We start from the raw sequence: 975175 nt of genomic DNA, 5'->3' as shown, positions 1-975175 counted from the left end.
AGCTTAAGAACTTTTCTAAAATGTGTTCACAAGCAAGTGATCATCAAATTATATGGTAAGAGGACTTGCCTTGCTGTAACAAAGCAGATGGATTGTAATAAAACACATCCAAACACTCGCTGAGCCCAGCCATTCTCTCACCAGACAGGGAATGGTGGTTTGGCCCTAGTGGAAGACATGAGAAGTGCCAGATCCCATCTGGGTGGTGGGACAGCTATGCCAATTTCCCTTTCCCTGCTCAGTCATCTGTTAGTTGTTTTCCTGTCTGCTGAATCCAAGGACTGCTCTCTACCCTGCCATCACAATGAGCAATGAAAAGAGTACCTTTGTAAGATAAAATCAGGAGATGCAGGAAATGGACAACGAGAAATGACTTGCAAATGACACAGGAGCTGGAGTCTCATGGAACTGAAGAGGAGGTGGAGGGAGAAAATCAGCACCCCTTCCAAATGAGGATGGGTATAATTACATGATTCAGGAGAGTTCTGATGGTGCTTAAACCCCTCCACCTGGGACCTCTAAGGATGCTTAAAAAGGTATATAAGAACCAGATGAAACCTTTGCATTTTCCTTAGTTTCCAGAATCATAGAAGATACCATCTCCCACAACTCACCACATTGGCAAAATCGGAAACCTGGAATATTCCCCATATCTCCATCACCATGTGCATCTATTCCTTCCCAATGTATCTTCCCTCTAACAATCACTTCAACTTTTCTGCTACTTCTTATTACTCCCATTTTTTTCACCTGAATTATTTCAATTTCCCTTAACATGTTTTGCCTTTGCCAGTATAACCAATGCCCATTAGTCTACCCTCCTGCAATAGTGACCTTTCTCTGTGTGAATTCCACCTAGGCTCCTGATTTAGTCCTTTGATGCCTGCTCTATTTTTGTTGTTGTTGTTTCACACTTTTTTTTTTAACAGTTTAATAAATCTTTATTGTTCAGATTATTACAATAGTTTCTCCTTTTGTCCCCCCATAGCTCCCTTCCACCCGGTTCCCACCCCACCCTCTGTCCTTACCTCCCCTGGCCCTGTCCTCATCCATAGGTGTACAATTTTTGTCCAGTCTCTTCCTGCACCCCCATATCCCTTTCCCCGGAAAATTATCAGTTCATTCCCTTTCTATGCTCCTGATTCTATTATATTCACCAGTTTACTGGTCTATTTTAGGACAAACCCCAACATCTCAGCATTTCCTGCAAAGTTTTTAAGGTTTTTGCTCTTGTCCGCCCTTTCCACCTTCTGTCCTGCCCTATGCCTCTGCCTTCACCCTTCTTGGATAATCTGTACTTGCAGCTTCTTGACCTTGCTATGCCTTTGCAATTACTCACTTGCTCCTTTTCCCTCCCTTTTCATGGCTAATTCCTTCAGTTCCTTCAAGACTCAGCTCAGGCATCTCATCTTCTGCAAGTCTTCCTTGAGCCCTGATGTCTCCATATGTGCCCTCTATGGGTTGGGTTCCTCCAGCCCTTGAGCTACGCCTACTGTGTTGTGCTGTAATTTTAAATCCTCCACTGGGCTGGGACTTTCTTGAAGTTAGACACTATTTTATGTTTGTCTCAGTACTTGTCATATATTAGGTACTGCATACATGTTTCTTAGATTGAAAATTAAGACCCACTATTTTTTTCAACATTTCTGTGATGGTCTACGAAAAATCAAGTTTTCTAAGCTTGCATCCAGAAATCAAAAAACGTGTTTCTTCCTTTTAAATTTCAATAAAAAATAACATTGAAAATATATTTTCTTCCTTTTTTGAAAGAGGCAAACACAGTTGAAATGCTATCTTATAGGGACTCAGGAAAGTGAGACTTTGATGGAAGGCTGAGGAAGGAATGGGGGGGGGGGGCGCTAATGCTAATTTTGTAACCTATATGCACCAGGCACCATGTTAAACATTCTTACTTCTTTTTGCTTTGTTTTTTTTAATAACGATTTTTTTACAGAGAGGAAGGGAGAGGGATAGAGAGTTAGAAACATCGATGAGAGAGAAACATCAACCAGCTGCCTCCTGCACATCCCCTACTGGGGATATATTGTACCTGCAACCAAGGTACATGCTCTTGACCAGAATCAAATCTGGGACCCTTCAGTCCACAGGCCGACGCTCTATCCACTGAGCCAAACTGGTTAGGACAACATCTTATTTCTTTACAGGTAATCATTCTCACAGCCAGGCTTCTAAGGTGGGTATTATTACCATTAGATTAACCAAGAAGATGCTAAAGTTCAGGCAGAATAAGAAATTGGTTGAAGGCAACATAACAGAACTTGTTAGGTCAGAATTTAGAAATAAATTTCCCCAAACTACATTATACTCTGTCTCTGTAGAGAAAATACTTGCTTTGAGGACTTCAGGTAAAAAATAAAAGAAAATGTCTTATGGGATACAGCAGATCATGGAGAGGGGGGAAAAAAGTACATATTTTTATTTTTTGGCATAGGAGATGCTATTAGACATGTAAAGGCAAATGAATCCCAGAGTTAGTCAACTCTTACCTGGAGAGTCTCATCTTAGGGGAAAGTATTCAGCAAGTCCACAGTTAACTTGTGCCTCTCACCCAGGAAGTCTCTGCTATGCCCACGCCTAATCTCCCTTTTCTCCTTTCCCTCTTCAGAAAGGCTCATGGAGCTTTGAGACCCAAAGAAAGGTAATATATATGTTCAGTAATCCCATAGAAGAATTAAATTTAATATGTTGCCTGGATTTGACATTCTAGAAGTTCTCTTTCTCTCCGGGAGATCTTGAGTGGGCTGCATCTCCAATTGTAGTGAGGCCCTTTTGGCCATTTATTGTTTTAACCTTTTTCACGGTGCTCACCTAACCAACACCTATGTGCTCACTACATCAATAAATACTTGAACATTGCATGCGCCATGGTCCTCGTACCATATTAACTTTTGTGGTAATATATCTGTTCATCATATCTATTGCCTCTAGTAGCTGTCTATATCCCAGATTTTCTTCTCTGGGGGGAAAGTGGAGAAAATAAAAAAGCTTCCAATAATTTCCCAATTATCTGCTCCCTCTGTAGTCATTTTCTCATAGCTTTATCTGTATAGTTGCAATATTATACTATAATGTTTCTTTTTATAGAGCTGTTTTTACCTCTCAGATGTGAGTTCCTTAAGGAATGTTCCTCACTAAATGTGATGCATGAATGAATGAATAAATGGAAAAATAAAAGAAAAAAAACATTCCTAATGACCAGATGAACCTGTTAAAAGAAAGTAGCATTATTTTTAGCTTTAGGGTTTTGTTTTTCAATAGTAAACCTAAGGTTTCATACCAATTCATTATGCTCCCTAATTTTCATAAAAATGAATAACTTATTTAACAGACAATCAACTAGCAAAAAAGAGGTCGTTGCCAGTTGAGGTCTCTCCTGCCTGTCTCTTCAATCATTTGTTATGCTCATTGCATGCCTAGTGCTGGAAGTTGAACATCAGCATGTGCTCATCTGGGGGTTTCTACTCCCAATTCTCCATCCTCCTCCAACTGTAATACAACTTGCTAGCAATAAGAATGCCTTGAGTATATTTCCTAAAGAAATCCTCTATGTATATGTTTTTAATAGGGTGTATTTTAGGCAATAAAATAAATAAATAACAAAAAGTAATCTAATTGTTTAGCTGCCGTGCTTGAAAATAACTAGATAAAGCCTCTCTTGTGGAACGGAAAAATAACAGCAGGGATTTCCATTACCTTGAAGTGTCTTGGTAAATAGGGATGCCTGCCAAAGGCTATCTGAAGGATGATTGGTAGATGGATTGACAGATGAGGAACGAATAGATGGCTTAAACAAATAGATAGGAGCAGTCACATTAAGGAGGTGCATGAGTGTATAGATGGAATAAGGGTTCGATAAATGGGGGGCATAATCTGTGAATGAATAGGTGAGTGGTTAGCTGATGGAGAAGTAAATTGGTACATTGATGATTGATTGAGCTAAGTGGCCAGATGGAGTGAAAGACCAGTAAATGTCTGTGCCAGCAGGAGAACAGACAGATGGGTAAACATTTCAACGTGTATGAGCAGAAGCAGGAGAGGGTCAGGTGTGGATGGGAAGAGGATGATTAAGAGGAATCATAAAATGAAGATAGGAGAAGAAGCACTAAAGGCATTAAGATGGTTAAAGGGCTTGAAAATGTATTTGTTTGACAAGTCATGATTTTACAATGAGCATGAGGAAATTGGAAAGGCATCCATCAGTACCTACCATTTCCTTGGTATTTTAATTTTCAAAGAATATGACCTAGTTTATCACATTATCTGTGCTCCATTCCCTGTGAAGGAGACAAAGTCAGGAAAAGTCAGGGAGGAGCCCTTGTCTACCTAGAAAGCCAGGAAAAAACAAGCCTCAGGACTCTAACTCTTGGCCAGAGGTGCTAGCCATGCTGTAATATCAACAGGAGAATCTTAACCCTTTTCCTGCTAAACTCACAAGCCATAAACAGACATTGGTTTTAAGCATTATTTAAGCAAGTCTTGAGAAATCCAGTGGTTGATAGAGGAACCAAAATTGCCAGAGTTGTGAACTAAAACAAGCTGTGAGGAGCAAATTTGCAAATAGTACAGATAAGGAAACAAACACTAGGAAGGCCAAATGCCAGTCAATGTCAGGTATGTAGTTACTGGCAGAAATAGGAAGGGCTAGTTGATAGAGAAGCTGAGTGTACAAGAGGGTTTATATCCATCCCTTCAGAAAGTCAGATATGTGTGTAATGAAGGCAGAGGAGTTAGAGTATTAATGAAAAAGATGTTTTAGAGAAGGCAATCAGAGGGATGCAGCTTCTTTCCCAGTTCTCCTTTTCATGCTGTTACCCATGAGTATACTATTGTAAAACCAAATATGTAGAACAATAAAAGTAGCATATATGTCTATGAACAAATGGACAATCAGAGTCACCATATATTCTCATACTCATCCTTGTCACAGTTGAGTGGAATCAAACAGCAGAAATGATTAAGGAATAGAGTGACCAAACTGAGGAGTACCTGGCCATTATATTTCTGAAACTTCTCTTCTGATTCCATGAAGCCTTGGTCAATAAATACATATTGTAGGCTTTGGGGCTATAGGTATATCTAATAGTATTTGTAAATGGCATAGATATTAGAGATACAGGTATACTAGAGAAAGTGCTTAGACTGCCTTCCATGCTGTATGTGTGTGAATGCTTGGGGTGAGAGGAGAGAGAGAGAGAGAGAGAGAGAGAGAGAGAGAGAGAGAGAGAGAGAGAGAGAACTTGCATGCCTGATTGTGTCTACTCCCCGAAGCCTAAATCACATACATGGGGGTAACATCGTCAGCTTCACTTTTCTCCATTCCTGAGTGCTCAATAATATAGCCTAATAACAAGCCCCCCCAAATTACAAATTTCTTCGAATTTTATTGATACACTGCACAATCACAACCATTTCGTGTGTTCATCCTGAATTAGAAAAGGTTACAACTACAATGTAACATGCACAAAATTCAGGTAGTATATTCACCCTTAATACAATTATTGACAGAAATCAAGACTTCATTGATTTTTAAGGAAAAAAATGGGGAAGAAAATTATAGAAGAAGAAAAAAAAGAACTCTAGAAAGCTGACAAAGTTATACTCTTGTATCATGTGATAAACTTTTAAAGCATTTGAACATAGATTTGCTTTAAGGATAATCATGAGAATGGGCACACCCATTGTCTGACATAGCTATAACGGCACTATTGATAAGTCATAATTTTTCTTTTTAATCTAGGGGACTCTGAACTCGACAGAAACATTTTTGTACACGCACACATTCCGCACAATTGCACTGTACATGTCACAAAAGTTTTTGAAGGATTAAAAACGCTCCCTCTAACTAACACGAGGGCAGCTATTATTACTTATCATTGCTATTATCGATGTCCTTATAGATCTGCCAGCAGCAGAGAGTGTGGCCAAGAAAGAGTAGGAAGGTTCACAATCTTTCTTCCTGCACTCAGTAGTGTGGAACAACTGTGTGCCTTCCAAAGGGCACATTTGAAAGACACAAAAAAGGAATCTCTCAAAATGCGGGAAATTAGGTTTGGCTGACTACTTTCAAGTTGAAGACAATTGGGCCTAATTGAGTCCACTCCACATTCCTTTGGACTCCCAGAATTCTGCACCTGAAGGCTAAATTGCACTCGTTCAGCTCTTTTTGCCATTTTTTAAAAAATTGCAAATCTTTTTTTCCCCCTTTCATTTACTTCTCTTCTCTTAAGTAAGAAATGAGGGAAATGAGACTGGCATTTTTTATTTGTTTACTTTTAGCGATCATTAGGCATTCTCATCATATGGTATATTTTTTGAAAATGATGCCTTCCTAGTTACACACCTGTGAAGTTTTATTGCAACTGCTCAAATGTATTTGTCTTAAAAGAAAGACACAGGGAAACTTTGGATAATACCACGGGGAGGCAAGTGGGTAAAAGCATTTCTAGATATAGGTCTTGTGCAAAATGAAGATTCTCCTTATTGGACAAAAAAAATTTTTAAATGCATTTTTTCAGGAAGGAACATTTTTTCTATTTCTAAAGAGATTAAACTTTTCTCTTTAAAAAAATAAAAATTTGTGGGTCATTTTCTTTGGGGGAGGGGAGAATGGAGGGTTGGTTCCAGGTACTGCAAAGCCACTGTTCCTCTGGTTAAGACAGAGTGAAATTGGGAAGGATTTCCTCACCCCATATCTCTCCTCATCTTGAGCCATTTCTCGCATCCTTCTACTGATGGGCTGATGCCACTCATACACCACTACAGAGAAGACAAGCTTAGTGGCATTAAAAGCACCGACCAAAACCAGGTTATTCAAGTCACAGCCACTCCTGATGCAGTGACAGCAATACACTCTCTTCAGATCCACTGCCCACCTTGAGGTTCTCTACACTTTTCAGGAAAGAGTTCTTTTGTCATAAGTAGAACTTGCTAATTCTTCCATGTTGAGTGCAAGGCAACTGGGTTGATCAGAAACAGATTCTTAACTTCATCCTTGGTTATAGAGTTTCTAGGGTTCCAGAGCACACTTTCCACCCAGGTCTTGAGAACTCACTGCCCAATCTTGGAAAGATACCTTCTAGTATGAGGCACTGGTTTCAAATGAAAGAGGCCCAGACCTCTTTTTCATACAAAGCCTTACCTTTCCTTCTATTTAGCTGAGCACAATTGCAGAAGAACAATCATGCACAGTGCAATCCTTGCATAAAGCATATACATGTTTCACCACCATTCTCCTGTATGTTTCCTCTCCCCCAGTTAAAGCACAAATGAGAAAAACTAAAAGCACTTGCTTAGACTTGCACATGACTATATCAGGCACTTGACATTAAACTTCTGAGAAAACAAGCTTGACCAGAATCTTAACACTAGCACTTTCATTGGCATTACTTTGGTGGAAGTCCATTTCAACTGTATCTGGGGAAAGGGGCATGGTTTCAGAGTAACTGCATTGCTGAATTCCTCTCACCTACTCTCCGGATAAGCATTACTTCCCAGAGAAAACCTGCAAAGAACCATAGGCTGCTCAGAGACTTGTTTGCTTTACCTCCTTTACCCCTTCTCCATCCCCACCATGGACACCTTGAAAAAATATATATTCAGCAGGCTTTATCCATCTACCCTCCAAATGTAAAGTTGAAAGATCACGTGCACCTGTGGATATGGTCTTAACTGAGCATTTGCTGTCCAGTATGCTTCAAACTGTTGGGGAAGACCTACTGTCATATAGAGCCATCCCCACCAAAGTAACCCAAACACAGAATCTGGGGGACATCTGTTGTGAGGAAGAGCAATTTTCTTTCCCAGTGCCAATTTTCCTGGGGTCTTATTTACTTTTTTTTTTTTTTTTAATCCCGGATAGATGAGGATTGGCTGTAGGCTGTTCCCGCTCTGAAATGTGGCTGAAACAGGCAACTACCAGAGGTGCTTCCTGGTGTCCAGAGGAAGAGGGCAATGTGAAGTTTCTTTGTGACTCTGAGGCCCAGCTTTGCCCTGTTCAGAAGGTTCTGGTGGTCTTCATGGCCCAAGGAGGGTGGGCCCCTTCCTCTAGGATGCATCTAGGACCGAAGGATATGTACAGCTTGTCTGTTTCAAGACCTGTTCTTCAAAACCACCAACTCTCCACAGCCTCTACATTTATTTTATTCCCAAGTATCAAATTGATGGTCAGTAGACCACTCTAATGACACATTTAATTCTCATCCAACGTCTGACACCAACCCGACTCCAGGTGTTCAGTGTGGTGACAGATATGAAACACTGCTGTAGGACTTTTAATTATGACTTTATGTCTGCTCATGATTGTCCCTGGAACTTGGAATCAATACACTGCTTTTGGCACATCATTTATGTTCCCAGAATCTGGCTCCTGGTGGCTTGCTAGGAAATGCAGATGTCTGTTTACAGCTGGCAAATGTAATATTAATTTCACTCGCACAAGCTCTAACTCTTATGAAAGTGCCTAAGTTTTTGTATGCCAAGGCAAAAAGGTTTGTATTTTATATATGCACGTGGCCACACACATATTTATTATATATTTTGCTGAAAGAGGTTCCCAGTTGAGTCAGGGTAGGTGTGTGAGATAGTCATTGTGGATGCTTCTTTTTCACCCTCTCCATAAGAAAGTCCCTGCAGCAGAGGTGAAGGGAAGCACAGCCTTGTGTGGTTTTCAATGCCATTCTCCTAGATCACAGGATCCTCACTTGTCCCAGGAGATAATGTAGAAAGATCAGATCAGCTCCTGTTTATATGCTAGGGCTGCTTTGAGCTGAAGAGCTGAGGATATTCAGCCCCAGAGCTGGTGGAGCAACAGCCTATAGCAGAGGAAATTGTGAGTCACTTCCACTTTCCCCATTTGCAGTGTTGTGTTAATCACGTGCTTAGAAATTAAGTCGATTGCTCAAGTGCCCTCCTCAGCCCAGAAGAGCTTTCTGATACAAACATCAGAGTTGTCAACACACCCACCATGTAATTGGCCTCATTGGCTTTTTACTGGATAGTTTTCAAACAGATTCAACTAAAACTGGAGCAGAGAGAAGACAGTGGCTGAAGTCATCGCACTCAGACAGGTGGACTGCTCTCTTTACGTTCCACAGTCAGGTGTGTTTGTTTTCTTCTTTGCTCTTGTTATTAAGAGAAGCCAGCCTTGGGGTAAATCCTATAGATTCCTGACATACACACTCTTGAAAGGAGGAGAGAAGCAGGAAGGTTGGCATGTTGGCCCTTCAAGTGAGAAAAAAAGAAAAATACGCAGCAATCAAGGCTTCTCCAGGGTCAGCTGACTTCCCAAGAAGGTGGTTGTGGAAACACAGTCTCTTCTGGGAATAGTGAGTGAATGATCATTAGAATTCTACTTTGGTCCATCCATTAACAGCATCTATGTTGGGTGGATGGGATATCACATTCCAAAAAGTCCATGACATATTGCTTTTCTATGTTGATAGCCTGTGAGATCATTGGCTTTCACATAAGAAGCTGATAGGTAATTTTGAAGATGCCAATGTCTGCTGAAGGTAGAGGAGAAATGAATACAATTGAAAAGACACAATATGATTAGACATTAATGAGGTGATGAATTGAGCGTGAGCAGTGAGGAAAGAAATAGAAAGAAGTGTTAGAAAATTACATTGATGGATTGACAAATAGAATAAATAGGTTACTAGAGAGAAAGATGGGTGGATAGATAATTGAATGGAGAGGAAAATCAGACAATTGAGTAGATGGATAACTGTATGATTACTTTGATAGATAGCTTGATAAACCTAAACAATCAGCCATCTATGAATCATTTTGTATGAGCTGAACAGCATTTTTTAAGGGAAATACTATCCTCAAAATGTCTACCCCCTTTTTGGTCATTTGACTTCTAAATTTTTAGTATGGGGTAGTGTGAATAGCTTCAAAGGTCTAATCCCTGTAGCTGGTGAGAAATGCATATAGAGCAGAGTACCTAGAGAAGATGCAAGATTTTATACATATATGTATATATAGATATGAGTATCTTGAGATAACTTCCCAGAGAGAAAGCATGTGAACCCTAATGTATTTAGATAATAATAAACATGGAGAAAGGGATATGTACAATGTAATCAGGAAAACGGTCCAAAGCTTAAAAGACACAGATAATAGGACACTTGGATACAATTCTTGCTGTGCACTACATTATAAGTCAAGTTGTGTCTTCATGGTGTTTATCATGAGGCACAGTTTTGCCCAAATGGAGCTCATGTTTTGGTATGTGGGACAGGAGAGGTTGGTGGTGGCGATGATGATGGGGAGGGAAGCAGAGGAAAGGGAAGAGCCCAGGGAGCAGGAACAGATTCCACTTTTGGACACACCAATGAATGATTAGCCTAAACATGGTAGAACCCTGCCCTCCCCTCCCCCAACCCCACTTGTTGAAACTGGGGGAAAAAAGTCAAATAAACAAACAAAACTGAAGAATAAAAATTTAAAAGAAAAATCAAGAAAGAATATCAGAAACAAAGACACAAAGAAAAACAAAAAGAAGCCCAAACTGGTTTGCCCTCCGCAGTGTAGATTAAAGTCTGTGATATGGAGAAGCAGGCGTTGCTCAGAGAACCTATGGTTTCTTATCAAAACTTGATGAAGAAGTGGGCAAAGAGGGTCCCTGACAGCCAGAGACAAGCCAGCGCTCTAGAGGCCGAGTTTACACCATCAATGACTGCTCCAGGCCCTGTGTAGGGGAGAGAGAGACAGAGCCATTAGCATGCACCCAAAGGTACCATACTTATTGCTGAGCAAATATATAGACATGCTTCTCTGTGAGCATTCCCCCACCTCTCACTTCCACCACTGACCCTTCTAAGTCTGGACAAATGAAAAGTGCCATGGGGAGTATTTAGAAACTCAAAGGGCCAAATTAGTGGGATGCCTTGACCACTATAGCCTGCTCTGAAAGGTTGGGATTAAAAAAAAAAAGGGGGGGTGGGGGTAGAGGGAGATAATGACAGTAAGTTAGGCCTATGGGCTACAAAGTTAAGGCTGCAGACAGGGCTAAATGGTATGACAGGACCTGATGGCCATTTCCTCAATATTACCACTAATTGTGTTCTGTCTTTGGAGATAGAATCCTAGTCAGACAGGTATGCAGGAGAGAGCTATGGGGTGCAGGAAATAGTCCCGAGTAGAGAGAAATTGGAGGGGAAGGGTTGGGAGGAACAGAAACATTTGTGAGCAACAAATATGTAGGTGTTGATGTGGCCAACATCTCATTCCCTGTAACTTGGTATTGTGGAGGTTCCTCCTGAAGCAGTTGAGTAAGAATATTCAAGAGTTTTAAAGGTAAGGATTGGGTGTATCCCAGCAGTCCACTGTGCCTCTTCAGAAGGAACAAAGAAGACTTAACCTGTCAAGTCGTAACTGTCTGCTAATGATGCAGCCTGAAGCAGTTCTATCTGCGGTTCTTTTTTCCCTTCCTCTGACCCTTTACACAGACCTCCTGAGTTATTCACATTCCACTGAACAAGACCATAGAGTCACAAGCGCTATCCATGTCCTTTCATCTGTTGTCCTTGAGAAGAAAGACCAGGAATGGAATTATCTTAGCCTATTCAAAGGGCCCAGGGCAAATGTGTCTGTGGCTAACTGCCTCTGTGCTCCTCCATCACCTTTATTGGGAAACCATAGGAAGTTAGGATCCTAATTAAGACAGCTAGCTAGCAGACAGAGTATTCCAGGGAAAGCAAAAGCAAGTACAAGCCAAGAGATTAGAAGCCATCAATAGACATTCCTATGAAACCTGTGACAAAGGGAAGGAGTCACAAGTAAGACAAGCATGCCTCCCCTTCCTTTTCCAGGCAGGACTACACTGCCTTTTTAGAAGTAAATTGGGTTATTGGAAATGAGCATGGCTACTATAAAATGCAGAGATGGAGCAGGGGCTGCTCAGAGTGGGCCCAATCATTTGGCTTGTTTATCAACCTAATGGTGTGGATCTGTGCCTTCCTGGGGAGGGACTGATGCTGACCTTTGCTTGAGAAAATATAGGTCTCTCACTTCAGCAGAAAGCATTCAACTGTTCCAACTGCATGGATTTCAGCATGGATAACTTTTCTTCCTCTGATTTACAATGTACATAATTCTATTATTGACTAAAAATTCATTTTTATATGATATCTTGAGAGTCTGGCTCATATTTCTCTGCAGTTTTTTTAAACAGAGTATCCGTAGACAAGGACAGGCTAATGTCTCTAGCTCAGGGCTACAATCTCAATGGAGGATCCATAAATATTTATGGAAAGTAGACTGACTCTGGGGCCTTCATCAGTCCAGATATATACCCTGAGGAAGTGTACTGGCCTACTGAGTTGGAAAACATCCAAGTTAAAGTTGAAGGTAATTTTCTAAATTGTCTTCTGGGGGGAACAAAAAGAATGATTTAGATTTTTAAAATGTGTTTATAAAAAAATGAGCAATGTAGATTTATAAAACCTATATGTTTCTTTAAATGTCTAAACACTGTTCTGTACACCTGTGCCTTTATCTAATTCATTGTGTTGATATTAACTTAAGAAACAGTTGAAGCTCTAAAAGCTCTACTTTAGAGAGACAGACGTTTTACCGTAGGAATAACTTTTATCCAACTTCTACAGTGGACTTTAGAATTTTGGCAATGTCATGATATAACACAAGGTTGAATATTACTAAACAGAGAAATTAAGTATATAAGAAAGCAAAGCGTAAAAAAGTGAAGTATAGAGAGAAAAGGTGGCATCATAAAGAGTAACGAGTGTCTCTCCTGGGATATAGGTTGCCATCGATGTTCAGTGCTGATCATGCAGGGGTTACAGCCACAGTTCAGCTTTAGATGAGTGTTCCAAAGAGTGGAAGCCATGAAGGTGACTTAATGGATATAGAGGGTGTTCAGTTTGCTTTGAATCACTATGGTGACAAGTATGATCCTAAATGGTAAACATACATCAGCCCATTTAATCTTTACAAAACCCCTCGAACCATATGTACCATTGACATTCCCATTATATTAATGGGGAAAATAAAGAGCAGAGTCATTGGATTAGAACTGAGTCACTCTGTGAACAGAATCTGAGTCTTTGATTATTACAACTCTACTTCTTCTCTATGAAAAACAATCCTTTTGTATATTTTTTTCCAGCTGTCAGTACATCATGTGGTGAGAGAAGCAATGGACTGGGGATCCGGAAGTCCAATTTCTCATGTGACTCTGCCACTCTTTAGCTGAGTGACAGCCTTTTCCTGGTCTTGGTTCTCCCACCTACAAAGTGAAAGGAGGTTGAAATTGATGACTCCTAAGACTCTTCTATTTGCATTCTGAATTATTGTAGTAATAGAATCCCTACATCTGGAGTTAGAATGGAAAGCTGATGAGCAGCCAGAAGGCCTTTTCCAGTTGATACACAAGTCATCGCCATTCTGTGTTTTTGCACTCTTGCATATCACAATACCTTGAGGTAGCAACAGAGAATCAAACATTCCTAGGCCTCAAGATTTTCTTTCCAATGGCCTCATTTTCTATACAGCCTCAAGGTAAATGAGCCCTGGTTTATAGTATTATATAATATGACAGTTTACTGCCAAGGTAACTTTGGTCAATGAGAAATGACTGAGCTATTCTGGCCAAGGAGTTAATGTAATCCAGCATGATGGAGATTAAAACTAGCATTACTTTCCTCGTACAGATCCGGGACACATTGGAGATTTGGCAGGTGGGCCAATATCAGTTTCATGGGAGCTCTACAGGAGGGCTCTCAGGCTCTGTTCAGAGCAAGAGGAGGGTGATTCACATCTGTGTACCACTTAAGAAGCAGTTGAAGCTCTCAAAGCTCTACTCTAGGGAGACAGAAGTCTTAGTGTAGGAATAACTTTATTCCGACTTTAGCATTTTACTCTTTACATTGGAGAAATGTGGGACAAAAGCCGTCAACAATGAACTGATTCTTTAACTGCATCTGTACAGTAACCCTGATTCTACTGGAAGTGAAGAAAGCATCTGGGTTGCATCTCTCCCGTCTGGCCTCTACGCTCAGGCCACTCCCATGATTAGGCAAATCCTTCCTTGTGCTGTAAAGGTGAAGTGATGGGTTGCTGCTGCTTAACTATTCAGTGTGGCCGCATGACCATGCAGGCTCACTTTTGGTTCCTCAGGCCGGTAGGAGGCTTTGCAAACCTTAGCTCAAAGAATCTGTGCCAGGATGACTTTGGACAAGACAGTCACCTTCCTGGAAACAGTTATTATTTTTTAATGTATGAAATGGGGAGGGGATAATTTTCTCTACTTGCAGGGCAGCTCAGAGGATTAGTTCAGATGCTGTGTAAGATCACTGGGTATAAATAAAGGATGAATAAATATTAAGTAAATTAGAACCAGAAGAGGAATAATAGCTGATCCCTAAAATAGCATCTTCTGTGAAGATCACGCTTGAAGTGAAGAGACCTTGTAGGATACTAGGTTCTCAAGGATAATTTTCAAACCCCAGCTGGAAGCAAAGTAGGCATGGCCAGCAAGCAGTGCCCTGGCCCCTCCTAAAACAATGCCAGGAGGCTGCCAGCCACAGAGAAGAGCTTCCCAAGGAGGCTGGTTCTTCTGAGGAAGAGTATTTAGATGCCCAACTCCTGGCAAATGACACATGTAAGGAATCTTTATTTATGGTTAATCATTTAATTTAGTTACAATGGCTCTTACAAATATCAGGTTTCATGAAATATTTTTCAGGGACCAATTGAAAGAACATGTAATTATGCCCTTCCCCTTACAGTCCCTCAGTCTTCACCCATTTCAATGCTAAACATGAAATGTTTTCTTTAAGCCCGAAGCTGAGCGTCTTTGAAAAGCTTAAGTGATGCAAAGCCACCAAACAAACTGTCAGTGTCAACAAAGACAACAGCAAAATACTTTGGGGACGTATATGCAGATAAAAACAAGTTAGTCTTCAGCACACAGAAAGAATAGACAAAAAATGATCATGAGATAAATTTCAGAAATTGTCAATGGAATAAAGGTCAATTGGTGTGTCCACTCTGGACCAGAAGGAAGGTGTTATGGCCACAAGGGAAAGTCAACAACTTTAAAACAAGGATAAACCTAGCTGAGTGGCTCAGTGGATAGAGTGTTGAACCAAAGGGCCCTGGGTTCGATTTCAGCCAAGGGCATGTGCCTTGGTTGCAGGCTCCTCCCCAGTCTGGGCCTTGGTTGGGGCCGTGCAGGAGGCAATCAGTCTATGTGTTTCTCTCACATTAATGTTTCTCTCTGTCTTTCCCTCTCTTCCACTCTCCCTAAAAACCAATGGAAAAATATTATGGAGTGAGGATTTATAACAAAACAAATAAATAAATAAGTACATAAAATAAAGTCCACTATGGAGAGGCTACCTACTTTGTTAAATTACATAGGCTAAACATTTGGAATTTAAAAAGCAAATTTGAGCACTTAACATTGAATTAACCTGCAGGTCTGGCTCCTGGGGTTTGCTGCTGCATTCAGGGGCAGAGTGTGGGCGGGGCTGGGGAGGGGGAGGCTGATGGCTCTCCCTCTGCCTGAGCAGGAGTTGGAAACCAAGCGCCCAAACTCAGCACGAAGCTCCCAGAAAATTGCACAAGCTTCCTGATGAGATCCTGCCCTGTTCCGGGTTCAGGAGCTTAGAAATTAAGTCCATTACAGGCGACGCAGGTATTGAAACGTGTCACCATCCTTCCTTCCCATGACTGCAATAAAAACATGGCTCTTTAGCAACAGTGGGCTGCAGAGCCGTAAGCCCACTACAATAGCAGGTGGTAGGGTGATCGCGTTTAAAGAAGAAAAAGAAAAATATACCCCAGGGGCCCTTGCCCCGGTGGTAGCACAGTGAGATCAAGGAGGGATCTGAAGCCTCAGAAGATAGAATTTTGTTCTGAGATTTGGATAGTTTTCTCAGTCTGACGATGAACTCGGTGACCTTCCTAATGAGACACCAAAAGGATAATGATGTTCTTGGTGATTAAAAGAGGAGCTGGGCAATCTAATTAAGGGATGTGTGCCTTACCCTTGTTGATGAAACATAAAACTATTTTCGGCTGCTGAATGCGCAGCGTCCCCCCCTCTGAGGGGGCTTTCCTGCCATTGTCTGTAATTACAGTGCAGAGTGTCTTTGTGTTACCAGGGAGGTGAGCCAGGTTTTGGGGGGTGAGGACCAGCGGATTTGCAGCATGATTGTGTTGCTCTCTCTAGCACACCCAATTCCGTGCTAACCGAGAAGACACACATTTAAGTTCCCAGCAGAAGTGAATGCAAATCTGTCAGCTCATCACAAACCTGAAAGAGGCGAGCCCGTGGTCCAGGCTGAACCATAGACTGTGGCGCGTGTGCTGACATCAGCACACCCCGGATGCTCCGTGTTCAATTCTAAACACTCAGGCTAATCGCCAGATGCCAGTGGTTCCGGCGGGGGTGGGGGTGTGAGGGAGCCACAAGGAACTTCATCGGAAATGAAATGTGAAAGGTCTGCATCCCCCCCCCCCCCCCCCCAATATGTAGACATTTTGCAGGTTCGGGAAAATGCAGATGATAATGCTGCTGTCACCGGCCAAAAGCAATGGTGTTTCTCTTTGACTCATCTCCTCCCACCTGGAGTTAAATGGTGGATTTGGAAAATAAAAATCATATACGTTATCAGCAGGAAATGGGCAAATAGGTGCAGCTTTTGATGTCTCTGCAAGAAGAAATCCTTTGGTGAACATCTTTCTAAACAGAGAACTGGAATGTCTGATATAGTATCTAGCACAAGAAAGATGGGGGGGGGGGTGGGGAGAGGACCTTAGATTGCAAATTAGAATGAGGAGGCTGGAATGCAAGGGAAGGTGTCAGAGAAACAAAGCTTTGCCTTCTCTGGGGGAAGAAGATGGCAAATCCTTTTGAGCACTTGGCTTTTTTTTGGTGACTGAAGAGCTTCATACTGTATAGAGGCTGCAACTTATGCCTCAGTGACTGGAAGATATATGTATTAATTCTGCAAATGTTTACTGGGCAATAACCATTGAAAGATGTAGCCCTACATTATTTTTATTTAAAAAAAATGTTTGTTTTTTATTTCAAGGAGGAAGGGAGAGGGAGCAAGAGAGAAACACCAATGACTCCCTTGCAGATTCTGATGAAACAGGTCTGTGGCAAGGCCCATAACTTGCATTCTTAAAACACCCAGCGTGAGTCTAACACAGGCTCAGTCAGCGCTCTGTACGGTGCTGCTGGAGACATGAACGGGCCCCTCCGCTCAGTCATACTAAGCCTGGGCAGACCTTTGGGATAGGTGGGAAAGGAGCTAGAACCATACTAAGGCAGAATGGGAGGAAGCAAGTCATCATCTGCTCAAATCCCAGAAGCCAGGAGTAGGATGTTGGGGGCCCAAAAGGAACCCGAAGCTGGGATGAAGCTGGCTGTTAGGAGGGAGCAGCGCTGCTAGGCTCAGATGTGAAAGACGCTGGGAGGAGGTGGAGAGGATATCCCTGACCCTCCCTTTCTGGGGTTTGGAGGGAAAGGGAAAAGGCAACAGAGGGTGGTTTGTGGTCCGCGTGCTCAGGGGGATCCTCAGACTTCTGGGCCCAGTCCTCAGGCATCACCAGAGCCATTAAGGGGAAAGGTGTGGCTGTTTGGACATCTCAATAAAGGAGGGGACAGGAGGTTGTCAGAAAGGTGAGCAGTATAAAAGCAGGGACTTAAGCGCTCTGCCTACAAGGACCCTGAGGTGCATGGGGGAGGGCAGCAAAGGGTGAGAGATGAGAGGAGCTGGTCACTGCTGCTTCTAGCTGGAGGAAATCCCGTTTGAAGAGTCTATTTATTCTGCATGAATGGCCACTGGCCAAAGAAAATGGAAACTCTGTCTTCAGGGTTTTCTTGGGGCTGGGGGCTGGGGTGCTGAGGTAGGCTGAGGGCTTTGCTGCGGGAAAGAATGCAGAGCCCAGATGTTGCCTTCACTGGAGTCTTTGCCATTTTCATTTGCAAGGACAGGATTGCTATGACTTGTCCCCTCTTCCTGATACTTAACTCTTAATGTAACTAATTTGCACCGCTCCGATTTCACAGATAAAAAGGGAGAAATCTGTTTTCCTTTCTGCAGCGACACCCTCCTCTCTCACTTTGTTTGCATCCCTGCTCCTCTGCCTGCTGGTTCCAGTAATCCAAGCATTTATATGGCTCATTAAGCGCGTTGCACTCTCTGCAGCGCGGATGTAAGGATGTAATTAGGGTCAGAATCCATCTTCTCTGCACTCTAAGGACAGGGTGGCAGGGCCTCTTGCTCAAGACTCAGTGGAGGCAGCATGAGTTGGCAAGACCAGAGAAAGGAAGGGCTTCTGGAGGACAGAGCATGCGGGTTGGAGGGGGCAGCAAGCTGAGCTTGGCTGGCAGGACCTCAAGGTGCCAGGCTCAGGTGGGCCTTCAGTGGCTGTGCCCACTCCGTACAGCTGACAATGACTTAAAGCAAGCCTCCTCGCAGTAACACAGGGTACTTGCCACCTTGTCTGTGGGTAGAGATGCCAGGTTATGGAGATCTATTGTTCACACTGTATTTTCATTTCAGAACAGAGACTTAGAAAGCTGAATCCAAGAGGTCCTGTTATATTTTAAAGACAACCATGGAGCAGAGGGAGTCATGGCTTATCTGTAGCAAAGTGGAGACCAGAACCCAGTTTTCCTTGTTGCTCCTGGTATTGGTCTCCTCTCTACATTCTGCTGTCTTTTCAGTCCCTGCAGTTGCTGGGGCGACAGAAAGTACACAAGCTAAGATGTCACTTTGAGTAGGCACACTGCCCCTGTGATCTAGCCAATCAGTGTGGCTTTTGAAGGGACAATAACTAGTGTTTGAGAAACCAAGTTCTCATACGGAGGCCAAACACTGATCCAACTATGGTTGTCTCCCACCTACCAATGTCCCTGTCACAGTTTACGCAGTCACTTCCTGCTTCAGCCCACTCACCACCCCACCGTCCCCATTGTTTCTGACTTCTCTGAATTGGCTTTTATCCCATCTTTCTTTGTTCTCTGCATGCAGACAGGATATGTATGGGAGATGTGACTGTGTAAGGGGTCTGTTACGAAAGTGTTATCTGGCTTCATGGTACACAGTCCAAGGGTTTCAAAAAATGAAACTTACAGTCTTTGAGGGCAAACACCAATGCATGCCTGGGAATATGCTGTGTGTGTGTGTGTGTGTGTGTGTGTTGGATATATGTATATACGTGTATATTGATTGTAAATGTAAAAATGTTCTTTAAAATAATGGGCTTAGACTTAGGGGGAAGAAGTGAGAGTGTGTGTGGGAAATAGGTATAACCAGGCTGATTGTTTACTAGTCTACCTAGAAGGCGATCCGCCCAAATCTGTGATGAATTACCAAGCAGTGTGAGTTGTAATGAAATAGAAAGAGCTGAGACACTGGAACCAGACACATGGGCTTAATTCCAACTCAAGCAATTACAAGCCAGTGTGAGTTGAATAATCTGTTTCACCTATCAAATCCTTCCTCTGCAAAGTTGGGATAAATATACTATTTAATTCCTAGAGTCATTCAATGAAGTAAAGCATGGGGGACACTCAGCATAGTGGCCCCTGTAGGTAATAAATGATAAGTAATATTTTGCACAATTGGAGGAGGGTATTGAGGACCAGAAACAACATTCATGGACATCAGAAAGAGTTTGTGAACTGGACAGCATCCCTTTAACCTGGTGTTGAAGCGACTGCCACTCAGGCAGAGTATCAGAGAATTCATCTTTGTGGGGACCATGCAGAACATCATAGCCAAACGCTTTCACTGATGAAAATCCCAGAGTGCACCAAATTGATTTTCCCAAAACCATTCAGAGTGAGCAGCAGAACCTGGCTCCGACTCCTAGGCTCTATTCTGTTGTCACATTTCATTCCTGAGCTGAACTCCAGTCCCCAGTATCACCAACCCAACCCTCCAGTCTCTGCATATAGGCATTCATTCATTCAACACAAATCTCCTGACCGGCTACTGTGTTAAGTTTTAAGAATCAACCCAGACATGGTCCCTAAGCTCATGGAGCACAGAGGCTGAAGCAGAAAAAAGTTTTTGATGAAAGAAATGAAGTAAATGGAATGAAGTATCACTGCAACTAGAAGGTGAAGTCTATAGACTGAGGGTTCTCTCTGAGCATCACTGTTGCATCCTTATCACTCTGAGAAGCTGGCTCATCCCCGGTCCTGAGGAACATTAGTGGAGAGAAGGCTGTCGAAAGCACTTGTTAGTGCAGCATTTAGAAGTGTGATAGGGAGCATGTATAACAGGGGACTAACATCCCCTCTGAGGTCAGGGAAGGCTTCCTTCCAGAAGGGATGCTGAAAGGGGAGTGGGCACTAACCGGATGAAGCGAGATAGGGCTAGAGATGGTGCGGTCAGTGAAAGTGGACAGGAGGCTCTAAAGGAGAGGAAAGCACAACCCCAGCTGAGCAATACAGGCAGCCGTATCAAGGGCAGCAGAGATAAGATGGATCACGGAAAACACTGGCAAATGCCAGCGAGAACTACAGAACTTTCTATTGATACAATAGTTCTCAGTCTGGCATACCTCTGTGAGCAGCATTGTATTATTAACAATTCACAATGACAGGCCAGGAAGAATTGTCCCAACTTTAGCAGAGTAACTGAAGTCTTTGTGTGTTGTCAGTCACATATCTAAACACATGTGGGACTCTATCCATATGCATGACCTTATTTGGCACTCTCATCAGCCTTTAAAGGCAGATATTAAGATCCTGATACCATACATGGGGAAAGTGAGGCTCAGCATGGTTAACTAGCTAGAACGTGGTTGGCCAACTTGGGATATAAAGATATGTCTTTCCTAGCAACTGAATTGTACCGCTGCCTCCTGCCCCCAACTCATATGTTGAAGCTATAAGTCTCCAGTGTGTATTTGGAGATGAAAACCATAAAAAAATAATTAAGATTCAAGAGATTGAAGGGTAGGACTTTCATTCATCGGGGTTATTGTACTAATAAGAAGACACACCAGAGAACAATCATCTCTCTCTCTCTCTCCCTCCTTCCCTCTCTTTCTCATCTTCTTTCCCTCTCTCTAATCCTCTTTCTCTCTTTCCCTTTCTTCATTTGTTTCCTTTATCCCTCCTCCCCTTTATCTCTCCCCCTCTATATCCACCTCTATCTCTCTCTCTCCAAAGATGTTCAGAAGAAAGTCATGTGAGGACAAATTAGCCATCTAAAAGCCAGGAAGAGAGCTCTTATCAAAAATAGTTTTGGCCTCCAGAATTCTGATAAAATAAATTTATGTTGTTTAAGGCATTGGCCTACAATATTTTGTTATGGCAGCCCTAGAAAATTGATATAGTCTCAATATACTATATCTGCTGTTGTTATCTGTTATGACACACCTCTTTCCTTAGTTCATGATAAAGATGCACCAGAACCTGGATCATCTAGTGGTCAGACCTAGGCTTCTTCCGTTGGCCCTATTTCCTGTCACTGACACCACTAACGAAGGGGGTGACATCAGGGTCAATGGCTGAGCACTCTAACCACACCCTCTCCTCTTGGTTTTATCAAGACCAAGGATTGACAGTCATAGACCTCAAGGTGTGGGCAGAGCAAGTGGCCTGTGACTGTCCCAGATGCAGCGCTGTGAAAAGATACTCACAGAGTGGTTCCAGGTCTGGGAAAGGCAAATTCAGCACTTTCTATGTGACTGAGAGTGATCATAAAAAAGAGGGGCTCTGAGGCTCTGCCTCTGCAGGCAGATCTGGGTACCACTTGCTGCTTCATCTAAATGTCTCCCTCTCTAGCCCCTGGGTGAACACCAGCATCTGATGAAGGGCCCAGTGTGGATTCACTAGCTATGTGTATTTCAGTGTTGCCTGACCTCTTTTTTTCTCCTTTTAACTTGTCTTTATTTATTTATTTTATTTTTCTGGATACCTCACAATTTCTTTTTTTTCTTTTTTTAAATTTATTTTTTTATTTCAAAATAAAAAAAATGGGGTGAATAACCTGTCTGCACAACACTAACATGATGTCTAGAAATCAGTAGATATTATTACTATTATTAATGACTCTAAGCACTTCTACTTTACAATGAAGATTTTAGAATTGAGTCTTTAGCCCATTTTGCCTTGGGTTGAAAGTATAAAACATTCCTACGATGGTGACTTCCCCATGGAAACAATAATCTGATCATCAATTTGGTCTCTGGGCTGGGTTGCTCTTAGTGCTGCTGTGTACAGAAATAGCAGCAGAATGGTCATCCTTTTTAAAGGCCACCAAGTAGAAGGTATTTTTGTTGTTATTGTTGTTTGGGAAGTGGGGGGTAGGGGAGGGTCAGGATCCTTTCCCTGAAACACATAATGGCATTTCATATATGTGCATGTAAAAGCCATCAAGGTCTACATGCTTGCTACTTAAATCCCAAATCCCTAGAGTCTATCTACTATGGAGAAATCAATCAGGGAGGTGGAGCAGGCAAGCCTGTCTCTGAAGTAGGCTCAAGTTCAAAAGCATAGGCATTCAGGCAGGCAGAGGAAGGAAGGAACATGCGGTACCCACCTGCCACTGCTGATGAGGGGCTTATTTCTAAGACACACACAGCACAATGCACACACCATGCAGAGAGAAAACAAAAGACATAGATCACACATTTCAGATGGTTGGTGGACGCCATTTAGTCCATGTCAATGCCGAAAGCTTTTGCAGTGTCTGATGTGCACATGGGAAAATGAATACCTTTTCGTTCTACTCACCAGATGCTTCCCTCCAACCACATCTCAGCAAATAAACAAATACATACACACAAGAAGTCACAACAAGCTGGCCCTGATCCGTGGTGTGAAACGTGGCACAAAGGAGATGGACACGGCAGTGTGGGAAGATTTAGTGAGAGAAGGACAGGGTTTCCTAGGGAGGCCGCCATGGCTCTGGAGAGCTCTCTACGTGTGGGAGAGAAAGGCCTCCAGAGAAAGGCTTTGGTGCTCCCATTTTGGACAGAACAGTCCTCATGAGGAGGACTCAGAGGGCTGCTCTGTTCCTTCCGATGAATGAGAACATGACACGGCAATCAACACGAGAATCATGATGGCAGCGGTTGACTTGGCTTAAAACTATAAATACAACCACCCTCCAAAATCATAGACTCTTACTAGAGAGGTTACCTGAAAATTATATCTCATTTACCTTGAAGATATTTCCATAGCACTACACCTGAACTGTCCCCGTGCTCTGTGCTTTTAGGGCAACCACCATCAAACTTGGGTTTGACTTGGGTTTACCCCGTTTGGTGAGGTGCAAACCTTGCCTTTCAGTAGAACGGGAGATAGATACACCACTGTTCCACGTGTGAGGAGAGTGACGGGGGGAGCGTTTTATATCTAAGGGTGGTGGGTTGAGCGGTATGGATGGACATAGGCCAAGCAGCTCATGCCTTCCTCCCTCAAGTCCCTCAAGCCCCTCCTGTGGCCGAGCCCAAGCACTCAGGCTTCCCGCACTCACCATACAGTGTGATGCTGGTGTTGGTGTTCCCGAGCTTGTTTGTGGCCACACAAGTATAGTTGCCATAATCCTTTTCTGAAACATTGAAGAAAGTCAGAGTGGATATGCGCCCTTTATTCTCAATCCTCACGCCGTCCAGGCCGGTGGCTAGCCTGCAACAGAGAAGGCACTGCTGGTCTACTTCTACACATAGAGTCAAACAGCGGACAGGAGGTGTTGGGAGAACTAAAATAACATAGGCTGATCCTACAAGGAGGCCTTTCTTGCTTCCAAACTCAATTTCCTAGGACCTGACCAGTTCCTGCACCTCGAACCAGAGGCACCATGGCTCTCATCAGTAGGAAAAAGAGAAGGAAGCTAACATTCCAAAGGCTACATTTACTGCCTCTCATCATCGAAGACTGCCATGTGTACAGCTAGCCTCAGATTTGGAAATAAGCTCATATTGCCCATTTTCCAGCTTCCTCTTTTTTTTTTTTTTTTTTTTTTTTTTTTTTTTTTTTTTTTTTTTGTCCTTATTTCTGGTTCTAAAGGAGCCTCTGTATAAATAAGGCAGTAAGACATCTTGGTCCCTCCCTTACTGCATCCCTTTCCTCCCATGTAGTAAGCGCTCCATCAGCTCTGCTCAGGCAGCCCTGTTTCCATCCTCATTGTACCTGGTGTCTTCCCTGAACCACTGGAACTCAGCGGCGGGCACGGCAGAGGCTTCACAGCTCAGGATGCCCTTCTGACCAACGGACACACCCATGTTCTTGGCTTTTGAGATATAGGGAGGGTCTGTGGGGAAAAGGCAAAGCGATGACATGACATGACATGGATAAAGGGCACATTCAGTCGCCCTGCTAACAGATGGATTTCTTTGGACATCTTGCCTTCCCAGTTAGATTACCAACTATTTTAGGGAAAAACCTGCTTACTTGAAGATATTGCCTTACCCCTGCATCTTCTTTAGGACTTTAAACCAACCCCAAGCTATCAATTCTTCCCATTGGCTAAGAGATGTGACAGTCACAGGAAGACTTGGATGGGGCACAGCAATCTAATCATTTTCCTGATGGAGATAACTGGGTCTATCAGAAAATAGCATTGCTGTTACCACCTTGCCCCCCAGAGACCCTCCTCTATTTTCCCCCTTCTGACAATGGTCAACTCACAGTTTACAGTGATTTTCACTTTCCGCACATCAGGAGCAGCCACATCGTTCAAGGCGCTGCATTCATACTCCCCGGACTGGTCACGTTTGATGTCAGAGATTTCCAGGTATTCATCCTCGCTCACAAAGCCCTGGCCTTCTGGGAGAAAAGGAGCAGACAGAAAGCAATCATGAACCTGCGAAACCAGGGACAGAGCACATTGGCATCTAGGACTGGGAGGAGGAGGGATCTGAAGCGCTGTAGAAAAGGGATTTAAACATCAAGAATATAAAACACCATGCTGGTCCACAATGATGGCATTTGAAGGAAGGACTTATCTGCTTGAGTCTTGGGTCTTTTGCCCAACTCACTTTAACTTTTTAGACTATTTGGTGAGAAGATATGTTTACTTATATGATTCCTATGAGGATAAACTAAAAGAGTTCATGTGAAACAGGACAGCACATTACTAGAATTTGATATTTTAGAGAATCACCATAGTTAATAACATAACAAAGACAGTGGGAGTAACTTTAGAGTATGTTAGTATGGCCACCTTAATTGTTTCACTATGTAGAAATGTCTCTGAATACAGAATACAAACTATTTCTTCATGCAGAACAAATAAGTGGCCACTTAACATGTTAATAGAAATAAATGTGCCAAATAGCTGGTTTGGTTTCAAATTGTGCAAGAGAAGATAAAGTAAAGAATGAATGAATAAGAAAGGACTTTGTGACTGCTATGTAGTAGGTGCGCTATAAACTCTTGCCAACATAAATGTGATAGCCCCAAATGATGGATCCACAGTTACTAGAATGGTGTCATGGATTAAATACCCAGCTTTGTCGGGGGCATTCTGGAGGCTTTATTCCTAGGCATTTGTGAAGCTTGTAATTCATGATCCAAAATATCTGGGGACTGCACAATGAACATTGCTTGCAGTCTCCATTGCATGCTCTTGCCACAGCCTGGCCCCTCTGCCATATTCCTATTCCCATGGCCAGTGGTTTAGTGCAAAGAGAACAGATGCTCTGTCTTGAAATACCCATGTTCTAAGTTTCGTTAAACAACCAGGCTCCAATGAAAACCCAGTTCGCACAAAGGCCAAGGAGATGTACACTGAGGGGCAAGATTATTATGATCTCTGAATGCATAATAATCTGGCACTCAGTGTATACCCTATATAATAATAGGCTAATATGCATATTGTCCCCTCAACCAGGAGTTTGACCAGCAGGCAGGTCAACCAACTGCCCATGTCCCAAATTCATGCACTGGGCCTCTAATATATATATACTGAGTGGCCAGATTCATGCACAGGGCCTCTAATTAATATATATATATGTGAATATATATATTCTGAGAGGCCACATTATTATTATTATGCATTCAGAGATCATAATAATCTGGCCTGGCCACTCAGTGTATAGCCTTTTGCATTTCTCAGAGGCCTGCTGCCTGATTCCTTTCTGTGTCCCAGGAGTTATAACAAAATACTTTTCAGGACTATACAAGCTCATCATACTTCCCTCACATTCCCACAGAAGCATCTGAGTTTGCGTCTACCATGAGTGGACTAGGAGGATATGGTGTGCTAGGACCCCGAGTGGTGTCCCGCATTTGTGAGTAAGAGAGTTCCTGGGTCCTTCATGGAGGAAGAGAGGAAATTCATTTTCACCATCTGTAATGCCGTGTTTATGGGATGGATATATGACAGCAGAAAGGAAGGAAGGAAGTGTTTCTTGTAAAGTGGGGATCATTACGATAATACTACCTCATTAGGTGAGAGCTGAATTTGTCAAGTTTGTGCTGTAAAGTGAGTGCTTCTCAGATTTTAATTTGCATATGAATTCTTCTAGGATTTAAAATATCAATATATAGAGGGAGATCTGAATCAGTGGGCCGAGAGGGGGCCCTGGGATTCTGTATTCATAACAAATTTCTCTGTGCTGTGGGTCTGAGGCCCACTCTGAGCAGTGAAGCTAAAAGGCACCGCCAACTGCTGCTCTAGGCTTCTCCTACTCACACCTGAGGGTCAACTGAGCCTGTTTGGTGACCAATAGGTCAACTAGGGTCTCTGAGTGCCCCCAGTGACGAGCTCTCTGCAGACCAGTAAATCAAGAACAGGGCTCGGAGGGTCCATGGAGGCTGAGTGTCTGAACCCAGAAAGCTACCATTCCCACCAAGTCTTTATGGTCTTACTCCAAAACACATGTCCTGCCAGCACAGCTCCTTTGCTAAGAAATGGGAGGTGGATGTTGAAGCTCCTCCCACCACAAGCCCATTGAAGGTGATAAGATGCTATTTTCTTATCTACTTTGAATCCTGGTGAGCTTTTCAAGCAGGACAAATCTAGGTTGCTAAGTGCCTGGAGACGTAGGAAACTGAAAGGTTTAATGCTCTCATGCCCTCTCCAGTTCTGGTTGCAATGTGCACTTCTGATTCCATGCCATAAAGCAAGGGGCAGAGGCAACATACATGTTCATTCACTTTGTTAGCTGCCAGGAAGCCATACCACTGACTATGGAGGCAAAGGGAGGTGGGGGGCACAGAGAAGCTCAGAGGGAGTAAGACAAATGGCAAGAGGAGGAGGAAGGTTGCACTGGGTGAGAAAGGGAGGAAAGGCAGCTGCAGGAAAAGTGGCCTGATTGCCATGGGAAACATTCTGAAGACACATTCAGAGGGATTTGAAAAAGCTTCGCTGCAAGACCACAATATGTTCTCTGGCAGAAGGTAGGAAAACAGGAGCTCCCAATGTGCCTGCCGTGCTGCTTCTTGGTGAGATGTCCTGTAACAAGCCAATAACCCAGAGGCAGTATCCATGTGCCTGACATGTTCAGACACCCCATACAACGTGAGTGCGGGCAAAAGGAAGTGACTGAACACTGGAAGAAATATAATAAAAAAGAGGGACCATTTCTTTCCAAGGAGGAGCACTTCCAAGAAAAGTTCAATTCCCTGTATTAGCAAGATTAAGATCTGCAAGGACTCAAATGAGACCATTTATCAGGGGACGTGGGAGGTCCCTGGGCCAGGACCCCTCAGAAGCAGGGCACATGCTGGGGGGCAGGGTTCTGTGGGCACCAGGGATTTCTTCTCCAGGGAACCATACTATGACTTCACACAGTCATAGAATGCAAAGGACAAGTCCAGGCTGGGCAGGGACTACTCTATCTCAGAAAGGGAGGAGCGAGGAACTGTCTCAGGGAAGGAGCCTAGAGCAGTCTGTGGCCCTGACCTCTCACCCACACAACAGAGTTGAGTTAGATGCTGTGGGGGTAGAGAGGGCATGGACGACAAGGACCTTGACCCTGGATAGTCTACAGTCCCACCAGCCCAAACTGGGGCAGTTTATATTTTCCTGTCCCTGAGCTCACTTTTTAAATTCTTAATTGTCTTTAGCTCCCCCAAGGGCCATTAGAGCTAAATGAAACCCAAGCATTTAGGGATGAAGAGATTCAATAGGAAATTCAGGGAAAATTCTGGAAGCTTCCTGACCCAGCCCTTCTCTCCTTTCCAGCTGTCCTCCCATGCCAGCTGCCTCTGGGCCATAGCTTTTTTCTTTGTCCAATGCTTTTTTTCTTTGGTCTCAGCCAATTCCTTGGGATTATAGAGTTGAAAGGATGATAAGGGTCAAAGGTGTCACCTTCTACTTTAGGGGATTATTATCCCTAGCAGAATATCTTCCCCTAGGGATGGCTTCAGGGGCTGGCCTACTTCTCCTATGCTAAATGATTCACACAGTGTAGAAAATTGTCCTCCTAAGGGGGGCAATCCCTGCCTGGCAAACCCTTTGAAGTGATTAAAAGTTGCCCCCAGCCCACCATCCCTTGTCATGAGTCATGGAAAGCAGCTGATCTGCCTACAGAAGTTACTTGGTGAGGTTAAATGTCAGCACCCATCACAGCTTTTCCCAGGAGACCGGTCAGTTGGTGACTCAGTGGCACATGCCTGGGTGCAGGTGCTGTAGAGAAAATGAGCAGGGATATGAGGACGGGGAGAGGAGGACCAGAGTTCAAGGAGGCATCTACTCAGAGAAGAGAAGGCAAGGGGGAGAAATGCCATAGGAAGAACTTGGATAAACAAGAAAGCTGGAGGGGAACACCAGCAGCCAGAAGGAAGCCAGTGCAGGGGTGGTGGTGGTGGGAGGTTAATCTGGCTCAAATGCTAGAATTTCTGAAAATGCAAGAAATTTGCCTACTGTCGTAACCTGTTTGGCTTAGTGGATAGAGCATCAGCCTGTGGACTCAAGGGTCCCAGGTTGGCTTTACCATCGCCAAGCTGGCTGACAATCGGGCTTGCTTAGCATCCAAGGCTGATACAGCCCTTGCCTTTCACTCTGTGAACTGAAGACGATATCTAGACTTGCGCAGCAGGAATACTTGTGCAGCAGTGCTCAGTCACAGGCCAAAAGCTGGACCTGAGCGTATGGCCTGCATTGCAATGGGGAGCCAGAATGAGGGGGGCCCTTGAGACCCCAGCAGAGGAGCATCAGGAAGGTGATGGAATATGAGGAGTGCCATCTTCACTTGTAGATGATTCTCTTATCTCTGCTTAAATGAGCAAATAAACTTTCCAATTACAATTGTTACCCATCATCCCTGGGGGAGACTGGAAGAGGCCTTTTCCTCCCAGGGAGGTTGGGGGCGGGGTTCTATTCCAGAAAGCAGGAGCTGGAGATCTGCTTTCTCACTCCTTCCTGGAGATCTCCTGGCCCTTTCTCATTCACATCCCTCTTGACACAGGAGCCTTCTTCTTCTGGAGAATAGGAACATTAGAAACATCCTTGAGGTGGATCTGGGGCAAGGTTTCAACACTTAGGACAATTTGGTTGCCATGAGCTCAGTATTTGTTGCTTGAGCTTGCTTTCTATACAGCATTCATCCCATTGTCCAAATTGCAAACACACTGAGAAGGAATTGCACTTTTTCCTTTGAACTCGTTGGGCATCTAGTGTAAGATAAACTTATAGTATTTGTTCACTCTACTGATGGCTACAGGCTTGGGAACTCTGAACCCATTGCTACCTTCTATCCTCCCCCCAAAAAAAACTATCCCTCTCCACTTACTTAATCTATCCTGTTTCTGCCAGTTCCTACCCTCTACCCCTTGACTCTCCTTAGAGCACTGCTGGCAATAAGCACCTCGGGGCTCCCCCTCCTTAATTAAACCAGGGTATGTGGACAGCAGTGCACTCCATTCCTGCCTGCTCGCAGCTCCCAGAGGCATCCCCTCACTGCACTGAAGTTAATGAAAAGTGTGATAAGCCCACTGTTTCATTTTCCCTTAATTAATACAAGCAATTGACTTGTGCTAAAGTCATTTTGGTTTGTATACCGAGCCTCTGGGTCAACATCTCAGTCGCTGGCAGTGACAGACTCTCCTTGACTTGGGCTCAGATAACCTTTCTCAGGCCGAGGCCACTGGGGCCTTCCCCAAGGAAGGAGCAGCTTACCCGGATCCAGGCTGCTTGCTAGCCTCCTTCCCCGGAACTTAATGACCAGACCCATGTGAAAGTCAACTGAGAGTCTAGAGGGGTAAAGAGTACATTAATAATGCTCCTGGTATCTAGGGGCACAAAGACTTTTCCTGCCAATGGTAAGTTGTTCCCCTATTCTGATGGGACAGCTGAAGATGATAAGAGAGGAACTCAAGTAAGTCACCCAGGGGATGTCCAGAAAGATCAATTCTGATTCACTAGGCTTTTTTTTTTTTTTTTTTTTTTTTTTTTTTTTTTTTTTTTGAGGAGGAGAAGGAGGAGGAGGAGGAGGAGTAGGAGGAGGAGGAGGAGGAGAAAATCCAAAGATGAGAGGATGTGAAGGGTTTTGTCTGGTGGATGCAGCAGTAGAAGAGACTGTTAAGTAACCAATGAGCAGTGAGGTCTAGGTGGAAGTGCCTAGAGGTCTCCTCCAGGGGGCACACCAGAATCATCCAAAGAACACTTACAACAGACCTTGTGCCCATGCTCACAGATTGACTGACTGGCCTCAGAGGGAACCCCAGAATCAGCCTTTCCAGGGGACGCTCCTGTACAAGGATGACTGAGATGACACCCCCTTTCCCGGTCCCCGGTTGGTACACTGAGGGCTCTGTGGCCTTCACTCTCAGGTGCCAGCTACCCCTGTAGGCTCCCAGGCTTCTTTTGCTGGGAAGGCACTTGGGGCTTGCAGTACACCTGATATGGCTTGGGGAGTAGGAGCATCTGATGTGACCTAGGTTGCCCAGGCCTTCTCTGAGGTCCTGACAGTGCAGACTCAGGAACAGAGATGCCATGTGATGTCAAGGTGATGGTTCTCATCTGTCACTGTTCGGTAGCTGCTCAGAGATGGGAAGGAAAGGGTTTTGACAAGTATGAAGGACTGTGTGTGTCTGAGGGTAATGCCTCGTATTAATGGGGGAAATTAATTATTTCCTATCTCTTCTCAGACTCCTTTTCATGCAGATTTTGACAAGTAACTGCTTTCATTCCCTCCCCTTGATGGGTAGATTGGAATAATGTCTTAAAGGTACCACTAATCATCCACTTGAATGATGTGAGGCCCATTTTCCTGAGCTTGAGGGTAACTGGAATACAGGGAAGCAATACTGCTCTCTGCTCTCTGTCCTCCTCTGTTTTCTCTAAAGTATCCCTTCTTTCTTATATGCCTTCCCTCCCTGATCCTTCCAAACCAGAAGACAGATATTGTGAGGTATGGAACGGGGCCTCAGTGGCAGTGAAGGCACAATGCTTGGCACCACACTTTCCCTGTCCTTCACCTCCACTGCCAGAGCTGTGGGTTCACCAGGACAGCGCCAACAGGATCTGAGGGCCATGTGATGGCTTCTCTTCTGTGTCACTTTGCTGGCATCAGGGACCCTGGATGGCAGGTAAATGTTAATCCTGAGTGTGTCCCTGAGTGTGTTTCTAGAAGAGATTAGCATCTGAGTCAGTAGACCCAGTAATGACTACCCTCCCCAAAGTGGGTGGCCACCATTCAGGCCTTTGAGGACCTGAAAGAACAAAAAGTTGGAGGAAGGGCAAATTCTCTTTCCTCCTGAGCTGGAACAGCCTTCTTCTTCCATCCTTGGAAATCAGAGCTCCTCTCCTTGGGCCTTAAGACTTTAGGTCTTGCAAAACCGGTTTCACTTAGTGGATAGAGCGTTGGCCTGTGGACTGAAAGGTCCCAGGTTAGATTCCAGTCAAAGGGCATGTACACTGGTTGCAGGCATATCCCCAGTAGGGGGTGTGCAGGAGGCAGCTGGTTGATGTTTCTCTCTCATCAATGTTTCTAGCTCTCTATTCCTCTCCCTTCCTCTCTGTGGAAATCAATAAAATATATTAAATAAATAAAAAAGACTTTAGATCTTACACAAGTGTTCTTCCTCCCCCACATCCTCTGAGGCTTTGGCTCAGGATCCGGAGTTACATCCTCTACTCCCTTACTTCTGAGGTTCAAACAGACTGAATAACATTTGAGTAAGCTTTTTAACCAGCTGAGCCTCCTGTTTCATCACTAGTAAAGGTAATGGGGTTGGATTAGATAATTTTTTAAAGTGTTAGAACTAACATTTGATGATCAATAGCTGGTTGAAAAAAATAATGTGTTCCTTCCAGTCATTGATTCAAAGTGTGTGTGTGTGTGTGTGTGTGTGTGTGTGTGTGTGTTTAAAGAAAAACTATACCAAAATAAGAAATACATCTTGGAACCTCATGGGAAGAGACAACGACATAGAAAAACCTAAAGATTCTTGAGCTTAAAAATCAGAATGCAATTCATCTGGAGAAGCAAACAGTGATATTTGCAACTGCACAACCAACGAGCTGCAGAAAAGGAGAGACCATTTCCATCAGTTATTATTGAGGGGGACAATTTCTCAATCACCAGCAGATTGTAAACGGGGGGTACAGCTCATCTGGGACTCTTGTATCATAGGGATTATTAATTAGCTACTAACTTTATCCAATTAGCAAGGACACTGATGAGATGGTGGGGAAGCAGGACACAGGGGCGGGGGCAGGAGGAGGCAGCCAGGCCCATTTCTGAGATGGAGGCACAGAGCTCTCTGGCTGTGCTGAAGAAACACGGCTCTGCTGCTTTCCTTGCAAAGAGACAACCAACAAACAGGTGAAAGGAAGTGAAAAACGCATGCTTTACTTCTGTTTATTTTCTGTCTTGGCAGTGCTGCCATGACTACAGTGGGCATCGGCCTGGCCAAGAGGGAGCTCTGGGTGTGGCTGCCTCTCTGACTGCTGACTTTGCTGGGCTCTCCACCTACATTCCTAGACACCTGGGTCCCTCAGTTTTTGGGCAAAGGACAGACTGCCTGTCTCACTAGAGCCCCCTGTAGATCTGTAGAGAATGCAAAAGCACAAACAAAAGATGTTTTGTGTTCTCCTTTGATGTGCTGAGATTCCAGTGTGGGTCTCAGTATAAAGGTCTATCAATTGAGCAATGTACCAAGGTTTTCTGGCCCTCTGTTTTCTATCTTCCTCTATGGTACCACTTTAAATTGTTTAAATTACAGTTCACATACAGTATTATATTAGCTTCTGATGTATAACATAGTGCTAAGTTACATACCTTATGAAGTGATCATCCAATAAGTCTAGTACCCGCTTGGTACCACATATAGTTACTACAATGTTATTGACTTCTAGTAGCCCTGCACACGAATCCATGGGCCAGTAGTTTGCCAATAGCTCGCAGTCACCCTCCAATAGCTCTCTGCCTGCTGTCCTGCCCTCCTGTAGCTCCCCCATCACTCCCTCATGGTTTTCTGCCCTGCCCCCTCCTATAGCTCCCCACTGCCCATTTGTAGCTTACTGCCCCACCCTCCTGCTGATCTGAGACCCAGTTGTTACACAGTTGATCATTATGCTTCAAGGTGTAATGACCATTTGCATATGACATCTTTTTATATAGGATATTCCCTAGGCTGTACTTTATACCTCCACAATATTTTTGTTGTTGTTGTTGTTTTGTTTTTTTGTTTTGTTTTTTAATATATTTTGTTGATTTTCTACAGAGAGTTAGAAACATTGATGAGAGAGAAACATCAATCAGCTGTCTCCTGCAACCCCCTAGTGGGAATGTGCCCGCAACCAAGGTACATGCCCTTGACCAGAATAGAACCTGGAACCTTTCAGACTGCAGGATGATGCTCTATCCACTGAGCCAAACAGGTTTCAGCCACACTGCTTTTATAACTCCACCCACTGGACTTCTTTGCCATGAAGGATAGTCCTCAAATTCCCTAAACTGTTATGGGTTCCACCTACTGGACCCTTTGTAACATGGCAGGCTCGTCCACTGAGGAGCTAAGAAAGGTATGTTTTGCTCTCAAAGCTGCAGAAGATGGGGCAGAGTTAAAGGAGCTCTCTTTCCTTTATCCCCCAAAGGCCCAAGACTCTGTGATTTCTCCATTCTGAGCTTCTTACCTCAGCGTGTTAATAACTTTTGAGCCATGGGGTCTAAGGCAGTTGCTAGGCACCCGGACTCTGATGATCAACCAGGCTTTTTATTTTAAAGAAGCAGGAAAACAAAGAGTTGAGTTTGAACCCCTCACTGGGATTTAAAGGAAATATTAGATACTATTGAGTAGGGGGAGAGCGATGCAAGCGATGAGCCTGGGAGTGCAGTGGGGAGTGCTTGAGGCAGGCTTGGAAGCAGTTTCATTTCCACAGCAGAACTGGGATACCATGGGAAGCAAGGAAAGAGCAGGATTGGGGCGGGGAGGCAGGAACATTCTGGAAAGTACACTGTAAGTCATTTTATCACTCTTACTACTTTTCTGAGGAAAATTACTTTTGGCTCCTGGTTAGTGGATTCTGGCTCCAGGGGAAAATCCTGCCCCGTGCAATGACCTCAGGGAAATTGTAATCACCAGCCAACTGTTATTTCCATGTTTTGCTTTCTCATCACACTTTCCCACTTTCATATGATTAGCAAGAAAGGATGACTACCCTATGCAAAGCACATGATAGGCAGTATCATTTTGTGTGAGTGTGTTTATTTAGGGGGATGAGTGTAAAATACTAGGACCAGCAAATGGAAGCCATGCGATGCATAGCTATTGAAGTGAATTCTCCTAAGCACATCGTTTCAGACAGCTCTCACTTGTATGGTCTCTAAGTTTACACTCCAAATGACTAGGGGCATGCCTTTCACTTCTGCGTCCAGCTCTACAGACCCAACTTCTTTTGGGTCATTACTGCTCTTGCAAACAAAGGTCTGAGGAAATTAGCATTTGTGCCTCAGTTTTTGGAGGGGTCAGCGATATTGGAACTCCTCCAAAAGTTGGACCTGGGAGTCTGATTTGGATGGGTAAGGACCAGTGCTCAGTGAGTCAAAAATTGACTTCACAGCATCAGGCTTTGGTGGCCTAATATCTAACCAGGAGCCATCAGGAGCCATACCATCCTGCCCGTGGCTACTCTACAGGGGACACTCTACTGCCTCTTCCACTAGCTGCTCACATTGACAGCTCCTCAGTGGGGCCTGGGGTGAGGACAGAGCTCAGATAGGAAGCAGCCTGCACCCAGGTCTTAGGGGATGTGGGGCAGGCCCCTACCCAAAATAGGATCTGCAGTTTTATGAAATCAGTTCTTTGGGGTCTTTTGCAGAGAGGAGAGGGGCTGCTTTCCCTCCCAATTGGGCCACTCTATATGATGTATGAAGGACCCACTTGTGGGAAATCTACAGCAGCACATTCATTGCTTCATGACCTGGCCAGCATGGTTCAGTGGTTGAGCAGAGACCTATGAACCAGGAGGTCACTGGTTCCATTCCCAGTCAGGGCACAAGCCCAGATTGCAGGCTCAATCCCCAGTAAGGGGTATACAGAAGGCAGCCAATCAATGGTCTCTCTCATCATTAATGTCTCTCTCTTTCGCTCTCCCTTCATCTCTGAAATCAATAAAAATATTATTTTTAAAAATTGTTCCATGACTGAAGGGATACACAATATTGACATATTACTAGTATGCAGACCACCTAGAAACCATGTGGTTTTCAGTCTAAATATCCATTTAGTTTTTCCAGTAGAATTTAATGATCACGTGCTGACCCTGGACAGAACAAACACATCTGGGGCAGTGCCAATCTGTGCCATCTGATTCACCCTCTTCCCGTGAGACCCTGGTGATTTTATGAACAAAATGTAACACCATTATGAAAGGATCTATCACATAAACTTGGGCATGTTACAGGTCTAGCCCATCTCCTAAAACAAAACGGTGACCTTCTTCAATGGCCTGAATTAACCCTCCGCTCCTCATACCAGAATGCAAAGGAGTTTCCCTGGGCTGGCTCATCTCACTTCTACTTTATGGTAAATCCTTTACATCAAGTGCAGGGCCACAGCAGCTCTGTGGGCCACAAATGGTCACACACTCTATATCTTGCAAACACTAGGAACTGAGCCTGAACTGCCCAGTGTGCCGAGGTAACTCACACCTTAGAGCTGGTACCATTGTAACTCAAAGTCCCCTCATTCCCAGAGGAATGTCCCCATCAGTTAGTGAAGGCTGCCCCCCTGCTCTGTGCTTCTTATCTCTGGCAGGGCCCTCAGGACAACTGACATCACTCTCGGGACTACTCCATAAGGGGCTTGGAGGGCATACTAGCACAAGTGGGATATGACTTAGTCACTCTGCAGCAGGGAAAGCGCATTCACTCTGCACCCCCTAGTGGTGAGGGCAAGGGACCCAGCACTATTGATAGGATATTCCATTCTGACCCCAAGGAACTTTGCCTCTTCTCCTTGTAGCCTGATGGATCTTCAGACACCCAAATATTGGGAGAAGCAAGTGATCTGCAATGAGATCAAACTGGAATGTTTCCTACAACTCATGGCCACCTCTGACAGGCCCCAGACAATGGGACCTAGAATTCCCTCTGCCAAAGGGAAATTTCATGTTTGCCCTCATGGGAGAACCCCTAGAGATGTCACTCAGGAGAGCAAGTTTATGTGCTGCTCTGTCAGAGGTCCTTGATTATGTCCGTGGACGTGTTGTAACTATGAACATCACACCTTTCATTTTCAAAAGCATCTTCATGTAGGCGATTATTATATGATCACCCTACACTTAAATCATCCCAAACTCTAAGGAAGTTCTCTCATATTTAAATATCTTGAGCCTATTGGATGTCAATGAAGACCAAATGTGTATAACTTCTTCTTATTCTTCTTCTTTTTTTTTTTAATTCTCACCTGAGGAGAATATATATATATATATATATATATATATATATATATATATATATATATATATATATATATTACAGGTCTAGCCCATCTCCTAAAACAAATATATATATATATATATATATATATATATATATATATATATATTTTTTTTTTTTCTTTTTTGAAAGAGTGAAGGGGAGAGAGAGAAAGAAACATTGATTTAAGAGAGATATATAGATTGGTTGCCTCCCACATGTGCCTTGACCGGACCAGGAATCAAGCCAGCAACTGAAGTATATGCCCTTGACCAGGAATTGAACCAGCAACCCTTTGGTCTGTGGATCGATGCTCTAACCATTTAGCAACTAGGGAAGTATAATTCCTTCTTTGTCAAATGCACTAATTCATGGATCTCATATTTGAAAAATTGCCTACTATACTCATTAGAAGCCCTGCCTTCATGGAGCTTACATTTTTGTAAGGAAAGAACCAACATCAGATGATACAAAAGATCAAATACGTGAGATATTAGTGGCTATCAAATCTGTTGTTAAGTAGCAAAATTCTCTCTGCCGGTGAAATCCTACATTGAAAATTCCCCAAGTTATGAAAACGGAGCTGCTCTTTGGGGGTTGGGGTGGGGATGTGTGGTTCAGGGCTTATTTCCTCTCCTTCCTCTCCCCACTCCTTTTTCTAACACTCACAGAGACCTCAGAGCTCTGCAGAAACTCCTGCGCTGTTTATGATTTGCAGTTAAGAATAAACAAGCTCCCATTGTTCCGAAGAACACAGTGCCTTAAAGGAGACAATACATAAACACATATGTTAAGCAACCATAAAAGATTTAAGTAGCTTTTCAGAACAAAAGAAACGATGTCCAAGGCTGTGTGAATTAAACAGCTAAGAATTCTATTGATTGCTAAAGGAATTTTTAAGGCACAAGAGGTCATACGAGGCTGAAATTTTTAGAATTTATTTTTAGTAAGTTATTTGAGGGATTATGTTTTTTCATTAAAAGAAAATGCCATGTAGCGAGGCTGGTAGCCTCCTGGTGCATCTTGTTCATTTCCAAGTGCATCATTGTCAGAAGCGGTAGTAACAGCTGAGAGGACTTTATGTGGCCCAGAACTGCAGGGCCATTATTCAGCCATTTATTCAGCCAATGGTAAATGATTCTACCCATATTGCACATAGAGGGTGCTGAGGATGGAGGCTCAACTTACCTCCAAAGGACATAATTCACCCAAGTCATCAACCACAGAGGATGGAAAGAACAGTGAGCATGCCAAGTGTTTTGAACTTGTCGGGGAGAGTTGTAAAATATATTTATTACTGTTGTGCTGTTCAACATTGTCCAGTTAAAAAGATTGAAGCAATACTTTAATTACACCCCTTCTACAACTCTCTGGTTACATAAAAGTGCATTAATCGCAATTGTTAGCCCACCAATGCCTCTGTTAGGCAGCAGGGATAGAGACATCTAAGACAATTCAACTTAGAGTCTTAGGGTCATAAAATTGATGAAAGGAAGCCATGGGCTAAATGCCTCTGGGGGAAACCAAGGGTGCTCATGAGCCAGGATGCACAGAACAGTGTGCATGGTTTTAGGATAGAATGGGACTGGAGCGGTGAGCTAGAGAGTAAAGATTCCAAAAAACATCCTAACCATCTAAAGATATCATTCCTAGGGCAACACAGTCTGACCTATGGCTACAAAATGTGCATTCTAACCTAGACTTGCAATTGAATTATGCCTCAGTTTCCCCTACAGCAAGATGGTGAGATTAATTCCTTCTCATCCTTCTATGCATGATTGTGATGAGGCTCTAAGGCACATGTGTCAAACACAAGGCCTGCGGGCCAAATCCGTCCCGCCAGGCCTTGCAATGTGGCCCGCACCACGCTGTCATCACTGCACTCCGCTGCGTTTCCATCACAATGACAGTTTATGACTGTTCAGTAAACCATTCGGCCCGCGATTTAGGCTGGATTTTAGATTTTGGCCCCTTCTCTGATTGAGTTCGACACCCCTACAGTCTAAGGAAGCAAGGCCATATGTGTCACATGGCTCCTTAACCATGGGACACTGAGAAATAGGTCCATAGGCAACTTCATCTTTTTGTGAACATCACAGAGTGCACTTACACAAACCTAGATGGTCTAGCCCAGTGGTTGGCAAACTGTGGCTCTCTTGACTAATGAGTTTGCCCACCACTGGTATAGACTATTGCTTCTAGGCTACAAGCCTGTACAGAATGTTACTGTGCAAAACAGCGTGAGATTAAGTCAAGCACAAGAGAAATGACGAAAACAAGAGACGCAGTACGTAAGATGAATGAGGCCACTGTCGGCATAATGCATATGGCTTTACAGCAAACTTTTTTATAAGTAGAAAGAAGGCACTCTACAATAAAAAAGTATTGTACAGTAAATACATAAATCAATAAAGAGCCATTTATTATTATGATCAAGTATGATGAACTCTATAAAACTGAACAGATTGTATTTCTATGCAACTGGAAGTATAGTAGGTTTGTTTAAAACAGCACCTCCACAAACACTTGAATAATGCATTATGGGAAGACATTACCATGGTTACAACATCATTAGGTGACAGAAATTTTTCAGCTCCATCATATTCTTATGGTACCACCATAAGTTATGTCATCAGTTCTTGACCAAAACATCAGTGAGAGGCACATGGGTACATAGGAAGTAAGAGTTAACTGATTACCATAATGCAACATTGTTTAACCTCTTTAGTCTCATGACCCATTGATACTTAAAAATTTATTAAAGATCTCAAATAATTACTTTTTTATATTATACTTATTGATATTTACCATATTAGGAAATCAATAGAAAATATTTTAAATACTTAATATTTTGCTTAAAAATAATAATAAACTCTACATTTTAACAGAGGTAATGTATTTCTATGGGGAAATAAATATTATCAAAATATGAATTACTGAGAAGAGTTTTTACTTTTTGGCAAATATCTTCAATGTCTGCCACTGTTAACAGAAGATGGACTTCCATAGATGTTTTGGCATTCAATCTGTTGAGATAGTTTGCTGTGGTTGATGTGTTTAAAGAAAATGTAGGCTCATGCAGAGATGGAGTTAGAAAATGAAATGTTTTCATGGCCCTTTTTGGATCATTGCATATACTCTTTTTTGGTGTACACCAAACTTTGATTAGTGGTAGTTCCTTACCCTTAATTTTAATGTGGAATCTGAAACCACATCAATAAGTGAACATTTATACTCTGCCAATTTAAAACCTCTTTGAATGTCTCTTTTATCCATGCATCCTTATGGAACATGGTTGGTTATGGAGAAAATCTTCATTCACTGCTATATGTAGCTCCTACAAATGTTGACCTATTTCATTATACAAACTTAAAAAAAAAAAATCACCTGTTAATATCACCACCCATCTCATCAGAAAAGTCTCTAGGTAATGGGAACCCACAAACTCGTGATGGCAAAGACAAGTTTTCCAAAATCCCAAGCTTGCTTGAATGGCACTTTTGGTAACAAGTTCTGTTAGCTGTTTTCCTCCAAGCAACTAACTCACATTATTCATTTTTAAGAAAATAATCTCTTCCTTAACCAAGTCTGAATCACCATAGTTTACCTGTATACTGTTCTTTCATGAAAAAAAAAAAAAATGCCATTCTCTAAAAACAAGGGGTAGAGCCACTTTAGCTCACAACTCCAACAATCTAACAACCAATTTTCCCTTCAGAAAACTTCGTACCATGTGCATTCCTCTATTTCATTTCACACAATATTAAAAACTCATGTATTCAAGTGCTAAGATGTAATAAAATTAATTTTTTGCTATATCAATAAGAACATTCTTAATGTTAAACTGGCTTTTCATCATTAATTAATTCATTTATTTGGTTATTTATTAGTTTTATGGGGAGCATGGAGTGATGAGAACTACAGCGAAGATTATGATGGTCAATTGATTAGTGCTAAGATTCTCACTTTGGCCTTTGTACCATTAAGACAAATGCCCATGTATTGGAAACAGGAAATAATATCTTCCTATTACTATGAAAATAGCTTTGATCTTACCAAAGCCATGAAAGGGTCTTGGGAATGAATGGATCAGAGGATCAATGAATCACACTTGGAGAATCATTGCGAAGATAATAAGTGAGATGTGTGGAAGTAGAAAGGGCAGAGACTTTGGGAGGAAGACATATGTTGACTAAAGATAAATAAAATTTCAGCAGCAAAAATTGATGACGGCTATCCTGACAACACGGAAGAATAAGGAAAAACTGTAAAAAGTAAACACGTGGACTTAAAAGCATAGCAACTGGGGGCCTATATTTCACAAGAGCAAATAGCCATGCACTTCAATAGTTTCAGAAAGTATCACCGAAACTCAGCACCATTCAATAAGTACTGTGAGCAATAATGACCTTGAGTGATCAAAACAAGGATAAAATATCAACTATACTCCTGCTTAAGAAACCATGAAAGGAAAAGCTTTCTCTTAGAAAGAATCCCTTAGAAATATTTCCATAACAATAATTGTGAGAGGGCAGGACAGGGTGAAGATAAACTCCAGACTCCACTGTGGGGCAGGGCGGAGTTATCCTCCATTTTGTGTAACTGGACCCTAACCCTCATCCAACCAATCAGGGTCAGCCAAAGCAGTGACATCACCACCAGTGTAAAACCTCTGGGCTTGGCGAGATTTGCTCTCTCTTCCGCCATGATGTCTGCGTGAGTGGGACAGAGCCTATGCTAACATGGAAGAGGCTCTTTTGTTAATTGCATCGAACTTGGCTCCCTGATGGTCTTTAGGGATCATGGAATCTCACAGAAATCACGGTACAACAATTGAAACTCCAAGATTTGCTTTGGGGCTTTATTGAGATGTCTAGTTGTGTGGACTAGCTCATTTCAGAGGATGGATAAACAGAGCATCTCAGTAATTAAATAAAAATCCATGACACTAGGCAGGATCACTTATCCCACTTTATAGATGGCCAGTGGGTCTGAGATTCACGACACACACCAGGACACTGAGTGAACCAAAGGAGAAGCAGGATGTCATATCTCCAGTCCCATGACTAGGCCACACCCACACCCCTCTCCAGAGGGTTCCCCTTGGACTATCTTAACCACCTGTGAAATAATAAAAAAAACATCAGCCTATCTGAAAATGTGAGCCCCATCCAGGAGAGTCCTGGGAAGCTGGGTATTCAGAGCCATTGAAAGTGATCTCTGCCCAGCAATCCTGAGCCGGGAGCTTGTGGCACTGGAGGAGAGATGATGATTTATCACATTTAAGTAAGCACCTGGTTTTGCTTCCTGGCCAGAGCCTCCTTGTTAGGCGCCCTGAGAGCAGGTTCCTCTGCCATGAGACTCACAAGAACAGGAATTCAATTACATTGTAGCCTAACCTCGCTGGAAGGGAAGGGAGAAAGAGCATCCAACAATCCAGACAGTATATCTTAATCCACCTGACCTATCTCTTAGGCCAATGTGTAATGAATGGCAGTAAAGAGGATTTCTACAGACAACAGTGGCCAGTGACCAGGTCTTGGAAAATTAGGTTTTGCTGGGAAGCAGTGCTTAAATTTGTCACTAGAAATTGTCCCTGAAGGTGGCTGAGAGGGAGGGACTGGGATAGCAAAGTTGGCAAAAATCCCAGACCTCTGGAAAAGAGGGCACGGGTTTCAATAAGACCATGGACACTCCCCTAACCTGCAGATGCAGGGTCTGCCCGGTGGGATAGGAAATAATTAAAGAACTCTACCTACCGATTCCCTGGAAAAACATCCACTTATCAAATCAATGAAGCAAACACTTTGGGACATTTTGCATGGTTTTCTCAAATATCTCTTCACAATTTCTGTGTAAATATAATCTAGGAGTTGAGCTTTGAGGATCTCATGACACTCTCAACCCATGTCCACTCATTTCCAACACTAACACACAAACACTATTTTCTATAACTGGGCACAAAAATTGTATGGCAGGGTCCTTTTTACATACTTAGATGAAAGCACTTAGTTTTCTTTTCTTTTTTTAAAAAATATAGTTTATTGAGTTTTTTACAGAGAGGAAGGGAGAGGGATAGAAAGCTAGAAATATCAATGAGAGAGAAACATTGATCAGCTGCCTCTTGCACACCCCCTACTGGGGATGTGCTTGCAACCAAGGTACATGCCCTTGGCTGGAATCAAACCTGGGACCTTTCAGTCTGCAGGCCTATGCTCTATCCACTGAGCCAAACTGGTTTCGGCAGCACTAAGTTTTCTAATGTGAGACCCAGGCAGCTCTAACAAACTCTCCTGGAAACTCTAAGTTGTTGCAACTTGATATGTGGTCCAGGACCATCAGCACTGGAGTCCTGGGGAGGGTGACTGACATGCAGAATTATAGCTGCATTGAACAGCCTAGTCAGTGGTCGCCAACCGGTGTTCTGCAGGCCACTGTGGTCAGTGAGGTCCCAAAGGCTGATGACTGCTGGCTCAGGTAGTTTAACAAGAGCCCAGGTGTCTCCCAGGCATTGTACCTGAGAGAAGCTCTTCTTCTCCACTTCAAAGGTTGGGGAACTTGGAGGGTCAGGACATCTGGGTTGAGCCCTCCTCTGTCACACTGTGACATGGCTCTTGGGCCATTTAACCTTTGAGGAGGTCCATTTTCCCATCTGCCAAGAGCAAGCTTTGAGTAGATCCTTACTTCCTAAATTTGGTTCATTAATCACCTGCATAATTTAAGAAGATTTTTAAAATGCAGATTATTGGACCTCTCTCCTGCAGACTCTGATTTGGAAGTTACTGAAATTCAGAAGTGTTTAGGTTTGTCCGACTGTTCTAGATCTGGGTATTTTCCCCCAGTTCCAAGAGAGACCGGTTCATATACAGCTTGACCACTATCAGCCGTGCATCCTTGGACAGATGAAGGCTTTGAGATTCAGCTCTTCATCCTGAACATGGAAATATGACTATCAACTACCTCGAGTTTGGAAGATGAAATAACTTATGTAATTTATGTAAATCACTTGACATAGAAACAAAATGCATTTTGTTATTCTCCCAATTTCCCTCTCATTTCCCTGAACTTCTATAACTCTTCCCTACTTTGCATCTCCAAGGTATGAAGGAGGACAAAGTAGGCTCCCCCTTCAAGCCCCTGTTATTCCCTGTCTTGAGAGTCCTTCTCCCAGAAGGTGCTTGCTTCCTCCTTTAGGTTTCTGCTCAGAAGTGGGGCCTGAACTTACAAATCTCTACTATCCTCACTGACTCTTTACCTTGCCTGTGTTTATATCAGAGGGTTTCTCACCATCTGACAATATACATGTGTTTGTTTGTTTATTGTCTGACTCACCCCTCTGCCCCACAACCCTCCAGCCACTAGAATTTAAGCTCCATAAAATAAAAATTTATGTGGAAACACAAAAGATCCTGAATAGCCACAGCAAGCTTGAGAAAGAAGAATAAAATTGCTGGTATCATGCTACCTGATATCAAACTTGACTACAAGGCTATAGTAATCAAACAGCATGGTCCTGGCACAAAATGAGACACATAGATTAATGGAAGAGAATAGAGAGTTCAGAAATAAACCCACTCCTATGTGTCCAATTAATATATGACAAAGAAGGCCAGAACATGCAATGGGGTAAAGACAGTCTATTTAATAAATGCTAAAAACTGGAAAAGATGCAACTAGACCACCTTCGTACACCATATACAATAATAAAGTAAAATTGGATTAAAACCCTAGAAGATAATAGGCATTTCTCTGACATGTTTTTCCTCTCTGATATATCTTCTTGAGCAAAGAACATAAAAGAAAAAATAAACAAATCAGATTACAACAAACTAAAAAGTTTTTGCACAGCAAAATAAATCATTAACAAAGCAAAAAGACAACCTACTGAATAGGAGAACATATTTGTCAGTGATACTTCTGATAAGGAGTAAATGTCCAAAGAACTCATACAATTCAATACCAAAAAATACCCTAAACAATTCAATTTAAAAATGGGCAGAAATCCTAGACACTTCTCCAAAAAGGACATAAGATGGCCAGTAGACATATGAAAGGATGCTTAACATCAGTTATCATTAGAGAAATACAAATTAAAACCACAATGAGATAGCACTTCACACCTGTCAGAATGGCTATCATCATCAAGTTAAACAACAAGTGTTGGGAAGGATGTGGAGAGAAGGGAATCCCCCTATGTTGTTGGTGGGAATCAAGACTGGTGCAGCCACTATGGAAAACAGTATGAAGTTTCCTCAAAAATTTAAGGAACTGTCTTATATCTCAGCATTTTCACTTCTGGGTATATATCTGGAGAAACCAAAACACTAATATGAAAAGAAATATGAATGTCTACATTCATTGCAGTGTAAATTATAAGATATGAAAGCAATTCAAGCACCTATCAATAGATGAGTGAATAAAAAAGAGTTGGTGCCTCTATATAATCAATTATTGGAAATGAAATCTTACTATTTGTGATAGCCTGGGTGGTCCTAGAGGGTATTATGCTAAGTGAAACAAATCAGAGAAAGACAAGTATCATGTAATTTCACTTAAATAACAAAATAGAGGAACAAACAACATTGAAATAGACTGATGGGTACAGAGAACAAATTGTTGGTTGTCAGAGGGTAAAGGGTGTTGGGGTATGGGTGAATAGGTGAAGGGATTAAGAAAATTGGTATTTATAAAATAGTCACAGGGATGTTAAGCACAGCACAGAGAATATGTATAATAATATTTTAATAATGAAGTATGGTGCCAGGAGGGTACTTGAAATTTCAAGAGGATCACTTTGCAAATTATGTAATTTTCTAACCATTAGACTGTACATCTGAAACTAATATAAAATAACATTGAATATCAACTGTAATTGGGAAAAAATTGCCAAATCTATCAACTTTTTTGGGTAACTTGCATTGTGAGTCTTGCTTAAGAATTTATTACAAAACAGAAGGTGATAAAAATATTCCATATATTTTAAATTTTTATTTTCATGTTTGACTCCTTTTGGAATTCATATTGAAGTTTTCCAAACACTCTTTAAAAAAACAAACAAAAAACAAACAAACAAAAAACTATAATTTTGGTTTATCACCACTAACCTATTGATGTATTTACAAATGAAAACATAATATTTATTGTAGACTAATTTCACATAGGTGCAGGTCACTGTTTCACATTCCTGTCTTCTTTTATGTTATGGTATAATTAGGAATTGGACTTGACTTCCACCAATGCACACACATCTGATATCTTCCCTTTCCATCCAGACCTCCCTTCCTTTCAAACTCATGCAGAGAGAACGTGACAGCACAGGGAGATGTCAGGTGAGAAAGCACAGGCAACTCTGTATGAAAATAAAGCTTTTATTAAGCCTGGCCAACTCCAGTTGGAGTAAGAAATAACTTTTAAAATGGAATAAAGTGATAGAACCAATTAATTTTTTACAATGATTCAGCAACGTGAAAACTGTTGTCTTTGGCCAGGGATCTTATTTCATATCAGGTGTCTCTGAGCAGGTATAAAAGCTGGTGCAGGAATTTCTAGGCACAGAAGATCTGTGGGTGCCAAGATGTAGATTAATCCATTCCCGGCTCAGGGATCATGACCCCAAAGACAGCTCTGCCTGATGCCTGGAGTCTGTGTCATTAATATGCAACAGATGTGCATGTGGCTCTTTTGGATCAAATAGTAAATAAAAGTAACCGAGGCAGGTAATTTTAATTATGCATGCACATATGTGTATTTTAATAGAGGCTTATTATAATGCCAAGGCTTCGAATTTGAAAAAAAAAAAAAGGGAAGGAAAAAGGTCACCTAATCTCTTTTCCTTTGTGCAGGTGGAGGGGGCTCCAGTAGAACAACAAAAAAGAGAAAACGATAAGGCTATTTTAGGCTGAAAAGTGTAAAACTAAAGGATAATAAAATCAAGTTGATGCAGTTGAAAGACTACTCATTACCTGGCCGGAGATATGGCGCCCATTGTTGCTGGAGCTTGGAGATTATTTCTCAGCCTGTGGAGGGCTGATAACAGACTCCTCCTCTGGCCTGAAGGCTCATTGTTCCGCAGGCTGTCATGGTGCCTGGGACAGAAGCAAAGTTGTTCTGAGCCCCAGCCATGCTGCTTTGGCCTTTTCCCTCTCTTCCGAGGGATGACAAAGAAAATCAAGAATTTATATTACCTAAGCCATGCTCTGGGACTTTTTCAATCCCCTCCCCTCCTTTATATTCCCATGACCTAATTTGGATCAGGGCAATTCTCAAAATAAAATGCTGAAGTTTCCTTTTTCCTCGAGAACAATGTCACATTAGTCAACTTAAAAGGACTTGCTCGCAGCACAAATTGTCTGTACAACTCATTTTGCCCCTTAATTATATTCCACCTTGTTTTATTATTTAAAGGAATCATACAAGCTGTGTTTACAGACAGAGAGAAGGTTGGAGTCGGAAGTGAATGCAGAGATTTAGTTTCATGCTCTCATTTACTAGGCTGGCACACTAAAATCCCAGCAAGCCATGGAGCGTATGCTCATCAGAGACAGATGACTGAGTGGGGAAATGAACTTTCCCCTCCCACACCCCCCAACGGCAGCGCTGTGAGAAAGGGGTTTCTGGGTCAGGTGAAAAGGGAGCCCAAGTACTACAAAAAATGTGGAGATCACAGCCTCTTTCAAATTGTATTAATGGTGTTCTGTGCAACTAAATGAGAATCAAGGATTCTACACGCCAAGTTCAGGCTCTTCCATCCATTGTTCAACCTGCTTCTAAAGGCAGGAGTCCTGGCAACTTGAGAACAGAGGGTTTGGCTTCGCAGTGCTTGCCAAGGTTGAGAAAATATATTCCAGGAGCCAACTGACATTCCTTCTTCTGGACAAAACTAATCTCCCCATTTGGCCTTTCAATTCAGGCCCCCGCTGTCTCAGCATAGACTTTGCTTATTCAGTATCTGAACTGGTCACTTTCTTCTGAGTCTTTTTCTTCAACTTATAGAGATGCCCACCACTTTCCTCTTGTTAAAACCAACTTCTTAAACTGTAAGACTTCCTTTCACCGAAGTACATGCTCTCCTGTCCTCTACAGTCAAAATAATTATAAAAATAATGTGTATTGTCTATCTAGTCTCCCCTCCCTTGTTTTGTTTTACACAGAGTGGGTATATTTGCACCTCTGCAAGAGGCTTCAGATCTTATCACTACACTGAAACAACCTTGACCAAGGTGACCAGTTGTCTACTGTATAAATGCAATGGATTCTTTTCAGCTTTGCCTTCCCTTGATCTCTCCATGGAAAGGTCTAGGACATCATAGACCATTCCATCATCACCATTGTCATCATTATTTAAATCCCTTATTTTTTGACATGGTCTTTTCTCTTGGGTTCAAAATCATCATTTTTTCTTGGCCCTCTTACTTTCTAAAGTTTTGTGGCTAGACTCTGTTCTCTTTGCACATCTTCTAGTGTTGGTTATTCTAAAGACTCTGCCCTCAGCCCTTTGGTGTTCTTGTCCCATAAAATTATCTTGATATGTCTGCTACCACTTTACAGTATAAATCAGAATAAGGCAACCCTGACCATAAGGCAAGCCTATATTTTCAACTGATGAGAATCAAAACAGAATTTTCACAATTGTTAGAAATATAGATGAAATAATCAAATGTTTATATTTAACAATTTAACTTATATGAACATACACATTTAAAAGCATAGAATATAAAAACCAATACACTAATTTAGAAATGTTGCTCCCCACCATGGTCAGGTCATGTCTTCCCCTGACTTGTGACATCAGGCCCGTAGATATCTCTGGAGGTAGTCCTGAGTCACCCAGTACAGATTTCTAAAGCACAGCATCTCCGTTCTGATGTCTTAGCTAGAATGTATTTTAATCTTTTGAATCTTCTTATGATTCCAGAAATAGAAATTAAACCCTGGAGCACAGATATCTGTTTGCATAAAATGTTGTTTTATGAAGAGTGGGTATATTTGTGATTGTCATTTACTATGGTTGGTTTCTATAAACACTTTCTAAAAATCTATTTACAGATATAACTAACACTTGTAATTGTTAGATCATGACCACAAAAATAAACATATTTAAGTCAGTGCTAAAAATCTTAAACTTCTTTTAAACACCAATTCAATCACACAACTTCCTAAGTATTCCTAAGTAACATTGATTGAGGTCGTTTCATGTTAAAATGTCTGCACAAACATTACTTCCTTGCTCTAAATAAGTAATTGAGAGAGTGCTTTGGGTTATGGAGTGCTCTATGAGGACCCTAAGGTAAAACAACCTTCCCTTTTCTTGGGATTAATTTTAGGGGAAAGTCTCACATTGAATTAGGATGTTTATGGTAAATGCAGACGAATTTCAAAATTATATTTCTACCCCAGAACTCCCCTGCATTTCAGATTCATAGCATACTGAACCAGTCATTTCAGGTACCCCCAAATTCAAGAAGTCTAGAATTATATTTATTATTTGATTTCAGTGAACTGATCTTCTATAGCTAATCTAAATAATAAAAGCTTAATATGCTAATTATTAAGGACGCACATCTGGGTGTCCTTCCAGATGACCTTTCAGGCATCCTTCTGGACAAAAGCCAGGGCTGTAAGGGAAGCATGGGTCCCAGGTGCCTGCTGGTGACCAGAGGGAAGCCCGGGTCCTAGGTGCCAGAGGGAAGCCAGTGCCAGCAGCTGGGGGAAGGAAGGCCTACTCTTGCATGAATTTCATGCATCAGGCCTCTAGTTGAATATAACAACTACTCAAACCTGCTAGCAAGTCAGAGTTCTGGAATCATTTTTAGACTACTGCTCTGGACTTAATGGAATGTATTTATTTTATAAACTTAGATTGAGCAACTACTCTGTTCTGAGCTCTGATTTAAGTTCTAGAGATACATCAATCAAGGGTTGCCTCTTCCAGGGTGATTTCCTGACAAAATCCGCAGTAAATATAGATATTTCCACTCCCTCTTTTAGGCTTCTTGGCACTTTGTATAGGAATCTATTGTAACACATGCTATTGTGTGTATGTTTTTTACATTTATTTGTTTGAGTTGTATATACTTTTACTAGAATATAAGAACTTTGAAGGCAGGGCAGTATCTCATTTCTGTATCCTTGGGGCTTCACACATAGCATGCTACAAAAATCTACTGATTACAGAAATAGTTCTAATTAATATCTATCTAGTATATTGCTGAGCGTCCACACAACCCATTCCTGGCAGGGCATCCATCCCTGTAAAAGTCTACCAAGAGCTCATTATAAAGGACCATGCTCTATAATGAAGTCTTCTTGCATATCTTTGGTAATGATCATTACATAGAGAGAAAATGAACATTTCTCTGTAATATTTCCTAGCAGTAAAGATATTCTCTTCTGTAATTCTGCCTAACAAAGCAGCAAAGGAGCCAATAATATACAAGTTCTCCATGGCAACTGGGTCACAGCAGCATGCAGCCCGGCCAGGGTTTCGGCTAAATGAAATAGGTGGAGGTGAGCTTCCGCCAGAAGGAGCTGTGTCCTGCCATAGGGCTTTGCACTGAAGCATCTCTCCCTAGTGGGACCCTCAGCCACAGCCCCAGGTGCCAACATCACCACTGCTTGGGACAGTGGAGCCCTGGGCCCATGGCATCCATTTCACTACCTTAAAGCACTGCATTGGGAGCTCAGCCTCAGCAAATCAACCAGCTACTGAGTCAATCAACTGTTCCCACACCCATTAAAAAATGCCTCCATGCTCTGAAGGAGATTTTACCACAAGCCACCAAGGCATTCTTTCATGTGTCCTTGGGCTCTCAGGGCAAGCTAGAGAGCCCCCCTTTTATTGGCTTGGAAGGGGGACCAGATTAAGCATCTGGTTAGAGGGAACAGCTGAGTAATGCAGGGCAATGGAAAATCCCATTCAAATCAGTCGGAACCTCTCCATCAAGAATAGAAGACATCAAACAGGAGCAGCAAAGCAAATAACCTTTGGCAAGGCTAGTCTCGGAGGCAGGGGTTTGCAGCCAATGCAAAGCCTTAATCAAAATTCACACAAAGTGGGAAATTAACTGAAGGGCAGAAAAGAGCCAGGTGCAACTCAACAGAGTCAACCTCTCTAGGGCCTACCCTTCAGAAAAGCCACACTGTGTAAATGAGGTGTCTCACTCAGATGTAACTGCTGCTACTAACAGACCCTAACTAGGCCAATGACTCAATCCTTCCCCACCCCCATCAGTGCTGCTGGGGAAAACTTGGCTATGGACTCCTGTGTCCAGCACAAAGTGATGGCATTGACAGGGGGATGCCATTTTGACAGGGAGCAGGTTTCTGATGGTAGAGCAAGAGCCATCATCTATGGCTACATTAAGGAAGAACTTTGCAAGAGGGCCCCCAAAGCATGAAGAAAGGGAAGATTCCAACTAAAGACTCTGTTTGGAGACTCCAACAGCAGTCTGCAGCCCAAGGCTGATTAATTACCGGAGCCATTAGTGCATGCCTCGTACATGCACTCGTTGACCTATCTCTAGAATGAGTGCAGGAAGGATGGGATCAATAGATGAATTAACGAGAGGAGGTGTACAGGGGTGGGAAATGCATGGGCTGGGCAACCAACCGACATACCTTTTCCCACAGGTAGACCCAATGTCGGGCAGCAATCATAGTCACCAAATCAAAATCACCGAGTCAGAAACATTAGAAATGGAAACAGATGGATAGGGTCAGGTAGCCCACCTTGTGCCTTTGCGGCTCTACTCCCCAGTGTTTGGTACCACTTTGATTTTGAAAAATGAAAAAGAGCCAAGATGTGGCTTAGAGAAGAGGCCAAGGCTGTTCAATGCTGTTTAAGTGCAGGCTTAAGAGAAGTGCTTTTAACCTCTGATGCAGGGAATGGGGCAGGGCACGGAGCCCACAGCAAAGCCCATCTGGAACAAGGAGCGTGCGTTGATCTGCAGCATGTCTGTGTTTTCATTCCCAAGGCCAAATCAGTGGGTGGAATATAGGACATTGAGCATGGCTTGCCAGATTCAAGCAATCACTAGCTTTAGGAAAGAAGAGTGATTTATTTTTCCTTTACCTGTGAACTCATTTAGGATACATGGAGTAATTCACTTAAAAAGTTTTCACTTAACAATGCAGACTCCCTAGAAACATTTTAAAAATGAAAATACTGTACACATGAAGTACATATTGATAATATTAGCTAAGAAGTTGTTTTATTCTTTTGTAACTGTATGGAGAATTGTGAAGTAAAAAAGAAAATGATGGCTGGTATTTAGTTGAGGAATGCTAGGCAGCTTGGAATCCAGCAAGTAGACCAAGTGTATGAACAGAGACAATGAAACATCACCTCCAGGAAAAAGAAGGCCAAGCTTGTAAAGTGATGCCCCCAGAGTGGGAGAACTTCAGCTGGAATCAAACAGACCTAGAAGCCAACACTGGTCTTCAAAGTCTAAACTCTGTTTTCTTTCATAAGATGCAGGATTTCTCTAATACTCAACTATTAAACCTGTAAAATGGGCTAAAAACACCATTTCTAATTATAAGTTAAGAAATAATACAAGTGAAAGTACAGAGCACAGAGTATCCAGTGCACAGTAAGTATAGAGCATGATGATGATGGGGAAGGAGAGGAGGATGAGAATAGGAAAGAACAGGAGGAAAGGAAGTGAAGAGAGAGGGAATGGAATAGACAAGTACTACTTCCTTAACACGTGTTCCTTAAAGAGTCATTTGGATCAAGGATTTTGTTGATGTAGGAAGAGCATCTAAGAGCTACATTGAGGGGATCAAGTTATTTAAGAAACATGTAATATTCATCAGTGTTAAATTTGTACATAGACTATGTTTGTGCTGATACTTCTATTTTCAGTTTAATGACTTGTTAAATAATGATTGATGACTGTTGTCTTTATCATCAACATGACATTGGTAGAGCCTGGCAAAGCTATTGATTTTGCTGTTGTTCACATCTTAGTTTCTGACTTAATTGGTGTTGCTCTTAATAGCAATTGGCTGCTGTAAGTGTCTCACCAAGAACAGCATCCATTAGTGAATAAACAAAAGGCTATGCTGAAATGGATATATATATATATATATATATATATATATATATATATATATATATATATATATATATACACACACACAAGATATATATATATATATATGATATATATATATATATATATATATATATATATATATATATATAAATGTGTGTGTGTGTGTGTCTTGTGCTAAAAGGAAGAGTCAGAGACAATTTTACTTAAAAAATAAAGGGTTACTCATCAGCTGAACATGTGTAAAAAATGTGTTATTTTACATGGAATCTGTGGGAGCACATGGGACAACATACATGGAACTGGTTCTTTTTAAAATTTATTTTATTGTTTTTTACAGAGAGGAAGGGAAAGGGATAGTTAGAAATATTGATGAAAGAGGAGCATTGATCAGCTGCCTCCTGCACACTTCTTACTGGGTATGTGCCCACAACCAAGGTACATACCTTGACCAGAATCAAATCTGGGACCCTCCAGTCCGCAGACTGACACTCTATCCACTAAGCCAAACAATTTAGGGTTGGAACTGGTTCTTAACGCCACTCTTCAGGACAGCTGTCTAAGCTTATTCAAGAACAAGTCCTTGGAATTTACCATTTTTTATTTCAAATTAGTAGAATGAACACTGTCCCCTGAGTCATGACAAATGGGTTTACTTTACATTTTCTCTACCTTTCATTGGAAAGTATTTATGACAATTCATGGCTGTCTTGTGCTAACAAATATCTCACTCTAAGAAGCTGTGGGAGGGAAGAGTTCCAATTATTTTAGTTTCTTTGTTTTCATTGAGGTTTAATTTACACACAATCAAACTGCATGGATTTCAGTGTTGTGTTTGATGAGTTTTGACAATTGTAAACACTCATGTAACTACCACCATCATAAAAAAAAAAAAAAAAAAGCATTTTCTTTAACCCAGAGATTCCTGAAGGCCCTTTTAGTCAATTTCCACTCACCTTACTGCCCCACCCTCTTAACCCAAGGCAATCAATTATTTGATTTCTATCACTATGAATTAGTTTTGATTGTTTGAGAACCTTATATTAACAGATTCAAACAATACATAATCTCTCTTATTTGGCTTCTTCTGCTTCACCTACTATTTTTTTTTTTTTTTTTTTGAGATTTAGCCATGCTGTTGTGTAGAAAAGTGGGCCATGTCTTTTCATTGCTGACAACTATTTCATTGATGAATATAGCACAATTTGTGTATCCATTGTTTTTATTGATGAACATTTACCCTGTTTCCTCGTATGATTAATATTCATAAAATATTCTTGTATGAGATTTTTTTGTGAATGTATTTACTCATTTGTCTTTAATTTATACCTTAGAGCAGAATTTCTCAATCATAGTACAGACGTGTGTTTAACCTCCTAAGAAAGTGTGAATCATGCCGAAACCAGTTTTGCTCAGTGGATAGAGCGTCGGCCTGTGGACTGAAAGGTGCCAGGTTCGATTCTGGTCAAGGGCATATACCTTGGTTGTGGGCACATCCCCAAGTTGGGTGTGTGCAAGAGGCAGCTGATTGATGATTCTCTCTTCAATGTTTATAACTCTCTATTCCTCTTTCTTCCTCTCTGTAAAAGATCAATAAAATATATTTTAAAAAAAGAAAGTGTGAATCAATTTATTTAGCTACTGTAGTATGTGTCAAGGATCCTAATTGATTTAATAGTCATAAAAGCATGGTCCTTAAGTCTTTATACTAAAATAAAAATAAAAAAGATTGTCCTCATTTATCTTCTAATTGCCTGGCTGACCCCAATGCTGTGGGGATTCTGGGGAGGACTTTTGGGATCAGCCATTGATCCAAAGTGGTTTCTCAACCCATAAGAATATGCTACTGAGGTTTTGGCGAGTTGAGAGGACAGTCAATGGACCTGAGAAATAAAATTATTTGTTGTTGTTTTTTTAAAAAAGGGAAAGCATCTTGCATTTCACAACAGATTTTTACAAACACATTTTTATAGTCTCCTAGAGAATGATTCCATGCTCAAATAAGTTTAGAAAATCCTAAGCATTATTCCCTTTCTTGGTGCTTACAAGGCACATTAGCTCATTCAAACCTCAGCACAATCCTGCAATAGTCAGCATATCTACTTCTATTCAAGCCATTGTCTTCCAAATTTGTGTGTCTGAACATTTTTTTAAACCATCTATCAATATCCTTTCCACAAATATATTTGGAAAATATTGGTCTAAAACACTGATGGCAATCTTAAAGTCAGCTTTCTTGGTTCCAGTAAGTCTAGCCTTGTATAATCAAGGAGAATTTGTGAAATACATACATTTTGAAGAGATTAAAATTTGGCCAAAACTTGTCTGTGTTTTCTTATTTATCACAGGCCAACTGGACAGAGGCCAATTCTGATTCAATTATTTATTGAATCCTATTGCATATTATTGGTATTCAGTAAACATTAATTATTAGTGGTAGTTGAATACGTGTTAATGGTAATAATGACCTTGATAATGCTGTGTTTTTGCCATTAACCAAACCATCTGAGAGAAATCTTGAGACAGTCTGGAAAACCCAAACACAGCTGGGCTCTCTTGTCTCCACTGGGAATTTTTCACCCTGAAACAAAGCACAGTTGCTACAGAGAGAAAAGCAGGTTGTCTTGGGTCACTGAGAGATGATTGCTCAGCCATCATGCATCCAGAGACAAAGCCAACTGTCAGGATATTCTAAAGTGTGCGTGCAATGCTCAGTAACAGGGCTGCTTCTGTAGCAGTGCCCATGGTGTGGTACCTTCATTGACTTCCAGATCCCCCACCATGAGGTCCTGCCACCTGTGGGCATCATCTGCCACAACCTCCAACTTATCCCTAGGCAAGCTCCCTTCAGTTCACTCATCTGTTCCAAGAATAATTCCACAGGAATTTTGGCAGAAACAACTGTTTATCAGGCCCTAGACTATGAAGGTGCTAGGCAACTATGAAGGAACCATAGATGACACCCCTTATCTCCATTGAATTTATGGTTTGCTGCATAAGCACCTCATCTTAGCTCACCAGATAGAATCCTAGAAATGATTCTTTTAAAAAATATATTTTTTATTAATTTCAGGGAGGAAGGGAAAGGAAGAGATAGAAACCTCGATGATGACAAAGAATCATTGATAAACTGCCTCTTGTATGCCCCACACTTGTAATTAAGCCTACATCATGGGCATGTGCCCTGTCTGACCCTGATGAGCATCCCTGCAGCTGTCTGATGGGAAGAGGGACCTGCTCCTTCTCAGACCCCCCTGTCCTAGCTCTGTCTCCATGCCTACCCTCCCCAAGGATTCAACCCCCATGGTTCTGCCTCAACAAAGGAACCATGACCTCCTGATTCATAGGTCAGTGCTCAACCACTGGCCAGGCTAGAAATGCTTTTGATCTGGAAGTGATCCCAGAAATCGTATAATTGTGTCTCCACCTCACAGCTGAGAACACTGAGGATCAGAGCCATGAAGGGTCCAGGCATATCACTGATGAATGGCTGTGGTTCTTGTCTTCATAGAAACCTACCTGCATTGTCGTTCTCTAACATGCCAATAGTTAAGTGTTCTCAATGAGACTTCTTCTATTCTTCAACACTTCTATCCATGTATTCAATAGATATGTTTATTTTCCTCTGTCCTCTGCTCATTGCTCCCAGGCTCAAAACCAAGCTTCTCAGCTTCTCAGAGTCCTACCAAACTAGTGCAAACTTACTTCCTGAGACTCATCTCCTATTACGTGACTCTTGGCACGTGAGGTCTCAACCACCCTGGGCCTTTTAGCAAACCTCCCTTTGTAGGTATGCATCTATCTCTCCCTTTTCCCTTTACTTCTTTACCCAGAAAATGCCTGCCCTTTCTGAGAGGTCTTACTAAAACATTACAGTTTAGTGTGAAATATTCTTTGGTCACTTTCTACTGTACAGGCAAAGTTAACCAAGACCTGAAATGTGAGGTACCTTCTTCTCATTTACCTTATGGACTCTCTCCATCTGGATGGACCATAATCCATTTGCCAAGTTGAGAGCATCCTGAGAGCAAGAACTGTCTCATTCCTCACCATTCCTCCTTAAAATAACTGGTTTTTCCATGCCCCTAGGAAAACACTCTTGGTTTCCCTCCTAACACCCTGGGACTGCCATTAGGCTTCTTTTGCTGGGTCTGCCTATGCTGGAGTGCTCCAGGGCCCAACTGCCTTCCCTCTGCACTGCTCAGTGGAATTAGCAGGTGCTCTGGCTTTAAAAATGCATCGTACACAAATGACTTCCATGCCTGTAACTTCAGCCCTGACCATTCCCCTGAAGTGCAGATCTATATGTTCTATCTTTAGCTTCAGTTCCTACTCTAATAAGTGTCTCATGTTTATTCTGCATAAAGTGAACTTCAGTTTTTGTCCCACAAACCCTCTCAGAGTGTTCTCCATTTCAGTAGAAGCCACTGAGTAACTCAAGTCAAAACATTCACACCCATTCCTTCTTCTTTCACACCTGACACCCCCCACAAACAAGCTGTTCTTGCCACCACCCTCCCCCTCTCTCTCAGTGTGTCCCTGGGTTTCTGGTCCACACCACTTCCTTGATTTCTGGCTCTATTCTGTTCCCCAATCTGTTCACCACAGGCAATGGAGACTGAGCTGTTTAAAGTCTAAGTCAGATTATGTCCTTCTTCTGCTCAAAACCCATTGGTTGTTTCACACAACAATTAGACTAAAAACCAAATTCCTCACAAGGCACAGAGTCTACATGACCACATGGCTTTGCTTCCCACTCTGGCCTTAGTATCTGTCTTTGGGGCCTTTGCTGTTTGTGGAGCCTGCTCTTTGCTTGAACTATTGGTGCTCTTCCCTTTGCCGGTTGCCTCTGCCTTCCGTTGCCTGCTCCAGTGCATGGCCTTGGCTCATTCAATCTCTGCCTAAGCACCACTTTCTCACAGAGGCCTTCTCTGAGGACGCTGTCTGAACTGGACCCCATCTGCTCATCATAAAGAGCTGTATCACCTGTTCTATATATATAAAATTGATTTTTTACAGAGAGGAAGGGAGAGGGATAGAGAGCAAAAAACATCGATGAGAGAGAAATATTGACCTGCTGCCTCCTGCACCCCCCCCCCCACTGGGGATGTGCCTTCAACCAATGTACATGCCCTTGACCAGAATTGAACCTGGGACCTTTCTGTCTGCAGATTGATGCTCTATCCACTGGCTATATCACCTGTTCTTAATCTGGACCAGATTTAAGAACAAAGGCTACGTATGTCTTGTTTTTATCTCTATCTTCTTCTCTGAGGCTACAGTGAGTCTGGTGGTGGGATCTCTGAGTGAAACTGAGAAGACAAGATGTTGGACTGTGCTGGTAATTATAGCATTGCTGCAGAACCATGGGGGTTGGGCCCTTGGGGAGGGTGGGCATGGAGACAGAGCTGGGACAGGGAGGTATGAGAAGGAGCAGCTCCCTTTTCTCATCAGACAGCTTCAGAGATGCTCCCCAGGGTCAGGCAGGGAGGGAAGGTGCAAAAGTTTCCCTTCAGGGATGCAGTGCCTACTGGTTCCCCAGGGGCAACATTCATATTCTGGAAGCACATCAAGCAAGGTCTTGTCCTATTACTATCCCCCCTCTAGTTTTCAATGCAACCTGCTTTCACGTTCTGCTTCTCTGTCCATGTCCCTTTAGAGTCAATGGTTTTTCTTCCCCTTTCTCTCTCTGCCTTGCTGCTTTCTTTTCTCTCTCCTTCCTGGATTCTCATTTCTTTGTTCAAAAAGCCCCCCAAAAAGGTAAAAGAGGAGAAAGGATGCATGGGGCATCCCACTGAGAGAGAACTGAAGAAAAAGCGTTGCCAATTTTGAAGATCCTCTCCCTTGTTGCGGAGATGTTTTGTGCCTGCCCGTATCAAATCTTTAAAAGAAACACGACCATTAATAATACATACTTCGCTTTGTTCAGTTCAATTTTACCCTGGTGCAAAGGGCCTGGAATGCAAGGCAGAGGCGCTTGTTTATCCCATGCTTCATAGGTATCAGACTGATTATTACTACCCTGTCTCTTTGCACCTCTTTCCGGGTCTGTTTTGTTTTCTGTGTGGATGCCTGCAACAGACTGATAGATCTCAGAGGGGAGAAGGGGAGGGGGGACGGAAAGAGATTAACCAAAGGAAATATATGCATATACTCATAGTTCATGGTCATAGGCAATAGTGTGGTCATAGGCAAAGGCCTGGGATGAGACAGGGGCTGGGTGAATGGGGAGAAAGGTGGTGGGGGGAGGGGAACATCTGTAATACTGTTAACTTCAGTTGGAGCCTCCTGAGAGCAGTGTCCCAGCTGTTGCCAGCTGTGCTCCCTTCAAGGGGCCCTCCCCATCCAGCCAGGCCTTTGGCTGCCAGCCAGGCCTCCTGCCAATCCAATTTGACTTCCCCTGCTGTGGTCACTTTGGGCACAAGGAGGTGGTGGTACCTGTTGCCAGTTCTTTTCCAAATGCCAGGAGTAGCTTTCAATCCCATTTCTGTGACACAAGAAGGAAAAGGCCAGTTGACATGCGTTGAGTGGGTCTTCCCATGCAGCCGGGATTCACACAGGCCCCCAGGACCTGCTTCTTACAGTAACTGGTAACGGTGATGTCTTTAATAAAATAAAATGCAGTGTTCTCCTGTTTTCAGGGTGTTGGGGATTTTGCAAAGTATGGAATAAACCGTTTCTTTTCACAGAGAGTGAGTTCCAGTAAAAATTGATCTTAGTGTATTTCTTTGTCTTCTATTTTTGACAGCAGAAGCAAAACAGGGATTTTTTCCTCCCCTCCCTCCCTACCCCATGTTCTTTCCCTCCTGTCTCTTTCTGGATCAATGTCGGCGAAACCCTAATAATTCTCTAAGCAACTGGTTCCGCATGAGGACGGGAGACAAAGAGCTCAGCTATTCTCAGTCAGCGGAAGGCAAAGAACAAGACTCGGGCATTTTCATTTGGAAGATTTCCACGCTTTTCTGACAAGCAATTTAAACCACTGCCAGGGACCTGGCCATTCGATGCGAGGAACCCAACCAAAGACCAAATTGTGTAGTGTTTGTTTTTCTTAAAGCAGCGGTGGCAGATCCATCCTCCATATCTAGAGAAATACCAGTCCAGGAGGCATCCCCCAGGGACAGAACACACCTATAACTTTCCTTTAGAAGAAAAAAAGAAGCTCTTAATTGGCTTAAGACTCAGATTCAAACAAGCTGTATTTTGAAAGTAAAAGTCAAACTCTACAAAAAGACCCCCACACACAATTTTCTACTAAAAAGATGTTCTCTCTTAGCAATTGTAGGCTATTTAAACATTTTACCTGGAGTGTTAGTGTTACCTCTTTTGAGCCTCCTTTATAGCTTATCTGGTTATTCATCTGCATTTAAGTTATTCTGATCCATTCCATTTCTTCCATTCTATTCCATTCTCTGAGCAGACATACATAGAACATGCATTCATTAGACTCTGTCTCAGAGGGAGCCCTCAATTAAGTAGGAGTGACAAGAGCAATGACATTGACATGGGTAACTGTCATAAAGAGACAACAAGATCAAATAGGATATTAATGTTTTAAAAGAGATGTGCAAAACATACTCTGGGGCTTAAGAGAAGGAAGTTGAGACAGCTGTGGATAGAATGGGCAAGAGCATTAGAACACAGAGTTTTGCTCAGAAATAAAACCCATAATGGTAGAGCTTTAACCAAAAAGTACATCAAATTAGAATTTGGTCAAAGGTAGCTCAGGGTGCTTTTAGCCTCACACATTCACATTTCACAAGGGCACACTCACACATGATTTTGAAATGATTTGTGGCTATGTCAGATGGATAATAAGCAGAGTGGTTTGAAAAGAATGTTCTAAGAGCTAAGTTAAGCCAAATGGCACAGTCCTTGTCTTCTTTCATTGATTCCTTTCACAGAATATTACTGATCTCTGATTTTGTGCCAGATGCAGTGATAGGCACGAGAGGTAGGTAGAGTTATGAAGGCAGTTCCTGAGCTTATGCAAGAAATGTGTTTTTTAATCAAGGCATATCTGAGTGCCCTTCCCAACCCTAGCCCCAAGGCTGTGCCTGTCAGTAGAATGGCAGAGGAACCCTGGCTCCCTGCCCTCTCTAATTTGTGTGAAGGCAGGAACTAATGGAGGCTAAAGTGCCTGAAGGCTGAGAGTTTATTCTAATCCATCTGGAAACATCTCAGAGCATGTTGGTAATATGCATCATGTATAAAATGTGGGTTTTATAAGAGTAATATTTCTGAGCAGTGTCAGAATTATGTTAGATATATATTTTACTTCTTCTTCTTTTTTTTCCCCCTCTGAAAAGTCTTTCTACTGCTTCATGGCTCTTGTTATTGGGGAAATAATTTTGCTTCTCCTTCAACCTCTGACTTTTCCTCTTGAGCTATAAGGAGTGTAAGTTGAGACACAACATGCTGGCCTATGAGAACTCTGAATCTGACAAATCAGATATATTCTCTTATCAATACGGGCAAAGTAGCTCTAAAATCTGATTCTAACAGCTTCAAATCACTTAATGAGTTCATAATCATGAAAACAGAACCAGGATCAGAAGAGCTTCAATACACTCAGAATTTGTTAATATATAAAATCAAGCAAAAATTAGATTTAATTTAAAGCTCTACAATTCTAAGACTGAGTCTCAGTATAATATCATGAAATGCTGTTATAGAACCCTAAGATGAATATAGAAAATTAAACTATGCACTATAGGGAAAAGTAAAAAGAAGATCTGAATAGCTGAGATGGTGCCTTATTGAACCTTCCACAATAATGTTATCAGTCCTTCAAGAATTACTATGGACAGATATCTTATACACACTGGTTCATTTAAACCTCATGACAATACCATGCGTGGGCATGAGCTATTTCAAATCCCTTCTTATAAACTGTTTTTCGAACAAGCTAACCACTCGATGTCTCAGCTATTCTTGCCACTGGGCATGGTCATGTGGGGCATCTCCCTTCTTGAAAAACATGACACAGTCCCCAGGGGAAAATAGTCTTTCCCTTTGTTCTTCTAGTCTCCTTTTCTCATCTTGAACATGGGCATGATGGCTGGAAGGGCAGCAGCCATTTTGCAACAATAAGGTAAGAAATATAGGAAGGGTGTGTAGCGACCTGCCACCCACTCCTGGAACTCTTTACTTTTCTTTGACTAAAAATATTTATTTATTTATTTCAGAGATGAGGGAGAGTGAGAGAGGGATAGAAATATCGATGATGAGAGATAGTCATTGACCAGCTGCCTCCTGCACACCCCCCACAGGGTATTGAGCCTGAAACCCAGGTACGTCCCCCTGTTTGGAATCAAACCTGGGACCCTTCAGCCTATACTCTTTTTCTTGAACTTCATAGTCCAGTATATATCCATAAATGTCCATATTTCCCATCCCACTTCAAATAGATACTAAGCATGTATTCATTGTATCCAAAGAGACACAAATCATGACACACATTTTTACCACAGAGCTTAGGTTCATAGTTTGTCTATTAAATGGAAAACAGAATAATTAGATGATTTTCACCTGAGAAAGTATCTAACAACAATGTCTAAGGATGCTGGCACCTAGCCAGATGACTTGTCTATATTTATATTCTACAAAGGAGGATTGAATGTCCATTTTTAGCACTTTGGAAGGGAACCTGAAGAGGGCCTAATGTTTTAAAATTATATGTACTGAGATGCAGTGAATTCCTCTATTGGTAATGGGACTCCCTGCAGATTTGAAGAGGAATGAAAATTCACATTTTGAGAAAATGTGGTGTTCCAAATGTTAGGAAAAAATATATAAAAAAGAAAGCCAGAAGAGGTGGGTATGTGCTACCCGAATGGATTTGAATTCAAATATGGGACAAGTCCTATGGAAATACTAGTTGGGTCCTCCTGGGATCTTAAGCTAAAGCTGAACCTTCAGAATTCTGAGAGTCCACTTCCCTTGTGGGTAGCAGCATATCTTGAAATTCAGTCAGGGACTGTCTGTAGGGGCGGGTCGAGACAAAGCAGTATAAGATCCAGAATGAAAGAATGCTACTACATGCTAAAGGTGGACAGGGGCTGTTCCCAGGTGCAGGGAGGTGAGGAAGGAAAGAATCTCTCTACCAGGCAAAAATTGGAACCTGAGTGTGAGCAGCACCTAAGCAAAGAGCAAATAGGCAATCTACAAAATCAGTTCAAGTACAGTTGATAGAGCGAATCAACAGTCACCATAACTAGGCTGGGCTGCTCTGGATGGTCATCCTGGCTCCCGCAGGAAAGCTGACATTGAAGGCTTTGTAAGGGCTAGGGTGCCCTGCTTCCATACTATGTCACAGTCAACCTCACTAGGCCTGGTAGCCTAATATGATGATCTCCAAGAATAAAACTCCACCAATCACCTATGGAGGAATAAACCAGTTCAAGCTGGAAACCATCTCACACAGATAAGATGAGCATAATGATGAGACATTTCACAGGAGGCACATTGGTTTCATGTTTACAGGCTCAAACCCTGGAGTTTGAATGCTTGGGTTTAGATACTGTTCTGCCACTTACTGCCAGCCTTTCTAAGGAGGAAAAAGACAGCCAACCTACACCCTGATAATGTTAACCACCAGCAACTTCCATGTTCCTAATGAATAAAACCCTAAAGCCTGTGGAAGAAAGGGGCCACATGCTGATCTGACAAGCTCAGGGGAGGTCTGCATGGCAGTCTTGCAAGTTCAGAGACCTAAAGTCACCACAAAGGATAGTCTGAAGTTAAACTTGAACTAAACGCAGTTATGGTGGGCAATTACATCCTAGGCCTGTATTTTCACTGACAAGGTCAACCTTTACCTTAACTGAGCCTATCTGTCTTTTTGCATCTATGATAACATACCTTGAAATGTCTGGGTAACTCGTAACTTTTCTTTTTCAGGAGCACCTGGGGCACAACTGAATGTGGTGGGCGCCAGGACAGATACCACAAATTCCTTCATTATCATGTTAATTGTTCCTGCACCCACCTACTTAAGTGTCCATCATTTTACTTTTTATCCAATATCAGGGGTTTCCCACCACTTTTCTTTATTCTACCTCATAATCCATCACCATTGAATTTCATGTAACCCACCTATGTCCCTCCTTTGATTGCAATGCATAAATACAAATGCAACCTGCCATTCTCCGGAGCATTATCTCAATTCTTTGAGGTTCTGCTTCTCACCATATGCGGACAGTTTAGCTCAAATAAACTCACAAAAATTCTTTACAGGTTTCAATGTTTGTTTGTTTTTACGTTATAAACCCAACATTACAATTCAATGTTATATACAAATGGAAGTACAAAACTTACTTTTTAGAGCTTAGATTCTTCATGTTGCATCTGAAATCAAACCTTTCTCTTAGTGCTAAGTAAGATACCAGTGCTGCTGCATCCAATGGGAGAAAGATCTTACTACTGGCAGCTAGGAGATCTTCAACTTGACCCTGCACATTTTGAGCAGAATTTGGGTCCCCGTATCAGTGTCCTTGCCATCTGCAGGCCTCAATAAACCGGCCTTTGTTTTTATCTGTGTCTCTGGTCTCAATTCTTTTCTATCCAGAGATAAAGTCCAAACTGGTCCTTTCTTTGTTCCCCTTTCTTTTCTTTCTCATACATTCCTTTTTTTCAGACTCTCTCCTCCTCCCCTGCTTTCTTAAAAAAAAAACCCAAAAAACCAATAGCCTGGCCCAACCACAGCCAATGTGCCTTTCCTTCTGTTTGGTCTCCTGTCAGGATCCCTCCCTTTGCCATTGCCTATAGGTCACCACTTCTTTCCCTTCCTGCCCTCCTCTCGCTTCTCTCCTGCTCCTGCTCTCCCTGGTCCCCATCTTAGTTGCTTTCCTCAGAGCATAGAGGGCTGACAGAATGGGGACACTGAATACATTTACAATAATGTCAGCAGCTCAAGAGAGAAAAAATGAAAAGGGGAAAATGGGAGGAAAAAAAAAGGTTTTAATTAGATATCCATGCCACTGACTCACACTATGCAAATTTCTAGCCCTTCCATTGTTAAGTGAAATGAGAGTTGTATTTAAATGTAAAAGTGGCTGGGAGAGGAAGAAGGGTAATTAAGTAGCACAGAAATGTAAGCCCATGTCTTACAATACCTCTGATAACATTGGGAAGCTAAAGGATCCTGCTGCATGGAGGGAGTGGTGAGCCTTGGCTTAATATCACCTTTGCATGATGATGATGATGATGATGATGATGATCATTTGTGTGTGTGTGTGTGTGTGTGTGTGTGTGTGTGTGTGTAAACTTAGGTAGACTCTGGTTCCAAAGAACTTCTCTCCCCTTATCCTGTTTGACACTCAGCAGTATTTCAAGCCAAGTAGGGTTGATTGACTAGCACCTTTGTGTGGATGAGACCCAGAGGCTCAAAATTTGCAGCTTCATGTTCAAGATCTCCTACCAAGGAGCAGTAGGACCACCTGGAGCTCTTTCTCCCATTCCACACAGCAGCACCAGTATCTCCACACTAATGAGAAAGGTTTGATGGCAGAGGCAACAGGAAAGACCCAAGCTTTGAAAAGTAAGTTGCATGCTTCCATTTGCTGATGGCATTTAATTGTAACGTTGGGGGCTAAGCCTGCTAGCAGAAAAATTGCTACCCTACCTCAAAGGTTTTTCTTTGTGCCACTAATAATGCTTTGAAGCAATGTAGTACTTGAACAACTATAATTCACAGCCTTCAATGCAGTGGTAATTACCTTGACTTTTACTGGAATATATTGATCATCTATGTTTTGTCAGGGAATGTGTGGTTTCCTGTCTCCACTATTGCATAGAGTGCTCTAATTATAACAAAACAATTCTATTAGCAAATAGAGCCCAATAATGCAGTAAACAAACAAAATGTGTCTGAAATTGGGCTCCAGGAATAGAAAGATATGCCAGTATTACAAGTGCAAATAGTTCTAGAAATCCTAAAAAAGAATGAAGTAATAAAAAATTAAACATTTATTACTATTCAAGAAATGAGATCTCTTTGAAAATAGAAGCTAGCACCATACTTACCCGAGAAAAAAAAATGCTAGAGGCAATATGAAAGCAGAAATAACACAAAGTCTGTCAGTTATAATTATTGCTGTTCAACATGTTTTAGAATATTCTAGCCAGTGCAATGAGACAGGAAAAAAAATAAAGGGAATACATAAGGAAGTAGACAAAAATAATTTTTTTCTTGAAAATTGATATGATTTTCTATCTAAATAACCCAAAGATTATACATATTTCACCTTGTTTAGAATAATGAAGGCTATGTAGATGTGTTGGATCCTTTCAAACAGCCTAGCATATCAAACATATAAAGATGCCTTTTATGTACCCTTGTTAAGAGCAAAAAAATATTTATGCTTCAAAACTGTATCAATGTTTTAAAACATTGCGGTGGGGGGGAAGTATTACACTAGAAGACCCAAATGCATTTCATCTTCCCCATCTTCTTATTAAAATAACTTACAAAAAATTTAGAAAAAAAACCACATATTCATATGTTTAGGAAAGCTGAGATTGAAGCATCATCTATTTCCCCAAATTAATCAGAAATGATACTACTTATAAGGCAAATGGAGTTGGATTGAGTAAACAGAGACATTTTAAAATCATGGATAATTTATCTCTAAGTAACAAAGATTACAAAGGAGGCAAGAAGGACATATATACCTCATAATTAACTTTCTCCTTACTTAAACAATAAGTCTTCAATCATGAAAAGACTGAATGGCATTAGCAATACGATCGTTAACCTTATGAAAGGATGCATCAGTTAGTTACTTATTCCTTAATAACAAGTTACCTTAACACTTGGTGTCTAAAACAATAAATATACATTATCACACACCATTGTTTTGCAAGTCAGGGATTTAGGAACTGCAAGCTAGGTGGTTCTAGCAGCTCTGAAGTTTTCAGGAGGGTGCAGCCAAGATGTCATTCCAGACTACAATCTTATAATCTTCTAAGAGATGATTGGGGTTGACTCCTATTCACAATTATTTACTTTCTACTAGAGATGTTATTATCAATATTGCTGCCATTTCAGCAAACTGGATTATTTTCTTGAACTAAAAAATTAGTATAAGCCCAGCATACTTTTGATTTTCCACAGAGAGGAAGGGAGAGGGATAGAGAGCTAGAAATGTTGATGACAGAAAAACACTGACCAGGTGCCTCCTGCACACCCACTACTGGGGATAGAACCTGGGACCTTTCAGTCCACAGACCGAAGCTCTATCCACTGAGCCAAACCGATTCGGTGAGGATGAAATTGTGACCTGTGTGTTTTATACTCAGGGAAGCTGCCAATTGCATTTCCTGGCCACAGAAAGATCTCTCTGGATACACGGTCCTTGAGCGATGGTGTCTGTGTGGTTTATCATTGTAGTTCCAGCACCTACCACAGCTATTGTTGCCAAACACGTTTTCAATAAATATTTATCACATGAAAGAAAAAATAATATCCCAAGAATCAGAAAATATAGCATTCACACATCTCTTTGTTCAAGTCTTGAAATGTATTCCAAACAATTTAGAGAGGAAACAAAGGGAAAAGCTAATGAATGGCACCTATAAAGCATTCATGAAAGGCCTAATGGGACACTGACTCAAAGAGATGAAGCAAAGCAATTGTTATAAGTCTGACAATTAAGCTAAATGAATGTACACATGTATCACTACGTAATCTCGGATTACAAATTAAAATGTGATTTTGATAGGAAACATGAGTGCTAAGGTAGGAGTGAGGATGGAGGGAGCCATTGTAATTCTTGTCTCAAACAGGAGTGCGCACAAGCACATTTCACTCAGCTTGAATAATTAGATTCACACAGATTAAAAATACTTCTGGGGAACTTAAATGTAAGTACCAGCATGAATAAAAACATGATAGATTCATTTCAAAAAACTAGAGGATAAAAGCAAAGAAAATGAGTCTCAAATAGCACAAAGTATAAAACATGAGAACTGTGAGACAGAACAAAAGCAGAAAAACAAAGAGATGACAAGGAACAAACACATCCATTTTAATAATACCTTCCAGTGGGTTCAACTCCCCGTTAAAAAAAGAAGAAAAAGAAGAAGCTCAGATTGGACTACAAAGAAAAAAAGAAAACAACATATTTCTGTCTGTTTACAAAAAATACACCTAAATTAGAATAACACAATTTTTTTGTTGTTTTTGTCCCCCCAGTTAGGTACATGTATTTTTAGCATTAACAAAATCAAAGCAGAAAATGCAAATCTCATGTCAGATAAAGTTAAATTCAAGACTAAAAATATTAAATTGTAAAAAGGAGTTATTTACATTAATAAAGGGAACAATTCATAGCGAAGCTTTAATTATTTTTAAAATTTATGCCTTAAATATAGAAAGCAAAATGTATTAGAAATGCACCAAAACACTCTATTAAACTCTATTATTCTTCACTTTGGTTTCATAAAGTTTGAGGAAACAAATGGTCTCACACATTCGGAATAACAGAAGTATTTATCAGTGTGGATATATATATATTTCCCTATATTTATATAGTATTTATGAAGTATTTTATTCTATGTATGTGTGTGTATATATTAATTATATATTCATTGTATATTGTATATATTTTATATAGTACCTATTATTGTTTCCTCATACAATAACTTAAATATTTATAAACTTGAGTGCCATGAAATATTTATCAAAATACATCAACTAAATTTCAAAAAATTACTTCAAGATCAACAACAATAACATGTTAGAAAAAATTGCCAAAGAACTATTCATGAACTAGGCCCAAACTTGGAGGAGTTAAAATGTAATTTTTGTCAGACTCTTAAGAAACATAAATTCCTTATTCTATTTAAAATGATCCACAGTACCCAATGAGGGGTGAATGTTGGGGGTAGGGATGGAGATGTGTGTGTTTGAGCAAAAGAGAAAAGCAAAACAAAACTGTGAGAACTCATGGACAGGGACAGCAGTGTGGTGAATAGAGGCGGATTCCGTTGAAGGTTGAAAAGAGCATGGAGGGATAAATGGAAATGGAAAAAATAAAAATCACAGAGCAGAAAATATAATAATAATAAAAAATAAAATGGTAGAGTATAAAAAATGAAAATTCTGCCCACTCACTTAGATATGATAATATAAACAATACTTACAAACAAGTTTCTTAAATATGGGGTAACCTACAGACATTACTATTTTACTAGTAATAATAAACAATAAAACAGTAACAAATGGAATATTTAACATTACAAATTGTAACGATATCATTTATATATACATTGATTAAAAATACATAGAATTATTTCTATAATTTGTCACAAAAAGACAATTTCATAAAGCCTGCCCTGTATGAACTAAATATTTCTATTGAGATAGAAAGAGAGGCATTATTTAATATGATGAGGGAGCTCTCTCAAGCCAGCATCATACCTAATAGGAGAATGCTGAAATATTTCTATTACAAAGATAAAAAAGACACAAATCCCTTGAACCATTACTATTATTAAATATTGTTTTGCAATACCAATAACACAAATTATACTCAAACTCTTTCTGCAAATAATTTAGGGATAAACACATTATCTAAATAATTTTATAAAGACCAGATTACCCTGAATACCAAAACCAGACAATATCATTACAGACCATCAACCTTCATGAACACAGATGCAAAATCCTTAACAAAATGTTGCCAAATTTAATCCAGTTATATACAAAAATGATAGTATGTTAAATCAAATGAGATTTATTCCAAGAATGTAGTTTTAGCATCAATATATAATTTATCATCATTTATTAGATGATCATCTCAGTGATGCAAAACCAAACATTTTAAAAAATGCAATATCCATTCACACACAATACAAAACAAAAACAAAACAAAAACAAACAAAACAAATAAAACTTTTATCAACTAGGAAAATAAGATAACTTCCTCAATCTGATAAAGGTCATTTGTGAAAAACTTGTAGATGACATTACACTAATGGAAAAAAGTAAAATGTTTTACTTCTAATGAAGAACAAGAAAAAGATGTCAGCTGTCTTTATTTATATTTAACATTATATTGGTGATGAACCAAGCTTGCACAATAAGGCAATGAAAATAATTAGGCATACTAATTGGTAAATAAATACATAAATAAAATGGCTTTAATTCACAGAAGATGATCAGTCATGTAAAATAATCTTAACTAATCTAAAATACATTAGAATTAATAAATAAATTTAGCATGTCAAGGATGCATGATCAATGTAAAAACAAAACATTTTACTTCTATAGGTTTTCAGTGAGCAATTGACATTTTAAAAATACCCTGAAACTCTACACTGAAAGCTACAAAACATTGTTGAAAACATTAAACAAGACCCAAATAAATGGTAGAATTTATTTTATGGTTTGGAAAAATCAATATCGTTCAGAAAGATATTGTCCAAAAATGTCAATGTATTTTTAATCAAAATCCCAGTAGGCTTTTTTATGGCATATATTGTCAAACTGATTCTAAAATTATATAAAAATAAGAACATAGATTGGCCAATATCTTGAAAAATAACACATTTAATGGCTTATATGGCCTGATTTTAAGACTTATTATGAAGCTACAGTGATCAAAATAGTATGGTATGGCATAAAGATAGACATATCGATTGAAAGAACAATAGAGTCCAGAAAAAGATCCAAATAATGCACAATTAATTTTGACATGGAAACCTATTCATTAGGAAAAGAACAGTATTTTCAATGGGTGGTGTTGAATTAACTGAATAGTCATATAGAAAAAAATAAATCTCGTTTGTTGAGACCTGACCTCCCACTATGCACATAAATTAACTCATGTGGATCTTATCACTAAACAAAGAACCTAAAGTTTAAAAACTTCTACAATAAAACATAGGAGACAACATTTACAACCTTGAATTACATCCTATTCTATATAATATAAGGCTAATAAACCAGTCCCCTAGGGAGTTTGACTGCTTGCTTATGATGGGCACTGACCACCAGGGGGGGTGGCATACAATGAAGGAAGACCCCAGCAGGCAGCTGGAAGACTCCAGCCAGCCCCAATTGTTGGCCAGGCATAGGAGCCTTACCCATGCACAAATTTCACGCACTGGGCCTCTAGTTTTTATGTAAGATCGAAAAAACTAGAATTGTAAAATAAAATATTAATCAGCTTCATGAAACTTAAAAGCTTTAAAGCTTTGAAAAGCACCATAAAGAATATGAAGGAGGAGGCCACAGGCTGAGAGAAAGTATTCTCAGTACATATATATGATATAGAGTTTAGATCTAGAGTGTATTAATAACTATTACAACACAATATTTAGAAAAGAAATAACTCCATTAAGGATAGTCTGATTTCAACAAACACTTCACAAAAGAAGATATATAAACTGCCAAAAAGTGCATAAAAAGATACTCACTAAAAATGCAATTTAAAACCAGCATGTGATTTCCCCAATATACTGATTAGAAGAGATAACATATAAAAGAGAGAATACCATATGCTAGCAAGCATGTAATGATAGAAGTGTAATGTTGCAATCACTTTGAAAAGCAGTTAGCAATTTCTTGTAAAGTTAAGTATAAACTTATTCCATCCCTTTGCATTTACCCAAGAGAAAGAAAAATATATACCCATGAGAAAATCTGTGCTTTATTCATAACTAGAGGCCCGGTGTACAAAATCATGCATGGGAAGGGTCCGTAGGGCTGGCCAGAGATCAGGGCCAACTGGGGCCTACTTTCCCTCTGGTGGTCAGTGCATGTCATAGCGAGTGGCAGAACTCCCAGTTGAACTCCTGAGGGGACAATTTGCATAGTAGCCTTTTATTAAATAGGCTAGTCAAAATTAGAAACAATCAAATGTCCATCAACTTGGCAAATGAGGAAAAAAATATGGATGTGTTCATATAATGAAATACCTCTGAGCAATAAATAGGAAAGAACTACATACAACAACACGATTGAAACTCAACAACTAAGTGAAAGAAGACAGAAAAAAAATAATATATATTCTATCAATACGATTATATAAATTTATATTTTTTCTAGAACCTAAATATGTTGTGTATAAAATGTTTTAAAATATAGTAACAGAAAAGCTTGGTGTTTGACTTAAACTGGGAGTTAGGATAACACTGGGTATGAAAATAAGGAAACCTATTAAATTGATGGTAATGTGCTAATGGGCTGCATCTCAATTAGGGTGGTGGATTTAAAAATGTATAAATTTGTCAAAATTCACCAATTATGGATGGATCTTGAGGGCACCAAGCTAAGTGAAATTATTCAGAGAGAGAAAGGCAAATACTCTATGATCTTACATTTGAAGTCTAAAAAAAATAAAAAAAAATAAAAAATCCAAGTCTTAAAAGTTTGACTAACTTTTAAGAGGTGTATCCACTTCTTTCAGGAAGCCATCCCTGATTCTTCTGTATTCCCCAGTTAGTTAAATGATCCTCTCTTACAAATACACAAAATTCTCTTACAAATTCAGCATGGCCCAGGGGTTGAACATAGGCCTATGAACGAGGAGGTCACAGTTTGATTCTAGATCAGGGTGCATGCCAGGTTGTAGGCTCAATACCCACTAAGGGGCATACAGAAGGCAGTCAATCAATGATTCTCTCTCATCACTGAGTTTCTATCTCTCCTTCTCCTTCCCTCTCTGGAATCAATAAAAATATTTTTTAAAACATGCAAATGTGCAAAGCTTTGAATGTATTAGCAGTGCATCTACCACATTATTTTATAGCTATTTGTTACTCTACCTGGGTCTTCACTAAATGTGAGTTCACAGAGCAATATGTTATCTTTTTAACTCTAGTGCCAAACACAGCAGCTGCCACATACGGGGTACTCACCAATCCTTTCTTGCATGATTGAATGAGTCCATGAATAAATAAATAATTGAAGGAATGTTGTTTTCAGCTGCAATCAATTTAGCCAGTCTAGGTCTCTGTTTATACATAAAATGTGTATGCTCATCCCTGTATCTTATTTTATCATATTTATTTTGCTGTCTGCATTTTGACAGGAGACCTTTGTGAAAACCGAAGGAGATTAAGTGAAAGTGGCAAGTCAGAAAATTTAAGGGACGATTCCGGTGATAACGATGATGGCAATGATGACAATGTCATAGCAATGCTTTCTTAGATCAAAACTTGTAGGCAAAGCATGCAAACAAGAAGTCCAGAGAGTCAGCAGAACAGGAAGGCTTGGCAGTTACCAAGAATCAGAGATAGCCCCAGGCACTCTGATGTGACAAAGTTGGAAGATCAATAAATCTTAAGAATGAGCACAAAGGTCAGCTGCCTTGCAGTAGCAATGCCAGGAGACAGGGATGTGCAGGCCAGCCAGGTGCCTCAGCTCAGATGCTGTCCCTCGGTCCTCTCTGCTGACAGTGGCTGGGCTCCCAGGAGCGTGATTGCAAAAGAGGTACCACCTGAGGCTTCCAGGTACATTAAAGCCAGAGGCGCTAGGAACACAGGACGTTCTTAAACCATGACTCAGAGTGCTGTGGCCAAGCTGCCTCTGCTCTAGCAGCATTCGTGCCCTCTAGACATGAACTGTTGCCAAAAATATATCTGCAGTGCTGTGGGGCGTTTGGAACTGAGTCGGGAAATAAAGAGGTGCTGAGGAGGGGAGAGAGTAAGAGGTGGTTGGTTTATAGCCTGGCTCAGGAAGACAAGGATCCAAATACCTTATCCGGTGATGAGGCACAGCTCCCTGAAGCCCAAAATGCTCTAAGAAAATGACTCATTTCTTCAGGACAGAGCTGGCAACTTTCTTGCTACCCATAAGGGAGACAGGCCCTTTCACTGCAGATGTAATTACTACATCCGGTGCCTGCTGTGCAGGGACAAATCGGCACAGGCTCAGTGGAGCAGGAGGAGGCCCCAGAGAGCCAGGAGGCAAGCATTTGTGGATGGCAATGGTGTGGAGCGTAGCGGTGACCTGAGGAAAGCCGTGAAAGGAGAATTCAGCAAGAGGATGTCTCTGTTACTTTATTAAACATTTCTCTAAAAATCAACAGAAAAATATGCTTGGGTGAGGGTTGATCCAAACAAAGTAAAATAAAACGTTAGCAGCAAGACTACCTGATTCTTAATGCAGCATACAATTTTTAGCCAACATGGTCTAGAAGAGATGGCGGAGAAAGGAAAGAAAAGTGCAAGCTTCCAGCACCACCTAATACAGATAAAACTTAAGTGACTTCCACAAGCATCCTTCATATCAAAATTTCCCCTTTTCATCCAGATGGTTCTTCCTACATCTGGGGACTAGTCTATGCAGATCCCTATTGACTACCACATTCTTTTTCTCTGGCTCCAAGAAGGCAGGCATTAAGATTCACAAATAAGCACACATTCATTCAATAGGCACTTTTGTTGATCAACATTAAATTTCAAGGCATTAATTGTGCTAGGTGCTAGTGTACATCACAAATATCTAAGCTTAGTATCTGCTCTAAAATGGCCTAAGTACCTCTGGCCAGAGTAGAACATACCATTTCAAAGAAAATTTAGTGAATTAATGAGGCAATTAATTAAGATAAACCATGTTTGTTCTCTGAGTAGGAGAGTTCAAGGAGACAGAGGCTGGGTTTTTATGTCACTTGCTGTTATGTCCTCAATACCACCATTGTCATAGGCACTCTTAACACACCCCGTGGTCACCTGAATGAAAGTTACACACTTGGGTGGAAGGAGGTGGTGGCCCCTTGATTGCTGCCTAACCCAGAGCTAGAGTTTGCCTGTCTTTCTTGGCCTGATTCTAGCTTATTTAAATGTGGAATCCCCTCTGCAAGCCACCCAGAGCTCCTTAGGCAACTCCTAGAATCTTCTCCAACCTTCAGTAGAGACAGTAGCTTTGAAAAGACCCTACACAGCACCTATTTGTCACATCTACATTAATAAAAGTGATATATGAAAATTGATCATATCTCTGCAACACCCACCAGCCAATAAGAATTGAGTATGCAAATTAACCCAACAAAGATGGTGGGTTAATTTGCATACACAGTCATGGAGAGAAAACTGAAGGCTCAGGCCCAAATGAAGACTGAAGATGACTGAAGACTGAAGAGGCTTGGCTTCTCCACTGTAGACAGAGAAAAGCCTGGGTCCTGGGTGCCAGAGGAAAACTGGGGCTGGCAGCCAGGGGAAGGAAGGCCTATAACACAAATCTTTGTGCAATGGGACTCTAGTTTCTATATGAAAGTGGTGGCCCCAACCACACTGCAGCAATGCTATACTCTATAGAACAGGGACTTTGCTGTAGTCACCTTTGTTACCTACTACCTTATACATCTCATGGTGAATTTACTCACTACTGCTTAAACTGTAAGTAACAGCAACACCATTAAAATAGCTTGAGCAAGAAAAAGTGATTTATAGGAACTTTTGTCCTAGAGACAGAGAGGTTTGTTAGAAAGAAATGCAAATGATTTTGAAAAAGGGAATACCAAAGACTGAAGGTACACACATCTGGCCCTCTAGTCTTTCAAAAATATACACGTTTTTTATTAATTTTAGAGACAAAGGAAGAAAGAGGGAGAGAGAGAAACATTGATGAGAGAGAAACATCAGTAGGCTGCTTCCTGCATGTTGAGCCTGTAATCCAGGCATATACCCTGTAAGGGACTCAAACCAATGAACTCTCAGCGCAGGAGATGATGCTCAACCAACTGAGACTCACTGGCTAGTGCTGCCCTTATAGGTCTTTTAAATCTACAATAAAGGGTGCTCCTCCAGGAGGTAGGGGGAAATAAACTTCTCTGAGATTCCTTCAACATCTCCTCAGATAAAGGAGTTCAGTGTCTGAATTGAAGGACACTATCTCCGGATGTCTGGGTGGATCTAGGCTGCTTATTATTTTCTATAGCAGCCTATGATTTCTGTTCAGCAGGAAGAGTCACCATGGGCCCACTGCTGAGGACAATTAGATCTACTGTACTTGTAAAGCTGGCCTCAATTTTATCAGTGTCCAACGGACTTCAATAGCATAATTTGATGTGCAATTGCATTGAGAAGGCCTATGGCAGACGGCAGGCGGCACCGGATGCCTTGCCAATTCCAATTTTACTTTTGAGTTAGCTGGGCTTTTCACTTGCTATGATATATGCTAATATCCATTCTTACATTATAATCTAAAAATTATTTGGAATAGATACTGTCAAATTCCATTCTCCATTCCTGAATAAGGGAATCATATTATTAGTCACTCTTTTCTGGTTTGTAGATGAAGAAATGGAGACCGAGGCTTAGTGATTTGCCAGATTTACATAGAGAATGAGTGGATCAGAAAGGAAATGTTCCTAGTTAAATCCAGACACATGAACATCTCATTTCCAAACTCTCTGACTCGCAACTCTCTTTGTACTTCCGCCTGCTCTTAGAATAAAAGACCAGCTTCTTTAGGGGACTCTGTGTGAGCTGGCCCCTGACTTACCATTTCATCCAGTATCTCCTGCTTCCTACAAATTCAAAGCACAGTTCTTTTGTTTACCTCAGAGGACTTGCACGTGCTTCCTGCTGGAAGCTAATTCCAGCATGTCATAATTACAAGAGTTTCATCAAAAGGTTGATGAAATTGTGTACTGGACAAGGGCTGAGTCACATATGTAATCACCTGTTGGACTGGATAATAGGCAAATCCCCCAAACCTGAATAGGATGATGGTTTGCTGCCAGACAGCTCAGGCCATCTCAATCTACATGTTATTGCCTCCTGGTGGCCAAACTCCTGAGGAGCTCTAGGCTATTCCCCAATCTGACAATGCTTCTGTAAACCTTACCCTTTGAAGTGTATTATTTCCACCTTGCCTTAGGACAAATTGTGTTAATAAAAAGCAGGGATCCTGAGACAAGGAGAACTAGAAATGAAGAACTTAGAACTTTGGCTCCTTTAGCTGAAGCTCCTCTGACCCCCAATGCCTTTTAAAATTATTTTTCATCTTTGACTCTTATATTTAATCTACACAGAGCCTTTCTCCAGTTGCTGAACCCTTCTTAATACTGAGACAAGAACCCTAACAGCTTCCCTTGACTAGAATGTTTCCACATGGCCCAGCTCCAACACACATCCCTACTCCTGCTCCCAGTTAACTTTCTGTTCATCTTACTATGTCAGCTCAAGCACCACTGTCACAGGGGAGACTTGCCCTGGAAGAGCTCATACTTCCTGTTGCCCATTGTAGCAGTGACTTCACTTTGATGATCTGATTAATCACTATCTCTTACTATTGAGACCACAGACTACATAATGGCAAATATCATGTATGTTTTACATGCTATTGTTGCTACAGGGCAACAAATGAGCAGGGGTAATGCTGAAATATTTGTAACATATCAAATGAATGAAGAAACGGATACAAAAGACATACATATAGGGGTAGACTTACAATAGATATCCGGTGGCATGTCCAATTCCAATCTTACAATCGAGTTGGGATTTTCATTTGGCATTATACATAGTAATATTCATTCTCATTTATACAATCTAAAAAGCCTAGTGAAGAAGCTAAGCATAATTCAATGCAAGCTTCATTGCCAGCTGCCCCATTTCCCAGGGACATCCTTTTTTTCAGTGTGAGGAGTATGAATTGTATTCAATATGGTCACAACCAAGAACCCATCTCCAGACAGTGTATTTGTTAGCTCTAAGATGAGTAATTTTGCCTGGACCCTTAGGAAGAGAAACCTAAGGAATTATTATCTAGTTCTTCCTAAAGGATTTCTCCTTAGGAAAGAAGAGATAAAAACCAGCAAGTCATCATGAACCCATACTTCTCAGTATTCCAGGGATAGAGTCTCCACTTTGGAGCCAGGGCCAGGGTCATTAGCTACATCAACTTCACAGTAATGCTGTGTGCCAGTATCCTTCTGCCAGGAGAGCTTGCTCTGCCCTCCCCCTACTCACACAAAAGAACTTCAGCCTCCCAAGGAAGAGATTCTCAAGAATTTATGACTCAATCAACTCACCCAAAAGGAGCATAAATGGGATTAGTTTTAATATTGTTAAGTTGCAAAAATACAGGCATATGTGCATGCCAAAGCGAAAATGCACGCAACCAAAGGGGGGAAACATATGGGCACCCATATGGTGGAAAGCTCATTGCTAGACCTTCATACACTTCTCGTTCACAACAAGAACCAGAGCTAGTGAACATAAATTTGCTTTGCAGAAATGTGAGAGAAACAGCTTGTTTGCCCATAACCGTTCTACTGAGCAAGATGTGTATAACCTTGATTTCTCATCTCAGACACCCCTTTCTCACACTCGGGGGATTAATTAGGCTCTGAACACAACTTCCGATTAGAAATAAGGATCTTGGCTGCCTTGGAGAGAGACAAAGAAATAGTAGCAGGACTGGATGACGCAGCAGGTCAACTAATGGGCAATTCCTATTAGTGGCAGGGAACTTGTACCTGGGATGGCTTAGAAAAGAAATGAGGGTGGCAGGTCTCAGCGGGTTTATTTTAATTGAAGCAGAGAAACAACAGGGACTTACAGCAAGCAGACAATGGCAAGAATGTGGTTTTCATTTGGAGGTTATGCTTTTCTTGGAAAAATTCTGGGTGGTAGATAGAAAAATTTCTGGTTATGGGAAGGTAGGTGCAGAGTTAGGGAGAATAACATGAGAGCAGGGGTGATGCTCAAAGCTAGTAAGCACCCTTGGGTGGCCCAGATAACAAGCAGAATTTGATAAAATGTATCATTTTAGACCAAACCTGTTCAGCTTCAAGCCATGGGAGCCATCTCTGTCAGGTATAAAGGGCCTCAGATTTGGAACACAGGAAGCCGGTTCCTTCCATGGACCCACTTCAGTTAGCTGCAAGTCATTCATCATTAGTTAACTTTCCCAAGGTTATCTCCTTACATCTGAATCAGGCAGGCCATGCCTTCTCTGACCTAGTTTAGAGAGCAGCTATAAACTCACTTGCAATGATGCATGCGAAAATATGTCATAGACAATACTTTCCTACACAAGCATATTATGAGTGGAAAACTAAGATTGATTTAACTTATTTCTATTTGTTAATGTTTTGTGTGTATATATATATATATATACAGTTTACTGATTTTTAGAGAGAAGAATGGAGAGGGGGAGAGAAAGAGAAACATTGATTGGCCACTTCTACACACCCCCATCCAGGATCAAAACCCGCAACCTGGGCATGTGCCCTGACTGAGAATTGAACCACCAATATTTTGGTGCATGGGACAATGCCTAACAACTGATCCACACCATCCAATGCTTAACTCTTTATTTTGAAACAATTACTGGTTCACAAGAAGTTGCAAAAATAGCAGAGAAAGGTCTCATGGACTCATCACCAGCTCCCCAATGGTGGCATGTTATAGAACTAAACTACATGATCAACTGACAAGAGCACAATGCAATTAGTTGCATTCCAGAGCTTACTTGGACTGTAGCAGTTTTTGCATGTACCCAGCTTTCTTTTTGTATAATTTTATACTTCATTAGACATACAGATTCATGTAACTATTGAAACAACCAATATATGGAATTATTCCATTACTATAAGGCAACTCTCTCAAGCTGCCCTTTTCCCTCCTTTGCCCCACCCTGTGGCAACCACTGCACTGTTGTGCATCTTTATAATTTGCCATTTTTAGAATATTATAAAAGTGGAACCATATGGTATACAACTTTTTGAGACTGACTCTTTTCATGAGGTACAATGCCCTAGAATCCATCTAAGTTTGAAGGTATTAATAGTTCATTCCTTTCTTTAAAAAAAAAATAAAAAAAAAAATATATATATATATATATATATATATATATATATATATATATATAATTGATTTTTTACAGAGAGGAAGGGAGAGGGACAGAGAGGTAGAAACATCAGCTGCCTCCTGCACACCCCCCACTGGGAATGTGCCCACAACCAAGGCACATGCCCTTGACTGGACTCGAACCTGGGACCCCTCAGTGCGCAGGCCAATGCTCTATCAACTGAGCCAAACTAACCAGGGCAATAGTTCATTCATTTCTATTGCTAAATGATACTTTATGGTATGAATGTACCAGTTTGTTTAACCATTCCCCCAATAAAGGTCAGCTGGACTGTTTTCCAAAGATAGCAAATACAAATAAAACTATTATGTCATTCCAAAAATTATAGGTGGACCAGAGAAACACTAAATCACTAATGAATAACTCAAGACTGTCAAGAAATAAAAATCAAAGATAGAAGTAGGAATAGGTAGAATAGCAGGCATAATAAATTAAAAAGTAAAATAATAATCCTTAGCACTTTTCTCTTGGGGCTGCTGGAGCATTTAATGAGTTAAAACATGTGGAATTTACTAGTAATAATAAGGCTTGACCCACAGCTAACTGTCACAATACTGTCACAATCCATTTCCAGGCTCCTTGTAAGTACAAGGTTTCTGGGAAGAAATTTAAAAACATGGCACAACAGCAATGTAGAAAGGTCTGCTGGGCATGTCACATGTGTTCAGCACTATTACATGCCTTCCATTCATTTTCCCTTTTCATCCTTGAAATAACCTGATGAAACGGATATAAGTGCCCCTATTTTGCCATCTAAGAGGTTGAGAATCAAGGAGACAAGTTGATTTTTCTAAAGCTACTTGGATTGCTAGCTGCTAGGATCAGGTTTTGGTCTCAGCTCTGTAAGAAGATGAAGTCCATGGTCTCTCCATGAGATTCTACTACCAGCCACCGGAAACTGATACCCAGGCCTGTGTGAAGGGCAGTGCCCCCTTTCACTGGAAATGCTAAGGATTTGGCAATTTATTTTAAGATTTTCTTCTCAGCCATGTCTTGCATGAAAAGTAAAGGTTACAGTAGAGACAGTCTTGGACCTGTACATTTTGCAACCTGAACTTCTAGCACAGTGACTGGAAGACAGAAAGGCCTGCTCAATCTGGTCACAATCACGTATAATGACTTGGCTGGTATTTGCTCTCTCGGTTCACACGGCGTTCACTCAGCTAGTAACTACATATATCTAGAAGAAACCAAACACCATTTCCCCCAAAACAGCTGTCATCGGTGCCATTTATCACGTTCAGAAAACTGCATGCCCTTTCTCACAGAAAGTTCTCTCCTACCACTTAGGTTCGTATTCAGGATTAAGCAAGCTGGGTTTATAAATTCTTATTCCTAACAAATTAGAAGTAAAGCATCAGAAGAAATGTGGCTGCTAAAAGGCAAGTACAATGACTTTAGGAAAAACTGTCAATTAATAGTCTGAACAGAGAGAAAAAAGGAAGAGAGAAACTGTAAAACACACACACAAGAATTTAAATAGTAGTGTAGGGCAATATTCCTGGTTATCCCAGTTTCCAAATGCTGAGATACAAACAAATAATATGTCTGATGTTTGTATTGCATTATAAGGATGAGGCTAAATGGCATTCACCATACACAAGGAGGAGAGAGAAGAAGAAGGTAGTATATTTTTAAATACTTCCATTATAAATGACTCAAGTCAATGAGTTAAGGAGTCAGCTTCAGTTACTTGGAAAATTCACTCCCGTGAAATAACTCATCCACTTTCTCCCTCAGGTATTACTATATGCGAGTAGATTGTAAGAGTGACAAACTCATAGGAGAGTAGCTGTCATCTTAATATTCCCATGGAGAGGAGCCAGAAAAGAATAATTTCTTATTTTCCACCCCAACATCTGGCCTGCCCAAATATGTCACTGGAAAGGGAGCCAGATGTGTAGGCATTTGAGTGGATTAGTATGGCATCCTGAGGGAGAGAGACAACCCTCCTCGGAACACCACAGCCCCTACCGTCTCCTCTGCCACCCCCGTCTTTGCAACTCTCACATTATCTTGGTTTTATATTCATGAGTCTCCCACCCAATGCTGGTCCAGTGCCCCTTCTTCTGTCCCTCAGCAAGGGACACACATATACTTGCAACACCCCTGTTTCACAATTGTATTCCATACACACTGGACACTCGCCAGTCCATTTTGCCTGCCTGTGTTGGGTCCTGCCCACTCTTTTCATTGGCACATTGTGGTGGTCTGTGGTGCCATCATTATCCTACTTCCTAAACTGTAGACCATTCTGTGCACATTCCCATGTGTGAAGGCTGACAAAAAGTGCCATGTTTTCTCACAAATCCATATAAATGAATGAGTTTTCTTTTTAAAACAACAACAACACATTATCTGCTTAATGTCAGAGTAATCCATTTTTTCCAGACACCTCAGGGCACAATCTCCACTAGAACACCAAGACCAGCGAACCCCTCATTATCTTGTTCCTCTAGACCAGTGGTCAGCAAACTCATTAGTCAACAGAGCCAAATATCAATAGTACAATAATTGAAATTTCTTTTGAGAGCCATTTTTTTTTACACCTAAACTTCTTCTAACACCACTTCTTCAACATAGACTTGCCCAGGCTGTGGTATTTTGTGGAAAAGCCACACTCAAGGGGCCAAAGAGCCTCATGTGGCTTGTGAGCTGCAGTTTGCTGACCATGGACCTAGACCATTCCTATGTTCTGTTAGTGTTAATTGTTAACTATTCTGTTAACCAATGCAAAAGAAATATGTGTCTCTCCATTTTACTTTTATTCTGATCCCAGAGATTTTCCCACTTTGCTTTCTCCCACCTACCTATTCTCCCACCAGCGGATTTCATGTAACCACCTTATGTCTTCCCCTGTGATTTTGATGTATAAAATAAGCTGTAAAAGTTTCATTTTCCAGAGATTTTTCTCAATCCATTGAGATTTTTGCTTCCCCGAAACTGTCCTCAGCATGGCTCAAATAAACTCATAAATAAAAATTCTCTACAGGTTTGGATGATTCTTATGCCAACAGTCATTAGTCTACATCTCTTTTCTATAATTTCTAGGTATTGGGGGCATGTTCTTGAACTGTCTTTTTAAACCATAGTGTTACGGTTATTTTCCATATTTAATAATCTGCTCATTAAAATATTCTTTTTCTAAATAAAAGTTTGTTTATCCATTTGTTATATAGATCCCCAAATTTCAAAGAGCAGATTTAATATATTTCATTAATATTCGGGGAACCCAGATGTCCAGTGTGCTCAATTATCCAAAGTAATCCCACTGGAATGCCAAATGAAATGTCATTGCGGCTTTTATTTCTTATTCTTGCATGCTGAACTAACTGGTAAATGGTTCTAAAAATGCTGTTTGATGTTCAAGTTTTATTGGCTGGTCTTCTGAAAGTTTAAAACCACTTTCCAAAGCCTGCTCAACTCTAGGTGAGAAGGAGTCGCTGCCTAAATTAAATATTGGTGGTCACAGAATATGCGGTTTTTACACTCACAAACACTCCAGGGGAAGATAAGTGTGTGTGTGTGTGGGGGGGGTGCGGGGAGTGGGAGTGGGGACAGGGAGAGACAATAGGAAAAATACAAGGTGAAGGCCAGGGCTCCAGAAAAACAAAAGGCAATTTGAAAGTAGAGCATCCCTGGGAGATTTAAAGAGGCAGGATCATTTAACTTTAGAATTTTCTGATCTTTTTTTTTTTTTTTTTTTTTTTTTTTTTTAAGGCTGCATTGCAACTATTACATTGTAGAAAAGATTGGAAATGTAGATCAATCTCCCTATTTTAAGAGGAAATCTTACCTATGACCACTATAAACATTGTTAAAAACACACAATGTCAAAGACCTTCTCCAGAGATTTGTAGGCTTAGAAAACTGTGTATTTAGGATCAAATAAATGCATCCTGGGGTTTTTAGCATTTCTAAGAACATCGGACTTCACCAACTATGTATAGATTGGTCTGAGGGTTGGGCACAGTTTGGATATAATGTAAATCCAAAATTCTCCCTGACTTTGAGCAAATTTCCCATGAGCCTTTTGTCTTTAGGAACACGCGCTAGTGCTGTGGTTCTGCTCAAGCAGAGCTTGGGGAGGCTTCTTATGTACACTTTTAATATTCATGTTAATTCGACTTTATAACATTGGCATTTGGGGTCAGTAGATGAGGCCTTTATATAAATATGATTCGTGGCTTCATTAGCATGTCTTCCCATGAACAAGGCAGGGCTGAAAGCTTTATTCTCCTCATGCATGAACAGAGTGCAATACTGGAAGCTTACACTGCGCTCCTAGTACCCAACCCAGCCTCTCACTTATAACTGCTGCTCACATGATTTTTGTTTCAGACTAGGAGGGGGACATTTCAGGTGCACCTATTTTTATTGTACAGTTTGATCCATTTTGACTAACTTAAACAATGTCACTATCTCCCTACTCAAGATATAAAATATTTTTGTCAACCCCCCAATTCCATTGTGCCCCTTGCAGTCACTTTTTCAAACATTCCTACTCTGGTAAGCACTGGCTTGATGGCAGTCATTATTGATTACTTTTGTCTGTTCTACGATTTCAGATAAACGAAATCATACAGCATACATTTGTTGTATCTCACTTCTTTTGCTCCATAGTGTTACTGAGATTTATCCATTGTGCTATGTGTACCAATGGTTGGTTTCTTTTAATCGCTCAGAAGTCATCTGTAAGAATATATCTAAATGTATTTACCTGTTGATAGTTATTTGGGTTATTTCTAGTTAGAGGCTGATATAAATGAAGCCCCTATAAACATTTGTGTACCATGCATGTTTGTTGACATTCTTGTTTTCATTTATTTTTGCTAAATACCTAAAAGTGACTTGCTGGGTCACATGCTAAGTGTGTTTTTAACTTCATCATAAAGTGCCAAGCTTTTTTTCCCCATAGGGCTTATGCCATTTCACATCTTAGAGTTAATGTATGAGTTTCAGTCACTCCACATCCTCACTAACACGTGGCATTGCCAGTCTTTTCCATGTTTGTCATACTAGCAGTTGTATAGAGGTATCTCAGTACTGTTTGATTTTCATTTCTATGATAAAGATGTCGAACATATTTTCAGGTGCTTATTTTTCATTCACATATCTCCTTTTGTGAACTGTCTGTTCAAATAGTTTGTTCATTTCAAGGTGGGCTGTTACAATTGTGCTGTAAGAATTCTTCACAGAGCCCAGATGTAAATTCTTTTTGTCAGGTCTAAGTACAGCAAATGTTTTCTCACAGTCTGTGGCTTGCCTCTTCATTTATTCTTTTTTACAATGTATCTTTATTGTTGAAAATATTACAGATGTCCCCCCACCCCCATTGACCCTTGCCACTCTGCCTCCACCCCCTCCCCAGGCCTTCACTGAACTACTTTCTGTGTTCTTGGGTTATGCATATCTTAATGGTGTTTTTAATTTTGATTCAGCCTGTTATGGGTTGAATTGCATCCCCCTCAAAAGACACCTTAAAGTCCTAATTCCTTGTGTCTCAGAATGTGACATTATTTGGAAACTAGAGGTCCCGTGCATGAACTTTGTGCATGAGTAGTGTTCCTAGGCCTGGCCGGTGGTCAGGGCCAATCAGGTTCCCCACCTTCAGCCTCCCTGTCTTCTCTTTCCCTTGTTCTATCAGCACCCACCTCCACCACTGCTGGTCACCCCTGGTAGTCAACAACCATCACAGTGAGCAATCCAACACCCAAGGGGACAATTTGCATATCAGCCTTCAATTATATAGGATAGGATCTATACAGAGGTAATCAACTGAAGATGAGGCCATTAGTTGGGGCGCTAATCCATCATGTTTGGTTTCATTATAAAAAGAAAGAAATTGGCTGAGAGATGAGTTAAGGGGGTGGGGTGGGGGTGGGGGAGTCATGTATTTTTTTGTTTGTTTTTTGTTTTTAAATATATTTTATTGATTTTTTACAGAGAGGAAGAGAGAGGGTTAGAAAGTTAGAAACATCAATGAGAGAGAATCATCGATCAGCTGTCTCTTGCATCACCCCCTACTGGGGATGTGCCGGCAACCAAGTACATGCCCCTGACCAGAATCGAACCCGGGACCCTTCAGTCCGCAGGCCGACACTCTATCCACTGAGCCAAACCGGTCTCGGTGAGTCATGTTAAGATGAGACCAAGATCAGATGATGCACCTTCACGTCTAGAAATACCAAAGATGTCCAGCCAACCACAAGAAGCCCAGGAGAGGCATGGAACAGACACCTCATAGCTCTCAGAAGGAAACAACCTGACTGCACCTTCCTTATGGCCTTCTGGCCTCCAGAGCTATGAGAAAATGCATTCCTATTGTTTAATTCATCCAGTTTGTGGTATTTTGTTTCAACAGCTGATTACAAATAATACAAAGCCAAATTTATCAAGTTTTTAGTGCAAGGTTACTAAGATTTATTTCTATGTTTCCTCTAGATCTCTATTCTTTTTATATCTCTCACACACACACACACACACACACAGGCATACTCCACATCTCCCTCTTCCCTGGGTTGCATGTTTAGTTTTTCTGTTGCCTGAGGGAGCCATTTCTTTCGTGTATAATTTCTGGAATTAATCATTGTTTCTATTAACAGTCCAAATATATCAAGTGGCTCTGTGTTCAGCTCTTCAAGTTCAACTTGGAGTAAGTTTTAGTTCCAAGGGCATGAGGCCCCTTGTCTCTTTGGTTCCCTTCCTAGTAAGTTGAAGATGCTCATAACCAATATTTCAATACCAATCATGGCATGACCCCTCCCCGCCTCACCATTTCTTTCATCCTTCCTCTACTCGAGAGAGCTATTTATTAACAGGTCAAACATATGTGGCACTAGGTTGATGTCCAGAAAATCCTGAGCAGGGAGGCCCTTTTTCTCCTCAATACACAAGGGCATCAGTGGTCCCAGTGGACACTGCCATGTTCTCCACTCTATATCAAGAAGAACAACCCACCAACTAACCCACACAATCTTGACCTTGAGAAATGAGTGTCTTGGTTGGAAGTTATGCTTACAGCACCTCTCTTCTTCACAGTTGGAAAACAAAAAAATCAGCTAACGTCATAAAAACGACTGAAATAACAATTCAGTAAAGATTATCTGTAAATATAAATATTATCTAAAATATCCTTTAGGAATGGGATACTCAGTGACTGATGGGTGTGGCCTTTGCTCTGACATTACTCTGGTGTCAGACAGCATTGTTTTCTGATTCCAGATGTTCTGATGTGGAACAGAATAAAGCCTTCAAAATACCGACTCTAAGAAGGTCTCTCTAGGTACATGCCTTACCCTTGACAGACAGGTGTCTCCACGTCACAGTTGGCTCTGGTCTGCCAATAGCAAGACACAGCAGGGTCACGCTGCTTCCCTCATTCACAGTGATATCTGAGGAGATGTTCATGATTTGTGGAGGGACTGCGAAGAGACAGAGAAGAGAATAAATACATGAGAATTAGTCTTTACACTCAAAAGAAGGTGCTAGCCTATACATATTCATTTAGCATGCAGTATAATGAGTAACATCTCAGTAATAATATTCTGATTTCTTGATTGGCCAAGGATGTGGCCACCAACACAACATGTACAGTGCACTTATGTTTTGCAGCAGGAGGCAGGTGTGTGGGTGGGGAAGAAGCACAGGAACTGAAGACAAGGACATTAATGCTTGTTGATTGAAAGGTCAAACCAAAAGGAAACTACTTAACAACATTTTCTGAGTTCCTGTCTGTCCACCTGCTCATTTATTTTAGGGGAATTGCTGACTTAAGCAAATAGGCATGAGTTGCACCCACTTAAGCCCTTTTTATTTTTCAATAAAGCCAACCACACTGAGTTAGTTATCCTCCCTTGAGCATTCCCGCCATCTCCATATTCTTTGGTCTTGCACAGATTATTGCATCCTGCAATAATTCTTTTCTTTTACATTTCTTTACCTGAAAATTCCTTTTCATTCCTCAAACATATCTTTTAAAACACAGAAAAACTGCCTCTGACTTGTCCAACCAGAGTCAGCAATACATTGCACCTGCTATTATGACCACTATAATATCTTATATAATCCTATATAATAAAAGGCTAATATGAAAATTGGCTGAAAGGCAGAATGACCAGTCCTTAGTGCAGGAGTTTCTTCCTGGTGGTGCACTCTCCCAGGGGAAGCAGGCCTAAACCATCAGTCCAAGGGCTCCCAGGCTGTGAGAGAGCACAGACCAGGCTGAGGGACCCCCACCCCAGTGCATGAAATTCCGTGAATCATGTCTCTAGTTGTACTATAAAACATAGGCATAATGACATCATACCCCAGTGGTTAGGGCAGGGCTCCAGATCTCAACTCCTCAGCTGTTGAATAATCTTGGGCAAGGTAGACTACCTTCCCCTCTTGATTTCCTCAGCTGCGAAATACAGATGATAGTTGTAGCTAACCTAAATGTGTTGTGAGGTTTAGACAAAACAAGGGCTTCATAGAGTGCATGATAGGAAAGAAACAATAAATGTTAACTACCAGACGACAAGGAAGACGAAGATGAAGACAACAATAATTACATCTTTCTCAATAAACTCCTACAGGCTGGGTCCATGTCCCTTTTCCTAGTGAGGGAGGTGCTTGAGGATGAGGAAGGGATTTCACCCTTGTTTCCTCAGGCTCTGGCATAAGGCTGACAAGGTACATGCTTGATTCTTCTTTGAAAGAAAGATCTAAAGAACACATTGGACAAAAAAAAAAAAAAAGGAATAAGGGGTAGGGATGGAGGGGCCGCAAAGCTTATAACATTTCTTCTCAATTCTCTTTCAGATTCTGAAAATAAAAGGGAAGATAACAGAGAGAGGAGACACTATGCTTACGGTTATGCTGATTTACTCAAATTGCCAGTTTAATTATAAATTATTAATTACCATATAGGTCAAGTTCTAGTTAATTCCAAACCACCCCGAGTCAGCGGCGAAGGAGAATTACGGCCCATGCTCAATTCTGAGGACTGTGCAGCTCAAGTTTTATGTTACCCAGACCTTAGAGGTAAGTCTTTTCAAGGAGAAGCCGTAAGTAACATGTAGAACATTTGAGCTCTTCAGGGAATCCACATTTGAAAATAAATAAAAACCACCCCTGGTATAAATCTGCCATGTTGTAGATGATTCCGGCATCAGATTTTGCCCTGAAATTTCATTGCACATATTTTATCCAGATGCACACTGTAGTGGGGGTGGGAGTACCTTCTAACGGCACTGCATCCTCTGGAGAAAACTGTACTAGTGATTTCCCAGTATTTGCAGGCTTGTTAAAAACATAGTTCTGAGCTTCGAAATGTCAATACTGCTTCTCGCTTTTATACAGCAGCAGCTTCAGTGCTGCTTCCTCAGGCGGCTGAAGATACTGTCTGCTGAGGCTGGGTGTGCCAGGCCACCTGACATCCCCTCTCTCCAGAACCAGGAGTCTCCCTCCGCAGGAAGACACAGCGGTGTGGGCCAGCACTGACCAGTCCATGGGGCTCATCTAGTAAATTTCAGATCCCTCCACCCTGTCCTTGGTTCAGGGCCCTCAGTTCTATACAGTCCATTTCAACTCATAGTATGAGGGGTCCTAGATTATAAGGTATCTGTAAAAAGGTCAGTAAGTATATCAGTGGACTTGTAACTACTTATTGTCACCAGATTTCTTTCGTGCAACTCAATATTTTTCTCCATTTCCCTAAAACATATGTATTGAAGTTAAATTTGTGTATGGGCTGTTTTCTTTATTTTTTTTCCTGGATAAAATATGGGCTCTTACACTGTTTTAAGGCAGAAATTTATATTGCTTTTCACACTATTTATCTAGGGAATATCATTTTAAAAATCACACTTCGATCGTCCTATTAGCTATTCATTGGACATGAAAATATCGAGTTAAGTGAAAACATAACACATGTAAATAAAGTTAAATGCATATTCTGAAATTTAACTTTGAAATTTTATCTTAAAAAAAAACTATTTGCAAAATTCCATGGATATTGAGCACCATCTCCACATTCCCCTTCTCATTCTAATGTCATCTGGGAGAAGGGGGTTTCCTGGGATGAAATGGCAAGGTTACTTCTGCATCTCCACCAAGAACCATTGCTTCGGTCACCCTCTGCAAGTCAGAGAAGGAAAGACAAAGGGTGTAGATAGCTAGGGGAAAAAAAGAAAAAGAAACAACACAAAAAGTGAACTGAGAGAAAGGGAAGTTCTCTCTGTTCCCAATTATAAGGTCACTGTTATTAAAATGTAATGCACAATGATATGTACTATTTATTAATAAGCAACTTGATGGTTCTCAAATTGCTTGCACAAGCATTACCTCATGGGTTTCTTATGAACTAGGAGATAAATAGAACAAATAGTCTCACTATTAAGTACACCATGGTCTAACAGCTTTGCTGTGCATCGAAAACGAATACAGAATAATATGGGATGTAAACTGTGATGGGAAAGTAAGTTGTTTTAATGATGTAGAAATAGAAGCATGAGAAATGTTAAGTAAATTGCCCCAAATCTGCAATATTTATCCTTGCATTCCTATCATATAACCCAAAGCCTGACATGATAAAATCATTTCCCCTCTAAAGGGAGTATGTGTGCATAGGTTTAAAAATTGGGGACCTTATAATTTGCCAACTGCTTTCCATCCTAGAAATTTGACATTTGACCCCTCTTTTCTCCAAAATACCCTCCATCCAATTCCTTACTTAGATTTTTTTTAAAAAAAATTCTGGGTTTTGTCTTTTATATTTATTCGTATGGTTGTTTAAGGACTCTCTGTTTCTAAACTATATTCTTTATAAATCACAATATTCTCAGTACTTAGAAATAGGTTTGGTGCATAACAGGTGCTTAATAAAAATGTACAAAATGAATACACGCCCACTATATACCCTGTGGTAAACATGTTATCATATACTTGTGAGAGAACAAACCTGAGTTAGAAAGGTTTTCCTAAAGGTGAAATATATTTCTATGTGCAAAGGTAATTGGGGAGTGAAATGTACTATTCTTGACATATTAGTGCCACCTACATAAAGGTGACATGATATAACTGAAAAACCATGTGAGAGACCATGTACCACAACTTAGGTTCCTTAATCCAATGACCCATGTATCCCCGGACAGTGTTAACTCCTCATCCCCTGGTTCCCACTGAAGAAAATGACGACCACAGAACATATCTTCCAGGTTGTAACAAAGTGGGAATGTGTGTAGTACATTAGTACAGTGGCTAGAAATAAATTAGTACTTCCTAAATGGTAGTTCTTAGTATTATTTTATATGCTCTTAGCAATGTTGAATAAATATTTGGAATCAGATAAATAGCTTAATCAGTGCCTGCTTGCTCATTTTCTAAATCTCAGCTCCTTCAGCTGGCCTTGGAAAGCTGCAAGATTTCATTAGATAGGCTTTCAAAGCATAAAGTAAATACCTAATCAATAATTGTCAATCCTGTCCTTATAAGCCGAACATTGTGCCTACGCAAATACCCAGGGCAAATCACATAGTGGTAAAAATAAAAAAAATTACTTGGCTCTTCTTTATATATTTTCTTTTAGAGGATATTTTATTCTATTTCTGGAAGGTTCAAAGGATGTAACTTCAGCACCGTGTCCTGCCCTATCAAGGGCAATGATACCACCCTCTACAATTCTGCCCTGTGTCTAGTCACAATATTTGAAAATCATGTTTCAAGTGTTTTATTCCAAAGTGGATGGCACTGTGTGTGTGTGTGTGTGTGTGTGTGTGTGTGTGTGTGTGTGTGTGTGTGAGAGAGAGAGAGAGAGAGAGAGAGAGAGAGAGAGTTTAAATTATAATCTGGATTCACAGAGGCGAAATTTTGACTACCATTTTTTCCCAACTATTTTCTGTGTAATTTTTGAAAAAGTTACTTGTGCTTGCTCTGCCATAAAATGGGCATGAACGTGTTCGCTACACAGGAACCTGGCAATGGTGTTAGTTACAGGCCGGGGAGCCAGCTCTGATTCCTGGCGACTCCATGATAACCATGCCCTGTTTTCAACAGCCCTTAGAGATAATGATTTTAAAGAGACTTAAATGGCTATTATTGTTGTTTTCAGTTTATTATTGTTATTACTATCCCCAGAGAATAAGAAGATATTGAGACCAAGTGAAAGCTGATATAAATATGAAGTGCTTTCCACTGCACTTTTAAACACTCCAGGCTAATTTATAAAAATAACAACAGTGCAGACTTTTTAAAAACGGAATGTTTTATTCTTCCAGGGTTACCTTTTAAGTTTTTATTCTAACAAAAGAGCTTATTTCATAAACTAGAGGTGAGAGTAATTTGAGAATTACAGTAGACATGCTAGGCGAGGTTGTGCCAAATTTTGTGTACTCCGGTAATATAATATGTTGGCAAATTCACTCCCCTCCCCTTCCCCTGCCTCCCCCTCTCTCTCCTCCCTCCCCCCTCCCTTCCCTTCCATTCCCTTCCCTTCCTGCTCTGTGATGCCAAGAGTAGGGGTTGCACACTTGTTGCTGCACTTGTTGCTCACCCAGCACTCAGTATGCACCATCCCTTGCCCAAGCCTGGGACAGAATTATAGAAAGAAATCCTCTGGATCAGACACAGAAACTCTTCATCTTTGGAGAAAGCCGGGGCTTGCAAGATTTTGAAGAAATGGGTAGTTGTTCATAATCATGTTCAGAGCTAGATGGTGGCTCAGAAAGAAGGGGGCGAGGCTGGTAGCTCAGATGGCACTTTTCTATTCCGTAGTTGTATGAAAGCAGCAATGGTTTTAGTTATGAATAAATGAGATAATAAAATAAGTCTACTTTAAAGACTATGGAATGACATGTTCCTATCATTCAGCATTCTGACTAAAGAAATAAAAGCTACATTTGAGTCTCATGGGTGTGACACTTGATGAGCTTTGACTCTGCTTGGGAACAGGGCTGGGCTCAGTAATGCGATCTATATTGTGTAGAAGGTACAGCAAAGTAGCTTTTCACGGGCCAAGGTTAACCTCACATACCCCTCGTTTCTTAAATTCACTGCCCTGTTAGATCCACAAAAGTCAAGATTTCCAATATGAAAGAACAGGCTTGGATTTCTAGGTGTGAGGAAGTCAATCATGAGGCCTCCAACATAGATTTTATGTGAGCCTTTTCTCAAATCTCCAAAATCTATCTCAATTCCAACACATCTGAAAAGTCTGAAAAAATAAAGATTGCATCTGCATTTTATTTTTACATTGGGGAAGTGGGGAGGGGTTCATGACTGAATATTGCTGATAAAAACATGATAACTGAGTCTCATTACAGCCAAAGACAAGTCTCATATTTTAGCATTTTTATTAAAGCTTTTTAAATTACTGAGTGTCTGGTATATTCAATACCAGCCTAAGTGATTTATATTAGTCTATCCCTAGATACTCCATCTAATAAATAACTTGGCAATCTCCTAGCCCATAAATATCCCTGGCCCCAGCAAAAAAGCAATTAAAGGATGGGAGAAAAAAAGAGTGGTTTCTCAGTACCCCAGCCTAAAGTGTCACGGGGTGTTTCCAGTGGAATAATTCATGCCACTTACAGAGGGGCCAGGTCTCCTGTCCTCACCACTCAGCCACCGGGAATTTACGTCTCAGTTCCCTTCAAAGACAAAACACATTCAAAACGCTTTAAATATTTAACATGTCACAGGAATGCAGGTGTTTCAACCTAGAGCACATTCTCCCCAGCAACAAGTGCGCTAGAATATTTGAGACAGCTCAGGCTGAAAGACTGTGCAAAGCCTTTTTGGAAAGCAGTTGTGTACAAAGTGTTTGGAGGGAAGAAAGGGACATATGTAATACTTTCCACAATAAAGGCTTTAAAAAAAAATGAAAAAATAATCATGAAAATAACAATGACAACAACAACAAAAACAGTCAGTAGGTGTGAGAAATTTTACGGGAAATCTGTAAAATGTTCTAAAACTCAATTAAATTGATACTAGAGGCCTGGTGCACAAAGATTCGTGCAAGAATGGGGCTTCCTTCCTCTGGCTGCCAGCACTGTCTTTTTGCTCCAGCCTGGAACGGCCTTTATGCCTTCCCACACTGCCCAGAGGCCCAGAGTGGCTAGGGCAATTTTGAAGGCCTGCATCTGTTCCGCCAGCCCACTCAGTGCCTGTATATGCAAATTTACCCTCAATCTTTGTTGGATTAATTTGCATACTCACTTCTGTTCGGATGGTGGGCATCACAAAGGTATGGTCAATTTGCATCTTACTTTTTTATTAGTGTAGATTGCTCTACTTGGTAAAGTTACTAAAAGTCCTTAATTTGCACACTTGCAATGTGTGAATTTTATTTTATATACATATATATTTAATTTTATAATATTAAATTTTATATAATATAATTTTAATTATATTAAGATGTAAAAAAAAAATTGTTTAAAACACATAAAGTATCTATTGGGGCAGCCAGTCCAAAGTTTGTTAGAGACTCCAGTGTCACCAGCCCAGAAAAGATTGCAGGCTGACCAGGTTCAACAAGGATGCCAGGTAGAAAGCCACTGATATTTATGAGGGTGGCTTCCAGTTTAGTCCTTTCAGCTATGAAAGGAGGCCACCTTTCCCGAGAAAGCTTTTATCTGGCCTCTGCTGAACCTCAAAGGCTATGGGAAGGAGGAAGCTCTGAGCCCCTCCTTTCTATACATGTAAGTCAGTGTGCTCTGTGTTAAACCCATCATAAATCTGAGAGGCTTGGAGACTCTAGATTAATTTAATTGGATGTGTCTTCTAATGATACCTTTGATTGTTTTATTAAATATTGTCTATTTTTATGCGCTTCACTTCCCCGATAATTATGTACACATTGTTGGGGCAGAGGGAATTGCCTTTGAAAATATCACAGGAGCTGAGACTGGTTTGGCTCAGTGGGTAGAGCGTTGGCCTGTGGACTGAAAGGTCCCAGGTTTGATTCCAGTCAAGAGCATGTACCTTGGTTGCGGGCACATTCCCAGTAGGGGTTGTGCAAGAGGCAGCTGATCAATGTCTTCTCTCATCGATGTTTCTAACTCTCTATCCCTTTCTCTTCCTCTCTGAAAAAATCAATAAAATATATTTTTAAAAAAAAGAAAGAAAATATCACAGGAGCCTGATAACATGCTATTTACATGTCCTTGGACTCCAGGGCACACCAAGGACATGTACAGGTATAAGGCAGAAGTAATGCCACTTTAGCTTGATTGCAGTACTGAAAAGTGGGGAATTTGCAAAGAAAATCCTATTTCCTTCCATCATCTCATTCATTATGAAGAAGAAAGAGCAGAAACACACTTCAGTTTCCATAGCTTGGTGTAAAAAAACAAAAACAAAAACAAAACAAAAAAAAAAACAGGGCAAAATGGAGAGGTATTTGACCAAAAGCATTGATTGTTGCAGTGATTTTCAACCTTTATCATGGCATGGCACACATACAGTAATTACTGGAATTCTGTGTCTCACCAAGAATATGTTATATATTTTTGCCAATCTGACAAAAACAAAACAAACAAACAAAAAAACCAATAGGCATAATTTTGATTCATTCACATGGCCACCATCTTTTTTCCTTCTAATTTGCATATTCCCTCCTGATTGGCTGGTGGGCATAACAGAGTGATGGTCAATTTGCATGTTTCACTTTTATTAGTGTAGATGAGCTAGGCATACAATTGGCACCTAAAATGCAGGAGTATTGTAAAGGCGACATAAGCCAGCACATACAAAGTGCTGAGAAGAGGGTATTGTGTAGACACTGTGGGGCGGGGGTGAGTCAGAGGACGTGGCTGCAAGCATCTATGGGAGGGAAGGAGAGAAACCCCAGGTCTGGGGTCTGGGGTGTGTGTAGGTATGTTAACGGGAAAGGCAGGGAGAATGGCTAGGACCAGATAGTCTTAGAAATGACAGGCAGGTAATTGGGTGAAATGAACAGCAAGGTTCCCAAATCAATAGGACAGATAACAGCAGGTTCCCTCTAGAGCACTGGTTGGCAAACTGCGGCTTCAGAGCTAGCCACATGCAGCTCTTTGGTTCTTGAGTTTTTAGCAAAGGCCAGCTTACAAGTACCTTAATTAAGTTAATAACAATGTACCTTCCTATATAGTTTAAGTTTAAAAAATGTGGCTCTCAAAAGAAATTTCAATCCTTGTACTATTGATATTTGGTTCTGTTGACTAATGAGTTGGCCGACTACTGCTCTAGAGAAAATAAAAATCTCCCCCTTGCGTGAGGATGAGGCCTTAGTCAGATCCGGTTTCTTAGGGAAAAGGGCTGTGTGATAGCACTTTGCCCATCTTACTGGAAGGTGTTGCTTTAACCCTCAGAGCAGAAAGCGCCTGACACTGTTTGAAGTGGGGAGGTGACAGCCCATAAAGAACGTTTTCTGATGCTGAGAGCACTCCTGAGGTGACAGTTTGCTTAGCCCTGGAAGACAGATGGAGGGGCCCCTCGCGGGAATGTGGGGAGCAATGGGTACTGATGGCAGCAGGAGCCGGGGGAGCAGAGTAGCCCTGGGATGACGGATGAGTAACTCCCAATGGATTGCATTTCTCCTAGGGCTGTAAGCAAGAGAGCTTAGACCTGGGACCTGCTGTGGTACTTCTTGGAGTGATAAAACCTCATTACACTCAGAGACTGCCCTACAGAAAATGCCAGAAGCAGAAACACAGAGCATTTGGGAGGATTCAGAGCAAAGACACAGATAGAGAGAGAGAGTCGGGGCTTATAAATGGGCCGTGGGTGGCCCAGGAGACAGAACAGTGATCCTGCTTCCTCCCTCTAACTCCCACGGAGACTTATCCACCTGCCAAGCCTGGAATAGGGTCAGGGGGAGGGGGCATGACTACCTGGGAACAGACTGAAAGAAGAAGGGAGTGGGCTGGGAAGGCAGTGGCATGAAAAGGAGATGGGCATTTTGAAGAACTGGTTCAAGCATGGATGTCTGCTCCCCGCTAAACACACACACACACACACACACACACACACACACACACACACCTCTGCTCCAAACACAAAGGAGAGTGGAAATAATGGCCCAAGGTGGCTCTGGGAGGGCATGCTTAGAGTAACTGACATGGGAGCATGGGAATGTCTCTATCAGAATTTTCCTGAATTAACATCTTGGTTGTCTGGGGTCTCGTCTGAGGGGAGGCCTGCTTATCTGTCCTCTCTGGTCAAAGTTGCATCCACACCACCTGGAGGCAGGGTTTGGGAGAACACAGGTTGCAGGGCCTCCCCCATGTTTAATTTGGGTCTGTGTGAGCCTGAGTACTTTCATTTCTAGCAGGTCCCCAGGTGGTGCAGTTGCTGATGCCCTGGGCAGTGCACACTGAGAACCCCTGCCCAGGATAGAATGAGGCTGCCCAGAGTGTATCCTGATTAGTGTGGGCTGGTGAGATGCTACATGAGACCATGCCCCCAATCATGGGAGAGATTGGGCCACTGTGGGAGGAAATGCAAAGGTCCTTGCTTCATGGAGTTGGGTCTTCTCTTGTTCTTCATATCCCCACATCCATCTGTAAGTCTGCCCCGAATCACCACTCCCATCACTTGATATTATTTTAGAAGTGTTTTCTTTGTTGGTGTTGTTTTGTTTTGTTTTTAGAGGTACCCTGAATACAACAAATGGTGCTAGTGCCCAACCATATGCCTAAGTCCCTAGCAACCTGGAAACGGATCTTAGCATCCTCCAACTTGTGGGAATAGCTCTTGTTCTTATATCTAACACATAAATATTTACTTTTTTTCCATGACAGTATCCCCTACTCATCCTATACACCTTTTCTGGGTATCACCATCTCCCCAAAGTCTTCTGTACCTTCTCTCCCCAAAATGGATTAAGCACTATGCTACATCTCTAAGGTGCGCCTCCTTCTGTGGGGTTGCACCACACAATGAGTCCACTCAGGAGCCCCGCCTACTTGACGTCACTGATAAGTAGGAAGAGTCTGCTTGCCTCCCTTAGTAGACAGTAACCACCCAGAGGGCACTTTTTAGAATCCTCCTTACCAGACACAGCATCCTCTCTTTAACAGACAGAAAAACAATTACCGTATTTTTCGGACCATAAGACGCACATTTTCCCCCCCAGAAGTGGGGGGAAATAGTCCCTGCATCTTATGGTCCAAATATAGCCTACACATATACTTTAAAAAAAAAGTTTTTTTACTTGCCCGGCTCTGTGTGGTCTCTGTGTGCTTGCCCGGCTCTAAAATGGTTCTAAATGCTGCTGTTTACTTTACAGGGTTGATTACATGTGTTTATGACTGTGATGTTGGGTTTTAATGCACATAAAATATTTTAGGACACTATTTGTTTCAGAATCTTTTTTTCTTCATTTCCCTTCTCTAAAAACTGGTGCGTCTTATGGTCCAGAGCGTCTTATGGTCTGAAAAATACGGTACTTGTTGGTTTGCACGGGATGATCGATGGAGACTCGTGCAGGATATAAAGTCACTGATTCAATTGGTTTGGTTATTTGCCTTTCCCCGGAGACATCTATTTATTCTCAAGTCACTGTGGACACTAGATTAGAAGTGAGAAGGCCAAAGAGCGTCGTAGACGGTGCACTGACAAGTGGCACCCGCAGGAAAGAATGCAGCCCATGCATCAGTACAAAGAGCAGGAAAACGTGGACCACAGATGGGCCTACTGGATGGCTCTCAGAGAGGCAGGGAGATAGATTGAGCTTCTGTTTCAAATGCTCTGATGAGTGAGCAAGATACGGTTAAATTCTAATAAGGTGCTCCATGTCAAGGCAGACATGCTTCTAACATACTTTTAACAACAGATGAAAACAGAGTCTGAAACTTAAAAGAACTTCCACTGTTTTTAGAAAGGAAGACTCGGTTATCTGGAAGACTCACTCATTTGGAACATCTCATTATCTGATAATGCCGAATGAATAATGCATTCCTGCACATTTTCCCTGGTCCCCGGTCTTCTCTCCTTCCCCAACTCTCTGTCAATCCGACTTCACAGATGAAAGAGCCTGCAGCGGACCTGGATCAGCTGTGATTGGTTTGAAAGCTGAGTGAGAAGAGGAAGGATATTAATTTGGAAAGGACCATCCCCTGCCTGTTTGGCCCCTCTCCCCCATCCTCTGCTCCTTGTCATCTTCGCTCAGGGGCCTAGCACAGCAGAGAGCCTGCCAGTGGCCTCTGTGGGAGTGTCCTGCCCCCCTGCAGCTTCCCTGGGCCTGCAGATGTTAGAATGAAGGGGAACATGCTGGGAACTGAAATTTATGTTATTAAATGGCTCCCCTCTCTAGCTCTGACAGACAAATAGCCAAGTTTCGCTTCCTTTGTTCCAAGTCTGGCTGCTGTTCTGCAGCCATCACACTGTGTTTTATAAAGTTATTTGCTTTTAATCTGAGCAGAAACTCTAGGCTGCAGCTACGGAATCTTTGCTGGGTTCTCACTTCAGCCCAAAGGCAGCAGAGCCTGGCATGAGCCTGATACTCCCTCCTCAACACAGATGGACTCCCAGGCAGACAGCAAATAAACCTTTTCCAGCAATTTTCCCCCAAAAGGAGTCAGAAACAAGCTTATGCCTGACTACCATGTACACAGACATAAAGTAGAAGAGCAGAGAATGTTGCAAAGTGCTGAGCTGGCTGAAGATGGACGGGGAGGGATGGAGTAAGAATGGGTGGGAGGGAGAGGGGCCACTTCTCACTCAGCACTGCCAGCTCCAGCCCCCACAAGTATGAGTCTCTCCAATGACAGTGTCCTCTCTCCCCTCTCCCAGGTCCATGTGTTCAGCCTCTCACCCAGCTTGGTCATCCATTAGTTTAGGAGTTGGCCAGGTAAAAAGATGAACGGTGAGGTCTCCTTCTATATATAACTAAGTCACAGAGTTTCTCTTTGACTGGAAATGGTTCCCAGGACTACATAAACAGACATGTAAAAGGGGGGAAGACTTGGGCTCAAGTGTTCTGTTGTTCTGTTGCCAACTGTTGGTCTGAGAGAGCCCTGGAGCTGGAAATTCCCGTTTGTCTGTCTGGGAGTTTTCTGTGACCTGCAGGGGGTGTATCTGACCCTTTCCTAATCCAGATCCTTCCTGAACATATGGTAGGGAGCACATGAATGCCAACTGACCCATGAAAGATGGTAGGATCACTGAATAATTTAAAGAAGTTTGGAGGTGAAGTCATGTTTTATAAATCAGTTCCACTTCTTATTGATTTCAGAGAGAAAGGGAGAGGGAGAGAGAAGCAGAAACATCAATGATGAGAGAGACTCAGCTATTGATTGCTTCCCGCATGTCCTCTACTGGGAATCGTGTCAAAAACCCAGGCATGTGACCCCTACCACAATCAAACCTGGGACCCTTCAGTCGCAGGCCAATGGCTCCATCCACTGAGCCAAACCAAGTATACTTATTAATAACTAGAGGCCCAGTGCACAAAATTTGTGTATGAGGTGTGTGCCTTTTAGCCCAGCCTCCACCCTGTCGAATCTGGGACCCCTCAAGGGATGTCCGACTGCCCATTTAGGCCCAATCCTACTGGTATAATTGGGCCTAAATGGGGAGTCCGACATCCCTCTCACAATCTAGGACTGCTGGGTCCCAATTGCATGCCCGACTGCCTTCCTAATTGTCACTAACCACTTCTGACTGCCAGCCTGATCACCCCTAACCACTCCCCTGCCAGCCTGATTGTCCTTAACCGCCCTCCCCTGCAGGCCTGGTCACATTTAACTGCCCTCCCATGCAGGCTTGATTGCCCCCAACTGCTAATGACTAATGACAAATAAAAAGCTTAACTATACATGGTTGTTCTCATTCACACAGAAGTTAAGAGCTTGTCTTTAGATTCTTAATCTATTCCTCTCACTATCCTAGTTGATTATTGTCCAACTAGAGGCCCAGTGCACAAAATTCGAGCATGAGTATCGTCCCTAGTGACTGCCAACTACCGCTGCTTGCCGGAGCTTCCCTTCCCTGTTACCTACCTTCTGGGGCTTTTCTTTGTTCTGTGCTGGTGGTCAGCACACATCATAGTGAGTGATTGAACTCCAGGTCTCCTGGTTGAACTCCCGAGGGGACCATTCGATATTAGACTTTTACATATATAGATTGTTGAGTGTTCTGTCTCTTTCCACTGGGACCTGATTTCCTCTGTATGAATGATACAGGAAGGACCAACTTTTAGGCTCTTCTGTTCTCCCACCCCCAACCCCACCACAAAACCCAGGTCATAGTCTGATCATAAGCAAGTACCCAATGAATATTACTTCCAACTGTTTGGAAATCATTAATTCTGTTTCTATTAGTGGTTCATACAAAGAAGACTTCCCTTTATATTTTGTTTGGGAGATGAGACAGAGAAAGATGAGAACTAGAAAGATAGGGGAAAAGAGAAAGAAAGAAGAGAGAAAGGAAGATGGAGAGGAGAGAAGTGAGGAAGAAAGAGAAGCACAAGGGAGAGAGGAAGCAGAGAAGCATCGCTGTCTCCCATTGCCAAACCCATCACAGCCCCTTCAGGAAGCAGGTCTGCGGGAACCAAGACAAGTGCTCCCATGTTATGGCTAGTAATTGATGTTTTTTTTATTTTTTTTGTGGGGCAAAAGGGAAAGGAGGGGTTGAAGATGAAAGAAGTCAGGAGAGGGATGGGAAAGTTTTCAGGGTCACAGAATACATTTATCAGAAGCTTTTAAAGAAGTGTTTAAGAGCAGCTAAGCGGTTGCTATGGTAATAGGTAAAAGCTAATCCATTATCTGCAACCTCTGGATGCCACTAGCTTGCTGCTAGGGGGCATTTTGCTTTTTAAAAAATTTTATTTTTCTTTTCGTTATTCAATTTTTTTTCTCCTATCTAAACTCACCCCTGGAATTATGAGAAACAAATTAATAAAAGCAGAAAGAAAGGGACTTCAACTCCTTCAAAGATTATACGAACCCATGAGGGAACCTTCACCCCACATGTCAACTCACAAACCAAGAGGAGATTATTTCAAGAAGATAAGACGGAGAGAAAACAACAATATGTGAACACCTGGAGGGATAAGTGCCTGGTTCCTCCTGTAGCCCCTCAGGGACCCAGCTGCCTCTCTGAAGTTGTGGCTAAAACCGCAGAAGGTAACACATGACTCTTAGTGCCAGCCTGCACGGTGACCCTCACCCGGAGGCATTTAAGAGGCTTTGAAGCTTCAAGAAAGAAATGATGGAAGCCATTTTACAAACATCCCTCACCACGTATGAAAGCTGAGATTCAGCTACAGGCAACTCTAAAACAAATTTATGTAAAGCTGACCCCATTTACCACAAATATAAATGTCTGAAATATAGGTTTGAATCAATTGATGTTTTATATGTGCATATTTGTGAGAGATGTTGAAGAGGTTAATGATACAAATACTATAATGATTGCATAATAGTCCCTTCCGCAGTCTTACCTCTCTAGCATAGCCCTAGGACATAGAAATCTCTACCATGACTTGGGTTAACTGTGAGTCCATACAGACAACTTTCCAAACATTATTGTCTCTTTCTTTTTTTTTCTATCTGATTATCATGTTACAGTCTCACAATATTATCAAATTCGTAGTCATTATTAAAAATCAAAATCTATACCATCTCCTAGACTCTCAATTTTAATAACTACAGGCTGTTGTCATTCTTTGTTATTAAGCCCCTATCCCAGAGGTCGGTAAACTCATTAGTCAACAGAGCAGCAAACCGAGCCTTGGGAGCCGCAGTTTGCCGACCACTGTCCTACACCAATGCCTGATCATTTATGTGTATCCCTGAAGCCTAGAAATCAATTTAGTCTCCTCCTGACTTAATTTCAATAGCCAACAGGTCACAATACCTGGCAATATTCACGGTCTAAAATGACTTGTATTTTCTCCATGCTTCTTCATCTCAACTACTATGACCTTAATTAGAGTTCTTATCCATTCTTACCTGAACCTGAACTTCCCAATACCCTTCTCAATGGTTTGCTTGATTGACTCCTTCTATTCCAACCTCCACATGGTTGAGATGCAGTATTTCTCTAAAATGCAAACCTGACCACTGGGTCAGCTTCATAAAATCTTTAACTGGCTTCTTCTCTCCTTCACAATGCCTTCAATGATGGACACCTCACCCCACTCACCCTTGCCTACCTCTGCGGACTTATTAGCTGCTTTGCTCCTGCATGTGCCCTGGGTCTGAGGACAAGATGCACTGGCATCCTGATTAGATATGAGTTCCTTGATGGCAAGAGCTGGATTCTGTTTCTGGGTCTTTGTGGCCTGGGACAGTGCCTGGCAAACAAGCCCTCAATAAATGCATGCTGATCACCAGGGGTGGGGATTCATTTCCTCACTGGGCTACCAGAAGCCATCGCACAGCTCATGCTCCACCCCACTGGGAAAATTATTCCAGTTCAAGGCTTTGCTATAGAGTGAGTGCATGCTTTTCTTAATCAGTGCTGTGCATTTACATTCTGAGTCATGAGCTCGTGTAAAAAGAGACAGAACCACTAAACTCAATGACCAATGACAGCATGGGTGAGCAAGGCCGTGGGCAGCCCGATAAATGTACTGACATTGAAACTTAGCACAAATTATGATCCATTTCACAGCAGTTTCCCTAACAAATTGCCATCACTGGCTGTGAAGCTAACCAGTCCCGGGCCCACGCAGCCATGTCCTGGGCAGTTCTGAGAAACAAATCTTGAAAGGGTCACTCTTGCATTATTAGACGAAACTGAAGTCTTGCAGGGTGAAGAGAGTGTGCAGAGAGTATTGAGTAAATTGCTTTTCCCCAGTCATGTGAGAACTGGAAATTCTGGCCAGAAAGATAGGAATCCATTTGAGTTATGATGTGGGCTCTTGTTTGAGAACAGATGATTAGCCACCTAAAATGAGGACCTGGCGACACAGGACCCTCTGAGAAGAACTGGAAATGGAAGCAGACATTTCCAGGCTGGGTCTGTAATTGCTGAGTGCTCCCACAGAAATGATGGGTGAAGGAAGTGGTGGCACATGGACCTTCTGGGAAGCACCGTTTGGAAGAAGAGAAAGGCTAGTGTGAAAAAAAAGCCTAGGTAGGACCCAGGAGAGTGATTTTGCTGGGGTTCAGGTGTCTACAAGAGAATGGTTCTCTATTTGTGTGACGGAGAGGGACTCTGTGGGCCAAACGGAAGAGCTGTCCTTCCTAATAATCCAGAACGACTAGCAGCGAGCTCTGGTTCGGATTGGAAAATGCAAGAGGAATTGATGTAAAAACCAGAATTCCATGTCCTCACTGTATCTGATTTATCACTTTCAAGATTCTCTTCTGTGTAACAGCCCAATGTGCTTGGGGACATAATAAGGGAGGAATAATGAGGGGATGCAAGGAAGGAAAAAGCATGGTCTATACAGTAGACATCTGGAGGAGTCCGGGCAGGAAACTAACCAAGCAGTCATGGTGCTGTCTAGATGACCTGTGGGTTGGGGTTCTCATGTCACCTACGGCTACTCATTTGACTCAGGCTGAGCACATTTAAACAAATTGGCTGCCACGAAAACCGGAAACTGGCAAAGTACCCACGGCATCCTCAGCGGTGGCCTCAGACACTGGCAATGCCCTTGTGCACACACTGAGCTCCGGAAGCAGAAACAGAGGTCAGCTAACAGGCTAACGAGAAGAGCACCCAGGGGGTCCTGTTCTAGGCTGTGTCCACACTGTGCGGTCTCACTAGTGTACAGAAAGTGCCTATCTTTCCTTCTCAGGGGCAAACACCCCTCTTTTTCTTGCACGTGACTATATTTTCCTCATTCACTAAGATACATGACTACATACAATGTTACTTTAAAGCATGATACCCCTTTGAAATGCACAATTATTACCCCCATTCTAGAGATGGGACGTAATGCAGACAGTCGAGCAAAATTAGGTCTTGAAGCTGGGGAGTTTGACCTCCAAGTGTTTGCTTGTTAGCACTCTGGTGTGCTGTGAGACAGCACCACACAGGGGGCCTTAGAGTTTAGAGAATCTGTGTTAAATCTGGAGCTAGAAGTGTCAATGAGGGGAGTGTGTGTGCATGGGGGTGTGATAGGGAAGCGGCATACTCACCCCCCACTGCCTCTGAGCTAGTCTTTGGCTCTTTCCGAATTGATCTTCTCCTTGGTAGAAACTGCTTAATGGGTAACGGATTTCACACTGGCATGATGGACATGCTTAGAACTAGATAAAGACGGTAGAGGCTCAATGTGGTGAATGTACTAAATGCCACTTTAAACTGTTAGTCCTATGCTATGTAGATTTCATCTCAATAAATGATTGTTTCAAGAATCGACTTTCTCCCAAATCATTCCACTTGGTTAAGGAGTTTTACTTTTAATGCCCAACCCTTAGCTCTTGCATGAATCCAGTCACCTTATAGGGTCTCACAGGAACCAACATGCCTGAGTTGTACTCACAAACACCTGCTTTGGCTGTGGTCCTGCTCAGGTCCTCACCTTGGCCGAATATGGTCAGACTTGTCATTGACTATTGGACAGTAGAATGCTCTCATGCCCCCATAACCACCTCATGGCTATTGATTAACATTTTCCAGTCATACAACATGTTCTCACTGCATTTTACTTTCTATATATGTTTTTTTTTTTTTTTTAAAAAGAAGCATGATACTTTCCACTTTTATTCCTTTTGTCACATTGCCTAGACATGTTTGACTACAATGTTCCCTCTATATGCTACCTTGCCAATATTTACCAAGCAAGGTGCTAGGCACTGCAGGTGGTAGAGGAGAAGACCGAAGATAGATGTATTTATTGTAATTTGGAGCAATAAAAGTCAAAAAGCTTTTCTTTTTCTGGGTCTAATCCTTTGATGAAAAACTCAGGTGAAAATTCAGACAATACCATTGTTAATGTATAATTAAGGAAACTGGCGTTGTCTAATGCAGGGTTTGGCATTTGAATCAGTTTGTTTTTGTGAGCACAGTAGAGACAGGAAAGGTGTGTGAACACTTATCTGATATCACCTCTATTCCCTCAGTGTAGCTCTTTTTGTAAGTGTTTTGCCCCGAATCACCCTAATTGTACATAAAGGAAGGGAGACAAAGAGAAAAACGCTACTCATTAATAGACTAAATCATTGGGTTAACATGTTTCAAATTATCACAGAGATCAAAGCTACAGTTCCTTGGGAAGGTGTGAATCGTTACAGAGGCATCACTCGATTTATGTCAGCCATTTTGTAGATCATTTTTGTTCCAGGCATTGTAATAATGCTCAGTGAAACAATGGTGAGAAAGACAGCCAACTAAGAGCTTATGTGCTCTGGGCAATAAATACGTCATGCTGTGCTGTCCTTTTCTGTTTATTGCTGGGTGAGGTGTTCTGACAGAGTTTGGAAACAGGTGCTGTGGAAGCTTAGTGAAGGAAAACCCAGCCAGTCTTGGAAGATCAGGGGAAGATTCCCTGAAAATAAAATTATATTTAAGTCAAATGCAAAAATAAGTAGCTACTGCTCGTGTAAAATTGGGTTCATGAGGAAGGATATGGAAGAGGACAGCATCCCAAGAATAGAGATCAGGATATGCAAAATCCAGAGGAAAAGATGAGCATGGTTCATACAGTAACTCTGTCAGTTAAGGTTTTTTTAGGTGGTGACTACTGGACAAGATTAAGCAAAAAGAACATTTGAATAGTGATACAGGTTAACATCATAGGTCCTAAAGTCAAAGATAGAGTGGCCTCTGGAAGGAGGTTGGACCAGAGATGAAAGTGCATGAGGGATCCAGGAAGTCCTCCTTTTCACCATCTCCTTTCTCTGCTCTCACTGCATGTACCATCGTGGTGTTGTACATGACAGAAAACATTGTTTTATTTTGGTCATTCATGTATGATTCGCAGGCAGAAGCCTGGGATAATACTGGTATTGGTATAATTTTAAAAAGTGGATGGAAGTAACTCAGCAGCTAACATAACACAGGGAAATGAAGCCCTGGAGAGAATAAAGAAGAGGTACATTCTTTATTTCTTCCTACTCAATCTCTCTCTTTCTTTCTCCCCCTTTTGATTAGTGTGTCTGTGTGTATGGGGAGGGGAGAGGGGTCGTTTTCTATTCAGCACTGAAATGTACTGCATAGATGTATGAATGCCAAGAGATATAGATGAATATAACAATAAAGCATTAATTAGTAATTTTATTGCCAGGAATTGACCCTCAGAATATAATCAGTGACATGGATAAGTTCCTTGTATTCAGTTGTTTACTGTCATGTTATTCATAGGAGGGAGAAAACAACAACAACAAACTAGAAGCAACCTGTATGTCCAGTGTTTAGGGATTGGTTAAGTACGTCATCTTCATAATACAGAATACTCTCCATCTATGCTGACTTAAATAGCATCACCCCCAAATTCATGTCATCCCTGAACTTTAGTATATTCCCTGGTTTGGAAAGAGTCTTAGTAGAGGCACTGATTCTGGATTAGGGTGAGTCCTAATGCAATGACTTGATGGCCTTATGATCAAAGAGACAGTGGGACAGAGACATACACAGAGGGAAAACTACCATGGGAAGACAGATGCAGAGACTGGTGAGATGCTCTGTAAGCTAGAGAACTCCAAGGACTGAGAAGAGCAGGAGAGATTCTTTCCTTGAGTGTTAGAGAGAGCACGGCCCTGCCAACACCTGGATTTCAGACTTCAAGCTTCTGGAACTTTGAGAGAATAGGTACCAGGTGATCAAGCTTCAAAGCTGCAGCCTCACATGGCAGGAGGCATAGGAGTGCTATCTGGGGTCCCTTTTATATGGGCACTCAATACTTCTAAGAGGCCCCACTACTTAAATCTTATTACATTGGGGATTTGGTTTCAGCATGCAAGTTTGAGGGAGACATACATATTCAGAATATAGCATACAGATAAATAGAAAAGTGTAAAAGCTACCAGAGAGAAAGTTAGATTACCAGGAAAGAAACAGTGATGAGCAGATTTCCTAGTGGCAGCGACAGATACAAGGAAATGGGCTAATACCTTGCAGGCTGAGAAGAGAATGATGGCCAATTAACAATTATGCATTGCGCTTTAATATCATCTGAGGGAGAGTGACGTAAAATTGATTTAAAAGATAAAAGCTTTGATAGATTTTAGCACCATGAGATCTTGGTCTTAAAAGATGTAGTTAGTGAAAACACAACAACAAAATAATGAATCCAGAAGAAAGGAATAGAATTTAAGTAAAGGAGAAAAAAGAAATTATTAAAATATAGACAAGTCAAAAGGGGGCATCTGTAATACTTTCAAATATAAAGATAAATTTAAAAAAATAGAATCATCTTTTTTAAACTTCGCAAATCAGTAGAAAGCAAAATAAGGAAGCAAGAAAAATAACCACAAATGGAAAATAGATAAGTTTCATGGATGCGTGTGTATTTAAGAGTTGTAAAACATACTAAAAGGGTTGAAAGAATGGAATTGGGTATGGAACACAAGGTCAAATGAGAATACCATTTTTAAAATCATATTTTTCTAGAAAATGTTGATCCTTTATATTAGAAAGAAGTTAAGCAAAATGTCAACCATTGTCAGTTCTGATATTGGGATTAAAGTTTTTGTTTTAATTTTGTGCACTTTTAAGTTTCTCAAAATAAAATAATAAGGCTTTAAATGAAGTTTATAGACCAGTGTGACTGCAATCCTGCTGATTCTGTGTGCTCCCACTCACACACATAAACACAGCAGATCAGAAATACACATGAAATCAAACTCTAACAGCAACACGTTCATGGCCCAGCATAGGAACTACAACCACAGCAATGATTATTCTACCAAGAGGGGACAGAAATCCCCAGATTGCTAAATTTTGAGCCATTTCATTCCCTTTGAGAAAATGGGTGATTATGTCAAGGAGTTGGAGGAGAAATGAGTTTCTAGCTGGTGAAACCATCATCTGGTCCTTTGGTGAGAGTTGAGTAAGTGCCACGTCTGCTGTTCACAGTGTAAGTAGTTAAGTTATAATAGTGGCCACATGGACCACTTAGTAAACCCATTCCATAGTCAGACCATGACAGAGTCCATAATAGAGTTTTTTAATCACTCTATATCCTAAAGTTTTGAGTTTAAGCTATGACCATTTGGTCCCCATTTGGACTCTTAGAAAGGGGCATCATTCAGTGAGTTAGCCCTGTTTAGGTTGCACTATCAAGTGATCAAACAGGTCATGTCCCTCAGAGTCCAGCAGATCACTCTATACATAGAAGCCCATGTAAAAGACATTGGAAAGATGAATATGTGTCCTAACAATGATGCTTTACCAGGTCTCCTAACAGTGGATCTTGCCTTGCATTTGTCGTATGCATGCATGAATGCCCCTTGTGTTTGAACTCTTCGGCTCTGCACAATAAGCACATTTATGAATGCCCAGCACACTTAACTTGCGCCATGTGGTCTCCCATGTTTGTTTACAAGTGCAATTAGAGGATCTCATTTTCCAAATTGAGTTCACTGAGTTCAAAAATACAGTCTTCACCCAATTCTTTGAGTGTACAGATCATATTCTAAGAGGGGAGAAAAAAAACACACACAACTCATTGTAGCAAGAGCCTGAAGGAAAACAATAGCAGTAAATTCAACTCGAGGCAGAATAGAATGTTCCATATCCATCACTAAGCAAGAAATTGAAAAATAAAAAAAAAATAAAAAAATAAAAAATAAAAACCCTCACGAGCTCCCGATTCATCTTTCAGTCCTAATGGTAACTGGTCTGTATTTCTGGAGCGTTGTAACAAAAAGCTTTTGTCCACAACTTGTATTCATTTGCAGTATAACAGTTCCAAAGCCTTGGTAATGTAGAAGCCGTCCTTGCTGAATGTAACACATTAAACAGTTCACTGGGCTTACAATGGTTCGGAATGTTAAAAATAAAATTGTAGCAGTGGCTCTGCCCGTCTTTGTGCCAGAGCAATACAGATGATTTTTGAATAAAGAAAATAGCAGTGTTCGTCTGAGCTTGCTAACAACGCCCAGTGACACATGCTGTTGTACACCATTCTGACTCTATCTCGAACGCCCATTAGGGAGCATTATCATATGCAATGTTACATATTCAGGAACTGACAACAATTGATGCCTGGCTGGCACAAAACAAGATAGTGAAGTCACACTTGGGCTTTGCCCCGTGGAAATCGCTGCGGGCTGATGCCAGCTCCTCTCTGAATTAGCATGCCCCTCCTTCCCCTACCTAACCACACTGGAAGGAACACAAAAGTGAAATTCTAAGAAACACAGTCATCTACTTCCTGCAAAAAGAAGAGCCACAGACCCAGAATGCACCATGATGCCGCCATCTCTGCCATTTCTCTGGGGAAGACGGTAAACACTGAGCACAGGCCTCTGTGAAGCAGGGAGAAGTGGTCACCGGAAGTGCGAATCACAGTGTCGTGGGTGCCACCAAGGTGTCAAGTGGTCTATGTGCCTGTCTCTTCTGATCAGTGGCTTCTGTGCGCTTCCTACAGTGTGACAAGGACTTTGGTTTCTCCCAGGAAGAGTGTTTATATTCAACAATCAACTACGCATTGACACACCTCCATGACGTGGGGGTGACTGGCAAGGGGTGTGTGTGTGTGTGTGTGTGTGTGTGTGTGTGTGAGAGAGAGAGAGAGAGAGAGAGAGAGAGAGAGAGAGAGAGAGAGAGAGAGAGCACGCACAGATCAGGTGTCATTCTAAGCCATGGGGTGATAAATAAGTTATGGGCAAGCAGCTATATAACTGGAAGTGTCTGGAAACACCAGGCAAAACCCTTTACCAAGGTCCCTTGGGAGGCCAGAGGCGGCCTTGCGTGTAGCGGGTCTCTGGGAGAGAGCATCCTCTTGTCCCTGAAGACTCCCGTGGCCCGAAGAAGACATTTTTGCCCGCCCTATTAAGAGCTTTGGCCCCCAGTGGCACCGGAGGACGGGCTGTTCTGAGGAAGGCGATCAGGCTCTGATAGACGGAGCCGCGCCAAAGACGGACTCGCGTCTCCGCAGTCTAATGGGCCCAGCGAGGCAGTAAATTTCCCAGCAACTTGACACATTAATATAGAAGTACAGTCTGTTATATCAGAGGGAGATTGTCTTAGTCCTTAAGGGAAAGCCAGCAATCCAAAAATGAAAAGTGAGCACGGGTGGCTGGTGAGAAATGTAGTTAACACGGAGGGCTGAGGCTGGGAGCTGCCCCTTTCTGGGCGGAATTCCTGTCAAGGGCAGACTTCTGTCCCCCTGGGGCACAAGGCAGTAACAGCCACACCTCCTGGCCTGTGCAGCTGGGGGGGTCCCAACAAGGGGGCTCTTATTCATCCGTTGGGGCCTCGTGGCTCTACCTTTTGGAGCTGTGCTTTCCCTGCAGCCTTTGTCTAGCTGCTGGGAGCACATCACTGTACGACTCCCCAGAAAATAGATTGAGTACCCCCTAATGGGGAGATGGCCTGGTAAATACAGGATGTCCATGCGATGAAATATGAGGATTGTTTCATTGGTCATCTTAAAGACCCAATGGAGCCCTAACAGGTTTGGCTCAGTGAATAGAGTGCCAGCCTTTGGACTCAAGCGTCCCAGGTTTGATTCTGATCAAGGGCATGTACCTTGGTTGCAGGCACACCTCCAGTGGGGAGTGTGCAGGATGCAGCTGATGTTTCTCTCTTTTCAATGTTCCTAACACCTATCTCTCTCCCTTCCTCTCTATAAAAAGTCAATAAAATATATTTTAAAAAAAAAAAGACCAAATAGAAAAAAAAAGTGGGGGGGGGCCTCCACCAGCCTGGCTCAGTGGTTGAGCATTGACCTTTGAACCAGGTAATGGTGCAATTCCCTGTCAGGGCACATGCCCAGGTTGCAGGCTTCATCCCCAGTAGGAGGCAGCCTATGGATGATTCACTCTCATCATTCATGTTTCTATCTCTCACTCTCCCTTTATCTCTGAAATCAATAAAAGTATATTTTTTAAAAAGAAGAAAAAAAACATGATGAATATTTATGTTTAATGTTCAACAAAAATGTAAACTATAAAACTCTCCAAAAAAAAAAAATGGAGCACCATAGTTTTTAGTGCTCAGAACTGGAAAGTAATATGTGAGGATGAAATCAGTTATGTTAGAAGATTGTGCTTTTTATTTTCATTTTGTAAAATTGCTTTGTTGTAACCTTGCACTCTTAAGGAATATGTATTTATATATATATATATATATATATATATATATATATATATATATATATATTATTGATTTTTTACAGAGAGGAAGAGAGAGGAATAGAGAGTTAGAAACATCGATGAGAGAGAATCATTGATCAGCTGCCTCTTGCACAACCCCTACTGGGGATGTGTCTGTAACCAAGGGTACATGCCCTTGACCGGAATCGAACCCGGGACCTTTCAGTCCGCAGACCAACACTCTACCACTGAGCCAAACCGGTTTCGGCAAGGCATATGTATTTTAATAAACCATAGCCAAAGGAGCTAACTCAACTTATTAGCACCTTTTGCCTTTTCTTGCTTAGTCATTGGCTAACACTAATATTTTTAGCACATGTACCATATTTTCTCCCAAAGCTGAAGCCACACCTCAACCAGAGAGGGAAGGCCCTTATTATCCCGCAGTCCCTTTCACCATTAATTTACTCATTTCTCAGGACCTTTAGAAATGCTTCTGGTTCTTGTGTAACATAGTGTTCATTTAACCAAATCAATACATACGGGCCTAGCAAAAGAAGTGCGAGCTCTATGAGGGACCTTTCCATCACTGGGTTTTATTTCGTTTTTGTTTCAAATGATGCTTTCAGCCAAAACCGGTTTGGCTCAGTGGACAGAGCGTCAGACTGCGGACTGAAAGGTCCGGGTTTCGATTCCGGTCAAAGGCATGTACCTTGGTTACAGACACATCCCCAGTAGGGGATGTGCAAGAGGCAGCTGATCAGTGATTCTCTCTCATCGATGTTTCTAACTCTCTATTCCTCTCTCTTCCTCTCTGTAAAAAATCAATAAAATATATATATTTTTTAAAAATGATGCTTTCAAACATACTTAAGACAAAGGGAAGCTTTGAGCAAACCAGCACAGTGGTCAGCAAACTCCTTAGTCAACAGAGCCAAATATCAATAGTACAATGATTGAGATTTCTTTTGAGAGCCAAATTTTTAAAAATTAAACTTCTTCTAATGCCACCTCTTCAAAATAGAATTACACAGGCCCTGGTATTTTGTGGAAGAGCCACACTCAAGGGGCCAAAGAGCCGCATGTGGCTAGCAAGCTGCAGTTTGCTGACCACAGAACTATCAGGTGAGAATCCCAGGATCTCTGCACGGGCCTTGGGAGAGGGCCTGGATGGACAGCACATTTGGGGATATTTCCAGTCTCCAAAAGAAAATTACTTGCAATGTGATACAATTAGAGAGCAGCATCTAAAGGTGGCTTGTCCATGTGCATAAAAATGCTGTTCCTCATACCAAGAATTAGACATTGTTTTCAATGAATATTTACATACCAAAGCAACAATTGCTTATTCACATGATTGTGGAGCTAATTATTATTATTTTTATTTCTGATGAATGCCCATCTATGGTTTAATGTCAAAAATAGTCAAGCATTAAAAAAAAAATAGTCAAGCAGTAGTAGGACTAAACAAATCAACTGTGTTAACCATATCCCATCCCTTTAATTCACCTGCGCTTTTAGTCTAACTAAATGCAAAGGATCTTGTCAAGTTATAAAGATCGAGGCTAACCCCACGCCTGTTCTTTGGCTTATTAATGATTATTCATGAAGTTACATCCAATTGGATCTCACCTACTTTGAAAAGTCAATTGTTTTTGCTGGACCCCAATAGCTAAGCAGGGGTGTGGGGCAGAACACTGAAGCAGAGAAGGGAATAGAAGCTTCGAATCTGGCCCCCCACGTCCCACCTCTGAATACTGAACATGGACTTGACAAATTCCAGAGAGTTTTTTATGAACAGTCCTAACTATGAAGAAAATGGAACTTGAGCAGAAGACTCTCTTTCCCTTTGGATGGAAGATCAGAGGCGATGTCAATGGGGAGAAAGTAAAAATGGGTTACCTCTGCTTGACTGAGGTGAGGTCCAGGGCTGCCCATGGCACTGGGGAAGGCTCTGCAGACCAGCAGATCATCTCATGGGGATGCCTAATATAATGGGGACCCAGGAGGAGGAATGAGCTTCTGGCTCAGATGGTTGGATGTTCTATTGTTTCCATTTGGGTGAAAACCACAATGAGAACCAAAGCAGTCACCATGATTCAGTACCCATGGTTTACCAAGTAATGAGATAAAGGTGTTAACATGTGTTCTCTCATTTGAACCTTCCAACAACCCTCAAGGCGGTAAAATGCACACTTTGCAGATGCAGGAAAATTAGGAGCCTACACAGGGCCGAGATGAAACCCGCTTCTTCTGAATGCACACGAATTAGCCAGATGGCAGCTGCGTGGCTTCTGCTTTCTTTGCACACGTGGCCCCAGCACAAACCAAGGAGTAGCTTTATGATGGCGGGGGCCAGGGCATGGTCATTGTCCCAAAAGCGTGCTCCCTTTTGTGCTTGGCTACTGGGGTGCCCGTTCCTCTGGGGGCCTCCTAGACTCGGGTTTCCTGCGTAATATATCAAACAGCTTGTTGAACACCAAGCACACTTTAAAAAAAAAAAAAAAGATTTTTATAAAGTTTATAAGGCTAAGGTAATTATCTCGACACTTTCTGTGATTCTCCGGAAGAGCCAATATTTCCCAGAAACCTTTAAGAAAACACACAACCTATTTAAAACCAATTTCCCTGAGATCACAGATTGCCTGCATTTCTCCTCCCATCCCTCTCCTCTCCTATTCAGATTTGCACAAAGCGAGATTGTTGTTCATTCAAAACCCATCTCGGCCTGCTAGTTATCCCTGATCCGAGGTTACATAATCTTCTGGCTGCGGGGCCATCATCATCTCCACGGCAACCCAAAGGATGCCTCTGCCCAGAGGGAGGAGGAGGGAGAGGCATTTTGGAGAAATGCAAGGCCTGGGGCCAGGCATGTGCTCTCTGTCCCCAAGGGCCGGAGTCCAGATACAAACCCATTTCTCTCTTGCGCTGCTGAGCAATGTATTTCATAGACTCAGTGGTTCTTAAATTAAACACCGAAAAGCCCGCTTCATCACTTGCAAAGCCAGAGAGGACCTGCACTTTGTACCTTTCCTGTTTGACCTTTTCATAAACTCCCCTTAGCAATATTAAGCACTGGATTCTCCAAGTTCTGCGAGAGGTTTGATACATGGCACCATGGTCTGATGATCTAATCGCAGAATCCGCGAGCTCGCTGCTCTGAATGTTAATCCTCCACGGGGCCGGGCACGAATGTCCTTGCAGCCTGGAACCAACCGGTTTATCTCCCTGGGCCTCAGTTTCCCCATATTCAACATGGGAGCAGTGAGGACCAAGCAGCTATGGGTTTCTCTGAGAAGTAAAGGCCTTAACTGTATAAGATGCTCTATACCTGCTAAGTCTCATTTTCTACATTATCAGAAAAATAAAAGAAACCTTTGTCCCTGCATTTCCCAGAAAAGTTGGCAGGCACGCCTCTCACCAGGGACATGTCTGTGCTCGCGTGCGTATACAGATGCGGGGGTAAGATGGATGGGCGCGCAGATTGATGCCGGGCGGAGCGGGATAGAGCTGTGCAGAGCTCTGTGGCGTGGCAATCAACTGTGATATACTCAGGTGGGAACAGGCAGCGAGAGGAGATGAACACTTGGGGGGGAAAAAATACAGATTCTGTTTCTAGAAGAGTGTCCTTAATAGTGAAAAATGGAGGGAGCAGAAATACGGAAAGTGCGTGTTACAGAAGCGGAGCTGCTTCCAAATTGAAAGCCATGCGAGGCGCAGTATCAACTCATCAAGTGAAGTGGGAGCAAAGGCTCCCGCGGCGCTGTGACTAAGGAGGGACCGTGCCCAGTGCCACGGGAGCCAAGCTGCTTGCAATCGCCTGCTTTCCCCTTGGGCCCATCAGCTCAGATCCGTACAGGCATCCTGAGGGATGGGGCAGTGTGTGGCTGCTCAAGGGGGCCAGGCAGAGGAGGTGATAGGCAGGGGGTGAGGTGGGGAGGTGGGGGGAAGAACCCACTCCCTGTGACCAGGGGGTGTGGCTGCCTCTGGAGAGAAGACAGGGAAGTGTGGGGACCCCTCACCCCTGACAGCAGGGATACAGAGGGCTGGGCCTACATTGCTGACACTCTTGCTCCTGCCCTGGTACGGGCCTTGCGGAGTCTCCAGTCATCTGTGTATGGATACCAGAGGCTTGTTCTGCTTGGTGAGTGAGGGACTGAACCCGCAGCGGAGTGAGTGTCCTGAGAGTGTGGGACCTCCAGCTGTCTGAGCATCTCATCTCAGTCTTTCTAATTTGCAGCACAGCCTGCACCCTTGGACCAGAGCTCCTTTTCCATGGCACAAGCACCTGCCATCATTGTGTGGTGCTCCAGACCAAGCAGTGGTCCAGGGGTTTTAAGGACCAAGCTCAGGCCAAACAAAATCGCAAGGGTTTCTGACAGAGCACTTGGCCCAAGACCTAGGGATTGTGCTGGGCCTGGCATAACGGAAGAGCACAAAGTATTGGCTTATTTCTGTGTCTACTTGTTACTGTTGACCTGCACTGTTGTGGGTGTCAGATACACAGTGATAGATGAAACGTAATCTTTCCCTTTGGTGAGATAAGTTGTTCATGAGTTCTAAAGAGTTAGAGATAAACAAGGAGGGCATGAAGAAATACATAGAATGACAGCAATTTTAGCTGGTAATGAGCAAGCAGGACACGTCTGATGCCAGGTGGGACAGTGTGGGACATTTCCAGAAAGAGCTCAGTGTGGAGCAGAGGCCTGTGGGAAGGGCAGTGGTGCCTCCCAGGCCAAGTGAACAGCAATCCCAATGGCCCTGAAGAGGGAATGAGCTTGAGTTCTAGGACCAGCAAGAATCCGTGTGGCTGTGGGAAGCAGTCTTGAGGCAGAGTGACGAAGAGATAGAATATGGAGGAACATGTCACTCAGTATATTATGGACCTTGGCAGGGAGCTTGCATCTTATTTCACATGCAATGAGACCATGTTCAAGGCTTGTAAAAATGTGTCTTCATTTATTTCAGAGAGAGGAAGGGAGAGGGGGAGAGAGAGAGAGAAACATCAATGATGAGAGAGAATCATCAATCACCTGTCTCCTGTACAACCCCTACTGGGGATTGAGCCTACAACCCAGGAATGTCCCCTAACTGGGAATTGAACCATGACCTCCTGGTTCATTTGTTGATGCTCAACCACTGAGCAACACCAGCCAGTCCATGTTCAAGGCTTTTATCTGCAAAGGGATGCAGCCTGGTTCATATTTAAGAAAAGATGTGCCCGCAGAACTGGGAATGGCCTAGTGTGGAGTCTGAATGGGGGAGTTAAGGAGAGGTCAACCAGAGACCATTTTAGGCCAACGGAGACGGCTTGTAAGAGCATTCATGGGAGAAGGGGTGGGATTCAAGGTAAAATTTAGAGGCACAACAATTAATTAGGAGTTAGCATTGTAGAAGAGAATCAGATGATTCCTAGGATTCATTTAACAAAAAAATGAATAAATTATTTAATGAGGGAAACAACTAATTGATGTATTAACGTTGCTTGTTCTCAAACCATGAAAAATCAATTCTCAGAGGAAGAAAGGTTTACAAGGCTAACAAAAAACATGACCATGATAGTTAACATTTTACGAGAATGCTAAGCAGTGTACAACTGTGTAAACATATTGACTCATCCAATTTTCTCATGATCACAAAGAAGAAAGTTGTATTCCGCTTTTCCTGTGCAGTTTTTATTAATGCCACACAAGTCATAGTGCAAGGATGAATGGTGCCCCAAACCTGTGTTCTTAACAAATCTCCCAAATGGTGATTTTGATAACTGGCATACTTAGCTAGGATTTAATATATTTTTGTATTTGACAGAAAAAGGTATATTAAAAGAGATAATGCATAGGCCATAAGTACTCAAGTAAATGAAAGATAAATAATATTAAGGTAGTATCTTTCACTGACTGATTTGTCAAAAAAAAATGTTGTAATACCATCTCGTGGAGGGAACGCCATGGAAGCACTGCAACTGTCCTATGTTATTCTTAGTTACTAAAATTTTCACTGTATGTATGCATAAGAGGAAAGGCTGAGAAAAAAATACAGCAATAGTTATAATGGAGTAATGAGATGATTAGGTAATATAACTTGTATATTTAAAAAAATATATTGAGATATATGCTTTCATCAATTGAAAATGACCTTTTATATTAAGAATACCTTTTATGAGAATTTTTATATCTATACAAGTCCAGTTCAAAACAATATTTGTCAAGTCATGAGTAGCGTTGTTTTTGTTTTGTTTTGTTTTGTTTTGTTTTCAACAAATCTATTGAACATAGAATATACTATAGATTCCCCACAGTGAAGGCCAGGGATGAAATGTGTTAGCTTTAAAGGCTTGTTTCACTCACGAGACTCTACAGGTCGTATGTGACTATCAGATTACATCACCATGTCCCGAAAAGGAGTGGCAGTCCAAGCTGGTCAAGTCTAGGCAAGAAGATAATGCCCAGCCTGATCACTACTCTTCATTTTAGATGCCTGTCAACATATCCTCTTTAGTTAACTGATGGTGTCCTAAGAAGAACTGCCCTTTCACTGCCATCAGCCACGTCATCAAAGATGCCAAAGACTGGGGCCCTGCCATGCTGCTGCTGCCCAAATCTCATTACAGCAAATCCCACTGCAGGTAAAAAAGATCTATGAATCTTTGAACCATTCTGCTTGGTGCCCTTTGTACACAGTGCAATCACAGCTATTAACAAGTCACCATCACAGTTGTCTGCTTCTTCCTCTAGCTAGTGAAACCTTTGAGAATGAGACCCATGCCCTTGACCTTTCTCAGCTACTACCCAGCTGGGCAGGTGGCTCTTGAGAGGCGGAGCATACCTAGCTGCTGAGTGAATGAGTCAATTAATTCATAAATCTAGTTTGCTGCACTCATTTTACAGATAAAACCTAAGTCTACATGGCTAGTGAATGACAGAGCCAGGACCACACACGATGCCCCATATCTCGGAGATTTCCCACCCCTAGTTTGTTTGTTTTCTTGTTTGTTTGTTTTTTAATATTTTCATTGATTTCAGAGAAGAAGGGAGAGAGAGCTAAAAACATCAATGATGAGAGAAAAATCATTGATTGGCTGCCTACTGCACACCTCTCACTGGGGATCAACCCACAACTGGTCATGGGCCCTGACCTGGAATCAAATCTTAACCTCCTAGTTCATAGGTCAAGGCTTAATCTCTAACCCCTGCCAGTGGTGACCCAACCCTAGTTTATAGCAACCACTGTATCTATTTCCTAGAATGTATACACAATACACAACTCAAAGATGGAAACAAAATATCCCCTGAAATCATTGGGATAAATTCTGACCTGCATTGGAAATTGCTGTTTCAATCCTATAAAACCCTATATAATAAAAGGCTAATATGCAAATGACTGAACAGTGGAATGACTGGTTATAATGATGCACACTGACCAAAAGGGGCATACACTCAACACAGGATCTGCCCCCTGGTGGTCAGTGTGCCCCCACAGGGGGAATGCCACTCAGCCAGAAGCCTGGCTCATGACTGGTGAGCACAGTGGCAGTGGCAGCCTCTCACATCTACACGGCAGCTCTAAGAATGTCTGATTGCTGGCTTGGGCCTGCTCCCCAGAAGAGGGGCTAAGCTGTCAGCTGGACATCACCTGAAGATTCCTGGACTGCAAGAGCGTGCAGACTGGACTGAGGGATCTCCCCATACCCCACTGAGTGCATGAATTTTGTGCACCAGGCCTCTAGTATATATATAATCAGAGTTTTGATTTGAAGTGAATTGAGGGACTATTCTTGGGGCTGGCCTTTTTCTGTGGCTCTAGGGCTCTGGTTGTAGTGTGGGAGAGGGCTGGGAGGAGGGGCTGTATTAGGAAACAGGTGAAGGAAGAGGGGAGGAAGAACATATTGAGGACATGATCCAGGGAGAGGAAGGTTTTAAAAAGTAAATTTAAAAATATAGCACGTTGTGCAAGTAAAAATATTGCTACAAAAAAAAATGGTAGTGAAATGGAATGAGGCCCAGCATCACATAATAAATGTGCCTCCATCCTGCTGCAGGAAATCTGTGGGCGAGTTATTAACAAGCAGATGGTTCTCTCTCACCTATCTGTGTCACAGCCCTTTCCTTCATTCTTCTTCTTTTTCCTGCTGAATTGCAGGTTTCCATTAATGAAAACTCTGAAGCTGCTGAAACCTATGTCAGCTCTGGGAGCTGCCTATAGACAAGCAACTGCAGCAAAGGCATGTCGGGGAGGAGATGGAGCATGAGCTTATTGCATGGATCCCACTGAACTCTCTGAGTCCCACAGAATTAGGGCCTGTGAATCCAGAGTAAAATTAAAATTTCCTTTCATGACATTTAAAGGTCCGGGAGGAAATCAGCGCTAGCACTTGGGCTGTGAAGGCTTTGGGCATCAATAAACACAGGTCACAGAATTATGGAACTGGCTCGCTTTCCTGGGCTGTGTCTAACCTGTGCCTGTGTTGTTTTTCTCAGGGAACGACAAAGGTTGGATCAGCTAAGAGCCTTGAACTGCATATGCATCATTTGATTTGGCTGTGAATCAAACACAGATTTCTCTGACAAGTGCGTGCCCTCTGTTGCATTTGGCTACAGTATGAATGGATAGGTGGGGCGTTCTTAAGAGGTTAGAGAACTGGTTTTGCAATCAGTTAAATCTGGATATAGCCCTGAAATCAACCACTTGGCTATGTGACGAAGAGCAAGCGATTCAACCTCCCTGAGGCTGGATTTTCATGTGGGTAGCATCAGCAGAATAATATTATGCCCATAGAAAAACTCTCCTTCAGTCCTAAGTCCTCAGGGTCATATTTGTCTTTCCCAAAGTATGTAGAAATGGCATTTGGTGCAAATTCAATGAAAAAACAATTCAAGTGCTTATCACAGTGCCTAACACATAGTTAGTAATTGAAAAAGTTTCAGTTTTTATTAATCTTACTATGATCACTATTATTGTTTTTAATAATAAGAGTGGACAAAGTATCAATTGCATAGATGCCTAAGAGAGCAGAAAGCTTTGAATAGCTATGTGCTTGCCTCTGTCCATATCTTTTTTTATGCCTTCTCCTTTTTTCTGTTTCTATATATATATATATATATATATATATATATATATATATATATATGTTTCTGCTTCATAAGTTTGTTTTTAGATACCAGAAGTTATCCTGTGAAAGCAAAATATCTCTTAACTTTTGGGCTGGGCCAGTAAGAAAGCAACCTAGAAAAAGAGAAAATGACAAAGAAATAGTACATTTCCATAGCTATCCCTCCAGTAGCCCTGAGTAAGCACATGAGAGGGCAAGGGGGTATGTGTGTTGTCTTTGGCCTCTGGAGGGATGTGTGAGCCAGGTTGTGGGACAACATATCTGGGAAATAAGGAAGAGGATTCTTGCTTCTGTGATTAACAGACGTGTCACCTAAACCTAGATGTGTCAGGGCCTCTAGTCTTAGAAAAACTATCTCCTTCACGTTTAAATTCTCAGGGTCATATATGTCTTTCCCAAAGTATGGTGATCCCACCTGTGGGAACATAGCCTAAGAAATTCAAAACACCAATCAGAAAGAATGTATGCACCCCTGTGTACAATAGCTACAATTTGGAAACAGTCCAAGTGCCTATCAGTAATTGAATGTATAAAAAAAGCTGTGGTACATTTACACTATGTAGTATATAGTATGTGGAATACTGTGCAGCAGTAAGAATGAAGGAGCCCTTACCCTTTGAGACAGTATGGAGGGACCTGGAGGGTATTATGCTAAACTACATAAGCCAGTCAGGGAAAGACAAGTGTCACATGATCTCATTCACATGTGGAATCTAATGAACAAAATAATATGAACAAAATAGATCCAGAGAAATAGAAGCATGAGACAGACTGACTAATCTCAGAGGGAAGGAGGAAGAAAGTGGGTGGATGGGAAGAGATCAACCAAAGAACTTGTATACATATATGCATACCCCATAGACACAGACAATAGGGTGGTGAAGGCCTGGGGCTGGGGGCTAGGGGTGAGCTAGATGAGGTCAATGAGGGACAAGGGGACATATGTAATACTGTCAACAATACAGTGAAGCAATATTTCAAAGTGTAACAAGATGAGTCCCTAGGAATTGGCTTCCCATTGGAATAGTGGCAGCAGAAAGGGACTGCATTGTTAAAGAGAAATCCGGAGATGCACTCCCTCTTGCAGGCAGCAGGGGACAGCAGGAAGCTTTGCTCCCACAGATGTGTCTCCTTGACTCCCTTCAATCCTCTGAACTTCCAGGAGCCATGTCAAACCCTTCAGGCTACCTCCGTTGCTTCTCTCTGATAAAGAATTTGTGTAGATGGCATTGAGTGTTTATTGAGGCACCATCCTTTTGGCTAAATACAGAAGAAGTATCCAATCAAAGTATTTGATAATAAACATCAAATCAAAGAGAGAGGAAGAGCCAATATGCCATGTAGTCTGTAAAGTCTAACCTATGATTCCCTCTATTCTTTCAGCAACTTTCCCAGACACCCGGGCTTTCAAACAGCTTGATTTGGACTCATTACTATTTCTTTTCACAACATGCCATATGCAAAGATATTTAATAACAGAGGCACACTTTCTCATTGTTGAATATGAATAAAGCTCAAATAAAAGAGGATAACATCAAGGCGTTGGGAAGAGCCTATATTTAACCTGTGGCTAAGAGCTTTCAAGAAACAGCTCATATATATCTGTTTGCCGCACCATGATTTATGTGCTCCTACTGGCCTCTTATTCTTGATTCCTTCCTGCTAACAAACTTTAGAATAGCTCCAAACTTTTTCAGCACCAAGACAAAGGGAAAGAAAATCTCACATTCCAATCAGGGCTTTGAGCCTCTAAAAGGCTCTGCGGTGAGTATTGACAATGACTGTGGAAATGAATGATTAAAACAGAGGCAAGAAAAGCAGAGGTCACAGAGAGCAGCCACAATGGAGATGTCAAGTCTGTGCACAGAGGATGTGAAACAGGCCAGAGCGCAGTCCATCTAGATGATCCCTGCTACAGAAGCTTCGAGTTTATAGACACACCTACCACAGAGAGCACATGTAGATAAAACTCACAAAGATAACACAAAGAAAGCACAAATATGCTTCTTGTGTATGCAAAGGTGGGCTGCATTGAACATGTGATATATAGGCACTTAATGTGGCATTGTTGGTTTTTAATTTGTTCTTTTTTCAATTTAAAAAACTTATGGAATGAATTGGAGTGGTATTATTAATTAGATTATAGTGTTTTATTGCGTCAGTACAATTTTTTTATTCTACACTAAAGGCCCAGTGCATGACATTCATGCACTGGGGAGATGGGGGGAGGCTCTCAGTCCAGGAGCCCTTGGAAGATGTCCGACTGACAGCTTTGGCCCAGTTCTGACTGAGTGGCACTCCCCCTGTGGGAGCACACTGACCACCAGGGGGCAGCTTCTGCATTGAGCGTCTGGCCCCTGGTGGTGGTCAGTACGTGTCATAGTGACATGTTGTTCAGCCTTTTGGACAATTTGTATATTAGACTTTTATTATATAGGATAATTTCCAGGAGCACTTTTTGGGATACCTTCGTGTTTCTTTACCACTTCTTTCTCTTTTCTTTTCTTTTTCAAGAAAAAAGCTTAAAAGTTGTAACTTCCATGGAGCTTACACCAACAAGTCTCACTGCATCCATGCTTTCTTTCCTTATCTTATTCAATAGATATTATGAAACATATGCAAGGTCCCAGGTTCCATTCTAGCGGTTTGGGGATGTAAGGAGGAGGAGGTCCCCACCCAGTCTCTGCCCACATGGAAGGGGCAGCCAAGCTCTCCTCCTTCCCTGTTCTGTGTGCAGCCTTTTTTCCTGCAATATTATTGCCTGTGCTCCTTTCACCTTTTAGATCAAGCATGTCAAACTCACGGCCTGGGGGCTGCATGTGGCCAACAATGAATATTTTTGCAGCCCAGCCAATATAATAGTGTGAGCAGCTATTTACAACTATGAAAGGAAATAAGTCTCCTGTCAGGTCCAGAATCACAACACTCACCTTGGATCAGTTTTGAAAGTAATGTGAATAAGATTTCCCCCGAAGTAGCAGAGAAGAGATGCCAAGTGTCAGGAAGGAAACATTAATTTTCTCATTGTTTTTATTATTGTTGTTTTTTTATACTATACTATACTTTTCAAAATAAATCTACATTTATATGAAAATGGAAGCTTTTGGGATGTTTTGTTTTGTTGTTTGTTTGTTTGTTTGTTTGTTTGTTTTTTGTGGCCTACAGAAACATAAACCTTGCTTATTTGGCCCATTTTAGCCTTTGAGTTTGACATGCATGTATCAGAACAATCAATATCTCAATGGCAAGAACAGCTTTTTAAAAAATTATTACTCACTCTACACCCTGCATGCTACCTAGGACATAGATTCCCAATAAATTGTTTTAAATGGAATAAAATTTTTAAAAAGAGAGCTGGAGCATAGAAGACATGCAGAAGCTCAGTTTTCCTATTAAAATCATCTCCCAGTATACCATTTCTATGAAACTTAAGTGGAATATGCAAGGAATAGTCACCCTGAAAACAAGTTTAACACATTTTATTTAAGGGAAAAAACACACACAAAAAACATCTTTTCTCATTTTAGCTCTAAGCAGTGCTTAGAAAATTTCATCAACACATTGTAATATTAATCAAGAATAACTTGGTACATAATGTTTGGTGTGCCAAAAAAATACATTTCACTCTAATTTGTTTCTTAGAGAAGCCCTGGAAAGAAGCTCAGTGAGAGCGATCTGCCTCTGAATTTAATACAAATAACTCCCTGATTGATCATCCTTTATAAATTGAAATGTGAGTCACTAAATATTCTTTCTCTCATAGTGCAGTCAATATCTGTGTGCATTTGCTAGTTTATGCTGCTTTTTATACCGAAGCCAACCTTTCAAAAGATTTTCTTTAATATAGCTTGGCTTATATTTGAGAGGTTATCCTCTCTTCAGCTCAGAACTGAGTTGTATGGAGTGGGCGCTACTAATTCAATTATCAGTTTTATAGATGGTCAGTTGATTAAAAAAAAACAAAAACAAAAAAAAACCTCAAGTGGAGCACCAACCAAAGGTCTCTGAGTCAGGAAAACAAAACAACAAAAGAAAAGAAAACACAAAGTGACAGTCTTCCATTTTACTGTCTCAGACAGTCTTTGGTGGGTCCCACCAAAAGGTCACCATGAAAGGGGCCATCGAGTACCTACACCTGTATGGACATTAAGGAGTCTTTGGTCTTCATTTATATGTATTTTTTAAACTTAACACTGTCACTGCATCTTCCATATGGCAGAATATTGGTCTACTCTGTCCTTTTAAAAAAATATATTTTATTGAATTTTTACAGAGAGGGATAGATACTTAGAAACATCGATGAGAGAGAAACATCTATCAGATGCCCTACTGGGGATGTGCCCGCAACCAAGGAACATGCCCTTGTCTGGAATTGAACCTGGGACCTTTCAGTCCATAGGCCGACGCTTTATCCACTTAGCCAAACCGGTTTTGGCTACTCTGTCCTTTTTACCTGCTGCATAATATCTCACTGAGACTGAGCCATGGTGGAAACATTCTTGTTTGGGTGAACATTCAGGTCATTCTTAGAGATGTTTATCATAATCTCCATCAATAGTTTTCAAACTTACATAACTAGTAACCTCTTTTTAAATTTTTCTTATTTGTTTCAGAGAGAGGGAGAGAGGGATAGAAACATAATTGATGAGAGAGAAAGACACGTTGGTTGGTTGCCTTTTGCACATCTCACATTAGGGATCGAGCCCACAACCCAGGCATGTGCCCTGACCTGGAATTGAACCGTGACCACCTGATTCATGGGTCAATGCTCAACCACCAAGCCATGGTGACTGGGCCAAATGAACTTTCAAAGGGCTCTCCAAAAACAGGGCACAATAACTAACAGCATTCTTCCAGTCAAACTTAAATCCAAATGACTGTGTGTAGGGTCTGGAGGCCACCAGTATAGTTTTAGTGTTTTTTCCCCGAACTATTCTGTCCCAAATTGTTTTTCTGTTGTCTGAACAATGTATACACTTATTAAGAGAATATGAGGAAATTAAATAATACCCAGAGAGTTGATAAAAAAAAAAGAAAGCTGACTGTGAAATCGCTACTTAGGGTTAAAATTAACACAAAAAGTCTGTAACACCAACTGTATAAACTGACCCCATGTGAGTGCAATTGCACACCAGTCCCTTCTGCTCAGACCCTCCTTTCCCTCTGTCCATACCTGTCCCTGATGGACCCTACTCCAGCCGCCCCCACTCCTGCTGCCCCACACTCCGCATGCTGCGATCCCCACCCTGGTCCACAGGGCTCCCCACTTTGAGACTCTGCCTAAGAGTTCTTAACACAACAGTCCCCCAGTTACATGACCATAAGTATTGGATTTTCAGACATGTCCAGTTTTAAAGTACCATATTTTTCGGACCATAAGACGCACTTTCCCCCCCCCCCCGCCCCCCCGAAGTGGGGGGAAAAAGTCCCTGCGTCTTATGGTCCAAATATAGCCTACACATATACTTAAAAAAAAAAGTTTTTTTACTTGCCCGGCTCTGTGTGGTCTCTGTGTGCTTGCCCGGCTCTAAAATGGTTCTAAATGCTGCTGTTTACTTTACAGCGTTGATTACATGTGTTTATGACTGTGATGTTGGGTTTTAATGCACATAAAATATTTTAGGACACTATTTGTTTCAGAATCTTTTTTTCTTCATTTCCTTTCTCTAAAAACTGGTGCGTCTTATGGTCCGGAGCGTCTTATGGTCCGAAAAATACGGTAATCACTGTTGCTTTCTATAGGAATTCACTGGTTAGTCACAACAGGTCTTGTTTAGACTATATGGCCATGATACCCACAGTACAAAGTTATCCCTCCCTCCTTCACTTCATCTTGCATCCATCAAAGCTACCATTCATTCCCCAAAGAAAACTGGAAAGACTTCTGCTGAAATCAAATCTTACAAAGTGGGGATAACCTTCTAGTGGTGATAGTTGTGCTTTTAGTAAGAGGCTCATTGCAAATCCACAAATCACCAGTCCCACTAGAAATGTGGAGGTATCCACAGACACTATTCAATACCCACCTAACTACACCTCAATGGACCCTGGGGGTGAACAACCCACAATACTTCTGTTTTCTAAGTTTCCTTAAATCCTTTCCCATCCAATGTGTGTGTGTGTGTGTGTGTGTGTGTGTGTGTGTGTGTGTGTCGCAGTGTTGTATACCTACATCCAGGTACATAGGAAAAGAAAGACTATAAAAAGCTACAGCAGTTTGGTTGCAACAACAGTTACATTGCAGAATGCTATTGCATCAATATTTCTCTATCTTCATTAATGCTCTTGCACATAAATATTCCATGCATTCTCTATGCCCTCCAGGTACCCTGAGTCATAGTGTCTGCTCAGAGAGACACCCTTCGCAAGGCTGCCACTCACAGCATGGTGAGAGACAGACACCTCAGCATTCACCATGAGAGTGTTGACTGAATTCACAAACCCGAGGCAGCATCACAGAAGCATCTCCGCCGGGCCCACTGCACAGATGTCAGACTCCGTGGAAGCCTCCCGGAGGCACAGAGCTCACAATAGACTATTTTTAGTCCCAATAATTAATATTGGAGGAGAAAGGGAGGAGGATGAAAATGTAGCGCCAGCAGAAAAGCAATTACCATCGACGCCATATATTCTCACCTACAAGATGTGTTATTTTCAAATAAATACAAAGAGAAACCTTCTCCAAACCTATAGATTTTATACTACCCCTCCAGTGAGTAGACATTTAATTCTTCCTTGTCAAAATGTGAGCAGGAACTTGATCTCACAGGTTAACATATGCAGCGAATGCTATGCCAACATGGCTTTTACTACAACGCAAAAATGAGTTTGTTTGTAAGAGCCAGAAAGCAAGAGCTGGCTTCCCTCATGTGCACTAAGAAATCACACTCAGCAGTTGCTACACTAGAGCTTGGGCCAGGTCTTCCCACTCCACAGAATCCCCACTGTCCCATTTTCATTCATTCATTCATTCATTTATTATTATACTTTTTTTTTTAAATTCTCACCTGAGGATATTTTTTCCATTGATTTCTAGACAGAGTGGAAGGGAGGGGAAGAGACAGAGAGAGAAAGAGAGAGAGGAAGAGAGGAAGAGAGGGAGAAAGAGAGAGAGAGGGAGAGAGAGAAACATCAATGTGAGAAAGACACTGTGAATGGTTGCCTCCTACATGTCCCTAACTGGGGTAGGGGATGGAGTCTGCAACTTGTCCGGAATTGAACCTGGGACCCTTCAGTTCTCAGGCCCATGCTCCAACCACTAAGCCAAACCAGGTAGGGCCCCTCTGTCTCAGTTTTATGACATCTGCCCACTCCCTCACAATTCTACTGAAACAGGTGTTGTCTGTGAATTCATCTACATCTGTTACATACGGTACTTTTGTGCCACCTAAATAAAATGCAGTCCATGATGAAATGTAGGACGACCTCAGTGTCTCTCAGCCTCCAGAAAGGGGTGGGAGGACGTCATGGTGGCCAGATGCTGTTTCTCTGTGGGTGCGTGCTCATGCTCACATTCCCTAACCACAGTTCAGGGCAGAGATCCTGGTTGGAGGGGAGCTGCATTATGGAGAAATGCTTACTATTCTGGTTTCTTAGTCCAATTCTCTTTGTAATGGATTTCTCTGGTCTACTTGGGTCAATCACCTCTCTGTTGTAATTCTGTGTTCTCAGGTCTCAGTGTACACAGTTCAGTCTTCCACTGACAGTGCTTCCTCTATTTTCAGCAGAGCCTGCTCTTCTTTCTGTGGCTGCCACAGCCTGTGGGTGTGGCACTGAACCATGCTCTCCTTCCCGGTCTGTAGTCTGCATGTCCAGCCTAGACTGGGGCAGGATGGGCATTTGCATATTCACATATCTGCCAGGGGTCTCCAACTCATACAGCAGAGGAATCTCAAATGGGACACGCCCCAGACTGACCTTAAAACCTCTCCCTCTAAGTCAGACTTCTCCTAGGGGTGCATCTCAGTCACTGGTGCTATAATCTCTCAGTCACAAAAATGGACCTGCACATGTATCCTAAGGCCCCTTCTCCCCCACATGCTAGCTGTCATCAATCCAAGCGATTTCCTCTCCTTTAGCGTTCTGGGACCAAAGGTTCGTCCTTATCTCTACCATCGCCACTCAGGTTCATGTGCACTGGCCTGGAGGACTATAGCACCTTCCCAAAGTGTTTCCCGATTTCTCATATTCACTCTCCACCTATCAGAGAGATTCTTGTATAACAGAAGCAGAACTATGTCCCTACCCAACTTAAAACCTACCAGTGCTGTCCTATCATCTAAGGATAAAAGTTAGCCCAGACAGCCTGGCTCAGTGGTTGAGCATTGACCTTTGAACCTGGAGGTCACAGTTCATTTCCAGGTCAGGATACATATACGCATTGCGGGCTGGATGCCCAGTTGGGAACATGCAGGAAGTAGTCGATCAATGATTCTCTCTCATCATTGATGTTTCTAACTCTCTCTTTCTCTCTGCATCTCTGAAATCAATAAAAATATGTATTTTTTAAAAAGATAAAATCAAAACACCTTAGCATGTTATATACCTGCCCCTGCTTTTTATCTAATCCCATGCATGCCTGAAAAAGCCACGCTGCCTGGTGTACTGCATTCTAACACACAGAACTGTTTGAAGCTGCTCTTTTGTGTGTTGCTTTTGGCATCTCTTTAATTTGATCATCCCTTCCTATTGAACTCAATCACATCTGACAGCTCAGACTGAGCAGCTGTCTCTTATCCTTGCAGGTCCAGCTCCGGGTCCCTCTCAGGTAGAGGTCCCCTCAGCCCTGGGAAGCTCTGTGCTCAGTCTGTCACTGGTCTCACCAGGGATCCAATCCACTAGGAGGTACTCATTTACCTTTGCACACCCAGCGCCTGCAGTGCTGGTGGGTGCTCCATTGTGCTTTGTAGCATACGTTTCTAAAAACTCATCTGAAAAGTGAGGTACACAACATGAGAAAGAGGGAGAGCTCCTGGCTTCTGTTCTCAGCAGGCCAGGGAAGTCCCTAATAGTCATAAGGTGAACTGACTTGCCTGGGTTTGGAGACCACATTCTGGCTTGTTGGCATTTACTCTTCTAGAAATGTCTAGAGAAATCTGTTTTGGCTTTGTGTTTTGCTCTCATTTCTCCCTATTTGTTTACCCTTAACCATACCAGACCCTTGAGCTTCCCCCAAGATTCAGTCTGGGATTCTCTGTTCTCCTTTTACTTGCTTCTCCTGGGTTGCCTAATAAATCCCAAAGCTGCAGCTATCATGTCCTTGCGGAAGATTCCAGAATCACCAACTCCAGCACTGACTGCCCTTCGGAACCTTGGGCTAATTTTCTAACTGGAGGCCAGACTGCTCCTCTCCTGAATGTTTTATTGTCAATTCAGACAAGATATTGTAACCAGATTTATCCTTCCCCCTAAATATCCCTCCTCCTGACTCCTGTTTCATTTGATGGAGCCAACATTCTAAATCACTCAGCCTTGAAAATACAGAATCGACTTTGTCATTTTCCTCTTCTACTCCTCCCACGTTTAATCAGGAACAACAGCCTTTTTAATTAATATGGATGCGGGGGAATTAACAAAGTTTTCAGATATGACAAGTAGTTTGGTTTAATTGATGTGGAAGGTATATTAAAATACTGATAGAATGCAAGACCAAAATGCTGGCACAGAACCTGGTGCTATGGGGCTTATATTCTAATGCAAGCAACTGTAAAGTTGGCTTAAAGAACACGTTAAGGTAGTGAGCATGCTATTATAAGAAACTAGAGGCCCTTTGCAAGATATTCATGCGAGAATAGGCCTTCCTTCCCCTGGCTTCACTCCCAGTTGCATGGGAGCCAGCAGGTCCCTGCTCCCAGCCCACCAGGGAACTGGCAAGTCCTACCTCTGTGGGGAACACAGATCCTATAGCTCTGTCTGCTGCCCACACCCCCACCCCACCCTTCCCCTCATAGCAGGTACCATGCTGTTCTGTGCCTGCATATGCAAATTAACCTCCATTTTTGTTGGGTTATTTTGCATACTCTCTCTGATTGGCTGTGGGTGTACTGGAGTGATGGTTAATTTGCATGTTTCTATTTCATTAGGTAAGATGATTATAATAAAAATTAATCTGGTCTTGCCCTTGACAGGTAGTTCAGTTGGTTGGAGCATTATCTCAGTACCCCAAGGTTGTGTGTTTGATCCCAGGTCAGGGCACATCCAAGAATTAACAAATTAATGCATAAATAAGTATAACAACACATTTCTCTCTCCCTCTGCTTCTGCCTCTGCCTCTCTCTCTGCCTCCTCCTCTACCTCTCCCTTCTTCTCTCTGAAATCAATAAAAAAAAATTATAAAAATAATAATCCAGACTTGCCACATAGGTGGATTAGAATGATGGTGGGATGGGTGTTATTTAAAGTTAAAATGCACAGCATCATAGTTCAGCTACACCCCGGCTGTGTGACTTCCTTAAGGCAGTGAGCTTCTCTGAGCTTAGGTATCTTCTCTAAAAAATAGGTGTAATAATACCTATCACAGGAACATTTGGTGGGTGGGAGATAATGCATAGGAAAGCATTCATCATCAAGCCCCACATTAGAGACACTAGCTAAGGTGTTGCCATGGTTTTAAGAACGATTACCACTAAGCAGGAAAGGGCTTTGATTTCTTGGCTTCTCTGGCCCTCGGCCCTGGCTACAACTCAGCACAATAAAACAGAAGGTTGAGGCTGTTGTTGGGCACCTCCACCTCAATCAGTGCCCTGCTGGCACCTGTCTCCTCCCTTCCATTTAGCCCACGAGCTCCTTGAGGGCACAGCCATGGCTCATCCATCTCTATAGCCACAAAGCACCACCAGCACCTGACACACAGGAAGATCTCCATGCATGGGGCATAAATAACCTAATGAGCCAATATGCCCCAATCCACAGCTCGCCATGACCAGCTTCTCTCAGCTCCAGTTTGGTTTACGGCAGTGGTCGGCAAATCACGGCTCGAGTCACATGCAGCTCTTTGGCCCATTGAGTGTAGCTCTTCCACAAAATACCATGACATGGGTGAGTCTATTTTGAAGAAGTGGCTTTAGAAGAAGTTTAAGTGTAAAAAAATTGGCTCTCAAAAGAAATTTCAATCGTTGTACTGTTGATATTTAGCTCTGTTGACTGATGAGTTTGCCGACCACTGGTTTATGGCTACTTGAACAGCAGCACACTTCTCCACCTCTATGGGCACGTTGGAGCTCCCCTTGGCACCCATAAGCAGATCTTATCGGGTACTTGGGTTCTTTTGCTTCGTTCCAAGTGCTCTCAAGGATACTTTGAAGCTGTTCAAATTGGCAGAAGGAATTTCCTCTTATATCTTCAAGAAATAAGGCAATAAAAATGCTGGAGTCCTATTTACATTAAAAGTTAATGTCTTTATTTAGCCATCCACTTTTATGGATCTATTGTGCCTTCCTGAAATCCATCTGCAGCTCTTTGGGTTTCTCTCTGGACAGAGTTGCCCTGCTTTTGCCGGATATATAAAGAGAAATGGGCAATTAGCAGCCCTCACTGCTGCCTGTTGGGGAGACACTCTTCCTGTGCAGACGATGGCAGCTGTCCCAGACCTCTCAGACAGGCCCTGGCCTCTCTGACCTCCACACCGCTCCTTTTAGACCTTTCCTATCTGCTTCCCCTGCACTTGCCTCAGCATCTCCTTTTGAAAGATAGATAATGGCCGGCTGATTTGGCTTTGTCATTTGGGGCTAAGGCATGAAGTCAGAGGCTTTTCCTGGAAGGGCTCATCCCTGAAGGCCTGCCACCGCCCCACCACCACTCCTCCCTCTGTCTCTATAGGAAGAGTAGACACTCTGAAAGTACCATCAGATCTGTCTCCAAAGCCTCCCCTTTCCCATTTCTGGAGCAATGGGCTTAGGACTCCCTCCAGCAGCCTATTAGATGTCCCTAATACTTATTATTATTTGTTATTAAATTACATTATCAGGATTAAGTAAAAACTCATCAGAAGGGCTACATCAATCAATTGTTTATAAAACATGCATCCCATGCCTAGGAGGCACCATGAGCTCAAAAGCATTCCCTTTGTCTTACTTCTGTGCACCTGAGTGGATCTGTATGTACTTTGAGAAAGAAGCCAGCTTCCTGCATCTCCAGATCCGCATTCTTCTCAGAGGCATAATAACATCTCTCTTTTTTTTATATATATTTTTGACCAGTCGAGGGATAAGGAAGGACTATTTTTATTTCCTCCTAACACTGGAGGCTCTTCAAACCTTGCTGCTGCAGCCTGTCTTCTTGGTTTTAATTAAGTGCGGCTTTAAGATTCTTGCTTCAGTAAAGCCCAAGTAATAGAGAGAAGGTTAGCTGGTTGAACCCAGACTCCAGGGGGTTAGTCCCTGCTTTGTTGATGATGCCGGGCATCTTGTGGAGGAGAATTAATAAAAAAAAGATGATTATTGTGCTGTTTGCAAATATGATTTGCAGCAGGCGTAGTCAATGATAATAATGCAGAACTGAAGGCCTTGGGGAGTCCACAACCCCTTAAAACAGGGGTTTATTTCTGGAGACTAGCACTTCTGGGTGTTCAGTCAGTGTCTGTGCATCCAGCCAGAGGTGCACAATTACCCCAGGGACCCCCTGCCACCCCTGCAGAGTGGCCACGTCAACCCTGACTCATGCTCCATTGCAGATCTCCATTGTGCCATGAGTTATAATATGTCCGATTGTTTTTCTTGTCATTGCTACCACCATGGCCTTGGTTCAGTTCCTTATTATATAATAGTTCTTTTCTGGGGTATTGCAAACCTCATGGGGCGACACGCAGCAAAACAGTGCTGAAGAGAACTCACACTTAGGACAGCCTACTTTGCATCAGAGATTTAATCCAGTGATGTAACATAATACATTTTATTACTAGGCTCAATTCCTTTTTAAAGAAACCGAGAATCGGAGAGATTTGGTAATGTGTCAAAGGTTTTAGAGCGGCTATATGAACTCATAGTGTACCTTCCAAAGCCATCCTTTTTCCACCAGTCCTTAACATACCATTCGTGGTTGGCTCCTCCAATTACCATTTCTAGCCTCTTCTTTTCCTCTACCTACTGTCCTACTTTGTATGCTGGAGCCAGACCAAAAAGAAAATTCACCATTACTCACCAGGATACAGATATGTAGGCCCCTAAGCCTTTGCCTAGACTGTCGTATGCCTAGCATACTGTTACCTACCAACCTTCACCATTATGGCCCAATTCCTACTCTTCCTTGAGAGATGAAGTTGAAATGCCACCTTACCCAGAAAACCTTTCTTTATTAGTTGGGCATAGTTCATTTTTCCTTCCTTTCCACTGTGCATTAGCAACCCCCCTTCCGTTCATACTTCTGTGTTAACAACTCATCATCATTGCATTTATATACATGTCACCTGCCCTCATCTATCCCATGCCTGGGAACTTTCCGACCCCTACCTATATCTCTGGTGCCTGACATGGCACAGGCTGTAGGGAAGGTGATCCAATCCACCTTAACTGAATGAGAACACACAAAAAATAAAACACCAATGCCAGGAATTACTCCTCTCATTGTGCTGGCATTTGTCTAGCTCTGCAGTGACCATCACAAAAAATTCATTCTGTCCGTGTGCTTCCTGTTAGGTTGAGCTAACATTTTTCAAATAAATTTAATAAGGGAAATGCTAAATCAGCTCTGTATGGATCAGGCAGCCATGGATGTGCATGAAAATTAATCACTCAAAATCCCAATCTCAAAACATAATATTTGCACTGGCACCCTGCTAAATTATAAACTAGCTGAGGTACATGGAGAATCGCTTTCTTACCTTCCTTCCCCCAATCATATAAGGAAGTTCTAGCAGCAAGAGGGTTTCTTAGCTATCTCTCAAAATTGCTTAGGCAACTCTGCCAAAAGTTCCGAGGAGTCAGACTTCTGCAGAGCAGATATCTGGTGGTAACTCCCTTGTCAGTTACTTTTAACTCAAGTTTCCCCCAAACAAGGGGATAGATAAAAGTTCTGTCAGTGTGACCCAGGCTTTCCATCTCATGGATATCATCATTCATAAGAAAGGACTGCGGCTAAGACCATGGCAAAACACTGGTGTTTATACTGCATATCTCAAGAGATGGTGGACTGCAAGGGGACCTGGGAAACAACCTCAGAGGAAGCAGAGTTTGTGGCTACAGCCACGCAAGGCTGCCATCAGAAGCATAAGCACAGCACGAGGAGGAGAGGCCCTGTCCTCTGTGTCATTACTTGCAGCCATAAAAACCTCCATTATTTCTGAAGGAGACACTGGCCAGACATTTCATTTGGAAACTGTCATTGCACAGATGTTTAATTACTTCTCAAATGCAAGGATGGCTGCTGATGTGTGGTCTGTCTTGTAGGAAGCCATCAGCCTCCACCTCCTTGAGTCACTGGAAAGAAAAAAACACTGTATGTAGAAAATTAAAGTGTTGGGGTGTGTGTGTGTGTGTGTGTGTGTGCGCGCGTGCGTGCGTGCGTGCGTGTGTGTGTGTGTGTGTGTGTGTGTGTGTGTTTTCACTTTGTATATGAAATGATTCTTCTCTCTGCTGTTATCTTATCTCAGGGAAGATTTCCCATGTAAGACCGGAGTCATGGTGGGAGATGGTTCCATCTCCTGCTAGGCACTCGGGTTGAATTCAGTTCCACCTGCACAGCTAAGAAGTCACCTGAGAATTAGGTTCTTATTTTAATTAGGAGACTCCATAGTGTTCCTTTGAACTTCTCTGAAGACCCTTTAGCTTTTATGTGTAATGTTTGCAGCTATGATCATTTTTCAGGGGGATGGTTGCAGTTCCTAACACATCATGTGTTCATTTTAATTTGACAAATCTAACTGAGTAACTTGGGACCCTGGATTCAGCCCAAGAGAGGGAACAGCAGTGAGCCTTGGGAAATCCTTGCATGCTTCGACTCTACCGGTCTCTTTACCTAGAATGCCCCCATGTAATCCACCGTGGGGTCAGCTCAGGTCCCTTTATCTCAACACAGTCTCCCATGATACCTGTAACTGAAAATAATAATGACTTCCTCGAACTTTCTATAGCCCCTTTTCCAGAACATTCTCCTAACATAGATGGCTAATAGTCATGTAGTATGGTTATTGCTTTTTCATTCTTTCTCCAAATAGATTTAAGTTATTTAAGGACAAGATTTTTACCTTATGATAAAGCATGCAAAAAGGTACTTGAATCCCACATATTTTATTGATGAAAGGAAAAATTCCCTCCATGTAACAGAGGTGTGTATAGTAGGGAAAAAAGGGAAGGGGAAGAACTATCATTTGGATTAGAGAATAATCAGTATTATGAGGCAGAAAACAACAGTTGTGCAGATTCAAGTGAGAGAAAGATGTAATGTAACTAGAGTACCCAGTAGTATGACAAGGCTCCAGTGACCAATAGCATGAGGGTGAAAGGCTTCCCAGGATGAAGGTTTTTCTCCTAAAACTGGGGCTGTCCTGGGCAAACATTGATGAATTAGTCACCCAACTCAAGGCTGAGGCTTACAATCACATGGGAAGAGGTATTTCTTGGGAAAACAGCCCCTGCAAAGCCAGAGAAGGAGACCACAGGGCTCCTGGCAGGAAGTATCGGGTAGACTAGTTTCATGGACATACATTATATTCAAGGACACAAGTGGCTAGAAGTAAAGAGAGGTCTACAGGGGAAGAATTTGATATGTCCATTCATCAGAAATGGGAGATGTACAAAAACAGGGGCAGTCATACGCAATTTATCTGGATGTGTCTTCAGCCTCTTTCACCCATTACTTACCCACCATCACAGTGCCGACCCTTCCCATAAGCAGCTTCTGGATACAAGCAGTTCAGTGTCTACAGGCCACCAAAGAAATCGGCTTCTCTTCCAGTTCACAAAAGTTTCGAGCCACTAAGTAAGTAGTTTGTCATGATGGGCAGGTAAGGGAAATTGAGGATGACAGTAGAAAGCCTGTTGTTTGGAAACCTAATGGTTTGGGGACAGACCAGCATAAATCATCTTACTCATCCTACTTGGCTGCCCTCCAAGAGGCCACCCTGAACACCACCACAGGTGCTACCGTTTCCCGCTGACAGAGGGGACCAGCATCCCAGGTCAGAGGGCCACCCACAGGTTGGGGGCAGAATGGAAAGAAGAGACATATTACTTATGCAGAGTGAAGAGTCTCCTTCCATGAGAGCAGAAAAGCTGTAGCTTTGAGTTTCTGACCTTGACATGGGATTATACACCCTGTTAAAAACATGTATAATTATATCCCACAAGTTTCTCTATGGCTATTAAAGAATATGATAGCCAGCTGTTTAGATGTTTATGAGAGCAAAATAATGAATTGAATTGGTTTCTATTTCATCAGAAAGGATTGAGGCTGCAGTTCAGGAAGAAATGTTGACACTAAATTATCTAGGAAACAAAGTATGTTGTCGACATCCAAAAATCTTTTTTTCCCCCTGAAAAATCTTAGGGTACCAACCTTAAACATAAACTCATGGTGCACTCCATAATGAACCTGCTCTTATTAAGTACAAGCCAGTGATATAAATAACTGAAGTTAGCCAGATAAATTAATACAGCTTCTGGTTTTGTGCACCAAGTTATAAACTTAGCCAACCTTCCTCATCTTATTTTTCTCAAGCTTCACTTGAGTAGCAGATCCTGAGGCCTGATTTATCTTGGGAATGTCCTCAAGGTGCGAATTCAGTCATGCTGCATTTACTGGAACTGGGGGATTGGGGAGGGAAGAGTGTAATGAAGAGTAGCAGCTGGGAGGTGCTATAAGGCAAGAACAGAAGACAAATAGTAGAAAGACAAAAATAGTCACAATGGGAATGAGGGGTCATAGCAAAGGCAGAGCCTTCAGAAGCCAAAAGCAGGTACAGCCAGATGCTCCCTGGGTGGAGGGCAGTGGCTGGGGGCAAACCAGATGAGAAAAAACTGAAATCATTCAGAGCCAAAGCAAACCTGTGTCTGGGTAGGGCCTACCTAGCTCAGTTTTGGTAGATAGTTGGGTGCTGCTGTCTAGTCTGCTATTCTTTATTGTTTCCGGTCTAGGAAAATTAGTCCCTGGAGAGCCATGCGTGTTCCAGAAGTGGCTGCTCACAAATTTCAAGTCTCATTCTATAACCGACCAGAAGACAGAAGAAGTCTGTGAGTGAGCAATGCATTTAGCAGCTTATTTCTGGACAATATCCCATTTCCAAAAGGGTCATTTAAAATTACACAGGGCAGAACAGAGATACAGAAATTTGAGAAAAATAAGCCCCTGATTGCAGAAGCTATGGCATGGGGTGGCTGAGGTCCAGGGGTATGCCACTTTATGCACATCAAGGCTCCATAAAAAAAGCTCTAGGAAACCTGGAGAAAAACAAAGGTATTGTAACCGGGCTCTTTAAGAAAATAGCATATGAGCAAACCTTTGCCAGTTTTCATACCAGTAACATTCCCTTTTCCAAAAGGAGGAATTCATTATTCAAGAATCTAAATCAGGGCATCTTCACTGAACCTTTGATCAATTCCAGCAAAACTCAAAGACAGCTACATTTTCAGGGTTTTGCAAGAACTACATAAACCCCAATAATTCATACAAAACAAAATAATTAATTGGTTTTATGTACCTAAGCAGTCACCTATAAGGGAACTACTTTGGGGACATTGCTGAAATGTTGAAACTGTCCCTAAACACTCTAATGTAAGAGATATATATATATATATTTAACTGTTTCTCCCAGTTCCTGCATAGCATATCATAGAGGTATCTGCCAATGTTGAAAGGTAAAGATGAGTAACCTTTCATGGGGTTGAAGAGTGTTCCATATAATGCCTTGCAATGAATTTTGAAAATAGACATTTTCACTTTGGAAAACAGAAGTAGTTGATATCATTAAGGCATGCAGAATAGCTGGATGATGAAGAATTCTGAGAAACCAGGTGTTGGTTGGTAGTGAAATTTTTGGTGGCATATAGTATGTGGGAATGATTGTCTGAAATAGACATATAAAAAATGCTCCATGTCACTGATCATCAGAAAAATGCAAATTTAAACCACAATGCGATATTACCTTACACCTGTCAGACTGGCCATCATCAATAAATCAACAAACAGGTGTTGGCCAGAATGTGGAGAAAAGGGAACCTCAGGCAGAAATTTGAGAAAAAATAAGCAGATTGGTACAGCCAGTGGGGAAAGCAGTATGGCATTACCTCAAAAATTAAAAGCAGAACTGTCTTGTGACCCAGCAATTCCACTTCTGGGAAGACGTCCAAGGAAACCCAAAGCACTAATTCAAAAGAATCTACGAACTCCTGTGTTTATTGTAGTGTTGTTTACAATAGCCCAGATTTGGAAGCAGCCCAAGAGCCCATCAACTGATGAGTGGATGAAGAAGCTGTGGTACAGTTGGAATAGACTTGGCTGTAAAAACTAAAAATAAATAAATAAATAAAAGGAAATATTACCTTTGCAAGAGCATGGATAGACCTGGATATTATTTTACGTAGTGAAATAAGCCAGTCAGAGAATACAAATACATTATTTCACTTATACGTTGAATTTAATGAACAAAATAAGCTAACAAATCAGAAACAGATTCATAGACACAGAACAGAATGACAGCGGACAGAGGGAAGGAGGTGTTGCAGACTGGATGAAAAAGGTGATGGGATTAAGGAAATAAATGAACTCATAGACACAGACTAGTATGATAATTACCAGAGAAGGGGGGATGGGTGGAAGCAGAAGAGGGTATACAAAGGATACATGGTGATGGAAGGAGACTTGAACTGTTGTGGTGAACACACAATACCATAAACAGATGATATATTATGGAATTATACACCTGAAACCTATATAATTTTATTCACCAATGTCACCCCAATAAATTCAACAAAAAGTATTTGTTCATTTTCATAAGCTGTAAAGTTCAGTGATATACTGAGATTTACATTTTTATTACTGTTTTAACTCTGATTACTTAACCAGTATTTTCTAATGTTCACCAATATACTGAGTGACAGCTTTTATTGCCAAGGGGCTGATTAGCTGAAGTGTTCAATTCAAATTAAAATATGACACATTTATTACACATGAATAATGTACATATATTTTATTCAAAAAACAGCTAGATTCGACAAAGAACTTAAAAAAATGGGGGAAAACAATCTTTGGGCTTTACGAAGTTACCTTTTTCAATTGTGTTTATGGTTTGGGATAGAGAAAATAAGATAGGTCAAAAATAATTTTACAGGAGTAAAAGGACTCTTGGCTTCTGCTAAGGTTTAGGGAAGTTGATATTTATGGCTCTTAGTGAATCTTTATAACATAGGGGAAAAGGTCACAAGTTATATGGTCCATTAGAAATTGCACAAGTCTTAACTCTGCCATTTTATTACTGCAGAATCTTGGAAGTATCGCTTAATTTCTTTAAGCTTTGGTTTGTTCATCTATTATATAATATAGGGCTAATGCCTAACAGGTGTGGCTAGTAGTTGAGCCATGTCCTATGAGCCAGGAGGTCAGTGTTCAATTCCCAGTCAGGGCACAAGCTTGGTTTGCAGGCTTAATCTCCAAGGTGGGGCATGTAGAAGGCAGCTGATCAATGATTCTCTCTCATCATTGATATTTCTATCTCTCCCTCTCCCTTCCTCCCTATACAATAAAAATCTATTTTAAAAAATAAGGATAATGATGGTATTGTCCTCAAAGAACTTATGCAAGGATTAAATGAGGTAATGTTTGCAAAGTACTTAACACAGTTTATTGCAAACACTTAATAAATGAAAGCAGTAAGTAGTCTTAGGAATAGAACCTATATAGAAAAGACCCTCAGGCAAAGACTATGCTTCAGGAAGGAGAAGATGAGCAGCCAATAGAAACAGTAAAATACAAGTACATCGGTGAGTCTAAAAGCCCCCATTGCAAGAGGTATAAAAGCAAAGTGCTCTGAGGAAAAAGAATCAATGAACTGCTCTTGAAGAAATAAGTCTGTTTATGGCTACCTCGTTTCTGGACTCCTGGATGGGTGGAAATAAAGAAATCACTTAGCACATTTTCTTTCTATAACATTGACCACGCCAGAGTAATTCTACCCGTGCAACATCAAATGTTTCCTGGTACTTTCCACATTCTGCCTTCGTTTTGAAGACACAACTTATATGTCTCAAAATTGGGTATAAACTATTCTTGTTGAGAAAAGGCTATGAACAGTCCCAGTCATTGTACACTTAGCCATAGTTTTTTGTTTGTTTGTTTTAAATATATTTTTATTGGTTTGAGAGAAGGGTAAGGGAGAGAGAAACATTAATGATGAGAGAGGATCACTGATCGGTTGCCTCCTGCACACCCCCTACTGGGGATTAAGCCTGCAACCAGGCACTTGTACCCAACCAGAATCAAACCTGTGATACTTCAGTCCGTAGGCCAATTCTCTATCACTGAGCCAAACCAGCTAGCACAGCCATAGTTTTATACACACATACTGACCACACTGATACACACACACACACACACACACACACACACACACACAGACTATCCATAGATGGTACTTCTGAATACAGCTCTCTCTTAAAACCATAAAAGAAGACTTCTCTTTCTGTTACCGTATTGTGGTTTTATTATGTATAAAATTTAGGGAGTCTAAACACAGGAGTTTTAAGGTCTAGATTAATATATGAACTAGATCATCCTAGTTAATTTACATTCCTACAATATTTTTAAAAAGGGCAACAACGTATAGCTTGCTTGCTCCTGTATTCTCCTCACTTTCCCAGGCTTTGTATGAACAGGGGCCCTCACAGGCTCCACAAACACACCTTCCATAGGCCTTTGGGTGTGACAGTACTTGTGTAATAGGATGTGTCAATCTCCCTCACTACCGTGATGGTGTTTGAATGGCAGGACTTCTATTTTGATTTCTTAAGAAAAGTGCTCTCAGTTGACATCTAACTTTATGTTACTCAGCTTAGCGCCCTTTAAAGAATATTAACATGGAAGTTCATGCTTCTTCATGATACCATTGACTTTAGGATTCCACAGTGTTAGCACCCAAAACCCATGCCAGCCATTCTCGAACATCATATCTAATGAGATGCATGGGAACAGAGGAGCTGCTCCAATAAAGTGAGCTTTTCCAGTCCCACAAATGGGGTTATGAATCCTGTGAACTCCTGGACTGTCCCCAAAAGGGAATTGGCTGATGGCACACCTGTCAGACAGGACCAACATAAGGATCCTGGGAGAGCCTGACTCTGAACATAGGTGTCTGATCAATTGGTGGGAGTATAGCTCGCAGGCCGTGCCTGTCTGGCCTGTGTGCCGCCAGTGCCTAATATTTGCCTGGAACATAAAAGGCACTTAATAAATGCTGGTGGGAATAAATAAAATAAGCAAACAACTTAAGACCTACTTCTTCAAGTGCAGTTATTGATTCTTCTTCCGCAGAGCACTTTGCTTTTATACCACTTGCAACCGAGGCTTTTAGCCTCACCAATCTACTTGTATTTTATTGTTTCTATTGGCTGCTCCTCTTTTTGTTCCTGAAGCACAGACATTTGCCTGGGGCTCTTTTCTCTATAGGTTCTATTCCTAAGACCAGGTATGGCTAATATTTATTAAGTGTTTGCAATAAGTTTTGAGTACTTGGCATACATTACCTTATTTAATCTTTACAATAATTCTTTAGAGATAATGCCATCATTATTCCTATTTAAAAATATATATTTTTATTGATTTCAGAGAGGAATAGAGAGGGGGAGACAGAAACATCAATGATGAGAGAGAACCATTGATCAGCTGCCTCCTGCATGCCCCACATTGGAGATCAAGCATGCAACCCTAGCATGTGCCCTCACCAAGAATCAAACTGTGACCTCCTGGCTCATAGGTCAATGATCAAGCATTGAGACATGCCGATCCAGCATTAGCCCTATTTTATAGATGAACAAACCACGACTTAGAGAGATGAAACCAACAAAAGCCCGGTAAATTGAAGAGGTCAGTCTGAAAGTAGTAACAAGCTAAACCGGTGAAATTCAGCCTCAGAGAGATGATAGGAAATGTCAGGGATGATAGTCTGCTGAACACAGGCAACTGAGAGCTAATTCTTCTGAACCTGAGGCTTGAGGGTAGTTGCCCCAGGTTCTGAAAGATGGATGTTTCTCAATATCTGACTTGATATTGATTCAGAGAAAGGCTGGCATGTGATTCTTGATATTCCTCTCATTTAGGGGTAGAACTGGGTACCAAATATGGAGGTGGACTTTCGAAACCATGGGGGCTTCAGAAGGAATTATCGTCCAGGATTAGAAAAAAAGAAGACATAGAAAGGAAGCAAGCGCGTTATTAAAGGGACCTTTTTGTACATCTTGTAAGTGGAGGCATTCACCTAGGAAGTCACAAAAAGAGATTGATGGGCGTCTAATCCGGTTTTACAAATCTGGCTCTTTTTCTAGGGTTAACAGCTATAGAGATTAGAGATATACAATTGCATAGCATGATCCAGACCGAGTCATCTACTGAGGGGACTGAGTACTGAGTACTTGTTTGTGGGGTGCCGATGAGGCCTGGATAACAGATATGATATCAAATAGCCTTGTCAAGAAGGCAGAGAGTACCAAAACCAGTTTGGCTCAGTGGATAGAGCATCAGTCTGCAGACTGAAAGGTCCCAGGTTTGATTCTGGTCAAGGGCATGTACACTGGTTGCAGGCACATCCCCAGTAGGGGGTGTGCAGGAAGTAGCTGCTCGATGTTTCTCTCTCATGGATATTTCTAGCTCTCTATCCCTCTCCCTTTGTCTTTGTAAAAAATCAATAAAATACGTATTTTAAGAAACAGAAGGCAGAGAGTAACTCAGCTACATTTTTTCCTAGTCTGGTTTTAGAAGCTTTGAGAACTGCTTCTTTTTCTTTTCTTTCTTATTTTTTTTTTTTTTACACTGCAAAATTGGATAGTTTTTTTAGTTCTTTTCAGGAGAAGGGAAAAATATTTATGAAGCTTATTAGGGAGCAGACAGCACTTTACCTGATAAATAGAAACTATCCCCGGGCCTCCCAGTGTCTTCTTGATCAGCCCCTGGAGGAACAGACCTGTGGTGTACACACTCAAAAGTACCTTCGGTGCTTTATCACCCAGGGTCCTGACGGGGGTGAATGCTGAGTCAAGGAAATTATTCAGAGATTTTTTTCCTCTCCACTGGAACTTGTGTAGCCTTTGTTTAATGGATCCTCACACTTGCTTTTTATTTTATTTTATTTTATTTTTTTTCCTGAGAAAAGCCAGAGTAAATGTAAGTCTGGATGCCTTACATAGAAAGCCTCTTTGCTTGGATCTATGATCACTGCGAGGCAATGCATCCACTTCTCTGGGCCAGAATATATTCTAAGAGGACTCTGTATCTGCCCAGTATCCCCAGCCCCCCCGTAGCGTGACTGGACAGGCTGAGTGAAGTGCAAAAAGCTGCCCGCACTGGAAAATCTAAGCCCTTCTTCTACCCAAAATAGCAGGAGGATTTAGCAAATATATGCACGGGGGTATGTTTACTTGAATCACCCAGATAATTGCTTTAATTCTCCATTTCCCTTTCCTAACACAGATCCATTCATTGAAAGGTTTTAGGGAGGTTGTTTAAATTTGGATGTTAGGGAAATAACAATTTTCCGAAGCATCATTTATCCACAGACAATTTGGAACAATTTTATTAAAAAATATAATAAAAGCACTTGCATCCATCCTAAAAATATGACTGGAGCGAACAGGTAACTGGATGCGCAGCACACTCATTTGCATTCACAATCAGGCATTTGCGCAAGACTAGGCTACACCATGCAAGCAAAGGCAGGGGTTTCATTTGCACTTTATTGCTTCAGACAATGGGCATCCTGTATCCTGGGGTCTGTTTTGAGCGTGTAGCTTTCTAAATTTACCATTTCGGCTTTCTTTCCCTTACATGTGAATGTGGTCTGAAAGCCGCTAGCTTCTGATCAGCCTCCTGCTGCTTGTTTCTGTTTGGAGAGATTCTCAGTTATGACTTATGATCGTAATTGTCTCGCAACCTTTGTTTTGCTTTCCAAGGGCGGCGGGGGAGAGGGAGCAGGCGAGATGTTCGGAGTTTTAAACAAGTGCTGCTTGTTGACAGCCGAGATTATCCTGCTTGATACAATCAATTTTGATGTCAGCACAATCTGAGATCTTTCTCTGATGCCGATTTTATCAAGATAATAGAGTAAGGATGGCTGACAGCTAGATTTTGGTCAACAAAATATATTTTTTGAGGGTCACATGTTTCTGCTAGGCAAGACATACATTATGGATTCTTGCTTTTGTTCTTTTAAATAAAACAAAACTTTCCATTTTAGAGAAAGAAAAAACAAACCAGCAACTTTGTGACAAAATATACTGGAAGAAAAACAAATTTCTAAATCATGTATTGCAAAGAGGACTTTTTATATGACATCAATCATTCCTATGCCTTATTGGCATTTGACTAAAGTTTGTTTCTTGCCCTAGCCAGTTTGGCTCAGTGGATAGAGCGTCAGCCTGTGGACTGAAGGGTCCCAGGTTTGATTCCAGTCAAGGGCACATGCCCGGGTTGTGGGCTCGATCCCCAGTAGGGGGCATGCAGGGAGGCAGCCAATCAATGATTCTCTCTTATCATTGATGTTTCTATCTCTCCTTCTCCTTTCCTCTCTAATATATATATATATATATATATATATATGTTTGTTTGTTTCTTGTTTGCTAGTTTGTTTTTCCCCCTTAAGAGCAGGGATGTGAAAAAATGAACTGGAAATAAATAAATTTCATGCTATTAGGACTTTGCAAATTTATACTAGTTTTCATTTTGCAATGAAGGAAGGGATTTTATTACATTTTATTTTATCATTATTTTTAAGCATATTTTATTGATTTCAGAGAGAGGAATGGAGATGGAGAGATAGAGACATCAATGAGAGAGAAATATCCACCAGCTGCTTCCTGGAAGCCCCTCGCTTGGGGCTTGTGTCTTGACAAGGAATTGAACTGGTGCATGGGAGGACCCTCAAGCACTGAGACACACCAGCTGGGCTATGACATTCTAAAGAGAAGCAAATCACATGGTTTTAGAAAGGCAATCTGGACTTTCATAGTGTTTACACATGTTTAGAGGAAGGAGGTCTATAAATAATTGCTCATCACTACTGTATACCCAAAGGTGGATCTGAAAGATTGCTTCATACTATAATACCTGTGGGTACTATGCCAATCTCACAGTTAAAAATTATTCAGGATCACCAAACACAATTATGTGGACTTTAGAACCATGGAGATATCCAGAACAATGTTCCTCACTAAACATGAGATTCGGTGCAGATGATCTCATGTAAAAGTAAGAGTACTATAGTCTTAACTTGCATGTGAAGCTGAGTTAGAATTTTGAGTTCCAGTCCTCAGTGTATGGGCCGAGTTAATCCACATAAGATGGGAAACAGAGGAAAAGAGTGATTTAATTCTCTGGTCTGGACATCTTTAAAGATAAGGGAACAGAACTAAGTAATCATCTTGGTCAAATTGGTGTGTTTGCAAGGGGTCACCAACATCTCGGACCTCATGAACCACCAATGGTCACTGGTTTAAAGTATAACTCCACTCTTGAAACAAGCAATGGATCATAGGCCCAGGAATGGCAGTGATGTTTAAGTCTAGATTTCCTTATGTCTTTTTATTTTAGAAATGCAATGGGAACACAAAAACCTATTATTAGGAGCTCTATATGTAGTCTGTCATGCAGTACCTTTTTCTATTTGCATATGTTCTTTGTATAACTCTTATGTGTAATTAAGGTCGGCACTGTTCGTTTCCTGCTCAGTAGATGTTGCCACCACCAGCACCTTCATCAACAACCTTTCACCTGTGTGACAGAACACCTTTCGCTAAAGAGGCTCTGATACTGATACCAGAAGTTCATTGTTGAGCCTCCCTTGCAGCTACAGGATGCAGCAGGTCATCAGAACTTAATTAGCAGGATCTGAGGGAAAGTTGGAGGGACGGCATCTGAAGAGACTTTTTCTCCTTTACCAAAAGAAACTTGAGAGCAACAAGTCTTTCTTTTCTCAAATATTGTGGTGTCCCCATGTGTGTCTGTAAGTACTACCACCATGTTTTAACTGTGATGGTCCCAACCTGGCGACCAAAGCCAAACCCTGAGCAAAGACAGGAGAGCCTGAAGCTGGAGGCGGCCCTTACAGTCCTCGCTCCCACTCACCCTCTGACTTCTTTCCTGAGATAATGAGCGAATGAAGGCTTTTATTGTTTGGGTTTCTTTTAGGTGTTTCTGGGAAGCAAACACTTGTCCTTAGCTTCTGCTGTTCCTTTTTTTTTTTTTTTTTTTTTTAATATATTTTATTGATTTTTTACAGAGAGGAAGGGAGAGAGATAGAGAGCTTGAAACATCGATGAGAGAGAAACATCGACCAGCTGCCTCTTGCACACCCCCTACCGGGTATGTGCCCGCAACCAATGTACATGCCCCTGACTGGAATCGAACCTGGGACCTTTCAGTCCACAGACCGACGCTCTACCGCAGAGCCAAACCGGTTTCGGCTTCTGCTGTTCCTTTTGCACAAAGAAATGTTTGGCCTTTCTCATACACACCTTTCACCACCCCGGGAGGAAGACTAGCTTAATTTGATGAGTGATTTTGGGAAGATAAATCAGAAAGTACCAGCCTTTCTTTTCTCTTGAGAGGTGATGCTCAATAGAGGCTGGGTGCTGTGCAATGGAGAAGCCAGGTCCGGACCAGGCAGCCTGAAGCTCCCGGCAGTTCTTGTGAGTGAGGTCATGGGCATTTAATACTTAGGTCCAGCACTGAAATGCTCATTTGCCTCAAGGTATCAACCACATTATCCACTTTCAATTTTTTATCAGAAACAGAGGCGCTATTTTTATCTCTATCTCATCTCTCCTTGTCTATCTTTCAAGCTCTTCTGAATTGAGGCAGGGAAAACAGATGTTGCCTACAGCCCTCCTCAAACACCAAGAGCTGGATATTTTGTTATTGCAGCAGAAGACATGCTGTTACGTTGTTTGCACAGATTTCCTGATCCGATCAAGGCCACCTTTTGCAAGGACACAGACCTCATGTCCTCTGGTCCCCCTACTTCTGATCACAGAGCTCAGCCTCCAGCTCCCCTAGGATGCTGGTGGCAGACGAACGGACTTGCTTGTCAGGAAGGCGCTGGGAATAAACTCATTACCTCAAAATGTTTTCAATGTGGCGAGCACATCACTAGTTAGGGATTTGAGAGCTCTATGAAAACGGCTGAATAGTCTGGTTCCTTTATATTCTCTGAAACTCCTCCCTGCTCATCTGAGCAGTTGGCAGGAGACCAGCATTGAGCAGCAGCTTCGCTGAAGGCAGGGACTGACACGGAGGTGTGGAGATGGTGGCATTTGCATAGTTTGGCTCAGTGACAACTGAGAGGCGGGTGTGACAGAGTAGATATAGATTTCACAAGGAAGATGAGTGATGGCCTAGCCTTTCCGAAGGAGGGAGACAAAAAGAGACAGAAGGAAATAAGACACATCCAGGTGGAACATGACAAAACCCTTCACGAAGAGACCTCTCTGAGGCTGCATTACATTGTTCCAGAGATGGAGAAACATGGATAGGATTTCAGCCAAGGCAGACCTCAGTTTAAGTCCCAGCTCTATCTCTTCAAAGATATCTGACCTTACACAGATTGCTTTATCTTTCTGAATATCAATGTTCTCATCCTTAACATGGAAATAGTACTACCTGCTCTCCCAATGTCACAGAGCTGTGAAGCTTTGAGGAGTTAATGGAGGCAAAGGAACTTTTAAAATCATAAAATAGTGTATGAATATCCCATATTGCTTTGATGGCAATTCCACAAATGATCTCATTCCAGCACCCCATCCCCACCCCCACTCTTTCCACCGGCAAAGCTGCAGAAATAGAAGTTTCCTGCAGGGCCCAACAAGGTCCTGCCCAGATGCCTACAGGCCCAACCATGCCCTGAGCCCCTCTGTCTGCACAGCTGGACCCAGAGTCCCTACACAAAGAATGTTCACAGAAGGGACCCTCTCAGGGTGGAAAGCATTCTAATAGCTCATCCCAGATGAGCATGACAGCCAGATGTTCCATTCCAGTGACATGCTTTTTCACCAGGCTGTGGACCTGAATGACACTTAGAAGCCAGTGGCCTGCTACTGGCATCTCAGAGATGTCTTGGGTGTTGACAGGAAGAAAGAAAAAGTGATATTGATTTGATCTGTACTCCTAACAAATATTCGATGATACATTTCCTGCACTGTATTATTTATAGATATTATCTATTTATGATTTTGAAATATATTTCCTTCTATTGACTTTAAATCAGGCTTTTGCCAGAGGGTAATTTTTTTAAACAAATGGAGTCAATTATAAATTTATTTTTCATTTTAAAACTAGTTTTGGGGGCTTATTCTCTTCTCTTTCCTAAAAGTCAGGGGATATGCACTGAGTGGCCAGATTATTATGATCTCTGAACACATAAAAATCTGGCCACTCAGTGTATATCCTTCATAATAAAAGGCTAATATGCAAATTGTTCCCTCGACCAGGAGTTCAACCAGCAGGCAGGCCAGCCAATTGCCCATGCCCCCTCCCCCTGGCCAGGCTGGCCAGACCCCACCCATGCATGAATTCATGCACTGAGCCCCTAAAACACACACACACAGGATATATACATTAACATTTTTTACACACACACACACACACACACACACACACACACATATATATTTCAATATATATGCTATAACTTATTTTGTTCTTTTAACATTTAAGTATTTAATCCATTTTAAATTAATCTGTATATTTTTACTAATATAATTTACATACCATAAATCTTAAGTGTAAAAACTCAATAAATTTCAGAAAACGTATGTCCTCAGGTAACTCCATCTCAAAGAAGTAAGGATTGCTTACATTAGAAAGTTCCATCGTATCCTTCTTCCCTCAGTGCTCAGTTTTCTGCTTTCTATTTCCCATAGTTAATTTTACCCACTCAAATGTCATAGTTATGGCCTCATATAATAGACTGTTCACCTTTTGTGCCTGGCTCCTTTCACTTAACATAATGTTTCTGAAAAGGTTCTCAATATTGTATGTGCTGGTCTCTCGTTCTGTTTTTCTGAGTAGTACTTCATTGTATAAATATACCACAAATATTTGTCCATCCTCAATAGATGTACATTTGTGTTGCTTCCAGTTTGTTTTTGTTATAAGAAATAAAGCCATTATAAACATTTGTATAGGTCCAATTGTGGATATGTTTTTATTCCACTTGGATAAACATGACAGAGCAGAATTAGAGATCCTGGAAGAAGAGCAGGTTGAAGTTTATAAGAAATGTCAAATGCTTTAAAAATAATTGTGCATTTTTACTCCTACCAGAAATGCATGTGAGTTGCAATTGCTCTACTAGTATAGCCTCACTAATAGTTGGTAATGCCTGTCTTTCCTTTTATCTATCCTGGTAGGTACCTAGTAGCACATTCTTTGACTATGAAATACACCCACACACACATAAATGCCTTTTTTGACTTCTTATTGTAACATACACATTCTCTCATGATACCAAATGTTCCTTACAAGCGCAGTGTCCATATATATATATATATATATATATATATATATATATATATATATATTACCTATCATAAATAACAATGTGATGAACATTGTATACCTCAACATTTGATCTTTAGCTAGTTCTTTAGTCAAAATTAACAGGTTTGTAATCCCTGGCTTAAGGGATAAGATTGTACTTAAAGGCCTCAGGTACAGATTGCAAATTGCTTTGTAAAATAATTTACGCCTCATCAAGAATGCATGACCATGACCATTCACTCCACTTTCCAATATGCAATTGTTTTCGCTCTTTGAAAGTTCATGTTAGGCTACTTAGCTTTTATGAAAGACCTACATTGGCATTTGTTTTCACTAGCAGAAAGAAATCTGAAGTGGTTTTTTACTTTTATAAAAAAGGCTAAAGCAAAAATAGTCTTCAGCTTTTGTTTTGCAGTGAGCATTACAAAGGCTAATGTTCCCACAGAGAAACTAGTGTGGCCTCACCACACTCCTTCATGGAGACCACTCAGCATCTCAGTACCAGGCTGCCACAGCTGTGTCTGTGAGCACCTGGGTTTTATCCTGGTGTATTTTGAGTCTATATATGGCAAATATGCAAAGTGTCCAAGGAGACCTGGAGTTCAATCGCTCTCTATGATGTGAGCTGACCACTAAGTGGCAGTGCAGAATGAAGGAAGGCCTAGGCCAGCAGCCAGCAACCAGAGAAGGAAGGCCCCCCAGCTCTAGTAGCTAGAAGGAAGGCTCCAGCCAGCAGCCATAAGGCCCCAATCAACCAGGCCTAATGACCCTACCTGTGCACGAATTTGTGCACTGGAGCTCTAGTCCAATAATAAGATGTGTCCTATGGTATCAGATAAGCCAAGAAAGTCCTTCAGAATGTTATGCTTCATGTAAAACTGGACATCTTTAAGCCTTTCCATCACAATGAATAAAACACAGGCATGGTGCCTGTGCTTAACCTCCCTGTGCCCACCATTCATACTATTTACATGTGGAGGGAAAAAGTCTTGCCCGAATTACTATTGGAGCAGCTAGGAGCAAAGTGATCTCTTTCCATCCACATCTACCAGTGGGTAAAAGTTTTAGTGCTTGAGTAGATGATGGGTGTAGAAAGTCTGGTGTTCTCTTATCTTGTGCTTAAGGAGAAATAAGTCTTTGTAATCAGTGAAATTATATTGTGCACACAGTGTTTTTAATTTATGCAGGTTATGTACTTATATGATTCCTGCTCTTACTGTATTTTAGTGTTATTTTTGGTTTCACAGTCTCTGTTATGATTAGTTTGGTTATTTCAAGAGATAGGGAACACTAAAAAATTTTCCCAAATAATTAGTGGGTAATTGCTTCTTCACTTTGTCATTGCTGTCATTCTGGTTTACTTCTGGAAACCTCTCTACTTCCAAATAGTGGGGGAAACCCATAATACCTTTATAATAAATAAATTAGAAATTTTTTGTGAACATACTTGCATTAAAACTTTTATGTCCTCTTACTGAAATATTTATTCTTGCTTTTGTTGATCTATCACTGCCCTTTAAGTCAATTTAAGTCTACCTATTTATAGAATAATGATATTAGGCCTCTGCTTGATATATTTGCAGTCAATACATTTTTCTACCTCTCTTAACTGCTTGATTGTGTTTAAAATAGAAAACTAACCATAGACCCAAGATGAAAAAGTGTCATAAACTGAAGAATATAATTAACTCAATGCTGCACTTGGGGCCAACAACAAAAACAAACAAACAAAAAAAGCAAAATAAAGCAAAAATCATGTTTAGGTGTTTGGGATGTTTTACAAGATTTTATTCGTGTAATAAAAAAAGTATGGTTTTGAAGCAGTGTTTTGTTACTAATTTTTTAAAATATTTGTAGTGTTACCCCTACTTACATATACAATAATGCAGATGAAATTACACTAAAGGTTAAAAATAAATGAGCTGATCCTATTCAAAGTCCTGTCTGTATAGTCCAAAGGGAAAGTGGAGGCAATTATTTAGATGGACACAGTGCTCACAGGGATTTAATACTTCTGATCAATTAGGCTAATAGGTAAATCAAGAACTATCAACTGCAGGCACTATCATGTTTCAATCAGATTCCTCAGATTTGTTTTTGTTTATTTGTTTGTTGTTAATCCTCACTCAAGGATATTTTTTTCCATTGATTCTTAGAGAAAACCGAAGGGAGGGGGAGAGACAGAGAGAAACATCCTTGTGAGACAGACACATCAATTGGTTGCCTTCAGAATACACCCTACCAGGGCCTAGGATCAAGCCTGCAAATGAAGCATGTGACCTTGACCAGAATTGAACCAGGACCCTTCAGTCTGTAGGCCAATGTTCTATCTATTGAGCCAAACCGGCCGCAGTCTGGGATTTGTTTTGATCAGGAATGTAAGGTGTGACCTTCTTAAAGGAATAAGTTTACTATTCCTCCAGATCCCTAGAAACAGGGGCAGAGGCCAGTCTAAATGGCACATGGGGAAGCACAGGGGGGCAGTCAGGAGGCAGAAAGAGCAAGAGGAAAACATGGACACATTTTTGTTGTGGTTTCCATGGGAGAGGCAAGGCAGGCATAGGATTGACGGCGGGTTGGAACAACTTCTATGGGGCTCAGGGCACAGTTGCTGTGCAAGTGGTCTGGTAGCTGGCCATGGTGGAGGCAGGTGGAGAGTGTCCCTAGAGGTGATACCTCAGTAGAGAAGGTGGCTGTAGGTGTGGGCTCTGGATTGGTTGGTGTGCATATGAAGGGGTCCTTACTGACAGGCTAGTTGCTTATTATCTCTGGGAATTTGGCTAATCCTACAATAGAATGGGCAGTTCCTCCAAAGTCAGCAATGCTCCCGAATGTCAAACATCAGAGTGCAGAAAATAAAGACTGAGGAAATACATATGTGAACCTTCTCCAATTTCTTCATGTTGCAAGTAGATTTTGAAAAATACTCGTTTGCATAGTTCCCAGGTAGAACAGTCATACTACTCTCCCAACCTCCTTATCCAAATCATCTTCCATTCCACTCATTTTCCCTGTGGGATGTAACGTACATGTCTCTTCTCCACCTTCTCTGTTTACCTCTCTCTCAACTTCTCATGACTTTGCTCCTAGTTACTTGTGTGCCCTGCCATGGGACCTGCTGACTCCTGCCCTCCCTTCTCCCAGCTCTTCTGCAAACCTGGGGCAGCCTGACCTCTAAGCACTGCATCTCGCAAGCCACTTATCTGCTTGCAATTCTCCAAATAGTTCCCGTATTTTCTCATATTCAAGTCAAAGTTTCTAATGTAAATAAAAACATTATTATTTCTGTAATTTCCTTCGTCTTTATTACCAGCATCTTTCAAAACTCCTCCCATTATTTAAGGCCCACTGTAAGCTCTACCTCCATCTCAAAGCACTGTCTTATCCTTAACAAGGTCTCCTCCCAGAGACAGTTATAAAAATGAACTCTGGCCCAGTCAGTGTGGCTCCATGGTTGAGCATCTACTTATGAACCAGAAAGTCATGGTTTGATTCCCAGTCAGGGCACATGCCAGATTGTGGGCTCAATCCCTAGTAGGGGGGCATGCAGGAGGCAGCTGATTAATGATTCTCTCTCATCATTGATGTTTCTACCTCTCTATCCTTCTCCCTTCCTTTCTGTAAGAAAATCAATAAAATATATTTAAAAATAAAATAAAATAAAATAAAATAAAATAAAATAAAATAAAATAAAATGCATCAGCCTTCTCTTCACATTGGATGCTCCTTGATAGCCAGTGTTGCATGTTACATCTCCTGGGAGGCTGGCACAATACTCAGTACTGGGGTTTGGCAGAAAATGTTTCTCCTAGAACTTCACCAGCAGGAAATCACCTCCTATTATCTGGAACTCTGCTCATGAAAGACCTCCAGGAGCACATCAGAGAGTCCCTGTCCTCTTTAGCGCAGTGCTGTTTTCTTGGAGCACAACTGTATGTCACAGTTGATCATAGTCATCTCGTTGCCCGGTCTGTCTCCATTACTGTAGTGTCAACGATGGAAGGCAGAGATCACGACATATACCCGCTGGAGCTCACAGAGGCGCTCTTATCTGCAGCAGGACTATTTGAGACTAGGAACCTGCGTATAACCTACTCCCAGCATCCCTGCTATAAACATTGCTGTAATAATTTGTTTTGAATCATTCTACCTACAGATGAGATCTAGTCAATCAAGCCACTTGGGGAGTTAGACTTATTAGATAATTCACATCACCTCTATAACAATTTTTTTTCAAGAGCTATATAGTTTTTCCCGGTCATTACATATTTTATATTTCCTGTTCCTATGTTTTTTAAGCAACTCAGTAACCGTTTCTTTCTAGTCTGACACCAAAATAATCTCCTAATTGCAAGCGCTATATAATGAATGTGCTTATTTTTCTCTCTTGATTTCTACTTCATTCTCTATTTATAGCTCTTCAGTGTTGGCAGGTGTGATGTTCATCATTTGGATGTATCATAAAAGGGTTGTTTTCTAATATATATATATATATATATTTATATATATATATATTTATATATATGTGTGTGTGAAATACATGTATATAGATGAATATATATATATATATATATATATATATATATATATATATATATATTAAATGTTCTATATACCAGATATATTTTCAGCAAAAGAACTAATGTGAACGTGAATATAATCCAAAGCCTAGGAGGCTTGATTAGTAACATCATTCTTACAATTTTTCTTATATACAATGGACCTGTTTATTTGAACCCCACACCCACTCCTACTTCTTAGGGTAGAGTCATTTATCTAGGCCATGTCAACAAACCCTTAGTGGCTCATTATTTCTCAGAACAAACCGATTCAGGCAGATAAGCTGATGTTTCAGCTTTCACCAGCCCTTCCCCATATCTTCTGTATGCCTTATCTGTATTCATGATAAGATACATATATTTTTTTAAAATAAAAATCTAGCCACAGTAATCCTATTTCTCTTTCAGCTTAAACCTTTCTGTGGTTTCCAGATTCCTTATCTTTGCATTTAGTTTCCCATTGCATCCAACTTCTGTCTCTTTATCTGGCTTTATCTCTCCAACCAACCTCTGTCCACCTAGCCATCAGAGCTCACATATCTTGAACAAGCTGTGTTATTCCTCAGCTCCAGCATCTGCTCTCCCTCTGAGGCTTGGCTTACCCCTAATCCCCTTTCCTAATTGTCAACCCTTCTGTAAAATGGTTTCAGCTGTCTCTATAAGGAACACTTTACCTGTTCACACATCTATCATAGCACCTAGGATGCATTATCTTTTAAAATCATTGTTTATTTATAATATCAAGGATTATAAGCTCCTCGAAGAAAGCACTGCATACAGCCTGGTGCCTCTCTTATAGAAGGAGCTCAATAAATGTTTCTTGAAAAACTGAACGAAGGTGAGTATTTAAACCTATTATATAAATAAAATACAATATATAGAGTGGTACAATGAAGTGTGCCCAATACAGAGAAGAGAGTCTACACTCTGGCAGCTCTAGTGGGGGCATCTTAGATAGGCTGGGGCTGTGAGGTCTTCTGAGGACCCAATAGTGAGGACTGGGAGAGCTGTCTGCAGGCATGGCCTTTGCACTGCTTCAGTATTTATGCACACGTGCAGGCTGAAAGCTCATAGAAGATGGGCACTGGGATAGGTGCTCGGTATAAGGAGATAAAGGACTTTATGTCTGATCCCAGGACCAGCTCTGAGTTTAAAGCCAGAATAGCAAACAGCCAATTACAACCCGGGCAGGTGCTGCCCCAGTCACAGTGGTGCAGGATGCAATGTGGCAGCAGGAGGGCAAGGCACCAGGCTTCACCTTCACAGTTAAGAGGGCTTTCTTAATCAGGGGACATCTGATCTGGTGCTGAGGGGATAGGCAGAGGTATTTCTGCCACAGGCACAGGAGCTGCTGAGAATTGGTGATGGGAGGATCACGGTGATGATTTTGAGGCAGTACAAGAGCTTGGATGGTTTTAGACTCAGTTGAGGAGGAAATGTTATGAGTTGACAGAAGTCACAAACCCCTCTCAAATCATGATGACTTTCTCAAATGCATATCTTTTCATGCCCTCACTCTGTAAAAGCCTACATCAGTCCTTCTGTGATGGTCCCTGTTCAGATAACATACAGCGACATTGAAGGGATACTATACCAGTCTTGAAGGGAGCAGAGATGAGAGGGGGGAAAAACAAACCAACAACAACAACAGGAGAATGGGGGACTCCTGATAGGGAGTGATAGAAAACTGTATGAAGGCAATGGTTCTGAATGTAAAGAAAAGTATCCAAGTAATTAAATATAGGGATATGGCATCCTTGGAAGAGAATGAGAAGGAGTAACCAGGGGAATAAGGCCATGTGGAATGAGCGACATCATAGAAACAAGGAAAGGCTGTTAATAAAAGGAAAATGTGGCAAACATCTGCAAGATCTATCGAGAGATAAAGTATGAGAAGCAAGGCCCAGGCCAGCTTCTTCCATGGTAATGATGACTTTGAAATGAGCGGTTTAATAGGTGCAGGTGGAAGCCAATTATACATGCTCCTTCTACCTCTCGGTTCTCATAAGCACTTGAACCTAGTTGCTGAACTCATTTGCCTGTGGTTGCCTTTATGTAAATCACAGCATTATTATTTTCATGAGAGGATAGTTTTATGACTTGATATAGTAAGCCCTGCAAGTAAATTACGAATAATGGTTAGAACTGTAAGTTGCAAATATTTATTGCATGCCTACTCTGATCTAGCCAAAATGTGAGGTGCTGCAGACAAGCTAAATAATGCTGACATATTCCCTAGCTTTGCAGAGTGAAGACTCTAAAGCAGATGTACCCATATATGTTAAATCAGAAAGAGCAATCTGTCCAACGCAACTCAGGGTCATCAAATACCAACTTTTTAGTGCACATAGAAAACTCTAAAATGTGTTTTGTTACTGGTAATAAAAGCTTGTGACAGATCCTTCAGGGAAAGTGAAAGCTAATCTTAAATCTTATTTTTTAAGCAAAAGAGTAACCATAGAAAAGCAGATTTATTTTTACTGTCACCACCTTAATGTATGCTAATGGGTCATAGCTGTTCAGACTGACCCCATGTGAGGGAAATCAGACCCAGGCAGACTCAGGGAAGGATCAGCCACACACACGTTTTCAAGGCACCTCAGATGATACATGATGCCCACCACTTCCAGATTTTCTTGTTAAAACAGTATATATAATAAAATGAAAATAACAACGTTACACCTACTCTGTAACCACCTGTCAGTAAATTTATGAACAATTAGAAAATGAAAGTGCTTTCCAGGGAGCAATTTTTAGAAGCCATAAAATGTTCTTTTTTTCTTCAGAAATATAATAGGACAACAACTTCTTTCTTTTTTTCTCCCAAAGCAGCTTCTATAGTAATTAATCAGTCCTGTTTTGTTGTTGTTGTTGTTTTTAATGGTTCAGTTCTTCAAAATGCACTAGACAAGCAAACTGCAGGCATTGAAGGAACCACTGAGAACCCAGGCGAAATGATGTTCAAAGCCTGGGCTGTTGCAAGATCCATAAGTAGTTATACTTCTCAAAGACTAGGGTTTATGCATGCTATCTTGGGGTTCATCACTCAGAAACAGATGCCAGCATTTTCTCTACTGGAGCAAACATTAAATCCAAGACATCCTTTCAAAAATGGTTTCCTCCATTGGATTTTATTAGCAAACTAGAGGCCCAATGCAAGAAATTTGTGCAAGGGTCTCATCCTCTGTTTTGGCCCCAGCCACTGAGGCTTCATCAGGAAGATCACCCTGAATTACTAATTAGCATATTATGCTTTTATTATTATAGATTACCTGAGATCTCCACCTAACCTTCTCCAATAACAAAAACAGGTTCATAACAGCTACTAAAATGTCTATAGTGCACTTCCTGTTGCATGAAAAGTCTTTCTTCTAGATCATTCCATTTGAAAGATCCCCTGAGTGAGCATTATCCCCAATTTTATAATGGAGGATCCAAGAGATAAACTAAGTTGCCTGAGACTCCCAAGGCAGAGCTATATAGATACCAAGTTCAAGTTTCTGACTTTTTCCTTCTTCTATTCTATGAAGATCCTATCCTAACACCAATTAAATCAGATTAATGCCTTCAACCTTGACCAATAGAAGACAAGGGCGCTAGAGCCTCCTAAACAAAAGATGGCACCTCAGAGCAGGGAGGGGGATCTCTTACCAGCACCTGAGACCTCCATCTCAGAGCTCTGAAATCTCAGAAGCTTATGTCATTCTCTAGTCTCTGGAATTCTTCCTTGAGGTCCTGTGTACACTGCCAGGGCCATCCTAGCGGAAGCCATGCACAGTGGATGGCACTTGGCCTCTTGACCCTCTTCAGCTCAGCCCCCTGATGGTGAAAACATCAATTTTCTAGTGTAGCCATGTTTTTCCAAAGAGCAATTGGTTAGTTCCTTTCCCTCTGCTATTTCACCCCTTCTTTCTCATCTTTTTTATTTTCATTTTTCATCTCAAGTCCTCTTTTTTTTCTTTTCCTTTTGTACCTTTCACTTCTTTGGTGGCCTTTTTATAGGTTTCTGTGCCTCTCTTTCCTCTTTTCATGTCTGGTTCTTTTGTGAGAGGCCCTCTTTCTTGACTGTCTTTGTTTGTCTGACTCCTCTTTCTAGCATAGCTGTCCCCTTCCTTCATTGTTATTCTCCCTGAGATTCTTCTCTTGTCACTTTAGGGACTTCATTTGTGATCTTGTCTGCTGGACTAAAGCTTTGCCATCCTTCTCTCTCTCTCTCTCTCTCTCTGTGTGTGTGTGTGTGTGTGTGTGTGTGTGTGTGTGTGTGTTTTGTGAGTCAATTTTTTTTCATCATTTTTCTTGGAGAAAAGGGAAAAATATATTTTAGAAGTCTATGTGATCTATTTGCTAGCTTATGTTTTGAACTAAGTGTTTGCACTCCCTTTGATAAATGATTATTTTAATTGTAGCTGTTAGTGCTCTAGATGTGGATAGATAAATGAATGGTCCCTTTTCCAGTAATTGAAAACCAGTCCTTTTCTTCCAGGGTCTACAACAAAGTCCACAGAGGCACACTTATTCCACATCTCCTAAACAAAAGGTTTTGATGTACACATCCAAATGTTGTGGGTTTTGATTCTCTTTATCCAGATGTTTTTCATTGGCAGTTTGAGACTTTCTATTTTCATAAAAACTCAGGAAGGGAGAGGTTTAGGGTCTCTCTCTCTCTCTCTCTCTCTCTCTCTCTCTCTGTGTGTGTGTGTGTGTGTGTGTGTGTGTGTGGCATAACCTTGGGGCAGAAAAGGGTATAAACGTAAATATACAGATAAGTGAACTTATATATGTGTATTCACTCATGTAAACCAACACACACATCCCCATAAAACATCCTCTCATTTCAAAAGTTTCCATCTGCCCTTTGCTATTAATGCCACCTCCAGAAATCTTGTGATACTCTTTTATTTCATACTAGAGGTTCGGTGCAGATTCGTCCACTGATGGGGTCCCTCAGCCAGGCCTGTGGGGATGGGGCTAAAACCAGCTCTCTGACATCCCCCGAGGGGTTCTGGATTGTGAGAGGGATGCCACCAGAGCATGACTGGGGCCAGGGAGAATCGTGGGAGGGCTCCAGGGTGTGTCCAGTCCATCTTGCTTAGTCCCATTTGGCCTGACCCCAGCAGCAAGCTAACCTACTGGTTGGGGCATCTGCCACCTGGTATTCAGTGCATATAATAGTGACTAGTTGAACAGTCAAATGAACAGTTGGACACTTAGCATATTAGTGTTTTATTACATAGGATAAATGGAATACCATTATAGGTACTATCCAGAAGTTAACATATTAACTAAATATAAACAGGAGTTAAATTTGGGGGGCATAAAATAGATGCATACTTAGATTCAGTAGAAACTATCAGGCCATATTCTAGCTTAAATTGGGTCAACTCCTATGGCAGTATTTGAATGTTGCTGTTATACCTATCCTCACCAAGACAGACTGTTAGTCTTTTTAAATTTTCGCCAACTGGTCAGTGGGAGAGGAGGTTAGAGTTGGAAAGCTAACTACACCAAACACTTCAACATTCCAAAAGCCTGTGCAAGAAAGACATCCTGTGGTGCTCTTTGCGTTCTCTTGGTCTCCTTAACTTCCACCCTTCTGTCCTGCCTGACCAGCTCCAAGCATGCCTTTCAGTTCCACCACCTGAGGCTAACCAACTGAGCACCCAATGTCTGTGGATCCTCTACCATTTTCAACCTCCAATGAAATGCCATCCTTGGGGCACCAGGATCTTGCTTCCCTAGTGGTTGCTGCAGAGGTGATGCAATACAACCCAGAAGTCTGTGCAATTGACTTCCCCTGGAGTAAACTTAAACTGAAAACAAAACAAAACAAAACAAAACAAAACAAAACAAAACAAAACAAAACAAAACAATGAGATGAGGACTGAATCAGGCCAGCCAGTTCCCTCTTTACTCTTTCTGACCATGGGTAGGTTCAAGGTGCAATCTCTCATAAGAGGGTCTGCCTCCATACTGAGTGAAAACACCTACTAATTGTGAGCTAGCCTCTTCACTGCTCATCCCCCAACTGCATCCAGCACTGAGAAAGCATCACCTTGGATTACTTCCCATCCTTCTCTTCCTCACTTCCCTTGCCCTTTACTTTCTCTGTCCTGCCATTTCACCCTAAAACAATAACATCAGCATTTATTCTCAGCCTCAGGATGCTTTCTAGGGGCCCAGAACTAAGTCAGCTTAGTGAAAATATTTCTTAAGATATTAAATGGCTTGATTAATATGATCAATCTATCCAATTTTCAGAAAATGGAAGAATAAGGGTGTTAACAAGACAGAAAAATTACCTGAGGGTCTGAGTGACCAAGTTGCAGACTAGGCTTTCCTATTTGTGATTTCAGGGCATTACTCTGTGGCTCTGTGATTGGGTTTCATTTCTTTTTAGAGCTCTCAAGGTTGTAGTAGAAATGCCAGAGCTACTCTATTAAGGAAACTTTAATATCAAATACAATATCATATGAAATTACTTGCCTGGTAGTTATCATTCAATGATATTGTTTTTCTTTCCTTCCCCTTCAAAGAAAGGCATACTCTAGAATTAAGAAGTATTTCTGTGTGTGTTTTTTCCCAATATTATTCTGATCGTTATGCTATTATCACAAAATTTTAAAAAAGAAGTGACATGTTAAAGAGATCTAACGGTAAATGAATAAAAAATAAAATAGTAAACTAATTATGCTCTCATTCAGTGGGGGGATGTCTCCTCTTTATCTTAGACCAATTTTGCCAATGTCTTCATGTTCCTGTCTTCCAAATCTCCTCTTGATTTCAACCCCTTTCTACAGATAAGGGATCCTAAGAAATATGGGCCATTAGGGACTTTGATAATTTTGCTTTAAGCAATGGTAAGTCATGTAAGTGTTTAAATTCTGAGAAAGAAGAGAGAGAGAGAGAGAGAGAGAGAGAGAGAGAGAGAGAGAGAGAGAGAGAGAGAGAGAGGGAATGTGTGATCATTAGACTCTTTTAGGAGATAATTTGGCTGTGGGATAAATGAAGGGCAATAAGCATGGAAATGGAATGGGTACCAAAGGCTGGAGTTGGGGAAGGAGGGGGTGAGCATTATTATTTAATGAGTACAGAAATTGAGATCATGGAAATGTTCTAGAGGTTGATATTAGCCATAGTTGCACAACACTGTGGATGTACTTAATATCACTAAATTTTATACTTTTAAATGGTTAAAACAGCACATTTAATGTTATATATATATATTACCACTTTAAAGAAAATTTAAAAGTGATGTGGATAAACAACTCAAAATATTGTTGTAGTAATTTGAGCAAGTGTCAATAGTATCTTGCTCTATATAGTTGAATGGAGGAGATGGAAAAAGATGGGTGGATTAAAAATGTGCAGTTGGAGAGAGAATGGGTTTGGTATGGCAGAGAAAGGCTAACTAGTCACCATTTGTGAGTGTATCTTGTCTCCCCTCAAGAATGAAATCTTCTTGGCCTTTGTCCCATTCCTCCCCATAATTCTTAACAGAGCACAGATATAACTGACATTCAATAAATGATTAGGCAGGTTTATTGATTATTTAAAGAAAATGCCATAATTGAATTGTGACTGTCCTCTTTCTTCTTGTCAATGTCCTAACTCATCACAAATCCTATAAAATAAAAGGCTAATATTCAAAGTTTCCTCTCAGGAGTTCAACCAACCAGGAGTTTGACCACTTGCTATGATGTGTGCTGACCACCACAGAATGGCACAAAATGAAGGAAGGCCTCAGCTGGCCCTGATTGCCGGCCAGGCCTAGGGACCTTATCTATGCATGAATTTCATGCATGAAGCCTCTGGTATAAAAATAAGGGCAAACTCTAGAAAAACGCTGGGGTTCAATGCAATGCTATGGAATATAACCTAATCCTATCACTCTTATTGTACAATGTAGGTGTTCATGTTTACACAATTAACCTCTTTCCCCCCAAGAGCAAAGTGTGGTATAGTGGGAGGAGGTGTGTAAATAGCCTTACAAAAGGCAGGTATAGTGGGAGGAGGTGTGTAAATAGCCTTACAAAAGGCAGGTAGATGAATTATATTATAGCACTTTATCCTCAGTAGGTAGCAAAGTGCCCAGTTCAAAGATGATGCTTAACAAATTCTCATTGAATATGCTGTCACACAATAGACATTAACTACTTGACAAATGAACAAATGAAACAGTGGATACATTACAATATAGTAGATCCATCTGTGAAGGACTAATAAATGTCTCACAAAAAAAACATAATCTCAGGCATAAAAACTTGGAATTTTAGAGACCATCTACTTCTTCCTATTTGTTCTATATGGCAAGAAACAGATCCAGGAAAGTTAACCCATGTCCCTAAAAGAGCACAGATAACAGAGGCTGGAGTAGCTTTCTAGACCTTTTGACTCACCACACCGTGTTCTTACAACCAAGTGACTATTTTCTACAAAGGGAGTACTAGACCCTTGCTTTTAAAGGGTAGCTGCAAAGGCTCCCCCTAATAGCCCTCCTTTGCTCAGAAGCAATGAAATAGATCAGGGACCCAACAAGCTATCAACAGGCTACAGAAGAGCAGGCTGGTGCTCTGAAAACATATTCCAGCAGACACATGCGAGTTTAGTAAAAGAGAGAAACCGAGGCACTGAGAAAACAGGCTCATTGAGACCCCTGGGCAGCTTTCCAGAGGGCTTGCTGTCAGTGTGAGAAGCAGCCCCCTAACTGGTCACCTAAGGGCCAGGTGACATCTGGGAGCTGTGGTCACAGGGGAGACAGGAGCCCAGCTGGATGACACCTGATCCATCACTGTTGACCTTCATTGAAATAGCAATGACTGCAGCCCTCTGACTACGTGGTGCCTATGGTTAGGTCCTATGCCCTCTGACTGCATGGTTGTCCTAAATCCAGAATCCTTTAACTGCTAAGAGAGAACCTTGCATCATCCTGTTTGCAAGACAACGGAACGCAAATGTATGCAAATGTCCCGCCAAAGCTGGCCTGGCACTGAAACCTTTTCCAAAGAGGTGTTCCCTGCAGCACAGGGCCCAGGAGCACTGCCTGCTTAGAGGGAAAGGACCAAGGAAAAGGCAGGAGAGGAGAGGAAAGAAAATCAGTAGAAGAGGAAAGGAAGCAGGGGACAACTTGAGAAAGCAGTAAAGCAGGGAGAGGAGAAGTAAACACTGCCCCTTCTGTACACAGGCAAGACATGACTAAGCCACAAGCCCTGCTCCGCTAGCAAGGAGATTGCTCTTAAAGTTCCAGGTAGCTGCAGCCTGGGGAACATTTACATGGTCTGAGACAGAAAATCACTGCAAGGCAATAGTTTCTGAGGAAAATGGCCACACGTTCCAAATTGTATTACACCTAACAATGACTCCCCTCCCAAAAGCCAGGGGAGTCTACAGAGCCCTGTTGCTGTGGTCACAATGGCTGACGTTGTGGCTAGAAACCTCTCACCAATTGCTCCCACAGGCAGACTCACACTGTCAGTATTCCACGGACACCCACAGTAGCAAAGGACAATAGAAAGGACCGGAGAGGGAGACATATAATAGATGACTTCTCGATTGTCCTGGAGTCGGAGCATGAACGACAATCTGAACACCCAGGCCAATTAGCACCCCACCTCTACCAACAGGAAGGAATGAAGCAGTGCGGTGTGGATTAGTGAATAACCACAGGTGGCTTGGGTCATGGACAATGGAAGAGAGAATTAGGAGATCCAGAATCAGTACAAGATTATAGACAGGTAAGGCTAGAGCGGAGATAAACATTGTCCTTACCACTCTTGGCTTAAGAATTCATTTATAGCTTATGGAGACAGGGAGGATGGGCAGTCACCACCAGATCTGCACAACAGCTCTGCCTGCATGACATGTGACTCACAATTTATTTGTGCATGCACACATGCCAAAATCAATGTGTTTCCATTCCCCTCGAGCAAATGTTTTCATCCACCGTATTATTGAATAGTTATTGATTGCCCATCACATGCCAGACACATTTAATGAGTGTTTTTGAGCATCTAGCCTATGTTAGGTCCTGTGCCCTACATGGAGGGGCAGGTTTTTGTCCTCAGTGAGGTAAAAGCCTGACGCCATCTGTATGGTGGGGGAGTCAGAGGTATAACTCATTGCTTACAGGCCATTGTGACAGAGCTAGGCTCAGCCTGTGCCACTTGAAAGGTCTGAGTTCACATAGCACCTCCAGGGGAAGCCACTGAACAGGCAGACATAGTGGGCACCATGGGGCACACTGAAAAGGGGTGAGGGGGGAGTCACCATCCTCCTGTGACTTCAGTGGCCAACCAGGCACACTGCCTCCCCCCCTCCCTCAAAAAAGCCCTGGACTTCCTCAGACATACACCTTGTCTCTGGAGCTTCTAATAAGAAGTCAAACTCTGCCTAGCCAGTTTGGCTCCGTGGATAGAGCTTCAGCCTGCAAACTGAAGGGTCCCAGGTTTGAATCCAGTCAAGGGCACCTACCCCAGTTGCAGGCTCCCAGCCCTGGTTGGGACATGTGCAGGAGGCAACCAATCAACATGTCTCTCTCACATAGGTGTTTCTGTCTCTCCCTCTCCCTTGCACTCTCTCTAAAAGTCAATGGAAAAACACCCTTGAATGAGGGATTGAAAAAACAAAGAATTGAAGCTCTTTATTAAGGGCTTAGTGCAATGCATCCTGGTTCCTCCCATGCAGTGGCCTGGGTGTGTACTCTCCAGGGCTCCATTGCTGCTCATTCCTGGGCTGAGTATGTGTCAGGAAGGAAGGAAGGGCGACTGAGACCCTATAGGGACACTCCAGTGTCACTGTATTTGAAATGACATCACCTCATGCTTAGATACGTTCCTGAGGGACATAGTAGCCAGCATAGAGACCGAGGGTATGCAGTTGAAAGGAGGACAGAATCAAAGACTTCTGATGCTGGTGAACCTGTCCACAACCGGGGGGCCCTGCATTCATGCTGACCTGTGCCTTCCCTCTGGCCCACATACCTTCATCTTTATGGAATAGCATGAAGCTGCAAAGCTGCAAGGAGCTTTTACTAGGGAGCCTCAGGGCTGGCCCATCTGAGGTAGTTTCACCCCCTGCCTGGCCCTCTTTCCAATTGAGTTTCTTTTGCAAGTTGCCAGGGTGCCTGCTGACTCCCCCCCTGGTCTTTCTCAGAGCAATCTTTGGGTGTCTTCCTAATAGCTGCCCTTAATTGCATTTTCCTGTCTGTGCCATGGCAGTCAGAATGCAGTTTAATAAAAGACTTTCAAGCTGCTGGGCCCATTCTTCCCTCCCCACCTCCATCTGATGGAGTGAATTTTAAGCCTTATTTTTAAGGTGATTGATTTGGTGTGTTTTCCACTTTCTTTCCCGCTGTGGGGACGTTTTGCCTCTATGTGTGATAATTTTTTTTTAAAAAAGGAACTTTGATTTCCCTGTCCCCTCAGTTGCCACCCTGCTGTTTTGGAACCAAGGACTGGGAAGGTTTATTCCTCAAGCAGCGATTTCTGCGTCCTCGGATTCTGTGATTAGTTGTTGGTGCTTTGAATTAGCCATGGCCGGGGCTCAGGCCTTGTCCTTTAGCACTCAGACCCGTGGGGTGTTAAAGTGGGCACTTGGAGACTGAATGCTGCAGCCACAGACATTTTTTTTCCTTATGAAACAGAAGCATAGGCTTTTATTTTATTTTAATTTAATGTAACTTACTTTGGATGTGATGGCAATAAAGAGAATTTATGACAAAGGAAACTATAACATCTGCTAAGGTAGTGGTGGTTGTAGGTAGGTCTCTACATTTTCATTTCTTGGTAGAAGTCATACTTATGCAGGGAGGGAGGATCCTCAAGGAAAACAAAACCTCTGCCGAAAGCTTTGATGATGATTCGGTGATTGTTTCTCTTCTGTCTCACAGTTCTCTACCTCATCTCTTCATTCTCTCACAATAAGTATAATTATACTTTTTTTCCCCAAAAGTACTTCTTGACAGGATACTATAAAATGATGACCACAGTCCTGCAAGTGTGGCTCAGTTGGTTGCACCAAAGGGTTGTAGGTTCAATTCCCGGTCAGGGCATATACCTAGGTTGTTGATTGGATCCCCCAATCGGGGCACGTACAGAAGACAAACAATCCATGTTTCTCTTTAATATTTCTCTCTCTCTCTCTCTCTCTCTCTCTCTCACACACACACTCTCTCTCTCTCTCTCTCTCTCTCTCTCTCCCTCCCTCCCTCCCTCCCTCCCTCCCTCTCTCTAAGCATTTCCTCAGGTGAGGATTAAAAGAATTATGGCAACAATATGAAAAATAAGAAAGACGTATTTTAAAACATAAGAAGAATGGCATACAAGTTCAAGGATAGGGGATACCACCCACACATTCACATATATTCAGACGATAGCATATTTCTATCATTGTCCACAAAATCCAATGCAGTTTACTATAAGACATATGGAGCTGAGGGTTATATGTTTTGTGTTCAAACAATGTTTGAACAGGTAGGTTCATAGCTCTCACCACAGTAATCCCCCCTTATCTGTGGTTTTGCTTTCCCAGGTTTCAGCTATGCAAGGATGACCATGGTCTGAAAATATTAAGTAGAACATTGCAGAATTAAACAGTTCTTAAGTTCTAAATGGCACAAGGTTCTGAATAGCATGATGCAATCTCGTGCTTTCTCCTCCATCCCATCTGGGTCATAAAGATTCTCTCTGCCCGGTTCCAGGCCAGATGTCCTCTCATCAGGCAATCACTTTGGAGCCATCCAGGTTATCAGACCCACTGTCTCCTGCCTGAATTCAAGTCCCTTTATTTACTTAGTAATGGGGGCAAGGGGCAGGAGCAGTAGTGCTGGCAATTTGAAGATGCCAATAAAAACCCCAACAAGCTATAAAGCGCTCTCTTTAAGAGACAAGGTGTGTATTTATAGAACAAGAAAACATACAAGCCTCAGTACTGTCTGGTTTAGGCATCCATTCAGGGTCTTGAAACCTAGCCTTCCCTGTGAAGGGCGCTAATGAAGTATGGAATCACCCCAGTAGAATGCCTATTCTGCAGCCTAAGATGCATTTAACAAATTAACCTGCCCAGCTGGTACTGCTCGGTGGTTGAGCATCTACCCATTAACCAGGAGATCACAGTTTGATTCCCAGTCAGGACTAGGTTATGGGCATGATCCGCAGTAGGGCTGCCTGCAGAAGGCAGCTGATCAATGATTCTTTCTCATCAATGACATTTCTATCCTTCTCTCCCTCTCCCTTCCTCTTTCTGAAATCAATTAAAAATATTTTAAAAATTAACCTACCAGCCTCAAACAAATCACTTTTTAAAAATGTATATTTTATTGATTTTGTACAGAGAAGAAGGGAGAGAGATAGTTAGAAACATCGATGAGAGAGAGTCATCGATCAGCTGCCTCCTGCACACCCCCTACTGGGGATATGCCCACAACCAAGGTACATGCCCTTGACCGGAATCGAACCCAGGACCTTTCAGTCCCCAAGCTGACACTCTATCCATTGAGCCAAACTGGTTTTGGCTAAAACAAATCATTTTAATATTCCTTCCTTTACAGTAAAGTATAGCACACTGTCCACTTAATATGCAAGGATCATAAGAGGGGAGTGGGGCTCATTACGCCCAATTTATAGATGAAGACTTTGAAACTTAGCTAAGGTAAGTAATTCATTTACTTTCACAGAGCAAGCAGCCAGATGAGGAGTTAGATTTTGCATACTTCTAACCCAGTAGGAGCCCAGTAAGTGGGTTTCTTTTCAGTGTATGTTTGATTCTAATTATTACTGCCTTTTCTACTGGGTTCACCTTGATATTACAGCACTTGGAAAACATAAACTCCACCGTCAGTTGCCAGAGATGTGACCAATTGTCCTTGCTGGTGTGGGCAGAGCTGGGAGATGGAAGAGAGGGGGGATCCAGGAGCTGCACGAACGATGGCATCAAACAGTGGCTTCCTGCCCAGGAGCAGGAAAGCAAGGACAGGGGGTCCTGGGCACCAAAACATGCTTGGTTGCCTTGGAGAAGCCCACATGGAGAGCCCCAGATGCCAAAGACATCTGACCTTGGCCCATGGTGTCCCCAACTCCTTTGGAAGAGTCTTCAGGTCACTGGCCCTTGGCTGGGTTCCTGCCTCCTCTTTCTCTTGAACACTCTCCATGTTTCTCTGCTTCCTTTGTTTCCATTCTCATCCTTCATTTGTCTCTCTGTGGCCTTATGCAGGCATCTTTCTGCTCTCATCTTTTCTCCCTTACCACCTTTTTTCTCCTTCTAAGTCATCCTGGCCCCAGTGTGCCCATCCCTCTGCCTACCACCTCCCTGGGCTACTTAACTAGGAAACTCCTATAAGAGAAACAACAGGTGTCACATACACAGCCATCACCTCTCTTTCAGAGAGCTCAGTTTGACCAGCTTTGAAGAACTTGGCCAATGAGAGAAGCGATGTGTGTAAGTGTTGTTAATAGTAAGTATAAAAATATATATCCTGGAGCAAAAACGGGTAACTGTATGTCTGAGAAACACCGAATTTCTTGTCCTGGAGCAACTAGTGCCTTGGAAATGCCAAACTTTGGGCTGCATTAGACTCTGGCCACTGCAGGGCTATTATAAAGTGCGCTTTGCTCCATTTAGATTTCTCATTTGGCATCTCTGGGGTAAGTGGTTCTCTTCTGCCAACCTATAAATTCATTTAAAAATCTCTACGTTTCCCCTGAAAATCCAAATGGCTAAAAGAACCAGTCACAGGACTGCAATGAATGACTGTATCTATTCTAAGACAGAACACATTCTTTTTCCGCACTGACCTCAGATAAGGTGACATTGAGCGCAATATCTGTGCCGCTCTGTTAATATTCACACCAGCAAGCAAATGCCCCTCTGTTTTTAACCAACCATAATCCAAACATAAAACTCAACTCCCTGGGGATTTCAGATCATCCAGGTAACTGTTATGTTGTTTTGGATGGAAGGGGGTTCTAACCGAACAGAAATTAAGAAAGCATTAAGGAGAGAAAAAGAAGTGGGAGGAAAGGGGAAGAAATGAAAGAGAGGGTGGCATCTCTATTCCAACAATATCCCCTAAAGCTGTTTATGATAAAAAGAGGATTAGGTGGCTCAGATTCTAGCTATATTAAATTAAGTCCCGGGCCCCTTCCCTCAGACACAGGCAGGCCCGGGACATCAGTCCATCATACCAAATAGCCCTTGGGAAAAGGGATCCTCCTGGCACGGTGCCATCCGGCCCTTCTAAACTGTTAGCAGTGGTAATGAACCAATCCGAGAGACATATTAATAATGACACGAAGAGACACATTTACTGTTGACTGTTGAGATGGTGGCAGATTTATCGCCAGCTTGCCAGGAGGGAGGGATTGGCCAGGAAGTGGTGCAATTAAAAACAAATTGAAAACGAGGACAAAGAATCAATAACCCAACGGGGCAACTTTTAGTTTGCAAAATACAAATATAAATTAATTGACCCGAACACAGCTGCTAACTGGTCACTAATGTCTTCTCGCCAGCCAATCAGAACAAGCCATCTATCCCATTCCATTGCTAGCAGTGGGGCTGGGTGGGGGAGCTGGCAGCTCTGCCTGCCAGGGCTGCCCTCAGGGACATTAGTAGGGAGAGACTTCCAACACCATTACAGGGAGGTAGCTGAGTCTCAACTTTCCCTAGAAACTCTAAATTATAAACACATGTTAAGGTTTTGCTAAGAATTCCTCTATTCTAGGGGTGTCGAACTCAATCAGAGAAGGGGCCAAAATCTAAAATCCAGCCTAAATCACGGGCCGAATGGTTTACTGAACAGTCATAAACTGTCATTGTGATGGAAGCGCAGCGGAGTGCAGTGATGACAGCGCGGTGCGGGCCACATTGCAAGGCCTGGCGGGACGGATTTGGCCCGAGGGCCTTGTGTTTGACACATGTGCTCTATTCAATAGAAATGTTTTTGGTACCTACAGTGCACAAATAAGCATGCAGTGACAAATACAACATATTCAAGGTGGATGCTGCCTTTTGTGGTGTGGTCTCCAATAGTAACCCATTTAGATCACATTGCTATTGTGTGTTTTTATTATTATTAAATATATATTTTATTGATTTTTCACAGAGAGGAAGAGAGAGAGATAGAGAGCTAGAAACATCGATGAGAGAGAAACATTGATTAGTTGCTTCCTGCACAACCCCTACTGGGGATGTGCCCACAACCAAGATACGTGCCCTTGACCATAATCAAACCTGGGACCTTTCAGTCTGCAGGCGGACACTCTATCCACTGAGCCAAGTCAGTTTGGGCTGTTTTGTTTTGTTTTTATGGATTTGTAACATTTAATATAAGTTTGTTAAAGGGCTCCCTCTATTGTCATGCCAATTCAGATTGCAAATCCGTAAGATATGCCCGGATCTAATATTCTGGAGCCAACTTGGGCTCTTGCCTTTAAGGAAAATATAGCCTCAGGAAGAAATAGAGTTAGTCCCACCAATAGATGGAATATGAAATAAAAAGACACATGTGTCCTAAGGAAGTGCAGGAAGGTGGTGTTGGAATACCAAAGGGAGCCTTTAGCTTTGAGGATTTAGCATTCCAAAACTGTGCTGTCCAATATGATAGCCCCTCACAGGTGTGACTATACTTAACTAGATTAATTACAATTAAACAGCAGTAAAATTCAGCTCCTCAGTCGGACTAGACATATCTCCTGTTCTCAGTGACCCTCTGTGTCTAATGGTCCCAGGTTGGACAGTGAGTACACAGTGCATTCATTCCATCATCCCAGAGGGGCCAGCTAGACAGAGCATGGGGGATGGCGCTGCTTCAGAGGGTCTCTATGATTTGGATATCCAGAGAAAAACCATGTTCATGGCAGATAGATTGTGTGAGACATGGAGAAAATGCAGGATAGGGGTTTACAAGGACATATTTGGCTACACTGTGTATGATATAAAATAACAGAAAGCAAGAGTGGAAAAGTAAGTGTGGCTCTGACTTATTTAGCTCTTGGAAAAATGACTAAAGATGCTATGACTTTATTTAATTGTCAACAGGGAGTCGTTAACATTACGCTTAGGGGAAGTGACATGATCAGATGTGTTCATCAGGAACACTTAGACAACGGTGTTAAAAAGTCCTAAGGAGGCAGAGACTGAGGGTTGCAAATCTTGCAGATGAGAGATCCAGGCCCTGCCACTTCCCTTTCTGGCTACTGTGTATACCACCAAACTGGTGCCAGGATGTGCAGCACCATCTCAGACCATGTGGAAGGGCATCTCTACCTGCACATCAAAACAGCCTGCACATGTTCCAAGCCAGGGCTCTCAAATGCAATTCCCAGGCAGGGTCGACCATATTGGGCCCTGACAAAGTGCAGCCAATGTCAAATTCTGCTTTGGTCTCATTCGACGTGTATGAGCACATATGCCGGCACGCGTGTGCGTGTGCGTGTGCGTGTGTGTGTGTGTGTGTGTGTGTGTGTGTGTGTGTGTGACTTACCATCCATTCCACCCCTCATTTTGAAACCAAGAAAATGATGCCCAGAAGATTCTTACAATTATTTTGTCCTGTGGACCCTTTGGCCTGTGTGTTTGCTCTGCACACATACAGTGGACCCTTTTCAGAACCGTATTTTCAAATGCAAAATGATTAATAATAAACAACAACATAGGATTAAGGTGTGCATGTGTGTACCTAAGGGAAATCAGTTACATTGAATTTTACTCCTCACCAGGATGAGAAGCACGAAGGTGACACCCCAAGGACCCAGGCCTGGGCATCAGGAGCAGAGCTCAGGCTGGAGGAATGAGTTTTTTATGCTCACTCTAATTCATTTCCACTTTCCCACCTTGTCTCTGTGAAGATCAAGTGTGACTACAGAGGCCGTATAAATTAGATTGATTTCAGGTTGACTATCTGCTTTTCTTGAGGCTCATACTTATTCATGCTAATTTAAATGACTGTAATATTTGGGAGAAGCAGGGAAATAGCAGAAACAAGAGGTTAGTTATAAAGGAAGAGTTGAAAATAGGCAGGTCCTCTGAAAAATTGTGACCTGCGGAAGGTCTGTGTTCCTATGGACATCCTCCAGCCAGGCCCTGCACCAGCCCCAGCCCCAGTCTCAGTGGGGCCTACACGCCCCAGCAGCTATCTGCTGAGGGTTCACCCTCCTCAGTAAGGCCTTGGAACTTTTATATTTCTCTCACAGAAATAAAATTTACCTGTGTTTTTCCTGAGCTACGAGTTAGCAATCTGGTATGTGAACACAACACTGGGTCTAGGAGAAAAACACTTGGCGTTAAAAGGTGCTTTGCCACCTACTAGCTACTGCTCTTCAACTCTGACTTTCTATTTCTTTCCTGGGAATTTGGTGACTTTCTGTTCTGCTTCCTAGGGCTTTTGTGAAGAAAAGTCAAAAGAGATAATGCGTATAGAGTGCTTTACCTATTTTTATTTGGATGGCTTATTTTCTAGAGATGAGTGGATGAAGCAAATTTAAAGCCTTTTGTAGCCCCATCTTTGGGCAAGTGTTTAGTCTTTCCAAGCCTCTGTTTCCTTATATGTGAAATGTGAATATGATGTCGAGTTTGCAGGGTTGGTGTGAGAACCAACTGAGATGAGGCTCACGCTTACTGTGCCCAAGGCATTGGTTGGCTGGCACTCAGCAAAATCTCAGTATGGGCTCCTTGGCAAACCTAACTCCTCTACCTGCTGAACGAAATGTTGGGTCCCGACCAATGCCACCTGAAGTGACTCTAGGCCCAAAGACCCACTGTGTTTTGCAGACATAGAAATTCTATAAGCTTGCTGTGGAGTCTCAGATGTGAGAAATGAACATCATTCGTCATTTCCCGCTCTTTACATAGACTCGAGTTTAGCAAGAGGAGTTCATTCCATGAAAGAATAAATTGGGTAGTAACAGAGTTCTGAAGTAAGCCAAGAGAGTAGATAAAGAATATCAGCATCCAAGGAGCAAAAGGCCACCGACTCTTCCTTCCTGCCCACTGACCATGACAGCAATCAAGGCAATGCAAGGATAACTACATGGTTTCAGAATGCTGGAGCATCCTCACACTTAGGATAACAATTATTTACTAGATTCTCAAAGGACTTAAGTTTTTGGTACAGACATAGAATAAAGAGGTAATGTGGCCCTGCCGGCATGACTCAGTGGTTGAGCAATGACCTCTGAACCAGGAAGTCACAGTATAATTCCTGGTTAGGGCATATGCCTAGGTTGTGGGCTTGATCCCCAGAATGCAGGAGACAGCTGCTCAATGATCCTTTCTCATCATTGATGTTTCTATCTCTCTCTCTCTCCTTTCCTCTCTGAAATATATATATATATATATAATATCATATATATATGTGTATAAAAGAGATAATGTTTAACATGTATGAATGAGCTACTATAATTTGATTCTCTTCTTTGCTTCTCTCTTTCCCTCTCTTTGCCTCTCTACACTATTCATTGTAGTTTTGGCATCCCACCCCCAATGCTAATTTTCTACCTTGAGCTTTGTCTTCAATTCCTTCTGGTACAATGTAATCTCCATAGTAGAAAAAGAGGAGGAAAAAAAGAAAGAATAACTGGACAGTTCCCACGATCTAGGTTAGAGAAAGAACTTCAGAAGAGCTTAGCAGGAGGTGGTGAGTGTGCTGGAGGGACACTGATCTTGGAGTCCCATGGCCAGGGTTTGAGGCCCCCTTCTGCTAGTTACTCACAGGAGGCCCTGACAGGTCTCTTGCTCTCCAGGAGCTGCGGTTTCTAATTTTTAAAAATTGAGTCATTGTCCCATGGCCTCCCGGGCTTGTTATGAAGATCAAGAGACAATACTGTGACCAGTGTTGTAAGGTACTAAATAAATGCCTGGGATTCATGTTATCCCTGTTCTAACATATGTCTTCGCTTGTAACATGGAAGACCACCATCCCTCCCAGGAATCTTCCCCATCACTGTCCACTTCAGGTCACCTGGACAATCTCAGCCACAATCCTCACCTACGTCTGCTTTAGGGGCTGTCTGATCACGGCCTTCACGTGCCATTTCACTTGCTATAGTCACCGGTTCTTCGGTTCCCTTTACAAACATTGACTGCATGTCTAGAAAGCCTCACACAGTGCTGTGTGCTGGGGACAGACATAAACCCATGGTTCCTGCTGTTCTATAGGAATAATCTCAGAAAGCTCACTCACTCTCATGCTAGTAGATTCACAATGGGTCTCAAATACACCACAGTTGGTCTTGAGCTGCACCTGGTCCTTAGTTCTGTAATAGCTGCATGGTGTTTGTGTTTCCTTGCCCCTAAACTTAGCAAGCCTCATGCTTTCCTTTCCTAGAATCACAGGATCCTAGCTCCACCGTTATGAGTGAGGCCAGCATCATTCCCCATCCAAAATGTAAGTGACCCTCTCTTCACTTTTCTTCATTCAAAGCATTAACATTAATTCTCTCAGTCTTTCTTGGAGGCACTGTATTCCTTTTTACAGGTTGATCCACAGCCCATACTCGGCACACCTTTTTGGTGATGGGAGTAGCTCATTGCCTGACCTAGGGCCTCCAGCTTTTCTCTGCTTTATGGCACCCCATACCAGAATGGCAGCCCAATTCTCCTCCCCCTACCCATCTGGCTGGGCTTTCCTCAGCACCTGAGTGTACATTCCAGCTCTCATGAACATACCACCCTCCACATGCTGCCTTGAGATGATCCTTCAGTGGCCAAGATGTGCCTTGGGTACCAGGGATGATATTTTAATGAATGCAGCTCCTCTCCAAGGGAAGGACTTGGGAATTATTATTATATATCTGATAATTCTATCAGATACGTGGCAAAGGCCACCTTACAAAAGCAGCAAGGACAGGCTGTGAGGTTAGTGACAGAGAACCTCTTAGTCTATCTACCTTGTCGCAGCAGCAAGAGCGACAAAGCCAGGGCGTTAAGGGGCTATTCCCCCTTTTATGCTGGCCCTTGGTTGGCAGAAGTGATGAGAGTCTAACATCCTCTAATGGACAGATGACAAATAAACACCTTCCCCCGTTCCCCCAAACAGACAAGTTGCAGCTCGGAAAGTTTTCCGTTTTCCTCACTGCAAAATCAATACCCATCAGCAGTTTGAAATTAAAGGCCAGATTAGGCCTCAGTTTTATACATGCCTTATTGTATTCCAAAAGCTTTCTACGCAGCCAGATAAATCTTCTTTAAGAGGATTAGGAAACTTTCATTATCTTTATCTCACCTGAACTAACACCAAGTCTGAAAAATTAATCTATGGACTGGGCGCGAGCTGAATGCTGCTGGGAAGGAGGGGGACTCCTGGATGCCTTTCTAATTGAGCCGCAGGGTCACGGCTTCCACCTGCTAGAAAGTCACCTGGTCTCCCAAAGAGGAACGAGGCATCCATTGCTCACCAAGATGGGAGGGAACAGAGCTCAGAGCTCCTCCTTTAACCCTCTTAGAAAGTGTAAAGACCATTAGACCATTTGCTAAGTGTTCCAGAAGCTTCTCTCCATTGCCTTGCCTGCCCCCTCCTCCCCATCCCTCCCCCCACTCCCCACCCGGCTCTCCTGGTCTTCTGAATTGAAGTGCGCAGACCCCCAAGACTATCAGAGCTATTAGAGGTGCCTGGCCTGAATGTGGAGACTGCAGGAACTGAACCCCAGAACTGAAACTCTGCTGCCTGCATCACGCCTATTCTCAGACCCTCTCATACCCAGTGCTCAGAGGCCCAAGGGAAGCACCACTGGCTTCCCTGTCCAGCCCAAGATGTAGCTCCCAGGGCTTCAGGAAGAACATCAAGCCCCAGTTCTGCACTGCTAGCCCTTTGAGGCCTGTGTTGACTTTGGCATGTTACACAATCTGTCCTATTTCCTGAAAAGTGAGAGCCGTGTTCCTTTGAGTCTATCTCTGTGTACTGCCTGACAGTTCCTTTTAAACTCCAGTGCCTCATTTTCTGGATTTTAAGATAGATTTGCTGTCATGGTCAGGAGAGCTCCATGGAGGTGTGGACTTCCATGCCCAGAATTCCAGCTCCTCTGGAACCAAGGCCAGGTGCTGGGTGCAGAGGGAAAACACACTCTCCCCTGAAATGTTTGACAGGCACCCCAGCTCATCCCAGTGCCTCACTGTCCTCTGAGGAGAAGCAGAGGGTGTGACAATTGGCTCGATTTCCAGATAGTAGCCACCATGTAACTCCCAAGCAATGATCATCCCAAGCCATGCTCCGGGGCGGGGCATGTTGGGTAAGGGAAAGCATGGACAGTCATCTGTCCCATGGCAGGCTGGAGTGGACATCTGCAAGCCTCGGAGAGAAGGCCATGGAGGCTGAGCTGAGACAAGGCTTCACGCAACAGGGCAGCCCCAGGGCTGCTGGGGCAGACACTGCAGGGGCAGATGGCCGGCCCAGCACAGGCCCTTAGAAATGGCCCAGTCAGAGGCCTGGAGGCTGGGCCAGCAGAGAGCCGCTCTGGCGTAAAGGATGGCCATCTGAATGGCACGAGTGGCCGATGCAGGAAGACACACTAACTCCTACTCGAGCTTCCCAGGAAACCACATGATATGAGCAAAATTATATATTTTGGAAAGAAAGGAGCGAGAGACTCCATGTTAGCTAAGCGAGGATGCTGTTCACATTTCATACACTAACACATCTTTTGAATCTACTGCAGATGGGATCTGGTAAAGGGCAGCTACTAAGAATTAGATCCTACACAGGAATCCTACTTCTTCTTTTAAAAAATATAATTTTATTGATTTCAGAAAGGAAAGGAGAGGAAGAGGGAGAGATCAATGATGCGAGAGAATCATTGATCAGCTGCCTCTTGCACACCTCTACTGAAGATTGAGGCAGCAACATGGGCATGTACCCTAACTGGGAATCAAACCATGACCTACTGGTTCATAGGTCAATGCGAAACCACTGAGCCACAACAGTTAGCGACACAGGGACTCCTTCTGAGAGCTCAGTTTATGATCCCAAGTCCTCTTCTGAGAGCTCAGTACATGGTCCCAACCCCTCACTGTATGGAGGAAGGTAAGGAGGATGTGCCATTGGAGGATAAAGCAAGGTGAGCAATTCTGGGTGCCTGAGCCAATACCTGACAGGAACTGCTTACATAGTAATGAGGCGGGGAGTGCAGTCAGTCCAGAGCAGTTTAAAACAAGTACTGCTGTCTTGTTTTAAATGGCTCTCACATTCTCCTAACTGCTATCCAGATGTATTTTTAATTTTTAATATTTAATAATTGCTATCTAAGATTCTGACATTCCTACAGCCCTGTTGTTTCCCCTGCAAAGTGAAATTTGAATAAAAATTTGTGAAATACTGTGCCTGATTTTTTTAAGGGCAAATAAGAGAGAAATTTAGAGATACAATCCCCCTTTTTAATTACATAGATTTCTTTCCAACACAGACCTAGAAATATAATTTTGCCTAATCTCTCTCTTGACCTCGGCTGCACTGTGGAGCTATGAGAGAGGAGTCGGCTCAGCAAGGATGCAGGGAGAACCTGACGAAACAGCACTCAGAACCCCTCCTGGAATGTGCAGTCCCAAGTCACATGATTTCACTTCTCTAGCATTAACCTTTTATAACAAAAGAAGCGTATCAAAGCTATTTAAAGACAGATCTCTACACAATCACCATCATTATTTATAGTTATGTCTATAAGCACAGGAAGTGGATATAGTATCCATGTTTTAAGTCTATCAGGCCCCAACTCCAGAGCACTAAGTGACTTAAGAGAGCTCAACCAGCACGTGCCACACAACTTATTGAAACGAAGTGAAGGATCAGAGATAATACTGAGAAACGGTGAACAAACTCAGTGCTCAGCAAAGAACCTAGCAGGTGAGAAGGAAACCCGGGCTCATACACAACCTCTGAATTCTGTAGAGGAAAATGACTTTTTCTGTCTTCATACATGAGCAGAAGCGAAAGCTGAGATGGCCCTTCCACTCCATCTCTGGCAGCGGCCCCAATGCACAAATCTAGCTGTAACTCACCTTGCACGATGAGGTGGACCCGGGAGGTCTTGGGGTGGTTGTCTGTCTGCACAGAGCAGGTGTACGGGCCCTCATCATACACATCCACGTTCTGGATCATGATGCTGTACTGGGTTGGCGTGTTGACCAGGATGACCACACGAGGGTCTATGGACCACTTGTCATTCCCGGCGTAGAGGATGGTGCTGCGGTTCAGCCAGGCGACCCGGGTGACTCGGTCGTCTATGGTACACCTGTGGGGTGGGGTGGGAAGGAGGATAAAGGAAGAGGGGAAGATGACAGGGGAATATGGAGGAAGGGAGAAAGGAAGAGAGAAAAGGAGAGAATGGGAGTAAGAGCGTGTTGAGCATTGACATAATAAATATACTGCTTGTGCTTCAAGGAATAAATAAAATAACCTCACCTAGTGCTAACAGAAAAGCAATTAATTATTGATGAGACTTTTTATATATAGGTTAACAGTGGCCTGAATCACCCTGAAGAAGCGATGATGCAACATCATTTGTATTCGATTGGGGAGCCTATTCTGTGAATATCTCTGCTGTATGTTTGTTTTCCATTTTAGCTCTCCCCCAGGCGGATATGGAAATTAGTTTATACTTCTCCAGCACATTGAGCACCTCCTGGGAGAAGGGGCCCAGGGGCCCAAGGGCGAGAAAGTAGATCAGCATTTCAAATAGGTCACAGGTAATCCACAAAGCAAATCCAGCACCTGTGGTGAGCCCCAAATGGAACTTGTTTACCTCCTTGGTGCTGATAAATCCCCTGTTCGCCTAAGCTGCCCAGTGCCTCCTGCAACCTACCACTTATAACATGGACTGGAACATTCACCTGAGAAAGCCTGCAGTGTTGGAGGAAACCCTGACTACTCCCTAAGATTTCTGGAGAGAAATTTATGGTCAGGCAGTTTCTCTTCCTTCTCACACTCCTCTCTCCGTGCCCCGAGAGAAAATGGTGTGGCTGATGTCACCTCTTTGACCTTCACCCCTCTCACCTACTTCCCCAATCCTGGGAGGCTAATGAATTTTGTTTATTGCTGTGTATGACCTGCCAGCTATCAGGTTCAATGTAGAGATAAACATGCCTGTTTGGTCAGGAAGAAAACTTGCATATGTGCCCCGGGAACTTAGAACTTGTCAAGGGAAAATGCAGAAAAAGAAACCCTTTATAACTATGACTAAAGGGTTAGAATTGTGCTCACCGAGAACCCGAGTTGGGGTATCTGAGCACAGGGCAAGGGGTGCCCCCCAGATGTCATAGCAGAAGGTAGGAGATGTACCTCCTGGGGACAAGGAGTGTGAATCCAGTGCCTCCAGGTGAGGAGACAGGGAGAAGACACTGACACTCCTTACCATGTCCGAACCCATTTGAGCAACAAGAGATCCTCTGACTGGCTCAGGAGATGGGCAGCACACCCGAGACACTGGGCGTGGAAGAAAGGGCACACACATTTGGACAAGCTGCTTCCCCTGGTAAAGTGACCAGCCTGACAGGGTCAGGAGAACAGAATGGCACTGGAGCACCAGAAGATAGCTCTCATGGAAAGGGAAAGTACCAGGTCTAGAGAAGCGCTCTCCCTGGTTGGTTGGGAGAGTAGAAATATAATACAAGCTCCCAATTACTGAGGCCTTTTACCTTCAGGTCCACCTAGCGTTCAGCAAGTGCCGGGGCCATGAGGTAGGGTGGTGTGATAATCAAGCGCTTTCAAATTAAAATAGGAGGAGATTCTTCTCTTTTAAATGGTCTTTATTTGCTATTTTTAAAAACTAAAAATATAAAATAATTGTGTTGTACATGTGAACAAATGTAATGCAAAGATGCAAAAAGGCCAAGCTAATGATCCCATTCCTGCCCAACTCCTGGTTCCCAGAGATCATTACTTCCAAAACAGCCTAACACTATGTCTTCCACATCTTACTCCTCACAAACATACATGCACTTATAGATGCTTGTGTTGATCTGTTTTTGCCTGAACTTTCAAAGCATTAAAACACACACACACACACACACACACACACACACACACACACTGACCCATTCCCTCTCAGTTGTAAATGATGGATAAAGCAATCCTAGTCTAAGGACTGTTGCATTTGAGTAACTCCCAACAATGAAGTCCCAGTTGTGCAGCTTCAGGACTCAGCTAGCCGGGAGTGAATAGTGAGCTGAGACCACACAAATTCAGATGACTGTGTGGGAACAAATATTCTTGCTTTTATTTGGGCCAATTATGTAACCCCTTACACATTTACTGTAAAATTTAAGTTAGAGTGGGAAAGAATGCACTTTTGGTCTGTGGAAAATATTCATACTTAAAATCAAAACATAACAATATATATGTGCATATAGGTACATATGTTTAATGGCATTTAAATACCATAGTAATTTGATACTCATCATTATCTATTTCAACATTCGTAAATGAGCTCTTCCTTAGCAATCATAAAATATGCACCATTCCTTTTTAAAATGTGAACTTATGTTTCCATTATGTGTCCTCTGTAAGACTCTATCCTGATATATTGTATGCTTGAAAATCTGTTATTGATCAGCTATCATATTTACATATCAATTTAAATTCTCTTTATGTTCTGTGACCATAAAGTTCTGAATAATAATATTTTCTTTTAGAATGAGTTATCAATACAGGATAATATTGATAACACAACATAAATATATTGTACATGCTGTTAAGTAATAATTAAAGCTAATGAGTAAGCTTTAACTGGAAATATAGCTCTTAGTAGGATTGATGAGGCTTTTTAAAATTATACCCTGGATAACTACCATCACTGCTAGAATGAGATAGAGCTAAGGATCAATTTTATTCCTATTCCTTTTTCCCCTCCTTTAAAAGGAACCTACTTCACATCAGCAAGGATATGGAAATGAAAAACTTGTAGAGAAATGTCACTCAATTCTTTGAATCTTTTCCAAAACATACGCCAAAAATCACAGAGTAATATAGCTTCAGAAATTATTTTAATGATCGCACAGCTGACAATTCAATTAGTTCCTCTTTCAATTTCTTTTAAAGCAATGAATTGGAAAATACCTGACTTGCAAAGGGCTTTGTAACTTGGTATTAAATTCATTCAATTTCTCAATATCTAGACAGTATACTGCTAATATTTTACCAGGCTTTATCAAATGACTATTAAAGGAAGAAAGTAAAGAAAAATTCTCCCCTGGACAATTACTAAAGTGGAAGCAGTCAGAAAGGAGAATTAGAATTACAATGCAATCTCGGGCACTTTCTCAGGCTGATTTGGAGAAATTTGAGATATTAAAATGTGTCATTTCAAATCTACCATGCCCTTGTACAACCTACAACTGCAGGTTGAGGTGTATGCAACCATTTCAAAGATGCTAGTAGGAGCTGACTTTGAAATAGTCAATCCAAATCTACTTTCCTGGACCAGCACAGAGTCTCATGCTGGCCACACAGCCTGTGGAAAGCCTCATGTACCCATAGGTTAGGGCCAGACATGCCTCGAACAAATGACCAGGGATCAACTTAGCTGCTCTCAAACCTGGGCCTCATCAGCAAGCCTGGAAGGCAAATAAAAGGGAAAAACTGGATAAAAGCTATCTCTCAAATGGAACAGAGCTGAATCACCAAGTCCACACACACAGCCCTAGCGCCTGAGGAATGATGGAGACTTGGCACAATGAGGGTGTTGGTTGAGGACAGTTATTTTCCTCAGTGTTTCTGTGTTTCAGAAGGAGGAGGACTGTCCGTGCATCTTGCTTTCTTTCCTCAGAACAAGGCTCTTTTACTGCACTCTGATCAAAATGCATGTTTAATAAATACGGGCTCCTTCCGTGCTGTTTATGGGGATGTCCTGGACCCTCATTAGCAACAAGCACATGGAGAATTTTTTTTGTTAAATTAGGAGGTCCAGGAGGAAAGTTAAGAACATTAATATCTACTTTCAGTTTTCTTGAAAACCCTTTCAAGTATTTAAAATGTTTACATTCCAAGCTAAGCCTTCCTACTGGTCCTTGATAAGACAACTCATTATTACTCTATCACAAGAAATGTCTAAAATTATATTACTCTGCCATTAAAAATAACAAAATCTTGCCATTTGTGACAACATGGATGGACTTAGAGGGCATCATGATAAGTTAAATAAGTTAGACAGAGAAAGACAAACATTTTAAGATTTTACTTATATGTAGAATCTAAAAAATAAAACGAACAAATAAAACAAATTCACAGATAAAGAGAACAAACTGATGGGTGCTAAATTGGAAGAGGTGGGGGTAAAAAGGTGAATCTATTAAGAAGTACAAATTGATACTTACAAAATAGTCATGGGGATGTAAAGTACAGTATAGAGATTGTAATCAGTAATATTGGCATAACTATGTATGGTGTAAGGGAGGTACTAGACTTATTGGGAGCGAATCACTTCACCAGTTATATAAAGGTCTAACCACTATGCTATGCACCTGCAAATAAGATAATACTGAATGTCAACTGTAATTGAAAATTTTAAAAGAGAGAAAGTGCTTATGCCTTGAGAATTCATGGAACAAGGCCAACAAGAGTTAGTTAGCCTTATCCAATCAGTTTCCCTCACATTTATGGCACTAATTTAATTTTCTCATAAGAGATAAAATAGCTAGGAGAACAAAATAGATATTTGAAAGTGATTTTGAACATCCCTAAAGCACTGCTAGCTATGTGTGAGGAGAGGAGACGGGAATAAGAATCAGAACGTGCAAGGAAATATCAGAGAGACATCAGAGGTAAAGGCCCTTGCAGTCAAAGTATCATTTCCAAGGTCACTGAACACAGACGTTGGGGTTAGAGTGCAGGGTCGAAGTGTCTTGTTCCAGAGGAGGGGTGCGGTTAGGGGAAATGCCTGCCTTGATGCAGTATTTTTCACTCTCCTGTGCACCAGAACCACCTGGAATGCTTTTCACAAGGCAGATCCCAGAGTCTGACTTCTAAGAGCTTCTGGCCAAGTGGGTTGAAACGGGCTTAGAATGTGCATTTCTCACAAATTCCCAGGTGGGGTCAGCACTGCTGGTCTGAAGCCTCATGTCTGAGAAGCATTGCCATAAGGAAACTGGACAAGAGACAGGTTGGGACTTAATCAAATAATAAAATCTTCCTGAAAATCAGCCAGCTTTCATTTTTGTTTGTTACTTTTATTTTTATTTTTGCATTTTGCCTCTGAAAATAAACAATTAAAAAGAACCACAATTCACACAACAAATCCTATCTAATAAAAGAGTAATAAGTTAGTGGTGACCAGGCCTACAAGGGAGGGCAGTTAGGGCCAAACAGGTTGGCAGGGGAGCAGTTAGGCATCAATCAGTTTGGCAGGAGAGTGGTTAGGGGGTGATTAGGCTGGCAGGCAGAAGCGGTTAGGGGCAATCATGAAAACAGGCAGGTGAGCAGGAGAGAGCCAGCAGTCCTGGATTGTGAGAGCGATGTCCAACTGTCTGTTTAGGCCTGATCCTACCGGACATCCCTTGAAGGGTCCCAGATTGGAGAGGGTGCAGGCTGGGCTGAGGGACACAACCCTGCACCCCCATGCACGGATTTCATGCACTGGGCCTCTAATATTTTATGAGTGTCTAACAAGTACTAGACAATATTTTGAGAGTCAAAAATGCTGGGAAAGGGGCAGGCCCATGCTCCTGAAGCCATGTCCTGTGAGACAAGGAAAGTGCCTAAGAAAATATGTATATTAGTTTCAGAGAATAAAAGTAGTGAAAAATATCAGAGTAAGGAATGAAGAGTGCCATGGGGATTGGGAGCACTTGGGGACAGAATGGTCAGAAAATGCCCCTCTGTGGCCTGCATGCAAATGTCATAGACATTTATTTGAATAAACACTATCTGTCCCATTAAAGTAATGTTATAGATTGTTAGCTGGAGTGCTTATATATGTGTATGATTTATAATTTTGGGTTTTAAAGTCTATATAGGTATATAGTTAGGGTCGTGGTCAGAAAACTGCAGCTCGTGAGCCATATGCGGCTCTTTGGCCCCTTGAGTGTGGCTCTTCCACAAAATACCACGGTCTGGGGGAGTCTATTTTGAAAAAGTGGCATTAGAAGAAGCTTCCGTTTAAAAAATTTGCTCTCAAAAGAAATTTCAATTGTTGTACTGTTGATATATGACTCTGTTAATTAATGAGTTTGCCAACCACTGGGTCAGGGCATTTATACCTAATGTGATTTTCTGTATGTGAAATTTAAAAAGAATGCTACCACAGAGAATCCAGATACCCTTGTCCCTGCCCACTTCTGCCCTTGGCTTTTAAAATGGCCTGCCCAAAATAATATACAATAAAAAAAATAGTAAATCAAAGAATGACAATTTCTGCAGAAAGTGAAAATGAAAGACTGGAGAGAATTCATACAAACAGAAATACGCACAAACAACAACAATAACAACAGCAGCAACATCCTAGTTAAAGTCCCTTAGGAAGCCAGGGGGTAGGCATAAAGGGGTGTCAGCAGGATGAAGTGTATTTCAAGATGTGCTCCTTGCTACCCCATTCAGCCTGTGTGGGAGCACATCTTTGTCCTTGGCTTACCAGTCAGTATACTTCTAAATAATTCACACTGTATGTGCAAGGAAACATACAGCTTCGGAGTGGGGCCTTACGATGAATAACAAATGCCCTTGCCTGCAATTATCTTATCCTCTAGCCAACACTCACTTATTTCTACTTTCTGAGCATTCTTAGAGCTTTTATGGAGTCTTCTATTTTCCCCAGAAAACTGAGTGATTAAAACAACAACAACAACAACAACAAAATAGGCAGAAAGGAGTCTATATGAGTCTCTACTTATCGAATGAGATTATAGAGATCAGCCTCACTCTAAGGATGGTCTAGTCCTGCCTTAAATGAGCCCATGCAATCTACCTCAGAATCACAGGGTCCAGTGGTGGACACTCTGTCAGCCCATGCAGATTAAAGAGAAAGAAAGACCAACACATCTGTAGATTAGATGACCATAGAGTGTGTGATTTCTACCACCTGCAACTGGTAAAAAAAAAAAAAAATAATAAAAAAAAAATAAATAAAAAAAAAAATATATATATATATATATATAGAATATAAACTATAATTGAAAAGCTAATAAAAAAAATTTTTAAAAAGGCCTTCCAGAGTCCTCAATTTAAGAAATGCTGACAAAAGTGATTAGGTTGAATGTGAAAACCTCCAAATGCTTTTTTTTTTTTTTTTTTTTTTTTTAAATCAATCTTCCTTTTAAATGTACCCACAACATTAGGTGGTGGTATTTTTGTTGTTGTTGTTGTTGTTTTGTGTTTTCATTTTGTCATTTGCCTTCTTTCATATTGAAAGGCAATTAAACTTCAGGTCAGAACCTTACATGTATCAAATTGTATTAATAACACCAGTTTGAAAATCAGGGGGCAGGGTGGGGAGGAGGATCTCGCTTTTTGAGAATTCAAAGACCAATAATAAATGGATTTTTTTAAAGGAAAGGAGGGGAGGCAGGCCAAAATGAAATATTTTTAGATCGATTCCCAAAGTATTTTAAATTGCACCAAGCTGTTCTCCTGGGAAGTTTTAACTACTCAGTGATTCCCTGAATTACACATGCAGCCAACTCCATAGCATTACCGAGGCCTTAAATTATGGAAGAGAAAACTTTATGATTCCGATGGTAGAAAACTCTGCAAGAGTAATAACCTGCTAGCGGTAATGTTTGCTGATAAGGTGCTGGTGGAGAAGAGATCTGAGGGCGTCTGTGGGAGAGTGGGGGGGGGGGGGCACTGGAGCTGCTTAGAGGGGGGCCAGGGTAGAAACAGGTCAGCTATTTAAGTGGGGCAATGCACTGCATCTGCACCATCCAACTAGATGGTGGCACCCCACTACCAGCAGGGGGAGTCATGTTAACACAGAGAGAGGGTGCAAATGATCAGTGGAAGTTTTATATAGAAGTATATATAACATTATTTGGCACTCTAGATGTTTCTAATTTCATTAGTATTTACTTATATATTTACTTATGAAATGATCGGTTAGAAACTCATTTACCTTACATCTTATACTAATGAGTTAGAAACATCGATGAGAGAGAAACATTGATCAAACTGGTGCTAATGTGTGTGTGTGTGTGTGTGTGTGTGTGTGTGTGTGTGTATTCATGAGGATGTATGAAGGGAGAGGGTTTGCTCCTTTTCTCTCCAGAGAAACATATCAAGTGCATGTAGAATGAGGGCCCTGGAAAAACACAGAGCACAACACACAACCAAAAAAAAAAAGGTGCGGGTTGTCCTGAAAACGTGTCACCTGAAGCAGAAAATCGGCCATGGACAATGAACTAGGGTGGTTCCAGCCATGACCGATGATGTATGAGTCCATCAGGACAGTGCACGCTGTGTCTCCCGCAGGCAAGGGGGCGCTTTCGCCCCCCCCCCCACACACAATGGGGGCCCTGTCTGCACCCAGAGAGCAACTCCTCACACCTCACTGCCCACATGAGGTGGCCAGGCGGAAGGCAGCTCAGGACAGAGCACCTGATGTGGTCAAGGAATACAGAGGGAAGGCTTATGTGGAAAGATGGCTCCATAGGAAGTGGAAATTGCTATAGCCACAAAGAGGAGTGAGCTGCATGGCTGTGGGAGGAGAGAGGCAATGGAAGGTAAAGCACAGGGTTGCTAGGCATAATTATGAGAGGACAAGGCAAGCAGAAAGGCGAATGGACAATCTGAAGAAAATAATGAATGATTGAGCTGGCTTCTTCCCACATCTGAAGTCTCTCTGTGAGCTCAAAGGATGCTGGGGAGATAACTTTATTAGATTCAATATATAAGTAAATACTAATGAGATTGATCTTCTTGAGGGAGAACCACTCTAGATGAGATAGGAGAAAAGTGATGACTGATGGGGAACAGTCACAGTCATGGTGAGAAAGGATGGGATGTGAATCAAATGGAGGAAGGGTGCTTTATCTGCTGCATCATGAGAAAAAAATAATGGAAACACAGATGTGTTTGGGGACCTGGCTATGGGAAAGCAAAGGGACTAGTGAGGGATGCTTTCTATTTTCTCCAAAGTGAAGGGCAAAATGATCAGTGGAAGGTATATGGGAGAATAGGAGAGAAGGGAAGGCAGATGCAAGAAAAAGTGAAATGGTTGTTGCATAAAATTGTGAGCAAAACCACCAGAGGGTACTGGGATTCATAGTTGGTACTGAGGTCCCCTTTGCAGTCCTGGCCCCGGATGCATGGTGACAGTGCTCTGCCAGCTTTAAGCATATTCCCCGGAACTGCTCAGCTGCTCAGCTGCAGGCAGAGAGAAAATGGATAGTTGGGTTCATCTAATGTTGAAACGGGCCAGATGAGTGAAAGAGAACAAGCCAAGGATTACAGAAATTAAAAATGTTTGAGGAAACGGGTAAGTGAAGAGAGGAGGGCTGATGGATAGAAAGAACCTGTTGGGTTTGAGTCAGTAGGAGCCTTAATGAGCAAACAAGATGGAATGAAAGAACCTGCACATGACAGGAAATAGAAATACATGGCGACAAGCCGTGATGGCCCTGGTTAGTGATGGACTGGACTAACCTGGAGGCCAGTTGGATCACTCAGGTGGACCCTAAGAATATGGAGAATGATGGTGAGAGAGGAGAGCACTTTATGAGCTCTTTCTTTCTTTCTTCCTTTTTGTTTTTAAATAGATTTTATTGGTTTTTACAGAGAGAAAGGGAGAGGGATGGAGAGTTAGCAACATCTATGAGAGAGAAACATTGATCAGCTGCCTCCTGCATGCCTCCTACTGGGGATCAAGCTCCCAACAAAGGTACATGCCCTTGATTGAAATCGAACCTGGAACCCTTTTTCAGTCCACAGGCCGATGTTCCATCCACTGAACCAAACAGAGTAGGATCATTTTGTGAGCTTTGATGCAAACTGTACTGATTGAGTATTAGAGAGAAAGTGCATGGTGATGCTAAGAAGAAGGCCTTGTCATCAGACAGAAAATGAGCTGCTCATTTCCTGAGGCTCTGAGCTGTCCCGTGGACTATTTGCAACATGTAATAAACCCTAACACCCTGCTCCAGGCTGTAATGCAGGTCTCCAGCATTGTTTTTAATACAACCTTAGGCCCATTTCCAGAGCATACAAAGCAAGCATTCCATAAACTCAAATTTAAGTGGTGATGGGTAATTTATTACATGGAGATTTTAACTGGGACAGGCTGCAAGATAGGCATTTTGTCCAATGTCTTGAAACCTCCATTTGGCCAGCTGTGGAGTGGGATGGATGTCTTTATCTCCTATTTTTCCCCCCTTTTTTTAAAAAAAAATGATTTTTTACATAGAGAAAGGGAGAGGGATAGAGAGTTAGAAACATCAATGAGAGAGAAACATCGATCAGCTGCCTCCTGCACACCCCTTATTGGAGATGTGCCCGCAACCAAGGTACATGCCCTTGACTGGAATTGAACCTGGAACCCTTCAGTCTACAGGCTGACTCTCTATCCACTGAGTCAAACCAGTTAGGGCTTTACTCCTATTTTTATTAAACATGATTTGGAGGTCGATTGAAGGTACCCCTGTACAAGAATCACAACTGTGCTTGGCGAATAGCAAACACTCTTTAAACAGAGTCTGCTCTGTTACTATCCTTAGAGAGCTTTCTGTTGCTTCCTTTGGAAAAATAGAATTCAACTTCCTTTATCAGAGTGTGTGTGTTCGTTTGAGCAAATGATACGGAATCCATTTGCTTATCATTTTCCAAAGAGTTCCGAAGCCTTCTCTTTCTCTATTTTCAAATCTATGAAGAATGAGATTTGATATAGTATTGTTTAAACTCATTCCCAGGCAGGTCATTCTGCAGGCTAACAGATTAAAAATAACATGTGGTGTGCATTTTTAGCATTACCTAGCAAATCAAGCCAGTGTGTTTCCAGCCTACATGTAGATCACTTCTACTGGGATTTTCCTCCCCCACCCTACCCCCAATTTCTCACTCTTCTGAAGTATTTTGTACTTGACCTACATAGAGTTCTATAGTCGGATTTCATCTCCTGCTAAGGTTGATTTTCTCAGCTACAGCCATTGAGAGAACTCTCACTTAGTATTTTTATCAGGCCTCATTCACAGTGTGTTGACACAGTGGTTGATGGGCTGGTTTCTAGATTAATGACCAGTGGTTGCTAAAATGCCGTATTTCTAAAAAAAAAAAAAAAAAAAAAAAAAAAAAAATACATAATTGAGAGATCAATCAGTACAATTGTGCACACCTGAAAGAGAATTCAGCTGGCCTGCAGGCCCCACAGCTGGGGCAGTGGTGTCCTTGTCCCAGGCAGCCTCACCCTATAAATAGGACAGTGCTGAGTCTGGAAGAACCAGACACCCAGAACATTCCATTCTCAAGCTGATTGAGACATTACTGCAATCGCATGCAAACTGTGCAAGTGCTGGACAGAGGAGAGGATGGGGAGACCGGGGACCGGCTAAGTCAGAGTTTCAGAACAACATCTTCCATTTCTTTAAGAGGCATTGGCAGAACATATGCTGAAGGACACTAAGGAAAAGTGGAAATTATTCCAAGAGTCACACTCCCCACTCAAGGAGACATCCTTAGCTGATGAGGCAGCTCTACAGAGGCAGCAATAAGGGTGCATTTTAGGGTGAATGAAGGACAGGCACTGATGTTAGCAAAGGGTCTCTCCACAGAACTGGGGAAGTTGTGGGTGGATAGCCATCTCATGTTAGGAACCACCACTTGGCTTCAGGATGCCTCCTTTCCCCCACTTTCTTTTTTGTGACTTTGTCTTAAAAGGTAGTGCTCACCGCCGTAACTGGTTTGGCTCAGTGGATAGAGCATAGGCCTGCAGACTCAAGGGTCCCAGGTTTGATACCAGTCAAGGGCATGAATCTTGGTTGCAGGAATATTCCCAGTAGGAGGTGTGCAGGAGCAGCCTATTGATGTTTCTCTCTCATCGATGTTTCTAACTCTCTCCCTCTCTGGAAAAAATTAATAAAATATATTTTAAACAAAACAAAACAAAAGGCAGTGCTCACCATAAGGCAAAACCAGAAGCAATGAACCGGTGGGTAAAGAAGAAAATTATCTTTTAAGTTAAAAATGATAAAAATATCTCCTTTTCCATCCTTCACGCCCCCCCCCCCCCTCCCAAATCCCTTGCCCCTCTGGTCTTTGTCTTGGCACAGATTTCCATGTGGAGCTATAAAGGTGACGAGGGCATTTGCTTTGACTTCTGCCTAGACAGCTATTTCAGAACCTGTCCCCTGGCTAGACAGGGATGCCTTGCAGAGCCACCCGGAAGGACCCATGTTATTTATTTGTCACGTGTCTCCTACTCCCCAGTCCCTTCCTCTGCACCCCCCCACAGCTTTTACAATACAGCCTCCCCATTTGCTCATCAGAGCTGGCGAAGAAGTGAGCAAGGGGAAATTACAATGCTTCCCAAGCACACACAGTTTTAATTCCATTCAGTAGATGATCCTGACATATTTACTCACGGCCATGTCTGTCTCAGTATCATCCGTGGAAAAGTATAAATTAAAATTTTAAATTAAAAGAACAGAGTCTGGGGAGCTTGATATCTTTGTGAAGAATGGAACCAGCCAGCCACAGGCTCCCAGCATGAGGATCCTGAAAGCAAAGGCTCTGGCAGTGCAGAAACAAGGGCCGTGGATCTCCCTGCAAATACCTTCCCAATGCCAGGGATTATGGGATCCCACAGGCAGACCGAGTGGCCAAGGTCATCCTTCTTCCCCCAAGTGGCACAGCAAAGCCCTCCCTCCCCTTTGGGGTGCAGATGAAACTGATCAGAAGCTGCGAATGGACTGATTAATCTTCCAAACCAAAAAATACACTGAAAATGGATTAGTTTTTATATTAGAACAGGAATCTTGTGCAATACACTGGGTAAGAGAATACATATTTTAACTAGGGGTTTATAAGCTCCAGGCAAAGGTCTATAATTTACAAACTCCTGGTCCTTTGTGTGCATTCGTTTTCTCATTTATAAACTTTAATCATGGTCTTAAAATGATAGGTTGTGGTGAATATTAAAAATATAATTGTTTTAATACCATTGTTGAGGTTCTGAGGCCACAGTCAAGAGTCAGTATGGGTTTGCAATTATATTTCTAAAACTATTCAAAACTAAAGAATGATGATGTCCAAAGCATTATAATAATTTTGACTTTCCCTTAGGATTAATTTTATATCAGTTCTAACGTTTGGAAAATTAAGTAGGACATCCACCTCTTTGGATCCCAACCAACAGAGCAAGCACACTGACTCACGTGTGGAGCAGAGGCTGTGTATGCAAGACTGTGGCTTTGTGGCCAATCAGGAGGCCACTGAGTGTGACTCCTCATCTGAGGAGACAATGCATCTGAACAAAACCTTATTTGCGTTTTTAAAAATAAAATCCTCATTACACAGACAGATGGGCAGGGACAGATGGGAGAGGACCCCGAGTAGTCTCTCCCCGGTGCCTGTCCATTCTCACCGCGCTTCTCCTGCAGAATGTCAATTCTGTTTGTTTAAAAATGGATGTTATATATTTTTAATAAGCCAATCATCTCTTCCAGCAGAGTGGCTCATTTTATAGAGATTATGCGGGCAGGCTTCCCTTAAAAAAACTGAAATCGAAGGCAGGCAAAAATCTTTCCTTGGGCCATGAGAGGCCCAAAGAGACACACTCCCTGGGGGCAATAAAGTCACAGGAAACTTTGGCAAATGTTTCCAGTTTAGGCCGAGAGAGAGTCCTTGCTCTTAATTTCATTACCCACAATTCTGCGCCACAGGTTGCCAGTCTGAAAGAAATAAGGGTTTTTGTTTTTTTGGGTTCTTTTGGCCCCTGGAACTCTCTGGAATGCTTAGAGGAGACCAAGAGCAGCCTAATTTCGCTGGCTTGCACTTTACTTGGGTCTTGAGTAAGGGGCAGAAACGTGTGCAAAATAGTACCTCAAACTAGTGAAAAAACAAAACAAACAAACAACAACAAAAAGAACCCAGGTTCAGCTACGGTGTTCTGTATGGGGGGAGGATCTTTCCATAGAAACTTGATATGATACAGGGAGGGTTTGAGAAGGTATGCCTTACAGACACAGATATCCATTATAATGGGGGAAGGCTGAGTTTCCTTGCCATGGATTTTAAATCAAACGCATAGAGAAATAAAGAAAAGGGAGGGAAGGAGTAAAAATAAAAAATAAAACGAGGGAGAAAAGAAATATTTAGGTTGGTTGAAAAATGTATAATTGACTCCATACTTTGAGCTCAAGGACTCGGTGAATGTTGAAAGTATTTTTATTTATTTTATTTTTTAAATATATTTTATTGATTTTTTTGCAGAGAGGAAGGGAGAGGGATAGAGAGCTAGAAACATCGATGAGAGAGAAACATCAACCAGCTGCCTCTTTGCACAGCCCCCACTGGGGATATGCCTTGACCTGAATCGAACCGCGGACCTTCTAGTCCACAGCTCTATCCACTGAGCCAAGCTGGTTTCGGCTGAAAGTATTTTTAATCTTGTGTTTCACTCAGGTGAATGCTAAAAATCAATCTGTGCTTCCAGAGCACACACTGACTGCAGAAGACCCCTGTTAGTCTTTGAGGATGCCTCAGGACCCCTTCATTCCCAGCACCTCCCGGCCCCGCCCCAGGAGCTCTGTAATTTGCCCTTGCACTGTCTTTGCCAGCAGCGGGCCGGTCCTCCCACTCGCCTGCTCCCAGGCTCACCTCAACCAGCACAAGCACGACTTAGGACTCAGGTGTGGAGAGATGAGTCTTTCCTTCCACTCAAATTAAGTGTGGGAAGCAGGCGGAGTCTGGTTAAGTTGAGCCCTCGGGGATTCCAGCAGAGTGGAGAATTACTCCTGTCTCAGTTCATTATAATGAATAATAAAGAGATACTTACATGTGCCTTTTTGTAAATTATTCATCTTGTGCACAGAGGAATCGGGCACCACCACATAAGGGGGCGGGCTGGTGCACCCAGGTTCCTATAAATACTCCATCGAGTGCCATTTCCAAAGCCCCTCTTCCTCCCCTCATTAGGATTGAAGAAGTTGGGGAATGTTGTAAAGAAATGGCTTACACTAGGCACTTCCGCCTCCCTCCTGGCTCAGTGTGTGTAGCTACCCGGAAAGCTGAGGCTGTTGATAACATATTTGTTATTTTATTGTCCCTGAAGCCACCTGAGGAGCCCAGCGGGACCCTCACTGTGCTTTGTGCACCATCCTCAGGAGGTAATTAAGAGAAGGGAGAATTGTTTCCAAACCAGTAACGCTCCCTGAGGAACCTCCTCCACCCACCGTGTTCACCATGGCCCTGATCCCTCTCCAACAGCAGACCCAGTGCCTCCAAGAGAAACACACTTCCCTTGGTTCTTCACTGCTTCCTCCTAGATGTCATTGTCCCTGTTATTTGTTCATGCTTCAGATGGAACATGCTGACACATGTTGAAAACGCTCACCAAGAGTTTCACCATCTCTGCACCCGGGTAAATAAACACGGGGCATTAGACATTCTGTGCCCTTAAATACTACCCCTTTAAGAAACACGAGAGTTTGCTTTTTCTAGCTAGGCATTCACTTGTTGGGTTTAGAAAATAAACAAATCCTAGTTATCATTTATCTTGGTGATACTCTAATCATTCATACCGGTCAAAAGTCAGGTCCATGTTATTGACGATAAGTGTTACATTTTCTGCAAGCACTTGTCCTTATGCCACTGTGAGTGGTGTCATCAGTCCTTATGCTGGGAACAGCTCATTGTATTATTATATCTTTGGCTTGTCCTTGGTGAACATGCAGAAGGCTCAGAACTGAGTCTTATTAAGCAAAACAAACCAGACATAAGATTAGATGATGATGATGATGATGATGATGATGATGATGATGTCAATGAGGATGGTAGAGATGAAACAGTAAAGCATACAGGGAGCAATGAACCAAAGAGAGATGGGGGTGGGTTGGTGGAGCATCAGACATCCCCAACTGTCTACTTGACTGTGCTCAGAACCAAGGAAAGAAACCAACCAAATTGAGAAAAAAGTTCTAGACTCCCTGATGAAAGAGACAATATTTAACCAATCAAGCAAACAGGACACATGAGCTGCATTCATGCTCCAGGGGAAGCCAGGGACAATAAGAAGGGCCATGTGTAAAAGGAGGGTGGTCCCAGAGTTCAGAGAGGCACTGTGTCCTATTGTGGGCATTGGGTATGGGAACTATGCTTCAGGTGAGAAGGGGCAATTATTTCTAAATATTTAGAACCCACAGGGAGAACTTCTTCATATTCTCTCACCTTCTGTCAAAAGAGCAATCTTAAATTTTCCCAGAAGTAGAGTTGGGGTGAGAAACTAAATAGGAACTAGACAGTAAGCAGTATGTAGACAGTGATATTACTGGTCTCTGCAATTCTGTAAAGCTTTGCTCTCCCTCTCCCTCTCCCTCTCCCTCTCCCTCTCCCTCTTCCTCTTCCTCTTCCTCTCCCTCTCCCACTAGCAATTTATCTGTGCTACTTATGTTCTACCCTATCCATAGACCGGTATTATAAAAATGTATATCTTAAGCATACAGGCAGTATATGGGTAAAGAGACTGCTTCCAAGTGTTTAGATAAAACAGACCAGCTCTGACGAAGCTAGATAATAAATAAGCCAGGAGCTTTTCTCTTGAAGGAATCTAATTAAGAACAAAGGCAAATGTGCATTAAGATTCTCCTAAAGGCATCGCTTTAACCCCGGAAGACTTTTTATTTGTAAATACAAAAGACAAACCTTAGTGTCCCTGCTAAGAGGGGAGCGCAGCAGAGATAGCTGGAGAGATATGTCAAGCTGCTGTGGGTGGAGGGACTGTCTAGGGGACGGAAATTCAAAAGCATGTGAAACAGGAAGCATTTACATTTGCAGGAAGCTAATCCAGGCCCAGCAGATGGGCTGGGAGGGAACCTGGCACCCCCATTCAAGGCCGGACTTTTTTTGGCAGGGGGGTAGCCCCAGGGAGTAATCAGATTTATGTTGTTTCATATATGTTACATGGAAAACAGGCCAGTTTAAGTTGCTCATCTCTTGATAAAGAGAAAAGTCTCCCCACATCTATGTGTACTTTCCAAGAGACCAAAGGTGGGGTGGCCCTTTGTCTTATAAAATTAAATTAATTTTAAAGACAACTTTTGGTAACTTGGATGATAAAAGCACATTTTATTAAAGTTTATTAGATTCTGTCAAAACCAGTTTGGCTCAGTGGATAGAACGTCGGTCTGTGGACTGAAAGGTCTCAGGTTTGATTCTGGTCAAGGGCATGTATATTGGATGCCCACAACCAAGGTGAAGAAAATTGTAGTATTCACTCTAAGTTATCTCCTTTTGAAGTTAAGTTTTTCACTTAGCATCTTTAAATGAGCTACTCTTTCTGTATCAGATCCTACGTGTGGTTAGAAGAAACATCCCCCAGAAGAGAGGCTAGATTTAAAAGGTGAGTCCTGATAGGAAGCAAATATAATAGAAGGTATAGTTAGTTATTTGTTTTTTCCTATGCCTAGAATATGACAGAATATAGATGTGCTTTACTCCAAGCTCTGTATACACATACCCACATAGATATAAGTAATATACACCTCTAGTTGTACCATCACTACACCCTGATTTGATGTTTAGTTGTGTAGTTAAGTACATTCTGTATTAAAGGGATGATTAAACATCTCAATTCAACTTTGTAGTGAAGGCTATAGCCACAGAAATTATGCAAGAAAATTATATACAAGACATCCAGATTGGAAAGGAAGAAGTACATCTCTTTGTAGATGACATGATCTTGTATAAGAAAATTATAAGGGATCCACTAAGAAATTATTATACACAAGTTCAGCCAGATTTCAGAATATAACATCAATTTAGAAAAAAACAAACAAACACACAAACAAACAAAAAACATTGCATTTCTATACATCAGCAATAGAATAAATAAAATTAAGAAAATTATTCTACTTACATTAGCACACAAAATAAAATGTTAAACTAAATGTACTAAAAAGAAATATGAGACTTATACTCTATGAAGTAAAATATTGAAAAAATTAAAGAATATGTAAATATGTAGAAAGAATCTAATTTTCATGAATTAAAAGACTAAATATGAAGATGTCAATATTCCCCAATTTGATCTACAGATTCAATTAAATGTCTTCAAAGTTCCAGCTAACTTATTTCCAGAAATTGGTAAATTGATCCTTAAATCCAGGTGGAAATTCAAGGAACCCCAACTAGCCAAACCATCTTGAGCAAAGGAGAAAAAACATAAAGGATTCACTCTTCTCAATCTCAAGACTTACTACAAAGCTATAGTGATCAAGACAGTTTACCACTAGCATAACAATGAATACACAGTCAATGGACCAGAGTTGAGAATTTGTAAATAAACTCTTACATTTATAGTTTATTGATTTGGGGCAAAAATGCCAAAACAACTGAACAAGAAAAGAATAGTCTTTTCAACAATTATTCTGGAACAAAGGGTATCTTCATACAATTGAAGAAAGTGGGGCCTCTATTTCATATCATACAAAAAAATTAACTCATAAGGGATCAAAGACCTAAATTTAAGCATTAAAGTTATAAAACTTGCCCTAACCAGTTTGGCTCAGTGGATAGAATGTTGGCCTGAGAAATGAAGGCCTTGGTTGTGGACTTGGTTCCCTGGTGAGGGGTGTGCAGAAGACAGCCAAACCATGATTCTCTTTCATCATTGATGTTTCTCTCTCTCTCTCCCTCTTCTTTCCACTCTGAAATCAATAAAAAAAATATTCTTTTTTAAAAGGAGGAAAAATATAAGGTGAGGTGCTAGAGGATATCCTACCATATAAGCAGTGGCAGCCTTTGCCCTCATAAATGCAGGCCTAATCCCTTCTCTGAGAGACAAAGGAAGCAAACTGTAGGTCCAGAAACCTTAAAGAGACAAAGGCCCTAGCTCTAAGTGCAGTCAAGTGTAAAGATGCATGAGCAGGAAGCGAGGCAGCCAGCCTTTGCCTGGCCACCACTGCTGTAATTGTGACCATCCCTCATTCTTAAATGCTAATTTTGAAGTTTTCCACAGAATTATTATGCTCAGTGTTCATAATACAGATCACGCTGTTGCTAAGCTCTTCATGTTCCAGTAGAGAAACTAGTTAGTGTCAGCTCTGGGGGCCTGTTAGCCAGCCCCCTGCCTGAATCTCTCTGGCCCTTGAGCTTGAACCTGGCTTCACTGATGTATTGACAAGTCACCCACCTGAAGGACCCACAGCCAGGCTGCCTGCTGCCCTCACAGGCTACTCCATCTCCTCCCCCTCCCTGCTCAGGGAGGCTCTGCTCTTGGGCAAGCCTTGGGCAAGCTGGCTTTTGGGGAATCTGCTGAGAATCTTTTTCATTGCCAGGGTTCCATTTCCAGGAATGCCTGGCCATCCTTGGATCCTTCCCAAGTCAGAAGGACAAGGCAACAGAAGAGAGTGAGGCCAAATGATTGCCCATCATGCCTTGATGCTGAAGGGTGTGCCAGCAGTGTCCCACTTTCTGGTGGTGCTTTCTACCTAAGCTGACAGAGTCAGAAACAAAAGAGACAGTAAGACCACAGGGGCCCTAGTTGGTTTGGTCAGTGGTTAGAGCATCATCCCTAACCACTGAGCAAGAGTTAGGGTGGAGGGTTCGATTCTGGTGAAGGGCATATATCTCTGTTGCAGGCTCTATCCCTAGCCCCAATGGGAGGCAGCCCCAGTGGGAGGGAACCAATTGATGTGTCTTTGTTGCATATCCTTATTTCTCTCTCTGTCTCTCCCCCTCCATTCCACTCTCTCTAAGAATCAATGGGGAAAATATCCTCAGGTTAAGATTAACCAAATATAAATAAATAAATAAGAGACAAGAGGGGCTCATAGTACCCAGATGAAGGGACATGAGAGGAAAGGATACCACAACTCCTCTAGGGTATAGAACTTGTCATCCTTAAAAAAAAAAAAAAAAAAAAAAATATATATATATATATATATATATATATATATATATATATATATATATATATAGCATTCATAAGGTTAAAAAAGAGGCCTGCCTCTTTAAAACACTTGCTGAAAGAGGTAGGATCTGAGTCAAGAGAAAGCAATCAACTTCGAGATCCTAATTAAGCACCTGCAAATGGAGAAAGTGTGTTCAGAGCCAAGGCCGGCCTGTGCAGCTGTGTTCACAGAGCCATAAGGAGGTGCTCAGGAGGCAATTCACCTTTCCTCGAGAGAGCAGCCAGGGGGGAAGGGAGTATTCTGGGCCAGGACCTATGGAAAGGGCCTACATCAGCTATACATCAAAGATCCTCACTCCCCAGTAAGACCTTCTTCCCATTATCAACTCTTCCCACACACAGCAAGTGAGAGGCTAACTTCTGTGCCAAAGGCCCTTAGGATGGATGAGGGGGTCTCCTCAGGCTGTGCCCTAGCAGGGCTCTTCCTGTGCATGGAGGAGGCCATTGACCTCTTCCACTTTCCAGGGTCTATACCACCTTCACGGCATCCCCCCATGGACAGACTAGGAGCAGAGGCAGAATAGTGTCTTCAAGGTCACTCAGATTCACTAAGCCTCAAACGCAATTATTCTGATTCTCAATGTGATATTTCATCAGTTTAATAAACAATGTAGATATAAGTAATGAAGGAATGAATATATATATATATATATATATATATATATATATATATATATATATTGATTCTTGAGAAAGGGAGAGGAAGAAAGAGATAGAAACATCAATGATGGAAGAGATTCATTGATCAGCTGCCTCCTGCATGTCCCACACTGTGAATCAAGCTGGCAATCGGGACATGAGCCCTGACAGGGAGTGGAACTGTGACCTCAGGGTTTCTAGGTCAATGCTCAACCACTGAGCCACACTAGTCAGGCATCTTCTCATGTTTTAATCTAAAGCAGAATGTATTGACACACAAGAATATAAAGCCATTTCCATAGAGGACAAGGATATTAAATCTCAGTTAAATATCCTCATTGGCTTCTAAGGACTTGATATGTTTCTACCTACCGTAGATAGAAAATAAAAGTGCCTAATCCTGTTATGAAAAGAAGACCATCTGTATAAAACCAGTGGAGTCATTAGTTCCACAAATATTTCTTGACTGCCTACTCTCCCTTAGACCCATCTACGCAGAGAGAATCGGTGGTGGAAAAAAAAAGGGGCCACATCTTTGCCCTTGTGAAGATTTGCTGCCGGAGTGTATTTTATCAAAAATCAACCAACAGACAGACAAATAAATAACTTCATGGTCACTCTTATAAGGATGATGAATGTCTCCCCCAGGTGGATTTTCTTCACTTGAAATTCTCATTTGTCTTAAAGCCATAAGAAAAAAAAAAAATAGCAGTTTGAGCTCAAGATTGGTACACCTATGAGACAGTTAAGAGTCATTATTTCCCCGAGGCACAGGAGAGATCTCCTATTATTCTATGAGAACCTCGTAAAATATAATGAAGCCATCTTCATAATAGTTGTGTTTATACAGGGTCAGATTTTGTTTTATTGTTTAAAGTATTTCATATAGTAGTACATATATCTCCTTTTTCCCCCAAACCGACCTTCCCCTGGCCTCCCCTGCCCCCTGTCATCCCATCCCCTCAGTGTCTCGTGTCCATTGGTTGTGCTTGTATGCATGCATACAAGTCCTTGGGTTGATTTTAATGTTAGACCAGCATTCATGTCCTAACCTGATTAAATGACTTATTGTCAATGGAACTTTTCAATGAGTATTTTTGGATTAAACTTGCTCCAGAAAACACTCATAAAGAGGTTGCACCTTGACCCCCCTCAAGCATCCTCCCACACACCATAGTCTATTGCAATAGACAAGACCCAGATTCTCTCTTTCAGTGTCTGTGGTCATTGAAACTCTCTTAAAAGCTTCCGAATGGTGTCAGTCTTAGTTGAATTCAGAAACACATATCACATTGCTGCCCTGCCTCTTTGACAGGCCTTTAAAATTAGTCCACTTTGAGGGATTTGTTTGGTTTTTCTGAATTCTTTGAAGATGAACCAGAAAGCTTCTTTATCAAATTTAAAGTCCGTGCTTTAGTTCTTTCTAACCTACATTTCCCCCAGTTCTATCATTTTTCATGACACACCCGGCCATGAGATCCTGGTTAGGAGTCACCGCTCCCTGTGGTGTAAGCCTCTCTTAGACAAGCTGCAGGAAGCTACAAAGTAGACACATGCTTCCACATGAAATGTAGCCACCAGCCTCCTCGGGAAGAAAACATTAATTACATTTTTGAAGGCCTTCTAATTGGATTTCACTTCTCTCTTTTTTGGATAGTTATGCTAGGCATAGAGCGAACACACTCCCAACATCTTTTATTCAGTCCCGTTCAAGAAAAGGCAGAGAGATTTATTTGTAATTATCAGAAATAAACAGTCCCCGCAAAACAAACACAAAGGAGCAGAGCCTGGCTGGGCTCCCACCTCGTTAGAGATGCAAATGAGGAGCAGACCACAGAAAAGGGAAGTTTCGGTAATCTGGTCTCAACAATGTAAATTGTTAAATTAGCCTGGGGTTCAATGGCATCTGTGGTGTGGAACCAGGTTTTATACAAGAGGTCCCAAAAGGAACAGCAACTTCTTTGGGGCTTTCCCATTGTTCTAGTTCGTATTTATTTTAAGTCATGGGCATGAGGCATGCTCCCATAATGCCTCTTTCTGCCTGCTGTCACTTTATTGTCTGCCTAACCTATAGAGCTGTCCATTCTTTGACTCGGGTCCATCTGTGGTCTCTCTCCAAGCCTTCTGGTCCATTTCCGGTTGATCAACATCAGGCTGCCCTTCAGGTGCCGGCACCAGGTTCCCTGAAGCAGATGCATGTAGATCATCCATTCTAACTCAGACTGTGTAACTTGCCTTTGGGGATCATGACAATTGCACACACAACAACGCTAAAAATGAAGGCGGAAATCACAATGCCTTGCATTGAAAAATGGCATTTTAACAATGATCTTCTAGGACTTCCCAGCCGCGACCAGTTGAGTCAATGGGTATCTGATCTGCTCTCACCCAAAGAAAGCGCTACAGAGAGAGATGGAGAAGAACACATCGTGTGGTCCATGGAAATTGACTACCTTGCAAATGATAGAAGATGATGGACTTTATTACATTACTTTGTGTCTACCCTTTAAACACCTCCTCCAAATGTGAACTTGTTCCAAAACACCAAACTCGTGATGCAAACATTTTAGTGTATGGCCGGCATGTGAATTCTCCAGAACAAGTGTTGACAATTCTTACTATCCCAATTCCCTTGATACTGGACACATTTCAGGGAAATGTTCTTGTTCCTATTCTCTAGTGTCCCAAGAAGATTGCTTAAGCTTAGATCCATTTATCCAAGTTTCTAAGACTGTTAGTAGTTCATATTTGCATCGCTATGCATTCTGTTCTCTCATAGTGATGTTTCCAATGGCTTAGTCTGGACATATAACCCACAAGTCAATCAATAATGTTCCCTTCCAATTCTAACCCATTTTCAGAGAGACACAGTCCTTGAAGGAGATCAAGGTAAAAAAGCTGTGGTGCTGATAGAACCCAGAGCAGAGTTGCTGAGAGCCCTGAAGAAAACGGATTGCCATTCTGATGTCACAGTATTTGTTAATCCTGCTCAGTTATTCCCCAAGATACTTCTCACAAGTGGAAACCTATGTTTCAGTTTCAACAGCCACACACATATTGTAGGTTCCTTGGAAATAAACTGTAACTGAGTCTATTTTAAATTGGATCTACTGTAAATGTTGTAGGCACCCGATAAACACTGAACAACAGAAAGAACGGCAGTCCCTACACAATCATCTTACTGTCTCAATGTATCACTGTTAGGATGTTTCTCCCTCAGTATAAGGCTGAATTTCCCCTGATTTAGCATGACCCCATTGAAGCACGTTTTGCTGTACTATTATGTTAACTCGAATCCTCAGCTAGAGACTCAGACTTCATTTCCCAATCTATGTAGAGCTTATAAATGCTCTGACGTAAGCTACATATGTAGATTTTTTTTCTTCATTTAAATAGCAAGAAGTGTTGTAGCATTGATTTGTGATTTGATACTCCTGACATCAATCCTATGTTCTTCTACAAAACTTAAACTACAGCTTTTCCTGATTGGTATGGCTTGGTGGTTGAGCTTTGAGTTATGAACCAAGAGGTCATGATTCCACTCCTACTCAGGGGCACATGTCCAGGTTTCAGGCTTGATCCCCAGTCAGGGGCATGCAGGAGGCAGCCATCAATGATTCTTTCTCATCACTGATGTTTCTCTCTCTCTCTCTCTCTCTCTCTCTCTCTCTCCCCCTCTCCCTTCCTCTCTGAAATCAATAAAAAATACATTTAAGAACAACAACAACAAAACTATAGCCTTTCTTCAGCACAGAAAACTATTTTTTCTATTTATTTTTTTCTCTCTATTCTTTCCTTTTTAATCTTTCAAAGACTCTGGGGATTAAAAGATGAAGTCATATTTAAATGAGTTTCTCCCACGTTAATCTCACCATTTTATGTCATATCACAGTGTTTTCCATCTGAAAGCAACTCTCCTGTTTGTCACAAAATCAACTTCCAAATTGAAGTACTAAGCGCCAAGTATTTAGCAAGTGATTTGGTTCCTGTAATATCTCCCATCTAATTTACACCAGTCACTTTGTGCTGCACGTAACTGCTCCCATTCCCTCTGAAAAGCAGAGGGCTAGACTTTTTAAAGTTAAACGTCTGATATAAAACAGATATGGTACTAATTTGCTTTGCAAATTGAGCTCTGTGATTTAATGTGTAATGCATTCTGAGAGACTTTAAAAACCTATAGATAATGTGCTGTGCCATTCACACAAAGTCACTTAACCATTCTGGTTTGCACTTTCCCTGTCTTGAAATGGATGATTCTACTATGTATTCCTTCCATAGAAGGGAAGTTTGCTAAAAAAACAAACAAATATATATATATATATATATATATATATATATATATATATATATATCCTCCAGTATAGTAAAGATACAACATAAACATTTCCATGAAGAAAAACAGTGAATGGGTGAGCATTTTTTTTTTTTGTTTGTTTGTTTGTTTCTCATTCTCTTTGACTACGTAGTAAATGAAATGAGAGAAGACCTCTGGCCCGGTGGCTGAATCCAATCCTGACCTGGCCACAAACTCGATGAGTGTCCTTGAGAAATTAAAGAGCTTTTCTGGGCTCAGAATTCCCATTTGAAAAACATCAGGGGATTAGATGTGAAGATCACCAAGACCTTTTGAATTACAGGCTGAGATTTGGAATTGGTCTTTTTAACCTCTTTCCAGGAATAACACTGTATTTAATGCAGCCTGGAAAAAAATGATGATGCCACTGTTTCTGATGGACATGGTACTGGATAACTTTTCATTAAGTAGAACCTACCTGCATTTTCAGGGGGGAAAAAATGGCAGATTGTCTAATAGATTTGAAATGTAAAAAAGAGCTCCTTTTTTGTCTGTTTGAGAAATGAAGTGCTAGTAAAATGAGCTTCTGGTTTCCCAGTGCTTGAGGTGGAGGGGAGACTTGGTCTGGTTAGTGTGCTAAGCCATGCTTTTTCCCTTCTACTGCTAATATATGAAATTCCTCAACCATTTGTTTCAATATTATATGTGCATGGCATGTTTTATTGTGTGTGTGCATGCATACCTGTATCTGTGTATAACAGGCTCAGGACCAGATTCTGGGTTAGATCATAGAAAAAGGTTAGAGACCAGGTCATGGCATTGGGGTGATGATAGTCTAACTTCACCTCAAATCATACTAGAAGGATTCTGGGCTCTGAGGTAAGACTTAGCTGGGAAGCACCTGTTAGTTTAAAGGGAAATGACACCTGAGACCTCTCTGGAGAAAAGTTTCCATAAAGACAGATGGGTATGGGAACAGGGCACTGCAGAACCTTTAAGGTTGACTCATTCTCTCTGCAGAGCCCAGTCAAGATCAAACATTGACATCAGGCTCACTAGATGGCAGATGCTGATCTACCCATGAGTCAACTTAGCTTCATAATAACCCTATGAGGAATCCAGAATCCCCACTCAAATAGAAAGAAACTGAGGCACAAATATATGTTTTTTAAATTTACAGTTACGGTTATGTTATATGCTTGACAATACACTTAATAAAAAACATTTGAGCATATGAAATAGGAATGAACAGATAAATGACGGACCGGTGTGCATTCAATGGCAGGAACATATTTTGCTGGCGGATAATGGATAATACCTCCTTGTCTTTCCTTCTGCAGCCAGAACTGCCAGGGAGCCTGCTGGGGTCCCTCTGGGCCAATTTAAAACTGGGTGAACGTCCTTGTGAAAATGGTCTGCTCATTTTCCCAGGATGCTCCAAGTTCTCTGCGCAATTGTGTCTACCTCTGTGCTGTTTCTCCTAGCAACCAACTCCATTTCCTTTCCCAGCAGGAAGGCCTTTAAAGTGCCACCGAGCTTACATAAAGCGCATTTTTAAAACATGGGAGAACCGTTATGCAGCCTCTCTCCTAACACATCCGGTGCTGGCCGGGCCATGTCAGTGACAACACCTGGTCCACTCCCACGGGGCTTTTCAAGCATTTGTGCCAATAACTCACATTTTTCATCCGTTAGCAAGTCGGAGGCTATTAAATGGAGAATAAAGGCCCATGCCCATCCGGTGTCATTACCAAGGCTGATCAACATCTGATTATTTCCATGATTTAAATGTTCATCTACTCAGCATGAGAAGGAAAAAGGAAAGGGAAGCCAATTCTCCTGTTTCTCCCACCGATCCATTCTCGTTCTTGTGACCAGCCCAGGGTGCCTTTCACAGATTGGGCCAAGGGTTCTAACCTCCAGTTGATGGTATTGATGGATTGGAGGGTGTTGATTAAAGGGACATGATATGGCCAAATCCCCTCCCGCTTGCACCCCTGAGTCTGCAGAATCATATGCTTGCAGAACACGTGCTTCAATCAGCTGGCTGTGTAAGAATTCAATCAGCGGTAATCTAACACAATGCAGCACCTGCTCCCCGACTGATTTCTAGTGTTTTTCAATCAAAAGCAGCAGAAGAAAAGCATCATTTATGGTAAACAGTGTTAGCAGACCTGAAAATTCAGGGACCGGAGTTCAGTTGGGAGACCAGGTACACCTATGGCTCTTCTGTTTCACGCTGAGATGCTACAGAAAGCTGTCATTCACAAAGGAAGCAGAGAAGATGGGCATGACCAGCACTACATCTGCTCCCTATAAAATAAGCGCAGTAATTAGGTGCTGGTAATTAGCATCCATTGCTACTCAGTTATTGCGTCTATAGGAGCAGCCGCGTTTGGGGGACTTGGCTGGTTTTCCCTCTAAACCACATGTGTCAAACACAAGGCCCGCGGGCCAAATCCGTCCCGCCAGGCCTTGCAATGTGGCCCGCACCGCGCTGTCATCACTGCACTCCGCTGCGTTTCCATCACAATGACAGTTTATGACTGTTCAGTAAACCATTCGGCCCGCGATTTAGGCTGGATTTTAGATTTTGGCCCCTTCTCTGATTGAGTTCGACACCCCTACGAGTCTAAGCTATAGCAGAGAGCACAGACAGACAGACTAGTCAGTTGCATTGCAAAGGGCCTGACCATGTTACCCCCTCCTCAGGTTCAGATCCAGAGCCAGCTGGCCTCTTTGCTGAAAAATTAATAAGCCAGTCGCCCAAGGGAGACGTGTTCATTGATACAGAAAGGCAACCACAGGAATGTGGTCCCTTCAGCATGGGAAGCTTCCTGAAGCCAGGGACTGACAAGGCCTGTCCCTACTTCAATCCAGATGGTGAGAATAGCTGCTGGCTCCTAGCAGGTGCCCCGGATGTTAACTGAATGAACAATTAAACAAAGCAGACACTGACAATATTTATGAGCAAAGATGCCTCCTCTCACTCAATTGCATACAAAAAAAAAAAAAAAAAGATCATTAACTATTGCATTGAATTTGATCAGGGACCAACTTTTTAAAAATATTTTTTATTGATTTTTTTTTACAGAGAGGAAGATAGAGGGATAGAGAGCTAGAAACATCAATGAGAGAGAATCATTGACCAACTGCCTCCCACACACCCATCACCGGGGATTTGCCGGCAACCAATGTACATGCCCTTGACCAGAATCGATCCCAGGACCCTTCAGTCTGCAGACCGAAGCTCCATCCACTAAGCGAAACCAGTTTTGGCAAGGATCAACTTTTTGCATTCACTTCAAAGGTTCTACCAAATGGAAATAATATACTTTTCCTTAAGCAGACACTTATTAACAATGGGATCTGCGCTTTGTAATTCACACCCTTCATGGATAGTGCAATGCGCAATATTTGAGTTGAGATAGAAAGTCTGTGACTCTCACAAGTACTGGAGAATTTGGTGTCACTGGGGAATGTGTCTTCACCCCGGCTCTTTGCCCAGAAGGATTATCTTACAGCAGGTTGCATTCTCAACTAATTATCTTCAAAACAGCTGGACGACTGGATAAACTTTATCTTAATGCACAGTGCAGAGCAAATAAAGATAATTAAACTTTGATTTCAGACTAGGCTGACAAGGGGAAAGGGTGGGGAGAATGTTAAAATTAGAAGGCAGAGGGAGGCAGCAAAAGAGTAAAATTTCTCATCAGGACCAAGAAAGTATAACTTAGTATTAATATTCTACAACTAAATTTGAATAAATTCATATTTCATTGCAATTATTTTAGTTTACTTTGGGGAACAACTAATTGATTCCACTGGATCCCTAAATGATTGAAAACAAATTATAAAAAAAAAACAACCTCTGGATTTCATCAGAAACATGCAGCTAACAGAATTAGCACCTGAACATCCTGTGGGCAAGAGTAATAACATTCTCAAATAAAGAATCCAAAAAGAAAAAAAAATCCCCAGAAAGAGGATGAAACCACACTTTATGAAAAGTGTTATGAAGCGTTGAAAAATCTATAAATTACCTGGATAAGCAATCAACTCCAGGTTATAATTGCCAGTTTGAGAAAAGTTCACCAAAAATTAGGCAAAATCAAATAATCCGTTTGAGGAAGTGGGGTGGTGACAGGCCACCACCTTCTCCTTCTTGGAAAGGTTTACTAATTGGTTTTTATTTTCCTTGAGAAATTGAAATTGCACGTTCTCTTATTGGGCTAGAAATAATTAAGGACCTGCAGGGAGGGAGACGGACGCTCTGAAGAGCAGGTCTGAGTGATTTGGGTCAGCAGGAAGCTGCAGTCCTGAGTCTGGTTGGAGCTTGTTTTGACCCAGTAATGAGAATCTTAAATTCAAACAACCAATTGCACATAGTTCATTATTCTAGCTTAGCATAGCAGGTTAACTTCATGAATTAGCATACAAACTGAACTCGCTGCAGGAAGGTTGCTGGAGCTTGTGCCCAGGTTTAATTTTGCTCCCAGAACTTCTCATAGCTCTGCCCAGGTGGTGACTGATCGTGGTGACAGATCTTGGTGAGCTCATGGAAACTCCTGGAAGTTCAACCTCCCTCTCAAATAGAATAAGGTTCCTTCCATGTCTTAAAAACAATACATTTTTCTGTAAATATTTAATAAGTACCTGTTATATTCCAGATACGGTGTTAAGTAAAGAAGATATAAAATTAAACAAAAAAACCGCATGCTACATACTGTTTGCTAATAGTTTCCTAATAGTCCCCTTTCTTTCTTACTAAGGGAATCTTAGTGTTGCTCAAAGTGGCCATGTGCCTAGCTAGAGCACCGTCTTCCTCCGTGTACTTGCATCCAGAGATTCTGTCCAATGATAAATAGATAGAAGTTGGCCAAGGAATACTGGCATTTTTACTGAATTTAATCTAAATTTTATATAAATTTATTTTCCAGATATGAATGCTGCCACTCTCCCCTTCCCTCCTTACATGTGTTCTGGACTAGATTAAAAATAAAGGTTGAATTTGGAGCAGGAATCTTGAGGCCAGGAAATGAGAAGGCTAGAATAAAAACTATAGACTCCAGGTGGCATAGAGAAGACAAAGACAACATCTGCAGCGTTAATGACATAAAACAGGCCCTTCCCAGCTCTGTAAAGCATACCTTCAGAATTCTTTATTGAGAGGAATCATCTCCTACTTGGCTCAGCCAGGTTATTCAGGTTTTCTTACTTGCAGCCAAATACAACCTCAACTGAAGCCATTTGTCTATGCCCTGTTATGCTAAAGGGTTTACAGGGACATACACAAATCAACTAAAATGAAATGTGATTTGGGCCATGAAAGATACTTAGAAAAGAGATAGAGATCAAAATCAAATACTCGAGGTCAGTTTCGTATCTGACAGAGGTGCTGTGTTCTTTAAAAGCACAGCACCTTACATCTTTGCCTGTCCTCTCTGGGTGTGTTTGTCAAGGAATCCTTTCTGAAATGCAATACTCTGTGTGATCCATAAAGGATAAATGGTCTGGTGATGAAGAGAGGAGTGAAGACGTGGTGTGTTCTAGGCAAATGTAAACACACACACACACACACACACACACACACACACACACACAAAACTAGCAAAAACAACAACAACAACAAAAACAAAACAAAACTGTATTAAAAAAAAAAAGTGGAGGCATCTATAGCATATGAAACCATGCATTGCAAAGTGTCCCATGGATGATACGGCCGGGAATGAAGGAGATAAGTGGCTTCAAGAGCTTGTGTAACACGCTAAGAAACAGGGCCTTATTTGAAGGACACGGTGAAATGCTAAAGGCTTTTCATGAGAGGGTTGAATAACTTCATTAGTGGAAGCTAGGCTTAATGGATACGTGGGGAAAAGGGCTTGACAGATCTGTGTGTGTAGTACATTTAAGCAATGACACATAGAGTGGACAAGCTAGGAGAACTTGACCTAGGAGCAGCTGGATCTAGGTGACCTCACTAAGCACATGCATTGGCTATTTCTCCTCCCTGAAACCCCATTAAAATAAAAGTAGAAATAAAAGGAGTCACAATGCATCTGCAAAGGGATCATAAGCAGATAAGAAATAAAAATTCCTTAAAGCATAAGGAATTTATACTTTAGAGAAAGATGAACATAAAAATAGACATAGCTACACCTCAAGAGAGTGCCCCAGCGGAGGTGTGAGCTGAGCATTTTAGGGCAGAATTCCAGAGTAGCTTGGGATTGAAGATATGGAGGGCAGGAGGCAGGTTTGAAAACAGGAAGAATTTGTTTACCCACAAAGCAATATTGTGTTAGTTTGTTCCCTTGTTTTTTCTTTATATCCCTGCACATATATAATAGAATATAGGCAGCCCACTATTAACCCAGGCAAATGGTTTCCCTTTTATACTATTTAGACAATCAGCTAAGGAGTGTGCCATATTCTGGCTTTTGGGAATACCTACTACTCAAGGTCAGTTTTGTATCTGTATTAACAAGTGTGCAACCTGCTGGGAAATAAACCTACACACAGCACCCAGGACTCTCAATTTCATGGGAGAAACCTAATATGACAAGAGATCCACATTCCCAATAGCAGAGAAAACTCACATTAGTTTTATAACAATATCAGTTCAGCTCTTTGTAAACATGTGTGTCCAGTTAAGTACAGGTGACATTTATAAAATGAAAACCAATACAATGAAAAGTATAAGCCAAAACAAAATCAAAGAAAATTGAAAAAGAAAAAAACAGGGAGCAGATAAGAAGTATTTTTAAATGCCTGTAAATTATATTCTTAGTGATTTAAGATTCAAGATATTGAGCTAATAAAATAAAAATATGATACTATGAAAAAGTAATAATCAGAAACAAATAGCAAGCCCATGGTGATTAAAAATGTTATGGCTGTATTAAAATTAAGTTATGGGATCTGAGATGAAGTTGAGAGAATCTCTCAGAACACAGAGCAGAGATGAGTGTGTGAGGAGGCATCCACTGAAGTGGTTAAGAGCATGGACTGTGGAGCCAGATGACCAGCTAGGACACTGGCCATTTGTGCCTCACTTACCAACTACCTCTTAAGGTTGTTGTAAAGATGAATAAATTAGTATCAGTGGTTTGATTAGAACAGTTCCATGTGCCCTTGATTAGAATGGAACCTGGGACCTTCAGTCTACAGGCTGACAACTTTATGCACTGAGCCAAACCAGCTAGGGTGAGAGTAATTTTTTCCAGGCTAATCCCTTGCATTCTCCCTAGATGTTGAAAAGAATGTTCCTGAAGAAAACAAGAGATGCTATGCTTGAGAAGGCCAGCAGAAATTAGCTTGCTGCTAATGAGGTAAAGCATGTAAATCATAGGGTTGTTTATATAGCTCTAGAGGCCTGATGAACAAAATTTGTGCAAGAGTAGGCCTTTGCAGCCCTGGCTGCCTCCCAGCCCCACAGCCCTGCCCCCTACCCACTGGTCATTCTAGAAGGTCATTCCGCCATCAGGTCTAATTAGCATATTAGCTCTTTATCATATAGGATAATAAAACTCCATTTGTGCGTCCCTAGAGCCATGTCCTAAGAGCCCTCTTTAAGCATAGCTCCAGTGCTGTCTCCCACTCAGAGGCTTCTGAGTGGGGTGTGCTGGTTGGGGTGCTGACCATGATAAACTGGCCATGTATCTAGGCAATTGAATGAGTCCATCTAATAAAGGGTTTATTTGTTGGAGTTGTACATGAATATATCAAATTACATGATCAGATCAAAGTCCCACTTCTGATTTATTCCTTCTTTGTTCTTCAAGACTTCGTACATCTGAGCAATTAACCTCTCAAAGAGCTGGAGAACACCTAATTATGCTCATTTGTCTAAACGTCGCCAAGATGGCTGCCTTTCAATTAACCTTCTGAGGCTGGAAGCAAGTTGGAATGATATAGTGATCATTTTTAACCTTACTGTATGCTTTTTTAATGTAATTTAATTGAAGGAGCTTGACGATAAAATAGTCAGATACTGTTGCCACAGGTGAAAGGATGAAGCAGGTTTTGAGGGAGAGATGACTGGGACATCAACAGAGCTAATGGAACAGATGATGCAGGAGAGAGAACTTAGCACAGTATATGGAGCTGTATCAATAAGCTAGGAGCCATGGCCCATTGGTGTCCCAGAACCAAATGCAACAAACATATAAGCAAGCCTTTAGTTAGTTCTAGCAGACTATGGGAAACTAAGGAATAAATGATATTATTTTCAATAAAGAGAGATTATGGAGGGGGGAGCTAACTGTTACTGGATACCTGGTAACCACTAGCCTTCTGCTAGACTCTTTAGGCACAGGATCTCATACAACATATTTATACATGAATTTCGCAGATGTCCCCCTAGTCAGCACACACTGATGAGAACAAAAACAGGCACACCAATGAGGACTTCTTGTGTAGCTATTATTATTACACTAGAGGCCTGGTGCACGAAATTCATGCACTGGGGCGTGAGGGGGGATCCCCTCAGCTCGGCATGTGCCATCTCGCAGTCTGGGACCTCTCACTTCTTACCACCTGCCTGCTCACTGCTCCTTACACTCGACTCACTGCACTCACCAGCCATGAGCCTGGCTTCTGGCTGAGAAGGGCTCACCCTGTGGAGCGCACTAACCACCAGGGGTTAGCTCCTGCATTGAGCATCTGCCTCCTGGTGGTCAGTGCATAACATAGTGACCAGTGGATCTGGTCGTTCACCATAATTGTCACTTAGGCTTTTATTATATAGATTTTCACATTATTCCGTCATATAGCTGAGAAATGGTTCAAAGGGAGATTCTTTCAACCAACATTCAGAATTATTTAACCAAGAGAGATCAAGTGCCTGAATACAGCCATCAGTTAGCATGTTTTATAGGTCTTTTCCTTACACGTGTTATATATGTGTATGTATTTTTCAGTTCTGATTATGAACAAACATATTATATACCAATTGATGGTTCAGATTGTGCTCAGTTCCAGGTAACACTTTCAAAGAGAAATATTGATAAATATTCATGTTTTTGGAAATCATGCCACAGAAGGATTCACACAGAAAACTGGAGATACTGAGCCTGAACTTCAACTTGGGGTGGCTATAACAGGTCTTCACATAGAAGTAGGGCTGTCATGTGGAAGACAGAGAAGACTTCTTCAGAGAAAATAAGCAAAGCCAATAGGTAGAATTTTCAGGATGATAAAAATTGCAAACTTATATTTAGCCAAAATTTAACAACTGAAATATGCCATGATGGAATGTGCCTCCTATTTTGAGTCATGATTATTTATAGCGTGCCCCTGTCACTGTGAATGTTAAAATGGGTGCTAAAGGAACATTTGTGCTGAATGGATAGACTGAAGAGCTTCTCCAGTTCCTTCTGACTCTTATGGTATATGACCTCTCATCCTCACAATCATAAGGCTAACAATTTCACTTAGAGAAATCAGCATGTTTTCTTTTCCCCAAATACACCATCTTCCTTTTCTTTGCAGTCCCAACTCCTCCAAATATAGTTGGAATATCATATTTGCACTTGAGAATCATGGGGAAAAAATTAAAAGTCAATAAGTACTTCCATTTGGGCAGATCTTTCTATTTAGGGTATAATTTGGGATGCTAAAATAATCATTCTTATTTTCTTCTATTGAACTGTGATCAAAGGACATTGCTAACTACAGAACTGGAAATCATGCACAGGAGGTAACAGAGCTAAAATCACCTGGATCTCTCTTACTCATTGCTGTCCTTGGGTTACAAGTAATTTATCCAGACTCCATTAATAGAAAAGGTAAGAGAAAATGGATGTATATGTTGCTCCTCAGAAAACATTGAAAGCTCCATTAATAGGAAGATGGAATGAAACTACAAAATTTTCTCAGTGAGTTAGAATAAAGCAGCTTCACCTAGCTCTAAAAATTAGACACAACAGTACTAGCTTTTCTTTACCCATATAATATAGTAGCCCATTTCACAAGATATAACAAAGTGAAAAGACAACACTTCAACATACACATCTTTTTTCCTGAATGTTCATTTCATATTGAGCATATTTAAATGAATAGCTACCTACCCATTTACTCAATTTTTTTATTTAGCCATATTGGTAATATAGTTTTATTTTTCCCCAAATAAAAAGGTATTAAAACATAAAGGGAACCTCACCATTCGCCACCTCCCTGTTCTGGAACTTTCTGGCAAGTTGTGCTTTAACCTCCTGCAGTGATAGTTGCCAACACTGCACAGCTGATAACCCAGGGTCTCCACCTGCATTTGCAGAGCACCTTTCCCTTGTGTGATGAAAACAGATCAGCATCCAGTGTGGTTTGTGATAAAAGGTGAAGGCTTTGCTGAAGCCGGTTTGGCTCAGTGGATAGAGCATCAGCCTGCGGAATGAAGGGTCCCAGGTTCAAATCTGATCAAGAGCATGTACCTTGGTTGCGGGCACATCTCCAGTAGGGGGTGTGCAAGAGGCAGGTGATTGATGATTCTCTCTCATCGATGTTTCTAACTCTCTATTCCTCTCTCTTCCTCTCTGTAAAAAATCAATAAAATATATTTTTTTAAAGTTGAAGCCTTTCAATCATGCATTATTCTTTTTTATGGTTTCCTAAACATTTTATTTTGAAATAAATTTAGATCTCTAGAAGTGTTGCGAAGATACTACAAAGAGCTCCTGAAAACCCTTCACTTAACATCTTATGTAACCTTGGTACAAAAATCAAAAGTACCGTAGGACATTAACATTGGTACACGATATTAACTAAACTACAGATTGTATTCGCATCTCCCCAGATTGTCCATGACATCTGGGACCACATTCACCACCCCACACTGCATCACCATGTCTACTCAGCACCCTCAATCTGTGAGAGTTCCTTGGTCTTTCCTTGTCTTTTCTGACTTTGGCTTTGGGCAGTAATGGCTGGGTGTTTTCTAGAATGTGCCTGAATTTAGGTTTGTCTAATATTTTTTCATGACTGGATTGACTAAGGATACCAAAGTACTGGTGTTCCTTCTCATTGTATCATAACCAAGGGAATATAAAATCCACATATTACGTATGATGTCAACTTTGGTGACTTGGTAAAATGGTATCTGTCAGATTTCTCCACTACAAAGTTATAATCTTTTCCTCTTCACACACTATTCATTCCACAAACACAAACTAATAGCCTACTATTGACCAGAAGTTTATCGATAACAAAAACAGTTGATGAACACATATTTTATGTTATAGATGTATTCTCACAATAAAGTGAGCTAAAGAAAATATTAAGAAAAGCCATATGAAAGAGAAAATATATTTATAGTATTTATTGAAAATATCTACATATCAGTGGACCCACCCAGTTCAAACTCATGTTGTTCAGGGTTAACTGTGTCTGGTCACAAGTGAAGAGACCCTCCCTTCCCTTCCCTACCATCCCATGCCCATGCCCTTCCCTTAAAGTGACAGCAGACACATACAGTAGTGCTACATACACATAATGAACAGATTATAGACAGAATATTCTACCCAATATCGACAACAGTCCACCTTCAATACATAAAACTGCTCTAGCCTTCACAATTGGAAGAGAGAAAACAAATACAGAAGAATTGTATTGCTTTTAATATATCTCGCTTTTGCATTTCCTCTCTCTTGAAAGCTCTTGTCCCATTAGCTGTTGGGAGAGCTATTCCTGGAGAAAATAGAAGGGTTGGGAGTAGGCACAGAGATGTCTCACAGAAATAATGTATCCTAGAAATAAGATGGGGGAGGCCCACCATTGATTTGGTAGAAGAGAATGGAAAGATGGATATAATGAGTGGAACTGCAGGCCACTTGGGATTTCAGGCTGGTTTTCTCAAAACCCACAAATGTTCCACAGGTGCTCCCCATCTTCCCCCATATCCCTCCTCCCCAACAAGTGATCAGGCCAGAAGCTCGCCTGTCTCTATGGAAAGAATGAAGGTCACCCCTTAATAAAGCTCTGTTTGGTGGAAGAGCTGTCATCCTGAAATTGCCTGTATTTATTTTAATAAAAGAAAGGTTTGGTCGCAGTGGTGTCTGACACCGGGCACCCTCTCTCCTCTCTCTCCCTCAAGCTGTACCGTCTAATACATATGTATCATTTCTAACAGAAAGTCCCGGGTCAGACTCCCACCCGAAGAACATGGGATTAGGAAGACGCGGTGCCAGCTGCCGCACCAGCTCGGCCGCCGCATGTCAATAAAACTCGGAGGTTCATCACATCTCATCCGCTGACAAGCGTGGCCTTCCAATTCAGCTCTGAGCTGCTGCCTCCCACGCTGCATGAAATCGGCCCGCCGAAAAGCAATTTCAGCTCCCGCTTCTCTTGGGGTGTCCAGTTTTGATGTGGCACCCTGGCACGGGGCAGTCTGGTGGTCAGGGAATGAGAGGGGGGAAATAGCATGCAGTTGGCCAGAAAAAAAAAGAAAAAAAAGAAAAAGAAAAAAGAAAAAAAAGTCAGAAAGTAATATTAAATCCGACTAGCTCGAATCAGCTTCTGGCACAACATCTCTCTCTTCATTATCTCTATAGCTGATACCATCTCTCTCTCACAGGGTAGTTCATCTCTGCTTCCCAGGGCCAGGGTCTGCACGTGCTTTTCACACCCCAGCCTGCCCCCAGGTAAAGAGGGGTGCGGGGGGAGGGGGGGGTTCCTACACTTCTGTTCCCTTTGTTTTCTGTCTGAACCTCCCTTGAAGGTTCCCAGACTGCAGTCATTATTTCACTTTGAAAATGTAATGTCACCCAGAACAAGATGCTTTATCATAAAATGATAATGACACCGCGCTTCGCCATCCATCACGGGCTTTATTTGCCGATTCATTAATGAACCCAGCCAAGATTCCGGGATAATGGCCTCTAATTCTACAGGTGCAATCCTTGGCGGTAATTACTCTAAATTACAATTACCTTTTCCCATTTCCAGGAAGAGCTAGGTAAGAAATCACTTCGTTTATCAATAAGGCACGTATCTTCACACCCTTTTAACCAATATGCAGTGAGAAGCTCTAAGAACTTGACAAAATAAGCCTGTCTCACCATTATACATAGAAATGGCTTTGCTGGAACTGAAAGGGCAGCATTTTCTTTAAAACAATATTTAAAGTTGTAAAAACTATCTTACATTAGTATAGAAAATTTAAAGCACAGAAGGGAACAATTGCTTCAAATTCCCTATGCTAAAGTCTTGCATGTATTCAAACTTCAGGCCTCAGACCCAGGATGGGCTCAGTCAGACTGTAGAGTTCATCAGAAAACTGGTTTCCATATCATTTCTCTTAGCATACAGGGTCAACAGCTGAATCCATAAATTGCCAATATGGACATTAGGCAAGAAAAGGAAGTTGTCCAAGTGCCATTTTGTTTATGTTCACCTGTGCAAAACTGTGTGGCAATAGTGATCAAAACATTCATGTCCGTTGACCCAGTAATTCCATGGCATGGAAGACCTTGTACAAATAATCCTCTCTCCTATTCATTTATATATATATATATATATATATATATATATATATATCACTAAAGTGTCATTTACTGCAATGAAACAACCTAAGTGAACAGTAGTAGGACGATTACCTTAGGTTCTATATCCTCAAGACAGAATATTATGTAGATATTTAAAAATGCTTACAAAAACTAAACATTGCATGTGAATATTTAAGTTGTGGCACAGAGGCATAAATGCATTACAATGCAGACTCTCTAACAATGCAATATGAGACTGAAAGAATATCCAGCAAAATGATCTACCTCTCTCTAGCTGGTATGGCTAATGATGATTTCTCCTCTTTTTAAAAAATATATATTTTTATTGATTCCAGGGAGGGAGAGGGAGAAAGAGATAGAAATATCAATGATGAGAGAGAGTCATTGATTGGCTGCCTCCTGCATGCCCCACACTGGGATCAAGCCGCAACCCGGGTATTTGCCCTTGACCTGAATCAAACCTGGGACCCTTCGGTCTGCAGGCTAATGCTGTACCCACTAGGGCCTCTTTTTTTATGTTACTCTCTTCTCTTCTCTCTTGAAGACACTATGGTATATCTAATGAGGACATTTCTAATTAAAAAAAAAACAACCCTGAGTAAGCTTTCCTTCAAGTTGGACACAGAGCAAACCACTGAGAAACTTGTCCCTGAACTAAGTCTCCACATTAATAATGTGCCAGCCACACAAGCAACTTTCCCACTAAAGACTGGGAAGAAGTTTCAAAACCCCATCTTTTCCTGCATCGGCTTCAAGGACAGGGAGGGGAAAGCTGGAGAAAAGCAGAGCTGGGCACCTACCTGCTCGAAATTCAAGTGACAGAACAAAACCGTAAAAGTTCAAGTCACCATATCAGTGGATAAATCTTGACTTTGGGCTCTGAAGCTTGACAGGAAGCCTATAGTTGGGGATGTTGGGCTGGAGTGGAAACAGGCCCTGAGCACTGGCTTATCCAGGACTGTTTTAATGTTTTATTTGAGTAATGGGCCTTGCAAATTAGCACCCCTGCGGCTGCAAATACATATCTTTTCAAGGACACACCGGTTTTCAATTCGACAGGTTGATATGGGGAAAAATCCCCGAGGGGTGCTTTGATTTCTGTACTTTTCAGATGCAGTTATAGTTTATTCCAGCTAGGATGATGGGGGAGATAGCCGAGAGCTCTGAGGGTGAGCTCAGGGCTTGGGGAGGAAATGAAGCAGAAAACGGCTCAGAGTGCAAAGGAAGGGAGGGAAGGAGGCTCCAGTCCAGCAGCATCTAATGGGTCCATGCCATCTCCCTGCTCATGGGAGGGAAGGGGGGCTGTACTCCCACTACTCCCCACTCATATGGACACCTTCCCTCCCTGCCTCCCTGCCTCCCTCCCTCCCTCCATCTCTCCCAAGTTCACTTGGTTACGGAACAGTAAGACAGAATCTGTCTCACACTGGCTTTTCATAGAGGGTAGTTAAATCTCCTCCCCCATTCGCTAATCTATTCAACCAAAACAAACTTACTGTGCACCTACTATGTGCCAAGCACCATACTTCAGAGATGCAGAGAAAAATACACTTTTTTTCTCCCCATTGCTGTACACAAAATGCCAGTAGATCCAGGTGTCAAGAACACAGACTTTGGAACTGTGGAGACCTGGATTTCATTCCCAGCTCTACCACTGCTGGCTCAGGGAAAAAAAAAAAAAAAAAAAAAAAAAAAAAAGAACCTTTCAATATTTGAAAATTGAAAATACCCCCCTTCCATTTTCTCATCTATAAAACTGGGATAGTGAAATCTGTCCTACAATTTACTAGAAAGAACAGGGTAAATATATAGCAGGTGGATGGATGAGACATGGTTGATGCTCCATGGAAGGTATTTTTTTTTTTTTTTAATGACAAGCTTATCTGTCTTTTCAAATTTACATTTCTTAGAGACAAGTCAGTGCCAATTAATTTTTAAATAGGGATCTGCTAGGGATTCAGCGCACATGTAGCTTTTAATAGCATATCACTCTGTAGGTGAAAAGCCAGCGGGGAGCGGCTGCCTGCCAGGTAAGAAAGCTGAGCCTGGAGCTCCTAAAGGCCTTGCTGCCTCCTGCACCTCCTCAGGTGCAGGCGGGTAGTGACAGAGCAATAAGACTTTAAAGTCACTGAGACTCCACCCTTGACCCCTTGACAATGACCAGCAAACCCCAGAGTCTTACAAGCCCTTTAGACTTAAAAGGCCTGAGCTGAGGTGAGGGTACTCCACACTAGAAGACTAAGGAGACATCTGTCATCTATCTTTCTATTATACCTACCTACCTATCATAGACATCTGTGATATTTATCAATCTATGATCTCTATTTATCCATCTATCTGCAATGGTCTTAATTCCAACTTGGAAAGTCCCTGGAAATGTAGGTCCTATGAATGGTTGTGTATGGATAAAAACTTTATCACAAAATTGTGATTTAAATAACTTCTCTAGGAAATCCAATTTGATAGAATTTCCCTACAAAGTATGTACATTTCCTATTTGACACTGAATATTTAGTTTTAAACACAGAGGTAGATGTAATTTCTATTTTTTAAAAGCCAGTATTCTGCAGTTTAATTCCATAATTTTAATTTAATTTTTTCAGGTAGATCCAAAATTGAATAATCATTTATTAAGTATCTAATACAGGAGATTCCAAGGGGAGTCCCTTACGTAAACACTTTAAAATGCCCCAGAGATGTGAGATAAAAATTATTTTCTCCTGTAAATATTTCTTAAACTACCCGATAGAAAATGGATAAATAACATGAAGAAATGTCACAGAATAAAAGGATTTACAGCCAGTAAAAAATCTATTGTGTCTTAATTTATTGATGGTAGCCATTCTGGTGGGTGTGAAGTGATAACCCCATTGTGGTTTAAATTTTCATTTATCTGATGATTAGCAACATTGAGTATTTTTTTCATGTCTATTGCCCACCTGTACGTCCTCTGTGGAGAAGTGTCTATTTAGGCCCTTTGCCCATATTTAATTTGACTTCCTGATGGTGAGTTGTATAAGTTCTTTGTACACTGAGTGGCCAGATTATTATGATCTCTGAACGCAGATCATATATATTACAATCTCTGAACGCAGATCTAATGTATATATATTAGAGGCCCAGTGCATGAATTTGTGCATGGGTGGGGTCCGGCCAGCCTGGCCAGGGGGAGGGGACATAAGGGGTTGACCGGCCTGCCTTCTGGTCAAACTCCTGGTAGAGGGGACAATTTGCATATTAGCTTTATACACTGAGTGGCCGGATCATTATTGTTCAGAGATCATCATAATCTGCCATTCAGTGTATATCTTGGAAATTAAACCCTCATCAAATGTATCAATGGTGACTGTTCTCTCAGACAATTGGTCCCCTATTCATTTTGTTGATGGCTTCTGGGGCTGTGCGGAAGCATTTTAGTTTGATGTAGTCCCAGGTGTTTATTTTCTCCCATTTCCCTTTGTATTTCTTTGGTGTCAGTTGTTACTTCTCCTCTTTCAATCCTGATTTTATTTATTTGGATACTCTCTTCTTTTTTCTTTCTGAATCTGGTTAAAGGTTTGTCAATCTTGTCTATTTTTTCAAAGCAGCATCTTCAGTTTCATTGATCTTTTATATTGTTTTTTGTTTTGCTTTGTACACTATTTTTATTTCTGCTCAGATCTTTATTATTTCCTTCCTTCTACTCAGTTTGAGCTTTGTTTGTTGTTTTTCCCCAATTCCTTTAAATGAAAAGAATAATAAGAAAAAACAATTGTAATAAAAAAGAAAAGAGAAAAAGAAAAAGACAGGGAGAAGGAAAATAAATGAAAATGGGGGTTGAGGATAAATAGAAAGGAAGAAAGAAAAGGAAAGAATAAAAAATAAGAAAGCAGAATTGGCCTCAGCAGAGTTTAGTGCCTTTTGAGATCTCCCTTTGGATATGCCCTGTGGGAAGTTTGCTAGGTCCTGCTCTGATGTTGTCTGAAGCTGCCCACTTGATGTGTTGCTTCCGAGCCTCTTGGCACAGACCCTGGTGCAGGCCGATGTCAGATGCTGTCTGTGCCTGGCGCTCGGCAACCTGTTTGAAGCGATGAGCGATCCACAGTTTGTGGCTGTGTCTGTTGGACTTGGCTGCACCTGCAAAGGACCAAGCTGTGCTCTCGGGCCAGCTTTTACCAGGACTGGGTCAGAAGCAGGTCCACAAAAGGCCCAAGGCACTCTAACATCATCTTCTGCTGTCTCCACCTGCTGGCTGCCTGCTAGGTTTAGTCACTCAGAGAGCCTCTGGCAGAATCAGGAGGGTGGGACTAGTGGATCTCTCTGGATAGAGTTCCTAGTGATGGTCATAAAGTTGCTGGATGGAATCAGGAGAATGATGGAGGAACACAGTGAGAGCTTCAACAAAGACCGGCTCTGGCATCAGCAGTTTGCACCTGCACTGCCTGTGGGTGAAAGCAGCCATCCAAAAGGACTGCGTTTTGCCTACTAAGTGCAGTCAGACTTCTTAGGACAACTCTGGGACAAGGGGTCTCTGGCCTTGGGGGCCCCTAAGTGTTTTCATCCTATCACATTTTTAAAAATATATTTTTATTGATTTCAGAGAAGAAGGATTAGGGAGAGAGAGATAGAAACATCAATGATGAGAGAGAATCATTTTTTGGCTGCCTCCTGAATGCCCCTAATAGGGATTGAGCCCACAACCCAGGAATGTGCCTTGATCTGGAATCAACCTGTAACCTCCTGGTTCATAGGTTGACACTCAACCACTGAGCCACACCAGCTGGGCTCATCTTATCTTATCAACTGTTTCAGTGGCTTATCTCTGCGTGGTAAAATTATTGAACATTTTTGTTTTATTCTTCATACTTTCTAAATTGTCTAAAATTAGCATGTGTCAGAAAGTTAAGCATATAAATCCTCCTAAATCCAAACAAATAAACAGACTCAGAAAATATATATAGAAATGTGGAGCCCTTAGAAAATGTAACTATTTAAAAGCTATAGCTCCATAAGTTGGATTCTTTGCCATCTGGGAAACAAAGGTTGAATTTTGGAAGTTTGGGAGATATGAAAAACCAAAGTGCCCGAACTGTGCTGTGAGGAGCAAGGGAGGGGAATGTTGACCGAGAATCTTTCATGGTCAAGTTTACAAAGAGCAAGGGGATGATTTGCAGCCATTAACAGAGCCTCATCACACTTGGGGATTGCATGGAGGAGAAAAAGCTCCATTTTCATACCTTCCACCCACTGGAGTGATAGTAAATTTCAGCCTCCAGCGTAACCCGAGAGGCAAAGAAATGGGACAGGACGATCATTTCAAGTTCACAGAATGACCAGTGTTTGAGGCCTTAACGACTCCACTGTCATTTGGTGACAGATTTGGCCTGCCTCCTCTCTAATGCCTGAATGTGGCTTGATGTTGAATCTTTCTCTCTCAAAATTAGCTTCTCACTGAAAGTCTTGTATGCATGCATATAAGCATAACCAATGGACACAAAACTGTTGAGGGGGGGGGGTGAGGGCATGTATGGGAGTAAGGTGGGAAGGGGGCAATGGTAAGATATGTACACATATAATACCTTAATAAAGAATGGAAAAAAAATTAGCTTCTCCTTTGCTTCAAGGAGCAGAGCAGACAAGAGCGTGTTAATTATAATTTGTGTGTGTGTGTGTGTGTGTGTGTGTGTGTGTGTGCTGGAGGTGGGTTCACGTGTTTGACATCTGAAGTTTATAAAATTTGAGGGAACTTCTAAGAAAATAAAATGGGAGATCTTGAGTCATAAATTAAGTATGAAATGAGTATGGAGAAGGATGAAGTAAGTCACAACATGTCATGCATTTGAGAACACCGTAAAGTGTGTTCATAATTGTGCAAGTTGCATTCCTCTGTATATTCCCAACAGGAGAGAAATTCCATTCTGACTAGGCATCGCTGAGAACAGAGTCCTCCCCCTGTAAACGTGCACCAGGAAGCCTGGGTGAATTTCCCACAGGTTGGGTTGTTTCTCAATCACCACCACCTCCCGCGAGCATTTCTGCAAGAGGCACTGGCTGAACTGGTCATATCTGGATGAGGCCTGCACCTGTGGGCTGGGATGTAGGGTGAGCCCCAGGAGGAACGCTCCTGAGGGTCATCCCTTCACAGACAGCGATGACCTCACTGTGTGTGAGGACATGGGGACCGGGTAAGCACCTGCTAATTAATCTACTGGTAAGCTCCATCTTTCTCCCTCCACTCCCCCCAAACTGAAGCCCTCCATCCCCTCTGACCAGAAGAGGAGCAGTGTGAGGGGCTCTGTCTGAAGCACAGGGAGGGGTGCCATGGAGATCCAGAACCTTCTCCACTCTGAAAGGGCAGGGGCATGCACTGTAGGAGGGACCGGCTTCCTCTGGGCAGAGAACCCCAAATTAGCTGGGCTGAGGGTCAGTGATGGACAGTGATAGACTGGCTTGGGGTCATGGGCATGATGCTCTCAGACACTCCATTATGCACACTTTCTGGGGAGAGAGAGCGACATTCTCCTGCCTTTTTGGCAAGACAGAGAAATATTTCACATTCTGTGTGCAGTGAGAGGTTTGTTGGTTTGTTTGTTTGTTTTGGTTTGGTTAGTGTTGGGAGAAAGGATATTAAAAAACATCTTCCAGCCTGAGTTTGGAATTAATTGAGAGATTGACAGAAGGGTCAGAGATAAATGTGTCTGCTGAATTCCTGATGTAAGAGGAGGCAGTTTGGCTGTAGCTACAAGGGGCCTTTTCCCACTTTATCCCAGATTTCACACACACATACACGTCATATTTAATTTATATACATATATATATATATATAATATAATTTATATATATAATTTATATATTTATTTATATATATATAAAATGCAGCCATAGGCATGCCTCTTGTGATGCAGCCAGGTTGGTGCACTGTGGCCAGAAATGGTTGATTTTTACTCAGAAAGATTCCTTCTCATAAACTCACCCAAGAGATAAATATGTCTATTTCCTACGGAGAGCAATAAGAAAGGGAGAGGGAAGGCAAGGAGTACTATGCCCCCAGGAATCCCTCTTTATCAAAATAAAAAGCCAGAAAAAAGTAGTATGTTTTAACAAAAGCTACAAGGAGATGCTCATCAGGTTTTACCAGATGACACAGAAGCAGCAGAATGGGGTTCCTCCAGCAGCTATGAAAATGAGGCCCATCTCCCAGAGTGAGTGTGGGTCTGGACTTGTCGGGTCTCTCACATGGAGTTCTAAGGAGACAGGGGTGAGCTCACACAGACCTCTGATGTGGGGGATGGTTGAAAGTGGCTGAAATTGAGTGTGCATCCACCAAGGACCAGACACATCACAGGGAACGGGTTTTCTCAGGGGACACAACTTACTGTCTGCTACATATGCCTGCAGACTAGAGTCCTCCCCCTGGAAATACCCATGATAAATAAATGAACTCATCTTTTGTAAGTTTAGCCCATGCTGTATAGACTGATGAACTCTGGGTGTACTATTAAGATAACTTTTGGCCTTGATAGCGCTAAAGATCAGACTGTGAACCAAGGTTCATGGTCATGATGTATGACCTGCTCTGCATCCTGGGAACCAGTCTCTTAAGGAAAGCCCTGTTCACACCCCTTTCTCCAACAGATGGCCAGCCTAAGACCTGGAATATGCCTTTCTCTGTGGTACCGTTTCACCCAGTGTCAGGAAAAGATAAACGATCATCCATTTTAGGTTCTGGACTGATTTCTCTAAACACTCTGTTGAAATTCTCTAGAAGGATCTCCTTGGAGTTAAAAACTGAATTTGCCAAGAAGAGCTGTCAATTCAAAGTTACTGATGGATTCAGGCCTTTAAAAGTCTCCACTAGTTCACCAGAGGGGGTTTCACAACCTTATCAGCACATATATAATCCTCTAATTGGCTCACTATTTACTGAGGAATTTATTCTGGATGGAATTATGGAGATGCCATTTCTAAATGTCCATTTTATTGTCAACTTTTTCATACAGATAAAGACAGACCTAGGATCCAATTATTGAGATAACTGGCAAGAAAATTAGCTGGAAATACAGCCTGGTGAGAGGAAACCTATTTATAAAGTTCACCATAAAATGTCACACAATGATAGTATCACCTTGTGTATGTGGACTATTTCATAACTACAATTTGACATATGCCTCATATTTTCCCCTCTTAGTTTTATGTAAAGTTTTAAAATATTAGGCAAGCCAAAACCGGTATTGCTCAGTGGATAGAGCATCAGACTGCAGACTGAAAGGCCCCAGGTTAGATTACAGTCAAGGCCATGTACCTTAGTTGCGGGCACATCCCCAGTGGGGGATGTGCAAGAGGCAGCTGATCAATGTTTCTCTCTCAGCGATGTTTCTAACTCTCTATCCTTCTCCCTTCCTCTCTGTAAAAAAATCAATAAAATATATTTAAAAAAAATAAAATAAAATAGTAGGCAAATTTATAACATTACTCAGGATAAATTAGCTAAAATTAGCTTTATAGATAATCTAACCAATAATCATTTAAAATTAGATTTACATTTCAAATATCTGATGTATAATCCCTATTACTTCTCTCAGACACCATCATACATAGATAAGTAGGATCTAAATTATGGCTAATTCATCCATTTATCCACACATTTATTTACTATTATATTGTTTATATACATTCAAATTATATTTTTTTTATATTTTTATTGATTTCAGAGAGAAAGGGAGAGGAGGAGAGAGAGAAACATCAATGATGAGAGAGAACCATTGATTGGCTGCCTCCTGTATGCCCCCTACTGGGGATTGAGCCCGCAACCTAGCCATGTGCCCTTGACTGGCATTGAATCTGGGACCCTTGAGTCCACAGGCAGAGGTTCTATCCATGGAGTCAAATTGGCTAGGGCAACATTATATTGTTTAGCCAACAAAACCAGAAACCTTGTTCAGTCCTGGAGTCACATAACTGAGACGTGAATACTGTCCCAACTCTCAGGAGGCCACAGCTGATCGGAGTGTGTGTCTGGGACACTCGGCGCCATGTGACCCATATTACAGTAGAAGTATGCATGACCTGTTGGCTAGGTGGAATTGGGAAACTTCATGGAAAAAGTGATAGTTACGATGACTAAGGTCACCAGCAAACAAGGAGGGCAGTGAATCACATGCAGAATCAGTGCACTGGGCCAAGCCTTTACAGAATGCAAAGAACAGCCTCCTGGGAAATTACTGCAGCCGAGGATTAGCATGGTACGCAGAGTGCATGAGACAAGGATGCTTGCAGAAAGGGCACCATGACCTTGAATGCCATATGATCACTGGGTTCCAGGTACCCCAGGCAGCATTTCAGCACAGAATTCCCATGATCCAATTTGCATTTGGGAGAGACTTCTCTGGTGGTAGAAAGGAGAATAGCTACACAAGTGAATACTGGGAATAAAACAGCAAAGTCTAGGTCTGAGATGCCCATGAGGAGTCCCAAGCAAGCAGACCTATTTCCACTTGGGGGTGGGGTGGAGTCAGGATTGCAGTAAGTGAAGGCTAGTAGGAAATGAGGAAGTGGAGGCAACCAAAATAGCCCAGGCTTTCAAGACATTGGAGGTAAAGGGAAGGAGAGAGAGATATCTGTGACTAAAATAAGGTAACTTTGAAGCTATTTGGGGATTTTTTTTAAAGGTGAGAGACATGTGAAGAAGCAAAGAGATTGCATTTTCTCTTTCATCTTTCTTCCTAACAAGTGCCTCCACTCACATCACATCGGCTTTATAAAGCTGTTTTCCAGAGGGGTAAACACTGTTCAAGAAACTTCCTGCATTTTGAAAAGAAGGCTAAGCTAAAATGGTTGGTGTTCCTTCTAGAATTAAACAGTCTCAACAGATAAAATCGCATGTCTGAAACGTAGGGGAAGGCACAGGAATGACAGCAGAGCTGGGAAAGGAAGTGGATGAAGTATCCTCCCTAAGACCAAGTGTCCAGAGAAGAGCCCACTGGGTTATTGTATTTATTGTAGCAACCCTTTAATTGTCATACTTGCCTTTTATGACAGCTCTCCATCACACCATCTGCCATCTGTCAGGAGGCACTGGCACTAAGAGGGAGGCAGGCAAGTCCTCCAAGGGCTGCAGTAAGACCAGGACAATCCCATGCAGACCTCCCAGGCCTCACCCTCGAATCCAGCGGAAAGATCTATCACTTTGGGTCCACTAAGTATCATGTCACTCTCTTGGCTACCTGTGTCCTCATGCATTTTTTAAATTATTATTTCTTTCATAGAAAGGAAGGGAGAAGAAGAAGGAGAGGGAGAGGGAGAGGGAGAAGGAGGGAGAGGGAGAAGGAGAGAGAGGGAGAGGGAGAAGGAGAGAGAGGGAGGGAGGGAGGGAGGGAGGGAGGGGGGGAGAGAGAGAGAGAGAGAGAGAGAGAGAGAGAGAGAGAGAGAGAGAGAGAGAGAAATGTCAATGAGAGAGAAACATCAATTGGCTGCCTCTTAACCAGGAATGGAACCAGCAACTCCTCTGGTGCATGAGATGATGCTCAACCATCTGAACCTCAGGACAGGGCTCACAGTCTACTCTTGATAACTCATAACTAAATGAAAATGCATCAAGAGAACCAGAAGGAATGGAGGCTGATTGCATCTGCCCCCTGGGATGATATTCCGGGCTGCCTCCACTAAACTATAGAGAATGGAACTTTCTAGACCAAGCACGTCAAACTCAAAGGCTAACATGGGCCAAATAAACAAGGCATGTAGCCTGCGGGCCGTGACTTTGATTGAGGAGAGAGCCTGAAAAGTACGGTACCTCATCTAAAGCAAACCTGTTATACAAAGTCTACTGGACCAACAAAGAGCCAATCAATTAGAACATGGTTTTCTGCACTTCAAATGAATTCACCACAGGATCCTATTATATAAAGAATAAACCTTAGCTCATTTAAAATATGCACTCATTTACTAAAAATATGTATTAATGCCAAACTTGTCAACAATATTTTGGGAACTTTCAGTTGGTTTCCTCTTGCATGTCACACATTCGGTGAGATGAGTGGTTAAGAACGTGGGCTTTTAGCCAAACAGATCTGGAATGGGATCTGGACTCTGCCACTGACTACCACTGTGTAACTTAGGCCAAAGGAAGTCCTCCTTGTGGCCCTAAATAGTATGCCAGCCTGTTATGGCAACTGTAAACAAAGAGGGGACTCAATTATAAGAAACAGCACAGACTGGCATTGTAGTTCACAGTCAATAATTTTAGCGATGTTTTTATTATAAAAGGTATGGCATGATCATGCTTTGGAATATTGACCTATATTTCATTTTCTGTTCAGTTTAGCCAGGCGATCTCCCCTTATCCCTCCTCTTTCTCCCTCCCCGCTCCTTCCCTGTGGCAAAGGCATTCCAGTGGATGACTGTACCCAGCAGAAATGCAAAGAGAAACAGGTTGATTTATGGCTGGGAGTTCTACAGTGGACATGTTGCAAAGAATATTTGTAAGACTACTTGTGGGATGAGGGTTTCTCTCAAGGAAAGGAAAGTTCCGTTCGCTGGTGAGTGGCTGGTGGGGAAATGCTGAGAAGGCAGATGTTGCTTCCTGGTCCATAGAGTGTGCCCTAGAGCTGCTGTGTGCAATGTTTAGGACAATAGGACCTGAGACAGTCAGACAGTGCTTCCCAGAACTGCCTTATTCTGATCTGTAAGCTCCTGTGGATGTCCCCAAAGTGTCTTCCGGACATGGTGAGCCAATGGCTGAAGAGCACACAGGCACATTCCAGGGGATGATTCCAGGACAAAGGGTGCCCAGGACCAGAAGCCTCCTTCCACCTCCAGCCTCCCCAACCCAGTGCACCAAGGAAGCCTTCAAAGTCACGAGTCACCTTGAAGAATGAGGAGAAAACCTGACCAGACAGAGTGGGTTCTGAATGGACTGTTCTTGCCCCAGGCAAAATGGAGACAGGGCTAACATTGTTTTTATGTGTTTTGTTTTTTTTAAAGTCTCCCAGGAATTCAAATCTTTGCTCTAGAGCAGTGTTTCCCAAACTTTTGACATATGTGTACCCCTTCTATAATTTTCGTGATACTGGGTACCCCTCATACTCATGAGAACGTAGAATTAGGCGCAGCTAAGCATGGTGCAGTGCATATCCCCACCAAACTCCGGTGCAACGCGTACCCCACCAAACTCTTCCCATACCCCTGGGGGTACGCGTACCACACTTTGGGAAACACTGCTCTAGAGCATCCACACTGGAAAATACTACACAGAATGCAACAGCCAGCCATGCAAAATTACTTCCCGAGGAGGGTTAGTTCTGCATTTAAAAATGACCCTTGGAAAGAGAGCTAGGCCCCATGTTCAAGTCCAGGAGGGCCGAGACTCTGTGCCGGGGTGGGGGGGCAGAACAGGATGTGGGAGCTACAGGGGAGTGGGGGCTTGCTCTTCAGAGCCTTCCTACAGGGCTAAACAGGAAAGAGCATGTTTACCACAGGGCAACCAGCATCTGCAAGAACAGCATCCACGTTTGATTTACAGGGGACACTGGTGAACGACTCAGCACATGGCCTGCCCTTGACCATGGCAGCCCCTCAGAAAGCCCAGGCCCCCATCTCTGCCTCTCCAGCCAGACTCCTTCACCCTCTGCAGCAAAGCAGTTGTGAATTATTTGAGGATATGCTGAGAGTATCCTGCCTGGGTGACAGAAGTCTCATAAATCAGTCCTTCCCTGGACTTGATCTCTCTTCCGAGTGCAGTAATGCCAACTCACTGGGGACCCCCATGCCCTGGAATCGATGTGAAGGCATGGTCTGGGGTGCAGAGCTATAGGGGCTGATCTAGGAAAAGAGGAAAGGCCCAGCAAGAAGGTAACTTAAAACAACATGACGATAATAGAAATGAGGACTACTAATTCCGCTCCTTGCCAGCATCTTTCATCGCCAGACAGAGTAGCCTTTATTTGTTTGTTTTTGTGGAGCACAGCCTCCATGGTGATGGGTTTCTGCTGCACCTCCAGTGCCTGGAATGGTACCAGCCATGAGGTAGGTGCTAATGCATATTTGCCGAATTAAAGGAAATATTCCCTCTGGGTCATGCATTTAGCCCACATTAGCGCAAGAACCCTGAAAGGCAGATACTACTAATGCCATTTGGGGCTGAGGAAACAAGTTAGGAAAGCTGCGTGCATTTCTCCAAAGCACACAGGAACTCTGGAGCAGAGCGGGGTTCCAGGTCAGTGTCCTCAGCCACCATGCCCTGCTTGCTTGTTGACAAGGCTGAGAATGTGGTGTACTAAGGAGGCAGAAGGCGGGGCTGCAGGAGGAGATGAAATAAGGCAGAAGGAAAGCGACCCATTTCCCCATGAAAGAACTGCTGATTAGGGAATTAAGGAACCTTTCTTCTCCAAAGCCTCTGGTGAAAGAAAGAGGCATGCACAGTCCCAGAGCAAACACAAAAAGAGATTGTGAGTACTCTGCTGGCCCACTTGAACTTCGTGTCCCTGCACACTGCACCCAGTGCATGTTAGATGATAATATTTCTGTTGTTTCATAAATAAAATAATAAAGATGAACATTCACACAACCCCCACTTTTTTACACATAATTTATTTATGTGTTTAGTTAATATTTTGTGGATATGTGAATGCAAATCATCACATAGTTACAGCATACTTAAATTTTATATTTTCATTTTTACTGATTAATCTGTTATAATCATTTACATAACACTATATGTTCTTCATAGGTTTTTTTTTTTAAATAATTTCTTGAATGAATATAGAATAATTTTTCTTAACCATTCTCATCGTGCTGACTTTTACATTTCCCCCAATTAAAAATCATGCTGTGTAGAGACCTTCCTTCAATTTTTGAGTTATTTCTTCATGAAAATTATTCTTGGGGTGAAATTACTGGGTCAAAGGCCTTTGGCTACTTTAAGCAGAAACAAAGCAAGTCTGTTTCTCCTGGTCTAGATGTAGAATCAAATATGAGATGCTATGGGGATTAACTAAGATGGGAAAGAAGAAAAGGAGAGCCGCCGGCATCAGAAAGTGATTATCTACTAAACAGATATCCCACAGTTCAAAGGTAGAAATCACCGGACGATTGATTGTTGAACAGAAGCCATAGTATCTCTATGTTCAGAATGTGGTTCGAAAGCTTTCTTATATTTCACTCTATAATGTTTTCACTCTGTCACTGCCCCCTCCTATCTGATTGGTCAAATTAACCATACTCATAGCTGACACTCTGGAGGATACCTGATGACTTTACTGGCCAAACTTAAGAAGAGAGCATTCTCTTAGTATTAGGCTGGCATGGGCTGCACTGATGGTGTGTTATTGCTCTCATTTTGGAGACCAGGACACAGGCTGAGAAGTGTAGCAGGTCACGTATGTTTAAATCTTGAAGAGCTACTGGACCTCAAAACCTTAATACTCAGGCCCATCTTTTACAGCAAAGTCAGTGGGTGGGGGGAATGATGCCTTAGAACCAAAACCAACCCACATCACTTGTTAACTCCTTTTCCTACAAAGAAGGAGAAAGATACAAGTTTTTATGTTCCCTCTAGAGTCAGATTTTTTTTTAATGTTGGGTTGATTTTTTCATCTTCCTAGGGAGCTTGACTTTAAGTGTGGAAGGCACCACTTTGCCACATGCTTAGGACAAGAGAATTCCCAAGGGTCAGAGTGTGAAATGGTAGATTTTAGTTTTTGTTCTAAGAAGTTTAAGCACTCTCTTCCCTCCCTTACACATGCACAGCCCCACACTAGTGTAAACTTCTTGTTGTGTCCTTAAGATTTGAGGAGTCCAAAGAGTATGTTGAATGGCTGATTCTTTAGAGGATGCTTCCTAATTCATGAAAGAGGTTGTGAGCCCCAGAGAGAACACACTGCCTCTCCCCAAGCAGCCCACAGGACCCTCCCTTGGCGCTGTGCTGCCCACTATTGCACAAGGCAGGGAGATTTCTACAGATGGCGGGCTAGTTTGTCACAGTGTGGTGATTATTTATTGCTCCCAGTGTTTTCAAAATACCAGATGTGTCCTTTGTTTTAAGTGGTCTGTTTTTAAGCCCCTTAATTAATTTTGCAGTCAGATCAGCTGTTTTATATTAATTAAAAAAAATAAACAACTATTATGGCATGTGGTACATTCAACCTTTTCCTGTAAACTCTCAGAAGGTGAAAATGCTGAGGGGGGTTACTGGTATTCTGAAAAAAACTTCTCAAATGGCTGGAAAGGACCTTCCCACAGACACCCATCCCAGTGGGAAATCGCTGACCTACATACAGAACCAAGGTGATAGGTACTACATAAATATAATCAATTATACTGAGAGAGTTCCCTAGGCCTCTAGAAAAGTGCTACTGCTGATGCTGAAAATGCTCTGGGTGGGACCTAGTACCAGTCTAGTAACATCTCCCAGAATTATATATAGTAACAGTTTATATAGCCCACAATAAAGATGTGGTGCATTTTTGTATATTGGGCAGGGGCTAACAGTTGAGTGTTTTAAATTCATTTTTTTTTTTAATATGTCTTTGTTGTTGAAAGTATTATAGATGTCCCTTTTCCTCCAGTTGACCCCATACATCCCACTGCCACCATCTCCTTCTCAGGTCTTTTATTTGTTCTCACCTTAAAAAAAAAGTACTTAATCTTGATCAGTGTTTGAATATAACCTTTCACGCTTACATTTTAATAGTGCTTTAGAAGAGTGTGATACTGTAAGGAGGAGCATGTTTTAAAAGATAATTAATCAAAAAAGATGCTAAGCAGCAGAACACACTTATATGTTGTACTTGCATTTTAACTGAAGAAGTAAAAAGAGTAATAACATATATATTATGCATCTATTTATGTTTAGGACTCTCACTATAGGCTCCATGGAAGGAGGAGGATCAGACAAGCTTGGCTTACTGTTAGTTTCCCAAAACCTCACCCTCTGTCTATCACATTATAAATATCTGCACTCCATTGGCACATACTTATTGAATAAATGAATTTTGTATTACATCAGATAACTTGAATATGGGTAGAAAAAGCAGCCTGAGGCGTTAACATTCTCTGCCCTGATACACTGTCTGAGTTTTTTTCAGACTGTTTCTGTACCATGTGCACTAGGAGGAGAGAAAGGCCTAGGGAACTCTCTCAGTATAATTGATTATATTTATGTAGTACCTATCACCTTGGTTCTGTATGTAGGTCAGCGATTTCCCACCATTTGCTTCATAATATCCCAGAGTATCTCTGTGGGGCCATAATGTCTGAGAATAGTCTCAAAATGAAATTAACTTTCATCTCACTTAATTTTTAAAAACAATAAACATGGTCCACAAAGGAAAGTCTTCAAACATCAAGGACACAATTGTAAAAGACACCATTTCCAGGGAAGTGGCCACCAGAGCTCTATCTTCATTCCAAAAACAATTATTGATTCTTCTATTGGTTCATTTTAAACAAATATTTATGAAGCATCTACTGTGTGTCATTATACCATGTAGTTGATATGTAATGATGTAGTTTTCATTCTAAAGACACATGTTTAAAGAGCAGTGTGATGGGATACAATATGATGTAAAATCCAAAGTTCAAAACCTACATTTGTTGGGCATCCACAAAAGTTATATAGATGCCCTAGCTGGTTTGGTTCAGTGGACAGAGCATCAGCCTGCAGAATAAAGGGTCCCGGGTTCGATTCCAGTCAAGGGCACATGCTGGGATTGCAATCTCAATTCCCAGGAGGTGGCATGTAGGAGGCAGCTGGTCAATGATTCTCTCTCATCATTGATGTTTCTATCTCTTTCTTCCTCTCCCTTCCTCTCTGAAATCAATAAAAATATTTTTTAAAAAAAATAAGTTATATAGAGTCCATTACCTCATATTTCATACCTTTTCCTGATTTCTATATTTCTCATAATTAAGACTACCTCAGGAAGCCTCTGACCAGCAACACTGTGTATCCTGAGTCTGAGAGACTTACCTTGTGTCATGGATTCACTTATGTTGTAAGATTCTGACACTGAGGTGATCAGAGCCAGTCAATCTTCAGTGTGGTATCTCCAGCCTCTGACACTGTGCATGCCCCTTAGAGTCAGGCAACTAAGAGTCAAACTAAACAGCCCCATTAGTAAACCACCTTCTTCACCCAAACACTTGCACCGATAGGTCAAAAATCTGGAAGCATCTTTGATGCTTTATGATATTAGAAGAGCATGATCTTTGGAGTTTCAAGAGTTGGGTTCAATTCCAACTCTTCTCTTGGTATACATGGAGTCACATGACTAGATGTCTCCTCCCATTAAAAAAAAAAAAGATAGTAGTATAGTAGTTCTAACCTCTTAGAAATGTTATGAGAAATAAATGAGAGCACATGCAAGGTTCTTCACACTGCCAAAGACATTGACATTATTCACCACATTTTCTTTTCCCCAGTAATATAATAATGTGTCATCATAAGATTATGATTTTGACTCTATTCACTGAAAATATGAAAACAATGGAATTGTTCTCAATATACATTAAGATTATCATTCATTTAAGAATTATGCCATTATCATTCAAATAATGACTTGCTTTAGTGAATGGTGAAATAAAATTGTGTGATTCTCTGGGATATAAATTTCTGGTCAGTGGTATTATCAGAGTGTCTCCTAGAGATGAAGATTCTAAAACAATCATTGCAGAGAAATGATAGCAATTTAACCAGTAGTGCAATGACTGGCATGATGTTCATTAATATATAATTACTGCATATACATGTATATAACACACACACACACACACACACACACACACACATATATATATATATATATATATATATATATATATATATATATATGTAACCACTCCTTCCTAATATTGAGGTAAAGTAAATAGTGTGAGACAATCTATAATAATAAAAGCATAATATGCAAATTAGACCAGACAGCCAAACAACCTTCCAGACATCCTTCCAGAGGACCTTCTGGATGAACCCAGGGCTGCGAGGACCATGGCAAGCTGCCATAGCTGCAAGGGCCAAGCCCCTTGCACAAAGTTCATGCACTGGACCTCTAGTTACCGTGTATAATAAGAAACCTATTTTAAACATTAACCCAAACAATTTAGGTCAGAATTACACATTTTGAAGTGCTATGTGACAGTAAGCATTTTCTCTAAATTTGCCCTCTTCCCACTGATCTCTCTGCTTCCTTCTGAGCTCCTTATGAACCTTGAAAACAAACAGACTCATGGCTGTGCCTGACAGACCACAAAACACCGCAGAGACCGTGTTCCTAATAGGCAGTGTTCTGGGCCATTACAATGTCACCCACTTGCATGGGGCTTCCTTCCATTTAGTGTTCAGGAATTGGGAAGCTGAGCCAAGGTCTTTTCTTGGGCTCCCTTTCTCCCTGCTTGATAATGCTGTTATTACTTCTAGCTACCGAGCCATATGGCAAATGGCAGGCAGATACTTAAGATTTAGGATCCAAAGGAGGTAGGAGGTCCCATTAAGGACATGTTCATCCCAGCTTAACTCTGCCAGATTTCTGCTTGGAATTTGTTGGGAATTGGAACAACCAATAATAAAGAGACCCCCCCCCCCCAAATCACTCCCCCATCAATCCATTCACATCTCCCATCCGAATAGAGATTGCGATAAGGGCAAATATGGGCAATGATGGGCTTGTCTCATTTTACTTTTACTTATGACATCATTGTGCATCTTATTATCTGTTGTTCTGACCTTCAATTAGCCAAACTGGAGCAAATCTGGGCTTCAAACAAGAAGCCAGGTCCTACAGGGTGCTTGCTGTACAGCAATGAATGAGAAAGGTTATCGTGCAGGTGGCTCTGCAAGATCCCAGCCAGACCTCTCTGCCTGAAACGTATTCAGAATGGCACAAAAAATACTTAGTGGGAAAATGGAATTTTCCTTCCTTAATATTATTTTCCAAGAGAAATTGCCCTTCCTATCTCCTTGATCAGGTCTGAAGGATATGGGTATTCCAGTTTCTGGAATCAAAAGGAAAACTTGAACTTCTGTGTTGGAACACAGGGCATAACATGAATCCGTCAATACTAGTATGCTGGATTAACATCTCCCTTCATACTCCTCAGTACTGGAGGATGTCTTTCTCAGGTTAAATCTTAAGTTCTTTCCACAGAGGTATACCTCCATATTTACATTAAATGTGGCTTTAAAATGTCCTGTGATTCCACAGTTGTATCTATATGACATACAGGGATGAGGAGAGGGGGGGAAAGTTTGGCCCTAACCATTTTGGCTCAGTTGACAGAGCGTTGGCCTGCAGACTGAAAGGTCCCAGATTTGATTCCAGTCAAGGGTACCTTGGTTGCGGGCACATCCTTAGTGGAAGGTGTGCAGGAGGCAGCTGATTGATGTTTCTCTCTCATTGATGTTTCTAACTCTTTATTCCTCTCCCTTTCTCTCTGTAAAAAATCAACAAAATATATATTTGTTAAAGTTTGTATGGCATTTCTATCTGACCACAAACTCAGCTCATATTCTAGGAGATGAGATAATAAGACAGTTCCTTAGGCAGAAGGTCTCTGGCACATAGTGTACCTTGTATATGTAATGCTATGTGTTGAGCCATCCATTGGATTACAGCATCTTCTCTGGTCTGGACACTGCAGCCTCATTTGCTAATTCTGTCCACTGTCAATATCCACAACACTTAAAAATAGGTTTGTGTTTGCAGAGGTAGTGGAGCACAGAGAAGAATTTGATGGCAAAAGAGTTGTACCTGTGTTGAATCCCTTCTCCTGATTTTGGGCAAGACATCTTCACCTCTCTGGGCCAGTCCAAAGTGCTCTTCTGAATTATACTTGGAGTTTCCCAGCAGTCACTAGGAATCCCCAAGTAACATCTTTAGATGCTTTTGTCTCCCTAGTTGAACTGTTAGAACATTATTCCAATGTCTACCTCAGTCTCTTAAGGTTGTTCTTCCTAGAGTGTGGCCTCAGCCCTCCCCTGAGATTTCTGGCCTGCTTCTCTTTCTAACTATGAGTGATGCCATCCAGGCCATAACATGCATGGGTGCAATGGGGCTGTATGGAAGGTTCCAGTGGCAGCTGGTTTAGTAGACTGTTGTTTGCTGATTGCCAAGAAAGCAATAAGCACTGATGGTATGGAGATGGCACATAGTAAGCACTGAGCCTCTGCTGTTCATCGACTAAAAATTAAGCTGCCTTAGGCATTGCTGTGGAGAGCCACACATAAGACTCCACTGGGAAATACGAAGAAGTTTGAGAATAGAAGATAATAAATAAACATGTGCAAATTAATACGGTACAAATTGAGCAAATAAATGCTGAGGGGACACAGCAAATACAAAGAGGAACAATACTCCAGAGATCGGGATTATAAATGCTCACTAGAGGCCACGATGGCGAAGCTAGATTTGGACTAAAATTCCCAAGCAAGCCTACTGGAGTGAACAAACCCTGATAAACATTCAGTCCATGGAGAACAGGCAGCTCCCTGAGGAATCACCTGCCCCCCCCCCTCCCAACCCCCGGGGATTGGGTAGACTGGCTGGTGTCCTCACACACAATTTCTTTCCAATAGTTCTACACTCTCACTCTGACCTGGCCACCAATGAACACAGACTTCATAGCATTTGCTATGTTTTAGGGAAAAGGAGCTAGAAATTTGGAGTCTTTGTGTGTGTGTGTTTGTGTGTGTGTGTGTGTGTGTGTATGTGTGTTTATTTTGCTTTATTAATTTCAGATAGGAAGGGAGAGAGAGAGAGAGAGAGAAAGAAACTTCAACGATGAGAGAGAATCATTGATTGGCTGCCTCCTGCATGCCCCACACTGGGGATCAAGCCCACAACCCAGATATGTGCCCTGACCAGGAATTGAGCCTTAACCTCCTGGTTTATAGGTCGGTGCTCAACCACTGAGCCATGCTGACCGGGTTGGAGCCTCCTTTAAGGCAAGGCCTCTGGACCCGTGGGCCAATATGTCAGACACTTCCTCCCAAGTACCCTTAAGAGTTGATGCAGAAGGCCATGCTCCAGGAAACCCATCAACACACGTCTCTGATGGAGGCAAATTATAGTTTATAAATGATTAGACTATTATTAATGATAATATCAAGGTCCTTGAGGCGCTAAGGGGAGCTCTGAAAATGAGATGTTACCAGAAGCTCCAGAGTCTTCACCACTTGTCAGTTCGTGTTTTTAAAAAGTGCATTAGCTTTATCCAGTATCCATGTAACCTTTCTACTCTCCCTTGCTCTGTTTCCCTGGCAACCATTTAAAGTGCTGCAAAAAGGCACCGCTGTCTTGAAAAGAAAAGGAAAATGGGTCTTAAACTTTCTCTTTTTTTCTTTGGGCTCTTTCTCCATCTTCCCAGACACTTTCCTAGCTCTTGGAGGTTGGCAGCCTCCACAGAGCCAGCTCACCTTGAATGCACAACTGTGGGGCAATTAAGGAGGTGGTGCCAGCCCCGGTGGCTGTGGCTCCTTTGAGATGACAGCAAGGTGTGCAGGGTCAGCTAAGAGGCCCTGTGGCTGGGGGAGAACAGTACATAAAGCAGAAATATAACAACAGAAGCTTTCAAGAAGGCTCCCATCCTCTCTTCAAACCTCTCACCTCAGGAAGAGGCTGTGTAAAAGGCAATGATGCGGGCTGCCGGCTGCCACTCCAAGGGGCCAGCTCTGAGAGATGAAGGAGGAGCTCTGGCAGAAGGCTGCTGCAGCCTGCCTGTTTTGAGGACTGCCTGCCACCGCTTTTGTGATGTGTGTTGTCGCTGTTGATGTCAGTTAACTAAGAGAAAATGTCCTGTCTTACAACCCCAAGACTCCTGGCTCCAGGAAGCGGACAGAGGAGATGTGATGGATTACAGGACTGTCAGAGTGGGAACAAAACTGCAGCTAATAAAGGTCAGAACTGGATGCTTCCGTTCCCCATTTTGCAAGTGCTTGTTAAAGACCCCTTTGTGTGAAAGGAAGGGCAAATATGGAGCGCCCTCGATGTGTAAGGAATCCCAAGTGATCTCATGTAATCTCACAAACAACTCTATGAGCAAACATCCTACTTATTTTCATTTGCATTCACTCCTCCCACCTGCTCCCTAACTCTCAGAGGTGAGGTTGTTAGCAGAGGTCCAAGGATGCCTTAGAATTAGACTCAAAGTCTGGTCTGTCTAACGCCACAAGATTCTAGTGCTTCCATCAGGCCTGCTGCCTCCCTGGAATTGCCCAGCAAATTGCTGAAAGGACAGCCAGCCAGTGGTTGGGACTAGGTCTTTATATAAACAGGTCACCACAAGCCTTTTGCACCCACCCATCCTGATGCATAGCCTGTATTGTGGACAGGAAGCCACTGTCAGGACAGAATATGGACTTGCACTGGGGTAGGTGGGATGAAGGAGTTAAGAAGTATAAAAATTATGGATATATTTTGGAGGTAGAACTGGTCGACTTTATTGATGAGTTAGATATTGGGCATAACATAAAAGAGGAGTCAATAATAGAACTAGGATTTGGGGCATCAGCAATAAAGAATGGGATTGCTGTTCAAGGAGAGAAGAAAGATGAAGAAGCAGGGGGCAGGGTGTTTAAGTAGGTGATGCAGGTAAGACACCCAACATGTGAGTTTTTGACAAGTTAGATCTAGAAAAGCTGTTAGTCCTGTGAACTGAGAAGTCGTGTGGGCAGCTTCCGTTTGGATTTCACCAGGTAGTGCAGGACTAAATATATAAATGTGGATCCTCCCTGTACAGATAGCATTTCTAACCAGGAAACTGGATGAAGTCACCCAGGTAGCTAGCAGAGACAGAGAAGTAAAGAACATCAGAAATTAGCTCTGAGAATTACACAATAATTCAGTAAGGTAAAGCTAGAAAGAGAAAAACCAGGGGATTATGGCTGATGTTCCAGAGACCAAATAAAGAAAAAAAAATTTAAATAAAAGATAGTGAAATCTGTGTTAATAGGGGCCATGGAATCTGATAAGGTGAAGTCATTATTGTCAAATGCCATTTTGATAAAATTTTAAGTATGCTATGGACTTAATGGTGGTGCCCCCCAACCCCAATTTTTATATTGAAACCCTACCCTGCAATTTAACAGCATTTAAAGATGGTAAATAATTAGGGTTAGAGGAGGTCACAAGGCTGGGGGCCTCCTGATGGGATTGCCTCTCTCATAAGACAAAACAACAGGGAACATGCTCTTTCTGGGTGATGCCAGGACACAGTGAGAAGGTAGCCATCTACAAGCCAGAAAGAGAGCCCTCACCAGGAACCTGGTCAGCCAGCACCTTCACCAGGGACTTCCAGCCTCCAGAATTGTAAGGAAGTAAATTTCTGTGTTTGAGGCACCCGGTCTGTGCTGTTTTGTTACAGCAGCCTAAGCAGACTAATACAGTATTAGTATGAAAGCTTGGTCTAACTAGAGGAGAAAACTGGATTGAAGAAAGTGGAAATAGTGAATATAGAAACTTTTCTTTGGAAGTTTTTCTGTAACCTGTTGCTGAGATATAGGGTGGTAGCTGGAGGATAGTCCGAAGGTCAGGAAAGGTTTTTTTTTGTTTTGTTTTTTTTGTTTTTTTTTTTAAATGGAAACTATTAGCACTTATCTATCTGCTGTTAGGAGCAATCCCATAGAGAAGGAATAGCGACGATACAGGAAGGGGTGACTGAAGAAGAGGGAGCACAGGTGCACAGCTGAAGGTTCGCCTATGATAAACAAACAAACAAACAAACAAGAAACAGAACCGGTGGCCATCCATCCATCTGGTAGATTTGGTGGTGAGGGTGTGTACACACTTTCTTGGGAAGTAGCAACAAGGCAAGAATGAGGAGGGAAAGGAAGATTAGAGACTCAAGGATCATTTTATTGCATTTCACTTATGCATACATACCTATTTGTCTAGAAGTTGTTTTGAATATGCTGTACAAATCCATGCACACTATTTTAATGAAAACAGAAGATGTTAACCTGCTGAAACATTCCCACCAAAAACCTACGTTGGCAATGCAGAATGTTCTTTGCAAGGGAAGGTCTCCTGCCTCCCACAGAAGTCATCCCAGGCTTGCCTTGTGGGTGTTAACTCTGCATTTCCTGTGTTTTTGATGGGAAAGTTCACATTGTCTTGTGCTAACATAATCTACTAAGAGGCCTTAGTGACTCACCAGTTGCTTAAGTAATAGAGCACAGCCAAAACCGGTTTGGCTCAGTGGATAGAGCATCAGCCTGTGGACTTAAGAGTCCTGGGTTCGATTCCGGTCAAGGCCATGTACCTTGGTTGGGGGCACATCCCCAGTAAGGGATGTTGTTTGATGTTTCTCTGATTGATGTTTTTCTCTCATCAATATTTCTAACTCTGTCCCTCTCACTTTCTCTCTGTAAAAAATCAATAAAATAAAGAATAGAGCACAAATGAGCTCAAGTGCTCTCTCTTCCCTTGGGGTCACACGGTAGGAACAAAACCTGAGCATGCCTATGCATCCAGTTTGGGCCAAACTCAGCCTCCTTGGTGCCTTCCTTTACCAAGCACAGCTTCTCTGTCTCCTTAAGTTACTCGTTATGGCCTCTGGCTCTGTTCAGAGTGCCCTTTCTGTGTCTCTGGCTACCCACTCATGAAGCAGTAGAACACCCTGCTCCTGAGAGGGTCAGCATGCTCCGCAAAGCACTCAGATCACAAGACCTCAGATATCCTCTGGAGAAGGGTGGCATTGGCGATGGTGCCAGAATACTTGGTTGCCAGGACTTAGAGATGATTGGATAAAATGAAATCCACAAACTTGGGGAGAGCTTAGCTTTATACTAGATATAGTTATTGTCTTGGTAATGTTGGACCAGGAGCTGAGGACCTACATTAACTGAACACGTGTTCTTTCTCTCTTTCTCTCCTTCTTTCCTTCTTTCTTTCTTTCTTAATCTGAAAAAGTACTTCAAATCTATGGTCTCATTTAATTTTCACTCCAAGTTCAAGAGATAGAAATGATGAACCCCATTTTCCAAATGAGAAAGCTGAAACTTGGGGAAGTACCATCACTTGGTCAAGGCCAGGCAGCTATGAAGTGGTCAAGCTGGATCTCAACCAAGCACTGCCTGCCTTTGAACCCCCTGCTCTCAGTCACAGCTTAGTTTCTGAGTGTGCATGTCCTCCATTGAGTTGTTGTTTGTACAAGCTGTGTGTGTGAAAGAAGCGTCCCTCTGTACTTGACCTGTTAGAGGTAGAGAGCCCACTGCATCTGTGTCTCAGCGTACCTGCTTTCAGCTACTAACTCGGAGAATCCAGTCTTACAAAAGCAAAGTGCAGCCACTCTATCTCTGCATTTCAGGGGACAGGTTGGGAATTGGCACACCACCCTCTAATCAACCCACAAGCACGCAGCGTACTTAAAAGGCACACGATGCTACAGAACAATACTTCTCCAGGGACAGGATGTTGGCAAGAAGCGAGAGGCTAGCCGCTGAGCCAAAGGGCCTGAGCCCGCAAAGGCAGCCTGGATGTGATCAGCACCATGTGTGCACTGGAAGGAGTGTTTTTTGTGCAATTACGGCAATAGATTGGTTGTGCTAATTAATTGTGTATATTGTAGTTTATTACCACTTTACCCCCAGCATCTCCTTAAAAGAGAGATTAAGAGAGAGAGAGAGAGAGAGAGAGAGAGAGAGAGAGAGAGAGAGAGAGAAAGAGAGAGAGAGAGAACAAAAAACCCTAATCTAATATTCAACAAACATTCTGCACCCAAACAGCACATCTTTGTCTGAAACCTTAGTTCTAAAAACCACTTAAAGGCTTTCATCAACACATTATAATATTAATCAAGGCTCATAATGCAAGAGTGATTTGCATGCCAACAAATATATTTACACAGTAAATTGTTTGTTGAGGAGCCTTGGAGACAAATGCAATTCACTGCCATAGAGCTGAAACCCCACTAAAACCCAGAGACGATAAAGACTGCAGAACTTGATCCTCCAGAGCCCTGAGTAAGAGGTTCATTAGCATTCTAATTCCTGCCAAAGAATTTAGCTCCCAACCTACAGAAAGCATTTATCTCAGCCTTAGTGTAAGTTTAGATGTGCTGTTCTCCTGGTACTGGCATATATTGAAAAATCTGTGCCATAATTGCAGGTTTCACAGGACAATAGAGATTAGATAAATAGGTAGATAGACAGGGGATAGATAGATGATCTCCTTCCTGAGACTTTATTTAGGTCGCTCAATAGTGCCTTGTTGAGCCGGACCTTCTCATTTACATCCAACGTGTCTACTTCTCTCCATTTCCATCACCACCTCTGTAATCATAGCTTCTAATCCTCTCCGTCTAGGACCATTGTATTAGCTGCCTCTTTCGCTTCTGCGTCCATTCTTGACTTGGGTTCCTGTGTAATAATTTCTAGCACCAAGAACCCATTTACATAGGAGACCAATTTGTATGATGAATTGTATGGCCACCTTCGTGATCCACCTAGACCTTCACTTACCACTGCCTCCCTCACTCTCGGACCATCCCACAGTTCCAGGGGGTGGCCATCCTCCTTCCTTGGCTTCTAGTCCGTGTCAGGAATGCCTGTACTTCTATTGCAAAGCACTCATCACAGTGAGCAATTATATCCTTAATTTTAATTCATTTAATTTAAAGTCTAACTTCCTCCTTCCCATTCATTTCCATAATGTGTTCCAGAATATTAAGAGAGGTGCAATACAATATACCAGGAGAGTGCCGTTGAAAATCTGATTGTCTCCATTCATTTCCTTCTGTGCCAATCTCAATGTAGTGTCTATTGCACACAAGTACTCTTCAGACATATACAGGGTGTCCCAAAAAATGTATACACACTTTAAACAATTTTTAATTCCAATGGGTTAAACCTGAAAAGAAAGAAACATCAATGGAGCTACCAGCTTGTTAAAGTGTGTATACACTTTTTTGGGATAACACACACATACACACACACACACACACACACACACACACACACACACATACACTCACTCACTTAATAAACTTGCCTGGTTTCTAATCCCACCTCTACCTCTTTTTAGGTGAATAATAATTTGGAGCAAGTTACTAAACTTTGTCTCCCTTCTTAATATTCTCATCTGTAAAGTGTAGCTAATACTCATGGCTGCCCGACCGGGAATATTATTGGAGGAGAATGGACAGGACTTGGTTGCTGGTTGATGGGCCATGGAAACAGGGGCAGAGGCTGATCCCTCTCTTGACCTTGGCATATTCATTCCATTGGCCTTTTCCAACCATAGAAGGTGCCCTGAGGGTACAGCCCTGAGAGAGCAAGGTGTTGTTGACACTATCTGTAAGGAAGAAGTTGTTTAACCTCCTTAAGGCCTCTACATAAACTTTAAGATAAAGCCCAGAAGGTTCCTTGCTTATTGAAATTGTCACCTACAGATCTGGTGTGCTCTGCACCACCCCCACACCCTCCTCTCTGATCTCTCCTTGTCCTCACTGCTCAGGGGCCAGCTTGAGAGAAGTTTAAATGAAGTCATATCCTTGACAAAGTGTTTTCCCCAAAATTTTCAGTACTCAGCTACCACCTTACAAGGTTGTCAAGATGGTTATGATTATATTCCTTACACTGTACTTTACAACCCATTACTATTCTCTAACTACCAATGGTTACTTCTTTATCCCATCACCTCTCTCACCCAATCCCTCTCCCGACTGGCAACCACCAGTCTGCTCCCTGGGTCTCAGAGTCTGTTTCAATTTTGCTGTTCATTTATTTTGTCTTTACATTGTCTCCTGGATCCATACATACTAAAGTATCTGGGATTCTTCATAGTCACATAAGTTTTGTTGTTGTTTTAACAGAAATTCAAAGACACATGAAATTAGAAACCAGTAAAAAGCTGAATCAATAATGATCTAATATTGGCAGTTACTCCTATGCCTATCATGTCGACTTAGAAATTGCTAATATTTTACTATATTTGCTTCATCATTTTTTTCTGAAGTATTTTAAAGCAAAATTACAGACATATGGTATTTCTTCCATAAATAGTTAGTATGCATCACTAAAAAATAAATATGTTTCTACATAAACACAATAGTTATGTGTCTAATATGCCCATATTATCTAACAAGCAATGAATATTCTTATTCCTATTCCTCCAATTGCCTCAAACATATATTTTCCAATTGATTTGTTCAAACTTTAAAAAATATATATATATATATATATATATATATATATATATATATATATATATTATTGATTTTTCACAGAGAGGAAGGGAGAGGGATAGAGAGTTAGAAACATCAATGAGAGAGAAACATTGATCAGCTGCCTTCTGCACACCCCCTACAGGGAATGTGCCCTTGACTGGAATCAAATCCAGGGCCCTTCAGTCTGCAAGCCGACGCTCTATCCACTGAGCCAAACCGGTCAGGGCGATTTGTTCAAGTCCTTTGCACAGTGTAAGTAAAGCCACAACCACCACCCACAAAGCAACAATTTGGATGCAAGGGACTGTCAAATTCCAGCCTTGCTACATGCCCAGAGCTTAGGCACTTCGCATGCAAGCTCTGGCACTAATGCACTCACTAGGTGAGTCAGCTGTGTCTTTTCCCAAATCTGTTCTCACCAGATGCACTTTTTCATAGAGTCACATGATTTACCTACATCTTCCGAAACAGATACAGTGCAAATGTGAAAAGCAACTGCTGTTTCCATGAAAACAGAGTAGAATGTTTTGGAAAAATTCAGTGACAGCACGTGGAAAACAAACAAACAAACAGAAACCATCAGTTCGATTAGATGTGGGGATAAACTGCAATAAATTAGGAGGGGTGGACATAAACATCCAGCAGTGTTTTGTACTCAGATTGCTTCACAACAACAACCTTCACCTTCGTGCCTGACTTTCAAGAAATACAATCTAGGAATCGTGAGTGATGACTTATGAGTATTGTTGATGCAAGAAGAGACCTATTTTCAGGGAGCCAATTCATTCTCCAAGAAAAGGTCTTGACTCTGTCAAAAGTCAAGTGAAGGTATGTTTACACGCGTTGGCGTATTTACAGTGTTTCTGTATTACTGTTTATGAGTCACCAGCATGTGTAGCTTTTACTGATGACAAGCCAGCTGCCCTTCTGACTTGAGATTATAAAAGTGCTGGACTTCTCCAGTTCTCCGTAGCTCCACTCCCCTGGGATTTAGAGGGCATAACCGACCATTTAGATTCAGAACTGGGGAAAGTCTTGTCCCATTCTCTGCTTCCATATGAAGCTAGTGACCAATATGTGGTGAGATCTGTGTGGTCCATTTAATGTCTCCTGCCTCCGTATCTCTAGCCCAGTGGTTCCCAACATGGGGCACACACCCCACAGAGGGGCAATTTGATTTTTAAGAGGGGCAATTTGAGAATGAGTTATTAACAGTGAATTGTTTGCATTTCTTATGGTTCTAGGGGCCTCATATACCATATATAAATATACATTGTGTCATATTTATGCATCTTAGTTCTCTATTATATGTTTTAAAACTTTATTTGCTATTTTTTCATATCACTTTATATTATTATTTTAACAATTTCTTAGTGATTTATTCCTCAGGACTTCAAATGTCCTTTATTCTTTTTTCTCTTTCTTGGATGCATGTTCTTTGGAAGCTTGTTTAGACCAAGTTGATGGCATTTTAGGCTTCCTCCATGTGAATATGAGCTCATTTAAAAAAAATTATTTATATATATATATATATATATATATATATATATATATATTTTTATTTATTTTATTGATTTTTTACAGAGAGGAAGGGAGAAGGATAGAGAGTTAGGAACATCGATGAGAGAGAAACATCAATCAGCTGCCTCCTGCACACTCCTTACTGGGTATGTGCCTGCAACCAGGGTACATGCCTTTGACCAGAATCGAACCTGGGACCCTTTGGAGGCTGACGTTCTATCCACTGAGCCAAACCAGTTAGGGTGATGAGCTCAGCTTTTGAATAATAAGAATTCTATGTCACAAAGAGCGGAGGGGCATCAGGATTTTAGAGATGCTTGGGTGGGGCATGGCCAAGTAAAAGCTTGGGAACCACTGCTTTAGCCTGTCCATCCTCCATAAGATGAGCTCAATTACATTAAGATGGGAGTACTGAAATCACTAAAATTTTGGATCTGCTCATTAAAATAATATTCCTACACAGAGCCTCACTGACATCTCTAATCTTTCAACCTGAGGAGGAAAAATGAGAGCAACTCATGTGTGTTGCTGCCATTTGTTAACTGCTGAGGGGATCTGAATGCTTCTCAGAAATGTGCTGTTAGTGTTGGTCTCACCTGGCAACCTGGAAAATAGCAGTCAGAAGCTGATGCACTTCAAAGTGCAAAAAGCATCATTATCCCTCACTCTCTCACTAATTGCTTAGGCCTAAATGAAAGAAGGGAAGAAGAGCATAACTCCTCCGCTCTGAGACCAGGCCTGGTCCTCTCCAGGCTGCCAGGAGCTGTCCCCGAGGTCTGCTTGGCTGGCCCAGGCGAAGCCACCGGGGTGGCGGGAACAGCCAGGGGTGTGGAGAGACCCTGAGGAGAGAGTGGGCTCTGGTGAAAGGAGCGCTTTATTTGATAAAATTGTAAAGCACAGCTCGTCCTGTAGGGAAAGAATCTCCCGGCAATAAATGTCAGGTTTATGAACAATTGAGCCTCTCTACTCCTGACTGAAATTGCTCTTTGAGGTCAGCTCTGTAAGTGCTCCCTGGGGTGCAGGCTGTTCTGTGAGCCGGTCTGTGGAGGCTGCTGAGCTCCTGGAGATAGGAAGGGAGTGCGGGGTGCACTGGGACTGCTCATTGCATCATTGGGTATGAAAGAAGTGATGAAGTCCTAGCTGTTTTGGCTTAGTCGATAGAGCTTCTGGGCCTGCGAACTGAAGGGCCCTGGGTTGTATTCCAGTCAAGGGCATATGCTCAGGTTGCAGGCAGGATCCCCAGTAGGGGGCGTGCAGGAGGCATCCACTCTATGAGTCTCTGGCATCATTGATGTTTTTAGCTTTCCTTCTCCTTTCCTCTCTGAAATCAATAAAATATATATATATATATATATATATATATATATATATATATATATATGTGTGTGTGTGTGTGTGTGTGTGTGTGTGTGTGTGTGTGTGTGTATGTGTGTGTGTGTGTGTGTGTGTATATATATATATATATATATATATGTATATATATATATATTTTTTTTTTTTAGAAAAAAGAAGTGATGAATATGCTGAGTAACTTTCATGAAGAAACGCATCCAGGTGGCCACACACACCAGGGTTTGAGAGCGGAGCGACAAGAGTGGTTGCTGAGTGCTGGGATCACCGCCTCAACAAGAGGAAACATCTAACTTAGCATCAGGTGACAGTGCCCTCCCACAGCCAAAGCATGGACTCATCCCCTGGCACCCGGATGGACATCTCAGGTCAAACATCTGCCCCTGTACCCAAAGCAGGCATTGCCTTTGGGTGTTAAATAATCTAGTGAGACCAAGCAATGGAAATCCTCAACAGGTAAAGGGGAAACAGAATGCATGCACCTGAGAGTTGAAATGCACACCCAACTTGGAGAATTAAAGGTCAAAGTGTTGAACTCCCTCTTTGCTTGCCCCTCTGCCCAGTGAAAACACAGTCTTAGACCTAAAGTATCCTGGTTTGTCGAGCACCCAGAAATGGCGAGCATTTTATTGGTGAATATTTCACGCCAGATTTTCCATCCAGGCTAGCGGAGGTGCCAATGTCCAAATCACCTCCCTTCATCTTAGGCTAAATAAAAAGCTCTGTCTCTTGGATCTGTACCCCAGAAGCTCTCTTAGCTACAATCAAACGAGTTTCTGAGGAACTTGCTAGACACTGTGGCAGCTGGAATGGAACCAGTCACCACAGGAAGAGGCCTGCGGGAAAATTAGTGGCGAAGGGGATGGAGGAGGGGGGCACACAGAGGGCACCAAGAGGAACCTGATAGGAAAACAGAGATGATGAGCAGTTCTATGAGTTGATCTGTATTTCCTGGGGTGACTGAAGCAGGGCCTTGATAGACCATATGGTCTGGCCTTGACCCTCGCATCTCTGCATGCCCTCAGAGCAGCAGCCCTTGCTGTGGCTGGCTTCCACTTCTTGTTATTCTTGGCACCTGGAGTTCTGATCGCAGGGCGGTACAATATCATAATCCAAAGCGTGAGATAGAAACCATCTGGAAGAGCGACCAACTTTAACCTTGAGGGCTACTTGGAAATAACCTTCATCCACGGAGCCCGTGCTCACATGGGGTTGGGGCAAAAAGAAGTTATTTCAAGCCTATTTCAAAAAGCATCAGGGTCTTGGGAGCCATCCACCTCAGAGGAGGCCCCCATTTAACAGCTATGCTTTGATATCTACAGAACGCTTTTTCCCCATCTGCTTCGCGCCAAGTTGCCAGTTTCTTGCACGACGGGGATGCAATCAATAGGGCTTAGAAGGTAACACAATCCACAGCGGGATGCTGAGGACTGCAGAGCAGAAAGGCCACGCCTATAATAAATCAATTAGCCAATTACTAAGCGGAAAAACAACAACAATAACCATACCAGTGGTTGTTACTATGGAATCCGAAGGCAATGAACCAGGAACTCCACCATCATCATCATCATCATCATCATCATCATCATCATTATTAAATCTATAGGCTCCCTAGAATCAAACTCAAATTCCCAATGAACATATTCATGTTTATATACGCACCTACGCGCCTTTCATGCACACAGCACTCTGTGCATGTCATGTTCCCCAGTAAGTTTGCGAGACTTCATCAGTGAACAGGACAAAGAGGAAATTGAATTTCCCAGAGATCCACAGAAGAAGTAAGTCGGTGTAAATACACAGACTATAAACTCGGAGTTCTTTTCATGGTTCTCTGACTCACTGTGCAGACAGCGATCCCTCCCATGAAACCACAGCTCCTCAATGTGACTTTTCGGGATGCTCTCTATGCCTTTAGAGAGGAAGGGGACACCTCGCATCTCTGTAACACCACATGAGGGAGGTGCTCTCTCCCTCTTCTCATAAATGAAGCATCACTGTGCTTGGCCAGGCAGGATGTTCAAACAGCTCGCGCGTGAGCCAGGAATAGTTCCCCCTCTGTTCTCTGGATTTGAGCCACAAAGCCCAAAAGCCCAAAATTCTACCTGGGGCACAGCCATGGTCGTGTAAATGCCATTCCCCAAAATACCCAGCCGCTATTTGCATTAGGGGGAGGGGAGACCCTGGAGAAGGAAGGATCCTGAGATAAACTCACCCTTTTCCATAGCAAGAAGAGGAGTCATTTATAACTAGGAACTAGTCTGTTTGCCAAAATCTTTATCTGGAATAGTAGGAATCTAGCTATCAAGGCTCTAAGACTTAACATGGCACCATCGTTACACCCTGCCTGGAACATGCATGTAAGATGCACTCAACAAACGGTGCCTGGCACATCGTGGTGACTCATAGATATATTCTGGGAGCAGGAACAGCAGCTTTGTAAAATCTAGTAGGGCCTGCCTTAAAACATGGGATTATGGGATTGCAAGAGTCCCAGTGGGACCAACATGCCTTTCAAGGCCCAGGCATGGCCTCTGCTGGATCCTAGGGTACTTTTGAGTGAATGTGAGGGGGGAGATGCCCCTTCCATGGATTTTCAGGACTGTGCCCCAGAATTTTTAAAACATGTGATACCTTACTCAGTCAGGGGCACTGGCCTCTTTTCCCTTACATTGTCAAATAAAAAACATGACAATAGCCAACACCAGAACTGAACCATGTGAATGAACCAAAATGGTACTTTTTGTTGTTATTTTTGTCAGATGGGGAAAAAACTTAATATATATATTTAGTGTGCTGCAGAATTTTAAGGATGAATGTGTGCCACTGGAAGAAAGGCCGAGAATTGCTGCTTGAGGATGTCACCACCCTGAGAGCAGTTCTTGGGCACTCACTGGATGGTATGTGTGAGGTGGCCCAGGGGTCTGGTGGTGGGGTGGCCAACAGGACAAACTCCAGGTCTCCCCTAAACTCCTCTTCCATTTATAATCAGAGCACATCTACCTTTATCTGTTTTATGCATTGACTTTAGAAATAGTATTTTATTCTTTCTATTTTCTAATATATTTTTACTGATTTCAGAGAAGGGAGAGGAAAAGGGGAGAGAAAAAAGAGAGGGGGGGAGGAAAAGAGAGAGAAAAAAGAAGAAGAAGAAGAAGAAGAAGAAGAAGAAGAAGAAGAAGAAGAAGAAGAAGAAGAAGAAGATTTAGAAGAAGAAGAAAGGAAGAGAGAAAGAGAGAGAGAGAGAGAGAGAGAGAGAGAGAGAGAGAGAGAGAGAGAGAGAGAACAATGATGAGAGGGAATCACTGATGGGCTGCCTCCTACATGCCCCACAGTGGGGATCTAGCCAGCCACCAGGGCATGAGCCCTGACTGGGAATTGAGCCATGACCTCCTGGTTAATAGGTCTGGGCTCAACCACTGACTTAGGCTGGCTGGCCTTAGAAATAGTATTTTATTTACAAAAAAAAAAAAAAAAGAAAGAAAAATGACTCCAGCACTTTAATAAAAACATTGAAGGCCTCTGTGGGATTCAGGCTGCTCTACATTTCACACGGCTCCCTCAGGGACACTTCCCACAATGGCACCAGCTCATTTGCATCACCCAGGCAGCATCTGTGCTCAAACCCTAAGTGCCATCAAACCCCAGCTCAGTTCCCTTCAGTCTTTTAGTACCTGTTCGGAGAGCCTGACCTGACGCCTTGGGGAAGGAAAGGGAATAGACACCTTGACTCTCCTGCCAAGAGGACATGGTCTTGATCCTGTGAGAGACAGGAACTCAGGGCCCAGAACAAATCACAGAGAAGCAGAGGCAGGTAGAACTGATGTGCACGGAGGGGCAGAGACATAGCAGGGAGGGACAGTGACAGACAGAAGGCCACAGGGCCCAGAGGAGGCATGACATCTGATGACATGTCCCCTTTCTCTGGCCTGCAGCTCCCTTACAGGAAGGAGGCCAACATCGATTCTTCAGCTCAGCGGTGCCCAGACAGACACGAAAGGAAACAAAAAGAGGATTAATCTGGGCCTTGCAGGTGCTCCTCCGCCGCTGGGCTGGTGCCCACCCTCCATCAAGGGCTTGATTTTTGAGAGCTCTGCCAGCAGCTGGGACCCAGACAGTAGCCCGCCCTCCCCCCCCCCCCCCCCATGCACTCTGCCTATTTCTCTCAAGCAGCGCTGCTGATTGCCTGGGTCTGCAGGGCTGGCAGCGTTACATTAACCTGCTGATCTTGGGGAGCATCGGGCTGCCAACCTGGCCATCCAAGGGCCTCCTCTGGTGGCGGCAGGTTCCTGCAGGTGCTGCTGACAACTCTCATGCCGCAGGCTTCTGCCTCACCGTTACCCTGCACATCGTTAACTGCATGGCGAGCTTGGCATTGAAAACAATCCTCATACTGAAACAGTTTGGCTCAACGGATAGAGCGTCAGCCTGCAGACTGAAGGGTCCCTGGTTTGATTCCAGTCAAGGGCATGTACCTTGGTTGCAGGCACATCTCCATTGGGGAGGTTCAGGAGGCAGTTGGTCGATGATTCTCTCTCATCGATGTTTCTAACTCTCTATCCCTCTCTCTTCCTCTCTGTAAAAAATCAATAAAAAATATATATTTTTAAAAGAAAACATTCCTCACCCTGATGCTCCAAGTGCCTTCACTTTTGAAACCTGGCACCACGTGTGCATGCCGAGGCCCCGTGTCCAGCCCCTCTGGCTCTCAGAGGCCACGTGCATGGTTTGCCCTGCACTCCTTTCCTCTGGAAGCAATCCACCTCCTCCAGCTTTTGGGGTTTGATCGTCCTTTCCTTCCCGCGTGCTCATGGCCCACCACAGGTTAAGGCACATGTGTCAAACACAAGGCCCGGGGGCCAAATCCGTCCCGCCAGGCCTTGCAATGTGGCCCGCACCTCGCTGTCATCACTGCACTCTGCTGCGTTTCCATCACAATGACAGTTTATGACTGTTCAGTAAACCATTCGGCCCGCGATTTAGGCTGGATTTTAGATTTTGGCCTCTTCTCTGATTGAGTTCGACACCCCTAGGTTAAGGGATGCCACTGAACCCGATCCCACTTGGAAAGAACTTCATCCATCACTGCAGGGGCTCCGTACTCCAGATTACTACACATGCACATTGTAATTGAGCCCTGTAAAGAGGAAGAGGGAGCAGCTTTATGCTTAGCACCCACCCCGCCATGGTCGCTGAATAGTAAGGACTTGACTTTCAACCACTTCTGGTGGGAAACCGTGTCTTACAACGCGGCCAGGCTGCTTACATCTCGTGTCACGCTGTCCAATGTTCCTACAGCGCAGGTCACCGGCAGCAGACTACTCTCCCCATGTTAAGCTTCACCGGGGTCCGTTTTAAATGAGACACCTTCTAGAAGGTCACCAGACACATATAAATGCAGTGGGTTCGGAATATGCAGCCTTTCCTCTTCTTCCCTTCCTTTCTGATCCACAGGCTGAAGTAATTCCCCACTCTTGTTTAACCCAACTCATTACTAATACACCGAAGGGCATTCTAATGGCTTAAAAGCACTAAATTACCTCCCCCAAATACCTTACCTCAAAGACAGGGTGGCTTCTTTACCCTGCAGGCTCTGACCGGTAACAATGGACAATGTCATGAGAGGCGATGGCAGAACCTCGGTGTGGAGATTGAAAGGCCCATCTGTCCCAGGCCCTCTCCTTTACCAGGGATACCCGTGCAAAGGAACACCACTCACGGTGGTCCTTATTTTCTGTAAAGTCTGCCCCCTCCGATGCGGAAGGGCAGGGAGATTATCAATGGAAATTCGACGCACAAGCATGTCACACAAAATTTCAGCTCTCTGGAGATTTGTTTCTGGGATTCAGAATTAATTGGCTTCTCCTTTCCTGGACTTCATTTGATGATCTCTCCTTCACATGCACCATGCTCCCTACCATCCTATTTCTCCAGCAGAGTGCATTTCTTTGGGGCAAGGATTGTGATTTCTGTGTCTCCCCACTGTGCACATTGTCAGGGGTGAACACACAGTAGGTGGTATACTGATCCTGATTGGTCAACACACGTAGCACTCCCACCTATCACATTGCATTTTGATTTGCTGTTTGCATGCCATTTATCTCAATTCTCCTTGGACAATAGGGTCCGCATTGCATATTTCTTATGTTTCCTGCAATCCAGCCCCACTGGCATGCTTTCTGCAGATCAGCACCAGGAAGGGTCGTCAGAACTAATATGAGAGCCATTCTCTTTATACAAACAACCGATTTTTTTCCTCTAATTCTCCGATGATGAAATGGTTGGTCAGCCAACTTGCTAAGTAAAGCCATATTGCTAACTGGAGCGGCCTCACTCTGGAGGCTCAGTCATGTGATCAGCCTGGAAAGACCCCTGTTGCTGGGCTACGAGTTAAAGAGCTGGTTTATGGCTGCCAGCAGTCCTTGTAGCTGAGTTTTGCTTGATGACACCGGAGGTCGGCTTGCTCACTGGGGGTTATTTGCATTGCGTGATTGGAAGGTGTATGGCTTCCAGATTTAATTTGATGTGTTGTGATTGCAGCAACTTTGTGTTGTGTGACTCGATAACTGATTGGGTCAAGTGAACTCCTCTGCAGAATTACCTACTCATCTTCCCTCAACATCCACCAACCCCCGCAGACAAACTCAGAGAGAGGGACAATGATAGACTTTACACATGTTTCCCAAGCATCCCAGGCACTGTGGGATGTCATGGCCACTCTGGGGAGGGCAGGCTGCCAGGCCAGTGCCGCTGCAGAAGCTCCTCTGGTGGTTGCATAAAGAGACACCTGCCACTGTGGTTTCTGCTACTGTCAATGTGGCTGCTTCTAAGTCGGCATTGACTGAAATGCCCCATGACGCTGGTCCCATCCATGTATTCTCTATTTTTCAGAGGAAAAATATAGTGGTGCTACTGGTCCCCTTTCAATAGTGTCAATAGTGCCAGGACCTGGTCCCGCAGAGAGATATAGGACAGGACACTAGCTGTGCCACATGGTGGAAACATTGCCTGCCACCTGTTTAGCCAAAGAATGCTGTTCGTGAAGTACACAAAGTAAGTCAAGGCCAGGGAGAAGGAGGGCAAAGCAAGAGGGAAGGCGGTAGAGGCTATCCCGTGACCTCTATGCAGCCTGTTTCCTTCAGGAACATTTCTTATAGCAGTGGGCAACAAACCGTGGGGCTCATGAGCCACGGCATCTCTTTGGCCCCTTGAGTGTGGCTCTTCCACAAAATACCACGGCCTGGGCAAGTCCGTTTTGAAGAAGTGGCATTAGAAGAAGTATAAATTTTAAAAATTTGGCTCTCAGAAGAAATTTCAATCATTGTACTACTGATATTTGGCTCTGTTGACTAATGAGTTTGCCAACCACTGGGTTAGAGTGTTAGGTAACCTTTGGTGGAACAGGTATGAACATCAGGCTTAGGTTCTCGTTGCATTCAGATACCATCTACATGAAAAACACCGTTGTTGCTCTCATTCCTTTTCACAAGGACATGGCTAGCAAAGGATCCATAATTTGGCCGGGATTTGCCAGTGATTATTTGCATTGCAAATAATGATTTGCAATGATTTGCCAAACAGTGATTTGCCAGCCCTGGACCCCAGGTCTGTGACAGCAACGTTGTGGGTCCTTATCACATTCTCCTGAGGTCTATAAATTAACCCAACAGAGCCCCATCATCACAGAGGAATCTAGGTCCAGAGAGTCAAAGAAACATATGAACACAGAATGACAATAGCTGCAAACTTGGGAAGACTTCTCATCTTAATGTATCCCGTGATCCTTTGCTGAATGGAAGCCTTGTTTCTCCTTCTAAATGAAACATTCCTCGAGGGCTAGACCCACTTTATGAACTTCCTTCTATTCTCTAAGCCCCCAGCGGATCATTATATCCCCAAATACTCTCTGAATAAGCTATCACAGCTCAGTTATACTCTAAGGAAAGGAGCTCCATTCATTGAGAGCTCAGCCAGAAAGTGTACAACTGCAGAATCGCAGTTGGTTCTGCTCAATCACGTGCCCCATTTAGCAAGGTCTGTTTCAAGGTTGTCCGGGTCAGGTGGTCAACTCCCAGGAGGATTAGCCAGAAAGTGTACCAAGAAGGGTTCATGGGCATTACCTTTTGATGTCCAAAAGGATGGCACACTGAACCGGAAGGACTGTAACATAAAGCCAATGGGTCATTTACCTGAGAGGGACTGGGGTAGGCAGCGCAGGAGCGTACAGGCATCCCGGGGCATGTGCCAGCCACCCAGTCGAGTTATTAATATATGAACCTTGCCACTGCTCGCCCACACTGCCTGCTGATTTTTATACTATGTTGCATAATTAATCTGTCAACATTCAGTGACAGGGCATAAATATTAATAATATGATCATACAGTTAGCTGTTCCCTTTAAAATTCAGTGCTGAGGAGATAAATCGGCCACTTAATCTTGCTAGATTCAGGCAAAGGGAGGAAAGAGTGGGAGAGGAGGAGGAGGCAAGGAGGAGAAGGAGAGGCAGAGGTTGCAAGCTAATTGGGGAAAGGGCCTTCTTTATTTAAATCTGGTCTCACACTTGTAGTTTCAGATGGGCGTTTAAAGGCATAGCACTTTGAAGCCAACTTAGTTCTTTTATTCCCAAATAATGAGATAAACCTTCTCTCTCTTGTTTTTCTTTTTACTCAAGAGACAGAAATCTCTCCCCTTTGCATCTGGCATCCCTAGTCTCTGGATCAGGATGAGCAGCAGTAACTTCCAGGATAGACCTAAGCCAACCATCTCTTCTTCCTGAAAGAAGAGGGGCTGAGTGCCCCCCTGGAAGGCTGGAGGCAGTAATTTATGAGATCCACAGGACAGCGGTGGCATTGAAATGCAGATGTGATTCCCTAATGCATGTGGTGTCATCATAACTTCACATAAAGGGCCTTTTCCCATTCCTCTTACCAAATGCTGCCTGTCTGTATGAATCAAGCAGCTCCTAGAACTCAGAATTTCTAAGAACTCCATGGAACCGGCTTTCAGCACTCACTGTGTTGGCCCCACTACCCACACTGCCAGAGGGACTCACACAACCTCCCCCATCTTCCCCTCCACACAGCCACTTAGGAGTCTAACAGATATTTCTTGAGCATCTACTTGGCAGTAGGCACCATACAAGGAGATATAGGAGATTAAAATAAAAGCAATCAAAAGCAAATCATGGCCTTAAGGAACTAAATAGCAGTAGCTATTATCTAGATAAGAAAATTATTTGTACAGCAACATTAGATGCATTTTACGTCCATCTTTGTTTTTCTATAGAATTTTATGTCTCATTCTGATAATTATATTTTTAATGTGCCTTTTATGTATTTGTCTATTTTACTATCACTTCAGTTCTTTCTCTATGGTACAACCAAAAAATAACAATATTGCAATGGATCTTTTTTTCATAATTTGCTTTGTTGCTGTTTTTTAAATATATTCTATTGATTTTTTACAGAGAGGAAGGGAGGACAAAGAGTTAGAAACATTGATGAGAGAGAAACACCAATCAGCTTCCTCCTGCACACCTCCTACTGGGGATACGATGGCAACCAAGGCACATGCCCTTGACCAGAATCGAACCCAGACCCTTCAGTCCGCAGGCCGATGCTCTATCCACTGAGCAAAACTGGCCAGCGCGACAATGGACCTTTGAGATCATCCACTTCCACCAAGTCATTTTACAAATGATAAAATTGACACCCAGAGAAATTAAAGGATCATGGTCCAAGTTACTGAAGATGAAGGATTAGATATAGGCTTCCCCACTCCCTGACTTCCAGCATTCATTGTCATTGTGTTCTTTGATAAAAAACAGAAATCAATTTTAGTTGAACCCTTTTTTTTCTTCAATCTAATTCCAATATACAATTAGAAGCTCTGTGAGTGGCACTTAAGTTGTATATTTCTTTAAGTTGAAATGTGCCACAATATGTCTCACTGAACAGATATGAAGACAGTTTTCTTGTAATACTAGTAAGGATATTGGGATGACCTGGGCTTTCCCTTGATCCTTGACCTCAAAGTCCATAGATACCTGAAGGTATATGTAAAGTTTGAATGGATAGGTACTTTGGCAAGGGTGGGAAGCCCACCAGTGATTTTATCATATTCTTCAATTCATGGGTAATAATAGATGGATAGATAGATGATAGATAGATATTGTAGATAGATAGATAGATAGATAGATAGATAGATAGATAGATGATAGATAGATAATGGTAGACATATAAATAGATAGGTAGGTAGGTAGGTAGATAGATAGATAGATAGATAGATAGATAGATAGATAGATAGATGAGAGTAAGTAACCTCTTATTGGGTTATAGCAAGGGGGAGAGACTTCAGGTTCCCCCAGACTTTTCTACTCCATCTTTTTCCCTGTGTGATCTTAGGCTGCTGCAGAATGTTAATGAGGCCAGAACTCCAGTCTGTGTATTACAAATTAAAAAGCAATGGCAGAGTCTGCCATCCACTCTCCATCACGTTGTTTTACAGGGTTCAGAAATGAAAGGGATACTTTAGATTAAAAGATCTGGTTAATGGTCTGATTAATTCATTCCAAACAGACCAAAACTGTTCTATGATTCTCCTTTGGCTCTTAACCTTTCCAGCTTGTTTTCATGCATGCCGGCTTTCCTTTCTTCTTCTTCATTTATTCTTGTAGTTTAATTTAATATTCAGTAATTGCTGTTCTGATTCTCGCATAGATCACATGGTGTGTGAGAAAAAATGGAGGGTGTGTGTCTGTGTGTCTGTGTGTGTGTGACCCAAGATGAGGATCCAAATGCTTCTTCAAAGTCCCAACCTATCATCACAACACTCTTCAAAAGCATTATCATTATTAACACCGTGGGACTCAGTTAACATAAAGGAGCATGTACTTCTCCTGACCTTCTGAGCCACTGACATGAGCCCCTTGGCTCGCTGTAGTTGCCACATTTATTAGTGATGAAGATCTCTGCCCCAAGTTGTATGCATGATACTAAGAACATTTGATGGTTTGAATGAATGAAGGGGTTTTAAGTAGGATCGGCATGTGCCAGAAGTAGGAAAACCAAGCCCAGGAGCTTTTGGATGGAACATTGGAGGGCTTTCATTGTTAATTAGCTGGTTATTAATAATAGGAAAGGAGCAAAAGGAAGGCCAGACTATAATAAGCATGGCTATTTGGGCAGCTTCACCAGGAAGCTGCAATTTAGCTCTCCCCAGGGAAACACTGACCTGTAGAATCACTGGGGGTAGCGGTCCAACAAAGGGGGGCATGTCCTTGACTGGAATTGAACCTGGGACTCTTGAGTCCACAGGCCGACGCTCTATCCACTGAGCCAAACCAGTTTCAGCAGCTCTTTCTTTAGAATATATTATGTTATAGGCAGGCTTTACAGAAGAGAGTGCATTTGGGGAACTTCTTTGAAACCAGCAGGAAAATAATCTTCAGGTTAACTTTTAATCCAGACCTCAGTACAAATTTAACACATCCCAGAGACCACAGACACACAACTAAAGCATCCAACGGTTTCTTCTATCAGTGACAAGTGACAGAAGTAGACACGATAGCTTGCTGCTTCTGCTCTATTTCTTTTTTCCAAGAAGGAATAGCCAGAATAATTAAGCCGTTCAGTTCAGAAAGGGCTGCCAGCCACATCTTGGTTGCAGCTGCAGCCAGCTCTGTACTACTCTGAGTCTCTGCAACTGTTTGAAATGGAAGTTTTATTTTTCCCTTAGATCAGAACCTTGGGCTGCTGTCTGAGAGAGTTGGTAGTGACAAACTGACTAATTTCATAAAAAGATCTGAATGAAGTGAGGGGGAGGAAGTGAATATGGTGAGACTTAGAGCTGCAGGTGTGTCTCCTTGTGAAGCCTGATTCGCTCCTGCCAACTGGGTTTCCATGGAGACCGCTCTGCACACTGGTGCACCTCTCATGGCATCTCCATGCTCACCAATGGAGATGGATTATGCTAATGAGGGCCTACTCTTCTGCTGTTCCATAGGTCAACCTTTCTTCTCTTTGCTGCAAGATAGATGTTTCTTAGGAAAGAGGGCGAGCATCAGTGAGAGTGGGCTTGCCCAGGGAAATGCTAATTCTAGAAAGGCATTTAATTATACTGAGATGTAGCATCTCGGTATAATTTATCCATGGCCTTATGATTTGGCCCTTCTTTTTTGTCTTTGTTTTGTTTTGCTGCTGGTGAGATTCAGGAGGTATAAAGCTCAACTGGTTTGCCAAGTTTTACCCTAACTTCTCCTCAGAAGAATAAAAGCACTTTCTCCTGGAGAGTCTTTTCTTTACAGATGGCAAAATGCTTTTCTCCTCTCCTGTAGAACAGTAGGAAGCAGGAATATAACAGTACAAGAGCCAGGGGATAATCTCATTGTTTAATATATGAATGCATACATGTATCTAATGTAACACACACACACACACACACACACACACACACACACACACACAATGTAATGGTGTTTTCATTGCCTTATGGAAGCATAACAGCTTAGAGCAGAAACCTTAATTCTTCTTTTCCATTTCTTTTGTTTTGGTTTTTAATTTATATATATATATATTTTTTTAATCTATTTCAGAGAGGATGGGTGACAGAGAAAGACAGAGTTGTCAATGATAATAGAGGTCATCGATCAGATGCCTCCTGTATGACTCCTATTGGGAATTGAGCCTGAAACCTAGGCATGTGCCAATTAGGAATCAAACCCTGACCTCCTGGTTCATAGGTTGATGCTCAACCACTGAGCCTCACTGGCCAGACTAGATTTTCTTTTAGTTCTGTATGAACTTGACAATGTTATTACACCTCTTTGGTCCCCAGTTTATTCCTCCTCAACTTCAGAGTTTTGAAAGATTTTGTCTCTACAATCTTATTTCTAAATGTCTTAAAGTCCCTATCTTCTTAGATGAGTCAACTTAGAGCAAAAGTCAGTCGGATCCAAAGTTCAGTGGATTCTATATGAACACAGGTTCCTAAACTTGGTTTGTCATCCTAATAACTAGAAACATAAACTTCCCAGTTGGCAAACCTCACTCCTTCTGTATAGCAACCCTTCTGCCTTAGAGGAGGTAAGCCATATGCACAACAGACTCATGCCCCAAGGTAGTAAGTGGTAACACAAGAGACCAGATTTAAATATCATGTTATAACAACCCCACAATGGATAATCATATTAAAATATGTAACTATTGGTTTTCCTAGGTGGCTTCGTCCTGGACACATTTTACTCCTAAACAAGTCAATCTCCATCAACCAATACATCTTGGACTTCTCTTTCTACCTGAGTTTTCCAGGAGCACAATTCAACCTTGAAATTATCTTAAGTAAAAATGTAAATACTACCCTAATACTGCCCCAAAGCATTAGTAAATTATTTCCTAATAATATATCCGTTTAAATAATCTAATTAACTATGATTCCCCTATTTTAAGAGTATAGAATTGTTGGCTAAAATTATTAAAATTCCAAGTGAATCTAAGTAAAAATTTGCTCAAAACCCAGTGGGAAATAGCTCATACTATGCATTAAAATAAGCTCTGAAATCAATCTGATCCGAAATACTCATTCATTTAGCAACTGCTATGGGAATATATATATATATATATATATATATATATATATATATATATATATATATATTTAAATCAATACAACTTTATTACTTTTAAGTGGATATTTTTATCTTACAGGATCTCTAAACAGAAGTTTTAGCTGCTCTGATTTAATGATCAGAGAGGCCAGAAAAGCAAAAATTATTTGCTTATTAACAATGAATATGATGGTCTGAATGTTCAGGTCCCACATAACAATGAAACTCTGACACCCCCCTCCCCCATCCCCAACCTGAAGCAACCTGCTCAGAACACCAGCCTGGGCTTCAGCAACCTGCCCAGGGATCCAGGGCTCCAAAAGTCATACTTGTAGGAAGTCAAACTGCTACCTATTTCCACCATATCCCAAGAAGCCAAATTGCCACTATAACTATCAGCCTCGGGTAGATGGGACAGAAGAATGACTGATAACTTCTCTAATTCCCCCCTATTTCTGACATTGGATCAATCAGAGGAAGCTCAATCTGTACCCCAACCATTGCATAGGATGCGCCACTTCCAGGGAGCCCACCTACAGCTTCCCCATGCAACAAGCCCCAGCAGGGCACATCGCCAGCCTTCCTTCTTCCAATTACAGAGCTTCTCCACTCCTCTGCCTGTTCTGAGTCTCTGCCAAATGCAACAAGTGACAAGTGGTGGGACTCACTTGCTCTAGGGGACTAGAATAAACAGCCTGTTTGTTCTCCTTTGGTTGGTCTTTGTTTACTTCCACAATACTAATTCCTTTTTATTTCCTTTGCTTAGAAAATGCATTATTTGCTGCCCCAAAAGAAGCTGAGGTTGAATCTAGGTAGCATTTTCATACATAATGATAATGCTGATGTCACAATGGTGACCACCACACAGTAGCAAAGGACCCATTTTATTTATTTTTATTTTTTATTTTATTTTTTGTGCCAAGAACCAGTCAGAGCACTTTGCATGTGTTAATCCACCCACTTCTCAGTGCAGCCCAGTCCAGGGGAGCTGATCTGAATAGCTCCACTTCATGCATGAGCAGCCTAAGTCAGATTGGTAAACTCTTACTCAACAGAGCCAAATATCAACAGTACAATGATTGAAATTTCATTTGAGAGCCACATTTTTTAAACTTAAACTTCTAATGCCACTTCTTCAAAATAGACTTGCCCAGGTCCTGGTATTTTGTGGAAGAGCCACATTCAAGGGGCCAAAGAGCCACAGGCTGCTCAAGAGCCACAGTTTGCCGACCATGGGCCAAGCTCATTTTCAGTCTCTCCAGCTAGTTAGTGGCAGACCCAGGCCTCCAGCATCAGCCTGTCTATAGCACCCATGCTTTTCCCCCCACAGACACGATCCAAATATAGGAGGCTCATAGATGGGGACCTCAGCCCTAAATTTTCTAACTAGCCAGGTGTTTGTTTGTTTGTTTTTGTTAATCCTCACCCGAGGATATTTTTCCATTGATTTTTAGAGAGAGTCGAAGGGAGAGGGAGACAGAGAGAAACATCGATGTGAGAGAAACACATGGATTGGTTTTCTCCTGCCGGCAACCCAACCAGGGCTGGGGAACCTCAAGCAAGGTACATGCCCTTGACCAGAATCGAACTTGGGACCCTTCATCCTGAGGGGTGACACTCTATCCACTGAGCCAACCCAATGAGGCTAGCCAGGTGTTCATGATCAAGTAACAAGGCATATAGCTAAATGACAGAAATTTTGAAAACGATTTTGGGCAGGGAGTTTGGAGTTGCACAGACACAGGATCTAATGCGCAAGTTTCCAGGTGAGCTAGACTCCGGCCTGAGGGTTCAATCCTCACTCATATGAACCAGGCAAGAGCAGGTATATACCAGAAAAAACATTCAACAAAGTTCAATGTCCATCCTCCCCAGTGTTACCATTGTCCCTTCCCATCTCCATCTGCTCTTCAGAGACCAGCAGGGCCCAGAGGTTTTTTCTTTTTTTTTCTTTATCAGGTTTTCCTCTGGCTTTGAAAGCTTCCACTACATGGTTATCACGGAAGGAAGAGTAATGAGAATAGTCATTAATGAAAGTAAATACTGTTCATTAACTTTAGCCGTAACTCATTTAAAAGCTAAAATAAGTTCATAATTAAAGTGCTAACCAAAATTAGGCATTGGAGTGTAATAATTAATTTAAAATCACACACAAAAGTACAAATCTCAAGCAATGAAATGGAAAAGACAAGGGAATGATATTAAAGCTGTGCATATCTTTTGGATAAGTCCAATAAAGTAAGCGAATTCACTGTCACCTGGACAGAAACGAATAACTTTGATTCTGACTTCTGGCTTTTCCCAGTGAGGTTCCTTTTTGTAGCCACCTGAAAAGTAAAGATATTAACATTGAACTTTTGCATCTCTCAGAAATATTAGAAGGACTTGGAGATCACTGTGAGGAAGCTGCTTTAGGGAGCAGGCAATTATTCCAGCTCGGATGTCAATGCTGTGCTTTGTGGACTTAAGTTGTCACCTGTAAGTGTCTCCTGATCCATAATGTGCATAACATAGGAGCTCAGCAAAGGAGCTACCAAAGGGAGCACATTTCTCTTCTTACATAGAAACACTTCCTACTCATCAGTCTTCAGAAGTAGCCTTGCACACTTAGTCACCCACAGATCAACTGTAAAAGCCCTTTGCACCATGAGCTGATCAGAGCATGCCCGGAGTTGGCAGGTGGCTGGGTGGGTCAGTTGAGGGAGAGGACAGCATGGAACATATAGAATGAAAGGTCATCTAATCTAGATGAGTCTAGTCTCTGCCACCATGAACATCAGAATCACCTAGACCAGTGGTCGGCAAACTCATTAGTCAACTGAGCAAAATATCAACAGTACTACGATTGAAATTTCTTTTGAGAGCCAAATTTTTTAAACTTAAACTTTTTCTAATGCCACTTCTTCAAAATAGACTTACCCAGGCAATGGTATTTTGTGGAAGAGCCACACTCAAGGGGCCAAAGAGCTGCATGTGGTTCGTGAGCCGCAGTTTGCCGACCACGGACCTAGACAGCTTGTGGCACGCAGGTGGCCAGGCCTCACCCCTGACTTTTGACACAGTAGGTCTGGTTTGAATCCTGGGAGTTGGCATTGCCAACAAGTTCCCAGGTGATGCTGTTGCTGCTGGTCTGAGGACCAGATTTCAACAAACAGCAATCTAGAATAAAATTCCCAATATTATCTGGCAACTGGGGGCAATTACGCTAGCATTCATTATGCTACCAAGAGAGCAGGCCCAGCCAAAACCCATTTGGCTTAGTGGATAGAGGGTCTGCCTGCAGACTGAGAGGTCCTGGGTTTGATTCCGGCCAAGGGTATGTACCTTGGTTGCGGGCACATCCCCAGTAGGGGCTGTGCAGAAGGCAGCTGATCGTTGTTTCTACCTCTCTTTCTCTCCCTTCATCTCTGTAAAAAAATCAATAAAATATTAGAGAGAGAGAGAGAGAGAGAGAGAGAGAGAGAGAGAGAGAGAGAGAGAGAGAGAAAGCAGGCCCAAATCAACATGCCCTTTAGCCATGAACATTCTAAGATCTGAATGACTGTATGAGTGTGAGCCACATCTCTCAGCTTCCATGGTTCATCTGAAACAAAATCGTGCACCTGATTCATGAATGGGCCTTCTACATAATGTGTTTTTTCCCCCCTGAATAATAAACAAAGGTTTGCAATCCTTTTGGTTGCAAACAAAGAGCACTTTATGAAGACTTCCTCCAAAAAACCTTAAAGCCTTAAAGGAGGGCAAATTTCACAGCCAGATTCAATGTTCACGCCTGAAAATTGAGGAGACTAATGTTGACTTGTCTCACCAACATGGTCCCTGTGAGCATCGGTCAGCCGAGCTAAGAAAGAGCAGGCACCAGGGCAGGCACTATGGGAGCTGGCTGTCAACCTCAGGGATATTTTATTTGAACCTTTTACAGGTGACTAAAGAAGGCCCTTCTCCTACCCATTACAGACTCCTGTGCTCACTCCCAAATGTTAAAGTTCTGTAGTCCTTAGCCCTGGGCCGAATTCTCTTCTGACTATGGAACTCATGGCCTACCTGAACTTATTCTACCCAATCTTCTAGCTCAAATCCCAAATAAGTTTCTCTAGCCCAGAACTCTTTCTGTGCTCCTGACTTGTATGTCCACCAAGCTCCTTCTCATTCCCACTAATAGATTTCAAAGGAACCTCTAACTTAATATATCCCCAACTGAGCTCTTATTTTTTTCTCTGAAACCTACTCTTCCTACAGGAAACGGTGATTCCATCCACCCAGTTAATCTTGCCAGAGACTTGGGAACTAACCTTGACACCTCGCTCATTCTCAGCCTCACATCCAATCCATCATCAAAGCTATCGACTCTGCCTTTCAAATATATTTGTAATCTATGCACTTCTCTTGTCATTCCCATCACTGCCACCCTGATGTGCGAGAACATCATCGGTCTTCATGAGTAGTGAAAAAAATGTCCTCTTAATTAGTCTCTTCACAGCCCCTACGTCCCCTGACACAGCCTTCCCTTACCATTTTATATCCACACAGCAGTCCCTGGATCACTTTGAAACTTCATGGTCATCACCCATCATTATCATCATCAAACACTAAACAACACTTTCTACAGGATAGACACTTTAGAAAGCACATCATACACAATTAACTTACAAAACCACAACCTTTTACACATTCTCATCTCATTTTTTGAGAGATGGAGAAATGAAAGCACAGAGCGGTTGAGTAGCTTGTCCAAGGTTGCACAGCCTGAGCGGCAGAGCTGTGATTCCAACCCACGCAGTCTGACAAAATCCATGTTACATAATACTTCTCCCCACACGATCCTAAATAAGCCACTCAGTGGTTCCCGAAAGCAGACGATGGTATACCTCATGCTCCATGCATATGCACAGTGCACAACTATCATATAACATTGTTCATTTGTGCTTTAAAAAGACAGGAATAGTTGAGCAAATAAGGTGAATAAAAAGGCAGACTTTTGATTCTGAGTTCACTCTAAGTGAGCCCTGCTTCTCTCTGCACCTTTTTACTAGGTTATCAAAGCTACATAGTGAAAAGCCTCTTTATATTCTTTTGTTAAATTTTCTTTAACATAGGGCTTGGCTATTTGCTTATTCCACCTTTACGAGATGAAATAGTCTGGCAATTTGGATATTAAATGTTAAGAAGTTTACAAACAAACTAACAAATGAAGGGCATTGTTTTTGGTGAAATGAGAAGCAATTATTACTAAGGCCAGTGCTGCTGTGTTCTGTGCTGAGACACCTCACTCTACAGTAGGGGTGTCGAACTCAATCAGAGAAGGGGCCAAAATCTAAAATCCAGCCTAAATCGCGGGCCGAATGGTTTACTGAACAGTCATAAACTGTCATTGTGATGGAAACGCAGCGGAGTGCAATGATGACAGCGCGGTGCAGGCCACATTGCAAGGCCTGGCGGGACAGATTTGGCCCGAGGGCCTTGTGTTTGACACATGTGCTCTACAGCCTCTGTCTTCACTGCCCACCCCCCAAAAGGAGGCGTGGGAGAGAGGAGGAATTAGACCTTACCCTATTTATTATCACCTGAGAACATGGCTCTGAGAACTTGTCCCACCTCTTGCAAAGCCTACTCACTTCTGAGAAAAAGCGGTGAATGTCAAGTTTGAAGGAATGAAGGTCTTTAGTAATCCATACCCTGCTCTCCTCAGAGGAGGAGATGCTGGACCCCTGTCCCCCCAGCACTCCTGGCCATGAAAAGGGCTGTGGGTCCGAAACTGGCTTGGCTCAGTGGATAGAACGTTGGCCTGAGGACTCAAGAGTTCCAGGTTCGATTCCAATCAAGGGCATGTACATTGGTTGCAGGCACATCCCTAGTAGGGGGTGTGCAGGAGGCAGCGGGTCGATGTCCCTCTCTCGTTGATGTTTTTAACTCTCTATCTCTCTCCCTTCCTCTCCATAAAAAAAGCAATTATATATATATATATATATATATATATATATATATATATATACACACACACACACACACACACACACACACACACACATATATATATATATATGTGTGTGTGTGTGTGTGTATATATATATATATATATATATAAATATATATATATATATTTTTTTTTTTTTAAGGGCTGTGGGCATTTGTATAGGTTTTCTTTCTGCTGTTATAGGTTCCTCTGAGTTGCCAGCTTTGCCGGGCATAGGAAGCCTAATGGAAGACCAGGAAGGGAAGAGAAGCTGTGGGGGGCACAGCCCCACCCCGCTGCACCCTGATGCCAGCCCTGCCCGGTGAAGTGGAAACCCTTGCAGGAGCTGGTGTGTCACAGGAAACCGAGTGAGAAGGCGACTGCAGCCACACCCTGCCTGTCAGTTGTGTTTTTGTCTCCAGTCCATAGAGTTTTCATTATTCATTATGCGCTGGGCAGGGACTGAGCAGGGCACCAGCCTCTGTCTAATCCCCAGCTGATAATGTATTTCCGATAAGCGTGATGGAGCCCAGCGCTCCTGACAGGATTCACATTTCCAGCAGATGAAGTGCCATTTACATGAGGCAGGTTCTGTGAATTTAGATCCAGGAGACAAGGCGGGTGGCAATCTCAGGGCCCAGCTGCACCCATGATTATACATCAGACTCTGGGGGCATCTCCGGCCCTATGGCTCCTCTGCCCCAGACACAGGGGCCGTGGCTGCTGTGAGGGTGTGAGGGCTGGTACATGGGGGACTCATCGGAATCAACTGCTTGCCCTGCCCCACCCTTGAGCCTTTCACCTGGAAACCCCAGCTGGTGAGGCAGCCACCCAAGCATCAGGGACTATCTGGTCCTGAATCATGGAAACAGACACCTACCCCAGTGCCTTTCCCACGGTCAGGATCCAGCAAAGGAATCACGGGTCCTCTGGTCCCAATTCATAGTCTTCTATATGCATATGTTTTAATGCACAGGAAAATATATATGCAGCTTCTCATCAAATATTAAAGGCTGTTCCAGGGCAGGGACCTCCCTCATTCAGTCTCTAGGTCCTTAAAGCCGAAGGGTATGTATCTGACACGCCTGGGAATTGTTCAACATCATTTGTGAAAGAGGCAGGATTAGCTCCAGCCGAGAGGACCAAATCCATTCTCATTAGTGGAGGGTGTTTTCTGCTCTTTGGGGCCAATGCCAAGTCTGTTTTTCTAACTTAGATGCGGCCTGAATGTGACTGCCTTCCAGGCATGTGCAGTTGTCAGCATGACCAGGAAGCATGTGCTTGTGATGCAATGTCATCTCCTCAGCATTTCTCCACTCTGTCCCTGTCTCTCACTCCTACTGCTGCTGGACCAGGCCTCCTCATCTTCTTAAACTTCCCCAGGAAACAGAGAAGCCAGTACATACACGATTTCCATGGAAATGAGCATGCTCAGAAAATTACAAACCTGGAGATTACAAACCACTCTGGCCTGAGTCAGTGGAAGGAACAAAAGTGACAACGGGCACATCAAAGCCAGAGGTGAAAGCCAACACAGCTACCAAGTTCAAAGGGATTAAAACAACAAAAGAACAAACAGAGATAACGGAAAGAGGCTCTTTTAAAAAGAATACAGACAGCCTTGTTTGAAAAATAAATCTTAGCCTTTCTTAAATGCTAGACACTGTGGGGAGCTTTTGTATATATTATCTCATCTAAGTCATCTAGTATGTAAAACAATCCTTTGAGGTAGACTCTATGTACGATTCTATTTTTAGAGATGAGAAAACTGAGGCACGAAGAGATTAAATATTGCTCAAGATCATACAGTTCTTAAGCAGTGAGGTCAGAACTGGAACCAGGGCTGCCTTGGTCTAGTGTGTTTCTTTAATCACTGCTGGAAACAATACAATTTCAGAATACAAAAAGGGTAATCATTAAATTTAAACCTCAATGGCTAAACAGTAGATCATATACATTTGAGCATAAAAAGAAAATCAAAAATATATTTGAGCAATTCATAGAGACTATATCATGAAGAGATGAAGCTATAGTAATGTAAATAAAGGTTGAAGGATACGAAAGACATAAAATATAAAATAAAAAGGTCCAACATATTACCAATAGGAATTTCAGAAGCAAGGCTTGAAACCTTAGACTCATGAAGAATATTCAATCCTATGAAGAAAAAAATTAATATAAACAGATATTTTATATTTAGACTACATGACACCAAAGACTCAGGGTTTCCTTAAAAGTAACAAGAAAATATATAATCTTAAAAGAACAATAATCAGACCAATAACATATTTTTATCAATAAAATCATGGTGCAAAAATATCAAGTAATGTAGCCAAATTAGTAAGATAATTTTAAAAAAGAAAAATTGTTAACCTACATTTTTCTACAAAAATAAATTATAAACATGAGAGAAGCCTGAATAAAGCCCCTCATCACCCAAAGAATGGATTTGTGAAATTAACAAGCTTATTTTAAAAGTCATATAGAATTTTAAGAGATATAGACAATATTGAAATAGAAGAACAAAGTAGGACTCACACTTTCTGATTACAAAACTTACTACAAAGCAACCGTTATCAAGAGAGTATAATACTGCCAAATGATAGACATGTAGGTAAATGAAATATAATTCTGAGCACAAAAATGAATATATATGGTTAATTTATTACATGGGGAAAGAACAGGCTTTCAAAAACTGTACTGGGAAAACTGGCTAGCTTCATGCAAAAGAATGAAGTTGGATTAAAAAACATTAACTAAAAATGGATCATAGATCCAAATGTAAAAGCTAAAATTATAAAACTCTTAGAATAAAACATAAGGGTACATTTTTTGTGACTATAAATTTGGCAAATAATTTTTAGACATGATACCAATGTATGAGCAGCAAAGAAAAAAGCTAAATTAAACTTTATTAAATTTAAAAACTATGGGCTTTAAAAGATATCAGAAAAATTCGAGAGGGGGGGGCGGGGAAACTCACAGAAGGGGAGAAAATATGTCTGGTAAAAAGACTTGTATGTGAAATATATAAAGAACATTTAAAGCTCAATAATAAAAAGACAACACAGTTGAAAAATAGGCACAGGATTTTAAGAGACATTTCTCCAAAGAAGACATCCATTTTGCCAATATCAGATAAAAAATGCTAAATAGTATTACTCATCAGAGGAATGGAAGTCCCAACCACAATGACCAATTCAAACCAATTAGGACAATGGTGATCCAACAGATAATAACAAGTGTTGGCAAGGACCTGGAGAAACAAGCATAGAGATATTGCCAGTGGGAATGTAAACTGGTTCAAGTGTTCTGGTCAACATTTTATCAGCTCCTTAAAAAGTTTAATATGCAGTTACCATATGACCCAGAAATTCTATTCCTATTTATAAATCAGGAAAAGAAAATACTTGTGCATAAAAACTTGTGCAAGAATGTTCAGGCATCATTTTTCATAAGAGCCAAAATGTGGAAACAGTACAAATGTCCACATACTGATGAAGGAAGACACACAATTGTAAATTTATACAATGGAACATATTTAGCTCAGAATGAAGTATTAATGTATGCTCTAAAAAGCCAGTTGCAAAGGATGACCTATTATATGATTATGATAATATAGAATATAGAAGACTACACATTATATAATATGATTCCATTTATATTCAAATCAAGAACAGGGAAAGCTATAGGACTAATACAGGTCAGTGTTGTTTACAGCTAGGGGTGGTGGGAGTGGTAAGATCATGGGGAGAGGGGTGCAGTGTTTTCTTTAAAGGTACTGAAAACGTTCTAAAATTGATTCTGGTGATGTTTGCACACATCTGCAGATATGCTAAAAAAGTGAATTGTACATTTAAAATAAAACATTTGATATATAAATTATATCTCAACAAAGCTATTAAAGAATGAATTTGTTAGTTTCAGACCATTACTAAAGGCTGTACTTCAAAAACAACAAAAAGAATTTAAATCCAGAATGAAGACAGAATGTAGAAAGCAATGGTCAATGAAGAATTTGTAATTATACTAATATTTATAAATAAGATTTGACTATAAAAAAGTATGATAAGAATTAAAATATCCTGTGCATCAATTAACTTAAAAATTAAGTTGATTCACATAATCTATATATTTATAAAAGCCTAAGCACCATCACAACTGAATGAACAATGGAACAAGTTTTGTGGGGCAACTAAATGACTGAGCAGCAGGCTGCATGTGGCGACCAGGCCCATGGGGGGGGGGGGGGGGGGGGACACACACACACATGCAGTTGGGGCAATCAGGTAGGCAGGCATGTGAGCAGTTAGGAGCCAGTGGTTCCGAATTGTGAGAGGGATGTCTGACTGCCAGGATGGGGCCTAAACTGGCAGTGGGACATCCCTTAAGGGGCCCCAGATTGGAGAGGGTACAGGCTGGGCTGACCCCCCTCCCCTGTGCATGAATTTCATGCACCAGGCCTCTAGTTTAAAATAAATGAACTAAACTTGCCTGTGGCTAAATCATAAACATTATGAAAGAAAAATAAAAAATTATAAAAATATATAGATTGATGCCAACCAAATGCAACATATTATTCATGGCTATTACATATAGGTTTTCATCCATTTTGAATTAAATTTTTGACTCCAGTGTGAAAAAGATTCCAGCTACATTATTTGCATTGCCATATACTGTTGTCCAAGCCCCCTTTGTTGTAAAGATTATTGTTTTCCCTATTGAACAGTCTTGGCAAACCAAGTCAAAAATCAATTGACTATAAATATGAGGATTTATTTCCAGGCTCAATTCTGTTCCATTGATCTATTGTCTATCCTTAAGCCATAATTTAATTTCCTTGCTTATTGCAAGCTTTGTTACTATTAAAGATTGTTTTGGCTATTCTGGGCCCCTTATATTTCAATGTAAACTTTATCATCAGCTTATCTAACTCAGAAAAGAAGTCTGCTGGGATTTTGCTTAAAATTGTGTTGAATCTTGTCTTCTATTTTGGGAGAAAATTTCATGAAGAATTAATACTATTCCTTTTTAAATGTTTGGTAAAATTCACCAGCGAAGCTCTCTGGGCTTGAGCTTTTCTCCCTGGATTGTGTTTTGATTATTATTACATATTACAGGTTTTCTCACATTTTTCATTTCTCCTTGAGCCAATGTTAGCAGTGTGTATCTTTTAAGAAATTTCCCATTGAATCTAAGGTATCAAATTTATAGGCATATATTATAGTTGTTCATCATACTTTTTTACAATATTTTTATTACTGTTAGGTCTATAGTGATGCCCCTCTTCATTTCTAATTTAGTAATATTTAATTCTTCTCTCTTTTTCTCTTGATCAGACTAGCTAAAGGTTTGTCAATCTTATTGATATTTTCAAAGGACCAACTGGTAGTTCTTCTGTAGAAATATTTCTGACACAAACTTCCATCTGACATTTTTACACCAGAACTGGGAAAAGTCTTAAAGATGCATGCTTGTGGAGAATATTAGGTCTTCCAGAATGAGAAACCCAGTTCTCTTTCACTCTCACTATACACCAGAAAGAGATATAACTAACTCCTAGTATAATCAAATAATAGGAACACTAATTGTATTTATTTATACAATTCTAAGAAACTTGCCAATCCAAATAAATAAATGGCATCCAATATGAGCATTTAAGAAAGCTTTGAGATTCTAATTTGAAATTGCTATTTAAAGGGAAGAAACTGAGACAAATAGACAAAGTTCTCTTATCTTGAGCTTTCTCTTTTGTGTGTTTAAAATAGATGCTGATGTCTCTTACATTCAAGTCACAGCCTGTCCTTTGAGTGCTGGACGCATTCATTTCAGGATAACTTATTGTATGCTATTATGAGCCATACAGTATTGCATACAGTATTGTATGGGCTTGTTATACAAGACAGATTATGCCCCTGCCCTCAAAGCAATTACATTTTGTACTGAATCAAACTGCCAACTTTGGGAACTCCATTTCAATATGTCTAAGTCACTTCAAAACTATCATTTTGCAAGTGCCACTCTTGATTTCTCTCTCCAAACCTATCACTTCCCCACCTTCACCCTTGTTGCCCTGAATCCAGACTTTACTATCCCTCCAAATCAGGCGTCTTCAAACTACGGCCCACGGGCCACATGAGGCCCGCAGAGGAGTCTGATCCGGCCCGCCAGGTTTTTTGGGCAGTGAGCGCAGCCGAGGTGTTACAGTAGGAATTAGTAGTTCATATAGTCCGGCCCTCCAGCTCTCTGAGGGACCGTGATCTGGCCCCCACTTTAAAAAGTTTGAGGACCCCTGCTCCAAATTGTACCATCAAATTCAATCCAAATATCTTAGAATCTATTCATGGTTACTCCCTTTTCTTCGTTATCATCAGAAAACTTTTTTGCTCCTGACTCAAATTTATATCTGGAAGACATCTACTTTTTTGCACCTTCACTACTCCAAGTCATCACTACCTCTGACCTCCTCACTCTTTCCCTTCATCTCTCTTTTGCCCACAATTCATTATCTTCCCACAATATAGTGATCTCTTCCGATTAAAAGACATAAGATCATGCCACGCCTTAGCCTCTAGTAAAGCCTTTCCCATGTCTTCCTACTCTATGTTAAATTAAATCTACAGTCTTTTATATGAATGTGGTTACTTTTTTGCCCCTTCATTGTGAGTCATCACCTTACTTATTCAATATGATCTGTGCTACTCATTTCTAATATACAATGAACGTTTGTTCAAGGAATATGGAAAAAAAAAAAAAAAACAGTCCTTAAGGATTTCTTAGAAATGATTACTAAAGGATTTTTCATAATCCAGTTACAATGTCTAAATTACCTCCCTATTAGAGATATTTTCTGTACTGTGTACCCTGAACATAATAAAACCAACAGCAGGAAATAAAAATGAATTTAGAATATACTCCACAATTGGGTTATTCTCAACATCAGAAGGTGTGGTTTCAATGGAGGGACTACTTTCCTATCCTGAGTATATCAGGGAAAAAACATTTTAGAGATTAAATTTTCTTCTTGTTCCAGAAACATGTTAGAGCATAAATTCCTCAGTTTTCTCTGGAAATTAAGTCCAATTTCCACAGGTGAATGGGGAAAGGAAGAGAGTGGTCTTTGAAGCAACTCACTGTCCATCCCCCATTCTCTTTTGATAGTTACCAGCTTTTTCTTCCTAGCACTTAGATTTGACTTAGCATTGAAGGTGGAAAAAATAAGAACCATAACTTTTTTCTTCAAATGATCATAACTGCTTGATAGCAGGTCTTTAAATAAGCTCCTGCTCCAAAGAGCTGCTGTTGCCTCCATGTCTTAGAATGGCTTCATTCTCTACATCAGTGTTTCCCAAACTTTTGACATATGTGTACTCCTTCTACAATGTTCGTAACGCTGAGTACACCTCGTACTCATGAGAATGTAGAATTAGGCGCAGCTAAGCACGGTGCAGTGCATATCCCCACCAAACTCCGGTGCAACGCGTACCCCCACCAAACTCTTCCCGTACCCCTGGGGGTATGCGTACCACACTTTGGGAAACACTACTCTACATGATGGCACACTCACACAGCAAGTGCATTAAGCTGAGGCAGCTTCCTACTGACCTGAGCAATTGCATTAGGAAAATGCCATTAGCAGTTCTCTCTCTTCATCTGTTTCCCCACCTTCTCTCCACCAAAGAAAGCTATGTTCAATACTACTATTAAATTACACTTAGAAATACGCTTTTCAAAAAAAAAATCAATGAACATGTGTTTTCGTACTTGTCACAGTTAGATCAAATGACCAATGTAAGACACATTATTCCAGCAAAAGCTTTACATCTTAACCTACCTTCTTTTGGTGGCATATTTATGAGCTCATATCCAAACAAAGGAAAGGAAAGCAATGGGTGGGAGTATGGAAGAGAATGAGAATGAATCTCACTATTATACTGAGCCATTTTTCTACATTTATGCAGTATTCAATGGTGAATACAGAACAACCTGTGGGATGGGGTAAAAATAGTGGTGTTGGTAGCAGGAAGACAAAGCCCTAAAGCCAAACTTGCTATGATTCAACTTACAATACTCAGTTCTTTACCAATGAATTTGAATGTGCTTCCTATACTGATCATTTCCCCATGTTTAGTTGTGAGCCCCTTTTAATCAGAAGGTAACACAGTTCAGTGTTTAGGGGCTAAAAGCAGTCAATGACTCAATAACTTGGTAAATTTATCAATGTAGGCAAGTTACTTAACCTCTCTGTACTTCAATTTCTTCACTAAAAAATAGGGACAATAAGAGTATCTAAGTCAGAGGGGTGTGAAGATGGAATCCTACATAATAAAGAACTAATATGCTATTTAGATCAGGCTGGAGAACAATCGTCTGCAATGACCAGTGGGCAGGGCCATGGGGCCACAAAGCAGCCAGGGGTATGATGACCCAGCCCCTTGCACAAATTTCATGCACCAGACCTCTAGTTATTTTAATAAGTAAGGTATTCAAAGCAATGCAGGCCATGTAACTATTAATTCTTATTATTTAGTACTATTACTAAGAAGAGATATTACCCTTACTGATAATGATACAGATTACATACTTCATATCTACTTCCAGCCATAATGGGTACTATATTAGACTAGCCCTCTAGCGATGAACAACTATCGAATACATGGCACAGCTGCTTTCAAACAATGAACAACAGACTGCAATTGTCGAGAGAAGGTAAGTCTCACAGTTGCCCAGGTTTCTAGCTCAGAACAATTTCCCAACCACATTGTAGAAAGTTGGAATCACAGTGGAGCACTGGGTTCCTGCTGAGATGAGGCAGCAGAGATCACAGTTCAGGACAGCTGGAGATGCTGGGGTCCACAGGTGGAAATTGGAGAAGAGGAAACTATACAAAAGAAAGCCTCAGAAGTCTCTCTGGGAGTCCCCTGCAAGTCTGTGACTGAGGGGGTCCCCCACTGGGCCAGACAGTCAGATGGCAGCTGCTAATGAAATTAAGAACAGAATATAGGTACCATAGGCACTGCAGGAGGGCGGGGGGAAAGCAATGCCCAGAGATTTGAGAGTTTGGACCCTGCAAGAATGATTAGCTCTACTTCTTAACCCACTGGGCTCCAGCTGAGGCACCAAAAGGGTAGCCCTTAGGAGTAGAAACCACATATAGGGCAAGACTTACACTTCCCTTTCAGTAAAACCTAAAAGGAACCCCTAACAAGATCCAAAGAGAATTCAGAGTTTGGAGGCTAAATTTTGGTAAATTAGATCAATGCAATGAGCCAGTAATTGAACTGCCTGCTAAAACAAAAAACAATAGTCTTCGGAGTAAGGTAACAGATTCTAGAGAGCCTATAACTTATTACCCATGATTCCAATATTAAATAAAAAATTAATAATCATAAAAAGAAAGAGAAAAATGTAATTTATATTTAGAATAAGAGTAATCGATTAGAAACTAAACCCAAGATATCTGGATACTGAGTTTAACAGACACACTTACAGCAGTTATTATAAATATATTAACAAATCAACAAAAATGTCTTCACAAAATTAGAGAAAATATGATAAGTGAATAAGCAGATAGGGAATCTCAACAAATACATGAAAACTAATTTTAAAATTATTAAATGGAAATTCTAGAAAACTAGAGTGTATCACTGAAATGAAAGTTTCACTAGACAAACTCATTAGCAGATTCAAGATGACATTAAAAAATCAGTGCACTAACAAATAAATACATTTATCTAATAAAATATTTACCTAATGAATAAAAGATTTACCTAATAAACAGAAGTTACCCAATTAGTATAACAAAAAAGAAAAATAAGAATTAATAAAGGTAGAGTCTCTGTTACACACAGAACACTATCAAATTGGCTAATTTATGTGTAATTGGTGTCCCAAATTAAAAAAAAAAAAGCTGTATTATGAGCAAATGTATTATTTAAAGATAAAATGACATTAAATGTCCCAAATTTTACTTTTAAAATAAAAATAAACAAGTGAGACTACATCAAACTAAAAAGCTTCTGCACAGCAAAAGAAACCAGTATCAAACTGAAAAGGGAACCCACTGCGTGGGAGAACATATTTGCCAATGGTACATCAGATAAAGAGTTAAATTCCAAAATACATAAAGCACTCATACAGCCTAACAAAAGGAAGAGAAACAACTCAATTTAAAAAATGGGCAGAGGACCTAAATAGACACTTTTCCAAAGAGCACATACAAATGGCCAAAAAACATAAAAAATGCTCAATGTCACTAATTATCAGAGAGATACAAATTAAAATGACAATGAGGTACTACCTCACACCTGCCAGAATGACTATCATCAGTAAATAAGCAAACAAGTGCTGATGAGGATTTAGAGAAAAAGGAACCCTAGTTCACTATTGACAGGAATGCAGACTGGTGCAGCCACTATGGAAAACAGTGTGGAGTTTCTTAAAAAATAAATAAATAAATAAATAAATAAATAAATAAATAAATAAATAAATAAAATAACAATGGAACTGCCCTTTGACCCAGTGATCCCACTTCCAATAATATATTCTAAGAAGCCTGAAACACCCATCAGAAAAAAAAATATATATATATATACATATATATATATATATATATACAGCCTATGTTCATAGAAGCACAATTTACAATAGCTAAAATCTGGAAATAGCCCAAGTGCTCATTAGTAGATGAATGGTTTTAAAAATTGTAGTACACTTACACAACAGAATTCTATGCAGCTGTAAAACAAACAAAAATTGGGATCTCTTATCCTTTGAGACAGCATGGAAGGAACTGGAGAGTATTATGCTAAGTAAAACAAGCCAGTCAAGGAAAGACAAGCATCACATGATCTCATTTATATGTGGAATCTAATGAACAAAAATAAAATGATGAACAGAAAAGATCCAGAGACACTGAAATGTATAACAGACTGATGTATTTTAGAAGGAAGGGGTAGGGAAGTGGTCGGCAAACTCATTAGTCAACAGAGCCAAATATCAACAGTACAAAGATTGAAACTTCTTTTGAGAGCCAAATTTTTAAAATTTAAACTTCTTCTAACTCCACTTCTTCAAAATAGACTCGCTCAGGCCATGGTATTTTGTGGAAGAGCCACATTCAAAGGGTCAAAGAGCCGCATGTGGCTCGAGAGCCGCAGATTGCCAACCATGGGGATAGGGAAAGGGAAGAGATTAACAAAATTACTTACATGTATACATGCATAATCCATGGACAAACATTAGTGCAGGGGAAGAACTGGGGAACCCATAATATTTTCAACAATAAAGATGAAAAAAAAAAAAAAGAAAAATCTTAATTAAAAGGCAAAGATGATCAGAATAAAAAAAATTTTTAAAAGAAAAACCTAACTATAAGCTATTGGCAAAAGACTCATTTTAAATATTAAATCTAGACATGTTGAAAGTAAAAAGACGAAGAAGCTATACCAAGGAAAAAGAGTAAGACAAAGAAAGCTGATATAGCTGTATTAAGCTCAGACAAATAGACATCAGGAAAAAGTTTATTACAAGAGATAATGAGACATGTTACAAGAAAAAAAAGAGACATTTGCCTGGAGGTCATGTCAATTGTAAATTATATGTTCATTCAAGAGCATCAAAATCCATGAAGCAAAAACTGACATAATTGAAGGGAGAAATAGACAAATTTACAACTAAAGCTGGATATTTTAATGTCCTTACTCAGTAATTGCTAGAAAAAAGGGAGGCCAGAAAAAGGAGGGGAGGGAATAGTAAAAGGAATATCTAAACCTTATCAAGCAACTTGAGCCAACTGACATTTTAAAGGTTACACCCAACAAGGACAGAATACACATACACATTCTTTTCAAATGTATATGGAATGTTTACCAAGATCAAACATATCCTGACCATGTAATAAGCATGAGTAAATTTTAAAGCCTGATTTGAGAATTAAATTTTAAAAATAAATATTTCTAAATAACCCATGGGTCAATTAAAAATCATAGTGACGATACAAAACATTTCCAACTCAATAATAGTTAACTATAACATGTCAAAAATTGAGAGTTGCAGCTAAATATGCTCATAGGAAATTGATAGCTTCAAAAGGCTTTTATTAGAAGATTAAGAGGCCCAGTGCACAAAGTTTTCCAATTTGGGGGTGGGGTGGGGGAGGCTTCAGCCTAGCCTGTGCCCTCTCATAGTCTGGGAGCTCCACAATACATCACTCCAAAGAGGTAGGCCCAGCCCACCTGGCCAGGACTCTACAATGGATCGCCTTCTGTCCCCCCACTCCCTCGGGGAAGCCCCACCCACTCGCCACAGCACTGCCACCAGGTAGCCTGGGCCTCCCTCTTTGGGGCGATTATGGACCCCCCCCCCCCCCCCCGACTGCCCTGCTTACATGTGGCCTGGGCCTCCCTCTGCAGGGCAATCATGGGGCAATGGCCAGGTCCCAACCAATAGCACTGCACCAGCCTTGGCTGTCTGGTGCCAGTGGGTGTTATAGGGTGGTCATAAGGATGGTTGTTCCACTGTTCAGCATTTGGTCGATTTGCATATTATGTTATTATTATAGATAAGATGAAGTCAATAATCTGTTTCCTTCTCAAGAAAGCAGAATAACAGTAAACCTAAGTATAAAGACATAAGAAGTAATAGGTGTAAGCTCAAATATCAATGAACTGGGACACAAACAATATGGAAAATTAACTTAAATAGTGGTTGCTTGAAAATATTAATAAAATTCACAAACATTTCTAGAAAAGATAGCCATGGAGAAAAGAGGATAGAAGTAATTTTCACCATCAGATGTCAATAGGATAATAGAGAAGGCATTAACTTTATGTTCATAAGTTTGATGTTAGATGAAATCAACAAATTCCTTGAAAAAAAAACACACATATTCAATAGAAAATCTGAAAACCCTATGCCAATTTAGGGGATAAAATTTATAAATTAAAAAATATTAACTTTCAACAAAGAAAAACTCCAGGCTTATTTTCACTGGTATATTCTACCATGAATCTAAGCAGGCATTAAAACTAGTCTTAAACAAACTTAGAAAATAGAGAAATGTTTGTGAAACCAGCAAAAACTCTGACTCTTAAACTTATGAGGCAATTAAAATTTAAAAGTTACATATCACATGAATAGATGTGGATTTTTCATTCACTTGAGATATTTTAATGATTTTTATGCCAGCACTGTATCAGCTTGAACCATATTAATTGCTGTATCATACAGCTGTAGGTTTATCAAATTGCCAAATATCAGCAATTTCACTTGATCCAACTTTCTATTAGGTGCTGGGAAGACACCAAATATAGTTTTGCACCTGAGGAGAGAAGTCTGTCTCTCAAGGAAGACAGACATCCACAGAGATGATTACAAGAAAATGTGATAAATGCCAAGACTGTCACAGGCTGAGGCACTATAACAGCACCATGAGCGTGTGGGTAAGAAACCGTTACCTGCTCTGTCTTGATGTGAAATATGAGTAGGAGTTCATCAGGCAAAACAACGGGAAAGAAATCCCTGGCAGGGGGAACAGAATGAGTAAATGAGCAGAACTACAAGACAACACAGCAGGTCAGCATAATTTGAGAAGATTGACACATCTTTTTAAAAAATATAGAGATAACCAAGAGGAGTGATGGGATCATGACACATTCGGTGGAAGGATCCTGAAAGTCATCACAAGTTTTTCCAAAGAAAGTTGATATATATTTTTTTATCATATCTTCCAGACCGAGGTATAACCCAAGCAATCACATATCCACGAGCTAGTGAGGACCAAGCAGGACTTCGAACAGGTGTGACTGTTTTCTTGCCTTGCCTTATTTTCTCCTGCAAAGTACTTGCAGCCAACTAATTATTGAAACAGACCTGAAACAATCTGGCATTGCACAAACTTTCTCTCGGAAAAGTACAGAAACCCAGTGCTAAAAAGAAACCCCTAACGCACGGTAACAGTGTTGGTTATCCTGTTAACATGCTTTCTCGCCCGCCCTGAGAAGGTCTTTTAGTGATAACCAGGGCCTCTGGACAAACCACTGTCCTCAGCTGCCTAAAGCGCAAACACTCGGTTCTGAATATAACACAGATGGCAATACCTTGTTATTCGAAAGGCCACACAGGACAAAGTTTTGCTTTGTCCATGCATTGCCACCGTACCCCCAAACTGATTGCCTCTGGAGGCCACACTGAAAGAAATTGTCTAGAGAGCTTAGAAAGAAAGTGCCGCTCACTCTTCGGATTTAAAAAGAAACACAAAAGCAGCAAAGAATTAAAGCCAAAATAATTTTAATCAAGAATACTAACTATCTAGCCTAGCTGATGTGGCTCATTGGTTGAGCATTGACCTATGAACCAGGGGTCTAAATTCAATTCCTGGTCAGGGCACATGCCCATGTTGCTGGATCCCCAGTGTGGGGCAGACAGGAGGCAGTTTATCAATGATGCTCTCTCATCATTGATGTCTCTGTCTCTCTCTCCCTCTCCTTCCTCTCTGAAATCAATGCAAATATATTTTTGAAAAATAATTATATTAACCACCCTCCTTATTAAACCATTCACTGAACCCAAGAATCATCAAAAATAATGAATTAAAGACTAATTTCTCTTGTCCAGTGTGATTATGGTGTTAACAGGCAGTACTATAGCCAGATAAGGTGGAGAGAGGAAGGAAGGCAGTGAGCAGGGTTGTAAGGGGACTGATGTCCCCTATGCTCCCCACCCAACTCTGTGATCTGGGTCTGACTGACTTGGGACCCTCTGTGGACAGAGCAGCTACCTGTGGTGCTGATCACATGGTGAAACTACGATGTGCCAGGCACTGGGCTGAGTGCTCTGCCAGGACTGCTTTATTTAAATTAACATTGGCTTGTTGAGCTTATTTTTTATGCTTCCTGCTATTAGACTGTAAATCTTAACAGCATTTTAAATATTATGTCTCTAAATGTTCCCCAGAGTTAATAAGAGACTGGATTATCCAACGTGCACCATACATTGGCAGTCCATTTATTTAACATGCCATCTTAAAAAATAAAAACTTTAGTTAAAAATGCCACCTCTGAGTATCTATTCATGATTTATAGTTAAACTTTATGAGACTGGTCTCTGAATTGTGCTTACTCATCCCAACCTAATACACACTGATTCAGAATGGGGCTGGCCAAAGAGCCAGGTCTCAGGATGCTGAGATTGTCCCCTGTGGGGATAGGGATGCAGGCTTCTCTAGGTCCAATTTCTCCGATGGATTTTCAAAGGCCACCTCTTTGTGTAGGCTGCCAGACTTCAGCTAAGTGAAGTCAAGGAAACGTGGACATAGAACTGCAGTCCCCCTTCGGTCAAGTTTTGCCTGGGGAACCCTTTCCTTAGGTATTCAGAGTTCCCACTCCCAAGGGTGGAAAGAAAGGAGGGGCTCTAGTGATGGAGAGGTCCAAACACCAGCATGTCTAGAAGCAGATCAGAAGAACACAGCAAAGATCATGCTGAATATGAAACGGGGTGGATGTATCTTCACAATGTCTGCCCTGGATACCTCAGCTGCCTAGCATCTGATGGTGGAGGCTGGGAGAGGGTCATCTGGTACCCGTAGTACCGGCTGACACTATGGAGTTAATTTTCCATCTCAAGTCAGGCCAGCTCCTTAACCTCAGTTGGGTGGATTTCCTTCTCGTTTATAAAGATCTCCAAGGGCAGGAAGTAATGCAATATAGCCAGAAATTCATTTAACAATCTTCAGAGTGCTTCCTGGAAACTCAAGTGCTCCTTTCACAGTCTGTGGCAGGGTATTTTACATGGCACAGTTTTAGGTAGAGAGCTGCTCACGAACTACCTGCCAAATCTGTGCCCAGGTCACAAATTCCATAAAGACCCCCAAAATATTAATTAGTCAACCAATCTACTCCAAGATGCCATCTAAACTCATTTCCTCTCTTGTTTGGGAAATGGAGAATATACTCATTATTCTCACCATTAAAATCCTGCCCAGACATAAGAATTATTTTTTTTTCTTTTATAAAGATCATTATTATATTTTTCTTTCTTCCCTTTTCAACACCAAGGAACCTTAGTTCTTTTCAGCTTCCCGTAGACTTACTGTTTATAGAATCACAAACTCAGGAGGGACTTGACAATATAACCCAATCAATAATTATTTGCAGGACTGATCCAGACCCCCTCGGATTCTCTCCCACACAGTGTCATCTCGTCCACATGCAGTTTTCTGCAAGAGCCTGATTAGGCCCCAGGAGAGTGAGAGAGAGGAAAATGGGGTGGTTGTTTTGGTTTGAAGACCTGTCCTGGACATGCCAACGCCTCTTTGTTGTACTTGTGGTTTTGTGCTTTTTTTCTTATATGTCTTACATCTGCAGCCTTGTTAGACACCAGAATGAGGGCAGAAACAAATCCTTTGCTGTCTAATTAGAGGCCCACATGTTAATGAACCCCCACCAGTCCACTGCCTTGGGTGCCAGTGTCCCTACAGGAAATTAATGAGACTGAAAGGTCAGTGCCCACTAAGAGTTTGAATGCAGAGACCGCAGCACAATTTTACAGGCATAACAATAACCCTTGGGTTTTTAAGAGTATTACACTACGCCAACGGGCAGGTGGATAAGAGCATAACCTGGTCATAGGATTAAAGGAACACAAGCACAGGACAATGAGTTGCATGTGCTCATATTCTATATGCAAAGATTTTTTTGCCATGGCTCCTCTACCTTCCCCAAGTTCACTCTCCCATAGTGGCAGTTACTGCTGGAGTGGCCCCAAAACTTAGCCTATGATTTATCATTGCTATCTGTCCCTTAGCCTTCACAATAGCCCCTTTAACCCAATTTTAGGGATTCAGAATCTTAAGGTGTGAAGGGGATTGATTGGGAAGACGTATATTCAGATTTAGGCCATTTCGCTGAGTACCCTAGATTGGAGACCACTGCTCATCTAGCCCATCCTCCAGCAGTGTAACAAAGCAATCCTTATACCAGTCTTTGCAAATTGCCTATCAGTTTCCTTAATTTTACCACCTCTGGCTGGGAAATGAACCTGAACAACAGGAAATGGGAATAGGCATAATATAAAATGCTATATGAAATGTTCCTGACCCACACTATGGAGGGAAGAAAGTCCAGCCCTCCCCCCCCAATAGTATTTTGTTGTCACTCAAAAAAATCAACATTACAGAAATCAGGAAAGGAAGACTCAAATTCTGCAGAGGATAAAGTTAAGGGAAGACTATTTGAGATAGCAATTAGGAGGTTATCAGAAATGTTTTGTGGTTTCAATAGCACGATAAGCAGAAAACCAGATGGTCTCTCTTTTCTCTACTTATTAAAAGCGGGAGACTCAGTTCTTTATCGACCTCATTAAAACCACAGGTGAGTATGAAATTGGCATCAACAGACTCCAAGATTGGAAAGAATCAGTTTCCCCTTATAAAATATTTCAGTGCTCCCATCCTTTCCCAATAAAGGGAAAAGGACCTTTTAGTTGACTTTCAGACTCAGTGAAGAGTGGGCAGCAACAACGAATACTGGCTCAGGTGGGGAGCAATGGCAAAGATGATGGATGCTGCCAAATGGTAATTTTCTCTGTGTGGTGCCTATGATTGATCTGTGGCTTGATGTGATGGTTAAGGTTTTCACATTCAATCTTAAAGAAAAAATATCATGTCATCGTACAATGGGAGTTTCAAATGACTTGGGTGGAGAGATGGGCCTGAGATATTGCTTCGCTTTTGAAGAAGGCTTATTATGAAAAGAGAATATTTATTTAAAACAAATTCAGTGAGCCAGGAGTGGCCAGTATATATAATCTTATTAAGATAGAGTTCCAAAGAAATTTGCTCTGCATCTCTTTTGACCCTGTGGTCCTAGTGAAGCATTTTCATCTCTTCCTTTTTGCCTTTAGAAAGGAAAATAGGATTTGTGGAGCAGACAACTGGCTAGGTATGTGATACTAAAGGAAATGAGGCTTGCTGTTCTGGAAAGTTGTCTATGCTATCATAGAGGTGACCCCATGACAAGGACAGAAAACTTCTCACAATTCCTAGAAAGAGAATAATGAATTTGCCAGGAGACAGTTCAGCTTTACTAAGAACATTGTGAATTTCAATTTCAGGGACAAGAGGGTGGAAATTAGGTATATAAAACTATGTTTTAGAAGACAATAAGTTCAATCAAACAAAAATAAGGAACTGTCTAGTAAATATCAGGAGGTAATACTCATGGTGACAGAGCCTGTACTAATATCAACAAAAGGCATATTTGTAATACACAAACTGAACTTTAAATTTTAATATAAAGAGGTAAACTAAAATAATTTAATTATCACCAATACATGATAAAATAATGGCCATAAACAGTACAAGTGTGGAAGCTGTTCTAGGGTAACGTAAGTTAGAAGAGGAGGTTAAGAAAGCATAAACTTGCTAATAGAAATTTCATGATGGTTGGAGCCCCACTAAGTGTATTTAGCCTTGCTGAGAATTAAGAGAAAAGGATTTAGGGCCCATCCATTAATTGATGAAACAAGGATAGAAATTATAAACCTGGAAAAGAGAACTTTAAAATAAGCCTAAAGAATTTAATTTTTTGCAAAACATTCTCTTCCTTTCTCATCCTCATCTATAGTTAGAATCATCATGTTCTCTAGCATGCTCTTTTCTATCTTAAACACTTAAACACAAAACTAATAGTTGTTAACATTTTATTTTGCTATCACTTCTTCTTTAATATGTTTTATTTATTTTAGAGAGAGGAAGGGAGAGGGGGAGAGAGTGAAGCAGAAGCATCGATGATGAGAGAGAATCACTGATCAGCTGCTTTCTGCATGCCCCTTACCGGGGATTGACCTGCAACCTTGGCACGTACCATGACCAGGAATCAAACCAGTAACTTCTTGGTTCACTAGTCAACTCTCAACCACTGAGCCACAAGCCAGGTTTATGATCACTTCTTAAACATCCATATACTTAGCTATTGTTAAGGAGGTTTAAGATAATACAATAATAACAAGGCATGTAACTTAGTCTAGCTAAGGATATGTGTAAAAAGTATTCTATAAATTCTTGTTAGATAAATAGACAAGGAAAGGAAAGGATCAAGAAACCGAGCCAACTTTGAAATAGAAAAACATTAATTTGTGCATCAAAATTGTGAGTAACGTAAAGCATGGGTGAACTCTATCAATAAATAAATTTTGGCTCCTTCCTTTTTTTTGTTGCTAAAATAGCCCACAGAATGTGGATGTAGGAAAGGGGAAGTAAAAAAATTTGACATAGATTGATACATGAAATGTATGTATATAAACAAAAGAACTTAGAAATAGTCATTGGTCAGTTACCTGGGGATTCTAATTTTGGAAGATTTGGTATGTGATCTAGATTCTGCATTTTTTATAGGTTTCATATACAAGGTTTTTATGAGCAGTCATAGTCAAGAATCACTGAATTAAATGAATAAAATACATAAAACTCATTTTTTTCTGGGTATAATATAATAGTCATAACAGATTAATGTTCTCCCTAATACAGCTTTAAAAGCTATATAAGTTGCATTAAATTATATCTTTAAAGATACCTAGAGAGCTGCAAATATAAAGAATAGCTAATCTCAATTGCAGAGAGGAAAGAACCATTTAGAGAATATTCAATTTCTCTCTTTTCACCACCCACCTCTTGAAACTTAGGTAGGAAACAGCTCAGTTCATGCTGAAGAACTCCATGGGGATAAAGGAAAGCAACAAGGTATTTAGCAGGAGGGGAAGACTTGAATGACAAACTGAAACCTTCAGGCACCTCAAATGTATGGCTCATTCTCACTGTGTAATATCTGTATGTCCTAGGGTTGCCCAGGAATGTGGGGGGCTAGGTCAAAAGCTGCTGTAAGGCCAACTAAAATAGCATGCAGTCTTGTGTTGTTAATGAAGAAAAGATAACCCTCAGGGCCCTTGATTCATTTTATGAATTTTCATTTTTCTATTGAAATTCTCCATAATTTCATCTAGCTTATTTATTTCTCTATTTTTTAAACAAGTTGTATTGGTCAATTTTGAGTCAACTTGGCTGGACCACAGTGTCCACATATTTGGTCAAAGATTCTGGATGTTTCCAAGGGTGTTTTTTGCATAAGATTAACATTTAAATCAATGGACTCTGAATAAAGCAGACTGCTCTCCGTCACATACTAGTAGGCACTGGTTCTTCCTTGGGTGTCCTCCCTGTGGAATTTGGACTAGCAAGCCTCCACAATCGTGTGAGCCAATTTCTTAAACTAAATCTCTCTCTCTCTTTATGATTAACATGTATATTGTCACTATTCTCTAAAGAAACAACATATATATATATATATATATATATATATATATATATATATAGTGAAAAAGCAGGTTATAAACAGTTGTGTAGTATTTCCATATTATGAAGACACAAGATATATATGTTTATACTTATGATACCAGTGTTTAGTTTGAGTTCTAAGATTAGTGAGATTAGTTCCAAAATTGTCTTCAAGGACTTAAGAAGGGTGGAGCATTGAAAGTGTTAGGAGGAAGACATGAAAGAGAGAGAGTTGATAGTGAGGACACTAATATAACCCTCAATGGCACAGAAGGCATGATACAACCAGCTGGCGAACTGGCATGAGTCCATTCATGCATCCATTAATTCAACAAATATATATCAGGTGCCTATCATGTGCCAGGCACTATGTGAATCATTAAAGAGACAGGGGTGAAAAAATGCCCAAGTCCCTGACCTCAAGTCAGGAAACAGCTATTTAAAAGCAATTATAAGCATCTATTGAGGGAGAGAGGCATGTGTGTATTCTGGAGAGATAAGACTATAAAGATGTGTTACTTGAAGCTTCTTTGTATTCAAAAAAGGTCCACAGGATATATCTTGGATTGATCTTGAAAAAGTTGTGTCCCTTTGAAGAAGGAGAAACTAACAGGAAAGTTACATGTAGACAAAATGAAGGTATTAAGTGACAGTGAACTGTGAGCTGTGAGGCAACAGGGACTTTTCTACTCTATTCCTGCATCGTATTCCCAAAACTATGAGGTGATGGCAGGGGCAAAATCATATCTGAAGAATGATGTTATTCATAAGAAAGCCTGCAAAAATAACAATTCTAACATTTTCATTATAAATGTGCATTTCAGTTATGAATGTGTTGAGCAAGCTTTTGATGAAGAGAAATTTGGTTTGATGTTATAAGGATACTTCTTCTTTATAATAGTAAAAATATTACTCAGGAATTAAATGAAATATAGCATAGCCATATAGTGAGCTGCTGTGCAACCATTGCAAATCCTGTGGTAGAAGAATATCTAAATGACACAAAAACATATATGCTTTATCAAGTGAAAAAGCGGGTTATAAACAGTTGTGTAATATTTCCGCATTAGGAAGACAGAAGATATGTATGTTTATGCTTATGATACCAGTGTTTACTTTGAGTTCTAAGATTAGTGAGTTTAACTTTCCTTTTAGGTATCTATACTTTCCTCAAGAAATATAGTAATGGATGTTATCAGTAAGTTATTTTAAGTGTATTTTATATTTTCAAATAACCACCCAAGCAACTAACATAACAAAGCATGTTTGCAACTGGTGGCTGCTCTACTTTCATAGTGATCTGGAGAAAAATAGGATCAAAGTTCCTTTAGTGACATGTCCACCCCGAATCTTCACGGTCTGAAGGGTGTTCTGAATGCTTATATTTCTGCTCTTGGTCCAACACACCCCGTCTGGAATTGTTAGAGGGTCTTACACATGGACTGCACATAGAAAAATGTAGAAATGAATTGTACAAAGAAGGACATGTAATGAAATATGAGGAATGCATTTCTTCCCCACCATCTTGAGCTCCCAGGGCCATAATAGGCAGGATCTCTAGATCTAGAGGACTGTGAACCCTGAGAAAAATACAAAACAAAACAAAAAAATCCCACCTACTTAGAAGGGCTCATGTTTTGGTTTTTTTTTTTTTTTAAATATATTTTTTATTGATTTTTTACAGAGAGGAAGGGAGAGAGATAGAGAGCCAGAAACATCAATGAGAGAGAAACATCGACCAGCCGCCTCCTGCACACCCCCCACCGGGGATGTGCCCGCAACCAAAGTACAATACATGCCCTTGACTGGAATCAAACCCAGGACCTTTCAGACCACAGACCAAAGCTCTACCACTGAGCCAAACCGGTTTCGGCAGGGCTCCTGGTTTCTAACAAGGCTCACGTTTGTAAAAACAAACCAAAAGAGCTTAACAGCAATTTCTGTGCAGAAACCTCTTACACATACTGTACTTCACAGAGAAGCCAGTGCTGAACTGCCTGCCCGCATTGTTTCTGCCATCTGAGCCAGCCCTTGTAAAGGAGTTCCTAGAATCCTATTTCCACCAATAAGACCATGGTTTTCACCATCCAGAACTTCACAGTGACCGCCAATCAGAGTGGCTCTATTCTGACCAACCAGGACAGTGTCTTTGGACCAATCAAACAGTTTTGAAATCTTCGTTTGCATGAAAATGAACCAATCAGGGACCAGGGTCTGGACACCTGTCCTTATAAACCAGCTCCCCTCTGGCTAGGTGAGCGCACTTTCTCTTTCCACTGGAGACTGAACACTGGTCTCCCTGGCTGAGCTGAACCACTGCAGTGTATGCCAAAGCAGATGGGGGCAGAGCAGAGCATGTAGGAGTGAAGCAGAGCTGTCCAGTCAAAGAGAAGCCTGGTCCCAGGGCCACCATGGCTAGTCTTCAGCCCTACAGTTTTCACAGTCATACTGTTTTCACAGTCATACTGCATCACAATTGAGCTCTTCCACAGCCATGTTATATCACAGTTGAGCTGGTTGCACTGAATAAAGTTTCCTTCATCACTACACCCCAGATTGGCGATTCCTGTTGGCTTTGAATTGGCACCAGCAACGCTGGGTTGGTAGGGTCCAACTTTGCATGTAAGTAGTGATAACCCTATCATTGTAATTTAAAATTATATATATATATATATATATATATATATATATATATATATATATATATATTCTGTTTTTAACACAGAAGAAAAGAAAAGGATAGAGAGTTGGGAACATCAATGAGAGAGAAACATCGATCATCTGCTTCCTGCACACCTCCTACTGGGGATGTGCCTAAAACCAAGGTACATGCCCTTGACCAGAATCAAACCTGCAACCTTTCAGTCTGCAGGCTGGCACTCTATCCACTGAGCCAAACTGGTTAGTGCTAATTATAACTTTAAAAATAAATGTTGATTTCAGAGAGGAAGAGAGAGGGGGAGAGAGATAGAAACATCAATGATGAGAGAGAATCATTGATCGGCTGCCTCCTGCACGCCCCCTACTGGGGATTGAGCCTGAATCCCAGGCATGTGCCCTGACCGGGAATCAAACCATGACCAGGTTCATAGGTAGTCTGTCTTTGAAAATATAATATCGGGTGCTATTCCATACACTAATTCACTGAGAAGGTGTGTCCATTTTAAAAAATATATATATATTTTATTGATTTTTTACAGAGAGGAAGCGAGAGAGATAGAGAGCTAGAAACATTGACGAGAGAGAAACATCGACCAGCTGCCTCTTGCACACCCCCTACTGGGGATGTGCCCGCAACCAATGTACATGTCCTTGACTGGACTCGAACCCGGGACCTTTCAGTCTGCAGACCGACGCTCTACCACTGAACCAAACCGGTTTCGGTGAAGGTGTGTCCATTGGAAACCAGGGAGTTAAATGAGAAATGAGGAGACAGGGTTTCTGGAAACTTCACTGTACACATCTGAACACTTAATGTCTATATCTCAGGCAGTTTGACGACAGGAGGAAATGCTAGCAATGGGACGATTCAAGCTTTTGCAAATAAAGTAAGAGACCATGTCTAGCTTCTCTTTGCCTTCTCAGAACAGTGGTAATATGGAGATGATGCTGTCTCTCCCCTCACCATACCCCCCATCCTGACCTTCTGAAGGGCCCTATTATAGATTCCTAGCATCAAACCTCAGCCCAGCCAGTTTAGGCTTCTACATCAGACAGCAGTAAGCGTTGCACATAAAGCCCGCGCCTGTCAAGTCATTGTAATTGCACGTCACTTAAATTTATCATAAACAAGTCCCTGGCTGCCGGGCCCCACTAGCTAACCAGGCGAGAAACAGGGTCAGAGCCTGGACTGCTCTTCTGTCACGGCTGAGATGCAAATGTGTCAGGGTCACAGGTAAGTGCTTCTGATGCGTTTTCAGTCCAAGCCTCACACTCAAATGATTCCCAGCAGCCTAAGGATTGTGAGCAGGAGACAGCAAATGGGCAGAGCTTCTCCTGAGACAGCAGGGGACTGGTGATGTCCCAGGAGTCCTTTCGGCCTCATGGATAGTAAGGGGAACCAGATATCCCTTAGGCCCCAGGAAAGACAGAGGGGAGGCCACTGGGGACCAGCCATAGGAGCCCCTGGATGTCAGTCCTACCCATGAACTTCCCATCTACTTCCAGAAGGAGAGGGAGAGAGGAGAGACCCATTAGCCAGCTACCAGGGGCCCGACAGAGCAAGCACTCTGGACAGCCATGGGCGAGAGGAACAGCCCCTTCAATGTGCTCTGATTCCCTCCTGTAAAGACAGGGAGATTATCTGCTTGCCTCGAATATCTTCATTAAAAATGCATTTAAGCTGTGAAGCTCTATGAAGGAGAGACCTGTAATACATGAAAGATTAGGCCCAGATTGCTGATTGGGCTATTTTACATCATTATGGTAATTAAGCCAGCAAAGCTGTTGTGCTGACTTCAACACTTTGCTGCATTTGCCTTTGTCCCCAATTCAAGGTATTTTTTTCCTCTTTCCATCCTTCAGCCTTCTTCCTCCCACCCTCCCTACCGCCACCCCCACTCCAAACCTCTCCCCAGAGCCCAGCTGTCCTGTCTCATGCCTACGCATCAGACCTCAGTCTGACTCAGCCTCCCATGGCTTCTCTGCCAACTTTGTCCTGACTGTGCAGAAAAGGGGAAGGAATTAATGGTAATTACAAGGTGTCAGTGGATATTGCAGCTCTCTATCTGATTGCCAGCAAAACCCAATAAAAAAATGCAATGTAATCAGCCAATTATTACAATGCAGAGTAAACAAATGGAATTGTGTCTCTTAGTCACGTTTCTTTGCTTACTTTCAATCCCCAGGCCAGGGCGTGGTTAGAGACCCGTGCTAGGATTCTATGCACGTTCTTGGGTCCGCACTGGAGCTGACAGAGCAGAGCAGCATGGAGATCAGAAGAGCCTGCTGTAAGCTGCCCAGCCACTGGGGACTACTCAGCCTTCCTGATCTCAGGGGTCACTCCCACTCCTGACACCCAGACTCAATGGTACTCCTAAATCTCTCCACCTGAGTAAGCAGTTCCATATTTCTTTCTATCATTTGTAAATGTCATGGACAAGTTCTAGCGATGGATGTCAAACCCCGCTCTCCGCCATTCCTGGCCGATCTGCGACTTGCCCTTGAGGACTCAGGAGTCTTGAGGCAGTGATTGAATTATAAAGAGAAACATAGGAGAAAGGCTTTTTAGCTGTAACAGATGATGAGAGAGCAGGTTGTGTACACACATGCTATCCTGTGCAAAAATCACCTCCACCCCTTTGCTCAGACTCCAAGTCCCAGAGCACTGAGGGTGGAGGGGAGCAGACCAAAACCAAAACCCAGTCCGCTTCCATAGTGTTAGCTGTGGTACACCATTGAGATTTTTCAGACTATAAAGGTACTATGTATATGTATATGTATATGTATATGTTCCCACCCAACTGTGTTCTAAGGTGGGCAGCTCAGCAGGAGGTGTGAGGACACGGTAATTATCTTGAATTACTCTATTTCTACCCTTCCTGTTAAGTTCCTAGTTCTGGAACTTTCTGTGGTTAACCTCGCCCCTCCAAGTCTCACTCACCTCCTTTGTAGAACACTATCCCCTCCTTGAAGTAGTAAGAATTCAATGAAATAAGGAATCCCCAGTGCACTTAACACATATTCCTTGTTATTATACAACAACACACGTCAATTCATCTCTGGATGTATTTCTTTGTAAAATATATGCTTTGCCAAATATTTCAAGATAATACGGTACCTTATTTTTAGGACTTTGCCTGGTCATCCTGCTATGCTTTCCTTATCTCCCACCACTTCTTCTCCTGGGTTCTTCAAACCTTCACACCTCCACCCACCCTGCCAGCCCTCCTCCCAATAAAACCTCACTTGTAAGCTACTGAGAGTCACACAGACTCATTCACACCAGGACCAATCTTGCCTTCCCAAGAGCATAGTCACACAAGTATGCACACCTGTCCCTGAACACGCTTCCCCACACCCATTCAAAGAGATGATGTGTCTGAGCCATTATCAGGGACCGACCCACCCATGTGCCCTAGATCCCCACCCTCCTGCCTGCCTACTCAAGACTGCTTGACCGAAGTCACTGCCTCTCACCTGCATCATAGGTAGCATGAGCTTCCTGCTGTACCATTCCCATCAGCATCCAAACGGTATGCGGGGTCTCTCGCCCTTTGGAGAAACAGCAAAAGAGCTGTGTCCCTTTAACTCCCAGCTCTCTCATTCCCATCTCAGCTGTTTATTCTGCCTCACAGCAAAACATCACCAAGCGATGTGATGCCCCCTTTGTCTCCACTTACTCTCAGTCTATTTCCCCTTGAACACACCTCGTCAGGCTTTCTTCTTCACCACTCCTCCGAAATTGCTCCTGCAAGTCTCCCACGACATCCCTATTGTGGAAACTGTTTGTTCCACGACAGGCTAGCAGCTTCCACGCAGACAACCACACTTCTCTTTTTGAAAAGCACCCCGTGGTCACTGTGGCACGTGTGCTTCTGTTCCGCCCGCTACCCCGCTGGCTGCCCCCTCTCCATGTCCTCTGTTGACCCTCCCTTTCTGGTGGACAATTAGGTGTTGGCGTGTCTTAGAATTAAAGTCCTGAAGCTCTTCTCTACCCCGTTCTTCCTTCATTGATCTCCTTGGGACTGTTAGCAAAATTCTGTATGCTGGACATTCCCCAGTCTCAACGACAGCCCAGCATGCTAACTGCTTACTGGACCTTCTCATTTGGATGTCTAACAGGAGTTGCCAAGTTTATCTAAAACCTTCCTTTCTGCACCATCAACCACGCCCCTCCAAAAAGAACTAGTACTTCTCCCTAAACACAGTTGCCATCCATGAAGCCGTTCCAGAGAGAATCACAATCATCACTCTTGATTTTCTCCTTTAATTTTTCCACATCCAGTCCATCAGATGCCAATGCACATTTCAACCCATCAGATGCCATGCCTATGCCCATTCCAGCTTCAACACTGAGCTGCATTCCGCCCACTCCTTTCCATCCCTTCTGCTGCCCTTCCCAGGCCACATTGATCCCAGGTCCTACTTGGACAGTGCAATGGTATAACCCAGTGGTCCGCAAAATGAGGCTCGCGAGCCACATGCAGCTCTTTGGCCTCTTGAGTTTTTAACAAAGGCCAGCTTAGGAGTGCCCTAATTAAGTTAATAACAATGTACCTACCTGTATAGTTTAAATTTAAAAAATGTGGCCCTCAAAAGAAATGTCAATTGTTGTACTGTTGATATTTGGCTCTGTTGACTAACGAGTTTGCTGACCACTGGTGTAATCAGTCATATAGCTGGCACTCACCTCTGTGCAAAATTTCCTCCCCAGAAGCAACCTTTCTAACTTAAATCTAAGGTTGCATTTCTCTTACAACGGTTTTAAACTTCTATTAAGAAATATAATATATCAAACTCCCTTCTGGTTCTCAAGAGACCCCTTCCTGCATCCGGTTGCTGTGCTCCCTCGCACTAGCCTCAAGCCAATGTGCTTCCACTTTCCTGGGCCAGGAGGACTGCCTGTGGGTCTAGGGGAGGCATCTGCTCCTGTCCTTTATGTCTCAGGTCAGAGAGGCTCCTCTGAATCTTAATCAGAAGGAGCAGTTCATTCTACCTCCCTCTGTCTTCACCATGTAATGATCTATCCCATTCTTCACTGCCTTTATCATCAGCTGATATCACCTTTTAAATTATTTGCATACTTGATTATGACCTGTCTCCCTTTATTAGACCACGAGCCTTATGACATTAGTGATGATCTGCCTGTTCTATTCATCACTATATTCCCAACAATTTAAAAATACCTGGTATATAGTCTAATTTAAAACACATGGATGTAGCCAAAACCGGTTTGGCTCAATGAATAGAGTGTCGGCCTGCAGACTGAAGGGTCCCAGGTTCGATTCCTGTCAAGGGCATGTACCTTGGTTGCAGGCACATCCCTAGTACGGGGTATGCAAGAGGCAGCTGATCGATGATTCTCTCTCATCGAAGTTTCTAACTCTGTATCCCTCTCTCTTCCTCTCTGTAAAAAAATCAATAAAATATATTTTTTTAAAAACACACAAAACACATGGATGTAGAAAATGAATGAAAGAATTACTTAGTGTCTACCTTTGTCTGACTTAGCGTCTATATACCAAGCAACCTAAGGATGCCCATGATCCAGAGCTCAGCTCTGCCCACCTGAGTATTTCAAAACCTACCCCCTCGTCTCTCGCCATCTAAGCTCCCATTCATGACTAGGGGGGCACATTTGAGTTTCAATGCCACCTCCTCCATTTGACAATTGTCCCTGGAAAAGCAGTTCAATGTAGGCTTCTATTTCCTCAACAGTAAAATGAGATAATACATACTTTGAAATAGGATTACAAAGGTTAATGAGGGAAGTTCATAGTGCGACCAGGCCTGGCGTCCATTAGGTTCCGGACAAATGGCAGTTGCTTTCTTCTCCCACAGTGGAGAGGGTTTCAGCCTGCCATTCAGAAAAGGGGGCTGGAGCAAGCAGCTCTAATTAAACAAATTGACACTGAGGTGTGAATCACTCTCAGCCCTTTAGCCCTCCCCGAGGAAGCAGATTAACCTAAATGCATGGCTAATTGGCAGAATTTCTGTTAGTTTAACAGAGTGGAGAGAAAGTTCAGGGGAGAAGGAAACAGGCCTTGGGCTGGAATGGGGGCCAGGGGGAGCCCTGTGCCTGCAGGCAGTGGGGTCACTGGGGGGAAAAGGGGGGTCCTTCTTTCTCTGTCTCCTTGTTTAGGTTATCTTCCCCTCTTTTCCCTTTCTGAACCCACTACTGCACTCAGGTTTCTTTATTTTATTTTTTAAAATATATTTTATTGATGTTTACAGAGAGAAAGGGAGAGGGATAGAGAGTTAGAAACATTGATGAGAGAGAAACATCAATCAGCTGCCTCCTGCACACCCCCCACTGGGGATGTGCCTGCAACCAAGGTACATGCCCTTGACCGGAATCGAACCTGGGACCTTTCAGTCCACAGGCCGACGCTCTATCCACTTAGCCAAACCAGAGATAGGGGTGCTGTGTGTGCAGCGTTCATTCAGCATTAGCCCATCTCTGGGTACAGGGTGTGTGGATCCAGTGTCCCCACAGGTAATTAGATGCACAGGTGCACGTTTCTGCGTGCTTGCACAGACTTAGATATGCCTGCGTGTCAGTCACACAGGCAGCCAACCATCCGGAATTTCAATGTACAAGATCTTTCTGGCCTGGAGACTGAAAAATGCATTTGAAAGAGCAAGTTTTGATGACAATTGTCATTAACAACTTGATTGTCAAGCACATCTCACACAGCGTTTCATGCCAGGAAGGGTTTGTTTTGTTTTTTTATCTTCCCAACTTCTCGTCTGCCAGGCTGGGTGCCACAGTGACAGCTGCCTTTGAAGGCAGGTAGTGACAGAACCCCAGTGAGTGGCGGCCGCAAAGAGAAGATGCAAAATGGGGAAGCTGAAGGGAACTGTGCTTGCCTTTGCAAACAGGTCCAAGGCCCCCACCCAGGCAATCTGTCCTTCCCCTTTGTTCTTTGTCCAAGATTACTCCACACAGCTGCAGGGCCTGGATAGAAAGCATGGACAGAACACTTCCAAATGATCTCGGTTCTTTTCATTACCACTTGTCTGAGAAGAAGAAAATTTTTTAACATACCCTCTTATTGCATGTTCCCACAGAAATTCTCTTGTTCAGTCCTGATCTTTCCCAGCCTTGATAATCGATAAGAGGTCTGCATCATAGGAAGGGAGGTGTTTGTTGACTCCTCTCTAATAAGAGGTGGGTGGGACAGAACTCCCTAGTATGAAAACACTCAAAAAGAATTTATCTGAATACTTTTAGAGACTGTAAGTAGCCTGTACCAGGATTACCACTTTCAAGCCAGAGTATGTAGGATGATATGTAGATAAGATAGAAGAATTAAGAAAAGGAAGAATAAGCCAGAAAATCTCCAAATATTGGTCCATTCAACATCAGGTTCTTTTTTAGCACTTAATATAAGATAACCTGATTTAAGATAAAATAAGATTTAAAATAAGAAAAAAATATTTTTCTACTTTTATTCCCTTTTTAGTACAATTATTTTTAAAATTTTATTGATATGAGAGAGAAATGGGGACAGAGAGACAAACACAGAGAGACTTATTTGTTGCTCCACTTATTTATGCTTTCATCGATTGATCCTTGTATGTGTCCTGGCCAGAAATTAAACTGGCATATCAGGACAGTGCTCTAACCATTGCCAAGTAGTTTCGTTGTTGTTGTTAATCTTCACTCAAGGATATTTTTTCCATTGATTTTTAGAGAGAGTGGAAGGGAGAGTGGGATGGGCAGAGAGAGAAACATCGATGTGAGAGAGTCACTTTGATTGGTTGCATCTCCCACATGCCCCAAACAAAATGGAAATTGATACACAACCAGGGACATGCCCTTTTCTGGAAACCGAACCTACAACCCTTTGATGCCCAGGTCAACACTCTAACCACTGAGCAACACTTTCCAGGACTAAAAGTACTTTTTAAACTCCCATGACCCATCAAGAAAAAGAATAGGTAAGCCACATGTTGGGGGAGGGGAGAGAGAAGGACATTTTCAAAAAACATACCTTATAAAAGATTACTACCCAAAATATAGAAACAACTCTTAAAAGTCAAAAATAAAAATGAACAACCCAATTTAAAAACTGGCAAAAGATCAGACTTCTCAATGAATATGATATACAGATGGCAAATAAAAATATGAATAGATATTCAACAATAATCCTTATTAGCGATGCAGTTGCAATCAAGACAACTCAATACCACTAAACACCTATTACAATGGCTAAAATCCAGAACACTGACAACACCAAATTCTGATGAGGATATGTAGTAACAAGAACATTTATTCTTATTCCTTGCTGGAGGGAATGGAAAATGGCACAGCCATTTTGAAAGACAGTTTGGCAGTCTCTTACAAAACCAAGCTTACTTTTATTATAAGATCTAGTTATCTCACTCTTTGGTATTTAGCCAAATGAGTTGATATATTATGTCCACACAGAAACCTGCACATAAATGTCTGCAGCAGCTTTATTCATAACTGCCAAAACTTGGAAGCAATCAAATATTCTTCAATAGGTGAATGGATAGATAACTGGTATATCCGTGAGAATGAAATATTATTCGGTGAAAACAGAAATGAGCTATCAAGCCTCATCTGAAAAGGCTACATGCTATGCAATTTCAATGTGAAGATATTCTGGAAAAGGCATAACTATAGAGACAGTAAAATGATCAGTGGTTGGCGAGGGTGGGGGGAGAGATAAGATGGCAGAACATAGTGGGTTCTTAGGGCAACAAAACTATTCTATAGGGTACATAACAGTGGATACAGGTCATTATACATTTGTGAGGATGCATAAAGTGAACCCTAATGTAAACTCTGGACTTTGCTTAATGATGATGCATTATTGATGGTTTATCGATTCTAACATATACACAGCACTAATGCAGAGTGTTAAAGGCCAAGAATGGTGGTGCCGATGTATGGGAGCTCTGTACTCCCTCTTTACTTTTTCTGTGAGCCCCAAACTGCTCTAAAATTAAATCTATTAAATGAAAACAATAAAAAAGTTCCATTAATAAGAAAATAAAAATATCCTATTGTTTACTAATAGAAAGAAAAAGTGGCCTGGACAGTGTGACTCAGTGCTTGAGCATTAATCCATGAATCAGGAGGTCACGGTTCAATTCCCAGTCAGGACACATGCCCAGGTTGCAGGCTTGATCCCCAGTAGGGGCCATGTAGGAGGCAACCAGTCAATCTCTCTCATTGATTCTCTCTCTAATTAAAAAACAAAAACCAAAAAAAAAACACAGACATGTTTAATAGAAACTGATTGTTTTCTAACATTTATTTATTTATTTACTTCATATCTTATATACAAACTAGAGACCCGCTGCACAAAGATTTGTGCAAGAATGGGCCTTCCTTCTCCTGGCTGCCTGTACCACCTTCACTCCAGCCCAGAACTGCCTTTCCGCCTTCCCATGCTGCCCAGAGGCCTGAAGCTGCTGGGGCAGTGCAGAACACCTGCATGCTGTCCCACCCCAGCCACTGGGCACCTGCATATACAAATTAACCCACTATCTTTGTTGGGTTAATTTGCATACTCACTCCTGATTGGCTGGTGGTGTTCTCAAAGGTACAGCCAATATGCATCTTCTCTTTTACTAGTGTAGATGGTAACATTTTGGACCTAAAATTTTGTCTAGAAAAATTCTGCCTTGCTCCAAAGAAAGCTAGTAATCATTTTGAATCTATCTAGAAGATCTGGTTGTTATTTAGAAATGACAGATTGCTCAGTGAATTTCCTAACAAACCACTAAGAAGACAGGCAGCACTGGGAAGAACTGATTTCAATGGCCGACTGTGGACTGGACCACCAGGCCAATTGTTGGACAGAGTAGGTGGCCTTGTTTCCATAAAGTGACCCTATGGAGAGCACCCTTCTTTTAAAGAGAGGAAAATGGGTATAGGGAGTGTAAACAGAGAGCCACCAATATAGTGAAAAAATTGGAAAAACTGACATTAAATATACAAATTATCCAACTGCAAAACTTGGCCTACTTTCATCAGAAGCTTTTAGGGAGGATATTATTTGTTCCAGTATTAGAAGAATCAGGTCAAACTCTACCTGCTTCTGCTAGCCTAAGCATTAGCCCCCAGTGATGGTGATCCTGAGCCAATTCATATGAATATTTGATCTAAAATTAACAACAGTTTATTATGTGCCAAGTGCATCCTCTGGATTAGCTCACTTAATCCTCACTGCAACCTTCTGAGATAGATGCGACTATCTCTATTTGACAGGTGAGGAAACTAAAGCAAAGAGAGAATAATTTTAACATTTCTAGTAAAGGTCAGGGGGGAAATGCACTTAAAATCCAAGGACACAGGGCAGATATGGAGCAAATGAGAGTTGTTAAAATGTGAATAAATGAAAGAGTAATGATTACTGAGTCAGTCAGTAAGCGAGTGTTGAAAAAGGAGGATAAGACTAGGAAAGGCACACGATTGTGAACTTTCATACAAACAGCTGCCCTGTGCAGAGAGTACTGGAGAAAGGCCTCCTGGGCTCGTCGGCTAAGGAGAAGCAAGGAGCATAGATCTAAAGACCAGGCCTCTCCACTTGCTGTCAGCCAACCTCCTTCCTGCCTGCCTGCTGAAACCTGTCTATGCTGGGATTAGAGTTCAGACCTGTATTTCCCTCATGTCTCTCTCATTAGTGGGCTATTCTTTGCATTTTGGGTCTCTGTCTGTTTACACCTGTTGCTATTAACTGTATATTTATAATATGCCTTTTTAAATCAGTTGCCTATACCAGCGTTTTTCAACCACTGTTCCGCGGCACACTAGTGTGCCGCGAGATGTTGCCTGGTGTGCCGTAGGTGCAGACAAGACAAGAATTTTATAATTTTTCACTATTTTGTTTACTTAATATTTCATAATAAAGTAATTATAAAATACTTTCTTTGTGTTTATTTGATTCCTATTCAAGAGAATTACTTTATATATAGTCAATATAGGCACAGAGTTAAATTTTTTAACATTTTCTAATGGTGTGCCTCGTGATTTTTTTCATGAAACAAGTGTGCCTTTGCCCAAAAAAAGGTTGAAAAACACTGGCCTATACCATGTTTTATGTTTTTATTGATTTCAGGGAGAAGGAGAGAGAAATAGACACATCATTGATGAAAATCTTTGAACTTGCATGCATCCCAGTGGGGATCAAGTCTACAACCCAGGCATGTGACCTGACCAGGAATCTTACCGTGACCTCCTGGTTCATGGGTTGATGCTCAACCACTGAACAACACCAGCTGGCTGATAAGCTTTTTAATATTAACTCTCATATTAACTGTATATTGATATTCAAATTTTAGTCTGGGCAATAGAAGCAGAAAAATGAAACATCCTCCATTAACGTTCACAGCAGCTCAGTGAGTGGATATGGCCTCTGGTTTGCAGTAGTGCAGTGGAATCTATATGGAATCACGTTCTTTCCCGATCTGTTATTTTCATATGCACATGCTGCATATATACTGAAGCATGTAGGGCTCCAGTTCTCTGTTCATCAAATTTAGCTGGTGTAATGTTTCTCATTAATTGCCCATAAGGTTACTGCACATCTGGTGTTCCCTCTAATACCATAGAGATCAGAGCTGAACTATGGAAACTTGTCTGCACGTTCAAACTTCCCCGAATGGTTAAGGATGTGGTTTGTAATTGCACCTGATCATATTCACAGATCAGTGTTGGACTCTACCCTCTATGAAATGAAGTCACACATATCTTGCCAGGTAAGACTGGGACTGGGACAGCATGACTGAGCAGTGCACAGCTCCGGCCTTTCCCTGTGCTTGTGCATCCGATTCTGGAGTGTTGGTTCACCTAGGTCCCCTATGCAACTCCCACCTTATCATCAGCCCCTTTATTTGTGCTCTTCCCTCAAAAAAATATCAGAATCCTAAGTCCTACTGCCAACTACGGACATTCCCAGGAGTCACTGGCTCATAGATGGAACTCAGAGAGATTTTCAAGAAGGTTCATGTGTGACATCTTTCTCTAGGGAAGTCTGCCTCTCTGCTCTTGGCCTTACACTGTACATATGTCTTACCTTTCTTAAAACAAGAAACCTACAGGGCTGCTATCCTTTAAGTAAAGAAAAAAAAAAGAAGAAGAAGAAAGTGTGTTTTAATGTAAAACTACAAGGGAATGCATTTCTTTACACCCAGCAATCTGGGTATTCAGCAGGATTGGTGAAAGAAAGTGCAGAGGAAGCATAACGGAATCCAATAGTTTTGATGCATTGGGATATATTTAGCATGTGTCTGTGTGTGGCAAGGTCTCTTTAAGTTCAGAATCAATTTTTTCCCCACCTGCAATGTCTTTTTCATCACAGAGCCACCGTCGCAGGCTCAGATAATGAAGGCTTAATTTTGCTCACTGACTCGTGTTTCCCGGTCTCATAAACCTGTCTCACTACATGGGCATGAAAGCAATTGGGCAAATCACAGCAATTACACTTGGTATTTTTTTTTTTAAAAAAAATCCACACGAAATACAAGAGGGCATTTTACTAAAACATAAGGTTAATATACCCCACTCTCACCCAATGAACACAGGTCCAAACTCCAAAAACAACAAATGGGTGTTTAGATGTTCATTTAGCAGACAATGGGAGGCAGGAATTCTGCAGCTTTGGAGGGAGCCGGATAGAAGTGATTTTTCAGTCAAAGGAAGTAATCTCTATGCGCAGGCCCACAGGTGAGGAGGCACGCTCCATCAGCCGATGAGAACTGCTATTTTCAGCCACATTAATGCAGCTGTGTCAGTGTGTAGGTGAATCAGTCCTGCTTCATCAGACACATCAACAGCCAGAATCGGAACTGCCATCTTCCCTCTACTTAGACATCTTTTCTTAATTGCCGTCTTTAAATAGACGCCGCTCCTCCTGCCTCTCGCAACCATCCATCATCGCTGGTAATAGGGCTGGGATGACCACGGCAGTCATTTTCTCTTGACCCTCTCCTCCGACTCCCCGTCCTGACCAGGCAGCACCCCCACGCAGCTGCTCCCTCTCTGCCTTCCTCCCTTGGAGTTTTAAACACTTCACAGCGAGGCTGTCAAATCCGCGTGGGCGCGAGAGCCCTGGGCAGATCGTGTGGCCATGAAGACCTTTTATTGCCATTTGAAGGTGTGTGTTTTTTTGTTCTGTTCTACAAAATATGGTCATTAAGTAGCAGTCGTTTGTCTTCCTGAGTGCTCCTCCTGTCTGCCACCTTCATTTTCCTTTCTCACACCTGCCATCTGTCCACCTCCAGTACCCTCTTTCCCACTTAACGCAGTTCCGAGAAACAAACAAGCAGGCTCTGGGTCCTTTCCACACTGCTTGCCTCTGTCATGGGATCTCACAGCATGGCAGCTCTGGATCAGAGAGGACCAGGGATCGGGTGGTCTTTCTGAACCCCAGCCTTCTGAAAGTTTTTCTAAAAGAGTAGCTTGAGCTGAAACCGGTTTGGCTCAGTGGATAGAGCATCGGCCTGTGGACTGAAAGGTCCCAGGTTCGATTCCGGTCAAGGGCATGTACCTTGGTTTCGGGAACATCCCCAGTAGGGGGTGTGCAAGAGGCAGCTGATCAATGATTCTCTCTCATCGATGTTTCTTACTCTCTATCCCTCTCTTTTCCTCTCTGTAAAAAATCAATAATAATATATATATATGTATGTATATATATATATATATATATATATATATGTATGTATATATATATATATTTAAATAATAACAAAAAAATAAAAGAGTAGCTCGAATCCCCAGTCACATGGCCTAACTCTACAACCCTTACCTCATAAAAAGGAAATGAAGCTTCTCATTGCATGTTTATTCCCGATGTCTTTTTTGGTTTTTTTTTTGGCTTGTCATAAAATACATATATGTTCAAGAATGAAGAGTGCAAAATAAAAAGAAGGGAAGATCAAACTCACATTCTTTAAAACTGGAAGCCTGAACTTCAAACCACAGCTGAAAGAGACACAGCCTATGTGAAAGTTGAATAGATAATTTCTTACTGAATTCTTTATCCCAGACAAAAGATACCCTCCTTTTATGGACAATTATTCAGCCTACATAGATCATAGACAGGGTCAGACAATATTTGGTGGCCTCCGGAAATAGTATGAAATTAGACTCACATACAGAACACCCCCAACACAAAACCATATGTGTGTGTGTGTGTGTGTGTGTGTGTGAGCATTAAGGGTCATCAAAGGAGTAAATTATTTTTTTAAATATCAAGCAAAAAACTGAAGAATCAGCGAGATTCATTCTTATTCCTATCATGTATGGTTTTAACAATTTGTGGTGAGCAGAACTTTTCAAATATTTGAAGGCAGCCTTGTAAGAGAATTTAGAATGAACTATACTTGGAAGGTAGGTCTAATCTGAAAAAGAAATAAAGTATGAGAAGGAAAAACTGCCTGTTTGCCCTGGCACAATCAACAATTTAGAACAACAATAAAGAGGGGCTAACTCGTGACCCATTGGTGCTCTGCTTCCAGAGAATTTTTTGAGTAAATCTCCTGAGATTTAATCAATGGTTCCTTTACATTTCTGCATTATCCAAGTCCCAGGTCATAACCTCCTCTTCTGAGATGTCTGATGTTGGGTTACATTCCACTCAATAAGGAATAGGCCTTCTTCTTAAATAGGCGAAGAAAGAGAAGAATATAATCAAAAAGCCATGGGAGATCATCTTAGGGATTCATCCTTAACCTTTTCCTTCCTGAGAAGACACGAGAAGGAAAAAAACAAACAAACAAACAAACAAAAAAAAACAAAAAAAAAAAAAACAACGAACAAAACCCCTGCTAAGTCCAATTTGAACTCTAAATGAACTGTAAGTTCAATTTGAAAGCTCACCATGACTTTTTGGATTTGTTTCCTAAGGCTGCTGCAGGCAAGCACCATAAACCAAGTGGGGAGGGATCCACCTACAGGAGGGTCCTCCCTCGCCTTTCCCAGTTTCCGGTGACCCCAGGCATCCTTTGGCTAGTGGCAGCAGACCACCAATTGCTTCCTCTCCACAGAGCTGTCTTCCCTCCGTGTCTGCATCTTCGCATGCATGGTGCTCCCTTTCCGTGTGACTGTGCTCAACTTTCTCTTTTTATAAGGGGATGCGTCATGTTTGACTAACATGCACCCTAGTGCCCCCATGTAACTTGATTACTTCTGCAAAGACCACGTTTCCAAATGAAGTCACATTCACAGGCAATTGCTCCAGGACTTCAACATATTTGCAGCTGGGGTAGGGAGGGAAAATTCCACCTGTGATGCAAAGGCGTTAATATTGAAAAGACATATTGGGGGTTGAAATGTTCTGCTGGAATGTTCATAATTACTAGAGGTCAATCTTGCATTTTAGCCGGAGCCCCCTGGCTGGCAGCCCTTGGGCAAGGGGTAACCAGGGAGCACCACCTTTACAGAGCCAGGGGTCCACACTGCAGGGCCATACAATCAATTTCACCAGCTCTACCCAGGGTGCTCGGGCTGTGAAGAATTGATTCATGCCCTCCTACTTGACAGAGGACTGATTTATTTACCTGCATGACTGTGTGCTGGTCACCATTCCTAGCAGGAAAGGCAAGGAGTTCAAGGGCACTGCCCATGCTCTTCTCCTGGGCAAATCTATCAGGGAGAACAAACTAACAATGGGAACACTACTAGTTAAGTGTGGGATTCATATAAAAGGATGTGGAAATACCCTTAAAGAATACAATTGAGTGATTAACACTCATGAGTTGCCATTCTCGATTTCAAGGATGCTCTAACTGAATAGCTAAGGAGTTGAGTACTGTGTACAGAAGATGTGCTTAAATAAGGTGACCAGATGTCCCACTTTTGGAGGGACGCTTTTTAACAATTTGTCCCGTGTCCCTTTCAAAAAGCCCCGATTTCAATCTTTCCAAAAACCAGGACTTTTTAAAAATGCTGCGGGATGTGGGACAAATTGTTAAAAATTGGGACTGTCCCGCCAAAAGCGGGACATCTGGTCACCTTATCTCAGGGAGAAGTCTGCTCTGAACTGCCTGCCTGCACTGTTGCTGCCATGTCAGCCAGGCCTTATAAAGGAGTTCCTATTTAAACCAATAGAACTAGGCTTTCTTTCCCCATCCAATCAGAGCTGCACAGCTATATCCCCCCACCTAGCTTCTTTATCAACCAATCAGAGCTGCTTCATTCTAATCAGAACAGTGCTTTTTTGATTGATCATACTGCCAGAATTTGGAATCCTCATTTGCATGAGGACAGACCAATCAGGGACCAGGGACAAGGACTTCTGTTTCTATAAGTGAGCTCCCCTCTGGCTCTAGAAGTGCATTTTCCCTGTCCAGGGAAGATTGTGTTTCTTTGGCTGGAGCTGACCCACCAAAGAAGTCTGGCAGGCACAGAGTGGAGCAGATCAGCACAGAGCAAAGCAGAGGAACATGAAGCAGAGCAAAGCGGGCTAGCAGAGAGGGGCCTGGCTCCAGGGCCATCTCCCCGATGGCCGCCTCATCCTGCTGTTTTCACAGCTGTGCTGTATCACAATTACGATGTTTTACACTTAAAACAAGGTCCTTCTTCAACACACCCCAAATTGGGGATTCCTGTTGGCATTGAATTGGTGCCAAGGATCATTGGCTGACAATACAAATGCCCATTCTTCTCTTCCATAGTCTCTGCCCTGTTTGGTGGGAAGGTAGAAGGTCAGAGGAATTCATTCTCTACAATTCAGTCTTAACACAACCATATAGGGGTCTATATGCTAGCTCACCACTCACCATGGTGAGAAATCTATTTCAAAATACAAAATAAAGCAGTGAGAACACCAACCACCTACGTATGTTTTGTTATTAGGGGACTTACACAGACATCTCTAAAAGGCTTAACTCCATGGTGTCTAATCCACAGATAAATATTGTGTTGGCCTTTCCCAAATAATGAAAATTACACAAAGGAAGACACTGTATAAAATGTCACACAGTGTTAGAAGAATTAATAATGATCAACATCATTTATTAGGCTAGATTGAGTGTTTTGCAAAGAATCATTTGTGCAGAGTGAGCAGGCTTTAATAGCACCTGTGACTTCTGTCCCCTTAGGATTCTCTGAGAAATAACATATCTGTTTCAAGGCACCTAAGTTCAAGATGTATGTGATGTATGAATATGAGATTTTAATGGCGGTAATTATGATATTATAGCTTCTGGGGCAACCTCGGGTATTATTTCATCTGTTTGAGGATACATTTAACTTCATTGGATTATGACAGTCAAATCAAGAGTTTTATGAATATTACACTAGCATGAGTCCTCTGTGCATTTTGTGGCCACCCATATATTATCTGCTAATATTTGTTCTGTAGTAATACAGACATCAAAAGACAACCAGTGAGAGATGGATGCAAGAATGTGCCTGACATGACTGGATGAGACCTGCACTTTATGTAAGTCTTAGCAGGGAAATCAATGAGAAAGAAAAAATCTAGACCATATTAAAGAGCAGAGCATTGCATATGGGTAGGGATTAGGAGGTGAGAAAGCATTGCAGTAACAGAAGACAGAACTAGGTAACTTAATTCATTTGATGACAACGTCAGATGTCTTACATACAGACACAAAGGAGCCATAAGACAATAAAGTTAATGGTTACAGAAGAAGACTTGGTGAGCTAGGGAAACAGAAATGATTGCCCACAGGGTATTAGTATTTAAGACGAGCAGGCAGTTAATAAGCAAACAGAATACATGATTATTTAATTTATTTAAATATTTTATTGATTTTTTTAGAGAAACAGGAAGGAGAGGAGGAGGAGGAGAGAGAGAGAGAGACATTGGTATGAGAGAGAAGCATTGATCAGTTGCCTCTGACACCCACACAGACCAGGGATTAAACATGCAACCTGGGCATGTGCCCTGACCTGGAATCAAATTGGTGACCTTTCTGTGCACAGGATGATGCTCAACCAATTGAGCCACACCATGATTATCTTAAATAAGTAAATACAAATAAAACTATTGGGATAGAGGAAAGGGGACAGGGGTATAGGGACTACTAAGTTGCATAAGGTAGTTAAGGCAAACAGTTCTAAAAGAAGATTCATCGTGTTGACAGTTGTCCTGACACAGATCCTGCTTACAAATACTAAATAGAATTCATTGAAAAACCACCTGTATCATGGCAATGCCAGAGACAGAGCAACTGTTGTGATAATGGACCAAAAAGTACATTCTAGAAGACTCTTGGAATTATTCTCAGCATCCTTTTAAATTTCTGATTGCATGTAACACAATCACAGTCTGCTCTATTCAATTTATTTTCAGACAGCAGACTTTCCAACACTTATTTTTGTGTTCTGCAAGGGCTGCATTAATGCATTTCCCCCCCATCCAAAGATCCAGATGTCATGGAAGTACACGGAGCAGGCAAGGAGGCATTTAGAGATGGGAACCATTAGTTGCAGGAGCTCCCTGGATGGGCCTGAGGAGGCTGCACACCTGTCAGGAGGTGCTGAAGAGCTGACTCAGCACCTAGACTGAGCCTTCCTCTCTCAGCATCCCCCAAGAAGGGGGAAGTCCACTCAAGCACACAGTGGCTCCTTTGTGACAGGAAGAGGACTCTTCAGGGTTTACTCAACACACCAGCAGAGGAAGATGCTGCGAAAGACTTTCCTGCAGCACACTATTCTGTGAACAGGAAAAGTGGTCTCTGGAGGAAACAAAGGGCGTGAGCTGCTTAGCTTCCCAAATACCACATGTTCCCCCAGAGGAAATTCTCACAGACATCCACCGGCATTGTCCATGGGAAGGCATTTTCATCAACTCCGTGGCCTTGGAGAAGCTGTTTGTCTTGTCAAAAAATAAAAGTAAAAATAAAACTAGAGAGAAACCTTGCAAAATGATGATCAGAATGTTTGAATGGCCTTGGGAATCAGGTATGACACAGGACTGAGCCCTACTCGCTGCCTACATGACATTTCATATCAGCAGCAGGTCAGAGGACAGAGACCAGAGGGATGCCACACACTAGGAACAGGGGAGCTGGCACTTGGGGCTCACCATGCTGGGCCCAGGACCCAATGACGCAGACCTAACTCCACCTGGAGACGCCCTGCTTGGACCTCTAATAGATTGTGCCCTTGGCTGTAGTGGCTGTGTCCCCTAATTTCCCAGCATGCTCCAATTTGCATTGCCAGAGCTCTATAATAAGTTTGTGCAGGTTGATAATTAAATGCTTCTTGCCACCACTGTATATTGTTATTCCATGTGAAATGAGGGCAAGGCGGTAGTCTCCTGGGCTAACCCACCACACTGCTTTTGTTGACACTGATTATTTCATCTGAAATCCTTCCCCCACCAAGCATCCCTCCTCCCTCTCGCCCTCTGAATAAAATATGGATCAGATGCTACACAATGACTATTCTTAGGAGCAACAGATGCAAATATGGTTGCTTTTTCAATTATTCGGCAACCGATCCAATGGGTCCAAGACAGAAGCTAATTAAAATCCCATTGAAATAAAATCATTTCCAATTCGGTTTCCCCTCATCAACTGCCTGAGTAGAGGGTTTCTTGCTTTGTGGACAAATCCTTTTCCATCCTATTACTTCCTTCTGCTGGGTAAATAGCCATCCCTGCTTTGATCACAGGGCATTTGGCTCCTGGGAGGAGGCCCAGGCAGGGGAGAGAAAGATCCTGAGAATGCAAGGGAGAAGGTTACCATGAAGATGGTCAGAGCACTAACCAGCTAATTCAAGAAGAAAAAGAACAGAGGAGGGGAAGTCACAGTGTCTGGAGAGCTAGACAATACTCAGCTTGCACAGATGCCATACTAGTCTCCCCTGGGTCTTGTTCAGATTCACAAAGCAGTGACTGAAATTTAAAGATCAGGGCATTTTACTTAAATACTCAGATTTCTAGGCTACCTTGAAATACTGAAAAATCCAGCAACTCTATGTCTTCTTTCCCATGTGGCAACAGGAGAGAGGGCTGAAGGGAAAGGTGTGAGTCCTCAAATTTCCCAGCTCCCATTGGGCCCGTTTGCTCACTGTCATTAATATTGGCACAGGAGAAATCTGAGTTTGAAATTTTGCCATTGAATGGAAAGCCTCTCACCTTCCCAAGATACAAATTTGAACTTGGCCTCTCCTACTGATGATGGCCACCTTTGGAACAAGCACTTCAATGTCCTTAAATCTCACTTTCCTAATCTTTACAAAAGGATGTGATACAATCATTATATGCAGTAGCACAAAAGTACTAATATGTTTTTATATGCTCAGAAAATTATAAAATGTATTCACATACTTTATAATTTTATCTTCTTGTCTAATAAGCTGTTACATGTCTTTAAGAAGGACGGTAGAATATATAAAGAAGGAGGGATTTGAGAAATCTAATTAGAGAAATGCTGATAAGGGCAGTGAAAGAACCTAACACAGCAGCATAGAGGAAAGGAGGGGATCAAGGAGGGAAGGATGGACACTCAGCCTGAAAGAAGAGGGCAGGGTCCAGGTGGGTGGGACCTTGTGGTCCACTAGAGATGGCGCCCAGAGATGTGATCTTAGACACATTCTCCAACTTCTACTCTCCTACCTCAGGCCCTTAGTCTTTAAAGTGAGGGACCTCATACTTAGTCCATTGGGCTGTTTGAAAATGAGGGAGTAAAATACCCATAAATTGCCGGTCACAATAAAGGGCTTTATAAGCATTAGCCGTTAAATTCACCATTAAGGAATGCTGCATGTAATTATCCAAGACTTCACACTGCGTAGAACAGGTTTTTGCTTGTTTGTTTGCAAGCCAAAGTGTCCCATTCTTGTCCCTTTTTAAATACAATATGGAAGCTTAGAATTCATTTATCCAGCACCTACCAACCCACTGGCCATCCCCAATGCACCATGAGTTATTTCCTTCACTAAAGAGAAAGGAAAGGGAGGATTCTGGGAGCAGGAGCGTAAAGAAATGTGGAACTCAAAGGATCTGATAATGGCGGGGCTACACTATGGTTTTAAATCAGAGGTGGACATCAAATTCAACAAGTAAGTTCTCCCATCAAGATTCTGATGCAACAGAACTATTATAGGATTAAAAAATATTTTTTTTTTGTTGATTTCAGAGAGGAAGGGAGAGGAAGAGATATAAACATCAATGATGAGAAAGAATCATTGATTGGCTGCCTCCTGCATGTCCCTTACTGGGGATTGAGCCTGTAACCTAGGCATATGTCCTTGACAGGAAGCAAACCTGGGACCCTTCAGTTCACTGGCCAATGCTCTATCCATTGAGACAAACAAGCTAGGGCTATTATAGGATGTTTTGATAAAGCTGATATACACCCCGGGAGGAGAACTTTTGTTTAAAATATAACATACATTATTTTAAATGCAAGTGTATATATGTATGCATGTAGACCACGTATATCCTTGGGTACTCAGCTCCAAGCCAGGCAAAACAAAGAAAGAAACAAAAACGGGCACTCAACTGACATGGTTCAAAATAGAATGAGCAATGACTTCAGAAAAACACTTCCATTTATAAAATCTTGAGCAGTTATTTAGATTGTAATGGAATGTCACCTTGTGTCAGAAAAGTCTATCCGGTATGTGAAGGACAAAAGACTTGCTTGAGATTCCGCTGTCCCTGATCACACCTTCAGGCTTACCTTTAAGAAAGATACCTGACCCCATCTTTTGGCTTTGTGGAATTTGGGTGACAGTTTTAGGAGAATGTATATATGGCAGGATTAAAGGAGGCTGCTAGGCTATCTTAAGACTTAACCTTGCATGAAAATCGAATGCATGACTTAACCAGCTGGTAGAGGTCTCCCGGGTACACACTACTGGAATATAGAAAAGTGCAGGTGCTAATCAATTCATTTCATACTTATTTCTCCAGCCTGTGGCAGAAACACTGGCAGCCACATATGCAAGGATCCAGGAACTTAGCATCCACTGATGGATAAAGAAGTAAGGAAACAGACGAATTACAAGATAGTGTCATAGGTGATGAAAGTTGTCATGGAGACATGCACAGATGCTGTGGGGATGGAGAGTGAAAAGGGGAGATTAGAAAGTGTCCCTAGTGGGGCTGTGCCCGAGCTGATCCAAGATAAAAAAGAAGCAATCATTCTAAACAGATGTGTCAGTGTTACTGACAACACAGCATTGAGGAAAGGGAACAGAATCCATCTGAGGAGGGTAGAGCATTGACCCGACCAAAAGCAAGGAGAGAAGCCTTTGGAAAAGCCACCATTGGAAGGGACTAAGTTTTTGTTATGGGAATAAAGGGAAGGGCAATGGCATAATCACCTTTTAAGTTTTAAGAAGATTCTGCAAAGAGATTATTGTCAGTCAAAAAGGTGAATTGTTTGGAAGGAATCCAGGGGAGACATGATGATCTAGAGTCTACAGTCTGCATCAGATATTGAAAATGGTTCTATGAAGAGCCAAGAAGTAAATGTTTTTGGCTTTGCAGGATATCTCCAGTGCAACTACTAACATTTGCTATCATAGGTGGAAAACACTCAGAGTTAGCATGGAGTGAAACCAAGCACAGCTCTGTTCCTGTGACATGGTAGAAGCATGGGGAGCCAGGTTAAGGCTGTGGCCTTGGTTAGCACCTGTGGTCTAGACCAGTGGTCAGCAAACCTTGGCTCACTAGCCACATGCGGCTCTTTGGCCCCTGAATGTGGCTCTTCCACAATACACCATGTGCAGGCGCGCGCTTACAGTGTGATTGAAACTTCGTGGCCCATGTGGCTGGGCGAGTCTATTTTGAAGAAGTGGTTTTAATGCCAAGACACACTCAAGGGGCCAAAAGAACTGCATGTGGCATGAGAGACACAGTTTGTTGACCACTGGTCTAAACCAGTGGGATCATCCCTGCCGAGTGTTCTTTCTACATTCCTCACAAGCAGACCTGTAAACTTGATTAATTGCTATGCACATTAAGAGATGTAATGAACATATGTGGATAAAATATATGTTTTTAAAAAGTCCACTATCATTTTGGAAAGAAATCAAAAAGACTTATGCCCATTTGGATAACAAACCTGAGTTCATGTCTGCATAGCCCCACCTCCCCACCTCCAAATTCCTTTTCTGGAAGGTGTAGGACTGGGGCATGCAGGGAACTTGACAAAGACCATTGCTGAGATACCACTAAGTAGGTCATCATATTTGACTCGAAATCATTACTTGGCCTGGTTCCTAGCCGTGTTCTTTTAGTCATCAGCACCTCACACTCTTACTAAATTTATTTGTGTGTGTTTTTCTCCTAATAAACACTTCAGTTTCTGCAAGTCCAATAGCCCTTCACTGACACTTCCCATGTGCTTGGGCCACCTCAGTTATTAATAACTGACAAAGGCAAACTCCCTGTAACAACAACTTTAAAAAGGCGTATTGGGGGAAAATGAGGAGCAAAGCATCATATTTCAAAGTCAAATAGTCTTTACAAGGTTGTGGAAGGTGATGCATTGTCACTGCCCTGACTGGTGGGCAGAGGTGGGCTTCTGTGGCCCCGTGTGCTCTCTGGGCCCCAGGGTAAGGGCATCCTCTATTGTGCTAATCTGTACATTATTATTAGAATTAAAAACAGCAAGAATGATCTTATCCGGCTCACGTTTGTGAACTTGGACCCGATAGAATACATGGGCCCTATATTCCTTAGATTATAATGAATGTTGGTGTCAGTAGTTTGTAATACTTGTTTTCTCTCTATGTACCTTTGTTCTCGGTGAGTATCTCTCTTATTTCCTAGGGGGAGATGGAAGAGTAAAGTAGGGAATTCATAATTTAGTCCTCATAACTCTTTTACACTATTTCCAGGATTCTCAGAGACCACTAAAAATACAGATGTGGGCCAGGTATTGGGAACCTGAAATGGAACTTTTGAAGGATAGCCTTTGGAGGATTCCGTTTCTTTTCTCCTCTGTTAGCAATGATTTTGCTCCATTCATTTGTTGACGGTACTTTTCTGGTTGCTGGGGATTTGATAGAGCCACATCTGTACGTGAATTCCTATTTATGTTTGTTTTGTACATCAGTGGCCAATCAGTCAAAAAACTCTTTAACAGTCAGGGCTATCTCTCAGGCAGAATGGTGAGTCCTCCACCACTCCTAGTGCCAATACAGGTGCACAGACAACAGGTCAAGCTGCCCTATGCTCTTGTTGGCTTAGGAAGTAAAATACTATACGTATATAGCGCCAAGTCATCAATACTAGCATCGGTGGGAATCAGAAGGATTAATAACATTTTATAAGTTGGCAATAGGAAAATTTTTAAATGTTTGTAAAGGTTCCTAGGTGAAGGTGTCTTTCAACGAAAAGCACCCACTTCAGGTCTTCCACAAGAGCGTGTACTTATTTCTGTAACAAATTATGCTGCTGTTTTACAGGTATGATGCCACCTTCAAGGAATATCCTCCCTGTCGTGAACAGATTTTATACAATGCTGCAAAGGTGATGGATGATGGTTTCCTCTGTGGCATATTATATATTCACATGCCTTTCCACTCACCTTGCAAAATAGCAAAGTCCCTTAAGACATTCCAAGCAAGCATATCATTGGAGACTCTGGGGTGTGTGTGTGCGTGTGTGTCCCGGAACCCTCCCTTCCATTGTCCTGAGATCACTGTGTATATTTGTGCTCTGACAGCAGCTTCTCTGACAAGAGGCCAGAGCTGTAAGCACTTCTCCCCCGGTCTGTCATTTTTATGAAGACCAGAGGAGGAGGACCTTATGACTGGAGCAGAATTGAATGGGGCATTGAGTCCTGTGAGTAAGATACACTAATAATCCCAACACAAGGCTCTACCTGATTCAAAGGAATAAGATAGTAAATAAAATTTGGAACCGACAGAGAGTGCCCAAATGCTTGTCCTTATCAGCTATGTGATCAGAAAATCGCTTGCTTTATCAATCATTTCCTATAAAATGGTAATAACAATAATACTTTTTATGCAGAGTAATTGTGTAAACCAGCGATTTTTAACTAGTGCCCTGCAAGAATTTTTAAAGCCTGCAGTACCTGATTATTCAGTCAGGGGCACTGACATCTTTTCCTTTAGATTATCAAATTAAAGCATGAAAACAGCCAACACAATAGCCATCCTATGTGAATGCCCTTATCTTGAACCATAAACATATAGATCGTACAATAGAATTACAACTTATTGGTAACATCGCGTAATAAGTTTGTGTCTGATTGGTCCCAGAAATCCTTACATACAAGTATAGGCACCTGCTTCTTAAAAAGAGTCACTGAGGAGCAAAAATAATAGGCAATTACTATTATTTTTTTGGAAATCAATAAAAATTATATCTATTTTTGTCACATCATCAAAAGCTATAATATATGTTTCGGTGTGCTGCAGAATTTTGGTAGTTTATGTGTGCCATGAGATGAAAAGGATTGTAAACCAAATTAAGTAATGCCAACAACACACTTTGCTATGACTGTAAGGTAGGACTGCTGCCTGGCAAAGTTGATGAAAGAGAATGATAAGCTCCTTTTCTAGCCTTGCCTTGCCCTCACACACAATCACAGCTTGAGCAGCAGGATGACAAAAGCACACATAATAGAATCAGAATTTTTTGGGTTTTGGTTCTCATCTGCTAAAATAGTTTGCACAGTGCTAAATAGTTTACGATATTCTTTAACCAGCATGTTTTATCTTATCACCTCCAAGTGGTATGGATGGCTGTCCTTACCTCATCCCAGTGCACCAATCAGGTGCCACTTAACACATTCCCCAGCCATCCTGAGAAATTAGATCAATCCCCCTTTTGCCCATTAAAAGGCTTATAAACAGTTGCGGCATCGAATTAGTGCTGGTAGATTTCTCCAGCTTGGAACATGTTAAAATGCTCAGTTGGGTAAGGGAATCAATTTGAGCAAGACAGGGTGTTGGAAGTTAGACAATTTGTCTATCTTACGGTTTTACACTGTGGTGTGTGTGTGTGTTTGTGTGTGTGTGTGTGTGTGTGTGTTTACATCTCAGTTCAGATTTAAAATCACTCATGTATATAGTCTGTATAAACCAATGCATGATTAAGGCAAGATCTACCCACAGAGCGAGAGGTTATTGTTTGAAGACTCAGAAAAGGCTTGTATGTACTTGTAACTTTGAAACTTGTAAGGAAGTGTCTTGTGGTTTTTCTACCTCCTAAAGCTCTGTCATCTGGCTTTAAATTTATGTGGGAGATGAGCAATTATTCAGGAAATAGACTGTGCATCAAAATAAGTGTACTCCAGGTAAAAACACCCGTCCTGGCTAGATGCCTCTCCTCCCAAATTCATCAGACAGTTCACAATTCTTCAGTTGCTTTTTGTTGTTGTTCTTTTTCTTTCTTTCTTTCTTTTTTTTTCGTTCTTTCTAACTATAAGCAAAAAAGTAAAATGCCAAAGAGAGAATATAGAGTACAGGCTATTAACCTAAGGTCCGTGGCCCCTCTAAGGGCCTGTGAGTAGAATTTCGGAAAGTACATCAACTTCAATGGGGAGGAAATGTACATCCTTATTTCCCCTGCACTTTAATTGCAAGGTGGCACTGCCTTTACTTATGAATAATGGGAACCGATCACAGGAGTGTCAGCAGTTCCTGTGGCTTTAACGCAGAGAGACATCACAGTGTTTTCCTATCATGTTACACTTGTTGCCAATATCTTGAAATACGCTTTTTTCACTCAACACTTCCTCAAAGTTATGTTAGTTGTTGGACTCGTGGCTAAACTTTATTTGAATGCAAAATCATGAAGCGCATGCTCCACCGCATGTTAAATACTTTAATAACTGCCTGCTAATGCATCGGTTTGCTTTGAAATTCTAGGTGTGTGTCAAAGGGTGCCTAGGGCTTAGAAACGCTAAGAGACCTGGTGGAGCATCCAAACTGTGAGAGTAGGTCCACACCCACAGACTTCCCCCTGCAACTCCACCCCTGCACCTGAAAATCTATGAGTTCACTTTGAGTGTGACATATTTTTTAAAATGTTTATTATTGTTAAAAATCTCACTCAAGGATATTTTTCCATTGATTTTCAGAGAGAGTGGAGAAGCGAGGAAAAGACAGAGAGAAATATCAATGTGAGAGAAACACATCGATTGGTTGCCTTCTACATGCGCTCTGACAAGGGCCCCGGGCTAGGAAGAGCCTGCAACTGAGGTACGTGCCCTTGATCAGAATCGAACCTGGGACCCTTTGGTACCCAGGCTGATGCTCTATTCAATGAGCCAAACCGGCTAGGGTGGAGTGTGACATTTCTTTTATGCACATAATTAACAGCACAGAGGACATTAATTCATAATATAAAAAAAATATGATTTTCAATAAAGTAGTTACTATTCCCAGCACTCTGCTATGCATTTTACTTAAAATCTCACTTACTCTTAAACACACACACACACACACACACACACACACCATAAATGAGCACTATTTTTCCCATTTGATGGAGGAGGAACAGCAATTCAGGAAGGTTAAGTGTTGCCCAGGAACACTTCACTAGATTCTTCCTAAACTAAAGTCAGCTGGATGCTGGGGATGATTTTCATGGAAAGAAGGAAGGGAAGGGTGGATGGGGAAGGCTTTCAGATCAGCAGTTTTCTGAGTGTGGACTACAGATCCTGGAGGTCCCTGAGACTTTTTCAGGGGGTCTGCGAGGTCAAAGACTCTTCTCAATATAATTCTATGACATGATATGCCCTTCTCACTATGATCATATGCAAAAGCAATAGTGGACAAGATACCTGGAGCCTCAGCCTGAATCGAAGCAGTGGCCCGAGTATATCAGTTGCCACTGCACACTCCAACATAAATATGCCCTTTTCACTGAAGAATGTCCCTGATGAAGCAGTGAATGTGAGTGATTTGAATTCACCTTGTATCTTGACCCTAACAATACATATAGTTAATATTCTGTATAACAATATAGGAAACATAATACAGCACTTCTGCTTAAAGCCTAAATTGTATACTTTCTAACCCCAAAAAAATGGCCAGCAGAGAAAAGCAATTGTGTGATCATTTGAATTGTGAGCTGAACTGGGTACATTTTTTAAGAAACACTATTTTTCCTTGAATGAACTACAGGCAGACTATGGTTATTCAGCATTGGCATCTCACAGACACTTTCTCCGAGAGGAATGAAGTGTCACTTCAAGAAAAACAATTGGTAGTATTTATTGCCAGTGATACAACTTGAGCTTTCATGGGGAAAATAAGAATTTTTGAAAAACTTGAATTTATTGCCATGAACTCGACAGCCTCCAATTATTTAAAGACTTTTCAGATGAGATTGATGGTGTTGGTAATGAATGTTATATTTTAAGTTGTATAATGAAATGCGTCAATACTTGGAAGATCTGCATAACTCTTTAAACCAGTGTTTTCCAAATGTCCACTGTGTGATTTTACAAAATTGGGAATGATAAAATATCCAAGTGCAAGATCAATCAGTGGATGGATATTGAGATAAGATTTACATCTCAAAAAAATATCATTTTTAAGTTTACAATTCAATGCAATAAAGTATACATTCAGATGTATGCAATTATCACAAGAATCTAATTTTAGAACATTTCTATCACCCCCTTATAAAATCCCTTATCCATTTACAGTGAGTTCCCACATGCACTCCCAGTGCTAAACAGCCAATAATCTATATTCTGTCTTCATAGAATTGCCTTCTCTAGATATCGCATATAAAGTATGTGTTCCTTTGTGACTAGTTTATTTCACTTATAACGTTTTCAATGTTTATATTTATTGTAGCATGTATCAGTACTCCATTGTTGTTGGGTTTTTGTTTTTTGTTTGTTTGGTTTTGTGCGTGTTTTTTTTTTTTTTTTGTATTGTCAAATAGTATTCCATTATATGGATATACCAAATGTTTTATCCCTTCACTAGTTAATCGACATTTGTCTTGTTCCCAGGTTGGGACTATTGAGAATAATTCTGATACCAACACTTGCATACAAGTCTTTGCATGAACATATGCTTACATTTCTCCTGAATGAATACACAAGAGTAGAACTGTTGGGTCACATGGCATGTCCAAGTTTAACTTTTTGAGGAACAGACAAACTAACTGAACTTTTATATTCCCACCAGCAATAAGTGCAGATTCCACTGTTTTCACATCCTCCCCACCACATGTTAGTGTTCAATTTATTATAACTGTATTAGTGTGTGTGAAGTAGTAGCACAGTGATTTTAATTTACATTTCCCTAATGACTAATGATGTTGGTTTTTCATGGGTGTGTTCACCATTCACATATCTTCTACATTCAAATTCTTTGCCTATGTTTAAAAATTATTTAAACTATCTAAAATGCTTATTTTTAAATACTTAAATATCCACAGTAAGTTGCAAAGTTAGTACAGAGAAGAGCATTTGATTTTAATGTAACAGAGAATTTAGTTAATGTAGTTTCATTGTTGATATTGCAACTCTCATAAATTACCACTTGTTGAGTTTTGGTATAGCGAAGAAGAAAATTCACAATTATCTTAAGTCCTTTTCCAAATACAATCTGTGTGAAGACAGGTTTTCTTATTTACTTCAAACTAATGATACATCACAACAGATTGAATGTAGGAGATAAGAGAATGTAGTTGTTTGCTAAGAGATTCTCAAAAGTATGGCATCACTAATTTCTTTTAAGAAAAGTATAGCTAGTTTTTTGGTTTTTTATTAAAAATGTGATATGTGAATATACAATGGACTTTTATTGTTCATTGACAATTTAACAAATGTTTCAATGTTCAATATGGAAATATTGGTAGATATAGCCCATATGAACAAACTCTCTTTGGACTTCTCAAGCACTTTAAGTGTGCCAAGGGGTCCTGAGACCAAAACATGTGAGAGTTGCTGATATAAGTAAGCCCTGAGAAGACTAGGTGGATGGGCACAGGCCTACATCCTAGGGGGAAAGGGTGGGTTATCTGCTTTCCATTCACTTAAAAAATAAGGGAGGGGAGATATAGAACTGTTAAAGAATTGCACCCACAAACACTGCTGTCTAACGACAGAAAGGCTGCTGAGAGTAGACCATTGGTCCCTAGACAATACTTCCTAAGATCCTTGAAAGGTTAATTCATCAGATGCATTAATTCAGAAAAGCCTGCACTGCACATATGCACAGCATGTTAGGAGAGTCAGGGCATAATTATATAATTGTCTTTTTAAAGCTGAGGATATGGAAGTTGGAGGTGCTTTGCTGAGATTGTCCATTGATGTCATTCTATCTCTAAGACCCTAATAAACCTGCAGACAGCCTCAGGATTCCTCACGTTCCTGACCCGGAGGCAGAACAAAGGCCCGTAGGATCCGCTTTCGTCTCGAAACTGGGGTTACACTAGAAGTCCATGGATCCGTATCCTACGTGCCTGAGTAACTGATTTTTAATATATTTTATTGATTTTTTTACAGAGAGGAAGGGAGAGAGAGAGTTAGAAACATGGATAAGAGAGAGTCACTGATCAGCTGCCTCTTACACACCCCCTACTGGGGATATTGCCTACAACCAAGGTACATGCCCTTGACCAGAATGGAACCCGGGACCTTTCAGTCCTCAAGCCGATGCTCTATCCATTGAGCCAAACCGGTTTTGGCAGTAACTGATTTTTAAATGAAACACAGTTTGACATGACTTTTTTTTTTTAAGGGTGTTCTTGAGTCATTTGATAGAGGCAAAATATGATAACCTTATTAAATTACCTGCCCTTGCAGATGGGGTAATGTACAGGCCTGTCCCCTGAAGGCCTGCATGGAGACAAGATGCATGGGGAAAGCTGCTGCCATCTATTGTGTCGGCTTCAAGGTGAGTCTGACAAAAGGAAATGCTCTTTTCAAAGCCCCGGAGGAGAAGGGACTCGAACTAGTGAGATTGAGGCAGTAGGAAAGGCAGCGTTTAGGAATATTAATATCCCAGCTTTAATTTTAACAACAACAACAAAAGCAGCTTGAACTCTTGTGGACTTTGAAAGACTGTGAATTCATATAAGTGCACTTAGCAGTTGACTGTCATTGTCTCACGCACAAGAGTTTTTCATCATTACCTCAACCAACTTTGAAATTTGACAAGTGGAAAAATCATAACCTAAGAGAAGGCAGCCAATGAGTATTTTCTTAGTTGTTGGAGATAGAAAGAGCATTTTCCTTTTCCCTAACATGAAACAAAGATCCAGTTCCAGAGGGAGGTGGAGAAGGTCTAAGGAATGCACTGTGCAAGCTGATGATTTGCTAGAACTTGGCAGGCATTTTCGTCTCCTCTATCTCATTTAATCCTGATTTAGATAGCTGTGTTCTCCCGTTTACAGATAAAGAAATCAAAGCTCAAAATGCTCAACAACTTGGTCACTTATTTAAGTTAAATATCACAGTTTATAAATAGCAGGCCCCGGGATGTACTACAAAGACCTTAGTTGACAAAATAGGGTACAGTGTAAGGTATCTTTAGGGCCAGGCTTTGCCCTTGCATTCTGGGCTTCTTCACTGACTAGCTGAAGGTCACTTCTGAATCTCAGTTTCCTTAACAGAAAAACAAGACTATAACTCCTATAATGTAAAGTCTGTATTATATCTTCAAGATCACTATGAATTGCTATACATACACAAATGCACATAAACACAACACAACATACACCTGTTTGCATGTAAGTGCATCACAGGACCTGACACAGAATAGGAGGTCCACTTCTTAAACTGCTTCAGCAATTTTACTCTCTCCTCAGCTAGCTAAATGAGCTTTGAAAATGAATCTGCTCCTACTAGAGGTAGACATGAGTTAGCTGTTATGTTTTCTTTTAAATCATTTCTTCAAGTTAAATTATATTAATCTGAATACGCTGTAAACGTGGGTTATTAAGCATTTCCCATTCACATCCTCAGCAAATTCGAAACTGAGGATGAAAAGCAAAGGCAGCAAGGTAACCAGGCAATCCACTCGTTAAGTAGCTGGCAAGGGGGCATCGTGATTTCAGAGAATGCTATGCATCTCAGAGATAACGTTTACCATGTACTAATCATTAAAGTTACTAATTCAAAGCACCCAACTGTATTTCGCACCTATCCATTGAGTTGTTTGTTTATATTTGCATCTCAGATAGAAACTGAGGTTTGGATAATCCAAGCCTCCTCATCTCTTCCCAAGCTGGCTTTGTTTATCCCAAGGTGTCTGGGTTTCCTATCCATTGAAAGGAATGAAGCAAATTCCTCCTAGATTCACATAGGGCAGAGCTGGAGAGGATCTGAAAGCTCGCCCTATCTAACTCCTTTATTTATACACAAAGACACTGAGAGCAAGAAAGACACAATGGCTTCTCATAAGTCAAGCTGCTAATTGGGATAAGTTCAGGGCTCTTTTCGTTGCTTATGGCCATGTATCTGGCCAGGGTTGAGGTGGCTAAAGAAGGCTGTGAGAATATTTCAAACCTGCGATGCTGTAACTTCAAAGCATGTCACTTTAATGGGACCCCATCTCCTGAACGACGCAAACCTTCCTCCGCCTCATCCTGGCACACAGGCAAAAGCAAAATCCCCCTGCTAGCTGAAGCCACTCTTCCTGAAAGCTCTCTCTTTGGATTCAAAATTTCAAATCCTTAGATGCAAGTGTGACCTAAAGTTTCCAGGCTATTCTTTCATCAAAGAAGATTATAAATCATAAAGCTAACCCTTTGAGCAAAGCCTTATCTGGCGTGGTTACACTGAAATAGTTCTTTGAGATTAAGAACACAGTTTTGTCTAGAGAAAGCATCCCTCTTACTACCTTTAAAATGACTCGCAACATAGGATGTCTGCACTTCTGTTGGGGACAAGATCACAGGGTCCAACACTCACTACATGCAATTAGTCTGCAAGGGGCAGTATCTGGCCTTCCATGTGTTTGCAGTGGGGAGTCCTGAACCCACCGAGCTCACTCTGGCACCCAGTCTAGCTGTTTGCATAAGCTGATGTACACACAGGCTTTCAACAGAGGAATAAATGAGCACACTCAGTGGAAAGAGGAGATGGGTGGTGATGGTACGGACAGTGTGTTCACGTTGTCCCTGATGAAGGGATTTTAGGTCTCTACAGAGAAAGGGTTGGGTTTGAATGAGTCATTTGTGTAAGAAACTTTATAATATTCCCACACAAGCAGTGTGCCATGGAACTAGGTGATAAACTGGGAGCCAGGGTCCTTCTTCCCATTTCCCCAGATGTTGTCCTCATAGCACAATGTGGTGTTTGGTTCTGTGTCCAAGGAAATCACTAGTAGAAAAGGGCTATGGCTGTGGGAGCAACATGGTAACAGAAGAAACACAAGTGAAGAGTTAACACAATGGGCCATCAGAACATAGGCAGGTGGGCTGCAGAGTAGGCTAGCTGGACTCCCCTATGATGGGCCAAGGATCTGTGATGACTACATTTGGGCTCCAGTACAATGTGGTCTCAATGCATGCAGATGCCAGAAGAGCTGCAGGCATCTGGATTTCATATCCAAACAAGTAAATGCAGGAAGTAGAATGCTAAACTTGGTATGTCTCCCCTGGTGGGTCAGTGGTTGAGTGTCGAACCAGGAGGTCATGGGTTCAATTTTGTCCAGGGCACATGCTGGGGTTGCAGGTTTGAACCCAAGTGGGGGTTGTGCAGGAGGCAATCAATGATTCTTTTTCATCACTGATGTTTCTGTCTGTCTCCCACTTCCTTCCTTTCTGCCAAAAAAAAATATAAAACATATTTAAAAGTAGCCGAAACCGGTTTGGCTCAATGGATAGAGCGTCGGCTTGGGGACTGAAAGGTCCCGGGTTCGATTCCAGTGAAAGTCATGTACCTTGGTTCTGGGCACATCCCCAGTAGTGGGTGTGCAAGAGGCAGCTGATCGATGACTCTCTCATAGATGTTTCTAACTCTCTATCTCTCTCCCTTCCTCTCTGTACAAAATCAATAAAATATATTAAAAATATTTAAAAATAAATAAACATGGTATGTCTATAAAAAATATCTTTGAGGAAATTTCTAATATCTTCCAGAGCCAGCCTCAAAATTTTGTTTTAGAAGGAATATGTGTGTGTGTATATAACACATTTGTAAATATCCAACATGGTTTGTTTTATGAAAAGTTTATCATTCCTCCACAAGTATTATATGTTTGTTTTTTCCCATTGAAACAGTCTATTTTTGAAAACTATACAAAGAAGAAAGTGTATTTTTCTATTTTTGCTTACAGGGCATTTTGGCCAACACTGCAAAAAGTCTGTGAAAAATGTTTACTGCAACTGAACAAATAGGAGAAACGGAATCATCTGTTCAGCTCAGCAAGGTCACGTGGCTCCCGGTCTAGTACTGTCCCCTCTCAGCATCAGCACTGACATTTAAGCAATACAAACACCCTCATGGTGTGTCTGAAGGTGCCTGGATCTGGCTCCATTTGGAAAGCACAGTCACTCAGTAGCCTCAGATGCATGCAGTGCTGGTATAGACACTAGCAGAGCCCTCTGTGGATGCAGACCTAGCAGTGAACAGACTGGAGGAGCAGCCCAAGATCCAGGAAAATGCAAAGGGATGCTCTCAGAGCATGGGCAGCCATGATTATGATGCAGCTAGAATCTTATATGTGAGTGATTATAGCACTGCTGCCAATTTCAGTCATTTTATTATCATTAGAAAAAACTCATAGATAATGTAGAAGGAAATGGCGGTCACCTGGCCCCGGAGAGTGCTTTATCCAGTTGCACAGTAAATGTTCCTACCACTTCCTGAGAGAGGCCATTCCACGATCTAATAATGGCCATTGCCAGGAATCTGTTTATTCCTGGTGGTCAGCTGACATTTGTCATATTTCACTTCATCCTGTTCCTCCTAGAAGTGTTGTCTCCTTGGAGCACTCTGTAATCCAGCCCTAACCATCCTTCTCTCTGCCCTGCAGGAAGAAGTAGTCTAAAAATGATAGCACATAAAAAACAAAAACAAAAACAAAAAAACAAAAACAAAAAAAACAAGAAGCAACCTTAATGAGATCCTAATTTAGAGTGAGCATTTCTGCATGCTTGCACATAGAATTGATCCTATGACATTTGTAGTAAAGATACAAAGGGTATACATTGTTTTATTCATGAAGAAACTGAGGCAGAAAAAGGTTAAGTTGTTTGTCCGAGGAAAGTCTTTGTGAAAGCAGGAATTCTGCAAAACCAAAGAGTACAGTTCATCGGTACATTGTCCAATGTTAATTATAGTGTATTCAGTATGGAGTTACCTGCACCGTTACTCAAGCAGTGCTTTCAAAGCACTACAGGCATCATTTCGGAACCTCTGTGCCAGAAAGGAAGCTCAACTGGTCACCTAGAGGTCTCATCACTTTTCTTGCCAATTTTGACTCTTTCATCTCAAATTGTACTAAGTGAAGGGCGCCATCATAATAGTCAAGGGGCAACTGGAGGCTGCACAATGTCTTTTCTGTTGTGTTTTGAATGCGTTACACATTTTCCACTGCAGATTTTTATTTGTAATCACATTTAGTTTTGGCTAGCAATGTTAATGACTATTTGCATCATATTTGAGACTAGACAGAGGACTTTTAAATGTTCTTTTTCAAGTTATCACTGCCACATTGTGAGACCAGTGGAGTCGAGTTCATTATCCTCAATTCAAAGATGAGTGAAACAAGTTTTGGGTCCTTGAAGCAACTTTCTTCAGCTCAGACAACTCTGAACCCGAATCAATGCGTTTTGATGTCCACCACCCTTATTTCTACGGCCATATTCTGCCACTGCTCGCTGTTCTTCCTGATCAGATTCTGAAGGTGTGACATCGATCCTAAAGCTGGGTGTTGAGAAAACCAAACACCAGTTTTGATATGTTCTTAACAATGCCTCGCACACCCCATGTACTCCCACTTGTTTAGGTCCTGTGAGGCTTAAAAGCTCTGTTGTAATTGGTGGCAATTTTGTTCCAATTACAGGGAAATCTTCTAAGATTAGAGATGAGCAGAGGGACGTTTTCAAGTCTTTTCAGCCACACAATCCAATAACAATCGGAACTGCCTTCTGCAAAGCACTGGGTTACAACTGGTTTTGTCTTGGCATCTGACATCTGGATGGTTATGGAAATGGACTGTTGGGAAGGATGACCCTGGACAAGAACCCCATTCATTAACGTGACAGCGTGCTTCCTCTGTCACGGACCCAGCGTCCCACGCTCTGAGACACACTAGCTACAAGGTGCTGAGAACAAAGGCGGTCCCACTGGTGACTGCCAACTAACTAGCATGGGAACCTTGGCAAGATAAATAGAAGTTCCTTTCCTCTTTTATTTAAAAAAAAAAAATATATATATATATATATATATATATATATATATATATATAATTGATTTTTTACAGAAAGGAAGAGAGAGGGATAGAGAATTAGAAACATCGATGAGAGAGAATCAGAGATCAGCCGCCTCCTGCACACCCCCCACCGGGGATGTGTCCTCAACCTAGGTACATGCCCTTGACCGGAATCGAACCCTGGACCCTTCAGTCTGCAGGCTGACGCTCTATCCACTGAGCCAAACCGGGGGATCAAGAAATCAGAACTACTTCCTGCTCCTCCTCTTCCATTTCTCTGATCTCTCTCCCCTCCCACCTGCTACGTTTAATGGTCCTTGTAACGCCTTCCGGATGCATAAGGATGCATGATTTAATAGCGCTAGCAAGGCATTTCCAGTTACAGTGGAAAGGCAGTGGGAAAGTACCCGGTGGTGTTATTACCCAGGTTAATGAGCAGATAGCAGGCAGGCAGTGTGAAGAGGGTCACAGAGAATGACACCAATCCGCATGCTGGAAAGTGACAAAGGGTTCTCTGGGGCTCTGGCCCAGGGCCAGCCACGTTTATTAATAAGAGGCACAGGTATGCTTTGATATTCTTTAGCAAAAGGGACGCTGGGAGTGCAAAGTGTGGTGCTGGCATTAACTTAGCCAGCCTCTACTTCTGTGGGAAGCAGGCAAGTGCAAAGTGTTCTTTCCTCTGCTTCACCAATGGAGAAACTGAGGCACTGGTAGTGGTCTTTTCTCAATTTGCCGACCACTGTGCTAATGTGTGCCGTGAAGGTGATCATGAGAGACTAAAGGAATGTAAAGAGGACTTCACAGCCCTCACCGGTTTGGCTCAGTGGATACAGCATCAGCCTGCAGACTGAAGGGTCCCAGTTTTGATTGTGGTTAAGGGCATGTACCTTGGTTGTGGGCACATCCCCAGAAGGGGGTGTGCAGGAGGCAGCTGATCAATGTTTCTTTCTCATTAATGTGTCTAACTCTCTATCCCTCTCCCTTCCTATCTGTAGAAAAATCAATAAAATATATTTTTTTAAAAAGAGGACTCCGCATTCCTGATTTTGCTACCATGCTACCTTGCTCAGTTTCTCTTCCTGCCCCGCCACCTTGCTCCCTGGCTGTGTGCTCAGTGTAATTAGCTTCACAATAAAATGAGAGCTCCCTCCTTCCAGGAGCTTCCATGTCTATAAAGTCCTGTGGATGACAGTGCAGAGCCAATTAACACTCACACATCTTCCTGCAAGGATGCAAGCTCTGCGGGCCATCCTCCAAACCAAACCCCACAGTGCACAGGGATCCACTCTCAACCCTCTGCCTCATTGTCCCCAGAACACTCAGGTTCCCTTTCTGGGTGGGGTTCCTCTTCTCTTGTCCAGAAAGACACACTTTTCCTTCCAGGAGGGGTCAAAAGTCCAATCACTAGGCCTCACAACCACTGTGCAATCTGGGCTGAATGTAGATTTCATGTAAATTTCACAAAACCTCTTTGTGATTCTGCTCATTCATGTCTGTTTCTTCTCTTTGGTTTTGTAACTGTTTCTGTATATTTGGATTAAAAGTTAATACCCGACTGGATTTAAACAATACTTTGATGATGTATCTGGAGCCAAGGTAGACGGCATGCTTTTGTGGGAGTGAACTGTTTAATTTCATTCTGAGTCCAGCTTCCCTGCGGGTGGAGTTGTAAACATGTCTGCAGGGCCGCTTGCTCCACAGGCAATCCTCATCCTGGGAGAGAGCAAGGGAGTCCAAGTTCATGCTAAGTTCTAGGGATGGACATCCTGAGACAAAGGCATCCTTAGCAGCCAGTGGCTGACAGAGGGGTATGGCACTGGAAAAGGTCAAGGCTAAGGTTACCAGACGTCCCACTTTTGGCGGGACAGTCCTGATTTTTAACAATTTGTCCTGCGGCATTTTTAAAAAGTCCAAAAGATTTAAAAGATTCTTTCCAAAAATCGGGAGTTTTTTAAAACGCTGCGGGACTCGGGACAAATTGTTAAAAATTGGGACTGTCCTGCCAAAAGCAGGATGTCTGGTCACCTTACTAAGGGGAAGAAGAAAGAAAAAAGAGGAATAAAGAGCAATAAAGATAAAAGAAGGAAGATAGGAAATTAACCTGGAGGCTGGGGTGACTAGTTACAGAGGGAAAAAAAAAAGACATGTTATACATACATGTCCTTTGTTTTTATATATTGAATATTTACATATCTTTTCAAAGCCTATGAAAAGTAAAAAAGAAATTTGAAAAGAGAAGTGACTAAAGCAAGTCAAGACTCTCTTAGGTATCCTGGGACAATGATAAAGAGATTAAAACGTAATCAAAGCAATACTAACTTCGTTTTGTATTTGTGTTTAATAAAATAAAACAAGTCTCAGATAGAACCACTTTACCTCCCTTCTTTGAAATGCCCCTGCGGCATTTTAAAAATCGGTAGCTGAAGAAATAAGTAATTACCCTGTCACTCTGGCAAGCAGGCCCGCACTCTCAGAGTTGCCCAGGGTCAGGCTTCCTGTTATGCTCCATTAAAAGAGGGATGCGACCTTTCAGGGTACAGATCCCCCCTCCTGACTATGGTCAAGTACATCCTTTTCCTCCCCCTGACATTTTGTCAATCATAATCAGGGTGGGCATGTTTGCTATTATTAGTAGCATCATAATTTTTCTAAATAGTTTCAAAATAGGTTTTTATTGATTTTAGAGTGACAGGAAGGAAGAGGGAGAGAAAAACATTAATTGGCTGCCTCCAGCACGCCCCCTACAGGGAATCGCATCAGCAAGCAGGCATATGTTCTGACCAGGAATGGAACATACAACCTCTCAGTGCAAGGGAAGGTGCTCAGCCAAGTGAGCCACACCGGCCAGGGCTAGTATCACTATCATCTTCATTGATAAAGCCCTAGAGCACATGTGTCAAACACAAGGCCCGCGGGCCAAATCCGTCCCGCCAGGCCTTGCAATGTGGCCCGCACCGAGCTGTCATCACTGCACTCCGCTGCGTTTCCATCACAATGACAGTTTATGACTGTTCAGTAAACCATTCGGCCCGCAATTTAGGCTGGATTTTAGATTTTGGCCCCTTCTCTGATTGAGTTCGACACCCCTACCCTAGAGTCTGGCCAGGTTGACAGAGAATCTCTCTGAACCCTGGAAATCGGCAAGGTGTTGCTGATTGCTTTGAAGAAACCTGTGGCAATGTTGAGAAAAAATAACCATGGAAACAATCCAGAGGAGGAGCAACTATGAAACAAGCTTATTTTTTCTTTGATTTTCCTAAGGGACAAACTCTCTTGCTTCGAACGATGGATTGCAGTCACAGGCTGTTCGGGAATCCTCCCAGAACAAAGGTCAGACTGTGCTTAGCAAAAGGCCTCTACCTTCCATGTTCCTGGGTCGTAGGAGCAAACAACGTTGTTCCCACTGACCAGAACAGACAGGTAAAACCGCTCATAAACTGGGACTGGTTTGGCTCAGTGGATAGAGCATCAGCCTGCGGACTGAAAGGTCCCGGGTTTGATTCCGGTCAAGGGCATGTACCTTGGTTACAGGCACATCCTCAGTGGGGGTGGTGCATGAGGCAGCTGATTGATGATTCTCTCTCATCGATGTCTCTAACTCTCTATCCCTCTCTCTTCCTCTCTGCAAAATATATATATATATATATTTTTTAAATGCTTATAGATGGCATTGGCTAAGAAACATGGAACTGAAGCTATCTTTTCCATGAAGTCTGGAAGTGGATTAGTGGAAAAGGTGCTTTGAGGATCTATTTCCTGGTGAGGTACCTGGTGCTACGCAGAACCGGAGAGCAGGGATAGGGGAGAAAGCTAAGATTGCTTACCTAACAGTGAACCAACATGTAAACAAAGGTTGAGAAATCTGGGTTTATCTCTCAGCACAACTCAAAATGCCTTTCTTAGTCAATATAGAACAAGCCCTCTTCCCCACTCCCCCAACTACCAGAAAAGATTTAAGATAAATACCAGCATAAGTAAATATTTAAGGAAGAGTCTCAGATCCTAATGGAATGTTAGGATTGTCTGATGTATAATCTACATAAGCTTTTAAGCATGCTGAGTATTGTAATTTGAATATCTTTAAAGAAAAAGGGACATGCACTTTCAAATCCATGAAACTTTACATTTTTACCAAATATGTAGTAATTTGCTGTATAAAATGGAAAATACAATGTACCCATGCAACACATCCGTGACCCTTTCTCTTTGTTCCAGACTGCGAAGTGAAATAGTCTTGCAGTTAAACCTAACTCCATCACCTGGATCAAGTCACTCTGAGTCTTGATTTTCTCTTCTGGGCAATGGGAATAATAATATCAAATATATATATATATATATATATATGCAATATTATAGGTGCTCTATATACGGTAGCTTCAATTCATTCACCCATTAATCCATTTATCCATTTAGTCATTAATCTAATGAATATTTATTGACATATACATGGCAAACACTATTCTGGGAGGTAGGAATTCTTTATTTATCAACACAGTCTGGGCTCTGCTGGAGAAATCAGGTTAGTCTTTCAAGCACCAAAAAGCATATCAACATGGATACCACATTACTGCAGCCTAGGTGACAATTAATGATTGCTGGAGTTTGCACTCATGAACATGGAGAAGATCGATTTTAACAAATAAAAGAAAATGTGAGAGATGATGAAGATTATGAAGTGCTTTGTGTAAGATTCTGCAAGAGAAGCTAACCACAGAGCTGACAGGTCCCTGGATGGTGCTGTTCTCAGGACGCTTACTAAGGCCCCAGTTTGAACAAAGTCTAAAGCAAAGAAGGAAACACTGATGACAGAAGTAGGGAACTGATCGTTGTTGCCATTTACTTCTTCTTTACAAGCATAAGCCCAGCAGATCCTCTGGAAGAGGGGACCCCAGGCTCACAGGAGGGGCGCCGTGCAGGCACACACTACATCTTTTGAACCACGACCTCTGGAGCATCCTAGCAACTCCTGGGCACAAACCCTCTAAGATCCGAGTTCAAGGCCATCCAGTTCTGCCACTTTGACACTGTCAGTCAGTGCTACAGGGGGAGCATCATCACTCAGAATTTCACCTTGCAAATAAATAGCTCTGAACTGCAGCCAGGAGCAATGGGATCTCTGAGACATTATCTGGAAATAGCCCGGTGGACGGCACCTCGAGTCCCATTAATCATGCTCATGCTTACAGTACTTCTTAATGGCTTTTATGGTTTATCCTTTGAACGCCAACAAGGAGCGCGATTTTTCCTGGCTTATTCTATTAAACAGAAATCAATATCAAATATAAATGTGCCGACGGTAGGATATTTGGAAAGGCTAGGAATGAGCTTGTGGCCCAGTTCTATCTTGCCCTGGCCAGAATGGAAGGTGGAGACAGACGATTAAAAAATAGGAGTCAACATTCTGGTGCTTTCCCAGGAGCCAGAGCCCAACAGCTGAGGGAAGGGAGTATGGGTCCCACGGATTTGGATCTCTAGGGGGGGAAAGGATGTGGTTTTTGCTTTTCAAGACAGGTGAGGTGAGAGAGGGGCCTGCAACCACACATGGTTCAAGAAAGTAAAACAAAAAAAAGATGCTCAATTTGCTCCAGGGAGTTTATAAATAAGGAAACATGGCTGGTAGAGGTTGTTCTTGGGGGAAGCATTGTTTTGCCTCAGATTTCTCTGACTATCACACACAACAGAAGCTGATTGAGCTACGCAATCACTCCTCGGTGTGCCAGGAGGCAGCAGTAGCCTTTTACTAGTAAAAGCAATAGAAGTCCAGCAAGGTGAGAGACAGCAGTCACGTTCTGCAGAGATGGGTGTACAAAATGTGAAATCTGTCTTTTCTACCTGCAGAGAAGGTTTGAACCATTCAGTTCTGAAATTCATGGCCAGCATTTGTGATGAGATCTATTGATGAGAACTAAGCTGATCAGCAGAAAGAAAGGAACAACAACAACAAAAAAGCCTTTTTGTTATAACAGAAAGCCTTCACTGAAAAGGTGGTTTTCTTCACTGTTGAGGATTTCAGATAATGAAGAATTTGAGCATGGCATCAAATAATGACCTTAGCGTAGAGCCACATGGCACCAGGCACTCTGAAGTCTGGACCCAGCAAAGCCACCAATTTGCATTAACCTCAGGAGTTCATTGGACTGCTTAATTCTTAACTCCTTGTTTCTAGAAAGGAGCATCAATAGTTATTCCTACTTACCTCATGCATTTGTCTTAATGGAGAATATGTAAAAAATTAAAAGCAAGACCCACCCAGCGTGGTTCAGTGTTTAAGTATCGATCTATGAACCAGGAGGTCACAGTTTGATTCCTGGTCAGGGCACATACCCAGGTTGTGTACTCAGTCTCCAGTGTGGGGTGTACAGGAGGCAGCCAATCAATGATCTTCTCTCATCATTAATGTTTCTATCTCTCTCTCCCTCGCCCTTCCTCTCTGAAATCAATAAAAATAGTGTTAAAAGTTTAAAAGCAAGGACACTCAGCTCTCAAAGCTGCTAGATGGTGTCCTCGCTGGAGATCTGGGTCCTGGGATGTGGCTAGAATAGGGATGTAGTGCTTTTCTTCACTGCACCCAGGGCAGGTCCTACCAGCATCGTGGCTGATACTTTACCCCAGCCCAGCCTTTCATCTAGGGTCATGGAAAGCAGCTTTTCTTCAAAAAGACCAAGGATGTAAACACTAGTGACTGGAATGTGAACCATTATCAAGGGTAGACATGCGGTCACAGGAATGTCATCTGGAAGCTTCTGTTTCTAATTGTTTGCATTTTCTTTTCTTTCTTTCTTGAAATGTAAGTAATGACACTAAGGTATGCATCATGTTGGTGGAATTATTTTGTTGTTGTTGTTGTTGTTGATAGATTATTTTTTTTTATTGGTTGGTGGCATTTTTCTGATGACACCTGGCATCGAAAATGTTGACTGTAACTTTCAGATCTGGAATGCTCAAGCATTCTCTATGGGTATTACAATGAGCACGGCATAGAGCATGATTAAAATTCAAGGGCCCGAGCGCTAAGTGCTTCCCATTCCATTTTGCAAACTCTGGTTAAAGGTCAGCTCATCAAATGCTCAGAGGTGAATGAGTGGCTCATGCATTGCTCTGAAATCATCGCTTAATGTAGGAGACAAGAGGTATCAGAATAACATTTTTCTTTCTTTTTTTTTTTTTTGAATCATATATAAGCGTTTACCGAATAACATTTTTCAACACACCCACTTCACATGGCTCAGTGGTAGAAACTTCATATACATGAAATTAGCATAAGTAAACTGTTCTTATTGGAGCCAGGAGTCTAAAGCAAAGCAAAGTGGAAATCACTGATTCTGATTTTATTATGGCTCTTGAGATATTTATGGAGCTTCTTCTGTACGTCAGACATTGGTACCAGGCAGTTAGATGAGATAGATGAAATATTGGTAGTAAAATTATCTAAAGCACGCAGCCAATGCTAGAAAGCCCAAGATGAACTGAAGACAAATAAGGCAGAGGGTGAAACCACTAAAGTCCACTCTACCTTCCTCTATCCCATAGGATTTCATAAAGCACCAAATTAAAGATGGGCAAAAATCATAAAACTTCCGTGTGTTCCAAAAACAAAATGAGGTGTTATTAGAAAGGAAGGTTGAAAATAGAATCCCCACTTTGCAAGTTATTAGTGGCAGCCCATGAACCAAATTACATTTTGCAAGAATTCCAAAGTGGGAAAGTGGTGTTCTGCCTTGGGGGTGACGTTTTGTGATAAAAATAGGATGGGTGAGAATAACCAACTCCAGCATGAAGTTACCCTGAGAGGCTCAACATGAGGAACTACTAAGTGACTCCCAGGTCAGCACTAACCTCAGAAAAAGCATAATGGATTGACTATGAGCAGGTCAGGGTCGGTAAATATATTTTTTCCCTCCTCTTTGTACTTATAATAACAATGGGACATATTCTAAGAGCCAGTTTCATATATGGATCATTTTGGGGAAAACAAACAAACGAACCTACGCATTGTTCCATTACATCTTCTCTAAGGTAACTCTCACTCTTGGGGTATTCTAAGTCCTGTTTGATAGAAGGATAAAGTAAGATTTCAGATGCATGCTAATTACATTTTCTTCTCTCTAGAATTAATCTACACCCGAGTCTGCAGTTATAATCCAGCTTATTCCTAGATGGACATTAAATACTTTCCACCTGTCCTCACTCCCTTTACTCCCAAGTCCTATGCCTCCTCATTGCATTACCTCCCTTCATATTTTCATTGTTTCTTACCTCCTCTCTTACAGGTCCCCAGGCTTTCTCCACTCAATATGTGAAGCCACTAAAAATGTGAAATTAAAAAATTGAGCCGAAACCAGTTTGGCTCAGTGGATAGAGCATCGGCCTGTAGACTCGAAGGTCCTGGGTTCGATTCCAGTCAAGGGCATGTAGCTTGGTTGCGGGCACATCCCCAGTAGGGGGTGTGCAGGAGGCAGCTGACTGATGTTTCTCTCTTATTGATGTATCTAATTCTCTATCCCTCTTTCTTCTTCTCTGTAAAAAATTAATAGAATATATATTAAAAAAAAAAAAAAAACTGAAACCGATGCATGCACTTACACAGGCTGACCGCACAAAGCTTCTCTGTAGAGTATCTACAAACTATTGTTAAAACTTGCACATCTAAGTGTGGCTGTGCTTCTATATCTCTTCTGATTGCAAACTCACTAGACCTTATCATTTGATTAACTTGATGTCTTATTTCCCCCATTATACTATCACAAAGATATTCGGTGTTCAAAAAAAAAAAAAAAAAAAAAAAACACCAAAAACAAAACAAAACAAAAAAACCTTCATTGATTGCAACCATAATTGAGACACACAGGGATTACTTTGAATTAAGCAGCAACCACACAGCAGCTCAAAATAAAACTAAGAACACTGGCTTGCCTTTTTTTTTTTTTTTTTTTTTTTTTTTTTTTTTTGACTTCCTGCCCTAGGTATTACGGCGATGGAATGTAAAACACTGTTAGCACGTTTTACAAAAAGTCAATTAAAATGTACGAAATAAAGTGAAGACCCAAAAGGAAATATGATTCAGGAAATGAACTGGTTAGCATTTACAGTAATTACTAGATATTACTACCAAATTACTAACCAAATTACTGGTGGAATGGTCATATTTTTCTACTCCTTATAATAACCTTGTATACCAATTTCAAGTCATTATACATAATTTCCTTGAAGAATGTAGATAGCAATTTGAAACCGATACCACTTCAGTTTCCTCCCCTACCTCAGCAATGATGTTGCTCTACCCTGCAGAAAACTGCCTACCCCCACTCTCCATTCCCACCTCCTTGCCACTTTTGGTCAGAATCGTATGGAGTGGAACACATGAGTACAAGTGCTGTTGTTCTAAGTCTGATCTCCCAATTATGTGCTCATTCAGACAATGTGATTTGAAAGGGACTTAGATGAACTGTCTCTGTTTCTCCAGGGTCATGACTGACTGAAATGCCACACTTTAACTTTAGTCAGGATGCAGTCCTGGGAGATCATATGCTAGATCCATTTTCAAGGTTTTTGGGGAGAGGAGGAGTACAATTTTTTTTTTTCTTCTAAATTTGGGATAAGGGAATAAAGGTCTGTGGAAGGGATTTGGTTTCTGGAAACAGATGCCGTCTTGAAATCTGGGATTGCACAATGAGTGGCCAGATTATTATGATCTCTGAACTCATAATAATCTGGCCACTTAGTGTGTGTGTGTATATGTGTGTGTGTGTGTGTATGTGTGTGTGTGTGTGTATACATATATTAGAGGCCCAGTGCATGAATTCGTGCATGGGTGAGGTCCGGCCAGCTATCCAGACCAGGGGAAGGGGACATGGGCAATTTATTGGCCTGCCTGCTGGTCAAACTCCTGGTCATGTGGATAATTTGCATATTACTCTTTTATTATATAGGATATACATTGAGTTGCCAGATTATTATGTGTTCAGAGATCATAATAATCTGGCCACTCAGTGTAGATGTTCCTTAGGAATGCATATCTTGGAAAGGAGTAAGGAAGGGAAGCAGGATCAGAGAAAGAAGTCAAACAGCCCTGCAGACCCACCTGTGGGAGCCCTGAAGTGATAATGCCCATCCTAGTTGCTTCACTCTGTACCCGAACGGCCTGAGACTCACCCCCTCTCCTGACTTGGTCATAGGATGGGAGCTGCCCTAGGAAGTGGGCAGGAAGAGACAAAGCGGAGCAGGACTCTGGGGACAGGATCATCTCTGCCTGAGCCACAGTCAGGTCAGGGGTATTCCCAGGAAACCTCACTCTGCCATTTCAGTGAGACATAGACCTCACACTGGAGCGCTGGCAAGAACCCAACTTAAAAAAAAAAAAAAAAAAAAAAGAAAGAAAGAAAGAAAAGAAAGAAAGAAAGAAATAGCTATCTTCAGAAAACAAGAACTGGCAAGACAAGCTCCATCATAAAGGATACGCCGGTGATTGCAGAAATGCTGTCTTTTCCAATCAGCCTGCGCTGGGTTTCTAAATTAGCAGCCCCACTGTGACGGCAGTTGCGTGCATTCACAGTGCGGTGAAGTTGTGTGCACAGATAGCAGCGAACCATCTAACAGAAGGCTACCGCATTTCCCATCTCCAAATCTGGGGAATGTGGCTGATTTGCATATTTAGAATACATTTGCATTCTGTGTTCAATAGCCCCTAACTCTAATTATGTAAAATAAGATAAATTAGTACATTTTACTGTCATTTTATTCTAGCCCCGTGGTTAGGGGCCGGGAAGACTTAACCTGACTTTTTTCTCCTCCTTCTGGCTCATTCCCTTCAGGGCTAGAAGTTACTTGATGTTCAGACTGGAGACATTTCAAGGAAAATCCCCAACCGTGGAGGGAGAGGGCAAGAAAAAGGAATGAGCAATGATATGGGAAGAGGGCTGTGTATTTACTAATCTAACGAGTAAATTTAAAACACCAACTTGATAAACTGGTAAATAAAAATGAACCATGTAAATATTTTTATAAGCAACTGTAAGGCAAATCATATTTAAACAAAACAAAAAGTGGTACAATACCAACATCGGTGCATTTTGTTTTTAGTAACATAGATTCCTATCAGGATGGAAATAGATGGGTTCGCAGACGGGAAGCATGCCTGCTAGAGAGCAATGGAGACCTTGAGAAAAGCAGCAAACGACCAGGTAAAGGTTATCTTTACTTTCTGGTCTTTCATTTTCACCTCATGCTCTTTTATTCTGAGTGGTCTTCATATCCTTCTGGAAAGATATTTGTTAGTCATTCTGGAATCTTGAGGTTCATTAGCATCCTCTTGCCCACCATGCTTCACTAACTCCCTCCACCCCACTCCTTCACCTCACATGACATATATTTACAAAGCACTTTCTATGTGCAAGGAAGCCCATGATTGAGTGTGTGAAGATGGACAGGAAACATAGGCCAGATTGCTAAGAAGTCATAGAGAAGACTCATAGAGAAAGATGACAATGTCCGTCCATAGAGGGGCACGTGACAATGTCATGAGTGCACACAAAACCAATGCCCAGATCTACCTGGGGAGAGAAAGGCAGGGGTGACTGGGCCATCAAAGATTCTTGAAAGGAATGTTTTCTTTTTCTCAAACTAAGAGTAAGAAATTCATTAGCTCTGTAAATGGGGGAGAGACTTTCTAGTGGGAATTATGCATAGCAAGGCGTTTACATGCATGAGTTTGAGTGACCAATGAATGTGTTTGTGGAGATGGGAGAAAGGACCTCCTTGAGAAAGAGTTCACAGAGGAGGCAAGTCATCCCTGTTGAAGTCTGAAAGATCAGATTTGAGGACAGGCACAGCCAGCAGAAAGAACCAACACAAACAGAGGCATGACAACAGACTGTAGACGCCATATGCAGGAAATGAATGTACTGCTTTAACTGGAGACAGGTAGAGGCAGAAGTAAAAATATAGAACAAGGTGCCTGAGAAAAATATTTCATACGTGATAGAGGCAGCTTAAGGACCTTTTTTTTTTCAGGTCGTGCACTATGCTTGGCACCCATATTTGGCAGTTCTCTGTGGAAAAGGCAGACAGCAGGTAAATCAAGATGATGCCTGAAGCGAGTGCAGGATTAATCAGTCCTGCAAACTAGACGGCTGACGTAGCTGGCTATTGGGGAGCTGCTGCATTCTCCCAGGTGTGAAGGGATGAAGTGCTCAGCTAGGCTGATCCCAATGGGAATAAATACAAAGATAGTTATAAATAGCACCTTTAAGAGGCACTTACTAGTACATAGACACGATTTGATTTAAGTTGGGGTGATATACCAGAATGTTGCTAAAGTTTAGAGCCCAGGTAACTAGGAGACAGACAATAAAAGGAAAACCAGCAAGATGGCATTAGGCTAGGGGATGGGGACTAACATTTATTATGCACCAACTTGCATTTTTAGTATTTTCCTACCAATTGTACATCCCTTGGCTCATTTAGTCATTATAAAACTGCTATAATATAAAAATCATTCTCCCATATGAAGGAATTGCAAATCAGGGAGGTTGTGCAAATTTCCCAAGTAAATGGGGTGGTACAAACTGAATAATGGGCCCCACTCTGTGTCCTGCACATTCTGTCTTGGCTCTTTTCAATGTGCCGCATAGGCTCTGAAAAGAAACAGGATGTGTGTAGACTTCGACACGGTGAGTTTGAAATGGCAGTGGAACATCCAAGAGGGAATATCTAAGTGAGCAGTTAGACATAATAGGATCCTAGATTTATAGGGCTGGAAGGACTCTTAAAAATTATATAATCATAGAACCAAAGTTCCAAAAAAAGATTATAGCTGAGGTTATCCATTTGGAAAAAAATTAACACACTGGGACATGAATGAAATCACCATATGAGATCAAATATATACCAGAGGTCTAATGACTACCCTTTGTGTGTGCCCACCTTTCTGGGAGAGCGGTGAGGGGACATGAAGCTCACTAATAAGATAGGCTTCTTGAAAAAAAGGAGATATTGAGAAAGCTAACAAGTCAGGACAGGCGAATTGTTGAGAAGTGGATAGTCAGAAACGTTGAAAGGCTTTGAGAAATCCAAGAAAATTAGGTGATTTTCTATAGCTGTTAGTAGACTGCCGATTTCCTAAGAGAGAAGTTGTGTAAGAAGCTAGAGAGATAATTTGAGATACATAACAGGGGTGAGAAAGATTGTCTGGGGTTTCTTCACTTGACTGGATCTTGGAAAAGAAAAGGAAATGTGCATGGAGACACATAGTGGGAAGTCTGTGAAGCTATATCTTGGTTTGCTGTGGTTTGCAGAGAGCATATCACACGTTACAAAATTTCACAGGGTTTTGATTTGTTGAGATGAAAACTGTTGACAGTCACACACAAATTTAGAGCAATCTTCATGTTTTTGTGCAAGACTTCAACAGTGGCTACAAAAGACCTACAATATTTGCCACGTACATACAGACACATACACAAAGGAGTGAAGAACATTACAAAATGGTTCCTACTGAATATGTAGGTAGATGTACCCAATGGTGCCTTTTCACAGAATAAATGGTTACTTAGATCAGTGACACACCAGTTTAAAAACTATGGTTTCTAATGGGAGATTGTTTCCCAAGGGAAAAGTTTTTATTACATAAAGGGTGCCCCGCTAAGCATGGGTGAAAGGTCACCAGAGTCTGAGCCTAGTCTGAGTTGAGCAACTCCAGCCAGGGCGACGGTCATGGGCAATAGAGGGTGACTTCAAGGATCATAGCCTAGTCCTTTCTCCTCCGCTGCCCCCTTCCATCATATGAATCACCTTATCAATGAGCCACAGATGTGCCCACTGCCAAGGGCATGGCATCAGCTCACGTCTTAAGTAGACCGTGACCTTATTTGCAGAGCACTGCCATGGATGCCACTGGGAAAAGATAGGGAACCGGTACAGTGTGCATTTCAATGGCTGCAATACACACTGTGGACACCTACTGGAAGAGACCTGGCATGTCCAATAACCTGAAACCACATCTTCTAATTACCATTCTCTTTGGGTGACTGGGTTGATTTCTGCCTGTGGTTCGATATGCTGGTTATATATATATTGTTTTGGTTGGGGATCAGGAGGTGCAGGAAAAAAACACAATGAATTTTTTAATAATATCTGTTTCACGTGGCATCGTACTTTCTATTATCCTGTGCATGACACCTAGGACTGAGATATACAGAGAAAGAATACAGTGTTAGGGATAAAAGGGTTTTCTCAGAAATAACATATGATAATAGTAATACGTTATCTTGAACTGTCTTTTTGCCGTAATTGAAAACATAATTTTAGTTGGCATCTACAACAAAGAAAACTTTTTTTTTTCTTTTGAAGGTAGTGTGTAGAGTTTTCATTGCCTTAAAATTTTTGAAAGTGTTAACTTCACAATAGTACAAACACGATAGAAAATCAAACAGTAGAGAAGGGGGTAAAATGAAAAGAAATTGTATCTTGGCACTAAACACTTCTCTCCTCTCTCTTAAGAGTTCTTTGTGTATCCTTCCAGAATGTTCTTATGCATATATATATAAGCCTCATACAGAAACACACACACACAGAGACAATACATTTTCCTTTCCCTTCTTTAGGCAAACAATTCACAGCATACACATTACTTTACCACTAGTTTGTGTGTTTTTTCACCTGGCAATGTGTTTTTGACATCTTTTCATAACCTTTCACATTCCTTCGGAATACTCCATTGTATGGATTACCATACTTTACATAACCAGTCAGTCCCATATTGAAGGAACTTTTTAAAATTACTTTTATTTGTAAACACTTACTTTAATGGTTTTATTATAAACATGCATTACTGTTTCGTTCTATCTATTGCTACATAACACACCACCTCCACTCAGGAAATGTAAACAACAACCATGCCAATATGCCCATGGGCATTATGGGTAAGGATCCTGGAGAGAATGAGAATGGGAATGTCTTGTCTCTGCTCCCATAACCTCTAGGAGCCTTTAATGACTGGGGATGGAGGTGACTAAAGCAGCTGGGCCTGCAGTATCCAAGAAGACTTGTCCGTTTGCTTCTCAGACACCCCAGCAGAAAGGGCTAGAAGAACGTGCTCCATCAGGGAGACTCTTGCATGGGCTCTGGAGGCTCCTCCAGGCAATAGCCCAAGCCACGTGGGCTGACCTGGCAAGAGAGGCCTCAACGTTACTCCTGCATATCCTATTAATTATGAGCAAGTTGTAGAGCCAGATCATGTCCACGAAAGGGGGAGGCTGGGGGAGAGCAGTGAGGCCGGCTTGTACCATATGAGATGGAAGATGTCATGGAGCATCTTGGGAAACACAATCTTCCATGATTACCTTAGAAGCATGTTCCTTTGCCTCTGGCCTTTGCAAAACCTTCCCTGCTGTCACAAATAAGATATCTCTGAGAATGCACCCTGACGCTCAAGGGTGTCCTGGAGCACAGCGGTGTGTGGGATGGAAAGAGTGCTCACCTCTTGGAGGGCAGACGTGGGATCCTGTCCCTATGGCTCCTGAAGCTTCAGTTTCATCCTTACAACGAAGTGGTTGATATGAATTTGGCTCAAGCCCCCACCCTTTATCACAGTTTGTGGCTCTAAGCCACATATTTCCTCTAACTCCTGATTTTGAGAAGAAGCAACAAAGGAGAGGAGGAATAGAAGATGGCAGCTCCAGTTCCCATCTCTGTTGCCATCATCCCAAGGAGCCTCAAGGACTAACTGAGCATTAAGAATTGCAACTTGCATCACAGAACCTGAGCGTGACTTCCATCTGCCACTGATCAGCCACGTGGACTGCAAATATACCATGAGATTTCCAAACCTGTACATGAGAAAGATCATACCTACGCTGAGATCAGCCAAAAGAGATAATGAGATATGAGGGTGCTAAAATTTTATTATAGGGAGTCCTAATGCCCCCCCTTCAAAGAAAGGGACTGAAATATGAGAGAAATGGGTAGGCCTGGTGCAAGATAAGAAATGCTTTTGTCCTAAGAGAGAGTGTCAGGAACATGAGGTACTGCTATTTCACAGGCCCCTGCCCATACCTCAGCACCTCGGCTGTATTTCCTACACCTTAGTTTTGTGCTTACTCTGCCTGACTGTGTCACCCAAGATGTATTTCCAATCCCAGAAACAAGTTCTCTTGAGGATTCATATTTATTGCATGGGAGGTCAAGGCCAGGCTGGGGTCCAGGTCTTGTTGCTTATAAGTCAAAAGTGCAACATCCTTTTCCCACGGAGGGTAGGATGGAGGGGGTGGGGGTCAGGAGGAAAATGCACCCTTCTTTCACCACTGGAAAGAAAAAAAGCCTGGCAAAGATAGAAGGGACATGGGAAGGCCAGAAAACGCAAGGTGTGAGGACCAATGAGGGAACAGCAGGCAGAGTATCTCTCCTGCTGTCACTGAGGGAAGGAGACCAGCCCTGCACTTTCAAGGCCACATTGCAAAGGGAAGGCAGCAGGTCAGACAATGGAAACATACTCCAGGCTTCTCCCCGCTCCCCTAGCCCAGTACACAGTTATTTGGGAGGCCAGACTAACTGAAATGGACAATATTCTCTGGAGATCACAGGCTATACGCACCCTCTCTGATGTGCGACCAAGGAAGGAAGCACAGCCGTGCCTCCCACGTGCTCCGTGAAGGATGGACAATGAGAGGAATGAGAAGGAGCCTAGGAATGCCTTTCCCTTTATTTATCTCACTCCCACCCCTACCCATCTGCTGTCCTTGCCAAGCTGGAGAAGGGAAAAGGAAATGCCATTTCTCTGGAGATGCGACAAAAGGTTATTTGCTTTGGAAAAGGCTCTGTCTTAAATAAATGAAAGTTGTCTGTGTTTCTGCTTTGTTTGCTCAGTGCTCCTGTTTCTGGGCTCCTTCCTAGCCACCCCATAAATCACTGAATGTCACCTTCCCTATCCCTGGATGCGTGGGATTTCTTGCTGCTGCACAATGGCATAGGGATGGGCCAAGGCCAACATCACGAATGTCTGCCTTCCAAACCCAAACGCATTTTAATAATTGAGAGCTGAAGAAGCTCTTTCAGTCACTTGATAAATTATTCACAAATTTTACAATAAAAAAAAGAAAAAAAATCTGTTCCCTTTACAAGTTCTGGAACATTAAATCATGTCAGAATAGATGAAAAGGACAAACCAGCCCTAAAGTCTTAGAAATTAGACATGTTAGTCCTTCATCGGAGAGCAGGGAGAGCCATGGTCTGCATGGCATCTGGCAGCCGGGAGGTGGGCTTTCAGGAGTGAGGGAGGGCCAGGCACGAAGGGAGGATGGCAGTGAGCATCAATAGGGGTCTAGAGAGAACATCTCCCCATTTGCCTGAGGACTCCAGCTTTACCTAGGAAATCCTCAGGGTGAGAGAAAGGAAGAAAGCTGATTTGCTCAAGAGAGCTCAGGTTAAGTTCTAGGCAAAGGAGGAAGTACAATGATACAGACTCATGTTGCTCTTGAGTTCAAACAGTCTGTACATCCTCCTTCCAAGCTTCGCTCAGAACTAGGAGTTATATCCTGTGCAAATGTCCTTCAGGCCAAACCTTTGGATGCTTAGCCAGCAAGTGCTTCTGACTCTATGGGATGAGATACAGTACCTTCCGTAGGAGGGACCATTAGAGCTGGATAAAGGAAGATAATGATGCACCACCAATGCAGTCACCTTCCAGCCAAGGCTGTGGAATCCTTGCAAGTACTTGCCATCTCATGAAAAACATGGCCATGGGATATTAAAGTAATCCACAGCAGAGGGAAGAGCAGAATTAGTCGGCTTTTCTTCCAGATGTTTCCTACACCAAAGACATTTCCTTCCTGTCAGTGCCCAGGCTGTTATTGGCATGAGGGCATTTTGTCATCCATATGTTTGTTCTCCAACTCCATGATTTGTTTGTCACTCTGCTAGAGCTCCATGGGGTGGCAGTCTTGTAGGAGAATTCCTGAAGATGTCATACATCAGTTAGGCTAGGGTTGGGGTTCAAGTAAATAAATACAGCCCATGGTGGCCTAATGCAGTGCTGTTTAGAAATGGCAGTCATAAGAGTCTAGTGTCATGAATGCAGTATGGAAATGGAGATCTTTAGCTCTGTACAACTCTTGGAGGCAGCAATGGGCTACTATTCTTTTTTTGTTAATTTTGATGTCAAAATTTGAAATTTTATATTTTAGGCAATGAGTTCTGGATAAATCTTCCATCTTCATTAACAAGGCAGCATTTTATTTTGGAGCTGCTTCTGTAATTTCCTTTCTGTTTTCCACCCCCTCTCCTTTTTAGGATCTAAATGTGTTTTAATGCCCAAATGTCTGTTTTTAGGAAATTCTGTTGTCAGGCATATTCTGGGATGCATCTGAGTTTTTATTCAAATATCGTATTTTGCACTTCAAAGAAGTCCTCTAACAGGAGACCCATCTAGTTGACAATACCTTTCTCCACCCTTCAAATCTGATGCTCAGCTTCTGGGGGAGGGAGCCACAAAAGAGCCCTCCTTTCATTTTAATTCAGTGAAATGGATGCAGAATTATCCACATCAGTATTTGGAGATCAGAGACGTGAGAAGCAAAAGAGGAAGAAAAAAAAAAAACAATTGAGTTTCTGGAGGATGCTATTTATTTATTTATACATATAACTTTTTTTACCATAGGGAATGTCAGGGGCTTAACAGCAAAGTTGCATAGAAAAGACCAAGAGAAAATAAATAAATAAGAAAGAGCAATGACCTTAGGATAAGACATAGAAAATTCAGAGTAGAATGTGACAAACTCAACATAGCATTGTTTACATCCTCATCACTTCCTTACCTTCTTCCCAAAGGTATGTCAGCATAATTGCACCTTGTTTTTATCCCAAATTGGCAGAATTGTGCAATATATAGGCAACATTCAAAGCTATTTGCCTTGAAGAGAAATCAGCATACGTAATTTAGACTATTTTAAATAAGACAGTTAAGGTACTTTTAGGTGTTGGTTGGTTACTGTTTTGGAAGTCTATGCTACAAAATTATTCTAGTTTCTTAAAAGTGTTGGTCCCTTTCTCAGTTGCATTGATAATTATCTTTAGAGGCACAGCCCTTGTCCAGCCTCTTCTACTTCTGAGCTCATACATTCTGGCTGATTTTTGTCTTTCCTTTCTCCAGACTCAATGCACTACATACCAGAGCTTCTCAAGGCTCTCTCCAAGGAACTCCTATTCTTGTTTTTTAATATATTTTATTGATTTTTTACAGAGAGGAAGGGAGAGAGATACAGAGTTAGAAACATCGATGAGAGAGAAACATTGATCAGCTGCCTCTTGCACACCCCCTACTGGAGATGTGCCCACAACTAAGGTACATGCCCTTGACTGGAATCGAACCTGGGCCTTTCAGTCTGCAGGCTGACGCTCTACCCATTGAGCCAAACCAGTTTTGGCAAGGAACTCCCATTCTTAAGCTCTTTCTCCAACAAGCTACTCCATGCCCACACCCCCATCTCTCTTCTGAGCAACAGAGCACAAGCATTGCATTCTTTCTAGCACTCATGAAAACAGTTGTGTCCAAAGAAGCTCATGATGGATTCCCTCAACTAAGTCCTCTTCAGCGAATGGCCCACTAGCACTTCTTTAGGCAAGTGTCATTCTTGACATTTCTTTTCTTTCTCTCCGATGCCCAGTCTGTCTCCAAGTCTTAGTGCTTCTATCTCCAAACTGCTCAAATCAGCTCACTTTTCTCTAGCTCCACCCATCACTCAAGTCTACGCTGCCACCATCTCTCAACTGGTGTAATGGCATTGCGTTCCAAAGGTGTCCCTAAGTGCACTCAGGCCTCCTCACATTCATTCCCCACACTGCAGCTGGAATGGTACTTAAACAGACAAAACATCACTGTCCTCCTCCTTCACCACTGCTCATATTTTCTCCTAGTTTAGTAAAAAAGGAAGCTCCGAAATGTGCCTTCCCAGACTTGGCATTGTCTCCACGCCTCTGCTCCAGCTGTATCGGTCTGTCTTATGCCCTCTTGCCTTCGGGCCTCAGTACCTTCCATTCCATCTGTATGCAATCCTCCCTAACCAAATTAGCTCTGACTCATTTGGCTTCGCATTGAGAGAGGCTTGTCAGGCATTCCTAACTAGGACAAATCCTCCTCCCCTGGAGCCAGGCACCTCTCCACAAAATCCACCCACGACATTGCAATTTCACCTTCATGTGTGGTTCAAGTCCATCCCCAGCTTCCGTTCCTTATTGCAGTCCCAGTGGGTGACACAGTATTTTGACACACAGAGGGGCAGATAAATAAACATCAGTTAAAGAATAAAAGCCTCACCTAAATAAGTGTCTTTTAAGCTAAAAGACTGAATATAATATTCTTGCTTCTCTGATCCCCGGTTTCCTAAAGTATACAAGGAGAACCCTTTATAGAACTGTTTTAAGGACTAAATAAAATACATTTAAGTAGCCCAGCATAGTAACTGTCAGGTAATCTACTCTCAATAAAAGGTTAGCATTCTTTATTTCTCTTCAACCCACACATACCTGGAACCAGGTGTGAAAGGGACACTAGCCATGACTTAAAATAAGGGCAACACATTAGAAATGCATATTCCCCGGCACTGTACAGGTCTCCGTGGGCAGTTGCCTCCCAGGGAGGCCTTTCCCAGTGATGGGCACTGTGTGTCCTAGGTTTGACCTCCCCCTTCTATTTCTCTGTGACAACAGAAGCAGAGAGAGAGAAGCTAAAGAGGCATAAAAGCAAAGGAAATGACAGTTTTCAGGATGGCAAGCAGATTATTCAACTGCATCTTGATTTACACATGACAGATGTGTTCCTGAAAAATATATGTAAACTGAAGCAGACTTTGAATTCTCCAGAGACTCTTGGTATTTAAAGGAATCTTCCCATTGAATCCTTTTTGGAGAAAGACCCACCAGCAGGCTAACTAACCACCCTCCCCTTCCACCTTGTAAATGTACCATGGGCATTATATAATCCCATTTTATTCCAGTCTGGGGCAACTTGGTGTGGCTTATGTAAATGAAGATACATTTAAATGTTAACTTCTGAAGGAAAGCCATCAACTGGGAGGCCAGCTCAGAGGAAGCATTTCATAACCCAAACCTGTAGGCCCAACTGTCTACGGAGTGGAGCACATAGGGTTTCTCTGACCTCCCTCAGAGACCTGCACATTGAACATACACCTGCCAACTGAGACCCACTGAGCTGCAGGGACTTGCTCTGGAGTCATACAATAAGGTCTTATTCTAGCCAGGATCAGGTTCAAGAAGTCAGGGTTTAGGATGAGTTGGTAAACAGCTCACTTAGGTTGGAGTAAATCAAATAAAGGACTTCTTGATGAGAGCTCGTCTCAGCAAGAGGCTCAGTGAGATATGCTTAGCAGAGGTCTGGCTGTGCTGGGTAGGCATCCAGGCTGTTTCTGTGACTCAGTTGCTCAGTTGTCTATGCTGAAGTTTACCCAGAAACAAGGGACAGAGACTAGAGAACCTGTCAAAGGCTCTCACCTGTGGCAAGCAGAAGGCAGGAGGAATTCAGAAAGAGATAATAAACATCTTCTTGGGCTACAAAGAGAAGGCCAGTGTTGTCAAAGGCTGGCCACATGGGATCAGGGAATATATCTTTAGATAGCATTTAGGCTATGAATTGCACCATGCTATGACTACACTTAGTAGCTATCATTTCCCTGTTGCTATTTAATTCCAATGTCAGAAGCCTGACATTGAGGCCAAATGATATGTGGCTTCTAAAAGGCACTATGAGTGGCTGAGAGAGGAAGAGGCTGGACAACAGACCCTGTGTCCCAGGTGCAACCTGCCACCAACATCAGCGTGCCCTCTGCAAACCCCTAGCCTCTCCGAACCATAGTTCTCTCCAATTGGATGAGCTCCAACACAAGGCAGTACAAAGGAATGAGCTTTACCAGTAATGCATCTTCCAGCTCCAAGGAACTTAGGGATGCCTGGCACCAGACACAGTGCCGGGCACCATGGGCATTCCTCTAAAATGAATTATGCTTTCTCACTACTGACAAAAGCAAGAGAGAAGGTGAGGGTCAGACTGGGGCTTGGAGGTCATCCCAGCACAGTTCTCCCAGCCAAGATGAAACACTCAAGAGCAAAGCAGAAAACACCTTAGGTAACTAACACTCTTCCCTAACCTCTCCGCTCCCTGCTATTCTACTTCCCACTTCTGTCACCAGAGTGTGGTGTGTGTAGGTATGTAAGTAGGTAGGTAGATAGGTTGTGTGTGTGTGTGTGTGTGTGTGTGTGTTTGTGTGTGTGTGTGTGTATAGAGAGAGAGAGAGAGAGAGAGAGAGAGAGAGAGAGAGAGAGAGAGAGAGAGAGAGTTTCCATTGGTAGTGGTTGATGGATATTGTGTAAAATTGCAGCTCAAAGATTCATCTTTTGTAGATGGCATTCACCACCTGAAATCAGAAATTGGCTATATGGTTTCAGTACACATAGCACCTTATAGCATTTTAAGGTCAAAATATACTTTGCGGTGACTGAGTCAGGGGCTAGTATTGCCTGGTGGGTCTGAGCAATTTGACCTTGACCTTGGGCTGGCAAACACAGATTGGCTCTCCTTTACAGTGTGGGAGGGAGGAGAGAGACGGTGAGCCAATACACAGCTGGAAAAAGTCTTGGGCACCCCCTTGGAGCTCAGCAGTTATGTAGGTGCCTATTCAGGAAACACTTTTCACTCATGTGTCCATTAACACCGCACAGACACCGCATCAAGGAGGATGCATTTCTATCTGGTCGAGTGACAAATGCCTTGAACTGCCAAGAACTCATCACGGCCAGCTCCCTGACTCCCAACAAATTGTAAAGCAATAATAAAAAGAAAACCTAAATAACAACAGCAGCAGCTAAATTATTTCTCCCTTCCCATTGATTCTGTAACCGGGCTGTCATTTTGAGAGATCTCTTTTGATCGAGGTGTCTAATTGAATTGAGTGCTCCTGGCTCTTGAAGTGGTGACCTCAGACCGCTGTGAAATAAATGCAATTTGGAGAATTTTTCCCCCAAACAGCAACTGCTACTCCTCTGGAAACTTACTATCGCTTTTAGCTTTTGAGATGGTTGGGGAACCACCCACTGACTAAGCTATTAAAAGTAGGTGCTCTGTTTGGATTTCAGGGAAATGGTTCTATCAATTCAAAAGCAAGAAACATCACAGAAGCCTGGCCAAGGCCCTGCACTCAGAGGCAGAAGACACCCTGGAGGCTGCTGCCTGCACACAGCTGGCCCACTCCTGGGATCCTGACCCACTTAGCAGCTGCTCCCCTGGGCAGTCCACATGGCAGTCATGACAGAGCCTGGGAGACCTGCACAGGGAAGCTCCCTCAGAGGTGGCGAATCTGCTTGCATGAGGAATTTTCACTGGACCGAAAGCTCTAACCCTGGTTTGCCAAAGTGCACCCCAATAAGACAAAACTTCCTGAAGAACCCCGAGTTCCGGGTACATTCAGAAACACAGCAAATATACTTTATGAAGTGGGTCTCCTTCCTCTTGGGAGCCCCAGCTACTTCCTGGCTGTGTATTTACCGATCGGTGGGCCAAGATGAACCAGCTCCCGTGATGGAACTTGTCCAGGTCTCAGAGACCAGAGGGCAGGTCTGGCTCCAGAGCCCGGAGTCTAAGCACCAGGCCATGTGTTAATTTCTGAGGATGGAAGACTGTGAATGCATGACACATACTGACCTTCATGCTGACTTTGTTCTAGGAAGAATTTAATAAAGGCAAGATAACCTAGAGAATTTTTTAAAGTATATTTTTATTGATTTCAGAGAGGAAGGGAGTGGGATTGAGGGAGGGAGGGAGGGAGGGAGGGAGGGAGGGAGAGAGAGGGAGAGAGAGAGAGAGAGAGAGAGAGAGAGAGAGAGAGAGAGAGAGAGAGAGAGAGAAACATCAATGGTGAGAGAGAATCATTGATCGGCTGCCTTTTGCTCAACCCCCACTGGGGACCAACAACCCAGGCTGGTGCCTTGACCGGGAATCGAACTGTGACCTCCTGGATCATAGATGGACACTCAATCACTGAGACATGCGTAGAGGTTTTGCTATTGTTTTTTTAAGTGGGCACTTGGATCAAACCGGCTTTATAAATCCTAGCTCCAACAATGTACGCTTGGATAAGCTTATCAAATGTGAGACTTGTTTTTTATATCTGTATAATGAGAATAATATTGTGTTTATTTTGACAATTAAATGGACTAATGTATGTAAAAGCAGGGAGTCATTGCCTGGTCCATAGCCAAAGCTCAATAAATGAGAACCATAACTTGACTAACAACGCCTGCTTTAGCTTCCATCACCTTCACAGCTCAAATACGCACATTTCCAAAACTACACGAAGCACTTAAGGATTCAAGCTTCATGAAGCCTCTGGTTTGGAAGGGTTTGCTGAAATGCAGCCTGAATCGTGACTTTTAGACGCCACGATCCTCACTGCCTCTCCCTTCGCCTCCGCCCAGCCCTAGCAGGCACCTTTCATCCAGGCACCCGTCCGCGGCTGGAAGATGACTCGTGGTAGGAAGAAAGGGAATATTCCGTCTGTGGAGCCAGGCAGGGCCCGCGGGGCAGGCTCTCATTAGAATGCTTTACAATAATATCAATCACTATTAAAAATGCATGTTCTGCTCCAATTTTTGAAGCATCTGAAATAAATCTTTAAATAAATCTATTTTGTTTTATCTTCAGGGCTCCGTGAACAGCCAGCCCTGAGGGGCCCTGGCTACCCTAAGTACAGCCCCTGACGTGGTTCTGCAGCAGCCTGCCCCTGCGCTGGCTTGCTGGGGGGGTCTGTGCTGGTGGGTCACGCTTTCCGGGTGCTGTAGATTCCCTGTGTGGTGGCAGGACAGAAGGAGGCGAGGGAAGCACGATTCCATTAGGCTCATTTAGCCTATGGAGCTGCTCACCGGAAGCAGCAGGCAAGTCCCGGTTAATCCAGGCGGAAGATTGACCTCTGTCAAGGGTAATTTGCCTAGTAACCAAGAGATAGACATTAGGGCCATGAAGTCATTTAAAAAAAAAAAAAAATTAGCCAAAACCGGTTTGGTTCAGTGAATAGAGCATAGGCCTGTGGACTGAAAGGTTCCAGGTTCAATTCTGGTCAAGGGCTTATACCGTGGTTGCCGGCACATCCCCAGTGGGGAGTGTGCAAGAGGCAGCTGACTGATGTTTCTCTCTCATCAATGTTTCTAATTCTCTATCTCTCTCTCTTCCTCTCTGTAAAAAAATCAATAAAAATATATTTAAAAAAAAATAAACAACGATCCATCTCCCAAGAAAAATAAGGGTACACACACACACACAAACACACACACACACACACACACATTCCTTAAAGAGGTCTCACATCTGGATCTCACATCTGGGTCCCCCTTCCCCTAATGAACCATTTAACTGTACTATCTCAAAATTGAAAAGGCTTAGGGCATATGAACGTTGCTTCATGCTTGCTCTAGGAATGGATGCTCACAAGCTCCCTCCAGCAAGGTATCTCACCTAGCATCCGGGCTTCTCTGTAGGAGCCCCTGTGCTTGCTCAGGGAGTGCCCCATGCACAGAGCATGCTCACTGACCTTGGCTGACCTCAGCCCCATCAAGTTTGCTTCCTTCACTATAAACACAGAGCAAGATGCTACTTGTCCTGAAAGACTTAACTCATCAATGTATAGATACAAGAAAATTACATTTAATTTTGCACGTTTGTATTACTAAATGAAGATGGGGGGGGTCTCTTAGAGCAGAATCTATTTGGACGCCTGGGATACTGCATTTGGTGGGGGAGTTAAGGCTAAAACGCTCAGCCTCAGAATGTAAAAGACTAGATGCCTGCTGAAACCGGTTTGGCTCAGTTGATAGAGCATCGGCCTGCGGACTGGAAGGTCCCGGGTTTGATTCCGGTCAAAGGCATGTACCTTGGTTGCGGGCACATCCCCAGTGGGGGGTGTGCAGGAGGCAGCTGATCAATCTTTCTCTCTCATCAATATTTCTAACTCTCTATCTCTCTCTCGTCCTCTCTGTAAAAAATCAACAAAATATATATTTTTTTAAAAGACTAGATGCCTGAAGCACTGTGGGGGCAGCAGGAGGAGGTCCCCACACCGGTTCCTGCCTCATGAACCACAGGCTCCCCAGTCAGAGTGTCACGCTGCTGTCACAGCTCCATCGCTCCTGTTCTGAAGGGCGAAGTCTCCTCCAAGAGAGAAATGTCAGTGTAGGATGCCGGCCAGGGCACCTCCACCTGCCACCTTCCATGCCCAGTATGAATAGTCACCAGCAGGGAAGTCTGCGCCAGGGCACAGCTTTCTAGACCTCCCACATAGGCCTTAAAAATCCTAATAGGCTGTTAATGATCGCAGATGTAACCCTGGACCTCAAGTGTGGAGTGTCGCAGAAATCTCATGTAGGTCAGAGCACTTTTTTCATGTGTTCTTTAGGTCCCAAAATAGAAGTGGAGTTCAGGTTTAGCGAAAAACCTAGGAGGAGGCATTTCTCCTAGGGAAAGGAATGCATTAGGCTAGGAAGGTTCGGTGCCCTGTGTGCAAAGCCTGCTGGGAGATGCCAGCGCACCTGCAGCCCCACGGGGTATAAATGTGAGGTGGGCAGTCCTCCCACAGCCGCATCTGCAGGCTGTTCCAGAGCTTGTGCAAGAAGTGCCTTCCTGCTGACCGTCAGTCAGATTTCTGTCCCTGGGGAAGCATGAGAGGTGACCACACACAGCAAAATGCTTCAGCCATCGCCTGCCACATCAGTGTCGACCATTATGACCGGGAGCAAGGATGCTTTGAGGCCCAAAAAATGCCAAGGGAAAGGCAGCCAATGGGCAGAGCAGTGGCCAGCCCTTCCTCGCTAATGTATGCGGCGCATGTGGCATTTCTGACAATATTGCTTCTGCCTCACTTGCCATTTAATGCGGAGCGGCTTCTGGAGCCGGCTGCGTTTAAAGAGCAATGACTGTTTTCAGGGCAAATGCTCTGTTAAATAACCCTGGAGGATCATGTCCTGTTATTACACTTATAAAATGGCGTTTCAAAAAATAATAATTGTTTTAGAGTTAATTGATGTTTTCACCAGCGCTGTGTGGGGGGTTTTGTATCGAGCAGACAGGGAGCAAGCGGGAGAGAAAGAGATCTCCATGAGAGAGGCAGCCCTGAAAGCAGCAATCACTCCTGCCTGGGCAATGCTGGCAGCCAAGGCCCTCCTCCTCCCAGCACCATGTTCAATGAGCTCTTTCCACTGCAATTAAAGCAGCCACAGGACACAGGTATGTCTCAGCCATGTTCTCCAGTGCAATCTGTGGACATGGGGCCTGGCAGTGGCCCGAGGAGCCAGCAGGACCTTGGCACAGGCCCCCTGGCCACTATGCCCCATGTCGGCATGTCTGGCCCCAGCAGCCTGAAGGATGATAGGGAGCTGGAGATCTGCAGAGCAGAGGGTTTTAGATGTGAGGTCAATTACACGGCTAAGAGTCTCAGCATTGCATAGGGCCAGGGCCAGATTGGGAGGCAGGGACATGGCAGAACCAAGCGTGGAAATTCCAAAATGTCCACATTTGGGAGAGTACAAAGCCTGGGTGGCCCCGAACACGCCCTTGTTTTGTGGGGATGGCGCCCCTTTTTTTCCTTATTATCAGATTTCTTCCATCATGAGTCATCCAGCATATTTATAAGGGACTAATTCTTACTATATGAGTGAAAGGTTATCTCTTCATCATATAATTGCCTCTTACAAGCATGTCTATACAGTAGGAATTTTGTGTTATTGTGATGATAGCTTTAAATATTAAAGATATGCAAACACGGGAAACATAAAGTTTACTTCACTGTGATGGAGCTTAGTGGAGAGCCAAAATATTTCTACTTGCAGTTCACTGTTATTCCACTATATATTCTATCACCCTCTGTCTTCATACACCTTCAGAACTATTGCAGCTGCATGCCAGTAGCTACAATAGATAATGGTACAAATGAACAACAACAACAAAAACAGACTAAATTAAAGAAAAATAGAAGGTAATGCAAATGTGAACGTAAGATAAGATCATCTAAGGCAAACCATTGAACAGACTGTCAAACTACAGTGGAAAGGTAGGGGAGATAAGAGATTAACCAAATGACTTGTATGCATGCATATAAGCACAACCAACAGATACAAGACACTTGGGGTTGGGAGGAATGAGGGAAGTGCGGAGGGGGGGGGGATCAAAGTGGGGGGAAAGAAGACATGTACTACTATTTGTAATACCTTAAACAACAACAACAACAACAAAAATACATATGCATATATGCATTACCTAAGGACACAAACAACAGAGTGATAAAAGCCTGGGGCAGGGTGGGAGCTGGGTGGGGGTAATGGGGGGGGGGGAGGGAGACCTCTGTAATACTCTCATGACTTTGCATACAAGCTTTCCCATAGGATAAGAGAGTTCCCACAGAATAAAATCCATGCCTCCCAGAGCCTTCTGGAAACAATTTCTCACCATATGCCAAATACATGTCAGAGACTATTTGATATTTTCCTCTTTATAACCTCAACTGATTCTTACAATAATCTTTAGAAGAGGTATTGATGCAGTTAGAGTTGCCTAAAGATGTACTTTGGAAAATGTTGTAAGTAATTTGGAAACTATTTTACCTATTACCATAATATATATTTTTTTAATTTCTCCTTTCATTATTCCAAAGTAAAACATAAACAAGTAACAAGTTATCCCAGCTACCTTGATTGAAATTGAAACATGGAAACCTTATGAGATTTGATACATTTGTGTTGGCAAAGGTAACTTAAAAATCAATGATTTAGAGGGAAATTATTCAGGAAATCTTAATGACTTATTATAGCAAAAACACTTAAAGGAATGCTTCCATTAATGGATGACAATTACTGGAAAGTAGATTTATTATTCAGGAAATCAATTAACTAGTATTTAATTACTTAAAATGATGATCTCTTAGTAAACATTGGTACACTTTGCTTATAAATATCGCTTCTGATTATGGCTCATCAGGAGACAAAATGGCTAAGTTACGTCATTGAAAGTAATTTGATTTATTTATTTTCCATTTCCATTTACTGTCTATCTCTGTGAATCACTGCTGTAAAGAACCAGAGGCTCCTAGTTCCAAAGATGAGGGGAGGCGAAGTGATTTCCTCGTGTCATTTCACCAGGTAGACTTTCGGGCCCAGGGTGGTCAAGTGAGCTGCCTAAGGCTGCACAGCAAACTGCAGGTGGCCCTAGTATTACTCACTCAACTTGGATTTGATTCTTGGAGAACAAAAGGGCACAGATGCCAAAACTGGTTTGGCTCAGTGGATAGAGCATCAGCCTGCGGACTGAAGGGTCCTGGGTTCGATTCCCGTCAAGGGCATGTACCTTGGTTGTGGGCATGTCCCCAGTAGGGGGTGTGCAAGAGACAGCTGATCGGTGACTGTCTCTCATCGATGTTTCTAACTCACTATCTCTCTACCTTCCTTTCTGTAAAAAAATCAATAAAAATACATTTTTATTTTTAAAAAAATGCACAGATGACATAGCAAGAATAATCACCTCACCAAGCAGGACTTATTTGCAGCCATTAAGTAGCCCATAAGGATAATTTTCAAATTAGGGAGCCCCTGTGCTTTTACCCTGTCAAATGACTGCATATTCATGATGGGATTTTTTTTTTCATAGTGTTATCGGTGGTGTGCATTCTGGGACCCCACCTATCACCAGTGAAAGTAGAGCTCTTGGGATACCCCAGGGGAAAGAATTTCCTGAGGCCCCCTTGGGAGGATGGGGTATTGTGGAAAGCTTCATTGATGATGTAAGACTGAAGGGATTCCTCTCCAAGGTCCTATATCCCTCCATTTTGCCATAGAAGAAGTCCAAGCTTGTCTTTAGCAGGGCCAGAATGAGGCCACTGCCCAGAGTCTCTGCTCCATATGACAGCCCAGTCCAGCATCCTGCTAACTTAGCTTGTGCTCCCAGCTGCCATCCATTGTGTGTGGGGTTGGCATGGCCATGGGTCATGCAGGTGCTAAGGCCACAGGGTGAGCAGTGAATGTGACTCATGGAGCAAGAGAGAAACAGGGGCACAAGAGGAACAAGATGGCACCAGAGCGAGAACTTTTTGTCCCCAGGCGATAACCGGAAGCTTAACCAATGAACCTTCAGGTTGCCATGTGCTTGCAGTGGCTCCGCCCCTTTTAGACAATTATCTTTTCCACAAGTGAGACTGACAGGCAGGCACCTTCCCTAAGTCACAGACTTCCCTATTCCCCTGCCAATCCCCCCTCTTGGTTTGATCCCTTTCCCCAGCTATCTTCAGAGACTACATGACACTGCCCAGATGACCATGCTTATAACGTCCGCCTTCCCCTTTGCTTTCTCCCTATTATTAATATTAGTAACCAGCTAGGTATGATGATAACAATTGTATGCAGTGTCAGCTGGCACAGGCACAGCTGCAGGTCATGCTTCTTCATGTGTTGCATGTTCAGAAAACAGCATCCCCATTCCTCCCAGAGGAGGGGACTTCACAATGATGAGGAGCTCTTGGTCCCCAGAGGTTCCTAATGGGTGCAGAACCGGTTTGAGCTGGTTCTTTTCTCCCTTCTCCTTTCTGGCAGAGAGTAAGGACCCATAACTGCTTAGAAAGTCATGGGACTCCAGTCTTTCTCTAAGCCGCTCCAGGGAGGGTGAGTCCCTGGCATGCTTGGCTAACTCCTCCCCCCACCCTCCCAGCCCGCCTCTTCTTCATTTCACTAGGTATCCTTTTGACTCATTTTCTGGTGTTTTCTGCGTTGCTATTGGTATAACATCCTATCAGTGCAGTTAATTACATCCGCGTGGAGTGTGAAGGACAACTTGATTGTCTCCAAGAGCCAGAGGCCGTATCATCCATCTCGCTGCTCTCACAAAGCAAGTGCCACACTGCTTCTGCTGCAGAGAGGCTGAGGAATAACCCTGGGCAATGTGCTGGCACCAGGGTCCCTGCTCCAGGCCCACACGGAGGCACCCCCAAACCTCCACAATGCCACTGTCCTCCTGGTACAAGGAAACATCATTGCACCAGCGAGGAACTCGGGAACACCTCAATGCTTGCACGTCTGATTGCACATCCTCATTATTTTTGCAACTCTTCTGGGGGGCGGAAAAAGTGGTTGTTTATCTTACTATGTAATATGGTTAATCCATTGTGACCATTTCCTGTTCCAGTGTAATGTTCTTGTAATTGTTTAAATGTACCTAATGCTATGTAATTTCTTCCTCCCGTGTGGAAGAATGAACTGAAAATGAACTCGGCTACCGCTGTGGCCTCAATGTCTTTATCCCTTTGTCCTCTGAAGTTGGGAGCAGGCGGAGAAACAGGAGGGCCCCACGGGGGTCCAGGCAGGCTGTCCACCCCATCTTGGTCTCCAGGAGGCAGCCCGCCACGTTTCACCTCGCTCAGCTCCTTCAATACCAAGGCATCCGCCGTGTATGTGGTTTGGCTGATGATTCCTGTGTGAGCCCAGAGCAGCCACTAGGTTGTGAACAAAGTGGGCAGGGGGTATGGGATCTCCTGGAACATGACAGCAGCCCCCTGAGGAGCCCAAGACCTGGCAGCAAGGGAGACTGTACATTGGAACAGGGCTCAAGATCTGGGCGGCTCTCAGAGGGGCTTTGCTGCAAGTTTAGCTTGAGATATAGCAATGCTGCTTCCTAGCTACGGATTTGCCTGCACGAGACAGACACTGAATGGTTTAACCCTTCCCATCACCCTCTGCACTTGGCCAGCCAGGTAGTCCTTGCACCAGCTTTGTTCTTAATTTTTTTTCATGTTACTACCATTTTCCTTTCTTGAAAAATAAAAAAATAAAAAAAAATCTTAAAGTGACATTAATTCACCCAGCCAGCGTGGTTCAGTGGTTGAGCATCAGCCTATGAACCAGGAGGTTACGGTTTGATTCTAGTCAGAGCACATACCTGGGTTGCAAGCTCTATCCCCAGTGTGGGGAGGGCAAGAGGCAGCTGATCAATGATTCTCTCTCATCATTGATGTTTCTCTCTCTCTCTCTCTCTCTCTCTCTTCCTCTCTAAAATCAATAAAAATACATAAAATAAAATGACATCAGTTCAATACATCTTGGAGATTCCTATAAAAAAGGAGTACACAGAACACATGGGCCTGCCTTTCCCTCCCCACCGCATCCCCAGTCACCTCCATGGAGGTCCCGCACCTGCCCACTGCAAACATCTCTTATGTGAATGTGAGTACACGTGCACCTGTTTTATAAACATGTTTACTTCCCAGGGAGATGTGACAGTTTCTCAGGTCCACACGGGTGGCAATGCCTTGTTCTTGGTGGCAGTTGCCGGGCATCTCACAGAGGGGTTGGCAAAGCTCAGGCCACTTTGCCCTTTAGTTTGTGTCCCAGTTTTTGCCCAGCCACCACTCCCCCTGGGCTTGAGTCATCAGAAGTACATCTGGAGGATTTTTCTGAAAGCCCCTTCATTTTTATAGATTTCACAAATGGCTTTTTTTTTTTTTTAAAGATTCACAAATCTACAGTCTCACCAATAATGAAGAATTATCTTTTCTTTGAGTATTCCTTGACACAAATCACTCTCTTTTATTAGTTTTCAGAAAGTATTTTGTGTTTTAATTTGTACTTCCCTAATTACTCATGAATCTTCGAGCATGTATAGGCATGGTTTTATTTCTAGGAGCTGCTGATTCATGTCACTGCGCATTTTCTATTGTGTTGGTTATCATTTTTGTGGGCGATTTGTAGTTGTTCTTTATATAATTGAGATATTAATGCTATAAATATTGTTAATCTTTTTTTCCCTTCGTCTACCACTTGTCTTGCAACTGCTTATGTTATCTTTTTCTTTTTAGAGCTTTTGTAATTAATGAGGCCAGTCAACCGATGCATCAATCTTTTCTTTAATTGTTCTTGGGTTTCTGGTTCCATTACAAAATGCATCTCCAATTCCAAAGATTATGTGAACCTGTATGTATAAAATTCTTTATTTTCCTGATGTTGTCAGAACTTTTATCTTTCTATTAATGCTCAGCTCTTTGATCCATCTGCCATTTGTTTTTTTATTGTCCTATGAGATATGGTCTACCAACTTTTAATTTATGATAATATATGTTATTTTGTATCTTCATATGACTCCTTATATTCCTTTGGAAAAGAACATTATAAAGAGATAACTAGAAATCATCTTTACACCCCACCCCAGGCCTTCACCGCCTTATTGTCTGTGCCCATAGGTAATGCAGAGATACATATAAGATCTTTGTTACTGGGTCGGGGGTGAGAACCAGGTGGAGGGGGGCAATGAGGAGGAGGAAAGAGGGACATCTGTAATACTATCAACAATAAAGATTTTTAAAAATGAATACAAAATAAAAACATAAATAAATAAAAATCACCTTTACAATGGTATCACTACCATTACTACCAAGAGAAACAGACTCTTAATGGGTTTGTGCTCACAGCCCCCTCAAGGCCCCTTATGTCCATGACTTTGGGTTCCCCTGGCCTCGCCAACCCACACCCATGTGAAAGGTAAACCAGAGTCACCTAGCCACACTTTTACTGTTTCTGCACTAGCATTCTGGACAGTTCTGGACACCATTCATTGAATCCCCACAGATAGTTGTCAAAACAGAGAAAGGTAAGTAAAATTCACCATTTCTAATCTTAAACACACAATCTACATATGCAAGACAATGAACCACCTAAAACACAGGGAAAAGATGCATTGTGAGGATATAAATATATGTCCAAAGCAAGGAATAGACAGGCTTCAGGTAGGAGTTGGTGAAGGATGAGGAGAAGGGGAAATAGGCCATGGGTGGATCAGTAATGAGAATAGCATGGACAACTGTCCAAGCCCATGTAGGGGACATTTGAGCACAGAAGTAGAAAGAGAATTGGGAGGCTCCTGTCCACCTGTGTCTGCCTTTATTGTAGGGGTTTCAAGAAGTCATCCTGGTGGGCAGGGAAAGGTGGTTAGTAAGGCTGACAAGAGATCAGATCCTTCCAGTAAGTGGGGAATCAAACTGGATCTACAACAGCATTATTCTTCCCATTCATTTTTTATTGATAAATGTGAGTTGAGCTTCATATTGGCCCTGAGATGGTTTTCTTGGAGTCGGAAGATTAGCCCCCAGTGCATAGAGAATGTACCCACCCACCTCTGTAATTAGCTCCAAGCTACTATAACTAATCCATCATCTGTGGCCAGCAAGTCTGACTTCTAAGCATTGATGTGAAGTTAATTAGGCAAACATCGTATGCTAAAGTCCAATTGATTATGAAGATACCATAAAGAGGATTGAACATCATGGCGTGTACTGGAAACCCTGTATTATACCTTGAATGCGCCTGCTCACTCTCAGAAACCCTGTGGAGTCATCAACTAGACAATTAGCATTCAGGAGCATCTATGGCCTATTTTTATCACTGCTGACTTAATAAGACAGTTATTGTTCTCTCTGTTAATATCTATCGATTAGAGTTTAAGGCTGGGCATCAGGCGTATATGCACTGGGCTAACTACAGGGTCAGTTAGCATGTTTCCTGTGAGTGGACTCACTCTTCCTTCCTTGGGCTGGAAGGAGAGGTGCTCTGCCTGAGGGAGAGCCGGACTGAGAGCGTCAGCCTCATACAGGAGGGATTGCAGAGTGAGGGGCTCACAAACCCTCTGGGTGGTTCCAATACTGGCTACAGTTAGGAACATGTGAGCCAAGCAGTGCAGTGAGAATGGATGCGATGAAAAGCCTGCTCCTCAGGAGCTAGGGAGCAACATCAGAGCTGGGCTATGATTAAGAAAACCAGCTGAGGCCTGGGGCAATAGGCTGCAGTGACCTGTCTCTCCAGTGGAAGGACTGGAAGACCCTGGGCACAAAGATCCTGCTCAGACGAAGCCGCTGGAACCAAGCAGAGCCTGAAAGTGCACACCTTGTCAGAGGACATGAGACTCGCCTTAACATTTTGAGATGCTTGCTTTAGCCTCCCTGCTTTACCATCATGAGCTTTTGAAAGAAGGAGCTTATGCTTGTTCCTTGCCACCCACAGAGACTGACACAATGTTTTCACCATAAAAACTCAGAGTACTTGTGGCCCAGCCCGCTGGACTCGGGGATTGAGTGTTGACCTATGAACTAGGAGGTCATGGTTTGATTCCCGGTCAGGGCACATGCTTGGGTTGCAGGCTCGATCCCCATTAGGGGTGGTGCAGGAGGCAGCTGATCAATGATTCTCTCTCATCATTGCTGTTTTTCTCTCTCTCCCTCTTCCTTCCTCTCTGAAATTAATAAAAATATATATTTTAAAAAATATTTGTGGAATGGATGAGAAAGGGAAGGAGTGGGAGAATGGAGAAGTAAAGGAGAAATTAAACGCAGAGCATAATTGTATAAATGCCTATGAAATGTCCTGAGTGGGCAAAGTCACTGAGACAGAATGGGGATTGGTAGTTGCCAGAGGCAAGGCGGAAATAGGGAGTGACTGCTCATGGACTCAAGGTTCCTTTTGGGGGGGATGAAATGTTCTGGAATTAGGCAGTGGTAATGGCTGCACAACCTTGGGAATGTGCTGAAAACTACTGAATTGTACACTTTTAAAGGGTGAGTTTTATGGTATGTGAATTATATCTCAATAAAAGTAATTACATTTGAGGGGGTAAAAAAGCTGAATGCGTGAATATCAAGCAAGGCACTTCGGAATAAACATTGCGCAAACCAACGGCTATTCTGGGAAGCCAGGAGTCTCAAACAATTAAACTAACAAGACAAAATAAGACTAGAGCAGCCGGGTCACCCCGCCCCCTTATGTAGGTTTCACTATACCAATGCAGCAATGGAACCAGGCTCCGAGAAGGTCGGTAGCAAGCTGATAAAGATGTATTATTGTTTCCAAGTTAATGTTTCCAAAAAATGGCCACCCTCCCAGCAGCAAAGGAAAGAATACAAGACCACAGTCAGTATTAGAAGTAGGTTCTAGGCTCACTCAGCTCCTTATCTATAAACTGAAGAAAATAATAACTGTCAAACCACGACCCCTGGAGTCTGATGAAGATTAATGGAGGTACCTCCTGGAAAAATGCTCTGTTAATTCTAAAAGGTAAGAAATCAGGCCCTCGTCGGTTTGCCTCAATGGACAGAGTGACGGCCTGCAGACTGAAGGGTCCCGGGTTCCATTCTGGTCAAGGGCACAAGCCCAGATGTCAGGTATGACCCCCAGTGGGGAGCGTGAAGGAAGCAGCCGATCAATAATTCTTGCTCATCATTGATGTTTCTATCTCTCTCTCCCTCTTCTTTCCTCTCTGACATAATGTATGAAATTAAAGTTGGTGTTTGTAGGTGGAGAGAAAGCAGGAAAGGGAATGTCACCTGGAAAAGCTGATTTACACAGGGTCAGCTCTCTGGAGTCCCAGGACTGGAAAAGGAGGGGTGAGGGTCTTGCCAGGTCCCCTCCCAGTTCCTCCCAGTTCCTCCCACAGCCGGTGTGCAAACAGGGTCCGGGATGCAGATGGGCAACCGGTGCCCAGGGCAGAGCCACAGCCAGCTTCCCGGGCCTGTCTGGGATCCGAGCTGCTTTTTACGAGCCCTCCCTGTTATTACCACCTATTTCTTTTTATGCCGCTTCCAAAACACCGCCATTAATCTTTTGCACTCCCTGAAGGCAAAACACAGGTAATTGGATTTATCTGGTTTGAGAATTTGTTAGGTTCCTTTGCAAAATAAATAAATAACTGACCTCAAAAGCCAGGAGAGCCTTCTGGACCCCGTGCTGTCAGGACTCGGCCTGTGCCCGCAGGAGCCTGGCAGGGCCCGCCTCATTAATCTCGCCTATCTCCTCCCTGCACCTTCTCCCTCCTGTCTTCCCACCGCTCTCTCCGCTCAGTTCACTGGGGCCTGATTTAAGAATTGTTTCTACTCTGACCCTCTGGGCTCCAGAAGCTGCTCACTGTGTATGGTGTTCCCTGAGGTTGCTTCTCACCGAGATGTGGCTGTCTCTCCCATCATCTGTTTTCTTTCTCTCATCTCCCTCCACCAAGGCTGTTTTCTCTCCTCATTTCAGCGTGCGAGGCTGTTTAAAACTTCATCAGCCTTGAAGCGTCCTGTTTCTCATGCCCCTTTCTCTTCAGCTTGTGTATGTTCAACGTGTAATGATTCAGAAAGCAGGGATGACCATATAAAGGGAGCTGCCCTCAGTGTGTTCTTCTGTTGCAGGGTCGGACTACCAAGGTGAGCAAATTAGATAACACCATGTTTGCCTTATTCCTTCAACCCCTATGTGGTCAATCTGTAGAAAGCACCCCCTGGGGACCTGCTCAGCCTACACCTGCCAGCTATAATAATAAAAGGGTAATATGCTAATTAGACCGGACGTCCTTCCGGACATCCTTCTGGACGAAGCCAGGGTTGAAGTGAAGCCTAGGTCCCGGGTATCTGCTGGTGGATGGAGGGAAGCTGGTGCTGGAAGCAAGGGGGGCGGGGGGGGGGAAGGAAGGGTGAAAGGAAGGTCTACTCTTGCATGAATTTTCATGCATTGAACCTCTAGTTCTCTAATAAACTTGACCACCTCCACTCACTCTCTTCCATCCACAGCAGTAAACTGCCTTTATGTCATGGGGCCTGTGTACATTAGATTGGCCAACACAACAGCAACTGCCCACCAGTACCTTGTGATGGAGACTGCCTCCACGTCAAAGGCTGACAATGCTAAAAAACTATTTTCCCATCCCACTTTTCCAGGTAACATCTGAATGTTTAAAGGCAACCCTGGCCCATGACACCACAAGGGACTCTACTGAGAGTGAATTTCTGGGAAATATTCTCAAAGGAGACACCCACAAGCCCAGGATGACTCCTCTTAGGACTTTGTTCTACACGAGGGTGGTGCCTGGAGCTGTGGCAGCCACGTTGTAGCCTTACAAGACAATGACCTTGGCACTTAGCTCATAAGAAACCAACCCTGAGATTGCCTCCCTTCAGTATCCTTATTGAGATGATCAATATTATCACTTTGGGCATTATGTTTTAGTACTTAGAGCTGAAAGCATCTTGATATAAGATCCCCTCCCCCCTCCGACCCTGGCTTGGTTACACTAGTAGACACTCAACCCAAGCTGGGACTGTCAAATTCTATCTCCTGCAACTTCTCAAATGGGAAACAAGAGATGCTAGACAATCTGAGGAGACACTCGTGACCTGAGTTGAGAAACTGTGAACTCAGAATATGCAGAATGGCCACTTGATTCCTGGTGGAAATGGAAAGCAGACGGTTAAAGGAACACAGAAAGGGGACACTCAGGATAAGTAGGAATAAGAGATAAAGTGACTTCCTAGTCCCTCTTCTCTCAGAAGCCAAAGTTCTCCTCTCCTCTTAAATTCCATGCTCCTTATTTGTTTCTGTAAATACTTTGAATGGGTTTTTGTAGGACTTACCAAAAAGACCAAGGCAGAAAATTATGTTGTACTCAGAAATATAGATACAGAGACTAATGAGGTATTTTCGCTGCCTCCCAGGAACTCAAATCCTATAAATGCTCTTAGAGAAACTGACAGACTCTGTTCCAGTTAGCAGCATACAAGTGATGGTTTTATTCCCTCTGCATGCTCTGCAGGAAACACAGATACAATATTTCCAAACAAGGGTGCAGAGAACTAGTTTCAGTTGCATGAAAATTAGATTGTTGGGTATATGTCTCAGCAGTCCTATTTCTTGTGGCTGGATAGAATTTTATATTCTAAAAGAAAATTCTTCCTGGGTCGCTATGATTGCCCATTAGGCTTGGAAAACAGTAAGATAAAAAACAGACCGATAAAAATCAGAAAACATGAACAGAGGACATAACATTTGAGAGGAAGTAACAGAGGAAGATGAGTAAGCCCTGCCATGTATACACAGAGTTTGGAAACAAACTTCCCAGGGAGAGAAAGAGCAAACCTCTGCACAAAAGAAGTTCTTTATATTCATTATTATTGCTGCCTTTGTTGTGATCACACATATATACATGTCTGATTATACCTACTTACACAATCAGGGTAGAGATAAGGACAGAGAGATAGATTCAATCTACCTGCTACTTGTCAAGAAGACTACTGATAAGAGGCACTGTTAGCATAGCATCTAAGCAGGTACTTGAGACAATTAAATGGAAATCCTATTCCTGCCCTCAAGAAACCAACATCCATTGAATTAAAAAAAAAAAAAAAAAAAAAAGAAAAGAAAAGAAAATGTGTGCGCCTGTGCATTTGTGAGAGAGACAGAGAGAAATACACGATCTATAATAATGAAAGCATAATATACTAATTAGACTGGATGACCTTCCAGAGGACACCAGGTCTGCAAGGGAAGCCTGGGTCCTGGGTGCCGGAGGGAAGCTGGTGCCAGTAGCCAGAGGAAGAAAGTCCTACTCTTGGAAGAATTTCATGCATCGGGCCTCTAGTAAGCTATAATAATAATTCAATTACCAAAGAGCAAGCTATACCTGTAAATACAGACAAATGGAGATGCAGGTTGCCTAAATCCAGCTTGAATTACACAAAGCTTTCCATGAGTCCTGGTCCATGATTCTACTCTCTAAAGACCTTTTAAAACTCTTTTTGGTACACCGGATAGACTGGAGACAAATACCCACAGTATTTGTCTGACAAACTCTTAATCTAGGTTGGTGATTTTTTTCTTTTAACATTACAAATATTCCATTCCACTTTTTTTGTTTGTTTTTGTTTTTGTGCTTGGATAGTTTCTGAAGAGAAGTCTGATATGCTTCTTATGCTTGCTCCTCTTACCCCAGCTCTGGCTTCTTTCAGTAATTTTTATCTTTGCATTTGAATTTTTTCAGTTTTAATATCATATGCTTAGGTGTTGTGTGTGTATATGTATTCTTTCTCTTTTTTTTTTTCTTTTGTGTGTGTGTGTGTGTGTTTACCTTCCTAGTCTCCCATGAGCTTCTTGGATTGTGGTTTGGTACCTGACATTAATCTTGAGAAATTCTCAGTCAGTATTGTTTCAAATATTTCTTCTACTCCTTTTTGTAACTTCTGGCTTCCCATTAAATGTACTATCACACCTTTCGTACTGCTCCAGTTATTCAATATTATCTTTCTGTGCTTTTTTCCCCGGTACTTTTTTTTTTCTTTTTCAGTTTGGGAAGTTTCTATTGACATATCATCAAACTCACGGATTCTTCCCTCTGTGATGTCCAGTCTACTAATAAACCCATCCATCAAAAACATTCTTCATTTCTGCAATAATTTTTACAGCATTTATTTTTTATTCTCTTAGAATTTTCATTTGTCTTCTTACAATACCCATCTGTTCCTCATGTTATCCATTTTGTTTTCTATTAGAACTCTTAGCATACTCATCATAGTGATTTGATTTTATTATTACCGTATTTTTCGGACCATAAGACGCTCCGGACCATAAGACGCACCAGTTTTTAGAGAAGGGAAATGAAGAAAAAAAGATTCTGAAACAAATAGTGTCCTAAAATATTTTATGTGCATTAAAACCCAACATCACAGTCATAAACACATGTAATCAACCCTGTAAAGTAAACAGCAGCATTTAGAACCATTTTAGAGCCGGGCGAGCACACAGAGACCACACAGAGCCGGGCAAGTAAAAAAACTTTTTTTTTAAAGTATATGTGTAGGCTATATTTGGACCATAAGACGCAGGGACTTTTCCCCCCCACTTCTGGGGGGGAAAAAGTGCGTCTTATGGTCCAAAAAATACGGTATCTAAGGAGGTGGTTTTTATTGATTTTTTTAGAGAGAGGGAGCAATTGACAAGATACAACATCCCTTTGTGACCAAACCATTCAACAAAAATGTATATAGAAAGTACCTCTACATAATTATGTCCATATATGACAAACCGTCAGTTAATATCAAACTCAATGGTAAAAAACTGAAAGCTTTTCCTCTAAGATTAGGAGCAAGTCACTCCACTTTTAGTCAACATCATGCTGGAAGTCCTAGCCAGAGTAATCAGGCAAGAGAAAGAAATAAAAGGCATCCCAGTTGGTTATAAAATAAAATGATCACTGTTTACAGATGACATGATTCTATATACAGAAAACCCTAAAGATTCCACACAACAAACTATTAGAAACAATAAACAAATACTGAAAAGTTGCAGGATATAAAATTAATGTTCAAAAATCTGTTGAATTCTTATATACTAATAAAATATCAGAAAAATAAAAAAAATTCCATTTGCAACTGTAAAAAAAATACATTTCTAGGAATAAACTTAGCAAGGAAGGTGAACTTTGAAGACACTTTTCAAAGTGAAATAAGCTAGTCATGAAAGGACAAATACTCTATGATACCATTTATATGAGGTTCTGAGGGTAGTCACATTCATAGAGAAAGAGAGAACGGTATTTGCCAAAGGCTGTGAGTAGAGATGGGAATTAGTGTTTAATGAGGACAGAGTTTCTGTTTGGAAAGATGAAAGAGCTCTGCAGATGAATGGTGGCTGTTACTTCATATAATGGGAATAAATTTAATGCCACAGAACTGTAGAGTTAAAATGGCTAAAATGATAAATTTAGTGTTATGTATATTTTCCCACAATTTAAAAAAAAAGGGCTTGGAGAAACTATTTGAGTGTGATAAATACTAATATGTTCCATACCTTGTCAAATGGAATCTATATGGATGAATACAAATGGTCAAATTTGTCAAAATGAACATTTAATATGATGAATTTTAATTTAAGGTAATGTTCTCCCCCACCTCCCTTATTCTCACTTGCTCTCTCCTTTCCTCCTCTATTTCCTGAGCTCTGGGCCATTTATTCTGCTAACACATTCAATATATATGACTGTATAAAGAGGATGATAGTCTAAGATTAAGTCAACTTTATAACTTTCACTGCCTATGATAGTTCTTGGCATATAGTGGGCAGTCTAAGCTGCTTGCTTAAATAGTGAATCCAATAAAACAAAGCCATATTTAAAACAAATAATGCTACTGTTCATTGTGAGCTTGTTATGTGTGAGAATCCTATATAATAGAAACCTAATATGCAAATCAACTGAACAGTGAAATGATGGGTGGCACGACCTGTCCCTATGACACACAGTGACCACCAGGGGGCAAACACTGAACGCAGGAGGTGCCCCCAGCTCATAGACTCCAGGCCAGCCAAGGCAGGTGCCAGGAGCCTCTGACACCCAACTGACCTGCTGGTTGCCCCATAGATCAGCCCTGATTGCCAGCCAGGGCTACCCATACAAAATTTTTTGCACCAGGCCTCTAGTTTAATATAAACTCTTAGAAATTCAATGCTCTGTATTCCTCCCCAACAACCAGTGGAGTGGCTATATAGTCACTATGTTTTTAAATCAGAAAACTGAGGCAGAGAAACTTAATTACTAGTCCAACCACATGCTGCCTAAAAGTGCTAGAGCTGGGATTTGAAGTGAGCTTTTTTTATTTTTTTAACTACAAAATCTTAACCTGTTAGCCTCTTTATGGAAATTATATTTTATCTCATATAACACCTAAGCACCCATTGATTAAGCTATTATAAAATGGAGCACGTAATCACGAATATCCTATAAACTATTCCCATTGCCCAGTACTTTGGGATACATGCTGCTGAGACATACTAAGGGCCACCACAGTGAGAGCTTAGCACAAAGGCAGTGGTGATGGCCAGTGAAATGGGTCATAAATTCCTTCATTCTGATATGCCCTCTGCCATGTCAGGAGTTATCACACTGACTTTTTCCATCCTCTAAAGTTTGCGGATATACTTTCAGAATATGTCATCCCACACTTTGTAACCTTGATTAAAAGGGGAGAGGTAGGCATAGCTCCCTTGCAACTGCTCAGAATTTCCTGGCTTTAAGACTATTGTAAAATTCGCAAATACTGCAATTATAATAAGCAAGAGAAGATAGGACAAGTTAAATACCAAGTATCTAGGGAAAGATCATTATCTCAGCCAGGATTTAAATGCCAGAATCTCTAGTTGTAATTGCAGAGGATACCCAGTTGCTTCCAAATGGGCGAGAATATCTTCATTAGAAAAATGTACATACCTGTGGGGTGGGCGGACAGGGAGATAGGGGTCAGGGGTAGGCATGCATCTTTTCAGCAAACTCAGAGCACCAGCTGCGTGTTAGGTAATGTATTGGGCTCTGGTGACACACGCATGAAGAGAGCATATTGCCACAGTTAGCAAAAGATGGGCAGGAAATGGAAACAACAATGGGAAGAGGAAGAGTTGCAGAGAGAGAGAGAGAGAGAGAGAGAGAGAGAGAGAGAGAGACGCATAGAAAGCACATGACAATAGAAAGTTGAACAGTATTATTTAGTCTTGCCCTATGGCAGCTTTTAGTCAAGGGCCTCAATGTGAGAGCACTGCCACTCCAATAAAACACCTTACCAATCCAATCCCCTGAGCAACCAAAGAGGCTTCCTCCTTCTTTTACCCATCAATGGGAATTAAAACAGCAAGAAAGAGACCTTTTGTAAGTGATGACATCAACCATAAAAAAAAAAGTCAATGGGACAAATACATGGCATGGAAAGTCATGTTTCTGAGAAAGATTGAGAATAAACAGTTTCTTTGAAGAAGAGCAAAGGTGCTTGGACTAGACCGGAGGAGAGGTGGTTTCCAAAAAGGACCTCCAGGTTAGCAGGCAAACAGTAAGCACTGGGAAGTCAATGAACCAGTAGGCTGGGAAAAGTGGAATCAAGGATGGATGAGGTCTGTTGGAGTGTCAGGACAAGGCAATACTCGCCATCACCGGGGCCTATGGTAGATTCACCAGAGAGCAGGAAGGATTGGACTAGCTCCTAGTGACAAGGAGAGGGTTTCTAATTGGGGGACAAATAGGAATCAAGGCTCAGAAAGGGCCATGTCATGTCCCAGCAGCAAGGGAGCCCTGCACCTTAAATTGCTCTTTGCTTTGACTTCAGATGGGCACTAGGCACCTGTGCATGGGGGATCCTGCAACCTGGATGGTTGTGGATGAAGACATTCACACACCAGACACTCAGCAAGATGATTCTTGTCCAACACTTTCTTTCTGCTTTCCTTCCTTTTATTTAGCAATTCCACTTTAGTCTATTTTTTTCCTCACACATACAAACTTTCCCCATCTCTTTCATTCCTTTGCCTTCCTTCATCTCTTAGCTGACATGTTGAGAAAATTTCTCTCCTACTCAGGTCTTTTCATTTTTGTCTTTCATTTCCTTTATCTACCTTCCTTTCTTCATTAATATTTATGAAAGTATCCCCAATCATCTGAGAAGTGGAATATGTACTTGAATCAAATGAAATGAGAGCTACACATCATAAAATTAAATTTGGCACAATAAAAACAATACAAATTCCAGAACTTTTAAAGTGTTCAGAAGTATATGAGAAAATGTTTCCATATTACCTTCCTCTAATTATGCCCACTTTTCTTCAGCATTCACGCTAAATAGAAAATTATCATATTCATTTTTCCTCTCTTTTGCATAATTACTTCTTCTACAACAATGCTGTTTTCTATTCTTCATTGCTAGTGTATAGCATCTTGGGTAATTATGAGTTAAATTATCTTCTGTGGGCTAGCCAGAAAACTTAACAACCACTTAAAAGATTCTTTGTTCTTATTATGCAATGGAAACTTAGTTAATCAAGATACCATAAATCTTCAGATTCACTGAAAATGTTTAATATTCAAAACTAATTTTCCAACATCTCATTGATCAGCACTTTTATGGGAAGCCAGATCAAGTTCTTCAGCATCTCTTTGATTAAAGCAAAATGTACCATCTGCAGGGAAGAGGAGACTAAAAGAGGTCACATGGTTTCCTAGGGCATGACTCAATGGTAAGGTGAGTAGGTGGTCTGTGGTTCTCTGTTTTCACAGCCTCCGTGGTTTAAATTAAAATCTGAATATAAGGATGGAGAGAGCGGGTTATCCAATGACATGTATTTTAGAATGAAACAAAGTACTTTTCTCTTCATTTCATATGGCCCTTGTGATCACTCATTTCCTTGCAGTTCTCTTGGAAATCTTGTGGCATTCACTGGTGATCTTGTCAACAAATTGCTTGCTTTGTCGTGCTTTGCATGACCCTTGGAGATGCTGTGTGCGCTGTGGGAGGTCAAGTGACAGGAGAGGGCAGCCTTTCCGACAAGTTCAAAGCTAAGAGCACTGAGGATTGTGCTGGAGCACATGGGACCCCCAGTGGCTGTCACTCTGAGCCCTGCTAGCAATGTGCATGCTTCCCAGCCCAGCAGAGGAGCAGCTTTTATTCCTGAGTAGGTAAGGAGAATGAAGCACCCAGAAGCACAGGAGGTTGCCTAAGACAGGACAAATATGTGGATTTCCTGACCTTTGGTCAAATTTAGGTCCTGGAAAAGGAGGAGGGGGAGTTTAGTGGGGGCACTTTGGACTTTTCTGCTGCAGCACATGGAAGCTCTCTCTGTGCTCCATACCTGGGAGGGGTACCATGAAACAGAAAAGAAGGAACAAGGTCTTCCAGGAGCAAACTCCGACTACAACACATCATAAACCTGTGGCCAGAGGCAGTGACTTAACTCTCCTAAACCTCAATCTCCTGGGCTGTTATTCCAGGTCATATTATAATATTCTGAAAATCACTTGAAACAGTAAGTAATCGGTCTGTCATCTGACACATGGGAAAACACACATAATAGACTTTGTTTGCTTTCAAAGGTCCCCGCCCTGGCACATTTGGGAAAGGGTCTGCGGTGAGATGCTGTAGGGAGGCCCCACCCTTTCCCTCCTCTACCTTCTCTACCCAGGAAATGCTCTCAGATGTAGGTGGGCCTGGTGCTGGGCTGCAGAGACATCACAGCTTCCATTTTCACTTGTTAGAAAAAGACACACCAGGGTACCAGCAGCTCCAGGAAGGTGTCATTGCCCGGAAGGTGGGAGGGGACAGAGAATGCACACTCCCCTCCCAACACCACTCCATGCAGACTCTCTCTCATTCACCCAAGCTCCACCCCAACACAAGCAGACTCCTGCAGGCAAAGTCGTCAACAAATGAACCAGCCTCAAATCATGTGCTGCTGTCTTGTCTAGATTTTCTTTTTTTAATCAAAAAAGGTTAGCACATAATTCCTAACTAAAAGGCAGTGCAATTCCTGCCAGCCCTAAAAATGTCTCAGACCATAATTCCTCTTATCTCATGACTGTGAGCACTGCTTCCTGTTAATAAGTAATTTTAAAAGCCCTCCTTTGGGAAGATCAAAGAAGATGGATTTGGCTCCTCCTCTCTGCACCTCAGCTTGGACCCCACCAGATCTGGACCCCACGTTGACTCTCTCTGAGCCAGCCACACAGGGAGCACAGCAAGTGGGCCAAGGGCACAATCCCCTTTTAGACTCTGAAAAGAAGGGAAATGAGAGCGATAACTGCACTGAACCCAAGGGCCAAATTTAGTGAAAGGCCCCAAAAATGAACAAAACTGCTTAGATAAGAGCTGCTGAGTTTTCCCAGAGCAATTAGACAGCCAGGAAGCACGCATCTTGGATGCTTTAAAACTTCACCTCCCATCCCCTGCAGTGTGTGGCATGGTCAGGTGCATTGGGGGAGCAGACGCATCCCTACCCATCAATCACCTGAGGGAGCCCCCTGTATCTTCAGCCATGCCCACCCCTGACACACCAGGCAGCAAGGCTGGGCATCCTGTCTGCCCTGCTGCCTCCTTGCCTTGAGTATCTTCTCGCATCTGAAGCAAGGCAACCCTCCCAATATTTGACAGCCTCACTTCCAAATATGTGACTCTACTGCTGCCGACTAGGTTCCTCTCAACTCCACTGCCCTGCTCCTTGCCTTGCCCTGGGAGATAGCAGAGCCTTTTGCATGGTTTCTGGGCTGGTTGCAACCAATGGGGGAGTCAACTGTCCCCTCTGGCAAATGACTTAAGTGCCACCCAAAAATCCCTCAGGCCTCCAAGCTCTCTCACCAACCGCTGTGCTTGAATGTCCCAGCATCATGTTTTGAAGAACATGAAACCCTTCAGATATGAACAGGTCATTGCTGCAGAGGCAATCAGACATCAGAAGAAACTGAGTCACATTGAGATGGACGAAAACATTTGACCCAATCGATTATTTTAATCCTTAGTAGCCACCCTAGTGCCTGTGCTCAGCACATAAGACATGGCTCCTAAGCCCAGGAGCTCACCGCCTAACCACGGCCACACATGAGTGGCAGGTCCACAGGTTGCATCTGTTGGAAATGAGCTATGCAGCAAGAGCTACTAGAATTCAGATGGGGATAATTCTTGACCACAGGCAGGAAGCAGGATGGTGAGTGGAATGAGGAAGAGACAGGTGTATATGTATGTGGGTGGGGATCGGGAAAGGTAGGGGCATTAGGAGGAACAGAAGGCAGAGCAGAAGGCAGAGCAGACGAAATGCCTCAGGTGGTGATTGAGGAGTGCCATGGTGCTCAGTGATATCTTGCACCTCTACAATGCCTTATCGCTCACAGAAAATTGCCATATACTTCATTGCACCTGATGTCACAGTCTGGGGAGATACTGTGCCCACATGTTTGCAATAGAACCTAAGCACTCAAAACCATGCTATTATTTAGTGGTAGAATAAGAATCAAACCCAGGTGTTCAGGCTGCTGAGCCCAGTGCCCTTCCTAGAGTGCCAATGCAGCCCATGACTGGTAGGTACCGGGTTTCCCCGAAAATAAGACATCCTCCGAAAATAAGTCCTAGCGCAACTTTGGGAGAAAAAAATAATATAAGACACTGTCTTATTTTCAGGAAAACAGGGTATGTACAGGCACAGAGGAGACACGTATGTGGGGGTAGGTCCCCTAGAGACCAGCCTTGCTCAGGTGCTCTGGGGCAGGAAAGAGCGTTAAGGCAGTGGGTCTCGACTCCGGCTCCATATTAAACACACAGGAAGGAGCTGTTAAATGCCCACACCCGTGCCCCCTCCAGAGCTTTGATTCCATTGGCAAGGAGCCCAGCAGTGACATATGTAGCCAGGCCAGCGGCACCAAGAGCAAAGCCTTTGCACTTCTCCAAGTCCTCACTGGACTTCGGCAACTTAAGCACTAACATGCAAAGTCCCTTAATGGTTTTGAATAACCTATTGCCTAGTCTGAATTCTCTCATTTAGCCCAAAACAAAAGCCTCTGATGGGGAGTGCAAAATACAGAGAAACACGCAGGCAAAGCACAGAAAGCTTTTTGCCCCACTGCATCGGCAAAATCCTGCTGCTCAGATTAGTCCCCAGCAGTAGCTAACCCTCAGATACTTGGTTCTGAAGGGATTAGCTCCTCCGACTCCTAATGAAAATTCAGGGGCATTCTAGAGATTTGAAAGCATAACTCCACATCAGCAAAGCTGGATCGGCAAAACTGATTATCCCGCCATATGAAAAATTAAAACAACAACAGTTTGTTCCATTTATAGGAACAGTTACAGCAACAACTGCTGTCTCTGTCCTACCTCACACCTCTCAAAGTGTTCATGATGTGATCCCAGTGAGGAAGGAAAGCCAATGAGAGGAGACTGAGGCCCACAAGGAAGGCACATCCCACCATCATCTGTGCAACTGAGGTAGACACTATAGTGGGCCACCCTGAGCATCCGGGCTCCTTCCAATGTGGCTATGATTTAGACCCAGGACTCCACAGACCTGTCATAGCTAAGCTCTGACCATTTTAACCCAACAGCAGATAATTGTAATGAAATTATTCTGGCCAAGAGGGCCCATTTGTAATAATGAATTCAAATCAGATTCATAGAAGCCATAACTCAGACATAGTGAATACCACCATTTCCATATCCTTTCTCTTCCAAGGAGGCAAGCTAACTCAATATTCAAATAATTATTTTTTTACTTCCCCAGTCACCTTTTGAAGTAATTATGGAAAAGATAATATGGCATCACTTAGATCAAATGAGTTTCACCCACGTCCAGAACTTCAGTTGGCCAACATCCTTCAATGAAAACAAAGATCCAGCACATGAAAATCGATGTCTCTAAGGAAGAAAATCATCCTTCTCTAAGCGAGGCAATTTCCTCACGGGGAAATTCAATGAGGGACCCAGCTCTCTCCATCACTTTGCTTACCCTACTCTGTCCTTGGCCTTCAATGTGACTGTTGGAGATGGAGACACATGCTCAGAATTCTTTGATCCACCGCAGCCACATTTGAAAAGACTTGCTGTGGCTGATGGTGTGGGAATCATTCAATGCTTTTTCAATACATTCTGAGCATCTGATGCATTGGGGCCACTAAATTCCCAAACACTTGCCTCCTCCCAGTGGGACATCTGTAAGACTAGAGAGTGACCATTCTCAAGAATGGCATTGCTTTAAAAAAGCATCACCCAATGGAAAATAAAACATGGCCTTTATCTGGGTTGAAGCCATGGACTTCCAGAGACTGGGAGCAAGGATTCTCCCTCTGAGTTCTGACAAATAAGTTCTTCTCCCAGATGGAAACACAGCCTTTCACCAACAAACCAGCAGAGCAGAGAGAACAAAAGGAGAGAGGTGGAGACCCCCAGAAATGAGCAGGGGATATGTATGTTGCTGTAAGAAACACTGTGCTAGTAGTGAAATCAAAACTTAAGATAGCAGGAAATGATAAAAATTAAAGTGGTGAAGGCAAAACAGAAGAAAGTACATTATGATTCATTATTATTTCGCCTTTTTTGGGGGGAAAAACAAACATTTAAAATAGAGGCATCTCCTAAAAATGAAGAAGGTAATAAAAGAGAAGAACTCAATAGGTAAAAAAGAAGAAAAAAAATGGATAGAAAGAGATTAAAATGCTGTGGATAATGTGATGGCTTTCTGCACCACAGGGCAACTTATACAGACAGGAGAGGCAAAACCCACAGAACACATGTGCTCACTTTTTAAAAAACAAAGCATGCAATCAGGTAACAGCAGTTATCCTTGAGCAGGGAAGGGCTTTTTGTGTTGCTGTTGTTTTTCCCCCCTTTAAACAAAGCACACAAAAGCAACTATTCAGCGCTGCCTTTTTTTTCACTCCCATTCCCATTACCAAGCCCAGCTGCTAAACATCAGAATTGAAGATCATGAAAACAGGCCAGCAGCTAATAAAATCAAAGAAAATAAATATAAGGTAGACGGAAGCTGGCCCTCTGCTGGTGGCGAGGTCTTATTGCATCCTGGCGAGTGGAAAGTTCAAGTGTAACTTTTAGGGGAAGGAAGAGGGCAGAGGATTCTGGAAGTCAGCACTGAGGCCCAAGGAAGGCTGGCCCTCTTTGCCCCCTGGAAGTAGATGAGAAGATAAGAAGAGACAGACGCCTGGCAGCGTCTACATAACTTCGCACCTGGCAACAGTTACCAGCATTCATTCCCTTGGTGAAGGTGCATACATGGTGCTACTCAGAGCCATTGAGCCAATTGCTAATGAGCATCCTGAGAGCCATCTCCCGGGGAGGGGACTCCCCACGCTTTTGGGGGGGGGGCAATCAAATAGGCAGATGGCACTCTACTCTGAGACGGACAGAAGGATGCCCAATGATCAGGAGGTCTGGCTCTAGCCTTTTCTTTTCTCTCTCAGCCTGAGGCCCCTGAACTCCAGCAGCCAGGGTCCCGGGACCTATTCTCTAACTCACAAGAAAATGTAGCAGAGAACCACCCAAAGTGACAAGAATCCAACCTTGGCCTTTGGGGGAAATCACTGCTGGCACTTCAAAAGGCCTTCAGTTCCTTCCCTGGGGAGAGGCTTGTCCAGAGGTAGTGAGAGTCCAACCAGGGGAGCTGAGAGAAGAACAGAAAGGACACCCCACCCTCCTCCGTTCCTCGGAGCAGCCAGGCCTTTTGGCTGCAGAGCCTGGGACAGGATGTTTTATTCTTCCCTCGAACCGCCAAAGGCCCAGGCAGGGCAAACGCATTCACCCTGTGTACACTGCGAGCCCCAATGAAGCCGGGACATCCCTGAATCTGTCTCCCAGGACCAGGGCTGCCTCATTAAAGGGATAAAAGATGGTATCTGCTGAGCTGGTGGAAAGTTGGGGCTGCATTTTTATGAAAGTCTCTGCCGCAGCAGGTCCGGTCCCCAAAGGTTCATATTCCGAGCGTCTCCATCCTCTGCCTGGGGCATGCAAGCGGTTCTCTGTAACTCATTAAGGTAAAACAAAAAGCGTTCCGGTGGTGCTTTTTTGCACGGGAGTGATGTCCTTGCATAAAAGCTACATGTTCCCTCTCCTGGTCCTGAGCCGGCAAAGATAAAAAAAAAAAAAAATGCCCTCATCACTTATAATTGGGGCCCAGGAGCACCACACACCACACACCACGCACCACGCACCACGCATGGCTGACATGGATGTCTGAGTCTTGAGCAGCCTCCCAGGGGCCATGGCCCAGCAAGAGCAACTCCAGAGCCTGAGATTGCTGGTGTCTCTCTGAGCGGGGCCAGCAGCCCATCCTGAGCAGGTCCTGCCTCATTACACACCTGCTGGCAGGTGAGACAGCCACCAAGACACCCAGCCTTCTCAGACCAAACCCCCAGGGTGGCCATCCCAAGGCTCTCCATCCTCGCCTTGGCAAAAGTGCATCTAGTCACGTCCCAGACTCCTAGCCACGACGGAGTCCCAAGCATGGACCTCTGTGTGCACTTCTAAGACCCAGGACCAGAGAAGCTCAAGCCAACGACACACCTGTCCAGGAGGAGTGTCAGGTGACACCATGTACAAGAGGTCCCCTTCCCTGCTCCTCCCAAGCCTTCCTCTCCCTTGCTCACTCACCCTTCATAGAACCACAGCCCAGAGGCTCAGACCCCCGCTGAAGTGCAGCTCCCTACCTGAGGGTGGCGCTCTCGCCCTGCCGGACCGTCACGTTGTCCATCGCTTTGGGGAAGGTGGCATCTCCGCTGCGCACCGGCACTCCTGTGGGCACAAGGAACAGCAGCCTGAGAGACACGATCACGAGGCACTTCCAGGGCAGGAACAGGTACCCACAGACCCCCATCCTCCTCGGCAGCCACAACTTCCCAGAACGCCGCCGGGCCGCTGGGCAGGGTCCGGGGGGCCCCGCCCCACACACCGGTGGGTCTCAGGCAGCGGTGTGGGCAGAGGCAGGGCTGAGCGAGCCAGGCAGCGGCGCAGGGAGGGAGGGAGGAGGAGGAGGAGGAGAAGCAGTGAGTCCAGCCTCTCCCTCTGGAGTCTAGTGGTTCTTCTGCCTAAGCTCTCCAGCCTGGCAGAACCAGATGCCCCTCCTGCATCTAAAAAAGAGCTTTCTTGACGCTCCCCGCTCCCCGGGGAGGCGGGAGGCAGCCTGGAAGGGAGAGCAGGAAGGAAGGTGCAGGGATGAAGGTCACCACGGGCTGCTCCTTCTCTGCCTCTCTCTCCGAGGAGATGCTACTTTACAATGCAGTGGGGCAGGCTCTGCAGAGGTCTGGCATCAAAAGTTTATAACCCAGAGAAGCCAGGCAAGTCTGGCAGAAAGGCGATGCCGTAAAACGCTGCTGCCTCGGAGAGAGGAGAAAACGCTTTATTGGATCGCACTGATGGGGAGCTGGGTTGGTCCACAGCCCAGGTCTCCTACGTGGTACCCAGAGGCGGTACAAAGTTCCAGGAGGGGACAGGAGGCGGGCTCGGGGATGGATCCTCCTAGAACCCCGGACCCTGTACTTTCTCCCCTTAGCCCAGAGAGCACTGGCCGCCCGGGGCCCCGCTGTCAGCCCGCTAAGCACACCTGCTAGGTGCAGACTTGGGCACAGGGGAGCTGGGAGAGGCTGCGCCCCCTCCTCCTCCAGGGGATGGCGGGCGCCAGATGCCGCCTTCAGGAGCCACCCCAGCCTGCACACTGCCTTCCTCCCAGGAGCAGCCCCCAAGCCCAGGTTGTCATGGCAGCAGCTCCATCGCTGACCACCACTTTCTCCAGTGCCAGGTGCTGGGCAGGGGCTTGGGTCTTGGGACTGGGAGCAGCGCCACATCCACAGGGGCAGGGAGCCCAATAGGGACCCAGGTGGATGCTTGGGCCAGGCTCAACTATCCCCAATCCCCAGAGCCAGGGAGAGAAAGGAGCGCACTCCAGGTGGCTCAGCTGCTGGCAGGCAGGTGGAGCAGGGCTGCTGGAGAGGGGGGGGGAAGGGAAAGGGGAAGGGGGGAAATTTGGGGAAAGCTGCAAATTGGGAATGGATGCTAGCACCTTCCCTCGTTGGATGTCTTGGCAGAAGTTGCCAAACTCTGAGATGAGCTAAGTTTCCCAGGCGGCTGAAGAGGTCCCATGTGTAAGTCCAGTACTGAGTCGGTCCCTTCTCTGCCTGGCCGAGCCACAGATCACAGCAGAGCCCCTGGGCCTGTCTATACAAGGAGCTGGGACACTCTTTCTGCCCTGATGGCTCACACGGGAAGTGCCCATGGCCCTTGACTTGCTCTGTCTCCCAAACTGATGAATCTGAAATTCCTTACCACACAATATAAATAATCCTCATCCTATTCCATGCTTACTATTTGAGTATCTAATTTAAAAAAATAAAAATAAAAATAAATAAATAAATAAATAAATAAATAAAATAAAATAAAAAGCAAGAGCTGGGGAAAGACAGGTCCCAAAAAGTATTGGGCTGATTTCCGGCTTTCTATGGAAATATGACCATAACACGATGTGGCACATGTGGGCACTGGGAGGGGACTTGGCAAGAGCATTCTCAGAGGCCAGACTAGCACTTCCTTTGGGACTCAGATTAATTTCTCCAGAATCTGCCCAAGTATTACCAAGTGCAGAAAAAACAAACAAAAAAAAAAAACATGGTTAATAGCAGGTGACAATTCATGAGGTACACACTTAACACAGTGGATGTTTTTAGTAATCATAAATTATGATGAGATGGCATAACTCCCATTTTCTTTTGATAACAAATGGTGACATGTAAAAATGATATCAGGAAAATGAAGTCATTGCTCTGTTTTAAATGAGAGCTTTGATTCAAAGCCCATAGACATCTTGCTATTTAGGGAGATCTGTAATACAAAATGCAGAGTTGCTTCCAGAGCACTCACTTTGGAAAACTTCAAGCAGAGAGGTGACCGAATCTAATGGGTACAGTTTTGCAATTTCATTTTTGTTGTTGTACAAAGAATGTATCACAGGTGTATAGACCGGAAGCAGGGAGGAGAAGAGGGACTAAATGATGGGAGCAATGGTGATGGAGGGAAGTGGAGAGATGAGGTGTGTAGTTTGAAAATACCATTGTGTTTAGGACTTCCTGAGGGTTTGGATGTGGGGGTTGTGGACAAGGAAGGAATTGAGGATGATTCCCAAGTTGAATTGGTAATTCCCAAGTAGAATTTCCTGCGGTAGGGTGACTCCAGAAGTGGTATGTTTATAGAGGCAGGGGTTGCAAGAGTGAATTCCCAAGCTATCTGAAAGGTGTGTGTGTGTGTGTGTGTGTGAGAGAGAGAGAGAGAGAGGGGGGGGGGGGATGAGAAACAGGGCAGGTCTCTCTTTGAATCTAGAGGGGACCCAACTTCAGAATTAGAAATCACCCAAGACTCAGAAGTGGTTTCTAATGAGGTTTCATTGTACCCTGCAGGGGCTGCCCAGACGAGGGTGGTGACTGGGAGTTCTGGATCCAACAGAAGCATCTGAATTTATCTAATGAAATTTGTATCCACTTGTAAAAGCAATTTCAAACTGTGTGTTATTCATAAACAAGGAAAACTTACAGCTTGTGTTTATCTGAGAGAAGGCTGCACCCAGCTGTTCGGCATGTGCACTAGGCAGAATCACAAAGTGAAAATCCCGTGTGATGCATATGTAGATTACAGAAGCCTCCCTCCCTCCCTCCCTCCTTCTCTCCTTCTCTCCCTCCCTCCCTCAGGAAGGAAGGAAGGACTCAGGGGGTGAAGTGGCCAAAGATGATTATCTGTGGCTTAGCCTGAGAATCGTCTCTGTGGGGCCCTCAGGACAGGAAGTGAAGGAAACTAGAAAGGTCCGCTAGTGAAGAGAGAAGCAAGGCTCCACTGGGTTCAGTCTTTAGGCTCCAGAACGTTCCAAGAATGGCAACACGTGCCAGACACAATACTTGGGATGAGACACAAGTAGCGTCCTCTTTAAACCCCCCAGCAATCCCAACAGAATAGCTGCACACAGGATGGGCGCTAGGTAAGCATGAGGACCATCATTTCTCTTGCTAACTGAGGCAAATGTTTGGTAAAGGTATTCCTAGTCTGCTGCTGGCACGAGGCCAGACTTTAGTATTGTCCTGTTCTTTCCGTCAGAGACCACATCACATCCTTTCTAACACAGGACTCTACATCATGGGCTAGCGGAAAGAATGATATTGGGCATGAATTAAATTTCATGCTTCAGGTCCCAGCTCTGCCTTATAAGATCTGCAATCTTGGACACATCGCTGATCCTCTCTGACTCTGTATCTTCCCATCTGTAAACAGGGTTAAGAAGAGCTTCTGCACAGGGTTGCCATGAGAATGAAAGTGGATGATACATGTGGACGGACAATACATGTGCATGGAGGATACATGTGGAAACTCTTCTCGCAGTGCCGACAGAATGGCAGTGCTCACTGTTGGTTTCTTCCCCTTTCTCTAAGCCAAAATTACTTATGTATGGTATGTTTATAGAGGCAAAATTACTTAAATTGACCACAACAAACAAAGCAACAAAAACAACCCAATGACAGGTTGGGAGAAGGGGGGGGTGGTAAGGAGCAGGGGGTAAATGGGAGATACCTATAATACTATCAATAATAAAAAATATATATAAAAATGAAAAGTAAAAAAAAAATAATAATAATCCAGTGGACAATAAAACTAAAAATAAGAACAACACCAACAAGAATAAGGCACATAAGATTTGCATTAAAGAAAGATCCTTTTAAGGAATTTCCCAATAGTGATAAAGTGATCTACTGATAGCTAGAGAATTCACCGGATAGGACTTCAGCCCCTTATCTGACTCTTCGGATGTGTGTGCATGTGTGTGACTGCCTTTCTCCTATTAGAATCGCAAGGTCCCAAGAGCAGGTGTTTGCTTTGCGCATTCCTGACTCCTGTACCATGGACTGGAGCCTGGTACCAAGTAAGCACAGCAGCTATTGGCTGCATGAGAAACTCAGGCCTGTCCCCTTAGTGACTCAGAAGGCAGAGGCTCCAGCTCTGACCCACTGGGGACTCTGCTGCCTACATCTCACTTCCTCACTGGCCCCCATGCTCCCTGGCAGTGTGACATCACAAGGCATTGATTGTGTTAAGGCAGTGGTAGGCAAACTCATGAGTCAACAGAGCCAAATATCAACAGGACAATGATTGAAATTTCTTGGAGAGCCAAAATTTTTTAAATTTCAACTTCTTCTAACGCCACTTCTTCAACATAGACTCACCCAGGCCGTGGTATTTTGTGGAGAGCCACACTCAAGGGGCCAAAGGGCCACATGTGGCTCGCGAATCGCAGTTTGCCACCCACGGTATTGTTAAGATATTGCTTTCCAGCAAGGCAGCAGACTCCTGTGAAGGGACCCAGTTCCACCAACCACTCAATAAAACCAGCCTCATTACTTCATAGTCACACTCCATATACTTCCACAAATCAAATAACAAAAAACATTACATTGAGACCTACAAGCCATAAAATGTGTTTTTTAAATGCTCCATGGGAGTTATGACAGTAGTCCCGCCCCTCCCGACAGATAGAAAATGGAACAGTCCACCCACAGAGCCAGTGTGTGGCTGAGAGAGCACCCGTCAGGGTCAGTTGGCCGGGCTCTGAATCTGGACCTGCCACTCAGGAGCAGGGACCTCAGAAAAGGCACAAGACTTTTCTAAGCCCAAATGTTCTCACTGGTTGGTTGGGCAACACTAGACTTTCCCTCTCTTTGAAGAATTAAACAAGTTGGATGTCAGATATGTTCACAGAGAGCTTGGCATGCAGTAAATGCTCAATAAGTAGCTGCTCAGATGCTCTTTACCTGGGCCTTACCTCCAGCCTGCTAAAATGAACCTGCTCTCACCCTAACTGGTTTCACTCAGTGGATAGAACATCTGCCTGGGGACTGAAGAGTCCCAGGTTCGATTCCAGTCAAGGGCACATGCCCCGGTTGTGGGCTTGATCCAGTAGGGGGCATGCAGGAGGCAGCCAATCAATGGTTTTCTCCCATCATTGATGTTTCTCACTCTCTCCCTCTCCCTTCCTCTCTGAAAACAATAAAATATTAAAATAAAATAAAATAAAATAAACCTGATATCTTGGTGTTAGAGAAGAACTTTGTTTTGTGTTAGTTACCTGAAATCTTATTTCATTTGCCAAACACTTTTTTCTATCATACATTTATCTTGCTAACTAATTCAATCAAGCTTTTTTTTCTTTTTTCTTTTTTTAAAGAAAAATTCATTGAACACCGTCACCGTTTTCTGGGCCTAGGGATGCAAAGAATATGATATATCACTTTCCCACAAGGAGTTAATAGTCTAGTATGGGAAATAAATCAGTAGTACCATAAGACAGGATTTAGAGTAAAAATGTTCAAGGTTATACAACATCTCAGAGCTGGGCCATCTACTCTAGATTGGGGTTCTCAGAAAGCTGCTCAAAGGTTGTGACTATTAAATCCACTTTAGAGACAAGGCAGAATCATGCTGTTATTTGCTTTCTGATATTGGCAACTGAGTGGATGATATGGCCAATCACAAAGAAATAGTAAGGATAATTGATACTGAGTGGAGGACATTACTTGACTAAATGAAAAATGTTGAACATAAGGATATATATATATATATATATATATATATACATATTATACATATATATAATATACTTTAAGTTTCCATGGGTCCTAAGAAGGTTATCGATAGCAGCAAAGTGAAAAGAAATGTTTTGAGAACAACCATAGAATTTAGACATGTACTATATATAAGGAAAGCTAAACAGGGTCTGGAATGGATTAATTCAATTTAGATTATTTCTAATGGGAAAAAATGATTTCATTTTCAAATACACTGCTTCACAAACAGTCTTATGAAAGGAATTAAATTTGAGAACCAAGGTTCCAAAGTCTGTGTTTGTGTGTGTGTGTGTGTGTAGAAAGAAAGAGAGATGGAGGGACAGAGGGAGAGAGGGAGATAGAGAGAGAGGGAGAGAAGGAGAGAAAGAGAGAAAGAGAGAGGGGGAGAGAGAGTTATTTTAAGGAACTGGCTGAAGGAATGGTATAGACTGGCAAGATCAGAATTTGCAGTCAGGACAATAGGCTGGAGACCCAGAGAAGAAAAATGCTGCAGTGCAAACCCGAAGGCTAGCTTTTGCCATAATTCTCTTTTCAGGGGAGGTCAATATTATCTATTAAAACCCTCAACTAATCGAAAAGGCCTACCCTCATCACAGGCCATCTGCTCTACTCAGTCTACTACTTTGAATGTTAATCTCTTCTTAAAAACACACACACACACACACACACACACACACAAAAAAAAAAAAAAAACCACACACACACACAACTTCACAGAAATATCTAGAATGATAACTCCACAGAACCATCTAGAAGAATGTTTCACCAAATTCCTGAGTATGGTGGCCTAGCCAAGTTCACACGCTAAATTAACGATCGCACATCTCAGCTTCCCTTTGCAGAAACCTTCCTAAAAGGATTCAATAAGTATTCCTTCAGGAACCTCAGAGAAAAGGAAAGGGAGGAAAAAGCCCCTCTAGCCCCTCCCCTGGTAGATTTATGTTAGGCAAGCCAATGTCTAACTTCTCTTTGTCTAAAGACAAAGCCCAATTAGAGTTTCAAAAATTAAAATTGCAAAACACTTGGAAGAGCTAGTGCTTTCCTATAAATGGATTTTATGGGAAGTGCTAGTTGTTCCTTGAAGTGGTGGGGGAGGAGGCCTCTGAGACCCAGGGGGAAATGAAGTTCACTGAGGCCAAAATATTTTCATTAGAGTCCTAAGTGTGCACGTGGCTTTAATTTGTCTGGCTCTACCTTGGGCAAAAAAAATCAGAATCTAAATACAATGAGATTCCTCGCAGGCATAGATGTGGAAGGACCCCCTGGAATCTGAGGAGGTCGAAAGGAAATTGGGAGAAGGTATTTCAGGGCAAACACTTGTCATAGAGGGGACAAAGAACTCAGCCGTGTCTCATCTCACATGTAGTGGTCTCAGTGTTTCTTTCAAAATGATATCGGGTGACTGTCTGTTTTGGGTCCAGAATGGAATATCATCTAATAGACTCACTATTCTGTGGCAAATCTCCAACCATCAATTAAGGAGTGGAAGTAGGCACAAGTATCTGAGGGCTCTGAAACTGATGGATGGATTCAATATGAAACTGAGCTTAAACACTTCATTTGGACCTTTTGACCTTTCTTTAGAAGAGTTGAACTATTACGTGTAGACACCAGAGAAAAGACTTAGACTCGACTACTCCTACTGCTGCCAATCATAATAATACTTACTGAAAGCATACAGCGTACCAGATTCTGAGATAACTGACTTCTATGCATAGCTCTCTGAGATTGCTCACAAATTCTAACTTTACCAGGAGAAAACCGAGGCTCAGAGAGGGTGACTTGGACAAGATCAATGTCAGGGGGCAAGATCTCCCCATAAGGTCCTAGTTCTTCCCTCCTTACTATGAGAATATCAGCAGTTCAGTGCGTTTTGCATAGAGAAAGTTCCTTTATTAATACACTGGGCACCCCCTGTGTGTGAGAAGCACAAGTTACGGTGAAGCGGGAGGTGGGGTAGGACTGGAGCAGGCAATGCGATGGCAGAGGTCCTGGGAGGAGCAGAGAAGGAATGAGCAGGGCCAGACGGAATCCCTGTCAAACCACAGGCTGCCGCTGAGAGTAAGCAAGACTGTGAAAGAGCTGTGTCTTCTGCTCTACTTCCCACTGTCTCCCTCCCCCCCCCCCATCTGCTGGTCTCTTCCCTCCTCTCTCTCCCTCCATCGCTTCTCCCCTTGCAGATCCTCATCTGCTAATTTCCACCCAACACGTTTATGAATTAATTCCAACACTTCTCTGTCAAGATAGCCCGCTTTCTAACGTGCCCCACCCGTTGGCAATGTGTTGCATTGGATTCCACCGATTTTTCTTCTGACAACTCCCAGACGCGATTATTTGCTCTGACATCTTTGTGTGTGCAGTCGGCCCCTGTTCCCGAGGGTCTGCAGAGAAGCGAGACCAGGTTGCAGATGGGCAGCCTCAGATAGACTGAGTGAGGGACTAGGCTGTGAGCACAGGCCTGTGGCAGCAGAACCAGGGAAATAACCGGATGCTGCTGGCTACCAGCAGCAGAGGTCCCCAGACTCCAGAGTAGGGCAGGTGAAACTTCCTCCTGCAAGTGGCAAGGGTTTGTCAGGAATGAACCCTCGCCATTCTCATCTTAATTAACACAGACTAACGGTGCTGGGCCGGGGGTTCTAAAAATAGTTTTCTTGAGAACATACACTATGCTTCTAGGCATGTTGAAACAACTGAAGAATTGCTTCTGCGATTTTCACATCTTAAATCAACCGAGAATACTGGCATGTTAAGGATGAGCAAGGCAAAGAAATGGGTAGCTCTAAAGAGCCAAATAAATCAACAAATGGTGTATAGAGGGCTACACGTGAGAGTTTCTACATACATGTCTGATAGAAAAACATCTCAGTGGTGGACTGGTGGATACATGTAAGGTGGAAGAGCCAACAGAATGATATGTTGTAGACGTGGCAGGAGGATAAAGCCAGGGCCATGCACTCTGATGTGAAATGGAGGTAACTCCATCACGTAAAAGCATCCAGAGAATGATGGCTAGAGATACACAGAGAGTGCTGTTGCCAAGGGACAGAGCAGGTCAGAACTTGAGACTTTGGATAAGTTGGTTCGCCTCTCCTACTTTGGGTTCCCTCAGCTATCAAATAAGTCACTGGACTAGCTGATTTGCAAATTGCCTTTCAGCTGTAATTGCCCCTACATCCGTGATCATCACTGGCCCGCTGGCCATTGCGTGAAAGCATTGGCGCTCCTGTCTCCTCTGCTATTGTCTGTGCTGCTCCTCCCATTTGAACTGCCCTCCTCTGCAGGGCAGACTCCGAACCTCATTGTCAAGGCCCTGTGCGAAGGCTACTTCCTGGGGCAGATCCTGTATCCTAGACACAAGTATGGCCTCCTTGTCAGGCACTTCCTCGGAATGCATCCTTCCCTACTGTAACTTACTAGAACACATCCGGCCCCGGTGAGCACAAGACATGGTGTCTTTGCAAACTTATTAAGAATCGGGCCTCTTTCTATATCCTCAGCACCAAGTTCAATGCTCAGGAGCTTCTCAGTGAAGGTTGCTTTGTTTTAACTGAAGGAAACTGCTCAATAGATGATGAGTCATCTCAGGAAGAAGCCTGAGCAAGTGGAAAGCAAAGCTCAGAAATGAGCCCCAGGACCAGACCCTTGGGGGCTGGGCTCCCCCACCTATACACCCTCCCCCATCCTGGGAAAGATGGCATTTCACAGACAAAGGACTGTGTGCCTGGGAGCGCACGTTTCTTTGCAATTAGCAAGCTCGCACATGATCAACAGAATCGTTTTACTCCTACATCAGCAGTTTGCCTAATCAGTGGTTCCCACTCAGAGCTTGAGGAAAAGGTTTTAAGTCTACACAATAGGGAGAGAATGGGAAATTGTGGTCCAAAGGAAAAGCATGGCTCTTATTCTTAGATTTGATCTCGAGGGGGCACCAACTTAAAGACAGAGTCGCTTACTCTTTACTTTAAAGATACTTCTTCCATGTGCAAATCCATCTTTAAGACTGCTGTCCGCATCCTCCCCTGCTTTGGTGTTGAGCCTTATTGTTCCAAGCTTCATGGCAGCCCTCCTTCTGGAGAAGGCCCTACCATGGTGTGGGTCTAGTCACCGCCAGGTTCTTAACTGCATTCCCATCTTCAGTCCTTATTTTATTTTGTACAATTTTTACTTTAAATCAAGAGCTCTCTGCTAGCTGAGTCATCTTTCAGCACCTCTGCCCTTGGGAGTAGCACACACCCACCCGTCTGCCTTCCCCGATGGGTGAGAGACAGAGATGGTCTCACCTGCCAGGCAAAACAGCAGCCTGCTTGACAGAGGACAGGGGTCTGCAGGTGTGGGACCACAGCCATGACGCCAGCCCCTGCCCCTGTGCCCAAGACATGGGACACCGACATGACATCTACTCTCCAGATTTAGGACCTCAAATGCAGGGCAGGGTAGCTTCTGGTCGTGTCATACACTTTGGATGAGATATCAGCTTTGCTAACCTGACATTAATGCCAAAAACTCCTGCATGTACATCTGACTCGTGGTCATGAGGTTTTTTGTTTTTGTTTTTGTTTTTGTTTTTGACAATTTCATTGACACTGGGACCCCTGCACCACAGGTGGTCTTACAATGTTGACAAGAAGGTCACCTGCAGATGTTCTTCCTGTTTTCATTTACTCCCTGTTCTGACCTAGAAGAGAAAATCAAGGCAGGCAAGGAAGCCAAGGTCTAGGTTGCCAATAAGTACTGACTCTTTTTTTTCTATTATAATTATAAAACCATTATTACCAATGGTGGCTGTGCTTGTTGTTATATTAGTATTTATTATTATTTTCCATTTGAATATTGTTCCTGCCCTAACCACACTTAGAGCTAGAAGCCTGAGAACCTAGGGCCACTAGTTGTGTCTTACCCCCCTTTTGGACACACCTGGCCTTGCAGTTGGCTGTTTCCCCATGAGTGTCAGCACAGGTCAGAGACTATGCAGGCGGAATCAGCCTGTGCCCTTCTGGGCGAGCAGCTGCGGTGGAGAGGGAAGCCGTGGGAGGCTGGTGGGAAATTTTGTGCTAAAACCCGGAGGGCAAACCCAGATGCAGATGACAAGTGAAGCTGGAGAAAAAGAAAACGTGGATAAAGGAAAGAATTCTTTCTGAGCAGGCCTTGTCTGAATAACACTGACTCCAAACACTGGACTAAGAAGAGAGGGCTTGATGGGGAGGAGCAAGAAGGAAAGGAGGCAGGAATGTTCTTAGAGGTGCTGCCCTGGCTTGGGTCTCAGCATCCAGCGGTTTATGAACTTCCAGCTCTCAGCATCCAGTGGTTCATCCTGACTCTCAGCATCCAGCGGTTGATGAACTTCCTGGTCCACTGAGCATTTAAAAAAGAATCACCAGCTAAAAGATGGACTTGCCATCTCCTTCAACTGCTGTGCTTTTCTTAAGGGACGCATGATGGACAAACAGGCGACATGATGGTAAGAGACTTTGGAATCGTTTAGAGTTGGGTTCAAATCCTGGTTCCACCACTGAGTATGTTAATGGAAGGCCTATCTCATAGCCTCTTAGAGCCTCAGGTTTCTTAGCTGAAAACTGAGAGTAACTTAGCTGAAAACTGAAAAACCTCCATATTTTGCCGTGAGGTGATGTCAATAGGTAGGGTCTGGGATGTGTAGGACCTCTCTGAAGAGTATATTGGCCCATTTCAATCCCAGTCTTCTCACCAGCCTGTCTTGGCACGCTTTCTCCTCCTCCTTTTCCCCATCACTACTTCCAGGACTCCCCTTCTTGCAGTCCTCACTGGGGTTCCCCAAAGGCACCATCTACCACATAACACTGTGTAACATCATGTCTGCTGTGCAGATCCAGTGCCCCTGCTTGAAGGCCAGACAGGAAGGTGTTTTTATAACCATTTGGAAACAAACAAACAAAAAAACACAACAAAATACTGAGACTCGGCAAGTTAGTGTGACTTGCTCAAAGCCACACAGCCAGACAAACCGTGGTGGATTCAAACTCAGGCCATTTGATTTCTAATCACTGATTGCTTTCTATTAAATATGCTGGATTTTGCATTCTTGTTTTTCATAAGTGCTATTTTTAATCTGTCTAATTAGATAGTTTGTTTTGTTTTGTGGTTTTTGGGTGTTTTTTTGTCTTGTTTTTTTTCTCCCCCAGGATCTTAACCATCTCTACCTTTCTGCATCTCTCACTGCTCACTGCGTGGGTGATCCAGACTGGGAAATAAGTTCGATAACCAGAGGATAAGCTGGATCCTACTGCCTCTGAGGTGCACAACTCAGAGCAAGTTACTTATCCTCACGACCTCATTTTTCTCACTTGAAAATAAAAAGCAGCAGTCCCTCTTAACAGGGTTGTTGTTAGGACTAAGTCAGTTAATTCTGGTTTAGCACTTAGGACATTTCCATCCTCGTGGTGAAGGATAAGCTAGCTACTTGGGATCCTTTCCAAGGAAACCCTTATTGGCCTAGCCACAGGCAGTGCTGAAATCTACTGTTGAGCCCCGTTAGCCAATTTTTTTATTTTTTAGTTATAGTTTTTAATTATAGCACTACTATTTGGATCTCTTATTTTTTACAACTTCTATATCTTTATTCACATTTTTTTATTTATGGAGACATTGTCACAATACCTTCTTTTACTTTGTTTAGCACAGTTTCTGTTTATTTGTTTAAATATAATATCTGGGCTCTCTCACAAGCAATTCTTGCTGCCTGCATTTTTTTTTTCTTGTATGGACTGCCCTTCACTGATTCTTTCCATATTTCATATTATTTTTTTGTTGTTGTTCAAAACTGGATATTTTCAATAATATATTGTGACAACTCTAGATACTGCCGCCCCCGCCTCTTCTCTGAGACATGGTTTGTTGTCTTGTGTATTTGTTTAATGAGTTGGCCATTTCTCTCTTTGTGGTTTCCAGCTCTTATGTCCCTTGACCTTCCATTTTAAGGGCCAGATGTATCAAGGCACTTTCTCTTCACACATCCATTGTGTGGTTTCAAAACACATTCTTCCCTTTCAAATTTATTTTATCTTTGAAAATCTTCGAGAGATATTTATACAGCCACATCAAAAATATTTTAGTCATATTTGTAGATGTCTTGCCTTCAGATGTTTTAACATAAGCATTCTTTGGGGGAGGGTGTGTTTTAATATAGGGAATGATAAAGATGAAAATACAAAAGTTTTTAAGATCTAGGTCTCACTTCACTTTGAAAAGAGATCAATCTGTTATCAAGGTTCTGAAAAGTCTATAATTATAGACACTTGATGCTAGACAATATTAAACTGATCTCATTTGAAATGTCAATATTCCCAGAACATATTTCAAATTATTTCTCTTGGCCTTCATGGCTCTTTATAATAAGATCCCTACTCTTCCAGCTATTAAAACGTTTTATTTTTAATAAATCATTTTCCCATGAGTACCCTATTCAAACATGACACACAACCTCCCATATGTGCTTTTTTGTTTCCCATATTCTGGATAATATTATTCTTTTATTGTTGTTAATTCTCACCCGAGGATATTTTCCCATCAATTTATTTATTTATTTATTTATTCATTCATTCATTCATTCATTCATTCATTCATTTATTTGAGAATGGAGAGGGTGAAAAAGACAGAGAGAAACATCAATGTGAGAGAAACACATCCAGTGGTTGCCTCCTGCATGAACCCTATGGGAACTTGGGCCGGTGAGCACGAACCTGCCACCAAGGCACACATGGGGTGACATTCTGGTCAAGGCAGCTTTGCAGGGGGAGTAGTTTCCGGACAGTAGTGGCTTCCTGATTTGGGTGGCTTTCATTGGGAAGGGTGGCAGCTCCCAGGTTGTAAAATGGGACCTGTTAATCGACCCAGTTCCAAGGTGGCTTTCTGAAAGTTCAACCCATTTTATCAGCTTTCTCAATGAAAGGGCAAGCCACTCATGCCACACACTACATACCTCTCTGCTAAAACCAGAGGCACACCTGAGCCCAGTGGTCGGCAAACTCATTAGTCAACAGAGCCAAATATCAACAGTACAATGATTGAAATTTCTTTGGAGAGCCACATTTTTTAAACTTAAACTTCTTCTAACTCCACTTCTTCAAAATAGACTCGCCCAGGCCGTGGTATTTTGTGGAAGAGCCACACTCAAGGGGCCAAAGAGCTTCATGTGGCTCACGAGCCGCAGTTTTGCCAACCACAGCCCTAGCCAGTTTGACTCCATGGATAGAGTATTGGCCTGTGGACCACAGGGTGGAAGTTTGATTCTGGTCAAAGGCACATTCGTATCTGGATTGCAGGCTCCTCCCTGGCCTGGGCCTTGGTCAGGGTTCGTGCAAGAGGCAGCCAATCTATGTGTTTCTCTCACATTGATATGTCTCTCTGTCTTTCCATCTCTCTCTTCCAGTCTCTCTCTAAAAATCAATGGAAAAATATCCTCGGGTGAGGATAAAAAATAATAATAATACATAAAAAATAAATAAAAGCAGTGGCCGTGTGCCCTGCTTTCTGTACCTGGAACCTGGCCGAAGCAAGGACTGCAGCACCACAGAGGCTGTCTGGAAGCCACTGGCAACCAGCAGACCCCAGCGCCCACCCGCTGCTGCGTGAAAGTGCTCCACATGGCGGAGGGAGAAGGGTGTATTTTCCGCTGCTGCATCTCCTGATGTGCTTTTTATTAAAGCCATTTTTTGTCATGTTAAGCAGCTGCTACAACACAAAGGGAAACTGTCAAGTAATATGGCTTTTGGAAATGGTGACATTTTCCTTGTAAAGGCTTGTTCCTCCATTTCCCTCCACCCTCTTTCAAACCACCTGTCACTGGGGTGGCTATGGGCATGGACCATCAGCCTGACAAGGGGCTCCGTTTGCTACTGATCGGAAACAGAGGTTGGAGCAGGTCGTTCCTAGCTCTGAAAGAGTTGCAATCCTCATGAAAAACCAGCTTTGTGCTCTCTGTCTGAAGCACCAAGTACCCGTATAAGAGACCTGACGTTGGATACCTTTGGCACAGAACGTTGTGGATGGGAAAGAATGGCATTCACATGCTTAGAGCTGCCTGCCACCTGGAACCCGGGTCAGAAAGCTTGGGTGTGCCCACATCTAAGAAGAGCCTCCTAAAAATATAACTTTCACTATTCCCTTGATTTATCTAATTCCTCCAGACAGGATGTCCATCCAGGTTTTCAAGAAAGAAACCACACTACCTGTATTCAATTCATTACTAAATCCTATAAAATGTATTTCTCTTAAATTCCTGCTTTATTGCACCCAGTTAGACATTTCCTGTGGCCAACATCTGCCCCTCTTCTCACTGTGCTTCTCCTACTCCAGGAGGTGCCCAGATATAGAAGCCATATATTCTTGGAAGGCATCTCTCCTAGTGGCCTCCATCAGATTGCACTTAACTCATATCTGCCTGGCTCACTCCTGAGATAGGAAATCAAAGCTGTAGTCAAAGATTTAGCAAGGTCTGCTTTTGACGCTTACTACTTGCTCAATGTCAGGTGTTTACCCTGTCCTGAGAGAGTGAGTCGTCCAAGGTACATTCTATTGCAGAGATCAGAATAAAGAGAAGAGGTGCCAGCGATTTACAGCTGATTTAGGTGTCATTGGTTATTTATTCTGTTCTTACCAGATTTGGAGATCAGGCCAGGTAGAATGAAGTTGATGGAATGGCCTAAACTCGGCACACAGCATTTGATTATGCCTCAGTTCCTGCCCTTTTAATGAAGTGGCGTTTGCGAAAGGGACCTATTTCTCCCAACAGGAATACATCCCATAATAAGCCATATATTAATCACTAACAGCTAATGTGCCCAACAGCATGCCACCGGGACTTGTGTGTATTTGCTCTTTGGAGGCCAGACAGGAGGTTAGCGCACGGAGCAACCAACAGCTCCAAATCCCCATCAAGTGTCCATGCTCATTTGCAGAAATATGGGATGATGGTTTTGTAATAGCTAATAGAGTTTCTGATTTAATGCAGCTGCTAGAAATTATCAAGGATCCATTGAAAGCTTCCCAGTCACTTATAATAACAAGATAATAAATCATCTCTAGCACTTTCTGGCATTTATGATTCTGTTAGAAACAGAAGACCAGGTTCAGCTACTTTCCTCAGGTGTTTCTTACTTATTTACTCATTTATTTATTAAGTTACCTCTTAAAGTTCAAGACCAAAAAAAAAAAAAAAAAAAAAAAGCAATGCTCTCACTTTGCTGCCAATTATATTAATAAGCAGTTGTGGAATGCCTCATTTTAAAAAGGAGTAGAAAGAGGCAGCATCTTCAGATGCAGCCATCTATACTTTTTTTAAAAATATATTTTATTGATTTTTTTACAGAGAGGAAGAGAGAGGGATACAGAGTTAGAAACATTGAAACATCAATGAGAGAGAACCATGGATCAGCTGCCTCTTGCACGCCCCCTACTGGGGATGTGCCTGCAACCAAGGTACATGTCCTTGACCAGAATCAAACCTGGGACCTTTGAGTCTGCAGACCAACACTCTATCCACTGAGCCAAACCAGTTTCAGCCATCTACGCTTTCATAAAGGTTCCTGGTTTGGGGAGCAATGCAGTTCCTGGCAGAAAGCACTGAATATTGACTCTGAAGACCCTCTCCCTTCACGTGCTCTACTCCTCCCTGCCCGGCTGACACAGCGCCATCTCTCCGGATCTCAGGCCTTGAATTCTCTTATTTATAGAAGTGGGATTAGCATCTCTCATCAGTATGTATTTTTCAAGGCCATTGGGATGTCTAATAAAATAATAAATGGGGAAGCGTTTCATAAATTGTCAGGCTCCATGGGTGTTAGTTATTTTTGTTTATGAGGGCTTGCTTTCATTCCTGGTTGGAAACACTTATTGAAAATGGGAAGTACTGATTGCTAAACTATTTACAGCTGCTGTGCTCCCCCTGCCCCAGGCTCCTAAGGAAGATCTATCGCTCTCTGCTGGATGTCTGGGCCAAATTCTCAGCTGTATCAATAACAACTCACACTACCCCGAATACCCAGAATCTGGAGCAAGGCCAACTTGCTTCTGGATTTAGCTCACAGATAGCGAGATATTTATACTGCATTTTAAAAATATATATATTTTATTGATTTTTTTTTTTTTACAGAGAAGAAGAGAGAGGGATAGAGAGCTAAAAACATCAATGAGAGAGAAACATCAATCAGCTGCCTCTTGCACACTTCCTACTGAGGATGTGCCTGCAACCAAGGTACATGCCCTTAGACCGGAATCGAACCTGGGACTTTTCAGTCCACAGGCCAACACTCTATCCACTGAGCCAAACTGGTTTCGGCTATACTGCATTTTACCAAACCCCGAGAAACAATGTGACACACCCACTACATGTGCCATCACACATTCACGCTCATGTGGCCATATATGTTTTTAAAATTCTTATAAATACACTTTGGCAGAACCTATGCCATCTCGTCCCTGAATTGTACATTATAAAGAGGAGATATTTCAGAGAGTGGAGCTGCTGTACCCAACAACAGCTGGCAGACAGAATTATACAGAGCGTGGGTAGGAGTCTTTTGTGACCCACCTAATCTATGAACTCATTAAAAGAGGAAGCGAGTTTGATATTTTTCATTCAATTTAAAAAAAAGTATGCATGAAAAAAAATGCCTCTCCACTTCTCATCCATAGGATGCTGGTTCTTGCCCTGAAGGAGCTTATCATCTCACCAGAGAGATAAGGCGTGCTGAAGGGCTTCATAAGACAATACCCCATTGATTCAGGAGCTAAAATAGGCCAGAGCACACATGGAGGTCCTTGTGGAAAATGTGAGGAGCCGAGCTGAGAATGTTTTATGGGCCAGGAAAGATTCAGAGGACACAGCAGGAATGGAGAAATGGCACTGGCAGTCTAGTGGAGGCAGACATGAAGGCTGGATGCAGGAGAAAGAGCTGGGACCCTGTCTGGCCTTGGCAGATAGGGGCATCACACTCTGAGCAGGGCTGATACAAAGAAATGGTGATAGGTGACAACAATGTGCTCTCAGGTAGGAGATGGAGGAAGGGAAGGGTTTGGGCCAACTTGAAAGGGCTTCAAAGGAATGTGAACTTTCACCACTAATAAGCAACAACTGACCAAATTTTCATTAGAAGAGTAACAGTGGAGAGAGTAGGTTGATAGCAAGACCAATGAGAAGGTTTAAAATGACAAGATCTGCTGGAACTGGTTTGGCTCAGCAGATAGAGCATCGGCCTGCAGACTGAAAGGTCCCAGGTTCGATTCTGGTCAGGGGCATGTGACTTGGTTGCTGGCACATCCCTGGTGGGAGATGTGCAAGAGGCAGTTGATTGATGTTTCTCTCTCATTGATGTTTCTAACTCTCTATCCCTTTCTCTTCCTCTCTGTAAAAAAAAAAAAAAATCAATAAAATATATTTTAAAATAAATAAATAAATAAATAAATAAAATGACAAAAGCTTAGAATAAACCAGCTATAAAGCAGGGGCAGCACTGCTGCAAAAATAGGCACTTGTCACATTGTGGTTGTATTCCAGAGATGCTCCCTTTGAACAAGTTATAAAATAAGTGGTGCCCCCTGGAAGTGTGGAGCCTGTGGCTCTGAAGAAGTTATTAATAAACATTATATCTGGGATTAAGTTGTTAAGGCTTTGTAACTAAGGAGATATTTGGGGTGAGGAACAAGGGGTTCAGGCCATGAATCTTTGTTCTTTATACAATCTGCCTTGGAGTCCCAATCCCAGGTACATCACAATTAAAATGTCAAAAGTTAAAGATAAGACAGAATCTTAAAGCATCAAGAGAAAAAACAAGTAATCACATACAAGGGAATTCATAAAGACTATCAGTTGATTTTTCAGCACTTTGCAGACCAGAAGGGATTGACATGATATACTAGTCAAAGTGATGAATGGGGGGGAGGGGGGGAAACACCCACTTACCACCTAGACTACTATATCTGACAAGGCTATAATTAATAATTGAAGGAGAGATAAAGAGTTTCCAAGAAAAGCAAAAGGGAAAGGAGCTTATCGTTGCTATACCAACTTTATAAGAAATATTACAGGAATTTCTTTCTCACTGGTAATGGTAGACATATAGTAAAGATAATGGATCAATCAATTATAAAGCTAGTATGAAGGTTAAAATACATATGTAGTAAGCTGAAACTGAGCCACTTTTTTCATGCCTTATAAAAAATTCAAAATTGATTAAAGACTTAAATGTAAGACTTGAAGCTATGAAACTCCTAGAAAAAAACATAGGCAATAAACTCTTTAACATCAATATTATCCATATCTTTTAAAATATGTCTCCTCAGTCAAGGGCAACAAAAGCAGAAATAAACAAAATTTTATTTAATTAAGTTTGACTACATTAAACAAACAAACAAAAAAAAGCTTTTACACAACATGGGAAACCATCTATTCAAAAAGATAGCCTACTGAATGAGAGAAGATATTTACAATTGATTATCCAAAAAGTTAATATCCAAAATATATAAAGAATTCTTACAACTCAACATCAAAGACAAATCTCACTTGAAAAAATGAACAAGGAACTGAATAAACATTTCTCCCAAGAAGATAAACAGATGGCCATCAGACACACAAAAAGATGCTCAGCATCCCTAATCACCAGGGAAATGCTAATTAAACCCACAATGACATATCACTCTCACCATCAAAATGGCCTTATGGAAAAGATAACAAATAAAAACTATTAGTGAGGATATAGAGAAAAAAGGGAACCCTCCTATCCTTATGCACAGTGGGGGAATTATAAATTGGTGCAATCACTATAGAAAACACAATAGAGATTCCTCACAAAATTAAAAATAGTCCTACCACTCAACACAGCACTTCCACTTTGGGGTATCTACCTGAAGAAATCCAAAACACTAATATGGCAGCATTATCTATAGCCAAATATAGAAGCCACCGAGATGTTCATCAACGGATGAATGGATAAAGAAGTTGTGACACACATGTACACACACACACACACACACACATGCACATACATACACTAGAATATTAATTGGCCATAAAAATATTTAAACCTTGCCATTTGCAATAACATTCATGGACCCAGAGGGAAGTATCCTAAATGAAACAAGTCAGACAAGAAAGGCAGATATCATATGAACTCACTTATTTTGAATCTAAACAGCAAAACAAATGAACAAATAAAGCCAATGCATAGATATAGAAAACCGGTGGTGGTCAGAGGGCAGGAAGGGGTAGGAGAATGGGAGAAAGAATTGAAGGGGATTAAAAAGTATAAACTTCCAATTTAAAATAAATAAATCCTGGGATGTAATGTAATAAAATAAACAAGGCTCAGGGAATATAGTCAATGATATCACAATGACTTTGTACAGAGATAGATGAGTTCATGGTAATCACTTTGTAAGGTACATAAAAGTCACCATGTTGTATACCTGAAACTAACATAATATTGCTTATAATATTATAAAATTATTTTTATAAATTAATTTTATAAGTTAATTTTTTTTAAAAAAAGTATAGAGTGCAAAATTACCCTGAACTTGGAGTCAAGGAAGCTGTTTTGTTTTATTTTTTTGGACAAGTCACTTAGGCACTTTGTACTTAATTCCTCCTCCAAAATATAAGGGGTTTGGACACCTGGCAATCCCTTAAACTCTGTCCAATTTTAATAATCTCTTTCTGGTATTTGCAGGCAGAGAGTAAAAACCCAGGCTTTGATTACCTTATTAAACTCAAATATCTTCCCTTTTTAAAGAATCTGCTTCACTCCAAAGGTCAACTTTAATAAACCCCTTCACTGCAAGCCCAGAATCTAGACACGTCAGCCAACACCCTAGGGTGGGCTACATGCCCGCCCAAAGTTTGCTTGGGCCCTTGGCCCTTTGTAAATCCTCTTCCCAAATGGGGTAGATAATGTGCTGTGGATTATTTGCATAACTACTACACACATTCAGAAGGCTACCAATTGGAGCACCCTTTGCCAAATTATGCAAATGAAGCTGCCCTTACTGTTGTCTCAGCTGCTGGTGGTATTGCTCAGACTCCCACCCCCACAGGGGAGATGGCACCCGCTCCCTCCAACTCTGAGACTTCCTGCTCCAAGAAACAAGAGACATCCCAGCCTTTCTCCACATCAGCCTTGCCATTCAGTCCCTGCCAAGTGACCTTTCCCCAGCAGGGCTGCAGTGTTGCACAGCCCCCAATTTCTGAAGAATAGAAACAGCTCAAGCTGGCACCCAGGAGCACTGCTGGGTAGATGCCTTCTGGGATAGAGCCAGGTGTGGTACAGCTTGACCAGGTTTTTATTTTAACAGAAGTTACTTAGTTACTTAAGAAATACATTTGAAGCTGTTACTCTGGCCAGCATTGCTCCGTACACCTGCTGCCTGAGGCGCAGAAGGCACAATGGGACCCACGCAGTGCAGTGTGATGAGTGAGGAGGACCAGCTCTGTAATGGGCGTTATCCTAGCTCCTCATGCTGCCTGTACTGCGATTGTTTAATATCCAGTCTTATTGACTGTGTGAACTCCTGGAGAGCAGAGATCATGTTATGATTTTCTATCACTTCATCCCTTAACAATAGCTGAATAGCTTGAGCACTTGGAGAGCAAGGCTTGTGTCTTGTATTTCTTCTTCCTGGTCTTCCATATAACCAGGTGAAGTTCTATATTTCTTTCATAGTCTACAAAGCACTATAAATTATTCACATATACTTATATTGCATTTCTTGGTGTGACACTGGTTAATGAAATTATGTACGTTTTAAGTGCAAAATTCTATAATACATCATCTGTATGTTACATTGGATGTTTCCCACTTAAAGTCAAATCACCTTTCATCACCACAGATTTGACCCCCTTTACCCTTTATTGCCTCCTCCGCTGGCTATTGTTCACTCTTTGGGGTCTAATCAATAATCTGTGGCCTTTGATTGGAACCTAAGAAGGTCATTCCAGACTGAAACCAAGATAGGGATTGGCTGGGGCTGTAGTGTTATCTGTGTCTTAGGATGTTTTGACAATCTCACTGGTTGTGGGAAGGATCAGTTCCTTGTGGTTGTGGGACTGTAGTTCCCATTTGTTGCTGGCTGTTAGCAAGGCACCATTCTCAGCTATTAGATAGAGGTCACTCTTAGGACTTAGGTCCTTGCCATGAGGAAGTTGACTATGGAAGAACCTCTTCATGGCGCTTGCTTCTTTAAAGAAAGCAGATGAAATCTCTCTTTAGAATCTTCTTTGAAAGGGCTCAGTTGAGTAGGTTAGCCCATCCAGGATCACCACCATTTGGTTAAGTCAAAATCATCTGGTTAAGGGCCCTAATTACATATGCAAGTGCTGTTTAAACAAATAATGGAATTGGGAAGTCATGGGCAAGATTAAGCTCATAATGGTTATGTATCTGTGTGAGTTTAGGAAGATTTTCTGCCATTTAATGAAAGTTGAATCTTGGTTTAGGATTTGGAATATTGAAACAAGAATGGGTAGTAGAGAGTTAATTATGATCAGGGAAAAATAAAAGTCCAGTAAACTAAAATAGAAAGTTCCCTACAGATTTCATAAACCCCTGGAGGCAAATTAAGCAAATCTACTGAAGATGTACAAAGAATTCCAATAATGAGTCTTGTAAAATTTGAAGCTCTTACGCTCCATCTAATGAATAACCATACATACTATCCAAACCAGAATTATAGAAGTAATGGGCCAAAAATTAGTCAAGGAAAACATGAGAATATTAGAATACAGGATTTCAAGAGAGGTTTCCAAATCTTCCTTTGCTAAGTGATTATGTGGTTCCTCACCACACGTATCCATTTTCTGACTTACTCGTGTATTCCTTTAACACTTAAGCAAACTAAAGTTTTAGGACAGAGGTTGGCAAACTCATTAGTCAACAGGGCCAAATATCAACAGTACAATGATTGAAATTTCCTTTGAGAGCCAAATTTTGTAAACTTAAACTTCTTCTAATGCCACTTCTTCAAAATAGACTCACCCTGGCCATGGTATTTTGTGGAAGAGCCACACTCAAGGGGCCAAAGTGTGGCTCGCGAGCAGCAGTTTGCCGACCATGGTTCTAGGCAGTGGGCCATATCATGATGAACAAGAACTGACCCTGTCCTCTAGGATTTATCCTCCTGTACTGAAGACTGGTTAGTGAGTAAGCAATGATAGCATACTAAGAGGTCCATGAGAATAAATTAGTTCTTTGAAAACACAGTGTTTGTTGGGGAGAGGGATGAGGACAGGCATTCAGGAAAGAATGACCTCTACCCTGACACCCTGAGGAGCCAGGTGATGGGACCTGAGGGAAGGCAGCTTTCATGGTAGAGATGAAAACATAAATAATGACCCACATTGGATGCACCAGCAAGCAGGTCCATGTGGCTGGAACACAAAGTGATAGGAGGCCAGAATGGTGCTGGCCCAAGATTAGGATGCAGGGACACACAGGGCTGGTTTGGGAAGGAATCGCATGTGCTGGAGAGTTTGGTTCAGTTCTAAAAACAAGAGCTGGGGTGGGAGTAAACAGAGTCAGATTTGTGATTTCAAATGATTGTGCTCGCCTCCATTCCTAGGATGAATTTTAAGGGCTAAGTGTAGAGACCAGCCGAAACTGGTTTGGCTCAGTTGATAGAGCGTCGGCCTGCAGACTGAAAGGTCCCAGGTTCGATTCTGGTCAAGGGCATGTACCTTGATTGCGGGCACATCCCCAGTAGGGGGTGTGCAAGAGACAGCTGATTGATGATTCTCTCTCATCAATGTTTCTAATTCTCTAACCCTCTCTGTAAAAAAAATCAATAAAATATATTAAATTAAAAAAAAATAAAAAAAAAAGAGTAGAGACCAGAATGGGAGCTCCAGTTAAGACAGTAGTCCTGGAATGGGTATGTAGAATGTTAAATGATTTGAAGACATTTATTAAATTATTATTCAATTAAGAACGGGAAGATACTAACAATTTATTTTGTAAGTTTGTTGTAAAACTTAAGGTAAGGTTTTGAAATTGCCAGACGAATAATAATATGGTGCTAGTTATAATTGTCAACAAAGTGGGAAATTTTTCTTTCAGACAGCTCAAATACTAAAGCAAAGATAATTCACCCAGACCTTTCAAAACTTTCTATTAAGAAAATTCTGATGGGAAAAAAGAAACAAGAATCTCCACGGTGAATGAGAGTGGTCAGTGTCCAGCAAGCAACCATGTTCAGAATCCCCTCGCTGGTTGGTCTGTGTTCTCTTCCTCTTCTATTTTAACCTCAGGGTAAAATGGCAATGTTATTAATATTAATACACTTGCATAAAGTGCTAATTTACTCCATCATTTTCCTAATTAGCTCTATTGAGTCGCGAAACTCATCTGCATGAATAATGAAACTCTATATGCCTTTTTCAAAGTCTGACTCATCTCTGCCAAGTGTAGTTCAGAAAAGAAAAAATACTCATCTGTAATTATTTATTCAACGTGGAGAAAGATAGGTCACTTTCTGAGAATATGGTACAAGCAGCAAGAAGGTTCACGGAGGCCTGGTTGGTTTGTTCAATGGTTAGAGCATTGGCCTGCTCACTGACGGGTTGTGGGTTCAATTCCTGGTCAAGGGCACATATTTTGGTTGCAAGTTCAATCCCGGGCCCTGGTCAGGATGCGTGCAGGAGGCAACCAATCCAATTAATGTATCTCTTTCACATTAATGTTTATTTCTCTCTCTCCTGCTCTTCTCACTTCCACTCTCTCTAAAAAGCAATGAAAAAAATATCCTCGGGTAAGAATTAACAACAGCAACAACAAAAAGATCAATTGATTAAACCTGGGCAGAAGTTGGAAGGACTATCCCATCTTTCTTTTAGAATAAAATGAAGCTTTTGCTCTAGGTTTTATGAGCTCTACCACTTCCTCTTGGAATGTACTAATGATACAGGCTTCTCTCTCCTTTGACACAGTTTCATTCCATCTGCTAGTGTTATAGGAGAGAAGATTCAAGATCATGAGGCGAGGTCAGGAATGGTAGCTGTATTTGATCAAAGATAAAAACAAATTCATGCTTCTTTCATTTTCTGGACTAGTATCTCCATTGCATTAAAAAGAGGACTATTCAGAAAACTGACAGAAATTAATGTCAAAAGTATTTCAAGAACTCCTAACAATAAGTCAGCGAGAAGAGCATAGCAAACCAATAAAGAAGTGGGCAAAATAAATGAACAGGAACAGCGGGGAGTAGAACACACGGAGAAAGAGTGGTTCTACATATCCTAAATCAAGACTACAATTGCCTAGCATTTTGCACAGAATCAAGAGGCAAAAGTTAAAATGTCTGATATGACTAAGAACTGTAAAGCTCTGACCCTCAGGCTCATCCAGCATGCAGTCCAGCTCATTCTCACAGCACCCTGACTGAATAGAAGGGCCATGTTCTGTATTCTCCTGGCCAGAGGAATGAGCTGCGGTCTGGAGAAACTTTACATAGGCCACTGAGAAATGGGAATTCTGGTCATTGTCCTGCCATGTGCTTTCCTGAAGCATCCAGAGAGGAAGAGGCTGGGTGGAACTAGAGAGTTTAGACTAATATTTATGGAATGCCCATGTTCAGTGCATTGCAGTCTTTATCACAATGAATGTTTACAATACCCCCAGGAGGCAGTCACTGTCTTTATCTCTCCGGTGAGGATAAGAAAATGGAAAAAAATTAAGAAAATGCAAGTTATCCGCAAGTGTGACCTAGAGCAAGTAGCTCAAGCACTCTAAGCTCCACATCCTTATCGAAAAAATAAAGATTACAATAGTAGCCTACTGGAGTTATTGAGAGGATTAATGAGATAAAGGAGCTGAGGTGTTTACTTTAAAAAAATAAATTGCACTGAGCTTCTCAATGGTGGAAAGGACTGAACCCACAGGTGTATGGTCCCAAACCCTGCTCTTCCCACTAAAGATGTGTCGCTGGAGAGGGAATTCAAACAGATGATGCAGATAAATTAGACTTGGCCAGCTTAGCGAAGCACCCGGATACTGAGCCCCCGCCCCCTCCGGGGGGAATGCCATAGAAAGAAGCCCAGGATTCATTTTCACCAGCTGCCCTGCCTCACACCTGCCCGAGTTCCACATCAAGGCAGTTTCCTCTCCATGGCTAGTGCTACAACCTCAAACCAGAATAACTTTTCACTGGCAAGAGACCCGGATGCCACTGTGTTATCCTGCCTCTTGCTTGAAAGCCTGGTAGTGAAGTCAGATTATCGGAGAGATTTTTCTCAGTGGAGAGATTGCCTGGATCATATTTATATTCATTTCCATAAATGCAATATACAAGCCACTAAGAGAACAAAATCTACTAATTAAATTTCATTCAATAATGCATTCTTCACCTTAGCTTAGCAGTGTCCTTGTGCGTTCCTGCCAGAATAGCGCTAATAATGTCTAATTTAGCTCATGAAGGGTGCTTATCATTAAATCTGAGGCATTAACAAGCATCAATGAGTCCAAAGTGACAGCATAGTAAATAATTTGAAAGGGCTCTACGCTGTAAACCTATTTTTATTTTTTATTTTTGCTTAATTTAACTCATTTATTAAAAATTAAGCATATGGATTTGGAAGGATGCTAGCTCGGCTGCCATGGCAGCCTATCTTTCGATATTTCCCTCAAATAGGGGATCCAGAAACAGCAGACAACCTGAGGCTCCCAATTCTCTTCTATCTTGGTGTGGTAACCTGCGTCGACCCAAGATTGATTTCTGATGACTCTCTTCTTTGTAGTTTACCTTGAGGGTTAAGACCTCTGTGTTAAGAGAATTATTTGGAAAACGTTCATACGTTTCATATTCATATTTGGACAAGGATTGCAATATTTATATTGGCAATATCACGTGTATACAGGGCTTTAGTGTTTACAGTCTTCATGTGGGAGTCTGGGGAGAACCTGACATGGATTAATGAAGAGACAACACGTTTTGAACTACACCGTAACAACTGATGTTATAAAACCCTTAAATGGTAGGTGGGGACAATAGTATCATAGTTATCCCATTGCATTGACAAGAAAAGCAAGACTCACCCTGGCTGGTTTGACTCTGTGAATAGAGCATCAGCCTGTGGACTGAAAGGTCCCAGGTTCAATTCAATCAGGGACACATGCCTGGGTTGTGCACTTGGTCCCCAGTAGGGGGCGTGCAGGAGGCAACCAATCAGTGATTCTCACCATTGATGTTTCTATCTCTCCCTCTCTCTTCCTCTCTGAAATTAATAAAAATATATTTAAAAAAAAAGAAAAAGAAAAGTAGGGCTCAGGGAAGCTATGTGATATTCCCAAGTTCAACAAGTTAGAGAAGAGCTGTGATTAAACTATCAACCTCAGAGGCTTGCCTTGAGGTCTCTTCCAAATCTGGTATGTCCACGGTTTAGACATCTGCTCCCGTGTCCCCTTTTCTAGTCGTCTACTTGTCTTTCAGAGGAGGAAAGAGAACTTCGGTAACTATGGGAATAATGCCTCTGTCTCCAGTTGTATTTATTGGCCAAATCTCATTAACTCACTTACTTCTTCATGTATTTATTCTCGAGGAACATGTATCAAACACCTACTTATGCCCAGCAGTGTTTTAAGCATCAGGGATACAGAGCAGAACCAAGATAAAAGCTCCCTGTCCTCAGGGGGTTTCTGTTCTGGTGAGGGGGGCAGGGGGCAGGAAAAGCAATGTGTATGTGTGGTCTATTCAGAGGTGCTCACTGGAGGGGGTCATGTGTGAGGAAAGGGAATGAATGGGAATTGCTGGAGGAAGTGTGGTGCTGCAATGAACAGGAAACACGAGAGATTTAAAATCTGGGAATTTCCCCTTTTGGCTTGGTTTTCTCAGAGGACTGATGTTGAGCCTCCACCCCCTGCTCCTCAGGTACCCTCAGACCATCAGCTCAGGGCTGCCTAGAGCTCATACTTCCCTTTACCCATTTAGGAGACAGGGTATTGGGATTCCTATTTGTTCTCTAATTGGCTGGAGCAACGTTGACATCCAGTGGTGAATGAGATTAATCACAGGAGCCCACACTCTTGCTTTCTAATCTTCCACAACCCAGGGATGGGGCGGCAGGGCTGAGTACTGGTCAATCGCTTGTTAACCACAGTTGAGACCCACACCTGCCCATGCCTCTGCTTCTTCGCCTGCTACACTGTCAGTGCCTGGGGTCGAGGAGGTTTCAACAGCATGCATGTTACCTCTCTCTCTCTCTCTCTCTCTTTCTCTCTCTCTCTCTCTCTCTCTCTCTCTTTTCTTTTTTAAAATAATTTTACCTTTGTCCTAATTTTATTTTATCTATTTTTAAATATATTTTATTGATTTTTCACAGAGAGGGAGAGGGATAGAGAGCTAGAAACATAGATGAGAGAGAAACATGGACCAGCTGCCTCCTGTACACCCCCCATCGGGGATGTGCCCGCAACCAATGTATATGCCCTTGACCGGAATCGAACCTGGGACCCTTGAGTCTGCAGACTGACGCTCTATCCACTGAGCCAAACTGGTTTTGGCAACATGTTACCTCTCTTATGTGTGCCTGTGTACCTACTCCATCTGGAGCTCAGATATCCATCCAGGTGTTCAGGAAGCATGTATGTGAACCTCTGCATATATCTCATGTATTTCCTATGTTACCCACACATAATGCATCTGATGCTGTGCTCTACTTCCTTGTGTGGTACACTTTCTTTTTTTTATATATTGTTTTATTGATTTCAGAGAGGAAGAAAGAGGAAGAGGAGAGGTAGAAACATCAATGATGAGAGAGAATCATGGGTCGGCTGCCTCCTGCATGCCCCCAACTGGGGATAGAGCCCATTCCCAGACATGTGCTCTTAACCAGAATTGAACCTGGGACCCTTCAGTCTGCAGGCCGATGCCCTATGCACTGAGCCAACCAAGCTAGGTATACTTCCTGTCCTCAGAAGCATGTTAATGGGAATGAGGGAAGGTAGGGACCCGGCATCCTGATCGTGTCTGCTTGTCCTTTCCCACCTGCCTGAGATTAATGTTGTCTGCTTCTGCGCAGTGGAAAGAAGCCAGGCTGCCTTGGGCTTCCTTCCTCGCTGGTGGCTGGCACAGCTTAGGTACCAGCGGAGCCTGCTGCCCCCATGACGACACCAGTGGGGAGCTGCCCTTCTCCTTTCTCATTCACTGGGGAGCATGCCCACTTAGCAAGGGCAGCAGACACCTGCAGGGCCCCACCCTCCCAGGACCCCACTTTAGAAACAGAGACGACCTGGCAGAAAAGATGCTGGAATCTTTACGTTTCAACTAGGCCCCCATCAATATTGCATGCTTCTACTTATTAATTGATACTTTTTATGTGTTCAGATAAATTTCTGTTTAATATTCACAGTCCACAGACAATGTTCCCACTGGCATCTGAGGCTGAGGCCACCCCACAAAGCTGCATTTTGGAACCTTTTGGAAAGGAGAAGAAAAGGGGAGGGGGGGTTTCGGATGAGTTTAACATGCTCCACAATTAAATATTGATTGGAAATTCTCCCTGAGTCTTTTCACTCCTTCTCCGGGCCTCCGCGGGGAGAGGGCTGGATGAGATGCCTAAGCTGTCCCCATCCAGCGATTACGTTCATTAGGACACCAGCCTCGTGGTGAAAGCACTTTGCTTACTGCTGCACGTTTAATTAGACAACTCTTCCCCAGGAATTATTTATAGCACAGCTCCCGCGCTATTGTTAGTGCCGATGTAAATAAGACTCGGCGCTCAGTCCCAGCGCGGCCCTGGCTGGCGGGCTGGCCATTAAGCGGTGGCCCTGTGCGAGGGACCAAGCCCAAGCCTCTGTGGCCAGGACTCAGGCTATTAAAAAGCCTGAGTGTGATTTTCTAATTAAACTTCTGGTACAGAACCACACAAAAGATTAAATCTACCAGGTCAGAGTGAGTGCGAGGAGGAGGAGGAACAAAAGAGAGAGTTAAGGCTAGGAAGAAGATGGGATAGGCAGAGCACCTACCTGGGAGAAGGGAAGAAGGGGCAGGACAGGAGATGGGGGGAGGAGAACGGGGTTGGGAATAGAGGTGGGAAGGAGTGAGAGTGGGTGAGGATGTGGAGGGTGCAGGGGCAGGGGTGAGATAGGACAGAGACAAGGTAGGGGGTGGAAAAAGGGATCAGTCACATGCAGATGGGGCCATGCAAAGTATTCCCAAATTTGGTAATGGCCATGGCAGGGGTCTCCTATCCACTGGCCTTTGCAATCTTTGAAGTCCAGAGGGCTAAAGGGAAACCTGGTGTTCACTTCTGTGCTCAGTGCCAGAGTTCTACCCACCCAGTGGAACCTAGTCTGTGTGCTCAAGACATGTGGTTCTAAATGGTACAGACATGTGACCAAACCAGTGCAAACACTAAGAATTACAACATCAACAGCCACTATTGACTGAGCACTGCATAGACACAGACATGCTACAAGCCTGTTTCACAAATCTAGGAGCTGGATGCTATTGCTGGATACCCCGGTTCCCAGTGGAGAAAACGAAGGGTTTGAAAAAGACAAATGGCTCTTGGTAGACCACACACTTAGTGAATAGCGGACTCTGAAACCCCAGCCCGCAAGCAACCATCGCTGCCCGGTCTACGAATGCATGGTGGTAAGTGCGTCAGAATCCAAGCATGAAAAAGAGCATCTCCTCTGATGCAGGGAAATGGTGGTCATAGAAAGCTTTCCCAAGAGGAATAGGGTGGGAAGAGGGAGTGGAAGTTAGTAGGAGACAGACAGGAGAGAGAGGGAGGGCATTACCATCAGAATGAATGACAACCTGGATGGGCTGTAACTTTCTTGTTATAAAGAGAGAACTTGGATCCAGAGACTAAGGCTCTTGCTAAGTACTCATAATAGTAATAATAATAGAGCAGTAGATAATAATAACATCATATGAGAAATATGATGTTATTATTATCTACTTTAATAGTTACTATTAATAACCTCTGATAGGGTCCAAATCCAAAATGTTAAAGAAGCTATAAACTCATTTTTTCTTCTTTTCTTATTTTTATTTATTTTTTAATGTTGGCTGTGCTCATATAGTTCATCAAAGGAGTAGGCAATAGAGGACAGGATACTGAGGAACAGAATTAGATCCTCAACAAACACCTCAAGTTTACCTTCACTATAAAGAGTTCACCCGTGATGAGGATTCTACATAGATGTTAGCATATTTTTTAAAATATTTTTTTATTGACTTCAGAGAGGCAGAGAGAGATAGAAACATCAATGATGAGAGGGAATCATTGATCAGCTGCCTCCTGTATGCCCCACACTGGGGATCCACCCACAACCCTGGCTTGTGCCTTGACCAGGAATTGAACTGTGACCTCCTGGTTCATAGGTCGATGCTCAACCACTAAGCAATGCTGGCTGGGCTAGCATATTTGTAACAGAGCTAATCCCCATCATAGATTCATTTATTAAGCATACCATACACCTGGAAAAATGAAAGCACAGAGAAAATACCCTTCGTGAGACCTCCTCCTCCAATCGCTCATGCCATCATGGTCGGGTCCCAGCCCACATGGGATGAAGGAACATACACCGGCAGGGTGGGGGGTAGACATGGCAACTTGGCTCACAACTTCCTGTGTGTTTTTCTTTCCTTTCACTTCAGCCCAGACAGCCTGGCCTGGAAAGTCTGTCTCGGTAATCCACCGGTACAGACAGCATCCTGGAGTCATCCTTCAGCAGGTTTCTCGGAGGCCAGTCAAAACCATCACATCTCCAGTAGGGAAGCTGGGATGTCTATTATTTTAAACATATAATTGATTCTAATTCATCACTTATCTCTGGGTGACAGATTTTTATATAGTTTATTATCTCCGCAGCAGCACGGGGCCCGGAGGGGCTGCCTCCTATTGTTCAGCATGCCCTGCCGGGGCCCCAGCCACAGCTGCTTCCCTATCTGTCTGATTAAGCCAGGGAACGTGGTATCTCAGGGTCCCCAGGTAACTGTCGGCATTGCGCATCCTCTGATGGCAGGATTAGAGGCGCCTTCCACCCCTCTCCTCCTTGACCTGTCTGTCACAGTTAGTCTTCCTGCTTGCTGATTACACTGGGACTCGGGGTTCCTGGGACCTGAGAGATAGTGATCATTCCTGTCTCCCTCACCCTCACAGGTATCCTCACACAGATGCTCCCCAGGCCTTGGGAAGGAGGTAGAGACCCCAAGATCAGAGAGGCCTGTCTCCTGGTCTTTCTGTGGCTCTGCTATCAGCCCAAGCCACCAAGTATCCCATTGGGTCCTCCCTTCCCATGCCAACCTTTTGTTCCATCTCAGTGAGTCAGGCCCATGTCCCTCTGATGAGAACAGCAGTGAGCTGCTTCCTGCCATTGTCTCTCCAGGGAATGCCTTTCTGTCCATCAGCCTCGGCTCTGCACAGCCCCGATGTGCCCAGGGACTCAATGCTGTGTTTGTGTGCAGAGCATACACAGCGTTACACACTCTGGCTCCTTGGATGGCAAGGGGACACTGGGATGGCAGAGGACGAGGGTGAGGGGACCTTCATCATCATCTCATTGTCATTTTTGTTTGTTTGTTTTGTTTGCTTCCAGGAGCCTATTTGTTTCCACAAATTTCAATCTGTTTCTCACTAAGTCACCTGTTTATGTCACTATTGACATCTCGATCTAGACTAGCCACATCGTAGAGCTGATACGTTCTCAAGCGTGTTCCTGGATACACACTGTGTGTCTTCAGAGTCACAAAGGCCAGCCCCTGGGGTACCTAGCTGGTTGCAGCCCACACCATAGGTTCACTTTAGGACCAAGAATTTACCTGCCCCCTTCCTTCCTCTTTCCTGTCAGAGGCCACGTAATGGCTTCTAATATATTTCCATCTCTGACTTGAATGCCCCAGCCACTTGTCCAGCCTTCAGGACACACATAAAATATTCTTTTCCTTCTGTGACCCTACCGAGTTCCCCAGAAGGGTCATCTATTCTGTCACACTCCTTTCCTCCTGAACCTCCCCATCCTGGTGCAAGAATCTGTGTGTGTGTGTCTCCACCTGTGAGTGTGAGTGTGGTAGTGTTTGCCAAATTTAGCTGAGTGATTTGAGGGCACTCACCCAATGACTCTGTCAGACAAGGCTGGCCATTTTGTCCATCTCATCACTGGGAAGGAGCCTCTAGTTTTTTTTTGTTTGTTTGTTTGTTTAGCTTTGTTTTGTTTGATGTGTGTCATTTTAATATATTTTATTGATTTCATAGAGGAAGAGCATGGGAGAGAGAGAGAAAAAAAAACAAAACAAAACCATCAGTGATCAGAGAGAATCACTGTCCTGCACACCCCACACTGAAACCTGGGCATGTGCCCTGACCCGGAATCGAACCGTGACCTCTTGGTTCATAGGTTGACACTTAACCACTGAGTCACACTGGCCAGGCCCTCTGGTTTTTGTTAGGATGGCTCTTGTGGACCCAGCTACAGCATGCCACAGAGCAGCCTTTCTGCCTCATGCAAAAGCCCATCCTTCACTTGAGTGTTTGGAGGTATCCATACCCAAGAAGGTGAACCAGTAGTCGCCAAAACAGTTGTCATTACGCTTAGACATGAACCAGGCATTTTCAGGAAAGCGTGCCAAACCCCAAATGTACATGCAAATGTCATATGCACCAAGACCTCTGAAGGTCAGAGGATAAGAAACATATCGAAGGTCAGCTCATTGCCAGTTGCCAGTTACTCTGCAAAGGAAGCCATCTTTCCTTAAAACACAATTGAGAGAGCCCCTTGCTTCCCGCAGCCCTGCCCTTTCCCACAGTAGCTCATCTCAGCCCCTATGGGATGAGCTTGGCTTCAAAGAAGGGATTCCTGCCTCCAGACCTCCTCTTCCAGATCACACCCTCTCCCTCCCCCCTCCCCTCACGCCCCCCCTCCCTGGAAGTGACACTGCTGTTTTCTGCAGCAAGTGTAAAGCACACAGAGATGCAGTTTAGGGACAGTTAATTTCCAATTCTTTCCAGATGGGCTGGAATAATATCCCCAGGTGGTAAATACATTATTAAGAAGGCAGTTTGGTGTGAAATTGGCTATTAAAATATAGATAAAGTTTAATATATTGAGCTCCTTGTCAGAAAAATCACTTTAGAGGGAGCTTATTATTTGTTTGATATTAAAAGAGTCACAGCTCTGCTCCAAGTGACAAATGGAGGGGGGGGTTGGGGGGAGAAATGCCACCGGTAATGAACAAAAGCTTTTTAACATTTAAATTTAGGTTTTTCTTGTAACTCTGCATGCCGCCCTGCACAGGCCCGTGTGGTGCAGCCAGAGGCGGGTGCCGGAAATGTCAGGAACTCAGGAGCCAAGGAGGCTGCCAGCCTAGCTCCACACAGCCTGTGTCTCCCCAATAGAAAGAGTCACCAGGTAGCAGAAATGAAGTTTTCGGGCGGTTCCCTTGGCAACGCAGTGGCAAGGAGATAGGAGTCTACCTCACGACAGAAAGTCTAGGCGCCTCCCTCCTTCTTTCAAAGTATCCCACCCTCTTGCAGCAGCAACCTCAAATGCAACTATTTCAGGAGGCCGACTGCTCCCAGCCTCGGGAGCCAGTTTCCCTGCATAGATACTTCACTGAGCCAAATTAATGAAAACTGGAGCTGACCGGAGGGGACGGTGTGCTAGAACTTCAGAATGCAAACCTGGAGCTGGATTGTTGTTATAAAATACCCATGACCAAACCAAGGACTTAATGGACAACAAGCCCTGTTTATCAATACCACCTCTCAAGAGCTCTACTGGGAGGTGCCCCCAATCTATTCTTAGAGCTGGCTTTATTATTCCTCAAACTACAGAAGCCTTCAGAAAAGATGTGAAACTCCAGAATAAGGAGCAGAAGTGATAAAAGATATATAAAAACAACACACCCTATTTCATCCAACAAAAAATAAATGGCTCCCAATTTAAAGTTATACACACACACACACACACACACACACACACACACACTTATTATTTCATGCATGAATGAAGATTCCTGGGCCTTCCTCCTCCTTGCTGCCACCACTGTCTTCACTCTGGCCTGAGCAGTCTTTCTGCTCCAGCCTGGAGTCACCTTTCTGTCTTCCCATGCTGCCCAGAGGCCTGGAGTAGCTGAGATGATGTGGAATGCCTGCATTATCGCCATGGCAACAATGCAAGCATCCCACCCCATGCTTGGCACCTACATATGCAAATTTACTCACCATCTTTGTTGTGTCAATTTGCATACTCACTCCTGATAGGCTGGTGGGTGTCACGAAGGAATGGTCAATCAGCATGTTTTATTAGAAACTATTATTGTGGGATGGTGATGAAATGTTTAGACAGGGTATTTAAAAGAAAAAAAAAAGACTAATGACTATTAAACAGAGTGAAAATTCTTATTTTAATATTTAGCACAGCATTGCCTACATATTCATTCTCTCTCTCCCTCTCTCTCTCTCCCCCCCCCCCCCTCTCTCTCTCTCTCTCTCTCTCTCTCTCTCTTTCTCTCTCTCTCTCTCACACACACACACACACATTTGCACTCCTGAGATGGTCCATCTTCTTTCCTTCCCAAGGGTAGATCTTTATAACAAGAAAAGTGGGCCCTGATTTTTAGGTGGAATTGATAAGGTGGGTCACAAAAGCAGGTGGAGAAGAGGCTGTATTTTGTATCTAGACTCTCTTGGTGTGTGGATTCGACATCTGTCTTTCCCTAACACTTTAGTCAGTAGTTGTCACAGAGCAGTAAGTAGCCTCAGTCCACACCCATGTTTCCTACTGGCCACTAGCTGACCATGTCATTACTACCTGCTTAGAGGGTAGGAGAGTGGTCTTGTCACAGGCTTAGCATGATGAATAGATTATACGCAGTTGGGGCTACACTGAGCATCAGCCTTCCAGGTGCATTTCAATCAAACACTGCTCAGATTAGAGACACTGTGGGCACTGGGGTGACATTCTGCATGTCTGCAGGTGGCTTCAGCCTCCCTGAACTTATGTATTGAGTTTCAGAGGGAACTCTGGGGAGTTATGAACAAGAGGCATATGTTCAAAGAGATGCTCACAGTCTGTAAGGGTGTTTCCACTATCCATGCTTCATTCTGAAATAATCCTATATAATAAAGAGGTAATATACAAATTGACTCTCACACCCTCCCATCACAAGATTGCCGTCCCCACATTGTCATAAGATGGCCAGCAGGGGAGGGCAGTTGGGGGTGATCAGGCTAGCAGGGGAACAGTTAGGTATCAATCATGTCATCAGAGGAGCAGTTAGGTGTCAATCAGGCAGCCAGGCAGGTGACTGGTTTGGAGCCAGCAGTCCTAGATTGGGAGACAGATGTCCGACTGCCCTGCATGCAGGATTGCCTAAACTGGCAGTCAGACATCCTCTGAAGGGTCCCAGATTGGAGAGGGTACAGGCCTGGCTGAGGGACACCCTCTCCCCCAGTGCACAAATTTTGTGCACAAATTTTGTGCACTGGGCCTCTAGTTATTGCAATAAGAGCCTTGTTAGTTATCAGTGATAAATGCTATCTTTTTCTTTTTCTTTTTTCTTTTCGGTGACAAGTACCTGGGATAGGAACTTTGTACAGAGAGAAAACTTGAACACAGTTTCAGAGGGGTAAAATAAATGGATCAGACACTAACACTGAGCTTGAAACTCATGAGAGCTACATAGGAGTTTAAAAAGGAGAGTGCGGGATTCTTGAGATCAGGAATGGAACCAGAAAGTTCCTTTTAAATTATTCCATTGAATATTTGGATATTCACTAAACCTTATGAAGAAGGTGCTATTGTCCTAGTTCCACAAATGAAGATGATGTTTGTAAGGAAACTGGGCACCAACGCATTTTGCAGAGGGAGCAGGCATGCCAGAGAGTGGGTCTCATTCTTCCTCTGCCTCCTAATCGAAGGCTGCTTCCCCTGCCTTGCCTGGGAGTCATTTTCTGTAGTCAATGCCCCTTGGGACATAACTGTCTCCTTAGAGATTCCAGGGAGGAAAGAAAGTGTGATTTGCTGCAGCTCAACTTATTATCTAATTTTTATTTTATTTTTTGGCTCCTTTGGATTCCTGTGGTGTTGATGTTTTATTAATGGTTCTGTGCTCTCCTTGGAGGCAGTTGGAATCCTGTCTGTCATCTGCAATTGACAGCTGAGCTCCAGCAGGTAGAGCAAGGAGAGCGGTGGGTGCTCTGTTGGGAGAGGCAGCCGGCAGTCTGAAAACACCCTCCATAGGCCATGGAGGCCTCACCTTGTCATTCTGCCTGCACCTCATTGTTCTTCTAATACCTTTCTTTGAAAGCCTACAGTCAGCCCATTTCCAAGGAATCACTGTACTCTGCTCCGTTCTATCCATCAGCAGATGAGGGGACCTGCACTCCCGCTTTGCCTGGAAGTTAGCTGACATTGGCCTTCTATGCATTCAGTCTATACAATACCTGAGGGTGGACAGGGACTCAGGACCTAGACCATATCTCCTTCTTTCCATTTTCCCCCTCTAAGCTCCGTTTCCCCCTGTATCTGTGGGAAGCTGATCAAATGCCCTCCCCTAGACAGAAATAGATGGCTTGTGATGTTTTTGTCTTTAACCATCACAGCCCTCTCCGGACTCTGCAATGCCTGCCCCTCCCAGTCACCTCCACTGTATTCGGCTCATCTAATACCACCCAGGCTGCTGCCTGCTTCTTCTTGTCCTTCCCTCCTTCTATCCTTCCTCCTTCCCAATCTATTCTGTGTGCAGTCCGAGCCACTTTTCACATATACCTCTCCTTTGCTTCCCATAAAGTTTAGAAATAAATCCAATGAAGGAACAACTTCTTTCCTTTTAAATGAGCCAGAAAGATCTGCCTTGCTCCATCATCCACACTCTTTTGTCACCGATTAACCTTATATGAAGTAAACTCTGGAGATTTTCACACGTTTTGGCGCAGAGTGCCATTGGAAGCTTCTGGCAAATTGCTCCACCCAGCTGGACAGAACTACAGTCAGCACACACTGTGTGGAAAGTGCTCAGTGCCCTTGCCCAGTCCCTTGAGTTTGCTGCTTTCACTTTTTCTACTAGAACTGCCTCTACACCTTTCTGCATGCACTGTGAGGTATGAAGTCCTATGCAATGGCCCAGTGGTCGGCAGACTCATTAGTCAAAAGAGCTAAATACCAACAGTACAAAGACTGAAATTTCTTTTGAGAGCCTAATTTTTTAATCTTAAATTTCTTCTAATGCCACTTCTTCAAAATATACTCTCCCAGGCCTTGGTATTTTGTGGAAGAACCACACTCAAGGGGCCAAAGAGCCACATGTGGCTCGCGAGCCGCAGTTTGCCGACCATGGCTTTGGTCTGATAGCACAGGCCCCATATAGGCTCCCAGATCTCCCTGCCACCTGGGAATGGACACTGTTTGGAGGTGGCCGGGCACAAAGTGGGGGATAAGACAACTACTTCAGAATGCAGTGAAGGTACTTGGACAGAGTGGGGGAACCCCAGGTGGCACATGGGCCTGTCAGGGGCTGAGATGGGGGGATGCTGTCAGCCTGTGCGGGAGACCTGCCTGAGGATTGTTTGTAAAATACCTGAGCCATGAATCCTTCACGCCCAGAGCAATCACGCCATCACATTAACTTAATTTTTTTAAAAGGAGGGGGCAAATTCCAGGGAAGAAAAGCACTTCTTTTTCCCAACTTTCAGATCCGATGGCAAACCAGTTCAAGAGCAGGTGTAACCCCAACGTAACCCCCACCCCCAAATTTACCAAGTACCTGTACAGGAGCAGCGCAGAAGTTGCGGCCTTGGAAACTTTGCCCTGCTCAGCACAGAATAACTTCTTTTAGAGTTTGCATCTCCTTCCTTTTAAAGGCCTGGCTCCCCTGGTTGCTATGTATAGCACAGCTCCGCCTCCAACCACCTCAGCAGAGCTGGGCATTGGCTTCACCTGTTACCTGTGATTAGCTCAGCCACTGAACAGATACACAGTGCTTAGGGGCCCATTAAAGAGTCAAAGAGTGCTGTTATCAGTTGTTTATCTCTAAAATGCACACAAAGCCCAGCTGATTTTCTATTAATTTCTTAATGAACCTATCCAGGAGCCAGATTCTCTGTTCCTTGGGAAGGCAAGGTGGGAAACTGAGCTTTTAAAGGGGTTTGAGCCCTTAGAGCTCAAGCTTAAAACGTAGAGACTGGACAAAAATCATATATCTATGGATGAGAACAGTGGGGTGGGGGGGAGAGAGGGGGTAAGGGCAGAGGGTGGAGTGGAAACCAGGTGGAGGGGAGCTATGGGGTGGGGGGAAGAAGGGAAAGGGGGAAGGAGAAACAATTGTAATAATCTGAACAATAAAGATTTATTAAAAAAAAAACAACTTTGTGCGTGCTTGTGGAAGCTGAGAGACTCCTGCTGAATTTCATTTTGTGTTTCCATTCTTTTCATCTTTTATTGAAAGAGCAGGCATAGAGAGCGACAATGAAATTAGACTGGGGGGAAATTCAGTGTCTAATCGAAACAGCCTGTGCAGACGGGGGCAAAGGCCAGGTATGGATGTTTTGAAGAGTTTTTGAGCACCTGTATGAGGTCTTCTTTGCGACAGATCTCTCAGCTTTTTTCATTTGGAACATGGATGGCGATTCTATCTAAGAAGAAAGGATTCTGAGGAGAATGGTTTATATGGTTATATTGTCTTGTACTTGGGAGCTCTCGCAATTGTTTGTTCTTTGTCTTCCTGCCGACGCAGCCAAATCCATGAGAGCCGACAGGTGTCTGCAATTGCTTTTGGTCCACAGGGCACCGTGTCAACGGTGACCATCCGGGGATTTGGCAGGGCTCCATGCTCTGGTTCTCAGGGAGTCCATGAACCCCTTCATTTCCCAAGTTTCTTGGGCAGAAGGATGGCTTAAGGATAACATCGTTGGCCAAGGCATCCCTCGCCCACCCTATTCATTACAGATGAAGGTCAGTTCATACATTAGTCATTGGTGACTTACAGTAAGAGATGGGTGCCTCATAAGAAATTGACAGCTGATCACTATATATCCCTGCTGATGGGTAAACAATGAACATAGCAAGTAGGTAAAAAAAAAAAAAAAAAAAAAAAAATCGCCATCAAATCGGAACAAAGGTTCAGAAGAAATCCAAGACTGTGCTGATGATATTCCTTTCCTTTTCTTCCCCCCCCCCCCCCCGATGGATTATAAAGCTCCCCTTCCAGACCCAGGTACTTATTTCCCCAGATGCCAGAAGCACTGGCTACAGAAAGTTCCCATCAGCTGACCCCCTTTCTGGGAACTGCCCTCAGAGGAAGGGAGCTGCCTCTTATGAGGTCACCTCACAGTCACCTCGCTTTATCTGAGTCACAATGTCTCATCTGAGGTCACCTCGCTGCAAGGTACTGGTTTGCGTGGAGGGACAAAGATGTGTCACCTTTCCCTGATCCGGAAACAACTTAAAGAGCCATTTCATTGCCAGAGTTTCTCGGAGGGTTGATTAAGGACTCTGGTAGGACACCAAGAAAACCCATCCATCCTATGACCTATCCTGATTCCCTCCCTGGTTTAAGGTACTGTTTCCAAGAGTGTTCTCAAGTACATTTTCTGCACAAAATTTTCCAGCTGACAGTCTATTTTCACCAAACCCATCCTAAAGTCTCTGAAAATATGAATGACCTGTTTGACTTTCTCGTCCACACGCCTGATGGAGGAGACATTTGGCAAGAAGAAAAGCCGAATAGTCCACATTGCTAAGGACATTAAATGGATTAAGTTCTCACATGCAATGATTACTCCTTGGGCATCTATATTAACAATTTTGATTACTCAATCAAAGTCTGCATTAGGGAAGTTTCCAGAGGAATTAAAAGTATTCTTTAACATAGAACAATAACTTGGGTTTATATTTATTCAATCTTTATCTTTTCACAGAAAATGCCAATTGTATCCACCATAGAGAGATACAATTACTGATCTCACAAAACTTTGAATTTTGTAAGTAATCATACATAAAAGACTTGCTTGTCAAAAAATGTAGTGGTGCACTTTTGGCAGAGTTTGCTAATGTGAAAAACAATAGGCCAGAATAAAAATAATGCTCACGGTTTTTCCATATAGAACAGGAAGATATTACTAGGAGCACATTAAGAAGTCTAGTACTTTTGTTTCTAAAATCAGCTGTGACGACACAAGATTGCTGAATCTAGCCTAACAAAGTGCAAAATCCCCAGGCGACTGAAAAATCAGCCCAGGGGAGGTGGACATCAGCTCATTTCTGCTCCAGCTAGGTGGTACTGAATGCTGAGTTCATGCTAGGCCAGCATTTGAGGCCATTGGATGAAGATGCCAGATTCTAGAAGTTTGGTAATTCAGTCATCTGAGGTCTTAATCCCCTTTTGTAACCTGCAATTTGAACCCATTTCCACAGCCCTGTTTCTGGTTGAGTGTCTCTGGCTCCCTCCCTACTGTCTCTCCAGCCTTTCCCCCTGAAACAGCCCTTTCCACTCTGCAAGAATCAGTGTGAAAGTTACCCCCTTGGTGGAATCAACTCCTCCAGGCAGCTGAGGAAGAGTTGGTCCACAGTCTGCCACAGCGTTTGTTATGGAAGCCTACGTGAGGGCTGCAGGTGGGCCATGTCACTGTGGTTCAGCATCTGGGGATGTGTGGGATGTATGAGAAGTACTCATCACTGCCCTGACTGGTTTGGCTCAGTGGATAGGGCATTGGCCTGTGGACCGAAGAGTGCCAGGTTCGATTCTGGTCAAGGGCATGTACCTTGGTTTCAGGCACATCCCCAGTAGGGGTTGTTCAGAAGGTGGCAGCTGATGGTTTCTCTCTCATCGATGTTTCTAACTCTCTATCCCTCTCCTTCCCTTCCTCTCTGTAAAAAATCAATAATATATATATATATATATATATATATATATATATATATATATATATATTAAAAGTACTCCTCACTATTGGATAAGTGGATCAGATGTGTAAATAAACAGATGAACAAATAAAGAGCAAATTCTCAATGCAAGAGGGGGCAGCTTGCAAGAGTAAGGAGACTTGTAAGAAGTAGATATCTTAAAATACTTAAAAAGTTGTTAAAGTATCTTTATAAAAGATACAATAAATAAGTATAAACTAGATCATAGTTAAATGTAGGGCATCTGTAACTAATTCAGTAACTGTGACCAAAAAGTTCTGATGAATGAATGACTAGTGTTTCCAGAAGGAGGTCTCTCATGACAACTATCTCTAAGAGGCCTTATCCTGTTCAACATGTTTACCAATGTCTTGAATAAAGATACAAAGATACAAACTGCAGGCCCTTCAAAATGTATGGATAACATGAAGGGAGAAGGACTAGTAAATAAATTAAAAGATGAAGCTGGATCCAAAAATATCTTAAGAGACTGGAATGAGGAGCAGAGTTTACTGAGGCAACATGAAGAGGGGAAATGGAAGACCATGCCATCTAAAACACCTGTACAATAGAGCAGTGTTTCCCAACCTTCTCTCATGATGAGAATCACCTGGTGGAGTTGTTAAAACACAGATTCCTGAATCCCAACTAAGAAGTGCTAAACTAGAATTTTTGGGAACATATAGGTAAAATTGCATACCTAACTTAGTGCTCTGTATATAAAATCTGTCTTAGAGCACTAGTTAAGTATACAATTTTACCTATATGCTCCCAAAAATTCTAGTTTAGCACTTCTTAGTTGGGATTCAGGAATCTGTGTTTTAACAACTCCACCAGGTGATTCTCATCATGAGAGAAGGTTGGGAAACACTGCAATAGAGGGTGAGAAGCATTCAGCTAAGTGCTATGTTTGCATAAAGCCCGGGGAGTTTAGCTGCGTGGAGTTCACATCATGAATCAAGATTAAGAAAAAAAAGAAAAATGTTAATGCAAACACAGGTGACATTGGTTAATAAAATCATGTAGGTATTTAGATGTACAGTTCATACTACATCATCTGTATATTGTGTGTTCACCACCCAAAGTCAACTCTCTTTCTGTTAGCGTAGGTAGCTGGATGCTAACAAAGGAAGGGGAGCAAAGGGAATTACACATGAGTAAGCATAATAAGCTGAGTCTGATTGTAAGCCTGCTGCTCTGGAAAACTCAGCATTCATAGGCTCCCCACGAGACCTCTGCATCCTCTGCCCTTGGGATAGAGTCTAGACTGGACTGAGCTTTGCTATGGATTGCACCAATGGTGCAGAATAGAATTTTTGGATGCTGGTCTTCGTTCTGGGCTTGAGAAGGCAAGGTTGGGCTTTTGCCACAGTGGGTCGGATGGAAAGGAGACATCAGAACCCTGGGCACAGCCCTCTCATTCAATCCCAATAAATCTTACCCCTAAATCTCAGCCTCCCCTGTGGGTCCGCAGAAATGCGTTTCTGACAACTCTATGAAAGGACCCCATTTCTACCAGCAACACTTCCTTCTCCATTTATCCCTTTTCTGCATCCTTCTACCTCCTGCCACCCACTTTCCTTCTTGTGATCGTCTTTCTGTTGTTTGTGTATAAGATGCTTTTTTGGGGGGATGGGAGGGTACTTAATCCCTTCACCTTTTTCAAGGAATGGGAAATCGTTAAAGTCCCTTCAACATGCAGGGCTCGAAGATAAAGTAGAAAGACTTTGGACACTAAGAAGACATTGGATTGCAGTCCTAGTTCTGACAAATGGCAAGTCACTTTGTCACTCCTAGCCCCCAGTGTTCCTCTGCAGAATGGGGCTAGCATTCCTCCTGCATAGCTTACAAGGTTGTTAAGAAGTCAAATAAAATAGCATGCACTGAAAGCTTCTAGAAAGGCTGATTAAGTATAGTATGAGATCAGTGTGTTCTCGGTGTCATTGTTCGTGCTACTGCTATTAAGATCTTCTTGCTCCTTCATTCACCTACATCCCCTCCCCTGCAGTATTCACTTTCCTCCAAAGAACTGTAATTTATCCTGCCACGTAGGGAAAGCTGTTTGCTCCCTGTACTGGTCTAGAGGCTAAGCAGTAGATATTTTTTTTATATATATTTTATTGATTTTACACAGAGAGGAATTGAGAGGGACAGAGAGTTAGAAACGTCGATGAGAGAGAAACATTGACCAGCTGCCTCTTGCACACCCCCCACTGGGGATGTGCCTGCAACCAAGGTACATGCCCTTGACCAGAATCGAACCCAGGACCTTTCAGTCCGCAGGCTGACGCTCTATCCACTGAGCCAAACTGGTCCTGGCTAAGCAGTAGATATTTTAAGTGGTATTAGTGATAAGGTCTTTATTACAACTACTCAACTCTGCTGTTGTACCATTCAAAAAAAAAGTCATAGATAATATGTAAACAAGTGAGCACAATTGTATTTCAATATAACTGTATTTAAAAAAACTGGTGGGTGGCCAGATTTGGATCTCAGGCTATATAGTTTGCTCACCAGTGGTCTAGACAAATGGCTTTCTACTGGGGCCAATTGTGCCCCACAGTGGGCCTTGGGCAATGTCTGGAGACATTTTTGGTTATCACAACCAGGAGTGATGGTGTCATTTTCCTGGCATCAAGGGTGTAGAGATTAAGAGTGCTATTAACCATCCCATTATACACAGCCCTCCACAACAACAAAAAAGTAGCCAAATCAAAATGTCAATAGTGTCAGTGTTGAGAAATGCTGGTCTAGACACAAGATATCATTCTCTGTGTGCCAAGATCCTCAGCATCAAACTTGACCTCCTGCTTCACTTCTGGAACCCAGATTACTACAGAACCCTAGGACAGTGGTCAGCAAACTCATTAGTCAACAGAGCAGCAAACCACTGCCCTAGAAGATTTGGTTTAGAAGTATTTGGAAAACAGAGGAGAACTAGAGAGCTTTAGGTTAGTTCAAGTCAACTGTAAAAGAATTTAAAATGAACAATCCTCAATATGTTTCCTCATCATTACTAATGGTATATGTCACACAGAGCAGAAACTCAACTCAGAGTTTAAATTCATTAGAATTAAAACAAAGGTAGAATCAAGGGATCCTCTAATGCTGAAAAGAACAGGTTTCCCATAGGGTAGGATATTTTTAGAGATTTGATGAGACCTCCCAGACTGCTCACTTCTGGTTGGCTTGGCTATTTATCTGCCTCTGAATATTTTGATCATGGATTATGACCAGCTTATGTATAAGTTTCTCTTCTCCAACCCACATCTATTGCCCTAGTTCTGGTGCCATATTTTCTATTTAGAGAACTCTGCCATAAACCTCCCAAATTCCCAAAGCTAGAAGAATAGAAAAATGGATCAATTCATCTCAGCGTATGCACTCAATGAAATATATACAGCAATCAAAATGAATGAAGTGTAGCTACAGGCAACACATAGAAGAAACTTAAGAATGCAATTACAAATACAAAAGATTACAAACAGCATGACACCCTAAATTGAAAAAAAATAACACTAAATGATATACAGCTAAGAAATGTGCAAAGATATGACAAACCAGACAGATAAATATCTTGAATGATAGATCTATTAATAGGTTGATAGAGAGATCAATTAACCAATCAGTAGATAAGATAGGGGAGGATACACATTAGTAGACAGAAGTTATCAATGTTCTGGCTATTGTGCCTGGTGGGATGCTTAATATATGCATCGCATTTGGAAGGAAAGAGGGAGGGTAGGAAGAAGCAAAATGAGGAAAAACTATCATGCACATAAAAACTGTGAGAGTGTGGCCTGAACCCATAATTACAATTAATCTAATTCTGTGTGACTGTGTTCCAAATAGAAACAGAAATCTGACCAGTCCCGCTTTGGCATACCAACTCCTGAGGCTCCCCATCATAATCGCAGGATACTGTGCAATCTCTTTGGCAGGACACGGAAAACCCTTCCATGCCTGCTGCCCAACTTCCAACACTATGTATGGTCACTGTTTATGCTTTACCACCTCCCACTGCAATGGACTCAGATCCTCTTTCCCACTCCTGACAAGTACCTTCAGACCACTCTGCATTGGTCTGGCTATTTCCTCCATCTGAGTCCTCCCCCAGTCCTCCACCTAACAAAACCCTGTGCATCCTCCAAGACCCACATGTCACCATGTCTGTGAAAACTTTGCTCAGGAATCAAACCGAGACCTCCTGATTCATAGGTCAATGCTCAACCACTGAGCCACACCAGCTGGGCTAATGCTTATGGGTGATACTAGTCTGTGTTCAGCTGGGCAGTTGATGCCCAACTTAACTTTATCCCTGGATTTTGGCCAATAAGTGACTCCATAACAGTCTCGCCCCTTGCTAGCAGTTGGTGGAATAACAATATACACATTCTAAGAGTGATCAATGAAAAATTGACCAGGAGTGTTTGTGAATGACAGTCTTCTGTTTTCTAGAAGCTATTATACTGATCCAAAGAACAGGAGAGAAGGGCACCAGATCCTGGACCATGTAGCCATGACAAAGGGCCTAGCCTGGCAGGAAGCTGGCAGTCTGCTGTAGAGCTGGGCCCTCTCTCCATTGTGACAGACAATACTCCTTCTGTAAATGTCCTTTGCTTACAAGTAGTTACTCTTGTTCTTCAAGAATCTAGTAGCTGTGGTTATTTTTGCTTTTGCAAGAAAAAAAAAACAACCCTTAAAGGAATAGAAAACACACTTGCTCTGGAGGGAAGAACAGATTCACTGTGAAGATGTGGACCAAACAGAGAAATGTCTGGGATCAACTCTGGGTGCAGGAAATAATAGGGGAAGAAAGTGCACATATTCTTTCTCTTTTCTTTTCATTCCTCTTTTCTTACCTTTTCTTTCCTTCCTTTTCTCTTCTTTCTCTCTTTCTTCTTTTCTTCTTGAAATGTGGCCAGCCAGAACAGGCAAAGCACAGCCAGAAACACTACCACCGACCTCCAAAAATGTGTGTCAATCCAGACATGCCCGCTTGTGGGTCAAAAACGTCTGACTCTCTTTTGAAGCTAGGTTACCAGGGAGATAGAAGGCGAGAGACACAGACTGTGCTCTGAGCTGCACTTGGAGGTCAGACAGTCTGCTGTGCGATGGCTGGGTTCACACTGCCCCTGGGAAGCCAGAGAGTAAAGAGCTCCAGCTGTGCTTAGCTGGCAAACAGCCTTCGCTTGACCTGAGGGCAGACGTGTCTGGATACAGTGCATCACCTGGACCCGTACACCCCGAGGTTCACTTTGAGTCACCCTAGCAACATGTCTCAAAGGCGAATGCAGCCCATGTGGCTTCACCAGGCTCAGCTCTCTATGAGGACTGACGATATCAAACACGGGGTTCAGCTCCCAGGAGCCACATGATGACCCTGAGAGACGGTGGAGCAAGTCTGAGCAGAGTCTCCAATCCCCACTTCCCTGCTGGGCTTTGTTCTCATGGGAGAGAGAGGCACTGAGAGTGATTCTGGTCTCCGCATGTTGGCGAGATGAAACTGGCCAAGCAGGACTTCACGCTATTGCTTCCAGGACACCAGTCATCTGTCTGGCCTGTGGGCGGTGCCTTTTTCTGTCTTTTGAAAAGGCCCAGGCAAGTAGCTACCGAGTCACGAACTCCCATCTGTAGCCAGACTGGGAGTGCAGCACAAGTCAGGTGTCACTGTGCCCTGGAGGACTGGAGAAGGAACTCTGGGTATCAGAAGGATGGTGGGCAAGGATGAGGATGGACAGATAAGGCCTGGCCTTGCTCGGTGGTGACCTCTGAACCAGCCCCTCTGAGCAGAGATAAGCTGGTCAGAAGGCCCCTTCCCTCGGCCTCCCGTGCAGACACCACTTGATATTTGAATCTAAAGGTTAATTAAGTGCAGCTGCCAGGCAAAAGGCCACAATCAATTATTGTGTCTTCTTGTCCGTTTCCACCTATTCTTAATTATGCACATTGGGTTTGGGAAGGAGGTCTCCCAGCCAAGTGTTAGAGAAAAGGGAGCCACTCTGTTTTGAAAAGATAAATCTGACCCCCTAAGGCCTGGACCAGGCATTCATCTTCCTTCCCCCGTGGGCCCATGGCCGTCTGTGAGGGGAAAGATATAGTGACTGGGCTCTGGATAGAATATTCTAGAGAGGAGCCCTGGGAGATCCTGCGAGCAGAGAGAGAAGGGCATGTCTTCAACCACTTCCCTTGAGGCATTTCCCTGCTGTGGCCACTCTGCTCCATCAGCCCTGGCTCTGGGCTTGACCTCAAAGGCCTCCGTAGATGGACAGAGAGGCCCAGGTCCAGACCCCACTCTCCCCTCTCCCGTCCCCCTCTCTCAAACAGGCCAGTGCCCCAATGCACGCATGTGCGCATGCCAAACTCTCTGTCATGATTAACTATTTAAGATTCCACTGCTGCTAATCGAAGCGGCACGGGCTGTGCTCTCATTACGGAGATCAATTCCTGTTGAATATTCCCCTCCAGGGGCCGATGTGGTCAGAATGCGGTGATGGTTTGTCTGGCTTGCCTGGGCTAATGAGTGGCTGCTGCCACTGCAACAGTCACTTGCCTGCCATCAGTCAACATAATAAGCAGAAGCTCCTTGCAGGGGAGCTGGTGTGCTCCATCCATCCACGCAGAGAGACAGCTTCGAGAGCCTGCCCATGCCAAGGAGCCAGGCCCGAGGTGTGGGGATGGACAGATAAGGCCTGGCCCTGATCGGTGGTGACCTCTGAACTAGCGTGGAAGATGCGCTGCCAGTCACCTTGGTGTAGGGTCTCAGCCACATGGCCCTCCCTCCCCCATCTGTCATCACACCCCTTCCCCATAAACACTTCCTGCATGGTTGTGTGTAAAGCCCACGCAGAACCCCTGGACTGCCCCTGATTCAACATATTCCTGCTGTCTGGTGTCTAGTTCAAGAGGAACCCCCAGGGAAAGGCGACTCCTGAGACGGAGCTGAGTGCGTTCTGAGGGGATCGGGGTGTCTGTGGCCCTGGAAGCTGTCTGCTTGTGGTCCAGAGCAAGCAGCTGGATTCCATGTTACCCTTTCCTGTTCTGGGAACTCAGCGTTGGAGAAGTGGGGTAGGCTGGATTTCAAGACTGATAAAAATAAACTAACTTCTGAAGTCCTTGGCTGGCATCTGGGAATATTAGAGGGCAATTTTTCTCAATTAAGAGAATGAGATCAAACTTCTGGAAAAAAAGAAAAAGAGGAAAAAAAAACAATGGTATGGGATAGCAAGGCTTTTCTTTTAAGATTTGGGTCCATGGACAGCAATTTTAACAAATCCCATCAATATTATCCCCACCCCTTTCCTCGTCTTTAGGGAAACCTTGCCATCAGTGACCTGAATAAGGAATATAGATTGTAATCGTTTTCTCCCCAATTCCCTCCTCCCTATCTTAGCATGCATGACCCCTGTATGGATTGTCCTAATGGATGCATATGACATCACAGGGCACTTAGCCTTGAAATGCAAATATGCCCTTGTCATTTATTCATTCCGTGTCTACTGTAGCGCTTACCCCTTCATCCCTCCAGCCAATCACATTTATCAGGCCTCTGCCATGGACCAGACAGTTGGAACTGACAGTAGCAGCTGTCATGGTTCCTTCCTGGGGCTTACAGTCTAGTGAGAGGACACAGTTATGTAAATGAATGAACACAATCAAGTAGAGGTCACTGAATTCTTATGCTGAAATTTCCCAACCCCCTCTCCCCCCAAACATTTTTAGGCAAGAACACTTTCTGAAATAGAATTGTAACTCCAGAGAGAAAAGCACTGGAAAGGCAAATGAAGACTTCAAATGAGCAAGGCTTTATTCAATAGGTCCTGTGGCCTGGTCCAGCATTTCTGTAATAAAACCTGTTTCAGGAGCTGGGGACTCAATTGTCTTAGATCAGTGGTCTCATAAACTCATTAGTCAACAGAGCCAAATATCAACAGTACAACTATTGAAATTTCTTTTGAGAGCCAAATTTTTTAAACTTAAACTTCTTCTAATGCCACTTCTTCAAAATAGACTCGCCCAGGCCATGGTATTTTGTGAGAGAGCCACACTCAAGGGGCCAAAGAGCCGCATGTGGCTTGTGAGCTGCAGTTTGCCGACCACTGTCTGAGGTGGTCAGCTCAGCCCTAAGTAAGACGTATTCAACAGCAATTAGATTTTTGCATCTGCGCTGGAAAGCAGATAATCATGTGAGCAGAGAATGCATAGCTCTCTCCCTTTGCCACCTGCAGGAGGGAGAGATTCTTGCTCTTGGAAAAGTATGAGCCACATGTCACTGGAGAAAGACTGGTAATAAGTACATGTCATTTCTAATCTTGCCTCTGCTGGACAAGGCTCAGGACAGAAGGGAATGAGAATGGCAGCTGGTGCCACTCTGTGTTCCTGCTCAGCCATCCTTTCATTCTCACCCACCATTAAAAAGGTAATTAAACCAAGGTCTTGCTCACTGCTACTGAGCTGGTGGAAAATAACGTGCCCCCGGTGCATACAGCAAACTAGCACCCCGGATCACTGGCATCGGGCACATGGAAGCATCCACCTGCCCAGGATGCAGCAGTGTGCTGGGTCCCGTGCTGGAGAACAAAGCAGAGGGAGTGCTGGCTCTTTAAGAATCTGCTTTCTTAGCACATGCAGTGATCTGAATACACATAGACAGGCCACACGGCAGTGAAGCAAAGCCATTAAACGAAGACGTAAATGAGAGAGAGGTACTGACAATCCTCGCAGGATTTCCGTGGATGAATTCCTTGGGGGGAGAGGGGGAGCATCTGGGTTGCTAATGAGCAGAAGGGTCTGAGATACTCATCCTGAGACTCGGGGATAAGCCTGGGAGGGGCCTGCTGTTTCCTGCCCACCCAGATGGCCAGGTTTTCTGGAGAAGGGGGACTTGGGGAGATGTCCAAATGATGAGAAAAATGACTCCATGCAGTAAACACCTAACAGAAATCACCTGTAAATCCTGATGGCAAAGTCTTGTGAAGGAAGCCCAAACGGACCAACTTATCATTCTTTCCTGCTCGTGCCTTTCCTTTGTTTTCATATTTTGCTCTTTAACCAACCAAGGTAATGTTAATATTTATAACGTGCTACCCACCATGTTGGAGGAACAGATCTGGGTAAAAATTAATCATAAGTGGATCCAAGATGAATCTCCACCTGTGGACTAGGTTTTGACATTATCTGTCGGATGGTAGCAGCGATGCCAGCTACCTGACAGCTGTGCCTACTGTGTGGCAGGAACGATGGTAAGTTCTGCGCACAGACTACCTCGCTCTGTCTTCAGACAGCCCTACGCCACGGGTTCTATTGCTGCTCTTGTTACAGAAGAGGAAAGTGAGGCACAGAGGTTAAGCTGCTTGTCCAAAGGTCCACAGTAGTTCAGTGTCAAAGGGGCCTAATCTAACCCCAACCCTTCTCTTTGGGGTTTCCCTGCTAAGTCCAGTCAATCATGCTGCCATGTTTACCTGTCTGCAATGAACAGAGGCAGAAACAAGAGCTTCCAAGAAGACATGCTCATAAGAGGCAGGTCTGGGATCATCACAGTACTACCCAGAATGCTACAGCCCCCCCACTACCCGTGGAGGAAGGGAGCGCATCTGTACACACATTACATCCCATCAGACCTGTCTACTTCATCTTATCTTTTCTTTCGGTAGAAGTGGGGAAACTAAACATGGTTATCTCCTTTTTTATTGATTGCAAGTAGAAAAGGAGAGGGGGAGAGAGATAGAAACATCAGTGATTGGAGAGAATCATTGATTGGCTGCGTCTTGCATGCCCCACACTGGGAATGGAGCCCACAACCCGGGCGTGTGCCCTGACCAGGAATCGAACCATGACCTCCTGGCTCATAGATCAACGCTAAACTACTGAGATATGTCAACCGGGCATAGTTATCTCTTTAATAACCCTGACCACTGCCACCCTGACTTGGCACAGTGGTTGGGGTCTCCATGGCATTATCAGGGGCTGAACCCTTCACCACACCGGTGCCTGTTAGGGCAAAGGCTCACCCCCACTCTGATCTAGGCTCCTGTGACTGTCTTCTTACACTGGCCGTGCTGCTGCCCGGGCTCTCCCCAGCGTCCGGCTGCGGCTCAGCTCAGCGGGCAGCTAGACAAGGGCTGCCTTCGCCCCAGGTGACGGATCTCTCCAGACAGCATTATTATGTCTGCAAAGCACTCACGATGCCCGGGGATGAAAGGAGTTATAAATGAAAGATATTATTATTAATAAGAATGTAGATGAACAAAGGGAAAATGTACTTGCCCTCACTATCCATCACCTCGCCGCACTTCACCTAAAGACCATGATCCGAGGGAGCCTCAAGGAAAGCCTATTTGCAGAAATCAATAACTGGTTTAAAAAATAGATCTGGGCTCCACTGGAGCGGACCATGCCGGGGATTCTCATAATTCTAGGCAGCAGTCAATATTGGCCATCACAGCCTCAAATAAAGGTTGAATTCAAATTTAGTTAAGACTGGCTCTGTATGCTAATCTACCGACTGATTATGAAATGTATTTACTGAGGATTTTGAAAAATAGGCTGTGAGAAGAAAGAAGAAAAAAAGAAGCAGCAGCAAAGCCAGCATGAGTCTCCTAGGTCTGAGCTGTGAGGCTAATGCATAGTGATGGACCCCATTAGCTTGGTTCTCCTGGTTTCATAAAATGAATGCGTGGAGAAATCAGGTTCATTCTGCAGGTGGCAGGAAGCATTTCCTGTCTATGCATCACAAGGGGAAGAAAGAGTAAGCGTTGAGGAGTCACTGACAGTGCGCCCACCTGTGCAGATGTGCAGAGCTGACGGGGCAGTGTTGACTGGACACCACTGGGTCTGATGCTAAAGGAAGCAATCGATTATTATGGTCCAAGGGGAAACTAGACAAATACCAATCCCCATGAGCATGTGTTATAGAATCTGCTCCATAGAAGCAAGGAAGACCCCATGTTCATTTCCAGGGGAAAGAAAGAAGGGCAGATGAAAAGTTTTACCAGTCACTTCATCCATATTGGTGAGGAGGATTAGACAATCAGAGAAAGCTGCTGGAGCAAGTGTGTTGAGGAATTTGAATAGAAGTTAGGAGAGTGCCTTCCTGTGTTCTTTTTTAAAATATATTTTTTATTGACTTCAGAGAGGAATAGAAAGGAAGAGAGAGAAAAAGAAAGATCAACGATGGGAGAAAAATCATTAATCGGCTTCCTCCTGCATTCCCCAGGGGAATCAGGCCTGCACTCCAGGCATGTACCCTTGACTGAAATTAAACCAGGGACCCTTCAGTCCACAGGCCAACACTCTATCCATTGAGCCAAACTGGCTAGGGCTGAAATGTGTTCTTAGTACAGTACATGAAAGAGTGTACATATCCACTGGCCTTAAGCATTAGAAAGCAAGACTTCCAGAGAAGCATAAGGATGGAGGCATGGCAGGGAAAGGAGAGGAGCAGACCGAAGCAGAAGGGGCTGGGTTTCACGGTCAATAAGATGTGCAGATTACGAAAAGATTTGCCTGCTATTAATATACCCTGTGCACGTAATTCATGTACAACAAAGAACTACAGATGAATTTTTGTTCTGTGAATATTTAATTGCAACTTGCAAAACATGTCAAGCAAGTCTCATTCTTTCCCCCAGACAATTCTGACGGCAGTGAATACCTTCCTTCAATCAGAGATTTGGGGAAAAGACCTTTTACCACGCACTACTGCCAGCTCTCATGCATTTGGACATGAGTTGATAAGACCATTTTGACAGAGCTGGAATGTGAAATGACTCTTCTAGGACACAGCTCTGCTACTGCCATGGGCAACCTGGTGAGAAAGAGACCTCCTTTCATTTACCTTCTAAGCCGGCGATTCTCCAAACCAAAGTGTGCAAAGGTCACCCAAGAACAGCTTGTCTGCACATGAATTCCTGAACCTATACTCTGTGCAGGGCCTGTGGATCTACATTTTAACAGGCAACCCTCCCCACACTCAAATACATTAATGTACAAAAGAATGAGAATGGATTTGGAGTTTGGGCTTATTCAAGAGGTAAAACATCATATTGATTTTTTGGAGAGACCCAAATATTATGTGTGTGCATATGTGTATGTATTCTATATAGAGTTTGTATGTGTGGGTGTGGTGTGTGCATGTGTGGTGACATGGTGTGCAGTATGTGTAGTGTGTGATGTGTGTGTGTAGTGTGGTTTGCATATATGTGTGTATGTATAGTGTATGGTTTGTGTATGTGTGGTGTGTGTATATATGTGTGGTGTGTATACGTGTGGTCTATGGTGTGTCGGTGTGAGTGTATTTGTGTGTGTGTTTTATCTCCATACTTATGAAAGCCTTTACAGGGTGAAGAAAGGCTGATGGAAGATTGATAAAGCCTGAGTCAGCACTCAATAATGCATTAATATGCTTTTTACAAATCCTGCATGTAGTGAATTAATTTTTTAAAAAGAAAAAGAAAAGGGAAGGAAAGAAGGAAAAAATAAAGGAAGGAAGGAAGGAAGGAAGGAAGGAAGGAAGGAAGGAAGGAAGGAAGGAAGGAAGGAAACAAGTAAAAGCGACTTTCTAGCCACTTGAGGATTTAGCCCTTCCTTCAGGGACCAAGTGAAGTTTGAAGAATTTTTCTCTGAGCCATACAACCTCCCACATCGCTCCTCAACCAGTGATTTCTTACTACTGGTGACTCTTCAAATGCAGGCACCACTTGTTATACTTCTGGGGAATCTGGTTTCTTAGAAGTGTTGCACTTCAAGTGTCCTTTAGAAAAAGAAATTCTCTAAGACCCAAGGAATAACTTACTAATGGTGGGACCTCAGGCACTGACAGGCTTGGAGAGAGAGACTGGGAAAGGATGTATTTCCATACCACTCTCTTCTCATGGTAGGTACCAAAAGCTAGCTTTTGTCTCATCTGCTCCTGTGAAACTTTCTGAGATAATGATCCCATCCCAATCCCATTATCTCATTCATTCTGACAAGTGCCATATCACTCCCTGTGAGGTGCATAGTGTATAACCCATTTGTGACATGCACACAAATGTGAGTTATTTGGTTAGGGCGAGAGAGCAGAAGATAGAAAGAGAGAGAGAGAGAGAGAGAGAGAGAGAGAGAGAGAGAGAGAGAGAGAGAGGGAGAGAGAGAGAGAGAATTGAAATTCTTGAATGACTACTTTGAATAACTAGTTCCTCCTACAGCTGATAAAGCTGATTTCCTATCCATAGCAATCTAAGCAGGTAAGACTATTATCTTCGTATTGCAGAGGAGGAAGGTGACATGCACAAAGCTGAAATGACTTGCTCAAGTTCTGTGTAATCTTGAGAGCAAGTACCAGAATTTGACCCAGGCTGACTAGCTCCAGAGGCCCATCCCTGCCATTGGCTGCACCATCCTCTCACCACAAGTGGCAGATTTGGACAGCAATGCTTCTCAAGGCCTCCCAGGTGGATGGACTTCCTGGTTATGACAACAATGCGGTACAAGGCCATGCCCTCACCAAGGTCTCGTTCTAAAGAAGCCTCAGACACAGCCAACCACGTGCTATAAAGGCAAAGAAACTTGAAGCACTAGGTTAGAGGCAAAGGTCTGCAAAGTGAGTGAAAATGCGAGCCTCACTTCTCCTCTTTCCATCCCAGCCTCAGACTCCCAAGTGCAGTGGTCGATTGAAAATAATGTGTAATTTAAACTCAAAGGGTTGTGTCACATCCTGGCCCTGCGGCTCCTGGTTGTATACCTGAACTAAATAGATGAGGATCCGGGGCCCCATTTCCTAATTGTAACCAAATAGTAGGTCATCCTGCTCTGTCTACTGAACAGAATCATCATGAGGCTCTGGAAAAAGAACCCACAGAGACCGCAACAGTCAAGTTTAAGGCATAAATAATATTGAGGACAGTCATAAAGCTCTGCAGCATTGCAAAGGCAGCCCACTGAGTCATACATTTTTCCTTAAGTGGATGTTAGCTATAACAGGCATTAAGCATTTAATTAAAAGGCTGTTCTTTGTTCTGTTGGAGGGTTGTTTGGAGATGTGCGCATCTCCAGATCTCTCACGAAGCTGCCCCGGGGAGCCTGGACTCCTGTCCGTTTTCTCCCATGAATATCTCTCTATCAGGAAGAGGTCATCAAAATAATCCCACTCACCTTTGACTATACTCAGAGTTTGGTGTTCTTTTTCCCAAAGGAGGCATCATAATATCTACACATGTAAACATTTTACTAACTTATATTTGGGGAAGCACTTTGCTTGTTTTGTGTCTACCCTTCCCTGCCCCCCAATCTACAAGATTGCTTGATTCTGAAAGGTGACCCTACAGTCTAGCTCCATGAACAAAGCTTGGACTTTGTTTCAAGCCTGACTGTATGATAGTACCTAGCACAGTGCTGGACATTTTATAGGTGTTAAAAAAAAATCATGATGGAATGACTGGAAGGATGGACAGATACATGGATGGATGGGTGGATGGATGGATGGATGGGTGGGTGGATAGATGGATGAGAAGGTAGGTAATGAGGGACATTTATAGTTTTTGCTTTGCTTCAAGAATGGCTTTTGAGGCAAAGAGAGAATTTCTGGAGTTATTGGGATTGATATAGGGCAATATGGCAGAAAAACATCTTTGTCTTATTTATTGTGTCCCTGAAGCACAATCTAGTCAGAAAAATCAGAACCAAACTTTCAAATTAGCACTCCAATAGCTCTGGAAAAGAATTAAAATACAAGTATCTACTTAGTACCAAATAAATTAACATTTATTCAGTGCCTACTCAGTGCCAGACACAAATGTTGTTCATATGAATGTTAACTCATTTCATTTTCGACCTTATGAGGAAGAAATGATGACTATTGTTTATTTGAAGCTAAAAGACACTACTCTCTGTACCCCAGATCATATAGGGAAAGCAGGCCAGAATGGAGATCTAGGAGTTTGATTTACCAATATCTCCTCTTTCAATCTGCTCTAGAAATGGAGACTTTCTCCTGTCCTTTTCCACTCCTTGGACTCTGAGCAGGGGAAGGGGGCACATGCCCTCTGGACATGATGGAGGGCATGTGACCTAGACCTAGTTAATAGTACTGCCAGTCTCTGTGGCCCAAGTGGTTTACCCAAAGTTGACATCATGACCCAAGTCTCAGAGATCAGACAAACTCCCTCACTTTTCTCCTGACTGAATGCCCTGGCCTGTTAGCTCCAGCTGCACAGAAAGGTGAGGTCCAAATCAGTGCCCTGAATTGGGACACTGCCTTCATTGGTGACTCAGTTATCATGCCAGATGTACAGCTGAGCCCAGCTCAGCACAAGCCTTCCCCTTGCAAATCAATAGCCCGACACTCCCATTGGCCCTGGTAGTAAATGCTTTGGCTCAGGACTTAGCGGCTGAATCCTCAAGTCTGCATAATTACGGGGGCTGGGAGTGGGAGAGGAGGGGGCCAAGAGGTCCAGAACTTATAGCAATGAATGGTCAAGATTTTACCAGAGCACCTTCTTCCAGCAGTAATCCCACTCATGTACAAGGTGGATATAGAAATATACTAGTTTTAAACAAATAAATTAGTACAAGATATGAATTAGAAGCAGCTCCTCCTGGGCTCTCATAGCAACTGGTATCTAGCAGGTATCACCTGATGAGCCTCCTTAGCAACCAGCGCAGGACTCGGGCTGGCCTTTGGTACAAGTCATAGGCTCAAATGCAGCCATTTCTCCAACTTTAGAGTCACCAGGAATTTCTCCAAAATGCCAGCCCAGGCCCTACTGCTGCTCTGACCTCGCCCATTCCCTCCTGAAGAGAATTTTATCTCAGAACTGCAGTGAGAATACTGAACATAAATATATATAATTGCTCTACATTAATATAATTAGCCTGTCTCTCTCCTGATCCCGAAATGGTTGCCCATTTTTAGCTGCTAATGGTTGGAATTATTTATGTCCATTTGTTCAAGGGCTCAAAATGAATTCATAAAAAAGAGGATGTGGAGATATTACCTCAGAAAGGTCCCTTTCATCTTTCCCAAGCCATTGTTCCAGTCCGGGGCCATCTCCTGCCTTCTTGGGAATTGAGGGGAGATTAGATTCGCACAGGGCACTTTGCCCATTTATTCCCTTTGATGAATTACCAGCAAGCTGATAAGACAAAGTACTCTGGCTGTTCCCAAGCCAACAACCTCATGCCCACAGTAGCAGCGCCTGGGCACCCCTCCTTAGAGAGGAAATGAATGCCCACTCAGGGCACTCTTTATGTCCTCTCTGCTAGTCTAGCTCCTTTGGCTACTTTGAAATCTCAAATACTCCAAAAAATACACATGCGATTCATATCCATACATTCTGAAACCAAAGAGTAGATGTATACCCGTATCAAAATAAAACACAAAAGTAGTTCTTAGTAGAAGGCAGATCTGCGGAAATAGATTCTTATTTGCAACTTGCAAGTAATAACACTTTTCTTGTAGCTTATACTGTCCTTTCTGTAATAGCCCCAAGTTTGCCCCTGCATGCCAAGCACTATACTATTCTTTATACATATCACTTCATTTCATAATCACAAACCAGTGAGGAGGCGATAAGTAAGCCTATTTTATAAGTGGGGACACTGAGATTAAGAAAAGTTAAGAAAATGACATATTCAGCTGGTGGTTACTTACATGGACTCAGACCCCCCTGGATTTAAATCCTATTTCTACAACTCACCAGCTCTGTGGTGATGGGCATCAACCTCACAGCAATGCTAAGGTAGACATGATAGCCCCACTTTAGATTAAAAACTACAGGTAAGGAAATACTGGAATTATCTAATGTGCATAAGTCCAACTCACTACCACATGCAAGATGCAGGATGGCTTAATCTGCTTATCTCCAAAAACAGCAATAATTTTTTTTACTATGTTTTTATTAATTTCAGAATGAGGAAGGGACAGGGAGATAAAAACATCAACGATGAGAGAGAATCATTGATTGGCTGCCTCCTGCATGCCCCACACTGGGAACCAAGCCAGCAACCCGGGCATGTGCCCTGACCAGGAATCGAACTGTGACTTCGTGGTTCATAGGTCGATGCTCAACCACTGAGCCACACTGGCTGAGCCCAAAAACAGCAATCTTAACAGTCACCTTTTATTACTTCTTTGATAAAATAAAAAAATAAAATAAAAACTTAGTTGTGGATTAAAACAAGTATAGCAATCAATTTAGGCATAGATCCCATCCAATAAGCATAAAAGCCATGCATGCCAATTTATGATGGCAATGATGCTACCTTAAGAAAGGGGATGGATGTTCTTCTAAGAGGTAAGCCTGCTTTGATCAGTCCTGAGGACCTAGAATGTCTCTACCCTCACTAACCCTATCAGTTTGGAGGGGTGGATCCCAAGCCATTGTACCAAAATGAGGGGAGTCATGTATTTGTGTAGACAGTGAGGGGATAAAGGCAAGAGAGAAAAGAGGAGAGAGAGAGAGAGAGAGAGAGAGAGAGAGAGAGAGAGAGAGAGAGGTGTATATCACATTGAAAAGCCAGTTATTAGTTGTATGATCTCAGACCAGTGCCTGACACTCACCCAATGTTTAATAAATGTAAGGCAAGCATGTCAAACTCGCGGTCCTGGGTGTAAGGTTTTATTCACTTAGAGTCTCGCATTTTAAGTGCATAGGATCTGCGGTTAGATTGCCTGGGGTTGATTGCCGCCTTTATCTCCTTCTAACCCTGTGATCTCAAGCAAATTGCTTAACCTGCCTTTCCTTCAATATTCCCCAGTGAAGAATGCTGCCACATCAGGGGTTGTGAGAATTAAATGAGATATAGAGAGCTTTTAAAATTGACTATGATATAATAAGTACTTAATAAAAGTGGGTGTTTTTACTATTAGTAAGACATAAGAACAGAGCCTACGAAAGAGGGATAGCCTGAATGTCAACTTGAAAACAACTCTCCATTCTGGACCCAGGATCTTCTTTCTTCTTGCACCCAGCACCTATCCCCAGACAGTGCCTGTTCCCACTGTGCCATCAAAGGAAAGTCTCAACCCTGGTATGATGCAGAGAACCGCTCTGCAATGGCTACCATCCTATTCTCTCCTGCAAACCCCCACTCCCACCCCTGTCCATGGATGTGACCTTCCACACCAGCTGCCTGGTGCCCGGATGGGAAGCAGGCATTGGTTGGGAGTACACTAGCAGCTTCCATAAGCCTTATGTCCCTTCTGACTCACATGGAGGGCTGGCTGTTGACAGGCACTCCTGCTTGTGAATTCTCTTTATCCTGCCCAAAGGCTGCCCCCAGGAGGGGAGTGAGCAGGGTGGCTTGGCATGCTACCTCTCACACTTCTGGGCTGGCGGCAAAGCTTCCTCTCGGTAGAAACTTTCTGCTCCATAAACCACAAATGTAATATTGCAGGTGCATGCCCATGGGTCTCTCCAGCACACCCCATGCAGACCCATTTCTGGGCTCAGTCCCTGGATCCAGTGTGCAGAAACGAAAAGAAGCGGGGCCAGTAAGCACAGGCAGCACATCCCAGATCACAGCGAGAGGAACATGGGCACCAGGGCCTCGCATGCAAAACAAGGCCGGAGCAGAGGAGTCAGGAAGTTGGCCAGAGCCGGCCTAGACGAGACCATGTAGCTGCCCAGGTCATCTCTCCTTCACACTTAGGGTTGTCTCTGACCTCCCAGTCCAAGCAAGCTATTTCTCTTATAGGACCTACTGTTATTTTCTGAATACTGCCCCTGCCCCCAGACTTATATGCTGAAGTGTCAGCCCTCAGTATCTCAGAGTGTGACTGTATTTGGAGATAAGGCCTTTTAAGAGGTGGTTAAGCTGAAGCTGGTTTGGTTCAGTGGATAGAGCATCGACCTGCAGACTGGGGGGTCCCAGGTTCAATTCCGGTTGGGGGCATGTACCATGGTTGTGGGCACATCCCCAGTGGGAGGTTGTGCAGGAGGCAGCTGATTGATGTTTCTCTCTCATCAATGTTTCTAGCTCTCTATCTCTCTCTCTTACTCTCTGTAAAAAATCAATAATATATATATATATATATATATATATATATATATATATATATATATATATTTTTTTTTTTTTTTTAAAGAGGTGGTTAAATTCAAATGAATTCCTTCAGGTAGGTCCCAATGGAATCTGACTAGAGTCTTTATAAGAGGAGACTTGGATATACAGAGAGACACTAGGTAGGGGGAATACACACAGAGGAAAGGCCTGTGAGGACACAGAGAAGCTTGCTGCCTGGAAGCCAGGCAGAGCAGCCTCAGGAGACCTCAAACCTTCCACACCTTGGTCTTGAACTTGCAGCCTTCAGAGTAGTAAGAAAATAAATGTCTGTCGTTTACACCACCCATGTCCACTGAGCTACGGAAGTCTGAGCATACTAAGACATCTATCATGCAGAACAGATTTTTTTTCCAGGTAATTGAAAGATTGGAAAACTAAAAATTCAAATCTATTCACAAGGTGAGAGTGGGAAAGAAGAGAAACCAATCCACAAGAATGGTAGGAGGTGGAGGAGTTTTGATTGCTTTGTGGGGTCCCTACCCCAGTGCAGGGAATCGGAGTCTCGTCTCCCCGCCCATTTCTCATTTTTTTTCCAGGATGATGTGAAAGCATATGTGCTTATTTTTTTAAAAATAAACATGGAGTATATTATTTTTATGTGCCAGGCACTGCATAGCTGCCAAGATTGCAGAGATCAATAAACTATTCTCTGTGGTCTAGTGAGAGAAATGTTAAATTTTATTGTGCCCATTTGTTTACATGGCCCCGTGTTGTAATTAGATGATCTGGTGGTGGGTTTTTTTTTTTATATTGTTATCGTCTTCTTAACCCATATTCATTCACCGAACATTACAATAGGTATATTTCAGCGTGGGTTATACATGCCAAACACAGGGATGTGTTTCAGGGTTCTGTGCATGGCCCTGTCTTACCATATATTTAACTTAAGCATTGACTCTGACACAAGACTTGTAATGCAACCAAATGACTCTATGGACCACACCGGGCTGGGAAAAGTCATTAACAACCAGGGAGACAGACCAGGAATCAAAATGATCTTGATCTTTGAGAAAAATGGTCCAAGTTTCATTTGGGGGAAATTGATTCAGGACAACGTGTTGTATTTAGACCAAGAACCAGCAGTTTAATCCTGTGCAGAGGAGAGGACCTCATTTATCAGCGTGAGAAGAAACCTAAATCTTTTCCTTGTCTTGCATCGACTCTGCCTTCTCTTTCTGTCCATTTCTGACACTTTTCTCCTTCCTATGTCTTTCCTCTGAAGCCTACCCTGTGGTGCTTGTGTTCGGCAAACTGTGACTCTTTGGCCCCTTGAGTGTGGCTCTTACACAAAATACCATGGCCTGGGCGAGTCTATTTTGAAGAAGTGGTGTTAGAAGAAGTTTAAGTTTAAAAATTTGGCTCTCAAAAAAAATTTCAATCTTTGTACTGCTGATATTTGGCTCTGTTGACTAATGAGTTTGCCGACCACTGCTCTGAGAGATCTTTGTGGCCACAACCTTGGTTTCTCATAGCTCCGGTGGAAAGCCTCCATACAATGTTTAGTCAGCACCCTCAGAGAGGGCATTGGGGACAGCAAGAGGCTACCATTAGGAATGGCTACATGAATAAAAAAAGGAACAAAAATGAAATGACAAGACTTAGCTGGGTCAGCCCAAAGCACCTCCTCCATGAAGATGCAGATGGTCATATTCAGGGGAAGGAACACACAGGAAGGGAGCTCCACAGGGAAGGGTTAGAGAAAACCAAAGATGACGTGCAATTTCAATGGACAAAAGATGTTTGATAGGTCCTCCCTTCCCCCAACTGATGGATGGGGAATGATGTAAATTCCACCTGCAGTACGAACATTCCTGAGCCCCTAACAAGGCACATTAAATGGACTGTACATTGAACCACCAATCAGCACCTGCCAAATACCCTAAGCCCCTGATTCCCAAGTCCCTATGTCCCTAATCATGTGTGTGCCTTACCAATGAAAGCACCAATCAGCGTGTGCTGAGTGCCCTAAACCCCACCCCTTCTCTTTCAGCCCCTTAAAAGGTGCCTGCACCTCTGCACTCTTCCTCTTTCTTCTCTGGAAGGCAGCTGGCAGGGTCTTCTCCTTCAATAAAGCATGTATCCTGGTATTCTGGGCTCCGGCCCTCCATTTCATCTTTCCATGTTGACCATCGGATCTGATTAGCCGGTCAAGGACTGAGCGCTCTGTTTTCGGAAGTGCATGGGTTAAGGATGGAGGACCAGCAGCAGGGTCTTACAAAGAGGATGCTTGCCTGGGGTGGGAGGTGGGCTTGAAAAGACCTCTAATGTCGCTCCTCAATTTGGGGTTCTCTTCTAATCTAGTTGGGCTCTATCCTACTTGGAGCTGGGCTGGGGTAGAAAGTGCAAACTTCTATATATGGGCTCCCTTTGTCACCTTTTTGTAGAGCAAGTGAAATGGATGCTCAGCTCAAATGTCAGTTTTAGGCACCCACAGCTGCAGGGTAGGAAAGGCAGATCCCCCTAAAGAAGAAAGGCGCCCAGCTGTGTTTGACTCATCAGCCTCTGGTGCCGCCTGGGCCCTGTCACCTTGCAATTAGCACTGACCTTCAAAGAACAGCAACCTCTCATCAGTGCTGGACCGCCTAGACCCCTCAGCAGCCAGTAAAGAGCCAAGCCTTTGAAATGGCTGAGATTTGTGTGAATTAAGATAACCTTTGATCTTAATGGGGAGTCTGGGCATCTATCATGCTCTTGCTCATTTTACTTTTTACTTTTTGTTAACTCTCCCCGGAGGATATTTTTTCCACTGATTTTTAGAGTGTGGAAGGGAGGGAGGAAGTGCGGGGAGGAGAGAGAGAGAGAGAGACAGAGAGACAGAGAGAGAGAGAGAGAGAGAGAGAGAGAGAGAGAGAGAGAGAGAGAGAAATGTGGGTCTCTCACATAGATCAGCTGCCTCACACACACAACCTGACCCAGCACTACGAATCAAACCTGCAACCCAGGTATGTGCCCTTGACCTAGAATTGAGCCCATGACCCTTCCATGTGCAGACTGACACTCTAACCACTGAACCATATAGGCTAGGGCAGTGATCAGCAAACTCATTAGTCAACAGAGCTAAATACCAACAGGACAACGATTGAAATTTCTTTTGAGAGCCAAATTTTTTAAACTTAAACTTCTTCTAACGCCACTTCTTCAAAATAGACTAGCCCAGGCCATGGTATTGATATTTTGTGGAAGAGCCATACTCAAGGGGCCAAAGAGCCGCAGGTGGCTCGCGAGCCACAGTTTGCCGACCACAGGGCTAGGGCATCATTTTAGCTGCTTGTTGCAAAGCCTTGAGAACAGTCTTCACTTAAAGTGCAGTGTGCTGGTCCCCTTCAGCACCAAAGGAATGCAACCTACTAGGGTGAGGATGGGGAATCTTTGTCCATGATCCCCTTGGGTCAGACACCCAGTGCCCTTCCAGCCAGCCACCCACAAGATAGTCACACGTGTTGAGTTTGCCTGTGTTTTCATAGCTGAGCTGTTTGATGCCCCTGAGTAAGAATATTTTCCTCTCTGAGGATGCCTCCATCACCTTCTCCTCCCGCTATACCCCCTGATCTGGTCTTGTCTTCTGAAGCTCATTCCTAACCATCACCCTGCCTGTTCCTAAACCTAACCACTGTACTCTCCTCCCTGTGGTGCTGCTCTCATCCCCCAAGGCCCCCAGTCCTTCCATGGCCTGTGGTTCTAAGACCAAACTCTCTCTAGCCTATGAGTTGAGTCCCTTCACTTCCAGCCCCACCTCTCTTCAAACTTCTGCAGTCACCTCCCGGCCCTCTGGTGCTTGGAGCCCTCCAAGACGGCACATGTGCGTACTGCACAGGAAGGAGCTGTGACTTGCCTCCAAATGGCAGGGCCTCGCTCCCTGGATCAATAACGACCTTTCCAGCCCCTCATCGGCTGTATCACTTAGCATTCTGGGCAGACCTGGTGAGTGGAGGCCACTCATTTCCTCGCCGGACACTGACTAATCACCACCATTAGGCCACATTCCCACGTGACAGGGCACCCAGAAAAGCCAGACTCCTGCTGACAGAGGCCCAGGCCCAAAGGGCGGCCGTGCTGAGGATGTCATGGCTGCACCAACGCAGCCCTTCCCTCCCTCTCCCCTGACCGCTCTTGCCACAAAGTAACCTTTCCCGGCATCCATCAGAAAGGCCCGGGGAGGGAGCCTGGTGAGTAGAAATGGCCCATGCGTACAGACTAAAGAAAAAGTGAATAAGATGCTGCCCTCTCAGGCCAAGTGCAGGCCAGCTGGTGAACCCTCAGCACAGTGTCGGTCTGTCCAACAATGTGGACCATGTCCATCGGGTTTACCCCTTTCCAGAAGGGGCACTAGAGCAGGAGGGAGCAGAACCACAGATCAGGGAATGCAAGTGCCAGTGTCCCAAGCAAGACACCTATTCCTGTTTCCCCGTACCACCGCCCCCTGGTCCTGCCAAGGGCCTGTCCCCATGGGCTGGGCCACAATGGCTCCATGGGGCACTAAAGAACACAGGTCCCCTAGGCATGGCACTGCCAGTGTTTGCACTGCTGCCCACGGTCCACTCTGCTGTTCAGCCAGCTCTTCGGGGAACCAAATGCCTGGCTGGCTTCCAGGTGAGTGGAGGGCCCCTTTCACTGGGGTGAGCGCCAATCCCTGAGCAGCTCTACTCACTGAGGCAGAAAACTCCATGCAGCCCCATCATATTTCTGTCACCAAACGAATTTAATTTTGAACACACTCAAGCCGCCCCCTCTATTTTTGGCGTCAACCTGTTCCTGTAATTTAATTATCAAGGGAGAAAATTAGGGGATGAGATTCAGAGAGAAAGGAAAGTGCCTCACGTTTGGTATTCCACACTGAAAAGGCTTCCATGCCATGCGCACAGCACTCGCACAGCACACACACATCACACACACAGCACATACACAGCATACACACAGCTCACACACAGCATACGCACAGCACACACACATCACACACACAGCACACGCACAGCATACACACAGCTCACACACAGCACATACACGCAGCACACACACAGCTCACACACAGCACATACACGCAGCACACACACAGCTCACACACAGCATGCACAAAGCACACACAGCACATGCACAGTACACACACATCACACACACCTCTTGTCTCTGGAGGACATGCCCCATTCCTCAGCCTCTCCGCCGCCTTGCTCAGCACATGCAAGTTAAGGCCCCGCCTGGCCAAGATCCATCAAGCAGCCCCCAAACGGAGTCCTTTTCTCCTCCACATCAACTCCCTCCTCCAATGAGAATATTTATGACCAGAGAGAACTCTCAGCAGAGAGCGCCTCGCTGGGGCCCCGGGTCCAGGTGCAGTTTTCCGCTCGGGCTGGAAGAGAAATCCATTGTGACTTGAAACCTGCCTAAATTTCCCCTGGAATTGATCGTGAGAGAAGACATCTGAACTCCCACCAAGCCACCACCAGAACCATTATCCTCATTACCTCCTCGACTGAGGAAGCTGCCTGGCCTGGGGCCTGCGCCTCGCCAGGCCCTGGCGCCTAAATTACGCAGCCTTCCTTCTCTGCCTTCTCCATGACCCCCCTGCTGCTCCCCGAAGCGGTAGGTGACAGCTGTGCACACCCAGGAAAATGGATTTCTGGCTTCCTGTGATCTGGCTGGAGGAGGATCTGAGCTCAGCCCGCAGGGCGGCGTGGGAAGTGTGTGAGCGATTGGACAAGGCGTGCCTGGGGGACAGCATCAGCCCTCGGCCACACAGAGCCTCTTTCTCCCACACATCGTGTCATGCCACTGATGCTCTGTTGGTGAGGGATGTGTGTGGTGGTTTGCATTGTGCACCATGAAAGGGACGGAGAGAAAAGGAACGGAGAAAGGATGGAAGAGAGCCAGCCAAAGGGTTCACAGCAGCTAGGCCTCCAATAATTGCGCGCCGGTCACATTCCCAGCACAAGGCATGTATCCAGGAGCGAATGCATCTGCTCTTATATTTCTTGATTCATCCAGGCATTTAATTCATAAATAAACGCGGAGGTTACCATTCAGACGCAAGACATTGTGCTGGGGGGGGGGGGGGGGGGAGAGATACGACAGTGACTGTCCCCATCAAGCTCATGCTCCTGTGGGGATAGACATGGACAGCAGGGAACCCAATGGACAGGAGGAGCCCAGGGTTTCTGCCAACACCTGCAGGGCTCAGAGGGGCTCCCACTGCAGAAGTGGGTCCCTTTCATGTCAGGGGAGGATGGAATGCAACTTCAAAGGTCGAAGGGATGGAGAGTCACAAAGTCACAAGCACCGGGGAAAGGAAAGCCTTGGAAACAACTCTCATTGCACAAGGAGGAGACCGAAGACCAGCCCTGAATCTCAAGTGATCTGAGAAGGAATTCTACTCCCCTCTCAGCACTCCCCCACCTGCTGTTGTAAACAAAATACCAATTGAGCCCTGGATGGTTTGACTCAGTGGATAGAACGTCGGCCTGTGGACTGAAGGATCCTAGGTTTGATTCTGGTCGAGGGCACATGCCTGGGTTGTGGGCTCCATCCCCATTAGAGGCATGCAGGAAGCAACTGATCAGTGGTTCTCTCTCATCATTGATGTTTCTCTCTCTCTCTCTTTCTTTCTCTCTCTCTCTCCCTCCTCCCTTCCTCCCTCCCTCTCCCTTCCTCTCTGAAATCAATAAAAATTTTATTTTAAAAAATACCAATCAAATGTATAGAATTCAATAAATTGTCCTTAAGGAAAAACAATTGTTACCGGTACTCAAGTCCTGGAGGCCAAACAGCTCATCTAACCCCTGCCCCTGGAGCTTCCCCTTCATTTAGGGGGTGGACTAAGGTCCCGCAAGAAACTACACCATGCTGAAACCGGTTTGGTTCAGTGTCGGCCTGTGGATTGAAAGATCCCGGGTTTGATTCTGGTCAAGGGCACGTACATTGGCACATCCCCGTTAGGGGGTGTGCAGGAGGCAGCTGGTCAATGATTCTCTCTCATCAATGTTTCTAGCTCTCTATCCTCCCCATTCCTCTCTGTAAAAGTTCAATAAAATATATTTTTTTAAAAGAAAGAAACTACACCATCAATTCTGCACTCTGTTTATTTGCATCTGCTTATAGGCTGGATTCTGATTAATTTCTCAACATCCCCATGTGTGCATGTCTGCTGCATTGGCATTGGTTCTTCTGTGCCAGGGAGGCAGCCTCCGAGGGGCTCTCTGCTCCCACAGGCTCTCAGTAATGCTAGCTAAGTCAACACAAGACTACCCACCTCGGAGGAGCCACCCCAGATGGCTTCACCTCCTTCCTTCCTAGGATGCAGCGGCTGCTAGACTGCATTCCTGAAATGTAGTGGCAGCTGCTCAGTGAAGCAGCGCCATGGTGACTGTGGTGGAGAAATGGAGATTCAGTCTGTAAAATCCACAGGGTGAGGTCAGGGTCAGGGTCACGCTGCTGGGCCAAGGCACAGCAAAGCCTGTGGCCCAAGAGCTGTGCCCTGTGGGTCTCTGTCACTCCCTCCCTCTTCCCATCAGAATCTTCGCCCAACGCTGGCCTCACATTTACTGAATAAGGTTCGTCCAGTGATGTTTGCATCCTCCAGAATGTCAGACACATCTACTCGGGGCTTTGCTAAATGAGCTGCGAGTTGTGCCCAGGACTGCCTACTGGTAAGACAGCTTCATAAGAGCTAGACAGCCTGCCAAGGGGAAGGCTTCTTTGCAAAGGAACTTGCAAATTAGGGCACAGCCTTGGCTCAATTGTCACCTGCTTCAGAGGCCTCTGTAGCCAAGCAGGAGGTGAGCCAGGTGCCCCGCAGTCAGCAGGAGCCACTCCTCTCAAGCACGTCATGAAGATGCTTGCCTGGAAGGGGTGATGTGAAGAAAGAGAGCCTCTGCTCGCCTAGGATGCAGTGCCCGGAGCCAAGGTCCTGCCCTTGTCAGGCTGTGGACATGCCAGCCCCAGGGCTGACCTGAAGATGCTGCGGGATGAGTAAGGCTTTGGTTCTTGACTTGCTGTGTGCTCTCAAGTGACTTACTCTGCTTCTCTGGGTAAACTAAGAAGAGAATATCAGACCTACTTTGGGTCAGGTCAGTGCCTTTGAAATAGTAACAGAAATGCAAATGTTCAAGCTCCTTGCAAGGAGACAACCTGTGTGGAGGGAAGACAGCCCGAGAATGACTGACCATCCGATTTCAAGGTAGCCAGTAGACTGAAGAACATGGAATCCTAGTGCCCTTGCTATGCCCAGCACTCAGATGGCTGCCTTCCTGCCTCTCGCATGAGTGAGTCATGGCCATGCCCACCTCATCCTCTGCTGACTGGTGTCAATGCTGGGGACCTGTCCCCAAACATCAGAGAGCACCGGTTGCATCACATGGAAAGAAAGAAGAAAGTTGGTGGAACGCGACCAACCCCAGGGGTCCACTCCCTGTCACCTCGCCCATGTTCTGCTCCCTCTCACCCTTCAGCAACAAGGAGGTCTGTGCAGAGCAGGCTTCGGGGTGACCACAGAGCAGCCCATTCATTCTTTTCCTTTTCCCTCCACCCCCTGCCTATCTGTGGGCCCTAGCATTACAACCCCACGAGAGAAGATTTGAAGAATTAAAAACTAAATTCCACTTAACAGCAGTCTCCTCTCAGAGATGTAAATATTCATAAACACATCAACTCTTTTAGTCCCATCACACACAGAACTGCCAACGACACCCCTGCTGCCTCAGGCATTGTTCTAATAAGCAGGAGCCATGGAGGGGAGGGGGATATTTTTAACTTCAGAATTCTTTTACTTTTTTTTCTTTTTCCAAAGCCGTTTTGAAGTGTCCTGCTGGGAATGGAGCTAGAAGGAAGTTGTTTTCTAGAAAGGGAGGATGCTGCAGACAGCGGTCTTGGGTCAGCTTGGAATGGCAACGGAGATCATATCTCACGTCCTGAACTTGGATGTCCTGGTGGTGGTTCAGGTGGCCGAGGTGAAGGTGTGTGTCCAGCTGCCTCAGCCTGAGCGAGGCCTGCACTTCTCAGAGAACTGAGGAGGGAGGGCAGGACAAAATGGAGCCTGCATGCTCCTCCTGATGAGTCTGTTCTCATCCTCGCTGGGGATCTGTGTACGGAGATGCGGCTATTATGCCCCGGCGTAGCCACAGCTACATTATCTGGCCTACGTCCTTGATAAACATGCTTCCTTGACTTGGTTGTTATTTATGAGTCAATAACTGTCTTATTAAACTTAAATAAATGGGGTCTTTGGGAGGCATCCCTGAATGCCGTTTCCACTGGTGTCTGTCCAGGGAATCCTGCCAGCGCTTCCATAAGCCCAGCTTGGGGCTGGCACTGCAGCAACGAGGGACTGAGGGCCTCGGTCCTGAGTCCCTTACGGTTGGAAACAGAGTCGGGGGACTGCTGGCCTTGGATGACAAGCCACCCATCTCTGGGCTGGAGCTCCCAGCCCCGGCTCTGCTCCCCGCTGAGGCACCCACCCCTCAAGGCCCCATGGGGGACTGCAGCTCAGAAGCAGACAGGGTGTGAGAACAAGCAGGGATCAGAGAGAAAATAGATTCATGAGAAGACAGATAACAGAGTTGTTGGGCTCTGTTAATTAAAAAGCAGCAATTTGTCTGAATTCTCAATGTGAAGAACCCTCTGGGAGGTATTAGCCAGGCTCCCTAGGAGATCTGAACGTGCTCAGCTTCCAGGCTGTAACACGTATAGCGGAGACTGTGGGAGGTTCCTGCCCGTTCTGTCCTTGTTCAGAAACCCAAACACTGGATGGACCACAGCCATGGGGCCGCTAACCCCACCTGAACCCTCCCCAGATGTGCCTTACAAGGCTTAATGTCCAGGCTTCTGGAAGAAGACTCATATCTTCCCCCAAAATAACGCCCTGCCATTTCAATAAGGAAAAGCAAACACCAGCTACTGTACTAACACTAATAATAATAGTACTGAGGATGCATCCCAGGCCCTGCGCAGTTCTGGCTGCTTTACATACCTAACTCATTTTAATTCCCGCAATTAAATTCTGTGAAGCAAACACTCTTATTACCCGCATCTCATCCGAGAGGAAACGAAGTACAGACAAGAGTAGTAAAATTCCATCAGTTAATAAAGATGGAATGAAGTCTCAAACCCAAGCACGGAGATAGCAGAGCTGATCTTATGAACCACTGGCTCCGCCTTCGTTTATCACTGGCTCCGCCCTCATTTACCAATGCCCCCCCTCATTTACCACTGGCCCCGCCCCCACTGACCACTGGCTCCGCCCTCATTAACCACTTCACTCCACAGGCCATTAGGATGATTTAATGCTTTGGAGAGATTTCTAAAACCTCAGAAAGGAAAGCAGCCAACACATGCCACTCAGGCTGCAGCCAAACACTCCAGATGGACAAGTGCCTGCTGGGTGGGATCCGTTTCCACCTTTGCGGGGAATTCATCTGTGACCGCATTGCATTCAGACAAAGCGAGAAGCCCTCTTTGCCGGTGGCATTTACTTATTTGGGGAAAAATATCATTTTTCTATGGGCTCACGGATCCTAACCACAGGATACCCGAGAACAGAAAGTTTTACAAAAAGAGGAGATTCAGCTGAAACCGGTTTGGCTCAGCGGTAGAGCGTTGGTCTGCGGACTGAAAGGTCCCGGGTTCGATTCCGGTCAAGGGCATGTACATTGGTTGCGGGCACATCCCCGGTAGGGGGTGTGCAAGAGGCAGCTGGTCGATGTTTCTCTCTCATCAACGTTTCTAGCTCTCTATCTCTCTCCCTTCCTCTCTGTAAAAAATTTATAATATATATATATATTTATAAATTTATTATATATATAAAAGAGGAGATACAGCTGCTACCAAAAGAAGCTTTGCTGTTAGACCAAAGGGGCAAGGTGGCTCCCCACAAAGACTCTGTGCTCCTGGGTGACCCAGACCCCAGCTTTTGAAAACCGACAAGGGGTGGGGAACGTCTGGCCCTAGGGCCATATAAGGCTCGCAAAATCATTTAGTCTGGCCCTGCCATGGCATTAGGGGTAAGTTAATTAAATGTTTGATCAACTAAAGCAGGCTGACTTTTAAGTTGATCATTGTATATGGCCCAAGAATGGTGTTATAAATACCCAAAGGGCCCCTGGCAGAGGAAAGGTTCCCCACCCCTGGTCTGGCACGTGTTTCCCAGGATGCCGAAGGTGCAGAGTGCGGACCTTGAAGTGGAGAGTCAGCTGGTACCGTTAACAACCGGGTGTGTTTAAAGGTCTGGATGATACTTCACAAAAACTCATTAACAGATAAATGCTCCCCATCGGTTCAGGATCCGTAGCTTCATTAAACATTAATCTTTAGTCAAAAATTCTCTCTTGGAAGCTTGCTATGTGACACACTGCTGTGAGCATGGTGGTGTCATCGTGAACAACTCGGGCCACACGCTGCCCTCCTGGCTCACAGAGCAGGAGCTGTCCTGTGAAAACGGACCTTCCCATACACCTGCTGGAGGAATATGATTGGCAACCATGCCCATCTTCACATAGAAGTTAATAAATCACAGCAAGGCCCAGGCTAGGGATGACTTGCTTAGAAAGCAAGTGCTGCTCAGGGTCATTCCCTGGGCGCCTGACTTCCGGGGTCAAATGCTCCCTTGCTATTTCTCGGGGTTTTCTTTTCTTTCTTTTTTTTTTTTTTAATATTTTATTGATTTTTTTACAGAGAGGAAGGGAGAGGAATAGCTAGAAACATCGATGAGAGAGAAACATCGACCAGCTGCCTCCTGCACACCGCCTTCTAGGGACGTGCCCGCAACCAATGTACATGCCCTTTACCAGAATCATACCTGGGACCTTTCACTTCGCAGACCGACGCTCTATCCACTGAGCTAAACCAACTCAGCAAGGGTTTTCATTTCTTTATGAGATTCGGTGTGTTTTTTTTGTGTGTGTGTGTGTTTTTTCCCAGAGCAGTGTGTCCTGAGCAATCAAGATAGATAGCCAGCTCAGGTAAGTTTGTGCAACAATCCCAGCAAGAGAAACTCTAAATCAATCTATGGGGGAAATATTAATGTTCTCATTAGGAGACTTAATTATTCACATCAGCCTCCGATACTTTCCATGACATTAATTCCACTCCTGACTTCAGAGCAATTGCTCTTCTCAAACTTGCAGGACACCCAACAGGTGCTTTCAATTCCCAGAATGTGAAAACATTTTGCACACAGCCGGACAGAGAGAGAGAGCTCAATCTCAGAGCAGCCTCTCCCCTCCCCCTCCTCTTCTCTCCCCCACACACACACTCTGCAGCTTAATCCTCTGGATATTCTGAATAAAGCACAAAATTTCTTCTGTGTACACTCAGCCTTGCATTCCCTCTTATTCCCATTAAAAATACTAGCAATGGATGCCCTAGCTTGTTTGCTCAGTGGATAGAGTTCCGGCCTGTGGACTAAAGCGTTCTGGGTTTAATTCTAAAGGGTGCATGCCCAGGTTATGGGCTCTTTCCTCAACGGGGGACGTGCAGGAGGCAGCCAGTTGGTGATTCCCTGTCATCATGGATGTTTCTCTCTCCCTCTCCCTCTCCCTTCCTCTCTGAAAAAATAAAAATGTATTAAAAAAAAATAATAGCAATGGAAACAAACCCAAACCCGTTGATTTCTGTACCAAGCACTGTTTTAAATGCTTAAGCACATCAGCTGATGCTCTGCCTCTGTGAGACAATGCTGTCTCATTATCCATGTATCACCAACAAGGAAACGGAGACCCAGACCAGTAGCATCCTGCCTGCAGTTGCCTAATGAAAGAAGAGAGTGCATTTGAACCAGCCAGCCCAGCTCTTGGGCCCACGCTCTCGATCTTTATGGTCAAAAGCTGCTTCCTACTCTTCCAGCTGCCCAGCCATGAAGGAGGCAAATGCTGTTGTTGTTTTGAAGTCTCTAGGTGCCTGGGGAGAAGGCATTACCTTTAGGTAGGACAAGCTCTACCTTCCTGACTTTATTATAAGCCTCCGCACACAATCACGGCACACAAACGGAAATTTATTTTGATGCAGTTAAAGGGCCCTCAGCATCACATGTGAATGCGCTACACAAGGTGAAGTTTCAATGCATCTGTAGGGATGGCGCCCTGTTTGTCTCTCCAGCCCGCCCACCTGGGAGCTTGGTGATGGCGGTGTTGCTGCCACAGGCACTCCTGGTATCAGAACAAATGCATCCAAACAGCTCTTCATCCGGAGCCTGTCTTTCCCCAGAGCACTGCCTCACCTACAGTCACAGCAGGAAGGAAAAATCCCCAGGGGGAAAGCAGAGCTTTCTTAGGATGTGCTGGGAATTCAGTTCAGGCTAGTCCTTGGTTCTCCCCCTCCTCCCCTCGGGGGATGTCACAGAGAGAACTGGGGGCTTAGCACTAAGGCAGGTTTTCTCCTTTGAACAAAATAACATCAAAAACACTTTTCTGAAGAGTAGCACATTAATGGAAAACACTATTTCCAAATAAAACAAAAGAGTTCCCGAGAGTTGCAAAAGTACGCGTAGGAAAAATAATAACGAATTTCAAACACATGGAGAGCTCTTCAACTAAAATTAAAATACAGTAAATAACTCGAGTGGAGCAAGGCAGCATTATAGAAGAATCACTTGAGGTCACTCATTCATTCAATAAATGCACGCTTTATACCTGAGCACTACGCTGGGAGCTGTATTTGATGGACAAGACTGGAAAGGCCTCAGACTCCTTGAACTTCTATGCCAGTGGACTACTAGGAAGTTAACCTTGACATTATCTGCAAGATAGTAAACACATTCCTGGTTTAGCAGATACCTGTCCTCTTTGCCTGCTTAGCACCATGGTCGGCAAACTGCGGCTTTTTGACCCCTTGAGTGTGGCTGTTCCACAAAATACCATGACCTGGGCAAGTCTATTTTGAAGAAGTGGCATTAGGAGAAGTTTAAGTTTAAAAATTTGGCTCTCTAGAGAAATTTCATTCGTTGTACTGTTGATAGTTGCCTCTGTTGACTAATGAGTTTGCCGACCACTGGCTAGCATACCTTTTCTGTTAATAGTACCTGGATATTACCTCTAGAGCAGCCGCCACCAACCTTTCAGACCTCAGGGACCACTGGTTGGTGACCACTGCTCTAGAGAGGAAGCCCTGGATCCAATCATCCTGTGGCCTGGAGGCCAGCACGTGACCCAAGTCTAGTCTATGAGATTATCTCATGTCCCTGGGATGTCAACTGTTTCCAAGATGAGCTGGTGACAAAACTCATGAAATAAGAGCCACCCCCCACTGCCCCTTGGAGCCCTGGATTTCCCAAACTGTTGGGACCATGCAGTGAGCTGCTGTAGATCATGCCTGGGGAAATCTGCAGGAATGAAGGCAGCAGAGTGGAAAGTAGAGCCCAGCAGAGAGACACTGAATCCCTTTGGCCCTGAGGGAGCCTTCAAATTTCGTTATACCTGAGTTCAGATCCATGTCTGGATTTTATTTATTTATTTATTTATTTATTTATTTATTTATTTATATTTCTTAAGCCAATGTGAGTTGGAATTCTATCTCTGGCAACCCAATAAGTGTTGACTAAGTTGTTCATTTTCAGCTGTCTTTCAAAGGGAACAACTCAGTGTGCTGTGTTGAGAGACATGGATGCAGCGTCAGACACATGTAGGGAAGGATCCCTGTTCTATCCCTTTGCAGATTGGGGAAGCTTGTTCTTCTGTTCTCACACCTCTGCACTCACAGTCCTATCAGCGCCCTTTTTTATAGTTTGCTGAGAGATCCAATGAGATCATGGATGGAAAATGCTTGGCACCGTGCCTGGCACATGGTAAGCACTCAATAAATGGCAGTCATTATGATGATAATGATAATGGTTATTATCATAATCATCGTCATAAATGTTAAAATTCTTTCCTTGGCTGCACGCCCTCCCTCCGGCAACGGCCCTGTTTCCCTGCTCTCCTTTACAATAAAAATCTTTTTTATACAATTACACATGCTCTTCATTTTGCACTTTTCCCTTTCTATCCCCTGATTTCCATTCACTCCAAACAGGCTTTGTTCCCATTATGTTACTGAAATTGCTATTGTCAAGGTCACCCATGAACTCCATCTTGCCAAAAACAGCGATTAAAATTTCGCTCCTTTCAGCAGCATTTATCACCCTGGACACATTCTCTCTCCGGAAGCATTTTCCCCACGTGGCTCCTGGGAAGCTACTCACTGGGTGTCTCGTCTTCCTTTCCCCCCACATTCTCCCTCACTCTTTGCTGCTCTCTCTCGTGTTTGGGGTCAGTTCTCCTACACTCACACCTGGGTCTTCTCATTTGGTCTGGAGCTCAAGAAGACTTTCTTCTACTGATGACTTTGCTCACTCCTGAGGTCTCTTCCTCAATCTCAACCATCCATCCGATGTCTAACAAGAGTCTTAAATAAACACAATACGAATAAAACTAACCTGTTACTTCCCCTTTCTTCTCTTTCCCCAAATATGCTCCTTTTTACAGGGTCTTTCTTCACCTTGGGAAATGGCATCGCCATTCCTGCTCTCTCTGGCTAAAACCCTAAAGGTCATTTTGGTTCTTCTCATCCTCATCACCACATGCAATCCATCAGCAGGCACAGACTCTGACTTAAATTTATTCTGAAATCTAGTTCTGTCTCCTTTCCACATGGGTCCATGTCACAGGACCACTGTGGCAGCCCCTACGAATCCCATGTCTCAGGTTCTCCCCTTAGCATTGATAGATCAGATCATGCCTCTGTGGCCTCAGAACCTCCAGTGCAAGCATATCAAACTCATGGCCCATGGGCTCAAAGAGGCATGCAGCACGCTGGCCCCGAGTTTGACATGCTTGCTCCAGGGGCTTTCCATTATGCCTACTATAGAGTCTAAGCTTCTTAAGACTGTCCCATGAAACCCTGTTGTATGTGGCATTTACATGCTCCATCTGTCCCTCCTTGCCATGTCCTAGTCACACTGGACATGCTCTAGGTGCTCCATGCCGTGGCCTCACAGCCTTCATCGCTGCTGTTCCTCTGCTTGAAATGCTGCTCTCCCAGGTCTTCTCCCTGCTGCCTTATCATTGTTTAGTTCTTTGTTCAAATGTCCCCTCCACAGGGAAGCCTTACCTGACTCTGCCACTCAAAGCAGTCTCTTTCCCATCCCATTCACTCTCTCTCCCGCATTCTTCCTCATTTTCTTCAGATTCCTTATTATATGTAAGCAGGGGAAAAATGGACATGGATTTAAAAGCAAAAGATAGGGTCCTGGCCAGTGTTGCTCAGTTGGTTGGACCTCATCCCATGCAATAGGAGGTCGCCGGTTGGATTCCTAGTCAAGGGCACATGCCGGGATGGGGCTCAATCTCCTGTAGAGGACATGCAGAAGGCAGCCAATCAATGTTGTGCTCTCACATTGATGGATGTTCCTCTCTCTCTCTTCCTTCTTCTCTCTCAAAAAAATCAACAAGCTATTCTAAATAATAATAATAATAATAATAATAATAATAATAGGTAAGGAGTATCTTGAAGCAGGAAACACCTGAGTCTTCTATTTACCTTGGAGAATCCAACTGTCTCCTTCCAATCCACTCTGGAAACTTTGAGGTGATAAGCGTAGTTCCAAGTGACTCACCACCTGAGTGAGCTGCCTTTATTGTAAAAACTTGACATTCAAACTAATCTATAATCCCAACTATCATAGATTAGGCAGGGAAATGTTGGGAGGTGAGAGGAAACAGAGAATGAGTTATAAATAATTTTCATGCTATGTTTGATATCTATGAAAAAGTCATCTGTGGTCATGTCTGAACATTGGATATAAAATTGATTGTAATTTTATAAACTAAATCATTCTCTAGTAGAAGCAAGTCAGGCATAGCAAACCTGAGTACAGAATGATTAGGTTTATGAACATCTAAATCAATCCCTATTCAGAGTCTCTGGGGAATTGGAAATCAATAGAGTAAAGCCACATCAATACAAAATCTTTCTCAAGATTTAGAAAATCTCTGATAGTAGGGAGAGTCAACATGGAAATAAACCAAGACAAATTAAAGAATAAAACTGCTATAAAATTAACAAGTAACGTCCAGTCGGTGTGGCTCAGTGGTTGAGTGTCAACCTATGAACCAGGAGGTCACAGTTCAAGTCCCAGTCAAGACACATGCCAGGATTGTGAGCTCAATCCCCAATAAGGGATGTATGCAGGAAGCAGCTGATCAATGATTCTCTCTCACCACTGATGTTTCTCTCTTCTCTTTCTCTCTACTTTCCTGTATGAAATCAATACAAATATAAGAAATTTAACTAGTGACTTTAGTAAATATTAAATGTCTGGGGAGCATTCTTTCAGTGAGACAACATTTCTTTAAACTCATTTAACTGGGCTGTATCATACATCAAGGATGTTAGCTCTCTTTCATTATCACTGGGCACTGCCTCAACAGGCTCTGAAAACAAAGGATGCGGACATATCACCATAGCCACACGTGGCTCTACCATAGCCACGTGTGCCCACATGCAGAATGGCTGTTCTCTCCACTCTTGAAATACAGCTCAGCACCTGTATGCAGGTGGGTGCTCAGACCGGACTGTGCCTTGGCTCACAGTCACCATGAGAGTTGAAGGGAGAGGTGAGAGCCAGGCGTTCAAGGGAGGATGCAACATCGTGTCTTAGCCTTGCCAGTTCCTCTCTGCCAGGTGCCTGCAGCCATCCATCCCATGGCACAGCTGGACAGTATCTGCCAGGTGAGAAAGACAGTCATCCTTCTTGAGGAAGCCTCCCTATTCAAGAGCCTAGTCTACCTGAAGGGTGCTGATGAAGCATGGTGACATTTTTAAACATATATATATATATATATATATATATATATATATATATATTATTGATATTGATATTTTACAGAGCGGGAGAGAGAGGGATAGAGAGTTAGAAACATCTATCAGTTGCCTCCTGCACACCCCCTGCTGGGGATGTGCAGGCAACCAAGGTACATGACCTTGACCGGAATCGAACCTAGGACCTTTCAGTCTGCTGGCTGACGCGCTATCCACTGAGCCAAACCGGTTTCGGCTTTGGTGACATTTAAAAGCACCATTTAAAAGGCCCCACCGGGAGGCCTAGAAATCTACAGCCATCAGCCCATGGAAAAATGCTCTTGATTGGGGACCAGCTGCTTGCACAAGTGATGGTCACCCTGCACTGTGGGCATCTAAGCTTGCATCAGCTGACAGCGGGACCACTGCCGCCAGGGCCTCAGAAGCCGCTTTCTCCAAGCTGGCCCTCCCAGCAAGGTCAGTTTTGCGGCCACTTATCTTTTGCTATGGTTGAACTCCCTTAACGTGTGTGTGAGAAGGCTAAAGGCAAAGAGGAGGGAGACATTTTTTTCCTTGGAGCTAGCTCCTTTGGTTGATTTGCTACAAGGAAATCATCCTCTAGATTAAATTCTCCTGTTTCAAATTGCCTAAGCCTTGTCCAGATGGCGTGGCTCAGTGGTTAAGTGTTGACCTATGAACCAGGGTTCGATTCCTGGTCAGGGCACCTGCCCGGGTTGCCAGCTTGATCCCCAGTTTGGGGAGAGGGGGGAGATGCAGAAGGCTGCCAATCAATGATTCTCTCTCATCATTGATGTTTCTATTTCGCTCTCCCTCTCCCTTTCTCTCTGAAATAAGAATATATTTTAAAACACATGTGTCAAACACAAGGCCCGCGGGCCAAATCCGTCCCGCCAGGCCTTGCAATGTGGCCCGCACCGCGCTGTCATCACTGCACTCCACTGCGTTTCCATCACAATGACAGTTTATGACTGTTCAGTAAACCATTCGGCCCGCGATTTAGGCTGGATTTTAGATTTTGGCCCCTTCTCTGATTGAGTTCGACACCCCTATTTTAAAAAATAAAATAAAATTACCTAAGTCTCCAAAAAGCTAGAAAATGGTTGACAGTGTCCAGAGGATGCTACCACCTTTTCCTCCTGCGCTCTATCCTCTGCAAACTGGCAGCCACATGGCACATGCCATAGGCTTGACGTGCTGTGCCTCCTTCTTTCCAGATATGGGAGAGGAAGGGGAGTGAGGATGGGTGGGGGCAGGGATGGGAAGAGTCCTAGAGGCAGAAAGGAAACATCCCCCTGGGACTGAATTGCATTCAACATAACAAACTATCATCTTGAAATAAGTGTTCCAATTGAGTTTTGATGTAAACACTAATATTCCCTCCGCTCCGCTATTCTCTTCTTGGGCGATCTCATGTATATTTCACTATGTGCCCTACCTACTATTACACTCATACATCAAAGGATCTGAGGACAAGGAACCTGATTTTGAAAACATTATTCTTTTAAAGATTTATCCTCTCATCTTGACCACCTCCTCAGCTGGAAGGGAGAGGTTCTGCAGACATTATTTTAATGCGCCGTGCAAAAAGGATCTTCTCACCTCTTCCCCCAAAACTCTCCTGCAAGGATTCCTAGGCAGGGCCCTGGGAGTTTCTTTTCTTTCTTCCATCCATGCGGCATTTCAGCACGCTCACCAAGGGCACAAAACAGCAACATCAAGAGGGGAGGATAGCCGAAACCGATTTGGCTCAGGGGTAGAGTGTAGGTCTGCAGACTGAAAGGTCCCAGGTTCTATTTCAGTCAAGGGCATGTACATTGGTTGCGGGCACATCCCTGGTAGGGGGTGTGCAAGAGGGAGCTAGTCGATGTTTCTCTCTCATCGATGTTTCTAGCTCTCTATCTCTCTTCCTTCCTCACTGTAAAAAATCAATAAAAATATTAAATAAAAAAAAAGAGGGGACGATAGCTGTTTTGCCTCAGTGGACAGAGCGTCAGCCTGCAGACTGAAGGGTCCCAGGTTCAATTCCTGTCAAGGACACATGCCTGGGCTGTGGGCTTGGTCCCCAATGGGGGACGTGCAGGAAGCAACCTATCAATCAATGATTCTCTCTCATCATTGATGTTTCTATCTCTCTCCCTCTTCCTTTGTCTCTGAAATCAATAAAGATATATTAAAAAAAAAAAAAAAAAAAGAGGGGAGGTGGCCATTAAAAATTGTGAGAATTTTAAGGAAAACTTGGAGGAAGCCCAAGGGGGAGGGGTGTGGAGTCTATTTGGCTCATCTTCTAAGGGGGTTGAAGTCCCTTAAAGTATGGATAAGAAGGGACGCTATCATTCTGGACAAAATGCCTTATAAGTGGGTGTGAAGACATTCAGAGGGTCTTTCATTCTGGCCTGTGCTCAGTGTCAAGTTCAGAGTGTGTATCCTCCTAATTCCAATGGTGCTCAGGCCCACGCCACCTGGAGCCCATGTCAGAACACAGGGCAGCACGGCCTCCGCACCACATCCACCCCTCCTGCCCTCACTCGCTTTGTTAAGCCCTAGAGACCTGATGGCTTCCCACAGTGACGGGAGGAGGGAAGGGGCACATTGCTCCCCTAAAGGTCCTGCAAAGCCACATGTGTGGGCTCTGCAGGGTTTTCTGTGATATCCAAGCCATTCAGACAGAGAAGGGCGTGTGTAATCCGCCGGCCCTTCGTCAGAATCCCAAGGATGAGTCCGGGTCCGATTTATATGTGGCAGGGTTTCCATCAGCCTCATTCGCATAAAAGGTCATGTACAGAGCAGCCCGCTATCTTGACGACGTGGCAAGTCTTCAGTGCAGTTTTGGGGCTGAGAACAAATTTCCTCATGCTTTTGTCCAATTGGCTAACAGTGAGAGGGACCCGAGGACCCTGTAGGCAGGGCTGGTGAGACACTGCTTTCCCGCCTTGAAAACAAAGCCTGCTGTCTACACCCTCACACTTGGGCTCGTGGTAGGGAGGGGACCTGAGGCAAAGGAGAGCAGAGACCTGAAGCAAAGGGGGTATGTGTAAGCACTGTGTAAAGCGAGGCAGGGCAGGGGCAGGGACATGATAGGGGTAGGGGCAGGGGCAGGGGCAGGGACAGGATAGGGGCAGAGGCAGGGGCAGGGGCAGGGGCAGGGACATGATAGGGGTAGGGGCAGGGGCAGGGGCCGGGGCAGGGGCAGGGACAGGATAGGAGTAGGGGCAGGGGCAGGGGCAGAGGTAGGGGCAGGGGCAGGGAAAGCTGAGGCTCTGATCAGAAGGCTGGAGAGCTGAGGAAATGAGGCCTTGCCGGCCCCATTTCTCCCCTCATTCCTGGAGGTTTGTCTCCACTTGCTGGACAGTCATGGGCACTGCATGCCACCCGCCTGGCTTCCAGGCTGAGGCCCAGCTACAGATGGTAGAGCTGGCCTCCCTCCCAGGACAAGAAAGAAATCCCTACCCTTGGCCAAACCTGGGAGGGCGGGCTCCCCACCGGGAGGCAGGGGTCCCCCTTCCCTGTGCTGCTGCACCCAATCTGCAGCCTCTTCCTGGATGTGTCCCCAGCATGGACAGGATGCTTCGCGTGCACTCACAGGATGAGATGTGGATGGTTACCAAGTTCAAGTTCCCTGCCTGGGTCTTCGAGGCCAGGGCCACGCCCCCACGTCTGAGTGCCCTTCTCTCTCCCTCCACCCACCTGACCTCCTCTTCCCTCACACCCCAGGTGAAGCCTCCCTGACCTTTCCCACAACACGAACGCTCATCAGCTGAACGCCACACTGCTTGGCACTCAAGTACATCTCACACACTCTTTCATTGTGGCAAAGTTAATTATTCTTATTCTCTTCTCTATATTGTTTAGCATTTTCACATCTCTTTTAAAAATGTTATAAAGAAAATTCATTTCCTTTCTAAGCATGAACTAAAAAGCCTCTTTTTATGACTCTTCTCAGCACACTGTCACAATCACTATTGACCAGGTAAACTCATTTATATTAAAATATCCAAGACTGAAGCTGACAGACTGTTTTGATCCCAGACTCAGAACTTGGAACCTAGTATAGTTCCTTAAGCCAGAGTTCCCGCTACACAAAAGCAGAATTGAGGCATTCGGTTTATAGGGAACAAAGCTTAGAAATGGGCGCCTGGTTGGGCATCAGGATGGGGAGAGGTGAATAAGCCTTCAATTTTTCTTGGACAATTAGCTACTCGATATCCATAAAATAATTCTTTTCCTTAATAGATCTAAATAAAGACATCCCTCTCTGTTGAATTTTCATTCACACATGGGAGATTGATAGCAGTAGCACTCTTGCTCTGTCTTCAAATGGTTAAAAAAAAAAAAAAAAAAAAAAAAAAAAAAAAAAGCCAGTTCCCAGCCCATTTCTTTATCAAAATTCATGTCTCTGAGCTTTCAGCGCTTCCTGATTTAGGTTCTGATACCTGATAAATACATCCGCGTGAATCACCTGGCACAAAAAGTTGATATGTTGCCTGGTGTCATGTGAATTTACATGTTCACAGAAGGGCTTGTCAGGATAACTTGATTCAAAGTAGTTATGCTAATGAAAAAAAATTTAGGTACCTGACAAGTCAATGTGGGAGGCATTTTTCAGCAGATGGACATTTTGGCTTTCCTCGAATATATGCATACATGAGTTAGCACATCTGGCTGACACCTTCCTGTGTCAGGTTAGCCCAGATTCTTTATAGACTCATTTTTCCACGGCCAGAGTCAGGCAGAACAATGGAGGGTCAAGGTGCCCTCCAAGAAACCCACAGGTAACTAAATGAGGGAAGTAGCATTGGTCAAGCATCTTCAAGCAAGTGACCAGCTTGAATGAAAGAAGGAAAGAGAGATGATCGGAAACCGAAGCTAATTACCTACTTTATCATAGAATAATATCATTGGGAGCTAGAGGGATCTGAGATCACCAAATCCAACATCTCAAATTACAGAAGAAATGAAAACTCAAGTTTACTAAAATCTTTGCTATGAAACACAATGGTGCAGTGATAAAAACACACGAAACATGATAAACATGCATTTGAATTGTATTTACCATGTATAATAAATGGGTCACCTGAGGCAGGTTATTGAAACCCACAAAACTTCAGTCATTCATTTCCAAAACAGGCATAATCACACCTAAATTAAAAGTTACTCTAAAGAAAATGAAATCAAAATTCTGAACATGACGTCTCAAACAGTAGACACTTGATTTTCTTGAAGTGACGGAGCCAGATCTAGAGGATCCCCCAGGGCCTAGAGCTGGCCCTCACTCAGCAGTGGAAGGTGTGCATAGAATTACTAGGAGGAGCTTCTACATGTATGCATTCACCTTCTACTCATAACAGTGCCAGAGGTGTCCGAGCAAGACCATGGCTAGGATGCACAGCAAGAGTGGTACATGCGTGTGTTTGAACCCAAGTGAAAACACCAAGAAAGGAAGCCTGCAAGACTCTCCAGCTAAAGGCTACCTGAAGAAAGGTGTGCCTGAGTTCACACATAGGTGAGTGAGTGTGCATAGAGGGCATGAGGCTGTGTGTGAGCTCTGATATGCAGACAGGAGCATGTGCGAGCATGTGTGCTTGAGTGCATGGGCTTGGCACACGTGCACACCCATGTGCAAGCCTCTGAAGGGGACAAATGTGTTGTCTCAACTGTACTCCCTCCTGGGGGCAGGAGGGAGTTTAGGCAGCTCTGGGTGGCATCACAAACACAAAGGCAGAAGTGACAAGGAGTATACCTCCTAAGAGTACCTATGATAATTAGCTTAATAGAAGGGCTCGCTCTTGGAAGAGCCAATCGGACAGCAAGCTCAGTGCAGGAGGGTGTCTTCTGAGCAGTACTGGCACATCCAGGCTGAAGATTTGGCGTCAGTTTGGGAGAAAAAAAATATTCTACCATGTGATGAACAAAAGCCAATCCCCAGCTCTCTGCTAAATTCCACTTCTAACAAGTAGTGGGAGCTGTTTAGTTGGGTGTCCTTAGTAGAGATTAACAATAAATAAAGCTTCAATAAATATGCAAAGCAAAGCCTAATTTAAATTGACATTTGTGTGGGGTGGGGTGAGAGTCTGTTACACCATAAAATGATTTAGGATATATTACCTCAGGCATCTGCATTACAAATTTACCTCTCATTACAGCTATGTTAACAGGAAAAGGCAGCTTCTCAACAACATTCAAGGCAGAGTTTATTAGCATACATTTGCATAATAATTAGCTCCGCAGCAAGCAAAGGCTGTCCTGTCTTTCAAACAGGCAACTTTCAATGTCAATTTTCTATGTTTGGATGCTTGTCCCTGTTCAGGCTAAAGCTCCTGGACCCTTGCCTTGCTTCTGCTAGTTGCTAAATTCTCTTCTGGTCCATTTAGTCTCAAGATTTCAACATCTCTAGGGAACTCCCCCAGGAGGGAAATGAATGCATGTCACCTACTGGGGACATGGGTGACCGGAAGCCCAGCTTGTGGACAAAGAAACATGGTATGACACACACGTTCCACTCTCACATAGACCAATGTCATTGATGGAAATAGAATTGTGGTTCATTTCTAAAGAGGATACAACGTCATATTCAGTTGGTTTTTGGAATGCATTAACCCATGTTGTTTATGGGCAGGTTTTTGTTTTTCTAAAACATTTTAATTAAATATGGCTTTTGCTTTGCAGAACTTTGAATTCTAAGGGAGTGGTGTTTTGGGGACCCTCGCAGATGCTGCCAGCCAGAAGAGTCCAGGAAAGAGAAAGTCCCATTGGATTTCAGTTCTAACTCTTGGTTTGTTGCCCCCAGGAGTCATCTTCTGGGGCAGTGGTTGGCAAACTCATTAGTCAACAGAGCCAAATATCTATCAATGGTACAGCGATTAACATTTCTTTTGAGAGCCAAATTTTTTTAACTTAATCTTCTTCTAATGCCACTTCTTCAAAATAGACTTGTCCAGGCTGTGGTATTTTGTGGAAGAGCCACACTCAAGGGGCCAAAGAGGTGCATGTGGCTCACAAGCCCCAGTTTGCCCACCACAGACTTAGAGGGCTCCTGCAGGTAACAACCACACCCTCGGGCAGAAACTCAACTCGTGTGAGTTCTTCAGGGAAGCACTAACAGCGGGCAGAGAGGAGGTGAGTCAGGGCACAGCAGGTTGTAAACACCATGCATTCCCATCGGCCTCTGGGACCAAGGAGAAGCGATGCCAAGGGTCTTCGCTAGCAAGATTCCAGTCCTGGAAACCGGAGCCCTCCTGGGAGAGGTGTGAGTGAGGGGAGTTCTCAGCACCATTCAAATGATTTGCTCCTAAAACTGAGGTCTGTACTTCTCCTGCCTCTTACATTACCATCTTCCATCCTAAGATCTGGACTGCGTGCCCAGAGGGTGAGGACCGATGGACCTCCCTCACCCAGCGTGCTCAGCATGCTCCTGTGCAGGTCACAGAGGCTTCCCAGGGAACAGCAAGTGAGTGCAAAGTCTTGACTCTGGGGCAGGAGGGGAATGAGGAGGAGTGAAACCCCTTCTGATCTGGACAGCCCAGCCCTCAGCATTGCTTTGGTGAACCAGTTATAAGCCTTAGAGAACAGTTATCAGTGACTGACCAAGAACACATCTGTGTACTTTAGATACATCATCTCACTGAAAATTTGCAAAATCCTCTATAAGAAGAGCAATGAGTGACCTTCCCTGCTCCTTGTGAATAAGGAACCAGGCTTAAGGTCAGAAGGGCTATCACCAGTAAATCAACAAACACCAAGTGCTGGCGAGGATGTGGAGAAAAGCGAATCCTCGTACGTGGCTGGTGGGAATGCAGACTGGTGCAGCCACTGTGGAAAACAGTATGGAGTTTCCTCAAAAAATTAAAAATGGAACTGCTTTAGGACCCACAGGTTCCACTTCTGGGGATATATCTGAAGAAACACAAAATACTGATTCAAAAGAACATATGCAGCCCTACGTTCATTGCAGTGTTATATTCACAATAGCCAAGATCAAGAAACAGCCGATCAGTAGATGAGTGGATAAAAAAGTTGTGGTACGTAATGGAATACTACTTGGACATTAAAAAAAAAAAAAAAAAAAAAAAACACACAGGAAATCTGACTTTTATGACAGTATGGATTTACCTGGAGAATAGTTTGCTAAGTAAAATAAGCCAGTCAGAGAAAGACAAATACTGTATGACCTCACTTATATGTGAAATCTAAAAAGACAAAATAATTTAAGAAACAAAATAGAAACAGAAGCATAAATCCATAGAACAGACTGACAGTGTCACAGGGGAGGTAGGCGGTAGGTTGTATGGGGTTGGGTGAAAAAAAAAAAAGGTGAAGGATTAAGCAAAAAATAACATATGTATATATGTCATGCTATATAGCACAGACATAGACAATAGTATGGTGCTAGCCAGAGGGGAAGGAGATGAGGTGGGTAGAGGTGGACAGGGGGAAGGGGGGAGATGGAGAAATGGGATGGAAAGAGACTTTACTTTCTTTAGGTAATGGGCACACAGTGATGTAGTGGATGTTTTGGTGAGTGGCACACTCAAAACCTGTTTGGTTTTGTTAACCTTTGTCACCCCAATAACCAAAAAATAAAAGAGAGGGGTTTGGCAGCTTAGAATGGTGACCCAAGGCCACACGGTCATATATAGCACAGCCGGAATCCCAAGCCAGCTTGACTTATTCCAAACCCTTATTCTTAAATATCCATCTGTCTTCCATGCCGTGCCATCTATTCTCCACATGAATAACTCTGGTAATGGGAATCTCATTCATTATTTGCCAAGATAGCTTGTTCAATCTTCAGAGAGCCCTTGGGGCCATGCAGAATAAGTCAACCCACACGCCTTTCTCTCAATATGCAAATCAGCTCGAAACATCTATATCTTTCCAGAACTCATTTCAAATGATGATCTTCCATTTTTCAAAGAGCTGCCTTGTTTCCCTGACATCTGGCCACAGATGCTCTATGGGGGATTCTTGCAGTCAAGTGAACTCGACTAGTGATCTGCGGTGTCCTTTCCTTCATCTGCAGGCATCAGTAGACTGGGGCCCCTCTTGTTACTATGGCTACTAGGAGACTCACAGTTCCAGCCCCTCTACCTTGAACCACATCGCTGGAATTAGATCATTAGGATCCACTCCCCTGGGATGGAGAAGGAAGTGGATGCCCTCAGCCCTGGGGGGGAGAGTATGCAGACCCTCACCACCAGAGCAGAGATCCCGCAGTGCAGCTCCCACAAAGACATGGGGGACGGGAACAACACCCAACAGCTGGTCAGGACTCCTGACCCCAGTGCCCCTGGTGCAGCAGCAAGATTAGCTTGGTCCACAGGTGGCAAGGGTAGGACACTTTCTTCCCTTTCTCTAACTTGTGTATTTACTCCTGCAAATACTCTGAACCACATTCATGGTCCTTTATCATACCCCACATTTTTTTCAAATATATTTTATTGATTTTACACAGAGAGGAAGGGAGAAGGATGGAGAGTTAGAAACATCGATGAGAGAGAAACATCCATCAACTGCCTCCTGCCTCCTGCACATCCCCTGCTGGGGATGTGCCTGCAACCAAGGCACATGCCCCTGACTGGAATCAAACTGGGAACCCCCAGTCTGCAGACACACACTCTATCCACTATCCACTGAGCCAGACCGGTCAGGCCATACCCCAACCTTTTTGCAATACACATTTAGAAGCACTTCAGTTGCTGGTATAGTTAGAAAGAGAATCATCAGCATCCCCTTCATTGAGTTCCATTTCAAAAATTATCAACAGAAGTGAGGAACCACACTCAGAACCTGCCTGTTCCCGCACACCATCCACCGTCCTTTCTCTTGGGCATCCTCAGCTCATATCCAAATGGTACCCACGGTGAATACTTCAGCACAGGGGTGCTGAGAGCACAGGGAAAGAAAGCAGTGTGTGGATGTCACAGGGGAACTGCTCAAGTGCTTCTGCTCCTCCCTGTCAGCCCCCAGACAGGATGCAGCAGGCACACCTCTGTGTGTGTGTGTGTGTGTGTGTGTGTGTGTGTGTGTGTGTGTAGCTGCAAGGAAGAAGAATGTTGACACTGACAGCTATGAGAGGTGACTGTAGGATCGATATTTCTGTGACACCTTCAGGATCTGCTTGGCAGTCTGCTATATGCTCAGCAGCCTTCAGCCCCAGGTCATGCGGAAGCCACACTCCTCCAAAGATGGGGCCTGTGCAGAGGCTCCCTGGGTCTCAGGGCCTTTGCCTGAATAGAGACATGGACATGGGCAAAGTTGTGCAACAGGCGAATCCCTTCATTCTTTCTCCGTGTCTCTAATGAGAGGCAGCTCTAAAAGGCCCTGGAGGGTGAAGAGAATGGAATGGTGTCATGCAGGGTTGTGGTGACAATGATGATGATGATGACAATTGACATTCACACCTGGTATTCGAAGGGTGAGCCAATGAACACAATAGCTTTGGAGGTCTCCATAGCACAGAGAAGTATGATTTGAAAAACGAAATGCAAAACGTGAAATTATATGATCAATAGAGTGAAATGTCAGTGCATGTCTTTGTAAACTAAAACTGGAGAAAGGTTTTCAGAATTTCTATAAACTAGTTCAAAAGCAAAAAGTCCTAGGAAACATGATGACTTGGAGGTTGTCAGAATTAAGAATTTCTTCTCAATGAAGAAAACAAGGAAATGTTTTAAAATCAGTCAACTTATTGGTATATTATATTTTCAATGCATAAGAAAACAAACCATTGAGAAAAAGAAAAAAAATCATAATGGAATTAGGCAAAATATGTGAACAGACAATCTAAAAGTGGAACTCATATGGCTAGGGGACTGAGGTATCCCGGGTTCAATTCTGGTCAAGGGCACATGCCAGGGTTGCAGGCTCAATCTCCAGTGTGGGGCATGCAGGAGGCAGCCGATCCATGATTCTCTCTCATCATTGATGTTCTGATCTCTCTCCTTCTCCCTTCCTCTCTGAACTCAATAAAAAAAATTTTTAAGGCAACAGGTTCTAAACAGAAGGCAGCTCGAGAAGCAATGAACTCAGCACACACTGGGTATGATCTTAGCAACATGATGCTGGGTGGCAAACACAAGAACTCTCAAATCTCAAACAATATTACTTATCAATAGCTATACATCTATGTGCCTTTCAAACTAGGAGTGCAAACAGAGCAATACACAGAATCCATTGCCTATGTCCAGTAATTGATGTGAGGAGGAGGATCAGAGGAAATGAACAAAAGGATGAAGAAATGAGATGGTCCTGGTGCAAGCCAGCCAAGATGACCTACCATTAAGAAAGGCATGTGATTCACCAATTAGCCTGTGCCTGAGTAAATAGAGCAATAAAATAAAAGGCTAATGGGATTCAGACGTTTAGAGACCTAGGTTTTCCCTTGCTCTCCCATTCCTCCTGTCCAGGCCCCCCTTGTTCCTTGTCTGTGCTGTGAAGGAAGTAGGTAACCCTTGAAATCACCTCCAACCTAACATCCATGATTCATGGAGTGCTTGTTTTCCAGAGCAATTCTTTCTCAGAGCTGTGATTGCCCCGGTGAGACACAAGAGGGCGCTCGTGCCCATGGATTGTAATAAACCTGACTAAACTTAATGCACAAAACCAGCAATCTCTCATTGGAAGTTGACCCCCCACCACAGCTGCACACGCCCTCTTTATTCTCTGCTCTTCTTCCACTGCCGGGGAAGTACAAAGCACACACTTATCTCAGGGCCTAGGATAGATTTTAGACAAGTCCTGAGCCAAACCAAGCCTCTCCTGGGGGGGCTTGGTCTCCTTGCTGATGCCGCCTCCATTCCTCCTGGCTCACCTAGTCTCTCCCACCTACCCTCACCTAGTCTCACTTAGACTCTCTCACCGAGGCTCTCTACATAGGTTTATCTAGTTTTTGTCACCTGGTCTCTCTCACCTAGTTTCACCTAATCTCACATAGTCTCTCTCACCTAGTCTCACACAGATGTGCATAGGCAATGCATTGGCTTACAGTCACTGAAGCTCATCCTTCTTTGTCGGGTTGCCTCTGTCTCCATTGGTACAGGGACTTCACATGCTTAGAATTTACCATGAGGTGGGCATGTTTGCAGCTCTCTCAGCCCTAAACCTTTTCCTTTGGGAAATGCCCTTTCCCACGGTTCAGAAGGGAAGGTCATTCACCTGTGCCCACTCACGTGCCACACCGACCTGGAAGGGACTGGTCCTGAGGCTGGGAAATGCCAGTGCTGTGTTCTCTGGGGTTCCCGGCTGCTCTGATGACCGGAAGTGGGGTGTTCTAGGCCTTGTGGGGAGAGCAGGTCACGGGGATGGACATAGTCCTAACGTGATCCATGGATCCAATGGTACATGGAGTCAGGAATAGCACCCCTGGAGTTTTTAGTCCTTGAGTCAAATTCACATTAAATAAAAAATAAAAATAAAAATAAATCTGGATTGAGTTCAGTTGCATGTTTGCCACTTGCAATAAAAAAGACATGCTTATGCATTTTTAATGGAATAATATCTTATGTTCTAGTGTTTTGGCCTTGCTTTAGGGTAGGTGAGATAATGTACCCAACTAAGGGAAAGACATTCCGGATGCTAGCTGCTCTCAGGACCAGGCTAGCATTCCACAGGGGGTAGAACAACCAGGGCAGCCTCTTGGGGTGCAGGAGGGGTTCCCCTTGGGCAAGGGTGTCAAAGGAGGGGTTGATGAATTTGGTAGACTTCCCAATCTTAAATGATTTCTCTTCTCTTTGAAGCCTTATTGTGTAAAGAATTCATTAGGCAATTAATCTCATACAGACTTGTGACATCTTTCCTATTGTTCTCTGATATTGCTACTTGAATCTTTGATTACTAATTACGTTTTTGCATGCTTAGCCACGTCTCCCTAATGCGATGGCAAACTCTGGGAGAGCCAGAGACTGTCTTGACTGTTTTCAACTCGCCAGAAACACCAGATCCTACACTGCGTCTGACCACAGAAGAGATCTGGAGTAGGTTTAGTATTCTCATTGTATAGTCAAGGAAAATCATTAGGGGAGGGCACTAGCTCCTTTAGAACAAATGGTTACTAAGTGGTCGAACCAGCTTCCTAACTGGGTGGCTCTTCTTCAAAGCTCGCTCCAGAGACCGGATGCACTGCCTTGCATATGCTTGGCACGCAATACACACCCTTCGATTCTCATCCTTTGGAGCCATCAATGTTTTAAGATAAAGAATTAAAATTTGATGAAGGTCAATTTTCAAGTGTTAGTTTCTCATTAGACGGTCTTAAGCTTCACCTGAGAAATTCAGCTTAGACACATAGAACTTTATACCTGGGAGGCAAATATTGACCCAGGCATCTGGGTTTGAAAACTGGAAGCACTCCATCCTTTCAAATGAAATCAAAAGAGGTCAGGTTTTCTTGGAGGCTTAGGTGGGAGTGTAGGGGGCAGCTTGTCACCCTGGGAGGGTACTAGGGTGCCTAAGGTGGGTGGAGGCAGTGCTGGGCCTGAGCTGGACACCTGGGTTCTGGGGCCAGCTGTTGCTGAGCCTCCCTGGGTCTCATAGCCTGCAATGCAGTGTGAGAGCACCTCTCATGTCAGTGTTTTATATGCATGAGCCTTCTATATTTCCTATTGAAAACACTGCCATTTCTTTTTATTAGAACACAAATGGTAATTCAGGCATTAATAAGCCAGCTACTATACCATATACATTTATATAAGACACATGATATAAAAATACTGACATTAAGAACCTCCATTGTATTGTTCCTTTGATTAAAGTTTACCGTGGCTTTCACTGTCTACAAAATAAAGATAAAATAAGCCACATCTTATGTTACCAAGGACCCAAACATCTTGTTCCTGCCAACTTTTCCAAGTTTAGTTCCTTTATCTTCCCTTCACATAAAAGTGAATTACAATAAATGGACTCCTTGTTATTTAATGTCCAAGTTCATTCCTCCTTTTAAATTCTCTTCCCTTATGTCTTCGTCAAGATATATGTATCTCTTTATTTGTTCATGCAACCGCATGCATGTCACGAGTGCCCACTATGTTCCAGGCCTGTGTTGCAGAGTAGGGCTATTGATCTGTGTGCATCAGGCTTCCCCTCATAACCTCCCACATAAATAGCCTTCCTTCCTCTCTTCTCCACCACCCATGCTCCAGGCTACTTTGTGTTCTCTTGTGCATGCAGGTCAGTCCCCATGTGACGTAAGCTCCTTGAAATCAATGGTGGCACTTTCTTTATGTTTAGAATAAAGAAAGATGCACTCTTGGAGAATTAATTTGAAGGAGCTTTCATACATTTGGCAAGGCAGACCAAACCTAACTAATAGGGCAATGCTGTAATCTATAAAACAGCATACTCATACAATAATGTACCAAAGCATATGCTATTAATGATTAGAAGAAAGTGAAATATGTAATAAAGTGCGACATGAAACAAAGAGCAATATATCTTAAATAATAAAAGTCTAATGTGCAAATTGACTGAATGGCAGAATGACCAGTTGCTACAATGCACACTGACCACCAGGGGACCACCAGTTGCTACAATGCACACTGACCACCACATGCTCAACGCAGGAGCCAGGCTCATTGCTGGTGAGTTCAGTGGCGGTGGCAGTGCTAAGAATGTCTGTTGGGCAGGCCTAGGCCATCAGTGGGACATCCTCTGAGGACTCCTGGACTGTGAGAGGGTGCAGGCTGCACTGGGGGAACCCCCCATCGCTGCAGTGCCTGAATATATAAAGATCCAGTGCACCTCAAAGCATTGTTGGGATTTGGGCAAATACCTAAAAAGGCATTTCAGGTTGAAAAGGGACTAGAAGGAAAAATAAGAGACTTTCCTGCCCTAGCTGGTTTGGCTCAGTGGATAGAGCGTCAGCCTGTGGACTCAACGGTCACAGGTTCGATTCTGGTTAAGGGCATGTATCTTGGTTGCAGGCACATCCCCAGTGTGCAAGAGGCAGCTGATTGCTGTTTCTCTCTCTTTGATGTTTCTAACTCTCTAGCCCTCTCCCTTCCTCTCTGTAAAAAATCAATAAAATATATATAAAAAGAGAGAGAGAGAGAGAGAGAGACTTTCCTAATCCTATTGTAAACCCAGTCTCAGAATGAATTATCAAAATAGATAGCCATCTAGGAGATCATGTACATATTAAATTTGCAGTAGTAAGGCGTCCTTGGAAACTAGTTGCATTATTTAATTAACATGTCAGTTCATTTAATATCTAACTCAGCTCCTTCCTGCTGCTTTTGACATCTCTCTCCTCTTTATTCATTTCGCAGAGAAAATAGAGGACAGTTAACAATCCCCTGTGTACATTTCAGAAGATGGTGTAAAACAGTGCCAGAGAAAGGCTTTTAATAACACACGTCAAATATGCAGAACCGTCGGTGACAACTCAAGTGTAGCTGTAAGATTTTTCAAATACCTTATTCTCTCTGCCCTGCTCTGCTGATTTCTATGAACACATTTTCATTTTCTAAATCTAGACTCAGTAGAATCTACTTGAAAAGAGATATTACAGTCAAACAATGTTCTCAGTTCGAGGTGTAATTATTTCCCTCCCATTTTAAAAGCCTACCATAAAATGTGATGTGATTTTTCTTAACTTTACAATGGACATCAACTTTTTTTATGTCTTCTGCTGGGTTTTTTTTTTTCTTCTTCTCTCTCTGAGCTTTCTACAACTTGGAGAATATTATAAAATAGGAAAAGAAATACAGATAAGTTAAATTTCCAGTTCACAATAAAAGTCAATTTATTGTCTGATAGATATCCCTGTCTTTATTCCATCTCCTTGAAGCTGAAAATGCTGCAGACTGCTTAGATACAAAGTCTGCCTTTGCATTTGAAAGGAGGATTCTAAGCTGCTGCTTATATTCCTTCTTCCCCGTGCCCCACTCCCGTCCCAGTAATTACACTCTGATATTCTTCCTGTCTTTATGCTGCTGAAGTGCTATCCTAATAGATCTTGAGGAACGAAATCTCCCGTGTTTCTGAGCTTACTCCCAAATAAAAAATTCTTCTGGATGCTGCCTTAACCCTCCAACCTAAGTGCGCACTTGAACTTGCCTCAAATGAGATTGCACTTAAGAGTCAGACATCAAAAATGTTATCACTGAGCAGAGCATTCAAGAGCACTGAGTTCACACCTGTAATTTAACACGAGGTGAACTTATGACCCAACGAGGTTAAGTGACTCTGTCAGCAGAGAGCTCAGAGGAGCAGCGAGGTGCAGCTCACATTTGTTTTGACGTTGTTATTCTGCTTACTACCAACATTTTCCAAGCCAGGCTTTTTGTAAATGGCAATTTCCAGGAAGGTGTTAATAGGTATTTTAAATGAAAAGAGGAAAAAATTGTGTTCTGGCCAAATAAATTGTAAAATGCCAGTATAACTTGGTATTTTGTAAATTTATTTAAGAGGTTCATTCATTGAGTGATGGGCTTCATTGAGAGTTGAAAATGTTTATTTGTTTGTGACTCCCCAAGATGGATACATTATACACCATTTGGCCAACATATTTGACTGCAGACCTTTTAACATTTTTATTTTTATGAGCATCTATTACTCCATTGCAGGCCCTAGTGGAATAGGTAACAGTGTTTGGCAAATGCGATCTCTACAAGAATCCCAAGGAGTAGGACGGGGTCTGCCAGGCAACAGCTAATGTCATAGGTTTTCCCCCAGACTCACTGGCTGGGTAACCCTGCATATTCAGATTACACCCTATGAACCTGACTTCTAGTCTGCAAAATAGAAGATGGTATAGGAGAGTAAGGCATGAACTATAATTACCAAACTGGATTTGTGACAGTACGCGAAAGTCTATGCTAGACAGAATAATAAAATAAGCACATGAGAAGATGTGTGTGCAGAGAAGAGCAGGCGGAGGAATAACATACAACTCCATAGAATGTTATATGAGCGTGAACAGTGGAGACAAATTTGACTCTGCTATCAACCGAAGGAAAAAGGAAAGTGCTCTTACTCTAGGCCAGGAGTGAGTAAAGTAAAAGGGAGCCCATTTCTCGGGAAAAATAAAAATAAAAACAGCTTTTCTCAGAAGGGAACCTATAGGAAAACTCCATGGTTTCTCCTCAACTCTTAAGAGCACAGATGCTGAAGTCAGGTGACCTGACATGGAGAGCCACCTTTGCTTCTTACTTGGTTACTTTAGCTCACTACCTCATTTCCATAAACCATAACCTCTTCTTCCATCCAGCCGGCAAGATACCAGTGTCCCTGAGTGGAATGATGTGCCCACAAGGGTAGAATACACCCCAGACCTTGAAAACAGGGAGCTCCTGGTCACCCAGTTACAGTGGACACTTTGCTTACTCTTTCTACCTCAATAGAAAACAACTTTATTGTTCCTTTTGCTGATGGCCTATAATGATTTAGGCCAGTGGTTGGCAAACTTATTAGTCAACAGAGCCAAATATCAACAGTACAACGATTGAAATTTCTTTTGAGAGCCAAAATTTTTAAACTTAAACTTCTTCTAATGCCACTTCTTCAAAATAGACTTGCCCAGGCCGTGGTATTTTGTGGAAGAGCCACACTCAAGGGGCCAAAAAAGCCACTGCAGTTTGCCGACCACTAATTTAGGTAATAATACCAACCAAGGGAGTGACAAGAAAAATAATTTGATTACAAGCTAATACATGCATTGTCTTACTTTAACTCAAGTATTAGATTAACTCTATAACCTGGATAAATAACTCCCTGCAATTCAACATTTAATGCAAGTGGTACACTAGAAAAACAACAACAACAACAACAACAAAAAACCCCACAATATCTATGTCTGGCAAATGCCTGGGATACAGGTGGCCTGTGTTGCCAACCTAGGATGATCTAGAACTTGGGCCATCATTTGAGTGAAGGGTGCAGTTGGCAATTCTCATAAAAAGCAGGGATAATGGGCGATCAAGTCCCCAAGTTCTACAGTAAAGAGCAGTGCTACTATAATTTTATAGCAGAAAAATTTCAAAGCAAGTGATATCAATCATCCATCACAGCAATAAAACTATCTCTAGGAGTTCCCATAGGAAGGCTCATATTAAGTAATATGGTTTCTGGGGGAACGTCCTGATATACGCTGGTTGCCAAATGTATCACGATGTAATGGAATGATTTGACCCACTATAAAGAATTGTTGGATCTAAGGCAATTAAATTTTGAAGGACAAATGCCAAAAAAATAAAAATAAAAATATCTGGAGACCTGTTTTCCTTTAATGTTAAGTCCACAGGACCAAGTGTGTATTGAGGTCATTGCTACTAAGTGACCAGTACAGATACAGAGAGGGCATCTGGAGACATGTCAAATGGGCATACATTGTGCCACAAGAGGAATTCTGGGTACATCCTGAGCGCTGAATATATTTTAACAACAGTGGTATTATCTCTCCCAAGGTAATTTCTTTGAAGAAATTTTAACTTACCTACATAGATAAGTTATAATAGTCTTTTTCACATGTTGACACTATTCCAGATGTCCTCCATTCCTCCCACACACACTTTGCCCACCTCTACCCAGTTCCTGCCCCCACCCCTCCTCAGTCCCTCATATTATTGCCTGTGTCCATGGGCTACGCTATGCATACATGTTCTTTGGCTAATCTCTTCACCTTTTTTTAAATTTTTATTCAGTCCTCCCATACCTTTCCCCTTTGATATCCACAGGTCTGTTCCATGTATCCATGTCTCTAGTTCTATTTTGTTGCTCAGTTTATTTTACTCATTAGATTCCACATATAACTGAAATCATATGGCATTTGTTTTTCTCTGCCTGGCTTATTTCAGTTACCATGATACTCTCCAGGTCCATCCATACTGTCACAAAGGGTAAGAGCTTCTTTTTTTACAACTGCGTAGTATTTTACTGTGTAAAGGTACCACAGCTTTTTTATTCACTCATCTACTGATGTGCACTTGGGCTATTTCCAGATTTTGGCTATTGTCATCACATTATTTTATTTTTGTTAATCCTCACCTAAGGATTTTTTTTTCCATTGTTTTTACATAGAGTAGAAGGGAGGGAGGGAGGATGGGGAGAGAAAGAGAGAGAAATATTGATATATAGATGTGAGAGAGATACATCAATTGGTTGCCCCCCTCACACACCCTGATAGGGACTAGGAACAGGAACTTGCAACCAAGGAACATGCCCTTAAACTAGAATCAAACCTGGAAAACCCTTTCAGCGGATGGGCTGAGGCTCTAACCACTGAACACACTGGCCAGGGCAGTTCATTACATTATATTTATAAGTAAATTGATAAGTATTTACTCTATACTCCTTAATAATTATAAACTCTATACTCCTTAATAATTGTAAACTCACTCAAGGCTAAGCATGAATGATACAAATTGATGGAGTTACTCACTGGTTTGGAGACAGTGACGAAGCTCTGCCAGGTGATGGCAGCATTCTCTGTGCTGAAGGCAAACCGAAAATCCCTGACAAGTGTCTTACTCTCTAAAGGCGAATAATCTAGCTGTGTGGGAGTGACACAGCTGCGTTTATCAATAAATGAGGGAAAATGCCACTGAGGGCCTAATATATGAAACAGACAAGAACGACATATTCCAGTTCAGGAAAAAAAGGATAGGATTGCAAGGAAAGCATGCTGAGGCGGCTTTGTGGAGAAGGAAGACCTCAGACAGTCCTATAAAGTCCCTGCAGCTTGAGATAGAGAGGCACCACAGAAGGGAGTTGAAGCCAAAGGAATCATGTGCTAGAAAGTGTTCTCTAAGGCCTCGTGTCCAACATCACTTTCTTCAATTTAATGAACAGATGTTTATTGAGCATGTATCCTCTGACGGGCACTGCTCTGGGTGCTGGGCATACAGTGATGAGCCAAAGTGGACAGGTATCTGTCCTCAGGGAGCTTCCATTCTAGAGGAGGATACAAGAGTTATTAAAGATCACCCATCTGAATTGGCAAGAACTCCCTCCTTAAGCAAACTTTGTGTCAGCTCCTCCGAGCCCTCATTTTGACAAGGTCTCTGGGATGGCCCCTCTCCTGGTCCTACTGAAGCCAGTTTAGCAAAGCTCCCCGCTAATCTGGTTTGTGGAGAATTCCCCCATCTTGATATCTCCTCGTCCTCTAACATTGACACCCAACAGAGTGCCTCTTAGAAATCTTCCTTTTGCTCCCTCACCTGCTCATTGGCCGTGAGTCCCCATTTGACCCCATTGTGTAGAGTGGAGTTATGTCTCATTCTCTTATTACAGAAATCCGGACCCCATTGCAATCAACTTGAAGCAAGTCTTTTTTTTTTTTTTTTTATAAGCATTTAGTGTAATTTTTCTCTTTAACAAAATCTAAAATTATAAGTGAATTGTGGTAATCATGAAAAGGAGAGGTCCCTGGGGCCATAACACCATAGGATAAGGAGAAACAAAAAAAAATATGCGTATTGATTTCAGAGAGGAAGGGAGGGGGAGAGATAGAAACATCAATGATGAGAGAAAATCATTGATTGACTGCTTCCTGCACACCCCACATTTGGGATTCAGCCTGCAATCCTGCCACATACTGTGACTGGGAATTGAACCATGACCTCCTGGTTCATCTTGGTTCATAGGTGAACACTCATGCACTGAGCCACACTGACTGGGCCAGACATTTATGTTCTTGAATGTGGTGGTAAAAGAAGGATTCATATCACAAATGTCATCTCTGAATTAACTCCAGTCAATTTAATTCACTTAAACACACACACACACACACACACACACACACACACACACACACGGAGACAAGTACATAATTTTTCTCTTATAGAAAATACAAAATTTAATCCAAGTCAAGAATACAGGTAGATGAATTCAGTACCTGCCTGGACATGTGGTATTCCTTTCTGCTAGTAAAAGTTAGGAGCCCTGATTTGTTTAAATATTTACATTATTTTGATAACATTATTCTACCTATCTGGGTCTAAGACTGTTTCTGAATAGATACAGGTGTAGCTGTAATTACCTGCCTGTCTTGGGAGTGAGGAGAGCTAATAATTGCTTTGCCTTTCAGACTTTCAGATCATAGTTTCTTTAAACGAAGGAGCAATACTTCTTTCAGTCAAAAGGTAGGTCCCAGGGAAGCATTTAGCGCAAAACACCCAGACACGAATAGATGCATTTGGCTAAAGTGAGTTTGCTTACAGGCCAAATTTACCAGACAAAGTTTAGGATGCTGAAAACTCCAGAATAAAAGTGCACAAAACTGGGGGCAAATGTCCAGATATTATTTTCAACTCTACCAGCCATGGTAATTCCCCCAAAGAGTCCAAAGCCACCTTTCCAGTCCCTTTGCAAACCACTCCCAATGGTTAGCCACATGGCATGGTTGATGCTTCTACAAATGCAAGTTTCTCAGGAGCCTTTTTTGAGCTGTTCATCTTGTTAGCAGTCAATGTTCCTCTACTTCTGTCATGAAGCAAAAGTCTGGCTGAATGCTCAAGTCACCAGAACTAAGGATGATTTTGTGTTTACTCAAAAAGCAGGAGAGAGCAAGAGAGCACCCAAAGACAACTTATTAGGGAATCAATGTCTGGAATGAACTACACACTTACACATCCAACACCTGCCTTAAAGTTCTCTTGAGATTCTGGAAATGAGTTAGCAACAGCAGGGTCCTGAAGCATGGATCTAGCAGATGTTTGAGTTTGGGAAGAAAACTTTATGAAAAGAATGAACATAAACAGAGTGCCGTGAGATACCATTAAAGTGTTTATCTTAGTGATGCTGGTTTGGGCAAGTACTTCTTCATCTGGTTGCTGGTAGTTGGTACAAATCTCCATTCTGTATGCAGATACCAAAGTATTCTATCACATAATGCATTATTTTCCCAAGGGGAAATTGTGTCATTAGCTGGAAATCCACGGGGTTGTTTCCAAGTTCAACATGGGCACACTGTTCACCTAGCTGTTCTACTGGTGCCAGATGGTATTCTGCTGAATCAATATAGAATGAGCTACATGCATTTCCTTGTTTAGTGAGTGAGAGGTTTTCTGGGCACACGCTCCAATAAAACAGCCTTCATGGCCCCACACACTGAGGTTAGGATGATGTTTATGTAAATGCTTCTTGACATTACATTTCTGTCCAGAGGAAACAGGATGGAAGAAAGACTCTAGGATCTAAGGTGGCAAAGAGATTGAGAGCTATTGTCTCAGAATTAGATTATGGAAAGGAATTGGGGAAACTCAAGGTAGTTAGATAATCAGTGTCTTTCAAATTCCTAATAATTAGTACATATTTTTAAATATATATTTTATTGATTTTTTTTACAGAGAGGAAGGGAGAGGAGAGAGAGCCAGAAACATTGATGAGAGAGAACACCGGCCAGCTGCCTCCTGCACTCCCTCCACTGGGGATGTGCCCGCAACCAATGCACATGCCCCTGATAGGAATCGAACCTGGGATCCCCCAGTCCGCAGACCAATGCCCTATCCACTGAGCCAAATTGGCCTTGGCTAGTACGTATTTTTAGGGAAAGAGTAAATAAGTGACACTTGTATGAGGAAAGGAAGGACTCAATAGCTTCAAAAGAGAAAGAAAGTTAATCTATTTTTAGAGGAGTCCCCTAAGGTGCAGACAAATTCAAAATTTACTTCCCAGGTCCAAGGGAGGAGAGAAATGTGCCTGGCAAGTGAATAATAAATATTTAACTTGTAACTACAGATGTGGTGGCTTTAAATTATAATAAAAAAATTAAAAAGGGCTCCACCACTCTATCAAAGCTAAGAGAATTGTTTGGGGCATGAGAAAGACTCTTAAATGTGCACTATGTTGAGAGATGCATGTTCTATGACTAAGTCAGCTTTGATTTTGACTATTCAAGGCTATGTGTGGACACAGATGGGATCATATATGTGTGTGTATATATATTTGATTTTGTACACATATATATTTGATTTTGTACAGAGAGGAAGGGAGAGAGATAGAGAGTTAGAAACATCGATGGGAGAGTCATTGATCAGCTGCCTACTGGGGATATGCCAGCAACCAAGGTACATGCCCTTGACCGGAATCGAACCCGGGTCTCTTCAGTCCCCAAGCCAATGCTCTATCCATTGAGCCAAACTGGTCTCGGCCACAGATGGGATCTTATTAAAGAGGTAGATTTATGACCCATGAGCTATAGAACTGGATCGAATCCCTAAGTACCTTATCAAGCCGTCAGTAGAATCAGCATCTCCTCTATGGGGAGAGGAAGAGAGAATGATCAGTGGCTACTGGGAAACATGTCACTGGGAAGATGACTTAATTGTTGTCAACACTGCTCATACTTGGATACAAAACAATGCTGCAATGTAAACCACTGCTATATCTAAAATTAATATTAATCAACGGTATTACTTTAAGCTGATGGTGTTCTAGGAATTCCTATTTTGAGGCAGACATTTTAACAAGTATTTATTTAGGCTTACATTAGATCATTGAAATCATAATTTTGTTACTTAGTCTACTTGGATCAAACTTTATGCATCTATTATTTTTCATATAGAGTAGCTAAAAAACTTAAAAGTGTTCTTTTTATATAAGGAAAAAGAGACTCACCAAAATTCACACTCTATTTCAAGGTTGAGTCTAGAACAAAATCTAAGATGTGCCTCTAACTAAAAACTTGACCTCTGTATACCAGGAAACCTAAAGACTAATAGCTTTAACAATGCTTTTCACTCAACTTCTAAATTTGCAGCCACCTTTTGTTAGAGAGGAGATCAAAGAAAGGATAGTGGGGTGGAGAGGTGTGGTTTCAAATGAACCAAAATGTGCCAGAGGAAAAACAATTTAAGGTGAAAAGGCCTTTCATTCATACAATAGAACATAATTTTTAAAGCTTGTATTGTATCAAGCAGTGTTCCTTTGCAAAGTTTCAGGTGTTGTTGTGTTCAAATGAATTACATTCTGTCCCAATCAATGAATCTCCTCACTTTCTATTACCTACAGCCCTTCAAAACAGCCAGGGTCCTGGCTGCACTCCAACACCAGGCTGGCATTAATGTGAGCACAGTTGCTGGTGTCTGTCCAAATGTTCACTCGAGGTAACTGGGAAATGTTACCTAGGCCGGGGTTATTTTTAAGTTCTTTTTTTTTTTTTTTTTTAAATGTTTCTCTCTTCCCCCTATTATAAAATCACCTCCAGTCTATTTGTCTAACTAGAGGTTAATGGAACACTAATGATACTAATAAGCCTTTCGCAGTGCAAGTTTTTTTTTTCCAAGAAAGAGATATAATAGCTGTTTTCCTTCCCTTTGAATCATTTACACCATTCAAGAGTTACAGGCTGAGACAATTAGCAACTTGTGCTGCTCTGTCTCCGGATCAGTCACAGCCCAGTGGGGCCAAAAGCAGGAGCCCATTAGACAGCTTCACATGTCCACAGGTGAGATCCTGCTGATGGAGGCAACACACAGCCTCTTGCCAGGAGGCACAATGCTATTCAGGGAGAGAGAAGGGAAATTAGCAATCTGTTGATGAAGCTTTTGTCATGGCAGGCAGGCAGCGGGAGCTGTCCAAGGTACTGAAAAACATCCTCCATTCCTTCCCTTTTCCTCTGTTAGACCCAGAGCCAGGGCTGCCTGAGAGGAGTTCACAGTCTGATTCACTTAAGCATCTAAATGTGTTGAAATTAAATGTGAACTTACCCTAACTTTATAGGACCCTGACAATAGGGCATTCTCATAAAACAAGTTCTTTAGCAACACTTTTCAGTTTCTTGGGCATTTGTCCATTTCAATGGTCGGCAAACTCATTGGTCAACAGAGCCAAATTATCAACAGTACAACGATTGAAATTTCTTTTGAGAGCCAAATTTTTTAAAAATTTAAACTTCTAATGCCGCTTCTTCAAACTAGATTCGCCCAGGCCGTGGTGTTTTGTGGAAGAGCCACACTCAAGGAGCCAAAGAGTCGCATGTGACTGGCAAGCCGCAGTTTGCCAATCATGGGTCCATTTGGTTGTGGTCTGGCATTCTGTCTTTCTATACACTCTAGATGCATATGGTAATTAAAACATGCACTTATAGGTTTTCTAAGATGAAAAACAAATCATCTAAATTAAAATATGTCCAAGATCTGAACTAATCTTGATTCTGACTCAGCTGGTGTTAAATTTTATTTCTAGTGAAAAGGGCCCATAAAAGCCTTTATCAAATGTTTCAAGAAGAAATCAGAGCTCAAGGGAGAGGGTGGAAGAATGTGGCATTTCACTTTTCTTTAGATTGTTGAATTATTTTTATGTAAAAGTGGGTTTTTTTAATTAAATGGATCATGTTCACAACCAAGCTATAGGAAAAAAAATATTAAAAGCCCAAATCAAATCAGGAACAGTGGGCATAATTTCCCCATAAAGGTTACTCTCAGTCAGAATTCAATCATCAATGCCAGCTAACCTGAGATGCAATATAGAGCAAAATATGTATTGTCCAAAAACAATTTTGAATAAATTATGGCTATTAGGCACATTAAGAATATTTTTATATATATTTAAACTGAATGGTTTAGAGGTATTCCTGGAAAAACAATCAAAAGTTTGATGTCCTCCTACTACATATGTGTTAATTAACTTGCTGCGTGGTGAAATAATAATTTAAAAAATACCTGTAGCTAAAATATAGGAAAATACATATCTTAAAGAATAAAAACAATTATGTAACTGTGGTTCTGACTAGAAGTACAACATTAAAGACAGAAAGAGAGCTTTATTGAAGAGGTCTGGGAGTGTAAATAAGATTTACTAAATTGAACAGTACACAGAAGAGATTTCCGAGTTCAGGAAATGTAAAAAGTATAAGAATATATATAATCGTCAATGATACATGCATGTCAGAGATATCGTTTACTGTCAGGAGGCAGATGGATTGAAATGAATAGAAATCAAAGGTAAAGAGATCTCCTAAGATGGCTGTCAAAATTCAGAAACTGGTCTAAATTGGAAAACATACTCGGAATGAAAATAGTAAGACTTGATGACACATTTGATTTTGTAGACCCAAAAGAAGAAAGAAGCAGAGAGGATTTGAAGATTTTTCTGCTGTTGTTTTGTTTCTTTGCCAGGACAACTGGCATATTGAACCATAAATAGAAAATAGTTTTATTTAAAAAGTAGGATTTTTAAATAACCTAATATTTTATCTAGCTCTCCTGTGAGTCTGGCCTACTGAACTATTATTAATATTTTCAATTCCTCATGCCCATTCTAAGAGTTGTTTCAATTTCTAATTGCTAAATAGCATTATATATTATAATAGCATTATAGTAGCACTCTTAAACCAAAATAATAATGATTTTTACCAGTGTACTTCAGACAAGAAAAAATCACTGGAGAAAAAGTGGTTCTGTGGATTGTGCAGTTGGGCATTATTGCCACCTGTGTTCATCCGCCTACTAGGGTGGCCGGTTTCCAGAAGCAAGCTTTGTGCCCACCCAGAGAACTCTGGCCTGGCTCGTTGAATGCCATGCAGATCCAGTACACAGGTCTTCTGCAGGAAAGGATGAGAGCCACTGGAAATAGTCTCAAAGCGTCAAAGGCTTAGACCGTCATGTCAGAGCTAAAGCACTTATGCATATCACATCCTTGTTTTCTAAAGAAGTAACAAACCCCCCAGCAGTGTAAGGAGCTGCATAATTGTGTGGATGGGGCGGCAGTGCTTACAGAAATGTGCTCCCTCCAGATGGCAAATGGGATGATGGCAAAGCCAAGATTCGAAAGCAACTAATGAGACTTCAAATAGCAACCCGCAAAGCAAATGTAAGCACAAACGACATATCCTAAATCAGACAATGGGGCACATGTCAAAGTCAGCTGCTTGGGATGGGGAAGGAGGCGACAAAAATATCAAGTAAATATGCACGACATAAACATAAATACAAATGTGTGACGCTGCTTCGGAAGTGCTCCGTGCCTTCCAGATCTGTCATCCTTGTCCTCTCTTGCCATCCGTGACCTCTGTTGCCTCCAAACCTCCCCTCACCTGCCCTCACTCACTACAAAAGTGACCACAGACCACCCACTGCACTAGGGTAAGAGATGGGTTCCTCATTGAGAGCCCCAAAGAGAAAACACAGTAGGTCATCAGCTCCTTGGGGAAATATTAATATTAGCCTTAGGCCTCTTCCTTTGGAAATGGCGGGAGACAAGACCCAGAGCCTCTGGGTGAATGGTACCTGGATCGAGATGGAGAACACTCCCTGGCTTCAGGCCAGCCTTCTTTTCTCCATCAAGTGGAAGCTTGCACCGAAACTGATTTGGCTCAGTGGATAGAGCCTCAGCCTGTGGACTGAAGGGTCCCAGGTTCAATTCCGGTCAAGGGCATGTACCTTGGTTGCAGGCACATCCCCAGTGGTGAGTATGCAAGAGGCAGCTGATCGATGTTTCTATCAATGTTTCTAACTCTCTATCCCTCTCTCTTCCTCTCTGTAAAAATCAATTAAATATATTAAAAAGAAAAAAAAAAGAGGAAGCTTGCCTACCTGCCCCATGGCAGAACTGTGACCACTCTGGAGCTCTCTATTTAGGACAGCAATGCTAAGGTGCCCATAGGTAAATCAGTAAGCAGAGCCCACAAGGATTCAAGACTTGTGCTTACATGCCTCTTGCGGGTACCCATGTGCATTGAAAGCTCTTGCTCTCTGATAAAGGGGAGAAAGCAAGCCTTTTAAAACTTCCTAGACAAACCCGAGAGGATGCTTTTCAAATGGACCAAGTGCCCTCCACTGATTTATGGAGCCGTTGCTGTCGCTGCCTTTGTCAGAGCTCCAGGAACTCCTGACACAGGCTGCAAAAAGGGACATATCGTCGCAAATAAACATTTCTGGCCCTAACGCCTTTATACAGACAGCCTGTCAGCCCCGCCGAGCCGGGCTTCCTGTGACATGGGCAAGACAGCAGCCCGATATGGGAACGTCCCTTTTTTGTGATCCTTCACCATCCCCTCTTCCTAGTCACCGGTGCTCTGTGTAGATGATAATAAAGATCCTCGGTGACTCAGTTTCCATTCTCATCTTATCATTTCTTTTTCACTGGCTGCTTATTTATGACCGCCTGCCAGGAAGTGCTTTCAAGAAAGGGGGGAAAAAAATCATGCCATTATAGCAGAATAATGCTCTCTTGACACTGGAGATTGGAATCTACACAAAACGTTCTGTAACAACTCATTTTAATGTTTGCCTACTTGTCCTAATTTATTTTTTATTCTGATTCTCATCATACGCGAGACAGAGGGAGGCTTGCCTTGGCGTGGGGAGGCAGGCCACAAATCTCTGAGCCCACAGATGGCGTGGGGCGGGCTGCCTGCCTCCTTCGCGGGCGTAGAGTGGCTATTGCTATGCAGCACACACCGCTCGCTCATCAAGACCGTCAAAGGGAAGGTTCAGGATGCACAAAAGCCCAGCAGCTAGATCATTCTTGTTTATGGTAGCAGAGGGTACATTTCAGATCAAGACAGAAGAGTCTTCACAAAGAAATAAGACTTCCAGAAAAAACTTTTTTTTCTCTTTTAATTTCAGAGAAAAAGCTGCCATAGATGTGCTGGCCAGTGTCAAAATTTTTTTCCCAGCCAAAATCGGTTTGGCTCAGTGGATGGAGCATTGGTATCCAGACTGAAAGGTCCCAGGTTCGATTCCGGTCAAGGGCATGTACCTTGGTTGTGAGCACATCCCCAGTGGGGGTGTGTGCAGGAGGCAGCTGATTGATGTTTCTCTCTTGTCAATGTTTCTATTTCAATAGCTCTCTATCCCTCTCCCTTCCACTCTGTAAAGAATCAGTAAATAATTAAAAAAAAAAAAAGTTTGTTTTTTTTTCAGTGTGAGCTAAGAGGGATGTTTTTCTGCGAATTATTATGCAACTCTGTTTCCAGGGTTTATCCTTCGAAAGGTGTTATTTTTCGAGGTGGCCATACATTACGAAGTTATGGAATAAAATACGCTGAATTAAACACATTTCATGGCTACACATTTATGTGGTGAGCTGTCATCTTTGGCTCAGTGGATAGAGCATCAGCCTTCAGACTCAGGGTCCCAGGTTCGATTCCCATCAAGGGCACATTCCCAGTAGGGGTTGTGCAGGAGGCAGCTGATCGATGTTTCTCTCTCATCAATGTTTATAACTCTCTATCCCTCTCCCTTCCTCTCTGTAAAAATATCAATAAAATATGTATTAAAAAAAAAAGAAGTCACCTGTTTTCCAATGCTAGTTAGTTCGAGGCTTCCCTCCTGGGACACCACTCTCAGCCATCCCATTGGTTCCAACAGTCCCCCTGACACAGTGCCCATTTCACATCTGGGAGGGAAGTGTTTCACTGATGATTCTTTCATCCCCTGTCCATCTGGGTCTCCCTTGAAACTCAGGCAGCACCACCTGCCTAGGGAAGCAATGAGCACAGGCAGATGACTTTTCTTTCTTAGGCAATAGGGCCCCCATAACACAGAGCCAAAGAAGGGTTTCACTTTCATTTTGGCTTTTATTATTTTATTTTATTTTATTTTATTTTATTTTTATTTTTTGCAGGAAAGGGCTGATCCTTCATAGATAATATTAGACCTATCATTTCCAAGGGAATTACACTGACATTTAATTAGATTTACACCTGTGATTGACACCTGTTAATAACAGGCAAGATGGGTAGAGGATGCTCCCATTGTCAGCCGGAATTATCTGTGACTTTATTTTTCATCAGCATGGTCGCTCAAGGGCAGCAAGGAAGGAAATTATTTTTTTTCTTAAGGTGTTGTTCTAGACCAGTTTTTTTCAACCTTTTTTGGGCAAAGGCACACTTGTTTCATGAAAAAAATCACGAGGCACACCACCATTAGAAAATGTTAAAAAATTTAACTCTGTGCCTATATTGACTATATATAAAGTAATTCTCTTGAATAGGAATCAAATAAACACAAAGAAAGTATTTTATAATTACTTTATTATGAAATATTAAGTAAACAAAATAGTGAAAAATTATAAAATTCTTGTCTTGTCTGCACCTACGGCACACCAGGCAACATCGTGTGCCGCGGAACAGCGGTTGAAAAACGCTGTTCTAGACCCACAGACCCTGAGCTGTGGAAATTGCTCTGTACACCCACCTCCATGCTGGTTCTTTGGAAATACGTTCTCCAAGATTGCATGTAGCACTCAGATAATGCATTTATACACTTTTCATCACCCTGGTGTTGATGTAGTAATAAGCAGTTTGGTGGCAAAGCTAATTATTCCTTCTATAATCCTTCAAGTATAGTTTTAGCTGGTTCTTTTTTTTAATTATGATTAGACTTTGTACTTTTAAACAATTCTGAATAAGAATAAGACCTTTTGAAGTTCAAGTTCACTGACTCTTGGCAAAAAAAAAAAAAAATGCTAAAAAGGAATAAAGTATCTCATGTCACCTGAACAACCCAGTTGAATATAAATACATAAAAGTGAATGTTGACCTTAAAATTCAGTTACTGGAATGCTGATTAAATAACACATAAGACATAAGTTCAAAAATAGTTAAATTCAGGGGGAAAATGATTAAAAATACAATGGAATCAGTGTTATTTTTCCCCAAAATCAAAAAATCTTCTTTAGCCATGGGCAAAAAGAGATGGCTTTCAGATATTTTAGGTTTTTCAGAGGGAAAATGAAATCAGATGCTTTTAGAATAAAGAATAAACTTCCTCCCAATAGCAGACCTGAGATAAGGGGCTAGCACCCTCTATTTATTATTATTATTATTTTAATAGATCTGTGTTTCCTGGTGTAGTGAGGCCTAGCTAAGGAAAGTACAATAGCATTTTTCTCCTGGATATAGTTCAATGACACTTCTTGCCCCTCCTGTAAAGCTCATTGTCCTGTCACTGGCACTTCAGGTGGAGTGCCAGGACCCAGGAGATCCCAGGGCGAGCCAGGGAGTGAACACTAAGGAACTCTTTAATTACACAATGCTCAAGGACAAAGAGCTGTCATCCCGCCCTAAGGGGGATGGCTGTGTCTTCCTCAGCCAGCAGCCCCGGAGGAAAGATGTGTGACATACATCTTTCCTTGCTCCAAGCCAGACCTGGCCCCATCCTGGTGTTTAGAATTCTCAACAGCAATTTGTCTGCAATGATGGAATATATGTGCCCCTTTCATTTCCCAGATCTCCAGGCAAAACCGAAACGACCCCAAATGTATCTTTAAATGACTTACTTAAAGGGCAATGACCATGCTGAGCCTGATCCTTGTCACCATGTAGGAAAGTCGCTCTGCCCAAAGCTAGAACATTCTTTTTTTCTATCTCTTTCCCGCTGTCTTATTTTGGATTTGTTTTTTGCCATAATGCCATGTTTGTTTATTTTCTTGGAATTGGTCTTTAAGTGAAATGGGGATTTTTCAGAAAATGCCATTCATTACATTTTTTTTTAATTCGGTAAATTGATCACTCTCTCTTTTATTTATCTAGAGCAGGATTTTACTTGAGCAGGAGAGAGAAGAGCAAGAAGGGGAGAAAAATAATAGACCAAGTTTTGTTTTTATGAGGGTTCTATGCATGTATTTCACTATTTAATTCTTTCAGAACTATTAAGGGATAGGTACAGGTTTTATCTGACCCAGACCACTGGCACTGAAAGGTCACACTGAACCAGGACACACACGTAGGTTTTCTGACTTCCAAGTCATTGCTCCTTGTACAATAGTATCAAACTGTAACTTGGTAATAAAACCAGAAACTTGAACCAACACTTTCACCAAATACTGACAATAACCGATTTCTGTTCTGTTAAAGAATAGTAATTCTAGTAATGACTAAGGGCCAAAGAGTAAAATAGCAATTTTAGTAATGACTAAGGGCCAAAGAGTAAACCAATTCTACTGAAAATTTCAGGTTTTTCTTAGTGGCTCCACCACAGATAGGAAAGTGTGACTCGCCCCTAGGGTGTGAATGAGGTGCTCATTTTTATGCATAAGCCCAGGGCTCTGACTTTTGACCTTCAGGCACAGGATTGGTGTAAGTATTATATGTCAAGCAAGTGTTTTACTCTATACTAATTAAGAAAGACATTGAAGTCTTTCTTAATTAGTATAGAGTAAAATGCATGGTCCCTTATGAAATATCTTTAAAAAAAAAAAAACCGGTAGGCAATTTATTTATTTTAATTTTATATTTTAATATATTTTTATTGATTTCAGAGAGGAAGGGAGAGGGAGAGAGATGTAAAACATCAGTGAAGAGAAACATCCTTGATCAGCTACCTCCTGCACACCCCCTACTGGGGATTGAACCAGCAATCCAGGCATGTGCCCTGACGGGGAATCAAATTGCAACCTTCTGGTTCACAGGTCAACCCTCAACCACAGAGCTGGCCAGTCAGTGTGGGCATTTTAGACCAAGTTGTGATCTTTGTGGAATTTGGACCCATTCTTGGGAAGAGATCATGATACACACTATTGCCCAATACCAAACTCATTAGTCAATACTACTGTTTATACCAACACCAAACTTATTAGTCAACAGAGCCAAATATCAACAGTACAATGATTGAAATTTCTTTTGAGAGCCAAATTTTTTAAACTTAAACTATATAGGTAGGTACATTGTTATTAACTTAATTGGGAGACTCCTAAGCTGACCTTTGCTAAAAACTCAAGGGGCCAAAGAGCTGCATGTGGCTCCCGAGCCGCAGTTTGCCAACCACTGGTCTATACAAACCACTCTGCTCTCATAAGAAAGGGGTATAACCACAAGACAAAAAAAAAAATTTTCCCCCCTGATATTTATTGTTTAAGAATTTCCACATACATTATCATCTTGTTCACAGAACACTTGCTTGACATATAATACTTACACCAATCTCATGCCATAACTTTGCCAGCATGGCCCACTCCCCTGAACTGCTCACTCTACGTGCTTGTGTAATTGGTGTCCAAGCTGGAGTCCTGGCCTCCCCAGGTGCACTCTATTATCTTCCAAACTTCAGTAAATGGCAATAAAATCTTTCAAGTTGCCCCAGCCAAAATCCTGGAGTTGCCTGATGTATTTTTGTTGTTGTTCTTCTTCAGATTTTATGCCCTATCCATTGCAAATTCTGCCAGCTCTACCATCAAGGTATATCCAAAGTCTTATCCTCACTCATTGCCTCAATGGTTTACATCCTGGACCAAACACAGTCTCGCAGCTGTCTTCCTATATGGCCTCCAACTCTAGTCTTAACCCATATCCAAAGCAATGTTTTCCAGATATAAGCCAGACCATGTTCAAACTTACATTCTCAGATCACAACAGTAGGGCACTGGCATAAAAACAGACATGCAGATCAGTAGAACAGAATAAAGAGCCCAGAAATAAACCCACACCAATATGGTCAATTACTATTTGACAAAGGAGGCAAAAACATACAATGGAGTTAAGTCCGTCTATTCAATAAATGATTCTGGGAAAATTGGACACTTACCAAAAAAAAAAAAAAAAAAAAAAAAAGAAAAAAAAGAAAGAAAGAAAGAAAGAAAGAAAGAAAGAAAACTAGACCACCTCCTTAAACCATATCCAAGAATAAACTCAAAAAGCATTAAAATCCTAAGTGTAACACTTAAAACCATAAAAATCCTAGAAGAAAACATGGGCAATAACATCTCTGACATTTGCCATAGCAATATTTTTTTTGATCTTTCTCCTTGGGCAAATGAAACAAAAAATAAAAACAAAAAACAAAACAAAACAAAAAACAACAAAAAAAAAAAACAAGTGGTATTATATCAAACTAAAATGTCTTTGCACAGCAAAGGAAACCATCAACAAACCAAAAGAGACAACCTACTAAATGGGAGAACATATTTGGCAATGATACATCTGAAAATATCCAAAATTTATAAAGAACTCATACAACTCAATACCAAATTAAACAAAAAATGCAATTAGAAAAACGGACAGAGGACCTGAATAGACACATCTCCAAAGAGGACACAGATGGCCAAGAGACATATGACAAGATGCTTAACATCACTGATCATCAGAGAGATGCAAATTAACACCACAATAAGGAATCACCGCACACCTATCAGAATGGCTGCCTTCAATAAATCAGAAACAACAAGTGCTGGCGAGGATGTGGAGAAAAGGGAACTCTTATGCACTGTTGATGGAAAACAGTCTGTGTCCCCTCAGAATATTAAAAAAAATTTTTAAAAAAAGAAATTAGATGTGCCTTATGACCCAGTGATCTACTTCTGAGTATATATTCAAAAGAAACCCAGAAACACTTATTTGAAAAACATATATATGCACCCCTATGTTCACTGCAGCATTATATATAACTAGAGGCCCAATGCATGGATTTGTGCACCAGTGGGGTCCTTCAGCCTGGCCTGTAAGGATAGGCCAAAACTGGCTCTCCAACATCCCCCTAGGGGTCCCAGATTGTGAGAGGGCACAGGCCAGGCCAAGGAACCCCACTGGTGAATGATCAGAGCTGGGGAGGGACTGTGGAAGGGCTCCAAGGCATGTCCAGCCCATCTCGCCCAGTCTCAATCTACTAGACCTCAACAGCAAGCTAACCTACTGGTCACAGCCAGCATCTTCCTCCTGGTGGTCAGTGCACATCATAGCATTGATCAAAAGTTCCAACAAACAGTTGGACACTTAGCATATTAGGCTTTTATTATATAGGAGAGCCGAAATATGGAATTGCAGATGGCTAAGGAAGTCACCCCAGGCCCTCCCGCCTAGGAAACTTGAAGCAGGAAGAGATTCTGCCTCTCCAAGGATGAAATTGAAGTTCAGCAAGGTTAGATAACCTGAGAACATCGCCATCAGATCCATCTCAGAAGTCGAGGTCTGGCCACTTGGCACAATCACACACACCCCTGCTTTCCCAGCGCCGAGAGGCTGTCTGGTCTCAGCAGCAGCGCCCCCAGCCACAAGGAAGATGCTGAGCAATCAATTACCCTGACAACTGCCCACAAATCTACTTATTGACTATGATTCACCAAATATCTCATCCTGTTAATTTATGTATAGAATTTATGGACAAAGAATAGCATTTCAGTTAGTCCGAAACCACACAATACTCACTGTCTCTGGCTAGCAGAAACTTTCCAGAAAGTTTTGTTTCGACAACAAAATAATCAATACCTGGGATATTTACTCATCTGCTCTTTGAGTGAATGCCTGGCAGGGAGGAATAGACGATGGGTAGCCCTAAATCAGCCGGGTGAAGAGAAGGCATGAGAGGTCCTGGACCAAGGATCAGCAAGAAGTAGTTAAACACTGCTGCGTTCATCCCATTCACACAATCCCATTTTCATTGTCTCGCTGGTTAGAGCTGGGGACACAGCTGACATATATAGATTGCATTCCCTTAAATTCATTAATTTACACTTAATCACATGAAAGTTTGTTTCTTGCCTATCCATTAAAGACTTGAAATTTGCCAGAGTGTTTTCCAGATATAGGTACTATTATACTTCATATTTTGTCAATCCTTAAAATGTTTTAAAATGTTCAGGATAAGAAAACGTATGTGAACACAAATCTGATCTAATAAAATGGTCTCAGGAAAGTACCCAAGGAACTTGGAATGTTAACATTATGGTCCAAGGAAATAATCATGTATAATTCCTTTTTTTTTTTTTTGCCTTTAGAAATTAAAATATATATATACTTTGCTATTTCCTTGCGATTATTTTTAAGGTTATATTTCTCTGTGTAGGGCCTGCACAAATGCTTGTTTGAAAAATCCATATTTTCAAGGCTCCGCATATCCTCCTATTTACCCATGTAACATTTGTGAAAGCTTTGGAAATAACATAGCTATTATTCCTGGTGATAATACAGATAATCCCAGCACAGCGATTTCCAACCCTTTTCGTCTCATGGCACACATAAACTAATTATTGAAATTCTGCAGCACACCAAAAAATATCTGACATTTTCCTGCCTGTCTGTCAAAAAATAGGTATACTTTAGATTCATTCACATCAAATGGCTATTGTTGTGTTGGCTGTTGTCATTTTTTTATTTGACAAGCTAAGGGAAAAGAGGCCAGTGCCCCTAACTAAATAGTCGGGTATTGCATGTTTTGAAAACTGAGGCACATGGGTGGAAAATCGCTGCCCTGGCTCATTGCAGTGTGTTTCTGAGAAGAGCTTGCAGGGTGGTAATTACATAAGCATGAAAGAGCTGGAGAAACCTGCATCCCAGTTCCAGCTGAGTGACCAGCCAGTTTGCCTGCCCTTGAGGGAAAGGGGAGGGGAGGGGAAGGGAGTATAGGGAAGGGGAGGGGAAGGGGAGCATAGGGAAGGGGAGGAGAAGTAAGGGGAGGTGAGTGGAGGGGAGGGGAGGAGAGGTGAGGAGAGGGGATGAAAGGTGAGTGGAGAGAAGGGGAGAAGAGGGGAGGAGAGGGGAGGTGAGTAGAAGGGCGGGGAGGTGAGTGGAAAGGAGGTGATGGGAGGAGAATGGAGAGGATGAGAGAGATGGGGAGGGGAGTGGAGGGGAGGAGAGGGGAGTGGAAGGGAGATAAGTGGAGGGGAGGGGAAATAAGTAGAAAGGAGGGAAGCAGAGGGGAGGAGTGACAATCTTCCTGGGATTCCAATTTGCTTTGTCATGGTAAGAGTGGCAGGGGGACCTCATCTCTTTGTAAAATTGGGTTTGAGATGTCATCTTGTTGTTGGTAACAAATTGATGATAGAGGACAGGTGTCCTGACTTAGGATTTAGCTCTCTGGCTTAAAAATGTTAGTACTTAGTTCATCCTATACTCCTGGCCAGGGAGGGCTTTTTTTTTTTTTTTTTTCTCATTATGTTTATCACATTTTTGTGGGTTTAGCATAATTTGATGGTGGCTCTTCCTGGACTGGAGATGGGGAGCATATCAGAATCCTCCTACCTTTCCTCTCCTCTCCAGCATATCACGCTCAGCCCTGGTTTTCCTAGCTAACCACCTGCTAACTTTTAGATACTTCTGCCTGCATCTCTCAATCATGCCTCCAAGAAGCCCAATGAGAACATCCAACATACCCGCTTCCAAAGGTAAATTGGAAATCTAATGTCTTTCTCAATAATGACTTGGTAAAAGGCTCATTGGCTATGGCATTTTACCCAATGATCAGCAGGTAACTTCTTTGTTTGCAATCTGCTTAGTCCCTATAAGGTATGTACCTTGTCTTTTCCCTCGGAAATCTCTGCATATTGTATCTGCAATACCGTGAAGATGGGCTACGGTTTTCCTAAGAGGCTTTTTCAGACCGAGATTACAGTATTTCCATCCCTAGCATCAATTTTTTCGCAGACCAATGTGTCCGTCATGGCGACCCCAAGGACACATTCTTGGAGAACCTTCTCCGATGACGTCATTCAATAAGAAATTCCCTTTATTCCAGACACTCTATTGATTCCATGGTTTCAGGTCAGCCAGCTCCTCTGGGTGACAGATGACTCCTGCCCTGGCATTAACCCTCGTATTTCTCAGGCTTTCAATGATTTTGGAAAGATCATGAATATGGAACAGTCAGACCCTGGGTGGACACATTCTCAAGCCAGAAACTGGATCCTTGTTCACCAAGGTCTCCGTGTGTTTCATGTGGACACGCATTGGATGTCATTGTTTTCCCTGGTGGTAATGACAACCCTTACAGGCAAAATGACAGAATCAAGGCAGATTTACACAAGTTGTACCCACACTGAGGGCCGTACGCTTTTCCAGAAGGACAGTGCTTGCCTCCCTCCTCGGAAGCCACTTTTCCAGGGCCATCTGGCCAGCTAGGCCTGCTCCGAGGAGCAACACAGGAGTCCAGACAGAGGGGTTCTCAGGATCTCTTTCAAAGCATACGCACCCAACCTCTGAGCCACCATATGCCAAAAGGTCACCTTGGCATCCACCTGGATATGTATCTCTTTCTGGCATCCTCCCTGGTTCTCGTGTTCTCTCTCTCTCTCTCTCTCTCTCTCTCTCTCTCTCTCTCTCTCTCTCTCTCTCTCTCTTGGACTTTTCATTTGGAATGACCACACTCGTGCCTTCAAGTGGTTGAGGTTTTAATTATTGTAATTGTTTTCTGTACTAAAGCATTGACATCACCCTTGTGATCGCTTCTGAAGAAAGAAAAGCTGGGAGGAGGAGGACTTGGCGTCTGCTGAGTGGGCTCCCAGCCAGAGGAAAGCAGAGCAGCCTGGGCAGCGAGCTCACCCACTCATGTCGCAGGCCTCCTGCTGTCACTGTCCCTCAGCAGTAAGGTCAGCCATGCCTGCACCTCCCCACACACACACAGAGTGCCTTATCTCCGCTCTGCAGGTGGCCGAGGCTGACCCAAAGGCTTAAGGACTCAGAGGGCAGGAAATGCAAAGGGTGTGGATGAGAGGAAGACAGTAGCCCAACTCGCCTCAATACATAAGTCATGCCCTCAAGGGATGAGAGAGACATTTGATGGAAGTGCATTTCGCCTCTGATTCTCTTCAAGTGCAGCCTTTCCTGCAGGTAGAGGCTCAGCAGCATGGCATTTACGGTTCCCTCTGAGCCCCAGCCGTCCCCATCCCTGGGGATCCTGTGAAGCACTCTGAGAAGCTGTGGGGCAGCCCCACGTGGAGTCTCCGGTGCCCCCCGCCTCTGCTGGGGCCCTGGACCGTTTCCAGGGTTTCTGTTTTATCGCAGGTTCAGTGCACCTTCCCTGGGTGGCAGGCCCATGTGACATCCAGCTGGCGACTTCCCGTGTGTGGCACACGCTTCACAAGAGCCCCAGACGCAGTGGGAGATCTCATTACAGCCTGACATTTGCTGAGCATCCCCAGAGGGCAAAGGTCGCCTTTCCAATCACAGAGCCCCACCGGGCCCAGCGGGCAGTGTGCTGGTGCTGGGACTGAGCTGTCATCTGTACCACCCCACGGGCGCCCGCCTCCTTCTGCAGCCCCGCAGCCCTTCCCGCCGAGGAGCCTGTACGTGCTCTCCCCCTCCACCCTCTCCACCACCTTCCCCTCTTGCTTGTCACCTTGTAGGACAGGAACTGCCTGTTTAAAGCCAGCATGGAGCCTGCATTTCCTCCCACTCCATTCCTTCGATCTGGCCTCTGGCCCAAGATAGGAAACACCTGAGCAAGCAAGGTCTTCCCTGCAGACGGCCAGTGACAGCCATTGCACACGTGTGCATACCTGACATGCTAGAAGTGGGCTGTGAATTGATGCAATGAGAACAAAGCCCCGAAGATCTATTAATAAGTCCTGTGTGACCTAAGCAGCCTCTGAATCAAAAGGTTGTGGCCACTCAGGACACACTATGTGGTAGGCTGGTTCCCTTCACAGCGCCAGCCTTGCCAGCCTACTCTTTAGGCAGGTGTGCTCTCTCCTGCCCTGCACAACTGGCATGAGCTGGGCTCAGCATTCAGAGGGAAGGAGGATTCCCTGTCTTGTAGGAAATGCCCTGATAAACTGGTCCCTGCCCGGATAGATTTTCCCTGGGGTTGATCCCCTGCATTTCCCTGCAACAATTCGGGGCAGAGAATCTTATTCCCCAAATGCAGATGCAAAGACTGAGGCTCTCTCTGCAGTGTTCAGGGCCAGCTGGCATGCAAGGCAGGGCCACTGCCCTCCCTCCCAGGCTCCTAAAGCAGTGCTCTCGGTTGCTCCACCCCCTCACGCCACTATTGCTGCCTCTGCAAACAGCAGTGTGCCATAAGCTTCTTTGTTTTATTTAGGGCAGGACAGGAAGAATAAGTTATCTCCAAACCATGGGAGAATTTGAGACAGGCAGCCTGTCCTTTTCCCAGCTGCGAAGAGGCCCTCCACAGCAGCTGCAGAATCCACACACCTACGCATCCCACTTCTGTGTTTCCAACAGCAAAAGGATTATGAACCACATCGCTCTTTTTGAGAGGCGGGAAGAGGGAGGAGAGAGGCAGGCAGAGGGCTCTTGAGACCCGGCTACATGGACAGGTAGGGGAGCTCTCATCCGTGCACACTGTCTTGTCTGATTCTTGTCTTTCTCTGGAGTGAAGAGATGCCACTTCGTCGGGGGCTGCTTACCTCCTCGAGTCCTGTCATGCCCTCTCTTCTGATGAGAGGACTTTGAGGGGAGTTTCAAGATGAGCAAGTAAGAAGGACTTAACTTCCCTCTCCTTGAAGGATGGATGTCTCAGTGGTTGGAAGCAAAGGAAAGAAACAGCAGCCCATCTCTGCCTCACAGTGCTCCGGTCCTCTGGTATCTGATTGCCATCCCAGGCTGCCATCCCTACCCCTGCCTGTCCCTCTCCCTCCCACCTGCCTGCCACAGGTCCCGAGTAGCGCCTGCCGCATGCCCAAAGGGAGCCACCGAGCAATGCCAGAAAGCGATGTGGGCTCGTTTTTGCTGACATTACCCTTTTACCTTTGAGTTTTATTCTCTCAGGAGGCTGGAGTAGCAGTTTCAGATAGCGCCAACTTCCCAACTGATGACAGCAGGAACGGACCTACCCAGTTTGCCCTCCCTATAGCTCCATACAGTGCTCAGCTGTGCCTCCCTACATACCCACAGCAGTCCACACAGCGGCTGGCCCACGACTCCAGCTTAATAAATGTCCATAACAATAAAAGTGATGGGAGGACTTGTCTGTGGTCTTACTTTTTTTTTAAATATATATATATTTTCTTGATTTTTACAGAGAGTAAGGGAGAGGGATAGAGAGCTAGAAACATTGATGAGAGAGAAACATCCACCAGCTGCCTCCTGCACACCTCCTACTAGGGATGTGCCCGGGTACATGCTCTTGACCGCAATCGAACCTAGGACCCTTGAGTTTGCAGGCCGATGCTCTATCCACTGAGCCAAACCAGATTCGGCTGTGGTCTTCCTTTGGATAGATGTATTTGTACCCATTGATATCACATCTTATTTCAAATGGATTGAGATAAATAATCAAGTATCTATAGTCTAAGGACGCCAGCTAAGTTTTACATGTCATTTGTTAAAAGGTAGGTAAGGGAAGACTGTCATTTTCTAGTAAAAATAACAGAAGTTCTGAATCCAAATTCAAGCAATAAATTAAACATGTTACTCAGACATGTAGGTGAGAGACAAAGGGAAGTTAGCAAAACAGAGTAGTGGATAAATTCCAGTTTCTGGGGAGCAGGGAATAGCTATGTCTTGGATATCCAGGCAAGACAAGTCAGCAGGAAAGGAAGGTGAGGTCAAGTGATTTTTTAAAAATATATTTGTATTGATTTCAGAGAGGAAGGGAGAGGGAGAGACAGAGCATTAATGAGGAGAGAGAATCGTTGATCAGCTGCCTCCTGCACGCCCCCTCTACTGGGGATTGAGCCTGAAGCCCATGCTTGTGCCCTGACTGGGAATCCAACCATGACCTCTTGGTTCATAGGTCGATGCTCAATCACTGAGCCAAGCCCGCTGAGCTCTATTTAGCATTTTAAAGATCTAAACGGAGGGCTCTTCTCCTCTGAAGGTCTGTGTGGATTTGGGGTTGGTTCACCCTGACTTTGCTGGGCACCCTGGTACTTACAGACGGGGGCATAAATTAGGAATCGGTGATGAATTGGAGTGGGAGACTCCACTGTACCCTGGTCTATAGATATGGAAAAATCTCCCACTTTGACACTGCAGCATAAAACTCATACTTCCCCTATAAATTCCATTTTCTGCTCTCTGCAGCCTGCCTCCTTGAGCCAAGGTAAAGACAAGCCCTGGGCTACTCCATCATTCCCTCTTCCAGTGCAGCAATGCTAATTTACTTGCAAAAAAAAAAAAAAAAAAAAGACATCAAACTGGCCTCCTCTCTTTCATCACCTCCACTTTTGATTCAGTTTATTACTGATCTGCCAGCTGCCCTTCCAAATTCCCCGGGACCCCCTCCCCACGTTTGTTGCTGTCACCGAGAGAATAAATACCAACGTTCAGTGTAATGCTCAGCTGTGGATACTTTGTTCATTTAGTTATCAGAGAGTCTTGCAGGTGTGAGTGGTGAGAAATGCCCACTGAAACCCCTACCTGCTTGTCAAAGGTACAGGAAACCTTTGAGGTTGCCTCGGATACACCCCATCCACTTTGTAATCCTAAATTCTGAATGGCACACATCCCTTTTGGATGAAAAACGTGGATAGAGCATCGGTCTGCAGACTGAAAGGTCCCAGGTTCGATTCTGGTCAAGGGCATGTACCTTGGTTGTGGGCACATCCCCAGTAGGCGGTGTGCAGGAGGCAGCTGACCAATGTTTCTCTCTCATCAATGTTTCTTAACTCTGTCCTTCACCCTTCCTCTGTGTAAAAAATCAATTAAATATATATATATATATATGTATATATATATATATTTTTTTTTTTAAAGGCATCCTTGTTATGGTTCAGATAAACATAAGCCAAGGTTTAAAGTATAATCTGCTTGCTAGTTGTTTTTTTGGATGAGCTCTTTCTACCTTGGTATGCAGGGACCTGAAGCTCCATCGGACCTTTTCAAATTTCCTTTGGAATCCAGTGCCATCCCACACAATTGAGGAACAATCTGAAAAAAGTGCCTGGCACCCCTTCTACTAGCCTTCCTTACGTTCTCTGCTTCCAACACTATCCCCTTTCCTCCTGTCAGTGCCCCAAACCAAGAGAGGGAGGATGTCGGCCTTTCCTTTAGGATTCTTCTTGATCATAAGAGAGACTCTACCATTGTCTGAAGCTTTGTGGTTCCTACGTGTGAGTGCCCACTTCATTATTTCAGAGTATAATTCTTTCAGATGCCTCTTCATCAAAATATGTCACTCACTGGAAGCTTCTGCATCAACAATATCCTTTACCCTTCCCAGCATCCCCCTCCCCCTCCAACTCTCTCCACTCCCATTTTGGACTCAAGATAACCTCTTCTCTCCCAATACCCCCACCACGTGGTCTGTTTTGACTCCTTTTCTCTTAGAGACATTTCTTCAGAAATCTGGGAGTGTTAACCTGCTTGTGCCGGTATATTGTAATTAATTTCTCTCTAATTGATGCGTGGGATCACCTAGGCCCCTCATTTTCCTCCCTTCATCCCTTTATAAATATGTGATTTGACAGGTTAATTTGAAAGCAAAAGTTAGATTCTTTACAGCCATCGACGCAGAAGCCCACCCCCCTCCCCAAACGCAATTTGCCGTCTCGTTGCGTGAGGCATAATGAGAGGGTTGAAGTCAGGTTATCCGTTTTCATCATCATTTTGCTAATTTAATCTTCCCCCCTTCACACGGTGATATAATATTCATTTCACAGCCTGTGAACCTCAGCACTGACTGCCAAGGGAGCAGTCCCCGCAGGCCGTGACATCCCCGTGGGGTGACCTTGCCAGGTGGGGCTGCTGGGACTGGGAGGGGCTCTGGGCAGGGGGGCTGCATGGGTGGGGCTGGGGCAACTCAGCTGTGGCATTTGGATCAGGACTGAGTCAAGCCCGCCCACCTTACTGCTGCAATCTGGAGAGAAGCACTAGAAATTTCTGGAGTTTCTGGAAGAGAGGAAGCCAGCCCTGCAGACAGGTACCTGGAGCCAGTTTCTGAGGAGTAGAGCGGGTAGGGGAGTTGAAGGGCCATGTCTGTCAGCTCCAGAGCCACAGAGGGGGCTAATGGCTGGAAGGAGGGCCCCACGGGGGAGTTCATCTCCAGAGGGAAAGAGGGGCACCCAGCTGCCTAAATGCAGGCTCCAGTGTAGCCAAGCTCTTTGCAATTACACTTGAAGCGAGGGTTTGGGGGCTCTACAGTAAGCCAGCGTCCCTTGGTGCTTAGAATTCTGAACCACTGTGGCATTGGTCCCTACTGGTTTGCTAAAAAGCTCTCTACAGCCAGGCCTGCTGATTGAGAAGTCCCTTCCTCCCTGGAGGCAGGCCCTTCTGCCACTGGCCCATCTACTGGAGCACGTATTCCCATGAGAATTCCTGTGGGGTGAGGATACAGCATTTGGACACGTTCAAGCCTCGGACTGATGAGCGGGCACAGTCCTCTCATGGCCACATGCAAGTCCCAGCTTAGAGGGTAGGGCCTTCCCAGCACAAGTATAGCCAACAGCTGTAGTTGTAAACTTGAGCCTATAGTCCGAACACGTGGCCCCACATGCCTGAGTAATGTGGGCTTGATAGAGTTCAGTTGCAAGTAGCAGAGTAGGATTTAAACCCACAAGAATGTTGTAAACATCTTGACCATGCCCTGACTTTGCCTCGGGGCATCTGCTATAAAAGAAAGACTGTGGACTTGGTCTCTGTTAGAGAAGCAGCATCCCACAGAGACCCAGCTTTCATTCTCTTGTCTGTCTTTTCTCAATCCTTCACCGCCCCCACTCAGGTTCACCCTTGGCCTTGCTGGTGTGGCATAAGCTCCCTTGTCTAGGTAGCTGACTGTTCTTCAGCCTGGACATGCTAGGTCTCCCACCATGTCTGCAGGAAGGGTAGCCCCTCAGGACTCCTCCCTGTTCCCCCCGGAATTGCCAGCATGACCTCTAGATGAGCCCTTGCCATATGCACTTGGGCATCTCTCTGTGCTCATTGGATGACCTCAGGGGGCTGAGAGCTTCTAAGGAGCAAGAAACACATTTCTGTTTCATCTCAGGAGAGAGTTTCACATAATGAGAGCTAACCAGAAGTGTGTTGACTTGTTTATAAAAACAATAAACAATATATAATAATCCACACAGAACTACCTACAAAGAACGGGTGGAGAGAAAACAATGTGTATGTCAAAAGCTATCTTCTAAATGAGGTCCTTTGGGTAAGTGGTTATTTTTATTTATTTTTTTAAAACATATTTCTATTGATTTCAGAGAGGAAGGAAGCTGGAGAGAGATAAAAACATCAATAATCAGAGAGAATCATTGATCGGCTTCCTCCTGCATGCCACTCCAACAGGCATCGAGCCCACACATAACCCAGGCATATGCCCTGACCAGGAATCAAGCCTTGACTTCCTGGTTCATAGGTTGTCCCTCAACCACTGAGCCGCCGCAGCCTGGCTAAAAGGTTATTTTAATCCCCAAGCAGAAAACAAAAATGAGTAAAAATACTCATTTACTAGAATAAGTTTTAAGTTTTGATTTTTTTGATTATACACATTTTGAAAAAAAAAAAAAGACTAGGAACCCTAAATCACATATCATGCCAGAGCCCAGACTAAAGAAAAACAAGAACAACAACAACAAACAAAACAAAACCCAAAACACAGAGAAACCCCATGCTTCCAAGTCAGTCTGTCCCCTCTCACCCTCTCACCCCTCAGCCTGTAAAGCCCCCAGAAGCATCATTTGGGCCACAGAGGAACCAGATGCGGGCCTCCAGGTACAGGAGCGCATTTGCATTCTGCTGATCAGGTGACCCCTCAGCAAAACCTTCAGAGGGAGCCAGCAATCTCCCCCTCCTCTTGGAGCTAATAAGCAAAACAGCTCTCACGGAAGGACGAGAGAGAAGTCAGAGCGTGCACGTTGTACCGCAGGCACCACGGGCAGGCTGTCATAATTATAGAAAAATCATCACGAGACCTCAACAAATGAAAGGCTGTAGCGAAAGCTTCTGCGCTGTGGAGTTTGTAGGGGAGCACCTCCCAGTTCCCAAGGACCAGGGGCTACTGAAGGTCCTCCCTGAATGCTGAGGGCAGACGCCTCCCACAGGCTCCCAGAGGGTACTAGGTATCAGCTGTCAGTCTCTAAGCAGAGGGAGATGCCTTCCCACTTTTTCTTGCTGGCTCCTCTTCCTGTTCCTCTGCCTCCCCTCCCTCTGGGCTCCCCCTTTCTAGGCAGCAGGCTTCCTGGGGCTGCTGCTAGACGCCTCTTCTCAGCCAGCTCACGCAGGGAATGAAGGAAGCTCATTTCAGAGCCAGCAATCAACTCCCTCTTTTGGATCAAACTGCACACTGAAATTGTACCAATCTGTCTAAACAGACCAAGGAAAATGGGACCCAAATTGTCCAATTTTGGTGTGCCCACCTAGCTTGCTAATTTAATTTTACTTTCCCAAATCCTGAGACCCAGTGCCCTCTCCTCCTCTGTGAGGACCCAGGAAAATGAGAAAATAAAAAAGCGCATCTCCCAAAACAAACCATCCCGCCAGCCCCAGGGACCAGGGGTGTGCAGGAGGCAGCCTCTGGGCATCTGTAGTTAGGTCTCTATGGAGGTCAGGAGGAAGCATGGAACCACAGGAAATCTATAATAATAAAAGTGTAATATGCTAATTAGACCAGACGTCCTTCCGGACATCCTTTCCAACAACCTTCAGGATGAAGGCGCATCTGCAAGGGAAGCCTGGGTCCCAGGTGTCTGCCAGTGGCCAGAGGGAAGCCCAGGTCCTGGGTGCCAGAGGGAAGCAGCCGGGGGAAGGAAGGCCCACTGTTGCATGAATTTCATCTGTAGTTGAAAAATAATAGGGAAAGGCCAAAGAAACATTTCAGCTTTGACATGAATGTGCTTTTGGAACTTGATTCTGGAGAGGGATGTTGGTAGAGACACGCTTGTCTGAGCAGGGGCTGGGGCTGGGCCTTAGCAGGGGCTCAGCTAGAGGAGAACCTGGTCAGACTCCTGTGTCCTAAACACTCAATTCAGAAAGGGGGCAGGGCCCCAGATGGTTTTGTTCACTGGATAGAGTGTTGGCCTGAATAGTCCTGGGTTCAGTCCTGGACAGGGGCACATGCCTGGGTTGTGCACTCGATCCCCATTGGGGGGCATGCAGGAGGCAGCCAGTCAGTGATCATTGATGTTTCTATCTCTCTCTCCCTTCCTCTCTCAGAAATCAATTTAAAAAAGTGGCAGGGAGCAGGTGGGAGCACAGGGCTCTACAGCTTCTCCACTCCTGACATCAAGGCCTCCCCTGATACCTGAAGATGATGTGTGTTTCAGAACAAAATATAAATGAGAGGCTTAGAGGAGACACTAAAAACCCAAGCCTCATCAACAAGTGATAATGATAAGGAAAGTATTGAGAATACAAATACTGTATTGCTAATATGTCTAAGATTCATTCCTAAAATAAGCTCCAAAGGGTATGAGAGACTTTAATGAGAAGGGGGTGGGAGGACAGCCGGGACAGGGCCCTGGTGACTCCCACCCAGAGGTGGGCCTTTAGAAACTGTGAGAGCCAGGAAGGCCATCCCCACTGCATTTCCTGTCAGTGATTGGCACAAGGCCATGTGATGGCAGACAGGACTGTCACTCCATTGTCATGCTCCCCTCATCACAGATTTGTGAGTATCAGTTGTATACCTTGTCCCCCGATCTCCTACCAAAAACCATGGATGTATGATACACTGAGCCTACCCAGCCCACTCCAGTGGAAGGAGCTAAGTGAACTGGCCCATAGGAAGCACAGCCTGGGCAGAAGGAGAAGAAACAGAGTACAATAATTGAGCACTGGCTGTGAGCTCCCGGTTCCTATGCCAGGTATAGTCGGAGTCCAGCCACGAGAATGATTCTTCCATGAACAGCCCCCTGGCCACCTTAGGCCCAAACCTCCCTTTGAGCACAGCATGCCTTGCTCATCAGTCTCCATCCTATCCTGATCCTCATTTGGACGCAGGCTTTTCACTATCTTGGCTCATGAACTTGATGGCGGATTTACCTTCTGTCTTGACTCCTGATCTTCTCCCGAGTCCCAAGCCCCCAGCTTCCTGGGCTGGCACAGTGTCCCCATGGACCAAACCTGGAAATGGGCCCCTCCCGAATTTGGCCGGGGCCCCACCAGCCTGAGAAACCTCAATGGGACTTGTTCTCCTCTTGGCAGAACAGGAGGCGTAGACATCGTGTTCATTCCTGTAAGAGGTCTGGGGGTCTGAGGAAGCCAGGAAGGAGGTGAGACTGATGAGCATACGGAGGGCTGAGTGCCACCTGCTTTCCTCACTAAGCGAGCAGGTTGCCATGTTCCTCATGGCACGGGGCCTGTGCTGGAAACAGCCAGGCCCAGGTACCAGGTACGCAGAGCCCATGGAAATTGGGCAGCAGGCCAAGCAAAGAGCGGGCAGTGGGCCTAATGGAGATATCATAACCCCTGCCTTCCTCTTCCCCTCATTTTTAGTTTAACTAAAGGGAATCCAGAGAGAAGTGCAGGCAAGCCAGGGCTCCCGCTCTGCTGCTTTCTCATTGTCTTGGCGGTCTAGGGACAGAGGCAAAGGTGGAAGCAGAAACCCTGGCCAATTGCAGTCACAAGATATAAACTGAGTGGCCAAATTATTATGCATAATAATATGCAATCTCCGAATGCATAATGTGGCCACTCAAAATATATATTTATTAGAGTCTCGGTGCATGAATTCGTGCATGGGTGGGGTCCGGTCAGCCTGGCCAGGGGGAGGGGACATGGACGGTTGGCCAGCCTGCCTGCTAGTGGAACTCCTGGTCGAGGGGACAATTTGCATATTATCCTTTTATTATATAGAATATACACTGAGTGGCCAGATTATTATGCATTCAGAGATCATAATAATCTGGCCACTCAGTGTATAACACAATAAATTCAACAGTGAATATTAAAGCAAACGTTCAAGAATTCAGTAGCTTGCCAAATGGCATGCATGCTATCAGGATTTGGAGGAGGGACAGGGTTTCTTTTTAATTGAAAAATATTTCATAACGAAGGTACAAGTAGGTTCTAGAAGATGAGAATCCCAGTGGATAACAGGAAAGAGAGAGGAACTCTGAGCAAAGAGAAGTGGCGGTGCAGAGGTGAACTAATCGGTTAGTGCTAACTGGTCAGCACTATGATAGAGTGAGAATTTAGGCTGGTAAGACAGCTCAGGAAAAACAGACAGAGGATCTTTCAAAGTTTTCTAAGCCTCATATTGACGGGTCACCATATAACGAGAACAACTTTTCACCTAAGTTGTATCAAATTAAGAAACTATTTGGCTGTTTGGACAGCACCCTGTAGTGGCTGCTCTTTCTGCCAACATTTTGACATGGGTGTTGACTCGATTTAATTTGGGTGCTCTCCTGCCCATGTTTGATCCTTAGTTGTCCAGAGAAGTGACCCTGTGTCATTGAACTCTGCTGTAATTACTTTATAGCAACCACAGCTCCAGGTGTATGTCACCACATTTAGGGTCCCTTGACTAACAGGACTTGTTGACTCTGAGTTCCAAACCGAACTCGCCTCCCGTGCAACTGCACGTCCATTTGCCCCAGATGAAATCGCTGCTACAAAAGGAAAAGCCCTCCAAATGCTTATTACAATGGCTCCCAAAGCTCCCCGGGTGCCTAATGTTCTTAAGCGGCATTTTCATAATTGAAGCATAAATGAGCTAGAAACCTATGGACCTAATTTCCCTTGAAATGCACATACATTTAAAACTTAAGGGGGACGTACTCTGAGCAAAATGCAGTTGCGATTTGGTCGCAGGCATTATACTCACAGAATGAGCCCCACCACACGCCACAGTCCACAGTCCACAATCCACAGTCCACGTGCAGCCACGTGATCTAGCTCTCCACAAAGCTCAAAGAAGCTGTGGCTACTAAAACGTTTGGTCGCCATCGCTGCAGGTCAATGGCTTGCCTATCCCAAGGCCGTGGCACTGAGGTGTGGTGGAGTATTCTGTTTGCTTGAACCACAAGGATGGGTCCAACTGTACTGGGCTCAGGAGAAGCCCCTGCCAATTGTTAGAATATTGGCACATGCAGAGGAAATACAGTAGAAAGAGCGGTTACTCTGGGGGAAGTAGAGATGGGGATATTTGCTGAGAAAAATCACATTTGAGCTACGTAAATAGGTGTGCAGTCCATACTGGTTTGACGAACAGACTGACTCCAAACCATGCCTCGCTCTTCATCAGACCTTCTCCTCCCCCGACAAGGGAGGGTGGGCAGGGGGCTGACCTGACAAACTCCATAAACAAGCCAATTCAGATACTAAGCCCAGGATAATTCAGATGTGAAACAAATTAAACTCATCTATAATGACCAGGCCTGCCCTCTTGGGGGTGGGAGGCATGCATATCCCTTTAGCAGCTCCGTTCAGGGGGATTGGCATTGTTTTGGATCACTGCCTTTGATGGGCCTGCCTGTTATCTAAAAGAGAAGTGTGTAATTAATGGCCAAGAGGCCTGCATTTCCTCTCCAGTGTATTATTGCCCTTGTCCCCTCAATATTGGTCTAGGGTTCTCATCAAAATAGTGAAATAGCAGCACATAAAAGCAAGAGATAAAGAGACTAAACAGCCACAAAATGATTTAGGAGAGCAGGCGCTGAGAAAAAGAAAGATGAAATTGTACAGTGTTTATTTAAAATTGAATGTAGAATAGAGTGGCCAGGACTAGAGCCTGCTCTGGCGTTAGTTACGTAGGTGTGTCACCAGCTTGTGTCCTCACCTATCAGGGTCTTTATTTACCTACTGGCTTTCTTCCCCTTCAATATGTATCAATAATACCTAAACTGTAGAATTGTTGAAAACCAAATTAAGTAATGTAAGTGAAACTATAGACCTGTGTCAGATATTGTGGGTAAACACAACCTCGAGTAACCCTGTTGAATTCCAAGTAGATTATAAAAGCTAGTGACCTTTGCCCTAACTGGTTTGGCTCAGTGGATAGAGTGTTGGCCTGTGGACTCAAGGGTCCCAGGTTCGATTCTGGTCAAGGGCATGTACCTTGGTTGCAAGCACATACCCATTAGGCCCGCAGGCGTCTTCAAACTACAGCCCGCGGGCCACATGCGGCCCGCAGAGGAGTCTGATCCGGCCCGCCAGGTTTTTTGGGCAGTGAGCGCAGCCGAGGTGTTACAGTAGGAATTAGTAGTTCATATAGTCCGGCCCTCCAGCTCTCTGAGGGACCGTGATCTGGCCCCCACTTTAAAAAGTTTGAGGACGCCTGCATTAGGGGGTGTGCAGGAGGCAGCTGATCGATGTTTCTCTCTCATCGATGTTTCTAACTTTTTATCCCTCTCCCTTCCTCTCTGTAAAAAATCAATAAAATATATTAAAAAAAAAAAAAAAAAAAAAAAGCTAGTGACCTTCTACCGTGTTTCCCCAAAAATAAGACATCCTCTGAAAATAAGACCTAGCGCAACTTTGGGAGAAAAAAAAATTAATATAAGACACTGTCTTATTTTCAGGGAAACAGGGTAATTTGGATCAAAAGATCCAACCATAGTTGACTTTGTGGAAAGCCTAACCCACAGGCTACCAATGTCTTTGAGAATTTCTTGCAACAACTCTCTTTTTCTGCCTCTGGTTATAAATAGGCTCACGTTTTGCCATTCCTAAAGAAATGCCAGTTCTATGTGAGCGTTTTCCTAGGTTTCTCCTTTGAGTTCTATCTCTCACTGCATAACCTCTAGGACCATGGCATCCACTCTTAGGGCTATCAAAGGTCACCCACATGCTGAATCAATCAGTTTCAATGCAGAACTTTCTGCAACCATCTATCATTTAGCTTCTCATCCTCTGACTTCTTTTGCAGACCTCTCTATCTCAGTTGGGACCTCCATCATCCACCCAGTCACCTCAACCAGAAACTTGCTGGAGGGCCGGACTATATGAACTACTAATTCCTACTAATTCCTCCATCATCCACCCAGTCACCTCAACCAGAATCTTTCTTGACCCATCCCTTCCCTTGACCCCCATCCATCAGTTACTTCATCCATCGGTTAATTTTTACACTTGCTCCTTTTCTCAAGGAAACTTTGGAAAAACAGTTTTCCCTTAAGCGTATTAGATTCACTTCGTTTTTCTCTGTATTTTTAAAAAGAATATCTGACAGCTAGAAGGCATATCAACACATTTTCAAGGGGGGGAAAAAAGGTGAGAAGTGATTCAGTTATATTGCTTGCCTCAGTTAAAAAAAAAAAGGGGGGGGGGACTTCACTTGACTATGGGTGAGAACTAGAACAGTCATTCTATGAATCAGGGAGACATGCCAGCAACATCTGCCCTCCCAAAAGGAGAACGCTTTGCTGCTGGAGAAAGAGCTGTTAGCAAAACAGCCTCGGAAAGGTCAGACGCAGGGAAATTACAAATGGGAAGAGAGACATAGAGTGAAAGGGAAACTAGAGAAACTGGAGTCTGGCAGCATGATGATCAGAAAGAGCCAGGCAAGAAGATTTTCATGTGGTCTACTGCGCGAAGAAATTGTGTTTAGGGGAAAGCAATGGTCAACAATGAGCAAGAAGAAAATGGTATCTCAAGAACAGAGAAAGCTAACGATCGGAGGAACAAAACTGAGGTCAAGATGACAAAGGACTTGAATAAAATAAAGACATTTAAATATAGTTACAATTTTGGAAATGATAGTGAATCACTTGAGAGCAAGTTTTGGTTCATTCTCTCTTGCACAAAATCGTATGCGCCACATCTTTCCAGAGGCCTTTGGAAACCAACAGCTCTTCCAAATGTAAAAATAATGCTACAAAGGCAGTTGGATCTTGAGTAGTTGCCCTAATCATGTGCATCGTGTTCATGATTATATTCTAGGAATCATGGTCAATTCCTTATATACATATTAACTCGTTTACTTATTACCAGAACCCAATGAGAAAGTGCTTAACGCTACTTCAACTTTACAGAAAAGGAAACCGAGGCACAGAGAGATCAAGCAACTTTCCCAAACCATTCAACCAGCATATGAGAGGCTAGATTTGAACTGAAGTAGGCTAGGTCTAGAGCAGTGGTTCTCAACCTTTCTAATGCCACAACCCTTTAATATAATTCCTCATGTTGTGGTGACCCCCAACCACAAAATTATTTTCATTGCTACTTCATAACTGTAAGTTTGCTACTGTTATGAATCATAATGTAAATATCTATGTTTTCTGAGGGTTTTAGGCGACCCTGCTAGCAGTTCTCAACTTGTTTCTGATGGTCTTAGGCAACCAACCTGTGAGTAGAGACCTGCTGTAGAGCATAACACCATCAGAAAACACAGATATTTACATTATGATTCATAACAGTAGCAAAATTACAGTTATGAAGTAGCAACGAAAATAATTTTATGGTTGGGGGTCACCACAACACGAGGAACTGTATTAAAGGTCACAGCATTAAAAAGGTTGAGAACCACTGGTCTAGAGGTTCATTTCTTAGCCATTTTATCACATTTGTCCCAAAATCTAAATGAGAAAGGAGAGTAAATGTTCCTTTCCTGAATTTAAAAATCCAAGGAAAAAATACATAACAAGCACCAATGGGAGACACAAAACTATTTGGGATGAATTTCTGCCAATTTTCAGTAAAAAATCTAACTGTGCAGAGCCAGTTGTTTCTTGCTCTGGATGCAGGTTTTGCTACTGTGGTATCACCTTTCTTTGCTCTTGGAATCATTTTTTAGTAAGGCCACTGAACACACATGGTTATTAGACCTGCAAAGGACTGGAGATATAGACATGAAACAAATAAATAAATTTAAAAAATCTGACATTTGCATCCAGGACTAAATCCTTCCACTGAAGTAACTAGTTTCTGGTTGGAAATCTGGTGTGACCTAAAGATAAAGTATCCAGGCAATAAAACAGCAGAGGGGTGTTTTAGGTAAGTTGTAGGTAATATGATTGGGGGAGAATCATATCACAAAAAGTAATACACAAATTCCCACCAGTGTGAGAATGTCCAATACAGAAGGGATATGAAATCGAGGATGCAATGAACTATTAGGAAAGTTGTCAAATAGGGACTTAGTTGTCAGAGTAAGAACTGATTCAGTCTCTGACCTGAAGGAAACAGATACAATCAGCTTACAAAAACCAAGTTAGAACTGAAGGACAAGGTGAGAAGCAGGCATCTGACAGAGTATTCCTTGTTAATGTAAATGGGTGCTAAGTGAAAGCCAGTCAGCCAGAAAACAAGACTGAAACTAGAGTTCCTGAGTACCAGGCGAGAGGGCCTCGAATCTTCCCTTCTCCCTTCTGCACAGTAAGATTTTTTTTTAATGTATTTTATTGATTTTTTAGAGAGAGGGATAGAGAGCTAGAAACATCGATGAGAGAGAATCATCGATCAGCTGCCTCTTGCATACCCCCAACTGGGGATGTGCCCTCAACCAAGGTACATGCCCTTGACCGGAATTGAACCTGGGACCTTTCAGTCTTCAGGCTGACGCTCTATCCAGTGAGCCAAACCGGTTTCGGCTGCATAGTAAGATTTGATGTAACCATGGACACAGCCTACTGGAGAGGTCACTTGGAGGAGAGCTGAAAGTCACCCTCAAAAATAAGTTAAATTGATAAGGAGAGTCTTCAGCGAACAAAGTATTCATCTATTTCATTTCTTTTTTTTTTTTTAACTTAAGAATCCTTCATCCAAACTCATATTTTTTAGCCGTCTGCGGTTACCCACTCTCTTGCTGCAGGAGGAGCTCAGGAAGGAATTTCCTGTTTGTTTTGTGGGCTTTTTGCTGTCTTCCATTACCTCACCAGATTTGTTTCTCAATGCTCTTCTAGCCCACTTTTCCAAAGGCTTTTATCTTGCGGTTCCTAATACCTATTATTTAACCTCAATCTTCTCCACAGTCTGCAAGTCCACTCAGTGACCCCTGAAGGGCACTGGTGTGTTACATCAGCCCCCCCCCCCCCCCACTGCAATCCTCACATCACCCATCATGCCAGAATAACCTGTCACTTTGGGTAGTTTTCGTTTTTCAAGTCTCATGTTTCATCCGTGCAGAGGATGCCGAGAGGAAGAGGAAAATGCTGTAGCAGAGAAGGGAAATCAATATCCCACAGGAAACCAAAAAGCCCTGCTTTCTCTCGTGCCTGATGTCAGGTTGTGGAGAGGAAATTTTGCAAAGTCTCAGCCCACTTACCTGTTCCCACAGGTTTACTGAAGCATCCTTCTGAAGTCCTGGCCCTTGAGGAGAAGAGGTCAAAACTTTGCTAAGTGCTCTTTAGCACTGAAGTTCTTCAAAGAAGTCAAAGGGCCGGCAAAGCACAGAGACTGGAAGAGTCTTCGCTCTTTTCCAGGGGGGAGAAGAGGTGAAGGAGGGGTAATGCTGAGCAGAAGGCAAGAAGCTAGTAGCTGCCGAAACTAGTTCGGCTCAATGGATAGAGCGTCAGTCTGCAGACTGAAAGGTCCCAGGTTTGATTCCAGTCAAGGGCATGTACCTTGGTTGTGAGCATATCCCCAATAGAGGGTGTGCAAGAGGCAGCTGATTGGTGTTTCTCTCTCATTGATATTTCTAGCTTTCTATCCCTATCTCTTCCTCTCTGTAAAAAAAACTCAATAAAAAATTTTTTTTTAAATGAAGCTAGGAGCTAGTTACTACACTTGTAATTTTTCTATAATTATTGGGAAAAATCATGGAAATTGATTCAAGGTTGTCTGCTCGTAAGCCCCTTGTATAGAAACAACATGCATATACCGATGCTTTGAACTCAACTGGAAGATCACTTCCTGTAATTTAAAATATCCTTTCAATTATTTTTGAAAGCCCTCACTATTGGAATTGACTTTGAAGATGGACTCATTCATTGAGTACTGCAGCACCAAGCTACTATTCCTCAATCTATGAAAGGCAATGGGGATAAAGTGTGATGCATATGACAGTTACTCAATCATAGAGATCACAGATCAGTACAAAAATAGTTGTTTGCTATATCTTAGGCTAAATAACTAATCTTTATAAAGGCTATATTAGAAATAGTAGAAGAACTATGGAGTTCTTAGATGGAGCCCATAAGCGAGATATGCAGGGTAAAGAAAACTTTCTTGGAATAAACAACTTCTACTTGAGACCTGAAGGATGCCTGGTGATAAGAAGTTGAAATGAGGAAAGACTGAGCACTTCACACAGAGGGAACCACATGGGTAAAGGCTCCAAAGAGAAAGAGTCTGACATGATGGAGACAAGAGAAGAGCTCACTGTGGCTAGAACCTACATACAAGAGAGGGAGTGGGTGAAGTTGTACCAGATTTCTGACATACATCATGTATGTGATCATTGATCTAGGGCAGTGGTCGGTAAACTCATTAGTCAACAGAGCCTAATTATCAACAGTACAACGATTGAAATTTCTTTTGAGAGCCACATTTTTTAAACTTAAACTTCTTCTAATGCCACTTTTTCAAAATAGACTTGCCTAGGCTGTGGCATTTTGTGGAAGAGCCACACTCAAGGGGCCAAAGAGCCGCATGTGGTTCGTGAACCACAGTTTGTCTACCATGGATCTAAGGCAAGAAGTAGCAGCAGAGATTTTAGTGAGAAGATAATCAGTGTAATTTTTTTTTAATATTCTTATTTTGAAATTTCTATAGTATATTCCATTGGTGATGTCCAATAAACAATATATGATTCTAAAACAGAGGAGAAATATTTGCACTAGAAATAAATAAACCAATAGAATAATAACAGACATTTGCCAAATACCTACTGAATGCCAGGTATTGTGCTAAATATACTAAATACATCTCATTTTACTGTAATAACAACTCTATGGGGTAGGTATTATTTAGAAATTAGAAAAAAAATGAGTCAGAGATCTTGGCTGCCTGCCTGCAATAAAGATTAGGAAATTATAATCATGACTTTAAAGGCTTATAAAAAAGTTTTATGCCTTGATAATTAAACATTATTTAGATAATCCGAAATCAAAATTATTTTTAGTGAACTTGATTTTTCATCTTACCATAAGGCTTCCCAAGTAACATTAATCATTTTCAACAACCAAAGTTATGCTTAAAAATAAAGAAGAAACACCTACACTTAATAGACTAAATGATTTTTGTATTAATTTCAAAGACGTTAACTACTTCCATGTTTTCTTGAAAAATTAGAATTGCTCTTCATAATTTTGAATTCACTTAGAATTATTATCATTTGCCAAAACCAGTTTGGCTCAGTGGATAGAACATCAGCTTGTGGATTGAAAAGTTCCAGGTTCTATTCCGGTCAAGGGCATGTACTTTGGTTGCGGGCACATCCACAGAAGAGGGGGTGCAAGAGGCAGCTGTTCGAAGATTCTCTCTCATCGATGTTTCTAACTCTCTATCACTCTCTCTTTCTCTCTGTAAAAAATAAAAATATATTTTTAAAAAGTATTATTATCATTTGTAACCATATTTCTGTAAGAGTATGATTATTTATGATGTTTTATATCTGTCTCCCCCAATAAACCATAAAATCCTTAAAGGCTAGGACTTAGAGAATACAGAAAGAATACCAAGAATCAGCATATGGTACATAGTAAGAACTCGGAAGAAAAAGAAAATGGATGAGCAAATGAATAAATGAACACCCAGGAGTCACAGACTGGTTTCTAGAAGCAAGGTGTTCCCAATAATTTTTTTTCCCTATGAAGAAATGTTGCAGTAGTGAATGAATTGTTTCCTTGAAGGACAAAGCCACCAGCATTCAAACCTCATGATATTACAAACCACCCCTAACCCCAGGTGTCTTTCATTATAATACCTAGCAGTAATTTTAAGAGACAAACACAAAGGCAGACAACTCCCTGCAGGGAATAGTATGAAACATCAGCAATGACGTAGTGTTAATCCTGTCCAGGTTTAAGATTCTCTTAAAAATATGTAAGTTATATATATATATATATATATATATATATATATATATATATTCCCCTTTGTCACTGTCCCAGCTTTCACAGCAACATAATAAGAACCTAAAGATGCCGACATTGAGTTTATGAGGCAGATGATGACACTGATGGATGGGTGTGCACTCTGAGGGCTGGATTGGAGATTTAACCCTCTTCCGTCCCTCCATTCTGCAAGGATCCCTAGTCAGCCAATGCGCTGAGGCTCCAACATAAATCAGGGGCAACAATGAATGAACATGAAGAAACAGCCCAGCAGCACAAGCTGCGACCATAAATCAGGAACTAATTCAATCCTAGGAGATGCCTCCTTTGATTAATTTATGTCAGAATTTTCTGTGCTGTCAGGCTCAGTCCCCTGTGCCATCCCTTACCCTCATTCTCCACCTTCTCTGGGCCAAAGAAAGTGCTCCTGCCCACCACCACCAAAGGAATAAGGAAATGAAACATCAGAGCAGATTCTAGAAGGCCGAGGAATATGAACACCATTTCCTCCCAAACAGAAAGATGAAGAAAGAAGATAGGCCTTAGTGATGAGAGAATCCTTGATCAGCTGCCTCTTGCACTCCCCCTACTGGGGGATGGAGCTCATAAATCAGGCATGTGCCCTGAATTGGGAATTGAACCATGATCTCCTGGTTCATAGGTCAATGCTCAACCACTGAGCCAAATGGGCTGGGCTGTATCAATCTTTATTTTCAAGATACAAAGGCCATCATCAAGAACACTACCATTTAGTGAAGATCCAGAAACTACATAGATCCAAAAAAATAATAAAATTAACTGTACTATATCTATAGTAAGTATAAGTATTTACTTGTATGGTAATTTATTTGTATGGAAAAAATACTCATGGAATGCTGCTTAGTGAGAAAACAAACATTGAACATCTGAATATATAGTGTGTTTCTGTTGTTTTCTGGAAACAAAATGTATTCACGCCTATGTATATTTTTATTAGTCTATTATTTTAGTCTATTAAACTCAATATTCTTATTATCTGTGATGAATATTTGTTTCTTGTGCATTAGAAAAAAGTACCATAGAAACAGTCTTAACAAAACCTGGAGTGTAGGTTTCCAAAATCCTGGGAGTTGAGTTAGATCTGTTTGTCTTGAGCTTGCTAACATGACAAAGGATGTCCTTGGTGTTATAGGACCAGTCTAGGCGGGTGAACCTGGTAAAAGGGAGACTGTGTTGTATTTGAGAGGAGCCTGATCTATGTGGGCCGACAGAGAAGACCACAGCTCGATTCAAATGGAGGAGGATGTGGCTGGGAGGCAGGACACGTGTCTGCTCACTGGAGTCTTGAGCAAAGACAGTACACTCTAGTTTCAGGCTGATGGGGACCAATCTCCCTTAAAGCTGGTGAGTCATTGCCTCTATTGCCTATTTATCCTTGTTATTAAAATATTCATACCTTTCTTACTTGGGGACAGGTTTACACGTATAACGGAAGAAAAAAGAAAAGGACCAGAACAACCAGGCTTTCTATTATGAACTACAACCCATGACAGGTAACATCTATCAAGAACACAGTTTCTCTGCTCACACATTTAATTAAGAAGCTTGGAATTGAAAGGAAAGGACAAGAGAGGATGATGAGCCCTGAAAGAAAATTCTGTAATTCACTGACTCTGTGTGTGTGAGTGGCGGGGGGTGGTGGGGCGATGTTTTTAGAGAGTCTGGATTTAAAACATTCCTGGATGATCAGCATTAGTTGTGGCCAACCCACTCAGGACAGGGTGCACAGCATGAATGGACATGCTCAGAATTTAAGTGTCTTCTTTTTGTAGATTCGAGCTGTGAACCGATGTGAAAGGCAAGTGAGAATGTACAATAAATGAGATCTGTATATTGGGAGCCTGGTGCTTAGGTTATTAAAAAAGTGTTTAATTAAACTAAGAGAGACGGCAATCTGTTGAAGGTTATAAGAAAGCAGTATCTCTCAAACTTGGCTGTCCATCAGCAGTAGCAATGAGGCCGCATAAAATTACAGATCTCCTGGGTGACTATTAAACAGACCTCCTGTGGGTGGGATCTCTGAGTCCACACATCAAAGTCAGTCCCCACATGATACAGTTTATGGCCAGTTTCCATAAACACCAAGTTTGATGCATGTGTTACTATTTCAAAAACAAAATGCAAACTCTTGGGCGGAAATCATAGAGAGACACATTTTGGGTTGGTATTTCAAGTATTTCCAACATAGGGTGTGCAAAACCGAAGCTGTGCAGAACTGAAATGAACTGTATATGAAGTAATGAGAGATTCCATCATGAAAAGGGAGCAATCAATGCAGTGGTCCTGAATTACTTTCTATTCATGCCACAATTTACACACGAAGTCCTCAAAACAGCAATAATCACCACATAATCTCTATTGTGGTGTGAAGATAAATTGCTCCTTCTGCAAGAGCTTTCCCAGCTGTCCCACAATCCCTTTGGCTACCATTCACCAACACCCTGCAGCCTGAACAGAGCTCTCTGCACATCAGGGCTGCTTTCCAGTCTTTGCTTCTACCTGAGGGCAAGCCCCCTGGACTTAGTGACCTTCCCAAATGACTTGACCCAGCCTCTGGGACCTACCACAACACAGAAGTCTATTTTGTTTTGTTTTTAATGTGAATATATAGTTACTAGAGGCCCAGTGCACTAAATTCATGCACAGGTAGGGTCCCTAGGCCTGACTGGCAATAAGGGCCAATTTGCAAGGTGACTGGTGGGCCAATAGGGGGCCCCCACTGGCACCCACCTTGGCTGGCCTGGGGCCTGTGGGCTGGGGTCAGCTCCTGCATTGAGCATCTGCCCCTGGTGGTCAGTGGACATCATAGTGACTGGTTGCTCAGCTGGTTGTTCCACAGTTCAGTTGATTTGCATATTAGGCTTTTATTGCATAGGATTAGCTACTTGTTAGGAGCAAAGTCCACAGTCGAATCATGTTTTCTATCTCCCGGAGATTATATATAAGAACAAGGAGATAATCAAGGAAAAGGATAGAAAGAAACAGCATTTTGGAATGCAGACAACCACTAGGTAGCACAATTTTCCAAACATAAACCAGGGTGAATGAACTCTGAGCACAAGTCTGAGTGTACAAATGACAGACAGTTGTGAAGAGGCCAGTGTTTCAAAAAGAGGCCAAGTAAGAATGTTCAACCATGGATTTTCCACAGAGACTTTAATTAATAGTTTGGGGGAGTTTAATAAGCATAATTGACATGATTATTCCTCAAATTCTGAGACAAGGAAACTAATTTAAGCATGCAAGTCTGGCTCAGGCACATGTATGGTACACAGATGTTTCAAAGAAGATGCATTTCTACTTTGGACTTTCAAATGATCTCTGAAGAGAGGAGGAGAAAGTCAGACAATGTGTCTTTCTCCATGGCGGTTCATGCTAGTCCTGCTTTCCTTCCTCCAGTCACAGTCATCTCCTGGGTCAGCCTGTGGGAGATCAGGACCACGTTGCCCTTGTCCCTCACATAACCGGAAACCTTGGAGGAAAGGTTTTTTTTGTTCATGTGGAGTTGGCTTGGAAATGTGTTTGGGAAATACACTGGCAGCTGAAAGGCACAAATCCAAGTTGAGATAGATAAACAGATAAGATAACTTACTAATTAATAAAGGAGAAGGAGGCAGAGTAACTCTCCATAAGGGCATTCTTAGAAAGGGAAATTACTACACTAATAGTACTAATGATAACAAACACCCCAGGGTTTGATTGGTATTTCAAGGGGCCTGTGAAGTGAGCCCTGTGGGTGGGACCACGGCCTCTTCTTCTCCATACAGGTGCCCATGGCCACCACATGTAACTTTTGGGGAAGGGGACTCCCTACTGCTCTGGTGAGGGGGGTAAATGATAAGCAAATGGATCCATGGAAAAGGACACAGGTAGGCTGTGCTCTCTTCTCAGTCCTTCATGTAGCAGACATGCACTAGGTGGCTACACAACACTGGCTACCACACAGTTAAAGGAGAGTATGTTCTATTGTGAAAGATCACAAGAGTTGATGGGGATCTAGATCCACAGAGAGACTTGACCCCTGATACACACAAAGCAAAGGGTGTAAGTAAGTCATGAAATGGGCTGTGGGGACTCTGCCTTAACTAACCATGTGCTAAGAAGAACAGGGGAAAGAGCATTCCAGGTAGAGGAAGAGAAAAATGTGTGGAAGGAACTGTGGGTAGTTTGGTCGCAGGAGAACAGGTATTTGATGGGGTAGGAGAGTGGAGGCAATGAGACTGGGTGGAAGGTGAGGGGGATGGAGGGCTTGGAGGGAGACATTTGTTGTAGCAACTAGAAGCCCTTAGGAAGTAACCGTAAGACCATAACATGATCCGAGTGCCTGCTTAAGAATGGCAGCAAGAGTCAAAACTGGTTTGGCTCAGTGGATAGAGTGTTGGCCTGCTGACTGAAAGGTCCTAGGTTTGATTCCAGTCAAGGGCATGTACCTTGGTTGTGAGCACATCCCCAGTAGGGGGTGTGCAAGAGGCAGCTGACCAATGATTCTCTCTCATCAATGTTTCTAACTCTCTATCCCTCTCTCTTCCTCTCTGTAAAAAATCAATAAAATATATTAAGAAAAAAAAAAAAAAGAATGGCAGCAAGAATGGAAAGGACTAGAAAACAAGGTCAGCAGTGAGGAGCGACTTAACTCCATGTCCATCAAAGAAGTGTTCTAAGCATGGCCTTCCACACACAACTTCCTTGCCTTCTCTCCACATGTAGTGAGAAAGGGTCAGATGAACAAGGGAGCCAGCACCAGGATCATTGCACCCCCTGCCCAGGTGGGACTTCATGGGGTTTGTTCGGATCTGGCCAGCCCCAGGGCTCCCATTAGTGAGTGAGTGAGAGGTTCCCTGGTGTGAGTGAGAAAAATGACAGTTCCCATCATGGGAAGGTGAGCATGTGGCCTCGGGAGCTGATTACAGATGCACAGCAATCAAAGCACAGCTCTTGCTTCTTCCCAGAACCTCCCTCCCTTTCACTGCCCCACTTCCCTGCTCAGTGTCAATTTAATTAAAAGCAGAACCAATGTGGACATCATGCAAATGGTCCGCAAGAGGGGCAAGAGCACCCCGAGGACGTGAGAACCACATTCCCATCTCTCTCTCTCTCTCTCTCTCTCTCTCTCTCTCTCTCTCTCTCTCTCTCTCTCTCTCTCTCTCTCTCTCTCTGAGGAGGATGGACTCAGGCTGGAAGAGAGGACACCACATCCAGGAAGAGGCTTGCAACTCAATGCACTTTCTGCTTCAATTTCCTGCTCATGACATAGCCATGACCTTGCTCATGCTCATGACTATGGGAAAGTGTCAGACTCCAGGCTAATGCATAATACATAACCTGGGATGATGTGTGTGCTGAGTCCATGAGCTATGATTGTGGAGACAGGTAGTATTCAGAAGAGCAAAAATATGTGCTGAAAAGGAGGATTTAAAAGCCATGTTTTTTGTTGTTGTTTTTTTCCTTTCAGGGATTATGATATTCACACAACCTGCGCTCAAGTGTTTATAACAGCTTTATTCTTAACTGCCCCAAACTGGAACAACCCCAGTGTCCTTCACTAGGCAAATGGTTAAACAAACTGATATGTTCATTCCATGACTGTGATGTAGCAACAGAACAGGATAAACTACTGATACACAACAACCTGGATGAATTGTAAAGAAATATTGGTGGGGGGTGGGGGGGGGGCTATTCTGTTCTAAGTTTATATGCTATATGATTTCGCTTATGTAACATCTGAAAATGACAAGCTTATAGAAACTGAGAGTACATCAATGGATACCAGGGGTTGGGGTGGAGGGAGGTGGGGGAGGCAGGGGGCAGGGAGGAGCTGGCTGTGGTTAGGAAAGGGCGATGTGATGGGTACTTATGGGATTAGAACTGTGGTAGAGGATAGAGAAACACCCACATGGTAAAATCACATAGATCTAGAACTAAATACTCACACAATTGCAAGTAACTGGGAAATCCGAGTAGGATCAGGACATTGCAATTGTGTGAGGGGGATCATAGACCTTCAGAATGAGATTCCAGGAGCCAGGAGTAACCCAAGACTGTTAAAGCCACCTATCAGAGAGCGAGAAAGCCAGAGCCGAGATGCCAAAGGGTAGTTCACCTTCAAAACAGCAAAGCCAATGGAAAAAGAAAAAAAAAGTTTGCAATTAAGTGAGTGTCACCATAAGTGGCTGATCGTGTTTGAATAACAAGGGTGTCAAGAAATTTGGTCGAAATGAAGCAGAAGAATGTGTGTATGGGGCGCCTCGGGAGCTGTCACAGATCCCTGTGTTCTCAAAGAAGAAAACTCCCTGGAAGGACCTGGGAGAAGCAGGCCCAGAGCCATTTGCAGTTCAAGAGCATAAGCAGCCAAGGTGAGGGCCAGAATGTGTCAAAGAAATTGAAAAGGTGATAATTTTGTCAGCACCCTGGGAGAGGCCATATGGTGCCATTTTTTGCTCAAAATAAAATCTCATTACTATGACTGTCTCTGAGTTCCTGCCTCTGATTGTAAGCATGCATTGAAAAGAAAACCTCAGGAATCCCAGTCTCAAAGAAATTCTAGGTAGACATTGAAACTGCGAAATAAAATCTTTGTAGAGCGAAAATATTTTGGAGTTTGAGAAAGTAAACCGAAAGTAGGCACTGCCTGAACAATTTCTGCTAAATAAACTGAAGAGAGGGGAATATGTTTAATCATCTCATACTGTGTCCCAAATCTAGTCTCATTCTGCAGTCACATCTCACCCTATGCACTTCCACTCCACAGAAGAAGGTCAGTAAACCTGTAGAATTTCCCCCAAAAAAGCATTCTCCACCCAGCTGACAAGGCTCAGTGGTTGAGTGTTGACCTATGAACCAGGAGGTCATGATTCAATTCCCAGTGAGGGCACATGTCTGGGTTGCAGCTCAATCCCCAGTAGGAGGCATACAGGAGGCAGTTGATCAATGATTCTCTCTCATCATTGATGTTTCTATCTCTCACTCTCCCTTCCTCTTGAAATCAATAAAAATTATTTTTATATAAAAAGAAATAGCATTCTGGTTTGTGGCAGTGTTCTCAGCTGAGAAATCTGTTAGAATTACAGTCTAATGGCTGTAAAATATTTTTTCTAACCACTGTGGAATAACTACCATCATCATTTAAAAAATCACTTTATGACCTGATTCTTCCACTCATTTATTATGAATCTACTATAATTGGCAAAACTCTACCCAAACTTATGAGACTATATCATATAGAAAACCACGGTCATGGTTTCTTAAGAGATAACAAAAAATTATAAGGCTTGAATTTTTGCCTTCAAGGTGCTCATATATATTTGGAGAACATCATTCAAACTACTCAAGTAGAAGGCAATGTGTGAGTTAGTGCCACAATGAGCCATTCAGCTCATGAACCCGGAAGAAATCCACCCCCTAAGAGGAAACAGAGTCTTGAAGGTCTTCAAAGAGCTACACAGTATCTCCTGTATGTACATCAGTGCTCTGAACAAACATCTCAGTTCCCAATAATGCTGGAGCCTGCTCTCATTCACAGTGAGATGTGACTTACTGGTTCTCATCAGAGGCCACTACTTATGTGGCACAGACCCATGGCCACTCTTGATAAAATTTAATTTAGCTATCAAGCTCAGCAGAGATCATCTGAGGTTAGACATACACTGAGTGACCAAATTATTATAATCTCTGAATGCATAATAATCTAGCCACTCAGTGTATATCCTATATAATAAAAGGTTAATATGCAAATAGTCCCCTCGACCAGGAGTTCGACAAGCAGGCAGGCTGGCCAACTGCCAATGTCCCCTCCCTCTGACCAGGCTGGCAGGATTCCACCCATGCACGAATTCATGCACCAGGCCTCTAATATATATATACACACCAAATGAACAAATTATTAAGTATTCAGAGAGCATAATAATCTGGCTACTCAGTGTATTTGAAGAGGTAGTAGGGCCTCAGCTATTGCCCTAATCCTAGAGCAGAAAGAGCAGGGTTCCAAAGACAGCTTCATATCAAGAACAAGCACCTGAGATCCATGCCTCAGGCTCTGTGCTCACTCCTTCAGCCTCCATTGAGTCCCCACTTTGTAATAAGACACAACTAGATGCTGGGGTGATACAATTATGAATATGATGCAAAATGGGGGGAAAGAGATGATGATGGCTATAACAGAGGAAAAGAAAACGGGATATGCAAATTCCTAGGAGGAGTCTAGCTTTTATGGAGATCTGATGACAGTTCCTGGATGAGTTTGCAGGCTTAGCAGATGAGGAGGCTCTGAATGAGATACGGTCTTAAAGGCACAGGGAATGGGGTACCTGGAGGAGAGAGAGGGCTTTCTGTGAGGGGTTTAGTAGGTGAGAAAAGGCATGATTCTCTGAATAACAAGACTGGGCATGGCAGCAACATTTGTCCCTTAGACAGAAGTAAGCTCTGCTGGTCCTCCATTATGTACACATAAAAATCACTATTGGCAGATCTATAAAACTCGGGTCCATTAAATTAACTATCTAGTGAAAGTAATTAAGACGGGGAACTTCACTTCAGGAGGACAGTATATCTTTGTTATCAAGTAGGCAGCTATTCACAGAAGACATTGATTGTAAGGTTATTAAACCTCAACAAATATGTTTTTAACCATACATTATTTAACATAGAGCAATGACCTTATTCAGGATAAACAGAAATCTTTTCCTAGGCAGGTAAATTATTGCCTACTGACAAATAGAGAATTGTTTCCCACAGGACATTTCTGTCTTGTTCTAAATCTTTCTTTTTAAACGTGGTTTCCTTCATGTTTCTTGGGAGACTGTGTGAATGACATATACACCTCTCACATATTAAAATTTTGTTTGATGATCAGGTTGATTTCCCCCCAAATAGTGACTCTCTCATATTTCATTGCAGGAAATTTTGGGAAACTTCTACAAAGCCAATACTACAGAGCATTCAAACCACATACTAAAAATGTCTTGGATACAGAAAAAGCCAAATGCAAGAAGGGCAGTATATTCATGATGTACTGCACACTTTACGAAGAATAAGTGTCAATCTATCAATTGCTGGATCAGCCCTACAGTAAATACCTTAAGAAAAGCAGGAATTGACACCCCCAATCAGACTTCGCTCTCCTATTACATTAGGATAATCATTGCCCAGACTCATTTATGTTTGTATAAGATAATTTTATTTCCCTCACTAAAAGGTCCTTTATTACCCACCATCAACACCTTAATAGCAGTCCTAAATGTGAAGAAAAGCCACTTAAATTAATTCCACTTTATTCTGACTTTATTCCACTGTGTCAGCAGGGCATCTCTGAGAGCTTCGGGCTTCAGCCAATCAGAGGGAGGGCAGACAGCCGGGAACAATGCTCCAACAGGAAGCACACAATGGTTGCACAGTGGAGACATGAGGGGGTGAAAGGAATTAGAGAACAATTGTGCATAAAGAATGATCCAGAAGGTTAAACCTACTAAGAAAACTCAATGAGAATGGAGGAGGTGGGTGATGGTCAGAGGGAATGAAAAGCAAGAAAAATCATACATTTTGGTTTTTCTGGCTCAGATGACTATTTTATTTCAGGATAAAGAATACTAGTTCATGTCCAGCTAGTGTGGCTCAGTGGTTGATTATCAACCTATGAACCAGAAAAGGTCATGATTTGATACCCTGTCAGGGCCCATAACCAGGTTGTGGGCTCTATCCCCTGTAGGGGATGTGCAAGAGGAAACCAATCAATGATTGTTTCTCATCATTGGTATTTCTCTCTCTTTTTCTCCCTCTCTGAAATCAATAAAAATATATATATTTTAAAATACCCATTCATGGCTGATATGATGCTTTTCCTTAGTAGGACACTCTGTTCAGTTTATACCTTCTTTTTCTTATCCCCATTTTCCCAGCATGACCAGGAAAGAATGCAGACTTTATGCCCATTTCACAGATGCAACACTTAAATATGGATGGTTTGTCAACTCTATAACATGAATGAGGAGGACCAATGATCCAGTGAAGATATTTTATTTTATTTTTTAATTTATTTTTTTTAAATATATTTTATTGATTTTTTACAGAGAGGAAGAGAGAGGGATAGAGATTTAGAAACATTGATGAGAGAGAATCATTAATCAGCTGCCTCCTGCACACCCCCTACTAGGGATATGCCCGCAACCAAGGTACATGTCCTTGAGTCCGCAGGCCGAAGCTCTATCCACTGAGCCAAACCGGTTTCGGCCAGTGAAGATATTTTAAGTCAAATTCTCAGAAGATACTCATGAGGACTCTTTTCCCAAACCATCACTTGAGAGCATAAGCACTTATTCCAGTGATGGTATGACCACAGCCTGGGTATTTATGGAGTATCTTTGAGTTTTGACAGATTAGTTATAAATCCAGACTTCTAGCCTCAATTCTTTGTAGTTATTTTGGTTCTGATCCAAACATAAATTATCCAGCTTGCTCATTTAGCTAGTTTATCAGACTTGACCTTCTATAACATTTAATTGCTTCTCAGAAGTGCTTCCACTCTGAGAGATCAGATTTGTTATCTCTGAGAATGTCTACCCAGCCAGTCTATGAAATGGATGAGTAAGAGGAGTAGCACACAGAAGGATCCAGAGGGAGTAGACAAAGGGAAGAAGAAGAAATATGTAATGGAGATTGGAAAAGGAGGAGGGTAGAAGAGAGGGGCCATATCTCTGGTAGGAACTCCAGGTTATCTTATCTCACTCCCAGGTTATTCAGTATCTTCCTGACCTGTGGTCTCAAGCATTTCACATGTTTATTGTGTCTCCTGTGTCCAGGTGCTCTAGATGTTGGGTTATGTATATGAACAAAACAAGTAAAGATAACTTCCTCATATATTTTATTTTAGAAGGAGCAGGCAAGCAGTAATCAATAACAACAGATAAGCCAATGTATAGAGCTTTTAGATGGTGCTAAGTACTGTAGAAATTTTTCAAATATAGAAAAGAGGGCACCTGAACTGAAGGGGACTCTACAATTTTGAATATGGTTATGAGGGTGGGCTTCATTAATGGGGTGACAAATAAAGATTTGACGCAGGCGAGGAAGTTACCCAGGAAAATATCTAGGGAAAAAAACATCCTAGAACAATCACACCAAACGTCCTACAGCCAGAGGATGCTTGGAATGTTCACAGAATGCAAGGCAGTTGGTGTGATTGGAATAGTGAAGAAGCAGGTAGAATAGTGAAGAAAGTCAAAAGGAATTAGTGGTGGTGGTGGTGGTGGTGGTGATGAGGTGTATGTGGGGGCAGGGTGGGAGGAAGAGAGTCCCAATGATGTGGACCCCATTAGGATCTGGGTATTTACTCTGAATGGAATGGAGAGCCATGGCAGCATTCCAAGCAGAGGAATGTCATGATCTGACCCATAATCTAATCAAGAATGCTGTCTTGAGGACAGATGGTAGGCAACACAAGTAGAGGCAGGGAGGCCAGTCAGGGAGTTGCTGCACTGACCCATGCTCTCCTGGTGGCACTGCAGGTGGGTGTGGTGGACTGTGACCTGTGCCTGAACACCCTGGTGCTCATATTCTCACCTAACACATTCCCCTCATCTTTCCTCTTGGGAGTAGGCTTCCTCAAGGGTGCTTCTTCTTGGCAATAGGGTGGGAATCTGCTATGATATCAGCTGGAGCCAAGCTCCGGAATGAGCTCTGTAGTCTGTTGGCTTCAGCCTTGATGGTTTCCATTGAGAATTCTAGCTGCCAGAGGCTGAACCAGTTAGCTGTCTCCCTAATCTGAGACATGCAGCCTCTTGTTTTTGCCTGGTATGACTCTTTACCCCTAATCAGCTTCTCTCCCAAACCACACATCTCCCCTTCTGCTCCACCAAGAGAGGGGTGTGGGCAGGTGCCAAGAGCAGCAAAGAGCGTTAAGGAAAGTTGGGACTTGAAGCTCTTTCAGAGTGTGCCAATGGCAGCCATACAATGTAGTCTACTATAGCTACTATATATACAAAACTTGGAAGTTCATCTCCCTCCCATGTTAAATATATTATACACGTATTGTGTACAACAGTTTCTAAGCACAATTACATTCTTTACTTCACATAATCTTTATAATGTTCCTGTGAAGGAAACCATTCACATGGCCCTGTCATAGGGTATTTACGTAAATATTTTCCCAAACTTATGAAGAGGAAAATTGGGACTAAGAAGGATGAATAAACTGTCTCAGACCACACAGCTAACAAGAGATGAAGTCAAGACATGGTTCCAAGCCATCTTACTCTGGGTGCAGGATTCCCCAGAACAAGAAATCAGCCCTGGATTACAACAGAAAGAGATTTTAAAGCCTTCGTTCCAGCGGAAGTTCCAAGAATATCTTACTTAGCTTCTAATCTCTAAATCTTATCACTCTTCTTCTCAAGAAGAAATGGCATCAGCCAACAAAGAGAAGGTTTATTTCTAGGGAGAATTAACTGAATGACAAAGAATAAAATGATCTTCCTAGAATATGTTGTCACAATTATCATTAGGAACTTATTGATTTCCAGTCTGGGTACTGTCATACACTAGAAGAATTAATTGGGGCTTTCCTACCTTGAATAAACATGTCCTTGTTCAAGTCTCCATTTTTATCTCTATAGTCACTCATACTAGTACTATGAAAGTCACTGCTCAGGACAAAGCAATGTTATCTTTTTTATCTCCCTACCATGGTACCCAAGGTCTTCCATAATCTAACTACCCCTTCCGTATCCAGGCTGCTCCATCCTCTCAGACTTGAGACTCAACTCTTGCCACAAGTCTTTCTGTTCCTGAACTTCATTTGCACCTGAGGGGGTGTACACCTGCTTTCCTCCTGCATCTTGTGTCCCTCAGAGCTTTGACAGGTTTCTTCAGTTTATTCAATGTTAACACCACTCCAGAGAAGTCCTCCTGTACCACCCTGTCCTAATGTAAAGCTAGATCTATCGCACCTCAGTTCCTGCTGTCACATAATTCTGTTCATTCCTTTCAGTGTAATCATCAGACTCTATAAGCAGCCTGTGTATCTGTTTGCTTGCTTATTTCCTAGTGTCTACCCCATGAGGGCAATATGAGCTCCTGAGGTCAGGGACTTTGTCTATTGCTTTTACTTCTGCATTCCCAGTTCCTGGCACCGTGAGCAACATACATTAAGTGCTTATTATGTTTTGCTAAATTAATTAATGGATCAAGACCTAGATAAAGAAATAGAAAGTACTATAGTTTTCCATAAACTTGTACAACTTCCAAAGATTAGGTGTATAATTGATCTTAAAGATTATCTGGCCCACATTCTTATTCTTTAATAGATGAGAAGACTGGTCAAGGAAGAAAGCTGCAGGTCATATATGGATTGCCAACCTCTGGTATGGAATGTTCCTCTCAATATTCATTTCATATTTTAACACTTACCAAAAAAATGGCCTCTTAATTAAAAAGCACTATATACATAATTCTAGCTATATCTTGCCTCATAAAAATATATAGCATCCATCATTCTGAATATGGGAATGTTGAAAAGTCACATGGCCATTTTCTCTTCTTGCTTATAAGCAAGAGTCTTTAAGAATATCCCAGCATATCAGCGGTCCAGTTCACCCAAGGCCTGCTGGGTTGAACAATTCCACATCTCATTCTCCTTCCCCACCCATTATAGTCATTTTCCAGTTAAATGTATAGTATAGTACCAACTTTTTAATATAAATTAGATGGTATTCACCAGGTAATATTATAATCTATTTACAGTTGGTCCTAAAATAAACCAGTTGTCTGAGTAGTTGGGAGAAAGACCTAGTTACTTCACTTCTATCCCTAGGGGCTGCTTGCTGTCTTGGCAATGGAACATTCTTCTGGTTGAACGGGGAACCCAAGGAGAGGTTGCTGGCTTGTACTGAACAGACTCTACAAGGATGCTTCATCCTTCCCTTCTGGAACCTGGCTGTGTTTTCACCAGATTCTGAATTTTCATTCCAAAGAGCTTCATTATTTCCACATAGTTCCCACTGGTCACAGACAGATGGGGGCAATAAAGATATAATCCCACCGACAGCAGCAAATACCACAGTTCCTGCTGAATTCCAATCCTGAGAGCCAGAGTCCAAACACCCTGTGACCAGCTGGGAATTTTCTCTAAGCTATCATGAATCCCCAACATCCATAATTTCCTCGTGGAGACAGATGTAAAAACTGTATGCCACGTTGGTTCCATCTTGCAAGGCAGCATGTACAAGCATAATTACTGCTTTTCTCAGAGCCATTCTAAGGGATTAAAGAAGAGGGAGGAAGATGGCAGTCAATGTGCCTCACAAATGTTTGGGTGATGTTTTGAAATGGCCATTGCTAATGAATTCCTGCTGCTTTCTTTTTCCTATTTTTGTAGCAACTTTATTGAGATATAATTCTCACAACATAATCATTCAAAGTGTATGATTCAATGGCTTTTAGCATATTCCTGACATTGTACAACCATCACTACAATCAACTTTAGAGCTTTTTAATCACTCCCCCAAAAGAAAAGATGAATCCTTTTAGCGGTCAAACCCCAATCTCCCCAACCTCCTCCCTTCCCTACTCTATGTAATCACTAAACTACATATTTCTAGATTTGTCTATTACAGACATTTCATATAAATGAAATCATACAACCTGTGGTCTTTTATACTAGCTTCTTCCATTTAGCATACTATTTTCCAAGTTTATCCACATTGTAGCATGTATTAGTGCTTCATATCTTTTTACTGATGAATAATATTCCATTTCAGGGATATACCACATTTGATGGATCCATACATTCATTTATCTATGGATTAAATTTATCTGGTACATTGATGTATATGTTTTTGTAACTGCCAGGGTTTTCTGAAAGCAGCTGAACTATTTTACTTTCTCATTTATATGAGCGTTCCAATTTCTCTATGTCTTTTCCTATACATTATCTTCTCTCTCTATCCTGCTCTCCCTCTCTCTCTCTCTCTCTTTTAATTATAGCCAGCCTAGTAGGTGTAAAGTAATACCCTACAGAGTTTTGGTTTGTATTTCCTTGGTGAATGGTGATGTTGAGCATCTTTTCAAGTGTTTATTGGCCGTTCCCACATTTTCTTTGGAGCAATGTCTATCGAGATTCCTTGGTTCTTTTAAAATTGGGTTATTTGTCTTTTTATTAGTGAATTGTAAGGGCTAATTACAACTGTTGCTTTCTTGCTAATGATTTTAGATTGCCATTCAGAAAGTTAAGTGTATATTTCAGTTTACTTTGATTCATATTTTTGTATAATTGACACCAAAGAATAAAAGTATTTCTGTAAAATCCTTCTCATCGCCCACAATTTCACAGATTTTCATGGGTATGTCCATATGTGTATCACACACTGAAACCCATGTATGGCCATTGCTTATATTAGTAAACGAGCAAGGCTTTGGATGAATGGCCCACTTGTCTTTAATCCAAAGTGTAGAAAACTTCAGAGCCTTGGTCAGCAAACTGCGGCTCGAGAGCCACATGGAGCTCTTTGGACCCTTGAGTGTGGCTCTTCCACAAAATACCACAGCCTGGGTGAGTCTATTTTGAAGAAGTGGAGTTAGAAGAAGTTTATGTTTTAAAAATTTGGCTCTCAAAATAAATGTCAATCTTTGTAGTGTTGATATTTGGCTCTGTTGACTAATGAGTTCGCCGACCTCTGCCTTAGAGCTCTAGAGAACCAATTTAATTGCCCACTATTTAGTACTGAGGCACGTTTGAAGTTATACGTATTTGAAATTGGTTCAGTAAAAAAGTAGAATAAAACATCATAGCACATAGGGAGTGCTCATCAACTGTTGATGGAAGGAATAGAATGGGAGGTGTTTGCGAGGTGTGATGTTTTAAGTGGTTGGCTTTTTTGGTTTAGAAAAGTAGATGAAGGGGTAGAACTATTTCCTTCTTGATCAGAGAACTGTTGACCTTCTGAAGCCAGAGCCAATAATACTTATTCCTTGATAGTCCTGAATGTGTTTCTTTCTGCCTTTGGATATGGAGAGGTGCTCATTTGCAGATTGATTGCCCTATCTACAATGAGTTTAATCCCCAATGTAGGTCATAGCATAGTTTATCTGGTTCTGGGAAGAAAGATCTAAGTCGGATATGATTATCAGACTTACTGCTTATTCAAAATCTAGACGGATGTTTAAAAAGTACTTATCCAACAGTTAATCCCACTGCCCTTGCTGTTAGCATTTACACTATAAAGATTAACTACATCCTGCACGTTTCCTTTGTTACTACTCAAGGTTGCCTGCTCATTGGTCCATTTTTGGTCAGATGCAATTATAAGTAATAAAAAGGGACAGGATTTTAATTTCTACAACATATCATCGCTTAATTGTGGGCAAGTCACTTAAATTCTTTGAGTCTCAGTTTCTTCTTCCATAGATTTGAGATGCTCAATATAACATGCTTTATTCCTCTCTTCCGGGATTGTGGTAACTATTAATTGAGATAACATGGGAGAGCACTTCGCAAAATGCTAAACTCAAAACAAATATTAGTTGTAGTTCTTATTGTTTGGTAACCTCAAATCAACCCATTAGTTGATTATTCTTCCTCTTCCTCCTCCTCCTCCTCCTCTGCTGCGGCGGCTTCTTCTTCTTCTTCTTCTTCTTCTTCTTCTTCTTCTTCTTCTTCTTCTTCTCTTCCTCCTCCTCCTCCTCCTCCTCCTCCTTCTCCTCCTCCTCCTCTTTCCACCTCTTCTTTTTCCCCTGTCCTCTCTTTTTCTTCATAGCTCTTGTTAATGTGACATTTGAAAAGAATTTGTAACAAATTACTGAAATAAAATTTGAAGATAAACAGCTGAGTTCCCCCCACCCCTTTTTGAGTCTTTTCTGCTAACACAGAACATAGAAGAATTTGAGGGGAGGGGGGATTGGTCCTGAGGGTAAATAGATATCACTTTTGTTGATGGTGGCAACATGGAAACTTGCCAGAAATAAGAGATTGCCCTAATTTATTCCACTTGAAATGCCACAGGCATTGAATGACCACAGAGACAATATTTTCCAGGAAATGAAAACCACTAATGGGCACTATTTTAGTAATTTCAAATACTTTCATGGTAAACACCTGCTCCTTATGGAAACATATTACATGTTGATGTTTACCCATTTATATTTGTATGCTGCTGAGCCATCTGACAGCACTCACTAAATAATAAATAATGATAATAATAATCCTCATCCAAAAATCTTCAGGAGGGGGAAAAAAAAGATGGCATATCCTGTAAAAATTAGATCTGGCTCTTTAAATTGAAGGCATGCCATTAGAGAAGATAATCCATTTATTTCTGATTCAAAGAAAATGCCATTTTAAAAATTAAAATAATAACAATAGTTAATGCCCTTTACGGCCCACAATAAAAGAATGAGGACAGGGGTTATATGTGTCCTCTGTGGTTATATTCTTCAGCACACGTAGTATATATTCAATAAGTATTTGTTATATGGATAAAGTATATGGCCATCCCAAATCAGCAATGGTCCCAAAGGGTTGCAAAATTATAGACCCTAATACTTCGACCTTTTTTTCTCTCTCTCTAAGTTCAAGCAATCCTAAAGACTTCCTTGAGCTTAACTGATCAGACAATACAAATTGGAGGCAGTGACTTGGGAGTTTAAATGTCTTTGAAAGAAAGTTTAGTTTTCAAATATTCATGGGCTGCTGAGATCAGTGTACACCTGCGTCTCAGCAAATTGAAGAAAGAGCTAAATAGGATCAAGGAAAGTAAGTGTATGAGGAACAAGGGGGCTTAACTACTTCTTCATAATGACTTCAGGGTTTACTGCACCGAGCCAGGTGCAGAATTTCCTGAACTCCCTACATCGATTCTGCCCCTGAGCCTTGCAAGGTGTTATTAGTGGATTCCTTATTCACCTCGGTGATTTTAATATCAGCTAATGCATTCTTTCCGGCAACTTCTCATTCTGACTCCTTTTTTCTTTTCCTCCTTGGGAACTCTGATGACTGGGTTTCTCCCCCTCCACCCAACAATTCTTCCAGAGGCTCTCGGGAGATGCTCATGCATATGCATCTTTGCAAAGATGACAAGACTAAATTAAAGCTTTGGGGTGAGGGCTATTTTCTCACATCCCTGCCAGGCAGACTGCTCCTTGACACCAGAGGGGGTATCGCGGCAGTCTAAGCTCTAACTCCTAAGTGTCTCCATTGCCTGGTACCAGACTTTCTAATAAAAAGACGTTGCCCCTTAAAAGCGCTGCTCACTAAGAGATTTATTGACAATCCAATATGGCGCCTTCCCTTTTAAGCAAAAGCCAGAATAGAGTAATGAAAGAAAAGGGCAATGTGAGCGAGGAGATTAAAAACAGCTGGGACCCTGCTAGGCTGAGAGTAAATGAAAGAAACACCACTCTGTGAGCCAAGGCACATTATCAATTGCCCTATTGCACTGGGTGGGGCACTCATAATTGATGAGCATCTGGAATACGACGGGGCTATTTATTTACATGACTGAGCACAGGGACCGATTCCTGTAACTTCAGTGACCCCAAAGCCTTCCTGGAAACAGGCAGGCTTCTGTGGACAGCTTGATATTACTCAAAGAGAGGGCCTCGCACCCTTTCCGATAAAGACATAAAGATGGGGTGCAGAGACCACACGGCTAAGGAAGCCAGTCCACTAGCAATGACTGGCCTTGAGTGTGTCATCTGCTCCACGTCAGCAGGCTGCTACAAATGTGCTGTCTTGATTCAACAGGGTGAGGCGTTTCCCACACAGGAAGATGGAACCCATCACCAGCACCACCTTTTGTACTCACTACAAACAACACGGCATTTTAGCACAAGGATTTTCCTCTACTAGTGTACCTCTGTCCTTCTCAGCATCCCCATACCCTCAGGGTGTATTGCATCCTTTGCTTCTTGCTCTGGGAAATTTGCAAGGGTTTGACAGGCCCTGACAGGTTTGGCTCAGTGGATAGAGTGTTGGCCTGCAGACTGAAGGGTCCCAGGTTCTATTTCGGTCAAGGGCTTGTACCTTGATTGTGGGCACATCCCCAGTGGGAGGTGTACAGGAGGCAGCTGATTGATGTTTCTAACTCTCTATCCCTCTTCCTTCCTCTCTATAAAAAACCAATACTATATATATATATATATATATATATATATATATATATATATATATTTTTTTTAAAGAAAGGATTTGAGAGGCATAAATAAAGCATCATTTTACTTCTAGAGGGACACTTTGTCCTTAATCTAGGAAAGGATCAGCTCTTGGGAAAAGATTATTAAACCTTAATATGCTCACTCATTAAAGGCAGAAACCATGTCATTTCAGTTCTGCACCAAATTCAGCACATGGCACCTGCCTAATCAATGTGACCATCAGAATGCTGAGCCTGCTGCGTGGACTCATTGCCACACCTCGCTGCTTCTCGGAGGTGACTGAGGTCCGGAAAGGCCAAGATAATGAGCCATTCACTGCAATTAACTGGGAATGACTAAGCCAGGAGCCACCCAGGTATTTAGGTTGGTCATGGAACTCTTCTCTCCAGAAGGAAGACAAACAGCGTTGATGGCAGTGAATTGCAGTCAATAGCCACGTTGCTTGCTGAGTGCATTGATTCAGCGGGAGTCTGAGACCCAGCCTCTGATTCACCTGCTCTCCCTCAAGTGTCCCTGAGTGATTAATTTACTGCTCCCTTGTTTAATGGGGCAAGCTTGATCTGAATGGGAGGGCTCCCAAATCGGCATTTAGTCAAAGAACAAGGTAGGAAGGGAGAAGAGAGGTATCTTTGCTGGGAAGTTCAGAAAAATAGAAAAGGCGATCCAGACAGTACAGTCTTTTTCATGCACAGCTGCCAGGCATACATCAAAAGCACAATTATCAACCCCGATAGATGACCAATTTTTAAGTGACCCCCCCCCCCAGCCACACATTTTATCCAAGCAGAAAAAGAAATAAAATTGGCATTTGAAGACTTTCCTGAAATACACAAAAAATTCACCCGAGCATCCCTTCCAAAATGAGGTCCAAAGAATTGTGTCTCATTCAATGATCTATAGATCCATGGCTGTCGTGACACTGTTTCAAACCCTATTCCATTGTGTTACACTACAGGTTTTTGCATAGTAACTTCAAAACGAAGATGTTTTAAATTACAATGTGTGTGTGTGTGTGTGTGTGTGTGTGTGTGTGTGTGACTATTTACTATATTTACATACATAATTTTAAGAGCATTGTTAAAAAAAAAAAAAAAAAGTTCACTGCCCTAACTGCTTTGGCTCATTGCCCTGCAGACTCCAGGGTCCCAGGTTCAATTTCCGTCAAGGGCATGTACATTGGTTGTGGGCACATACCCAGTGGGTTGCATCCAGGAGGAAGCTGATCAATGTTTCTCATCGATGTTTCTAACTCTCCCTCCCTCTCCCTTCCTTTCTGTAAAAAAGAAAATCAATAATATATATATATATATATATATATATATATATATATATATATTTTTTTTTTTTTTTAAAGGTTCATTGTTCATTGCCTTAACCAGACCCTTGAAACTCCATTCACCTAGTGATGGAAACCCAACAGTGCAGAAGACAGAAAAACAGCTAGCTAAACAAACTTAACTCTCTCCCTCTCAAGACAACCAAGAGGAGAATACATGGTATAGCTATTTCAAGCTGATTTCCAGAAATCTCAGCTTTACCTCCACATTTTCATCTTGAAAGGCCCAAGCTGCTCTCAATTACAGATTTGAATCTTTAGTGCTTTAGCAATACTTTGTTCTAATGTTTAATTAATGCAAACCACCAATGCATTAATAAAACATTAGAACAAGGTATTGCTAGTTTTGTAGTTTCTTATCTTGTCTTTTTTGAGATTAAAAAAAAAAATTATCTTCAAGTCTACTGGAGTGGAGTCTCCAAGAAGGCTAAGTTCATATATTTCCTGTTTAACATGAAATCCCCACATTAGTAAGAAATCTAACACCCAATAGACACTCAAAACATAGTTCTGAAATTAAAGAAGAAAGTGAATCCATCTTTACGCTGATTCTAGACAGCAATCTACAAAGATGAGTTAACAGCCTGGATGCAACCTATCTTTTCAGCCTCCTTCATGCTACAGCCCAGCCCATGCCCTGCCACCCTCCACCCATCATCCCTCAGATAAGCTCCATTTGCCCCCAGCTTGTTCACATGCTCCCACCCGTGTGGAGGTCCTCTGGCCTACCTATTTTTTATTTTTAAATATATTTTATTGATTTTTTATTTTATTTTTTATTTTATTTTTTATTTATTTATTTATTTATTTTTACAGAGAGGAAGGGAGAGGGACAGAAAGTTAGAAACATCGATGAGACATCAGCTGTCTCCTGCACACCCCCTACTGGGGATGTGCCCACAATCAAGGTATATGCCCTTGAGCGGAATCAAACCTGGGACCCTTCAGTCTGCAGGCCGACACTCTATCCACTGAGCCAAACCAATTAGGGCAGACCTACCTACTTTTCACGAACCAGTTCAAGGACCATCTCTCAGAAATCAGCCGTGACAGCTGTGAGAAAAGCCCTCCTTCCCCTGTACCCTCACACAGTCCTGTGCCTGTCACAGGTATCCTGGCTGGCACACCTGTTTAGGGTTGCCAGTCTCCCTCAAGAAGGGGGCCATGGCTTATTTGGAGGAACAAGAAGAGCAATTTTATAAACTCTCATTATATAACCTCAGTTTGTTGTTGTTATCTCTTGTTTTTAAGTCTCAATGGTTTGTTTGTCTTTCATTACAAAAAACGATGGGGGGAAATGCCAAGTAGACAAAGCAAAATCTCTACCCTCACCAATTTCATTTATTTAGAGGAAGCCACCTGTATCAAATGTTGTGTTCTTTTAAGGGGTATTTTTCTGTACATACAATTACTCAAAAAAATCTCTGGGCTGTGGCATGCACTTAGGCATACATATATGGATATAGATATAATGCGATGCTTTAAAAACAAGTTTTTAAAAATATATTTTATTGATTTTTTTTTTTTTACAGAGAGGAAGAGGTGGGGGGAGAGTTAGAAACATCGATTAGAGAGAGAAACATCAAACAGCTGCCTCCTACACACCCCCTACTGGGGATGTGCCCCCAACCAAGGTACATGCCCTTGACTGGAATCGAACCTGGGACCCTTCTGTCTGTAGGCTGATGCTCTATCCGCTGAGCCAAACTGGTTAGGGCTAAAACAAGTCTTGAATATATGTATACCATATTGCTACTTATTCTTCCACTTTACCACATGTTCTGGATATCTCCCATGTCAGTGTATCTGGAAAACAATACTGCTTTACACGGTTGAATAGGTTTCCATAGCATGGCAGTATATTTCATGAAATCTCATTTACTTTGCATTCTAGGACTTAGCACAATGCTTTACACCTAATAAATGACTGTGTCCTACCTACATATTCAAGGCAGTTGAACATTTTGATGAATATTTTCTCTCCTTAGGCTCTCAGCTTTTCCTGAGATAAATCAGGTAACCAAGTTCTGATTCTAGCTTATCACAGGTAAGTAGGTAGGTAACATGTGAGCTGGATGTTGATACATAAAGAGGTGCATTATTCAGAAGACATGCAGTCCTAAACCCAGAGCAGGGTGCAGGAAAAACAAAGGAGAGGGGTTTGATGATGGAACCTGGAAAAGATGGGATTTTCTGGATTTCCCAAAAGCTGAGTTTGCGGAGCAGCAGGAGATGAGAAACTTGAAAGACTGAATTCATATGCCCTGTCTGCTGCTCAGAAAAGCCAGGTGCTCTATAAATCCATTCTTCCCAGGGACAAGAGAGGAAGTCTGACTCCGCACTGCCCTACCCCCTCACCCCAATCTCACCTCCCAGTATTTACCTGTGACACTCTTGAGTGGACATTCCAGTCACATATTGATTCAAGCAACATTGTTGACTATTTATTAATTACTATGCTACTGATAATATTCTGTGTTGGGAATCATAGCTGCCATCAAAACAAAGCCCTCATCTAACTGAATTGTATAACCCACCGGAATGGGCAGACAATACATAATCTACACTAATAAAAGAAAAAGATACAAATTGACCTTACCTTCGTCTCACCCACCAACCAATCAGGAGCAAGTATGCAAATTATCCCAACAAAGGTGGTGGGTAAATTAGCAAACACAGGTGACAAACAGCCAGGGTGGGGCATTCCTCACCGCCCCAACTGCTCTGGGCCTCTAGGTAGCACGGGAAAGTGGAAAGGTGACTCTGGGCCAAAGCAAAGGTGGTGCCAGCAGCCAGGGGAAGGAAGGCCCATTCTTGCACGAATCTTCATGCACCGGACCTCTAGTGTACATATAATACATAATGACTATGATTATATAGTGCTTCCTATGTGTCCATGCTGAGCACTGTGCAGTGAATTCATTCATGCTTTACCATAGGAACATCATGAGGTTCTACTGTTACCTAGGAGGTACTCTTACTAGTATGTTCCCAGGATACTAATGTAGAAACCAAGGCTAAAGAAAGAGGATAAATAAACTTGCTCGAGATCACAAAGCCAGGAGGTAACATCTCACGGACTTTGAAGTCAGGTCCAATACCAAACCTCATGCTTTCAGGGGTATACCTTCTGATCAAGTTACTCAGTCTCTCTGGACCTCGAGTTTGTTAATCTGTAAAACAGGATAATAATACCTTGCAGTGATGTGAGGGCAAAATGCACAGAGCACTAACCCAGACTTCCCCTCGTTCTAAAAGGAAGGGTGTGAGCTCCCTTTGCTGTGGTCTCCCCCCTCAGCCAGTCCCTTGGAGTGTCTATTTGGCCAAGAGTGAGTAGCTTTGCCTCATGGTGAGAGCCATGAGGAGCCTAGAAGTTGAGGAGTGAAGAGGGACATTGGGGCTCAGCTCAGAGCCTTTCTACATAGGACTTTTCTATCTCAAAATTCAGCCGACAGGTACTTGTAAATTATGTATATAAAGACCTGAAACTGGGAGATAAATTATCAGGAGGGGTAAATAATCAGCAATCTTGGCCCAGACCTGTCTGTGAACTGTAAAATTCTGACTTTGGGGAGGCCAAGTTAATGAGGCATTACCATAGCGATCTGTCAGGTTATGCGAAGTGCTTTTAAAAAAACATCATTTCTATTGATTTCAAGACAGTTTTAAAGGGTGCAATGGAAAAAGGAACTTCTTTCATCGTACCAGAGAGCTGGCATCATCAATTAGCGAGTATTTAAACTATGCAAAAATATATATTCTGGAAATCAAAGAACAAGACAGAATTAAGACAAGGTTATTCTCTGAATGCCAAAATTAAAAAAAAAAAACACTAATAAACTGGTCCTTTGACTTACCATGTAAATTGTTTATAAATCCAAATTTGAAAATTCTATATAGATTTTTCACCCCAGTGGGTAGCATTTTCCCAGCTCCTTAAGCCTAGCCTCACGTCTCACTTCTCTTTTTTTATTCTTCATAAAAAAAGAACCAGATTATCTGGCTTTTAAAGTATAAGATACACAGCAAATATTTATAAAGATGGATATTATGAAACCTGGGCACGAAGGAAGATGTACAGATCACTGGTGGTCTGATCCTTTACCCTCCCCCCACAGCCTGGTCTGGACCACACATGGTGGCCTTTATTGAACATCTGCAAAACCCTCACAAACGCAACAGAACTAGGCTTCCTGAAAAGCAACCTGAGCTTTGCAAAGGGCAGGGAAGTGGCAGGTTAGGTACCAAAGAGAACGCTCAATTCCCACCTTCCCCCACCGCCCCCAGCTCTGGTTTCTCAGAAGCGTGAACATCAGACTTCATTGCTTCATAGTGACCTTAAATTCATTTGGGATAAAGAAATATCACTCTTCGTATTATCCCTTGTGATTAAGAATCCCTGGAAGGTGCCATCTTGTGTACGTTATATTTTGTGTCGATAAACTTAGCAGGAAAAAAACACAGAGAGGAAAAGCAAAGCTTCTGGATTCCAGGAGACCCAAATTCAAATCCTGACTCTCTGAGATGGGACAGTGTGAGGGGAGATGAGGCCAGCCCTCTAGTGCAAATTCTGCCTCCGGATACACACGAGCTTTAAAATCTTGGACATGCCATCTATGCACATTGGATTTGCTTCACCTGTTTCCTGTCTGTGAAATGGATATTCCGGTAGGGTCATAAGGAATGAATAGGTAATACACACAGAGGATTTCAAATGCCACCCATTTAATAATTGTCCCTTTCCTCTGTAAACCAGGGATGGTGATAATGCTAGCCACACTCCATAAGGTTGTTTTAAGGTTTAAATGAGACAATACCCCAAAATCACATACCTTGGACCCTTGCTACTCCAACTAAAATACTCAGGGTGCAGTGAACTGTGGCTAGTGTCTTTGCCTGGAAGGTTAGGGGCGCTCAGGGTACTGTGTTTAGCCTTACACCAAGTTCCACATGTCTCTGCAGCAAGTCCCCTTATGTTCCAGAGGAAGCCATAAAAGTTTCAGTTCAAATAGAAGACTTTGATAGTCAATGAATTCAGAGGCTCTAAGTCAAACCACTGGCAATGGAATAACAACATGTAGAAGCTTCTCTTAATGATACTCCAGTTTAAAGGCCCTGGATGGCATAGGCTTGGTGCTAACTTTGGATCGGCCTGGATTTCCATGGCCTCTCTAGGCCTGAGCCTTTTCATCTATACAAAGGCAGATGTTGGGGAGGGTCAGTCAAACCAGATGACTCCCAAGATTCCTTCGCCTTCTGATGCTAACCATATGTTCACTCAAAGGAAATGATTGCTTAGCCAGCTCCTGGCTGTCAGAGGAAGAGGCACCATAGCTCTGAGGTGGGGTAGGTGCATTCTCAAGAGGCAATCTCCACAGAGAAAGACAGACTGTCAAATGAAATTTTGAGGCTCAGGCTTTTGGATGCATTGCTGTCACTACAATTACCCTTTAATATGAGAGAACCAGCTATCCCTACGTGCCCTCGCCTGTCATCACCCCCCCTCACTCCCAGCCACAGACCCTGCAGTATGCACCTCCTCCCAGCCATGTGTCTGCACTCATGCTGATCTTCTCTCTGGGAAAACATTTCCGTACCCTTCGCTGCTCTTAGGCTTCAGAAGTGCACCTTTTCGTATTCCTTAACAGCAGGATTTGCAAGTACTGACTATCCCAGAAAAACATTGATGTGAAGGATGCTATGCGATGAAAAAAGAATGTCTAGCTGAAACTGGTTTGGCTCAGTGGATAGAGCTTCGGCCTGTGGACTGAAGGGTCCTGGATTCAAATCCGGTCAAGGGCATGTGCCTTGGTGGCAGGCACATCCCCAGTGAAGGGTGTGCAGGAGGCAGCTGATCAATGTTTCTCTCTCATAGATGTTTCTAACTCTCTATCCCTCCCCCTTCCTCTCTGTAAAAATCAATAAAATATATATTTTTAAAATGCCTAAATCAATGACCTTCTCCAGGATCAAAGGAATATATTAAGGGCCGGAACAGGTTATAGTTCAGAGTATGGGATTCCCCATTCCCTGTAAGTTATGCCACCTCCTACTCCCTGTTCTAACAGCTCATAAGGCAGCCTGCTTTAACATCTCCCATTGGTGTCTAAGAACCAAACCTACTCAGTCTTGGAAAAATGCATATTTATATGGGAACAAAAACAATAAATAAAAAGCTACCCGAAAAGCTATCCTAAATCCTCTGCAGTTGACTGCTTCCCATCATAAATTTTATTGATCAAGAATGGCTTTCTTAAGCCCTCCCTCTCTTCCCCTCAATCAATGCCAGGCCCTTAATATGCATTCTCAAAGCACTGTGCTCCCCTATTCATCATATCACTTAATTAAAGCTGTAATGAAACACTTATTGGTGGTAATTATTTGTTTAATATCTATTTTCTTCTTTGATTGATTAAAAGCAATATGAGCAGAAGGACTGTGTGAGCATGTTTACCCCTAGAATCCCCGCATCCTGTGTGATTCTGGCAATGGAACAGATGCCCAGAAATTGTATGTCCATTGAATGATGATCAAATGATACAATTTTTCAGAATCGAGAGGTTTAAGAATGAAAGGCTCACATCCCACATAAGAAAAGGTACACCTGTCAGCTCAGCTGCCCTCACGCCACCTTAGGTTTGAAAATAGAAATCTGGGTGTTTGTACTCTGAAATAGTTTCACAAATAGCACACTTACCCAAAAATGCATTAGGGCAAATACTATCCATTTGAATTTAAAAGCCATGATATCATTCTTCAGAGGGAATCTACTAGTGGAATATGGGACATTATATTCTAGATGGTATTTTGCTTTTGATGTTTCCCTCTTCCCCACCAGATCAAGAATCTGTTAGAAGAATATTGCTCACCAGTTCTGCAATTGTCCTACGCCTATCATGGTGCATTGCAGAGGATAACAGACTTGAAAGAAGTCTTTGTTGAATGAATGAATGAATGAATGGACAAATGGGGGATGAATAAATGATCCAAAGATACCTAAAGAGGAAAACTACAAAGGTGAGCCCAGACTGTAAAGCAGAAGTAAGTTAGCCATTAATGCCTTCATGTTCAGTGTGGAGAAACAGAATATGTGTTTCTAACAGAGTTCCCACCTCTATTTATTATTAATAAATGGCTTCCATAATAAACATGACTTTTCTCAGAAACCTACTAGATTTTCAAGGGAAGCAACAGCTGTGATGAATTGGGGAGAGAGAAAAATATATAGCAGCTCTCCCCGTAGCAGGTGCCTCTCAATTTAGTTTAAGTATGCATGGACACACACACACACACACACACACACACACACACACACACACGAGCGCTGCAGCAACAATCCATAGAGCCTCTCTCCTGACAGAGGAAGGCACCTCGTGGAGCCAGCCTGTCACTCATCATTTCGCTCCTGATGGGGAAATGAAGTCCATTTCCAAGCAACTGGGAGCACAGAGTAATTGGGCTCTCCCAAGTCTTTCCACCTAATTATCTCAAGTTGTACCTATTTTTTTAAATTATTAACTCTTAGCAGTTGATGGACAGAACCTGCAAAAATGAAGGCCATGGACAGGATGATAAAGAAGATGCAGTGGCCATCCCTTGCTCTCCTCCTTGTCCTCTCCCTCCCCACCCAGCTTCTCTGTACTCTCTGCTTCCTTCCAGGTGTGCCCCGGGGTAGGATCACAGCTCTACTCTTTTTTAAAAAGATATAGATTTTATTGATTTGTTACAGAGAGGAGGGGAGAGGAATAGAAAGCTAGAAACATCGATGAGAGAGAAACATCAACAAGCTGCCTCCCGCATACGCCTTACTGGGGATATGCCCGCAACCAAGGTACATGCCCTTGACTGGAATCGAACCTGGGACCTTTCAGTCAGCAGGCCGATGCTCTACCACTGAGCAAAACCGGTTTTGGTCACATCTCTACTCTTACTGGCACAGCAGAGAACCATGGACCAGCTTCCTTCTGCTGGCTGCTGCCTGCATTCTCTCCTTGGGAACTTCCCTGGAGATATTTCATTGTGATGTGGGCTGCTTTGGCTGGACCCCCTGCCTTTCTGAGCAGAGCCCTGGAAACTGAGCTCAAAGGCACATGTCCTCCTTGCTGCCTTCTTCATCCCCGGCCCATCAGCAGGGAAGTGGCCAAAGAAGTGGTTTTGCAGGAGTCGGGAATTCCTACATGTATCACTATTTCTTTTTTTTTTCTTTTTTAAAATATATTTTATTGATTTTTTACAGGGAGGAAGAGAGAGGGATAGAGAGTTAGAAACACCGATGAGAGAGAATCATCAATCAGCTGCCTCTTGCACACCCCATACTGGGGATGTGCCCGCAACCAAGGTACATGCCCTTGACTGGAATCGAACCTGGGACCCTTCAGCCTGTAGGCTGACGCTTTATCCTCTGAGCCAAACCGGTTTTGGCACTATTTCTTTTTCTTTGACAGCAATTATGAGAGTGGAAAAGACCATTTTCTTGTGAAAATAAACCTGAACCTTAACTCGGAAAGACTAGAATTCAAATTCCATGTCTATAACTTCCTAGACAAATCATCTTAGTGAGTTTCATTCACGTCTCTCAACTTGCCTTATTGAATATGCCACTTTCATGAGGGTTAAATGACATGCTTGGGATAGAGCAAATACACAGCAAGAATAATTTAGGTCTCTTTAGGCCTGTCTGTGTCCTCTTGTATCTTTTCCCTCTCCCAAAGCCGTGTGTGTGTGTGTGTGTGTGTGTGTGTGTGTGTGTATGTGATGAGTATATACACATTCTCATCATCTATGGTAAAAAAAAAAAAAAAAAAAAAAAAAAAAAAAATTCTAAGAGCTTAAACTACATCTGTGTACTTTCTGTGGTGTATGTATAAATACATGTACTTATTTTAATGCGGTTATAATTATTACTGAATTGTAGCTTTTAATGGGGAGATCATTAGGGACATTTAAATCTGACTGCATTTAGCTTCCATTGAGACTCCGAAATTATTTTGTCCAAATGTTCTGGGTTCTGAAAAAAAAAAAAAGTCAAATTGTGTTTGTCTCCAATCGTCTTCCTTGATTTTTCCAGACTGATATTTTAAGGCAAATTTAATCCGCATCGTTCATACTCATTTACACTTAAATTATACAACTGGAGCTTTTAACAGCCATTTAATGTCCCAGACACCTTTTGAGCTTTTAAAGTGAGCTCCTAAAAGCCTTTTCCATCTCCTCCACCCTCGTCTCATCAGCTGAAGAGGTTGCATTTTGCTCCGAGTCAACAAATTGAATGCTGAAACTTGGGGTTATTTTTCCTCCAGGTTTATGACCTATGAATGTAAAGTGACTTTCCGATGTGACATAACTAATTCTCCCTTCCAGATGAACCAATAAAGGGTGCGTGGCACGTGGCACGTGACACGTCTCATGAACGGCTCTGTCGCCCGCCAAAGAGGCAATCCGTGGCCTCCTGGTTGGGGACCCAGAGCACATACATAGATAATTACAAAACCTCAGACTCCTGTGACATTCCTCATCTGGAAATTGTGAGGCTGCCTTTAGAATGGCATCAGCATGTATCTTTAAACTTGCTGTAGACACAAAAAATATCCGGTTATATATTGACGTATTTCTCCCTTTTTACAGGTAGGAAAGGCCACTCTAAAGCAGAGAGCCAAGGCTCCTTCCCCCAGGCTCATGGTCCTCTGAAGCGCAAAGAAGTTTAAGAGAAGGTTGTGTTGCTGAAACCAGTTTGGCTCAGTGGATAGAGCATCGGCCTATGGACTCAGGGGTCCCAGGTTTGATTCTGGTCAAGGGCATGTACCTTGGTTGCGGGGCACATCCACAGTAGGGGGTGTGCAGAAGGCAGCTGATCTGATGTTTCTAGCTCTCTATCCCTCTCTCTTCCTCTCTGTAAAAAATCAATAAAATATATTTTTTTAAAAAAAAGAAAGAAAAGGTAGTATTTTGAGTGTGTGCACGTGTGTGTGTGCACATGTGTGTGTGTGTGTGTGTGTGTGTGTGAGAGAGAGAGAGAGAGAGAGAGAGAGAGAGAGAGAGAGAGAGAGAGAGGGAAGCAGGAACAGATGCACAGTGGCAGAGAGGCAGAGTGAGAGAGAAGAGATGGAGGACTTAAGAAATGCACAAACACCCATCTCTCTGGAATTCCAAGGTTACTGAGAGCCGGGGCTGGACTCTCACAAATTCTAGTCACTATTTTTAGCAAGACAACTCTCCATGCTACTGCTGTGCAGTGAGCACTGCCCTTACAGGTACGGCATCGTGGCCACTTCAGATTAAGTTCACATGCTTGCCTTGCTCCTAATTCCCTTCACCCCCAATCTCTGCACTAGGGTGCCCATGCATTATTCCCAGGGCCCACCGCCACCTGTCTTCATAACCGCAGATTGGCGAAGAGAGAGAACTATTGGAAATGTCCCAGGGAACATGGGAAGATGGGAGAGTGATCTATCTGGAAGGAAGCTGGAACAGGCAAGGCAGGCAGGGGCTGAATGGCATCAAGCGTCTCCTTTGATCCCTGAAAGGAGCTAAGCCCAGAGGACTGCCAGGCTGGCAGGCCCTGCCTGAGCCCTGAGCCCCCAGGGCTGCCTCTGCTCCTCCCAGCACCGCCACCCCGCTGCCACCAAGAGGGCAGCTAGAGCCAGTGTTCCAGATCGCTGCCTTTTCCTAATAAGACTTTGCACAAACTGCTAAATGAAGAAGCTGCCTGCCCGGGTGAGTTCAATCCCAGCCCCATTTCAGTTTACCCATTTCCTCAGCGTGTAATCTCAGCTCCTCACTATCTGATTCTGATGAATAGAGGCCATGGGCAGGGGAGGGGAGAGGGGGAAGTAGAGGGGGGCACAGGGTGCAGGTAACACAGAGTCATAGAGTACCACCCTCAGCAGGCACCGTCTGCAAAGTCCTGGAATACGTGCATTCCTGCTGCAGGAGGATGTCAGAAAGCATGTCCTGCAGGCCTCACCTGACACTTGTATTCGCCCTCTGACCTTCCTGTCTCTAAAGAGGCATCGCCACGACAGGGACTCCCTCCCTCCAGAGACCACTTTCCCAGGAAGTTCTCCTTCCCGCCCTGGTGACATTCGCCTCCTCGAAACGGTTTCACGGGCTATCACCTGCGCCCTTGTTGTAAACCCCAACAGGGAATTCCTCCGATGAATCCCCCAGCTGTGGGATATAAATGAGTCATTCTGGCAAGAGAAGCAACTGGTTTGAAATATTTTTTTTTTAAAGCAACCCCCTTAGGAGCCCTTCAGATGGGACCTAATGGATGGGTTTGTTTGGATGCCTCAAATGCAAATGCCACAGTCTCTGTGCTGATTCCCACCCCCTGCCCATCACTCTTCATTCTCTCTTCTTGCCATGGATAGAATCTGGGCCGACCACCTGGCACCAACCTTAGGACTCTCCAGACCCCCTAAACATCCTCATCCGATGGTTACCACCTGTTCCTATGCTTTAAAATACTTTAAGCTCAAGGTGGGCACCCAGACTGATCCAGGGAAGGACACTCACCAGGTTGTGCCCAGAGGAGCGAGTGAGTAGTGGTCGCTTCCCCAGCCCAGCCTAGCAGTTGCCAGCAGCACCAGGGAGTGTTGGCCTGGGTGGAGGGTGCTGGGCCAGCTGGCTGCTGTGGTCCCGATGAGAGGGTCAGTGCCTTTTACATTTTCCTGTTCAGTGAAGCCCTCTCCCAGCTTCTCCCCGGGGAGATGAGCAAGGGCAAACCAATCCCTCTGCACCTCCAGCCTTTCTGGCAGGGCTGTAAGAGCTTTCCTGCCCCGGCTGACTCCTCTCAAGGCCCAGCTCCTGCAAAGGGGGGGCTCGCTGAAGCCCCGCGGCTGGGCTGGCTGTGTCCTCTGCATTCTTACATTTTATTTCATTTCCTTTTCAGTTGAAAAGAAATCACAAAGAAGTGCAGGATTGGTAAAAACCAAATTGGAACCAAGTTAAGAAGCAGCAATTAAAAACCAATCCAGGCCCTGACTGGGTTGCTCAGTTGACTGGAGTGTCGACCAGATATACCAAGTTTGCAGGTTCGATCTCCGGTCAGGGCACCAGGGCACATACAAGAAGCAACCAATGAAAGCTTACATGAGTGGAACACAAATTGATGGATGCCTCTCTCTTTCACAAAATCGATCAATTAAAAAAAAATCAATGCAGAAGTATGATGCTGATGATTACTGAATGCAAATAAAAATAGAATTAGCATCACTATGCTATGCTGTCTGCACCAACAGACATGCCTTCCTTCCATTGACATAACCATCCTCCTTCCCTTTCTCATAAATGCCCATTGCATTTGTTTTCATAGAGAAAGACTATTTGGGTTTGGGTATTTCCTCCTTCTGTTGTTGGTGTTGTTGTTGTTGTTATTGTTGTTGTTCTTCCTCTTCTTCTTCTTGTTCTTCTTCTTCTCTTCTTCTATTCTTCTTTTTCTCCTCCTCCTCCTCTCCTCTTCCTCCTCCTCTTCTCTTCCTCCTCTTTCTCCTTCTCTTCCTCCTCTTTCTCCTTCTTCTTCTCCTCCTCCTCCTCCTTGATCTCAAATAAATGCTTGCTGCCTTTCACTTTGAAAATGCCTTTTTATTTTTAGGTTAACACCATAGATAGGGTCTGAGGAGGTAAGTAGTGTTATAATTCATCTTATGAGCAAGTATAACGGAGGAAGAAAGGTGGTTTCTCTCAATTTGTTTCTATATCTAGCTACATGCTACCACAAGATAGCTAGTGCACACCCCACAAATCTTGGCCGATGGCGAAAGTGACAACTTATGGTTCTTAGAGGCGTCCGCATATTGGTAGCAACACCAGGCCAGGTGGTTCCCCTGGGAGAACTCTCAAGACAAATGGAAAGCATGCCAGCCGGGAGGGGCCAATGGCTTCTTTATTTGTTTCCCCGTTTTGTCTGAGAGGAGCAGCACTCCGGGTATCTAATGTTGAGTGTGAATCACATGGAGCTGGTACATGGAGCTTGCTGGACGCATCAGCTAAGTGCATGGGAAACCGAATGGAGGGATGGGCACAGGCATGCCAGGCTCCTGCTGCTCTTCTGAAGAAGCTTCTTCAGCCCACCCAGTGGCCACAGCTGCCTCCACCAGGACCTCTGGGAGAGGCGGGGAAGGCGTGTGGTGTCCCAAGGAGTCAGGAATCAGAACTTGAAAGCTGACATTGACCGTCCTGTGTCTCCCGGGCACGAAGCAGGCAGGAGATGCAAGTCGCTGTTGGGGAGCGTCAGAGGGGCAAATCCGATGTCTTCTGTCTGCCTGAGGCTCTTCTGATTCCAGGTCTTAAAATTACGCAGGTTCCCCACTTCAACCACCATTTAGTTCTTATCCCCATTTACAAATCACCTCCATTTAAAAATATATATATATATATATATTTTTTTTTTTTGTCTGAGAGGAGCAGCACTCCGGGTATCTAATGTTGAATGTGAATCACATGGAGCTGGTACATGGAGCTTGCTGGACGCATCAGCTAAGTGCATGGGAAACCGAATGGAGGGATGGGCACAGGCATGCCAGGCTCCTGCTGCTATATATATATAATAATAATAATAATAATAATATATATGTTAATATATAATCAATAATATATATATATAATATATATATATATATATATTATTGATTTTTTACAAAGAGGAAGAGAGAGGGATAGAGAGTTAAACACATTGATGAGAGAGAATCATCGATCAGCTGCCTCTTGCACACCCCCTACTGGGGATATGGCCGCAACCCAGGTACATGCCCTTGACCGGAATCAAACACGGGACCCCTCAGTCTGCAGGCCGAAGCTCTATGCACTCGCTCTATCCACTGAGCCAAACCGGTTTCGGCAATCACCTCCATTTTTAAGCTCTAAACTCCAGGCACCTCCAGAGGGCCCACTCCTGTCCGGGTCTGTTGATGAACTGTCCAAATTCCCTAGGCCTCCCTGGTGAGTCACAGATGTGCAAGCGGACAGAACTAACCTCAGGATTATATGCCCCCTTCCCCCCCCCCCCTTTTTTTGGCGGAAATGAGAATCTAAAATCTTTCGGCAACCATCATTATGGCCTGAACTCCTTTCCTTTTTTAGATCCCAAACATTTTATAATGCTCAGAGGCCTTCTCAAAGGCAGCCACTGTCCCGGTCATGGTGGTCCCTGAGACACTCAGCGATGGTTTGACCATTTATTATGGTCGAACCTTTGGTGAGTAAGACTCCATCCATGGCCCCTCAGCAGCTCGGGTCACAGCGCATGATGGCACCATGATGAAGTGATAGCTCTTAGAAGGAAATGAAATTCCTGTTTGCAGAACACCAAGTGGGAGCCAGATGACACCTCTAAGGAAAGCTGGGTCCCCAAGATAGCTCAGCTTCCTGCTCTCCAGCCCCTTCTATAGCACCGTAAAATCAACCTGTCCACCACGGGCCAGCGGTGTGCGCTGAGCAAAGTCACTTGCTCTAAGACTCAGTTTCCTCTCTAGAACACAGAGGAATGCTAGAGTTTAAGGTGTGAATCGGGCAGTACCTATCCACGTACCACCAGCACAGTACTTCTCTCAGTGGGCAAGCAGGAGACTGAGTCTCAGGATGATGCCTGACCCCTGGGCCACAGCACCCATATCTGAAGCCCACACAGGTGCAGGGTTCAGGCAGCCCCCCTCTGAGTCCTAAGGCACCCATATGGGGAGGCACCAGGTCTGCCTGCAGGCCATTCTGAGGCGTGAAGGGAATTAAGCTGAGTGTGCGTGACTGCACAGAGAATGCTGTGTTATCCAGAACACCGTTTTTACACTTTGGCTAATGAGTTTTGACCTGTGTGGATTTGGCCTCCTAATTACCCAACTCAAATTTCCTGTTAGCCCATCAGAGCGAGGCTGTGAGCTCAGCCATGCCTGGGGCCTCAGTGAGGAGAACAGACACCAGGGATGAAGGAAAGTATAATAGCACTATTCTCTTCTGAACGACTTCAGTGGTGAGCGGACCTGCTTTCTCTTTCCATTTGTCAACACCAGCTCTGTTTACTTCGCCCCCACCTGCACTGCCCAAGGTCACGGCCACTCAGGCCAGACTTCAGAGCCACCCAGGGTGTGCCCTGCAGTCACCCCGAGCCAGCAGCAGCGGCAGGTCCAGGCAGTTTCTGGGTTGTGGGTGAGCAGGTCTGAGGTGCCCAGACAGGGAAGGTGTCACCTGTGCTAATTCAGAGACCTCTGAAGGACCAAGTGGCCACATAAAGGTGAGCCATTTAATAGGCACAGAGGCCACAGATAAAGGGGGAAATTAAGGCAGAGGACTCAGAGGTGTGGGCTGTGGTAGGAGCACGGGCTGGGCTCCCGTGATGGGAGGCAGGGATGCTGGAAGAGCCAGGCTCTGGGTACCTATGGCAGGGGTGGCCCACTATTTCTGTGACCCCGTGTCCCTGATGACCTGCTGCTTGGGCTGGAGCATCCGGTTCCTCTCTAGGGGCAGACACACCCCTCAAGGAAGAGCATCTGAGCCCCAGACACGGCCTCCGTTAGTTTTGAGGCTGTAAACCCCGCAGGCAGGCGATGGTAAGCCGAGGCGGGGCCCAGTTTGAACACAGCCATGCAGCTCTGGCTGGCCTCTCGCATGTTAAATGATGTAGCTGTCTCCATCTATTATTCAGCATAATTTATTTTGGACATTTGCATCAGCGGTTTATATACCAAATAAACCAGATGCCAAGAGGGGGAGGAGAGGATGGAAATGGACACGAGTGAAGGGGTGAGGAAGGGAGCGACAGCAGCAGGCATCGGATGCCCCATCATTCATCAAGCGCGGGCTGCGCAGTGACAGGAGGAGACGGAAGGGCAGGTTGGAAAGCACCAGAATGATAAGAGCGCCTGAGGAGCCCAGCCGGGGTCCTATCCTCCTGAACTCTGGGCATTTGGCTTTTGCTTGGGAAATACGAAATTGTCCACTTCCTTTGAAACTACTGTACAAGCATCCCAGCAAAGGGCAGCATTCTGCCAGAGAGCGGGGGCAATGGCGCCCCCAGTGGTGTGGGGAGAGAATGCATCTCAGCCCCTGTCCTCAGAAAGCCCAGACCAGGCGGATTCTGGAGGACATTCTGGATGCTCCAGGGCCCGCTGAGTGAGTTCAGTGGCATAACCTTTATCTTTGATCACCGTTATCCTTGATCACCGCCTGGTGCTGGTGCAACAACAGCATTAGGTGTAAGAATGACTCCAGGTGCCCGTCGCTTTGTGCAGACAAGTCTTCATCACTAGTCCTGGATGCTGAGGAGAAGGAGCCAGAGGGATGGGACTGGGGTGGGAAGGAAGGGCCAAAGCATGCCTCTCACGCCCCAGGCAATCGGAGTATTTGGTAGAAATGATAAAGCAGCCACTGCGGTTTTGTTCTGTGTCTTCTTCCTTGTTTCCTTTTCCTGTCCAAAGCCTCTGATCCTTCTTCCCATTCATGTCTTACAGCAGAGAGAACCCTGGGGGAGGGAGGGTGCCGAATGGAGAAAACTACAGAGACGGGGTCACAGGGAGGAAATGGCGCCTGGGGAGCATTCGGGGGGAATAAATGAGGGTGATTTTCCAGCGGAATCAATGAAAGGTTTTGTTTTGTGCTTCTGAAACCTTCAGGGGATGATAGCAGACAGTTATGAAGTACAAGTTTTTCTGTAGCAGGAAGAAAGATGCTTCCCTTGTTTAAAAAAAAAAATGCAGCTGAAACCGGTTTGGCTCAATGGATAGAGCGTCGGCCTACAGACTGAAGGGTCCCAGGTTCGATTCTGGTCAAGGGCATGTACCTTGGTTGGGTGCACATCCCCAGTAGGGGGTGTGCAGGAGGCAGCTGGTCGATGTTTCTCTCTCATTGATGTTTCTGGCTCTCTATCCCTCTCTCTTCCTCTCTGTAAAAAATCAATAAAAAATATATATTTTAAAAATGCGTTTCCACTGCCTCTCACTTATGGGTCCAGGAACTCGCCTAAGCCTGAAGCTCCCTGGCGTTCGCTCTCACCATTCGATTTTGAGAGCCATCCCTCTGCCACATCGGATCCACCAGCTGCCATTAGCATGCACGTGTTAAGCCAGAGGGCAGGATGAAAACACCACCAGCGCAGCCAGCAGGCTGCAATTCAGTCACAGCACCCCAGTATTGGCCTGAGTGTAGGCTGGTGGCGGTGGGGACCTAGGGACAAAGGGGAGGCTGAAGAACTCATTTGCAAGCACTGGCCAGCTGAGATAACATTTAGAATGAAGTGGGAAGGTCCAAAGCTTTGTAATCCTCCGGCAGCTGCTCGCCGTGGGTCAAGATCGAAAAGCAGCTTTTGGCCCTTAGTCCCTGAGCCAAGCGTGGCCAGAGGCGGTGTCCCCTCTCCCTAAGCCACCCCCCGGGGGACCGCTCAGCTGTGTCCCAGGGATGCCGAACAAAAGACAAAGAACAAAGATGGCTTGTAGGCTCCATCCGTGTGTTTGGCCCTGGACGCCCCGCAGATGAGACTGGCTGGAGACAAGGAGACCTTGGACTGGCTCACGGCGGCTCCATGCCCCGGAAGGACATCTGCCAGGCCTGTTCTGTTCTCCTGCCATTCACTGTCCAGATCCCACCAAGGGATCCACATCCCAGAAATGCAGATTATCCCTCCGCTTAGAACTTTATCTCCCTCTCAGGGAGGGGGCCGCCCCAAAGCTGCCAGCACCCAGAAGTCTGCCAGGATCCCACCCGAACAGCCCATGGAGCTGACCCACTGGTCATCGGTCCAGCCAAGGGCACACAGCTGCTGGCCGCCTTCCTCCCCCACCCTGTGGTTTCTCCCAATGGAGTCTTTTTCTTTTGCTGTAAAAATTACCAATAAAACTAAATTGACTGAGCCTATTCATGATACCAGATGGTTTCATAAAATGTAAATAGAACGATAAAACACAAATGGGGTCCTCCCAGTAATTAACTTTTGATTTACACAGTCCAAGGAGAATGGAAGCAAGTGTTGTGTTTCCAGCGTATTAGGTGCCAGTCTCATTCAGTCATTTTTGAGGGCTCAGACTTGCCGACTTGCCCGTCTCTCTCCCCTGACCCTCCATCCCAAGCTGGGAGATGCTTCTAAGGTTCATGGCCCTGAGCATTGAAACGCACATTTGTTGGCATCTCCCAGGAACATGCCACAGGCTGCCTAATTAGGATATTCATGAAGTCCTCAGAGGACATAAAGAGTTTCATACATGTACATTCTTCTCATCTTAATCATGACACAGTCATAGGAACTCAGCTTGTTGGGGCATTCCCACAGGAGCAAGGATGCCGCCATTTATTTGGCAATCATGCGCTTTGCTATCTGTGGATGGGAAACATTCCTCGGTGCCAAGGTCAGGGCACCGTATAAAGCCAACAGAGTAGAAATTTTCTGATTTCTAGACTCACCCTGAGGTCAGGAAGATTTGCAAAACCATAGTAACAGAGCACCAGCGCAGCACTGATTCCTCTCTGTAAGCATTATATCTGTCTCAGACATCCAAATGCAGCACTGATTCCTCTCTTTAAGCATTATATCTGTCTCAGACATCCAAATGCTGGCTCCTCCACTTACTGCCAACTATTGGCACCTTCCCTGCCCGCTCTGTGCCTCAGTTTTCCCATCTTTGGGATGAAAACATTAACGTTGAATTCCTCGGTGGGATGACTGTGTGAATTACATGAGTGAACAGAAGCAAAGCACTTAAAACAGTGCCGAGCGACATGACATGTTCTGTCAGTGTAGCTGCAGCGACGGTGGCTACAGCCACCACGGTGGAGCTGAGAGTTTTCTGGAGATCATACAGCTTGGCCTCCACAAACAAACCAAAACTGAGGCCCACAGAGAACGTGGACCTATCCACAGGTGCTGAAGGTGTTTTGTTTGTTTGTTTAATCTTTATTGATTTCAGAGAGGAAGGGAGAGGGAGCAAAAGAGAAACATCAATGATGAAAAAAATCATTGACTGGATGCCTCCTGCATGCCCCACACTGGGGATCGAGCCTGCAACCCTGGGCATATGCCCTGACCAGGAATTGAACCGTGACCTTATAGGTCAATGATCAACCACTGAGCTTTGCCAGCTGGGCATACCAGGAGGTTTTGATAGAGAATTTGTTTGAGCTCTGTAAGTTCTATATCAGAAAAAGAACCTCAAGTGATAGCAAAACAGGTAGAAAACTTTTAAGGTGGAGTTTCACATCTTAATTAGGCATAAGGACAGAGTAATGAATAGCAAGGTGGAAGCACCATTTAATAATAATATCAATGAACACGTAAGCATTTATAATAGATAATAAATATTCTTCAGTTTTTCATGCAATAAGTCATTTGGCCCACAAACAGCCCTATGGATTGTGTATTGTCAGGATTGACCTTTTACAGCTGAGGGGACTGCAGAGAGAGGTTAAGTTACTTGCACCAGGTTACACAGCAAGTGGCAAAGTAGCGAAGGTAGGACTGGATATTTTCTGGGTGGCTGCAGAGCCCTCCATGAGTAGGAGAATTAACCTCATGAAAAGATAGATTATAAGTACCCCAAATTCTCTACTAACCCTACGGTTCTTCAAATCCACCCCAAATCTCACCTTCACAGATCCTGGCAGTGAACCTGGAAGGCATGGATCTCCACCTCATGGAGCTGCAGTCTATGGTTCTAAAATGCTACAGTGTGTGCGTGTGCGTGTGTGTGTGTGTGTGTGTGTGTGTGTGTGCATGTGCACACAAGTGCACACATGTGTGTGCATGTATGCATCCACTCAAGGGGGAGTTTGCTCCAGTCCAGCCAGGACAAAGTTTCCTTTTACTTATACAATCAAATGTGATGATTGAGGTTACAAAAAAAAAAAAGTCAGCTATGACAAACTCTCTTCCCAACTTCCTTCTTGCATTCCTGGGGCTTTGGTGACCATCTATGCTTAGTTAACTAGATATTTCACAAATGAGGCCTGCAATCACTGTCACAAACCCTTCTTAACACTCCCATGTACTTCCAATTCCAGTGGCAGTGGCAGTGGCAGTGACGTATCTAGGCCAATTACATGTGCTGTTTTAACATCTAAGTTAAATAGTAAACAAGCCGAGACCGGTTTGGCTCAGTCAGTAGAGAGTCGGCCTGTGGACTGAAAGGTCCCAGGTTTGATTCCAGTCAAGGGCATGTACCTTGGTTGCGAGGCACATCCCCAGTAGGGGGTGTACAAGAGACAGCTAATCGATGATTCTCTCTCATCAATGTTTCTAACTCTCTATCCCTCTCTCTTCCTCTCTGTAAAAAATCAATAAAATATATTAAAATAAATAAATAAATAGTAAACGAGCCTGGGACCCACTACCTTCCCTACTGCTACTGAAATCCAGCAAATGGGACCAATTCTTCTTCCCTTATGGATGGAGCTGAAGAGGGCATCCAAGCCAATATGGATGTACTGTAGGCCACTCTCTGCTGTGGGGGAAAAAGGAGGGGGAGGGGTTGGATAAACACTCAACACAGTCCCTAGGAGCCCAAATGGGGCAATTAACAACAGCAGCGCCCACATCCAATGGGCACCCCGAGCGAGCCCCTCGATGACATGGAGGCATTCACATCACTCGGTCTATTCTAATCACGATCCAATGCCACTGGCATAGATGGTGATTGCCACCTGTGCTCCATGTTACCGACTCAAGTTAGATGGTCACAGCTGAGGGACAGGAAGCTTGGTGGATCTGCCCAGGTCCGCGCAAACCTGCCTCAAGAAGCCTGTGGTGTGATGGATACCTTCCTGAGGAGCCCACCACCAGACCCAGCTCGCTCCTCGTGCCGTGGCCTCAGCCGTGAACTTGGAGGCAGCCTGGGTCGTACAGATGGGATCCCCGAGCCACCCATGCCATCACCTCCCGGCGGGCTTCTCGGAGTTTCAGTCTACATCCTTGTGACATCTGTCAGCTGTGCACCCAAATAAATATCTCACTTCGCGTGATTTTTGTCGGATCATCACCACTGTAATAGGATGCTGAAATTCACAAACGTGTCTATTTCCGGGAACTGCCACCTCCTTTTGAAAAGAGAGAGGTTTGGGCTGGGGACAGGAATCCCACATGTCTCAAGAGGCCACCTGGCTCAGTGGAGTTGGGGAGGTTTTTTGTTGTATTTTTTTCTCCCTGGGAGAGGCTGCTGAGATCGCTAATGCTGAGAGTTTAAATATATCAGTGGTGGCAAAGCTTCGCCTGCAAGTGATGAATGGCTCAGAAAAATCAAAGGATTTTAAAGCAAGGGGAGAAAAAAAGAGCAGTTATCCCCCTCTAACCTTATCCCCACACACTGCCTGTGCTGGCCCCTTCTGCTGGGTCCCTGATGGGGACTTTGTCTGGAAATTGGGGGCCACCAGCACAAAGGATACTGGGAGGGCAAAGACAGACTGTACCCCAGAAGCCACCTGCCTCTCCCAAGGAGCAGTGGGGGCAGCATGGTGGAGATCCAGGCAAAGAAGTGGGCGCAGCCTGCCATCCGGGGCTTTCTGAGGTGCAGGAGCCTGTGGCCATTGCAAAGGGACACCGGGTCAGGCTCCAACCCAGAGCAACCTGGCCAGTGTCTCTCTCCTGCCCAGAGGGCAACGTCCAGGCCAGGACCTGGGGACCCTGCCTAGATAAACTAGGGCTGGGGTTACTCCGCTTCTGAGCTGTCTCTCTCGTCTTCATTAGACCTCCGCCCTCGGGATGGGAGATAGTCCATTTATTCATTACAGCAATGGCTCTGAGTGAGTGCTAAGGAGACCAGCGTTCACTCCTGGGCTGTCACAACTATCGCTGCTGTCACTGATTTCCTGTCCAACAGCCGGGGCAGTGATGGTTCATGCACATCGCACTGCATCTTACAGAAAGAACACTGCCCGCCTCGCAGTTCAGGGATTCTCACTGGACCCTGGGAGGGGAGCCTGGCAGAACCCACCACCGCAAATGCCGCTGAGGCTGCCCCCTGGTGGACATCTGGAAGCCGAGGTTTGCAAAAGTTCAACTTGGGGGGGGGGTGGGGGGAGGGGTACACAGCATAAGAACTGAAGAAGCTGACTGAGAAAGTAGATCAGAATACCAAACCTCAGGGGAGGTGGGGGGAGGTGGGAGTAAGGAGGAGAGGTCAAATAAGGACTTGTGTGTGTGCATATGAGCCTAATCAATGGACACAGACAAGTGGGGGAAAGGGGATATTAGTAGGGAGTGGGGTGGGGGGGCAATGGAGCAATAAGGATACATATGTAAAAAATAAATAAAATAAAATAAAATAAAATAAAATAAAATAAAATAAAATAAAAACTTAAGGATTTCTGCTCTTTTCCACCAAAGACCTATACAGTTATTTCCACTATGTCTCATGGAAATGAAATATCAGACGTGATGTTCAAAACCATTCCCAGAGCCCACTCTGCCCCTGCGACAGGCCAGCCCTAAGCTGCCCACTGGAGATCTGCAGGCCCAGGAGGTGAGCGTGGAGGCCCGGGGCACAGGGCCCTCTAGGGCCCCCCCATCTTCTGCCCTGTGCCCTGCTCCCTTCCCTGCCCTGGGCAGCCCTCCTGCCACCTCTTGCTGAAGGACAGCCTGGGGCTTCCTACACATTTATGGAGGGAGCTTGGATCCTGCAGGGCCCCTAAGCAGGAGCCCCGAAGCCTTCGCTTGAAAAATGATTGCACCACACGCAGCGGCTGTTTAAACCTGTCACTTTAAAATATCCCTTCTCCTCTGCCTTGGGCTGGGACCAGGAGTGCAGCCCTGGGAAGAGGAAATCCGTTTAAAGTGACAGCCTTTAATTTCTGAAGCCAAACCTTGGCGTTGGCGGCAGACATTTTTATGTTTTGAGGTCTCAATTGAAAAGCACAGAGCCCTAAAGGCACCCTAAGTTTTGGTACCTCATTCCCAGATTTCTTCTCATGAGGAAAAAAAAACCAAAAAACCTCCAGAAAGCTAGGGAGAATCTTCCTGGAGGGGATGAGCTCAGAGCAGGACAGCACAGAAGCATGCCTGGGGCATGAAAGGGACAGCCCAGGACCCTGCAGGGAAGCTGACTGGCCTTTCACTGCTGTCCTGTCATTAAGGTTGCCATTACCAGGTTGCCTGCAGCAGAAGAGGATGCTCAGCGCTCACTTAAAATGTGTTTCATGATTAGAGGGCAGTGAAAACCTAAATCCTAGATATTGTTGAATACAGGCTTTTAGTACACATCAAGGCTCTACCTTGTTCTCACCTCCTCCAGGAAGCCTTCCAGGATCAGCCAGTCCAGAGCACTGAATCCCTTTCCTAAGTCTCCAAGCCCTTTGTGGCTGAAGTTCACGTATACTGTTTTGTCGGTTTTATTGTGTGGATGTATCATTTCCTCACCTAAGATGCCCTGCTATACCATGTGTTCTAATGTGAGTGTCTATGCCAGTGCCTTAACTCTATCAGATAGTTCGTGCCCAAGGTCACACTCAGAACCTTCAATGGGAGAAGAGGAATGGGACCCAGCCCCCTGACAGGCAGCCAGCACTGCTCTGTGGCTCCGTGAGAATTAAAGGCTCCTCTCCTGACTTCAGGGCATAGTCAGAGCAACTGACCACCTCCCATAAGCCTCTCTGTGTGTTTGAAGATAGTAATTAAAACCCCCTGGGCATCCCTCCTCCAAGCGGATGCCAGTTCTTTATCCTTTCTCTGGAGGTTTTATTCTCCAAATGCCTCATCACCTTGAAATCTCCCCATTTAAAAAAAAAATTATATATATTGATTTTTTACAGAGAGGAAGAGAGAGGGATAGAGTCAGAAACATTGATGAGAGAGAAACATTGGTCAGCTGCCTCCTGCATCCCCCACTGGGGATGTGCCCTTAACCAAGGTACATGCCCTTGACTGGAATTGAACCCGGGGCCCTTCAATTCGCAGTTCTATCTACTGAGCCAAACTGGTTTCAGCTCCCCAGTCATTCTTAAATATCAGATCTGAGAGGGAGAAGTTGACCCAATCTTAAAAACAGAAGAAAGCCCTCAGTCATTTGCTAGAAATGCTTGGGAGTGATGGTCAAAGCCCCACTAGCCAAGCCCCTTTCCCCAGCAGGGACGGTCTGCTGCAAAGGAGGGGCGCCATGAAGCCCCAGCGCAGGGTATTAACTGCCGCTGCAGACATTTGAAAAGGTTGCTGGGTAATTGAATGACCGACAGCCCTTATCGGGAGCTGTGTCCCAAGATAAGGGTAATCAAATTTCATGCTTCAGGGGCTCCGGGGCTTTAGCTGGCCACCTTGGGGTCACAAAGAATTCCTCTCCCCACCCAACCACTATCTTTCCCTACCAACAGCTCTGCACAATTGGCCGGCAGCATTGGGGGCTTTTGTGTATTTCTCTGAAGAGTCCCCCCTAAGGAAATTCCTGGAGGCAAGGAGTCTACTGTAAAGAGACCAATGTGGGCCAATTGGTCCCAGGAAAATGAGTTCCTGTTTGTTCACCTCCCCTCCTAGGAGGCAGCTGATTGATCATTCATCAGACGTGTCCAAAGGGGGAAGGGGAAGGAGAACAAAAGCAGAGGAATAAAATGCAAGAAAAATAGGAGAAAGGAGGGAAGGAAAAATCGCCTGGGAAGGAATCAAACATATTTAACGCAAACAGAAGGAGAAACCTGTATCAGCACCAGCACCCAAGCTGCCTTACAAGATGTGGCAAATGTCAGACAGGATGCGGGCATGGCCTCTGAGTTCTGGAGGAGACAATGCTGTTAGGAAATTGAACCCCAGCTCAGCTTCATAGTCCTAAACAAATCAAGACACCTGGGAGCCCAGCTGATGTGGTTCAGTGGATAAAGCATCGACCTGCAGACTGAAGGATCCAGGGTTTGATTTTGTCAAGGGCACGTGCCCAGGGTTTTGAACTCAATCCCCAGCAGAGGGTGTGCAGGAGGCGGCAGATCAATGATTCTCTCTAATCACTGATATTCCTATCTCTCTCTCCTTCTCCCTTCCCCTCTGAAATAAATAAAATAAAGAAAAATTAAAAAAAAAAAACACAACTAAATAAAGACATCGGGGAGGGATCTAGAAAGAACTTCCTCCTTCCACCATCCTTATGGGGGTGTACTGATTCAGAGAACTTCTCCGATTGGGTGGCGAGTCAGATCTAAAATCAGTGACCAGCTCAGACTGAGAACAGCTATCTGCCGATCTTATTTGGGAAAAGCAAGGCTCGGACAAAACTTTCGCTAAGGCGCTTCTGCCTTAGAATGGGTCAGATCACAAGGAAGAAGCCCCCTTCTTCAGCTGAGAAGCTTTAAGACATGCTCTGTGGTGTATCTGGAGGGACATTTCTGGCCAAAGCGACTTCTGCAGAGGCCATACATTCAACACAGCGCAGCTGGCATGCCCATGGTTGCTTCTTGTTGTCAAACATTTTAAAGTGAAGGACTTGTTGGTATAAATACCATTGGAAAGGAGTTCGGGATGACAGAGAGGCCCCAGCACCAAAGACATGCCCACCCTGGGGGTGGGGTCACACACATGCCACTGTTGTTAGCCTAGGGCAGTGGTCAGCAAACTGTGGCTTTAGAGCCACATGCGGCTCTTTGGCCCCTTGAGTTTTTAGCAAAGGCCAGCTTAGGAGTGCCCTAATTAATTTAATGGCAATGTACCTACCTATATAGTTTAAGTTGAAAACATGTGGCTCTCAAAAGAAATTTAAATCGTTGTACTGCAGATATTTGGCTCTGTTGACTAGTGAGTTTGCCAACCACTGGCCTAGGTAGCTGGTTGGTTATGAATAAAGAAGGGAGTGAGGAGGCCAGATGTCAAGCCTAATAAACCAGGGCGCTGGATCAGATATTAAGATCAGACACTAAGCCTCATTCACTGAGAAGCTCAGCATTCATAGGCTGCCCAGCACAAAATCCTCCTTCCTCATCCCTTCCCCCAATCCCTCAGACCTAATCCCTGGAGAGACAGGAAAAATCTCCCTGGAGGACACCTGCCAACCATGATATGGGATGGGGAGAAGGGGTGGGGTGGGGGTTGGGAGTCCTTTGCTGGGCACATTATTGTATGCCAGGCACTGCGCTAAGTGCTTTATAAAAATGATCTCACTTGCTCCCCATAAAGACTCTGAAGATGTACCTAGTACCGTTCATATATTCTAGATGAGGAAACTGGAACTCACATAGATTAACTAACAGGTCCAGTGGCAGAATGGTCATAAGTTTCTGAATCAGGACTTGACTTTAGGTTTGCAGACTACAGATCCCCCTTGACCACGGTCCCATTCTGCCACATGAGCCACAGCCTTGGATGACATCACTAGGCCTTCTGGGCTTTCCTTCTCAAAGACAGTCTATCCCAAGCATGTCAAACTCGAGGCCCGAGATTATTTAAAGGAGGCATGTGGCCTGTAGACCGCGAGTTTGACATGCTTCATCTATACCGTAGCCACTGCCCACATGTGGTAATTGAGCACATGAGACATTGCATGTGGAGATGCCCTCTATGAAAAACATATGGTAATTTCAAAGACTTAGTACAAAAACAGTAGGATGTACCTGTAAATGTATGTTGATTCCCTGCTGAGATTATGGTATCTCAGATATATTGGGTTAAATAAAATTATTAAACCTAATTGCACCTTTTTAATTTTTTCTACAAATGTGGCCCCAGGAAATTTGGAATCTCACACACACGTGGCTCCCATTATACTTCTTACTTCTGTTGGACAGCGCTGGGCCGGCAAGTTCTCTGGTCTCCTGCCTACCCACTCGGAAAGTGAAGGCTGTGGCTTCTTTCCATGGCTGGTCAGAGCAGTCCTCCTTACTCTGAAGATGGTGACTGAGGAAGAGCTCTCCCAGGCCCCTAATCCCGCCCCCCATCATGGAGCAGTGTTTCCATTTAAGGGGGGCTTTCAGGGACTATCCCTCCCAGTCCTATGGGGGGAAAGACAGTATTCTGAGTTTATTAGCTAATATTTGCAAAGTGCTTTGAAGATGAAATGCGCTACATTAATGCTGGTAATAGCAAGCTGCAGTCCTGCGGGCCTTTCATCTGGGGATATCAAAGTTCCCATCACAGGCGGACATTATTGTTCTATTACTTTAACATTAATTGGGCCTCATTGGGGAGCGGAGCCATGATTTTTCCTGGCAATCAGGCCAAGGAGGGAGAGAGTGGCAGGTGGCTTGTGGTCAGGGAAGAATTATACTCCTTGCACCCAGCCCATCTTTTAGGTTAATTGAACTCGAGGACAGATACACACACACACACACACACACACACACACACACACAGGCCATCCTTTCAGAACACAGCACCTCTGAATTTCCCCCCACCCCCCCAAGGAATACTTTCCTTGGTACTCTCTCTGCTGAGGGCCCAGTGCACACTCAGTAAATCCTAGCTGGTTGGCTAAGCAGTTTGGTAGAGAAGCTGTCTGTCATTCACTGTCAGCCCTGGTAGTGGATATGACAGTCTGAGAGGCATGGCCCCAGAGCTTAAATGCTGTGCTCATCTCCATCCCCACAAGCCTTCGCTGGGCCCTACCATTTTCTGCAGGAAGCCACACCTGACGCTGTGCTTAATCAAGCAGAGCCAGAGCGCCTGCAAAAATAGAAAGGGGCATAGTAGGCCGCATTGCTCTCTGCGGCCTGGCCTCAGCCCCAGCCTCAGGTGCAAAGCACTTGGGGCCCTGGGGAAGGTCATGGCCAAGGTGCATGCAGGAAGGCCTCCACAGCAGATGCCGGCCTCCTGCCTGCAAGAGTGAAAGACCAGAAAGTAGGCTTGCCAGGCAGGTGCAAAGCCACAGTGTGACATCCCCTTGGAGAAATTCCTTCATGCTAATTAGGGCCACCAGGAAGCCAGCCAGTGTGCGACTCTGATGTCACAGCTGGATGCCCACTGCTGAGGAGGAGGAGGAGAGAGAAAGGGAGAAGGAGAGAGAAGGGGAGAAGGAGAGAGGAGACAAAAAAGCACAGGAGCGACAAGCACCCCACCCCCAGGCAGGGGCTGGGTCTCCGTGTGTGTGCACGCTTTGCTGAAAAGGAATAAAATGTGTCATTTCAGACTGCAGAAGTTGAACATTACTAATTAAGAAATGACTTAATTGTGGAGAAGAAAATAAAATGAGGTGTTTTGCCCTCAAGGGCAAACATATCTTTGATTTGCTGAATCAAGGAAATGATGAGATTCAAACATTGAATAATTGGAAATGGCTCCAACAAAAGCTTCAGACGCCCCCTGGGAGGCCTCCTGCAGAACCTGCTTTTCCTAGGAGCCTCTGTCTCCTGTGCTTCCTTCCTGTAAATGCAGGTTCCCTAGAGTGGCCTGACTACCCGCAGCCCTTGACTTCCGGGGTGCAAAACCCAGACTCCCCTGCACCTCTGTCTCATGCTAAGGATGTCTATTCATGATGTTTTATTCATCAACTCTCAACTATTTTAATTCCTGCCCACCAAGGCTCAGTCAATTGCTCTCTTCTCCTCACCCACAATTTCCTACTAATAGATTATGTCTTTATCCATGGGCTCACTAAACCTGACACCAGTATTATGGCCTCTCAATTCCCCACCTGACCTCAATTCTGCAGCTTAGAAGTACCCCCATCACAGACCCAAAGAGCCAACAGCCAGCCCACGGGGCCTGGAATTGGAAAGAAAAGACCTTCAGCATTTTAACATTATTTTAAAAATATGAGATAAGGAAAGCTCATTTGCATGTCTTTATCTAAACACAAAGTTGCGTAACCTGATAATTCCTCTTTCTCTAGCCAAGCTCTACCTTTCAGGACTTTATTTTTGATTGCCTCCATCCTATGTTCACAGATCACCTCAAAAGTCATCATACCCAACATCCCTCTCCTCAAGGCACCTTTTTCTCACCCAGCAGACCATGAAGACTTAATTACAAAGAATTTGAAGGAATCCCAAATCTTTCACTTGCCCAGGTTGAAAACTAAAGCCTCCTCTCATCTCTTGTCCATGCCTCCATATTCAATCAGTTACTAAGCTCTGTTAAAGCAAAACACTTTATATGGAGAACTTTCAAACATTCCCCATTCTTTTATCTTATTTGTCCTCATCAGAATTTGAGGAAGTAGACAGCAAAAATACACTCCCTTCTTTTGTTTCCAATAGATGGCTTAGGTGCCCATTTAACATCCTTCACTTTGGGAAACCTTGATATTATTTTTTCAAGAAAGCTTTCCCTGAACCCCCAAAACTAGTTATATTCATCCTTTAGTTCCTGTATTTTTCACCACTTTCTCTGTTACTAACACTAGGCTGTTAGATACATGAAATCAGAAATGATTTACCAACATTTTCACAACACTCAATAGTGTGCCTGGAAGATATCGTAGAAAGCATGCAATACATTGCCTTCCAATGATGGAGTGCATGTATGGAAATAAACAAATGGAATCATATTTGTAAGGTCACATGACCAGTAAATGGCGGAGCCAGAGGCAAGAACTAAGTTCCTCTTTCTACCAAGTTCCTAACCACTCTCCTTGCCAGATGCCACCAGGGTAGTATTGGAGAAATCAAATCGAGGCATGTTTCACCATCACATATCATATCATAAATCAATTAAATGAACTTGTTCCCATTCACACAAGTCTGGACATTTCAACATGCCACACTAGCCCTCACTCTCTTTTTAGCCACGTTAGGGAAACAGAGTTGAAAGAGTCCCAGGTAATGTAGTGCAACTTCCTTCTCAATGCTAGACTCTCTCTCAGGGCACAGCTTTCCCCAAATCCAAGAGGAGAGCTGGCATTCCCAGTGGCTTGAGGATCATACTTTTACTTCCTGTGGGTCCAAAGTGGGCATCCTCTGAGTTGTGGTTCTCCTTATTGCCCTCAGTGATGTGGTTCCGACCACACACCCCTCTGTCCGTTGCCTCCTCGAGTCCCACCACTCCTACAGGCTCATCCTCAGAAGGCCTCCCCTGGACCCCCAGAGCATCGTTTCCTGCAACCCTGGAAGCTCTATTGATCCCCACTTTCACACTTAGACTCATATATTTTTAATCAGCCCTCATAAATGTTTGAGGCTTATATGGCAGCTGACTTGTAAAAACATAAAATAAAATTAAAAAATGAATCCTATCTCCTCCTCTCACTTCCAGAAAACAAACCACCAAACATGTCATGAGCACCCATGGGAAAACCCTGTGTGCGGGGCACCCTCAGGCCCATTTTGCAAATAGACCCTGTCAACGACCTATATCATCAGGGAGTGATATCATCACCAGGTAGGAAAACTGGCTTCCAGGACAAAGTGATCTTCTAAAGATCAATTAAAATAAACGAAGTGATGCAGCTGTGATTCTAATCCAGGTATTGACATTTCTTTGCTAGGTTGCCATAACCACATACCCCAGACTGAATGGATTAAACCACAGAGATTCCTTTTGTCGGTTCTGGAGGCCAAAATAAAGGTGTCAGCGCATTTGGCTTCTCCTGAGGCCTCTCCCCTTGGCTTGCAGATGACTACCTCCTCTCAGGTCTTCACATGGTCTTTCCTCTGTGTTCATTCAGGTATTTTTCCCTCCTCTTATGGGGACATCAGTCCAATTGGCTGAGGGCCCACCCTAAAGATCTCACTTTACCTGCTTACCTCTTTAAAGGCTCCATATGCAAATAAACCACATCCTAAGGTGCTGGAAGCTAGGTTTTCAGCATTGGATTTTGGGGGGAGGGAAAGGGGATACGATTTATCCCATAACAGTATTCTCACTGCAATGCGTGCATAACCATTCTGCATATGTAAGACGTGCCAACTGAGTATGGTTGAGAGGCGACCTTCAGGCTAATTAATTTTGGAGAGGGAATGTTACATGTTCTCGTGATTGTTTTAATTATTTTTGTTATTTGTTTGGTTAATTTTTTTTTTTTTTACCCAATCTGAAAGTGACAATGAATATCTGGGACTCTTTCCAAGTTCTAGACTCCAAAAAGATAAGACTACATTAAAAGAACGTTTAAGAGTCAAAATCCATCGATACATTCAAAATAAATTTCACACTATGTCCTTTGCTTGCTTTTTTCTCTGTCTTTCTCTTTCCCTGGACCAGGTATTGACATTTCTTTGCTAGGTTGCCATAACCACATACCCCAGACTGAATGGATTAAACCACAGGGGGATGGTGGAGAAGGGAGGAGGGTGCTCATCATCTGTTTGCTGCAGGCCGTTGCCTGGAGAAAAGACCTTCTGGTGAACCCTTGGTGCCTGTGAGGTAGGAATCCAGAGCTCAGAGCAAACGTCATGTTCTGGAGCATGACTATTTCCTAACCCCAGTTCCCAGGTCAGAGAGTGTCTATCTAGCCAGATACCAAACCCCAGAAGATGCTCAGGAAATACGCCAAATGAGGTGAGCTGAAGAGGGCTTTGCTGTGGGGATGGAGAGAGACTTTCTAGGAAATGTGTGGGCCGGGCTTCCAGAGAGTGGCCCTGAATGGAGCAGGGCTGCTGGGCCACCTTCACCTGCAGTTATTTTCATTGCAATGACCAGCCGCCAAATAACTTTATCCAGGGAACAAGCAATGAGAAACATTCATCTTTCCAGGTGCAGTGGAGCGAGTGCGTTAGCTACTGCAGATGTGTTCAGGGCAAGGCGAGAGGGCCCTTCAGAGGGATCAGACAGCTGCTCTGAGAAGGAGAGAAAAGCAAGTCATGCGGATAGGCCCAGGAAGGCAGGACCAGCTTGCTGAGCAGACAGAAGCCAGACCTGCCCGCAGGCTTCAGGGCCTGTGGGTCTCTGCCCTGCTCTCTGGGGGCATGGGGAGTTCATGCAGGGGGCCTGGGCATGGCCACGCCACAAGTCGATGGCTTCAGTTTGGATTTTCACAGACACCGAGATGAGGACACAGGACAAGTCCTTTGATTGGGAGGTAAAGACGCACACGGGTGGGGGAGCAGGGCCCTGAGACCAGAAAGGAAGTCACCCACTGAAGCCACTTGTTCTCATTTGGGGAACTCAGGGAGCCAGTGTAACACACACCTCCACTGGCTGTCCCATCGGAGAAAGGACAAGCTGTGGTGTGTGCACACCACCCCCCTGTCATAGATGGGGACACTGCAACTCCCAGCCCCCAGACCTGCACGGGGTGGGGGGGGAGGGTCAGGGAGGGTTCCAATGGTAGGAGGGTGGCCTCCACCTTTATGCAGGCACTGGCAGTCCGAATGCAGGGGACATGGCTGGGGGGTGCACAGTGTCCACAGCCCATTATAACATAGGGGCAGGGAAAGGCTTCAGAGTCCAACCATGTGGCTGGAAATGCCAGCATTGCCCTTCCGCAGAGGACTGCCCTTAGCCAAGTTACCTAATCTTTTATATCTGATTTCTTCATGTGAAACACACACACACACACACACACACACACACACACACACACAGTGCATGGACATGTCTGGATGGGCTGAGGTAATGCCTAAAAGAACAGAATGAGATCATCCATGTGATGCCCTGAACATTTGCCAAACACTCAATAAATACTAGTTATTAGTATTGTCAGCCACTCACATGATCAAGACCAATACGTTAATACGGCAGCAAGGAGTACGGATCTGAATGCAGAAGGCCTAAAAAAGGTACGTGGTACAGCCTGCCAGGCAACTAGCAGTCAGGCCCGAGTGACTGTTCAGGAGCATTTGGGGAACTTTCTCAAATAACTATCTTCTTCATGATTTTACATGATTGGTCCCAAAGTCCATCTACCATTGCATAAGAGGTGACTGCTGAAGAATTTAGTCAGATCTTAAGGACACGCCATCCTCTAGATTTTAAAGACACACACTCCTCTAGTTCCTTGAGTATGTGGCTATAAGACAATGTGTAGCTTTCATCTTAGCCAATTCTCACCTGTGTATACCACTGGGAAAGATAAGAAATGGGGGTGCACAAATACTTGGATCATTCAACATTCTGTACAATTAGCCTGTAGGTGCTTTTAGGCACAGTGGATTTTCTGGGGCCAATGTGATAATGGGGCTCTCTCTACAGATATTTCCTAACCACTCACCTCCAGTTGGTTGGACAAGGCAGGACAGAATCTGCTGGATGGTGAAGGATGCCATCTGGGAGTTACAGCCCTGCCAATGATTCAGAACAACAACACAGGAGCATCGAGCAAAGCCTGTGGCCCCCAGGAAAGAATAAAAGTCCTGGGTGTCTGGTTAAGACCTTCCTGAGGCGACTGTGTTGGAATGTCCAGCACAACTCAACGGCAATGGAGTATGTGTTCATTCTCTTACCCCAAACAATGGCAGTTTGTAAGAATTATTATTTCCTCCCAAAGTTAAAAGGCTTGAATGGGAAAATGGCCCCATTAGTTTATTGATATACTGCAAACACTAATACGAATAGTTCAAAAGCAATTTACTATTCATTTATTAAGTACAGATGACATGATGAACTTCATGTAATTGGGGATCTGTCGTCTCAGTTTTTACATGATGCAGCCCAAGAAGCAGAGAAGTAAATGGAATTGAAGAACAATGTGATAATCACTGAAGTAAAAGCAGAGGCAGAGATCTCTGGAAGAAAAGGAAGGCATTTAATACATGGCAGAAAGGACAAGTCTCTCCTGAGTTGCTGATGCTTGAACCAAATTATGAAGCAAAATACTTCTTTTAGGAGGAAAGTTGGGTATGGGCAGTAGAACCTGGGACCCTTCAGTCCGCAAGCAGACACTCTGTCCACTGAGTCAAACCAGTCAGGGCCTCACTTTTTATTTTTTTAATCTGGTTTATGTGTTTTAGGAAATGACAGGCTCTCATCTCAACACTGTAGAGATTCCAGAATGCATACATTAATTATTCCTTCTGGTTCCTTTGGTGGAGCACCTGGAGTCTATGCAGTCAAAACCTCACCAGGAATACACTGACCATCCTCACCAGACCTTGAGCAGATGGAACTTTCTGAGGCACCCCCTGCTCAAGATGAGGCATGTCACAACTCAACTAGGCAACCTAGACAGAGGCAGCAAGGGGAAGGCTGGCAGTCCCACCCCCCATTCCTGCTCTTTGTGACAGTTCATATACTTTAAACTTCACCTACCGGGGCTGTCAATTCCACCCAGACTCCCTCTGAAGCTATGATTGGAGGCAGACAGCTCCACAATAATTCTATCATCATTAAGCAGTTCTCAAGCACTTTAGAATGTCAAAGCACGTTATGATGGTGCTTATTAATTTCCCCACATAACAATGCCAGAAAGCAGCCCAACAGTCTGAGCGATACTTGTCAGAAGTGTGAGGAAGAGAAAATGGACTGTGGAGAGAAGCTGCATCAGGATGGATCCTAGAAGAAGTGACAACATTCAGGCTAACAACTCTGAGTTTGGGAGATCCCTCAGGGACCCAACTGCTCTGGAGAGAGATAGCAAAAGACTCCACTAAGTCACCAAACACAACTTAAACAGTACCCTCTGATAGCACAGTTCTCTTCCTGTCTATAAAAGGCTCCACACATAATAAACACATCCATATAACCCCATGCTACTGTTCCATTGTATAGATATGTGTATCTTTCAAAAAAAAAAGTCTTTAAGCTCTACTTATTTTAAAAATATATATTTTATTGATTTTTACAAAGAGAAAGGGAGAGGGATAGAGAGTTAGAAACATGGATGAGAGAGAAACATTGATCAGATGCCTCCTGCACTCCCCTCACTAGGGATGTGCCCGAAACCAAGGTACATGCCCTTGACCGGAATCGAACCTGAAACTCTTCAGTCCTCAGGCTGACGCTCTATCCACTGAGCCAAAAACAGTTATGGCTAAGCTTTACTTATAATGTGTGCTCTCTTCTGTATTTGTTATAACTCATTTTAAAAAAGAAGAAGTTTATGAAAGAGTGATGCTTTCAATGTTTTGGACAATAAGGTATCATTCTGTATTATCATTCTAAAGCATCCCAACTACCAATCCTGAGTTTAAGTGAAAGAAATAAGTTTAGCTCAGCGGAAGTATGAAAGAAGAAAGGAAAGGAGAAAAAGAAAAGAAGGAAATAATACATTAAAAACAAGGACATCAAACAAGAAGTCTTTTGAAAAAGGCCATTTTTAATAGTCCATTGTAGCTGGAAAGGGAGAAGAAAAAACACACACAATCATCTTCATCTTATATAACTAAAAACATTAGTGTAATTTTTTAGGGAAGTTTTTCTCTCTCAGTGTTTACTAAGAGAAAAACATCAGGTGAGATTTCCTTAATTAAAATTGTTTCAAGCACATACAAAGGGCACCTGAAAGGAGAGAAAAGTTGTTTTTTAAAGAGCAGAGAGAGAACTGTAGCTGACAGCTCTTCTTTAATTTAATTACTACCCCTATCATTAGCAATGGACCTCTACCACTCAACACGACTGCAGGTCCTGAAGCCACTGCCTTTCCGCTTATCACGTTTGCTGCACCTGCCAACACAGTCCCACGGGAGCAGGCTAATCGGCTTCCTCACCACACCTCCCAGAGCCAAAGGGGAAGAGGTTTGGTGGCATAGCAGACAGAAGCCTTTGTTGCTGGCGCCCTAGAAAACCTATCAGATGTATATGGGGAATTTTATAATTCTGTATTCAAATGTTGATTGCTGGGCCCAGCCATTATGGAAGTAACCATCGAGGTGGAGATCTCTAGGCTTGACTGGACCCCTTCACTCTTTACTCGCAAGTGCCCACATGAGCCAGGTCCAAACATGGGAAAGCATGGCCAAGTAACCATGGCAGGAAGTAACCATCGAGGTGGAGATCTCTAGGCTTGACTGGACCCCTTCACTCTTTACTCGCAAGTGCCCACATGAGCCAGGTCCAAACATGGGAAAGCATGGCCAAGTTTCCTCAGAAGGTTTGCATCATGGAGGCAATGCAATCGCTGGAACCACAATTTCTCAGAAAAGTCAATATTAAAGAGCTTGCTGATATCATATTTCAGAGGATCTCAATGCACTGAGCATTAGGCGGCAATCAGTTCCCGATCCTTTGACCCACCTCCAACATGGGAGCTGACACCTGTCCATCCTCCTAGACTAGAGGGATTCCTCTTGCCTGCCCAGGGAAGATGGACAGGAAAGGTGTGCAAAGGCTGGTGATATTAAAAGGCTAAGTTATTTCAGAGTGCGCAAAAGGCTCAGGTAGATGTGAGTCCCATCCTTTGTCTATGGGAGATCCTGTAGTAATGTACAATTGACCTTTGAATGACACAGGGGGTAAGGGGTAACTTCCATTCCTCCTACAAAACTTAGCTATTGACCTTTGGTATCCAAGGAGGGTTGTTTCCAAGACCCCATGCAGATATCAAAATCCATGGGTCCTTAACTCCCTGCGATAACATGGTTTAGCAGTATTTCCCACATTTTTGACATATGTGTACCCCTTTTATAATTTTCATAACGCTGAGTACCTCTTGTACTCATGAGAACATAGAATTAGGCGCAGCTAAGCACGGTGCAGTGCATACCCCCACCAAACTCCAGTGCAACGCGTACCCCCACCAAACTCTTCCGGTACCTCTGGGAGTACGCGTACCAAACTTTGGGAAACACTGTTGTAGAGTAATGCATACACTTGGCCTGCTGCATCCCAGGGTAGGTTGAAACTGGGGATGTGAACTCCCAAAATACTGAGGGCCTACTGTATGTTTATTGAAAGAAATGTTGCATTTAAGTGGACCAACACAGTTCAATTCCGTGTTGTTCAAAGGTCAAGTGTCCTGGCCTGATTTGATAGCTGCTGTGCAGGCAAGCTTTCTCCCAGAACCCTCAGAGTGGCTGCAGTCTCATATAGGGAGATTTCTAGAGTAATACCAGGAAAGACTACCCATGACAATCTTTGCACTAGTAGCAATTTCATTTTTTTAAAATAAATTATATTAGGTACCAGCCAGGTTAACCTATTAAGACATCAGAATTAATTCCTAATGGGAATTTCTAAAGTACATACACACATCCATACATATATACACACTCTTCATTAAAATGAAAGAGACAAGTTCGCCAGGAATATAAATAGGAGGTACAGCACAATCTGTGGTAAATTCCCCATAATATTTAATATTAGCATTTCATTCCATTTAGGCATCATCTTATTATGGGGTTGGTGAAGCTTCAGGAAAACAGTGCAATGGAGTTCAGAATGACATTTCCCTTGCCTTATGACGTGTATATTTGGTTTCTTTTCAATTTTTCTGTTTCTAGGCATTCTTGTAGATTAAGCTGTCACTCATCACCCAGAGAATTCACCTGCTCAGGTTCTGTAATGCTTAACATGAGCAGGGCAGATCTGTGGAGGCACCAGTTCTGTGGACTTTCTTCCTTTGGCAGGTTCTCAGTAGGATACCAAGGGCATTCAATTCTGGCTATCTTCTATGAATCTCATTAATTGTTTATATTGCTAATTATATGTATAGTAACACGTGATTATGTATAATCACATTCAGCCTAACCAACTGAATGACCAAACAACTGGTTGCTATGATGCGTACTGACCATGAAGGTGCAAATGCTCAACACAGGAGCTGTCCCCTGGTAGTCAGTGTGCTCCCACAGTCAATTTCCCATAACCCCCCCCCCCCCCCACTGGCCCTGATTACCCCAATCACTGACCAGGCCGAGGGACCTACCCATGCACGCTTTCATGCACTGGGTCTCTAGTAATATATGTTATCATCACTCTAGTGTGCTTTGCTCCATAAACCCTCCATTCTAATTTCTGCCCATTCCCTGGTGCCCCTGGTTTAAGCTGCCCAGGATCTCAGCCTTTTCCTCTTTCCCTTAACCCACTTTCTACTTCCTGAGTCATGGAGCAAGTAGGAGGGATACGATCAATGTCTTAATGAAGCACAGCAAAAGAAACACAGACTATGTATGTTAGCCTTAGGCCTAGTCCTGCAGGGATAGGGCCTAAATCAGCAGTTGGACATCCCCCGAGGGGTCCTGAATTGCGAGAGTATGCAGGCCAGGCTGAGAAACCCCCTCCTCATGCACCAAAGAAAGAAAACAAAGTAAGAAGCAAAGAAACAAGGGTACAGTCCAGGGAGGTGCTGTTTATGGTTACACCATATTTTCTTTCTCCTCCAACCTACCTCACTCCCTCTTTCCACAAAATTAGACTGAGTAATAACCCCCTCAATGTACGATGGGCAAAAGTTACAAAGGTGACAGTGATGTCCAGTCTGCCTTCAAAGACTTTACAATCAATCAAGGGAAAGCAACACATGAATTCACTAAGATACAAGCAAATACTAGAATTAGGATTTTATAAATTACTAAATAGCTTCAAAGAAGGGGAAATTAATTTTCACTAACATGAAGAAAGCTTCAGACAGAAGGCCTTATAAGTTGTGCTTTAAATACATTTAACCTCAGAGACAGGAAATGGGCCTTCCAGGCAGTAGAAAGGGCAAATGCAGTCCTAATAAGAAATCTTTTTTTTTCCTTCAAAATATATTTTTATTGATTTCAGAGAGGAAGGGAAAGGCAGAGAGAGATATAAACATCAATGATGAAAGAGAATCATTGATCGGCTGCCTCCTGCATGCTCCCTATTGGGGATGGAGCCTGCAACCCGGGCATGTGTCCTGACTGGGAATCAAACCATGACCTCCTGGTTCATAGGCTGATGCTCAACCACTGAGCCACGCTGGCCAGGCCTATTAAAAAAATCTTGATGGTGGAAAGCAGGGCATGAGTTTGCTTCATCTCACACCTTCACCAACCCTCACCACACCAGTTGTCGATGGAAGAGTCAATGAGGATGAAATTGCATAGGTACATCGGGGTCAGAAAACCAAGGCATCTGGGTGCCATGTCAAGGAATTTGCATTTTATCCTCCAAGCACTGGGGAGTCTTGCAAAGGTAATGGCAAAAGATGTATTCTCTAAAAAGGCATCGTTGGCAGCAGTAATAGGATGAATGGAGATGAGCTGAGTGCTGATACTATAAGGAGATGCCAAGTCAGAGATGAGGATGCAATGCAACTGGGACCTGAACATGGAAGATGGGAGAGGAGAGAGTGGTACAGATGTCTCTGTGGACTGGATTCAACGTCAAAGTAGTGTTGGGGTGAGGAGAGAAGAGGCAGAGGTGAATGGACAGCTTCAAGGTTGGGCATTCACGTGTGTGGTCCAGCAGGATGGATGCACATTTGCAGTGTGTTAGAGATAGGCTTACTCAAGAGGAGCGAGAACCAGACCACTTTCCCCTTCTTCAGGAGGCTCCAGGGGAACGTTATGAGAAACATTACATGAACTATATGCTTGACAAGCCCATTAAATACAGCACCAAGTTCAAAGAGAGGAGGAATCCAGCAAAAAGAGCAAATAATGGGCAGAAAGCCAAATGAAGAATCTACCTTGAGTCAAAGGCATGTGGGATTTCTACAAATCCACAAGAGTAATAGGATATGAAGAGAGGAGCTATAAATAAAACCCGATGCCCATCTAATTAGGATAATAAAATCCAAGGAGCTGCTATCCCATCAGTATGCTAATGCAATGCAATGCTGCCACCTTCCTTTCCCACAGTCCACTCAGATGCGAGTCCAGTGATGGCACAGGCTGGCGGCAGACTGGGATGGAAGGGCTCAGCATGGCTGGGAGGAAAACACTTAACAGTAAGGCCTCCTGCTGCTGCTGCCTGGGCGGAGGCTCCAGGGAGTCAGGAGGGAGAGGCAGGCCTTAGCTCTAATGGAAAATTATTTCAGGTTCTGAGTCTTGTTAGGAAGAAAAGCTCCTTCCCACCCATGTTTTCTCTGGATCGATTTGGTTTTTCTTTTCCTGAACTTCTGACCCGAGTCTGAAAAAAAACACACAAATCAAAGCTTTCAGAAATGAAGAGAGACACATATTTGACTACATAAAATCCGAAACTTCTGTAGCAAAGCCGAAAGAGGGGTACCTTCAATGTGTATCTTATAAAATGGGAGGACTGCCCATTTTTTGTCCACATCTGTCTTTCTTTATCCATCAATGCCCCATGGAAATCCCTCCAAATTATCTTTCCTAATTTGAATGTATTCTTGTAGAAGACTGCCTACATTCCCTGGTGTAAGCATAACAATTTATTCAACCCAGTAGTGAACGTTCACTATTTGGGGGAATCAAATCTGTAATACTGTAATCACAAATATAGACTCTTTGTTACATGGCTTTTACGTCTAGGGGATAGCTCTCAAGGTCTCCAAGATTTAGGATCACAAATATAGACTCTTTGTTACATGGTGTATGGACCTTTGGTTTTAGCGGCGTGGCCGAGGACAGCCATGGAAGATAGTGGTTGGCAAAGGGCACAGACACAAGAGCTCAGTTTTCTGGACTTCCTCCTTGCTTTGCCACTGACTTTGAGGAAGGTATTTGAACTCTCTTGGTTTCAGTTTCGTTCTTTGTAAAATTGGAATGTGAATATACTTTCCTTGTGAGATTTTACGACGATTAAATGAGTTCCTATAAGTATGTAACTAATGCACTTGTACATCCAATGACATGTACGTAATGAGTATGTGATACAGTGACACAAGGGAAGTACCATAACCCTTGTGATTATTTTTTCTTAGAGAAAAGATACTGAAGACTACTACCTTTTTTTTTTTTTTTTTTTTTTTTTTTTTTTTTTTTACTAATTTCATTGCTCATTTACTACCTTCATTGTGTATACAATATGTGGGATGATTTTAAGTGGTGTATGAATGAGATTATTCTTTTGTTATTCATATATTGCGACTCATTATATCACAACTTCTTTATCCATTCATCCATTGGTAGACAGGTAGGTTCCTTCCATGCCTTGGCTATCATGAGCATGGGGGTGTAGACAACTCTTTCACGTGGTGTTTTTGCTTCTTTCCAATATATTTCCAGAAGGAGAATTGCTGGATGTGGTAGTTTTCTTTTTAATTTTTTTAGGAATCCCCATCATGTTATTTCACAGTGGCTACAAGTTTACATTCCCATCAATAGTGCAAAAGGGTTCCCATTTCTCCCCATCCTCTCACCAACAATTCTCACCTCCTATCATTTTGATGATAGCCATCCTCACAAGTGTAAGGTTAAAACTCATTATGGTTTTGATCTGAATTTTCCTTATACTTAGTAATACTGAGCATCTTTTTGTGTACCTGTTGGCAGTTTGTGTGTGTATATATATATTAAAGAATGCCTATTTGGGTCCTTTGCCCACTTTTAAATTGATTATTTGCTTGTTTTCTGTTGAGTTGTATGAGTTCTGTATATACTTTGGATATTAACTTCTTACCAGAGAGATCATTGCTATTTTTCTCATTCCATAGGTTGTCTTTGTCAATCGTTTCTTTTGCTTAAGTTTGATGTCATCCCACTTGTCTGTTTCTTATTTTCTTATTTATGCTTCCAGCATCACATCTCCCCACAAAACATTGCCAAGACCCACGTCAAGAAGTTGTTTGCCTGTGCTTTCTTCTAGGAAGTTTAGCCTTTTTGTTCTTATATTCAAGGCTTTAATCCAATTTGAGTTCATGTTTCTTAGGGATCTAACTATCCAATTTCCCCAGCATCATTTATAAAGAGACTTGTCTTTCTCCATTGACTAGTCTTGGCTCCCTTGTCAAGTAGTATTTTACCATATATGCATGGGTTTCAAGTACTTGGATTATTATCATGTACTGCTCCAATTCTTCTCCTTACATTTGCTGTGAAAAATTCCTCTGGGTATTAACTAGTACCTGCACCAGTGAGTTTTAACCCAGTGGTAGGCTAGTAAGCCGGCTCTCTGAAAAGAAAGGAAGGAGCTTCCATTCGCACTGTTTGCTGATTTCTGTGAGTAAATACTCCCACCAGGGCCAATTTGAAGTTACCAGCAATTTAAACTGGCCTGAAAATTTCCTGACTATTTAACAACCAGTTCCTCACACCGTAATCTGAGCCAGCTGCAGAGCACACCTTTCTACTTAGCGATTAAAGTCAAGAATTTGGAAACGAATGTGGAAAAAAAACAAGTTTGAATGCAGCATTCAGAATTCTGTCCACATACATTGCATTTCTATCTCAGTGATCTACAATTTTAAAAATGTGCAAGGAAAGTTCAGGCCTAAATAAGGGTTAAGTGTTTAGGGACAAGTGAAGAGTTTTTAAATTAAAGGGTGGTATTCGGGGGGGGGGGGGGGGTGGTTGCAATGATTTCCATTTTACTTCGCTCTGAGATAAAGCCACATATTTTCATGGAAACATAGATCTCTAATGACACAAATGTGTGCATTAAATCAGTGGTTTTGTACCTGTTACGTGTGCCAGGTGTGTGTGGGACCCATTTATAGATGTGTAATCCTCTCTGTTCCTGTGATCGTGGGAGTTTATTCAATCAGAGCCCTTACACCTTCAGCCACAATGCCCTGTCCACATGGTATTGTGATTAACTCCTTAAGTCTTCAATTCCTTAACCGCTTCCCTTTCTCATCCCAGGGCCTAGAAGACACACACACTCGACAATAGTTTGTGGAGGAGATGAATAAACCAACAGCTCACAGAATTAGCAGGGTCAAAGACACTCTCCTGCTTGACTTCCTAATGTGACAGAGTAGGATCCTGATTCTGTGGTGGTGAGTGATTTTTCCAGAGGTCACGCCCCGTTAGACAGCAGCAGGCAGAGATCAGAGCCCAATCCTCTGTGTTTCGTTCATTTGTGACAACATATGGCTTATTGCTCCTACTTCATTGTCCAAAGACATCTAAATTGGTCCTGATCTTACATCAGTAACAATCTTGTTATGGCTTCTGCCAGCTATTCACCCACCAATAAAGACACTTTCACTAAGCACCTATTCTAGGCTTTCTTCTCTCTTTCCTTCTCTCCCTACCTCAATTTCCTTCTTTTCTTTCTCCAGGGAAATCAATCTAGCTGTATAAACTTTGGGGCAACTTCTGGGAAAGACAAAGTCAGGACTGTTAACCCACTGATCAGTGGACAAGCTCACTGGCCTTTGGATTTGCTCTTGGTTGTATCTCTGGGGGTTAAGAACTCCCTGAAGGTCAGCTGCTGAGCATGTCAGGCAACTCAGTGCTGGCCCACAGTTCCCTGCTCTCTGGTTGACATGGCTGCCACGGATAGGATGGTTTCTGGGGGACCTCCCGGGGTCCCCTTGCCTTCACTCACACAGGCTGGGGCATGGGCACCAAGGGTTAAGATTAGGAGAGCCTGGCACAGCCTGCTGGGCCCTGCCTCTGCCATTTAAAAAACATTCAGCTTTGGAAGGCCACACATGGCACAGTCAGTATAGAGTGACAAAGGCCCTTCTATTTCTGTGAATGGGACATGGCTGGGGCAGGGAGAGGGGAATGAAAAAAATAAAACAAATTATCTGAGTGGGGAATATGGGCTGTATGGGAAGAATTGGAGAATCAGTGGGCTCTCCTGAGTGAAGGTAGGAAGTTAAGTTCATCCCTACAGGCACATGGGGTAAGGTACAGCCCCCTTCCCATCCCTATAGGGAGTGGACAGTTAATTCACCTTAAACAAGAAGGCCCAACAGGCATTACAGTGATTCCATTTCTGCAGAAGGTTTTCTTAAGGAGGGAACAAGTGAAGACTCTTTAATACAGTTTCTCATGTTGTGGTGACCCCCAGCCATAAAATTATTTTCATTGTTACTTCATAACTGTAATTTTGCTACTGTTATGAATCGTTATCTGTTATCTGATGCTCTTAGGAGACCCTGCTAGCAGTTTTCAACCTGTGGGTTGTGACCCAAAGGTTGAGAACCGCTACTATAGAGCTTGAGACCATCAAAAAACACAGATTTTTATATTATGATTCATAACAGTAGCAAAATTACAGCTATGAAGTAGCAACGAAAAATAATTTTATGGCTGGGGGTCACCATAACATGAGGATCTGTATTATAGGGTCACAGCATTAGAAAGGTTGAGAACCACTGATTTAGAGGATAGGTTTGCCTGTCCCTGGGGTTTTACAGGCCAGGATTACTGGGAACTTCTGGCCAAGACATTTTCAAAGTCCTTCTGAGGTACAAATCACCCCCTCACCTTTGGCCCCCCTTCTGTCACATACATCATTGGAGAGCCCCTAGACATGCCAGGATCACAAACATCCAAGAGGCCCTGATGCTGCAAGACCCTGGGGCCCCCTGGACAAACCTGTGCCCTTGAGGAGATTCTAAGACACTCAGGGGGCACTGGCTCAGCATTTCAGGTAAAAGCAAAACCATACACACACACACACACACACACACACACACACACACACACATCTGCACTAGAAACATAAGGGCCTGGCTGGGTGTAGATATGAAATCTGGATAATCCGTTTGAAACCTCAAGGCCTGGGCAGAAGTAATGCAAAAATGAAATTAAAACAGAAGTACCAATCTGTCTTCCTAGCTCCGAGACAGACTCACCTCAGATTTCGAATGTCAGAGTGGATAAATTCAAAATTAGAGATAATTCAATCTTTCCTACAACAGATAGGGGAATTGAGGTTCAGGATGACAAATGACTTGCTTATGGCCCAAAGGTAGAAAAAGGAAGTGACCTATTATTTTAATTTTTAAGATTTTTATATGCTCAGCCTAATTCTAAATACATTTCCAGTATTAATACATTTTATTTTCAACAGAAATTTATGGGATTCTATTATTAATACCATTATTACTTTCTCCAATTTCCAGAAGTACAAACTGAAGCTCAGAGAGGTTTAGTAATTTGCTCCAGGTTACACAGTGTGGGACTTGAATCCCAGGATTGAGGATATAAAGTCAATGCTTTTCATCACTACCAGGCTGTCACCCATAACATGATATTTCCTCCTGTAACCTCTGCCATTCACTGTAAAGCTAATTCTTGAAATCTGAGATACGGGGACCCCTCATGTAGTGAATTCCCAATATACTTCCAACTAAGCACAGTGTTTTAATCTAATATTTGGTAGAAACAAGCTAACACCCCTCAATCTTTGATGCAGAAGTGAGAGGAGAAAAGTAAAAGAGAAATCATAGTTAAAAAACACAGAACAACCCATGCGAAGTACATTTTTAAAGAGAAGATTAATTATTAAACAAAATGTATTTTACTGGAGAGAAAAACAAAATATAAGACCAGTCAAGAATAAAATAAGTGGCCAAACCAGTTTGCTATGTCCTAGGAAATTACTTTGTATTTATTCATTGAATGAATATTAATTTGTTCAATTTTAATTCATTTATTATTTAATTTTTTTTATGAGTCCATTTATTCCTTATTAAGCACTATCTCATTCCTGGGAATATAGTAGACCATATAACAAAGTCCTCCCGTTCACAGAGTGTAAAAAAAAGACAATAAGCAAATAAAGAAAGTAATTTAGGGATAAAACAAGGGGTTGATCCCCAAACCAATAATCCAATCAGGGAAGCAATTCTATAATAGAAAACATATGGAATCTGAACTGAAGAGGGCATGGCTGAATCTTAGCTGGGGAACTTACAATAGAGATGACCCCACACAAATAATTTCATTTATTTGAGTCTCTTTTTATTTAATGTAGATGATAAGAGATATCACCTACTTGACAGACTTTTGTAGGGGTAAATTAATAGCTTTATTTATATAAAGTAACTGATACTACAGTAGTTACTAGACAGTACATTAGATCATAACTTTATTACAGGGGGGAAAAGAGAGGGGAGGGGTTACTTAATCTCCTCTGAGGGCTCCAACTAGCCAATGACATGGTTTGACAACAGAATACGGGCTTTGAAATCTTCCTGAGGTATAAGAGAAAAATCTTCCCCGGGAAGAGAAACCAGAAACCACAGGTATGTAATAGCCTCTATTTCCTTATACACTGAGTGGCCAGATTATTATGATCTCTGAACGAATAATAATCTGGCCACTCAGTGAATATCCTATATAATAAAAGGCTAATATGCAAATTGTCCCCTCAACCAAGAGTTTGACCAGCAGCAGGTAGACCGGCCAACTGCCCATGTCTGTTCCCCCTGGCCAGGCTGGCTGGACCCCACCCATATATGAATTCATGCACCAGGCCTCTAATACATACACACACACACACACACACACACACACACACACTCTGAGTGGCCAGATTATTATGTGTTCAGAGATCATAATAATCTGGCCACTCAGTGTATTCTCACACAGATACCAAAGAGCTGACATATACCTCCGACCTCATGCTTTACAGCTGAACTTGGAGTTCATTTATAAAAGTTCTAGACGATTCAGTTTGAGAGGCAAGGCAAGAATTCTATCACCTGCACTTGTCCGCAAGGCCCCCAGAATCACATTCAAAGTGAAACCGAGAAGAGATTCTATTTCATCAGGGTTCCCTGCCTGGACCCTGGATGATCACAATAAAACTCCACTGAAAATTAATGTTTTCCAGCTGAAAAATAGAAATAAAAATCCACCATTTGAGTTGTTGAGGATGAAAGGTAGGGGGAATGGAAAGATGGAGAAATAAGAGAAATGAGAATAAAGGTCAAGACCAAGGCAAGTCAATACATGAAGAAAAAACCCAAAGTAATCACCGATGCTGAGGAAAAATGACTCCTTCCGATTGATGGAAACACCATGGTGCAAATTGTTACACACACTCTGAGGAACTCTCATTCCAAGAGCAAAAAGCATGAGCTCATCTTCTGGCCGTGATGAAGCTGACAAATACAATCAAAGCCAATCTCGGTGAATTCTCAAGAGGGGAGAGGGAAGAAGGCTTTGTCCTGTCTTCTAACTGAGGCTCAGCTGAGCACTTGCATCTATCCTTGTGCACCCAACACCAACTCGAGACTCCTGAAGCAGGAGCCCTTCTCCCAGACCTTGTGGGATTTAACCTGATTAGTGCCACATGGTCACTGCACGGCCAATCTCTTGGGCACCGTGGGTGAACTAGAACGCTGGAGTTAACCACCAGCTAAAACACAGATGGCAAGCATAGAAGGGCCCTTAGGAACAAGAGCAAGCCTCATATTCCTCAACTTTAACAACGAGATGATAATAATACCTTCTTTACTGAATTCATCGGTCTTTTTGAAAACCAACAGGAAAAAATACATGCAATAGCTCTTTATCAAAACCTACACAGTTATACAACTGCCATCAATAAATCAAAATTAATTATAAATGGTGCAAAGCACATTCAGTAAACTAAGTGCTTTAAGGGGGCAGGATTCTAGCATTTGCTGCATGAAATAGACCCTTGAAGTGAATTGCCAGTTAGAATTCTTCTACCACATTTACAAGGTTAGTGCTCTTATCTTCATCTTACACAGGACTGACTTAAAGCCCAGAAGCTCTCAACTGCCCAAGGTCCTATGGGAATCCGAGGCTCCAGCCAGGTCTTTCCTTGCAATCCACCCACTGTGAAAAGGGAATGATGGGAGTGGAGAGTGACAGTTGTCTGAGATGACTTAAGAGGAGACTGTCTGAGACTAGGAACAGGGCAGCTGTGACCAGCTGGCAGAGAGGCATGGAGAGAATATACCTTCTCTGAAAAAAAAAAAAAAAGGCATTATTATTTTTTTAATATATCTTTCTTGATTTCAGAGGGGAAGGGAGAGGGAGAGAGAGAGAGAGAGAAACATCAATGATGAGAGAGAATCATTGATTGGCTGCCTCCTGCATGTCCCCTAATGGGGATCAAGCCCGAAACCCAGGCACGTGCCTTTGACTGGAATCGAACCTGGGGCCCTTCAGTCCGCAGGCTGATGCTCTATCCACTGAGCCAAACCGGCTAGGGCAAGGCTTTATTTCTTCTCAGCCCAGGTGCTCACACACCCGATGGCTCTGCCATTTGCATTGGCATTTCCTATTCCCCCTCACTGAGTGACATGCATCCTGAACATCAGATAAGCGTTTCCTATACCTGACTCTGCCACTTCAGTTTTTTGTCTTTCTGGAAAATGCAACATCAGGAGAGAGGTCTGAATATTTACTATTAATTTCTCCTCTGAAAGCAGGTAAGGGGGGAAATCCACTAGTCATTGTTTCTGACAAGTGTTGAAGGATATGATATCCCAGAGAGCAAGAGGAGGCAAAATTTGATTACTTTAAAACAAGACAGCAAGCCAGGGATGAGGCGTATGGAGCTGATTCTGCTCTTACACTAGAATATAAATGTGGGCTGTGCCCCCTTCACTGTGGAATTGGATCAGCATCCAGCTTTCCACCTTTGTGAGAAGATCTGTCCAAGGGAACTGAGATGAATTCCAGATGGAGCCAGTGTCAGGTGACTCCTGAGTGACAGGCTCTGGGAACATAGACCCTGGGGCTTACTGCTGCCATAGACCCAATGAGACAGCAAGGGTACTGTACTGAATGACCATGCTGGAAGAAATCTGGGCTTCTGAGAAGCAGCGAGACCTCCTGGCCCATCTCTCAGCCAGTCATCTCACTTGGCTTTGCAGCGTCAGAGAATTAGCGCCCAGGACTCAACTGCGAATGAAGTATTGATAGAGCTCCATTCACAAGTGGTAGATGGTGAAGCAAAATGAGGCATCCTCACCAAGGATCAAAATAGCAATTTGATAACACCAGTGGGGGAGGGGGGCACCTTGGGGGAAGGCCAAAAAAGTAAATATAAAATTCCAAATAGGAGTAACAGATCCCAAGCCTTTAAGAATCAAACCAAGTAACAAAACAAACACACAAATAAATGAATTTACTTGATTCAAGGCCCACAGGACGTGGGGAGGATACCAAGTTGGCTCCCAGTGTACCCCTCCTTCAGCCCCTCTCTGACACCAAGCACTCTGGAATTCAAGAACTGAGCTTTCAATTCTCTGAAGACTCCATTCTCTTACTCACTTCTACTCCTTTGAACATACTGTGAGCCCTCCCCTACCGCCATGACCCCCACACTTCCATGACTGATTTGAGCCTAGCTTTTGGAGCTTCTCCGAGATATTTCCCCAGGAATCTCTCCTGATGGTTACATCTGGATTCTATGTGCTCCCACAATGCACTGTTCTTCCCTGTCACCATCTATTGCACCATGCTGTTGTCATAGCCTGTTAGCATCTCCCACTAAAACGTGCAAGCAGAAACCCAAGTCTATCTGGTTCAACAGTTTATCCTCAGGACTCAGAACAATACCTGACAACTACCAGGATCTCAATGAATGCTATATTGAATGACTAGCGGTACACTCTTCTTGCCTTTAGGAAGCTTTTAATTTACTGGGTAAAACCGACAGACATTCCAGGGAAATGAAGAAATGTGGAGAATAAAGTAAGACTAGAAACAAGCAAGCTTTAACATTCCAACTGAGAATGTCAGAGCTAAGACCATGGCATATGCTATTGCTTTACATTAGAATCCCGTTCCAATGAATTTTTTTTTTTTTTCCATGCTGGAAAGCTTCACCAGGTTTCAGGGCAGACAAGATGTCTACCTGGACAGCCCCCTTTTAAGTGTGGCATGCCACTCAACTATCATTGGGTGAGGATGGAAGTGTGTCATGCCCCTCAACTACCATTGGGTGAGGCGGGTAGTGAGTCCCGCCCTTCAGCAACCATTGGGTGATGTTGGAAGTGGGACCCACACCTCAACAACCATTGGGTGAGGTTCAAAGTAAGTCCCACCCCTTAACAACCATTGGGTGATGTTAAAAGTGGGTCACACCCCTCAACTACCTTTGGGTGAAGTTGGGAGTGGCTCCCACCCCTCAGCAACCATTAGGTGATGTTGGAAGTGGAACCCACACCTCAACAACCATTGGGTCAGGTTAAAAGGAATTCCCACCCCTTAATAACCATTGGGTGAAATAGGAAGTACATCCTGCACCTCAACTATCATTGGGTGAGGTTGGCAGTGGGACCCGATACTCAACAACCATTGGTAGAGGTTCAAAGTGGGTCCCACCCCTAAACAACCATTGGGTGAGGTTGGAAGTAGGTCCACAGGCAGGACCCAAATTAAGCTCTGTCTTAAACTAGGCTGTCAATCCTTGCACTGATAAAGACCTCCCAGGTCCACTTCCTATGTGGTCTGTTTTAAAGGCAGAGCTGTGGTTCTACACCTAGGGCAGATGAGTAATTGTTTGTTTCCCTATAGCCGCTCGTTAGTATAACAGAAAGGATTTTGTAGGCAGTGGAATGAGATGTGTTGGAAAGAGCAGAAGTTTGGGAATTAAAATGACCTTGGCTCCCAGCCCAGCTCTGTAATTTACTAGCAGTGAGAGTTGGACAGTTTCCCTGAACACTACTCTTAGCATTGCTCTGGAGTTGTACAGGTTACTGTTCTATTACAGACCTGATTTGAGCCTCAATAATTTTCATCAATGGTCTGAAAGACTCCATTTCCTATTTCTAGCTGTGTGCTACTGAGTAAGATTTCTAATCGCTCTAAGCCTAGTTTTCCCATCCACAAAATCCTTTCTGCATACATAATGTAAGGAGTTAGATAAGGTCTGTATATCAAATTCTTAATTTGGTACCATCACAGACATTGAACAAACACAAATCTTTATCCTTTATTTTTGCATCACTTACAATAAGATTTGTCAAGTCTCCCCTCCCCCGATCCAATGTAGAATGTGACTGTTTTCTGCATCTTAACTTTTATCACCCTGTGTAGTCTACCCAATAGATATATTTCCTTTTGTATGGTCTGCAGCTTTCTCACTCATTGATACAATAATGCATGATCCTGGCCTTTCCCCCAATTACATCCCCTCCTGTCTCTGTTCTCTGGCCTCAGCCAAGATTCCCAGAAACCCTTTAGGCCAGAGTGAGGAGCCCTGGGTTTTGAGACCACATTTAAGGGAACTGCTTATAAGCCACTGACTTGGCAGTCTTGAAATTAACCAAATTTCAATCACCAAACAGCTTAATAAAAAGAATTACAATTACCAAACAGCTAAATAAAATGCTTCTCCCCACTCAGCTGATAGAATCTGGCTGAGTGGGAAGAGCACAGTTCCAATGCTCTTCCACTCAGAGAGTGGCATTTCCCTCAACATGCAGATTTTGTTCCTAACTATAAGAGGATATAGGTTGTCAATATAACATTGGTGTATTCAGCTATCTGAGCCTTCTTTATGGAAGAAGCAGCTGATTTCCTTTTTATATCCAAGTATATTAAAGTTTACAATTAATTTAGATAACTCCATATGAGCTGATAGTAAAACGTCCAGAAACTAAATAATACATGTGAGGGAGCCACAGTCATCAGAGATATCAGAATATGCCCTTATTGTGATGTAAACTCAGTATGTTTTCATACGATTTAATTATAGATTGACAGGAAAAAGTGCAGAACCATGGATTAACAATTTTCAGGCAATGCATCTATTAAACACAGTGTTTCCAAAACTATGATTAGAATTGAACAGGTTAAAGCCACCATTTTACAAGAGGATTTTTAAGTTCCAAATATAATAACTTACCATGCACAGAAAGAGAAGAGCTCTGGGTCTAATACAGGTAGATAAACTCTCCCTCAACATGGAATGAAATAAAACTGTTAAGTAACGCTGCCTTACACTAAAGGCAGATTTTGCCCACCACGCTGCTTAGATTTTGCTCTAGAAAAATCTTGGCTCCAAAGGCTTACATTCAATGCAAAATGCAGAACCATTTGTATTTTTGCACAATCTAGAAGTCACCATATACACTGTAGTTGGTGAATGTCACCTCTCAGTGTGTGCTCTAGGACAGCTGGTGGCCCTGGAGCCAACAGCAGCCTGTCTGCCCACAGAGACAGCACCACCTCCAGGCTCAGATGCAAGGCCAAGGCCCAATAAAGACATAAAGATCTGAAGGTCCTTTAGCTTGGTAACTCTCTCTGTGCCTAAGAGTGATGGCTCAGTTATCTGGGAAGAAAAACATCTCTGAGCAATCAACACACCATGAACATAGCACTCTCAGTGATACTACCAAGCATGGAGGCTAATCACATCCAAAAGGGAAACTCCCTGGGAGTGTACAAGGAATATCTGGGAGATAAAGAATTTGCAAAGAGCAATTGCCTGGGACTCCCCACAGTGGGGAACAGGGAGGAGCTTTCCTCTAGCAAACTGAGAGCAATAAGGCACTTCCTCCCAGAGGAAGAGAGAGCAGCTGGCTTGGGGATTCCATAGGTTTCTTACTCACCAACATGCTAACAATAAAGAATTTCCATCATGATGGCCTGGATTCTCTGCTATTTTCTATTCATGATGGCAAGGAAAAGATGAAAGGACAGGTGAGTTTCATTTAAACCCACATACTCCCCATTTATGGCAATGACAAAAGCTAAGCTTAACAGGCTAAAGAAAGGAGCAGGCTGGAGCCAGAAGTGGACAATGTCATACATGCACAATGAGAGCTGAAAACCATGTCACTAATGAGATAATCTTTGTTGATAAGATTACTTTTTGTTAGGCCAAGAAGAATATCCTATCATTTACCAAAGAAGAAAGGATTGGACAAGGGTTTGGGAAAAATCTCTGTGCCCTTGCAGGAAAGTTCTTCAAGATAATAAAAGGAAAAGACCTCCAAGTGGGATGGTTTTACCCATTTTATTTTCATAACTAGATAATTGCAATGTATAACTCAAAAAAAAAAAAAAGATGATATTGGGAGCTCCCTGCTGCAGACAGTTGAATTGGATTCTCCTTTCATTGTAGAGGTGCTAAGAATTAAGGCAAAGCCCCCCAGTGTAGATGACTAGTTACTTTGTGAATGTTTGTGTCTAATCTAAAGTTGTATGTATTTGCTTGTCAGTTTATTTATTTTATTGTTGGTGGTGGATTGACTGACTGATTGAAAAACTGAAGGACAATAAAGTATAGACCTCATTTTTAGATTCACTCAGAATACAATGGAATGAAGATATTCTCAGTGTTTACTGCCATGTAGCCTCACACTATTAGCATTAGCTAGAAGGGAAATTATGCCACTAGGGAACTTAAAAACATTACACAATTTGGGAAAAGAACTTTTTTGCTCATCTGGAAACCGAGAGAGCTGGATGAGTAATTTTTCGGGTCTCTTTCCGGTCTAAAATTCTATGTTTCTCTGATTCTTGGAGACCCTGATCAGGGAATATTTTAGGAGAGAAACGCTAAGTACCAATGACATGTTTTTGGCTTCCATTTATGAGAGATATTCTGATAGCTGCTTATTCTTTTAGACAAGTGCATCCCATAGCGATTTCTGGTTTAATTCAAACTGGAGTTTCACTGACTGAAAGATTAAAAAACACTCTAAACAGCTGGGTTTGTGGTTTATGTTTCAACAATGCAGGGCTCAGAGAGTCTCAGATGGCTCGGGAAAGGAAAAGAGAAATCTCCGTCCACTTAAATGGTTGGTGTTTATTTCATCTTCTTGCCACAAGTATGAGACTGTGATCAGGACTCAGAGGTATGAGACGGGGTAAAGGACATTCTGAGACCAGTTGACACAGTTTTTCTTTTGCAACACTAACCATTTGAGTGACCTGGCCAGGGCTCTTAATGTAAGATGTATTTATACTATACTTTCTGGGCCTAAACCTCCTAACCTATAGAATAAGAAAATGCAATTACCTACCTAAAAATGTTTTTATTGAGATGAAAGAGGATAACCTATATAAAGCCCCTCACTTATCTGAGAGTCTGATATCACATAAGCATCTAATAAATAAGGGATAACACAGACACACAGAGAACAGTCTCTTTCATTGTTACAGCCTGGATCTTTGCCGGACATTGATAAATGTTGCCTGAATCTAAACCAAAACCAGGGAGATTAATGGGCCTTAAACAATAGGAATTAAAAACTCCAGTAGGAGGAAGTGGTAAGAGAAGATGATATCATCACAGCTATTTAAAATAATTGTGACACCAATTAGCTTCCAATTGGGCAGCACCAACTGTCTGTGTGACGCTATGCTAAATACCTTCCATACTTTATTTCACAGAACACATGCAAAGCTATGAAAGAATAGCATGTTGTTTCCATTTTACAGAGGAAGAAATGGAGACTTAGAGACTATAATCTCTGGAGCTGGTATTCTTACTCCTAGGCGGCATACCACTCTATGGCAATGCCCCAGGAACTACTGGTAGTACAAATGTACAATTGCCAACAGTATTGCACCTTATACCTGAGTTGATTACGCATTGATATGCTATACTGAATCAAGAAGAACATTCTCATCCATTCTTCTTTATTAAACATATTTTTATTAAATTCAGGGATGAAGGGAGAGGAAGAAAGAGACAGAAACATCAATGGTGAGACAGAATCATTGATCAGCTGCTTTCTGCACTCTCCCTACTGGGGACTGAGCCATCAACCTGAGCATGTGCCCTGACCGGGATTCAAACCATGATCTCATAATTCATTGGTCAATGCTCATCCACTGAGCCATGCCGGCTGGGCCTCATTCATTCTTTTGTGCACTGTTACACTCTACAAAATTAGGTGAGCTCTCATTATGCACCAGGCAGTATGCTAAATGCAAGGGTTACGAAGGTGCAAACATACAAGTCCCTGTATCTAAGTTGCTCATGCGAACCAAGAGAGGCAAACCTAGGGAAATGAGGATGCATATTTAGGTCGGACGCCTACTCACATCCCCATCTATGCTCACCACAGTAGGTGTGCATCGAGGTACCAGCTCCCCGAGCCCAGAGCCCGCTCCTAAAGAGAGGCAGGTGCTTCATCTCTAGTCACCACCTGCATCGCGACAGTACCCAGTCCAGAGATCAGACTCTCATTAGAGGTGCCTGTCTCTTAGCTCTTCTTACTGCTTGCTGGGATAATTAGGATTCGTGATAAATGGCAAGTTGAACTGTCTATATTTAAGCAGTTGTAGGATATTTGAGCTGAAAAAAAAATAGGTGGAAAGATAAACGTAATTTGCTAGTAGAAAAGCAAGAAACAATCTAATAGCTGAGAACATCATGAAAATTGTAGTTACTTATCACACATTGTTGTAGCGTATTATTGGCTAAATAAAATATGCTGCAATTACACCGACAAAACATTATATTTACGGGACATGCATCAGGATGTAGAGTTTCCATATACAGCACGCTATTTTTAAACCGTTTTCCTTGTCATCGAATTGTGTTTGTGTTTCTAAGCCAGGATCTTGATGTGGTTACACGGAAGCAGGGGCCATATCCATGAGCCCACTCAATGATGCCCTTGACACAGTGTGAGATCAGAGAAAGGGAGGCAAGAGGTGGAAGGGACTGGGAGGGGTGACAGGTAGGCCAGGTCTGAACATGCATTAGCACATGCTGGGAACACATCTTCCTTATCTTACAAAAGCCACAAATACAAACCAATTTGTTCCCTTCCCCGGATTTAATGCATTTCTTGCTAAAGAACATCTCTTTGGGAAAGCCTCTGACACACTATCCAAGCACAAAGGAATGAACAGGGCCTGGGAAAGCTAAGTTTCCAGAGAGTTGTGAGTGCGCAGGGGATGGAGAAAATGTTATCGCTTTCATTCCTTGTAGGAATATGAAGGGCCTTCCTTGAAATCAAAATTTCCCGTTTGCTCTTAATAAGGTGACATTCTGGAACACTTGACCAGCTGCTGAGACAGTGATTTCTTGCTGGGTGTAGATGATTCAAGAGCCCTGCATTTAATCTCAGAAGGCCGCCAGGGGTTTGAAGGAAGGAGAGCTCGGCAAAAGCGAGAGGCAGAGTGAACCCCTGGAAGGAGGTGACGCCATGCAAGGAGATTAAAAGCTTGCTGAGATGTGAGACCATCCTATTTATTATTCTCACTCAAGTCAAAGAGCAGACACAAATAAGCACCTTCTCTTAGGCACCAGGAAAAGCAAGAAGAATAGGGAGGGGTTAAAAGTGAAGCAGCCGAAACCGGTTTGGCTCAGTGGATAGAGCATCGGTCTGCAGACTGAAAGGTCCCAGGTTCTATTCCTGTCAAGGGCATGTACATTGGTTGTGGGCACATCTCAGGTGGGGAGTGTGCAGGAGGCAGCTGGTCGATGTTTCTAGCTCTCTATCCCTCTCCCTTCCTCTCTGTAAAAAATCAACGAAATATATTAAAAGAGAGAGAGAGAGAGAAAGAGAGAGAGAGAGAGAGAGAGAGAGAGAGAGAGAGAGAGAGAGAGAGAGAGAGAAGCAGTTGCCTGAAGAGCAAGCTGGAAAGAATAATAACTTGGAGCTCCCAAGGACTTAGGAAAGTGGCATCTACATTAATACGTAAAAGAGAAAGATGCAAATTGGCCATACCTTCACGATGCCCACCAGCCAATCAGGAGTGAGTATGAAAATTAACCCAACAAAGATAGTGGGTTAATTTGCATACATATGCTCTGAGCCTCTGGGGACAGGATGCAGGCATTCCACACTGGCCCAGTCACTCTGGGCCTCAAGGCAGCAGGGGAAGGTGGAAAGGCGGCTCTGGCTGGAGAAAAGGTGGTGCTGGCAGCTAGGGGAAGGCCCATTCTTACACGAATCTTCATGCATCGGGCCTCTAGTATACTTAATATGAACAGGTGTGCACACCTCAGTGAGTACACACAGCTTGGGGATCCAGGATCAGCATCCCCAGTGACACCCCACCTTCCCATCCTGCAGCATCCTAAGGACCTGAGTACTGCATCCCCAAAACACACCCCTCTCAACAGGCTTTCTCTGTCACATTAAGCTGCTCAGAGAAAGGTCAAGGTTGTAAAAAATGTGAGGAGTTGATGTTCTTTCTCTTGCAGAATTGGAGTTCCGGAGACAGAGGATGTTTTGCTTTGCAAAAAACTTTAAAAAAACTAATCAGTTAAAAAAACAATGTTATGGAGTTTTAACTAAGCTCTCAAGGAAGTTGCTGAGACAGAAGCCAAAGAGCCAAAGGAGATGGTCTTCCTTTTGTAGGAAGAACAATCCCTGTTTCCTAAAATCGCTTGCCTATCTGCAGGTTCTCTCAGCCCCAGAAATCCTTGATTGTTTCAGAAGAAAATGGCCCCAGTGCAGGCTGCTTTCCCTCGGTGTAAATGGGATATTTCAATAAGGAGAAAATATCATGAGTGTGAGAAACAGTAAGATGATGGGCGAGATCTGCTATATGTGCAAGTTCAGTTATTACTACCATGCTTTGAAATCCATGTGTTAGCTCTTTCAAAAGCACACACTCTACAATGTAATCCAATTTTAACTATGATACATATGTGACATGAAAATATATGCAAACATATCTATATACTACATGCATCTACGTTCAGTGCTGAGTAAACTCCACACGTTCATGCCTGTAATCCTAGGTCATTCAAAAACCCATTTATTCACAGATTCATGACTGAGGACTTTTTATGACTTGAATTATGTCCACCAAGCAGATATTTTGGAGACCTATCCCCTAGCACTTCAGAATATGTCCTTCTTTGGCTATAGGTTTGTGGCAGTTGAAATTAGGTCAGAGGAGGTCATACTGGACTAGGGTGGGTTCCTAACCCAATAAGCCTGGTGCCCTTACAAGAAGAGACAAAGACAGAGTCGCATGAGGAAACGCCATGTGACTGGGAGGCCTGATGGAAGGGCTGTGCCCGCAAGCCAAGGGGTCCAAGGGTTTTTGGTGAAACACCAGAGGCTGAAGGAAGCAAGCAGAGATCCCTGCCCCCCAGAAGTCAGAGGCAGGAAGGCCCTGTTGCAACTTGGTTTTGGATGTTCAGCCTCTGGAAGTGTGAGACAGTGTGTTGCTGTGGTTTTGAGCCATCGAATTTGTGGCACTTGCTGCAGCAGCCCTGGGAAGCCAATTCAGCCCCAAAGGGCTGGCTTTGGGGCAGACCCATGATCAGCGTGATCAGCCTCATCCTCCAGAAGCTTCGTGTGCAACTGACCATGGTCCCCCACTCTGCTGTTCGTGTAGGAAGTCATAAAGCTTTTAGTTATAAAAATATTTTTATTGATTTTTACAGAGAGGAAGGGAGAGGAATAGAGAGTTAGAAACATCGATGAGAGAGAAACATCCATTAGCTGCCTCCTGTATGCCCCCTACTGGGGATTGAGCCAACAACCAACCATGACCTTGCCCAGAATCAAACCCAGGACCCTCCATTATCGGCTGAAGCTCTATCCACTGAGCCAAATCAGTTAGGACCGAAGTCATAAAACTCTTAAAAAGAATTAATTAGCCCAAACCAGTTTGGCTCAATGGATTGAGCGCTGGCCTGCAGACTGAAAGGTCCCAGGTTCAATTCCGGTCAAGGGCATTTACCTTGGTTGTGGGCAAAACCCCCGTACAGAGGTGTGCAGGAGGCAACTAGTCAATGTTTCTAGCTCTCTATCCCTCTCCCTTCCTCTCTGTAAAAAAAAAAAAAAAAAAAAAAAAAAAAAAAAATCAATAAAGAAAGTATATTTTAAAAAATTAATTAGTCAAATTTAACCCCCACTTTCAGTTTTTCCTTGGGATTTCTACTTTAAATATGAGAGAAGGCAAAGAACCAGGAATAAAGGAAACACAATTCCATTCAGTTTGAGACCTCCCCCTTCCCCCCAAACCCTGAGTGTCATTTATTTCAATTCGCCTTGGGACACGTAACTTAGATTTTTGTCTTCCGAACTTATGTTCCCTGCCCTCGGGGTCAGAGAGGCAGTGATGATTTTCGATGCCTTAGAACATTGCTGGGTCCGGCCACGATTATCAATTAAACTGATTTACTGACATGGTGCCCTTTGGCTCTGTGGCAAGCCAGCTCGACAGAATCTACCCTCGGTCCAGGCAAAGGGAAGAAGTAAGAGGCTGGATAGGTACAGGCAAAACTGGATCAATCGTCAACAGCCACCCTGGCTTGGCCAACTGAGAATTTTCTTTTTTTTTCCTCTCAAAAAACAAAAAAAATGTACTTCTTGCATAACTGCATCAGTCGGAACGGAACTGCCCAAGTTTGCTATTTTATAGACCGGTAAATTTTAAAAGGAAAAAGAAAAAAGCAGAAATTAGGTGGCAAACCTCTATTTGCCAAGTAAAATGTGTTTCTCTCTCACCGTTAATTTCTAAAAATAAAGGGGCATTTTCACTCACAAGGAGAGGGGATGTGTGATCTCAGCTTGAAACAGCTGTTGACAGGCCAACGTGTAGGTGGCACCCCACTGACTTCTGTCTCCTTATTTTTCTCCTCCTCTGCAGGCTGGGGCCTTCTCGGGGACCAGCTGCAGATTATGGATCCAGAATGGCATCTCTATCCATCTTGCTTTGTCTCCACAAACATGGATAGGAGCTCCCACGCCGGCCCTCCTTCATCCCTCTCCCTCCCCCCCCCCCCCCCAATAGAATGACAATTTGAAATTAATACCCTGCAGCTGAAAAGACCCCCTCTGTGTACTGGACATTGAGAGTGCTGGAACCTCAACATCTATTTATTCACCATGTAGTGTTACCCCAAAGTGCCAGCACATGGGCGTTTACTAAATAAGAGTTGATGAGAGGAAAAAGGGGGATTATATAAAAAATTCCTGACTCTATCACCATCTCTTTTCTTGACATCCATGTCATTAAACGACTCAAGCTATAATCCCTCAGGCAAATTTTTATTTTATCTTATTTCTGAAATGTGTATGTTGCCCATATCCCCACTAAACGATGACCGCATTGCAAACAAGTCAGAATCGGGATGGTTAAAGAATAAACAGTCGCCAAAGGCTTGAAGAGAAAATTAATTCCAACATCCAGTACAAGAAATGATGCCCGGAAATCAGAAACAGCTTTTGGGAAAATACAAATCATGGACTTGAAAATGTATCTTTTTTGTTACAGATTTTTTTTTAAATGAATGTGTTATGAATGAGTCATTAGTTTAGATCACCAGGGTCAATAGGGGGGACTGAAGTGGGAACCCCAGCAATTCCAAACCTGAGGCCATAACCATGTGACAATAAATGAGTAAAGAAGTCTTCCTCCTTACATTCACCTACACAGGGAATTTTACATGCCAGGAATCTTTCCATGTCTAAAGCAGGCCTCATGTCAAAACAAAAGATTTCTGATGCTCTGACCCACTCAGAGCAGGCACCTGTTTTTCAGATCTAAATTCTTGCTACCCATGCACTTGCTGGTTTGGCTCAGTGGATAGAGCATCGGCCTGTGGACTGAAAGGTCCCAGGTTTGATTCCAATCAAGGGCATATACCCGGGTTGCAGGTTCAGTACCTACTGGGGGACGTGCAACAGGCAGCCATCAATGATTTGCTCTCATCAATAATGTTTCTATCTCTTCCTCTTCCTTCCTCTCTTAAACAAATGAATATATTTAAAAAATAATAACAAATGGAGTAATAAATAAATTCTTGTCAACTAATGCCTTGTGCTTCCCTCCTCCAACACACAGCAGCCCTGGGAGCACTCCCAGGCCACGTGGGCAGCTCAGCAGCACCAGCTCCCGCCCAGCACTCATTTCTGCCTGTCAGCCTGAGGGCTTCTGATAAGCAGGGGTCTGGCTGAGCTTGGAAGGAGAGGCAGGCTCTGGTCCTAGCAAAACACAACTTTGTTCCTCCAGCAAGAGCTTGTCCCTCCAGCTGCTGTTGCCCAGAACTAAGGGTGAGTCCTGGGGCCATTTTTAAAAAATACAACAGACAGACAGAAGCATTAATGATGACAGAGAACCATCAAGTGGCTGCCTCCTGCACAAGCCACACTGGGGATTGAGCTCACAACCTGGGCCTGTGCCCTGACCAGGAATCAAAGCTTGACCTCCTGGTTCATAGGTCGATGCTAACCACTAGGCAACACCAGCCAGGCCCTGGGGCCATTTTGTAGCAGAAGCCTTTCCCTTCCTCTCTTCCTCCTTTCCCCCTCCTCCCTCCCTCCCAGTAATCCCAAGTCTGGCTCAACCTCAGTGGCTTCCTGCAGCTGCTTCTGCCAACCGGGCCATACGCTTCAAACATCTCCATCATTAGTGAAACATGTCTTTCCACAGCCAGCAGAAAAATAAAAATCTCCCCAATTCAATTATTTCCAGTTCTGGAGCAAAGAAATGGAAAACAGCTCTACTCATAAATAATTTTTTTTTTAAATGTGGATTTTTAAAAAATTTTTCTCTCAACACTTAGTAGAGAAGCTGAGATAGTTGTGTAAATACTGGTGCACAATGAATTCATTGATTATTTTGGAGGAAGTGGCCATGTGGCATTATCTGTTCCTCTCCCCTCCAGCCTCTCTCACTACCCCTCAATCCAGACAAAAATAAAGGAGCAGGACTAAGGGGGAGAGAGCAGAATAAGAAGTGGGTGCCGATAGGGCATACATATTTATTGGGATAGAATTATGTGCCGACGCGGGGGGTGAGGGGTAAATACAGATCTGGACTGTGTTTTCAGTGAGTTGATGCTCATCAGACAAAACACATCCCTATGAAACCACTGTGTGTGTTTCATTGTGTTTTTCCATTCATTTAATTAAGCCTTGCGAACAAATTCCATCGTTTTACCAGCCTGCCCTTTTCTCTCCTTAAAAACAGCTTGTTTGGAACTTTGCATACATCATCTTGGAAGTCTCTATGGCAGTGATTTCGAATATAAACATCATCTGATGTTGGAGTAGAAGAAAATGTTGAGCAGGAACCGGTCTGGATATGCTTCACCGGTGGGGAAGGAGAGCGTGGCTTCCGTTACCTTAGCTACAACGTCAATTACCAGATGGCTCTGGAGGAGTAAGTACTTCATTAAAGAGGTCTACTTTGATTCTCCACCCCACCCCTATATTCAAGACACAATTAAATCCTCTGTCTTCTAGGCACATAGAGAGAGTGACAGCTAACAATTGTTCTGTTGACCAACAATTGCTTGAGGTTCCAAGTCTCAATGATTGCATTCTCTGTATCTTGCATTTAGCAGGTAACCCATCGTATTTCCGGAAGTAAGGAGGATGCTGTAAGGACACAGTGCACACGGGAGACTGTTGACTGGTGTGAGTGGTGACCTTAGTTGCATGAAAACCCTGAGGCCTCTTCATCACTCTATCTGCCAGGGATAGGGTGTTAAGAGGGGTAAATATTTCAAGAAAGTAAGGACTTCTGATCAGCTTGGTAACAGGTGAGAGAGCAGGTTTTCATTGAGAGCAAGGAGGGACCAGGGGTCAGGTGCTGCCCCTAGGAAATCCCACTCAGTCCCTTAGCATTGTGGGATAGTTTTGATCTGTAGTTTACACAACCTCACAGCTAAAGAGTTTCTACAGATGCACTAGAGCCATGGTAGGCAAACTCATTAGTCCACAGAGCCAAATATCAACAGGACAATGATTGAAACTTCTTTTGAGAGCCAATTTTTTAAAACTTAAGCTTCTTCTAATGCCACTTCTTCAAAATAGATTCGCCCAAGCCATGGTATTTTGTAGAAGAGCCATACTCAAGGGGCCAAAGAGCTGCATGTGGCTCGAGAGCCACAGTTTGCCGACCATTTCACTAGAGCAATTGTCTGAGCAAGAACATGTGGCCTGTGGGATGACCTGTCCTGCAGACTCTGTCCTTTGCTGAGCTCACTCTGGGATCTGGAGGCACCTTGCAAGAGCTTGGCCAGAAACCTTTCATGGGAAGACTAGTCATGGATGCAGCCATGTGGCCATCATCACAGCCAGCATCCCCGCTGTTCTTGGCACCAGATGGCTCTGCCCTTCATTAAAGGTCAAAGGAGAGCGCTCAGTGCCAGACCTCCTGATAAGTATAAGATGGGAGAATAAGCCCACCTAAATGAGGTGCGTTTTGCTGGGGTCAGTGGTTTGGGATAGCACTGTGAATGCTGCTCCCTTCCTTGGAGTCCTTCTTCTGATCAGAGCTTAGCTCTAAATAGCCATGTGCCTTGGAAAACCTCACCAGCTTTGTCCTGGCTTATTTGGCTCAATGGTTAGGCCTGAGGACCAAAGGGTCTGGGTATGATTCACAGTCAAGGGCATGTATCTGGATTGTAGGCCCGATCTCAACCCAGGTCGGTGTGGGTGCAAGAACCAACTGATCCATGTTTCTCTCATACCCTTCTTCCCTTCCACTTTCTCTAAAAATCAATGCATGGGGGGGAAGAAATCCTCATGTGAAGATTAATCAGAAAACTTGCCAGCTTTGCAGAGATTTTAAAAAAATATATCTCTGAAGTGAGGCATTGGGCACAAGTTTCTCCTGGGCCCCTTGTACTTCTAAAATCCAAAAGCTGAACCCACAGGACCATCCCATGTCTTCACCTCCTGCCAAAATGGAAATCACTGGAAACATTAACAAAACAGGTTGATACATTGAGCTGTGTGGCCTTTTCCTGTTCCAAGAATATTCACGTCTTTGTGTTGTTACACTGAGAAAAACCTCATCCGTGCCAATCTACATCAAATGGCAAATGGCCAGAGGAGGCAAGGAGGGAGAAGGGGCAATCCAGGTCTTTCAAATGGCAAACTCATTATGCCCGGGGCCCTGACAGGCCTAGTGATAGCTGGTTGGGTCGCATCAGAAACCCTCTGGCTGTCTCAAGCTCACAAGGATCACAGCAGGTCTTGGCATCAGAATCTGAAAATGTCAGAAGGCAAAAGGGGTGTTTGGAGATGTCATAGAGGCTGGGGGAGCAGTTGTGATGTTCCCAGTACAAACAAGACAAAATAAAAACTGGCTAGAGGAGCCACACTCAAGGAGCCAAAGAGCCACATTTGGCTTGAGAGCCGCAGTTTGCTGACCACGGCTCTAGTCTATCATAATGATTCACTTAGAATAGTGCCAGAATTAAGGGAGGGACAATGGCAGTGAGGATGCCGAGGAATGGGCATGTCAGAGGATGAGTCTGCAGCAGCCAGCTCAAGGAAAGATGCTGTTTTCACTCAAATCTGATCCATCTATAGTATCACTTTTTATTAACAGAGCTTTCATTGCCTAGTTATTTTAAAACAATGTATGAGCTTTATAAACAACTCTCGCGTTGGCTAATGATGATAACTCCTTAAAAAAGGTATATGAAATTTTGCTATTTTTCTTAAATCTCTCTTAGTGAAGTTAAGCGAATGGTCATGGTGAGTTTTTATGTTCTATAAGACCCTCTGCACTATCCACATGTGCCATACGAAGCGGTGCATAGTATTCCATATGGTCCTGCAGTGTAGGGGTTGACCAACTCATGGGGAGTCATATATGGAGCAGTTTGAAGAATAACTGACAACTCAAAATAGGACAAATGGTGCTCAAACATACACTAGCCAAATAAATGTATTACAAAACTCCAAGAGACCTTAACACTTGCGGGAGATAAAGGAAGGAGAGAAGCAGGAAGGATACTCTTCCTGCGAGGGAGACGATGGGAAGGGCAGGCAGAGTCAGCTACTTGGAGAGAAGAACATCCCTCTGCCCCCTCCCCACCCCCCACCTGTCTTCTAAATCCGTTTCCCCAATTACAGTCAAGAAACCATCACAGTTGAAAAAGTACTTAGGATCAGGCACCATACTCAAGACCAACTCAATTTCATTTGGGGGTTTTTTCTGATTCATTTCTGACTGTTGCATATTTTATCCACAAACTGAATGAGGAAGCATGTTTTAATGCGAGGATTTGTCGCTGATCCTGGCTTTATTGCTAATTTATTCTTGGTCTGACTCACTTGCCCATCAATAGGATTGGAGCCTGACTATCTAACCATTTCACTAACCTCCAGAGTACTGTGGGGAGAAGTGCATTTATAAATGAAATGAGCATAAAGTACTCCAAACATCATTAAAAAAGGAGACCATTTTAAAAGAGGTGCAGAAAGCCATGCTGGATAATTCTGGCTACATAATAAGTCTCTAAAGGAACCATCCTCTGATCATTTGTTGAACGCTACTCTACCATGGGCACCATGTGGAGAAAGTTTAGAGGAGTCACAAAAAATAAAGTAAGTCTTAATGAGAATTTCTAAAATTCTGCGGCACACCCTAAAACATATTCTATTTTTTTTTTTCTGATCTGACAAAAGAAAAAGTATAATTTTGATCCGTTCACACCAGACAGCTACTGTCAAGTTGGCTGTTGTCATTTTTGATTTGACAATCGCAGGGAAAGGAGGTCAGTGCCCCTGACTCACCAGTCAGGCCCTGCATGTCTTAGGGATGACTGCGGCCATTGGTGGAAGATCGCTGACCTAGAGGGTCGGCATCTAATGAGGGATGGGGAGACGCACGCAGCCGAGTTCAAAGAGAGCAGGCAAATGCTGGATTAGAGAGGCAACCCCTGGCAGAGACCTGGCTTCGGCCTGCACCTGAGCCCTAGCATGATTTTGACTGTAACAAGCGAAGACATAAATAAAGAAAGATCTAGCTCCCTCTGCCATCAATGGGCCACCAGAGAGAAATAAGCCAGCATCGCAGCAGTTCCAGGGCGTGACTGGAGGTTGTGTGATGGGAAGTCAGTGTGAGACAGAGTCCCGGCCCCCTGGGTGTACATGGGACCGCCATCCGTAGCAGGCGTCCCCAGCTCTGGCCGGCAGCTGCAGACACCAGCACAGACAGCTGTGGGAGGGTAGCCAGGGCTGGGTCAGGACAGGGGTGCCAGGAGATGTGACCACACAAATCAGCAGGGGGGCGGGAAGCAAGGGACAGCACAGGAAGCCAGAGAGCTCAGTGCAGGGATGGCAGCCCATGCTTGGTGAGCTGGGCACACCTGGAAGGCTCTTAGAAAACTTTCATGCCCACTTATCGGACGACACTCAGCCCAGCCCAGCTGAGGCCAGAGGAGTGGAGTTTGAAGAACAAACAGCTGCCTACATGCTTCGCAGCACCTGGCCGTGAATGTCCCAACCCCTGACCCAGAGGCACGTTTCCAACCATCAGCCCAACAGCTCCAGTATTTGACAGTGAGAATCTCTAGGCACTTCCCCACATTTAATATATATATATATATATTGATGTTTTTTACAGAGAGGAAGAGAGAGCCAGAAACATTGACGAGAGAGAAACATCCATCAGCCACCTCCTGCACACCTCCTACTGGGGATGTGCCTGCAACCAAAGTACATACATGCTCTTGACCTGAATCAAAGAACCTGGGACCTTTCAGTCCACAGGCCGACTCTCTATCCACTGAGCCAAACTGGTTAAGGCTGTTAGCTCCTTCTTAATGTTCTGGAAAACGGTGCAATCACAACAGGACTAATCAACGTGGGGAGGGTTTTCCATGCCGCTCTGAGCCCAACCTTCTCGGCAGCCACATCTGAGCGCAGCCTAAGCAACGCTGATGGAAGACCAGACCTCAGCCTTTCCCCCTCCACACCCTCAATGTTCACAGGACAGCCAGGTGGCTCTTCTGAAGGCACATACACACGCACACACACGCACACACATGCACACAGTCACACAAGCCCTGGGCCAGCTGGGTGTGAGAAGCCAGCACACTGCATGCGCACTCTACAGCCTGTGGAGGCGCGGAGGTGGATTGCCCCAGAGAATGGCCTCGCGGTTTTATAAGCTATTTATTAGGCCCCCCCACAGAGCGACATCAATATGGCCATCAGTGAAGCAAAGCAGCGGCTATAAAATTATCATCTCTCCCAAACAAGCTTCCCAATCAAACAGAGCCCAGGCTGGCAGGACAAGGGCCCTTTCTGTCTTTGAATCAGACCATTAAAACACCGGGCCCGCTTTGGCACACAGAAACCCAAATCAAAAGGAAGAGGGGAGAGAAGAGAGCGCTTTCCTCCCCGAGTAATAATTCCCGGAAAAGCTCATTGCAGTATCTATGCAGTATTACCTTTCTATTGTGGCTTCTCAGGATCTTTTCTGAGACCCCCCCCCCCCAAATCACTCCTCCTCTCCCTTCAGGAACCCCTTTCTTTGCACTCCACACACAGCACCGTGACCAGACTGGGATCGATCCCTTCAAAATCATGTTGTTGTATTTCCAGTAAATAAAAAGGCACCGTTTGAAACATAGACCAGATGGGAAATGGCCATCATCACCATAAGCATCGGCTGAATTGCCATGATAGCAGCAGTGGGTGCTCTGATTCCCTGAGGCAGGGGCGAGGGGCAGCAGTGGATGCCTCCTGGTTGCTGTGATCAACCTTTCTAGCCAGTGCCCTTCCAATGGCTCCAAAACATGTCTTAATAAACCACAACCCCAACACCCTGTCGTTCTACCTTACTGCATCTGCTTGCATGAGGTCACGTGTGGACTCACAGAAAAGTGACATTCAGTCAATGAGCCGCAGAGAGTTGCTTAAGCCTAAGGGACCTCAATGACCCTAGGCTGTGGCTTCTTGTGACTCTAGAAATCAAACTGCAACCTCAGTTCCCACTGGGGGAGGTTCTCTGGCCTGTGGGCTCGGGGAGGAGACATGGGATGTGATGCTAAGAGGGCAGAGGAAAGAAAAAGAAGCCACAGGGGTGGGGAGTGAGGGGCCGCCCCCCTCAGACGTGTACCCCAGTGAGTATCTGCTTCCTAAAGAAGTCTGAGGACATAGGTAGACACAGCTCCATGGGCACAGTCAGTTGAGAGCTTTGCATCTCAGGGAGAGGGAGGTCTTTGTGAAATCTCAGTTGTTACTACCATATTTTCCAGCGTATAAGATGACTTTTGAAGTGAAAAAAAGCCTGCTCAGATTGGCCAGAGTCAGAGAGGCGGTCTATTAAAAAAAGAACTGGTGTTGCCTCAAAAGTGGGGGCTAGTCTTATACAGCAAATATAGGCCTAAACCTATGTTTTAACTGTAAAATTAGGGGGTCATCTTATATGCCAGAAAATACGCTAGATCCAGTAGAATTCAGGGGGGCGGGGTAGGGAAAGACACAGCATGAGCTGAGAAGGCCCAGCAAACATGTACCTCATGCTCTTTCTACTCTGCATCCTATTTTCAACTCCCCCTCTTTCCCTTCATCCCAGAGACACTCACACGCAGATTCCCTGTCCTGGTGGCACATAAGAGAGAGAAAAGGTAGCAACTGTGGCCATATTTTTGTTTACTTACAAACTATTTTTTTTAAAGAATTGAAAGTCAGAAAGTTGATCATTTCAGAACTCTACGAACCTTTAGGAAAAGCAAATAGATTTCAAGGAGGATGGCACTCCTCCCCAGGATATGCCCAATTGGAAATTCTTAGAATCTGTGGGCCCTTCATGCAATTGGCAGTAGAAAATGGCTATGACACAATGAATCGCTACCTGTTTGGGATTTATCCTTCACATTACAGGTGTCATGAAGAATCAAACAAAAAAACAGGTCTGAATTTGGGACTCATGGCCATCTTTATAGTCTTAGTAAAGTCAACTCAACCTTCTGGCTTCAATGTACCCTGAAGAGGGAACACTGGAGGTTGGGATGTATGTCATGGGTTGGATCTTGGACACTCTAACAGAAACCACCTGGCCAGCTGCACAGGTACTCAGCAGAGTCTGACAACATCAGTGGGAAGTCTTGTCTGAGGAGCCAGCTCTCTTTGGGAGCTCCCTGCTTTTACCCTAAAAAAAGAATCTCAGGAAGAAAAACAAAAAACAACCCACCCAGATGGTTTATGAGGAAGAAAAATATTGGAACGAGTCTTTCATTTTCAAACTCCTCTCAGCAGCACAGCTGGATCTTCTGTGCGAGAAGAGTTAGGGAAATCTGGGCGAGAGCTGCTAACGGTGAAAATGATATGATTTTCTGGGAAGTGCTGGAAAGAGACACTGCCTTCCTGGGAAAAGGCAGCACGTGGGTCCATGTGGTCCCACGGCGTCAGACCACCGAGGGGGATTTTCATCAGTGACAACAGCATGGAGCTCTGCAGAGGCCCATGGGCACACGTCGAAATCATTCCAGCACATCTGCCCGGAGACAATCACATCCACACAGGAGAACAGCCCAGCAGGCTCCCTGATGCTTGGGACTGAAGGCTGAAATCACAATCCTACAGCAAGGAGGCAGCCAACCACACCTGAGTGACGGCTGTCTTTTCCTGTTTTTCACCTTGAACCACTTCCTTCCCCTCTAGTCCCTCCTCTTTTGGGGAGGTGGCCCTAAATCAGTGACTGAGACAGCAGATGCACGTCCATGTTTGGGGAAAAACAAACACCAAATAGCTAAGATATTATGCTATGGCCACATCACCTGCTCTCTGACATGAACCAACTAGGAGCTCAGGGGAGTGCTACTCCTCTTAGGAAGGTGAATTAAAATGGACTGAATGTGTTTCAAGGGTAATGGTACTAATTCAATTTCTAATTCAACTTCTTTCACTGGAGGGATACTTTGACAATGTTACTTAATGAATAACCAAAACATAAAGAACATCTAGTTAGTAATGCATAGCTTTAAAGAACGCATTCATTAAATAAACATTTCTTAAGAATCTGTATTTTTTCATGGAAATATGAAAGACTTCTTTTCTATCGGTTGTAAAACCAGGCATTCCAGGGAAGTCACAGATAACGGAGGGAGGCGTGTTTCCAAAATCAAAGGAAGACTCTACCGTCTGAATTTCCAAACTTGGCACAAGCCTGAACTCTCAGAACTATAAACATAGGTAGGGAGAGTCTCAATATGTGATGCATGACTATTTTCCATGTTAAAATCTACACTCTTGAGCATGTAAGAGACTTAGAAATAAGAAAAAGATGATGGGTATCTCTGATGAAAAGTGATGCATTGTTTAAAGCACACCCCATTCTAGCCTGTCACTGTCTTTGTACTGCTGTGTTACAACTCTGTAAAGTGTGGATAATTGATACCAATGCAAAAATGGCTGTCTTAAACATGGAAATAAATCCTGTCTGGTGCAGGTTCAGAAAAATCCAGTTTCTTGCCCATATCTAAATTGATTTCAATACTCCTCTATTCTAAACATCTGTGCACTCCTTTGAGATATATATATATATACATACTTGCCTGATTTCTTCACTAATAATGAGTTTAAATAAAATATTGTTCATTTTTATCGCTGTGTGGATCATCATTTTACCTTTTCTGAAAATTACCTTTTAACAAGGATGCTCTCTGTATTTAACCTAATAAAGGAAAGCGCATTCACTATTATGGAATATAAAAAAAAAGTGTCAGTTAATGATGTAGAACTAGGATGATGGAGGAAGAGTATGTGTTTCATTTGAATCAGAGAAATCTCATTTAGCCACAGCTGGTTAAAGTTACTTCAATTTAGCAGACAAAGGAAGTTTCATGTAGAAATACTCAAAACACACCCTACTCATATCTGTATTTTCTATAAATTGAGGTCTTAGGGTAACTGTTTATCATACCACCCTAGTCTGCTTTTGGTATGAATGTTGTAGTCATTGTCATATAGTTCATGTTTGACCTTCTCAACCACCTCAATTAGTAGAAGTCCTCCTTCAGGAGCTGGAGTGAGCTTCATTAATCTGATGGCCTGACGGACAATTCCAGTTAACATTCTGATCCTAAAGCTGATAGGACAACTCTGCAGTATGTTTTATGGTACAAAGGCTCAATGTGCCAAAAGTTACAGACACAAGAAATATGTACAAGTTTAGTCCTCACAATTACATTATCCATTGCTCTTGCAGGGTGGGGAGGCAATGTAGGTTTACTGCTGTGAGTAAATGAAACACACTTTATTCTCGCATTATTGTTTATTATTGCATGTTTCCATAGGAACAACTGTAAGCCTACTTTTGCCGCACCCTGTATTTTTATCTTCTTAATCTATAATAATAAAAACAAAATATGCTAATTAGACCAGATGTCTTTCCAGAAGTCCTTCCGGCCAAAGCAGGGGAGGAGGGGAGAGGAGGGGCATGCGGAGAAAAGCCTGGTTCCGGGTGGCAGAGGGAAGAGGGAAGCCAGTGTGGGCAGCCAGGGGAAGGAAGGCCTATTCTTACATGAATTTCATGCACTGAGCCTCTATTGTTTTATAAAATGTTTTCAACTGGCTGTTCTAGCATGCTGAACTCTGTCATCTGGGAATAAGGTGCTAATTGACTTTGCTCAGACCCATTCATTTACCCAACTGGAATGGAAACAAGATATATTTAAATCTGTTTGTTTGTTTTTCATTTTTTTACAAAAGCAAAATTATTTGTAAAGTCCTCACTAGAAATGAAATAAGCATCATTCACTAGATATTTTATGAAGTTCATTTTCAGTACATAGATGACCACAGAATTCAGGAAAAGCCATACCGCGAGTTGATGTGCAGAGGTCAAATGATTGACTTTTAGCATTCAGTTCCTAGTAATTCCTAACTGTATCATCGACACGGATCCAACACTCACATTCCTTTCACTACTACCAGGCGCAAACCCATGAACAGTGAACGGCCATACCTCCACGTGCCTCGCCCTGGGCAGGAATCAAGAGATGAGAGGAAACCACTGGGACAGCACGAACAGTAACTGGCCAAAGACATCTTTCCAAAGGCCTCAGAACTCACTCTTGAAGAAGCTCAAAACAATAAGCAAAATATCACTTACCTAGGGAAAGACAAAAGGGAAAAAAAGAGTCAGAGTTGATTACAACTACCTCAAGTTCCATAAAGATGACCTATTTTAAGTTTAAAAAAAAAATGCAATTCAAGTTCTCCACAAGCTCCCAGCGAAATTCAAATTTTAAATACATCCAGGTAAAGGTCAGTGAGGAAAATGGCATATTGTTGCAAAGGCCATGCAGCTGGCTGTTTGTTTTCTTTTCTGATCTGGCATTCTTATGCAGGCGCATTTAAAAGCCAGGACATGGGCCTTGCAAGGGGAAACTTAGCTTGGGGCTCTGTTTAGTGCCATAAAGGGGGAAAATGCATAGGACCCAGCTTGCCAGGATGATTATGGAGATTCTGTAGCTCTGGGATTCAGATGCTGAGAGATTGGACTAATAAAAAAGAAATGAGAGAACTGTCATCACAGATTACATGGTATTTATTCCAAAATCTGTTCATTATAGAAATTTGCAAGACAAATGGGTTTTTTAGCAAGGAACAGCGGCATTTTCCTCCTGGTAAATGCATAACAAGGCACCCAATTTGTCTGGAGAATGGTCTCTCTTTTTCTTCCAAATATGTCTGCTTCTAAATCTTTGTAAAACGTCTGAAAATATTTATTTGGAAGTTAGCAAAAACAAGTGGAATGTGTAGAGTTCTACACAATGTGCAGAGGACTTTCATCCATACTGTGTCTTTTAACATTCATGGTCATATTTTATTGTAGGTAGGATAGGTATTCTTATATCTCCCCGCCCCCTTCCTCATATCTATCCTCTCTCCTCCTCCTTCTTCTCTTTCTTTCTCTTTAAAAAAAACACAACAAATAACCTGAAAGAGAAAGAACTCATGGACATGAATGTGCTGATTAATAGGGGTGGAGAGGTGGAGGAGTTGGAAGAGGGTATGAGGGATAAATGGTGATGGAAAATAAACTAAAATAAAAACAAAATAAGTAACCTGAGGCTCAATATAATTAATCAGTTTCCCCAAAAAATGGTCTCATGGAAAATGACAATTCTAGACTTGAATTCCTGCTTCCCCATGGTTTGCTCTTAATCAAATTTCAGATGTAAGAGAAAGAGAGAGAGAGAGAGAGAGAGAGAGAGAGAGAGAGAGAGAGAGAGAAAGAGGGAGAGAAACAGAAGAAAGAAGGGAGGAAATTAGCACATTGAGAAAGATGGAGATAGTAAAGAAAGGGAATAGGGAAGTAAGAAAGGCAGAAAAAAAGCTAACCAAACTATTGCAAGTTCTTTATTATAAATATTTTTGTACAAGAGCATAGAGAAGTAGCTGCTACATAGTCAACTCCATAAAAGCAGTTACTGTTATTCATTGCTGAATGCCTATGGATCCGAGGGGAAACTTAAATTGAACAGAGGATTCATCCCTAGGATGGCTACTGTGGATTCATCTGCCTTGATATCTAAATAATTTTGGTCAAGGGAGGAACTGTGCCAGGAGAACATCATTAAAAAAAAAAAATAATAAAAAAAAAAAAAAAAAAAAAAAGATTCTAAGAGAAATATTCCCGGGTCCTGTTTTACTCTCCCGGCATTGATGAATGGTTCCTCGCAGGCCTGCTCCCCGCCAGCAGAGGGCTGGCCTGACATTTTGCTGGGTCCCAGCACTCCCAAAGGCATTTATTTGGCTTTCCTCCAGGTGATTCCCAGAGCCTGCAGCTCACTGGGCAGGCGCACCGCATGTCTGACTATTTGTGTGATAACAAATTCAGCCCTAACAAAGGGTATAAAGCAAGTCATGCTTTGGAAGTTTGAAAAGACCAGCAACTATTAAAAAGGGAAGCTGTCTGTTTTCATGCATGAATAAAAGCTTCTCACTGCCCTAGCTGTTGTGTGAGTAGGGAAGTTATTTTTTTAATATATTTTATTAATTTTTCACAGAGAGGAAGAGAGAGGGATAGACAGAAACACCAATGAGAGATAAACACCCATCAGCCACCTCCTGCACACTCTCCACAGGGGATGTGCCTGCAACCAAGGTACATGCCCTTGACCGTAATCGAACCTGGGACCCTTGAGTCTGCAGGCCGATGCTCTATCCACTGAGCCAAACCGGCTTTAGCAGGGAAGGAAGTTTTTAACCCATATCAGTAGGAAACGATCACAGGAGACTTTGGGGTGGCATCATGGGATCATCCTATGTGTTGCTTTTCATTGGAAGGTAATTACAGCTTTCTCCGATGATGACCCAGAATGCACATAATCCCCTCATCAATGCTTCCCAGTCACCAGCCACCACTCTCCGGGGCTGCTGGCGCATACACGGTGGCTGTTTCTACCTGGTCGATGGCGAGGCTGTTAATTGTAACACGCCATGAAACTTAATTATGCAAAGCAGAGAGGCCACTCCGATCTGGTAATCAGAGGTTTGATTCAGAAGTAATTTGCTGTCGGGGCCCAAGGAGCCTTTCTTCTGGTCCCTTCCATGGAGCTGCTCCGAGTGGTTAATCCCCTGCTTTAATGGAAAGCTGTTGGGATTGGATCCGGGAGCTCGATGGTCAAAAAGCAGCTTATAAATACAACCTTGATTTTCTTCGTGGCAGGCACCTAATTTCTCCCACCTACATCACCTTTAATTACAGCAACCAGAAACCAATACTATTTGGGGGTCAAAGAGGGCAAGTAGCCAGTCACTTATTCCCCAGCTGCCTGAAGGCCGGGCAAGAGGAAATGGGTAGACTGTGAAAGCAGTTCAGAGAAAGGAGGAAATGGGATAAGACGTGCTGGAAATGGACAGTGAAGAATCATAACTACCACCCCTGAATATCTCTAGAAAGTGCATACTGCATACACAGCTTCTAAGAAGAATGATTTCAATATGTGCTCCTAAGTAGAATAAGGGGTAAAATTTTAGGCTCACCCTGGGGGCGGCCAAAGAATTCCCAACTCATTTTTTTAATATTTTACTGATTTTTTACAGAGAGGAAGGGAGAGGGATAGAAAGCTAGAAATATCAATGAGAGAGAAACATCGACTAGCTGCCTCTTGCACACCCCCTACTGGGGATGTGCCGCAACCAATATACATGTCCTTGACCGGAATCGAACCTGGGACCTTTCAGTCTGCAGACTGACGCTCTATCCGCTGAGCCAACCTGGTTTCCGCCCAACTCATTTTTAAAAAAATATTTTTTATTGATTTCTTACAGAGAGGGAGGGAGAGGGATAGAGAGCTAGAAACATCGATGGGAGAGAAACATCCATCAGCTGCCTCCTGCACACCCCCTACTGGGGATGTGCCTGCAACCAAGGTACATGCCCTTGACCAGAATCAAACCTGGGACCTTTCAGTCCGCAGGCCAACGCTCTATCCACTGAGCCAAACCGGTTTCGGCCCCAACTCATTTTTTGATAAAAGATAAGGGATCATTATCTCACACAAAAAAATAATAAGTAAAATAAAATAAAGTAATAAATTTTTTTAAAATACCACACTGCTGTCACTGCCTGTGATTTGGCCTGCAGAATACACATAGTATAGAATTCAAATCAGTTTTAAAAAGGGAAGGATGGGAGAATACGTAAAACTAATCCAAGTGAACAGTACTAGCATATGACAGAAATAGCCACGTGCTATATGAAAGGAAGACCAGGTAACCTTTGTCTTACTCAATATGAACTGCTAAATTTGGTTTTAGTGATGTGTTATCATATTCCTGAAATCCTGTGGATCTTAGAACTCCTTACTCAGATGAACATTTCAACCTATCCTCTGAATGTCAATTCTTGTAAACTGAGTTGGTTAGAAGAGATTCCAACAAGTTAAAAGGAATGTGATGTTACACATTGGAGCAATGAAAATACATTTAAATCAATTTAATTAGGAAAATATCACCCAACACTCTTCCTTTCTCTGATACTACTGAACTATATAAACAGCTTAGAAGTGATTAGCTAATTTGCTGTTTTAGTAGAATGTCCAATTCTTCCATTGAATAATGCTTCTCATGAAAGAAGTTATATTTACTGTTCAAAAAATCTAAACATTGGATGACATGGTCTGATCTTGGTTTTAAAAAAATCACAAATACATATTTGAAAATGTGGCAAGAATAGAGAGGGAGGGAGGGAGGGAGGGAGGGAGGGAGGGAGGGAGGGAGGAAGGAAGGAAGGAAGGAAGGAAGGAAGGAAGGAAGGAAGGAAGGAAGGGAGAGAAGGAGGGAGAGATGGAGGGAGGAAGAGAGAAAAAGAGAGAGAGAGAAAACTAAATGTAAATACACTGACGTCTGTTTTTGGATAATGAAGTTGGAACAAAATCTGGAAAATGTGATGCCCTCCAGTGCATAGGAAAGACAATTAAGAAAACAGAAATGGAAATTGGCATAAGGGGAAAGTGGCACTTGGAAAGTACTTAAGCATGTAAAACCAATTTTGTTACCAGGAAGCAATCATACATATGGCACCAGAAGAGAAAACGCCAACAAAAATGCGCCCATCACAACGGTCTCCACCTTCAGTTACCTACTGCAGAACAGAATGCAGATGCAAAGCTGGATGGTTTCGGGATGGCTGATGTCTGAGTCTACTATGCATTGCAGTTGGCCTGTTGATTCTTTAGTGTTTCACTGGATAATAGCTAGTGTTTCACTGTATAATTGCTAGAGAATCTAGCAAGAAAACAACCAACACCTGGATCCTATTAATAACTTGCATCAGAATGGATATTTAAATCCTGCATTGTGTTGGATGAGACTTTCAGAAGATATGCTACCATTTGTGTTCTTCGGCTGACCTTGACTTGTTATCGATGGCATGATATCTCTGGGCTGATATCAGTCATTAAAATGCAGCCTGCATGTATTGGTCAGAGAGCAGTTAAAACTTGGTGAGGTAGAGCACTTCAGAAAGTATGCAGAAACAAAAATAGGAAGAGGACACTCTGGAATAAAAGGAAAGTTGCAGAATAGAGCCAGCGACAGAAAAACTGCTTGTAACAAGTGTCTTTGTACTCCCTATGGAATCAAAACGAACAACTTTATTGCTATCATCCTATGTTCTTGCATTTAAACTTGAATAACTACCAGAAAAACTTAGTGTAAAGAGGACTCTTTACAAGCAGACTTATGAGTAAAACTTTTAACTGATGGGTTTGGTAAGTTTGAGCACTGTCATTTTTAGTTTACCAAGCTCTTTGAAAATCAAAGATGTTTCCCTAAGGAAGCATGGTGTGCTGAATGGTTGACTCCACCAGGGAGGTATCAATCTGCCACCCACAGGCATGGCATGTACAGACTCGTGAGAGCACAGATGTTTGTGGTGAAATGAAGCTTATATTTACTCTAATACTACAGGCTCGGTGCACAAAATTCGTGCACAGGTAGGGTCTCTAGGCCTGGCTGGTGATCAGGGCCAATTGGGGCCTTCTTTCCCCTGGCTGCCAGCTGTCAGTCAGGGCCTTCCTTCCTTCTGTGCCTCCCCCTAGTGATCAGCACACATCATAGCAAATGGTCCAACTACCAAGGGGACACTTTGCATATTAGCCTTTTATTATATAGGATAACCTCTTCATCATAAAGACAGCAAGTAAAGGGGAGCAAAGTGCCTGAATATCAAGTGATATTTATGGAACTCAGATTTCTGCCCCTTTCATTGGAAGAATACCAAGACCTGGCACGCCACCAAATGAATGGAATAAAACCAGCAAACAGCAGACACAATGCTGAGCACTTCACGCCAGACCATGAACTGGGAAGTGGTGTTTCCATTGCCAGGTGCAGAAGCAAGGCCAAGAGAGAATGTTCCACAATTTTCACTTGGATTACAGAGCCATCCACAGAGCCACTGAGTGCCAAGGCTTTCTTAAGAGCAAAAATGTGAAAAGATGGCATTGTTCAAGCACTTGGGCTGAGATGAGGAAAGGTCACATGAATCCCCAAAGCTAATGGTAAAATTACAGACCAAAATGGCCATCATGGGAAGTGGACATCTCGCTTCCAGAGGTATATACTTCCACCATCGTCTAACTCCTTCCTTATCAAAAACTACCTTTGAAAAAAATTTTCCTACTGAAAATGAATCTCAAATGATGTAATGGGAAGTGATAGGAAAATGGAATTCATTACGGAACTTTGGTTTTAACCAAAATTTGTGAACTGTCTGACATGTAAGGAGACCCACCTGAAATAAGATATGGGCTATGACTTGCCAAACAGACACCGCCTCGAGGTTATGTGGCTCAGAGAGAGGAAGCAGCCTCTGCATCTCATAGCTCCTTTCTGTTGTTCTCCCACATCTACATCCCTTCAGGAATAGTTTTTAATATGTATATTTTTATTGATTTCAGAAAGTGGAGAGAGAAAGAAATATCAATAATGAGAATCATTGACTAGCTGCCTCCCTGCCTGCCCCACACTGAGGATCGAGCCCACAATCCAGGCATGTGCCCTGACCTGGAATGGAACCATGGCCTTCTGCTTCATAGGGTGATGCTCAACCATGGAGCCATGCCAGCCGGGATTCCCCATAGCTTTTTACCCAGACAGTAATAAGCAGAGCCTGATTCTAATTTTGTTCTCCTTTGTAGCAATTCTTCTCTCTTTCTCCTATTCCCGTGGAAAGAAAATAATCTCCTTTCTCTTGATACATCTCACAGAGATGTTGTGAGGATTACAGAAGACCAGAGACATGAAGCAAAAGGCATGGTGACTGTCTTAGGAAGACACATTATTATATTATTCTCCAGATCTACGGGTGTCCCCACACCCCCACTCCAAGGATGACAACAACAACTCAAGGAAAAGGATGGCTGGCTCAGAAATATTTCCACTGCAAGTGGAGACAGGTAGAGCCCTCCCTTCTGATGAAAAGCAGAGAACTGAAATAAAAGTATACTAAGGCAGTGGTCGGCAAACTCATTAGTCAACAGAGCCAAATATCAACAGTACAAAGATTGAAATTTCTTTTGAGAGCCAAATTTTTTAAACTTAAACTTCTTCAACACCAATTCTTCAAAATAGACTCGCCCAAGCCATGGTATTTTGTGGAAGAGCCACACTCAAGGGGTCAAAGAGCTGCATGTGGCTCGCGAGCCGCAGTTTGCTGACCATGGTCCTAAGGTATAGGAGGTCTGCCTGGGAGAATCATGTCAGTGTCTTGCATATGGATATGCAGTGATTTTTAATTGAATCAGTAGTTTTAAGTGGCTTCTTGTAAAAGCCATGTGTATCATTTTTCCTAAGCTCCAGTTCCAAGGCCAAATGTTCTGTCTCTCTCTTTACTGGATTTCCCACTGTTTGGGTTTACCTCCTGTTCTTCCTCCACCCACATGTGTACACAGGTGTCTGCCTTTCCTATTCCTGAACAATGAATGCCCACACCTGCTTCCAGGACACCCTGGGAGTGCCTCCTGCAGGCGTCGTCTCTGAGGAGCAGTCTAGCATTTCTCTTGATCATGAGCCGTCCACCTTAGACTTGCATGAACAGGAGCCATGGTCAATGGCAACCTGATTTACAGCCGCTCTTACCAGCAGCGTGTGGAAATTAGAAATAAATACAGGGTCAAACAGCTCACCAGTAATCTGACACTGGCAAACACGGCTTATTTAGGGGTCTTCAGTAATATGGACCTTTGCATCTGCGCTTCAGCAGGAGGAGCACCAAGGCATTGCCTGAGAGCCTTCCAGAGCAGAAACACTGCTTTAAAGTAGGTCATCATTATATGCATTGTCCTCCTCTCTTAAACATTGCAGCGTCATGGAACTGGCACACAGTACTGTGACCATGCACAGGCTTAACGGGCACCTAGCAAAGGAATGGCCCATAAAGAGGCTACCCGTGGTCCTAGACTCGTGTCTGCATGTCTCTTTAAGGGGTGTCAGACACCTGCTTAACACGTCAGTCAAGCAGGTATCTATACATCGAAGCACAATGAAAAAGCTACAAATATCACAAGGAAGCAAGTCAGGTCAAATATTGAAACAATGCCAAATATCGGAAACAATGACAATTTCAGAAGTACATGTCATTATTTTAAGAAAATAACGATGTGGCTCAAGTGTGAATGCTGATTAGATTCGGTTAGCCCAGAGGTGACTTTGGTTTCATTTCACAATGGAACATTTTCTGTCCTGAATTGCTAGAAAGTATGAGTTTTGAATATACCAAACAGCCTAACGGAGACAATAGTGGTAGTCCCTGTTTTCTGTGCACGTTTTAAATAGTTTTTTATTAACACACCAGGGCAACATGCAAATGTCACATAATTGTAGGAAAAGCTGATATAATAAAATATAACTGGCCTCAAGGGGTTGATTTTCTCCATTTAACCTCCTACCAGTTCAGTTAAATGATGACAGGGAAGGACATTCCAAAAGTTGATGCACATTCATGCTTTGCATTATACCAATTTCCCCTGATGGTTGACACACATTTTTTTTTTTTTTGTGCCACAATTTAATTCTTTTTTTCATGTTTTATCTTTAATAGGGACACATACAAGTGACCATAATAGGGTGTCCTATAATTGAAAATGTCTGGTCGACTTCAGGGTGGTATTTGTGTGGTTAGTGGATAGCTTAGAAAGAGACAAGAGAAAGTGCCCATATTGAAAGTTAAGGCTACCAGAAAGACCTCCCCGTGACCAAAGTTGGAGCAACCCAAGGAATAAAATGAATTTTAAAAATTCAAATAACTAACTAACTAAATACAGACATATGGAAGAGGAGATCTTTCTCCCTTGCAAAAGAATTCCAACTTTAAAAATGTAGAAAAACCTGAGGGAAACAGAAAATCACCACCAGAAGCCTATAGTAGCCATTGCTTCCATGAGAATCACCAAGTGATGGTAAATTTATGATTTTTTTTTAAAAAAAAAACTTTATATTGTTGAAAGTATTACGTATATCCCCATTTCTCCCCCCTTTGATCCCTTAAAGCATGTCCCTGCCCCCTCCCCTGCCCTACTCTGCCACCACCCTCTATGGACAAAATTTTAAGGAGAAAGGGGATGTTTCTCTCACCAAATAATTACAAAGGGAAACAATTCACCTTGCAACGGTGATTTCTGGCAGATACCACCTCACATCAGCAAGGATAACATCATTAGTGTGTGACACATGTCAATATCATGTACCTGCTGATACCCTAGACTTTGAGCAGCAGACACCTTGAGTGGCATCTTTCCCAGGAAATCACAGTTGAACACTAATCATGGAAAAGCAACAGTGAAAGCTAATTTGTGGGGCCTGGTACAAAATAATGAAGGGTGCTTTTGGAAAATGTCGAGATTAAGAAAAGACAAGGCAAGACTATCACAGATCAGAAGATGCTGAGGAAGACACAACAGCTCAAGGCAACAGAGGATCCTGGAACAGAAAAATGACATCGCTGGGAAGATTGGTGCAATCGGAATATGTCTTGTGTATCCATTTATAGGATTGTACCCAGTGTCATTTCTTCACATTGATCATTACCCTATGGTTTTACAGAGTGTTTGGCATAAGGGGAAACTGTGTGAAGGGTATTTGAGACCCTCTGGGCTACTTCTGTAGCTTTTCTGTAAGTCTACATTTAATTTGACAACTTAAGCAAACTTGTAGGCAGTGGAACTAGAAATGGTTAAAAGAAGGTAGCAGAACCCTATCTGGTTTGGCTCAGGGGATAGAGCACTGGCCTGCAAACTGAAGGATCCTGGGTTTGATTCGGTCAAGGGCACATGCCTGGGGTGGTGGGCTCACTCCCCGGTAGGGTGCATGCAGGAGGTGGCGGATCAATGATTCTCTCTCATAATTATGTTTCTATATCTCTTTTCCTCTCCTTTCCTCTCTAAAATACATAAATATATATATATATTTTTTTTTTAAAAAGGAGAAAAAGGTAGCAGAGTCTATGAGACCAGTGATAATGAGATGTGGGATGTCAGGGACTGACTCAGGATGAGTGCCATTTACCAATACAGGGACCCAGGTAGAGCACAGGCAGGGGAGGGTGATGAGGATTTCATGTTGGAATATGCTGAGTTTGAGGTGCTTCCGGGACAACCAGATGGACACACCAATTAGGCAGTTTGATGAATGTGTCTAGAGTCTAAGAGAAAAGATGAATTGGAAATAAAAATTCTGAAGCAGTCAGCATCCGGAAGTTTGTTAGCGGCATGAAAATGGATAGGATCGTAGAGAAAAAACATGAATGATGAAGAAAAAGGAGAATGAAACTCAAATTTAACTCTTGTCCACATTAACCTTGTTTTACTTTTTTTTTTTTTTTTTTTTTTTTGTGGAACAGGGGATGTGGTTTACTCATTCATGTGTTCTCACCATGTAGTAGTGTGTGTGGCAAATGATGTGTGCCCATAAACACGTAGTCAACCTATGTTTGCCTAAGTGATGGAAGAGGAAAGGAACTCTTTCTTTGTGAACATCAGGATTGCATAGACATTCAAATCTCTCTTTAAACAACATATTTATTCTCTGATGTCATTATCCATGAATCTCAGGTTTTATTTGAAAGGCATTTCCCCCTAGGTTGAAATTTTAGGTAACTGATAGAATGGGTACCCAAAAACAAATTATACATTGTGATATCAAGTTACATCTGATCTATTTACTCTCCTCAACACACCTAAGAGCATGGTAAAACAATCAACTAGACAGGCTTAGAACTTTTAAAAAATATAGAAAGCAGCCCTAGCTGATTTGGCTCAGTGGATAGAGCATCAGCCTACGGACTGAAGGGTCCCAGGTTTGATTCCAGTCAAGGGCACATGCCCAGATTGCTGGCTCAATCCCCAGTACGAGACATGCAGAAGACAGCCGATCAATGATTCTCTCTCATCATTAATGCTTCTATCTCTCTCCCTCTCCCTTCTTCTCTGAACTAATAAAAATATATTTTTAAAAATGGAGAAAATACTCTGCCACCGAGCCTTGTCCAGAACAAAATGGAGCTCACTTCATTCCTGCCATCGTTGCTGAATGTTCAAGAGCCATTCTTCCCCAGGATATCTTTACAACCAGGGCTCAAGTGAGAATTCTCCACCTGAACTCCAGGCTCAACTAGAAAACAGAGCCCTCACTGGCATCCTCTGGGTTTGTGGGTGCCAATCCCTGCTGAAGCTGCCCACCACCTTCTCTCTCGTTGTGTTATGCAAATACCATGCTAACTCCATTTGTTTTGTCCTTGAAAACAGTAAAATATAATGATATTTAAAAAGACAAGTGGCTGCTGGAATCCCCACAACATTGCATTATTTGGGAAAATAGAGCTCACCTGAATATTTTAGGCTTAACAATTGCCAGCCAGATGGCAGGCGGCAATAGAAAAGGTATTACAAAGCTCCAACTCCTTCTGCGTGTCATTTAGTAGAATAGTTGCTCAGAATGCTGTTCTGTCATTTTCCCCACTTACGATTTTATTTTTTTCATGCTAACACTTCAAGGGGAAAAATTATTTTAAAGTATTGCTGAGGGTTACTCATTTATAATCTTTGCACTTCCTGGGATCTGCCTCAAAGTTCTTGCAGGGGTAGACATTGGGAAGAAAGTGTGGTTAACTGTGGGGAAGGAGGACCCAGGACCAGTAGAAAGGGTGCAGGGCAAGGTTTGGTACCTTTGTTATACACTGAGTGACCAGATTATCATGAGCTCTGAAAGCATAATAATCTGGCCACTCAGTGTACATCCTGTATAATAAAAGGCTAATGTGCAAATTGTCCCCTCAACCAGGAGTTCGACCAGCAGGCAGGCCGGCCAACTGCCTATGTTTTCTCCTTCTGGCCAGGCTGGCTGAACCCCACCCATGCACGAATTTATACACCAGGCCTCCTACACACACACACACACACACACTGAGTGACCAGATTATTATGCATTCAGAGATCATAATGATCTGGCCACTCTGTGTATAATACACTGCATCTCATTCAGTGTGCTGACAGCATGGGGAACCCGGCCCAGTCTTTCTAGGGCTTTAAGCAAGAACACGGCCTCATTGGTGGTAGAGTTTCAGTGCTTTGAAAGCAAAAGGCCCAGCTGGTGTGCAAAAGATCCCAGGGACACTGGATGGAGCATCTGGGCCAAACCCGGAGATAGGTGATGGAGATCTCTGAGCAGAAGGACAGGGCATGGTTTTGTTTTTGTGAGTGTTTGTTTTAAAGTATGACTCAGATGGGTCCAGAAAGAGACATTTCAAGTTGCTAAGATGAGATATGGAATATGGCCTGGCAGCAGATAGAAGGATCAAAACCATGGGACTGAGGTGCAGTGGCTGGGAGGAAGTCAAAACAATGGCCACATCTTAGAGCAACTGGGGCATAAGAGAAATTATCAAAGCAGGCACTCATTCGGGCATGAAACCAGGTGGTGGAAGAAGTGAGGGCAGTGTCACAGCTAGACAGTGTGACTGAAGCAACACGGACCTTCTCCACAGAGAGCTGGGCAAGAGGCAGAGAGGGAATGGCATAGGCTTGATGTGAGAGGCATCATTCACTGCTCAGGATCTGCCCCAGTGACTGGGACCTGACCTGACAGTGACCTCTGTCCAAGGTGACAAAGACAGAAAGTTCAAGAGTATACACATATGCTGTATTACACTGTATTACATCATATCATATAGTATTAGATTACAGGAGGAGATAGCTTAAAGAAGGAAGTCGATCACAGTATCATATGCTGCATACATTCCCTCTGTAAAATCGAGATTGAGACTGTATTTATATCTAAGTTATTTCCAAACTATATACATTTTTAAATACATATTTTTATTGATTTCAGAAAGGAAGTGAGAGAGAGAGAGAGAGAGAGACAGGTAGAATCATCAATGATGAGAGAGACTCATTAATCAGCTGTCCCCTGCACACCCCACACTAGAGATTGAACCTGCAACCCAGTCATATACTTTGACTGGGAATTGAACCGTGACCTCCTGGTTCATAGGTCAATGCTCAACCACTGAGCCACACTGGCTGGGCATTTCCAAAAATAGTTTATGGCAAACACGTGAACGTAACAAATACATGTAGCTAGTGAGGTGCACTTAATTAACCAGAATGGAAATAAGGCCCTTCCCCCAGAAAGCACATCCAGCACAACCACCATTGACACAAACAACAAAACACCTCACAGAAAGATCAGATTTTCTGATTGCGCTCCTCTCTCTCATTTCACCAATTTTGCATGCACTCCCTAGCTGTCTCTGAACAGAGAGAATGAAATAATAGAGGACAGACTAGCTGAAGCCCTGAATAAGGCCATTTAATTCAGTTCCAAGGCATGGGTAATTGTGTAACTCTTCCCTTTGCATGGTCTATGTAAACACAGATTTAAATGATTGATCAAAGATAGAACAGCCCCATAATGATCACAAGAAAATAAGAGGAAGCTCAAAGAAATGGTATTCTCTCTGGTTTGGAGAAAAATCAAGCATTTCCAACCCCTGCCCAGACTCTCTTCTCCCCTCCACAATCTGCAAGTGGGTCGCTACTGGCTTAGGGAGAGAAGAAAGGGACCGAAAAGAAACAAACCACCTTAAACTGATGACATTGTGAAACTCTAAATGCATTTTATTGCTCTATCACATGATAAAAAGTCACATAAAGCCCTAACCAGTTTGGCTCAGTGGATAGAGAATCAGCCTGTGGACTGAAGGGTCTCAGGTTTGATTCTGGTCAAAGGCATGTACCTTGGTGGTGGGCACATCCCCAGTAGGGGGTGTGCAGGAGGCCACTGATCAATGTTTCTCTCTCATTGATGTTTCTATCTCCCTTCTTCTGTAAAAAAAAAAAAAAAAAAAAAAAAAAAAAAAAAAAAAAAAATCAATAAAATATATATTTTTAAAAATAACATAGAAAGTCATTGAAAAATGTTGAGCTTCCATTTTCTCAACAAAGTCAGAAAGCACCAAATATCACCTAAGTCTGTTGTGATGATCAAGGGTAGAATATGGATTAAAACTAATTTATAATGGCTTATACAAAAATGTGTCCCACTGACAAGTTTGATAATGACATAAATGACTAGAATAATGAATGAATGAATGAATGAATGGACACATGGCTACAGCCACTGGGTGATTTCTATACACGGATAGCATAAGCTTTACCACCATTTATCTTTATAGCATTTATCACTATCTGACATTACATGATATATTTCTTTATTTATATACTATCTGCCTCTCCTACTAAAATATAAATGTTTCCTGGGCAGCAAATTTGTCTTATTTGCTTCCATATACCTAGTGGCCAGAAAAATAGGTTAGTATTGTACTTAGCAGAAAATCAGTAACTAGGTTTTACATGAATGAATGAATGGCCAAATGAATGAATGGATGAATGAATGAGTGAATGAATGAGGCAGTCTGGTTTTGAACCTGTATCTGTTGACTCCAAAGCCTGTGCCTTAATGACTGAGGTACACACCTCTTATTCAATGAATCAACTCTAAAAATAATGAAGTCAGACTTCACTCAACACCATGTGCATCTTGTGTAATTTTGCTGGGCAGGCTATGTCCCCAAACATATCCACATCCTAATTCCCAGAATATGTGCATGTGGGTTTTTTTGTGGTGTTTTGTTTTTGTTTTTTGTTTGTTTGTTTATGACAAAAGGAATTGTGTGGATATGATTAAGGACAGAAACATGGGGAGATGACCCTGGATTTCCCAGCGGGTCCATTTATTCACAGGGTCCTGAAACATGGTTTTTGTTCCAGAGAAAGCTACAGGAGACTGTGATGGGCCACAAAGATGCTATGATGCTGCTATGAAGCTGGAGGAAGGGACCAGGAACCCAGGAGCCCAGGTGGCCTGGAGAAATTGGAAAAGACCAGGAGACATATTCTCTTCCAGAATGCCAGTAAGGAGTGCAGTCCTGCCAACTCCCGATTTTAGCCAAGTGCAAGCCACATCAGATTTCTGATCTGCAGGGCTGTGAGGTAACAGACGGGCTGTTTCCGCCCCTGAGTTTGTGGTGCTCTGTCCCGGAAGTGATGGAAAATGAGCATCTCTCTGAGGAAGTCCATTGCCCACATGCTACCAGAATATGACTCCAGCCACCATAAGAAACTTGAACTCCCCCGTCTCCAAAAACTGACTGACTTCAACAAACTATCTTATAAATAGTAACCCCAACCCCAACTTTGGGCCAAAATAAAACCATTCCAAACTTGAAACTAACTGTAATTTTTTCCCCTGGTGTGCTTATAAGAATATATTTTTTTACATGTGCTTAAAAGAAAACCTTGAAACCTTAATTGATTTTTTGTTGTTCCAGAAACCAGGGCTGGCTTCCACATACTATTCATTAAGCAGTGAATAGCACTATATATCTGCAGCGAGAGCCTTCCTCTGCTGCTGCTTCCTGCTGCCTTTCACATTAAGCAAAAGAAAGAGAAAGAAAGAAAAGAAAGAAAATCTTCATGCTGCTACCATTTCACCTGGAACCTGCATCTTCCTTCGCGCTGCAATGGTTAGAGCGACTTAGCCAAGGAGTGCCAAGCCTTGTGGCTACTCCACAGCCCCGCTGGCTCCTCTGGCTGCCACAGAGCCTTCTGGGCCGGCAGTGGAGATGCTGATGTCCTGAGTCCATGGCTCCCCAGTGATGGACGTGACCACAGAAATTAACAGGCATCCATTCATCACTGCAGATGTAGACTGTGCTGCAATGTCAGCTTCTAGTCCTTAAATCAAGTCCTGCTGGAATCCTGACAATCAGTATAACAGATGAACCATACTGTTGTATCTGAAGTATTTGTTAAACATGATAGAACCTTGAAACCCACACCTCAGCATGTGTGTGTGTGTGTGTGTGTGTGTGTGTGTGTGTGTGTGTTTAAAGAGACACCATGCGCGTTGGGTAGTCTACAGAACTAAAACGAAATCATGTAAAAACCAGCCAAATAAGGTAAAGTGGGGAAACCTGCAAGCTTATTAAAAATAAATTACACGCCTGTCTCCATTTTCTAGCACTGTTCCAACTGAGTATTTTTTAGCCTTAAAAAATGAAGGTTTAAAACAAGTCCGGAAAAGCCACGCATCTACCTTTCCTCTTTTAAATGATGAAGCTTAATGCCTGAGCACTTTCCAAAGTGGAATCTAATGGCAATAAAAGTCAGTTGGCTCAGTCAGCATTGGACATATGACTCTTAGAATAGTACACGAACTTGGATGCTGCGAAGCTCGTTTGCTTGTGAAACAGCAGGGTATGCGGAAGGGCCTCCTCGGTTTTGGAGTGGACACACCGGGCTATCCGCCAGCTGATGCTTGGGCAAACCCCACCCACCCTGCACGAGGACACCTCTTTCTTTCCAAAGTTACTGCGAAGTGAAATTTATATCGGAGGCCGTGGCTAGAGCAGAAACTTTAAAACCATTGCATAAATCCCCTTGGCTTTCTCTACATTATAAACAGCCACAGAATCAATATCATCATCATCAGTGACTAACCCAACAACTATGTATTGAATTTCCACTCCGTGGCAGGCACTGTCCCAGGCTTCGGGGCTAAAGCAGGAACAAAATATTCCAAGTGTCTTGCTTTTGTCCGAGGCCTCATCGAATTGGGGGTATTGATGAGAGGAGTAATTTAGTGTTCCAGAAAAGCAATAAATGCTAAGTGGGGAAATTCGGCAGCAGAGGGAGGGGCGGTGGAAGGAAGTACAGGGAGAGAGTGAAAACTTGGTTGTCTGGGGAAGAGCTTTCCGGGCAAAGCTTATGGGGCAGGAACACGTGTCATACTGTGTGCTGGGGCAGGGGCAAGAAGTCCACGGAGGCTGGGGCAGAAAGAGAGGGTGGGGGGGCGAGATGCCATCAGAGAGGCAACCAGGGCCTCCTGAGAGTGCTGTGGAGACCTGAGCATGAGCAATTTCCATGTGCACAGAAAGGGTACACACAGGCACTGCCCTTTCCATTTTTTACCAGGATAACAGATTAGTGCAAGAATGGGCTGTCCTTCTCCTAGCTGCCTGTACCTCCTTTGCTCCAGAGCCGTCTTTCTGCCTTCCCATGCTGCCCAGCATCCTGAAGCTGCTGGGTGGTGGTGGAAAGGCCCCAGCCAGTAGGCGCTTGCGTTTGCAAATTAATCCTCCATCTTTGTTGGGTTAATTTGCATACTCATTCCTGATTGTTGGTGGGAGTCCTGAAGGTAGGATCAATTTGCATCTTTCTCTTTTATTAGTGTAGATTATCACATGTGGGCATGTAACAGAGTATACATGTATGTGTATGTGTTGCAAATGTGAGACTATTAATTACTGGTAAAACATAACCATTAATGAAATGATTATTTCATTACTAAGCCACACATACATTTTTTCCCCAATGTTCAGTGACTCTTTCCCCCAATTTAGTTCATTACTATCGATATATTTAGTTTAAACTAAAGTGTCCCTGTTTATCAATGCACTATTATGATTCCCTAAAGAGGAAAAAATACTTCCAATGAATCTACCACATGCTAAGACACCCCAACATGAGATGCTTTAAAATTTGAAACCCTGTATATTGTAAAGTGAATGAAATGCCATACATTCAACACTCTCACGACCGCATGAATTTAGACTTATTTTTGATGTCTTATTTTTGCAAATCTTGTTTGTCAACCTTGGTTCCAAGCAAGAAATGGCATGCGCATTTTCTTTTCTTCGGACCTGCTTGCTAAGATACAGAGAGCTTTTATTCCAGGCATTGTTCAGTCTCCGCTGCCTTTATTTGTCATTAGGAGAAGCAGTGATTACTGTCCTGGCAGAGGATCTGGGGATGAGCGCCACGGAGCTCGCACCTGGCGTGTTCATCCAGTGTATGCTGTCCTGCCCTGCCTGCTGCATCAACATGACCACGCGCCACATCCCAGCGATCGGGATGGTGACTTACCCACTAGGTCTTCCTTGTTATACACCCACATTATCAGCTTCCAGCAGAACATCCAAATCCTGTTCTAGAATCTTCTCTTGTGTGTGTTGCACCTAAGTATGCCAGTGCTGGTTGTTAGCTTAAAATTGTAAGTGTATGATGATCTCAGGCAGTTCTGTAACTTTTGGTTATAATAAGAATAGCTAATGTTTATTGCATCTCTATTATCAGGCTTATTTCCAATCATTTTATGTGCATTAAAGTTTAGCAGGACCCTATGAAGTAATTTTATTATTATTATTATTATTATTATTCTCATTGACGAATGAGGAAACTGAAGCACAGACAGGAAGGGCTATTTCTCAATGGACAAAACCTCAGGGTAATAGTCTACAGTGGCCATCAGCTCCACACACTGCTTCATGCCAGCTGTTGTTTGTTTGTTTGCAAAAATATTTTTATTGATTTCAGAGAGAAAGGGATAGAAACATCAATGATGAGAGAGAATCATTGATTGGCCGCCTCCTGCACGCCCCCTAATGGGAATTGAGCCCGTGATCTGGGCCCCATCTGAGGCTATCCAGGAAATGCCATGGTGAAGCGGTTTAGAGCCAGCCGTGCCCTGCACACCAAATGAACGCCAGTGGGGGGCAGCGCTGTCCGTGTCACCAGCCCAGGTGTCCCTGTCACCACCCATGTTCACATTGCAGCTGATCACTTCAGATGTGTTCCATGCTATACAAATCTTACTTTCCCTGATATGGCCCGAGACTCACTGAATGACACACTGAATTTTTAACAACTTGACCAATTATGGGGTTAATTTAACTGATAGAGACAATCTACTTACAAAGGGAACCTGGACTTTCTTTTACTCTCCCCCTTCTGCTATTTCCCTTCCACATCCTCCTCCTTCCCCGCCTTTCTCCTCCACCTTCTTTCTAGCTGTCTTTCTTGATCCCCCAGACCTGAAGTTAGGTTGATAGAACTGGGTTAAAGTCCTAGTTTTGCCACTCATTCTAATGTGAGAATTTTTTTTAGACATTCTCTAAGTATCTATCCTTTACACATAAAATGGGAATAATAACCCCACCTAACTCAAGAGTTTCTTGTTGTAAGTATCAGAGTGTGCCTAGAGCACATAATAAAAGAGCTAATAAATGTTAGTTCTTGTCCTCAACTTCCTCCTTCATTAATTAAAAAGTAATGTATTATCATCAACTCCAGAATGCTAACATCTTAAAAATGTATTTATTTTTTATTTTTTAAATATATTTTATTGATTTTTTTTACAGAGAGGAAGAAAGAGGGAGAGGGATAGTTAGAAACATGTATAAGAGAGAAACACTGATTCAGCTGCTTCCTGCACACTTTCCACTGGCAATGTGCTTGCAACCAAGGTACATGCCCTTGACTGGAATCGAACCTGGGACCTTTCAGTCTGCAGGTCAATGTTCTATCCACTGGGCTAAACTGGTTAGGGCTTTATTTATTTTTAAATAAAAACTCTTCAAAGGGTGCTCTTCCCTAGAAAATAACCAGCTAACCTTGCCAGTGTGTCAATAAATGGCATGGGTCCCTTACAATGTAGAATCAGATGCTGTTACTGATCTGGTACCCTCCCTTCTTGCCTTCAGTGTTTCTGCTCCATGTAAAGCCTGCAAAGGACACTGATTTATGGGGCTCATCAGGCTGCCCAGAATGCAAGGACAGCCACCCCAGGCTGGCTTAGGACTGGGACGAGATGTTTAATAAAAAACAACACATAACGTATTCACTGTCTGCCCATTCCCTAATGACACCCAGATCTAAATGAAGGTACAGTGCCGGGAGATGGACAGGTCCCTGGACTCCTGTAACCATCGAGGTTTTCAGCAGCTCTACCAATAGCATTGACTCTTTGTTCACCGTTTGTTTGGGTGAAGTATTCCAAAGAGAGATTGTATCAGACTGTGGGCACATCTGAGGCTGGGAGAGCAGATGCCCTCGTACACAGAAGTGCGCGTGCACGCACGTGTGTGTGTGTGTGTGTGTTGTGTGTGTGTGTGTGATTTCCACAGTATGAGCCACTCTGGACAGTGTATGATCTTGCAATGTGGTTACATCAAAGGCATAAAATCAGGCTTCTCAACACTGTTTCTGTGCAGCGTGTGCTCATTTGTCTTATTACTTTATATTAATGAAGATTAACTACAGGCCCTAATTTAGTTGAAATCTATATGAATAGGCCCATGTACCAAGTACAAGGCCGTGAACAGAAACTGGTTTTGCCTGTGGATTCAGGGTGGTGGCTACTGTGGAAAATACCTGTGTGATGATTTTAAACGTGTGAGTAGGAGTGAGTGTTTGTGATCACTGCATTTGAGTGTTTAGAAGTCAGTCTTAAAAGCTGAAGCACTAATGAGAAGGCTTCTGCTGAGAAAATACTAAAAATGATATGCATGGCTTTATATTAACACATACAATCCATTTTTATTTATTCACACGAAAGGCAGATGCTACTTTAAAATAATGAGATGAAGAGACAGTGTTTCAAAATTATGTAAGAGGGCTGATGGTCATAGGAGGCATCAGATGGCCTTCCTCATGTTGTATATCTGTCCATTTATTTACGCTCTGTTCAGACCAATATGAAAATCAGTTTTCATTTTCTAAACAGCAACTGATCAACGGTAATTGGGCAGAGAAGAGCTAACGGCAAGCACTGGAGAGCTCAGCTGGAGATTCAAAATATATCATAGCAGGTTATACAGACACACGCACATAAATACACGTACACAATACCCGCATTTATAGACAACGATGCTTTTCAGCAGTGTTTTGTAAGTCAGGGATATGCAAAACTTTATCTGGAGATCTTTTTCAAACACAGATGCTTATGTCTCACCATCCAAATAACCTGATTCAATAAGGCTGGGTTAGGGCCCATGGAATTGTATTGCTTTTTAATGTGAATCATACCAGTTAATTCTGATAGGTGCTGGTTAAGCTACCAGATTAACAGATTTTTTTTTTAAATGTCAGCTGCTTAAGTGCTTGAGAAGAATCCTAGCTCAGTCTGTCACAGACTTATTAAGGATGTCAGCGGGTGCCACCTTTGACCCAAATGCTAAAATGCGGCAAGTCAGGAGTCCTCCTAAACTTCCCACTTCCCTCATCCAACCTGCCGACCAGTGCTCCTGGCTCTATTTCCACAACGCTTCTCAGAGACGTCCAACGTTTCTTTACTTCCCTGCCATCGAGTTAGTCCATGCTGTCCTTTCCCTGCCAGCCTCTGCTTTATTCCTGAGACAAGCACAGGCCAAACACGCAATACCTGCTCGACAAATATTTGCTTAAAGAATAAGCCATTGAGCAATTATGAATGGTGTATTGTTTAACAACTATTTGCCCAAGACCTACTACCTACAAATTCAATTAATAGTAATAGACATTCAATTAAATAACAGGTTGCTAAAAAGCTCAATTTTGGGGCACATGACATGGTAGACTGAACAGCAGGCATGGTGAAGATCCCAATAGCACATCAGACCCCTGAGTACAGAGACATGGAGACCTGTGGGCCCACCTGCCCAATCTTCTCACCGCAGAGCAGCCTGGGGAAGGCATGTGCCAGTTCCACAGTCCCCACAGGGGGATCTGGTGGCAGAATATCAATTATCACCTACGCATCTGAGAAACAGAAGACTGGGTTTCTAGAAGGTCTCCATGGCCCCAGGCGTGTTCTATTCAAATTGAATGCTGACACAAGACACCCTCGCTCCACACAATGGACAAAAGTGAGGAAATGACTGCTGGGAGGTGGGTGACAAATCTTAATGTAAATATGATATGCTCTGAACTAAAAAGTCGGATATGGCATAACATGCAACCCTGAAGGCACCCCATTATTGTTACAAGCTTTGGGGTTGAGCACAATGCCACTGGGTACCGCTGTTGCAGCTGTGCAGAGAGCACCCAGCATTCTGGTGATGGGCAGACAGAACTCACCTTTCTCCAAATGGGCCGAGGCATCAACCAGGCCACTAGGCATGAGAGATGCCAGGCTGGCTTATTACAAACTAGAGGCTCAGTGCACGAATTTGTGCACAGGCAGAGCTGGGATCCAGCCTGCCTGGATCAGGGCTGGGCTGGGTCAGCCAGGGGGAGGGGCCCTAGGCAGTTAGCAGACTGGCCCCTCCCCCTGGTGGAACCCTGGTAGAACTCTAGGTTGTGGGGGCAATTTGCATATTACCTTTTTATTATATAGCATAGATCCTTCTCCCATCCATCTCCAGAGCTTGGCTGTTTGAGGTACACATGGAGGCAGTGGGGGAAATTAGAGGAGACAAAACAAAGAGAATTGAGTGGCCACTGAGGGGTGGTCCTAGAATGGAAGACAGTGGCCCATGGCCTACCCTTCCAGCTTTTCCCAAACTTCACTCATCCTTCCACTCCAACACGGCCACACATTGCAAGCCAAACTGGCTTGGATTTCTCTAATTCAGTTAAAATGTTTACTGCTTGTTGTCCAAGGTTCTCAACCACCCGGGAGGGAGATTATTTGTTCTCTCGAGTTCTTCACTACCCCTGTGGGGGCCTGGGAGAGCGTTCGGAATTGAGAGAAAGCCCGGCAGTAATTAAACACAAAAGGCCTCCCGCGCCCGCCTCGTGCATTCGCTTGGCAGCGGCTCGAGCTGAACAGAAGGGGGAAGATTTGATTTTAATCACACAGATTTCATATTTTATTTTGCTCATTAAAATTCCTGATAAAGATTTACTTCAGCATTTTGTGGCTCTCCCTGAATATATGAAGAGGCTGTTTCTCTTTCTCTCTCTCTCTCTCTCTCTCTCTCTCTCTCTCTCTCTCTCTCTCTCTCTCATAATTGCTGTCTTATCCCTGCCTGTTCCACAGTCTAAAGAGATGGCCTCCATATTGGTCAAGTCCAAGGTGCCAGCCATTTCTGGGAAAATGACAAAAAAATAAATAAAAGAAAGAAGCTAAGAAGCGAGGCAGGGCATGCCCCTCTATAATTACCATCATGGTGCCCTTGTGCAGTTAAGTGAAACATTAATTATCTACGGCTGAGGCTAGAATCAAGATGAAGACAAACCTTTCAGTGCACAGGTGTCTAAAACTTCCAAGAAAATAAGGAAGTTGGGACCGGTTTGAAACACTAGGGCTGGGAAGGGAGAAGTGTTTCTAGAAGGAACCGCTCAGACCCCTTTGCAATCTGGAGGCACCCGGCCAGGAGTGAGGTTTTTACTGTGTCCCGGGTACCCCCGACCCCTGATGGGGAAATCTGAGCAAGCTACTCCCAGGAAGAGAGAGAATTCCTTGCCAAGATGCACAGCAGCTTTGGCATGTTCTAAGTGCGTGTGTGGGAGAAAAATAGGAATTTCAGAGCGAGAGAGGCATGTCCTTAATCGGCCTCCACAGAACTCAGCTGGGAAGCAGCGGGTCCCTCCCTCCCAGCATTGCAGACGTCTGTTCCATCCGCTCTATCCAGCGTTTTTTCTGCTTTTTAGTCTCTTGTGTGCTTAGGCTGTTTCTTAAAGAACAAAATCTTGTCCATCACAATAGAAGGCAAGGCTCTGCTTCTCTCTGAAGCTCGTGTACTCCCACTTCCTGCAATCTCTTTACTTAGGAGTGAATTTCCCTTCATTAAAATTAAGCCTCATTTCTTGCTCATTTCTTCCTGTTTTCCTCAGCAAAACGGAGTGCAGTCTGGACCTGTTTTTCTTACTTTATTTTCTTGACACTTTATAACTAAATCTTTTCCACCCCCTCCAAAAACAATCAAGATAGCCTGGCTGGCATGGCTCAGTGGTTGAGCAACAATCCCGGAACCAAGCACTCATGGGTTTGATTCCGTCACATCACATGCCTGGGTTGCAGGCTCAATCTCCAGTATAGGTGCATGCAGGAGGCAGCCGATTGGTGATGCTTCTCTTTCATTGATGTTTCTATCTCTCTATCCCTCTCCCTTCCTCTCTCAATCAATGAAAACATATTTAAAAAATAAAACAATCAAAAGGATTTCTTCCACCTGATTTCCCCCCACCTTTGTGTGGGAAACAGGAAGAAAAGACGAGTGTGTGTGTGTGTGTGTGTGTGTGTGTGTGTGCTGCCAAGAGGGAGGATGGAAAGTGTTTTGCTTTCCTAACTCTCCGACATATACTAGAAGGGTCCAAGGTTATGTTTTAACGTATGTTAACTACAGGGAAATAATGGCCCTCTATTTCTATCTGGTGTGGAGACAGCTCAAAGTCATTCTCCAGGGTCAGACTCAAACAGAGAGGTGAGAAAAATTCCAGGATAGCATCGGTTTCCTTAAGGCAGGAGTTCTCAGGCTCTGATAAGTCTGCCTCTATCACAGCCTTCCTCCATCTCCTTCGCTTATTCTCACTTTCACTTCTCACTCTCCCAGTCAGCTCATCACCTGGCATCTCCTTTATGCCAAGAGGGCACGGGGAATTGTAGAAACCTGAATTGCTGAGGTCTCTGAGAAGCATTGATGCTCCTTCATAGGCAAAAAGAGCATGGCCAGTCAATACCGGCCAAAAGAATAGGGTAGAGTGGATGGAACAAGACCCCTGGACTCCCATTTGGAGGCCAAGTACAGTTGAGTCTCCCTAAGACAGGCAATGACCTGCATCTGGATTCTGATCAAACCAGCACGGGGCTCAAGCTGCAATGCTCACTGTTTGGGGTGTGGGGGGGGTTAACCACGAGTGCGTGGGAGACAAATTGAGGTACTGGAGGCAAAGCCTAGGGAGCACTGTCTAGGCCAGTGGTCGGCAAACTGTGGCTCATGAGCCACATACGGCTCTTTGGCACCTTCAGTGTGGCTCTTCCACAAAATACTATGGCCTGGGTGAGTCTATTTTGAAGAAGTGCTGTTAGAAGAAGTTTAAGTTTGAAAAATGTGGCTCTCCAAAGAAATTTCAATCGTTGTATTGTTGACATCTGGCTCTGTTGACTGATGAGTTTGCTGACCACTGGTCTAGGCCAGTGTTCTGGCTGTTCTAGCTGTCCTAGAGTTTCCTCTTGACCTGTCTTTCCTTCCATGCTTGCTAAGCCTGGACACGCATCAGATGAGGGCTTAACACTCCAAGCTAGCTACCGTGACCTTAGGCAAGTCACTTAATTTTAAAGTCTAATCTGTGAATTGAGTTAAAGATCTAGCAAACTTCATGTACACATGTGTATGTACTCGTTTCTATCAAGATTGATTCATATCATCCAAGTGAAATCTGTAGCAGAATTCCTGGTGTACAGTACCGCACATGCTCACTTCATATGGTAGACAGGTTCTGTGACTTTAAGCAAAACAGCGTATACCAAACCAATTTTACCATGAGCTAACTGCTATAAACAAGATTTAAGTTCCCATGGCATCTCCTCAACTTTATAGAGAAACGACGTTGACTAAAGCACATTAATTGAGGACCCACTGCCACGCAGTACTAAAAATACAAGCTTTTATCATTAGACTGCCATCGAACGCTTAACGCCTACTGGGCAGTTTACCAAGTATTGAGGATAAAAAGGCAAATAAGGAATGGATCAAGGCCTTAACTAGCTCCCAATCTAGAAAATAGTTTACTTGCATAATTAAGAGAGGTAGATTGATTTTATTCTCCCTCTCTTTAAAAAATGAGGTAACTCAAGTTCAAAGAAGTTAATAAAATTGTCTAAAAGTCACCCAGCTAGTAATAAACAAAGCTGGGATTTAAGCCCAAGTCGAAATTATTGCAAAGGCTTCTTCTCTACCTGCTTTTTATGGCAATTAGTGCAGATCACGCCAAGATCCAGGAATGAAAAAAAGGAAGAGAAAGGGAATCTGGTCACTCAGGAGCCTGAATGTTGCCTTGTTCCTACAGAAGTTTCCAGAATGAGCAAGACAGGAAAGTGAAGAGTCTTAGTGAGCCCTGAGATCCTGGATCAGAATTCCTGACACCTCACTTATCTCATTGCACAGTCCACAGGCCGATGCTCTATCCACTGAGCGAAACCAGCCAGGGCACAACTATGTTTTTTTTGTTTTGTTTTAAAGTACCACAATCATTTATTATCATTGTTTTTAAATTTTATTTCTCCCTTAGTTAATTCTTCTTAATTCTATATACGTCTTCATTTTTAACTTTTTATGTTACGGATTTAACCTTTTGTCTTAATCTTTTTACTTCATTGGTTTTTAAAGCCTTTTTATCCTTTACTTTAACATCTCATGTATTATATATTATTTTGTAACTCTTTTATCTCTATTGTGACTTGAGCTCCATTATTTTAAAATTCTACGTCATTTATTTTTGCAGTTTTGGCAGTTGTAAAGATTCCCTGTTTCTCTTTCTACTTTTTACTCACATATACAGAAAATCTTCCCCTTTGTTTTCGTATGGCCTGGATTTTTTCTATATTTGATTTATATTTGTAATAACTAATAAAATTTAAAAAAGCATAGTCATAGCCTTGGCTGGGTGGCTCAGTTGATCATCCAATACACCAAAAGGTTGCAGGTTCGATTCCCAGTCAGGGAACATTGCTGGGTTGCAGGTATGATCCCTGGACAGGACACATGGGGGAGACAACCAATTGATATTTCTCTCTCTTTCTAAAATCAATAAACATATTCTTAGATGAGGACAAAAGAAAAAAAAAGAAAAAAGCACAGGCATAGTAGTAATTTTTACTGAAGAGTTTCACTGGGTATTTTCTCTCCCTCCTCACATCCTCAGATGTTAGGATTCAGAGTGAGCCCTGCTCCCTTGGAGCCTGGCTGGAGGGAAGCACAGAGCTGGCTACATGAGCAGTAGCCCTGGTCTTACTGCTTCCTCCCCAGTCCCCCCTGAGGACATGGGCTTCAAGCCCTTTGTCATGAAAACATGGAGGCCCATACATGAATTCTTACCAAAGCTCTACAGCAAGTATCTTTAGAGGGAGTGAAGAGATAGAAATACCAATGCCGAGAATCACCATTCAGCTGCCTCCCACCCACCCCACACTGGGGATGGAGCCCACAACCCAGGCATGTGCCCTGACCGGGAATCAAACCGTGACCTTCTGGCTCACAGATGACATTCAACCACAGAGCCATGCCGGCTGGACAGGCCTCACAGAATTTTTAATTCTTGCTGCTATGAAAGAAAAAAAAAGATAAAGTTAGACAGTAGAATCTAGTGGCTAAGAGTGTGGCATATAGGATCAGGCAAACGAAAGTTAAACATCCTGCACTCACCAATGGTATGCTCTTGGACAGGCACTTCATGTCTCTAAGATGCAGCATCATTGCTTTTAAGATAGGAGTGGATAGGGAATCTCTCTCACAGGACTGGGTGATTTAAATGAAACCATACACATAGAAAATTTCCAGGGCCTGAAACAGTAAAAACTCAATAGACAGTTGTACTTATTATAAAACAAAAACTGTTTGTTTCCTACCCTCAATGTAGCGTTTTATTTGGAGGGGGAGGAAGGAGATGGCAGGGAAGGTGGGCCACTCTGGCTGTCGGAGGTTCTAATTTTAGTGAACATCCGTGCTCTCAGCATCTCTCCCTCCTCACGGCCTCACACCTCCGTATGTTATTAAAAAGAATAAAAGCCTTTCCCTTTGTTATAGCCGAGGGTTTCCTACAGCCGAGGATCTTTAACATTCTTCTGATGCTCCAGGCGAGGCGAGGCTGCGCATTAGCATAGCTACACCTGGCTTTGGGTCTGGAGACAAATTGCTACTTCATTATAGAACCAGTGAGAAGCATCCAATTTCGGAGGTTGTTAAACTTGCAAGGGCAGCAGAGAACCAAATGAATGTATAATGAAGAATTACCCAACGTGAGACGAAGCATCTTAGAGGCGAAAGAGACACACACACACACACACACACACACACACACACACAGAGGCATGCCCTGGAAAGACATTTTATGACAGTGGAAATAGTTGTGGCAAGATGATCCTATTTAGATATGATAAGCAAGACATGAAATGTTAGTCTCTCTTTTGATTTTTTTCTCCCCAAGGCAATGAGTGCCAAGGAGTCAGCCAGCATGCCGGGCTCTTAGCTGTACACCTGTCACCTGTGCAGGCCTCCGTGTGCCTCAGGAACACAAACTTCCTTCCTTTTTAAATGCTGCCTGCCCTGCTGCTGCTAATAAACATCCACTCAGAAACAATAGCCCCGTTGCCTGGGGAACCGTGGACTCAGGCAGGAGGCTGTTGTGGGGTCCACCCCCGTGACAGCACCGACAACAGGATGGAAAGCATGGTTGCCCTCAGCTTGTAACACACGTGGATTCCTGAGCCATTTGGGAAAATCAGCAACCACTTTAGTGCCTTTATCTGCTTCAGGAAGAAGGCTTACACACTCCGGAGTCAATTGACTTCTGAGTGAAAGAATCCAGCTCTCATTTCCGTCAATGCTCATTCTTCACCTCCCCCCGCCGCCTTTAGAGCAGTTCATCACAAACTCCCTGGAACAGGGCCTCTGAATAGAACTCACGAAAGGACACCTGAGCCAGGTTTCAACCCAGGGCAATCGTGACTCAGAGATCCCAGAAGTTGCTTTAGAATTGTCCAGACACGGAGCTTAAATAAACAGTGAAGATGCGCCCAGCCAGTGTAGCTCAGTGGTTAAGTGTCAACCTATGAACCTGGAGGTCTTGGTTCGATTCAAAGTCAAAACCACGGAGTTAGCAGCTTCGGAACTCACATGGTCTTTGTCTTCTTGCCCAGCACATTGGGGGGGGGGGGGGGCGCGGTTGAGGCCTTAGGGGGCAGCAAGGCCTGGCAAAGGTGCTGGTGAGACAGAGAATGTGTCAGACATCTGGGGGTTTGGAACTGCTCAGTGGAGAAGAATGTGTGGGACCTTGCATTTTCAGAAGAAAGCCTTGATATTTTTATCATCTTACCTTGACTTCACATCTTTCACTATTTTTAAAAAATATATTTTTATTAATTTCAGAGAGAAAGGGAGAGGGAGAGAGAGAAAAACACATCAACGATGAGAGAGAATCATTCATTGATTGGCTGCCTTCTGCACACGCCGCATTGGGGATCAAGCCATTACTGTCCTGCATCAGATCGCTCTCTCCTATTGGCAATATTCGGATTTTTCTCTTCTCCTCTCTGAGCTTACAACTTTACTCAACTATCTGTAGAATGACAAAGCTGTACATCTGCTAAGTATTGGAGCCAGGATTTGAAACCAGGTGGTTGATTCCATAGCCCATGCTTTTCCCACTAGACTCTACTGGGCATGGAGGCCAGACCACTGGTTCTCCAAACTTTTCACCCACAGTTCCCTCCATGCCAAAGAGAACCTCCTTTTCATTGAAGTCAGCCTCTTCATGGCCTTATAAAATAATTAATGCTCAACTTCTCTCTCTCTTCCTGGCCTGCTTTGTTTTCCCCTTATGTGATTCTTTTTAAAAAAAAGATTTTTAAATTAAATTTTAGAGAGAGATGAATGGAGAGGAAAAGAAAGAGAGAAACATCAATGGGAGAGTAAAACATCCATCAGCTGCCTCTTGAATGCCCACTACTGGGGATCAAGCCTATGACCTGACCAGGAATCAAACCAGCAACCTTTTGGTGCATGGGACAACACCCAACCAACTGAGCCACACCAGCCAGGGCTCCTTACTTCATTCTTACCCATCCCTCGGTACTGGCTCGAGTCCAGCTTATTCTGCAATGCCCTTTAGAATAGCAGTCACCAACTGGTGGTCCATGAGGTCTGAAAGGTTGGCAACCGCTGCTCTAGAAGATCCAAGCATGACCTTATCTCCTTTGACCCTGTGACCCCTGGGTGCCTGGTCCTGTTGTGAATGATGCCCTGCCTTGTTAAGAGAGACCGGGAGTCAGTTCAGAGTAAGAAAACTGCCACATTATTGTGTAGCCCTTGTAGAATATCGCCAATATGAAGAACATAACAAAAGCCCAACTGAATTAGATCAGCACAGAATGGGGCCGCTGAGAGCATTCCAACCCCAAGTCGTAGGAAATCTCTGTCAGGGAAAATGAGCAACTGGCCCTACCTCCCGTGCCTGAATGCCACTCACAGTTCAGTCAAACCACATGCGCCTCTTTCCCTCGAATCTCCAGGGTTCTGTCTGCATCTAGAAAAGGTTTCCTTTTCTGACTCTGAAAAGTACCCAGGTTGGCCTAAAAAAATGCTGCCTCTGTCTATGTGGCCCTGAGAACTCTCTACTCTACAATGGGACTCTATCGCCCCCTATCTGCTGGCACTGATCTCTGGGGAGAGGAGCAGCCAAAACTGGGGACCAACTTCCACGTTCCAATGAGCATCATCAGTCCAGATGCACACAGTGAGGTGCTGGCTGATTCCAGCTACTGGAAGTGCACTTCTCAGTCTTTTTGCCTCAGCCTTTCCATCTGTAAAATGGCATATTGGGAAAGATAAGGCACTTGCTGATTTCTGTTTCTAAGTCTTCCAGACTCCCCTTGACATGAACAACAGTGCAGGAGGCCTTACCCCACAGCTGATTTTTGGTTGACCTTGGGTGATGCTATTTTCTCTCCACCCGTGGAGTCAGGGTGAAAACAGCCCTCAATGGAGCGGTTCCTAAGGAGGCTGGTCTGTACCCTTGCTGGTAGACAAGCTCAGGAATTAGCCTCTCTTAAAATGCCCTTCTATGCACCTACATGAGGACTTAATCCCATCAGGCCTAAAGGAGCAGCGCTCCTGATTGGGTCCTGCAGAGGAGAACATACAATAAGTTGTCTGAACTATGTTTAAGAGTGAAACATGTGTCTGGGGAAGGCAGGAAGACAGCTCTGAGGCTTCCACATGCTGTCTCTGGGCTCCGCATCAGCTTCCTAAGGCATCAGAACTAATCAGCTTCCTAAGGCATCAGAACTAATCACAGCAGTTTGCAATGCTCCTTTTAACCATCCCAGGGGGCTACTGTACTCCAAAGACCCCCAGGGGGAAGAGAACAAATGCACCGGAAATAGCTGTGCCTTTGACATGAAGCTCGCCAGCCAATGAGGCTGAGATAGATCACACAAGCAAGCCTTGCCATCACTCCACCACCTGCACTTGAAACGCTGGGCTGGCGCTCATGGTTATGCAAATTCAATGACTTGATCCAGTGATGGCTGCCACAGAAAGTGAAGGTGTCCTATTCCTACTTGTGCATACAATAGAGCAGGGAAAACCACTTGCCACTCATTAAGGGCTTCAACAGCAGAAAGGTTGATCAGCCTGATGAGAAGCCAATCTTCCTGCTGATGCCACCCACATAAATAAGGATGGCTGCAAGTGACCCCAGGAGGAGCTGGGGCTGAGGCTGGGAAGCATGTAGGGCTTAGGGAGTAGAGAAGGGGAGGACATGGAATAGAGGAGAAGAGGAGGGAAGGAGTAGAAGAGAAGGAGAGATGAGTGAGTAGAGGAGAAGGGGAGGGGAAGGAGAAGAGGAGGAGGGGAGAGAGTAGAGGAGAAAGGGAGGGGAGAGAGTAGAGGAGAAGGGGAGGGGATGGAGTAGAGGAGAAGAGGAAGAGAGGGAGTAAAAGAGAAGAGGAGGTGAAGGAGGAGAGGAGAAGGGAAAGGGAGAGAGTAGAGGAGAAGGGGAGGGGATGGAACAAAGGAGAGGGAGGGATAAGGAGTGGCAGTCCTAAGTGGAAGGTGACTCAGGCCCCAGCCCTGTGTTTGCAAAGACTTGAGTCTTGGGTTAAGCCTCCTGCAGTGGAGCGAGCATCTCTCAGGACCCTGCCAGCTTGAAAGAAAGCACGGTGGTAATAAGAGGAGTCAGACCCCCAGCTCCCATTGGAGGAGCTGGGAGGGGCTCCAGGAGCTTGTGTGGAGACTCCTTAGTCTTGGGGACTCCTGAGAGGAAGTGAGGGGTTTCTGAACTTCAGCCTTCCAAAGGACTAACAAATCCCAGGTTATCTCCAATGAGGGCTGGAAAAAGTCCTATAAGAGGGAGGAGCCATATGCTCTGGAACAGTCACCTGGCCTCCACGACTCTGTGGCTTAAGGGTCCTCTGTGTTGTCCCCATTGCCTCCTACCAAGGCCCAGGTCATCCTCATTCTCCCTTTCGCTATGGGGCCAGCACTTGTCATCCTGCCATCTACCCATGTCACACCAAAGTGTCCTCATTAGATAAAAAAAATAAATAAATAAAAATAAAAATAAAAAAATTAAATTTGTTAATTAACGTAATGGAAATCAATTACCCTTACCAGGCCACATGGCCTGTTGGCACAGAGCCAAGCCTGAGAGCCCAGCTGCCTCTGCCTGGGACAGAGAGTGCCTCAGGGTTAGCTCTCAGACAGCTTCCTGTTCCTGAAGCAGAGGGACATCCCTCCCCTTGGCTAGAGAATGTTCTCAACTGTTAATGGGCAGGATGATTTCTGCAAAATGATGGGTTGTAGTAGAAAAAAATTCCCTCTAACATTCAAAGACTCAATTAATTTCATTTTAGCTCTCTACCTCGCATTGTAATGGATTTAACAAAAACCATGCATGTTTAAAATAAAACTCAATAGCTTTACAAACGGAATGAAGAAGGGCTGGTGCAGGGTGGTTGGTAAGATTTTTCCCTTCTCCTCTCCTCCCTCCCTTCCCCTTCTTCTCTCCTCCACTCCCTCCCCTTCTCCTCTGCTCCCTCCCTCCCTCCCCTTCCCTTCTCCTCTATTCCATCTCCTCTCCTTCTCCCCTACTCCCCTCCCCTTCTCCTTTATTCCCTCCCTTCCCTTATCTCCTCTACTTCCTCTCCTCCCTTTCTCCTCTACTCCTTCTCTTCCCCTTCTCTACTCCCTCCCCTCCTTCTCTATTCCCCATTCTCACTTCTCTACTCCCTCTCCTTCTCCTCTACTACCTCCCCTCCCCTTCTCCTCTACTCCATCTCCTCTCCTTCTACTGTAATACATCTCCTCAGAACAGCTTGAAAATTCATCCCTTTTATAAATATCTCTGTACAATTTAAACACAGTCATTATTTCACTTTAAAAAGTGCTGTAAATGCAAAGGCTAAAGTCTCCTAGCAAAGTCCCTGCAGTTTTCCCAGTTTATTCTGAACTAATTGCCAAAGCAGCATGTGGTGAAATCCCTAATAGCCTTCTAGATAAAAGCTTAAACCACTGAGCAAGAAAACACATTTGAAAGGTGAGCTGCAGACTCTGAAATCCCACCCACTTGAGCAATGTATCCTGAATGCCCTCTCTACCAGTCAGGGCCCTTGGGGTAACAGCGGGCTCTCTGGCAAACTTCTGTTTGGTCACACTCACACAAGGGTAGCTCAGGCTTGGGACAGGATCTGGCAGTCCAGGTTTTATCTGTCCTGCTGGGTCCCTCTTGGGAAAAAGGGATCCACTGGCATCTCTCAGAGCTTATGCCCAGAGCCAGAGTCTGTCTTTGCAAAGGGGAGCATCCCTGAATGGCATAGTCCTGGCACCCCGCTCTTTCTTAACCTGACCTTCTGCATAGGTTATCCAGAGTAACCTTTCTCCAGTCAACTCTGAACATTTCACTCCACCCCCCTTTCCTGATCTAATGGGACAAATCCCAGTTCATTCTGATGGTCAAGACCTTCCTCCCCTCCCATCTCACAGTATCACCACCCGCCTTTCCCACTACGCTGTAGAAAACGTGCTGTTCAGATGGTGCAAACTCACCTTTCCCCCTCAAATGCTGCACGAGCCACACCTTACCCAGAAGCAGCTCAAGAACTCTGAGCTTCCTACTTCTCTCTCTGAGTGGACCAAAAGGCAGACCTTTGGCTATGAGAACTCTTCTTAAAACAGGCATTTTCTTGTCATTTCCTTGAGTAAAATAGGGAAGACAGCGCTAAGAGAAAAGCACCAAATGATGCTACCTCATGGGCAGGTCCCAGGGAAGTCTGCTTGCAAACCTCAGCACCTGGAGACTCGCATTGCGCACCCTCTGGTTGCCTCCCAGGGATAGTGAAACCTCTTGGCAGCTCTCAAGGAGATGCTGATACATGTGCGGGGACGGTACCAGCCAGGACTCCTGCAGAGATTTCCTCAAACAGATCAAGTATTAGACCGACCACATGTGCTTCCTCCCCATCACAATCTGCGTGGCGTCCATTATCCCTCTTAAAATTAATCTAGACAATTACATTTATCTCAAATAACCTAAACAAGCTGGCTCTATTATCACCTGGAACTCTGCAGTAGCATCTCATTCCTGGAAACAGCACACTGTCTACAAGTGCTGCCATCACATCGAAGTCATATCTGGTTAAAAGAATTTGGGTCCTGGCCAGTGTGGCTCACTGGATAGAGTGTCAGCCTGCGAACTGAGGGTCCCGGGTTCCATTCCCAGTCAAGGGCACATGCCTGGGTTGAGGGCTCAATCCCCAGTAGGGGAGTGCAGGAGGCAGCCAATCAGCGATTCTCTGTCATCATTGATGTTTCTATCTCTCCCTCCTTCTCCCTTCCTCTCTGAAATCAATAAAAATATTTTTTTAAAAATAAATAAAATAATTTGGGATTTCTTTATATATATATATGATCTCAGGATAGGAAGAGAGAATGTATAGGAAAGTATTCCCTAGTGTTCAAAGAGCATACATAGAAATTACATGAAAAGCTGCATCACAATAACCAAATAATTTTTAAAAATCTAGATAAAGCTATTTTAATCACATTTATTTACTGTCTTTAATATTAATGATCTATCTCTGGGAACAAAGAGAGTAAGTTTACTCTTCAAACATATGTACCTTGACAACCCTTCTCGGTGGTGAGTAATTTCATGGCAGTCTTGCTCTTGAATCCTCTAGCCAAGGGGTGTCGAACTCAATCAGAGAAGGGGCCAAAATCTAAAATCCAGCCTAAATCGCGGGCCGAATGGTTTACTGAACAGTCATAAACTGTCATTGTGATGGAAACGCAGCGGAGTGCAGTGATGACAGCGCGGTGCGGGCCACATTGCAAGGCCTGGCAGGACGGATTTGGCCCGCGGGCCTTGTGTTTGACACATGTGCTCTAGCCCAATCTTCCATTAAACGCTTTATCCCCTCCACAACAGTATAGCTGGGCTCATGGTCAGTTTCCCCTTCTCATCCCCACTGTTTAGAGAAGACACCGCTTGTGTCATCTCCCTACTAGACTATTCTTTGTCACATTGAACCAAAATGTTCTTTTTAAAAAATATATATATTTTATTATTTTTTTTTACAGAGAGGAAGGGAGAAAGATAGAGTTAGAAACATCGATGAGAGAAAAACATTGATTAGCTGCCTCCTGCACAGCCCCTACCAGGGATGTGCCTTCAACCAAGGCACATGCCCTTGACCGAAATCGAACCTGGGACCCTTCAGTCCGCAAGCCAAAGCTCCATCCTCTGAGCCAAACCGGTCAGGGCCAAAATGTCCTTTGTACCTCCCTTCTTGTACTTTCCAATGGGTCCTCTAGGACCCCAGGGAACAATGCTAATCAACCTTCAACTGCAGGGAAAAAGTTCTCAGGGTTCTTCCAGTCAAACCCAGTCAAGTCCACCATGGTTACTCCTGATGACACCTCACCTTCTAGCATCAGCCTGGACGCTTCTGCTTATTTCTCTTCAATTGTCAATATATCTCATTGATCACCATGGCTACCGTAGCCACAGGCGCTCTGGATCTGGTCAAGCTAATGCACACTGAACCAAGACTAGGGCTTTATTTTAGCTCTGGATACCAGTATAACAATAAGAAGTCAGGCGGCATTATTAGAATCATCTAGAATCTTATCTATTTTAAAGGAGTTCTTGTCTCAAAGTTGAGATTATTTAAGCTCATCCAGATTAAGAAAATGTATTTTTTTACAATGAGAATGATGACCCCAGTGTTAAGACCATGGATAATTTGGTATAGACCTTGACAGAGAACTATACTGATTTAGATCCCCTTGGCTCTAATGGACTTTAGTTGCCAATAATGCTATTGTCCTGGGCAAAATGCCAGAGTCCCTAATGGGAGCTGACAGGTCTGACTCAGGCTGACACCCCCTCCACCCCTCAGCAGGTACAGCATCCCTGAATGCCAAAAGGGATGCCAGAGACTCAGCCAAATTCCCACTGAAAAATCAGCCTCAGCAGGTGGGAGGCAATTCCTATTATTTGGCTGGTACTTCTTGCTTCCAGCAGCAGAAAGAACAGAGGCCGATATTTAGATATTTAGGGATGTGAATGGTCCTAGTGGAAGGCAGAAGAATGGAAATGCAAATGCAGTTTTTGAAATGCACCCTACTGAATAATTCAGGGAATGATGAAGGCATATATAAGAGGAAGTGCAGCCAAAACCGGTTTGGCTCAGTGGTAGAACTTTTGTCTGGGGACTGAAAGGTCCCAGGTTTGATTCCTCCGGTAGGTCAGGGGCATGTATGCATGTACTTTGGTTGCGGGCACATCCCTGGTAGGGGGTGTGCAAGAGGCAGCTGGTCGGTGTTTCTCTCTCATCGATGTTTCTATCTCTCTCCCTTCCTTTCTGTAAAAAATCAATAAAGATATATATATATATATATATATATATATATATATATATATATATATATATATATATGTAGATATAAAAGAGGAAATGCAGCTACCAGGGTAGCCAGTCTCTGTAGGCCCATATCAGCGTTAGAATGGCCAGCAAGGACGGGAGAGGTACCTTCGCCATGCCCATTCATAAGGAGGCTCTAAAAAGAATGAAAAACTTAATGGTGGCAGTGTAACCGACCCAGATTGTGCATCAGAAAACCTGGCTTCCAGGCAGCATTGTGCTACTTACTAGTATGTGACTCATGCTCTTCAAAAGCTCATGTTTAAATCAAAGTTCTAAGCGAGATGCTAATTGTGATCTTTTATGCTAAAGACCTTCTGTAGTTTATTATAATACTAGTAGCCCTGCACACGAATCCATGTGCCAGTAGGTTGCTGCCACCCTCCTGTAGCTCCCCCAGCCCTACCTTCATAGCTTGCTGCCCTGCCCACTTCTGTAGCTCTCTGATGCCCACCCATTACCAATAGTTCACTGCCCCAACCTCCTACAGATCCATGATCTAGTCCTCACGGATCATGGACTATGCTAATTATCCAGTAATGAATAATTAGCATATTCCTCTCTATTATATAGGATGTCCCACAGAAGACCATACTGACTTCTGGTAACTCCCCAGCAGGAACAGCTTCACATTATATTTTTAATATATTTGTTATTGATTTCAGAGAAGAAGGGAGAGGGAGAGAAAGAGAAACATCAATAATGAGAATCACTGATCAGCTGCCTCCTGAATGCCCCCTACTGGGGATCGAACCCACAACCTGGGTAGGTGCCCTTGACAGGAATCAAACCTGGTACCCTTCAGTCCTCAGGCCAACACTCTATCCACTGAACCAAATCAGCTAAGGTGGCTTCACATTATTTTAAAAGGATAGTGATATGCATAAAATTTGGAGATGGAGGTGAGTGAGAGCACATACTTAAAGTCCTGCATTTTGTTGATCACATAAGTTGTGTATTTATTTAGGTGTTGTTGCCAGAGAATGAATTGCTTATGCCATTATGTCTATTCCTCCGTGGAACAGACTCTGGTTGATTTGTGTGCTTAGCTTCAGGTCTAAGCCACTGGGAAAGCACCGAGGCCAGAAAATGGCTTGTTGCTGCTGTCGTTCCCCATGGTTGGTCTCAGGGTTTGCTTGGCCTGACATGCGGTCATTCTCTTAGGAGCTGCGCCAACTTTGCTCTGACATACAAGACAGAGCAAAGACAGCTTTTGGGAGGCCATCAAACGTGGCAATGTTTCTTTGGACCCAACCTCTGAAGATCCCAGGACCAACAGAACTCCAAGCTGCAATTATGGTCATTGAAAAACCAATGGTAGGCTTAGATTAAAAGCAGCAAAGCAATATGAAAATTATGAAGATGTTCAAATGCTCTCAGGAACATTTCCTTCTACATCAATAAGTGACTCGCTATCTACCGAGGCAGCATGCAGGCTGGCCTCTGAAGTGAAGGCTGAGGATGGGAACCAGGGGCTCCCAGCAGATGAAGAGCCTGTGCACACAGCAACGAGCTATTGATTTCACTTCCAAACAAGCAGAGAGAGGATCTCAACCTGGAAAGGAAAGCTCCTGCTGGCAGACTTTTCTTTGCCTGATGGAGCTGGAGTTGCATGTCATTCACTTCAACATCCATTGCATGGGGGGGGGGGGTGGGGGTGGGAATGCAGGATATGACAAGAAAGAGTGATCCTCCGATCACCTGAATTATTCTAGTCCCAGTATGTGTGGGTGTCCACAGAAGACAATGGTGAGCAGAGATAAAAGGCAGGAAGAGAAGAAGCCTGGGAAAATACTGTGGAGGACAGTGCAATCTACATTAAAAGCCAGGGGAGCTAGATAATACATTGCTACCCTGTCCCATTTGACCAAGTAGCTAGTTAGTGGTACAAGTGCTCTTCTGCACACTTGACAAAGGCTGTTGTTTTTTTATTCCTCTGGGAGGGAGAGAGGGCTCAGGGCACGAGGAGCCATAGAATATGTCCTCTTTGAATAGCCCCTTGGACTAAAGTCTCCGTTACTGAAATGCACGTGCTCAGTGACCATTCACTAAATGTCCCGCGATCGTGATGAATGCGATCTACTGCAAAGGAGAGCCATTGATTTGCCGCAGCCCAGATGCCAGTGGGAGCTCATTGAGCATATCTCAGCTGGAGCTGTTGAGAGGGAGGACTAATCCCCCACAGCACCCAGCGTGATGCTTTGCAGAGAGCAGGTGTGAGTAACGGTCACTGCGTTCATAAATGAAGGAAGATGTCCGATGATATAACCCATCAAGTAAGCAGAGGGAAGCATCTAGAAGGGTGTATTCAGTAGGTGCTCAATCTGTGGCAAAGGGTCTACTTCCCACGGCCCCCTCACTGCTGCGACTGTGACAGGCTCTTCACAAACCAGATGGGCATCCAGCTTCTGAGAGACCTTGGGACTTTATTATCAAATTCTAAGATTCCGTGAGTTGATACTGCATGAATAGCAATAAAAGATAGTTAAAATCTGATTCTGTGTGCACTGCCAGATAAAGAATTCACACATTCATTTTGGTTGGTATAAAAGTCCTAATACAAGGGGATGGTAAGTCAAACCATGATGAGGAGAAATAGACCATGGGGGACAAATTCAATCTGTATCTAAATGATAATTAGTAAGCACCTACCATATGCCAGATGCAAAAGTGAAGAAGATGTCACCTTCACATTTAAAGAACTCACAGTCGAGTGGGAGAGTTGGTACCCAGAGGTGAGGCAACGGGGAACAGAGAAGAGTCCACAGGTAGACCTTGAAGGCAAAGCACTCAAGGCTGCTCTAAGTCTGACTTTGTAACACCTAAGAGGCATTAACTGTATACACTTTCCTACTTGATGTACAGTAAACTTCAAGCAGTGCACGCACATGGCAATTGCTAAATAAATCCACGCTCTTACTTTAATGGGAGGATAAGAAGGTAACAGAAGGGCAATGAGGAGAGAGCATTTCTTGAGCCCAAACTGACTGACATTTTACAATTCCTTCTTGAGTATGGACGGGAAGGCACACCATGAAATCTGTAAATTGTGTTATAAATATATGACTATTAATTGTATACTTGGCTGTCTTCAGTTTTGATGGAAACGTTTTTTTAACTTTTGATATAATTACGTAGCATGCTGCTAGTTCTCAACTTTTACTTTAGTTCTAAAGAAAGAGCTCATTCAGATACTACAGTGGAAGGTCCCTGAGCCAGGAGGTATGGCATCGAGGAGGGTAGGCAAAGAGAGCTCATCAGAGCATGGACTGAGCTGGGTCTATACAGTGTGGGAATATCCTATACACTGAGTGGCCAGATTATGATGATTTCTGAATGCACACACACACACACATATATGAGAGGTCCAGTGCATGAATTTGTGCATGGATGGGGTCTAGACACCTAGACACCAGCCAGCCTGGCCAGGTGGAGGGGACATGGGCAGTTGGCCAGCCTGCCTGCTGACTGAACTCCTGGTAAAGAGGACAATTTGCATATTAGCTTTTTATTATATAGGATATACACTGAGTGGCCACATAATGCATTCAGAGATCATAATAATCTGGCCACTCAGTGTATTTTAGTGGACAGTGGTTGCCAGCCAGAAATATACCAGTAATCACTTCTTATGTGTCTCTGAATAAAATCCATGTCTTGCTGATATACCAGTTTCCTTTAAAAAGCAACTCATTCATTTTTTAATTACAGGTGACCTTTAAAATTATTTTATATGAGCTGCAGGTGTAGAGTATAGTGGTGAGACATTATATAATTTGCAAAGTGATCCCCTGATTTCACTGAAACAGTGCTGGTTCCCAAATGGTGAGTTAGACAAACACAGACTGACTGGCCTGATAGGAAGCAGTTAAGACCATCACAAGAGCACATTGTCCCTACATACTCTTGAGGACCTTTGAATTCCATGACAACCTGGAGAGAAAAGCCAGCCCCGCTGTTCTGGTGGCTTCCTTTCTTTTCCTCAGTCACTGCAGCACTGACACTTCTAAAAGGGACAGCCTCCTCCTCCATGAAACCCAGCGCATTGGAATTCTACCGAAAGGCACGAAACATCTTCAGAATCAAAGGGAGAGTGTAATTTAAGTGCCACTCGGATCTTCCCACGATTTCCCTGTACCCACACGCTAGAACACTGCTTGGTGACAGGTCTATAGTTTAGGGTAACACATAGTGAAGGGAAATGATGGTTTTGCAAGCACGTATGTCAGAAAATTGATATTTTTTACAGCACACTTCTAACGGAGAATCGTCCAGATTCCCTCCCCCAACTTGAAAACATTGGTAGAATGTGAGAAAGCAAGGTGTTTGTCAAAAAATTAGCATCAATCTTCCTCCCCACCCCAAACTGGAGACTCAAAATGTGAAGGAAGATAATAGCATGGCATTATTTCTTCACCAGAATAAGAGCCGAGTTAAGAAATTTCATAGAGGGATGGCGAGAATGTTGCAATCTCCTCCCCAAACTCCTGTTTTTATATGAAATCTCACATTCTTCATATAGAGTGGGTGGCTGAGAGTACTGAAGAAGACCCAGCAAATAAATCCAGGTTAAGAGAAATTGACAAATTATAAAATAAATATTCAGTAAGTATATATTATAGGTCAGGCATACCCGCTTAATAGCAGTATTTCTTCTCTCTGGGACCTCACATCGTAGTGAAAAAGTCCAATATACAAATAAATACACACAGCCCAAACTAGAACCCACACAGGAAGTGACATGAAGACATCAGTCATGAGGAGCTGGGAGTAGACCAAAAAAGAAAGGCGAGAGAATTATAAAAGCATCTGAGGAAGAAGTGGTATATTAATGTACTCAATATGTTTCATCTCCATACAATTAAAATGGATTTTTTTTAAAAATCTCTCGGGTTAATGGATAAAATAACTTTGATAGTGAAAGTTGTTGAAAAATGGAATGGGTCACAAAGAGGTACCACAAAATTGGCTCTTCCCCATTTGTCCTGGTTATTTTAGGAACAGCAAATGGCCTTTCAGAGTTTTGTCAATATCTAGCTTTTGTGGACCGGGACTAAGTGTAATTAGAAGTGGATTGAGGAAAGTGTTGTCTCTATTCTCCATCTCTCCCCTTTCTCACCTCCCATTCTCTTGTCAACCCACTACAATTGAGCTTTCAAACCCATCCATTCTGACAAAACAGCCCTTTATCAAGGTCATCAACTACTCCATCTTACCAAATTACCAGAAGGTAGTTCATTTTACCCATTGTATTATCTCTTCTCAGCGGCATTTAAAAGAAACACTTTCCCCTGTAAGCTTCTGTGATACTAAACTCTCTGGTCCAGGTTCTTCACTTACTTTTCATCTACTAGTTGCTCCTTCATGACCACCTTTTACTGTGCTTCTCTCCCTGACCTCTAAAAGGAATACCCAAAATTGTATTTTCATTCCTCAGGCAATCTCATGGTTTGAATGTCATCTCTATTCTAGTTATTTCCATACCTATGTCCTCAATCAAGTCAGTTTTTCAGAGAACAAAATCCACACATCTAAATATTCACTTAAATCAACAGGATCCTTAAACACACACACACACACACACAGAATTTCATGCCATGCCATCACACAAACATTTCCTTTCTTAAGATGCTTCCTTAATGCCAATGGTACCGCCATCTACCAATTTCCTGAGCCTAAAACTAGGATTCATCATTAATTTCTCTCTTTTCTTCTTATCCTATGTTTAATCCATTGGTCAGCCTTCTTTTTTCAAGAATGTCTCAACTCTCCATGTCCTTCTATTTCCTTGCTATCATCCTCGTTGATGCAATTGTGTCTCACCTGAGTTACTGAACTAGTCTTTAGTGCATGCTCCCTTTTTCTCCTGAAATCCATTCCCCATCTATTAGGGTAATTTTAACATTCAATTCAGATCACTTGACTCTGATGGTTGAAATTTTAATGAATTTAAAACAAGCTTTGAATCTCTTACTAGGCCTATAAGGCCTCAGATGATCTGGGTCATGTCAATTCTGAGACCTGCATCTCCTGAAACTTTCCCACTGCCAGTGTCTCCATTTTCCAGGCTATCCTGTTGTTTCTTCCAAGCAAGCATGCGCATTGCTTTCCCTGCCTTTGTACCTTTCCTCGTGTCCATCAAGAACGTTCTTCCCCTGGAGTAGGAAATAGTTGTTTTCTCACAGCAGCCTTTATTTCTCTGACTCCCAGACTGAAGTACTTCAAACCGTTTCCATCCGTGACTTTCCCTACCACTCTCTATTTTGTAGAAAAAAATCAATTTATGTATTTTTTATGTTTATTATACCTTTTGTGTAGGTAGAAATGGGTAATCTCTGGAAGAATAAGTACTTTGCCTCTTCCATTGTTTTAACCTTGTCCTTAATATTCCAATGGGATAGCAGATGATCAAAAATTATCGAATAAACCAGCGATTGTATGAGTGAGTGGATGAATGAGGTTGCCTGGACACTAGAGTAGTAAGAGCTGGAGAAACAGAAGAAGCCAATTTTCTCTTCTATTCGCCACAAGTAACATTCCCAGGGGCCGAGAGAGACCTCACAGAAGCCATGAACTTGGGATCCCTGAATCTAGGTTCATGGCAAACTGTTAGATTTTTGGAAGGCACAGCTTCCGTTTTGTCTTTAATTAAATGAGAATAATAAGTCCCACAGTATCATGAAGATTAATTACACAATCACTGTCACAGTTTCCAAGGTACAATAGGTACTCTGAGCTTTTGTCTGATGTATGGGCCGTATGTCTGAATTCCTATTCCTGCATGAAAACATTTCTAGAGATGATGCTTTGTCCTCTTCTGAAGAATCTGCCTCAATGTCATGACTAGCTGTTGTAACGCTGCGTTTTCACTGCAGGCCCCCGTTTGGGCCAGTTCCCATTAGGGATGAAAGGGAGCATCTGGCCCGGTTGCCTGTCATAAGTGCTCAGTCTCCATGATGAGGGGGGCTGCAAAAACAGATGATGGGGAAGATAGCAGTCTGTGCAAATCCTCTAGTCCCTTCTCTCCAAGGAAATCAGTGAGCTCCCATCATCTGCTCTGCCACCACCGTCTCACTGGGAAGATCCTTGCTTGGCAGGCAGGAGCCTGCTCTCTGCTTGCAGCCACTCTGCCACCAAGCCCGATCCTTCCTACAGAGACTTTATCCCAGGACAAAACCCCAGACAAACTTTTGGGTGATGTAGATAAAGCAAATGTGGAGGCTTTACGCCCGCTGTTCTCTCAACTTTCCAGCTAGGAACTTAAAGAGCTCAAAGCATAAGTTGTTTACCTTTCTTGGTGGGCCTGGAACTTAAGATAACATCCCCACACACAGAGCCTGAAAGAAAAATTATATATCTCTTACAACATTTCCCATCCATATTCTATAGGCTATGCAAGCAGATTGTCTCCCTTCTCCTCCCCCAGAGCAAAACCAAAGCCTCTCTCTATGGCAGCCCCAGTCCCATTTTCCCATTCTGTGGCTGCTGGCTCTCTCCAGTGTTTAGGATTTAGATCTGTAGCACTCACGGGGCCTTGTTCAAAAGCTTAAGTAGCTATGTAGGTCCTGCTTGGGCTGCTGACGCTCACTGACTCGATGATGATGGTGATGGTGATGATGATAACATGGTGGATGTGCTGGCAGCGTTATTGATGATAAAGGGAAGGAGAGAAAAAAGGAACAAAAATAGAAAGAATGCTTATAGGAAATTGTCATCTTTCAGCAACCCTTTAAGGGAGGAATTATTATCCCTGTTTTACAAACACAATGGAGAGGCTACCAAATTGCACGAATATCTTACCAAGATCTTGATTCCATTTACCTACAAAGGAAAGTGCATATGGTTTACCCTGCCTAACAAAGGCAGTAAGTGCTTAAACACAAGGTTAAGGGTTTTGTGTTAACTCACTGAGAGGAGTCCTTTGAAATCAATGCCAATGACGTTTTAAATTAGGTCTAATAGCAGCTACCCACCCAGAATAGATTTGGAAGCCTCAGTCCATTTTCTAATTGACCAAACAAAATGTGGTCTCTGTTGCAGCTCGTCCTAGCACTTCCTGTTTCTCTGTTCCACAGTAACTGCTAATGTAGTTAACCAATGTTTACAACATGTGCTGAGCCATAACTCAAGCCTACAAGGCAGAATGCAAACAGCACTGGGTTAGGAGTCAGAAATTCAGGATTCTCAATTCAAGGCATCCATGGACTAAATTAGTAATCATGAACTAGAGGTATAGGCATACAGAGTTGAAAAGAAACTCTAGTCCAGAGATTTTCAACCTTTTTTTTTTTTTTTTTAATCTCATGGCACTCAAAAAATAGTTACTAAAATGCTGTGGTACACCAAAATACATGCTATATAACAAAAGCCTAATATGCAAATTGTCCCCTTAGGCAGTCATTCTACCAGAAATTGGACCCCTCACTATGACATACACTGACCATCAGGGGCCAGTGTGGAACATGGCATGTATCAGAGACAAGCAGAGAGCAGCAGTAGAGGTGTTGCCAGCCCCATTGGGCCCTGATGAGAGTGGGACCACAGCAGGATGGTGGAGCATATGAGTGGGCAGTGCCAAGCCAAGGCAGGATGCCAGGCAGGGTTGCAGGGCTGTGAGACTGAGGGTGCAAGCTGGGGTTGGGAGACTGGGGGAGGGGGCAAGCTGAGGCCCAATCTCCGCAGGCCACCCCAAGGGACTTCACCTGTGCACAAATTCGTGTACCAGGCCTCTAGTATATATATTTTGTTGATCTGATAAAAAAAAAAAAAAAAAAAAAAAAAAAAAAAGGTACAATTTTGATTCACTCACACCAGACAGCTATTGGGTTGACTCTTGTCACTTTCTTATTTGACAATTCCAGAGAAAAGAGGTCAGTGCCCCTGAGTAAAAGTCAGATATTGCATGCTTTAAAAATTCCTGGGGCACAATGGTTGAAAATCGCTGTTCTAAGCCATTTAGAGCAAAGCCAGCACTCGAATGAAGGGGCTGAGATTGTGAGCAAGCATTTAGCTGAAGGGCTCCTGGCTCTGAAAGAGGCTCCACTGGTCCTGGAATATCTGCCCTCCTCACTCTCAGCCCAGTGCTCCTGAGACCCTAAGTCACGTGACTTCAATAGTGACTCTTAGCTCTGGGACCCTAAGAAATATTTGAAGTGGTTCAATATGCCTCCTCAAAAAAAAAAAAGATGGCATCTGATGAGAGAATTGTTAAGTGGCTACCTCTTCTTCCATGCCAAATAGATTGCAGTCTAAGTAAGTCCAGATCCCTACAGATTAGAAATATGCAGATGGCAGCTGTAGTGAGTGAGGTCTACAATTTATAGAATCTCTGGCTGTTCAGGTGCATACTATTTTTTAAAGACCATGCCAATCAGCTTTCTTTTTCTCTCTGTATTAGAAGAAAGGCCAAAAGGATTTAAATAGAATGGGCATTGAGTAGAACCTCACTGATCTTGCTAGTAAGGAAAGAGAATCTCTGAAGGCTTCCAATCTCTGATGGGGAAGGGGTTCAGGTGTAGAACTAGGAAAAATCCAGGCAATTAGTAAGGACAGAAATGATTACAGCCACCTGGAATTTCTCCTCACCAATAGCTTAAAAATATTGTATAGCACGATTCCACAGGAAGCTGCCTCATTTCTACCATAACCACTAAATTTATTGTATTGAGATATATAATTGGGCCAGGCCAGTGTTGCTCAGTGGTTCATGAATTAGGAGGTCAAGGTTCAATTTCTACTCAAGGCACATGCAGGAGTTTCAGACTCCATCCTCAGTAGGGGGCGTGCAGGAAGCAGCTGATCAATGGTTCTCTCTCATCATTGATTATTTCTCTTGCTCTCCCTCTCCCTTCCTTTATGAAATCAATAAAAATATTTTTTAAAGTATAATTGGACACTTTTTAAATGCTAGGACTGGGGCATAGAACTATCCCATTTCACCTATAATGGGAAATAATAATTTCCCATTATAGGTGAAAGGGATATTGCATTTTGTGGTTATGTTCAACAGTTTATACTCCAAGCTGAATGTCCAAATCTTAATAAAAAGTTGTGTTGCAATAGGGTTAAACAAAGTTAACCTTTTGCAACACAACTTTTTATTAAGATTTATTAAGTTAGCCCTGTGTGATATTTAGGTATCACACAGTTAAACAAAAGGAATGGGCTGAAATGACTCCACACCCTCACCTGTCCACAGCCAGGCTTAGCTCTGCCTCTCCACCCCAGTGAGGGGGATATGACAGAGAGTTTCAGATGGCTTGTCACCATGTAAACACAGGGTCCCATCAGCGTGTGTCCCTCCCCTATAGCTTCTTTCCTGTTTCACTTGAGCCAGCGAAGCCTTGCACTATCACTAATTGTCACACCAGCGCTTTTAGGGAAACCCATCTGGCAATCACCTTTAAAATTAGCCTCCAGCCCTCCAAATAGCTTTAATTACAGCCACAACTGGCATGGAATCTATCTAGGTTTTCTGTGGTTACAAATTCAGTGTCACAGGTATGGCGGGAACAGGACACTTGTTCATTATGAAACCTCAAGGTCTCATCCGGGTCACGTTCAGATTTTTAGAAATAAATACCCATGCAAACAGCCCACTGGCCAGGCATGGCCGGCAGTTAGCTCATCTCAAAGGGCCTCCCAGTAGAAGGAATCAATACACTTCCTTGTAATCCTAGAGACTAGGAGCTGGTCTCTCTCGGGTTCTCAGCACTGATTATAGGGCTTTAACTACATATTCAACAGCACAGATTTGATGTCTGAGCCACAGACTCATTTGCTGCTTTTTGATTCCCATCATTGCCTTTGTGTAAGGCCTCATCTCGTGTCTGTGCTTTTGGATGAGCCTCTGACTTAGTTATCATTAATATTTAGATGATTAATCCATTCAACAGATATCTATTGACTGTCTTTCTATGCACCCTGGAAGAGAAACTTTCCCCTTTCATAAAGCTTACAGTCTAGTTGATGGGAGCAAACATCGAATAAGATGCAAGTACCCGTAAGTGCTCTGAGGAGGGACAGTGCTACTCAGACAGGGGGTCGGAAAGGCTTTCCTGGGTCATGAGCATCTGAGCAGAGACCTGAAGGGAGGGGAAAATGTGCCCTCAAGAAACCTGCCTGGAAAGCTTCCCCTCTGGAGGGACCAGCAGGGACCAAGGCTCTGAGGCTAGGGCATGCTGGGCTTCTAAACAGCAAGGTGCCCAGCAAGGCTGGGGTGTGAGGGCTATTAGAGGGTGGATAATATGGGGAGGGGAGACCCGGTATGCCTTAGAAAAACATTGGAGTTATTCTGAGTCATATCTGAGGAATTTGAAAGGGGACCTTAGCTTACTATCCTCAAACAGAGTTCTGATCACATTTCCTCCATATTAATTTATTTGCTGGTTATCTATAATAATAAAAGGGTAATATGCTAATTAGACCAGACACCCTTCTGGATGAAGCCAGGGCTATGAGGGAAGTCCAGGTCTCTGATGCCAGAGGGAAGGCGGTGCTGGCAGCCGGGGGAAGGAAGGCCTATTCTTGCATGAATTTCATGCATCAGGCCTCTAGTTTTCTATAAAATAAATTCCAAATGCCTTTTCCTGACATTTGAATGACTCTGTTATGTAGCCTTGTATGCCCCCTGCCCCACATTCTGCTCTCTTCACTCTCTTTTCTAGCTGGTCCTGTTAGTATCGATGCCCGTGACAGTGGTCAGAATATCTTTTTATTCTGTTCATAATTGTGCACGTTTGCTAGGATTCTACATAACGAGTGACATTTGCTTGGAAGTGAAACCTCAGAGGATGGCTCTAATGTCTTCGCTGGTGAATCATGATACTGGCTGCTGTGTACTTAGCATCCACTACGGGTCAGACACTCTGTGGGGCATGCCTCACTTAACACTTGCAAATGTTCTGCTGGTAGATAACAGTTGGTCAAGCTCCCACCTTCATCATACAGAGAATACAAAGGCTGAAATATGTACCGTAGTTTTCGGACCATAAGACGCACTTTTTTTCCCTCAGAAGTGTGTGTGTGTGGGGGGGGGGGGGGGGGGAGTCCCTGCATCTTATGGTCCAAATATAGCCTACACATATACTTTAAAAAAAGTTTTTTTACTTGCCCGGCTCTTAGTGGTCTCTGTGTGCTTGCCCGGCTCTAAAATGGTTCTAAATGCTGCTGTTTACTTTACAGGGTTGATTACATGTGTTTATGACTGTGATGTTGGGTTTTAATGCACATAAAATATTTTAGGACACTATTTGTTTCAGAATCTTTTTTTCTTCATTTCCCTTCTCTAAAAACTGGTGCGTCTTATGGTCCGGAGCATCTTATGGTCCGAAAAATATGGTAAGTGTCTAGAGAGGGCATTGCCAGGAATGAAAGCAGCCACAGCGGACCCTCAGATGCCCAGCTCTGGCATACATTTGTGTGGCAGACAGTTGTTTGTGAGTGTCTCCTTCCCACTTAACCTTAAGCTTCTTCTCGGCATGACCCATACTTAATTCATAAAGTCATCCTCAGGACTTATCAGAGGACACTCGGAACAATTACTTGCCAGAATAACTGAAACTCTGAGAATGATAACCAGGGGAAGATCTCAGAGTCTTTTTCTGGGGAAAAAACTTTTCATTTGCTCATTTTTCTATTTGTTTACTCACGTCTGTCTCTGTTTGTTCCACAAATACGATGTAAACCCGGAATGTAAAGCTGGGTGATTAGACCATGGGAAATGCAAAGATAAACACAATGAGCCCTGATCCCAAGAAGCTTAAAATGCAATTAGATGAGAAGAAAGAAGGGAATTAACATTTATCCAACACCCATCAGGTGCTGGGGACTCTGCGATTTTCTTGTTTAATTACCCACCAGGATGGATCATCAATACCAGAAAATTGAATCTCAAATAAGGTAAATATATGTCTTACCAGCACATGCTAAGTAGGCAGCACAACAGAGATAGAGGGCCAACTCCATAACCTCTTTTCCCCACATGCTCAAATGGGGCCTAATATTACACCTACACAGTTATAATAGAAATCACAGCCAAGCGCTTGCATGAGGTTCCATGCAGAAAGCACACAAAGGGAGGACTTGGGAATTAAGACAATTTTAAGAGTTGAGCATAGATGCTGACAGAGGCAGAGGCACTTGTGATGCTGTGAGGTGAAGAAATGAACCCCCATACCTGGGAACACACGACTTTCACAGACTTGTAGAGAGCAAATAGATATAAGTATTTTAGTAAATGTTGATAAGAAGGAATGAAGAGAGAGAGGGAGGGGAGGAAGGGAGGGAAGAGGGAAGAAGAGAGGGAGAGATGCAGGAGAAAAGGGAGGGAGGGAGACAATGTATACTGCTTAATGCTGATTATCAATGTCTGTTTAGCTCATGTAGTTTTGTTCCTATCAGTCATTGTATTTGTTTCACCCACTCTCTGTATACTGGCATACTTATGAACATGAATGTTTAAGTAGGCTCACCCAGGTTCAAAAATCAGCTACAGCTCTTATCTAACTTGGCCAAGAAACTAAACATCTCTCTTCCCACTTCCTCCTCTGCAGAATGGAGAGTATAATAGCCCTACCAGAAGGTGTTCAAGCAGTGTTTCCCTTAAACCCTACGCCTCTGTCTGCCTGCAGGTTGCTGCTGCATAGCCCTTCCCTTGCTGTCCTAGTTTGCTGACAGCTACCTTGGGTCGCTAGACTCAAAAGATGGTTTTCTGGCCTCTGCTTATCATAGGGTAGGGGTGTCGAACTCAATCAGAGAAGGGGCCAAAATCTAAAATCCAGCCTAAATTGCGGGCCGAATGGTTTACTGAACAGTCATAAACTGTCATTGTGATGGAAACGCAGCGGAGTGCAGTGATGACAGCGCGGTGCGGGCCACATTGCAAGGCCTGGCGGGACGGATTTGGCCCGCGGGCCTTGTGTTTGACACATGTGTCATAGGGGCTACAGTTGCAGCCTCCAACCAATGCCCCACCAAGCTGTCAGGGTCCATGAGTTGCCCTAGAGATGGCCTAATCTCAGTCTGAAAATGCTGGGGAGTTTCCTAAGCTAAGCAGGGCATCATGCCCCCCTCCCCCTCGGTGATGGCATTCAGAAGAGAAGGCTTTTCTGGAAGAAGCCGAATGATGGAAGTGGCTTTGGTCTATTGGCTTATTGGAACCCAGGGTGATGTGGCCCAGTTTCTATTCAAAGCAGAAGAAAAAGAGTCCGCTGCATGTCCTGAGCCACAGTCACCCTGATGGAAACAGGCAGGACCCTGAGTAAGGCACTGAGGACTTGGAACAGAGGGATGAAGTAGCTAAGAAGAAGTCCTCTGCTCTCCCATTGTTTGTGACTGGAAGAGAAAGAACTGACATACAAGAGGCTTAAGACTTTCTAAGTCAATATACACATGAGTGTGAGCTCATGAAAAAACTTCACATGTGTGTGAATGGGAAGGGATCTCAGACAAGGATTGGAACAAAAAGTTCCAACACACTGCTCTGTGATCCCTTGTACCCCAGTTCAGTGCTCATGTTCCATTCCTTTGACGTGACATCATTCACAGGCTAGTCCAGCTCTCTTGTTCCATTTTCCTGGTGAGCTATCACCATGTCTTGTTCACCTCTACATCCCAGAAGTTGGATGTAGCTGCCACTTACTGAAAGGCACAGGTACAATTTATTCCTCCTACAAACTTCTCACAGTTGTTGAGATGCATTCGATACAGAACAGCTTGTTCAACATGGGAGATGGCAAAGCAGCAGGAGGCTCAGCCATGATTCTTGAGGGAAATGCATAGCTCCGTAAAATTATTACCCCAAGAGCATCGCCAAATAGAAATGTTGCTAAGGGGGAGAGTACAAAGGCACTTTCACAGGCAACTAGAACAGGGCAGTGGTGTTCCTGTGATGGTTTCAGGAATTAAACAGGGTAGAATTGGGGAACTGAATCTTGAGCTGGGACCATTGAATTACTACTAAGTGCATTTTCCTCCCACTCTTCCACACTATCTACCTCATAGGTAGAGTCCATGTAGCAGGCTTTTTGCAAGAGGCAGAATTCCTTGCGATTTTGAAAAAGATCTTGGTTTGTGAAGGGAAAAGGCATGGGGTGTGGAGAATGAACAGGAAACGTGCTAGGTTTAATAAGCCAGTTTGCTGCTCTGTAATGAGGCTATGGTGCAAACAGCCAAGCAGCTGGAAGAAACACACACCCCTCCCCCCCAGCCCCCCACCCCCCGCCCCACTGGAAATGCTCCTTCTTCTGTGTGGTGCTTCCCCCTTCTCTCCTATCCTCCAAGGCTGCCTGCCAGCAGACAGGCCCAGGAGCCCACACAGACATGCTAAGGGAGGTTCTGACTCTGGGCTGAGGTCTTCTGGGGATGTGCACCATCCCCCTATGTCACCAACAGGATTCTTCATTTGGGGAAAAAAAAAACACAAAAAAAGAAACACAGAAGCTTGTCAAGCTGCCACAATCACAAGGAAAAATGCTCTCTCCGATGGAGAGAAATGAAACAGGCTGAAAAGACAGAGCTGTCTGAAGGGGACGAGGTGAGAAACACCTTGGGTAGATATGATATTAGTCACACATGTTAACCCTGACTTAGGTAGGCTAGGAAGCCAGAAATGAAAAATGAAGTAGCCAAAGTGGGAGGATGACAAGAACATCTCCCACGGGACCCAACAGTAGTGACACGAGGGCCCATCCAAGGGGGACAATCATCACATCACCCTACGCCCTCATTTTTCCCCTTACTTCCCTCTCCACCTGGGCTTGCCACTCTTCAGGCATTTCCTAACAAGGAGAGCAAGACAATGCTGCGTCCACAGCTCTGTGCTCCAAGGTTGCTCAGAGGATGGAGGGAGCGCAGGCATCCCCTTCTGCATTTTCAGGGGACTAAATGATCATATGGTAGCTTAATTACTTAGGTAAGATTCGGAGGACACTTCTCTAAGCCCACTGGGCATCCTAAAAGTGGGCAAAGTCTGCCCCACCAAGGAGCACTCGGGGAAGAAATTAGATTGGTCCAATGGCCTGTGGCCAAAGCTGCAAGTTTTGCATTTCTCTATGGCTGCGAGAGGACGGAAGGGGACCCAAGAGCCACTGGAAAACCATCAGGTCATGAGCATGGGGCTCTACTTTGCTTCTCACGGACAAGGTGAGACTGCTCTTCTACACCTACTTCGAAGGAGGCCTTCTGGGATGAACAGAATATGACAATGGAAAAGAGACATCCTCATAGCAACAGCACGAAGGGCCAAGAGATGGGGCAGAATTATGGCATATTGGTGAATTCTCTTATTACGTGTTGCCAAAAATGCCTAGACTTAACTGGTTTAGGATCATTTCTCCTTACATAAGAATTCTAGGCCCTTCTCCCCCAACATGGGTTACTGGCTCCTCTTCTCTGCTCCTTTAATACTACTTGAAAGCGATGCTTTTGGCTATTACTGTAATAGAGCCACCCACTAAAGCTTTTTCCTTAAGAGATGCTATTGTGATAGGAAAATGCCGAAGTACCAACTTCCTCGCTCAGGTGCAGTCCCACACCTGCTTGGGAAAGCACTGCTTCAATCAGATGAGCTGTGAACTGGGATGTGACAGGTGCAAGGACAGGGAGGAGAAAGGAATTGCCCTCACCATACTGAGTGGCAACGCCATGGATTCTGATCTGGCTCCTGTCAGCTCCTGGGAGCTGTGCTTTGAGCCAAACAGAAGGCTGTTTCCTCCTGAGGAAGAGTTGACCTCCAGACCCACTTCTCTCTTGGTTTGTATGACTCCAAGACCGTCAGATGCCAACCTCAAACATACCTCTTCTCCTCCCTGTTCCTGAGACCACACCAAGTGCTTGCTGTGCCCCTGACTTGAACACCTGATGGTACACCATGTCTGCATCTTTGCACACAAGCTCTCTGTCCAAAGGGCATTCCTTCCCACCCCTTCTTTTTCTCCGATGAGGGAGGGCTTGTTCTCCTTGAAGTCCTAGCCCAAATGTTATGATTGATTTTTCTCAGTTATTCAGTGCTTACTTCTATTTGTAAATAGCAGTACTTTACAAGTACGAATAATAAGGTTATCACATTGTATTTCAGGAAGTTAAAGGTCTGTTACACACACACACTGTGTCCCCCAGTTCTCCATATACACACCTTCTATTATCAGCTATCACAGGAAGCATCACTAAATTCTAGCCAGTGAAGTAGATATTACTTCCTCTTCCCAAACAAGAAGGCTAAGGCTAAGCTTGCTGAGGCCAGTAACTAATAGTGTAGTAGGGTTGGGAATCCAGTTCTGGTCCAAGGTACATGCCCTTGACCAGAAGCAAACTTGGGACCCTTCAGTCCGCTTTATCCACTGAGCCCAACTGGTTAGGGCTGCTTCTTTCACTTCTAATCTCTCCCTTTCTCTCTCCTCTTCCTCTTCTTCTTTCTCCTCCTCCTCCTCCCACTCCTATATGTCTCTCAGCAACACGTACACATGCATGCATGTGCACACACTCACACACGCACTAACACATACACTCAGCCCACAGGAAACCCTCTGTGCACCAGCTGGCCATGCCCTGATGCAAAGTCAGCAGAACCGGCCTGAGCCTCAGCAGCCTCAGCAGCCTCCATGAGACTCTCCGTGCCAACAACATGCATCAGGAGGATTTCTGATTGGGAGTAACAGCCCCACATACAGTGGGTTAAGCAAAGATTTCATCTTTTCATCAAACATGAAGTCTGGGAGAAGAAATCCACTGGTGACGAGGCTCTCAGAGAAGCCCTCCGGGTCCAGGCCCCACCTCAGCTTCCTACACGCTGCCTGTGGGCTCTGTGCTCTGCTGACATTGAAGGCAAGAAAAGGGCAAAGAGCAATGACCATGGTGGCCGAGTTCACCATTGGTTATGAAAAAGCTTTCTTGGAAACTAGCCTTCACTTCCATCCCCTTGCCCAGAACTAGGTCATGTGACCATAAACAGCTGCAGGCAAGGCTGGGGAATCGAGGTACAGAGTCAATCCTTAGGCAGCTTCAGTTAGTTGCCCCAAACAAGAGGTTCTATTGGCCAAACAGGGCAGGAGGCAGGGTAGACACTGTAGGCTACCAACAGTGCCTTCCACACGTCATCATTGCTCTTTCATTTTATCTCTCACTTAGAATGGGCTGATCTCCGGAAACAGGCTAAGTGCCACAGATATATGTCACCACCTGGCCCCCCTTCCCTTCTCAACAAATGCTTCACAAATTATTGGCAGGAAGGAAAAAAAAAGCATAAATCAAGCCAGATACACAAATCCTGCAGAGAGAGCATGGGTAGGCTGCAAGCCCAGCGCAGCACTGCTTGCTGGAGGCAAAGAGGTGAGCGGGTCCTAGGCATGAGCCCACATGACCAGGCACCATCAGCTGTGAGTGTCAGCAATGCCTGGCAGGGGACTGCAAGAGAGGAGGGCAGAACGGTCCAAGCCAGACCTGAACTTCCCACCCCTTCCCTATGGGGAAGAATGGAGCTCCATGTGTCTGAAGAACATGATAGAAATGTTAAGACTCGGGCAAAACATATACTGAGCCAAGGCTCAAAATCAGGAAGAAAAAATAATTCTTTCTCCAGAACTACACCTGTACAATAAAATTAAAATAAAATAAAAAACACGGAAGCATCAGACCAAGGATGCAGAAATGTTTTTAGAATAGGTACCACATCTCTCAGCTCCATGGTCAGCAAACTATGGCTCACAAGCCACATGCGGCTCTTTGGCCCCTTGAGTGTGACTAGCCTGGGTGAAGCTATTTTGAAGAAGTGGCATTAGAAGTTTAAGTTTAACAAATTTGGCTCTCAAAAGAAATTTCAATCGTTGTGCTATTGATAATTGGCTCTGTTGACTAATGAGTTTGCTGACCACTGTCCCTGCTCAAGTGTGACATCAAATCCCTCCTTTCAGAAAGAGCCAGATCCCTATACCTTAGCAGCAGCAACAATACATTTTACTGTCGTATTTATAATGGTGTATCCAGAGCAATTTCATATTGAGATTTCTTAGTTTCCCTATCTTTCATTCGTAAGGGCTGCCCATTTAAGAGATTATTATGATCTGGCCCAAGATTCCACCAGCCACACTTCAATAAAATACCTAATACGGAGTGTCGACTATAAGCACAGCGGAGCAGAGAAGCCCAATATCAATGAACGAGTCTTTATTCACCACCACGTTCTCCCACCATCCACACCATGAAATGTATGTCTCTAATACAGGAGTAAAACTTCTCCAGTAGTAAGACACACATACAGCGTGCCCGTTCCTCTTTTCTCCCCACACTCCACATCCAGCCCATTCACACACACACACACACACACACACACATGTGCAAGCGCGCGAAAATACACATACACATACAAATACACATATCACTATCAGCTCTTCAAGGGAAGTTAAAGGTGGAGATGGTTCTTCAAGATTCAGAAATGCACAAACTCTACTCTGTAAATAAAGATATAACACAGTCTCCACTGTCACCACATTTGACTCTTTGAGGATGGTGTCCCTTTTAGCAGACAATAAAAAGGACAGAGCAAGAATTGAAACTTGACATCTTTTCTCATTCATTTTGCCTTTGCCAAAACCACAGGAACACACTCAGGGCTTTTCCAGCGAATTGGCACTTTTGGGGGGAGGTGGCACAGTTAAGAGGGGTTCAGATTCAGCATCTAATAATAGCTTAGTTAAGACAGAGCCCATCTGTTTCTCCCTGAGGAGTTTTGCGGAACACACAGACGAGTTATTTCCTTTTCCTTTTCTTTCCCCTTGTGTACACTGGCCCTTCTCCTACACCCTTCACACGCGCCCACAGAGAACACCCACCTCTGCTTCTTAACTCAGACCTCATGAGCCACTTCCCTGGCTCAGAGCAGCCCAGCATCTGAGCACAAATGCAGGGATACTTGGGAGTGAACTGGACCTGTTCGCTGACTCAGAATGGAATGAGTCTCGGCAGAACTTGTGCTTGTCTAACCTACAAAGATGGGAAATCCCATTCTCTGTCCCTCATGGTCTCCCACAATTGGTGGGAATGGATGCAAAGTACCTAGGCAGCTCATGGAGGTCTGGTCACTGTAATTTCTGTGATGTGACCCTTTGATTGTTACTAGTCCAATGTGAAAGCAGGAGTAGGAGGGAAGGAAGAAGAGAAGGAGGGAGGGAGGGAGGGAGGGAGGGAGGGAGGGAGGGAGGGAGAAGCAGACTTATTCTTCGTCCTCTGGGGTTATGACCAGGAGCTTTTCAAAATAACCAATCACCTTCCCACAGCTTCTGATGGGCCCACCCCCTGACCAATGATCCCTTTCCCAGGCTAGGCTGACAGGCCTCTATGGTTAAGCACCTCCCCTGCACCATGTTGACTTTTATTGCACATGTGCTTCCCTCTCCCTCCTTCCCCACATATATAATCTGGGACAAGCCGGGAGCAGGCAGGGAGGGGCAGGGAAAGAAGAGTGCTATGGTCAGGGTGGGGATTTCCTTTCCTGTCCAACAGGATTAAGTTCCCAGGAATGTGTGAATGAGTCTGTAGCTTCCTGATGAATTAAGTAGGCTCATGCTCCCAGCCCATTAGGCTCAACAATGCCTGATGCCCTTTGCTCCTCGCCCCTCCCCCGCCCCCTAATATCTGGCTACCTAAGGTAACAGCTTCAAAGGTGAAAAGTGAGTGGAGCCCCAAAACTGGAGTCCGGAGCACTGAGCCCATTCATTGTCTCTCAGTCTACACCAATAGCTTCTGGTTATTTAGTGTCATCTCTAATGTTAGCGTTGTTCTTGAGCCACATTAGGGCTGCTGACAACCTCTGATGAATAAATAATGAACATTAATAAAAATGAACACTTGTAAAAAATAGCCAGGTGAAACAACAGGCAGAGCACCCAATCAATCAGCAGCACCCATAGTTATCTCTGAAGGGTATTCAAATGAGCGCAAGAAGAAGAGGGTTATAAGACAGAGTCAGTTAATGCCTATAATTTTTTTAAATCCCGAAGTCTTTGGATATTCATTCAGAAAACTCAGTGTGTGGATATAGAAATACTAATGAGGTACCCACGTTGGAAGGGACCCAGCTCACACAGTGATGCGGGTACTCTCCAGCATATTATTCAGCTTGGCAGAATAAAGAGCTGGATTCGAAGACTCAGGACTTTGTCCTCCATACCCGATTCCTCTCCTGATGTCTCTATGTCAGATAACATAGCTACATAATTAAACGCATTTAAAACTTCTGGAAGAATGCCTTTCAGATTTCTAAAATATGGGCAATGCTAAAAACCAAAGGTATTCTTAATTATGGTCAGGAGGCCAGGATATCCCATCTGGAAATATCTACACTAGTCAGATCTGGTGCCACCAGGTCTCAAGTGATTGAAAAGGCTACCTCAACTCCAAGGGCATTCGTTTGCCCTCTTGTTTCCAAGAAAAAGGAAAAGTACAGGTCCAGATTAGTTTGTCACAAATGTAATGATTTGTTATGCAGTCACTTAAATGTAGGACCTTGTCAGCATATACGTCTCTTGTCCTTCGGAAAAATACTGAGGATAAATACAAATGAGAAGAGAACCCCTGAGGATGTAATGCAAAGCCAATCATGTCACTCTTAGTAGGAAATACCGCAACGAACATTCTTCTCAAGGCAGAGAAGCTCTCCAAAAGAATTTTCAAATGGACCAAGAGGCCAAGTCATTAGTCGTATTGAGACACGCCATAGGAGAGGAAAGCTTTTTAGCTGGATAAGAGCAGTAGCAGTAAATAATTGAATCAAAGCACAGGGCCAGTTGGCATATCCGCACTTTTCTAACCACACACACCATATTTCATTATGACATAAGATATTGTCACAAAGTACAGGAAGTCATGAGCTGTAATGAAACAATACATCATTCTACAACTCTATGCCATGCACTCCAAATTCCACCAGTTTGAAGAGTTCCCAATTCTATACCATTCAATTTGTGCGTGCGCACACACACACAGACACACAAACAACTTCTTTCGCTTTCTACTATAGTAAATAGAACAATAACAAAAAGTAAAAAACACTCTCCTAACTACGTGGTATCAGATAAGGAGTATTAAATTCAGTCAGAAGACTGAAGTTGCCCTGGCCAGTTTCTTCAGTGATTAGAGCGTTGTTGGCCCAAGGACTGAAGGATCCAGGATCAATTCACGGTCAAGGGCATGGACCTCAGTTGCAGGCCTGATCCTGGCCCTGATCAGGGTGTGTGTATGAGGAAATCAATCAATGTGTGTCTCTTACTACCGTATTTTTCGGATCATAAGACACTCCGGACCATAAGACACACCACTTTTTAGAGAAGGGAAATAAAGAAAAAAAGATTCTGAAACAAATAGTGTCCTAAAATATTTTATGTGCATTAAAACCCAACATCACAGTCATAAACACATGTAATCAACCCTGTAAAGTAAACAGCAGCATTTAGAACCATTTTAGAGCCGGCCAAGCACACAGAGACCACACAGAGCCGGGCAAGTAAAAAAACTTTTTTTTTAAAGTATATGTGTAGGCTATATTTGGACCATAAGACGCAGGGACTTTTTCCCCCCACTTCTGGGGGGGAAAAAGTGCGTCTTATGGTCCGAAAAATACGGTACTTGATGTTTCTCTCTCTCTCCCCTAACCCTCCCTTCCACTCTCTCTAAAAATCAATGGAAAAATATCCTCAGGTGAGGGTTAATCAAAATTTAAAAAGACGAGTTAAGCACTGACTTTGATATTCACTAACAAGTGACTCCGAGTATTGTCATGGTTGTGGAGTAAATGAAAGATCATTGACTTTAGCCGAGACCGGTTTGGCTCAGTGGACTGAAAGGTCCGGGGTTTGATTCCGGTCAAGGGCATGTACCTTGGTTGCAGGCATGTCCCCAGTGGGGGGTGTGCAAGAGGCAGCTGATCGATGATTCTCTCTCATCGATGTTTCTAACTCTCTATCCCTCTCTCTTCCTCTCTGTAAAAATCAATAAAATATATTTAGAAAAAAGATCATTGACTTTAGAACCCAAGTCTAGAGTTTAAATCTTTTTAAAAAATACATACTTTATTGATTTTTTTTTACAGAGAGGAAGGGAGAGTGGTAGAGAGTTAGAAACATTGATGAGATTTGCCCACAACCAAGGTACATGCCCTTGACTGGAATCGAACCGGGACCCTTCAGTCCATAGGCCAATGCTCTATCCACTGAGCCAAACTGGTTAGGGCAGAGAGTTTAAATCTTATATCAACCAGGACATCATCTGTGTTTTTATTCAAGTTAAACTCAATTTCTTCATCTGAAAAATGCGTAGAGAGGAAGAAAATTATATCTTTACCTTTTTTTCTCCTGAGGGTATTGTGAGATTAAATAAGAAAAATGCACAAGAAAGGTCTTGATAAATCTTTAAAAAACTCTACTAATGTTTGCTAATTTAATGTCCATGAACATGATTCTTCTCCTTCATACATTGAGGATTAAACAAAACCCCTATCCTGCATCCTCACAGGGTTTCAGGAGACTAAGCAAGCTAAAGTATGCGGATGTGTTTGGAAAACGATAAAGGACTACAAAAATGATTGTCATTGTATTCGCTTCACCTTGGAATTCCCAATGACATCCTACCAAGACCAGCTGGGTTCTCTCAAAGTAAATGTCCTTCATTCCTCATCTCAATGTCCTTGTACCAAAGAGCTCGCCTGGCACATTAACAATCCAGCAAACATTGCCATTCTTGAGTAACCTATCCTTCCTCTTTCGATTTAAATCATTGTTTGCATAGATCTGCATAAGTGACACACCGATTGTTACTTTTCCTAGGCACTGGAGTTAAAAATACATACGCTATTATTAACACTGATTCTGCTGCTGCTTCCTGTATACCAAAAAATGAAATTCTCTTTTAAAGTATATGCAGTAGTTTATATATATATTTTTTTAAATTAAAACTTCAGTCTCCAGTGGGGAGGGGGGGGGGGTCATGCAGGAGGCAGCCAATCAGTGATTCTCTCTCATCATTGATGTTTCTATCTCTTGCTCCCTCTCCCTTCCTCTCTGAAATCAATAACATATGTATATTTATTTAAAGATTCAGTAAAAGATTAGGTTTATACAAGACTGAAAAAAATGGCAAATGCCTTTTGTAATAAAAATATATGTAAATATTTAGAGCACTAAAAGGTTATAAATACATAAACTAGAAAGAAGAAAGGCAATAAAAATGTATTCAATGATGGTAATTGAGAATATTCATACATATTTACGATGGCAAAAAATTCTAAGTAAGCAGACTCAAGCAGTGGTAGAGGATCCGCCACATGCATTTTGGTACAGACGCATATGCTGTGCCATGCAGACATGGGAAGTGTATGTGGGTGGTTTGGATGCGTTCACTGGATAAGGAGGAAGGGGCTGTGAGACCAATTAGAAGAGAGAGTGGGCCAGACCCTGAGGAGATAGAAAGAGCAGATGGGGGTAGAGGGGTACAAGAAGCAAGCTCAAACCCAAGCTTCTGTTTCTGTCAGGGGAGCAAGTACATGTGTGGTAACTGGTACCAAATATATAGAAGGAAGATTTCAGCTTGGTGCACAGTGACCTTGAGAGGTCACGGAATCTGCACCCGGAGGTGTGGCCCAAGCTCGGGAAGAAGATGCTCTTGGAACTACTTCGGGAAGTTGTCTCTGATGACGTGCAGTGAAAAGGAGAAAGCATAGCCCTAAACGGTTTAGCTCAGTAGAGGGAGCCCCAGCCTGTGGACTGGGGGGGTCCCAAATTCGATTTCAGTCAAGGGTGTGTACCTTGGTTGTGGGCACATCCCCAATGGGAGGTGAGCAGGAGGCAGCTGATCGATGTTTCTCTCCCATCGATGTTTCTAGCTCTTTATCCCTCTCCCTTCCTCTCTGTAAAAAAAAAATCAATAAAAATATATTTTAAAAATAAAATGAAAATGAGAAAGCATAAAGCATGAGGGAAAGAGGAAGGGGGACTTTCTGAACGAAAGGTAGAGGACAGATGGAGGGACCAGAGAGAGGGTGACAGAGAGCATGCAGAACCCTCAGGCAGAGGCACAGGGAGGACCTGCCTCTAGGGCATTCTGCCTGCCTGCTGAGGGAAGATGCCCCAGGAGTCCTGATGCCCCACTTGTTGGTCCAAGTCCCATGGCTGTTTGGACACCACCGCTTTACACGGATGTGTTTATGCAGGGGCATTTCATTCCTCCTTCCTAAAAGTTCCAGCGACCTCTGAAAAGACACCGCAGTCTGTTAAATGTGGTACCCACCAGCCGTAGTTGCCTGCATCTGGCCAGAGCGAGCTCAGAGCTGCAGCCCACCTTTCCAGGGTGGATGGCCCTCCTTAGAGAGGAATGCCAGGCTGGAATGTGCCATCTCCTCAATGTGCCTTTCCTCCACTTGCCTCCAGCAGCCAACAGATGTGGGGGGGTTGGAAAGTGGGGGGGTTGGGAAGTGGGGGGGCGGGCAGAAGGGTGGAAGGTGGTGTCACTGCTTTTGACTCAGCTTACCGTTTGGGCCCTTTACTCATCCTCTGCCCCCTGACCCCACATTAGCATAGTGCTCATTAATCAAGCTCGGGCCGCCAATTAGCGGCCAGCTGCGAGGATGCCATACATTTAATAGCTTTGGAGCTGGTCAGGGAAAAGGTTAGGCAAATGAGTTTGGCAGGAGGGGTGGGGATCATTCCAATTCTGAGAGTGCCGGAGGCAGCCATCCACCCAAGCCGTAAGACACCCAATCTCCTTTGTGAATGACGGGAAAAGGAGGCCAGGACAGGCACTGGCCAATCACCCCCTCTCTACCTCTCCTTTACCCCCAACTCCCACCCCAGATGGACTGGAGGCATTGTGCCCTCCCATGCCTCTGGCCTGGGGTTACGCCCCCATCACTGCCCAGGCAGCCAGCCAGAGAAGCGAGCCCTGATGGATTGCTTCTGGCTGTGTCCTGGCCGGGCATTTCTGTAAACCCGAGCCCGTGGCTGACTAATAAAACATACACTCCGATTCGTCCCTCAATAAATGCCTTTCAACCTTTAATCCTGTTTGTTGCCGTCTTTTGAGGGAGCATTGATTCGGCGAGCGATGAGGGCCTTTCCTCCCATCTGTCTCCTCCCGATCGATGCCCTGTCACCCCACTGCATCCAGCCCGACAAAGGAGCGGCCTCCGCGAGGCGAGGAGGGCACCTCTCTCCAGATTTATCTCCGTGCGTGCGAAAGGAGTTTTTAATACTGCCAACAGAACCCTGGTCCTAGATCAGTGGTCAGCAAAGTGCCGCTCGTGAGCCACATGCGGCTCTTCAGCCCCTTGGGTGTGGCTCTTTCACAAAATACCATGGCCTGGGTGAGTCTATTTTGAAAAAGTGGTGTTAGGAGAAGTTTAAGTTTAAAAAATGTGGCTCTCCGAAGAAATTTTAATGGTTGTACTGTTGATATTTGGCTCTGTGGACTCATGAGTTTGCCCACCACTGTCTTAGATAGTTTCTCTGACCCTCAGCTCTTCCAGGTCACCTCCTGGAATTTGGAGCATGGGACCCCGTCACAGAGTAATGCCACGGACACGAAGGAGCCCTTAGGACAACTAATTCCAAAGGGAAATTTTAAATGTATTCTCTTTGCCATCTCCCCATGCTTTTCTTCCACTTTCCCGCCTTAGTTCATGGTACCAAAACCACTCAGTCGCCCGAGAGTTAAGCTTGTACTATCTCCATGCCTCCCACTCCTTCCTGTATGTCCAGTGACAAGGCTCCTCGTAGCTGCTGCTCAAGTCTGCCCCTCCCCTGCATCCCGTTGCCATCTCAGCTCCACTCCTGAGACCAGAGATCGACCCCTAAGCATCATCCCTCCAGCTGCTCCCATACATGCCCTGCTGGAGCCCTGGGGAGGACCCTCTTCTAAAGCAGGAGTCTGATCACAGAGTTCTCCTGCTCATAAGTGATAGATCCTCCCTTCCTCCAGTTGATGGATGGACGTAAACCCCATCTGCAGCCAGACATTCCTGAGCACTGAACCACCAATCAGCACCTGCCAAATAAGTCCCTTGGTCCCTAATCATAGGCCTTACATGAAACCACCAATCAGCGTGTGCTGAGTGCCCTAAGCCCCGCCCCCTTTCTTCCCCTTAAAAAGTGCTTGTATCCCAGCCCTAGCTCTCCTGCTTCTTTCTCTCTGGAAGCAGTTGGCACTCTTCTCTTCAATAAAGCCTGTCTCCTGGCATCCCAGTCTCTGGCCCTCTCAATCTTCTAATAAGAAGTTGGGTAACTTACCAAGGTCCCATAGCTGGTGTTTGTTACTTTCATCTGCCATGTTTGGGGTAACATAGCATGCAGCCATACAAGATGAATGCATTGGGCCATGTGATCTTTGCCCAAATAGGAGGCAGAGGCTCAGTGTTCTCTCCCTGGACCCCCTGGGAGACCAGAGTTGAAAACAGCAGAGTCCAATCCCAGAACAGCAGAGGGGAAGCCGGAGGCCACGGAGGCAGCCTGTGTACAGGTTACACCGCTGGGGGCTTGCCTAAGGGAGCACTTTCCATCCTTCTGACGACCTCCATTTGACCCACGAGGAGGCTGAGCTTTGGGAGAAGGTTAACTGGCTGAGCCATGTCCTGATCAGCCATCCGCAGCGCCCACCACACCCCCATTCCTGAGCTCACGCAGGAAGCAGCAAGCACAAGCGTGGCCCAGAAAAGTTGCCCTCTTTCGTGTAACATAGGACACTCTCTGTCATCTGTAAGATGCCTGAGCTTGCGGGGAAGGCTGGAGGAGAAGCTAGAGAGCAGTGACGTGGCTCTGGAAATGGGTTAGAAAGCAGAGATCCAGATGTTTTCCTTTTTGTCTCTCTAGGCATCCGCTCTGACAGCAGCTTGCAACACTGTGTGTGGCCCAGCTGAAGAAATGCTAAATGTTTGCTTCAAGGATCTGGCTCACAACTTATCCTCAAACATTAGGAGGGAAGCGCCCATTAGGGAGGGAGCGGGAAGTGGGTGTTAACACTCTGAAGTGTGAGTATGGGCTGGAGTGAGCAGAAGCTGAACACAGCATGGGGGGCAGAGAGAACAATTACCCAGCGACCCATTGTTACCGCACAATTCATTTCCTGTAATTCCTAAAGGCCAAAGCCTTCTTTTCTTCCTCTTTTTCTTTTTAACTCCTTTCACATTTTCAGAATCATACTTTAATTAGCATAACATTTAAATTAGCCAATGGGATCTTAATTAGCGGAAGAACCAAGCTTTTGTTGGAGTGGTAAGTAAAACAAATAAATCCGCTTCCTCATTCAAGAGCAGTTTGCTTATAGAGCATTTAATAGCTTGGTGTACCATAAACCATTTCAGGGAAAGATGGGTAATTCAATTAGAAGACCCACTGGCAGGTTCCCAGTTTCAGAGACTATTTTTTTTTTCTTCCTCCCCCCTTACCCTGGTGGCCTCCTCGCTGCAGGAATAAAGACTGGGGTCTCGCTGGACTTCCTTGGGTCTTTCCCATGATTACAATCTCCTGATAATTGGAAGATAAAAACATGGCTTCCACTCCCACACTCCGGTTTGGCCTCTGAGATGGCCTTATTTTTTAATGCACTGGGTCCACAAAAGAGCCAAGCATGTCACAGTGAAATAGTGGCAGGTTCATGGGCGCTCCTCCTTTCTCCTCTGTGCTCACTGGGCCCTTTGTAAGAGACAGAGAACAGCAGCTTGATGTTACACTGGGAAATGGAAGAGCCAGCCACCTTCCTGGGGCTGGTAGGTTCACAATGAGATGGGGGCCTCTGTCGAGCTTCCTGGCCCAGCTTCAAAACCCCCTGGTTCACCCTAATTGGTGTGGCTCAGTGGGTAGAGTGTCAGCCTGCGGACTGAAGGGTCTCAGGTTCGATTCCGGTCAAGGACACATGCCTGGGATGCAGGCTTGATCCCCAGGAGGGGACATGCAGGAGGCAGCCAATCAATGGTTCTCTCTCTTCATTGATGTTTCTAGCTCTCTCTTTTTCTCCCTTCCTCTCTGAAATCAATAAAGATATATTTAAAAAATAATAATAAACCTGCCGATTGGACCAGTCAAGGCATCCTTCAACCATGATTTCCTTGTCCGTAGCATCTGACTAAAATCTACCTGGGAAGACCTTGGGAGGATTGCAAATGATGATTTATGTATTTAGTGCAGGTGCCTGAATAAATGGTGGTCATTATTATAGGGTGCATCTTATCATATTGTGCTGGAGGCTTGGCCTTCAGAACTGAAGAAATGACCGTGAAACCCAGGTCATCCTGTCACACCAGGAGGTAGTCAGAGGATGCCTTTGATACAGGGCCTGTGTGCCTGCTGCCTCGGCTCCCCCACCCCAGGTTGCCCAGCAACCGGTAAATATGCAATATTGCCACTGATTGACAGTGACGGGTGGTAGGCTCCAGGGATGGAAACCAACCATGCCTACACATCTCCGTCAAGGCCCAGTGAGGGTGGGAGAGCATTGAGGTCATCCTGAAATGCTTTTCCTTGTTCACCTGGCGTGGAACACACATGGGCACAATCCTCCCTCGAGTACAGGCCTCAGAAGACCTCATGCATTGTGAACCTGAGCAGATTAAGTAACTGCTTCAGATGAACTGAAAACATCTTAGTACCTTTTCCAGATGTAGGAGTGTTCAACTTTAGGATTCAAGACCAGAGCATCTGTACATGTATCCAGCAACACAAAGCAGCGGCACGTCCAAAGGAAAATAGGTATCAAAACCCGAGATAGGGACAACTGAAATGAAGAAGGGCTGGGTCCAGCTAGGACAAGTAAGGGAGCTGCAGGGAAACTCCTGGTCATCATTGGATCAATACAGGCAGACTTCCTGGAAGAGGTGGGACCTTGGGGGAGGTTTGGATAGAGCGGGGAGACAGCATGCAGTGAAAATCATATGGGGAGTCATCTCAATAGCGGGGTGCGGTCAGGAAAAGGCTTGGGGTCAAAAGGAGGAGCCTGAACAAAGCGGAGTTGCCTCTCTCCCCTCCTACCCACGCCACCCTGGGAAGAAACGGACAGAAGAAGAAAGCTTTTCCCACTGCAGGCCCCTCAGTCCCACTCTGGCCAGGCAACTGCAGAGAGCAGTAAAACTTTAATGGCTCCCAGTGGGTCGATTCAGCAAGAAGGAAAGTGCTATAAATCTCACCCGATGCTTATGTGCAGCTTAAAAACAAACGGCTCCAATCACACTTGGCAGAGCCGGCCAATTTCCCCAGCACGGGCATGTAGCAAAGGGAGATTTACCCACCTCCGGAACTCATGCAAGGAGAAGTGTGGGGAAAAGAGAGGGAAAAGGAAAAGGTCAGCGGTGGAAAGAATGTCAATGATTTTGGAATAGATGGCTCAGCTTAATGCAGACATAGAATATTCGGCACTTTCCTGCTCGGCAGTCATGGACAGCCAGCCTGGATGCCTGGTCCCCACAGTGAGATGTGCCAGGGGAGATACAATTCCGGCTGCAGAGACCCCTGGTTCTCTAACATTGCCTCTCCAAGCCCAGGAGGAGACCCCCTGTCTCTCACAATCTCTTGTCATTACTGTTGGTCTCTGAGCATTTCACTAACCCTTGCAGACATGTAAACACAAATCCTAGGTTCCTCCAAGAGCCCCCAACACAGGAAATATATAAAAACGAAAGCTAATTTTCATCAGATTTATGTATTTGTGCCATCTGCCCATATACAAAGTGTTCGACTAACCAGGAGTTCAATTGCTCACTAAGACATGCACTGACCAGGAGGGGGCAGTGTGAAATGAAGGAAGGCCCTGACCCCACAACCAGCAGCTGCTAAGAACGCTACCTGTGCATGAATTTTGTGCACTGGGCCTCTAGTGTTATTATAATAAACTTTTACCTGGGCTTTCAATTGTTGGAATTTCTTTACCCTAGTGCTCAACTCATTTTTGTTTTATTTTCTGAAGCACATATCTTATGATATAAACTCCTGCTCAAAATCCTTCAATAGTCCCTCTTTGATGAAAACATTAAATACTTTTCAAGGGATGTGGTGAGATCTTCCTGAGTTATCTTTCATTTCTCTTCCTCTGTCACCCTAGAGATAATTACTAAACAAATACCACTTCTCCATCCTTGAACACACTCAGCATTTGCTCTTCTTACATCTTTATTGCTCAACCAAAGCCACCTCCTCCCTAAAGCCTTTCCTGACTTCCCAACAGCAACAACAAAACAGGTTTCTTGCTCTTCTGAGTCACTATTGAGCTGTGTTCTTACTTTTTCTGTTTATAGTACTTCTTTTCAGACAGCTGGTGAATGCCCCTGCATCAACTTCAACTGAGTGCGAGTACACAGGACATGAAAATGCAGGCAGCCCCTCAGCTGGGCTGATTATCTTCCAAATGCAAAGTTCTTCTCCCTTCGTTTCTCTATGTCCCTTTCAATACCTAGTCTAAAGACATGGCGCTATCAAATGTTTCATGTATCTGTCATGTTTGTTCTCAAGTACGAGTAAAATGCCACCTTATTGCCCAAACACTCAAGAAGGACCAACCAATAGAGAGATGAATAGAAAACTATGTAGGTAAACATACACACACAAAAATCCCTGTTAGATGTGTGCCTTACCTAGCAAGTGGAATTCAGGAGGCCAAGTTAAGAGAGCACAGAGATCATACAGAGGGAGTGAAAGGAAGGGTGCTCTGGGCATCTGAGTGACACAGATAACACTTGAGCAATGCATTTGGCTCCGAGCTGGTGCCAGTAAGGCAAATGGTAAGGACATTGGCTTATCTCGCTTGCTCCCTATGAACAGAAAGCATATAAGTTCATCAGTCCAGAGGGCATTTTCCTTGGAATCAAAATTAAGCAGACGTTTTCCGTGGGAGTTAGTGGGGAGTTGCACTGGACGGGATTAATAAAAAGAACTCTGAGGGGCACAGTGGAAAAACACCTTCCACTCGATTTCTATAAGAGACAGACCTGTTCCGTGGCCAGGTCTCATATTGATCCTACACAAAGGCAGGGGGCATTACTTTAAATCTGGGAGCAGGAGAGGCGTTCTTCAAGGAAGGCGATGCCATCGGCGGCGCAGCATTAGTATGGCCTGTTTTCTGAGATGCTTTTCTAGAAGCCATGACGGATCCAACCCTACCCGCTTACCTCATCCCTGTTGTTGCTAGTGGAAGCCCCTGCAAAGCTTGCTTATTACAAGTGGTCCCTCTGCCTCCACTGACACAAGGGGAGCTTGGCCTGGGCCTGCTGAGCTGGGGGCCTAGCCTAAGAAACACAGACACCCCCCCCCCCCCTAATAAAATTACATGAGTCAGCAAAATATGAAGATCACTCTCAGGGCAAATAAGATTATTCCACTGACATTTGAAAGCTTTGTCTTTGATCTTCAGCTTTGATGGAGTATCTCAGGTGTCCTACTACTGTCCAGTGTGGCCCTTTCAGAAAGCACTTCCTTTGTCAGGCCCATGGTACCCATTTCTTGCCTCGCTTAAGTCAGGTGATCACCCTGGCTGGGCATCATCGTCCTGGGCACATGCAGGGTTGTGGGTTTGATCCTGGTGGAGGGCATGCAGCAATTGATTAATTCTCTCTCCCTTTCTCTCTCTCTCTCTCTCTCTCTCTCCCTCTCTCTCTCTCCCTCCCTCCTTCCCTCCCTCCCTCCCTCCCTCCCTCCCTCCCTCAGAATCAATCAATCAATAAAAAGACAGGGTGCTTTCTCAAAGAACCACTTGACTGTGCACTCCTCACTGGCAATGAGAATATCTGTTTTCTCCACAGTCCATGCCCATCACAATGTCTGGCCCAGCATAGTGACTCAGCTGATATTTGTTGAATGAGTGACAGGCTTATTCTCTGTTCCTCTAGGATAGGGGTGTCGAACTCAATCAGATAAGGGGCCAAAATCTAAAATCCAGCCTAAATCGTGGGCCGAATGGTTTACTGAACAGTCATAAACTGTCATTGTGATGGAAATGCAGCGGAGTGCAGTGATGACAGCGCGGTGCGGGCCACATTGCAAGGCCTGGCGGGACGGATTTGGCCCGTGGGCCTTGTGTTTGACACATGTGCTCTAGGAGAAATCAAAAACCTTTTACTACAGTGGCACCTTACTAAGGAGACCAGACATCCCGCTTTTGGTAGGACATTCCTGATTTTTAACAATTTGTCCCGGGTTCCGCGGCGTTTTTAAAAGTTCCGATGTTGGGAAAGAATCTTAAAACACATATTGCTTCTTTCAATCTAAGGGGAAGGACAAGACTACAAAAACCTTTGAAGCAGAGTGATCTAAAGAGATGCAAGCAGAAAACACTCAATGCTTAAACATCAGCTTTAAAGAGCTCCCATACCTTGGGAATTAATTGTAAGATTAATATAAAGGATATAAAGCTTTCCTCAGACCCTGACCTAGTATTCTCAATCCCGGTTCCTCTACCCTCCTTCAACCACATAAAATGCAAACACCAACCAGCTCCTTCCCATCTCCCTACTGTGATCCTACCCTTCACCGAACCTCAGCTTCTGTTAGCCTTTTACTTCCATGTGAGCTGGGAGTCACTGTTCTGAAAACCCCCAACACGTACAGAGCCTGAGTACAATCTACAAGACTTCTTTATGCTAAAGGACTTATTGCTGCCAGGGAACCACCTTTCTTGAGCAAAGGAACACCCAGTTCATTATCTGCTTTACCCTGGGGACAGGGATGTACCTGGGACAGAAATTGTGTTAGCATATTCTTTTTTATGCTGGAACCTTGATATTATGTAATTTTTTCTTTTTGCTTCTTTTGACATATGAAGTAATTTCAGATCTTACTTTTCTATTCCTCCTCCTAGTAGAAAGAGGGTCAGGAAAGAATGAAGAGAAAAGGACAGAAGGAAACGTGCCCTGTTCTTTAAACTTGTGAAATGTTCTCCAGTTGCCATCTTCATTGATGGCATGTGGTGATACTTGGACTTAGAAGTTTCATGACCTTGAGCAATTAACTTAACCTTTTTAAGCTTCAGTGAATTCAACAACTAAAAGGCAGAAACAGCTAAAATGGTTGGCAAAGCAGGAGGTATACAGTAAGCTCATCATATGTAGTGCCCATTGCCATCTCCACATTCATCACATGACCATCAGCATGTCCTCTGGCTCCTCTCGCGGTGCATTTGCAGACCAACCTCCCAGCCATTACACAGCTGTACTCTCAATCCGAGAGGCAATGGGAGTCTAGTGAATAGCACATGTGAACACTATAGCCCCCCACTCTGCTCCTCTAGATGAGGGAAGGACACAGGCAGATACACACAGCTCTCTTCTTCCTACACATTTAATTTAACAAGAGAATAGCAGTTCCCAAAATAACCCAAGCATAGCATCCCCAGACAGAGGCCCATACTATCAGTTTCTATCACCTTAAGCAACTTGTCATTTCTAGAGATGTCTTCTCTTTAATCCAGCTTCCTAAATATATACTTTAAGCAAATCTGGAAAGTATATATGCTGTTGAATGAATAACATGCTTTTATGCATGTACTTACTAATGAATGCATGGGTCTGCTCCATATTGCAATCGGCAAGCTGGGGAGAAAAAATCTTCCAGTACATTTAAGATGAAAAACTGGTTTGGATAAAGTGAGAATGCTACCTACCCATCATCTCTCTCTAAGAATATTCAAACTCTGTTTGAATATTCTTAGAGAGAGATTTTTCCCCCCACAACTATATTTAAGGCTATTCATTAGGCATCCTGGGCTTCTTCCCACTTCTGCTTCATCTTTTTCAACCTGAAGTTCCAAATGCCCAGCCAGGGAGAGACGCTGACCTCTAAGGAGATTCAAGTGGGGAAGTGGCTGCTGAAAATCTGCTGAAAATCCAGGTTGGACAGGACTTCAATGTGCAGGGAAGCCACCTCTTTCTCTTGACAGTAAGTTGTATCCACACAATCGTGACCGTGGGGGCAACACCATTTATTTGAAACCCTCCAGGGAGATAGTTGGCTCAGCTTCCTTGAACCAGTTATAAATTAAGCAACTCTTTTAAAAAATATATTTTTTATTGATTTTTTACAGAGAGGAAGGGAGAGGGTGAGAGTTAGAAACATCAATGAGAGAGAAACATCGATCAGCTGCCTTCTGCACACTCCCTACCAGGGATGTGCCTGCAACCAAGGCACATGCCCTTGACCTGAATCGAACCTGGGACCCTTCAGTCCACAGGCCAACGATCTATCCACTGAGCCAAACCGGTCAGGGCTTAAGCAACTTTTTTAAGCCCATCTTTGTCCCTTCTGCCAAACTTCTGGGCAAAAATGAATCAAAACAATAATTTTTTTTTTCTTACGGTAAGTTTTGCACTACTTTCATTTATAGAAATGTCTTTATTTTACTCTATAAACAACCATATACTATTCTGGAGATGGAAGGTGGTGCTGATTGCACAGCAATGAGAATGTACTTGTGGAAAATGGCTAAAATGGTCAGCTTTATGTTATGTATATTTCACCACAATAAAATGGTTTGCATGAAAAATAAAACTGCTCTTCGAGGTCGACAGGCAATGTTGTCAAGGGAAACGACATGCTCAAGGCAAGACATCAGCTCCCAACACCCAGGTTTCAGCTGCCCCACAACTCACGTGGGCCCCTCAGGCATGACACGGCTGCCTGACAGGGATGCTAAGTCTAATGCTTAGGAAAGGCCATGCATTCGGAATAAAACCATCAGTGTTCAGGCGGGAACAGTGACTTCTCCTTTCTAACCCACAACCGCTTTCCTGTTAACAAACGTGCAGCATCGGGAGCAAAGGCTATTTCAAAAGTCTATTCTGCTCTGCTAAGTCATCATCGAACTCTCCCCTCTAACAATGATCCCAAGTTCATGTCGAAAGGGTAACTTAAAAAATAGATGCCAAGAAGCCTGGAAGACAGAGCCCAACTTATTTTAAGTATTAAGCAACTCGATCAAACTGGTGTTTGGGGGAAAGTAAAACAAACTCACAAATAATTCATGTGCAAGTTGATAGAGTTCCAAGACAGTAAGATAACAATCAAATACCTGATTGTTCAGACTACTGGAAAGAGACAGAAAATGAATAATTCAAAAGGCAGAAAATCCATATGTATTTTCTATAAAAATAACTAAGCTTTGTACAATATTTTACAATTTGCAAAGCATTCTCCCATGCATTATCTCATTTGAGTTTTTCAAAAGCTCTGTGAAATAAACTATTATTATTATTATTGTTATTATTATTATTACTTGTCCATAATGGAAGAAACTAAAGCATGGAAAGTTTGCATTTTTTTTCCCCAGAGTCAGTGTCTAGGAGAGGCAAATTGAGTCCTGCCCAGGTCTTTTGTTTTTAAATGTTGGATTAATTTGGTATAAAACACTTTTTAAAAATATATATATTTTTATTGATTTTTCACAGAAAGGAAGAGAGATAGAGAGTTAGAAACATCGATGAGAGAGTATCATCTATCAGCCGCCTCCTGCACACCTCCCCACTGGGGATGTGCCTGCAATCAAGGTACACGCCCTTGACCGGAATCGAACCTGGGACCTTTCAATCTGCAGGCCTATGCTCTATCCACTGAGCCAAACCGGTTTCAGCTGGTATAACACTCTTTATGCAATTTGAGTTTTGATGGGATTGTTTTCACTATGGCTGAGGTTTGGGGGATTCACTGCAAACAACAGACAACAAAAAATAAAGACTCAAGGCCAGCTGGGAAGATGCTGGTTTCCCTCGGGCTTGTCTGTCCCACTCATAATCTCTTTACCACTGACTTCCTACCAAAAATAGCCATTCCCTTTCAGCTTCCTCCTCTTTTAAACCTTCCGGGAGTGGGGAACGGTTGGGTGTGAAATTTTCAAAGGCAACCTCTGCGAAGTCCACTGAGGCTGGAGACAATACTCACAGCAGCAAGTTCTCTGCAGCCAGGCAAATTCTATAGAGGCCATGCCGATTATCCATCTCCACATCCATTTAGCCACCAGCAAGGCAAATGCAGACTCCATGAAAATTGAAAAGATTCCTCAAATAGCGTATCATAAGGATTTCAGTAACCTGAGAGCTGAAATCTACAGAAGGAAAACAGCTATACCATGACTAGTCTATCCTCATGGCCCCCACTGTTTCTCCTTTTGGGTCACCATCTTTTTGCAAGGACAAGAGATATTTTCTTATTGACCATAAAGGGCAGATCTTGCCTGGGGCTATATTCGCATCTCATCTCTTGGGTCTGACTAGACAGAGAGAGAGAGAGAGAGAGAGAGAGAGAGAGAGAGAGAGAGAGAGAGAGAGAGGAGAGAGAAAGGGAGAGAGAAAGGGAGAGAGAAAAAGGGGGGGGGGGGGTGACCAGAACCTGAGACAAGCCAGGAGAATTTGGCCCATTCAGGTCAGTTCCCCACCCCTCCTTTAGCTTTTATTAAAAATATATTTTATTAATTTTTTTACAGAGAGGAAGGGAGAAGAATGGAGAGTTAGAAACAACGATCAGCTGCCTCCTGCACACCTTTACAGGGGATGTGCCTGCAAGCAAGTTACATGCCCTTGACTGGAATCGAACCTGGGACCCTTCAGTCCACAGGCAGATGCTCTATCCACTGAGCCAAACCAGTTAGGGCCCTCCTTTGGCTCTTAAAGAAAACTCCAAGGCTGTCCTTGTGATTTCTGCCCTGAAGGCATCTGCAGAAGTTCTAACCCACAAAAGCCCCTCTCAGCAGCTGGACAGTGAGGCCAACCAGGATAGGAGTTGTAATGCACAGTAGCCACAGTGATGGCTCCCCAGTGCCCAAGCAGGAAAATGGTAAGTTAGGGTGCCTGCTGCATAGGGTACCCATGCCCTTACCCAGGACTCTTCACGGTTTTTTGCTTGACTTCTTTGCTGCTATACTCTCAGCTCTATGAGGAGAAGAGGTGCCTGATTTCTGTGCAGTGATTGAGGAGCTCTGGAGACAGATGGCATAGGTGCAAAACTGGATCTCTATTATTTCCTGGGTTACTGCGGGCAAGCGTCTAAATCTCACTAAGCAGGTTTTATCATCTATGAAATGGACTAACCCAACTCAGACAGTTATTGAGTTAAGACATAAGGTGGTGCAGCTCGTATGCTGCCTGGCACATAATAAAGACTTCATAAAATGTTCATCATTTTTGTTCTTATTTTCTCTTATTCTCCGTTATAGCCCACTTCTAGCACAGAGTCATACACATAGTAGGCTACTTGATAAATGTTCATGAATGAAATTCTGTTCCAGACAACATAACCCTATACATACATCAGATCTTGATGTATTTGTTTGTTTGTTTTAATTTTTTCTACTTAGAGTTATCAATCATTATCTAAGGGGTTCTTAGGGTTATGGGGAGGGATCAGAATCTGCACTAGGCAGAATGGATGCAATGAGCCAAAGGCAGGTCCCCATTGGTTACTTTCCTTCTGTGGCGACCCCCTTTCTTTTTTCTTTTTAATTAGAATTTATTGGGGTGACACTGATTAATGAAATCATTTCGTTTCAGGAGGTTGAGCAAGCATCCTTAATCAGTACTTTTCCAGAGTGCCCCATGGGCAGGAAACACTTTAAAGCCTATTGAGGATGAATACAAGTAACATGAAAGATCTCTCAAGGTGTTTGCACCTGTGTATGCAAATTAACCAGCCATCTTTTTGGGTTAATTTGCATACTCACTCCTGATTGGCTGGTGGGCTTTGCGAAGGTAGACAATTAGTATTCTTTGTACCCATCCATATTCAAAGACACTCCAGAGCCCTTTCTAGATCAGACTATGCTCATCCCTGCAGGGGTAACAAGAGCCAGTTCCCTGCCCGGGAAATTCATGCTCTTCCTCCAAACTCTCTAACCCTAGTCCCACTCGGCCACAAAGCTGGGGTTTCAGACTAAAAAGAAAACCTCACAGAAAGTACTGCCCAAGCTATGTAGCCGAGACAAGAGGAAGAGGTGACCTTAGCTAATCAGGCGAACCACCTTCCTCCCTCCCCAGCTCGCCTGCCCACTTCTTTCTGTTGCTCTTTTTGTTTGGGTCTTGCCTTGCTTTCTATTCATATAATAAGTCCACTGGGTAGGACTGTGTATAATTGCGCGCTGTTTGCACCGCCTGGCACTTTATATCCTCAATAAATGTGCATTATGATTATTATTATGAGCTATCATAACAATAATCTCAATCCAGGGCACATTTCTCTAAAGGCAGTGGGGAGAGCCGGGTGACATTGAGCAGGGTGATCCCGCCTACTCCCCCCCCCCCCCCCCCCCCCCCCGCAACCCTTAAAAGCTTGGGGTAAGTTTCTAAATTTAAGGGGTGTGTGTCTGAGCTCTGCCTCCAAACTGGCAGAGACTGGAGGGTAATAACTTCTGTTTTCAGGGGGAGCTGAACATGAGACCATTCTCTGTCTGCGGAGAAAAAGTGACTGAGTTAGGTAGAGATTAGAAAGGAGAAGAGAAATTGTATGAAACCGGAGTTTGTTTAGAGACAGCAAAACCACAGCTAGGGCTAACCCAGTGGCAAAAAACCTGTTCAAGCAATGATAAGAAAAATCATTTGCTGGGCACATTAATTTTAGTTGCGGGAGCTAAGCTCTCCCAGGGTTGCCCACTGGATAAATGCTGTCAGGATGTGCTGGGAGCCGTTCCGATGAGATGTAATAATTGAATTTGTTTTCATTTAATTTGGAGGGCCTTTAATTAAAAGCCAGGCTGGTGTGTTCGGAGAGATAAAGCGGGCACATGGAGATGGGGCAATCGGGGTGCTAGAGGCAATCATTTATGGAGACTTCCGGGGTCGGGAGCCCAGCACTATCTGTGAAATCAGCTCAGGGAGCTGGCCGTCCCCCTGAAATAGACTCAGGAGTGGAGCAAACATGTGCATAAGTGATTTTTGAAATCTTGTTCACAATTACATGAGCGTGGAGGTTCATTTGCAAAGTTCACTCATCAGAGCAATAAACACATTGGTGATCAGCTGATGGGAAGATAACCCAGAGAAGTCTGGCTTTAGAGCCACAATTTCCTAAACCGCCCACTCTGTTTTACTTATTATTTATTTATTTTTTAAATATATTTTATTGATTTTTTTACAGAGAGAAAGAGAGAGGGATAGAGAGTTAGAAACATCAATGAGAGAGAATCATGGATCAGCTGCCTTTGCACACCCCCTACTGGGGATGTGCCCACAACCAAGGTACATGCCCTTGACCGGAATCGAACCCGGGACCTTTCAGTCTGCAAGCCGACGCTCTATCCACTGAGCCAAACCAGTGTTGGCATCGCCCACTCTGTTTTAGAAAACCATGAGATCCACAATCTTGGCGACCTTCACTCATCTTCAGATTGCTAAGCAACCTGTCTCTCCCCTCTAGGTCCAAGGTTAAACCCGCCCACCTGCCCACTTTAGAGTAATACAAACCTGTCTGAACAGTCTAGAATGGAGACCAAGCCACAGGATAAACTGTAGGATGCGAGGTTTCTGTAAGCATCCAATATATCAACATCTAGAATTGGGATCAGGAGACAGGATTTGAATTAGAGCCCAGTATTAATCTAAGGAATTAGGATTTGAGAGGTAACCAGAGCCATCCATCTTCACATGGACTTGTAGCTCGTGACATGAGGCAATAAAGATTTTATGCTAACATGTGAATTTGCTGCCCAGAAAATGACATTCCATTAGATGCACATTTTGTGCTTGAGAGTGCTTTATTTTGGAACTGTATCCCAGCATGTAATGGTGGAGTCTCTTCCTTCCAATTCTCAATGCGGGGGCGCAGGGATGGAACCCACATTCAGCCCAGTGTACCATCGCGCCCAACAATTCGCAGCTTAGTGAGCTCCCTGTCGCAAAAGATGGGTTGTCATCTATTATACATGCGAACAGGTGCCTCTGCCCAGACATATTCCCAACGTTGATCCTTTTCAGCTTCTTTTTCTCTGGGTCATAGCTGCCCCCTCGGGAGAGGAAGAACTATAGGTTGGAAGCTTCCCTCAGAGAGGGAGAGCGTGAATGAGATCAGAGGGGTCCAGGAGGGTCACCGGGAGCACTTTTTATAAAATCGGTGAGCTCTATCTTTCGCAGACCTTCTGAACTAAGATCTCAAGGACCAAGGTTTCTGGTAATTCTACATTTCCTTGGGTAGAAACCATTACGTTAGATAAATGGGAACATCTCTTCCACTCACACAGTCATGTTATTTCAGGCCTTATTTGCTGAGAACAGAATCAGAGTCTGAGGACTACACACATGAGTGCAGTGATCTCTCTGATGAACCAATAACATCTATCCTATCTCTACCAATCACTGTTTACCCTCTGTTGATGCCTTGTTTTTTCACTGCGTTTAGCTGCCAGGCCTCCTGGTATTTCTGGAGCCCCTGGGATTAAGAGGCAGCCCCTCCTAATTTTCTGAGCAAAGGACAAGCAGCATTGAGGAGAACAAAGGTGGGTTATCAGAGGAAGGAAAGAAGGAAGGAAGGAAGGAAGGAAGGAAGGAAGGAAGGAAGGAAGGAAGGAAGGAAGGAAGGAAGGAAGGAGTGATGCTCTAAATCAGGGGTCTCTTCCCAGAAGAACCACCATCAACACATATTGATATCAACTTTGCAGATGAAGAAACTGAGGCACAGAGAAATTGGGTTACTTGCCAGACTCAGTTCCAGGCAGTGTGATTCCAGAGCTCGTCACTTTGATCACAGAGGGCCACCCCCAATATTCACTCCTGGGCTATTTTGTAATAAAACAGTGGGTTCAGCCAAAACCAGTTTGGCTCAGTGGATAGAGCCTCGGTCTGCGGACTGAAAGGTCCCGGGTTCAATTCCGGTCAAGGGCATGTACCTTGGTTGTGGGCACATCCCCGGTAGGGGGTGTGCAAGAGGCAGTTGGTCGATGTTTCTCTCTCATCGACGTTTCTAGCTCTCTATCTCTCTCCCTTCCTCTCTGTAAAAAATCAATAAAATATATTTTAAAAAAAACAAAAAACACGAAAACAGTGAGTTCATAAAACTGGAGAGAGGAAATAATGGTGATTAAAGGAGAAATGAGAAAAAATATTTGGGGTGAGGTGGTAAGAGGCTGCTATCATCAGTGAAAATACTCCATGAATGGAAACAAAATTTTTTTAAAAATATATTTTTATTGATTTCAGAGAAGGAAGAGGGAGCAAAAGATAGAAACATCAATGATGAGAGGGAATCATTGGTTGGCTGCTTCCTGCAGGCCCCCCACTGGGGACTGAGCCCACAACCTAGGCATGTGCCCTTGACTGGAATCAAACCCAGGACCCTTCAGTCTACAGAACAACATTCTATCCACTGAGCCAAAACGGTTAGGGCAAAAACTAAAAAAAAAAAAAAAAATTATTCCCTCTTTTCCAGTGGGAAAAAAAGAATTCAAACAAAATTAACAACAAATTAACATTAGCTCTAAACATCATAATAAATATTATCAGTGAGCTCCTATTATACAGCAGAGATATTTTTTTACCCTTACATTGTTTTACCCTATCTATCAATTCTAAAAGATATTACTATCCCTAACTTATCCATGATAAAACTGAGATTCGGACAGTTGTCCAAAGTTCTATAGATAGTAGTAGGTTTGACTGTCACTTCAGCACATTCTGAACAAGAAATTTAATTTCTAGAGTTAACTTGTTCATCAAACCATAATCAAGAATTTGTCGAATGCCTACTAGGACACACTAGGCACTGTGCTAGGCACTGTTGAACACAGATATGAAAGCTAATACAGTGTTTGCCCTCATGCATCTTACAGTCTATAGGGGACAGAAAATAATACCTTATAATCAAATCCCACAAAAAATTGCATTGTGTGTAGGACATCCATCTACCCCCATAATTGAACCAAGTAATCTCTGGAAGGCAAAGAAGGGGAGCAGGATAGAGCAGGTTGAGGGGGCAGTATCGACAAAGCCTCAAGGACAAAAGTGAGAGCGTTAGAGCTCAAAAACCTTAAGTGTCTAATACGGTTGGGGAATGGCCTCTATCCTACAACATAGGAGAAAAGGACAAAAGGCAAGACTGTAGGGCTTATCAAACTACTGAGAAGTCATTCCAGTTATTTCAGAAAAAATAAAAAAATAAATTAAAAAAAAACAGACCAAATGCATAGAGGGGAATCCCATCTTCCAGTTATCCCACCAGTTCTCACTGGGTACATTTATGACTTCATGCAGGTCCCTATTCTACCTCCAGGTGGCCTGGCTCCACGACTGTCAACAATTCCCCTAAAAGTCCTAACATTTCAACCTCCTTGGGGTCCTGGCAGAGTATTTTTGGAACGAGTACACTTTTGCGCTGACTCACATCGATGCTGGTGGGAGACTTGGGGGTAGATGCATGGGCGCTGGGGCCCGTTTCTAGGAGTCGTGCTCTCGCTACGTCTTTTTCTCGAGGTTATAATTGCTCCCCCGAGAAGGGCTGCATACTGTGCTTTGGTTTCTTTTTCTTTCCGGGTCTATTTTGGGAAACGGTGGAGAAGTTGCAGGGTTTTTGCTGCCTTTTATTTTTTCCTTGAGCGAAAGAACACATTAACGGGGGGGAAACGTTGTTCCCACTGGCTCTTTTGACGCTGCGGAGAGTCAAAGTAAGCAGTAGCAAGTCTCCAGATGGGTTTTAAAGAAGAAATATACTTTAAATAAACACCGAAAGCAGAAAGCATCACTTGGTGATACGTCGTATATTCTGATCCTCCGTCTCCTGCAAGGAAGGATTTTGCTGGGCCAATAAACAAGTCCTTTAAAGATGTAACATTTAATTCTTAGAAACTATAGGATCACCCATCCCAGTGACCTATACTGAAAGAAAGGTCAGACACAGTCCCCAACAGTTATCCCAACACTTATCATTCTTTCCCCAACTATCCTTGCTCTCAAGTGAAAGAAAAATGAAATGTCTCTTCTCTCTGGATCTTGGCATGCTCTTTAGCTGACGGAAAACTATAAAGGTTTGTCCTGCTCCTCTCTCTCCTCCTCCTTCATCTGCAAGCTGGGGGACTTAGCCAGATGAGAGCTAACTTTCTGCTACTAGAACTGTGGTTAATTAAATAATTTAAATAACTACAAGGGTATTGTTCCTGTTGGGGTGTGAAAGAAAACTAATAAAGTTCCTTTCATCAGCCCAATGGGTGGCCCAGGGACACCCTGCTAGAGGGAACCTCAAAAGATAGGCTGAGTGCAGGAGCCAGGCTATGGGCATGGAGGTAGGTGTTTCTTTAAGGCACAGATGGGTGAGCAAGGGGAGTGCTCTCGCTCCTTCTCCTCTGCCCTATGGCTACTTAAATGAGAGAGAGAGGGGGTTGGAGGGAGGGAGGGACGGAGGGAGGGAGGGAGGGAGGGAGGGAGGGAGGGAGGGAGAGGGAGAGGGAGAGGGAGAGGGAGGGAGGGGGAGAGAGAGAGAGAGAGAGAGAGAGAGAGAGAGAGAGAGAGAGAGAGAGAGAGAGAGAGAGGGAGAATATCTGCTTAGCACAGTGGCAGAGATAGCTCACACTCACTCAAGAGAACAAATAGTACTTGAACAGTTTCCTACCTGGAGCCTACTCTATACAGCACGCTCTGCTCCCTGCTGTGGGCATGGACACTGGAGTGAATAAGTCAGCATTCCAGCATTCTGGTTTATCAAGGCAAGAGTGTCAGGCCCAGAAAAGCATGCCTGACTTCCAGTGGGACCTCCCACCTCAAAACACCAGTTCAAATGTATTCTTGGCAAGCATGGCCTTCCAAGAGATTTATCAAAATCTTTTGGATGGCTTTTTTGAATGGCCCAGGTTCTCAGGAATTTTTATATGCCGTCCTGTGGTTGGGAGAATTAGGGGAGGGAGACCAAATGCATGGGGGTGGGGGTGGGGGGCTGCCATTGCCTTGCATTCGGTATTCTTTCATCCTCATACCAAACTGAGATCTGGTGTGCTCTTGTTAGCTAGAGTTACGCATCTGTGTCCCCAAGTGTGGTAGTGACAAAAGTAAGCCCCAAATCACAGCCCTAGAATGAAGTTAGCTTCACACAAAACCTCCAAGAAGACAATCTGGCCCTGTGCTTTGAGGAATGCATCTCTCCCCAGACTTTCTGATGCCATTACCCAGGCTTTGACAACTCCCCATGAAACTCAGTTAACAGCTTGGATTCACAAATCCCCAGTTCCCAGCTCCTCGCTGCCTCATCAGCATAGTGATTTGAACAGACTGTGCCATTTAAAAGCACTTTCCTCTCTTCCTCTCCACTTCAGGATGCTCTGCACCGTCTACCCCTCGCTGGCAATGACATCTTGACCTCAAGAGATTGTGCGAGTAGAAATATAGACACAGAGACAAGGCCAATGTGTGACCTCAGTGGATGGGAGTGATCAGCAAAAAGAAAATTGGCCTCAATTCAATGAAATGACAAGAATTTCAATGCCTTAAGTGTAGAGGGAGATGAAAACATGTGAGTTATTTAGAGTGGTGCCTCTCAAACTTGGAAATCCACATGAATAACCTGGAAATCTTGCTAACATTGCAGATTTTTACTTTCTAGGCTTATACTGGGATCCAAGGTTCTATATGTCTAATCACACTTTGAATGACAGAAATTTCTAGGGCAAACAAGGTGTAAGTGCAGAAGCCAAAATCATGTTACAGGAAGTAAGGGTCAAACAGGAGGAAGAGACATAAGGCCACCCACTGTGGGAAGCAGACCACAGCCCCTCAGAAATGTCTACCTCATAATTCCTGCAAGATGGCCCATGGGACTCAATTAAGAATATTGAGAAGAGGAGAGTATCCTGGATTATTCAGGTGAGCTTAATATAATAAATTTAAGCATAAATCCTTAAAATCAAGACCCTTCCCCTGTTGAGCCAAAGAGACAGCATGGGGAGCAGGAGCTGATGGTTCTTTGCTCCTCTAGGACAAGAAAGAGACCTCTAGGAGCTAACAGTGGTCCCCAACTAACAGCCGGCAAGAAATAGAGACCTCACCTGGCTGACATGGCTCAGTGGTTGAGCATCAACCTATGAACCAGGAGGTCACGGTTCGGTTTCCGGTCAGGGCACATGCCCAGGTTGCAGACTCAATTCCCAGTGGGGGGCATGCAGGAGGCATCCGATCAATGATTCTCTCTCATCATTGATGTTTCCATCTCTCTCCCCCTCTCTGAAATCAATAAAAATATATTTAAAAAAGAAAAAAATAGAGGCCTCAATATTAAAACCACTGGTCAGTAGAAAACTGATACACCACCCAAATAACTGCCATGCACTTATAAGAAAGCTCTCCTTTATCTTCAGGATAAAATAAAAACAAATCTTCCTGCCTCTAATCTATTTCTGCAGTGGACAGAGCTATCTGCGAGAGAGGAGAGCTCTCTAATACTTCACAGTGAACGTAATTGTCCCTCAACACCCTTTACACATTTTCATGCTTAAACTTCTTGACAGGGATAAACATTTCTCTATAATCCACCCCTGCTTAGTTACCCACTTGGTCTCTACCAGTACAATCTTCCCTGTCATCAAATCAAACTTGACAAACCTAAGACTGTAGTATTCAGGCCTCACCTCCTCTGGGTATCTATCCTCTTCTAACAAATTCAAAGTCATCCGGTGCCCAACCAATAGTTCTAAATGCTACTGTTTGAGTGCCTGTCATTTTATTAGCTATGTCTCCTTGACCTTGAGTTCCTCAAGGAGGGGCTGTTTTCCCCCCTGTATCTCCAGCTCCCATTAGATAACAGGTGCCCAGAAAATATCGATGGAATGATCACCCATTCTTTGATGAGATTACAATTTCAAATTGAGTTCTGTCTCCCAGAGTCTGTTAAAAAGAGATGCCAAGGAAAACTCTCCAAGTCCAGCATTTATGAATTTCTCTTACATTTATCCCACTGCCCTAAGAGCAGCCAACCGTGGGGCAGAAAGCTTGATTCGGGGAGATGGTAGAAAACAATAGGAAGGGCACAGATACAGAAACAACAATGCCCACCCACCAGGGATTTCACACCCCGAATTGTCTGATGGGGAGAAGTGGGGGAGGAAGAAGAGCACAAAGGAACAGCAGTAGGAAGAAATAAATCAACCAATATGCTGATATGCTTTTCCATTAAAGAGAATATAAAGCATTAAGCACATATGTGAAGGCATAAACCATTGTCAGATCAGATGAAGATTTTTTTGGAGAGTGAAGCTTGTCCCAGATATAGGCTGCCCAGAGATGACGAGATCGGAACAGTACAGACTTAGGCAATGAGTAAGTATGTTTTTAAGCACAAGCTGCAGGTCAAATGTGGTATTTGCCTCTAGCTTTAAAAATACACCTAGAATTGAGCCCATCCACCTGGAGCTCTCTGACTAATTAGGGTAGAGACAGATCCATCACTGGGAACTGTGGTGCAGCCAATACCAAGGATAAGGAGTCAGGGAATGTATTATCCTATAGGGAGGGTGATCGGGAATGGAAGCAGCTCAGCAGACTTCTGGGGGGGGAAAGGCAAAGCACAGGGAGTGGTGGGATAGGGGAGATGAGAATGCTGAAGGATATCAGGAAGTAAACTGAGCTTACCTGAGAAGGACAAAGGCCTGTGGGGGCCCCAGCATTTGGATTGGGTTTGTTAGGGCCTATGTCCTAAATGCTGCCCCAAATCCTAGTGCTTCTTGGTCCTTCTCACTGTTCCTCTGCAGTGAACCTCATACTGACTTCCCTCATGTCACTCCCATTGCTGTCACCCTTGCTACTGGCACTGCCATAACAAACACTACAAAAGGCAATAGCAATTCATTTTCTCACAGTTCTGGAGGCTGGAAATCCAAGGTCAAGGTGTCAACAGGTTTGGCTTATTGATGGCCACCTTCTAGCTGTTTCCTCACATGGTCTTCCCTCAATCTTTGTTATTTGTGTACTCATTTCTTTTTCTTATGAGGACACCAGTTACATTGGATTAGTGCCCACCCATATGACCTCAATTTACCGTAATTACTTCTTCAAAGGTCCTTTCTCCAAATGCAATCATATTCTGAAGTACTGGGGGATATGATTTCAACATATAAATGTAGGCCACACAATTCAGCTCATAACAATTGGGGTTGTTGGTTTATAAAGCCTCCTTCTCAAATGGCCAATTCCTTCAGATTCTTGTGCCGAACTTAGACATATAATTCATTCGAAACATTTTCTTTATGCCATGTTGCTGCTCAAGAATTATCAATAGTTGTTTAAGATTCATTCACTTTACCACTCTAGCACTCCAGGCTCCTAAGAGCCCACCTCCTCCACTAATGTCTGGATATGAGTGATGCCCACTAGAGAAATCCCCTACCTCTTATATTCAACTAGACTTTTTATTCATAGTGGAGAAACTTGCACATGGAGTATCTTACCAAATATTTTCAAAAACTTTATATACAGCCATTTAGTCTCCAAACTTACACAATAAACATACTTAGAACAATAACTATATCTTAGTTTTCTTTTATACCCTGCCCATGATAAATGCTCATTTATTACTCATCTTGCTCTCATATTTTTACATTTTCCATGCTAAACCGAAGACATGATCTCTCTTATTCCACAAAAAGCTTCTGAGCATGCACCATGTTCCAAGACATACAGTAGATCTGCAAGAAGCAGAGAAAATAAATTAAGGATGGCCTCAGAACTCAAGGAACTCATAGTCTTACAAGAAAGATGCATATTAGAACAAATAATTAATATGTAGAATGAAAAAAAAATGGGTTGGAGGGAAATGGACATGATATTACCAACAACATCTGATTTTGTCTTCTCTGAAACTCTAAAAATCAGTATCATTATTTCCTTTTATAGACTAAGAAACTAAAATGTAAAGAGGTTGCATAATTGGCCCAAGATCACAGATTTAGCCACTGAGAAATTGGGGGAGAGACCACCAAGTGAGTATTTACTATATTCTACATCTGTGTAAAGTGTAGTGTACCGTATACACTATTTAAGGAAAACATAAACATGGTAACAGGGCACCACAGGAGGAAATAAGAAACTCTTCTTCAAAAAGTTAGGCAAAGCTTTACATTTGAGTTGCTCCTTGATGGAGAAGAGTGGGCAAAGAGCTGATTGAACTAAGTGCACTGCCTCTAGGTTATTCCATCAAAGGAATGACGTGTGTGATTGAACATGGAACTGGTGGAAAATGGTAAGAGATGAACAGGAAAGACTTGAGAAATACTCTCAATTGCCTGCCATAGCATGGTAATGGGGGTTTTCACTTAATATTTAGTGATCTATGCCTAGTTTTTTAATTAGGTCCAGGACCAGGCCAAAACTGTTCAGGAATAACATGGGGACCTTAAGAAGGTGGGGCTAGGCTAGTAATAACCTAGACTAATAATGTTATGAATTCAATTAAGAAATGAAGACAAAATTCAAGAAGTATTTCAGGGGAGAAAGAGCATACACAGGAACTGGTGATGGATGGATGGTATTTTAAGCTGAGGAAGATGGAGTCTTAAAGGTCTTCTGTGTTTCTAGCTTGTGCAGTTGCTTGGATGAGGGAATCATAGTCACCAGCTAGTAGATGATCTTGGTTATGAACATGTGGGGTTGGTGAATCCTCTCATGTCCAGACAGTAGAAATTAGGCGTGAGTCTCAGGAGAAAAGCCATACCGACTTGTGAGAGCCATTTGTTGAGTTTTCAGAAATGTTATGAACCAGTTAATATAAACAGCAATTCTTAAAAATTAAATCATATAAACTTTGGGCTAAATAAATTATATGTTAAATGTGATGAATATACAAAAGCTATCGTTTCCTGATTTTTTTACTATAATTTTTATCTATTACCTATATCCTTAAAGTTACTGGAGTCTATTTTCTCCATATGCTGAAAACATGATATAATGTTTGCTACTGTGTATCTATTTCCAAGTCCATGTTCAGTATCATCAATTTGGTAGAGTGAAATTGTCCATGATGAGAGTACTTACACCACAAAAATCAGCAAACAGTACAATCAGTGGATGAATTGCTTTGTTGATTGTCTAGACTTAAGAGAATGATGACAAATGTTAATAATAGAGATTAAACTTAAAAGTCTATCATGTCTGCAACCATTATATTGTGACTGTGTGAACAGCACAAAAACTGAGGAAATATTCTTTGAGTATATTGGAAGACCACTATTTGACTCAAAGGAGTTGCTTAAATCATTGACAAACAAAAGAAATTCTGACATATACCTCTGTTGTTTTACTTTTATCTTATTCAATATAAGTGAAAATATCAACCAATATTAATGTTGGGACTAACCTTGTTAATAATAAATGGGCTATGGGTATAGGAATTTGGCAAAAATCCAAGACAGTATTCTATAAAAAATAATTGTCTATCACTAAATTTACAATAAAGAGTAGTTAATAGAGGCCGGATGCAAGAATTCACACACAGGTGTGATCTGGCCAGCCTGCCCTGAGCAGCTGATTGGGGCAGGCTGGCTATGGGGAGGAAACACAGGAGGTTAGCTGGCTGGCCTCCAATTTGGGGGGAGGGGGTGATTGGGGGCCAGGCTGGGCTGGCCAGGGGGAAGGGCCACAGGAGGTTGGCCGGGGGTAGGGGCTGCAGGAGATTGGTCGGCCAGCACCATCCTCATCAGGCCAATTGGCCAGCTGCAGTGCGCATCATATCAACTGGTCATTCTGTTCGTTCTAGTCGCTTGGCTTTTATATATATAGATTATTTATAAATGCATACTATGCATTTTTATATCAGGAAAATTATCATGCATGTATAACACACAATACACACACTTGTTTTTGGTCAGTGATCCATTTGTTAATTATTTACCAGCACAACACTGGTCACTGATTTAGAGACACTTTTGGAAGTCCATGGAATAAAGTCCTTGGAATTAATTCAAGCCACAGATAAAATCCCCTTTAGATATCCTTTGCTGTCCCTTTCTCTCTTTAGGACAGTAGCTGGTTAATTTTAATTAGTAATTTATTCACTACAATTATATGCATTATATCAGTTGAATCTCACTTTGTTTCTTTTCCTTTTCCTTTTGTATACTTCTACTTCTTTAGAACCTTTGGTGTTTCCTTTCTAGCCTCATCGATGTTAACAACTTCTCATTTAGATCCATCTGCAGACGTTGTTAACATGCTATTTACTCCCTCATTAACACTGAAACATTATCATTTATCATTAACTTTCGTGATGATTATGGGATTAAGAGTGTAAGAGCCTTATAAAGTTTTGGTTATAATCAGCAAGTTGGAAAAGGCTAAATCTAGGCAGACCATGAATTGTTCATGGGCATGCCAAGGGGACTTGGCAACTAGGTTTATAAATAATTGAATTCAGCATTCAAGTTGAAATTCAGTATTCCTCAATATGGTACTAGCTGAAAACCAGAGGAACATAGGGAGATTTCACACCAGGATAATACTGGTATGTTATGTTAGCCACAAGTTCTATTTATATGAATATCTCATGAGCCCTCCAGCAAAACAGTAAAAGAAAAAAAATCACAGTGGCTGATAACTGGTCCTGAAAATTACAACTATGAACCCGGTGAGTGCATGAGTGAGAAAAGTAGGACAGAATTGTGTTGTCTCAATTTTGTCTTGAAATCTTGCCTGATTATCTGAGGGTAAGCATATTTTCAGCACAATATAAAAATGTTGTGCAAACGTTCTCCAACCCAACTCTGAGTTTTCTGAAGACTCTGATCAAGGGTGATCCTTTGAGAAAACATGTAATGATAGCCCTTAGTTTCAAGGAAAAGAGCAATAAGCTCCAAGGAACAATGTCAAAGGCCCCAGCACAAGGTCACCGACATTGCTGAGCATGCAGAGAAACAACATGTGCAGAATGTGGGCAGCCAAGGGAGTGAATGTAAAGCCACTTAGGAAAAGATTACAAGTATCAATGTTGCCCCCATGATCCTTTGGTCCACCATGGGCCATAGGAAGGGAAAGCATGGGCTTGGTTGTGACTATTTCTCACCAATTGTTCTTGCTGGGGCTCAGAGGTAAAACTAACATGTTCATTATCATATCTATCTACACATTTTGCTTTTTTCTCCTCAGGTTGTGCACAAACTATTGCAAATTGTCAAGAGTTGGGGATGTTGGTTCAGGCACTTTGTGTTAGATGGAAAGATAATTTGAGAACTGGGATTTTTAACCTACATAGCCATTACGTGTTAGGGCCTACACACTCACTCCTATTTTGTTTTTCTGAAACCTAAAGGCTCCCTTTATTTATTGTATGCTTGCATACATGGGACTGTTCCTGGACTTTCTATTCAATTCTATTTGTCAGTCTGACCATCAGTATGCAAATATTAACACTATTTTAATTATCATACCTTTTTAATAAATCTTGATATCGAGTGGGACAAGTATCTCATTATAGTTCATCACTTTGAATTATGACCTTATCAAACATACAGGTTTTTAGAAAAGTCTTATCAAGACCCATTACATACACTGCTGATAGTTTAATTCAATTATATTGAATATCTAGGTGAGTTTGAGTATAATTGGTATCTATATTGTATTATCTTTTTATACATGGACATGTGTTATTTCCAATTACTTAGGTCTCCTTTAATATTTCTAAATAAAGCTAATTTTTTATAGACATCTTGTAGATAGTTGGTAATATCTGATACTATTTCAAATGGAATTTTTTAAAGAATTTTTTTTTCGTTTTTAGCTAAAAATCTAAAAAAAGTGACTGAACAACTGAATGACCAGTCAACCAGTCACTATGACATGCACTAATAACCTGGGGCAAATGATCAATGCAGGAGCTGCCTCCTGGTGGTCAGTGCACTCCCATAGCCAACCTCTTGCAACCCCAATCAGCCCTGATCACCAGCCAGGCCAAGGGACCCTTCCGTGCATGAATCTGTGCACCAGGCTTCTAGTTGTTATATAAAAGAGCAAATATCCTTTTTGTATTTTATTTTTCTAGTCAGTTACTTTTCTAATCCCTTCACCCACATTTGTAAGAGTTTGCTTACAGATTATTTGATGTTTTTTCTACATGCACATGATTCATATTCTCATTTCTAATTTGCATGCTTCTAATTTTTAAATTCATGTTTCATTGTAGAGACAAGGGCTGTCATTACAATTTTGATTATATGTGTTAGTAGTCAGCAATTTTATTTTATCTATTGTTTATGTTTATTATGATAGCAATTTAATTTCAGAATAATTACATTTCAAATAGCCAGCGGCAACAGTACAGATCTAGGATTTCAATGTCTTTTCTATTTTATCTTTTCTATTTTAAAATATAATAGAAAACCTTACCAATGCATTTAACCACCTTTATTTCACAAAGCTTCTAGATTTTTTTTCTTGCCTTTTATTTGAATGTTTTATAAAATCTATTTTAATCCAACTAATTATAAGATTTTGACAAAGTTTCTGAGATCTTATAATTGTAAGGATATATTTTTCAAACCCCTGTATTTGAATAAAACCTTGGCTATCTATAGATGTAAATGCTTGTCTTCTTGCATCCACTGTTGTGTTGAAAAATCTGTTGATATAATTCTTACTCTTTTTTCTCTGTAAAGTTAGAATTTTCTCAGCTTTTAATGTTCTTAAATTTAATTTTGTTTCTAGGAGTGGGATTTTCTCTTACTATTCCATTTTACATTCCTTGAACTCTTCCCATCTATAAGTATATATTTTTTAATTTTAAGAAATTTGTTTAAAATATTTATTTTCTCCTCTCTATTAACAACATTCTCTCTTTCTAATATCTGCATTTACCAGATATAACTATATTTATTTCTATCCTTCATATTTCTTAGTTCTTTTATAATATTTGTCTTTTCTTTTTCCCAATTTGAAGATTTGCTCAGTATGATCTTTCAGAGACTTAAAGGATTGATTCCTTAGCTGTATGCATTATGCATTAATCTAGCTACTATTTTTTTATTTCAATTTAGCTATTCTATTTTTATATTTAATATTCTTCTTAGTTATTTTTTTATATTTTGTCTTAATTCAAATTGATAATCTCTTACCATGTTTGATTTTTGTCAAACTGCTTTTAATTTTTTAGTTCAGTTGTTCTAGTATTTTTGCCTCTGATGACATCTATAATCTGGTATTTTATATATTTTTGAAATAGTAATGCTTCTCAAATATCTAGCAAGCTCATCCTTCTGAGGAATTGACTACACTGCCAGGCACAGGTCATTCTGAAAGATCGTACTCTTGGCTGTCAGCCTTGGCTTTGGGGACAAGAGGAGACTAAGAACCAAGAGAGAGAGAGAGAGAGAGGGGGGGGGGGAGGCATAGCACAAGCCAACTCTTGAGTCGGGACATATTCTTTAGCCCCAGGAAGAAACATCATTAAGTGTAGATATGCTTCGATTACAAATCATAGCCTTGGGAGATGGGAGTGGGTTAGTTTACCTGCCTCCAAGCAAAAGGCTATGGTTCGTCACTGATTTTACATTTGTGCCAGGGATGTGATTCATTCCAAGTGTGCTGTGGAAATCACTATTAGCTACAAAGAAATAGGGTAAGAGGCATAAGAGCAGAATTCCCTAAGTGTTTTGACAATTTATCCTTCCAAAATCACACTAGTGTGTGCTTTCTCTCAGATTAAACGATCACACCTATAAGCAGGAATTTGCAACTGAGCTCCATCTAGCTACCCTTGCTTGGGACTGATCTTGAGAAAGCAAGCCTTAGCCATATTATTTAAGTATCTTGTTAGGAACCACTAAATTTCATGTAATAATTAGTACCTTATTGATAGCCTAAACTTCCATCCCTTCCCAAGCCTTCTTGTATTTTCAGTCTGTATATTTTGAGAATAGTAAATTACAATGAAATATTTAAAATGTTGTATTGCAAGATAAAACAAACTCTTTTTCTATCAAAATATTCTCAAGCCCAACTAATTATATTCCTGATTCTATCCATAAGAAATCTGAGTTCTAAAAAGTAAAGATCAATGTGACTAGTTGGTGCAGAGCTGGGATTAAAATAAAGATCTTGATATAAAATGAGATAACGTGCATCAAATACCTCCCTCTGTACTTCCTTCTCCATTATTCTATCCAAAGACATCCTATTCTTCCTCCCTTAAATTTCAAATCATGCCTGCAAGTATGTATCCAGAATTGGAGATGGATTTATATTTGCCTTTCATAATGTTATAAACATTCATCTTCTCTTACCATTTATCTTTCAACTTTGGGGAAAAAATGTTATTTTTTCTTTAGTACTCAATCATCCCCTTGATCATTTTAATTGCCTCATTCTGGAGTTTTTCTACCTTATTATTTTTCTTCTCCATTTCAGCAATTGGAATAGTTGGTAGCGGAAAAAAATATAGTTCTGATGGACTTCCAGCTAACATTCAGCATCTGTTGGCCATTTGGGCTGCAGCTGCATATAAATTACAGTGGATAGTAACTCCAAAATTAACTTCCTCTGTGGCAGCTGACCAGAGAATTCAACTTACATTGTATCTGTAGGCAAATCATTTCAATTTTTCCAGACGCCTATTACCCTCCTGGCAACGAGAGCCACAAAAGTCCCCAATGTGGAGAAAATAATTAATAACGAGAAGTCATGGAGGAATTTCAATTCATTGAAGAAAAAAAAAACTGAAAAGGATGAGCAATAGAGGAATAACACGTTTGCTGAGTGTTTCGGGGAACCTTAGGGTTATTTGCCACTGAAGGGCACTCAGAGATATTCAGAGTTTCTGATGGCAAGAGTATGTCCTAGTTTATAATATGCATGGATCATGAGCCATTGTTTAAATATATATATATATTTTATTGATTTTTTACAGAGAGGAAGGGAGAGAGATAGAGAGTCAAAAACATTGATGAGAGAGAAACATCAACAAGCTGCCTCCTGCACACCCCCAACCAGGGATGTGCCTGCTACCAAGGTACATGCTCTTGACCAGAATCGAATCTGGGACCTCTCAGTCCACAGGCCAATGCTCTATCCACTGAGCCAAACTGGTTAGGGCACATCCATTCCTTAAAATCAGTTTGAAACCCCAACTCACTCTCCTTTTCTGGAGTTTTCACTTTGACTTTCCTCCTCTTTTACCTCATTTGCTTGTATGGACCAAGAGAGACAATCTTTTCTCTTTGAAAGGCATCTAGACCACCCCTTAATACTTTTATTTTCATTACATTATTTAAATAAACATTCTTCTTATCAGAAAATAAACACCATTTTAAATACTTGTAAAAAATACAAAAGAGTACAAATAAGGTAATTAAATTAAGCTGTGATCTATAACTCTGAGATAAACACTTCATCAATATTTGCTTACTTTCCTTCAGTTATAGACATTATAATTGTACATGGTTTTATATGCTGATTTTTAAATTCTTTTGGAAATAATTTTTTCTGCACCATCAACTCTTACTGAAAAACATAATTTGCCCTAGCACGCAGTTTCCCACTCTACGGCTAAATTATAATTTGTTTTTTGTTTGCAAACTTAAGATTGTTTGTTTGACATATTTATTCTGAAAGTGCTATGACAAACAACTTTGTTCACAAGTTTTTCCATGTCTTGGATGATTCTGACTGACTGCGTCCTAAGAGAAAAATGACTAGTTCAAAGATCATTGTAGGGGCTTTGACACACATTGCCAAACGGATTATAAGTGTCATTAAACTTCACCAAACAATTCTGAAGGTAACAATATGCCACAAATACTAAAATCAAATAGAAGCAACCCAGACTGTGATATCCACCGTGAACTTAAACTTATATTCACCCACAGCTGACAGTTGACAAAACAGAACTTAATCATTTGATGCTCCTAACTTTATTATTCCTGAACATTTTGACCTAGAAGGTGAAGTTGCAAATAACTCTAACTGTTCAGGAACATCTTGAAAAGTTATTGACCTCAATAATAGACCACTCCACTTGCCCTGATCAGAGTAAATGACCTCCTTCTTAGAAAAAGCAATTGCTTAGCTGGGATCATCCATTAGCTTACTTTTTGAGACTGATTCAGAATCTCACTTCTAAGGCCACCCACCTAACTATAATATAACCCTAATATAAATTATAGTGCGACCTTGGCACAGTCTCAATCTGGCCTCCTCATAGAAACACTTACCTTAAACCAGACATGCCCTCAGTATCGCATAAATATCTCACACCTTGGTGCTTCCTTTGCAGAGATGCTGCTAAGAAGATAGCAGGCTCCCTATGGCCATGAGCAATAAAGCCAGCGTTGCTAGACCCACAGGTTATTCTGGTGGTCTCCTTATGGAGTGGGGTCTAATCTCCCTCTGTGGCCATAAAAATGGCATCATTGTTGAGTGTCTCTGTGACTCAGGCCAAGGCCTGGAGCTTCCGCTACATTATGTAATGCCATCCCCACAACAGCCATGTGAACTAAGACTATCATCAAATTGCCAAATATATGTGTAGAAGTGGTTTACTAAACTCTACCCTAGCGCATAATAGTTCCAACTACAAATTCTAGACTTACAATTGCCAATTGGGTCACTGGAAGTCTAGTCCTCCATGTCCAGTGGCCCCCCTGATCCTTATCACCTGGAGGGGGGCTCCTACTGGCACCTCCTGACAGTATGTCCCATGCCAAGTTACTTTCTCCTTTCCTTTATGCATTTTATCATGAAAAAAATGCATCTACAGAGTACAGAGAATCCTATAAATAAAAGCCTAATACGCTAAATGCCCGGTTGTCTGGTCATTCGTTCAACCAATCAAAGTATAATATGCTAATGATATACTAAGGCCACTCAACCACTCACTATGACATGCACTGACCACCAGGGGGCAGATGCTTTGATAGGTAGGTTAGCTTGCTGCTGAGGTCCAGCTGATTGGGACTGAGTGAGACAGGCTGGATAAGCCCTGGAGTCTTTCCGTGGACCCTCCCTAGCCATGATTGTGCACTGCTGGGGGTCCCTCGGCTGGCCTGCACCCTCTTGCAATCCAGGCTGAGAGACCCCTGCCCTGAGTGCATGAATTTTGTGCAATGGGCCTCTAGTGATAAAATAAGCATTAATACTCATCTCCTTGATTGAAACATTTTAAATATATTTTCATCTTTTCTGTTGTTCTATTTGCATTTTACTTCTTCCCTGTGCATTTCTTTATAAAATAGAACCCCTTTTTTACATAACTATAATTACTCTTCTTTTAAAAGCTGTCCCTCTGCCCTGTCTGCTGTCTGGTGTGGCTCAGCTGGTTAGAGCATTGTCCAATGCACCAAAGGATCGCATGTTTGATTCCTGGTCAGGCCACATACCCAGGTTTCGGGTTCAATACCAGGTCAGGGCGTGTACAGTAAGCAATCTATGGATATTTCTCTCTCACATCTATGTTTCTCATAAGTATATCCTCAGGGGAGGATGTAAAGCTATCCTTCCTCTGGAAACATGCTAAATATTTTCACTAATTTGTGCCAGAAGTTCATCACTGATTTGACATCCTCTCAGACTTTTGTTCTTCCCACCCAACTTCCAGTTCAGTCTTACACACACATACAAATTTATTTTCCGTATTATAGACTCAGCCTTTCAGATACGTCTCTATCCAGTCACTTCTCTTTCCTTTCCCACCAACAGAGACATAAGACTTTTTTGGACTCCAATCCTCTCCTGGTTGAGTGGTCTGTTACACTCTGAGCAGATAAAAGCTCTTAAAACACAATACACCACATCTCTATAGAAGCATTCCAGTAGTAGAATTTTTTTCTCACTGGACTAGCAGCTTCAAATGTTGTTTCTGTCAGTTGTCCACATGCAAAAAGAGAAAGAAAAATGAAATATAACCAGTTCCTAAGAACAGACAGATATTCGCTTATTGCTGGAATTTAGGAGCAATTTCCACACATGGGAAGGTTCAAAATAGCATACATGACAAAATAATGAAGCTGTAGACTGTTGGATGTAAGAGGAAATTGGAAGCAAGCTTTGCCCTCTGCTCCAAGGACTCAAGGCCACAACAATCTGAAAACCATGCAAGGCCGCCAAAGTGTTCCTACCACAAGTATGTTCAGAAAATGCTACTGTCAGAAAAGAAACAGGCAGTGATGGAGAACCAACAGTGGATTTCCTTCAATATGGAGGCTCCCTGTGTTGTATAAAGGGGAAGAGTCCCACAGTCAGTACATGCTGGAGGCTAATTTTCATATTTCCCCAAACAACATGAGAAGAAAGCAAGATCGGAAAATATTACTATCTGTCAAAGGAGAATTCAACATGTGAGGGAACTTCATATAAGCCAAATAGTACAGTGAAAACAAACACATTTCCTAACGAACAGGTAATTAATTTTATGCAAAAAAATACAAGAACCAATATATAAAGAGAAACTGATAAACAGCAGTATGAGGCAAAATTAGCAGAAGTACTATGCTAGAGACTGTAACATATTAAGTCATAAAATTGATCTCCTAGAATTAAATGATATAGAGAACATTATATAATTGAAGATGTTGATTAATAAAATTGCCTTCACTACAAGTAGGGAAGCACCTTATTTTTAAGTGAACATGGACCATTAAAAAGTTAATCTACTGAATCATGAAAAGAGCACCAATAAATTCTCAGTAGCAGGAATTACATGGGTCTCATTCTCTGACCGCATTGCAATACAAAGAGAAAATAAGAACAATCATTTAACAAATGAACAAAAACTTAATCAGTGGAAAATTAAAAATCACTCTCTTAAATGAATATAGAACCAAAGGCAAACTAAAAGAGAAGTTTTTGGAGGACAAAAATGAACTCAAGTCAAAATTTATCTAAATGGCAAGGTACAGGTTTTAAATGCTTTACTATTGGTAGCATTTAATATTAATTAGGCAAACCTCTTAAAAAACTAATAAGATAAATGGGGAAAATTAAAATATGTAGAACTACAAATGAGAATGCTACATATAATTTTATAGTTATAATTTAAAAATTGAATTAAACAAGGCTATTTACTAGCAAAGCAAAAAAAGCTATCAGGATTCCCTTGAAAAGGAGTAGAACATTGGAATACACCAACAAACAGGGGAATAATCAACAAGTTATCAAAAGGGTTTGGGGGCTTTGATACCAAGAAGTTTTTCACAATAAATTCGGTCAAATACCTTAGAAGCAGATACTATCCCTAAAAATATATATATGTATATATGTATACATACAGACATACATACACATACACCCATTCTGCTCTGTCCTAACAAAATAAATTATTTCCCAATCTACTTTATAAAAATACCATAACAGGAATCCCAACAACTGACAAAAGAGAGCACTAAATGGAAAACTGTAGACCAGTGATATTTATGAATACAGATGCCAATTTCTCATTTAAATATTAACTAAATCCAACAGTATATTTTAAATATCCATTCATGACAACTGCTTTTGTGGTTTAATATGAGAAATCTGGTAATCAAGTCAATATGTAATATTAGCTCAATTGTTATAAACAAAAGCAGAAGTCAAACTTCTCAACGTTTGCTTAGTTTTTTCAAAAAAGCTTTTAGTAAAATAGAAATTTAAAGACAACTTCTTAGTATGATGAAAAATAGCCATCTTAAACCAATAGCCACTTAAGAGTGAATGGAGCCAAAACTGGTTTGGCTCAGCAGAAGAGCGTCGGTCTGTGGACTGAAAGGTCCCAGGTTCAATTCCGGTCAAGGGCATGTACATTTGTTGCGGGCACATCCCAGGTAGGGAGTGTGCAAGAGGCAGCTGGTCGATGTTTCTCTCTCATCCATATTTCTAGCTCTCTATCTCTCTCCCTTCCTCTCTGTAAGAAAATCAATAAAATATATTTTAAAAAAAAAGAGTGAATGGAAAAAACAGGCCAGTTATTACTGTGATTATTTAACACCGTTGTGGAAACCTAGCCAAGGCATTACAGAATGAGACTAAATATAAGGAAGAGAAAAGACAAAATTATAATTATGTGTACTTAGGAAACCCAAGAGAATAAATGGGAAATCTACTGTAACTAATGAGATAATTGTACAATGTTGCTGGATAGGAATTTGAAAACACATCTACCTGCAAATAATCTTTTGAAATCATATAATGGAAAGAAAAAAAAAGTAGCAATAACAGAAGCATAACAGGGGAGCAACATAGGCTAAACAAACAGAAAAAAGCAAGATGTTTGAAAAAATATGCCAAACATAGGAATACAAAACTTAGATAACAAAAAGAAAACAAATATAAATAGTAGTAAGTGGAGGGGCATACCTTATTCCTGGAAAGAGAGAGAGAATAACGTAAAGATATCAATATTTTTAAAGCAAATGTGCATGTATGATGAAACTTCAATTAAAAACTCAACTTTATTTTTCTTCTTTTGGAACATGACAAAGTACTTTTAAGTTAAGCTGCCATAAAATCTAAGAATAACACAGAGAATTTTGTGAAAAAATAAGACATGCCTTACCAGATATGAAATATATTTGACAAAATCATTATGATTAAGTCAGATGCTGCTGATTCGATAATTGACAGGGGGAAAAAACAATTAAAAAAATCTGCTTATAATTACACTAACATATAGGGTGGGGCAAAAGTAGGTCTATAGTTGTAAGTACATGAAACAGTTTATTCTTGTATTATTATGTGTTACTTATATATATACTGGATGCATATTAGAGTTCACAGTAGAGAGCCATGCTGCAGATTTCTATTTCGGAGTCAGATTTTATTTAGCACAGTGAGTCTGGATGAAATCATGATGGCAGTGAGCTTGAAAGAGACAAGTTCACAAACGGAGACCCAGGGTCTGCCAACACTAAGTCAGGATCAGGAGGAGAAACAAGCAAAAGAGACAGTGAAGGAAGTGCTCATGAGGTAGGAGGTTGTGGGAACCAGAAGAGTTCGTGATCAATTGTGCTGACACATCAAAGTGTATGAAGACTGAAAATTGACCAACGGATTTATTAACAGGAGTCTCATTGATGACTCTAGTAGGAGGTGGTTGGGTCAAAAGGTGGAATTTAAAGGCTGACTGTAATGAGCTGAAGGGGGGGGGGGGGGGGGGAACAGAGAGGCCCTAGCCTGTTTGGCTCAGTGGATAGAGCGTCAGCCTGCAGACTGAAGGGCCCCAGGTACAATTCCAATCAAGGCCACATGCCCAGATTTCGGGGTCCATCCCCAGTGAGGGCAGGGGCATGAAGGAGGCAGCCAATCAATGATTCTCTCTCATCACTGATGTTTCTCTCCCTCCCTCTTCTCTGAAATCAATAAATATATATATATTTTTAAAAGAGAGAAAAAGAAGTCTCTCCTTAGGGACAACTGTCTTTATAAGAGTTTTGTTTCAAAGAGAAATAGAAATATAAGGGGAAAGCTGGGGCTACCAGCAGTGTAAACCATTTGGAAAATAGAATTAAAATAGATCTTCATATTAATATATACTGCAAAGAACACTGCAGATGGCTTAATGAATGAAGTGGAATGAAGTAAAATTAAAATAGGAAAATATCATAAGAAAATATAGATGAATAATTATATAACTTTGGGGTGAGAAAGGATCATTTAATCATAAGAACAAAAGAAGATAGAAACATACGATGCACAATTTGATTGCAAAATGCTGAAAACACGTAAGTAAATAAAAGTCAAATTCTCTAAGTTAAACATGACACAGTATATCATACCAAACTACCAGTCTTACTATATGTCAGGAAGATATGTCTACCAGTGTCTTTAGAGAAAACCAGCAAAGATCATAGACAAGAAAAAATACAACTGGCTTATTGTACATGTAAAAAAAAAATACCCAAAATTATTTGTAAATTAATAAATTGCAAACAAGATAAAATTAGATTTTTTTAGCCTTCTTAAAATATTATCAGAAGTTACTAATCTCTAGAATAGTTTTTATACTCAATATTAATACTGCTTGGTTCTTATACTCAATATTAATATTGCTTAACTTATTATTGTAAATGCCCAAAATTACAGATATTGAACTCATATTTCCCAGAATTGCTTAACATGGTAGTAAAACATATAATGTAGTGTTAGGGTTAAGAACACAGAACCCAGAGCCAGATTATCCAGTTTCAAATCCCAACTCTGCTTACTAACCAAGTCTCCTTAAAGAAGTTATTTAACCTCTTTGGACTGTTGTCTCTTTATCTGCTAAATGGAAAAAGACCTCATGGGGTTATTATTAAAATTAAGTAAATTAATATTTATGAAGTGCTTACAACAGTGTCTAGCACATTAATCATTTATTTAAAAATCAAACTACATTAAATAAGTAAATAAAATATTCATGCTGTGTTAATTGAAAAAAGTAGGATGCAAAACTACGTATTGCATGAGTTCCAATTTGAAAATAGTTTCTACACACACATACACACACAGCAAACGTGAAAGAAAATATTTGTGATTCTCTGTGTTAAGATAATCCATTGCTACTCATACGAAGTAAGCTGTCAATCGAACTGTCTTCATTTCCCAGGTGTTTTGTTTTTGGGTATTCGTAAGTTTGGGCAATGTGTCTAGTTAAGTATTTTGTTTTATTTGTCTTGCTTGCAAGGGCTTTGTCTTCTTAATTATAAAAAATTCACTCTCAATGTCTTTTACCTTTCTGCCTTCTGAAACTCTAAATAGACAAATGCTAGACCTATGGATGAAGTCTCTTTCACTTGCCTTTAAGTTTCCCCATATTTTAAACTAGTGGCTCAGTGTGCAAAATTGCACATAGTAGGTTGACTACTGCTCCCACTGGAGCTGGAGGAGGTGGGAATGAGTTGCCACTTCCGCCAGTGAGAGCCAGACGGGAAGGACCAAGAGATACTCCATGCATCTCCTGGTGACAGCCCAGCCCACTCTCACACCATCTGCTGTGCATGCAGCCTCCTGCTGATTGGTCATTATATATGAGGGTGTGATGATTATTTGCACATTAGCCTTTTATTATATAGGATTTCCCCACATGTGTAACAAGGTGGGGGGAACCAGTGTGAGCTGGCAGAAACACTGAAGTTTTACATTTTTGAATGAACAGCAGAGTCTATTGGATACCATGCAAAGTTCTACTAGTCAGTTGTTTGGACCTAAATACTTAATAAAAAAAAATTAGGTATTTATTTTGATCTAGAGGTGCTGTAAAAAAAATTACTAAGATAACAAGTGTTCCATAAAGTGAGAAAAGTTTGGAAACTTTTTTGGGGGGGGCGGGGAAGACATTTTCTTCAAATAAGAGTCTTTCGTTTCTACCTCAATCTAAATTCCTAATAGTTTTTATCCTTCAATTGAATTTTTACTTTCCATTATGTTTTTTATTTTTAGAAATCTATTGCATTATTTGAAAAATATCACTGGTGAATTTTTATGTCCGTGTGTTTCTTTAAATTCTTTTAGCATAATTATGCATGCACACTTCATATTCTGCATTTGAGAAGTGCGCCACCTGCAGGTTTTGCAGTTAGGTTCTACAATTTATTATGAGCACTGACTTTGTTTCCTGAGGTATATGACGAGCTAAACCCTTTAAAATATTGAGGAATTGCTAGTAATAACTGGATTTAAAATACATTTCTTTTAAAAAAATATTTTTATTGATTTCAGAGAGGGAAGAAAGGGATAAAGATAGAAATATTAATGATTAGAATCATTGACCAGCTGACTCCTGTACACCCCCTCATGGGAATCAAGTCTGTAACCCAGGCAGGTGCCCTTAACCAGAATCGAACCCAAGACCCTTCAGTCCATAGGCCAATGCTCTATCTACTGAAATAAACCAGGTAGGACTCAAGTACATTTCTTTAATGAGGATTTGCATTTGCTTATTTGAATTTTTACCAACCTGGGTTCAATTAAAATTTTATCTTCTAAATTATGAGACTCACATAGGAACTGGGAGTTATACTTAAACTTAGATGAGGGTGAAATGTGGTTAAGGATTAGCAAAGAAGCTTGTCTTTCTCTTTCCATCCGGAGGCATCCTCCATGCAGGCAGGCATTCGGTCCTCTCCCCCTGCAAGGCAGATTCCTCCCACTCCAGGGCCCTGACTTGGGGCCAATGGTTCTAGGACAGCATCCGAGTCCCACCTCCCACTCTGCCCACGTTCCAGGTTTTATCCACTGCCCACATGTGGTCCTTTAAATTCAAGCTCTAGGAAATGAGGGATTGGAAAATGTCCTAGAGCAAAACTGGCTTCGGTATAGCTTCTTTTTGAAGTAACGTGTTTTGTGCTCTTTGAACTTTCCCCTTGCTTTCCTGCCAAATCATTATGCATTTTAAAATATTTGTTTTATTATATATTTCCAGTATTTCTAAGGGTCTGGAGGGTTCTGGACTGTCAAGCTCACAAATATGAACTATTGCATTTACCTATCACACATGATGGATAATAACATATCATTTCTGCCTGGCTAGCATGGCTCAGTGGTTGAGTATCAAGCTATGAACCAGAAGATCACAGTTCAATTCCTGGTCAGGGCACATCTCCAGGTTGTGGTCTTGATTCCCAGTGGGAGGCCTGCAAGAGGCAGCTAATCAATGATTCTCTCTCATCATTGGTGTTTCTCTCTATCGCTATCTCTTCTCCTCTCTTCTCTTCTCTTCTCTTCTCTTCTCTTCTCTTCTCTTCTCTCTCTCTCTTCCTCTCTCTCTCTCTCTCTTTCTCTCTCTCTCTCCCTCTTCCTTTCTCTCTGAAGTCAATAAAAAACATTAGAAATAATGACATATAGGTTTCTACTAAGAGTTCCCACATTCCTTGTGTGAGTATCAGGGCATAATATACCTGGTAGCAAGGAATAGTTGTGAAAATCAAAGAGCTTACATGTGAAAGAAATAGCCCACTCCCACTATTACCTAGCTGTGGGGCCTGAATGAGTTACTAAACTGTGAGAGTTTCTTCAGGTATAAAGTGGGGATAATAATAGAACAGTTCTTCTGAGTAGCAAGTGTAATACTTCATGTGAAAACCCTTGAGTAACTGAGTAGTCTTAAACCCTTTCCAGTATTATCACCTAGCAATGTGTTTGGGATGCTTTTTTTTTACTTTGGTTCATTTATACATACTCATGGCTTCATTTCTTTTTATCTATACCTAACGATTGTTTGACTTTTCCAGAGCATCTCCGTAATTTATGTGACATCATATTTTTCTGACAGTATATCAGCATTTATTGACTGTTAACCGATAATGCTGTTTCATGATCTGGGCCCCATTATATAATAGTATGTGGTGTATCCGTCAAGTCTTGTACTGTGATTAGATAGACATGCAGCACAAGAAGGCTGTACTACCTGCCATAGAGAAGCCATGGCCAATAGTGTCGGCAGGTGTCTGAAGAATCAAGAGGTATTGGAGGCCATAGTGTAAATGACTCAATATCATGTGCACTTGAAAAATTGTGGCACTATCCACAGAGAAATCTCATTGAGACAATTAGTGCCTGGTATTTGTTTCCTTATGAGACCTATCACATGTTACTCAAGTGGCTTCTCTCTTCCCATGTTTTCTAATATCAAAGGTACCCAGAACAGAACGTTTTTAAATATTCCAGCATGTCCATACCCCTGCAGTGTTGCTCAACTAGTCACTCTTCACATCCCCCACTTCTGACACCCACCCACATTCTCTGACTGCAAAATTCTAATTATCCTCGAAGAAACAACTCAAAAATTCACACTATCTGTGAAACAGATCCCCAGGACTTTCCTAAAGGAAGATTCAGCCACTCTACCTCCTTCTTACTCGTCATCCTTTTCACATTATAAACATTGTTTAAAGCAGTGGTCGGCAAACTCGTTAGTCAACAGAACCAAATATCATCAGTACATCGATTGAAATTTCTTTTGAGAGCTGAAAACGGACTTCTTGTGCATGGGCCACGAAGTTTCAATCACACTGTACATGCGCACCCACAGGTGGTGTTTTGTGGAAAAGCCACACTCAAGGGGCCAAAGAGCTGCATGTGGCTCTCGAGCCGCAGTTTGCCAACCACTGGTTTAAAGTATACAATAAGTGGGCCTGAGGACAGGGGAAAAGAATCTACATCTCATACATGGGTACATTCCCACACTCCTACCCAAGAACAGGTCAGTCAAGTCATAGATACTGAGTGAATGTCAATGAATGGAGAGATAAGAGTTCCTTTATCCTAAGGGGAAGACTATCTCAAACCAATGAAACTCAAGCTTCATCAGGAAGATGAGCCTGAGCCCTCTATGTTTGTCCTTTCACTCATCCCAACTCCCATGACATGACAAGAAAAGTGTAAGACAAATAAAGAGAAGGCTCATGAGAGCACTAAGCAAAACAAGGCTTAAAGCACTGGACCAAACTTTTTGATGATTCTAGCAGAAAGCAGATAGAATCAGAGTTATGAAAAAAAAAAGTGAAACCAGACCAAACCAGTCTAAAATATATGGCTGTCAAAGAGAAGGCTTGTGGAATGAAAAGTCCAAAGAGTGTTAATTGTATAGTTTTCAGGAAAACGTGTGCAAAGGGTGGTTTGAGATACACGCTTAGAGTCACTGAGCCCCCCAACACTGTCTTACACCCTTCACGGGGCTCCCCGCTATTTGTACCACTGAAAACCAGTTTGTGTGGGCACTGAACCAAAAAGGAACCAAGACCTCGTAGATGGGCTCGCCCTGGGTGGGAGATACTAATATCCAAATTCAAATCCTGCCTGACATCTCTCACCCAACACAACAACATGAGCCTTCTCCCAGGGTCACGGGAACCAGAACATAGCCAAGAAAACATAGGACCAGCAAAAACAGAAGAAACTTGAAGCAAAAAGAAAAACACACAAAATCAGGACTCACACACAATCTGAATAAAACCAACACAAAAATTTTAAAAAATAAGTTCATACATGGAGATGAAGACTTTAAATTGTATTTCCGTCCTTAGAGTTATCTTAGAAAATATGAAATCATTAAATAGAAACTAGATCTTGGGGCAAAATATATATATATTCTTCAAAGTAAAATAAATACGAAGATCACAGTATAATGAAGATAGCAAAATAACTTCGAAAGCTGGAAAATCAAATTATAAATTTCTCCTAGAAAACAAAATAAATAAGGCAAAATCAAGAGACAGGGCAAAGAGCTCTGGAAAAGAGAAATAAATGAAAAAAGAAAAAAATATCTGAAGAAATTTGCTTAGATTTGAATAAACACATTTTTTTTCAGATTGAAAAGATTAACCTTGTGCCAAAAGGTTGAATTTTAAAAGGCCCATAACTTAAAACATCCTGGTGAAATGTGAGAATATTATACATAAGGAAAACTCCTTATAAGTTCCAAAGAGAAAAATATTAGATTACTTACAAAGATAAGGGGATTCAATTTATATGTTACTTCTCAACAGCAATACTGGGATATAGAAGAAAATGTTCCAATGTTCTGATTTTGCACTGAGATTCAATACCCTGTCAAACTTGCATTAAAAAAATATGTAGAACAAAATAAAGACTTTTGGTTCTGCAAAATATTGGAAATGTTGCCACCCACAAATACTTCTGAGGAAAAAGAAAAGGATAATCCAATAAAAGAAATAACAAAACCAATGAATAAAAGATACAAGAAAATAGTTAAAGAAATCACTAAAAGTTAAGTTTAAATAATTGGTGACACATGATGTTTTAAAAATGTATAAAAGGACCATCTGGAACTAAAATCCCAGATGTTCTCAACAGTCGTGTCTGCCAGTGAGAGTAGTGGGAAGTGTAAAAATACTAAAACTTTTATTCTTATATAAGAGGAGATCTAGATACTGTAGCTGTTGACAGAATTGTTAAAAGTTTTAAAGGTATATGTGCAATGACTAGAAGAATAGGAATAGGTTCATAAATTCTGAATTTCTAGGAAGAAAATGTAAAGGAACAAAAGTATTTGTAAAATCAATTCAGTAAAGGGTGAGACAGAAAGAAACAATAAAACAGTAAGATTAAAGTATATCAGAAATCACCAAGAAGAGGACATAATGTTCAGAAATATTTATGCACCCACATACGAGCAACTAAATACATATATCAAGCAAATAGTAACATAAATACAGAGAGAAATTGGCAGTGTAATAATAAGAGATTTTAACTACTCAATTACAATACATCAATGAAAAGATCATACAGACAGGAAATCAAAAGAGAAACAGCCTTAAATGATATGTTACATCAAATAGAATTAATAGATGTATACAAAACATTTCATCCAAAAACTGCAGAACACTTTTTCCCCCCCAAATTTACATGCATCATTCTCCAGGATAAATGATATGTTAGTCCACAAATAGCACTCAATAATTTCAGGATGATTGAAATGATATTAAATATCTCTTCAGATCACAACAATATACTACTTACTACAAGAAGAAATCTAAAAAAAATACAAGTGCGTGAAAACTAAATATGCTACTAAATAACCAATAAGTCAAAGAACAAATTACGTAAAGAGAAAATTTTAAAAATACATTTTTATAAAAGTAAAAATGAAAATACAAGTCTCCAAAATTTATGGGGTGCAAAAAAGCAGCTTTAGGAGGGAAGTTCTTGGCAATATATTTGAGCATGCCTCACAGAACAACAAAAATCCCAAATGCTCTCACTTTACAACTAAAGAAACTAGATAAAAGAACAAACAAAAATCAAAGTTATAGAAGAAGGAAATAATAAAGATCAGAGCAGACATATACAAAATAGAAACAAAATATTAGTCACTAAAACAAAGAACAAGTTGTCTGAAAAAATAAATAAAATTTATCCAATATCATTAAGAAAAAAAAAATTTAATAGTGCCCAAATAAATTATAAAAAATAGTAGGAACAATTATATGTCAACAAATTGGAAAACCTAGAAGGGGTAAAAGAACTATCCTCAGAAAATTGTAAGACATTAATAAAATTAAATACTACAAAAATAAATGGAAGAATATGCCATGCTCATAAGTTGGAATGATTAATATTATTAAAATATCTGTAATACCCAAAGCAATCTATAAATTTATCACAACCCTATCAAAATACCAGTGTTATATTTCACAGTAGCAGAGTAAATAATCCTAAAGTTTATGTAGTCACAAAAGACTCTTAATTGTCAAATCAATCTTGAGACTGATAAAAATTGTTGGTATTTCTCCCTGATTTCAAACTGTAATGCAAAACTATAGTAATCAAAACAGCATGGTACTGTCACAAAAACAGACAGATCAATGGAACAGACTATAGAGCCCAAAAATTAACTTACACTTATATTGTCAATCTATGACAAAGCAGGAAGGATATACAATGGAGAAATAATAGTATTTCCAATAAATGTGTTAAGTACACTGTACAGAACAATGCAAAAAAAAAAAAAGAATCTGAATTGCTTTCTTACACCATATACAAAAACAAACTCAAAATGGATTAAAGACTTAAATGTAAGACCTAAAACTATAAAACTCCTAGAACACAAAAGCAGTAAGCTATGAAATTGGTCTTGGGTAGTTTTTGGATTTCTCCCTGAGCAAGGGCAACAAAAGCAAAAATAAACAAATGGGATTACATCAAGCAACATTTTTCTGGCAAAGGACACCATCAACAAAATATAAAGACAGCCTACTGAATGAGAGAAGATAATTACAAATGACATGCCTGATAAGATGTTAATATCCAAAATATATAAAGAACTTGTACAACTCAACAATAACAAAACACTCAAATTTAAAATGTTCAGATGATCTGCATAAACACTTCTCCAAAGACATACCAATAGTCAACAGATTTATGAAAAGATGTTCAACATCACTAATTATCAAAGAAATGCACATTAAAACAATGATATATCAGCTCACAGATGGCTACCAGCAATAAATCAACAAATATCAAGTGCTGGCTAGGGTGTGGAAGAGAAAAGGGAACCCTCATATATTTTGGGTGGGAGTATAATATGGTATTGCCACCACGAAAAATATTATAGAGGCTCCTCAGAAAAAAAATTTTTTTAAGCTACCATATAAACCATCAATTTCACTTCTGGACATTTATATGAATAAAATAATATTAATTGAAAAAGGTGAAGGGGAATAAGAGGTACAAACTTCCAGTTGTAAAATAACTAAGTCACTAGGATATAAAATTGCACAGCACAGAGAATATAGTCAATAATATAATGTCTTTATACAGTAACAGATGGTGATTACATCTTAAGATATAAAAATCACTATGTTATATACCTGAAATATAATGTTGTATCTCAACTATCATTTGATTAAAAATAAAATAATAATAAATCTTTTTCATGCACATATATACACACACCCACACACACACACACACACACACACACACACCTTCACTATAAAATGCATTAGGGGGAAAATGCTTAAGAATAGCATGGTAATTTTGAAAGAGAAAAACAGAAGTCAATTGGTCTGTCAGTTTACTAACCATCATATTAAAAAATGGGCTACTGTAATAAAAACAAATGGAGTGTGGATTGTAAAAATGGAACAAAATTTGAGGACTGAAAATAAATCCTTGGCCGGGACCAGTTTGGCTCAATGGATAGAGAGTTGGCTTGGGGACTGAAGGGTCCCGGGTTCAATTCTGGTCAAGGGCATGTACCTTGGTTGTGGGCATATCCCCAGTAGGGGGTGTGCAAGAGGCAGCTGATCAATGACTCTCTCTCATCGATGTTTCTAACTCTCTATCTCTCTCCCTTTCTCTCTGTATAAAAATCAATAAAATATATTAAAAAAAAAGAAAGAAATCATTGGCTAGAAAGGCATTAAAATAATGATATGATATAAAGGTGCCATTTTAAGTAAGTACAGAGATGTGATATCCGGGGAAGTGCTTTAAAAATCCTATATAATAAAGAGCTAATATGCTAATTAGACCAAACTGCAGTATAACTTTCCGGAATGACTAGTGGGTAGGGGGTGGGGCCAGCAGGTCTGCACCTCCAAGCCAGCCATGGCTGTCCCAGCTGCAAAAAGGCGGCAGGAGAGATGGTGGTGAGGTCCAGGCACCTCCACAGAGGCAGGAAGGGGCATGACCATGATGTCTCAACCTCCCATGGCCCCTCCCCTGGCCAGCCCAGCCCCATACCACCACAACCACCAGTGGGTGAGAGAGGGCCAGGGCCAGTGCTAAGGAGCAGTAAGCCTGGCTTCTGGTTGAGTGGCACTTCCACCACAGCCCCCACTCGGCAAGAAGCAGCGGTGGTGGTGAGAGCCTCTCCATCCGCAGCAGGCAGTAAGGAACGAGGGGTCCTGGACTATGAGAGCCCGAGACTGCAAGAGGGATGTCTTAGGCCCGATCCCCATGGGGTCCTGAACCCGCAAAGGGTCTTGAACTGCAAGAGGGCACAGGCCAGGCTGAGGGACCAGCCCCGCTCCAGTGCACGAATTTCATGCACCGTAAGCCTCTAGTAAAATATAAAGGCACATACTCTATCTGACACTATATGCAAGCAACAAATTTTAGAATTTAAAAAAGATTACAAAGCTAAGTATTTTTAAGACAATCATTAAATATAATTTCCCCAAAAACATCCTATTTGGGGAGGTATCCCCAAAAGTCACATAAACTCCCAGTGAAAAAGGCAGACCTATTTGATGAAAGAAAAAATGTAAACTTCTGTAACTGTAGTGGAGTCTATGCAATACTACAAGCCGTAGGAATAATTCTGAGAAACATTTCCAACACATCAGACTGAAGTTTAACACTTCATGTAATGCATAGATGTACATGAAAAGCACTTCCAGATTTTTAAGAAAAATTAAAGAGCCCATCGAATCACAAATTATGTCAAAAATATTTCTTAACAGTATTTCCAGTGGCTGGTAAATATATGAAAATGTATAAGCCTTAACCAGAATCAATAAAATGCTACTATTAATAATAAATTTACTGAATAGCTGTTGAGTGCTTGCTACTGGCCAGCCACTCTTTAAGGTTCTGGCTTGCACTAATGATCTACCAGGCGTATTCAAACTACGGCCCGAGGGCCACATGCGGCCCGCAGAGGAGCCTGATCCGGCCCACCAGGTTTTTTGGGCAGTGAGCACAGCCGAGGTGTTACAGTAGGAATTAGTAGTTCAGATAGTCCGGCCCTCCAGCTCTCTGAGGGACCGTGATCTGGCCCCCACTTTAAAAAGTTTGAGGACCCCTGAAAGCCTTACACCTGACTTTGAACCAAGCCAGTCTAACTGTCAAAACCAGTTCACTACCCTGCCATGCTTGTTTTTTTTATTATTATTATTATTAAACTGGTATAATCCTACTTAAGAGATGAATAGTCTGTGTTAGTTAGGGTATGGAAAAAAATTATTCTCAAACACTCTTGGTGGAGGTATAAATGGATGAAGTCTTCTTGAAGGGCAGTATGGCAAACTCTTGAAAAGCATGTTAAGCCATATTGTTTGACCCAAAATTCCCCCCCCTCCCCCCCCAGGAATCTCCCCCTAAGGATCAGCTAGCACATGAGAACATATTTAAAAATGAATTGTATAGCAGCGTTATTTGTAAGAGTAGAAACACACACTTAATGTGTACATCAGTGAGTATACTGCAGGTAAAACCATTTGAGGGATATGTACAACAAAACGGCATTCAGCCTTTAATAAAAGGAAAGTGGTTTTATATGAACTGATATGAAGTGATTACAAAACTTATTGGCACACTGTTTCTTGGAAAAAGGAAAAAAAAAGCAAACTGCAGAAACAGACCCATTTGTTTTTTAAAGAATGAAGAAGCTGATGTGTAGATGTAATTTCTTAGAGAAAAGGATTAGAAAGATACACGCCACGCTGCTTTCACTATTACAGTGCTTTCTGTCGGAGAGAGGAACAGATGTGAGTTGGGTTGGAAGGAGATAAACTTTATTATATTTAATATCAATAGCTTTTCCTTGAGACTTTCACAATGACAAAATGCTCATAGAATGAAAACAATAATAAAATAAATAAATAAAAGTAAATAATGAAAGTGATGCAATTGTGAAACTGAATCCACAGCAAACACAGACAGTAAGATGCAAAGTTGGGGCACCATGGCATGGCCATGGTGGCATGCACCACCCCAGTCCAGGGTCATGGCAGGCATAGTCAGCACCTGGAATATACATATGATCTATCATTCTCGAGGTCCAGGGTTAACTTCTTTTTTTAAGAGCCAAAATTAATCTTTTATGCAAACTTCACATTCGCCACCCTGGCTGGTGTGGGCCAGTGGTTAGAGCACCATTTGGAGCAACAGAAGGTAGCAAGTTCAATTCCTGGTCAAGGGCATGCACCTGGGTTGCAGGTTCGATCCCCAGTCCCGGTCAGTGTGCATGTGGGATGAGTCCAATAGATGTGTCGATCTTTCTCTCTCTCCTCCTCCTCCCGCCCCCCCTTCCACTCTCCTTAAAAATCAATGGAAAAATGATCCTCACTCCTCCAGTAAGGGTGACTTTATTTTAAAAAGACAAAACTTTTTATCTTCCTATTTAAGGAAATAGTTGGGTTCTATGCTGGGTGTATTGTCAGGGGGGCAGGGGAGAGGGTTGTTAGTTTTTGTATGTGTTTTTTATCATTCCAGATCATTTTGGTTAGATCTCTTGACAATTCATTCTAGAATTTTCAGATTCCCTCTCATTTTATCAACATAAAGCTGCATCCTTAACACAAGACTGATCCTGGATTAATTCCACAGACAGATTTGGACAGGGGCAGCTGTGGCAGGGACATCAGGTTAATGTTCAATTTTCCTCATTAAAATGTGCACAGCATTGCTCCTTGCAGTCCATCAAGACTCATCGCATTGCATCCTGGGTGAAGAGAACTGGCTTCCCTGAACATCAGTAACCAGGCCACTGCCCTTTCCTGGCAGCGGTTAACACTCATCACTCCCTCAGGGCACCGGTCTTCGCATCAGAAACAGGCAGCTCTGAAGTGGGTTCAGCCTTGCGAGTGGATCACTCCTTTTGTCAGAAGCAGGAGTTCAAGGTTGCTGAGCCCCTGTCCCAGTCACTGCACTGCCTATCAGTGTGTACACATACAGTACACACCCTGGATTTAGAATGGGAGCCTTGCATGTCTCTTTAACATGTCGTTACTGTGCAACATGCCTGAGACTCAGAAGAAGAGACTCACACCACCTAGACGCCAGCTTTTCTCTGTCTGCAGTGGGGACCTCTGGGAAGGAGGAAGATGCGTATAAGTGGTTCCTTTTCACAAGTAGAGGCAGCAGAGGGGAGAGGCGTGAGCAGGCCTCAGCCCTCCCTGTTACTCCCGCATACACAGCAGGAGAGGAGTGGGAAGCAGAGAGTGCAAAATCTAATATGTTTTCAGAGAGGCGAAGTAATATATCAGTCGCTTACTGGCCTGGAAATAAATAGTTTGCCTGCTCTCAACAAGTTGAAAACCATCAGAGTATAATTTCAAAAGTTAAATACAAATATTATGTGGGCACATGTCAAAGATTTACTTAACATATTAAGGGTTGAACTGAAAGAATGCGAAGCTGGTTCGTTGAGGATTTGAGAAGACTGGGTTAGATAGACTGGTATTTAGGGTCTGAGAAAAGTGTTAGGATAGGATTGGTACATTAAACACAAAACTGGTTCAAGTCCCACAAGGCAACAAAGCTATAACTGCTAGGGTTCTCTCTTCTTGCTTTGGACAAGATGAATTCACATTGATGGCAGCTTTATAGAAATCAGTATTTACTCTTATAGAGTGATAAAATATTCTTATCAGTACTGAGTAGTAAGATTAAAAAAAGAAAGACTCACACCTCCAGAGAACTGGGTAACCCTTGGTTAGCCTAATAGACAATATTCAAGCTTGACATTAAAAAACATTCAGTCATCCTTTGGCCCGTTTCAAAGTTTGGGAAATCTTTCTTACACAACTATATCCATGGTAGTTTTTGGATGGTAGAGAGATATTAGCATACTTATCTATAGAACTAGAGGCCTGGTGCACAAAATTTGTGCATGGGAACGGGGGTCCCTCAAGTCGGCCTGCACCCTCTCCAATCTGGGACATCCCTCTCACAATTCAGGACCACTGGCTCCTAACAGTTCACCTGCCTGCCTGATTGCCCCTAATGGCTCTCCCCTGCTGGCCTGATCACCCCTAACTGCCTCTGCCTAGGCCACTGCCACTGTGGCTTTGTCTGGAAGGATGTCTGGAAGATGTTCAGTCTGCTGGTCTAGATATTACCCTTTTATTAGTATAGATTACGAAGTGCTATTTCCTAAATGTTTGCATCTCCCACAGATTTGAAGTCCTTAATCACAATGTGATGGTGTTTAGAGGTTTTGATAGGTTGTGAAGGTAGAGCCCCATGAGATGAGATTAAGAAGAGCTTTGGATTCTATGCTGGATCTCCCTCCCTCCTTTCCTCCCTCCCTCCTTCCCTCTTTGACTTTCCAGCCTCCAGAACTATAAGAAATAAATGTTTGTTGTTTAAGTCTGTCCATTCACTATGATATTTGTTATGGCAGCTGACTATCCAAAACCACAGATTAGGGGACACCAAGTGAACATGATGTCATTTTTCTATCTCTACACATGTAGGTCAAAATGCAAGACATCAGTGTTGTTTACCGTTTAAGGACAATTGTCTGGTATAAATAATGCAAATAATGCTTTTATGAGTTTTTGTGTAGAAGTCTCTTCTTGAACATACACTTTCTCTTTTCTTGCAAGATATCTAGGAGTAGAATTGGTGGCTCATAGGATAAGTTTATGTCAAAGTTTTATTAAACTGCTAGATTCTTTTTCAAAGCAACCATGCCATTTAACATCCTTACTAGGAATACTAGTATATGAGAGTTCCAGTCTCTTCACACCCATGCCAAATCTTGTCAGAGTCTGTCTTTTCTTTTATTATTATTATTATTATTATTATTATCATTATTATTAATATTATTATTTCATTAAGGCTTTTATTGTATTTTCCAAAGAAGAATAATGTTAAGCACATCTCTGTATGTGCTTCATAGCAATCCAAATATTTTCTCTGGAGAAATGTCTATTTAGAGCATTTCTCTCTTTTTAAACATGAATCTTTATGGTATTGAGTTGTAATTTTTCTTTTTATACTCTGTGTACAAGTCTTTTATTAGATGTATGATTTGTAAATATTGTCTAACTGTGGCTTGTCTTTTCATTTATTTTTAATGATATCCTTAGAAGCTTAACTGTTTTAAATTTTGAAAATGTGCAATGTATTTGTATATGAATCAGATTTTTGGTATATCTAAAAACTCTTTGCCTACCCCAAGATCATGAAGAATTTTTTAATGTTTTATTCTAGTTTAGTAGTATTAATCCTTACACTTAGGTTTACGGTTTTATTATTATTAACTAATATTATTAACTAATATTATTAACAAATATTATTAACTAATATTTGTGTGTAGTGTGAGGCAAAGGTCAAACTTAATCATTTTGCATGTGGATAACCAATAATCTCAACACCATTTGCTAAAAAAGATTATACTTTCTCCATTACATTACCTTGACATCTTTGTCAAAAATCAATAGATAACATAAAGATTTTTTTCCCCAGACTTCATATTCTTACCCATGAGCATATGAAGTGCTACATTATGACAGAAGTTACCAGTGTTTTTAACTTCACATCTTGGATCTCATCATTTAAAAATCCGAAAATATAAAAAAGGAAAGTTGTAACCTGCACCTTGTACATACACTTTATAACATCAAGTTGCCCGCCATAACTATGATTTATACTGCCAAGTTGGTAATACATTAACACATGAAATATAGTACTGCTGACAATTGTATTAATAACAAAGACCACCTGGGAGCCTACAGCTTTGATAAATTTCTTAGGTTAATGCTACTGGTGTGGACAGCTAACAGGAATTAGCTTATCCTCATGTACAATCCATGTTTAGTGGCCGTATACACATGAGCTAATCCAAGTATAACCAACATTTTTGGTTGCCTAACCATAAATCATTGCCCCTGCCCACTTTGCTAATAGAACCTCATTTTGTTCAGGTGTTGAGAAGCCATATTCTCATAGAAGATGGGTCTCTCTGTGGCCCTAAAAGTTGAACCCCTACTAGTCTAGGTCATAGATCAGCAAAAGTTTTCTGCATGAAGTCAAATAGTAAAGATTTAAGACTTTGCTGTCTGTAAGTTCTCTGCAATGACTATTCAATTCTATCACTGCAGCAGAAGAGCATCCAGAGGCAAAACATAAATGACTGCACGAAGCTAAACTTCAATAAAATTTTATTTGTATTGAACCAACCATCTTATATAAAAACTGCTGTTTGAAATGTTAACCCTACTATTTGGCTTCTGTAAATGCTTGCCTGCTTAAATAATAAGGAAAATAAGACTACTCCTACTTCAGAGAAGCCATTAAACCTTCCCCAGACTAAGTTATCAGTGCTGGCACCAGGCCAGGCCTTTGGTTGAGGTCTCAAGGCCCAGCCCATATGGACTCTTTAAGAACTTGCAAAGGGGGCCAGAAACAACCCATATTTGGGAGTCTAAAAAGATAAAAACATATAAATAGGGAAAATTCCTCCAGGTTGGGACCCAGAATTTGAGACATTTTCCTCAGGATCCGGGCGTAGTAAATGTAACTCCATCTCTCTAAGTATTGCTTGATTCTTCTCCAGTTTCCTGTAACAGTATCAATAGTTAACAGGCAGGATTTGGCCTAGAGACTTTAGTTTTTCAACCTCTGGCCTATTAGTTCCTTTGGGTTGTCATGACGAAGTACTATAAACTGAGTGATTTAAAACAGAAATCTATTCCCTCACTGCTCTGGGGTCCAGAAGATTGAAATCACAGTGCTGAAATGGCCATGTTCTCTCGAAGGCTCTGGAGAAGAATCTTTCCTTGTCTCCTCTAGTTTCTGATCCCCTGGCATCCCTGGCTTGTGGCTACATCCCTCCAATCTCTACCTCTACCTTCACCCGGCCTTTCACTCTGTGGCTCTCTGCATTCTCTCCTCCTCTTGCTGAAAGAACACTTACTAACTGTATTTAAGACTGACCTTACATCTAGGATGATATCCTATCAATATCCTTAACTAAGTACATCTGTGGAGACCTTAACTCTAGACATATTCTGAGATTCCGGGTGGACATGGATTTTTAAGGGGGCGAGGGATTCTATTCAACCCACTACCCCAAGTCTAGGGCAGTGACGATAACCCCATTTTCGCTTGCTATCAATAGTCTAACAGCGAGCACACTTCTCACTTCTAGCCAGTGAGACTAAAAAAGCTGTCTATTGAGTGATCTGAGCAAAATCTGTTCCTATTATAGTTAATTTTTTAAAGTGCAAGCACAACTCCTATCCTTTCCTGTCTCTGGGTATAGATGCTTGGAGACTTGATGCTGAGACATAAGACAATCATCAGCAACCCTAAGGGGAAAGCCAGGAGCCATGCAGGGAGGCTAACACCAAGTCTTCACAGACTGAGATGCTGAATTAACCAATGTTCCAGTTTCCCAACTCGGGACTTCTTGTTATGACAGATTCTGAAACTCTTATTGATTGATTGAGGCATTGACTTCAGGCTTGCTATACTTTCATCCAATCATCCTGAGGATTCCACAAGTTATCCTCGGAAGATAACAACCAGCAGGTACAATAGGTCAGAAAGTTGTTGCCTGCCCTCCGGCAATAGAAGACTGCACCAGTACAAAGCCATTTCTTTTCAAATTTTCTCACACTTTGACACTGACTGGGAGAGCAAAAAAGATGATAAGCAATCTTTCAAATTTAATTCTGGTAGATAATGTGGAGACAGGGCAGGAGGGGCCTTGACATACCCTGTGGAAATGGCAACCATTCTCTGAGGAAAAGAGGACTCTCCAGAACAAAAAAGAAGGGCAGTAAAATGAAAATTATAAAAAAAAAGAGGTTGATCCGTTCTCCCTGATAACTTTGAGGCAGCAATTCCTGTGTAAGTCAAAACTTCCACAGGGAAAAGGAAACAGAGAGTATAGTTATGAGCATGGGTGGAAACAGTACAGGCAGAGAGTTGGTGGTTAAACGGAAGCTAAAATTATTATCCCAGATGACACGAGGTGATACAGTGAAGTCCCAGGTATGCTGACAAAGAAACATGAGGATCAAAGGGCCCCAGGTAAAAATAATAATAATAATAATAATAATAATAATAATGATAATAATGATAATAATTAAGCATGAATACATAGTATATATTCTTCTTTAAATAATTATTTATTGTTGAAAGTATTACATATTCCCCCCATTGAACTCATCCAGCCCACCCCCACCCCCTGTCCCAGGCCCTCACTGTCCATTGTCTATGTCCATGGGCCATGCATATATCATACCATATTTTCTTAAAATTTTATAATACATGTGTTCTCTACATTTAATTGAAATGTTAAATGTACCATATATGTGAATGCAAGATGATAAAAATTTCTATCATCTTTATTCTAGGAGTGTGTGTGTGTGTGTGTGTGTGTGTGTGTGTATATATATATATATATATATATATATATATATATATTATGTAATTGGAGGAAAGAGAATAAAAGAATTCAACCCACGGACCCAGACAATAATGTGGTGAAGGCCTGGGGGTGGGGGTGCGGGTGGAGAAGGTCCATGGGGAGAAAGGGGGACATATGTAATACTTTCAACAACAAAAATCATTTTTTTAAAGTCATTCATAAAATTTACTCCCAAGAGAATTTTTTAAATCTTTCTTCTTTATTATAGTGGAAGTACATTCTAGTAGATAACCTTACAAGGGTAGTAGCTATTAAATCTGGATAAGCACACACACAAGCAATTACCTTCAGTAGGGGGAGGAAATTCTGCCTAATGGCACTGGCCAGTGAACAAAATAGGGGGAAGTTGAGGGAATTTACATTTAAATGAAGGGAATGGAATGGCACCCAGTAAGTGTCTGATTTTATGGGCTTTCGCCTAAAGGCAGTCTTAGTCAACACCAAATGGAGTTACTAAAACCTAAAAGAACCTTACTGTCTTATGGAACCAGAAGGAGAAGTTTAAAGTGACCATAGCAACTAGAAGTTGAGGGGAGATATTCCAAAAGAGAAACATCCACAGAAGATGAGTTCTCAATTTTGAATTAAAAAAGAAAATAATTCTTGCCCTAGTGGGTTTGGCTCAGTGGATAGAACCCTGGTCCACAACTATCCTAAGTTCGATACCCATCAAAGGTTGCAGGCTGGATCCCTGGCCCTGGCCAGGTTATGAGTGTGGGAGGCAACCAATCTAGGTGTCTCTCTTTCATCTATGTTTCTCTCTCCCTCTGCTCTGTAATCCCTATTACACCAAATTCCAGCAATGCTTGAGCATCAGAAAGAATTTTCAAGTCTCTCCTGTGAAACCCATCAAATATAAAGTGGCTGATGACTGAACTGGAAGTTTCATCAAAATGAGGTTTTTCTGTGAGTTAGTGCATATAAAAAATGCATTTATTTAATAAACTGGAAGCCCATAAAAGGGTTTTAACACTTTTAATTAGACACAGGGATGTTAAACTTGACAGGAGAAATAAAAAGGGTATGTATAATTTATTGCTTTGCCTTCCTCGTTCACAGAGAATAATTATTTATTTTCCCTATGAGATTTCCCCCCCTTCTCTGACAAACAAATGCCCAAAATGAAGACAAGCCAAATATATAGACTGTGTTTAAGTGGATGTGTATTTTAAACCTCCCTGGTTTTCTTGTCACTATGCTGAGCCCACAGCCCTGGCTGCCCTCGGGGATCCGTGGGCAGGTGTTGGGTGTGCCAGTTTCCCAAACACAGCTCAGCCATTGCCTCTCACTCTAGTCCGGGGCACCACCCACCAGCCCTCCAGTCTCAAAATACTGTTTCTGATGGCTGTGTTCTCACATGGCATAAGCTTCGGGATAGATGCGAGACCTATACGTCCACAAGCAACACAGAAAGATACCGCCCAGATGGAGATGAAGGAAAAGTCAAAATAAACATGAGTGTTTGGGGACAGAGCCTACATGTGAATTCCAAACCATGATTTGCCTGACGCGATGCTATTAAGGAGATAGTTGGATGTAGATGAAAGGAAATCCGTCCACGTAGGAATTTAGTGAAAGGAAATGAGAATTTACATCCGTGGTGGTTGCACAGAATCTCGTCATCTTGGGTTTGGAAGGAACGTTACAGGGTCTCTAATGCACCTCCTATCCCAAAGCGGGAACCCTGGGAGCTGGCAGTGCCCCTCAGGATGTCGGAGTTGATGTCAGAAGAGCCAAATGAAAGACTTACTGTTCACCAGGGTAATTAAAGTTGCAGAGCTTTAGAAATTGAGTTTAATTTTGTGTTTATGCCAACAGCCTTGGGATTCTGAAGTCTGGATCTAAAAAAATGAATTTTTGAACGTATCCTTTGATATCATATCTCAGATGTAAATCACTAAAACCTTAGTGTTAATCCATTAGGCCCATCAATGGCAGGATATTGCAAACTGTGTGTTCCTAGCCCTGTGCTGTGAGAGATTTTTAAAAGCTTGAATGGTTTCTGCCATAAAGAGGTTCATAATGTAGCATAGCAACTATATATGTATTATCTAGCACAGGCATACTATTAAGTTTTCTCCCAGTTTATAATATTGGAACATGTGGTCAATATTGAGTTGACTCTATGCTGAAAAGGTTAAGGAGTTTTGAAATTAGCTGGTAGAAGACTGGATAATGTTTTTTTTAATATATTTTATTGATTTTTTACAGAGAGGGAGATAAATAGAGAGTTAGAAACATCAACCAGCTGCCTCCTGCACAAACACCCCCCCCCCCCCCCACCGGGGATGTGCCTGCAACCAAGGTCCATGCCCTGGACCAGAATCGAACCTGGGACCTCTCAGTCCACAGGCCGATCTATCCATTGCTCTATTCATTGAGCAAACCGGTTTTGGCGAAGACTGGAGAATTTTAAGAATAGATCAAACATTTACTTACCCTGACCAGACTGAGAAAAACATGTCTTAATGGCAAAGATGTCACTTGTCAGTTATCAATGTCTCCTTTGGTATTATAAAAAGAGACACAGAGTGGTCCAGAATGGAATGAATGGCCCTTGCGAGTTTCCATTTTCCTCATCACTTGTTTAGAAAGAGGGGGTGGTGCACAGCTATGCGATCTACTCAATCCTACCCCGCTCCCGACCAGGATTATTTATGTTCCCCCTTGGAAGTCTGCAATGCTAACTAACAATATATTCTCATACCACTTCAAAGAAACCGTCCTAAATCCAAAGCTCATTAATCAAAACCCAGCGTTTGTTTTGCTCTCTCTGCTAAGCTGAAAACACTCTTTTTCTCACAAATAGAGGCAACTACTGACTCTTGAAATTTTGGAAGAAAACATTCTTGTCAATGTAGATCTTAAGATATAAGACTACCCTAATATGAGTCAGTTTTCTTTTTTTCTTCTTCTTTTTTTTTTAAATATATTTTATTGATTTTTTACAGAGAGGAAGGGAGAGAGATAGAGAGCTAGAAACATCAATGGGAGAGAAACATCCATCAGCTGCCTCCTGCAAACCCCCCACAGAGTATGTGCCTGCAACCAAGGCACATGCCCTTGACCGGAATCGAACCTGGGACCTTTCAGTCCGCAGGCCAACGCTCTATCCACTGAGCCAAACTGGTTAGGACGGGATCAGTTTTCTTAGAAAAGAAAATACCAAAGGAGAGCTGTGTAGATTCCTTTGTAGACTGGATGAAATGTAGGGTTTCCCTGCACAACTAGTCAATGTTCTCACTTAGGAAAATTAAACTCAACAAGATTTTTGCAGGCATATGCACGGAGCAGTTTTAAGGGGTCCCAGGCCCATTTCCTCTCTCTACAGTTCCTTAAAATAATTCTCCGGTTTGCTCTCAGTGCTGCTCCCCCTTCTAACTGCCCCAGAAAACAGTGGGGAATGTGCACATAATTGGAAAAAATAATGAATCAGAACAATGCTTTCTGTACACCAGCGGCTACACAAAAGCGCCTCACAGGGGTAATGCCAGCAAGATGGTAAACCAGGAAGCTTTCTTTATATCTTCATTCCCCCACTGAAAAGTCATCCAAACAACTACCGACTAACTAAAATAACTTTATACAAGCTATGGAAACTATCCAAGATCTACAGCAACCAAGTGAATACCCCGAGAAGAAGCCACATTTAAATGTTAAAAAATTTGATGACGCTATTATTCAACTTTGCCTCACACACCCCCAACCCCACCCCGGGTTTGGTATAATTGGGAATAAGTGGCCTTATTTTTGGTTTTTTTCCTGGGTCTGGAAGGAGCAAACTAAAACATCAGAAGCATCAACAATCACCTCCTCTTAGGCCACTGACTATCTCTGAACTTGGCATTTGAGCTGGCTATGCTGCATGCAATTCTCTCATCACTGGTTTAGGAATGGCGAACAATACCCCATGTCAGACGCCTGGTACCCACACTCAGTCTCTCAATACAGGACACCTCAGGGAGGTCACGCGGGCGGCACTTTTTGGTGTTGTGATTTGCAATGAAGTAAACGTTTTAAAACAAATGATAAAACTCAAAGGGTTTTCCCTTGCCTTGCCCTGGTGGCCATGTTTGATCCTTGTATGATCTTGCAGCCACCTTCTCCACAGGCCCACGGGAGAAGCAATTCACAGCAGCCCCACACACTAAACTACATGGCCCCAGACCTCTGCCAGCAGGACCCTTACTTACAGGAGAAGAAGGGCTCCTGAGGGCAGCTGAGTGCTGGGAGGGTACCTCCTCCCTCCCCCCAGTTCCCAGCACACTCACCCTCTGCCATGGGAGTGCTGCTGTCCTGGGACTGGAGATGTTGACTCCCCTGTTGCTATGAAGCATGTGCAGAGTCTCCCAAACCTTCCAGGACTCATTGGTGGCAGGGCCCCAGGGCCTTTCAGTGCTGGCTGACTTCCTCTATTGGGCTCCCAGGCCAGACTTACAAGTGACCGTGAACCACAGGGAACAGAGTGTGGAACCTCAGAGGGAAGGCGGGGGAGGGGAGTGGGAGGTAGCCAATCAGGAAACTCGTATGCATATAAGCATGGCCCAAGGCCACAGACGATGGGGCTTGAGGGCCTGGGGAGGCAGTGGGCTAGAGGGGGTCCATGGGAGTAAACAGGGGACAATACTTTCAACAATAGGATTTAAGAAAACAATTGACCTCGGAGCCCTGGGAAAATGTCCAAAGCAAATGGGATTGGAATATAAAATCATGTTTGGCCTGGAGCCTTTCCAGGCACCCTGGTCCCGAGAGATCATGGGTACCACTGAGATACCCAGGAGAAAACGGGTTTTGACAATGTTCCTGAGAACACTTCACAAATCCCCTGTTGTTCATTCCCACAGCCCTTCTCTATCTTCTGAAATCAGCTGTAGCCCTTTTTGTTTGGATGGAAGTGAGGGTATAAGCAAACAGTGTATTATGTTCAGCAACTCTGCTCCTTGGTGAAGGCAGAGAATAGATAGCAACAGGAAAAAAAAAAAAAAAACCACAATAATTATTGATGACTAGGAATGTGCATCATTAAATATAAGCACCCAGCCATGGGTCAGGAGGCAGAGAGGCCATTTGGAGTAGAAGGTCCCTCTGACCATACACAGGAGTGGGCTGTGCACTTTATCTCCCTGGAAAGACTCTGATGAGATCATTCATGATAAGGTAAGGATCACTAAGGAAGTGCTATTTCTCTGGGGAATATTTTATCTTAATGCCCACCCTGGATTGTTGACGAATCCTTTGATAACTAGGCAAATGCCTCTTAGGTCGGGGGTCGGCAAACCCATTAGTCAACAGAGCCAAATATCAACAGTACAAGGATTGAAATTTCTTTGGAGAGCCACATTTTTTAAATTTTAACTGTATAGGTAGGTACATTGCTATTAACTTAATTAGGGTGCATGGTATTTTGTGGAAGAGCCACACTCAAGGGGCCAAAAAGCCGCATGTGGCTCGCGAGCCACCGTTTGCCGACCACTGTCTTAGCTCATTTCTCTCCTCTGCTCTCTTATCCCACTCCAGCCTCAGCCCACTTCAATTCATCCTCCCTGTGGCCACCTCTTTGCTTTGCCTTCACAATGGCTTCAAACAGTTTACCTCTTCAGAGCATATCCTTCCCTGCTTTCAGGGAGAATCCACAATTTGAACTTTGACCTTCAATCTCTTCAGTCTTAACCCAACTGCCTTTTAAGGCTTTCCAACACCCTGACCCCCAATACAAAGACTCCCCTATAGCGAACCTGCCCCTTTGCTATTGTATGGTAAAACCTTAGGCCATCATGGATCTTGCCATGCACCTGTGTTCCTTCTCCCCCACCCTCCTTTCTGCTTTTGTCATAAAACCCTGCTCATTCTTAAGGGTCTTTCAGATTCCATACCTCCTGAAACTTTTCCAGAAACATCTCAGTCCACAAGAATTTCTTGCCTCTAAATGATGAAAAACACATACTATCTGTGATACCTAGACAGAATAGCCTTATAGGAACCACCTGTTTATTTGTTTGTGCTTAGTATTCTTTATGACACTATCATAAGCCATTTGAAGTTGCAGCCCGATTTCCTCTCTCGTTCTGCAATACCAAAGCAACAAGACAACCTTCACCAGAGAATGTTGACTACGCATCTGGACTGAGACTCATACAACTTTATAAAAATTCAAGACTTTAAGTCCCAGAAACCAAGTTTGAATTCCCAGCTTGACAGAAAACAACATGATTTTCTTACACACACACACACACACACACACAAACACCATGCTTCACAGCTTTTGACCGTTGCTCCCTTGAGAATGAGCTCCAAAACTGAGCTAATGAGTCTATTAGAATTAATGAGACTAATATGAAATTGTTTACTTAATCTGGGGACAATCTCACAGTGCAGAAATTCCCTGGGGAGGGGCTGACCAGAGTGTGAAAAAAGACAACATAGCTTCCCCCGTTGCTGTGGGCGATGCAGGCACACACAGCTGTTGCCATCCGGTCAGGCAGCAGTCACATCCCATGAGGGCAGGTGAGTCAACTGGCAAAGTGATATCCCTCGTTGTCCTCACCTCTGAGGCCCCAATGAGCACTAGGATTTCTGGGGACAGAACAGAGAGTCGTGAGTGTGCCTGTCATCTGGCCTGTGCTTGAACTTGAGCACATCTGACAACAGAGCTCATCCCCACCTATTGGCTGATTTTTTTTAGGGAAAAAATGGAAAGAAGGACTAACTGTTGAAGTAAAAAAACAAACAAAACAAAACAAAACAAAACAAAAGCATGGAAATGGCTTCTCTGGACAAGCCCCGCATTCAGAGAGATACCTGAGGAGGCTTTTTGGATAGAGAAGGCATCAAGGGCCAACGCAAACAAACCAGGTCCCTGACACAGACTCTAGACAAGCAGAGAGTTGGCAAATTCTGTTTCTTGAGCTGTCCATCAAATCAACAAACTACTACTTTCCTACCATGGACAAGCTGTCAAGTGTTATCATGTTTGGGAGATAAGACATAGACACTATCGCTGAAACTGGTTTGGCTCAGTGGTAGAGTGTCGGTCTGCGGACTGAAGGGTCCCAGGTTTGATTCCGGTCAAGGGCATGTACATTGGTTGCGGGCATATCCCCAGTGGGGGGTGTGCAGGAGGCAGCTGGTCAATGTTTCTCCCTTATCGATGTTTCTGGTTCTCTATCTCTCTCCCTTCCTCCTCTCTGTAAAATATCAATTAAAAAAAAAAAAAAAAAATATATATATATATATATATGTATATATATATATATATATATATAGACACTATCCTTAAGGACATTAGGACATTACATTCTATCTGGGAAGCAGTGACTCAAACACATTAAAAACAGTTGTAAGCCGAAACCGGTTTGGCTCAGTGGATAGAGTGTTGGTCTGTGGACTGAAGGGTCCCAGGTTTGATTCCAGTCAAGTGCATGTACATTGGTTGCAGGCACATCCCCAGTAGTGGGACGTGAAGGCAGCTGGTCAATGTTTCTCTCTTATCGATGTTTCTGGCTCTCTATCCATTTCCCAAAGAGAGAGAAGGCCAAAGTCAAGATCCAGATGTGTATAGATAACTCATCTTCCCTGGACCAGTCCAAGCACCACCCTCCCAGGGACTTTCTCTTAATGTCTCACCCCACATAGGAAATGGGGCCCAGAAGGAAGGATAGCAGAGAACAACAGAACAGAAGCCTAACATGTCTCAAACTTTATATAAACCCAGATATGCATGCCTGAGGAATAGGAAAACAAAGCCAATTGTGCCTATTTAATGAAAGGACGCTAGCTATCTTCAGCAGCATCAGAGTCTCTGTGAAAATGTTGGTTGGTTCTTATTTGAAACGTGAGATTCTAATTGGGTTTGCTGACTTTAGAATTGTCTGGGTTTGAAATGATCTGAGCCACTTTAAAGGTTGAAATGCTAAATCACGTGCATAGATGGAGACAAGGAAATACGGGAACAGGAATACTTCCTATTAATCCTCTCAAATGTTTTGCACAAATGGCTGGATTAAATCTCAAAATTGTTTGGGTCTAGGCCTACTTCTTTTCATTTCTTTTTTTACCCTCAACTTTTTCTTTTGAAAAATTCCAAACCTAAAAAAGTTATTAAAAGAACATTACAAGAAGGATTTGCTTAGTTTTCACTCGGACTCAGTAATTATTGGGATTGGGCACATGTGCTGTGTCTGCCCTCTGCCCCCCTACAAAGCCTCTGGGAACTGCACTGCAATCATGATTAGAATTTAGCACAAAATACTTCAGCGAGTATCTAAAAGAACTAGAGTTCTCAAGAAATTTAACACTGATATGAGAAAATTTTTCATCTAAAGCTCGTATTTAATTTTTCAATTCCCCCAATAATACCTTAGCTTTTATCCTTAATATGATCCAGAATAGAATGAAAGGTCATGCATTATACAGTTAGTTGATAAATTTCTATAACCTTTATCAACCCAAACAGTCCCCTACTTCTTTTTTAAATAACTTTTTGATAACATTGACCCTTTCAAAAGAGTTCAGTCCAGCCGAAACCGGTTGGCTCAGTGGATAGAGCATCGGCCTGCGAACTGAAAGGTCCCAGGTTCGATTCCGGTCAAAGGCATGTACCTGGGTTGCGGGCACATCCCCAGTAAGGGGCGTGCAAGAGGCAGCTGATCGATGACTCTCTCTCATCAATGTTTCTAACCCTGTATCTCTCTCCCTTTCTCTCTGTGAAAAATCAATAAAATATATTTAATAAAAAAAAAAAGAGTTCAGGCCAGTTCTTTTGTTAAGTTGCCACATAATTTATAGATGTATACTATTGCATACAAATCCCCGCCAACTTGTGGGCCCACTCAAGCCAATGGCTCATGCTTCAGACTTTCCTAAAATCTCTCAAAGGTTTACAAACCCCAAATAGGCAGCATCTGGCCTCGCTGAACCCCACACCTCTAAATAACTGGCCCCAACCTGTTACTTCCCTGTTTCCCTGAAAATAAGACAGTGTCTTATATTAATTTTTTTCTCCCAAAGTTGCGCTACGTCTTATTTTCGGAGGATGTCTTATTTTCGGGAAAACATGGTAGCAGCAGCCAGACTCAGTTCCCAGCTTAGCCTCGCCCAGGTACATCCACGCTCAGTACCAGGCACAGATGCAAATGCAACCGAGAGTTGCTAGTGGGTATTGCAGACCACAGAAAAAGAAAGAAAAAAAAAGAAAAAACTGCTTCTATAGCTTCCCGTTTCTTCAACCTTCTCCTCCTACTACTATTGCTCATCTTCTTGTTTACTTCTTCCCTCTTGCATTAAAGGATGCAGACAGACAAACCCATAGTAGCCAGCTTAAACCATTGGGTTTTCAAAATAAGAAGCACCTTTGCAGTAAACACGGAGGAGAAGAGAATCCAATATTTTGCAAAAGAATTACCATCACCTGCCCAGAGCCCACCACCTTCTGCTCTCTTTCAGGAAATAACAGAGACATCAGCAGGAGGGTTGGCTGCTGAAATCCAGCCTTAACCTTTGAAAATATAATTTATTCAAACTCAGTATATGACAGAAAGCCCGGCGTGACTGGGGGATTAGGTGGCCAAGGCAACTTCACTCAAAGGAACAGGATAAATGGAGTGTCTCCCCAGAGATCATTCCTGCGGAATGAAAATGCTTTCAGTCCCCATACTGAAGTTTGTAAAAAGCCCTTGCTGGGTGCGAGGGGGGGGGGGCAGGAAGAGAGAGGCAAGATGGCAGCACCGCCCTCCCAGGGGCCATGGGTGGTGAGCAGCAAGCTGTGTTCATTCAGAGGGTCCCCGGGAGTGGGACGAGGATGAAAGACAAAAGCCTTCAAAAGCTCCAAGGGCCACCAGCAAAACGATGGCCGAGACCGAGGCCTCCCTGTATTCACACAGCTGTCATCACCCAGCTGACCTAGCAAAGTCAACAGGACTCCAAGACACAAGGAGGAAATGGCACTGGGGCCAGGAACCCAGTAAGGTCATTCTGAACCGAAAGCGTCAACCTTCAAGGCATTCACAGCTTCTCCCATGGTAAGCTAGCAAGGATGGCCAACACTTAAATAGTTTGCCAAAGCTGGCTTACATGGCAGAAGATTGACTCACTGGTCAAAACGTTTGGTTGAGGCAAAGAAAGAAGTAGGCAGGCCCTGGCCGGTTTGGCTCAGTGGACAGAAGATCGCCATGCAGACTGAAGGATCCCGGGTTCAGTTCCCGTCAAGGACACATGCCTTAGTTGTGGGCTCAATCCCCAGTAGGGGGCCTACAGGAGGCAGCCGATCAATGATTCTCTCATCATTGATGTTTCTCTCTCTCTCTCTTCCTTTCTCTTTGAAATCAATAAAAATATATTTTAAAAAAAAGTAAGAAGTAGGCAGATATAAGACATACCAAGACTAATTATATAAGTGAACTCCCTCCCACCTCTGATGGTTGTTGGGTGGTTAGTTTTGATCCATCCTCCTGATGGGAAATGGACTTCTCAGGAGAGGTTTAGTAGCAATGAAAATGTGATCAATCTCACAGTTTAGGTTTCAATGATCATCCCCATGTAGCCATAATTGATAGTCAATTTGATTTTTTTTCAGTAGGAAAGAACTCATAAAACATTCATTCATGTATTCATTAACAGGAATGCGTTGGACATTTATCACATGAGAGAGAGTAGGGAATAAAGCAGTGAGCAAAGCTGACCAGGTCTCGCCTTTATAAAACATATGCTCTGGCAGGGAGGGCAGATGTGGACACAGAGAAGAGTGGGCAGTGAGAAGTATCTGAAGGGAGACCTGCTCCTGTTTCTTCTACCATGACTATCCCTCAGCGGACGCTCCTAGGCATTGTGGGATATTCCCAAATGTGAGCACTGAACCACCTACCACCTAGGTACCAATAAAGAAACCCTTCATTGAGTCTCTTCCACTTTTTGGCCCTGGATTAGACACGAAGAAAATGAGACAAATAAGATCAATTTGCAGCAAACTCTGACATCAGCCAAACAGGATCCTTGGGACACACACAGCATCACCACGCATACATCTCCCTACAGTTTGCAGGTGACGAGTCAGCTAGAAGCACAGCTGCTACTGTGCCAAGAAAAGGGTTACTTACTCTTGACAGAGTTTTGCCCCTTCACAGTTGTTCTCTCTTTTCCCTCTGCCTTCAGCTCACAAAAGAACGCTGCAGCTCCTTGCCCACTGCTCGGAACAGCAGGAGCTCGTTAAGGGCATGAATAACAGCTGTGTCTGCTCCTCTTTAACCTGTTTCTCTGAACTCACCTGTGAGCAAGTGGCCAGCAGCCTCACAAAGAACAGTCTTTTTCACCCTAACCGGTTTGGCTCAGTGGATCCAGTGTCAGCCTGTGGACTGAAAGGTCCTAGGTTCAATTCTGGTCAAGGGCATGTACCTTGGTTGCAGGCACATCCCCAGTAGGAGGTGTGCAGGAGGCAGCTGATGGATGTTTTGATCTCATCCATGTTTATAACTCTTTTAAAAATATATATATTTTAAAGATTTTTTACAGAAAGGAAGGGAGAGGGAGAGGGAGCTAGAAACATCGATGATTCAGCTGCCTCCTGCACACCCCTTTCTGGGGATATGCCCGCAACCAGAATCGAACCTGGGACTCTTCAGTCTTCAGGCCGAGGCTCTATCTACTGAGCCAAACTGGCTAGGGCAATATATATATATATATATATATATATATATATATATATATATATATATATATATATTTTTTTTTTTTTTTTAAAGAATAGTATTTTCACTTGCAAGATGTTGACTACTCTGCCTCTAATCCCAGCTGGCACCTGCACAGGGAGGTCACATCAGACACCTGTGGTCCTCAGCCTCCCGGAGATGGGAGTGGATGAAAAAGACAAATCGCAGCCATCCAGGGCTTCCAACACGCTTTGCATCCATTCATGTTTTCAAGTTTTCCTAGGATTTTTGGTGGAAGTTTGATGGCAATTCTTTCTCCAGTGTAGAGGGGAGCGGGACCTTTCTGGTTCAGAGGTATGACAACTAGAGAAATCTAAGATGGGAGATGACCTCTCCCTGGCAGGAAGCATAAGTCAGCAGTGTGGCCATGGTGGGCAGGTATGTCTTACTTTGGGAAAGACACTTCAAAGAAGTGGACAGATTTTCCTTGCACCCCAGAAAATGCATAACTTTCTGAAAGAATATGTCAGCGCAAGTATCTGTAACCTACCCTCTGTTCTCTCTGGGGTCTGAGAGAATAAGTGGGCGCTGGAACTTCTATGGAGGGGTAACCAAAGAAGAATTTGTCTCTGCTGCTGTTCTGAACCCAATTAGACGTATTTTGAGAAAAGGCTGTATGTATATTAGATTTTAATTAAGTAGTGTTAATTATAATCTATGAGATGTGCTTACTGCTTATCAGATAATTATGAGAAAGCCAATTTGGCTGCTGGTTTCTGACTAATTGAGTGGAATTAGCAATGATAATTATAGGTTTAATTTGGTTTGCATTTATTGGAAAAGGGGCAAATGTGCTTAGGACAGGGTGGGTCAGGGTCAAGGGCAAAAGCCAGAGCCCACGAAGAGCGCGCACTGGGCTCAGAGAAGTCAGGAGGAGCTGAATGCGGGAACACTGTCTGAGCTGGGCTGCTCCCCACATCCACTGGCTTGATTGGCTCTTGCCCCCTATTTTCCCTCCACAGCCTCATCTCTTCTTCTTTCCCAGAGAAGGTTCAGGGTTTATATTAGGGAGGAAGATATTGGTCCTCACAAAGGAGTTCCTGGAATCCAATTTCAACCAATAGGACCGAGACTTTCCACATCCAATCAGAGCTGCGCAGCTCCAGCCATCCAGAGTGTCTCTCTTCTGACCAATCAGGACAGTGTCTTTTGGGCCAACCAAACTGCAAGGATTTCATTCAACAGACCAATCAGGTGCCAGGAGCAGGGACTTCTGTCCATGTAAGTCAATTCCCTCTACTCTGAAAACACACTTTCCCTTTCCACCAAACACTGAAGACTGAGTCTCCCTGCCTGAGCTGAAACGTGAGGAGCACAGCGGGGGCAGAGCAGACTGGCACAGAGTAGAGTCGCCCAGAGTCGCCTCACAGCAGAGCTGTCTTCACAGCTGTGCTGTATCACAATTGAGCTATTGTCCTCTGAATAAAGTATCCTTCTTCACTGCCCCCCAAATTGGGGATTCCTGTTGGTATTGAATGGATGCCAACAGTCATCGATTGCCATTAGTAGTCAGTCCTCATAATACAGATTCTTTATATGCAGATCTGCCTGCTTGCCATTTTTTTGTAACCCCCAAATCAATGCTAATGACACTTTTTGCGCTCGTCATGTACATTCATAGCAAAAAAAAAAAAAAAAAAAAAAAAAAAAAAATTGAGTTTTCGACATGGAAGTTCTAGCTGAGGCTGAAAAAGATGATACCCTTGATGCCTTCTTGTTTCAGCTCTTATACTTTTTTGCCCCACTTAGCGCCACATTTTCCCCATTTCTGTGCTTTTTGTTGGTAATTACCTTGTTCAGATCGCCCCCAGGAGTACTGCTGAGCTTTCTTGTGCCCCTAAGAACAAGAAAGTTATGATGTGCTTTATGGAGAGAAAAATATGTGCTCAATAAATTTGTTCAGGTATGAGTTACAGAGCTGTTGACTTATTACCATAAGTTCAATGGTAATAAGTCAACAACATACATTAAACAAGGTCTCTTTAAACAGAAACAGACATAAGTGTATTTATTGATTAGTTGATGAAAGTGTCTTAAACAGAGGCCCACAGGGACATAATCCTGTATTTCCCCTAGGAGATAGGGTTCCATAATCACTAATATAGTAGCATTTGTGGTGATTCTGTAAAATATAACTATTGTTAGTAACAAAAAAGGACTATTTCAGTCTCCTCAGGTACAATTCTTTCTTCAACTTCAGTCGAGATTCTGAAGTCATCATTTTATTATAATTATTCTAAGCTCACCAGTTTCCAATCCCAAGTGTTGGAAGCATCTATCCTCTGCTCTTATACTTAACTATCAACAAGTCCATGTAATAACTACCTCTTCTTGAAATACTTCTCTTCTCAGAACATCACTAGCAGGTTTATTTTCCTAGGTCAGTGTTGCTCCCTTACTCAGTCTCCCATCCCTCAACCTTCATGAGGGAGTTTGTCAATCTCTCTTGATCGATTTCTCTTACCAGCCTCTTACCAATGGGTTTCACAGACAACAATATGCTGACATGTCTCACATATTTATAACTATCATAACTCTCCCAGGACTCAGGACTCATGACTTCAACGTCCTTCCTGGTGTCTCTACTTGGAAAATATTTTAGAGTAAGCACAGAGTTCATAAACAACTCGGTAGACCCATATGCTCTGCCTCTCTGCCATTTTCCCATTTGTCATTTGTCAAACCGGAAGTGTTGGGAGCCATTCCTTCTTCAACCTCTCTCTCACTGCGCACAATCTGTGCTTCAGAAAACTCTCTGGCTCTTCTTCCGAAATGCACATGCTAAATCCATTAGCATCTCTCAGCCACAGGTTCCTGCCATAACCCAGAGCCCATTTTCTCTCATCCTGATTACAGCAACTGTTTTCCAAACAGTCCCCTACTTCCTCTCTTTCCTCTTCCAAAACACACATATTCTATTCTTACCACAGAAACGAGAATGGGTTGGTAAATTATAAATCAAACCATTCCCCTTGACTCAAAACCCTCCAAGGTATGGTTCAGTCACAGAGACAGACTCATGGTATCAAAGCGAAAGTCTAGACACAAACATATATTAAAACAGCAGAGAGCAAAAGCAACGTTTCATGTTAGAGGGGATTTAGGTACATCATACCACATACACTGGTAGTTTTATGTTAGCCATGTTGTAGGATTAATATCCTGAAGTCAGCAAATTCTAAAAATCAGGGCTTTTAAAAAGACTTTATTATTATTATTTTTAAATAATAGTTTTAGTTTCACAGCAAAACTGAGAGGAGGATAGAGAGATTTCGGATATACCCCTACCCCATGCATGCACAGCCTCCACCATTATCAATAGCCCTCCTCAGACTGGTACAATTTTTTTACCATCAATACCAGATAGATACATCATAACCTCCCACAGTTCATAGCTTACATTAGGTTTCACTGTTGATACTATACGTGCTATGCCTTTGGACAAATGTGTTATGACATGTACCCATCATTACAGTGCAAGGCACAGTACTTCCACTGTATTAAAAATCCTCTGTGCTCGTCTATTCATCTCTCCTGTGAACTGCTGGCAGCCACTGATCTTTTTACTGTCTCCACAGTTTTGCCTTTTACAGAATGTCATAGAGTTGGAATAATACACTATGCAGCCTTCTCAGATTGGCTTCTGTCACTTAGTAATATGCATTTAAGATCCTTCCATGGCTTTTCATGGTTGGGTAGCTTATTCCTTTGAGCCTTGAATAATATTTCCATTCACCTACTGAAGGACAGCTGGGATGCTTCCAAGTCTTGGCAATTATGAATAAAGGCTTATTTTCTTCTTTGGAAAGCTGGTGGCCTCCAGCACTCCAGTGTGCTGGGGACCCATGCAAGATAACATTTCTGAGGGTGAGAGTGGAAATGATGTGATACGAGGTTGCAACACATCATCCTGAGATTTATATCTATAAGAATGCTGAGAAAATCCCAGAGGCCCTGCTTTTTTGTAATTCAGTATTATACTCATGTTGTTACTCTTTTGTGTTTTATGTGATCATTTTGAATATTAAAATACTAGAGGCCCAGTGCATGAAATTCGTGCGCTGGGGTGTGGGGGCGGGTAACCTCAGCCTGGCCTGTGCCCTCTAGCAATCTGGGAGCCCCATGATCCATTGGGAGGTCCCCCATCCACCCACCCACCTGCTCTGCAGGTGATTGTGGGGCGATAGCAGGGCCCCCTTCCCCACCTCCACACCAAACACACCTGTCAGTGCATGTCATACATATCATTGTCATCTGGTCGATTGTTCTGCTGTTTGGTCGATTTGCATATTACCCTTTTATTATTATAGATTCCTAATTTTTTTCGTATTCTGCATCTCCTATTCTGTAAGAAATACATACGAGAGGCATCAGCAAAATAGGGCTGAGGAATCAAATGTCAGGCAGGGTCAGTAAAGTAAATTGAGACTCAAGAGAGCAATTGCTGAAGCCATTAGAAGAGAACATTTCAAGGAAAGATAAAGGTGCTTCCCGGTGTGCTGCCTCCTCTCATCCTGGGATCCGGAGTCAGCTGGTGTCAACTCTCGGGGGGAAAGGTGCCCCATCTGACCCAGAACAAATACCAACGTCTGTGCACTCTTTCTCCCATGCTTGCTTCCTGCCAGCCCTCCAGGCCTTCTTCAAATGTCCAAATAAGTTCCCACATGTAGCAGACTGGCTGCTTCCCATGGCTTACCATCTTCATGGCTCACCGTCTCTCCTCTTTTAATTCTCTCTTAAAAGACTGTCTTCATTTACCCTAGCCCCTACCAACTTTATTGTTTCCATAGCTCTTACCTCCTAATAGCACACAGTATGATTTATTGTTTTGAATTGTCTTCTTCTCACTAGAATGTAAGCTCCATGAAGGCAAGAATTTCTGGCGGTCTTGGAAACTGCTGAATCCCCAGTGTTCAGAGCCTGACACAGAGCAAGTGGGTGTTCAGGAAACGCTTGACTGACAGAATGAATGAATACATGCAGAGTCAGCGGTGTGAAATTCTATGAGAAAGATGAGCAAAGACAACTGAATGTGGGAAAAAGGTGGGCGGTGACCGTTATACTAAGGACAGTGGCCATGTTGACAGAGATGGAGAAGGTACAGAAGGTGGCCTAGATGTAAACTGGTCCACGGTTAGCTTACCACCAGTGTGGCATTTGCTGATGTCTGCTCCATCTGAGTCACTTTACCCCCTTACCCTCAGCATCACTCAGCCTTGAAAAGTGCCTCTTTCCACTCATTTTTGGAAGGCATCACTGCGAACTCAGTGAAGAGAGTAAAACACCTTATTTGGTCAATTTTACTGCAACGAGCCTCTTGGGGAGAGAACAGGCTGGGAAAATACCTGCTCTCTGGCTGTAGCTTAGTTCTGCTCAGAAACAAAATCTCCCCTTTCATGTCCATGTATCCCCGTCCCAGAAATCCTTCCTCTCTATTGCCATCAAGGGCATTAGAGAGGACTGAGGGGAGGGATCACGGACAAGAAGTGTGCATGAGCAATGGGAAGAATCCCAGGAAACCACCTGGAGCCAGAATGAGACTGTGGCAACCCAATGAGCACAGTAATATTTCCTTCTACAAAATGGAACTGCTGTCAGGCCACAGGGCCATGGAGAGGCAGTTGCGTCTGGTATACCAAGAAATAGGTGATGTATTTTTAAAAAGAGGGAAGCTTTGAGCATGTAAAACCAATTAGAGAGAAAATGAGGCCAGAAGAGTGAAAGAATCAGGCACTCCAATCCGGGACAACCCAGAAATAGCACAACTATTGTACTTGTCCCTCATAGCACCTTCCTCTCTGGGCTCTCACAGCGAGCGTCATACGTGGATGAAAACTCCTAGCAGCCTGGGCAGGCAGGGCAGGAGATGAGGTGTGTGCATAGGAAATAATGCGCCAGAATCATACGCAGGATTTAGTCCACAGAAATGATACTTGGGAAGCCAGGGCATTGTGGGATATGTGGGTTTTTACATCGGTTGAATCCTAGGAGGGCTCCATCCTGCTCTAAGCAACACCCTAGCCTGCCCATGGGGAGGGGAGGCCTGGGGACTAGGGGACCTGCCAGAGACACACCTGGTGGCCCCTCCCACTGGGCTGTGTGTGGCCCTCTGAAGGAGGCTCATTTCACAGATGGGTGTTGAGTACTGAAGGCTTACATTGTATGGATGTGTTCCTCCTTTTTCCCTAAATATATTTTTCTTGATTTCAGAGAGGAAATGAGAGGGAGAGAGAGATAGAAGCATCAATGATGAGAGAGATTCATTGATTGGCTGCCTCCTGCACGCCCCACACTGGGAATCTAGCCTGCAACCTGGGCCTGTGCTCTAACTGGGAATTGAACCATGACTTCCTGGTTCATAGGTTGACACTCAACCACTGTGCCATGACAGTCTTCCTTTTTAAAAATTTCTTATAGCCCTAACCAGTTTGGCTCAGTGGATAGAGCGTCGGTCTGCAGACTGGAGGGTCCCAGGTTCGATTCCAGTCAAAGGCATATACCTTGGTTGTGGGCATATCCCCAGTGGGGGGTGTGCAGGGGGCCGCTGATCGATGTTTCTCTCTCATCGATGTTTCTGACTCTCTATCCATTTCCCTTCCTCTTTGTAAAAAATAAAATAAAATAAATAAAAATAAATCAATAAAAATATATTTTAAAAAATAAAATAAAAATTTGTTATAGTATTCAGTCCCCTAGGAGACAAACCTTCCAAATCAGTGCCACCCTCTTTCTACCCTTGAGAACAGCTAGCACAAAAGAGCAAAGGGAGGGGCAGCCGGAGAGCTGTGAACATGGAGGCCAAAAGCTTTGGGGAAAAGCTGCTCAGGCTTTTTTTTTTTTTTTTTTTTTTTTTTTTTATAGCAAACGAAGACATGGCCATATGGATAGAAAGATAAGTCATTAGAGACTCAAACGCACTCCAGGGTTGCAGGGAAATTAAGTTGGAAACAATGATGCCAAACTCTGAAAAGGGAAGAAAAAAAGCAATCCTAATGTGAATATCAGGGAGAGAGCAAAGCTAAACAGGCAATTACTGTCAAAAAAAGAACCTAAATTCAGGGCCCACTAAAAAAGTTGAATAAATAGTAAGAGGAAAATGAATCAGTGCTCAGTGGCCGATGGAAATCAGAGGGACATGTCCTAACGGTGAGGACGATGGGATGGCAGAAGCACCTCTTGGACCCAGAACGGACTCGTCGAGGATCAGAGGCATGATCCCCGGGCAGGGAGTCAAAGTACACGAGCATGCGCCATAGGAAGCAACCAGGCACTGCCACATGACAGGCAAACTCACCTGCTGGAGACTGCTTTATGTGAAGGCTTCCCTGTCCGGTGCGCCCCAGCCTCCACGTCTCAGGCCAAGTGCTCTTCTCTCCCGACACTCCCAGAGGGACCACCCGGAACCAATGATGGCAAATGTGGCATTGGGCAACTCATGGCTTTGCCACCCAGAGAACCCCCTCCCACCTGCCTGGAGCCTGGGTTCTATACTTTTCTGTGAGAGGAAAGTTAAAAGCACAGGGAGCAGCCTGCAGGGGGGGAAGGAGGGGGACCCCCACTCACACCTCTTGCCTCCATCATCTCGCAGTGGTGGAAATATTTAGAAAATGAGGACAGACACAATCAAATACCAAACTGAAAAGGCTCTGGATTCCCCCCATTCAGTCACGTGGGCGTGCATCCCTCACCTGTGTGCCCTGTATGATACTTTTCTTTACAAAACTGGGTTTACACGTGGTGTGTGAGAGTTCACGCACATATTTCAAATCAATGGAAATGCTCCTAGAACATCTTTCCGTAGTGGCCATGACTGCGTTGCATACAAATAATACAGTATTTTATTGAACTAAGTCCCTATCAGACATCTCTTTGTCTCCATCCTTTTTTATTTCAAAATAAATGTCTCTTTAGGTAGATATCTTTGCAGACACCCTTAATTATTCCATAAGATAAAAATCATGGAAACAGAATTGCTATGAGAAAGGGTCAACATAATATTGTTAAGAGTTCTAATTCCATATATATATATTTTACAGAGAGGAAGGGAGATGGATAGAAACATCAATGAGAGAGAAACAACCATCAGCTGCCTCCTGTACACCCTCCCACTGGGGATGTGCTTGCAACCAAGGTACATGCCCCTGACCAAAATCGAACCCGGGATCCTTCAGTACAAAGGCCAACGCTCTATCCACTGAGCCAAACCGGTTAGGGCAAGAGTTCTAATTCTTGTTGACAAGGTGGTAGCTCCCACCCGAGGAATGAAAACGCCCCTTCGCTGTTGTGGCTGCTATTATTGTCAGCAGGAAGGACCCTAATGCACTTGGATTTGGGTTTGGATGACGGACACATGGCCACCCCAGTCCAGTTGGCATGAAGAAAGCAAGTGAAAGGACGATTCCTTTAAGTAGGCAGTGGGAGCTATTTCCCCAAAGGAAAGAAACTGAACTAGAGCCTGCAAACTGTCTGAGCCGGAAGAGGCTATCTGCTTGAAACAGCCAGGACCTTTAGCTCAAATCCATTAATCCTCTTTATTAAACCTGGGTCACCTCCGAGGCTTGAGAAATTAACCAGCATCTCCCCACCACAAGTGCATGGAGAGAGCGCACTGCACTCCGCCTGTCATTGTCACGGACCAGGGCTCCGGGGTCAGAGGCCTCCCCAGGCCTCGTCCTCTGCATTTATCCGTTTAAAGGAGAACATCCTCTTGTACCTGTGTACGTTTCAGGCCGGGCTGTGCAGGGCCAGGGTCGGGCAGCAGCTCTGCACGGTCAGTGGGAGAGGTGAGGGGGCCGCAGGACCAGTAGCCCGCAGCCACTCAGCTCTGCTGCTCTCCCACCTCCCAGAAACCTCTGCGTGGGCCTGGGAGCTCAAGGGTGACCGGTTCAGAATCAAAGGGAGGACTTGGGTCCCTCCTCAGAGCAACTCACCAGACTACCCTGCATCCTCTACTGCATCTCAGAGCAGGCGAGGGGAAACCCAAATTCTCCCAGTGCCAAGCAGGAGACTCTGGGACCACTACTACTGTGTCCAGTGGGCAGCCAGGGGGCAGTTTCCTTCCTTACAAGCTCTATCAGCATTCTGAACATTAAATAATAGATAGTTTTTTATATTTCCTTCTGCTATCCAAATGTTCTACCATTAACATTTAATATATTTCTAATCATAAAAAAGACATATATGTTTGTGTGTATATTTAAATGACCCTCTTCCTCCCTTTCCTATGTTCATTAACGGAACTGGGATGGTAGACCCTCTGGCCAACTGCAAGTTCATTGTTTTGAACTTTCCTCAGCCCCAGGGGAAGCTCGCTTCTCTGAGATCCTGAGATTCTTTGTGAGTCACAAGCCAAGTTCATCCCTATCCTGGAGGCAGATCGCTGATGGATCTGGGTGAGAATACACTTTTTTAAAAAAATATATATTTTATTGATTTTTTACAGAGAGGAAGGGAGAGGGATAGAGAGTTAGAAACATCGATGAGAGAGAAACATTGATCAGCTGCCTCCTGCATACCCCCTACTGGGGATGTGCCCGCAATCAAGGAATATGCTCTTGACCGGAATGGAACCTGGGACCTTCCAGTCTGCAGGCCGACTCTCTATCCACTGAGCCAAACCAGTTTTGGCGAGAATACACTTCTTACAGCCTGGAGGAAGGGCCATACACCTGCTACCTGGAAGGAAATTTTCCCCTACCAACTGAAAAATCTACCAGGAGATCAAAAATAAACGATCAACAGTACAGTCAATAATAATAATTTATTACACCTAAGAATTAATATTCGAGGAGAGATTGCAAAAGCACTGTTTCTCCTCATCTCAGCCCCAGCAGACAGAGTCTGTGAGCATGGACCAGGGGGCGTGCCCACTTCACTGTGACCCGGGCCAGGGGGACTGTGGCTGCCACCCTAGCAAGAATTGTGGATGGATGAACTGCTGTCACCAAGAGAGGCTTCTGTCAGCTCTCTCCCAGCCATTATGTTATTAAAATAGGGGAGAGGGTATTTTGCATATTTAATCACTCCAATGTCATTTCACTGACATAATGCTTTTTCCTGGCATGTTTTTCCTGGATCCCCGGCGACATTCCCTGAACTGAGGGGAGGGTCAGGCAGGGAGTCTTATACCCTCTGCCATCTCCCCTGCAGGGCTCCCAGCAAAGGAGGGGCACAGAACCAGGTGCCCACCAGCCAGCTCCCGAGGCAGATCCCTCTCAGAGCTGATGGCCACCTGGAAGAGAGAAATGATACCGCTCAAGTCCTCCTCCTGCTTCCAGCCAATTTCTACTGCCTTTAATTCAATTCAGCTCTCCCTGACCCCAGCAGGCTGGAGTTCCCGAGTTACTTTCAATGGATAGCACCAATTACCGAGGTGTGAAAAGAGAAACCTTCGAATCTTGAGAACAAACCCAGAGATGGGGACTTAAGTGGACTGAGAAGGAGGCTGGAAGAACAGAGGAGGAGTCTGAACACCGAGGGAGACAGCTTGCGGGCAATTAGGCCCGCCGAGGGTGGCCACGCAGCCAGGGTCACTCAGAATGGACACATGTGTCCTAGGGCAGGGGGGTGGGGTGGGGGGACAGGTGCACAGGGTGCTGGAAGTAGCACTGGGCCAAGCCCCACTAGACCAGTGGTTCCCAACCGTTTTTTGGCCATGTCCTACCTAAGCATCTCTAAAATCCTGATTGCCCCCCCCCCCCCCGTGACATAGAATTTTTATTACTCAAAAAGTAAACTCCTATTCATGTGGAGGAAGCCTAAAAGGCCATTCACTTGATCTAAACAAGCTTCCAAAGAATGTGGCATCCATGAAAGAGAACAATAAAAGAATGAAAGGACAGAATCATTAAGAAATTCTTCAAAAAAAATAATAATAACATGAAATTATATGAAAAAAATAGCAAATAAAGTTTTAAAACATAGAATTGAAATGCATACATATGTCACACTATATATATTTCTATACTGTATATGAGGCTTCTGGAACCATGAGAAATGCAAAAAATTCCCTGTAAATAACTCATTCTCGAATTGTTCTCCACCCTCTTAAAAATCTGCCTCTCCCTTCCCCTCAATTGGGAACCACTGCACTAGACATTCAACTGGACAGAACCTCTGGGAGCTTGATTCTCGCTTCCAAGCAGAACACGGAGAAGGAAGAGTTCAGATTCACAGTCTGGGCTTGATGGGCGTGGCCTACAGTCAAGGTGAGTCCTGGGCTGACCTAAGGGAGGCCTTGGCCTTCACTGTAGGCTTCTGGGAGAGCTACCTACTGGGCAGGGCAGGGGGTGCCGTCCAATCACATGCAGGGGCCTGGAAACCCCTACACAACTGAGGACAGCACTGGTTTATGCTTTTGTGGTCAACACTAATTAATTTCATGATCTTTTTATATTGGTATACTATCCCCTGTACATCTTAAATGAAGGAGGTACCCAGCAAATACGTGAAACCATGTTTTTAATAAGGTGTTCTGACTTCCTTAATGCCGGTCTTGTTAGATAAGAAAAAGGAGACATTTCCCCATGAGATGAACTCTGAATATAAATTCACTGAGACTAAACTTCCCCCAACGACTAGATAAGAAATCACTCGGAGAGAATTACTCTGTATCTCCCTCCAAATTATGCAAAGGAAATAGCAGCTGAGCTTTGAACCACCGAGCCAGGTGGAGGCTAAGAAACTCCCAGAAGTGTATGGACAATTCCACTGCGGTCACCTTACTTCCTCTGACCAGGCATTCCAGCCTTCTGTGAAGCAAGCGCCCTTTCCTCGCTGGCCCAGCTTCTTCACATTTGCCCGTCACACCCTCCGCTCTCATCTGCTACCCTGCCTGCACCCCCCCCCAACACACACACACACACACACACACACACACACACACATGCTGTGTTCATTCCAATTTCTCCTCTCAGCCTTCTTCTCAGCCACCAGCCCAATAAGCAGATGTCACCTCTTCTCTTCCCTTTGCCAACCCAGCCACTCCTTCCCACCCAACTTCTCCTCCGATGACTCACCCTCTCCTCCCTCCTCATGCTCAAAGCTTGTATCTGGCCACGGAGGATGGCTCCACTCTCAGCAGATGTGTGGCATCACGGAAAAAGCAGAAAGACCCCTGGCCCCCCTCAGACAAGACCTGGGTTTGAATCCTGACTGATGAGATAACGGGATTTTCTTTCACTTTTCCCTCAGTCTGTTTCCTAGCCTGTCACAGGAAGCGGATTATGCCATAGAGTGAAGGTTTAGCATTCACTCTCTGTGGCCCCTTCTCTGCAGGGGGTCCGGCCAGATGCTTATCCAGAGAAGTGCTCTCTGCTGTTTGCCTTCAAAACTAGAGGGCAAGTTGGGGTCCATCCTTACTCCCACCTGGGACGGCACTGAGGGCATAACCCAAGCTCACCCACCTTGTGTTGGACTAAGGGGCTCTCTGCACAATTCAGAGAAGTGGCTCCAAGGCATGAGTCCATGGACGTATAAACACACAGGAAAAAATAAACACAAATACTTCTTCTCCCTCCCAAGAGTCACCCAACGTAACACCCGCATGGAAGTAATAAATCTAAGCACCTTTTAGCCAGATAATCTGCCTTTTAGTGCATATCCTCAGCCATTGGATTGCTGGACCAGTGGTTCCCCAGGCTGTCCAAGATCTCCATCCTTCACCTTCACACACAGCTGTGAATGCACGGCCAGAATCAAGGTTTGCATGCTGCAACGGCACTTGAGCCCATCAATGGTGAGAGGAGAATTACTTCCCAGCAAGACTCAGGGTGACCAGATGTCCCAATCTGCTGGGAATGGGGCTTCCCACAGGGCAGGGCTTCCAGCTTGAGAGTCAGAACAATTCTGGAAGGCTGGGACAACTTGGATAATTGGCCTGGACTTGACTTCTGACAAGGCTACTATCCTCATTAGCATGGATGGGCAAGAATTCCACCATCTGAAAGAAGGCAACTTGATTTGAGGGCTCCATATTCCAAACCTGCTGCTGATGGTCTCATCTAGTTTTTTTCTAGCTGGGAAATGACTTTCAGAGACGTGTGTTTGCCTAGAGTCATGTCCACGTGGCAGAGTTGAGTTTGAAACTTGGATCTATGGGGTCCGTAACCGTGAGGACCACATCTGTCTCCCAACCCCAGGAATGAGCATCCTGATACCACGCCTTTGAGAAGCTCCAGAAACGTGCGTTCAGTGGCCTTCAACTCAGCAGCTTAAAACCTCCTCCCCCACCCTCCACCTTGTGGCCACGGCATCTGCAAGCTCCACTATAAATCCTTCCATCTGCTAACCCTCAGACGCAGTCCCTCCATTGCTTAGCAGCACTTGACACTAATTGCTCTACAGAGTGTGTGCAACTGGCAACACCTTATTAAAAGTGAAATATATCGCACTGTCCACTTATTGCTGCTTTATAGAGACAAAGTGTCCTGACTACATGGGAAAGCTGGCAAAGAAGCTGACAGAGTGGCTCCCAAGTAGAAGCCTTAACAAAGCCATTTCTGAGACACGGGCTCTATCTGGGTGATGCAAGGGGTTTCCCTGCGTTGACCTGAGGAGTTCACACACACTCCCCTGGCACTGTTTGAATTTCCATCTAGAAGACTGGCTTCTAAGAAATAGGCCTTGGTGCTGAAGAGAAGACAAATGTGGTTGCTTTCAGGGCTGAGAAAGCAGCGCTGGCCCCATCCGCAGAGACTATCCATCTCCTTCCTTTGAAGGACAAAGCAGGGTGGAGAGGAGTTTCCCTGCGAGGAGGAGACAAGGAAGACAGCAGGGAGAGGGTTCCACATTCAGACCTAACACTGCCTTGGTTTTTTTTCAAACTATTGTAACATGGGGCAATCCAGGCTTCCTGAAGAAAACACATCAAGCCCCAAATGACACATTTAAGATAAAGCTGACATCAGCAATCTCTATGGAGAATTTACCTACCGACTAGCCCCGTCAAAGCCAACTCTTTGGGGCTCTTTTATACAAAAGAGATACATTAGTAAATAACGGCTAGGTTGAAAGGAAACTACATTAAACGCTTCCATCCAAACACATCTAAACACTTTTTCACTAAACACCCCCAAATCCGTGATTGTCTGACAATGCATATGGTTTGGAAAGAATGGTTATCTGCATTCTTCAAGAGTTGGACAAAAAAAATAATCTGAAATGGAGAACTTATGAGGCCAGCCAAGCCTAAATATATCTTATTGATTTTTTACAGAGAGGAAGGGAGACAGATAGAAAGTTAGAAACATCAATCAGCTGCCTCCTGCACACCCCCCACTGGGGATGTGCCCGCAACCAAGGTACATGCCCTTGACCAGAATTGAACCCTGGACCTTTCAGTCCGCAGGCCAACGCTCTATCCACTGAGCCAACCGGCTTCAGCTGCCGATCATCTCTTGAAGGAAAGAATTGGAAAGTTGAGAATGATGGCCACAGGCAGGCTCTGAAGAAAACAGTGGGTTCCGTGGAAGGACAAGGATTGATACAAAATGCCACCAGGAGAAGGATATTCCGCTTCTACCATAACAAACTTAGCTCGGGTACTGAGATCTGATTAATCGTGTTGACTGCACTTGCTGGAAAGAGTCTGGAGCCCTCGCCTTTTGTCTTGGCAATGTTTTCCCGCTGATCTCCATCCATGCCAGCATTGAGAAGCAGCCAAACGGGACAGGGTGGCCCCAGGAGCCAGCAGATAACAAGGGCGATGAAATGATGGAGAGAGAAATCTATTGTTCCTGCCACGTTTTGTGTTTCCGAGATACCAAATGGCCTGATCGCTTTGACATTTCCGAGACCAAATTAAAATGCACCACCATGGAGACAAAATGTCATTAGCCTCATTATAAGTGATTGTGTTAAAATAAATACAAAAATAAAGTGAAAATTAGTCCAAACCATTACTTTACAGAAGCAAAAAATGGCCAGCAGGGACCTTACATGTGACAGGCTAAGAAAGGTTGAGATTCCCCCCACACACACACACACACCCCAGGAGACAGGAAAGATGAGTGCAACAGCACAGCCACTGAGCGACAGGCTCCTGGTGGCCATGAGGGAGCTTTGGCAGTAAGGATTTTGCAGGCTCGTCCACTGCCTTGTGACCTTAAAGATGGCATTTGACCTCACCAAACCCCTGAATTCCTTCTCTGGGAGAATGGGAAAGTAACATCAACTTTCTCATGTACCCATTGAAAGATTCACTTCTAGGTGGGAAGGATCAAAGAAATAAATGGTATCGCCCTACCCAGTTTGGCTCAGTGGATAGAGGTCAGCCTGTGGACTGAAGGGCCCCAGGTTCAATTCTGATCGAGGGCACATGCTCAGTTGTGCGCTCGATCTCCAGTGGAGGTCATGTAGCTGATCAATGATTCTTTCTCATCATTGATGTTTCTCTCTCTCTCCCTTTCTCTCTGAAATCAATATATTGTATATCAATGTATATATGTGTATATACATATGTATATTAATAATAGTTTAATGTATATTAATAATATTTAATGTATATTAATTTTTAAATAAACACATCTTTGTTTAAAAAAAGAAGAATTGGTCTGTTAGAGGTCCAAAATAAGGGCATCATAGAAAGACACTGAACCCCTACCATCCCATGAGCAAAATCAAATATACATGTACATAGGTAGTTAGTCCCGAGAGACAACCGAACAGTGAATGAACAGGTTCTGACAGCAAAGAGGAGAAAGAGACCCAGTAGAGAATGCTGGGGGGAAAAGGGGAGTCCTCTGGGCCAGCAAGCACCATCAAATGCCATTTAGGCTCCCCTCCACATGGAGAGTGGAGTCCTTATAGAATATATTCAAATTTAAATGCCTATCGGATTAAAATACCCTGCTGTAGAGAAAGAATGATATATATAAACCTCATAATAACCACAAACCAAATTACCTACAAAATATAAACAAAGAGCCAAGACAAGGGAACATAAACAAAACACTCAAGAAAACCAGCAAACCACAAGGGCAAAGATCAAGAGAAGAAGAAAGAAATATAGGATAACCATAAAAAAAACAACCTGTGAACAAGGAGCAAACTGGCAATAAGTTCATACTTATCAAGAATTACTTTAAATGTAAATGGACTAGATGTTCCAATAAAAAGACATAGGGTGGCTGAATGGATTAAAAGACATGACCCACGTATATGATTGTTATGAGACTTCAAATTGAAAGACACATACAGACTGAAAGTGAATTATTGGGAAAATTATTCCATACAAATATAAATGAAAAGAAAGCTGGAGTAGCAATACTTATAAAGTAAACTTTTAACCAAAACAAATGTTAAGAAAAGATGAAGAATTGTAAAGGGTCAATCTAAGAAGACACAACAATCATAAATAGCTTTGCACTCAATATAGGAAAAGACAACCTACTGAATGTGAAGAATATTTGCAAATGATACATCCAATAAGGGGTTAATAAACAAAATATGTAAGAAAGTAATACAACTTAACACCCACTCCCTAAAAAAAAAAACACAAAAAAAAAACCCCACAAACAATCTTCTTAAAAATTTGGCAGAGGACCTAAGTAGACATTTCTCTCAAGGAGACATACAGACGGCCAACAGACATATGAAAAGATGCTCAACATTGCTAATCATCAGGGAAATGCAAATTAAGTCCACAGTGTGATGCCATCTCATACCTGTCAGAATGGCTATCATCAATAAATTAACAGACAACAAGTGCTGGTGAGGATATGAAGAAAAGGGAACCATTGGTGCACTGTTGGTGAGATTGCAAATGGGTGCAGACACTGGAAAACTGTCAAGATTGCTCAAAATGTTAAAAGTAGAGCTGCCTAAGAGCCAGCAATCCCACTTCTGGATGTTGAAACCAAAGAAAACAAAACACTAACTTGAAAAGATATATGCACCACTATATTCACTGCAGCATTACTAGTAATAGCTAAGATATGGAAGCAACCTAGATATCCATCAGTAGGTGAATGGGTGAAGAAGATGTAGTGTACATATGTATATACAATGGAATATTATTCAGCAATAAAAATGAATAACAGCTTATCATTTGCAACAACATGGATAGACCTCCAGAGAAAGACAAATACCATGTGATCACACTTACATGTGAAACCCAAATTAAGAAAAATGTCCAAGTTCTGTCCCTTTTAGAGGAACTAAAAGCCACATGTCTTAACTCTTAAGTTGTATACAAATTCTTGAATTACTTTATCTGAATTTTAAAGAGTAAAACAAAGAATTCCACCAGAGCTGTGAGAGTTAATTCCCAAATGTCAGTGGATATCATGGTACATAGGAAGAGCCTCCTAAATGCTCAGTGTAACGAGAAAGGGGACTCCGAGGGCTTTGCTGACATGAGCGCACTAATCTCCAAAGCTTCCACACATTCTGTGACAGGAGATGGTCTTTCTATCTTTGCCTGCCTGTTCCTCTATCTGCTCTGTCACCAGGATCCCTCAGGAAATACGTAGAGGGTTAGCATCATATATATATTTTTTAATTCAGATGAAGTCCGATAATATCCTGGTAAAACAGTGTGGAAAGAAAGCAGAAGACACATGAGGTAGGGCTAGCCATCTTTGATGAAATCAGGGACAACGGTGGCTGCAAGAGAACGGATGGGCTTGTCTTAACCACAGAAGCAGAAAAGCTGGATCCTGGACTACCAACACGGGAGAGTTCCTGTTCAATCAGCATGTGCAAATGCCCCTGCCCCTGTGCTTCCTGTGGGGCAGGAAGCAAGAGAACATCCTTTGCACCTGCCTCCAAAGCTGACGCCTTCTTCTGGACAGGGTCAAATTTCTCATCCGAATGTGTCATGTCCACAGTGTCCCCATTAGCCCACCTCCTTCCCTTCAAACCCCACAAGCATCTGACTTCTCTGATTTTCCCCCTCTGCACTACGAATCCATTGGCTACTTCCCCTTTTAACCTGCTAATTTAAAAATTGTGTCCACTTTCCCTTTTGGTGCATAGGGTGGGAAGACAAAGAGGACATTTTCTTACTGCCACGCTAGCCCACTTTATGGGCTCCGTTAATTCTTTGCTGCAATATGGACTGAAACCATGGCCTGGGAGAAGGTAAAAGTGACCTCATGAGAGGCCTGACATCCAGCTGGGAAGACACCCTCGGGGGTGAAAAATGCTAGCCTCTTACTCCCATTGAGCAGGAGGACAGCGGCAACATGCTAAAATGGGGCAAACACCAGGCTTCAAGGCAGTGGGCTGGCTGCAATCAATCCTCATTTTCTGAGTGCTCATCAGAATTACAAAACATCAGAACCAGAAGGCACCTTAAAGGATCACGTACACACACACACACACACACACACACACACACACACACACACACCGGCCCCAGTACAATCTATTTTTGCAGAAAAAGAATTTGAGGCTGAGGAAATTCCAGTGACCCAGCCCCAGTCACTTAGCCAGGCAGGACCATGGAAATGCAGAGTTTGGGGGGGGGTGTGTCCCAATCCACACAGCCGCTGCCGCCATGGTGCCCCGTGTGCTCACTCTTGGGGAGCAGGGGCATAGAACCCCTGTCCCCAGTAGTTTGCTGTTGGATGATAGAGAGCAGGGAAAGCCATTTTTAGAAGTGATTGTCGAGAGAGTAAATCAAAATCCCAAATGTTCAGGGCCAATAATGCATGCTGGAAGACAAGTATTTCCCAGCACTGAATATTACAGTTCACCAGATAATCTTTTTATAAAAAATACAAATATCTAATGTCTGATGCTGACCAATTCCATCAAGATCTCAGGAGCAGGTCCTGTGTGGGCATCTAAGTTGTTTTGAAGCTCCCTCGGGTAGTTCCTAGGTGCAGCCAGGGTAGAGAACATTTCTCTGGGAAGTCAGAGGGAATGAGGGTCTTTTTTGGTAAGTGGCCAGAGAAGGCTGCTTGAAAAAGAATGTATTTATATGCTGGGCTTTGGGTTGAAATCAGAAGGGTGAGCTAGGTCTGGGATGCTCCCAAGATTCTTTGTTTCTTTTTTTTTTTTAAATACATATTTTATTGATTTTTTTTTTACAGAGAGGAAGAGAGAGACATAGAGAGTTAGAAACATCTATGAGAAAGAAACATCAATCAGCTGCCTCCTGCACACCCACACGGGGGATGTACCTGAAACCAAGGTACATGCCCTTGACCAGAATCAAACCTGGGAACCTTGAGTCCGCATGCCGATGCTCTATCCACTGAGCCAAACCAGTAAGGGTCCAAAATTTTTTGTTTCGATGCTGCTGGTCAGGAAAGAGTAATTTGAGTGGTAAAGCTAACAACAAGAGCCTATCATGTTGGGATCCTCTTTGTCTGTGCCTTTGTAACCACTTTCTGCTTAATGATCTAGGGCAGTGTTCGGCAAACCGTGGCTCGTGAGCCACATGCAGCTCTTTGGCCCCTTGAGTGTGGCTCTTCCACAAAATACCACGGCCTGGGCGAATCTATTTTGAAGAAGTGGTGTTAGAAGAAGTTTAAGTTTAAAAATGTTGGCTCTCCAAAGAAATTTCAATCATTGTATTGTTGATATTTGGCTCTGTTGACTAATGAGTTGGCCAACCACTGGGTTAGTGCAATTCTAGGTTGACTTCTGCAGAGGTGATCTCCTACCCCTCAAAAAACCCAGCTCGAATGTTCTTTCCTCTGGGAAGCCTCCATGATTAACTCTGGATAGCTAGTTTCTTACTTCGTTATGGTTACAAAAGACCATCCATTCAAAGCTTGCAGAGAGATCACACTGATGCACTTGTGTGTTTCCAGGACTCACTCCTCCTATGTGAGGCACGCAAGGACAGTGACCTTGGCTTAGTCATCTTGCCTTCCTGAGCCACTGGTGCCTGGCAGAGAGCAAGTGCTCAACCAATGCCTCTGGCACCAAGGACCTTGTCAAATTCATCATTGCACATGGAGTTTCACAACAAAATAGCTTTTACCTAAACTGAGTCTGGCATTTATAATGGTTCATGAAAAGATCCTAATCAAATGAGCTAGATCACAGAAGTGAACAGTTTCGCTTCTAAAATTATTGTAGTCAACAACACAGCAGCAGAGAAATTAGGCCAACAGAGTCAGGTGAATATAGCAAAAATATATACTGAGTGGCCAGATTATTATGATCTCTGAATGCATAATAATCTGGCCACTCAGTGTATATCCTATATAATAAAAGGCTATTATGCAAATTGTTCCCTAGACCAGGAGTTTGACCAGCAGGCAGGCCAGCCAACTCCAATTACCTATGTTCCCTCCTCTGACCAGGCTGGCAGAACCCCACCCATGCACAAATTTGTGCACCAGGCTTCTAATATCTATATCTATCTATATCTATATCTATATCTATATCTATATCTATATCTATATCTATATCTATATATACTGAGTGGCCATATTATTATGCGTTTAGAGATCATAATAATCTGGCCACTCAGTATATATTTTTGCTATATTCACCTGACCCTGTTGGCCTAATTTCTCTGCTGCTGTGTTGTTGACTACAACAATTTTAGAAGCGAAACTGTTCACTTCTGTGATCTAGCTCATTGATTAGGGTCTTTTCATGAACCATTATAAATGCCAGACTCAGTTTTGGTAAAAGCTATTTTGTTGTGAAACTCCACGTGCAATGATGAATTTGACAAGGTCCTTGGTGCCACGGTATCCAGTACATCAGAGTTGGCAACAGGGGTCATAGCAGCAGGAGTGCAGATAAGAAACTGATACAGGGCAGGGCAGGTCATTGTCAGGTACCCCTTCTGTAATGGTTACTTATAAGGAATGCATCGGGCTGCTCCCTGGTGTGGAGCCCGAAGACATTGATCTCCTCCTGAACATGAGCCTGATGTTTTGGCCTGCAGGAATTCCCAAAAGGAAGTGAAAAGAGAGGATCAAACATTCCTATGTTTTCACCAGCTCTGTCTAGCTTAGGGTACTTGCATCTGCTTCATTTCTCCTCATCCGGAGCTCTTGGTATTCCCTGTTACCAATTTACTGTGGGTAGATATAGAACACCTTGAATGTTCTTCCAAAGATCCCTCCTTTTCATTAAGGAACCCAAGAACTTCCGTTCAAAGTCCTTTCTTTTTTCTTCTTTTTTTCTTTTTTAATATATTTTATTGATTTTTTTACAGAGAGGAAGGGAGAGAGATAGAGAGCTAGAAATGTCGATGAGAGAGAAACATCGACCAGCTGCCTCTTGCACACCCCCTACCGAGGATGTGCCTGCAACTAATGTACATGCCCTTGACTGGAATCGAACCTGGGACCTTTCAGTCCCCAGACTGATGCTCTACCACTGAGCCAAACCGGTTTCGGCTGTTCAAAGTCCTTTCTAATATTTAGGACCATTTTCATTTCTTGATTGTGGGAAACTCATTTCTTTTAATATTAGCTCAGTGCTTTTAATGTCTTTCAAAACTCCACCACCACAGTTGTAAGTAGCTCTATATTATTTCTCATAACCCACCAATTTTTAGAGATTAAATTATAACTTATTTTTAGGTATTTGTCTATAGAAATCTGACCTGGGCCATCACTCTCACTCGTAACTAACAGACGAAAATCTAAGTCTTCCCTAAAGAAAACTTGCTGAACAGTTTGGATAATAACAATTGCATGCTTGATAAGAGAGTCAGTCCGGCTAAATTAATAATGTACTTAAGGCTTACGAGTTTTCATATCTGTTTTATTCAAGACATAGCATTCCTCACCATTTTAACTAACAGTATTATTATTAAATATGTTCCTCTTATTAACCATTCCTATAAAGTACAATACTTATCAGAGAACTCCTGGCAAAGAAGAAGGTGATGACCTGATTCTCAGGTTATGGATAAACCAAATCTTCAATGAAACAAATAAGCTGAGAATACAAAGCTTCTCATGGATTTGAAACCAGAACAGGCCTATGAAATACAAGAGGGCTGTCTCTCAGCTGGGAGAAAGACAATTGACATAATTTGGAGATGTTGCTAGGATACCATACTGATCATTTAAAACCATAGAACAGTGATTGGTAACTTGGAGCAATTCCCCCCCCCCCCCCGGGAACATTTGTCTATGTACAGAGTCATTTTTTAAAAATATTTTTTTTATTGATTTAAGAGAGGAAGGGAGAGGGAGAGAGAGAGAAACATCAGTGATGAGAGAGAATCACAGACTGGCTGTCTCCTTCATGCCCCTTGCTGGGGATTGAGCCTACAATCCAGGCATGTGCCCAACCTGGAATCCAACCATGACCCCCAGTTCATAGGTCAATGCTCAACCACTGAACCACTCTGGCTGGGCCAGAGTCATTTTTGGTTGTGACAACTCAAGGGGTGCTATGGGCATCTGATGGGTAGAGGCAAGGAACACTGTTAAAGATCCCACAGTGTACTGCATATCCCCACAACAAAAGAAATATTCTGTCTGAACTGTCAGTAGTACCAACATTAAGACAATCCAGCCATAGGGACATTAGAAAAATCCAGTGCAAGAAAATAATACAAAACCATACCAATTACAAAGTGACAATCACAGAAAGGTAGAATCAGCTTTATGAGCTACACTGCAGGCCTGATGCATGAAGATTCCTGCAAGAATGGGCTTTCCTTACCCTGGCTGCCATTAGCACCTTTGCTCTGACTGGTGCCACTTTTCCACCTTTGCACGGTGCTCAGAGGCCAGTAGCTTCTGCATCCTGCCCCACTGCTTCATGCCTGTGTATGCAAATGAACTCTCCATCTTTGTTGGGTTAATTTGCATACTTGCTCCTGATTGGCTAGTGGCATCGTGAAGGTGCAGTCAATTAGCATATTATTCTTTTATTAGGTAGATAGTGAATATGCTCCAGATAACAAACCAGGGAAATGAGAAATAAATGTAAAGTGTGGGTTGGACTTCCTTGGAGGTCATGTAAAGGGAAAAAGGAAACACCTGGATGATCAGCCCAAAAAAACCAGAAGACCAGATAAGAATTTGGGAAGATGGATCTAAAAAACGTTTAATTTACTCAAGAGTCAGAGTAGGGCCTCCAAGGTCCAGGGGTCCTGGATTCTGCCTAAAGTAGTCCACATCATCAAGTTTCTTCTGGTTTTAAACATTGCATGAACCTCACAGTGCTGCCCAAAGGTCTAGCTCCATGGGGCAGATTGGGTAGTAAAACATCAAACTTGAAAGGGTTAAAATGTTGAGTCAAACATTGACTCCCAAGCCTACTATTAGCCCAGCACACCAGAGTTATTCTGGATCCTCTCAGAACCAGACATCAAGATAGGACTAACTATGCAAGACATGTATTCGGGGAAACATTTGAGAGAGAACTCTGGGGAAGAAGTGGAAAAGTCGAGAAAAGCTAGTCCAGGGCTGTGCCAGTCTGATCCTCATAAGAGTGAGAGGGGAGCAGGCAAGAAGGTTGGCTGGAGGCAGATAACCTACCACAGTTCTAAGGAGAGTTTGGCAAGGCCCTGTGAGGAGCTCCAAGTCCAAGTTGTTCATCAAAAGAGTCCTTGCCTCTAAGAACAAGTCTGACCTAGTACCTCTTCCCTGCACAGTCACTGGCTGAGAGCAGCCTGTGTGAAACGTGGCTTCAAAGACAACTCAGCAATGGGCTTCAGAAAACAGGCTAGGGTGCTTGGCCAACCACATTCCCTGCAGCCCACAACCTGACAGATACATTCCCATAGGACCAATGGGGAGACAAGACTTGAGTCACGTCCCAATGAAAACTATGCTCAGAAAAATGTATCCATTTCCATTAAAAAAAAAAAAAATTCTGTGTATCTCCATTAGCATGGCCTAATACTATCACTTTTGAAAAATTCTAACCCTACCTCACCTGGATTTACCCTCAGTGAGGAGAGCTAGAGCCTCCGTGTCTCTATGGCAGGAGTCCCCAGAAAAGAGCTGGGACCAAGGGTGAGAATTCAGGAGATGGGGAATCATATGCAGCTGGAATGGACAGTCCCTGTGTGTAGCGTTTCCTTCTTCCAAAGACTGCTTTGCATTTATTTCTCTACTTTTTGTTAATAAACAAGAGAGTATTCTTGAGGCTGCTCTGTATCTACTGACATGTTACTCATGTTTACCACACACACACACAAATATTGTTGAAGTACATTACAGCTGCTCCTAGGCAGGTCTGCCCTAGCAACTGTATTGTACCGATATCCAGCGTGACCTGTGGCCAAGGACACCTTCCCCTGCTGAGCCCCAGAGGGAAGGAGACCAAGCGGAGGCATCGGGAGAATTCTGCCAAGGCAGCTTTGACTTTGCTGTCTTGACTCCAGTCCCAAGGACATGGTATGACTCAGTACAATAGTCTGCACAGTGGTGCTTACCCTCAAGGATGCTCTAATGCAATGATGTGAACAAGAGAGATATTAAAGTTCCTATTTTTATGGATTTGCATTTTCAACTTTGTGTCATCGTACATCTGCAGTGACATATCATCTCCACATAAATAAATACATCATGTGCACATGCTTTAATACAAAAAGTTTGCAGACCGCTGATACTGAAGTGGGTCTTAATTATTTTTAAGAGCGAAAAAGAATTGTATAAAACAAGTGGAAATGGAACTACTCTGTTGATAAAGGGTAGTTGGGGTCATTGGGGTCAGGGAGGATTGCCCCGAACCTGTGGGAATCTGAGCTGTAGGAAGTGATCTGAGAGGCATTGTCTTTGGGGGAGAAAGACAAGTTAGAGGTGGGCAAACTTTTAGGCCATTAGTGTAAGGACCCAAAGAGCAATAGAGAGAGAACTAAGGCAGTGGTTGGCAAACTGCGGCTCATGAGCCACATGCTGCTCTTTGGCCCCTTGAGTTTTTAGCAAAGGCCAGCTTAGGAGTACCCTAATTAAGTTAATAATAATGCGCCTACCTATATAGTTTAAGCTTGAAAAATTTGGCTCTCAAAAGAAATTTCAATCCTTGTTCTGTTGATATTTGGCTCTGTTGACTAATGAGTTTACCGACCACTGAACTAGGGGAAGCATCCCAGGTATGAGTGAAGAATTATGAGGGATAGAGGTTGGAATTGGATGGTTTTCCCAGTCAAACTGAGTAAATGAGTAACTACCGTAGCTCTTAAGGGGCCATCTGTGGCCATGGGAAGGGACAACCAAGCATGTCTGCTTGGCTGAGCACCATCTACAGAATTGGCAAGGAAGACTAAAAAATTCTTAAGTCCCCTTCCATTTCTGATATTCTAGAACTGGAAGACCACGAGGTCCAGAAGCAATACTTGCCTTTAGCACTCCAAAGTGGAGTCCCGTGCCATTTTTGACAACCTTCAAAAGCAAAAAAGATTCCTTTTTCAAGGGAGTGAGGATAGACTCCCACCCACTGAACTACAAACAAACCTGTGGGGCTCTGGACAAAAGCAAAAATTGTTCGTGAAGAGCAGAGCAAAGATGGTTCATCAAGAAGAGCCGTAGTGCTATGTGGTTTGGGTGGGTGGTAAACAGAAGTAGGGCTCTTGCTATACACACCAAGATGCCCTGTGCTTGCTCCTTAGGACTTTTGATGTTTCTGGGTTGCATGTCGTGTCTGGCTCTCTGGTGCCTTGGGCAAGGGTCTGCACAAAGGTTTTTGCCCCAGTTGGGTATAATCCTTGAAAGCCTCTATACACCCCCTCAACCCTGGGCTCCAAGGCAAGAACATGCCTCTGGCTTAGACTTCCTTCTCTCTGCTGCATTATCAGCTCTACTCACTGATTTCTGTCTCAGTCTCTGTCCCTGTGCCCTCTTGCCTGGCACCTGGTGCGCCATTTTAACTTTCTTTTTCTTTGGCTTTCAATCATTCCCAGCTCCACTTTCTTTTTAACTTCTTTGCAGCTTTTACCCTTGTCCTCTGGCTTCACACTGACTTAGCTGTGCATCAGAACCTGCTCAGTACCACGCGAAGAAGGGAGCCTCAAAGAATCTTTGAGAATGGACTTAAAATATTTTTATATGTCTTCTAGAGGCCCAGTGCACAAAATCCATGCACAGGGGTGGAGGTGTGTGTCCCTCAGCCCAGCCTGCACCCTCTCCAATCTGAGACATCCCTCTCACAATCCAATTCTGCTGGCTCCCAACTGCTCACCTGCCTGACTGCCTGATTGCCCTAACCGCTTCTGAATACCAGTCTGATCACCCCCTAACCACTCCCCTGCCAGCCTAATGGACGCCTAAATGCTCCCCTGCCAATTCGATTGTCCCTAACTGCCCTCCCCTGCAGGCCTGATTGCCTCCAACTTCCCTCCCTTGCAGGCCTGGTATCTCCCACCTGCCCTCCCCTGCTGGCCTAATCATCCACAACTGCCCTCCCCTGCAGGCCATCCTGTGGTGGTCATCTTGTGTTTACATGGGGTGGCCATCTTGTGTGTTGGAATGATGGTCAATTTGCACATTACCTCTTTATTATATAGGATTTCATTGAGAAAAATAAAGTCCAATTGAAGACCTAAGTGAGAGATCTGCTGATGAAGAACCAAGTCCTACAGCCAACATCTGAAGCCATTACAGAAGGAAAAGCCAAACTGGAGAGCTTTGTCTTTAATGAAAAATCTATCACAACCACTCTCTTCCCAGATGTCACCATCAAAAAGCAGCAGGAAAAAAAATATATAGCCATTAAGACTGAAAATGAAGGGGAATAGAGAATGTAAGATGCATTTACAAGGAAGGAGCGGAGCTATAATGTAATTGATTTCTCTCCTATCCTCCTGATCTCTCTTCCATTACATTTGCTTTTCAACCACAGCATAAAATCTTATTTCAATACTAAAAACAAAATACCTCTCTGTGGCCTCCCAGGCACATAGGTTTCAATGGTGCTTCTGGAAGGCTCACCTGGGGGATATATCTCTGGTTTCTCTGCTCCTCTAATCTACGAGCAGATGTGCTGCTAGGCCAACCTGACTTGCATGCTCTGCCCTGGCTTCCCAGGAAGTGCCCACTGTTTCTGTGACACTTGACCACATCATCACAGCTTCCGATGCATCTGAACGAGACCTGGCACTGGGAGTTGGGAGCTGAGCAGTTCAAAACCAAAGCCAGATGGTACAGAGTCTGCCCATCGAAAGTGAGGCCAGGAGACCTTTATAAATATTAAAATCTGATTTTAAAAAACGAGTGTTTGAATTCCAAAGGGGAACGACAGCAGTGCCCCACCCCACTTCAGACAAGACAAAGACTCGGTATGTAGTTCAGATGTAAGCAAGCTCTACTCTACCCCAAAGACCCAGCTTAGAGTCAAGGCCACAGGATGTAGCTACTTCTTTTAGCCTGTTCGCTCACTAATATACTCGGAACCCATGAAGCTCCAAGATAATCATGTTGTACATGGATGCACTTTGTACACTGTAAGTCACCATTAAATCATGAATCGACAATATAGAGATTATGGCATTCTCACTGTGTGTTTTCTCTTGGCTTAGTGCAGTGCCAAAACCAAAGAGATTTAAATTGGATGTTCTGATGGGATAGTGATAATAAAGGCAGGTGTCTCTCACAGTGTGTAGATCAAACAAGTCATGTTAACACATATCCAAAACCTGGTATTGAATTGTTTACTCTGAGCATTCCTTCTGCATATCAAGAAACAATTATTTTTCTATAAGTCTCCTAGTTCAGGTACAATGGTTATTCAGAGTATGAGAATACCCCTGGGGGGTGGGGGGGAAGGGAGGCTTCTCTTTTGTTTCTTGACCTTAATCCTTAGGTAAAAGATACCATGGAGTTACCCTGTTCCATGATGCTCTTTGCCATCACATCTGTATTTATTTAAGGCATCTCTCTCTCTCTCTCTCTAGACTGTAAACTTCAAGACCATAAGGATCAGATGATTATTGTTCAGGCACTGCATTTCTAGTGCCTACCATAATGCTTGTCACATAGTAGTCACTCAATAAATAACATATGAAGTAAGTAAATGTACTTTCTACTTAAAGCACTCAGAGATGAATCAGGCAAGATCCCTGCTGTTCACAATCCTACAGGCATGAAATAGCAACTCTGAAATAGGCTGCTATGAAAAGTGACTCGGTACAAGAAATGATAAAATTCTACTTCTTCTGATTTACTGACTCTTTTTATCTTTTCCATATGAACATCAACCCATTTCAGGAGCATGACTCACTCCAATGCTATTAGCGTGACCCTATCCCTAACCCAATATTTCACCCCTTGTGAACAACACAATTCCACCTTAAGTTGGTTCAGTGTGTACTTGTTGGCACCACGGGGATGCCTCTATATTTTCCAATAATTGAGGCCACTTCAACAGACATCCTTATTAAATCTGCTGAGTAATTTTGGTTTATGGGAAACCAGTAGCCCACATCAGGCCCTACATCTGTGTTTACGGAATGACTCTCACTCTCTGGCATGTCTGTCGCAACGTGTGATGTGAAATCCGAAAGCACAAGGCTCCAGCTCTGAGCGGCTGTGTGTGTTTGGTTGGTAGCTTGGAGCTGGTGTTTATTGACAAGCAGGAACACGGGAGTGAGTAATCATTATAAGCATTCTTTGCACATTTTTTAGCTCCCGTTAGCAAAGCACATCCCCAGGCCTCTCTGTCCTTGTTCTGCAGATGGGGAAGCTGGAAGGCTGGCCAAGACCAAGGGTCCCAGATGCCTCTGAGGATTCAGTGGGATGGAAGAGAATGATAGAATCGATAAGTGGACACTTGGCATTTTTGTGACCTTGGCTGGTTATTCATTCATTTGTCCATTCATTCATACACTCACTCATTCAACAAATACATTCTGAGGACTTGTTCTGTATCTGTCACTCTGCTAGAGAACAAAACAGATAAACCATGGTCTAGGGAGAAAAGAGAAATATAAGGCAAATGACTTTAAAATATACGGATTCACCCTAGCCAGTTTTTCTCAGTGATAGAGTGTTGGCCCATGGACTGAAGGGTCTCAGGTTGGATTCCAGTAAAGGGCTCCTAGCTTGGTTGCAGGTTCAATCCCCAAGTCGAGGAACATGCGTGAGGCAACCAATCAATGTGTCTCTCTCACATCCATGCTTCTCTTCCTCTGTCTCTCCCCCTCTGTTCCCCTCTCTCTAAAAATATCAATGGGAAAAAAAGTGTCATAGGGTGAGGATTAATATATATATATATATATATATATATATATATATATATATATACACACACACACACACACACACACACACACACACACTCATAATGTTAGAAAGGAGAAACCTGTTATTGTGGACTTTATTACACTACTCCATAATAAAGATAGAGACCTAACCTACTTCAGAACCTCCAGAATGTTCTCCTGGAAAAGCACAATTTAAGCTGAACCCCAAGGATGGAAAAGAGGTTTAGACAGAAACAGCCTGTACCCTGCCTATGTCACAATTTCTGGATGGCAAACAAATGAGACCTAAGGTAATCTCCCAGGTCAACCATAAAGCAAGAGACTATTACAACCACTACATGAACTCCCAATAGCCAGGAAACGGCATTTGTAAATTTGTGTCCTTATGTGTCAAGGTTCAAGAATTTTAAAAAAAAAAAAAAAAAGAATGTTCATCCAGCCATCTCAGAGAGTCTGGCTCCTGAGAGGCCAAACATGCTGGAGTTCTCCCTGCTGGGTTTTGGGGAGCATCTGACTGTCCCTTCATCACTTCCCAGGACATGCATGCAAGCAGCATTCTCATCCCTGGCCTGCACTGACTCATCTCGGCCCTCCCCAGGTCTCTCAACACAGCATCTCTGCTCCCTGAAGGAAATGTGACTGCATCGTGGTAATGCTTTGCACTTACCCAGCACATCACCCGGGGCTGTCTCAAAGCATTTTGCAAATAATTAATAAGTTTACCTAGTGACTGCAGCGGAGCCTCTCAGCACCGAGGGGTCTGGGCTGGAGGAGATGACGTAAATGGAGTGCAAGGCCTACCTCAACCTGGCTCTGAGACACAGAGCTGGTGGGGGGCTGTGCAGGAGGGCGAGGCTTCTGAGTCACTCCGGGAAGCAGTCACATACGTATGGCCATGGTTGTGTGGGTGCAGCCTGCTGCTGAGGGTGCCCAGGGGGAGATCAAGGGTTGGAGGCTGTAGCAGGGAGTTCTGGAGAGTGGAGACGGGAGTCCTGGGGAAGTGGCTTGCTTTCTTTAAGAAGTTGTGGGTGTGCCCTAACTGCTTTGGCTCAGTGGATAGAGCATCGGCCTGCAGACTGAAAGGTCCCAGGTTCGATTCCCATCAAGGGCATGTACCTTGGTTGTGGGCACATCCCCAGTGGGAGGTGTGCAGGAGGCAGCTGATGGATGTTTCTCTCTCATCGATGTTTCTGACTCTCTATCCTTCTCCCTTCCTCTCTGTGAAAAATCAATAAAATATATATATATATATTTTAAAGAAGAAGTTGTGGATGTGATTTTGAGAAGAGCCAGACTCTGCCTTGGAAGCCTGTGTGTGTGTGTTGACATGAGTGGGAGAGGGTGACATGAGGAGGGTATTTATATTCACTCATCCATGGGAAGGCCATAATAAGCACATGTGTCTTCAGAATTGTCTCTGGATGTAGAATTTATTTCTACTCCATTCTCAGCGTTACCTTCAATCCTGCTAGGGCCTAGGAATACCACCTTCTCGGGATGTGAGCAGAGTGATGTAGAAGCGTAGCAAATGCCCATGCCCCACTGTGGCCCACCTCCTCGCCCTTCAGGGAAAGGCAGAGACAACAAGGCCGCACAGATTAAGAAGCAAAGTCTAGCTCTTAGTATAAAAGGACCAGAGGCGCAAACATCTGCAGGGCACAGAGATTGGCCTCTTAGCAGGGTCAGGTGGAGGGGAAGAGGAGAGCAGAGATGCCCCCACATGATGCTAGCCTGTCCCCTTCCTCCTTCCTGCCTGGCCCCTCGTGTCTGGAAGGTACCACTCAGCATCCAGAGGTGCTAATAGCCACCGTGGCTGACAGCCTGGCTTGTCAGAGGCCACGGGCCGTCTGCGGGCTGACACTTGAGTTCATTGACAAGAATAGCTGGGTTTTGCTTTCCATCGCTCCTTCTCCCCAGCCAGGCAGCTGCAGGCGGTGGCAGCGATCCATGGCTCCCATCCAGTGAGCCAGGCACAGGAACACCATAGCCCATGGGCCTAAGGTAGAAGGGCTCCTGGAGTACCAGCAGGCAGAGGCAGATGCACAAGGCCATGGGCAGAGCACCCCACCCAGACCCCTCAAAGCAATATTTTAGGAGATCAAAGGGGCCGTGTCTGCTGCCCTCACTTTGTACACAGAGAAACCACTGTCCAAGAAGCTCCGAGCTAGCATGCATATTTCATTGGGGTCCAAAAAAAGAAAAAGACTGAATAATTTCCTGTTTTACTGGATCTATATTTCTTGAGACAGGATAATACCGTATCTAATGTATATGCTTCATCGGAATCTATATAAAGTCTTATTGAATAAATACGTGTGTGGGGGGGTCTGTGTTCAGCTAGTTTTCATCGCTGTGACAAAGGCATGAATCAGGATGGTCCAGCTTTGCCTCTGTCCCCTTCCTTTTTGCCCCATTACTAGGAGACCAGGGTGCATTTGTATGTAAAAAAAATAAAAAATAAAAAATTCATACATGTTTATCTCATTATCATCTACCCTATGCTTTTGCCTACTCTGTCGTACTGGAAATGGGAAGAATGCATCACTGGGATCCATCCTACAGAGTGGTAGACTGAGGCCCAGAGAGCTAACCAAGCAATCCTCAGAGAGCTCTCAGGCAGAGCGTCTCAGTTCTGCTGCCAGCAGCAGAGGCTCAAGTAGAGTCCCACCTCATGGAAAGAGCCTCGGCCCCGGGAAGCTCTGCCGCAGGGTGAGGTATGGTTCCCGGTGGCTGGTGGGAGAGGCCCGGACCTGCTAAACAGCAAACCCAGGAGAGTGACAACTGTTTAGGAGTCTCCTGTCATCTCCCAGGCAACAGGACAGGGCAGAGGGTGCTAAGAATGAGAGAAAGCCCAGAGGCTGGCAGGACTGAAGCAATACAAGAGAACCTCGAGCCATTTCGGGTCTCTGATTAATCTCAGTTGGAGCAACTGTGCCCAGCTCCAAGCTACTGAAAGCATTTTTCCGAGGCAGCCTACACCTGTCTCCTTCTCCCAGTCTTCTCCTGCCCCAGGGTCAATGCTGACAGGAAGTGGTCTGACCTTATTAACATATCTATCATTTTAAGGGATTGAGGGCCACGGGACAGCTTGGAGACTGGGGGAGGGAGAGCACAGGTCTATGTCGGGCAGAGAGATGATGAGGTCTTGATCATAACTGGACTCTGAGTCTTTGTTCGTGTATTTTACCATCACTCTGGGGCTAGGCTTTACCCAGTGGTGAATGATTCTCCTACTGGAGCCCTCATGCAAACCCAGGCAACCTTAGCAGGTTCCTCAACACTGTCCGAGGGAGGGGGGAAAAGGGAAGGAAGGAATCCCTGGAACCCTCTCCCATGTCTCACCCCAAAGCCAAAGACCCATCCAGCCTAAAGACCCCCCAGTCCAGGGCACTTCCCTGGAGGAGGCTGTGAGCAGGTGTGTGCTGGGGAAGAGAAACCCTATCTCTCTCAGAAGTGCCTGTCCACATCAAGGCTGGCTGACCCTGATGGTGCCATGCGTAGCAAGACACGGGAGGCCCAGATGTGGCTGTGGATGCTGCCTCGCAGACTGGACATTGCTTGGTCCAGTCCAGGTAGCTGGGAAGGCCTCACCATTAGCTCCGTGGTTAGAGTCACAAGACAGAAGGCACAGTAGGATGAGCTGATGAAAGGGGCCAATGAGCTACACCAGAGAAAAGGAGCCCTCCAGGCTGGAGATTCAGTCCTCCTGGCAGTGAACTGGCTGTTTGGGGGGCGGTGCTTGGCCACTAAAGGTAGCAATGCTCCCATCCCACCCCATGCCACGGCCCTTCCATTTCTCAGAGCCGAAGGACAAAAGGCAGGCAGAACACGGTTTTCCATCTCAAGGCTGTATACCAGGACCTGGTGCTTGATAAAAAATATCTGCAGAGGGGGTAGATGTCTGTGGGGGGGTTTTTTTGTTGTTGTTTTTAAAAATATTTTTTAAATTATATATATTGATTTCAGAGAGGAAGGGAGAGAAAGAGATAGAAATATCAATAATGAGAGAGAATCATTGGTCGACTGCCTCCTGCACGCCCCCTAACTGAGGATCAAGCCCACAATCTGGCACATCCCTTGACCAGAATCAAACCCAGGGTTCTTTGGTCCACAGGCCGATGCTCTATCCATTGAACCAAACCAGCTAGGGCAGAAGTCTGTGTTTTAATCTGCCCCTCCCCCAGGTGATTCTGATGCAAATGCCCAGCAGCCTCCACTTCCAGCTTCTCCAGGTTTGTTTTCAGCCACCTACTCACCTCCCCACAAAGCCCCAGGCCCGAGGTCCCAAAGCTCCCAGCTCCCAGTCTCATCTGTCCTCCCTCCCGGGACAACAGAAGTAACCTCACTCTCAGTGGTCAGGGCTCATGTCTTAAGCCCCAGCTTAAGCTAGGGTGCTTCTAAGTGACAATCTAATTGCCAAGGGAGACCCTCTCCCCGTCTTGGGTGTGGGCTCCTTGGGGTCTTCACTTGGGACTGCCTTTCCCATCCCAGAGATTCTGCCTAGAAAAGCAATCTGTGACAATCGGTCTCCTCTGGAAGGCCACAGTATTAGCCTTAAGATGAGTCTGGGATGAAAACGTGTTTTCCCAAGAAACAGAAAGCTGCAGAACAAGACAGCATCGCGGTCTAATCACCCAGGGTCCCGTGATTACATTAGCCTGTGTCTTTAGATACAGGCAAAGTGAATGGCTAACGAGAGGGTATCCACCGAGATGGGAGAAAAAGCACCCTTTGATTACAAAGAGGGGTGGGAAGCTGAAACCATAATAAAGGAAGTGAAATAAGCGAGGGAGGAGAAGTCCCAAGTAAGCCCTCGCAGCTGACCAGAACTTCTGGATGCAGCCAGGTTCCCTCTCTCCCAGGAGCCCTCAAGAAGTGATGCCCCTTCCCACCCAGGTGCCCCTCTCAAGGCCAACTGCCCCTCCTCTGCTGGAGACTCCCGAGGCCAGGTTCCCTGCATAAGCAGTCCTGGAGCAGGTCGCCCTGGTGGCCTGCCCTCCCTCCTCACAGGAAATGCTTTATTCTGGGGACAGCTGACTGGCCGGCAGGCTCAGGCCATTCCCTGGGCCCAGCCAGCTTTCCTGTAACTGCCTCCCTCAGGGTCCCCACCAGCGGAGTGGAGCTGTGTTTGGGGTGCCATAGGGACTCTACAGGGAGGCAGCTCGCCGATCCTTTGCTTCCATAGGGTGTACTGCAATGCAGCTTCGGCTGCTGGGGCTCACTGCCCGCTTCTGGAAAGGGTAATGTTCTGATTCCTGCTCCGGGGAGAGCAAGCACACGGCCTGCATCCCATGGGGCGGGGTCCTGAGCGCCATCATTCTGCTCCCCTGTGCCCAGAGCCATGGTGGGAGGGAAATGAGAGGCTAGGAAGTCCCAGGAGCTGTCTGTCTCCCAGGGTCAGACTGGCACACACACTGGCAAGTGTGTCTCCTCACACTGGGAACCCAAAGTGCCTACCTGGCTCCCTCTACAGGCGGGAGCAGGAACTGCGTGTTCGTTGCCTATCCTGCCTGCCCCAGGGACACCCCCTCCCCAGGCCTGAATCTGGAAGGACAGGGGCAGCACCCCTACTCTGAACTTTTGGGCCTAAAGCAAACAGCCGGGACCATGGAGCCCATCTCTGCTAGACAAAGTGGGGGGTTTCAAAGAAAGAAAAGAAAGAAAGAAAGAAAGAAAGAAAGAAAGAAAGAAAGAAAGAAAGAAAGAAAGAAAGAAAGAAAGAGCATTACAAAACAGGCAACGGGTTTCTTCTTTTCTCTCTCTCTCCCACATAAACTCCCATTTGTCTGATTTCACTTTGGCCCTTTACAAAATACTCAAGGATTTATGTTTCTAAAGGCAAAACATTTTTTAAAAAGTGTTTTGAATAGGAAAATGTAAAATCCTGTGTTTTACCTATATCAGAGTATGTAGGATTTCAGAATCTTAGTACTTATGTCATCTACATGGCATTTTAGGTTTAAGCTCATGCTGAACTGAATTCGTGTATCTCAGTTTGCAGGGGGAAGGGGGAGAGAACATTTTCCCGGGCTGGGGTTCCATGGGAGAACCCCGCAGACCCTTCCGAGCTTCCCACATCCTTAGCAAGCCTAGCCCAGCCCCGGAGCATTGTCTGAGGGATGCCTGCAGGCATGCCATGGATGGCTGGAGGGAACGGCGGGCATGCAATTAGCAAATCTATTAAAACCGGTCGGGTTTTCCAACACTTCCACTCAGCTTACTCTGGAAGGATTGCAGCACCTCACCTGGGCCACTGCGGATGTGTTTGCCCCCAAACCAGGGGCTGCTCTGATAGGTAGGCTCCTGTTTAAATCATTAGCTGAGGTAGGGAAGGTGCTGGGAGCTGGAGAGGGGGGGGCTGTGTGGGGGGAGCCAGGGGAATCAGCCCAGCCTTCCTTCTGACTGAGCATCCCAAATGCCATCCAGTGCCATCCCCGCTCCCCTCCTGAGGAGCCAAAGGGAGAAGCTGGGAGGATGTTGATTTTCAAGCGCATCATCTGCCCATTTGGTGGAGTGCTAGAGAAAGGATGGGACTTGGAGGAAGGACTGTGCTTGAAACCCTGAAATTCGGAAGCCAAGGAGAAGGAGGGGGGAAAGAAAGGAGCTGGAGAGAGAGAGAGAGAGAGAGAGAGAGAGAGAGAGAGAGAGAGAGAGAGAGAGAGAGAGAGGGGGGGGGGGGGGCGAGAGAGAGAGAAGAGAGGACTCTCCGAAGGAAGAGAAGGAGAGGAAGAGAGAAAAGGGACAGGAAGAGACAGGGAGAAAAAAATAGACACAGGGAGAGCCTGGAGCAGAGACCATGGTGGAGAAGGAAGGATGCCCGGCTACCCTGCGGGTCTCCCCAGAAGACAGCCCCCTCTCCTCCTACCCCTGGGACCACAACTGGTTAAATGCCAGCCGGTCGCCTTCGCAGTCCCAGCAGCGCCTCGCCGCCGCGCAGCGCGGTGCAGACTCGAACCCAGCTCCCTGGATCGCGTCGCGGGGACCCGTGGGCCGACCCCGCACTGCAAGCAGCTGCGCGCGTGTGAGCGAGCGGGTGTGTGCGCGCGTGCACACGGCCGGCCCCTCTCTCCCTCGCACGCAGCTCACACTCCCTCCTGCCCCCCTGGGCTCTCCATCTTCCCCCTCCTCTCCAGCTCCAACAGCTCAGCCCGGCATCTCCTGGCACCGCAGACGCCGGTGGTCCCCAGTACCTGGGATGAAGAGCAGCGCGGTGGTGGCGGAGAAGACGACCCAGCAGGCGGGGTGGTGCATCTTGAGGCTGCGGTGTCTCTCTCTGGGCTGCGGCTGCGGGGCTGGCTGCTGCTGCTGCTGCCGCTGCTGCTACTGCTCCGGCAGCCTGCCGCCTTCCTCTGTGCTGAATCCTGAGCAGGTTGAAATCCAATGTTTGCAAAGGGAGGGAGAGAGAGCGCCGAAGAGAGAGGGAGCAAGAGAGAGCGCGCGAGCCAGGGGCGCAGCCAGGCAGCAGCGTCTCTGGGTGGTTTTTTTTTTTTTTTTTTTTTTTTCCTCTCTCTCGCACAAACACACAACTGGAGAGAAGCAGCAGCACCAAGCTGTGCAGGGCTCCGCGCGGCCCTCCTCCGAGGCACGCATTGGCTCCCCTCTCCCCCGCGTCACCCGGAGACTCTCCTCTTTAGGAGGCTCCGCTCGAGGGTAGTTCAAGCTGCCCCTGCCTCGCCCCGCAGCCGGAGCCCAGCCGTGCGCGCTGGCTGGCACCATGGACACATGCCATGCGGGATGTGTGGCTCCTGTGGGCACACAGGGCGGCGGGGAGGGAGCTGGGAGTGTGGGGACTGACTTTCCTCAAGTAAGGCTCAGAGCACAAGAGAGTGGGTCAAGTTGACCAAAGTTCATGCCAATGCCTTCTCTGTGTTCTTGGTTCCTGATCCATGCAGGAGCCTAACCCACAGGGACATGGGGACCTTGAAATCTTCATCCTAAACCCACATCCTGCCATTCAGAGCCCTTGGAGGCAATTCAGTGTTCCCAGCAGGAAGATGGGTGCACGCGTTAGTGTTAGGGTTTCTCCCGGAGCATGCAAAGAATTGGGCAGGCAGCTCCCTACCATTGGGATCCTCTGAATCTCTACAAAGGCAAGATGCCACAGGAGCCCAAACAATAGCTATGATTACAGCGCAGGCAGGGATATTCAGATTAGATCTCAGGGAGGCGGAAACTGGCTGAAATCATGGGGAGTTTTTAAGAAGAGGAGGCCACGGAGGGGTGGCTCCCTTAGGCTTTCTGCCTCCCATCTTTCTTCCCTGGTCCCAGGCCTGTGCCTGTCTGTCCCTCTCTGGAATAGCCGTTTATAGGAATAGCGTTTCTCTAAAAGGCCCACAGCCCTCCCAAAAGCAGCCTGGGAGCAATGCGCTTGGCCTGGTGAGGACATGCTTTTCCTCAAGGAGGATCTGCCCAACTTGAAGGCTCCGTGATAGAAGCAGCGCTAGGCGTTATAGAAGGGACTGGGCACCTATGTTAATACATGATTTCTGTCCCAGAGCGCCCTCCAGAGGCCCCATGGTTACCGGATTCCCGGATTCCCGGATTCCCAGATTCCTTCCCAGCTCCCTGTGCGCGGCTCCAGAGCTGTGACTGTCCTCAGTGGGCGAGCCTTCTTCCCGCCGCCTGAGCTGCAGTCCTTGTGTTTTCCCAAGTGCCTGCTCACAATTACTATTCTACTAAATTCTCACCAGAGCTCTGCCACCTAAGGCGTTACCCCCCACCCGGGGGGGGGGGGGGGGGGGTTAATAGGCTGAAACTGACATTCAGAGATGTTTAGCAACTCGCTGAAGGCCACACAGCTCATCAGAGTCAGGAGTCAGGCCCAGGTCTGTCCTATGGCAAAATCCATCCAGTTTCCAAGCAGCTGTGCCTACGACCAATTGTCTACAAGTTATTTCAGTCTCACGGAGTTCCCTTTCTGCAAAATTGAACCAAATGGCTTTTAAAGAAGCAAAAACAATGAGTTACTTCCCTCCTTAGAGCCAAGTCTGAAAACATCACGGGTCAAGTAGGAATATATGAGTTTCTCACCTCGCACTTCTGAAGTACCTACTTAATATAAATATTTTTTTAAGAAAAAAAGTCTGGGATTGTACAGAATAAAATTTGCTCTTATCTGAAAAGGACATACAATAGATTTGAAGAGGCCATCTAAAAATTAACATAATTTGACCATGCGAAAAAGATAGTAAGGCGTATAAATATTAACTATTCGAGTCAGATTTCGTAGAACCAATGATTGCAACCATGTCACTCACAAGCAAACTGATTTATGACTCCTTTGAACAATCTAGCATCCTACAGAAGTTCCTAAGAACTGTCATTGGTGGCCGAATCTGCCGGAGACAGAACAGGGTAGAAGGAATCAGATAGGCCTCAGAAATGAAATGGATATTGAGATGGTGAAATAGCGGAAGCAGACAGAAACCCTTTAGGGGAAAAAAAGAAAGAAAAAAAAAACTGGGAAAGGATTTGGGGGATGAAAGACAGAGTGGAAAAAGGCTTTGAATTCTAAACCAATGATATTTAGACACTTGCTATCGCTGCTGGGGAAAGTTAATTCCTTTCTGAGCCCCGGAAGTGCTCTGAATAAGGGGGGGCTTAATTTATGGAAATTAATCTGAGTAAAGGACTCGGGGTGGATTGAGGCAGGGATAGCAAAGCATTCTGGAACTAGGTGGCAGCAAATGAAGAGGAAAAGCAGTGGACCACGCAGAGGAATTAGTAGGACTTGGTAACTGGCGGCATCATTCCACCAACAGACATCATTTCTGCATCCTCTGCAGACCAAGGTGCAATGGGCCAGACACGATGCTAGCATCTCATGAGGGTTTTAAAAATATCATCACGTGCCGAAACCGGTTTGGCTCAGTGAATAGAGCATCAGTCTGCGGACTGAAGAGTCCCAGGTTCGATTCTGATCAAGGGCATGTATCTTGGTTGCAGGCACATCCCCAGTAGGAGGTGTGCAAGAGGCAGCTGATTGGTGTTTCTCTCTCATCAATGTTTCTGACTCTCTATCCGTCTCTCTTCCTCTCTGTAAAAAATCAATAAAATATATTTAAAAAGAAAAGAAAAGAAAAATATCATCACATGTTAGCCCTCACGTTTTCTTTCAAGGTAGTGTAATTATGCCTTTTTGAGAGATAAGGAAACTGAGATTCCAGGAGATTAGGGAATTTAGTCACCATCACAGGGTGTGAGGAAACAGCCAGAATCCAAACCCAGGATTTTCTGTTTCCACAGTGAAAGCCTCCCTAAGAATAAATGATGATATGGAGCACTATCATTTTGTCCCAACGCCTCTGTTTCTGGCCTTGTAAATCCCCTATTTATCTTCTCCACCAGCCAGTGAAGTAGGCATTGTTACCCACAGAGTATTCAAGGAGTTGAAAGAACTTCCCAGCCTAGCGGAGATGTCCAGGCTGGAAGCCAGGGTTTGGGGCCAGGCTTGCTTTCACCACCGGGCTTGAACCACAAAGGGTGGACGTTCTCCCAGCCTCCACACCAGTGCATGCTTTTGCACTCACGGGCATTCCCTGGGCACCAAGTTTGTGCTGTGCCCCTCCCCCCATGAGCTCTGAGGGCACTGAGCTGCACATGGCAGCCTCTAACCCCACTAGGGGGAGGAGGGAGTGTACAGGGTACATACACGCTTCCCTAGTGTGCTACTGAGTGAATAGCAATTAACAGCCTTTATTGAACTAGACACAATGCTAGATTCTCACGAGTGTTTTCTCTTCATTCTCGCTATACCTTATTGCTATTTCCACTCCTCAGATGAAGAAGTAAGCCAGGCCAATTTTGCTCAGTGGATAGAGCATCCACCAGTGGACTGAAGAGTCCCAGGCTCAATTCTGGTCAAGGGCACATGCCCAGGTTGCAGGCACGATCCCCAGAAGGGGGCACGCAGGAGGCAGCTGATCAATGATTCTCATCATCGATGCTTCTGTCTCTCTCTCCCTTCCTCTCTGAAATCAATAAAAAATATTTTTAAAACCTAAAAAGAAAAGAAATAGAAATTCCCAAGTTCTTTCAAGGCTAATAAGTGGCAGATAAATCCAGGTCTTTCTTACTCCAAATTTCTTATAAATTGTACTTTTGCTTAAAAAAAAAAATCCCATATATTCAACCAAACTAAGTCCTAATAATACACACAAACCATGCATGCACACTTTGCACCTCTAATTAAATCCACATTTAACAGACATCAATCTATATGTCAAGAAGCAGTTTTTAAACATGTGTATGCCTAATAAAATCTTTCTTAAGGGAACACATTAATATGTATTTTCACTGATCAACTCTTCTAAGTCTATTATAGGATTAAAATATATGTCAATTTCACATTTTCAAAGAAGAAGAGGGAATGTATAAATATATATTCAATCAATAGATGCCACCAACTTCGAAGAGAGGCATTACAGTCTGCTGGGTCTACTTAAACACCTTCCAAACACAAATACAAATACAACAGCTTCAATGCATATTTACTGGCGGGACTCTTCTCGTCTCCGGGGTAAATACTATGCAATTTTATACCTTTTATGAATCTTCTTTTCTTCCTCTAAAGCAAACAAAATCATCAAAACTGTATTTAAATCGCAATAAGGTAAGGGAACCAACCAACCGAAACCAGGCAATTGTGCAATGAAGCTGATTGTCACACTTTTACTTCAGCCCACGCTTCTTTCCTTTGGACTAGGGAGAGCTGCTAGGCACATCTCTCCAATAAAGTCTCTGGCTTCTTAGCTGCAGATGGGAAATGGGGCATGCTGAGCCACGGCTGGGTTCTTCACAGGTGAGAGGTAAGCCTGGGTCCCAGTCCTGCTAGCTGCGTGATCTCGGGTAAGGATGCAATGACTTCCTCTGACCCACATTTAATGGTGGTTTTTTTTGTTTTTTTTTGTTGTTGTTACACAAAGGACTACATTAATGAAGAGATTGCCTTTGGGTAATTCATATATTCATTCATTCATTCATTCATGGAGTAGATATTTATTATGTACCTACTATAGTCCAGGTAAATACCTACTATGCATGATATACAAGAGGTATAATATACATCCAGGAAAAAAAGGCTGTCCTCAGCCACCTAAAGCTCAGAGTAGTAGGGGAGACACATATTCAACTATTCATGATGTCATGGATTACACTTGTAATAAAAGTCACCCCTAACTGCCCTACCCTGCAGTCCTGATTACCCCTAACTGCCCTCCCCTGCAAGCCTGATTGCCCCCAACTGCCCTCTTTTGCAGATCTGGTCCATCCCAACTGCCCTCCCCTGCTGGCCATCTTGTGGCAGCCATCTTGTGTTCACATGGGGGTAGTCATCTTTGACCACATGGGGGAAGCCATCTTGTGTTGGATTGACGGCCAAATTGCATATCATCTCCTTATTATATAGGATAGGTTGTTGGGAAAGCACAAAATAAAGATCATGCAACCTATTGGGAGAAGGGAGATGGAGGGTGTGGGGAAACTGCCCTAGGATGTGACCTCTAGGCTACAGTGGAAGTAGGAGAGAAGCTGAAATTGTTCCTGCAGAAAGCATAGCCTGTGTGGAAGCCCAAAGGCCGGAACTTGTCTCGGGCGGACACTAAGGCTCTTTCGTATAATTCACATTCATCAGCTTTATTCAGAAATCAGCCTTTGATACACCTGATCAACATTTACCTAAGTATTGAAGAAAATGGCATCTGATTTTCACCTATGTATACATTCCTCCCTACCCCCACAACAGCTGTCAAGCAAGAGCTGAATTCTTCTAGCTCCTAGGGATAAAATGATTAGTTCTCCTCTGAGGTCAAGTGCAGGATGATGGAAGGATGCCCACACCTGTGTAAGTGAGTAGGCATGGGCCAGCATCCATCCCCACATTCCTGCCCAGGGTCTGCCCATGGCCTTCTCCGCAGCTTCAGTCCCCCTCCCCCATCTCCGCACCCTCTTCCTCTCCCTCCCACTTCCTGTCTTCCTCTCCCCACTGGGCAGAGGGGCTGCTCCCTGGACTCCTCTCTGGATGAAAAGGCTACTCTTCTCTCCTTGACATCTTGTTAGGCTGTGAATACACATCTACTCATTTGCATTTGGTGAAGGAAAAAGAGAAAGGGGGGTGAAGCAAGCACACACACACACACACACACACACACACACACAGAGTTACACATTCCCTGACTTCATGGCCACCGAGGGGACATGTTCAGTTGGTGACAGAGAATTTTAACTGTGTCTCTTTCTGCCTCCCAACCCCTCAGCCTCTGCATCACACCAGCTGCTGCTTTGGCTCCACCCAGCCCAGGCCCCTTGCTCTGCCCAAGGAGGCGCCCAGCACAGAGAGACAGTCTCATCCTCGCCCCTCCTCCACTCCCGGGCTCAGATGCCGCTGACACTGACCCTTTGTATGAGGCTCCAGACCCAAGTTTTCTTGCAGGATAAAGTCTCAGGAGGGCCAGGAGGCCTTGCCAGCAAAGGCGAGCCCCAGAGGCTGCATGACAACGACTTCAGGGGTTGTGCCTGTCGCTCTTATCAATTCTCAAAAAGACTCAGGCAATTAACAAGCATACCAGCCCTGGCTGGTTTGGCTCAGTGGATAGGGCGAGCATGGGCATGTGGACTGAAGGGTCTTGGGTTCCATTCTGGTCAAGAGCGCATGCCCCAGTATCCCCAGTAGGGGGCGTTCAGGAGGCAGCCGATCAATGATTCTCTCTCATCATTGATGTTTCTATGTCTCCCTTCTCCCTTCCTCTCTGAAATCAATAAAAATATACTTTACATAAAAAGCATACCGCTAGGTAGGAACAGAGGTGTGGATGCATTGAACAGACTGACAGATCTCAGGTGGGAGGAGTTTGGGAGGAGAGGGAACCAGAATAGATTAATCAAAGAACATATATGCATAGCCCATGGACACAGACAATAATGTGGTGAAGGCCTATAGGTGGGGCGAGGGGTGGCGTGGAAGGGGATGAATTGGAGGGAAATGGGGGGCATCTGTAACAATGTCAACAATAAAAAAAAAAGATTTGCATGATCATAAAAAGAGCATATGACTAGGAATTACACACACAGGCTACCATCTAGGTTCTGGCATTTTCTAGCCGTGAAACACTTGAGTCTACATTTATTTCTCCGATCGACCAGTACTGGGTGCTGGGGGTGCGCCCATTCTTTAAAGAGCCACACCCAGAATCTCTCCCAGAGCTGCCTGGGGCACCACAGGCTGTGCTCATCCCTGGTACCTCTGGGGTCTGGGAGCTCCTTTCCCCTCAATATGGGCCTTTCTATGTAGGAAATTAAGTCAGCATCTAATCGTGGACCATGTTCGCTTCATTTTAAGTAACATTTCCTGAGCTTTGAATGAGCAGTCATCACTGAGCACCCACGGAACAGGACAAATGGCTGGGCTCACATGAAAGACTGGGTCCTTGTGGGAGGCAGCATGGCCCAAGGGCCTGCTCTATGCTTCCCAGGAAAGGGAGGGACCACGCAGGGAACAAATAGGAAAACCCTTGGCAGTGAGAGCCAGCCATACCGATATTCTTGTTCTTGCCACTGATATGAAATTCTCCAGGCCTGGCCAAATCTGTGTGATTCACTAAGCACGCGCTCACTATTAGCCAAAGCTATTGGGGCCATTTACATGACATCAGCAGGCACAGTATTTGAAATAATCCCTGTTCTGGTCCAGTCCACACGCAAGGCTTTTAAAATGGAAACACTGGACCGTAATGATGATGGGAAAACCCGCTCAGGCTCCATCTCCTTGGACTGGAAATTGCGGATGGCTCCGGATGGAAATGAATCCGATTTGCCTGCCCAGCAGCGGGATGGCTTACTTCACAGCAGAACTACCGGGCCTATTGAAGATGCCCTCCTGCGAAATTAGATTCTTCAGGCTTCACTGGGTACCTGTGTTTCACCCTCTAGCTTGTGTTTTCAATATTGCCTTGCAGGATGTAAGCGTTTGGAAGGCCCCCAAAGTTCAGTGAAACCAAAGACTCGCAAGTCTTAGTACGCTCTCCAACTGACTCCCAAGGAAGAAGGCCAGGGTCTCAGAAGCACAAATTCCAACGACTTTCCTTCAGAATAGCGAGGGCCAGGATCACAAACTGGCTGTCTGAGGCCAGATCTGACCTTCAGACATGTTTTCTATGTCCAACAGTAGTTTTTAAAATATCTTTATTGTTGAAAGTATTACATATGTCCCCTTTCCCCCCCACTAACCTCCTCTAGCCCACCCTCCCCCTCCCCGCCCCGGGCCTTCAGCACCCTATTGTCTGTGTCCATGTGTTACGCACGTATGCATACAAAGTCTTAGGTTGATCTCTTCCCATCCACCCTTCCCTGTCTTCCCTCTGAGATTCTGTAGTCTGTTCCATGTTTCTATGTCTCTGGATCTATTTTGTCCACGAGTTTACTTGGTTCATTAGATTCCACATATGAGTGAGATCATGAGATACATGTTTTTCATTGAATGGCAAATTTTTTTAAAAATATATTTTTATTGATTTTTTACAGAGAGGAAGGGAGAGGGATAGAGCGCTAGAAACATCAATGAGAGAGAAAAAATGATCAGCCACCTCCTGCACACCCCCCACTGGGGGTGTGCCCACAACCAAGGTACATACCCTTGACCGGAATCGAATCTGGGACCCCTCAGTCCTCAGGCCGACACTCTATCCACTGAGCCAAACCCATTTCAGCTGAATGGCAAATTTTTAATGGAGGATCTTGCCAGTAATTAAGCATCCACTCACTGGGATTTTATTTCCTGTTGAAAAAGTCAGCAGAAGCTAAAACTGTCAGGGGAGCATTCTCCATGTGAACAGGCCCCAAAAGGCCACCTCACTGATCTTTATGACCTTCCAGGGCTGTAGGCCTTGGCCTTGCCCACCCCATGGGGTAGATCGATATTCTCTCTCTCTCTCTCTCTCTCTCTCTCTCTCTCTCCTCCCTCCCTCCTCCTCTCTCCCTCTCCCTCTCTCTCTTTCTCCCCCCCCCCCCCATTGTATAATTAGCATAAGCTAGAAAACAGCCAATGTCTTTATCCTGACCCAAGAAACCACTACTAGAGGCTTGGAAATGATCAAACTTCCCCTCTCTTACCTCCCCCCATCCCCCCTATGGAAGCTAAATGGTAAAGAGCTCATTTTGCAAGGGCTCAACATTACCCATCTGGCCATCTCAGTATGCGGGTCAGGAAGCTTTCATTACATTTCTATAATAAGTTGCAGATAATACTGTCCTCCCGAGAGGATGTTCGTGTTCCAGGAAACTTGGAAAATGAGACAGGGGAGGTGAAAAGTCCTGGGTGACCTTCAGGAGCACACACAGACCGAGGGACCAGGGAACATGAAGAGAGCAGCTCCCACTGCCCTTTGGCACAGGTCAGCTGGGCTTTCACATCGGCCAGGGGAAGAAGGGAGGCCCCAGGAGGTCTGCGGAGTGACACCGAGCTCATTTCCCAGGACACAGATGCAGACATGAAAGGGTAAAATCTTCAACGGAATATTCACGTAGGAGAGACACCTGTTCAAAATACCACGACCACAGAATAAGCCAAACAAACAATGGACACAATACAATTCACTGGTGACGTGTTATAGAATTGCACACCTGAATCCTACATCATTGTATTAGCCAATGTCACTCAACAATTCAATAAAAAAAATTTTAAAAAACTCAAACAAAAAAACAACAACAAGCAATCCAACTCTTCAAAAATAAATAAAATCAGTAAAAAACAAACAAACAAAAACCCTCTAGTTTATGTTCCATAATGCCTCATCTCACTTCTGAAGTTGAGATTTTGTCCGAGGGATTCTCAGGTGTGAATGATGGTGTAAAGAAGAGTCCTGCTTCCCCAGAGGCTGAAAGAGATGAGAGCAGGAGGGTGTGGGCCGCAGTGGAGCATGTGGTTCCACAGAATGAAAGCAGGCAGGCCTGGGTATCGATTTTGGCTTTGGGAGAACAAGGCATTCAGAAGCAAGCCCCATGCTGGGAAAGCCTGCCCCTCCTCCCGGGGGAGGATGGGTATTGCTGGGTGGGAAAGGAGCTAATGGGAGTCAAGAGTCTTTGAGAGTTTCTGCGGAGTGCAGACACGGAAATGCCACCACCAGGAGGCAGTGGATGTGCATCTCAGGTTTTCTAATTGTATGTGGATGCAAAGAGGCCACAGGTAGGTTTCTTGCGCTGGACAGACTCCTGGCTTGGTGGCCATTCTCTGGGGGGAAATGTCAGACCCCAGCCTGTATGTCACCAGGGAACAGAAAACCTGTGTTTGGTTCTGGCATCACCACTATGTCTCTTGAGTCTCTGGGGCTGGGGCTTTGGTCCATCTGCCTGCACTCAGCCTTGGTCTTCAGGAGGCGTGCAGTATATCTTATTGAATGAATGCATGATGCAGTTATGAATGAGTGAGCATGCCAGGCTTTTACAGAATCATGTGGCAGTATAGCCACACACCATACTCAGGGAGGCAAAGGGCAGATAGAAAAGGGCCTTAGGGATCAGACAGGCCTGGCTGGAGCCTTGCTGTGTGACCCTAGACAAGCCCCTCGCCTCTCTGAGTCTTGCCTTCCTTTTTTTTTTTTTTCTTTTCCTCCAATATATATATTTTAAAATATATTTTATTGACTTTTTACAGAGAGGAAGAGAGAGGGATAGAGAGAAATGTCGATAAGAGAGAATCATCAGAATCAGCTGCCTCTTGCACACACCCTATTGGTACATGTACCAAGGTACATGCCCTTGACCGGAATCAAACCCGGACCTTTCAGTCCACTGAGCCAAACCAGTTTCGGCTCCTCCAATATATTTTTATTAATTTTACATAGTGGAAGGGAGAAGGATAGAGGTTAGAAACATCAATGAGAGAGAAACATCGATCAGCTGCCTCCTGCACACCCCCTACTGGGGATTGAGCCCACAGCCAAGTTATATGACCTTGGAACCTAAGACTCTTTAGTCCACAGGCTGATGCTCTGTCCACTGAGGCAAACAGGTTAGGGCTCACTTTCCTTAACCGATAAATTAAGATAAGACCTTCGCCCTGGCAGGTTGGTCATGAGGAATAAGAGAGTCTGTAAAGCCCTTAGCCTATTGCCTAAGGACTCCGTCAAGGGCAATTGTTGTCATTTCTGGTCCTGCAACAACCTGGCTTAGTAATTTCCAGCAAGCCTCCATCTCAGTCCGGTCCTGCACTTTCCCAGCTGGAAAGTTCCTGCATCACATTCCAGGTGAAGATTCCCCCTCTGCACCCCCTCAGTGCCCTGGAGCAGCCTGCCTCCTAAGACCTCACCTCCACACTCTTCATCAGACTTTCTCCTACCTGCCACTCAGATGAGACGTTCCTCCTCCCAGGCCAGGCTTGTAGAAAACCACAGCAGAGAGATCCAGCTCTCTTGCCTGAACTTTAGACTATGTGCTCCTTAAAGTCCTGGTCTGTCTTTTTGAGCCTCCATCCCTCTTGCCTGCCTGAGCCCCCACGCTCTTGTACCGGAGTGCTCCCCGTGGCATGCCCAGGGCACTTTGTCCTTGGCTCTGTGGTGTCTGCATTTCCTCATTGTCCTGTTCCAGCCATTTAACAAATCAGAAATATGGAAACTTACACTTAACATAGTCACAAATAACTTTTGTCTCAGTCAAGTTAGGTTACACTTAAAATATATAGGTAGTTGACAGCTAAGCCATTTCACTAGTAACTCAAGGTTTGGTTTCTTCTTTCAAGCTCTGAAAGGAATGGACCAGCAACCAGTCTACATTGGCAGCTCATCCTCGTACCAAACACCAAGTGGATCAGGAAGATAGATCAGGTTCTGGGTCATGGCTCTCTCACCCTCAGTCTTTTCACCTATAAAATGGAGACAAGCAAAGTAACCCTCTCTCCATTCCGTTATGAGAAATGAGAGACAAAATGTATACAGCACTGAACACAGTGCCTGGCATCTACAAAGTGTTCCGACTGATGTCAGCTATTAGCATCATTATGAGTGAATCCAATCAGCATTTATTGAGGGATTATCTTGATATAAACTTATACCAGGCACTTAAAAAAACAATGAAAAGCAATACCAGACAGGACTCCAGCCCCCTAACTTTAAACTCTGGGGGGATGCAGAGTTTTTGGGTAAATAATCACTCATAGTTGTCATTATAATTGTGATGATTGCCTTGAAATGGAGGCATGGGGTTAAAGAGGAGAATTGGGAGGTGTGACTCGTCAGGGAAGGCTCCCCTGGGGTGGAGGTATCTCATCTGAGATTTGAAGAAGGGGAATTTAAATAGGTTAGGGCAGAGAGAGGGTGTCCAGGCAGAGAGAAGGTGTCTGGGCAGAGAGGGGGTGTCCAGGCAGAGGAAACCACATACGTGGGAAATGATTGTGCATGTTTAAGGCACTGAAAGAAGACCCCGGTGGTAAGACCCCGGTGGTAAGGACATGAGTGGGACAGTGGGCAGGTGTGTCTGAAGGAAGAGAGGGTGGCCAAGCAGCTTTGTGTTCATCCCAGGAACATTGGGAGCTGGGAAGAGTTGGAATTTGGGGGGAGGGGAGGTGCATGATCACTGCAGGCAGAGTGGGTTGAAAGGGAGCAGGCATGGATGTGCCCAGTGTGACGTGCACTGCAATGACCAAGACAGGAAGGGGGGGAGCCTTATCTAAAGCACTAGACCATGGTGATGGAGGTGAAGGTCCCTCCAGAGACTTTTAGGAGACAGGATCCACAGGGTTTGGTGGAGATGAGGATAAGGTAAGGGGAGTTGCCAAGACCAATTTCTTGGTTCCTGCTTCTGTCTCTGCATGGCCATAATGTCTGTGACTGAGAAAGAACTCACTGGATTTAGACCTAGTTTAAGAGAGCAGTTCTATTGTATGTGCTTGGTTGGTAGAGCAGTGTAATATGCCAGCTAGTTGTCCTGGAGGCAGACTCCCTGGATTCTAGTCCCCTATCCACTGTTTACCAAAAGTGTGGCCTGAAACTCCCCAAGCTTAATCTTATTAATGATCCCCACCTACTTCCGGGAGTTGATATAAAGATCAGATGAGATAATCAACATGAAGCTGTTAGCACAGTGCCCGGCACACAGTGACAGCTCAATGCATGGTTACCGAAATGCTTCTTTGAGGGCAGGTTGAACTACAATTGCATTTGACACACCCAAGTGCAGAAGTTAACTAAGAAACTGAATAATATACAAATCTGCAGCTCAAAGGAGAGTGTTTGATTGAGAGTGAAGATTTCTGAGTGATCTTCGTGGAGGTGGTGATTCGAAAAGTCATCTTTCTCTGCACTTCTTCAGATTCCTGTAATTTCAGTTTCCTCAGGAAAAGGAGTGGGAAAGATCTGCTCTTTCTGCTTTACCTCTCACTGCCCTCCCCCCAACACACACACACCAGAAATAAGGTTGATTAATCTGATCAGAATGATGACACAGGTCTGACATGTCTGTGTCCTTGTTCTTTTACTGGGCAGGGTTAATGCATTACCCCTCTCTGCATATACATTCATTAATTTTCTCTCTCTCTCTCTCTCTCTCTCTCTCTCTCTCTCTCTCTCTCTCTCTCTCTCTCCTCTCCTCTCCTCTCCTCTCCCCCCCCCCCCTTTTTCTCTGAAAAGGACTAGCTGTGGTTCATGTGTGTTCTTCTTTCCGTTCCTTCCGCTCCAAGCCCCCTGGCGGGTCCTGTCTCTACAGCTACAGTTGACAAATTATTCTGCCTGTGGCTGAGTGAATAAAACCAATTGGGAGAAAGGAGGGCATTAAGTGAGAAGCTTGTTTTTGGACTGGAATCAAGACTGCATTCTGCAATTCAGCTTTCCCCATAATAAAGTGGATAGTTAAATGCCTGTTTGACTTTGGACTTCTCCGTTGGTTCAGACCTTAGTGGGAGGGAGAGAGATGATCCATTGTGCCTTTTAACCCCAACAGTAATTGAAGCAATCACTGAAATAATCTCCTCCGGAAAATTATTCGGGGAGAAGAGGACCTAGAACTGAGTCTGAAAGTATGGGTTTTAATGTCCTGGCTGAAGAACTCACCAAGGACAAGGGGTGGGGGAGGCAGATTAGGATATGCATAAATTCCACAGTCCAAGAGAAGAAAGAGGGAAAGATGATTTGGGGTAAGATGATTTTTACATCTTTCTCTTAGATTATTGTCAGGGAGGTCATTCATGGCCTTGGTAAACATTCTTTTGTAGGAAAAACAGGGTGCCGAAGCCAAACTGCTATGGTTGGGGCAGTGGTCAGCAAACTCATTAGTCAACAGAGCCAAATATCAACAGTACAGCAATTGAAATTTCTTTTAAGAGCCAAATTTTTTAAACTTAAACTTCTTCTAACGCCACTTCTTCAAAATAGACTCACCCAGGCCGTGGTATTTTGTGGAAGAGCCACACTCAAGGGGCCAAAGAGCTGCATGTGGCTCTCGAGCCGTAGTTTGCCGACCACAGGGTTGGAAGATCAGTGCAAAGTGAGAAAAAGGGAGAAAGCACATACAGGCAACTTTTCAAGACATTTGTTATAAAAAAGCAGAGACAAAGATAGAGTGGTCATTTATCTCTCTGGACCCCAGAGTAGATCTCGATGCCAAGAGAACCCTAAGACTGCATTTCACAGCTGGTTTGGAAAAGCATGGCTCTGTATACAATTCCCTCTGCCTCCACCCAGGCTCTCTTTGGAGAGTCATGGATTCATAGAAGCAAACAATGCTCACATTTTTTTCTCTTCGAACTGTGGTGAAACACAATCTCTTCTATAAATGAACATCCCAAGTTCATTGATTCATCTGACCATGGTGTCCGTCCCAATAAGCCCTCTACCAGGAAATATGAATTGGGTAGTTGTGTTTTCCTGGCAAGGATATCCAGCACCATAGCCATCCCTTCTTTTCAGGGATATGATCACACATGCTGTATTTTCTGTTACTGTACATATCACACGGTGTCTAGTCATTATTTCTCTTCCTATCTGTCAACACCCCCAGCTAGTCAACTCATTATTTTTCACTTGTCTCACATAGTAGGAGCTTAATGAGCGATTGTAAAATAACAGAGAAGTGGGCAGCGCTTCCCCCGGGCCGTGCTGATATCTGTTGACAAAATTGGATTTCTGTGTTGGACCCAGACCAGAGGAGACTAAAGGAATGTGCTGACTAAATGCAATATGGTACCCAGATAGGATCCTGGAACGGAAGGCGGAAATTAGTGGAGAAACTGGCAAATGTTCTCAGGGCATCCAGCCTGAGACACTGTTTCCAAGGTGCTTGCTTCTTAGGATGATTTGAGGGATGTGCAATCCTCTCCTTTAAAACATTAAAAACAAAAAATAAGGGGAAAGTGTCATTCTTCTTTCTAGGATCCTTACCCGCCTTCCTTTACACAAGAGGGCTTCCGTGTGGAAAGAATTCTATTTGCAGATTGTGCAAAGATCTTGGTCATAACTTATTCCACTTAATTCCATCTTTAGCATCTTGTCTTTATGCCTGAAGACTTCCTGGAGAGCGACAGGCAATGAAAATTAAGTGAAATACCTCTAGCCGTGTCCCTTTCTTAGGAGGGACTGTGGGTCGTTCACACCCTTTACAAATAAGGAGAGCCTGAGAAACTATTTCCATCTACAAGAGAAGAATGGTGACATCTGGAGCAAGGAGCACACAGCCAGCCAGAGGGAAATGCAGACATTAGTTAGCAGTACTGAGAAGTCATGAGATGGTTTGTGAAATTCGGAGGTTAGTAAGTATGTGATTACATTGAAATGCAAGTTTGGATAGTGTGGGAAATATGCCACAGAAAATAATCACAGTGGAAAGACAAGAGGATCTGGTTACCACTTAATGTGTGCTGGCATGGTACAAAGCACAGCACGTTACATCATTTTATCCTCACAAAACACTATTGGTTGTTCCCACTATATTTTCCTTATTTTAAAGATGAAGACACAGAGGATTAAAGAGATTGAGAAAGTGCCCAAGGCTATTACTCAACTAATAAGGGACATCGCCAAGATTTAAACATGTATTTTGGCTTCAGAGCCCATGATATCTGCCACATTAAAATATCACATTGAAACGTATGAACCTTAACACATAATCCAAGTTCTAGAGGCAAGGAGCCGGAGTGCAGTGGGAGAGCATGCGCTCTGTGGCTCACTAAGCAAATACATGCAACGTGGGGAAGAATCAGTAGGTACCCCATCCCCCTATCCACCAACCCTGATTGTCCACATCTCCTGGGACCCCTTATGCCCAGAAATTCCACTGGGGAAAATCTCTTTATCCACCTGATCCTTGGCATATTCCCACAGAGTCTGATCCATTCCAGTCCCACAAATACTTATGGGGCCGGGTAATGCCACCCACCCCAAATCATCTATTTATTTATTTTTGAAGAGAGCTATTATAGAACATAAATTAGATATTGATATTTGTCAGGCAACAGACTAAGTAGTAGGAATACAAAGATGATAAGCCCTGCTCTATGACAGCAAACTGATGTGCTAATTAGCTTCAATAGCTTAATTGGTAATAATGGCTTAAAGCACTACACCATCTAGTTAAGATGTTATCACTTTCATGGGGTCCTTCAAGGTTTGAACTCCAAGGAATACACGTGACATAAATCTTAGCACACTTGGTAGATTAGAGTGGAGTGGAGGACAGAAGAGAAGGAAAACTCTCTCGTTCCACTATGTTAAAACCATATCTGCGTGAAAGAGCTTTTGGGATGCTCTTCAAAACCTCCTTGTATGGGCTGTCTCTCATAGTTTGGGTGCTGAGCACCAAAGAAGTCCATGGTAAAACATGCGTGCCTCACACAATTAACTTAGCAACATATTTGAACACCTGGCAAAATCCTATACAACAGTGCTTCTTTGACTCTACAGATCATTTAGGGTCATAGTGGACAAACTGTGGCTTGCGAGCCACATGAGGCTCTTCGGCCCCTTGAGTGTGGCTCTTTTACAAAATACTACTGCCTAGGTGAGTCTATTTTGAAGAAGTGGCTTTAGAAGAAGTTTAAGTTTAAAAAGTTTGGCTCTCAAAAGAAATTTCAATCGTTCTACTGTTGATATTTGGCTCTGTTGACTAATGAGTTTGGATTTAGGGGATCCTACCAAAATGCAAATGCTGACCCATGGGTCTTAGGTGGGACCTGACAGTCTGTATGTATCACAGGCGTCCAGGTGGTACAGATGCTTCTTGTTCTGGGCCCACACCTTTGAGAATCAAGGTCCTGAATTCCTTCTACCATATCACCACCCGGTGGCCATCCAGCCTTTACTTAGATTCCTCCATGAAGAGGAATGTGCTACCACCTAAGGTCATTTTTTTTTTTAATGTTGGACTACTCAAATTACCGAAATGTTCTTCTCTATGTGGAGCTGATATCTGTTTTCCCCGTCCCCATGTCATTACACCCACTAGGACTATAGGAGCAGCTTGTCTTTCTCTTGGATAAAGCTCCTGAGAGTGAACATGCCAGGTCAAAGGTCAGTAATTCCCTGACATGCAGACTCCCAAGTAACCCTTAATGAGCAAGAGCTACAGAAATTCAGTGCTTTCAGAACAGTAAATAAGGAATCCACTGGTAAGTGTTAGTCTTTGTGGTAAGTTGGTGCTTCCTAGATGGATATAGACAAGGCAGACCACTGCTTGTCTGCCATGGCTTCCCCCTGCTTGTCCTCACTTAAGAGTCATCCCTCTTCTTCCTGGAGCTCATGGGGCCAGGGTATAACCTCTCGGTCCCTCTACCCCATCCTGGTGAACACATCCTGGCACTGGCACTGGTAGAAGAGTTTGTTTTCCTTGTACATAATCCTTAGCACAACAGGATAAACTCACGTTTGAGTAGAGGGACTGTTAGAAAAGAAAATTCAAGAAGAGAATGGCATGTCTAAATCTATAGAGAGAAGATAGTTCGAGTCTTATTCCGACCTCATTTGTGGGTTTGTCACTGACAAGAGAGAGGGAAAATTATGTCCCTTTGCTTTTTGACTCCCATGCTACTGATTTGAAGGCAGCACTGTAAATACTTCTAATTCTTCCAGCATGTTTTTGGTATCTTGTTCCTAGTAAGGAATGGGACAGGGAAATAACTATCAGACACACAGAGGAAAATCTCAGTCATTACGGAAGCCAGGTTGGGACTCATTCTGCTGCCCTTTGATTCAATCAAGTCTTCACTTAATAGGCTGGGAGGGCCAGCCACAGGCATTTATGGATCCTTAGTCTATTGTTCATGAACAATTTAGGAGTCTGGAACCTTATTGCCAAATGTTATGATTTCTTTAGTGAGATGGAAAGAGAAATTGAGATTGGGGGCCGGAGGGAGAGAGGAGGCAAATGTGACTCAGGGAAGACGTTGGAATGTGTATCAGCATCTGTATGAATCCTGATCTACTCCAATCAATGGGCCATTTGGTTGATATGAGAAGATTTCAGCAGAGCTGGTGTGGGTGTCGCTTAGTCTGACCTTCCTTCTAGACAAGCCTGTCTAATCAGGTATCATGTGCAAATTCTCCCTGCTGCACAGCCCATCACTGCACAGGACCCACCTGCTGCTGAAGATGGGGAATAAGGATGCACTCCTATATTCACAGAGCCCAATTTACAATAGCTAAGATTTGAAAACAGCATAGATGAGTGGATACAAAACCTGTGGTACATTTACACAACGAACTACTGCACGGCTATAAAAAAACAAAGAACTGCCGAAACCGGTTTGGGTCAGTGGATAGAGCATCGGCCTGCAGATTGAAGATTCCTGTCAAGGGCATGTATCTTGGTTGCAGGCACATCCCCAGTAGGGGGCATGCAGGAGGCAGCTGATGGATGTTTCTCTTTCATCAATGTTTCTAACTATCTCTCTCCCTTCCTTTCTGAAAAAAAAAAATCAAAAAAAAAATCAATAAAATATATTTTTTTAAAAAGAAAGAAAGAACATTTACCATTTGCAACAGCATGGATGGACCTGGAGAGTACCAGGCTAAGCGAAACAAGCCAATCAGAGAAAGACAAGTATCGCATGATCTCACTTATATGCGGAATCTAGTGAACCAAATAAACTGGTGAACTAAATAGATCCAGAGACATAGAAGCATGGAACAGACTGCCGAACATCAGAGAGAAGTGGGGGTTGTGGGGGGCGGGGGGCGGGAAGAGATCAACCAAAGAATTGTTATGCATCTATGCATAGCCCTTGGACACAGACAATAGGATGGTGAAGGCCTGGGTGGAGGACGGGGCAGGCTAGAATAGGTCGATGGGGGAAGAAGCAGACATATGTAATACTTTCAACAATAAAGATTTTAAAAAAATAAATTTTAGCAACTTCTAGGTACTTAAATAAGAAAAGACAGCTGTGGGGTGTCAGTATAACCATAAAAACTACGTTTTGCTATCTAATGGGTTGTCCCCACCCAAGGCTAGCTCGAGTTTAGAAGTCACACTTCCTGTTCTCCAGCTACAGGGAAACACCACGTGGCATCAAATCGGTAGGTTGCCTAGACCGAGCTGAGGTTACATGGAAGATATAGCCTTAACTCCACTTTCCCTAAAAAGAAAAACTTGGAGAGGACAAAGAGGGGGAACCACGCCACCCCCTTAACGCCAACCCCCGGCACATTCACTCGCGCATCACCACCCCGTACCAAATGGGAATATTTGCAGGCCCGAGTTATGATTTAAATGAAGCGCACCGCACCAATATTGTGTGGTGCCATCTGTTATTTTATATTTCACAAAATTTGGCCAGTTTTGAAATATTATAATTATATCTCCTCCATTACGTATGCAACACAGACATTTTCTGAAACATAAATACAGTATGTGGGAAATGTGACTGTATTTATAGCTACTGGCTGGTGGGAAGCAAAAGGGCAGCTGGCACCCATTGACAACCCGGAGGATGCAGTTGGCCGGGTCAGAAGCTTTCCTCGCCACACCATACCACACCCCCGAAGGGGGCTCCGCTCTTCACAGAGGCTCATGTCCTACTCAGTTGCCAAAGAAGGTCATAGCTGCTATGTTGTAAGCAGTCCAAGATCAAGTGTGTCTTCCTGTCTTGGGCTGTAGCTGCCAGACATGGATATATATATTCTATTTAGTGGTACCCAGAGTCAGAGACAGAATAGGCACAGAAGGGGCACAGTCCTGAGGCAGCTCCTCCATGCCTGGTGCTCCTTCTAGCTGTGCTATGGAGGAGAGAGAATGGCGGTAGGAGAAAGGCTGAGTCTTCAGAGTAAAAGGCTAGAGGTTAGGTAGACCTGCTATTGGAAGAGGTCTTTTTTAAAATTAATTTTTATTGATTTCAGAAAGAAATGGAGAGAGAGAGAGAGAAAGAAAGAGAGAGAGAGAGAGAGAGAGACATCAATGATGAGAGAGAGTGTCATTGATTGGCTGCCTCCTGCACACCCTAGGTCCTGAGCCTGCAACCCATCATGACCCCTGACCTCCTGGTTCATAGGTCAACGCTCAACCACTGAGCCACACTGGCTGAGCTGAAGAGCTCCCTGTCCAGAGTCAGCCAGTGCCCCTTAGCCCTCAGCCCTCTACTTGCTTCTGCAAAGGAGAATCCATAGCTCATGGCTAATGTGGCTTGGGTATCAGGGGTATGGAAAAATGGTCAGACTTAGCCAAATCTCCAGTGCGTGTGCCTGTGACTGTTTTTCATCTTCAGAAAAAATAAAAGGTGGTCTAATTGTGTGTGGGGGGGGTGTGGGGGGTGGGGGTGTTTTTTGTTTTCCTAAAATACTCCTTAGTGCTTTGCAATAACAAAGAGAAGACAGCAAATGGCAAGTATTGGGCTTCCCCTTTCTGTATCTCCCAAACAAAAGCATTATTCAGTAAAGAGAGCTATTGGGTAACTCAAGGCATTCCTGCCGTGGTCTTTACAACCATCCTTAGTTCACACAAACCTTCCTCTTTTTAACAGCCATCGCTCTGGACAATCCGGCCCAGGAAGAGTTTTGTTGGCATTGCATCTTTTTTTTTTTTTTTTTTTTTTTTTTTTTTTAGGTAATTGCTAGCATTTAAAAATGAAAGATTTCACATAAAATCCAGTTTCTCTTAAAAAATAGAAGAGCTGGCATCATTGGTTGTGTATTTCTGCCCGGCAACAATCTGCCTGCTTTGAGTAGCAGCTGCTCCCATTGGAAAAGAAGCAAACCTCAGTTTACCTCAGCTGCCCCCCCCCAAAGCCCTCCCACTCATTCATGTCACCCCCTGACCCCTGCAGGCACCTGTGCTTGTGACTCCTGATCCAGGCAAGTGGCTCTTCTGGAGAAAGACAGAGTAGGAGATTGAGGTAACTTCTTAAAAATCTTGATGTCGGGTTGGTGAAGCATTAAAATGTATCTGCAAACTCTAACAGGAAATTAAAGCAAAATTTACAAGCCTTTCTGATTTTTTTTTAAACCTTCTAAACATGCAAAGATAAATCTCTACCATAGCTTTTACTTGACATATTTTAGTCATCTGTTTCCTTTTATCCTTCTTTAAGAACATACGGTGAGCGAATTTAGGGCAGGAGTCAATTTCATTGTCCTTTGCACACAGGGCCACTGACAGTGCGTGGCTCATAGCATAACACAATCTATGGGAGAAAGGCAAGAACTGAAGACTTACCAGCGTCGTCAAGCACTCTGAGCTAGACTGAGTCTGCAACGGTTTTCCTTCTCGGTCAAAAATCCAAGTCTAAGAGCCTCCTGATTCTGTCAGGTCCCAAATTCAATGCAGCACCTGTCCCAGGCAGCCCAGAAAAGAGAGCAGGCTGCCCACCCCCCAGTTTCCCCAAGCCTAACTAGGAAAGGGAACGGGGTGCCCACCAGGAACACCAAGCTCTGGACCTTGGCAGATGGGCAGCTGTCTTCCAGCACAAGCCGGACAGTAGGCACTAGCAAACCCTGCCCAGCATGCTCCACTGCGGCTCCCATGACAGGAGAGAGCTTTCAGGAAAACACCTCTGACCCCAGGAGGACAGAGCATCATGGGGAGTGATGTGTGTGGTGCTGGATGAGACCACTTTAGAGACAAAGGAACCTCAGAGACACAGGACTGGAAGGGAAGGCCCTTACAAATCCTGGGTCCTCCCATGAAACTATGTTAGAATCTAACACAGAATAAGAGAACAAACTGAGAACAAAAATTCTTCGAGTCTTCAAGCACACCTATCTCAGACCTTTCCATGGGGACAAAAACTAACAAATTAAATCTATTGTATTTAAAAGAAAAACATGCCCAGCCAGGTGTGGCTCTGTGGTTAAGCATTGACCCAGGAAGCAAGAGGTCATGGGTTTAATTCCAAATCAGAGCATATGCCTGGGTTGCAGGCTTGACCCCTACTGGGGGACATGCAAAAGGCAGTAGGTCAATGATTCCCTCTCATGTTTTTTTCTCTCTCTCCCTCTCCCATTCTCTCTGGGGAAAAATAAATAAATAATATATATAAAAGCCAAGCGACTGGAATGATGGAACAACCAGAACAACTGGAATGACCAGTCACTATGATGCTCACTGTGGTAGCCAACTGATCAGCCCTCCAACCTCCTGAGGCCCTTCCCCCTGGCTGGCTCAGCCCCCAATTGATACCTCCCCCACCCTGATGGGGGTGGAGCTGGATGACTGCCCACAGCTTCTCCCCCTAGACAGCTACAGCCCCTCCCCCTACTGGCCCAGATTCTATTTGGTCAGAAATGCATTTCGAGGCTGTTACTACATCAGATTAAAAAGCTCCCATTGCAGTTCAGGAGCCATCCTTCCAAGCATTGGCACAGATGTCACGCCTAACCACCTGTGTAGCCTGGCACGATACAGCTCATCTCCCCACCAGCCAATGCCACACTGGGTCTTATAACATGTCCCTGATATATCTGGTTTCATCATTCTGGAGCTAAAAGTAAAAAATAATAATAATCATGTATTCTCTGACTTGATCGCATCTAGTTTGTACTTGCACAAAGCTCAAAGTCTTCTGAGCTTTGATTGAAGAGTAGGTGCAGCAATCCTTCACACTCATCAGTTGAAAAGTTAAGGTACTGAAAAATAAACTACAGTGTTTTATTTAACTGCACAGCTGTGGTTGCCCTGACCAGAGTATTTTATTATTTTATTTTTAATATATGTGTGTGTGGTTTTTATTTCAGAGAGAGGAAAGAATCATCAATGGGCTTCCTTCTGCACATCCCCCACTGGGGATTAAGTCTACAACCCAGGCATGTGCCCTGACTGGAAATCAAGGCTCAACCACTGAGCCACACCAGCTGGTCAAATGATTATTATATTTCTTATTTATTTGTTTTTAAATATATCTTTATTGGTTTCAGAGAGGAAGGTGAGGGAGAGCTAGAAACATCAATGATGAGAGAGAATCATTGATTGGCTGCCTCCTGCATGTCCCCTACTGGGGATCGAGCCCACAACTCAGAGATGTGCCCTTGACCAGAATTGAACCTGGGACCCTTCAGCCCGCAGGCCGACACCCTATCCACTGAGCCAAACTGGCTAGGGCCTGATGATTGCTTTTAGTAGCATACTTCCCCAAAATATCCTTATTACTTGAGGTCTAACTATGTACATTTGAAAGCAATGTTGCTATTTTTTAGTTGAGACAAAAACTAAACAGTAAAATGCTAAAGTGCCCCTCCTGCCGTGCTTGCACACTTTGCACGTCTAACTTCTCTGTTTGCTTCCACTGTACTATCTGACCTGTGCACACTGTACAGTGTCCGATTTGGGCTTCTTGGAATTGGGATGAGAGAGAAGGAAAGCTGATGGTACCACTGGGACACCTGATGTGGCTCCATGGTAGTACCTCACATGGTATCATCAGCCCACGCTCTGGAATGGCCCTGGTTGTTTCTGCCAGTGCATCTGTTTGAGATGAAAACTGTTACTTATTTGGGTGGCCTTGTAGCAACACTGCTCTGAAAATAAGAAGGGCTGGTACTCGGCATCAGCAGGTAGCATCCTCCACAACTACACTTGAATCATACTTTTCTTGTTAAAGGCATTTAAAAAAAATGTGTCTTTTAGAATTCAGATTTCCCATTAATTCACATTGGTGCTTACCAGCATTGGTAGATATTTAGAGAGTTTTGTTATTTATTTAAAAACTAGAGGCCCAGTGCATGAAATTCGTGCAAGGGGCTCAGCCCTCACAGCCTTAGCTTTATCTGGAAGGTTGTCCAGAAGGTCTTTAGGCTGTCTAGTCTAATTAGCATATTACCCTTTAATTATTATTTTAAAATACTTGGAAAATATCAAAAATGGAAATGGAATCTTTTCACATAGGGGCACTAGTAATATAAGGCGATAGCTTTCCTTTGCATAATAATCTGCAACAGTCTGTGAATTCTTTTGGCTTCACTTGAATGATGGAAGTGAAATCCTGCCATCCTCACTCCCAACATTATTTCAGAAGTGAGAGCACAGGGGGCTACCTCCCACCTCCAGGAAGGCCTCTGGGCTTGGCAAGGAGGAAAAATGGCCTCCTGGAGTTAAAGATGTAATTTCCTGCTGGAAAAATAATGCCAAACTTCCATTTTCTTTTTCTGAGATAAATAATGTCTATGTAAGTGTAGAAATTACTTTCTGACAGATAGATGGCGGGCCTTGAGACGTGCAAACCTAAAACATAATCTGATGGACTCTGGTTTGCTTCATAACAGAGAAAAAAAACAGCGAAGGAAACCTTGACTCAAAAATGCTTCTACATTCTCTGAGAAGCATCCAGAATGTAATCAAACTTCCAAGAAAAAACAAATAAAATCAAACTAGTAGAGTATCATGGGAGCTCCCTTGGTTCTTTTCTTTTCTTTCTAATAGTTTTCCTTAGAACAGTTTACCATCTAGGTTAAATTTCCTAAAAGCTTATTTTCATCAATCTCTGCTACAAAAAAATAAAAAGAAAAAGAAAGAAAGAAAGAAAGAAAGAAAGAAAGAAAGAAAGAAAGAAAGAAAGGAAGGAAGGAAGGAAGGAAGGAAGGAAGGAAGGAAGGAAGGAAGGAAGGAAGGAAGGAAAAATAGCTTTAGTGGTGTTTCATTCATTCTTTAGTCTTACTCTAAAGGCAGTCCAAAATGGAACTCCAACTGATGTCCCTAGTTTACTTCCACTGTGACCAGCACAAACTCAGCAACACCAGCCAGACCTATCAGCCTTGCCCTGCAGTCAGAATGTGACTAGAAAGCCCTTCCTGGCTCTTCGATTCTTTTCTTCCATACAAAACTTAGTTCCACCTCCAATATGGTATCTTCCCTGATTGCCTCTGTCACCTGCTTTTAATGCCTTCTAGCTCCTCTGGAAATATCATTTGCACTCATCATTTGCTAACACACACACACACACACACATACACACACACACACACCAGGGTTTTTTTCCATAAGACCACAAGAACCTCAAGGGCAGGGTTAATCTTGCTTTTATTTTTATTCCCAAGCAATAGTATGTTTTCTCTTTTCTTGTAAAAAAAAAAAAAAAAAAAAAGGCCCAAGTGTTTGTTTAGAAGAATATCAGCAGCACAAAAATACCTTACCAAAGCCCTATAGTCTTCTCCTTGTAGAGAGCAGATAATTCCCTTGTGTTTTCCTAAGTCTCTTCTCAGCTACTATAGTCAAGAAGTCTGGCTTTCCTCGCCTTCCCCAGAGAGGGGATGGGGGCTGGAGATGCATTCAAACAAATGAATCCGTGGCTCTCATGTAGATGCCACTCCCAGGAGACCGGGCCGTGCCAAATTCAGCTTTCCCTTTCAGTGCACTTGGCCAGAGTCACACACCTAGCGGTTGAGGCCCATTGGAGAAGCAACCACTTCAAGCAAAGGTCCAGCTCTCTGAGGGGGAAACCTGGCAAACTCGAGTTGCCACGGTATCTGGACTCCCAGCTTCAACATTTCCTACTCATGTTTTTTAGTGAGGGGGTTATGTTTTGAGGGTTTTCCCCCATTCCTTTTAACCTCCAAATGTGTGGGGGGAAATGTCTGTCTGGGGAATTAAGAGAACACACTGCATATAAGCAACTAGAAACCATGGGAATTTAAATGTCTCTGAGACTAAATAATAATAATAATAATAATAATTAACATAGGACTTTGAATCTAAGTAATAGGTTATTAGAACTGTGGGTTGTAGCTGGCTTCACAGGCCTCCTGTGTGACCACCTTTTCTATCCAAACAATTTTTCATATGCCATAATTACCACATTCTATTTTTCTAAAGCATCAACACTCTTACATTTCTTAAATCTGGTAACGTTTTTCTTTTTTTAAGGAACAAAGCTTAAAACCTGTTTAGAAGGGCCTTTTGCCATGTAAATCATCCCCAGTTCACTCAGCCCATCCTGGAAATTTCGCCAATCATTCAATATATCCACTGGATCAAACTATGGTTATCGTTCTGACAGGAAAACAGATGATGCTCAAGCAAACCTGGGGACCAGGGAACATTGTGGAAAGGTTAAGTGCTTGCTCCCACCCCATCGCTTTCCAGTTGGTAGCTGGAGCTTTGAGTGGCTAGTCTAGGCTCTCCATAAAAAAGATGAACACCAAAGCTTGGGGTTCGGCTGAAATCCTCCTTGTTATTGTTTTGTCCTGAATTTCTGTGCCGGCAGCGTCGTTTTGGCAGATTTAAAGTCTTAATAAAAATGGAGTGCCCTAACTTTGCCAATTACAGGAAGAATGCTGCATATCTCTCCTGTTAGCTGCAAACACGCCTTAAGGGTTTAGGTTAGAAGACACAGATGGGAAGAGAGAGAGAAGAGTTATTAAATTTTGAACCTGACATGGAGAAAAATTAGAGATAAACAGATAATAGGACGTCTTAAATCTCAGCTAAGAGATCAATTGATGAGGTCATCACTAAACTTGAGCTACATCAGAAAAATACTCAATGCAGAAATACACATATAGGACACATAATATATTGCATAATACACATTTATAAATTATATCATAATGTGTTATAAATTATAAATGTATGTATGTATGCAAGTGATCTTCGGATACAATTGCCAGTAAGCTGTGCAAGTAGAGACTTCAAAACATGCTTTCTTTCTGGCACACAGCTGCACATGTATGGCATGCATCATTTCCAGAGGACATGATAATAACCTATCAGGTATACGGGCTAAACTGAGCCCAAGAGGTAATCCGCTGAGGCATGCAATGATAAACATGTCAAGATCGCAGAGGCATTTCTTTCCTTAAAGGAGAAATGGTGATGTGATGGAAAAGAGTTCTCCGTGATGGGTGAACAGTATGCTCTTAATCCATCTTCCATAATAAACTGTCATAATGTGAGTTAATATGGATTGGTCAGGAGAGACCTGATAATAAGGGAAATTAAAATTATGACTCTGCGAATGGAACGCTAGAGTTCAAAATAAGTCCTTCATGGATCTTCAGGTCAGTTTTCCTATTTCCAGGTAAAATATCCCTTAATCCACCATCCTTCATCATTACCACCTTCATCAACATGTTTTGTCCTGTGTGTAATGAAAGTTAAAGCTTTTATTTTTCAGATTTTGATCTACAGATACATTTCAACATCTCAGAGCCATGTTGAAGTCAGGGTTGTTTTTTTTTTTTCTGTTTTTTGTTTTTTTGTTTGTCCCCCCCCCCCCCTGAAATCCACAGTGTGCTTTAAAACTATCAACTTCCTATTGTTTTATTTTCTACTAAAAAGAGACAATTTTTATTGACACTATATTTTCATTTGTCTCAGTGATTTCATTTTTAACCTATTCATTGCTTTGTAGTACAGTTGAATATCAGGTAGTATGATACTTCCACTTTTATTTTTTCCCCCTCAAGATTGGTGTGGCTACTTGGGATCTTTTATGATTCCATATAAGATTTTGGATTATTTCTTCTAATTCTGTGAAAAACATCATCAGGTATTTTGTTAGGAATTGTGTTGAATCTATAGATTACTTTGGGTAGTGTGGACACTTTCTCAATGTTAATTCTTCCTATCTCTTAGTTGCAAACAATTGCTTGTATTTAGTTGTATCTTCCATTTATTTTTTTCAGTGTCTTATAATTTTCTGAGTACAGGTCATTTACCTCTTTGCTTAAATTTATTCTGAAGTATTTTTTTATGAAATTGTAGATCAGACAGTTTCCTTAGTATCATTTTCTGATACTTTATTATTAATATATACAAATTCAATTTATTTCTGAATATTAATTTTGTATCCTGGGACAATATTCATTTTTTAGTTCTAATAGGTTTTTAATGGAGTCTTTAGAGTTTTCTATATACATTATCATGTCATCTATAACTTATGACAGCTTTTTTTTCTTTTCAATTTGGATGTCCTTTACTTCTTTTTGTCTGAGAGCTGTAGCTAGTACTCTGAGTACTATGTTGAATAACGGTGGTGAAAGCAGACATATATTCCTCTCTTGTTCCTGATATTCAGAGACATTCTTCTAGTTTTTCCTTCTTAAGTATGATGCTGGTATCATAGAAGGACTTCATTACATTCAGATATGTTCCCTCTATTCACACTTCACTGAGAGTTTTTATCAGAAATGAGGACTGGATTTTGTCCAAAAAAAATCTTTTTGCATCTATTGATCATATTATTTTTATCCTTCATTTTATGTGCTGTATCTCATTAATGTATTTGTTGATATTGCAACAACTTTGCATCCCAGGACTAAATCCCACTTGATCATGGTATATGATCTTTTTAATGTATTGTTGAATTTGGTTTGCTAATATTTTGTTGGGGATTTTTGCATCTATGTTAATCTGGGATATTGCTCTATAATTTTTTCGGGATAATGCTGGCCTCATAAAATGAGCGTGGAGATTTTTCCTTTTGTTGAATATTTTGGAGCAGTTTGAGAAAGAATATGTTAGTTCTTCTTTAAAAGTTTGGTAAAATTTATCTGTGAAGCCATCTGGTCCAGGACTAATTTTTAATTGGAAGTTTTTAAATAACAGCTTCAATTTCTTTTGTTGCAATTAGTCTGCTTAGATTTTCTATTTCTTGATGATTCGGTTTTGTGAGATTGTATGTTTCTAGGAACTTATCAATTTCTTCCAAATTTTCCAATTTGTTGACATATAGCTAACTGATCATAAGATTTTCTTATAATCCTTTGTTTCTGTGATGTCAGTTGTTACTTCTCTTTCATTTCTACTTTTAGTTTTGGGGTCCTCTCCTTTTTTCTTGATGAATCTGGTTAAAGGTTTGTCAGTCTTGATTTGGGGTTGTTATGGTTTTATTTTCATTTGTCTCAAGGTATCTTTTGATTTATTTTTATTTTGATTTTAACCACAACCACTCCTGGCAGTCACATAACTTTTTTGAATGTCAAAACTGTAGTACATAAAATGGTCATAATATGTATTTTAATAAATTGTTGTGACAGTTAAATGTGAAGGCCTGATATATTAGCTATTCAGTATCTGATAGTTATTATGGTGCACATGTTAACTGAATTCAAATTAGTCTCTATCAGCAGACAAAGAATTTTCCCCTCCCCATTCAAAGCTATCAATATGGAAAATCATAGACAAGCATGATAAAATGTTTTTAAATTATGTAAAAATATAATTTTAAAATTATTTAAGAATATAATTTTTAAAACATGAAGGAACACACACTCTCACAAAAATCCTGAACATATTGCTATAAATATGCAGCATATTAATATGTATGTACATATTTATGTATATATGTGTATAATTGAGTATATAGACATTTGATGTCTTTGCTGAAGGTAGTCCATGTGTCTAAAAGCTGCATGATACCTCCACACCAACCAGTGACCAACCTTTGGTAAACTCCTACTCATCCTACCAAACTCATGTATCACCTTCTCCAGAAATTCTCTCCCCATCTCCACTCTATAGGAATTCCTATTCTGTTGCTGAATTTAACACCTTCTTTTAAAATATGTTTTTACTGATTTCAGAGAGGAAAGGAGAGGGAGATACCTGGCTCGGCATGGCTGGCCTATTTTTTATTTTAAATGAAGTTCTAATTGAAGTCAGGAGCACCCAAGTCAGCTTAACTAAGTTTACCAATCTATGTCAGGTTACTAGAGTATAATTGAAAATGATATCGATTGGTAATGAGAAGAAGTCAATTATTTAAATGAGCGCTGGCTAAAGTGATAAGTGTTCTGAATGCAAGAGTTCTTAAGACAAAGTCCAGTACACAAGATATTTGAGTCCAAGTCAGGTCAGCAAACTCATGTCAGAAGCATCCAAGTCAGCTGAGAGCTGCCTAAGAATAAGGACCACATCGCATGTACCCTTGGACCTACTCTTAGCACTTGCCTTAGATACTAGGTGGAGGGGGATAAAACAAACAAATAAAGAAATGAAAATATTTTGAGTAATTAATCTTCAAAGTTTTAATAATTAAGCCGTTTAGGCCCGAAGCACTGAGAGCCATCTGGTTTCATTCACACCGAATGATAGCACAGTGCTATCTCTGGATCATTCCTGATGTGCTATGACAGACTCCCAAATCTCAATGGAGTCTGTTTCTCATTCATGTAATGTAGCAAGCACATGCTCCTGGTTAGTTTGAGACCTCTCTTCATGTGGTGAATCAGACTCTTACTGTCTCAGGGCATTTGGTTTCCCAATTCAGGATCCCCAAGCCACCATTCTCATCTGCATTAAACTAGATGGAGAAGAAGCATGGTAGGGTGAGTATGGAATTTTTTTTAATGGATTGTCCTGAAAGTGGCATAAATTACTTTTATTAATGACCAGAATGGAGTGACCTAGCTGACCCTAACTGCAAGGAAGGCCAGGAAGTTGAGTGGTACCTAGGAAGAGACCATGGGTCTGCCAATTAGTTAGCAGACTCTCACATTCTCCTTGATTGATTGATCGATTGATTGTTCACCCAAGGATATGTTTTCATTGATGTTTTAGAGAGAAGAGGAAAGAGAGAGAGAGAGAGATATTTCAATCGGTTGCCTCTTATATGAACCTGGAACCTGGATGGAACCTTCCACCTTTTGTGTTAGGTGACTATGCTCCAACCAGCTGAAGTACAATTTCCTTTTGTGACTCTTCTTCTGCAGAAGGATAGGGGACGAGAAGAGAACTTTCAACCTGAGATCATTAAGCCTGAACTGAATTCACCACTTCCAACTTATTCTTCCACCTTGGAAGAACCCTTCGGGAATTTGACAGTTTTTCCAGAATTAGAATGGCCCCCTTTACCTGTCTTAATATGCAAGCAACAAAAGTTGCCCATGTTTCTATTCATTTCTTCATTCACTAAACATTAAATATTTATTCAGTGTCGACTCTTTGGAAAGCACTGTGCTGACTAAACAGGGAAGACAGACGCGGTACAGTTCCAGGAAGAAGGCTGATTTATCAGGTGAGCTGGCTTGAAGTTGTATAATCAAGTCCCTAGCTCAGAGTCAAGCCAGGTTCTGGCCCACTTAGATGCTAACCAAAGGGAAATGGCTCCCCCTGAGCACGGGCACCCCTGTGTCTATGAACCCCCCACTTCTGCCCAATGGAACCCTGCTCCTATTCGGACGATGGCCCCCGCACCTAGCCCTTCCTGACAGTATTCCCTGCATATGGCTCTCTGTTTAATTGCATCTTGATTGTCTGATTGCATACTGTCTACATTTTATGGTGTGCAAAATTACTACCTCTCAAGATGACAGAAATGCAAAACTCCGTGTTATAGCATGAACAAAAAGATGCTAAAAACTTTTCTTTCTTTCTTTCTTTTTTACTATAAAAGATGCTGATAGTAGTTTCTCCTATAAGAAAGTAGGGTAAACCTAGGAAGAAGGGGCGAGGGGAGAATGCTCCACTCCTGACCCAGGTGCCCCTCCTTTCTTCCTTAGCCCAGACTAAGGTGGCCAGCCTCACAACCCTGCATCTCCTACAGAAACTACCAGATCCATGGCTCTTCCAAGGGCTGCCACCTTCATGCCACTGGACCTCCCCCTCCTTGCTTGGAAGCACTGGTTCAGCTGCTGAGGGGGTCTCCAGGTGCAGAGGGCTTGATGATCATTCATATAAAAGGTGAGCTGATAGGAAACAGACCTTGGAAGGAACCAAGCCCTTGCCCTGGCAGTGTCTGTCACTGGGCTCTCAGGCACGGAAGGAAGTGGGTGGCCTAAGGGTACAGAGGAGCAGAAAGAGGCCCAGGGTAAGGGTAGGTTTCTCCCGTATGCGTGTGGTTGTTTGGAGACCTATGCATCCTGGTGTCTAGGTTTAGAGGGATACATGTATATAAACAATGCCAGGGAAAATTAAAATAAATAAATAAATAAATAAATAAACAAACAAACAAATAGCCAAAACCGGTTTAGCTCAGTGGATAGAGCGTCGGCCTGCAGACTGAAAGGTCCCCGGTTTGATTCCAGTCAAGGGCATGTACCTTGGTTGCGGGCACATCCCCACCAGGGGATGTGCAAGAGGCAGCTGATGATGATTCTTTCTCATGGATGTTTCTAGCTCTCTATTCCTCTCTCTTCCTCTCTGTAAAATATCAATAAAATATTTTTGAAAAAATAAAATAAATGAATAAATAAAGATCAGTCTTGGTCTGAACTCACATTCTGGACAACCCAGGTCTGGGATGGTGCCCCAAGCTGGCCCGTGAAGAACTTGGCTGACTGCAAGCAGCTTAAAGATATTCACAAGAGACACAGAGATTTGACTGTATCCACAGGCATGAAAGAGGGTAAATCCGAGGATGCTGGGCAGAGAGAGAGGCTTCAAGAATCAAATTGAGAGATAGAGACGGGATATCAAGGGGTGGCATGCAGTCGAGGTGAGGCGTGGGGGATTGAAAGCTGAAAGGAGAATCTCCCTGAGGGGGGTGGGGGATGCAGCCAGGTGCTTGCACAGAACAGCTGGGCACCTGCACAGATATGGGGCAGGCTGGTAAAGTCCCACACTGCTCCAGAAATCTACCTGCCCTCCCTCCCCTCCCCCATTCAATCCCCCAGACACCATCTAACGAGATCTACTTTTGGAATTAGGAAAGAAGCAGCTATTCTAATTTCTCCTTTTCTTTTCGTTCTACACAGATTGAATAAAATAAAGTATTTTTGTGGTTCCTGCTAGGAGCCTTACTCATTTAGCGAGTATTAACTAAAGGCCTACCAGTGATTTTTAAAAAACTATTTAAATAGGTGCTCATGTTCCTTTACGGTGGTAGGTTGTAAAATGAGTGCTTTCACCCCTCCTTAGCTGTGAAAGCTTGCGTGGGGTTTTAAACCTGCTTTTGTCAAATGGAATGATAGCGATAGAAACTATCTGAAAGTTGTGATGAGGATTAAATTCGCTAATATACGGAAACTGCTTCACATAGTGTCTTGCATGGAATAAGTGCTATGTAATTGTTAGCTATTATTAATAAGAGAGAAATACAAATTAAAATAACAATGAGCTATAATTTTTCACCCACAGATTGTCAATAATTTTAAAGCATGACAACATGAAGTGTTGACAAGGAGTTGGGTGAAATGATACTCATAAACTGGGAGTGGGAATGTAAATTGGTACATCTACTTTGGAGGGGGGAAAAAATGACACATTTTATAAAATTGAAAATATGCTGACTTTATAACCAACAATTCTACCTCTTCTAATATATCTTACAGAAATTCCCACAAATGTGCATAAGAAAATATATCCAAGGATGCTGACTATAGCATTTTTTTAAATATAGCATTTAAAAATATATATATTTTTATTGATTTCAGAGAGGAAGGGAGAGGGAGAGCATTAGAAACATCAGCGATAAGAGAGAATCATTGATTCAGCTTCCTCCTGCAGCCCCACACTGGGAATGGAGCCTGCAAATCAGGCATGTGCCCTGACCGGGAATGGAACCATGACCTTCTGGTTCATAGGTCAATTCTCTACCACTGAGCCATGCCAGCCAGGCATAGCATTTTTGTTGTTGTTATTATCAGCAAAACTTGGAAAGAATGGAAATGTCTATTGATAAGGGTTGCATCACACTATGATGCAACATATTTCATATTGTTAATAATAGAATAATATATAGCAATTAAAACAAATACTAATCCCTGCAAACATAGTAATGCCCAGTGGTAAGCACTAGACGCAGTGTATGCCTATGAATCATGATTGGATGTCCATGTACAAAAGCCAAGGTCATGAACTGTGATGCTCGCCTCTCCGAAGTCCTGCAGAGCAGTGGGAAAGGGGCCATTGGTTGAAGGGAACCTGACTTCTCTCTAATGTTTTATTTCTTCAAAAAATAAAAAGGAATACCAGATGCAAAGGAGACAAAAATGCTACGTTGCTGATTTTTGGACGGTGAAGATATGCACGCAGGGTGTTATCCTTTGTACTTTTCTGTATTTTTAAATTTTGGCACGAAAAGAAAATATAAATGCTCTTTGAACAGATGTTCTGGGTGTCATCTAAAATTCATCATAAAAAAATGAAGAAGCAGGAAGAGAAAGGCAGAGAAACGAGTCTTAGGAAGAGCACACTTGGAGGAAGGGATGGGTGGGGATCTGCCCAGACTGGGGAAAACTCACAGCAAAGGGAGTTGGCCCTGGGAGGCCACATGACTGGAAGAAATACACATAGGAAAAGGAGGTTTGGTCCATCTGAATAGGGGGCAAGAAAATAATTGACTGCCCTAACCGGTTTAGCTCAGTGGATAGAGCATCAGCCTGCAGGCTGAAAGGTACCAGGTTCAATTCCAGTCAAGGGCATGTACCTTGGTTGCGGGCACATCCCCAGTGGGAGGTGTGCAGGAGGCAGCTGATTGATGTTTCTCTCTCTTCGATGTTTCTAACTCTCTATCACTCTCTTTTCCTCTGTAAAAAATTAATAAAATATATATTTTTTTAAAAAAGAAAGAAAATAATTGACTAAGGAACAGACTATAAGCTCATAAAGCCATGAGTGCATGTTATTGAGACAGGAGCCCAATTGGGGGGCTGAGGGCAAAAGTATGAAATAACCGCTAGGTGACGCACAAGTCAGTGGGTACAAGCTTGGATTCAGGAATTGTGCTTATACCGCGGAGTCATGGTGACAACATGGGAAAGTGGGGTTCCTGGAGGGGGGAGTCTGGGTCCCAGATATCTATGGGTTCAAGATCCCCAAATCCCTGATCTGGGTAGAATGAAAGGAAAGAAATCGTGGTTATAGGAGAGGTGGCAATGCTACAAACAGGAAGAAAGCAGTGAGGTTAACTCCCTCGGGAGCAGGACAGGGCTGGGATCCAGGCCCAGAGGGCCAGGCCCAACCCAAAGAGACCCCATTCTGAGGGGGTGGGCCTCCTGTGGGAACTGTGCCAGCACCAGGGGCGCCTGAAGAAGGAGCTGGTGTTCAGGCCAGGCTTTCTGCACCCACCCACCCACGGAGCCCTGGCAGCGTCCCTGGTGCACGCTACACAGCAGATGCACACTTCCTCATTAAGGGGCTTGCATATGGAGTGAAGACACCTCTCCCCTCGCCCACCCGGGCTCCCACCCTCTTGGCAGCTTGAGCTGCCAGCTTCCAGCTCCCTGGGTACACAGCAAGGCTCCTGCGCACACAGCAGGCGGTGGGCTGGCCGGCTGCAGGGCCGTGGCTGCTGGCAGCAGCGAGCAGAGGCCGGGCAGGCTCAGTTGCTCGCTCAGCACGCCGTCCCTCCTTGGAGACCGCAGGCCTCTCTCAGATGTGACAGAAACAGTCATAGACAAGGGGACTCATTATTTTTGCTTTCACTGTTCAGTGATCTCTGCTGCCACCTGAAATCCTCCCAGGAGGCCACCCCAACCCCTGGGAGAGGGAGGGGGGACGCAGAGGAAAAGAAGAATCCATCATCTTAGCAAAGACTGCACCTCCCAAATCCCCCATCCTCCCCCGGCTCCATGTCCTTCCTTTCTTGAACTTAGTGGTTTTGTGCAGGAGGCCTCTGTCCCCGGGGGAGAGGGGGGGAGACACACAAAGGCACCCCCCCCCCCCCGCCAGCCTTCCCATCAGGACAGACCTGTGAGGGCTCTGAGAAGTGGGAGGGTCAAGATGACTCCTTCATAAGAAATCAATCACAGATGTGACACTAAGGCATAAAAAAAACAACCTGAAAGTGTATTAACAGTAAAATAGCTTTTTTCCAATTTTTTCAAATTGCAAAATGATGGAGGTTATCAAAGATGAATGTTTCTGATCTCTTGCATCCCTGCTCTGTGCATGGCAAGAAGTCCTGACACGGATGTGTACCTGCAGGTCTCACCTGCAAGAGGACCAAACCCATCTACAGAGGCGTAAAAGGCGCTTGCTCTGCTGGGCCAGTGTGGGCAGAGGGTAGGTGACCAGAATGGTGTTCAGGCCAGGCTTTCTGAGCCCAGTCAGTGTGGCTCAGTGGTGGAGCATTGACTTACGAATCAGGAGGTCACTATCTGATTCCTGGTCAGGGCACATGCCCAGGTTGCAGGCTGGATCCCTAGTCGGAAGCCAATCAATGATGCTCTCTTATCATTGATGGTTCTACTTCTTTCTCCCTCTTCCTTTCTCTCTGAAATCAATACAAATGTGTTATATAAAAAAGAAAAGAAAAAGAAAGAAAGAGAAGAAAGAGAGAGAGAGAGAGAGAGAGAGAGAGAGAGAGAGAGAGAGAGAGAGAGAGAGAGAAAGGAAGGAAGGAAGGAAGGAAGGAAGGAAGGAAGGAAGGAAAGGAAGAAAGGAAGGAAGGAAGGAAAGAAGAAGGAAGGAAGGAAGGAAAGGAAGGAAGGAAAGAAGGAAGGAAAGAAAGAAGGAAAGAAAGAAAGAAGGAAAGAAAGAAAGAAAGAATAGATGGGCTCAGAGAGTTCACTCTGATAATTCTTAAGATAAAGATGAGGGTCTGCTGTACCCACAAAGTAGTGGATTTGAAGAGGCAAAGATTGGTAAAAGTGATGTTACAGTTCAAATAAAAAGACAACCCACAGAATGGGAGAACATACAGTTGATAAGGGGTTAATATAAAAAATTAAAAATTATACAACTCAACACCAAAAAACAAAAACAAAAAACCAACAAACAAAAAACCAACAAACAATTCAATTAAAAACTGGCAAAGGACCTAAACAGACACTTTTCTAAAGAGGACATCCCAATGGCCAATAGACATATGAAAAGATGCTCAGCATCGCTAATTATCAGAGAGATGCAAATTAAAACCACAATGAGATTATCACCTCACACCTGCCAGGATGACTATTATCAATAAACCTACAAATAACACACGTTAGAGAAGGTGTACACTGTTGGTGGGAATGCAGATTGGTGCAGCCACCATAGAAAACAGTATGAACATTCCTCAAAATATTAAAAGTGGAAGTGCCTTATGACCCAGCAATCCCACTGTTGAATATATACTGAGTGGCCAGATTATTATGATCTCTGAACACATAATAATCTGGCCACTCAGTGTAGTTGAGGCCTGGTGCATGAATTCGTGCATGGGTGGGGTCCGGCCAGCCTGGCCAGTGGGAGGGGACACAGGCAGTTGGCCTGCCTGCCTGCTGGTCGAATTCCAGGTTGAGGGAACAATTTGCATATTAGCCTTTTATATAGGACATACACTGAGTGGCCAGATTATTATGTGTTCAGAGATCATAATAATCTGGCCACTCAGTGTACGTCCAAAGACACAATATTAATTCAAAAGAGTATATGCACCCTTATGTTCATTACAGCATTATTTACAATACACAAGCTATGGAAGCAACCGAAGTGCCCATCAATGGAGTGAATAAAAGAAACCCTGTGCACATTATCTATACAATGGACTGTTACTCAGCCTCAGAAAACAATGAAATCTTACCATTGACTGGCACTAAGCAAAGACAAAGAGAGGCTGAGAAAGGAAGACAATCGGGTGAACATTGCTGAGCACCTAGGGTTTATGCCACAACAAAGAAGGTGAAATAAAAGAGAAGGGGGAGGTGAGCCAGCATAGTAAAGGTGAGTGGCTACAAGCAAACCAGTCTGAACTGTGAAAACATACAAAAGCATATACTTTTTCCAATTGGCCTACATCCCTGGGGAATTGCTTTCTCCTCATTTTGGAGAAATAATTCATTTTCAAGCAGAACTTTTGGCTCCCTTCGGACCCACATGTTCCTCTCTGGGACAGACATTGGCCAGGTCTTAGTAATACGCAGTTCTCACAAGCCACGCACACACTCCTACGATGAGCCCATTGTGATCTGAGCTGTCTGTGGGTGGCAGCAGCAAGCTTAGATCACCCCTATTTCAAACACAAAGGTCACGTCGCTGAAGTCTGAGCACCTCTTTGGTTGTTACTTGGAATTTCAAAGACAATCTGCCACAATACCCAAATCTCTATTTATCTTATAAAGTGCCACTGAGAGGGGGGATACAGAATTGCAGAAAAGAAGGCATGGGAGGAAGGAAAAGAGAACCTTAAAAAAAAAAATTCCAGTCAAAACCAGTTTGGCTCAGTAGATAGGGTGTCAGCCTGCAGACTGAAAGGTCCCGGGTTCCATTCCAGTCAAGGGCATGCGGGCACATCCCCAGTAGGAGGTGTGCAGGAGGCAGCTGATCGATGTTTCTCTCTCATCGATGTTTCTCTCTATCCCTCTCCCTTCCTCTCTGTAAAAAAAAATCAATAAAATATATATTTTTTTAAAATTCCACAGCAAGGCCCCCAACTCCAAAAATCAGTGAGATCAAGAGAAAGTCAGTTAATTCTGCAAATGACACATATACCGGGGGTTACTATTTGACATGGAGATGCGGAAGCTGGCCTCCAACAGTTCTGGAGAAACTCCACTGCTTGCCTTGTTTCTCATGACCTCCCCTAAGATGATTCCAAACTTCTGGCAGCAGGAGAAATATTTCTCTGAATCTGCTCATTTCCCCTGGCCCCTGGAGGGGTTGGCTCCATGGTGTCTTTCCCATCCTGCCCTTGCTTTGTCACTCCTTCCACCCGTAGCCTCACTTCCTAGTCTCTGGCAGACTGATGATGGGAATGATGATGAAAGCAACGGTGATGTAACATTGTGGTTTATTGGTGGTCTTTGTTGGGCACTATGCTATGTACTTACCATTTAGTTACTTCACCCTCTAAAATGCCCTGAAAGCCGAAACCAGTTTGGCTCAGTGGATAGAGCGTTGGCCTGTGGACTGAAAGGTCCCATGTTCGATTCTGGTCAAGTCATGTACCTTGGTTGTGGTCATGTCCCCAGTAGAGGGTGTGCAAGAGGCAGCTGATCGATGATTCTCCCTCATCGATGCTTCTAACTCTCTATCCCTCTCTCTTCCTCTCTGTAAAAAAATCAATAAAATATATTTTAAATAAAATGCCTTGTGAGGGAATGCCTTTCACATCTTCATTTTAGTAGGAAGAAGAGAAATCAGGGCTCAGCAAGGTAATTAACATACCCAAAAGAATACATTGTCAATGGTGGAGTCTGGATTACAATATTCTGCTCTTTCTGGCTTCAAACCCAGAAAGAGCAGAATATTATAATCCAGACTTCACCATCTTTATCACCATCCTGGGTTGGCTGCAGAGTGCATCCTAGTCTCCTGGTCCCTCTGCTCACTTGCTAAACCTCCATTATTTTGTCACTTTAGTGGCAGGTTTCAAGATCCTGGAGCGACCAGGGGAAAAAAGAGAGAGAGAAACAAACCCCCTGCCTCTGCTCCCCTTCCTGCTGTCAGGCAAGGGAGCAATCCTGAAAGTTGAAAGTCCCAGCAGACAGGAGGCTGACAGCCCATCGGCACTGGGGCACAATTGTTCTGACAGGTTTATCAGCAGTCAAGCGCCTGCAATAAGATGTAAAACACAGGCTTTTGTTTCTGGAGGAAAAGCTGCTGCTAACAGGCTGTAAGATATTTTATCGGAAAGGCCTGGAGCGGGATTTCTGGGAGAAGTTCCCACTTGGCCAACCCCTCTCAGATCCTCTCTTCTCCTTATCGTCTCACGCTCCCAAACCTTTAATCCCCTGTCTTCCCAAATGCTCTTCAGGGACTCCTCTTTCCTGGCTGCTGCACTGTGGTTGGCTGGGGACTATGAGAGAGTCCTTAATGGTACACCTCCCTCCACGAGGGACAAGTCTTGGAGGCCATGAGATCCAGGCAGTGGCAGAGTCTGGATTACAATATTAATCAATTGTAACTAGGCAGCCGGCACAGCTGCCTGGAGTCAGAGATTCTCTCCCCTGCCCTGAGAGTCCAGGTCCAGAATGGGGTAGGATCATTCTGTCCATGGTGATGCTCCATCTAGAGAAAAGGACAAGCTATTTTCCAGAACAAACCTGAAATCACGAAGTATTGGTCTCAAGAAAGACTAGAGGCTAAGGCAACATCCTGATTTATCGCTTGAGGTGATTGTCACCCTTAGTGAGTAAATGACTTGTCCAAGGTCTCATAGATATTAAGTTTTACCTAAGTTTTACCCAAGCAACATTTTCTCTTGTCTTTTATTTTTTTTAATATATTTTATTGATTTTTATTTATTATTATTTTTTTTTTACAGAGGGGGACAGAGAGTTAGAAATATCAATGAGAGAGAAACATTGATCAGTTGCCTCTTGCATACCCCCTACTGGGGATGTGCCCACAACCAAGGTACATGCCCTTGACCAGAAGCGAACCTGGGACCCTTCAGTCCACAGGCCGAAGCTCTATCCACTGAGCCAAACCAGTTTTGGCTCTCTTAAGACTTTTAGACTTAGGTTCAAGGCTAGGCTGGGGTCCCCCTTCAACCTCCTGTCACTCCACACAAAAAATCGTGAGGACTCTTACCACAGTCCTTCAGGAAGATCACCTCCCTCTGGGCAGGAACCAGGTATTATTTCTCTGTTTTCTTTGCCTCTGGCTTAGACCCTGACACAGGTGCAATTTTAATAACGATGGCATCCTTAAAACTTTTAAACCAGCTCTTCCTACTTCTCTTTCAGTTGTCCTCTCCCCAGCAGGCTAGGTGGCTGTCCGCCACTGAAATGTAAATTCCATGTAGCAAAGAATGAAAGATGGGGTAACCTTCCAGCCCGCCATCCTCATTCCATCGGTTTCCCACAAACCAACACAGGACCCTGGTGATGTTCAGGGTCACAACAACGCCATCGTTTCTTAAGGGAAAATATCTACACCATGTTTCACTCAGTTCTTCCTTCCTGCACCAAGCATGAGCCTTGGAGAAGCACATTTCATTGCATGGTCTTGACTGTGGACCGATGCTGTGAGCAGCATCTTTGCAGGGCACACATTCTGTGCACTGGATAGTAGGGAATCCCCTGCATAGAAAAGCCAGAAATAAAAGGTCTACCATGGTGACTAGTGACTAATCCAAGGTACTCAGGCATTACGTGCTGCAACCTTTTTAAAAAAAATTTTTTAATTGATTTTTTAAAGAGAGGAAGGGAGAGGGATAGAGAGTCAGAAACATCAATGAGAGAGAAACATCAATCAGCTGCCTCCTGCACAACCCTCACTGGGGATGCGCCCATAACCAAAGTACACGTCCTTGGCTGGAATTGAACCCGGGACCCTTGAGTCCGCATGCCAATGCTCTATCCACTGAGCCAAACCGGTTAGGGTATGTGCTACAACCTTTAAAGAAGGTTTGCATGACTTGTTCATGCCCCGTTGGCAGGTGGGCAGAGTGGTCTGTGACAGCCAGAAGACTCTCTGAAGGCAGCCCTCTCGTGCACGAAACGGTGATCCAACAGTGGTTTTGATACCGGCAGGTGCCAGCTTGCATCCCCTTTATGGGCTGCCCAGGCGCTTAACCTCTCTCTAAAAAGCAGGTTTATAGGGTTTGGGTAACACGCGAGGACTGTTTTATTAGGCAGTCACTTGTGACATTAAACTTGAGGCTCTCCCGAACTTGCACAAGACTAAGTGTGGCTCTCAACAGCCGCCAGTGCCAACGCGGAGCTAACGAGAGCTAAAGGCCGTAAGTCACCGCGGAGGTAGGCAGCCGCGGTAAGTTATGCACTCGGAGCAGTTATATTATCCCAGTGCAACCCATTACAGCGTCATTAGCAGGAAAATAACATTCCTGCCATTAATACTTTGTAATAATTTTACTAATAAACCTGCTTTCCAACATGAAAAATTCCCCCCATGAATCATTTTGAAGGTGCCACTTGGTCAGAGTTTGCTGATTGCATGAATAAAGTTGTTTCAAATGGCTTTCGCCACTAAACATGTCTCCTCAGTCACACCCACCTGCAGAAGCTTCACTTATTTCCAACATGAATTTATTTCCCTCAGAGGCCCAGAACTTCCTTTGAATATATAGCCATTATTTTTTAAGGCCTTAAATATATGCCCTGGAACATTTTTTTCTCTCCCTCTCCCTTCTTCTCTCTCAAAAATTAATAAAAACATCATTTTAAAAAATTCTTTTTTTAAATATATTTTTACTATTCCTAGTATTACAGATATCGCCCATGACCTCCATTTTAAACCCTAGCCTTTAACTCCCAACACCTACTCTGCTTAGCACACACACCCAGGTTTTCACTACCCTATTCCTGTGTCCATTTAAAATTCTTAAATACATATGCATATTTATTTTTGCTTTTTCAATCCACAACAATTTCACAAAAGAAGTGGATTTTGCTTTAGAGATGCTGAAGAGATATGGCTTCCACATTTTAAAAAATTGTCTTAGGTGAGAGTTTCAAAGAAGACAGATGAGTGTTTGGATTCACCTCTCAGGCACTGAGGACCTCAATCAGATTTCATGGACATCAATGTCACAGCCCCTGTCCCTTAGTCACTTGCAGTGAGAGAGACGGATGGTACCTCAACAACGCCAGACCAATATGGCACAGGCTTGCCCCCAGCACTAAGAAAGGGCTGGCCAGAAAGGGCTCAGCTTTTAGTTTTTCTCTTACTGCCATTTTTTAAATTACAGAATGAATAGCTCTGTTGAGATATACTTGACATAAATACAACATACTTAAAGTGTATATTTTGATATGTTTCGTCATATGTAGAGACCCATGAAACCATACCACAATCAAAATAATGAACATAGTGCTGAAACCAGTTTGGTTCAGTGGATAGAACATCGGCCTGCTGACTGAAAGGTCCCAGGTTCGATTCCAGTCAAGGGCATGTACCTTGGTTGCGGGCACATTCCCAGTAGGGGGTGTGCAGGAGGCAGCTGATCGATGTTTCTCTCACATCGATGTTTCTAACTCTCTATCCCTCTTTCTTCCTCTCTGTAAATAATCAATAAAAAATATTTTTAAAAATAATGAACATAGCCATTACCTCAAAACTTCCTGGGGTACCTTTGTAATCTCTCCCTCTCTTCCCATTCTCCTCCCCTAGGAAACTGTGACCTGCTTTCTCTCACTAGATGTTACTTCGAGTTTCCTAGAATTTTATAAGTGGAATTACATAAAGCATACTCTTTTTTTTTCTGCCTCCATTCATCAGCCATCATTGTTTTGAGAACCCCGTGTTGTGTTCGTGTGAATGGCTGAATTCTGCTTATCGCTACCTGTCTTCCATTGCACGACTTTACCAGAGTTTGTTTGTGCATTCCCGTGAAGATGGACATTCGGCATTGCTTTCAGTGTTTGGCGACCACAAACAAGACACTGTATGAATATTCATGCATAAGCCATTGTGTGAATATACGCTTTTACTTCTCTTGAAAAAATGTCTAGCAGTGGAATGGCTGAATAGTATAGTAGGTATACATTCAATTTTTAAAAAGAAACTGCTAAGCTATGTTTTAAGGGATTGTACCATTCATCCTCCTTGTATTGTGTGTGAGCTCCAGTTGTTCCACGTCCAAATATACATGTGGTATGGTCCGTCTTTTTAATTTTAGCAGCTCCTCTGGGTGTGTAGTGATATCTCATGTGAGGTATTAGTTTGTATTTCTCTGTGAACTAACAATATTGAACATTTTCTCAGTGTTGTTTGCTACCCGTATATCTTTGGTGAAGTGTCCTCTTGCATCTTGTGGTAATTTCTCCTCTATTATTTGTTTTCTTATTGAGTGTTGAGAGTCTTGTATACATAACCTGGACACAAGTCTTTTATTAGATACATGATGGGCAAATATTTTTTCTCCCGGGTTTGAGGCCTGTCTTTTCACTTAGAGCTGAGCTTTGAAAGAAAAGTTGTGAAAATTAAGTTGTAAAATTATGTTGGAAGCCATTCCAAGAGGAATACCACAAAGCCATGAAGGTGTACAAGAGACGATGAGTTTCTGAAAACCGCCAGTCGTGTTGGGTGGCTTGGGAGGCAATGGCAAGAGAGGGCTGCAAGAGCCATTCTCCAGAAGGTGACCATGAACCAGAGAAGAACTTTCAAAGGGAGAAGGTATCATCATTTGCATTTTTGAAAGATCATGAAGGTGAGAACATGCTGGCTGAGCTTCCTTCCAAGCTTTCCCATTCATCCTCCTTCCTCACCTCCCTGGTTTCTGTTTTGCCTTCATTTTCTCATAGTGGCTGAAGATAGACCATTTGGCCAGCCCTGGGTCAGGGACTGGGGGCACATCGGAGAATAGTTCTGAGAAATGCCTTTTTCCTAAAGCATGTAGTCTAGTTACAGAGACAGGGATTCAACAATTAATTATATAAAAAATAGTATTTTAACTGCAACCAGGGCACCAAAGCTATGAGGAGGAAGTACATGGGTGGTGTGTGTGTGTGTGTGTGTGTGTGTGTGTGTGTGTGTTTGTGTAGCACAGTGGGAGGGAAGAGCAGGGGCTTTGCCCTGAAAATGACATTTAGGTTGAAACCTGAGGGACAGGTAGAAATTCATTAGAAGAAGGAGGGATGGGAGAAGAGTTTGGCAGAAGGAAAAAGACAATGAGAGAGAGATCTCACACATGAAGAAGCTTTGTGGGATATGAAAGAGACCACAGTGGCTGAAGAACAGTGAACCTCAAAGGCAGGCAGGATCTTCAGAACTGGGAGAGGACTCGACTCTAGAAGAATCTGGGAGAGATGTGTTTTTAAAAGAGAATTTCAAGATAAGGTTTGCCCTTAAATGATTCTCTGATTACGATTTGAGATACAGATTGAGAGGCGGTGGCAGATGAGATAGGAAGGAAACTGGGTGGAAGGCAGGAGGAAGCGAAGGGGGTCATTTTGGCACTTCAGGAAAAGGATGCTGATGGGGCTCCTGATGCAGAAGGAAGAGGGTAGCACCCGAGTAGTAGAGACAAAGAGAAATACAAACATTCAGGTGGCAGACCCTAGAACTTGGCAATGGATTGGGTTCTGGAGGGCAAGAGAAAGAGGCAGGAGTCAGAGACCACTCCTGGGTTCCTGGCAAGAGTGACACCTTCCCAATATGCCCTCTCAATTTCTCTTCCCAGCTCATCAAAGAAATAGAGTGCAGGCAGCCGAGAGGAGAGACTATCGCGGCATTAATGTTATTTTTGTGCAGTAAAACCTGGAGATAGAAATCTTTCAACGTGTTACGAAAGAAGTGGTAAATGTCAGGAGATAGTTTCGCTCCAACGGCATGGCTCTCAGCCTGTTTCTGGTTCGTTCTGGCACCTGTGCTTTGCTCTGAAGGGCCACCAGGTGAGGAGCTCCCCTCTGGCTGCCTTGCTGACTGTGTTCCCTGGAGAGACAAGACTCCGTGTGTGCGGCTGTGGGGAGAAGTAACCTGCAGGTCTTACTTTGGATTTGTAGGTAGAAGTTTGTGCTGACTTCGGTGTGAGCATCTATTTCCCATCCTATACAATAAAAGCCTAATATGCAAATCAACTGAACCATCAGTGGAATGACCAGTCACTATGATGCACACTGACCAACAGGAAGCAGACACTCAATGCAGGAGATGCCCGCAGGCCCCAGGCCAGCCAAGGTGGGAGCCAGTGGGGAGTCCCCACCAACTGCACCACTGGTTTCCCCGCCGAGGGAGGCAATTGCTGGTTGCAGCAGGGGCAGGGTAAGCGAGTGGGTAGCATCAGGCTGGTCAAGGTGGGTGCCAGTGGGGGCTCCTGGATTGCCTCACTAGTCGCCCCACAGATCAGCCCTGATTGCCAGCCAGGCTTAGGGCCCCTACCTGTGCACGAATTTTATGCACCAGGCCTCTGGTTGAGATATAATCTACCTACCATAAAATCCACCCATTTAGTGGACACAGTTTAACAGTTTTCAGTGGGTTCACAGAGTCGGACAGCCATCCGCACAATTCATGTTAGGATATGCTCATCTCCCCAAGAAAAATGCCAAACTAGTGAGCGGTCTCTCTCATTCATCCCCTATCCCTCCCCCTACCTCCTCTCCCCGTGGCAGTCACTGATGTACTGCTTATCTGTATGGATATTCAGGATATTTGATATAAATGGAATCATACATTATTTTGTCTTTTGTGTTAGACTTCTTTCGCTCAATGTCATGTTTTTAAAGCTCATCTATCTTACAGCATGTATCTGTACATCATTCGTTTTTGTGGCCAAATAATAATCCATTGTGTGGGTTTCTCACATTGTATTTGTCAATCCATCAGCTCATGAACTTGTGTATTGTTTCATTTGGGGGCTAGTATACAAGTTTTTGTTTGGACATACATTTTTATTTTTCTTGGGAATGTATTGAGAGTGGAATTGGGGGGTGCTTGAGTGTTTCTTAAAGGCAAAGAGAATGCCTGCTTCTAATTCATGTGCCTTTGAACACAATTTGCCAGATATCATCAGTAAGCTAAAAAGGTATTGCTAAGGAGTCTACAATTTTAAAAACTGCAAGATGGTACCTGTAAATATGTTTGTGTTCACATATGCTTTATGTATGTGTGTGTAAGATAGCTAGTTATAGACATAAACTTAAAGGAAGTCTTAAGGAAGCAACCTGTAAATAAATGTTAATTCATATAGAATGAACCACAAATCTACGTTTAAAGGTAAAAGATTATTCAAGAGGTCCTGGGATTGAGATAAATCAGGACTTGGAAGGTTCCATGGAGGTCACGCCTGTCATCACTTACTGACTCGATGCCCTAAACAGAGCTAATACAACTTGAACCCTCCCCTGGCTGCAAGCAGGCCAGAGTCGGGGTTGGTGAAAGATAGATCCAGCTATTACAATATCACAAAGCTCCTCAGGGGCTGGGCTCACTTACATTCGTCCCACAACTGTTGGCAGACGACAGATCAATAGGCAAACAGCAACTCTACGTGCACTAGGAACACACCCAGAGGCCACGTGAGCATAGCAGGCAGGGGGAGATGCAGCAGAGTGGGAGGGGACCACTGGCCAGAACCTTAGCAGGGACAAAAGAGCTCCCTCCCTCTGAAGGGACAGGGGCTAGGGACTTCAGAATAAACACGATACACTCCCAGTCCTCAATGTCAGAGGGAGAAGACCAGCAGAGAGTGCCACAGAGCAATGGCCCTCTTATAAGAACAACGTCAGGGCAGGAAGGCAGTAGGGTACATGGGGGCAGACACTCAAGACCCTTTGAGAATGGAAGATGAGCCTATAATTGACCAAGTCCAAGCCTGAATCACAGCACCCTGTCTCCATGGAGTGAGGACCAGAAATGTGCAAAACCCTGCATCCCTGTCTGGTGTCAATGGCGAGTACTTCTGGCCCTGAGATGCAAATTTGGAAGGATTTAGGGGGAGGAAACACTAACCTCCACTGATTTACATAAGCCATCTTTCTAGATCACATAGCCAAACACTTCTGATCACTTTTCTACCCAGGGGGGGATTTGGGTGATTTCTCCTAAGTCTCTACTATGCTCCCACATCCACGCTCTTGCTTTTGTCCATATTTGATATTCATAGGCAAAATTAAAGTTTTAGCCCAACCTGTGTGGCTCAGTGGCTGACCTTTGCCCTATGAACCAGGAAGTCATGGTTGGATTCCCAGTCAAGGCACATGACCAGGTTGTGAGCTTGATAGCCAGAAAAGGGCATACAGGAGACAGCCAATCAATTATTCTCTCTCATCATTAATGACTATCTCTCTCTCCCTCTCCCTTCCTCTCTGAAATGAATAAAAATATATTATTTTTTTTAAGTTTTAACTAGGTATATCAAATCTGCAGGTACAGAACTGAAGGCTCTTGGACTGCCCTCTAAAGGATTGAATTGGAGAGCCTTACATTTATAGTAAAAAAATATATAAATGGTGGAATTCTTCAAATCTCAGAACAGGGGCTGGAATTTAGACACCAGACACTATCAGAAACACAAGTGCTCAAACATCTGAATCAAAGAAAGCAACCTGCAATCAATTTCCCACTTAGTATGTGAGCTTCTGATCTCCTCAAGCAAACATGAACCAAATGGACCTTCCATTGGGATGGGCTGACATGGTGGATTGAGCCTCCTCAGGTTTGTCAGAAAACCAAGGGGAGGATTAACACCAGAAACAGGAGGAACAAAAGCGCTTTCAATCCCCCAGTCCCCAGAGGAGGAAGATATATCACATTATATGGCTACCCCTGACTCTTAGGATTTTAGTTCATTACACAAGAAGCCATTGAGCGCCTATGAATTTCAAGTCCCAGAAGAGGACACAGCAGAGCAGAAGACAATGGATAAAGAGAGTCCAGGCAGACTTGCTGGGTTTTGAACCACAGAACAGGCATCAGAATCAGGTGCTGACCGTCAGAGCCTCCTGGTGTTAGAGAAAGTAATGGGAGAAGGCACCTGATTCTTACAGTCCTTAAGGCAGCGGTTCTCAACCCGTGGGTCTTGACTCCTTTGGGGATCAAACTACCCTTTCACAGGGGGCACCTAAGACATCCTGCATATCAGATATTTACATTACAATTCCCAACAGTAGTAAAATTACAGTTATGAAGTAGCAACAAAAATAATTTTATGGTTGGGGGTCACAACAGGAGGAACTGTATTAAAGGGTCAAAGCATCAGGAAAGTTGAGAACCACTGCCTTAGCGGTTGTTGTTCCCTCTTCGGCCACCACATTTGCACTTCCTATGAAATAGCATCTCCCAAGAAAGCCATCATATTCTGCTTCAAGTTTCAGATCGCCACAGGTTGGTTTGCAGCAAGTGGATGGAGAGAGGAGGGGAAGAAATCTATTACCAGCTCAAGTACATCTTGCTCTGAAAATCAGCATTAAAAAAAAAAAAATTATCTTTTTCCATGCCATTGAGAAGTTGGCAAAGGCTCCCCACTGTTTTTGAGAAAATGTAACCACCAGACCATCTGGGGCTGACATCTTCAACATGGCAGTCAGGAGAGCTCATCTTGGAGCTCCACGGATGATCGGGAGCGTGTCGCTTGTGCTGGGTCTCCCAGGAGGTTGGGCATACAGAGCTGCTGCTACACAGGCAGGCATGGAGCTGAGCTCTTCCAGCTCTCCACGGGCCCTCTTCCCTGCTCCGCCCCCTTCCAAAGCTGCATGTTCTGAGAGACCGCCTCTTGTAATATTAGTAATGGGTGTTGACTCTGAGAATATCAAAACACACTCCAAGTTTGAAGATCCACTTTTAAAAAATATGTTTTTATGGATCTCAGAGAGGAAAGGAGAGGGAGAGAGAGAAAAACATTAATGATGAAAGAATCATCAACCAGCTGTCCCCTGCATATTCCCCAACTGGAGATGAAGCCCACAACCCACACATGGGTCCTGACCGAGAATTGAACCAGGTGACCTCCTGGTTTATAGGTTCAACGCTCAACCACGGAGCCAAGCCAGCCAGGTTATTTTTATTAAATAAAACTTAAGACCAAGAGAGACTAAACTGAACACACATATCTGTGCTTACATGTGAAGCAAGAGTGATTGTTTAGCTGCTAACAAGACCGGGAAATTAAGATTTCTTAATAACTAGGTCAGCCAAGAGCCGTTAAGGGGATTACAGAGAATAGCTTAGACCCACTGTTGTGTCCACCCAGGCCTCCTAAACACTTGCAGAACCAGAATTCCCCTCATAGTCACTTCTGATGTTGCAGTCAAATGTCTGGGTGCTATAGACCTCATCCTATTAAACACAAAGCAGCTCTCCATGGATGTCCGCTGTCCCATGTCAAAACACAGATGACTGACCAGCTCCTTTAATTACCTCCCGGGCAAACCACCACACGTTTAGACATTTAGATTCATGCCACATACTTCACACAGGTGAAGCGTTCCCTAACCAGCCACGTTTCCCAACCAGCAAGGACTTTATGTTTATCCCTGCCACTAGCATTCATCTTTTCCTTGGAAAAAAAAAAAATAATAATAGAACTGGGACCAGAACTGGATGATCCCTGGGAAAATGAGAGCCGTGAGGTCAGTCTCCTGTACCTGCATGTATTCTCCCTTCAGTTCTTTTGTGTGTGTGTGTTTTTTAATATATCTTATTGATTTTTACAGAGAGGAAGGGAGAGGGATAGAGAGTTAGAAACATCAATGAGAGAGAATCATTGATCAGATGCCTCCTGCACACCCCCTATTGGGGATGTGACCACAAACAAGGTACACGCCCTTGACCGGAATTGAACCTGGGACCCTTCAGTCTGCGGGCTGATGCTCTATACACTGAGCAAAACCGGTTAGGGCTCCCTTCTGTTCTTGACCCTAAACCATTGGTCACAAGGATACAAACAAGTAAACCCAAGTAGATTCAAACAGTTATGTCACATAGATGTGCTTCCTGAACTCATATGTCTCTTTCCTGGTCTTTATTTTTTCAAATAAGTTTTCAATTTCTTGCTCTCTTTCTTTTCCTTCTGGCATCCCATGATGCAAATGTTGGTACACGAAGTTTCTCAGAAGCTCCTTACATTATCCTCATTTAAATTTTTTTCTTTTTGCTGTTCCAATTGGGTATTTTCAGCTTCCTTGTATTCCAAATCACCGATTTGATTCTCAGCTCTGTATACTCTACTGTTGACTCCCTATAAATCAGGGGTGGGGAACTCTTTTTTTTTTTTTTTTTCCAAGGGCTATATGGTTATGTATAACATCATTCACAGGCCATACAAAATTATCAACTTAAAAATTAGCCAGCTATACTTGATCAAACATTTAATTAACTCACTCCCAATGCCTTGGTAGGACCAGACCAATGATTTAATGGACCTTATACGGCCTGTGAGACAGATGTTCCCCACCCCTGCTGTAAATGATTCATGTCAAGTAGTGTATCCCTCATTTCTGACTGGTTCTTTTTTTTTATGCTGTTGAGGTCCTTACTAAGTTCATTGCACATCTTTATAACCAGTGTTTTGAGTTCTGCATCTAGTGGTTTGCTTGTCTCCATTTTGTATAGTTCTTTTTCTGGAGTCTTGTTCTGTTCTTTTATTTGTAAACTGTTTCTCTGTCTCCTCATTTTGGCTGTCTCCCTGCATTTGATTCTGTGTATAACAGAATTGCTACATCTCCCAGGTTTGGTAGTGCGGCCTAATATAGTAGGTGTTCTGTGGAGTTCCATAGCACAGCCTCCTCTATCAATCTCAATCTCTGCTGGTTTTTACAGCCAGAAATTATGGGGACTTCTCTTCCTGACACTGGCACCTAGACTGGGGGTCCTGGTGAGGGGCTGAAACACCTCACTCCTCAGTGGAGATCCCTGCAGCTAAGCTATCCATCCTGGTTTTTACCTACCACACGTGGGTGAAGTGAGACCAACCCCATCCTCATCTCCTCCCCTCTACCAATCTCAACATGGCTTCTTCTTTAATTTCATAGTTGTAGGACTTCCCTTCAGCTTGATTTTGGGTGGTTCTGAATGGCAGTTGTTCTGTAGTTTACTTGTAATTTTGATGTGGATGTGGGGGAAGGTGAGTATTGTATTTACCTATACAGCCATCTTCACTGGAAATCCGTGAATTGTTATCTTGAAATCTTCAGAATTTTTGCTCACTGACTGAACAAGCTTGCAAAACCGATTACCCAGACCTCATCCAGTCCCTCAACCTCAGTCAGCTCCCTGAGGGGCGTACCACATCCATCCTTGGTGGCTTTTTCCTCTTCGCCTTCAGAAACCTGGTGAGACATGTCAGTGTCCTGCACGTGTGCAGGTCACCATGAACTCCTCTAATGTCAGTCATAGACTTTTTTCACTTATTACAATGCATCGGAGATTCATCCACATTGTTACATGGACGGATAGCTCCTTCCTTTTTATTGCTGAATAGCTCAACACTGTTTATTTATTCATTCCCTGGCTGAAGGACATTTGGGTCATTTCCAATTTTTTGGACTTTATAAATAAAATGGCTATAAATATTCACACACAGGTTTTATGAGAACGTGGCTTTCTTTCTAATGTGGGCAGATATGTAGGATTAGGGGTGCTAGGCTGCATGCTAAATGCATGTGTAATTTTATTTAAAAACTGCCTAACCCTTTCCCAGACCAGAGTGACTCCACTATTTTGCATTTCCACAAAAAAAAAAAAAAAAAAAAGTGTGAGAGTTCCGGAAACTCTCCGCATTACAAGTACATTGTGCTTGCTTTTAGGCAAAGTAATAAGTACAGTTCTATCTCTTCATGGTTTTAATTTGTATTTTCCTAATGGCTGATGATGCCGAGTACTATTTTTTTATGTTACAGAAAACATTGGTTTGGCACACAGTAGTTGCTCAGTATCTCTGTGTTACATAAATAAATCAATGTCATCATTATCATCCTCTTTATCATCTTCATTTCTTCAAGAAGAGCTAAGAATTGAACTAAAGCAATGACCATTGCATAGAAGAAATATTAAGGAGAAAGAATATCAGATCTTCATGCTTAAATGTGGGGGTGAATGAGAACGCATCTGGCATGGCTCCCTCGTTTCTGAATTGGGCCATTGGTTGATATGCTGCCAGTTTGTGAGGAAAGAAACACAGGAAAAGGAGCAGGCTGAGAAGAAAAGTGTTCATTCAATGGGGACCGGGTGAGCCTGAGATAACCCTCAAGGAAATGTATCCTGGAAGCCATCACAGGGGGTTGGCCTTGTTCACTGCTGCACCCCTCAAACTTACAACAGTACCCAGCCTGCAGGTGCAGGTGTGAATCTGGGGTTTAATAGCATATCCTATTTGGTACATGCCTTTCCTCCTTCCTCACAACATCCTGATAGCAGAAGCTATAGTTGTCCTTCCAGAAGACTGACTTTCCCCAAGGTCACAGTGTGAACTAGCAATTTGCCATGACTTGGACTCATACTCACCAGGCCTGTTTTTATTTATTTTGTTTTGTTTTGTTTTGTTTTGTTTTTAATATATTTTATTGATTTTTTACAGAGAGGAAGAGAGAAAGATAGAGAGCTAGAAACGTCGATGATAGAGAAACATTGACCAGCTGCCTCTTGCACACCCCCTACTGGGGATGTGCCCGCAACCAACATACATGCCCTTGACCAGAATCGAACCTGGGACCCCACAGTCCGCAGACCGACGCTCTACCACTGAGCCAAAGCGGTTTCGGCTCACCAGGCCTGTTTTTATCATTTATTACAAACTAGAGGCCTGATGCATGAAGACTCATGCAAGAATGAGCCTTTCCTTCCCCTGGCTGCTGGTACTGCCTTTGCTCTGGTCAGAGCCACATTTCTGCCTTTGCTATGACCCTGAGCCACCTTTCTGTCTTCTGACACTGCCCAGAGGCCCAAAGCTGCTGGGACAGTGCAGAACACTTGGTCACCACCATGGCAACGATACAAGTGTTCCACCCCGCCTGTGTATGCAAATTAACCCTCCATCTTTGTTAGGTTAATTTGCATACTCACTCCTGGTTGGCTGATGGGTGTTGAGAAGGTACAGTCAATTTTCATCTTTCTCTTTGATCAGTATAGATTATTTAAAAATGCCTGATAGAAATGAGTGCCCCTCCTGGGCAGACGCTCACACTGGTGGCTGATTGTGTCAGGCTGGACCTCACAGCTTACCTCCCAAAGAACAGGAGTGGGAGCCCCCTCTTCCTCACCTCGTCAGATAAGGGCCCTTGGGCAAGATAATGACACCCAGGGACCTAGCCTCTCACAGCAACCCCTGTGCCTCTTCTTCTGCATCACAATTCTCATTTCCATGGTCAGCAAAACTGAGCCTGCTTGTGTACAGCCAAACCTCATTGTATATCAATACAGGCTATTAGCATATACAGAAGAAAGCTTCAACTTGCAAAACTTCCCCAAGTGTAAACATATCAACTCTAAGTAACGCTTGCATCACCTCTGAGGTATTTTACAATCATTATCAATTTCATCAAGCCTTTCAAATGCAAAAATAACAAGCACGTGGGATATGGAACTAAGAAGTGGCTGTGGGTACAATGAAATGAGATTTAGATGTACATTGATGGCTCGATATTCACCGCTTATAAATATCACATTAGCTTTACATCCTAAATTGTCTATAAATTTAGGAGCTTTTGCATGTGCATATAAATGAAAATGGTTAAATCCTATCTCTAACAAACCCGCATGTAAATCTAATCTTCATAATAGGGCATTTCCTTCCCTTCTCATTCCCTCACTGTAGGGAGGGGACAGGTAACAGGAGCTAGACTGTGTGAGTATGGAGGGGGGCTGCACAGGAGATCAAATATAGATTTGCCTTAGAAGTCCCAACATCCCTCCCCACCACCAAGGAACCCTGATCTAAAAAAGAATGGGTAGAAAGCACAAACTCCCAAGTCCTAGGAAATTCAGAGAAAGCCTATCCTGGCTTTTGAAATGCCAGCAGCTTCAGTTTATATTGATAGTTTACATGTCAAGGTAGAGGTAACAATAAAATAAAAGCTAACATACAGGACTTATTTGTGCCACATGCTGTTCTAAAAACTTTATCCACATGAACCCAATCTCCGCAGCAACATGATCAAATCTGCATTATTCGCTACCCTATTCCACAGATGAGGAAACTGAGGCATGGAGAGAGAGCATCACACAGAGCTAGTCAATGGCGGGAACGGTATTCAAACCAAAATGTGTCAGCCTCCATGCCGTCAGTCACTGCACCATCTGGACAGGAGAGATTTGTGTCTATACATGCACACGCCCTCACATACACCTCCATGGGTTTGTATAAAGTCACACCTGGGGCAGCTGGACATATCTGAGGAGAACAAATCCGACCCCCTCCCGGTGCCTTAAAGAAAGTGGAAAAATCCTCCGTTTCATGTCACCTGGAAGAGAACCTTGTGATGTTGGAAATCAAAGTTCCCCCTGACACCAGGCTGAACACTTGGGGAATGAAAAGAGGGCCATCCTCCAGTCACACAGCACAGACCCGCGTGCACATGCCAGCAGTCTCGGTGACAAAGAGAAAATTAACTCACCCGCTGCAAGCCTGCTGCTCCTTGGCCGGGGGCCTGCTGGTGGAGGGAGGAAAGGCATAGCGTCCTTGAGTGTCTGCGTCCAACAAACTCCAACTTGAACTTGAGCACTTTCCAGAGTCAAGGACTGGCCCTCTGACACAGCCCTTCCCCTCCCTTTCTCTTTCATCAGAAAGTCCGACCATGGCAACCTCTGTATAGCGAGGAGGGACCTCCTGGGGTTTGTAAATACCACAGAGCAGATGGACCTCTTCCTGGGACACAGGAAAATGAAGTTGTCATCAAGAGGCTTCTGTTTGGCAAACACAGAGCCTATGGATGGTCTGATATCATCCAGAGGCTTTTCCTTTAAAAGCTGGTGCTGAGGCGATGATCCAGTCCATCTGGCTGCCTCCTCTGCCTGTCAGAGCCTCACCAGGGAAGGGCCTGCACCCCGGGGATTTGATCTGAAGTCCCAGAGTCTCAAGCACTTCAGTGTCAAGGCTTTAGCTTCCTTGCAGACTTCAAATATGGTTGATTGCCATGAGATGAAACAGTTGTCTTCTAAGAGGTTGATTTTGGGTTTGATGTGGCATCTGGAAGCAACAAAGATTCTTTAGATATGAGTTGTTTTACAGGTTTTACAGGGGTGTCAGAATATATATATATATATGTGTGTGTGTGTGTGTGTGTGTGTGTGTGTGTGAATGTATATATATATATATATATATGTTTTACTGTATATGTGACTCTGCCTACATGTGCATCTGATAAATCAGGATCTTTGGGGGGTAGGGGGAGGGGAGGTAGAAAGAAAAAGGTTGAGAAGATATTTTCCCATACACAGAGCAATGATTCCTGCTATTCCAGATCCCATCTACAGTCCCATGACTTACTTTACCTACTTCTTTCCCCCATTTCTGTAAAATGGGTGTAACCCTTTGATGGGGTACGGGTCAGGAATGCCAATCACAATCTCAACTGAGCACTAGAATGTAGAATTTTTTTACATGCCTGCTCCTCTGAATTTGTTCCTAAGCTCTTTGTCCCCAGGGAAAGGAATTTTAAAATGCACCCCTTCTACCATGTCATCCAGCTTTTACCTCAATCAGATAGAGAGTGTCTCTGCATCCCCATGACTTAGCAGCAACATCCTTCAATCCTGTCTTTCAAGGGGCTTATGGGAATATGTAACCCTGTTAACAGATAAAAAATAACAGAGGAGAGGTCAGTAGAGAAATATGGGGCAGAGACATGAAAGAAGATGGGGACACAACGAGGAAGAAATATGCAACAAGGTGCCTGCAGGTGGCAAAAATGAACAAGGAGACTGGACTCTTGGTTCTATCCTTGGAATTTTCTTTTCACTTCCATTAGAAAAAGCTCTTGTTTTAAACTGAATAGACTTCTCATTTTCTTTGTGCTCATAGAAAGATTGGGAGTTTATGCCCTAACCGGTTTGGCTCAGTGGATAGAGCGTCAGCCTGCGGACTCAAGGGTCCCAGGTTTGATTCCAGTCAAAGGCATGTACCTTGGTTGCGGGCACGTCCCCAGTAAGAGGAGGTGTGCAGGAGGCAGCTGATTGATGTTTCTCTCTCATCAATGTTTCTAACCCTCTCCTTCCCTCTCTGTAAAAAATCAATAAAATATATATTTTTATAAAAAGATTGGGAGTTTAAAGGCTTTTCTTTACTGCCTCTGTTACTTTTGAGTTCAGGCTGACATAATTCCTTTAAAAAAAAATGTGTAGTCTTCCTGTATATCAAATTAAAATCCACTCACTTACACAAAAGCCTTAGTCATTTTTTTTTTCTTTCTGAGACAGCCATTTTTCTAACAAATGTCTCAGAATTTCCAGCCACCTCAACATAGTTAGGTATTTGTTACAGCAGCACCCAACTGCTAGGTAGCAAAATCTGAGTTTGTTAGAGTTACTATAACAACACATCACAGATTGTACTTACTAAAGACCTACTATGAAAAGACAGGTGTCTTAAACAATAGTTTATTTTGGAGGCTGGAAGTCCAAAATCAAGGTGCTGGCAGGTTTAGTTTCTCCTGCGCCTTTCCTACCTGGCTTGTGGACAGCCAGCTTCCCTCTGTGTGTTCACCTGGCCTCTTCTCCATGTGTGCATGCCTGGCATCTCTTCCTCTTTTTATAAGGACAACAGCCTATGGTATCAGAGTCCCACCCACATTACCTCATTTAACATTAATTACCTCCTTAATGACCCATCTCCAAATGCAGTCACATCGAATGGAAGGAATATGTGGAATTTAGGGGAAAACAGTTCAATTAATAACAGGGATTTATTAGTTGGTGCCCTGTGCCATTTCCTTAAGAGATTTTTCTTTCAAAGCATAGGTTCTTACATTTTTAAAAAATATATATTTTATTGATTTTTGTACAGAGTGGAAGGGAGAGAGATAGAGAGTTTGAAACATCAATGAGAGAGAGTCATCGATCAGTTGCCTCTTGCACATCCCCTACTGGGGATATGCCCGCAACCAAGGTACATGCCCTAATCGGAATCGAACCCAGGGCCCTTCAGTCCCCAAGCCGACACTTTATCCATTGAGCCAACTGGTCCCGGCACATTTTTGTTTTTATACATTAGTTTCAGGAATCCTTGAGTCCCAGAAATCCCAAGCAAAAAATGGCATATTATAAACTTTTCTGGAGAAAGGATCTATATTTGCTGTTCTAAACCCTGTATTTATCACTGAAAGAATTTTACAAGATGCCAAGGCCCCTACTTAGAGCTTCTGTTTTCATTCCTGTTGAGTGAGTGCCCGGCATGGATATTTTGCAACATTCTCCATTTGATTCTCATGTGCAGCCAAAGTTGGGAACCCCTGGTGTAAAGCCTATTTTAATTGTGGTCTGAAGACCAGTCACATCTGCATTACCCGGAAATTTACTAGAAGTGCTGCCTCTCCATTGGTAGGCACTGCATTTTAGAAAGGTCTGCAGGTAATTTGCAGGCTATTTCCATTAAAGCTTGAGAAGCACTTGTTTATGATGTTCCTCAAATAATGAAAGAGGACATTTTTTCAATACATGACTTTAGGAGAGAGCTCACGCAAATAGACCCTTGTTCTTTTGTTTGCTATTGGCTCTACACTATTTTAAAGACAAGGTCACGTCCAGGCCAATGGTATACAATTAATCCATAAAGTGAGAGCACAGTAAATTACATCCTGGCTCAACCCACAAGTGACTTATTCCTCACCACTACCGCCATTGTGGATAATTGCTCAATAGTGAATTGCCATTGGTCAGCAACAGCATTGACCTTAAAATTTTTGAGTTTTTTTTTTTAAATATATTTTATTGAGTTTATACAGAGATGAAGAGAGAGGGATAGAGTCTTAGAAACATCGATGAGAGAAAAACATCCATCAGCTGCCTCTTGCACACCACCTACTGGGGATGTGCCCACAACCAAGGTACATACCCTTGACAGAAATCAAACCTGGGACCTTTCAGTCCACAGGCCAATGCTCTATCCACTGAGCCAAACTGGTTTTGGCTTGAGTGGTTTTTAATAAAGAAGATAGTGTCAGGGTTGTTTGAATATCAAAAAAAGAGAGAGAAAGATCTGGAGAGAAGGAAAGTCGGGGAAGGTGGGAGAAAGTAAGAGGGTAGAAGAGAGACGTCGTGTTTGACTTTCCTGGACATTAAAATCTCAATCCTAATACTTAAGACTTCCAGTTCATAATCCTTGACCTCCACCAAAGCATCCCCCACCATCCCTATGATTATTTTCAATCAATCAAGATGGGACTGGATCAGAAATGAAGAACAGGAAAAAGAAAAAGCTTCTGTGAAGGGGAATGAATTACCAGGTAAATTTTCTTGACAAGTTACTAGATGAATTTCCCTGGATACATTACTCTGTAATGATAGCAATACGAGTCATTGTCTGCCTTTTTAGAAATTAATTTTAAAGGTCAATCCATCTAGCAAGTCACAAAATTTGGATGTGCAGTTTTAAACTACTATAAAAATTTTGTCTGGCACTACTTGAAAATGTTAGTTGAGTTTTACATATTTTCAGAAACCAAGAGACATGAACTATTCCAGGTCACCTTCCATACGCAGTCACTCTTTCAAAGGCTCCTCACTTATTATTTTCTATATCTATCTACCATCTTTATCACACCCATAGACATCAGTGATAATCAACAGTTCAGGGTCCTTGGCATTTAGTTTAAATCTAACCCCTGCCTTTCAGACCTTGTAATCAAGCAGAAATATATGATGGACCGGAAATGATAGTAAATAAAGGAATAGCTTTAGCCCTCGCTGGTTTGGCTCACTGGATAGAGAACTGCCTGGGGACTGAAGTGCCCCAGGTTCGATTCCAGTCAAGGGCATGTACCTTGGTTGCAGGCACATCCCCAGTAGAGGGTGTGCAGGAGGCAGCTGATCGATACTTCTCTCTCATCAATGTTTCTAACTCGCTATTCCTCTCTCTTCCTCTCTGTAAAAAAACAATAAAAAAAAATATTAAAAAATAAAAATAAATAAAGGAACAACTTTAACAGCCAAATACTTAGACAGTACAATTCCATGAATATAAAAAAAGACTTCCTTTCATTATGAACTTTATGAAATATCAATATTAAGGTTTTCATCTTAGGGGTTTTTTATCACTGACACAGAAATATAAATTCTTAAATCAAATATGCATTTATATGCAGCCATATAAGAAATTTGCTATTATTTACTACCATCCATATTTTAATAAGAATAATGTGACTCATCCTACAATAATTTGAGTGTATATAAGGAGACAATAATTATTTGAGTCTTCTGTTTATATGTTTCATCTTTTTAAACTTTTATTTTCAAACTTTGTGTGATCATATATTTGAGGTACATTTCTTATAGTAGTATATGTCTAGTCTCACAGTTTTAATATTTTACTTGGAATATTTTGACCATTGACATAATATGATGATATAAAATATAATTACTGAAAATGTAAATTACACTTTATTAGATTACTGTTTATTTCTATTTGACTGATCTATGTTCTTTTTCTCTACTTTCTTGCTTTTCTTCTTTTTATTATTTGGTTAATAAATTTTTATTATATCAACTTCCCCTTCTATTAGCCTAGTAGTCCTAGTGGTTACAACCTACATCCTTAACTATTTACATCTGAATAGAAATTATTAGCTCCGATACTTCTCTTTTTAAAAATATATTTTTATTGATTTCAGAGAGGAAGAGAAAGGGAGATAGAAACATCAATGATGAGAGACAATCATTGACCAACTGCCTCCTGCATGCTTCACACTGGGGATCAAGCCCACAACCCAGCATGTGCCTGACCAGGAATCAAACTCCAACCTCCTGGTTCGTGGGTCGATACTCAACCACTGAGCCACACAGGCCAGGCTAAAACTAAATTTGAAGATCTCTTTTGAAATGCATTTTCCCCTCATTTTCCTCTACTCTCTTAAACATTTTAATTAGTATAGCATTTTGTTTTGTTTTTGAAGTTCTTATTTGCTAAAGACCTAGAGGTTATTTGAATATTGGAATTACCTATTACCTGTTGTTGTTTATTTTCCTTCTTGGTTTTCAGTTCTGCTTCTTGGCATGCCTGACGATATTTTGCTGGCTGCATGACACGAGAAAATAATGAATTATAGCAGCTCTAAACGATGTTATGTTCTTCCTGAAATGGTTTACTCTTTCCTCTACTAGGCAGTGTGGAGCTGGTATATTAACACATCTCTTTAAGGAGCGATTACAGCTTTTCTCAGGCTCTGGATACCTTGCCTGGAGTTTCCACCAGGTGCTGTGAACACTGGTGTGTCCTGGACTCCAATTCTCGCTTCCTTTATATTCTAGGATAAGCAACATCTGTGTTCTGTTTTGCAAAGGCTTTCTGCTAAGGCTTCGTGGCCTCCTGAAATCTAAGATTTTGGCAAGTGTTTTCAGCAAAAACTGGCCACATTTGAAGCTTTATTCTCCAGCCTTTTCATCTCTCATATCGCTCATGTTTGTGTCTCTGCCAAATGCCCTGCTGGTTTCTGTGCCTCTTAGCAGTGGTCCTTACCGAAAACCTTCATCTTCATTCTGAGCCCCATGTTCAATCCCAAAATCAGTAAGTATCCCAAGGGAAAAAAGAGTGGCAGACTGTGAACCACATCCCAGAGATTTCCCTTTGAGAATATTTTGGATGCCATGGTATGTTTCTGGTGTCTTCAAATAGATGTTTTTTTATTGAAATTTTCAGTTGTTTTCAGAGAGAGCACTGTTCTGCTACAACCAACTCCATCACAGTCTCAATCTGGAAATGCAGAATTGCCTGGCTCTACGTTTTATGTATTTTATGGGTGTTGGGGGGGAAAGGTATTTAATCAACAACAAATAAAAATTAAAAGGCTAATTTCAGAGGATGGTGAACGTTATGACGGAAATTCTGAGGCAGCAAACTGTCTTACATCTTACATCTGAGGAAACACATCTTATGAAGTGCTCTGACTTATTGTTACAGACTGAATGTCTATATCTCCCCAAAATTCCTATATTGAAACCCGCGAATATTATCCTGTTTGTAGGTGGAACCTTTGTGAGGTAATTAGGCCATGAGTTGGACTAGTGACCTTATAAATGAGACCCCACAGAGTTTTTTCACCCCTTCTACCATATGAGGACCTCATGGTGAGAAGGCAGCTGTCTATCAACCAGGTAGTGGGCCCTCACCACACATTGAGTGAATATGCAGACACCTTGATCTTGGACTTCCCAGCCTCCGGAACTATGAGAAATACATTTCTGTTGTTTAAAAGCCATCCAATCAATGACCAACCAGTATTGCTCCAGGATTAAGCATGAATCAGGAGGTCACATTATAATTCCAGGTCAGGTTACATGCCTGAGTTGTGGGCTCAATCCCCAGGAGGGGGTGTATAAGAGGCAGCCAATAAATAACTTTCTCATTACGGATGTTTCTATCTCTCCCTCTCCTTTCTTCTCTGAACTCAATAAAAATATTAAAAATAAATAAAAAATAAAAGCCACCCAATCTACGGCATTCTGCTCTAGCCGCCCAATTTTACTAAAATACTTATTCAAAAACTCATGGAAGAAAAGCTTTTATTATCCCCATTTTATGGAGGAGAACAGCTTAATCTTTGGGGCATTGCTGTTCACTCTCTGGCAGTCAGACCAGGCTGGGAAAAACACAGGTAATAAGATAGAAGGAAAGAGGTACTAAATCTGACCCATAATCATCAAAGATTATACACATCAGCACAAAGGCCCCCTCACTAACCTAAATCATAAAAGAGAAAAAAGATCCCAAGACTTTTCCATTTCATCCATCCATGCAGTGCCTGCCAGGAAGCAGGTCACCGGAAGGCATTGTAGTAAATGGAGCTCCCTAGACCTGCCTTTACCAATCAAGGGAGCCATCCATTGTAGAGCCCGCTCAGCTGCCATGACTCATGGTCTCCCTAATTCAGATGGGTTGGAGAAGCTGGACCCTGGAAATAAGCTTTCTCCACCACTGCACTTCACTCAGCTCTCGGCCTTACATTATTTCCAAGGCATTAAGCAGCCTGCAACTTGAGAATCCTGCCACTGGGTGACATCTGTAACATCTGACATCATTTAGAAGACACTGCAAGGGTAAAAGAGCACTTTTTAAAAAACAGACACATAAATAATTCTGAGGAAGAGATTACATTAAAAGGCTCTTCTTTCCCTGAATGGATTTGCAGAATTTGGCTTCCCAGCCTGGTTGCTATGAGATCTATTCCAGGGAGCCCAGGAGGTAACCGAGCAGTTGACAATGAGGCATGAGGTGCTATGCAGAAAAGGGACACAAGAACTTCGAACTCTGAGGGTGCACGGGTAACCTCTGGAGAAGAGGACATGCAGTGTGTAGCTTAATTAAACTTCTGGGTGCTCTTAGGGTCCATAGCAAATGGGAGGGGGACAGGTTCTGGGTGTCTTGTTCAGGATGGAGAACCTCTTAACCTCTAGGGATGTTTATCAAGATCTGGAGAAGCTTCACATGACCATCTCCTGCCAACACTCCCAGACATTCTTCTCAATGTCCTCTCGCCTTGGCAGGATTAAGAAAAACTGTGCTCAGCCTGGCCAGTATGGCTCAGTTGTTGAGCATCGACCTATGAACCAGGAGGTCACAGTTTAATTCCTTATCAGGGCACCTGCCAGAGTTGCAGGCCCAACCCATGTGGGGCATGCAGAAGGCAGCCGATCCATGACTTTCTCTCATCATCAATGTTTCTCTCTCTCTCCCTCTCTCTCTTCCTCTTTGAAATCAATTAAAAATTTATTTTGAAAAAATAAAAAAGAAAGAAAAAGACTGCTTGTCTTCCTAAATTCAGCAAAGAAAAGTACAGAGAATTAAGAGTCTCAACTTTTCTCTGAGAACACTGAAATTACTACCAGAACTTTGGCAATAACAAGAATCCCCACTTCTTCTCACCTCTGGCTCCTAGTACAGAGTGGTGCTGAAAATAGGCATTCCATGGAAACCTTGCCCAAAACCTTCCAAGGATTGCCAGGTCTACCATCAGAGGCTGCCTGGATGTAGAGTGTAAGAGAGACTACATATGAGCAACAGAATTTGACCTCTGACCCACAAACCAGTCTCAGCTAACGGAATGGAGCAGAGGCTGATATAATACAGAGTAGCTATTAGCAAAGAGCAAGACATTCCAACGTCTTTCCTCCCATGGTCATCTCAGCATAAGCAGGACGTGCAGTAGGCTGTTAGAGTTCTAGAATGCTGGTGCTAGAAGCCTTAAGCTTTCAGCATCAACTAGGCCAGTGGTTGGCAAACTCATGTGTCAACAGAACCAAATATCAACAGTACGATGATTAAAATTTCTTTTGAGAGCCAAATTCTTTAAACTTAAACTTCTTCTAATGCCACTTCTTCAAAATAGACTCGCCCAGACCATGGTATTTTGTGGAAGAGCCACACTCAAGGGGCCAAAGAGCCACGTGTGGCTTGAAAGCCATGGTTTGCCAACTACTAGGGATTCATTATTTTACAGATGAGGCTGTTCTTTCTCCAGGCTAGTTAATAGCAGGGACATCAATTCTGTAAAGACTGGGAGCGTGAGCATTTAATCATCACAGCACCTCCCATGTCTAGCAAGAACCAGCACATAGTAAGCACCTACTATGGTCCAGAACTGTCTTAAGTCTCGGGCAGTATACAGAGATGGGTATAATGCAGCCCCAGCCAATGAGGGACACACCACCTAGTGGGAAACATAGGCACATAGACAATTATAAAGCAACATTATTTGTGCATCCATAAATATGTAAATAAGGTACCCAGCAGAGACCCTGTGAAAATTAATAATGTTGCTCATAGCCTTCCAATAACTGACCTACTTGACCCGAATAGGTATTGAGAATAAAATGATAGTAAATGAGATATAGTCCCTGTCCTTTACTACCTCATTCAAAACAATGTACAAAGAAGTAATTCCAATATTTATTCTAAATGGCAATGTGAGTAGGTATAGTGCAATTTGTGAACACACGAGAAGGGCATATTCCCATGTTAAGAGGAGACAGGAATATATTTCCAATGGACAGGATACATAAGTTGAAATGAACTGTGCATAGAACTTAGTCAAGTGAAGGTGAGAAAAGGTGCGAATGGGTCAAAGGGCATCTTAGAAAGTAGAAGAAGCCTGGTTAAAGCTTGTCGTATTTATGACAAAGCACAAACTTTTGAAGGAAAGTACAATATTTTTTTAGGGAAAGGGGGCTTGGATTGCAAGCCAAACTTCACCCATTAGATGTTAAGTAGTTTGTCCAGTCTTGGGCGAAGTCAGAGCCACTGGAAAGGTTTAAAGTAGATAATGAAAAGATTGGGCTTTCCTTTAGATCTTCTATACATGGATTCAGGAAGTGCGAGCAGTACAAAACTGCAGGCAATATTTCCCATTAGAGGATGGCAGGAGTAATCCAGATGAAATAAATGATGATATATATATGAACTTCATAACAATCACCTGAATCGTTAAGTTTATCATTCTACAATTAAAATGTTAACCAGAATGATATTGGTTTGAAATAATGTTATAGGAATAGAAATGCAAAAATAGTAAGGGCTATTAAGTGGATATGGCTGGCAGAATCTGATAACTGATCAGATATAGGGAATGAAGAATAGGAAAGAGCCAAAGTTAATCCCCGGGTTTCTGTCTTGAGCAATACTGTCTTGCCATTTTCTACTTCTGGGGAAAAGAGAAAGGAGCAGAGTGGGGGTAGGAGCAGTGACAAGGCATTACCAGAGGATAGTAGTAGGGTTGGGTCTAGAGGTACAATGAGGTTTCCCAGAAAGAGAAGAAAATAGTTATAAAACCATGCTTCAGCTCTAGCTGGTTTGGCTCAGTGGATAGAGGGAGAAGGAGAGGGAGAGGGAGAGGGAGAGGGAGAGGGAGAGGGAGAGGGAGAGGGAGAGGGAGAGGGAGAGGGAGAGGGAGAGGGAGAGGGAGAGGGAGAGGGAGAGGGAGAGGGGAGAGGGAGAGGAGAAGAGGGAGAGGAGAGGGAGAGGAAGAGGGAGAGGGATAAGGGAGAGGAGAGGGGGGAGGGAGAGGGGGAGGAGAGGAAGAGGAAGACGGGGGAGGAGAGGAGAGAGGAAGAAGAAGAGGAAGAGGGAGAGGGAAGAGGGGGGAGAGGAAGAGAGGACGGGAGAGGGAGAGGGGGACGGAGGAAGAGGGGGAGAGGAAGGAGGGGGAGGAGGAAGGAGGGAGAGGGGGGAGAGGGAGGAGAGGGGGAGAGGAAGAGGGGGAGAGGGAGGAGTGAGAAGGGGAAGAGGGAGAGAAGAGGGGGAAAAGGAAAGGGGAGAAAGGGAAAGGAAGAGAGGGAGAGGAAGAGGGGGAGAGGGAGAAGGGAAGAGGGAGAGGGAGAGGGAGAAGAAGAAAGGGAGAGGAAGAGGGAAAGGGGAAGAGGAAGAGGGAAAGGGGGAAAGGAGAGGGAGAGGGAGAGGGAGAGGGAGAGATGCTGATTGAGTTTAGTAATAAAGAAATCATCCTGGGAGATGTCTGGCTATTTCTTTCGAATGCAGTCTCCTTGTTGTACTAAAGACATAAATGATGATGGTAGGATACGTGTAGGGGATGGACAACAATCATTAGAAAAGGCGCGTACACAGAGGACATTCTCCCTGTTATCATTGTCCAAGGAGGGCCTTTCTTCAGATCCATTCCCAGCTGCCTTTCATGCAAAGCAAAGAAAGAAAAGAGAGTGGAGGAGAGTCTGGCAAATCCAGCAAAGATGGATGGAAGGGATTGAAACAAAGGCACCTGCCGGCATTGTGTCAGTTCCAACTTGCCGGCTCAAAAACAAACTCATTAATTATCTGCCAGCCTGGGCTGAAATAACCCCAGAGTGTAAACACTCCCACACACCCAGCTCCCAGGGAGACAAACAGCCCGGAGTACACACACCATGGACTCTTGCTGCTCACAGATGCATGCAGAACCAGCTCTGCTGTAGCCCAGAACAATACACCCTGCCTCCAAGGACAGACTACAGACAACACAGCTTCACCAGGACCCTCCTTATTTCACATTTTGTGTAGATCAGACCGAGAAGATCCTTAGTTTTCTTCTCAAGCACTTCATTCATTCTCTGATATTTTTAAAATATATTTTATTGATTTTTTTACAGAGAGGAAGAGAGAGGGATAGACCGTTAGAAACATCGATGAGAGAGAATAATCAATCAGTTGCCTCTTGCACCACCCCTAATGGGGATGTGCCCGCCTCCAAAGTACATGCCCTTGAACGGAATCGAACCAGGGACCTTTCAGTCTGCAGGTCGATGCTCTATCTACTGAGCCAAACCATTTTTGGCATTCTCTGATATTTTTGTGGGGGTTTTTGCATCCTGCATCTTCAAGCAGGACAAAGATATTAACATGCATTGCTCACAGCACAGACACACGCACCTGCACACACACACTTTTCTCGTCTTGTGGATGCTCTCTGACATCTAGATTATGAGCTCACAAAAAAACACAGGCCACCTTTGCCTATGATCATAGCATAAACTCATTGTCTCTCTGCAATCTAGCCATCTCCCTGTGCGCCTAGTCTCAGAGCATGGTCCCACCTTCCTCCCAGCTGTTCACAAGATGTGCTCTTATTCATCCTCTGCTCACTCACACGGCCTCCACTCCCATCCAAGCAACCCCTATGTCCTCTCTACTCCAGATCTTACCAACACAAGCATGTTTAGTCCCTTTTTAACTCAGTTTTTATTAGATTCAAATCCAAAAGAGGGGATGAAGGATGAGCCGTTATATGATGTGTATGATGTGCAGGAGCTTGGTTGGAGGAGGGTGAAGCACCTGTCTAACAGCTCTCCTGGACTCCCTGTATTGGGGAAGAAGGAACTGCAGTATCGCAAGGAAAGAGGGTGGTTTTGAGAGGCCAAAGCTAACAAGTGCCCATCAACTTGCAATTCTGACTTCTCATTAATAATAGGGACCAGGGTTATTGGCTCTTAGATTCAGGGTTGAGGGTTTGGGTGGGAAGGGAGAGAGAAAAGGCCAATGACCCCAGGAATGAGTGATGAGAAGGGTGGACTCATCTCTCCCATGGAACATAATACTGAGTCTCTCTACAAAAGTCACAGAGTTGCCGAAACCAGTTTGGCTCAGTGGTAGAGCGTCAGTCTGCGGATTGAAAGGTCCTGGGTTCGATTCCGGTCAAGGGCATGTGCCTTGGTTGTGGGCACATCCCCAGTAGGGGGTGTGCAAGAGGCAGCTGGCCGATGTTTCTCTCTCGTCGACATTTCTAGCTCTCTATCTCTCTCCCTTCCTCTTTGTAAAAAATCAATAAAATATATTAAAAAAAAAAAAAAAGTCAGAGTTGTCGAAACCGGTTTGGCTCAGTGGATAGAGTGTCAGCCTGTGGACTGAAAGGTCCCAGTAGGGGGTGTGCAAACATCTCTCATCAATGTTTCTAACTCTCTGTCCCTCTCTCTTCCTCTCTGCAAAAAAATCAATAAAAAAATTTTCTTTTAAAGTCACAGAGTTGAGAGACATCAGTAGGAGCTTAGAAATAGCAATGGACAATTCCCCAAAAGATGGATTATAGGATGATTCTTTAACCATAAAAAAAATCTTAATAAGTAAAGACTTAGTCTTTACTAAAGATTAGGATTATTCCAATAATTTTTACTTTTTCCTCTTTTCTAAGATTTAATGAATCAGTAGATTTAAATAATGTGTAACAAATTTAGAATTTGTACAGGATGCATGCATTGAGAATAGGGACTGTGTCTTATGCTTTTAGACACAGTCTGTACCTGTGCTGCTACATGCCATGGAGAGGAATAATCAGAGCATGCAATTTAGTCAGAGAAACCAGGGCTCTCTTAGTGACATGAAATAAGTGATTCCTCTAAGCCTCAGTTTCTTTTCTGGACACTCAATCCAGTAGCATTTCATACCCTGGTTTTTGGCTTTAACAGGACCCTGTATGTAAAACACTGAGAAGAGTTGCTGGTATGGAATGAGTACTCAATGAATGACAACCAAGATTTGGTAAATATTATATTTGCTAACAATGGTTATTTTCTTAATGCAAAAATTATTAAGCAATAAAATCTTTTTTTCACAAGCATCTTTCAGAACTTTGCCTTTTCCTGGTATTTAAAATAAAAAGAGTTCAGCCCTAACCAGTTTTGCTCAGTGGATAGAGCATCAGCCTGCAGACTGAAAGGTTCCAGATTCAATTCCGGTCAAGGGCATGTACCTTGGTTGCAGGCACATCCCCAGTAGGAGGTGTGCAGGAGGCAGCTGAATCGGTTTCTCTTTCATTGATGTTTCTAACTCTCTATCCCTCACCCTTCCTCTCTATAAAAAAATCAATAAAATATATATATTTTTAAAAAGAGTTCAGACCTTCCTGGTGTGGCTTAATTGAAGTCCTTCCTGAAGGCAGGAGCAGGCGCAAAAAAAAAGCATCTTCTGTTCTCTCCACTCCTCTCACGGTACCCACCCATCCTCAGGATCCCGGCTTCCTGCCAGCTGCCTGGCACATGTCTTATTTTTAGAAGAAAAATTAGACAGCTCAGCAACATTTGGAAGCTGCTGCTGATAGGAGGCTTTTGCCAGACCCCACCCTCTTTTTCTGTCTCACCTACTGTGGTCCCCAAATATGGGCTGGCTGCTTTTCAGTTTTGTGTATCTATTGGGAGGAAGAAAATAAACATACATGACCTGTGAAAATGGAAAGAGACTGAAACAAAAATCAAGTCAAGTAAGGAGGCAATAGACAGAGATCAAAATTCCTCTAAAGTCCCACACTGTCTGACAGAATACATTTGCTGACTTGGCAGGAGATTTGTCCGACATTCTAAGCCCAATTTTCCTGAAACTCTGAGAGCTTCCAGATAAGCAGCTACAGCACTGTTGGCAAACCTGCCACTCAGCATACTGCCCGCGCACCTTCGCACATCTCCATATATTTTCAAGGGGTTCCTCAAATATTGATGTCAAAGGTATCATTACCATCATGCTCATCACCCTGAAGTTTTATCCTGTCAATCAAGAGGCCTTATTAGGTCCTTGCCCTCAGCAAACCCCCTTCTTCTCCCTCATAAACAGACACCCTTCAGAGAAGTTAATAACTTTACTCTTTGAAAAAAAAAATACGTCAATATCTGAGATGCCCTAGCTATTTATGCAGTGAAAAGAGAACAACGGGAGAGTAAGGGAAAGATAGAGGCTGTCTACATCAGTCAAATGCGATAAATAGAAGGCTCGAGCAACACCAATTAAATGAGACAGTGAGGGAGATCGCTAAGAGTGAGCAGCAGTGAAGAAATACAGTGAGACAAGCAAATCATAGACAACTCAGGAAGGAGGTGAACAACTAATGCAATTTGGAAAAATAGACCACAAAGGCCAGGTGACCATGAAAGACAAAGAGACCAGAGAAGTGGTTTAAGGAATATTAGTTTCAAGTTCCTAAAATTATTCACTAAACAGCAGGATGACCTATAATCATGTCATTTTATACTAACATCTTTATATATAAAAGCCTAATGGGATAAGTGGTTGACTGCTCAATTAGTCACTGTGACGCACACTGACCACCAGGGGGAAGATGCTTTGACTAGTAGGTTAGCTTGCTGCTGGGGTACAGCCGATTGGGACTGGATGAGATGAGCCGGACATGCCGTGGAGCCCTCCTGGGGTCCCTCCCTGGTTGGCCAACCTCCGTGGTCCCTCCCCGGTCAACCTGCCCCTATTGACCCCAATTGGTCCCAATGGGGATTGGGCAAGACAGCCTGATCAGCTCTGATTGGGACTGGGTGAGAAGGGCTGGACACACCCTGGAGCCAACTTCCCATGGTCCCTTCTCGGCCTCTAAAATAGGTGGAAGGAAAGGAGAGAAGGAGGGAGGAAGGGAGGGGGGGGGCGGGGAGGAGGGAGGGAGGGAGGGAGAGAGGAAGGGAGGGAGGGAGGGAGGGAGGGAGGGAGGGAGGGAGGGAGGGACGGAGGGAGGGAGGGACGGAGGGACGGAGGGAAGAAATAACAAAGAGAAGCATTTGGGCACTGTTTCCAAAGCTGGAAATACTGTGCCTGGCACCTCGGTTTCTACATCACCTATAGTTATGCTATACTAGGTTGCTAGTATAGCATAACGTAGTTATTTACTTTCGCCTAAAAATATAAACCCTCTCCAAAGCTGTGTTTGTGCAAAGGCTGCAATGAAAGAAGCTCTTGTTTAAATAGCAAGGTCTCTGGCAATTAGCAAACATGGGACAAATCCAAGATCCACTAACTTTCCTGGGGCTTTTGTGTTTGCAATTAGATGTATGGGAGAGCATGTGCAGAATGTGATTCCTTCCTCGTAGAAAGAAAACATGTTATTTAAATAGCAATGTCTCCAGAAATCAGAGTTTGGATTTAGCTGGAAGAACAACCCTAGGGGGCGGGGTCAAGGGTAAGGATCCTTTGGATTTCCATTCACTCTTTTTTTTTTAATATATTTTATTTATTTTTTTTATTTTTTTACAGAGAGGAAGGGAGGGGGATAGAGAGTCAGAAATGTCAATGAGAGAGAATCATCAACCAGCTGCCTCCTGCACATCCCCCCACTGGGGATGTGCCCACAACCAATATACATGCCCTTGACCAGAATCGAACCTGGGATTTTTCAGTCCGAAGACCAATGCTCTATCCACTGAGCCAAACTGGTTTTGGCTCCATTCACTCTTATAAGAGAGCATTTCTTATTGTTTTGTTTTTCCAGAGGAATAAGAGACAAAGATCCAGGTTTGCAGGCAAGCTATTTCAGGATCTCACAGCTCTTACTGACAGCACACAGAAGCAAAAAAAAAAAAAAAAAAAAATGTAACATAAACAGTAGAGGTTGCCTTTGGGTCTGCATGCCTCTGTTCACGTGCTCATGGATGAAGCTGCAGGTATGCGTTTACACACACTTTGACATTTCCCCCTTGGGAGTCTTTAGTAGGTAAAAGACAATGGGCCATGGGTGCCTTGACTTCTTGGCGCCTCAGACCTCACTGCAAGGTGAAGGTGAGAGCACCATTCAGCACACAGATCGTGGTGAAGACTGAATTTAGTCAGTAGAATCACTGAGTATGCACGGTCAGTTCTGCCCGCCCTTCCAATACTGACAACAACTGTATCCACTTCCCTCTGTAAGGCAGGAGTTAGAGCAGGTGATTTTTAAGGACCATTTCAGTTCTAACTTTGTGTGATCCTAAAACTTCATTATTTTAATATTTTATCTTCTTGCTAAAGAGCACAAAGGCAGGGGGTTGGGGGTATAGGATAGTCATTATTGCAAAATTTTTAAATAAATCTTTGGAATGAGAGGACTTGGATTCGAATCCTGTCTTTCCTCTGTACTGGCCTAGTGACCTCTGGGTAATTGCTTAACTTCCCTGAGCTCCCAGTCTTAAGAGCAAAATTGAACTCACCGACTTCAAAGGGATTTTTGTGATGATCAAGTTGGAGCTCCAGAGCAATATCTTATTCATCTCTGCATCTTTGGAGCCTGAGGGACTGGACGAGTGAATAAAGGAGGCCTTTATAATCAGACCCATCTTTATTTCAGCAGAGATAAATAACAGCCGACAGATCCAGACAGCAATGTGCCCAAATGGCAGTCATGCACGCCCCCACCCCACCCTGAATGCTCCCTAAGAATCACTTCCATTTCAGACAGGTCTCTGTGGAGTGAATTCCCAGCACTGCCATCTGTGTCTCTGCTTCAGGGGCAGTCAGTGGACCCTTCTTTTGGAGTCAAGCCCCCTTGGGCCTCCGGGTCTCCTGGGACCTTAGGGGAACAGCTAGAGAGAATTTGCAGAAGACAGGGACAAGACAGATAGCTATAAGAGGTGGAGGTGGGGAGCCAGGGCAGAGAGGAGGGCACCCATCACCTTGCCAGACAGAGAGAGCCCCTTGTTTGTTCTCATCTGCTCCCCTCCAAGAGCCAGAAGTCCTCCAGGCACCAGCTTTGGTGGTAGGTGAGGGTCATGCATTGGAATGAATAGGCCTGCACTGCTATGGGCTTTGCTTTGCTATGTTTCCCTCCTGTGGAAAGGGCTGCAGACTTCTTTGCTGCCTGGTCCTGTGAGTGGAAAAGGAATCGGCCTGGATTCCTGCTCCAGCCAGAAGGCACCTTCCTCTAAAGCCATGGTTGGCAAACTTCGGCTCTTGAGCCACATGAGGCTCTTTGGCCCCATGAGTGTGGCTCTTCCACAAAATACCATGGCCTATTTTGAAGAAGTGGCATTAGAAAAAGTTTAAGTTTAAAAAAATTGGCTCTCAAAAAAAATTTCAATCGTACTGTTGATACTTAGCTCTGTTGCCTAATGAGTTTGCCAACCACAGGGTTAGACAATCTATCTGAATCTTCCTGCTTCAGAGGAAGTCGGCCTGCCTGGCTTACTGTGGATGAACTTCATGAAGAACCAGAGGTGGTTGCCAGGCAGATTCTGAGTATAGACCGGTGGACTCGAGGGCTGCCCACCAGGAAGACAGCTAAAGGAATAATGGATTTTTCCAGGGTGCCTTGTCGGGATTCTTGGCTCTAAGGGACGTCAACCTTATAAAAGGACAAACACTTTCTGTCACTTTGATGAAGCACAGAAAGATCTCAGGCACCTGCAGTATAAAGAGACCCCCCACAGGGATCCTAGAACATCAATAATGCAAACATGTCCTTCTACAACCGTCTCTCAATGCCAGTGCATCTGCTGCAATCTACAAGTGAGCTTGCCAACCTGTGAAAGCCCAACATGATTTACTGGTCAATCTCAGTGCCACCAGATCTCCCCCCACCCCTTCCTCCATGACCTTCACCTTCCCCTCCCTTCCCCACCAACCCCACCAAACCTCAGAAAGCCCAAGAACGGTGGCTCTAGAGCCAACTAGAAGGGAATCACTTGTAGCCGTTGGCACCACCTGTCCTCAACTAGCTCCAGCCAGAACAACTCACCCTCCATCATTCCAAACTTGAGTATTAGCAGAGAACGTTTAACCAGTTCAGTATGAGCTTGACCTTCTGGCAGGAGCCACTTGGGAAGGACAGCAGTCAGCAGGGTGGTTCCCCCATCTTCCACTTTGCTCCCAGGTTCTAGCACCTTACTGAGTCTCCAAATGCCAGCTGAGTGCCATGTGCCCTCACTGCCCATTGCACAGGTGTCCAGCACAGGTGTCCACCTACAAGATCAGTAGGTGGCTGGTCTCTCAGAGCAACGGCTGGACGAGCAACACGCTTCAAATATGCACCTCTATGCTCGGCTGCTCAAACCACGTTCTTCCTCAAGCATCATCATTTCCTGTATTCATTGCATTGATCCTAAACTTCTAACCCCGATTTAAAAAAAAAAAAAAATCTGAAGCAAGATCTTCCACCCTCTGCGCTCCCAAATTAATTTCCTTTTTTACATCACTTGTTCCATAGCCCGCTGAGTCACAGCACTTTCTTCGTAATGAGCCTCTAACATTTCAAACTTTCCAGGACACCAATCAGACCACTTATCAGCACTAATTCGCCTCCTGCTCCAGAGTCTACTCCTCACCGGTCCCTGGGGAACCTTCTGCACTTCAGCTAAGAGAGATGAATGCTTTTTTTTATTTTTCTAAAGCAGAAGAAAACTTGAAGCAGTGATGCAGGCTAAAGAACTAGAGGTATTGTAACTATTAAGATGGCCACCCTAAAGTGGTTGAGGTCTAAATGGTAGGAGAATTATCTCTGTTATTATAAAAAATAACACCTGCACATTCCAACACCCTGGTTTTCTTTCAAATGCTGATAGTGTATTGACTCCCCTGGGCCCACATATGAGACACATCAGGCTGCATCCTCTAGAAATTCTGAGCATACGTCCTCCTTCCCCAAGAAATGATCAATAATGGCATTAAGTTGCTCCCTGAAGTTTGAGCTTGGGGTCTGCAAGATAGGCGTGGGCTTTTTAAAATGATTAAGCTCCCGAGAAGTCGCGAAGTGTTGTCTGTCACTCAAGTGACAAGAAAGAGTGTCAGGAGCTATATTTGGCATCGACACGGCCCTTATTAGAGTTTTGTGCTCAGTTTGGGGAGTCACATTTTTCAAAGGGCACAGAAAAATTGGTGAGAGTACAAGACAGAGCACAGAAAATGAGTAAAGGGTTAGAGAGTGGAACCTCGGGGGGAAAAAAACTTAAATGGATGTAGATGATTTATCTAAGGCAAAGAAAAATGAAGGTAGATCAAATATCAGTATTCTAAGGAAATAAAAGGCTATTTCTCTCTGTGTAAGGATACATAAAATAAAGTGGTCTGAGGTGGTGTTTTGAGTATTACAACCATTAGTATCTATAGGAAGTTTAACTTTTGAAATCATTAAAATTGGATCATAAGAGCCATATTAAAGTCACTGCATCCAAAGCAATTTTAAAAAAGTCAAAAAGAATTGCCATCATGGATCTGAAGAGAACAGAGCATTTTAAGAAAGGAATGAGAAATAGTAACAATGACTACAAGAAATTTCTTATAACGTAAGGACTGAAAAATGTTCATTGGATTTGGCAATAAAAGGGTCATTGGTGATCTTGCTATATAATTTCAACAGACCAGAATACTTTTAATATTTCAATACAATAATTAAGATGCTATTAGTAGATAAGGAACTAAAAGGTGAGGAAGTAAAAATATGCAATGTTTAGATAAGAATGAAAGAGAGCCCGGCCTCTGGGGCTTAGTGGTTGAGCATCAACCTATGAATAAGAAGGTCACGGTTCAATTCCCGGTCAGTTCTGTCTTAATCCCCAGTAGGGGGCATGCAGGAGGCAGCCGATCAATGATTATCTCTCATCACTGATGTTCCTATTTCCCTCTCCCTTCCTCTCTGAAATCAATAAAAAATATATATATTTTTGAAAAAACAGAATGAAAGAGAAAAATACAAAAATAACTGAGTAAAATTCAGAACCAACAAAAACTTGTCTGATGTATTTATTGTTAATGAATTTGAGAGACTTTGATAAATAGATAGTAAGAATCTGGGACCATTAGAAAGCAAGAAAAAAAGAAAAAAAAAACTTGAAGAGTAAGAACAGTAAGTGGAAATGTAGGATGCAAGACCAGATCCAAAAAAAACATGGAAGGGACTAGATGAGAGTCATGGGCAAGGGGCTGACCTTGAATAACCGAAGATATACTTCATCCTCTCGAATTGAAAGAAAATAAGTGAGGACATAATAAGAAAATAAGATATGTGTGTCGGGGGGGAAGGGTGATTTACGGTGATGTGCAGGACATTGCTTTCTGAGTGTAACTAAATCAGGTTGAGATTGACCAGGCAATCAGAGCTAAGCCCATACTAATAACTAAACTTATAAAATACTAATTTATAAATATTAACTAATCCAGCCCTAGGAAGAAGTTGATGAGGAAGGAATAGTACTTATTATTATTATTATTATTGCCATTTTATATATTTTTATTGATTTTTTTACAGAGAGGAAAGGAGAGAGTGTGTTAGAAACATGAATGAGAGAGAAACATCCATCAGCTGCCTCCTACACACCCACTACTGGGGATGTGCCCGCAACCAAGGTACATGCCCTTGACCAGAATTGAACCTGGAACCCTTGAGTCCACAAGCCGATGCTCTACCCACTGAACCAAACCGGTTAGGGCTATTGCCATTTTCTAAAGTGAGGAGTCTCAGGCACAACAAAGCTGATCAAGTAAATTATCCAAGTCAGAGAGCTGGTTAGTGAGGGCAGAGTTCATGCCCAGGAAGCCATGGCCGTGAGCACTACTGCACACCACACAGAGATGTTCAGTGAAGTCCAGGTGTTTGGCTTTGGCTGGAGGCTCGGAGCTTGGGCACACACCCTGTATGGGTGACAAAAGCAAGCCTGGCTGAGGAACACGGTGGGAGTGCATTGCCAGTTCTCTCAGAGCTGGAGTTGTGTCGTTTCTATTCACCGCGGGCTATTGATCTCCACCCGAGAAGTCCCCGAGCCCTGGCCCAGCACGCCAGGCCTCCATCAGGGGTAATTTATAAGCGTGTTGAGAGAAGCTGGGAGACTGATGAACCCAGCCGGCCGGTGGGGCAGGTCTCATGATTGATTCACTCGCCGTCCCCCGCTCAGCCATTTCATCCTGATCAGGTCACGTTGCCGCGCTCACCACACTCATCCATCACCCAGTAAACATCATCAGCGCTGCAAACCGCAGGCACCACCTTTCCTGTTTTGTTTTCTTGGCACAGGCCATCTTGGCTACGTGGCATAGCTCCACCCCTCCCTGCCACACCAACTCATGTCAGACGTACCAGGGAGACACCAGTTGGCCAGGGACACAGGGGGAAACTGGCACCTCACATGAAGGGAAGCGAGGATTCAGAATCCAGTCTCACATGAGCCTTTCTGATCAGGACATGGTAGGAGAAAAGGCACAATTGTTTAAAAATGCAACACTTACTATCACTTAATATTTCTGAGGTTAATATGTTCTAAGTATATTACATTGAAATACTAGTTCCCTAATCCATCCCAGCTATTTCTTAGAAAACTTACATTTTTATGTAAATACTAGAGGGCCAGTGCACAAAATTTGTGCACAGATAGGGTCTCTAGGCCTGGCCGGCAATCACGGCCTGTCCAGCAAAGTGGCTGCTGCACCCCTCTGGACTGGGAGGTCTGCTCTGCAGGCACTACAGAGATTTTAGTCCTAAGAGGACTATGCCCTTTGTCTCCTGGGATGACCTTGCCCTTGGGAGTCCTGCAGGTAAGTAGCCAGAAGCCATAATATTGCTGAAATGAAGCCATCTGTGCTACTTGGTAGACCTCAGGAAACCTCTCCCAGACACTACAACCTCCCTGAAATGTGAGGCAGCCGGGCCACCAAGCCCAGAAGGAAACGAACTTGGCTGTCCCCATCTCCATGTCCAGCTCAGCTCTGTCACTCGTCACACTCTCAATTGCATCCTCTATGCCTTGTTCTGCCAATGTGTCTGCTAAATGGAACTGTTAATTCAATAACCCACTTGGCTATCATTTTTTCCCCTCAAGTCATTTTGTCGGCTGGGAATTTTCTCTCTTCGTGTGGCTGCGTCCCTGTTGTCATTAGAATCACTGTTATTAGTGTTAGTCATATGACCCCTCCTGCTCTGTCTCAGGGCATCACTGCTCTCGACTCACTGAAAAGCCGTCTGACCACAATGTCTCATGTCTCCAAACATCAAATCCTGGCAGGAGACAATTGAAAGAACAGAAAAGGGTTGTTGTGTTACTTGTCATCCTTTGGACTCAATTTGTCAGGTAACAGCACATATTGAGAACCCCTGAGGCCAGAGCAGTGTGACGAAGATGGAGGGTATTGGGACTTGCTCTGGAGACCCTGACTGGTTCCAGCCACCTCCCATGTGCCTCGCATCAGAGACATCAAGTCGCTTAGCAGCTGGGGAGCTGGGGAGCCGGGGGAACTAGAACTCTCCCGGGCCCAGATGCCAGCAGGTATCACCCCACCAAACATGAGGAGAGCAAACAGACATTTTTAAGCCTTTCAACAGGACACCAGACTTGCCTTGCCTCCGAGGCCCTCTCTGGGGGAAGTTGAGGGACAAAGAGACGTGTGGTACCCCAGGAGCTTTGGGGAGGGTGACATCTTCCCCACCATCCACACGACTCAGACAAAACATTCCAAAAGCTCAGGTGTGATCACACAGTTCAGGCCACTGGGATGGAAGAGGATGGAGGGAGCGGGGATGGAGGGAAGATACATGGGACCTGGGAGCACCGAATCACTTTTGCAGAAAAAAACCCTAAATGTGTTGGCTCTTCCGGACAGCTCTGCCACAGTGAGCCCGCTGCTGGGGGGGAGACTGTTTAGCCACCGCCATTGCCACTTAAGGAACTTCCCCATTTCACCCGTCAGCCCTTGTTTTGTGGAAAGTTGTCAGCTGAGCCCTTGAGCGGGCAGGTTTGTTATCAGCCGGTGGTTTACAGCCCCTGGGCTGAGCATTAATTAAACGGTTTTGTGCAGAACCAGATTCATTAGCGCGGCTCCCTTAATCACTGCCTCTTCAGCCACCGGGACAATCTATAAATCTCCTCGAATATGAAATAATGAAGTGGAATGGTTCAATTCATTACAACGTAATAAGTCAGGATAATGGGGGGGTGGACAGGGCAGGACTCACGCCGGGTCCTGCCCAGAGCCTTCCCTACTCATTACCCAAGGCGCCTGGGACACTCTGCAGTGGATGGAGCCTGGCTTGGTCACCCTGGAACCTGTGCACCCCAGGCCTCTCGCATCCCCCACCCAGACAAGCTCAGGCCATGAGGGGAGAGGGAGGCTGGCGAGGTCCACCCAGCCCAGGGGAGCTACAGTGCAGAGGGCTCACTCCACACAGAGATGGAAGATGGCGCTCACATCCAGAGGACCGTGAAGGAAGGACAGGGACCGCACCCCTCCATCCCAGGACCTCCGGAGGCGGGGTACATAGAAGTTACTCACCCAGGGATGCATAGTGAATGAGGGAGAGGTCCACCCAGCTCTTGGAGACAGAGCCTCATTTCTAACGCACCCAGGGAAGTTAGGGCAGATTCTCTGAGGTGAGGCCTGAGCATTAGCAATTCCCAGAAGCTCCTTGGGGGATTCTCATGTGCAGCCCCCATGAAAGCCATGTGCTCCCCATCCTGGAAGAACCCCGGGGAGTGCCGGTGAAAGACAACTCCCAGATGCCTCCCCTTCTAGATGCTGATGGATTCTTTCAGGGTGGGAAGCCCAAGAGTCAGTATTCCTTTGACGGGAAAACGTGTGAATGGGTAACAGGGGGTCTAGGGAATATTGTGGAAGCGCGAGGTAGGGGAGGAGGAAATAACAATGAAGTTGCTATCCAAGAACCAGTATTTTTATCAAGTTCTTCGAAAGATTCTTATAATAAGATGCATTTGAAAAACACCGAGCTGCCACTAAAAAAAAAAAAGTTAGCACTTTCAACTCCATCCCTTCCTCCTAAGTCAAAGAATCTCAACTCCTTCCTTACCCCTCTTCCCCCCAGTGCCCTTGGGAGGTGCCATGGGTGGCATGTCCCACAGCCAGGTGGGGTCTTGGCCCCTCCAACTTAGGCCTGCCCCTTCCTCCTAGAAGGACAAGGGCCGTGGGGAGACGGTGTCCCGGAAGTTAGCAGCGTGGGGAGTAGATGGGGTGGGCAGGAGCGAGCTGCCTCCTCTTGGAGAGGGCCAACAGGTCTCAAGGTGCGTTTTCCCGCCCTCCAGCAATCTCAGGGAGCTGGTGAAGGCAGACTGTACCCTTGGCTCTAGTCCTCTGGGATCCAAATGCCATTCCAGCCAGGAAAATGCCAGGAACTCTCTACAGCAAATAGCATTGCTGCTTGCACACACGGGCTATTCGCTCACTCCACACACTCTGCCTTTCTCTCTTCTCCCCCTTTTTAGTCTAGAGCTATGGTCAGCAAACTGCGGCTCTTTGGCCCCTTGAGTGTGGCTCTTCCACAAAATACCGTGGCCTGGGTGAATCTATTTTGAAGAAGTAGTGTTAGAAGAAGTTTAAGTTTAAAAATGTGACTCTCAAAAGAAATTTCAGTCTGTGTACTGTTGATATTTGGCTCTGTTGACTAATGAGTTTGCAGACCACTGCTATAGAGCACTCGTCGCCTGGTGACCTCCTGTCACATTTATGTATGTATCGTGTTTCTTTTGTGTTATCTGTCACCTCCTGCTAGCAGATAATTTCCACAAGGGCAGGGATCAGATGGCTTTGTTTACTGATATACACCAACCACTTCCAATATACCTGCACATAGTAGACTCTCAATAAGCATTTGATGAACAATGGCAGCAGAAGATAGCCTGATGTGTTGGGGATGTGACTTACCCACCCCCTATTTTGCCCCCACTGGGAGGCAGGCACAGGAGGGAGGGAAAACATGTGTACTTTTCATGACTGCCCATCCTGAATATGCACAGGGCTTCAGACTGCCTCCAAAATCTACCAACAAACTAAAAAATCACAAGGTCAACTGCCAGCTGACCCAGGCTGGCACCCTACCCCTCTCTGTAGGGAAGATCCTGTCACTTTCAGTCCATGTTGGTTAAAGACATTGAGAAATCAGATCTCCCAATGAAATATTAGTTGTTCTTGCTTAACCAGGTGACAAATAACATGCTTAATAAATTATAAATGATAAAACGTTGCAAAAAACCCCAATATCAATTGTAATACTTTAACATGATTTATTAATCTGCCTTCACACTGTTTTCAGTGTCTGTTATGTCTCACGTTTCCATGACACGCCGTGGAGGAGGAAGAAGAATGTGACAGGGCGAGTGAAGGAAACCGTGAGAATGGCTTGACGGATGTGATGAGCAAGGCCAGACAAAGCTAAATCAAAAGAGAATCAAAAGGCAGTGCCACCCCATGGCACAGAGAGAAGGTTCAAGAGAGTTTATAAATATTAATGAACCGTCATTGTCATCTCCCCTTCCTAGAAGATGCCAGAGCATGTGTTTTATGAAGGCTTTTCTAACCCCTCTCCTAAGAAAAGCACAGATTCAGTTGATCTCTTGTATCAAGCATCCACCTCTAACATAGGCACAGAATAGTCCGTTCATTTTGTTGGATGGATGGATGGAAGGATGAATAGATGGATAAAAGGAAGGAAGGGAGGGAGGGAAGGAGGGAGAAAGAATGGATGAAGAAAGCGAGGAAGAAGGGAGAAAGCAGGGGTTGACTAATAAGTTTGACGAACACTGGTCTAGGACTCTTTTATTTCCTCCATTCCCAAGTTCCAAAACACAACAAACTAGAAGCAAAATTTAAATAAAATTCCTTTGATGGAAGAAATAATAATAAGCATGCAAATGAGACATATTGAGAAACAATGGAAAGAGGTAGAGATGAGTATGGAGATGAGACGGGGCCTAGAAAGAAGAAGAGACATGCAGAAGGCAAGAACATCCTGAGCAGTTACGCGCGGCTTCAGTTCTGCTAGGACAGTGGTCAGCAAACACATTAGTCAACAGAGCCAAATATCAACAGTACAACGATTGAAATTTCTTTTGAGAGCCTCATTTTTTAAACTTAAACTTCTTCTAACACCACTTCTTCAAAATAGACTAGCTCAGGCCATGGTATTTTGTGGAAGAGCCATACTCATGGGGCCAAAGAGCCGCATGTGGCTCAAGAGCCGCAGTTTGCAGACCACAGTGCTAGGAGACCTGCACAGTTGCAGGCTTGCTTCTTGAATAAGGCATGAATGGCATCACCATGAGCACAAAGCCAGCTGTCTGCTCACACACCGACTAGATGGTAAACAGCCATGTTCTGTAATTCCCACTATTAAAAACAGCTTAAAGAGAAATCAAAGCTCATTTAGGAGGGATCGCAGGGGTCTTCTTGAACTATTTTAAAGTTTCGTATTTATCCAAGGAAGCAGGCTCTCATTGTCTGGTTGTTGGAAGCGTTGCCATTTCAAAGGTATTAAACACCCATTTAAAGGGACAAGGAAAGCTTGTGAATATTCCCCCCAACAGAGCAGGACTAAGAATGATTCTCTAAGTCAAGGGAAACCACCGGGACAGGTGGAACATTTCCTAGGTTTTGCATATGAAACCAGGTTATCACTGCTTTGCTCCCAGTGGAAAGGAGGGATCATAATTAGAGGGAGAGTCATAGGTAACATCAGTTCATGAGATCAGGGTCATACACGTCACAGAAGCAGGAGGTCTCGCATTTGCTTGAGCATTTTCAGCAATTCCCTGTGCCAGAACATTCAGACAGTGGTCATATCCTGTCTCATAACACCCCAGAACTCTGAGGCTTATTGTGGGGAGATACCACAGTCATCAGCCTGAGGGCAGAAAAGATGAGTTCCTTTATAAGCTATCAATCATATGTATATGCTAATTTTCAGAATCGACGTTCAAAAGCATCAGGTAACACTTGCTTACTTGATTATCAATATACACATATGTCTTTTCAGCGGCTAAGAGTTTCATAAGTCTAACGATAAAAAGAGGACATATGAGCCCCAGTTGAGTCTAGAATCTGGTTCCTGTGCACCAGATCTCAACAGTCCTGCAACCAGATATAGCTAAGGAAAATTATTCATCTCAAAATCCTTACTTTGGTCTTGGGCTTCACAGAGTTCGTGTCCTACAGGTAGGTAAGCAGGCTTTGGCCCATTATCCGCTGTAAGCATTGCTGAAGACCATATTTTTCCTCCCTGTATATTTCTTGACTGAAAACCAAACCTTATTTTTTTATTAGATCCTTTCATGAAAGCTGCTGTTTGATTCCTTCCTAAATAAGAGCATATTCATGCATATTCCCAAACCATTTGAGAACTACAGATGCTAATGAACCTTGAAGAGGCAACGGGTCATTCTCTAGGCATCTGCCAGACCCAATACACCCAAGCAAAAAAAAAAAAAAAAAAAAAAAAAAGTCCCTAATCCCCTTTAATTACCATTCACTTCCTGTACACCTCCTTTTTCATCATTGCTGATTACAGATACATCCAAGTCTGAATAATATCTTTCCACTTTCTAATCAGACAACTACCACTTACTCTGATAACCTGAGACACTCTAACTATGATTTTGCCTGCAGAATACTCAGTCTGCGTTTGGTCTCTTTGTGGGGGTGGGGGTGTAGGCAAATTACAATACACTCTGAGGCGAAAGACTGACTAGAACAACACACTAAGAAGATATGGCTTGCTTCAGTCTATGCCTCTCTGCCCAAAGCGAGACCTATAGGAGAGCTCTACATACTAGATGGTCCAAGATCCCAAATGCTCCAGATGCTTCTATGGGGGAGAATGCTGCATCCATGGACCTCAAGGTGCCTCACCAAGACTTCTATCAAAGTCCCTCACACTCTAGGACAAAGGCTGGCATCTGGTGGTCCATGACATCTGAAAGGTTGGCTACCACTGGTTTAAGAAAATCTTTGAAGCAGCCGGCGGCAACCGGTGGTCCATGGACCACTGATGGTCTGTGAGTGAGGTCCACAAGGTTAGTGACCGCTGCTCTAGGACATCTATTTTCATAACCAAAATTATTTCTGAATTTGATCCTCTCCATTGCCTTCTGTGATTGAAGTTGCTCCACTTGCAGAGTTGCTAATATTCTTCTTTTAAAATGGTTCTTCACAAGTTCATGGAATTGGCATATGAGAGACTCAACTGGATTGATGTAGCACCTTTTTAAAGGAAGAATGTTAGCATAGCTGGTCTTCAGGGGAGGAAGAAGAGACCATGTGCTCTTCCTGTCAGAGCAGGGGAAGATGGTTCTCTGGCATGGAACTGATGCCTGTAGTAAGTGTGGGGCTATATAGAAGAGACAGCACAGAGTCCTACAACATGTCAGAGACTTGGGTTCTAGCCTTGCTTCCACCTCCTTGAAGTCACCATGGGTGTAGAATCTAGCTTTTCTATAGCTAAAACAGTGTTCTCACTTGGGTCCAAAGTGGAGTTGCATGGGGAGCTTTGGAGCAACTGAGGTCTGGGCCTACCCCGTCCCTCACTGGTACCCTGATGTCATTGGTCTGGGCAGCAGGAATTCTTAACACTTTCCCTAGTGATACTCGTCCAAAGCCAGAGTTTCCCCACTGTGAAAGGAGAATGATAATATGTTTATCACAAAATTATATTCCTATTAGGAAAATTCAAGGAGAGGCTGTATGAGAAAATATTGTGGAAGGACATAATCTAGGAATTTTAAGTGCATCAAAGCCAAACTAGACCAACCCCAAAAATGGTTTTCTTGCTTACTTGCCTACAATGACCTTGGAGCCCTGAGAAGGCTTTTGATTCTGACCCAACATCAACCCGTAGAGTAACTTTGAATAGAAAAGATGAGGCCTGTCTCTGCCCCCCTGGAGCCCACAGCCTGGTCATCGGGATTGTTGATCATGATCCCAATAGTCAGTGTTGCTATCAGCCAACAAACCTGCAGGAGGGACTCAAATGGACATATGCTCAATCCCCAAGGAACAACGATTTTACTAGTACAGTAGAGGGGACATTTGGCCTGAGTCTTGAAGGAAGGGTACACGTTTACCAGAGAGAGATGGGGTTCTATGAAAAGGCATCATGCGTTCAGAGACTAAAAAGGGGGGGAAGAAAGTTATAGGCAGGAGGTGAAGCATTCCGACTTTTCTGCTACCCCATCTGGACTTATTATTCACATTTTATCAGCAAGAAAACTGGGGCCCAGAGTATTTTAAGTAACAACTCAAGGCCATACAGCAATGGAGAGTTAGAGATCGTCTTTGAGCAAGGGAGTGGCAAAGTTAGATTTTTCTTTAGAAAGCTAATTCCAAGAGCAGCTTAAAGGAAGGACTGACCAGATGAGCAGAGAGAGAGAGAGAGGATGAAACTTGAAGTAAGGTGTTGGCAGTGATGGTGAAGGAGAAGGATTGGTAGAGACATTCCTGAGCCTTCGGCGTGCTGCTGGTAATGGTGGGAGACAGAGGAATGGGGCTGTTGCATAGAAACAGTCAGCATCACTTCACTCATGTCTAGCTTCTCGGCAGACCCAAATCCTGCCGGGTGATGGTTTCCCACTTACTTGGTATGCTTACCTACTACTGCTTCCTGAGCTTTGAGATCTACACAAGTTGGTAATCACTTGAAATTTTTCAATTAAGTGGGGGGGAAAAGAAAAAAAACAAGTAAATCCATTCTTTCTTTTGACTGCTCTATTGATTAAAATGAATGCCTGTGCTGGGACCACTGAACCATGAAAAGCAATCTGTCTGAGATGGGTAACAGATCGTTAGGAAATCTTTGGGTTGAAGGAAAACGTTGAGAGAAAAATGTGCACAGGCCCACGTGTGGGGGTGTCGGGGTGTCTGTATGTAGCTACATAGCTGTGGATTGATATGTGCATTTCTATATATAGGGGACATATGCCACATTCTTCAATCAGCAATCACGAGCCAAAGGCATAGGCAGGATTCCTGACAAGAGTCGCACCATCCACGACTTAGCAGACTCTATGCCATCCTTCAGGGTACATGCCGCGAGGACAGGAGAGTGAGAGGCTATTCACATAATAAATTCAAATAAATTCAGCTCTCAAGCAACCCCTGCCTGGCATGTAAGTTTGACAGAACCTACAACATGTACTTCTAGACGGTTCTCTGGGAAATGTGGAAAAACAAGTGGCATTAATATGTATGTCTCTAATTTCATCAAAATGTTAGTGTGTGAGAGCTATTCTACATACAAGAAACTCTTTGCTTTAAGAAAACGGAAAGAAGAAAAATGAGAAATAACCCTTTCTCAGCTGCCACTCTCCAGTAAGATAAGATATTGCCAGTTCTGCAAGCTACACATTAGTTTAAAATAGAATCATCCTATCTTCAGAAGATTCAAAACTGAAGTGTTTGCCCTCTATAAGACCCCCTTGATGAGGATAAGCATGGAAGAAAACTGGGGAGCAAAGGCCATTCATTAAGACAGACAAGTAAAGGGGCCAGGGCATCCCTACCCTGTGAGGACAGCTTGCTCTGTCACACATTCATTAGCCAAATTATTCAGATTAGCACTGACATTTCCCCTGTGACTTCCTATTAAAGGCCACCTACACTCCCCTTTGCAGTGTCTTGATCAGTGTGGTCTGTCTGTTCTCTATCCCACCCCTTTCCCCTCTCATTGCCACCAAATGTAGGACACCTGGTTGCAGGGTGCTATTTTGGTTCATTCATTTGCTGGAGCAATGGGTCCTACCTGGGACCATTAGTGACCTCATCTCAGTCCACAAGAAGGGTAAGGGTGAGAACAGACTTGTTTTTCCATGGACAGCTGGCTCCTGCTTGAGCAGAATACCCCACCATCTCTCAGGTCAAGTCTAAGGAAATGGAGACTGATTTGGAAAAAAAAACAAAAACTATTGACCCTTGTCCCACAATGGGATTTAAGCCTTCTCTACTTACTGGCTATGCAGCCTTGAACACATTACTTAACATCTCAAGGCTCCAGTTTTTTCTTATCCGTAAATGGTAATAATCCTTGCTGTCAACATCACTTGCAAATTGATTTATCCTTTGATGAAGTTAAAGGCCTACTGACAGTCTGGAAGCAGTTTCTGACTTGGTGTTGAGCATCTGAGAGCTGCGAGCTGGGTGTTTTTCCATCTCCTCGGAGGAGTGTGGGAAGGCCTACATGCCTAAGAGCACAGAACACTCTTTGAACGGTGCCTGGACCCAGTAAACACTGCCATCAGTTTATTCCAATGCTGAGAAACAAGAAGGCGCTACGTTTTGTCACAAAGGGTAAGAAATATCATGCCAGCACCTATGTCATTAAATACTGAGTCAAGAAAAGGTGACAGAGGGACCAAAAGGTGTGTGTGTGGCAGGGGGTGGGGGGAAACAGCCATAATAGTGTCAACAGTAAAAAATAAAGAAAAAATTTTTCTTAAAAGAACAGTAGCCTGGCTGGCGTGGCTAAGTGGTTGAATGTCCACCTACAAACCAGGAGGTCACTGTTCAATTCCCAGTCAGGGCACATGCCCAGGTTGTGGGCTAGATCCCCAGTGTGGGGTGTGCAGGAGGTATCGGATCAATGATTCTCTATCATTGATGTTTCTATCTCCCTCACCCTCTTCCTTTCTCTCTGAAATCAATAAAAATATTTTTTAAATAAAGAACAGGTAACAGAGATAGAGGGAGGGGGGGAAAAAGACCTCCCTAAAAGTCTTTTTTTTTTTTTTTAAAGAGAGGAAGGGAGAGGGATAGAAAGCTAGAAACATCGATGAGAGAGAAACATCGATCAGCCGCCTCCTGCACATCCCCTACTGGGGATGTGCCCAAAACCAAGGTACATGCCCTTAACCGGAATCGAACCTGGGACCCCTCAGTCCATAGGGTGACACTTTATCCATTGAGCCAAACCAGTCCATAGGGTGACACTTTATCCATTGAGCCGTTCTATTTCTTAGGGACACAGCTGGGGCTGGAACTGTATAAATGAATTGAGACACAGACCCTACCATGACAAGCAGGCTAGTGAGGGTGACACCCAATGCTCCCACAGTCCCTGGCCAAAAATTGGCATTCATCATTTAATGAGTGAAATAATGGATTTGAGAATGAATCAATAACAAAGACTATAAAAATAATAAATACAAATCACTTGCATAGGAAACACGTTTGAGAAAAATCCGGCTAATATGGAAGCCCATCAACCTTTTGAGCTCAATTAACATTTTATTTTAATGCATACAAGTAATCATTTAACGCTCATTAGTACAAGGCTCACAGAGGACATAACAAATACCCAGCATTTCTGAATGCACATAGACCATTCTAGATCCCAGAAAGTTGTAATGCATCTCAGACTACAGAATGGTTTATTCCATTTCTGGGTTTTGCCTCCCTTTTTTCATCAAGTTGTTTCGTGTGTGTGTGTGTGTGTGTGTGTGTGTGTGTTTTAAATTTTTAAATTATGTCTCGAATGCCTGTATGAGGATTCACTGGCATATTCTGCATTGTCCAGCTGTAGATAAATAACAACTTAGACACACGCTGCTTTTCCAATGTGCCACATCCTCTCCTAACCATTTCCTATATAATATGTCACCTAGCAGACCTCTAGGTGGGTCTTATTATTGCCCTCAGTTTACTGAGGGAAAGCTAAAGCAGGAAGAGGTCAAGTACTTTGCCAAAGGTCACACAGCTGGTAAGAACCAGAGCCAGGATGCAGACACAGCCGTCTGGACCCAAGTCTTGCTCTCAGCATCAGGCTCCTCCTTCGAGTCCCGGGCACATTGCCACCCTCCGAAGGAAGGTGCTGGCATCTCTGACAGCAATTGGTGGTCAGCTTCACTTCGTCACCTTCAGCAGCCGGTGCTATTTTAAAGCCCTTTGGCACAGCTAAGCAAAGAGATTTCCTTCACTGTCAGGACCTGGGTCTCTGCTCCTTGTCCTCCCTGCAGTCCAGCTGGCAGACCCTCCAAACCAAACCAGCAAGGGCTCTTGTGTCCCAAGGGAAGTTTGACCACAGGACAAGGGAGGAGAGAAAGGGAGGCAGGTCTCAGTGGCTGCTGCTTCCCATCAGACACAGCAAGGATGCTGCCTGTCCACAGAGAGAGGGCAGAGCAGGGTTACAATCAGGGCAAGAAGAACAATGTTCTGGCTTCTCCATTTGGGCTGCCTAAGACAAGCTCTATTATTTCATTTTCAGGGTGGAAAATCCCCAGATTTAGACACACCTATATTCAAATGTGAATGCCCTTCCTCCCCAACACTCCTGCCAAATCTGAATATAAAATGCAAGAACTAATATTCTGGCTTAGAGATGACCTGGTTATAAGATACTAGAGGCCCAGTGCATGAGTTCATGCACAGGTGGGGTCCCTTAGCCTGGTTTTATTTATTTATTTGTTTGTTTACAAGGGAGGTTGGGTGGTTGTGAATGTTGACTGTGGGAGTGCACTGACCACCAGGGGGCAGCTCCTGCATTGGGCATCTGCCCCCTGGTGGTCAGTGTGTCATCATAGCAACCAGTCTGGTTGACTGTTTCTAAAGGTCACTTAGGCTTTTATATGTATAGATAACTGGTTCTTTTCTGTTTAGAGACGCTCAGGTAACAGTGCCTTGTCTGTCAGCTACAACAAAAGTCTCTTTAAGTTACAACGAGGTGTGTTTCCTGGGAAAGAATAAGCTGGAAGTTCACAGCTTAATTTGGTTCTGACTCTGCACAAAGGTGTAACGGGTCCCCCACTTCATTCAGGGAAGAGGCTGAATGACTGTGGAAAAGGAATGTGAACACTCCCTTGTCTCTGGTTAAAGGGTGTGAATGTGCATTTCTTCACATGCATAAAACCATTCCTCACTCGGGCTTGTTTCTCCAGGAACCCACCCGCCCAGGTTCTGATGGCACCCGTGTCCCTATTTTCCAACTGTCACTGGGTTCACCACTCCAGAAATAAGTTCCCTCCACACACTCAAACAGTGGCAATTTTGTGACGCATAAAATTGATTTGTGCTTACCATCAAAATGTATCTCCCTTGATAATTTATGCTCAACCAGTTAACATAATTATCTGTGCCATCATTTTAACACTCCTGCCTTCCTGACAACTGAACGGTGGAGTATAAACACACACACACATACACATACACATACATACACACACTCACACACACACACACACACACACACACACACACACACACACAGATACACAAAACAAGAACCACCCTAGCCTTCAGAGCCAGGATTTTTTTTTTTTTAAATCGATGACATCGCCGCCTCTTTTGTATGTTGTTGTGACAAGACTGAATGGAAACAGTCTACGAAGTCAAAACAGCAGAGAAACATCAATACGCATTAGGTTAATCAAGGAGCCCCGCTCCACCATCCTCGTCGGCACCGGAATGATGCCTCCACCTTAAGTTTGCCATCCTTATTGGCAACCTGTAACTTCTGCACAAATAGTTGCAGCCTTCAGCAGCTACCCAACAGGAGGGATGGCTGTGGGCTTCTAGATATCGCCTTGGCATCTGTATGAAATGCTGTCACAACCCTTTCAACAAAATCACTCCTCAGGCGGACTCACAGTCACTTGTTTAAATTCACAATCTGACCGTGGCTTTCACCCAGCAATCGCTTTTCTTAGTGTTCCCCAACAGCATCCCAATAGAGGTCTCCTTCTGGTGCTTCACATAAACCTCTTTGAAAAGAAAATTTCATAAAAGATACATTAACCCCAATAAATGCACAGTGTCCTGGCCCCAGGAAATTCAGGATGTGCCACACAAGTCTCAGAAACAAGTATCTGATTAAGGCCCCGGAGTGAGAACAATGAGGCAAGCATACCAAGTGGAGAGAGCAAATACACTTGACCTTTTCAATGAAATGAACATTCAGTTGCTATTCATTCATGCCAGCGTGTCCCATTCTTTCACCTCCCCCCAAAAAAAGGTAATTGGAAGAGACACTCCAGTGGTCTCATTAAGCACAAAAAAATATTCATTCTATTGTCTCTGAAGAAGGTTCTGCCTGCCCATGAATACTCAGAGATGTTTGCAGAGTGAGAACAAGTGAGCGTTTAGCTATCCCCACTCTCTCTTTCTTTTTTAAAATTATCTATTGTTGCAAGTATTATGTCTCCTTTTCCCCCCATTGACCTCTCCCAGCCTTCCCACACCCTGTTTAGGCCTGCACCCCCCTATTGTCTGTGCCCATTGGTTATGTTTATATGCATATAAGTTTATTGGTTTATCTCTACCCCCACCAGCCATCCTCCCCTGCTTTCCCTCTGAGGTTTGACAGTCTCTTCGATGCTTCTGTCTCTGGATCTATTTTTGTTCATCAGTTTACGTTGTTCATTAGATTCTACAAATGAGTGAGATCATGTGATACTTGTCTTTCTCTGACTGGCTTATTTTGCTTAGCATAATGCTCTCCAGGTCTGTCCATGCTGTTGCAAATGGTAAGCGTTCTTTCATTTTTATTTTTTTATTTTTTACAGCTTCATAGTATTCTGTCGCATAGATATAGCACAGTTTTTTAATTCACTCATCTTCTTATGGGCACTGAGGCTGTTTCCAGATCTTGGCTATGGTAAATGGTGCCCACTCTCCCATTCCCTGCTCCCAGAGGCCCGGCCCCGACCCGCAATGAGAGACCTGCTCTAGTCACAGAGGCAAAGCTCAAGGCCACCTCAGCACGAACCCTTGTGGGTCCCTGAGAGACAGGCTGCACAGTTTGCAGATTATCTATCTATATATATATTCACATATATATATTCCTTTCTTTATTAAGTTCCTATTGGCTTTAAGCATTCTATTAAATGTTTTTAGGTATATTGAATATAGAAAAATAAATATTGGACAATTATAATGTATACTTGATGTACTTATAATCTAATAAAGGAGTGAATAATTACAATATGGAGTTTTTTAAAATGCCATAAGAGGACCATAGATTTGATATTATGAGAGTTCAGTACATCCTCTTGGAAAGATCTTTAGATATTTCCCCTAGAAAATCTATTAATTTAATTATTTCTTAAACTATGGATAAGAATGAGGAGCAGTTATGGAGGCAGAGACTTCTAAAAAAAATTAAATAGTATCATCTATACTATAACCATTTAGACTACCTGGTAACCTGGGTAGTAACCATCTGGTTTACCTCTTTCCCGCCCCTGTAATTTTCCAGAGAAAACTATACCCACTGAATCCCCTCCTTTCTTTCACTAACCCTCAGTATTTGGCTTATGCTCCCACTGTCAATGGAACATATATTCCAAAAAATGCCACTTAGGAGCTCTGAAATGTCAAGTGTAATGGGCATTTTGAAATTTAGTCTTATTGGATCTCTTTGCTGTGTGTGATATAATTAATCACTCTTCCTTCTTGTGTCTTCCCTGACATCACATTCTCTGGCTCTCCTTGTATCTTAGATGGCTCCTTCTCTGGCCCCTTCGTGGGCTTGTCTTCTTCCATCTGCTCTCTAAAAGCTGCCACCTCATGGGGTTCTGTCCTCCACCCACTTTTTTTTCTCACTCCACATGCTCCTTGAGTGACGACAGCCATTCTCATGATTGTCATTACCATCTATGTATATGCCAGTGACTCCAAAATCTGTATTTCCAGCCCTGGCCTCATCCCCTGAGCTCCAGCCTCATGTGTCAAAGCTCTGCTTCAATCTACCACAAGCAATTAAAACTCAACATGTTGAAAATGAAATCAGCCCTAGTTGGTTTGGCTCAATGGATAGAGTACTGGCCTATGCACTGAAGGGTCTCAGGTTTGATTCCAGTCAAGGACACATGCCTGGGTCGCAGGCTTGATTCCCAGTAGGGAGCATGCAGGAGGCAGCTAATCAATGATTCCCTCACATCATTGATGTTTCTATTTCTCTTCTTCTATGCAATCAATAAAAATATATTTAGAAAAAAAGAAAATGAAAATAATTAGGTTTTTTTTATTATAAAATATTACCTCCTCTTTGTATTTTTCACTTCAGCTATCATTCTACTGATTTCATTTGCTATATATTTCTCAAATCTGTCCCCTCAGTCCTACTACTCCTGCAAAGCTCCCAGTTTAGTACCTTGTCAACATTACCTACTTTGTTTTTTATTAATTTCTTTATTGATTAAGGTATCACATATTTGTCCTCAACATTGCCCACTTTAAAAGCCTTGAATTTCAGTCCTGTCCCCTCAAAACCACTTATAAACATCTGTCAGAAAAAATCTAGCATAGTTAAACACACACACACACACACATACACACATGAAGTATTTGTCAGCAACACATTTCTTGGGAATAAGATCCAAGTTCCTTAAGATGAAATATAGGCCATTTATGATCTGTCCATCATGGAGGACAGGGGAAGTTCTGAAATAACCATTTGACACCTATCGATGAACACATAAAGGATTCCTGGTCAGCCCCAATGGCCCAAATGAATGGAAATAATGTAATTTTTACAGAGATATTTGCCCGGCTGTATATGGACAGCCCTGTACAAAAGGAAAATTATAGACACAGAGAAGGCAGACAGAAGATGGATTTAGAATCAGTGTGGTGGAATGACAGACAGTTGAAGATATTATCCATTGACATTTAAAGAAATAGTCCATGGAGTCCAGGCTTGACAGAGAGGGAGTAGAAAGGAGGAAGGCAAACAGGTTGGCAGGAAAAAATAGTGGCAATAAAATACTGGCAGTTTCAATGAAACTTAGGAGTAATGGAGGAAAGATCACAGCGAAGGGAAATTATACTCAGGAAGTGTTGTGCTCAGAGGTACATGATGGAGATGGGGCCGTTCTAAGCAAACATGTGATTCGGGTTGGGGAAACTTGAACATGTCTGAGGCGAAGCCAAGGTAAAGAACACTGGAATTTGAGGAAGCTGTGGACCTTTAAAGCTAGATGATAAAACAGAGCCTTTATCGTCTGCTTATATGTGTTTCCTTACTAGATGAATACTGGCGATCAAGGACATAATTTTTTTCCTTGAGTTTATATCCCCAAAGATCTGGCTCAGTGCCTGGGATAGAGTAATCCTTTGCAGAGTATTTAATGAATGATAAAGTGAGAAATTCTGGGACTTATCCAGGGACCAATATAATTTGGCTGGTTCAGATGCACAAAAATAAATAGTGCCCTGAAATAGCAGGCTATGGTATTGTATATACTTGGTCTTCATTCTCATTTCTGGCACAGAACTCCTAAAGCCCTTGGATTTTGTCTTTTATGAATGAGGTGACTTTTGGAAAGCACCTACCTGTGAGTGTCGTTGCCAGGGGAACAAACCACGAATAGAGGGTCGGAACTGTCAGTCCCATCCTCTGATTCTGAGGAGGGTGGAGGGCTGCAGGTTGAATGAATACAATGGCTAATGATTAACCAATGATGTTTATGTAATGTAACCGCCATAAAAACCCAAAAGGATAGGGTTTGGTGTACTACCAGGTTGGTGAACCAGACAATATCATGTACCACCATGCCAGGACCAAACTCCATGAGGACAGAACCTCCTTTGTTCTGGACCACATCTTACGTATTTCTTCATTTGGCTGTTGATTTGCTTTCTTTAATATCCTTTGTGATAAGCCAGTAACCTAGTGGGAAAACTGGTACCCTGAATTCTGTGAGCCATTCTAGCAAATCCTTTGAACCCAGAGGGGGTGGGGAAAATATGGAAACCTCTGACTTATAGTCTCTCAGTCAGAAGCTCAGTTAAAACCTGAACTTGCAATTGGCATCTGAAGTGGAGGGCAGCCTTGGGTGACTGAGCCCTTAACTTGTGGGATCTGTTGCTATCTCTAGGTAGATACCATCAGAATTGAGTTGACTTGTGAAACATCCAATTGGTATCAAGCACTGCTTGATACTGTGGGTAAACCAACCCCCACATACACATTTAAATTGGGTGCAGAATTGTTACACGCCAGAGAAACTTGACTTCATTTTGTAGCCAATTAGAAGTCATGGAAAGTTTGGGGCTTGGAAGAAATGGAATGCTATCAGTGCCATATTACAAAATATGATTAATATTGATGACTCTAAAGGATGACATAATACTACTTTCTGAATCATTAATGAGCACATATGTTCTGCTCACCACTGTAGTTCTGTCCCGATGAGTATATTGTTTTCTACTATCATTCTTTGGAACTGGTAATCTACCCTCTCCATTCAGCAGATGGCAATTCATCAGATGGTTATTGCGTACCTGCCATGTACCAAGCCTTAGGCTAGGCACTTTCACAAATGCTATTTTACTCCGTTCCCAAGATCAATTGGATAAACCAGGTCATTAGATTTCCAAACTATGTTAAGCAATGAACATAATATTTTACATGTCATAGGTTCTCTTACACTCTAAGACCTGTTTCAGATGATAAAAATATGACCCAAAAGGCCTACATTATTATTCAGTTTATATTGTTGTTTTTAATACAATACAATTGCTCCTATGCAACACCTTGAGATATAGGCAGGAACATAATTAATCTTCTAGAAAGGGAGCATATGAGACTCAGAAAGATTTAGCAATGCATAGAGGCCGCAAAGGAAGGAGATAATCAAGTCAAAGTTGGAACTGTCTGCAGCTCACGCACAGTGCTCTATTGGCTCTATGATTTAGATGTAACCGTTACCAGCTTGGGAATGTGATCTCTGCACAAGAGACAAGTGGGAAATTGGCCACTCGGCAGAACCCAGTGGAAGGGAAGCAGGCTGCTAGGTGAGTTCCATCATTTATTACCACTCCGGTCCTCCATTTTCACACCTAATTAATCAAGCATACTCTGTAATCACTTTTCGACGTGTGGCGCAGGTAATTTTACAGCTGCAGTTTTAATGAGCCGCTGTTTCTTTTGACATTTGGAGATCTAATCGGGGAAAAATGACTGGATGACTTGTAAAGACCTTTCATTTCGTGTGTTTTGCCATGTAGCTTTCCAGGGTTCGTGGAGCCAACAAGGGGCAGCCGCTCTTCCCACAGAACTGCTGTTCCTGCCAGGGCCCGCCAGGCCCATTCCCGCGGAGCTCCCGAACAGATGTGGCTAGCAGCCCAGAGAGCTAATGAGAATTAATAACAGTGATTGCAAACACCTAGGAAATAAATGGGAATTTGCAACTTGACTTATGAGAAGATTGTATTGGAAAAGCCAAATCCTCGAGTAAAATACCAAAAAAGCAATTTGGGGGGGCCACCCATCTTAGAAAACAGAAAGTTTATCAGGGAGGATAGAGAAAATGTGTTCACACACACAGGGAACAACTATCAGATTATAGAAATATGGCAGCTACCACAGGGGAAAAATAACAGAAGAGGCAACATTTCCACTTACAAGGAATATTAATTAATATGCTCTAGCCTGTGCGATTCTGGTTATTACTTCCCTAGAATTGGGGTGCTTTGCTGAGAAAAGAGAGCCTAGAGCCGTGGTCGGCAAACTGCGGCTCTTGAGCCATATGTGGCTCTTTGGCCCCTTGAGTGTGGCTCTGCCACAAAATACCACAGCCTGGGCAAGTCTATTTTGAAGAAGTGGCATTAGATTTTTTCAAAAAAATGGCTCTCCAAAGAAATTTTAATTGTTGTACTGTTGATATTTGGCTCTGTTGACTAATGCGTTTGCAGACCACTGTCCTAGAGGAAATACGTATGTCTAACTACCTTCTTCCTAAGTGCACAGCACATATAGATGAGGCTAAGCCCTTCTTATTCCTATCAAAATGGCCACAGGAATCCTAGGATTAAAAAAGGACAGTCCCTGCTCTATCAACATGCCCATTCCCAGGGATTTGTGATTCTCAAACTGGAGGATAAAATGTGGGAAAAGGACAATTGCTTATGAATTTCTGCCACTCTACCCAATATACTAGATGAGATTAACAACCCTTTCTCCTATTGAATCTTGGGGTATGCATAAACTGCTCTTATCACGTGGCTCTCCCCAGCTAGTGTGATGATTTACCCTTTCCTGGAGTATACCCCTTTTCCTCATGTCCCTTTAACTATTTACCTGTCAAATGAATGAGAAACTATTTTCATAGCTGGATTTGCTTGCTTTCTTCTTTGTGGTCCTCCTCAGTTCATCAATGAGTGAAAATTTCCCAGATGTAAAACCAAACAATCAATTTAGATTGCTAGGAGGGGAGACGCTAGCCCAGGAAAAATGGTAAGGGTCAGAATTTGCTAATACCGTGTCAAGCTCAGAGCTTGCAAGTATCCTCAGGGATAAAGAAACTTTACAAATATTCTGAAAGCCAACGGAATCAAAAAACAGACTCTGCAATGCATACTACTTCAGAATGGCAACACACACACACACACACACACACACACACACACACACACAGTAAAGGCATGGGTTGTATCTGGAAGGGAGCACATGAAACCAGTAACAGCTCTGGCCTCCTGGAGAGGAACAAGACTAGGTAGATGGGGGAAAGGTAAAGACTTACTCTGTATGCTGCATATCCTTGTGCCTTTTCAATGTTGATCCATGTATATAATGGCTTGTTAAAAAAATAAAAACCTATTTTTAAATGGCAGTTCGCACACCAATAACTAAGCAGTCACTTCTCGCGAGGTCTGAGACCAGGAACGCCTTCCTCTGCTGGAAATGCCCACAATTTCGTTTCCAACACACACGCACAGTTCACACCCTGGACCATCTCCATCCCCAGGGCTCCCTTCAGGGAAACCTTGGAGATCATCAGGCCAGGGTTCTGAGATATCACATGAAGAAATGGCTCTGAGTAATACAGGGATCTTTTAAGATCTTGCTTCCTGGAGACATGGTTAAAATAATAACTGTATAGAAGGGTATTATGCCAAGTGAAATAAGTCAGAGGAAGACCAATAGCCTATGACTTCTCTTATTGTAAAATCTAGAAAACAAAAACAAATTTAAAAAAAATAAATAAATAAACTCAGATACAGAGAACAAGCTGATGGTCACCAGATCCAATGGGGGTTGTGGACCTGGGGGGAAAGGTGAAAGTGTTAAGAAGTACAAATTGCCAGTGATAAAAATAGTCATGGGGATGTGAATGACAGCACATGAATAGAGTTAATAATATTGCCATCATTATGAGTGGTGCCAGGTGAGTCCTAGACTTATTGGGGTGATTATCTCAGAAGATACATGAATGTCTAATCACTATGTTCTACACCCAAAACTAACAATATTGCATGTCAACTGTCATTGAAACATAAACCACAAAAATAAAAATAAATATATTTGATAAGAAACCATCTCATAGGTTTCTACCTTTTTTTCTTACCCAAAGTGATGCAATCATTAAGCACTGCTCTGGAAACATTTCTTCCGGATACGTCTTTCAGATCTACTAAAAGTGGCTGCTGCTTTGTTTACCTCCAGCCCTCCTTTCCCCACTGCCACCACCACTTTGCTCCATTAGTCATCCTACCATTCCCAGGAACCCCCTTCCCAACACAATTGGGGAAGCCAGGATTGCCCATTTGGTTGCTTTGGGGCTCACACCCTGGCTGAGAAATCTTGGCCAAGTTTCTTGTCCTCTCAAAGTCTCAGTTTTCTTGTTTCTAAAATGGGGATAGTAATAGCTTTCAACAAATTGGATTATTGTGCCATGGCCGGTTTGGCTCAGTGGATAAAGTGTCAGCCTGTGGACTGAAGGATCGAAGGTTCGATTCCGGTCAAGGGCACATGCCTGGGTTGCGGACTCCATCCCCAGTAGGGGGCCTGCAGGAGGCAGCCGGTCAATGATTCTCTCATCATTCATGTGTCTAACTCTCTCCCTCTCCCTTCCTGTCTGAAATCAATAAAAATATGTTAAATGTATTTTTAAAGTATATTACCATGTGGATTAAATGTCAGAATCCTTGAAAAGCACCTAGTAAGAATTGATAGTTAATATGATGAGGAACATAGTAAGAATTGATAGTTAATATGATGAGGAACTTCAAAAGGGCCTAAGAGCCTGTGTATTGATGCACACACACCCCCATGCACACACATCCATTCTCTTACCCAGTCAAGGCTGTTTAAATTCACAGCAAGTGACAAGTTGAAGAAATAAACTAGCTAGTAGGCATCCCCCAGAGATGGGGGTGGGCAGAGAGGACCCTGGGTCACGGTTTTTCATTGGCCATGGCTGTGTTCTTCTCCATATCGTGAAAGCACCTAGTTCCTCCTTTGGGAGAGGCCAGAACTTCTCATTAAGCTAATGGGCCACTAATTCATTTCCAGGTAAAGGGGATCCCCACGGAGCTGCCTCATTTACCTTGTCTACAGGGCCATTAAAATGAAAGGTGGCAGGCTCTTTGGACAGACCCAGGAGCGACAGCTTGGCAGCTGCCGGCCGGTGGGAGTGCAGGGGGAGTTGGCAGAGGATTTCTGAGAGAGAAAGGGAGTGTCGGAGACAGGGAGACCAACACAGAAAGAAAGAGACGCAGAGAAAGAGAAAGATAGAGGCTGACACAGAGGGACTCAGAGAGAGAAGCCAATGATGCAGAATGTTCACGAACATGGTGCAAGGGTTGCCCAGACTCGGGCTCCCACCAGGGGTTGACAGCACACACCAAGAACTTGATTCAGGAATGGAAGGTGCTCATGCTGCAGCCGGAAAATAACCTTGACAACTGCATATGGAAACAAATGCCCTCCAGGGAGATGTGAGCCAGCAAGATTGGCATATTTCCAAAGTCTTGCCAAAAAGCATCTTTATTATTAGTGGTACTTCCGTATGCGCTTTCCTTCCAGTCCTCTCACCTGGATTCTTTCTGGAGATTTTCAAGAATGTCATAGGCTTACTGCTTTTAGTCACATGTTATGTTACCATGAGCATTCGAAACGATTACAGCCAGCCTCAGGGAGTCCTACAGATTACTTCTTCCTCCCTCTAGTTCTGGCCTGACCAGCCACAGGCCTTCTCCCATCGCCTACTTCCTGGAGCTCAGTTTTAGGTTTGGTGGAAGGAACATGTATTTTATGCAATACTCTGGGTAAAACTAATACCTGCAGCAATACCATACTACACAGAACACCTACAAAGAATTTAAAAAATTAAAGAAATGAAAATTGTGAAAGCCCTAATACACATCATCTAAAATTTTACATACATGTTTTGGAAGTGGAACCATAAATACTTGACCTCTATTTCTCCAGAGGTTTTAGCACAAGTGGACATTAAGAACACTGAGATTTGCCCTGACCGGTTTGGCTCAGTGGATAGAGTCAGTCTGCAGACTGAAGGGTCCCAGGTTCGATTTCAGTCAAGGGCATGTACCTTGGTTGCAGGCACATCCCTAGTGGGGGGTGTGCAGGAGGCAGCTGATCGATGTTTCTCTCTCATCGATGTTTCTAACTTTCTATCCCTCTTCCCTCTCTGTAAAAAATCAATAAAATATATTTAAAAGAAAAAAAACAACAACACTGAGGTTCAATTGTGCTCCTAGCTCCAAGTTCAATCCTCTCATCCTGTAATATATATTGTTGGTTTAGATGTAGGGGACCTAACAAGCAAAAAATGGTCACAATCTGAACAGGGGATGGACCTTCCAAGTTACTAACCATTGAAGTCATGGTGTAGGCTGAACACAGAGTTTAAGAGTATGCATGAAAACAAAAGGATTACTAAGACAAGAAACAACCCACCAGTAAGAACCAGCATAGACCAAACTGAAAAACTCAGAGGCCTCAGGGTGATGCTGTCCGCCCCCAGGGCTGGTGAGGAGCTGTCGGTCCTCATCACCACTCAGAGGCCACAAGCTCCACAGGACTTGGGCTTCATCCGGGGCCTGAAGGCACATCCCTTGCAGCGGGGTAAGGCCCAAGCTTCTCATTTGCAGAAAGCTTTCACGAGCATTAACTAATTAATTTTATTCCACACAACTTGACACAACACAGAGCTATACTTTGTAGGAAGAGATGTGTCAAAATGTCAGAGAGTATTTATGGAGCCAGGAAATTAGCAGAGAACACAATCTACAGTCGGGAAGGAACAGGGTGAGAGGGAAGGCACAGATGCAGCAAGTTAAAGGGGTGACTTTATAGGTGAGCTTTCCTGAGATTCATGAGGTCTAGGTTTTTTCCTGGGCCACTTGCTCTCAAGAGCAAATACCAGGGGAGCGTGATAGTCAAGTGCTAGCTCCTGGTTCTGCCACATGTATAAAAGGCATGCGTCCTTGGACACTGAAATTATGGGGTAGGCCGAAGACCTCACTTTCCTCATTGCAACACTTCTGACATTCTGTGATTCCAGCTCTTATAGCAGCAGCCATTCTAGTCCAGGGTTCTGCACACCCAGAGGTTGGGAACACTAGGAAGAAAAGTATGACATAGGGCAGTGGTCGGCAAACTGCAGCTCATGAGCCACATGTGGCTCTTTGGCTCCTTGAGTGTTGCTCTTCCACAAAATACCACATGCGAGTGTGCACGTACAGTGCAATTGGAACTTCGTGGCCCATGCGCAGAAGTCAGTTTTCGGCTCTTAAAAGAAATTTCAATTGTTGTACCGTTGATATTTGGCTCTGTTGACTAATGAGTTTGCCTACCACTGACATAGGGAAGTGTACATGAACCGTGTCCAAAAAAGCATCCATCAGCAACTGGCATTTAAACCTCTGTAACAGTTAATTCCGTGTGTCAACTTGACCGGGCACAGAATGTCCCTATAATTTGTCAAACCTAATTTGTGGTGTGATTGTAAGGATGTTTTGGGATGTCATTAACATTTGAGTCTGGCCCTCCCTCGTATGAGTGGGCCTCATCCAGTCAACTGAAGGTCTGAATAGAACACAGAGGCTGAGGAAGAGGGAAGGGAAGTCCTCCTGCCTGACTGTGGAGCTGGGACAATGGCTTTTTCTGACCTTCGGACACAGAGCAAAAGTTGGACTCTTCTTAGGTCTCTAGTTCACTGACTGCAGATCATGGGACTTCAGCCTCCACACCTGTGTGAGCCAAATCCTTATAATAAGTTATATATAGGCTCTGGTCAAGATGGCTGAGTAGGTCAACACTGTGCTCAGCTCCACCCACAACCACATCACTATTACAATGAACTACTTAGCAGCCATCATTGAGAATTGCCTGGAGACCAGGTGAGCAGAAGTCCTATTTGTAAGTACCTACAGAAGAATCCACATCAAGAATGGAAACGAGGGGGAGATCCAAGATGGCTGCACCCAGGTGAACACCTAGCCGCAGCCGCACACAACAATTTCAAAAAAATACAACTAAAATATAAAACGGACATTGCCCAGAACTACAGGAAGGTTGACTGAGTGGAAATTCTACAGTGAGAAGCAAGGAGAAAACCAGAAGGAGGCACAGAGGAGCTGAAAAAGCCCAAGGTACGGAGACGCGGCGCATGGAGAGGATGGAGCCGGAGAGGAGGGAGGCCGAGTGCCTGGCGGGTGTTCCCTAGCGGAAAGGAGATAAAACTCCGGCTGTGCTGGGCCCCCAACTGCTCTGAACCCCAGTTTTAGGCCAGACCCTGGGGACTCAGGCTCAGCCATAGGGAGCCGGGCTGTAAGGCGGAACCCTGGGGAAGTGGTGAAAGGAGGTCCCGGCGGCGCGCACACTGCGCGCAGAGAAGGGACAGTCGGCTGTGCCACGGGATTGCCCTGACGGGAAGGAGACTTGGGCTCCAGACTGCTCTGAACGCCACCTCCAACTCCACTTCCAACGGAACTGAACCCCAATACCGGGCTCATTGTGGGAGAGCATAGACTGTTTGGCAGCAGGCGAAAATCGAGGGCACCTTTCTCTCAGAGGCGCTGGCAGGGAGCACTGAAGGACCCGCATAGGGCTGGGCTGACGGAAGCCAAAGCTGCAGGCTCCACCCTGAAACCCCGTCCCATCTGTAACTGCGAAATGCGACAACAAAATAGATCACAAACGAAAGAAATGGAGGACAAAAAGCGTCTGGATATAGAGTTCAAATCTACGCTTATAAGGTTTTTCAAGAATTTCCTAGAAAAGATGGATAAGGCCTATGAGGATATGAAAAGAGATCAACTAGAATTAATAAGGAGTCAACAAGAAATGATAAGGGATCAACAAGAAATAAAGAATACATTGTCTGAAATAAAAAATATTTTACAGAGTCCTAAAAACAGAAGGGAAGATCGCAAGAATCAAGTCAAAGATTTGGAACATAAAGAGCCAGAAGACACTCCTCCACAGAAGCTAGAAGGCAAGAGAATTCAGAAAATTGAAGATAATGTAAGAAACCTCTGGGACAACTTCAAGCGAACTAACATCAGAATTATGGGGGTCCCAGAAGATGAGAGAGAGCAAGATATCGAAAACATACTGAAAGAAATAGTGACAGAAAACTTCCCCCACCTGGTGAAAGAATTAGACTTACAAGTCCAGGAAGCGCACAGAACTCCAAACAAAAGGAATCCAAAGAGGACCACACCGAGACACATCATTATTAAAATTCCAAGAGCAAAAGACAAAGAGAGAATATTAAAAGAAGCAAGAGCAAAGAAGGTAGTAACCTATAAAGGAGCACCTATACGATTGTCAGCTTACTTCTCAACAGAAACCATGCAGGCCAGAAGGGAATGGCAAGAAATATTCAAGGTGATGAATAGCAAGAACCTACAGCCAAAAATAATCTATCCAGCAAAGCTATCACTCAGAATCGAAGGCCAGATAAAGAGCTTCTCTAATAAAAAAAAGCTAAAGGAGTTCATCACCGCCAAACCAGAATTATATGAATTGCTGAAGGGGGTTCTTTCAGAAGAGAAAGTAAACAAAGATAAAAATTATGAACAACAAATACGTAACTATCAACAAGTGAATCTAAAAACCAAGGAAATTAAAAAAAATCTGATGAACAATATTAACTATTGAATATAATAGAATCAGAGGTATGGAAGGGGAGTGAACTGACGATTCTTGGGGAAAAGGGGAGAGGGGGGCGTGGGAAGACACTGAACATAAACTGTGCACCTATGGATGAGGACAATGGGGAGAGGGGAAAGGGCAGAGGGTGGGGTGGGAACCTGGTGGAGGAGAGCAATGGTGGGGGGGGGGAAAGGAACATTTGTAATAATATGAACAATAAAAACTTATTAAAAAAAAAAAAAAAAGAAGAATGGAAACAAAATAGTATAAGAAGGCCTGTAAGGAGAAAAGATCAAGGCAAGTGAGTGAGTTTAACAGAAAAGCATGAGCCTGGAGACAGATATACAGTTAGCATGTAAGGATTATTATGTAGGGTGCTCTTCTATCTTGGGGTCATAGCCAGGAAAGGCTGGTTTAAAATGAGGAAAATGGAAGATAGAAGGCAATTTATTCACATCAAGAGGAGTCTGATGCCTGAATTATAAGAGAAAAATAGTGTAAATATTACACTCATGGACTCACAACCCAACATTTTGACACATATCTTTCCAATGCTTTCTCTAAGATCTCTCTCTCTCTCTCTCTCTCTCTCTCTCTCTCTCTCTCTCTCTCTCTCTCTCCCTCCCTCCCTCCCTCCCTCCCTCCCTCTCCCTCACCTACCCAACTCATGCTTTGCACAGCTTTACATCCTATATTTCTTTCCCTTACAAAAACGTAATGAACATTTTTAAATCATCAGCTAGTTCTTCTCTGCACAATAATTTTTAAGTAGATGAATACTGCTCTCTCATACAGATGATCACAATTTATTGAACAAATTTCCCATTTGTGGACATTTTGATTTCTTCCCATTTTTCCCTCTTTGAGAGGACTCTGTGATGAATATCCTTATACTCGCATGACTTTTTACACCTTCCAGGTGTTTCCTTAGAACAAAGTTTAGCGATGAAACTGCTGGGTCAAAAGCTGTGACCTGCTTAAAGACACTGAAATCTCATTGAACCAACCCCTTTGCAAGCAGACCATTTACAATCCAGTGTTTCCCAAAGTGTGGTACACATACCCCCAGAGGTACGGGAAGAGTTTGGTGGGGGTATGCGTTGCACCGAAGCTTGGTGGGGATATGCACTGCACCGTGCTTAGCTGTGCCTAATTCTACATTCTCATGAGTACGAGGGGTACTCAATGTTACAAAAATTATAGAAGGGGTACACACATGTCAAAAGTTTGGGAAACACTGCATGATCTCTAACAAGGACAGAGAGACCCTGCCTCTCTGTGCTCTTGCCAACACCGGGCATATTTTCTGTGTTGCTTTATCTTTGCATGAAATGCTTCTGTGAAGGGAAACATCAGTGACTTTCTGAGGGAAGTGGCATTTGAGCTGGTCCTTGGGTGTGTGCTAAGATTTCAATGAGCAGTGTGGTGGGGGAGGGCATTTTAAGGCGAGACACACAGCTTGGCCACAGACATGTGCTGTCCGGAAAACCCTGTAGTCTAGATGCACCGCCAACAGCAGAAGGACTAGTCGAGAAAGGCGGGCTAGCATGTGATTGCGGGAGGCCTTGAATGGCATCCTAAGTCGCTCAGACATGACTTCACAGCCATTGGAAGCCATTAGCAGTTCCCAAGCAGGGAGTGTGTGTTTGTACGCTAGCCTGAGGGTGCCAAGGATCTGCCAAGAAGGTTGCTAAGGGGCAGAATTGGGTTTGATTGTTTTGACAGTAACCAGGAGACCTGTCTGTTTTCCCCACACGGGTGTGACGTCGGGGTTGGAGCACGTCACTCAAGTTCCAACACGCTTCCCACAAAGAGGACAAAACCTCACCGCACGACTCAAGAAGGAAGGAAGGGAGGAGAGCAAACGCACAACCTGACAGACCAGATGCGGCAGGACCCTCGAGCAGCGCTTGATCATCCATCTCAGTCCTGATTTCTCTCATCAATATTTGATGTCACTAGGAAACTCCAGCTTCATTTTCTGGTGATGAATTTATCATGAGAATGAGAGCAAGTTGTGAAGCAGATGCCTGGGAAGCTGGGCAGGGGGCAGCTCCAAGCCTCCGCCCGCTCACCCGCTGGCTCTGCCACCCTACAGGGCACAGGCGTGCTGCCAGGCCAACCAAAAGCCCCAGGCGTGGGCTTCCCTCTATGTGGATCACCTGCTCCCCAAGTCAATGCCCCTCCTGCCCAGGGGGCTGAGGGGTGTAGGGAAGGTCAGTCAACAACTAAGATTAATCATCCACTGGGCACAGAACCCTATAATAGGCCTGGGGAAGCATAAACATGGTCAAATAGCAGCCCTGTTCTCAGAGAATTTGCCATCCTTTGCCCACATTCCAGCATCAGCAGAGTGCTTGGAGCATAGTAGGCTCTCAGAAATGCATAGTAGGACCTCAGAAATGCATAGTAGGCCCTCAGAAACACATAATAGCCCATCAAAAAAGCAAAGTAGACCCTCAGAAACACATAGTAGGCCCTCAGAAATGCCTTCTGCAATGGGTAACTGCTGACAGCTGCCCCCAAAGGATCCTGCTGTCTCATTTCAGCTCGGAATCGGACTCTTTTTGTATCTGATGGGCGTCACTTTATGTGGCCTAGCTTCGGACATCTTATTTTACAAAGTATGGGGAAATGTAACACCAGCAGACACTTGTATAGCATTTGCTGTGGGCTTCCAAATGTGTGTACATTCGATGAATTTTCACGACAAACCCAAGATAGATGCTATTATTGCTTGCATTTCACAGATGAGGATCTTTATGCCTGGATAGGTTAAGGACCTTGGCTCAAGGTTTTTCAGAGCTAGTTTTGAATTCAGAATCTGCCGCCCTAATCACTCATTACATCCTCTCATATCACCTGCATCACTTAGGTAGAACTCGTTTTTGTGCAAGTGGAACACAAAATACCTTTGCCAACACTCTATCCACTGAGCCAAACCGGTTTTGGCAGGTAAGTCTATTTTCAACAAGAAAAACTAAAGTAAGACTTGTGTTCAGCTGTGACATTGAGTGCACAGATTGATGACCTAAATAGATTCGAGTTAGGAAAGTCAGATAATTTCAGGGAATCATAACATAAACACCCACAATATCAGGGAAATATGTGTAAAATTCATCGTACAAAGCATATGGCATAATATTAGTTTATCTCCCCCCCCCCCATTTTAAAATTAAAATTAAGTTTTAGCCTTTCCCATTTCCCCATAGGGTCATCCCTGTTCTAGTAAATATGCAAAGTTCATTTATTGGAAGGTAACATTATTGCTTATATTGCAATATGTATTTACTCGAAGGCCATAAATATCCTGCAAAAATCTCATCTCATTCTATGAGGCAGAAATTATGTTCCCTACTTTTCATTAAATTTTGGATGAACTAATAAATGATTGAAAAGTTCTTTGCAAGGATGGGAGGCTGACTCCTGCAGCCAGTCTGTGTATTGGCATCAAGGCTAAATATCCAAGATGATAGTCCCTGGGTGACAAAGAAGGCAGCAAGAGGATGCCCACAGCCCTAGCCGGTTTGGCTCAGGGGGTAGAGCAATGGCCTGTGGACTGAAGGGTCTCAGGTTTGATTCCTGTGAAGGACACATGTCTCGGTTCAGGCTCGATCCCCAATAGGAAGCGTTCAGGAAGCATATGATCAATGATTCTCTCTCATCATTGATGTATCTATCTCTTTCTCCCTCTCCTTTCCTCTCTGAAATCAATTTTTTAAAATATATTTTATTGATTTTTTGCAGAGAGGAAGGGAGAGGGATAGAGAGGTAGAAACATCGATGTGAGAGAAACATCGATCAGCTACCTCCTGCACACCCTACTGGGGATGTGCTCGCAACCAAGGTACATACTCTTGACTGGAATCAATTCCGGATCCTTTCAGTCCACAGGCCGATGCTCTATCTCTGAGCCAAATCGGCTAGGGCTCTGAAATCAATTTTTTTTTTTAATTTTTAAGAAAAAGGACTATGCCCACAGCTGGGCTTTCTCCAGCTATGGGCATAGTCCTAGAGCCAGTCTTCTCAGGACTGCACAAATTCACACCTCCGCCCCAAGCCCTGTGGCCAGCCAGTCAGGAGTCTAGCCTTCCCTCTGCAGGAAAGAAGAGCTGCAGGAGAAGGGAGCTGCTCACTCCAGCCCACTCACTCCTTTGCTCCTGAACACACACAGCCCCCTACCCCACTGTTGCTCCTTCCTTTTCCCTCTTCTTCTTCTCATCTTCAGGACCCAACTCTGAAGCCATGGCCGGGCACTAAAAGGAGAGTGTACTGATTGTGCGTGTGAATGTGCTAAGTGCTCTGTGCACATTGCCTCACTTCACCCTCCCAGTAACCGTTGGAGGATGTAGAGGCAGCTATGGGAGTGGGGGTGAGAAAACAGAGGCAGAAAGAGGTTAAGAAACTGGTCCTGGGTCTGTCTACCAGGGCTGGCACTGCTAGGACAGGAGTCTGGGTCTGGCCCCTGTAGGCCATAGGCAGCAGGTGTTATTGGGTGTATGCTTGTCAGAGAGAGACGTGAACCCCAAGGGTCACGTCTTCAGAGCACTCCCGGCTGCACCACCCTCCAGCTCCAAAAGAAAAATAAGAAACAGCAGGGAGGAGGGGAAAACCATCAAACCTGTGAATAAATAGCACTTAATAGTTTACATTGCTCGTGCATCCATAGGATTGAAGTCTCGTGACAAGAAGAGGTTCCTGGTATTATCTTTGCTTCACCTTTGAAGAAAACTAAGGCTGGGAGAAGTCTGGAGACTTTTCCCAAGACGCATAAGGACCAAACGTGGTGTGATCTTCAATCTGATCCTCCCACCGCCCCTGCTCCGGTGTTTTACATACATGGAGGCACCGGCCAAAGTGCAGGGTACCGTACTCACATACATGTGTTGGGTTGGTTGGTTTTTTGTTTTTTTTCATTTAAAAATAAAAATAGTCTTGATGTAAAGTTAAAAACAGAAGGGTGATTTGCATAAAAGCCTGCGCTCTCAATTACACCAATTACCTTATAATTACAGCCAATGCCATGTCGGTTTTTCAAAACTTACCTCTAATTCTTAAAGAACCTGTCAGGAAGGAGGCGTCTCGGGGAGAGGTTCCAATTAGTATGCAGGTTGCATGCGGAGGGAGAGACAAGGGGGGGGGGGGGTAGGCAGGAGCCTTTACATGCCCCAGCTTAGCAACTGGCCCCACTGGGAAACCAAGTCTCTGGAACACTCCAACCCCAACTCCCAGCTCTGGGAGAGCGTCATGTGATGGCAAACTCAGCCTGAACCCTCCTCCCACCTGTCTATTGCCCCAGCAGCCACCTCTATACTTGGGAGGTAGAGGAGGAAAGGGAGAGGAAGCTTAGCCTGTTGAACTTGCACTTCTCCTAGCTGCGGGGAGAAACAAACAGGAAGGGCCTACCTGAGAACTCCTGCTGAGACCATTAGCGTGTCTTTTTCTTGCTCAGCACCCCTGGCACAGGGAAGGATCACCATCTTTTCTATGCCAGGGATGTGGGAGTGTGCCAGAGGGGCAGCCATGCTGCAAGCAGTCAGGTCACTCTCCAGGCACCAGGCACCCACTGCCCTGCCGCCAGATCAGTCATCAGCCTGCAGACTTTGTTGCTGTTTGCTCCCAAGAGTCCTGGTTTATCTCCCTGGACAGAAAGGAGAGCCCAGTGAATCGGAGCATCCAGAAATCTTGGAGATCCCTGAAGCCAACCCCTTGTTCTGACTCTGCCCTCTCTGGGCAAGGCTCACTTGGAGGCTACTGGTCCAAGGGTCAGTGTCAACTTGCAGAGTCACCATTGTACAAAGCCCGGTCAGCAGGGCTTAGTGGTTGAGCGTCGACCTATGAGCCAGGAGGTCATGATTGGATTCCCACTCAGGCACATGCCCAGGTTGTGGGCTCGATTACAATGTAGGGCTTGCAAGAGGCAGCCTATCAGTGATTTTCATCATTGATGCTTCTATTTCTCTCCTCATCTCCCTTCCTCTCTGAAATCAATAAAAATATATATTTTTAAAAAGAATGTATTCCTGACCTCTCCCCCTATATAAGGGGATGAGCACCCCATGACAAAGGCAGTTTGTTCTGCTCTGACAGGTGGATCTTGCCTGCTCTCTGGCTGCCAGCGCAAACAAAGAACAGGGTCCACCTGACACCACTGCCAATTCGGTGCTCAGCACTGAACTCAATGCCAGCGCCTTGCAAGAGCCTGCCTCGCTGTCTGTCTGTCCCCCTCTCTCTGGATAAGGAACTGCCACCTCATTACCAATCTCTAGGTTTGGATGGATTCTTCCAAAGACTCCTGGTCCATCTCGCAAAATTCGCATTTCTCCTAATGTCAATGCCACTCCGCTACGCTGACTTTCTTTAGCGAAGACACCTCCAGCGACAGTTGGCTAAGCACCTTTATTTATGTTATCTCAGCCCCCGGGGCTTTACATTACTGAGATGGCACTTTCCCCTCTGTCTCTCCAGGATTTGCATTCTCCTGTCTACACCTGAGAAGACTGCGAAACAAAGAGGAGAGAGAGAGGAGGAGGAGAGGAGAGGAGAGGAGAGGAGAGGAGAGGAGAGGGGAGGAGAGGAGAGGAGAGGAGAGGAGGGAGGAGAGGGAGGAGAGGAGAGGAGAGGAGGGAGGGAGGAGAGAGAGAGAGAGAGAGAGAGAGAGAGAGAGAGAGAGAGAGAGAGAGAGAGAGAGAGAGAGAGAGAGAGAGAGGGCCTGGGATTTGCGGGATCAGACTCCCAGTAGGGCTATGAGGTCTCCGGCCAGCTGGTGCCCAGCTTCGGTGCCTCTGCCCTCCTCCCACCCACCAAATTCCAATCAGCATTTCATAAATGGAACACATTTTCCTGCTTGACTCACCAGGAATTTATATTTCTTTCTTTTTCTTTTTTTCCCCCTGCTTCCATAATACGTTGTGTCTCTATTAAAATAGTGATTCTGCCTAAACTGGTTTGGCTCAGTGGATAGAGCGTCAGCCTGCTGACTGAAGGGTCCAGGTTTGATTCCAGTCAAGGGCATGTACATCTCCAGTAAGGGGTGTGCAGGAGGCATCTGATTGATGTTTCTCTCTCATCGATGTTTCTAACTCTCTATCCCTTTCCCTTCCTCTCTGTAAAAAAATTAATAAAATATATTTAAAATAAAATAGTGATTCTTATCTTGCCTCTTATCATGGTCATGTGCCTATGGCTCATTTTTCCTGAACCTGCTGCCGAGATCCTCACCCTCACTCCTCCATGGAGCTTCTCTTCTTGTGTAACTAACCCATCATCTTAATGCTCATCCCCTCCATTTTGTCATTACCAAGTACAGTACTCCAGTCTCCTCGTAGCATATTTTCAATCATCCCATATTCTGACCACCAATTCCTATATTTCAAGTCCACTCACTCAAGTGGCCCGGCTGGAGCAAATCATTCTACCCCTCCCTCTGAATTGCTGGGACACAGATTGCACCTCCCATCCCTGTCCCTTACTTCCCCACCACCTCAGCTTAGATTCCATGCCAGTCATGAGGCTGTGCCCCTCACCCTCACCTTCCATGCTCTTGCCCTCTTTCTCCCTACCACCACCTACTTACTTCTTTGCACTCAGCTTTTCAAGCACAATTCTGTTTTTTCCAGCCAATTGGACTGCACTTGCACAACTAAACAAAGTTTAGGAAAAACACACAATCATGCTTGGCTTACTTTATTTTTTATTATTTTTAATATATTTTTATTGATTTTTTACAGAGAGAGGAAGGGAGAGAGAGAGAGAGAGAGAGAGAGAGAGAGAGAGAGAGAGAGTTAGAAACATGATGAGAACTGCCTCTTGCATACCCCCTACTGGAGATGTGCCCGCAACCAAGGTACATGAACCTGGGACCCTTCAGTCCACAGGCTGTCGCACTATCCACTGAGCCAAACCGGTTTTGGCATGCTTGGCTTATTTTAATTGGTGATCAATAAACGCAAGGGGACCCATGAGGCTGTCCAGCATTCATAACTAGGGTGCACTCATGCCCCTCCTGCTCTGCTAGGCTGCTACAAATGCAATCTCATCTTTAATGTTGGATAGCTCCTCTCCAGTCCTAAAATGGATATAATATGAAAAGCATGTCCTCAAGCTCCCACCACATATATTGGACCTCCCTCACCCCCCCATTTATAGGTGCAATGTTCTCATCTATCATGTGCTCCTGTCCAAGGCCAGCCTTCCTCCATGTGTCCATCCCATCCCATTCCTCCTCATCTACTCAAGGATAATCCTCTAGCAAGGTTCCTTTCTTTTTCTTGCAGCATCCATTTTTCTTACTCCTCTGGATCTTTCTCATCAGTATACAAACATACTGTTATTTTTCCTATTTAAAGAAACCTCTCAACCATGCTCTCTCCTCTAGCTCTCCCTTATTTCTCTCTCCCTAGAGCAAAGTTCCTTGAAAAACTCACCTGTGCCTATTGCCACAAAGATATCTCCTCCCATTCTGTTTGGAAATTGTTCTGTTTTCATTTTGACTGTCCCTTTTCACCAGCACTGCTCTTGTTAAGGCCACCAGTGTCGTCTGTGTTGCTAAAGCCAGTGGCAATTTTTACTCCTCGTTTTCGAAATTATCATCAGTATGTTAGCCTGTTTTCCTCCTTAGACGCTTATGAGCTTGGTCCTGTGTATCACACACCCACGTGGTTGGCCACAACATTCTGATATCCCTTCTTAGGTATCCTGTGATTCCATCTCACTCATCTCTAAATCCTAGAGTTGATTTCAGAGAGGAAGAGAGAGGGAGAGAAAGAAACATCAATGATGAGAGAGCATCATTGATCAACTGCCTCCTGCATGCCCCCTATTTGGGTACCAGCCGGCAACCCAGGCATGTGCCCTTGACTGGAATTGAACTGGGACCCTTCAGGCCAATGCTCTATCCACTGAGCCAAACCAGCCAAGGCCTGACCACCCTTTTGAAAGTAGCTCACACCCACCCGTCCACCCACCCTCCCCTTCACTATTTTCAGCACCAAGATTATTTCCTTTCAATCACCTATCACACAGCAATCACCCTCAAATGCACAAGCGAATGAATGAAAATTGTTTTAGAATCACTGCAGACTCTGAAGCCACCCACTGCCCCTTTCTGCCCCTAGGAACAGGTGTTGTACAGAAGCAGCATTGGGCACCAAGAAAGAGACCCTAAAACATCTGCCTCCAAGCTGAGTGTGCTTGCTTCCTGATCGTCAGAGCCCATTTTGGGTCTTTCTCGGTAGTAATTTCTCTATCTCAGCTTTGTGGGAATGAGGGGAGTCCCCTTCCTTAAGCAGCGCTATCCCAGACAATGTTATCCAAAAGAGCTCAAGAACCAACAAATAACTCATCCCCAAATAACCCTACATGGCTTCCAGCTGCTCCGAACAGCTGGATGCTTTTTCTGAGCCAACAATCTTCTGTCTCTACACTAAGAATATGAGGAGAGACTGAACACATGGAGATATACTAAATGGGGTCATTTTATTGACTGTAGTGGCATGTCATTAGTCAATAAAACTATATGGGCTTCAGAGGTACAATTCTGTAACACATCATCTGTATATTGTAACTGTGTGTTCAACGCCCCAAGTCAAGTCTGCTTCTGTCACCATTTATTCCTCCTTTACCTTCTACTTCCCTCCACTCCCCTCTTCTGTCTATGAGTTTGCTGGTTGTGTTTTTTTGTTTTGTTTTGTTTTGTTTTGTTTTGAATAATCACCCAGCCCCCAACTCCTTCTCCTCTGACAGTTTTTAGTCTGTTCTCTGCCAATGAGTCTGTCTCTGTACTGCTTGTTATTTTGTTCCTTGAATTCCACGTATAAGTGAAATCAGATGCCATTTGCCTTTCTCTGACTGGCTTATTTCACTTAGTATAATACTCTCCATCCATGCTGTCACAAAAGGTAAGATTTTCTATGTCATTTTTCATGCTGTTACTGTCTCACTAAGTTCCTTAAAGTTCTCACTGAGTTCCTTGAACATCCTCATAACCATTCTTTTTAACTCTAATAAATTGCTTTCCTCCATTTCCTCCAATTGCTGAAGAGAAGTCTTATAACCAAGGATTTACACATTTCTCAGGGGGAACCTTTGTAGCTGAAATCTCTCTCAAAATCTCAGCCACTGACCTTGATAGTGAGGCCAGCCTTTTTTTTTTTTTTTTTTCTTTTAAAATATTTTTCTTGATTTCAGAGAGGAAGGGAGAGGGAGAAGGAGATGGGAATATCAATGATGAGAGAGAACCATAGATTGGCCACCTCCTGCATGTTCCTCACTGGGGAACAAGCACACAACCTGGGCATATGCCCTTGACTGGAATCAAACCCCGGAACCTTCAGTCCACAGGTCAATGCTCTATCCCAGTGGTCAGCAAACTGCCGCTCGTGAGCCATATGCGATTCTTTGGTCCCTTGAGTATGGCTCTTCCACAAAAATACCACGGCCTGGGCGAGTCTATTCTGAAGAAGTGGCGTTAAAAGAAGTTTAAGTTTAAAAAATGTGGCTCTCAAAAGAAATTTCAATCGTTGTATTGTTGATATTTAGCTCTGTTGACTAATGAGTTGCCAACCACTGCTCTATCCACTGAGCAAAACCAGCTAGGGCAAGGCCAGCCTTTTTCATGTCTCCACCCTTCCTACCAGTCAGAATATCGCAAATGTAGCTAATTATATCTAAGTGCAGGTTCCCAGGTGCTGCGGGGAATTCTATTCATTCCGCCTCAGGGACAGGCTGGGGGACCTGCATTCTAACATGGAGCCAGGATGAATCAGAACGTTTGGGGATCACTGAGTCTTGAGGACCCCTCCAATACCAATATTCTTGGATCCTCTGCATGGTTTGATGCAGCAGCCTACGCAAGCTAAGGTTGTCAAGACACCTGTTTCTTTTTTCTTTTTTTTTTTAAATATATTTTATTGATTTTTTACAGAGAGGAAGGGAGAGGGATAGAGAGAAACATCGATGAGAGAGAAACATCTATCAGCTGCCTCCTGCACACCCCTCACTGGGGATGTGCCCACAACCAAGGTACATGCCCTTGACTGGACCTTTCAGTCCGCAGACCAATGCTCTGTCCATTTAGCCAAACTGGTTTTGGCAAGACACCTGTTTCTGATGCACAGACCTTCCTGAGCTTTCTCACACCCCTTTACCAAGCCAAAGTCATTGCTGCCTGCCTGCCTTTGGGCACATGACTGGTGTTGGAGCTAGTTGCCTGCACATCTCTCTCTCACAGTCTGTGAGCAACTCGGGGGCAGAGGACATATCTTATTGATGTCTCTGTCCACAGCATCCAGCTCAGTGCTCGGCGTGGAGTAGTCAGGTGACTACATTTGGATTAATGATGCCCTACATTCTACAGGTTTCTGTCCTTTCTGCTCTCACCCACTCCTGCGGCAAAGGAGACACTTGAATTCAGATCTGAGCTGACAAGGCAAAGGTCTGCGATTTCAATTTGGCCATCTGACAGGGTCTCAAGGCGCCCTTGCATCCACCAACTGCAGCACGGCCCCAGGAAACTGAGCTGCCTTCTCCCCTCCCATCAACCACCCTGGCCCCGCTGGGACCTTCATTCCTGAGGCCGAGTTGAAAAAAGCAGGGGACTCCCAGTCTGTGGGGTTACCAGTCACTTCAGCATTGAGACATGTGAGCTGATCCCTAGGCCCTCGCCCAGGCCTCCCTCTGTAGCCCTGCTTGGGTTTCACCTTCTGAGAGAGCAGTGTGTTTAACATTCCCAGCACGGGACGTGGGAGGCGAGTCCAAGCACCTCGCTGCAGAGCGAGATAATCCTAGCAGGTTAATTCCCCCCTCGGTTTATTCCATCTTATTAGAGCTGGCAGGCACCCTGCCATGATTCATTACCTGAGCCACTCCACGTCAAGGCTCTCTTAACGAACTGAGCAATGTGGGGAGCACCCTGCTAAGCACCCCAGATGGATATGTGTCCTAAAAATGGGAAAGCCCTGAATTCCCAGGCCTGTCTATCCACAGGGCAAAGCCGCAAAGGAGGTCAATGGAGTTGCTGAAGGGCTGGCGGTATTTCTGTGCAGGTGGGGGTCAGAGGGGACGGGGCGTGGGGTGGGACAAGGAGAGAAGCCCCCCTTCCCTTCTCACCTGCCTCCAATCTCTCTCTTTGCTCACACTTGACAACATCAAGGAAATACGTGCTTTAGGTCAAAGACCCCAGGACTGCAAAGGCCCCTTGCCCTGCTCACTTAATCCAGCTGCCACCTCCAGCATCACGCCCTGTTTTCCAACAGAGACAGTGCCATTTCCTCCAGCAGGTCTCATCCCCAGGGCTGTGAAATCGCCTCAGGAGAGGAGGAAAGAAATGGAGTTTTGCATTGGCAAGTAGGGGGAGGAGTGTAGGAGCCTGCATGCCAGGAGGTACCTGGGTGGGTAGATACCAGTGCGGGGTAGGCCAAAGGAGGGGAGGCAGTGCCAGTTTTGTACATCTTCCTCCACCCCACTGGGCCCCCTGTCTGTGTGAGAGAGATCTCCCCTCACTAATAATCCTTTCGGTGAGGGAAGGCTCCATCCAGAAGAGCAGACACTGTTGCCACCAGTGGAGAATGGCCAACTTGGCATGCGGGCCGGGTGAGGCAGGGATGCATCCTGGGAGGCACCATTATTTCACCAGCATGCGATGCCTCCCTTCCCAGAAACCTCTGCTGCCAAGCGCTCTCCTGCTCACACCCTCTCTCTGGCTTTGTCTGATCTGCATTTTGTTCCTCCCCATCCCTCTCTCTGCACTCAGCCCTCCTGCCCTTGCTGGGTGGCACGGAATCTGTGACTGTCCGTGTGCTCCTTTCATGAGCTCGGGCCTGTGTACATGTCTGCCTTTGACTACATTTCCCCGTCTCTGTGGTCCAAAGGGAGGAGGAAAGGAAGAAAGTGACCAAAGGGAGAATCTGTATGTTGGGGGCCAGGGGGTGGTCACCCATCAAAGGGCCTTTGCATGCATTGCGTGAAGGACAAAAAATTCAGAGGGAGAGTGGACGGAAAAAGAAAATCACTGAACACACTATGATTTCCAGCATTAAAGGGTCACAGACAGAATGGCTTCGCTGAGGCTTTGCTCATGGGGGACAGCGAGTCACTCTGCAGAAGGAAACCAAAGTAAAAATGCTCCTGAAACACACACACACACACACACACACACACACACACACACACACACAAATGGGCGGTAAGTATCAGGCAGTTCGTCTAAAGAGTACAGAGAACCTAAGATGGTTCTGCCATATCAACTAGATCCTGCCACCCTACCGCCACATCTGGCTTCTAGAATGTTCTCTTCTTTCTGTCTTTGCCCCCTGACTAGAGGTGAAGATGCTTGACTAGCTTACCAGAGAGAACCAGACAAGGTGCGAAGGACCAGGCCTGCGTCACACAAACACTCTGCTGCCTCTGGATGGGCGGCCAGCTCAGAGCCCACCACCACTCCGAGCCTCAGTTTCTCTTCCTATAAAAGGAATACTTGGATAACATTCCATGTACATCAAGGGAACTGAGGGGAGAATCTTCAGATGTGAAAGAACTTGAACTCATGGGACAGCGGAGCAGTATCTCAACAAGGGAGTAGGGTGGGTTTGTCACCTTTAGAAAGAACAAGGGGCCCTAGCCGGTTTGGCTCAGTGGATAGAGCATTGGCCTGTGGACTGAAGGGTCTCCAGTTCAATTCCAGTCAATGGCACATGCCGGAGTTGTGGGCTAGATCCCCAGTAGGGGGCATGCAGGAGGCAGCTGATCAATGATTCTCTCTCATCATTGATATCTCTCTCTCTCTCTCTCTCTCTCTCTCTCTCTCTCTCTCTCTCCCTCACTTTCCTCTCTGAAATCAATAAAAATATTTTAAAATAAATAAATAAATAAATAAATAAATAAATAAATAAATAAATAAGGGTTGAGTTTGGTCAAGGCCATGAAGCAGGTGAACACTGTTCTCCTCCCATGACCATGTCAAAATTACAACTAAATTATACAACAATCAACCTGGAGAACCATCTGAAGAGTAGCTGAACAGAAATCCTACAACTAAGGACATAAAAAAGCTGCCTCAAGAGTGGTAAGAGGGGCAGACCTGTGCAAGGGCTGACCCCACACCTATGTGTTGTGATTGAGAGTCTGGAGAGATAGCTCACCTGCACAGGTCACCCCGCAAGATTGCAGGGTTCCAGCCCCACCAAGGGCCCCCAGCCTGGAACACCAGTGCTGTGAAGAAGAGCCCCCACAACCTCTGGCTGTGAAAAGCCAAAGGGATGCTGTCTGTGCGGCTAAGATGGAAGGCTGCTGGATACCCAGGCATCCACTTAAAGAGCCCATGCACTAACTCACTGGCTTGTGGGCACTCATCCCGAGGTACGGCAGAGAGACAGTGGCTCAGGAGGCACCAGAGACATACAGGGAGGAGTTGGGTTGTGTGGCTTCAAAGGTAGGGCTGGAGGGACAGCATGTAGGAAGAACAGGGTTGAGTTCTGGTCAAGAGATGTCACTCTGTTGAGCCCTCCTACATAGCAGGCGGGTGGGGACCATCTTCCCTGTATCAAGTCCACCCCACCCACATGGCAAACCTGAGCTGACATTAGCCTGCTGGACCCCATTCACTCCACCCTGATGACTCCGTGAGACCTCACCTCACACAACTCATGTTCCAGAGCCTACTGCAGTGACAGGCAGCTGACCTGAACCTGCCCCACTTTCTTCCTTAAAAACTCTCCCAGGTCCACGGGCCCCTGATGGGCAGCACCGCGCTGAACCCTAGAGCATCTCCCTCTATCTAGAAACATCAGAAAGGCATTGGGTGGGTCTGTGCCTCACTGTTTCCATCTGTGAGATGGGTGCGAAGGACCAGGCCTGCCTCACACAAACACTCTGCTGCCTCTGGATGGGCGGCGGGCTCAGAGCATGCCACCTCTCAGATGCTCTTTCCCCATCCGTGGATGAAGAAAGGAACGGATGCATACTATTTTTTATTATTTCTATGACTTCCCAGCACTTATCTCTGCTTATACTAGAAACATCACCTTCCCTTTCTTTGAGGTCTGATGGGTCATTTCCTTCCAGGGCTTATCTTGTGATCCAGGTCTAACCAACCAGCATACTTCAACCCTCTACCCAGTGGCCGGTTCAGGGATAGGCCACACAAGAGGAGCTCAATGCCAGGATGTTAGTTGGAAATGCTGAAGGCAAGTCCTCTGCCGGGGTCATTTGCAGTAGGGATGACATGAGCCTGGGCTTTCTGGGCCACCGGAAAGTGAAGGAGAGCCATGGTAGGCAGGGAGAGGGCCAGAGGAGGGAAGACAGAGACAGAGCAAATCCCAGGGATGCTGCTTCAGTCTCTGGAGCCAACTGTGCTCGAAGCCAGTCCCAACTCCTCCGCTTTGTGCTTCTATGAATGAGTCGAATTGGGCTTTCGACCCTCCCAGCACAGTTTTGCCGGGAGGCTTAGTTGGAATAATAGAAGCAGAGCACTTAGCCCAGTGCCCAGCACATAGTAAGCCCTCAATAAATAATGATCACTGTTATGGAGAATAAATGAGACGATGGATGTGAAAGCACTCAGCAAGGCATAAAGTGTTATATAAAAGTAAGGTGCCTATTACCGACTTTTCCGTTCCCCGGTGATCTATACCTCCCATTGCGCCTTTATTGCCCACTTTCTCACTCTCTAAATATTTCATGTGCCCAATTAGGCTGTGTGAACCTGTGGTAGGGACCGAGGTCCCCATTCTGTTGGAGACATCGCAGAGGACAATGTGACTGTCATCAAGACCCCAGCACAGTGGGTGGCTCACGTCCCTGCCCCCAACTAGCTGGGGAGCCACGGGGAGCTGATGTCTCCCCTTCATGCCCCAGTTTTCTGCCAGGTAAATGGGCCTGACGCTGGCACATCCCTCGTCGAGTTGTTATGAAGAGTAAACGTATTCATGCTTGTAAAGTGTGTAAAACAGCGCCTCTCACATAGGGAGCCCTTAAAAAAAGTGTTAAGTCAACATTTCCCAGTTTCTTTATTACCATCATTCAAAAGCATTTACTGAATATGTAAAGAATATACATTCCCTTTTTTCTTTCAAATATGTTTTATTGATTTTTTACAGAGAGGAAGGGAAAGGGATAGAGAGTCAGAAACATTTATAAGAGGGAAACATCGATCAGCTGCCTCCTGCACACCCCCCACTGGGGATGTGCCCACAACCACGGCACATGACCTTGACTGGAATTGAACCTGGGACCTTTCAGTCCGCAGACCAACGCTCTAGCCACTGAGCCAAACTGGTTAGGGCACATCCCTTTCTTTAGGGATGCTCCCACCTTTATAATAATAGCAGCTATTGCACTTTTTTTTTAAGTTGTTTGGGTTTTTTAAACATGTTTTTATTGATCTCAGAGAAGAAGGGAGAAGGAGAGAGATAGAAACATCAATAATGAGAGAGACTTATGGATCAGCTGCCTCCTGCATGCTCCCTACTGGAGATCAAGCCTGAAACCCGGGCATGTGCTCTAACCTGGAATTGAACCACACCCTCCTGGTTCATAGGACAATGCTCCACCACTAAGCCACACCAGCCAGGAATAGCTATCACTTTTAGGGGCATTCTCTCTGCTTTCACCTGTTCTTCATGCTCTAATCCCACACTTGGAAGCTGGAAGGAGCCAAAAGAGATTTCTCACTTTGCAGAGGGGAAAAGGGATCCAAAAGGCTGCCTAGTCTGTGCAGGTTGGCACAGCTCCCTAGAAACAGAGGAAGAAAGAGCATCTATAGTAGGTCCCCTGCCCCAGACCCCTCATGCTAACGTCACTGCACCACACTGATGAAGGAGGTGCTACACACACGTGGCCAAAACACATGAACACAAGCAGCTGCAGCCGCACAGATTCCCTCCTTCCTTTCACAAATATTTATTTAGCGCCCGGATATGCGCCGCGGACAAGAAACTTGGGAAATTCACCAAAGTGAGCAGAACCACTCCCCACCCTGATGTTCTAACGCAGGCGGTGTAGTTACCTTTGTCATTCATTTGGCAAGGATGTAAGCACCTGTTGCTTTCCATGCTCTGGGGATAGATACAATATCAACATAAACACCATAGTCCTTGCCCCCTCCAAGCTTAAAATATCATAAATTTGGCTGTTCCATTAGTGCTCAAGAATGTTTATTGAATCAATGAATGAATCATTGAAAGTATCAATGAATCCATGGATGGATGGATGGATGATGAATGGATAGATGGATGGATGGAGGATGGATGGATGAATGAATGGATGATGGATGGATGATGGTTTGATGGATGGATAGATTGATGGATGATGAATTGATGGATGAATGGATGGATGGATGGATGATGGATGGATGGACGGGCTTTTCCTGGGACACACATCTTTGAGCTTTGTGCATAAAATATTGCACTATTGTCTTCCTGTAATTATTTTTTCCCCAAAGAATTTAACATGCAGCATGAGAAATTGAATCTGGGAGGAACCTGAGGAATCAGGAAAACAACTCCCTGATTTACAGATGGGAGAAGTGACACTCGGTGAGATGGAGGTCACAGGTATATCTTATTCTGCAGGACTGTGCTTAGCCAGGAGAGTGGCCAGTCCTCTGCCCCATTAGGAGAGAGTGCGACCTAGATGAAGACTCGGGGATCATCTGGTAGACCTTGGAGCATCAATTTGCAAAGCTGCTAATAAAGCCCATCTGCTTGTGACAGGAGCCTGCCTCTTCCTGTGATTACTGCTTAATAAGTCTTCTTGAGGGCAAACATCTGTTGTTCAGTCCCATTGCTGGTTGTCTTCTATTTATCTCACCCCTAATGCTGGTCTGACCATAGCTGGGTGGTGTGTCTGGCTAGGCCATTGGTCAGCAAGCTGCAGCTCTTGAGCCACATGTGGCTCTTTGGCCCCTTGAATGTTCTAATGCCACTTCTTCAAAATAGACCCGCCCAGGCCAAAAAACAACACTGCACATGGGCCACGAAGTTTCAACCTCACTGTACATGCTGCCCGAACGTGGTATTTTGTGGAAGAGCCACACTCAACAGGCCAAAGAGCCACATGTGGCTCGAGAGCCATAGTTTGCTGACCACGGGGTTAAGCAATAAGTGACTCCAGTTTCCTCTTTCTTTTCAATTGCGCTCTGTACCTTTGGTGGTCTCATCTCTCTCTGGCATGGCTGTATGTACTCTCTGTTGCTTCTTGCCCACTTAGTATCTGGATTCAAGAAGCATCTGTCCGAACCCAAAGACCTGGGCCTTCACACTTAATTTCCGAGGCTGTAGCAAAGCCTCAATACCTCTGGTTCCACACCTGGGCTCACCACTAAAGCACTCCTTCATTAGGTTGTGTGTTTGTTTGTCTTTCCCTGAGATCATCTCATGACTAAAAGAATTCCATATTGAGATGGGGAAGTTAGACACCATAAGGCTTATCTAACAGGAGGCAGAGCATCTATGCCATGAAGCTTCACACAAACCACCAAAGCTAGTGTTGGATCCCTCAATGCAATTTACCTGCTGGAAGACAATGAAATTCCTCAGACCCTCCCCTGTGGGAGCAAAGCATCCAATGACACAGGCTAAGAAATGCAAACCTAGCTACCTGCTGTTCTCTTCAAATATTTCTAACCATTTTTCTGATGCTTCAAATTGATTTAATCCTAAGTGCATTTGGCCCCTAAAGTTATTTCTTTGTTGTTGTTTTACACAGGGTGTAATTTAATTCAGAGGCCCAACTCTGCTGTACTTTACAGGCCAGAAGCTGTAACCCTCTGAATCTACTGATACCTTTTCCTTAGATTCAGTGTTTCCCAAAGTGTGGTACGCATACCCCCAGGGGTACAGGAAGAGTTTGGTGGGGGTACGTGTTGCACCGGAGTTTGATGGGGATGTGCACTGCACCGTGCTTAGCTGCACCTAATTCTACGTTCTCATGAGGGGCACACAGCGTTACGAAAATTATAGAAGGGGTACATACATGTCAAAAGTATGGGAAACACTGCTTAGAACAATAAATGATGGTTTATTTCTGTCCAATGAACACGACCTAAGTCAGGAAGGAAATAAGCAATACTTCAAAGTGCCAAGGACAGGAAGAAATTGGGTTGTAGGTGAAGAAACCAAGTATGGGGTGTGGAAGGATTGGACTGCCCAATAGCAAATGTGGCCTAGTCTAAACCCCTGGTCTTGTCTTCCTCAAGATTATCCCTGTCCCCAGGCTGTGATAGGTAGCCTTGGGGATACTGAGAAAAGCGATGAGAACTGGAGGTCATTGAGGAAGACAATTAAAAAATTCAAATTTCAGAGAGAAGGCAGGGGAGGGTGGAGGTAAGGGGAAGAAATCAACCAAAGGACTTGTATGCATGCATATAAGCCTAACCAGTGATCACGGATAACAGGGGGGTGGGGGCATGCGTGTGAAGGGGTTTGGGATAGGAATGGGGGGATGAGGACAAATATGTGATACCTTAATCAATAAAGAATTTAAAAAAAAATCACACATCCGCTGGCACTTCTTTTCATCTGTGAACCAGAAGATAAGTCGCCCAAATATGATTTGAGGCAGGACCCCAAAATAATAATCTCTTTAGGGCAAGGTAGGCAGAGGCCAGGAGGGGAAACACAGCTGGAAGCGAATGGAAGCAAATACTGAGAAAGGACGTGGCACCTACTTGAATTTGCAATGTTTGTCCTCTGGTGCGACCGTCATTCTCCTGATCCCATTTATTTGTACTGAAGACCCTGTACCATTTGTTCTCAAAGTAAGAGCTTCCCTGCAACCAGTCAGGGCCATTTGCAGAGCGTGTGTCCTTAAATGTTCACAGTATTTTTATCAAACATTAGGAAAGCCCTTGGTAATTTGCAGCAATTTAGTATGCTTGCTTTGCTTTTAGAAAATCCACAGCAATTCAATAAACACCCAGTCAGTGTGGCTGTTAACACACACACACACACACACACACACACACACACACACACACACACACGTCTCCACAGCTGCCTGCCAGCTGTCACTCCGGGAAAGTGAGCCATCAGAGCCCCCCACCTCATTCTCAGTGACCCTCCCTCCAGCCTCTCTTCTCTCCAATGTGACAATTGATCGACCGCTGGAAGCTTGTGTTCCCTTCCCCTCGGGTCACTGGGAAACCCAGGGCACACAGACAAGTGGGGTGGGCCCATTGTGTGCCCCAACTTGGCCTCCGTTGGCTGTTAGGGGGCCATCTGTTTCATTGTCAGGGTTGAGCAAAGACCCGAGAAGAAGGACCCTCCTCTCCATCTGCTCCCTCAGCACAGGCCGGTTTGGATCTGCTAAGCCTGGTCCCAGATGAAGGCAGTAAGCTGGGCTCTCCCATCAAAGCCCGCTTCTCCCGCTAGTTCCTGCATTGAATTCCTGGCCTTCGCATTTTGGGTAACCTGACTTCACCCCCTCTTCCTGTTTGCCCTGAGTTCTGGAGATCATCACAGAGGTGCTCCCTGAATAAATGTTCTCCTCTTTGCTCTTTACCAGGGAATGCACTTGCACAAACCACGCAGGAAGATCCACAGTGGCCTCCTGTCCCTGAGATCCCAGCTCTGGTGGAGACCGGCTGCTTTGGGGGCCAAAGCTACATCTTTCTGGCCTTGTCATCATGTCATTAACATAAGGCCTGACCTAATAAAGACTTAATAAATGTGTACTGACTAAGAAATTGGAGAGGAAGCAATATGGCAGCGTAGGTAACCGCCTAGACTCACCTCCTCCCATGACCACATCAAAATTACAACTAAAATACAGAACAGCCGAAAACCGGTTTGGCTCAGTGGATAGAGCATTGGTCTGCGGACTGAAAGATCCCAGGTTCGATTCCGGTCAAGGGCATGTACCTTGGTTGCAGGCACATCCCCAGTAGGAGGTGTGCAGGAGGCAGCTGATCCATGTTTCTTTCTCATTGATGTTTCTAACTATCCTCTCTTCCTTTCTGTAAAAAAAAAAAAAAAAAAAAAAAAAAAAAAATCAATAAAATATATTTTAAAAAAATAAAATACAGAACAACCATCATCCAGATCCACTGGAAAACTGACTGAATAGAAGTCCTATAACTATTAATAGAGACGGAAGAAAGCTCACTGAGACTGGTAGGAGGGTTGGTACAGTCTGGTCCAGCACCCACAGGGATCACTTTTTTAATTGGGAGGGAGGCCATCTCTGTGGAGACTGCCCAGAGGAGTACAGGTCCCAGCCTGTGAGGTCTGCCAGTGTTCCCAAGAGTCCCCACCCCATCACCGTGCCCAACAAGAACAGCCTTCCCAAGGCTGTGTGGTCTCGCAGCCTCAATGAGCAACGTGCCAAGAAGGGATGGGACAAGAATCTTAAATGGTGCTTCCTGCATCCATGGCCTAGCTCAGAAGCCTCCCAAAAGGCATGTTTGATCAATGCATCCCAAATTCACAGACAGCCAGGAGCCCGGTGATTAGAACATATCCTTCACACACACATGCGCATTTATTAAATATTTAAAGTTGCTACACAGATCCAAAAAGCCAGCCTTTTTTGTTTTCACAAGGTGATCCATCATTTGCTTCCCTAAAGAACGCCGGGCCTTTAATTGCTCATCTGATTATGTCTGCGGTAACCACATTGCTGCTACCTCGGACTTAATATTTTCTCCTCCCGGCTCCCGGGCAGGCCAGGGCCCGCTTGAGCCCAGTTCTCCACCGGGAATCATTTTGTTCACCCCCACACAGTGCACTCAACGCTCCCCTCCCCCACAAAAATTAAAAGGAATTTCTCTTCAAGAAGAAAAAAACGGAACCACTGTTTCTTTCTTTCCTTCTCATTTCAAACAAATGTACTTTCAAAACCCCCTTAAGAGTTTGATGTGTTTGCTGAAAAACTGCTGCTGAGTTAAAAGGCACCAGCAAATCATACTGCCTGCAGCCTCCCTAGTCCTAAGGTGCATTCTCTTCTGGGCTGCAGGGGTCTGTGTGAATGCATACCTGCCAAAACAGCAATTAGCTTGTCTCTCCCACCCCATCTCCACCGCCCCCCACCCCCACCTCTCCCCCACTGCCCCAACCCATTATTTGTCATTCTCCCTGATAATGAATAGTAGGTGCTAAGTGCCTACAGGGAAGCTAGACCTGGAACCAGATACAGGAACAGGAACACTGCCCTCGGGTTGCTTCAATCCAAGAGACAGGGCAATGAATCTGCCACTGATTTGGACTCCAACCTCATCGGAGATTTGGCTTCCACTTGGCAGCCAATGTCACAGCAAAACCTCGCTTGGTGTTCCTGATGATTTGGTCTAGGTCCGTGGTCAGCAAACTGGGGCTTGTGAGCCACATGCGGCTCTTTGGTCCCTTGAGTGTGGCTCTTCCACAAAATACCAAAATACCACGGCTTAGGCGAGTCTATTTTAAAGAAGTGGCATTAGAAAAAGTTTAAGTTTAAAAAATTGGGCTCTCAAAAGACATTTCAATCATTGTACTGTTGGTATTTGGCTCTGTGGACTAATGAGTTTGCCGACCACGGGTCTAGGTGAAAGCCTACCTTTCCATTAACCTGGGGAAACCAATGGACAGAGAGAGGTATTTGGGGCAAATGAATGTTAGAAATTAGATATGAAGAGGATTTGTGCGGCCACAGGAGGACCAAGCTGATTTAAATACCGAGCAGCAGGCACTTGCATAATCGCCAGTGATGTCCTAATTCCAGGCGTCAAGGAGAATTATCAGCCACTGTGCGTGTCCGAGTGCAAAAGCAGAGAACTTTGTTCATAATCCAGCTGCAAGGGACATTTCAGATCTGATACAGTCACTTTACAGATGTGGGAATTGAGGCCCACATCTGTAAAGTGACTGTATCAGATCTGAAAAGTTAAACTTAAACTTTTTCTAATGCCACTTCTTTAAAATAGACTCGCCCAAGCCATGGTATTTTGGTATTTTGTGGAAGAGCCACACTCAATTCCCACTCCCAGTATGACAGAGTGTTCCCATAATGCTCATTACCATCGCTTCCGATCCCAGTCACTGGAAGGAAGGAAACTTGAGTCCTGGAAAGCCAGGTTGAGGTAGGTCTCATACACACAGGGCTCGCTCACACGCACACGCACACACACACACACCACACACACACACTTATGCCCACACCAACCACATCTTTTCCCTGGACCTGTAATCAAAGCCAGCATTCCCAGCTCTAAGCATAATCATCTGCCCGAGACATATCCGCAACCTAATTAAGACAATCTGCTAATGTGTGTAGTGTGGGCTCTAAGTGACTCCATGAAAATAAGGCGTGGAGGTCTAGTGCACGTGCCCAAGAACTGTCACAGTGGGGAGACGGCCCAGCCACCCAGGACTTGAACAGAAGCCTTGACCATGACCACACCACCTTCATCTCTACCTTGGACCAGAGAGACCACCCTGAATTGGTCTCTATGCCTTTACTCTTACCCTCCCCAGCTAATTCATTCTAGGAAAAGGAATCAGAGGCCTTTTCAAACATCAACCAGATGACAACACTCTGAGTGGCTTGCCATTGCACGTGGAACTGCTCCTCATGTGGCCTTCAAGACTCTTCACAATCTGGCCCAGGGGACCCTCACTAAGATCACCGGCCTCCTCGCTTACCCATGCTGTCTTGCTAAGTTGCCTTTTGGTTCATTGTGCACTGCCCGGTGCTTTGTGCCACAAGGCCTTGGTACTAGCTGTTTCTTCTGCCCAGAACACTGTCTTATGAGAACTCTCTCTGACCACTCTCTGTGGTTCAACCCACTTCATTTTTCTTGATATATTGCTCTAAAATTTAGAGTCTAAATCATCTAAATCAGCCAAGCTGGCCCCCTCTCACACTCCGGGAGCCCTCAGGGATGTCCTACTGACAGCTTAGGCCTGCCCCTGGGCCTCAGTCTGGCCTCCCTCTGTGGGAGGCAACCAGCCGATCAGGGGAAAACACCACCTCCATCACCCCACTGCTGCTGCCACTGCCGGCCTCCATGTCTGCCGGCCCTTCTCGGCCCTCATAGCCACTGTGGCTTTTGCCTAGGAGGATGTCCAGAAGACATCAGGTCTATCTAGTCTAATTAGCATATTATCCTTTTATTAGTATAGATATTTTTATTGTCTCTTTCCACGTGAAGTGTTTCTGATGGCTCAGGGATTGGCAGGGAAAGAACACGCCTGCACAGTTGAGTCAGATGATGTTCCAAATTCCATCTTCTCTGAACAGAAATGGCCCCCAGAGGCAGGGATGGCAGTGAAGTGCTCCCCACAAGGTCCCTCCAGAGCTGAGGATCCCAGGGCCAACTGCTCTCCGGGTCCCACAAACTCAGAGCCTCTCTCCATTCAAGAGGCATTTGTAGTTCAAGGAACAGTTTGTAAAAATTAGTTTTTCCCATGCTTCATATGGGCTCATTTTCGGCAGTACCACTCACCCATTGGGGTAGAAAGAATACACTCAGTGTCCACTTGTTTCTATCTCAATTCCAGGCTCATTTCCCTCACGCCCTCCTCCCTACCCCCCCACCTGAAGGAAAGGTCCAGAGAGAGAAGGACTCTGTCTGGGTTGTTATTCAGTATCTCAAGCAGACGGTCCCAGACCAAGGTCATGCACTAATTAGGTGTTCAGTCAATTCTCACTAAATGAATTGAAAATTGGTAAAGTTATTCACAAATGAAGTCCCCTAAATCAGACAATTTGTTCTGGCCTTCCCTCCAGTTAGGTTAATTTAGTAAGATTTATCATAAGTGGCTTCTCTTATCCTCTGAGTAAACCCCATAATTTCTAACTCATTGATTTACTTTGTGCCTCATCACCACAGATATTCAGGAACTTTCAAATAACTGAGGAACTGGGGTGAAGAGGAAAGATGGATGAGAAAGTCATGAAGCCCAGTGAAGATTAATTAGGTCATGGAAATGTGTATAAATGGCCCGCCCATTGGTGGGTGGGAGGTAATGGACCAAGGACCTTGTAGGCATAGATGCATGACCCATGGACACAGACAATGGGGTGGTGAAGGCCTGGGACAGAGGGCAGGGGTGTACTGGAGGGGTTCAATCAGGTGAAAAAGGGGACATATATTTTTCAACAATAAAGAATTATTTTTAAAAAATAAATGGCCCACCCAGGTGCTAGCAGAAGCAACCACCACTCCCCAAGCCATGCCATCCTCCTCCACCTCGTACCTGCCCTGCCCTGCGCCTTGGTGGGCATCACTGTTAATATTTCTCTGTGCCAGCAAGTAGTACACACTCTTTTAAGAGAGGAAAGGGGCCTTGTTTTGTTTTCTTTTGTATCTTTTCTCTTAACCCTAACGTGCTCAATTTGTTGTATTTTTTTGTATTTTGGGGGCTCCTGCAAACCTTCAAAGTAGAGGGTGAAGCAGTCAACAACTTCTTCTTGTTTTTATGACTTTTTAAAATATATTAGAGGAAGGGTGAGGGGAGAGATAGAAACACCAATGAGGAGAGAGAATCATTGATTGGCTGCCTCTTGCATGCCTCCTACTGAGGACGGAGCCTGCTACCAGGGCATGTGCCCTTGACCAGAATCAAATCCAGGACCCTTCAGTTTACAGGCTGACGCTCTATCCACTGAGCCAAACCAGCTACAGCTATGTCTTTTTTTTAATAGCAACACTAACTTTATTATCAAACATGAAAGCTTAGCCTTTTCTTCTGCACTTTTTAAATAAAGTTCTTAATGAATTGGCCCACTTGTTTCTTCTTCAGTCATTGATTTGCCCCGATGCACATGGTGGTTTCCTGGGACCTGCTCTCAGAGGGGCACATGAGCCACATAGACAACTCCGAATGTGACTTATGGCATGGGGCAGGTGGGGAGGTGAGGAGCAGCAGCAAGTCACAAGTCCTTGGGTGGGAGCGACAAGGTATTAAATAAGGACGGTGAGCCCCTGGCTAATTGCCAGGCAATGGCCCTGCTAAGCGGGCCCTGGGTCTGAAACAGGACTCAGGGCAATCTTGAAATCATGTAATTTTTCGCCTCAGTGAGCATGCAAATGTATTCAGGGAGGACAGAAGAAAGGGGTCTTGAGTCAAAGGCTTCTGAAAATGGCAAGGATGGATGATAAAGGGGCTTAGATTATAGACAATGAAGTGCTGCCCAGTCCCCCTTCCCTTGCTCAGCACCGTGACATGTGTCAGACAGGAGGCCATGCCTGGCCTGAGAAAGTCTAGGGATTCAGGCCTCAGTGGGGCGTTGCCTACCAAAGCCACTGGCTCTTGGCCTCCTTCGGGAAGCACTGCTGTGGGAGGGATAGGAGGCCAGCTGAGTGGCGATGAGGGAACAGAAGGGCCAATAGGACAATGACCTTGAAGAAGGCCTGACAGACAGGGAAGACGGAGCATTTGGAGCTGAGCCCATGCTGATGTGCGTCCCTGCGTCTCATCATCACAGAGAGCAGCAGGCTGCACCTTCACCTGGGAATATCCCGGAGCCACGGGCATTCCTCCCATAATCCAGACATTCCTGACCGTACAATTAGAAGAGACAGTGGCCTTAAAGGAATCAGTCTGAACCAGAAGGGGGGAAATATTTAAAGAATTTTCTGACAGTGTCATGGGGTCAGCAAATATGAGAGGAATTCTCTCGTTTTCTAGGATATGCTGCTTGGATCCAGGGAAATGCTGCCGGTGGGAATTGTGTGTGTGGTGTGTTTTTATTTGTTTGGTTTTACCCATGGGATCGTATGGAAAGCATTCCACAGACCCACACCTGGGCAAGATTTAGTCCTGTGGCCCTAATTGATTTTGCTCAGTGGATAGAGCGTAGGCCTGCAGACTGAAGGGTCCCAGGTTTGATTCTGGTCAAGGGCACATGCCTGGGTTGCAGGCTCAATCCCCAGTAGGGGATGTGCAGGAGGCAGCCAACCAATGATTCTCTCTTCTCATTGATGTTCCTCTCTCTCTCTCTCTCTGTCTCTTTCTCTCCTTCCCTCCCTCCCTCCCTCTCCTTTCTTTTCTAAAATTAATAAAAATGTATTTAAAAAAAAAAAAAAGATTTAGTCCTGTGGAAATAGAAGAGGCTTCCCTTGGGTTTCCAATGTCCCATCTCGGTCTGTCCCATCATAGACAAAGTCCAATCTTGTGTTTATCAAGGCCAAAACAAAGGCCAGTGCCCAGAGTTTCTGTTTCATGTTAAAGCTTAACCCTTTGGAGCCCACACTGGGTGCTGCTAGACCCACATGGTTGTGCATTACACTGAGCAGGAGAGAAAGAACAGCTTTGTTCCCTGGGGTTATATGATCTCAGGCTTTGGAAGGATCAGACACTTTTTCAAAATAACCAATCAACTTCTCAAGATTCCACAGGCTTCTGATAGGCCCAGTTCCCAACCAATCCCTTCTTTCCTCAGGCTGGACTGCCAGGCCTCTAGGGTGGCCATTTGGGCTTCTACTGCACTGGTGCTGACCTCCTCCTCTGTTGCTCTATCCCTCCCCTCAGTGACCTGGGGGAATGGACGGGTGGTTTCTGGGAAGCGTGTGAAGCTGGAACCTCCTGGTGAAACAGCAATGTCTGATTCCCTTTGCTCTCTCCCTGTATTAATATCCAGCTACTATGCTAACAGAAAGATGGGGAGCTGCCATTGTTTTCTCAACAGCATTTGTCCCAATCCTTGCATATTCCTGAGGAGCCAAAAACTGCCTTCTGTATGTGGGCCACCTACTGAAAAAGGAACATGCTCAACCTAGGGATAAAGTCAAGATCCTACATCTGCAGATGAGGGTGTCCATTGTACTTGTTCCCTTAATGCCAGAAAACCAGTTCATACATAACTCCAGGAATTGGACAATGTAATCTCTGGGTCCCCCCCCATTATATCACTACTAGAGGCCCGGTGCATGAAATTTGTGCATGGATAGAGTCCCTAGGCCTGGCCGGTGATCAGGTTCATTCCCTGCCTCCCTGTCTCCCTGCCTCCTACTTCCCTCACCACCTGTGGGCCACCACCACAGTTCACCAATCCCCCTCCCCCACTTTTCTGTCTCCTCCTTTCCTCACCCCCTCAGTGCCATGCCGCTGCCACTGGTTGCTCACCAAGTTCCACAGCAACCGCTGGTGGTCAGCACACATAATAGCAAGCAAGCAAATTCCCAGTCTCCCAATCCAACTCCTGAGGGGACACTTTGTATATTAGCCTTTTTTATATATAGATAGTGAATTAACATTCTTGGGACTAATGAGTCTTAAAATGGCAACCCTAGAAGGCACATCCTCCAAAATTCTGCAGGTAGTAGACCCTCCTCTTCAACCTGACAAAAAAGAGGCAAGGAAGGGTGGTGTCAAGTGTAATGAGGATACCTCTACATTCTGGCATGGAAACATCTTAGCTCACTTTTCTAGGGGAGTAAAAACTTTGATGACAACATACTCATCAAAAATTCAGATTATAGGAAAGGGAAGGGGGGCAGTATCATCCCAAGGAAGAGTATGTGTGTGTGTTTTTCCCCTCCCTATATTCTTTAATTCCAAAGTAGTCTCATTTTAATTACATTTATAAATTTAAAATGGTTAATGGGGTGCTATGTTAGACACTCACACCCACCTTAAAACTATGCTTTAATTTCCAACTCAATTGCACATATAAATTTGAGAACTGAATACTGGGCAGATGAGAACAATTTTACAGCCTCCCTCACATGAGCTGCTTTGAAAAACCACAGATGCACTTTAATTCCTTCAATTGCATGTATAAATTTTTAAAAAGTTAATGCCATACTGGAGAGAAGAGCTTTAATTGAGTGTTAACGAGCTGCCAGATCAGCTTCTAGCTAGCCCCATTACACAGCAGGGAGCCTCCAGGGTTCCCCAGGATACAGAACTAAGTGTCTAAATAAACCACATGCACCAGCCACCTCCCTGTGCAACCCAAGCTGCTACCTGGCCCTGGACTTCAGACCCTCACCCTTAGACCTGGTCTTTTCTCAGAAAGGAGATGTAGTCAGGTAACCACAAGAGTCTATTCACCTCACAGAGGAGGGCAACTCTTGGGGGACCCAAGGCCACTCTGAGTAAGGTGACTGTGGCACATGTTTCCTTTAGAGCTCTAGAGCGGAAGGGCCAGAGAGGACCTAAAACGTCACCTAAGCCTCCACCCCTTTTTTTTTGTCAGTGAAGAAATAGGAAATATTTTACTGAAGCATTGAACCGGCTTGACAAAGGTCACACACAATGAGTCCGTGTCAGAAATCAAGGTCATAGTTTTTTCGACTTAGAAGGTACGGCTGCACTAAGACCCTTAAATCTGAGGTTTCGTTTTAACAAAATAATATGCACACATTATTTTAAAAGGCAAAAGGGAGAATTTTGGTCAACGTGGGGGAGCAGGTAAATGCCGTGCTCACCTTCTTATGACCCAAGTCGAAATTACAACTTAATTATAGAACCACCACCCTTGAGAACCACCAGAAGCCCCGCTGAGCAGAACCCCTAGAATTAAGGGTATAAAGAGGAAGCCATGTGGAGACTGGTAGGAAGGACAGAGATGCTAAACAGGCTTGTCTCACACACAAACACACAGGTGGCAGTTAAAAAGAAGGTGGGATACCTCAGCATTGGAGTCTCCCCCCCCTCCTCCGAAGAACAAGGGGTCCCAGCCTCACACCTGGAAGTCTCAGCCCAGACTCCCAGGACCAGGAGAGGAGTCCCCACAACATATGGCTGTGAGAACCAGAAGGGACTCAGTCAGAATGAGACAGAGGGCTGCTATATACCAGGCATTCCTATGAGAGATCCACACACAGACTCACTTGCTCAAAAATACTCACCCACACAAATAAATACAGCAAATTTAAGAAGTTGTCTATTAAAGACCCGTGTGTGGTTATTTGTAATAGCTGACATATATATATATATATGCCAAGCAACCAAACAGCGGAATCACCAAACGACAGAATGACCCCCTATAGCCCCTCCCCACAGCCAGCCCTTCCCCCAATCAGCCTCACCACCCCTATTGGGGGTGGGGCTGGCCAGTCAACTGCACATGACCCCTCCCCCCCACAGCCCAGCCCTGATCAGCCGCCATTGGGCCAGCCAGACTCCACTTGTGTATGAACTCATACACTGGGCCTCTAGTGAAGTAAATAATAAGCCATCTACATTTTTTGAGAGCTTCATATTATCAAAAATGCCATCAGCATGGACTGTGATGCTTCAACATTTAAAATGACCCCTGATCTCCCATTATCTAGGGATAGGATGTAAATGAAAGCCTGCTTAGTTCCAAAGGAAGGAACATGTCCCCAACATACACCTCAAATGAGGCAAAGGAGTATAAGGCAGAGCAAGGACCCACAGAAAATAGAGGGCAAGGGAACAAGGGCAGGAAAAGGAAGCAAGGCACAATCAAGGAACATTTCCTATCTTAGACCAGGGACCCTAAACATGACTTCCCAATGGGTTCACCATCTACTACGGTTGTTCTGTCCCATTCTGTAAGTATATGTTGAGACTGTGAAGGGAAGTTGAATAATTGATTTATTTTGTTATCTGGCTTATGGAGAGTGAGTGTGTGTATGTGTGTGTGTGTGTGTGTATGTAATTCCTAGCTCATTAGATGATTGCTAGGACCTAAAACAGAGGCTCTTGAGCATCATTCCTTGAGGAGACCGGTGGTAGGCACCACTGCTCCAGAGGTTCAGTGTGATGACATTACTGGATGAGAGGGCAGGGCGATCTACCGCAAGGAGAGATGAGTATCCTTTGCCTGTGGGAGGAACACAGTGAATGTTTGGGGACCAGATGGGAAGACTGCTATCCAAGTGGTTCACAAAAAGTCCAGTGCTCCTTCTTCCAAACACACAGTAAAGTTTCACCCCTTCCCAACCTTAACGTTAGACATGGCCATGTGGCTCGCTCTGGCCAAGGGAACGTGTGTGGAAATGAGAACTGTAGAAATCAGTGCGGAATGCACAACTCAATTTCCTTCTGCCAGGGTGATGGCCACATGCCTGATAACATCTGTTCACCGAGTCCCAGGATGAAGACAATGTGGAGCAAAATCCCTCAGGAACCAATGACGGGCAAGCAGCTCAGCGAGCAGGACTCTAACCAGGGTATGCTGGATATCTGAAAATATTTCCTTCAATGCCAGTCCGTTTTCCCAGAGAGGAATTGTTCCATTTCTGCTGTGAGGATTGGTTGCCTGGTTTGGGGAAGAGGATAAGAGAAAGAAGCTAGAAGTCTCTCTGTTTAGCATGTAGACTTTCACAAGGTCCTGCTTTATTTTGGAACAATGAGAACAGATATGCTGATAGAGATGATAGATAGATAGATAGATAGATAGATAGATAGATAGATAATTACAAGGCACTATATGGTTAAATGGATATATTCCAATAAAGTCAAAGTGATCTTTTTCAATAGTAATGGTTCTTCAAAACAAAAAACAGATGCTCAAAGAGATTAAGCAAATTGTTCAGCATTGTAAATATTATAATTACTACCCAATTGTGTATGTATACCCAAACTGGATTTTGGTTTTTTTTTTAAAAAGGCTTAAATTGGCGCAATCCCCAGGAGCTAATGACAAAAACAGGGGTTTTAGCAGCCAAGACAGTCCCTTTGCTCTACACAGCACTTCACAGAGCCCAGGACTGGCCTTGGGCAGGGAGCTCTGTGTAAGTTTCTGGGAGGAGACGGAACTCCCAGAAACCCGATCAGGAGCCCTGTCATTACTCCCAGCGAAACTGAGGGGGGTGGGGAGGTTCTTGATGTTGAGTAACTCCAGGAGGGTGTTAGAAAGACTATGGCCCTCATAGGTCTATGGAAGTCTGCTGCCCACTCCCCACCCCCCATGTAGCCCTTTCTCCTAAATTCCCAGAAGTAGAGATAAAGGTGAAGTCCTCAAGGGAGAAGAAAATCTGGAGAATTTTATCCAAGGCTGGAGTGCCATTCATTGGGTGCCTTCTCTGGACTATCATTTCCACACACTCTGCCTTGTAAAGTCCAAGCATCATGGCAATCCAGCCTAATCAGTGAAGAGCCTGAGATTCGCTCTGAGATTCACTCAAGGCCAGGCATCCCAAATTCTAACCCAGATCCCATGCCCACTACTTCTCTCGCTGGTCTATGATGCCTCCATGTACGGATGCTTCATTTTAAAATATGGCACCTGCTTTCTCCAGCATCCTTCCCTATTCTATTGCCCCCTTACCCTCAGCCTACAAGTGGCAAGCACCAAGGAGCGATGAGATAGCCCGAAGGCAAACAAACAAGAGCCGGAAGTCGTGTAGCTCCTGGATGGCTGAGACGTGTTTAACCTTGAAGCCCAGGGGAGCTCTGTGAGCAAAGCCAACACAACTGATCAGATTCAGGAGATGCTCTGACTTTCCCATCCCTGGTTGCTCAGGTGACGCCAGGAAGATGGCACAGAGTCCAGGGCGCCTTGAAGGTGCCTCTGGTTTGAGTTTCATGGGAAGGATTTTAGAAGGAAAGCCAAGTTCCCAGGAGGTTCTCGTCCATGAGAGAGTAGGACATGAGAAGAGATGATGGACAGAGGGGACGAGGGCAGTCACCCCGCTTTAGAGAGGAGAAGGGGCTCTGCTGAATTTGCTAGGATGGTTCCCTGGAGAGCATCAGCAATTCGCACAGGGGCTGGCCTGTGAGCTCCCACTCTCACAGCCGCAGGGGGAGGACAGGAAGCAGCCCTAGGCCTGCTTGGTCTCACAGATGGGAGTGGGAGGGCTCAGCTAGCGAGGCTGGCAAGGAGCCTGGATGCACCCAAATCTTAGTCTGTGAATTAGATGGAAAATCTTGATTCCAGCGTCTGATGACCGGGACTTTGATGGCTCATTCTACTAATTTTGTTGTTGTTGTTGTTATTGTTATTTTCTTATATATTTTTTATTGATTTTTTTACAGAGAGGAAGGGAGAGGGATAGAAAGCTAGAAACATCGATGAGAGAGAAACATCGATCAGCTGCCTCCTGCACACCCCCCACTGGGGATGTGCCTGCAACCCAGGTACATGCCCTTGACCGGAATCGAACCTGGGACCCTTCAGTTCACAGGCCGACGCTCTATCCACTGAGCAATCTACTAGTTTTTAAAGTCCCAAGAGTGTTAGGCTTCCCCTTCCAATCCTGGTTGGAATTAGCTGTCAACGGCAGACGTGCGAATCTATCAGGGAAATCAAAGTAAACTTGTCCAAAATGAGAAGTCCAGGATAGGAGGTCACACTGCCATCGCCCTGTCCTCGCCATGGCAGCTTCAAAGTTTTTGCAGTTTCGTTTTTAAAGACTTTGACCCAATGAGTAGCTACATTTTTTTCTTAGAGAGTCTTGAATAGCCTGATACTTCTCAAGCCAGGAGTGAGGTCAGCTGGGTCAGCCAAGGCACAGATGGAAGGAGACCCTGAGGATGAGGATCATCAAATACATACCGAATGCTTCCTCTGTTCTGGACAGCAGTGTCAGGTGCTTTAAAGCAGTGTCCTGTTTCATTCCCAAGAGAAAACTCGGAAGACATTACTTACAGATGAGAAAACTGAGGCTCCCAGTAGTTCAGTCCCTAATGTACCAATTATAACAAAACTAGCATTTGAGTCCAAATCTCTAGGATTCCAAAGCTTATACTGTCTCCCCCGCCCCATGCAGGAAGACGTTCTAGAACTCCACATCACATGGATGATAAGCAAGCTACTTCATCACTTCTCCCTTAAGAGTATAAACCAGAGCAGGCCCTGGAATAGTGCCCACAGGGTACCACTCTATGTCAACTTTTTTTTGCTATTTTATAGTTATAAATTAGGATGGGCAAAGACTCAGGGGTCTCTCCTTCTCTCCTTCCCTCTCTCCCTCTCTCCCTCCCTCCTTCTCTTGCTCCCTTCCTTCTTCTCTCTCAGTTTTTGCCCACTCATCCCCGCCCCAACCACCTCTCTCGCCTTCTGATCTCAGCAATGTATTCATGTATTCATCTAAAAGTTCTGTCTGTGCTGAAGCCGGGGCTGCTTGTAATTGCTGGCGGCCAGAAGCTGTTCTGTTTTTTCTGGCTGAGTGTCCCAGGCAATCATCAGCTGCAATTATTTCAAGTCTTGTTACAGATGGAACTTCGAGGTTTTCCATCTTAAACAGAATTCATTATTCAAATGTCTTCAGAGCCGACAGCAAGGGGCAGGAGGGGGCCTCCCCGTGAGCTCAGGAAGCTGAAGAAGGTCCAGGAGGACAGCACTGGCCAGGTCGCCAGAGGCCGTGGTGGCTAAATGGGTCTCTAGCCCCAAATCTAGAAGCCTACACCCCAGCGTGCTCGTGCCACCATCTCATCCTTGGGACTCACTCCAGTGGGTGCTGTTAGCCCTAACGTGTCTTCCCCTCCAGCTTTCCCAGGGGCACATATGTGCACCACAGTCTCCTCCTGCGACTCCAGAAGAAGAGCCCATGAGCTGAATCTATGGCTCCTTGAAGTGCAATCCTAGGTCTCTCCCTCACAACCCTCCTTAGATAGATAGGAAGTTGCCTGGGAACATGGCTGTTTTGAGAAACAGGGCAGTTTCAGAGCTCTGAGCGGGAGAATCCATCCTCATGACATCGACCCCACTGAACCCAGACTCCAGGCCTGCTTCTAGAACATACATTAGTTTCCTGATTCCTGGGAGCTTCATGAGCAGTTAAATAAGGTGCTGCCCCAACTGCCCCCCCCCCCCAGTTACCCCAGCCCTGAAGGGTTGGAGACTCCAGAGGTAGGAGTGGCAGGTACAAAGGTCACACCCCTTAGGAGTCCTCTGAAGACCAGATCTGCATGGAGAACAATGTTAGGGCCAGGCTCTCCAGGGAAATGTGGAGCAGTGGTTATGAGAGACTGGGCCCTTTGTCATAAAACACCCCCTCAGACAGGCCTCCATCAGTACATCCCTCCACTCCCATTCCAAAATGTCAGTCTCACTCCATCACCTATCCCCATGGTCAGAAAACTGGCTCACTAGCCACATGTGGCTCTTTGGCCTCTTCCACAAAATACCACGGCCTGGGCAAGTCTATTTTGAAGAAGTGGCATTACAAGAAGTTAAATTTTAAAAATTTGGCTCTCAAAAGAGAAGTTTCAATCGTTGCACTGTTGATATTTGACTCTGTTGATTGATGAGTTTGCCAACCATTCACCTATCCAGAGAGAAGGGTGAGCGCCTAATATGGATCCAAATTATATGAAGCCCAGGACTCCTGGAGAGGAGAATGTCCCTGATTCAGGGGTAAGCACATCTCAGATATGTCATCCACTGCTCACTGCTGTGTGGAACTCATTCCCTATCTGCTGTCCCACTTCTGCTGTGCCCTGGTTAGTCTCTTGTTCTTTTGCCCATGATTCCAATTGCAGGATACAGGGTTTTGCTCATACAATTAAATCAATCTCTCTCTCTCTCTTTCTCTCTCTCTCTCTCTCATTTTCAACCTCCCCATTCTTCTCTCACCCAGCCCCTCCTTTCTGACTGCACTTTTCTTTCAGTTCCCCCTTTCTCACTCCTGCCTTCCTTCCCCTCTCTGCCTCACTTCCTTCCTACCTCCTACTTGCTTCCTCTCACACTCCTTATCCCCCTTACACACACACACACACACACACACACACATCCTCCACCTTCCATCCGGCCACTTCCCCCATCAGGTCACACAGCGTCCTGAGAATGGCTCTCAGCTGACTGGGGCCTCTGGGATGGGGCTGGAGCACGGGACCAAGGCAGCAAGGAAGAAATAGAAGGGAGATGCAGAACAGATGGCAAGTCATCTCCGGCTCCACAGGGCAGAGGCATCCGCCTACCCCCTGAAGGTACTCCCTCTGGGTGGAGTCTGTACAGCCCAACACAACCCTCTCCTTCAGTCTGCCCCCACAAGCCTCCATCTATTCAGCCTGCCCGGTAGTCATGAGAAGGCTTCTATGTGTTTAGTGGGTACACAAAAACGTAATAAAAAGGTCAGAAACTCATCCAGGTGATTGATCTACAACCTACAAGAGAAATCTACAATTCCACAGGTTGCTCCCTGGCAGGTTTTACATTCTACATTGTTCAACCAAAGCAAAAGCACATGAAAGCCCATCATCTCATTTCCAAGTCAAACTAGAAGACTAGAATGTGTGGTTCCTCTTTCCTCTCTTGTAGTACATGACCCCATATGTGTGTGTGTGTGTTTGTGTGTGTGTGTGTGTGTGTGTGTGTGTGTGTGTGTGTAGAGAAGGAAACATTCAACAGTGAAAGCCACCTGTGATCTGTTATTGTCAGAGGAGAGCACTAATATGTATTAATGTTACATGTCAAGCACCATGATAGGAACATTACACATGTGAGCTATGCAGTGTTTAGAACAACCTCATTATCCAACTATCCCTGTCTAGTGCATGAAGAAACTGAGTCTGAGAGTTGCTACATAACTTGCTGGGAAGTGGTAGAGTAGAACTTGACCTTAGGCCTTACCGTGGCCAAAATCTAGACCAGTATATGAAAGAGTATAGACTACTAGGTGAGTCTAGACCAGTGGTCAACAAACTGCGGCTCTTTGGCCCCTTGAGTGTGGCTCTTCCACAAAATACCATGGCCTGGGCGAGTCCATTTTGAAGAAGTGGCTTAGAAGAAGTTTAAGTTTAAAAAATGTGGCTCTCAAAAGAAATTTCAATCTTTGTACTGTTGTTATTTGGCTCTGTGGATGAATGAGTTTGCCGACCACTGGGCTAGATGACTGGATGGAGGTATACTCGCTCATCACTGTCCCCAACACCTAGCATGCCACCTGGCCGGAGGGAGAATGTGCTGACTGGTGTTGAGAGGCTGGAACATGGCATGGCTTGGCTCCTGCTCATTACAGGCACACAGTTATGTCCAAATTACAGGGAGCACAGGAAATAACAGAGCACATATGATTACATCCCAAAGGGGATAGTACACGCCATAGAGATCAGAGGATCCAGAGGCCCAGAATGGTTGACAAGGATTTGTGTGTGAGGGAGGGCATTGGATGAGTCCTGGATGTGGGTGAGTGGAAGTAAAGCCACTGGATACCCTGGTGGGGGAGGTGGCATACGCCAAGGCTGATGGAGAAGAGCACCATGTGCTTTGCAGGACGTGAGCTCACACATCACTGAGATGGGCTACACATTGGGGAAAATGGGGGGCACACACCCCGGACATCAGGGAGACCGGGTTCCTGACTACAAGATCACAGACAGAGACTGGATTTATTTATCAGCAACAAGGGGCTGTTTCTAAGTAGAGCAATAAACTTCTTTTTAGAATAATTAAATGGGAAGTGGGTAGAAAGACTAGCAGAGAAGTGTAAAGAGACAATTTCAATGATCCAGATATGAAGTGATGAGAGTGAGAACTAAAATGGTAGAAACAGAAATAAAAGGAAAATATTAATGGACACAAAACACTCTCTAAAAAACTGCAGGACTTGCCATGGCTGGTTTGGCTCAGTGGATAGAGCGTCGGTCTGCGGACTAAAGGGTCCCAGGTTGGATTCCGGTCAAGGGCATATGCCTGGGTTGCAAGCTTGATCCCCAGTGGGGGGCGTGCAGGAGGCAGCCAATCGATGATTCTCTCTCATATCTGTTGTTTCTATCACTCCCTCTCCCTTCCTCTCTGAAATCAATAAAATATATTTTTTAAACTACAATTAAACTAAAAAACTGCAGGACTTGCCCTCGCCAGTTTTACTCAATGGGTAGAGCATTGGCTCACAGACTGAAGGATCCTGGGTTTGATTCTGATCAAAGGGCACATACCCTGGTTGCAAGCTCCATCCCTGGCCCCCTTCAGGGAACAGGCAGGAGGCAACCAATTGATGTGTTTCTCTCACATCGATGTTTCTCTCACTCTCTATCTCCCCCTCCCTTCCACTGTTTCTAAAAATCAATGGAACAATTTCCTTGGGTAAGGATTAACAACAACAACAAAAGGCAAAAACGTCAGGACTGGAGAACGTTAAGCAATGAAGAAGCAAGAGGAGAGAGTCGATAAAAATATGGACAGTAAGGCGAATAGGGGGAGTAGCTAGTAGAGTGAGGTGTCAGCGAGAATAATGCTGGGGGCGCAGACTGAGAGCTGGGAACTCCGGCATCTATTTGCCCAGCTTTTGTTGAACACTTCACTTGACACAAAGAGCTGCCCTCAGCATCTCGTTGGGGAGATAAAATATATACATATGAAAACAACCAGAACACATACTGCATATGGAACAGATGAACAAATGGAAAACGCTGCGGTGTACACTCTGTACATAAATAAAGGAGCTGCATTTAAAGAGGGAGGAAAGGAAGGTTCAGTCACTTTTCACGCACCCAAGGATAAAGGAGCAAATAGAAAAAGTGTGAGCAATGCTCTTTCCTTCTCTCATTTTTTCCTCTTAATCCCTTTCTCCTTCTCCTCCACCCCACCTCAACCCTGCTCTTTTTTCTTCTCCCTGCCTCTGCCTTATGAATTTTTATGCTCACACTACCAGGAACTCAGACAGCAACCCTCAATGACTTTTAATGGGCTCGACTTCTTTCTGTTCTCACCGTACCCAATTTTCACAGCATTTTTTTTTATTTAGTTGAGTAGCAGTCCTGAGTTGGGGGTTGCAGGTATCTGTTTCCCCTTGTTGAGCCTTGGGAGGAGGGAAAGGAGGAAGGCTAGACAGGGGGAAGAGGAGGCCCATATAATATAGTGCCTACTACTAGAGCAAACACAGGTTAGGAAGATTCTCTGATATTTTTCAAGAGAGTCTTGACAAGTCAAAGCCATACGGAGAGCTGGGCAGGTGGAAGGCCCGGGGGCCAGACAGTGAGTCTGCCCTCTGGGAGGAGCTAGCATCAGAGAGGTACCCAAAGGACATGGCCGTATTGGGTCAAGGTTAGGGAGGCAGTCATAGAAAAGGATCCAAGACAAAAAGCAGGGGAGATGGGAAGGTGAGGGGAAGTCAGGGACTGGATCTCAGGGCTGGCCATCCTGGGGAGCCTGAAGAAACTGGTTAGGGTTACAGTTAGGGTGTCTGGACTGGGCTAATGAGTCCATAGGCAACTGGGTAATGAAAATACTAATGGGTAGAACTGGAGCTGTGACTGTCTTCCCTCAGTAGGACTCGGAGCATCAGGCCTGTACCCTTAGCAGTTCTCTAAATCAAAGGCATTAAGCAAACCATATTTCCACTTTCCTTCCTTCATGCAGTTCAAGAAATACAGCTGGGCGTGGCAGAATCTTTGCCACTTAGTAACACTGAGTGTGTTTGATATATGTTTATTTTTAAAACGTTAAGCCCTGAGGAAATGCCATTAAAATATTATAATTATTTGTGTTGGAGTATTTGCTTTTACCATGCCCTATTAAAATATGTAAATTTGAAGAGTTTTTGGCATCCTAGCAAGTTTACTGCCTCATACCAGGTCCAACGTATTTACTTCATGGAAATGTGTTAGTTAGGCTCCTTAAAAATTATTGTTCTTTCATTTTAAAGGGTTGGTTTTTTTTCCCCACTTCCCTATCAAACTGGCAAAATAATTAATTAGTTGCAGAGGGTTTTCGTCTTTGTGTGTTTTCCTTCCTTTTTAGCCCAAATTGGCAAATCAATAGGGAAGAGCGTGACAGAAGAAGAAACGCAAAGAAGCACCATTCTCCTCTGAGTCGCCATCAGATGTGTTGAGGTCCCCAGGGCTAGCTGAAGGGGCAAGCCCAGATTTCCGTACCATCCTGGATTAATTTTTAATTGGTTTCCCAGGTAATCAAAGACTTCATAGCATTTTATTTACTCTAGGAACACGCCGGGCAGCCCTAGCTGGTTTGGCTCAGTGGATGGAATGTCAGCCTGGGAACCAAAGGGTCCCGGGTTTGATTCCGGTCAAAGGCACGTACCTGGGTTGCAGGCTCCACCCAGGCCCAGGCCCAGGTCAGGGCTTGTGCAGGAGGCAACCAATCAATGCGTCTCTCTCACATCGATGTTTCTCTCTGTCTTTCCCTCTCTCTTCCACTCTCCCTAAAAATCAATGGGAAAATATCCCTGGGTGAGAATAAAAATATCCTTGGCAGACAGCCAGAGAGCTGGGACTGATAGCAAGGAAGCTAAGGTTCAGAGCCTAAGGTTTGTCCTTCAGGTCCCCCCGCCAGTTCCGGGGTCCCCACATCGTCACCCACCAAAAATAAAAGGGGCTCTGCTTCTGCCAGAGCTCTCTCTTTCCATCACTGGGAAATCCTCTTTCCTGGTACCTGATAACCTTCTCTGGTGAAAACAACCAAATGGACATGGTTTTAACCAACTTTTAGAGGGGAAAGCTGTTTATTAGAAGGAGTCCGGCATTGCTCACTAGGCCAAGCCTTGGAAAGTGCAGGAAGCCACACAATGACTTGTGACATCTCTCTGCTATGGCCCCGCCGAGATGACCCCACGTTGAGCATCTGTATGCCCCTCCGTCTAAATCGCATGCTCTGTTGCAGGTCGGCCTGGCCGGGTTGTGAGTTTCTCCCTCCTCGCGGGGAACCTGAGCACTCTGATTGGCAGGACCACCCAAAGCATTCGGATGGAGAAGGGGCCATTCCCCAGATGAGGGATTAGAAAGTGTTGTTAGCAAAAGGAGGGAGAGGGGAGGCAACAACAAATAATCAATTTGAACCATGCTTTGATCTGAAATGGGCCAGAAGACATAGCAAAGTAATTTTGCTTCATGATGACGCAACGTCACACACTTCAAAACCAGCTAAAGACACATTAAAAGATCTTGCCTGGGGCTAACTGGTTTGGCTCAGTGGATAGAGCGTCGGCCTGTGGACTGAAAGGTCCCAGGTTCGATTCTGGTTAAGGGCATGTACCTTGGTTGCAGGCACATCCCCAGTAGGGGGTGTGCAGGAGGCAGCTGATCGATGTTTCTCTCTATCCCTCTCCCTTCCTCTCTATAAAAAATCAATAAAATATGTTTTTAAAAGGAGGGGGGAATGCGGGTCAGATCACCACTGTACTGAGTTTGTCACAGGCGAGGATGCACACAGGGTCACATGTCATGCCTTCTATCACAACTACCGGTGAGAAACCCGGGTCTCCTCTCTCCTATCCCATTCCTTCTCTTCCTTTACACTTACAGGAGGCAACCCTGTGAGTCCGAGTTGATAAGCCTTATTCCCAGAGCCAATGATCTCTGGGACTCCCTCCTTGCTTTCCGTGCGCTAGGATAATCTATGCCTCTCTTTCCCCGAGCATCGCCTCATGTCTGCCCGCCGCCAGCTCTGCAAGGTCTTCATTATTTCCAATTGTCCAAGTTGCTTTTGTTTTTCTTGCCAGGGACTGATTTGCCAAGTGCGCCCAGAGTCCCAGGCAGTGGAGAATCAACATTAATTTTCTCCTGTCACTTATTAGTGGGTCAATTTTTCTCTCTCTTGCATCTCTCTTTCCCTTAATGCAATTTCAACTACAAGAAGACCGGCCTGAGCCTCCTCCGGCTGTGTCCTTGCTCTGCAGAGGGCGGCCTTCCTTCTGCCGTGATCCTGAGCTCTACCCTCTGGCTCTGGGTCTCACTGTCCTGCACATTCCCAGGACCACGTGCTCCTCACTTGGAGGTCTCACCCTAAGTCATCTTTTATGAGGCAGGGCTGAAAGGATCGGATCCCTGAATTCTTCATCAAAAGGAATAAGAATTTTCTGCATTGCGAAGACCAAAAAAAAAGTTCTTCAGAAAAAACCTTATCTCCCTGATGCGGTAGTTTGCCACAATGTCTAAAGTCTTTTTTCAGGAGGTTAAGCCCAGGGCATCCCCTGGAGACTGGATCTTATGGCACCCAGCAGGGTGAGGCCCCTCCTGATCTCTTCAATGTTTCTTTTTTAACTCTTCTTTTTTTTTTTTTTTAAATATCATTTTGTTGATTTCAAAGAGGAAAGAAGAGAGAGAGAGAGAAACATCAATTGAAAAGAATCATTGGTCCGTAGCCTCCTGCAACATCCCAACCCACCCACACACCCCCTCCCTGCACTAGGGATGGAGCCCACAATTTGGGCATGTGCCCTGACTGGGAATGGAACTGTGACCCCTTAGTTCATAGGGCAGTGCTCAACCACTGAACCATACCCAGTGTTTCTGTAGTGCTTGCTAAAGTTACACATAAGCATGTGTGACTTTAGCAAGTGACTCACAGTTGAGAAACATGGAAGAAACGCTGGGTGAGAGAACTGTTGACTAATGAGCAAAACTTCATGAAATAAAATGTCATAGATTAAAAAAGACAAAGTACCTCAAATGGGTCCAAATTAGTGAGAGAAAGAACGCACCAAATTAGCGAGAGAAAGAAAGTACAGTAAGAGCTGTTGTTTGTTTACCTATTGTTGTGTGACAGACCACCCTCAGTTTCAGCCGGGAGGGGGGGGGTGTTCCATAGAAACTGACAAGCTGTTTACAACACTGATAAGGATATGCAAAGCAGCTTAGAAAATCTAAAACAATACTTAGAAATTAGCAACTATGTCAGAGTACTGACACTTTAGATTTCAAAACTTGCTCCAAGCGACCACTGCTATCAAGACCCTGTGGGCCCGGCCTGAGGATAGAAATATGGATCCACGGAACAGGATTCAGGGTTCAAAAATTAGTCTTGTGCTTACAGTAAATGAATTGGTACATGCTGCTCAACATATGGTGCTGCAACAATTGGATATGGAAAAAAAAAAAAAAAAAAGAACTTAAGCCGTCACTCATACCATATAAAATATTAACTCAGAACAAATGACGCCACATCACATCCATGGAAATTGTCTTTTCTCTACATAACCCAATGAAATAGGACTAAGACCACTGCATGGAAGCTAGAGTGAAAAAAATACGGAGACGCAAGACAAAGAGAAATCCAAATTCCCAAATGTCAGCCCAGAGCCAACCTTGCCCATGGCCTTCGGAAGGACAGCAGCCTCAGGTCTGCTGTGTTAACTGCAAACACGGACCAAGGAAAGCTGGCGTGTCTGTTGTATGGATAAATAGAGACATGACTTAATAATAAAGGGTTCCATTCTCAAAAAAGGAAACAGTAATTCTATCGGTGGTTGAACCAACAACAGAACTTCAAAATATGTGAATTTGAAGCTTATCTAGTTGAAGCAGTAATAACCAAATCCACCCTCGATGCTCCAAGTCAGCAATTTTCAACCTATGTTATGCAAGAATTTTTTTAGAATGCAATACCTGACTATTTCAGTCAGGAGCACTCAGCTCTTTTCCTTTCGATTGTCAAGTAAAAAAGTAACAACAGCCATGACAACAATAGTCATTTGGTGCAAAGGAATCAAAAGTATACCCCTTCTATTTGTTAGATCGGCAAAACATACAATATATTTTTCTGCGTGCCACCGAATTGTAGTAATTAGTTTATGTGTGCCATGAGATAAAAAGGTTGCAAACTGCAGCTTTAAGTAACTGACAAGTAGGGAAAAAAACAACTAAGAATATAAAAGTCCTTACTAGCCCTAACCGGTTTTGCTCTGTGGGTAGAGAATCAGCCTGCAGACTGAAAGGTCCCAGGTTCAATTCCGGTCAAGGGCATGTACCTTGGTTGCAGGCACATCCCCAGTAAGACGTGTGCAGGAGGCAGCTGACCAATGTTTCTAGCTCTCTATCCTTCTCCCTTCCTTTCTGTAAAAAATCAATAAAATATATTTAGAAAAGTAAATAAAATAAAAGTCCTGAACAATGCCATAGACCAAAATTGACCAAATCTGATTGATTTTTACATTTACACGGAACATTCAGCAAAATGCATGATATTCTTGGACATTAAACAATGCTTAACAAAAGTGAAAGAATAGAAATTATATAAAATCAAGTCTCCAACCATAAAGAAATTAAACTAGAAATTAGTAACAGAAAGGTATTTGGAAAGTATCTAAATATTTGGGAGTTAAAAACACACTGCTAATAACATTTTGGTCAAAGAAAAAATCTCAAGGGAAACTTTAAAATATTTTAAGTGGAACGAAAATGAAAATAAGTTATAAAATGCCATTAAAGCAGTGCTTAGACACATGTAGCATTATATGCTTATAATTAGAAAAGAATAAAGATCTCAAATCGTTCACCTAAGAGTACTTCAAAAGGAGAGCAAATCAGAGCCAAAGCAAGAAGGGAAAAGCAAATAATACAGGTAAGAGCAGAAATCAATGAAATGGAAAAGAACAACCACAGTGAAAAATCAATGAAACCCAAAACTGGATTTTATATAAAAATCAACAAAGTTAATACATTTCTAGTCAGACTGAGTAATAAAAAAATAATTTAAAAATAATTTAAAAAAAAAAAAAAAAAAAAAAAGCAGCCGAAACCGGTTTGCCTCAGTGGATAGAGCATAGGTCTGCGGACTGAAAGGTCCCAGGTTCAATTCCGGTCAAGGGCATGTACTTGGGTTGCGGGAACATCCCCAGTAGGGGGTGTGCAGGAGGCAGCTGGTCAATGTTTCTCTCTCATTGACGTTTCTAGCTCTCTATCTGTCTCCCTTCCTCTCTGTAAAAAATCAATAAAATATATTAAAAAAAAAAAAGACACACATTTCCAATATCTGAAATGGAAAAGGGGCAATGACCACTGCTCCTGTAATTATCACAATGATAATGAGGGGATATTCAGAATCACTTTATGCCAATAACTTGAACACCTTAAATGAAATCAACTGATTATTGGAAATACATCAACTACCAACACTCACTCAAGATGAAATAGTAACCTGAACATGCCTGTATCTATTAAGAAAATTAAATGCATTGTTGAAACCCTCCAACAAATGAAAATCCAGACCCATATGGCTTCACTGGCAAATTCCACCAAACATTTAAGGAGGAAATAATTCCAATTTCTGCTCATCTCTCCCAAAAATGAAAATAAATACTTCCAAACTCATTTGATGAAGCCAGCATTACTCTAATAATAAGACCCAAAAAAGGATATTACAAGTTTTCATTTCAGTAGAGTCCAACTTAATTTTTTAGTTTATGGATTGTGCTTTTAGTGTTGTATCGGAAAATGTTTTGCCCAACACAAATCGTATTCTATCTCTCCTTTCGAATCTTAGAGATTGACCCAAAATGTCCAAGAAAATATACTATGCATCACATGTCTTGCTTGTTTGCAGACAAGGTAAAGAATCCTCAGAGCACAAGAAAAAAAAAGCACATTAAAAAAAATAGATATGAACAGACATTTCATCAAGTGTATGTCAAATAAGCATCTGAAAAGATGTCCAAAATCATTAGTCATTAGGGAAATGCAAATCAAAGCCATAATGAGATGCCTCTACACATCTATTAGAATGACTAAAATTATAAAGATTGTTTATACCCTGTAGTGGTGAGGGGGTGGAGCACCTCATATAATAATTAGTCATCAAATTTTTTAACACTGGAGATGATGGATTTGCATATTTTCAATTCTTTTGTTTTGAAAGAATTTCAGACTTACAGAGGAGTTGCCCAGACAGAATGGAGAATCCCCTGTTCTTTATTCAATGTTCCCTAAAATTAGCGTCATCCATAAAAAGTAAAGTTAACACTGGTACAATATTATTAAGTAAACTACAGACATTCCCATATCATCATTGTTGACTCATCTTTGTTGTTGTTGTTGTTGTTCTGGGTTTAACTCATAATCCTACCTTGCATACACTAGCAGATGTCATATCTCTGTAGTCTGTGAAGTAGCTTTAATCTGTGACAGTCCCTCAGCCTTCTGACTTTCCTGACCAGGACACTTTTGAAAAACACTAATCAGGTATTTTATAGAACAGCCTCTGTTTGGGTTTGGCTGATGTTTTCTAACGGTTGGCTTGAGGTTTAAAATTGAGGGACGAGCTGAAACCGGTTTGGCTCAGTGGATAGAGCATCGGTCTGCAGACTGAAGGATCCCAGGTTCAAGGGTATGTACATTGGTTGCGGGCACATCCCCGATAGGGGGTGTGCAGGAGGCGGCTGGTCGATGTTCTCTCATCGATGTTTCTAGCTCTCTGTCCCTCTCCCTTCCTCTCTGTAAAAAAATCAATAAAATATATTTATTTTTAAAAACTGCGATTCCTCTCAAACATCTCCTTTTTTTTTTTGGCTAGTGAGCTCTTCTCCCCTAAGAGTACCAACTGCCCCATCAGACAGTGAGTGTGGGAAAGGCAAAGCCCCCTCAATATCAGCCTAGGTTGCTCAGGTGAATAAACCACAGGTCAGAGAACTGTAGGAACCAGCAAACCACCTTTTTCGAGAGTTCATTTTTGTCAACCCCAAGAAAAAACAATAAAAGGAGACACTTGGATAAAATTGACAACACAGTAAAAAAGGGGGTGAGGAGAAGGGTTAGATCAGAAAAAGATAGGAAGCAACTGCCCGAAGTACTAGTATAGGACTTTCCACCTGTTTCGCCAGCTCCAAATGAGTCCAGGCCTAATCCTGTCCTGAGAATACCTGCACTAGGCCTGAGGTCCCCCTGGGACAGCCTCTGTGTTTCCCACAGACATGAGGGAGCGGGAACAGAAGCAGCCTGCAGCAGCCTGCCTTCAGGGCTCTGGGCTGGCTGTCCTGCACAGTCAACACCATCGCTCCTCTCACTCACAAGTTCAAAAAAATCCCTGGAGCCTGGCCAACATGGCTCAGTGGTTGAGCATCAACCTATGAACCAGGAGGTCATGGTTTGATCCCAGTCAGGGCACATGCCCGGGTTGCAGGCTTGATCCTTAGTGTGGGGCATGCAGAAGGTAGCCGATCAATGATTCTGTCTCATCATTGATGGTTTTCTCTCTCTCTCTCTCAAATCAATAAAAATATGAGGGGGGGGGACAAACAAACAAAAAAAAAACCTCTAGAACTCCAAATATTTTCTCATTTTTCTAAGTTTCTGTTTTCAGTCCAGAGCAAGTTTCACAACCGCAGCATCACTGATATTTTGGGCCAAATGGCTCACTGATGTACGGGCCGCCCTGCACATTGTAGGATTTCCTGAAGCATCCCTAGCATATACCCACTGCATGCCAGTGGTACCCTCTTCCCAGCTGAGACCAACAAAATATCTCCAGATATTGCCAAAGGCCCCTGGAGAAGGGGGATCATCCTGGGCTGAGAACCACTGTTTTGGGCGATTGTTTTTGTTTTTTTTAAATATATTTTTATTGATTTCAGAGAGGAAGGGAAAGGAAGAGAAAGAGAAACATCCATGATGACAGAGAATCATTGGTCGGCTGCCTCCTGACCGCCCCCCACTGGAGACAGAGCCCACAACCTGGCCATGTGCCCTGACTGGGAATTGAACCGTGACCTCCTGGTTCATAGGTCGGTGCTCAACCACTGAGCCACGCCAGCCAGGCACAGAACCACTGTTCTTACGTTCCTTTGGGGCTGGTCTCAGGGGCATGAGCCTACACTGATGTCTTGGCATATACCACCAAGAGCGAGCAGCCGCCGAAACCAGTTTGGCTCAGTGGATAGAGCGTCGGCCTGTGGAATGAAAGATCCCAGGTTCAATTCTGGTCAGGGGCATGTACCTTGGTTGTGAGCACATCCCCAGTAGGGGTGTGCAAGAGGCAGTTGATCGATATCTCTCTCTCATGGATGTTTCTGGCTCTCTATCCCTCTCTCTTCCTCTCTGTAAAAAATCAATAAAATATATAAAAAAGAAAAAAAAAGGGGGGGGGAAAGAGCGAGCAGCCTCTGCTATGGAACTACACCTGAAGGGTGTCCAGTAAACATTGTTTCTCTTCCTCCATCCCTCTCCCCGCAAAGCATGAAGGCTAAAATATAAAAAATAAAAATAGGTCCACAGTGGTGCTGGGACAACCGAGGGGAAGGCAATTGATTAGAGCCTTTGAGGCCACGTGGTCTGGCAGTGCAGTGAGGGCAGGGGTGCTCCCTGCCTGTTTACGGTACAGAGTCCATGGTCATTGCCAGCCTCGCTGTTCCCTAAGACCCGATGCAGTCACGGGAGCCAAGAAATCCGTGCTGGGCAGCTCGCAGCGTCCGCTGATGGGCTGTCTCATCTGAGCGATGCTCGGGCTTTGGCTCCCCTGCATTTAATTGGTATTAAAGATTAAAAAGCAAATTACCAAAGCAATCACACAGAACCCACTTGTCTGTGCCTTACTCGGGCTCCCGAGCAGTTTGATATTTGCTGTCAGCTGGCATTTGATTACTCAGCCAGATTTGGAGGCCGTAATTGACAGGATGCTGAAGACTAATTCTTTAAAAGAATGCTCTCCCCATACAAGAACACTTGGGCTCGGAGGTGGCGCTGGCTCCCCGTTCCAAGGATCAGGGAGACAGACATGGGAACAGATTGATTCCCTCTCCCTCTCTCCTCCCTACAGTTCCCCGGCTGATTCGGGTCCTGTGCCTGCTGGAGTCAGAGGGGAAAGCAAATGAGACATGGAGACATGAAGCTTTTCCCCTTTCTAGTCACCAAGTCCAGCCCATTCCCAGTTCTACAGAAAATGCCCGCGGCCTGGACATCAGCCTGGCCTCGGGGCAGGATGGCACAGCCAATAGAAGCCCATTTGGCCACAGACAAAGGAAGAAGCCGGTTAGAGGCAGTTTGAGGAACATCTGGGTACCATGACTGTTCAATTCCATGTCTCTTTCTCTCTTTTTTTTTTTAATATATTTTATTGATTTTTACAGAGAGGAAGGGAGAGGGATAGAGAGCTATAAACATCAATGAGAAACATTGATCAGCTGCCTCCTGCATATGCCCTACTGGGGATGTGCCTGCAACCAAGGTAAATGCCCTTGACCGGAATCAAACCTGGGACCCTTCAGTCTGCAGGCCCACGCTCTATCCACTGAGCCAGACAGGTTTCAGCAATTCCATGAATCTTGAAACATCACTATACATCACGATCATTTCCATCTCAGCTGCCTGCACCTGCTGCCATTGCACAGTGTTTTAACTTCCTAATCATGCATCCACTACGTCCTGTGTCATTTAATAATTTAGACATCTCAGCGGCATTAAATATAAGAGAGAGGGCCATGCAGTTCTGTGGGAACATGGAAAAGATGGGAACATGCCCTGACCAGTTTGGCTCAGTAGATAGAGCGTGGGCCTGTAGAGTCAAGGGTCCCAGGTTCAATTCCAGTCAAGGGCATGTGCATTGGTTGTGGGCACATCCCCAGTAGGGGGAGTTCAGGAGGCAGCTGATCAATATTTCTCTCTCATCGATGTTTCTGACTCCCTATTCCTTTCCATTCTTCTCTGTAAAAAAAAAAAAAAAAAATTAACAAAGTGTTTAAAAAGATAACAGGTCTCTCTCCCTAATCTGACAAGATTGCTGCTCAGTACAGCTCAGCGAAATATTAAAAACACAGACATCTTTCCTTTTATCTTTATTGAATTTGTTGGGGTAACATTGGTTAGCCAAAGTATATACGTTTCAGGTGTACAGTTCTATAACACAGCAACTGTATATGGTACTGTGTGTTCGCCACCCCAAGTCAAGTCTCCTCCCATCACCATTTACCCCACCTATCCTCTCATCTATCTCCTCTCACCCCTTTCCCTCTGTCTGTGTCTATCAGTTCTTTTATTCCTTAACCCTTGACCTTTTTCACCCTCTTCACAAACCTCCTCCCCTGTGACAACTGTCACTCTGTTCTCTGTACCTATGAGTCTGTCACTATTTTGTTTGTTAGTTTATTTTGTTCACTTGATTCCACGTATGAGATCGTGCGATACTTGTCTTTTCCTAACTGGCTTATTTCAGTTAGAATAATACATGATAGGTCCATCCAGGCTGTCCCAAAGGGTAAGATTTCCTTCTTTTCAGGCATGAGTGGTATTCCATTGTGGAAACATCATGGCTTTTTTATCCACATCTACATCTACTGATGGCCACCAGGGCTGCTTCCAGATCTTGGCTATCCTGTATAATAAAAGCCTAATATGCAAATCGACCAAATGGCAGAATGACCTGCCGAACAAACCATCACTATGATGCGCACTGACCCCCAGGAGGCAGATGCTTAACGAAGGAGCTGTTCCTAGCCCACAGGCCCCAGGCCAGCCAAGGTGGGTGCCAGCAGGTCGCCCCTGATCACCCCACCAGTCGCCCCATAGAGGGAGGTGACTGGCAGTTGGGGCGGAGCCAGCCAGCAGGCAGCACCAGGCTGGCTAAGACTGGTGCCAGCAGGGCCCCCAATTGCCCTACCAGTCACCCCAAAGATTGGCCCTGATCACTGACCAGGCCTAGGGACCCTACCTGTGCATGAATTTCATGCACCGGGCCTCTAGTTGTCTGTCAATAATGCTGCAAAGGACGTAGGGGTGCATATATTCTTTTGAATCGGTGTTTCAAGTTTCTTTGGATATATTCCCAAAAGTGGGGTTGCTGGGTCATTAGGCAGTACCATTTTTAAATTTTGGAGAAAACTCCATACTGAAAGGAGCTGATAGCACATTTGTCCCAGCTATAATTTTAACAATACCAAAGCTCTAAAAAGGGGCAAATTCTCAAAAAGGAATTTTATTTCTAGAAAATGCTGCCGAGTACTCCTAATTTCAACTAGCGATTCATCAAGGTCAAGCAACAATCTGAGCAAATATTCTTTTGTTTTCTGGGATTCTTTTTCCTTAAATATTTGGGCTCAAGAAAAAAAATTTAAAAGATAGAAGAGGCTGAGAGAAAAGTCTGACTTCGGAGGAATGGTGCCATTTTGAAATGTGCTCTCTACAGCAAGTTAGCCCCAGTCTCAGCCCTCACTCTGTGCTCAAAACTCTTAAGTGGTTTTGTTTCATATACACTGAGTGGCCAGATTATTATGATCTCTGAACGCATAATAATCTGGCCACTCAGTGTGCGTATGCATATATATTAGAGGACTAGTGCATGAACTTGTGCATGGGTGGGGTCCCGCCTGCCTGGCCAGGGGGAGGGGACATAGGTGCTTGGCCAGCCTGCCTGCTGGTCGAAACTTCTGGTCGAGGGGACAATTTGCATATTAGCCTTTTATTATATAGGATATACACTGTGTGGCAAGATTATTATGTGTTCAGAGATCATCATAATCTGGCCACTCCGTGTATATTTTATTGATTTCGGAAAGGAAAGGAGAGGGAGAGAGAGATAGAAACATCAATAATAATGAGAATCATGGATCGGCTGCCCCCTGTACGCCCCACACTGGGGATCGAGCCTGCAACCCAGGCATGTGCCCTGACGGAGAATCGAACCATGACCTCCTGGTTCACAAGTCGACACTCCACCACTGAGGCACACCGGCTGGGCTTAAGTCTTTTCTTTTCCACATTAGGGAACTCTAGGTTCTGTTGCAGTCGAATCTGCATCTGTACAAGGCCCACTCTCCGGGCCTGGGTGCAATAGCAAGGTTAGGAATGTTATCCACTAGATTTGCATACAAGCTCCGGCTCTCTGGGGAAGAGGAGCAGACAGACGGGGGCTATTTTGGATGTCCCACTTAAAGTGTGAGGAGCACGCATGCAGCCGGGCTGGCGGCGCAGCTGGCAGGGTGCCTGGGCAGGAGCGCGCAGCAGATGCTCCGAGGAGGCGCCAGTCGGTGCATTGGGTACCTGGACTGGCTCCAGCAGCTCTGACTGCACACTGACTGGCCCAGCTGGTGCCCCAGCTCTGGTATCTCTCTCACACCTCTTCCCAAAGTGCTTTTTTCCAGAAACTGCCAGAAGTGTGGCCTCGGTGAAGGCCTAGCAGTCTTAATGGGACTTTGGCAGGTGGTTCTTGGTCCCAGTGCCGCCAGGCCGGCATGCTGAAGGACCCCATGACCTTGAGATCCCAACAAAAATATGGCCTTTGAAGGAACATGATCAATAAGCACTCGTCTAAGTATAATGTAAAAACCAGAATTTTTATCATGTTAAAGCAAGCAAAGATGGCCACCATCCCAATCACTACGGTTAATATGTTGATGCATTTTTTGAAATAATTTTACAATAAAAGCTATTTTTTCACCACTACAATTATATAATGTATTATTATTTTTGTGGTGTGTCCTGCATTTTTCTTTGTTTTGTTTAATTTTTTTGCAAGCATTTCCCCTATTAAAAAGTATTTAAAAGCTCCATTTTAACTTGAAACATAAAACTCCCATAGTATGGAGCCACCATGTATTGAATCATATTTATATTGTTGGGCATTCAGCTGGTCCTACTTTTTTCATTATGATGAACAGCCTGAAATGAACATCTTTGAACATAAATCTTTGACCCTAGCATTGATTACATTCTCGGGTTTCTAAGAATGGAAATATTGAGTCCAAGGATATGAACATGTTAAAGCTCTTAAAATAAATTGCCAAATTCATATCCAGAAAGGTTGCCTCGATTTATCCTCCCACCAATGTATGCTATCTTCATTTTTTTTTAAAAATCTTTAATCATCTGTTAGACCCCAAATTGCCTGTAGTCAAAATTATTGATCTGTCTCTGTGGATTCCTTGGACCATTCCGATGATAAGCCAAGACCATCCTTAATCAGAAGGCAGGAGAAGAGCCACCTAGGTAGTATCCTGCTTTTTTTTCTTGAAGATTCTTTTTCTTACATTGAATTCTATCATCTGTGTGAATGTGAAGGAGTCTCTCTGGATGGGTGCAGAGCCTCATGCCCCCATTCCTTCATGTGGAGGGCTTCCCTCTCCCTACCCACATCCCTCAATCCCAGCCCAGGCAGGTGACTTATTTTGTTGATGCCCTTGTTGAAATCCGGCTCTGCCCTTTTCCTGTGTGCTCTCTGCTGGTCTGTTCCTCTGCCTTTGCCCCATCAGCAAACCTTGTTTTCTAAGAGATCTAGACCCACCTTCCCCACCCCGTCTTGGCCAGCGACCACCATAATATATTGCTTATATTCATCACACCGCTGACTGTGTCCGTCTCTTGGCTGGTTTTGAGTGTGCACTCGGTGGAGGAGGTTATTTCTCACCTCTCCTCTCCCCCAAAACCCCCACATTTAAATTGATTTCTTTCAATAGTCTGGCAATTTTTTTAAACTAAATAATAGTTCCCTTTCCTACTAGCCCATAACTCTTCTTTTACTTTATATTAATATTTGGATATTTATATACTTAAGTGTAGGCAGTTTATTCTATGTTCTATTTGCAATACTGTTTTATTTTAATCTATACTATATAAATGATAATATTTGTGATATCCTATGTAGAATACTGATTCGTAAATCAATATCATATATATTTATGATAGGTTTTTTTTACTTGTGTTTTGAAAGTGGCAGTGATGAGATTATGAATTTCAATTTGACAGAGATTAGGACAGGGATTCCCAACCTGGAGATTCCAATCATCTGGGTAGTTTTTAAAAATAGTGACATTCAGGCCTGACTGGCATAAACACATTTGGTGGTTGAGCCTATGAACTAGGAGGTCATGATAAGATTCCCGGTCAGGGCATATGCCTGGGTTGTGGGCTCAATTCCCACTCTGAAATGTGCAGAAGGCAGCCACAACCAACAGTTCTCTCTCATCATTCTCTCTCTCTCTCTCTCTCTCTTCCTCTCTGAAACCGATAAAAATATATTTTTTTAAAAATAGTGACACTCTATGTACTCTAGAACACCAATGGAATGAGAATGTCTAAGGATGGAAATTGGCATTCTTTTTTTTTTTTTTAATGTCCACATGATTTCAGTGTGAGGAGAGTCTATGTCAGAAGTTAATTCCAGCATGTCAGCAAGGGCTGAATCATCTGGGAATGTCTGAAGGGCATTTCCCAAACCTGAAAAGGATGCATTAAACTGATTGCTTGTTGCCAGACAGCTCAGGGCATCTTAATCTACGTTATTGCCTCCTATTGGCCAAACACCTGAACAACCGAAGGCAATTCCTCATTCTGACAATGGATTCTGTACAAAACCCTACTCTTTGAAGTGTATATCTCTACCGTTTCTTAGGATAATTTGTGTTAATAAAAAGCAAGGGGTCCTGAGACAAGGAGAACTTAGTTTCTTTAGCCAGGCTCCTCTGCCTTCCCCCACCCCCCCAATATGCCTTTCAAAATTATATTTTGTCTCTGGATTCTTTATTAATTTATACACAGCCCCTTCTCCAGATTGCTGAACCCTTCTAGATGCCAAATCAAGACCATGGGCACTAAATGGCACCCAACATCTGGAAAGTCTAGAAATCACTGCCTTAGGAGGAGACTTCTTAGCTAGAAAACCAGGAACCAAGGGTTTGAATGCCAAGTCCTCTACTGACCCCTCCCTCCTCGCATCAAAACGTGGATACATTAACACTTGATTACTGTTTCCCACACTAAAAGCATTTTTCATTAATAAAGTAATGCCATTTCATCAGTTGGCCCCACCCAAAAGAAATATACCAAACTATCTTCAGCTAGAAACACTTTGCTAGTACAGAGTGTTTGACAGGGACTGGGGCCCTAGTTTCCTATGAATGGCATGCTAAAACACACAACGGAAAGGTACACTGGTCATAAACACACATGGAATCACAAAAACAAGATGCTTAAACCCACAAGTGAAGAATAAGCCAGTCAATAACCACAGTATGCATTCATTTCACCACTTCAAAGTATTGTGACGAACGAAGTTGGGGGGAAAATTCTTTTTGGTTTATAACATTGGCAGAGTCTTCTACTTGGTCCAGACTACAGGAAGAAGCCTAGAATGTAGATAGCATCTTTTCCTGAGGCATCATCCTCTCCACCCCCAGCCCCAAATGTGCATGCACAGTTTTAGATCTCTGTGCCTCTATACTGTCGCATCCATGTGGGCCAAACACGCCGCAGCTTTCTCAACCCCTGCTGCCAGATTGAACCTCACCACAATGCCCTAACCCCTGCAGGGAGCCCCAGGAGCCTCCTCCATGCTCCAGGGCTTCAGGGCACCCCAAATTATCCCCAGTCTGCCATCTTCTCTGAATTTTGCCCAGACGGGACTCATGCTGGCTGCAACTCACAATCACTCACTGCAATCCCAAAACATTCCTCCCACCCCCACGCTTCCACTGCTGCCCTTCACATCACCACAGAGCCTCAACATCCTGCCAATCAAGCTTTGGACTTGAACCTTCCTCCCTTAAGCTCCCAAACACTCCCATCCAGTCCCCCTCCCCTAGACCTCGTTCCATTCTCCACTCCCTGCATTTCATTCATCTGAGCTACAGCGGAGACCGCCCCTCATGCCTCCTCCTTCAGAGTTGATGCCACTGAATTACAGCTTTTTCTTTTGCACCTTGAGATGTCAAACAAAAATGCTGTCAGGACCTCAGGGTCCCTATTTCCTGTCCACCCAGTGTCTGTCTAAGCACAGGAGCTCCCAGAGTGTCCTCCCCCTTTCCTGGTTTGGCAGCCTGTCCCTGAGCTAGCTCCTTACACTCCCTAATTAATAGTTAACCAATGACAAAGCTCGTAGGCCCATAGCATCCTCCAGGGCAGTGGTTCTCCACCTTTCTAATGCCGCGACCCTTTAATACAGTTCGTCATGTTGTGGTGACCCCCAACCATAAAGTTATTTTTGTTGCTACTTCATCACTGTAATTTTGCTACTGTTATGAATCCTAATGTAAATATCTATGTTTTCCAATGGTCTTAGGTGACCCTGCTAGCAGTTCTCAACCTGTGACCCACAGGTTGAGAACTGCTGCTGTAGAGCCTAAGACCATGGGAAAACAGTAGCAAAATTACAGTTATGAAGTAGCAACGAAAATAACTTTATGGTTGGGGGTCACTACCACATGAGGAACTGTATTAAAGGGTCTTGGCATTAGAAAGGTTGAGAACCACTGCTCCAAGGCCTGTATCTTTTTTTTTTTTTTTTACTGTATATTTCTTGATTTCAGAGTGGGAGGAAGAGAGAGATAGTAACATCAATGATGAGGGAGAATCATTGATTGGCTGCCTCCTGCATGCCCCCTACTGGGGACCGAGCCCACACCAGGGGCACCTGCCCTTGACCAGGATCGAACCTGGGACCCTTCAGTCTGCAGGCCAAGGAGCTCTATCCACAGAGTCAAATTGGTTAAAGCTCAGGCTCATATCTTTTTTTTTTAATGTATTTTATTGATTTTTTTACAGAGAGGAAGAGAGAGGGTTAGAGTTAGAAACATCGATGAGAGAGAAACATCGATCAGCTGCCTCTTGCACACCCCCTACTGGGGATGTGCCTGCAACCAAGGTACATGCCCTTGACCAGAATCGAACCTGGGACCTCTCAGTCCGCAGGCCGACGCTCTATCCACTGAGCCAAACCGGTTTTGGCCAGGCCCGTATCTTTGCCAGATCTTCCCATGAACGTCCTGAGGTCCTTCATTTCAAAGATTCCAAAGCCCAGTGCTGTCACTTCCCTGTTCCTCTGAGGACACTGGAGCCTCTTCATGAGCCACATGGGCAGCTCCTTCCCCCTCGGCCATAGCAGGCACCGCACTGATATCAATAACCACAACGAGTGACCCTCTCGTTTACTGTTCATGTGCTGTGGGACCAGGCACCACGCCAAGCTCTGTACACGGAGCATCTCATGTAGCTCCTGCCTGGTGGGCCACACCAGCTCCGTGTTCACAGCGGCTCCGCCGAGGCCGAGTGCCTGGTTCCAGGTCACAGGCAGACACAGGGAGTCTAAGTCCTTGCTCCGCACACCGTGACCCCGCCTGGTGCTGAGGGCTCCATTCCTCTCACCATGTCCCAAGAGGAACATGCGTGGACACAGCAGACAATTCCCCAAAGTTCACTCCACCCTGGCTGATTCACACCAGCTATGGCCGTTCTCACTCTCTTTGCAGTACTGATTAGTGCAGGGGGAGGCTGTAGGGTTGAATTTATGGCCCCCTAGCCCAGTGGTCGGCAAACTCATTAGTCAACAGAGCCAAACATCAACAGGACAATGATTGAAATTTCTTTTGAGAGCCAAATTTTTTTAACTTCAACTTCTTCTAATGCCACTTCTTCAACATAGATTCGCCCAGGCCGTGGTATTTTGTGGAAGAGCCACACTCCAGGGGCCAAAGAGCCGCATGTGGCTCGCAAGCTGCAGTTTGCCAACCACTGCCCTAGGTCCTAGAAAAGATATTTTGAAATCTCAGCTTCCAGGGCCTCAGAATGTGGCCTGATTTAGAGATGGAGGTATTTCCAGAAGTCATTAAGTTCAAATACCATTAGGGTGGACCTCAATCCAATATGACTGGTGTCCCGACTTAAAAGGAAAAACAGGGGTGCAGACCAGCACAGGGAGAGCGCCATGGGAAGGAAGCATGGAGTTAGGCTGCCACAAGGGTGGGAGCCCCCAGGAGCCAGGAGAGAAACCTGCAACAGACCCTCCCCTCACGTTCAGAGGGCGCACGGCCCTGGCCATACCTTGACCTTGGACTTCTGGTCTCCGGGCTATGAGACAATACACCAGGGGTGTTGTAAGCCTCCCAGGCAGTGGTACTCTGTAAAGCCACCCTTGGGCCTAGGTACAGCCGTCCCAGGTCAGCATGGGACTGTGGCACAGGTGGAGAGGCTGCTGGGCACTCTGAGCAGAAGCCACGCCCCTCATGCTCTGCTCGGAAGGGGAGGCAACATGTGAGTAGGGCGGGTCCAGTGACCCCGTCCCTCACTGCCTGCACCTGGGCCTCCTGTTTCTCTTGCTGCTCAGTATGAGCTGAACTTGCAGTGGCAAGAGTTGCATCCGCCCAAGAATGTGCCATGAGCACGTGGCAGAGGCGAGATGTGAACCCAATTCCATCTCCCCAGAGCCAGTCTCGGTGTCCACTATGCAACACTGACTTCCACTTACGACAGTGGTCAACAAACTCATCAGTCCACAGAGCCAAACATCAACAGGACAACGATTGGAATTTCTTTGGAGAGCCACATTTTTTAAACTTAAACTCCTTCTAATACCACTTCTTCAAAATAGACTCGCCCAGGCCGTGGTATTTTGTGGAAGAGCCACACTCAAGGGGCCAAAGAGCCGCATGTGGCTCACGAGCCGCAGTTTGCCGACTATGGACTTACAAGAAGTGGCATTTTGGCTGCTGGGGGCAGTAGCTTTTTGCCATTCCTGCCTCTTCACCTGACTCTCTTCGTATCTTAGTCCACTCGCAACTTTGTTGCCATCGCCTAGATTCTACCGCAAAAACATTAGTCTCGCCCTAACCGGTTTGGCTCAGTGGATAGAGCATCGGCCTGCAGACTCAAGGATCGCAGGTTCGATTCCAGTCAAGGGCATGTATACCTTGGTTGCGGGCACATCCCCAGTAGGGGGTGTGCAAGAGGCAGCTGGTCAGTGTTTCTCTCATTGATGTTTCTAGCTCTCTATCCCTCTCCTTTCCTCTCTGTAAAAAATCAATAAAATATATTTAAATGCCAGTCTCCACCACCGTCTGGCCCTTTGGATCTTTTCATTCCGACTTGGATATTGTGGCCCTTGAAAGTCCAGACAAGATCACGTCACGTTGCCACACCACGCACATCCCCGCATTCAGCCACCTTGCAGACCCTTTTCCACGGGACGCCCTGTGGGAGGATGGCAAAGGTCGTGCCCTCGCAGAGATCCCTGCATAGAAGAAAATACAGACGCACAAGGGGAAAAAAAAAAAAAAAAAAAAAAAAAAAAGGAAGCTGTGAACACCAGGCTTGTTTCAGGAAAGAGAAATGGTTCCATGTGTTTGGTACAAGACAAAATTGGAGACACGAGAAAACATTAGGCCCTTGCCGCCTCGGAAGCCACCTTAATTGCTCAGGACTGATTGCCTGGGAGCAGCTTGGATAAAACCTTTTTGGGCTTTAAGTGTTACTCTTCTGCATTAAATACATGTTTTTTTTCAGAGCTTGGTTTCTCTGCCTGAAGGGGAGTGAGCACCCCAAAGTTTCTAGGTGACAGCTAACCAAGTGAAGGGGCAGTGCTGACCCGAAATGAGGGTGCTGCCTCCTGCCCCACTCAGTCCTCTCTCTTCGAGTCAGCGCTCCTGGGACCTGGGAGAGAGAATCTGCCTCAGCGAGACTGTTTTCCATCCATTCCCTGGGCGGGGCTTGGCCCTGCTTGGGAGGGGGTGTAGGGGCGCTGGCTATAAGAATGTGCTGGAAGGGACTTCTTAGATGTTTTCCAAGGTCAAGGACAAGCCATCCCTCCCCCTTTGGAGTATCAAGAGCTGTAGGGAGAAAAGCTTTCAGCTGCTAGGAGAGCCAATTAGAGCTAATTAGAACCCAGCTGACCTCCCGCGACACTGAAACGCCTTGTAGAACTTACCAGCTTCTTGCAACGGAAGAAAAAGGAAGTGTCCTTGGGCCTGACTCCCGCGTGGAATGCATCCCCATGGCAGAGACCACGGGTCCCTGTGTGATGGATTCTATTGTCCCCAGCTGCACAAGACAATGACCGGGAGGACTTAGATCATTGGCACCAGGCCAGAGCGTCTGGTGCAGCTGGTCTGAGGTGGGGGTCCAGGCACTAGTATTTTTTAAATATTATTCCCAAGTTTGCCGAAACCGGTTTGGCTCAGTGGATAGAACGTCGGTCTGCGGACTAAAGGGTCCCAGGTTCGATTCCGGTCAAGGGCATGTACCTTGGTTATGGGCACATCTCCAATAGGAGGTGTGCAAGAGGCAGCTGATCAATGGTTCTCTCTCATCGATGTTTCTAACTCTCTGTCCCTCTCCCTTCCTCTCTGTAAAAAAATCAATAAAGTATATTAATAAAATAAAATAAAATATCCCCAAGTTTGAAAAGCAGTGATGTATCTGAATCTGCCCAGAGAGACAGCCGAGATGCCCGGAAGCCCAACCTCGGTCTCTCCCCTCCTATTGTAGAAAGTTCTGGACTAGCCGGCCTCTACTTCTATTAACATCAAGTCCTTGAGTCATAGATTTTATTATTCACTAACTGTTATTAACTCTCTCAGATACTTCTAAGATTTGCATTTTCATTGGATGTTCTTGTTTCTTAACCAAGAACACTACTTCTTGTATCTAGTTCATGAGAAACTGAGTCCATAACATCTAGCAATAAATTGGTGGACTTTGTAATTATAGCTATGTGCTTGCTATGAGTATGTGTATTTTCTTATATGTATCTATAAACATATATCCTTATTTCCATACATACAAAAACACACACACAACACACACACATCTCCCAAACCACAATGTCTTCTTTTTATTGATAGTAGAAAGAGGAAAGAAAAGGGAGAGGGTTGGGGAGAGGGAGAGGGAGAGAGAGATACATTGATGTGAGAGAAAAGCATCAATCAGCTGCCTCCTATACAACAAAAACCCTGACCAAAAATCAAACCAGCGACCCTTCAGTGTATGAAATAACAATCAACCAACTGAGCAACATTGGCCGAGGCCACCACAAAGTCTTGTACAAAGCAGGTATTCAAAGGAAATCATTCTGGAAGGAAGAAGTGAATGATTATGCACATGGAAGGATATGCATAGAAGCTGAAACTTTTAAATTTTATCCGCATTTATAAATATATGGGCCTAGAGCTTATATGTAAATATAACCTTATTTCCAATTGGCATATGATAAGAGGACATCTGTCATAAACTTTAAATTTTTTATTCAATCCTTTTCTGTAAAGAACGGATGTATGCATCTAGCAGGATGTAAGTTTAAACTATTTTAAACGTTAGTGTGCCACATTGATGCTTTTAATACTGGATAAATAAAATGTCATTATTTCCTTATTATTGTGTGGTTGTTTTCAAGAAGAATCATCAAATATAAGCAGAAAATGAAACAAATAGTAATTTCCAAAAAATTTTTTCAAGTTTTAGATCATGAGAGTAATGCCAAATGATATAAGAGACCACTGAATCCAATAATTTTAAAAGGTTTTGGTCTGTTTTGCAGCAGCAGAACTCTTTCAGGGGTCCTCAAACTTTTTAAAGTGGGGGCCAGATCACGGTCCCTCAGAGAGCTGGAGGGCCGGACTATATGAACTACTAATTCCTACTGTAACACCTCGGCTGCGCTCACTGCCCAAAAAACCTGGCGGGCCGGATCAGACTCCTCTGTGGGCCGCATGTGGCCCGCGGGCCGTAGTTTGAAGACGCCTGTAACAAAGCCTTAAGTAGAGCCCTGCCAGGCGTTGCTCAATGGCTAGAGTAGGGGTGTCGAACTCAATCAGAGAAGGGGCCAAAATCTAAAATCCAGCCTAAATCGCGGGCCGAATGGTTTACTGAACAGTCATAAACTGTCATTGTGATGGAAACGCAGCGGAGTGCAGTGATGACAGCGAGGTGCGGGCCACATTGCAAGGCCTGGCGGGACGGATTTGGCCCGCGGGCCTTGTGTTTGACACATGTGGGCTAGAGCATCGGTTCCATTGCCGGTCTAGGGCGCATACCTGGGTTGCAAGTTCTCTGGTCCTGGTCAGGATATGTGCAGGAGGCAACCCCAATTGATGTGTTTCTCTCACATCAGTGTTTCTCTCTGTCTCTTCCTCTCCCTTCCACTCTCTCTAAAAATCAGTGGAAAAATATTCTCGGGTAAGGATTAACAAAAAGAAAAAAAAAATAAGGAGGAGGAGGAGAAGAAGAAGGAAGAGGAGAAGGAGAAGAAGAAGGAGAAGGAAGAGCAGAATGAATAGAAGGAGGAGGAGAAGGAAGAGGAGGAAGAAGGCACGTGGTTGGCACAGCAAGTAACTTTAATGATAGTAGCAGCTACGATGGATTGGTTCACACAAATTCTCTCACTTAGTCTTCATGACAAATCCAAGAGGTTAACCGTTTGGATGAGGAAACCAAGTCTTAGCTCTCAAACTGGGTTCGTCATTTGGCCAAGGCTGAGCAGAGGGTGGAATATGGATCTGCCTGTTCTGAGTGCCTGACTGTTTAACCACTTAGCACATGTGTCAAACACAAGGCCCGCGGGCCAAATCCGTCCCGCCAGGCCTTGCAATGTGGCCCGAACCGCGCTGTCATTACTGCACTCCGCTGCGTTTCCATCACAATGACAGTTTATAACTGTTCAGTAAACCATTCGGCCTGCGATTTAGGCTGGATTTTAGATTTTGGCCCCTTCTCTGATTGAGTTCGACACCCCTAACTTAGAGGATAAAATGGAAAACATAAAATTACTTCAGTGCCCTCAACCTGAACCCGGGGTCCTGGGAGGATAATCCCCATCTTTCCTACATGAAGTCTGGGGCCTCCGGCCAAGTTGCCCACTTTCGCACCTAGAACATCACCCTTTGGCTAGAAAACCCTCCCAGCCTCCGTCTCCGTGAACAAAGCATTGCTACCTATAAAGGAGTCACATTAGCCACAGCTGCTTTGGCTCAGTGGATAGAGCAGTGTTTCCCAACCTTCTCTCATGATGAGAATCACCTGGTGGAGTTGTTAAAACACAGATTCCCGGATCCCAACTAAGAAGTGCTAAACTAGAATTTTTGGGAACATACAGGTAAAATTGTATACTTAACTAGTGCTCTAAGACAGATTTTATATACAGAGCACTAAGTTAAGTATGCAATTTTACCTATATGTTCCCAAAAATTCTAGTTTAGCACTTCTTAGTTGGGATCCGGGAATCTGTGTTTTAACAACTCCACCAGGTGATTCTCATCATGAGAGAAGGTTGGGAAACACTGGGATAGAGCATGGGCCTGAGAACTGAAGGGTCCTGGGTTCAATTTTGGTCAAGAGCACGTGCCTGGGTTGCAGACTTGATCCCCAGTAGGGGCCTGCAGGCAGCCGGTCAATGATTCTCATCATTGATATTTCTCTCTCTCCCTCTCCCTTCTTCTCTGAAACCAATAAAACTATATTTAAAAAAATAAATAAAAATAAAGGAGTCACATTAGCTTTCTTTGTTTTGTATATTGATTTGTTTATGATTTGTGCTTGTTATCTATTGTAGAAATCTTTATTTTAGCCCTAATTGTCTCCCTGTGGTAATGAGGAAGGCAGAACTCGGAGATTTGCATAGCAAACACCCTGAGGCCCTCCACTGGAGCCGCTGAATGCTGAACTTGGCATCTCAAGGCATTTATTGCTTCATTTTTATGTCTTTCCAGTTTCATTTTGGACCAGATCTGTTCCTATTTTTTCAAGTTCCAAAGGATGTGAGCGGTGGAATTTGGGATCATGATTTGAAGCCTACACAGACTCTACCCAGTAGATCAAAATGGAGCATTTTATTGTGAAAAAACATATCTTTAAGGAAAAACAAAACCAAACCATGCATCAGTGGCTTATGTACATTTTACTAATGAATATTTATTGGGTCTCTCACAGGGTGTGCAGTTTCATACAAGCTACTCTGTTTGGAGGGCAGTTGTTGGGAAAACCAGGAGCCTTAGGGAATGGCCTTAGGGAACGGCCTGTGGACTTGGAGGTACCTTCATCCCTCCCAGGGGCAAGTGAGATGCCAGCCATGGATACCTGCTCTTGTTCAGTTTTCTTGTCTGAAAAGTTTTATTTATTTTAGAAATAGTTATAACCTAGCCAGGTAAATATATCATCGTAAATTCCATTTAATATTTTCCCTCACCGGAATCGCCTCATAAAAGTCAACAAAAGCCTGCAGAAGCATTGATGAGGGAATAAGGCTGTCAATACTGTGTATGTATTTGATAATAAAATGGCACAATTAGGTACAAGGAAGAGTCTGCATTAAAAGTTAGTAAAAATCAATGCAGAGGAAAGCCAACGGAGTTTGAGGATCTAAGTCATCTTGTCTTTGAACAATAGTAAAACCTTGCCCTCTATAAGGCCCTTCTGTAGAGTGTGCCCCCCAAGAGTTGGAATGGTGGATGGAGAATGCAAAACCTAGGCTTTGGCCCAGCGAGCGTGGCTCAGTGGCTGAGCCTCGACCTATAAACCTGGAGGTCATGGTTCGATTCCTGTTCAGGATACATATCTGGGGTTGTGGGCTCAATCCCCAGTGGAGGGCATGCAGGAGACAGCTGGTCAATGATTCTCTCTCATCATTGATGTTTCTCTCTCTCTCTCTCTCCCTCTCCTTTCTGTACTGAAATCAATAAAAATATGTTGAAGAAGAAGAGGAGAAAGAGGTAGAGGAGGAGAAAAAGGAGGAGGAGGGAGAGAAGGAAGAAGAAGGGGAAGGAGAAGGATAGGGAGAAGGAGAAGGAGAGGAGAAGGAGAGAAGGAGGAAGAGAAGGGGAAATAAGAGGAGGGAAGAAAAGAGGAGGAGGAGGAGGAAGAGGAGGAGGAGGAGGAGGAGGAGGAGGAGGAGGAGGAGGAGGACGAGGAGGAGGACGAGGAGATTGAGGACCAGGAGGAGGAGGGAGAAGGAGAGAGATAGGGAGAAGGAGAGGATATGGAGAAGGAGAAGGAGGAGGAGAAGGAGGAGGAGAAGAAGAAGGAGAGGAGGAGGAGGAGAGGGGGAAAGAGATGAGAAGGAGGGGAGAAAGGAGGAGAAGGGAGAAGAGAAAGAGGAGGAGGAGGAGGAGGAGGAGGAGGAGAAGCTCGGCTTTGACCAAAGTCCTCCAGTTCAGCTCCATGGACAAAGGCAGCCTCGGCTACGCCACAGGTCCCCCCATCACCCTCCTTCAATTTGCCAATTATTCATGTTGACCAGTAAGTAGTGTTCCAACTATGAAATTGAGTAGAATTCAGAGAAAATGGAAATTTGGTAGAAAAGTGTCTGCATTGGGTAGTACTGCACTATAAATAACAAAATGCCTTTAATAACTGATGGCTACATCTTTGGATAGGCGACTTATATACCCAGATGAAAAGTAATAAATCTGGCCTCATTTTATAGAGCTTTCACATTCTCATGTCTCTAAGCAGCCTCTGATTGCAAGACCCGCCATCCATTTAATAACTTACCAGGGGAAAAGAAAAGTACTACCGCATTGAATATGCATATCAATTACAAGAAACATTCATTTTAGAAATGTTAAAACATGGGGGAAATGTGCCTTTGAAGAGAGAAAACACAGCAAATGTAAATTTACACTCGGCTTAAAGAGCACTTTTGTGTTCATTACCTAATTTAGTATTACCACAATTTCATAAGATAGCTATGATTATTATGGTGATAATTATTTTCACTTTACAGATAATAAATAAATAAATAAATAAATAAGCCAAATCTCCAAAACATCACTTAACTTGCTCAGGACCACACAGCTAGTAAAGGCGTCCTCTATCTCTTTGATTCAAAATTCCATATTCTTTCCGCCATTTCATGTTACCTTTCTGTCTTAAACTAGCAGAAATGTTTCATTTAAAATCTTCTGCTGGCCGAAACCAGTTTGGCTCAGTGGATAGAGCATCAGCCTGTGGACTGAAAGGTCCCAGGTTTGATTCCGGTCAAGGGCATGTACCTTGGTTGCGGGCACATCCCCACTAGAGGATGTGCAAGAGGCAGATGATCAATGATTCTCTCTCATCAATGTTTCTAACTCTCTATCCCTCTCTCTTCCTCTCTCTAAAAAATCAATAAAATATATATATTTTTTAAAATCTGCTGACCGCTTGTAAGGACAGATCATTTCTTTAATTTATCTTTATTGTTGAAAGTATTATAGGGGTTCCCTTTCTGCCCCCCATTGACCTCCTTCACCCCACACTCTCCTACTGCAGATGTTTCATAACTTGCTCTTAAAATTCCTGCAGGCTCCACTCTGACTGTCTTCAAACAAGTTCTACAGTCATTGTGAGTTTCCGGTTAAGTAGAGACAGAGCCGTCCTGAAAGGCTGCAGGCCCCCAGGGAAGAGTTTGAATCACCGAAAGCCCCGCTGGGTTCTAGAGCAGCCAGCTCCGTGCTACTCCTTTCTCCTGCAGAGACACTATTTTGGTGGCCTTCGAAATAAGTAGGGAGTTTCTGTTTTTGTCCCAATAAATACCAACAAGTAAGTAGAACTACCGTATTTTTCGGACCATAAGACGCACTTTTTTCCCCCCAGAAGTGGGGGGGAAAAGTCCCTGCGTCTTATGGTCCAAATATAGCCTACACATATACTTTAAAAAAAAAGTTTTTTTACTTGCCCGGCTCTGTGTGGTCTCTGTGTGCTTGCCCGGCTCTAAAATGGTTCTAAATGCTGCTGTTTACTTTACAGGGTTGATTACATGTGTTTATGACTGTGATGTTGGGTTTTAATGCACATAAAATATTTTAGGACACTATTTGTTTCAGAATCTTTTTTTCTTCATTTCCCTTCTCTAAAAACCGGTGCATCTTATGGTCCGGTGCGTCTTATGGTCCGAAAAATACGGTATGTGCTTCTGTCCATTAGGGAAAGATCCCCGCCAACTACAGGGTTAGTGGCAGTGACTTAAGAATTGCTGTTAGCTCTCAGGGGCTGGCTTTGAGCTTTTGGCCTCATTTTCTTACTAAGTCGCTGCTTCCCATTTAGAGAAGGAGAGCATGAGGCTGAGTAAATGGGGTAGCAAAGGCAGGGGAAGGAGGACAGAGGGATGCCAAAGGCAACGCCAGGGTGATGGTGCATAACCAGACCCTTTGCAGGTCCAGGCCCCTGCACACGGGCTTGAGAAAAACAACCCAGAAAACTGAGACAGCGAGACAGCCCCGTGAATGCAAGAGAAAACGTATCACTTCCTCTTTGAACAGACTTTTCAAATTAAAGGAGATACTTGCAAAGCAAATAAGAAAGTTGAGTGGGTCATTTAAAAACACCCTAACTATGTTGAAACCGGTTTGGCTCAGTGGATAGAGCATTGGCCTGCAGACTGAAAGGTCCCAGGTTCGATTCTGGTCAAGGGCATGTACCTTGGTTGCAGGCATATCCCGGGGGGGGGGGAGGTGAAGGAGGCAGATGATTGATGATTCTCTCTCATCGATGTTTCTAACTCTCTGTCCCTCTCTCTTCCTCTCTGTAAAGAATCAATGAAATATATTTTTAAAAAATAAAAAAAAAATAAAAACACCCTAACTTACCGGGCCAGCGTGTCAACCTATGAACTGGGAGGTAGGTCATGGTTTGATTCCTGGTCAGGGCACATGCCCGGGTTACGGGCTCAATCCCCAGTGTGGGGCATGCAGGAGGCAGCGTATCAATGATTTTCTCTCCTCATTGATGTCTCTCTCTCTCTCTCCCCCTCTCTCTCTCCCTCTCTCTTCCCCTCTCTCCCTCCCCCCTTCCTCTCTGAAATCAATAAAAATATATATTTTTTTAAAATAACACCCTAGAGTGGTGGATGTGGGAAGAGACTGAACATAAACTGTGCACCTATGGATGAGGACAATGGGGGGTGGGGAGGGGGCAGAGGGTGGGGTGGGAACCTGGTGGAGGGGGGAAGAAATGAGGAACCTTTGTAATAATATGAACAATAAAGATTGATTAAAAAAATAAAAAAAAAGACCCTAACTATTTTTTTAAAAATCCAAAGTGGTTACTTCAATAGAAGCCTCTTCCCCAAAAGTCACTAGGAGGGGGACCCCCTGGGGTGACCCTGAGCTCGTCAGAGGCCAGGGGACACACAGGTGCCCTCAGCAGCCCCCGTCAGGGCCCTCGGGGATGCGGATGTACCCTCTGCATTGCTGTGGAAGGGGAACAGATGTCCCCCAGGCATCCTTTCTCCAAAGGCCTCAGAAGGTAGCAGCTGCTGCAGGCTTCAGCCGTGCCTTCCAGGCGCCTCGGAAAAGGAGGGAGATTCCTTCCTTCGCCACCCTCCCCGGTCTCCACCCACAGCGCGGAGCCTGCACAAGGAGCATGAGGACAGATCTGATCTACATAAATCAACATATTACTCATTTTCTCGCACTGCCTTTGACAGCTGTTACATGAGCACATTGTTAGAAACTGTCAAGCGGTGATACACAGTGCCTTTTACAACATATGTTGACTTTTATCTAATGTGGTTCCATAATTAGCCCCCGGGAAAGCGAATCCGGGCATCCACCTGGCTGTGTGATCTCGGTTAACCTTTGCTTTCTCCTGGGGAAGGCTGGCATGGGTGGGGGGTGGGAGGTATGGGTGGAGAACCCTGCCACTGGGCCCCCAAAACTCAGAGCATCAGTAAGTCCTGAGATGGATAGGGTAGGCCACACTTTTTACCCCTCTGCCCTCTACCCTCTGCCCTCTGCCCTCTCTAGGAAAAATAGGTCCACAATCAGAGGCTGTGAGTGGGGAGGGCGAGCCAGAGAGCTGCTCAGGTTCTCAGACCCATCCAGGCCTGCAGGAGCCTTGAAATCCTTACTGAAAAGTCCCCCTGGGACCTGGGCCATTCAACGTTAAAGAACTTGAAAGCAAAAGCCCAACGTTGCTTCAAACATCCTGAGGTGCTCCTCTGTCTTTCTCTTTAAGACAAAAGACAAAACTTGCAAACTACACATGGGCAAGAAAGCACATTTCCAGGCAATTTCAGAGTTCAGTGGGTCACCTAGCAAGGTGGTGTGAGGGACAGGAGGTGAGTTTAGGGTAAGAGGATCTGGACTCAAATTCCAGCTCCTTCATTCACCAACAGACAGTCCCTGCAATTTGGCAAGCCCTCCATTTCCTCGGCTTCAAAGGAGAATTCAGGCAGCAGGTGCTGTGACAATGTCATTCGAGATTGTTTTTCTCCATTGTCTTCCAGCACTATGGACAGTGCCTAGATAGAGAATTGTTTAAAATATATATTTTATTGATTTTTTTACAGAAAGGGAGAGGGATAGAGAGCTAGAAACATCGATGAGAGAGAAACATTGATCAGCTGCCTCCTGCACACTCCCCACTGGGTATGTGCCCCCAATCATGGCACATGCCCTTGACCGGAATCAAACCTGGGACCCTTGAGTCTGCAGGCCAACACTCTAATCACCGAGCCAAACCGGTTAGGGCGAGAAATATTTTTAATAACTGAATTCGCACACATAGTATTCTAATGGAGACCCAATGAGCCAATGTAGAAACATTTTGAGGTCAGAAAACCCGTTTCTGAATCTGATTTAACTTTCGATGTTTGGCTTGGCAGCCAAGTCAGAAAAAGAGTTCTGGGTATGTTGGGAGCAATGGGTTCAGAATAGACCTGAGAGAATCTGAAAGGCATAAATAGGACTAAAGGCCTGAGAGCTTTCTAAGTATCTATTTTAAATAGTTGAAGACAACCAGCATTTCCCCACATAGACGAAACTGTGGACAAAAAATCCCTAGAGGATCTTCTTCAGAAAACACTGTATTTCTATCCTGGTCCCATTAGTCACATGTTGAAGCCATTCGTGAGCATCTGTTCTGCTTTCCTCCCTCTGCAAGCATCCCCTTAGGCACTTCAATTATGGAAACTCACAAACCATATAAGCAAGGTACCTGTGCTCTGGAATGCATTCTGCTGGTCTTGGGGTGTAGCGCTAGGGATGCACGAAAGACAGGATGTCAGCCTTGCCCTCAGGGAGCTAGTGGTCCGATGGATAAGCACTGTAAAGTGATAGTACAGTAATGGCTATAGTAGAAGTTCAGGGTAAAAGTGGGGGGGGGGTGTGAGCAAAGACAGAATTCTAGGGAGCAGACATTTAGGGTTTGGGTAAAGATTAGAATCCAAAGTAGAAAATAAAGATGCCATAGGAAAAAAAATGATTGTAAGAATGAACCTTGTTTAATAGTATTAGCTTCTATGAAAATTTCAAGTAAGATAAAAACTGAGAATGACTTATTGCATATACCGTTGGCCAAGATGGCACAGGGGTAGGTTCTTTCACTGAGTGTGACACAGGCTAGAAAGGTGACTGAATATGGCCCAAGCACACCAAAAGCTACCAAGGCAATTGGATATGAATAAAAGCTCTCCCATCCCTGTTCCTATAAGAACTAAGGGCTTGCCAAAACCAGTTTGGCTCAATGGATAGAGCATCGGCCTGTGGGCTCAAGGGTCCCAGGTTCGATTCTGGTCAAAGGCATGTACCTTGGTTACAGGCACATCCCCAGTGGAGGGTGTGCAGAAGGCAGCTGATCAATGTTCCTCTCTCATCAATATTTCTAACTTTCTATCCCTCTCTCTTCCTCTCTATAAAAAAAAACACAATAAAATATGTTAAAAAAAAAAAAAAAAAAAAAAAAAAAAAAAAGAACCAAGGGCTTGAGTCAGAATGAGAAATGATCTTTGAGATGGGAGCCCACCATTCTCCCAGGTTGTGGCACCTGAATAAACCTGTTTTCTTTTGCACCATCACCTGTTTCACAGTTTGGCTTTTGTTGTGGCAGGCAGTAGAGCCTGCATTTTTGGTTACAAAGGCATGAATTGACCTATGTCTAACAAAGAATCAGTCCCCTTCTTAAAACCCCTAATCATTTCCCCCTTTTTTAGGATAAAGATAATCCATTGCAAAGACAGGTATAATTCAGCATCTATTTTTCTTCCTGTCCAACTTCATCTTCTCCTCCCTAACTTTCACACCCAGACACCAGGTTACTTCTCCATTCCCTTAAAATGCCTCTTCTTCCTCGCATCAAAACCTATGTGTGTGCTATGATTGCATCACCAACAAAGACCTTTTTCCTATTCCCATTGCTTCAGCCTTCATCATCCAGCCAATCATCTGTCAGGTACGGATTAAACGTCACTTTATCTGAGCAGAGGGTCTGCCTAAGTCTGTGTCAAATACATTGCTCCTTCCTTATGCCAAATGCCCTTGCAAATATCTCTTCAGCATGTGTTAGAACTCTGAGCTCCCTATGTACAAGTAAGTTCTGTCTTGTTATTCACTATTTTCCCTGGGTTGTAGATTATTAAATGAGCTAAAAGTGATTAATAAACAAATGAAGAAATGAATGAATGATATGACTGACTTGGTTTGTAGAAACTCAGAACTTTAGATCAGAAATAACCTCAGAAGTTACCTCATCTTCCTCCTACCACATGTTCACATAACACATGTCAAAGCATTTCCCTAACTTTGCACCTGTCCGCCTGGCTCAGCAGTGAACTTCTCTGGAACAAGGACAGCAGCTTATTCATCCTGGAATCTCCTTCCCCTGTAGTACCACTAAGGTGAGAGTTCCAATAGGATCATTATCTCCAGCCACAAACTAGAAGTTATGAGGTCCAGAGCCGGCAAGGAACATACCTGAAGGGGCTCATTCCAACAGCTTCCACTGCACATGGACATGCCCTGGCTTTTCCTGCTCAGGGTCCTCACTGGCATGGCTTCATTGAGAGTCACTCGAAACTCATTGCCAACCCCGCCCTGCGTGTCCTTCTCCAGAATCCAAGATTTACACTTTACCATTTTTATAATTTCATTTTCTCCCAAGGATCCCCTGTCCAGATGTCACGCTGTGCCTCTGTCACTGGCTGAATGCCTAGCAAAGCCCTAGGCTTCTCCTTGGCACTGTGATCTCTATTGTAGGGGATGAGCAAGGAGCCAAAGACACTCTCTCTCTCTCTCTCTCTCTCTCTCTCTCTCTCTCTCTCTCTCTCTCTCTCTCTCTCTCTCACACACACACACACACACACACACACACACACACACACACTATAAGCCCCAGAAGTGAATTCACTTCATTTCTCCTTCATCAGGGCAACCTCCAGCTAGCTTTACCTTCTCCCCTCTTGGCACAGCCTTTGCCTTTAGGAGAAAGACAAGCAACTCTGGAGAGATATGGAAATCACGCCCCAAGCATTTGCCAGCCTTCCAGGACTTGGAGCTGGTCCCAAACCAAATTCAATCAGCCCATTTTCACCCCCAACACTTGCTGCTTCCAGCTGAGACTCGTCTCATACAGTGGAGCCCAGTGAATGCAGTTTTGCACCTGATAAACCCCACGAGGTCCCAGCCCCACAGAAAGGCCCCCAAGAAAGAAGGCTTGGGGGGAGGGAAGGGAAGGGAAGGGAATAGCGCCAGGCAGCTGCCATACTGAGCCTGCTTTTGCCAGAGGCTCCGCCTGCTTTTGAGAAGGACCCCTGGCTAAAACGCGAATTGACACAGCAGGAACGTGATCCTGCTGGCCTGTTGGACCCAGTTCCTGAGCTTCGGAGATTGAAAATCTTTAGCTTCTCAGGCTCTGGCTCAGAAAGCCCTAAATCCCCCCGTCTTGTCAAATTAATAAATGATATTTGCAAGTGGATATTGTGATACTGTTGTTCCTCCCCCATCTCTTGTCCACAGAAACCTCCCTATAAAGGATTTGCTGGCTTCGATCCCCTGATGAGACGGTGAAATTTCAAAGGGGCTGTTAAAGAGAGGCCAAGGAAAGCCTTCGGCACACAGCCCCGGGTGCTCTGAACACAGAGCAGTGATTTGCAGCGTGTGTCTTCCGCCCCCACCCCCCGCGAGAGGAGGCTGAGGGGGGTGAGTGAGGAGAGGGCCATGAGTGAGGAGAGGGCCAATCAGGAGCAGCAGAGGCTGGCCACATGGGCATAGGGTAAATGTTGGACCTAATTCCAGAGGACAAAATGTGAAGTGCTTGCCCTAATCCTCCTCGGTACTGATGGTTAAACAATATTCCCTCCAGCGGTCACACGTCACAAACTCTGACAGCCATTGGGACATGTGAAACCAGGATTGCTTTAGCAAAGCCCCTACCAAATTCTGTTCTATCAACAGAAGTATCAAACTATATAGAGGGTTGGAGCCCCTTAAGTGATGCCTCGCTCATGGCCGGGTCACAGTCTAACAGTCCAAGATTATAATGTACAGTCTACTTTGTAACCTGCTCTCTCTACCTGAACTACCATGAAGATGCTTTTACGTTGCTTCTGTCTCAGCCAATAGTTGTTTACTATGAATGGAACCCACTCAGACTAAATTCAGTCACAGAGAATTCATCACATGAATCAGGAACCCCTCCTAGAGCCTTGAGGAGGACAGCAGGAACAGGAGGGACCAGCACCTGTGCAAGGTGCCATCCTCACCCTCTCTACACTGTCCTCTCTTTGTAGCCAGTCCCCTGCTTCTGTGCACAGCGGTGACCCGTGGTGACCAGCGGCTGCCCTGCTGGACCTCTGTCATCCTCAATGCATAATGCTAACTCACTAAACTTTCAAGCCAAATGCCCAAGGCAGGTGAGCTGGCTGACTCTATCTCATGTGTATACCCTTGAGGTCATCATCCCGGCTGGAGGGAGTGGGAGAAGCAGGAAATTGACCTGCCCATCCACTAGGAAAATGGACTTGCCTACAAGTGCCATTTACTGTCTCTTCAGAAAAGATGTCATGAAAATAGCCTGTGTTCGTTAGGCTATTATAACTGCTTCCTTGCTCACATCCCCATCGGCTGTGGACCAGTGGGGAAGGTGAGGCTGAGGGCAAGAGGGCATGATGGTCATTCAGATAACATGGCTCCTTCTGTCTGTGGCTCCCTCACACTACAGCCTTTCTAAGACTGAGGTGTAGGCCTGTGTGTCCTACAAGTGACCTTTGTAGGCCTAGAGGGGGGAAAATGACTGTGTGGCCATCCCAGTATCATTGTTCTTTTCCCTTTTATCTTTCACAGCCCCACTTCCCTTCAAGACTGTCAGTATCCCTACTCCCGTAAATAACTCCCCGCAAGCCAAAACCAGTTTGGCTCAGTGGATAGAGCATCAGCCTGCGGACTGAAAGGTCCCAGGTTTGATTCCGGGCAAGGGCCTGTTCCTTGGTTGCGGGCACATCCCCAGTGGGGCGTGTGCAGGAGGCAGCTGATCGATGACTCTCTCTCATCAATGTTTCTAACTCTCTATTCCTCTCCCTCTCTGTAAAAAAAAATAATAATAATAATAAAAAATAAAAAAATAAAAAATAAAAAAATAAATCAATAAAATATATTTTAAAAAATAAATAAATAAAAATAACTCCCCGTAAGAAAGGATCTGGAAATTATTCCAATTGATATAATGATTATGGATGCAATGGATGACAACTTAAAGCACATTTTTTCACACGCCCAAGGAAGATGGGCCCCTTTAACATAAATATATGACTTAAGCAAAAAAATAAAAATAAAAATTTCAGGCAGCTGGTGAGGTGAGAGTAGGATTATCTGGCTTCCTGCTTTTTCTCGGGCTGCCTTCAATAAGCAACGTGCTACCAGCCCAGCTATACATGAAGTGGAGCCCATTGCTGAAAACATACACAACTTGGAGAAAGGAGAAGAGGGGCTGGAAAGAGACATATAAATCGAAGATAAGCGAAGAACTGGGTCACATCCTGGCTAACCTATGGGGAGGAGCATCCTGTGTGGTTAAACATGTGCTTTCACACCTGGTAGGGAGACAGCAGAGGGCAGCAGGTGGCAGCAGGTGGGTAAGCTGGCACTGTGGTCAGGTTGCAACTCCCGTCCACAGAGTACAGTCCAAGCACTCGGCCCAACCAGCTGCCCAGCCGCCCAGCCCCTGGCCAGGCCGCCTGCTGCTCCTGCTGGGGCCACAGCTCCGCAGCTTCCTGTTCTGCCTCAGGGCATCTGCCAGGCCCCACTCTCAGGGCCCAGTTCACTCAGCAGCCCCAGCAAGTCCCTCCAAAGGGGGCAAATGGAACAGCAGGAAGAGCTTCCCAAGTCCTAGGTCGTGGGATGCTCTCCCAAAGGCTTCTCCAGATCTTGTGGGAAATTCCTGACACAAGCCCAACGGGGATTCCCTGCGAGGAGAAATCCATTAGCATAATTAGATCAGACACACTATGATGTCATTACACTCCCCTCCTCTGTCAGCTCCCTCCCTCCGTTAATAAGCGCGCTCTGGAATTACAGCTGCCTGGTCCTGTCTCCCTGGGCCTGAGTTAGCTCCTGCGTGCGGAGGGGATGGGAGAGGGCAGGGTGGTGACTTCTCACTGACTTCCCAGGGTCTCTGCACCCTCTCTTTCTGCGCCTGCACATCCCTCAAGAGGCAGCCTGCCTGGCACCAGCTCCCCTGCCCACTGGGATGGAAACGCCATGGATCTCCTGGGAGAGGCCACGGGAAGACCTTGCAGAGGCCCGAGGAGAATGGGCCTAGCCAGCATCAGGAGAGGGAAAGGGTAGCAAGCGCTACAGCACACAGAGTCCAAGACCTGAGCCGTGGCACGGTCACCGTGGAGACGGACTTCTGGCTAACGCATGGACCGCAGACTCAGGAAAAGTTAGAACCAAAGGAACTTCAGGCGCCATCTGGTTTCCTTTGTCCCAAGAAAATGATAGCTGGGCCTCTGCTCCTCAAAGCCCCTTTCAATGTCAACTCGTCGGTGCCCCAAACGCTAGGACGCTCTCTCTTCCAACACCCAACCAAGAACATTCTTCACGCATGGGCGCTGTCAGCAGGGGGACGAGATGAAGGTGGAAGGTGCCTTCTCCAGGCTAAGCTTCAGAGATGCATCTGTGCCCCCCACCCCCATCCCCGCTTGCTGGATTCCCTCCTCCGCCCCCTAGTCCAAGAGGCAGCAGCCCTTCCCAAATCAAAGAGCCCCATGGGAAGGCTTGAGTTCCTGCAGCACGTGGGATGGGACGCCATCTGCTGCCCAGAAATGATCGAGCTGTCACGTGAGCAACAAGCAGACTTGAATTGTATTATAGAAGCCCTGGCATTGTGAGCAGCTCCTGTGATTTTCTCTAATATTGCTGCAACCCAACCACAGCTGGGAACAGCAAGAGCTCCGCGGCCGGGAGACAGCATCCAGATCGGGCCAGGAGGTGATCTCTGGGTTAGGGTTTTGTTCCAGCATCAGCCCTGCCATAGCCAGCCCTGTGGCCTCGGCAGTCACGGGACTTCTCCTAAGAAAGCGGGGCTGCTCTGTCCTGACTAGTTTGGCTCAGAGGATAGAGCGTCGGCCTGCGGACTGAAGGGTCCCAGGTTCAATTCCGGTCAAGGGCATGTACCTTGGTTGTGGGCACATCCCCAGAGGGGAGAGTGCAAGAGGCAGCTGATCGATGGTGCTCTCTCACCGATGTTTCTGACTCTCTATCCCTCTCCCTTCCTCTCTGTAAACAATAAATAAAATATATTTTTAAAGTGAAAAAGAAAGTGGGGCTGCTCCAGGAAGCATGCCCCACCCCAAGGGCTCTGAGCAGCACCTCGTGGTTAAGCGGCTGGGGCTTCTACCACACAGAACTGCCTCCCCTTCACCTGCTGGTAGCTGTGGCTCCCAAATAGGACGTCTGTCTGCAGAAATGAGCCCCTGTGGAGGGAGCTGCTAAGCAGAAATGTCCAAGCCCCTGCTCCCAGGGAACCTCTGAGGACCTTGATTTCTGCCCGGATCACTCCCATGCTTCTCTGTCTCTCTCTCTGTCTCCCTCTCTCTCTCTCTCTCACCCACCCACACCTGCTTCTCAATCGGTCTTAGCTCAGAGCCGGAGTGCAAACGTAGCTTCTCTGGAAACCAGTGGGAGCCTGTCCCTGCCCATCACCCCGAGCCTGTCTTTCAGGGACTCCAGGGACTCAGGCATGGAGGCAGCAGGAACAGAAGGGACAGGCCTCCTCCTGGGCCCTGAGTGCATTGCTCCGTTGAACCCTCACTGCAGCCCCGTGAGAGAGACACGGTTCCTCTCTGTGCAGGTAACGGAACCGAGGCTTGGGGAGACACTTAACTCGCCGGAGGTCACAGCGCTGATAAGCAGTGTGGCCGCATAGGGTCCAACCCATGATCATCGAATTTCAGAGCCTTTGACTCCAACCCTGGCCACGCCCACTGTGCTCTTCCGTGGTCAAGTGGAGAGAACCTGTGTCTTCTCTCTGACCCCTCCCCGAATTGCCCATGGCCCCCAAAACAGGGAGGAGCTCCCTTTACCCATCACTGGGGAGGTGAGGCCCGGGGGTGGGGGTTAGAATGGCTCTGAGTGCTGGGGCGGGCCCTCCCTGGGGCTCCTTCCTCTCCTGGCACCCTGCAGGCAGAATGCAGAGCCTGCTGTCTTCTGATCTCCCCACCCTCTGAGGAAGGCTGAGCAGCTCTTCCCACTTAAATTCCACAAATAGCCCTCGCCAGTTTGGCTCAAGGGAGAGAGCATTGGCCCATAGACTGAAGGGTCCCGGGTTCCATTCTGGTCAAGGGCACATGACTGAGTTGCAGGCTCCATCCCAAGAGGGGGACATGCAGGAGGCAGCCGATCCATGAGTCACTCTCATCATTAATATTTCTCTCTCTCTCTCTCTCTCTCTCTCTCTCTCTCTCTCTCTCTCTCTCCCTCCCTCCCTCCCTCCCTCCTCCCTCCTCCTCTCCCTCTCCCTTCCTCTCTGAAATCAATAAAAATATAATAAAAAATTAAAACATCTAAAAATTCCATAAATATTCACTATGAGTTAAAGTATATGTGCATAGCAGGTTGTGGGGGGGGGGGTCAATGGGGTGAAAGGGGAACATCTGTAATACTTTTATTAATAAGATACTTTTTAAATAAAATAAAAAGTCTATATACATAGTTTTACATCCTGGTATGGAGCCATTTAAAATAAACCCAAGGAATTCAGGCAAACCACCCTCTGTGATGCTTGCTTACTTTTCTTTCTCTCTCTCTCTCTCTCTCTCTCTCTCTCTCTCTCTCTTTTTTCCCCTTCCCTTCTTTGTGTTTTTTCCTCTTTTCCTTTCTTCTCTTCTCCTTTCTTTCCACTTTTTGCCAGCTTACGTCCCATCTGATATCAGCTCTCCCATTTTGTAGACTGAAAGTAAAATGTAAAAACCTCCATTTTTCACAATTCCTAAAAAGACCCAATCTGTTTTCCTTCCCATTTTACAGATGGGGAAAAATGGAGACACAGAAAGTAAGTGGATATTTCCTAAGATTTGCCCCTGAGGGGGAGGAGGAGGGGAGTGTCATCATTTTGAAAGGACATTCCATTTGCCTCCATATGTTCAGGCAAACTCCCCTCCCCCTCACCCCCCTCCCCGGCATACAGACTGCGCCCCCTCTCCATCCCACCAGCTCCTCCTCTGCACACCCCATGTCAACACGCAGGTTCCTCCAAAGTCTGCGGGAAATCAGAAAGTCAGAGCAGCAAAACCCTTGGCCATGTCATTCTTGTGAGTAGGGCAGGGGGTGACAGAGGATAAACTTCAGACTGACCTCGGCAATGAGCCCTGGCTGGCCTCTCACGGCCTGAGATGGGAAAGGAGGGGGTGAAGGGAGAAAGCCCGCCAGGGAGAGCGCTGTCCACTCCTGCCAGGCCCAGTCTCCAGAGCAACAGCGACAGCCCGGGAGTTCCATTTCTGTTTGCCCGCGCCAGGGAGAAAATCTAATTAAATATGGTGTCTACGTTTGGAGAAGCCGAGATGGGGCTGGAATATAAAGCGTGTCAGCTCCCCACAGATCACAGGGCAATATTAATAACCCCGCAGAAAGGGACAGGCAGGATCCCTGGGTGGTATTGATAAAAGGCAGAGACAAAGCCGGCTGGGCGCTGGGCATGGCGGTGCTGATGTTAGCTCAGGGGACACCTCCCCTCTGGGGCGCCTGAGAGGCTGGTCCCTCCTCTGCCTCCTCCTCTCCCCTCATCGCTGGGACTCTGTCTCCCTTCTGCTCTCCACGAGCATGAGGAGCTTGGCTGAGAAGGACCGAGCCAGGACAGGCAATGAGAGCACACGGGAGGAACAGCCGAGTCTCTGTTCAGCAGAGAACATTTGATCGGGAAGAAACAATCAAGGCCACACGCTCCTTTCTCTGCAGGCCCACCTCTGAGAAGGGGCACCCCGGCTCCATGAGAGAAAAGGGAAAGTCTTCTTTTTAAATATATTTGTATTGGTGTCAGAGAGGAAGGGAGAGGGAGAAGAGAGCTAGAAACATCAAGGATGAAAGAGGCTCATGGATTGGCTGCCTCCTGCATGCCCCACCACGACCTCCTAGTTCCCAGGAGGCTCCATCACTGTGCCTCACTGGCGAGGCGGGACTTCCCTTTTCAAAGAACACAATAACTCCTTAAACGTGCCCAAGGAAGCCCTAGCCGGTGTGGCTCAGTGGATAGAGCTTTGGCCTGCGGACTGAAAGGTCCTGGTTCAATTCCAGCCAAGGGCACATGCCCAGGCTGTGGGCTTGATCCTCAGTAGGGGGTGTGCAGGAGGCAGCCACTCAATGATTCTCTCTCATGATTAATGTTTCTATCTCTCTCTCCTTCTCTCTTCCTCTCTGAAATCAATAAAGAAATATATATATTTCTTCTTCTTTTTTTTTTTAAGTGCCCAAAGATGGACCACAGGGTCTGGGGTGAAATTCCTAGAGGTGACTTCCTACTGCTTCATTGCTCCCCTAACTGCCTAAGAACTGTTTCTGCCAGGGCTGGTCTTAGGGGAAGAAGGAGCAATTTTTTTATTTTTTTATTTTTTTAATATATATTTATTCTATCAGAGAGGAAGGGAGAGGGAAAGAGAGACAGAAATATCCATGATGAGAGAGAACCGTTGATCAGCTCCCTCCTGCACACCCCACACTGGGGATCAAGCCCGCAACCCAGGCATGTGCCCTGACCGGGAATCCAACCCTGACCTCCTGGTTCACAGGTCGATACTCAACCACCATGCCACACCGGCCAGGCTGGGGGGCTTCTTGATGAGCAGAAGCACCAGCCCCCTCGTCCTCTCCACCGGGAACTGTGATCCTTCCCAATGGCCGCTGCCCCGGTTAGAGTGAGGCTCCGATCTCAGCTGGACTCTGCTGTCCACTAGCCTCTGTACTTAATGGCCATCAGCTGGTGCGCTATGGCTCTGCCTTATTTTCCTAAGCTTTGTGTGTTACAGCGAGCATCTGCCTAGAGCATTTCCAGCAATTTTTATTATGTATTAATCTGTGCTCTGGTGCCTGCCTCGTTATTTCCCAGGGACTGTGTGTGATCATAACAACAGTTGTCACTCTAAGGAAGCCCATTTCTGCCCATCCAAGCAAACTTGGGATCTATACCTTGAGTCTTGGCTAGTGAGGTTCAGTTGGATGGAGCATCGTCCTGCACACTGAAGGGTCATGGGTTCAATTCCCAGTCAGGGCACATACCCGGGTTGTGGACTTCAGTCAGGGAGCTTACAGGAGGCAACCGATCGATATCTCTCTCTCTCTCTCTCTCTCTCTCTCTCTCTCTCTCTCTCTCTCTCTCTTCCTCTCTAAAATTAAGTTTTAAATAGAAAGTGGTAAAATCATTCTTCTTTTTTTATTTATAGATTTTATTGATTTTTTACAGAAAGGAAGGGAGAGATGCCCTTGACCGAAATCGAACCTGGGACCCTTCAGTCCGAAGGCTGAAGCTCTATCCACTGAGCCAAACCAGTTAGGGCCATTTTTCTTTAAATAAGCAAATAAACAACCTATACCTTGACTTCCCTGCCACAGCTCTCCACATCCGAGCTACAAACACCTACCATCCTCGTCTTGGCAAGTGAATTTAGAATCAGAAGGTATTGCTGAAGAGCTGGCCTCAGCCCTTAGCTGTGTATGTTGACCTCTGTGGCTTCTCTGAGCCTCAGTTTCACTCTCTGATAAATGGGAACGATCATGGTTCAACCACTTGGATGGGGTCCAGAGACCGAGATGATCCGTGAGCTGATGCGCTCGGTGCTCTGAGACAGCTACCTGGCCCCCAGCCTGTTGAAAAGGGGTGCACTCCGCCATCCGGAGAGAGAGCCTAATTACTGTAATAGCATCTCGCATCTGTATTGTGTATCAGAGCACCAAGGAGCCCTTATCAAACACTCGATTTGATCTCAACAATATTTTATGAGGTTTGTCAGCATAGCTATTACTGTCTTCGCTTGATGGATGAGAAAACGGGATCGCAGAGACATCCAGAGATCTTTGCAGAGGCAAAGCTGGGTTATGTCATTTTGCAACTTCTCCCTTAGGAGAGAGGCGGGCCAGAATGGCAATCAGAGCCAAACGCCCGTCTCACCTGACCCGGAACATCCTGGCTGGCCTCCGCCTGGGCCGTACGCCCTCACTCTGCACCCTCGCTGTGTCCAAGGTTCCCCATACCCCGCTGCCCTCAGCACCTCCTGGGTTCACATAACTTCCTGTCGAGCTTGGACCCTCTCCAGGGGACGTCACTCATTTATTTGTGAGTACCTGCTTTGTGCCAAGCACCGGGCCGGCTGAAGAGGCGGCTGTGAACGAGACACCCATCATCCTTGTCTGGGGGATGCATTTAGGTTGTAGTTGACCGTTCACAGAGCACGGCTTGAGTCTCTCGCTTCATATCCAACCACCCTATTGGAGAGAGAGAGAGAGAGAGAGAGAGAGAGAGAGAGAGAGAGAGAGAGAGAGAGAGAGAGAGAGAGAGAGAGAAAGGAATCAATATTTATATGCATATATTTTTTTATTTTTTAATGATTCTCAGAGAAATTAAGCCACTTGCCCATGATTACACATTTTAGGAAGTAATAGAGCTGGGGCTTCAAGTTTGATGTTCCTTCTGCCACAGGAAAACTTAAATTTTAAAAAATATATATTTTATTGATTTTTTACAGAGAGGAAGAGAGAGGGACAGAGAGTTAGAAACATCGATGAGAGAGAATTATCAATCAGCTGCCTCTTGGACACCCCCTACTGGGGATGTGCTCGCAACCAAGGTACATGCCCTTGACCGGAATCTAATCCGGGACCTTTCAGTCCACAGGCCAACGCTCTATCCACTGAGCCAAACTTAAATTCTTAATAAATAGAATTCACACCGACCATGACGCAGAGAGGACGCCTACAGCCAGAGATATCCCACAGTAATGGATGAGGCTGTCACTCCTGCGGTCACACTTTGGTGTCAGGGGAGCACTTTGGGGTGGCCTAGGGTTAGAAAAACAGAAGGAAGCTGGGCTCACACTCAGAGAGTCACAGCCTAAGAACAAAATCGAAACAGACTCAGAGACACAAAGAACATGCTAACGGTTGCCAGAGGGGATGGAGGCTGGAGGACTGGGGGAAAGAGGTGAAGGGAGTAAGAAGTACAGATTGGCAGTTACAAAAGGGACGTGAAACACAGGGATATAGTCGGTAATACTGAAATAATTCTGCAGTGTCCGGAGGGTACTGAAAATAGCAAGGGAAACACTTCGTAAACTCTATGATCATCTAACCACTATGGTGCAAACCTGAAACAACACCAAATAATATTGAATGTAAAAAATAAAAGAATATAATCTTGTCATTTTCAACAACATCGATGGACCCAGAAGGCCCACGGTCCGTGGCTTGCTCCCAAGCCGAGGAGCCCTGAGTGGGGAGGAAGATCGCCCACCCCCTCCAGGAGACCATGGCTGGCGGCCGGTGTGCAGGGAGCAGGGCGGAAATACCTGAGAAATAAGTAGATTGGGGTTGAAGGAGGAAGGACCAGCTTCTAGGGACCAGCAGCCGGCAATACTGAATCACCACCGCCATCTGCTGGCCGCAAGATGCCACATCATGCCCCCACTTGGTCCAGGCCTGCGGAGCTGGGGGCCTCTCCCCAGACCCCAAAAAGGCTTGAGGCCCGAGGATGCAGTGCCTTCTCCCAGTTGGCACGCAGACCCAGAGAAGCCCTCCCCAGAGTGTGAGGGGAGTCAGGGGGTCCAGACGGCTTCAAAGGGGCATGTCTCAGAGGTTGCAAAGTTAGGTCTCTGGTTCTTAGGCAAATATTGCACACCTTAAAGAGATACAGACCTTGACCTGCCGAAGCATGATGCTGACACACTCTCACACACTGGCTCCCGATGGTTTTATTTATAGTACATGCTGGTCTGTGGTCCCCAGCATATTTAGATGCACCAGCGTCAGCTCCGGGAGGGCCAGCCCTGAGCATCCTGCATGCGGTGGCTAAGTCACCAGCTGCCACCACAAGGGCTGATGGGAGTATTTTCTGAATATGAAGAATAATTAGCCACCCGGCCAGCATAGCTCAGTAGTTGAACATCAACCTATGAACCAGGAGGTCACAGTTCAATTCCCGGTCAGGGCACATGTCCGGGTTGTGGCTCGATCCTCCCCAGTGGGGCATGCAGGAGGCTGCTAATCCGTGATTCTCTCTCATCATCAGTGTTTCTCTCCCTCCCTCTCCCTTCCTCTCTGAAATCAATACAAATATATTAAAGAAAGAAAAAAAGAGAAGAATCGCCAACAACCATCTCATCAGAAAGGGGCTGTGCTGGGCCAGTGCCTCTTCCTGGCGTTATCCTCCCCACAGGCCCCATGCTGCGGGCGAGGCACGTGGGCACCCTTTACCTCCTCTCCCTTGATCCCCCTGAGGACTCCGGAACCGAGTCACAGACTGGTTAAGCAACTCGCTCAAGGTTACACAGCCGGGACTCTCGCCCCAGCAACCTAACCCCAGGAGCCTCGTGTTCCCCGTTGGCTCCCACTTCCCAGGAAAAGCACCTCCCTGTGTGCGGCTCCTAAGGGCCTCCTCTTGGGGACAGCACAGCCACCACATACAGTTTATCGGGCACCCCCCAGGTGCCCCACTTAGAAGGTGGGGACCGATGCCTGCTGGCCTCCGGGTAATGTGCTCACATCAGACCCTCCCTCGCACACGCATGCCTTCCTTTGTGGGACCTCCCGGCCCACCCACCGAGAGACGCCTTGAGGGGGGCCCTGGAAATGAGAGATGTGAGGAGGCACAGCGCCCCGAGCTGGGTGAGCACTGGGAAAACAGAGACACCAACTCTGGAGGCCGGACTGGCACCTGGGGCCTGGCAGGATCCCTCCTTTCCTGAGTCCCCATCAGCACCTGTGGCAGACATGGTATGGGGGCCGCGAGGGCACACCCCCCTTTGTGGACACACCCCTAAAGGTGGAGACCTCGGTGAGGGAAGTGTGTGGCAACCACAGTCATGGCTGTGCCAGGAGTCCCCAGAGCACCCTCCTGCAGTGCTGTGGGCTCCAGGCCCCCCAGCCCGGGGATTCCGAGAAGAAGAGGGGGTGCAGAGCAGGAGTGAAGGAGCTAGTGGCGAGGAGGGGGTGACCAGGGAGAAAGGGGGGAGGACAGAGGGAGGGGCGAGGCGGGGCTGGGACTGGGACTGGGCGGGGCCGAGGGAGGAGTCAAGGCCAGGGGAGCAGCCTTGGCTAATTCTTTTTTTTTTATTTAATATATTTTATTGATTTTTTTACAGACAGGAAGAGAGAGGGATAGAGAGTCAGAAACATCGATGAGAGAGAATCATCAATCAGCTGCCTCCTGCACAACCTCCACTGGGGATGTGCCCACAACCAAGGTACATGCCCTTGACCGGAATCGAACCCGGGACCTTCCAGTCCACAGTTGGCTAATTATTTTGTCCTCTGTCCTCTGGATCGCTGCGGGGACTCCCAAGTAATGGGATGCAGGCGGGGGCAGAGATCTCCCGGGCCACTTAAAAGCCTCCGAAGCAGCCGGGTGGGTGGTTGAGGGGGTCCCCCAGGGCACATGTTGAGCCCACAGGCTGGGCCCAGAGCCCTCAGGGAGACAATGCAAACGGAAACACAGCCACCCTGAAATGCCTCTTGTAGGTCCCCCGAGAGGGGTCTGGGCAGCCCGGTGCCATCTGTGTCCAGGCCCCAGCTCTGCCCTCCACTGTGTGCCCCTTATCCGCAGCCCGTTCTGCAGCGGGTGTGGAGCCTCAGAGATTGACAGGCCCCCGTGGGAGCCCAGGTCCCGCCCTCTCCTCCCTGACCCCCCCACCCCAAGCACTTGGCCCAAGTCACCCCCTCTCCCCCCCTTGCCCTCTGTCCAGAGCCCTTGGCATTCTAATAACAGCCAGCCCGTGTTTCACCTACAGGTTTGGCTGGGTACCTACCATCCTCCTCTGGAGATGGACCAGCCCCCCTCCCTCCACCCCCTCCACACACACACACACACACACACACACACCTCTCCATGGACACCCCAGGGCGCTGGCTGGGTCTCCCACATATTGGGTGATGTTCATTAGAGCAGGTGATGTTTGTCCCCAGCGGGCACCTCACTCTGCAGCCACAGCCTCGGGAGTGTCCTATCCTCCTGGTATCCCCGGGCCCTTTGTGGCTGCTGAGGGGTGACCTATGCGTGGACACCAGAGGCGGAGGCTGGGTCAAGGCCGCTGGCTCTGCCCAGAATGAAGGACTTCTCCTTTAGGCAACGGTGAGAAGGGGCCTCCACCCTCCCCCACACCACCACCACCACCACATCCAAGGGGAAACTTCTAGAGGCTCATCAGCATGGGCCTGCTCCCACGCCCACCCCAACCCCTCGCAGGGAGATCCGTGACCCGCAAATCCTTTATTAGCTACATTTAGCTACACAAATGGCTTGGTCACAGCTGACTGGTCCCTCATTTGCCAGTGATTTTCTTGTAATTGACCGTGCCTTGGTCCCCTGTAACACAGGTAGAGGCGGAATATTTGTTCCCCAATTCCCCTCCCCGGGTTCCTCGTGGGCAGAACAAAATTCCATGTGAGCCACTTAATGGTTTCATTTCCTCCCTAAGTTTTGAAGGAGCAACTGAGACGAATGCAGGCGCCAACCTCTCCCCCGCGCCCCAAACTCCAGGTGAGTGTGGGAGTCAGGTGAGCTTCTGCGCTGCTTAGCTGCTCCTCCCAGGTCAGAGCTGAAAACAAAAGGTCTTTGCTTCCTTGGCTCCCCCTCTGGGCAAGTACCTGAAGCTGGGTCCCCTGCAGCTCTCAGGCTCGGCTCCTTCCCTCCGGTCCTCCGGGCCAGGTTTCCTGGGTTATTTTGCACCCGCATCACCTGACCTGTGCGCTCATCTGGACAAGCCGCACCTGTGCGCTCGCCCGTATGAGCCCCACCTGTGCCCTTCTCCACCTCCCATCCTGCTGCTCTCCCCATCACACCCCACACCCTTCCTGCGGGGTTCCCACTTCCTGGGAGACCCCTCCGTTACTGCTATAGAGCCTGAGGAAGCCTCTGCCTAAATGTCACCTCTGGGGGAGAAAACCACTTCCCTTCTCTGCTGCCATCTATGCTCTTGTTTGTTTGTTTTCACACCACGTGGTACTCTCAGCTGGCCTGTCCAACCGCCCTCTCCCACCTGAGCTCCTTAAGGGTGTGGCTGAAGACCATCCGCTACCCCTGTGACCCAGCACAGTGAGGGGTGCAAATGCTCACTGTTTGAATGAATAGCTCAGTTCATGTGTGTGATTGTGAACTGACTTCACCATGAAACTGAGACCCTCCAAGGCCTTCTGTCTGTGTGGGCTTCCCCGCTGTCGTGGAAACCTGCACCCTGCAGCTCACACCCAGTGGCTAGCTCGCCTTCCGGATGGCTTCCACATGGAAAGGGTGCCATCTGATGGTGTCTAGAGAAGCAGCCTCTGAGTTCTGAGAGTGGAGAGGACTTTGTCTATGTCCGTGGTCGGCGAACTGTGGCTTGCGAGCCACATGCGGTTCTTTGGCCCTTTGAGTGTGGCTCTTCCACAAAATACCACAGCCTGAGTGAGTCTATTTTGAAGTGGCGTTAGAAGAAGTTTAAAAATTTTGCCTCTCAAAAGAAATTTCAGTCGTTGTACTGTTGATATTTGGCTCTGTGGACTAATGAGTGTGCTGACCACTGGGTTAAGTGGTGGTGAAGGAGCTCAGCAGCCTTTGAGCGCCAGCAGCCTGCGTGCCAGCCACTCCTTGCCTGCAGACTGAAAGGTCCCGGGTTCCATTCCAGTAAAGGGCACGTGCCCGGGGTTATGGTCTCTATTCCTCAGTAAAGGGGTCTGCAGAAGGCAGCCAATCAATGATTCTCTCTCATCTTTGATGTTTCTAACTCTCCCTCTCCCTTCCTCTCTGAAATTAATATATATATATATATATAAATTCTGGTCACTTGGCATATATATATATATATATGCCAAGTGACCAGAATGACGGAACTATGAGTCACTAGGACATGCACTGTTATGGCCAACCGGCCTGATTGGGGCCCCAATTGCCCCCCCCCCAACCTCTCACGGCCCCTTCCCCTGGCCAGCCCTGCCCCTGATCAGCCCCCCGATCTCTGTGTGTGTGTGTGTGTGTGTGTGTGTGTGTGTGTGTGTGTGTGTGTTTAAAAGAAATGTTCCAAGTTCTTCAGAAAAAGGGAAAGGCTATAGGTCAGAAACTTGGATCTCCATAAAGAAAGGACTAGTGCTAGGGAAGGCAAAACCCCTGAGTGAAACATGCAAGCCACACTTCCCTGGGGAAATCCCTCCTTTCTCAGTCCACCCCCATTCTCTCCAGCACCCCCCTAACCTCCAGGAGCACTCAGCATGGTCTGCTTCCCACAGCGCCATGATGAGCTGTGTTCTGTCTCCCCCAGGCCTGAATGCTGTGTCCCTAGATACAAGCCATGAGGTGCTCAGTGTCTGGGAGAAAGAAAGAAAGAGAAAGAGAGAGAGAGAGAGAGAGAGAGAGAGAGAGAGAGAGAGAGAGAGAGAGAGAGAGAAGAAAGAAAGAGAGAGAGAAAGAAACAAAGAAAGAGAGAGAGAGAGAGAGAGAGAGAGAGAGAGAGAGAGAAAGAAAAGAAAGAAAGAAAGAAAGAAAGAAATCAAAAGAAAAAGAACAAAAAGATAAGGAGAAGAGCGAGAGAGAAGAAGAGCTAGGAATGAGAGAAGAGGACGGAAGGATAATGGAATGATTCAGTAGTGAAGTAATGGAAGTACTGAGGAAGAAGGAAGAGAATGATGAAAGTAATTCCGTAAGGTACAAAGTCGAAGGAAGGGTTATTCCTGGAAGGAACAAACACTCATACCCGGTGCCAAGGTGGTGGTTAAATAGTACGTCTCTTTATTAGCAGTTCACTGTGAATACTCTAGTGTTGCCACTGGCACAAGAAAGGGCTCGCCCACTGGACTCTGTCCAGTGTGGTTGCTCCTCAGGTCAAAAAGGAGGTGGACATTCTTCTTACACAGGCTTCCCCTTGGCCCTGAAGGACATCAACCTGGGAAGCAGGGGAAGACCACAGAAAGGATCACCGAAATGATAAAGGACAAGATGTACGATGGCTCCTCCCTCACAGGGCTGGACACAGAGAGCGGGAAATCCACGTTAGAAACAGGTGGGGGGTGGGGGTGTCAGACGGAGCTGAGATGGAAGCCTGGCTGCTCCAAACTTCAGAAGCCCCTGCGAGCACCTCCGATTCTTCCTCTCCGTTGATATTAGCAAACCGCCGGCATGGTGTGAACCAAAGGCTGAACGCCACGGTCCTCAAGGCAATCTGCGGAAGTCTGAGGAAACTGAGGCACAGAGCCATAAAGCCACTCGCCATAGTGGAGCTGGGTTGAAACCCAGCATCTGCTCCCAAGACTTGGCTGAACCTCTGCCATCTGCCTCATGGGCATGGACAATGCCCACCTCTTAACGTTGTTTTAAATCACATAAGAACTCTGGACTAAGTGCCTTGTGCAGAAGCCGGCATATAGTAAGTGCTCAGTAAATGCCACCTTACATCTCCATGCTCTTCCTTTAAGCACATCGGGGTCAACTGAGTCTAAATGACTCCTCTACTCTCTCTGCCCACCCGTCTTCTCTCCCTCCACCCTCCCCCACCCCATGACAGCCAGCACAGTCTTTCCCTCCTGGCAGGAGCGCAGTAACCATCTCCTGAATGGATGGTTTTCCACCTTCCAGAGTCACATAAACAGCCACTGCTGTGACCCCTGCTACCAAAGGCAGGCTAAGAGGCCACATGACCCAAGTCATAGCCCTACTTAATGGCAAGGCCCAAACCCATTCATATTCACTCCTGATGCCAGTGCCCTGCAATCCTGAGGCTCAAGATGGGGTCAGCAGTGGGCATTGCCTGAGAGCATCAGAAATGCAAACCCACGGGCCTCACCAAAACCTACCACCACATCCCAGGCGGTCCCCAAGCCTGCGCACAGGTGAGAAGCCCTGGATTATGATACCAAGGCTAAAAGAGGCAGAGAGGCCAGTCTGAACTTGACTCTAAGTCCTTCCAGAAATCTAATGAGTGATGTCCGAGAAATGGTGGCATGAGAGAGCCCCTTGGTCTCTGCCCCTGAGATTTCAACAACTGGAACATCTGTAACTCAACAAAGGATTCCCCACTCAACACACAGGCCCGCCTGAGCAACCCGTGCATTGAAGCTACCATATGACCTAGCAAATCCCTCTTCTGGATACATCTCCTGAGAAACCTAGAATGTGCATTCACAAAAAACATATGCTTCCCTGTGTTCATTGCAGCCTTACTCATGGTGGCCAAGACATGGAGACAACCAAAGTGTCTTTGACAAATAAAGAAGATGTGGCTCATATACACAATGGAATATTAGCCAGCCATAAGGAAGGATGAAATACTGCCATTTGCGACCCCAACATGGATGGACCTTGAGAATACCGTGCTAAGTGAGTCAGGCAGGAAACGCGAAGAACCACATGCTTTCACTCACATATGAGACATAACACTGAAACTCATGGGCACAGCCATGTGCTGGTTGTCAGAGGGAAGGGGTGGAGGGGTGCTGGGGGACAGAGGAGGTCTCATATATGGTGCTGGAAGATGGTTTGACTTGGAGTGGTAGGCACACAGTGTGACATTGTATATATAGAAATGGGCACTTGAAACCTATATGATCATACTAACCAATGTCACCTGAATCAATTTCATTTTTAATCTTTTTTTTTTTTTTTTAAGAAGGAAATGTAGTCGAAACTGGTTTGGCTCAGTGGATAGAGCCTATGGACTAAAAGGTCCCAGGTTCGATTCTGGTCTAAGGGCATGTACCTTGGTTGTGGGCACATCCCCAGGAGGGGATGTGCAGGAGGCAGCTGATCCATGTTTCTCTCTCATCAATTTTTCTCTATCCCTCTTCCTTCCTCTCTGTAAAAAAATCAATAAAATATATATATTTTTTTAAAAAAGAATAAGAAGGAAATTTAAGAGAGGGACTGTGGGAGCCTAAGGCAGCTAGTACCTTCTCTCCCACCAGCTCTGGCCCCAAGTGCAGGACATCACCAACAGGGAAAGGCTAAGCCTGGCTCTCAGCCCCCCCTGCCCGGGGCACTGCCTCCCTCCCTGCCCAGCTTCCCCCTCTTCTCCGCCGGCTCCTCACCTGCCAGCTCTCTCACCTGTTGCTCTCAGCACTCTGAGTAGGAACATCTTTCAAAATCCTGAGATGATTCATCCGAAAGCTGGCATAAGCTGCAAGGCACAGAGGAGAGAAGGGCAAGGCAGAGGGGGTAGGGAACACGGCTGAGCCCACCCAGAGAGGATGCCCAGCCCACGGTCCCCGGTGGGTGGGACAGGCAGCCCATGCCTGGACCGGCACCACATCTGGACCTGGGGGCAGCGCCTTACCAAGAGGCACTCTGCCCAGACCCGCTCCAGGCTCCGCCAGATCTAGGTAGGAGCTGGGGCTAAGGGAAACCATCAGAAACGAGGCCAGCAGCCTACCAGTTCCCAGTTAGGAATACAAATCAGCTTGTCCCAGCAGCTTACCTTCGTCTCACCTGCTCTATTCGTTGCTGCACAACTTCCTGGCTCACCTCGCTGGGCACTTGGAAGATCCGGGTATGGCTACAACACACCATTCAAAGACGGGGCTGTTTCCGTGTCCTTCCCACTGGGCACCACGAGACCGCTGGGGTTGCAGTCTCGGATCCGTTTCGACCCCATTGCCATGGACTTTTGAGCTGACCCTTGACCCTTCCAGTACCATGAACTCAAAGGGTTCTTTCCACTCACCAAGGACTCTAAGTTCACTGTCAGCTCTGTGGGATCAGCCACCAGAACAGAAGGGGGTGATGGGGGGGGGAGGAGCACATCATTCCAGCCTCGGTGCTTGGAAACCTCCTCTCACCTCCATGCCCCTGAGGCTTCCTTTGGCTTTTGCACGTTAAGAGCTTATGTTCTTGCAGCTCTCTAAGTGCAGCCACTTCTGAACCAATGAAACCAAAAAGATAGCAGAAGTCTGAAATGCACCCAGAAGCACTGAGGAAAGGGTGAGCAATCCCTGTGCCCCGACCCCTAACATCCTTTTAAAACCTGGGGATGTGCCAAAACCGGTTTGGCTCAGTGGATAGAGCGTCAGCCTGCGGACTGAAGGGTCCCAGGTTTGATTCCAGTCAAGGGCATGTATGTTGGTTGTGGGCACATCCCCGGTGGGGGGTGTGCAGGAGGCAGCTGATCAATGTATCTAGCTCTCTCTCTAAAAATATTTTTTTATTGATTTTTTACAGAGAGAAAGGGAGAGAGACAGAGAGCCAGAAACATCAATGAGAGAGAAACATCCATCAGCTGCCTCCTGCACACCCCCAATGGGGAGATGCCCGCAACCCAGGTACATGCCCTTGACTGGAATCGAACCTGGGACCCTTCAGTCCGCAGGCCGACACTCTATCCACTGAGCCAAACCGGTTTCGGCTAAAATATATATTTTTTAAAAAAGGAAAAACAACAACAACAACAAAAACCTGGGGATGCACTGGGCTTTCCAGGTGGCTAACATACTCCCTGAAGACCCCAAAGGAAGGCCCAGAATGTTCTCGGCCAAAGGCACCAAGCTCTCCAGAGGAGAAAGGCCATGGGCCTGTATTAGCCAGGGAGCCCACGGCAGCTGGCAGGCTTGCGCCTTCTGTACTTCTCCCTCCTCACTGCAGGGCTCAGAGCCGACGAGGGGTGCTTTACCTCCATCTTATGAACTGGATTCTTGTCCTTTCCTCCAGGACATCTTGACTCGGGCTGGTTAACAAATCGTTCTTGGAGAGACGGTGCTTCACCTAGGAAATCCGGGGAGGGTCCACGTGATCTCGGCCCAAGAAGGATTCCGGGAGCCTGGACACACCCCACCCACTCAGCCCAGATCCTTGGCAATAGGACCTCCCTCCTTCCCCCTCCCCCTCTCCGCACGCCCCCAGGATGATGCTCTCCAACGCCCTCATTACCACGTCTCTGGTCACATGGACACCTTCGCCTTGGAGGGGAGGGGAGTTCATGGCCATCTTCTCCTTTATATCCTGGGAAGCCTCTTCTTCAGTCTGGAAGGTGTGTCACGTCCCCCTCTCAAAGGGTCACATGGTATCTCACCCCGCCCCACCCCAGTTCTTGCTCTTTTTCCTTCTCTTTTTTCCTTCCTCTCCATCACAACACACACACATGCCACACAGCCACACACACAAGCTCTAGCTCACTGTGCCTGCAATGAGCTCGCCTACTGCTACCTCCCCATGGGGTCCCAGGGTGTGTGTGTGGGGGGGGATCCCTGAGTCCTGGGCCTTGTCCCGAGGTATTCCTGAGACACCCTAGAGCTGGGGCAATACATAGGAAACTCTGAATACAGTGTGCTTGAGAAGGGCTAGTGGTGATTCCAATGCATCTCTTACAAAGATACAAGCCCCAGCATCCTCTAGGGCAGTGGTCGGCAAACTCATTAGTCAACTGAGCCAAGTATCAACGACACAACGATTGAAATTTCTTTTGAGAGCCAAAAACCGACTTCTGCACAAGGGCCACGAAGTTTCAATCGCACTGTACATGTGCACCCGCATGTGGTATTTTGTGGAAGAGCCACACTCAAGGGGCCAAAAAGCCGCATGTGGCTCGCGAGCCGCAGTTTGCCGGCCACGGCTTTAGGACATCTGGAGTGTTAGACACAGCTCTAGGCAGGGCCAATGAACTTGAGTTTCCCATTCTAAGGAGAAGGAAGCCCTGACCCCCTCCCCCACTGAGGCCAGCTCTCTAGAATTAGGGGTACCCTGAATCAGAAAGGGATTTTTTTACTCACTTTTTTCAACCAGTGCTCTACTACGGACACAGCCTCAGTTTCCACAACTTCAATGTCCTGCAACAAATTGGTAAGTTGATGCCCTCCAAATACCTAGCGATCCAGCCCCTCTCCTCCATTCTTGTCTAGACGTATGCACGGTGAGGTCTTCTCTCTAGGACTGCAGAAGGGAGTTCCGAAGGGAGAAGATACACGAGAAACGATTCTACGTGGCTACCGCCAACTTCGCCTACCGAACTGGTTTTTGGTGGGAAGGGCCACCCTACAGTTTTCCGGGTGAGAATGTACGCGATCCATGTGGTAATGATCATCTTTGGACTTATGCCAAGCCTCCTTCTGGGCTTCCTCCGTCCATTGAAGCAGCCTAAGAACTCTTCTGGAACAAGGAGGTCATTGAAGGGAGGTGCCCACCTGATTGGCTGCCCAATGATGATGTAACAATGCCCTTTATTCTCCAGAGTGAGAGTGGAGATAGAAAAATCATAAAGTAACCTACTTCAATGATGCCATAGCTCAGAAATGGGGAGGTATGGGGAAGGAGGAGGGAAGGGTATAGTCAATATGAGTCTGAGAAAGACACAAGAGGGAAGTTACCAAATGATAGAGATTGTGGGTGGGTCTTATAGCTGGTCACCAGTTTTGACAATGCTGAAGGAGAAAGATATGAATCAAAAAGAATAAATTTGTAACAAAATGACCCAGGCCCTCTAGATATTCATTCAAACAATGCCACTGGCATTTTTTATTCTTATTCTTATATGGGAGGGGGGGAGATAATCCAAATTGTGAGATCCTCCCTCACCCCAACTGGTGGGCGGAGTTATGACGTTACCAGCATCTGACATCCCCAAGACATTGAACTACCAAATCAGCGTGTGCCGAGTGCCCTGGGGCCTACCCCTTCCTATTCCACCCTGCGTCCAACCCTTTCCTGTTCCTCCCCTCAAAGGGCTCTTCACCACTCCCAGAGTCACTGCTCTCCATTTCTGTCTGTGGAGGCCTACCTGGTTGGGTCCCTTCTCCTCTCATCCTGATTTCTCTACCTCCATAATGAGTCCCGCTCATTACTGGGGAATAAATCTTCCTTTAATATGTCTTGGTGGACTCTGACTCGTTTCCTGGGTCTCATTCTCAAAAACTCCACTACAAGTTGAATAATTCTTCAGGGTAGTTGTGCTCCGTGTGGTGACTTAGAGATCCAGGAAGAATTCCATTTTCTGGTTCCATGGCCTCAAGATGTGATCCTCCATGACTCTCAAAGCAATAACTTAGGACCATTTTTTTTTTAAATAGAATAAAGTCCCTTAAATAACAATTATGATATGAGACAAGAGCCCCATGTGTCTGCTTTAAAAAAGTAAGACCAGGGTCTATGAGAAATATCAAGATATTCATGTTTGCCTTCTAAGGTGGGAAGATGTAATAGGAACTAGACAGGAATGAGAACGGAGAGATCATTAAAGCAAAAGGAAGCCAGCCAGCCAGCCAAGGGCTCTCCTGGTATAACAGCCCCACTCATGGCTTTTAGGGCGTCTTACATGGAAACTTTGCACACCATGGCCGATGTTTTAAATTTGTAGATGGACCTACTTTCATTTTTGTTTGTTTAGCTGGTGGGAACACTGATTTCCTTACTTGGACTAGAGGCATTCAATGGGAATGCTATATTTTGGTATTTGCCCTTCACCTAAAGACCAACTACAACGGAAAATAAGCACAGTAGGGATTGATAACCAGAGAGTATTTCGGAGACAGAACAGAGTCAAGACAGGAGGAAGATGGTGTGATAAAAGAAGGGAAAGTGTGTGAGGCAGGTAGTTAGATCACCAAAATCCACCTGGAAAGGACCCAGTGAGGCTGGGTGCCTGCTAAGCCCTTTGGGGAGAGGAGAGGTGCGATTTTACCACAGGGAGTCACCGAGCCACTGGCTCCTGGGTGTGAAATGTGGTCCAGAGCCAACTTGTTGGATACACATTTAGATAAAATGGTATTAAACAAACAAACAAAAAGACTATCTTTGTCACATAATTGAAAAGTCAAGTCTATCTTCTGGTTCTTAATGGTTTTGGATATTATAAAAAAAATAAAATAAAATAAAATAAAAATCCAGTTAAAAACATATGCATTCGCCCTAGTCAGTTTGGCTTATTGGCTAGAGTCAACCTGTGGACTGAAGGGTCCCTGGTTCCATTCCAGTCAAGAACATGGACCTCAGCCCTGACCGGTTTGGCTCAGTGGATAGAGCGTCGGCCTGCGGACTGAAGGGTCCCAGGTTTCATTCAGGTCAAGGGCATGTATCTTGGTTGTGGTCACATCCCCAGGGGGTGTGCAGGAGGCAGCTGATGGATGTTTCTTTCTCATTGATGTTTCTAACTCTCTATTCCTCTCCCTTCCTCTCTGTAAAAAAATCAATAAAATATATTATAAAAAATAAAAGAAAAAAAGAACGTGGACCTCAGATGCAGGCTCCTCCCTGGCCTGGGTCCTGGTCAGAGTGTGTGCCAGAGGCAACCAATTGATGTGTTTCTCTCACATTGATATTTCTCTGTCTTTCCCCCTCTTCCAATCTCTCTAAAAATCAATGGAAAAAATACCCTCGGGTGAAGATTTTTTTTTTTAAGTGCATTTGACACGAGCATAAGCAAGTCCCCTTTCAGTTTATGCTCAGATGCTGTCCTCAGGGAGGCCCACCCTGAGAGCTCAATGCTCAGCTGCAACCGAGACCCTTCCTTTGCACATCGGGGCCCCTCATCCTGCTCCGCTCCGTGAGTCCCCAAAGCACCTGTGGCCACACAGCATTCTACGTGACTCTTATGGCATGAAGTGTTCACTGCCGGTCCCTTCCCACCAGCACGCGAACCCGGGAGGAACAAGAACCTGGATTATTTTGTTCCCTGTTGGGTCCCAAGTGACTGGGACAGCGGACTAACACATCCTAGTGCCCTCGGTACACATCTGCTTAGTGAACGAGGAGGCATTCCTTAACTCCTTCCAGAATCATGTTAGACTGTGACTTCAAAATGGGTTCATTAGGGAGACCTAGGCCAGAGGTGACATTAACCAACACCAGTAGATCCTCTTGGGAACAAATAAACATTGGAAATACACTTTTTTTTTTTTTTGCAAATGTTTATTTATAGCAAAATACAAAACATTTCTGCAGCAGACTAATGTTACATGAGAAGCAGTTAAATACTAAACTTTTTCTTGTAATCCGTTTAACTGGCAACACTTTCCAAGCACACCTTCAGGGGCTTACACATCTGCTCATGCGATGCGCCTCTTTTTACTTTTCTTTTTTGTTTGCTCATGTATGTGTTTGTTTTCTATTTAACTTGCTATATGAACATGCAGTGTTACTGGCAATGAGTTGGTTAGTAGCCGGCAAGCCTGAAAATACCAGCGAGTGGAGCCTGGCATGGCTGCCCGAGCCAGGCGACCCGAGTCACGGCAATTGGAGCCACAACAGCCTGAGCCAAGCAGCCGAAGACTCACCCTCTCCCTAAGTGAGTTAGAGGCGTCGCTCAGCTTTTAACTGGCGAGAGTCTAAGGTCAAAGGACTCACTGTCCTTCATAGCCAGGGAAGGCAATATTGTTTAGGGCCTCAGAGCAGGCGTAGCTCAGGGGTCCTCTGCAGTCGGGTCTTCTTTGTTGATCAGGAAGAGGGGGAGGACCACCCATCAGAGCCCACCTAGAGGGGCGGGGGCCCAGACCCAGGTTGAGAGGTCAGGGGCTACGGAAGGAGGTACCCCCTGTCCCAAGAAAGCCAGCAAGAGCGGAGGAGAGGGTTCCGCCTGTCCTGACAGTCTGTGACTTGGTGGCTGGAGGAGCCTGCCTCCTGGACAGGCCCTTTGTAAATGCTTAGGGTTTATAGACTTTGAGGAAAAAGCACCTAGTGGAGAGTGTAGCTTTTCCGTATACACACCTCCATTTCCTGACAGCAAGGAGAGGGGTGTAGATAAGACACAGGCCATTGCCATGACCACCCCACTCCCAGAGTGAACCTGGGCCTCCCTCTCAGGCCCCTGGGGAGAGCATTCACTTTGGCATGCGCACCTGTATGCACCGCACACACGTGTGTACACACACACACACACACACACACACACTCACACACATGCCAGCCTTCGCACATGCACACACACAAACACAAATGCCTGGTTTCCTTTCAGAGTCTACTCGGGAAGCAGAATGGTCCCACCTTCACCATCATCCTCTGCTCCAAAGGGTCCCCTTGGCCACAGGTCCCCAAGACCCAGCCCCAGGCTTGGCACTCGCTGGCATTCCCAGGCTTTGGAGAAGGTGGTGACAGAGCAGGGAGCTCACCAGAGACAGGTTATACAGAGTGTAGAACATGTTCACATAAGGCTTTGGTACAGCACCGATTGAATGTTCTTAAGAGTTTGATTTCTAAGTTGTCTCGTAGAAGAAAAAAAAGCTTACTGAAAAAATAGTGTCTTTTATTTACTTTTCAGTTACATACCTGAAGTTCAAATAGTAAGCCTCGAGTTGCCATTCAAGTTCACACTGAAAGGTGTTTCCGTGTGCAGCTGTACAATCTGTTGGTTTGTCTTTCATCGTTAACCAAAGTCAGCCAACCGATACCATGAAGTCAGCTGCCCATGATCACCGACTTTAACCGGTCCATACATACAGAAAAGAGAAAACACAAAAGCAGCCCCACCCCACCTCCCTCCCCAAACCCCGGGGGAAATGGGGGGAGGGGATCAAATAAAAAATAAAAAAAACACAGCGAAGTTTAAGGAACCAGTGGAGCAGAGGAGGTTCAGTCCAGCTGGCCTCTTCAGGAACAGCACCATAAAGCACCCTAGCGCGGTGATGTTGTAATACTCGACATTCAAGGAATGGAAACGAGTCTGAGGGGTCTTCCGGAGACCTGGCATGGATGGGGGCTGACCCCCAAAGGAAGTTGAAGGAGGAAATAAGAGAGTCCGAAATGAGAGCAAGAACTCCCGAGACGAAACTGATTAAGTCGTATCCAGACTCATTAGAAAAGAAGAAGGAATGCAAGAGGCATCTAGAGGTATGGACTCTTTAAGAGGTCTCGAGGAGGCAGCCTCAGAAGCCCCTCCCCACCACCCACACTGCCTGGTCACCCCCCTCGGCGTGTCCACAGAGCACAGGGTGAAACGGGCGAGTGCAATGCCGACAAAATTGCCTCCAGCTGTGCAATGGAAGAATTCCGTCCAGGATGATACATTTCTCCTGGGACAAGAGGAAAAGTTGAAGATAAAAGGAACCGGACGTCACTGGCAGGAAACAGGATGTGGTCCCTTCCAGTCGGTGGCTATGGAGAAGGAGCACCTGGAGGAAGCACAGCCCGTCTGTGCCCTCCATCCCCGGCCCCACCACAGATGGTAGTTCGGAAATGAAATCCCATGAGACGTTAAGATTTTTTTGAGATTGATGTCTACGACTTGGTAAATGGAGCTTTAAACTGCTATTCTCTACTAAGGTAACACTTCAGCCTAATGTTCCAGCAATGGAGATCATTACAGAAGAGACCCCCTCTCCCGGGCCCTGGGCACTGTACACAGGAGACACCCCACACCCAAATGTCATGGCCAAGTCTCATGGCCAAGTGTGCTGTGTAGACCTCCTCTTCCCCTTTGTCCTATTATCTTGTCCACGGTGGCTCAACCTAATAACGCCAGCAAACAGAAGTGGAGCGACCCAGCAAAAAGCCAAAGAGCAATGAACACACCCCTTTTCCCCAAGCTACTGGTAGATGTAAAGGAGAGAAGGATGGGGCCCACCCTGATCCTTGGGTGAGCAATTCCCAGTGGAAAGAGAAGGGTAGGTAGGGTGGAGCTTGCAACCTCTGTCCCATACAGCAGACAGAGGTTGCCAAATTGAAACAATGCCACTACATGGGAGCCAGGGAATACAGCGCGGGCACATGGATCAGCTCATGTTCCTGGAAGAGGCTGTGGGGCTCAAAGGTGTAATCAGAGCACCCGTTCCACCAACCTATTAACTTGGAGGTTCAAAGACAGGAAGTTTTGTTGACTCCAGATCCTATCAGATCTCAATCCATTTATGCCTTTAGGAAAGACTGGCTCTTCAGAGAAACTATATATCTTTGCTGGGCAATATATCTTTCCTCTCCGAAGTCTACCTTTCCATCATCCTGACTGGGTGTGGCCAGGAGTATGGAAAAGGCAGAGGTTAAGAATTACATCCCCTCCGAGCTCCAGAATATCAAGGTAGGGGCTATGTCTCTTGTCTTCACTTTTGCTTGCATAACTGAAGAAGCCAACTGGAGGCTGTTGTATGGGATGGGATGTGTGCAGGTCAATGACTCCTGATCTCATACACCTGGTGGCCACTGAAGTGTCTACGGATTGAGCCTTGGACTTAATGTGGACAGGAGTTGAGTTTAGAACAACAGACCTAGTGGAGGGACTAACCCTCGGAGGGGCCTGTCGTGCTGAAGTAATTTATTCTACTAGTTGCATGTGCACCAGATGTGGGACAGGGTGTGTAGAGCAACACGGGAGGATGGCTTGAGAACAGGAACTGGAAGACTCCTTTGTGTGGGGGGAGGGGCTGCAAGCCAGGAAGGGGCACAGAATGTGTCACTTATTCTCTTGCTCAATCTCCCTACAAATTCTTACAACAAACATGTGGCTGTCTGTCCCTCTGGCCTCCAGAGAAGACTGCGGGAAACAACCACTTCTGAGGACACACAGCCAAGTGGGCCCAGAACTGGAGCCCTTCCAGTACTCACCAACAAAGCTCACTTCTCCTTCAGTGTCCTTGGGAACTGGGGATGTTCTGAGCAGGTAATTCAGGGACCCAAGGACAGGGCCTGAGGGAAGGGCAGTGACCCTTAAGGTCTATATTATGGAGGCAGAAGGGTCAGGAGTCAGACTCAAGTTCCACCCTATCTACCCTACTCTTCCCATAATTCCCCAAAATGTTAAAAGAGTCCCGTGGCTGTGGCATCTGGGTCTTCTAATGACCAAACTCCACGAGACAAGAGCTCTTGGGCAGCTGCCATGTCGGTTGGGGAAGAGGGGTTCTATTGCCTTTTAGCTGATAAGCTAATGAGAGTAGAGAGACTAATCTAGAAGTTTCTCTTAGCTGCCTGCACTACCTGGCCCTGCACCAGCTCCAAACACATGGCCCTCAGGTCCTGGCGAGTCAGAAGAAAGAGCCAGCACCAGGGGACCACTGCCATGGCTGCAAGGCATGTGGCTCTCGCAGCAAATGCGAGGTCTTGAATTCTCAGAGAGGCATCCTTCAGGGGACACAACGTTTCCTGGTCTAATACAAGTGAGCTCCTGCTCCCCAGAACCCCCAGTTCTGAGTCAAGTTCTTCCGTACACTTTTCAGTTCCCTAAGTCCCAGGCCAGGTGCCAGAAGGAGCTTCCACCTGGCTCCCTCCTCCCCGTCATGCCCCACATCCTTCTCTCACTCCTCATCCTCCCCTGAGTGTCCCAGGACTGACCCATCATCCCATTTCCAATGCCATCTTATTTTCCAAATAAAGTACTAACGGGGCGGGGGGGGGGGGGGGGGGGGGAGAAAGCATATATAGTATATTTATACTAGCTATCATATTCACACTGGTTCCAAGAAACTGAAGCGAGAACAAGCAGGATATTCTTCTCCGAGACAGTCCATGCAGTCAGCCTCGCAAAGCTATCTTGAGTCGCCTCCCACCTGCCACCACACCCTCCAGGAGCACCTGAGTCAGGACAGGTACTGCGAGCCCCTAAGCTGGATCCCTTCGGAGGAACTGAGTACCAACCCACAGCATCATGGGGGCCAAGGTGACTCTCCAAGCTCACCATAGTAAGTCCCTGTGCCAACGGTTTCCGGCCACTGTGTCCCCATCCCAGTGACAAGCACCCTGT

General features: G+C 43.6%; 3 protein-coding genes and 2 long non-coding RNA genes across 10 annotated transcripts in view; 2 read left to right on the top strand and 3 right to left on the bottom strand.

The window, feature by feature from the left end:
- The first annotated feature begins 1056 nt into the window (after window positions 1-1056).
- On the top strand, window positions 1057-10425 carry LOC123652836. The gene is made up of 2 exons (XR_006742340.1): window positions 1057-9086; window positions 9118-10425. It is a non-coding gene; the product is annotated as an uncharacterized LOC123652836 (long non-coding RNA).
- Window positions 7689-772109, bottom strand: OPCML (opioid binding protein/cell adhesion molecule like). 5 transcript variants are annotated; one of them, XM_045585434.1, is made up of 9 exons: window positions 771701-772109; window positions 379292-379376; window positions 179163-179395; window positions 87027-87152; window positions 24659-24796; window positions 24161-24281; window positions 23505-23656; window positions 22566-22592; window positions 7689-10714 (listed from the first exon to the last, which is right to left on the bottom strand). In XM_045585434.1, the coding sequence occupies exons 1-9, from the start codon at window positions 771759-771761 to the stop codon at window positions 10614-10616; spliced, it is 1044 nt and encodes a 347-aa protein (XP_045441390.1). In that variant the 5' UTR covers window positions 771762-772109; the 3' UTR covers window positions 7689-10613. The 5 variants fall into 5 exon arrangements, with proteins under 5 accessions (XP_045441390.1, XP_045441389.1, XP_045441388.1 ...); XM_045585433.1 differs by lacking the exon at window positions 771701-772109 and having other exon boundaries at window positions 24659-24793; window positions 379292-380010; XM_045585432.1 differs by lacking the exon at window positions 771701-772109 and having other exon boundaries at window positions 379292-380008.
- LOC123652837 lies at window positions 538486-552414 on the top strand. Its single transcript, XR_006742341.1, has 3 exons — window positions 538486-538621; window positions 548398-548404; window positions 552404-552414. It is a non-coding gene; the product is annotated as an uncharacterized LOC123652837 (long non-coding RNA).
- A 192538-nt stretch (window positions 772110-964647) lies between the features above and the next one.
- On the bottom strand, window positions 964648-967733 carry SPATA19 (spermatogenesis associated 19). Its single transcript, XM_036449406.2, has 6 exons — window positions 967526-967733; window positions 967293-967349; window positions 966454-966546; window positions 966197-966288; window positions 965009-965086; window positions 964648-964711 (listed from the first exon to the last, which is right to left on the bottom strand). The coding sequence occupies exons 1-6, from the start codon at window positions 967601-967603 to the stop codon at window positions 964648-964650; spliced, it is 462 nt and encodes a 153-aa protein (XP_036305299.1). The 5' UTR covers window positions 967604-967733.
- A 2888-nt stretch (window positions 967734-970621) lies between these two features.
- Window positions 970622-975175, bottom strand: part of IGSF9B (immunoglobulin superfamily member 9B) — a 57491-nt gene continuing 52937 nt past the window's right edge. For both annotated transcript variants that reach the window (XM_036449381.2, XM_036449382.2), the window contains exon 20: window positions 970622-975175. This exon is cut by the window's right edge and continues 7400 nt beyond it. The gene's annotated coding sequence lies outside the window, so the exon portion shown is untranslated.

The sequence above is a fragment of the Pipistrellus kuhlii genome, unplaced genomic scaffold, assembly GCF_014108245.1.
Source record: "Pipistrellus kuhlii isolate mPipKuh1 unplaced genomic scaffold, mPipKuh1.p scaffold_m20_p_20, whole genome shotgun sequence".
Taxonomy (NCBI): domain Eukaryota; kingdom Metazoa; phylum Chordata; class Mammalia; order Chiroptera; family Vespertilionidae; genus Pipistrellus; species Pipistrellus kuhlii.
Note: the sequence above shows the minus strand (reverse complement) of the source record. Positions and strands in the feature narration are given on the sequence as shown.

What these genes read in the sequence shown, in the direction of transcription:
- SPATA19 (XM_036449406.2), bottom strand. Translation starts at nt 967,603, where the DNA reads ATGATCATTACCACATGGATCGCGTACATTCTCACCCGGAAAACTGTA. An exon ending in TCCATGTGACCAGAGACGTG is followed by an intron (nt 966,289 to 966,453) that starts GTAATGAGGGCG and finishes CGGATTTCCTAG; the next exon opens with GTGAAGCACCGTCTCTCCAA. An exon ending in ATAGAGCAGGTGAGACGAAG is followed by an intron (nt 964,712 to 965,008) that starts GTAAGCTGCTGG and finishes TGTGCCTTGCAG; the next exon opens with CTTATGCCAGCTTTCGGATG.
- OPCML (XM_045585432.1), bottom strand. Translation starts at nt 379,458, where the DNA reads ATGGGGGTCTGTGGGTACCTGTTCCTGCCCTGGAAGTGCCTCGTGATC. An exon ending in GGCGAGAGCGCCACCCTCAG is followed by an intron (nt 179,396 to 379,291) that starts GTAGGGAGCTGC and finishes CCCACCCCACAG; the next exon opens with GTGTACCATAGACGACCGAG. An exon ending in TGGTTCAGGGAAGACACCAG is followed by an intron (nt 23,657 to 24,160) that starts GTACAATGAGGA and finishes TCTCTGTTGCAG; the next exon opens with GCTAGCCACCGGCCTGGACG.